At 42.5% G+C, this 1,153,433-nt stretch overlaps 2 protein-coding genes across 3 annotated transcripts; one reads left to right on the top strand and one right to left on the bottom strand.

Annotated features, from left to right (window-relative positions):
- The first annotated feature begins 312,849 nt into the window (after window positions 1–312,849).
- LOC140719729 (ephrin type-A receptor 7-like) lies at window positions 312,850–983,849 on the top strand. Of its 2 annotated transcripts, none has more exons than XM_073034552.1 (17): window positions 312,850–312,962; window positions 414,732–414,796; window positions 429,410–430,079; window positions 654,090–654,245; window positions 666,083–666,418; window positions 823,153–823,277; window positions 842,911–843,073; window positions 877,556–877,664; window positions 886,743–886,798; window positions 919,804–919,929; window positions 928,424–928,609; window positions 933,117–933,178; window positions 954,152–954,355; window positions 963,559–963,708; window positions 964,079–964,272; window positions 972,079–972,243; window positions 982,283–983,849. In XM_073034552.1, the coding sequence occupies exons 1-17, from the start codon at window positions 312,872–312,874 to the stop codon at window positions 982,395–982,397; spliced, it is 2,973 nt and encodes a 990-aa protein (XP_072890653.1). In that variant the 5' UTR covers window positions 312,850–312,871; the 3' UTR covers window positions 982,398–983,849. The 2 variants fall into 2 exon arrangements, with proteins under 2 accessions (XP_072890653.1, XP_072890652.1); XM_073034551.1 differs by having other exon boundaries at window positions 954,152–954,379; window positions 972,076–972,243.
- Window positions 983,850–1,010,525: 26,676 nt separating this feature from the next.
- Window positions 1,010,526–1,011,551, bottom strand: LOC140719755 (zona pellucida-binding protein 1-like). The gene has a single exon (XM_073034601.1). It carries the CDS (start codon window positions 1,011,549–1,011,551, stop codon window positions 1,010,526–1,010,528), a length of 1,026 nt encoding a protein of 341 aa, XP_072890702.1.
- Window positions 1,011,552–1,153,433: the final 141,882 nt, after the last annotated feature.

Here is a 1,153,433-nt window from a genome sequence, read left to right as displayed (position 1 = left end):
CAACGGGAGATGGAGCGTTCATAGACTGCAGGACTGAGCGGATGTGAAATGGGGTCAGGAGTTCACTACACCCGGGGGAAATCGATGGAAAATGAACGGACTGGAAAGTCGTGAACCCCAATGTGTGTATTAGACTGTTTCATTAATATGGGCCCTTTTCTTTTTGTTTTCTTTACTAACCCTCTAGTCAAATTAAGAATTATAAAGCTAAGTGTACTGTTTGTTATTTGGTGGTACTGATTTGTAACAGGAGAACACATCGCACAGCATCCACACAAAAGAGATTTCACAAGTCTGGCAGGCCGGAGAGTGTCCTTCCCTAGACTAACACAGCCCACTAAACCTGAGAGTTACAGGTGAATGAGGAAGTGGGCGAGGGAGAGGCATTACTAGAAGTTTGAGAAATCGATGTCCATACCATCAGGTTGGAGACTACCCGAACGGAATATAAGTTGTTGTTCCTCCAACTTAAATGCTGCCTCATTTCAACAGTGGAGGAGGTCATGGATGGACATATCAAAATGGATATGGGAAGTGGAATTAAAATAGGTGGCCACTGGGAGATCCCAATTGTTCTGGTGGACAGAGCGTAGATGCTCAGCAAAGCAGTCTCCCAACCTATGCTGGGTCTCACCAATATACAGGAGGCCACACCTGGAGTACCAAACAAGTATATGACCCTAACAGACTCACAGGTGAAGTGTCGCCTCACCTGGAATGACTGTTTGAGGCTCTGAATGGTAGTGAGGGAGGAGGTGTAGGGGCAGGTGAAGCACTTGTTCCACTAGCAAGGGTAAGTGCCAGGAGGGAGATTAGTGTGAAGGAACGAATGGACAAGGGAGTCATGTAGGGAGCAATCCCTGCAGAAAGCAGAAAGTGGGGGGGGGGGGGGGGGGGTAATGATCCAGTTGGAGGTGGTGGAAGTTATGGAGAATTATGTGCCAGACACAGAGATGGGTGGGGTGGTAGGTGAGGACAAGAGGGACCCTATGCCTGATTGGGTGGCAAGAGGATGGGGTAAGAACAGACATGTGTGAAATAGAAGAGATGTAGTCGAGGGCAGGGTTGATTGTCGAGGAAGGGAAGCCCCTCTCTTTGAAAAAGGGGGACATCTCCTTTGTTCTAGAATGAAAAGCCTCATCCTGAGAGCAGATGTGGTAGAGACGGAGGAATTGAGAGGAGGGGATGGCACTTTTACAATTAGCAGGGTGGGATGAGATGCAGTGCAGGTAGCTCTGTAGAGTCCTTTGGCTTATAATAGACATCGGTGGATAAGTTGCCTCCGGAGATAGAGACAGTGAGATCGAGAAAGGGAAGGGAAGTGTCGGAAATGGACCAGGTGAACTTGAGTGCAGGGTGGAAGCTGGAGGCAAAGTGGACAAAACCAATGGGGTCAGCATTACACGTTACAGGATCCTGTAGCAGTTTAACACTTACACAGGCACAATCAAGTGGCAAAAATCCTTCATCAAAACGTTGCTTTAAAATATAAACTCATAAAAGAAATCATACCTTACCATTAAATACAAGCCTGATCCAGTTTGACAGTCAGAATACCACATATTATATTATGACTGATTTAATATTACAGATAGGACAATCAAAAATAACAGTCCAGATATAATAACACAGGATAAACTAACAAGAACAACTTAATAGATACAGCCATTTCAAACACACATAACTTAGAGAAATCAGTAAGTGAAAGACACTGGAAATTAAAAGAGGAAATTGAAAGACTTTGGAACATGAATAGGGTATGCATTGCCCTGATGGCAAGAGCTACAGCTTGTGTCATCCAAAAGGCACAACACAGTAGCATAAAATAATTAGGACTACCCAGCAATACCTGTGTAAATCTTCAGAAAGCCACAGTACTAAACTCCTCTAGAACAGTCTGAAAGTTCCAGGCAACTGACAAATGAGCATGCTCAGCTATGATCGCACCTCAGAATTTACAAGCCTGTGCTGAGAAAAAAATTTAAAAATTTAAAGTTAAAAGGAAACTTTAAAAGGAAAGCTGGGAAAAGTTAAATCACTTAATCGCATATTGTGTACTGTTTGAGATTTTGTGGTGTGGATTTGTAACCGGACAACAGATCACACAGCATCCACACAAACGAGATTTCTCAGTTTGGCAGGGCCAGAAGTTGTTTTCCCCTAGACGAACGTGTGCTGGCCAAACCTGAGGGTTACACAGCCATTTCATATACTCTGCACTCCAGATCTATAGAAGTCTCGTAAAGTTTTAGATGACATGTCAAATCTTCGCAAACTTCTAAGAAAGTAGGGATGCTGCTGTGCCTTCTTCGTAAAAGCACTTTCATTGCTTCAATTTCATGCTTATACTTCAGATTCTTATTCATATTCCTCTTCTTGCCATTCTACATTGGCTTCCTGTATCTTTTCGAATTGATTTTAAAGTTCTCTTTCTTGTTTTAAAAGCTCTCAATGGCCTGGGACTGGAATACATCACAGAATCTCTTTTGTTTTATATTCCTGCTCCAGCTTTCAGATCTTCTCCCACCAGTCTCTTAAATTTAAACAATCTCCCTCAAAAGATAATTGGCAGGTCAGCTTTTTTGAACTATGCTCTGAAAGTGCGGAATTCAATACCTAAAACTATAAGGGATGCAGCCTCAGTTGACACTTTTAAACAACAGCTCAAAACCTATTTATATAACCTTGCTTTTAACTGACATGTTCTTGTCTTTTATTTTCCTGTTTATTTATATTTTTTATTTTATTTTCATGTTTGCTCTTTATCACAAAGCACTTTCAACTATATTATCTGTAAATAAGTTTTTGTTATTATTATACAGAATTTATGTAATTGAAAACACTGATTGTCAAAGGCATAATATAAACAGTTTTAAAGCTATTGTACATTCCTTAAAAATGTAACCAATTAGTTTCAAGAAAAGGATGTGGATTGAAAGACATATAGTTAAATTACAGCTGAAAGCACAACATATCAATTGCTCCTCACTTGCTGTTTTCACGTTTTAACTTTCTTTAACTTTAAACTTTCTTTTAACTTTCAGAGCAATAGCTAGCAATAGTGAGCACTCTTGGTGAGCCCCTGCAGAGAAAAGCTGATTCAAAGCATTATTAAGCACCAGGCTCCATGTCTCCAGAGTTATATCCACTTCTGTTGCTGATATGAAATAAAACTACAAAGGAAAGTAACTAAAACAGTGAAATTGCTTGAGACTTTTTTCGCCAAGAAGAGGGCGGTGACCTGCCTCAAAGCCTATCACCCAATTGCACTTACACCCACAGCGATGAAGTGTTTTGAGAGGCTGGTGAAGAAACATATCAACTCCTGCCTGAGAAGCGATTTATCTTCGCTCCAATTTCTCTACTGGAGCAATAGGTCCGCAGCAGATGCCTCCTCTTTGGCTCTTCACTCAACTCCGGAATATCTGGACAACAAAGATGCATACATCAGGATGTTCTTTATCAACTACAGCTCAGCATTCAATACCATCATCCCCTCAAAACTAATCAATAAGCTCCAAGACCTTGGCCTCAATACCTCCTTGTGCAGTTGGATCCTGGATCTTGCAGACCCCAACATAGGATTGACAGCAACATATCCTCCATGATCTCCATCAGCATAGGTGCACCCCTAATCTATTCGCTTTACTCTTGTGACTGTATGGCTAGGTACAGCTCCAATGCCTCGTTCAAGCATGTTAAAGACACCACTGCTGTGGATAGAGTCAAAGGTGGTGATGGATCAGCATATAGGAGGAAATTGAAAATCTGGATGAGTGGTGCCATAGCAACAACTTCTCTCTCAATATCAGCAAGACAAAGCAGCTGATTTTTGACTTCAGGAGAAGGAAACCTAAGATATATGAGCCAGAGGTTCAGAGGTGAAGAGGCTTAGCAGCTTTAAATTCCAAGGTATTATTATTTCTAGGACCTGTCCTGGGCCCAGCACATAACTGCAATTATAAAGAAAGTGCAGCAGCACCTCTGCTTCCTTAGAAGATTCCAGAGATTTGGCATGACGGCTAAAACCTTGACAAATTTTGAGAGCATGTTGACTGGCTGCATCACAGCCTGGTATGGAAATACCAATGCCTTTGAATGGAAAATCCTACAAAAAGTAGTGATTACAACCCAGTCCACCACAGGTAAAGCCCTCCCAACCATTGAGCACATCTACATGAAACGCCGTCACAGGGAAGCAGTGTCCAAGTGACCCCCACCACCCAGAACATGCACTCTTCTTCTTGCTGCTGCCATCTGACAGAAGGTACAAGAGCCTCAGGGTTTGCACCACCAAGTTCAGCAACATTTATTAGCCCTCACCCATCAGGCTCTTGAATAAAAGGGGATAACTTCACTCATCTTCACTTGCCTCAACATTGAAATGTTCTAAGAACTAATTAACTAACTTTCAAGAACACTAGGATTCTTCGTCTCATGTTCTCAATATTTATTGCTTATCTATTTATTATTATTGTTTTTTTCTTTTTGGATTTGCACAGTTTATTGTCTCCTGCACTCTGGTTGAATGCACTAGTTAAGAGGTCTTTTACTGATTCTGCTATGGTGGTTATTTTATAGATTTTTTGAGTATGTCCACAAGAGAAGGTATCTCTGGGTTGTATATGGTTGATAATAAATTTACTTTGAACTTTGACTTTAGTATTATTTTGTGACTTGTTTTGCAAGTAAAATGCTCAAAAGTTGATACGTCAGTAGGTAAACTGATGATGGCGAGTACCTTTTATGGAGATATGTTGCCTTCTTCCTCTAACCCATAGAACACTGTTTACATCCCTGTCAAATGAACCAATGCTTAAAATTCAAAGTACATTTATTAACAAAGTATGTACTGTATACATCTGTGAGATTTGTCTTCCTGCAGGCAGCCACAAAACAAAGAAACACAATAGAACCTATTAAATAAACCGACACAACAAAGACCATTAAACACCCAATGTGTGAAGAAAAGAACAGATCATACAAACAACAAAAAAGTAAACAAATAATACACAGAATATTAACCACAGAGTCCCTGAAAGTGAGTCCACAGCAACAGAGTCAGTTCAGTGCTGAGGGGAGTGAGGTCAGTTCAGGAGCCTGGTGTTTGCAGGCCGGAGCCATGGAACCAGTTCAATGCTGAGGGGAGTGAGGCCAGTTCAGGAGCCTGGTGTTTGCAGGCCGGAGCCATGGAGTCAGTTCAATGCTGAGGGGAGTGAGGCCAGTTCAGGAGCCTGGTGTTTGTAGGCCGGAGCCATGGAGTCAGTTCAGTGCTGAGGGGAGTGAGGTCAGTTCAGGAGCCTGGTGTTTTCAGGCCGGAGCCATGGAGTCAGTTCAGTGCTGAGGGGAGTGAGGTCAGTTCAGGTGCCTGGTGTTTGCAGGCCGGAGCCATGGAGTCAGTTCAATGCTGAGGGGAGTGAGGCCAGTTCAAGAGCCTGGTGTTTGCAGGCCGGAGCCATGGAACCAGTTCAGTGCTGAGGGGAGTGAGGCCAGTTCAGGAGCCCGGTGTTTGCAGGTCGGAGCCATGGAGTCAGTTCAGTGCTGAGGGGAGTGAGGCCAGTTCAGGAGCCCGGTGTTTGCAGGTCGGAGCCATGGAGTCAGTTCAGTGCTGAGGGGAGTGAGGCCAGTTCAGGAGCCTGGTGTTTGCAGGCTGATGCACCATCAATAACTCACGCCGAGACTTAGGAAGTGAGATATCGGCTTTTATTGACTGAAGAACAACACTACATCCTGGGGAAAATGAGGGAGAGCAGCAGGCCACAGTCGCCTTTATACAGGGGTCTGTGGGAGGAGCCACAGGGGTAGTCAGCAGGGTCTTGGGAGGAGCCACAGGAGCAGTCAGACAGGTATATCTAGTTCACCACATTCACCCCCCCTTTGTTTAAAAAAAAATTCCCAAGCATATTTACAGGTTAAGTCGATCAGGTGGTCGAATTGTTCGCTGCGATCTACGTAGCTCCGGCTGCAATTGCACAGGAGCCGGAGGTGATGACAGCACAGGTGCCGGAGGTGGTGTGTGCTCCGAAGGCGGAGAGTGGGTTAATTCTGTCCCAACAGGAGGTGTCAGGGACCCCTCGCGTGTGAGCGAGGGCCCTGGAACAGACGCATACGGAGTCTGTGTGGGGCACGGTGCGTGCGGAGCCACCTCGGGTACAGGGTGCATAGTTACCGGGGACTGCTCGGGGTAGTGGTCTGCTGCCCCGGCGGGCGCCAGGTCGCGGACAGAGACCGTGTCCTCCCGCCCATCAGGCAAGACCACGTAGGCATACTGGGGATTAGCATGCAGGAGGTGAACCTTCTCGACCAGTGGTGAGTACTTATTACTCCTCGCATGTTTACGCAGCAGCACTGGCCCTGGGGACGTCAGCCAAACCGGCAGGGTGGTCCCAGTGACAGACTTCCTGGGAAAAGAGAATAAGCGTTCGTGAGGGGTGGCATTAGTGGACGTACACAACAGGGAGCGGATAGAGTGGAGTGCCTCAGGGAGGACCTCCTGCCATCGGGAGACCGGCAACCCTTGTGACTTAAGGGCTAAAAGTATGGCCTTCCACACTGTGGCATTCTCCCTCTCCACCTGGCCATTCCCCCGGGGATTATAACTCGTGGTGCGACTAGTAGCTATGCCCCTAGCAAGCAGGAACCGGCGCAACTCGTCACTCATAAAGGAGGACCCTCTATCACTGTGGACATAGCAGGGATATCCGAACAGTGTGAAGAGCTGGCGCAGGACTTTGATGACCGACGTGGTAGTAGTGTCGGGGCAGGGAACGGCAAAGGGGAATCGCGAGTACTCGTCAATAATACTGAGAAAGTAGACATTGCGGTCGGTGGAGGGAAGGGGGCCCTTAAAGTCAATACTCAGTCGCTCAAAAGGGCGGGTGGCCTTGACAAGCTGCGCAGTGTCAGGACGGTAGAAGTGCGGTTTGCACTCAGCGCAGATCTGGCAGTCCCTGGTCATCGTCCTGATGTCCTCCAGGGAGTACGGCAGGTTCCGGGCTTTAATGAAGTGATAAAACCGGATGACCCCCGGGTGGCAAAGTTGGGCATGAAGGGCATACAGCTGGTCGAGCTGGGCACTAGCACACGGTTCCCGGGATAGGGCATCAGACGGTTCATTGAGCCTGCCAGGCCGGTACAGGATATCGTAAGTATAGGTGGAGAGTTCTATTCTCCATCGCAAAATTTTATCATTTTTGATTTTGCCCCGCTGTTGGCTGCTGAACATGAACGCAACCGAGCGCTGGTCGGTCAGCAAGGTGAACCGTCTGCTGGCGAGATAGTGCCTCCAGTGCCGAATAGCTTCCACTATGGCTTGGGCTTCTTTCTCCACCGTGGAGTGCCGAAGTTCAGAGCCTTGAAGGGTACGAGAAAAAAACGCCACTGGCCTGCCTTCCTGATTGAGGGTAGCAGCCAGCGCGACATCAGAGGCGTCACTCTCTACTTGGAAGGGAATGGTCTCGTCTACCGCATGCATCGTTGCTTTGGCAATGTCCCCTTTAATGCAGCTGAAGGCCGCGCGGGCCTCGGCAGAGAGGGGAAAGGTGGTAGACTTGACCAGGGGGCGGGCCTTGTCTGCGTAATGGGGAACCCATTGGGCGTAATAGGAAAAAAAACCCAGGCACCGCCGGAGGGCCTTGAGAGTAGTGGGAAGAGGGAGTTCTAACAGGGGGCGCATACGGTCGGGGTCGGGGCCAATGACCCCGTTCTCCACGACATACCCAAGGATAGCGAGTCGCGTGGTTCTGAACACACACTTGTCCTTGTTATAAGTGAGGTTCAAAGCATCGGCCACCTGGAAAAAACGTTGGAGGTTGGCGTCATGGTCCGACCAGTTGCGACCACAGATGGTGATGTTATCTAGATAGGGAAATGTGGCCGTCAGTTTGTACTGGTCCACCATCCGGTCCATCTCCCTCTGGAAGACTGAGACCCCATTTGTGACACCAAATGGGACGCGCAGAAAGTGATAGAGCCTGCCACCCGCCTCGAAGGCGGTGTAGGGGCGGTCCTCTGGGCGGATGGGGAGCTGGTGATAAGCGGATTTCAGATCAATTGTCGAGTACACCTTGTACTGAGCTATCTGGCTGACCATATCCGCGATGCGGGGTAGGGGGTACGCGTCAAGCTGCGTGAATCTATTGATGGTCTGGCTGTAGTCCACAACCATCCTATTTTTCTGCCCAGTCCGAACAACGACCACCTGGGACCGCCATGGGCTTGTGCTTGGCTCAATGATCCCCTCCCTGAGCAGCCGCTGCACCTCTGAATGAATAAAGGCCCTGTCCCCCGCACTGTACCTCCTACTTTTAGTTGCCACAGGTTTACAGTCGGGGGTCAGGTTGGTGAACAGCGATGGGGGAGGGATCTTGAGGGTGGAGAGGTTGCAAATAGTGTCAGCAGCACAGCTATCGGCATGGTGCTGGGCGGGATGCGGGGTTCGGGGTGTATGTGCGTGTGGTAACGGAGTATATGGCGAAGTCCCACCAAACTGAGGATTCCTGACAGTGAGTGGTGGGAGGGGCCCGTCATATGCCATAGTCACACTTTCGAGATGGCTCTGGAAGTCCAGCCCCAATAGCACAGGTGCGCACAGCCGAGGCATGACCAGGAACGCAAAGTTCCGATATTCTGTGCCCTGCACCACCAATGTCGCTACACAACCCACCCGGATGTCTGTGGAATGCGACCCTGAAGCCAAGGTGATCTTCTGACGGACCGGCCGTGTCACGAGTCCGCAGCGTTTCACTGTGGCCGGGTCAATAAAACTCTCAGTGCTGCCCGTGTCAAACAGGCAGCTAGTCCTGTGCCCCTCCACCAGGATGTCCATCATCGACCTTGCGAGCTGGTGCGGGGCGCTTTGATCGAGGGTCACGGAAGCCAGCGTTGAACGGGGCGTGTCGAGGGCGGGGCCAGGTGACGCCGGCAAAGATGGCCGCTCACATCCGGGCATGCAAGATGGCGAGGCGGGGGCGGGGCCTGGTGACGCCGGCAAAGATGGCCGCTCACATCCGGGCATGCAAGAGGGCGGCTCCCAGGTCGCACACGGGTAGGTAGGGGCGGGGCCAGGTGGCGCCGGCAAAGATGGTTGTCCACATCCGGTCATGCAAAATGGCGGCCCCCAGGTCTCAGACGCGGCGCTGCTCGACCCCGGGCGCGGTTTAGATTTACAGACCTTGGCGAAATGGCCCTTCTTCCCGCAGCTGGAACAAGTCGCTTCGCGCGCCGGACAGAGTTCCCGGGCATGTTTCCGAAGCCCACAAAAGTAACAGAGTTTCATACCTTGCGAATTCGTGGGGTTTGAGATACCGCGACTGGCTGCGGCGTTGGCGAATTCGCTCGGAACCAGGGAATGGCTCGGTTGGACTTCTTCAGCGTACAGTTGCGCAGCCTCTATCGAATCGGCCGACTCTATCGCGGAGCGTAAGGTAAGATCAGCTTTTTCCAGCAGCCGCTGGCGGATACACACTGACCGAACCCCAGTCACAAAAGCGTCTTGGACCAAGAGTTCCTTATGCTGTTCCGCGGTGAGCGCTTTGCAGTCACAGTCCCGCGCGAGTATCAGTAACTCGCGAAGAAATTCAGCAGTCGACTCCGTAGGCCGCTGTTTTCGCGTGGCCAAGCGGTGCCGTGCATAAACTGGATTTACTGGCCGCAGGTACTGTCTTCGGAGGGCGGCAAGCGCCTCCTCGTAGGTGGATATGTCCCTGATGAACGAATAAACTTTTGGGGCGACCCTCGAGAAGAGAAGTTTGAGCCGAACAGCCGAGTCGGTGGCACGAACCTCCTCTAAGTACGATTGGAAGCACACCAGCCAGTGGTCAAAGGCAAGAGCTGCTCCAGGGTCTCGGGGGTCCAAGTCTAGGCGTTCTGGGCGTAAAGCGGTTTCCATGTTGTAACTTTCAGTCAATAAAATTGATGCACCATCAATAACTCACGCCGAGACTTAGGAAGTGAGATATCGGCTTTTATTGACTGAAGAACAACACTACATCCTGGGGAAAATGAGGGAGAGCAGCAGGCCACAGTCGCCTTTATACAGGGATCTGTGGGAGGAGCCACAGGGGTAGTCAGCAGGGTCTTGGGAGGAGCCACAGGAGCAGTCAGACAGGTATATCTAGTTCACCACACAGGCCGGAGCCATGGAGTCAGTTCAGTGCTGAGGGGAGTGAGGCCAGTTCAGGAGCCTGGTGTTTGCAGGCCGGAGCCATGGAGTCAGTTCAGTGCTGAGGGGAGTGAGGCCAGTTCAGGAGCCTGGTGTTTGCAGGCCGGAGCCATGGAGTCAGTTCAGTGCTGAGGGGAGTGAGGCCAGTTCAGGAGCCTGGTGTTTGCAGGCCGGAGCCATGGAGTCAGTTCAGTGCTGAGGGGAGTGAGGCCAGTTCAGGAGCCTGGTGTTTGCAGGCCGGAGCCATGGAGTCAGTTCAGTGCTGAGGGGAGTGAGGCCAGTTCAGGAGCCTGGTGTTTGCAGGCCGGAGCCATGGAGTCAGTTCAATGCTGAGGAGAGTGCCGATGGTTGCGGGCCACAGCTGCAGAGTCAGTTCAGGGCTGAAGCAAGCAAACAGCATGGACTTGTGAGCTGAAAACCAGCTCATCCTTTCACCCTTGGCCTTGACACTTTCATCTAATCATGCAAATAGCAAAAAGTAAACAAAAACACCTGAAACATGAACTGGGGAGTCCCCGAAAGTGGGTCCACAGCTGTGGTGCCCGTCCAGTGCTGAGGCGAATGAAGCTGGCCTAGGAGTCCTATGGCTGCAGGACATCAACTGCTCTTGAACCTGGTGATGTGGGACCCAAGACCTCCTGCCCATCAGCAGTAGCGAGAGAGGAGGAGAGCAGTCGAATGCAGGCAGGCAGCGTTCGTTTTCTGCTCTCATTCCTGACAATTATAATTTTGCTCGATGCTGTAACCGCTGTGGAGTAATGGACCTACCCGGAATCAGAATCAGGTTTATTATCACCGGCATGTGACGTGAAATTTGTTAACTTAGTAGCAATTATAATTTTGCAATACATAATATGGAAGAAGAAGAAAAATTAATAAATAAATCTTATTCAGTATACTATATACAGTATACACATATTGAATAGATTAAAAATTGTGCAAAAAACAGAAATGCTATATATAAAAGAAAGCGAGGCAGTCTCCAAGGGTGCAATGCCCATTTAGCAATTGGATGGCAGAGGGGAAGAAGCTGTTCCTGAATTGCTATGTGCCTTCAGGCTCCTGTACCTCCTACCTGATGGTAACAGTGAGGAAAGGGCATGCCCTGGGTGCTGGAGGTCCTTAATAAGGGACGCTGCCTTTCTGAGACACTGCTCCCTGAAGATGTCCTGGGTACTTTGTAGGCTAGTGCCCAAGATGGAGCTGACTAGATTTACAACCCTCTGCAGCTTCTTTCAGTCCTGTGCAGTAGCTCCTCCATACCAGACAATGATACAGACTGTCAGAATGCTCTCCATGGTACATCTATATAAGTTTTTGAGTGTATATGTTGACATACCAAATCTCTTTAAACTCCTAATAAAGAATAGCCGCTGTCTTGCCTTCTTTATAACTGCATCAATGTGTTGGGATCAGGTTAGATCCTTAGAAACCTTGACACCCAGGAACTTGAAACTGCTCACTCTCTCCACTTCTGATCCCTCTATGAGGATTGGTATGTGTTCCTTTGTCTTACCCTTCCTGAAGTCCACAATCAGCTCTTTCGTCTTACTGACGTTGAGTGTCAGCTTGTTGCCACGGCAGCACTCCACTAGTTGGCATATCTCACTCCTGTACGCCCTCTTGTCACCACCTGAGATTCTACCAACAATGGTTGCATCATCAGCAAATTTATAGATTTGTTCTAATAACCGGCTCAACTTCCACCAACAGGCATCGTCACAGTGTACACCCCCAGTGCTGGTCATCAGGGTTGTGCCTGCGGTCTTGAGAGTCAAGTTCGCCAAATCCCTCAGGAGATCGTACAAGTGCAGGAGATCATTTAGTCAGCTCAAACGGACACCCTTAAAAAGGAAATTCCAGGCTGCAGTCAATCGCAGTTCAGAAGAAGCAGGACTAGAAGAAGATGAGTATCTAGTAGTTTTGTGAGCTGCCTGCTGCACATCATCGTTGGTCACTGCTGCCACCCTGCACAGTGAGGGCTCTGGCTTGAAAATGTTCCCTTTTCCAGAAATTTTCTCTCTTGAATGTAATGCTGTGCAAAGGAATTTTATTGCATTGTCTGAATGAATTCCGTTAATGAGAGGTTAAAGCTGTGAACCTACAGTTGTTCAAATCCCTCACTGCTGTGTTGAACATGGCCATGCTTGGCACAGTCATTAGTGTTGAATGAGCACATCTAATGGTGTTAGCCTCTCCCCCAGGGATCCCTGTTGAGTTCCGAGAAACATTTTTCTGATGTTAAGAAAGCGAAACTTTTTGATCTTGGTCTGGAGTGTGTTGTAATTGTATCATTGACTTTTATCAGTCTTAACATTCAGAGTACCATGAGTGTTCTGTCAGTGTTGAATGAGCAGGTCACTAACTCAGAGCATTAACTCCTTTTGTCAGTCTAAGAATGACCAGATGAGATTTAAATCTCTCTGCTGCATCTTCTCAACTGTATAGACCAAAGGTTCTGAACCTGGAGGGGGGGGGGGGGGGGGGGTCACAGACACCTTGCTTAACGAAAAGTTTGAGAACCCCTGGTCTAGACATTGTTAGACGGTCTACTGAACCAAGCCTCCTGCAAGTCACTAAATTTTGTGAACAATCTTCAGTCTATTGACTTGCTGTGTTGTACCTAACTGGCTCGACAAATGGCACGGAAACAGGAATGCAAATTAATTTGACTACAGCAGTTCCCTTGTTGTACCTGAAGATATGTGGCTGCTCTTCCATGTCATAAACTGAGGTAAGATTTATCAGTAGGAGCCAATGATTAGGTGTATCCCCTAGACAAGAAAACAAGCCTGACTATGTGGATGTTTGCGATATTATGTCTGTTTATTATTGTGGGGAGATTACTGAAGGGACCACAATGGTACAGCCAGTCGCGTCGCTGCCTTGCAGTGCCTTTGATCAAAGGTTCAATCCTGCCCTCTGAGGTGTGTTCTCTATGATTGTGTCGGTTTCTTCTGGATGTTAAAAATCCTTCCCAAGTCCCAAAGATGTACGTTGGTGCACTAATTTGACAATTTTCTGTAGCTTATGGTAGGTTCTGAGGGGAGTTAATACTGGGAGATTAAAATGGTCTAAATGGAGTCTCATTACAAACACTATTGGATAAAGGGGCTGTTTTCATGTTGTCATGGATCTGTGATCTGGGTGAGTTATTCTCAGCATGGGTGGATATACCTCCCTCTTTTAGACTGACACATATTCTTGTTACTGAACTTCAAGGCCATCTCCTTTCTGCAATGATTCTTCCTTCCACAACTCTCCTGCTTTTGCTGGTTATACTCTTAATCCTCGTTTTCCACTGTGGCTCCTTTTTTGGCTTCACCCAGAGGCTCTGTTCTGTATTAAATATTTCATTAATATTTGAGTAATAATGTACATAATTAATTATGCATTCATTATGGGCCATACGTAAAAGTACGTGAATAACATACGTCATTACGCTGCCTCATCATAAGTGTGCACGTCATTAAAAGTGAAATGACGAAGACGTGCTTTGCCTTTCTCCCGTGTTTTTCTTCTGATTTGTTTCTAGTGTTAAAAAACATAACGTAAGCATTCCTGTTGTTGAGACTGTGGAGCATACAGGAACCAACTGCAGTGCCCTCACATCTCCTTGGAGTGCACTACAGAGCGCTGGTGGAGATACAGGGCTTCATCTCAAGACCAATGGCAATTTTTCCTACTTTCCATTGTTAATCATTAACAAATCCGTCGCAGCGTTGAGTAATCCTTTCCTCCCGAGATTCATCTTGCAAGACAGGCTGTCTGCAGATTTCCAATGAATGAGTCATGTGAGCTTCCTGGAGCAATGCAATGAGCATGTGAAAATTTAACTGATCGCACAGGAATTGTTAGCAAAAAAGCTTGCCTGCTGAAGCAAAATCTGGAGGAAGTTACAGTAGTATAAATGCTGTTATTGTTGGTCTAGTCATTTGGGAAGTTGGTGATCCTTGGTAAATTCTCATGCATGAAATGGACCTCTATCTCACTGAAACCAAACCAAACCTTTCTTGTCCTTGAGCTTGGTATATCAGTGACCTTTCTTACGTATGTCAGAGAGAGTTGCAAATTGTGGCACAGATTAACAGTGATTGTGGAACGGTCCAGAGTGTAGCAAATCATGACTATGACCTTGATGCCTAAGGTGAAATGGATCAAATGATTATTCTACAGGGCATCACATTGTTCATTAATAACATTGCCAGAGCCTGTGGAGGTATTTTTCGATTGAAAGGTTGAACTAGAATCTGTGTCTCTGAAAACCCCTTCTGAGTAGGGCTTTTGTACACGTGCCTCTGTGCTTCTGTCGCTGGTGACCCCCACCTTGTCTCACTTACCCAGAACAACTAGCCTGTAAGAAACTAGTATGACATCAAAACTCACATTAAATATGCCAAAGCAGGTGCTCCATTTGAAAAAAAACTACAGAGCCCATTATTTAACACCAGCACTTTACAAATTGTGTTTATGTCATCTAGGAAGGTTTGATGGTGTCTTCTGAAGTCGGCTGATTAGCTGGGTGGTTCTTTCAATGTTGTCTGAAAGGGAATACAGTGGGTTGCAGACAATTGATCTTAAGAAACAACAATTATTTAACATACATGGGAGAAGATGTCAAAGACTGATACATTATCATAGCTGTGTTCCATTAGGAGTATCCATCAAGAACCCATCAATACTGATTCCATTTACCAGCACACTGTTTGCAACCCTCTGTGCCTTAGTGATTCAAGTGCTGGTGTAAGTGTTGTGAGGGTCTCTGTCTCCAACAGCTTTTCAATCATTGCTTTCTACTTTCCAACCCCATGTTGGTGAAATAAATCCTCCTGACATCCCTTCTAAACCTCTGCCTGCTTAAACTAAATGTCTGACCCTGAGTTTTAAATATAGTGAAACATTTTATCACTGCATACTGTATCTGTGCCTCATAATCCTGTGCACTACTGTCGAGATCCCCTACCAAATTGGGCCACTTCCAAGCAGAAGAATCCAGCACACCAATGGTCCTTGACCGTTCTGGGCAACACCCCAGAAAGTCACCTCTTTACCCTCGCTAGTGCAATCACATCCTGCTTGTAGTGACCAGCATAATCCTTCTGAGTCTAAATCAATGTATTGTAAAGTTGAAGCATAGCTTCATACTTCAGAGTCAGAATCAAGTTTATTATCACCGGCATGTGAGGTAAACAGTTCAATGCAATACATAATCTAGCAGAGAGAAAAAAAATAATAAATAAAATAAAACATAATAATAAATAAATGAGTAAATCAATTATGTATATTGAATAGATTATTAAAAAATGTGCAAAAACAGAAATACTGTATATTAAAAAAGTGAGGTAGTGTCCAAAGCTTCAAAGTCCATTCAGGAATCGGATGGCAGGGGGGAAGAAGCCGTTGCTGAATCACTGATTGTGTGCCTTCAGGCTTCTGTACCTCCTACCTGATGGTAACAGTGAGAAAAGGGCATGCCCTGGGGGCTGGAGGTCCTTAATAATGGATGCTGCCTTTCTGAGACACCACTCCCTGAAGATGTCCTGGGTACTTTGTAGGCTAGTACCCAAGATGGAGCTGACTAGATTTACAACCTCTGCAGCTTCTCTTGGTCCTGTGCAGTAGCCCCCCCCCCCCCCCCCCCAGACCAGACAGTGATGTAGCCTGTCAGAATGCTCTCCACGGTACATCTATAGAAGTTTTTGAGTGTATTTGTTGACATGCCAAATAACTTCAAACTCCTAATAAAGTATAGCTGCTGTCTTGCCTTCTTTATGACTGCATCAATGTGTTGGGACCAGGTTAGATCCTCAGAGATCTTGACACCCAGGAACTTGAAACTGCTCACTCTCTCCACTTCTGATCCCTCTATGAGGATTGGTATGTGATCCTTTGTCTTACCCTTGCTAAACTCCACAATCAGCTCTTTCGTCTTACTGACATTGAGTGCCAGGTTGTTGCTGTGGCACCACTCCACTAGTTGGCATATCTCACTCATGTACGCCCTCTCGTCACCACCTGAGATTCTACCAACAATGCTTGTATCATCAGCAAATTTGTAGATGGTATTTGAGCTATGCCTAGTGTTACGTACCCATGGGTATCTTGTGCCTGTCACATGACCATGATGTAATTGAGGCTCTGCTGGGCATGATGAAATGGTCTTGTGATGTTGGAGTGACGTAATTTTCCCGCCAGTGAGAGGTCAGGTGATAGCTTTTTCAACAGGGTATAAAAGGAGAACCCCTCCCTGTGACGCAGGTCAGTTCGTGGTTGAATTCATCAGTGACTCCGTTCTGCTGTGCATTTAATGTTATGACGCAGTTTCATTTTAAAATTGGAGTTTTAATTTCTACTGTGAGAATCGTTGTGCCGGCAGTTCTGAAAATCACTGCCAGTTAAAGTCCGGTTTGGAGAATGAAGAATTTATTGAAGTATGGAAATCCCGAAGGAGTGGAAAAAGTTAGTATTGACGGCGATAAATAGGTTTGACCTTAATTAATCTTCATTTGGAAGGAATTAGTAACCTGTGGTCCAAGATAACCCCTGCAAAAGAGCAGAAAGGGCTGGAGCAAAGTTTCTCCAAGGCAAGGTCGATGCCTTTAAGCCGTTTTATTTCCTTCGCAGTGAATCCTTTGGGCAAGGCATATTTCGACTGGAATCAGCAGTAATGTTGTGACGTCAGTGAGGAATTTGTTACTTCTGGGAAAATCTCTCCTAAGTGACCGTGTAAATCATTTGGACTTTTGCATTACTACTTCTAAGAACTGTTTCTGCATTATCGCTTTAAGAACTGTTTGAGCTGCCGTATAGCAGCTGACTTCCAGTTAAGTTAGTCCTTGGTTTACTTTTGGGTTTTTTTTTGAGCAGTGTTTAATAAATGTTTTATTTGTTATAAAAAAACCTGTCTCAATTCTATATTCCTTGTTGCTGTGCCATAACACTAGCCACACAGTCATGCGTGTACAGAGAGTCGAACAGTGGGCTAAGCACACACCCCTTGTATTATATGTTGCAGCTAATGAGGGCAAATCTCTTGTATGCCTCCTTTGTTCCTTATCTATCTACCAAATTCTGACCAAGGTTCTGTAGTTTCTCAGTCCTCCCTAGGACCCTTTCATTCATTGTGGCTGTCTGACCCTAATCAGTCCTTCCAAAGCTCTCAGTTAACCAGGATTAAATTCCCTCTGCCATTACTTTTCCAATCTTACCAATGGATCAATATCATTCTGTAAACTGTCACTTTCTTCCTCATTGGGTTGTCTTAGGCTACAGGTCTGGTGAACAATGACCATTTTGAATTCTTCTGTAACCTTATGAATCATACCAACTATACTTCTATCAATTGCTTTGGTGTATATAAAACAGCACTGATTACTCTGATACATCACCAGTCACAGGTTTTCAATCACAAAAATGTCTTTCCATTACCCTTTGCCTACTACGCCAAACCAACTTTGGATCCAATTTGCCAAATAGCCTTGCATCCAATGAGTTCTAAGCATCCAATTTAAGTTTTGTGAAGGACAAGAATGAAATGGTTGAAAACACATAGACCTCAGGTGAAGATCAAATTCCAATTACATCCAGTAAGCTGGTAGCGTTCTCGGTCACAGTGGCTTCTCTGGATCCAAACAAAGGTGTAATTGTTCATCCTTTACATTTGTTTATACAATTACAAGACATTGCTGGATATTAAGACCATCAGGTAGGTCGATCGCACTGGTGATTTGCTCGATAGCAGGGGAGCTGGGCTTTCTCCTTACTGTGTTGCTGCTTGCTATAGCTACCCAAGTAATAAAGTGTCAGAAGTGGTATTTGGTCCAATGAACAGTGCAAATGATTAAATGATCGTCTTGGACATTTATCTTTTCACAAGACCCTGTTGGATACTGGCAAAGAAGAATGTTGCAAATCCAATTCATTGGTTCATTGGCGAGGCCAACAGCCAGGGAGCTGCATGGCCTCAGCTGTTGTGCAGACCAGGCCCTGAAGCCGTGGGGGCGCCTGTTGCAGCCGCCCAGAGGAGGAGACCCTGGAGGCGGTGTGGGAAAGAGTTCGAGTCCGTGCTGGGTTGGGGACCTGTCCCTCCCGTCAGTGCTGCCCTCCAGTGTTTGCTCGGTGGAAGACAGGCCGGATTGCGTCCATCTGTGGCTGCACTAGTGAGTGATGAGGACTGCTGCAAGCTTGTTTTGTAGAAACATGGCTCCAGGACAACATCCCATGCACCATCAATTTACAGGCCACGTCACTCAGGGACTTGTGCTGTATCATTATTTTTTTGGGGACTTTTGTGTTTTTCTGCTTTAGTAACTAGATGAGTTATATGTGCTATGTGCTTTGTGTGACTGTTGGCACTGTGTTTTGCACCTTGGCCCCAGGAAAATGCTGTTTCATTTGGCTGTATTCATGTGTATGGTTGAATGATAATTAAACTTGAACTTAACACAAAGACAGACAATGCTAGACAATTTAATTTCAAGACAAACATCTGGTCAACTCTGGGAGCTTGCTGTTGATAGACACTAACATGTTTTTACATTATGCTCCAAAATGTTTAATCTACTGTCTCGTGTGGCTGTTTTATGAAAGTCAACACTTTTGGAATCCTATAAAATGGGTGCAATAATCTGGTGATTTTTGTATCCCCAATATGAAGTTCAAGAACACTTTGGCTTAAAGTGGAAATAGTGGCTATTACTAACTATCTAGAAAAAAAATAACAGATTAATTATAGAATTGTCATAAAATAAGTAGTTTCACTCATATTTCAAGGTAATAAATATATATTTACTTGGGACTTGGGCAGCAGTGTCAAGTCTACCATTTATTGCCATTCTGAATAGCAGTTCAGGAGGAGTGCAGGGCTGCCTCCTTGAACTGTCAGGGTCCTTTTGGTGAAAGTTCTCCCACATTGCTGATGGGGAAAGAGTTCAGGATCTAGACCCATTGATGATAAGGCTTTGGCAATACATTTCCAACTCGGGATGGTGTGCAGCTTGGAGGGGGTCTTGTAAATGGTGGTGTCCTCATGCACCTGTTACCTCTATCCTTGTTGGTGGAAGCTACAGATCTGAGAAGTGCTTTTTGAGCGTGCTACACAATTAACAGCAACATAGCTGGTAAAAGGTACTCCTTGTAGCTGCTGTGTGTTGGTGGTGAAGGGTATGAAGGTTTAGGGTAGTGAATGGGATGCCAATGTAGTGGGCTACTTTGTTCTTTCTTTTATGCTTCCTGAGATTGTTACGACTGTATTCAGTCTTGCAAGTGGAGTTTTTTTCATCTTGTTACTGTAAGGTGGTGGAAATGCATTGAGGTGCCAGAGGAACGTATCACTTCAAAGGTTTCAAAGGTACGTTTAATGTCAGAGAAATGTATACAATATACATCCTAAAATGCTGTTTCTTCGCAACCATCCACGGAAACAGAGGAGTGCCCCCAAAGAATGAATGAATGACGGTTAAATGTTAGAATCCCAAAGTCCCCCTCCCAGCTCCCCCCCCCCTTGCTCGTAAGTGGCAGCAAAGCAAAGATCCCCCCTAGCCCTACCGGCAAAAAGAAAAGCATCGGCACCCACCATTGAGCACTCAAGCGTGTACCAGACTCTGGGTCTTTGACTTGCTCTGGTAGCCATGGTATCTATATGTCTGGCCCCGTCACGTTTATGGTCAATGGTGACCTACAGGATGTTGACAGCTGGTAACTGTGTTGGAAAGGCATTGAATATCAAGAACATACAACATACTGCAGGGTATAGACTCTTCAACCTATGACGTGTGCTGACCTTATGACCTATTCTAAGATCTATCTATCCTTTCAATCCTATCCTATATAGTCGTCCATTTTTCTATCATTCACATGCCTATCTCAGAGTTTCTTAAATGCCTCCACCACCACCCCGGCAGGGTGTTCCACACACCCATCCCTCTCTGTGCAAAAAACTAACCTCTGACACCCCTCCCCCTGTACTTTCCTCCAGTCACCATAAAGATATCTCCTTCATATTAGCCACTTCCAATCTGGGAATGAAGTATGTAGCTATCTGCTCAATCCATGCCTCTCGCTACCTTGTTCCTCTCTATCAAGCCTCTTCTCCATCTCCTTTGCTCCAAAGAGTAAAGCCCTGGATCACTCAACCTACCCTAAGGTAAGCGTTGAAACGGTTCTCATTTTGGTGATGGTTATTGCCAGGTGTTTCGGTGATGTGAATGTTACTTTCTACCTACCAGCCCATCCCTGGATATTGCCTAGGTCTTTCTGAAGGCAGACGTTTGCTGAGGAGTTGTGAATAGAATTCAGTGTTGTGAAACCGTCTGAAATTCTGCTGGAAGGAAAGTCATTGATGAAGCATTTGAAGTCTGTGGGTCTCGGGATCTGCCCTAAGGCGCTTCTGCAAAGATATCCTGGGGCTGGAAGAAAAATGACCTTCGACAGCCACTCAATTTTTTATGACTTCACCCACTGGAGTATTATCCCATTAACTTCAGGGTTTGTAGGGCTCTCTGAGACCACACTCAATCAAAAGCTGCTTTATTGTTGGAGGCAGTGCACCTCACATCTGAATTCACCCCTTCAAAGTTGTAGCGAAGTCTCACTTCAATTTCACACTATGTACTCAATTCTTAACCTCCTCAGGCAGCTAGGAATAAGCACTAAGTGCATGTCTGCTGTGAGTTGCCTGCACTTCATGGGAAAATGGGATAAAAATTAAATCATATTTTATCTCAAGGACAATTTTTCATGTGCTTTTAAATTGTGGTTGAAATGTAAATATATAGCTGGACGCTGGAAGAATTGTGACCTCCTATGAATTTGCCTCATTAGAGGAGGAAGGAAGATAGAAATTTAGGTACAAAAGAAAAAGGGTGGCAACAATTTTAAATGTTTTCAATAATATGGAAGATAAAAGAAAAGTTCACAGAGACACACTTAAACAGTCAAATCATGCAGTGCAATTGGCCTCAAAGGAGAGACTGAACTGACAGTGATGTTCGCAGGCACACATCCCCATCCCAGTTGGGGTGTTTAACACTTGGCAAAGAGGAGAAAATTGAGTAAGGCAGCCAGCAGTGAGGCTGAACTCAAATGAATCACACCATGGCGGAGGGGAATGCACTTGGAAAGCAAAGACTCACATTTCTTTAGCCCAGGATGCTCCAAAGTAGTTGAAGATATACTTTAGATTTCATTCTAATTGACCTTCAGATTGAGTATTTAGAGATTCCAGCTATCCAGGATAGTTCCTCCTGTCATCTGTACTCACTCATATTTACAATATAACATACAGCTGACCTCATAATGCTGATGTTTTGAGATCAGCCATATGTTATACTGGCAAAATCAGGGTAAACGTGCACTGTAACATCAAGGGGCGTGTTCGTTCCTTATGAAATTGAGTTCAGTTCTGGTCGCTTCATTACAGGAAGATGTGGAAGCTTTGGAGAAGGTGCAGGAGGGGTTTACCAAGAAACCGGCTGGATTGGAGGATATGAATTATAAGGAGAGTTTGGACAAACTTAGTATATTTTCTCTGTAGCACTGGGGGTTGAGAGGAGACCTAATGGAAATTTATAAGATTATGAGAGGCGTAATTAGGGTAGACAATTTTTTCCCAAGGTAGAGATATTAAACTAAGGACATGACTTTAAAATGCGTGGAAAGGCGAGTGGCAATTGTCTGAAGTGGCCTATCAGAGGTAACATAGAAACATAGAAAATCTACATCACATGCCCTTCAGCCCCACAAAGCTGTATCAAACGTGTTCTTACCTTAGAACTACCCAGGCTTACCCATAGCCCTCTATTTTTCTAAGCTCCATGTATCCATCCAAGAGTCTCTTAAAAGACCCTATGGTTTCTGCCCCCACAGGCACTGGTAGCCCATTCCACGGTCTCACCATTCTCTGCGTAAAAAACTTACCCCTGACATCTCTGCTGTACCTACTTCCAAGCACCTTAAAACTGTGTCCTCTTGAACTAGCCATTTCAGCCCTGGGAAATGCCTCTGACTATCCACAAGATCAATGTCTCTCATTACCTTGTACACCTCTATCAGGTTGCCTCTCATCCTCCGTCGCTCCAATGAGAAAAGGCCGAGTTCACTCAACCTATTCTCATAAGGCATGCTCCCCAATCCAAGCAATATCCTTGTAAATCTCCTCTGCACCCTTTCAATGGTTTCAACGTCCTTCCTGTAGTGAGTTGACCAGAACTAAGCATAGTACTCCAAGTGGGGTCTGACCATTACCTCTCGGCTTTTAAACTAAATCCCACGATTGATGAAGGCCAATGCGCCATATGCCTTCTTAACCACAGAGTCAACCTATGTGGTAGCTTTCAGTGTCCTATGGACTCGGACCCCAAGATCCCTCTGATCCTTCACACTACCAAGAGTCTTGCCATAAATACTATATTCTGCCTTCATATTTGACCTACCAAAATGAACCACCTCACACTTATTTGGGTTGAACTCCATCTACCACTTCTCAGACCAGTTTTGCATCCTATCAATGTCCTCTGTAACCTCTGACAGCCCTCCACACTATCCACAACACCCACAATCTTTGTGTCATCAGCAAATTTACTAACCCATCCCTCCACTTCCTCATCCAGGTCATTTATAAAAATCACAAAGAGTAGGGGTCCCAGAACAGATCCCTGAGGCACCCCACTGGTCACCGGCCTTCCTACAGAATATGACCCGTCTCCAACCACTCTTTGCCTTCTGTGGGCAACCCAGTTCTGGATCCACAAAGCAATGTCCCCTTGGATCCCATGCCTCCTTATTTTCTTAGTAAGCCTTGCATGGGGTACCTTGTCAAATGCCTTGCTGAAATCCATATACACTACATCTACGGCTCTAACTGCATCAACGTTTAGTCGCATCCTCAAAAAGTGGTGGAAACAGAGATGATAGTGGCAATTAAGAGGCTATTAAATAGATGCATGAATAGATAGATAAGGATCATGTGCAGGGAGAAGAGATTTAGTTTAATTAAGACCATAAGACCATAAGATATAGGAACAGAAGTAGGCCATTCAGCCCATCGAGTCTGCTCTGCCATACAATCATGGGCTGATCCAATTCTTCCATTCATCTCCACTCCCCTGCCTTCACCACATACCCTTTGATGCCCTGGCTAATCAAGAACCACTCTATCTCTACCTTAAATACACCCAATGACTTGGCCTCCATAGCCGCTCGTGGCAACAAATTCTACAGATTTACCACCCTTTGACTAAAGTAATTGCTCTGCATTTCTGTTCTAAATGAACAGCCTTCAATCCTGAAGTCGTGCCCTCTTGTCCTAGAATCCCCTATCATGGGAAATAACTTTGCCATATCTAATCTGTTCAGGCCTTTTAACATTCGGAATGTTTCTCTGAGATCCCCCCTCATTCTCCTGACCTCCAGGGAATACAGCCCAAGAGGTGCCAGATGTTCCTCATACAGTAACCCTTTCTTTCCTGGAATCATTCTTGTGAATCTTCTCTGAACCCTCTCCGATGTCAGTATATCCTTCCTAAAATAAGGAGCCAAAAACTGCACACAATACTCCAAGTGTTGTCTCACGTGTGGCTTATAGAGCCTCAACATCACATCCCTGCTCTGATATTCTATACCTCTAGAAATGAATGCCAACATTGCATTCACCTTCTTCACAACCAACTCAACCTGGAGGTTAACCTTTAGGGTATCTTGCACAAGGACTCCTAAGTCCCTTTGCATCTCTGCATTTTGAATTCTCTCCCCATCTAAATAATAGTCTGCCTGTTTATTTCTTCCACCAAAGTGCATGACCATACACTTTTCAAAATTGTATTCAATTTGCCATTTCTTTGCCCATTGCCCTAAACTATCTAAGTCACTCTTCAGGCTCTCTGTTTCCTCAACACTACCTGCTCCTCCACTTATCTTTGTATCATCGGCAAAGTTAGACACAAATCCATTATTACTCTAGCCCAAATCATTGACATACATCGTAAAAAGCAGCAGTCCCAACACTGACCCCTGTGGAACTCCACTGGTAACTGGCAGCCAGGAAGAATAGGATCCTTTTATCCCCATTCTCTGTTTTCTGCCGATCAGCCAGTGCTCCACCCATGCTAGTAAATTCCCTGTAATTCCATGGGCTCTTATCTTGCTAAACAGCCTCATGTGTGGCACTTCGTCAAAAGCCTTCTGAAAATCCAAGTACACCACGTCTACTACATCTCCTTTGTCTACACTGCTTGTAATTTCCTCAAAGAATTGCAGTAGGCTTGTCAGGCAGGATTTCCCTTTCAGGAAACCTTGCTGGCTTTGACCTATCTTGTCATGTGCCTCCAGGTACTCCTTAATCTTATCCCTAACAATTGATTCCAACAACTTCCCTACCACTGATGTCAGGCTAACAGGTCTTAAACACAAAGTGCACTGCAGATGCTGTGGTCAAAGTAACACATACAACACACTGGAGGAGCTCAGCAGGTCAGACAGCATCCGTGGAAATGAACAGTCAACGTTTCGGGCCAAGACCCTTCGTCAGGACTGAAGAGGGAGGGGGCAGGGGCCCTATAAAGAAGGTGGGGGGAGGGTGGGAAGGAGAAGGCTGGTAGGTGCCAGGTGAAAAACCAATCAGAGGAAAGATCAAGGGATGGGGGAGGGGATAGGCAGTAAGGGTGAGGAAACTGGGATGAGGGAAGAGAGAGGGAGGGAATTACCGGAAGTTGGAGAATTCAATGTTCATGCCAAGGGGCTGGAGACTACCCAGATGGTATATGAGGTGTTGCTCCTCCAACCTGAGTTTGGCCTCATCATGGCAGTAGAGGAGGCCATGTATGGACATATCCGAATGGGAATGTGAAGCAGAGTTGAAGTGGGTGGCAACCCAGAGATCCTGTCTGTTGTGGTGGACGGAGCAGAGGTGCTTGACGATTCGGTCCCCCAATCTACGTCGGGTCTCACCGATGTAGAGGAGGCCACACCGGGAGCACCTGATGCAATAGATGACCCCAACAGACTCATAAGTGAAGTGTTGCCTCACCTGGAAGGACTGTTTGGGGCCCTGAATGGTGGTAAGAGAGGAGGTGTAGGGACAGGTGTAGCACTTATGCTTACAGGGATAAGTACCAGGTGGGAGATCTGTGGGGAGGGACGTGTGGACCAGGTAGTTACAGAGGGAACGATCCCTGTGAAAAGCGGAGAGGGGCAGAGAGGGAAAGTTGTGCTTAGTGGTGGGGTCCTGTTGAAGGTGGCTGAAGTTGCGGAGGATAATATGCTGGATCCGGAGACTGGTAGGGTGGTAGACTAACAGGTCTATTGTTTCCTTTCTGCTGCATCCCACCCTTCTTAAATCGTGGAGTAACATTTGCAATTTTTCAGTCATCCGGTACAATGCCAGAATCTATCGATTCTTGAAAGATCATTAATGCCTCTGCAATTTCTCCAGCTACTTCCTTCAGAACCCGAGGGTGCATTCCATCAGGTCCAGGAGATTTATCCACCCTCAGACCATTAAGCTTCCTGAGCACCTTCTCTGTCGTAATTTTCACTGCACAAACTTCCTTCCCTGACACTCTTGAATGTCCGGTATACTGCAGACATCTTCCATTGCGAAGACTGATGCAAAATACACCTTCAGTTCCTCTGCCATCTGTGCATCTCTCATTACAATATCTCCAGCATCATTTTGTATTGGTCCTATATCTACCCTTGACTCTCTTTTACACTTTATATACTTAAAAAACTTTTAGTATCTTCTTTGATATTAGTCACCAGCTTCCTTTCATAATTCATCTTTTCCTTCCTAACAACCTTCTCAGTTTCCTTCTGCAAGATTTTTAAAGCTTTCCAATCCACTATTTTCCCATCAGCTCTGGCTTCCTTGTATGCCCTCTCTTTTGCTTTTACTTTGGCTCTGATTTCACTTGTCAGCCACGGTAGTGTCCTTCTTCCATTTGAAAATTTCTTCTTACTTGGAACATATCTGTCTTGCACTTCCCTCATTTTTCGCAGAAACTCCAGCCATTGCTGCTCTGCTGTCCTTCCTGCAAACATCCCTTTCCAGTCAACTTTGGCCAGTTCCCCTCTCATCCCATTGTAATTTCCTTTATTCCACTGGAATATCGACACATTGGATTTTATTTTTCCCTCTCAAATTCCAATGTGAACTCGAGCATGTTGTGATCATTGATCACTAAAGGTGCCTTAACCTTAAGCTCTCTTAACACCTCCGGATCATTGCACAACACCCAATCCAGCACAGCTGATCCCCTAGTGGGCTCAATGACAAGCTGCTCTAAAAAGCCATCCCTTAGACATTCTACAAATTCTCTGTCTTGAGGTCCAGTACTGACCTGGTTTTCCCAATGTTAAAATCCCTAATGATTATCATGATATTGCCCTTCTGATATGCCTTTTCTATCTCCTGCTGTAATTTGTAATCCACATCCCGGCTGCTCTTTGGAGGTCTGTATTCAACTGCCATTAGGGTCCTTTTACCCTTGCCATTTCTTAACTCAATCCATAGAGACTCTGCACCTTCCAATCCTATGCCATCCCTTTCTAATGATTCAATACTATTTTTTATACACAGAACCCCTCTGCCTACTAACCCATCTTTCGGATACATTGCATATCCTTGGAAGTTCAGCTCCCAATGGCAGCTATCCTTTAGCCAAGTTTCAGAGATGGCCACAACGTCATATTCGCCAATCTGCAGATGAATTTCAAGATCGTCCATGTTTTTCCTTATGCTGCGTGCATCAGGTTTGATATTGTGGTCCAAAGAACATGTTCCTGTGCTGAACTGATTTATATACGGTATGTTCTATGGCATTAACTTTCCCTTTCTAAAGCACTTCATCTTTAAGAGGCAAATGGAGAGGTTGTGGGTCTAAACAGTGTTGTTCTTATAAGTATTAATAATCTCCACCAGCAAGAAGGCAGAATGAAAGACGGACAGTGAAATTCGGCAGATACAAATGCCATAAACACAATTTTGTTTGCAGGTGGAAGTGTGCGTTATAAGTTGGACTGTTCATGGTGCTTTAGTACAGTCCTCCTGTGCTGTCAACATTCACTAAATCATTAGCCCTGAAGCAAAACTTGGACTGCTCTCAAGTGATTTAAACTGCAGTACAGGGTTCAGTGGACTGACAGGGAATCTTGCTCTGAGCATCACCTCGTCTGCTTTGCCCCATTATCTCCGCAGGCGATCTCCTGAATCAGCCACTACTGGTTTAAGGTGTAATACAGTCAAACACTTGTGTCAAAGCTGTGAGGTGGCCCATAGAACATCAGGGGCAGAACACGTCCGTGCACAGAGAAGGGGAATCTGGTCATGGAGACGGTGAGAACTAGAGACTGCGCGTGCTAGAATCAGGAGCAAAGCACAATTTGCAGGAGAAACTCAGCAGCATTTGAAGAAGGAAATGGTCAGAGGATATTTCTGGTCAAGACTGAAGATAAAAGAGAGATAGCCAGTAGAAAGAGGTGAAGTGAAGAGGTGGAGCAAGAGCTAGCAGGCAATAGGTGGATCCAAGTGAGGAAGGAAGACAGGAAGATGGATGAGAGAAGAGTAGAACAGAAGAAGAGTGGTAAGTGGCAGAGGCTTTGAAGTGTGGAGGCAACGGAAAGGGTAACTTCAACCACTTCAAGGTTTGACATGTTGCACATCCAGAGATGCTCTTCAGCACACTATTATGGTGGCACAAGAATTACTGTTGCCTTTCTGTCAGCTTGACCTAGTCTGGCCATTCTCCTCTGACCCCTCTCATCAACACAGTGATTTTGCCCATAGACAGGCCGCTCACTGGATGGCTTTTTCTCACACCAGTCTCTGTAAATTCTAAAGACTGTCGTGTGTAAAAATCCCAGGAGATCAGCGGTTTCTGAGATACTCAAACCACCCCATCCGGCTGCAACATTCATCCCATGGTCAAGGTCACATAGATCACATTTCTTCCCTCTTCTGGTGTTTGGTCTGAACAACAACTGGACCTTTTGACCATGTCTGCATACTTTTATGCATCGAGTGGCTGCCACATGATTGGCTGATTAGATATTTGCATTAACGAGCAGGTGTACAGGTAAGCCTAATGAGATGATTAATGAGTGTATATCAGCCTAGATCCTATTCCAAGAGTAATCCTTAAAAATAATTCAGTCTTTGATCACCATCCCTTAAATGATCATGTCATAATTTCAGCTAAGATACTTCTGTCCTTCTCTGGTTAAAGAGTATGTTATTCATTATATTGTATAGTTGCAGATTTATTTAATAATTTTATTACTGTTTATAATTACAATTGTTATTGGCCTCCCTTTCCCAACTTAATATTAATGAAGTTCAATAGAGTGAGTGAGAATACTCCCTCAATTTGATATAACTCCATTTTAGCAGCATTTGATAAATTATCATTTACAAGAATTTCTCTGTGCTGAGTTGACAAAAGTAAGCGATGTGAATTAGTACCTAGTCTTACAAAAGAGTATTTCGTTAGAAAACAATCATGCTTTGAACAATAAATTGTGTTTCTTCTCATCGTGCCTCCTGCTCTAAATAATTGCAAACTATGGTCCAAGTTTGAATGTGGAGCCAAAGAGACAGGAATGCCTAGCTTTGGTGGGCTAGAAGAAGGAACACAAAGCTCAAAGTTCAAAGTAAATTTATTTTCAAAGTACATATATGTCACCATATGCAACCCTGAGATTCATTTTCTTATGCAAATACTGTATAAACCCATAATAGAATCAACAAAAGGCCACACCAACTTGGGCAAAAGACAAACTGTGAAAATACAGGATGAGAGAAATAATAATAATAAATAAATAAGCAATAAATATCGAGAACATGAGATGAAGAATCCTTGAAAGTATGTCCACAGGTTGTAGAAACATTTCATTGATGAGGCCAGTGAAGTTGTGATGTGGGTAAGGATAGGTTATAAAGGTTTCAAGTTGGAGCTTCTGGTCAAATGTAGGAAGGCCAAAGATGACAGGTGGACGTAACATTCGAAAAGAGAAGCAGACAGCTTGAATGAGCTGGAAGTTTCTGGTATTGAGGGGTGGGAGATCTGCCCGTAGGAGTTCAGATTAGTTGAGACAAGAATAGAGACTATAGCTATTGGATCCAGATATCTTTGTGATCCAAAGTTTCTTCGGAAGTCAAGAAAAAGGTGTAAAACTTGTTGCTTTTATTAAATGCTACAAGAACAAAAAGGAAACAAATGAGGGGAGCCAAGAGAAGAAAGGAAAGAAAGGGAAAAACATTCACAGTTGTCTCATAATTAGACAAGAGATAACAACAAAATTCACTGATAGCAATTAACCTGTACAATAGCCAGATTCAAGTGGCGTGAAACCTGCTACTGAAAACTACAGAAGCAACTGTACCATAATAACTGGAAAATTGACTGAACAATTACATGTATATAGTTGATTATATAAACATACAAGCACGCATACAAAAGTTAAAGTTCAAGAAAAGTAATAATTCTATACCCCAATAAACCATAGATGTCTAAGCAGATTTTAAATAAAGACAGATTAAGTTAACTATTGGTCACATTGGAACATCGAAGCATACAGTGGAATGTTTAGTTTGTGTTAGATCAAATCAATGTGGATTGTGCCCAGCCTGAAAGTGTCACCACACTTTTGGTGCCAACATAGCATGCCCACAACTCACTAACCCTAATTGTACATCGTTGGAATGTGGGAGGAAGCTGGAGCACCTGGAGGAAACCTACACAGTCACTGTGAGAAGGTACAAACTTCTTGCAGGTGTCACAACCACAATTTGGCATTGCAGTATATATGGCAATTGTGCTTGCGAATATGCATGTGTTAGCTGATTTTTATTTCATTGTGATAGTATTTAACTCCATACTTGTCATTGTAGTGCTGGCCCAGACTTGGACACTGACACAGCAACGCTTCGCTGCCTGTTTGCATTCCGCCCTTCCTGAGAAATTGGACTGTCGAGTCAAATGACTCTGAAGACTAGCGGGATTCATTTAATTCTTAGTTGTTCTTTTCAGCCGCAGTGTAGGTTTCCTTTTCCATTTGAAGGTTTTAGTTAATGGTTCTGTTTGGCCTAGCGTGTATTTTCTTTTTTTTTTAAACACTGTTCGTATTAAAGTCTGTGAATTTTTGACCTGTTTCGGTGTCTCTCACTGTGCACTTGGGCCACGTCCGCACCCGGTAATCTCCACCCCATGATAACAAATGAAAGATTTTTTTTTAAAGCTCAGACCAAACCTTCATCACTTTGTCATATATCTTCACTCTGACCGCTGTGAAAGACAAGATCACCTGTTGACTGCCCATTTCAATTTGACTTCTTATCCCATTCTGTCCATGGCCCTCTCTGTGCCATGATGGAGTCAACTCAAGCTGGAGAAGGAACACTTCATATTCCGCCTGTATAGCCTCCAATCTGATTGTACGACCATCAATTTCTCCAACATCCATTATCATTCCTTCTCCCCTGCTCTCTCTAATTCTGGTATTCTGGTATTCCGGTATTCTGGTTCTAATCTCTCACCTTCTCTTCTCCATGAACTCCCTCTTCCATGCTTCATTCACCTCTCCTATCAGATTCCTTCTTTTTCAGCCTTTTATCTCTTCTGCCTATCACCTCGCAGCTTTTTATTGCTTTCCTCTGCTCCACCCACCCACCTGCTGTCAACTATAACCTGCCAGTTTGTACTCTGCCCTCTCTCTCCAGCTTCTTTTTCTGACTTCTTCCCCCTTTCCTTCCACTTCTGACGAAGAAGCTTGGCCCAAAACATCAACTGTTTATTCCCCTCCATAGACGGTCCCTGAACTTCTGAGTTCCTCCAGTATTTTCCGTGTATTGCCTTGGAAAACCAGATTATTCAAGGGAGGAAAGGACAACTTTGAATAAAAAAAAATCCAATACATGCACTGCTCATAGCTGAGGACAATAGTTTGTGTAATAGGAAAGAATTTTGGTTTAGCTATAGATTTTACCAAGCTTTCTGCAATTTCAGTAACAAATGTGTTACTTGTTTTCAGTCTAGGTTGGCTGTCATATTATCTTTGAGGAAGGAGCTGAAGATGCCTGGGCTTGAAGGTGAAAAAGTTTAGTGAAGGGATTCTGGATCTGCAATTGAAGGTTTACTTGCCAGTGTTGGGCTGATATAGACTTGGGAGAGATCAAAAATGCTTCATCCGGCCCAGGAATCTTCCCAGAATTGTACACTCCCTCAGATTTGCTTCTCTAAGTTTCAGTGTCGCATTTACTGTGCTTCTTGGATCAGCTGCCTCAGTCTAATGTGAGAATCTATTGGCTTAGGAAGATTTTATTTTGGCCCTGACTCTTTACTGCTCCCACTGTGAAAACGTCTGCTGCACTGTGCACCGATAGTCACAGCTGTCTGTTCATTGTAAACAGTTCCTCTTGATTCCAGAGAGGAGCTTCCTTTGTCAAGAACAGTTTCATTTGCCATCCTTAGTTCTGTCATGTATTCTACGTTTCTGTAAAGGTTTATCATATGATACACTGTAAGGAAAGAGCCAATTCAATTATTAAAACTCTTGCAGAAATGATATTCTTTTAAAGCTAAGTACATTTCTATTTTGCTCTTGGGCTCCCTCACCTTTTTCTCTTTTTAAAAGTGCCTCAGTTATTGATGTAGCTTGTATTGAACACATAGCCTAGAATCACTGTTCATGTTGGTTTGAACAGTGAATTGAGCAAACATCTTTCTATTTTGCCTTATATTCTTGTTTTGCTTCTCAGATCCAAAAGAGTGATTGAGGTGACAATAGTCAGTAGAATTTCAGGATGGTACAGTGAAACTCTCTCATTCCGACAGCCAATCGCAAATGCTTTATATTTAACCTGTAAAGCACATGCATTCAGATTATTACAAAATTAGGGATTAGCTTTATTTGTCACAAGTACATTGAAACATCAAAACATAACAGTGAAATGCTTCATTTTGTACCAATTTCCAACACAGTCTCAGGATTGTTCCAGGGAGAAGCCCTCAAGTGTTCTGGCACAAACATAGCAAGCCCACAACTTACTAATCATAACCCGCACGTCTCTGGAATGTGTGAGGAAACTAGAGCGCTTGGAGGCAACTATATAGTCATGAAGAGAACATGAGGAGATCTGATTCTAATAAACCTGATTCTGAACATTAACTCCACAAAATCATTCAGCGTCTTCCCCAATTAGAAGCTGTGGATGAATCACAAAATCTGAAATTTGCCAAGAGCCAGATTGGATGCATTCCAGTCTGGAGACCAAGAATGTGACAAGAAGTGCAGATCTATCCTCTGGAAAGTCACCTCGCAGGTGAGTTGGAGATTCTGGACCATAATGAGGAATGCTAGACAACTGTGGCAGGGTTTGAATGCTATAACCTCCAACAAAATTAAATCACGCATCATGTGGGACAGCAGGGATGAGCTCACTGCCTTCTATGCTCACTTTGATAGTCAGAACAAGGAGGAAGCATCTTGAACCCTCATGTTTCCAGTCACTTAACAGAAGGGTGGTACACTAGCATACCTAGTGGAGTTCTTCTATAATTGGTATAATTATTGCCTTTTTGAAGCAGGTGGAGTTGTGCCACAGTGACCAGAGTTCCGTCTCCATCTCCACCAGAATAGAGACTCGGCCTTGTAGAACCTGAGGTGCTGAGGGAGTTGGGGTTGAGATTGTTGACTGGGGGAAAATCAATACAAAAAGATGTGTGAGGTGGTCTCAGGGGCTGAAATACAGAAAGTAAGTGACATTACCTCTTCAAATGGACTTCTCTTCCTCCCAGGATGAGACCTATTCTGGGAGAAGCCCTATCAAAACAAATTCACTCTGGAAGTACCAAGTGCTAGGCTCACCTCTGAAAGCCATGACATACTGTAATTGCCCAGACAGTCCTGTCAAGAAACAGTGCTGAGAGAAAGACATCATTCCACGCGTGTATGGCTGAAAGAACCAAAAAGAATCTCTGGTCTGGCATAATTCCATTAGGTAATTACAGCAGTTTTGTTCTATTGTAGAAGGGTCATAAGCACTGAAGGAAACTACTCTACATATACACTTACAAATATCTTGGCCATTGAAAGGTAGCACCTATTGAGAGTTTATGGGGAGAGAAGAAGAGTTGAAAATGAAATTAGACCATAACAGCCTAAGACATAGGGGCAGAATTGGGCCACTTTGCCCATCAAGTCTGCTCTGCCATTCCATCATCTCTATATCTCCTATCCCTCTCAAGCCCCATTCTCCTGTCTTCTTCATCACCTTTGATGCCCAGACTATTGAAGAACCTATCAACCTCTGCTTTTAATGTATTAAATGAAGTATACCTGTTTGGCAGAATGCTTCTGAAGTGTGTACGGGATAACTGATTCACTGAGCATAAATACCAATCAAACTATAATCATATTTCAGTAGAACATGCGAAAGGGGGAAGTGCAGAATAGTAAGTTAAGCTTTGGACAAGCCTGGCTTCAATGTGATCAGAAGTAATCCACAGTAAACTGGACAGATCTCTTTAAAGGTAAAATACAGAAGATACCCAAAAAATAAGAAGAAAATGAGAAGCTGTCCACTTCAGCGGGCAAAATAGAGAAATAGTGAGAGGTCAGATATTATTCATGTTCAACGAAGTCCAGTTTTCTAATGGGTGTCATTGTACATCACTCACTGAAGGTCAATACTGTATGCCAGTGCAGCAAGAATTTAGGAAAGCAAATAATATTTTATAAGACCATGAGACCATAAGACATAGGAGCAGAATTAGGCCATCTGGCCCATCGAGTCTACTCCACCATTCAATCATGGCTGATCCTTTTTTTTTATCTCCTCCTCAACCTGAGTTCCCGGCCTTCTCCCCGTAACCTTTGATACCGTGTCCAATCAAGCACCTGTCAATCTCTACCTTAAATACACCCAATGACCTGGCCCCCACAGCTGCATGTGGCAACAAATTTCATAAATTCACCACCCCTTTGGCTAAAGAAATTTCTCTGAATCTCTGTTTAGAGAGGGAGTCCCTCTATCCTGAGGCTGTGCCCTCTTGTAGACTCTCCCACCACGGGAAACATCCTTTCCACATCTACTCTGTCTAGGCCTTTCAACATTCAAAAGGTTTCAGTGAGATCCCCTATATTATAATAGGATTTGACACAGGAGTCAAATCCTATTTTTGGAGGTTAGCATAATTTGTCAAGTGTACAGTGAAACATGCAGTAAAATACATTATTTGCGACAAATCAAGCCAGCAAAGACTGTGCTGGGCCATGTTTCCAGTGTCAACATAGCATGCCCACAAGTAACTGCACGCCATTGGAATGTGGGAGAAAGGTGAAGCACCTGGAGGTAGCCCGTGGAGAGAACATACCAACTGCTCACAGATAGTGGCAGGAATTGAACCTCGATCTTAAAGCTGGTGCTGTAAAGCTTTGAACTAACCTCTACACTACCACGCCGCCTCAGTAACGTTGCACCAGAAGTAATGAATGCATTTTTGGTCTTGCTTAAAATTGGATATGAAACCCCTTTTTACTGGGCATCTCTATACACACAGCTCATTGGCCCCTCACTAACAGCCGCCGGTGAGAAAACTTTCTTTTCACATCTAGGGTCGATATGACTTGGGGCCCACCAGACCTAGGAGTTTGGGATGTCTCGCTCACCCAAACTCCAATTTGTGTGAATACTGTGTAGCTTACAGCTCCCATGCAATCTCCCGGTGGCTAGAAATAACAGACTGTACACTGCATACAATTATAAAGAAAATATATTTATGAATGGTAACCAGTTATTGAAGAAAAGAGAGAAAAAAAACCCCAAAAAAGGCCCATCATAATTAAGCAGTCAAATACGCAAATAGGTTGGAGCTCATCTTGAAGTTGTCGTTAACTCATGAGCTAGACCCACGGTCTGCATGAAAGCACACACCACCTTGCTCGGTCGAAATCCCTCTCAAACAAATGGGCTCTGTCGCAGGGGTATCGGTCCTCCCTCCTTGAAGCCTGCCCAAAGCACTTTGTGCAACGGGAATGGCATCCTCCTGCCTTCTCCCAGTTCCCGCCAAAATCTCCTCAACCCACACCAGTGTCCATCACTGAAACCTTTCCGCCCTAGAAACTTCTCCCAGTACCACCACCCTGATTGGCTGACGCAACATTCCCAAGTTGAACAACAAAGCCCCTTATCTTTAGGTCAAACCCAAACATGTTAAAACATACTCCTACAGAACCGTTAAAATGAAATGCCAACAACATTGCAGTAAAGATCTCAACCAGTGCATTACACTCTTCCCCCACCAAATATAGTCATGTCCTCATGACTTTGAAATGTATCAACCCATCATTAATAGCAGTTTTCAAAGGAATTTTGTGATGCCAGGACCTACAATCCATTTGTAAATGGCAGTGACATATCTCACTAGGGTGATAGATGCAACATGCTGTTCCCCTGGTGCGTCATAGGCCAATCTAACATCTTCAGCTCCTCCAGCTTCAACCACCCCTTGTGACCCTTCCTGACTACGAGAGGGTGCCTCTCCCTGTCTATCACTGAAGATTTCCAGCAGCTCTGGTCTCCCTGCTCCATGACTGAATTTAACTTCCGTCAGTTTAAGCAGGTACCGCCAAACATCTTCAACCTCTGCTGGTGCTAACCAGCGAGACCTCTCTCGGAAAGGGATGTCCAATAGTTTGGCAAGTACTCCTGGAGTAACCAACATCAGACTTCTCAGTGGAAAATGCATCTTCTCAGTTAATCTCCCTTTCCACTCCTTAGACTTTCTGGCAAGTTGGGGTTTCCTGTCTCCCCAGCTGCTCCTCCAGAGCGTAACATGACAGGTTTAGACCGGGTATACCACACAGATCTTCGTTTCTGCTCATCATCCAGCTTAGGAGGAACTTGCACCTTCTCAAAAGCAGCTCTGAACACAGGGTGAATGGACAAGGTGTCCTCAAAGTTCTCTCCATCTCTCTCCTTGCATGCTCTCATGAGCCTTCTCACAATGGCAGCATTTGTTCCCACAAGAACAGAAACTCCACCCTTTCAAACCAGATCCAGACAGACCATCACTGATGTGTTAATAGTCTCAGTTGCTCCAACATCTGCTTCTGAAAACTCCAGCTTCAATGACAAGTGACCATCATTCGGGTACTCATCAGTACTAAGCCCTCAAATCTCAAGGGCCCTGAGTGGCATCAGTGGTAAATTACCAAAGATAGTTTGCTATGAAGAGGCACCAGATTGGTTCCTGGGGTAACAGAAGAAGATGAGAGGACATTGGGTAGACCAAGTTGATATTCTCTACAATCTAGAACATCCTTTCTCACCTATTTGCCCTGGAGGGACCCCTAGAAATTGTTTACAAGTCTCAGGGAATCCCTGTGTAAAAATTACTATATTTACAGATCATGGTACATTAGTGTGATCAGAAAGTTGCAGATATAATAATCCAAAAATAATTGTCAATACTCTTTTGGGTAGAGAACATCTGAATTGAGTAGAGAACTTAGCCAACATCTCTTGAAAAAAAATAGGTAGTTGATCTTAGCTTAGCTTTCTTGTAATTAATATCTTTCTTTCCCTTTCTTAAATTTTAAAAATCATAAAACAAACATAATAAATTTTATATTTTCAATAGGACTAGAGACTTTCCGATATCCTTCCTCACTCTCAAATCCAAGCAGCAGTGAAAACATTTCAAACTTTCCTTTTGCGATATGATATTTCCAAGGATTTATTTTCCTTTTAAATCCAAGAATCTTGTCACCTAAAGTCAAAACATTTTCTCCAGGACCTTGCAGAGATTTGTTCAATTGGTTTATGATGAAAAATGCTTGTTAAATAGGCTAGTTTCTGCAACTATCCTTCATCTTCAAAGCACTCAGCAAAATCTGGCTTCCTATTTTTTTTGAAAGTACTCCTGTTCAAACATCCTGTTGAGAACTCGTCCTCTGCTAAGCCACCCCAGCAGGAGATTTGTGTGCCTTTATCAAGTTTTTCACACAAATTTTTGAACATTTCAAGTGATCTGGTCTTTGTTCAATAAAGTTAACCATTTTTGTAGCAACAGCCAGAACTTTTTTCATTTTCTCTCCGAGAGTTTTTGACATCAGCACCTCTGTGAAGAAAGCAGCGTGTTGTGACTTCGGCATTTTTTACAAGAGAAGCAAAACTTCTCATGAAGCCAATCATTAATGGGAGACCATCAGTACAGATGCCAGCAGTTCCTCCAAGACAGACTTTTTGTTTCCAGATATAAAGACAAAGCATTAAATATATCTTGGCCTTTGATTGTTTTGGGCAGTTCTTTGCAACAGAAGTTTTCTTGAATTTCGCTGTCATTTGCAAATCTTACAAATGCTACAACATAACATTTATTGGAGAAATCTGTCGACTCAACAACCTGAATAGAGAAGCTGTTGTTTTTCAGTTTATCACACAAAAACGCTTCAGCGTCATGTGACATGTCATCAATACGTTGACTTGTCATACTGTTTGAGAGTGAAACGTATTCAATTTCTCATACTGAATTTTGTCCTAACAGGGATTGATAAAATATAAAAAAAGAACAGCAGAACGAAGAGCTAAATGAGAAAACTGCAAAAAAATACAGCAGCTACACAATACAATTCACTTCTAACCTACACAATTCACCTTTTGCAAAGTCTGTGCCAACAGCAAAGCGGCAGGCCAGCAGCTGTGTCGCGGTGCGTAAAAATTCCTTTTTTGGAATGAAAATTTCCCTCGAATTTTCTACGACACTGGTAGTTTCTTTGCTCCCTTAAGGTGGTGCATAAAGGGAAGTTGGGGGAGGTAATTCGTGAGGGAGCAGCTGATGTTAAAGCCTAAGTTGGGCAAGTCCATTCAATGCTCAGAAAATGTACTTCATGCTCCTCATCAGACTACTGTCCTCCCCTCCGTGCAGTACACTGCTCGCCAATAATCAATGGCCTCCCTTATCTCACATCAAAAACTGAGAATGGACTGAACCAAATAAACACAGTCCTGCACACTGCCATACTGGGCTGAGAGACCTCTAAAGATATTGCTAACGGGACTGCTCCCTGACTACCACTATGAACGCAAGTATTGCACAAAATTCAAAAAGGATGTTTTTTTTTATTTTAATCTCGATTTCTCACGAAACCTCTGGCGACCTCTCGAGGAACCCCAGTTCAGAAACCTTCGTTTAGAAGATTAACCTTGATCTCTTTGAAACTCGCAAACTTCTGATAGGATGGTTTGAGGGAGGATATTTCCCTCAGCTGAGGAGTCTAGAACCTGGGTTCACAGTCTCAGGATATGAAATAGACCACAAGGAGAAATGCCTTCCCTCAGATGGTGTAGTTCTCTATCCCGTGGGATAGTGTAGGCTCAGCAACTGAGTTCATTCAAAATGGTGATCTATTCATTTCTCGATATTAAGAAAACAAAGACAATGGCACAGAGGTACCAGAGCAGTCACGATTTTCTCTAGAGCTGAATAATTTACTGCTACTCCTAATTTTTATGATAGAGCAATTAGGCAACAACTCTGTTTCATGTCATAAGTAGCTATCAGGTAAAAGCTAACACAACAGAAAGAAACCAAAGTCTAACATTGGTTCAAAAGGCTGGGAGAGATACAAGCAGCAACATCTGACAGTGCAGAGAGTAAATGTAATAAAGCTAAAGATTTTTGTAAGGGTTCTAAAAATCAACAAATTCCTTTGAACAATAAAACAGGAATATAAGGGAGTAATGAATGATGCAAGTCCCTTGAAGGAAATTGTTGAGGAAACTCGCCTGGACCAGATGCTTTTCTTCCAAAAGTTTTAAATAAACTAGGTGAGAACACTGTAAGTTTATAGTTGCAAACTTATCTTGGTTTGTGAATAGTTTCTATAGAAGAAAAGTTATCCATGTCACTCTTCAATTTAATAAAAATGAGTTAGGGAATTTCAATGGATTGGAATAATAGATGCAGTATATTTCTTGAAGCTGTATATTCTGCAGGTAGTGCTTCCAGCTGACAGGCGTTTACCAGGGAGAAATCAGATCCCTGGGACCAAAACAGTCTAGAACACTGTGTTTGTTGGGACAGTACTGCATTTGAGTATGGGAAGGGGGACTGGCTGTTGCCTTGGTGTGCAATTAAGCACTACTGCTTTCTTGAATAAGACCTAGCACAGCAATGGAGCCAATATTGTTACAGATGCAGATATGTGGCTGAAAGAACAATATTGTTATAACCTACCATGTGGAATGCTCACAAGTTCCTGATTCAATAATTTCACTCCAAGCCAGCACAAACAAGTACAATTATGAGCAGCATTTGTTACCTTTGGTAATTTCAGATACTTTGCTGCAATAAATAAACATATTATTAAAGAAATTGGCAGTTTAATATGTAGCTGGAACTAGTGAAAGAATTTAGTTGCTCATCTGTGGCCACAAATGACTTTTTGACTAATAACCCCAGCATACAATTAAAGCAGGAGTCTTTCTGCAAATGAGACCTGTTGCTGCATCACTGATAGATGACAGAGATTTCTTTAATCAATGAGGGATGCATTATGGAAGCATGAAAAATTGTATTATGACACCAGCTCTGTCACCAACAGACAAAAAAAACTTACCACTCTCCCTCTCTCTTTTTGCTTTCTGCTCAAGCTCTCTACTGTACCTTTTCTCTCTCTCCTGATTGCTTCCTCTTGCTCTTCCTGCTGCCAATTGCCCACTTCTTCCACTCATTTACACTTTGTTCTTGTTATTTTCTTAAGCCTTCTCTCTCTCTCATTAGCCCTCCCTATCTGTCCTACTTACTCTCTGCCATCTCATTGCACTCGATTCTACCACTAACCACGTCTTTCCCTCAAACCCAACACCCACACTCCACTTTCCAAAGTGATTGCTCTCACTGTGACTCCCTTGTCTACTCGTCCCTCCCCACTGGTCTCCCTCCTGACACTCCTGCAAGCACGATACCTGCTCCTACACCTCCTCCCTCATGACAATTCAGGGCCCTGAACAATCTGTAAGTTTGTAGGGTCACCTAATGCATCTGATGCTCTGGATGAGGCCTCCGCTACACTGGTGAGAGTGAAATTAGTTTGGGGGACGGTCTTGTTGCGCACTTTCGTTCTGTCTACCACACAAGGCAGAAGGCAAGACCACCCGATGGCCATCCATTTCAATTTGACTTCCCATTCTCATACCAATCTATCTGCCTATCCACTTCTCAACTGTCACAATGAGTCCAAACATAAGGTGAAGGAGAAACACTTTGTATTCTGTTTGGGTAGCCTCCAACCTGATGGTATGAACATTGATTTCTTGAACTTCCCGCAATTTCTCCCCCTCCCCTTTCTCTCATTTTACACTCCCCATTCTGGCTATTCTCTTACCACTTCTCTTCTCATCAATGCATCAACTCGCTCAGACTCTCCTCCTCTTTCCCTTTCTTCCAAGGTCTACCATCATCTCCTATTGGATTCCCTTTGCTTCAGCGCTTTAGCTTTTACACCTATCACCTTCTAGTTTATTATTTAATTGCTCCTCCCCCTCCTACCCCCGGCCCCCCCGCTCATCTGGTCTCACCTATCGCCTGCCTCACCTTCTTATTCTGGTTTCAGCTCTCTTCCTTTGCAGAACTGTTGAAGGGTCTTGGCCCAAAATGTCAGCTGTTTATTCCTCTTCATAGACGCTGCCTGACTTGCTGTATCAGTCTTCACCATGGAAGACACTAAAAGAATACAAGAGTATCAGGGGCAGAAGGAGGTGTCATTGCTAATACTAGGGAGAAGGTGCTTGGGAAGCTGAAAAGTCTGAAGGTTGAAGATAAGTCATCTGGACCAGATGGACTACAGCTCAGGGTTTTGAAAGAGACAGCTGAAGCTATTGTGGAGGCAATAGTAATGATCTTTCAAAACTCACTAGACTCTGGAATGGTTCTGGAGGACTGGAAAATTGTATCTGTCACTTCAAGGCATCAGGATGACACTGAACATCCTTCCGGCAGCTCTTGCAGCCAAGCTGGTGCCAGACGTACGCCTTGCTTTCCTTTAGACTACGCTGATGAGGCTGAGGGGGGGATCTTGACCCAGAGAGTGGTGGAAATGTGGAATGCTCTGCCCCAGAAGGCATCTCTCTGGATGCATTCAAGAGAGAGTTAGATAGAGCTCTTATAGATAGCGGGGTCAAGGGATATGGGGAGAGGGCAGGAACGGGGTACTGATTGTGTATGATCAGCCATGATCACAGTGAATGGCGGTGCTGGCTAGAAGGGCCGAATGGCTTACTCCTGCACCTACTGTCTATTGTCTTTTGTCTATTGACGACTGGGCATCCCAAGATCTCCATACCTTCCAACCAGGCTTGTGCCCTGGAGAAGTCACTTCAGTGCTACTTCCATTGTCCTTCGAGACAGGCGGATACCATCATCATTATGGTGGTGCTGGAGGTGTGATGCCACTTGCAGGCTGCTCAGCACGGCCCTTGCTGATTTGATCTGACACAAATGATGCCTTTTGCCGTATGTTTCGATGTGCATATGTGACAAAGAAAGCTGATCTAGTTTTGGATGACTTTAGATATGGGGAGAGATTGGATAATCTTGGTTTGTTTCCTCTACTGCAAAGCTGGCTCACAGCCAACATGACAGAAATATTTCAGAATATAAGAGGCTTTGATAGGAAGGTAGTCAGTATCGTTTTTTGGTATCAAAAACAAGGTCATAAAGGTTGAAGTGGAGAGGACGGGGTTTTAGAGGGGATTTGAGCAGAGGGTTTATACAGAGAGTGGCTGATACCTGGAACTTGCTGCAGATACTGGAAATCCAAAGCAACGTACACAAAATGCAGGAGGAATTTGTCAGGTCAAGGAGTATCCATGAAAATAAACAGCAATGAGATCAGATACAATCACTACGCAAACACGAGGAAATCTGCAGATGCTGGAAATTCAAGCAACACACACAAAATGCTGGCGAAACGCATTACTACATTATTTATTCATTTATTTTTATTGACATACAGCACGGAATAGGCCCCTCTGTCCCTTCGAGTCTGGTCGCCCAGCAACAACCCCTAATTTAGCCCTAGCCATACCACAGGTCAATTTACAGTGGCCAATTAACCTACCAATTGGTACGTCTTTGCAATGTGGGAGGAAACCGGAACGCATGGAGAAACCCCACACCGTCACAGGGAGAAAGTACAAACACCTTTCAAACAGTGGCAGGAATTGTTTGGATCTGTGGGGTCCTGGACTTTAAAGACTCTTTTCCTTAATCTTGCATAGGCTTTCCTGGCACTACTCAGGCAGTGTCTCATCTCTGAGTTGATGTCTGTTTCTGAGGAGAGAATGCTGCCAAAATAGGAAAAATGGTCCAAGAGTGATTATCATCAACTTTTATGGAGAACTGGATAAATGGCTGGTTGGATAGTGGCTGATAGAGGACCTGTGTCTTTTTATGCTCAAGAAAAGACCCAGGGCCTAGTTGCCTTGACAAAGGCAATCAGGATACATCAGGAATTTTCAGAGTGCGCTTTGATGGCATTGACGTCAAAGCTATACTACGTACTGCATTCCGCGTACTGATGCTTTGTGACGGTGGTTGAACCTGTTGAGGTTGAAAAGCCTGTTGTCCATTCTATACACTGCTGGGTTTCCCTGTGGCAAGTCTTGGCCATGAGGTGAAGTTGAGGTCAGATGCAATAAAGATGGATTCGAGGGTGGGCACAAAGATGCAGACCTGTTTGACTCCTGTCAAACAGTAAATGGTTCTGAATTAATGCTGCTATTGTTGAATATTGCACTGACATGTCTTCATGTAGCAGCTTCAATACTCATAAGTACTTGTCAGAGCAACCAAGTCTCGATAGTATATGTCAGAGAGCTTGGCAGTCTCCTGTATCAAAAGCCTTTGTCAAATCTATGAAAGCCAAGTACAAAGGTTGCCTTTGTTAACAGCATTTTTCCTGTAATTGGTGTGCTGTGAAGATCATGTCTGTGGTACCTCTAGATGGACAAAAACCACACTGTGATTCAATGAGCACTTCTTCAGATAGCGCATGGAGTCAGTTGACAAGGATATGTGCAAGCACTTTGCCTGTTGTTGACAGGAGGGTGATGCCTCTGTAAATACCACAATCTGCCGTGTCTCCCTTCTTGAATATGGTCACCATTAGAGCATCCCTGAGCTCTGAGGGCAGTTGTTCCTTTTCTCAGACCTTCAGGGGCAGATCATGTGGTGCAATAGTGCAGGTCCACCTTCCTTGAGGAGCTCAGCCCAGACCCCATCAGGACCAGAGGCTTTTCAAGCTCCCGATGGCATCATGACCTCTTTCAAACCGGGGAGTGGGTCTTCACTCACAGGTCTCTGGAAGATTTAGTTAGTAGCCTCTGGTTCAGCAGGGGTGTCACAGGTAAACAGTTCTTGAAAGTGCTTTCTCCATCAATTGTTGACAACTTTCTGATCCTTCAGCGAGTTCTTCCCATCCTTTCAGTCTAAGGGTTTTAATTCACAGTAACTTGGTCTGTAGACTGCTCTGGTGTCGCTGAAGGATACAAGAAAAGGAAAGCCTTTTGTGCCTGGCAAAATGACATCATCAGTAAGGCCAAAAGGGGAGCTTACTCTGGGGCCAAGACACAAAGTAGTTAGTTCTGGTTACAGTATTACAGGAGAGAATTTACTATACTGGAGAAACTGCAGGGTGGACTTGCAAGCAGATGGCACAGGTTGGAACTAGATAGCTCTTGGAAGAAATTGGACACTCTCGGATTATTTTCATTAGACAATGCAGCAGGTCAAGCAGCAGCCATGGAGTGGAATAAGCAGTCGAAGTTTCAGACTGTGAACCTTCATCAGGACCCTTCTTAAGTCCTGATGAAGGGTCTGAGCCTGAAAAGTCAACTGTTTATTCATCTATATAGATGCTGCCTGACCAGCAGAGATCCTCCAGCATTTTGTACATGTTGCTCTGGATTTCCAGCATTTACAGAATATCTTGTGCTTATTACCTTCATTAGGTCTGAGGATGCTGAGAGGGAGACTTAACTGAGGTGTATAAAGTGGCTGTTGTTGAGTAAATAGGGAACTTACTTCCCTGGGACTGGATCCAAAACCCAAGAGCATAGGTTAAAAATAATGAAGAGTCATTTCACCTCGAGTATGGTGGGACTCTAGAACTGACTATTTGAAAGACTGTTGCTGTAGATACTGTTACGCCTGTGCCCCCGCTCCTTTTTGAGAATTGCAAGATCACTATTAAGTCAGGTCAGGAGACCCAGGAAATGAGAGAGAGACTTTTGGAATGTCCTGGCCCTCAGCGATACAAAGCCACGGAACAGATCATTGTCTCTTGGAGACGGAATTGTGTATTGAGTACTGTACTTCGTGGAAGCCCTCAGGCAACGTGGGCTGATTGGGGGATGGCATCATTCCACCCTGATTGACATCTGAGACCCTGTGAGTCAGGATAAAAGAGGGTCTGGGGAACAGCCCTTCAGACACACCAGAAGAAACGCTAGAAATCCTGTAACAGCGAAATAGCAAAAGCCGGTGGAAGGTCCACGTGCGTCCTTTTCCATTTGCCTCGGAATTGGTGGGCCTTGCCACGGAAGAACGGCTTTAGCTAACACAAAGGAGAAATCAGCCCCCACCGACTCTCGAAGGATTGACATCATAAAAGGAATGGGCAAGTTTAAACTCTCTCTCTTGACTCCAACCAAAGGCTGCAGCCTGCAGCTTGAATGAACTTGAGTGACTTTTATACTTCCATCGGACAATACATTATCCCCTAGACGACGATAGAGCTATTTCTTATTGATTATTATTATACCCGCGCTTTTAGATTTAGTATTGATGACGTATATTATCTGTATGTTTGCATTGATATTATTTTTGTGTATTTTTACGAATAAATACTGTTAAAAATAGTACCATCAGACTTCAACGGAACTCTCTATCTTTGCTGGTAAGTGACCCAGTTACGGGGTACGTAACAATTGGGGTTCTCGTCTCGGGATTTGACACCAAATTGGGAGGCCAGTGAATCGGGCTTGTAAGTCCAAACTTGGATCTGGTTACGCGGGTAGCCAGACGGGAAACCAGCAAAGATGGACGTGGATAAATTTATAGAAAACCTGACTCTAGAGGCGCTAGAGGCGGCCACTAAATCAGACTTGATAAATATGGTGAAGGGGCTAAACCTTGCAGAGGTGAGGTTGTCAATGAAAAAGCGGGAGGTGCGAAGGGCCATAACTCAGTATTATATTGAGAAGAATGTGTTTGCAGCTGAGGTATTGGAAAATATCCCTGAAAAGGTACCAGCTAGTGGGACGGCTCATTTAGAGTTGGAGAAATTAAGGTTGGAACATGCAATTAAGTTAAAGCAGCTGGAAGCAGCTGAGAAGAAGAAAGAAAGAGCCGAGAAAGGGAAAGAAAGGGCCGAGAGACAAAGGGAGCATGAGCTCCAGCTAAAGGAGTTGGAGGTGAAAAGGGAGCATGAAATTCAGTTAAAACAGCTGGAAGCAGCTGAAAAAGAGAGGGAGAGATCTGAGAAAGAAAAGGAAAGAGCCGAGAAGGAGAGAGAGTATGAGGAGGCAGAGAAACAGAGGAAACATGACTTGGAGATGGAGAAGTTAAGGCAAGAGCGAAGAGATCAAGGGTCAGACCGAGAGGAGTGGTTTAATGTTAGTCGGGAGTTGAGGTTAGTACCTCCCTTCGAGGAGATGGATGTTGATAGTTATTTCTTGCTTTTTGAGAAGGTGGCAGTGAATCAGAAGTGACCCAGAGATCAGTGGGTGGCACTGTTACAAAGCGTGTTAAAAGGGAAGGCACAACAAGTATATATGGCGTTGTCCATGGAGGAAGAAGAGGCGGAGAGTTATGACAAAGTAAAAGCGGCCATTCTCCGGACTTATGAATTGGTACCTGAAGCGTATAGACAAAAGTTCAGAAATTTAAAGAAAGGGTGGAATCAGACGTATACCGAGTTTGTCTATGAGAAGGGTGTGCTCTTGGACCGTTGGTGTACAGCAGAAATAGTGGAAGAGGATTTTTGGCGTCTCAGGGAGTTAATTCTGATTGAGGAATTTAAAAGTGGTGTTTCAGAGGATATCCGGATGTATTTGAATGAGAAGCCGAATAAGTCCATCTCCGGATTTGCTAGGTTCACAGATGAATATGCCCTAACCCACAAGACAACGTTTTCCTCGAATAGAAGTTCCCAGAGAGACTGTGGGAACAATAGAGAAAGCCCGCCGGCTGAGGCAGAGGTCCCGCCGGGAGCTAGTGGTAAGGTTGGGGAGGAGAGGCAAGACGGCCAGAAATTTCCGGGCTTGACCTGTTTTAATTGTAGAAAGGGGGGACATATTGCATCTAGGTACTTTGAAGGAGACAGGAAAAGGGAAAGCAGCGGTCCCTATCAGATGTGCCATGGTAATCAGTAAATCGACAAGAGATCCCAGGATAGACAGAGTATGAGAAGGGTCTGAGACTTGTATGTCAAATGGAACCGTGTCTGTGAGAGAGGGAGATCCATCGGTTCCCGTGCGGATCTGGAGAGACACGGGCGCTGAACTGTCATTGATTAGCAGTAAGGTACTAGATTTTGGTCGCAAGACGGGAATGGTAGCTGTGAAAGGAATAGGAAAAGGGATGGAAATGGTGCCCTTGCATAGGATCATTATGAATTGTGAGCTAGTCTCTGGACCAGTTGAAATGGGGGTGCAATCAGAATTCCCGAGAACAGACGTGGACGTCCTTCTGGGTAATGATTTAGCCGGTGGTAAGGTTTGGTCAGCAATGACGCTGACGCGACTGCCTGTGAGTGTTGAGGCCCCGCCCCTAGATTCAAAGATCTATCCCACATGCGCGATCACTCGCAGCATGTCGAGAAAGGCAGCCGAGACAGAGAGCAGTTTAAATCGGGCCAGTCTCGATTTGGCCGAGACGTTTTTACCGACCCTGTACCACGAGGGTTTAGAGGGTGGTAAAACTAAGAGTAGTAAAGTGAAAGAGAGTAAGGGAGAGGAGGTAGACCTGCCTATAGTGAGGAGAAAAGTTCTAGAGCCATTAAGCTTTACAATTCTACCGCCAGGACTTAAGAACTTTTTAAAAGCTATTATTAATGCTTTTTGAGATAGTGATTTAGATGCATATCATATTTTTTTACTGAGTTAAGTATTGTATGTAATTAGTTTTGCTACAACAAGTGTATGGGACATTGGAAAAAAAAAGTTGAATTTCCCCATGGGGATGAATAAAGTATCTATCTATCTATCTATCTATCTATCTATCTATCTAGAGGCACGAAATAAAGATGAGAAACAGATAAAGCTGTTAAAAGGTCCAGGGTTGGACATGGATGATCTGTCTGGTTTGGCAGAATTGTTTGAAGAAGTGGAAAATTTTAAAGGTGTCCCCAATGATGAAATGAGGGCAGTCCTAGAGGAAAAGGGTGCCCTTACCTTGAAGAAGTCTGCTGGGTTGGCAGATGAGGTTGTTTCAGCCCGCGGGGGTGAGTTTACTCCGGAAGGGAATTGCCCAGAGAGTAGCTGGGAGAATCAGGGGAATTTAGAATTTGGACCGGGTACGGGTATTGAAAGCCTGAAAGAGGCAAATGTCCCGTTTGAGTGTGTTCAAGATGTGGATACACGTGGTACTGAACCTAGTAATGGAGCTCAGAAAAAGTCTGAGGTATTTGATTCAGTTGAAAAGGAACGCCGTCCTTGTGGGTCAGATGGACTTGGTTCAGTGAAGAAAGGGTTAGCCTTGGTAATAGTGGGAAGTGAGAGTTCCCAGGTGTTTGTGCTCGAAGGTGTGTTAAAAGTTAGTGAGGAGATCAAAGGTGGTGAGGTGAATATTATTATTGAAGGAAAAGGGAAATATGTAGTTCCCAAATTGAATGAAGCAAATTTAAAAGCTGGACTGATATCAGAAGCAACAACCAGGCTACAGAGACAATGGCTTGGTACCACACAGCCTGTGAATCAATTACAAGTTGAGTTGGAAGGTAAAGGGCCCCACACGCTATTGTTATTCCAGAGTGTGGTGTAAAAAGGCAGAATTTGAAATGCTGTTTGAACAAAGAGTTTAAACTGAAAACTAATAGCCTGAAGGGTCCTGAAGAGAAAACTAGCAACTTGCGTAAAATTAAAGAATTGGGTGGAAATTCAGAAGATGGTCTAAGTTTGGAACACATTGTTGATAAAATAACTCCTATGGAAGGAGCGGATGAAAGCCTATTTCGCCAGGGTGCACAAGCTCCCCATGTGGGAATTAACCGGAAAAGAGGCGAGGGTTAATGGGGACGCCTTTTTTTAAATAGCAGAAGCCGGTTTTAAGGGATTTTGACAAAGCATGTGAATAATAAAAGACAACCCCCATGGAAGCCTGCCTGTTAAGTTTGAAAGCAACATAAAGATTAGTATTTGCATGAACTTTTGTAGTATACCCGTAAGCTAAGATCACAACTCTTTAGTTTTTGTTGGCTAAAGAAAAATAAGACCTAAAAATACGTGGTTATTAAATTGGAGTCTGATGCTACAAGACTTTAGTAAGGTACAAGATGTTAAGATATTAAAGGAAGTGCCAATGTAATCGGTAACCATCTAGGTACTGAATTGAATGTATAACTGTATTACTCTGTAGAAAAAAAACTTTTGTATTGTGTTAGATTCTAAAATCCTGTAAGACTCTGTATTACTTCGTTTTTTTCCGATGGTAAAAAACGCGTTGAAGAAAGGGGGTGTTACGCCTGTGCCCCCCTCCTTTTTGAGAATCGCAAGATCACTATTAAGTCAGGCCAGGAGACCCAGGAAATGAGAGAGAGACTTTTGGAATGTCCTGGCCCTCAGCGATACAAAGCCACGGAACAGGTCATTGTCTCTTGGAGACGGAATTGTGTATTGAGTACTGTACTTTGTGGAAGCCCTCAGGCAATGTGGGCTGGTTGGGGGATGGCATCATTCCACCCTGATTGACATCTGAGACCCTGTGAGTCATGATAAAAGAGGGCCTGGGGAACAGCCCTTCAGACGCACCAGAAGAAACGCTAGAAATCCTGTAACAGCGAAATAGCGAAAGCCGGTGGAAGGTCCACGTGCATCCTTTTCCATTTGCCTCGGAATTGGTGGGCCTTGCCACGGAAGAACGGCTTTAGCTAACACAAAGGAGAAATCAGCCCCCAACGACTCTCGAAGGATTGACATCATAAAAGGAATGGGCAAGTTTAAACTCTCTCTCTTGACTCCAACCAAAGGCTGCAGCCTGCAGCTTGAATGAACTTGAGTGACTTTTATATTTCCATCGGACAATACATTATCCCCTAGACGACGATAGAGCTATTTCTTATTGATTATTATTATACCCGCGCTTTTAGATTTAGTATTGACGACATATATTATCTGTATGTTTGCATTGATATTATTTTTGTGTATTTCATCAATAAATACTGTTAAAAATAGTACCATCAGACTTCAACGGACCTCTCTATCTTTGCTGGTAAGTGACCCAGTTACGGGGTACGTAACAATACCATGTCACATTTAGAGTTACGACCGGCAGGACTGTGGACTTACTGTGGAGGGTAGGAGCAGGCAGTGGAGCCCTTTTTCTTTAACTGGCATGGGCACAATGATTAGAATGGTCTCCTCTGCATCCTATACTTTCTAAAGGTGTCTATGATTCAATAATTTCCATCTTCAAATCTTCCTCCCATTCTCTTTCTTTGAAGTCCATGACAAGAAAGAGTGAACATTATATTTTGCCCAATATTACCTACGTTGCAGCATCAAGTTCGATATCTTAATGGCTTCAGACTGATATCCAACAATAATAAGGGCGTCAATGTATTGGTAACCCAGTTCTATAAGATATTCTGTTAAAGTGCCAGCATCAAGGCTTTGTACGATCTACCATCGAGGTCAATGTGATCATCTCCTCTCGACTTTACATTATCTAATGGGATGGCTTTCTTGCCAGATTCAGAAAAAACTTCTTCCACCCCCCCACCACGAAATAGATTTCTGAACAGTCCATGAACCTATGAATCTTAAGTAACCTTACTTTGCAATATTCATTTATTTTGTAATTTAAAGTAACTTTACGTCTTTACACTGTACTGCTGCTAAAAACAACAAATTTCATGTTATATATGACAGTGGTTATAAATCTGATTCTGATTTCCAGATGACTTTGTCAGTGCTGAGCTAGCAGATGAGGCTTGATTGGTGTGCTATAGGGAATCAATACTGGTACCCCTGTTATTTGTCATATATATTTACGATCAGTAATTTTGGAGATGATGCCAAAACTGGTGGTGTGGTAGAGAGTGAAGAAGATTGTCTAGGTTGCAATAGGATCTATATCAACTAAGAAAATGGACAAAGGGTTAGGAGATGGATTTTAACTCAGACAATTGCAAAGTGATGCATCTTGGCAAGTTAAACCAGGACAATACTTAGGTATTCAATGACAGGGTCCTTGTGAGTGTTGTAGAACACAGAGTCCCTCGGGGTACAAGCACATACTCACTGAAAATGGTGACACAATTGGACAAGGTGGTGAAGAAGGGTTTGGCGTCCTAGCCTTCATTGGACATGCCGCTGAGTAGATAGGATGAAATGTCATGTCACAGATTTATAAGACATCACCTAGAATATTGTATACTGTCCTGACCACCCTACCTTTGGAAAGATGTGATTAAGGGAGAAAGCATCCAGAAAAATCTTGCAAGGATGTTGTTGGGACTGGAGGGCTTGAGTTATTAGACGAGATTGGATAGTCTGGGATTCTTTACCCGGGAGCAAAGGAGGCTGGAGGTTGACCTTATAGAGGGGCACAGATAAAGTGGAAGGTCATAGCTGTTCTCTCAGGGTAGGTGAATCTAAAACTGGTGGGATTGATGTAAAGTGAGAGAGGCAAGATTTATAGCTGACTCAGAGGCAAGCTTTTTCACACAGAGAGTGGTGCATACATGGAAATTGTGGATATGGGTACATTTGCAATGTTTAACAGACATTCGGACAGGTATATGGATTGAAAATGCAGGCAAATGGAATTAGCTCAGGAAGGTGATCGGGTTTTCATGAATGAGTTGGGCTGAAGGGCCTGTTTTTGTGCTTGATAACTTCGTAGTCAAGCACTTCCTTTATTTTTTTTAAAGTTATACATTTATTGCCCAGCTGAAATTATCCTTGAACAGAATAGCTTGCAGAGCATTTCAGAGTTCAGGCTGGTTAAGGATTGCTGCTTTTCTTCCCCTGCAGTGCATTCATAAACCAGATTTTTTTTATGGCAATCCAGTAGAATTATAGTCACATTCCTATGACCGGCTGTTGTTTTCCAAATCCCAGAACATGAATTGCATTTAGATTCACAGCTGCTATGGTGGGATTTCGATTCTGATCCCTGAACCTTTCCTATCCATGTACCTATCCAAATACCTTTTAAATGTCATTATTGTATTGGCTTCAACTATTTTCTCTGGCAACTTGCTGACCGAAGGATGAATTGCAATCTGGATATCTTGCTCATGTCTGTCCACTGAGTGGGGCAGCTTGTTCAACATCTCATCTGGAGGCATTAGCTCTGGCAAAATAGAAATCCCTGACCACTGTAAAGAAGCATCAGTCTAGACTTCTGGGCTCTGCTATCTGGAGTGAGCCTTGAATCCATAACCGTGAGATTCTGAGGAGAAAATATTAATGCTGAACAAAGATTGGCATATTGGTACACCAAGACTTCGCAACCTTGGAGTGCAATCTGTATAAAAGCAGTTCATATATGCAAAATACAGTAGGAGGCCACATTATTAGGAATGCCTGTACATCTGCATATTAATGCAAATAGCTACTCAGCCAATTATGTGGCAGCAACTCAAAAGACCATAAGACCATAAGATATAGGAGCAGAATTAGGCCATTTGGACCACTGAGCTTACTCTGCCATTTCATCATGGCCGACACATTTCCTTCTGTTACGAATGCAGCAGCAATGAATATGAAACTGAGACAGGGTTTAAAACAAATCCCGAGATTTATTAACCTCTGCTCAAACTTAGAAAAGTAAACAAGCTACTAACTTAACCGGAAGTTAACAGTTAGGCGACATAAACATTCAAACTTAGAAACTGTTCTTAACACGTTCTCATCCAAGCACAGACTTAAAGTGATAAATTCAAAAGTTCTTGTGATTTATGCAGTCAGTAAGGAGAGACTTCCCCAAAACAAACGATTCCTTTGAAGTATCGTTGATCTGCTGATTCCACAGCCGGGAGATGCCTTGTTTGCAGAAATCACGAGGAAATAAAAGGAACTGAGCTTTTGACTGAAGGGTGGTCACTGCACAAACCTTCCTGACCTCGCAGGGGTTTAACTCAAATGTGCATGCCACAATTCCTGAACAAAGTCACAAAGGTCTATCATTCCCTAAGACACTGAACAACATTAACTATATCCAATCCTTTGAACTCGGATAACTCCGGTAATGCCTTCACTCTCTGATACTGGACCGTAAGGGAAAAATAAAAGTGCAACAAACAAAACTGGTGGAGCCTCCACACCTCTGACCGGAAACAACAACGTTGCACAAAAATAAAAATGAGAACTGCATCACAGACTGCGGGCTTGGTTTAAATATCATTTGGAACATGCCATCACGTGACATAAGATCAGCCCGCGGTCATGAGAGAATTACATCATCCACAAGACCATTGCGTCATCCCACTGTCCCAGGATCAAACTGTGGGTACGTAACACCTCTCAGTCTCAATCCCTTCCCAATGCATAAAAACAGGCAGGCATGGTCAAAAGGTTCAGTTGTTGTTTAGACCAAACATCACAGAGGAGAAGATCTGTGATCTAGGTGACTATGACAGTGGAATAATTGTTGATGCCAGACAGAGTGCTTTGAGTATCCCAGAACTACCTGGGGATCACTTGGGGTTTTCATGCATAACAGTCTCTAGAATTTACAAAGAATGTTGTGACAAACAAGACATACCATTTGGTGAGCAGCAGTACTGAGGCTGAAAAAGTGGTCACTGAGTGTAATTTTGGTTCCATTCACAAATACATGACAACTAAGTAAAACTTGTTCCTCACTGTCTTGGTTCACACCGGACTGTAGAAAGGATGGTGCTTTATAGTCTACTTAGTAACCCAGCTGTCAAGCTTGATTATCAGGTGTTGATTAGAGTCAGCGATAATGACACTTTGATGGGACAAGTTGGTAGGTGAAGTGCTGGTTACTGCTGTGAGCTCCAGTGAATAAGATTTGGAGATAATATTCCACTTTCACTCCAGAAAAATACCAACCAGCCAATCCACACCTTACAGAAACTTATGCTTCCCTACTTACCCACCAACTACTCTACATAATCAGTTTCCTGATCAGTCAGGGCATCAAAGGATATGGTGAGAAGGCACGTGTATGGGGTTGAATGGGATCTGGGATCAGCCATGATGGAATGGTGGAGTTGGCTCGATGGGCTGAATGGCCTAATTCTGCTCATATGTCTTATGATCTTTTAATACAACATATGGAGATTGTTCAAGAGAAGGCTAGAGAAAATCTGGGTCAGACTTCCTCTGAAAAACATGAATGCTGGGGGTCAACTGAAATGCTGGCAGGGACAATTTCATTGATTTCTAATATTTTTATGATATACAATGAGAGCATTTGACCTATGTGTTCCATACCAGATTTTGGAGTGAATCCATTTGTCACGTTTCCCTTCTAACTATTCTTTCTCACATGCTCCTTAAGTTTTCCTACCATCTAACTATACTTGGCTTCATTTACCAAAACCAATTAACCTACCAACAAACGTGACTTTGGGATGTGGGAGAAGAATGGAGGAAGCCCATGCAGTCTTGGTGAGCAATGTGATCAAAGCTGTGTGACATTTTTATCAGTCATCACTTAATTTAAAGTGATGTAGAAGAGAAGGATCTCCTCCTTCTCCTGGGTTCCTTTGATTGGATTTGTTTTTTCTGGTGTCCGTCATCCTGGCCACCTTTACTTCCAAAAGTCCTGGGGGTCTCCCTCCATGGACTATTCATACTTCAAGACCCCTGAGCACCTGCAAGCTCACTAAATGACCACTGTCACCTGCGTAGTTTCCTCCACAGATTTAACACTTTCTCTGCTAGGAGAGCACAGGCAAGGAGATATAGCTATGCAAAAAGGGACTGGTCATTTAAAACTGTGGTTGCAGAGCATAGCGGTTAGCATAACATTCGGATTCAATTCCACTGCTGTCTGTATTGTGTCCCTGTGACCATGTGGGTTTCCTCTGGGTGCTCCAGTTTCCTCCCACATTCCAAAGACACATCACTCAGCAGATTAATTGGTCGCATGGGCATAAATGGGCGGCATAGGCTTTTTGTTACTATGCTGTGTCTCTAAATAAAATGTAAATAAATACAACTTTCTCCTCTTGAAGGGCAGTGGATGTACGGAACACTCTGCCCTCGAGGATGGTACAGGACAGGTCATTAGATTGATTTAAGGTGGAGACATATGGAATTGGGGATGAAGAATCAGAACAGAAGAGGCTAACATAAACCATGCAAAATGCTGGGGCAGGCTTAAGGAGTTTGACGGCCTACTCCAGCTCCTCTTTTCTTTCATTTGTCAGGATTCCCTTCATCGACTTGGGACACTATCCCATCTAATTGGGACAGGAAACTGTTGTCGAACATTTTCATTCACTGCAGTTTCAAGCATTTAATCTTGGAGAGGCCAGAATGAAAATGAAACAACTTCACTATTTCAACAAGCTAGAACTTCAAAGAATCTGAAGGTATTGACAATCATCTTGAACGTTACAATGAAAATGAAGATTTGAGGAAACAGTCATCGAAAGCATTGTCTGATGGTAGTCCATAATCCACCCTAGGTATCTACACTGGTTTTATTCATCTACAGTCAATCAAAAGTACATGGCAGCATTCACTGGATGAATTCCTAATTCCTCCATTAATAACTATTAGGAACAATAGTTCTGTGTTTGTTACTCGGTTAAATGGTAATTTGACTTTTTCATAAATTTCTAACTATAGCCGTGAAACTTCAGCTAATTGGGGCAGTCTCTTCTTTGACACAAATACAAGTACGTTATACAGTATGTATGTATGTATATATATATATAGATATATTTATAATATTCACATGCTGGTTGGTATTTAAATATACAATAAAATATTACACACACACACACACACACACACACACACACACACACACACACACACACACACACACACACACACGCAAAAATTGTGACCTAGTACTCATGAGTTCATTGACCATTCAGAAATCCACTGGTGGAGGGATGAAGCTGTTCCTGAAATGATAAGTGTGTGTTTTTGGGCCCCGTACCTCCTTCCTGATGGTAGCAATGAGAAGAGAGCATCTCCTAGGTGGTAGGGGTCCTTAATGATGAATGTCATCTTTCTGAGGCATCACTTTTTGATGATATGCTTGATTGTGGATAGGCTGATGTTCACGATGTGATGCAGCTGGCTGGGTTTACAACCCTCCGCAGATTTTTCCGATCGTGTATGGTGGCCCTTCCATACCAGATGGTGAAGCATCCAGTTGAAATGTTCTCCATAGTTCAAAGCAGACCTGTAAGTGCTCCTTCACCTCCCTTGCCCCATGGCGTCTTTATGACTCTGGATCAATTCATTTAAAAATAACCCATTGTGGACCAGCCTTTCTCGTGGTGTTGCCCTTTAAAGGAGGAGGTGTCTGTTCAGTCTGGCTCCTGGCTTATTTAACACGGTACCCCTGCTGCAAATGACTGTCAGCATGGATAGAGGATGTCAGTAGCATCATGCTCACTGCTTGAATAGGCTTACTCGGAAAACTTGGCCACGTGCCCAGAGTGGCAGGGGGCTCCTGGCATCAGTGCAACAGTGCTCCAAAGACCTTTATTCTGCAAAGACTCTTCCCTTCATTGATAATAAAAATATGCCAAAACAGTTCTGCTGAACCATCCACAGAAGGTCCTGCTGGTGGAAGCAATTGATACTGCAACTCTGCTATTCCCTATCAGTATAATAGTCCATTTAAAGCCCATTAGCATTTGCTGGAGGTGAGGAATATTAAATATGCTTAGCTCAGAGAAAGAACACTGGAGGTTCAATTTAATGTTTTTTTTTGCTGGATAATCATTAGCCGGGGTGAAAATTGGACCGGAATCTGATTAGAAAGGTTTCCTCGCCATTATCCCGCCTCTCCAGTTTGAAGTCCGTTCATGGATGGGTGGAATGTAAATGAGGGGTGACATTTGAGAGCTGCGTGCGGTTTCTTGGCGTTCAGAGCTGCCAGCGACATCATTGTCGTTGGTGACAGCAGAAATGGAACCAGCCTGTCTGAAAGCGCACTGCAGTTACGGGGCTAGCCATTGGCAACGACTATCCCACCCAACTGAAGAATTTAGGGTAAGGTGAACAGAAATTTGGCCTCCGGATTATTTTTGTTCTGGAGGCACGTATGGTGAACCAGCCTAGTCTTTTTATAATTATTCTAAGGCTCTGCTTCAATGCTTCATGCTGTCTTTACAAATGTAATCAAAGCAGATGATCACAATAACGATGTTCATGGCTGTGTACCATCTGTTCGATAGACTTGGGGAAATTTCCACTTGCTGGACTGACTTTGGGAACCGGCTATTCGAAATGTCCTCTTGATGCATGCTATTTAAGGACGAACTGTGTTGACTTTTGAATTCATTTTTGACACTGGGCATTCCCAGATCAATAGACTATTGCTGCCTTGGGCTGTGCTATACTGACTGAACATGTTTGCTCTTTTTTTGTCCTTTGTGATCAGATTCCTCTGAAGGAGGCTCAGTCCCCAGCCAGTAGTGCTTTTATTTGGGATGAGACTTTAATCTGCCAAATGTTCCTTGCTGCCTCAGAGAACACACACTCAGCATTGTCTAAGATTCATATGGTCATGGAATCGAACAGAATGAAAACAGGCCACTTGGCTCAACTGGCCCACACATTATTATAGGCAGCCTGCTATATAGTCCAACCCCCCAGTACTTGATCCATAGCCTTCTATTCCAGGTGATTCGTGTTCATCTGAACATGTCTTAAATGCTGTCAGATCTCTGCTTCTACCACTTTCTCAAGCAGTCCATTCTCTGGGTGAAGTAAGTCCCACTCAGATCTCCTCTAAATCTCTTCTTCCTTATCCTGAGGGTCTTATCTAACTCTGATATAGGAAAATGTTTCTTGCAGTCCATCCTATCTATACGCCCCCCCCCCCCCCCCATAACTTTATGTACTGCATCTCATCATGTGCCATCTTAACCTACTCTGCTCTAGAGAGAACAGGTCCACCTTCTCTAGTCCCTCCTCTTAACTGAAATGCTCCATCCCAAAATACAAGATGTTGAATCTCCTCTGCATCCTGTCCAGCTCCATCGTGTCCCTGCTATAGTGTGAAGCAGTAGCCCAGACAAGGTTTTATAAAGCTGGAGCCTAACCTCTCTGACCCTGCATTTAATCCCCACAACTATTGAAATCAAGTATCCCATGTGGCTTTATAACTCATGCCGACTATAATCGAACAGATGAGATGCTGTATGATACCGTCTCCAAACAAGAAACAGTCTATCCTGACATCTTTCAAATCATAGTCATTATTTGAAGAAAACTTTGCCCAATTACCAACAGCACATAACCAGTAGCACTAGAGGCCGCAACAAACTAGAGTGCTGTTATACTAAGATAAGAAATGCCTACCGTTCCAAGCCCAGACCACATTTCGGTAAATTGGATCACTTGGCTGCCCTTCTGCTACTTCCATGGAGGCAGAAGCTAAAGAGCAAATCTTCAGAGGTCAGGACAACAAAGAAGTGATCATGGGAGGCAGAAGAGTGGCTACAGAATTGCTTCGAGTCAATGGACTAGGTTGTGTTCAAGGACTCGTCTGTGGATCTGAATGAATATAACTTGGTTGTCATGGACTTCATTAAAAGAGATGTAGATGGATGCGTACTCACAAAATCATTTGGAATCTACCCTAGTGACAAGCACTGGATGAACCATGAGATCTGCAATCTGCTGATGTCCAGCTAAGAGGTATTCATGTCCGGTGACCAAGAAACTTACAAGAGTTCCAGATACGATCTCACGGGTGGAGTGGTAATTCCAGATGAAACTTGAACCAATGAAAGATATTCAACAGTTGTCACAGAGCTTAACACACTGGATAGACAAAGGAGAACAAGTCGATGTTGTGTACTTGGATTTTCAGAAGGCCTTTGACAAAGTGCCTCGCATGAGGCTGCTCGGAGCCCATGGTATTACAGGAAAGATTCCAGTATGGATAAAGCATTGGCTGACTGGCAGGAGGCAAAGTGTGGGAATAAAAGGAGCCTTTTCTGGTTGGCTGACAGTGACTAATAGTGTTCCACAGGGTCTGGTGTTGGGACCGATTTGTTTTATATTATATATCAATGATTGGGATGATGGAATTGATGGCTTTGTTGCAAAGTTTACAGGTGATACCAAGATAGGTGGTAGGGCAGGTAGTTTTGAGGAAATAGCGGGGCTACAAAAGGACTTAGACAAATTAGGAGAATGAGCAAAGAAATGGCATATGGAATACAGTGTCAGATAGAGTATGATCATGTACTTTGGTAAAATAAATGAAAGGGTTGTCTGTTTTCTAAATTGAGAGAAAATACAAAAATCTGGGATGCAAGGGGATTTGGGAGTCCTTTGCAGGATTCCGTAAAGGTTAATTTGCAGGTTAAATCGTGAGGAACGCAGATGTGATTTTGCATTTATTTCAAGAGGGCTAGAATATAAAAGCAAGGATGTAATGTTGAGACTTTATAAAGCACTGGTGAGGCCTCACTTGGAGTACTGTGAGCAGTTTTGGGTCCCTTCTCTTAGAAAGGATGTGCAGAAACTGGAGAGGGTTTAAAGGAGATTCACAAAAATGATTTCAAGATTAAACAACCTGCCGTATGAAGAGCGTTTGATGGCTCTGTGCCTGTATTCACTGGAATTTAGAAGAATGAGGGATGACCTAATTGAAATTTATCAAATACTGAAAGGCCTTGATAGAGTGGTTGTGAAGAGGATATTACTTGTGGTGGGAGAGTCTAAGACCAGAGGATGCAACTTCAAAATAGAGGGGTGTCCTTGTAGAATGGAGATGAGGAGGAATTTCTTCTGCCAGAGAGTGGTAAATCTGTGGAATTATTTGCCACAGGCAGCTGTGTGAGCCAAGTCTTTATGTATATCTAAGGCAGAGGTTGATAGGTTCTTTATGGGTCAGGGCAGGAAGGGATACGGGGGAAGGTAGGGGATTGGGACTGAGAGGAAAAATGGATCAGCCATGAAGAAATAGCAGAGCAGATTTGATAGGCCAAATTCTTCTCCAATATCTTATGTCTTATGGTCTTACGGGTTGAATACCATCACCTCTTATAAAGTTAAATCAAGTGATATACACAGCAGCAGGGCTTGCTTGCAAATGAACTCAGTGCCTTCTACATCCGCTTTGACTATAAAAACATAGAGGAAACAACATGGACTCTCACAGTCGCCAATGATCATGTGATTTCAGTCTCCGAGGCTGAATTGCAAGCAGCCTTCAGGGGGGTGCACACATCAAGAGCATCTGGTCTCGATGGGGTACCTGGCAGAGTGCTTGGGACCTGTGCTGATCCTCTGGCTGGAGTGTTTACTGAGATCTTTGACCTCTTGCTTCGGCTGTCTGAGGTATCCATCTGCTTCAAGCAGGCTTCAATTATACCGGTGCCTGAGAAGAACATAGTAACCTGCCTCAATGACTATTGGCTAGTAGCACTTACATCCAAGGTGATGAAGTATTCGCGGAGGTAGGTGATGAAACATTTCAACTCATCCGTGAGACATGACTTGGATCCGCTCCAATTTGCCTCCCGGAAAACCGGTCCACAGCAGATGCCATCTCATTGGCTCTTCACTCAACCCTGGAACATCTGGAAAGCAAAGGTGCATACATCAGGATGCTCTTTATCGACTACAGCTCAGCATTCAATACCATCATCCAGTCAAAACTAATCAATAAGCTCCAAGCCCCTGATGATCATGTGATTTCAGCCTCTGAGGCTGAAGTGCTGAAAACTTCTATAGATGTCCTATGGAGAGCATTCTGACAGGCTGCGTTACTGTCTGGTAAGGGCGGGGGGGGTGGGGGCTGCTACTGCACAGGACCAAAAGAAGCTGTAGAAAGTTGTAAAATTAGTCAGCTCCATCTTGGGTACTGGCCTCCGTAGTATCCAAGTCATCTTCAAGGAGCGGTGCCTCAGAAAAGTGGTGTCCATCATTAAGGACCCCCATCACTCAGGACATGCCCTCTTCTCATTGTTGCCATCAGGAAGAGGTACGGAAGTCTGAAGGTACACACTCAGTGATTCAGGAACAGCTTCTTCCCCTTTGCCATCTGATTACTAAATGGATATTGAACCCATGAACACTACCTCACTTAAATTATTTCTGTTTTGGCACTATTTTTAATTTAACTATTTGATACTGTTGGGCTTGAAATTCTGCCCTGTATTCTTTTAGGAAGAGAGACAACCAACACCGGAATGTAGCAACACGTGGCTTTATTGGCTGGAATCGTAACTGGCACAGCGAGTCGACGGAATCGCTGGAGAAGGCGCGCTTTCTGGCCTCTCCTTACAATCTGCTCTTATTTATATCCCTCTTTCCCCCCACCACAATACCCCGTTACATATTAGGTAATATCAGGTACTCGTGTCCATCTATTGGCCCATAGCCAGATGCTCACGAGTTTCTTTTGTTTACTGTATCGCGTGACAAATAGTATCGGTGTAGCGGGGTCCCCAGTTTCGCTCCCCCTCCCTCGCATTCCAGCTAACATGATGTGCGTTACGTGAGCCACTCCTGACCTGTAATGGTGGTCCCGAATTAACCCCGACACAAATTAACCCCACTACTAATTAAACACCCAAATACTAATTAAACACCCAAATACTAATTAAACCCAACACTCCCTCCCTTGGCCTCCCAAAGGCCACATCCCCACATCCCTTACAATCTTTTCCGCGGCTGCCGGGATCAGGCAGGGAGGTAAGTGTCCCCCAGCACTCTTTGGCGTGTCCTCCCTATTTGCACATCCTGATTTGTCCGACCTAGGGTCACAAAATATGGGTAGGGGTTCCCTAAACATTCGCAATTTTTACACGTAGCATGCAACATTTCAGAAAACTTATTCAAAAACAACTCTCAATTTCCTCCTTGGTATGGCCCATTCCAGTCCGTGTTCTCCCATAGTGCGTCCGCTTTCGGGAGGGCCTCGGTCGCCCCTTCCACCGGGAACAAGGGTGCCTGGTACGCCGGTGGAGGTCCATCCTTTCCAGTCAAGGCTCGATCTATAGTTCGGACCACTAGGGTCCTGATGCAGGGTATGCAACAACAACCACACGTGATAAAGATAGCAATTGAAATAGACAGTCCCAGTGCCAACTGTCCAAGTAGGACCCCCCATTCCCCAAACGTACGTTTCAACCAATTCAGCACTGGGTTATTGACTCCTGATTGTTGCTTTAGCTCATTAGCCAGGGATCGCAATTTAGACAAGCCCTTGGTTAGTGATCCGTCCGGGCCTGTATTGTTTGCTATGGTCATACAGCACATGTCACCAAACAGGGCGCACACTCCGCCCTTCTCTGCTAAGATCATATCTATGGCAATTCTGTTCTGCAGGGTCATTAGGGACGTCTGTGATAGCTGCTCATGGACAGCTTCCGCGATGTCCCTGGTTAGATTAGCCAGCCTCTGTACGTTATAGTGGATCAGGTTGATCCGGTTAACATTTTTATTGGTGGCGATTGGGAATATGGCTGAAAAAAGTGGAAAGCTCTCAAAACCTGCAGCTACCTCGTCTGCCAGTTTATATTCGTCCGGGATGTTTCTAGCCTGGCCGATAGCATCGATCCATATCCCATCGGGGTTCCTTTCCCCCCTTTCAGTGAGCGCTCTCTTGTTCCTATACCACCTCCCAATTTCATCAGGGATTGGGTTGAGGGTGTAGTCCCCTCCCAGTTTACAGGTAGCCAATTATATAGGACCCGTTTCCCACAGTACCACCAGAGGTCCGCTCTGCTGACAGTCAGCCTGGTGGCGTTTTCGGTGCCAGTAAGACTGATCCGGGTAGAGCAGGCACTGTCAGGTAAGTTTCCCACTCTGTAAGGCTGATCCGACGGGGACAGATTAGTAACGCAAGTGATGTTCCTGATCGGGTCCACCCTGAAGGCTGGTGGGGTCACATTGGCCGGGGCCATGGGGAAATAGGTTTCCCAGGACTTGCACCCGGCGGAGGGGTTGGCTAGTGACATGAGTTCGAGGGCGCAACGGAAAGTGTCATTCTTTTCCTCAAAGGGGCTAGGACTCATGAGGAGTGTGGGTTTCCCCGTAGCACATACCCAGCAGTCCCCTATCGCTGCCTGGGTGGTGTATTGGACCACTCGGTCAACCCAGGCGTTCGCTTCCAAGTACCCCGTCTCAATTGCAATATACTCCTGGGGAGTGATCTTATTCGAGTCCGAACTCTTTACCAGAACAGGGCTGGCTGTGGGTCCCAATCCTGGGTCTGTGTAAGTTCCCAGATTAATCCGGATAATTCCCCATGGGTCTCGGCCTGTCACGTCCGCCCTTATGATCAGATAGAGCACGCCCCCCGCCCCATGCTCCCTGACCTCTGACCCACGACGAGTGGAGCAGGTCTGTGACGACCATCCCTTCATACTAAAAGGGTTGTGTATTTCTTCCTTGAGTGTCAGGATTAACGGGTTCACTCCCTGCTTTCTTCCCCAAACAGAGCCCCTGTAAAGGCTCACCTTCCTCTTAAACTCATAGTAGGGTTTGGAGGACCCTCGATTGTTTGGCCTATTATCCAGCCAGGACTGGTCTGGGCCTGTCCACCACCATACATTTATCCATGCGCTACACTCCTTTACCCATGGGTTCGGGTATCCCAAGGTAAATGGACACATGTAGACATTATACCCAGTCCAGGCTTTCTTGTCGCCCCAACAGTTGATCACATCGCACAGGTCGAACTGGAATGTCCTACCTGTATGAGGGTCCGCATTAAGGATGATATTTGCTCCGCACGCATCTCCTCCCCTTCCCGCTTCGGCCATCGGCGCCTTACCTAGGAGCATTACTCCTACCCATATCAGGGTTTTCCATGGCGTCATCTTCCTCGACTTCCTCCTCCTCTATGTCGGAATCGGGATCAATCGGTCTTCCTTTCTTTGTCCTAGAGCAGTGCGAGAAATGGTGCCAGTTATTGTCCCCCTCCCTTCCTACCTTGAGTGTATTGTTTGAAATTTCTGTAACAGGGTACGGGCCATGCCATCGCTGCTCGCTCCAGGAGGAGCGCCCTGGCTGCCGCAGGTAGACCTCATCTCCTATCCTTAGCGGCAGCTCGGGGGGTGCGTCCTCAGGGTGGGCATTCCTGACTTGCTTAGCTATGAGCCTCACCATCTGGCCCAGGACTCTCATGTATTGGGTCATGTCCTGATTCATTGTCTCCCAGTTTTCCTCCCACCGTGGTGATGTGCGCGGTCCGGGCATGGAGCGCCCTGTCAGTATCTCGTGTGGTGTTAGAAAGGTTTCCCCATTCTTTTCTTGCCGCATGGACATCAGAGCCAGGGGGAGAGACTCCACCCAAGTGAGCTGGGTGCCTGCCATTACTTTTGCAATTTTGTCTTTTATGGTTCGATTTGCTCTTTCCACTAGGCCCTGGCTTTCTGGGTGGTAGACACTGCCGAACCGATGGGTTATCCCTAGAACACCCTCTACTCTGGCCAAGTGTTCGTTTTTAAAGTGGGTGCCATTGTCTGTACAGACTTTAGTGGGGACACCGTATCGGGGAATCAGTTCCTGGGTAAGGATGTTGACCACCGTCTCACCATCCTCCGCCCTCGTGGGGAAAGCTTCTACCCATCTCGAGAATCGGTCCACTATAACTAACAGGTATCGGTGGTTCTTGGGGGTCCTTAATCTTGCTCCCATGTCCGTGAAATCCATACAAATTTCCTGCCATGGTCCCGTGGGGTTGGGGAATTTGAGCATCGGATGGGGCAGTGGTTTCCGGGCATTGTGTTCATTACAGATTTTACATTCAGCTCTCAAATTTTCCATGTGCTCCTTCAATTTTGGAGCCCACCAGTGATTCTTTATAAGTTTTATTACCTTGGCTATCCCTATGTGGGTGGGCCCATGGATCTCCTTAAATAGTGACGGTAGTAATGCCCTGGGTGCTACTATCTCCCCTCCCTCGGACCGCCATATATGGTGGTCCGTATCTCCCACAGTGAAGTGTTGTCGAGCAGCTCCCTTGTTAACCCACCCCTGACGCTCTGCTGCCGATGCTGCCCCCTGTAACTCAGCAAGGTGGAGCAGAGCATCCGCTTGGAGCAACGGAGCGACCTGTAAACCTCGGGATTCCGGCTGGACCGGCTCCGGGCGGGGCGAGCCAGGAGGCTCACAGTCTGAGGTGTCCCTCCCTGACCTCAGGGTGGGCATTTGAATTGCGGCTTTCGCCGCCCTGTCAGCTGCATCATTACCTCTAGCCTCGGGGGTGTTGGAGGAGCTGTGGCCTGCCACCTTTATCACTGCGACCTGAGTCGGTAGGCGGACTGCCCTTAGTAACCTGCGGAGAGGTCCTTCATGCTTCACCGGGGTACCAGCCGCAGTCCTGAAACCCCGCCGGATCCAAGCTGCTCCCTCTATATGCACAGCCCCCCACGCGTAGTTAGAGTCGGTGTAAATATTGACTCGCAAACCCTCACTAAGCTCTAAGGCGCGCAGGAGGCCGTAGACCTCGGCCAGCTGGGCTGAGGCTGGTTGTGGGATCTCGGTCACCAAATGCTAGTGGCGGCAGCTTTTTTATTAACGTGTCCAGATCAGTACGGGCCCAGGGGACATACTTTACTCCTCCCCCATGTGTGGCCAGTAAGGGGCCCTGTAGACCCGGCCAGGAGACACCATCCCCCTGCGTGCTAACCGCGTCCATGCTATCCCTATCCTCCGAGGGGTCGGGTTCGGTGGTCTGATTTACGGATGGGCTGCCTTTTACCAGTGTGGCTCGCAGTCCAGTCCCTGTGACTACTACTGAGTCCTCCTCAGGAGGCTCGATCTGTCGCCTCAGCTCAGGGTCTCTCTTGCCACCTAGAATCGTGAGGGCGGCATGTCGGCCAGCCTGGGCGACGTGCTGGAATGACTCTGAGTGGGGAGGTTCGGAGGGCAGGCACCAGTCCGGCCCGTCCTCCCCTACCTTCGGGAGGGCGGCATGGGCTTTGTGTGCCCTCGCCTCCTCCCCTGTCAGGGCAGTGAGTTCGTTTAGTTGCTGGCTGTGCTGCGTCAGCAGGGTGAGCATATGTTCTCGGATGGGGTCCTCTACGTCAATAATACCACCTTTTATTTCCATCATAGGAGCTTGGACATTCTCCTGGGGGGCTGACGGGACTGATGGTGCTAGATCTGCTTTGGGTGGCTGGGGGGGCTCTGCATATGGTGGAGGGGCCGTTACTGGGATATTGTGATGCGGGGCATGAGCGGCGTTAGACCATCCGGAGGGAAATGGTGGGTAAAGAGGCTGGTGGTCTATGATCCACTCTGGGTCTGCGGGGTCAGTCTCGGGGTCTGGACACGTGGCTGACTCCCTTGGTGTGGGGCGCGGGAGCACGGAGTTCCCTGGCGGTTTGTCCGCATGCGCCTGGAACCGGGACAGGAATTCCTTGAGATACACATCCTCATCCTCTAATTTGGCTACGGACTTGGATTTCCCAAAAAACTTCCGTTTTGCCTCCCCCCGTCTGTTTTCCATATCATTGAGGACACGAAGTTGAAACTCAGCCAGCAGGGAGAGGATCAGAAAGGGTTGGTCATCGGCTGGGAACCATCCTTTGTCTCTCCACGCCTGAAGGCTTTTTTCTAACATGTGTAATTTCTTTTCACCTTCCTTTACTGTATTGTTATGGGAGATCGAGTGCCTGACGCTCTGGAGCACCTCTCCAGTGCGTGGTCTATTTGCAGCGACAGTGGCGGGGGCCACAGTCGCGGACTCCTTTTGGGTGAAGTCTGAATCAGGGGGATACGTGAGATGGACTGCCACAAACCCCAGTTCCGCGGTTGTACTCGCCGGATGGGCGGTGCCCGATAGGGGCACGGTTGTTAAAGGTCCAATGCCACGCGGAAAGTTTGATTGCATTGATCCCTTCTCAGGCCAATCCCGTGACTCCCACTGTGGAGTCAGACTCATTGTGAGCTCCGTCTTCCATTTGTGTGGCGGGGCCTGCTTTATTCCTTCCCAGTCAGGGGGCGGATTACCTAATTTTATCACTGTTCTGGCAAATGCTCGGGGATTCGCTGCCAGGTTATCCAAAATTTTAGCCATGTGAACGGGGTCTACAAGGGTGCGTCGAACCTCAGTTAGGAGGTGGTCTTTCTGATGGGGTGCCTGGTCTAGTACCTGAAGTACATTGTTGGGGTCCATAATGGCATTATCTAACAATAGCTGCGATGTAAGATTAGTGCCGCGGTCTAGGCTCAGTCGCCACCACGGGACACCAGGATGTTCAACACGCAGGTGTCTGAGTTTTGGTAACTTAAAGTTGAAGTGTTCCATGGCTCCCCAGTGCACAGAGAGGATCAAAATGTGGGACAGTCGCCTTTCAAAACCTGACCTTCGCGTGGGAGATTTCTCCTCTTAACAACCGGTCTAAGGTAGGCGCAGTCAAAATCCCCGTGCACTAAGGTGTACCACGGAACACTTTCTCCTCCTCACTTCTGAGACTTTTATGCCCTATTGGGCGGCGGGGTTCTCAACTCCCCTCACTCAGAAGACTTTTCCACGGGCGGAGGATCCTGCTAAAACGGATAAGAAAAATAAGTACTTACCAGTCACGATTCCGCACCTGGAATGAACTTCCTCGAGGTAATTTGGGGTTGGTGAGGTTCCGTCAGCAGACAAGATCTAACTCAGTAATTCAACTATCTAGTGGAAGTCTTAGATATAACAGGCACTTCCTTACCTTATTCGAGGTTGCGGCCGCAAGTTGTCTGCTGTCGGACCCGCCAGCCTGTGTTGTCTCTCCCTCCCCACGTCGGGGTCACCAAATGTTGGGCTTGAAATTCTGCCCTGTATTCTTTTAGGAAGAGAGACAACCAACACCGGAATGTAGCAACACGTGGCTTTATTGGCTGGAATCGTAACTGGCACAGCGAGTCGACGGAATCGCTGGAGAAGGCGCGCTTTCTGGCCTCTCCTTACAATCTGCTCTTATTTATATCCCTCTTTCCCCCCACCACAATACCCCGTTACATATTAGGTAATATCAGGTACTCGTGTCCATCTATTGGCCCATAGCCAGATGCTCACGAGTTTCTTTTGTTTACTGTATCGCGTGACAAATAGTATCGGTGTAGCGGGGTCCCCAGTTTCGCTCCCCCTCCCTCGCATTCCAGCTAACATGATGTGCGTTACGTGAGCCACTCCTGACCTGTAATGGTGGTCCCGAATTAACCCCGACACAAATTAACCCCACTACTAATTAAACACCCAAATACTAATTAAACACCCAAATACTAATTAAACCCAACACTAATTAAACCCAACAATACACATATACTTACTGTAATTAATTCACTTATTTATTTGTTGTTTCCTATATTTTCATATATTGCATTGTACTGCTACCATTAAGTTAACAAATTTCATGACATATTCTGATGATATTAAACCTGATTCTTGTTCTGATTCTGATTGAGAGTCAAAATATCCTAATTTTGTTATTTGCAGGCTTGGATAACTTCCTTTCTGCCTCTTCATCCAGATTGTTAATATAAATAAGTGGTGGGAAACAACAGAACCCCACTCACTTTGCCAGTTATAAAGGACCCAGTTATTTCAACTTTGTTTTCTATATGACAACATTTTTAAATCAATTTCTCTTTCCTTCTTGTAAAGTAGCGTTTCCTAGCAATATAGATTCTGAAGCCTTGTGTCTGATAATGATGCATTCCATTATCATAAATGTTGCGTATTTAATCTAAGGTCACTGACAGGTAGCAGCTCAACTTAAACAATTCTTATGGAATTTTCTTATAAATCTTACAAAATTGACAAATAAGGGCTGTTTGATCGCTCAATTGTTAAGTAAGCTCTGTGGCTACAAAATGAGAAGTGTTCAAGGTGAGTGAAATTTCAAACACATTTGACAGTTATGTGGATAGGAATGGTTTTGAGGAAAATGGGCCATAGAAAATGATAAAGGTTATTTTCCCTGATCCTGAAGAAAGGTCTCGCCCTGAAATGTTGACTTTTTATTTACCTCCATAGATGCTGACTGAACTTCTGAGCATTTTGTGAGTGTTGCTTTGGATTTCCAGCATCTGTGGAATTTCTCCTGTTTATGATATGCGTCTCAATGTCACCAAGACCAAGGAGATGGTGGTGGACTTTAGGAGATCTAGGCCTCATATGGAGCCAGTGATCATTAATGGAGAATGTGTGGAGCAGGTTAAGACCTACAAGTATCTGGGAGTACAGTTGGACGAGAAGCTAGACTGGACTGCCAACACAGATGCCTTGTGCAGGAAGGCACAGAGTCGACTGTACTTCCTTAGAAGGTTGGCGTCATTCAATGTCTGCAGTGAGATGCTGAAGATGTTCTATAGGTCAGTTGTTGAGAGCGCCCTCTTCTTTGTGGTGGCGTGTTGGGGAGGAAGCATTAAGAAGAAGGACGCCTCACGTCTTAATAAGCTGATAAGGAAGGCGGGCTCTGTCGTGGGCAAAGTACTGGAGAGTTTAACATCGGTAGCTGAGCGAAGGGCGCTGAGTAGGCTACGGTCAATTATGGAAAACCCTGAACATCCTCTACATAGCACCATCCAGAGACAGAGAAGCAGTTTCAGCGACAGGTTACTGTCGATGCAATGCTCCTCAGACAGGATGAAGAGGTCAATACTCCCCAATGCCATTAGGCTTTACAATTCAACTGCCAGGACTTAAGAACTTTTTTTAAAGCTATTATTAATGCTTTTTGAGTTAGTGATTTAGATGCATATCATATTATTACTGAGTTAAGTATTGTATGTAATGAGTTTTTGCTACAACAAGTGTATGGGACATTGGAAAAAATGTTGAATTTCCCCATGGGGATGAATAAAGTATCTATCTATCTATCTATCTATCTATGATCAAGATTAGTTTTTGGTGGATGAAGCGGAGCTGCTCAACAGAGCGGACCCCCAACTTACGATAGGTCTCACCAATGTAGAGGGAGCTGTATTGGGAGCACCCAACTCAATAAGTGACCCCAGTAGATTCACAGGTGAATTGTTGCCTCGCCTGGAAGAACTGTTGGGATCCTGAATGGAGGTGAGGGAGGAGGTGAATGGGCAGGTGTAGCACTTTGGCCACACGTAGGTATAAGTACTGGGAGGGACGCAAAGACACAAACCAACCTAATGCTCCCCGAAGATGTTGTTGGAATGACTATACTTTGTGATCATTTCATTGGTCATGAAGCAATTTGAAATGTCTTGAATTCAGGCAAAGCACTATCACATGTATTTCTTTTATACCACCATTTACATTGTTCTGGATCTATTGAATGCAGCTTTGCTAAATAACACAAGAGCTTGGACACACACCGAGCTTCAGGGTAGCCTATGTGTCATTAGCATGTCAGAGTCCCATTCACTCAGTTCGTCTGCTACGTTCTGAGGAAAGGAACTGGGAGGAAAGTAATCACAATTGGATTTAATGGTTAATATTTTAGATTTGTAAATGAGTGTATATGTCATAAAAGTTAGTGTCACAGATTTAAAATTGATAACGCAAATTTTCTTCTTTGAAAGAGACATAAATCTTTACAACACTTCCTTAAGAACAGAGGGATTGGACTTAATTTTTTTAAAAAACAAATTTAGATTTAAATAGGCGCTTGATAAAGAAGGGGGATAAAATATTACTGGGATTGGTGGGAATCCAGATCCAAAGTTACTTGGAGCAGTTATGCTCTTATTCAAAAGTAGAACGAGCTTAATGGGCCAGGATGGAGTCTGCCTGCTCCTAATTCAAAGGTTCAAAGGTTAATTTAATATCAGAGAATGTATACAGTATACATACTGAAATTCTTACTCTTCTCAAACATCCACAAAACAAGAAACCCCATAAAATGAATGGTAGAAACATCAAAGCCCCAAAGCCTTCCTCCCCTCACCTTCCACACAAGCAGCAGCAAAGCATCAACGCCCCCCTCACTCACACCAGCAGAGGCACCTACCCCCCCCATACCCGCACACCATGCAAGCACAGCAATGGCCCCCCACAAAGAAACCTTTATCTAGAATCCATCAAACAACAGTCCATAACCCAGCACTTCGGTATCTCAGACAGGCTCTCTCTCTCCAGTGAGGGAGAGAGAGGTCATTCCTGCGACATCGAGTGTGGAGAGAGCAGCAACTCACTGTTCCAATGTACAATTGTAATGCCCTGGCTAAGATTTCTACTGCAAATGCTGTGGGGTATTTCACTTAGTAGCTTTCTGCAAAAGCAACGAGTCCTGCTGGTTTTGACTAAAGTTAAGAGACTATGATGTTCAACTTGGGAATGTTGTGCCAGCCAATCAGGATGGTGGAACTGGGAGAAATCAGGGCAGAGAGGGATTTGTGACAGACACCGGTGAGGTTTGTGGTCTTTTTTGGTGGACATGCAGAGAAGAGGAGATCAGGAGAGACAGCCATAGGATTCAATCCATCTGGGAGATGTGATTGCAGGGATCGCTTCGCGAGATGAAGGAATCCAAGATGGGAAGCTCTACTGGTGATTGGTGATGAGAATTCGGTGCTGTGAGTAATGGTCTTACCCAACTTTTGAACTCCAATGCCATGTGCACATTTAGACTGGTTTAGCTGTATGAGTCCTTTTGTTTTTTTTTTCTTGTCTTTCTTTTCTTTCTTTTGTTAACTGATTGATAAAGCTAAAATTATTGTTTGTAATTATATGCAGCATATGATCTGTTATTGCTTGCCAACTGAGAATTGTGTACGTGGCGGTTTCCAACAAGAAGGCTTGGCGTGCAGGACTCCATGAGGTCGTGAAGAGTTGGACTCGACTTAATGACTGAACAACAAAGTATTTACACAGTATTCACTCAAATCGGGGTTTCATTAATCAGAACCTCCCAAGTTTCCTGTTTGGTTGAACTTCAAAGCATACTGAGCCTAGGCAAATATTGCTTATGAAGGTGTCCTTCTCACCACTGAATTCACAGCTGACTCTGTTAGCAGAGCTGGCTAATGAGCGAAGTTTGCATACGAGCCTGGTGAGGGGGCTACATTTGTGGCGGGCTCATATGGGATTCACTGAATACTGTGTAATTGCTGTTAAGAATTGGGTTAAGCAGTTTTTGTGTTTAAGCCTGTGTTTAAACTAGTGCTGGGGAAGTGATTAAGGTACTTTATTATGGACACCACAGGGATTAAAGTTTGCTGCGATTCAAAGGAGATTATTCACAAATAATGCTTGTGTTCTGAGCGGGGTGGATATCCGAAGCCCTGCTGAATTGCTAATTAGAGTGTTGAGTTCTGTGAAAGTATTAGGGAAAGTTACACTAGTTGAACAGTGGTTTCATCAATCAGTTGGTAAGGATGTTGTGTTAGTCCAAACTAGCAGTGACATAACTGAAGCTGCATTGTCTGATAGGGTAGGAATACCTGGAGAGGCGGAGCCATGGGCAGTCCATATTTTTAGAGAAGGGGGCACGTAACTGAAGGTGAAGATGTTGAAGATGAATTATATGCAGCTGAGGTTGAAGAGTTTAGAGGCAAGTTCTTGTTTCTGCAAAGTGAGGACAAGCAGTTGTGTGATGTGAAAGGCCTAATGTGTCCTTCGTCAAATGCGGAAATTCTGAGCTGCTTTCTGCAATTACATCACTGGTAGATAAATGGCAAAGTGTTCTGGCAGAGAGCCAACGTTATCGTAGGCTGAGAATAATTCTCTGGGGTTAAGCCCACTCCCACTGGGGAGGAGGAATATGAGACTAGGGCAGAGCAGACATCTCAGTTACTGAATAAGTGGCAGTGCTCAGATAATGTGAAGAGACAGAAACCGGTAGAGAGTTTAAAAGGTCCAACTGCTGAGGTGGTGAGGTCCTTAAAGGTAGGGAACCCATTGGTCATATCTGTGGGCTACATGCAAGCGGTAAAAACATTTTTGGCACGATGGACAGTTCAGCCACACATTCCAGGAGAAAGGGGAGAAACTTTCTGCTTACATTTTCAGGCTAGGGAGGCCTGCATTGCTTGTGCTGTAAAGAATCATTCAACTGGCTGAGATAAATTGTTTAAGGATGGAGCAAGTTGTAAAGGGCGTGCTGGCATATGACGTGATTGCCTTCAGCATTCAAATGTCTCATAAGACATGTCTCCCCCCCGCCTCACTTGTTGAGCTGATCAGAGAAGTAAGAGAGGAGGAAAACACGATAGAGGAGCGGGAGGCTTACATCTGCAGGGCCGAGTCCTCAGTCATAGTCTCTGTGGCTGAAGCAACCCCAGATGCGGGAGTTTTGCAGGATGTATGCAGTGAAAAACATGCAAGCTGAGGGATCGTGGTTGATGTCGGCTCGTGCTGCCACCAAGCGTGACAAGTCCGATTGGAAACCATACCCACGGTAGGACATACAAAACAGAGGGCTGCTACTGACAGGGGTCTCTTGACAAGGGAGGCGACCGGCATTACAGCTGTGGTGAGGATGGACGTTTCAAGCAGGAGTGCGAACGACAGGAAAACCTTTGGAAAGTAACCCAATGGTTGTTTAAACAGAAAAGGAAGTCAGGAAACTTTGGAGATACCCAGTAAGAGGATGGCCTGGCATCTTGGAGAGAACACGTTCCAATAAATGCATCGAAGGAAACACTAAAGTGCAATAGCTTATTTTTGAAGGCTTAGTGGGGCCAAACTCAGGTGTATCCATACAGATTGAGGCTATTTATGCCTGAGCCATACTTGACACAGGTTCTCAGGTTACTCTAAGTCCTTTTACAACTGGCATTTGACAAATTTACCAGTGGTGCCTCTCAATGCCCTAGAAATTTGGAGCCTTAGTACTGATGATTACACGTATGATGGTTACTTGCCATTGAGCTGTTTTAGAGAAGGTGCCCGTTCCTCCCAAGCGGGATGATGAACATAAGCGAGGAACTGTGTGGTACAGCCTGCCCAAATCGTCACCTTATGTCCTGAGGAAGTAGCTAGAGTGATGGGAAACCCCAAATTCCCTGGAATGTCTGATGCCGAGGCCCTCCTGGTGGGTGCTCCAGAGGATCATACATGCTGTACATGTAAACAGGATGACAATGATAGTCAGGAACACCTTGGAGAGAGAGGTCACCCTCAGATATGCTATGCTGATGGCACATCTTTTCCTGGTGACCACAATGTCTAGTTTCCGACTGAGAAAACTGGGAGGGAGAGAATCTCCTGGATCAAAAAAGTTAACAACAAAATCATTCAATTTGGTACCCGGGGGTTGGAAAAGGAGACCGACGGAGAAGCTGTTGAAGTTTGAAGACGTCTTTTCTACTCATGAGCTTGATGTGGGTTGCACCAAGAATGCTCATCACTCTATGCAGGAGACAGATGACAGACCCTTTCAGAGACAGGTCTCTATAGTTAGCACCAGCGGAGGAGGAGGATTCTTGGAAGCATCTGCTAAAACTGAAGGAGACTGGAATTATCCCTGAATCAAGGAGTCCGTATGCGTCACGCATTGTGGTGGTGAGGAAGAAGAATGAGAAGATTCGAATTTGTTTTGACTATCAGCCACTGAAGCAACATACAGTCCCAGGCCAATATACTGTTCCTCGGATCAAGGATGCTCTGTCCTGCCTCAGTGGAGCAAAATGGTTCAGTGTGCTGGTCCTAATGAGTGGGTATTATCAGATACCCATGAGTGAAGCTGACAAAGAAAATACAGCATTCATATATCCACTTGAAATTTTTTCTGTCTGAAAGAATGCCCCAGGCATATCAGGGGAACGGCTACTTTCCAACATGTCATGGAGAAGACTGTTGGGGCCATGAACTTGCTTGAGGACGTGGCTGATCTCACAATGTTTAGGTTCACACTGGAGGAGCATGAGGTGAGGCTACTGAAGGTACTAGGCCGCTTGAAAGCTTATGGGTTAAAACCATCACTGGACAAATGCCAATTCTGTAAGACATCAGTCAGCCACTTTGGGCACATAGTCTCACAAAATAGAGTAGCTATGGATCCATCCAAGCTAGAGGTGGTGACTACATGGCCAAGGCCCAAGAATGTGAGTGCCCTACGCTCATTCCTTGGATTCAGTGGGTAATACTGAAAATTTTTGAAGGACTACTGCCAAGTAAACCACCCCTCGAATCAGCTTCTGTGTGGTTACCTCCACCCCCCTCCCCTCAGGGAAGAAAGAGAGGAGAACGCAAAGAGAAGGCAAAGTTTATCTTAGCCCTTTGGAGCCTTTTGGGCAATGATGAGATGCAAAGTGTGAAGAGGCCTTTCAGCCGCTGAAAGAGTTGCTGACTAATGCACCTGTGTTGGCCTTTGCAAAACCCTTGTTGCCGTATGTATTTTAGGAGATGTTCTGTATCAGGACCAGAGCAATGGGTTGAGACCTGTTACTTTTGTCAGCCAGAGTCTGTCACCCTCTGAACGAAACTACCCTACAGACAAATTGCAGTTGCTGACATTGAAATAGGTCATGGTGCGTAAGTTAAGTGTCTATCTATATGGTGCCAAGTTCAAAGTGAAGACTGAAAACAATCCACTACCTTATTCTGAGGTCAGCGGAGTTGGATGTGTCATCATTGGTTGGCAGTGTTGTCTGCTTATGATTTCAGCTTGAAGTATCGGCGTGGGAGCTGGAACATCGATGCAGATGCATTAACTGAATGTTCGCATGAGGTGCTGGAAATGGACAGAGAGTGGGATGGTGTTCTTGCCTCTGGTGATAATGCAATGTGCCAGTTTTCCACAGCGGGGACATCAGAGTCAAGGCTGTGGCATGACAGAGCTGTGGGAGCTTTTGGTTGTGTCGTTCCACCAGTTTATTGCATCTTGACTGCTCTGGTAATGAAGCAGTTGTCAGTCTTGAGTCCCGCAGAATTGGCAACAGCCCAGGGAGACAACTCTTGTATAGGTGACATTTAGTCATCTGTTGCGGAAGGGGACATGGCCCAACTTGAAAAGATGAAACATCCTACCATACCCCTACTAATGAGAGAATGGAATAAACTGGAGGTGAGGAACAAATTTTTATACAGGGTCACAGGACTCCAGACAGGACTCGGCATTCCCAGTTGGTTTTGCCTGAGAAGCATCGGAGGATTGTGTTTGAAGTTACTTCATGATGATTCAGGTCATTTGGCATCTGACAGGATCTATGGATTGGTCCAGGATTGGTTCTATTGGCCCCAAATGAAGCCTGAGGAGGAAGACTACTGTAAGTCATGCATCCGATGTATTCGCAGGAAGACGCTGCCTATGAGAATTGTTCCATTATTCCATTCCATTTACAGAGTGCAGGGCCACTTGATTTAGTGTGCATGGATTTGCTTTACATAGACCCTGATTCCAGCAACATTGTGAATGTTTCGGGCATCACTGATTACTACACCAGTTATGCTCAAGTCTTCCCCACAAACGATCAGAGGGCATCCACAGTTGCCAAAGTATTATGGGAGAAGTATTTTGTTCATTCTGGCCTCCACGAAGAATACACAATGATCAAGGGAACGGATTTTAAGAGTCGGCTCATACATAAGTTACTGAGCATGTTTGGAGTTGAGAAGTCGAGGACCATGCCCTATCACCCTTAGGGTGATCCCCAGCCTGAAACGTTCGACCGGACATTGTTAGACATGCTTGGATCCCTGGATATCAGCAAAAAGAACAAATGGAGTCATCATATTAGGCATTTGGTACAACGCTGCAACTGCACACAGAGTGAAGCTACCAGATACTCGTCATACTATTTGATGTTCGAGCATATATAAACATATATAACATATAACAATCACAGCACGGAAACAGGCCATCTCGGCCCTCCTAGTCCGTGCTGAACTTTTAATCTCACCTAGTCCCGCCTACCCGCACTCAGCCCATAACCCTCCACTCCTTTCCTGTCCATATACCTATCCAATTTTACCTTAAATGACACAACTGAACTGGCCTCTACTACTTCTACAGGAAGCTCATTCCACACAGCTATCACTCTCTGAGTAAAGAAATACCCCCTCATGTTTCCCTTAAACTTTTGCCCCCTAACTCTCAAATCATGTCCTCTCGTTTGAATCTCCCCTACTCTCAATGGAAACAGCCTATTCACGTCAACTCTATCTATCCCTCTCAAAATTTTAAATACCTCGATCAAATCCCCCCTCAACCTTCTACGCTCCAATGAATAGAGACCTAACTTGTTCAACCTTTCTCTGTAACTTAAGTGCTGAAACCCAGGTAACATCCTAGTAAATCGTCTCTGCACTCTCTCTAATTTATTGATATCTTTCCTATAATTCGGTGACCAGAACTGTACACAATATTCCAAATTTGGCCTTACCAATGCCTTGTACAATTTTAACATTACATCCCAACTTCTGTACTCAATGCTCTGATTTATAAAGGCCAGCGTTCCAAAAGCCTTCTTCACCACCCTATCTACATGAGACTCCACCTTCAGGGAACTATGCACTGTTATTCCTAGATCTCTCTGTTCCACTGCATTCCTCAATGCCCTAACATTTACCCTGTATGTTCTATTTGGATTATTCCTGCCAAAATGTAGAACCTCACACTTCTCAGCATTAAACTCCATTTGCCAACGTTCAGCCCATTCTTCTAACCGGCATAAATCTCCCTGCAAGCTTTGAAAACCCACCTCATTATCCACAACACCTCCTACCTTAGTATCATCGGCATACTTACTAATCCAATTTACCACCCCATCATCCAGATCATTTATGTATATTACAAACAACATTGGGCCCAAAACAGATCCCTGAGGCACCCCGCTAGTCACCGGCCTCCATCCTGATAAACAATTATCCACCACTACTCTTTGGCATCTCCCATCTAGCCACTGTTGAATCCATTTTATTACTCCAGCATTAATACCTAACGACTGAACCTTCTTAACTAACCTTCCATGTGGAACTTTGTCAAAGGCCTTGCTGAAGTCCATATAGACTACATCCACTGCCTTACCCTCATCAACATTCCTCGTAACTTCTTCAAAAAATTCAATAAGGTTTGTCAAACATGACCTTCCACGCACAAATCCATGCTGGCTACTCCTAATCAGATCCTGTCTATCCAGATAATTATAAATACTATCTCTAAGAATACTTTCCATTAATTTACCCACCACTGATGTCAAACTGACAGGTCTATAATTGCTAGGCTTACTTCTAGAACCCTTTTTAAACATGGAACCACATGAGCAATACGCCAATCCTCCGGCACAATCCCCGTTTCTAATGACATCTGAAAGATCTCTGTCAGAGCTCCTGCTATCTCTACACAAACTTCCCTCAAGGTCCTGGGGAATACCTGTCAGGACCTGGAGATTTATCCACTTTTAAATTTCTTAAAAGCGCCAGTACTTCCACCTCTTTAATTGTCATAGGTTCCATAACTTCCTTACTTGTTTCCCACACCTTACACAATTCAATATCCTTCTCCTTAGTGAATACCGAAGAGAAGAAATCGTTCAAAATCTCTCCCATCTCCCTCGGCTCCACACATAGCTGACCACCCTGATTCTCTAAGGGACCAATTTTATCCCTCACTATCCTCTTGCTTTTAACATAACTGTAGAAACCTTTCGGATTTACTTCCACCTTATTTGCCAAACCAAACCAAAATGGGGGTGTAGCACCACGAGAGATTTCCTGTAGATCTGTGTTTTGGAGCCAGCAGTGAAGTATGTTAATCAAAATGGCTTCTTTGATTGTTACAAGTAAAAATGCTTCTTTGTTATGCTAACTGGTGAGAGAGTGCTTCTTCTTGCAGAGCACTCTCGAAGCTTGTTTGTATTCATTTGTTAACCAATTGGGATTGAAGTCATTCATTCTTGTGGATCTGTGAGCTGTTGTTGTGCCGGTTTTTGGGGAGTCGGGAAGGAGATTGCGAGGAAGGCGGACGGGTGCTGGAGGCGCTGCTGGTCAATCACCGAGGATGGTCCCAGGTGTGCAGGTTATGGAGGTCGGAGAAGATCAAAGAGTGGACCGAAGACTCGATGGTTGAGCTTCAACTATGGGCACTAATTGATTGAACCCTGATAAGTTCTGGCACCTTTTCTTTACTTTCTTTTCTTTCATATATATTGTATCATTGTTAATCACTTAGTTCTAGTAAGATTTATAAAGTGCATTCTGTAAATGTACATGGTGTGTGCTTGATGTGTGTGTGAGTTTGTATTAGTGTGCATTTCACAGCATCCACGTATACGGGAGGCACGGTTTGGCGGGTGGACGAATCTTCCCCTAGACATTCACCAGCTGATCGCGTAAGTGTAAACACTTACCACACAAGATGTATCGCAAGAATGTGTCTGACATGAGGAAGGAACTGCAAAAGGCTTATGAGCTAGAAGTGGTCTCTGCTACTGAACAAAATCAAGGAAACAAGAGGAGGTATGGTCAAAAGATTAAGTTCTCTCAACTGATGTCTGGAGACAGAGTTTTAATAAGGAATTTGGGACTCCAGGGAAGCAAAAGTTGGCTGACTGCTGGGTGGCTATGCTTTATGTAGTGGAGAGCCAGATGCTTAATGTGCTGGTTTTCTGGGTGAAACCAGAAGATGGGAGTAGCACTGTCAACATTCTCCATTGGAATCACATTTTAACTCTAGGGCAGAAGGTATATGTTGACCTAGAGCTTGACATGGAACCGACACCCAGCAGGAGAACTTTGTGCAGAAGGAAGAGAACAGAGAACAGTGGAATGACCCAACCACTGAATGCTGTACAGACTCAGAGGATGAGGAAATGGGGGTGTAGTATACAGTACCTTAAGCAAACTCCACAAGAATAGAGGAAGAAATTCATGAATCTCCCAACCCTGACTCAGATGTAGTGGGGAGGACTGGCAGTGCACAGGCAGACGCGATGCTAAACAGTGAGGATGAGTAATAGACAGAAGGATGCATTCCCAAGTAGATAGGAAAGGTCACAATTATAGACCAAGGCTGAAGAGGCTGAAGATGGAATAAGAAGGTCTCAGAGAGTCAGGAAACCCCCAGATAGGTTGGCATATGACATATTGTAGAACTGTAGTTCTTGGAGCGGTGTGTCTATCCCCATATTGAGATATGTTACTGCAAAGGGGTTGGGGGTCTTGAAATCACAAAATTTATTTGAATACTGTGTTATTAATAATAGTTTGCTAAGTTTCAAAGTCATGAGGCCATGACTACTTTTGGTGGGGGCAGAATGTAATGTCCTGGTTAAGCTATTTACTGCAAATGCTGTGGAGTATTTAATTGAATAGCTTTCTGTAAAAGCAGTGTGTCCTGCTGGTTTCGGCTAAAGATAAGGGACTATGATGTTCAACTTAGGAATGTTGTGTCAACCAATCAGGGTGGTGGAATTGGGAGAAGGTTCTAGAGAGAGCTGGGCAGAGAGAGATTTGTGACAGACTTTGGTGGGAGTCATGGTCTTTTTTGGTGGGATATGCAGAGAAGAGACAATTGAGAAAGACGGACTTAGGATTTGATCCAACAGGAAAACGCGATTGCAAGGAGTGCTTTGCGAGTCAAAGGAGTCCATGATGGGAGGCACCACTGGAATTCTCCATGTGAGTAATGGTCATATCCAACATTTAGACAACATGAGCTCCCACACCATGTACACACTTTGAATGGTTTAATTGTAATGGGTCCTTTAATTTTTTTTCTTGTCTTTTTTTTCTTTCTTTTAATAAATGTTTGAGAAATTAGTAAATATACTTTATTTATAATTGTATGTTCTGGTCTTTCTTGCCGACTGATAATTGTATATGGGCCGTATTTACACAGCATTCACTCAAATCAGGGTTCTGTTAGTCAGAACATCCCGACTTTCCTGTTAGGTTGAATGTCAAATGAAACTGACCCTAGATCTATACTATTTATGGAAGGTGGTCTTCTCACCACTGAGTCACATGGCTGTTAGCAGACCTGGCTGACAAACCAAGTTTGCATACAAGCCCAGTGAGGGGGGGCTACACAATCTTCTGCATCATTTCTCCAAGCCCACCGCCCCCCAAGCTTTGAAGAAATCGTGCATCATCTGAGAAAGAAATCTGAGTATTGAAGAAGGCCTGAAAACCTGAGATAGATAAGCCTTGTCTGTTCACAACACAGTCAATGATTTCAGAAGAAGAATCCACTTACTCTTCTCTCACTGGAAATCTCATGTATAACATACATAATTCGTGACTGCAGTAAAATATAATGCACCAAATTGAATAGCTAGGGATTATTATCTGTATTTTAGGTTTGGGAAGAGGTTAAAGACTTCTGGCACAAATGAAAACTTGATAGCTTATACGATGCTTAGATAGACAGAGACAGATGTAGATATATAGACAGATTTTATACCTTACCCTGTGCATTGATGCCAAAGGATAATAGGTCCAGTGCTCCATAACCTGCTGATTGATGGATCTTTCATATATGAAGAAAACAATAATTCAGATGAATCAATTTCATCAGAACAAAACACATTCCAATCTGCCAGGAGATGGAATAAATAAGAGTGTGCAATGCAGAAGTAGGCCTTTCGGCCCATCAAGTCCATACTGATAATCAATTCCCATTTACACTAATCCCATAATGTTCTTTCCACATTCCCATTAATTCCTTCCATATTCTACCACTCACCTCGTGGCAATGTATAGGAGCCAATTACCTACTTGCATGTCTTTGGAAAATGGGAGGAAAGAGGAACATCCAGGAGAGTCCATGGACAACATGCAAATTCCACATGGGTAACATTAGAAGTCAGGATTAAACCTGGGGTGCTGGAGCTCTGCCACAGCAGGTTTACCAGCTGCACCATGGTGCCACCCTAAATGATGGCATGTGTAACTTACTGTAAGTCTCAGAGTTTGGAGAGTATTTAGCTACAGTAACTTTCCCCAAAAGTGTAGAAAAGTGGTAGAATATAGGGGAATTGACAGAAATGTGGGGAGAATAAATTGAGATGAATGTAAATTAGTGCATGGACTCTGGGCTCTGTACTGTATAACTCTATGACTCTGTGACCAGTCACTAAAACATCAATGAATTAAGTAACAAGCTACGAGGGGTGATTGATAAGCTTGTGGCCTAAGGTAGAAGGAGTCAATTTTAGAAAACCTAGTACATTTATTTTTCACCCTCTCCTAGTGTTGCCACTGTTACATACCCTGCGGGTATCTTGTGACTGTCTTGTGACCATGATGTAATTGAGTGTCTGGTGAGCATGATGTAATGACCTTGTGATGGTGGGGTGATGTATTTTCCCCGCCGGTGTGAGGTCATGTTCCAACAGGTATAAAACGGGGAAAGCCTATTGTGACGTAAGAGTTTTTGTTGGGATGTCTTTTAAGTCGCCTGTTACTTCGTTATGCTGTGTATTTGGTTACATGATGCAGTTTTGTTTTAAAGTGCAGTTTTGTCGTGGTGCCGGCAGTTTTGAAAATCACTGCCAGTTATGTTTGATGTATCTTCGATTTAATTTTAAAGTCTAAATATTGAAGAGTGAAGATTTACCGAAGTACGGAAACTCGAAGGATCGAGTAAAGTTGGTATCGTTAGCGGTTTACTACAGGATTCTCCTTATTGGATCTTAGTTCAAGGAAATATAACCTGCATCCGAGATAATCCCTGCTGTAAAAGCAGAAAGAGTTGGGTGCAATGTTATTCGCCAAGGAAAAGGTCAGTTCCTTCAAGCCGTTTTTATTTCCTTCATCGTGAATCCTTCAGGCAAGGCATATTTCAGCTGGGATCAGCAGTACCATCACGTCGTCGAGGAATTTGTTACTTCAGGAAAGTCTCTCCTAATTGACTGCATACATCATTTGGACTTTTGCATTTATCACTTTAAGAACTGTGTTCGCATTTATCGCTTTAAGAACTGTTCGAGTTACTGTATAGCAGTTAACTTCTGGTTAAGTTAGTCGTTCGTTTACTTTTCATTTTTGTTGAGCAGAGTTTGAATAAATGTTTATTTGTTTGTAAAAAACCTGTCTGTATTCTATATTCATTGTTGCCGTATCATAACACCACCATGTGCTTGTGGACTTCCTTAGGCGATAAGCCCTTGAGACCGAGGTAGCGGATGACTGCACGAAGGCCGATGTTGTCCGTTTTCTCAGACAGTGCTTACTTCAAATTTTCAATTATCTGAAACAGAAATACCACAAAAGTTATTAATTTCAAACTTTCTGCATAATCACTCATAGAGTTGAACTGCATGTGTATGCAACGAGAGCTGTATAACTCATATCCTTCTACCTTAGGCCATGAACTTATCAATCACCCCTGCTGTGGACCACTTTCTGGAGGTCCAAGACGCCAACTTCTACAAAGAAGGGATCCGTATGCTCCATGATCACTGGACTAAATGTGTAAATGTAGGAAAAATAAATGTGCTACGTTTTCTAAAATTGACTCCTTCTATCTTAGGCCACAAACTTATCAATCACCCTTGTAAGTGGACCCTCATGAGAATGAAGGAAACTGAAATGATAATGGAACTAGAATTCAATTGGATTGATTAGCAGTTGTCCAATTCCCTACAAGGTGTTTTTTTGACATCAATGAATAAAATTCCCATTTGAAACACACATAACTGTTGTATTTCTAAAAGTGGTTGTGTTTCCAACTACAAGTAAATGATCCCCATGAGCTCAAAAACAGCTGAGGAAATCTATTGACATCAGCAAGAGGTGGAGTGGATCTTCTGACTATGGTAGCAAGTGCTGTTATGTGGAAGAATCAGAAAGAAAGAGATAGTATTTCACTATTCTGAAAAATGTATGGAGCAGCTTTGTTGTGCTGTTAGACTGAAGAAGCCCCTTTTCCCATTGGTTTGGTTGCTTTTTCTTTGAACCAAATGCTTCATTCAGTCATAAATGCTGATGCTTCACTCTTCCCAAGGAATCATGGGTTTAAATGTTCAAGTCTTGAACTTTACCCAAGAACTGTGCTTGAGAACATATATCAACAAAGTCAAGGAGAGCTTACATCCCACCCTTGAACTGCCTATTGTGTGATAAAGATGAACCCTTGAATCCTCCAGTCTACCCTATCTGTCTATGTGCACTTTCTCTTTAACTGTAACATTATCGCAAGACCTTACAGCGGGCAGTGAGGTCAGCTGAAAAGATCATTGGGGTCTCTCTTCCCGCCATTACAGACTTCTACACTACACGCTGCATCCGCAAAGCAAACAGCATTATGAAGGACCCCACGCACCCCTCATACAAACTCTTCTCCCTCCTGCCATCTGGGAAAAGGCACCAAAGCATTTGGGCTCTCACGACCAGACTGTGCAACAGTTTCTTCCCCCAAGTTATCAGACTCCTCAATATCCAGAGCCTGGACTGACACCAACTTACTGCCCTCTACTGTGCCTATTGTTTATTATTTATTGTAATGCCTGCACTGTTTTGTGCACTTTATGCAGTCCTGGGTAGGTCTGTAGTCCAGTGTAGTTTTTTGTGTGTTGTTTTTACATATTCAGTGTAGTCTTTGTATTGTTTCATGTAGCACCATGGTCCTGAAGAACGTTGTCTTGTTTTTACAGTGTACTGTACCAGCAGTTATGGTCAAAATAACAATAAGAAGTGACTTGACTTGACTATGTTCTTCCCGTTGTACCACCTGGATGTACTTACGTTTATAATAATCTGTCTGGATGGTATGCAAAACAAAGTCTTTTCCACCATATCTCAGTATATATGACAATAACAAATGAAATACCTATTACCAAACCTCGTGCAATCTCTAGTAAGAGGTTTATGGAAATTAACTTTCCATTAAGTCAATCATGCTATAAAGGTTTAGTTTCAATTCATTCTGGGAATAAAAGAAAATAAAATCTGAGTCCGGAAATGGTTGATGGAATTGGAAAACAATCTCGCATCTGTCTTGGGGCAGAATAACTCTGCGGACTTCAGGGACGGAGACACAAAAACTGCAGGCGCTGGATTCTGGAGGAACATGCAATTTGCTTGAGGAACTCAGTGGGTCAAGTGGCGCCTGTGGGGGAGGATAAGGGGGAAGGAAATGTCAATATTTCAGGTTCAGGCCCAGCATCCGTATCCTGAGAGGTCAACTGTTCTTTTCCCCATCACAGATGCTGTTCGACGAGGGATGGGATGTGTACTGAGACAGCCTCAGTGGTGATGTAAGGAGGGCTGATGGTCGGGATTGCCCAAGGACCTTTCCCAGTGCTCTTGGATAATCATTACAGAGACAGCATGGTAGCACAGCAGTCAGTGGTGTTGCTTCACAGTTCATACACCCAAGTGAGATCCTGATCTCAGGCGTTAACTGTGTAAAATTTGCACATATTCTCCATGACAGCAAGGGCTTCCTCCTGCTCCTCCAGTGTCTTCCCACATCCCTGTAACATGCTGGCAGGTTAATTGGTCACGGCAAGTCATCACTCAGTAGCAAAGAGAATAAAAAGGCAGTTGATAGGCATGTGTGGGAGAGAATAAATTACACACTACAAGGAAAGGAGAACTGGAACTGATAGGATTTATCAGCTGAGAACTAAGTGGAAAGGAACCTAATGATCAATTGGCCTCCTGTGCTATTCCAGGATAAAACACCTCTTCATAATCCTGAGATTGCCCAGGACTGTCCAGATATCAAAGATCATGTCATGGACACAATTGTGTGAAGGCTCTGAAGAAATATTAAATTAAACTTTTTTCATTCCTTTTCATTTTATTAGTTATTGTTAATAAAAGTACAGGAAAGATAGGACGTATCTGCTTGACCATACCAGTGGGGAAGTAGGGAAGGGCGATTGGAGTATGAGTTGAGACAGAGTGAATCCTCCAGAAATGCATCCAATCTGAATTGACAACTTTGAACTTTGGTTCTCAAAGGATCATTTGAAAAGAGATGACTTATCCTGGCCTTCTCTACTCTCCTATCATATCAGATTTGTTTCATTCAAGGTGACACTAGCTTTAAAGATGCTGCAGATGGAGCATAATATAAGAGGGGTGAGACTGAAGCAAGTTTGAAGTGGTAATTAGACAGTGCTGATTTTAATCCTTCTTGAGCTCTGCTCCCTGTACGGTGGGCTATGCATCAGGGTCCAGCAGTGGTGACTGGTATGTTGACCTGGCCTTGATACCTGCTCCATCATTCCTTTGCTTCAGCACTGCTTTCCTATATTCCCCAAGTGCCTTGCTATCTGAAAATCTACTGATCTGTGTCATGACTATACCCAGCAGTCAAGCCTATGCAACCCCATTAAGCAGCAGTTCACCAACTCTAGGATGATGACGTTATTCTGGGTTCTGAAAGGCTGACACCTTACATTGAGGCCGCAGACTCCGGTGTTAGATGCATCAGCCAAAGATGACACCTTCCCCGCTCCCACCCTGAGAGATTATTTCATGTTTAAATAAGATAATCATGCTTCTTCATTCAAGAGAGTATCGGCCTATTCTGCTTAATCTTTCTCATACGACAAATCTGCCAGCCCTGCCAGATTATTTTGATGACCTGAACAATCTGGCCAAGTTTGTGAAGGGAATATTACTCAAAGTACAGTGACAGGTGATGATTAGTGTCACTGGCTGCTTTTAAGGTGGCTGCAAGTTACCTCTGCCCCTCGATTGAAACTTGGAATCTTAACTTTCACTCAGGGCCAAGAGTCCTAACACAAAACCATGGAGTTGATACATTTTGAAGCACAGTTAATCAGTGACCTCAGAACATTTTTTTAGACTGGGATCATTTAAGCCACTTTTCCATTGACAGAAGAGATCTTAATTTCCTGCAACCCATAGAAGCTTGTTCATAGAATTCAGGGAATATGGGAGGGACTGATATTCATTGCAAATGCCAAACTAAAAGCTATTGTTAAACAAAAAATAAAGCCTGTAGAAGCAGTGACACTGCAGGGAATTGATGAAATTAGAGTCAGGGAAACTGTGCAGAAAAATTAACTGGGGAAGACAGTCTCCTCCTACTCCAGATCCTGAAGCAGGACCACTGCTGTGCAAGCTGTTCAGAGCAATCTGTAGACCCAGGTGTCCGTTTTGTAACTTCTCATGACGCATGGGGTAAAGGAAGAGCTCTTTGCAATTTCAGCTCTTGTATTGGATGGCGGCCCAGGCAGGGAAGTAATCGAGGTGTGAATTTCTCCGTTTGGCATGAATCATAAAATATTAAACCCGATCGTTATACATGGGGTTGTTGCTTCCTTAAAAGCTCTGCAAAGAGCAAATCTTCCTCCTCTTCCAATCTGCTGCTAAAGGCTCTCATCCAGTTCTTTATCACCACACTGAGGCCCTCAGAGATCTTGACAGGGAGGATGCTTGCTCTACCTGGGCGAATTTAGGAATAGCGGTCACTGTTTAAAAATAAAGGGTTGCACATTTAGTGAGAGACAAAGCAATATTACCTCTCTCAAAGGATCATCAGCCTTTGTAGCTGCCTTTCTTAAGGGGCAGTGAAACTAATCTTGGAATGTTATTAAAGTTGAGCTAGATGGATTCTTGAGAAGTAAAGAGTAAAATGTTATTGGGATTTGAGTTGGAGTCAGAATCAGATGGGTCATAATCATAATGAACGGTAGAACGATTGCAAATATGTGTAGCCTTCTCCAATTCCTAGAGGCATAAGGGTATACAGCACAAAAACATGACCAACTGGACCATGTTGACCAAGCTGTTTATTTGAGCCAGTCCCATTTCCCTGCATTTGGCTGTATCACTCTAAACATGCTGATTTATGTACCTGTCCAAATGTCTGTTAAACATTATAACTGTACCTGCCTCTATCACTTTCTCTGACAGTTTATCCCATATATTCACCACTCACTGTGCGAAAAAATCCTGAATTCAGTCTTGATGCAGGATCTCAGCCCGAAACATCAACACTTTACTCCCCCTCCATACATTAGCCCATATATGTCAAACTCAAGGCCCGCGGGCCGGATTTGGCCCGCGGTGGAATTATCTTTGGCCCGCGAGATAATATCTAATTACTATTAAAGCTGGCCCCAGTAATCGAAGTGCCTATGGCGTATGATATGGCTAATGCTGAGTTTATTCAGGTACCAGGTTTTCAGGGTTTTTAGTGTTTATTCGGCAATCTTGCTCGGCAGTCTTCTTCATAAGAAACGGAATTTGTAAAGTGAAACACTTTGTAGTTATAGCAGAGACTGAGACACATGCGAGCAGGCTGAAAAAACGGAGGCAACGAAAGCTGCGTTCGCACGCGTCCGACTGATCCGGCCCGCATGAAGCTGCATTTTGCTCAATCCGGCCCGTGACCTAAAATGAGTTTGACACCCCTGAGTCTGGCGCTTTGCTCGAGCTCTCCAACCGTCACATTCTGGCGGCCCAAGCGAATCGTTATTAGTGGAGGTGAAGGAGGAAAATGCAATGTTAGCTTTCATTTTGAGAGGAATAGAACGTAAAAGCAATGCTGGGGCTTTGTCAGGCACTGGGGGGGGGGGGGCTCACTTGCAGTGTTGTGAGCAGTTTGAGGCACCTAAGAATGGACGTGCCGATATTGGATAGGATTTAGAGCCGGTTCATGAGAATGATTCTGGGAATGTAAGTGTTCAGTAGTTCTACTTAATTTCAGAGAATGCATGCAACATACAACCTGATTTTCTTGGTCTTCGCAGACATCCACAGAAACAGAAAAGTACCCCAAAGAATGAGTGACAGTAAAAACGTTAGAACCCCAAAGCTCCCTTCACCCCTCCTCCCATGCACAATCAGCAGCAAAGTATCAACTCTCCCCTTCATAGAATAGTACAGCACAGTACAGGCCCTTCGGCCCACAGTGCTGTGCCGGTCCTTTAACTCTGCCTCCCATATAACTCCCCCCCCCACCTTAAATTCCTCCATATACCTGTCTAGTAGTCTCTTAAATTTCAATAGTGTATCTGCCTCCACCACTGACTCAGGCAGTGCATTCCACGCACCAACCATTCTCTGAGTAAAAAACCTTCCTCTAATATCCCCCTTGAACTTTCCACCCTTTACCTTAAAGCCATGTCCTCTTGTATTGAGCAGTGGTGCTGGCTGTCCACTCTGTCTATTCCTCGTAATATCTTGTACACCTCTATCATGTCTCCTCTCATCCACCTTCTCTCCAAAGAGTAAAGACCTAGCTTCCTTAATCGCTGATCATAATGCACACTCTCTAAACCAGGCAGCATCCTGGTAAATCTCATCTGTACCCTTTCCAATGCTTCCACATCCTTCCTATAGTGAGGCAACCAGAACTGGAACCAAAACTTCCCTCCACTTATTTCAGCAAAAAAGCATCAGCACCCACCACCCACCAGGCAAGCAATAGCAAAGCCCCCAAGAGAGACCATGATCTATAGAACATCAAAAACCAATCATTCATTTGACAATACAACATACCTCTCTCTCTCTCTCCCCCCTCTCTCTCTCCCCCCCCCTCCCTCTCTCCCCCTCCCCATAAAGGGACAGAACGGAGTCACAGAATGAGAGGGGAGACCAACAAGAACAAACAACTTGCTGATTTATGGTGTTAAAGTCTGCCGTATCACTTTTTCTGAGTTCCCTGATTGAGAATTGGCAGTAAACTCTCCTCCACCAATATGAGAGAGAGAGAGAGAGATTCACCGAGTACAGGTCTCCAACAGCTGATCCGCTGTTCCCGATATTCCATTTTCTCCTGTGATGCTTCGGTCGGTGACACCGGTATAGAATTGCCTTGTTCACAGGGTCGCAAAGCCTTGGAACCTCGGAGGCACGCTCATCTTCTAGGCTGTGCCCTTGGGACGTCGATAAACAGCCAGTGACTGAGCCCCAAGAGTGCGTCCCTTCTCTGCAAAGAACTGCGGTTTGAATGAAGCTGCAAGTCAAGGGCACTGATAGAAATCATCCCACTTGAAAAGGAAAACAAAAAGAGCATTCAAGATAGAAATTAATCAGTTTCCACAGATGAGTTCAAAGAAGCTGCTCTCTAGCGCCATCATAGCTAGGTGAGTTATCATATGAGGAGGCTTTGAAGGCTCTGGGCCTGTTCTCGCTGAATGAGGGGTGATCACATTCAAATCTATCGAATGTTAGTAGTTCTAGATACAGTGGATGTGAAGACAATGTTTCCTGTGGTGAGAGAATCTAGGGCCAGAGGGCACAGACTCAGGATAGAGGGATGTCCATTTAAAACAGAGATGAGGAGGAATATATTTAGCCAGACAGTGGTGAATGTGTGGAATTCATTGCCACATGCAATTGTGGAGGCCGTCATTGGGTAACTTAAGGCCAGAATTTGAGAGTTTTGTGAATAGTCATGCATGAAAGGTTGCAAGGAGAAGGTATGAGTGATGCACCATCAATAACTCTCAGAGTGATGCACCATCAATAACTCTCGAGATAGGCTTTCATTAGCTGGAAGAAAGCACCGTCAGCAGCAAGAGCCCACCACACAACATCCTGGAGACTGAGGGAGGAGCAGTGCCTCCAATCGCCTTAATACAGGGGTCTGTGGGAGGAGCCACAGGAGCTGTCAGCGGGGGGGGCGTGTCCAGACAGGTATATGTAGTTCACCACAATGAGAAAGTTGTTGAAATAAAGGAGCGACTCAATGGGCTAATTGCCTAATGCTGTTCCGAAGTCTTATGGTCTTATAGTCCAGCATTTATAGAATTTCTTGTATTCCAAATTCATACAGTTTGAATTCTATGTCAATATCATCATATCAAAATATTTTACTGCTCTCCTGGCTGATGTTTTATTTTCAGTCACGGGTAAATTGCAGTTCACCTCTCAGCCTCTGCTACCCATTTTAAATATGACCTGCAGGGGAAGTTTAGTAAAAAACTGATGGACAAGCAATTCAGCAGCAGCATCGCAGTTCTGCTCTATTCCCATCCTGTTGGCATCTTGGTATCCAGAGACAACACCTGTGGCCCACCAAAACTGACCATCTTAAAATCTACTCCCTACTCCCCTGCAGAGGCAACCTCTCTGAAATGGATTTCTGATCACTGCATGTTTCCTGTATGAGGTCTGTGAGGGAGGTCAGAGTCAGGTTTATTATGACGGATGATGTGAAATTTGTTGTTTTTTGCAGCAGCAGTTTTAGTGAAGGCATCAACCTTGGTGGCATGGTAGCAAAGCAGTTAGTGTAATTGCTTTACACTGTCAACTGTACAATTCCCGCTGCTGTCTGTAAGGAGACTGCACATTTTCCCCGAAACCGTGAGGATTTCCTCTAGATGCTCCAGTTTCCTCCCACATTCCAAAAACCTATGGTTATGGCTATTAAGTTGTGGGCATACTATGTTGGTGCTGGACGCCGGGCACAACTTGCACAGACGCAGACCTCGCTGTAGGCTTCGATGCACATGTGACAAATAAAGCTGATGAATCAATCAGTCAATCAAATTACTGCAAAAAATAAGTAGCAAAGAAAGATATCTGAATCATTCCAAAATCTGCTGGCAGAAAGAGTGAGCTGTTCTTGGATCGTTGAGTTATCTTTAATGAACAACCGATCTTATATCCTTCATTCTCTTCATGATGTTAAGAGATGCACTGCAGTTTATAGACACAAGCTTATTCCTAAAGCATTACCAGTGTTTACAGGTTAGTGTATGAACCATTCTTTGACAGGAAGGTCGCACAGATATCAGAGTGAACAGCCTGGTTTTGGAGAGAGAGGGAGGAAGGACAACTGGCATGACATAGATTCTTTTATAACTACATGACAATGTTAGTGCAGTTGGTTTAACCTCATCCAAGTGATGGCATCTCTGCTACTGAAACTTTCCCACAGTGACACACTGAAGTGTCAGCTTAGAATATATTCTTACACCTAAAGTGAGACGTGACTCCATGACCTGGTGTCTCCAAAAGTGAAAGAGCAGCCAACACAGCTACTCAGTGCTGGTTTAAAGCTTAGAAGTTCCAAGTAAATTTTATTATCAAAGTGCTTATCTATGTCATCATATAGAGACCTAAGATTCATTTTCTTGTGGGCATACTTAGCAAATGTACAGAATAGCAAATATAACAGGATCACCAAAAGATCAGTCAGAGTGTAGAAGACAACAAACTGTGCAAATGCAAATATGAATAAGTAGTAATAAATAATGAGAACATGAGATAATGAGACAAAGAGTCCTTAAAGTGAGATCATTGGTTGTGGGAACATTTCAATGATGGGGCAAGTGAGTGAAGTCACCCCCTTCGATTCAGGTGCCTGATGGTTGATGAATAAGCTCTTGTACCTCCGCTGGGATGGAGACACCAATGCCCAAAAATGGAGATGTCTACAAAAAGTGGGGGACATAGCAGTCCATCACAGGCAAAGCCCTCCCCACCAGCGAGTACATTTACAAGGAATGCTACCATAAGAAATTAGCACCCATCATCAAGGACCCTCATCATCTAGGCCATGCTTCCTCCTCGGTACTACCATTGGCAGGAGGTAGAAGATCTTTCAACCCCACATCATCAGGAGCAGTTATTACCCTACAACCATCAGACTGCTGAACCAGCGTGGATAACTTAGAAACATACAAACATAGAAAATAGGTGGAGTAGGCCATTCAGCCCTTCGAGCCTGCACCGCCATTTAGTATGATCATGGCTGATCATCCAACTCAGAACCCTGTACCTGCTTTCTCTCCATACCCCCTGATCCCTTTAGCCACAAGGGCCATATCTAACTTCCTCTTAAATATAGCCAATGAACCGGCCTCAACTGTTCCTGTGGCAGAGAATTCCACAGATTCACCACTCTCTGTGTGAAGAAGTTTTTCCTCATCTCGGTCCTAAAAGGCTTCCCCTTTATCCTTAAACTGTGACCCCTCGTTCTGGACTTCCCCAACATCGGAAACAATCTTCCTGCATCTAGCCTGTCCAATCCCTTTATAATTTTATACGTTTCAGTAAGATCCCCCCTCAATCTTCTAAATTCCAGTGAGTATACGCCTAGTCGATCCAGTCTTTCTTCATATGAAAGTCCTGCCATCCCAGGAATCAATCTGGTGAACTTTCTTTGTACTCCCTCTATGGCAAGAATGTCTTTCCTCAGATTAGGGGACCAAAACTGCACACAATACTCTAGGTGCGGTCTCACCAAGGCCTTGTACAACTGCAGTAGAACCTCCCTGCTCCTGTACTCAAATCCTTTTGCTATGAATGCCAACATACCATTTGTCTTTTTCACCGCCTGCTGTACCTGCATGCCCACCTTCAATGACTGGTGTTCAAAGACACCCAGGTCTTGTTGCACCTCCCCTTTTCCTAATCGGCCACCATTCAGATAATAATCTGTTTTCCTGTTCTTGCAACCAAAGTGGATAACCTCACATTTATCCACATTAAATTGCATCTGTCATGAATTTGCCCATTCACCTAACCTATCCAAGTCACCCTGCATCCTCTTAGCATCCTCCTCACAGCTAACACCGCCGCCCAGCTTTATGTCATCCGCAAACTTGGAGATGCTGCATTTAATTCCCTCATCTAAATCATTAATATATATTGTAAACAACTGGGGTCCCAGCACTGAGCCTTGCGGTACCCCACTAGTCACTGCCTGCCATTCTGAAATGGTCCCATTTGTCCCACTCTTTGCTTCCTGTCTGCCAACCAATTCTCTGTCCACATCAATACCATACCCCCAATACCGTGTGCTTTAAGTTTGCACACTAATCTCCTGTGTGGGACCTTGGTCAAAAGCCTTTTGAAAATCTAAATATACTACATCCACTGGCTCTCCCCTATCCACTCTACTAGTTACATCTTCAAAAAATTCTACAAGGTTCATTAGACATGATTTTCCTTTCACAAATCCATGCTGACTTTGTCCGATGATTTCACCTCTTTCCAAATGTGCTGTTATCACATCTTTGATAACCGACTCTAGCATTTTCCCCACCACCGATGTCAGACTAACCAATCTATAATTCCCCGGTTTCCCTCTCCCTCCTTTTTTAAAAAGTGGGGTTACATTAGCCACCCTCCAATCCTCAGGAACTAATCCAGAATCTAAGGAGTTTTGAAAAGTTATTACTAATGCATCCACTATTTCTTGGGCTACTTCCTTAAGCACTCTGGGATGCAGACCATCTGGCCCTGGGGATTTATCTGCCTTTAATCCCTTCAATTTACCTAACACCACTTCCCTACTAACATGTATTTCCCTCAGTTCCTCCATCTCACTAGACCCTCGGTCCCTTACTATTTCTGGAAGATTATTTATGTCCTCCTTAGTGAAGACAGAACCAAAGTAGTTATTCAATTGGTCTGCCATGTCTTTGTTCCCTATGATCAATTCACCTGTTTCTGACTGTAAAGGACCTACATTTGTCTTGACCAATCTTTTTCTTTTCACGTATCTATAAAAGCTTTTACAGTCAGTTTTGATGTTCCCTGCCAGCTTTCTCTCATAATCTTTTTTCCCTTTCCTAATTAAGCCCTTTGTCCTCCTCTGCTGGTCTCTGAATTTCTCCCAGTCCTCAGGTATGCCGCTTTTTTTTGCTAATTTATATGATTCTTCTTTGGACTTGATACTATTCCTAATTTCCCTTGTCAGCCACGGGTGCACTACCTTCCCTGGTTTATTCTTTTGCCAAACTGGGATGAACAATTGTTGTAGTTCATCCATGCGATCTTTAAATGCTTGCCATTGCATATCCACCGTCAACCCTTTAAGTATCATTTGCCAGTCTATCTTAGCTAATTCACGTCTCATACCTTCAAATTTACCCTTCTTTAAGTTCAGAACCTTTGTTTCTGAATTAACTATGTCACTCTCCATCTTAATGAAGGATTCCACCATATTATGGTCACTCTTACCCAAGGGGCCTCACACGACAAGATTGCTAACTAACCCTTCCTCATTGCTCAATACCCAATCTAGAATGGCCTGCTCTCTAGTTGGTTCCTCGACATGTTGGTTCAGAAAACCATCCCGCATACATTCCAAGAAATCCTCTTCCTCAGCACCCTTACCAATTTGGTTCACCCAATCTATATATAGATTGAAGTCACCCATTATAACTACTGTTCTTTTATTGCACGCATTTCTAATTTCCTGTTTAATGCCATCCCCAACCTCACTACTACTGTTAGGTGGCCTGTACACAACTCCCACCAGCGTTTTCTGCCCCTTAGTGTTATGCAGCTCTACCCATATCGATTCCACATCCTCCAGGCTAATGTCCTTCCTTTCTATTGCGTTAATCTCCTCTCTAGCCAGCAATGCTACCCCACCTCCTTTTCTTTCCTGTCTATCCCTCCTGAATATTGAATATCCCTGAACGTTGAGCTCCCATCCTTGGTCACCCTGGAGCCATGTCTCTGTGATCCCAACTATATCATATTCATTAATAACTATCTGCACATTCAATTCATCCACCTTGTTACGAATGTTCCTCGCATTGACACACAAAGCCTTCAGGCTTGTTTTTACAACACTCTTAGCCCTTATACAATTATGTTGAAAAGTGGCCCTTTTTGCTTCTTGCCCTGGATTTGCCTGCCTGCCACTTTTACTTTTCACCTTACTACTTTTTGCTTCTGCCCTCATTTTACACCCCTCTGTCTCTCTGCACTTGTTCCCATCCCCCTGCCACATTAGTTTAAAGCCTTCTGAACAGCAGTAGCAAACGCTCCCCCCAGGACATTGGTTCCAGTCCAGCTCGGGTACAGACCGTCCTGTTTATACCGGTCCCACCTCCCCCAGAACTGGTTTCAATGCCCCAGAAATTTGAATCCCTCCCCCTGCACCATTTTTCAAGCCACATATTCATCTGAAATATCCTCCTATTTCTACTCTGACTAGCACATGGCACTGGTAGTAATCCAGAGATTATTACCTTTGTGGTCCTACTTTTTAGTTTATCTCCTAACTCCCTAAATTCACCTTGTAGGACCTCATCCCATTTTTTACCTATATTGTTGGTACCTATGTGCACCACAACCACTGGCCGTTCACCCTCCCATTCTAGAATGTCCTGCAGCTGCTCAGAGACATCCTTGACCCTTGCACCAGGGAGGCAACATACCATCCTGGAGTCTCATTTGCGGCCACAGAAACTCCTATCTATTCCCCTTACAATTGAATCCCCTATCACTATAGCTCTCCCACTCCTTTTCCTTCCCTCCTGTGCTGCAGAGCCACCCATGGTGCCATGAACTCGGCTGCTGCTGCCTTCCCCTGATGAGGCATCTCCCCCAACAGTATCCAAAACAGTATATCTGTTTAGGAGGGAGATGACCTCAGGGGACTCCTGCACTACCTGCCTACTGCTACGCTGTCTAGTGGCCACCCCTTCCCTTTCTGCCTGTGTAGCCTTTACCTGCAGTGTGGCCAACTCACTGAACGTGCTACTCACGACTTTCTCAGCATCGCGGATGCTCCAGTATGAATCCAATCGCAGCTCCAGACGCTCAATGCGGTCTGCCAGAAGCTGCAGCTGGACACACTTCCTGCACACATAGTCGTCAGGGACACTGGAAGCATCCCTGATTTCCCACATGCTGCAGGATGAACAAACCACGGGGCCGATCTCAGCTGCCATGACCTACCCAATACTTGCCTCAACTTTTGAAACTTTCTCCTTTGAAAGGAACTTACCCGGCCTTACCTCACTTGGAGTGAAGCTTGTCCTCAGCCTCTTCTCGTCGAAGCATCTCGAGTCAAACCCTCAAATCTCCACTCCTTCACTGGCCCACTCACTCACTGGCCGCTCTGCTTGAGGTAACCCTCTATTTGTTTGAGCTTTTCAAACTGCTTGGTCACCTGACCTCGATTGCCCAATCAGCTGCTTTCTGCTGAGTCTGAGCTATTCAAATCTTGATTGTCTAATCAACGGCTTTCTGCTGAGCTATTCAAATCTTGATTGACTTGATTACACAGTCCAACTGCCAAAACTGCCAGAATCTCTCGAATCAAAGCCTCAAATCTCCACTCCTTCACTGGCTCATTCACTCACTGGCCGCTTTCCACAGTGAGTGAACTTCACTCACCTCAATACTGAACTGACGTCATAACCTTTAGATTCACTTTCAAAGACTTGTCAACTCAGCTTTATTTATTTACTTTTTAAAAATATTTGCACGATTTCTTTTACACACTGGTAGTATGTCAGTCTTTGTGTATAGTTTTTCTTGGATTCTGCTACATTTCTTTATTTTCCCATAAATGCCTGCAAAAAAATGAATCCCAGAGTAGTAGATAGTGAGATATATTGTATGTATTTGATAATGAATTTACTTTGACCTCTAAAGGGAAAAACTGAACCATGATGTTGACAGGCAGAAAAATTGCCAGTTCTGATACAGATTCAACATTATCTAAAGCTAGTGAAGCCATGTTTGTTTTTTCATACCCAAATAGAAGATGAAGTGTTGCCCCACAGGCCTACTTTAAGTCTCATTGTGAGAGTGCAGGGGCCACAGATAGAAAGGTCAGAGTGGGACTGGGCTGGGGAATGAAAGTGCTCCTGTAGTGTCCTGGAACTTGAGACCTGTTCTGATCTCAGGTTTATTTAATTACCTGGTTAAATTGCTTGGCTGTTACAACAGGATTCGAAATCTTCTTTGCTTTTAACACCTGGCTGTTCGTGCTGTCCGCCAAGAGGACCACAACCTGGTTTCGAGGCTTGCACGCCTCAAGACCCGAAGAGCTGTGTTACCTGAAGTGAGAGCCCTGCACGTTGAGGGCGCAAGGCTCTGGAGGGTCACCCGTGCCAAGCAAGTCAAAGGGCAGAGGTCGGATTAAGAGTGGTCCGCTGGTCCTCTTAGTTGCGGGGTTCAGCTCAGGACTAACAACCCTGACTGGTAAAACAAAACTGTTATGGAAACAGCAATGAAGAACCCTTCTGCATCGGAGTGTGACGGTATTCCTGAGTCTCCACCCGGGACTTGCACGACCGACAGTAGTGAGAACCGAGCGGAAGCTACTGGCATGATGAAGGAAGCCCTGAACATCGCCAAAAACCAAAACCAGAATTGGTTTTGATGGTCGAGGATGTCCAGAGATGGAGGACCTTCATTGCTGTCCTGAACACCTGCAACATAACAGGCACTAAGGGTCGGTGCTGTAACTTAACCCCTACACCACCACGTCTCATAGGATTAGTCTCATTGGTGGAAGCTAAACCTTTGGAATAAAAATTTTAGCTAAATGTTCATATGGAGTCCAATAGAGGAAAACCTATTTCAAGGATTCCTTTATATCAACCACAGAGCTTAGAAAAGCAGTATAGTTGCTCTAAGGGATAAGAATGGCACGTGTAAAGGTCAGAATATTACTGTTTCAATCACTTTAATACAACTGTGATTGTCCAAGCAGGGAAAGATTACAGTTAATAAGTATAATGATAATGTTAAGAACACCATGGTGGGTTGCTTGTATCTCGACCCTGGTAATGTCAAGTTCTTAAGTAGCATATTGAAAATGCCACTGGCACCCCTGGGCAACAGTAACATCACATGACTGCACAGATCTGATGTGGGGGGAAAAAAACACTCAGCACACAATTTGGAAAAGGTCAACTTCAACAAAATGAGAGAAGAGTTTCAACAAACTGACTGAGGAGTATTTACCATGAAAATTCTGCTGGAAGACAAATGGAATAGCCAAAGGACATTCTACTTAATACAGTAGATAAGTATAACAGTATCACAGAATGTACAGCACAGAGCAACAGCAGACCCTATCAACCCTGAGTTGCTTAGTTAATGGTTAGTTAGCAAGGTAAGTGTACATTACAAATGCCATACGGTACATTCTCCCTGTGACCGCTTGGGTTTCCTCTGAGTGCTTCAGTTTCCTCCCAGACTCCAAAGACAATCCAGGTGAATAAATGTCTGTAATGGGACAGCACGGGCTGGAAGGGCCTGTCACCGTGCCCTATCTCTGAAAATCAAAACGTAAATTTTGAGGAAACTTTGGAGGAACAACACCTCATATACCATCTGGGTAGTTTCCAGCCCTTTGGTATGAATATCGAATTCTCCAACTTCCGGTAATTCCCTCCCTCTCCCTTCCCCCATCCCACTTTCACTCTTGTCTCCTCTTCTAGCTGCCTATGACCTCTCTCATGATTCTACCTTCTTCTACTACCCATAGTGCTTTCCCCTTACATTCCTTCTTCACCTCTCCTGCCTATCCTCTCCCTGCTTCCCCTCCCCCACCCCTTGATCTTTCCTCTGATTGTTTTTTCACTCTCCCCCCACCTTCTTTATGGGGCTCCTGCCCCCTCCTGCTTTAGTCCTGACGAAGGGTCTCGGCCCGAAACGTTGACTGCTCCTTTCAATGGATGCTGCCCGACCTGCTGAGTTCATCCAGCTTGTTTGTATGTGTTGATTTGACCACAGCATCTGCAGCGTACAAAATGTAAATTTTGCTTTTGGGCCCAATTTTGTTTTAGTCGGGCATCTAGCAAATTCTTTTTAAATGTTATCTTTGAATATCGAATCTGTCTCCATCAGCCTTTTTAGGTGGTGCATTCAAGATTGCACTCTCCTGATGCATAAAGGAAAACATCTCCTTTTATTGGATCTGGTTCATCTTCCTATCACTTGTACTCCCTGGATACTGACACACCTGTCACTGGAAACAGTTTATCTTTATTTATTTTATCAGAGCCATTCATGACTGAATGCCTCCATTAAATCTCCTCTTAATCTTGTCTGCTCTAATGAGAAAATATGAAAGCATTAAGATACGCAATGCAAGTCATAACACTGAATTAAGGAACAAATTAAGAACTCAAGTAATTGATGTGCAAACTGGTAAAAGAAAGTCTCTCAGAAGGAAAGGGAAGAACGCAACAAAAAACTCGCAGAGTAGGTTGTCAGAAGTCTTGTAGTAATCCTAGCAGGAAGGGTAGTTAAGTATACTTACATTAAAGGGGCCAGGGGTTATACAGTAGAGCAAGTATGTAGTTCACAAACCCAGAAGCTGATCAAAAGTTATTATCCTTGCATGCCCCGGGGAGCCATGAGCTCTACAAATGTACAGGCTGTGAGTGAAGAGTAAAAAGGAACTAGAGGGAGATATTTATCTGATTCCTGCAGTTTTTGACTATTGACAGGGTTATAACGTTCACACTAGATGAATGAAATAAAATCCACAGTCGGGAGTTATTGGGTTGTAAGCCATCATAACAGTACTGCCTCTACGTGACTGAAGTATACACATGTCAATATGTTGCTTGGAGGTTCTAACAACAGAGGGAAATATTGAAGTCTGTATTTCCCACACAATGTGTAGTCCTGTTGTAACCATTTAAAATGTATCTGATCACCAGCAATGTAATTCAGACCTGACATTGCAACAAGTTTTATCAAACAGCCGAGGAATGCATTAAGTGCCGTTTATTCTTGCCACAGAGAGAGGGATTAGTGTAAAACTCAGGAGAAGCTGCAAATGTGACCATTCGTGGATAGCAGGGTTTTACCTGAAGGTCAAACTTCTCAGCCACAAGAGTGCTGTAGCGAGGGAAACATAACCCAGTCAATGATCAGACATTGTGTCTCATCAGGTTGTCAGTGGATGGAACTCTGAGACAGACGTGAGCATTGTGGGAGTTGACTGCCAGGCACTAAACATCTACAGCAGGGTTTCCCAACCTGGGCTCCACCGACCCTTCGGTTAATGTTAAGGCTCCATGGCATAAAAGCAGTTTGAACCCCTGATTTACAACAAGACAGACTCCAGCTATCAAGTATTGAAATCTGACTGCATTAACATCACAAATTGCAATATCTTGGCAATGTCACTGCTCGAGAACTCAACTGGGCCAGCCACATAAATGGAATGGTAACAAGAGAAAGTCTGAAGCCAAGTATCCTATGCAAGTGACTCAACTTCTGATGCCCCAAAATCTTTCCACCATCTACCAGGCACAATTTAGAAGCATGATGGAATGCTCCATACAAGTCTGGATGAGTGCAGTGCCAAGAAGCTTGAGCAAAATCCAGGATAACGAAGCCCTCAAGATTAACACTTCAGCACCCATCCCAAGTATTTATCCTCTACACCACTAGTGCCCCATGGCTGCAGTATGATCTATAAAACGCTCACACTGTATAAAATTACTCACACAGTAACCACAAATGCACCTTCCAAACCTCTATCCTCTACCTTCAGGAAGGACAAGAGAAACAAGTGGATTGGGATCTCATTACCTCCAAGTCATGTACCATCCTGACTTGGAAGTTTGCTTCAAGTCCTTCAGTGACACTGGATCAATATTCTGGAGCTCCTTTCCCAACACCAGTAGTTCAAGAAGACGGCTCAACTCTACCTTCTTAAAGAGAACAAGGAACGTGGAATAAATAATAGTTTTGCCTATGGTATCCGCATCTAAAAAAACAAGATTTAAAAACTATAGGCTTCAGCTCATAGCATAGAGGGGTTGAAAGAAAGGACCATAAAGCCATGAGGCATATGAGCAGACATTGAGTCTGTTCCACTATTTAATCATACCTGATTCCCTCTCAACTCCATTCTCCTGCCTTCTCCCTGTAACTTTACTAATCAAGAACCTATCAACCTCAGTATTAAATATACCAAATGACTTGGCCTCCACAGCCATCTGTGGCAATAAATTCCATAGATTCCCCATCCTTTGGCTAAAGAAATTCCCCATCATCTCTGTTCCAAAGGGACATCCTTCTATTCTGAGACTGTGCCCTCAGGTCTGAGATTCTCCCATTATTGGAAACATCCACTCCACATTTACTCTCTCCAGTCTTTTTCAGAGGTGTGGAGAGTGTATCAAGGTGTCAGTTGGCACATCCACATACCATCTCATAGCATTCATGGAGTTTATTCAGCCCATCAAAACTATGCTAGCTCTAAGGAAATCCCATGAGTCCCAATTTCCCAATGATTGTGCTGCATGGTTCTCTTTTGCACCAATTCCACCCCCCCCCCATTGTCTTATTACCCACCTGATTTAATTGAAACCCCTCTTTACCGGGCCCCTCTATAGACATGGCTCGTTAGCCTCTCGCTAACAGCCACTGGACTCAGCAGTGACAAAAGCACATTTCGCAGACTCCGTACGTCTAGGGTTGGTATGACTTGGGTCCCACCAAAACTGGGAAGCTGGGATGTCTCAACCACTTCAACCCAATCTGTGCGAATACTGTGTAAATACTGCCCCTATGCAATTAGCAGTTAGCAAGAAATAACAGATTGTACACTGCAGACAATTATAAAGAAAGTATATTTACAAATCTGAGCTCTATCGAACAGTAAGTCAGAAAAAGAAAAATTAAATAAAAAGGGCCCATTAGAGTTAAGCTAGTCCAAATGTGCACATACAGTAAGCTTGAGCTCATCTTGAAGTTGTCTAACTCACTTGCTGGACCCTCGATCTGCATGAAAGCACACATCACCTTCTGAATATCACTTGAAATCCATCTCGCACAAACAGGCTTCCCCACGGGAGTATTGTTCCTTCCTCCTTGAAGCCATTCATCTGCAAAAAGCAGCTTGTGCAACAGGGGAGGCATCCTCGGTCATTTTCCCTCTTGTCTTCTCCCAGCCCACAACAGTGACCGTCTCTGCCCAGCATTCTCTGGAACCTTCTCCCAACTCCACCATCCTGATTGGCTGACACAACATTTCTAACTGGAACAACAGAGCCCCTTAACTCTTGCTCAAACCCAAACATGCTGAAGGCAGAACTGACTGCTCTTACAGAACTGCTAAACTGAAACATAGCAGCAAAAATCTTAACTGGGGTGTTACATGCAATAGCCAATTAACCTGCCTACAAGCATGTCTTGAGAGGAATCGAGAATACCCAGGAGATATCGAAGCCATCACAAGGAGAATGTCAAACTCTACACAGTCAGTGCCCTGTGTCATTTTGGATCAAGGATCAGGATGAAACTCACTGAAAACCAACTGTGTGGCTACAGTGCCATCCGTTAAATGTAATTGAAATCACTCAACACCAATGAAAGGCAGTTCACCGCAGACAAAGAAATTTAAATCTTCTGTTATTTACTAAAACCCCTCATTCAAGCAGCTTTTGACATCTCCAAAGCTGCTGTAAACACAGATAGGTATGGGGCGAGACCAGCACAGAGTGGAGACCGTAGGTGGGTACTTATTTATTTAGAGATATCGAGTGGTAACAGGCCCTCCTGGCCCAACGAGCCCATGCAGCCAAATTATATCCATGTGACTAATTAACCTACTAACCTGTACATCATTGGGGTATGAGGGGAAACTGGAGCACTCGGAGGAAAACCATGTGGCCTCGAGGAGAATATACTTAATCTTTACAAACTGTGGCAGAGTTGAACCAGGGTTGCTGACACCACTACATTAATCATTATATTACCATGCCACCCACTTGTATCAAAACTAAAATCCACTTTTGGTAATTGCTTCTGTATTCCAATAACAAGAAAGATATCAGAAAAGACTAAAGATTCACGACTAAGATACAAATAGAATTGAAATTATGGAAGAACTAAAAATAGTTAACATACCAAAAACAACCTTGAAATATTCACCACAAAGTGCACTAAGATCTTGACATCCATCAAAGGGGGTTAATTACTCAACTTAACGGCTTTGATAGCACTTGCGCGGGTGTCAAAGGAAGGCTTCAAAAGCTCATAAAGGCCCCCAGGAGTGTTAATGAATCCAGAGATAATATATATAAAATGCTGACAATTGTGATAAGAGAAATAAGAGAAGAAAGGGGAGGTCCTGCTGATTTACAAACAACTCCCTGCAGCTTTCTTTTGAGAATGATGAGGAAGCATAGGAGGAGTAAGAGTATTGATTGACTATATAACGGGAGGAATACTTCTTCAGCCAATGTGGGTGCCCCATTGGAGCAAATGGCAGAGCTGCTGCCCCACTGCACAGTGATCCAGGTTCAATCCCGACTTCCCTGCTGTCTGTGTAAATTTGCCCATTTTCCCTTTGACCTTGGGTGTCTCACACCCCCTCCCCCCCCACCCACCATGGTCTGGTTCCTTTCCACAACCAAAAGATACGAACATTGGTAGGTTAATGAAAATGGTCCCTGGTGTGAGTGAGTGGTCGAATCAGTCTGACAGGAATGAAAGGAGGATAAATTACAGGGGAAATTAGTGAGTGAATGGGATCATTCTGTGAAATAGCATATCCATGATGGGCAGAGTGGCCTCCTTCCCTGTCACGTTGGAAATACCTCCAGTAGCTTCTCCTGTATAAGCCATATCACCAAAGAGAGACTGGATAATATGGAGCAATGCTTCCCATTCCTTGGTGTAAAAAAACTAATAATCTTCTGCAGCAATTCATGAAGTAATTGAAACTAAATTTATACTGAAAAATAACCCAAGGTGGCAATTTTTTTAAATATTGCTAGAGCAGAAGCCATGGTGTGATTGACAGTGGATTTCAGGCCTCATTTAACCTTGGTGCCTGGTGCATATGTAAGCAGTGCAGTACAGAGTACAGTGGATGGTGCTGGGGACTAGATGTGGATGTGAGTGTGATAAAGAATGCTGTGGAATTGGGGAATACTCCTCTTTCTTTTCGCACCCCTGATATATAAGATGAATGTAACCCAGGGTCTACTAAAGAAGGAGCTTTCGAGTGCATCCCAGGGGATCGGAAGTGTGGCAGCAACAGTTCAGAGTAAGCAGCAGTGCCTGGGTTCTGGATATCTGACCATTGATTTGGACCAGACGCAAACCATTTTTCCGAGCTCCTGTACTCCATCTGCCATCGGCTTCCGGAGCTTTTAGTTAGCGTTCATTTTAATTCTCCTGCACGTTTGCCCTTGACCTCCTCTGCTGCCAGGATGAAGTTAAACATCAAATAGAACACCAGTACCCCATATTCTGCCTGAGTAGTCTACAACCCTCTTGTTCTGTCCCTTTTCTCTCTCCTCCTGATCTGCCTGGTTCCTCCTACACTCCTCACAGCCACCATCACCCTGTTTCTTTGCCCTCCTCCGTTGAATCCGTCTGTCCACCATCTTCACTCTGCTCCCGCTGGGTCCCTCTGTAAGGGTCACCAGAGAACTCAAGTACAGGGACCACAGAGATTTTGGCAACTCAAACAAAGCTGAAGGTGTATGACATAAATGAACTAGAAAAAGCTGACAAGGGCTCAGGCAAACTGTGCAGAACCCTGATGAACAGAAATCACAGAAGAACTCTTCCTGCGCTTCACCACAAATACCCCACAAAGAGGGGTCGGCATGCCCCCCTGAAGTACACTCTGGAGCAATCAGGTAACACAGGTGACCAGATGCAGCAGTAATCCCCAACGCCATTAACTACAATACAAGACATTGAAAATACCTGGCTAATTCAATGACCCCAAACTGAATAAAAGTGGGAAATACAAGGAGAGTTTAACAATCCCCATGATCCCAAATGAGACACCTGCAAAACAGAGTGAAAAGCCAGAGATAGCCCAAAAATAAACAATTCAACATACAAGATAAACAATCCATGGACAATGCATACCAATGAAATGACACTGAAAATAATATAGTCCACATACTGACTTAAAAAATCACCTCTTTGTTTTAAATCAGCCCCTGGTTGTGACACCCTTCCCTACTATCGTCATCTGACTCCCCACCTGATTCCTTGTATGTCTTGCTCCATCTTCCTCTTTCATCAGATACTATCATCTTCAGTCCTTTCTTGCCTCTACCCTTTCACCTTTCATCTTCGAGATTCAGATGCATTTATTTATCACACACACATCAAAACATGCAGTGAAATATGTTGCTCGCATTAACGACCATCACAGCCTAGGGATGCGCCAGAGGCAGCCCGCAATTGACACCACACATTGACAGCATCGCATCCCCACACTGTTCAGCAGAACAACACAAGCAACACCAACGGTAAGCAAAACAACAGTAACGCAAACCCCGTTCTCACACTTCTACCCACTCTCTCTCTCTCGCGCACACACACACACACACACACTTCTTCTTCGGTTGTCCATAGGAATCCGATGACGACGTCCACTCCTTTAACGGTGAGATCTCTGATGACTATACAGCCCTATCCTGGACCCACAAGTTCTATTGCAGGTGGGACATGTATATGTGGTAGTGGTGGTAGTGATGGCAACCATGTCTGTATTTCTCCTGGCTCTCTTCTGCTGTCTTCTGGTTGTTCTTTCCACCCCCAGAATGCGAACCCCGTCCCTACACAGCTGTCGCCAAGTGTTACGATCAGCAGCAACATCCTCCAGGTCCTCAGGTCTGATCTTGCATTTCCTTAAAGCATTCTTCATCTGATCCTTATAGCGCTTCTTCGGCCCTCCAGCTGAGCGTCGACCATGATGTAGCTGGCTGTATAACACTCTGCGGGGTAGCCGACATGGGGGCATCCTTATCACGTGCCCCGGCCACTGCAGCTGAACGCTGGGTGATCCATTATTGAGGCCATGAAATCTCTCTCTCTCTCTCTCTCTCTCTCTCTCTCTCTCTCTCTCTCTCTCTCTCTCTCTCTCTCTCTCTCTCTCTCTCTCTCTCTCTCCCCACCCCCCCCAACCCCAGGACAGGCATCCCACTTTCCCCTCCTCCATCCGCCCATCACCTGAATCCACGTGATGCTTGCCAGCTCTTAGTTCCTCTCTTCCCTTCAGCTTTATATAGTGGCTTTCTCTCATCTATCTTTCAGTGTTGACCCAAAAAGTCGACTGACCATTTTCCTCCATTGGTGCTGCTTGACCCACTGCATTCCTCCAGCATTGTGTTTTTTGACTACTACACTGGTCCCCTCCCTGCCAATTTTAAACTGGCTGTGTACCTAAACAGCAGCTCAATAATTAGATGTGGATGTCTATAATTCACGGCCTCGCAGCCCATTGGAAGGATTGTGGGAGCACACCTGTCCTGTACTCATTTGCACATTTAAAGTATTTCCCTTATGCCAACACTGAAGGTGCTCACTGCTGTTCTAAATAAGATAGCGGCAAAAAAAACTACAACCCCTTTCCCTTCTGCACAAGATTTATTTGTTTGAGACATGATTGTGGAACAGAAAGCAGAAGAGCATCTGCTCTGTGGTACAAACATTGACAAGCATCGCACTTTGGTCACGGTTTAGACCACGTCAGTCAAAGGCTGCTACACTTTCAGAAACTCATTAGTATTTTATAAGAGGTTTATGACATTGCTCATACCTGAACATTTGTTTAAGATTAATACAGGCTTAGCTGACTGAGTATGTGCTATATAAAATCCTATTAAAGCAGCAATAAGGGAAGCTTTAATGATTTTCACTGAATGAAATGAGGGTAAGAGCATTAAGGCATAACAGTGCACAGGAACTGGCTAGAAGTTGCAGGGTGTCAACTTGTAATGGAGATTTTCACAATCGTATAGTGAAAACGATGCGGACTGAATCTGATTCACATTTTCTTTAATTCCAACATGTTTACATTTCAGTCAGGCGGGCTGCACGTTTGCAAAGTCTAGAATACAGATTCCTTACTGGAATTTACAGCAGGATTGACCAGTAGTCTGGGAATTGGAATTTGCAATTTGACTGGCAGGTAGCCAATTCACATTTGATTGACAGGTAACCCAGGAACTAGAATTAACCGTTTGATTGGCAGGAAATCCAGGAACTGGAATTCTCAACCAAGTGACAGGAAAGCAGAGGAATGAAATGTTCACGCTTCTGCAACTATTCCATCTGCAAAGGGAAATTACAACCAAGAAGCTTGCAATCTGTAGTGTGGATAATAATATTGAACAGTGATTTAAATATGGAGAAAAGGAAGGATGGTGACCTTTAATCTGATGATGTGTCTAGAGATTTAACTGTATAATACTGCTTTTAGAATATTACAGCATAAGACAGGCCATTTGGCCCACAATGTTGTTGCCAACCTTTTAACCTACACTAGGATCAATCTAACCATTCTGTCACACATAGCCCACTTTCCTTTTATCATCCATGTGTCTATCTAAAAGCTTCATAAATGTCCCTAATGTATCTGCCTGCACCACTACCCCTGGCAGCACGTTGCAGCCACCATTCTCTGTGTTAAAAAAGAACTATTTCTGACATCCCCTCTACCCTTTCCTCCATTTACCTTAAAATTACGCCCTTGGCATTAGCTAATTTCTGCCCTGGGAAAATGCCTCTGGCTGTCCACTTGATCAATGCCTCTTGTCATGTTATATATCTCTATCAAGTCACCTGTGATCCTCTGTTGCTCCAAAATAAAAGCCCAAGTTTGTTCAACCTGTCCTCTTAAGACACGCTCTCTATCCATGCTCTTTATCCTGGTAAATCTCCTCCGTATGTTCTCCAAAGCTTCCACATGCTTCCTAGAATGAGGTGATCAAAATGAGTGCAATATTCCAAGTGTGCTCTAACCAGAGTTTTATGGAGTTGCAATATTACCTCATGGCTTTTAAACTCAATCCACCAACCACTGAAGGCTAACTTAATGCATGTATTCTTCTCAATCCTCTCAACTTGTTTCCCTCAGTATGATGCAACTGAAGGTCTAACCTATCTCTCCAAATGAAGATGTCTAGGTACTTTAGGTGCAACATTTGTAGCAGGGAATGCAGTGTGGCTCTGACACCCTCTACATAGCTTCCAAAGGAAAACCGCTCTGAGCCCCGGATCGTCTCGGCGATTTTCCTACTGCAGTATTTGATCATTGTTTACTGTGCACTGACAAAGTTTTACCAACCTCATCACTATCCCCCGATCCTCTGCCTTCCCAGCCCTGGTCCTTCAGTCTGTCATCTGCCTGATTCTTTTGTGTAAGGCTCCACTCCACTCTTTACCCTCACCTACACCTCAACACCATCAAACCTCTGCCTTTATTTATGTTCCCAGCACACTCCACTGAACCCTGGCTGCTCATAGACATCAGGGGTTTGGGAAGTGGTGTAAGAATAACTTCATCAAGTAGATGAAGCTTTGGTTCACAAGTGGAAGAGTAGGATACAGTAGCAGCAGTAGGAAATAGGAGGAGAATGCTTAGAACTGCTCACTAATCTATACGGAGGATCTAATTGGGTTGGAAAGAGTGCACAGGATGTTCTTGTCCTCCTCCCCTTCTTATTCACACTGCAAAGTAAATTTATTATCAAAGTACACTGTATGTTACCATATACAACCCGAGATTCACCTTCTTGTGAGTAGATTCACAGTAGGCACAAATAAACACACTAAAATCAATGGAAGACTACACACAATAAGATGGAAAAGCAACCAATGTGTAAAAGACAACAACCTGTACAAATACAAAAATAATAATTAAAAAATACAAAATAATAATAAATAAATAAGCAGAAAGTATCAAGAACGTAGATGAGTAGTTCTTTAAAGTGAGTCCATAGGTTATAGGAACAGTTCAGCTTCGGGGTGAGTAAAGTTGAGAGAAGTGATCCTCTCTGGTTCAAGAGCCTGGTGGCTGAGGGGTAATAATCGTTCCTAAACTTGGTGGTGTGCGTTCTGAGGCTCATGTGCCTTCTTCCTGGTGGCAGCAGTGAGAGGACAGCATGGCCTTGGTGGTGGAAATCCTTGATGATGGATGCTGCTTTCCTGCAACAATGTTCCGTGTAGATGTGGTCAATGGTGGAGAAGGTGATGGACTGAGCTGTATCCATTCCCTTTTACAGGATTTTACATTCAAGATCATTGATGTTTCCATCCCTGGCCATAAAGCAACTAGTCAATATACTCTCCTCTACGTATCTATAGAAGTTTGTCAAAGTTTAGATGACATGCCGAATTTTCACAAACTTTTACGGAAGTAGGGACTGGCTCATACACATCTGGTTTCCTCCTTCTGAAGTCACTAACCAGCTCGATTTGCTGACAGTGAGTGAGCGGTTGTTGTTGTGACACCGCTCAGCTGAATTTTAAATTTCCCTCCTATATTCTGATTTGTCACCACCTTTGATTTGGCCAATGACAGTGGCATAATCAGCAAACTTAAATATGATATTGGAGCTGTGCTTAACCTCACAGTCATAAGTATAAAACATGTAGAGCAGGGGGCTAAGCACACAGTCTTGTGGTGCACCTTGTGCTGATGGTATCGGAACATTCAGATAATGACCCAAGTGTGGAGAGAGAGAGAGACAATGAAGCCTGTTGATGATTCACTGATTTTAATGAGAACTGTTGCAGAGTTAGAAGGAAGAGAAAAACAATAGGCCAATGGGGCCAATAACTAAAGCCCTCAAACTGAAAGTTAAATGCCAACACCACAGCTGGAAGCAATAACTAAAGGCAAAATGGATACCGCGTCTCAAAATGGTAGTCCTCTTTCCTGGACAAGGACGAGGGTAAGCAGGGAACATAAAAGTTGCTGCGCTTTTGGTCAAATCTCAACAAGACTAGAATGAAAAGAAGGGAGTAAAATACCACCATAATGAATCAGTAATTAACTGGAACATACATATTCTGGAACGAACTTGCCAAACCCATCCCGCAGCAGAGTCTGTGCTAGTGACAGGACCACCCTTCCCTAGGCATAGCTCCTAACGTGCCTAGACCTGTACCTGCTGGAAGTCTCTGATTGTGAAAATTGTGGAGGAAATGCTATTGTCATTCCAAACAGACTGGGATCTGCAAGTGAGGAAATCAAGTACTCAGCTCGAGGTATTGAAGGCTGGGACTTGGAGCTTCTACCTTCCTCCTTTCTTGATCTGATGAAGACTCTCAGCCTGGAAAGTCAGTTGTCTATTTCCTCCCACTGTTTTATCTGGTGAAGTGTCCAAAAATTCAGATTTTCAATACTGTTTTTCTCAATATGATGTAACTGAAATTCTCCCTCCATAGATGCTGCCTGACCTGCTAAGTTCCTCCAGCATTTTGTGTATGTTGCTCACCAGGATGTTGCCTGGATTGAATCATTTCAATTACAGGGAGAGAGGGGATAGTCTGGGTTTGTTCCCTGAGGGACAGAAGAAGCTAGGAGGTGACCTGATAGACCTACATAAAATTTTAAGTGAGATTGATAGGATATATGGTAAGAATCTTTTTCCCTTGTTGGGAATGCACTTGCTGAAAGGCATCAGTCAATCAGAAGGAAGTTTAGAGGCTGTAAGAAACTGTGGTTGGAATCGAGAACACACTGCCAGAATGAGTAGTGAAGACAGGTACTTTCACAGCATTCACAAAGCATTTAATGAAGCATTAGAATTACCCAGGCACGGAAGGAGATGGACCTAATGGAGGTAAATAGGATTAGTATACACTCAGTGGCCACTTTATTAGCAGGCACCTAATAAGTTGGCCACTGAGTGTATGTTCATGGCCTTTTGCTGCAGTCGCTCATCCACTTCAACGTTTGACCTGTTGTGCATTCAGAGATTCTCTTCTGCACAATACTGTGTAATGTGTGGTTGAGCTACTGTTGCCTCCTGTCAGTTTGAACCAGTCTGGCCATTTTCCTCTGACCCCTCTCATTAACGAGGCACTTTCACCCACAGAACTGGATGTTTTCTGTTTTTTTGTACCATTCTCCGCAAACTCTAGAGACTGTAGAGAGTGTGAAGGCACACACTCAGCGATTCAGGAACAGCTTCCTCCCCACTGCCATCCGATTCCTAAATGGACATTGAAGCTTTGGACATTACCTCGCTTTTTTAATATACAGTATCTCTGTTTTTGCACATTTAAAAAAATCTATTCAACAAGTAATTGATTTACTTGTTTATTTATTAGTATGATTTATTCTATTTATTATTTTTTCTCTCTCTGCTAGATTATGTATTGCATTGAACTGCTGCTGCTGCTAACTTAACAAATTTCACATCACATGCTGATGATAATAAATCTGATTCTGTTGTGTGTGAAAATCCTAGCCTGATCAGCAGTTTCTGAGAGACTCAAACCGCCCTGTCTGGGGAGCCAACAATAATTCCACAGTCAAGGTCACTTAAAGCACATTTCTTCGCCAATCTGATGTTTCGTCTGCTCAACAACTAAAACTCCTGACCATACTTGTGTGCTTTTATGCTTGAGTTGGTATCACATGATTATCTGATTAGTATCTGCATTAATGAGCAGGTGTACTGATGGAGCAGACTTGATGGGCCAAATGGCCTACTTCTGCTCCTTTGTCTTGTGACCCTAATAAGGTGGCCACACAGTGTAGTTGTGGGCAGTGGTTACTGTGGATGAAGATGAGATTGGCTTCTGGGTCGGTCATTGCTCTGCATGGCTCCACGATTCAATAATAATGTGGAAGGCTGCTATGTCCTGGATGGCGAAGATCAACTTGAGATGCTGGAAATCTGAAATAAAATAAAATTACTGGGGATATTCAGCAGATCGGCAATGAGGAACAGTCAACGTTTGAGATGTCAGAGATGAAATGAGATGCTACTTGAGCCACCGAGCTTTCTGACATTTTCTGTTCCTGTTTGTCCTGAATGGCGTTGAACTTTTTGAGTGTTGCTGAGCTTTTCCTCATCTGAACAAGTGGAGGCTAAACCATCACTCACTCCACTGTATCGCTGCAATAGGTGCAGTAACAGTGTGAAGGACATTGTTGGGGACAAGGGCTTGGAGTCAAGTACAGCCCCAGTGAAAATCATGCTGTAAAAATATAAAACATATTTCTGTTGGCAGAAACTCAAAGCAAAAATACCTTCTGTTGATTCTGTTTAATAATTATTGGAGATTTATTTAAATAAAGCAGCCTTAATTCTTCCCATTATTTGCTGTGCGAGGAAAGCAGTGGTACCTCTTATTAAAAGTATCCATGGAACAAAGAGCAAACTGCTGGAGGAACTCAGTGTATCAGGGTGAATCTGCAGAGGGAAATGGACAGTTGAAGTGTGGTGACCACTTACGTTGACTGTCCATTAATCCAGACGGAAATCCTTGACCTGAAGTGTTAACTGCCCACTTTCCTTCACATGAGCTGCCTACTTTCTCCAGCAGTTTCTTTTTTTTGTTTCAACTTCTGACATTACCATTAAAATATCCATGGCCTGGAAAATAAGCCACATGTCACTATTTGGACATGGGGTCGGAATGGATGTTTTCTGAGTGAAACTTCATATTGATCATTCCTGGGTTAGATTACCTCCTCAGGAAATTCAGCAAGGTACTTCTTAGTATTAGACATGCAAAATCAGAATCAGGTTTATTATCACCGACATATGACGTGAAATTTGTTTTGTGGCAACAGTGCAGTGCTAAGACAAAACAAGTCTATAAATTACAAAAATAAATAGAGTGGAAAAAAAGAAAATTGTGGTATAGGGTTCGTAGGTTCATGAACCATTCAGTAATCTGATGGCAGAGGGGAAGAAGCTGGTCTGCATTTGCTGAGTGAAGATCTTTAGACTTCTATACATCTTCACTCACTTTAGTGAGAAGAAGAAACATGTCCCATATGGTGCGGATCCTCAGTGATTGATGCCAACTTATGAGGCACAATCTCTTGAAGAGGTCCTCAATGATGAGGAGTGTGCCAATGATGGAGATGGCAGAGTCTACAAATCTCTGCAGACTTTTGTGATCCTGTTCGTTTGAAACCCTGATGTAACCAGTCAGAAGGCTATCCATGGTATCTCTGTAAATTTATGAGTCTTTGGTGGAGTACCAAATCTCCTCAAGCTCCTAATAAAGTAGAACTTCTGTGGTGTCTTCAATGTGTTGGGTCAAGGGTAGATCATCTGAGATGTTGACAGGCAAGAATTTGCAGCTGCTCAGGTCTTTCCCAAAGGAATTAGGTTTTGAATTTCTGTCTTTTAGACTCTCACCACTGGCTCCCCCTCCTGATCTCATCAATCCTCACCTCCACCCTCTCAGAATTTGATTGCACTCACTCTCCAGATAACATGATTCCTCCTGAGTCTAAACTTTCAGTATCCCACAAAAGTAAGAAATCCTCCAGGTCAATTAAATCTTTAAGTCTAAATGGGACAATATTTTAAAATTACTATGCTGTGGATGTCTGTATATAGTAGTTGAGTTACATAGTGTATTGTTTTTGTTGTTGAGATGCATTCCATATTGAGTAAGAGTTTATAGCTAAGCAGGGAGGAGTGTTGTGTGTTAATATTTCAATAATATTTGAGTAATCATGTATATATAGAGAGGCTGAATAAGCACTCTTGTTTATTAAATAACTAATTATGGGTTATATGCAAAAATATGCTTATTGTTTACATCATCGCACTACCATGCAACGCATGCACAAAGACACACCAAGCCCGCATTCCCTGACTCCCATGTTTTCTTTGAACTAATTTAATGTTTTGAAGCTACAAAACATTCCAGAGGCATAACAGAGTGAGGTGTATCTGCAGCAAATCGTGTGGTATAAATTGTAGCATACAAGTAAGTGGTAGAATCTAGGAGGAACTGATGGGAATGAGGAGATTAGTGTATGATTAGAGGGTGCTGGATAGTGAGTACAGATTTGGTGGGCTGAAGACCTTGTTTAGACCACAAGACCATTAGACAGAAGAGCAGAATTAGACCATTTGGCCCATCGAGTCTGCTCTATCATTTAATCATAGCTAATCCATTTCCCTCTCACTCCCATTCTCCCTTATTCTGCCCATAACCTTTCATGCCCTGATTTATCAAGAATCATCAACCTCAGCCTTAAATACACTTAATGACCTGGCCTTCACCATTTCCATCTGGCTAAATTCATCATCTCCATCTGGCATGATTCATCACCATCTGGCTAAAGAAATTCTTCCTCATCTCCTTTTTAAATGGATATCTCTCTATTCTGAGGATGTACCCTCTGATTCTCCATTCTCCCTTTATAAAGACATCCTCTTCACAACCACTCTATCTGGGCCTTTCATCATCTGATAGGTTTCAATGAAATTCCGCCTCATTTTTCTAAATTGAAACATGTACAAGCCCAGAGCCATCAAATGTTCCTCAGATGATAAGCCTTTCATTCTTGGAATCATTTTTGTGAACTTCCTTTGATCCTTCTCTAACATCCACACATCCTTTCTTGGATAAGGGGCCCCAAACTGCTCACAATACACCGTGATGCCCCACCGGTGCCTTATAAAGCCTTAACATTACATTCCTGCTGTTATATTCTAGTTCTCTCGAAGTGAATGCTAACATTGTATTTTTCTTCATTACATCTCCTGTCTGCCATAAAATTTCTGCTTGGGAGAGACCTTGCTGATGCAGGATGACTCCCTCTTGCCATGGTGTAAGAATTGATGATTTGTAAGTTGAGCTGTCACGTCTGTGACACCCTCACTTTTTAGTTTGGCTGTTCTTTGCCCAGTTTGACCCCTTCTATGCCGGTTTCTGTTTCAGTTAATCAGTTTCATTCGTTCATCTCATTATGTCATTGATCATTGGCATCTGTTTGTTATCTTTGTTTAATCACGCACTGGGCTATATACCATTTTATTTGAAAAGTGGTTGATTACTTAATATGTTACTTTCTTTAACAAAATAAAAAAATCTCCATAACATTTAATTTTTTTGTAAAATTAATGTTTGGAAATATAAAAATTACTCTTTTCTACAGGCAGAAAATAAACACCAAAAACCCAATTTCTCGATCAAAAAGAAACTTTTAGCATGTACTGTATATCTGAAAAAGCTTTTGGTATCGTTTTTGATATTATTGGCTAGTTTACCTTCATATTTCACCTTTCCCCCTATGGCTTTCTTAGTTGCCTTCAGTTGGAACTTTGAAGCTTCCTTGTCCTCTAACTTCCTACTAATTTTTGTTGTATCATATGCCTTTTCTTTTGCTCTTATGTTGGCTTTGACTTCCCTTGTCAGCCATGGTTATGTCACCCTACCTTTAGAATACTTCTCCATCTTTGGGATGTATCTATTCTGCCCCTACCGTATTGCTCCCAGAAACTCCAGCCATTTCTGCTCTGCCATCATCTCTGCTAGTGCCCCCATCCAATCAAATTTGGTCAGCTTCTCTCTCATGTCTCTGTAATCCCTTTTATTTCACTGCAATATTGAGAAGTTTGGCTTTTGCTTCACCCTCTCAAATTGCAGGGTGAATTTTATCATATTATGATCACTCTCTCCTCTGGGTTCCTCTACCTTAAGCTCCCTGATCAAATCTGGTTCATTCCACGACACACAATCTAGAATGCTCTAAAAAAAAACCTCCTTATAGACATTCTACAATGACTCTGTCTTGGGATCCAAAATCAGCACCAACCAATCTACCTGCTTTCTATCTCCCATCGGAATTTATAGCCCACATCCAGGCTACTGTTCAGAGTTCTGTAACTCCCGTTTTAACCCTTGCAGTTCCTGAACTCTGCCCACAGTGATTCTACACCGGCCAATCACTTCTAAGGATTTGATTTCATTTTTTACCAACAGGCACACCAGTCCCTCTACCTATCTGCCTGTTCTTTCAATACAATGTGGATGTTAAGCTTCCAACTATAATTTCCTTTCAGCCACCAGGTACACAGCCACGACGACTCAGTGATGCCCACATGTCACACCTGTGACTCTAACTGTGCTACAAGATCATCTACTTCATCTGGCTGGCAGCAATTTTGCTGATCATCTGCCTGTTCTTCCGGACAGTCTCATTACACTCTGCTCTGGCTCTGCTTGTATATCAACTGCCCCATCCTCAGCTCGATCACTCTGTTGACCATCCCCCTGCCAAAGTAGTTTAAACCTGCCCCAACAGTTCTAGCAAACCTCCCTGCGTGGATATTGGTCCCCCTCAGGTTTAGATGTAACCTATCCCTTTTGTACAGCTTTTATCTTCTGCAGAGGAGATCTCAAAGGTCCAGAAATCTGCCCCCTCCCTCAGCCACACATTCATCTGCCAAATCATCAAATTCTTACCCTCACTGGCATGTTGCGCAGGCAACAATTTGGAGATTACTATCCTGGAAGTACTGCTTTTCAGCTTTCTACATAGCTGCCTGAATTCTCTCCTCAGGACCTCCTCCCTTTTCCTACCTATGTCATTGGTGCAATTATGTACCAAGACTTCCAGCTGCTCACCCTCCCCCCTGTATAATGCCACGGACCGGTTCTGAGATGTCCCTGACCCTAGCACCTGGGAGGCAACATACCATCTCGGTATCTTCACTATTCATTGTCACTCCTTGTTAGTTGCTGTTTTGGGGGATTTCCGAATTCTAACTAACCCCTGGTTCCTAGGCACTGATTGTGGTTTCTGGCCCTCAGTTGAAGTCTGACAAAACCAGAAGAGGTAGCCCAATAAATATGAGTTTCACAAGTGCAGAGAGACCCAGAAGCTGACAAACTCTTTGTTCTTTTGTCTCAACACAGCCTGTCCTTTCTCAAACACACCTTATGTCCCTTAACACGGTTCTTATAAATCGTCTAGACACTGTAATGGTCATAGCACACAACATTTCTTTGGACTTACAAAAGGACATTAATATTACATAGAAAGCACTAAGCCCAAATCCAAAACAGAATCCATCAAGCCAACTTGACAGGAATTCACATTTTAATGATGTCAGAGAATCCGGATACAAACAAACATTCTACAGACCTACTGTCTTTATCTTGTGCAGACACTCTGCATGCTGTGAGCGGAGAAAGAGTTAAATTGTTATTTTACCCTCCAGACCTTCATCCAATGTTTTACACATTTTAATATAGCACAGCAACCTAATGCATTGGTAGCTTTCTGTTGTGCATTGACAGATATGTTCTACTGGGCACAGTTAAGGACATTGCCTTACTGGCCGAAGAAGAACATCTGGTTTGAAATGATGTGATATGATGTTTCCGCTGCACAAATTTCCTCCAGGGGCTCAGGTATCTCCCATCTCCCAAAAAGATGAAATTCAGTTGGCTCATGATCTCTGTAATTTGCTTCTATTGTACAGATGAGTGGCAGAATCTGGAGGAAGTTAAGAACAGAGCAGTATGGCACAGTAAGGAGGAAACCCATGTGGTCTCAGGGTGATCTTCCAATATGATAACACACAGAACAACACAACACAGTACAGGCTCTTTGTCCCATAATGTCTAACTCTTCCCTCCTATACAACCCTTAACCCTTCACTTTTCTTACATTCACCTGCTTATCGAAAAGCCTTTTCAATGTCTCTATTGTATTAGTTCTGTCACCACCTCTTTCACATTTTTTTCTGCCAGAATTACAAGAGAACAACAGAACTCTTTGTCTCAAAAGACACTTAATGCTCATGTTGAATGCAAACAAGTTAATCAGAAATGACAGCGTGAAATGATCATTAAAATAGGAGCTCCTATTTGAAATTTTTCCTCGCTACTAATAATTTTCAAAAATTATCTTGCATTTAAAGTGTGCGCACGACAGACAAACTTACAGATTACCCACTGAGCAATTGTTGAGGGATGGGGGAGTTAACAACTCTTCCAGCTATCCTTCCAAAATCTGACTGAAATGAGGGAATCTGCTACACCCAGGCGTATCCTAACGTATGACGTCTTTTAGGCAAGAGATGGTAGTGGTGCCTATTTCAAAGAGACCTCGAGAAAAGAGAAGGGATTCAGTCAACCACTAGTTTTCTCAGCTCTGAGGCAAAGCAGCATGCTGAGTGAGGGGAGATGAAAGTCCCTCTCTGGAGGATGCTTGTATACATCCCATGCTTCACCGGAAACCTTGACATGTCTTTCAGATCCAACCTCTGACTATTTAACCCTTTGTTCTCAAAGCCACCTTTCCTTTGGTGAGTAGTAGTGGTTTAATGTTCAACAGGTTTTTAAAAATATTGAGCACAGCTCAATGATTACGATTAAATATTCCCATTTCAGCCTGATACAGCGGAGAATCATAACTGCTTCCAAGGTCTGCATGGTTAATAAAGGTATCTTAATGCCATTGAACAACCTATCACTGCCTAAAACTCACAGAAACAATGCTGATTATGGCTGCACTTCTTGCCGGATTCCTCGTTGGAAACGTGGCTGCTGGTCAGGGATACCAGTGCATTTAAGAAAACAGGGTTTTCGACTCTCAATACTGACTATCTGGCTGGCAAACGTAGAGTCTCTAGTAAATAAAATTCAAACATCTTAGAATTAGGCTGCTGTATCAGAGAGACATTAGGACCACTTGCATTTTTCATTTCACAGAATCCTGGTTAACCCAGACAGACAGACAGACATACTTTATTGATCCCAAGGGAAATTGGGGAAAACCCCTTCCGTACCGGATGCAGCAATTCAGATTGACGGGTTCACTACACCGTCAGGATAGAACTGTGGAGTCTCCCAAAAGCAGAGGTGGAGGTGTATGCCTCATGATCAACTCCTCGGTGCACAAATGTATCAATATTGTACTAATTCTTCTCACTAGACCTGGAATATCTTGCAATTAAGTGCCGTCCATTTTACCTACCACGGGAGATTGCTCTGATCAGTTTGTTAGTGGTGCACATTCCACCTCAGGCCAAACTCAAACAGGCTCTAGATGATCTGAGCAATGGGATTAACATGCACGAAAATGTACACCCTGACTCCTTCACCATCACTTTGGGTGATTTTAACCAGGCCAGCCTGAACAAATCACTAAATAATTACCATCAACAAATGACTTGTAGTACCAGAGGACCATGCTTACAGCACCGTCAGTAATCCTACTGTGCTATTCCACACCCTCACTTCGGGAAGTCTGATCACCTGGCTGTATTTCTACTCCCTGAGTGTAGGCAGAGACTGAAGACTGCAGCAACAGTAGTGAGGACCAAGAAGTTATGGACAAGGGAAGCACAGGAGCGCCTACAGGACTGCTTTGAATCAGTGGACTGGACTGTATTCAGGGATTCATCTTCGAATCTAGATGTATGACGCATTTGTTCCCAACTTCATTAAAACCCGTGTGGATGAGTGTGTGCCTAGGAAAGCTCGCTGTACATTCCCAAACCAAAAACTATAGATGAACCAGGAGGTACATCATCTGCTAAGAGCTAGATTTATGGCATTTAAGTTTCGTAATAAAGGTCTGTACAAAAAGTAACAGATATGACCTGCAGAGGGCTATTTCAAGAATGAAGAAACAAATCCGAGCGAAGTTGGAGGCAACGTCGAATGCACATCAATTCTGGCAAGGTTTGCAGGACAAAGCAAAACCCAATGGCATGAATGGCAACGATGCTTCACGACCAGATGAACTCAAGGCCTTCTATGCCTGCTTTGAAAGGGAGAACGCAACTACAGCTGTGGAGATCCCTGCTGCACCCGGTGACCCTGTGATCTTTGTCCCAGAGGCCAATGTTCAAGACAAGTCAAGTCATTTTTTTATTGTCATTTTGACCATAACTGCTGGTACAGTACACAGTAAAAATGAGACAACATTTTTCAGGACCATGGTGCTACAATAAACAGTACAAAAACTACACTGAACTACGTAAAAACAACATAGAAAAAGAAACTACACTAGACTACAGACCTACCCAGGACTGCATAAAGTGCACAAAACAGTGCGGGCATTACAATAAATGATAAACAGGACAATAGGCACAGTAGAGGGCAGTAAGTTGGTGTCAGTCCAGACTCTGAGTATTGAGGAGTCTGATGGCTTGGGGGAAGAAACTGTTACATAGTCTGGTTGTGAGACCCCGAATGCTTCGGTGTCTTTTCCCAGATGGCAGGAGGGAGAAGAGTTTTTATGAGGGGTGCGTGGGGTCCTTCATAATGCTGTTTGCTTTTCAGATGCAGTGTGTAGTGCAAATGTCCATAATGGCGGGAAGAGAGACCCCGATGATCTTCTCAGCTGACCTCACTATCCACTGCAGGGTCTTGCGATCCAAGATGGAGCAATTTCCAAACCAGGCAGTGATGTAGCTGCTCAGGACGCTCTCAATACAACCCGTGTAGAATGTGATGAGGATGGGGGGTGGGAGATGGACTTTCCAGAGCCTTCGCAGAAAGTAGAGACACTGCTGGGCTTTCTTTGATATGGAGCTGGTGTTTGAGGGACCAGGTGAGATTTTCCGCCAGGTGAACACCAAGAAATTTAGTGTTTTTAATTATCCCTACCGAGGAGCTGTCGATGTTCAGTGGGGAGTGGTCGCTCCGTGCCCTCCTGAAGTCAACAACCATCTCTTTTGTTTTGTTCACATTAAGAGACAGGTTGTTGGCCCTGCACCAGTCCATTAGCCGCTGCACCTCCTCTCTGTAAGCTGACTTGTCGTTTTTGCTGATGAGACCCACCACGGTTGTGTCATCGGCGAACTTGATGATATGGTTCGAGCTGTGTGTTGCAACACAGTCGTGGGTCAGCAGAGTGAACAGCAGTGGACTGAGCACACAACCCTGGGGAGCCCCCGTGCTCAGTGTGATGGTGTTGGAGATGCTGCTCCCGATCCAGACTGACTGAGGTCTCCCAGTCAGGAAATGTAGGATCCGGTTGCAGAGGGAGGTGTTCAGGCCCAGTAGGCTCAGCTTTCCAATCAGTTTCTGAGGGATGATTGTGTTGAATGTTGAACTGAAGTCTATGAACAGCATTCAAACTTACGTGTCTTTTTTGTCCAGGTGGGCTAGGGCCAGGTGGAAGGTGATGGCAATGGCGTTGTCTGTTGAACGGTTGGGACGGTATGCGAACTGCAGGGAATCCAGTGAGGAGGGCAGCAGGGTCTTGATGTGCCTCATGATGAGCCTCTCCAAACACCTCATGATAATGGATGAGAGTGCAACGGGATGGCAGTCATTGAGGCAGGACACTGAAGACTTCTTTGGCACGGGGACGATGGTGGTGGCCTTGAAGCACGTTGGAACGAAGGCGCTGCTCAGGGAGATGTTGCAGATGTCAGTGAGAACATCTGCTAGCAGGTCTGCACATCCTCTAAGCACTCTACCAGGAATATTGTCTGTCTTTAAGGAGGGTGAACTCTTGCAAGGCAGAAGGCCCTGATGGAGTACTTGGTAAGGCTCAGAAAACTTGTGCCAACCAACTGGCAGGAGTTTTTGGGACATTTTCAACCTCTCATTGCTATGGTCAGAAGTTCCCACCTGCTTCAAAAAGGCAACAATTATAACAGTGCTTAAGAAGAGTAGTGTGAGCTGCCTTAATGACTATCGCCTGGTAGCATTCACATCTACAATGATGAAATGCTTTGAGAGGGTGGTCATGACTAGACTGAACTCCTGCCTCAGCAAGGATCTGGACCCATTGCAATTTGCCTATCGCCACAATAGGTCTACTGTAGACTCAATCTCAATGGCTCTTCACATGGCCTTATATCATGTATCTGGTCAATACAAACACCTATAGCAGGATGCTGTTCGTAGTCTATAGGTCAGTGCTTAACAATATCATTTCCACAGTCTTGATCAATAAGCTACAGAGCCTAGACCTCTGTACCTGACTCTGCAATTGGATCCTCGACTTTCTAACCAGAAGACCACAATCTGTGTGGATTGGTGATAATATCTCCTCCTGATGATCAATACCAGCACGTCTCAGGGGAGTGTGGTTAGCCCACTGCTCTACTCTCTCTGTACCCATCACTGTGTGGCTAGGCATAGCTCAAATACCATCTATAAATTTGCTGATGATACAACCATTGTTGGTAGAATCTCAGATGGAAATGATATGGCGTACAAGAGTGAGATATACCAGCTAGTGGAGTGGTGTCACAGCAACAACTTTGCTCTCAATGTCAGTAAGACGAAAGAGCTGATTCAGCACTTCAGGAAGCGTAAGATGAGGGAACGTCAACCAATCCTCATAGAGAGATCAGAAGTGGAGAGAGTGAGCAATTTCCAGTTCCTCGGTGTCAAGATCTCTGATAAGTTTGTGGCCTAAGGTAGAAGGAGATGAGCTATTAACTTCAGACTTTCTGCATAATCACTCAAAGAGCATGTAACGAGAGCTGTATAACTCATCTTCTTCTACATTAGGCCACAAACTTATCAATCACCCCATGCTGTGGACAACTTCTGGAGGTCCATGACACCAACTTCTACAAAGAAGGGATCCGTATGCTCCACGACCGCTGGACTAAGTGTGTAAATGTAGGATGGGACTATGTTGAAAAATAAATGTGCTAGGTTTTCTAAAATTGACTCCTTCTACCTTAGGCCACGAACTTCAATCACCCCTCGTAAATGCCAACATTGTATTTGACTTCTTTACCAGAGACTCAATCTGTGAATTAACCTTCTGGGAGTCTTATACATGGACTCCTAAGTCCTGTTGCACCTCTGATGTTTGAGTTTTCTCCCCATTTAGATAATAATCTACACTACTGTTCCTTTTTACCAAAATGAATTATCATGCATTTCCCAACACTGTATTCCATCGACCACTTTTTTGCTCAGTCTTCCAATTTGTCTAAGTTCTGTGCAATTGCATTGTTTCTTCGGCACTACCTACCCCTCCGCCTGTCTTCGTATCATCCGCAAACTTAGCCACAAAGCCACCAATTCCATGATCCAAATCACTGACAGACAATGTGAAAAGTTGCAGTTCCAATACTGTCCCCTGAGGGACACCACTCATCACCAGCACACAACCAGAAAAGGCCTAATTTATTCCCACTCACTGCCTCCTGCCTGTCAGCCTCTATCCATGCCTTCACAAATGTTTTCTGAAATCTAAGTAAATGACATCCACTACCTCTCCTTTGTCTACCCTACTTGTTACTCCCTTGTAGAATTCTAACAGATTTGTCAGGCAAGATTTCCCTTTAAAGAAACCATGCTGATATTGACTTATTTTATCATTGGACTCCAAGTAACCTGAAACTTCGTCCTTAATAATGGCCCCCAACACTTTCCCAACCACTGAGGTTAGGCTAACTGGCCTATAATTTCCTCTCTTTTGCCTTCCTCCCTTCTTAAAGCGTGGAGTGACATTTGCAATTTTCCAGTCCTCCGGGACCATGCCAGAATCGAGTGATTCTTGAAAGATCATGACCAATGCATCCGTTATCTCTTCAGCACCTCCCTCAAGACTCTGGGATGTAGTCCATCTGGTCCAGGTGACTTATCCACTTTAAGACTTTTGGATTGGCCTAGCACTTTTTCTTTTGTAATAGTAATGGCACTCACTCCTGCTTCCTGCCACTCACGGACCTCTGGCATGCAGCTAGTGTCTTCCACAGTAAAGACTGAAGCAAAGTACTTATTAAGTTCATCTGCCATTTCTTTGTCCCCCATTACTACCTCACCTGCATCATTTTCCGGTGGTCCAATATCAACTCTCATCTCCTTTTTATTTTTTAATAGAGCTGAAAAAAATTTTAGTATCCTGTTTTACATTATTGGCTAGTTTGCCCTTATAGTTCATCGTTTCCCTTCTTATAGCTTTTTCAGTTGCCTTTTGATGATCTTAAAAGCTTCCTAATGATTCAACTTCCCACTAACTTTTGCACCTGCTTTATTTCAAGGTAAAAACAATGAGAGAATGCAGAATAAAGTGTTGCCATTACAGAGAAAGTGCAGTGCAAGGTGCAGGACCATAACAAGGTAGATTGTGAAGTTAAGAGACCACTTTATTGTAGTAGGGCTCCTTTCAATAATTTTATAATAGTGGAATGGTGATCCTGTGCTTGGAGGTGTATTTGTTCTGGTTTTTGAATCATCCGCCCAATTGGAAGAGAGAGAAGAGAGAATGTTCCTGGTGGTTGGGATCTTTGATCATGTTGGCAGCTTTACCGCGGCAGTGAGAAGAGTAAGCAGAACCTATGAAGAGGAGGCTAGTTTCTGTGATTGCTGGGCTGTGTCCACAAACCTTCTGTTTCTTGTGGTCACGGGCAAAGCAGTTGCTATACTATGCCTGCCGTGAGACCCCAAGAGCGTGTCCTATTCCCGCAAAGAACCAAAGTCAGGGTGTAACTCCGGGTCAGCATCTTCAAAAGGACCCTGAAAGGGAAAAATAAAGATATTAAAGATAGAGATAGAGCTGTTTCCGAAGATGCAAGCAAAGGAGTCGCTAGTAGGTGCCATCGTCTCCTAAACTCCATTTTATGATGGCTTTAACTTCTCTTGTGTCATTTTGCCCGTAGAATACTTCCTCTTTGGTATACCTTCCGAATTGCTCCCAGAAATTCCAGGCATTGCTGCTCTGCCATCATCCCTGCCAGAGATCCTTTCCAATCAATTTGGGCCAGCTCTTCTCTCAAGCCTCTGTAATTCCTTTTAATCCACTATAATACTGATACTTCTGACTTTAGCTTCTCCTTCTCAAATTGCATAGTTTCTTTACCTTAAGCTCTCTAATTAATCCCGGTAAATTACACAACAGCCAATCCAGAATAGCTGATCCCCTAGTCTGCTCAACCACAAGCTGCTCTGAAAAGCCATCTTGTAGGCTTTCTAGAAATTCCCGCTCTTGGGATCCAGCACCAACCTGATTTTCCCAGTCTACCTGCAGACTGAAAAGCCCCATGACTATTGCAACATTGCCCTTTTGGCATGCATGTTCTACCTCCCATTGTAACTTGTAGATCACATCCTTACTACTGTTTTGGGGTCTGTATATAACTTACATCAGGATCTTTTTACCCTTAGCTCTACTCACAATGATTCAACACCTTCTGACTAGAGTCACTTAGAATCACATAGATGTCACTTCCACTCTTTTTAATGATGTGATTTCATTTTTTTTTTGTCATCAGAGCCATGCCACCTCTTCTGACTATCTGTCTGTCCTTTTAATACAAGGTGTAGCCTTGGACATTAAGTTCCCAGCTATAATATTCTTTCAGCCATGATTCAGTGATGAACACATCATACACGCCAATCTGCAATTGTGCAACAAGTTAATCTACTTTATTCTGTATTCTGCACACAGTCAGATATAGCACTTCCATCAACAACACACACAAAATGCTGGTGGAACACAGCAGGCCAGGCAGCATCTATAGGGAGAAGCACTGTCGACGTTTTGGGCCGAGACCCTTCGTCAGGACAGCGCTTCTCCCTATAGATGCTGTCTGGCCTGCTGTGTTCCACCAGCATTTTGTGTGTGTTGTTGTTTGAATTTCCATCCTCATGTTTGCTCTATAACACTTCCATTCCTGTATTCACTCTTTTCAATTTTGTCTACCTTTTACATTGCAACTCATCCAGTTGACTGCAATTTTGCCTTATCATCAGCCTCACCTTGCCAGCAGTCTCACTACATACTGCCTCTGTTTGTAAACCAATTACCTCATCCTCAGGACTAGCGCTCCAGTACTCATCCCCCTGCCAAATTAGTTTAATCCATCCCAAACAGCTCTAGCAAACCTGCCTATAAAGATAGTTACCAGAAACATTGATGTTGACAGGGCAGTGGATGTTGGCTACATGGACTTCAGCAAGGTATTTTGCAAGGCATTTCCCTGCATGGGAAGTTGGTCAAGAAGTTTCAGTCGCTTGGCACTCAAGATGAGGTAATATATTGGATTTGGCATTGGCTTTGAGGATGAAGCCAGAGAGTGGTTGTAGATGGTTGCCCCTCTAATTGGAGGGCTGTGACTAGTGGAGTGCTACAGTAGTTGCTACTGCGCCTGTTGTTGTTTGCCATCTACAGTATGTCAGTGATCTGGATGATAATGTGGTAAACTGGATCAGCAAATTTGTGGATGAGACCAAGATATTGGTGAGTCCTAATTTGGAGTATTGTGTGCAGTTTTGGTCACCTACCTAGAGGAAAGCTGTAAATAAGGTTAAAAGAGTACAGAGAAAACTTAGAATGACATGGCTGGGTCTAGAGGGCCTAAGTTATAAGGAAAGATTGAATAAATTTGTTTTTATTCCTTGGAACTAGAAGATTGGGAGATTTGATAGAGGGATACAAAATTACCAAGGGTAGAGACAGGGTAAATGCAAGCTGACTTTTTCCACTGAGGTTGGGTGGGACTACAACCTGAGGTAATGGGTTAATGGTAAAAGGGAAAAATTTTAGGCGGCATAATCACTGTACAACACCAACTTCCTTCTTCTTCCATTCCCCATTCTCCCCACTCTCCCCACTTCTCTGCTCCTCACCTGCCCATCACCTCCCTCTGATTTCCCTCCTCCTTCCTTGATCCACCCTCCTCTACTTTCAGATTCCTCCTTCCTCTGCCCCTTACCTTTTCCACCTGTCACCTCCCTGCTCACCCAGCCTGGAGCGGAGGGATGACTGCACAGGATCAGAACGAGCAGCAGAGAGTTGCAAACTCAGTCAGCTCCACCATGGGCGCTGGCCTCCCCAGCATCAAGGACACCTTCAAAAGGCAATGCCTCAGAAAGGTAGCATCCATCGTTCAAGGCCCCCATCACCCAGGACATGTCCTCTTCTCATTGCTAATCAAGGAGTTGGTACAGGAGCTGGAAAACATACACTCAACATTTCAGGAACTGCTTCTTTCCCTCTGCCATCAGATTACTGAATGGATATTAGACCTACCAAGACTACTTCACTACATTTTTACACTACTTATTTAGTTTAACTATATATATATATATATATATATATATATATATATATATATATATATATATATATATATACGTGTGTGTGTGTGTGTGTGTGTGTGTGTGTGTGTGTGTGTGTGTGTGTGTGTGTGACACACGTGCATACTTCCTGTATTTCAGTTTTTCTTCATCGTGTATTTCTTTTTTTTGTAATTTTTTTAATTGAAGTTCATCATCAAACAAACATTTCCGTAAGATGTATTTCAGACATTGTACACATATATCATATAATCATATATATCACAAATCTCCACAAAGTATTTATCTGAGGTATACACATAGAAAAGAGTGGAAAGAAAAAACAAGCAAAAGAAAGAACTATGTACAAGTAGGGAGTGATTTTTTTTTACAACAGATTCATTGATTTGTGAGAATAAAATCAGGCCTGTGAGGCATTATGTAGTTAAACTATTTTTCCCAGTATGAATCAAATTGTTCCAGCTTATGGTTAACAGATGCTGTTATCGTCTCCATTTTGTAAATGTCCATTGTAATTTCCATCCATGTATTTAAAGTTGGGCTCTCCTGTGATAACCATTTCCTAGTAAGAGTCTTTTTACCAGCCACCAACAGTATATTCATTAAATATTTATCTCTTTTCAACCATTCTTGAGGTATATACCCAAAATATATGGTCTTACTCTCTAAGGGTATTTCACATTTAAAGATGTCTTGTAGGGCATTGTGTATCCCTCTCCAATAGTTTTTGATAACAGGGCAGTCCCAAAAAATATGATAATGATTTGCATTTTGATTTCCACAATTTCTCCAGCAAACAGGGAGGTTACTATCATAATGGGATTTCTGAGAGGGTGTAATAAAATATCTTATCAAGTTTTTCCATCCGAGCTCCCTCCATTTCTGTGAACTGGTACACTTCCATTGATATCTCCATATTGTTGTCCATTCTTCCTCAGATATAATTATCCCTCCTTCCTTCTCCCATTTTGTTTTAATGTATGAAGTTGAATGTGTTTTAAGATTTGACAACCCCTTATACATGCTTGAAATGATTCTACTACCATTATCTGAATTATATGCTTTTCTAAAGAGCTCTATCAAGCATGTATTTGCCTTGGTTACATTTTAAAGCGTCTTATTAACATATTATCACATGTAAATACCGATAAAAATCTTGTTTTTCTATTAAGTGTTTCTCTTTAAGCATTTCAAAACTGAACAGTGTTCCTTCTTTCATTATGTTGCGAAGAACAGTTATTCCTTAGCTGTCCAGTCTTAAATCGAGCATCCTATTTGGTGTAAAATCCGAGTCATATGCAAACCATTTAAGAATTGCAATATCTCCCTCTAGATTATATTCTTTTATAGTAGTTTTCCATATTTTAAGAGTCAATTTCACCCATGGGTTATCAATAGTATTTATGTACCTTTGCAGGTTGTTATCAGCCAAAATTGCTTGTATGGGGATGGGAAGTACCAGCTCCTCAATGTTTTTCCATTGAGCGTCATATGATGGGTTGCACCAACATATCACAGCTCTCAACTGTGCTGCAAAATAATAATCTCTAAGAGAAGGCAAGCCCCATCCCCCCTTTTCCTTTGCTAATTGCAAAGTTTTGAGATGAATTCTAGGCCTTTTACCCTGCCAAATATACCTTGATAGCATCTTGTTCCATTCATTGAATTGATTTTGATTAATCTCTATTGGTAAGGTCTGAAAGAGATATAACACTCTGGGCAGTATATTCATTTTAATAGACTGAATCCTTGAACTGAGACTGAAAAAAGGAATCAGGTTCCATCTTGCCACATCTTCCTTAATTTTTTTATATAAACGCTGATAATTACATTCTGATAATTTTGCCAAATCTTTTGGCATAATGATGCCCAAATATTTGAAAGACTCTGTTTGCCATGCCCAGGGGTATAGACTTTCAATTCCTCTTGGTGGGCTATAGTAATATGAAAGTAATTGGGTTTTATCTGTGTTGATCTTGTATCCTGATAATTGACCATATTGTTCAAAGGATTGCATCAATTTAGGTAAAGAGTATGTTGGTTGCCCTAGATAGATCAAAATGTCATCTGCATAACAAGCCAATTTATGCTTTGTCTCTTTAATAGTAATTCCCCTGATATCTTCATTTTGTCTGATGTATTGAACTAATGGTTCCAGATATAATGCGAAGAGTAGCGGTGACCATGCACAACCCTGTCTTGTGCCCCTTTCTAGGGTAAGACTATTTGATAAATATCCATTGATTTTAATCCTAGCAGTAGGATTGTCATATAGCGTCTGTATAGTTTTAATAATTGTGTCTTGGAAACCAAATCTATGTAAAACTTTGTAAAGAAAATTCCAATTAACCGAATCAAATGCTTTTTCTGTGTCCACGCTTATCACTATTGCTTCGATTTTATTTTTTTGTATATGATCCATAATGTGAAGTGTTGTTTGTATATTGTCTTGTGTCCGGCATTGTCGTATAAAACCTGTCTGATCGTTATGTATCAGTATGGGTAGAAACTCCTCTAATCGTTTGGCCACGATGGAGGTAAATAACCCATAATCTACATTAAGAACGGATATTGGTCTAAATGACATGTATTCCATTTTATCCTTGCCTTCTTTCGGTATAGCTGAGATTATCGCTTCCTTCCAACTGGGTGGCATTTGTGCCTTTTTAAGAGCCCAGTTCAGTGTGGGGAGTAAAACAGGAAATAACTCATTTTTAAATTCTTTGTACCACTCTGCCATATACCCATCTGATCCTGGTGACTTGCTTAATTTAAGCCTGCTAATTGCAGCTTTTAATTCAACTTCTGTTATGTCAGTAGTCATCGTTCTATTTTGTTCTTCACAAAGTGGGTAACTCTAGGCAGGGGTGTCAAACTCATTTTAGGTCACGGGCCGGATTGAGCAAAATGCAGTTTCATGTGGGCCGGATCAGTCGGACGCGTGCAAACGTAGCTTTCATTGCCTCCGTTTTTTCAGCCTGCTCTCACGTGTCTCAGTCTCTGCTATAACTACAAAGTGTTTCACTTTACAAATTCCGTTTCTTATGAAGAAGACTGCCGAGCAAGACTGCCGAATAAACACTAAAAACCCTGAAAACCTGGTACCTGAATAAACTCAGCATTAGCCATATCATACGCCATAGGCGCTTCGATTACTGGGGCCCAGCTTTAATAGTAATTAGATATTATCTCGTGGGCCAAAGATAATTCCACCACGGGCCAGATTTAGCCCGCGGGCCTTGAGTTTGACATATATGCTCTAGAGAATTCAAGAAGGTGTCAATTTGGGTTATGCTTCCCCCTGGAACTTTGGAATATAGAGTTTTGTAAAACACTTCAAAAGCTTCTTGAATTTCACTTTGCTTATTTTTTATTATTTTCGTTCTTGGGTCCCTAATTCTATGAATTGTATTTTCTGCTATCTTTTTTTTCAGTTTCCACGCCAGTTTTTTCATAGATTTCGATCCACTTTCATAGTGTCTCTGTTCCAGAAACATTAAGTTTTTCCTGATTTCTTGCGTAGCCAAATTATTTATTTCATTCCTAAACTGATACAGGACTTTGTGATATGGTGCAATTCAAACTACCTGCGTCTCAATATCACCAAGACCAAGGAGATGGTGGTGGACTTTAGGAGATCTAGGCCTCATATGGAGCCAGTGATCATTAATGGAGAATGTGTGGAGCAGGTTAAGACCTACAAGTATCTGGGAGTACAGTTAGACGAGAAGCTAGACTGGACTGCCAACACAGATGCCTTGTGCAGGAAGGCACAGAGTCGAATGTACTTCCTAAGAAGGTTGGCGTCATTCAATGTCTGTAGTGAGATGCTGAAGATGTTCTATAGGTCAGTTGTGGAGAGCGCCCTCTTCTTTGTGGTGGCGTGTTGGGGAGGAAGCATTAAGAAGAGGGACGCCTCACGTCTTAATAAGCTGGTAAGGAAGGCGGGCTCTGTCGTGGGCAAAGTACTGGAGAGTTTAACATCGGTAGCTGAGCGAAGGGCGCTGAGTAGGCTACGGTCAATTATGGATAACTCTGAACATCCTCTACATAGCACCATCCAGAGACAGAGAAGCAGTTTCAGCGACAGGTTACTATCGATGCAATGCTCCTCAGACAGGATGAAGAGGTCAATACTCCCCAATGCCATTAGGCTTTACAATTCTACCGCCAGGACTTAAGAACTTTTTAAAGCTATTATTAATGCTTTTTGAGATGGTGATTTAGATGCATATCATATTTTTTTTTACTGAGTTAAGTATTGTATGTAATTAGTTTTGCTACAACAAGTGTATGGGACATTGGAAAAAAAGTTGAATTTCCCCATGGGGATGAATAAAGTATCTATCTATCTATCTATCTATCTATCTATCTATCTATCTATCTATCTATCTAATTCTTTTAATTTCCCCTAATGTATCCTGTGCCAAATTCAATTTGTGTTTTTTCTCTAGTTCCTTCAGCCTATTTTATAATTCCTCTAATGTTTTATTCCTTATTTTTTTCTTATATGAAGATATCGCTATAATTTTCCCTCTTAAGACCGCCTTCAGAGTATCCAATAAAATGGGAGGTGAAACCTCTCCATTATCATTAAATTCTAAGTAGAGACCAATTTCTTTTTTAATTTGTTCCTTAAAGTACGGATCATTGAGTAGACTTGAATTTAGTTTCCAAATAGTATTCTTTGATTGTAGGTCAAAATCAACAGGTAAATATATAGGTGTATGGTCACTTACATCTATTGTCCCAATTCCACAGGCGTTTATTTTGTCTTTGTCTTTTCCAAATGTTATGAAATAGTCTATTCTTGTATATACAGAATGGGGAGCAGAATAATGAGTGTAATCCCTTCTGTCAGGGAAAATGTCCCTCCGTATATCAATTAAACCAATATCCTCAAAAAGTGTATTGACCTTCTTATGTAAAGATTTTGTTTCATAGGTTTTTCTATTGGAAGATTCTAAGTTTGGTTGTAATTGTAAATTTAAGTCTCTCCCACATATCAGGAGACCTTCTGTTTCCATTACCATAATATCAATAATTTTCTGAAAGAAACCAATATCACTTCCTGGGGGTGCATATATATTCAATAGAGTAACTGAATTGCCATCTATATTCCCCCTTATCAGAATATATCTGCCCTCTTTATCTCCCATTTTGAATACTTTTTCAAAATTTAACCTACTTGAGATAAGAATAGCAACTTCTCTCCTATGTCCTGATTTATATGAGGAGAAAAACAGATTAGTGAAGCCCATTCTCTTTAGTTTTTTATGCTCATTATCACTTAAATGAGTTTCCTGTAAATAAACTACATGGGCTTGTTCTTTTTTCATTTTGGATAAAATTCTCTTACGTTTGATTGGATTTAGTAGCCCATTTACATTAAAAGAAATGAATTTTACCTTGTCCTTAGCAATCTGTATTCATCTGTCAATGTATCATTGAAATTAGAATAAAACTTAATTGATCTACTCCCTGAACAAATAAGAACCAAGAAACACAAATAATAACAAAAATGGCAACAAACGTGTGTTTCTAAGGCTGAGGTCTCTAGTAGATGACCCTGCGTTGATCTAGAGGAAATGTCTAGCTGTGGGGGATAACCCCTCCTACTTGTGAGTTGAGGGCCCCCATTGCAGTATTCATAAAAGTCAGTGAACAAATCCATTACACAGAAAAGATTTCCCTGTGTACATCTCCTATATATACATATACATATATATATATATATATATATATATATATATATATATATACACACACATGCATACATATATACACACATACACATATATGCACACATATCTATATTCTCATTTTGGTGGGGGAAAAGGAGTAAGTGAGTGAATAAAGAATAACAACTAAATAATATAAAATCCACATTATAATAAGTATTTCTCGAGATAGGTATATCACCATATACTTTTGCTTCCCTTTAGCTTCTCAACATTTTTAAAGTTAGCCAAACCTTATGGCTCTTCTGAAGGGGGTGAGGACTGTCTTCAGGAAACTCCCGGTCTCTTCCTGATATATTTCTCTCAGCCTCCTCCTGTCTCCTGCCTTCTCAATTTTTGCATTATTTCCCAAGTGGAGCGGGATAATTCCTCAGTCAGGCTTTCACTCATTTTGGTCATGCTGACAGGCAACCCTCTGGCCTTCATGTCTGTAGTCGCCTCTTCCACTGTCTGGTACAACCACGTCCCGTTGTCATAAAACACTCGAAGTTTAGTAGGGTACGGAGTTTGAAATCTAATCTTATTTTGCTTTAGTACTCGCTTTACTTCAGAGTATTCTTTACGTTTCTGGAGGACCGCGGGGTGGGGGGTAATCTTGGTTGAAATATATTAATTTATCCTCTAAAAACACTCTCTTCTTACCCCAGGCCCTTCGTAGAATCTCCGCCTTGGTGCTGTACCGAAGGAATTTAATTATTATTGAGCGTGGCTTTCTATCCTGGGTAGGTTTTGGGACTAATGCACGGTGGGCTCTTTCGTCTTCCAGCTTCATAGCCGGGGGAAGATCCAGTGCATCCCGCAGTAACTTACCGACAAACTCCGTCATGGACGAGCCCTCCGCTCCTTCGGGAACATTGTAGATTCTGATATTTTTCCTCCATGATCTTCCCTCCAGGTCAAGCAGTTTACCTTCTTGGTGATGTATTATTTTTATTGTCTTGCTCAGTATCCGTTCCACGTTTTGAATACGATCTTCCACCTTCTCAATGCGAGTCTCTGCCACCGCTATTTTTTGATTAACGCTGGCGAGCCCTGCCTTAATATCACTGAGCTGCTGCTTTATATCTTTCTGGACCTCCATTATTTCTTTCAGGATTTCAAAGACATTCGCTGCTTCGACTGAACGAGGCCCGGCGGCTGCCTCGCTAGCACGCGGTCGGGTCGGACAGCTGCTCGCTGCACTCCTCTCAGACGCAGGCTCCACAATGTCACTTTTTTTATTTCCATTTCTTCTCCCCATTCTTGCCCCTCTTTTCAGTTCAAATATTTTTCAAAAAATATTATATTTGATGGGTTAACGGGGCTTAATACGTGTTTTTCCGGAGGAGCTAGTGACTTAAACTACCATTCTCGACGATGACGTCACCGGAAACCCTTCATCGTGTATTTCATTGAACTGCTGCTGCAAAGCTAACAAATTTCACGACATGTGCCGGTGATATTAAACCTGATTCTGATTCTGATTTTGATGCTCGTTCTCATTCTGATCGATATCTGAGAAAACGAACACAGCAGCAATAAATCTAAATCCAAAATTCAAACAACGTGCATCATTCCACAAGAAATCCACACTAAAATTGACACAATCTTTGTCAGAGTGGAATGCATGCTGAGATATTCTAACAGGAGAGTATCATTTCAAGATGCAAGATATTTTAATCTCATTTCCAGCACACGGTGAACAAGGTAATTGTTACTCTGGATCTGATGCAACACAAACACCACAATAAGATAAAGAATGTAATAATAAATAAAACACATTAATATAAATGCATGAATTGAATGTGTGTCCACAAAGTGATGCTGGACTCAGCACACAGCCCTGACAGGCATCTGTGTTGAGGCTGATGGAAGGGAAGGAGAAGCTGAGCAAGTATCCATTTACAATTGGAGAATACAATTTAATTGTCATGTGCTAATTGCAATGTAAAGTTTAAAGTCTATAGTCCAATCACAATCAAGAGGAAGTCCTGTAGAATTAAAACAATACACACACAAAATGCTGGGGGATCTCAGCAGGTCAGGCAGAACCTATGGAAAAGAATTCAGTCAATGTTTTGGGCTGAGACCCTTCATCAGGACCGGTGAGATCCTCCAGCATTTTGTGTGGATGTTGTTTAAGATCTACAGGATGTTCAATTCTACCTGCTCTACCTGATCTTTAAAAAGCAGTAAGTTTTTCAGTGGGAGTTGTTGTTTGGAGAGCTGCACTGACACAACAGAAGAGTTTCGGTGCAGGTCCATCGAAGAGCTTTAGAACCCAGTCTATGAAAGAGGGGTGCTGCCCAGCGGGGCAGCGGCTGTCATTGGAGTAGCCTGAGGCAGAGTACTAAGGGTTTGGCTCAACAGGGCTTCAGTGAGAACAGGTGGAGGCATGTTTAATTCCACATCCCATTCCCATTCCGATATGTCTATTCATGGCCTCCTCTACTGTCGAGATGAAGCCGCACTGAGGTTGGAGGAACAACACCTTATATACCGTCTGGGTAGCCTCCAACCTGATGGCATGAACATTAATTTCTCTAACTTCTGTTAATGCCCCTCCTCCCCTTCTTAACCCATCCCTATTTTTTTTTTTCTCTCTTTCCCTCTCACAATAATTCCTTGCCTGTTCTCCATCTTCCTCTGGTGCTCCCCTCCCCCTTTCTTTCTTCCAAAGCCTTCTGTCCTATGATATTCCTCCTTCTCCAAACTTGTATCCCCTTTGCCAATCAACTTCCCAGCTCTTATCTTCATCCCTCCCCCTCCTGGCTTCTCCTATCATTCTGGGTCTCCCCCTCCCCCTCCCACTTTTAAATCTCTTACTATCTCTTTTTTCCGTTAGTCCTGATGAAGGGTCTTGACCCAAAACGTTGACTGTGTTTCTCCCTATAGATGCTGCCTGGCCTGCTGCGTTCCATCAGCATTTTGTGAGTGTTGTTTCATTCCTTATTTCTTGTCTAAATCCTGAGAGAATAGCGTGCATTTCTACAGAGCCAGTGTTCTGTTCTGGGTGTCGGATGTGGGGTTTCCAGGAGAGTTCCAGCCGTCCCGATGGCCACATCTGCCCCAGGTGCATCCAGATGCAGTTCCTTAGAGTCCATGTTAGTGAACTGGAGCTGCAGCTCGATGGCCTTCAGCTTGTTAGGGAAAGTGCACAGAGTCTTGCCATCTTCAGAAGTTTTCTGATGACTCTGCCATAGTTGGATGCATCAGCAGGGGAGATGAGGCTGAGTACAGGGCTACGGTGGGAAACTTTGTCACATGGTGTGAGCAGAATCATCTGCAGCTTAATGTGAAAAACACTAAGGAGCTGGTGGTGGACTTGAGGAGGGCTAAGGCACCGATGACCCCTGTTTCCATCCAAGGAGTCAGTGTGGACATAGTGGAGGATTACATATACCTGGGGATATGATTGGACAATAAACTGGACTGGTCAAAGAACACTGAGGCTGTTTACAAGAAGGGTCAGAGCCGTCTCTATTTCCTGAGGAGACTGAGGTCCTTTAACATCTGCCGGAAGATGCTGAGGATTTTCAACGAGTCTGTGGTGGCCAGTGCTATCATGTTTGCTGTTGTGTGCTGGGGCAGCAGGTTGAGGGTAGCAGACACCAACAGAATCAACAAACTCATTCGTAAGGCCAGTGATGTTGTGGGGGTGGAACTGGACTCTCTGACGGTGGTGTCTGAAAAAAGGATGCTGTCCAAGTTGTATGCCATCTAGGATAATGTCCCCCATCCACTCCATAATGTACTGGCTGGGCACAGGAGTACATTCAGCCAGAGACTCATTCCACCGAGATGTAACACTGAGCGTCATAGGAAGTCATTCCTACCTGTGGCCATCAAACTTTACAACTCCTCCCTCGGAGTGTCAGACACCCTGAGCCAATAGGCTGGTCCTGGACTTATTTCCACTTGGAATAATTTACTTATTACTATTTAATTATTTATGGTTTTATATTGCTATATTTCTGCACTATTCTTGGTTGGTGCGACTGTAACGAAACCCAATTTCCCTCGGGATCAATAAAGCAAGTCTGTCTGTCTGTCTGTGAATCAGTGATAGACAGGAGCTGCAGGGAGGTAGTCATCCCAAGGCAACAGGAGGCTGATAAATGGGTGACTGTCAGGAGAGGGAAGGGAGAGTGTCAGATGGCGGAGATCAATCCTGTGGCTATCGCCCTCAACAATAAGTACTCCATTTTGAGTACTGTTGAGGGTTTGACCTACCTGGGGGGAAGCAACAGTGGCTGCACCTCTGGCACTGAGTCTGGCCCTGTGGCTCAGAAGGGTAGGGAACTGAAGAGGAGGGAACAGTAATAGGGGACTCTATAGTCAAGGGGACACATGGGTAATTCTGTGAAGATGAAAAGGAAACATGGTTGGTAGTTTGCCTCCCAGGTGTCAGGGTCCGCGATGCTTCTGGAAACATCCACAATATCCTGAAAAGGGAGGGTGAGCAGTCAGAAGTCATGGTGCATATTGGTACCAATGACACAGATAAAGAAAGGGAGGAGATCCCGAAAACAGAATGCAGGGAGTGCTGAGAAGCAGGACCTCAAAGGTAGTAATCTCAGGATTGCTGCCTGTGCCGTGCGACAGTGAGAATGAGATGCAACTCTCAGTGGCTGAAGAGTTGGAGCAGGGGGCAGAGATACAGATTTCTGGATATTGGGACCCATTCTGGGGCGGGCGGGACCTGTACAAAAGGGACGGGACCAAAATTCTTGAGGGCAGGTTTTCTAGAGCTGTTGGGAGTGGTTTAAACAAATATGGCAGGGGGATGGGAACCAGGATGATGGAGCTGAGGATGAGCCAGTAGGTTTACAAGTAGATGATGGATATAACATGAATGCAGGGAGTGACAAGCCAATGATTAGTTACAAATGCAGACAGAGCAAAGAGTTGGAGACAGGCCCTTCAGCCCATCTAGTCTATGACAAAACATTTAAACTGCGTACTCCCTTCACCCTGCACTGGGCCCACAGCCTTCCATACCTCTACCATCCATGTATCTATCCAAATTTCTCTTCAACGTTAAAATAAGCTCACATGCATTAGTTGCACTGGCAGCTTGTTTCACACTCACACAAACCTCTGAATGATGCAGTTTCCCCTTAAATTTTTCACCTTTCACCCTTAATCCATCAATTCTAGTTGCCATCCCACCCAATTTCAGTGGAGAAAGCCTGCTTTCATTTGCCCGATCTGTACGGGGAGGGTAACGGCGCTAAGATGGCGCTCGAAGTGACTCCTTCAATAACATCTGCGCAAACCATGTAATTTCTACCTTTAATGTCTCTCTTTTCCCTTTACAATGTGGATGCCGTACTGCTGGAGACCCTGACCTAGAGTCACACTCACTTCAGTTCTTTGCGGCTGTGGGACCTGCTTCTGAGGCTCATCGACTGGCTGTTTTGTGAAATTCCAAGAAGATGGCCTAGAAGATGAGCGCATGTTCGGGGTTGAGGCCTCACAGCCCTGGGGACAATTTGATTCTAGGCTGGTGCCACTGACTGAAGCATCGCGTGAGAAAACAGAACTTCGGGAACAGCGGATTAGCTGTCGGACGCTCTGTATTAGACAAATCACACGCTCTCTTTAACTCTCATTGGTGGGAGAAAGCTTGTTGTTGATTCTTGAGTCAGAGAACTTGGAAAAAAATTGCAACACAGCAGACTTTATCATTCTAAATCAGCGAGTTGTTTTGTTTGTTTCCCCTCTTGCTGTGAAAGGGTGACACCTTTATTAAGGAGAGAGAGAGCCTGTGGTATGTTGAATTGTCAGGGGAATGATTAGTTTTCGTTGTACTGCAGATCATGGTCTTTCCTGGGGACTTTGCTATTGTAGGGGGGTGCGATGATTCCTCCCCTTTCTGGTGGTCAAAGCGAGCATAGAAGACATTGAGATCAGCGCTTCCAGATTACTGTGTCCCACGTCACTTGATTTAACTTTGTGGGAGGTTGTGGCATTCAAGCCTTGCCACAACTGTCTATTTGTGGAATCTCCGCTTGGCCCGTGCAATGGCTTTCCAGAGGTCATACCTGCACCTCTTGAAGCTTTCTCCATCTCCAGACCTGAATGCCTCTAATCTGGCTCTTAGCAAATTCTGGATTTCATGGTTCACCCAGGGCTTCTGATTCGGGTAAACTCTGAACGATTTCATGGGGCCACACTCATCCACTCATGGTTTAGTGAAGTCTGTTACAATCCTGGTGTAGTTATTCAGATCCACAAAAAAGTGCTTGAATACTGACTCAAAGCAATCCTGTAACGGCCCTCTGCCTTCCGTGACCAGTTCTTAGTTGCCTTAATCTCTGAAGTCTTGCTCGTTAGACTCTGTCTGGATTCAGGTAGTAGGAGTGCAGCGAAATGATCCTACTTGCACAATAGTTGTCTTGGGAAGAACGATAGGGATTCCTTATCATAGTGTAGCAATGGTCTAGTCTGTTGGGACCTCTGATGCAACAGCTTACATGTGGATGATAATCGGGCAGGGTAGTTTTCAAACAGGCCTGGTTGAAGTCACTGACTATAGTTTGAAATGCATTTGAATGGGTTGTTTCTTGTTGGCCACTGGTAGTATATAAAGAGCGGTCAGGATCCTGGATGAGAGCTCCTCAGGCAAGTGGAATGGTCTACATTTGATCGTTAGGTGTTCTAAGTCACCTAAAAGAGGTCGACATAACCCCCACGTTGATACACCAAAGAGAACTGACCAAAAAAGAACATGCTGCCACATTTTTTCCTTACCAGAGTTCATGGTTCAATCCATTCTGAATATTGTAAGACCTTCCTGTCCACTGACAGGAAACAACTGAGATCTGCCTCATCTGCCTCTGATACAGCAGCCTTGCCCTGAGATTGGCAACCTTATTTTCCACCGACCACACATTTGCCAACAAGATGCTGGGTGGAACAGGCCCCATTCCTCTGCGTTTCGGTTGGCTTGGAACCCACCTCCTCTGTTGTGTTTCTGGCCATTATGATGAGCCTTAAAGGCTCATTTGACATAATTTCAAAGTCCATTGTTAAGAAGAAATTTACACACTGCAGACTGCAGTGAAAATAGCTCAAAAGAAACATATTTAAGAGAAAAACTGGAACAATATTCTGCAGCCTGCAGAAGGTCGCTGACACCACTGAAGGTCTGTGATCAAAACTACACATGATACTCCAAATTAGGCCTCACCAACATCTTATACAATTTCAACATAACGTTCAATCTCCTGCACTCAATACTTTGATTTATGAAGGCCAATGTACCAAAAGCTTCCTTTATAACACTATCTACCTGTGACACCATTCACAGTGAATTATGGACCTGTATTCCCAGATCCCTTGGTTCTACAGCATTCCTCAATGCCCCACTATTCATTGTGTAAGACCTGCCCTGGTTGGTCTTACCTCAAAGTGCAACACATCACACTTGCTTGTATTAAATTCCAACTGCCATTTTTCAGCCCATTTTTCCAGCTGGTCCAGATCCCACTGTAAGCCATGATAGCCTTTCTCGCTGTCCACTACACCTCCAGTCTTGTTGTCGTCTGCAAATATGCTGATCCATTTAACCACATTATCATCCAAATCATTGATATAAATGATAAACAGCAATGGACCCAGCACTGATCCCTGCAACACTCCACTAGTCACAGGCCTCCAGTTAGAGAGGCAACTATCTACAACCATTCTCTGGCTTCTCCCAGAAAGCTAATGTCTATTCTAATTTACTACCTTATACTGAATGCCGAGTGATTGAACCTGCTTGACCAACCTCCCATGTGGGACTTTTTCAAATGTCTTATGAAAGGCTATGTAAACCACATCCACTGCCTTGTCTTCGTCAACTATATCCTGGTAACTTCTTTTAAAAATTCTGTAAGGTTCATTGGATATGACCCACTACACAAAAAGCTGACTGCCCTTAATTGGTCCACATCTAACCAAATACTTATATATCTGGTCCCTTAGAATACGTCCAATAACTTTCCTACTACTAATGTCAGGCTCACTGGCCTATAATTTCCTGGTTTGTGTTTAGTGCCTTTCTTAAACAGTGGAACAACACTGGCTATCCTCCAATCCTCTGGTACATCACCTGTCACTAAGGATGATTTAAATATCTTTGTTAGGATCTCTATAATTTTGGCACTTGCCTCCCGTAGGGTCTGAGGGAACACCTTGTCAGGCCCTGCAGATTTATCTACCCTAATCTGCCTCAAGACAGCAAACACCTCTTCCTCTGTAATCTGTAAAGGGTCCATGAAGTTGTTGGCATTTTGCCTCACCTCAATAGACTGTGTCTGTCTGCTGAGTATATACAGATGCAAAAAATTAATTTACTATCTCCCTATGTCTTTTGGCTCCATGCATGGATTACCATTCTGATCTTCCAGAAGAACAATTTTGTCCCTTGCAATCCTTTCGCTCTTAGCATATCTATAGAGTCCCCAGGATTCTCCTTCACCTTGTCTGCTAAGGCAACCTTGTGCCTTCTTTTTACCCTCCTGATTACTTCTTTAAGTATTCTCTTACGTTTCTGATACACCATAAGCACCTCATTTGTTCCTACCTGCCTATACAGTACCTGCTATGCACCTCTGTTCTTTTTTCTTAACCTCAATATTTCTTGAAAACCAATTTTCCCTGCATCTATCTTTACCTTTCATTCTGACAGGCACATAAAAGCTTTGTACTCTCAAAAGTTCACTTTTGAAGGCCTCCCACTTACTAAGTACATTATTATAAACATAGGCTCTTTCTCCTCACATTCTGCTTGTCTTTCATTACCATACTCAAAATTATTACAGTCATTATCATCATTTTCACCTTCTCCCTCTCTTCATACATAACACATACCTGACAATTTGGGCTTCTTGAGAGGACACACAGAGGACATACAATGGTAGCAAATAAAAGTTTTAGAATAAAGCTACCAAAGGGTTTTTTTTTTGCCCTCTTTTCTCCCTCCCCTCAATTCTGCAGAGTTGCCCTGTGAGTCATTTGGAGGGTTGGAGTTTCTGTTGCTTTGGAATTATGTCCATGACGCTGCCCCCTTGTGAGCATTGAGGTACTGCAGGGCAAGTCAGTCCGCAGTGAGTCCGTCCTCTGGCTCGTGCCCTCAGACCCTGGAGGAGAAACCTGCAGCAGTTACCCCAGAATAACGGCCTCACCAATCTCCTTGATGGACTTCCGCTCTGATCAGTAGAGACACCTCAGAATGGTTATGTTTCTAAGCGGTTGGTAGAGTACTGGAACAGGACGTGTTGACGATAAGCTTCTGTGGAGATGTCAAATTCAGTCAGCAGTGCCTCCTTCAGGCCTGAATAGTTGTTGCACCTCTCTTCATCCATTGCAGTGTAGGCTTCGAGAGCGTTAACCTGTGATTAGTTGCACTAGCTGGCAGGCCAACTCCTCCTCTGGCCATTGCCATGTTCATACCATCCTTTCAAACCTGAGCAGGTAGTTCTCAGTATCACCACCTTGTCGATATGAAGGCAACTTGTGACCCTTCCATGGCCAAGCAAGAGGGCTGATGGGCTGGACGGATGGGGTCACCGGTGACTCAGGCTGGGTGCTGGCCTCAGCAGAGGCTTTGGAGTTCCTTTTTAAAAGCAACATCTCACCTCTGCTGGGCAGACAAAATGTCTCTGAACTGATCTAGCAGGGAGGGTTCAAAAGTGGGGCCACTTGAAGGTCTTTCTGCTTCTGGCCTGAGTTTGACCTTGGGTTGAATGTCTTCCTCCTTTGAGGTCCCCAGGCATCGACTTCATTTTCAGCCTCAGGAAGTTTCCTGAATTGGGACTGCAATCCCACTCTTCCCCAGGTTTAGTGCACCCTTTTGTGACTGGCCATATTTTTAATATGCAGGTTATGTCCATTGATTTTGCCAAAGAAAAAAATAGCTGGAGTCACCTAGCCCTTTGGTGCAAGAATGTTTATTAGGTGTTTCAAAAATCAAACTTACAAAAATAAGTGAAAATTAGTGTAAATAGTGAAAAAGTAGTGAGAGGAATTCAGAAGTATATTTAGAAATTTTGCAAGTGGCCCGCAAAGCATTGCTATTTTCACCAGCTCCATTTTGCTTTTTCCATTTGCTGTTCTGACTCTCCTTTTCTTCTCCTCACCTACCTGTCATCTCCCTCTGAAATCCCACCCCTTTCCCTTTCCCTTGTAGTTCACTGGCCTCACCTATCAGAGTCCTTCTTCTTCAGCCTTTGACCTCTTCCACTTATCAGCCCCCAGCTTCTCACTTCAATGCCCCTCTCCCACCCACCCACCTTTGCACTCACCTGGTTTTATCTATCCTCCCCAAGATGGATGCTTCCCCCCTTCCTTTCTGGTCCTGATGAAGGGTCTTGGGCCAAAACATTGACTGTTTATTCTTCTCCATAGATGCTCCCTGACCTTTGAATTCACGAAGCATATTGGATTTTGGTTGCTCTGCAGGATCTCTTGTAAATATGTATCAGAACTGGTTTTTTTTTCTTCTGAAGTGTAGGACAAACAATCCTATTCAAATCAGTGCAGTGGAGGGTGGTGCAAGGGGTTAAGAGAGGAATTGCAGGGCAGGGGTGATGGTCATGTGTGGTGTCACCTCTCCCTCACATGGTCTGACTGACATGGGATTGAAGACACAGCTCCACAAGGACACTCAAAGGCTGTATTCTTTGGACTATCGAAGATTCAAGGGTGATGTTAAGTACTTCTAATGATTCAGTCTCTACAATTATCTAGAGCAGAGATCTGTAGGGATTCACTACCCACTGTGAGATGAAATTTCTTTGTAACTTGGATTTAAATGACTGGCCTCATATCTTCAAACTTTGTCCCCTTTGGGTAATGTTAATAAAAGATTAAAGATCACAAGGGAGATGACAGGGTAGATGCTGAGATGTTTTTGTTAGTGGGAAAAGCTCCAACAAAGAAGACAAGTTTGCAGATAAAAAGCCTTTCATTTAAATTCAAACAAAGGAATTTCTTCTCACAGAGGGTAGTGAATCTTTAGAGTTCCCTGCTCTTGGTAATTGTGGAGGCTGAATCATTAGAAGAACTTAAAGAAGAAGTAGATGCACTTCTTTAAGACTGGAGGACTAAGGGCTTTGTGGAACTGGTACAGAAGAGATGAGGCCTCGAGCTGATCAGCCATGAATGGTAAGGTAGGTCTGGGGGGCCAGGTGGCCTATTCTTGCTCCCATTTCCATTTGTTCATCTGCCTTTAGGCTGCCACACCTGATTTCATGTTGCGTCCCATGGTAGAGAAAGGTTACCTAGACAGAAGGTTGCCAGCAGGTCAAAGTTCAAAGGTCAAAGTAAAATTTATTATTATGGTACATACATGTCACCACAGACAACACTGAAATTCTTTTTCTGCAAGCGTACTTTGCAGATCTATAGCACAGTAACTTGAAACAGGATCAATGGATGACAAACTGTGCAAATGCTGTAATAATTAAACGGAAATAAATAATGGACAGGAAATAACAAGATAAAGAGTCCTTAAAGTGAGACAACCAGAAGTAGAATGAGTGTAGTTAGCCCCTTTTGTTCAGGAGCCTAATGGCTGAGGGGGTGTTAACTCTTCTTGAACCTGGTGGTGCAAATCCTGAGGCACTTGTACCTTCTACATGATGGCAGCAGCGAGAAAAGAGCATGGCCTGGGTGGTGAGGATCTTTGATGATGGATGCTGCTGTTCTACGGCAATGTTTCATATAGATGTGCTCAATGGTTGGCAGGGCTTTACCCATGATGTGCAGAGCTACATCCACTACCTTTCATACAATTTTACACTCAGAGGGATTGGTGTCCCCATACCGGGCCAGAATGAAGCCAGGCAGCACGCTTTCCACCACAAATCCATAAATGTTTGCCGAGGCTTTTGATGACATGCTGAACCTCTACAGACTCCTGAGGTGGTCGAGGCACTGTCGTGCTTTCTTTGCTATTATGGGCTGTCTCTAGCTTGCAGGTAACATTGTGTAGTTTTGCAAGTGTTTGCATAAAATCGGATGCTGGCGGTATGTAAACTGCAGTCAGGATCGTGTGTGAGCACACCCGAGGCAAATAGAAGGGTCCGCATTTAACTATTGGCTGTTCTAAGTCAAAGGAACAAGAAGTCATCATAACCCGAATGTCCATGCACCAACAAGGTCTGCAGAGGTATTTGATTCCTTCCCTGGGAATGGCCACTGACATGGGTCAATTAGTCTGATCTGACTGCCATTTTCAGAATTAAATATCATCAGAAAAAACTGAAAAGGAACTGAGTTAATGTCTTCATTGCAAAATTGTAAAAGGGGAATTTGAAGCCTGTGGTGAACTACATATACCAGTCTGGACTGCTCCTGTGGCTCCTCCCACAGACCCCTGCTGACTGCTCCTGTGGCTCCTTCCACAGACCCCTGCTGACAGCTCCTGTGGCTCCTCCCACAGACCCCTGCTGACTGCTCCTGTGGCTCCTCCCACAGACCCCCGCTGACAGCTCCTGTGGCTCCTTCCACAGACCCCCGCTGACTGCTCCTGTGGCTCCTCCCACAGACCCCCGCTGACAGCTCCTGTGGCTCCTCCCACAGACCCCTGCTGACAGCTCCTGTGGCTCCTCCCACAGACCCCCGCTGACAGCTCCTGTGGCTCCTCCCACAGACCCCTGCTGACAGCTCCTGTGGCTCCTCCCACAGACCCCTGTATAAAGGCGATTGAGGTCTGAGCCCGGCCTCATTCTCCAGGATGTAGTGTTGTTCATTCTTCCAGTCAATAAAAGCCGATACCTCGTTTCTTACATCTCAGAGTGAGTTATTGATGGTGTATCAAAGCCCAAAAATGGAATAATTTTTTTTAACTAATGCATTAATAATAATGCAGCTCACAGCATTTAAAGAAGACTGCACCAACTATACAATTGATTACATTAGTTCCAGACTTATTAGAGTGACTAATAAAAAAGGACTGAACTCAGCATTGAAGATTGACAAAATGTCAGCAAGGTTCATGTAGATTAAGCTCTGTGTACAGGTGACAACACAAGAAAAAGTCTATCAGACATATTAAGGCTTACTTGAAGAACAAACCTGAATTCATAGTGTCTTTCATGACTTTAAACTGACTCAAAATGTTGAACAGCTAATGAAATGCTTTTTATAGTTTTTGTGGTTGATAAATGCACAGGTTTTGATTTTGATTTAACCATATAACCATATGACAAATACAGCACGGAAACAGGCCATCTCGGCCCTTCTAGTCTGTGCCGAACACTTACTCTCACCTAGTCCCACCAACCTGCACTCAGCCCATAACCCTCCATTCCTTTCCTGTCCATATACCTATCCAATTTTTTTTTTTAAATGACAATATCGAACCTGCCTCTACCACTTCTACTGGAAGCTCGTTCCACACAGCTACCACTCTCTGAGTAAAGAAGTTCCCCCTTGTTTTACCCCTAAACTTTTGCCCCTTAACTCTCAACTCATGTCCTTTGTTTGAATCTCCTCTACTCTGAATGGAAAAAGCCTATCCACGTCAACTCTATCTATCCCCCTCATAATTTTAAATACCTCCATCAAGTCCCCCCTCAACTTTCTACGCTCCAAAGAATAAAGACCTAACTTGTTCAACCTTTCTCTGTAACTTAGGTACTGAAACCCAGGTAACATTCTAGTAAATCTCCTCTGCACTCTCTCTATTTTGTTGACATCTTTCCTATAATTCGGTGACCAGAACTGTACACAATATTCCAAATTTGGCCTCACCAATGCCTTGTACAATTTTAACATTACATCCCAACTCCTATACTCAATACTCTGATTTATAAAAGCCAGCATACCAAAAGCTTTCTTCACCATCCTATCCACATGAGATTCCATCTTTAGGGAACTATGCACCATTATTCCTAGATAACTCTGTTCTACTGCATTCCTCAATGCCCTACCATTTACCATGTATGTCCTATTTTGATTAGTCCTACCAAAATATAAAATAGGAAATTTCAGAAATTTGTATAATCTTGCCTCTCAAATGTCGAGGATTAGGACTGGCTTCCATGATGCTTGTGTTTCATTCTGAAAAATCTATTAAGTGGGTCACACAACACACACAAAATTCTGGAGGACCTCGGCAGACCAGGTAGCATCTGTGGAAAAGAGTGAACAGTTGATGTTTCATGCCAAGACCCTTCAAATATGATCAAGTCCTGATGAAGGGTCTCAGCCCAAAACTTCGACTGTTTGCTCTTTTCCACAAACACCTCCTGGCCTGTTGAGTTCCTCCAGCATTTTGTGTGTGTTTTTGGATTTCCAGCATCTGCTGATATTCGTTTGTTTGTGATTAAGTGGGTCACAATGTTTCACTGTCATTTTTCTTTCTTCTTCTGGTGTTCATCTTAGGGCAAAATAGATTTTGCATCGTTCGCTTAAACTTTAAATTTTAGATTCAAATAGTATTGGTGTTGGTTTATTATTGTCACATCTATCAAAGGAACGGTGACAAGCTTGTCTTGCCTGCTGTTCATAAAGTTACTGAGCTGGTAAAGTGCAGGTAAACAATAAGTGCAAGATCACAGCAAGGTAGATTGTGATGTCAGGGGTCCATTCAACGGTCTGATAACAGTGGAGTAAAAGTTGTTTTTGAGCTTGGAGTTATGTACATTCAAGCTTTTGTATCTTCTACTGGACAGGAGAGGAACAAAGGGAGAATGTCGAGGTTCTTTCATTACTGAGACAGTGAGAAGCGTAGGCAGTATCCATTGAAGAGAGACTTGCTTCCATCACGTGCTGAGCTGTGTCCACAACTCTGTAGTTTCTTGTGGTCACATGCAGGATAAACTGCTTTGCCAAGCTGTTATAGATCCAGATGGAATGTTTCCTATGGTACGTTGATAAAAATTGATAAGGGTCAGCGGACACATGCAAAATTTCCTTAGCCTCCTGGGGAAGTAGAGGTACTGGTGAGCTTTCTTGACCACGACATCAACGTGGCTGGATCAGGACAGGTGATGTTCATACCTAGGAACTCAAAGCTGTCAACTCTCTCAACCTCAATAACTATTTGCTTCGGTATTTTCTTTAAAGTCTTTCTGTAGTCCGCAAGAATGGCCCACCAAGAATGGTCCATTTGTCAGAGAGCTCACCTTCCGATCTCTCGCTCTCTCCCTCTCCCTCACCCTCTCATTCTCTCTCTCTCTCCCTCTCCCCCTCTCTCTCCATCCCTCTCCCTCCCTCTCCCCCTCTCTCTCCGTCCCTCTCTCTCTCCCTCCCTCTCCCCCTCCCTCCCTCTCCCTTTCCCTCCTTCTCCCCCTCTCTCCCTCTCCCTCACCCTCTCATTCTCTCTCTCCCTCCCTCTCTCTACCTCCCTTCCTCTCCCCCTCTCTCTCCGTCCCTCTCTCTCTTCCCGTCTCCCTCTCCCTTTCCCTCCCTCTGCCTCCCCCTCTCTCCCTCCCTCTCTCTACACTTCTCTCTCCCTCCCTCTTCCTTCTCTCTCTCCCTCTCCGTCTCCCGCACTCTCCTGCTCTCCCTGACTCCCTCTCTCACTCTTTCTCTCTCAATCTCTCTCTTACCTTTGTAGTTAATGAAACTGATAAGAACAGGTGGATAAATGATGGTTAGAATCCAAAACCGAATCGGCAATGCCGACTCGGTATTTCTGAGATGAGCTGCCTTGGTAATGGCATTGGTGAATGCTGCTATTTTCAGCCAGAAGACCATAACGCTGACAATTATACAATGCTGGTTTCGTCACTTGGAGCTTCAAACTCCAGCTGATGCATGCTTAATCTTGCATTGGTAAAACGTGGAACAGGATGAACAGGGTGCTTTGTGCTGCAGAGTTTGCAGAGAATGATGCACAACAAGCTTCTCTGAAACCCAGTCACTCTCACACATAACCCCTGCAGTTCTTCCTCTTGGAGATGGACACACTGCTGAGGAGGCGAGGCAAGAGGGAAGGGGACAGAGATGAAGAGCTCCTGAAAGAAGGCTACAATATCCCAGAATCCTGCTGTTCTGCAGAAACCTCATGGCCAATGTTGGGGATGTTTTACTTCAACAAGTCATGGAAACCTGAACTCTGGTCACAGCACTATCCATGGACTGGGAAAGGACCACGTTGTCAGAGGCTGTGAACGTGACCATGACACCGATCATTGTTTCCTCTTGCTCTGGGACATATTAGAAAAATCTTGACAAAAGTGAGACTGCAGATGCTGGGAATCTGGAGCAACAGAGGCAAAATGCTGGAGGACCTCAACAGGTCAGGTAGCAGCTACTGAGGTAAATGGACAATTGACATCTCGGCCGAGACTTTCCTCTGGACTTTTGCATATTGTTGTTCACAGCTCTATAAGGATGGTCATCAGTTCTCTATATTCAAGGTGAGCTAATTTAGTTTTGGAACTTTTTCCCAAAGAGAATCAGGTTTGAAGCTCTGCTGGGTTAGCAGGTTTTCCCTTTGAACGAGCTTCCAGTGATTGAATGTAGTTCACTCTGTGGGGGGCAGATATGAAGACTGCCTTTACCAGAACTCCATCAATATCCAGGTGATGTAAAAACACAGCCAGTGCTTCAACATATCCATAGATGACTTCCCAGCAATCTTTAATGCTTTGATTTTTTTCCCAGTACTTTAATCTTCATGGCAAACAAATGTGTGGCATTGGATTAAAGAATATGAGCCACACAGTGAATTTACATGGTGCCTTGCCCTCTTGTGTGTTGTTTTATCCTAAATCTCTGCCCTTTCTACAAGCCCAGTGTGTCACCATATGTGGGTCACACCTCTCACAGACTCCTGGAGTCTTACAGTACAAAATCCGACCCTTTGCTTTCCACGTTTATGCTGATCGCATGCTGACACATCTATATTAATCTCATCTATAAACACCTGGTGGTCCATACCCTTCTGGGTTTGGGCAACTCAATTCAATTACCTGTCAATATTTTATATACTTGTCCTGTTGATTATGAGCTTCAGCTGCAGAATTTCCAGAGAATGGTGCACCAGATACTGACAGGAGACTGTGAGACTCTGGTTGGTAAACATAATGATAGTTTAGGCTTCCATCACCCATTCAGACATTGTCTTCCAGACTCTAAACACACTCTATGGGAAAAGTTCTTCCTCTCAACCCTCTGTCCATGGAGTCTTTTGACATTCAAATTAACTTGCATCCATTAATTTACTGTTTTAATTCAGAGATTGGATCTTAAAATTAAAAGTAGCTGATGTGGATAAAATAGAAATACTTATTGAGAAGAAGAACAGAGGAGGAAAGGAATCAGAATCAGGTTTATTATCACCAGCATATGACGTGAAATTCATTAACTTAGCAGCAGCAGTTCAATGCCATACATAATCTAGCAGAGAGAGAAAAAATAATAATAATAAATAAAATAAAATATAATAAATAAACAAGTAAATCAATTACGTATATTGAACACATTTTTTTAAAAATGTGCAAAAACAGAAATACCGTATATTAAAAAAAGTGAGTTAGTGTCCAAAGCTTCAATGTCCATTTAGGGATCGGACCCCAAGGGCGACTCGAGTAGCAGCAGAACTCTCAATGGAATAGGAGGTAATGAGGATAAATTGAGCTTAGGATGTAGAAACATAGAAACATAGAAACCTTACAAAACAATACAGGCTCTTTGGCCCACAAAGTTATGCCGAACGTGTCCCGAAACATGTGCTGAAATTACTAGGGTTACCCATAGCCCTCTATTTTTCTAAGCTCCATGTACCTGTCCAGAAGTCTCTTAAAAGACCCTATCATATCTGCCTCCACCACCGTTGCCGGCAGCCTATTCCACGCACTCACCACTCTCTGAGTAAAAAACTTACCCCTGACATCTCCTCTGTACCTACTTCCAAGCACCTTAAATCTGTGTCCTCTTGTGGCAACCATTTCAGCCCTGGGAAAAACTCTCTGACTGTCCACACGATCGATGCCTCTCATGTGTATGGAGGATAAATACTGACACAGACTGTTTATGCTAAATGGCTTTCAAATGCTATATGCATTGATACTCAGGGTATCCAAACTTACAAGAGACCCTGGCATAGAAATTCATCGTTATGCTACATAACTCCACCATGGATGGTCCCAAGCCTGTCTGTGAAAGGAGATGGGTTGGACATGGGCCTAGGAACCACATTCTGTAAAAGCTCAGAGCTATAGAAATGGCAACAGAAGCTCCAAAATCATCATCCCTGGAACAGGAAGGATCTTCGCTTAGATGTATGAAGTAGTTTGATGGAAGCAGAAGGCATAGGACCGATCAACATTTGGCCTTGCAAATGCAAAGCTGCAATTATTTGGCCTATGTCCCATTGGGGTGTTGCCTGCTATTGAAATTAATGGAGCACAGTTTTGGAAATTGGGTATAATAATCAAACTCAAGTTCAAGTTTAGTTTTCATTCATCCATACATGAATACAGCCAAACAAAAGAGCATACCTCTGGGGCTAAGGTGCAAAACACATTGCCAACAGCACACAGCACATAACACGTATGGTTGTGATAGCAGAAAAAAAACATACAGTCCAGCAAAAGATATAACCCAATTTCCTGACTGGCCTGGCCTGTAGAAGGATGTTGTATGGAATATTGTCATGGTCCAGCTTGTGCTTCCACCAGGTGACCACCAGAGGGCAGCACTGACAGGACTCAACAGCCCCCACCCCAGCACAGACTCCAGTTTGCCCACAGAGGCCTCTACTCTCTCATACTACCCTGATGCCTCCTGTCCTGAGCAGCTGAGGGCTTAGTTCTCGCTACAACTTGGGCAATGTAGCTCACCCACCGCCGGTCTCATCAGTGAACCCACAAACCGGACTTGCAGTACTCTACATCACCACTCTCCAACAGGGTCCTGCTATCACAAGAGAAACATCCAAGACAATCACTCATGCCATTTTTTTGAACACACACACACACACACACTACCTCAGCGCAACAGAATGCAACAAATCTAGATGGCGTGTAATAAGTGCCATTATTATGTACCTTAGAACTCGATGTTCTTGATAGCCAGCAGTGTCTTGCAATTGTAAGAAAGACACAAATGACAAATGATTACACCTTTGGTTTGAACTGGAGTGGCCCCTGCGTTCAAGCATGCAGCCATCTTACCGGTTAGGTCATGCGAGCTACATCAATGCAATGAAGGATAATTTGAACTCTAATTATTTTCAGTTTCTTTGCATCTCTGTGAGAGAGATAAATGCTGAAGAATGAGATCCACTCCTGGTTAGGCACCTTACGGTAGATCGTGCTTTGGTTTAACCTAGTAACTGGATTCTGCTGAGTGAACAGATTGAGTTTCATTTCTTTTGACTGCATTCCAGCCTCAGAAGAGTATTCCATGTTGGTGGAGGCTGTTCACCTCTGAATCATGGGTTATAAAGTCAGACAAAACAATAAGTTAAACATTTAATTTTGCGCCTGGCTCTAATATTCCATGTTAAGACTAGGAGAACTCAGCCAATGTTAGTAGACTCAACTCTGTCAAATAAATCATTTATGACTTAATATAAATTGACTCTGGATTAACAATGGTACTGCAAGGGCTGTATAAAAGGTTGGTATGGGTTATGACCGTGTGATTCCAGTGCATGAGAAAATTGTGGATGAATTTGTTGAAGAAAAAGCATTTCAGGATGTATATTGGATACATTTCTCTGGCATTAAATGTACCTTTAAACTTTATCTCCCACACTGTGTTGGGATGATGGCTTTGTCAGCATTGTCTGTAGGTGATCACTTTTGCAGGCGATGCTTTAATTCAGCTACAGCGACAGGTGGCACAGTAGTGCTGTGGTTAGCATAATGCTATTACCTCACCAACGATGTGAGTTCAAATCCCACTGCTGCCTGTAAGCAGTTTGTATATTTTCCCCGTGACCGCATGGGTTTCCTCTAGGTGCTCCAGTTTCCTCCCACAGTCCAAAACATATTTGTCGGTAGGTTAATTGGTCAAAAGGGTGTAATTGGGTAGCGCAAACTCATCGGGCCTGTTACTGTACTGTATCTCTAAATTTTAAAAAAATATAAAATCAATGTCTTCTTCAAACCTGCAATAGAATTAAACATGCTGGCTCAAAGTTCCAGCAATCCAAGTTCATTTCTGGCTTCATAGTAGAAGTGGTAGAGGCAGGTTCGGTATTGTCATTTAAAGGAAAATTGGATAGGTATATGGACAGGAAAGGAACGGAGGGTTATGGGCTGAGTGTGGGCCAGTGGGACTAGGTGAGAGTAAGCGTCGGCACGGACTAGAAGGGCCGAGATGGCCTGTTTCCGTGCTGTAATTGTTATATGGTTTTATGGTTTTCAGATAGCACTTGAATGGAATCTGCATGTTCTCCCTGCAACGGGCATGTGTTTCATCCAGGTGGCTTGGTACGTTGATTAGCCACTGTTACATAGTCTCTGAGGTAGGTGGTTGGTGGAACCGCGGTGGGTGGAAGTTGTGGTGGCGGGTGAGAGAAATGTTGTTAGAATGTACCGGGATTAGTGTAGGATTAGCGGGTGCTTTACTGTCGATGCACTTCAGTGGGCAGGAGGGCCTGTTTCTGCACTGGATAACTATCACTACATGACAGCACCCATGGACCATATCAAACCAGCTGATGTCAGTTGCCCAGTAGTTCTGCTATTCTGGATTTCAACATCTGAAAGGACATTGTATGCGACATTGAAACAGGGCACGATTTCTAAATAAAACCAACAGAGGCAGTGAGGTTGGGCATTGGACACTTGAGTAGCTACAAGTCCTTATGAAGAGCCATGGACAACATTACCAGACAGCACAAACATGGAGGCCGTGGCTGAAGAATTAAAGTAAGGATTTGACTCCCCGCTCCCCTCCAGTGCCCAGATGCCAAGCCACATCGCACAAGATGACAGGCCTGTGTGTTACATGGTCAAGGCCAGGATCCCCGCGATGTTGGATCTGAGAACCAGGGACCATCCAGATCCTAGGCATCCGGGCAGATTTCTCAGCTCTCACCAGAGACCAGAAGGGCTTGGAGTTATCTCTTGCTAATATCAACCACAACTGCAAAGCTGCAATTGCTATCACTGAAGAATGCCGTACAGTAGTGTATAGGTTCAGTAGAATACATGCTTCATACAGTAATGTAGTATACAGCAGTGTGCAAGTTCAGTCATATCGTTGTACATGTTTCATACTGACTGTGGAACCCTGGCCTAACTAGTAATACGTTCAGTCAAGCACCAATGAGGATGAGGATTTCATAATATTTTTAATCGACAAAATGATTTCAATTAGGGAGAGAACAGCTGCAGATAGTGGTAACCTCTACAGACAATCTCTTAAAAAGACGGTAACTATGTCAAAATTGACAAGTACTTCTGATTTGGAATTCTCTAAGATTGTAACAAACAGTAAACCGCCTATTTGCTGCTTCGACCCTGCCTCTACTACTCTCAAAGCCACCTCAAAACCTATTTATTTAACACTGCTTTCAACTAAAGTGCCTTTGTCTTTTATTTTCATGCTTATTTTTATTATTATTTTAACATTTGTACTTTTATCCCATTGTAAAGCACTTTGTGTAGTAAATTTTGATTGGTGAATTGGCCACTGTAAATTTTCTCTAGTATATAGATGAGTGGTGGAATCTAGGGAGGAGGTAATGGGAATATGAGGAAGATAAAATGGATACAATAAAGGATTAGTGTAAGATGGGTTAGTATAAAGTCAATGGGATGAATGGCCTTTTGGGTTATGTGATTCACTGATGACAAGTTATCATTCTGTTTTGACTTGGATCATATCACAGGCATTAAAACACATAGAACATATAGAATAGTACAGCACAGTACAGGCCCTTCGGCCCGCAATGTTGTGCCAACCCTTAAACCCTGCCTCCCATATAACCCCCACCTTAAATTCCTCCATATACCTGTCTAGTAGTCTCTTAAGTTTCACTAGTGTATCTGCCTCCAACACTGACTCAGGCAGTGCATTCCACGCACCAACCACTGAGTGAAAAACCTTCCTCTAATAACCCTCCTTGAACTTTCCACCCCTTACCTTAAAGCCATATCCTCTTGTATTGAGCAGTGGTGCCCTGGGGAAGAGGCGCTGGTTGTCCACTCTATCTATTCTTCTTAATATCTTGTATACCTCTATCATGTCTCCTCTCATCCTCCTTCTCTCCAGAGAGTAAAGCTCCCTTAATCTCTGATCATAATGCACACTCTCTAAACCAGGCAGCATCCTGGTAAATCTCCTCTGTACCCTTTCCAATGCTTCCACATCCTTCCTATAGTGAGGCAACCAGAACTGGACACAATACTCCAAGTGTGGCTTAACCAGAGTTTTATAGAGCTACATCATTACTTTGCGACTCTTCAACTCTATCCCTCGACTTATGAAAGCTAACACGCTGTAAGATTTCTTAACTACCCTATCTACCTGTGAGGCAACTTTCAGGGATCCGTGGACATTTACCCCCAGATCCCATTGCTCCTCCACATTACCAAGTATCCTGCCACTTACTTTGTACTCTGCCTTGGAGTTTGTCGTTCCCAAGTGTACCACCTCACACTTCTCCAGGTTGAACTCCATCTGCCACTTCTCAGCCCACTTCTGCATCCTATCAATGTCTCACTGCAATCTTTGACAATCCTCTACACTATCCACAATACCACCAAACTTTGTGTCTTCTGCAAACTTGCCAATCCACCCTTCTATCCCCACATCCAGGTCGTTAATAAAAATCATGAAAAGTAGAGGCCTCAGAACAGATCCTTGCGGGGCACCACTAGTCACAACCCTCCAATCTGAAGGTACTCCCTCCACCACGACCCTCTGCCTTCTGCAGGCAAGCCAATTCTGAATCCACCTGGCCAAACTTCCCTAGATCCCATGCCTTCTGAATTTCTGAATAAGCCTACCGTGTGGAACCTTGTCAAATGCCTTACTAAAATCCATGTAGATCACATCCACTACACTACCCTCATCTATATGCCTGGCCATCTCCTCGAAGAACTCTATCAGGCTTGTTAGACACGATCTGCCCTTCACAAAGCCATGCTGACTGTCCCTGATCAGACCATGATCTCTAAATGCCCATAGATCCTATCTCTAAGAATATTTTCCAACAACTTTCCCACCACAGATGTAAGGCTCACTGGTCTATAATTACCCAGACTATCCCTACTGCCTTTTTTGAACAAGGGGACAACATTTGCCTCCCTCCAATCCTCCAGTACCATTCCCATGGACAACGAGGACATAAAGATCCTAGCCAGAGGCTCAGCAATCTCTTCCCTCACCTCATGGAGCAGCCTGGGGAATATTCCATCAGGCCCCGGGGAGTTATCCGTCCTAGTGTATTTTAACAACTCCAACACCCCTTTTCCCTTAATATCAACATGCTCCAGAATATCAACCTCACTCATATTGTCCTCACCGTCATCAAGTTCCCTCTCATTGGTGAATACCGAAGAGAAGTATTCATTGAGGACCTCGCTCACTTCCACAGCCTCCAGCACATCTTCCCTGGGGCTGATGTCAAATCGGCCTTTATCTCAAATTGGTCCTACCTTCACTCCCGTTATCCTTTTGTTCTTCACATAATTGAAGAATGCCTTGGGGTTTTCCTTTATCCTACTCACCAAGGCCTTCTCATGCCCCCTTCTTGCTCTTCTCAGCCCCTTCTTAAGTTCCTTTCTTGCTTCCCTATATTCCTCAATAGACCCATCTGATCCTTGCTTGTATGCTGCCTTCTTCCACCTGACAAGATTTTCCACCTCACTTGTCACCCATGGTTCCTTCACCGTATCATTCTTTATCTTCCTCACCGGGACAAACTTATCCCTGACATCCTGCAAGAGATCCCTAAACATCGACCACATGTCCATAGTACATTTCCCTGCAAAAACTCCATTCCAATTCACACCCGCAAGTTCTAGCCTTATAGCCTCATAATTTGCCCTTCCCAATTAAAAATTTTCCTGTCCTCTCTGATTCTATCCTTTTCCATGATAATGCTAAAGGCCAGGGAGTGGTGGTCACTGTCCCCCAGATGCTCACCCACTAAGAGATCTGTGACCTGATCTGGTTCGTTACCTAATACTAGATCTAGTATGGCATTCCCCCTAGTCGGCCTGTCAACATACTGTGACAGGAATCTGTCCTGGACACACTTAAACTCTGCCCCGTCTGAACCATTGGAACTAATCAGATGCCAATCAATATTAGGGAAGTTAAAGTCACCTATGATAACAACCCTGTTATTTTTGCCCCTTTCCAAAATCTGCCTCCAAATCTGCTCCGAGGTATCTCTGCTGCTACCAGGTGGCCTATAGAATATTCCCTGTAGAGTAACTGCTCCCTTCCTGTTCCTGACTTCCATCCATACTGACTCAAAAGGGGATCCTGCTACATTACCCACCCTTTCTGTAGCTGTAATAGTATCCCTGACCAGTAATGCCAACCCTCCTCCCCTTTTCCCCCTCTCTATCCCTTTTAAAGCACTGAAATCCAGGAATATTGAGAATCCATTCCTGCCCTGGTGCCAGCCAAGTCTCAAAACCCTAGTCTTGTGTCAAAGCTGACCAATAAAGCAGTTTGCAGATCCAATAAATCACGTCCAATAAAGCAGTTTGTTCCCTGTTGTCCTGGGGTCAACTGGCTGTTCACGCAGAACAGCAATCTGCTCCTGGTAGCGAGCAATCTGTCTCTGGGTGGCATCTCTCCGCTCTAGGAGCAGAGCTCCCAGCACACAGCACACAGCACACTGCCCCAGGGGAGAACACCGACTGGGTTGTGCTGAGTCTCCTCGGGGGCACAGAGCCGCCTGTAGCTCCATGGACACAGGGACCTGTTGTGTAAGCAGGAGCAAGCCACTGAAGATGCTGGAAGTCATGAATGCTAACAGTAAAACACTGGAAATAATCAGCTGGTCAGGCAGCCTCTGTGCAGACAGAATCAGAGTGAACACTTCCAGCAATTTTTTATTTTCACTTCAGTCATGCATGGTGTGATATCTTGTTGACCATAGAACATTGAACATTATAACACAACACAGGCACTTTTGGCCCACAATATTGTGCTGACCTTTTAAGTTACTTTACGATCAATTTAACTCTTCCCTACTACATAGCACTCCATTTTTCTATCATCCATGTGCCTATCTAGTTCCTCAGGGTTGTCATAGCTGGGGAAGCTGGTGGGGATAAGCTCCCACTACCTATTAAATGCTCCCAATGGCGTTCATCACAAATAGCCTCTGACAACCAAGTCCAGCTTCTGGCTTTCATGTGTGGCTTTGCTACTAAGCCCGGTGGAACCATTTCTACTGACAGGAGAAGGGGCAAAGGCAGGTTATTGCTGCGTTAAAACCAGTCGATTCAGGCAGATGGGGCTCATCAGCTCTGGAGTTCCTAAGCCAGACTTCTACTGAGTTCAACACTGACCGGCAAATTCTACGATGCCATTGTGCCAAACTAAATCAGTCTCTGCCGTTCTTTTGGATTCATCAGCTGCGTGGAGAGTGGGAGCCTGCCGCATGGGCAACAGTTTGCTCTCCATATCGTTCTTCCTCTCCCAGGGATAATGTCTTTGGAGCTACTGTTGGTGTTTCTGTGACTCTGGGTTTTTATGGGATGGTGATGCTAGACCATGACCAAACCTCCTCCTTTCGTAACCAGGCTTGGCAGAGTTGATAACTAATTGGACATATTTAATTAGGAAGTGGGTACATTTTTGGCACATCAGGGGGTTGAGCACAATGTGAAACTGGCATAGAGGTGGAGATCTGTGTCCAGACAGAGTGGCTTGATCCAAAACATTGACAGCCCATTTAGATGCTGTCTTGACCAGCTAAGTTTCTTCAAGCACTTTGTATATTGCTCCAGATTAGAGCCTCGACAGACCACACTCTGCTGTTGAACATGGGATTTGGATATCCGTGTACATGACACACAGAAAGTTATAACTACTTGCTGTGTCAGCGTGCTAAGTTAAAGATTAGCTTTATTTATCACATGTACATTGAAACATGCAGTGAAATATGTCATATGCATTGCATCAGACCAATGAAGTTTATGCTGGTCAGCTTGCAAGTTTCGTCACAATTCTGGTGCCAACATGGCATGGCCATAGCTCACTAACCCTAACCTGTATGTCTTTGAAATGTGAGAGAAAAGCGAAGCGCCCAGAGGAAACCCATGCGGTCATGGGAAAATGGACAAACTCCTTACAGACGAGCAAGCCCTGATCTTACAGCTGACATACTCGAAAGGTTTTGCGCTACCGACTACACCACCATGCCACTGCAGTCTCTTGTGCCTCCAGAGGAGGAGATGATGCCTGGGCTAGATGAGGCTTTGATTATCTTAAATGGTGGAGTAAGTGAGGTGCCAAGTAACCTACTCTTGCTCCTATTTTCTTGTGTGTTACTCCGGTGTTACTGCTAAATCACTCAATTTGTTCTTTTAATTCTCTCTCAGCCCACTGTTATTTCAGATACACCCCACTATTCTATGACCATTGCCATTTCTAAGGTCCATTATGATTCTCCTGCCTACCCTTTCTTCTTGAGGGACACCCTGATGATACAACTGCAAAACTGCTCCTTAGCAGCCAAAGTGGACAGATCCATTCTTCTGAGAGAGGGCCTTTCACATAGCTATTCAGCAATATATCAGGGATTATAGAACAGCTTATCAAAGTTTTCAAAGCTCCATGGAAAGCTATGGGATCTCACGGACAGTGTTCTTTTCTAAACTGCTCTTGGGTCAGTGTGGCTTTCTCCCGGGTATTACTTTCTCCCTAAGTCGTTCCATTTCAGAAACGGACCATTTCCATATCTTTGCTCAAGAACTTACTTTGCTTCAAAGGACATCACTCTTGGCTTATGCCTTACAGTTTCTCCCATGCTAACTCTGGCCATACTAACTCTCAGCCACTAGACTGCAAGGTTTAGCTGTCTTTGCCACCTTTGCTATCAGCCCACAGAGACTCAACTATGGCAGGAAAGATGGGGGGGGGGGAATAAAGCCCCACCCACAGATTCTCTTGATGGCTTTCTGACAGGTCAGAATCCTGGCTGGACTTGTCATGATCTACATGCATATCAGTTGTTCTGAGACATTTAGAAAGGTTGAAAATATAAATAAATAAATAGATAGATAGATAGATAAATAAAATAAACTTAAATACACCAGATTATGGTTAGTTAGATCATTAAAAACAGGAATATACATTGAAATTTTAAAAATTGCTTCTAGTAATATAATTTGTTACAATATATCTATATTCTGTCAGCATCCCTACCAAGCTCACCCATAGATGTTATTGCTCTGATAAATTCAGGTCCTTTGTTGGAATAGGGAATAGAAATTGGTGTTTTTTTGGAATGGGGAATAGAAATTGGTCTTTGTTGGAATGGGGAATAGAAATTAGTCTATGTTGGAACGGGGAATAGAAATTGGTCTATGTTGGAACGGGGAATAGAAATTGGTCTTTGTTGGAATGGGGAATAGAAATTAGTCTATGTTGGAATGGGTAATAGAAATTGGTCTATGTTGGAACGGGGAATAGAAATTGGTCTTTGATGGAATGGGGAATAGAAATTAGTCTATGTTGGAATGGGGAATAGAAATTGGTCTTTGTTGGAATGGGGAATAGAAATTAGTCTATGTTGGAATGGGGAATAGAAATTGGTTTTTGTTGGGATGGGGACTAGAAATAGGTATTTTGTTGTAATGGGGAATAGAAAATGGTCTATGTTGGAATGGGGAATAGAAATTGATCTGTGTTGGAATGGGGAATAAAAATTGTTACTTGTTTAAACCTTGATCATAGTGCATGCTTCTTACCTTTTCCTGGCAACTAAGTGAAAAACAAAACAAGCTTTTCTCCAAAAAAAAAGACCAAAGGTGGCTTGTTAATTAGAAGTGTCAATTTCCCAATGAACTTTTTCATTGAAGTGGTATCTCTGTTGGTGCCTGGTAACATCCCCATGCAGGAGCTTGTCCTGTTTCACAAGGCTTGTAAAATCCCTGTTTTAATATTGCAAAAACCTGTAAATGGAATACAAGGCCCATCTGTTTCTTTCAATATCTCCAGTCTCCATGGATCATCTTATCTATCATTTTCCTTCTTCTGTTTGTGTTGAGAGCACTTTCTCTGCCTGTAGAGCCCAAAGGCAAAAATTGCCACCTCTATTCAGTCCAGCATACCAAAATCCTGAACTACCGTAAGTCTAATCCTAGCCAGAGAAAAAATATTTAATCAAATTTATAGGTTCTTTGTCAGAATGCAATTTTAAAAGGATTCTCATTTTTTCAAACAGAATAAATCAAATGACAAGAGTTAGTATTTTTGTGTGTAAGCAGTTATTAGTTTTAATTGACTTGCATCTGAATAATTCCATTGTGTTTTTTGTCCAGCAGCATCTTTTTGCCTAAGACGTAAGGAATGAAACATAAAAACCATTTAATAATTCAATGTATTGTCTGTGATTTTCCTTATCTTCAATGTAGTCACTACTCACCCATGCATTGCTCTGCCCTGATGAAAGAGACTATGGAATAAAATGAATAAAGCTAATTTATACATATACTATCTTTTATATATAATTACATTTAACTATAATATAATTATATAAAGTATATGTATTTGAAATGATGAGAGTACAGTTTAGTGGAGATGATAATATCAATTCATTCACTATTTTTTTTGTGAATGATACAGTCAAGTCCAAGCTGGCTTAACCCAGCAGAGAACTGTAGCTGTGAAGGTAGGCTTTAGCTAATAGCAATATGTCTGTTGGAGACCCCGGACTACTGCTTGGTTCTCAACTAAATAAAGCTGCTTCTGTAAATGGAAACTGAGATTTCATTTAAAAATATACAAAGTGAAACTTACATTGTTACCCTCTGACCAATCAAAATACAGCTTTGTCTCCTTTTGACAATGATCTAATTTCCACACACTCGGCAGGGATTCGGCCCCTAAAGCTCATCTGGTGTGGATAACAGGCATCTGCATCAACAACACCTTGTATATGGACCTTGGGTAGCCTCCCAATGAATGTATGGGCTTTGGTGTTGGGGAACAGATGGGATTAGGGACTTGAAGGATAGAAGTGAAGTGTGGGATTTCCGTAACTATGGTTCCAATATAAAACCATTGTTGCTTTCCGAGGAAAACAAGGGCTAATTTTCCTTGGATTTCCCTAAAGGGAGCATTGTATGGAAATTATGTCACTTGATGTGCTATTTTAATTTGGTTACACTAATATGTGCTTTGTGAGAGATTATCTGGAGCATTATGTCCTCGGCAGCTACCTTCTGAGGACGTAGCCGTATCCTTTACTTGCTAGGCATCATTTGTTGTGTTCATTATCTACATTCCCATTATCAGATGATTCTGTGTTCTTGCTAAACTTGCACTTTCTCAGCCTTTTCCCTGACATGCCACTTCGCTGTCTGCACGTTATGACTACAAGGCTTTGTTCTGGAGAGTTAGGGGATGTAATATTACACAGCCATAAGCTTGTAATATTACACATTGCATCCCCTCACTCTGGTGAACAAGTGAAGTTGGGTTGCAAAAGGATGGCCTTCTGTCTGAGAAACTTTGGAGATAAAATATTCTCTTCATGAAAACTACCTTTGCCATAAGGATGTGTCAGAATGCTGGGTTGGGTCAGTAGCATTAAAGCTGTGGTGTTCAATCAGAAAAATATTGCTGATTTATTCTGCACCCTTCTATCTTCTGGAAACCCTAACCCTAACCATATCCATTTTCTCATTTGTCTAACCATTCCCGTCCATCGCTCCATCTTCATCCCCACAATTAACAAATCACATTCACTGTTACCTTGCTGTGCATTGTAACTGCTGAGCTCATGATACAGGTACTAAATTCTTGCCATTGCTTTCAAGGCTTCAATGTGCTCATTCCCCCGTTACCTCGTCCAACCCTAGAGCCTCTGTTTTACACTGATATATTTTATTTAAGTCTGTTGAATCTGTCAATGACAGGGAACATGTCCAGGAGAGACTTTGAAGCGGTTCAGGTCCGGAGGTGCTAGTAGTCATCACAATTGGGGTCCTCCTTGGTTGCAGTGCATAGCCATGACATCTTCTGTGGTTTATCATCTACTTCGCTCTCCGTGAAGTATTGCAGAACTGCCTTCCTGGCTGCTAGATATCACTGTGGATCTCATCTACCCAGTCCGCCAGGTCTGATGCCGCATGCCAGGGCAGGCAAGTCCTTATCTCACCGGGGTAGGAGGCCTGCCATCTACCCTCAGTCCGCCTGTCAGAGTGGTGCTGCATGCAAAGTGGTGAGCCGCAGGTGAGAAATGAGTGCCCAAACGTGAGCGAGCTGCCTCAAAATGGTGCTGCCCCTCCATGGACACCCCATAAATACGTAAATAAAAAGAATATCACACACAAAATGCTGGAGGAACTCAGCGGGCCAGGCAGCATCTACGGAAAAAAGTACAGTCGACGATTTCAGGCCAAGCCCTTCGGCAGGACTGGAGAAGAAAAGCTGAGGAGTCGATTTGAAAGGAGGGGGGAGAGTGGAGAGAGAAGCACCAGGCAGTAGGTGAAACTTGGAGGGGGAGAGATGAAGCAAAATTCCACTTCCCATTCCTATATGTCCATCAATGTCCTCCTCCACTGTCAGGATAAGGCCATACCTAGGTTGGAGGAACAATACCTTATATTCAACTTGGGTAGCCTCCAAACTCATGGCGTGAACATCGATTTCTCAAACTTCCAGTAAAGCCCCCCCCCCCCCCTTCACCATTTCCCATCCCCTTGTCTCTCTCTCATGTTATCTCCTTGCCTGCCCATTGCCTCCCTCTGGTGCTCATCCCACCTCCCCCCCCCAACTTTTTTATTTCTTCCATGACCTTCTGTTTCTTTCGCCAATCGACTTCCCAGCTCTTTGCTTCATTCCTCCCCCTCCGAGCTTCATCTATCGCTTGGTGTTTCTCTCTCCCCTCCTCCACCTTTCAAATCTACTCCTCAGTTCCCTTTTCTCCAGTCCTGCTGAAGGGTTTTCATCCAAACCGTCGACTGTACTTTCCTCCATAGATGCTGCCTGGCCTGCTGAGTTCCTCCAGCATTTTGTGTGTGTTGCTCGGATTTCCAGCATCTGCAGATCTTCTCTTGTTAATAAAAACAGTATGCACCTTTTCTTCTTTGTAGGTTTAATACATTCTCTTGCAGTGCTTCATAGATTAGATTCATAGAGTTATCCAGCACAGATAACTCTATGAAAAGGTCTTTGGGCTCAACTGATTTTTGCTGACCATGATGCTTTTCTAAGCAAATCCAATTTGCTTGAGTTTGTCCCACATTACTGTAAAACTTCTTATATATGTATCCGTCCAAATGTTTTTAATATTGTATTTGTACCTTCCTCTCACAGCTCAAACACCCTGCACCGACGAGTGAAATAGTCACTTCTCAGATCACCTTTAAATCTTTCTCCTCACCTTAAATCATTACCGTCTTGTTTTAATCTTGTCTATATCTCTCATAATTCAAAAAAAAAACCTCTGTAAAGTTCAGGCTCTTTTGCAGCAGGAAAAACAATCCCAGTCTATCCAACCCCTCATATAACTCAAGCTCTCTGGCTCCAATCAATGTCCTTTTGAAATTTCTCTGCACCGGCAGCAACTTAATCACACCTTTCCTGTAGTGTGGCAACCAGAAAAGCATCCACCAGTCGAAGTGTAGTTTAAGTGATGTTTTGTACAGCTGTAGCATGACGTTCTAACATTTCTACTCAGTGCCATGGCTGATGAAGGCAAACAGGCCACTTTCTTCAACAACCTGTCTAGTTGTGTTGCTAAGATCAGGGAATTATACATAGTGCATGAATGCCCAAGTTTTTCTGTTCAACAGCACTCCTCAGAGCTCTGAAATTCACTGTGTATATCCTGGCCTGGTACAAATCTAATGCATCACTTCACGTTTATTGAAATTGATTTCATCTTCCCTCCCTTTGACACTTTCCCCATGATCTAGATCATAAAACCATAAGACATAGGAGCAGGATTGGGTGATTCATCAAATCGAGTCTGCTCCACCGCTTGATCATGGCTGATCCACTTCCCTCTCAACCCCAAACTCCTGCTGCTTTCATGCTCTGACTTACCAAGAATCTATCAACCTTCACCTTAAATACACCCAATGACCTGGTCTCCACAGCCACTGTGGCTACAAATCCCGCAGATTCACCACCCTCTGGCTAAAAATAATTCTCCTCATCTCCATTCTAAATAGATGTCCCTCCATTCTGAGCTTGTGCCCTCTGGTCCCAGACTCCCCCATTATAGAAAACGTCCTGTCCACATCCACTCTACTTAGCCTTTTTCAACATTCGATGGGTTTCAATAAGATCCCCCCTCATTCTTCGGAATTCCAGTCAGTGCAGACCCCGAGGCTTCAAACCCTCATACGATAACTTTTTCAATCCCAGAATCATTCTCGTGAACCTCCTCTGAACCCCCTACAATGCCAGCACACCCTTTCTTCGATGAGGAGTCCAAAACTGCTCACAATGCTCAAAGTGAGGCCTCACCAGTGCCTTATAAAGCCACAACGTTACATCCTTGTCTTTATAGTCCAGTCCTTTTGAAATGAATTACATTTGTCTTCCTCACCACCTGCTCACCCCGCAAGTTAACCTTTACGGAATCCTGCAGAAGGACTTCCAAATCTCTTTGCGCTTCAGATTTTTTGAATTTTCTCCTCATTTAGAAAATAGTCTACACTTTTTTTTCCTTCTACCAAAGTACACTTTCCGACACTGTATTCCATCTGCCACTTCTATGCACATTTTCTTAGTCTGTCTATGTCCTTCTGCAGCCTCTCTGCTTCCTCAACACTACCTGCTCCTCAACTTGCATTTGTACCGTCTGTAAACTTTGCAACAAAGGCATCAATGCAATCATCCAAATCACTGACATACAACATAAAGATGAGTGGTCCCAACACTGACCCATATGGAACACTACTAGTCTCTGATAGCCAATCAGGAAAAGCTGTCTTTACTCCCACTCTTTGTCCCCTGCCAGTCAGCGAATGCTCTATCCGTGCTACTATCTTTCCTATAATGCCATGGGTTCTTAACTTGCTAAGCAACCTCATAATCAGCACTTTGCCAGAGGCCTTCTGTAAATCCACGTACACAACATCCACTGATTCTCCTTCAGGTATCCTGCTTGTTATTTCTTCAAAGAATTCCAAAAGATTGGTCAAGCAAGATTTTCCCTTGAGGAAACCATTCTGACTCTGGCTTAGTTTATCTTGTGCCTCCAAGTGCCCTGAGACCTCATTCTTAATAATCGACTCCATCATCTTCCCAACCACTGAAGTCAGACTAATTGGCCTATAGTTTCCTTTCCTTTGCCTCCCTCCCTTCTTGAAGAGTGGAGTGATATTTGTAATTTTCCAGTCTTCCAGGACCATTGCAGAATCTAGTAATTCTTGAAAGATCATTACTAACGCCTCACCAATCTCTTCAGCTGCATCTTTCAGGATACTGGGGTGTAGTCCATCTGGTCCAGGTGACTTATCTACCTTCAGACCTTTCAGATTCCCAAGTAACTTGTTTCTAGTAATGGCAACTGCATTCACTTCATGACCCCCAGAGACCTGGAACTTGCACCACACTGCTAGTGTCTTCGGCAGTGAAGACTGATGCAAAATATTTATTCATTCATCGGCCATTTTCTTATCCCCCCATTATTACCTCTCCAACGTGATTTTGCAGTGATCTGATATTTACCCTTGCTTCTTTTTTACTCTTTATATATCTGAAAAAAAGTTATCTTCTTTGATATAATTGGCTACCTTTCCTTCATGTTTCATCTTTTTTGTCCTTCTGGTTTTTTTTTAAGTTGCCTTCTGTTGGTTTTTAAGACCATAGAACCATAGAACACTACAGGACAGAAAGCAGGTCATTCAGCTCTTCTAGTCTGTGCCGAAACTTTATTCTGCTAGTCCCATTGACTTGCACCCAGTCCATAATCCTCCAGACCTCCCCTATCCATGTATCTATCCAATTTATTCTTAAAACTTAAGAGTGAGCCCGCATTTCCCACGTCAGATGGCAGCTCGTTCCACACTCCCACCACTCTGAGTGAAGAACTTCCCCCAATGTTCCATCTAAACCTTTCCCCTTTCACCCTAAATCCATGTCCTCTCGTATTTATCTCTCCTAATCTAAGTGGAAAGAGCCTACTCGCATTTACTCTGTCTATACCCCTCATAATTTTGTAAACCTCTATCTTCCCAATCTTCCAACTTCCCACTAAGTTTTGCTCAATTATATGCCCGCTCTTGCTTTTATGCTGACTTTGGCTTCCCATGTCAGCCACGGTTGTGTCATCCTGCCTTTCCAATACTTCTTTTTTGATATGTATCTGTCCTGCGCCTTCCCAATTGATCCCAGAAACTCCAGCCATTGCTGCTCTACCGTCATCCCTGTTAGGTTTCCCTTCCACTCAACTTTGGCCAGTTCCTCTGTCACGCCTCTGTAATGCTGATACATCTGACTTTAGCTTCTCAAAATGCAGTGTGAATTCTTTCATACCATGAACACTGCCCGCTAAGGGTTCCTTACTCTTAGCTCCCTAATAAAAATGTGGTTCAATACACAACACACAATCCAGAATAGCTATAATCCCCTATTGGGCTCAACCATGTGTTGCTCTAAAAAGCTATCTTGTAGGCATTCAGCAAATTCTCTCTCTTGGGATCTAAAATCAGCGCCGATCTTATTTTCTCTATTTACTTTCATCTTGAATTCTCCATGACCATTGTATAATTGCAGTTTTGACATACCTTTTCTATCTCCTGCAGTAATTTGTAGCCTACATCCTGGCTGCTGTTCAGAGGCCTGTTTCTTAATTTTACCCACAGGTTTCTACACATTCTGATCCTATTTCACCTCTTTCTAAGGATTTCATTTTTTACCAACAGAGCCATGCCAAACCCTTTGCCTACCTGCCTGTCCTTTTGATACAATGTGTATTCTTGGATGTTAAGCTCCCAACTACAATCTTCTTTCAGCTACAACTCAGCGACACTCACAGCGTCATACCTGCCAACCTCTAACTGTGCTACAAGATCATCTACCTTATTCCGTATAGTGCGTGCATTCAAATATAACGCTTTCTGTCCTGTGCTCATCACCCTTTTTGATTTTGTCCCACTCCACTGACTGCAATTCTGCCCCATCGCCTGCCCTTCCTTTCTGACAGTCTCACTACGTACTGCCTCTGCTTGAATACCAAACGCCCCATCCTCAGCCCTATCACTCAGTTTCCCATTCCTGTGCCAAATTAGCTTAAAATAAAATTAGATACTGTAGAATCATCGACAATCTTCTTCACTATCCACTATACCACTCGTTTGGTATCACCTGCTTCATTGCTAATCACAAGCAATGGACCAGTGAAGCATTAGGCGCCACTCTCAGTGTCCATTAGCCCATAAAACCATATGATATGGGAACAGAATTAATAAACTCCACCAACTGAGTATGCTCTGTCATGGTTGATTTATCATCCATCTCGACCACAATCTCCTGCCTTCTTCCCTTATCCTTTGATGTCCTTACTAATCAGAAGAAAACAGCGCCAGTGAACAATGCAACCTTCAGGTATTCATGGAACAACTTCTTTTTTACTTCTTTAGCTTCTTCATCTGTTTCAAATATGATTCAGCTACTATTGGACCTGTGATTTACATTTTGCTTTCGGGCTGATTGAGCAATCTAGCACTTTGCTGCCTCTGAGGGAGTTCAGTGAGATTTTGAGCAGAGTACGCGGCCAGGAGGCCAGGATGTATGGAGACAGGGAGCGAGTCCACAGCGAACTCCATTGCTCACCGGTCTCACCAGTTAAAGCAGAGAGCAAGGTTTAAATCAACGTGGACGAGAGCAGAAGGTGAACGGGTGCTCAGCACCATCTGATGGAGGGAAGTGCCTGTGTCTGACTGGTCTCTCTTGCTCGCTGCTCCCAGAGGAAGGTACCAGAGTCTTGGTTTAACAACGTGGTTTGTGGTTTGGACTTTGTAGTTCAAATTATTATGTGATACTGGCTTTTTGTTGCTCCTTTATTATTCCTATTTTGGGCGATTCTAATTGGGTGGACTGGTTCTGAGGCCTGAAGTCTAGGAACAACTTAGTGCTAAATTGAACTAAATTTTATGAACGTTCCTAGACTGTTTCAATGGCCTGACGTTTTATATTCTGTGTTATTTTTGCCTGTTGTTTGCCATTTGCGGGATTTGTTCTCTTTTTTTGGCATGTTGGGCATTTGATCTTTTCTTTGAAAGGGTTCCATTGCATTTCTTAGTTTCCTAGCTGTCTGCAGGAAGATGAATCTCAGGGCTGCATATTGCCTACATACTTTGATCATAAATGTACTTTGAATCTTTGAATTTTTGAATCTTTAATCAAGAACCTGTCAACCTTCGCTTTAAATATACCCAATGACTTGGCCTCTGTAGCTGTCTGTGGCAATGAACTCCACAGATTCACCAGCCTCTGGCTAAAGGAATTCCTCTCCATCTCTATTCTAAAGGGACGTCCTTGTAGTTCGGGTCTGAGCCCTTTGGTTCTAGGTCCCTCCACTATAGGGAAGATCCTCTCTACCTGCACTCAATCTTGACCTTTCAATATTCAATAGGATTCAATGAGATCCTCCCTCAAACTTCTAACCTTCAGAGAGTACAGGCCCTGAACCATCAAACGCTCTCATACAGTAAACCTTTTATTCCCATGCTTAATCTCATGAACTTCCCCTCGGACTCTGGGAATATAGTCCTTCCCCATGCAGTCTTTGCAATGGTTGCAACAAGCTTCAGAGCATTAGAGCTTCCCTCAGCATGTACACCCGCAGCTTGGACTGTGCAGACTGGCAACGCTGACTTCCATTGGAAAGCCAAAAGGTTTTGGGCAAAGTATGCCATTAATCAAGCTGACGATCCGCCAGCAGCCTTTGATATCCGTCTCAGTGTGCGTCACTTGGAACAACCCACAGAGCAGAGAATCATTTGATTAAGCATCTGCTTTGGGTGAACTTCAACAAGGACCATTGGATCCCTTTCCAGCCTTTCTTGGCAAGCATGCAGTCTGTAAGGATATGGAGAAGCTAGAGGGCTCCCACTAACTCTTTCACTTTACGTCAAGAACATGTTTCATCAATAATAAATACAGTAAATATAGTCACTACTCATCTTTCTCTACATTCTTTGTACTATCTATCAGTACGTTATTTTGGTGTCATTCATTGACACCACTCTAATTTCCTCCTTGAACCATACATCCTTGAAAAATATGAGAAGCTGATAAACAGAGTGAGGTCTCCCAGTGTCCAAAAAAATTCAGGAACCTTTCACATCCATGCCCCACTCTCACTTTCTGAATTCCCCTTCCTTAATAACTCTCCCTCCACTAACCCCTCCACTCTTTCAAGGCACTTTGTGATTATACACTGCTCCTAAATAACGTACTCATGGCTTAGTGTCTCTGTGGTTGTTCATTCCTCAATAAAGTGCTTGAGCGGTTAACCTACGTACATTAGAGGTGCTATAATGCAAGCTGCTGTCTCACTGGTATTTTGGGGAATGAGTAAAGATTGCGTTATCCATTCACTCCAGTCGGTGAAGCATGCTTTTAATTAAATTTAGCTTCCAGGCAGGGAGAGTATGAAATGCTAAATTCTGGGATTTGCTTCGACGCACTTAACGTTTAACATCAGATGTGAATATCAAATAGTATGGCCCCAAGAACTAAAAATTTAGCACTAATAGTTGGATCTGCGTATGTCGTCATGTAACATCCATTGTCATTTGAAGAACCACTCTGAGGCTCGCATAATGGTCAAATAAAATTTTACATTTACAGTGGGAGGACACCTTCAGTGACAAGCCCAACTAGCACCATTGTTGAGATAAGATTCTGAGGACAAATACAGACACCCAAACATCCTTGTTTCATCTCACTATCATGAAGAGTGGTTCTTGCGATTCATAAACAACCCCAGTATTAATTGAACAAGCAGGTGCACTTAGTGGCCACTTTATGGAGTACCTCCCATGCCCAATAAAATGGCCACCGAGTGTTTTCATGGTCTTCTGCTGCTGCAACCCATCCACTTCAAGGTTCTATATGTCGTGTCTACAGAGATGTTCTTTTGCACATCACAGTTATAATGCATGGTTCTGTGAGTTACTATTGTCTTCCTGTCAGCTTGAACTACTCTGACCTCACACAATATCAAGGCATTTTTATCCATACAGCTGCAACTCACTGGATGCTTTTTTGTTCTCACACTATTCTCCATAAGATCTAGGGACTGGTGTGTGTGAAAATCCCAGGAGATCAGTAGTTTCTGAGATACTCAATCCACCCCATCTGGCACCAACAATCATTCCATGGTCAAAGTCATTTAGATCACATTTCTTCCCATTTCTGATACTTTGTCTGAACAACAACTGAATCTCGTGGCCACGTCTGCATGATTTTATGCATTGAGTTGATGTCACACAATTGGCCAGTTAGATAGTTGAATTAACAAGCATTTGTACAGGTGTACCTAATATGTCTCCTGATGATTGTGCCAGTGAACACCATATAGCTAAGAATTGAAAAGCTCCTTGGAATGCATCCCAGAAGAAATTAAGCTCTGGGGACCCCACATGCTTCCCAGCAACATCACTAAAAGATGAGTCTGTCTCCTGAGCAAATTGCATGGGTCTAGAGAGTGAGTGGAGGGAAGTTTAGAGGAGATGGGAGAGGTAGGTTTTCTTACACAGATTCCTGGAGCACACTGCTGTGAGTGGTACTTGAGGCTGATACAATATGGACTCTTAGATAGGCACATGGATGGATAAAAAATGCAGGGTTTTGGTCTGTGTAGGTAGAAAGAGTTAGTTTGGTCATGGTTTATATAGTTTGCTGCAATATCGTGGCCATACTGTGCAGAACTGTTCCCTGTTCTCATTTCCATATTCTATATGACACACCAGTACGTCAACAGGGTGATCCACATGAGTTCTAGCTTAAAACAGCACACACGTTACTGTGTCATTCACCTGCCAGGCTGCTTATAGCTTGAAAAGCTGAACAGGGTCTGCTGCTAGCCTAAATTCCTGCAGGAGTCATCACTGACATCCGCAACAATTAGGTGGCTTTGTTAGATTCCTAAGGTCATCCAACAGCAGGTTTCTATCAACTGCTTGGCAGAAGGGCATGGTTAGTCCCTGAAATCTGGCCACTCCTGCCGCTATTTTGCCTAGAAGCTGCAGACACAGCAGTCGCCATATCCCAGAAGCTATTTGGAAGTTTCAGCTTTCTGGAACTACCAGCATTATAATTGGAGCCAAGTGATTCCAGTATGAGGTCAGAAAGTGTTTTCTCAGAATGAGGAACTTGGAAATCTGGAACTCTCTCACCCGTTGCCCTTCACCCATGCCCTCGATAAAAATTAGATACTAGATCAACGGATTATTTCGAAGCTGGAGTTGAGACTGTAGACAAGGATATTTAAGCAAGGCGGGTAAGTGGGGTTAAGGTTTTGATCAATCCCAATGCAAATGTTTGACAGCAGAGTCTGGAGAAACTGAATGCCCTGCACATCTTCATTGATGCCTTAGCTGTAATGGTGATGTGAAATGGGAGATATGCCATGGATGAAAGAGAAATGGATCTACATTAAAAGTAAGGCAAAGAAGGGAAAACAGACTAGAGGGAACAAGAGTCACTTGGTGAGGAGTTTCAGTAAAAGGGGGAAATGAAGTGGGTGATACAGAGATGACAGATGAAAATATATCACTCCAGTAATGGAACAAAGCCCCTGATTGTTTGATACTGAAAGACTAAGTTTGCAGAGAAAGAAGATCCCATGGCTCACAACATGCTTCAGATTTTAGCAGGTGATAGCTGTTGTATTTGTGTGAAGTTGTAATTGTTTGAAGACCAGCAATGTGGACATGGGGCACCCATGGTCAGATGTTGGACCTGCAGAAAGTGGAAGAGAAGCCCAGGTCAGATAGGTGTGGTGGGTTCTGAGGCTGTAGTTCCATGTGGCCAGGAGGAACAAATTCCAATGATCACCCGAGTTTGTGAATTGGTGAGATAATAGACAATAGACAATAGGTGCAGAAGTAGACCATTCAGCCCTTCGAGCCTGCACCGTCATTCTGAGATCATGGCTGATCAACTACTATCAATACCCGGTCCCTGCCTTGTCCCCATATCCCTTGATTCCCCTATCCATAAGATACCTATCTAGCTCCTTCTTGAAAGCATCCAGAGCATTGGCCTCCACTGCTTTCCGAGGCAGTGCATTCCAGACCCCCACAACTCTCTGGGAAAAGTAGTTTTTCCTTAACTCTGTCCTAAATGACCTACCCCTTATTCTCAAACCATGCCCTCTGGTACTGGACTCTCTCAGCATCTGGAACATATTTCCTGCCTCTATCTTGTCCAATCCCTTAATAATCTTATATGTTGCAATCAGATCCCCTCTCAATCTCCTTAATTCCAGCGTGTACAAGCCCAGTCCCTCTGAGTTCAAGGCCTAGCATTCAGGGTCCCATCATCACGAAGTCTGGAATTTGAGGCCCTTGGGCCAGAGCTGAGTCTGTGAATCTCTGCAAGTCTGCTGGGGAGGTTGAAGCCTGGTGTCTGCAGACTTGTCCACTGGAGCTCTGTCCTAGGGTTACAAGACTGTGTACGTGTGTGGGTGGAGGAAGGATCGGGTCTTGCTTTTGCTGTTCTGCTGAGCGTTGGTGTCATGCTATGTTGGAACCAGAATCTGTGAGGGCCTTGTGGGCTGCCCCCAGCACACCCTCAGGTGTGCTGTTGTTAATACAGGGAATTCATTTCACTGCATGTTTTGATGTACATGTGACAAATAAACTTGAATCTTGAAGGAGATACAGTAAATCTTAACTATATGTATTAAAAGTGAAAAAGGCAGCCAAATGTAAACCTATCCTTTCAGTTGTCCTTTAGCAGGTAATATGAAATGAAATGACAGCTGACTAGCTTAGGCATTGCACATTTGGGTCTACTTAGTGAGTAGCTATATGGCTTCTGGTGAATTATAACAAACTACAGCAGCCTCACCCTGCTTGCTATTGTTGGCTTTGCTTCATGAATAACGTGTTGAAGTTCATCAATGCCATTTACCTGCATCAATTTTCTATGTAGATTCTCAATCACAAATAATTCAGTTGGGTCCAGTGTTGACGTGTTCACTGCCGTCAATCAAAGATCCAAATTGTAATAATTGTATACATTGATAAGCCAGGGATCTTATTGATTTCTTCAGGCACTGTTATGACCAACCTATTGACTTGCAATTAGACATATAGGAATATTTGGTATAAATGTTTACATGTCTGTTTATGAACAAATGAAACTATTGCCCAATCTGCAATGTTGTCACATTTTGGTCCATGAATATGCCTTAAAACTTTCAATCTCAGCTCCGCTTGTTGGATGAGTGAACTTTGATTCTGCAGGCAGCCTGACTTGGAGACAACTGCCAAGGCTCACAGCTCCTGGGCTAATGTAGACTTCAACAATAAAGCCTCTCACTGCCAAAGCAATTGTGTGGACTCATTGGTATAGCAATCACTTTAGCTAGTGAAGAAGCTGACTGTGTTTGAGGAAGATCAAGGCAAAAGGCTCACTGATTAAGGCGGCCCACATGGGTCTGGAGAAACACTTCTACATCAGCAAAGGAAACTTTCTAAGAGTCTTCACTGTTTTTTAGCCAGGTATTAGTCAGTTGGGTGCAACGGAACGGATTCATTGAGGAAGCGGTTAAAATGCTATTAGGTCCAAATGATATTGGGAAGCTCTGAGACTGCCGCCTCTGACCAAAAATTATTTCATGTCTAGCCAAGAATATTGAATAAGCAAGTATCACCAGGTTTCCAGCATCAACATAGCACACCCACAGCTTAGTAAACCAAACATCTTAGGAATTTGGGAGGAAACAGGCACAGTTTCTGGTGCTGTAAAAGCATTACATCTGCTACCGTGACAACCCAAGTGGGGAATATGGCAGCCCTATGAAGACAAAACAAACATTGCTGGTGAAAACTCCTGTGTGTGTGTGTGTCTGTTGCATGAAGAGAGCTCTCGATGTAGTGTGATATGACTCCACCATGATTATTTACTTAACTTGACATAGTTACAAGCGCTCTGTTTTATGTAATTGTTCAGTTCCATAATGAGAAAAGCAGTAGGAAAAGACAAGTAGGAAGACTGGAATACACAAAATGCTGGAGGAACTCTGAAAGTCAACAGCTTCTAAGGAGAGGAAAAAGCAGTCAAAGTTTTTTGGCTGAGTCCCTTCATCAGGACTGGAAAGGAAGGGGGCAGAAGCCAATAAGTAGGTGGGGAAGGGAAGAAGTACAAACTAGGCTAGTGATAGGGGAAACCAGGTGAGGGGAAAGGTGGGTAGGTGGTGGGGAGGGGGAGGAGTAAGAAGTTGGAAAGTGACAGGTGGACGAGGTAAGAGGCTGAAGAAGAAAGGATCAGTAGAAGGAGGCGGTGGATCAAGGAAGAAAGAGAAGGAGGAGGGGATGCATAGCTAAATGATGGCCAAGTGAAGAGAAGAGCAGGAGTGGGTGGGTAACCAGAATGGGGAACGAAGAAGAGAGAAGGAGGAAGAGATGGATAAATGACCAGAATTTAGAGAAATTGATGTTCATGCCATTGGTTGGAGGAATGTGAGGTGTTACTTTTCCAATCCGGCCTGAAGACTAGAGCACAGTCCATAATGAGTGCTTCACACCAGCAATGAAGAATTTGAATTTTACTCATGGGTAACAGCTTTTGGGTGGGTTCTCCTGTGATACCCATTCTTTGGTGCCTGACAGGAAGGGGTAATCACATTGTTGCAGGTTATTGGTCGCAGGCAGCTTCCAATGGGTCAGCAAGCGACAACACCAAGTCCACATGCTGGCCGACACAGCTTGATGCTAGAGAGACTGAGGGAGATGTGTAGGATGACCTGCTGTAACAACCTGCTGTAGACTGAAATCAAGTTGAACAAAATGAAATACTGGGTTAAGAATAAAGGTCATTCTCAAACACACCAGAATAATATGGTGGCAGCAGCATCGAAGGCTAACATTAGGAATTCAGGACATCATCATTCACAGCAAAAAAAATGAGCTCATGGAAATGCTTTTCCAAGTAAATCATATTGCTGTCACAACTGTGGACACTACCACCGAGTCTGGATGCTCTCGCAGGCGTGAGAACATGAGAATGCATACATTCCAGCCAACTAAGGTTCCTTTATAATTGTATTTATCTTTTTTTTTTGTTTCAGTCTTGTCAAGTCTTGATCGAAGCACAGTGCTTACTTTAGTCCACGTTCCTAGAAAGAAGATTACTGATTTAGATAGACGCTGTTAAAGGAGCAGTATTAATTTTGTTCTAGGATATTGCTTTTGAGTTGGTGTGACAGCATAAAGTTTTAGTTATTGAGAGATTTTAAATCAGCAGCCCTGTTGACCTAGTGTTTATTATTTATCTTTGCATTGTACAGTTCTTATTAAACTTAGTGAACACTTCATTCTGTGTAGTACGTTTCTCCCTCTGCATTTGGGCATCTCTTGTCAATTTGCAGCAGTTGGAGAAAGAACAGATGGCGTTCAGGCATTACAACATATGGTCCAGGAAATAAGGAAACTATCCTGCTCACTGAGACTGGCCCAAAGTATTGAGCCATAGAGTCGTCAAGCAGGATATCAAAGCCGTTGGCCATTCAAATCCATGCTGAACATCAAGCATGCATGAATACTAATTCCACGTTATATTCGTCTGTTGCCCCATCAACAACCCCCAGATCCTAGACTCATGTACACATTAAGAGCTCAAGATCTCCTTCCCATGTCCGTCGATGTTTCTTCTTGCTGAAGTAACTCAGAAGTCAGGTGAGTATTCAATCCAACCTTATGAAACTTTAGAAGTTATGAATTCGGTACAGGAAAATTAAAGTTGGTGAAATTGTCCATGACTGTACAACCGTAGTTCCAGAGTTATTGAAGCACGGTAATCTGAATGAATTTTTGGTTAAGCTATGTTAATATTTGGGCTGCACGATGACAAGATTCAATCAAAATTATTGTGTGCGCTGGGCCCCATGTTTGGCTTGGCTGTTAAAAGATTTGTTACAATAAACGCAGCTGAAATAAAGAAAAGAGAATTTAATCCAGCCCAGCCCTAGATGCAGTTGGGCTGCATTGTCAAAGGTTTTAATTTCAGAACAGGGTCGAGACTGTACGAGTCCTGATGGTGCACACTTCTGACATCACCAAATGCTAATCACCCGCTAGGTACGCCTAGGCTTGCTGCCATGCGAGCAGACATAGTTTTGCAGAGTGTGGATGCAGAAACAAGTGACATGTCAAAGCAGTAACACTGTTCCCAAAGGCACGAAGATTTACAGCTCAAGATCAGGGAAACTGCATGTAGCATGAAGCGGTTGGAACAGTTTGAATTACTTAGCAGTGAAATTGAAGATGGAGATCACCGCCGGAATAACGGTCAAAGAGAAAAATGAAACTGGGGATGGCAAGAGGTGTCTGAATCACTTACCTGCTGCAAAACAGGCATTCACAGGTTCAAAGTTCAAAGTAAATTTATTATCAGAGTACATGTACTATATGTCACAAATGCTATCCTAGGCTTTGTTTTCTTTCAGGCCTTCATAGTAGAACAAAGAAATATAACGGAATCAATGAAAAACTACACAAAGACAAAGACTGACAAACTTACAACCAGGATCGGATCAGCAGTGGATATCCTGCTCTAGGTAAAGTTCATTAGATAGATAGATAGATAGATAGATACTTTATTCATCCCCATGGGGAAATTCAACTTTTTTCCAATGTCCCATACACTTGTTGTAGCAAAACTAATTACATACAATACTTAACTCAGTAAAAAATATGATATGCATCTAAATCACTATCTCAAAAAGCATTAATAATAGCTTTTAAAAAGTTCTTAAGTCCTGGCGGTAGAATTGTAAAGCCTAATGGCATTGGGGAGTATTGACCTCTTCATCCTGTCTGAGGAGCATTGCATCGATAGTAACCTGTCGCTGAAACTGCTTCTCTGTCTCTGGATGGTGCTATGTAGAGGATGTTCAGAGTTATCCATAATTGACCGTAGCCTACTCAGCGCCCTTCGCTCAGCTACCGATGTTAAACTCTCCAGTACTTTGCCCACGACAGAGCCCGCCTTCCTTACCACCTTATTAAGACGTGAGGCATCCCTCTTCTTAATGCTTCCTCCCCAACACGCCACCACAAAGAAGAGGGCGCTCTCCACAACTGACCTATAGAACATCTTCAGCATCTCACTACAGACATTGAATGACGCCAACCTTCTTAGGAAGTACAGTCGACTCTGTGCCTTCCTGCACAAGGCATCTGTGTTGGCAGTCCAGTCTAGCTTCTCGTCTAACTGTACTCCCAGATACTTGTAGGTCTTAACCTATGTTATGTTTTAACGGGATAATAGGTTGGGATGTCCTTTGTCCTAGTGAATTGCACAGGATGTAAACCTCTAACAGGAAGGATAGACTAAGGGCATTGAAAATCCAGAAAGTAGGAGCCCACGAGAACACGCTCCAGGATCACAGTTAGAAGTGACATTAACCGAGCATGATACTTCAAAGGGCAAAGCGACAAACGTGGTGATGGCAAAGGCAGGGCAACAGGGAAAAGATTGATGATTCGTTTCATTTGTCACACGTACATTGAAACAGTGACATGCTTCGTTTGTGTCAACTACCAGCACAGTCTGAGGATGTGCTGAAGGCAACCCACAAGCCTCACCATGCTTCTGGCACCAAATTATCATGGCCGCAGCTTACGAGCCCTTACTGACCCATACGTCTTTCAAATGTGAGGAGAAGCCAGAGCAGCTGGAGGAATCCTACACAGTCACAGGGAGAACGTGCAAAATCCTTGCACGCAGTGGCAGGAATCAGACCCTTATCGCTAGTGCTGTGAAGTATTACTCTCGTTGCTATGCTACTGTACTGCCCTGCATGGCTTAAAAGATGCATCATCCATAGCAGCAGCAGACAGGTATCTGTGCTTTTTGTTCACTATTTGTTGCAAATTTAATTGTTAGAAAAATTACAGATGCTATAGTAAAAGGGAACTTCAGCTGAGACAGAATTAATAGGGAATTTGGCTGGGTTGAATTTGGAACTGTAGAGCAACTGGAAACAGGATTTCGAGTCATGCAGCCAAACTTCAGAATACTCCCAGCAGGGTCAGTAACTCTGCCAACTAAGCAAGCAGGATGTCTGAACGTTGTTGTTCAGGGATCTGCCGTTCAAGATCACCCGGGGTGATATGGCATATATTGTTGAAGAGGTTAGTGAGGTTAGAATTCCTGCCCCAAAGATGGACAAATTGCACAGTGTGATTCTGAAAGGAAAGAGACTACAGAAACAGCACTGAAACGGAGGCAGGGCATTAAAGTCGAAGGTGGAATCATCATCGTTTCTTTTGCCAGCAGGGGGAATCTATACCAAGTACAGCGAGGACCAAAATAACTGACAACACATTAGATGTCTACACCTGTGGACTTTGTAAGTTTGCCTCACTTACAGAGCGAATTGCTCAAGGAAAGTCATGTTGAAGTTTTGAACTTGGCAGACAGCTATACCCCCAAGCTACTTACAGAACGTGACCAGCCACAAACAAGTGTACATCTACCCTGAAAATCAAAAGGAAGACTGCAGATGCTGGAAATCCAAATGCAAGTCAGAAAATGCCGATCAGTCAGCATCTATCAGAAGAGAATCAGTTACGTTTAAATTCTGAGACGCTTTGTCAGAACTCCTCAAAAGGAGAAGTAACAGTGAATTCATAATAAATGAAAATATAAAAAGAAATTTAAGATGCTGTAAATCCAAAACAAAAGCATAATATGTTTGAAACATAACAGGTCAGGCAGCATATGTGGAAAATGAAACACTTAAAGTTTCAGGTCTGCGACCCAGTCCTTCCACAGCTGACCCACTGGGACGATAGCACTGGCTTCGATATGAAAAGGTGAGATCGGGAACACTCCACTTTTGAATAAGGCAAACCAAGCTGAACGTTGGAGCTTTTGTGTCGGTGGTGTAGTTGAGAAAGCAGGAAAATTATTTGAGTGGGAGAGGCATATTGCTGCCTGCTCCTGTCACTCCACAACACAGGCCATGTTGGGGAGGGCGAGTCAGATGGTAGAGTGGTCAGACTAAGACAGTGCTGAAGATAAGTTTGAATTGAGAAGCAAGCAATGTTATGTGTTACTCAAGCCCAGCCAGGAGCTGTAGTGGAGGAAGGGGAAAGAAGGACAACTTAATGTCAATGGTACAGTGCCAGACAACATACAAAGGCTGGGCTGTAAAGAGAGTGACATGACTCTCAAGATCTGTACAGTCCAGTTCCAATGCAGGTCCGTGGATGGTAGACGTAGGTCACATGACAGCTATATCTGGTCAACTCAATCAGAAGAAAATGATGTCATATCTAACAATGGTATTATGCCTACCTATGGACCAGAAACAAATGTTACATAGCCAGACCAGAGGCTTCCACTGTCTGAGGGTCAGGGGGTATGAAAGTTCCACCAGGTCAGGAGTCTCCTTGGAGGTTACAACACATACTTAGGCAAGTAGAGAGAATGAATCTATGATAGAGAACACCTTGGACAGGAAAGGAATAGAAGCGGATTTACTGTTCAAAAATGTTCTGTATGTGTCTACAGCGTTACTTAAGGACATAAGAAATAGAGAAGGAGTCGGCCATCTGGCCCATCAAGCTTGTTCTGCCATTCAATAAGATTATGGCTGATCCAACCATGGAGTCAACTCCACCTACCTGACTTTTTCCATAACCTTAATTCACCTGCTATGCAATCTATGTATCTAACTATGTCATAAATATCTTTAAAGAAGAGGCCTCTTCTACTTTCATGGGCAGACAGTTTCATAGATTCACTATTCTCTGGGAAAAGCAGTTCCTCCCATTACCATCCTAAACCTATTCCTCGAATCTTGAGTCCATGTCCCCTAGTCTAATCTCACTTACCAGTAGAAATGACTTTCCTGCCTCTATCTTATCTACCCCTTTCATAATCTTATATCTTTCTATAAGGTCCCCTCTCATTCTTCTGAATTCCAGCAATTATAGTCCAAAGTGAATCAGTCTCTCCTCATAGGCAAACCCTCTCATCTCCAAAGTCAAGCTGCTGAACTTTCTCTGCACTACTTCCAAAGCTAGTACGACCTTACACAAGGAAGGAGACCTGTATTGCATGCAGTCCTCCAGGAGTGGCCTCACCAACACTTTGTACAGTTGCAGCATAACCTGCCTGCTGTTAAATTCAATCCAACTAGTAATAAAGGCCAACATTCTGTTTGCCTTTTTGATAACTTATTGCACCTGCAACCCAGCCTTTTGCAATTCATGCACAAGCACTCCCAACTCCCTGTGCAACAATTATTTTCTTGTCCTTTACCCTTGTGTACTGGAGATGACATTAAATGATCTTGAATCTTAAACACCATTCTGTAGTCTTACACCATTTAAATAATATACTGATTTTCTATTTTCCCTTCCAACATGGATAACCTCACATTTACCAGCATCATACTCCAACTGCCAGATCCTTGCCCACTCACTTAATCTATTTATATCCCCCTGGAGACTCTGCTTCTTATGCACAACTTGATTTTTTACTCATGTTCATGTCATCAACAAACATAGATAGCTACACTTGATCACCTCTTCCAAATCATTAAAATATATTGTGAACCATTGAGGGCCCATCACCAACCCCTGCAGGACTTCACTCACCACTGATTGCCATCCAGAGAAACACCCATTTATCTCAACTCTCTGCCTTCTATTGGTTAATCCATCCTCTATCCATGCTAATATATTACCCCCAACACCATGCATCCTTATCTTATGGGTGTCTTTTAGATGGCACCTTACCAAGCCCCTTCTGGAAATCCAAGTGTACAATATCCACCTGTCCCCTTCTACTGAACTCATTATCCAGTAAGAAGCCCAGTAGGTTTGTCAAACAGAACCTGCCCTGATGGAAACACACCTATCCTAGATGCTCAGGATGTCATGGGGGTGGGGGGGCATTGAGTCTGGACCCAAGTGCAGGACACAGACACTGAAGTACTAGGAACAGGGCAGGACAAAGCTAAAGGACAGGACAGGTCACAGTTTGTGGCATTTGTGAGGATCCTGGAGAGCCTTGGCTAGAGGCTGGGGGGTCTAGAGGCTCAGCTACAGGCTGGGGGTTCTTGGAGCTAGCCTCCTGAGCAGGACACTGGACACCTGGGCAGGGGCAAGGGACCACAAGGGACAGAACCAACCACAGGGCAACAGCAACCTGCCTGGCTTGCCCAACAGAGGCAAGGGACAGAAAGGGAGATCAGTCTGTGCTGGCTTCAAGACTCAAGGCAGCCAGTAACCCTGGCTACAGAACAACCAAGTCCAATAACTCACCTTCCACCAGTGGATTGCTCCCAGCAGAACAACCCCCCCTCAACTACACTCAATCCCCGAGCCACTTATATTCCCAGCCAACCAGATGAGCATCAGGTGCAAATGCTTGAGTCCAAGCCGAAACAAGGGATGGTTGGAGGACCCGGAGTCCGGAGCCGCGGACCGGACCGTGAACCGGAATGGGAAAGGCTACAGAAGTGGTGGTTGCATCTCAGTCCATCGCAGGCAAAACCCTCCCCACCATTGAGTACGTTTACATGGAGCACTGCCACAAGAAAGTAACAACCTTCATTTAAGACCCCACCAGCAGGCCATGCTCTTTTCACTCCTGCCATCCGGCAGGAGGTACAGGGAGCCTTAAGTCCCACTCCACCAGGTTCAGGAATAGTCATCATCCTACAACCAACATCCTGGCTCCTGAACCAGCATGGATAACTTCACTGACCACGACTCCAAATGGATTTAGCAACATACAGTTTCATTATCAAGGACTCTTCTACAACTCTTGTTTCAGTATTTTTTATTTGCACAATTTATCTTCCTTTGCATATTGATTGTTTGTCAGTCTGTTTATGTTTTTATTGTAAATTATTTAATTTCTTTATTCTTCCGATAAATGCTTACAAGAAATTAATTTCAAGGTATTATATGGTAACATATACATATTTGATAATACATTTACTTTGAACTTTGAGATGCTTGCTACATAATTCCTGACTGATAACTTTAATCATTTATCTGACTACAGATATTAACCTAACTGGCCTATAGTTACCCACTTTACCTACATCCAGTGACTTGACATTTGCTATCTTCTAATTTGCTGGTACATGCCCAGAGTCCAGAGAAATTTGGTAAATTATCACAAACACATACACTATAACTTCCATCATTTCTTTCAGTACTCTGGGAACTTGCCTAACTTAATGCCCGCTAGTTTGCTCATCACTACCTCGTAAATGACAGCATTTGCATGGAGGCCCTCACTTTCCATTGCATACATAACCATTCTCTTTGGATGTGTCCTCCACCATGAAGAATGGCACAAAATAGTCTTTCAGGGTCTCAGGCATTTCCATGTTCATCATCATCATCATCAGGTGCCGTGCCCAGTTTGAGCTTTGACTGCCATGGCCCACACACTCCTGTTTCGGGCCGTGGATCAATTCATTGGTATTCATTTCCATGTTACCAAACATTAACTCCCACTTCTCATTTTCCAAGGGACCTATGTTCACTTGAGCTAGCCTTTTCTGCTTTATATAAATCTAAAATACACTTTATATCAGGTTTTATATCTTGTGATAGTTTCATAATCTATCTTCCCTTTCCTTATTGCCTGCTTAGTGATTTTAAAGTTTTCCCGATTGATGTGTTCACTCGCCTAAAAACTACTGATAAGACCCTGAGCCAGGAGACAGAACAAAACAGGAGCACAAAATAAACATTTATTCAGTACAAGCACACAGCCAATAAACTCAACAGAGCATCCAGAGCACGACTATTTAACAGGTTTACAATGAACATTCGAGGCATTGTTAGGGACAACACCAATCAGTGAAAGTCAGCCTGGGATTGGTTGTCAGCCAACCAACAGGCTTTAGCTGTTTTGGCTCACTGTAACACCAATCTTCCATTTTCCCACTACTCTTGGTAACATTGTATGCATGTAATTTTAGTTTGATGCTTTCTTTTATTTCATCCTCCCGCTCTTATTGTCCTCGCTTTTAACTGGAATGTGCTTCTGGTGAGCTCTGTGGAAAGTATCTTTGTAAGTCTTCCACCATACCTCAACTGTCCCACCATAAAGCCTGCGGCCCAGTCTACACTAGCCAGCTGTTCCCTCATCCCAAATCTAGTCTCCTTTATTTAGGCATAATACACTGATTTTGGATCATTCTATGCACCCTCCATTTGCATATTGTGATCATCCTTTCCTATATCCACCATACTCAGCACTCCTGGACAAGACTCCATCAGGAGAACATGCGTGACTGTTTAAGGAGCTTGTTCTATGTATTATTTTGCAGAATAATCTATGTTATCAAGACACGGGACAGGATTATAACACACACTATGATATATACCACATACACACAAGGGTGGTTCCCACCACTTGTAACTACTATGGGTCAATCTTGCTGTGTAACTGGTGAAAGCTTTCAGATTGCGCAGGCTGGAGACTCTCCCTGAACAATAAGCATTGGGTATTTTGACTCATTTTGAAGATGATTATCTGTAGAATTTGAGCTGCATATTGGTTAGATTAGAATGCGCGGATTGCTTTGCTAATTACTCCTTCATGGTTGTAAGCCATCACGTCTTTGCACCCGAACATCTGCTGTCATAGCAGTTGGATGCTGTGACAGCGTTATCCAACACTGTGCTCAGTTTCCTTCCATAAAGCACTTCAGCTGGTCACATCCTCTCGAGGCCAGAATGCGGTGTACTTCAACATGTCAGTGGAAATATGTTGAGATGCTTCTTTCCTCCTTAATTTCAGGGGTGACCGTTTGAAGGTAGCCACACAGCTCTCTGCTTGGCTGATGGAGTGTGGGTCATACAGGAGTGAGCAGATGTGGATAATTTTCGCTGTTCCTGCAGAATACTGCAAACTGCTGTGCGCTGTATTGGGTGCCATTGTCAGGAAAAAAATTACATCTGGCAATCCGAAGCGGCTGAAGATCTGCTGCCCCCGATGAATGGTAGCCTCTGTCATTGTTGACTTCACAGAAAATACCTCTGGCCATTTGGAAGAGGAATCAACCAGTTCAAGGAAGGTACATCCGTTGATTGGGCCAGCAAAGTCCATATATATTCAATTACAAGGCTTTTTCGCCTGAGGCCATGGCTGTAGACCAGCTCTGATTAGGTTTTAGCTGCAAAAGGGCACTGCTTGCATACAGACGTGATATTTTTGTCTGTGCCCGGCCAGTAAACAAAGCTTCTTGCCAGGGTTTCATTTGATTGATGCCCAGATGACCATGTGGAATCGTTTCAGTATTTTTCATCAAAGTGCATGTGGAATCACTATTCTGTCTCCAAATAGCAGGAAGGAATACACAGTTGAGAATGATATATGACGTCTGGAGAAGGATATGCCATCTTCCTAAACTTTGACTGGCCCATCCATCAACAAGATATCTGGAGAAACGTTGAAGAAGAGGACCTGCTGCCATTTCTCCCTTCTCCATGTTGACTGTGACTGGTAGACCTTCAGCAGCATCTAATACAACCCAGTGGACCTCATAATCAAACTGAAATTGCAGCCACAACTGTGTCTTCTTTTTTAGAACCCTGCTGATTCATAAGTCTGGAGAAGACATCTGCCTGACCAACTTCCTGTGTAGTTGAGTACTCAATTTCAAAATTATAGGCTCATAATTTTGTTGCCTACCTTTGTTCATGGTTAGCAATATATATCAGAATGCCTTTCTTGGATCTGAAGAAACAGCGCTTTGCAATCAATATGGAGAGTGGAGTGTCTGCCCTAAACATCTTGTGGAATTTCTTCACAGCAAAGCTGATTCTCAAGACTTCCTTCTTAACTTGCACAGAGTTACTTTCTGCTGCAGTCAGCATTCTGTCTGCGTGCACGACAGCTTTATTGGGGAAGAAATGGGATATGACAGCACCCACCCTGTGGTTGGATGGATCCATCGTGAAGATAATTGGCAGCTCTGGGTTGAAATGCATCAAGGGAAGGTCAGACAACACGTGATCAAAAAGCATTGTTTGGGCCATTGTCACTTGGCACCCATTGTTGAGCAGGGCATTGAGTGCCTGATTTAGCTGATGCATTGTCGGGAGGAATGCCAAATAATGATTGATCATGCACAAAAATGATCGTAAGGTGCTGAAGGCATCTTTAACATAGCAGTGATGTCTTCTGGATCTAGGGAGTGGCCGTGCTCATCTATAATGAACCCCACACACATTAGGAGGCTTCCTTTTTTGTCTGAAGGGTTTTCCACATAATACCATGCACTACACTTCCAACCACCTGTGGTTGAATGCTTGGAGACTTGCTGACTGATGGTATATGAGCCACTGGGAAACACATTGGCAAGGTTTTGTTCAAACGGGCTGGAATTGTGTTTCAGGTTGTTAAAGAAGCCACAACTGACTCGTATGAGTTCTGTTCAGTGTTCACAGCAATGTATGTTGGATTCACCGATAGCCTGCTGGTCAAGGTTTCGACTGACTTCAGTTGGGCCACCTCAAATTGAGCTTGCCGTACTTGTAGGATGCATGTAATTACCATGTCGACATAATAAAGCACATCGTCACCCACTTGTCGAGTTTGCTTTAATGAGAGCTGGAACCAGGAAACAGATCAAAAGTGGAACACAAAATAAACTTTTATTCAGTAAAACCATGTAGCTACTGAACTCAACAGTTCACTCAGAGCACAACTATTTAAATGGTTTACAAGTGTAAGACCTGTTTCATATCTTTACTGTTATGTTGTCTGTATTTCATTTTGGCAGTTCTGTGAGAGCAGCTTGTTTGGGTTCCTGTTGAAGATGAGGGATGATGTGGAATGTGTGGCATATACATAGCGAGAGGCTTTCTTGGTGAGGGACAATAAGGTTGGTCTGGGGCCTTTGTTCAGTGGGAGTATGAAGAGAAAAGATGCTGGGGAGAGCCGGTTGCAGCTCACGATCCAGTGGGAGACCTGTCTGATCGAGATGGATTGTGAGCAACATTTGGAAAGTGGTGTGGGTGTTCACACTGATGAGGGCCCAGCACGTGGGTGACGGAGAAGTTCAAGACGAGCTCCGACTTGTGCACATTTAACTGTTTAATTAGAATGGGCTTTTTTCTTTCTGCTATTCTTTACTAACCCTTTAGTTAAGTAAAGATTCATAAATATAATTCCTTTAATCGTATGCAGTGTCTTATTTCATGGCACCAATTTATAACAGGGTAGTGAATTACACAGCATCCATACAAACAAGGGGTTTGGGGTGGGAGCGCACCTCAATCTCACAAGTTTGGCGGGGCCAGAGGTTGTCTTCCCCAGACTTACACAGCCGAGGAAACCAGGGTGTTTCACGAAGAATATTTGAGGCGTTGCTAGGAGCAATGGCCAATTGGAGGAAGTCAGCCTGGAATTAATTGTCAGCCGACCAATAGGCTTTATCTGTTTCGGCTCGCCGTAACACCGATCTTCCAGTTTCTCGCTGCTCTTGGGAACCTTGTACGCATTAGATTTTAGTTAGCACCTTCTTTTATTTCCTTAGTTATCCAAAGCTGGCTTCCCCCACCCTTACTGCTCTTGCTTTTAACTGGAATGTACTTCTGGCGAGCACTGAGAAAAATATCTTTGAAAGTCTTCCACTGTTCCTCAACTGTCCCACCCTAAAGCCCGTCTTACCATTCTATGCTAGCCAGCTGCTCCTACATCTTGTTGTAGTCTCTTTTAATTCAGCATAACACACTGATTTTAGATCAAATTATGCATCCTCCATTTGTATAAAAAAATTGTGATCACTCTTTCCCAAAGTATTACCGTGTCTACCATACCCAGAGCTCCTTGACTAGGCTCAGTTAGGAGAACATGTGTGGCTGTTTAAGAAGCTTGTTCTACGCATCATTTTGTTATCAAGACAGATGGTGGGACTGTGAAACGTACCTCATACACACAAGGGTTGTTGCCACCACTTGTAACTACTCAGGATCAATCTTGCTGTGAAAGCTCAGGCTGGAAGCTCACCCTGAAAGTTAGGAGTCCAAAGCTAGAGCAAGTCGTAAGCTTCAGGGTCAGGGATATGCTCAAGATAGTCTACTTCTTTCTGGGGTGGGTCAGGCCTCAGTTCTTATCTGTGTTTGTAAAAGCACAGATTTTATTTACATCAAACAGCAGGTATGAGGTGAAAATGGAAGGGAGTGCTCTGTTTATTCCTTCCCAGATCCTGATCTGAAGAGTTTGCTTTGCTCTTTGTTTTCTAAGTGGATCTGAAATGCTCCTGCTTCAGTACCACGCAGCGAGGAAGCATCGTTGCATCTTCTCCTTTTCTAATTTATTCACTCCGAGCTCCAAACTGGAATAGGATTGCCATCTGTTCTGCAACGGAGTGGCAGATGACTAACGTTCACGCCCATAATTTGCCATGGTCGTTCTCTGAGCTCAGTAAGGCAATGTGCACTCAGTGAGTTCAGTCTGATTCTCCCCCCACCCCCCCGGTAAAGATCACAAAGCTAAATCTGCATGGCCTTACCTCCGTTCTTGGTGAAGTAGCTTCTGCAAGTTGGAGACTTGAACAAGGATAATGAAAGCAAATTGAAGTTTTGCTGCTAAAGAATCCAAGGCCAAATATCAGTGTGACCTGTGGATCACAGGATTCAGGATGGTAGGAGCTCAAATCCCACTCTAGAAATTTGAGTATAAGATCCAGGCTGACATTTAGCTCAGTGCTGAGGGAGTGCTGTGTTATCCTTTCAGAACAGGTATTAAAAGAAAGCCCCGTCTTGTTCTCTGAGGTCAACTTAAAAGCTCCTGTGATCCCATGGCACCATTCAAAGAGTATTGGATATTTCCCTCATGTCCTCTGCCAGCCCCACTGAAAAATAAACAGTTAGTCGTTAGCAAATTGCCATTTGCAAAACCTTGCTGTGCATAAATTGCTGCAATTGTGTTTACAGTACTATCATGACTTCACTTTAAACATCCCTGCAATAGCTGTAAGTGCTTTGGAACACCCTAAGGTTGTGGAAGATGCTATAACGATACAAGACTTTCTTCTGTCATACTCACTACTTCGTTTGTAAGCTGAGGTAAGTGATAATGAACATTTCTTGGTACAAATTACAATTGATGCGTAAGAATAGATCTTTAAGTGATTGTTCCCCTTAGGACAGAATAACACACTGCTAAGGAATGAACTACCTGTGGTTACGAATGCTGCGAAAAAAATATGGTGATGGCATCTTCTACAGTAAAGGCACCAATTAAAAGAAATTGCTTTGTCGTCTCACACTGCAGTCAATCTTCTGAGCACTGATGAACGGGGAAAAGAGCGGCAGCTGGATTCACTTAAACAACAACTCAATTCAGGCATTTATACTTAAACTGAAAATATTTCTTCATGATCTACCTCTGCAACTCGTCGCTCACAAAACTCAAATGGATTGGATAGGCGTGCTGCTGTACCCAGTTCCTAGAAATTAATTTATTAAAGGCGAGGACTTAATGCCCAAGTTTGACATTATGGAGTCAGTCAGGCTAAACAGCATTTTTCCACACTGCTGTTTTTGTAAGTTTTCATTGAAGGAAGAATAAATGACGGTTTATGGTGTTTTAATGGCCATTATAACAATGTATAGAGCTTTATCTGAATAAAATTTGGAAATTGACCTATCTTTTGGGTGAAGTTGAGCAGATGAGCTGAGCCATTTGGTGATTACACAGGGAGTCAATCAGCATTTGCCTGGAACAATAAACGATTCATTAATCAGCACTAAAAATAATTCACAGAGAACGTTTTTTTTTACCATTTCCATGTAGACTTTTAATATCGGTGGTGCTCTCTTATCTCCAGATTTTAGGTTTGACTGATGTGGCAGCTCTGTAAGCCGTAACACTATTCTTATCTACTGTACAGATTATAGGGGCCAAATAGAGTTAGGGTTTATCAGAGAAATCTTTTATTTATTAGTTATAGGAGATCAGGATTTCTGATTCAAGCCTCATCCAAGCCCAGTGCATTGAAATGTTTTTTTTTACAGTATGTGGCTCCTTGTCAATTCAACACAAGCAGTGACTTGAGCCAGGAGAAGACTGGCTGGGTAATTGTGCTTTTTTTTCCTGCCAGTCCCCTTCCCACTGCTTCACCTACTGTCTGCCCTCACTATATGTTGCCTGATTCAAACGCTTCCATCATTCATGGTTGCATAGACTCAGTGCATTCCGGAGATCATGAAAGAATCATCCAAATACAAATGTTCCTTTCTTTCTTTCCTCCGTGATGTTACTGTGTGGATCATCTCTAGTCTACAAACAAAGCTCAAGAGGACAGAATCTTCCTAACCTATTTATTTTATTTAGAGATACAGCGTGGAATAGGTCCCTGTGGCGCTTCGAGCTGCGCGGCCAGCAACACCAATTTATCCTTAGCTGAATCACAGCACTACTTACAATAACTAATTAACCTACTAACCAGTACGTCTTCGGACTGCGAGTGCGAACCACAGCATCCGGATGAAACCCACACATTCCACAGGGAGGACGTACAAACTCCTTCCAGGGGATGCAGGGATTGAATTCCAAACTCTGGCGCTCCAACTAGCATTTGTGTCGCGCTAACTGCTACACTACAGTGCATTCTAATCTATTCCCAAAACGCAAGGGTTTTTTTTGCCATTATCATTTTACTTCCATCATTCCATTATACCGTAGTTATTGTTCACAGTGGAATGCTTGCTAAAATGTTTTAGTAACTCATGGCATGGCAATTGGTAGATTGATTAGTAGGGAAACAAGTTTGCTATCGTCACATGTACCAAGATACAGTGAGGAACTTTGTTATGTATGCCATCCGTTCTGATCATTTCATTAACGGAATGTACAAACAAGATGCAGAATAAAGTGCTTCAATTAGAGAAGAAGTCCAGTGCAGGCTGACAATAAGAAACAAGGCCGTATTGAGGTAGATTGTGAGGTCAATATTCTGTTTTATTGTACTAGAAGACCGTTCCATAGTCTTTTAACAGTGGAGTAGGAGCTGTTCTTGAGCCTGGTGGTACAAGCTTTCAGGTTTTTGTATCTTCTGCCTGATGGGAGAGGAGAGAAGAGAGAATATCTGGTGAGGGTGGGGTCTTTGATGATGTTGGCTGCCTTACCAAAGCAATAAGAAATATATATTGAGTACATGGGGAGGAGACTGGTTTCCATTGACGTGTTCAGCTATGTCCACAAGTCTGCTGATCCTTGAGTCACAAGCAGAGTAGTTGCCATACCAAGAAGTGTTTTTTTTTTAATTACCAAAATAAACTTTATTCACAAAAGCATTATTCACAAGAATAAACCATGAAATGCCTTTCCATTCTTATATTCATAGTCAATGCTTTGAACCCAGTTTTATTTAATTCATTAAAACCAATAGGACTGTTGCCACTCATATCACCCCTCAGGTGGTACACCACTACAAAATTAAGGGGCTTCCTCCCCCAACCTGGCCCCTCCTTCTCCAGTAGGAGAAGAACTCTATACTGTGGTCCTTCCCCACCGAGCCCTTGCGGTGGCTGCACCAAACTGCAGTGCGTCCCTCAGCGTGTACTCCTGCAGCCTGGGACATGCCACTTGATAGCATGCCTTTACAGCAGGGGTTCCCAACCTGGTCTCCACAGACCCCTTACTTAATGACATTGGTCCATGGCATAAAAAAAGTTGGGAACCCCTGCTCTACAGACATCTCAAATGTGCTGGCAGACCAACAAGTTCCAGGCAGTCCAAAGGACATCCAAGTTGCTGATCTGGCAACAGCACTTGGTGTCCATCTCCGTGTGTGTTCCTGAGAACAGCCTGCATTCAACTATGGTACATTGATAAAAACTGCTGAGGGTCCAAAGGGACGTGTCAAATTCCTTTAGCCTCCTGAGGAAGTTGAGGCACAGGTGCACTCTTGTAGCTGCGGCTTCCAAGTGGTTCTTGATGAGTTAGAGCCATCGCTGCTTGCCAACTTACTGTTCATTACACCGCTGCTGTTTAGGGCTGCAATGAACGCTCTCCATCCATGGCAGTGCTCAGGACTTCCTTCATCGTGCCAGTAGCTCTCTCTCAGTTTCCACTTCTATCAGCCATGCAAGTAGACTCAGGAATACCGACACATACAGATGTAGAAGGATTCTTTATCGCTGTTCCTGCAAAAATTTTGTTAGACCAGTCAGTGCAGTTAGCCCTGTGCTGAACCCTGAACCCGGAGGACCATTGGGCCACTCTTAGTTTGGTCTTTACCCCTTGACCTATTTGGCACGGGTGACCCTACCGAGAGCCGAAGCATAAAAGCCTGACTCCAGCCAGCATAGCTCTCTGGGTCATTGTGGTACGTATCCTGCAGCGAGGTCGCAGTCCCCTTGGAGGTGTTTGCAGAGACTGAGGGCATAACACACTCATTTGGACCAGGTGCAGACCGATTAAAAACGATATTCCCGGATTTCTGTTTTGATGTAGGAAAATGAGGCAGGCTGAAGACTCCAAGAAAAGGAACTCAATTAACTTCCTAATCATTATTTCATTTAAAAGATCCACCATATTACTTACGAATTTAAGCAAACTGAGCCTTCCTGCCAGGATCCTCAAACCAAATAAAATCACGTGAGTCTTTAAGAGCTTTAAAATAAAGCAAGCTATAAAATAAACATGAGTGACTGTGGGCATCAATTATAATAACCTTGTTCTTTAATCTTTACTAAGTATACCTCTTTTGTTTTGATGATAGGATATTAAGAGAATTCTCTTGCAGCTGAATGGATAACAATCTGATGCCCTATGCTTTCTGTAGTTGTTGCAAATGGTTCCTGTCACAAGCACTAATCAGGTATAATGATTTGATTAGTTACCTTCTATTCTCCTTTCATCCTGTGTTGATCTTGTAAGCTATATTCCTTTTGAGAGTTTAGCTGAGAACCTGTAACGCTGCACACTGCATGGATATGCTGTCTATCTCTTGCTGAGTCTGTTCTGATGCAAAGGAGTTCATTCTCAGAGTGTTTTTACAATAACCCTTTGAATTGATCTGTTCCAGTATGTGCCTTATAAATATCTCTCACTGAACTCACAATCGTAAAATCCATTGAATAAATATTAAATGCCATCCTGCTGTTGTACCCCCTCAGGGTTTGCTAAGTGAGATCCCATATATTACAGTCTGTGAGCTGTGTCATATTAGAGCGCTACAATTTTAAAGGTCATCTTTCAGGCACAAAGTAGCTTTTCCTACACTTGATTGATTGCACAAATAACTCTGATTAAAGGTCAAGTGACAAGGTTTTCTATTTTCCTCTTCAAATTTATGTGAGGACCTTAATGCGGAGTGCCACCAGGTTGAAATCTTAATTATTTTCATCTGTGAGGTAGTCAGCTCTTAGCTATGGGCAGCAACGGGTTAATAATAATTCATTATCTGGTTAAGCCTCACTAATATTCACATGGTCCAATCCACACCATTGGAGGATGTAATTACTAAATAATCTAACACAAGCCTTGATATGGAAGCCAGATCAGGAGACTACTGAGGAAAAAAAGCAAAAAAAAAATTAACAAAAAGACCATACTTATCTTTTACCACATTTCATGACCTCAGGATGTGTCAAGGTTTTTTTTTAAACACCGTGACGCATTTTTGAAGTATATTCGCTGTTATAACATCAGAAGCCAATTTTCAAATTAACTCCTTCCAGAACTGGCAAAGACAAATAATTGGTTACAGAGTCCCAAACAGACAGTGCATGGAAACCTTTTGCCCTTTGGATTACGCACTGGGTAGGGGCTGGTCCCCCAACCCCAGTGGTGCTACTCTCCAGGGTTCTCTCAGTGGAAAACTAGCTGGATTGCATTTGTCTGTGGCTGCACTTGTGCGAGATGAGAACTGCTCCGGGCTTGTCTTGCAGAAACATGGCTCCGGGATAGCATTCCATGCACCATCTATGACACTCAGGAACTTGGGATACATTATTATTTTTTAATTTTTTTGTAACTATATGTTTGTCTGCTATAATAATGACATGTGCTCCATGAGCTGTGTGCTGTGCGTGACTGTTGGAATTGTGTTTTACACCTTGACCTTAGAGGAAAACTGTTTTGTTGGACTGTACTCATGTGTACAATTAAACTTGAACTCGAGTTCTTACTGCCCATCAATCACCCATTAGCACTTTTATTCTTCCCACATTTCCATCAACTTTCCCTCAGATCCCACCACTTAGAGCACAAGAGGGGAAATTTGCAGCGGCCAATCCACCTTCCAGACTGCATGTCTCAAGGGTGTTGGAGGAAGCCATAATACTTGAAGGCAACGCACACAGATGTAGAGAGGCTACACAGCGCCCAAGGTGGGCATTGAACCCAGGCTGCTCGAGCTGTGAGGTAGCAACTCTGCCAGCTCCATCTCTTTGTTGCCTTTTTGTCCTGAAGTGAGCTAGATGAGTGTTAGGAACACTCAACTAGGAGGCAGCCCTCCCACCCCCTTCTTATTCTGGCTTCTTCCCTCTTCCATTCCAGTCCTGATGAAGGGTCTCGGTCCAAAACATTCACTTTATTTATTTCCATAGATGCTGCCTGACCTGCTGAGTTCCTCCCGCATTTTTGTGTGTGTTGTTAGGAGCAGTTCTCTACTCATCTTTAAGATAGTGCTATGAGTCCTTTTATGTCAACTTCTCAGAGATCAGGCTCCAACTTAAGTTACATCCAAAGGAAAGAAATTGCATTATTTGGAATAATTACCAACAAACAGTGGTACCATTGGGTAATGATGGATTGTCACATCAGATTGAGACATTTTGGATGGAGACGTTGAGAAATTCTCCACATAATCAAATGTAGAAATCTCAGACTTGTTGTGCATCATGACTCTGAAGAAGAATCCTTACATTCTTAAAAATATTGATGTTGTCCTCTTTCTAAACATTAGTCATTAGCAATTGCCAGGTACGTCAAAGAAGGGCCCCAGCCATATCCTGAGACTTTACTGTTCATGTGATCCAATTCATTCAAGCTTGCTGCCAGTACTTCTGGGTTCTCTTCCACTTACTTCAGTCCACCTTACGGAGACATTTTAGATTGCACTTCTGATAGCTAAGTCTGCTTTTGCTATTCCAGGATTCAATGATGCAGAACCTCTCCTGCACCATACATAAACCTGAGCCCTAAAACTCTCTTGCACTACCATAACCTTGTATGTCCAACACCAATGTACACCAAATCATCAGCAGCTCAATGTTAAAATTCCCATCCTTGCATAGGAGCACTAACCTTGCCATTGTCTATTTTTAACCTTTAAACCATTCAACATTCCTCAAATTTTGGTCTTGTGTATCCCTCATTTTCCTTATTTCAACATTGCTTTCAACCATTGGATCAAAACTTTAGGGTTCTCCCTTTCATGCCTCTCTCACATTCCAAATGAGTTACAGTAAATAGCAAAAGATTGAAAGGGCAGGTTATTTTGATGACCATGCAATGAAAATGGTAAATGGTGCAGGAGAATCTACCCAACTGCTTCCTATGTCAGTTAGTTAGTCTGTTCCAAAAGTCCTTAACAAACAGCGCTAAATGTCAGAGTGACATGGGAAGGGGAACGATCTCAAACATCTACCAGCATTCCTTCTGGTGCGTAAATTGTACCAAACCTTGTGCACGGTTCCAAATTGATAGAAGAGCATGTGTCTCTACAAATACTGCTACCTCACTGTCTGGTAATGAGGGAGGATGGAGGGAAGAGATTAAGTGTTCTCAGTGTTCTAAGACCTCAGTTTAGTTCTTGCGAGACATATAAGGTTGTTATAGTTGGTGATTTTAACTTTCCACATATTGATTGGGAATCCCATACTTTAAAAGGACTGGATAGGATACTGTTTGCCAAATGTGTTCAGGAAAGCTTCCTTCATTAGTACGTAGAAGTCCCAATGAGAGAATGTGTGATACTGGATCAGCTCTCTGGGAATGAGACGGGGCAGGTGACAAAAGTTTGTGTAGGGGAACACATTGCATCCAGTGACCACAATGACATTAGTTTTAAAGTAAATATGCAAAAAGATAGGTCTGGTCCATAGGATGAGATTCTAAATTGAAGAAAGACCAAAGCTGATGGCATTAGAAATGGCAAGTGTGGATTGGGACAAGCTGCTTTCTGGCAAAGGTGTACTTGGAAAGTGGGAGGCCTTCAAAAAATGACATTTTGGGAGTACAAAGCTTGTATGTGCCTGCCAGAATAAAAGGTAAAGATAACAAGTATAGGGAATAAACATGAGGAAATCTGCAGATGCTGGAAATTCAAACAACGCACACAAAATGCTGGTGGAACACAGCAGGCCAAGCAGCACCTATAAGGAGAAGCACTGTCGACGTTTCGGGCCGAGATCCTTCGTCAGAACGTCCTGACCAAGGGTCTCGGCCCGAAACGTCAACAGTGCTTCTCCTTATAGATGCTACCTGGCCTGCTGTGTTCCACCAGCATTTGGAAGTGTAGGGAACCTTGGTTTTCAGGAAATATTGAGGCCCTGTTTAAGAGAGGAACAAATGAGGTGCTTATGAAAGACAACAAGTACAAAAGAACATATGAAAGATATCAGGATGGCTAAAAGATGGCAAGAATTTACTCTAGCAGACAAGGTGAAGGAGAATCTTAAAGGATTCTATAGATGTGTTAATAGCAAAAGAATTGCAAGGGACAAAATTGATCCTCTGGAAGACCAAATGGGTCACACCAATATACAGTGGCCACACTGGGAGCACCGGCAATAATATATGACCCCAACAGACTCACAGGTGAAGTGTCACCTCACCTGGAAGGAATGTTTGGGGCCCTGAATGGTACTGAGGGAGGAGGTGCAGGGGCAGATGTAGCACTTGTTCTGCTTGCAAGGATAAGTGCCAGGAGGGAGATCAGGAGGGAGTTATGAATGGACAAGGGAGTCACGTAGGGAGACATTCCTACAGAAAGTGGGGTGGGGGGAGGGAATGATGTGCTTGGTGGGACTCCCTGTGTAGCATCACGTATGTTGGCGAGACCTGACGTAGATTGGAGATAGCTGCACTCTGTCCACCAGAAGGTGGAATATCCCAGTGGCCACCCATTTGAATTCCATGTCCCATTCCCATTCTGATATGTCAATCCATGGCTTCCTCTACTGTTGTGATGACTTGGAGGACAACTCATTATATTCTGTCTGGGTAGCCTCCAACTTAATGGCATGAACATCGATTTCTCAAACTTCTGCTAATGCCCCCCCTTCGTCATTCCCCATACCCTTTTCCCTCTTTCACCTTATCTCCTTGCCTGTCCACCACCTCCATCTGGTGCTCCTCTCCCATTTTCTTTCTTCCATGGTCTTCTGTCCTCTCCTATCAGATTCCCCCTTCTCCAGGCCTGTATCTCTTTCACCAATCAGCTTCCCAGCTCTTTACTTCACCCCTCCCTCTCCCAGTTTCACCTATCACCTTGTGTTTCTACATCCCCTCCCCACACCTTTTAAATCTACTCCTCATCTCTTTTTTCTCCAGTCCTGCTGAAGGGTCTTGGCCTGAAACGTCAACTGTACTCTTCTCCATAGATGCTGCCTGGCCTGCTAAATGCCTCCAGCATTTTTTGGGTGTTGCTTGGCTTTCCAGCATCTGCAGATTTTCTCTTGTTTGACACAGAAGAAGAGGTGTTTGTACCCCGAGGCAAGTCAGGGTGGATAAATCCCCTGAGCCTGACAAGCTGTTCCCTGGGATCCTATGGGAGACAAGTCTGGAATTTGTCATGGCTCTAAATAAGATGGTTAAAACACCCTGAGTGACAGGAGCGGTACCAGAGGATTGGAGGATACCCAATGTTGTTCCACTGTTTAAAAAAGGTTCTAAACATAAACTAGGAAATTATAGGCCAATTCATCCTCACTTACTGGCAGCCCATCAATATGATCGGTGTAGCTGAGACTGGTTATGATCAGTCCTCCGATGCTGACTATGCTCTTCCAGAGCATCTGTCATTATTTGCTCCAGGAAAACATTGAACGCGTGGTGAAAGGATCCAGCCTTGTCGGACTCCAGCTGATGTGTGGAAGCACTCTCCAACTGTGCGTTGAACAAGTAGCACACTGCTAGCTTTGGTGTAGAGCTGCGTGATGGTTTGGATCAGCTTCTGGTCCGTGTTGTATCACTTCAATGTGGCCCAGAATGCATCATGCCACACCCTATTGAATGCCTTCTTGAAGACTATGAACACGTGGAAGATGTTGGTTGTATTTCTCGCACAGTTCTCAGAGTTGAATATCTGTTCTGTTCTACTTCTGAGTCCAGCCTGCTCTTCAGTGCTTATTTCTTCTGTTCAGCTGATGAGAAACAGTAAGGAGGCAATCACAACTAAAATCACAGTCTGTGGACAAGTACTAGAGACTGTCAAACAGTTCAAGTATCTTGGTGCCTTGCAAGGACAGCCCAAACAGCAACACTGGCTAAACTAAAACCAATCTAGAGAGACAATAACATCGCTCTCAGATCCAATTTGAAACGCCTGCATGCACTTGTGCTCGCCATCTTCTTGTATGAATCCGAGTCATGGTCTTTGACAGCAGAACTGCAAAAGAAGATCCAGGCAGTAGAAAAGAGATGCTTCAGAAGGTTCCTCGGCATCTCATCTCCAGACCACGTTTTAAACAACAAAGTATGAAGAACCATTACCCAACACATTTGACACTACGAAGATCCACTGTCCACTGTAAGGAAGAGGAAACTGAGATGGTGTGGTCACATAACAATATCAAATGGATTCTCAAAGACCATTCTTCAGGGAACGGTGCAGGGGAAAAGAAAAAGTTGCAGACAGAGGAAGAGATGGGCAGACAACATTGCAGAGTAGACCCAAGACAGCTTTGCCACAACCCAGGGACTCGTTAAGAGATGGAGGCAACTGGTACAATGCTCATCTGTACAGCACTCCTACAATGCAGATGGATTGCAGGATCCATAACAGTAACTGTAAGGACCAACCAGGGTAGGTCTTACACAGTGAACAGTAGGGCACTGAGGAGTACGGGAGAACAAAGAGATCTGGGAATACAGGTCCAGAATACTTTGAAAGTGGCTTCACAGATAGATAGGGTCATAAAGAAAGATTTTGGCACATTGTCCTTCATAAATCAATGTATTGAGTACAGGAGGTGGAATGGTTTGTTGAAGTTGTATAAGATATTGCTCAGGCCTTATTTAAAGCATTGTGTGCAGTTTGGTCATCAGGAAACATGTAAATACGGTTGAAAAAATACAGAGAAAATTTACAAGGATGTTGCCAGGTCTGGAGGACCTGAATTATAAGGAAAGATTCAATAGGTTCAGACTTTATTCCTTGGATGGTAGAAGATTGAGAGGAGACTTGATAGAGGGATACAAAATTATGAGGGGTTATAGATAGGGTAAATGCAAGCAGGCTTTTTCCACTGAGGTTGGGTGGGACTACAACCAGAGGTCACAAATTAAGGGTGAAAGGTGAGAAGTTTAAGGGGAACATGAGGGGCAACTTCTTCACTCAGAGGGTTGTGAGAGTGTAGAATGAGCAGCTAGCACAAGTGGTGCAAGCAAGCTTGGTTTCAACATTTAAGAGCAGTTTGGATAGATACGTGAATAGTAGGGATATGGAGGGCTATGGCCCCGGAGCAGGTCGATGGTAGTAGGAAGTTTAAATGGTTTTGGCATGGGCTAAATGGGCCAAAGGGCCTGTTTCAGTGTTGTACTCTACATTTCAACTGCATAGTTACTTAAAACTTTCTTCCACTGCATGGTTTTGTTTCTAATCTTCTGACTCTATGGTGCTTTCAGATGCTTTCTCCTAGAAACTCAAACAATCAGATAAAGATAAGTAAGATACCTTATTCCCCTCTATTAACATTGTGGTGGTATATCTGGTGGAGGTGTTGCCTCACGTCTCCAGAGGAGATGGACAAAAGGCATCCCTGCCTTGCTCAAAGCAGTTAGTCAAGAAGGCAGGTAGCAACTGTATAAAAGGTTGGTTGGTTCAGATTTAGAGCACTGTGTTGTGATCTGCTCAGCCTATTACAGGACATAGAGGCTTTGGACAAGATGCTGGTAAAGTTAATCAGGATGTTGCCTGGATTAGGAGCGAAACCATGCACTGGGAGATAGTAACTCAGCAGTTGAAATGGAGTGGGTTCAATATAGATATTAACTTCACTCTCTATTTGAAAATCGTATATATTCCATCAGGGAAAAGGACAAAATAAATCCTTCACCCCACCCGGCCTTGTTCAGAGATGCTGCCTGGCCTAATGAGTTCCTCCAGTATTTTGTGCATGTTGCTTAGAGGAGATCTTTAAAGCTCTCTGCATCTTTCTCAGTAGAAGACCCCACCATTTCCCCTCCATCATCACCATCCTCCATCTAGCAGAACTGGTCACTACCCTGGCCATTTCTCCTTTAGCTCCCCCCATTTTCTCCAGACTCAAAAGAGTAGTCATAGGCACCCGCATGGGCACCAGTTATGCCTGTCATTTTGTTGGCCACATGGAACAGTCCATGTTCCAGCCCTCCCTCATCCCTCTTTTTCTATTCTCCACTCAGGCCTCTTACCTACTCTCATCACCCGCCTATCACCATCCCCTGTTGTTCTTCCTTCTTCCCTTCCTCCCATGGTCCACTCTCCTCTTCTATCAGACTCTTCCTTCTCCAACTCCTCAGCTTTCCCACACACCTGGCTTCTAGCTTATCTTCTTCCCTTCCCCTCATCTTCTTATTCCAGTGTCTGCCCCCTTCCATTCCAGTCCTGATGAAGGGTCTTGGCCTGAAACGTCGACTGTACTCTTTCCCATAGATGCTGCCTGGCCTGCTGAGTTCCTTCAGCATTTTGTGTGTGTTGCTTGGATTTCCAGCATCTGGAGATTTTCGCCTGTCTGCCTTGTTCCTGTAGGGAAACATTAATTATCCCTTTAGTGATTAGCTCATACACACAGCACGTGCAGTTATTATAATTTAACATTTTATGTAATTCCATAAAAAAGCTGCTACTATGTGTGAGCTGCTGTCTGCATAAAGTATTTTCTTTGCTTTATAATCATCAGGCTCATTACCAGCCACAGTAACTGTACTATTTCATTCAAGTTTAACGGAGGTGCTTATTTGCCCGAGGAAACAAAATAAAATAGGAGATACTGCAGCTTCTGCAGGATGAACGGAGAGAACAAGGACGGTTTGGACAAATGGTCTCCCCCTAACCTTTCAGTCTAGGTACATTTAAAGCAAGTGTCCTGGCTTCCCGACGGGTCCATCCTGAGTCAGCTGATCTCAGTCCAATTGGAAAGCAGCCTGCAGCTCGTCATCATCTCCGGATTGCTGCCCAAAGTGGAAGTGGATTTGGGATAGGTTTATTATCACCACCTATACTAAGATACAGTGAAAAGTTTTTCTTGTTTACCCTTCATACAGTTCATTGAGGGAGAACAAGGTAAAATAATAACCATCAGCATAAAGTGTAACAGCGAGAGTGCAATACAGGAACATAGAAACATAGAAAATAGGTGCAGGAGTAGGGCATTCGGCCCTTCGAACCTGCACCGCCATTCAGTATGATCATCCAACTCAGAACCCTGTACCTGCTTTCTCTCCATACCCCCGATCCCTTTAGCCACAAGGGCCATATCTAACTTCCTCTTAAATATAGCCAATGAACCGGCCTCAACTGTTTCCTGTGGCAGAGAATTCCACAGATTCAGCACTCTCTGTGGTGCAAGATGCAAGATCTTGACAAGAGAGATTGTGAGGTCAAGAGTCCAATTTATTCTACTAGGGAACTGACACATTGGATTGTACACTTTATTATAGTAATGTATAGAACTGATACAGAACAATATATAGAATTGAATGGAATTGCATGTTCTTCTCTAAGCCAACAGAGTCATGGGGCTTTTTTGAAAGTTTATCACATGTGACTATTTAGTCCTTGGCATCTTGGTGGATCCTGAGAAGGACCCTGTTCACTGTTTACTCAGCAAGACTGAAGGAAATAAGTCAACTTCCTAAAGAACGGAATTCAGCCCTCATCTTTATGTATGTTCGCATCTTAATGACGAGGAAAATGTTTCTCTCAGTCGGAAGAGAAGCATTTTCAAAGACAGATGGAAAGTCTGACAACAACCTGCTCTTAAAAATAAAGTAAGAAAGGAAAATGGTCACAGCTATGGTAAAACCAATGACTGCTGCCATGACAACAAATGACAGAGACATAATATTGGCATCACTAATACACGGGGTCCAACACCACACGGATGAACCAGGCCTGGTATGGAATCAGCTAGTCATAAAACACTGCAGCTGATCTTAAAACGTTTACATTGGAGCAGCTAATGTCACAGTGAAATAGTGAATAGTGAAGACCACCCAAGATTGTTGCATGTTCAAGAGCTCCTGGCTGAAGGAATAAAAAGGTGAATTAGTGGAACATTTATTATAACATTGATAAGCTGGATCATTAAAAGAAGTTCATTAAAAGATGAAGAAATTTCCAAAGCTGAGCTGGCCACATTGGTGGGCAACTAGCATAAATCCATTTGAATGGTGACACTTTACCATGCTTCACCAAGCCAAGGATATTAGCTCATGCAATGAAACGAAAACCAAAAATGCATAAATTGATAGCCTTCTTAGAGGTAAGTAATTAAACCTCTGAGTACTCTGAATGGGAAGTGCTCAGGGTTAAAGCATAATGGGCCCTTCAGGATTTGTGGAAATTACAAACTGTCTGTAAATTGAATATTGTTTCCTGGAATAGAAAACTATTCCCAGAACAGAAGACTTCCATGCAGTTTTGTCAGGACAGTTGTTCACTACATTAGGTATGAGTCATGATAGCAACGGCACTTGTAAAGAAGATTTTGATGGCCAACAACACATGGGCATAATTACATCAAAGTCAGCTTCTTACATTCCTGCACATTTCAATTCCCTTACCAGACTGTGAAGCGACCAGTGTAAGTACTTTTAATGGTACAGCTGTAGAAGTTTATTGGATCATTGGGTAACAAAACAAACCTCCTTAACCTGCTAAGAAAGTAAACACCTACTGTGCCTTCCCTGTGATTGCAGCTATGTTCTGGACCCAGATCATTTGATGTGTTAATTCCCAAGAACTTGAAGCTGCTGACCCTTTTAACAGCTGATTCGCAAATGTAAATTGTTGCACTCTCATCCTCCTTCCCCTCCCTAAAGTCAATGATCAGCTCTTTAGTTTCCCACACAAAATGCTGGAGGAACTCACCAAGTCAGGCACCATCTCCGGAAATGAATAAAAAGTCGACACATTGGGCTGAAACCATTCTTCAGCTCTTTTGCTTTACTGGTGTGTATAACATATTACCTGTCGGAGTTTCATCTGCATTTGCTATCATTCGAAGGACCACAGAGCGTCTACGGCAGAACCTTTCTGGGATCACTGTACACTTGGCTGATAGTCCAATTACAAGATCCTTATGAGGTGAACACCAGTAGAATCTGGGAAAATGCTCTCAGCAGACAGGAAATAGAAGGCTGGCACTTACAGAGAAGTGAGGATATTTCCTCGGTGAATGAAGGCCAATGTTTTGGATGCAAAAGAACTATCAAGATCAAGAGAAGTAAATAGACACGTCGCTTAACGAAGCCTGCCAAATAATCACGGCCACGCTGCGCCCCACACCCCTAACATCATTTACAGAATTGCCAGCATTGCTCCCCCAGAGATCCAAAACACACTACAACAAAAATTGAAAAAGGTAAATAGAACTCGGATCCACGGCACCCGCTACCTCATCATGTGCCAGTTTCCAACCGCCTAAAATCAAGGAAAAATTTTGCTACAAGTGGAGGAATGTCCCCCCCAAACATACAAAATTGACCTCTGGGAACAAACAAAAGCCAGAGCCCCACCAAACAATACAGTGCTAAACCCCACAGAAATGTTGCCGGATGGGGCACTGCTTGACGACGGAGGTGGTGCACTCTCAACACAGAGAGAGCGGGAGTCTGTAGGATGGGAGACAATATGGTGAACTGGTGTTTATAGACCAGCGAATCCTGTGAGTGTGGCGAAAGGGCGCAGAACATTGAACGCGTTCTGCGCAACTGCCCACTCTCACATGATTTAGCAGACACTGACCTGCTCAACGTCAACCAAACAACACTGGCGTGGCTGGCTGTCTGGTGTGACAAGCTATGGTGATGAAGAGAAGTAAATGCCATTACCAGCGCTCCTGCTCAAAATAAAGACAAACCTGATATTGACAAATTATAATAATTAATTCTCGCTAATTCCGAGAACACCCTTGGCCCTGTTGCTGCAAAAGGATGTGAGGCTCACGCAGAGCGAAGCCCAAGGTATGTTTTTTTTTTGTGCATTTGAACAAATTGTTACAGTTTGCTTATGATCTGGTCCACTTTGTCTAAGGTAGAGAGTTAATCTTATCAAGCAGTGCTGAGCTGTGCCGTCACATTGGACTCACGATGGTTCCGGAAAGCCAACAGAGTTTGTGTCCCAACGTTTTGTCAGCTTCTCATGGAAGTTGATTAACCTCTGGAATTCTCAGCTCTGAGGGCAGTGGAGGTGATGCAACTATAGAAGTTTGGGGGGGGGGGGGAACAAGATACTTTTTTTGAGGGATTAGACACTCAGGATCATGCTGAGTTGATACAGAGCAACACACACAAAATTTTGCAGGGACTCAGCAGGTCTGGAAAACCTACTGAAGGGAATAAGCAGTCAATGTTCTGGCCAAGACCCTTATTCCTTTCAGGACTGGAAAGGAAGGGGGAAGAAGCCAGAGTAAGAAGGTAGGTGGAGGGGTGGGATAATAAAATGCAGATGGCTGGGATCCTTGCTGGTCCCATAATAAGGGAGGCCTGGAAACAGAGCTGGAAGTCATGAGGAGCAAGATAGCTGCAGAGACAAGTTCCCAGTAACTACTCATGTTTGCAGTAGCGAGTCTGGGTGAACACATGGTCAAAGAGTAGGAAAAAAACAGAAATTACAGAGGAGGAACAGTAAGTGAGATTCTCACTGAACTTCCTTCAGAGAAGAGATTTAAACTTCTTCAGGGCAGCCATAACTCTAAGAGACCTCCCAATGGAGCAGCAAATCATGAGCACAGAAGATTCTGCTAAAACTGGAAATCCAGAGCAACACATAAATTGCTGCAGGAGCTCAGCAGGTCAGGCAGCATCTATGGAAGAGAATAAACTGTCAACATTTCAGGTCGACTTCATCAGGACTTTAAAGGCAGGAGGATGTCTGAGGCAGACCAGCTATGATCATATTGAATGGTGAGGTAAAGCTGAAGGGCTGAGGTGTCTACTGTGGCTCCTATTTTCTTGTGTCCCTTCCTGCAACACAATTTTCTTGTGATCTTAAGGAAGCTTCAAGTAGTTTCCTGACAAGCTCAAAGGTGGCCTTTCATCCTGAGATGGAACGAAGACGCTATTGCTTTCAAAGCTGGGCAACACAGCCAGGTTCTACAGCGAATGACCATCTCCAATGAAGAAACATCAGGCCAGGTGTGGACGATGGACTGTCTGAACACTGTTATGACTACTGTTGTAGTGAGTTCTTCAGGCTTGTGTGGGATGCCAGACAGTGTTGGGCTCCAAGGTTCATAGAGAGCCTGACTTGGTTAATTTTTGTTTAAAGACAGTCCTGTAAAGTTCCTTGTGTTTCTCTCACGTGATTTGCTCTTTGTAATGCGGACTCCTGGTGCCTTCTGTTTAAGCTCGTTCAGTTTATTTTGATGGGCTCATGGATTCCGGGTTACTTGTATTATTTAAGCGGATGCCGGATTAGCGCTAATCGCAGGGTCCTAGTTTTGAGAATATACCTTCCTGTCGTGTTGCTTGGCTGAGCCAGTGATATTCTTTTGTAATTATAATGAAGAAACTCTCATTGTCATCCCTACATCAGAGTCTGTCGTTCTCCTGCACTTGGGTTCCAATTTTGCCAGCGCACATCGTGACAACTGTGCAAGCCAAGGGACAATTAAAGATCGTGTGCTGTCTCAGGTTCGTGAGATGGTATATGATGGGTTCCATTTTGTTGTGCTGTGTGTTGCTCTGCCAAGCCTGTGTGGCCATGCTCAGTCACCGCCAGAATGTGTGGCGATTCTTGCGGGCTGCCCCCAGCTCATCCTTGGGTTGTGTTGGTTTGTTTTCACTGTAAGTTTCAATGTACGTGTGGTAAATAGATCTAAATCTGAATTAGCAAACCGTGAAAGGGTGGCCGAAAGGGAAAGAACCACAGTTTAAATGTACCATTCCTGGAACTCAGGGGTGAGTGTTAGGGATGAATGAATCATATGGGGTAATAGTTGTCATCCCTAATAAAGTTGGGCATTGATCCTGAAACAATAACAGACAGGCCCAGGCTTTATTGGCATGAAAGGGTTAGCCACCTCATACACAAGGTGGCATAAAATGGATACTGGACAAGAAGTGCAGCTTTGCAGGAAAGGTCAGGAAAACCAATGGCTGCTGTGGCACCCTTGGGAATAGTCCAGGCAATCAGGGAGCAGAATTGCATCGAATATGTTGGATCTTTATAGGGTGACTTCCTGCCGATGGCTGAAGCTCATTTGAAGTGGATAAACATGTCTATAATGGACACTTTGCAGTTAAGTCCCACAATAGGAAAGCTTGGACAAAGTCTCTGTGTCCGTGGATAATCTCATAGGTTAATATCAACCCTGGAAGGTGCCTCACAGTTGGGTAATCTAAAGATTTCATGAAACAAAATGGTATAAATCTTGAAACCGAATTGCATTGGTCACGCAACATCTTCATCCTTCCTGCGGCAGATTAGAGAAGACAGTTGTTCAGACTTTCAAGGAAGGAATCGATGAATTACAAGGAGGCAGTGTTCTTCTGTCTGCGTATTACAATCTACATGGTCCTACCTGGCTTTTTAGGCCAAGGTCACTGAGGTCAGCTTTAGGATCCAGCATCCCTACCTGAAAACCAAAATACAGGACAACAATTAATAATTAAATAATACCAGGACTGAAGTACTGAGAAACTAGTACTAAACGAACTAGTGAGCTTTATAACTAGCTTTATAACAAACTAGTGAGCTTTATAGTGAGCGATATGTGTTATATGATCGTAACTGTAGATTTGGATAAAAATGTTTTCCTGTTGTGTACCAGGTCCTTCTCATGTCTGACCACTCTGGGAAATGGACATTATCTGATGATATGCAGACCATCCATGAGCAAGGTTTAGTGGATGATCACTGGCTCAAAGCATGACCAGTTCTTAAAGTACCTTGGAGAATTGGACACCCTCTGTAAGCTGTTCAGAGGAAGCGCTGGGGACATCTGAGATGAGCAGGCCAGAGGAGGTTCCCACTGCAAGGAAGGAAACTGTGAAGCAACTTGTTCTAATGAAGATTGGTCTACCAGGGCGATGAGATCCCCAGTGTACTGGAAAAAATGTGGTTAAATGTTTTGGAATTTGATGGTAAAGGATGAGAATGCAGTAACATAGTTAAGTATAGAATATATAAAGATCAGAGCTATTGCCTCCAAGCCAGCAAAGGTATGTCTGTTGAATGCTCTATACTTGTGTCAGTGTTTTGATCTTCAGCAGGCATCATTCTGGTTGACCCTGAAGGCAGTCTTCTGGCAAATGTGCAAATTGCAACCTTAAAGACGATATATAAACCTCCAAGAGGAAAAACTCAGTCCACGATTTATTTGTATGTAACAATATAAATAGGTGGTGGCAAATTTAAGGCTGAGTGAGAGCTCCTCTAATCAAAAATTCCAACTCAACTTGAATAAAGAATATAAACTCAGGCAAGTTGGCAAAGAGAAAGCAATAGTCATTGAGTTTTTCTTCAGCTAGACTTTAATGTCTTCAGAAAAAGAAAGTGAGGTAAGTTGCTTGAATGAGGAAAAAGCACTTTAACTTAGCACACACATTACCAAGAAGTCTAGAAATACAATCACTTACCATTGTATTTTATTTCCATTTGTGCTTAATTTCAATGACTTCGCTAGTTTCCACATTATGGTGTACTTCACGTTATGCAGGGTTTTGTGGGCATCATTCACAAATCTGAAATGTGGAGAGTAAATGGATCTGTGGCTGTTGAGATTATACATCCAACTCTGCTTCTCTCAGTTAATAGAGTTAGATCTTGGTAAGTTCTTTTCTTTAAACACAGCCATCTTGTTGTCCACTTACATTTTGTGTTCAATATTTTTCCAGGACCTCCAACACTACTGCAGCATTAGTAGGGATCTTAAAGAAGAAAAACATAAATCAGAATCAGAATCAGAATCAGACTTTAATCACCAAGTACCTATGCACATACAAGGAATTTACTTCCGGCAGATGTTGTCTCTTTGCTCATAACAATAATAATGATAAATAAAAATGAAAATATAGATTATACATACAGGTAGTGCAATCCAAGTAATAGTTAGCCGACAGTTAACCGGCAGTTAACTGTTCAGCAAAGTGACCGCAGTAGGGAAAAAACTTCTCCAGTGCCTATTAGTCTTAGTCTGGAGGGATCTGAAGCGCCTACCAGACGGAAGCAGATCAAACAGTCCATGCGCAGGATGGGAGGAGTCCTTTATGATGTTCCCCGCCCTCTTCTTCAACCTGGAAGAGTACAGGTCCACAATAGAGGGCAGGGAGGCTCCAATGATGCGCTCGGCAGTCCTCACTGTGCGCTGTAGTCTGGTTCTATCCTGCTTGGTGGCGGCTCCAAACCACACAATGATGGAGGTGCACAGGGCAGACTCAATGACTGCAGTGTAGAACTGCAGCAGCAATTCCTGAGGCAGACCGTATTTCCTCAAGAGCCGCAGGAAATACATCCGCTGCTGGGCCTTCTTCAGGATGGAGCTGATGTTCTGCTCCCACTTCAGATCCTGAGAGATGGTGGTTCCCAGAAACCTGAAGTTCTCCACGGTGGACACAGGGCTGCTGAGGACTGTGAGGGGAGACATAGCGGGGGGATGTCTCCTGAAATCCACTATCATCTCCTTTGTCTTGAGCGTGTTCAGCTCCAGATTGTTCCGACTGCACCAGAGCGCCAGTTGGTCCACCTGCTGTCGATATGCAGACTCATCACTATTCTGGACACATTTAGTCTTTGACGCTTGCCTTTCTTGCCTCTGTCTTCACAAGATTTCCTTTCTTTCACCCAAATAGTCACACCCCTTCTTTGATTAACTTTGTAGTATTTGTAACTAAAACAAATGTATTCCCTTTTAAGATAGCTACTGATCTATCTTCCTGCTTAACTTTGTGACTTTCTTATGGATTTTGTTTGAAGTTTTATACTAAGCCAAATTCTCAACAATATTATAAATGTTGTCTTCTTTATCTGTTCTATTTTAACAAGTCTGATTCTCTACAATGTTAAACCATAAGTTTTGTCAATATTTTTGTTCTATTTTAACCTTTTTAACTTTGGTCTTTCAAAGAGCCATATCCGTGGTTTCCATTCTTGTCTCATCCTTTAGAATGATACTGGTTTGTACCTGAACCATCTCTGTGATGCTTTATATTATCCATTTCCCGCCTTTCATTATTCCAAGCTTTGATTCCAATCCATCTGGGCTAAGTCTTTCTTCAACCAGCTGAGTTACTTCACACATTTATCTACTTTCACACTTGAGTGTACATTTTTATTTAACATAACCATTCTAAGCCTTTTGCAATAAACACCATAGCTAAAACTCTCTACTATTACTTGCCAGCTTGTACTTCTTCCCCTACCCCAACTTTTTTATTCTGGCTTCTTCCTCCTTTCTTTCTAGTCCTGATGAAGGGTCTCAGCTCAAAGCATCTTAGTCCACCCCATAGAAGCTGAGTTCCTTTGGCATTTAGTGTGTGTTGTTCTGTATTTCCAGCATCTTCAGAATCTCTTCGAGTTCAGGTTCAAACTTAATTGTCATTGAACCATACATGAAGCGCCTGCCTAGTCCTCGCTACAACTGATGCCACACAGCTCCCCCGCCGCCTGCCAGTAGATCAGTGAATCAGGCTTGCAGCATTCCACATTAACAACGTCCAGCAGGATCTTGTGATAAGACACAAGTGACCAAGATGATCACTTGCTGTTGGACTTGCCTTTGTGCACCAACCCGTCTGATGGCCCTCTGACGCAGGAGCAGCATGTCTGGCGCCAAGTCCAGCTCCTTCAGACTCTCTGCTAACAAGCAGCTTGCTGGCGGGGTAGATCTGCAATACTCTAAGTTCTTGACACCCAGCAGGATCTTACAATTGTAAAAAAAATACATTTAAAAGAGACAACAGCACCTTTGCCTGTCCCTGTAGAAGCTGTGGCAACTGAGTGTGCTGCCATTTTACCAGAACTCTTGTCCTTATGAACTCTCAAACATTCAGGATCCTTCCTCTGGTTTCTGACCCTCTTGAGATCTACTCATTGCCTCTTAACAGGGTAATTTGGACATGGCAAACTTTCTACCATCTCATTCATTCCAATTCATGCTGCTTAGACTTTGAGTATTCCATTCACTACGATCCTACCCTATCACTGTTGAGACAAACACTAACAAATGTTACTTTGCTTGGCAAACAAATCTTTATCTTACAGAGTCTGTATGCCAACTTTCGGATATTTCTTGTAACTCCCTTTGTTATATGACCCGTCACCAAACATCAAACAATTTCTCTCCAGGTTATAACTGACCTCACTTCCCCGGAGATCCTTGCTCAAATCACATCTGCCTCCTGTCATGCACAACCTGATTCGATCTCTTCCTACAACCCATTGTCCCGATTGAAATAACTTCTTCCAAATATGCTGTTATTCTATTTTCCTTTGTCCAGTCTTCTCCCATTTTTATTTTGTGGCATTACTGTATCCCTCTCCACTATATCAGGGTTCTAGTACTAAAATGTTAACTTTCACAAAAATGTCCATATCTCCATCCCTCATCTGGAGGCTTCTGAAAACAAAGGCCAGAATTAGAAATAAATGTTCTGAGAGAAAACTGTATCGTGTTTTCTTTTTCTCTCCACTGTCAGCAACTCCAGATGCTTTCATATTCCACTAATGGATACCATAAGACCATAAGATATAGGAGTAGAATTAGACCATTCAGCCCATTGATTCTGTTCCAAAATTTCATCATGGCTGATCCAATGTTCCTCTCAGCCCCAGTGTTCTGCCTTCTTCCCTTCACATCCTGACCAATCAAGAATCGATCAACCTCTGCCTTAGATATACATAAAGACTTGGCCTCCACAGATTCACCACTCTCTGGCTGAAGGAATTCCTCTTCATCTCCACTCTAAAAGGGTGCCCCTCTATTCTGAGGCTGTGTCCGCGAGTCTTAGATATTCCCACCATAGGAAACAACCCCTCCACGTCTACTCTGTCAATTCAATGGGTTACAATGAATTCACCCCTCATTTTTCTGAATTCTAGTGAATACAGGTCCAGAGCCATCAAATGCTCTTTAACCCTTTCCAGTTTCAGCACATCCTTTCTGAGATAAGGGGCTCAAAACCGTTCATATTACTCTAAGTGAAACCTCACCAGCGTTTATAAAATATCAACATTATATCCTTGCTTATATATTCTCATCCTCTTGAAGTCAATACTGATGTTGCTCACCACAGACTTAACCCACAAATTAACCTTCAGGGAATCATGCACAAGGACACCCAAGGCCCTTTGCATCTCAGTTTTTTTCTCTCCATTTAGAAAATAATCAACCCTTTAATTTCTTCTACCAAAATGCATGACCATAATCTTCCCAACACCATATTCCATCTGCCAAATTTTTTGACCATTCCCCTAATCCGTCGAACTCTTTCTGCAGCCTCTCCACTTCCACAAAATTACCTGCCCCTTCACCTATCTTCATATCATCTGCAAACTTTGCAACAAAGCCATCAATTCCATAATCCAAATCATTTAATGTAAAAAGCATCAGACCCAACACCGACCCCCGTGGAACAGCACTAGTCACCAGCAGCCAGCCAGTAAAGTTCTGCCTTTATTCCTACTCTTCGCCTCCTGCTAATCAGCCACTGCTGTATCCATGCTTTGTCCAAACTACCACTGAAGCTGGAGTTTTCCCTTACAAGATCCATTCTCATCTTTCATTCTGCAGAGATAACCAAGTGCTTTCCAAAAGTTCAGCGTGACTTCCCTGTTTTTGTAATCTCTTCCCCTACCAATAAAGAACATGGATCCAGTAAGGTTCATTTTAACCAAAGTTCTCAACTTGTCTGTCTGCAGAATAAACTACATTAATTATATCATCCAATTATTCCCCACATGTTCCATCTGCTCTCTCTTTAAATTTACTGGGGCCCCATTTCCCATTTCTCCCTGAAAACTGTATCCCACTTTTGGTGCTCCTTTTAAACACATTGGACCCCAGCTCCTGCACTCCTTTCAAACTCAAAAAGAACTTATTTGAACTCACCCGTTCACTTTAAGCTCTTCAGGCTCAATGCAAAGTTTGTTGTGCTAGTGCTTACAATCCATAAAAAACTGCAATTAAAGTGTTAAAGTGTGTTTGGATTTTGATGCAAATAAGAGACTGCACTTTCTCCGTAACTTGAGCACTTTATTCTGCATTCTGTGACTGCTTTCTCTTGAACTATTCCAGTGCACTGTTCCATTACTATTCCAGTGCACTGTTCCATTACTATTCCAGTGCACTGTTCCATTACTATTCCAGTGCACTGTTCCATTACTATTCCAGTGCACTGTTCCATTACTATTCCAGTGCACTGTTCCATTACTATTCCAGTGCACTGTTCCATTACTATTCCAGTGCACCATTCCATTACTATTTCAGTGCACTGTTCCATTACTATTTCAGTGCACCATTCCATTACTATTTCAGTGCACCATTCCATTACTATTTCAGTGCACTGTTCCATTACTATTTCAGTGCACCATTCCATTACTATTTCAGTGCACCATTCCATTACTATTTCAGTGCACCATTCCATTACTATTTCAGTGCACTGTTCCATTACTATTCCAGTGCACCATTCCATTACTATTTCAGTGCACTGTTCCATTACTATTTCAGTGCACCATTCCATTACTATTTCAGTGCACCATTCCATTACTATTTCAGTGCACTGTTCCATTACTATTTCAGTGCACCATTCCATTACTATTTCAGTGCACCATTCCATTACTATTTCAGTGCACCATTCCATTACTATTTCAGTGCACCATTCCATTACTATTTCAGTGCACTGTTCCATTACTATTCCAGTGCACTGTTCCATTACTATTCCAGTGCACCATTCCATTACTATTTCAGTGCACTGTTCCATTACTATTTCAGTGCACCATTCCATTACTATTTCAGTGCACCATTCCATTACTATTTCAGTGCACTGTTCCATTACTATTCCAGTGCACCATTCCATTACTATTTCAGTGCACTGTTCCATTACTATTTCAGTGCACCATTCCATTACTATTTCAGTGCACCATTCCATTACTATTTCAGTGCACTGTTCCATTACTATTTCAGTGCACCATTCCATTACTATTTCAGTGCACTGTTCCATTACTATTTCAGTGCACCATTCCATTACTATTTCAGTGCACTGTTCCATTACTATTCCAGTGCACTGTTCCATTACTATTCCAGTGCACCATTCCATTACTATTTCAGTGCACTGTTCCATTACTATTTCAGTGCACCATTCCATTACTATTTCAGTGCACCATTCCATTACTATTTCAGTGCACTGTTCCATTACTATTTCAGTGCACCATTCCATTACTATTCCAGTGCACTGTTCCATTACTATTTCAGTGCACTGTTTCATTACATCTACAAAGGGCACTGCCACAAGAAAGAACCATCCATCATCAAGGACACATGCCAGCCAGGCCATGCTCTACTCTCAATGCTGCCACCAGGAAGGAGGTACAGGAGACTTAGGTCCCACACCATCAGGTTCAGGAACAGTTATACCCTTCAATGATCAGGCTCCTGAATCAGTGTGGATAACTTCACTCACCTCAACACTGAACTGATTCCAGAACCTATGGACTCACTTTCAAGGAGTCTAAACTCACATTCTCACTATTATTGATGTACATATTTATTATTATTGTTGTTATTATTTGTAATTTTTGTATTTACACATTTTGTCTTCTTTTGCATTTTGGTTGTTCATCAGACTTTTTGTGTAGTGGGGCTCTTGCCCCACTGAACTTAGCTCCTCATACCTTGATTCTATCCTCCCTCTACTTGTTTAGTCACTTCCCATCAACATCCAAGAAACCTCGCACACCCTCCACCATTTTGACAGCTTCTGATTCCCTGCACCCTACTATCTCGTATTCAGCCAGCCTATCCTTTGTCTGTGAATCTACCACCAAAGTTCCGAGCTTGCTTCATCAGTATTACTTTGCTATATGTTGGAAGGTTTATGTAAATATTATCACCCCACCCCAGATCTTTAGCTAATGTGCCCTGTATTGGATCACTTAATTGCTCTCAGCTCTTCCTATGTATCATTTCGTGTTTTCCTGTGTTAAATTTTGCCTGCTGTGTGTCTGACCATTTCGTCTCTATGTCTTGCTGATGTCCATTTCTTTTCTAGGAACACACACACAAAATGCTGGAGGAACTCGGCAGACTAGGCAGCATCCATGGAAAAGAGTAAGCAGTTGACGTTTCGTGCCGAGACCCTTCTTCAGGACTGGAAATAAAAGATGAGAAGTCACAGTAAGAAGTTTGGGGGAGGGTAGGAATAAGTGCAAAGTGAGAGGTGATAAGTGGAACTGGGATGGGGGAGGGTTGAAGTAAACATCTGGGGAGTTAATAGGTGAAAGAGATAAAGGGTTAGAGAAGGGGAAATCTGATTTGAGAGGACAGAAGGCCATGAAAACGAGGAAAGTGGAGGAGCACCAAAGGGAGGTGATGGGCAGGTAAGGAGATAAGGTGGGAGAGGGAAATGGGAATAAGGACTGGTGAAGGGGGGGGCATTATTGAAAGTTCAAGAAATTGATGTTTATGCCATCATTTTGGAGGCTAGCCAGACAGAATATAAGGTGTCGCTCCTCCAACCTGAGTGTGGCCTCAGTGGGGCAATAGAGGAAGCCATGGACTGAGTTATTGCAGTGGGTATGGGAAGTAGAATTGAAATAGGTGGCTACTGGGGGATCCCGCTCTTTCTGGCGGATGGAGTAAAGGTGCTTGTCAAAGTGCTCTCCCAAATGATTTTCAGCATCTGTAGATTACTCATGTTTTGACTCAAGGTGGCCTGTTCTTTTTGCCATCACATTAGCTAATTACTGACAAGTAGTTCCCAATGTTCAAGAGTCTTTGATGGCACAGGTATCCAGAGAGGTAGGGTAATGCACAAATAGACCTCAGGAATTATGCGTGGTTGGTCATGTTTAACCAATCTGTTAGAGTTTTTCGAGGAGGTTACCAGGAAAGTAGATGAAGGGAAGGCAATGGATGTTATCTACATGTACTTCAGCAAGGCCTTTGACAAGGTCCCGCATGGGAGGTTAGATAGGAAGATTCAGTCGCTGGGTATACATGGTGAGGTAGTAAATTGGGTTAGACATTGACTCAATGGCAGAAGCCAGAGAGTGGTAGTGGAGGATTGCTTCTCAGAGTGGAGGCCTGTGACTAGTGGTGTGCCACAGGGATCAGTGCTGGGTCCATTGTTATTTGTCATCTATATCAATGATCTGGATGATAATGTGGTAAATTGGATCAGCAAATTTGCTGATGATACAAAGACTGAAGGTGTAGTGAACAGTGAGGAAGGTTTTTCAAAGCTTGCAGAGGGATTTGGACCAGCTGGAAAAATGGGCTGAAAAATGGCAGATGGAGTTTAATACCGACAAGTGTGAGGTTTTGCACTTTGGAAGGACAAACCAAGGTAGAACATACAAGGCAAATGGTAGGACACTGAGGAGTGCAGTAGAACAGAGGGATCTGGGAATACAGATACAAAATTCCCTAAAAGTGGCATCACAGGTAGATAGGGTTGTAAAGAGAGCTTTTGGTACATTGGCCTTTATAAATCAAAGTATTGAATATAAGAGTTGCAATGTTATGGTGAGGTTGTATAAGACATTGGTGAGGCCGAATTTGGAGTATTGTGTGCAGTTTTGGTCACCTAATTACAGGAAGGATATTAGTAAGGTTGAAAGAGTGCAGAGAAGGTTTACAAGGATGTTGCCGGGACTTGAGAAACTGAATTACAGAGAAAGCTCTCTTTACTACCCTATCTACCTGTGATGCCACTTTTAGGGAATTTTGTATCTGTATTCCCAGATCCCTCTGTTCTACTGCACTCCTCAGTGTCCTACCATTTGCCTTGTATGTACTACCTTGGTTTGTCCTTCCAAAGTGCAAAACCTCACACTTGTCTGTATTAAACTCCATCTGCCATTTTTCAGGTTAAATGAAACCCTTAAATAAATGAAAAGAACAAACTTGTGAGCCTTTATAAAGAAGGCCGGGTACCACATAGGCTAGACACTAGGTTGCAGACAACACAGGGTAGGTGTTAATAACAAAAGAAAATGATGGACATAGATTTCAGTTGACGTGATGAAGAGTAATTTAAGCTCAGTTTTTCTCTCCCGATGCTGCCCAACCTGCCGTGTATTTTCAACATTTTCTGTGTTTTATCAGACTTACTGTTTTTGATTCAGCTCCTGTGTGGCTAAGCTCAGCTTGAATGCTATATTTAAATTTGCTAATGACAATATTATTGTGGGCTGAATCAAAGATGGAGATGAATCAGCATATAGGAGGGAGGTTGAAAATCTAGCTGAGCGGTGCCATGACAACAACCTTTAACTCAAAGTCAACAAAACAAAGGTGCTGATTGTTGACTTCAGGAGGAGGAAACCAGTCCTCATCAGGTGATCAAGAGGTGGAGAGGGTCAGTAACCTTAAATTCCTTAGTGTTGCCATCTTCAGAAGTTTTCTGATGATTCTGCCATAGTTGGTTGCATCAGCAAGGGAGATGAGGCTGAGTACAGGGCTACGGTAGGAAACTTTGTCACATGGTGTGAGCAGAATCATCTGCAGCTTAATGTGAAAAAGACTAAGGAGCTGGTGGTGGACTTGAGGAGGGCTAAGGCACTGGTGACCCCTGTTTCCATCCAAGGGGTCAGTGTGGACATGGTGGAGGATTACAAATACCTGGGGATACGAATTGACAATAAACTGGACTGGTCAAAGAATACTGAGGCTGTCTACAAGAAGGGTCTGAGCTATCTCTACTTTCTGAGGAGACTGAGGTCTTTTAACATCTGCCGGACGATGCTGAGGATGTTCTATGAGTCTGTGGTGGCCAGTGCTATCATGTTTGCTGTTGTGTGCTGGGGTAGCAGGCTGAGGGTAGCAGACACTGACAGAATCAATAAACTCATTCATAAGGCCGGTGATGTGGTCGGGGTGGAACTGGACTCTCTGACGGTGGTGTCTGAAAAGAGGATGCTGTCCAAGTTGCATGCCATCTTGGACAATGTCTCCCATCCACTCCATAATGTACTGGTTAGGCACAGGAGTACATTCAACCAGAGACTCATTCCACCGAGATGCAACACTGAGCGTCATAGGAAGTCATTCCTGCCTGTGGCTATCAAACTTTACAACTCCTCCCTCGGAGTGTCAGACACCCTGAGCCAATAGGCTGGTCCTGGACTTATTTCCACTTGGCATGATTAACTTATTATTATTTATGGTTTTATATTGCTATAGTTCTACACTATTCTTGGTTGGTGCGACTGTAGCGAAACCCAATTTCCCTCGGGATCAATAAAGTATGTCTGTATGTCTGTCTGTCTGTTATCATTTCAGAGGACCTGTCCTGGGCTCCACACGTAACTGCAATTATAAAGGACGCACAGCAGCGTCTCTACATTGTTAGAAGTTTGTGAAGATTCAGCATGACATCTAAAACTTTGATAAGCATCTGTAGTTCTTTGGCAGAGAGTATATTGACTGGTTGTATTACAGCCTGTTATGAAAACACCTATGTACTTAAATGGTTAATACTACAAAAAGTAGTGGATACGGCCGAGTCCATCATGGATAAAGTCATCCTCACCACTGAGCACATCTATATGGACCACTATCACAGGAAAATAGCAACCGTCATCGGGCACCCCCACCAGCCAGGCCATGCCCTCTTCTCACTGCTGCCATCAGTAAGAAGGTACAAGAGCCTCACTAGGTTCAGGAACAGTTATCACCCCTCAAACATCGGGTTCTTGAACCAGTGGGGATAACTTCATTCAGCTTTACTTGCCACATCACTGAGCTGTCCCATAGGCTGTGGACTTACTTCATCTCATGTTCTCAATGTTTATTGCTTATTTATTTATTATTGTTACATACCCCGTGGGTATCTTGTGACTGTCTTATGACCATGATGTAATTGAGTATCTGGTGAGCATGATGTAATGGTCTTGTGATGCAATGGTCTTGTGATGTAATTTTCCTGCCAGTGTGAGGTCACGTGATGACATGTTCTCAACAGGTATATAATGGGAAACCCCTGTTGTTACGCAGTTGAGTCGTCATTTAATTCGTCAGTTACTCCGTTATGCTGCGTATTTGTCTCATGACGCAGTTTTGTTTTTTAAGTGGAGTTTTATTTTCTATTGTAAGGTACAGAATCATTGTGCCATCAGTTTCGCCAGTCGCTGCCAGTTTTGTTTGATGTGTCTTTGATTTAGACAATAGACAATAGGTGCAGAAGTAGACCATTCGGCCCTTCGAGCCTGCACCGCCATTTTGAGATCATGGCTGATCATCTACTATCAATACCTGGTTCCTGCCTTGTCCCCATATCCCTTGATTCCCCTATCCATAAGATACCTATCTAGCTCCTTCTTGAAAGCATCCAGAGAATTGACCTCCACTGCCTTACGAGGCAGTGCATTCCAGACCCCCACAACTCTCTGGGAGAAGAAGTTTTTCCTTAACTCTGTCCTAAATGACCTACCCCTTATTCTCAAACCATGCCCTCTGGTACTGGACTCTCCCAGCATCTGGAACATATTTCCTGCCTCTATCTTGTCCAATCCCTTAATAATCTTATATGTTGCAATCAGATCCCCTCTCAATCTCCTTAATTCCAGCGTGTACAAGCCCAGTCTCTCTAACCTCTCTGCGTAAGACAGTCCTGACGTCCCAGGAATTAACCTTGTGAATCTACGCTGCACTTCCTCTACAGCCAGGATGTCCTTCCTTAACCCTGGAGACCAAAACTGTACACAATACTCCAGGTGTGGTCTCATCAGGGCCCTGTACAAAAGCAAGAGGATTTCCTTGCTCTTGTACTCAACTCCCTTTGTAATAAAGGCCAACATTTCATTAGCCTTCTTCACTGCCTGCTGCACTTGCTCATTCACCTTCAGTGACTGATGAACAAGGACTCCTAGATCTCTTTGTATTTCTCCCTTACTTAACTTTACACCGTTCAGATAATTTAAAAATCTAACTATGGGAGAGTGAAGACCTTACCGAAGTATGGGAACCCGAAGGATCGAGTAAAGTTGGTGTTGTTTGGCGGTTTAATACAGGATCGCCCTTATTGAATCTTTGTTCAAGAATAGTGACCTGCATCTGAGATAACCCCTCCCTGTAAGAGCAGAAAGGGTTGTGCAGTGTCTATACTCCAAGAAAAAGGTCAGTTCCTTTAGACCATTTTATTTTCTTCGTCATGAATCCTTCAGACAAGGCATATTTTGGCTAGGATCAGTTGTAACGTTACATCGTCCAGGAATTCATTACTTCAGGAAAGTCTCTCCTAATTGACTGTATGAACCACTTTTAAGACTGTTCGCATTTCCCACTTTAAGAACTGTTCTAGTGTTGCAGTATTGCAGTTAACTTCCAGTTAAGTTAGTTGTTTGTTTACTTTTCATTTTTGTTGAGCAGAGTTTAACAAGTGTTTATTTGTTTATAAAAAACCCGTCTCAATTGTATATTCAGTGTTGCCGGACACATAACATTATTATTATTATTTATTTTTTCTTTTGTATTTGCACTTTGTTGTCTTTTGCACATTGGTTGTTTGTCCACCCTGTCTGGGTGCAGTCTTTCATAGATTCTATCATGGTTCCCGGATTTACTGAGTATGCCCGCAAGAAAACAAACCTCTGAGTTTATATGGTGACACATATGTACTTCGAAAATAAATTTACTTTGGACTTTGAGAAGGTGGAGCTTATTCACAGACAACACCTGAGGTAAGGATTAACGGACATCAGGAGCAGTCCTGAGGAAGGATCCTGCCCAAAACTTTGACTTTTTATTCCCCTCCGCAGATGCTGCCTGACCTGCTATTTTTCTCCAGCATTTTCTGTGTACGCTGTCCTGGATTTCTAGCATCTGCAGAATCTCTTGCGTCAGGAACGTGTGTGGGTCTGGATCAGAAATTCAAAGTTCCCAATAGTTTTTTGGCCACATGGGAGTCAGTCTAGAGAAACTAGTGAGGTAAGTTTCATTTTAAAAATCTTTTTTATTAATTATTATTGAAGATCAACCAAAAAAAAATTAAGGAAATCAAGTCAATATGTCATTATGTACAATGAAGAATTAAGTTAGCAAATAACTGATTAACAAAGCTAAGCAATATATCAATAATAAGAAGAAAAAATGAAGTATTAAGAATATTTTTGAAAGAAAGAAAAAAAAGAACCCTACTAACTAAGAGGAAAAAAACCCTACTAACTTAAAAAAAACAACAATAAAAACCCCATTGGGAGCACAAACCCAGAGCTATATATCATACAAGCTTCCATAGAAGAAAATCATCAATCCGCCAACTCAAATCCATTTAAACAAAAATCGGAAGGAAACCATATTAATTAACTCAAATCAGATGATAGTAGCGGGCAAATGAACCCCACCTTTTCTCAAAATCAAATCGAGGATCAAAAGTTTGACTTCTGATTTTCTCCAAACTAAGACAGAGCATCACCTGAGAGAACCATTGTATCAAAGTAGGAGCAGAAGCATCTTTCCATTTCAACAAAATCGCCCTTCTGGCCAGTAATGTAACAAATGCAATTACATGTTGGTTTGATAGAGAAATACCATGAATATATTGAGGGATTATTACAAACAGAACTGCCAATTTATTAGGTTGTAAATTAATTTTTAAAACTTTAGAAATTGTAGAGAAAATAGAGGTAAGTTTAATGAACTAGTGGCTGCAGTGACTAAATGAAACTGGTGATAAACTGAAAAATTTAGTGTATTCAGATATTATGTCCTCAGGATAGGAATAGCATCAGAAGTAAATAAAGTGACTACTTAGCTCAAGTCATATTGGAAGCTTTGGCACACACACTGGGATTCCTGTACCGATAACACACAAAATTGCTTCTCAGAGCAACCAACTACGTAGAAATGGTATTGACGAGAATGAAAGGTTATTATACTGACGAGCAAGAAAAGCAATCTTCTATCGAGAATGAGCTCAGAACATTCATATCACTGCCAAACATTTCATTGCTGCAAAAAGCAAAGGATATTCCATTCAATGAACTAATGCAAAAGTTTCAATTTTTTTTTCCCCATCCTAAAAAGTCAGATGTTTTGTGGAGAGATTAGAATTTCAACCTAGGAAGTACATCATCTATTTTCAAAGTTCAAAGTATATTTATTATCAAAGTACGTATTTATTATGCAACCTTGAGTTTCGTCTCCTAATAGCGAGCCACAAAATAAAGAAACCCCAAACACCCATTGAAATAAAAAGATGACTCTCAAACACCCAATGTGCAGAGAAAAAAAACGAAACAAATCATGCAACCAATAAACGCAAGCAAAGACCATTCCGAACTGAAGTCCACGAACAGAGTCTGTCCACATGCTCCCAGCTCAGTGCAGAGAGGAGCAGCGAGCTGAACCGGCTCATTCCTCACCTCGGGCCCTGCCACCCTAACCTCTTCAATCTGGCCTGTGGTCTAAATTGTCATCCAAACACTGGGTTCAGTTGCTTCAGCACACTCTGGGCATGGACCCCGCCACCTCGATTCGGTCTTTTCCCGGATGTTCTGATTCAGCCCAGAGCTTAAATCAATTGAACGTTGGGTCTTCCTTGCTCTTGGCAATGGGCATGCTGCCACGTCTTGCCTCAATTCTGCACGTGAGTTGCCTCCACGCCCAAAGGGAAGTTACAGGCTGTTGTTTGCGATGATCGTTTTGCAGGATGAGAGTGATTAACTAAACACTTAATTGCTTTCTTTGTTCGATTGACCACCAGCCAGAAGTCACTGAGATTCACCATCTTAAATGAGAAGCCAGGAATATGAACAACAGGGAATGGAGGAATAAAGACCAAATTCAAATAGATTGGATAAGTTCCTTTGCTGTTCTGTTCAATGTTCTCTATGTTCTGTTTTCAATCGCCCGAAAGACCCGTCTCAGCATGGCCTCCTTTTGCCGAGTGGTAAGTATGCTTCTGGTTTAATTAATGGGCACATTCAGCTGAAGTCATTAAATGCAAAGAATCTTGTTTTTAATGCACAATTTTGACATCAGCGGATAAATGCTACAGGAATTTGTCTAATGCAAAGTATGAACTTGATTGTAAGTAAATTTCCATAACCTGCAGTTGCATCATCTATTTTCAAAGTTCAAAGTATATTTATTATCAAAGTACGTATTCATTATGCAACCTTGAGTTTCATCTCCTAATAGCGAGCCACAAAATCTGAAAAGAGAACAGAAAATGTTGGAACCACCAGCAGGCCAGACAATATCCGTGGACAGAGAAAGTTAACATTTCAGATTGAACTGACAGAAGACCTTTAATCTGAAATATTAACCAAATGAAAAATATTTACTCTTCAAAATGTTCAGAAGTAAAATTATTCTCAAAGTACATATATATCACCATATACAACCCTGAGATTTATTTTCTTGCAGGCATACTAAATCCATAATAGAATAATAACCATCAGAGAATCGATGTATGATCACATCAGCTTGGGTGTTCAGCCTTGGGAAAGGAAAGATCTTCGAATTTGGGCTACAGCTGGGGACAGTTTGAAGGACTGGCCCAGGACAGAGGACTCTGTTGAGCTGATGTCAGCAGCCTGTGCCCCAGTGCAATAGAAGCAGAAATATTCAGGTAGATCACAGAAAGTGGATTATGCAGAGAATGGGATGTGTCTGGAATGGAAGAGAGAGGTGGAAAGAGGTATGCATAGTGGGTTTGAGAGGCTGCTATAACATAGACACATATTTATGCAGGGAATAGAAAGGTATGAATCATGTACAGGCAAAAATAATTAGTTTAATTCAGCATTTTGTTTGGTACATACATTATGTATCGAAGGCCTGTTCCTATGCTGTACTGTTCTGTGTTCTATACGATAACACATTAAAAGCATTTACACAGAAAGAAGTCTTTTATTTTGTGGTAAAAGAGGATACAAAGATGAATTATAACAATAAGAAGAAAAGATAGATATAAACCCGGAAACTGTGCCAGACTTAACTCATTCCCAGGCGTGGTACAATGCGATGTTACCAGGGAAAAATGAGAAATGGAATTGCGACAAGAAAAGGGATACAGCCTATAATGTAGGTAAGAAGTGAATCATTGTTAGTTCACTATGAGATGACAAGTAGTTGAACCTTAAACTTTGAGTAAGGGCATCAATTATTTGTGAGACAAATAGGCGACAGTCAAGGGAAATCTGTCACATTCATGCATATTGAGCATTTGAGAGAAGCTCTGTATAAATTGTGAAAGAGGCATTAGAAGTTATACTTGGATTCAAAAGTTTTATCAATTCCAATTGTCCAGATCTCTCAATTTGGCCGCAGACTACCAACCTTTATCAGCACCTCTCTGTCCTGAGTTGGCAGTGCTGACAATTGACTCCATCCAGAAAGTAACATTGATCCCAATGTGGTTACATGATCAAATATAGAAGCTCAAAAGAAAATCCGTTGTCAAGGTTACCACAGAGAAATCCTGATCTTCTATTGAAAATAACAGAAAAGATTTTGTGGTTACAACAATAGTGATAACTGAGGGGAACAAAAAGATACTGTTCTAAAATAAGTCTATGAAATGAAGTTGAAAGGATGGACCAAAAAAGACAATTATCTTGATAATATTATAGCTGACAACGGAAGCTGTCGGTGAAACTAGGTTGTTTTAAATCTGGAAATAAAGCTGTAATATCAAGTTATTTCAAAGAGATTGACATGGAATATTCTAATATTCTGATATGATACATGTGGTGTTAATAGGCAGACTCTGTGTCTGGTGCTCAGAGTAAAATAAAAACCTTCAAAAAAAATCAGGTAAGTGTATTTTCCACCCAGGAGAGCAGAGAAATATGTACTGTGTTGGACATGATCAATGAGACTAGTACAAAGAGTGAACATTGATTATTGCAAGGTGGGCATTGATAATGTCTGATTACTCAGAGAGTATAGAAAGTACAGAACAGAAACAGAACCTTCGGCCCATCTAGTCCATGCCAAAATATTTAAGAATATTTAAACTGCCTATTCCCATTGACCGGCACCCAGGACCATAGCCCTCCCTACCCCTACAAACCATGTACCTCTCTTGAACATTGAAACCGAGCTTGCATGCACCATCTCATTCCACACTCTCATGACCCTCTGAATGAAGAAGATTCCCTTCATGTTCCCCTTAAACATTTTAACATTCATCCTTTTCCCATGAACTTTGGTTGTAGTCCCAGTTAACCTCAGTGGAAAAAACCTGCTTGCATTTCCCCTATCTATATCCTTCATAACTGTGTACACCTCTATCAAGTCTCCTCTCAGTCTTCTACATTCCAAAGAATAAAGTCCTAACCTATTCAGAATTTCCTTATAACTCAGGTCTTCTAGACCCAGCAAAATCCTTGTAAATTTTCTCTGTATTCTTTAAACTTGTATCTTTCCTATAGGTAGTGACTAACACTGCACACAATACTCTAACTTAGGCTTCACCAATATCTTACACAACTTGAACATAACATCCCATCTCCTGTACTCAATACTTTGATTTATGAAGGCCAATGTGCCAAAAGCTTTTTTTTACTGATCTTATCTAGCTCTGACACCACATTCAACAAATTATGGACCTGTATTTCCAGATCCCTTTGTTCTACCACACCCTTTGGTGTCCTAGCAATCACTGTGTAAGACTTACCCTGGCTGGTCCTACCAAAGTGGAGCACCTTGCACTTGTCTCATCGATAATCATTTGGAACGTATATCTGCCCTACACTACAATATTGCAATCAAAGAATTTTTTTTACATTGTGAGTTAACAGAAAAGTGAATCTGTGGTAAAAATGCTTGGTTTCATTTGATTCAAATTGAGCAGTGTTTCCAAACCATTTTTAGCCCAATGCTCCCCTCTAAAGCACTTTCATATTTACCAATGCCCCCGCAAAGCACCTTCACACTTGCTAACACCCTTCTTAGGCGCAATATGCTTTCCAGCACCCCCATAATGTAAAAGCATGTCTATCATATGCTAAGATGAGAAGACTGTCTTTAAACCTAGCTTACACAGTACCTGTACACTGTGCAGCAGCTTTGATATAAATGTGATCCTTGGGCGTGATGGTTTTTAGCAAGAGTTGAAATACTTGGTTCAAGTTGGGACAGCAAAGGTCTTATGCCCCCACGTGTAACAATGTCCAAGCAGTTTCTATTTTTTGTGTGCATGTAGTTCACTGCTCTGAAGCCTCTTTCAACAAGTTAGGAGGATGGAAATGCAATGAAGAGCAGTTGGCTCTTCTCCAAAGACCAGGCAACTTCATATGACAGTGTAGCTACATAGCACAAAAGCTGGAATTTTTGAAAAACATGCTGCTTCTTCATCATTCTGAATTTTGATCATTTCTTCTTGCAAGCTCTCTTTCACCTTGCACAGAAATGGGTTAATTACCCAGTTCGGAATTTCCAGATCATTCACATCCTTGAATCGATTCTGAAAATTCTTCTTCAGTGACTGCAGGTATAAGCAGTACTCCTGTAAATCACCATCTGTGAAAGAGATGTTATACATTCCAAGCAGGGAAACTGTAAGAACATTGTTCTCCCAATATTTTGTTTATATATTTCTAATTTTTCAATAAAAGTGGACTCTGCTCATTTTGCCGGGAATAAATTGAAATTTTTACCTTTCAGTTTCATAGTTAGAATGTTCATTAAGTCATACAGATCAGCTAGGTATACCACATATAACCATATACGAATTACATCTCGGCCCTTCTAGTCCGGGCTGAACGCTTACTCTCACCTAGTCCCACCGACCTGCACTCAGCCCATAACCCTCCATTCCTTTCCTGTCCATATACATCTCCACTTAAAAGTTCAATCTTGTTTTCCAAGTTCTTGTTGACTTTGAGCGAAAATTCAACCAGTGTCAAAAAGATGAAAGAAACATTTTCAAACTCTTTATCGTTATCTTGGCACAACTGGACAAACTTTTTGTTATTTACTGGATGATCTTTAATTTTGTTGATAGTAAATACTACTAGAGTCATGCTTGAAAAAGGTCGCTGACTGAGGTTTTTGGCTGCAAGATGGTGATGATGAATTACAACGTGGATTGCAAACAGACTTGAAATTTCTTTTTTCATAAATGCCACTAAACCAGCATGGTGACCTGTCATATACGGTATTCCATCTGTTGCACAAGAAATCATGTTCCTAATCAGAATACCTTTATTCTCAATATACATTTGGAAGTCGTCATAGACTCAATCTCTGTTGATATTTGTTTTTAACTTTTTACAAAGGAGAATCTCTTCATAAACTCTTCCATTTTTGATAAACAATACATATGCCATCAGTTATGCCTCATTGTCTTACAGAGTTGACTCATCCAGTTCTATCCCAAAAATCTGTCTCTTGTAGCCCTGTGAATAGTTGATACTCAATTTCTTCACTCATTTTATCAATACAATGAGCTACAGAGTTCTTCCTCAGAGGAATTGATTTTAAAATCTGGTATCCATTTTGAGAACAGTGGTGAGCACTTCTGATATAGCAGGCATTATTAATCTTTCACCAATTATGTGAGATTTCCCACACTTTGCTATCATTATGGAAATGTCATAAGAAACACTATCAATGTCATTTTTAGCCTTCTTGGCAAATGACTCGAGTGTGCAATGCATTTCAAATGCTTCTTTCATCTTCTGGAACTGAGTAATACCATAAGTAGCCTTTTCAGGGTGTCTTTTACGGAAGTGTTCCTGCAATCTTGATGGTTTCATGGCTTCATTAGACACTACAGTATTACAAATAAGGCACATGGTGTGTCGCTGATCTGATGGCAATAGAATAAAACCATACTCCAGGTATGTAATACTGTGTTGACGCACTTTCTGTAGTTTCTGTTTCTTAGCAGGATTAGAATTCAAGGCCTCACCACCTTCAAACTCAATGAGGTTGTGCCGTATGTATTTATCCATCATTAATGGGGCTGAATTAAAATAAAAAGTTAACACAAAACGGGAATGCTTATCGGATGTTGACGATGGCAGCGAATTGACATGGATGGAACGATGACTCACTTTCACTGCTCGGTTCCAGCCAGAGCTGTATCTTTGTGGAATCTGTTTTCTGTAAGTAGAAACATAGAAAACCTACAGCACTATACAGGCCCTTTGGTCCACAAAGCTGTGCCAAACAGGTCCCTTCCTTAGAAATCACCTAGGGTTACCCACAGCCCTCTATTTTTCTAAGCTCCATGTACCTTTCTGGGAGTCTCTTAAAAGACCCTATTGTTTCCACCTTCACCACCGTCGCTGGCAGCCCATTCCACGCACTCATCACTCTCTGTATAATAAACTTACCCCTGACATCTCCTCTGTACTACTTCCAAGCACCTTAAAACTGTGCTCTCTCATCCTAGCCATTTCAACCCTGGGAAAAAGCCTCTGACTATCCACACAATCAATGCCTCTCATCATCTTGTACACCTCTATCAGGTCACCTCTCATCCTCCATCACTCCAAGGAGAAAAGGCTGAGTCAACCTATTCTCATAAGGCATGCTCCTCAATCTAGGCAACATCCTTGTAAATCTCCTCTGCACACTTTCCGTGGTTTCCACATCCTTCCCGTAGTGAGGCAACCAGAACTGAGCACAGTACTCCAAGTGGGGTCTGACCAGCATCCTATATAGCTGCAACATTACCCCTTGGCTCTTAAACTCAATCTTAGACTCAATTGATGAAGGCCAATGCACCGTATGCTTTCTTAACCACAGAGTTAACTTGCGTAGCAGCTTTCAGCGTCCTATGGACTCGGACCCCAAGATCCTTCTGATCCTCCACACTTCCAAGAGTCTTACCATTAATGTTATATTCTGCTATCATATTTGACCTACCAAAATGAACCACCTCACACTTATCTGGGTTTAACTCCATCTTCCACTTCTCAGCCCAGTTTTGCATCCTATCAATGTCTCGCTGTAACCTCTGACAGCCCTCCATACTATCCACAGCACCTCCAACCTTTGTGTCATTAGCAAATTTACTAACACATCCCTCCACTTCCTCATCCAGGTAATTTATAAAAATCACGAAGAGTAGGCGTCCCAGAACAGATCTCTGAGGCACTCCACTGGTGACTAAGCTCCATGCAGAATATGACCTGTCTACAACCACTCTTTGCCTTCTGTGGGCAAGCCAGTTCTGGATCCACAAAGCAATGTCCCCTTGGATCCCACGCCTCCTTACTTTCTCAATAAGCCTTGCATGGGTTTGTAGAGATCTGTAGAGAAAGTTGAGAGGGTGTACTTGATTTACCAACTGTTAAATTGTATGAACTCATTTCATGCCGAGAGTCATGGAGAACTGTTTGGCACCCTGGTTATTAGTTTATTCATCCCCGATAATATCTGTTTGGTTGGTAATGCTGGATGAGCTCTCTGCCTGCAGAGCTATGGTCCCTCCTGAGTTCCAGTGCCTCATTGTTTTTTTTGGAAGTGCCTGGTCGAACAACAGTCGGTCAGGTTTCATGCTTCATTGTAGGGTACCGCTCATTGCACCCTCCCCCACCCAGAATCTTGAATGCCCCTGATGACTTCTATTTCCTCTAATGCCCCCTTAGGACACATAACCATCCTCATTGGGAATCATTATTTGAGTGTTTATAGAACAGCACAACATAGTACAGGCTCCTCGGCTTATGATGTCAAGCCAACCTTTTAACCTACTCCAATATCAATCTTGCCCCTTCCTTCCTACATTGCCATTGTTTTTTCTATCATCCATGTCTCTAAAAGTCTGTTAAATTTCTAAATGTATCTGCCTCTATATAATCCCTGGCAGCATATTCCATTCCCCTCCACCATCTGAGTAAAAATACTCACTTTGGAACTCCCCCTTCATAATTTTCTCCAAACACCTTATGGTTATGCCTACTTGAATTAGCCATTTCCACCCTGTGAATAATTCCCTGGCTGTTCACTTTATCTGTGCTACTTATCACCATGTACACCTCTATCACCTCTCATTCCTCCTTCTTTCCAAATGGAAAATCCCCAGCTCGTCTAACCTTTTCTCATAACCCATGTTCTCTAATCTAGACGGCATCCTGGTAAATCTGCTCTGCACTCTCTCTAAAGCTTCCACATCCTTCCCATTGAACCTCCTTTCTTCTAAGGCATCTTAGCCAAACAGTTTGTTGGCCCTCGCCAGTAGTTACCCAACTGAGTGCCGAAAGACCCGCTGTTCTCTGGCCATGTACACACTCCAGTCCCACCAAATCCGTGAGATTGGGATGCCTCTCCTAACCAAGCTCCGGTTTGTGTGAATGCTGTGGACTTACTGTCCTGATACTACTTGTTGCCAGGGAATAACAGTCTGCATACTGCATAAAATTAAAGGAAGTATATATATCAATATTAACTTAACTAAAGGGCTAATAAAGAAAAGTACAAAAAAAAACAAGTAGGGTCCATTATAATTTAACAGTCAAATGTGCACAGGTTGGAGATCAACTCTTCCAAAAGTCACTTTCATCAATCCTCCACCTTTCTCCGTCAAATCACAGTCCCCACTGGATCGAATCCTATGACCGGATTTCCTCAGTGTCTTCTCTCTTCATCTCCTGCCAAACAAAGACAAAGGCTCACACCAGCGTCAGGCACAAAAAAGAAACCCCACTCCCCCAGCCTTCTCGGCTGATTGATGTCTCACATTCCTCATCGCCCACTATCTCTAATAACCCAAACACTGCTTCTACCGAAAGAGCATTCCATGAACCACCCTGTAACGCTAGCAGTGAAGCCTTTACCAGGGTGGTACACTATGATGGGTCAATTGGAACTGAATACAATACACCAGGTGTGGTCTAACCAGAATTTCATAGAGCTGCAATAACTCTTCACGCCTCTTGAATATAATTCTCTGACTATTGAAGGGAGACACAGCATACTGTATGCCTCCTTAATGTCCCTGTTAATTTGTGCTCAGATTAAAACCTCATGGAATCCTAAAATCCCTCAGTTCCTCCACACTGCTAAGAATCCTAACATTAACCCTTCAAGTTCGATCTTCCAAGGTGAATCACGTCGCGTTTCGCTCAGTTGCACTCAATCTGACACTTCTCAGACCAGCTCTGCATCCTATCAATGTCCCATTGTAACCTATGACAACCTTCTACACTATCCACCAACGTTCATCTGAAAACTTACTAACTTGCCCTTCCAATTCCTCCTCCAAGTCATTTAGAAAAACCACAAAGAGCAGGGAGTGCCAGAACAGATCCCTAAGGAATGCCAATGGTCACCAACCTCCAGGTAGAATACACTCCATCCTCAGCCTACTATATACAAGCCAATTCTGAATCCATTCAGAGAATTTTTCCTGGATTCCAGCCTCTCGAATTTCTGAATGAGCCTATCATTGGGGAAGCATGTCAAATGCCTTACTGAAAATCTAAACACACCACATCAAATGCTCTGCCATCATCAATATGTTTTGTCAGTTCCTCAAATAATTTATCAGGATTGTAAGGTGTATTTCATGAAGCAAAATGCTTCTTTCACCAGTGTCATTTTGTACAATGAACATATCAATGAGAATCCCTGTGAAGAGCTCCAGTGCAACAAAGAGACATTGATGAACAAAGCTATTGTTAAACCACCAAATGTCACAATACAAACACCTGCTGAGTTACTCAATTATTAATACCTAAAAGAATTAGAACATGATTATGTCAAACAAATTTTGAAGCGAGAGTGGAAGAAAGGCTATTAAAACAAAAGCAAAATAATGACTCAAGTTGAGGAGAGAAATAATTAAACCACACAATAGAGTTTGCGTGTTGATGCCATTAATAGATTTGAGATGGCAATGGGATTTTGATGAATGTGATCCACGGGATACCTGATTGGCTTTTTTGTTAGTTGTGAGTTGTATTGTATGACATGGGCGATCATGGTCTCTCCATGACCGTGATTGTTTTTTGGCAAATTATTCCACAGAAGAGTTTTGTCATTGCCTTCTTCTGGGCAGCATGTTTACAATTCAGGTGACCCCAGCCATTATCAATACACTTCAGAGATTGTCTGCCTGGCATCAGCAGTTGCACAACCAGGAACTGTGATACACACCAGCAGCTCATATGACCATCCACCACCTACTACCATGTCTTCACGTGACCCTGATCCAAGTGGGTGCAGTATCTTGCTCAAGGTTAGACCTGCAGGCTAGCGGAGGGAAGGAGCACTTTACATGCCCTTTGTATCTCCACTCCATTAACCAACCTGTCTGGATAAGGGATAAAAAAGAGAAGTCACTCAACTCCAACTAAGTACATGCAAGAGAATATTGAAAGATTATTCTAAAAATGGAATCTAGTGGAGTCTGGAAGAAGTGACACAAGGTTCTACTGAATTGAGTCAAAGGAATTGAGTTGGATACATCAGTGCAAGCATAAAGGCTCAGACACTTCAAGCATTTTAAATCTATAAATATTGTTAATATCTGAATTGATTTTTCTTTTAAGAAGAGGGCTGAAGTAACAAGACACGTCAGTGAATGACGTATGTATGGGTCCATAGTGCAGAAGGGAAAAGAATAAACACAAGACATGTGCTTCAGAAGGCATGTGGTTCTGTGCCATTGTGTATGACTCTGGAGTTGTGGCAACCACTCATCATCTTGTTGGCACATCTCTACCCACAATCAATGTTGCATTAACATCTCTTACAGGATAATTTCCCTTTTGCCACTGGCAATGAAAAGGTTTTCTTTCTGGACACTCTTCCAGAGATCCCTAAGATGGATTTTGGACTTCCTGCTGGTCCTGTGACTCGAGTCAGCTACTTGGGTATATCTTTGGGATTGAAAACTTTTATTGTTTGCATGTGCCTAAGCCAGCACTATCTTCCTTACAATGAATGGAGATAGCACAATGTACATGGACCACTACAGCACAGAAACAGGCCTATCTAGTCCATGCTGAACTATTATTCTGCCTGGTCCCATTAATCTGCACCTGGACCATAGCCCTCTATACCCCTCCCATTCATGTACATATCCAAATTTCTCTTAAATATTGAGATCAAACTTGTTGAAGTTGAACATTGAATATCAAAATCAGGCTTCCCCAAATGAAGACCTTAAATTCGGGACCAAACACCCATTTCTGTAAAACCTTTGAAATAAGTATTCCTCTCCTTAAGTATCTACAACAGCTTTATTGGAAGTATCCTGACTGGTTGCATGATGTCCCAGTTGGTAATTCCAACCAACAGGAATTCAAGGACTACATATTGGAAAAGACATCACAAACTTTGTCTGATTGACAAAATAAGGGGCAATGAGGTAAAAGGTGCTTCCAACCAACAGGAATTCAAGGACTACATATTGGAAAAGACATCACAAACTTTGTCTGATTGACAAAATAAGGGGCAATGAGGTAAAAGGTGCTGATCAATAAGGTTTGTGTTCATATCCTATTGCTGTATGACAGTGAAATGTAACTACATACAGGTGTCATTCTATCATTTATCAATCCTCAATCCTTGCTGAATGTAGTAAGCCCAAACTCTTGAACTTGACTAATGCATTGCTTATATCTGTGGTGCATTATGAAACGAGCTTGGTAAATCTAGATCCAATATTTCTTCTAAACTATGCCAATGGTTATATCCACAAACCATTCTTTTTTATTAAACACAATATCGGTAGGTCAAATATGATGGCAGAATATAGCATTAATGGTAAGACTTTTGGCAGTGTGGAGGATCAGAGGGATCTTGGGGTCTGAGTCCATAGGACATTCAAAGCTGCTACACAGGTTGACGCTGTGGTTAAGAAGGCATACGGTGCATTGGCCTTCATCAATCATGGGATTGAGTTTAAGAGCCGAGAGGTAATGTTGCAGCTACGTAGGACCCTGGTCAGACCCCACTTGGAGTACTGTGCCCAATTCTGATCGCATCACTACAGGAAGGATGTGGAAACCATAAAAAGAGTGCAGAGGAGATTTACAAGGATGTTGCCTGGATTGGGGAGCATGCCTTATGAGAGTAGGTTGAGTGAACTCAGCCTTTTCTCCTTGAAGTGACAGAGGATGAGAGGTGACCTGATAGAGGTGTACAAGATAATGAGAGGCATTGATCGTGTGGATAGGCAGAGGCTTTTCCCCAGGGCTGAAATGGCTAGCATGAGAGGGCACAGTTTTAAGGGGCTTGGAAGTAGGTATAGAGGAGATGTCAGGATAAGTTTTTTTACGCAGAGAGTGGTGAGTGCGTGGGATGGGCTGCCAGCGATGATGGTGGAGGCAGATATGATAGGGTCTTTTAAGAGACTCCTGGACAGGTACATGGAGCTCAGAAAAATAGAGGGCTATGGGTAAAACCTAGGTAGCTCTGGGGTAGGGACGTGTTCGGCACAGTTTTGTGGGCCGAAGAGCCTGTATTGTGCTGTAGGTTTTCTATGTTCTATGTTTCTAATATACCTTTTATGAATAGGTATTGACTTTCTAATCAACACTGTAATTTTCCAAATGATCTGTTTTCAAGTTCTAATACTTGCATGGGTTTTAAACAATGGTTGGAAGGAAAGGATATGGAGGTGAGGAATTCTCTGATTAAACATAGACACATAGAAAATAGGAGTAGAGCACTCGGCAGTCTAGGCTGCTCCAATCTTCAATATGATCATGGCTGCCCATATACTTCAATATCCATATCCCTGGATCATTAGGAGAAAGGTCTACCTACTTCTTGAATCTGTATGATGACTTGGCCTCCACTGCCTCCTGTTCTGGAGAATTCCATGGACTGACCTGCTTGTGCATGAAGAAATGTCTCCTAACCTTGATTCCAGATGGTATACCTTATATCCTAAATCTGTGATTGCTGGTTCTGAACTCTCAAGCTATGGGGATGTGGTGAACTAGATATACCTGTCTGACTGCTCCTGTGGCTCCTCCCACAGACCCTTGTATAAAGGCGACTGTGGTCTGCTGCTCTCCCTCATTTTCCCAGGATGTAGTGTTGTTCTTCAGTCAATAAAAGCCGATATCTCACTTCCTAAGTCTCAGCGTGAGTTATTGATGGTGCATCAGGGGAGAATTATTCCTTCATCTTGTCCATTGAGGTTTGTGGGAATTTTATAAGTTTCAATGAAATCCCCTCATACTTTTAATCTCCACTGAATATAGGTCTAATTGACCCAATCTCTTCTTATACTTCAGCCCTGTTATCTGGAGAATGCTAACCTCTGCAACAGGAAGCTGTAAATGTGAGTTTTGAGTTACTAATTGTTACTCTTAATACTTAATATTTGAAATCCACTACAATGCAAACAATACTTCATTTATTGTAAACTTGCTGCTCTAATATGTTTACATCATACCAGCAGCAATGGATGTTGTAAAGTCAAAAGAGTAAAACAGCCAAAGGAAACAAGCCCTTGACTCAACTGGCCTGTCTGGTCCAAGATGCCTGGCCAAGCAACACTCACAACTCAACAGCATCGGCAAATTTTCTCTTGCTTGTGATGAGATATCCATCCAAGCTAGTGCCATGTGCCTGTATTTGGGCCACACCCCACAAAAACATTCCTATCCACATACCTCTCCGAGTCTCTTTTAAATTGTGTCAACCTACCTGCATCACTCCGTACATGCATGACGCTCTGAGTGAAGGAGTTGCCCTAAAGTCCCTTGTAAATCTCTGCCCTTTCACTTTTCCCTGTGAGAAAGATTACATTCACCCTGTCAGTGCTCCACATGATGTTCATAAGGTCTCCTGTTCTCCAACGAATGAAGGCCTAGCCTGCCCAATCTCTCTGTGTACTCAGGCCCTCAAGTCCTGGCATTTTCCAATACATCATCTTTGCATTATCAGCAGAACAGACGATTTTTCAATACAGGTTAAACGGGTAAATCGGAACCACAACATTTACAGTATTTATAAAACTGAGACAAGTGAAGTAAACTTAAACCTGTTCAAGAGAGACTATTTGCTCAGATAGAAAAGATCCGTTAAAAACCTCTGGCAGAAATTCATGCAACACCATTCTGAGAAACCTTAGTGATCATGGACTGCAGCCGTTGCAGGAATTATGTGGATGTACCCAGAGGGTTAGGTCCCAGTACATTGGTCTGCAGTGCGATAACTCCTAACTGAGAAAAAGCTGTGAATTATCTCATACTGGGATCCAGTGTGATGTGAAGATTCCTGCAGCTAATAGCGAAAGTGGTGATTTTGCCTGAGTGTCTATTGAACTGAGAGTTAAGTATGGCAAAAAGGAGTGAAGATAGCACAGTGAAGGTCTGTCTCATTTGTGTAGTCTTATTAACCTAATTGCTCAACTGTGTGATTTCAGCTAACATTACAGAATCCCATCACTTAACCCAGTGAAAACCGAAATGCTAAGAAAATCTACTTATCAATTACCAAAAAGTTTTCAAGTGGCCTTCTGATTTCACTAAGGTAAATTTACAACTGCAAAATCATCACCAGGTCACTAGATAATTCAACTCACAGTACTTCAGTGGATAATTTTCTGATATCAAATATAAGATAAAGCAACAGTGGCATACATAAATCGATAACATTTTGGTAATTGCGATATAGTTATACACAGAACTTTTACGGTCTGTGTTAATGTTCTCATTAATAGATTTCCAATTCATGGCCTTATGCTGCCTCATTGCTAATCAGTAAAATGAAATGCAATTAACCATATTTGATTGGCATAAATTGATAATTTCACTGTTCACTGGGTAATACTTTACTTCCAATAATCAACATGTGGATTTGCTGTACAGAGAGGAGATGATCACAGTCGATCCTCATATCCTCACTGTCATTCCTGATGACTGTGGCTGTCCATGTCAGTTTCCCCTCATGCTGCAGTTCTCCCCACCCACCCCAATACCCCAAAGAAACATAGAAAATAGGTGCAAGAGTAGGCCATTCCGCCCTTCGAGCCTGCACCGCCATTCAGTATGGTCATGGCTGATCATCCAACTCAGAACCCTGTACCTGCTTTCTCTCCATACCCCCTGATCCCTTTAGCCACAAGGGCCCCTGATCCCCTTAGCCAAAGACATGCAGATAGATTGGCTGGTTGGCCACTGTAAATTACCCCTAGAGGATAGCAGAACCTTGAAGAAGTTAGTAGGAAAATAAGAAGAATGAAATGGGTTAGGATAGGAAGTACAAAATGAGGTGGTTGATGGCAGCACAAACTGGGTGGGATGAATGGCCTGTTTCTATAAATTCTGTGAGCACTATTTGGCCACCAATAATTCTGTCCAATGGAACAAGAAAATAACCACAAACAAGAGAAAATCTGCAGATGTTGGAAATCCAAGCAACACACCCAAAGTGCTGGAGGAACTCAGTAGGCCAGGCAGCATCTATGGAAAAGAGTACAGTTGATGTATCAGACTGAGACCCTTCAACAGGACTGTAGAAAAAAAGATGAGGAGTAGAGTTAAAAGGTGGGGGGGGGGGAGGGAAGAGAGAAACACAAGGTGAGAGGTGAAACTGGGAGGGGGAGGGGTAAAGTAAAGAGCTGGGAAGTTAATTGGTGAAAGAGAAGGGGAAGAAGGGGGAAGGGCTGGAGAAGGGGGAGTCTGATAGGAGAGGACAGAAGGCCATGGAAGAAAGAAAATCGGGGAGGAGCACCAGAGGGAGGTGATGGGCAGGCAAAGAGATAAGGTGAGAGAGGGAAAAGGGGATGGGGAATGGTGAAAGGCGGGGAGGGCATTACCGGCAGTTCGAGAAATTGATGTTCATGCCATCAGGTTGGAGGCTACCCAGACAGAATATAAGGTATTGTTCCTCCGAGTGTGGCCTCTGCGTGGCAGTGGAGGAGGCCATGGACAGACATATCAGAAATGGAATGGGAAGTGGAATTAAAATGGGTGGCCACTGGGGCATCCCATTTTTTTCTAGCAGACAGAGCGTAGGTGCTGTGTGAAGTGGCCTTCCAATCTATGTTGGGTCTCACTGATATACAGGAGGCCACACCAAGAGCACCGGACACAGCATATAACCCCAACAACCTCACATGTGAACTGTCACCTCACCGTGATGAGACCACCCCCTTTTAACTCTACTCCTCATCTTTTACTCTCCAGTCCTGCCGAAGGGTCTCAGCACGAAATGTCGACTGTACTCTTTTCCACAGATGCTGCTGTGCTGCTGAACTCCTCCAGCATTTTGTGTGTGTTGCTCGGAAAATGAAGAACATAACACCAAGTGATGAAAGGAAGGAAAACATACTGTGCTCAGTGGAAAGATCTGATTGAAAATCTGGGTTTTGCACAAAGATTCCCTCATTTCCTTTGCAGAGCACCGTGACCTGCTGGGTATGTCTTTCTGATCTACATTTTATTGCCCAAAATATCGGTGCAGTTGCAAAGAAGGCACGACAGCAGCTATATTTCATTAGGAGTTTGAGGAGATTTGGTGTGTCACCAAAGACATTTGCAAATTTCTGCAGACTTACCACAGAGAGCATTCTAACTGGCTGTTGGGTATGGGGGGAGGGGGCGGTGGTGGCTGCACAGAATCAAAATAGGCTGCAGAAAGTTGTCAACTCAGTCAGCTCCATCAAGAGCACTAGCCTCCATGGTATCCAGGATGGCTTCAAGGAGCAATGCCTCAAAAAGGTGGACTCCATCATTAGATCCCAGGTTATGCACTCTTCTCATTGCTACCATCAGGGAAGAAGTACAGGAGCCTGAAGGCACACACTCAATGATTCAGGAACAGCTTCTTCCCCTCTGCCATCACATTATTGAACAGACATTGAACCCAAGAGCACTAGCTCACTTTTCTCTATTTGCACTACTTATTTAATTTAGCACACACACACACATATATAGGTGTTTGTGTTAAAATATATATATATTTATATATACCTCTTACTGTAATTTACATTTATTATTATGTATTGCATTGTACTGCTGCTGCATAACAACAATTTTCACGACATATGCCAGTGATATTAAACCTGATACTGATTCTGATTCTCAGCTTCTACATTCTTTTGGAGACGCAAGAGACTGCAGATGTGGGAATCTGGAGCAACACGCATGTGTTGGAGCAACTTAGAATGTCAGGCAGCGTCAATGGAGGGAAATGGAAAGACAATGCCTGGCGCCAAGACCCTTTATCTGGATTGAAAATTCAAGGGGTCAACAGTATTAAAAGGTCCAAATCGAAGCACAAAGATCAATCTGAATTCCATATTGAAGCTCAAACTTCAATTTGAATTTGCAAAGTTGAGGCCCAATGTCTAGGGCCTCAAGTCTATGATTCTCTGCAGGTTTGCTAGGGAAGCTGAAGGCCCAGTGTTTGTGGATCTGCAGTTCTGCTGGAGGCTGAAGGAGGCAGCCTGTCCTGTGGCTAGAGGACTGAGTCTGCGTGTGGGTGGGGGGGATGGAGGCTTGTTTTGCTGTTGTTGCTTTGTTGATCGGTATGCTCTGTGTCTGTGTTGTTCTGCCAGGCATGGTGGGCATGCTGTGCCAGAACATATGCTGACACTTGCAGGCTGCCCCCAGCACTTTCTTGGGTGTGTTTGTCATTAATGCAAATGACGCATGTCACTGTATGTGTTGATGTCCATGTGATAAATAAAACTGGATTTGAATCGCAATGGAAAGGTGAAGCATGCTGGCTCTCCCTAATTAGGCCAAATGCTCATATATCCCATCTCTAAGAATTTTGTCCAGCAATTTCCCTACAATGGGCATGAGACTCACCAGTATGTAGTTCCCAGGATTTTCCCTGAAGTTCTGGCACTCGTCTAATAAAATAGGTTGGCACAGCGCTTTTAGGGAATTCTTCAGTGTATTTCCAGAATGCATGTGAGAGTAAAGGTGAATTCAAGATAATGCCTCAAAAATTCTCTTTACTGTATCCCTTCCTGTATCCCTTTTGTAAAATTATGTTTTAAGATCAAGACTAGCCGTATTTGCCACGCGTACATTGAAACATGGTGTTAAAAGCATCGTTTATGTCAAATCAAGTCAGCATGGGTCCATACTTCTGACACCAACATAGACTACCCACAAGTTACTAACCCAAACTATGCCTTTTGCGAATGTGGGAGGAGATCAGAGTGCCCTTGCTCTGAAACCCATGTGTTCCCAGGATGAATGTGTGGTGAACTACATATACCGGTCTGGACATGCCCCCCACCCCCACCGCTGACAGCTCCTGTGGCTCCTCCCACAGACCCCTGCTGACTGCTCCTGTGGCTCCTCCCACAGACCCCTGCTGACAGCTCCTGTGGCTCCTCCCACAGACCCCTGCTGACTGCTCCTGTGGCTCCTCCCACAGACCCCCTGCTGACTGCTCCTGTGGCTCCTCCCACAGACCCCCGCTGACTGCTCCTGTGGCTCCTCCCACAGACCCCCGCTGACTGCTCCTGTGGCTCCTCCCACAGACCCCCGCTGACAGCTCCTGTGGCTCCTCCCACAGACCCCTGCTGACAGCTCCTGTGGCTCCTCCCACAGACCCCCTGCTGACAGCTCCTGTGGCTCCTCCCACAGACCCCCGCTGACAGCTCCTGTGGCTCCTCCCACAGACCCCCGCTGACAGCTCCTGTGGCTCCTCCCACAGACCCCTGCTGACTGCTCCTGTGGCTCCTCCCACTGACCCCTGCTGACAGCTCCTGTGGCTCCTCCCACAGACCCCGGTGTAAAGGCGATTGGAGACACTGCTCCTTCCTCAGTCTCCAGGATGTTGTGTGGTGGTCGCTTGCTGCTTGTGCTTTCTTCCAGCCAATAAAAGCCTACCTTAACTCACGTCTCCGGGAGTTATTGATGGTGCATCAGAATGCATGGCAATAATTGAGACAACTAACAATCTTTTGGAAGAACCCAGGAACCCCCAGTGAGGGGAAAGGAATTTGCCACTATTTTGGGTCAAAACCCTGCATTAATCCCTATCCACCCACAGATGCTGTTTGACCCACTAAGTTCCTCCAGCAGATTGTTTGCTGCTCCAAATTCCACCATCTACAGTCTGCTTTTCCTTTATATCTGAGGCAACAGGCAACTCTACAAGTGAGCTACCAACCCCTGCTGTAACCAAAGATATTTAATCCTTGAAAAACAGCAAATTGCATTCCACGTAATATTTTTATTGCAAACTTGTTATTGAATCACATTACTAAACAGATGATACCAGTCCTTTTGCAGAACTTAAATGGTAAATTGCTTCAATTCTAAGATACTTATAGAAACTAGTGTTAAACAGACAAAGTCAGCTTACAAGAGGGCATCTATTCAGACTTCTGCAAGAAAATATGAAGACTTTCTTTGTCAAATCGAACTCAATAGTCAAACAGCACAGCCTTTCCAATAATTTTGCAGGTCCCGATGTTTTACTCTCAGTGATAGGAATCCCAACTGAGTAAAAGTTTGTCATTTTATAACCCTGGCATCTTGCAGCCTGATGGAAAGTTTCTCAAAGCCGGTGAAAGATACAGAGATCCAACCTTGATTAAACTTTCAGCCGATCTGAGTGTTGTACAGCGATGAGAGAGTGACAGAAGTTGATTTGAAAGGCTCCCTAAAGCACTAATTCTGAATTGTCCAGAGTCCTAGAGATAAAAATGACTGAAACCCTGCACAAGAAGAAAAGGCTACCTTTTACCGTAATACTTATTCTGTCAAAGAACAATTCAGTAAAGAGAGTCAGAAAGCCTTTGTGATACCTTACTTCAGATACAAGCATTAGTATCATTAATGTAGTTAGTTCTGTCTGGATTACTTACAATATTAGTTTCCTAACTTCAGAGTTATAATAAAAACAGTGGTGGGTAATAAATCAATAATGTTTTTTTAATTGTAATGCAAATGTGTGTGGAATTCTTACTGCGACTGTTAGCATGTGACTCATTACAGACTTCCATTTCATTACTTCAGGCACTCTCATTGCTAATCCTTGAAGTGCAATGTAATTACTATTAGCTGATTGGCATTAGTTGATAACTTCACTAATCACAAGTTCCTCCAGAGCTTTAATAAATTAAGCAGACTTTTCAATATAAATATCTGGATTCCTAATGTCTCTCAACCCCACCCCCACCCCACCCCACCCATTTCTGCTTCACAGTTCACCTCAATGCAGGTGCCTTGGTCAGATTCTGAATGATCAGTTCTTTGTTTTAAGGCTTACCTTGCAGCGTTATTACATAACTGCCAGATTTTTTAAAAAATGAACAAAACAGATCAGCCACATCGACCCCCAAATCCCCCTCCCTGTACAAAAAAAATGCAAAGCTCGGGTGAAAAAGCATAGAATATAAAAAGAATAGGAATAAGAAAAGTTTATAGTCCAATGTCTACATCCAAATCACAGAAAAGCCCTGGGCAGTACTCTCCACCTGCAGTGGCAGGCTCTCCCCTTTCCGGTACAGAGCAACCAATCAAAAGGCAAAAAACGGGCGCAAACTCCTCTGCACTTGCTTCAATGCTGCTATCTGCCTCATTGCTTTAATTAGTGAACAATGGGAACTTTAATCGGTGATATGGAGCCAAACACCATTGTATGCGAGGAGGTTCGCACGCTCTGGTTCCGCCTCTTAGAATGCTCTTGGAGTCTGCAGAGCGCTGGAACACCCAAACGATCTCCACTTTGATGTTTCACTCTCCCTCGTTGCTATAATTGACGAACAATGAAGTCCGTGAAATGGGGTCAAACATCAGCTCGTGGGCCTTCTCGACACGAGGTGTGCGCACGTTACTTCTGCTTCCTAGAACTCTTTCAGAGCATGCAGAGTGCTGAAGCACCCAAACGATTCTCAAACAGCAAAACACAGACTCCAACAGTTCCAGACGCATGTTCAAGATGAGAAACAAACATAAAAGACATAAAAGAAGCGAAAAAGATGATTTCATGATCTATCCAGAAGATGTTGACCCAAGGAGAGTTGTACGCAGGCGCCATCTTGACTGGAAGACTTTGAGCATATGTGAAGCTACAGTCTGAGATTCTGTTTTTATAACAGGAAGAGTTGGCAGTCCACTTTGGTCCATGGTGATGTGCTGGGTACAATTATCAGTGATCAGTGGATAACTTATTTCCCAACAATTCGGTGTGAACTGAACAGGGCGTGAATGTATGGGGTCAAAACCACAGAGGGCAAGAGTAGAGGTGTCAGAAGGAAAGGTGACTTCACACTAACAGGTAGCAGTTACGTTGTACCCTATATGCACAATTTGGAAAGGATTGAATTGAAAGCTCTGGCGGCGAAGGAGACCAGCTTGCCTATGCCAGTGCTGGGATAGATTTGATGAACTCACATGTCTGGCTAAGTTAAGGGTGACAGCCACAACACCCACAGCTACACCTACAAACTAATCACAGCAATCCAGTCTCTCTCTTTCACACACACACACACACACACACACACACACACACACACACACACACACACACACACACACACACACACACACACACACACACACACACACACACACACACACACACACACACCCCAGAATCCAACAATGAAGGTACCAGCAGTGGAAGTCTGTGTTACCTTCCACCAAAGCAGAACAATTACTGTACCGGTTTTCCCAGAAAAGGAATCACTAGTTTGTTTGATGTGATGACATGTAACACAAGATGTAACATAACATATTGATTTTTAAAAGACGTTTGTGTAGGTCGATGGATAGGAAGTGTATGGGCTAAATGTGGGCAAATGGGATCAGTTTCAAGGGGCATCTTGGTCATCAAGGACCCGTTGGTCTGAAGCATTGAATTCCACACTGTATGACTCTATGACTCTGCAACTATAAGATAAATAGTAAAGAAAAGAAGAGGTTAGGGGGGTGTTTAGAATTTGACGTGTGATTCAATGACCTGTGATCACAGATGTAAAATGCAAATGAAACTCTGTTCCAACAATGAGTGAATAAAATTCAAAACATGACGATATAAAGGTAAACAGAGGACAGTATATTTATAATAACTCTTAAAAGCAATGTCAGGAGAGCAAAGATTTTCAAAAAGCTCAGTGGTGCAACTAGCAAAGCTGCTGCCTCACAGCTGAGTGCCGCTAGTTCAGTCCTGACCTCTGAGGCTGGCGTTACGGAGCTTTGCATGTTTTCACTGTGACTGCATGGGTTTCAGAATCAGGTTTAATATCGCCAGCATATGTAACGAAATCTGTTGTTATGTGACAGTAGTACATTGGAATACATAATAATAACAACTGTGAATTACAATAAATATATATGTATGCAATAAATTATTAAATTAAATAAGTAGTACAAAAGTAGTGAGGTGTGTTCTTGGGTTCAATTTCCATTCAGAAATCTGATAGCAGAGGGAAAGAAGCTGTTCCCGAGTCATTCAGTGTTTGCCTTTAGGCTCTTGTACCTCTTTCCTGATGGTAGCAATGAGAAGAGGGCATGCCTTGGGTGATGAGGGTTCTTAATGATAGATGCCAACTTTTTGAGGGATTGCTCCTTGAAATTGTTCTGCAAGCTATGGAGGCCAGTGCCCACAATGGAGCTGATTGAGCTCACAAATGTCTGCAACTTTTTTTGATCCAGTGCAATAGCCACACCACCCCCCCATACTAGAGTCTTCTGACAAACCAACAACATGCCCGTTGTCAGGTTACTTGGCTACTGTAAATTGCTCGCAGCACATAGCTGGTGGTGAAATCTTGGTGGATGCCAATGTGAACGTAGTATTCCATTGCTGGGGAAGGATTGGGATGTGCAGGTCAGTTCAACAATCTGACATTTGTGGAAGGTAGCTGGAAAAGTGCTATTCCTGAACCTATTGGTGTTGAACTTCCTGCTTCTTTAACTCCTAGCTGACTTGTGGGTTAATGCTGCATGAATATCAAGGTTCTAGAAATCTAAGATAAAAGTTAGGTTGTTTTATTGATGGGAGACAAAAATAGATAGGTTCAATTTTCATTTTGAAGTTCTATCCAGAAAACACCTCTGTCCTTCCGTTCCAAATGCTGACTGACTTCTATAGATGTGTAGTGAAGAGTATATTGACTGGTTACATCAGAACCTGTTATGGAAACACCATTGCCCTTGAATGGAAAATCCAACAAAAAGTATTGGAGATGGCTCAGTCCATCATGGGTAAAGCCCTCCCCTCCATTGAGCATATCTACATGAAGCATCGTCAAGGGAAGCAACATCACTGCCGCCACCAGGATAAAGGAACAGGAGCCTCAGGACCCACACCACAAGGTTCAGAAACAGTTATTACCCCCTACCCATCAGGACAAGTGGGGATAACTACACTCAGCTTCACTTGCCCCATCTCTAAAATGTTCCCACAAGCTATCGACCCACTTCATCTCAAGTTCTTGATATTTATTGCCTATTTATTTGACAATTATAATTTTTTTTCTCATTTGCATTTGTACAGTTTGTTGTCTTTTGCACATTGGTTGTTTGTGTGCCCTGCTGGGTGTAGTCTTTCATTGATTCCATTATGGTTCTTGAATTTACGGAACATTACTTTGAATAATTTACCTATTATTATTTAATTATTTATAGTTTTATATTGCTATATTTCTACACTATTCTTGGTCGGTGCGACTGTAACAAAACCCAATCTCCCTCAGGATCAATAAAGAATGTCTGTCTGTCATTCCTGCAGGAGAGTGAATCTCAGGGTTGTAAATGGTGACATACAGTATACGTGCTGTGATAACAAATTTACTTTGAACTTTGTACTTGGAACCTACAATATGTTTCTTGAACATTTTGTATGTATTGCTTGATGCCATGGTTATATTTATCCATCTTGTCCTTGATAGTTTTTCTAAGCTTTGTACAAGGATTTTGACATTTTAGTTATTACAAAGTCCAAGTTACTCTTTGACCTGCTTTGAGAATGCAGTCATTGCAAACACAATCTTTCTTTGCCTTCATTCAGAGACAGAAAGACTGAATTTCTCTGTGGCTTTACTTGGAGTATTTTCTCTTGACCTCTTGTGTATAGTGGCTTACCGCTCAGAGCTAGTGGTTTACTGTCCTGTAGGTCAGAGGCTATAGAGTCATACAGCACAGACCCTTTGGCATGCCACATACACACCCTTCTCTTTGCCCATTTATGAAAATCCCATTTGGCACCATTAGGTCCCTGCCTTGTTTGTTGTGCCAGTTTGTGTCTGCCTAAATGTCTCTTAAAAGCAGCAATTGTACTTGTTTCTGCCATCTCCTCCACCAATCTCTATGTAAAAAATCTCCTCTTTTCCCCTTTAAAACACCTTCCTCTCACCTTAAGCCAAAGTTCTCTTGCTCTTTATACCCTCAACATGAGAAAAGGATTCTGAATATTTACCCTATCTATATCTCTTAGAAACATAGAAATCTACAGCACAGTACAGGCCCTTCGGCCCACAATGCTGTGCTGACCATGTAACCTACTCTAGAAACTGCCTAGAATTTCCTTACTGCATAGCCCTCTATTTTTCTAAGCTCCATGTAAGTCTCTTAAAAGACCCTATTGTATCCGCTAACACCACTGCTGCCAGCAGTGCTTTCAACACACCCACCACTCTTTGTATGAAAAACTTACCCCTGACATCCCTTTAGTACCTATTTCCAAGCACCTTAAAACTATGATCCCTTGTGTTAACCATTTCAGCCCTGTGAAAAGCATCTGGCATTCCACATTATCAATGCCTCTTATTATCTTATACACCTCTATCAGGTCATCTGTCATCATCCATCACTCCATGGAGAAAAGGTCAAGTTCACTCAACCTACTATCAAAGGCATGCTCTCCAATCCAGACAACGTCCTTATAAATCTCCTCTGTACTCTCTCTATAGTATCCCCATCCTTCCTGTAGTGAGCTGACCAGAACTGAATATAGTACACTGTGGGGTCTAACGAAGGTCTTATATAGCTGTAACACTACCTCACAGCTCTTGAATTCAACCTCTTATAATTTACATACATCAACAGGTCACTCCTCAGCGTCCTTCCCATCAGGAAAAACAAGCATAGTCTGCTCTATCGCTCTTTACAATTAACATTCTCTATTCCAGTCAACACCGCTAGTGAATCTTATCCACACTTCCTCCAGCACAAGGAGCTGTTCTCCAAGGCCATACTAAGGGCATGCACAATGGTCTATGATATCCTTACTTCCTTTCCAAATCACTTTTTGTTGAGGTTGGTGACTCCGGATTTACACCATAATTAAAATCTTCAGATACATTGGCAAATGATAAGAACAGGAATTAAAATGCTGGGAACATTCAGCAGATCAGGTGCTCTCTGTGGAAAGAGAAACAGAATGAATTTCTCCGGTCGAAGACTCTTCATCAGATCAGATGCAAGTGGCAATCTCACTCTCAAACTCTCGAATTCTGGTGCAATGGAACAGAAGCAGCAGATGCGGTAACCAGAGGGCTTATAATTTTCACAATAGAACATGGTAAAGATTGAGTACCAGAGGTAAACAGATATAGAGGGATTTGTCTCTGGAAATGTCAGTTTCTTTTTAGAATAGAAATTGCTCTTAAGCTTCTTGTTCCCATATCCAAACCAAATCTACTTGTCTTCTTTCATCTCATTTGCTGTCTTTATATTCAAACCATGAACAAACTGGTTTTGTACAGCTTGGTTTAAGTTTATATCCATCACAGGTTGGAATAGCTCTATTTGTCCGTGTTAACTCTCCAGAAAGGAAAGGAACAAATGTGCACTTGCAAAGCGAAAATTAAAATACGTTTGCAGCACAGTGACTTCTTAAAGTAAGGCACATAGAAGTGACTTTGACAAACCAATCTAGGTTCCATGTAATAAAGATGGGATCATTCCTTTTAGTGATTCTGACTGATAAGCATCAGGTGTGGTTATCTGGTTTTTCATGAAATAGTGGATTGGGATTATTCATAATGGTTCCACACAATGGTGAAGTTCTCCATCACTGTGGTGTTGTATCAGCCTAGAAGCCACTTACAAATCCCTAGAGTGTGACTTAATACCTAACCTGTGACTCATGGGCAAGCATGCTATCACTTGACCTCAGATGTATCTATCCACATTTCAATTAACACGTGCACTTTTAAATCTGACCCTTTACATTCTCAACCAATCATGAAAGCAACGGCAAAAGTGTTTTATCTTAATACGAAGGTAATCCATTTTCCTTCCTTAAGGCACTTCAGACAACTTTCGTGATTCAAATTAAAATAATCGTCAAACCTTTAAATACAATGTACCAGAGGTCGTGGTACAATGGTACCACGTGGTACAATGTACCAGAGGTCATGTACCAGAGGTCGTGGTACATGTAGGTACCAATGACATAGGTAGGAAAGGGGAAGAGGTCCTGAAACGAGAGTATAGGGAGTTAGGAAGGCAGTTAAGAAGAAGGACCGCAAAGGTAGTAATCTCGGGATTACTGCCTGTACCACGCGACAGTGAGAGTAGGAATGGAATTAGGTGGAGGATGAATGCGTGGTTGAGGGATTGGAGCAGGGGGCAGGGATTCAAGTTTCTGGATCATTGGGACCTCTTCTGGGGCAGGCGTGACCTGTTCAAGAAGGACGGGTTACACTTGAATCCTGGGGGGACCAATATCCTAGCGGGGAGGTTTGCTAGGGCTACGGGGCAGACTTTAAACTAGTAAGATGGGGGGGCGGAAATCAATTTGAGGAAACTATGGGAGAGGAGGTTAGTTCACCAGTAGAGCAAGTAAGTAGACCGTGTGTGAGGGAGGACAGGCAGGTGATGGAGGAGGGATGCGCTCAGCCCGAAGTTGTAGGGGAGAAGAAAGAAAAGGATAATAGATTTGAATGCATTGCTAGGGATGAAAAGAGAGGAGGAGGTGGAGAGTATCTTAAATGTATCTATTTTAATGCTAGGAGCATTGTAAGAAAGGTGGATGAGCTTAAAGTGTGGATTGATACCTGGAATTATGATGTTGTAGCTATTAGTGAAACATGGTTGCAGGAAGGGTGTGATTGGCAACTAAATATTCCTGGATTTAGTTGCTTCAGGTGTGATAGAGTAGGAGGGGCCAGAGGAGGAGGTGTTGCATTGCTTGTCCGAGAAAATCTTATGGCGGTGCTTTGGAAGGATAGATTACAGAGCTCCTCTAGGGAGGCTATTTGGGTGGAATTGAGGAATGGGAAAGGTGTAGTAACACTGATAGGAGTGTATTATAGGCCACCTAATGGGGAGCGTGAGTTGGAAGAGCAAATGTGTAAGGAGATAGCAGATATTTGTAGTAAACACAAGGTGGTGATTGTGGGAGATTTTAATTTTCCACACATAGATTGGGAAGCTCATTCTGTAAAAGGGCTGGATGGTTTAGAGTTTGTGAAATGTGTGCAGGATAGCTTTTTGCAACAATACATAGAAGTACCGACTAGAGATGGGGCAGTGTTGGATCTCCTGTTAGGGAATGCGATAGGTCAGCTGACAGATGTATGTGTTGGGGAGCACTTCGGGTCCAGTGATCACAATAGCATTAGCTTCAATATAATTATGGAGAAGGACAGGACTGGACCTAGAGTTGAGATTTTTGATTGGAGAAAGGCTAACTTTGAGGAGATGCGCAGGGATTTAGAGAGAGTGGAATGGGTCAAGTTGTTTTATGGGAAGGATGTAATAGAGAAATGGAGGTCATTTAAGGGTGAAATTATGAGGGTACAGAATCTTTATGTTCCTGTTCGGTTGAAAGGAAAGGTTAAAGGTTTGAAAGCGCCATGGTTTTCAAGGGATATTAGAAACTTGGTTCGAAAAAAGAGGGATGTCTACAATAGATATAGGCAGCATGGAGTAAAGGAATTGCTCGAGGAATATAAAGAATGTAAAAGGAAACTTAAGAAAGAGATTAGAAAAGCTAAAAGAAGTTACGAGTTTGGTTTGGCAAATAAGGTGGAAGTAAATCCGAAAGGCTTCTACAGTTATATTAAAAGCAAGAGGATAGTGAGGGATAAAATTGGTCCCTTAGAGAATCAGGGTGGTCAGCTATGTGTGGAGCCGAGGGAGATGGGAGGGATTTTGAACGATTTCTTCTCTTCGGTATTCACTAAGGAGAAGGATATCGAATGGTGTAAGGTGTGGGAAACAAGTAAGGAAGTTATGGAACCTATGACAATTAAAGAGGTGGAAGTACTGGCGCTTTTAAGAAATTTAAAAGTGGATAAATCTCCGGGTCCTGACCGGATATTCCCCAGGACCTTGAGGGAAGTTTGTGTAGAGATAGTAGGAGCTCTGACGGAGATCTTTCAGATGTCATTAGAAACAGGGATTGTGCCGGAGGATTGGCGTATTGCTCATGTGGTTCCATTGTTTAAAAAGGGTTCTAGAAGTAAGCCTGGCAATTATAGACCTGTCAGTTTGACATCAGTGGTGGGTAAATTAATGGAAAGTATTCTTAGAGATAGTATTTATAATTATCTGGATAGACAGGATCTGATTAGGAGTAGCCAGCATGGATTTGTGCGTGGAAGGTCATGTTTGACAAACCTTATTGAATTTTTTGAAGTAGTTACGAGGAATGTTGACGAGGGTAAGGCAGTGGATGTAGTCTATATGGACTTCAGCAAGGCCTTTGACAAAGTTCCACATGGAAGGTTAGTTAAGAAGGTTCAGTCGTTAGGTATTAATGCTGGAGTAATAAAATGGATTCAACAGTGGCTAGATGGGAGATGCCAGAGAGTAGTGGTGGATAATTGTTTATCGGGATGGAGGCCGGTGACTAGCGGGGTGCCTCAGGGATCTGTTTTGGGCCCAATGTTGTTTGTAATATACATAAATGATCTGGATGATGGGGTGGTAAATTGGATTAGTAAGTATGCTGATGATACTAAGGTAGGAGGTGTTGTGGATAATGAGGTGGGTTTTCAAAGCTTGCAGGGAGATTTATGCCGGTTAGAAGAATGGGCTGAACGTTGGCAGATGGAGTTTAATGCTGAGAAGTGTGAGGTTCTACATTTTGGCAGGAATAATCCAAATAGAACATACAGGGTAAATGGTAGGGCATTGAGGAATGCAGTGGAACAGAGAGATCTAGGAATAACAGTGCATAGTTCCCTGAAGGTGGAGTCTCATGTAGATAGGGTGGTGAAGAAGGCTTTTGGAACGCTGGCCTTTATAAATCAGAGCATTGAGTACAGAAGTTGGGATGTAATGTTAAAATTGTACAAGGCATTGGTAAGGCCAAATTTGGAATATTGTGTACAGTTCTGGTCACCGAATTATAGGAAAGATATCAATAAATTAGAGAGAGTGCAGAGACGATTTACTAGGATGTTACCAGGGTTTCAGCACTTAAGTTACAGAGAAAGGTTGAACAAGTTAGGTCTCTATTCATTGGAGCGTAGAAGGTTGAGGGGGGATTTGATCGAGGTATTTAAAATGTTGAGAGGGATAGATAGAGTTGACGTGAATAGGCTGTTTCCATTGAGAGTAGGGGAGATTCAAACGAGAGGACATGATTTGAGAGTTAGGGGGCAAAAGTTTAAGGGAAACACGAGGGGGTATTTCTTTACTCAGAGAGTGATAGCTGTGTGGAATGAGCTTCCTGTAGAAGTAGTAGAGGCCAGATCAGTTGTGTCATTTAAGGTAAAATTGGATAGGTATATGGATAGGAAAGGAGTGGAGGGTTATGGGCTGAGTGCGGGTAGGTGGGACTAGGTGAGATTAAGAGTTTGGCACGGACTAGGAGGGCCGGAATGGCCTGTTTCCGTGCTGTGATTGTTATATGTTATATATGGTTAATGCCATTAGTCAGATAATCAAAGTTTATTTAAAATGCCGCCTACCTTGGAAAAATGACAACATCTGACTGTCAGTGCATTTCTCTGTCACCTCCAATACAGATTTTGCACTATATCTGAGAATTATAGGGAATTTCCGAGATGGGCTTGTAGAGAGATGTTATGAGGTAATAAAAGGGTATAATTGAGACACATAAATGGAGATACTGTTAAAACTCCCAATGAGTCTATTGTCAACATCTGCTGGTTAAGGAAATTGGAGCAGTAGTCACTGTCAAAAGTGATTGAACTCAGAACTGAGCTCAGTACTGGAAGGTTGTCAAGTGCCTAATGGCTGTTCCTGTGAGTGAAGTTATCTGTTGCTTCTCTTTTAGGATTTAATAGCTGTTTGTGTTGGAAATGTGAAGTAAAATGCATCCAGCTACTGAAGCCAAGGCAGGCTGATACAGATGGTTTGATTTTTTTTGTGCTATCTGTGTCATTCTCTGTCAGCTGCTGACTTCCCTTTTGCAAAACCATATTTATTGTTGGATGAATGCATTGGGATAAGTCTCTCATTCCCAACTGACTGTCAACGGGGACTTTGAACAATTAAGGTGAGCAGAACTTTATAATGAATAAATTCTACAGATAACACAAACAAAGCACAACTCTCAGCAACTTCTTGCTTTTAAAATTCTCATTCCTGTTTATAATCCCATTCATGTCCCTGCCTCCTGTCTAATGCTTTCATTTCCTCTCACTGTACAATCATCTCTTCCAGCTCTCTACGATAACCACCCTACCACTGTTAGGTAGTTAATCTCAGGAATTCCCATTGCTATGAGCTTTCAAGCTCCCTTTTTAAAATTAATTTTTATTCTCCCTCTCAGCTTTATGATTCCCCTTAACGCTTCCACAATGTGTTTGGAAGCTTCCAATAGGTTCTTCTTAATTGGCTCAGTTTAGAATTAAGTTTGATAAAGGACCCTGTAAAGTGCCTTGGAACATCAACAAAAGGTTGAAACATTGACGTACCTTCATTATGATATAAGCTAATATTAATTAGAACTTCCGTTCATTGTTAGATTCCAACCATAACAAAGATATTGATTTTTCAAACCAATTAGATACCAAATACATTACCTGGCTCCTGTGCCTTTGAGTTAAGGAGGTACTGTTATTAGATAAGATGGGGCTGAAAAGGCCAAGGTTAGCAATCTGGGATTGCAATGAGGGAGGTGAAATTGGGTTTGGTCTGCTAGTGATGGTCTCAAAGTCAGTGAGCACTGATTAGTTTTGCATGGGACATCTTTGAGCTACTAAAAGGTAGCCTTGTCCGACAGAATTGCCCGCCCTCAGCAAAGGAGTTAAGCCATTCAAGCTATTTTTGTGAGGAGTGTAGATGGTGCTGCAGTCGAGTAGGAAAGGTGGGGTTTAGGGTGGACAAGATGGAAAGCTAACAGGTGAAAGAATGAAGGAAAACTATCTCCCACATTAAAACTGACTGTGGAAGAATCTATGTTCAAACATCATCCGAAAACTGATTGTTTACAGAGGTCTTAGCCAAGCTGATGACAATAACAAGCAGCTGCTTTAAACCATCAGTGGTGACCCATTCCAGTACTGGGCACTGTTGCAAACTTGATTCACTCAAGATTATGTGAAACACCTTTGAATGTCTTGTGACCTTAAATCAAGCTCTTGCTTTAGTATGTAAAGATTAGAGAATTATTGGTAGGCATGTGGGAGGAGTGGTTGAAGGTGACTGGGAATGGTCAGATGGCAACACTATAAGAAAGAATGGCTTTCTTGTTGGTTCATGCTTGCCATCATTCTTTTGCAACAGAAAGTATATCAATAGATAAAGGAGGGTCTTGATTTCGTTGAGACTCACATACAAAGCCGAATGCCCAAGTATTAACAGAACTGTATACTTAGACCATGCAAAGGAGAACGGAGTTCCAAACTGGGAACAGGGATATATATTTTGATACTGCCTTTATAATTTTCTTGCAGTCTGTAAGTGTTCCTCAACAATTCCATCCGTTGGCATCCAGTTTGACAGAATGGCTTTCTCCAAGAAAGGAAGTCCTTTGAACGGAACATGTCAGGAGGTGGAGGCTTGGGGCTGGAAGTAGTTGGGGTAGTGACAGGATATGTAATGAGTGTGGAGAAGTCACAGGCTGCTCAGAATAGTCAGATTGTGTTCTGAGCATCAGATGGAGGGAATAGATACAGTAGATCATGGGGTGCTTTGCTGTGTAGCTTGCTGGCTGTTTCTGGCTCACAACCATTCCTATAAGCCTCACTCCAGGCTTTCCTATTGCTAACTATTACGTCCTGGTGTGGGGAGTTGCTTTAATGTCTTTAGTTTTGAAGACTAATGCAAAGTTTTAGTTTCATGTGATTGTCATTAATATATTCTCCCTTAGAAGTCCTCTCTCTGATTTTGTGGAGATTAGCATTTACTCTCACAGATCTTTCCCTTTTCACACTTTTGATGCTGTTCAAATGATTCACTAATTTCATATTTTATTTTGTCCACCTTTGTCAATTTTAATCACTTCTTGCTGGTTTATACTATTCTCTCAATTCTCAGGTCAGCTGCTATTCTACTAACTTTAAAAATGTTCCCTTTCATTCTTAACTTCTTGATTCAGGATTGGAAGAATAATTCCTGTGGAATTTTTATTTCTCAGTAGATTGTGATTTAGTTGAGAGTTGCTGTAATACTTTTGAAGTGTTTTCCACTACTTACCTACATTTGAATACCTTTTAATATAAATCCCCATCTACATTCGCACAATTAGCCCTCATATGCATGCCATTTCCTTGAAAAGTCATCTTAAAACTAATTTCAGACATCAATTTATGACATTTAAACTACCGGTAAATGTAAAATACTATCATATTATGATTACTCTTCTCCAGTAGATACATTAAGAAATTTAAAAAAACTTAAAATCAATCCAGTTCTGTTCATCTGAAACATAAAAACTAATTGAAAGGAGATCACAGAGCCGGGAATACATATCTACTCTTTTTCCTTACTTTTAGTGAGGCATGCACTTATGACATAGTGACCAAGAACAGCACAGTTGTTGAGTTGTTGGTGTGGAGCGTGTTGCATGGGGATATGCAAGGAGAAAGTTGGCAAACTTCTGATTCAGTGTTAGTGTGGTGTGTTTTGCTGATAATGCTCACGGTGCCTTCTTTAGACTCTGGATAAACTTTTTCTGCTAAGCCATTTGTAGCTGAGTGGTACCGTGCGGATGTAATATATCTAAATCCATTCATTTTCAGGAATGACTGAAACTTTTCCACGACGAACTGTGGTCCAATGCCACTGACTAAGTGTTCTGGAACACCAGTCCTTGAGAAGAGGCTTTCTAGCTCATCAACCACGTACAAGCCTGTAGTGGAGGCTATTGGTAACGCCTTTGGCTACATTGCAGCTGAATCCACTACTACCAAGAAACTTGTGCCAATGAATAGTCTGGCAAAATATACGTGAACCCTCTGCCAGGGGAATGCAGGCTATTTTCAAGGATGGAGAGGCGCTGCTCTTGGCATCATCTGGACCTGCTGGCATCCCGAGCAGTGCATGGCAACCTGCTCAATCTATTGATCTATCCCAGGCCACCAGATAAATCTTTGAGCTATCGCTTTCATTTTGACCACGTCTAGATGACCAGCACGTAGCTCACTTCAGCTCTCGGCTTGGATGGTACAACTATTCGCAATCCCCATATAAAGCAATCGCTGTCAACAGCAACTTTATCCTGGTCCTGGTAAATTGGGGGAACTGGAATTTCTGCTGCACATTCCATATTAGGTTACCATGTAGACCTGAGACTGTGTGGAGCCTTTTCTGTTTCGCCTTTGAGTCATCTCTGCCATAATAAGATGTTCAGTTTGCATTAGGGAAAAAACGTTAGGAGGAGTATCCTCTTCTATAAATTTTCATGTATTTCCTTTTCCAAGAGTAAGCAGGAGAATCTATAAGCATTTCCATCATTAGTCATCCTCTGGAATTCGATCTTGTAATTGTGTACTTCAAGAAATAGAGCCCCTCTGCATTTGTGCAGCCTCTATTGGTGGACCACCCTTCACTGGATTGAAAATGAACACTAGTGGTTGATGATCAGTAATGGGGGTAAATCCCCTCCCAAACAAGTACTGGTTGAAACGTTTTGCACTCCAAACCAGACTCAAGCCCTCTCTGCCAATCTGTGCGTAATTTTTCTCTGCAGCAGTAACAGAACGTTGCTCAAAGACTATGAGACGTTCACTTCCATCGCTCACAACATGTGACATGACTGCACCTAAAGGGAGGCATCACAGGCAAGCTTCACTGGACAAAGTCAAACATAATGTGCGAGTACCGTGTCTGACATCATCATTTCCTTTGTCCTTTGGAAAACCACCTCACATTGCTTTGTCCATTGCCATTTCTTCCTGATCTGTAGCAATGAGTTCAAGGGGTGGTCAGATTTGGCAGAAACCTGTTACAGCAATTCACAAATCCTAAAAAGGACCTCAACTGTGACACGTCCTTTAGCCTCGGGGCAAGCACCACTGCTTGAAATTTCTCAGCACACCTGTATAATCCTTGTGTGTCAACAGAGTGCCCACAGTAAGTGATGCTTGATTTAAAGAATTCACACTTGTTGCGTTGTGCTCTGAGCCCGTAATCTACTAATCTTTTTAACACTGGCTGAAGTTTTGGAGATGTTCCTTGTCATCCCTACCAGTAACACTAAGTGCCCGGGTAGTCCTTTAGCACCTGGTTCATACTTTCTGCCAAAATGCAGGTGCAGCAGTGACTCCAAAAGTAAGTCTATTACGGTGAAAAAGCCCTCTGTGAGCGTTTATGCTGAGAAACACTTTGGACTCTTTTTCCATTTCCATCTTTAGATAAGCCTTAGCTAAATCTACTTTGCTGATGTGTTTTCACTTAAGAAAGTTTTGCAAAAATATCCCCTACCATGGGCAGAGGGTATTGAGCTACTTTCAGTATCAGGTTTATGGTGACCTTAAAGCCACCATAGATCCTGATAGACCATTCCTCCTTGGCTGTTGGGACCACTGGCATTGCCCATGTGTTCACCCATTCTTTGAAAGAATTCCTCCAGCCTCCATGTGGTCTTGCTCACTGGCTACTTTATCGTGGATGGTGTAAGGAATTGGACAGATTTCATAAATTCATTTAACAGTATTTTACCCTTGATATGTTTGAGTTTTCAAATGCCATCCTTGAACACTGATACGCCATCATCCAGTACCTCTCATAATTTGCTTTCAGTTGACTCAGTTGCAGGGGATGTGGCATGTAAATGGAGGATAAATCTCCAATCAAGTTGTAGTTGTCTTAGGCAATCAAAACCCCACAATGTTTGCCCTTCTGTTTTTACCACATACTAGCCCAATGTGGCTTGTTGGTTATTGTATATCACTGTTATGAATGTCATTCCCATAGAAGTTATCTTTTCACCAGTATAACTCCTTAGTTGGATATCTGCAGGTTTCAGTTTAGTATATTTGAAATGTCATTCACACTCATTTTGTGGAATGACTGAAACATCCAAGCCAGTGATAGAATCCATTTAAATTAATTTGCTGTACACTTCTGGTGTAAGCCACAGTGTTTGTCTCATGTTATTTTTCCCATTGTAAATCACAAGATTATGCAGTCCTGTTTCACTCTTATTATCAGATTTTTCCTCAGCAGTACACAGATTTGTGCTCTTTTTGAAACTGCATCTTGACTTTTTATCTTTTTCTCTTTCCTGTGCAGTCCATTTATATTTGTGTGGCAATCATGCTCTTTGTATGTGTCCTGCTTGGTTACATTTTCTGCAAGATCCACCCTGAAATGGGCATTGGTCTGGTGTATGAGAGCCCCTGCCACAATGGTAACACAATTTGTTTGCCCAGGCAGTTTTCTGTTTGGACAGTGTGATTTTGTTCTGTTACGAACCCCTTAACTGGGTCACTTACCAGCAAAGATAGAGAGGTCCATTGAAGTCTGATGGTACTGTTTTTAACAGTATTTATTAGTAAAAATACACAAAAATAATATCAATGCAAACATACAGATAATATACGTCATCAATACTAAATCTAAAAGTGTGGGTATAATAATAATCAATAAGAAATAGCTCTAACGTTGTCCAGGGGATAATGTATTGTCTGATGGAAATATAAAAGTCACTCAGTTCATTCAGGCTGCAGCCTTTGGTTGGAGTCAAGAGAGAGATTTTTAGAAACTTGTCAGCTTTTCCTTTTATGATTTTGATCCTTCGAGAGTTCCGTTGGTGTGGCCTGTCACTTGTGGCCTCTCCTTTAGCTAAAGCCGTTCTTCCGTGGCGAGCCCGCCAATTCCCAGGCAAGGGAAAAGGACGCACGCGAGCCCCCCACCGGCTGTCGCTATTAAACGCTGTCACGGGATTTCTAGCGTTTCTCCTGGTGCGTCTAAAGGGGTTGTTCCCCAGACCCTCTTTTATCCTCACTCACGGGGTCTCAGATGTCAATCAGGTTGGGATGATGCAATCCCTCAACCAGCCCACTCTGGTCATCCCAAGGGCGTCAATGAATAGTACAGTACTCAATACACAATTCCATCTCCAAGAGACAATGGCCGTTATCCGTGGCTTTGTCTTGCTGAGGCCAGGACACATTCCAAACCTTGAGGATTCTCTCTCATTCCCTGGGTCCCAGACTTGAATTAACAGCGATCTTGCGATTCTCAACAAGGAGGGGGGCAACTTTGTACCCTTCGGCCCCTCAGAGTTGTGGCACATTCGTAACACCCCCTTCCTTCAAAGCATTTTTACCATCGGTAAAAATGAATTAATACAGAGTCTTATAGGAGGTTAGAATCTAACACAATACAAAAGAGTTTTTTTTTCACTACAGAGTAATACAGTTATACATTCCATTCAGCATCTAAACAGTTAACGATTACATTGTCACTTCCTTTAATATCTTAACATCTTGTACCTTAATAAAGTCTTGTAGCATCAGACTCCAATTTAATAACCACCTATTTTTTTTATTCCTTTTCTTCAGCAAACAAAAACTAAAGAGTTGTGATCTTAGATTACATGTATACTACAAAAGTTCATGCAAATACTAATCTTTATGTTACTTTCAAACTTAACAGTCAATCTTCCATGGGGTTGTCTTTATTATTCACATGCTTTGTCGAAATTCCTTAAAACCGGATCCTGTTAGTTAAAATGGCATCCCGTCAACCCTCGCCCCATTTCCAGTTAAGCTTGTGCACCAGTGTGGAATAGGCTTTCGCATGCTCCTTTCATATGAGTTATTTTATCAACAATGTGTTCCAAACTTAGACCATTTTCCGAATTTCCACACAATTCTTTAATTTTAAGCAAGTTGCTAGTTTTCTCTTCAGGACCCTTCAGGCTATTAGTTTTCAGTTTAAACTCTTGGTCCAAACAGCATTTCAAATTCTGCCTTTTCACAGCACACTCTTGAATAACAATAGCGTGTGGGGCCCTTTACCTTCCAACTCAACCTGTAATTGATTTGCAGGCACCGCGTTACCAAGCCATTGTCTTTGTAGCCTGGTGGCTGCTTCTGACATCAATCCAGTCTTTAAATTTTCTTCATTCAATCTAGGAACTACACTTTTCCCTTTTCCTTCAATAATAATATTCACCTCACCACCTTTTATCTCCTCACTAACTTTTAACACACCTTCGAGCACAAACAACTGGGAATTCTCACTTCCCACTATTACCAAGGTTAATCCTTTCTTCATTGAACCAAGTTCATCTGACCCACAAGGACTGCATTCCTTTTCGACTGAATCAAATACCTCAGACTTTTTCTGAGCTCCATTACTAGGTTCAGTACCACGTGCATCCACATCTTGAACACACTCAAATGGGACATCTGCCTCTTCCAGGCTTTCAATACCCATACCCTTTTCAAATTCTAAATTCCCCTGATCCTCCCAGTTACTCTCTGGGCAACTCCCTTCCTGAGTAAACTCAACCCCACGGGCTGAAACAACCTCATCTGCCAACCCAGCAGACTTCTTCAAGGTAATGGCATCCTTTTCATCTAGGACTGCCCTCATTTCATTATCGGGAACACCTTTAGAATTTTCAACTTCTTCAAACAGTTCTGCCAAACCAGACAGATCATCCATGTCCAACCCTGGACTTTTTAATAGCCTTATCTGTTTTTCATCTTTACTTCGTGCCTCTATAAATTTCCTCCTGGCTAAGGGCAGGACTACCTTCTCTCCCTTACTCTCTTTCCCTTTCCTATTCTCCGTTTTACCACCCTCTAAACCCTCTTGGTACAGGGTCAGGAAAAACGTCTCGGCCAAATTGATACTGGCCGGATTTAAACTGGTCTCTTTCTCAGCTGCCTTTCTCGACATGCTGCGAGTGGTCGCGCATGTGGGATAGATCTTGGAACCTAGGGGCGGGACCTCAACACTTACAGGCGGGCTCGGCAGCTTCATTGCTGACCAAACCTTACCACCGGCTAAATCGTTACCAAGAAGGACGTCCATGTCAGTTCTCGGGAATTCTGATCGCACCCCTATTTTAACTGGTCCAGATACCAGCTCACAATTTATAATGATCCTGTGCAAGGGCACCACTTCTGTCCCTTTTCCTATGCCTCTCAAAGCTACCTCTGCAGTCTTGCGACCAAAATCCAGTACCTTACTGCTAATCAATGACAGCTCAGCTCCCGTGCCTCTCCAGATCCGCACTGGAACTGGTGGGTCTCCCTCTCTCACAGACATGGTTCCTGCTGAAATACATTTCTCAGACCCTTCTCGTACTCTCTCTACCTGGGGCTCTCTCGTCGACTTACTGATCACCACAGCACATCCTATAGGGACTGTTGCTCTCCATTTTCCTGTCTCCTTCCTTGGAGCAAGGCACTTAGATGCAATATAACCCACCTTTCCACAATTAAAACAGGTCAAGCCAGGACCTCTCCTGCCGTCTTGCCTCTCCTCCTCAATTTTACCACTAGCTCCCGGCGGGATATCTGCCTCAGCCGGCGGGCTTTCTCTACCATTCCCACGGTCTTTCTGGGAACTCTTATTCGAGGAAAACTTTGTCTTGTGGGTTAGGGCATATTCATCTGCGAACCTAGCAAATTCGGAGATGGACTTATTTGGCTTCTCATTCAAATACATCCGGATATCATCTGAAACACAACCTTTAAATTCCTCAATCAGAATTAACTCCCTGAGATGCCAAAAATCTTCTCCCACTATTTCTGCTGCACACCAACGATCCAAGAGCACACCCTTCTCATAGGCAAACTCGGTATACATCTGATTCCACCCTTTCTTCAAATTTCTGAACTTTTGTCTATAGGCTTCAGGTACCAATTCATAGGTCCGAAGAATGGCCTCCTTTACTTTCTCATAATTCTCCGACTCCTCCTCCATGGACAACGCCGCATATGCCCGTTGTGCATTCCCTTTTAACACACTTTGTAACAACGCCACCCACTGCTCTTTGGGCCACTTCTGACTCACTGCCACCTTTTCAAAATGCAAGAAATAACTATCAGCATCCGTCTCCTTGAACGGAGGTACTAACCTAAACTCCCGACTAACATTAAACCGCTCCTCTCGGTCTGACCCTTGAACTCTTCGCTCTTGCCTTAACTTCTCCAGGTCCAAGTCATGTTGCTTCTGTTTCTCCACCTCCCTTTGGTTCTCAGTTCTTTCCCTCTCTTTCTCGGCCCTCTCCTTCTTCTTTTTGGCCCTTTCTTTCTCTTTTTCAGCTGCTTCCAGCTGTTTTAACTGAATTTCATGCTCCCTTTGTTTCTCAGCTCTTTCCTGCTCTTTTTCAGCTGCTTCCAGCTGTTTTAACTTAATTTCATGTTCCAACCTTAATTTCTCCAACTCTAACTGAGCCGTCCCACTAGCTGGTGCCTTTTCAGGGATATTTTCCAATACCTCAGCAGAAAACACATTCTTCACAATATAATACTGAGTTATGGCCCTCTGCACCTCCCGCTTTTTCATCGACAACCTCACCTCTGCGAGGTTTAGTCCTTTCGCAATATTTATCAATTCTGACTTTGTGGCCGCCTCTAGTGCCTCCAGAATCGGGTTTTCTTTAAATTCATCCACGTCCATCTTTGCTGGTTTCCCATCTGGCTACCCGCACAAGCAGATCCAAGTTGGACTTACAAGCCCGATTCACTGGCCCTCCAATTTTGTATCAAATCCCGGATGAGCCCCCACTTTGTTACGAACCCCATAACTGGGTCACTTACCAGCAAAGATAGAGAGGTCCGTTGAAGTCCGATGGTACTATTTTTAACAGTATTTATTGATAAAAATACACAAAAATAATATCAATGCAACCATACAGATAAGATACGTCGTCAATACTAAATCTAAAAGCGTGGGTATAATAATAATCAATAAGAAATAGCTCTATTGATGTCTAGGGGATAATGTATTGTCCGATGGAAATATAAAAGTCACTCAGTTCATTCAGGCTGCAGCCTTTGGTTGGAGTCAAGAGAGAGATTTTTAGAAACTTGCCAGCTTTTCCTTTTATGATTTTGATCCTTCGAGAGTTCCGTTGGTGTGGCCTGTCACTTGTGGCCTCTCCTTTAGCTAAAGCCATTCTTCTGTGGTGAGCCCGCCAATTCCCAGGCAAGGGAAAAGGACGCATGCGATCCCCCCACTGGCTGTTGCTATTAAACGCTGTCATGGGATTTCTAGCATTTCTCCTGGTGCGTCTAAAGGGGTTGTTCCCCAGACCCTCTTTTATCCTTACTCACGGGGTCTCAGTTGTCAACCAGGTTGGGATGATGCAATCCCTCAACCAGCCCACTCTGGTCATCCCCTGAGGGGTTTCAATGAATAGTACAGTATTCAATACACAATTCCGTCTCCAAGAGACAATGGCCATTATCCATGGCTTTGTCTTGCTGAGGCCAGGACACATTCCAAACCTTGAGGATTCTCTCTCATTTCCTGGGTCCCAGACCCGAATTAACAGCGATCTTGCGATTCTCAACAAGGAGGGGGCGACTTTGTACCCTTTGGCCCCTCAGAGTTGTGGCACATTCGTAACAGTTCACACTCACATTTACTCCTGACTACAATTCGATTCAGTCTCTGCCTGCAGTTTCCATTGATATAGTGATTTCAACTACTCTTTTAAATCTGAGTTGAGCTTCAGTTAAGAACCATTTGTGAATGCTTTCTCGTAAGATTCTACAAATTAAATGAACCCTCAGTGCGTCATTAAACCCATCACTGAATTGACAATGTTCAGCAATCTCTTCAATTCTGCCACATAAACTGAAATGGACATCCCTTCCTTTTGATTCTGCAAATGAACCTAAAGCATCTACAATCAACTATGGTTTTGATTCTAAATGCTTCTGCATTACTTTCATGATATCAGCAAAGCTCATTTTGGCTGGTTTGGTTGGAGCAATTAAACTTCTAAGCAAACTGTATGCTCTTCTACCAATTACACTCAGTAACACTGTTACTCATTTTGTATTGGCTATTTTGGTTGCTTCAAAATACTGTTCAATTCATTCAATATATATATTCAAATTGAGTGTTGTGCAGTTGAAATGCATTGATCTTTCTGATGTAGCTAGCCATTTCTGCTTTTTTTCAAATTTTAAATTCATTATTATTATCATTCAGTTTATGAACCTGTGAATTTCATCTGCTTTCTTTTTCATTAACTTGATTGTCTCCCTCTTTTGCCGAAGAAACCGCATGCTGTGCTTTTTTTTTAAGATGGAAATTCTCACCGTAGTTCATCAGGTAGGTTGTTGTCTTAGGTTTGTTTTAAATCTTACTCATCACCACCGTAATGTCTTGTCACTCCAAAACATAAATCTAATCGAAAGAAAAACTCAAAGCCAGAAATATGTGTCTACTCTTCATTCTAACTTTTAGTGAGGTGCATATTTATGATGTAGTGGTGTAATGACAAATGCCATTCACGTACCTCTTAAGAATAACCCATAATGAATCATGTAAACAAACAGCGAATGCTTAATCAAACAATATATTTGCAATATTACTCCAGTATTACTTAGAAGTTAAATACACAACAAGCTGCGCTTGACCAGATCCTATATTATATGTTTGTATGGTGACAAAACATTTGTTGTGATGCATCTAGTGTGGTAGTGTAGAGGGTGGTGTATGTCACTCTCACAGGCTGGCAGTCTTGTGAAAAGTAGAGCTGAATGTATAAGTCTCTCCCTGCAAGACTCTGCAATGGCAAGCCTCATGTTGTGCCTCCTCACTGGCAACACACGGAAACTGAACTCCTTTTGGACTCAGGCTGAACTAAAGAGGATGGGAGGGAGGTCTGGCCCCTCCATACGTAGCACGCAGGCCCACCAGTGTGTGGACATGTCCAGGTGCTCATGAACCAGATCCCCAGCCATGGGTAGATAGTCCCACTGCCTTGTGGCAACCTCGGGAGAAGCGAAGGCTACGGGAGTAAACCCAGACAGCAAATCCAGAGTAGAGACCCTGAGGCAGCTGGATGTCATTTAACATCCTTCCAGCAGCTCCTGCAGCCAAGCTGGTGCTTCATAAGCTTTCCTTTGGACTATACTGGTGAGGCCGAGCGGGGGATCTTGACAACTGGGCATCTCATACCTTCTGCCCAGGCTGTGTCCTTCGAGACAGATGGATGCCAACCAGTTGTAAAAAAAGGCATTGCCTCTTAAAAAACTATTTCAACAGATTGCTGGCTGAAGAATGGGTTGATTATCATGCCTTTGTCATAAGATGAGCATTGAGAGCAGAGCCAAATGCAAGACACAGACACTGAAGTGGTATCTGGTGTGTCAGAAAGCAAGCGAAGTTGGGGAGAAACAACGCTGGACAAGACTAGGATACAGGGCCTGGACAAGACTAGACTAGGACAGTGGGACTTGTATGAGGAACTAGGAACCTGGACAAGGACTCCAAGTCAGAGGCTGGACAGGGACCCAGAACCTGGGTCTTGACTCCGGACCCAGGCGAGGACTAGCGTGGGGGGTAGGATGCGGGACTACAGGGCTGGATGAGGACATGGAGCTCAGACTTGGTCTTGGTCGAGGGAGAGCAGGAACGCAAAGCCTAGGTCAAGGATGAGCAAAGCAGGAACACGGACACTGGTCCTGGACAAGACTAGGACTCAGGGCCTGGGCTACAACTTGGACTTGAACCTCCTCAGAGCCTTGGACACGGACTGGAACCTCCTCGGAGCCTTGGACATGAGGGCGGGAACAACAGAACACAGAGCCGGGACCCCTCCTTGGGAACAGGATGTAGGGCCAGGACTCATACACGGACACCAAACACAGGGACACAAAGAGACAGTTCCAAGCTCAACGATAGATAGTTCCTTCTGTAGGCGTGGCAAGGCTCTGGTCTCACTCTGACAGCTGAACTTGACAGCAATACAGGCAAGGTTGCGGGCAAGGCTTCAGGCGTGGGTTGCAGAAAGAAGGGGAAGGGAAGGGAAGGGAATAGTCCAGCTCAGGGTAATGGCAAATATGGCCTGGCTTACCCAACAGAGGCAAGGACAGGGAGGGACAGATCCAACCGCAGGGTAACAGCAAAGCCAGCCTGACTTACCCCACAGAGGCAAGGATTGGACAATGACAAGACAAACCAGCACCTACAATCAAACCCAGGGCCACTTATATTTCCAGCCCCAGAAGACGAGAATCAGGTGCCTATGATCAAGCTCAACTGAAATAAGGGACAGCCGGAAGACCCGGAGTCTGGAGTCCACGGACCAGACCGTGAACCGGAATGCAGACTTTACGGACCGGACCATGACAGCCTTAAATAAACAGAAAATGCTGGAAAAACTCAGTAGGACAAGTCAGAGGTCATTTTATGGAGAAAGAAAAACAGATAACATCTCAGATATTTGACCATTATTTATGCTACCTCCTAACTCATTACAAATAGTAAAGGACCTTTTTGTGGTTTGTTGACTTTGGTTTTTAAAAAATTTTTAACCACTGAAGTTATAAAGCTACTTGTTTTAGATAATAAATTATCTTCAAGAAATCATTTAAAGAAAATCAGTTTATACAGGAGCAGCAGAACTAAAGATCACACTCGGAGGTACCTGTAAGACTTCCATCCAGTGCGGCCTTCCATTTTGTTCCACAATTACTTTGTGTGGTCAAAGGTAGCAGCTAATCTTTACAGACTGACATCAGACCAGCCCCTAAGGAGGAAAAGTTATCAGCAAATCTGATGAGACTGAGCATAGGATAAATCTGTCAGTGTACTGAAAAATCTCTCTTGCTCTTGAACTTGTAATGGTAGACCAATATTTACACTTACTGTACCTGAGCAGGCACCTGAACTGGCTTAATGCCTCAGTATCAACACAGTACACATCCTGGCCCCAAAGACATCACGGAGCAAGCTCTCAACGAATATTTTCCATCAGGTCACGATGTTCCTAAAGAAGAATTTAATTTGTTCGCTGTTGAAGTGTTTGGAAGTGAGGCCATATAGAGAGCGTGCCCGACACTTCAGCACGCGTGAAGTGAAATAGGCGTGCTGCTCACTCCTGGGATGCTGGATTCCAGCGCAGAGTTGGGTCTGGTGGGAAATGACTGCGGAGATCACAACTAATCTGGGAAGAGCAGAGAAAGTACACGCTGTGACTCGATATGATATGTCGTTCACAACAAAGGATCTAGTGCAGTGGTTCCCAACGTGGGGCGTACGCCCCACAGGGGGGTAATTTGATTTTTAAGAGGGGCAATTCGAGAATGAGTTATCAACAGTGATTTTTTTCTAGTAAGTCTGTGTGAGTATGAGTGTGTGTGCGAGTTAATTTGTGTATATACAGTATGCATACATAAAAATACTTGTGTGTATGTGCATGTGTAATTGCGTATGTACTGTATATATAGTGTATCACCATCATTACAACCATCAAATGGCTTTCATAATTAAATTAATGAATTGACTGATGTAGGAAGGAACGAATGAACAAGTCCAAACGCGTAAGAAACTCGTACGAGTTCGCGCCAATGCTGCTTTTTGCAGTAGCTTTTGGTTCTTGGTGGTGTGAAGGTGTGTACATTGCGTCATCTCTTTTAAACGGTGTATCTGTCTTTGTATGCTGTAGAAACGAATCGGCATTGTTTTATTTATTTATTATTATTATTATTTTAATATCACTAAATGTTCTTTTTTTTTTACAATTTCTTAGTAATTTCTTCCTCAGAACTTTAACAGTCCTTTGGTTCTTTTATTTTTCTCTTTCATGAATGCCATGTTCTTTGGAAGCTTGTTTAAACCAAGTTAATGGTCTTTTAGGCTTCCTCCAGGTGAATAGGAGTTCACTTTTTGAATAATAAGAATTATATATCACCACAGGGGGCATCAGGATCTTAGAGGTGATTAGGTGGGGCATGGCCAAAAAAAGGTTGGGAACCACTGATCTAGTGCTTTCCTGACATACATGACGAATAAACTCTTTTCGGGCTTCCAGCTGGGAACCGGTGTCAACTTTAACCGATGTTCCCGTCACAAACTCCGCCACGTTCATATGGGATGATGCCTAGGCACGTCTAGTCCGGTGGTATATATACTTAACTCCCGTCGTCCGTCCCTTCTTATTGGTTAGTCCTCAACCAATCAGGTTTCCACTGTCCCTTATTTTTAAAGTCAGATTCCAGTTCTTACTTAGAGCGAGACCTTCGCCTTTGTTAAAAATTCTCAGTCGCTCGTCTTATTTCAATGGCTTCCTTCACCAGGAGGTCCCAAAAGCCAGTTTTGTGCCGTCGAAGTCAATTCTGTGCTCATTGTGTACGCAATGTTCAGCTACCACCGTTGTCTCCGGGTAACCCGAACGGGTTCACCTCCTCATGCTCCTTGATGTGGGGTCCCGGTGTACAAAATTGGCTGCTCCGCGTTCACAGGGCTCAAATCCCAGGTTACGTGGGTCAAAGATGACCCGGGGCTCGGGGCGGCTGGCGTTTACAGGTGTCGCTGTGAATGCGGAGCAGCGTGTATTGTCACGGAAACGTCATTTTGAAATCGAGACCTGTACCCGGCTGGAAGCCCGAGAAGCGTTCATGCGTCATGGATAACCACCCGGTTCAGAACTGTACTTCTCATATGCAGCCACAAAACAGGCACGCCAGCGCCACTCACACCCTCAGAAACCTCGCCACACGTGAATGCACACGCTCACACATGAACACACTTACACATACACACAGAAATGCAAATACACGCACAGGCACAGAGACGCACGGACAAGCACTAGAAACGCGCGCACACACACACACATGCCTGCGCTCAGGCACATACCCTGCTGCTACTATTTGCCCAGCTGCCCTTTAACACCCCTCACCACCCTGGTTCTTCGGGGACGGTGCCACGTGACTGGAACAACGACAACTCTGCTACTGAACCATTAAAATCAACTTACAAGAACAAGGCTACAACATCCCAAAAGACTCGCCAAGCTAAAGTGGGGTCTTCGGTTACCAGGACCATTCCGCACCTCCAGCTAAGCATGTAAAAGTTGGAATGCGAGTATCCTGAACACACTTTAATTGATTATAGCAATGGAAGTTACATACTGTACATTATAAAACACAGTAGATTCTGGTTAATTGGGACACATAGAAACTAGTACATTTTGGCCCAAATAAGCAGCTGTCCCAATTGGCCAAAGTTTCATGGAAATAGTGAAAAAGGGTATAAGATAACTCAGTAACGCATTATGTATTTAAATGAAATAAAACACTCAGTAAACCACCTGAATGTTTTGCAATAGGCAGAACTCAATGGACAAGAAGCACTTTTGGAAAAACAGGTTTACTCCTGACTTTTGCTAGATGAAGTCTGCATGCTCTCCCCATGACTGCGTGCATTTCATCGGTCGTTCCTGTTCCCTTCCACATCCCACAGACGTGCAGGTTGGCAGGTTAGTTGGCTTCTGAAAATTACATTAATGAGTTAGTGAAAGGTAGAGTCGGTGGGTGGGGGGGGGGAATTGATGAGAGCATGGGGAAAATAAAATAATATAGGATTAATGTAAATGAAAACTTGATGGTCAGCACAACCATTACATTGAGGGTTATATTTCTGTGCTAGATATCTCTGTGAGATTGAATGGAATATTTGAAAACAGACTGTCAAGCTGACTAATTTTCTTCCCGATATGCCACCTGTTGATCCTTCACTTGCTAGCTGCCCTCCGTAAAGATTTTGCCAACTGTGCTCGAGTGTTAGACTCCTCAGGAGTTCTTGAATCAAAGAATAAGCTTGCAGTGGTTACCCAGCTCTTACACGGAACGGGCAAAAAGCACAAATAATAAACAGGTTTAATTTAATTAAATAAACTCAGTTGAATGTTTATAATTGTTTATGTGTTAGAGTTTAATATTCAAAAACTGAAAATGTTAAATTGTTTCAAAAATGTTAGCATTATTTGAATGTGAAGGTACTTCTGGTTCAACGTTTGTTGAGCCTTGGGCATGGCTTACTTGGCTGTCCTTACAAGATGGAATAGTGTAACACAGTACAGTCCCTTTGGCCCACGATATTGTGCCAACCCTTTAATCTACTCTAAAATCAAACTAACTCTTCCTTCCCACATAGCCCTCCATTTTTCTACTATCCATGTACCTATTGTGGTGAACTACATATACCTGTCTGGACTGCTCCTGTGGCTCCTCCCACAGACCCCTGTATAAAGGCGATTGAGGCCTGAGCCTGGCCTCATTCTCCAGGATGTAGTGTTGTTCATTCTTCCAGTCAATAAAAGCCGATATCTCGCTTCTTACGTCTCAGAGTGAGTTATTGATGGTGCATCGCTGAGTAGGCTACGGTCAATTATGGATAACTCTGAACATCCTCTACATAGCACTATCCAGAGACAGAGAAGCAGTTTCAGTGACAGGTTACTATCGATGCAATGCTCCTCAGACAGGATGAAGAGGTCAATACTCCCCAATGCCATTAGGCTTTACAATTCTACCTCCAGGACTTAAGAACTTTTTAAAAGCTATTAATGCTTTTTGAGACGGTGATTTAGATGCATATCATATTTTTTTTTACTGGGTTAAGTATTGTATGTAATTAGTTTTGCTACAGCAAGTGTATGGGACATTGGAAAAAAAAGTTGAATTTCCCCATGGGGATGAATAAAGTATCTATCTATCTATCTATCTATCTATCTAATGCCCCTAGCGGTTCTGCCTTTATCACTGTGTTCCTCATAGCTAGCACTCTCTATGTGAAAAAAAAACTAATATGTCAGCAGCTTCGTGGCAGGGCTTCTTCTAGTCCACCAACTCTTCTCTACATTTAGACTGGTGTGACACCAAGTGGTACGGTGACACCAGCAAATTGGAAACTGTTCAGTGTATGGCTACAACATGGTTCAGTGTAGAGCTTGGAAAACTCACTACTGGAAGCAAGTTGTCCCCTTGACTTCTCAATTATTTTTCTAAAGCAGAAAACCTTTTGCTGTCAATGTAAACTAGCATTGAATGATAAATGACAATACCTAGCAAGACCTACAAGCAAATACACTCAATGACTACGTTATTATGCACCTCTGGTACATAATGTGGCCATTGAGTGTATGTTTAAGGTCTTCTGCTGCTGTAGCCCATCCACGTCAAGGTTCAACGTGTTGCGCATTCAGAGATGCCCTTCTGCACACCACTGTTACAAAGCATGTTTATTTGAGTTACAGTCATTTTCCTGTCAGCTTTGAACCAGTCTGTCCATTCTCCTCTGACGTCTCTCATTAACAAGACACGTTTGCCTACAGAACTGCCACCCGCTGGATGTTTTGCACACCATTCTCTGTAAACTCTGTTGTCCATGAAAATCCCAAGAGATCAGCAGTTCCTGAAATAATTCAACCACCCCGTCTGGCACCAACAATCACTTCATGGTCAAAGTCACTTAAATCACATCTCTTCTCCATTCTGGTGCTTCATCTGAAAAACAACGGAACCTTTTGACCATGTCCGCGTGCTTTTATACATTGAGTTGCTGCCACGCAACTGGCTGAGTAGACGTTTGCATTAATGAGCAGGTGTACAGGTGTACCTAATGAGGTGGTCACTGAGTGTAGCTTAACAGTCGTAGAATTCTCCAAAGTGTGCAACTCCCACCAAATAGCCCTGTTTTTAGTGATTTCATCTCAAGATCATTCCAAGTTCAATTGCTTTAAGACAAGGGTGATTAAACTTGTCGGCAAGCACCGATAATCACGCATAACATTCTCAGTGCTACATTGAAATAGCAGCCAAGATTATGCCTGTAATGGGGATTGAATTGATTCAGATATGAGAGTATTACCACTGAGCTAAACCATCACTTATTACTTCTCAGTATGTCTGTATGATGCTGGTGGGTTGTGGTAGCAGATGGATTTCATGCTTCACAGTCATTCTCTTCGATTTTAGGTGGAATAATCTCACTGTTAATTTAATTACTGCAAAATAATTCTATTCGATATTTCACAGGAGGATGTAATGAGGATAGTGCTATGAAGTGTTAAAGTAAAATTGAGCATGATTTAAGAGGCTTTTTATATGTTTTACATTTAATAAACAAGAGAATGGAAGCAGCAGGTCTCTTCTCCCTCCAGCCAAAAACCCATTGCTGCTCGCCCACACCAACTGAGCTCCTGAATCATATGTCTTTTATTACTTGTGAAGAAAACCACAGTGAGTCACTGTCATAGGTGATACAGCCTCTATTTTTTTCCAGCAGAGCGATTGATATGTTCATTGTGTGGGAAGGTGGGAAGGTGATTGGGTGAAAAGTACAAAAGCAGAAGCAACAAACGGAATGAAATAAAAATTATGAAAGCAGGAGATCGTAACTAAATGCATACTCTGTGTCAGCAGGATCTCATCTTCTCCCCAATGCTTTGTTCCATCTCCCCAACATTATTTAGTTCTGCCCATCTCCCTCTGAAGCGCTAATCAGCTTTTTAATCATCATCACCCTTAGCCACTCAGTACTCTTCTGGCATTTCACACCAGGGACCTTAGCGTGTAAAGCCAGCCATTCCTGATGGACTACAGCACTCTCAGAAGTGCCTTCTTCTGGGTTCTGTTCATCTCCATGTGGATGTAAAACTTTCCTTGTAGTGTTTTATAGAATAATGTGAGATTTGTCCTTAATCTTGGTTAACATGCATCATACAATTGCTATCACAAGAAACCAATTATCTGTTTTTCAGAGTTTGTTACGCACTAACTACATCTGACTGTTACTTGACAGTTGACACTGTGTGCCTCAGGGATGTGTGCTTAGCTCGCTGCTCTACTCTCTCTATACTCATGACTGTGTGGCTAGGCATAGCTCAAATACCATCTATAAATAAACAACCATTGTTGGCAGAATTCCAGATGGTGATGAGTGGGCATATGGGAGTGAGCTATACCAGCTAGTTGAGCGGTGTCACAGAAACAACATTGCACTCAACGTCAGTAAGATCAAAGAACTGATTGTGGACTTCAGAAAGGGTAACATGAGGGAACACACACCAATCCTCATAGAGGGATCAGTAATGGAGAGAGAGAGCAATTTCAAGTTCCTGGGTGACAAGATCTCTGAGGACATAATCTAGACCCAACATATCCATGCAGTCATAAAGAAGACAAGACAGCGACTATACCTTATTTGGAGTTTGAGGAGATTTGATATGTCACCAAAAACACTTGCAAATTTCATATGGATATACCATGGAGGGCATTCTAACTGGCTGGATCATGTCTGGTATGTGGGGGCTACCGCACAAGATCAAATAAAACTGCAGAGAGTTGTAAAACTAGTCAGCTGCATCATAGGCATTAGCCTCCATTGTATCCTGGTCATCTTCCAGGATCAGTGCCTCAAAAAGATGGCATCCATCACCCAGAGCATGTCCTTATCTCATTCCTACCATCAGGAAAGAGGTCTAGAAGCCTGAAGGGACACACTCAGCAATCAGGAACAGCTTCTTCCTCTCTGCTATCTGGTTTCTGAATGGACATTGAACCCAGCAACACTACCTCACTGCTTTATTTATTTACATTTTTTGCACTACTTACTTAATTTAATTATTTAATATGCATACATACATATATATACTACTATATTCAAAATTTTCTTTTTCTCGCTATTAGGTGTTGCATTGTACTGTTGTCGCAAAGTTATCAAATTTCACGACATATGCTGGTGATATTAAACCTGATTCTGATTCTACAATGCATTTGCTCAATCTCTCATCCCCCCCCCCACTTTTCAATGCAGTAGTATCTAGTGGAACCCCTTCTCTTGCCTTGCTTGCAACCCTTGCCGTTTCTCCGTGTTCATTTCTGTTTGACCATTTTCAAGGGGATGCTTTATGACATTAAAAACAGTCTATATAAATACAAGCTGTCATTACGCAGAAGGTAGCTAAAGTTTAATCTGAAAGTTCAGGTAAAAATGTCTTTGTACACTCAAGGTATATTTAATAAATTGCTCCGTGTTTCCATCATTACGTGAGTAGTCGTAGTGGTGGTCCTTCAGACTCGAAGAAGACACGCTATTGTGCTGTTCATCTGTGGACACGGAGGTGGCTCTGCAGTCCCAGTCTGGAAGCACAGAGTCTAGCACAATGGGGGCACTGGAAGTCTGTTGTAATAATTGTGGCTGCTGTTCTGTGACGCCGCTCACAGTTTTCCATCAGTTTTTGGCAGCGCCCGTCTTCAAAACCGGTGTAGGCTTCATAGCACAGGGCTCGCCAGCGGGTTCTGTCAGCAGCCGCAGTTTCTAGTTCCTTTGGCTGGATGTCACCGTAGTGTAGGGTTTCCTTCACAGAGTCTTTGTAGCACTTGCGTGGACGACCTTGAGGTCTCTTCGGTCTCCAGTTCACCGTAGAGCACCTAGCGAGGCATACAGTGGTCGTCCATTCTGATGACGTGTCCCACCCACCACATCTGGGCTCTGATGATCAGGGACTCAATGCTGGTGGACTCCGCATGATCCAAGGCCCCCAGGCTGGAGATATGTTCTTGCCAACGAATGCCGAGGATGGAGTGGAGGGCGCGCATGTGAAATTTCTCCAGTTGTCTGATGTGTCGTCGGTACAGAGTCCAGGTCTCAGATCAGTACAGGAGAGAAGGGATGACCACAGCTCTGTAGATGTTCATTTGCGGACATTGTGTTGATTGAGCACTCTGGTACGCAGCCTCCCCAGAGCCTGGCTGGCCTTGCTGATCCTGGAGTCGATTCTTTGTCCAAAGACCCGTCACTCCAGATGATGCTTTCCAAGTATTTGACGCTGTTTACGTTTGTCACCTGGGTGCCATCAACAGTGATTTTTGGTTCTATGGGGGTAGTGTTTGGCATGGCCTGGTGAAGTACTTCAGTCTTGTTCAGGCTGGTAGACCAAAGGGCGTAGCAGCGTCTGAGAATTTGTTCAGCATCAACACGGTCATCAGCAAAGAGGGTTTCTTGAGTGACTGTATGGAGGCACTTTGTCCATGTGTTCAAGTGGCAAAGGTCAAAGAGGGAGCCGTCCAATCGGTACCTGATGTACACTCCCTCCTTCAGACCTGGGACAGCATGTGACAACATGCAAGTGAGGAACAGATTGAACAGGACTGGGGCAAGTACACAGCCCTGCTTCACCCCACTGGAAATGGCAAATGCAGCTGACATATCACCACTGCAAAGGACCCGTCCTGTCATTCCATCGTGGAGCAGCTGAATCATCTTTATGAATTTCCTCTAGCATCTGTAATGTCTCTGGATGATCCAGAGAGCCTCCCTGTTTACAGTGTCATACACCTTTGTCAGGTCAATGAAGACAGAGTAAAGAGGCTTGTTCTGCTCGATGAACATCTCCTGGACTTGCCTCTCGGCAAATATCATGTCTACTCTACTCCGTTCTGGCCAAAAGCCACACTGTGCCTCCGGGAGGTTCCTTTCCGAGACAGCGACAAGTCTGTTCAGGAGAATGCAGGCAAAAATCTTGCCTGTGATGGACAGCAGTGAGATACCCCTTTAGTTTCCGCAGTCTGATTTACTTCCCTTGTTTTTGAAGAGAGCAACAATGAGCGCATCGCGGAAGTCGTCAGGCATCTCCTCTGTGATCCAGATATCTTCCAGGATGTCTTGGAATGCCTGTAAGGCGTTCGGACCTAATGCTTTGTAGATATCAGCAGGAATGCCATCTTGCCCTGTTGCTTTATTTGAGGTCATCTGCAAGATCGCTCTCTTGATCTCATCAGTAGAGGGCGGCAGGACTAGGTCGTCCGGGACTGGCTGCTGAGGGAACTGCTGTAAAACATCAGGATCAATGGTGGACGGCCTAGTGAGTAGGTTGGAAAAGTGTTCAGCCCAGCAGTTTCTCAGTCCTTCCTGGTCTTTGAACCGGCTCGCCCCGTCAGATGACAGCAAGGGGGAGCAGCCTGACTTAGAAGGACCATAAATTGACTTCATGGCACTGAAGAACTCTCTGGTGGCATGCATGTCCACGTAGCATTCCACCTGCTCAGCCTTTCTCTGCCACCACTCGTCCTGCATTTCTCGCAGTTCCGCCTGTACTTTGGACTGCAGGTGTTTAAACTTGTCGTTCTTTGAGACAGATGACGGGTCATTCTGCCAGTCTGCATAGGCCTTGTTCCTGGCCTGAAGGACTGCTGAAATGGTCCCGTGGTTTTCATCAAACCAGTCTTGATGCACTCGGGTTTTCAGTCCGAGCAGAGTTGTTGCAGTCTGCGTGAAGACATCTTTGAAATGTGTCCACTTTTCAGAACAGGTTCCTTCAAGCGGTGAATTGCCAGAGAGTTTTTCATTAAGCACATCTTGAAAATGTTGGACTTGACCTGGGCTTTGCAGACGTTGAATGACACTCTGACAGTCTTTGGTTGCTTACGATGCAGAGGGGCTATGTGCAGGCTGAGGACTGACCGAACCAGCCTGTGATCTGTCCAACACTCAGCACCTCGCATGGCCCGGGTGATAGTGACGTCTTGAAGGACACGCTGGCGTACTATGACATAGTCGAGTAGGTGCCAATGTTTGGATCTAGGATGCATCCAGGTTGTTTTGTACTAGTTTGCAAGTCTGAACGTCGTGTTAGTGATGCACAGGTTGTGTTCGGCACACTTGCTCAAAAGCAGCAGGCCACTACTGTTTAGTTTTCCCACCCCACGTCTCCCAAGGACTCCGTCCCAGGTGCCGCTGTCTGTCCCCACTCTAGCATTGAAGTCGCCTAAGATGACGTGTTTGTCATAGGTATTTGTCCAAATAGTCTGGTCCAGGTCCTTGTAGAAACTTTCCTTATCTTCATCTGGACTCACGAGAGTTGGTGCATAGACACTGACAATGGTGATATACCGCTTGCTGAGAGGTAAGCGGAACTTCACGATACGTTCATTTATTCCAGTGGGTAGAGTAGGGATGTTCTTCAGCAGAGCAGTTTTGACTGCAAAACCTACTCCGTGGATCCTGTCGTCAGTCTGCGGTTTCCCGTTCCAAAAGAACGTCTATCCACTCACTGCTTCCTGTAATGAACCCTCGTCTGCAAGCCTGGTCTCACTGAGTGCAGCGATGTCAATGCGATAACGGAGAAATTCGGCCGCTAGGAGTGCTGTTCGTCTTTCAGGCCTTGCCACCTCGTCTCTATCCAGCAAAGTGAAGACATTCCGGCTCCAAAGATGAGTTTTCTTTGATACCTTTTTCTTGATTCCTGTCGACCGCTAAAGAGATGATCCGCCAGCCACGGTTTGCTAGCCAGATGTTGTGGGGCAGGCAATGTTTAGGGTACCTTTGCTAACCCCCTCCCTCATGTGAGGGTGGGCAGTGCCGTCCTGAAAAGGGCTGCCCAGTCACCCTGGATGCTGCTGGACGTCTCTGCTGCCCCGAGGTACAGAGACGAACGGCCACTGGTCCAGAGGCCGCCTACGTGGGGGGTTTGTGACTACAACTGCCAGTGGTCATCTCCAGCTGTTGCCTCACCACTCCCCCATCGCCACAGGGCTTGACGAGTTGGACCACGCAACAGAAGCCTGTGCGTGATGGAGTTTTCAGTGGAACAGCCGTTGCACAGGGCAATCCCACTCTCTCGGCAGAAGAGACCTTGATCCAGTGGCATGGACAACCGTTACGGCTGGAGACCTCTCCGGCTGCAGCAGATGACCAGGACATCTACCTGTCTTGTGCTCTCAGCGCTCCACAACGCCTGCTGGCCGGCCTTCTTGACCGTTGGACCATTAATCGGTCTCCTCCTCTCAATCTGCCAGGGCCAGACTCCACACGCTGGGACAGGCAGATCCCCTACCTCACCGAGGGTCGAAGACCCGTCGGATACCCTCACCTGGTTGGGCCCGTCTGACGAGACAGTTAGCGGGGTGTGGCTGCTGTGCGTGTTACAGCTACTTGGAGCCAGAGGTGAGAGCTGAGCGCCAGGCGGGGACCAAAGGTGGACGAGCTGTCCTGAAAAAGGACATGACAGGCTACCCCTCCCTAGACACCCCATACAACCCACCACATGAGTAGCTACACCTTAACACTCTTTTAGCTTGTGGCAGGTGGTGAAGGACTTGCTTTACAGGAGCAACTCAAACCTTTTGTTAAAAGAATTAATAGCAAAACAAATTTGAATTTCCACCTCAGAATTATACAGGGACTGCTTCTGCAGACCAATCTCTTCTTTGGGATTCATTGGTTACTTTCACACTGTTCGAGCTTCATTTTAACCTGAATCCCTGTTGAGATAATTGTTTAATTATCGATAAATGTTACTAATTTGTTTAGTAACCTCAATTAATGAGCAATCAATTGACAGTCTCACTGCGTGGATTAGTGGGAATGGGTAAAAGGGAAGTCAATGGTGTGTGCTGTTGTTCTTCTAGGGTGCAGCTGAAGAACTTCATCTTGAATCTAATTAAACAAGACCCATAGTTAAACATGTTTGACAGTGATAGTGGGACCGTATGTGGTCCAATCACCAGCAACTGCCTCTCTTGTTTCCCTTCCATTATCATTTCTTCCAGCTCTTGCAGCCATGTTGCCCTCCTTCAGGAGACGAGGTGAACATTCAGAGTATGATCCCAGCAAAGGTAAACAGTTAATAAAAGAGAAATCTTGTCAGATACATTTCAAAGAGAGGCAGCTTCAATAGAATGGCATTAAAGCACAATAGATATATTTTCAAACGTGAATGTCAGCATCCCGTTCTCCCTCTCTGCAGCTCCCCGAGGTGAAGATGTATTGTAACAAAGATTAATGGCCATCTGGATGTACCTACAGTACATCTGTGCAATCTCTCATCCCCATTTTTCAATGCAGTGGTACCCAGTGGAACCTTTTCTATTGCCTTGCTTGCAATCCTCCCCTTATCCCCTTGTGCTCTCCATTTTGTTTGATCGTGTTTAGTAAAGTTTTATGGTGTTTAAGGCTATATACCTCTAAGTACAAGCTGACTTCATCGGAAGACAGCTGAAGTTTAATCTGAAGGTTCATACAATCTGTCTCTGCACTCTCAGTAAGTCATATATGTCAACTCAAGGCCCGCGGGCCAAATCTGGCCCGCAGTGGAATTATCTTTGGCCCGTGAGATAATATCTAATTACTATTAAAGCTGGCCCCAGTAATCGAAGCGCCTATGGCGTATGATATGGCTAATGCTGAGTTTATTCAGGTACCAGGTTTTCAGGGTTTTTAGTGTTTATTCGGCAGTCTTGTTCGGCAGTCTTCTTCATAAGAAATGGAATTTGTAAAGTGAAACACTTTGTAGTTATAGCAGAGACTGAGACACATGAGAGCAGGCTGAAAAAACGGAGGCAACGAAAGCTGCGTTCGCACGCGTCCGACTGATCCGGCCCGCATGAAGCTGCATTTTGCTCAATCCGGCCCGTGACCTAAAATGAGTTTGACACCCCTGCAGGTTGTCCATCTTTCCTGATCAAATAGCAGGAGATCATTTGGCCTATCAAGTCTATACGTTAATTATTTCTGTCCTATATCGAGTGGCATGTTCGCAGTTAGCGATCATAGGGTCATGGTATGCTGCCAGAGTTCTTGACCCAAGGGCAGAGGGATGGCAGGCTTTCTCTGTCACGGGGGTCACTGGCACTGGCTGCATGCAGGAGGAGTGGGCAGCAGGTTCACAACTCAACCCAAGAGCAGGGGAATGACAGAATACCCATGTAGAAATGGAAACAACACATTATAGGGACAGCAATACCAAAAGAGCCTTGGAGGAGCGACCGAGCGACACTACGCAACGATCCATTCTCTCCAACACAATGAACCAAACAGGGTCCTTTGTAATTAATCATAGAATGCAGGAAACACATGCCAGTCACAGTTAACTTGACAAGATTAAAGTGAAAGGACAAGGGCTTAACCACTCCAGTTACGGTCATGATTAGCAAATTCAGGCGCTCAAGAACGGTAGAAGCTCAGGGCTCTACAGGAAGCCACAGGGGTCGCAGGGCTCGTGACATTGGGATTTAATTTCTGCCACTATCTATAAGGAGTTTGTACATTCCGACCATGGGTTTTCTCTGGACGCTGTACTTTCCTTCCATGTTCTAAAGACGTATGGGTTACGGTTACCAAGCTGGCACTGGAAGCATGGCGACACAAGCGACTGCCTCCTGCGCAGCCTCGGACTGTGTTGGTCATTGACGCAAATGATGCATTTCACTGTGTGTTTCAATGCTAATTTCTATATTTATCTTTATAAAGCTGCCTTTGCACTCTCAAGGTTTATTAGATGAGTTGTTCCATCTTTTTGGTTCACATGGAAGGAGGCCATTTGGCCTATACTGGCTTACAGAGCAATATTATCCCTCATAATTATCTCTTTCCTGTAACATATTCTCCCTTTTTCCCATCAATTAACCCCACCTACACACTTTGGGAAATTTACAGGAGGAAATAACCAATCAATTCACAGCTTTTTGGGAGGTGAGAAGAAGCCACAACACCTGGAGACAACTCATGCAGCTAAAGAGAGAATATGGAAATTGTGATCTGACAGAACTTGAAGTCAGGATTGAACCGGGCTGACTGGAGCTGGGAGATATCACTCTAACTGTAAACAAATCAAAGCTCTCAGCTGAATTGCATGCTCGTAGTTCGATGCCAGGTAATGTGTCCAACTCACTTTTGCATATTTAGGTACAAGGAGCTTTATCTAGTATTTATAAATTGTCAAATTAAACAATGGTATTCAATTTGACATTGAGCCACACTGGGGATATTTGGGTAGATAAACACTAAAATAGATTTATCTGTCATATGTACTTTGAAGCATACAGTGAAATGTGCCATTTGTATTAAATCAAATCAGCAGGAATCGTGCTGGGCAGCCGGCAAGTGTTGCCACCCTTCTGCATGCACTCAACTCACTAACCGTAACCTTACACCCTTGGAATGTGGGAGGAAACCTGAGCACACGGGAGGAAATCCACTTGCTAACAGGAGGGACCTGCAAACTCCTTCCAGACAGCGGCCAGCAGGGAACCCAGATCAGGGAAAACTGACATTGTAAAGGGATGTGCGGGTAGAGTTCAAGGGATGTTTTAAAAAAAGATGTGGCGTGGTGTCAACATTATCAGAGGTCGAGACAGGAGCAGCTGAAAGCACAGCTACCCTTGTGGGATTGCAGAATGCTGCTCCTGCTTTTCAGTTCGGCATTCGACACTATCGTCCCACAGACCCTGGTCGACTCCTACTCCTCAGTCCAAATGCTCTACTGTGCAACTAGCTGTTGGACTTCCTAACCAACAGACCTCAAATAAGTCAGGATGCACAACCACTCCTCTCATCATCCTCAACACAGGTGCCCAGTGCTGTACACTCTGCTCACACGCAACTACACGGCCAAACACCCGAGTAATCACATTGACAAGTTTGCCAATGACACAACAGTGTCATGGTCCGGTCCGTGAAGTCTGCATTCCGGTTCACAGTCCGGTCCGTGGATTCCAGACTCCGGGTCTTCCGACTGTCCCTTGTTTCAGTTGGGCTTAATCACAGGCACCTGATTCTCATATTGAGACTGAGAATATAAGTGGCCCTGGGTTCGCATGTAGGGGCTGGTTTGTCTTGTCAGTATCCCGTCCTCACCTCCATGGGGTAAGTCAGGTCATCTTTGCTGTTACCCTGCAGTTGGATCTGTCCCTTCCTGTCCTTGCCTTTGTTGGGTAAGCTAGGCCATCTTTGCCGTTACCCTGAAGCTGGACTGTTCCCGTCCCTTCTCTTTCTTTCTGTAGCCCTTGGCTGGATTCCCGCCTGCTACCTTTTGCCTGCAGCCTCGCTGTGGCAGACAGGAAGGCGCTAAAACGAGTAGGCAAAACTGCCCAGTGCATCACAGGCACCAGCCTACCTGCCATTAAGGACATATACAGTATACAGAAGGGTGCCAGTAATATCATAAAGGATACCACCCACACTGCCCATGGACTGCTTGCCCCACTCCCATCAGGGAGGAGGCTATGTAACATCCACGCCAGGCTTTGTGAGATGTGCTGATTTAATTAATCCGTTAGTGACTTGAGTCTCTGTACAAGAAGATGTGTCAAAATGGCAGCAGGAGAAGGGAGTGGGGTGGGGAGAGAGTGGGACCGGAATAAACCTGATTTGTAACCGTGTTGGCAACTGAAACAGAAAACTCCACTGGCAGTGAGCCCCCAAATAAGCAGAGTAATTAAGTGTTCATTCTGGTGAAACATCTAACTAACTCGTTAAATGAAGCCTATACTCACCGCAGAGTATTTCCAGAGGATATTATGGCTTAATTCCCAGAGAATTTGGTGGCAAGTTTTGCAATTGATTGCCAGTTGCTGAAACTGCTCCAGCAACAGCCTGAATTCCCATCTTTGCACCGCACATCAATAAGCGTGCACACAATGTTAACCTGCTTGTCTTTAGGCGTACACCACTAATCATGCTCACACCACTAAACAAACATCACTAAATATACTGACATCACTGCACATAGTCGCACCACTAAACTTACATCATTAAACTTCTCACACCACCAGATATGCTCATACCGCCAAACATACATCACTAAAGATACCCCATTGCGGAACATACATCAGTGGCCACTTTATTAGGTACCTCCTATGCTGTATGTTTATATATTCTGCTGCTTGAGACCAGCTGCTTCAAGATTCAGCGATGCTCCACTTCATGTCACTGTTGCAACACATGGTTATTTGAGTTACTGTCACCTTCCAGCCTGGCTATTCTCCTCCTCTGACCTCTCTCATTAACAAGGCCTTTTTGCCCACGGAACTGACACTTGCTGGACGAGTTTTCGTTTCTGGCACCATTCTCTTGAGAGACTGCTTTGCGTGAAAATCCCAGGGGATCTGCAGTTTGTGTGACACTCAAACCACCCCATCTGGCACCAACAATCTTTCCACAGCCAAAGTCACTCAGATCACATTTCCTTCCCCGTTCTGATGTTTGGTCTGAATCTCTTGACCATGTCTGCATGCTTTTGTGCTGCTGTATGATTGGCTGATTAGGTATTTGCATTAACGAGTAGGTGTACAGGTCTATCTAATGAAGTGGCCACTGAGCACAGATTCAGGTCTCACAAAGAACACTTACAGATCTTGAACAGCATCTTTCACTAAATACACATGCAAAATAAACATGCTGAAATGAACATATTCAAGAAATACTGAACGTTTACAAATCACTGAACATGTGCACATGCATCAATTTCATTTCACACAACACTGCCGGACGTGCTCATTTACCACAAATACTCACAAGTAACTGAACAAAAATGCACATCTCTAGTTGTAGACTATTGCAACTAAGCACTCACTCAGCACTAAATATACCGACACATCATAAAGCATGCACGACAAAATATAATAACAATAAAACTCAAGTTTACATTTCCAACAAATACTAAAAGCAAATCATTACAGGCACAGAGCTGAGCACATTCAGATTAAACGCAGCCATCCATGTTCAAACTGACCATATTCACCGTACTCCAGCACAAGTAAGATGGCGCTGGAGCGTGGTAACTCATTGGAAGCTGGTTTCTGCAGATCTACTCATATTCACACACTACAAGGTCATTCAAATTTCACCCACTATCTCTCACCAAGCACCCTCACTCAATACGATACACACTCAAATTCATTAAATGTACTGACACAACCAATAACCTTACACACGCATTGGAAAGTATACTCGCATGTCACAAAACATACAAAGAAATAAGACTGCATATTCACCAATATATCTGCTGACTGAGTAAGAGAGACCTCGCCTTAATGCAGTTCACAAATCTGGCACATTGTAGGAAAACTGCTCCTGTATAGAGACACGAGAAACTACAGATGCTGGGACCTAGAACAATGTGAAAGAGGCACTGCAGGAACCCAACAGGTCAGGCGGCATCTATAGGGGGAAGTGGACAGTCAATGTTTCAGGTGGAGTTTAGATGAAGTTCTCAACATTGATGGCCCATTTCCCCGCATAGATGCGACCTGACTTGTTCCATTCCTCCAGCATCTCTTTTAAGATCTTAATGCCATAAGACAGGGGTGTCAAACTCATTTTAGGTCACGGGCTGGATTGAGCAAAATGCAGCTTCATGCGGGCCGGATCAGTCGGACGCGTGCGAACGCAGCTTTCGTTGCCTCCGTTTTTTCAGCCTGCTCTCATGTGTCTCAGTCTCTGCTATAACTACAAAGTGTTTCACTTTGCAAATTCCGTTTCTTATGAAGAAGACTGCCGAATAAACACTAAAAACCCTGAAAACCTGGTACCTGAATAAACTCAGCATTAGCCATATCATACACCATAGGCGCTTCGATTACTGGGGCCAGCTTTAATAGTAATTAGATATTATCTCGCGGGCCAAAGATAATTCCACTGCGGGCCGGATTTGGCCCGCGGGCCTTGAGTTTGACATATATACCATAAGACATAGGAGCAGAATTAGACCATTTGCCAAATTATTCTGGCCCAACGTTTATCGTCAATTTATTTTCCCTCTCACTCAATTCTCCTGCCTTTCGTATTACTACTGCTGTTCATCCCAGTCTCACTGATTTTCATTACATTCCCAGTTTTAACCTGAGTGTGCATATTCCTTGAGCAGTAAATGCTTTGTCTATTATCAAATGTTGAATACCTATTGGTGAATTAACACTGTACGTGCATGAATCCTGTTATATCTCAGCAGGATCTGTTATATTTTTAATTATGCTTGATGTTTATTGCTATTTATTTACATCTGCATTTGCACGGTTTGTTTACAGTTTGTAGTTTCTGACGTTTACAGCTTACAGTCACTGCTCTGTAGATTTGCTAAATATGCCCACAAAAAAAGAAAGAATCACAGGGTTGTATGTGGTGACATGTATGTACTCTGAAAATAAATTTTACTACGTACTTTGTGCTAATTGACTCTGTAGTGTTACTAATGAAGGGAAGAGTCAGCATACCCTTTACTGAAGGCAGTATATCTATTTTAATGGCAGTGCCTGGTACGATAATTTATCAAAGATCACATCTTAGTTTAGTCAGGTCTTAAAGAACCACTTAAAGGTTGTCCCAGGTTTGTGACCATATTCCATTTTAACAGATATCCAAATCGACTTTGTCCGTAAATGAGAGAATGCACAAATATTACAGTGATAAAGTTTTGATAAAGAATGGTGTTGATGACAGTCAACTAACATGAATATTTCTTTATTGTCCTGTTCTGCCTTGTTACAGTTGTACGGAATCAGGATGTTCCATGCTCACAGGATGGGCTTCAAATATCAGAGCATGTTAGAAACATAGAAACATAGAAAACCTACAGCACAATACAGGCTCTTCAGTCCACAATGCTGTGCCGAGCATGTCCTTACCTGAGAAATTACCTAGGGTTACCCATAGCCCTCTATTTTTCTAAGCTCCATATACTTGTCCAGGAGTCTCTTAAAAGACCCTATCATATCTGCCTCCACCACCATTGCCAGCAACCCATTCCATGCACTCACCACTCTCTGCATAAAAAACTTACCCCTGACATCACCCCTGTACCAGCTTCCAAGCACCTTAAAATTTGTGCCCTCTCATGCTAGCCATTTCAACCCTGGGAAAAAGGCTCTGACTGTCCACACAATCAATGCCTCTCATCATCTTATACACCTCTATCAAGTCACCTCTCATCCTGTGTCTCTTGAAGGAGAAAAGGCCAAGTTCACTCAACCTATTCTCATAAGGCATGCTCCACAATCCAAGAAACATTCTTGTAAATCTCCTCTGCACCCTCTCTATAGTTTCCACATCCTTCCTGTAGTGAGGCGACCAGAATTGAGCACAGTACTCCAAGTGGGGTCTGAACAGAGCCCTATATAGCTGCAACATTACCTCTTGGCTCCTAAATTCAATTCCACAATTGATGAAACAATGTTACATTGTTCAATAGAGTATTTGTTGCACAAGCAGCAATAGCAGCAATGGCTTGTTAATTTCTAAAGCAGCTCTCTTAACTGGCCCCTGTGGTGAAAGTGGCTGCCTGTGTTCTTAAGAGATAATGGTGTCTGATTACTGCAGGCAGGTTACACGTAAAAGTTTTTGTTCCAAGCTGGCTCTTGTTTAAATCTAATAATAGTTACAGGACCTCATTCTTAATTTAGCTATTTGTAACTAAGGAAGGGCATGTATATAGCTTTCCCTTCAAAACAAAAACTTACACAAATTAACTACCTACCATTTGAACTTAGGCAGTCAACTGTTCACGTTAGAACTTCAATAATCATGGACACTTGAGACTCTGGTGCTAGGATGAACAAATTTTCCGGATTGTTGAGTACCTCAACACATTTGTGATTTACTCTTCCTTGGGTGTTGCTCGGCATTGTAGTAAGTTTCCAAGCAAGCGACCCGAGATAAAAGGGAGCACAGGAAACAGCATGCTGGTCCTTTGAACTGAAAGCCCAGTGACCTGGAAGTGAAGGTGGGACCCAGGGCCGGAGTGTTGGAAAGGAGTACAGGAATTAGAGCCCTAGAAAGTTGGAAGTGAAAGAAAGATCCAGGTCCTTGGTGAGTGGAAAGGAACACAAATATTATTATCTGGTGACAGAGATGCCAAAGCACCAGGACTTCTCAATGGCCAGGTAGTAGAAGAGTTTTACTGTCTGAGCCTCTATTGGTCAGGGTTGACTATGGACGTTGTGTCCTAGCTGTCTAGGTCCACAAGCCTGGCTAGCACAATACAGAAAGCAAGCTGTTGCCCATGAAGCAAGCTCCCCCTCTCTACACTTTCGAGAAACCCGAAGGACCAGCAGAGACCAATACAGTCTGGCACCAGCAGCATCGCAGGAGTTGCCAATCTGCATTGAACTCAACGTAGGACTGCCTCAAGGACTCCAGCTCTGGATTTTTCCCCCAGGGTTTACTCCCAAAGCCTTCCCCATGAGTGCATATAGGCGCAAGGCAGCAGAGATTTGAGATCAGAGTTTTCCTTCTCCTAGATGAGCTTTCTACATAGCTGGAAGCCCTATCTACCTGAAGCGACTGGTTTTAAGGCACCAGTAACCCGCCTTTGCCCCTTCTTCTCTCAGTAGAAATGGTTCTGCCAGGCTTAGTAGCTAAGCCACACATGAAGGCCAGGAGCTGGATGTGGTTTTTAGAGGCTATTTGAGGCACACACCGTTGGGAGCATTTGATAGGTAGTGGGAGCTTACCCCATTACCACCCCAGCTATAACAACCATAGAAACTACTTCTACTGTACACTTTGTAATAATTATAAACTCAATTAATTCAATTACTTGATTTCTTTGCCCATTTAATTCTTCAAAGGAAACTAAAAAGTCAAAAGTCAAGTTTATTGATATTATTGGGGTTTGTACAAAAACCTTACGCTGTGGTTAAAAATATTTAATTTCTGACATCTAGTTAACGTAAAGTGTTGAGTATTATGTTGTGTGATGTTAATAAGGTACAGATAACACAGTTATAACACAGGTCTAACAGTCATGGGTGCTTCTCAAAGAAACAAGATCAAACTTACAAAAGATATCCTGAATATCAAATTTTCTCTTAGTCAGGCAAAGTTAACACAAATAATGACTCACATCTCAGTTAGGGATTCAAGCTATGGCTAAGACTGTAGAAATCAAGGGTGAAAGTGCAATGTTTTGCGAATGGAATGTTGTAAAGAAGGTCCATCTGGAAAGATGAAGTGAGAGAGAAATTTACTGCCGTATACACAAGTACATGTCTGCACAGGTGCAATGGAAAAACTTACTTGCAGCAGCATCACAGGCAAACGCATCATATAAGTTGCATTCACAACAAAGGTTTCAAAGGTGCGTTTAATGTCAGAGAAATATATACATCCTGAAATGTTTGTTCTTCTCAACTGTCCACGAAAACATAGGGGTGCCCGCCAAAGAATAACAGTTAAATGTTAGAACCTCAAAGTCACCCCCTGCTCCGCTCCCTCCCGCGCGCAAGCATCAGCAAGCAACGATCCCCCTCCCCCCACCGGCAAAAAAAAAAGCATCGGCACCCACCACTGAGCACCCAAGTGTGAGCAAAGCAACAGCAACGACACAGACTTGCTGTTACCCCAAAGACTACTCATTCAGACATACCACAGGCTCTCTCTCTCTCTCTCTCCCTAATAAGGGAGAAGGAGATGTCTCCGTTTCACAGCGAGAAGGGAGACGTAACAAACGTCTTGTTGGCTTACAATGTTAAAACTCCGTTCCGTCACTTTTTTCTGAGCTCTGTGCCCAAAGATCTCAGGTCTCTGGGCACACAGCCGTAGATCTTCTGACTCCCATGACACACTGATCTCCCGCTGGGACACTGACCTTCGATCCACCTGTCTCCAGAAAGAACCCTGAAAGGGAAAAATAGAGATATTGAAGGTGGAAATAGAACTGTTTCCAAAGATGCAAGCAAAGGAGTCGCCATTTTTAGCCTTCGTGACTAAGCTCTAAATTCACAATTATACACATTTTTATGTAGCCCCCTGGTAAGCCGCAGGCTCGCTCAGCTCGCTCCCGTCTAGGGGGAGCAGCCTTCGGCCCCACCAAACTGGGTAATCAGCTGGTGTAGATGCTGTGTGATGTCCCCACCGCGCCAAATAACAGACAGTACACCATATGTGAGGTAGATGATTACACTTTATAGATCTTACTGGAACTATGTACTTAATAGAGATACAATATAACAGGAAAAGCAAAAGGTGCCAAACTTATCGATGTCCAACCACTTCATGCACAACCCGTTGGAGCTCAGTTAACAAAGTCTTCTTGCCACCATTCGATCCCCTCAGACCTCCTCGACCCGTCACCTGTGACCAACAACGGTGGTCGACCAGACTCTCCACACGAATCTGTCCTCGTCTCCTCTCCTAACCGAAAACCCTGGGCCTTGGACCCCCCCCCCCCACTCGGGGCAGTTCCGTTGCCCACCTTACAGCATCGCGTCTTCTCCCTCTAACCACCTCGCGCCGTCTCCCCAAAAGTCCGCGAAGCCACAGCTCACAGACCCACAAGAAAGAATATCATCCATCCCAATTGGTTAACAAAGAAATACAATTCCCATTATCAGCAATCAGAACCCAAACAAGCTTCGAGAGAAAGCAGTGTCTCACCAGTTAGCATAACAAAGAAGCATTTTTACTTTTAACAAACAAAGAAGCAGTAACATATAAAAAAGAAACCCCCTTACACAAAGAAGAAACCCCCTTACACTCTCTCCCCACCAAATTTATTCATGTCCTCATGACTGCTAAATAACTCGCCAACCCTCCCTGCAAACACAAAACCTAATCCAGGCACAAACAGTGACATTGCTCCCCAAACAGTAGACCTCATGCCCTGTTCCTCAGGTACTACATAGGTCAACCTGTCTGGGAGTTCCCTATCCCTCCGACACCTCCGTACCCCTTCACCTAAACCCTCCAGGCTCAGACACAACTAGGGATACTGCGGGTCCGCTTGTCAACTTCTCTCTCAATCTCTCACTCATGCCCCCACTACAACTCAGAGCCCCCGTCCTTGTGTCCCGGGCCCCACTGTAACCCAGGCTGCCCACAGCTAGCCCTCCCCACTACACCTGACTCGGTGGGAGAAGGACCAAAGGTCTCTTCCTCAGTTAAGGGGAAGTTAACAAAAGGTAGCATGTACCTCACATCCAGCACATCATCCTTCATCCTCATTTCCTCGATCGGTAGCTGCTGTTTGATTTCCTCCAAACGGAAACACTTGACCTGGACTGCTCCTGCAGCCTCTTCAGCCTCCTGCAATGGAGGCATCAGCTTCTTCTCTGGCCCCTCCAACTCTCGCCACAGTCTCAGCAGGTCTGACTCACACTTCCTGGCCATCTCACTCTGGGACGCAGCTACTCCACCAGCTTCTTCCACCCCAACCTGAAAAGCAGCAGTTAAAGATGGGTCACCCTCCAGTTCAGTATTCTCTGCACTTATCTCCAGCTTTTCTTTCCTAATGACTTCTTCCAGGCCAACTTTCAGGTTTTCCGCTTCATGTAGACTGCCGATGATCATCTTCAGGTTCCCTTCAAGCTTCCGCTTCCCTCTTCCGAGATCTGTCCGCAATTGTTTCACCTCCTCAAACTCCCCTCTCCAGGCTCTCGGTTTTCTGTTGCCCTTAGTCAGACATCTTTCTTTGTCTTCCCCAACTTGCAAGTCTTCCAACTGGTTCTGGATCACTTTCTCCAGTCTCTGCTGAGAATTCGGTCTCTCCGTCTTCACTTCGAACTTGATCCCGTAGAGACAGTCACTCACAAGCAGCAACCTTTGCCAGACCTAGCACGTGTCCAGAGAAAGCTTTAACTCTTTAGTCCTCAGCCGCTCCTGCAACAGTCTCACTTCATATTCTTTCGAGGCAGATCCAAATACCAGGAGATCATCCACATACGCCAAAACCCCAAACACCTCCACATCCCCCAAGGTCTTCCCCATGCCCTGCGGGAAGGTTGCAAGGGCTCCGGATATGCGCTGTGGCATCTTTTTGGACCAGAAGAATCCTAGGGGACCTATAACGGCTGCCTTCTCCGTGTCGGCCTCACTTATCGGGATCTGGCAACATCCACTCCTCAGATCCAGCACCTTAAACCACTTCGCACCACTCAGACAGGCCATATTCTGGTCACTGACAGTGCGCCTCTTCAGAGTACTATAATCCACACACACGCTGCCTACGTCTTCCACGGCTGCAGGGGCCAGTCACCACGACCTCTCTCTCACTGAGGTGTCTTCAGCAGTCAACACCCCTCCCTCGTGGTATTTCGGAGCATCCACTAAGAGGGTCTCACCCTCAGATACTTCCCCCAGGCCGTACCACCACCGGCTCTCGTTTGAATTCGGTACCGGCCCAATGCTGCTACACACATCCGCACAAGCAGCTCGAAACACTGGGTGCATCGACAATGCCTCCAAACAGCTCTCACTCGCCTCCTCCGGGCAAGCCCCCAGGCGCCTCCTCACCAACAGGGTGTTGGTCCCCTCCAGAATTGAAACGCTGCCCGTCTCAACAACGTCCAGACACATCAGCATTAATGATTCACGAACCTCAGTCACCCCCACGTTGGCCTTTAAGAACTACATCTTCGCTGACCAATAACCGTCGTTTAGATAATCACCAGCACTGGTACCCCAAATCTCCAGTGTCCTTAATGTCGTCAAGGGTAAATACTTCAAATACCGGTTATAAAACGAACTGTACAGCAACTTAACTGGCGCCCTGGTGTCGAGGATGGCTTTAGCGTGGCTTCCATCCATCTGTAACGACACCCGTGTACGTGGTCCCTCTAAGCCTTCAGGAATAGGGTCTGTTCCTTTCGGGAGTTCCTTGGTACATTGCTGGGAACGTGTCCCCCCAGAGACCCCAAGCCATTCCCCCACTGGGCCTCCTCTAAGTTTCCCGACACCTCTCTGGCCAGCTGAACAACTGAGGGAGGGGCTGATCCCCTGGCACTGCAAACAATTTATCTGCCCCCCCAACCAAAGAAGATACCCTGAAAACTTTCCACCAATCTCCTGCCACAGATATGGAAAGAACACCATCAGAATGAAAATCAAACAAAGCCCATTTCAGTGCAAAGTAACCTACATGGTCAAGGTGTTGCTAAACTGTAGTGATTAGTGATGTCACCAACAATTATCATCTCCAAAGTATCCACCCCTTTGATAATTCCTGTGGTTCACTTTTTCAAATAGACACCACACATGCCTGTTCTGCAATTCTAATTCAATGTTTAATGTCTTCATGGCTATGTAAAAATATGATCTGCATTGCGTTACATATTCATACAGCTCTGGACATCTTAAATGCAGACATAATGTTCCCATTGGAGGGGGAGGTCTCAAACCAGAAGGAGCCAGCCATTTAAGAAAGAAATGAGGAGAAATTTTCAACCAGGGAAAGCAGAATGTAAGTTCAAAAATTCATAGATTAAAGTACACATAAGCCACCACATACAGTCCTAAATTCATTTTATTGTGGGCATTCACAGTAAATACAAAGAAACACAATAGAGTCAGTGAAAGACTACACCCAACAAGACAGACAAATACCAATACACAAAAGACAAAAAAACTGTGCTAATACAGAAAGATAAAATAATAATAATGATAATAATAATAATAATAATAATAATAATAATAATAATAATAATAATAATAATAATAATAATAATAATAATAATAATAATAATAATAATAATAATAATAATAATAATAAATAAATAAATAAATAATAAAAATAAAACAAATAAGCAATAAATATTCCTTCAACAAATTTGGGGTACTTAGAGGCAAATGATAAAGCAGGCCGTAGTCAGCATGGTTTCATCAAGGGAAAATCCTGCCTGACAAATCTGTTGGAATTCTTTGGAGAAATAACGAGTAGGATAGACAAAGGAAAATCGACGGTTGTGGATTTTCAGAGGACCTTTGACAAGATGCAACACACGAGGCTGCTTAACAAGCTAGGAGCCCGTGGTATTACAGGAAAGATTCTGGCATGGATAGAGCAGTGGCAGATTGGCAGGAAGCAAAGAGTGGGAATAAAGGAAGACTTCTTGTTAGCTGCCAGTGAATAGCGGTGTTCCACAGAGTTCTGGGTTGGAATTGATACTTTTTAGGTTATATGTCAATGATTGGATGATGGAATTAATGGCTTTGTTGCAAAGTTTACAAATGATATGAAGGTAGGTGGAGGGGCAGGTAGTTTTGGGGAAGTGGAGAGGCTACAGAAAGAATAGGAGAATAGGCAACAAAGTGGCAGATGGAATATAGTGCCGGGAAGTGTACGGGCATGCCCTTTGGCAGTAAAAATGAAAGGGCTGACTATTTTTCTAAATTAAGTGAAAATACAAAAAAACTGAGGAACATAGGGATTTGAGTGTCCATGTGCAGGATTCCATTTGCAGTTTGAGTCTGTGGTGAGGAAGGCAAACACAATTTCAGCATTCATTTCAAGAGGACTAAAATATGATGACAAGGATGTAATGTTGAAACTTTATAAGCCACTGGTAAGGTATCACTTGGAGTATTGACAGCAGCTTTGAGCCCCTTATCTTTAAAAAAGGATGTGCTGAAACAGGAGAGGGTTCAAAGGAGGTTTATGAAAATGATTTCAGGATTAAAGGGCTTGTCTTTTGAAGGACATTTGATGACTCTGAGCCTGTGTTCACTAGAATTCAGAAGAATGAGGGGTGACATCATTGAAACCTATCGACCAGTGAAAGGCCTGGATAGAGTGGATGTGGAGGGGTTGTTTCGTCTGATGGGAGGGGCATCCTTTTAGAATAGAGATGAGGAGAAATTTTTTTAGCCAAAGAATAGTGAATCTGTGGGATTCTTTGCCACAGGCAGCTGTGGAGCCCAAGTCCTTATGTATATTTAAGGCAGAGGTTGATAGATTCTTGATTGGTCAGGGCATGAAGGGATGTGGGGGGAAGGCAAGAGATTGGGGCTGAGAGGAAAAATGGATCAGCCATGATGAAATGGTGGAGCAGACTCGATGGGCCAAATGGCCTAATTCTGCTCCGATACCTTATGGTCTTATTGTCTAAATATCAAGAACATGTGTTGAAGAGTCCTTGAAAGTGAGTCCATAGGTTGAGGGAACAATTCAGGTTGGGGTGAGTGAATTTGAACATCTGGTTCAAGAACCTAATGGCTGAGGAGTTATAACTCTTCCTGAACCTGGTGGTGTGGGTCTTGTGGCTCCTGTACTTTCTTCCTGATGGCAACAGCACAGAGAGAGCATCATGCCCTGTACAGTTGGGGTCCTTGATGATGGAAGCTGCATTCTGGCAACAGCACTCCATATGAGTGGTGGAGAGGGCTTCACCTGTGATGGACTGGGCTGTATCCTCTACCTTTTGCAGGCTTTTCTCTTCAAGGGTATTAGTGTACCTATTCCTATTGAATTCCCTACCACAGAAAGCCGTTTAAAAAAATGTGGTTAAACATCTCGACGAAAAACCAATAAACCAATAGTCAGAAGGTGATGAATCTGTGGAATTCATTGCCTCAGATGACAGTGAAGGCTAAATCATTTGGTATACTTAAAGCGGAAGTTGATAGGTTCTTGATTGGTAAGGGCATCAAAGGTTATGAGGAGAAGGCAGGAGAAAGACTTTGAGAAAGAAAGTTAATCAGCCATGAGTTAATGGCAGTGTAGGTTCAATGGGCTGAGTAGCCTAAATTCTGCTCTTATATCTTATAGTCTTATTGTCTTATTATCACCATAAGACATTGGAACAGAATCAAGCCATTTGGCCCATCAAGTCTGCTCCTCCATTTGCTTATAGCTGATCTATTTTCCTCAATAAGATCATAAGACATAACGGTCTTTGACTCAACTCATCCTTACCAACCAAGGTGTCTACCTAAGCTAGACCTGTATGCCTGCTGACATTCCCATAGCTATCCCTATTCATTTATCTGTCAAAATGCCTTTTAAATGTTGTAATTGTCCCTGCCTCTGCCTCTGGCAGCTCATTCCATCACCCACAATCCTGCCCCTCAGATTCTTCTTAAATCCCCTTTCTATCATTCTTTTCTCAACTTACATCTATGCCTTCTAATTTTAGACTTCCCTAACCAGGGAAAAAAGACTGTGTCCATTCACCTTATCTGCGTCCCACTTGATTTTAGAACTCCCTCTCAGGTCACCACTCAGCCTCTATCTATCTATCTATCTATCTATCTATCTATCTATCTATCTTCACTCCCAGCCTATCCAGTCTTTATAACTCCAGACCTCCAGTCCATTCAATATCTTTAGGAATCATTACTGCACATTCTCCAGTGTAATCACATCCTTCCTCCTGAAGTTCATGTCTTTCCCTTAGATCATCTTGTAAGTTTTGGGACGGCAGAAGTGTGTGTCTCTTTCACCCAGTTGATGATTTTCCAGCAGCACGATATTTGTCTCAAGATATGTCCTTGGGAACAGCTGATAGATTATGGATCTCTTCATAGTCCTCAGCACCCTTTTCTGCAACTTCTTGGCAAACACAGTCCACAAAGAGATGGATGGTTGTATCATTACCATCTTGAGGACAGTGCTTGTGGGAGTAAGAATCCAAATATACAGGAAGGATCTGACGGGGAGTGCAACTCTCACTGCCAGCCAAAAGACGTCTTGGTACTCATCCATAAATTCTGGCAATGGCACTTTATTATTTAAAAAATAGATTTTATTCATAGTAAAAAAAAACTTTATACTAAAGAAGAAAAGTGCAAAAAGGAAACTTATACATTCGTGGTTGATACATTCAGGATGGATTCAAGTGGGTGGGAGGGGGGTAGGGTCTTGTTTTGTTCTGTTTTCTTGACGAACACTGTGTGTTTGCTATGTTGGTGCTGGAATGTGTGCCAACACTCGTGAGGTTCCTCCAGCGCATTCCCCAGGTACATTGGCTGTTGAAACAAATGACACATTTCACCGTATGCTTCCATTTTCATGTGGCAAATAAATACGAATCTGAATATGAATTGGTAGTGCAACTTATTTTTTCAAAGGGAAAGATCAAGTAAACAGAGCGTCATGCCACTCGTGAGACCCCAGGGAGTGATACGCCCTTTGCAGTGTTCAAGGTCTCTTGAGTCATCGCTGCTCCTCCTTGTCTGGTGGTGGTAGTTTTTCCCCACGGAGAGTTTCCATTGGCTACACAAAGCTTTAGTGCTCCCCTCAGCAAGTGCTCCTGCAGCCTGGATTGGGCCAGTCGGCAGCATTCCCTTATGGACATCTTGTTATGGTGGAAGAACAGTAAGTTTTGGGTAGACCAAAGGGCTTCTATCACCATGTTGATGACCTTCCAGCAGCACATGAAGTCTGTCCTTGTGTGTTTCTCTGGGAACAGCTCTTGAAATAGTGTGGCTGCTGGTGTGAACTGGGACATAGACTCTTGCATCCTTCTCCACAGCTTCTAGGCAAACCCACAATCTGCAAGGAGGTGAGTGACTATCCCTTCCCACCCCAACCATCCTGAGGACAATGAACAATGAGGTGATATGTCTCCTGAAGAGAAAGGCTCTGACTGGAAGGTCACCGCTCAGTGCCAGTCAAGTGCTTGTTGGTCAGATCTGTCGATGAGACATTCTTCCAGATGGTTTGGACCGTTTTCTCAATGAACAAACACACAGAATCAATAGCGTCCCTGCCACACAATACATGCAATAGGTTTCACACTGACCACTGCCTGATGTGTTTGTGGTCAAAAGTGTTTTCTCTTTCAAGTCCCATTTTTTTCCTATTTTTTTAAACCTTCTTTGACCGATCCAGTTTTTAACGAATGGGATAGTTTGGATATTAAATGCTTCCAGGATCTGTTTGTTGGAGGAAGTCTCTTATCGTTTGAGCAATTGTCAGCTTACCAAAAACTCACTTTTTTCAATAACTGCAAATTAGAGACTTTCTGTGATCGCAATTATATATATTTCCTAAAAATCCCGATTAGAACTTATTAGATGTATTTTCTAATTTGAAATCTTTTCATAATGGTTCAATATCTAATATTTATGGCATGTTACTGGGAATGAGAAATATGCCTTTAGTCAAAATTAAAAATCTTTGGGAACAAGATTTACAGATTTCAATTTCTGAGGAATCTTGGAATGGATTTTTTAAATTGATTAACACTTCATCATTATGTGTCTGTCACTCCCTCCTACAATTCAAAGTGGTTCATAGGGCTCACATGACCAAGGATAAGCTATCTCGTTTTTAATCGGATATGTCTCCCTATTGTGATAGATGTAATGATGGAGAAGCTTCATTGATTCATATGTTTTGGACATGTCCAAGTCTTGAAAAATACTGGAAGGAAGTATTCCAAACTTTCTCTGTACTTTTCAAAGTAAATTTTAAGCCTAACCCTTTGACTGCCTTGTTCAGTATTGTTGGAGGAAAAGATATTATTTTGGAGACATCTTATTTGCACATTTTGGCTTTTATTTCTCTTATAGCTAGGAGGGCGCGCTTGCTTAAATGGAAGGATGTTGTTCCACCTACTCACACTCAATGGTTACGTGATGTTATGTAATGCTTAAATTTAGAAAATTTCTGAATCTAGTCAAGCCTTTCAAACATTATGGGACCATTTTTGAACCATTTTCAAAACCTTTGATTTGCTCTTAAAGTACAGATGTTAGCTAATAATATATTTCACTAAAGGATAAGGATTTTTTTCCTTTTTTCTTTCTTTACCAAACAGCTTCGGTCTTGGTAGTGGGACTAGATTCTTTTTTTGTATAATAAAATTATCACATTTCAATATTACGATTTAATTTAATTTACATGAATATAGGGTAATGAGATTCCAAGTGTGATTCAAATATAATGTATTTGATAATATTTAATCTTTTTTTGACTTATATATCTTACTGTACTCTGTATTATTCCATGTAGAAATTAATAAAAATATTGAAAGAAAAGTGTTTAATGGAGAACTCTTCCACAGAGGATAGATACTGAGGCAACGCCAGATGATAGGGGCATTGCATGGCAGAGAGGCAAGGCCTATCTTCCACAACACCAGGGACAGGTAGAAACTCAGTATGCAGTGACACCTTTTGCTCATGTACTTTACTTTTAGTCCATACATTGTCTGATATATCCACACACAAAGATGATCATCAGGATGAGGGCAGTGTTGGGTATGGTTTAACCCCTCATTCTCTGGGGACGTACAATATAACCCGATGGACTCCCTCTATCTGGGACCCCTAGATAAACTGGAAGACATATTACCAGGCCAGGGGAACAGGCCACACCTGCGCCAAGTACAACATCCACAAGAACACATTGCACCTGATGACCCAGTTCTTCCAGTTTACGCCAGAAATCAACATTTCCACAGACACAGGTTCTGTTTCACCTTCCCAATCTGCTCTGGCTGAATCTTTTACACACCTCGGCCCTCAGAACTAGGTCCCCAGCACCTGCTTATAGCAAAACATGATAGTAAAGGAGACATTGGATCAGTTCCGTCAGCTACCAAAGAGCACACTCCTCACGCTCCTTGCAGTTGACTCTGGTTTCCATTCCCAAATCAAATTGGTTATAGATGCTGATCACTCTGTGAACTGACCATGGATCCAGGCAGAAGACAGTGACATTGTCCATGTCGAACAGGGGTTCCCAACCTGGGTTCCCCAGACCCCTCGGTTAATGGTAGGGGTCCATGGGACATAAAGAGTGCAGAGGAAGATTTTGACTTGGGTGCTTCCACCACTTGATATCATCACCCTTCTTATGTCTTATCCTTCCTGATGAAGTATTTACTGCAACACATAAACAAGGCAGGGGAGAGTAGATAACCCTATCTGACACTAGACTTGATGGGGAACCTATCTGTTCTCCACCCATTGATTTGGACTGCACTATCAATATCAGTGTAGAGCAGCTTAATCCAATGCCTGATTCCCTCCCCAAAACCCTTTTTGGAGACCGTGTCTGTCATATATATGTGCAATGTCCTGTCAAAGGGCTTCTTCTGGTCCAAGCTAACCAGGCAGACATCCACTTCTCTGAACATAGAGGAATGGTATCCCAGAGCTTGGCACAGCACAGGTTTGATCTACATAGATCACTGATCCCAGAGGGGACTAGACCCAGATGGTAGTGGCCTTAGCCATTCAACATTGAAGTTGGTCTTCAATTCCTGAAGTCCTCTCTCCGCCCTGAATTCCCGCTTGTTGGTGAGGATGATTATGCCCTTCCTCATGGAGTTGACATACTGCCTACCAGAAGCAGAGCATTGGACACTCACCAGCAGGACCATGCCCATCCAATCCCACAGATGTGAGTTGAACTCTGCCGGTAAGCAGTTGCTCCTAGGAGTTTTATTTGTGCAAAGAGAGTGGATGGAGCCTCCTGGGTCAGCACTAGATCCAGGTTATCTTGCTGCTGTTGGCTAGCACCTCTGTGACAGGGGATAGGAAATCCTCAGGGGCTGTTCTGGTTATGGACTTCCTGTCATTATTTTTTAACAGTCCATGTGGAGTACGACTTTCCGGCCCTTTGTGCCACACTGCCTCAGCAACCCCAAAACCCTAATTAAATCACAGGACAATTTCCAGTGACCAGCTAACCTATGCAGTAGGTCTTTGGACTGTGGGAGGAAACTGGAGGACCCAGACAGAACCTACACGTTCCAACAGGAGGGCAGATGGGGACTCCTTACAGGACAGTGCCGGAATTGAACTCAGAACACCGGAGAGGCCCTGAGCTGCAATAGCACTGCTCTAACTGCTACGCTACTGTGGGGCCCCCGTATAGATGGGCACAGAAGGATCTGCAGGTCCTCAGCACTTCTGTCTGTGAGGATGTTACTGAGATATCCTCGTCCCTTGGACTGTGGAACACAGGGCTCCCCATGTGAACCCAACAACATACCTTACAGCATTTGTGCGGGTCACGCTGGGCTAAATCGCATAGCAGTCCCCATTGAAGAAACCGAGAGACATCAGCTCTGCTGAAATTGGTGAGTAGTTATACAATGATTCAATGATTAAATGAACTCAAGTGTTTGGATGTGCTTTTTAACATATCAAATGTACAAAACTGCTTTAATGATATTTAGATACTATATCTCTTGAATGTTAACAAGTGGGAATAGCAAAGCTTCACAAACTCTCTTTGGCAGCAACTACTCAGGCTCCTTTGAAGCACAGGATGGAGCCTCAATGGTTATTGATGCAGCTGCTTGTCCTCTGACCTGAGCGTACCAGCACTGGAGCAAACACACAGGAGCAATATTTCATGTGGGATTCAGGCAGCATCTTTCAGACAATGGGAGGGTTCACATAACTTTTTGTATAACTAGGTATCATGAGCTCAGTCACAGCAACTTCTACCTTAAATTCTTCTTCTGCCTCTCCATCTTTGTGCCTCTGCTTCCAGCCTATCTTGACTCTCGACGCCTACCCTGCACATTTCTTCCTTCCTGCTGCCTCTTCTGAAGTCACCAAGTCATCGTGCCTGTCTTTCCCTTTTACATTATCTCTGAAGTTTAATTCTGCCATGGCTACTTCTGATCTTCCAATACTCTGTAAATTCACACCTCCTCTGCAATTCCCGAGATCTTCAGAGCTTTGACCTGCCTCCACGTTTCAACACAGTCCTTACTTAATGCATTCAAATCAATATGGGTTCAGTCAGTATTTCTTTTAAACAGCTGAAGGGTCTGAGCTCCACCCCAACACATTCTCAACTTCTCCATCAGTGTTGTCTGTGCCAACTTCAACTGATATTACTACATTGCAACTAGACTTTTTGTTTCTTGACCAGCTTGCTGTATGGCCATTGTCTTGAAACTATTGTGCACTGGCTGTCACATAACATTCATCCTCACTGAGGATTGTCGTCTGGTCATAGTGGAGAGACTTGTGAGTTCCTGAAATCCCAGGAGTGGTGATGTCCAGAGTTTAGCTATCTGGTGCTTAGTTCCTTTTAGGGTCATCCATGTCAAGGGAGAGCTTCCAGACAAAGAGAGGTCCAACTAAGAACTCAACGGTGAAGCTGGTGGATGATGGTGACACATCACAATGGCAGTGAAAGCGGAAGAAGGCTATAGCAGAGAAAGGTCGCCAGTCGTCTTGCACTGGATCCTGACCCTGATATCAAGGCCTGTGTATCAGGCTGCCCACATTAAACAAAGTCACGTACCAGCGTTGTCCTTTGATGGAATCCACCCTAACACCCTAGATTAACTCCCGTGGTGATCAGCAAGTGGGGGACCAAGCAGGACTGTGAGGTCTGGAAAACTCTTTCCCACACTGCTTCAGAATATGTGGATCCTAGATTGGCTTCTACAACCAGCTGAGGTCTCACCGATAGACAACCGTACTCGACTCGAGTGATTGCACTACGACTACTACACTGCTCAAACCGATTAAGGACTCTTTCTCTAAGTTGCTTGTCATCAATATTAATGAATAGTCCCACTCTTCTGAAAGTGCTGTCAACTGTATAGGTGATGCTCTCAACAGACTGAACCTCAGTCAAGGGGTCTTACTCGAGTCTAATTCTGCGACCAGCTTTGTGGGTCTGTTTCTCAGCCTTGATGTTTGAGGTTTTGTAATTGACCCTTTCAGCTCTGTATGCCTCAGCATTGTGATGCAATAACTGCTTTGCTCCCTAACCTGTTGTGAAATAGGCAAGTGTCTAGTCCTTACTACCACGTGCCAAGTGATCAGCATTGTGAGCCCATCACTCTTAGATAGATAGATAGATAGATACTTTATTCATCCCCATGGGGAAATTCAACTTTTTTTCCAATGTCCCATACACTTGTTGTAGCAAAACTAATTACATACAATACTTAACTCAGTAAAAAAATATGATATGCATCTAAATCACTATCTCAAAAAGCATTAATAATAGCTTTTAAAAAGTTCTTAAGTCCTGGCGGTAGAATTGTAAAGCCTAATGGCATTGGGGAGTATTGACCTCTTCATCCTGTCTGAGGAGCATTGCATCGATAGTAACCTGTCGCTGAAACATTCTTAGAGAATGTTCCTCATATTCTCACTGTTTCCTTACGAAATAGAAGGAAGATATTCAGCCCATCAAGTAAATATGGGCTCACAGAGCAACCCCCATAACCCCATTATTTTTCTTTGTAACCTTGCATTCCCATCAATCCAATCACTCACCTACAGTACTGTGCAAAAGTCTTAGGCGCCTGTAAGAAGTCTGTAAGCCAAAGATGCTTTCAAAAATAATGAAATGAAAAGTTTCAAAATATCAAACAATTACTACAAAAGCAATAAACAGTAAATCGCATCAATATTTGGTGCGACCACCCGTTGCCCTTAAGACTCCATCAATTCTCTTAGTACACCGTTGTGCAGTTTTATAAGAAGATCAGCTGGTAGGCTTTTCCAAGCATCTTGAAGAACTTGCCACAGTTCTTCTGCAGAATTTGGCTGTTTTAGTTGCTTCTGTCTCTCCAGCAATTCCCAGATGGGTTTGATGATGTCGAGATCAGGGCTCTGCGGAGGGCATACCATTTGAAACTATACATAAAGTCCAGGGTGCCTAAGACTTTTGCACAGTACGGTATACCTCGGGCAATTTATATTGGCTAATTAATTGAACAACTAAAATATACACATATTTTAGAAAATGAAGCACCAGGAGGAGAATGACATGGTCAAAAGAATAACATACAAACAATGTACAGACACCGTCTGAGATCAGGATTGATTGAAGCAGTGGCTTTACCAGTGATACCTCTTTGCATCTGTAATGCCCCGGTTAAGATTTTTACTGTTATGCTGCAGGTATTTCATTTTAGCAGTTCTGTAAGAGCAGTCTGTTCTGCTTTCAGCATGTTTGGGTTTGAGCTAATATAAGAGGCTTGCTATTTGATTTAGGAATGTGCTGTTAGCCAATCAGTACAGTGGAATTGGGAGAAGGTCCTGCAGAAGGTCTTTGTTGGTGGGAGCTGGAAGAAGACAAGGGGAAAAGATGGCTGATTACGCCACGCCTGTTCCATAAGGTACTTTGTGCAGATAAATGGCTTCAAGAAGGAAGAACTAATGCTCTCGTTCGAGATGGATGTCGAGCGACGCTCGGAAGCTGGTGTGTGCTTTCATGCAGACCGAGGGTCCACTGTGTGAGTGACAGACAAGTTCAAGATGAGCTCCAATTTAAGAGCACATTTGATTGTGAAAACCCAGCTTCCTTGGGCTGCGTACGTCTAGGGAATACACATTCCGGTCCTCCTAATCAGCAAGATTGTGACGACTCTCCCCGCCCCAAACACTGGTTTGTGTGAATGCTGTGTAATTTGCTAGAGTTTTACAACTTGGTGCCAAGAAATGACAGACAGCACACTGCATGTGATTAAAGGAATTATATTTATAAGCATTAACTAAAGGGTTAGTAAAGAAAAGAAAGGGGGAGGGGAAAGCAGAAAAGGGCCCATTATAATTAAACAGTCAAAAATGTGCACAAGTTGCAGCTCAACTCTTCCAAAAGTTATCTTCTCTGATGCTCGGTAGATCTCTGCTTGCTCCATTGAACGTGGTCCCCCATCGGGTTGAATCCTACAATCAGTTTTCTCCAGAGTCTTCTCTCTTCATCTTCCGCCAAACAAAGACCCCAGCTTACACCGGTGTCAGGCACACAAAAAACCTGCACCTGATTGGATGGTTCACATTCTAAAGCACCCCGTTATCTCTAACCGTAACCCAAACGCTGCTTCCTCAGAAAGACCATTACATAAGCAGTGAAACCTTTACCAGGGCGTTACAACTGTTTAAGAGTAATTGGCCCTTTTTGTTTTTTCTTTCATTTACTAACTGTTTGCTTAAATTAATTTTCTTAAATATACTTTTTAATTGTATGCAGTGAACGATCTGTTAATTCGTGCTGGGGCCAGTAAATCATACAGCATTCACACAAACCGAGGTTTGTGTGGGCGAGATATCCCAACGTCACAGATTTGGCAAGACCAGAGTTGCATACACCCTGGATGTATGAAGCCAGAGGAAGGTGGGTTTTTCACTGCTATTAGTGAAAGGGTTTCCAGAGACGACCTGGGTGAGGGGGTTTTACATTTTATCTATATCACAGAAATATTTTTTTTGTGTGCATGTTGCTCATTCTCCACATTTCAGGGAATGCCTTCTTTCTCGTTCACCACCATTTACCTTTACCAGTGGCCTTTGTTCTCAGCTTTCTTCGGAAAAATCGTCATTACAACCCGAAAAAAGAATCCTCCTTTGCATTCTTTGGTATCCTGGGATAGATCCCATTCAGTCCTAGGGATTATCCAGCTTGATCTGCTCCAAAATTCCCAGCACTTCCTCTGTCCTGATACAGACATACTCCAGAATATAGAATACCTTTTCCTGAACTCCCCAGTCTCCACACCTTTCTCCCTGGTGAACACAGATGAGAAGTATTGGATGAAAGAAAAATGAAGGGCTAGATGGGAGAGAAGGGTTAGATTAAGCTTAAAGTAGGTTAAAGAGTTGACTATTTCGTTATCTGTCATCTGGTGCCCATTATTTATGAGCTAAAGACACGTGGTCTCTCATGTTTGTCCAACGGCATGTTTGGGTGCTGCTGGAAGTTTTTCATAGAACATAGATTAGTACAGTACAGGCTTTTCAGCCCATAATGTTGTGCAGACCATTTAACCTACTTTAAGATTAATGTAACTAACCCTTCGTTCCTATATAACCAACCATTTTTTTTTATCATCTGTGTGCCTATGACTTTCTGAAATGCCTCTAATGTATCTGCCTCTACCACTATCCCTGGCAGGGTGTACCATGCACTCACCACTCTGTGTACAACGAAACAGACCTCTCACATCCCCCTTGTACTTTCTTCCAGCCACCTTCGTAATAGCAATTTCAGCCGTGGGGAAATGTCTCATTGCGCCCGTGCAGACATGTACTTGGTGCATATGACAATAAACTTGACTTTGACATTGCAATATTCTTCATGCTGGAACTTCCTCTGATCTACTGGTTAATGCAGAGACCTCCAGCACTTCAAAAACCCTACAATTAGCGCAGGTGCAGAAGAACTCCATAAGGACTCCACCAGTCCAGTGCTGTGACTTTTTCCAGTTTCTCAGTCCAGTGACTCAGTCTCTTAACTAATTATTGTACCTGGATAACAATGGAAAGCGGTAACACGCAGTACTTATAGTTCTTAAAGATACACTTACATCTGGGGACACCACATTTCTTGTGTAAATCAGATCTTCTGCTCCTGCCTCAAGTTGTTCTGGCCTGTAATGTTGTAATACCCACGAGAAAATTTCAGTTCGGCAAATATCGGACCCTCCCCCCCACCCCCAATATGTGGGCTGCATAAAAGATCATAGTTTTACTGTGTTTATGCAGTTTACTCACAGAAATATTAAAATCCTCACATCACATAAATGGACTTTTAGCCCAATGTGTCTCCAGTGGGCTAAAAATAATTGGTTCTCAGAAGACATAAATTTATGGTAATTAGAGAAAAAAACCTGAGGTGACAGGAGGAAAGAAAAATTATAGGGCGAGTTATTTTGAACAGGAAGGGCTGGCTGGAAGAACAACGGATATTTCAATAACATTTTTCAAACAGTAATTTAAACATTTGGAAAGGGGATGTTTGCTTGTTTCTCTCTGTTTAAAGATTTGGAGAGAGCTGGTAACATGATGGTGCATTAACAAACTAACCCCTGGTGCATGGGCTCTCTCTATGCCATATCAGAACAATATCACAAACAAAATCACAAGCATAGAGGCACAGGCAATCCATTATTTTCACACACCACTGAACTCCCTCTTACACAGGTTTAATATATTCACATACTGATAAACACGCAAGTTATTTATTATACTCCATTAAACATACACAGATAATTTATTGACACAGATTTTTGGAAGGAAACATCAGTAATTCCTGGAGGAACTGCCAATATTTTCTCCTGAACAATGTGCAATTTTAGGATTTCCACTCAAGCACAAAGGTTCCAGAGTAAACACAAAGTACACTGCAGATGCTACAGTCAAATCAACAGGTACAAACAAGCTGGAGGAACTCAGCAGGTCGGGCAGCATCCGTGCAAACGAGCAGTCAACATTTTGGGCCGAGACCCTTGGTCAGGATTGAAGAGGGAGGGGGCAGGGGCCCTATAAAGAAGGTGGGGGGAAGGTGGAAGGTGCCAGGTGAAAAACCAATCAGAGGAAAGATCAAGGGGTGGGGGAGGGGAAGCAGGGAAGGGATAGGCAGGCAAGGTGAAGAAGGAATGTAAGGGGAAAGCACTAAGGGTAGTAGAAGAAGACAGAATCATGAGAGAGGTGATAGGCAGCTGGAAGAGGAGGCAGAGTGAAAGTGGGATGGGGGAAGGGAGGAGGAGGGAATTACCATAAGTTGGAGCATTCAATGTTCATACCAAGGGGCTGGAGACTTCCCAGACGGTTCCAGAGTTGTAGTTAATAGTTCGCCCGTGTTTCATTTATAACTTACTTGTTTGTGTGGGAGCAACAAGGTGATCACTTCACTTAGCCCCTGAGTTCCCCTCAAAACACTTGTGACAGGATGAATTTTACTCCAGGAGGTACTTGTGTGAGGATGGATTTTACACCCTGAGATGATACTTGCAATTTTACACTGGGAGACACTCACGTTTGCATGTGAACTTCACACTGGGAGAGATTGGCATGAGGATGAGATTTGCACTGGCTGCTGGGTTTTTAACCCCAGTGATGGGCAAAGGTTAAAACACCAACGTGATTTGTGACTGTTGAATTTCTTTAAAGTTCCTAGAATGTATTTGAAAATTTGAACTGAGAAAAGGGCAATGACCCAGGTGCATAGAAATCACCATGACTTTCTCTTCCCCTGCACTCCCACAACCATTCCCTCTAAGCTGTGTGTGTACGCGGCCGCGCTGTAACGGAAATGCTCCACGCACACACACAGCCTTTGTTGCTTCGCAGCTGGAATTTTCTTAAAATTGAAACATTTAAAGTGCTGCACTGTTTTCAGGCCACGAGAGGGAACGTTGGCTCCCAGCTCTGCCGTTTCGTCGTTATATACTGTAGCATGGTTTTCAGTCCTTGCTATAGCCATGAGAAGTTTGGGGATGTTTGTGGATGTTGGGGACATTGAGCATGGTCTCAGTGTTGTCCCTGGCCATCGGTCTGCCGGAGGTGTGGTGGATATTTTGTGGCACTCCTCATATTCTCATGGCGAGGAGGAAAGACAAGGTCCCACCACAGTGCATAAGTCGAGCCACCTCTCCCCGTGTTCTTTTGAGAGAACCACTTGAGGCAATTTTGAACCTATTTTGGAGACCAGCAAACGTGACGGATCTTGTCTTCGAACTCCACGAAACGCACACACAGGCTATTACATGCATATTTCATAACATACAGGCTGCTGTGTTGAAGCTTTTCAGTGGAAGACTGTGCAAGGATCCTAGAACCTAGTTGCCCACCATTTTCCGCATCCTGCACTAATCATAGAGTCTCTGAAGTGCGGGTGATGGTATTGGAGGTATCTGCATTAACTAGTTTTGCAGTGTGAAAATGAGAGAAGATTCTGGGATGACAGACACTTCAATATTGAAGTCAAATTTATTGTCATATACACAAGTACATGTCTACACAGGTGCAATGGAAAATTTACCTGCAACAACATTTCGGGCACATAGCATTAGGGACACACTATTCACCAGAAAAACATAAATTAAACATAAACTGCACAAGATTATAAAGGGAGAAACATATTAAGATGGAAAGAGTGCAAAGGAGATCCAGGAGCATGTTGCAAGAACTCAGTGCTCAAAGTAATAGACAGAAGTGCAGAAGCAGGGACTTTATTCTTTGGACCATAGGAAACTGAGGGAGTGTATAAAATCATAAAGAGCAAAGGTAGGTGGAATGCACATAGTCTTTTACAAAGGGAAAGGGAGTCAAAAATTAGAGGGCATAGGTTAAGGTAAAAAAATCTGAAGTGCAACTTCTTCACACGGAGGGTGGTCATCAGAAGGAGCTGTTGGATGAGGTGGTTGAGGAAGGTACAATAACAATGTTTAAAAGACAGTTGGACAGGGGCATGATAGGAAAGATTTAGAGGGATACAGATCAAACGTGGACAAATGGGACTAGCTTCGATGGGCATCTTGGTCAGGAAGGATGAGATGGGCCAAAGGGCCTGTTTCCAAGCTGTAATACTCAATGGCTATATGCCTCAGACTTTGACAGCTCTTTCAATAATAGTTAGCATGTTACACTACAGAGAGTGAAGCCATGCCTCCACACACCAGAGTAGAGCTGTCGGCAATGAAAATATTCTAGCATTTTCCTTAAGAACGACGTAAAATGTGTTGCAATGCACTGGGGAGAAGTAACTTGTACAGTTAAATAGGTGACTATGTTTGAAAGCAGTGAGATGTATTTGGAGTTATGCCGAGTGAAGTCCTGATGAGGCATACACATGCTTGGTTAATATGTGGATTGACAAAGCTTCTTGGCTCAAGAGCTTAGTAGATGTATGAAGTGAACATTGAGTGAATTTGTTGTTGAGAGGTGTTATCTAATGGATTGTCAATGATTTTGAAAGGCTGAGATCAATGCTTTTATCATGGCACATGATTCATGTCCATGGGCTTCATTCCCATTCACCACTTTTATTACCTCTTATCATGCCCCCTTGAATTTCTGCCTGGAGCATAGGATCCCTTACTCCCTGTGGAAGGAGGACCATTCCCCTCCTTCCCGACCTGTTTAATGAAGCCTCTAAAGTGATGCCTGATCTTCCCCTTGATCACTCAGGTCTTTGTACAAACTTGAGTCAGGGGCTTTACTTGCACAAGTAAGTTCAGCCACAGCACCTCTTCTTTACGAGTCACCAGCTTGGCTCGAGTCAGTGCTCACTGGTGCGAACTGCTCACAAAAATGGGCCGTGTAGATATAGGCTACCTGTTTGCTGAACAAACCCAGATGAAGTCTCAACATGAATTTTGTCTTACCTGCCCCAAATAAAGTGTGAAGAGCTTATTCTCAACAGAATGTAATGGCTCACACTTTACAGCATGATCCCATTTAACCCCTCAGGAATGCCATAAATATAAAACGCACATGAAACCAGAGTCATAGAGCACTACAGCAGAGAAACAGGCCCTTTGGCCCATCTAGTCCATACTAAACCATTGACCTACACCCGGAACACAACCCTCCATACTCCTTCCATCCATGTACTTACCTAAACTTCTCTCAAATATTGAAAGTGAACCCGCATTCACCACATCTGCCAGTGGCTCATTCCACACTCACACCACCCTCTAAGTAAAGAATTCATGATATTAACAGCAAATTAGTACATTCACGCAATTCGAAACACATACTTTCACAATGTATTAAATTCAGAACACTAAAATTGATTATAATCATGTGCTAAATATACACTCAGTGACCACTTTACTAAGTACATCTGTACACCTGATCGTTAATGTGAATATCTAATCAGCCAATCATGTGGCAGCAGCTCAATACATAAAAGTATGCAGACATGGTCAAGAGGTTCAGTTGTTTAGGCCAAACATCAGAATGGGGAAGAAATGGGATCTAAGTGACTTTGATTGTGGAATGATTGTTGGTGCCAGATGGGGTGGTTTGAGTATCTCAAAAACTGCTGATCTCCTGGGATTTTCACGCACAATAGTCTCTAGAGTTTACAGGGAATGGTGTGAATAATAAAAAGAACATCCAGTGAACAGGAATTCTGAGAGGTCAGGAGGGAATGGCCAGGCTGGTTAAAGCTGACATCGAATAAGCATGCATTACAACAGTGGTGTGCAGAAGAGCATCTCTGAATGCATGACATGTTGAACCTTGAAGTGGATGGGCTATAGCAGCAGAAACCACAAACATGCACTCAGTGCAACTTTATTAGGTACATGAGGTACCGATTAAATTAGCCACTGACTGTATGAGGTCACACAGCACTATGGTTCTGTTGCAACCAAAGCAATCATGTGTTGACTTCATGATCAGAGTTAAACATATATCACTAAGTAAAGAGTATGCTTAAATATCACAAAAATGTATTCTGTGCTTAACAGTTTCATACACTAATACTTCACACATAATTAAAACAAAATCACCTTTATCTATATCGATCCTTGGACAAGATAACAAATTAAGATGAATGCTTAGATGTGCTTAAATATAAACACACACTTGTTTAAATGTGTGCACACACTATCAGAACTAGTGGAGTTTATTCCACTGCAAATATGTGGCATAGCAAAGCAAACGGAGCCACTTTTGAAAGATGTTAGCCTAACGTTAATCAGACAGAAGCTTTCAGGACATTTTACCTCTTTCTTAAGCTAAATGACTAGCTCAAAGCCATATGAGTATTTCATTTATGCTCTGTATTTAGAAAGCTGTCACATAGCTGTTAAAAAGGAACAGTGAATAGAATACACAGCTTGAGAGCGCTGGAGCCATTTTTGTAGTAGGGGTTCTGAATGTCATTTATCACAATGCCAATTTCATGTGACAGCATCAGCAATCGTTCTGTGCCTGGGGGGTACGGCCACACCTGCGTCACCCCTAATTCCTGCACCTATGACACAGCTTGCCACAATTTAGCAAGTGATACATCAAGCTATCAGTGAGGAGCCGACAGAGTGAAAATCTGATAAAACAGCTCTTTATGGGCTGTGTTAATTAACCATTACCCCAAGCAGTGAACGCCTTTACTCTGGCCCCGTTCCTTCAGTGATTCCAAATCTATTTACATTGGCCTTTAGCCTTTTGATCTTCTGCTGCTTGGAATATTTTATTTAGAAGATTAATGTCTATAAAGGTAAATAGAAGAGATTCTGCCGATGCTGGAGATCCAGAGCAACACACATGAAATGCCGGAGGAACTCGTAGTAACTCATCCGATGCTATGACAGCTGAGGGTGCTGGAGTTCGGAGTTCAGTTCTGACACCATCTGTAAGGAGTTTGCATGTCCTCCCCATGCAATGCATGGGCTTTCATCTGAATGCTCCAGCTTCCTCCCACAGTCCACAGACATACCGGTTAGTAGGTTAATTGGTCATTGTAAATTGCCCCGTGATTAGGCTAACGTTAAATCGGGGGGTGCTGGGCAGCACGACTCAATGGGCCAGAAGGGCCTGTTCAGCACTCTATCTCAATAACATACAGTAAACAAATAAGCTTAGCTGCCCAAACATATTGTTGACATTCTGCGCCAAGGCCCTTCAACAGGAGTGGAAAGCAACGGGGAAGAAGCCAGAGTAAGGAAGTGGGGGGAGGGGAAGAAGTACAAGCTACAATGTGATGGGTGGAAAAGGTAAAGGGCTGGAGAAGACGGAATCTGAGAGGAGAAGAGGGCGGATCAAGGGAGAAAGGGAAGGAAGGACAGCGCCAGGAGGAGGTGATTGGCAGATGAGGAGAAGAGAAGAGGTGAGAGGGAGACCAGGGTGGAGAATTGAAGAGGAGGGAATGGGGAAGCGGAAATATCACCAGTAGTTAGAGAAATCAGCGTTCAGGTTGGAGGCTACCCAGCCGGAATATGAGGCATTGCTCCTCCAATCGGAGAGTGGCTTCATCGTGGCAGTACAGGAAGCTGTGGACCAGCATGTCGGAATGGCAGTAAAGGTTGGAACTGAAATTGTTGGTCACTAGGAAATCCTGTTTTATGGAAGGTGCTCCATAAAGTGGCTCCCCAATCTGTGTCGAGACTCACCAATGTAGAAGAGGCCGCACTGTGAGCACCAGAAACAGTGGACGACCTCAACGGATTCGCAGATTGCTTTACCCACCAGCTTCTATCTTATACTATTTCCCCTCCTCCCCCACCTTCTTATTCTGGCTTCTTCCCACTTCCTTTTCAAATCTGATGAAGGGTCTCGGCCTGAAATGTCAACTGTTTATTCAATTCCATAGATGCTGCCTGACCTGCTGAGTTCCTCCAGCATTTTGTATCTAGAAAGGTCATCTTGGTGTTTGGAGCTCCCTATGCTTTAGATTGGCTTTTACATTTTCTACCCATTATCTGAAACTTAGCTCCATCAACCATTGTAACCAAATTTTGGAAGAAGAGAACAATTCATGGTTTATCACTACTGGGTGGCCACAAAATTATTGACAATATTCTTTCCCTAGTCATTCCCTAAAATAGTTACTTCTAGTTATGATATTAAAAACTTCTGTGAATTGTTGCATTCACATCACAACTATGTCTCAACTTCCAAAACAAATAACTAATACAAATTAAGTCTTTATAATATTACATCAATGGTATAATTCTGCATACTGTCAAATATGTAAAGTCACACACGCATCACTATAGCAATATAAGATGTCCCTAACTGCAACTAATGAAGAACCAATGTTGGAAACAAAAAAACATTCGCAGCAAATTTCCAAACAAGGCTATGTGATAATGAGTGATTTTGTTTATGAGGCTGTCAGAGAAATAATTCGGAACATTCAAAATAACTCTTGATTTTATTTCAATTGAAATTCAGTGACGATTCAGCACTTTCTAATTTGCGGACTTTAGGTGTCAGCTAATGTTGTGTTTTGAAAGTGCATTTGAAGCCAGAAACTTCCAGCTTAGAGGTGAGAACTGGTCCAGTGCTAAGGCAGAAACTTTTAAGGTCCAGTCATTGCCTCTGTGGTTTTGACTCCACTTTAAAAAACTGAAGAATCAGAATTGGAATCAGGTTTAATATGTCATGAAATACATGATAACAGAGAGAAAAAGAAAACATTGAATTACAGTAAATATATATATATATATTTAAATTAAATAAGTCGTGCAAAAGCAAAGGAAATTTAAAAAAAGTAGTGAGGTAGTGTTCATGGGTTCAACGTCCATTCAGAAATCAGATGGTAGAGGGGACGAAGCCGTTCCTGAATTGTTGAGTGTGCCTTCAGGCTTGCGTATTGCCTTCCTAATGGTAGCAACGAGAAGAGCGTGGTGGGGTTCCTCAATGATGGATGCCGCCTTCCTGAAGCACCGCTCCTTGAAGATTACCTGGATACTACGCAGGCTAGTGCCCATGATGGAGCTGGCTAAGTTTACAACTCTCTTAAGCACCTAATCTGGGTTATACTGACATCAGTGTTATAATTCTGCATTCTGTCAAAAGAGTTAAGACAAAGGTACATCAATATAGCATTATTCATAATCTAAGATTGTCACTAACTGCTTTGCAGCTAACGAAAAATCAATGTTAATATGTAGGAAAGAAAACTAATATTCACAGTGAACTTACATCAGTGGCATAATGGAAGCAGAGCTTTGCTAGTCATACCTTTTTTAAGATAGGATGAAAAGCTATGGCTTAATCACTTCCTTAAAGTGGACACAAAATACCCCAGGCTAACAGTTTAAGGAGCCAAGGCATCACCAAATTTCAGTCTCTCAATCATTGTTACAGGGCCATTGTCATATGGTACTTGTGTGAATTTATTACGTACAAATTGCTTGCTATGTTGCTAACATTTCAGCAGTAGGAATTTAATTCACCTTCAAGCATTTGTGAAAGATATATAAAAGTACAAGCGTTTTTTTTTCCCTATTTTAAGTCACTTTTCTAAAACCTATTTGCCAAGCGTTTAGTCATCCTCGCTTTGCTTACTGTCAGTTACTTTTCTGCATCCATCCATGACATTTCACTCAGCTAAAACACAATATAAGCTCGCTGTTAATCAGCTCCCTTCAATGTCTTTTCATGTATCCCTTCTCCTAAATCACAGCTGCCAGCAAAATGTTGGTTGTTTTCCGATTGCATTTTATTGCCACCTCTTTATCAAATGCCGATTTCACCCACTGCAAACGCTAAACACCGATTCACCAAAGTCGAAAACACCTCACACTTGACCAGTTTTTCGCCATATCCCATTTACCACAACTTCCCAAGCCGTCAGTTAAATTTCCATTCACTCTGCCCCATTTTTCTAATGCGTTCTGGCCTTTTCAAGCAATCCTGTTGTGACACACTTTATGGAACCGTTTCGAGAATGTATTTATTCTAGATCTACTGGATTCTCTTTATATATTCGATTGAAAAACCTCAATTAGGCAAAACCTAGTTGCTTTTAAGAGGTGGGAACCCTTGAAATATCTTTAAATATTTACAGTTCATGCACCGAGAATCTTCAACATGAGTGTGACATAATTTTACTCTTTTTGCAACCGTGATCTTCATTTAACTGAGTCCGACCCATATATTTTCCATTTAATCCGCGTGAAGTGTTGCAGTTTTCTAATGTTTGTATTAAACTGTGAAATGACAGTTTTCCCAACTCATTTTTTTTGTTATTTGAAGATTGCATGGTGTAAATTAGCTGGATGGAATTAAATTCAACAGCTTGAATGCAAAGCGGTTAACAGCAATCATAATAATAATTATTATCAATTTGTGCTCCTGGGGTGGCTAAAATCACTACGAAAGGGGCGAGCCCGGCTGTCAAACATCCCACACCCCCCTGTGAATTATTGGCCGGGTAAGCTAGAGGCCCCGCCTTAATTAACACAGAGGGCTGTATCATTGGAGAATATGGTGTCAATCAAAGTTTCAATGGCCTCGGCGACCGCCTTCTTTAGGTTACAATTGGCCAAAAGAGCTGCCAATCAGGTCCCGACGCCCTTTCTCCGGGGCGCCAGGCATCCACCTGGTTTGATGATATGGGAGCAGAAGCCGGAATATAATAAAAGATAGGATCGAGGAAGGAGAGAGGGGTAACTGTGGCGATCCCGAGTTACCAGCATCAAGTGCAGCAAGTCGTTAGACTGGCGGGAGCTGGCGAAGGAGACAAGAGTCCGGGCAGGAATTTAGAATGACTTTTGTGTGGAGCGCTCGCCTGCGCTTCAGCCGGCTGGTCCTGCTCAACTTTCTCCTGCACAGTGGCCGCAGCGCCGCGAACGAAGGTGAGCGACCGGCCGGGAGTGTGAACAGAGGGGAGGGGAAGACGAGGAAAGAGCGGGCGGAGGTGGCAGGGCTGGAAAAGCGGCGGAACCTGTTCCCTCTCCAGGTCGCCCAGGTTAGACACTCACTTACCTGTCCAGGATGGGCTGGCAGAGTGTGAGAGGGTGCGAGTTCGCGGGGCTCCGCGGCAGAGAGGGTCTGAATGTTCAGTGTCAAGTCAAGTCTGTGCGGTCCAAGATTCGACAGAGAGAGGGAGAGGGAGAGAGTGAGTGAGAGAGAGAGATGGAGAGAGTGAGTGAGTGAGAGAGGGAGAGAGAGAGATGTATATTGTGGTATGCGTGTGAGTGTCAATTTTGTCTGAGAGGACGAGAGAGAATAATTCGTTTATAGGTTTGTGAGTGAATGGTGTGTGCGAGCGTGCAATTTTGATTTTGTGCGAGAGAATAAGAGAGGACGAATCTTGTGAATTTGTGTATGTTTGTGTGTGAGAATGATGTTTCTCTGTTAGAGAGTGAATGGTATGTTTGTGTGTGAGAGCGAATGGAGTGGGATGCGCGCGTGTGGGAGACAGGGAGTTGATGGTGTATACTGTGAGAAGACAGTGTGTATAATATGTGCGTGAGAGAGGATGAATGGTCTGTGCAGCCTGTGTGAGAGAGGGAGTGTGGGGATGGCATTGTGTTTGAGATGGGGAATGAAAGGTGTGTGTGAGAGAGAGAGAGAATGAATGGCGTGTATAGTCTGTGCCAGACAGGAGAATGCACGGTGCAAACAGTGTAGTGTGTAAGAGAGAGTGAATGAATGGGGTGTGCTGTGCGTATGGAAGCAAGGAGAATGCATAGCGTGTGCAGTGTGCGTGGAATTAGAGTCAATTACAAGGTTTATTTTTCTCAATCTTTAGAAAAATAAATGCCGGACAGATGGGGACCAGAGTTGCTTAGAAGACATTCTCTTAGCATATATAGAGTGAAACTTTTTGGATTTCTGAATACTCCAATTAACTGCTGGTCAGAATCCAGCCCGGACAGAAGCGCACCTGACAATGCTTCTTGGCTTGCTCTCTGCCAACATGCTCATTTCCACAGATTGCTTTATATCGTAGGCAAGAGTCTTTTTTTTATACACACACACACACACACTGTCCAAGAATTGTATCGCTATCTGTGTTGGCTTGCTGGAATATTTTCAGTTTGTAAAATAAAACTGAGAAAGAGATGGACAGAGGTGCGATGGTCGGATAGGTGGTAATGAGAAGGATTATATCGGAAACTTCACCTGTCTCTTTCCGGTCAGAGGTTACCTTGTATCCTGTCAAAAGCAACGTGATGTAAATAAGTTGTCCTTTGTCTCTGAACACCCATTATAATTGAGTCATGACAGATGAACAGGTGAGAAGGGTAACGTTAGTCGTTTTTTCCCTTCTCTGCAGCTTACGTAGTTTTTTTTTAATCAATATAACGGTTTCTTTAACAATTCTCATTACTCTGCAATGCGAGCGAGTCCTCCCTCACAAAGGCAGATGCCCTGTCGATTCGGTACTTTATTAAGACGTCATATTCTGAATATAGTTGCTGATTTTGCCCGACATCTCTGTGATGTTCGGGCTAAGTCTTTCGTCCCATGGCGATTAGAAGCTGTCATTTAAAATAGCGGCGATCAATCCAGACAAGGCGCGGAAAGAGGAACGGCCCCGAAGATTGCTGCCGGGGACGCTCCAGGAACAGTCGGCGAAAGAGGTTCGAGAGCGGTCCAGACGCCGCTTTTCCCAACGAAACCAGAAAATGCTGGAAATGCTCAGCGGGTCAGGCAGCATCCGTGGGTCATCAACCTGAAATGTTAACCGTGTTTTATTTTTCTCTACCGCTGCTGCCTATCCTGCTAAGTATTTCCAACGTATCCTGTTTCTTTCAGGTTTCCAGTATCAGCAGTTTTGTTCTAAATGTCCCTCACTGTCTTTCAAAGATGATTTTCTATTCATTATTATTATTATTGAAATGCAGGATAAGCTGCTGAGGTTACCTGCCAGGAAATAACGACTTGAGAAAGAGGGAGGAAAGTGAGTTACCTTCAGATCTTGGTTGTTGCTGTAAACAACCTGTAAGCCTCATTTTCTTGTCTGGATCTTACAGTTGGAAGAATACCCTGTGAAACACAACATAAACTCATTCCAGTTTAGCCTCACATTGCGCGGTTCACATTTGATGCTACTGGCTGTGTTTCTGACCTGCACCTTCCGAAAATTTGAAGAACCTTATTCCAGGCTACATTTCTGCACAGATGCCACCAGAAGGTTATGCTTCTAACTTGTAAGAAGACCCCAACCTTGTTGTGGGGTTTGGAGTCTTGCATGCCCCAATGATCCAGAGGTCTGTTTTGGCTGGAGTCGGGACCTTGTGCTCTTGGTGTGGTCACCCATGCCAAACAGGTCAAAGTGTAGAGGCCAGACTGAGAGTGGTTCACTGGTCCATCAGGTTCAGGAGCTCAGTTCGGGGCTAATGACACTGACTGGTCAAAAAAGCAATTGTTACAGAAACAGCAATGAAAATTTTTTCTATCCAGAAAGAGATGAGGACCTTCATTGCTGACCTAAGCACCAGCAGTGAAATGAGCAGTAAGGACAAAGTGTTAGATATGCTGGTCAAGATATAGATGCTTTATCATAAAAAAGGTGAGCCCTAACATCTCTTCAGGTGTCACAGATAATCATCACCTAGTAGATGTGACCATCACACATTTCCATAGCTTCAGCTATACACTACAGACAACGTGTTGAGTTGTATCTGTGCGAGGAAAGGAACTGTCAGTGTTTTGGGTCAAAACCCTGCATTACAACTGCAACAGTATGTCTTGTTGCAGAGTTTTGAAGCAAAGCATCAAAAATTCCTTTCCTGCCACAGACGCTGCCTGACACAATGAATTCCTCCAACATCTTGTTGCTCAATATTTCCAGCATCTGCAGTCTCTGGTGTCTTCTGCAGCTCTATAGTTTGACTGTAGTAGAACAGGAATGTTTTGAAGGTAGTGTAAGCTGGTGGCATGGAGATACCCAGACTGCATTTTAAGGTACACAGGAATCTTGCACTAGAATACCCACTGCCCCAGCCATATCTGTGAGTTTGCACTCACAGCCATGTGCAGAAGCTTTGAAACTCTAATGCTACCTGCTTAACTTAGTTACCAGTCTCCAACTGTGGGTTATGTTCTTTCCATTAGGAATCGGTTGATTTTCCCATCAGCTCCTAACAATCTTTAACTATGAAACAAAGAGAAAATACTCTTCCATATTTAGTTTCATGTTCACTTTCAACGATCTGCCAAAATATAAATACAGTTATGAAATGTTTCATCACAATGGTATTAACGTTAGATTAATATTGGCCAGACTTTACCCACTATTATTGCACCTTGAATTGTAGGCAGGGTGTTTGTTCTTTACTGCACAAGAATCTCTTCCATCTTGCTTTGTTGGTTCACCTTCATGGCAAATCCACCTACCTCTTCAACATATCTTTATTTGGATGAGTAAAGTAACAGTGTGCATGTGGTGACCACTGTCTGGGTTTATGAGTTTTCTTCTGAATACTTTATCACATTTATTAGTGATCATCTGTTTTTATGTTCTCCCCACCATGAGCAACATCACTACTGGATTTACCTTATCCAACACATTATTATCTTGTAGACATTTATTAGAAGTAAATGACCAAGCATGAAAGTTATAACCTCTCTGACTTTATGTTACTGGAGAGCAAACACAGATAGATCACATTACTCCTTGCTTCTGTGGATGTTATTACTCTATAATAATCTCTTTACTTTCGACCAGATGGTCTTAATAGACCTTAAATCTCCACTGATTCATATTCACATTATTCGGTTCCTGATGGGTTGACGCTGGCTGATCCTTACAACCCAATGGCTGCCTTGCCTTGCTTGCAGCTTCCTTCTAAATATACACAACACTTACTCTGAATCATTATCCTGAGCTTTGCATCTGTGATATTTACTCATTGTTCCAATAATGTGTTCCTTTCTCCCATCAGGCAGTGTTTATACAAATTGTCAGCTCTGCTTGCATAGTTTATTTTCATATGAAATTTATATCTTCCTTCAATCTTGTATTTTAAGCTGTTTGCTCTTTGCAAGTAATTACAGTGAATAAATGATACATAACCCGCTGGACTATTGTCATTGTGTCACCACTAGTAATGCTTCTGAGCTAGGCATTTTTCTATACCCAATTTTTCTGCCATTTCCACATCCATAAACAAATCAACAGAGAGAGAGAGAGACAGAGAGATTACTCTGAATTCTCATTCAGTGTTGGAGATCGCTGGACAGGTACCATTCCTGTTACTGAATCAAAAGATCAGGCGTTCATGTTCCATGCCAGGAATGTGAATATTAAATCTCATGAATTCATATGTACTGTCACTTATTGGACAAATATTAAACCTGGTATTTGAGTGAATGTAAATTTTCCCAATGCAATACTCAAAGAAGAGCAGCAACCTGAAATCCTTTATTTTCTTAATGAATGTGTTTATTGTCTCTTTATAGGTCACTGATCAGTGAGCATGCTGAGATTCCCACTTAGTCACTATGCTTAAAGTACCTCATTAGCTATTAGATCCATTGGAAGGTCCTGAAGTTTCTCAATAGTTGCTTTGGACATAATCAAAATCCAATATTCAGTTAAATGTTATTATTCAAGGCAGAAATGAAATAAATAATTGGATTATGACCTACGTCATGTCTCTGGTGACCCAGGTTTGATCCTGACCTTTAGTGCTGTCTGTGCAGGGTTGTACCTTCTCCCTGTGATGTGTGAGCTTCCCCTGGGTGTTACTCCCACATCCCAAAGACGGACAGTTTAATGGAGCACCTCTATTCTGGGTAGAGTTAAGTGAATCAGAGTGAAGTTGCGAAACGCAAGAGGGAATGGGTTGCGGGGAATAGATTAGATTAGATTAGATTCAACTTTATTGTCATTGTGCCGAGTACAGATACAAAGCCAATGAAATGCAGTTAGCATCTAACCAGAAATGCAAAGAATAGTGTTATTTACAAAATAACTGTGAATAAAAAGTAAGTGCTACAGCACACAATATAAAAGTACTAAGACAGTACAATACGGGTGCAATACTGCTTAGTGCTGTGATGTGAGGTTCAGCAGGGTCACTGCCTCAGGGAAGAAGCTCTTCCTGTGCCTGCTGGTGCGGGAGCGGAGGCTCTTGTGCTGCCTACTGGATGGGAAGAGAGTAAAAAGTCCATGGTTAGGGTGAGATGCATCCTTGATAATGCTTTTCGCCCTGCCCAGGCAGCATTTATGGTAGAAGTTCTCAATGGTGGGCAATTGGGTGCCGATAATCCGCTGGGCAGTTTTCACCACATGCTGAAGTGCTTTGTGGTCCGATACAGGACAATTGCCATACCACACTGAGATGCAGTTTGTGAGTATGCTCTCAATGGTACAGCGGTAAAAGTCCATCAGTATCCTGGGACAGAGGCGAGCTTTCTTGTTGCTCTACAGGAAATAAAAGCGCTGTTGCACCTTTTTGATCAGGATGGAGGAGTTCAGGGACCAGGTGAGATCCTTGGAAATGTGGACACCAAGGAATCTGAAGCTTGATACACGCTCCACTACAGCTCCGTTGATGTAGGTGGGGACGTAAGTGTGGCTCCTAGCATGCCTGAAGTCCACAATGATCTCCTTGTACTGATACTAATACTGATGGGCATGCTGTAAGAGCCAGTGCTGAGTTGATGGGCAGAATAGCCTCCTTCTATGTTTGAATGAGATTTCATAGCAATCCCTGTGACAGGTGAAAGAGGTACTTAAAACGCAGGAAGAGGACATTCAGCCTATCTGGCCCATGCCTTCTCTCAGCAGAAAATCCCATCAATCCCTTTCACCCAATCAATTTCCCTGTAGTTTGTGAATTTATTTTCTCTTCCATGTGTGTAAACTCCTCTTGGCTTCCCAATCGTATTTCTCGGAGTTTGGGTTCCTGTGTGTGGAGTGTGTTTTGATGGACATCAGTACAAGAGGGCAAGAGTATAACTACATTATAAATCCCGCTGACATATTCAGCCGTTGCCCTGATGAGTGCGGGCTCTTTCAGTGTAAATTATGGCAGTGTTATCCGATTCCTAGTAACTGTGGTTCACGCTGATCTGTGCCAGAGTACCAGTTATGCTGCTGTATATCTCTGGTGGAATGTTTTTGGCCTTGATCTTTACCAAGCAACTGTGGGTTACTTGGGAAACTAACTCGCTGAGGGCAAGAAAGGTCACACTTGGCTTAACACCTTCAACTGAGTATTCTGTCAGAAGTGACAGGCAAGCTTGCATAATGGTCAAGGGATGATAAACTGTAATTAGGCTTCTTCCAATGGAAGAGTGGTTTCAGCCGTGGTCTGCAGGATGAAAATACGAATTGCGTAATTCTTAAATTGCTCTGTAACATAGGGATATTTAATGAATGTGCGTAATCCAGTTTGTAACATAACGCACATGAAATTGCTGCAGATGTTGCAAATCTGAATTTCAAACAGACGGTTGAAAGCATGCAGCAAGTCAGTAAGCATTAGGGGGAGGAAAGATTCATGGCCAATGGTGAACAAATACTGCTCACTCTTCACTGCTTTTGCCCACAAACTCTCCGTGGAACTTCCATCCACATTTCACCAAAGCATCTGTCCTCTTCTACAGGGGAAAAGAAACACAGTGACTGCGTCCCTCTTGACCGACAAATCCTTTTAGATAATGTAGTGTGCAGAAAGTATTAGTTAGAATATTTAACTCTGATGTTAAATTGGTGATCAAAAACGTGAGAGGAAAAGATGTGATTGAAGTAGAGAAGAGGCAGACAGATGGTTAAATCTTCAACAGAAATTTGTCTGAAGGTACAATATTCTTATAAAGTTAATTTTCCTGTGCAGGGGAAGTGGGCCATCATTTTCAGCATGCGGCTATAAATTTTTTCCAGAATAAATGGACAAGCACCAAGATTTTCTGCTGGTTAACTATTCCAGTTTCATGCCCTTCCTATATTTGAATGTTGAATCTGTGTATGCGAGCTCATGGAAGAGTTTAGCAAACTGAGTATCAAACCTCCCAATTTCCTTGCTTAGCTGTTCAATTTCAGTCATCAGAAGGTGCTGCACGATTAATTCTTCGGTGACAGTAAGGGCTGATTGTCTTGTGGTTGTTGCAACTGCAGAATCCAGTCTGGCATTCTCGCAGGATGACCTTTTTTATCAGAACCATCAGGCAGACACTGTGCCATGGTGCTAGCGGGCGTATAATTGCCCTCCTACCCTCTGTCAGTGCCAGTTTGCTGTCAGATGCTCCGTGAGGTGCGAGAGTGAATTGGCAGCTGGCTGTCTTTCAACCAAAGATTGAGCAAAGTGACAGTGTGAGGAGATTTCTGTCTCAACTGACGCTGCAGAACGCCATGTCATTACACTGCCCTCGGGAGACATTTAAATGCACATTAAAGTCACAAGTTCTAGCATTTTATTTTGCCACATGGTGGTGGACAGCAGCTTTAACTTTATCGTGTCTTTCAATTGAATACTTAAAGATTAATTCTGTGAATTTGACTAACAGAATTTTTAGGAAACCTCTCATAATCCTAAAAGGTACATAGCGTAAGTTTTAAGATTCTAAATTATGTTCATTTTACTACAGATTAGTTTGCACCATTGAGAGCATCCTGACAAGCTGCATCACCATCTGGTATGGGAGCAGCTGAGCATCAAACTGGAGGTCCCTGCAAAGGGGTGTGAGAATGGCTGGGAGGATCATAGGGGCTCTCTACCACCCATTGGAGACATTTATCAGAAGCGTTGCATACACAAGGCCATTAGTATTATCAAGAATGCTATACATCCATTCATCATCCTCTTTGACTGTCTACCATCAGGCAGGAGATGCTGATGGTAAGAGTCAAGTTGGGAAACAGTTTCCTCCCTCAGGCCATAAGGCTTCTGAACTCCCTGCCACATCGTATTCAAAATGTCACCGGTTAATCTGTTATGTACTTTACAATATTTAATTTATGCTCTTTACTTTGTTTATTTATGTGTAATTCATCTGTAGGTTTTATCCTTACTTTCCTAAATTATTGTGTGTTATGTGTACTACTGTGCTTTACACCCTGGTTCGGAGAAACAATGTCTCATTTAACAGTATACATGTAAGTAGTTAAATACGGTGAACTTGACAAAAGAAAAATATATGCTTCAAGCACTGTGTTGAAGAGTTCATGATCAAGTCTATCTTAAAAAAAAATTAAAATACTACTTTAGATTGTTAACTAAATGCACTGACTTAAATTGTAAAATAAAAACATGAGCTGAGTGTGATTCTGTCTCACAGAACCCCAAGTAACCTATCAACGCAATCAGCTTGCATCGTGGTTTGTCAGACATCAATCTATCACCTCAGACTTCAGTATTCAATTTAAAATGTAGATTGAAAATAAATGCTCATTCAGACAGCATGTTATAAAACGAAGGCATTGCCACGTTTCACTAGTTTGTATTGATAGTGGACCCTTGAATGAGGTTGCTTTGTGGATTTATTAAGATGTAATTTCTGCCATCCTTGCACTGCAGTAATCCTGCCAGGAACGTTAGCATAAAATTAACTCAAGTGCGATGCGGTCCCCTTCTTTGTTTGGAAAGGTACGATGATCAGGTAGAATCCACTTGAACCACGTGGCCTGAATTACTTCTGAGGGTCGTCACCACATCCTGAGCTGTTGTCATCTATGAGGTCACAGTTTGGAACTCTATATTATTTTACCGTGGATTCTGTGTGCTCGCGTGTAGTTGACTATTTAATCACCGGCTGCTTCAAATGTATTTCCTTGGTAAGAGTTCCCATTCTTCACTACACCGTTCAAGAGGAAAAAGGGCAGCGAGACAATAAAATCTATCTGGTTTTTTTTAATTCTTCGCCAGCACAGCACGCGTCCCTCATTTGGATTTGAAAACAAAATCTGGTTTGACTGTGGCTGCAGATGGAGTAAAGCTGAGGATTACTCAAAGCCTTGGGTTAGACACTGGTGACCCGACCTTTATTGCTTGTTATTGAGCAGTGAGATAGGCTCAAGGGCCTGAACTGCCTGTCACTGTTCAGATGTTGAATTGCAAGAGAGATTGTTAAAATTTATTTTATATTAGAGATCCAGTGCAGAACAGTCTCACCTATTTAAACCTAGCCTAGTTGAAGGACAATTTATAATGACCAATTAACCTACTAAATGGTACGTCTTTGGACTGTGGGAAAAATCCCACCAGTTCACAGGGAGGACGTACAAAGTCCTTACAGAGGATGCCAGAACTGAACTCTGAACTCTGACGCCCCTGAGCTGTAAACACGCCCTCTGACTGCTATTCTACTGTGGCGCCCCATGATGCCACATTCCCCGTGCTCCTTAGGAAATGTGCTTATTCCATATGGCTACCACTGCCTGGAGTGCAATTCCACACGCTTGCTTTATAGTCGTCTGTTTGTTGTTACTGATGGCCTGTGCACGTGTGTTTGTTTTTGGGCCTGATTTCGGCTGAATGCAGAATGCAGGAACAGGACTCGGAGTGCTTGTGTAACCAACCAACTGTTCTTTAATAAATCAAGGAATTAATTACTTAATTCAGAATTAATCTGTGCAATATCTTTCCATAAGTGCTGCTTGAAAGAACCTGATCTTCCAATTGAGAATTGTGATCCGTTCTGGGTTGAGAGACATATTAAATGATACAGCAGTAAGCAAGAGGCTGTAGGGAGTTGCTGACTCCTGTTAAGGAAGTCTAGCTCCAAGGTGGGACCACTCAGTGCAATAGGTGTTGTTACGTTACATTGCAGAGCCCTAGGGTGATTCAGATAACTGCCATGAGGCATTTCCACTGGGGGTCATGCCATTGTGAGAAAGTTTTCATTCCCTATGCAGAGAAGGAAGGTCAGGAAGAGGAAAGCTGCCTGTTGCATCATGAACTGCAGGGCATTACTGTGATAATTCAAGATTCTACTCATCTTGTACCTTCCTGGACAAACTCTGCAGAAGTTATAGTCACTTTGTGGTTTTGGTTCTGCCATTCACGTCTCTCCTGTTACTCAGCCGAGGCTGCAGGTGACCTCTTCCCAGGTCACGGGCCTTCTCTCAGCTCCTTTTCATCACACTCTCTTCAACTCCCTTCTCAGATCCACTACAACCCAGAGATCCTTCTGTCTGAGAACTCTGTTCTGATGTCCTACCCCACCACGCTCCATGGGTATCCAGTGTTTTTTACGCTGAATGCCCACCCATTCTATCATTTCCTGCCAGTCTGTACAACAGAATCAAAGCCAATTATCACTGCTTTTCCATTTCCTTTGTCTTCCATGAGAGGCATTGTTAACTTTTGAAGTTCAATGTGTTTCACAAATATGAAGAAAAGAAAAGCTTCTCCGAGCTTTCTCCAACTCCTTCCCTTCATTTTGCACACTGATCCCTGTCTGACTGGTTGCATCCATCACCCCTCTCTTTCTTTATTGGCTGACTTACGTCATCATCAGCCGGTCAGCTGTGCCAATTTCCAGCCCATACCCTGTAAGAGCCAAGCCTCTTTACAAAACAGAGCTGCTTCTTGTATTCTCCATCACGGATCAGACCTCTGACCTCTGCATATAAGCTTACCTAGCAGCTTCAACTTTTCGGTCTCTATCTCCACACTTGTTGACTTCAGTCTTCAACCTTCTGGCTTTTACCTCCAGACTCGCTGACCTCTGGATGACAACCTTTGACCTCCTTTCTGGTCCTCACTGACCTCTGGGTATCAAATCCAGGGCTCACTGATCAAGGAACTTTGAACTTCGGGCCTTGATCCCAGGACTCACCAATCATGGTTTTGAGATTCAACTTCCAAGCCCACACAGACTGGCAAACCTGATGACTCCTGCCCCACTTATTGACCTTTCTCCCAGGACTCTACAGCCTGGAGATCACTTGCCTCCTCAGCTCCTGCCTACTCCGTATTTGGGATCACTGACCTTTGACCACAGAGGACTGCAACCTGGACTCCAAACACAAACTCTTGACCCTGACTCTTCATACCTCTCACTCTCCTCATCCCTGTCCCAAAAGTCTAACCTGACCCCTAACTCCCTGCGCTCCAAAATCATCCCTACGAACCTAAATATCAACTGTCTGAGTCACAACCTCAGCGGGCATCACAGCTCGGTGCCATCTTGTCCTCTGGGATTTTAACACAATCCCATTTCATATTCATCATGAACAGCCAATGTTTCTGCATCTCAGTTCCCCACCAGGACAGCACAAGCCTTTATTTCTTCCTTGACTTGGGTCTGAACCTGTCCAGTTCTCTTCCCCCACCCTCCTCTGCCACCATCCCTTCTCTTCATCACTGCTTCTTGTCATCGCTACCCCTGCTCTCCAGAACCCTTCTTCACCCTCTCTTCCTCCTCCAAGCATGTCCTCACATTGATCTGCTTCTCCTTTCACTGATTTTTATTACATTGCCTTCTCATCCTTTAATTTTGCCCGCCTTCCACCCAATCCCAGCTTCCTTTTACTTCCTCCGTTCCCTCCTTTCTCTGATCTTTAAACACATTTGTTATCTCCAGTTTTCCCAGTTCAGGCATCAGATCAGAGAGTTGAATGATAATTTCCTCTCTGCCTAACATGAGTATTCCCAGTGTATTTTTTGTATTTCTCTGGGTTACTAGTAACGAAGGTATTTTCAATATGTACACTCCATAAAGAGCACTGAGAGAAGTTAAATTTGAGTACTCGGGCCACTTGAGCACTTTCACCTGCTTTTAAAGTCATCAAGATAATCTTGGTAGGGCTTTTGAAATATGGTCCTTTTGGTTTTTTTTTTGAAAGACAGTTGTAGAGCAGAAGTTTTCTGGCGTGGATTGTAGCTTCTGGAAATTAGGGAAACTGAACCTATCAGATCTGCGTAATCTAAAATTCAGCTTAAGGGCTATCTAACCCCATGGCTGGTGGGGTTTGAAAGGGCAATGATGGGGCCATCCTCTTGAAACCTGGAGGCATAAACTGTCAAATATAATAGCACTTGTCCCAAAAAGGCTGCTGAGTCTGGATCAATTAAACCTTTCACCACAGAACTCTTAAATGGCAAGGAGAAGAAGAGATATGGAGCAAGCGAAGATGGTCCAGATGAAGTGTGAAAGGAAAAATGGCATTAACAGTTTACATAAACAAATTTTAGAACGTTTGTAAAAATACATTCTAGTTAGGATCCCCTGACCATTTTTGTAGCAAATTGAAGCATTTTCAGAACGTGTTTTTAACAGAGGTCAACTAGCATAATCTGATATGCTCTAGTTATAAAAGAAACATGTGTGGCACTTTTATAATGAAATTATCTATTGTGGCACCACCTAAAGGAGAAATAAGTATTGCAGGCATAGTTGCTAAATGTATTTTAAATATCCTAAGTGTTAAACTGGAAGCTGCTCTCTGTGAAATGAAAGCAGGGTAAGAATGTAATGGATGTCATTATGCAGAACTACAATAAATTCAGTTGATGCAGTGGCTTAATTGAAATGTTAGTATTTGCGAGTTGGCAGATTAACTTGAGCTACCCTATTCCTTTGAAACATTAAACAAGAAATGTCTTCAATGGTATCTCCATTGTGCCAAGGGAGGGTTTTTTTCCAATAGTACCAGTTAGCAGAAGATGCAAGAAATCTTGCAAGATGCAAGAAATGCCAGACTGTTTGTCACTTAACAGTAACGTCCAGCACATGACATGCCGGTCAAGCTGTTGAAGTACAGTATTGCGTGGGTAAATTGGGGTATGGAATTCAGGAACCAAACCTCTGATTACTCAGCTCGGGATCAGAATCAAGTTTATTAACACTGAGCTGTGTCGTGAAATGTGTTGTTTGTTGAAAGCGGTACAGTGCAAGACATGAAATGTGGTATAAATTTGCAACACGTATACGGTATGTATGGTGCAAAAAGGAGGAAAAATAGTGAGATTGTGTTCAATATCTGTTCAGAGATCTGATGGTGTGTGTATTCAGGATCGTGTACTTCCTCTCTGGTAGCAATCGGAGAAGTAATCATCTGAAGGGTAGTAATCAGATGGTAGTAATGTAATGGATTATCCATTGTTAATTACTTGCTTATAATAACTGCCCCCTCACAAAGCAAACATTAATTCCTCGTACATGGATATTCTTAAATGTGTGTAGTTGGGTTATCTTGCCTTTAAGGTGCAGATAAAGATTTTTAAATATGTTCTCCCTCTCTGTTGTTGCTGTGGGTCATTTTCTGCTTTCCCACAAATGATGGGCTGAATGGGTCAAAAGGATTTTCAAGGACTGGAATCAAATAGAAAGTCACAGATGTTGGAAATCTAAAGGTGGGGGAACTCCAGAATGTGAAGTCGATGAATTAGCATGCAGAAGAGTTAACACGATGGAACAGATTCATGACTGATTCCCATGTGATCGCTGTTTCTCCTTTTAGGTTTTAACTGCTTTTGCACCTTTCTCCTGTCTCCTCCCTCACTCTGTCGTAAGTCTGTGCTGATTTAATATCTGCTTCATTTTAAGCTGAATCTGGCAGAAATGGAAATTCTGGTTCCGTCCAACATTCTGCTGGGAACAAGCTGGTGGTGGGTATCTAGTTCCACAGCTGACATAAGAAGGAGAGGATGTGTTTCTGAAGCCAATCTGTTTTGTGCAAAAGTAGGAGATTTTTGGTGGGACATTATGACAATGAGCTTCAAAAGGCTTTTCAGTGTAGAGGAAGCAAGCTTACCTAGTATTTACTTAGCAGACACGAGGAAATCTGCAGATGCTGGAAATTCAAACAACACGCACAAAATGCTGGTGGAACACAGCAGGCCAGGCAGCATCTATAAGGAGAAGCACTGTCGACGTTTCGGGCCGAGACCCTTCGTCAGGACGTCCTTATAGATGCTGCCTGGCCTGCTGTGTTCCACCAGCATTTTGTGTGTGTTGCTAGTATTTACTTAACTGGCCTTATCAAGGGAGCAACTTTCAGTACATGAAATAAGTGAAGGAAGAGTGAGACATTTTAGGTCTGATATCAAAATACCACAGATGCTGTAAATCTGAAATAAAAATGCTCCAGATAACCAGAGCGTCAAGCTGCATCAATTGAAGGACGAAGATGGTTGGCCTCTCTACCTGAAACATTAACTGTTCCACCGCAGATTGAGCCTTACCTGCTGAGACATTTTGAGTAGCTATTTCTAATTGATCTCATCAGTTTATGCTTCAGAGATTTCTGTGGTACCGTTGAAAGACAAACCCTTTTAAAGGTCCCACTGGCCTTGTTGATTGAGACCATGTGTGCCTACTCCAGGTGGGGAATCATATGCCTTTAACAAGCAACTAATTTCTTATTCCTACAACTCCTCCTTCCTACCACCACATACCAAAGAAACTGTGCAATCTATAGCTTAATCATCTCCCATTCTTGGTTTTATTTGGGGAAGAAAATTTAGCAGCTCCCTATTCCTGTATCTGGATCATTTCCTAGAAATCCCCAGGAAACGTACTGTGCAGACATTGAACCAGAACCAGATGGTTGTAATGTAATCTTTCATGGTCTTGTAGCCTATTGACATTTTCCTTTGGGGATTCAAGGTGATTAATGGTTTCGAATAAGAAGCGGACAATAATTCTGCAAGGGTAAGAGGCAAAAACAATATTGGCTAACCTGAGTACCTTTTCTCATTTTAAATTAGAAATGCCAAATACAAATATAATTGCCTGACCTGCTGCGTTCCTCCAGCATTTTGTGTGTGTTGCTTTGGATTTCCAGCATCTGCAGGACATTGGTGTTTCGGGGGAATGAAGTTTAAGGAGAGGTTGGACAACGTTCGGGTTGTTTTCTCTGGTGCGTTAGAACCTGAGGGGGAAACTTGATAGAAGTTTATAAAATCGAGGGAGGCATAGATAGGGTTGTCATTCAAAGTCTTCTTCCCGGAGAGGAAGGACAAACGCTGAAGTACATTTAAGATAATAGAAGGTTTAAACGCAATGTGTGGGACAAGTTTTTAAACACCTGCTGGCTGGTGTCTGGAACATGCTGCCAGAATCATAGACTAATAGAGCTTTGAAAAAGGCTCTTCGGCTAGTCCTATTTGCCTTTATTTGGCCCATATCCCTCTAAATCTTTCCTATGCATTCACTAAGCCAAATGTCCTTTGAAGGTGGTAGATGCAGATAGGAAGATGGTGTTCAAGAAAAAGGCTCATTTATTATCAAAGAATGTATGCAGTAAACAGCTCTGAGATTCTTCTTCTCTAGATAGCCATGAAGCATAGAAAATCATGGAGGTCGTTCAAAGAGAAATAATAAACCCCCACCCCCTCCCAGTCTGCCCAAAAAGAATGGCAACACAATCATCAAACCCCTCTTCCTGCATGAAATGTAACAAGAACCCCCCCCCCCCCAAATCTCCCTCTCCCTGTACAAAAAAAAGTAACACAAAATACAACAGGAGCATCAACCCAGGACCCCCCCCCCACAATCCCTGAAGAAAATGCCACAAGAACAGTGATCCCTAAATCCCCCTCCCCTGCACAAAAAATGAGAAAGTATGGCTGAAAACACAAAATATAACAACTTTAAGTCTGAAAGAAAAAGTTCTTTTCAAGAATCTTTCAGAAAGACATGAATAGGCAGGGAATGGAGGGATCTGAGCATGTGCAGGCTAGGTGATTTAGTTTGACTGAACATTCTGTTTGGCACAAACTTCGTGGACCAGGCGCCTGTCCTGTTCTGTACTATGCACTATGTTCTTTCCTGGTCAAGTATTGCTCTGAGAACTTTTAAGAGTTTATTAATTAATCATTTTTTGTGAACAGTAGTTGAATGTTAATATTTGGGGAAGATACTGAACATATTGGAAGGGAGACAGAATAACAGGGCGTTTAATATAGAAGAGATAATCATTGAAATTTAACGCCTCCCCTCTGCCACGCTCGAGTTAATAACCAAGTACATTAAGCAAGTGCACAATCAGTTTCTCTGAAACTGTCATCCACTAACATTTAACAATGTTCTCATCGTATGTATTATTAATTGTACACCTGTTGAGACCTGAGTGTTGTCCTGAAGCTTTGGAAATTAAAATGCAGCTCAGAAGTGACAGAACTTGCTTCAGAATTCCCCACCTTTGGTTGGGATTGCCAGTCCTCAGACATTCCCGATGGGAGGCCGTGCCAGGTACACAGATTTCTCTCTGGGATAGCTTGCTATTTCTGATAGTGGCAAGCGAGAGACTATTTATAAAGAGGACATCAGTTCTGTTCTCTCATACATTTTCAGGATCTGTTTCTGCCTGCATAGAGGTTAATTTACTGGACTGATATACAAACTATTGATCTGAAAATGGATTTAAATCCACAATGGCAACAAGGGAATTCAAATACAAGTGGCTAAATAAAACTAGAATGAAAAGTTAGTCTGTGTGATGATGATCGTGGAATGACTGGAGTGTTGTAAAAGATAATTTAGTTCAAATAACGTCGGAGGAAGAGTTGTTGCCCCTACCCAGTAGGGGCAGTTTGTATTCATTCCCTTATTTGATGTTACTTGATGAGATGGGCCCGCTTATGATGACCATATCTTATGAATAAGGAATATTATCATTTACTAACATGACTTTCCGGCAGGATTTTCTGGCAAATTATTGTAAAAGCATGCTGATATTTCTTTTCTTTACCCTACCAACAAGGTACTGAGACCAATTAGCGAGGAGGAGGGTAAACACAGGTAACTTGAGAGAGGTCAATGCTAGAAATCATCGAATTCCTGGTTGCTGATGCCAGGCACCAGATGTGGGATGTGCTTACCCGCTGAGCCACTAGAGGGCCCTAGTGGTTGTTTCTTTGCTGGCTTGTGTTAATCTTCACAGTACATCAGGCAGAGTGGGTGTGCTCTTTGTGGATTTAAGTCAGGGTGTTATGTAAAGAACTGACATACCTTTCAGTCTGAAATGCTTTTTGCAAACACTCCATTTATTGAAGGTCAATTGCTTCCAAGCGGTTTAACATACCCCGGGGCACAGGTAGACAATGATATGCCTCTCCCATCTCTCCTACTGGGAAAGTGCTTAGATTCTGCTCCCCATGACTGACAAACATGCTGTTTGCACTCAGTGCTACTGCAGATCCCATGTGTTGTAAGAACATAAGAAATAGGAGCAGAGGTAAACTATCTGGCCCATTGAACCTGCTCCACCATCCAATAAGGTCACGATTCACTTCCTACCTGTCTTTTTCCCCATAACCTTTATATTTCCTACTGTATAAAAAATCTATCTTAAATATATTTAATGAGGTAGCTGTCACTGTTTGCTTGGACAGAAAATTCCCTAGTGTCATCATTCCCTGGGAGAAGCCATTTCTTCTCATCTTCATCCTAAACAGAGTGCGTGGAATGGGCTGCCGGCAATGGTGGTGGAGGCGGATACGATAGGGTCTTTTAAGAGGCTTTAAGATAGGTACATGGAGCTTAGTAAAATAGAGGGCTATAGGTAAGCCTAGTAATTTCTAAGGTAGGGATATGTTCACCACAATTTTGTGGGCCAAAGGGCCTGTATTGTGCTGTAGGTTTTCTATGTTTCTATGTCTCTATGTAAATGTCCTCCCCAAAACGTGAGACTATATTCCCTAGTTCCCTTACATATTAGTGGAAATAACTTTTCTGCCTCTATCTTATCTATCTCTTTCTAAAAGATCCCCTCTCATTCTTCTGAATTCCAGCGAGTATACAGTAGTACAAGGCGCTTCAATCTCTCCTCATAAGCTAACACTCTCATCGCCAGAATCAAACTAGTAAACCTTCTCTGAACCGTGTCCAAGTCCAGTATATCTTTCCTCAAGTAAGGAAACCAGAACAGCAAGCAGTATTCCCAGTGCAGCCACACTAGTACTTTTCAGCACCTGGCTATAAGGTTCTTCTGAAAACCTACCACTATTTTTTTCAAAAATATACTCTTTTGTTTCCGAATTATGAAAAATATCAGAGGTTGGGGACGGGGGAGAGAGATATATTTCCTTCAAACCATATTATGTTTGTGCTCAAGCAACAGACAAGAAGCTGGAGGAAAATAGATAGTTGATGTTTTGAGTTAAGACACTTCATCTGGACCGAAAATGTCAACTGTTCATTTATCCCCACAGATGCTGGCTGGCCTTTTGAATTTCTACGGCATATTGTTTTATTCCTCCAAACTACAATATCAGCATTCTCTTGTTCTTGTTTATGTTTGTACTTGAAAAATCTTCCTTGTTACAGCCTGAGTAGTGTTAAATACAACTTCCAGTAAAGGACAGCAATGTTCATCATCTTCTTGTTCATATTGTTACAAATGCAGCAGCAATCAATATGAAACTGAGTCAGGGTTTATAAACAAATCCGGAGATTTATTAACCTCTGCTCAAAACTTAGAAAAGTAAACAAACGACTAACTTAACCGGAAGTTAACAGTTAGGCGGCAATATCTAACAGTCAAGTGTAGAAACTGTTCTTAACGAGTTCTCATCCAAGCACAGACTTAAAGTGATGAATTCAAAAAGTCCATTTGATTTATATAATATTAAGGAGAGATTTCCCCAAAACAACGATTCCTCCAAAGTAATGACGAATCTTCCAATCCCACAGCTGGGAGATGCCTTGTTCGCAGAAATCATGAGGAAATAAAAGGAACTGACCTTTTGACTGGAGAGTGGTCACTGCACAAACCTTCCCCACTTTGCAGGGGTTTAACTCAAATGTGCATGCCACAATTCCTGAAAGAAGTCACAAAGGTCTATCATTCCCCAAAACGCTGAACGACATTAACTTTATCCAATCCTTTGAACTCGGATAACTCCAGTAATGCCTTCACTCTCCAATACTGGACTGTAAGGGAAAAATAAACATGCAACAAACAAAACCGGTGGAGCCTCCACACCTCCGACCGGCAACAACAACGTTGCACAAAAATAAAAGTGAGAACTGCGTCACAGACCGCGGGCTTGGTTTAAGTACCGATTGGAACATGCCATCACGTGACATAACATCACCCCATGGTCATGAGACAATCACATCATCCCACTCACAAGACTGTTACATCATCCCACTTCCTGTGTCCAAACGTGACTATGTAACAATACGCAATGAACTGGAATTGTGCAATGAACCAGAATTGATTAGAGAGCTTAAGGTAAAAGAACCCTAAAAGGGGACAAGTGATCATAATATGATCAAATTCACCCTGAAATTTGAGAAAGAGAAGCTAAAGTCAGATGTATCAGTGGGGTAAAGGAAATTACAGGGGCATGAGAGATGAGTTGGCCAGAATTGATTGGAAAAGAACACTAGCAGAGTGTCAATGGCTGGAATTTCTGGAAGCAATTTGGAAGGCACAGGATATATACATCCCAAAGAGGAAGAAGTATTCTAAAGGGAAGATGACATAACTGTGGCTAACAAGAGAAGTCAAAGCTGACATAAAAGCCAAAGAGAGGGCATATAACAGCACAAAAATTAGTGGGAAGTTAGAGGATTAGGAAGCTTTTAAATACCAACAGAAAGCAACTAAACACATCACTAAGAAGGTAAAGATGGAATATGAAAGTAAGCTAGTAATAATATTAAAGAGGATACATTCTTCAGATACATAAAGTGTACAAGAGAGGTGAGAGTGGATATCAGACCACTGGAAAACTATGCTGGAGAGGTAGACAAGGAAATGGCAGTTGAACTGAATAAGTGTATTGCATCAGTCTTCACTGTGGAAGACACTAGCAGTATGGTGGAAATTCTGGGTCTCGGGGGTTATGAAGTGTGGGAAGTTACCATTACTAGGGAGAAGGTTCTTGGGAAACTGAAAAGTCTGAAGGTAGATAGCACACCTGGACCAGATGGTGTACACCCAAGGGTTCAGAAACAGGTGACTGAAGAGATTGTGGAAGCATTAGTAATGATCTTCCAAAAATCGTTTCATTCTGGAATGGTTCCAGAAAACAGGAAAAGTGCAAATTTCACTCCAAGAAGGGAGAGAAACAGAAGAAAGGAAATTCCAGGCCAGTTAGTCTGACCTCAGTGGTTGGGAAGATGTTGGAGTTGATCCTTAAGGATGTGGTTTCAAGTAACTTGGAGGCATGTGTAGGACAAAAGGGAAATCTTGCCTGATATGTATGTTGGAATTCTTTGAAGCTATAACAAGCAGGATGGACAAACAAGATTCGGTTGAGTACTTGGATTTTCAGAAGGTCTTTGACAAGGTGCCACACATGAGGCTGTTTAACAAGCTACAAGTCCATGGTATAACAGGGAAGATTCTTGTATGGATAAAGCAGTGGTTGATTTGCAGGAGGCAAAGTGTGGGAATAAAGGGAACCTTTTCTGATTTGCTGCCAGTGTTCCACAGGGTTCTGTGTTGGGACCGCTTCTTTTTGCGTTATAGGTCAATACTTTGAATGATGGAATTGATGGCTTTGTTGCAAAGTTTGCAGATGATACAAAGATAAGTGGAGGGGCAGGTAGTTTTGAGGAAGAAGAGAGGCTACTGAAGGACTTAAACAGATTAGGAGAATGGGCAGATGGAATACAGTGTCAGGAAGTATACGGTCATGAACTTTGGTAGAAGAAATGAAAGGGTTGACTATTTTCTAAATGGAGAGAAAGTACAAAAACGTGAGACACTAAGGGATTTGGTATTTTTTGTGCAGGATTCCCTAAAGGTTAATTTGCAGGTTGAGTCTGTGGTGAGGAAGACAAATGCAACATTAGCATTCATTTCAAGGGGACTAGAATATAAAAGCAAGGATGTTATGTTGAGACTTTATAAAGCACTGGTAAGGTCCCACTTGGAGATCTGAGGGCAGTTTTGTGACCCTAATCTTAGAAAGAATGTGCTGAAACTGGAGAGAGTCAAAGAAAGATCACGAAAATAATTCAAGGGTTGAATGGGTTGTCATATGAAGAGCATTTAATGATTCTGTGACTTTATTCACTGGAATTCAAAAGAATGCGGGGTGACCTCATTGAAACCTATCAAATGGTGTAAGGACTTGATAGAGTGGATGTGGAGGAGATGTTTTCTATGGTGGGAGAGTCTAAGACCAGAGGACACAGCCTCAGAATAGAGGAGTGTACTTTTAGAATGGAGATGAGGAGGAATTTCTTTAGCCAGAGAGTGGTGAATCTGTGGAATTCTTTTCCACAGGCAGCTGTGGAGGCCAAGTCTTTATGCCTATTTAAGGCAGAGGTTGATAGATTATTGATTGGTCAGGGCATGAATGGATACAGGGAGAAGGCAGGCAATTGGGACTGAGAGGGAAATGGATCAGCCATGATGAAATTTTGGCCTAAATCTGCTCCTATATCTTATGGTCTTATGGTCTTATCTTTTTCCTCTTCCATGTCCCAAAATTTAGCTCAAGCCTGGCTCCAAGGACAAAGTTTAAAAATGAGCCAACAAAATAACTTGCAAACCACAAAGCTTCCAGTTTCCTGTTACCTTTCACCTTAAGTTTCTGCTCCACTCCCAGTTTCAGATCGGGCTCGGGCTTGCTACTTTATGCAAGATGTCTCTAGCAGAAGCCAACAATTTGTTGGAGGGATTCACCAGGCCACTGAGCATCTATGGAGAGAAATGGACATTCTCGATGCAGGGTCTTGATCCAAAATGTTGACTGTCCAAATTTCCACTATGGAAGCTGCCTGACCCGTAGAATTCCTCTAGCACTTCGAGTGTTGCTAAGGGTTCTATTATCCGCAGTCTCTTGTGCCTGCAGCAGAAGCTCCATGTCTTCTGGTTGGGCACTTAAAACCTTTGTGTTTAGCAGTGACAGGTAAATGTGTCACCTGGTTCGGACATGGCCCAAGTGCGGAGTGAGAGACACTGAAGCAGGTCGATAGTTCACAGACTTCAATGCAAACGGTGTTAAAGGGAAAACAAAACAGGGCCGTTAACTAAAACACTCAAATGGAAAATGAAGCCTACACTGCAGCTGAAAAGAACAACTAACAATAAAACAAATATTGTTAGTCTTCACAGTCAATTGACTTGACAGTCCAATTTCTCAGGCAAGACGGAATGCAAGCAGGCAGCGAGATGCTGCTGTGTCCAAGTCTTGACAAATACTACGACGGAATGAATGGAGTTAAATACTATCACAATGCAATAATAATTAGCTGACAGGTGCATATTCACGAGTGCAATTGCCGAATCTGATGCGCTGCTGAATCTGTGGTTGTGACAAAATGTCTCTTAAATTTACTTCCTGTTCCAATTTTTTAAAAAGCTAATCATAACTATCCATCGACACCAATCCTACATAGATCCAGATATTTATTCTTTCCCCCAGTCTCGTCAACTACATGAATCAACCACTCGCCAATACACTATGGGAAATGTATAGAAGTTGATTAGTCTATCAACCCACACATTTCTGGGATGTGGAAGTAAAACTGGTGCACTGGTGGGAATCCCACCCAGTCACAGGGAGAACTTTAAACTCTGGACAGACCGTATCAGAGCCGAAGGTTGAACCCAGGTCTCTGGTGCAGTGAGGCAGCAACTCTATTAGTTGTGCCACTATGCAGCTAAAGTTTTTTAGGTATATAGAAGTTCTGCGTCATTTTGTTCCAACTATTGGCCATTTAAAGTAAATTTTGCCTTGACTACTTTGGTTTGCAACTACCCTGCGTTCTCTCCACCTCCTCCGCTCTGCATCTTCGGTAATCCTTGTCTTCTCACTTCCCCAGTTGTGATGAAAGGTCATTGATGTGAAATGGTGACTTCTTCCCATGGACGCTGCCTGACCTGCTGTGCATTTCCATCATTCCTTGATTTTTGTTTCAGGGAGCAACTTACCTGCTTGCGCCTGGACTCCTTTATCACTGACCTGATGCTTTAACCTTTCAAAAACCATGTACAAGTATTCCTGCATGCAGCATCAGTTTTAAAAAATATATATAGTTCAGTCCTTCATGAGGTTATCGAGATTTTAGTGCAACCCTTAAGAATGCAACCATCTGTACTGTTACTCATGGATTTTGAAAGAGTGAGTTCCCTACAGTTACTGATTTATTAGGCAAATTTGAACACCTTCCACTATTTACTTGCCCAGTTTCAGTTGTGTGAATAAGGTTAAAATTTCCTGCTAACTTCAATGTAAGTTGTAGACCCTCCAGAAAACCAGAAGGATCTAGACTGTTGCTCACAATTGCTGCTGTAGTTACTAATGAATACTTAGGGGGACTACAAGTCCTGCAGGTTTAAACATCTTTTCAAAGTTGGGCACAATGTAAGTGCTGATGTGTTGTCTCGTACTGTTGGTAATGTTTGAGTGTGGACTGATCTAAATCGAGCTGTGCAAATGTAATGGAAAAAAAAGTCTTTGTATAGAGTATCTCAGGCAAGGGGAACTGCTGCGGGGTGAAGAACTCGTTACTGTTTACGCAGTCAGTGCTGGTGTCAGCAACTCCTGACCAGTTGCAACATAAGTAAATTGAAGGTGAACTTTGAGTGTCTACCTCAACCACAACCTCAGGGCCAGGAGCACCATTATGAGGTTTATCTTTCACACACAGGTAAATCAGATTGTTTTATTTTTCAATGTGGTTTGATAATTTATTTGATACCAGTTCCGATGGAGTCTAAACCAACGTTGATGAGCCAGTTTCTTGGTGGTCTGCGCCAGAGGCAGAAGGGTGGGTTTCAAGTCCAACTCTAGTGACTTGCACACAGAATCTGGGCAGTGTGGGAGGAGGTGACTGATCTGTGGATCCAGGTGTCATAGAGTCATAGAGTTATAGAACAGAAATAGGCTATCTAGTCCATGCTGAACCATTTAAATAGCCTAGTCCCATTGACCTTTCAATGAAATTTCTTCACTCAGAGGGTAGTGGGGCTGTGGAATTTACTGCCCCAGAGAGCTGTGGAAGCTACTACACTCAGTAAATTCAAAACGGAGATAGACATTTTCCTGGATAAAAATGGCATTTGGGGATACGGTGAGCGAGCAGGTAAGTGGACATGAGGCTAGGTTTAGATCAGCCATGTGATCTCCTGGACCAGTTTTCGATAGCCTGGATGGGTCGGAGAGGAATTTTCCAGATTTTTTCTCCTCAATTGGCAACTCGGTTTTTTATCCCCCCGGGTGATCACATGGGTTTGGGCAGGATGAATAATAAAATAAAATGGGCGGCATGGTGCCCTGTTGGTTGGCACTGTTGCCTTGTGGGATTCGGTGAAAACTAGAGTTAAGATTGGATCAGCCATGATCTTGTTGAATGGCGGAGCAGGCTTGAGGGGCCGATTGGCCTACTCCTGCTCCTATCTCTTATGTTCTTATGACCTGCAATCAAACTATAACCTTCCATACCCAGGACATCCATGCAACTATCCCATGTACCATGTCCTCACAGATGGTACAAAAATCCTGTAATATAATTTCAAACCAATGTAGAAACCTGACCAAATTCTTAAGAGCGTTTTTTTGCCTCCTAAATAATTTGATATCTATAGAAACCAGTTATGAGCACATTAGTGCCATACTTAAATCGTTGATCACACTCCCAAAACAATTAGTTGTCTCTGGAGTGATCTGGGATATCATGAAAGGCATTATATAGAATACTATTGTTTATTTACCAGGCTGTAACTGGTGTCTCACCGCACAACAACTTGTAGAACTAGCGTTCTCATTCGGTTAAGCTGGCTGATTTGAAGAGGAGAGGGTGTGGGAACCAGTCTGACACAAAGTTGATACTGGGGTGTGCACTCCTCCCCTTGAGAAGCAGATTTCAACTGCATATTACCAAACAGTGTATTCTTGATGTTCCCTGGAGCAGTGCCTAGTAGCTGAGGCTTTTCAGGATTGGCTACTTTCTGCATATCCTTGGCCTTGGGAGTTGTCCAGGCTGACAAACAGAAGCAGCAGGAAGCCGATATGTCCTCAGTCTGTTCCGTTAAGTAGAATAGGAACCATATTTTCCAATAGAGTTTTAAATTGTACTTCCTCCACCACTTTGTAGGAGTGTGGTGTAGTCTGAACCATTCAGAAGGTAAGCCTTTCCAGGAGTTCCATGTTGTAGCTAAAGTATCTAAATGTTAAAGTTGTTGCTCCTTGCTTTGCAAAACTTATGTATCTTGTGATGAATTCTGGACCAATTCCACTCACCATAAAGGCTGCTGACTCTCTTCTCCCCTCCCTTACCTAAACTTCCCTGCTTCTGAAACCCACATCCAACATTTCTCTGCTCATTTCTGGCCTTCCTCGGGTTCTCATTACCTCAGTCTATCCCACTCACACATCATAAACTTGTAAAACTCATACCCTATTTAAATCCCTCCACTGCCCAACTTTCAGTATCTCTGTAACCTCCCCTGATCTTGCTGCTCTCCAAGATATCTGCACTCCTCTAATCCAGCCTTTTCTACACCCTGGCTTCAAATTTCAGTTCCATCTCCAGCATTGAATTTCCCTCTTCAAACATTCAATGTCTCTAAATTCCTCTAAAATGCTCATTAAAGCCTTAATGCTCTACCACAGTTTAGGAAATCTTCAGATTCAGGTTTATTTTTCACATGTACATGGTCCATTCTCTGGCTTCATCTAGTCTCCAGTCTTTCACTTCACGACTTCCAATTAGACCCGATTGCTTTTTTAGTACTCATTTTAAAGTCTGGCCCGTGCCAGCATTGTCTAATTTCCCTCGAGAGGATTGTGATGGGAAGCCTTATTGAGTTCCTGCAGTCCTTCTGGTGAATGTTCTCTTCAGAATATTGGTGGGGAGGGTGTTCTGGCTGAGAGCCAGTAATGACGGAGAACTAGCAATATATTTCCAAGACAGGATGGTGTGTGATTTGGTGTCGGGGAAGGTGGAGAAAGATCCAGACACCCATTGCTTCTGTCCTTACTGTTAGAGGTGTTGGGATAGGCAGGTGACTTTGGAGTAGCCTGGGCAAGTAAGGACAATACATTTTGTAGCAAATGCATACTGCAGTCCGTGTGTTGGTGGTGAAAGGAATAAATGTTTTAGGATAGCTTTCCTTATGTGACTCTGTCCAACTTTGCTTAACACCACCCCTGTGATTCAACTTAGAAAGTCTTACTATACTGAAAATGCTGAATGAATACCAATCATCACTCTCACTCCTGCCTCATTTTCCATTTCTGACGGGTGTCAGGTCTCCCTTTATAAATATGTGGTTGACTGCCTGAGGATATGATCAGGTTTGATAGTGCAGCCCTCCTTCATTTAGTAACTTGCTGGGCTTGAATATCAAGGGACAAACCTAGATCCCAGGAGGATCTGAGAGCTGTTGTTTTTGCTCATGCAGTGATAGCAGAGTGACCTGAGCTACCATGCATGAGGAGAGATTATTGTGGTGTACAGCTTCCTCCCAATAGTGGGGTGTGTCAGGAATGGACAGGAGGAGGAGTATAGGAAACTGATACAGGACTTTGTGATATGGTGCAACTCAAACTACCTGCGTCTCAATATCACCAAGACCAAGGAGATGGTGGTGGACTTTAGGAGATCTAGGCCTCATATGGAGCCAGTGATCATTAATGGAGAATGTGTGGAGCAGGTTAAGACCTACAAGTATCTGGGAGTACAGTTAGACGAGAAGCTAGACTGGACTGCCAACACAGATGCCTTGTGCAGGAAGGCACAGAGTCGACTGTACTTCCTAAGAAGGTTGGCGTCATTCAATGTCTGTAGTGAGATGCTGAAGATGTTCTATAGGTCAGTTGTGGAGAGCGCCCTCTTCTTTGTGGTGGCGTGTTGGGGAGGAAGCATTAAGAAGAGGGACGCCTCACGTCTTAATAAGCTGGTAAGGAAGGCGGGCTCTGTCGTGGGCAAAGTACTGGAGAGTTTAACATCGGTAGCTGAGCGAAGGGCGCTGAGTAGGCTACGGTCAATTATGGATAACTCTGAACATCCTCTACATAGCACCATCCAGAGACAGAGAAGCAGTTTCAGCGACAGGTTACTATCGATGCAATGCTCCTCAGACAGGATGAAGAGGTCAATACTCCCCAATGCCATTAGGCTTTACAATTCTACCGCCAGGACTTAAGAACTTTTTAAAAGCTATTATTAATGCTTTTTGAGATAGTGATTTAGATGCATATCATATTTTTTACTGAGTTAAGTATTGTATGTAATTAGTTTTGCTACAACAAGTGTATGGGACATTGGAAAAAAAAAGTTGAATTTCCCCATGGGGATGAATAAAGTATCTATCTATCTATCTATCTATCTATCTATCTATCTATCTATCTATCTATCTATCTATCTATCTATCTATCTATCTATCTATCTATCTATCTATCTATCTATCTATCTATTCCAATTAGATTTCTATTTAGAATTAAAAGTCTTGCATCTAATATCATTGTATAAACTTTTGGAAATGCGATCTTGGGTACACCAAATGGTGAAATGGAATAGCCCTGGATGTAAATATGCACCATCAGAATCAGAATCAGAATCAGACTTTAACCGCCAAGTACCTATGCACATACAAGGAATTTACTTCCGGCAGATGTTGTCTCTCTGCTCATAACAATAATAATGATAAATATAAATGAAAATATAGATTATACATGCAGGTAGTGCAATCCAAGTAATAGTTAGCCAACAGTTAACCGGCAGTTAACTGTTCAGCAAAGTGACCGCAGTAGGGAAAAAACTTCTCCAGTGCCTATTAGTCTTAGTCTGGAGGGATCTGAAGCGCCTACCATATTAGGAGTTACTCAATTTGTGGACGTTTGGTTTACAAATGTTTGATATAATACCAAAGAGTCTTTGGTAAATGTTCCCTCAAAAGTGGCACAGCCTCAGTCAATGCCAGTGCCTCACTGCTCCAATGACCTGGGTTTGACTCTGACTTCTGTGTTAAGTCTGCGTTCTCACCCTGTAACTATGTGGGTGCCCTTTAGGTGCTGTGGTTTCCTCCACGTTCCTAAGACATGATGATCGGTGGGTTAATGCTGAAAGGGACACTGCAAGTTATCGCTGATGTAGCTGGAGAGAAGTTGATGGGCACAGGACAGAGAGTGCATTGCAGGGAAATGGGTGGGGAGCAATATTACTTTGAAAGCTGGCATGGTCATAATGGATGGAATAACTTGTTATGTCATCAGGAAATCTTAAAATTTGCACTTTTTTGCAATAAGTAGCAAGCCATTTCTGCCTTTAGTCCATCCTTTTCCACCTCTCCCAGTTTCAGCTATCATATACTACCTTGAACTTCTTCCTCTTCTCTCCCACCTTCTCACTCTGAGCTCTCATCTCTCCTTTCCAGTCCTGCCAAAGGGTCTTGGCCCGAAATATTGACTGCTTATGATTTTCCATAGACGCTACCTTACCTGTTTAGTTCCTTCACCCTTTTGTGTGTACAATTAAGGCCTTCACACTTCATGGAATGTGAATGAAATTCTTAAAATACTTTGTCCCCACTGTACAGCACTTCTAGACCTAAATATTAAACTAGCATGGTCACAGAAAATTCCTGAACATGTCAGGCCAAATCTGGAGCTGGAGTTATTACAAGGAGTTGCCATGCATTTGACTTAATGCAGAGGAGTAGAAGATCTCTCAGGTCATGCCCTCTTCTCGCTTAGATTACAAGAATCTAAGGACTCGTACCACCAGGTTCAAGTACAGTTACTACCCCTCAGCCATCAGGCTCGTGAATGAAAGGGGATTACTACATTCATTTGCCTCATTATTGAAATGTTCCCACAACCAATTTCCTCACTTTAAGTACTCTTTATCTCATTATCTCATGTCCTCATTATTTATTGCTATTTCTTTATATTAACATTTGTGCAGTTTGCTGTCATCTGCACTCTTGTTGATCTCTCATTGATTCTGTTATAATTACTATTCTATAGATTTGCTGAACATGTCCACAGGAAAATAAATCTCAGGGTTGTATATGGTGACATATATGTACTCTGATAATAAATATACATTGAACTTTGAATTTTGAACTTTAGAAAAGATCAAAAAAGCTCAGATGTAGGGCAATGTGTTTGACATACTTGGGCCAGATGTACTTAAGTCCTTTAGTGTCTGGGTGCAGGACGTTTCTGCTCCTTCAAGCTCAGTTTGCACAAGTGACAAAAGTAATGAAGCTATAAGACCATAAGATATCAGAGTAGAATTAGGCCATTTGGCCCGTCGAGTCTGCTCTGCCATTTCATCATGGCTGACCCAATTTTCCTCTCAGCCCCAATCTCCTGCCTTCTCTCCACATCTCTTCATGCCCTGACCAATCAAGAATCTATCAATCTCTGCCTTAAATATACATAAAGACTTGGACACCACAGCTGCCTGTGGCAACACATTCCGCAGATTCACCACTCTCTGCCTAAAGAAATTCCTCCTTAACTCCATTCTAAAAGGATACTGCTCTATTCTGAGGCTGTGTCCTCTGGTCACAGACTCTCCCACTATAGGAAACATCCTCTCCACATCCACTCTATCTAGGTCTTTCACCATTCGATAGGTTTCAACGAGGTCAGCGCTCATTCTTCTGAATTCCAGTGAATACAGGCCCAGAGTCATCAAACACTCTTCATATGACAAGCTATTCAAACCTGGAATCATTTTCACAAACCTCCTTTGAACCCTCTCCAGTTTCAGCACACCCTTCCTAAAGTAAGGGGCTCAAAACTGCTCACAGTACTCCAAGTGAGGCCTCATGGGTGTTTTATAAAGTCTCAACATTACATCCTTGGTTTTCTATTCTAGTTCTCTTGAAATGAATGCTAACATCACATTTGCCTTCTTCACCACAGATTCAACCTACAAATTAACCTTTAGGGAATTCTGCACAAGGACTTCCAAGTCCCATTGCACCTCCTTTCTTCATATTTTCTCTCCATTTAGAAAATGATCAATCCTTCCATTTCTTTTATCGAAGTGCATGACCATACACTTCCCAACATTATACTCCATCTGCCACTTCATTGCCCAATCTCCTAATCTAAGTCCTTCTTTAGCCTCTCTACTTCCTCAAAACTATTGCCCCTCCACCTATCATCTGCAAACTTTGCACCAAAGTCACCAATGACTATAAAGCGATTCCTTATAATGTAATAGAACATAGAATAGTACAGCACATTACAGGCCCTTCGGCCCACAATGTTGTGCCGACCCTCAAACCCTGCCTCCCATATAATCCCCCACCTTAAATTCCTCTATATACCTGTCTAGTAGTCTCTTAAACTTCACTAGTGTATCTGCCTCCACCACTGACTCAGGCAGTGCATTCCACGCACCAACCACTCTCTGAGTGAAAAACCTTCCTCTAATATCCCCCTTGAACTTCCCACCCCTTACCTTAAAGCCATGTCCTCTTGTACTGAGCAGTGGTGCCCTGGGGAAGAGGCGCTGGCTGTCCACTCTGTCTATTCCTCTCAATATCTTATACACCTCTATCATGTCTCCTCTCATCCTCCTTCTCTCCAAAGAGCAAAGCCCTAGCTCTCTTAATCTCTGATCATGATCCATACTCTCTAAACCAGGCAGCATCCTGATAAATCTCCTCTGTACCCTTTCCAATGCTTCCACATCCTTCCTATACTGAGGTGACCAGAACTGGACACAGTACTCCAAGTGTGGCCTAATTAGAGTTTATAATGATTATAAAGAGGATAGCATAGTTTAACCATCTAAAGTTTGGCTTGAAGGGCTTTTGTGCACAGCGACTAAGGTTGGAATGTTGTGTGAAAGGTTAACATTGGATGGCAGGTCAGCAGCTGAGGCATTTGAAGCCTGGCGTCTTCTGGCTTTGATGAGAAAATGGAGCATTGTGTGTTCCTGAATGGCCCCAGAATGGACTTGTAAGATTCTGAGCTGCTCTAGGAAGTTCCTGGCACCTATAGTCTGCTGGCTATCAGTCCGGGTAACTGGATGCAGAACCAGCGAAGGATATCCGACTTGAAAGATGAAAGGGAATCTGTTTTGTGGTGTTGGTGGAGGATCTAATCCATGGGTGTAGGACAAATTGGATCTTTTGATTGTTTAGAGTGACACATACAAAAAGCTGGAGAAACTCAGCAGGTCCGGCAGTATCTATAGAAATGTATAAACGGTTGGTTTTATCGGGCCGAGACCCTTCATCAGGATTTGCAAGTCTTGATGAAGGGTCCCAGCCCAAAACGTTAACATTTATTCCCCTCGATAGATGCCTACTGTCCTGCGGAATTCATCCAGCATTTTGTGTGTGTTGCTCTGGATTTCCAGTATCTGCAGAAACTTGTTTGTGTAGACTTGGCTTGGGGTGGCTGTGCCTTTAAATCTTTAAATACACTCTACACCCATAAATAATTTAAAACCTGTTATGACTTATTTTGAAAAAGAAATCAAACCTGCTACCCTACTTGATTCTATCCTTATGTGTGCCCTGAATGCAGTTTAATCTCTGTTTTTGAACCAAGAACTGAAGGAGTAGAATCGAAGCTCTTTGCAACAGATAGAGCCAGTACGATTTGTTCAGTTAAATGTACCGAAGGGAGAAAGGAAGTAGAAAAGTAAGAATGTATTTCAGAATCTCCTAATGTCAGAAAGGATTCCACAACCAATTTATAATTTTTTGAAATTATGATGTTGTAAAGTACGCCAGCCAATTTGCACATAAATTAAAATGGGATAAATGATTAGTTATAATATCATAGAGACACTGGATAAGGGATATATTGTGGAAGGATACCAGAAGAAAGCCTTGGCCCGTTGAAGTGATGTTGTGTGGGTATTTACACTACACCCCACCCGAGAAGGCAGAAGGGCTTTGAATCTTCATTTCATCCAAGGGAAGGCATCTCCAGCTTGATAGCTCAGGGCTGGCAAAGACACAAAAGCATCTACCGGACATGTCGGAGCTATCGTGAACCGGGCAGTACACGCTGGCTGATGTTTCGGCTCCTTTTTGTTTTGCAATCGAGTGTCAGGAGTGGATCCACTCAGTGCTACGCCCTGGGTATGTCTGGGTTTATTACAATCACTTCTTTCTTGACAGTTATGTTAAATACAAGTACCACTTCTGGTGAAAATGATTTCTGTATTTGATTGAAAATAAAATGAAATAGAGATTGAAAAACATCTGGGTGCCTATTTGGAGAGCCAACTAATGTCTTCTATTAGAACCCACTGTGGCAAAATGGAGTAGGAGCCAGGGTTCAAGAGTCATGATAAGCTTGAACATCTGAAAGGGCTCAATCAAAGAGGGAGAGAGTCTGAGCATAACAGTAGAAGCTGATTGCTGCCATTTCCAGTAATTTTATTGGACAATGATTAGAAAGAAGCAATTTCTTTTCTCTCGGTCTCTCTTACACTACGGAATCAAGGGCAATTGTACTGACTGAATATCGAATTTCCCTTGTGTGTATTTCAGGGATTTTTTTTTTTGCATTGATACAGTAAGATAGCCCTCACGCGTATAGGAATTGAAGCAAAACAATTTACCTGGTTTAACTTGTTGGGACAAAATCAGAATTCCAGGGTTGACAAGCAATTCAGATCAGTAAGTGGATCGGGCATCGATAGGTACAGCATGGAAATGGTCCTTTAGTTCACCAGCTCCATGCTGAGCATCCAGAATCAGAATCAGAATCAGGTTTATTATCAGTGGCATGTGTCATGAAACTTGTTAACTTAGTAGCAGCAGTTCAATGAAATACATGATAACACAGAAGGGAAAAAATAAATAAGTAACTCAATTACAGTAGGTATATATATGTATTTTAAATAGTTAGATTAAAAATAGTGTAACACAGAAATTATATAGATTCTGTACCTCCTTCCTGATGGTAACAATGAGAAGAGGGCATGGCCTGGGTGATGGGGGGTTCTTAATGATGGATGCCACCTTTCTGAGGCACTGGGCCTTGAAGATGTATTGGATTCTACGGAGGCTCGTACCCAAGATGGAGCTGACTAATTTGACAACTTTCTGTAGCTTCTTTTGGTCCTGTGCAGTAGCACCCCCCCCCCCCCCCCCATACCAGACAGTGATGCAGCCTGTCAGAATATCTCTGTGGTACATCTATAGAAGTTTTCGAGTGTTTCAGGTAAGAAACCAAAACTCTTCAAACACTTCATGAAATATAGCCGCTGCCTTGCCTTCTTTATAGCTGCTTCGATATGGTGGGACCAGACCAGATTCTCAGAGACCTTGACACCCAGGAACATGAAACTGATCCCTCTGTGAGGATTAGTTCATGTTCCCTCATCTTACCCTTTCCTGAAGTCCACTATCAGCTCTTTCTCTTACTGATGCTGAGTGCAAGGTTGTTGCTGCAACACCACTTAAGTAGCTGGTCTATCTTGCTCCTGTACGCCCTTTCATCTCCATCTGAGATACTACCAATAATGGTTTTATCATCAGTAAAACTTATAGATGATGTTTGAGCTATACCTAGCCACACGGTCATGGATTTAGAGAGAATAGAGCAGTGGGCTAAGCACACACCCCTGAGGTACGCCGCTGATCATCAGTGAGAAGGGGATATTGTTACCAATCTGCACAGATTGCGGTCTTCCAGTTAGGAAGTTGAGGATCCAATTGCAAAGGGAGGTACAGAGGCCCAGATTGTGTAGCTTATTGATCAGGACTGAAGGAATGATGGTGTTAAACACTGAGCTATAGTCAATGTACAGTATGCTGACGTAGTTGTTTGTGCCTTCTTCATCATTGTATCAATATGTTCAGCCATGAATAGGTCTTCGGAGATGTTGACACTCAGGAACTTGAAGCTGCTCACTCCTTCCACTGCTGATCCCTCAATGAGGACATTTGCGTGTTCCCTCAACTTCCCCTTTCTAAAGACCAAAATGGGTTGGTCTTCTGTTTGTTGCTATTGTGACTCCACTCAACCAGCCAATCTATCTCACTCCTGTACGTATCCTCGTACAGGATGCTGAGGATGCTGTGGTGGCCAGTGCTATCATGTTTGCTGTTGTGTGCTGGGGCAGCAGGCTGAGGGCAGCAGACACCAATAGAATCAATAAACTCATTTGTAAGGCCAGTGATGTTGTGGGTGTGGAACTGGACTCTCTGACGGTGGTGTCTGAAAAGAGGATGCTGTCCAAGTTGGATGCCATCTTGGACAATGACTCCCATCCACTCCATAATGTACTGATTAGGCACAGGAGTACATTCAGCCAGAGACTCATTCCACCGATTGTAACACTGAGCGTCATAGGAAGTCATTCCTACCTGTGGCCATCAAACCTTACAACTCCTCCCTCGGAGTGTCAGACACCCTGAGCCAATAGGCTGGTCCTGGACTTATTTCCACTTGGCATAATTTACTTATTATTATTTAATTATTTATGGTTTTTATATTGCTATATTTCTTCACTATTCTTGGTTGGTGCGGCTGTAACGAAGCCCAGTTTCCCTCGGGATCAATAAAGTATGTCTGTCTGTCTGTGTGTTTGTCTGTCTGTCGTCACCATCTGAAATTCTGCCGACAGACGTTGTGTCACCAGAGAATTTATATGTGCCTTTTGTGCCACAGTCATGAGTGCAGCAGTGGACTGAGCACACATCCCAAGTCCTTGAGGTGCACCTGTGTTGATTGTCAGCGAGGAGGAGAGATATTATTTACAATTTGTAATGACTGTGATCTCCCAATGAGGAAGTCAAGGATTCAGTTGCAGAAGGGGGTACAGAGGCCCAGGTTTTGAAGCTTACTGATAAGTACTGAGAGGATGGTGGTGTAGGATGTTGAGCTACGATCAATAAGTAGCAGCCTGATGTAGGTATTGCTGTTTTCCAGATGGTTCAAGGATGAGTGGAGAGCCAATGAAATTGCATCCACTGTAGATCCGTTGTGGCAGGAGGCAAACTGCAGTGGATCCAGGCCCTTGCTCAGTCAGGAGCTAATTCTAGCCATGACCAACCCCTCAAACCACTTAATCACAATAGCTGTAAACATTACCTGGTGATAGTCATGCAGACAGCTCACCTTGTTCATCTGGGCTCAGATATAGTTGATGTCCTTTCGAAGCAGGTGGGAACCTTTGACTGAACCAGTGAGAGATTAAAGCTGTCATCAAACACTTCAGCCATTTGGTTGGCACAGGTTTTCGGTGCCCTACAGTATCCTTGCAAAGATTTTGGAATGGTTCCTAAGAACTGGAGAATTCCAAATGTCATTCCACTCTTTAAGGAAAGATGGAGGCAGAAGAAAGGAAAGTATAGGCCAGCTAGCCTGACTTCAGTGGTTGGAAAGATGTAGTTGGAAGGATGAGGTTTAGTGTACTTGCAGGCAGATGATAAAGTAGGCCAAAGTCAGCATGGTTTTCTAAAGGGGAAATCTTGCCTGACAAACCTGTTGAATTCTTTGAGGAAATAACAGGCAGGAGTCAGTGATATAATTCACTTTGATTTTCAGAAATCCTTTGACAAGGTGCCATACAGGAGCTGCTTAATAGGGTAAGAGCCGATTGTATTGTAGGAAAGGTATCAGCATAGACAGAAGATTGGCTGACTGACAGGAGGCAAATTGGGGGAATAAATAAGGTCTTTTTGGTTGTCTGCCAATGACTAGTGGTGTGCTGCAAGGGTCTGTGTTGGGTCCATTTCTTTTCATGTAATATGTTAATGCTTGGAATGATGAAGTTGATGGCTTTGTGGCCAAGTTTGCAGATGATACAAAGATAGTCAGAGGGACAAGTTGTGATGAGGAAGCACGGTTTTTGCAGAAGGATTTAGACAGATTAGGGGAATGGGCAAAGAAGTGGCAGATGGAATACAGTGTGGTGAAGTGCATGCTCATTCACTTTGGCAGAAAGAATAAAGTCATGTAATAAAGTCAGAAAGAATAAACGTAGAGATTTCAAAACTCAGAAGAGTAAAAGGACTTGTGAGTCTTCATGCAGGATTCTCTAAAGGTTAACTTGCATGTTGAGTTGGAGTTAAGGAAGGCAAAAGCAATGTTAGCATTCATTTTGAGAGAATACTAGAATACAAAAGCAAAGGTGTAATGCTGAGGATTTATAAGGAATTGGTCAGAGTGTTGTGAATAGTTTTCAGCCCCTATATAAGAACAGATAGAGAGGGTCCACAAAAGTGGCTTGCATAGCCACCAATGACAACGCAGGCCAGTTCACTGGCCTGTGGAGATTGATGGGTTCTTGATTAATAAAGGTTTGAAAGGTTATGGGGAGAAGGCAGGAGAATGGGGTTGTGCAAATGAATCGGCCATGATGGAATGGTGGAGCAGACTCAGTGGGCCAATTGGCCTAAATCTGCTCCTATGTCTCATGGTCTTCTGATTCACCCTCTTGAAAGAAGTTCTGATGTCATCCTCCTAGACAGACATAATAGGGTCACAGGATACCGCAGGGATTTTTACAAGTATTATTCTCCCTTTCAATACATTCATGAAAGGCATCGAGCTCATCTGGGAATGAAGTATCAAAGCCAGTATTGCTGTTCGGTTTTTCCCTGTAGAATAAAATGGCCTGAAAACCTAGCCAGAGTTGACATCCAAATCCTTCTCCAATTTCCCTCTGATCTGCATTATTGTTCAGAGTGCTTACCATAGGTCATACCTAGACTTCTTGTAGAGTTCTGGGTATCAGTCTTAAATACCACAGATTTATCCCATAGTAGACTGTGAATATCCTGATTCACACATGGCTTTGCTTTGGGTATATCTGGTATGTTCTGGAAGGCACGTATTCATCCCCATAAGCTCCGGCAGTGTGTGGTACCCACCTGCTTTAAGCAGGCTTCAATCATACTGGTGCCCAAGAGGAGTGTGGTAACCTGCCTCAATAACTGTTGTCCAGTGGCACTTACATCCACAGTGGTGAGGTGTTTTGAGAGGCTGGTGTTGAAGCATGTCAGCTCCTGTCTGAGTGGCGATTTAGGATCCTCTCCAATTTGCCTACCGAAGCAATAGGGCTGCAGCAAATGCCATCTCATTGGCTCTTCACACAACCCTAGAACATCTGGACAGCAAAGATGCACACATCAGGGTGCTCTTTATCAATTACTACTCAACATTTCATACCATAATCCCCTCAAAACTAATCAGTAAACTCCAAGACCTGGGCCTTGGACCCAATTTTCCTCAGGATCAATAAAGTATGTCTGTCTGTCTCAATATCCCCTTGTACAATTAGATCTTGGATGTTCCAGTTACAGACACCAGTCAGTTCGTATTGGCAAAAACATCTCCTCCATAGCCTTTATCAGCACAGGAACAGCACAGGGATGTGTGCTTAGCCTGCTACTCTACTCGTTCTACACCTATGACTGTGTGGCTAAGTACAGCTCTAACACCATAGACCAGTTTATGGTGACACCAGTGATGTCACCAGTGCTGTGGGCTGTATCAAAATTAGAGAGAGACTGAAAACCTGGCTGAGTGGTGTAAGAACAATAACCTCTCACTCAATTTCAATAAGGAACTGCTTGTAGACTTCCAGAGATTCATGAGCCAGTAATCATCAGAGAATCAGAGGTGAAGAGGGTCAGTAACGTTAAATTCCGGGGTGTCACTATTTCAGAGGATCTGTCCTGGACCTATCGTATAAATAAAATTGCAAAGAAAGCACAACAGCACCTCTACTTTGACAGAAGTCCGTAGAGATTCAGCATGTCATCAAGAACCTTGGCAAACTTCTTTTAGATGTGTGGTGGAAAGTGTGCTGACTGGCTGCATTGTATCCTGGTGTGGGAACACCAATGTCTTTGAGCGGAAATCCTACAAAAGGTGGTGGATTTGGCCCAGTACATCATGGGTAAACCCTCCCAACTATTGAGCACATCTACGTGAGACGTTGCCATTGAAAAGCAGTATCCACCATCAAAGATCCTCACCACCCAGACCATGCTCTTTTCTCACTACTGCATCAGATAGAAGGTCCAGGAATCTCAGGACTTGCACCACCATGTTCAAGAACAGTTACTACCCCTCAGCCATCAGGCTCTTGAACAAAAGGGGATAACTACATTCATTTTATTTTTGGTGTTCCCACAACTGATGGTCTCACTTTAAAGACTCCTTATCTTGTTATTTCATGCTCTTGTTATTTATTGTTATTTACTTATATTTGCATTTGCATAGTTCTTCATTGATCCTGTTTACAGTTACTGTTCCATAGATTTGCTAAGTATGCCCCCAGAGGAAGAAGAATCTCAGGGTTGTGCATAGTGGACTGTATGTACTCTGATAAATTTTACTTTGAACTTTGATGAAGTCGGTGCCATCCACGGTGTATTCATCCAGATCTGAAGATGAATCATTGAATATGATCCGGTCCACCATTTCAAAGCATTCCTGTAAGGCTCCTCCACCTCGCTAGAACACAGCTTTTGGTCCTCACCACTTTTGCTGTAGCATTCAGTTTCTGCCTGTACGCTGGAAGTAGAAGAGCAGCCGGCTGATTGGACTTGCCAATGTGCAGTCGTGGGATGGCATGGAAAGCGTTCTAGATGGTGGTGTAAGAGTGTGTTGGTTCCTCGGGTTCCACTGGTATCATGTTGGTGGTAGCTAGTCATAGAATTTTTCCAAGATGTGCTCTTCAGTGATCAAGAAGGCATCGGGACGTGACAGCTGATGATGGCGTTTAGCTCCTCTAGTGTCAGTATGACATTATCCCGGGACTGAATGTACACTCATAACCAGGATGATGGCAGAAAACTCCCTCAGAAGGTAGAATGTGTGACATTTGATCACCAGATGTTCCTGCTTGGGGGATCTGGAAGACCTGAGACAGACCCAGCATATCTTGAGTTAATCATGACACCACTGCCCATTCCATCTGGTGTAAGGTGAGGTTCTCAGGCTGAAGCACTGAGTCCGAAGTGCAGGGGATGAACCATGTCTCCGTGAAGCAAAGCACACAGCCATTCCTGATGTCCTTCTGATACTCCAATCTTGTTCTAACTTCTGCAATTTTAATTTCCAAAGATTTTCCAAAGGCATAGATTGAAATTCAAGGTACTGTTGAATATTTAGGAATTTGAAGGTGACATGGTGCTGCCAAATGAATTGGTATGCTACAAATTTAACAATAAAATATATTTTTTAATAGTCTGAGAAGTATTTTCCATATTCAGTATTTTTTTAAGAATTGGGCAGAATGTGAAAGAAGGCTTTCAGAATGAATATATTATGCCAGGTTTCCGTAAAATTTTAAACATATTAGTAATCTTCTGTGGTGAAAATAAACATGGATTTTTATTTCCTACTCTTGAATGTCAATAACAAACAAATCACACTTCAAACATTAATGTTGCTTTTGTTATCCTTTTCATTTATCGCTCTTCATGTATCAGGTACGCCGGTACAATTGCTCATTAAGGCAAGTATCTAATCAGCCAATCGCATGGCAGCAGCTCGGTGCATAAAGGTCAAGAGGTTTAGTTGTTACTCAGATCAAACATCAGAATGGGGAAGAACTGTGATCCAAGCGACTTTGACTGTTGGTGCCAGATGGGGTAGTTTGAGTATCTTAGGAACTCTTAATCTCCTGAGGTTTTCACGCACAACTTTCTCCAGAGTTTACAGAGGATAGTGTGAAAGACAAGAATCATCCAGCAAGCAGCATTTCTGTGCAAATTGTTCAATGAATGAGGTCAGAGGAGAATTGCCAGAGTGGTTCAAGCTGACGTGAGGGTGCCAGTGACTCAAATAACCACGTGTTACAACGGTGGTGTGCAGAAGAGCATCTCTGAATGCACAACGTGTTGAATCTTGAGGTGGATGGGGTACAGCTGCAGCAGATCAGTGGCCTCTTTCTTAGGTACATGAGGTACGTAACGAAGTGGCCTCGGAGTGCCTGCTTCAAAACAAGGATTTGATCACTTACCCTTTGGTATTTTTCTCACTCCGCAAGGTCCAGGACAACTTTGGTTCTCCCCTTTTTTAAAGATAAAAACCGGACAAATCATCATGCTAATATATGGGCAGATTTCACTGACCTCCCATCATCATATCTGCAGAGATTGATTTAACATTGTGCAAATAAATTTCTGCTGTTATTTTGGTGCATTCCAAAAAATTGTGGTCGTAATTTAGAGACTAAGGATGAGAACAGGGGAGGGGAAATGAAGTTGAATGAGGGCTCTGGCATAAAGCAGTTGGAGTGACTTTTACCAGCTGTTATCCAACAAGCTTGCTTTTCATTTCAATGGAGCTAAATATTTGGCAGATATGTGAGTGTGAGTCATGTAACATATAACAGTGACTTGGGCATCACTGCCTGTTGCTGCTGTTTGGTTTCATTCCTGGCATCTTGCATTTCTCCCCCGCAAGTGCAGCTCTGCTTTGAGCTGTCAAATCGCAGTGTCTCCAGCCTTCAGAAAATGTTGCTTTCCAATTGTCCTGGGAGATTTGCAGAGTATTCTGCCAGAGCAAAACAAAACACAATTCAAAATTCACTCAATTATACGCCGGCTGCTCTACCTTCCAGGAACTCCTTTTCACTCTCCATACCTTTTGGTTCCCTGCATTAATCAGCTCCGTTTTTGTCAGTGCCTCATCACAATCATTTTTTGTTTTGCAGCCTTTATATCTCTGAAAGAGCTGTTGTTTATCAATGTTTGAACTGCTTCAACAATTTTTCTATTGCACTACTGTAATCTCTGAGTTGAATCAAACAAATAGTTTTTATGTCCTCTGTGCTAATTATAGCCCCTATTAAATCTGATGTCTCCTCTTCACTCTGATTCTCTTGGCTGTCAATTAGTAGCTTTAAGGATGAGGATTTAATGTTCTTTCTTAATTCTTGAAGGCCAAACTTGTTTGGAACCAGAATTAAATGCAAGACTGAGCTACGAGGTGGAATACAAAGTAAATTGAGATGCAAGTGATCCCAAAGTACACTTTGGAAAGTCAGGAGTATGTGGGATTCTCTCCACTTGCTAGTTGGGCACAGCATTTAGGAAGATCAATACCATTCACCAGACTAAATATTCATCCTACCCACCCTCAGTGATTGTGAACTACCTGTTATACATTGTACTGAAATTATTCAGCTCCGTTTCTCTGATGGCTGCACCCAAATCGATGATCTCTAACACAAGGGAAGCCAGTATTTGGAAATAGCACTATCTGCCATTTCCCCTCCAAGTCACCAACCAACCTATCTTGGACAAGTATCACCAGTCCTTCATTTCAAATCCTTAAAATCTCTCACTGGCAGCTTTGTAGAAGCACTTCACCTGAGGAACTACAATGGTTCAAGCCGGTGACTCATCTTTGACTTCTCAGCAATACTTACGGATAAGCATAATTGCTGTGTAAGGAGTTTGTACGTTCTCCCCTTGACTGCATAGGTTTCCTCCAGGTGCTCCGGTTTCCTCCCACATTCCAAAGATGTAGGTTAGCAGAATAATTGGTCACATAGGTGTAACTGGGTGGTGCAGACTCGTTGGCTCAGAACAGCCTGTGACTGAGCTGTATCTCTACAGATACAGGTAGAGAAGTTAGCACAGGAACAGACCCTTCAGCCCATCTAAGTCCATGCCAAAACCATTTAAACTGCCTACTCCCATCAATCTGCTCCAGGACCATAACCCTCCATATCTCTACTATCTATGTACTTATCCAAACTTCTCTTACACCTTGGAGAGTGAATATTCACTCATGGAGAGTGGAAAAGTGCTAATATTTCAGCTCAATGGCTTTTCATCTGTATGACTTTTCCACTGACCTGACATAGGATTGAAACATTAACTCTCTCTTCAGATGCTGCCTGACCTGCTGTGAATCATATCCATTGCCTGTTTTTGTTTCAGATATTCAGCATCTGCAGTATTTGTTGTCCTACATTTACTACTTGAAGACAATTTGGCTCTTCGAAACACTAATGCAAATATCTGGTTATTCTGAAAATCGGAAATAAAATGGGAAATTGCAATTATTTGGCAAGCCGTGCAGCTTCTGCTGGAGAGGGAAACAGAGTTAATGTTTGAGGTTATTATCCATTCATCAGAACATTTTAGATTGGTTCTACAAATTACTGCAACTAATTGAAATGCTGGTTTATCCTACCTATTCTGCTAGACAGCAGAGACCATTGAGGCATGTTACAATGCCCGCTGGAGCAGAAAGGATCTCTACAGCACCGGGATACTGGTGTGCACCTGTTGCTCTCAATGTGTGCTTAGAAGATGTGTAATTTTCTGAGGGTGATTCAACATAAATTAACCTGTTCAGATCAGGAATCTTTCTTTCTTTTCTTTTTCAATCTTTTTATTAGTATTAATAATATTATGAACAAAATACACTTAATATATTAATAAAGGGATTACAAACATACAAATTCCCATTACACATGAAAGAATACATAAGCAATGAATACAGTATAAATAAGTTTTCCCGAAACATGAACCATATAGTATATATATGAACAAGGTAAATCTAGATATTTCATAATATATAATATTAAAAAAAAGAAAAAAATATATATATGCAAAGTTGACTAACCTAGGAATCTAACCTCAGTCCCACACAAACTGTATTAGGAAGCTCCCCAGAAAAGACTCAAGAGATGCATTGTCCTTTTCACTCCTGGTACAGAACTCAAGTTGGGTAAGCACTTTTTCTGCTGTCATTTAGAATTACTGGTTGGCTACTTTATGTACTGATTACGAGACCTAAGACCTCAAATCACATTTTCTTCTAAATTGCCCCTGTTCTTGGCAATATAGCAGTTTGGCAATCACTGGTACATTTTAGACATTTTAAACATTTGACCTGTCTGTGCAGAACCTAATTTCATTTGTGTTTCACCTGCCTTACATCACGATTACAGTGGGATGTTAAAAGCCTAAATGCTATTAATAATAATGGCGTGAATCTCACATCTGCTCAAATTTCTTTGTTGCCAGCACTGGTGAATAGTTCATATTTGTTTGCCTTGATACTGAATCTTGCACTTTGGCAGAAATTCCACAACATCATGTGGAGAGAATACTAATGAGATGCTCTGTATATCCACATATCATTATCAACTGGTTCAGTATTGTGTAATTCTTCACTGTCCTCTGCATCTGATTTTTATTAAAGCAGATTTCTTGGTAGCATTTTTCAAAGCAGTGCTTATGAACTGCTTTTAAAACTCTATCAGGAAATGACCTTAACTGAATTTTGTTCCCATAAAGCTGGTAATTTTTCATGTGATGTTTGATTTTCTTCGTATGGATACTATAGGTAGAATAACTATAATGAAAGTAAGAACAAGAAAAGAATCAGGATCAGAATCAGAATCAGAATCAGACTTTAATCGCCAAGTACCTATGCACATACAAGGAATTTACTTCCGGCAGATGTTGTCTCTCTGCTCATAACAATAATAATGATAAATATAAATGAAAATATAGATTATACATACAGGTAGTGCAATCCAAGTAATAGTTAGCCGACAGTTAACCGGCAGTTAACTGTTCAGCAAAGTGACCGCAGTAGGGAAAAAGCTTCTCCAGTGCCTATTAGTCTTAGTCTGGAGGGATCTGAAGCGCCTACCAGACGGAAGCAGATCAAACAGTCCGTGTGCAGGATGGGAGGAGTCCTTTATGATGTTCCCCGCCCTCTTCTTCAACCTGGAAGAGTACAGGTCCACAATAGAGGGCAGGGAGGCTCCAATGATGCGCTCGGCAGTCCTCACTGTGCGCTGTAGTCTGGTTCTATCCTGCTTGGTGGCGGCTCCAAACCACACAATGATGGAGGTGCACAGGACAGACTCAATGACTGCAGTGTAGAACTGCAGCAGCAATTCCTGAGGCAGACCGTATTTCCTCAAGAGCCGCAGGAAATACATCCGCTGCTGGGCTTTCTTCAGGATGGAGCCCAGACTTTTATATGGGTTTTATTGCAGAATGGCCTAGAAAGGACAGGGAACCATAAACCCCTCCAAGTCACTCACCATCCTGGATTCTCTTCATAAGACCCATAAGATATAGCAGCAGAACTAAGCCACTTGGCCCCTCAAGTCTGTTCCTCCATTTCATTGTGGCTGGTCCAGTTTTCCTCTCAGCCCAATCTCCTGCCTTCTCCCCATTGCTGAAATGTGTGGATGAAAGACGAAGCTATGGCTGTAGTTCAGTCACCCAGTAGCCCATGTGGTGCAAGATGCGAGGAGTCATCTTATACCCTTGTAATTATTGTTCAGCAACAGTTGGCACATTCAAGAGAGAAAGATAGGGGATCTATTTTAAAAACATTGTTGGTTATCAGATGTTGGGTAACGGATGGGAAAATGATTTTGGCTCAGACATCCAGAGAAGAATGAGTCAGTTATTCATTCTCTTTCTCTTTTTCAGCGACACTCATAATTTACAAAACTTTTCCAGTGGATTATGTTTGTTGTTTCATTATTTGCTCACCCATATATTATATTGAGGTGTGTGTGTGTGTGTGTGTGTGTGTGTGTGTGTGTGTGTGTGTGTGTGTGTGTGTGTGTGTGTGTGTGTGTGTGTGTGTGTGTGTGTGTGTGTGTGTGTGTGTGTGTGTGTGTGTGTGTGTGTGTGTGTGCTTTGATTATTAGATTGTTAACTTTTTAAAATATATAGCATATGGCTAGGGTGCCCAAGACTTTTGTACAGTCAGAAATATTGTTTTTTATGTGTACTGTTGCCACATAAAAAACAAAATATCTGACTTGTGTGAGTGATGATTCTGATATTAGTCTCTATTGTGAAAATAGACTAGGAAGAGGGCAGGGAGAGGGGAATCATGGTTGGGAAAAGGGAAAGTGAGAGGAGACGGAGCAGGAAGCACCAGAGATGCAGTCTGCGATCATCAATAAACAAATTGTTTGGAATCAAGTGACCTTGCTTGGTGTCTCAGGGTGGGTGTGTCTACACCCGTGCCAACCCCTGCCCCGGTACTCCTACTCTGCCACCTGTCCGACACCCCGTACCCCCCTCCAGCACTCCACTCACGCCATTCCCAACATCCGTTGCTCCCACCAGCTTTACAAACTTGCTCTCCATTCCACAAGTACAGTACTGTGCAAAGGTCTTAAGCACCCTAGTTATATATATATATATGAGCCTAGGACTTTTGCACAGTATTGTATGCGTCTTCATATTCAAAACCTGAGTTATAAGCAATGAAAAAATATTGTTACTTGGACGACTGGAGATACTCTGTCCCTCCTCCTGTTGTTATGGTGATTCAGATTTGAAGAACTGTAAGAGTGAGAAAGTACATCACAATCTCAGCTTGCACCAGGTGAAAGGATCTGGTTGACAAGGGAATGAGATGAACAAGGTCTGGTATGAAGACATGATTTGCTTATGCTCACTGGTTAAGCTGGCATGACTTCTTTTTTCAAAAGTTTTGAGATGTGGTTTTACATAAAATTATAATTGAATCATAAGGAAGTGGCTTGATGCGAACACTGGGCCGCTTCAGAAGTCAAGTAAGAACCAGCTCAGTGGTGAATGAAGCAGTTTGTATTTTATATGCATCAAGACTGGCCTTGGGCTGAGAAACAGCCAGTGATATTTGTATAATGCAATTCTCAGACACTAAACTTCTCCAGATAATAGAAGTGCTTTAGAACCAGGGACACAGGAGAGGGAGAGTGGAATAAAAATCTCCATTAACAAAGCAGCTTGCTAGGTTGAGTGTCCTGCAAAGTAATTAACAGAGAAATATTGAATTATAGAAACGGTATGGTTGAGGTACAGAATAATAACTTGCAGACAGGGCCGGGAAAATACAAAGGAGAGGTGAAGACTGCATTTGCTGAACTTAAAGGACTTTCTCTTTTGGGAAGTTTGTGGGGGAATGGTGGGAACGTAATCGTGTTGGAAATGCAAAGCAGCTGACTAAAGAGAAGACCTGGTGGACTTGGCGTTCGTGCCAGAACCTCAGTGAGATTACACACAAATGCCCAACTGTCATTTCTTCAAGAGCCACGCCCCAGCATTGTAAGCACTCCCTACATCTTTGTGTAACCACTTCACAGTGTTGAAATGTAGGTATAAAACATTCCACATTCCACATGCCCTATTGCAGAGCCCGAAAGGAACAATAATCCTGTTAAACTTTAGTTTGTAAGAGCTTCAGATCAAAACATTTACATTGATCACTAACAAGTAAGTACAACATGTTCGGTCATAGTTTTTTCTTAAATGGAAGCAAATAAACGTAAAAGCTCTTAAAGCTTGTTGGTTTGAGAGGCATGCTGGCTTTGCACTTTCCATTCCCTCCAATCAGGGGTCATTGTTTTCCTATCAACATGCTGGAGGATGGCTGGTGAGGGGGAGGAGACGTGGAAGATGGTAGCTCCATTAACACACATTTTATAGTGTGTCTTTCTTGTGTTGCCTCTGCTTTTAGAATAGTGTATTTTAAAACCTGGCTGCAATTCTACTCTGGAGAAATTCCCCCTGGAAACACAACTAAATCCTTTGGGAAGGGGTTGACGGCTCAGTCAGACAACCTGTGATTGTGCGTGCTTCAGAAATAACTGCGGACAAAATAACGTAGATTTTGGACATCTGAAATAAAATGGAAAATGTTGGATATGATCAGTTCAGACAGCATCTGTGGAGAGAGAAAAAATGTTAATATATGATTACTTTGAAATTTTAACTCTTTCTCTTCCTCCAGAGATTTGGTTTGACTTGCTCTTTCATTGAAATACAGAAACATGGCTGGATAGACCACTCAGCCCCTCAGCCCCGTGCCATCAAGCAAGACAACCATAGGGTACCTTCATTCAAACTACTGCATTCCTGTTTCTTCCCCATACTCTTTAATACTACTTTGTGTCAGTAGATTTACTTCATTCCTTCTTAAATACATTGAGTGCCTTGGCCTCAAATTTTAAAGATTAAAGAGTCAGAATCAGGTTTATATCACTGCCAGGTGTCGTGAAATTTGTTAACTTTGAGGCAGCAGTACAATGCAATATATAATGATAGAAAAGAAGAAAAAATCTGTGAAATATATTAATTAAATAGTTAAATAAATAGCACAAAAATAGAAATTTTAAAAAAAGTAGTGAGGTAGTGTTCATGGGTTCAATGTCCATTCAGAAATCAGATGGCAGAGGGGAAGAAGCTGTTCCTGAATTGTTGAGTATGTCCCTTCACACTTCTATACCTCCTTCCTGATGGTAGCAATGAGAAGAAGGCATGTCCTGGGTGATGTGCGTCCTTAATGATGCGTCACTCCCTGAAGATGTCCTAGATACTATTGAGCCTAGTTCCCATGATGGTGCTGACTGAGTTTCCAACTCTCTGCAGCTTACTTTGATCCTGTGCATTAACACCTCCCCCCTTCCCATACCGGATGGTGATGCAGCCAGTTAGAATGCTCTTCACGGTACATCTATAGAAATTTGCGAGTGTTATAGCTGGCATACCAAAACTTCTCGAACTTTATTCATTACATATACATCAAAGCATCAAAACATACAGTGTACGCATCATTTGCATCACTGACTGGCACATTCTGAGGATGTGCTACGGACAGCCTGCAAATGCCGCCCTGCTTCCAGTGCCAACCTAACATGCCCCTCGCCCCATTGACTAACTGCTTGGCACTGCCTCAAGCACAAGGGTTGCTTGCTGGCTGCAGGAGTTTTTGTCTGTCAGTCAATATTTACAACATTTGTTCACCTGACTCAAAGTAGTAGCAAGTTTTCCTGTGGCAATGTGCCAGTGGTCTCCCATGTGTGAGATTTTGCTGAAAACTAGATCCCCTTCCATTGTTAATGAGTGCAACTACATTTGACTGGAGTTCACGTTATCTGAGTTTAATCATCTCGAATTGTTTTCATAAATTGCACTGATTGACTAAATTGTTGAGGTAGAGTTGTATCAAATGCCTGTTTGGTTTGTAGCGTATCGGGACTCCTGTCCTCTCCTGGATCATTATTGGAGCTAATTGGTGTCATTGGGGTCAACCAGAAGGAAGCTGTCATATCTGCATGGCTGTTAATCACTTTATCTGTAATATGTAATGAAAGCACTTAATCTACAGGCAGAATGAGCTTATTTAGCAGTTGGGTGGTGAAATTCATGTTGCAGCGTAATAAGAGGATAGCCAATTAAATCAGAAATAATCTTTTTTTTCCTGATTGCCTTTATGTTCTTGCAGCTTTGGTTCAGATGACAAGTGTTCAGTGGGCTCTCCACGTTTACATTGTTTAAACTCAGTCGTTCAGCGGACAGCAGAAGTAGCGTAGCAGCTAGTGTAACGCTTTACAGTGCCAGGTATCAGGGTTAAGGGGTTAAGTTCTGCCATTAAGTGTAAGGAGTTTGTATGTTCTCCCTGTGGACCACGTGGATGCTTTGGTTTCCTCCCACATTCCAATGGCGTAAATATGGGGAAGATGTGGCCATGCTACGTTGCCACCGGATTGCATTGGTTGTTGGCACAAAACAATGCATCTCTCTGTACTTCACCATCATGATTCAGATTTAATATCACCAGCATATGTCATCAAATCTGTTAACTTTACAGCAGCAGTAAAATGCAATACATGATAACATAGAAAAAAATGTGAATTACACTAAAGAATATATTAGTTAAATTAAATAAGTAGTGCAAAAACTTGAAATTTAAAAAATAGTGAGCTTGTATTCATGGGTTCAATGTCCATTCAGAAATTGGTTAGCAGGGTGGGGGTTGGGAGAAGCAGTTCCTGTATCATTGAGAGTGTGTCTTCAGACTTCTGTACCTCCTTCCTGATGGTAACAATGAGATGAGGACATGTCCTCGGTGGAGGGGTTCCTTAACCGCCTTTTTGAGGCACATGTACGTGTTACAATGTGCATGTGACAAATCAAGATAATAAAGTGAATTTTGTGGGATCAGTCACTTCACTCCATCCTCGTAAATCTCTTGGTTGTGAGTCAGGCAGAGTGTGAACTGCCCCTTTTGAAAATGAGGTGTGTTTCAACTACAAAGGAGATGAACTAATGGTTATCGAAATTAAATGGGATTGAGGTCATCTATTTTATTTTGAAATGTACCCATTGAGTGGTTATAAAATTACCTTTTCTCTTCTCCCATTTTACATGCAAATATAGACCAAGTTGCATGCAGTTCCAAAATACAGTGCTGCATATCACCAACAATTCCTGGTTGTTGGGTCGAAATCTCGAAACAACCTCACCAACAACAGTAACCTCACCAGAAGGTCTGCAGAGGTTTGAAAAGGCAGTGTACCCCCATTTCTCAAGGCCAGTTAAAAAATGAGAAATAACCACCAGTTTCAACAGTTTCAGAATGTGTCAACCACATTCTGAAAAATGAATAAATGAGCAGAATCCTCCATACTCTCTCTTAATTCCAGCCTCCCATGTATTGCTCCACCATCAGCAAACTTGCTTTGACAGGATGGACCTTTGGGACTGCAGTTTCATCTTAAATCCCACTTACCTTTCTCTTCCATGAGATGTACCTTAAAACCTACCATGTCAGCAACTGAAATATTAATTCAACACACACACAATGCTGGGGAACTCATGCAACATCTACGGAGAAAACTGAACTGTGGACATTTCAGGCTGAGGCCTTTCACCATTCTTGAACTGACGAAGGGTGTTCAGGATATTCAGTGATGAGAGGTCTCAACTCGAACCATTGACTTTTCATTTTGGGTGTGTTTATTTAGAGATTCAGCGTGCAACAAGCCCTTCTGGCCCAAAATTAAAAATAACCAAGTAACTCACTAATTAGTACGTGTTTGGAATGCGGGAGGAAACCAGGGCACCTGGAGAAAAACCCACGTGGTCACAGGGAGAATGGACAAACTCCTTATAGATCCCGTTGGATTTTAATTCTGAGCTCGGACTCCCTGGGCTATATTAACATCACACTGAACACTATGCTACCGAGGTGCCCAGATCTGATGTTAATCCAGATTTCCAGCAACTATAGAATCTCTAGTGCCAACTGCTTCTGATTGGTGCTTCGGTGAAGCACCTTGCGATATGTGGTGCGTTAAAGGGACAAGTTGTTGTAGTGCCTGTCTGTTTATTACTCTTCTTTCACAGTTTCACAGTAGATGTTCCAGAGTCTACATTTCATGCTGCGGTTTTGTTACAGCCACCTCCTGCAAGGATTATTGCTCATGTAGATGTTTTTACAGGGTATGTCAGTGCACTGTTCAATTACTGAAACAGTGAGATCCAATTACTATCTTATAGAGAAATTAATTGTGATAGAATTAATTACATGACAGAACACTATTCTGCAAGCAGTGTGTATGTTAACGTACAAATAAATTTAGAGATTAAGGGACTTGAGGAATGTGTCAAATTTTCTTGGTCTACTCTGACACTTCTCTTCCCTTTCTCAATTTCTTCATATCTGGGGAAAGACTATTTGACAGCATGGTGGCTTAGTGGTTAGCGCAGTCACTTTATAACACCAGCAATCATCGAAACGGCATTTGATTCTTGCCGCTGTCTGTAATGAGTTTGTCCACTCTGCCCATGATCACGCGGGTTTGTTCTTGGTGCTCCAGGTTGCTCCCATATCCCAGAGGCATATGGTTTGGGTGGGTTTAGTAAGTGGGCATGTTATGTTAGGGCTGAAAAAATGCTGACACTTGTGGGGTGTAAAATCCTCACTGATGTGATGCAAGCAAAGCTTTTCACAGCATGTTTCAATGCTTTGATGTACATGTTGCAAACAGAGCCGTTCTTTCCCTTATCTTTGACAACTTTTACAAGCCTTCTGGCTCTCATAACTATCTTAACTATTCATCTTTCTGCCCTGTCATTTGTAAAACTGCTATTCCTTCTCTCAGTTCACCTGTCCCTGTCGCATCAGTTCTCAGAACGAGGCATCTGAGAAGTTACCTTTTCTCGAAGTATGGGGTTTCTCTTCCACTACCATTGATGCTGCCCTCACCTGTATCTCCTTCATTTCCTGCACATCCTCCGTCATAGCGGGGATTGTGTTCACCTTGTCCTTACCTACCACCATACAAGCCTTTATATCCAGCACATCATTCTTCATCTTTCTGCCATCTCCAATGGGATTCCAGCACTAACATACCTTTCTCCCACCTCCACCCTCTCTGTCTGTAAGTGACCCGCTTGCCCACTTGCCCTTCCCGCTGATCCCCTTGCCAGTAATTACCCCTGTATAGCAGGACAAGTGCTACACCTGCTCTGACACAGCCCCCTTTACCCCCGGTAAGGGCTCCAAACAGGCTTTCCCAGTGAGATGGCACCTCACTTGCAAGTTTCTCAGTGTCATCTATGTACCTGGTGTCCCTAGTGAGACCAGATGCAGACTGGGGGACCACTTCATTGACCACTTTTGCTTCATCTGCCACAAAAGACAAGACCTCCCAGTAATGACCCATTCCAATTCAATTTCTCATTCCTGTTCTTTGGCCTCTTCTATTGCCACGATCAGGGCAAATTCAAATTGGAGGATCAACACCTCATTCTTTCTGGGTCCTTGCAACATGATGATATAAACACTTATTTCTCTAACTTAGGGTAATTACTCCCTCTCCACTTCCTCGCTTTTTCCATTCCCCATTCTAAATTGCCTCTCATCCCTTCTCTTTTTCTCGCCCATACATCATGTCCCTCTGGTTCCCTTCCTCCCACCATTTCTTCTCTGGTCCACTGTGCACTCCTCTCAGATTCCTTCATCTTCAACCCCTTACCTCCTCCACCTATCACCCCCCCCGGCTTTTTACCTCATCCTCCCTTTCCCCACCCACCCACCTTCCCACTCACCTGGTCATATCTATCAGCTGCCAGCACGTACTCCTTCCTCTCCAGCCGGCTTCTATTTTGGCTTCTGCCCACTTCCTTTCCAGTCCTGATGAATGGTCCAGCCTGAAACGTTGGAGGTTTATCCCCGTCCATAGATGCTGCCTGACTTACCGAGTTCCTCCAGCACGTCAAGGAATACGTGGCCAGGAAAGGAAGCGACAGCAAGATAAAAGATCAGCCGTGTTCTTAATAAATGGCACAGCAGCCAGGAACGTATTCTGGCTTCTATTTCTAGTTCTTTAATAAATCTGTAGTAAAACTAAAAAGCTGGCTGTTAACTTCAGAAAAGGGGTAGAAGGGTGAGCATGGACAGTCTACATTGGTAATGGAGTGAATAAACACCGTAAATTCCTGTATCCGACAACCTGTCCTGGAGCCAGCATATAGATGCAATCGCAAAGAAGGCATGACAATACCCTTACTTTCTTCAGAGGTTGAGGGGGTTCAACTTTTCACTAAGCTCTCTAACAAACTTCTTCAGGTAATCTATTCAAAGTATTGTGACTGGTTGCATAACAGTTTTTCTGGTATGGCAATTTAAATGAGCAGACTCAACCCATTACACAGTAGTGGACACAGCCCAATACGTCAGGCCCTCATCTTTCTCCATGATTTAAAATACCTAACTCATGACAGGAACATCCATCCTCAAAGTTCCCCACAAACCAGGCCATACCATCTTCTCAAAGCTACATCAGGAAGGAAGTACAGAAGCCTGAAGTCCCCACAACCAGGTACTTCCCTTCAATTATTTGGTTCTTGAACCAATCTTCATAAATCTATTCATTGCCTCAGTTACAGCAAGGCTATGACCACTTTGAATACTTCGCACTTCAAATGAACTTTTATTTTATTCTGATTGTGTTCTTTCTTGTAAAAATTGTGTACAAGTTATGTTTCATTTATGCTTTTTCTTTTTAATGCGGCTTATCTGATGCCGTGACCCAATTAAGTTTTTAAGTTGCAATTAAGCTTTCCATTACATCTGTGCAGGCATGCACTTGTGCATATCACCATGAACTTGATTAGACAATGTCTCTAACCTACAGTTTTACATCCGATTTTTGTTCTTTTATCCTATAAGGCTATGCTGATTTGTTTATTTATTCTTTATTTGGAGATACAGTGCAGGGCAGGCACTTCCGGCTCGGTGAGCTGCATCACACAGCAACCCATCTATTTAACCCTAGTCTAATCACAGGGCAATATACAATGACCAATTAACCTGCTAACTGGTTTGTCTTTGGCATGTGGGGGGAAACTGGAGCATCTGGAGGAAACCTACATGTTCACTGGAAGGACAAACAAACTTCCTACAGACGGTGCCAGAATTGAGCTCCGAGCTGTAAAAGCATCGAGCTAACCTCTACGCTATCATGGTGCTCTTGTTTGCTGTCCATGGTACCCAATGTACATCTTGTCCTATGTTGAGTGAAGTCCTCCCATTGACCCTCAAAATGTGCCTTTTGGCCTGAGCTGTCAAATCATGGGGAAAGCAATCGGGAGCTTGTAAAGAAGGTTCCTTGTTGCAGACTGGAGTTAATGGTACTGTAAAGACCTGCTCCCAACACGTAGCATGAACAGGTGGTTTCATATGTTTGAGACTACCGTCCAAGTATATGATCGTGTAAAACTTCATGGCATGTTGTCAGTAAAAACTGTGAATATATACAGATGATCTATTCAGCAACGGTTTAGCGGTTTCCCCAGTCCTGCCGAAGGGTTTCAGCTCGTACGCTTCTCTTTCCCCTCCTTTTAAAGCCATTCCTCACCTTTTTTTCTCCAGTCCTGCCGAGACGTCGACTGTACTTTATTCCATAGATGCTGCCTGGCCTGCTGAGAGCCCTCCAGCACTTTGTGTGTGTTGCTCAGATTTCCAGCCTCTGCAGTTTTTCCCTTGCTTGTTACAGTTTAACCGAGACTTCTTTTGAATGAAAAATGATAAAGCAAATAAGCATTCAAGTAATCTGTCGCATTAAGCCTTTGAAAATAATACCTGCTGATGGAGGAGCAGGGTAACCAAGCATAGGGATGTGGTGAGGGCAGAGTTTAACTCTATTTGCTGATTGCTGAACATTTGCTATTTTTGTAGCTGTTCCGTTGCTCACCCTAAGGTGATAGTCACTATTGCTTAGGAGAAGTTGCCTCAGAAGCTGGAAAGTAGAATTCACCTGGACCAGATGGCCTACACCCCAGGGTTCTGAAAGAGGTAGCTGACAAGATTGTGGAGGCTTTAGCAGTGATCTTTCAAGAATCACTAGATTCTGGAATGGTTCCAGAGGACTGAAAAATTATAAATGTATCTCTCCACACTTTAAGGAGTGAGGGAGGCAAAAGACAGGAAATTATGGGCCAGTTAACCTGACCAGTGGTTGGCAAGATACTAGAGTCCGTTATTAAGAATGTTTTTTTGTGTGCCTGAAGACACACAATAAAGCAGGGCGAAGCCAGCATGGTTTATTTAAGGGGAAATCTTGCCCGACAAATCTGTTGAAGTTCTCTGAGGAAGAAATAGGCAGGATAGGCAGAGAAGAGTCTGTGGCTGTTGTTTACTGGGATTTCCAGAAGGCCTTTGACAATGTGCCCCACATAAAGCTACTAAAGCAGATATGAGCCACTAGCATTACACAAATATACTAGCGTGGCAGACGTTTGGCTGACCAGCAGGAGGCAGACTGGGAATAAAGGGGTCTCTTTCTGGTTGGCTGCCAGTGACCAGTGGTGCCCTGCTGAGGTTGGTGTTGGTTCTGCTACCTATCATGTTATATGTTAATAAGCCGGATGATGGAATTAATGGCTCTGTGACCAAGCTTGAAGATGATACAAAGGTAGGCGGAAGAGCAGTAGTGTTGAGGAGATAGGGAGAATTCAGAAGGACAGATTAGAGCAATGGACAAAGGAGTGGCTGACGGATTACAGTGTTGGGAAGTGAAAATCTAATGCCTTCACAGTGCATTGTGCGCAAAGCTAGTCAGGGAGTTAAACAGCTTCTTAAAAGTCACACGAGCTGGAAGCTTTCTTCAGCATTTTTAATGAGAAAACTTTGTGAAACTGTGGAAAGTAAGTATCGGGTTCGATGCTGAATCATTGCGTGCCTGAATATACTAATATTATCGATTATTCTCATGATAAGTGTAAACAAGGTAGACACACATGCAACATTTTATAGCTTCACTATCCAGGACATGTCCTCATTTCTACCAAAAGGGAGGAGGTGCAGAAGCTTGAAGACCTACACCCAACACTTCAGGAACAACCTCTTCCCCTCCACCATCTAGTTTCTGAATGGACAATGAACACTTCTTGGCTTTTTTTTTGCTCTCTTTTTACAATACTTTTAAAAATATTTCTTCTTGTAACTCATAGTATTTATGTGTTGCATTGCATTCCTGCTGCAAAACAAATCTCATGACGAGTCAGTGATAATAAACCTAACTGACTCTGACTTTGCTTCACCAAACACTCCTTTTTGGATCTGAACTGGCAATATCTTCTTTGTTGGTGCAGCACTAGAAACAGCTGAACTTGTACACTTTTGTATAGCAAAGGAAATCTGACACCCTTTCCCAGTATAGATTTTATGTGTCCTCAGCCCCACACCGGTGATGCCTCCAAAGTATCCTTGGAGAAGCAAGGACAGGTGAAACATCCCATGTTTCCAGTGATACCAAACCCCAGGGAATTACTTTGGCCTTGGCCGACAACTGTGCAAATTTGACTCAAGCTTACGCTCAGAGAACACCACAATGGAAGGCAAGGACAAGGTTGCTGGTGTGTCTGCAGAAACTGCAGATTGTTGTTGACAGGTCACTTCATCAACCAGGTATAAATTAATATTTAATCTACATCCTTGCCATATTAAATAATTGAAGCTGGAGCTCCAAGCATTTCAATGAACCTCATTTCCTGCACCCAGTTTTGCATTTGAATCTGCAACAAAGCTATTACTAATCTTCGTCATTACAAAATGCGCACAGTTGTTGAAGAAATTGTAATATAAAAGATTTTTTACTCAATTTTGAAAGGCTCTGTCTCTATGCAGATAAACAATTAGCATTTGGACCTCTAACAAAGTAATAAAATAAATGACTCGTGGTGTCTGACAGTGAGGATTCATTATGTTGGATACAATGATGACATAATACAAATAGGTCGTCAAATATCTTGCAAATATTGTTCTCTACTTCTCCTTCTATACAAGACCATGCTATCTTTCTTACTGTGTCAGGAAGTGACGACTGACTGTCAGGAGCTCTAGTTCTCATTCAGAATGTCTTAGCTTTCCAAAAGCCTGCTGAAGGACCCGTCTGATAGTCCAACAGTTACAGTAGTGCTCAAACAAAGAATTCATTGTCAGTTCTAGTCCAACCAAGACTGTTTGTGGAACTAGTCTGGAATAAACACATGCTGTGTTTAAAAATAAAACCCACCAAATCTGTCGGGAACCCTGTCTTATGAAAACTTAACAGGTCCACTCATTACTGATTATGCCTCCTACATCCTCATCCAAAACATTCACCATTTACAGTGAAGGTTCCCAGCTACAGTTCCAGAGGAACAGCACTAGACACAGGAATCCAACCCTCTATCATCATCTTATGTCTTCTCTTATCAAATCAGTGTTTGGATCCAGTTTGGATCCTATAGGTGCTAACCTTTATGATCAGTGTCCCATATAGGACCTTGTCAAAGACCTTATTAAGTTCATGTAAACCGCATTCATTGCATTACCCTCATTAATACACTTCCCCACTTCATTGTATATCAATTGGATGTCTGTCTTTGCTTTTTGACAGAGCTTACTTGCTCACTTTTAATATTAAGCTGATCTTTGTCAGGTGACTTAAGGGAACTCTGTGTTATTTCTCTATGCCTTTAGAACAGGCCTAAATATTATCACACGTTAAACACTGCAACCAAAACAGCAATAAGATGTGTCAGTTTTTTTAGCTCTAATATATGTTTATTTTATGTTTTTCTTTATGTGATCTGATGCTATATGCATGTGCTTCTGCATTTGACAATAAATTCATCTTTAATCTTAACTTGACACTTAAAACACTTGAAACTAGATTATATTTAACTTCTGAACCTTCAAGAATAAATTAGTCTGAAAACTGTCCAGGAAAAAGATCTTAACTACAAATAAAAGCAGAGTGTACAAGGTAATGTTCAATCAGACACTACATCTAGCCAAGTCCAGCTGTTCTCAATCCATCACAGTTATTTATGCAAGATCTTGCTTGGCATTAAGTGAGCTTCTGAATATACGGATCCCTCTAACTGCACCAGAGGGATTAAGGTGACAACAAGGGAACACCAGGCTTTCCTGGACTAGGCTACAGATCTTGGTTGCGCTGAAATAATCAGAGTACTGTAAATGCTAAAGACATAAAGATTAGCTTAATTTGTCATATGTGCATCAAAACATACAGTGAAATGCATTGTTTATGTCAAATCAGCATGGACTGTGGGGGCAACCTGCAAGGGTTGCCTCACTTCTGGTGCCAATGTAGCATGCCCACTACTTAATAACCCTAACCTCTATGCATTTAGAAGCTGAAGCATTCAGAGTAAACCCGTGCAGTTTAGATTGAATGTACAAACTTCCTTACAGACAGCAGAAGGAGTTGAATTCTGATCAGTGATCACAGGCATTGTGAAGTGATTGTGTTAATCTCTATGCCAGCATGCCACCCCAAAATATCAAGAACTCCCCATCGGGGCATTGAACTCTGCTCTCCTGTATGACAGGTGGGAATTCTAACCACTACACCAACGAGGAAGAATAGGATATAAATGGAAGCTATGCAGAGCAAGTTAGGGAGGTGCATGAAGGAAAAGAAGATTAAATGCAATCTTCCCATCCGCAAGAAGACTGGGATATTATTTAGCTGTCTCATGAATAAGTCACTGTAACTTCTGAAATCAGTCCTGACGAAGGGTCTCAGCCTGAAACATTGACTGCTCATTTCCACGGATGCTGCCCGACCTGCTGAGTTCCTCCAGTGTGTTTGTACGTGTTGATAGTGTACAGAAAAGTCTCTGACCAACCTTGTAAATCCACTAACAACTCTGTTAGTGCAATGTTTAAAAGGGAAAGTGAGTGTATTTACTCATACTGATCAGTAGTTAGGAATCAAGTATTCATGATGTTTGCAATGTAGTTTTGCCAAAATACCAATGGTCACTGTATATAAAATAGGCTGGCCTGGGAAGTTGATTGAGTGACATTCTTTTTCAGTGTTCTACACTTGAACTTCTGGTGTGGGATGTGATTAAAACCATGTCCAAGTTGAATTAACGATGTGCTGGAAGACTGCCATGATGAATTATACGTCTATGGAGGTCCTGTCATCTACTTCAATTGATGGCAGGGTCTTCTCCTAGTTGGCCCACATGGTTGTGATGCACACCTTTGTCAACACTTCCGGTTGTGGAGATGCAGCCATTTCCATTTCTTAGATCTACTCTCTGCACCATTCCAGAGCAGGACCTACCCAGTCACCAGGAGCCTCAATTAATTTGCCCACTTTCTGACGTTGAGGCTTCCCATCTGCAGCTCTCAACCCTGGCTATCAAACCCCAGCTCAGTGACTAGGTCCCAAACCCGAGCCCAACTCACAACCCAGGACCTCTCAGTTTTTGTGCCAGTGATCTCCTTCTTCCCCCTGCCCCAGACTCCGTGCACTCTTTCAGCCCCAACCAGCAATCTCCTGCTGGTTTCCAGCAGCCAGCTGTTTTCCCCTTTGACCCACAGCACCTCCCTGGATCGTCCCCACTCCTAGCCCATCTGAAATCTCTTTCCCTCAAAAATAAAAGGGACAGAGTATGAATGGAAACATCTTCCCCCACTGAAGTCACGGTCCTTGGACACACTGAACTTTTAAGTGGCATCTCCGTTAGATGAATGAGTCTCTTTTACCGATCCTGGCAGATGATAGATTTCCGGGTATTAAGGGATATAGATTTAGTGCAGGAAACTGGCTTCAATGTGTAACATCAGCCATGACCTTATTGAATGATTGAACAGAGATGAAGGATCAAATATCTGACAAGTATTTTTCAACTTACCACAGTTCCATTTATAACTCTTTGCTGTGACTCAGTTGACCGTTTAAGGTGTATATCTTTGACTTATAAATCTATTTTTCACTAAAATGAATAGCATCCTAACCTTTATCCATGCGGAATTGACATATTTTTGCAATGTTTATTCTCAGTAAGTTTCCATTCCTAGAAAACCTGAGATGTTGGAGTCTCTATCCAGTTTCTCTTGAACAATATTGTAGTCTGTTAAAGAGCTCTATCTGGATGTAGGCACGCACTGATTATGACCGAAGGGAAAAGATGGCTGGAGTCACTTAGCATTTGTTTGTAAGACTGCTTATTAGGTGTGTGAAACGTCAAACCTTCAAAAGTTGGTGACAATAGTGAAAAGAAAACTGCCAATATTTACAAAACGTTATCTAGCAGAAAGCACAAAAATAGCTTTATACTTTGTCTAGTTAACTTAAAATTACACATGAATTAGAATACTATGGACCCCACAGTGTAGTTACAATCATATTACAAAATAAACAGAAGTATCTACCTTAAATCCAGTATCCAAACAACATTTATGTATTTATATATCCTCATTACTAAAGAAATGGAATATTCTGCCGGGTATGACAAGAAAGGCACCATAGATCCAATCTGAGCACATCAGCTCGGTTTAGAGCCCTTTATCAGAATATACTGGGGAAGATATTGAAGTGTGTACACTCACTGCAACGGCAGCAGGATGATAAGATAATGTTTGTGTGTGTGTGTGTGTGTGTGTGTGTAAATGTCTGTGTGTAAGGAGTGTGTTTACCGAGTGCTCTACGTTACACGTTGAATTCCGAATACCCACGTGTGTGAACTGTCTGTGAACCCGTTGAATGTTATGTGGCTGCTCTGTAATACTGACTGGAATACCTGATCTGTAGCAGGAGCTAAAAAACTGGGGAAAAAAAAAGAAATATAAGATATATCTTATATAGTCTGCCTAATTTCCTGCCTCAGTGCATTTGCCAAGGACTTAGACCCAGTAACAATGAAGGAAAGTTAAGCGTGGTCTCAGTCTGTACTTTTTCCTGTGAACAGAAAGGAACATGGTGGATGAGCTACTCTCTCAATGAGTTGCTTAATTTTATTATTAGGCAGCCAGGATTACTTTGCTTTTGGAGGAGAAATGGATAAGGAATAGGAACAAGTAAGAAATTCCTATCCAGGAAACAGAATAATTTGAAGACTCCACCTCACATATTCACTTCCCCAGTGGGGTGTCACTATATTTATCTGGAGCCAAATTCTTCATATTTTCTTATGCCATAGAAAGATGCCATTAGGTCTATAAACACAAAATGCTGGAGGGACTCTGCAGGTCAGGACTGATCCCTTTCCTGCATAGATGCTGCCTAAATCTCCTGAGTTCCTCCAGCGTCTTGTGTGTTGATCCAGCTTTCCAGCATCTCTCAGTAGTCTCCCTTATGTCTTGGCCATTAGACTAGGCCTATTCCAGCTCACTAAGCGTTCTGATGACAATTCTCCCACTTATTTCCTCATGAGCTATTCTCCCTCACATGCTCACTCAGAAGGCATCATTAACTCTCTAACCTGCCCGTCTTTGATGTGGGAGGGAACCAGAGCACCGAAAGGAAATTCATGCAGTCGAAGGGAGAACGTACAAATTCTAAGCAGCTGGAACCCATGGTCAGGATTGAGGAAACTGCCAGTGACAATGGTAGAGGCAGATACAATAGTGTCTTTTAAGAGACTCTTAAATAGATACATGGAACTTGGAAAAATAGAGGGCCCTGTAGTAGGGTAACTCTAGAGTAGGTTACATGGTTGGCACAATATTGTCGATTTTTATGTTTCTATGTAACTGCATTATCGGCTGTGTTGCTTCTAAGTGAACTCCCTGTCACAATCAGCAGGTTGTAGTCAGCCCTGGGTATTCCTATATCAACTTCAAATCCCAGAACAATAGTCTTCTCTGCATAATCTTACAGCATGTTGTTATGACTATATCAAAGCAGTAAGCTGCGCTACCTCCAGTCTAGCTTAATTTTATTGCAAAATATTTCCTAGAGAATACCTTTGCTCCTAGTTGTGACTTGGATTCGGCACTTCAGATTACAAAGCACATTCTCTCATGTCCAGTGTTTAAAGAAAGTGATTTCTGAGGCGTTAATTTATGCAAAGAGAGATTCAGTTGTCAATCCTGATGAGAGAAAGTTAACTCACTCATTAAGAGAGAACTTCTTGAGGTTTGTGTAAGAACCAGGAGAAGGTTCATCTTTGGGGATACGTTTAGTTAGAGTGAGATAAGAAGAAAAATAAATAATGATCTAGAGCAATACACACAAAATGCTGGAGGAACTCAGCAGGTCAGGAGGCATCCATGGAGATGAATAAATAATCAATTTTTCAGGCTGAGACCCTTCATCAGGACTGGAAAGGAAGAGGGAAGATGCCAGAATAAAAAGTTGTAGGGAGGGGAAGGAGGATAATGGGCAAAGTACTGGAGAGTTTAACATCGGTAGCTGAGCGAAGGGCGCTGAGTAGGCTACGGTCAATTATGGAAAACCCTGAACATCCTCTACATAGCACCATCCAGAGACAGAGAAGCAGTTTCAGTGACAGGTTACTGTCGATGCAATGCTCCTCAGACAGGATGAAGAGGTCAATACTCCCCAATGCCATTAGGCTTTACAATTCAACTGCCAGGACTTAAGAACTTTTTTTAAAGCTATTATTAATGCTTTTTTTGAGTTAGTGATTTAGATGCATATCATATTATTACTGAGTTAAGTATTGTATGTAATGAGTTTTTGCTACAACAAGTGTATGGGACATTGGAAAAAAAGTTGAATTTCCCCATGGGGATGAATAAAGTATCTATCTATCTATCTATCTATCTATCTATCTATCTATCTATCTATCTATCTATCTATCTATCTATCTATCTATCTATCTAATCTAGAAGGTGATAGGTGAAGCCAGGAGGGGCAGGGGTGGTAGGAGACATGAAGTAAGAAACTGGGAGATGATAATTGGAAAAGTCATGTGGAGAAGAGAAAAATCTGACTGGAGAGGAGAGTGGACCATGGGAAAAAGGGAAGGAGGAGAGGCACCAGGGGGAGGTGATAGGCACGTGCAGGGAAAAGGTGAGATGCCTGAGTGCAGAGAGAAGAAGAGGGTGTTACGTTCCCAGTAACCGGGTGACTTACCAGCAAAGATAGAGAGGTCCGCTGAAGTCTGATGGTACTATTTTCAAACGTTTTTATTTATAAAGGGGCACAAACGTATGGTTAATACAAAACATTCAGATCATATACATCGTCAAAACTCAATCTAAAGCACAGGTGTAGTAATAATCAATCAGAAATAAGCTCTATCGTTGTCTAGGGGAATACTGAGTCCAATGGAATATAAAAGTCACTCATAAATTTTCAGGCTTTTCCGTTTGGGAACCGCTGGCATTTCACGTGTTGGAGAGAGAGAGTGGTGAGAAAGAAGGAACACTTGCCCATCATCTTTACGAAGAAAATCCCGGTTGTTAGTTAAAACGGTTTTCCTTTTGGTTTCAGCCACAGACTCCCGATCCGGAATCTAACGCACGTGGCTTCCTTCAAAATGGCTTCCCGCTCCGACGGGAAGTGCTATCGTGTCTTCTTCGTGTGTCTCCTTGGTGCGTCTGAGGCCCTGCCTCGGCAGCCCACCTTTTATCTGGACTGGCAGGGTTGTAGATGTCAATCAGGGTGGGGGTGAGGCAATCTTTTCCCCATCACCCAGCCCACGTTGCCCTGAGGGTTTGCACATAGTCCAGTCCCTTATTCCACAAAGGTGTCTCCCAAGACAATGGCTATGTCCATGGCTTTTGTCTGGCTGAGAGGCCAGCCCACATTCCAAACTGTAAGGCTGCTCTCTCTCTCTCTCTCGCGATTCTCACAAAGGAGGGGGCTGGGGTCATAACAAGGGAAAGGGGATGGGGAAAATTACTGGAAGGAGAAATCAATCTTCATGCCATCATGTTGGAGGCTACTTAGACAGAATATGAGGTGTTGCTCCTCCACCCTGTGAGTGGCTTCATCACAGCAGAAGAGGAGGTCATGGACTGACTTGTCAGAATGGGAATGGGGATAGGAATTAAAACAGTTGGCCTTTGGGAAATTCCACCTTTTGCAGATTGACAAAGAATGATCTAGTAAGGTTATGGCCAATTTAATTTCAATTTAATGGCTCATCTGTTATTCCAGTTTACAGAAAACTACTGTTCATTTGACTGTTTGATACTATAGTGCTGAGGGGGTTATCCGATACAGTTTTGTGTTTAGTAAATATTTATTAAGTAGTTAAGTATATATTTAGTAGTTAATATTTATTAACTACAAACCCCATTTCCAGAAAATTTGGGATATTTTCCAAAATGCAATAAAAACAAAAATCTGTGATATGTTAATTCACGTGAACCTTTATTTAACTGACAAAAGTACAAAGAAAAGATTTTCAATAGGTTTACTGACCAACTTAATTGTATTTTGTAAATATACACAAATTTAGAATTTGATGGCTGCAACACACTCAACAAAAGTTGGGACAGAGTTAAAATAAGATTGAAAAGTGCACAGAATATTCAAGTAACACTGGTTTGGAAGACTCCACATTAAGCAGGCTAATTGGCAGCAGGTGAGGTATCATGACTGGGTATAAAAGTAGCTCAGTCTTTGCAAGCAAGGATGGGTCGTGGCTCACCCCTTTGTGCCAAAATTCGTGAGAGAATTGTTAGTCAGTTCAAAAGGAACATTTCCCAACGCAAGATTGCAGAGAATTTAGGTCTTTCAACATCTACAGTACATAATATTGTGAAAAGATTCAGAGAATTTAGAGACATCTCAGTGCATAAAGGGCAAGGTCAGAAACCACTGTTGAATGTGCGTGATCTTCGAGCCCTCATGCGGCACTGCCTAAGAAACCGTCATGCTACTGTGACAATTATAGCCACCTGGGCTCGGGAGTACTTCAGAAAACCATTGTCACTTAACACAGTCCGTCGCTGCATCCAGAAATGCAACTTGAAACTGTATTACGCAAGGAGGAAGCCATACATCAACTCTATGCAGAAACGCCAGCGAGTTTTCTGGGCCCGAGCTCATCTCAGATGGACCGAAAGACTGTGGAACTGTGTGCTGTGGTTAGATGAGTCCACATTTCAGCTAGTTTTTGGAAAAAACAGGCGTCGACTTCTCCGTGCCAAAGATGAAAACGACCATCCTGATTGTTATCAGCGAAAGGTGCAAAAGCCAGCATCTGTGATGGTATGGGGGTGCATCAGTGCCCACGGCATGGGTGAGTTGCATGTATGTGAAGGTACCATTGACTCTGAGGCATATATTAGGATTTTAGAGAGACATATGTTGCCATCAAGGCAACGTCTCTTCCCGGGACGTCCATGCTTATTTCAGCAGGACAATGCCAGACCACATTCTGCACGGGCTACAACAGCGTGGCTTTGTAGACACAGAGTGCGTGTGCTTGACTGGCCTGCTGCCAGTCCAGATCTATCTCCTATTGGAAATGTATGGCGCATCATGAAGAGGAGAATCAGACAACGGAGACCACGGACTGTTGAACAGCTGAACTCTTATATCAAGCAAGAAAGGACAAAATTTCCAATTGCAAATCTACTACAATTAGTATCCTCAGTTCCAAAATGATTAAAAAGTGTTATTAAAAGGAAAGGTGATGTAACACAATGGTAAACATGCCTCTGTCCCAACTTTTGTTGAGTGTGTTGCAGCCATCAAATTCTAAATTTGTGTATATTTACAAAATACAATTAAGTTGGTCAGTAAGACTATTGAAAATCTTTTCTTTGTACTTTTGTCAGTTAAATAAAGGTTCATGTGAATTAAGATATCACAGATTTTTGTTTTTATTGCATTTTGGAAAATATCCCAACTTTTCTGGAAATGGGGTTTGTACATTGTACTTTCCCAGGCAATCTGATTTCCAATAGTGATTTGCATACATGATAATGAGACATATTGGTCACTTGGTAATGTTGATGTCCCAGAAGATGGTGAGCAGATTTCTCAGCTTGAATTTGCTGCTTTTGAGAGAAAAAAAAACAATTTCCTTTTCTGCAACAGTAGTACCAGGTGATTGGAGGATGGCAAAAGTTATTTCTTCATTCAAGAAAGGGAGATAGGATAACCCTGGGAATTAAAGACTAGTGATTTTTATTTCAGCGGTGGGAAAATTATTAGAGAAGATCCTTAGAAAGAGAATGCATGAGCATTTGGAGAAGCATAGTCTGATTAGGAATAGTTATGGCTTTGAGAGAGGCAGATCATGCTTCATAAGCCTGATCGAATTAAAGATGTGACAAGGCACGTTGATGAAGGTAGAGCAGTGGATGTGGTGTATATGGGTTTTAGTAAGCCATTTGATAAAGTTTCCCTTGGCATGCTCATTCAGAAAGTCAGGAGTCATGGGATCTAGGGAAACCTGGCTTTGTGGATTCAGAATTATCTTGCCCTTAGAGGGCATTTGGGGAATATTCTGCCCAGAGATCGGTGACCGGTGGTATTTTGTAGGAGCCTATTCTGAGTCCCCTGCTCTTGGTGATTTTTTATAAATGACTCAAACTAAGAAATGTAAGGGCGGGCTAGTAACATTGTAGATGACATGGAGGTTGGTGGAGTTGTAGATAGTGTAGAGGATGTTGTATGAAACAATGGGCTATTGGCAGAATCCAGAGCTGTGCTGAGAGGTGCCAGATGGAGCTCAATTTGGACAAGTTTGAAGTAATTTTCTTAGGTAGATTGAATTTGAAGGCAAAATACAGGGTTAATGGCAGGATTCCTGGCAGAGTAACCTGCTTGAATCCACATGCACAGATCCCTCAAAGTTGTGCGCAAATTGATCGGGTGGTTCAGAAAGTGTATGGTGTGCTGTCCTTCATTTGGGGATTGAGTTCAAAAGCCACAAGGTAAAGTTGCAACGCTCTCAAACCCAGGGTAGACCACGCATACAATATTGTTCCTGGTCACCTCATCATAGGAAGGATGTAGAAGTTTTAGAGAGGGTGCAGAGGAGATTTACCAGGATGCTGCCTGGATTAGAGAGAGTGTCTTATAAGGATAGGTTGAGACAGCTGGGGCTTTTCTCTTTGGAGTGAAGAAGGATGAGAGGTGAGAGGGGACTTGATAGAGGTGTACAAAATGGGAAGAAGTGTAGATTGAGTGGATAGCCAGAGACTTTTTCCCAGGGCGGAAATGGGTGATACCAGGGGCCATAATTTTATGGTGACTGGAGGAACGTATAGAGGTTAAGTTTTTTTCCACACAGAGGGATGAGTATATGCAACGCACTGTCAAGAGATTATTCGGGCAGTGGACGAATCAGCCCTCTTGAGCTTCTTGATCTCGTCACTTCAGATTCAGTGATCCCTGCCATTTTGATCTGGCACACGTCTTCATTAACCAGGTCCAACACTTGCCTTTATTGGATCTTCCCCTCCTTACGCAAGTCATTGGGTTTGTGGGGGTGTGGCCAAGGTTAATCAGGTGTGCCTAGGGTTAGTGGGGGTGTGTGCCCCCTTGGACTTTAGGATTAGGTTTGAGGGTAGGATGTGTATGTGGGGCTGGGAGAGGTGAGGTTGTGGAGTTTTGTGTGGTGAAGTATGAGGTGCTATGGCAGATAGGGTTGTGTAGTGGAGCCAGTTTGATTTGACCCATGACACCACTTGGTTTAACGAACCAGGTGTGCACTGGGACTCATCATCAGTAACGCACCCTCTGATCATTGGGTGTTTCAGGTCGTTAATCATCAGACATCTTCTCCGAGGTGACCCAGCCAGGGTTGATCAGGACCAGCTTGTGTTTATCCCATGGACCAAGATAATGAGAGGCATGTAATTCTGAGGGTAATTATATTTTGAAGCATCATTACCTGGCATCTGTATGCCTGGGATTGCATGGGAAAATTGACAGTGTTTATTGGGCATTCAGTGTCACTCCACCCTGTCACTGAGTTTAGTAGTGACTTGTTTTCTGTGGACGCAGCTTGGGTTTAACTTACTGGTTCTCTCTCACCTTTTGGGTATCTCGGCCTTTTTATTGGCATTTCATGGACTGGGGGAATGAGGAGCGTGTCACTTTGAGGTTAGGTTGAGATTATTTGGGCAGTGGGCAAGTCAGCCCTCTTGTGCTTCTTTATCTCATCACGAGATTCAGTGTCACATAGATTCAGATTCAGATAGATTAGGCCTATTTAAGAAACTCTTTAATAGGTGCATGAATGATAAAAAAAAATGGAGGCCTTTGCAGAAGGGAAGGGTTAGGTGAATCTGAGAGTAGGTTGAAAGTCAGCACAATGCTTTGGGACACAGGGCTTGTACTATGCTGTAGTGTTCTATGTTCTACATGGAGAAAACTCTCAAGCCTCTTCTGAGTTTGTAGAGTGAGATTATGTTCTTGATTGGCTTCCCAGTCCTGCAGATGTTGGCATCCTCATTTGGGTTGTTCCATCTGCTATAGTGGGGTCCAGCTGTGTAATGAAGAAAATGTAGTCTGATGTTACTCCTGGCATCTTGGAGGAAAGTGGCCCGTTGGTTAATAACAGGGACGTGACTGGATTCAGCTCAGACATGAAGTGATTGTATTGTAGCCCTGAGCTACATTTCAACACTTGAGTTAGTCTTCAGACTGGCAACAAACGGGCAGCATTTTCTCCCAGGATTATTTATGGTCTGAGCAAACCATAAAGGAGGAGGAAGCCAGGAGAATGTCCCCACCCGTGATGATATTAGGGCCTAGCCCGTAAGTACTGAAGTCAAGGATGAAGTACTGACAGTCGTGTTTTCCTTGAAGTGCAGAAGCAAAGCAAAGACTATTTCAGCTTCCTTCTGAGGTCCTACCATCACAGAAGCTGGTCTGCAACAAATTTGATTTATATCACATAGAGTACCTTCAAAGCAAGGGCTGAGAGCAGTGGACTTGCATTTCATACTAGTTATTCCCCTAACCTGTCCCTAGCATTTACCCAGCTAAGTGGAACATTGCCCAGGAGTGCCATGTCCACATAAAGCAGGGGAAATCCAATCTAGCTAATCATCTGCAAATTTGTCTAACCTCAAATATTAGCAAAGTGATGGAAGTGTTGTTACTGGAGCAATCATATGGAATGTACTCACTCTTGTGAAGTGACAAGAACAACATGGACTGGGTTTAGTAATTTGTCTCATCAGACAGCCGAGACAGTAACCCAGCTGTCATCATCAGCGCACTCTTTCTGAAATGAAATTGCAAAGAACGTCTTTTGAACTTTAAAAAAAAGTTCAATTACTTGCAAAAGAGTTGATATCAAATGTCTAAATTGGTCACAATTAGAGGTGAGACAGAATTGGATGCTCCATTTTGCTGAGAAAGGCAGTATCCATGTACAAATGCCCAGATCCTGTAAATGAATATTTTTAAGTAACACACACACAAAATTCTTCGGCAGGGCCTCAGCCCGAAATGTCGACTGTACTTTTTTCCATAGATGCTGCCTGGCCTATTGAGTTCCTCCAGCATTTTGTGTGTGTTGCCTGGATTTCCAGCATCTGCGGATTCTCCCTTGTTTGTGATTTTTAAGTAGGTAATTGAATACGAGCCAGACATTTTTTGACCTGTGTGTTTTTTTCCCTGCTATATATTTTCAATGTATACAGATTGTGACATTAATTTTTTTTATCCTCCTAACATCGACTGTTCATTCCCCTGCATGACTTGCTGAGTTTCTCCATCATTTTGTGTATGCTGCTCTGGATTTCCAGCATCTGAAGAATCTCTTGTGCTTATTTAGCCAGTATTTTTATAAATGCACCTTACTTAAAAAAATCCTTCACAAATGCTTGTCTACGTTGGAGCGAGCACAGAAATCAAACACTGAGCTACGCTGAGATTAACTGTGAGTGATGAGAGGTACTGGTCTGTGTGTGGATGCTTGTTTTCTCAAAATTGTAACATCTAATTTTTTCTCATCTCTAACTGTGACTGTTAGACATTCCATTTCTGCCAATAACTCTTTTGCAAGTAATTAGACATTTTTAAAAGTTCAGAAGATTTTTGTGTGCAATATGTGTTTGTAGAAAACTTGCACTGTTTGATGCCAGTGGGGTGTATGGCCCCTGCGTTACTGTCTCTGCTGTTTGATGAGTCTGGTTGCTATTTGCCAATCCATGTCGCTCTCTACTTTTACTTCACTAAAGCTCAGGCTACTGGAAACCGTGACTCCTTCAAGCAGCTTTCTCTGATATTGCTGTGAATGTTTACAGGAATACACAGAGATGCAGCCCTTGTGTCATGTTATTTTTAGATTTAAAATGACCATTGGGTTAGCAGTACAGACTCCTGATCAAAAGTAATCCCATTTATCAGACATCACCAAAGCTTTAGAAAAAGCACCGTCAGCCACTAGCAAAAAGAAATGTCCCAGAGCCTGTTCTCAGATAAAAGTCAGGCCAGATTAAGGCAGATGATCATGAGTTTGATCAAAGAGGTAAGCTGGGAGGCATATTTTAATGGTAGAAAGAGAGGTTCAGTGTCTTGGAGAGGGGAATTAGAGAAATTGGGGTCTTGGCATGAGAACCTGTGCAGAAATAATACCTTTGGGGATTTTTAAGCTTAAGTATTGCAGATATTTCAGAGAGTAGTGGTGCTGAATTAGATCTCGGAGGGGAAACTGTGGTGAGTTTGAGAGTTGTGAAGTTCAAGGCTGTGCTTAACATCGGACTCAATATCACTTTAGAGAGTACAGGAGTGACATGGGAATTGTTCTCAGAGAATCTCTAACGTTCTATCACAAAATGGGCTATGGTTAAACAACAAATCCGTTGAATGACTGACTGAGCGGAGTTTTCCAGGTAGTTAGCCTTTCCCTCTTGTGTGGATATAGATAACCCCAAATTAAAAGTTGTGAAAAACGCAAGTTTTCCTTAGACCATCTGCTGCTTATGCCTCCACTAAAGGCTGATTATCTACTCATTATCTTACTGTTGCTCCAACCTCATGCGGCGTGTAATTGGGCTGCTCTCTTTTTCTTTATTGTAACAATGACTTCAGATGTCATTAGTTGTGATGCACTCGGAGTGTCTGGTGACTGTGCAGGGGTTGTTGTGTAAGGTCAGGTCTTCACCTACTTACGAATACAAGATGGGACCATAAAGGGATGCCAAACACAAAGAAGTGTTGATTCCTTTGACGAACATTTGCAGACGAAGACTACCCATTCTGATTTCATTCTTTAATACAAGCATCTATTCTTTTTCTTCACTGGATTGTTTGCTTCTCCGTCACAAACAGATGGTGTTGTGCCATGTAGCATGGTGAAAACTGTGACATGTAACCCCAGCACATATACACAAATCTACAATGTAGTGCACACCAGCTACTCTGTCATTAGCTCCAACCCAGATTTAGTGTCCCAGTTGGCAGCAAGCTTGGATGTTGCTTTCAACCATCTGGAACAGCGTGTGAGAAAAATGGTACCATTAGCATGTGAACAAGTGTTGCTCAAAATGCTTGGTTTCTGCGTCTGTCTCCCCTTACTCTACATTGCCTTCAACACAAGAAAATCTGCAGGTGTTGTATACCCAAAGCAACACACTCAAAATGCTGGCAGAACTCAGCAGGTCAGGCAGCATCTGTGGGAAAAGAAGTGAACTGTCCAAGTTTCAGGTCAAGACCCTTCTGCAGGGATGAGAAGGAACGGAGGAGATGCCAGAATAAAAAAGTGGGGGGAGGGGAAGGAGGCTAGCTGGAAGGTGATAGGTGAAGCCAGGCAGGTGGGCAAGGTCAAGGGCTGGAGAAGAAAGAATCTGATAGGACAGGAGAGTGGACCATAGGATAAGCAGAAACAGAGGGAGGAGAGGACATGGAGGAAGTAATAGAGAAGTGAGCAGAAGTGAAAGGGCAGAGTGGAGAATAGAGGAAGGGGTGGAGAAATTTGTTCACCAGAAGTAAAACTCGATATTCATACCATCCTGTTTGATTTCCCATCGTTCACCTTCAAGTCACCATTGCTCTGTGGCAGTTTGAATGATTAAAGGTTCTACAAAAACACAAGTTGTTTCTACCGGTGCGGGCACTTCAGATTAATATGTATCCATGTGTGCCCATCTCATTGCCATGCACACAGCTAGCAATTCATTCAATTAGTGGAGAACCCAACTCCTTTTATTTGTAACATATCACAGTTGTCGTCTTCCCGACTCAACAAGCAAAGTCATATTTCAAGGGGCAATGCTCAGTAGTTGTTTGTGGACTTATTCTGATTTTACAGATCTGCTCCACAGTTCCAGTGATACCATGTGTAAGTATTCTCGATGAATCTCAGTATGGTAGTATGCAGGATAAAAACTCAATTTTATTGCCTTCTTAACTTGATTATCCCTTACTGTGTTCGATTCAGGCATTAGGTACTGCCCTGAAATATCCACCCAAGTTATTATTTTATAATTGTCCAAGAGTTTGAATTATCTGTAAAAAAAAGTTCCTGTATATTATCTACTGTACATATAAAATATGCTGAGAAAACACAAAACTGAATTTGCCCTGATGAAGCTTCTCGGCCTGAAATGTCAGCTGTTTGCTCCTCTCTATAAATGCTACATGGCCTGCTGAATTCCTCCAACATCTTGTGTGTGTTGCAACTGATTTTGGAAATTTCTTCCATTGTTTATGAAGATTCAATGAATATTCTTCATTTTATAACTTTCCAAGCGGGAGTTTCCAAGTGAAGAAATTACTTTCTGGATACTCTGCATGTGGATGATGAAAGCCAGATTGATTCACCCTTGTTATTAATGGTGTCATTTATAAACTCCCCTTTATTAATGGCTCTATTAATCAGTTTCATTAGCTGGATGCTTAACAGCAGGAGTTGTCACTGATTACATTGTGGAATCTACAAGAGGGAACAAGTACAGAGTTCTTGGAGTGTGAAAGGACCAGATGAGATTAGACAAGGAAGGGTAAGATGGCTTTGAAAAGACAGATGGGAATTTCAAAACTGAGGTGTTGCTTAACTGGAAACGAATGTATACACAGTGGCCACTTTATTAGATGCATCTATACACCTGCTAATTAATGCATATATGTATCAGCCAGTCATGTGTTGGGTCAAGAGTTTCAGTTGTTGTTCAGACCAAACGTCAGAATGGGGAAGAAATGTGATCTAAGTGACTTTGACCTTGGAATGATTGCTGCTGCCAGATAGGGTGGTTTGAGTATCTCCAGAAACTCCTGGGATCTCCTGGGATTTTCACGCACAACAGGCTCTAGAGATTACAGAGAGTGGTGCACAAGGTGAAAAAAACATCCAGTGGGCAGCAGTTCTGTGGGTGCAAATGCCTTGTTAACGAGAGAGGTCAGAAGCAAATAGCCAGACTGGTTCAAGCTGACAGGAAGGTGACAGTAACTCAAGTAACCATGCATTACAACAGAATACACAACACTTTGAACCTCGAAGCAGATGAACTACAGTAGCAGAAGACCACAAACATAGATCCAGTTGCCACTTCATTAGGTACCTAATAAAATAGCCACTGTGTGCATATTCACAATTACATAGGAGGTGAGTAAGCAGACTTATGCAGTGGGCAGCAGAGATTTTGATGAGCTAAAGTTTACAGTGTGAAACACTTTGAGGCTAGTGATGTATGCTTTGAAATATGCAAAACTGTAGGAAACTGATTTGCAGGTAACTTTCAGGTTGGCTGGAACTAGTCCATGTCTTTGGGGGTGATGTGGACTGTGGTTCATCATGGTGTCTAATATGACTCAGTTGTTGCAAACAGTTCGTTTCAGACGGTTGCCAGAAATAGAAATGAATCAGCAGAAAGAAAGGCAAAGTGGGTGACGAGGGAACGGAATTCGTGACTGGATCTGAAGGTGGTGGCTTTTATCTTCTCATCATTGAATTTTCTGCTCCACTTCAACCAAATAATGACTAGTTAGAGATGGAAGAGTCAAGAGAAGTGATTGTGAGATTAAGCAGGGGGTTCCTCAGTGCTCAAATAGGAATTAACTTTATGTTCATGGTTGATGTTTGTAACGTAGCTACATTGTAAGAAGGAGTGGATAAAGATAGTAGTGACAGTGGGCACTCAAAGGGGTAATCTCGGAATGGGGTGGGAAGCTGGGGATGTGTCTTATGTAAATGTATGGACTCTTGGAAATGCTTGGACAAACTTAAACAAATTTGCTCTGACCGGCATGCTTACCAATGGAATGTGAAGGAAATGCCAAAACTATCTAAATATTGCAAATTGGAGCTCAATACGGTGTTCTGAATTTGGGGAACAAACCATTTCACTGTATATTTTGACATACATCTGATAAATAACATGAATCTTTAAACATGAAGAGCCAACATGTGTTAGCATTTGTGAGGGGAGGAATGAGAGTGAAAGGGATGGGATGTTAGAGAGAGGAAATTAGGCTATTCTGGGGATAATTTGAGAGAATGGGGAAGTATTCAGATCGTGACCAAGGGTCCAGAACAGTAGATGAGGCATTGAATGTAGCATACGAGAGGTTGGGATAGGGTTGAGTTAGTAGGGAACTTGGGAATGAGTGCCATTTGATGAAGCAGAGGGAGAAGATAGAGCAAGATGAATCTGATAATAATGGCCGAAGTAACTAGGGGTGAAATCAGGCTGCTCTTCACAATATTTTATGAAAAATACAAAGCAATATTATAGGACTAGTCATTCATAGTTACTTACCGGTAAAACATATACAGTGGATTCAGGTTATTTGGGTAATCAGTTAATCAGAACAGCCACTTATTAGGGATCATCCTTAAAGAACAAAAACAAAATTGTTAAGATATCTGGGAGATGCTTCATTTATTTGGGGCACTATGCCCCTTAATTGGGGCAGGACACTGTTTCCGAATAGATTCTAACTCGCGTCAGTTGCGTGTGCTTGCGTGCCTATTAGATCCTACAGATTTTCTCGTGTTTGCACTTCACTGTGCTTAGTGTGAATAATTTTTAAATGACATCAATTGTGTGTGTTTGTGTTCAAAGACAGTGATTTTTCTCACTGATGGTTGGCAAGAAATAAACAGTAAGACAATTCGGAACTGTTTTGCTCACTGTGGATTCGAGCATTCAGGCTTGGAGTTGCCAGAAATCACCAGGAATGAAAATTAAACTATTTCACTACTTCAGAAAGTTCAGAACCACACAGAATTTGAAGGTATCAACAATCATCTCAGATGTTACCACGAAAATGAAGATTTGGAGGATGCAATTGCCTAAAGCATTCTATGAAGGCGGTTCATTATCAGCACTGATTTTGTTCATTACAGTCAAGGAACACAACACAGCAAGTGAATTCCTCTATTGATAACTATTTGGAACCAATGCACAGTTTTAAAGTTATGTGAAGTTATTGCAAGTGGTCTAATTTGTTCTGTGTTTAAGTACATAATTCTCAGTTAAAGTTTGTCTTTTTTACGCCTTTTAACTACTTCCATGAAATTTCAGCCAGTTGGAGCAGCCGCTTAATTGGGCCAAAGTGTACTTGCCTTGGAGTGTATATATATATATATATATCACCATATACAATCCCGGGATTCTTTTTTATTTGTGGGCATACTCAGTAAATCTAACAATCTTAATAGAATCAATGAAAGACCACATCCAACAGGGCAGACAAAAAAAAAACCAATGTGCAAAAGACAACAAACCATGTAAATAGAAAACAGAAAAAAAGACATAAATAAATAAGTAATAACAATGAGCTGAAAAACCCTTGAAAGTGAGTCCATAGGTTGTGGAAACAGTGCAGTGATGGGGCAAGTGAATTTGAGTGAAGAGCCTGATGGTTGAGGGGTAATAACTGTTCCTGAACTTGGTAGTGCAAACCATGAGGCTCTCTTACCTCCTTCCTGATGGCAGCAGCAAGAAGAGAGCGTAACCTGGATGGTGAAGGTCCCTGATGATGGATGTTGTTTTCCTGCAATCTCGATCTATTCACTCAATGGAGGGGAGGGCTTTACCAGTGATAGAGTGGGCCGCATCCATTACTTTATGCAAAATATTCCTTTCTAGGGGATTGGTGTTCCCTATACTAGGCTGTGATGTAACCTCTCCTCCACATGTCTACTGAAGTTTGCCATTGTCACTAGATTAGTGAACCATTATTCCATGCTGTTAAAATGTATTTAACTAATTTAATGGGAGCTAACAACTTCCATATTCTTGTGACTGAACAAATTGGTCCCCAGAACACCAAATTTCAGTTCCATATCATTTTATGATGTGTGTATCTTACCATGTGAAATTGGCTTTTATGAACTTAAAGACTATTTAATTCAGCATGATGCGTATCAGACGATTTATGTGCAGTGTAATTATTGAGGCTGTCTCTGTAATTGGCTTTGAAACCCAGCTCTGTGTCGTCCATTTCTCATTAAAGTCTCCTTAAATTTATAAGGCACTTGCAAATTAGTGAAAGAAATAATGGTATTAGAGACTGATGACTTGCTAACCGTTCAGAGATTTACCTAGTTCCAAATGTTGGTTTATACATCAGTGTATTTAAATTTGGGTTATTTCTTCTGTTTACTGTTTGCTTCTGTCTCACTGTCACTGCAATACTTTGAGCAGAAATATTAGTTTCCTAGATTATTATTTTGGTACTTCACTGGTGTTCCTGGAATCACATTCCACAATAGTATATGTCATATTGATTATATATCTGCTTCTGTCCTGTATGAAGTGCCATGTGCTAGTGAGGCCAGAAATAGGAAGACTATAAAGTTTAGCACATGGCTAAGGAGTTGGTGTAGGAGGGAGAGCATTAGATTTTTAGATCATTGGGCTCTGTTCCAGGGAAGGTGGGACCTGTATAGAAGAGATGGTTTGCTCCCGAACTGGAAAGGGACTAATATCCTAGCGGGACGGTCTGCTGGTGCTGCACGTTGGGGTTCGAACTAGAGTTGCAGGGGGATGGGAACCAAAGTGCCAGAACAGATAGTGGAGGGGCTGTGGACACAGATGTTGTCACAGATGTTGAGCGTGGTGCGACTAACGTCCTGAGCTGTGTATATTTCAATGCAAGAAGTAACGGAGATGAGCTCAGGGCATGGATCAACACCTGGAGTTATGATATTGTAGCCATCAGTGAGACTGTTGCAAGAGTGGCAGGGCTAGCAGCTCAATATTCTGGGCTTCCGATGTTTTAAACATTACAGAGATTAAAGGAGGAGGGGTGGTGTTACTAGTCAGGGAAAATGTTACAGCAGTACTCAGTCAGGACAGACTGGTGAACTCATCTAGTGAGGCATTATAGGTTGGACTGAATAATAAGAAAGTTATGACCACATTAACAGCGCTATATAACAGACCCTCCAACAGTCCCAGGGATTTAGATGAACAAATTTATAGAGAGATTGCAGACTGTTACAAGAAATGTAAGGTTATTATAGTAGCTGATTTTAACTTTCCATATTGATTGGGAATCCCATACTGTAAAAGAACTAGATGGGATGGAGTTTGTCAAATGTGTGCAGGGAAGTGTCCTTGATCAGTACGTAGATGTCCCCATGAGAAGCTGTGTGATACTTGATCTGCTATTAGGGAATGAGACAGGGAAGGTGACAGAAGTTTGTGTGGGGAAACACTTTGTATCTAGTTATCATAATGCCATTAGTTTCAAAGTAAGTATGGAAAAAGATTAAGTCTGGTCTGCAGATTCAGATTCTAAATTGGAGAAAGGACAAGTTTGATGGTATCAGAAAGGTTCTGGCAAGTGTGGATTGGGACAGGATGTTTTCTGGCAAATGAGAGGCCTTCAGAAGTGAAGTTTTGAAAGTATAAAGCTTGTCAGAATAAAAGGTAACGATAGCAAGTGTAGGGAACCTTGGTTTTCAAGAGATATTGAGGCCCTGGTTAAGGAAAAAAACGTGATATAGGCAGGCGGGAACAAATGGGTTGCTTACAGAGTATAAGAAATGCAAGAGAACACTTGAGAAAGATATCAGGAGAGCTAAAAGAAGACATGAGGTTGCCTTAGCAGACAAAGTGAAGGAGAATCATAAGGGATTCGACCAATATGTAAAGAGCAAAGGACAAAACTGGCCCCCAAGAAAATCATTATGGGAATCCATGTGTGGAATAAAAAGAGATAGAGGAGAGCTAAAATGCTTTCTGTTTGCATAAGTCTTTACTCAAGAGGTGGATACAGAGTCTATAGAAGTGAAGCAAAATGGCATCAACTTCATAGATCCTACACAGATTACAGAGAAGGAGTTATTTGCTATTTTGAGGCAAATTATGGTGGATAAGTCAAGTCAATTCAAGTCAAGTCACTTTTAATGTCATTTCAACCATAATCCCTGGTACAGTAAATAGTAAAAATGAGATGTTTTTTCAAGACCATGGTGTTACATGACATAGTACAAAAACTAGACTGAACTATGTAAAAAACAACACAGAGAGAAAAAAAACCAACTACACTAGACTACAGACCTACCCAGGACTGCATAAAGTGCACAAAACAGTGCAGGCATTACAATAAGTAATAAACAGGACAATAGGGCAGTAAGGTGTCAGTCCAGGCTTCGGGTATTGAGGAGTCTGATAGCCTGGGGGAAGAAACTGTTACATAGTCTGGTCGTGAGAGCCTGAATGCTTCGGAGCCTTTTCCCAGACGGTAGGAGGAAGAAGAGATTGTATGAGGGGTGCATGGCGTCCTTCATAATGCTGTTTGCTTTGCGGATGTAGCGCATAGTGTAAGTGTCAGTGATGGCGAGCAGAGAGACCCTGATGATCTTCTCAGCTGACCTCACTATCTGCTGCAGGGTCTTGCGATCCGAGATGGTGCAATTTCCGAACCAGGCAGTGATGCAGCTGCTCAGGATGCTCTCAGTACAACCCCTGTAGAATGTGATGAGGATGGGGGGTGAGAGATGGACTTTTCTCAGCCTTCGCAGAAAGTAGAGACGCTGCTGGGCTTTCTTTGCTATGGAGCTGGTGTTGAGGGACCAGTTTCCCTTGAACCCTGTGGGAGGCAAATATAGAGATTGCCGGTGCACAAGCAGAGATATTTAAATCATCCTTTGAAACAGATGAGGCACCAAAGGTTGTTTCGCTGTTTAAGAAATGTTCTAAAAATAAACCAGGAAAATGTAGGTCGGTGAGCTTAACATCAGCAGTGGGAAAGTTATTGGAATATATTCTAACAGACTGGATATGTGAGATTTTGGATAGACTGGATTGATTAAAGATAGTTAGCATGGCTTTGTGCATGGTAGGTCATGTCTAACCAATTTTATCGAGTTTTTGAGGAAGTTACCAGGATAGTTGAAGAAGGCAAGGCAGTGGGTGTTGTCTGTATGGACTTTAGCAAGGCATTTGACAAGGTCCAGCATGGGAGATTGGTCAGCAAGGTTCAGTCACTCAGCATTCAAGATGAGGTAGTAAATTAGATCAGACATTGGCTTTGTGGGAGAAGTCAGAGAGCGTGGTAGATATTTGTCTCTCTGACTGGAGACCTGGGCTAGTGGCGTGCCACAAGGATTTGTGCTGAGCCCATTGTTGTTTGTCATTTATATCGACGATCTGGATGACAATGTGCTCAGCAAGTTTGCGGATGACACCAAGATTGGGGGTGCGATGGAGAGCGAAGAAGGCTGTCACAGCTTGCAGCAGGATCTGGGCCAGCTGGAAAAATGGCAGATGGAATTTAATTCAGACAAGTGTGAGGTCTTGCACTTCAGTAGAACCAACCAAGGTCAGTCTCACACAGTGAACAGTAGGGCACTGAGGAATGTGGTAGAACAGACGGACCTGGGAATACAGGTCCATAATTCATTGAAATTACAGATTGATAGGGTGGTAAAGAAAGCTTGAATTGAATTTAATTGACTTTATTTCTTACATCCTTCACATACATGAGGAGTAAAAATCTTTATGTTACGTCTCTGTCTAAATGTACAATGTGCAATCTTAGTAATTTATAATAATTTATAGTAAACAGAGCGGTCAATGTAACATAGAAATACACTCAAATCAGTATGAGTTAATCAGTCTGATGGCCTGGTGGAAGAAGCTGTCCCTGAGCCTGTTGGTCCTGGCTTTTATGCTGCAGTACTACTTCCCAGATGGTAGCCGCTGGAACAGTTTGTGGTTGGGGTGACTCGGATCCCCAATGGTCCTTCGGGCCCTTTTTACACACCTGTCTTTGTAAATGTCCTGAATCATGGGAAGTTCATGACTGCATGTGCACTGGGTTGTCCGCACCAGTCTCTGCAGAGTCCTGCGATTAAGGAGATATAGTTCCCATACCAGGCAATGAAGCAACCAGTAAGGATGCTCTCAATTATGCCCCTGTAGGATCTGGGGGGCCCATACCAAACTTACTCAATCGTCTGAGGTGAAAGAGGCGCTGTTGTGTCTTTTTCACCTCACAGCTGGTGTGTACAACCACGTGAGTTCATCAGTGATGTGAATGTCGAGGAACATAAAACTGTATACTCTCTCAACCCCAGATCCATTGATGTCAATAGGGGTTATCCCATCTCCGTTCCTCCTGTAGTCCACAACCAGCTCCTTTGTTTTTGCAACATTGAAGGAGAGCTTGTTTTCTTGACACTGCTGTGTCAGAGAGATGAATTCTTCCCTGTAGGCTACCTCGTTATTGTTTGCGATTAGGCCAATCAATATAGTGTCATCGGCAAATTTAATTAGCAGATTAGAGCTGTGGGTGGCGACGCAGTCATGGGTATACAGGGAGTAAAGGAGGGGACTTAGTACACAGCCCTGAGGGGCTCCTGTGTTGAGAGTCAGAGGGGTGGAGGTGAGGGAGCCCACTCTTACCACCTGCCAGAGATCTGACAGGAAGTCCAGGATCCAGCTGCACAAGGCAGGGACAAGGCTGAGGTCTCTGAGCTTCCTGTCAAGCCTGGATGGAATTATGGGGTTGAATGCTGAACTGTAGAACAAGAATAGCATTCTCACATAAGCATCCTTCTCCAGATGTGTAAGGATGGTGTGTAGAGCTGTGGCTGTTGCATCGTCTGTCAGTTGGTTGTGTCAGTGGGTGAATTGTAGGGGGTCCAGTTTAGGTGATAGCAAACTACAGATGTTTTCCTTGACCAGTCTCTGAAAACTCTTGCTTACTATTGAGGTGAATGCGACGGGACTCCAGACGTTCAGGCATGTTACCTTGAGTTTTATTTGGTACAGGGACAATGGTGGATAATTTGAAGCAGGAGGGCACCCTACACTGGGAGAGGGAAGGATTAAAAATGCCTTCAAACACACCTGCCGGTTATGCTGTGCACATCCTAAGTACTCGCCCTGGGATACCATCCAGTCCCGCAGGCTTGCGACTGTCCACTCATTGGAAACATCTGTGTACCTCAGCCTCATAGGGGACCAGGTTGCAGGTTGTAGTGGTGGCTTTCCTCAGAGGCTCAGAGTTAGCGACATTGAACCGAGCGTAAAAGCGGTTAAGCTCATTTAGAAGAGAGGCCGCGATGTTGGCGGCACCACGTTTGGCTTTGAAGTCTGTGATGGTATGCAGCCCTCGCCACATTGGCATTCATAAATCTATGTATTAATTACAGGAGATGGGATGCTATGTTGAAGTTGTGTAAGACATTGTTGAATTCTAATTTGGAGTATTGTGTGCAGTAGGGTTAGTAAAAGTGTAAATGATGTTGAAAGAGTACAAAGAAAATTTACAAGTTTGTTGCCTGGTCTGGAGGACCTGAATCATAAGGGAAGTCTGAATAGGTTAGGACCTTAATCCTTGGAACATGGAGAGGAGATTTGATAGAGGTGCAGGGTATCGATAGGCTAAATAACAAGCAGGCTTTTCCACCAAGGTTGGATGGGAATACAGCTAGAGGTCGTGTCTTAGGGACGAAAGGTGAAATGCTTGAGGGAACATGAGGGGAAACTTCTTTACTCAGAGGTCGTGGGAGGGTGGAATGAGCTGCCAGCATAAATAGTGCATGGGAGCTCAATTTCAAAGTTTAAGAGCGGTTTGGATAGGGGCATGAATGGTAGGGGATATGGAGGGTGATGGTCCCAGTACAGGTCGATGGCAGTAGGCAGTTTAAACGGTTTGGCTAGATGGGCTAAGGGCCTGTTTCTCTAAGTGAGTCTGTAGGTTGTAGTTCAGAGTTGAGGTGAGTGAAGTTATCCATGTTGCTTCAGGAGCCTGGTTGTTGTAGGATAAAAACCTGGTGATGTGGGACCTAAGACTCCGGAACCTCCCTGGTACTGATGAGAAGAGAGCATGCCCTGGATGGTGGGGGCCGTCATGATATATGCTGCTTTCCTGTGACAATGCTCTGTGTAGATGTGCTCAATGCATTTAAGTTTTGAAACTTGTGCCAATAAATTTTACTCCCTTGGATATAAGGTCAATCCTTTAAATAATAGTGATTATGAAATGGAATTGGAGAGTTGAACATAGCGTAGATTTTAAAGTTTGCATTGCAATTAGCACGTGGCTATAAACGGTGCTCTCCCATTGTAAATGGGTACTGCACAACTTTCTTCCCAGCATCCTAAACACAGATGCCCCCAGGGCTGTCAGCTGAGTCTAGCATCACTTTATGGAGCTACAGTCAATCTGAGTGTATAAGCTGCCTTATGTATATCTATTGATGTGTTTATACTTGTGTCTTATTGTGGTTTTTTGTGCTGTGTCAATTCCAAAGTAACAATTATTTCATTCTCCTTTACACTCGTGTACTGAAAATTACATTAAACCACCTTGAATTTTGAATCTCGAAATGGTACTCCCCTGCTAGAATAAGTCAGCATGCATTCCACTCTAACAAAGGTTGTGTCAATTTTAGTGTGGATTTCTTGTGGAATGAAGCACACTGTTTGAATTTTGGATTTAGATTTATCGCTGCTGTGATGGTTTTCTCATATATCAATCAGAATGAGAACGAGAATCAAAGTCAGAATCAGGTTTAATATCACCGGCACATGTCATGAAATTTGTTAACTTTGCAGCAGCAGTACAATGAAATACACGATGAAGAAAAGCTGTGAAATACAGGAAGTATGTACGTGTGTATATACCCTCCTTATCCGCGGGTTCCGCATGCGCGGATTCAACCAACTGCGGATCAGGAAAACCTGGAAGTTCTCTCTCCAGCGCTCATTATTTGAGCATGTACAGACTATTTTTTCTTGTCATTATTCCCTAAGCAATACAGTATAATGACTATTTACATAGCATTTACATTGTATTAGGAATTATAAGTAATCTAGAGATGAATTAAAAGTACAGGCAGTCCCCGGGTTATGATTTATGCCGGTTAGAAGAATGGGCTGAACGTTGGAAGATGGAGTTTAATGCTGAGAAGTGTGAGGTTCTACATTTTGGCAGGAATAATCCAAATAGGATATACATGGTAAATGGTAGGGCATTGAGGAATGCAGTGGAACAGAGAGATCTAGGAATAACAGTGCATAGTTCCCTGAAGGTGGAGTCTCATGTAGATAGGGTGGTGAAGAAGGCTTTTGGAACGCTGGCCTTTATAAATCAGAGCATTGAGTACAGAAGTTGGGATGTAATGTTAAAATTGTACAAGGCATTGGTAAGGCCAAATTTGGAATATTGTGTACAGTTCTGGTCACCGAATTATAGGAAAGATATCAATAAATTAGAGAGAGTGCAGAGATGATTTACTAGGATGTTACCTGGGTTTCAGCACTTAAGTTACAGAGAAAGGTTGAACAAGTTAGGTCTCTATTCATTGGAGCGTAGAAGGTTGAGGGGGGATTTGATCGAGGTATTTAAAATTTTGAGAGGGATAGATAGAGTTGACATGAATAGGCTGTTTCCATTGAGAGTAGGGGAGATTCAAACGAGAGGACATGATTTGAGAGTTAGGGGGCAAAAGTTTAAGGGAAACATGAGGGGGTATTTCTTTACTCAGAGAGTGATAGCTGTGTGGAATGAGCTTCCTGTAGAAGTAGTAGAGGCCAGTTCAGTTGTGTCATTTAAGGTAAAATTGGATAGGTATATGGACAGGAAAGGAGTGGAGGGTTATGGGCTGAGTGCAGATAGGTAGGACTAGGTGAGATTAAGAGTTCGGCACGGACTAGGAGGGCCGGAATGGCCTGTTTCCGTGCTGTGATTGTTATATGGTTATATGTTATATATGACCGAGTTCCGATCCTGAGTCCGTCTTTAAGTCGGATTTGAAGTCGGAACAGGTACGTCCTGTATTATTTAGTGTCAGTTAGTCAAATGTTTGTCTTAGTATATAGTATATATTTTACCATTCAATGCATATAAAACACTTAAGAAACATATGTATTTCAATAATTAAACCACTGTGTTGCTTAGCCATAATTGTAGCTTTCATCGGGATAGGGCCTTTTTCACTTCATCCTTTAAAATTATTCCGATCGTTGACCGACTGTAACCGAACGCTTTTCCAATAACCGATGGCATTTCACCTCTTTCCAATTGCTTTATTACTTCCACTTTATTTAATTGTGATTGCTTTCATGAACAGAAATACTGCGGATTCAGAGCTGCGCCGGGTCCTAAAGTCCACCACACTGAGACAGTTTAAATAAGGGACTTGAGCATCTGTGCTTTCTGGTATCCACGGGGGGTCCCGGAACCAATCCCCCGCGGATAAGGAGGGCTGGCTGTATGCACACACACATACACACACATATATAAAGGTAGTTAAACTAAATAAGTAGTGCAAAAATGTAGTGATGTAGTGTTGGTGGGTTAATATCCATTCAGTAATCTGATGGCAGAGGGGAAGAAGCAGTTCCTGAAATGTTGAGTGTATGTCTTCTAGCTCCTGTACCTCCTCCTTGATTAGCAATGAGAAGAGGGCATGTCCTGGGTGATGGGGGCCTTGAACGATGGATGCTACCTTTCTGAGGCATTGCCTTTTGAAGGTGCCCTTGATGCTGGGGAGGCCAGCGCCCATGGTGGAGCTGACTGAGTTTGCAACTCTCTGCAGCTCGTTCTGATCCTGTGCAGTCATCCCTCCACTCCAGGCTGGGCGAGCAGGGAGGTGACAGGTGGAAAAGGTAAGGGGCAGAAGGAGGAGGAATCTGAAAGTAGAGGAGGGTGGATCAAGGAAGGGAGAAAAGGAAGGAGGAGGGGAACTGGAGGGAAGTGATGGGCAGGTGAGGAGAAGAGAAGCGAGGAGAGGGGATCCAGAATGGGGAATGGAAGAAGAGGGAAGGGAGATGGTGTTGTACTCCTAACTCCTAACTCCTCTACTACCGTACTGCCCCACCAGAATGTGCCTCAGTGTCAGAAAACTAGCTGAGCCCAGTGACAGGCAGCAGCCTGCTGATCTCCTATCTCCCTCTGCACAAATCAGGAAATGCTACAGAGATGGTCAATACCACTTCATGCACAACAATGTCTTTCAGACTCGATAACGGTGCTGATTCAAAACATGAGGGAAGAAAACTTGAAAGAGTGGGAATTGTCAGTAAGTGTGAAGCATTAATCATACTGTGAAAGTCACTTGGCAAACAGTAAGAGTTGTGATGTACTTAATGGAACAATTATGAAACTTAAAGCAGTTTTGCACATTTAAGACCTATACATAAGATGGGTAAGAATAAATTTTGATACCTTTAGGGAGTAGGAATACCAAAAAGAACCGTGGGCTCCGTGTAGCCAGCCTGATCTTGCATTGTTAAGAAATGCATCCTGATCTACGTTTGAAGTCTTAATGGGTGATGCAGAAATCAAATTTCATCAAGATTGAAGAGTTTGCTGAATACTTCTGAAATCCATTAAAAATTTGATCAGTGTTTTGAAAGTGCAGTGTTCTGTTCGGCTGCTCATCGTACTTTTCAAGTTTGATTAGGAAGAACCTATCATGATTTGAGCAGACTGAACAAGAAGCTGATTGTGAATCGTTAGCCAAAGAAATGTGGAAACATACGATCTGTGTGGATTGTTTAAAAGGGCAAATTAAGACTGATTTTGAAGGATCCTTTCCAAGTGAACACAGGAAAATAGGAGGAGAAATAGACTACCCTCAAGCCTGTCCCACCATTCAAAATAATCATGATTGATTTGCCCCAGGCCTTTATTTTTCTACTCTGCAAGTTTCACAGAGTTATCAGTTCAGTTTTTTTAATAATTTACTTCAAACCTATGCAATGATATCACTTCCATAATCTTCTGAGTACATCATTCCAGAGTTTCATCATGGGACCTCTTTTCCACATTATTGAGGACATCTTGAAAAGGTGATGCCTGGACTTCCGGTAAGATGGCGATTGCTTAGTCGCTCCGAACTTTTGCTCCGTTATTCTTCTTACCTTTGCACTATGTGTCTCCCTTCTTAAACCTTAGTTAGGTATTTTATTAGTTCTCTTCTACCTGCCTGCGAACACATCTATCTTATAATGGCTACCAAAAGTACTAAAACCGGGAAAAAGAAAACTTCTCCGGCTTTGTCGGCTGACATTCTTGCTGTTCTGGAACAACATCGACAAGATACTTTAATGGATTTTAGAACTGAATTTAGAACTTCTTTCAACCAGCTGAATGCCAAACTGGATCAGATTAATGCTAGAGTGGATGATCATGATGAACATTTATCTCGCATTGACGTAACTTCTGAAGATTTAAAATACCGTGTTCAATATCTTGAAACTCTCTGCTCCAACCTAGAGGAGAAGAATAGTAAACTTTTTTCCAAAATGGTGGATCTTGAAAATCGGAGCAGGCGTTGCAATCTACGAATTCTTGGTTTGCCAGAGGCCACCGAAAAGGGCTCTCCCGTTGAATTTTTTTCCAAGTTTCTCTGTGAGATTTTCGGGAAAGAATTTTTTCCGACTCCACCTGAGCTTGAAAGGGCACACAGGATCTATGTTTCTCGAGCAAGTCTGGGTCCCCGCCCACGGCCGATTATTTTATGCTTTCATCAATACCAGGTGAAAAACCGTTTGATGATGGAGGCACGCCGCAGAGGTACTTTTGCCTTTCAAAATACGGTCATTCGTTTTGTGGAGGATTTTGCCCCCCAGGTTCTGAAGATGCGTGCTGAGTTTAAAGGTGTAATGAAAGTGCTTTATGATCGCGGATTCAGACCCTTTCTTCGAAACCCAGCCGATCTTCGAATTACGCTTACTACTGGAGATTATAAGTGGTTTAAATCAGTGAAGGAGGCTGAGGCGTTTGTTGGAAGTCTCCCAGCCACCTTGTCTTCTTCGGAACCGGCCTGACCTTCTAAAATGGTTGATAAGTACTTCTCGAAGTAAAACTATCTTTTCCGAACTCAGACCTTACTTGAATAATTCAGTCATTATCTATTGAAACTCTAAGGGCTGTAGTCAATCTCTCCCTGGACTTGGTGCGTTTTTTCTAAATAGATAATTTAAGTTTAATGTTTCCCTGCGAACTTTTAGATTTTACCTGTGTAATCTATTTTATTTTTGTATAACCTTATCTATAGAGAACTACAATTGTCTTTAACTTGTTTTGGAGGTTTGGAGTTTTTATTGAAGGCCTCCCTGTTGGTTGATTCATAGTTTAAGTTTTGCTTTTTTTTTCTGTAAATGGTTGATAAGGACTCTCTTTGAATTTTATAATTTCCCCCTTTTCTCCCTCCCTTTTTTTTTCTTTTAATCTTTTATAATTTTTCATGGGTAGGTTAGTTTTAGTTTTCTGATTTTCTTTGTATTAAGTTTTATACTTCTGTTGAAGTTGTTCCTATTTATAATTCTGTCTTCTAGTGCATAAATTAGTTATTATTTGCTATATCATTTATACGGAACTTTTGTTAACGACACAGAACTGGAAGTCATACTTGGGTTAATTTTTTTGGTAGAGCTAGCTGCTTTTTTAGGTAGCCATCTAATTTTGGGTTGCGGGGAGGGGTGAGTTCTCCAGTTCCAACACTACTCACTGTTTCTTTTGTTTTCCTTTGTTATTCAGGACATGTCTCTGTTTTGATTCTACGGATCTATATTTAAATTTTTGCTCCCAGACTGTTATTGTACTGCTTGATTTTTTTATATGCCTGCTACCTTCTATGCACTAACAATTGATAATGGTTAATTCACTTAAATTTGTGAGCTGGAATGTAAAGGGACTGAATCATCCTGTTAAAAGAAGGAAGGTCTTCTCCCATATTAAACAACTCAAAGCTGACATTGCTTTCCTTCAAGAAACTCATATTCGTAGTTTTGATAATTCTCGGCTTCTGTCAAAGTGGGCGGGTCAGCATTTTCATTCATCCTTTCCTGCCAAAGCTAGGGGGGTCTCCATCCTTATTAACTCAAATATTCCTTTTGAACTCCATAATAAGATATCTGATATTTTATTATTGTTTCTGGTAAATTATACAATACTAAAGTTGTATTAGCAAACCTGTATGCTCCCAATTTTGATGATGTTAATTTTTTTGAACATTTTTTCTCCTCGCTACCAGATTTAAACTCATACTCTCTTATACTGGGTGGCGATTTCAATTGCTGGTTAGATCCTAATTTGGATCGATCGTCCTCTGTTACTAGACTACTTACTAAATCTGCCTTAGCTATTCACTCTTTTCTCTCTAATTGTGGTATCTCTGATATATGGCGTTTCCTTCATCCCACTGAGAGAGACTACTCTTTTTTTTCACATGTTCACCATACCTTTACTAGAATTGACTACTTTTTACTCGATAATCAACTTATTCCATCTGTCTATTCTTGTGACTATCAGAGTATACTGATTTCTGACCATGCCTCAATTACTTTGTCCTTAAATTTTCCTGGTCTCCCTCAGAGGAATAAACCTGGCGTTTTGACTCGACTTTATTATCGGATGATGATTTTCTAAAATTTATTAAGGATCAGATAACCTTTTATTTTAACACCAATACATCATCTGAAATGTCATCCCAGATTGTCTGGGATGCTATGAAAGCATATTTGAGGGGTCAAATAATCTCCTATACAGCAAATCTTAATAGAAAGTCCTGTGCAGATCGATTAGACCTCATTAATCAGATTAAAGAATTGGATCAACTGTATGCTCAAGCTAAAAATCCTGAATTATACAAGAAGCGTGTAGAACTTCAAACTAAATTTAATCTTCTGTCTACTCAACCTGTCGAACGCCAACTTCCTGAAAGTAAGAGTCGCTTCTATATTCATGGTGACAAATCTGGTAAATTTCTAGCCTATCAGCTGAGACATTCCAAAGCCAAACAACATATTACAAAGATCCGGAAGGAGAATGGAGACTTTACATCGGATCACTTAGAAATCAATAACGCATTTAAAAATTTCTATTCTCGACTTTATTCCTCTGAATCTTTGAATGACAATATCTCTGTTGATCACTTTTTAAATAATCTGAATATTCCTTCGCCTTCATCTGATCTTAAAGCCAAACTTAATGCGCCTATTTCATCAGAAGAAATATCTTTTGCAATTTCTGCATTGTCTTCAGGGAAATCTCCTGGACCTGATGGGTTCCCCGTAGAATTTTATAAATCATTCTCTTCACTTCTTTCCCCTCAGTTATTCTCAGTATTATCTGACTCATTTAATTATGGTAAATTGCCACCCTCTTTTAATGAGGCATCTATTATTCTTTTATTAAAAAAGGGTAAAGACCCAACAGAGTGTTCCTCGTATAGGCCGATTTCTTTGCTCAATGTTGATGTTAAAATCTTGGCCAAAGTTTTGGCTTATAGATTAGAAACTGTTATCCCCTCTATTATTTCTGATGATCAAACTGGTTTTATTAAAAATCGTCTTCCTTTTTTTAACATTCGGCGTTTATTTAACATTTTATATTCACCTTCAACTGGGATTCCTGAATGTGTTATTTCCCTCGATATGGAGAAAGCATTTGATCGTATAGAGTGGAACTACCTTTTTGCAGTTTTAGAAAAATTTGACTTCGGTCAAAGTTTTATCTCTTGGATCAAATTGCTGTATTTGTGTCCTACTGCCTCTGTTTTGACTAATTTTCAGAAATCCCAGTTATTTAACTTCAAATGTGGCACCCGCCAGGGATGCCCTTTAAGTCCCTTTCTCTTTGATTTGGCTATAGAACCTTTGGCGATAGCATTTCGAAATTGTCCTGAATTGACCGGGATTTGGAGAGGGGGTGTTGAGCATAGAGTTTCTCTTTATGCTGATGACTTATTACTTTTTCTTTCAAATCCGTCTACATCCTTACCTCCAATGTTTTCGCTTCTTGATCAGTTTAGCCAGTTCTCTGGCTATAAACTTAATTTACATAAGAGCGAACATTTCCCAATTAATAAAGAAGCACAAGAATTAACATTTCGTGATCTCCCTTTTAAAGTAGTTCATAATCAATTTACTTATCTTGGGATTACAGTCACAAGGAAGTTTAAAGATCTCTTTCGTGAAAATTTTGCCAATCTTTCATATACTATAAAACAGAGTCTGTTACAATGGTCACCTCTATCTATGTCTTTGGTAGGTCGTATTAATGTTGTTAAAATGTATGTTCTCCCTAAGCTTTTATATTTATTTCAATCAATCCCAATTTTTATTCCTAAATCTTTTTATGATTCCTTAGACTATTATTTTGTCATATCTGTGGAAGAGTAAGCGTTCTAAAATTAATAAAGTTTATCTGCAAAAATCTAAAAAAGAGGGTGCCATGGCTTTACCTAACTTTCATTTATATTATTGGGCAGCCAATATACGTTGTGCTATACGTCTTTTTTCCATGGCCAACCCGAGTGCCCTAATTGGGTGGCAATGGAGTTGAGTTCCACTAAAGATTTATCTTTCTCTGCGCTTCTTGGCTCTGTACTCCCTAGTAGTTTGTCCAGATTAATTGTTAATCCTCTTGTTAGACACACTTTGCGTATATGGGCTCAGTTTAGGGAGTTTTATGGTTTCCATGGTTTTTCCTTTTCTAGCCCTATCTTACATAATCACCTTTTTTTACCTACTACGTATGATTCAGCATTCCATGATTGGTATAGGAAGGGCATTAGACATTTTGAAGATCTTTTTATTGATAATCGCTTCGCATCTTTTCAACAGCTCTCTGCTAAGTTCAATCTGCCCAATGCTCATTTTTTCAGGTATATCACCAAATTAGACACTTTATTAATCCTTTAATTCCTAACTTCCCTGAAATGCCTGAGAAAAAATGTTATGGATTTCTTTCTTTCTATTAATCCACTAGGTAAAGGTTTAATATCATTTATTCGTGATAAATTTGCATCCTTACGGCGTGCCCCTGTGGATAAAATTAGAATGGCTTGGGAGCATGATTTAAATATCTCCTTATCTGATGAGACTTGGGATTCGATTCTCAAATCGGTTAATTCAACCTTTCTTTGCGCTCGCCATTGCCTTTTACACTTTAAGATTGTTCATAGAGCCCATATGTCTAAATCTAAACTATCCCGATTTTACCCTAACATTAGTCCTCTCTGTGATAAATGCAAAAGGGGCGAGGCCTCTCTCATTCATATGTACTGGTTTTGTTCTAGCTTGGAGAAATTTTGGAAAGACGTCTTCATAACGTTATCTTGTATTTTGAATCACCACCTAGAACCTAACCCTTTAATTGCTTTGTTCGGTTTTTTGGGTGAGACAGATTTACGTCTGAGTTCGACTAAGTGTCGAATATTATCTTTTGCTTCTCTCCTGGCTAGACGTTCAATCCTCCTTAGATGGAGGGATGTTGCCCCGCCCACACATGCTCAATGGCTTAATGATATTATGTCCTGCTCAGACCTTGAAAAAATTCATTATTCAGTTCTTAATTCGGATACAAAGTGCCATAAGGTCTGGGGACCTTTTATTGAGTATTTTCATAACCTTCCTCTTAACTAAGGTTTTTTTTTCGGTCCTTTGCTTTCAGCTCCTTTTTTGTTGGTAGTAGGCATTAATATCTTCTGTTGCTAAGTGTATTTACAGTTTTGGGGGTTTGAATGTCCTGATGTATACTCTCTAGATTGTGTTGTGGTTGGTCTGGAGTTCTTTTTTGTTGCGGGGTTTGGGGAGGATACTAATTTTACATATCTTCAATTTGGGTGCTTTCTCAATTATCTTGTATTATATCATTATTGTATGTTTATTTTTGCACTGTATTAATGTTCTTCATTTCGATCTGGGTTTTTTTTATCTGTAGCGATGTAGAAAATGTATAAAAAAACTAATAAAAAAATAAGAAAAGGTGATGCCTCAAGAACACAACATCCATCATTAAGGACCCTGCCCATCCAAGATTTGCCCTCTTCTCATTACTACCACCAGTGAGGAAGTAGTGGAGCTTGAAGACACACACTCAACATTTTACAAACAGCTTCTTCCCCTCTGTCATCAGATTTCTGAACGGACCATGATTCTGAACATTACTTTTCTATTTTGCTCTTCTTGCACTATATTTTTTATATTCCTTATTGTAACATAGATTTATTTTATGTATTGTACTGTATTGCTGATGTAAAACAGTTTTCATGATATATCAGTGATAATTAGCCTGACTCTTTTCTGAGATTCATAGCCCTCTGTATGAAGTATTTCCACAACTCAGGCTTTACATTGTTGTGCTTATCTTAGAATTACATCCTGTCATACCCGTTTCTTCCAATGGAGGAAACAAATGGAAGAAATCAAGAAAAATGCACATTTTGCTCAAGCAAAGGCCACAAATGTGGACTGGGGCAACACTACATCACAAATGGAAATTGTAATTAAATCCCAGTTTGGGATTTGTAGTATACAGTTGGATTAGGAACACTGAGTGCAGAGAATTACACATCCAGGCGTTACCCAGGCAAAATGACCTGGAATGTTACGGTTCCACTGATGGCAAAACGGCTAGCAATTGTTAACATTACTGAACAAAACCAGCAGTTAAGTACAATAACACCTTTTAATCACAGTTGGATATACACGGATTAGTTTGATATAGAAGTTGTGAAGCTGCTGCCGGTGGCTGTGCTGTTCAAAACCTTCTGCACCCGTCTGTGAAAATCCTGTTCTTCCTCGCTTGATGTCTCTGTGAGGTTTTTAATGTTCCTCTAAATGCAGTTTAACAAAGATCTCAATCATAAAACAAAACTAATTCCACTCATGTATGTAACGCTCAGGTTCAGCCAGCACATGTTAGTCTAGGGAAAGACAGCCTCTGGCCTAACCAGACTGAGAAATCTCATTCGTGTGGATGCTGCCTGATGTGTTGCCCAGTTACAAATCTGAACTGCAAAATATCAGACAGTACACCATATGCAATTAATCGATTGAACTTTATAAACCTTAATTTGACTATAGGGTTAGTAAAGAAAAAAAAAGAGAAAAAAAGGCCCATTTTAATGAAACATGTTGGAGCTCGTCCATTCATTCCCTATCAACCTCTTCCGAGCATCAACGACCTTCAGACCCTTGCTCCCAGTCCACTCCGTCCAGCGGTCTACCAACTCTCTCCACTCGCATCTCTCGCCGATAAAAGACTGCGAAATCCCTGCTCCCAGACCCACCAGAAAGAACAACCTGCCTCTCATTGGAATTCTCACATTCCAAAGCCCCCGTTATCTCTAGTCATAACCCAAACATTGCTGCTACAGAGAAACTATTACTTTAGCAGTGAAACATTACAGAGAGGCCATTACATTAGCAGTGAAACCTTACAGCGTGTTACATGTATATTATAGTTGACTTAAACTAGTATTTTGATATGAGCAAGTTTTAAATATAACAATCCATCTCAACTTTTGCCTTCTTCATCTCTTTTTATGATTTTTAAAGTTAAATAAAAATTGATTTTTTTTGCTTCCTGGTTTGCTGTTTGCAGGAGCTCTTGAGTATTGTTGCTAAACATCTTGGAGGAGTCAAAGTTCAAAGTAAATCTTATTATCAGAGTACATCTATGTCATCATATACAACTCTGAGGCTTATTTGAGGTCATCAGTTGCTTACTGAAAGAAAGAGAACAAGTATATGTGAAGGCTTAGGAATTTGATCGTCACTGGATTTGTTGCTAAGGGAAGCAGTGATTTGCATTGATTTCACTGTTTGATTTACCAGTGTCAGTGGATAAAAAAGCTCAAGTTCTGTGCATTGTAGCCAAGCAAAGCAGATAATACAGATTCAAAATACAGGATCGCTATCACAGAAATGCTAAATTAATTATATTTCAGGCAAACATATGGATATTTTCTAGTAAATGTATGCAGGGAAATGAATCTCAGTGTAATATATGGTGACATATATGTGCTTTCACTTTGACCTTCTTATTGGAATCTGATGCACTTCTGTATAAGTTAATATATTTAATTAGACTAGAATAAATAATTCTGTTTGCAGTTTTATGTAATTTACCCCTGTTGAAAAAGAACTTTTCTTAAATGAACAAAAATAGGTTAAGAATGAATCGGAATCTTATAAGGGTTAACGTCATCTGTGGGATGGAATTGATAAGCTTTGAACTATTGCCTATATTTGCCTTTTGCTTGTATGTTGCCTGTCGTTTCCCCTGATTTAGGGAATCAAAATCCCGAGGGCATAGGTTTAAAATGAGTGAGGAGAGATTTAAAAGGAACTTGAGAGGCAACTATTTTATACATTGATTGGTGTGGGTGTAGAATGAGCTGCCAGAGGAATTGGTTGTGGCAGGTACAAAAACAACTTTTAAAGGCAGTTGGATATACATTGATTAGAAAGATTTAGAAGGTTATAGACCAAACTTTGGCTTGGATGGGGCATCTTAGTTAAAATTGACCAATAACGCCAAAAGGCCTGATTCTGTTCTGTGTAACTCTATGGCTCTCTATGTATTTGGCAACAAATTCAGGGAAAATGTTGTTACTTTATATTTCTAAAGGAGAAAAACAGTGCTATAAATATTGAAATTAATTGATTATTTGTCCCATTTTGCTGGAGAGATCGTAAACCAGAGCTCCTCAGTTTTCTTATGTGTACACAAAATATCACAATAAATTTTAAAGAAAGCAAGGGTGTTTTCTCTGGTTACATAGCCAGAATTCACTTTTCAGCTAAAACAGTGTTGTGGAACAGTTTCCTCAACAGTGGAATCTTTCCCACATTCCAGTAATGACCATAATTCAAAAATACCCGTTCTAAACGCTCGTTGCCTCCCAAGGTCATAGAATTCATTGTACTAATATAAATTTGAACATCAAAATTTATAATGAAGATATCAAAGTAGGATTTTTTTGAACTTAAATTTGAGCCTGAATTGCATTTGCTCTACACTGTTAATATATTATCTACAGTATGCTCAGTGTAACCACACTTTATCTTCACTGTAGACAGCACCTTAGCATGTACAGTATATCTGATGCACCTTCCACAATTGGAAGACAGTTTAATCATCAACAGAGATTTAGATCTCCTTCTCGACACTGGGAGGCTCTAGCAGTTTTTTAAAAAATATTTTGGCCGGATGTTTACCAGAAAGGCGTCAGGAGATCCACCAATGGATTAGAGCAGTTCCTTGCCTAACTTGCCTTGGATCACTCTACACTGTGCATTCTTCACTGTACATATTGCCAATGACTCAAGGAGATACAGTAGGCTTATATGAGCCATCGGGTGTTAAGAGGGGATCTGAGAGAACTTTTTTACCTAGAGGGTGGTTGAAATCTGGAATGTGTCACATGAGGTGTTGGAGGAGGCAGGAGTTGTCATAACGTGTTAAAGCATTCAAATACCACTTGAATCACCACAGTATTGCAGGCTAGGGATGAAGTACTGTTGAATAGAATTGGTAGAACTACATTTTTGATTGCTGCTAGACACAATGGGCTGAGAGCCCTGCTTTAGTAATGCATGGCATCTATGACTCCATGACTTTATTTTCAAATATGTTTTCCCCAAGTGCAAAGTCCTGCTATTACTGAGCTCAGTCTAGTTGCTCCAGACTGACTGTTGAATGGGGTTGTCTTGATTATGAGTGACAATGATTAAGTATATCTTTCCTGTGTAAAATGCAGGTTAGAACACATTTTAACATTGAGGTGTACCTTAAATTGGTTGCTGAATTGCTCATCTCAAATGATTATGCTTTCCATTGGAGTGAATTTAGAGGCAAACTGGCTGAGAGATATCAAACATATCTGCACAGTATAATAGCAGTTAGCACAAGATTTTACAGAAACTCCACTGTCTATAAAGTGATTGTACTTTCTCCCTTTCTCAACATGGATTTCCTCCGGGTGCTCCGGTTTCCTCACACATTCCAAAGCCACACGGTTAGGGTTTGTGCATCGTTGGCATGCTATGTCAGTGTCAGTATCATAGCAATACTTGCGGATTGCCTCACGCGGTCCTTACTGATTTGATTGGATGCAAATGATGCATTTCATTGTATGCTTCAATGTTCGTTCGTTATGTGCCATGTCGTATGATGTGGGTGATCATGGTCTTTCCACGGCCATGACTGCTCTTGGCAAATTTTTCTACAGAAGTGCAATTGCCTTCTTCTGGGCAGTGTCTTCACAAGATGGTGACCGCAGCCATTATCATTACTCTTCAGAAGCTGTCTGCTTGGTGTCGGTGGTCACATAACCAGGACTTGTGATGCGCACCAGCTGCTCGTACGACCATCCACCACCTGCTCTCATGGCTTCGTGTGACCTTGGTTTGGGGTGGAGGGCTAAGCGGGTGGGACACCTTATCTTACCTGAAGGCTAGCGGAGGAAAGGAGATTTCCCTACACCCCCCTGCTCAGGTAGAGATATTTGCTTACCCTGCCATCCAGATGTTTCAACGTACATAAAACTAATCTAATCTGAGAGTTCAACACCAACCATCTTGGTCATTACATGATGGTTAGTCATGTGTTTACGATTCTGTGATGAAAATGCGCTATCTGGTGTTCGCAATGCAAATGCAAGATGTCCGTGCTCTATATCAGCCTCTCTAGCCGGGGTGCAGCTCTATGTCCAACAGCATAGGCATGGAGCTCATGTCTTATGCAAAAGGCTTATAAGGCTGCTTTGTGATGGTGGATCCTTGAGCATGTTCCAAGGTGCTGGGAGTAGTATGAATGTAAAATCAGTAGTGAGGAGCAACATCTGACCCATTACCAGGAAATTCATTTCTCTCTTCTCCACCAATCCTCCTCCTCATCCCTAGTCATCAAGCCCATCCAAATCCCAGTTCCGAAAAGCAGAAGGATTCTCCTTTACAGAGAGATTCACCCTTCCCCATAATTGCCAGCCGCACTGATCGGTGTGTCCTCACCTGGAGGTTGTACTGAGATATGGTTTACACTGTGACAGCCGATGGTCTTGCTCCATCAGCACGTTTTTGTGTATGCATCTCTGCAGAATGACCTACCTGACCAGATACAGGAATGTTACAGTCTTTCACAATGCAAGTGTCAGACCTGACCAACTCTAGTGCGCTAATCTCTTGGTCAGAAGCTCCTGGCTTCATTCCATTCAAGAGACATAGAAACATGTGAACTATGAGCTGGAGTAGTCAGTCACTCCCTCCAGCTCTGCTCTGACAATCAATTACAACCCTGGCTGTTTCTCAGTCCCAATACTAGATCCTTACACTCTCTCCATACCACAGGATGTCTTTTGAATCTAGAGACCTACTGCTTTCTCGTTAACATATTCAGTGACTTGGTTACTATAGCCTTCTGGGAGTATGTTCAGGGGTTCACCCCCTTCTCAATTAGCACTAGTGAATAAATATCTTCTCCTGAATGTCTCAGGGGTACCCAACCTTTATTATGCCATGGACCAATACCGTTAAGCAAGGGATCTGTGGACCTCAGGTTGGGGATCCCTGCCCCTGTATCATGAAACTAAGGCCCCTCCTTCAAGACATGCCAGCCGGGAAAAAGATCCTCTCCAAATCCAGTGCCTCATTCTCTCAGAATTACGTAAGTTTCATTTGGATTCCATCAGGTTCTCACATCTGATGAGAAGCAGTGCAATTATGGACACCTTTTTTTCAGATGAGGCATTAACTCAAAGTCCTGTCTGCCCTTTGCTTTAGGCAACAGGTCACACGACATGTTGGAAGAGCAGCAGGGAGGCTTGGCGTCGTATCCTGGCCAAGTTTTATCTTGTAATCAGCACTTAGGCAGACCATCTGCTCGTTATCTCATTGTCGATTGTGGAGTTTGCTCTGCGCAAGTTGGCAAGTTCACTTTATTACAACCACAATTACACCTCCAAAGTATTTAATTGACTTTGGGAAATCCCGGGATATTGAAAGGTAATTTATAAATATAAAGCAGTACAGTGCAGGAACAGGCCCTCAAGCCCATGATGGCTGGCCTGACAAGCTTTGCCAAGTCAAACTAATTCCATCTGCCTGCACATGATCCATATCCTTCATAGTCATGCTTCTGCCTGCCCAAGTTCCTTTTAAATACCACGGTCATTTCCATTTTCAGCACCACCCCAGGAACCCACCAGTCGCAGGGTTAAAAAAAAAACTTGCCCCACACATCTCCCTTAGCAAACCCCTTTCACCTTAAACCACCTCACCACATGTTTCCTGGTATTTGACATATTACTTTCAGAAGGAGACACTGACTGTCTGCCCTATGTGTGTCTCTCATAATTTTCTAATCTTTTAAACTCCAGCAGTCCAGGGGAAACAATTCAAGCCTGTCCAAACTCTCCTTATAACTCACATAAGCTCTTCTCGGGCTTCCAGCCAGGACCAGGTGTCAATTTTAACCAATGTTTCAATGACAAACTCCACCATCTTCATCATTAGCTGTGTCTAGTCCAATGGCATACATACTCACCTCCTGTCGTCCGTCCCTCCTGATTGTCAAGTCCTCAACCAATCAGGTTTCCATTGTCCCACTTTGTTTAAAATCATATTTTAGTCTTACTTAGAGTGAAACATTCATCCTTGTTGAAATCCTTATTCTCTAATCTTACTTCAATGGCTTCCTTCACCAGGCGGTCCCAAAAGTCAGTGTCAGCACAGCAGTTTTGTGTTGTCGAAGTCAATCCTGTGGTCATTGCGTATGCAAAGTTCTGCTACTGCTGGTTTCTCTGGGTAACGCAAACAGATACCCTTCTTGCGCTCCTTGATGCGGGTTTCCACTTTGTGCTGCTCCTCATTCACAGGGAGTCCTGTAAACGCCAGCTGCCCTGATTAAAAAGTCATCTTTCACCTGCATAAACTGGGATTTGAGCTTCCTTATGTGCTAGTGGATGGTATTTATCCACTATTTCTTCAGGATTCTGGTGATTCTTGCAGAAACTGTGGAAATTTAAGGAAGCCAGGCGATGGCTACAGGTTCCTCCTCATTGTTAGAAAACCATTGTTGGTTTTCCCATTGGCCATTTTAAGGGCCCGATTGATTTCCTTAACCTTATAACCATTCTGTACGATCGTCATGCATAATCTTCTTATTTCCTCATGGAGACTGTCTGGATGCAAAATAGTTTTTGCACGGTTAATCAAAGTAGGCGTAATGGTGGTCGTTATTGAGGCATAAATCCATGGTGAGTGGGCTTCTGATAGACGTCTGAGGCTACTGTTCGGTTTCTGTCGTATTAGAATGTCCAGGAATGGGAGACAACCACTCTTCTCCCTCTCCATCGTCAGTTGAATATTTGGGTGTGTGCTGTTTGTGAAGCTGTAGATGGTTGTGAAACTGTTGGGGTGCCTGGACTCCATGTGGCCACATTACGAAGGTGTCATTGACGTATCTGAAGAAGCATCTGGGACAGAAGAGCGATGAGCTCAACATCATCTCCTCAAAATCCTCCATGTAGATCCTTCTCCTCTTAGCTAATAATTCTGATCCAGGCAGCATCCTGGTAAACCACCTCTGCACTCTCTCCAGAGCCTCCACATCCCTACTGTAACTGGGTGAGCAGAATAGCACTCAGCACTCTAAATGTGATTAACCAAAGTTTTATACAGCTGCAACGTTATTTCCTGGCTCTTATTCTCAATGCCCTGACTGATGAAGGCTAGCTGCCACTTGCCTTCTTTACCACCTTTAGATCCTTCAGGAGGCAATGGACAGAGATCCAAAGATAGCTCTGGATATAAATACTTTTAAGGATTCTCTGATTTACTATATATTTTCCCTTACACTTAACCTCCTAAAATAGAACACTTCACGCTTATCTGGATTAAACTGCACTTGCCATTTCTGTGCCCATGCTTACAACTGATCAATACTCTGCTGTATACTTCTTCAATACACACACCCTACAATTTTTGTATCATCCGCAATCTTATTATTCAGCCTATGTACATTTTGTTATCTACAGTCAGTGGCCACCTTGTTAGGTACAGGGTTGGGTGCAGTGTAGTCTTCTGCTGCTGTAGCCCATCCACCTCAAGGTTCGACATGTAGTGGATTGAGAGAAGCTCTTCTGCACACTACTGTTGTAAAGTGTGGTTATTTGAGCCACCAACACTTTCCTGTCAGCTTGAATCAGTCTGGACATTCTCCTCTGACCCCTCTCTGACAAGGCATCTTCGCTCACAGAACTGCTGCTGAATGGATTTTTTTTTTGTTATCTGCAGCTTTTTCTGAAAATTCTAGGATATGAAAATCCACAGAGATCAGCAGTTTCTGAGATACTCTGGTATCAGCAATCATTCCACGGTCAAAGTCACTTTGATCATATTGCTACCCTATTCTGATGTTTAGTATGAATAACTAAAGTTCTTGATCTTCTTCTCCTTCTTCTGACTTCCAATGGTGATTGGCAGTCCAACTTAAAGGTGCATTACTGCCACCAACTGGACTGGAGTGTAGTGTGGAGATTTGGGAAATAAAACTCTTAGTAGAACTTAATCAAATGAGAACTAAGTTACCCCAAAAAAAGCCCTATAGATTGTAAATAATGAAAGACAATATTGTGAATTAAAGTCATTCCATAAATTAGTAAAGTTTTTAAATGAAAACTATTAAGGGCCAAAGAGATGTGTGGCCTGAATTTGCTTTCTTTCAACCTTACATGCTTTGTATTGTGAAAGGATGTGTTTAACTGCTTCATAATGATGACACCTACACACCCTAGAGTGATGTTTTCCAACAAGATGTAAGGAATAATTAATCATAATATGCCCAGTTCTAAGCTGAGTCAATATAATTCCTTCCCTTCTTGTTTTACCCCCTTCAATGCAACAGTTTTATGTATTCTGTAAAGGTGTCTCTCTTTTTGCAATTCTTGACCTTGTCTGCATGCTTTTATGCATTGTGTTGCTGCCACATGATCGGCTGATTAGATATTTAAATTAATGAGCAGATGTACCTAATAAAGTAGCCACATAGATACATACATCACAGACATGCATGGCTTCTCTGATTTTGCCTTTCCTGCCTTCACTCCTTGTTTAATCTCTTGCCCTTTACCTTTGTCACACTTTACCTTCCATCCCCTCGCACTCGCTCACCAGCGAAGAGGGGGGGCTTCTCTATACAGAATGTCATCAGCTCACATTTTAAGAACGTCTATAACTTAATTCCGTGTCAGTTGGGCCAACTTAAACTGCTGTTTTATTTTGCTGGCATTCAGATCTCAGTCCTGGAAGGTGCGTTAGTGCAGCCGTAACTTCCCAGCCATGCCTCTCATATCAGCGACCGAGAAGCTACTTCGATTTCTTTTGCCCTGCTCAAAGTCCATCTGCACCTGCTGCTAAAGGCTGTTTTTCAAACGGTTTTTAAATTTGAGAGGTAGTGGAGAGAAATCACTCACCTCTCCGCATGTTGGGTTTGAGCACACGTTTACTACCCCATTGGCCACTGGTGCTCGATTCTTTCTGAAGCTGAAACACAGTGTGGTATCTCAGCAGTAGTTTGACCCTACTAGAATGAATGGCTGCTGTTACAAAATCCTTTTTCAGAAATTATTCCAAACCATCTCCTTGCATATCATTTTGCCATGAAGTGCTTACACTTACAGATCTGTGGACAATATTCGATAGGCCCTTGTCACAATAATATCACTCCACGTACTCATTCATATATCACACAGTTAAGGCAAAGTGCCTACTCCATTTGGATAGCAATATAATTCCTGAAATACATTCCCAGTGTTCTTATAAAAGTAAAGCAAGCCATACACAGAACAAAGCTGCGGAGTTTGTATTGCCAGGAATTATTTCTCAAGCCTAAGCCAGTAGAATGATTTGCACAAGGGAATTACATTGGAATTGATCAGAGTAATTTTGGGCAGGCAAATAGTCACCAGATGCAGTACTGTGAAAATGATTTCGGCTCATACAATCTGTGTAGCTAGTGTGCCTAATACTTTTGCATGGTACTGTAGTAATTTTACGTATTGCCGTGTACTGCTGCTGCAAAATATAACAAATTTCGTGACACGTGAATGATGGTAGACCTGATTATATTGTGAGTCTCTGTTGTGGACTGAGAGTGAGAAAGGGGCAGGGAGAGGGGAAACATGGTGGAAAAAAAGGGAAGTGAACGGGAAGCACCAGAGATACATTGTGTAATGATCAATAAAACAATTGTTTGGAATGAAGTGACCTTGCCAGGTGTCTCAAAGCTGGATGTGCCTATCCTGAGACACCAGCCCCTGGCACTCCTTCCCTCCCACCTGTCCCACAACTCTCCTGCGGTGCTCCATTCCTAACGTCCTTTCTTCCCACCTGATTTACAAACACTTTCTGTGCTCCATGTTGACAAATACAGTACTGTGTACTATATATATGCACCTAAGGCTTTTGCACAGTACTCTATATACCCCACTGTTCTGATATTTCTGTGTGTTGAACTACAGTTTAGAAACTGGAGCATTGTTAAGGAAAATAAAAACACTCAAATTACTGTCTCTCCTACCCACTCTTTTCCCCTTTGCCTTATTCCTATTCTCAAACTGTGAAGTTCTCCATGATGTGATTAAGTTTTGAAAGGCCATTTCAATAAAAAACACTCAATCGACTTTTGTGGTTTTACTAATTTTTCTTCTTTTTTCTATGTTTAAACTTTAGTTGTTTTGTTGGATTCTAAGGAGTCACAAGCTGAACTGGGATGGACTGCTCACCCATCTGATGGCGTAAGTAATGAACTATTTCCTTCGTGTTTCCTGGTTTGATGACCTTGCACTTTGGTAACTCCTGAAAGACAAAATCTTGCAAGCTGCTATCATCACCACCAACTCTGGAAAAGTAAACAGAGTTATTTAATTACAGACTGAAGCCAGAGGCACCCCTTGCCCTTCTGATAGGATAGCAAATCCTATATGGCCGATGTAACACATATGTAATGCTGGGGAAACTCAACAAGTCAGGCCTCATCTTGGAAAGGAATAACCATTTGACGTTTTGGAGCGAGACTCTTCATCAGGATTGGAGAGGAAGGGGGAAGAAACCAAAATAAAAAAGTGGGGGTAGGGAAAAGAGTTTAAGCTAGAAGGTGATAGCTGAAGCCAAATGGTTGGGGGTTGTGGGGGGGAATGAAGTTAAAAGGTAAAGGGCTGAAGAAGAAGGAATCTGATAGGACAAGAGAGTGAACCATGGAAGAAAGGGAAGAATGAGGGGCACCAGTATGAGGTGATAGGCAGGCGAGGAGAAGAGGTAAGAGGGGAGCCAGAGTGGGGAATTAAAGAAGAGGGAAGGAGAAGGGACAAAAATTACCAGAAGTTAGAGAAATCTATGTTTTTGCCAGGAGGAAGGAGAACAGCCAGATGGAATATGAGATGTTCCCCCTCCAACCTGAGAGTGGCGTCATCATGGCAGTAGAGGAGGGTATTGACTGACATGTCAGAATGGGAATGGGGTTTGGAATAAAAATGGTGGGCCACCAGAAGATCCTGCTTGTTTTGGATGGAGGGAAGGTGCTCGACAAAGTTGTCTCCCAATCTTCATTGGGTCTCTCCAATGTTGGGGAGGCGCCATTGGGAACACTGGATACACCTGATGACCCTAACAGATTTGCAGTTGAACTGTCACCTGTTTGGGGCCCTCAGTGGAGGTGAGGCAAGAGGTGAATGGGCAGGTGTAGCACTTCCTCTGCTTGCAAGGATAAGTTCCAGGAGGGAGATTAGTGAGGAGGGATGAATGGACAAGGGATTATGGAGACACCAATCCTTTCAGAAGGCAGAGAGTGGGAAGGGGAGGTAAAGATGTTTTTGGTGGTATGATCCTATTAAAGATGGTGGAAGATGTAGAGAAACTATATGGCCAATGATATTTGTCAATTTTTGCATTCTTGTCATTTTAAATCAAGTTTCTTAGCATGCAAAATAAAGTTTACTAAGTTAATGTTGTCATGCTGTGATTTATTGTGACAAGTTATGAATACTTGAGGCCATATGTGTTGCAAACCAATAGTCAAATTAGTAAGTTTAAAATGAAACCAAAACTGCCAAAAACAGAGTCAATGTTTTGGCTTAATGACCTTTTATCCAAAATAGGAACAAAATAGGAGATAAAATGTTTAAGATGTAGAGAAAGTTAGAGTAGGGGAGTTTTTGATGAAAGGAATCTACCTGAGATGTTATCTTAACTCTGTAACTCTCTTCACAGATGCTACCCAATCTGATGACTATTTCTAAGACTTAATATTTTATTTTAGAATTCCAGCATCCATATCATTTTCCTTTTAGAAATAGGAAATATTCAATGCTAGGAATATTATCTGAATACCAGGATTCAGATTCTGAGAATTCACACTTACAGTACATTGTCCTTGACAAATGTTTATATTCAGTTTAGAAATTCTTGCCACTCTTGGGATCCATGGACTGGAATGATGCAAGTACTCTTATAACAATATAGTTTAATGGTATACTTTAACAGCTTTTCACAGGAATATAATTGAGCCGCACACACAAAATGCTGGAGGAACTCAGGAGGCCAGGCAGCATCTATGAAAAAGAGTTAACAGTCAATGTTTTGGGCTGAGACACTTCAACAGACCTGATGATAATAATGAATCACAGTACTATAGGGTTGCAGGTGTAGGTACCCATATTAATATGAGATATTTCCTCCTTGCAGAACATAATTAAACCAGGTGGGATTTTATTATTTTGGTAGATTAGTGGTCATAGAATCATTGAGGTCTACAGCACAGATTCAGAACATTCAGCCCAACTCTTCATGCCAACCAAAATCTCTATTTGAGCATTTGCCATTTGCCTGAAATTGGTATATGTCCCTTTAATCCTTCTATCCATGTGCTTGCCTAAATATCCTATAAACTGTGTAATTGTACCCACCTCTACAGTTTTGACCGTACGTTCATTCCATATACCCATCATCCTCTATGTGGAAAAATTTTGCCTGAGATCCCTTTTGAGTATCTCTTCTTACCTTGAGCATTCATTGGCCATTCTATTGTCCTCATGATATTATATACCCCTATAATGTCTCCCAAGTTATAAATCGTTACCCCAAAATCCAAGACAGGGAATAAAATTTGCTCTTGTGGAATTTAGATGGGGAAAATGAAACAATTAACCACAAAATATCAAAGAAACAATAAACTTTATGTGTGTGTATATATATATATATATTATAATATATATATTAATTTACATTTCTTGATGCATGCTCAGATAAGGTGGTGTTACTCAGCTTGATCAGCTAATTTTGCTCTCCAGCAGTTTTTAAGGGTTTTCCCTATCATTTATCCTCAAGATATCTGAAATAAGCCCCAGCAAGTTTGTGCACATTGAAAACCTAAACAACCACCGTTATTTGTTGTGATTATTATGTCATTAAACTAACCTACCTACATTCGGTTTGCAATTAAAAGTGTACATCACCATTTAAGATGCGGGCTGGAAGACAATAAGCTTCCACTGTACTCTGTGCCTCCAACCTCTGCTACTGGCCTCTGAAAGGATTTGCATTGGAAACTGACAAGGCAATCTCTAATGTAGCCCATGCCATGACCAGTCATCATTACTGTTGAGAGGACCATAGGAACAATTCTCTCCTTGTATTACTGTGATGTCATGGTGATACTTGAATTGTTTCTGTGTTATTGTGCAAGTTTCCGATTCACTCATCATATAAAATAATCATCCACTACTTTACCACACGAATATATCTCATTCACAATCCATTTTTCCATTTGTCACTTAGAAAACTTGAATCCTCTCTCACATATGAGGGGTTTCTATATTGTGGCTCCATTTCTGTTATCATTTGGTTAACCTATTGCAAAGGAAAGCTTTCTCACTGCAAACAAATCTCTGTCTGTTGTTCATGCAATAAATCACACAGAGGCCTTTCAATAGTACCATAATCACATTTTTTTTAAAGAACCTCCTTGAATTTTCTGAGAAATCTTTACCACAATAATTACTTATCACCTTTATACATTTACTTTTAGGAATTACATTTTTATTGATTTTCACATCACTAAATAAATGCTGTTGTTTACTTAGGTATTCTGTTTGATTAAATAGTTTTTAATCCTGGGCACTAACGGCAAGAATAATGTTTTGGTTGAGCTGTGTTTGACAAACCCATTTAAGCTGCATATAGAAGCTGCAAGCCATTGTCCTCAAGCCTATTTTGCTAGCAGTGTAAAACAGATGAACCAAATCCATTTTTTATTTCTCACTCGATTTAATAGCAAATTTACAAACACACCATTAGTGAAGCACCCCTGCTGATCGGTGGGATTTCTAAGGCAGGAGGTAGAGCAGAGTGCTGCAACAGTTGGATTTGCTAATTGGGAGATCCAACCGAGCTGTTGGATCCGGATACTCCCGTGATCCAGAAGTTCCGCGGAAGTCAAGAGTGTGGCATAAGACTCAAAGCTTGCGGTTATTTTGTTAAGTGTTACAAGAATGAAGAATGAAAAAAGGAAGAGCTGAGAGAACAAAGAACATGAAAGGAAAAATCAATCATGATCATCTCATGCTCAGACTAGAGATAAAAGAAAATCCATTGATAACAATGAACCTACTGTATAAAATGGCCTGATTCAAGTAGCAGGACATTTAGAAGGGGATAAGAATCTAACTTCTGGCGGGATGCAGATGACTTTAAGGAGGGAGGCAATGGAACTATTGACTCATTGTGCATTTCAATATGTGCAGTACAAGGTAAATTATCTAACAGGTTAGATTGAAATTGGTGGGTATGATTTTGTGGGCATTACAGATGCACGGCTGCAAGATGATCAGAGCTGGGATCTAAACAGCCAAGGATAAGACAGGCAGGTGGGCAGAGGAGGAGTGGTAGTCTTGCCGGTAAAACATGAAAGTAAATCGATAGCAAGAAGTGATTTGCAATCAGAGGTTGTTGAATCTTTGGGGGTGGTCTTGAGGAACTGCAAAAGTAAAGACTATTTTGGGAGTTCTGGACAGACATCTGAATGGTACTCAGGGTAGGGAGAACAAAATACACCAGGAGGTAGAGAAGGCTTTTGAGAAAGGAAATGTTTCATCGATTATGGTGGAACTTCCGACTACAGTGGGCTCTAGTTTTCAGCAGACTCCTTTGCAATTCCCTGCATCCCCCCCTCCCCACCCTGCTACTCTCAATCCCTGGGAAACCTAGACTCTCTACTGCTCCAATAGTGACTTTATACACTGAGACCCTACTTGTGGTGTTCCACGGATAAATCCCAGCCAGACTATACATATTTTGTTTGAAGGAGTCAGTGAGGCAGGGTTGTACAGGTGGCAGAACTACTGCATCACTAAGTTCAGCCCTCATCTTGGATGCTGCCAGAGAGGAGGCTGCACGTTCATACGAGTTTTCCTTTGGCTGATCCAGTTTCCTCCCACTTTCCCACAGACATTATTGGTGGGTTAAATCAACACGTACAAACAAGCTGGATGAACTCAGCAGATCGGGCAGCATCCGTTGAAAGAAGCAGTCAACGTTTCGGGCTGAGACCCTTCGTCAGGACTGAAGAAGGAGGGGGCAGGGGCCCTATAAAGAAGGTGGGGGGGGAGGGTGGAAGGTGTCAGGTGAAAAACCAATCAGAGGAAAGATGAAGGGGTGGGGGAGGGGAAGCAGGGAGGGGATAGGCTGAAGAGGTGAAGAAGGAATGTAAGGGGAAAGCACTAAGGGTAGTAGAAGAAGGCAGAATCATGAGAGAGGTGATAGGCAGCTAGAAGAGGAGGCAGAGTGAAAGTGGGATGGTGGAAGGGAGAGGGAGGGAATTAACAGAAGTTGGAGAATTCGATGTTCATGCCAAGGGGCTGGAGACTACCCAGACGGTATATGAGGTGTTGCTCCTCCAACCTGAGTTTGGCCTCATTATGGCAGTAGAAGAGGCCATGTATGGACATATCCGAATGGGAATGTGAAGCAGAGTTGAAGTAGGTGGCAACCGGGAGATCCTGTCTGTTGTGACGGATGGAGCGGAGGTGCTCAACAAAGCGGTCCCCCAATCTGCATCGGGTCTCGCCGATGTAGAGGAGGCCGCACCGGGAGCACCGGATGCAATAGATTACCCCAACAGACTCACAAGTGAAGTGTTGCCTCACCTGGAAGGACTGTTTGGGGCCCTGAATGGTGGTAAGAGAGGAGGTGTAGGGACAGGTGTAGCATTATGCTTGCAGGGATAAGTACCAGGTGGGAGATCCATGGAGAGGGACGTGAGGACCAGGCAGTCACGGAGGGAATGATCCCTGTGAAAAGCAGAGAGGGGTAAAGAGGGGAAGATGTGCTTGGTGGTGGGGTCCTGTTGAAGGTGGCGGAAGTTGCGGAGGATAATGTGCTGGATCCGGAGGCTGGTGGGGTGGTAGATGAGGACAAGGGGAACTCGGTCCCTGTTGTGGTGACGGGAGGATGGGGTGAGGGCTGAAGTGCCGGAAATGGAGGAGATGCGGGTGAGGGCATCATTGATGACGGCAGAAGGGAAACCACGATTCTTAAAGAAAAAGGACTTTTGAGATGTCCTGGAATGGAAAGCCTCATCCTGACACCTTCCACCCTCCCCGCACCTTATTTATAGGGCCCCTGCCCCCTCCTTCTTCAGTCCTAACGAAGGGTCTCGGCCCGAAACGTTGATTGCTCATTTCAACGGATGCTGCGCGCCCTGCTGAGTTCATCCAGCTTTTGTACGTGTTGATTTGACCACAGCATCTGCAGTGTACTTGGTGTTTATTATTGGTGGGTTAATTGGCTGCTGTAAATTAACTCTGAGTGTGCCGGGGAGTGATTGAATCTGACGGGGTGGGAGGGGTGTGGTTGGGGAAGTGGGGTTTGATAGGAATATGTGGAGAATAGGTTCCATTGAGAATCACTGGAGTAAAGCACTGCTTTGAGCTGGCAGAAACTCCACAGGCTGAAGTAGCATTTTTCCTATATTTTCAGGTAATTGAAAAACTGGAGCTCCAGTGGTGCTTTTGCAAATGCAGAGTAGTCTGGTGTTGTGCAGACTCCAAGTCTGCATCCCAAAGCTTACAACATTAATGTGTTTACACTCCCTAAATGGACAAGAATTAACAGATAGACTATTCATACTGCCCTTAGCTTAGATGCTTTCTATTTCACCAAATTTAGTGACCAAAGAACAGTTAAAATTTGATGAAATCAGAGCCTAATTTCACCAGCAGTTCGACTTTCTTAACTGATGGCAATATAGTTGGATCATAGTTGAATAACATAGTCCATTATAGCGCATCGAATAATTTATTTCTATTTCAGTGTATCATCTGACTTAATCTTGAAAAGTGAATACAATGTAAGAAAGTTCATTGAATACATTATTGTCATAGTTAAAGCCACTTTGAAGTTGTAAATTTGCAATGGAAGAAAAAGCTAATTTCACGGAGGGAGAGTAGAAGGGCTTCAGTGGAGCAAAATACCACAAAACTTTTGCAACTATCATTATATTGCAATGTTCTGTTTTTGTGATTTACTTCTCAAGCAACTTGGTGAAAGAAATTGCCACTAAATAAGTAGTGAAATAATGGGTGAGGAATTAACAAAGGGGACTTATGGAAGTGAGCCGTTAACAGAAGAGAATTTTAGAGTTCATGGTCATGATAGTAGTTGATGATTTTGATTTTGCTGTGATTGAGGTTTCACAGACTAACTATAGGGAAAAGCATCTACAGCCAGTAAAACTTTATTTCATTTGATTGTAATCACACTTTTTCCATACCGAAGCACAAAATGTGTAGGTGCAATGTCATGCTCCCTCCACTCAATCCTAATAATGCTTCTTATGGGATTCAGACTCTAATGCAATACTCTGCCCAAATTACGATATGTAAAAATTGCATAGTTTATCTATTTGAGTACCAAATAAGAAAATTTTGCCTGGAAAAAAATGAAAACAAAAAAATTAACTAACATTCTAGAAACTGTGGAAAAAGGAATTTGAGTACAGTGCACTCTATCTCGTGGAATGTTTATTGAAGGAATTCTGTAGTACTGTATATACAGAGATGAGATTAGACACATGATTTTGGGGGGAGAGGGGAGGTGTATGGTTCTTGACCCCAATTTATCCCTTTCAGTTAAATTATGCCCATTCTACTGTATAAATGTAGCTTCATCAATTTTCCCCATTCCATAACTCTAATTGACCTTGCAAAACAACACTGTCAATTGTGTTTGAGCTTATCAATTGGTTTATGCTCTGAGTGAAATCCTTTCCCACGTCGTCTCTTTAATTCTTTACCTCCCTCCTCTACTTACAGCAGGAATTGCTCCCCATGTGATTCTGTCATCCATTCATCCCTGCCCACTAACCTCCCCTCCAGCGCTTAATCCCTGCAATTGGCCAAAGTGCTACACCTGCCCACACACCTCCTCCCTCACCACCATTCAGACCCCAAACAATCTTTCCAGGTGAGGCGACACTTCACCTGCGAACTTGCTGGGGCTGTCTATTGTGTTTGGTTTTCCAGGTGCGATCTCCTCCATGCTGGGGTGACCCGTTGTAAATCAGGAGGCAACTTCGTAGAGCAAGTCCGCACCGTACCCCACAAGCGAAACTTCCTGGTGGCCAGAAATTTAATTCTGATTCCCGTTCCCGTTCCGACATATCTGTCTGTGGCCACCTAATGTGCCATGGTGGGTGAGCAACAACCTTATACTGTATTCCATCTGGGTACCCTCTAACCTGATGGCATGAATATCAAACTTTTCTTCTGGTAAACAAGTTCTACCTCTCCCCCACTTCCTCTATTCCCCACACTGACTTCTTACTTCTTCTCACCTGCCTATTACTTGCTCCAGATCCCCTCCTCTTCCCCTTCCTCCTATGATCCACTCTCCTCTTCTCCAGCCCTTGACCTTTCCCACCCACCCGAGTTCACCTACCACCTTACAGCTAGCCTCCTTCCCCTCTCCCACACCTTTTTATTTTGGAATCTTCCCCCTTCCTTCTCACTCCTGAAGATGGGTCTTGGCCCATTCACGTTGCCCGACCTGCTGAGTTCCTCCAGTGTATTGTGTGTGTGTCACCTCTTCAGAGGCTGGCTGTAATTTTAACAATTTGTCTAATTGTTTTACCCTCCCTGGTCAAAGTAAAACATACCCCACAATACTAACAAATCTTTTCATCGAAAATGTTTTCATTGGATCCTTCCTTAAATCCTGGATATGTGTCTCAATGTGGACACAAGAATATGACAGCAATATCTACGGCTTGAATCTTTCAGTTCTTATTATTGAATTACATTTTATTGTTTTATATTAGTGTTCACAAATTTAGATATTTTTGGTTACTTAAACCAAAACAGATGCATTAACTTTTGGTCTCTATAAAGCACTATTACATTGAATTTCAAGTTAAAATGAATTTGGGCTTTATATTTATTATTATTTTGATAAAACTTTCATTTTTGTTCATGTGGTCATGTACTCTTTTGCCTTGCGTCTTAATGGCAACCATACCTTCTCTCCTTGATTTGATTTTACTTCTGTTAAACAGCAGAGCGGTTCATCTGACAAAACAGTGAGGTCAGTCATCGGTCTAAAGAAACATTTTGAACGCCATATGCTGCATTAATAAAAGAAAATCAATGGGACTGAAGGCCTAAAAATAAGAACCGGAGATGCAGGAGATCTGAAATAAAAATAGAAAATGCAGGAAACATGCAGCCAGCCAGACAACATCTATGGAGAGAGAAACAGAGTTAACATTTTAGGTTAATTCTGTTTTTTTCATCATGCCTTTGACCTGAAAATTACATTTCCTTCCTGCAGATGCTGACTGACTTGCTGTGTTTTTCAGACATCTTCTGTTTCTGTGCAAAGTTCCGCACAGCTTTATCATTAAACATGATGATTTTACAGATATTTATTTACGGGTTGTTTTGTTAGCTAAAACACAAATACTTGACTATGATGTTCTATTAAAAGCTTTAAGTGTGACAAAAGAGGCAGGGGAATTGCAGATGATTAGGTGACCACTTGCTGGGCACATGCAATCTGTCTGCAATGACCATCTGCATCTTCAGCTTGCTAATCAATGTAATTTCCCTTCCCATTCCTACACTTACCTGCCTGTCTTTGGCATCCTCTACTTCCAGTGTGAGGCCAAGTGCAAGCTAGAAGAACAATGCCTCTGTACTGCCTGTGTTGTCTATAACCTAATTAACCTGCTCTGCCTCCATCCCTCTTTCCTTCCTTCTGATTTGCCCAGGCCCTCTCATACACGCCCTTCCTCCTGACACCACCCCCTCCCCTCTAAGTTTCCCAGTTTCTTAGTTTCTTTTTTCTGCAAATATCTGCTCCATCTACCCATCACCCACACAATCCTCTGACTGAGCCTCCCCACCGTTCGCAGATGCCCACTGTACCTTCATCATTTGGTTCCAATTGTCAACTATCTTTCTCAGCAGACTGCATCATCTGCAACTCTTTACCACCCACACCTATCATCTTCAAGCCTCTGTCACTGTCTTCACTTGTTTGCTCCCACTTGACGTCATCCTCACCTGAATCCATTATCACTTGTTAGCTCTTAGACCTTAAGACATACGAGCAGAAACAAGCCATTCAGCCCATCAAGTATGTTCTACCATTTGCTGACTTATTATTCCCTCTCAACTCCATTCTGCTGCCTACTCCCCATAACCTATAATTTCTTGCTAATCAAGAAGTTATCGACCTCTGCTTTCAGTATATCCAGTGACGGCCTCCGTAACATCTGTGGCGATGAGCTCCACAGATTTAGCTAAAGCAATTCCTCCTCAGCTCTGCTCTAAAGAGATGTCCCCATGTTCTCTGGTCCTAGACTCCTCCAATGTAGGAAGCATCTGTTCCATGCCCACTCTATCTCAGTTGTTTCAATATTTGGTAAGTTTCAATGAGATACCCTCTCATTTTCTAAACTCCAGTGAATATTGGCCTAAAGCCATCAAATGCTCCTCATACATTAACAATTTCATTCCCAGGAACATTCTCCTTAGCCCTGACTGGATCCTCTACAATGCCAGCACATCCTTTCTTAGATAAGGAGCCCAAAACTGCTCACATTACTCCATATGTTGTCTGACCAATGCCTTATAAATCCTCAGCATTACAGAATTGCTTTTATACTCTAGTCCCCTCAAAATGGAGGCCGATATTGTATTTGCCTTCCTTGCTATCAACTCAGCCTGCAAGCTAACCTATAGAGAATCCTGCACTGGGACTCCTAAGTCTCCTTGCACTCCAACTTCTGAATTTGCTCCCCGTTTAGAAAATAGCTCACATCTTTATTCCTTCTGTTGAAGTTCATCATATATTTCCCTAAGATGCATTCCATCAGCCATTTCTTTGCCCACTCTCCCAGCTTGTCGAAATCCTCCTGCAGACTCCCTGCTTCCTCAACACTACCCGCCCCTCCCTCTATTTTTGTATCTACTGTAAATTTGACCAAAAATCATTAATTCTGTCATCTAGATTGCTAACATATCCCTTTGGTTTGCACCTGAGCTGGAGGAGGACTTATATCCTGGCAGAAAGGTTTGCTGGTGCGGCACAGGAGTGTTTAAACTAGAGTTGCAGGAAGATGAGAACCACAGCATCAGACAGATTGTGGAGAAAGATGTTGTTAAGGCTACATACAAAGTCAGGAATCAAAAGGTTAAGCGTGGTAGGACTAATGTTCAAAGATACATATCTTTCAATGCAAGGAGGATTGTAGGAAAATCAGATGAGCTTAGGGCATCGATCAGCACATGGAATTATGACATTGTGCGCATTCGTGAGACCTGGTTTCAGGAGGGGCAGGACAGGCAGCTCAATGTTCCAAGGTTCCATTGTTTTAGATGTGATCGAATGGCAGGGATTAAAAGGGGAGGGGTGGCATTGCTAGCCAGGGAAAATTTCACGCCAGTAGTCAGACAGGACAGACAGGAGAGCCCATTTAATGAGGCTCTATGGGTAGAACTGAGAAATAAGAAAATTGTTAATGGGATTATATTATAGATGTTATAATATAGATTATATTTTATATATAATGGGATTATAATCCCATGTTAATGGGATTATATTATAGATCACCCAACAGTCTGTGGGATTTAAAGCAGAAAATTTCTAGAGATCATAGACTGTAGTAAGAAACATAAGGTTGTGATAGTAGATGATTTTAACATTCCACATATTGACTGGGACTCCCATATCGTAAAAAGGCTGACTGACTTGTCAAATGTGCCCATGGGAGTTTCCTTAATCAGTACTTAGAAGTTGTAATGAGAGAGAATGTGATACTGGATCTCTTATTAGGAAATGAGACTGGGACAGAAGCTTGTGTAGGACAACACTTTACATCTAGTGATCATAATGCCAGTAGTTGCAAAGTAATTATGGAAAAGGAGAGGTCTAGTCTTTGGTTTGAGATTCTCGATTGGAGGAAGGCCAGTTTTGATGGTGTTAGCAATGATCTGGCATGTGAGAATTGGGAGAAGTTGCTTTCTGGCAAAGGTGTGAGGCCTTTAAAAGTGAATTTTGAGGGTATGGAGTTTATATGTTTCTATTAGAATAAAAGGCAAAAATGACAGGTTTGGGGAACATTGGTTTTTGAGAGATACGAAGCCCTGGTTAAGAAAAAGAAGGAGATGCATGGCAGGTGGGAACAAATGAGGCACTTGATGAGTATAAGAAATGCAAGAAAACATAGAAGGAAATCAGGAGGGATAAAACAAGGCATCCGGTTGCTCTAGCAGACAAGGTGAAAGAGAATCCTTAAGAGCTTTTACAGGTACATTAACATAAAATGGATACCAGAGGACAAAATTGGTCTTCTGGAAGTTCAAAATGGTAAATTATGTGTTGAGCCAAAAGAGATGGGGGCAATCTTAAATGTATTTTTGCATCTATATTTACTCGGGAGATGGACATTGTGGTAACTTCTACTTTACAATAAGACCACTCGACAACTTGATGGCCAAAAGAGCATCTTTATCTGGGACGGCAAATGATATTTACAATACAGCGGTTTCCAGGTACCTCGTGTGGCATGGGTGGAGGAACTACATACAATGCATACTGGGAGTAAAAAGAGCGGAAGTAAAGACCCCGCCAACCCCGGATCCCACCTCTTGCTACCAACAGCTCCCCAACTGGTATTAACTTACTTTTAATAATATTCACATTACAACAGACATAGAGTCTATAAAAGTGAGGCAAAGCAGCAGGGGGGTCATGGACACGATACAGATTCAGAGAAGGAGGTGTTTGCAGTTCTGAGGCAAATTAGGGTGGATAAATCACCAGAGTCTCACAAGATGTTCTCTTGGACCCTGTGTGAGACTAGTGCAGAAATAACAAGGACCCAAGCAAAGATATTCAAATCAACCTTCACTACGACTGAGATGCTGGAGGATTAGAGGATAGATAATGTTGTTCCATTGTTTAAGAAAGACTCTAAGAATAAATCAGCAAATTATAGGCTGATAAGACTGACATCAGTAGTGGGAAAATTATTAGAAGGTATTCTAAGGGACAGGATATATGTTATTGGAGAGACAGAGTCTGATTAAGGATAGTCGATGTGGCTTTGTGCATGGGTAGGCTGTACCTAACCAATCTTAAAGAGTTTTTGAGAAAGTTACCAGGAAAGTTGATGAAGGTAAGGCAGTGGATGTGGCCTACATGGACTTTAACAAGGCCTTTTATAAGGTCTCACATGGTAGGTTGCTTGAGAAGTTTCAACTGCTTGGCATTCAAGATGAGGTAGTAAATTGGATTAGACTTTGGCTGTGCAGGAGAAGCCAGAGATTGGTAGTAGATGTTTGTCTCTCTGGCTCGACACCTGTGACTAGCGTTGTGTCGCAGGGATCGGTGCAGGGCCATTGTTGTTTGTCATCTATATCAACAATCTGGATTATAATGTGGAAAACGACTAGTAAATTTGTAGATAAGACTAAGAATGGGATTTGTACAAGAAAGATGATCAAAGCTTGCTGTGGGATTTGGACCAGCTGGGAAATGACAGATTGAATTGAAGGCAGACAATTGTGAGATGTTGCACTTTGGAAGGACCGGCTAGAGTAGGGCTTACATGGTGAATGATAGGACACTAAGGAGCGCAGTAGAGCAGAGGGATCTAGGAATACAGATCCATAATTCCTTGAAAGTGGTGTCACAGTAAGATAGGGGTGTAAAGAAATCCTTTGGCACATTGGCCTTCATAAATCAAGGTAATAAATACAGGATTTGGGACGTATTGTTGAAATCATATGAGATGTTGGTGAGTCCTAATTTGGAGTATTGTGTACTGTTTTGGTGACTTACCTACATGAAAGATGTAAATAAAATTGAACAATTTTAGATGAAATTTACAAGGATGTGGCAGGACTTGAGAACCTGAGTTATAAGGAAAGATTGAACAGGTAAGGGCTTTATTCCCTCAAACGTAGAAGGTTGAGGGGAAATTTGATGGAGGTTTACAAAATTATTAGTGGTATGGATAGGATAAGTGCAAGCAGGCCTTTTCCACTGAGGTCGAGTGAGACTACAAGTAGAGGTCATGGTTTAAAGGTGAAAGGCACAATGTATAAGAGGAACATGAGAGGGAACTTCTTCACTCAGAGGGTGGTGAGAGTGTGTAATGTGGTAGATGAGGGTTCAATTTCAAGAGAAATTTGAATGGTACATGGATGGGAGGGATATGGAGGGCTATGGTCAGGGTGCAGGTTGATGGCACTAGGCAAATTAATGGTTTAGCACAGACTAGATGGGCCAACAGGCTTGATTCTGTGCTGCAGTTTTCTAAAACTCTATGACTCCATATAACGTGAAAAGTAGTGGACCCAACACTGATCCTTCTGGAACACCATTAGTCACCAGCAGTCAACCAGACAAGGCCTCTTTTATTCCCATCTTTACCTTCTGCCAATCATCTATCTATTTGCTCCACCCCTTCCCCCTTACCTCTTTGTACTGGCCATCTCCACCCCCCCCCCCCCCCGCCCCACCTCTTCCATCCGGACGAAGGATGCTGATTGGTAGTGTCAACTGTCCATATCTTTCCATACCTGCTCCTCAACCAGCTGAGTTCCTTCAGCAGCTCGGTTCCTGCTGCAGATTCCAGCATCCGGTTGTTTGTCAGCCTTTCTTTGTGTATAGTTTTTTATTGATTCTATTGTATTTATTTCCTAATGAATCTCAAGTAGTATATGGTGAGATAAGCGCACTGTGATAATAAATTGACTTTGAACTTTAAACTTTCATCCGCAGCCTCTTGTGTCTGCAAACTGCTGATTGTCTTGTTTTATGAGAATTTGTTGTTTGTCTTCTCTCTTCAGTGGGAAGAGATCAGTGGCGTAGATGAAAACTATAAACCAATTCGCACTTATCAAGTCTGTAACGTCATGTCTTCCAATCAAAACAACTGGCTTCAGACGGGATGGATTACACGGCGGAATGGACAGAGAATCTTCATTGAACTGAAGTTCACTTTGAGAGACTGCAACAGCATCCCAGGCGTGGTTGGGACATGCAAAGAGACCTTCAACCTCTACTATATTGAGTCAGACAAGGACATTGGCAGAAACATTATGGAGACCAAGTACGTGAAAATTGACACCATAGCCGCAGATGAGAGCTTCACACAAGGAGACCTCGGTGAACGCAAAATGAAACTTAATACCGAGGTGCGAGAGATTGAGCACCTTGTTAGGAAAGGATTCCATCTCGGGTTCCAGGACGTGGGAGCTTGTGTGGCCCTTGTTTCAGTGAGAGTCTATTACAAAACCTGTCTCTCCACAGTGCAAAGTTTGGCCGTCTTCCCAGACACCGTGGCAGAAGCTGCCTTTTCGACCCTGGTTGAAGTGCGAGGATCATGTATCAATGACTCTGAAGCGGAAATGGATAACCCTCCGAGGATGCACTGCAGTGCAGAAGGCGACTGGCTGGTACCGATTGGGAAATGTACTTGCAGTGCTGGGTATCAGGAGAAAGCTGGCAGGTGTGAAGGTAAGATCAGCTAGTGTCTGTCAAGGTGACCATCCCAGAGCATGCAAGCTTCGAATTAATAAAGTAGAAATTCAGCAATTAAACCTGTCCAACAAGGATTTGTGGTAATGCTGCTAGATCTGTTTTAATGCTGGATTCAATTACAGGTAAAGCTGCGTTTATTGTGCATTTCCAACTGACTAAGTCTTCTCTTGTGGGACATTGTCTTATGGACACACAATCCTGCTTGAGTGGTGAGGAACACAGAAGAGATGCTGATGTAGCAATGGTGATTTTGTTGTCCTTGACAGCAGAAATGTAACAAATTTGGAACATAAAACCTGCTGGTCATCACCTTGTACACAACTCATACTGCAGCTAGAGTGGCCAATGTATTTGAGACCAGCATAGCGTCATTCTGTTGGCCACTTAGATTCAAAACATCAAAGTATGCTGGCTTTAGAGGTTACGCGATAAGTTAGCCAAGACTGACAGAATTGTACTGTGGCTTGTAATATAGTTCGGAATCCTGCTTTCTAGTCCACAGGTGCACGTGAGATGAGAGAAGGTTTAACTTTCCACTGGTTGAGAAAGTGGCATTTGCTTCTGTGGGATTCAGCACGTGTTGCCATTTTCACTGTGTAGTGTGGGTCGGAAATTGGAAATAGTTTTGTGGGAAGTTGTGAGCTTCTTCTTTGGGTCATTCCAAGTATTCCTGTTGGATCACTATGGAATACTGGAGGATATGCACCATCAACTCAATCCCTGTATGGATTCTCATTTACATCAAAGCTGCAGAGGCCTATTGATAGATAATGTTGTGAATGTGGAGGGCCAGATTCTCTCATGAATTTCATTTTTCTGTCTCTGTGGGTCTCTGCAGACCTGTTAAAGTACAATATATTGCAGGCTGGTCGCTACTCAGTGAGGTCAGTTTCAGTATTCTCCCATAGAAGAAAAACAAAAAATCCGCAGATGCCTGAAATGCGAGATAAAAGCAGAGAATGCTGTGAACGTAGAGCAGGTCTGAAAACATCTGTGGAAAGGTAAGCAGTTAATGAATTGGTTCCCGATCCTTTGTCAGAAACTGTTTCCTGTTGCTATTTGCCCAAGGATTAGGGAATGGATAAGGCACCTCACTAATTGTACAAACAGTAAGGTAGGCAAATTAATGTGTTCTTTTTTCCCTCAGTTGTCGGATATGGCCTTCAGTGAGTGAGGTATCATTATACCTCCCCACTCCGTATGGGAGATGGATTTGTCTTTGTCTGCTTCTCTAGCAGTAAACAGCATATCGAAAAAAGATGTTACAGCTAACTTGTCCCAATTTCATCATTAATTACACACTGGGGATTGTTGGAGAAAACAGCATTGTCGTAATTTTTTCTTTCTTTTGTTGCTCCAGAGTGCTTCCAGGTGAATTCAAAGAATACAAACTATGATATTTATATCCCCAGTCTATTGAATCAATGGAAATACATAAACATATATTCATTATTCACCACTAGGAACCAATACGCACAAAATCAAATTCTGGAAAAAAAAGTAGAAACTGTAAATTAATGAACAGTAAACGCTTTTTGATGTTACCTCTGTGGAAAATGCTGAAAAAGAATCTCTCAACATCTTATTTAGCTATCTTAAGGAGAGACTGGATAGGCTGGGATTCCCTGAAGCAAAGGAAGCTGATGGGGTGAACTTATATAGAAAATTACAAGGGGCAAAGATAATATGGATGGTCGCAGTCTTTTCTCCGAGGAAGGGGAGGCTAAACCTGGAGGGCATAGATTTATGCTTCGAGGTGGATGATGTAAAGGAACTCGAAAGTCCGTTTTATTTCCCAGGAGGTAGTGGGGATACGGAGAACATGTGTTAATAGAGGTGAGTGCAATTACAACATTTAAAAGACGTTTGGACAGGCGCGTGGATGGGAAAGCTTTAGAGGGATATTGACCAAGTGCGGGCAAACCAGACCAGCTCAAGAAAGCACCTTCGTGGCATGGATGAGCTGGGCCAAAGGACCCGTTTCTGGGTTTATGTCCCTGTGACTCTATTAACCAAGCACTTTTATTGGCAAATGCTTGAACAAAGTGGTCAAAAGCAGTTTGGCTAGGAATCATGGAATAGACACTGGGAAATTCATCAGATTAATGCACTGCAGGCCACTTTGGTGTCATAACCTCTGGGCTCATCGCATGTTCTTTGAAGATGTGATGGATATGTAGAAAATGGTTTGTATCTTGTTCTCACCAGTTTCGTTCTTGTGTTCCAAGCCAGAATTTATGTGCACAGCCTTTGTTCGCTCAGAGATGATATGTTTTGTAACTCCAGAAACAAGTTGAAAGAAAGACACAGGAGGAGGGTGATACTCGTGTACATAATTCATTTTACTTCAGTGAGGTGTGCGTATATGATGTGGAGGCATAATGACACCTGCTACTTACATACTTACTACATATGACCATAATGAATTATGTAAGCAACTGAGGAATGCCATTCAAACAATATGTTTACAAGATTACTCAAATATTATTGTAAAATTAAATACACAACATCCCTCCCTTCTTAGCTATAAATTCCAACTCAATATAGAATGTATCTCAACTCAAATATGTAACGAATTGCTCATACACACACACACATATGTGTATTTGTGTATATATATGTGTGTGGGTGTGAGTGTAATATTATATATAATTATATATTATATAGTAATACCTTTGCTGGCAAGGAGGGGGATGGAGTAACTCTGCTTGGCAGGTGAGACGTGACTGAACGCAGTCTTAGGTTCTGGAGCCTCCTCCATGCTAGTTGTAGGAGTTGACTGTCAGACTGCAGGAGGTTGGTTCTGACACCTCTGGATATCTTTCTTCTCTAACAATTGACACTACTCCCCTCATCTGATCCCTCTGTCATCTCCATATGACCCCAAACGCAATCTCCACTGTGTGGCAGAGTGGTTCAGTTCTGACTTTAATCTTTCTAGTACCCAATTTTGATCATCTCTTAGTCCCTCGCAAGGACTGTCAGGAGTGAAACAGAGAAACTCGAGGAGCCCTCAATTTCACTCAGCTGTTTGTCTGGAAGACTCCTTCTGAGATTGGGTCTGAGCAGATCCACTTGCCTGCTAGGGGCAACACAGGAGCAGCATAGCTGGTGAGCTGTTGGTTATGGAGGGTGCCGCATTACAATATGCAAGGAAGAAGTTGGCGAGATTCTGACTCAGTGTTGGTGTCGTGTGTTCCGCTGGCGTGGCTCGCAGTTGTTGTTTGGATTCTGGACAAACATTTCCAACAAGCCATTTGTAGCTGGATGGTACAGTGCTGATATAACTTCCATGCATTTTCAGGAATGACGGAAACTGTTCTGCAACAAACTGTGGTTCATTGTCACTAACTAATCGTTCTGGAAAACTACTTCTTAAAGAGAGTTTTCTCAACACCTCAACAGTGTGCAAGGCTGTAGTGGAGGCTATTGGGAACACTTCTGGCCACTTTAGCTGCATCCACCACTACCAAGAAATTTGTGCCCATGAATGGTCCAGCAAAATCTCCGTGAGTCCTCTGCCAGGGCATTGAAGGCCATTCCTGGGGTTGGAGAGGCACTGCGCTTGGCATCTCCTGGACTTGCTGGTGTCTCATACAGAGCATGGCAAGCTGCTCGAGCTGCAGATCTATCCCAATCAGTCAGACAAATTTCAAGCCAATGTTTTCATTCAGACCACTCCTAGATGACCAGCATGTAGCTCCTCCAACACTTTAGCTCTCAGTTTCGATGGCACAACAGCTCTCAGTCCCCACATAAGGCAACCCCTGTCAAAGGCAAGTTCATCCGAGTGCTGCGAGAAATGGGGGGAGCTGGAGTTTCTGTTGCACATTCCAGCTATTTTGGGTGGTCGTGTAGACCTGAGACAGTATGAGATCTTTTCTGGTTTCCCTTTGGGTCATCTCTGCTGTAAGAGGGAGACTTTTGATTTGTTTTAGGGAGAATACATCAAGAGAAGGGTCTTTTTTTTGTAACTTTCTCCAGTACATCCCTTTCCAAAGGTAAACGGGACAATGCATCAGTATTTTCATGATTAGTTGTCCTCTTGAATTTAATCTGGTAATTGTGTCCTCCAAGAAACAGAGCTCATCTCTGCGTCATACTAATGCTTTTAATGGAACACGCTTCTGTCGATAGCATAATAACACATACCTTCATGTACCATACATATAACTGTAATGAATTATGTAAACGCAGAAAGCTTAATCAAACAATACATTTACAATATTACTCAAATATTACAGAAATATTAAATACACAACAAGATTCTCTATACAGCATTGAGAAAGAGTCAGAGCTTTTCTGGGTGTTCTAGGTATCATTCTTTTTTTTCACCCAGGATACCAAACCCAGACAGACAGCACATTCATCTCGTTTGCTCTGAGTAAGGCTGCCTTCGCAACTCAGTTTCCTTCCCTAATTTATAAGTGAGGAACTTGGGTATCCTAATCCTGTGAAAAGGCACTGCGTGATGCAAATTTTACAACTGAATATCGGTGAGAATTTATCACTTTAATTAACTGGCACCCCACTTCTCTACCGTAGTAGCTTGTCTAGTCTGTACAATCTTTGGGATGGATAAATGCTGCAGACTGGCGTTTGATACTCAGTGGGTACACCTCCACTTCTCAAGGTCACAGACATTCAGGTTAAAAATCCTACTGTGCATGATCCTGGTGAATTCAAGGAAAGCAAATTAAAAATCCAAACTCCCAGCCTACTATTCTGTACCCTTGGGAATATATACATTTGCAGTTTTCACAAACTGTAATATCGAACTCTTTATGAATTGGATGTCATTCTGCTTTGATGCTATTTTTGGCCATGCAGAACACTTAATCTCCATCTTGTGTGTATTCATGATAATGTGTAATTCTTTTGTATGATGATTTGGTGCTTCCAGGGCAGACTATTGTAACTGCAGAGATGAAAGAACAAACTAGAATTAATACTGTGTCTCTTGCAGTCATGGGTATCTCAATGCTTTCAGATCAATTACGCAGCTTTGACTTCAAGTACCGTAAGTGTAAAGCAGGATGCAATCGAAATAAACAAAAGGCCACTATAGGTTTTGGCCAATGTTGTTCTTTCCTTCTCCAGTCCTGCTGAAGGGTCTCGGCCCAAAACGTCGACTGTGCTCTTCTCTATAGATGCTGCCTGGCCTGTTAAGTTACTCCAGCATGTTGTGTGTGTTGCTTGGGTTTCCAGTGTCTGCAGATTTTCTCTTGTAAACGTTGAGCACGACACTGGTCACAACTTTCCTGTCCTTGGAAATAAAGTCAGGGGATTTTTGCATCCTCCAATTAATAGAAGTTGGTTCCTCCAATTAAGAGGTTGGTTCCTCAGACAGTGCATTTTCTGCACGATACTGAACTTTCGGTCTGGAGTACCAATTCACCTGCATAATAATGATTGAACCCATGATCTTCAGACCCTAGGAAGAATATTACTCTGATGACTGTATCCTAATATTTAAATGTTAACTCTAGTCAGCACATTCCAAGGTGCTGTGGGTGCCTATCTTTATGAAAGCCCCTTGAGGAGCTGAGTATTCCATAATTCCATACACTACTCAGTTTTCCCATTGGTTCACTGGAGGCGGACTTCTTCGGTATTCACTCTAAGGGGACTTATTTCTCTTGCAGTACTGTGGACTCCAAGGTGAGTGACAAGGCAAATTTTGGCACCACTAATGCTTCTATAGAGGAAGGATGAGGTTGATTCAGATTCAGACTAGTTTATCATATGAGGGGTGATTGATACTTTCATGGCCCGAGGTAGAAGGAGTCAATTTTAGAAAACCTAGCACATTTATTTTTCAACATAGTCCCCTCCTACATTTACTTACTTACTTTAACCATTGTATTTTATTTTTGGTCATTATTATTAATCCTTTGAAGGTAATTTTTTTTAATGTTTTGATATATATCTCTCATTTTTTGTGTAACTAAGATGGCAGTTTCTTTTCTAAAATATTTCTTGCATTTTTTTTAATTTCGCCATTTTTTTGGTCGTCTTCTTCCTATAATGCCTTTCTTATCACATCCTAACTTTTATTTGTTCGGGTTTTAACCCGATTTATAAGTTACCAGTGTTTATATTCTTTTTGGGTTTTTTTTACTAGCAATTATATTAAGAAGTCTGTTTTAGTATAGTGTTAATTACTTTTTAGGATTTTGGGTGGATCTTTTTTTTTCTCCTTTATATATCTGGAGTTGCCTTCTGGAGACATGGGGGTAGATTTAGTCTCACACTTTTTTTTTCCTGGCCTCCTCAGGAGGGTCTCTTTTCCATGGGTGGTGGGCGGGGGGTTCCTTTCTAATTCTATTGCTCTTTTTATTAGTTTTTCTAGTTTTTTCATTTGGGCTGATTTCAAACTACTAAAATGTCCGCCGTGTCATCATTTCTGGGTCCTCCCCTTATTTTTGTCCCTCTTCTGGGTGCATGAGTTCATACTTTGGTTAACTCTTTATATAACAAAGGGTTGATTTTAGAAATATGGCTCAGACCATTAATTTTGTCTCTTGGAATACTAATGGCTTAAACCATCCGATTAAACGGAAACAGATTTTTAAAGTATTCCAAAGACTGAATGCGCATATTATTTTTGTACAAGAAACTCATGTGAGGAAAGAGGACAATCAACATTTTTTTGAACTTGGAGTATTGTGTCCGGTTCTGGTCGCTTCACTATAGGAAAAATGTGGAAGCACTGGAAAGGGTACAGAGGAGATTTACCAGAATGCTGCCTGGTTTAGAGAGTATGCAATATGATCAGAGATTAAGGAAGCTCGGGCTTTACTCTTTGGAGAGAAGGAGGATGAGAGGAGACATGTTAGAGGTGTCCCAGATATTAAGAGGAATAGACAGAGTGGATAGCCAGCACCTCTTCCCCAGGGTACCACTGCTCAATACAAGAGGACATGGCTTTAAGGTAAGGGGTGGGAAGTTCAAGGGGGATATTAGGAGAAGGTTTTTCACTCAGAGAGTGGTTGGTGCGTGGAATACACTGCCTGAGACAGTGGTGGAGGCAGATACACTAGTGAAGTTTAAGAGACTACTAGACAGGTATATGGAGGAATTGAAGGTGGGGGGGAGTTATATGGGAGGCAGGGTTTGAGGGTCAGCACAACATTGTGGGTCAAAGGGCCTGTAATGTGTTGTACTATTTTATGTTCTAACATTTATCATCCTAGAACCATCAGGCTCCTAAACCAGCAGGGATAACTTCACTCACCACAACTCCAAACTGATGCCACAACCTATAGTCTCACTTTCAAGGACTCTATAAATCATGTTCTCAGTACTTGATGCACCATCAATAACTCACTCTGAGACGTAAGAAGCGAGGTATCGGCTTTTATTGACTGGAAGAATGAACAACACTACATCCTGGAGAATGAGGCCGGGCATCAGGCCTCAATCACCTTTATACAGGGGTCTGTGGGAGGAGCCACAGGAGCTGTCAGCAGGGGTCTGTGGGAGGAGCCACAGGAGCTGTCAGCAGGGGTCTGTGGGAGGAGCCACAGGAGCTGTCAGCAGGGGTCTGTGGGAGGAGCCACAGGAGCAGTCAGCAGGGGTCTGTGGGAGGAGCCACAGGAGCTGTCAGCAGGGGTCTGTGGGAGGAGCCACAGGAGCTGTCAGCAGGGGTCTGTGGGAGGAGCCACAGGAGCTGTCAGCAGGGGTCTGTGGGAGGAGCCACAGGAGCTGTCAGCAGGGGTCTGTGGGAGGAGCCACAGGAGCAGTCAGCAGGGGTCTGTGGGAGGAGCCACAGGAGGAGTCAGCAGGGGTCTGTGGGAGGAGCCACAGGAGCTGTCAGCAGGGGTCTGTGGGAGGAGCCACAGGAGCTGTCAGCAGGGGTCTGTGGGAGGAGCCACAGGAGCTGTCAGCAGGGGTCTGTGGGAGGAGCCACAGGAGCTGTCAGCAGGGGTCTGTGGGAGGAGCCACAGGAGCTGTCAGCAGGGGTCTGTGGGAGGAGCCACAGGAGCTGTCAGCAGGGGTCTGTGGGAGGAGCCACAGGAGCTGTCAGCAGGGGTCTGTGGGAGGAGCCACAGGAGCTGTCAGCAGGGGTCTGTGGGAGGAGCCACAGGAGCTGTCAGCAGGGGTCTGTGGGAGGAGCCACAGGAGCTGTCAGCAGGGGTCTGTGGGAGGAGCCACAGGAGCAGTCAGCAGGGGTCTGTGGGAGGAGCCACAGGAGCTGTCAGCAGGGGTCTGTGGGAGGAGCCACAGGAGCTGTCAGCAGGGGTCTGTGGGAGGAGCCACAGGAGCAGTCAGTAGGGGTCTGTGGGAGGAGCCACAGGAGCAGTCAGCAGGGGTCTGTGGGAGGAGCCACAGGAGCTGTCAGCAGGGGTCAGTGGGAGGAGCCACAGGAGCTGTCAGCAGGGGTCTGTGGGAGGAGCCACAGGAGCAGTCCAGACAGGTATATGTAGTTCACCACAGTACTATTATTTAATTTGTAAATTTTTTCTTCGTCTGCATGTTGTTTTTTATCAGTCTTTAGTTATACATAGATCTCATTATATTCTATTGTATTATCTATTTTCCTGTAAAAGCCTGCAAGAAAATGAATCTCAAGGTAATATTTGGTGACATATAGGTCCTTTGGTAATAAATTTACTTTGACTTGACTTTGATTAAAACACATTGTATCTTAAACTATGATATGGGCACAGAGTGTCCATTCATCCCCATAAGATTGCTATAGTTTCTGAGGATAATAAGCCTTGACTCTTTCAATTTCAATCAAGGGAATCTCCTTATCTTCATTTAGTTCATTCCCCACACCCACTCCCAGAGTGAGAAATGGGGAGGGTTGGAAAGATTTTACTGCTGCTGAAGGCTCAGATATTTGGAACCATTCCCCCATCCATTTTGTCAGCATTTGTCTGTATTTTTGTTAGTCATTGAAATTGAAAAGACATTCACAAGCATTAGGAGCTCTCAGCTAGGCCTCTGTTCCTCGGCTGAAAGCACAATATGTACAAACCATTTGCAATACATTGTCAGTCTTTGCGAGATGGCATTAAGGAAATTGTGAAGCCTTTCTTCCTCATGTCAAGTGGTTCAGGCAGATTGTGCATTTTGCAGTGTGCTAAATTGCTGGAGCCTTTGTTGCAATTATCCAGTTTTGATAATACAAAGCAAAAAGTACCACATACGAAAGATGCCGAAATCAATGATTGCATTCATTGAAACCTGCTCAGTTCCTCAAAGTTGTACTGTCAATCTGAACTACACAGTCAATTGCAGTCACAATGGGAGAGTCTGATTACCTCTCCCTGACAGCCTCTGAGTCCTTGTCGTCACCATCTCCGAGCAAACACTCACATAGACCAACCACACAAATACTGTGACTGCAAAAGCAGTTCAGGGGCTGGATATCCTGCTAAAAAGTGAAACAACTCTAACCCTGGGGTCCTTTCCTATCCGTAAGACATGGGTCAGGAGTACGATAGAATACTTTCAACTTGCCTTCATGAGTTCAATTCCAGGAACACTTATGAAGCCTTGGCATCATTCAGGTCAAAGCGATCCCTTTGATGTGCACTCAGCCACCCTATCCTTTCCCTCCTCCGCTGAAGCACCGTGGCTGGTTACAGAATGCAGTGTAGTTACTCTGGTAAGCTACCCCCCAAAATACCTCCCAAACCCCTGAACTCTACCTCAAAGACGATCTTGGACAGTGAACACGTTGCGAGCATCACCATATACAGAATCTCACCCTAAGCTACTTACTATCCTGACTTATAATATATTGTCAGCCATTGACTGTTGCTGAATCCCAACCCTGGAGCTCCCTCCCCGGCAGGTATGTTGGAATATCTTCACTGGAAGGACTGCGCTGTTCAAGAAGGCAGCTCCCTGTCAACTTCTAAAAGGACAACTAGGAATGGACAAAAAATATTAACGATGCCCAAAACCTAAAGAATGAAAGGGATAGCCTAGCCTGTTCTTTACTCACATTTCCTAAATAGAGTTCTTGACAAAATAAATGTCCCTTATTACGATCCTGAGGTCCAAAAACCAGCAGTTTTGACAACAGTGACTTCCCTTCAATGATTCAACTCTCAAACTAATCTGCAAAACCCTAATCGCTACCTCAGTACAGCAAAACTATGACCACTTTGTGCTTCAATGTACTTTGGCGTCATTGGTTCTAATTGTGCTCTGTTTTGCATAATTTTGTGTAATCGCTGTCTAATTTATATTTCTCTTGTGAATGTTGTGTCTGTAATGCCAAGTGCCAGTGTTGCAACTGCAGGTGACCTTTTAACTCTATATATTAAACTCGACTTTGACTCCACTAAAAATAAAGCCAGATCTATTTTTTAAGAAAATGTCATTCAAACAACCATGAATTCACAATTGAGGAAAAAATGCATTACTTGGCGTTTTCTGTTGTTTTAAAAATATAAATCCCCCAAGCAGTTCTGTAAGGGTGCTTTACAATGTGTAGATATCCATTGTGTTTCACTTTGTTCGAGGAATCTGGAGTTACAAGGGCATTGTCTCTCAAGAAAACTGCTTGGTTATTTAGGACTGAGGTGAGAAGGAGCTCCTTCATGCAGAGGTTTATAAATTATTGTAATCCTCTCACTCAGAGGGTTGTGAATGCTCCAGCTTGGACACAAAGCCAATCAGGGGTATGGAGGTCAGGCAGGAAAGTGCACTTGAGATGTAGGGTCAGCTAGGATTCTATTGAGTCATCTGAGGGGTCTCCTCCTTGTATTTCATACGTTCTGGTGTCTTTTACACATATATGTTGACTTGTACTCAGATTGTTTCACTTAGCTTGTAAATTCCCTGCATGATCACATGATAGTATTTTACCCCCAGCCTCTTTACCAGTTACTGTACCTACTGCCCTTCATAGGCCATCCGCTGCTCTGTTCTGTGCTTTAAACTCTCAGTCTGGTGTACTAGTTTAAACTGATTAATGAATAAGAGATTTTGAATAACTTTGAGCAATTAATGAGCTCATTCTTTATGGTACTTTTGGATTTTGTTTCTAAATTCTGAACGATTATAAATCACTTAAGTAGAAACCTGGTCAGTGATATTAAATTGTAAGTGTTTTGAAATAATGAAGGAACACGGCACGGACTAGGAGGGCCGAGATGGCCTGTTTCCGTGCTGTGATTGTTATATGTTATATGGAACACTCCAATCCATTCATTTGGAGCGGGGTACATTTAATTGGCTGGCATTCTTGTTATACCCTCTAACTTTTCACAGCATTCTTCAAAATGAACGTTGCTACCAGATATTGGAAAACCATACTATTATCTAAACTACCTTTGCAGACACCCACGGATCTGAAGCCAACAGTAATACAATTTATAGTCCGATAATACACAGACTGTCTTGTTTAGGTCTTGTGCAATTTGAAAGAACAAGCCAGAGCGGCTGTTTGCTGACATAATTTGCTCACAAATAATGAAGGACACAAAGAGACCTCCATATCGGGGGACGTTGAGAGGCAATCAATCATAAAGATAGATTTACATTTATAGTGCCTTTCTCGACCTCAGGGGTCACCTGAAACACTTCAGTCAATGAAATAATTTCAATTCATTGACTGTATTACAACAGTGACAATTTGTACATGGCAAACACCTACAAATACATTGCAATAATGGCCAGATTATCTGTTTTTGTGATGCTCTTCATGAGGTAATTATTTGCCTGGACACCAGAAAGCACTTCTCTGTACTTGTTCAAAATAACGCTGTTCAATTTTTATTTGTCCAGTCAAGGTGGCATAAAGAGCCTTGATAAATTTTTGACTACACTGCAATACTTTCTTCATCCTCCAGTGTAACATCAGTCTGTGTTTTTGCCCTTGGGTCTCAAACAGGATTTTAATCAAAAGTTTCTAAATTGAAATTGGGTGTTTGTTGTCTGAGCACAAGAAATCCTCAAAGTCTCTTGCTTTGTCCAAAAAGGTTGTTTTGTATGATGTGAGGTGTTGCATTCTGCTTCTTGGCAAAAAAAAAATGCTTCCAGTGTCCACATTTTTTCACAATTTCTTTTGAATGAAGAACCCTACGGGTTCAGTGTTGAAGACTTTACCTGATGTGATCTGCTTTCCCAATACCGTCAAACCTTCCTGCTGCTCTGCCGTTTCTTCAATACCCACTATCACTCCATTCACAGCTGATGGCCTAGTTGTATAATTTGTCAATACATGAACATGTTAATCCCAGGAAACATTTTATAACTGTTTCTGGAACTCTCATCAGTGTAAACCAAAGCACTTTATACATTTTCCTGACTTGCCTCGTCGGGCTGCATCAGAAAAAACAGGAAGTTTATCTCCCAGTTCCTTAAGTTTCCCATAAAAGCCTTATTGATTTTTAATATGAATCGCCAAGTCTAATCAATACAGAATCAACAGAATTTCAAGGGAATGCAGATGCTGGAATCTGGAAGAACACACAAAATGCTGGAGGAGCACAGCGGGTCAGGAGGGAAATAGACATTCAGCATTTTGGCTGGGGACTCCTCATCCGAACTGATAGATAGAGGGGAGATAGTGGTATTAAAGAGGTGAGGGTAAGGGATAGAACAAGAGCTGACAGATGATGTAGAGGACAGTACATGGAGGACAGAAGAGTAGAATGAGCTACAGTGGCTAGGAGCTGATAGGTAAACGCAACAAAGAGCTGCAGGAGATGGGATCTGATGGGAAAGAAAGGTGGAGCATGGAACCAAATTTGGGAGGTGCAGAAGGCAGATGGGAACAGCAGGGAAAGAGTCTGTGGGTGAAAGGCAGTTGGAGTGGATAGAGATGTGGATAAAACAGATAATGGTGGCCAACAGACCCCAATCTGTTAAGTTAGACAATCTCTCCTCCTCCACTCTCACCCTGAGCACCGGTGTGCCTCAAGGCTGTGTGCTGAGCCCTCTTCTGTACTCCCTTTTCACCTATGTCTGCGTTCCTGTACATGGTTCTAATTCCATAATCAAGTTCGCAGATGACACCATGGTGGTTGGCCTGATCAGAGGGGATGACGAGACGGCCTACAGGGTCGAGGTCCAGCACCTGGCCGCGTGGTGTGCCAACAACAACCTGGCCCTTAACACCCAGAAGACCAAGGAGATCATTGTGGACTTCAGGCATGCTAGGAGCCACACTCATGTCCCCATCTACATCGACGGAGCTGTAGTGGAGTGTGTATCAAGCTTCAAATTCCTTGGTGTCCACATTTCCGATGATCTCACCTGGTCCCTGAAATCCTCCATCCTGATCAAAAAGGTGCAACAGCGTCTTTATTTCCTGTGGAGCAACAAGAAAGCTCGCCTCTGTCCCAGGATACTGACGGACCTTTACCACTATACCACTGAGAGCATACTCACCAACTGCATCTCAGTGTGGTATGGCAATTGTCCCATATCGGACTGCAGAGCACTCCAGCATGTGGTGAAAATTGCCCAGTAGATTATTGGCACCCAATTGCCCACCATTGAGAACATCTACCATAAACGCTGCCTGGGCAGGGTGAAATGCATTATCAAGGATGCATCTCACCCTAACCATGGACTTTTTACTCTCCTCCTATCCGGTAGGCACTACAGGAGCCTCTGCTCCTGCACCAGCAGACACAGGAAGAGCTTCTTCCCTGAGGCTGTGACCCTGCTAAATCTCACATCACAGCGCTAAGCAGTATTGCACCCATATTGTACTGTCTCAGTACTTTTATATTTGTGTGCTGTAGCACTTACTTTTTATTCACAGTTGTTTTGTAAATAACACTATTCTTTGCATTTCTGGTTAGATGCTAACTGCATTTCATTGGCTTTGTATCTGTACTTGGCACAATGACAATAAAGTTCAATCTAATCTAATCTAAGAGGAACAGGATATCTCAGGAGGAGAGAGAAAAAGGGCAGTTTCTCTGAAATTGGAGAATTCTAACATCGTTAATAACCTCCTGGTGAGGTTGCAAGGAGACTGCAGAAGCTGAAAAGTGGAGCAACTAGTGAGATCAGGAAACTGACCCCCCCCCCCCCCCCGCCACTCACTTCACTCAGCCTTTAACGGAAGGTCAAAACTCAGCCGATATCTCAGAGTTAAGGCACACATGGTACCACTCCACTTTAGGTTCATAACATTTTTTAATCAAATTTTATACTAACCCATAATAGGACATGTTTCTAATAAAAAGAAATGTTAGATAGCAGGGAAGGATTATATTGATCTTAGAATAGGTTAAATGGTCAGTACAACATCGTGGGCCGAAGGACCTGTTCTGTGCTGTAATGTTCTATGTTCGTCGTTCCTGATTAGTGTGCCAGTTCTTTGGATAACATGGAATACTTTTGACAGCACATTCCCTAAACTTGACTGATGTAGTAAGAGATTATAGATTTATACATGTGGTGGCTTAATGAGTTTACAAGAAGCTAAGTATGGGTTCATAGGGACTTGTAGCACAGAAACAGTCCTTTCAGTCCACTATGTCAATGAAACATCAAGTATCAATATCTTTGGCAGCCTTGGACCAAGGCAAGGCATGTACATTCCTTCTTTCTCTAACCATTCCATTGGAAAGAAGATGATGATGTCAGTTGTAATGTCTCTTCCATCTACTGCACTGCGTCAGTATGATATAGGCCTTGAGCATTCCTCCTGCCTGGCTTGGTATTTCACAAACCTATGCAGCTATCCACCCAGTAACTCAACTAGACCTCATGTTGCATCTCATTGTACCTTGCAAACTGAGAATCCCAAAAAATCTCTGAGATTCCTGATTTAATTTGTCTGTTTATGTTATTGCATGTGTTACCTTATTGAACCCTCTTGTGCACAATGCACCGTAATAGCATTTATTTAATAAATAAAAACAGCTTTCTATCTTGTTATCATTTTCAACAGCCAACGCTCACTTGGCAGACAGCCTTCAGCAGCCATCTGTTTCAGAAGGATTTATGTGGTGTCCCTTGAGACCTTCTGTAATGCTTCCACAGCTCTTTGTATTGGATGTAAATAATCATATTCTCCAGAGGAAAATATTAGCAATAATTTATTTGCTATAATTAACTTTTCTGCTTTAAAGGAGCTACGTTTACCTATGGGGACTAAAATTCAGAAGCAATCAGGTTAGAGATGTCTTGCCAAAATGTTTGCCACATCTTTTGAAGCGAACAATTCGGGATGGGATCTTTTCTTTAAAATTATTTCATGTACTTAAATCATGGTTGAAATTCATCCCAAATTGAAGTAAAAAGGTTCTTGTTTTCATTGGATTCCAAATCAGCATTCACTTGGGTACTGGCAGAATATTTGCCCATGTGTATGTGTCAGCAGCACTGAGTATACCCACCATTTGTTACGAATTTGGCAGAAAATAGCATGCCAGTCTGCCAGTGAGAATTATTGGAGTTTTACACAATTGTGGCTTAGAAAGAGCTTCCAGACCAAAAGCTTGATTGTAGACGTGCTGTATCTTCTTTTTGTATGTTAGGAAAACAGATTTTGTATTTGCATTTCTTTTTGTTTTCACCCTACGCGAAGTATCTCTGTGTGAAAATGTTGACTCCTGGCACTGGATGGTACCTCAGGCTGGTGCCTTGCCTGATGGCAGTTGTTTATGTGTGAACAATGACACTGACTGTCAACAGTGTTTTTGATCAGTGTTGTTGCCAAGTCCTCTCAGTCGCCATCTTCTGTCTGTGTGTGCATGCTTTCAAAATGACAGTGGCTACCGGTCAAGGTGGAACTCTAGGAGCACTGAGGTCTGCAATGGTTCTCCAGCACTGTCCTGGCAGAGAGCAACTAACTCGGAGCAGATGGGGAACTTTACCTGGTGCCATACTACATTGTCTGCTTCACTGGATAAACCCGCTGAGCCTTTGGGAGAGGTTTGCATTTCCTAATTGTTCTCTGTTTGTTTTGTCTGATCGCTAATCTTCCTCCATTTGGAGAAAAAAAACTGATGGGGCCTAAGCCTATGCAGTGGAGTTGTTTGGCTAACACCCTTTCTAAGGTCTATATATAGACCTTGTAACAGTGAGGAGGGAGCTGCATTTATGGATAAAAGCCTTGAGATTTGATCATTTCTGCCCACTACTTCAAAGTTAAACTGGCAAAATCTATTTTACCTGTAGAAATTGCTGATCATTTAAAGGGGAAATCATGCCAAACTTGATAGCGAACTGTTCTCAGTGTGCCTGACATCAGGCACAATACTGACTGACATCAATATTCATACAGCACTCATTTTTGCCCAAAATGTCGTCAGCTGGAGTGAGCAGTGTGGCACTGAAAATTCTCATCTGAACTAGGAGCACATTGTTGCTTTTCCAATGGATTAAAGTGGGTGCCATGGTGACCAGGTGGTCAGCCTGATGCAATTACAGGTCAGGCCTTCGGAGTTGAGAGTTCAATCCTGGTGTCCTCTGTAAGGAGTCTGTACGTCCTCCCCACGAAATGTGTGGGTTTTCTCCAGGTGTTCCAGTTTCCGCTTGTATTGGTTAGTAGGTTAATTGGCCATTGCTAATTGTCCTGCGACTAGGCATTAACTGAGGTCTGGGGGGTTGCTAGGCAGCGCAGCTCGGAAGGCCGGAAGGGGCCTATTCTATGCAGTGTCTCCAAATAAATAAATAAAGGGAAACTCAGCTGATTGCAGAAAATTCCTGATTGGTCAGCTTCAGAACTCAGAGCCTGCCTGATCAGCTACCTCAGCGATTACTAAAGCTAAGCTAACAGGGGACTGCTTCTCCTGGTTTAGCTGTGGACATAACCATCTCATAGGCTGCTCACTGGAGGAATATATTGCACTGGAGTTGCCAGCTGCAGCCTTATGACAGGAACCGGTTCTCTAACTGGTTCAGTGTAAGACCACGTAGAAAGAGCAAGACTCGGGGTGACCTTCATCGGAAGAACAGTCACCTGCAGCAGTGGATTCAGTGTGCTCATTGCCAAAGTGCTTGCAAAGAAATGTGCATCAGTTCCAGACTGGAGGTCAATGTCTCCTGGCTCCACACAACATCCTGTGAGAGCTTGGGGATAGACTCCTCCTTCCTCTCCTCCTCTGGGGTTCTCAAGAGGCAGAAGAACTTTTAGCCCTGTGCCAGCTCTCAGATTAATCCCATCAATCCCATCCTACTCCCTCTCCCAATCATTTCCCTATAATCTATTTCTCCAAGCACTTTACCCACCTCCATAGAAACATAGAAACATAGAAAATAGGTGCAGGAGTAGGCCATTCGGCCCTTCGAGCCTGCACTGCCATTCAGTATGATCATGGCTGATCATCCAACTCAGAACCCTGTACCTGCTTTCTCTCCATACCCCCTGATCCCTTTAGCCACAAGGGCCATATCTAACTTCCTCTTAATATAGCCAATGAACCACTAAGGGTAACTTAATGTAACCAATTACCCAACCAGCCAGAGCATTGAAACCCTGTGCAGTCACAGCTCAACTTGTAATGAAGTCACAGTGCATTAAAAACAGGTGAAATCCAGGATTTTTAAAAAATATTTTGAGATATATCAATTGATGCCAATTGATGGGACCAACTTTGTCTTGCTGGATCAAGGCAAAAGGCAGTGAATTTCTGCAGGCTGTTTGTCACAGAATACCATAGTCAATGGTCTGAGTCCAAAATATCAACTCTTTATTCCTCTCCATAGATGCTGCCTAGCCTGCTGAGTTCCTCCAGTACTTTGTGTATGTTCCATTACACTTAGCTGTGTGGCCATGAAGAGGGAGACAAGGGAGATTGATTCTATTCAAACGATTTAATCAATTTAGTAGCTGACACTGACAAAGATCAATGAATTTTAATGTAGCTATGTGTTAAATTTTTTGCACAGTATTTTAATCTGTGAGGGACGGGGATAGAAATAAAATGTTTTCAATGACTGAGCCTCCTCAGCCCTCCAGAAAAATCCAATGATTCATCACCTTCCGATTAAAGAAATTTCTTCTCACACTAGTCCTGAAAATCCTACTTTTTATTCTAAGACCATTATCTTTGGTTCTAGACTCTTAAAAAGGGAAGCATCATTCCTGTATCCACAATGTTGAGCCCTGTAGGATTTTTTTAATGTTTCATTGAGATTATGTTTCATTCTTATAAAGTCTGGGCAATTCAGCCCCATTCTTCTTAATCTGTCTTCATTAGGCTTGCCATCTGTGCTCAGAACCAGTCTGGCAAAACATTGCCGTACTCTCTCTGTGGCAAATTCATCCTTTCTAGTGAAACAATTACTTCAAAGCTGATCTCGTCAGCAGCATTATTGAGTGAACTTCATCCATGGGCACCAGCCTCCCCACCATCGAGGACATCTGCAAAAGGTGATGCTTCGAAAAGGTGACATCCATCATTAAGGACCCCCGCCACCCAAGACATGCCCGATTCTCCTTACTGCCATCAGAGAGGACGTATAGGAGCCTAAAGGCACACAGGTAATGTTTTAGGAACAACTTCTTTCCATCCACCATCAGATTCCTGAAGGACAATGAACCAATGGGCACTACCTCACTATTTTTGTTCTCTTTTTATTCACTATTTATTTATCTTCTTTAATATAATTATTACTATAATTTATAGCATATCCTAGGCATTGCATTGTACCGCTGCCGTAAGACAACAAATTTCATGACATACTGCATGTTAATGATAATAAACCTGAATCTGATATTTATAACGTAGCTGAATGGTTGCAGAGGTTATTGGTAATTGAAGTAAGGGTGCATTGCTGCTGTATTCAGGAGTTGTGCTTGCCAATTCCTTTATGGCACTACCTAACTGCAATCCAATATTGGGGTCTGGGCCCACCAGTGGAGCAGAGTGCAGCACCTTCATCTGCACTTAATGCTGGACCATCTGCTGACTGCTCCTGTGCCAGGTTAGATCTGCTGCAGGAGCAATTCAAACAAAGAGACATAGGGTAATGTAAGAGCGTGGTATGAAGTATTTTACATCACCAATTTTGGTTCATTTTTGAATTTCTTAAAAGTGCTTTGAGTTTTAGGCTTTAATCATTTTAACATTTTAATTTATGTATGTTTATGAGACAGAAAGAGGACATTCAGCCCATAGTCTTTGCTGTTCACTAAAAGCACTAGCAGATTGATCCCACCGACCAATGTCCCCGATTAGTGGACGTTGCCTCAAGATTCAGGGCAGAAGATTTAGGATGGAGATGAGGGGAAACTGTTTTTCCCAGAGAGTGGTGAATCTGTGGAATTCTCTGCCCAGGGAAGCAGTTGAGGCTTCTTCACTAAATATAATTAAGATACATTTAGATAGGTTTTTACATAGTAGGGAAATTTAGGGTTATGGGGAAAAGGCAGGTGGATGGAACTGAGTTTATGGACAGATCAGCCATGATCTTATTGAATGGCGGGGCAGGCTCGATGGGCCGGATGGCCTCCTCCTGCTCCTGTTTCTTATGTTCTGATGTCCTTATGACCAACAATATGACCTTAACCCTGCAGGTCACTGTTCGCCAAGTCTACATCCAGGTACTGTTTAAATACGATGAGGGTTTGAGGCTATCTTTTCAGAGAATGAGTTCTATTTCCCACCACTCTCTGGGTGAAAAAGTTTTCCTTCACTTCTCCAGTAATCTTTCTTCCGTCAATCTGTCCTTCCACCTCCTACCCCCCCCCCCCCCCCCCACCCCCCCGGCTTTTTGAACCCTCTGTTAAGGGAAATACTCAAACTGCATTTGGAGTATTGTGAGCAGTTTTGGACCCCATATCTAAGGAAGGTTTCAGAAGAGGTTTAAGAGAATGATTGCAGGAACAGAAAGATAACGTATGAGGAGAACTTGATGGCTCTGGGTTGGTATTCACTGGAGTTTAGAGGAATGAGGACGGATCTCATTGAAACCTATCAAATATTGAAAGACCTACACAGAGTGGATGTAGAGAGGGTGTTTCCAACAGTGGGGAGCTTCGGCCCAGAGGGAACAGCCTCAGAACAGAAGGATATCTGGCATTGAGAAGGAAAATAAATCAGCCATGATTAAATGAGAGTAAACTTAATGGCCAAATGCCCTAATTCTGCTCCTATGTCATATGATATTATGATCTTCTTTACTGTGTTGAGGCTTTGTAATTTTATGCATCTCATTTAAGGCTCCCTGATGCCTCCATTGAAGAGAAACTCAGAATATTAAATCCTTGCTCATGAGCTATAATTTTCCATATAGTGTGACAAAGTCACTGCGAGATACAGCGGCAAGACTATACTCAATGGCTCATTGAACCTGTGCTGGCCATCAAGCACTAATCGTACTTTAACCTATTTTAATATCCTCATATTCCAGGCCTGAGGTACAAAGAGAAGTCGGCTAGGATGAGATGTTCCTCCTGGAGTTTAGTAACCTGAGGGGTGACCTCAGAGGTGTATATATAATCATGAGGGCCAAAGATAAGGTGGATGGTCACCTTATATTTTTTCCAGGGTAGAGGCATCTAAAACTAGACAGTATGGGCCTAATCTGAGGGAGGAGAGATCTGAGTCGCATCCTTTTCACACAGATGGCAGTGAGTATGTAAAACAAGCTACCGGACGCAGTGATAGAGGCAGGTACAGTTACTCACTTTACAAGACATTCATGCTGGTTTGTGTAGGAAAGGTACAGAGCAACTTCATGACTAAACATGGGGAAAGAAAATAGGCAACTTCAGCAGAGTGGGGTGGAGGACTGAGCTTTGCAACCCTTAACCCATGAACTCCTCTGCTGCCCACCGTTGGCCTCCCCCTACCACTCATCTGCACACCTGGAGGAAATTTATCTTGGGCAACTAGTCGACCACTTTGGGATGAGGGAGAAAATCAGAGCAGTTGGGGCAGACCTACACAGTCACAAGGGGATCGTGATTAGACAGCGACCAAGGACAGGATTGAACATGGGTCTCTGGAATTGCATGGGAGCCATTCGACTAACTCTGCCACACCTGGTAACCTGCCTTTGCACCCTCTCCTGTCCATCACACCACTCCTGTATTAAGAAAGTTCCTTACTGAGCCAGAATGGGCAAACTATTTTTGATGGCTGTTGAACATTCTACATACTTGGAACATAGAACAGTACAACACAGTACAAGCCCTTTGACCCATGATGTGCTGACATTTCAATCTAACGCTTTCCTCCCACATAGCCCTCTAGCTTTCTTACATCCATGTGCCTATCTAAAGTTTCTTAAATGTCCCTAGTGTATCTGCCTCTACCATCACCCTAGCAACACATTCCATGCACCACTACTCTCCCTGTTTAAAAAAAAAACCTTGAACATCTCCCTTCTACTTCCCTCCAGTGACCCTACAATGATGCTCTCTCATAATAGCCATTTGCTCTCTGGGATATGGCTAAGTATTTAGGGATGCTTTACGTTATTGTGAGGACAACTACCTGGATAGTTTTAACAATAATATTAAATATCTGGAAGGGGGATGATCAGAGAGTTGTGCTGAGGAAATGCAGAGTAGCTCTGACTAAATGAATAGTTTTATTAAATGGGATGCATGGCCTCCTTGGTGATCATTCTCTAACACGACACAGTGAAGGAAGCTGGAGTCTAATAAAGCTTTCATTTTAGTTGCATTTATGCAAAGCAAAACACAGATTCCTACACAGAGAATTCTTCAGGATAACACTGCGTGAAAAGTGCAAATGCCGATAATTCCTTTTCCATTTCACCACAGATCAGTAGAGTAACATTTACCATAATGTTAAGAGGATTAAGGCATGGTTTCTTAAATCCTGGAATAAGAGAGAGAAAGCTCTTTAAATGCTGCTATTATCCTTCTTTGACAAAAAAAAGGAAATATTCCGCAGAAGCATAGGAAGGAGTTTAGGGTGCTCTATCATTTTCTATCTTCATTGGCTTGTAGCCTGTGTCACCCTGTGAGTGTGAGGAGTTGCCAAATGTGCTATAGGTCAGGCTATGCTATGCTCTGTTTAATTTGCAAGGATTAAGGACACAGTGCAGCTGGTGTGACGCTGATCTGTGGGATAGATTTCTCGGATATGCTGTCCCAGCAATTATCTAACTACCTTCTTTAGCATAATGTGAAATCCATTTTATATTTGCATAGCTGTAACTTAACAATATGAGTGCAGTTTAGACCAGCGGATGGCTGGAAGTGTGCAGCTCGTGAAGAGTTTCAGATGATTAATTCATGGTCACAATTATGAATGTCTCCAGGTGCAGGTTTGAATGAGTTCCCAGAGTAAGCCAGTGGTGGAGAGAAAGCTGAATGTAACTGAGCTCGAACGGGGAGTGGTGCCAGTGAAGTAGAACAAATTGCAAAGCCTTGGAGAGGAGGGAAAGAAAAGCTCAAAAGGTGTCACAGTCCATTAAAATCCTTCGCCAGAGCCAAAAATGCAGAGAGTTGGAAAGTGATCGAAAAGAGATGAAGCCTCTGCCCTTGCAAGCAGGCCATGAAACTGCCAGAATTGCTCAAAACCTGTTAGAGTGGAGATTCAGGAGGAAAGGCTGCTGTATGAGAAAGGTCACACGCTCGGCTACTCTTTGCCAGTTACCATTGGGACTGCAGTGACCTTTCAGACTACAGCTGACCATTGCAGTTCATTGACATACCAGCCCTGTGCCTCGACAGAATTTCAGATGTCCTTGCCGTGATAGCAACTAATTGGCACTTCGCTGATAGTTTGGACACTGATTGAAAGCTCCATACAATCATTGCTAACTGAGCTTCCAAAATCCTGCACTTCCAGAGTTAGACCTGTCAGTCTCTGCTTTTATTAATCCCTCTGAGAGCCTTGCTTCACACAATGGCTGTCCATTGACTTCCTGATTCTTGCATTTATATTTTAATATATAAGAGGGAGACTCCTGACACTTAATAATTTGTGCACAGAAACAGAGTAAGTTGATATATTATGATATTACAGAGCTTCCGCCACTGACTTTGGAACAGTTATGTAGAGATGAACAGTTTGAGGGTGATGTTGAAATAGCCAGAAATTTATAGCATTTACCAATTGTGGGAAAACTGATTTGCTTAATTTAGACACTTTGAATAAAATGCCCTCCTTGTTGCTGTCAATAAAACTGCAATGATATTGGGGTCACTGTTCGCAAAAACCCTAAACTCTAAAGGAGATTGTAAATTCAAGTCTGTTTGTTATTCAACCATACACATGAATACAGTGAAATGAAACAGCATTTTTACGGGGCCAAGGTACAAAAACACAGTCCCAACGGTCACACACAACACAAGCAATATAGTACGTTTATATTAGGAGAGCAGTAAAACATGCTCTCACAAGAAAGAAATAATATAGCCCAGGTCCCGGAGTGTCATGGCCTATAGATTGATGATGCATGGCATATTGTCCGAGAGTTATGTTTCTGCAAGAACAAGCACGCAGCAGTTCTTCATCGCGTGCCAGTGCAGTCGCAGATGAGTATGATCCAGCTTGTCTTCTACCAAGTGAGCATTGGAGGGTAGCAATGAAGGGGGGAGCAAAACCCTAACCTACCCATGCCACACCACCTCCGCCAGGTGCAACAAGCGAATCTCCTCCCACCCCCGGCAAGGAGACCTGTTCCGCGCAGTAACCGATGCCGTGCAGCCCCCTCGCGGTCGGCCTCACTAATGAACTGGTGAACCAGGCTTGCAGTATTCCACATGACCAATGTCTAACAGGGTCTTGGGGTCACAAGAAAAACACACCAGAGAATCATTCACCCCATTCGTTGGACTGCACACCACCTCTGATGCCTTCCTCCTTGGGGGGCTGTAGCAGGCAACACGGTAGAGAACAAGTCCAAATCCGCTGCTATCAAGCTGCAGGCTGATGGTGTAGACCGGCACTGCCTGGTGTTCTTAATATCCAGCAGTACCTTGTGATCATTTAAAAGACATAAAGGATGAAAAATTGCCCTTTGTTTTGCATCCGAGAAGCCACTGCAATTAAGTGTGCCACTGTAACCAATATAGCCCTATTCGAAATAGATATCTAAAGATACCCTCACGATAGAGAGGTGATCCTGTATCCATGTACACTTCAAGGACAAGTATACTTGTCTGTCTGGTTTCTGCTATGGGGTCTAGCTGCCCAGACCTTCTGCTTGAGTGGTGGGTCCCCTCTACATTTCTAAGGAGAACATACTTCCAGTTAACAAAGTAGTTTAAATGCAGTTTATTTTATTTTTAATGATACACATTTAAATGTTATCACACATTTATAACTCACAGAGGATTTCTGATTTATAAAAGATTTTCGAGTTTCAAAAGGTTTATAAACTGCAAAGGATTTCCAGTCTCAAGCACAATTCTTACAAACTAAAATTTACTAGTGAGTTGCAGATGAACGAGTCATCCATTGTAGAAAATGAATGTTGAGGAATGAATTCCAGTTCTTCTTTCTGTCATCCCATCTTTTTGTCATTCTCCTTGTCATCCCTAACAATCCCCAATGCATCTAACATTTGCACAGTTTTGCTACGTGTTGAGATTATCTGCAAGTGATGGCTTTCAGATACCTTTGCTGTGACAAAGTAATTCTCAGTGATGGTCTAAAAGCTTCTGGGGATAGAGATCCCAAACACCCAAAGTTAATTCTGTGAGAGCTAACACTCCGAGTAAACAAATATCCGAACCATTGTTTAATCTTAGCTATGACCCAGTCTGATGTGCTAAATAATGTGTATCTCATGTTCTCGATATATATTGCTTATTTATTTATTATTGTTATTATTATTTCTTTTTTTCTCTCTTTCTTTCTGTCTTTGCACAGTGCATTACTTTTGCACATTGGTTGTTTGTCCTGTTGGGGCGTGGTCTTTCATTGATTCTATTGTGTTTCTCGTGCTTACTGTGATTGCTGGCAAAAAAAAAAGAATCTCAGGGTTGTATATGGTGACATATATATGCTTTGATAATAAACTTATTTTGAACTTTGATCTTTGACACAACCCAGTTGCCTTGATTTGGATAATGTACACAAGAAGCCTGATGCTCACATCACTTTGCAAACCACGTCCCTTAGCAGCCACCCCCCACTGTTGGCCAGCATCCTGTGCACTGAAACACGAGTTGTGCTTTTACCATCGAACTGGCTGACAGTAAGAACTGAAGACTGCTTCTTGGTTACAACAAAAAGCTGATCAAGGATTATTTGTTAAAAGTTTTACTCTGTCACAATCAACTTTGATCCTTTAGAAGGGTCATGGTGCTCTCCTAGAAAGCTTGGCTAGCAGTAAGCCTCTCGGCTCTGTAAAGTGAATATCAGTCACAAAGCTTGCATTCCAAATATTTGTTGCATCAATATTCAAAATATAAGCAACGTAAAAAGATATGACAATGATGTAGTTATTGTTTAATTGTTGAATTTGCTCCCATAAACCATGAATGTATGTTGGTAAAAGTACAGTGAAATAGAATTAACAAGCTATTTCTGGATTCTTAAGGGTTAACTTTAAGAATATGTTGAAACCTGTGTCACTGAGTCTGAAGGAAAGAGTGCCAGCCAACTGCATTTGATTCATACTAACTCATCAGAAATTACGATCTGGGCTGTTAACATTGCAACTAGAATCATAGACAATTACGTCAAGAAATAGGTCTTTCAGGCCATTTTGCATCTGCGTGCTGTCTGCAATCTCCTCTTCAATGACAAGTTGATTTCATTTTGAAAATGAAGATTAATTTGGGTGTATCAGTTCAACAAGTTTCCTACATCATTGCGTAAATTCCTTCAACACTTTTATACAAATTGGGAATCGAAATCTTGTTAACAGCCTCCTTATTTAGATTCCCTCCATGGCCAGCATATTGAATGCTATTTCACCCGATAGGCATGAGTTAACGAGAAATTAGCTCACTAATTCACATGTGCCTGCTGTGTTTCCCAAGTCATCAGAAAGCACGCTTCGAGATGGTGCAACTCAAAAGCATAAAGTGTGAAATTCTCACTTGGTTTCAGAAATTCTTGAGATTCTCAGGTCGCTCCTATCAAAACAGAGCGTGGGCTGTTTGCTGCCATGCAGTTTATCTGAGTCTCCGCTTCATGCACTTGAAAGAAATGAGGATCTGGGAGCACACAGCTTTGCACTGACCCCTCTAACCTTTCACATAATCACAAGATGTTGAACAAAATATCAAATAGATGGCTTCCTAAACTCCACCCAGAACTCATTTGCATGAAAGACCAGGCTTTTTCACCTTCAATTGATTGATTTCAGAATAAAGTAGGAAGTCAGAGTTAAGTGGTTTCTACTTGATTTACAATCAAAGGATAATTGCATATGAATTATACTTTGTCTCTTGAGTGAATACGGAAGCCCATTTATTGAGACAGTGATTTCTATCTGTTGTTGAAGAGACAGTTCCATATTAGACAGCAATGTCTATCTACTCTGACATAAACAAATCACTTGAAAGAAAGAGATGTACAGGTTGCTAAGTATTCTCCGGTGACACTAATCACATTTAAAAGTGATTAGACAAATTTGATAAATAAATTCAAAAATCATAAAGATCTTATAAAAATCCAAAATGTGAGTGAGCTCTCTATTTATCACTGTTTGTTTGTGGTTAAAGAATAAACAAGGACAATAATCTTTCTTGTTAACCTTGTTGTTTGATGAATACTGATTGAAATGCAGAGAAGTACAGCACAGAAACAGCCCTTTCGGCCCGTCTAGTCTAGTCAATGCCAAAAACCTTTTAAACCGCCTTCACCTGACATTAGAATGTTCATCAGCGTCTAAAATTCTCTGCTGTGTTGGCTGTAATTTCTGTTCTCCATGCTTCCTATCACTGATACAATGTGCTAAGCTGCTACCGTGAAAAGCATTGGAGTATAAAAGTACCATTGAATGCCAATCTTGATGCAAACTTATCGAAAGGATTCCAACTTATCTTCTTCGACGTGGATGGGTAAGTATTAAAGGATGTTTTTTTTAAAAAATGCAATTGATCATGATAGCCAGAAGGTTTTGTTCTTTGATTTAAGAGGCTTTGATATTGATGTGTGTGGAATTCATTGTACTCAGAATCTCCACATCAAGATACAAAGAAATTAACACCCACTTTTGGTTTTCTGTATATTGGGAAATCCTTGCAGAAGCTTAAAGCTTTCAGTGGGAAGAAATTTACCAAACAAACTAATACTGTATTTTCTACTGACCTCAAATGAACTGAGATAATTCCTCTGTTTATCTCTGGAAATGCCTCTGGACTGTATATATGGGTATTGTTTGTATTGATTCAGTAAAATCCCTTTGGATATAAGTTGGGTGAGTCTTACTTCACAACTCCACTAACACAGGTTCAATCTCGACTTTGGATGCTTTATGAATGGAGTTTACATGTTCTCCCTGTGACCATTTTGGTTTCCCCAAGTTCTCCAGTTTCTTCCCACATCCCAACCGTGTAGGTTGGTTAGTTAGTTGATCGCTGTAAACTGCCATTATCACGTAAGTGAATGGTAGAAACTGGGTGGAGTCGATGGAAACATATAGAGAGCTAGATAGGATTAATATCATTGTAAGATTAGTGTAAATGGATTCTTGGAGTGGGACACGTATGTAATTGTTGAGTTACAGCATGGAGTAGGCCCGTCTGGCTCTAGGAGCCATGCCGCTCAGCAATCTCCCGATTTTTAATCTTAGCCTAATCACAAGACAATTTACAATGACCAATTATCCTACCATCGGGAATGCCTTTGGACTGTGGGAGGAAACCAGAGCACCCGGACGGAACCGACATGGTCACAGGAAGAATGTCCAATCTTCTTATAAACAGTGGTGGAAACTGAACCTGGGTTGCTGGTACTGTAAAGCGTTGTGCTAACCACTACACCATAGTGCTGCCCATGGTTTCCCTGCTCTATGAGTTGTAGCTCTCTTCAGGGGATGGGTTAAGCCCCTGGTTCAATGCAATGTCTTCAGTGCAGCATTGAGGGAGTACTGCATTTCTGACCGTTCCATCTTTAAGATGTGACATTGATACATCATGGTATTTATGTACTTATGCACTTTTTATTTCATATCCATGTTTTAACCTCTAACTTCTTTAATATAATTCATTATTCCTATACTTGTTGAGCGCTGTTGTTTTTAGTTGCACATCGCACCAACATAAGGCAGAAAATTCCTAACACATTTAACTGTATATCATAAACACATAAGATTCTGCAGACGCTGGAAATCCAAAGCAACACACGCAAAACGCTGAGGGAGGACTTCTTCCCCTTCCTTTCCAGTCCTGAAGAAGGGTCTCGGCCCGAAACATGGACTGCTTGTTCATTTCCACAGATGCCACCCGACCTGCTGAGTTCCTCCAGCGTTTTGCAGTGCATTGCTTTAAATGTATATGGTCAAAAGAGTTGATTCTTGAAACTGTGAGCTCACATGTAGCACCATTTTCTACGACACTTATTAAACCTCTGTTTCATCCTCTAACCACCTTTGATCTAATTACTATTACTTTTGGAAATGTACAGAAGCAAGAGCAAATCTGTTTTTCGTTTTTTCCTTCCTCTGTCATATTATTTTTGGACATCCTCAGTTTTTTTTCCCTTGAAAACCCTCCCAATGATTATGCTTTCTTCTCTCTTTTTTTGGCAACATTGTAAGACTTTCCCCTCCACTGTTTGTTTTTTTAACTCCATTAGCGAGTGATTGCTTTTCTCTTGCTTTTATTTCTCAGAAGATTGCATATTCTTGGTGGATTTGTCAATCAAGTGATTTACCTTTTAATCTGCAGGAAGTGCTGGGAAGACTCAGCAGGCCAGGCAGCAAACTGTGAAATGAGAAACGGAGTTAATATTTCAGGTCAGTGACCCTTCAGATCTGGAGAAGTGAGAATAGAAGTGTAAATTCTCATGCAGAGAGGTGGGGGAATAAGGCAAGGAAAGAAAATGTCTTCCTAGAACAGAACCCATCACTATAAGGGTTAAGGGACGGAGTGGTAGTGTAGTGGTTAGCACAGTGTTTTGCAGTACCAGTGACCCAGGTTCAATTCCCACCGCTGTCTATGAGAAGTTTGTACGTTCTCCCCGTGACTGCATGGCTTTCCTCCGGGTGCTCCGGTTTCCCCCCACAGCCCAAAGATGTTCCAGTTGGTAGCTTACTTAGTCATTGTAAATTGTCATGTGATTAGGCAGGTTTAAATCATGGGGATTGCTGGACAGAGTGGCTCAAAGGACCGGAAGGTCCTTATCTCAACATATCTCAACAGAAAGCAAAATATTCAGCAAACGCAAGAGGTTCTGCAGATGCTGGAAATCTTGAGCAACACACACAAAATGCTGAAAGAGCTCGGCAAGTTAAACAACACCTTTGGACTGAACTAATGAAGGGCCTCAGCCTGAAATATTGACTGTTCCCTCCATAGATGCTGCCTAATCTGCTGAGTTCTTCCAGAATTTTGTGTATGTTATCCACTATGCTGAATATACAATCTAATGGATGACATCAGCAGGCCCAGCAGCATCTATGGAGAAAAGGTATTCTTGATACTTATCACAAACAGGAGAAAATCTGCAGATGCTGGAGATCCAAGCAACATTCACAAAATGTTGGATGAACTCAGCAGGCCAGGCAGCATCTATGGAAAAGAGGACAGTCACCGTTTCAGGCCGAGATCTTTTGGCAGGACTGGAGAAAAAAAAGCTGAGGGATAGATTTAAAAGGAGAGGGAAGGGGAGAGAGAAAAACACAAGGTGATAGGTGAAACCTGAAGGGGGAAGGATGAATTAAAGAAGTTGATTGGTGAAAGAGATACAGGGCTGGAGAAAGGGGGAGTCTGATAAAAGAGTTCAGAAGGTCATAGAAAAAAAAGAAAGGGAGTAGCATCAGAGGGAGGCAGGGGTGGGCAGGAAGATAGGGTGACAGAGGGAAAAGGATTGGGGAATGGTGAAAGAGGAGGAGGGGGGCATTACAGAAGTTTGAAAAATCGATGGTCATGCCATCAGGTTGGAGGCTACCCAGACAGAGCATAAGGTCTTGTCCCCCCAACTTGAGTGTGGCCTCATCATGACTGTGGAGGAGGCCATGTACAGACATATTGGAATAGGAATGGGAATTAAAATGGGTGGCCACTGGGAGATCCCGCTTTTTCTGGGGGAACGAGCGTAAGTTCTCACCGAAGCGGTCTCCCAGTCTACATTGGGTCTATACATCCTTTCCTTCCATAAGTATTGTTTGACTCATTGAGTTCTTCCAGAAGATTGTTTGTTGCTCCTGGTTTTCAATGTCAGCTGTCTCTTGTGTGCCAACTATACACACTTACCTGGCTGAACTCTTCTTTGCATTAAATACCTTCTTCAGTTTCTCCAAATCAGTAAGTGTAGTTACAGGAACTTGCATCGCCTGAATTATACCTGTCTCCTTGTGGGGTATGTGAAGCAGTTCTTGCTTTATTCACACTCAGAGCCCCTTCCCCAATTGGTTTTCCTGGTAGATTGATTTCTGAATTAGAGAGTTGTGTCATCACTTTTACTTTCAGTTTCCACCCTGCTCTTACTGAGATCTTCTAGATGTTACATTGGAAAGTGCCATGAAAGAGGCGATAAACACAGAGTACACTGCAGATGCTGTGGTCAAATCAACACGTACAACAAGCTGGAGGAACTCAGCAGGTCAGGCAGCATCCGTGGAAACGAGCAGACAACGTTTTAGGCCGACCTGCTGAGTTCCTCCAGCTTGTTGTACGTGTTGATGAAGGAGGAGATGGTTGTTGCTGAGTTCCTCCAGCATTTTGTGTGTGTTGCTCTGGAGTTCCAGCATTCGCAGAATCCCTTGTGTTTGAGACTCTTCCTTCTTTGTCTTCCATCTTCATTGTTGGGCATAGCCTTGAGGCTATCCATTATGAACACTCCAATATCCATGGCTAGGACAACTTCTACCACCCTGCATGCTCTAAGGACCCAATTCTTTTCCACTAGATCTTCTGCCTCTGTCCTATCTCTGTGACTTTCTACACCTGTTCATTTAAGATGTGTATATTCTTCCTTAATCAGGCCATCCCCTCTGCCATAGTTGATTGGGTTTTCTTGTTTTTCTTGCACTTTTGATCTCCTCCACTCAGAGTAAGGATAGGATTCCCCCTGTCCTCTCCTTAAAAGTCATGAGAGATACAATATGGGAGCAGGAATTAGCTTACCAAGTCTGTATTGATCTCCAATTTACACTAATCTTATACCAATCCCATTTCTTATCCTTCCCACATTCTCCACCTCTGCCCCCACCCCCCAAATTCCATCGCTCACCTACACGCTAGGAGCAATCTGTAGTGGCCAGTCAACCTACCAACCTGCACATTTTTAGGATGTGAGAGGAAGTAGATCATCTGGAGGAAGCCCACGAGATCACAGGGAGTAAGTCTAAGCTCAATACAGACCGCACTGAAGGACGGGATATAACCCGGGATTCAATAAATCTGGCCAGCACAAATATACAGTTATCTTTAATTTTCATCTCCTTCAACAGATTGCACCAGAGAGATCTTCTCCTTCTGTTCCCCTCAATGATCCCCTGTATCACTCTTCCATCTCCATTAACTACTCCCTTTCATGACATGTTCCGCTGCAACTTTGTCCTTTTGCCTCTTCTTTTCCCATCAAGCAGGGATCCAAACAGCCCTTCCAGGTGAAGGCAGCAAGTCATTCTCATTACTTGTAATCCAGTGTGATGCAGTTAGTACTCAGTATGTGGTCCCCTTGACTCTCGTACTTCACGTTATTGTGTACCTTCTTGTGACATAGAAGGAAGCCATTTGGCCCATTGTCCATGCTGGTTCTCAGATCCTCAATCCCATTACCCACCCCAACCTATTTCTCTACAGTTTCACCTCTGCTGCTCACCACTAGAGTAATGCGCGGTAGGCAAGCAACTCACCAGCGTGTCTCTGAGGCATGGAAGAAAACCAAAGTGTCCATTGGAGGCCCACACAGTCACAGGGAGTACAATGGTCAAGATGTAACCAAGTTAGTAGAGTTGGGAGGTATATTGAAGAAATTAAATATAATCTGGGTGACTATTTCACCTTGTTCAGTATGCAAGAGTGACCCAGAGCTTCCAGTTACTTTAATTCTCTATCTCATTCACACTCTGATGTTCTGTCTTTGTCCTCCTACACTGTTCCAGTGAAGTCCAATGTAAGCTTGAGGGACACTTCCACTCACCCACAGTCTTAAATTTATATGCAAATAACAGCAATTTCAAGCCACTAGCTTTTCCCGTGTATGTCTGAATTGGCCATTAACGTATTCTCTCTTCACAGATGCTGATTGACATGGTTTCTTCCCCCAAGCTATCAGACTCCTCAATACCCAGAGCCTGGACTGACACCTTGCCCTACTGTCCTGTTTATTATTTATTGTAATGCCTGCACTGTTTTTGTGCACTTTATGCAGTCCAGTGTAGTTCTGTAGTCTAGTGTAGCTTTCTCTGTGTTGTTTATTTTATTATTACGTAGTTCAGTCTAGTTTTTGTACTGTGTCATGTAACACCATGGTCCTGAAAAACATTGTCTCATTTTTACTATTCACTGTACCAGCAGTTATGGTCGAAATGACAATAAAAGTTGACTTGACTTGACTTGACTTGACTTGACTTGAATTTTTCCAGCATTCCCTTTTATTTTATATTTCCTGTGGCTCACAGCTCTAGCAGGTTCTCTTATCTTCTCATCTCTCACTAATTGCCCCATTTATCTATTGACTAGACAGCTTGTATACCCTATATGTCCTTGGTCTCCAGCCCCTGGTTCTCTCCACTTCTCCCCAGCTCTGCAATTTAAAAATTTTCCCGCTCCTCAGTTCTATCTTTGACCTCTGTGTCTCCCTCCAGTGATGCTGCCTGAACTGTTGAGTCTTCCTAGAATCTCTGCAGTCTTTGCTATATTTTCAAGTACCTTTTACTCCACTTTCTCAAACTAAGCAATTTGCAACTTGTACATATGCAATTGTCTTTATTTAATATCTAATTTCAAATACTGTCAAGTTCAAGGTAAAATTCTGCCCTACCTCGATCAAAGGTTCCTCATAATGAGCTCACTTATTAATCCGGTACATCACACACCAGAAGATCTGGATTCCTGATCAGCTTTCTCCTATATTGTAGTGCAGCAACATTTCAACCATATTTTATAATTTTTTTCTCCAAGCTATGTTGCCAACATGTTGTCTCTCTACTTTTCCCCATTTCTTTCTTGGTTGAAGTGTCTCATGTGGAGCATTTGTCATTCAAAAGCTGTGTCCACAATTATTTTGATCTCTTGTCTATTATCTCCATCTATTTTGAACAGAGAGCCATAGAGCACTGCTACACACATGCAGCTCATTTGACGCAACTAGTCAGTGCCAAATTGTCATTCAGCCTATTCCCCATCCACTCATACCTTTACCATACCCTCCTCCCCTTTCATCCATATACGTGTGTACTGCTCCTCCATCCTTAACTTCTGAGCCTGCATTACAGCCTCTATATTATCCAGTATGACGAGGGAACTTACTGTGTTTTTTTCCTTCATTTTTCGTCCTTCAAAATTTCCAAGTATTCTGGACGAGTCAGCTTACAGAGAGGAGGTGCAGCGGCTAACGGACTGGTGCAGTCTGAATGTGAACAAAACAAAAGAGATGGCACGGAGCGACCACTCCCTGCTGAACATCAACGGCTCCTCGGTAGAGATCATTAAGAGCACCAAATTTCTTGGTGTTCACCTGGCGGAGAATCTCACCTGGTCCCTCAACACCAGCTCCATAGCAAAGAAAGCCCAGCAGCGTCTCTACTTTCTGCGAAGGCTGAGGAAAGTCCATCTCCCACCCCCCATCTTCATCACATTCTACAGGGGTTGTATTGAGAGTATCCTGAGCAGCTGCATCACTGCCTGGTTCGGGGATTGCACCATCTCAGATTGCAAGACCCTGCAGCGGATAGTGAGGTCAGCTGAGAAGATCATCGGGGTCGCTCTTCCCACCATTACAGACATTTACACTACACGCTGCATCCACAAAGCAAACAGCATCATGAAGGACCCCACGCACCCCTCATACAAACTCTTGTCCCTCCTGCCATCTGGGAAAAGGCACCGAAGCATTTAAGCTCTCACGACCAGACTATGTAACAGTTTCTTCTCCCAAGCTATCAGACTCCTCAATACCCAGAGCCTGGACTGACACCTTATTGCCCTATTGTCTTGTTTATTATTTATTGTAATGCCTGCACTGTTTTGTGCACTTTATGCAGTCCTGGGTAGGTCTGTAGTCTAGTGTAGTTTTTTTCTGTGCTGTTTTTTACGTAGATCAGTCTAATTTTTGTACTGTGTCATGTAACACCATAGTCCTGAAAAAACATTGTCTCATTTTTACTATGTACTGTACAAGCAGTTATGGTTGAATTGACAATAAAAGTGACTTGACTTGGCTTATAACGCGCAGTCGGTGTGAGTCAATTATCTGTCTTGCAATGAATGTTTCGTGAAGTACCTTTAACCTCAGCCTTTTGACATTTTGACTTGGTTTTATGTTTTTCTCTGATGCACTGTTGTCATAATCCTGCTTCATTCTCTTGTTTGGACTCCACTTTCAATAATGCGAATTCCTGAAGGTGGTGGTCTTGCTGGGCATCTGGTGGCTTGGGAGTACCCTAGATGAGTAACTGCAGTGTTTGTTGTACACTGCAGCCATAGTTGTGTGCTGACGGTGGAGAGGCCAGTCTTTCTGGTGGCAGTGGAGCGAGTTGCTTTGACATGGTTGGAGTTGAGCTCCTTGAGAGCGGTGAAGCTGCATTCATTCGGCAGAAGGAAACAAGTGGTGCAAACTGAACTGATTATTAATGAGTACTGGGTAGAGTACAGCTCCAACAGTAGGTCTTACAGACTATTAGATCCATTCAATTTCTTTTATGTTTAGCCTGGGGGAAAAACACACGCAGGACAACAAGTACAGTTTTGGGTCTTAAATTCCTTTATCTGTTTTAGATGTTTTGTTTCAGATAGAGGGTATCAAAATAAAATCGACAAAATAAATTTTAAGAAGTTTCCGCTATTGCAATCTCAGCTTAACTTCAGACCACACTCTTGTTACATATGCAGTATGAAAATAACTAAATCCAAATATACAAAACCAATACGGTAGTGGCAATTCTAAAAAAGATACAAACAATATTAGAATCCCACCAACCCTGTACCTTATACACAACATCGAAAATATGAAAAAACACATCTTAACTAAGAAATATACTCATATTTGGCACACATGTGCTTAACTTCCAAACCCATATAGGCTCGACCTTGAAATGAGATCGACCATAAGACAAGACAAAGGAGCAGAAGTTGGCCATTCGGCCCATTGAGTCTTCTCCACCATTTTATCATGAGCTGATCGATTCTCCCATTTAGACCCACTCCCCCGCCTTCTCACCATAACCTTTGATGCCCTGGCTACTCAGATACCTATCAACCTCTGCCTTAAATACACCCAATGACTTGGCCTCCACTACCACCCGTGGCAACAAATTCCACAGATTCACCACACTCTGGCTAAAAAAAAAGTTCTCCTCACTCACACTAGTAGGCTGATTAAGGAACTTCGCAATCACGCTATTCCAGCGTCGATCAATTTTACTCACAAAAATCTTTCTTCAGGAAACCTGAGAAAAGCATTGGAATGTTGTCCTTTCTGGAACATGGCAACTTCACCCATGGGTGGTGTTCTACTCCACCCATGCAAAATGACATCACCATTTTCTCTTAAAGGCACAAGCAGCTATTCTAGCATTACCAAGGCAAATATATAAGTGCACTCTAACAATAAGAAAATGATATTCAACAGTTACCTGGTTACATAGATAATGAAATTTCCGATGAATTAGTTAAGTTTAAATAGAGTCCAGGAACTGGAGCCCTAGTGACTTTAAAGAGAGCCAGTAACTGAGGCTCCTGTGTTTAGAGGAATGCAGGAACCAGGGCCTGCTAAACTGGAAAGGCTTGTGGTAACCAAAGACCTGGTGAATGAGAAGGGAGAGCGACAAGATTCATTTGGTCAGCCAGATGCTAAACCAACAGGATTTATCGGATGGCAGAATATTGGAGTTTTACTGTATTCTGTAAACTTGATATGCACCAAAGACCAGCTAATGCCCTGTTTTACTTGTCTCTGAAAGCAAGTAATAAACTGTGAGGTAGGGCTGAACTAGCTGGCTCCGCACCTTCATCTGTTGCATCCTAATCTTTACAACTGGAATTTAGCAGCTTGTTTTTATGAACCCATTCATTTAGTTGAGTGAAATCAAAATTTGCCACAAATCAATAAAACGTCTTCCTTAAAATATGTCAGCATTTCCATCGCTGCAATGAAAAATACTTTCTTTTAAAACTGTCAATTCACGAAGAATTGTTTTGCTGAAAAATTTTTTTTGTTAAGTGGAGATGTTTGATAGGGTGACCTTCACAGAGCTAAATGCTCTATCCATTTGTACAAACTAGCTAACATGATCAATACCAACTAAGTTATAAACAACTAATTTACACTCGTAGCTACTATCTAATTAACTCTTGCTCTGACATATACTTGACCCAGCCCCAACTGACACCAAACTTCGGGGCCTGGAACAGAAGAATTTATAAGGTGATAAAGATACCTGTGATAATCAAAATATTACCATTTTTAAGAGTCCCGATTGATTAATTTTATGAAATGAATGGGAAAAATCACAGATAAGATTCCAACCTATTCCTTCATTTAACACGCACAAAATGTTGACTGTACTTCTTCCTGTAGATGCTGCCTGGCCTTCTGAATTCCACCAGCATTTTGTGTGTGTTGCTTGAATTTCCAGCATCTGCAGATTTCCTTGTGTTTGTGTATTCCTTCATTTGTATGGCCCTCATTGGTGCCAACTGGGCTTCAATCAGAATAAAGTTACTGATTATTCTTGTAGAGTGGAGTGAGACAAGAGGGAGTAGGTCACATTGCCGCGGATGTTATTGGTGTCATGGTTCACCATACTACCCATTTTTATTCAAACCCTTAAAACTGAAATTATTCCACTTAAACGGGCAGTCGCATTCATAAAAGCCACATCATAACAGGCGATGCTAATAATGCACCTTTTATGGGGCCATCGGGTTATTCAGTAAAAAGACAGGTCCTTCGGCTCAACTCATCCATGCTGACCAAGATGGCTTCCTGGACTGGTCACACTTGCCTAAATTTGGCCCACATCCCTCTAGACCAGGCGTTCCTAACCTTCTTTATGCCATGGACCAATACCATTAAGCAAGGGGTCTGTGGACCCCAGGATGGAACCTCCTGAAAAGCCTTTCCTATCCATGAACCCAGCTTTTAAATGTTGCAGTTGTGCCCGCCACAGCTGTTCCCTCCAGCACCTGGGGAACATAGTCTGTTTAATCCAGTGATGTTGACTGCAGCTGATTTCCTGTGGGGTGTCCTGTGATTAGGAATTCAGCTAGAATTATAGCCCACTTTACCAATGTCATCAGAAATTATGTCACTTTAACCAAGCTACAGTCTAGGCCATACACCCTTTGACCCATCATGTTCATGTCAACCATCAAGCATCCATCTGCACCAACCCCATTTACTTGGCCCATAGTTTCCTACTCCTTGGTGGTTCAAGCGTTCATTAAGAAACTTCCTAAATGCTGTGAGAATCTCTGCCTCCAACACTCTATCAGGCAGTGCTGTCCAGACTGCAACCACCCTTGGAATATAAAATGTCTGTCCTTGTACCCCTCAAAACATCTGATTCCTTAGTAGTAGTGCGATCACTCAAATCGAGCACGATGGGGGTTGTCTTTCGGTAGGTCGTCTGTCGAGGCCAATCCACGATCGACATACTCTGGTGCGGTGTGGGCAAGAGTAAGCGGTGGATGGCTCGCGGTCGGGTCTTTTGGTGGTTCAGCCTCTCCTTTCACAGCTGCCGCTTGCTCTCCGCGGCACAGCGGAGGTGGCTGTCCTGTGGCGCAGTTCCTTCTCGAACAGATTTTCTCCAGGTGCATCTATTAAGCACAGTTTTTAGATGTAATGTTGAACTTATTCAGTCAGATTCTGATGTTATCTTTGGAGTGTTTTCTGCCCACCAAGGGCTTGCAGACCTTCCCTTAACTGGGAGTAAAGGATCTGCTTAGCAGTTACCCTTACCCTTACCCTTACCCTCATCTTATACCCAAAAGCTGCCTGGCCTACTGATTTCCTCCAGCGTTTTGTGTGTGTCACATGCTGTTAGTCTTCTTCGGAATTAAGATCTCAAATGTGATGTAGCAGGTTTACCATTCAGTCCCAAATTAACACTTCTTGCTTTACACCTACATTGTCAACTGCTTAGATGCTGCACTAAAATGTCTGCAGACTGTGTTACCTGTCACTGTGATCTTGTTGCTACAATTCCTGGCATATATTTACATAATGCCTTGCATTATCTCACAGTGCCAAATGTCTAAGGATGTGCTTTCTAGGCAATGAACTGTAATCAATATAATTTGAAAGAGATTGAAAACAGAATGTGTATTCACCTGCCTTTCACTGGCATAATGTCATAATGTCAACCCCACTTGTGTTGACTAAAGGTCACGAGGTGTTTCTGTAATAATATCATTGATTTCAGTTTCTCTCCTCGAATCTTTTGCATGCTCGTTCAAAAGCATTTGCCATTAATTTGGAGTAGGGGCACCAGTGTCTCCCCCTGGTGGTCAGTATTCATAGATAAGTCTGAACCAGTCAGTTGCCAACAACCTACGCTCTTTTGATGGATGGTGAGAAGAAATAACATTGTGCCAGAGTAACCACAAGATGACCACCTTCAAGAAAGGAGACATATGTTATAGGGCCAACTACAGAGGGGTCTCCCCTGCTGTCATTGCCAGTGTCCTCCTCAATTACATGCTCCCAGTATTGTGTGGAATCTGTCCATTCCTGGGTACAGTGCCCGCAGAGTTCACCACATAACAATGCCAATGAAAAACTGTGAACAACACCAATCATTATCCATGGCAATTTTTCAAGCTCACTAAAATCTTTTAATTCTATCAGCCATGGATTTATGGTACGCCAACTTCAAGTTTGATTAGTCTCTTCATAGTGGTTACTTCATGAACTATGACCCTAATCAGTGGTTAATAATAGAGCTAATCTCAGTGGCAACCTGAGTCAATCGTCGTTCTGACACTTCAAGTCTTTCGCTGTGCAACGTTCAGCCTCAAACTTTCAACAAGGTTTTTGCTGGAGTTAAGCGAATCTATAGAACTAACAGAAAATTTTTCAGAATGTATCATCTCCGATTCAAGATCGAGGTCAGAATCGAGGTTCACTGAGAAAATGAAAGTTGTGCTTAACATGATCAAAATAAAGATCCTCTTTCATCCTGGCTACATGGTCCAACAATAAGATACAGGAACCTAATGCGTCTACATTTGGCCCATATCTCTCTAAACCCATTTCCTCTACCTATCTGTCCAAATATCTTCTAAATGTTGCTATTGTGGCTGCTTCCTCTGTCAGCTCATTCCATATATAGACACCCTCCGTGTGAAGAAGTTGCCTTTTAAGTCTTTCTCCTCTCATCTCAAACCTGTGAACTCTAGTTTTTGGTTTCCGTTCCCTGGGATGAAGTGTGTGCATTCACCCTATGATGACTTTATACACCTCAATAAGTTCACCCCTCAGTTTCTTTTGTTCCAAGGAATAAGCCCTAGCCTGCCCAATCTCTCCCTATAATTCAGGCTCTCAAGTCCAGACAACCAGAGCTGTATAGAGTGGGTGTTGCTCATCATCCTGCTTTCATTTTGCTGTTGATAATTGCCGGGATGGGGCAGTAGCGTAGCGGTTAGCATGATGATATTACAGCTCAGGGCATCAGAGTTTGGAGTTCAATCCTGGTGTCCTCCATAAGGAGTTCGTACATCCTCCCCATAGAACGTGTGGGCGCTCCAATTCCTCCCACAGCCCAAAGACATACAGATTAGTAGGTTAATCGGACCTCGTAAATTGTCCTGTGATTAGGCTAGGGTTAAATCGTGGCTTGCTGGCAGTGTGGCTTGGCAGGCCTATTCCACTGTTATATCTCTCAATAAATATATGCATAATAAAATAATTTCAGTTGGTTGGTGGTTAAGTGAGGGGGGTGGGGGATTCCTGGATACTGATGAGTATTGGTGACCCAGCTAACTTTTTACCTCTTCATCACCTAAACCCTGGGCTAATTTTAAGCATCTCCCTTTGGGTTTCAACATCAAGTTTATTTTCTTGGGCATACATGATGGCTGTCCATTGTGTCCGATGATGATGGTCGTTTCTGTGCAGCTCAGCTATATGGACCTGAAGGTGGCCGTGGGGTCCAGATCTTGAGCGCAAACTCGGTTGCATTGAGGACAGGGGAACTATCTTGAGTCGGCTGGAGGAATTGCTGCTGCAGCTATATATACTCAGGGTATAATGCAATAAAAATTAGTTCTTTATAGCAGCCGCACAGTGTGTAATTGCCCATCCTCAGTAAGGTCAGTGGGCATAGCCCAGACATCCAAATTAATGAGTTTCCTGTTTTGCATGACTCATTAACATTGGCCCAATCTTAAGTGGTGCCTCTCTGATTTCCAATATGATACTGATTGATCTCCTGGTCTTAAATTGCTTATTAACAGATAGAAACAAAGACGGAAAGGGTTGAGGGTGCTGGAAAGAATAGTCTTCCTGTTCATTCAACATTTTCTTGTAGTGGTAGCTTGTGAATTTTGAAAACTACCTGTTTTGCCAGTCTCCTGTTTTCAAGAGCATTGCGTTCATTTTCTCCACCTCTACACCCATTCTTAAATGGGGTCCTTAATTGAACTTCATTAGAGTAATCCAGAGGTCAGTACATTCGGTGAACTGTGAGCAAATATGAATATGGGATCTTGGCTGTATCTGTAAAATTATGCAGTTTCGAAAGCAGCTCCATTTTAACAGCTACTTAGTGAGACAAGTTGGTTTGGGCTATTGAAGGATGGTAACAATAGACAATAGACAATAGGTGCAGGAGTAGACCATTCAGCCCTTCTAGCCTTCTAGGATGGCTGATCATACACAATCAGTACCCTGTTCCTGCCCTCTCCCCATATCCCTTGACCCCGCTATCTATAAGAGCTCCATCTAACTCTCTCTTGAATGCATCCAGAGACTTGGCCTCCACTGCCTTCTGGGGCAGAGCATTCCACATATCCACCATTCTCTGGGTGAAAACGTTTTTCCGCATCTCAGTTCTAAATGGCCTACCCCTTATTCTTAAACTGTGGCCTCCAGTTCTGGAAAAACTGTGGCCTCTAGTTCTGGATAAACTGTGGCCTTTAGTTCTGGACTGCAAGAAAAGTTTTTGTACTTGTTCATTTCATAAACAGCAATTACAGCATCAGAGTAATGGGGAGACTAGTTAATATGGAGGTAAAGAGCAAGTTCCCCACACAGAGGGCAGTGGATTCAGCTGACTCCATCAGGTGATTAAGTTGTTCAGATGTCCATTATCAGCCTGTCTTCTGAGCTTTAGCAGGAACACTGAGGAAAGGATTCAGGAATGTTCTCAAAGGCTCTTTTTGATTTCTTGACTTGCAGAACTCTGGTGTCAAAATGGAGGTCATCAGATTTTTGGATATTAAGGAAATCGATGAATAAGTGAATTACGCCGAGAAATGGTAGAAGATCAGCAATGATCTAGATGAATGGTGGGATTTTAGACTTGTAGTGTTATTCTAGAGTCTCCTTAAATTAATGATTTAATTTAATTGCTGACAGGAACTTGAGATGGATGAAATACAGGAACACATAAAACAAAAGACATTGTAAAAATGTGTCAGCAATCCTGGATTCATCATCATCATCATCATCATTATGTGCAATATCGTGTGACATAGGTGATCATGGTCTATCTATGACCATGATTGTTCTTGGTAAATTTTTCTCCAGAAGTGGTTTGCCATTACCTTCTTCTGAGTGTTGCCCTTACAGGATGAGAGACCCCAGCAGTTATCAACACTCTCCAAAGATTATCTGCCTGGCGTCAGTGGTCATATACCCAGCTGCCCATGCAACCATTTGTCACCTACTCCCATGGCTTCACATGACCCTGATCGGGGATGGGGGCTAAGCAGGCGCTCCACCTTGTATGCCCTGCAGGCTAGTGGAGGGTAGAGATGTATCTCTACCCCACAACCCAATTGTACCATGTGTTAGAGGGTGAAGTAACCAAGGCACCTGGCCATCTAAAACAGACTGGCTCATTACACCTGGTTTGTTCCAACAGTGCACTGACACTTTTATCACCTGTTTCAGCAACAGTTTGAGATCAACTCCTCCCTGATTCTCAGCAGTGTGCCTCCTGCTTAGGAGTGCTCCTAGACTACAGTTGATAGGTTTACAATCATGAGTGGGTTGGTAGCCAATATACTTCCATATAATGCAGCTGTCGCACGGCTCCAACAACCGGGGTTCGATTCTGACCTTAGGTGCTGACCGTGGGAGGTTGATGTATTGCCCCTGTGACCACGTGGGTTTCCTCCAAGAGGTCTCTCAAAGACGTTCTGCTTAGTGGATTAATTGGCCGCTGTAAATTGTTCTTAATGAAGGTGCTGAGACAGGATCAGGGCTGTGTTAAGGGACATGCATGGAGAAATAGAAGGCCAGGAAAGGGATTGTAAGGACAGTTGGCATTGCCTCAAGAGGCATTGTCGTAAGAAAATGGGAGACAAAACAGCCACTAAAAAATTACAATAGATTTACATAGTTGGATTCAATACCATATGGTTCATCCTTTCTGCCTTTTTAATCAATATATCTGCAAACTGAGTCACTAAGGTTGATTAGTTGTTGTGTGAGACCTGCACTAGAGCCTAGTGTTTAGCCAAGACCTTTCTGTCATCCGTTGAGAAGCGCCTCTCTCTCACCAGTGTGAAGATTTCATTCTCCAGACAAGCCATGTTTTATCAGTTTCTTTGTTTGCCTCAGTTGGGGACCACTTTGTGCTCTGCGTCGACTCAGTAAGAAGAGAAATAATCTAACGCTATCAGGCCCAGCTACATTCTACAACAAGGGGAGGTCGTAGATCAAAGGCAACCTATGGTTTGAGTCGATAGAGAGGAAGTTGGTAATCTTGGCTCTGGCAGTGGTGCAACGGGCATGTAAGTCTATTCTTTCAGAGTCATAGCAAACCTAATGCAAAAATTAGAATATGCGAAAAGAAAACTTACTAGGCAGAAATTTTCAAGTATTGGAGTATCGTGTTCCGTTCTGGTCCCCTCATTATAGGAAGGATATGGAAGCTTTAGAGAGGGTGCAGAGGAGATTGAGCAGTATGATGCCTGGATTAGAAAGCATGTTTTATGAGGATTGGGTGAATAAGGTAGGGCTTTTGTCTTTGGAGAGAAGGAGGATGAGAGATGACTTTGATGAAGATGCATAAGATGATAAGAGGCACAGATCGAGTGGACAGTCAGAGACCTTTTTCCCTGTGGTAATGAGGAGGCATAATCTTAATGTGTTGGAAGGAATGTACAGGAATGTCAGGGATAAAAACCTACACAGAAAGTGTTTTTTTATATAGGCGTCCATTAGTCTCGAAAGACCATGGATTTGCGCCTTGGAAGGTTTTTCCTGGGCTCAGGCCTGGGCAGGGTTTTTATGGGAGACTGGCAGTTGCCCATGCTGCAAGTCCCCCCTCTCCAAGCCATCAATGTTGTCCAAGGGAAGGGCACTAGGACCCACACAGCTTGGCACCGGTGTCGTCGCAGAGCAATGCGTGGTTAAGTGCCTTGCTCAAGGACACAACGCGCTGCCTCAGCTGAGGCTTGAACCAGTGACCTTCAGATCACTAGACCGATGCCTTATCCACTAGGCCACGCGCCAACACAGAAAGTGTTAGGTGCATAGAATGTGCTGCTAGGGGTGATGGGGGCGGATACATGAGGGACAATTAAGAGACTCTTAGATGGGCACATAGGTGATAGAGAAAAGGAGGGCTATGTGATTGGGATGGTTTGGATTGATCTTGGAGTAGGTTAGAGCGTCACTGTGGGCCGTAAGGCCTGTACTGTTCAATGGTCCATGTTCTACTTGCAGCTGTGAACTCACCCTCTTGCTTGAATGGACTGGTGTCAGCCATTTGACTGTATTTGTACATCCTAACTCTACAGCAGTGTCTCAGAGTCTTTAGGAAATCTCCTGGACCTACTGCAAGCTGCAGGGAGAAAAATCAAAAATGAGAGCAAAAATATTAATTTTATTATGACGTTGAACAGATGAATTGGTTATGAAAATATTAGGTGAGAGTAAAATCATCTTCTGATATGTATTACTTCATGAACATGGAACCATTCATCTCATGAACAGACCACTCTGCCCACCATTTCAGTCTAAACTAATCCTACCTGTCTGGGTATGGTTCAATCCCCTCTGATTGTCCTTGAGTTTGTTTAAATGTTTCTAAAGCAATGCTTTTGTACCTGTTTCCATCTCCTCTCCTGACGGTGCATTCCAGGCACAGGTCATGTTAAAAATAACACATCCTTCCAAATATTCCAGATCAAACAATTCAAGATTGGGCAACCTCTACTTATAGTTAATACTTTCTAATCCAGGTGATGTCCTGGTGAACCGGTTTTGAGCCCTCTCCAAAGCCTCCACTTCCTTCCCATGGTGTGGCAATCAGAACTGAATGTGCTCTAAATCAGAGTTGTATGCAGCTGCAGCATGGCATCCCACTTTACATTCAATGCCCTGCCTTGCTTTTTGACAAAAATGAATTGCAGATGTCAAATTCTAGAAAGCTGCTGACGTTATGTGCTGCATGCATTCTTTAAGCACTTTGATATAGGTATACAAAGCCCGAACCTTCCAAAGCTTTTGACCTTTCAGTGGGGCGACGCAGGATTGGAAACAGGTCTGGTGATCTCCTCCTGTGCCAAAGAGACTGACCTATTGGCCAGTGTTATCCTTATTGCAAGCGTTTTAATCTTCAATACTATATCACATTTTGCAATATGTGGTGACCTCAGCCCCGGCAGTTCATATGGCATTGTGTGATATTTATAAGCCTGGTTCTTTATCGGTTGTCAACTTGCCTTCGTTTATTCACATTGTAGATTCACTCCTGTCCTTAACCTTGTGCAGTTCCAATCCAATCACCTCCATGACCAGGCTAACCGGTTTCAGGTGATGATAGGATTGCCATGAAATGGTCATCTCAACCACAGCCTAATCACTCACCCGTGAGACTGAATGGCATTGCCATCACTTAGTTCATCACCACCCACATCCTGAGGGGCAGGAATTACTGTTGACCAGAAAATCAGCTGGACCAGCCACATATGCACTGCAGCCACAAGAACAGGTCAATGTCTGGATCTGGTGACTTACCTCCTGCCAAAATCATCAAGACATGTTAAGAGCATGCTGGAGTCATCTCTGTTTGCTGACAACTCTCGGGAATCTCAGCACCGTCAAGGACAATATAGTCCACTTGATTAGGTCCCTATCAACACCTCATTGAGCTACTTAAGCAGGCTCTTTACTGACGGTGTACAGTAGCTACAATGTTTAGCATCCACAGATTAACTGCTGTTTCTCACCCAGGCTTTTCCAAAAGCATCTCCCAAAACCACAGCCTGTACCACCAAGGACAAGAGCAGTGGCTTCACAGAAACACCACCACTTGTAGATGGTGTTTCCTTCTGTCTGATTAACCTGACTTGGAAACACCGTATATCATCAGTTCCTTGTCATTGCGAGATCAAAATTCTGGAACACACTGCCCAGCAGTTCCGTCAGAGAGGCTTCACTAGAAGGAATGCGGCAGTTCAACATGGAAGTTCTCCAACACATTCTCAAGGGCAATTGGAAACAGTCAAAAGATGCTGGCATCGCAGTACTGACCAGATTCTGAAGAAAGTATGGTCAAGGATGCATGATGTAACCTGCCATCAAGGACCTGATTGATGGTTGTCACCTCTGAATACTCAGATCTAATAAAGAGTTCATTTGCATTAATACGGCGCCTTTCGTAACTTCAGCATTTTCATCCAATGACGTCCTTGGAAAAGCAGTCCTTCTCGTCAAAGAGGAGACACAGCAGACAATTTGCATTCAGCAAGTGCCCCTAGACAGTGAGAAGATGTGTTTTAGGAGTCATCTGGGGGGAAATAATTGGCCAATATAGGAGCTCTGGGGAAAACTCATCTCTAAATCAAGGATAATAAAAGGATAACTTGCAAGGAAGTCAGAATGATTTCAACAATACACTTCTAAGTCCTGCAGTTCATAAATTTTGCTTGGCTTAAGGTATAACATGTTAGTGACTCTAGATTCGGGTGTTTTTGTTTTCTTACTCTTTTTGCTGCCTGGGCTGCTGGAACACACAAAGCACCATTTATTCTCTGAGCTGCCGCCATTCATTCAAACTGCCTTGACCGGATTTCTTACTGATCTACAAACTGAGTGCGAATTGTGGCAGCTTTATTCAGTGGGAAACGAATTTGAAGATTCTTTTCTAATTCCTGTCTCCAGATACGACACTCAACGGCCACCTTATTAGATACCAACGGCCACTGAGTGCATGTTTGTGGTCTTCTGCTGCTAGGGACCATCCACTTCTCGTTTCGACATGTCGTGCACTCAGAGTTGCTCTTCTGTACAGCGCCTTTGGAACACATGGTTATTTCAGTTACTGCCGCCTTCGTGTCAGCTTGTCACTCGGGTCATGCTCTCTTCTTGCTGCTGCCATCAGGAAGGTGGTACAGGAGCCTGAGGACTCACACTACCAAGTTCAGGAACACTTAATACCCCTCAACTATCAGGCTCCTGAACCAGTGGAGATAACGTAACACAAATACACTTGCCTCCTGCCGGATCACTAAACTGGTCACACTTTTAAAGATTCTTCACCTCATGTTGATATTTATTATTATTATTATTATTATTATTATTATTATTATTATTATTATTATTATTATTATTATTATTATTATTATTATTATTATTATTATTATTATTATTTTTGTATTTAAACAGCTTGTTCCCTTTTGCACACTTGTCAGTCCTGTTGGTGCCGTCTTTCATTGATTCTATTATGGTTATTGGATTTATTGAGTATGCCCACAAGAAAGTGAATCTCAGGGTTCTTTGTATATAGAGACATAGTACAGTAGATTCCGTACTACAGAGCGCACCTGATTAAAAGCCGCAGGCTCTAATTTTAGAAAGAAAATCAATTTTGTACTTGTACAAGCCGCACAATCCTCACGTTGTAATATGAGATATTTACACAGAAAGATATTACACGTGAGGATTTTTTAACTTTTAATTAAATCCGTATGGTAACATAAACAAATACATATTGCAAATGCTTTTTTTCGAACCGTGCCTGTAACACGGCTACTTTTAAATATACATACGTATCGGTAACACACAAATTACGTTGCGTATACTTTTTTACTGAACAGTGCACGAACAACATTCCAATATCTCCTAATGACTGGTAAAAAAATATATACTGCAGCCTACCAGGAAAAGTTATTGATCGCCTTTAACTTAAAAGCTGCATCATCGCGCGGGATCGCAAACCGGTATTTCCCCACAAGACGCGGCGAAACCGGATGTGACGTCATAGCATCCCGGGATGTAGTACAGAAAACAAATATACTTAAAACACTTCTAACTTTAACTAGAAAATACTAACAAATGAATTACTAAGCGAAAATATTATAAACTAAATAACTGCCATAAAGGCAGCACAATGCTTTTCTTCGAGTGTTTTCCATGTTGATGAGGGTGAGTACAAATGACTGATTTACAATAATTTAATTGTGAAAGTGTGCTTGATTTATCGTACAATTTCATTGGACCTCTGTGAGCTACTCATCAATTTTATTGGTCTACTGTTACGAGGCAAAATGTTTTTGGCGGCATGAAAAAAAACCATGCATTAGCCGCACCGTAGTGAAGGCCGCAGTGTTCAAAGCTGTTCAAAGCGTGGGAAAAAAGTAGCGGCTTATAATCCGGTATCTACGGTATTTACTTTGATAATAAATTGACTCTCAACTTAGAACCAGTCTTCTCAGGTAAGGACATGTTCGGCACAGTTTTGTGTATTGCACTGTAGGTTTTCCACGTTCTATGTTCTATGTTCTATGGCCATTTTCTTCTGACCTCTCTCATTAGTAAGGCATTTTTACTCACAGAACAGCTGCTCATTGTATATTTTTTTTTAAAATTTTCACACCATTCTCTGTAAACTCTAGAGACTGTTGTGTATGAAAATCCCAGGAGATCAGCAGTTTCTGAGATACTCAAACCACCCTGTCTGGCACCGACAATCATTCCACAGTTAAAGTCACTTGAATCACATTTCTTACCGATTCTAATGTTCGGTCTGAACAACAACTGAACCTCTTGACCAAGTCTGCGTTTATGTATTAAGTTGCTGCCACATGATTGGCTGATTAGATATTTGCATTAATAAGCAAGTGTAATACAGTTGTAGCTAAAAAGTGACCACTGAGCGTATATTGCTACACAGGCTGCTATTGCCCACATGCCTGGAGAGTTTTGCTCTAGACAGCAGGGAGATTCTCCTCCATGGTGACTAACAGACTCTTATAATGGCTACTACCCTTTCTTTCCAAGATTCATTTTAAAATCTGACTATCACCAATAATTGTCCTTGGGCAGAGATGAAGAGCTTCCAATGAAAGTATCTCCCTACAGTAAATGCTTTTAGTTCAGGAGTTCCAGGTCTTAACCCTAATAACAATGAAGGATCAGTGAGTGATACACTTCTGAGTCAGGGTGGTGTGTGACTTGGAGGGGAACGTGATTGAGCCAATATTCCTGTTGACCTTGGTCTATCCAGGTGATCGAGGTTGTAGGTATAGAAGGTGCTGTTACAGTATATGCAGTGTATTTCGTAGATGGTACAGACTGTGGCCTTTGTGCACTACTGGTGGAAGGACGAATTTTAGGGTTATGTGTGTGAGTGGGGGGGGGGGGGGCAGTCAAATGAATTATGTTGTCCTGGAAGGTGTAAAGTTTCTCCAGAGTTATTGGAGCTGGATTCATCTAGATAAGTAGAGAATATTCCTGCACATTACTGACTTGTCCCTTGTAGATTTTAGAAAGGATTCAAGGTGTCATGTTTCTATAGGTACAGGGTTTTGAGTTGGATGATCAGCCATGATCATACTGAATGGCGGTGCAGGCTCGAAGGGCCAAATGACCTACTCCTGCACCTATTTTCTATGTTTCTATGTGTCAGCATATAGATTTCTGTTGCAGGATACCCAGTGTCTTGTAGCATTGTGTTAATGCAGTTCATGCAATTGGGGTTCTAGTTACTGGGATCCCCATGGTGTTGTTGGTGAAAAACTTGATGCTAACAATGCCACTGCATGTCAAGTGTAGCTATTTGGACTCTTTCTTGTTGGAAATCACCATTGCCTGGCATGAAACTTACTTGCCACTTGTCCATACATGTCCAGGATTTGCTGGGTACAGTTGTCATTTCTTCATTTGCTGAGGAGCTGAGAGTAGAACTGAACATTGTGTTATAATCAGTGAGCATTATTACTTTGAAACTTTCTGATGGAAGGACGTTCACTGGCCTAGGACACTGCTCTAAGCTACCTCTACATTGATGCCTGAGTGTTGGGATGATGAGCTCCAATAACTACCTCTATATTTTGCTGTGTGAGTTTTGACTCCAACAATCGGATGTTTTCCCTGGGTATGGTAGAACTTTGATCTGATATATTGATGGTGGATGAGTGTGCTCCCACATAATCATTTGGAGTCTCCCCCAATAACATCTCCATTTTGTTGACAATCAACACTGGCACACCTCAAGGATGCGTGCTTAGCCCACTGCTCTACTCTCTTTACACCCATGATTGTGTAGCTTGGCACAGCTTAAACATCATCTATAAATTTGCTGATGACACAGCTATTGGCAGATGGTGACGAGGAGGTATACAGCAGCAAAACAAATCAGCTGGTTGAGTGGTGTCACATCAGCAATCTTGCACTTTACATCAGTAAGACCAAGCAACTGATGGTAGACTTCAGGAAAAGGAAGTCAAGGGAAGTTGACCATTCCTCGTCGAGTGATCAGCAGTGGAAAGGGTGAGCAGTTTCTAGTTCCTCAGTGTCAACATCTCTGAAGGTCTATCCTGAGCTAAACATATTGATGCAATTACGAAGAAGGCACAACAGCAGCTATATTTCATTAGAAGTTTGAGGAGATTTGGTATTGTATGTCACCAAAGAATCTCTTAAATTTCTACAGATGTACTGTGGAGAACAGTCTTAATGATTGCATCACCATCTCATATGGAGAGGCCACCGCACAGCATGGACAAAGCTGTAGAAATTTATAAACTCAACCAGTTCCATCATGGGCACTAGCCTCTCCAGCATCAAGGCAATGCCTCAAGAAGGCAGGATCCATAATTAAGGGTCCCTATCACCCAGGACATGCCCTCTTCTCATTGCCACCGCTGAGGAAGAGGTACAGGAGCCTGAGGACACACACTCAATGTTTCAGAAACAGTTTCTTCCCACCCTCCTTCAGATTCGTGAATGGACAATGAACATCTTTTCACTACTTTTTCTCTCATTTTGCACTATTTATTTATATATATTTCTTATTTTATTTTCTTATCAAGTATGGCAATGTACTGCTGCTGCAAAACAAGTTTCATGACATAGGCCAACGATATTAATCCTCATTCTGATTGTGGACCAGAAGTCCTACTGTATATGAACCAAAAGAACTGCAGTCTGCTGTGGACTAGATCAGCGGCATTCAGGATTTGGTGACTCAGTGAAGTACAGTAGGTGCAGGTATGGCCTCCACAAAGCCACCTCACATGTGAAGTGGCAGTTCCAGACCAAACTTGAATCACAGAAGGATGCTCGACAGCTGTGGCAGGGCTTGAAAGCTACCAACCCCTATAAAGCAACAATAAGCAACTTCATGAACTCCTACAGCCCCTGATGACCCAGTGATTCTGTCTCTGAGGCTGATTGAGAGCATCTTTCACAAGTGTAACCCATAGAAACCATCTGGCCCAGACTGTGGGCCTGGCCAAGGACTGAAGACTTGTGCTAATCAACTGGCTGCAGTGTTTGCTGAAATCTTTAACCTCTCTTTTTCTGACAGGCTTCAGTCATACCATTGTCCAAGAAGAACATGGCAACCTGCCTCATCACACATCCACTGTGATGAAGTGCTTTGAGAGGTTAGTCATGAATATATCAACTCCTGCATGAGGAGTGACTTGGATCCACTCCAGTTCAACTATCATCACCACAAGGAAGAAAGCAGGTTCCATCAAGGACCCCCACTATCCAGGCCATGCTCTCCTCTCACTGCTGCCATTGGGAAAGAGGTCCAGAAGCCCCAGGTCCCACACCACCTGGTTCAGAAAAAGTTATTACCCTTCAAACATCAGACTTCTGAACCAGTGTGGATAACTTCACTCACCTCAACTCTAAACCGACTCTACAACCTATGGGCTCACTTTCAAGGACTCTCTAGCTCATGTTCTCAGTATTATCTATCTGTCTGCTTATCTGTCTATGTATGTACCAACACAGTTTGTCTTCTTTTGCACATTGATTGTTAGCCAGTCATTGTGTATAGTTTTTCATTAATTCCATTGCATCTCTGTTCTACGGTGAATGCTTGCAAGAAATTAATCTCAGGCAGTATATAGTAACATATATGTATTTTGATAATAAATTTATTTCAAACTTTGAACTTTGTAAGATCACAGATAAGTTTATTGCATACTATGTTTGCTGTTTCATATCAATATAATCCTATATTCAGCATTAATTGGCTAGTATCTCATTCTTTTTTAGATATTCTAGGTGCTGCTTTCAGCATGCTAATCAAAACAATCAATGAATTAAGGTTGCTCCCCTGGTTTAGTATTAATAGTGGAGAGAGAAATATCCTGGCACGTGAGATTGTGGTGGTGGACACTGTGGGCCATCCGCAGCACCTGACAGGTGATGATGAGTTCAAATAGATTATCTCTTGCATTGGTTCACTCTCTGCCTGCCACAGATCTATCCTGGAAGCTGTGTTCTTCAGGAATTAGCTAGCTTGGTTTGAGCTGCTGCTACCAAGTCTCTCCTGGTAAATGACACTGAAGCCTGCTCACAGTATATTCTCTGCTGTTTATACTTCTGTTGCTCCTTCTGGACAGTTTTCAGTATTATGGAGTGTTGATTCATCAGTTGAAGAATAATCAGGAGAATTCTTTGCCCATTTTTGACTTGATGCCATGGAAGTTCTGGATTTGCAGACACCATTGAGCAGCCAATCTCCAAGTTCCTCTACATTTCTGTTTTTCACTCTTCTTCGAATATCAACTTGAACACCCACCAGTCTGACCAAGCTTTTAGCTCCCTATCACATATTTCCTTCTGCCAGAAATTGCTTTTTAAATTTTGAAACTTTGAGAAGTACAAACTTTGTTGCCAATATCTGTGGGCCCACACTGCAGAGCCAGCTGTGGGATGTTGTTAATAATTTGAAATTTAAAAAAATATTGTTTACATTTCTGTACTCTTTCCAGCTTAATGATGCCATTAAGCTGTAAAGAGTACAGAATCTTATCGTGTGAACAAAGTCACCAGAGAGATGTAGGTGGTAGATATGAAGTAGTCTCTTTACTTGACAAAGTGAGACACAGAAGGCATTATATTGAGACCCTTTCAGAGCAAGAGGCCTGCTTGACCCAATATTACATGACATGTTATGTGCTAGAGATCAGAGGACAATTCCATATTTACAATGCATCTACATTGTTTCCCTTGAAATACGTGTAACTTTCACACCTCCTTTGCACTTGTACTACAGACACCCAAACATACAGCATTGTCTGGTCTTCCAGTTAACTGTGGTTCACAGCTCTTAGGAACCTACCGTCCAGAGCTGCATTTTCAATTTAATCCACAGTACATATTCAGACCTGAAGATTGGTGGCTGAAGTTATTTACTGAAGTTAAGTGTTTTCCTATACACCCTAAATCCAAAATATGTTCTGACACATAGGGAATTTAAGAGGGTGTTTCTGGGTCTCCAGGGATTGAATGATGGAGAGAGGTTGATCGGGTTGGGCTGTTATCCATTGGAGCATAGGAGAAAGAGGGGTGATATTATCGAGGTGTACACAATCATGGAGGGCAACGTGCACAGTGTGGTAGTCAGCCTGGTGAGATTTGAAATCATTCTTTTAAGGCAGCATTGGATCAAAAAATGCAATTGGTACACATGCATAGGAAGTGGCTGCTATGAGAAGAGGGATGGGTTAATGTCATTGCTTCTGTCCTTGGGTTTCTCTTCTTACTGCAGACAGTGCTACATTGAAGGTGGTCCAATCCAAGTTAACATCAGCATTAAGCACAGACAGTGTACCATTTGTCAACACACTGAAGCTATCTTTGTTGCATTTTTTATTTGTTTTAATGAATGTTAACGCTGAACCATGGTTGAAATGTCAAGGTCTAGGTACAATGTCATCTCAATTTGGTTGTGTCTTTGTTGTAAAACAAAATTTGACATTTGGGCATCAAACTTCCCATGAAGCCAAATTGTGCAGCCATTGTACAGTGTTTAGCAGCCACCATTGAAACAAGATGCAGTTATCACTGAGCATCTATCCAGCTTTGAGTCTGATGCCTTGCATTTCACATTGCTTCAGAATTTCTTGTTAATGGGATCACTGACAAAATTGCCGTTAAAATCTATCCCTTAATTGTCTTTAAGTAGTGGTGAGCCACCTTCCTTGACATTTGCTGTTGGGATGATCAAGGTCTTGATGTTTGAGCCCAAAAGAATGACCTGATAAGCTATCTTAATGGGCCATTAGAAACAAACTATTGTGGATCTGGAATCACATATCGCCCCAATATAGTGAAGATAGATACTTTTCCCCATCAGGGGCAATAGTGAACTGGATGGGTTTCTATGGCAATTCTATCCATTCATTAACAGTGATATTGATCTACATAAGAAATAGGAGCAGGAGTAGACCATCTGGCCCATCGAGCCTGCTCCACCATTCAATAAGATCATGGCTGATCTGTCCTAAACTCAGTTCCATCCACCTGCCTTTTCCCAATAACCCTTAATTCCCTTACTATGTAAAAACCTATCTACCTGTATCTTAAATATACTTAGTGAGGAAGCCTCAACTGCTTCCCTGGGCAGAGAATTCCACAGATTCACCACTCTCTGGGAAAAACAGTTTCTCCTCATCTCCGTCCTAAATCTTCTCCCCTGAATCTTGAGGCAATGTCCCCTAGATTTAGTCTCACCTACCACTGGAAACACCTTTCCTACTTCTATCTTATCTATCCCTTTCAAAATGTTGCATCTTTCTGACCTTCTGGTGGCAGATTAGTTAACCTACTGAATTTAAGTTCCTTAAGTGCTGATATGGGACTTGAACTTGCATCTCCAGATCCTTAATCCAGCAGCAATATTCTTATTCAATTTACTTCACTGTTGGAGGAGCTCAGCAATATCGGTGGAGGTGGGGAGGAAGGAATTGCCGACAATTCAGGTTGAACCCCGTCCCGATGCATTCATTTGACCCAAAACATCAATAATTCCATTTCCCCCCACCGCACATCCCACACAACACCTCCCCCACATAACCTTCTCCACCCCACAGTCGTTGTCCAACCCACTTGTGTCCCTTCAACAGAATGTTTTAAATACTGGGAGTATTTCTCTAAGTAAAGTCCTAACATCATTCTGATGCCTACTGTGATCCAGATGTTCTTCTTCATTGTGGTGCATGTGCATTTGTTTTTGCAGGGGTGAAGGTTTATCACGGGACAGCTGCTGCTGTAAACTCTCCGTAATTCTGTGCACATTTTGACCTTGGCGATTGTGTTGAGTCAGCAGACCCTCAATTTGCATATTTAATTTTGGTGCCGCGTTTACACCAATTAAATGACAAAACAGCTGTTTTATTGTTGCACAGTGATGTCTGGAGACATTCAATGAGTTTGGCAGATATCACATCTCTATTTACAGCACTGCAATCCTTATATTCATGAATAGAACAATGTAATCAGGCACAATAAATAACTATAATTCTAATATTTCACCCCAAAGTGACTAACATTTGTAAGGAGCATCAGTTTATCTGTTCTGGTGACTTGACTGCACATAACTGTCGTACAAATAAATAGAGATGAAATGACTGTACTCGTCAGAGTAAATGCTCAGGATGTTTCCATCTTGTTCCCCCTGGCTCCTCTCCTCATTGACACCATTTGTATTGTTGTGAAATATGAGTCCTTTTTTTTTCATTTGCAAGGAGAATTTCAATGAGGCACAAGGTTAATATTTGCAGACCTGCCATTTTGTAGATGAGAGGACTGGAAGCAGACCTTGAATTAATGTGATGGAAGCTTTATTGGTTTCTGACAACTGTACTTTTGACAGCAACATATGGATTTCTTTTAACATCTGCCTTCACAATTCTAAAGCATAATCTTATCTTTCTCTTTTATAGTATTGAAGCAAGCCAAGTACTTTCCAAGTGGCATGTATTATTTAGTGGTTGAATAAACAATTGTTCTTCTGTTATTCATGATGATTTTTCCTGCAACCTGGCAAAACGCTGTCCTTATTAAGCCTTATCCAGAAATCACTTTCCCTTGTGCTTTTTTAAAAATTTGTGAGCATTAAAGGAATTCAATGCATTTGTCAGGCAAAATGCCAGATATTCTCCAAAGGTCAGGCGGCATCTGTGAAGAAAGCGACTGAATGTTTTTGGTCAAGGACCTTTTATAGGAACGGGGTAACTTCAGAGAGATACTGGTTTTAAAGGGGAAAAAGTGAGGTGGAAGGGAGGAGAGAACGGTGGGGAAGGTATGACTCAATTAGGATCAGGAGAGGTTAATAAGCAGGGAATGACTGCAGAAGGTGAATAAAGGTGCACAGCAACGCAGTCACAGGAAAGGTTAATGGAGAGTAATTATCTGCAGTTTCCAGAGTAACGTTGAAAATCTGAAATTAAAATAACACAGCTGTTGAATATCTATAATTTGTGAATCTCGTATTGCATCTGGTAGATTACAATGTGCCCATCTGCAATGTATGGTTCTCTTTACAGAGCTAAAATTAAAATTCACTGAGATATCAGGAGAAGCAGAGGGTGAAGAGGCTGTATTGAGACTGAGGATTATAGTAACGGACAAATGGAAACTTGGGGTAAAATTTGCACCTGAATCGATGGAGGGTGGAGTCTGCTCAGTCTGAAAATGTGAACAAACAAATAAAAACCAAAAAAAAAGTTGGTAATACTCAGCAGATCTGTGGGAAGAGAAACAGTCAATATTTCAGGTTGATGACACATGTAGTCATCAATGCAAAGTGTATTAATCTGCAGGGAAAAACTGAGCTATAAACAAGGTTATCCAGTCAGTGAGTGAATGGGAATGGTTAGGGAGTGAGAATGTGGACAGAAGAATGAGGGGGTTGTGAAACGCAGAGCAGGAAGACACACCCACAAGATTGGATTTGGCATGACCTCCTTTCCCAGAGAGAAAAATAGGCAATGGGGAGAACATACAAACTCCTTTCGGACTACAGCAGTAATTGAATCCTGATCAGTAATCACTGGCACTTCAATAGTGTTAGCTAACTGCTATGCTACTGTGTTGTCCTGTGAAGTGTGGAGAGAAAGAAGATACACAGAGCTAGAGCCAGAAGTCTCCAAAGAGAAGACAACTTTGCCGCTCCACAATCCTTTAAGTTAACAATTACTTTTTATATTCAGCTTGTTTTTTTTTTATCTGGACATTTATTAGCCATCTCATATTGCTTAGAACCTGTTTCTCTACTTGTCCCTGAGAACCTATTGGTGGTTGTTATCTGGTGAAGGTACTTGCACAGTGCTGTTAGGGAGGGAGTTCCAAGATTTACATCCAGCCAGAATGAAGGAACTTGACGCATTTGCTGGAGGAGAAAACAAAATACAGGTAATCCTTTCTGCTGGCTAACTGTATTCTTGCTGTAGTCAGAACATTAGCATAAGTTTCAAAAGCAGTAAAGCTGGAAGAACTCAGGTAATCAGGCAGCATGTATAGAAAGAGAAACCAATCAATGTTTACTTCTTTCGGTGTTCATAATGTAGCCTCCTCTACATTGGAGAAAGGAAATGCAGCTTGGCTGATCTCTTTGTGGAGCACTTGCACCCAATCCACTTTCTGTTGCGTGCCACTTTAATTCTAGGTCACACTCCCGACCACTATGTCTACAGCCTCTGTCACTGCCATAGTGAAGGACAACATCGGTGAGACAAACAATATCTTAACTTCCATTTAGCACTCTAACCCTCTGAAATGAACATTGAATTTTCCAACTTCCAACAGAAAGCCTCTGGCTCAGATGCCATACCTGGCCAAGTAGTGAAGACCTGGGCTAATCAAGTGGCTGGAGTGTTTATAGATATCTTCAAACTCTCAATTTGTCAGTGTGAGGTACTTGCCTGCTTCAAGCAGGCTTCAGTCATTCTGGTGTCCAGAAGAACATGGTAACCTTTCTCAATGACTATCTACCAGTATCACTTACATCTACTGTGATGAAATACTTGGAAAGGTTGTTCATGAAGCAGATCATCTCCTGCCCGAGTAGTGACCTGGATCCACTCCAATCTGCCTACCATCACAACAGGTCAACAGTAGACACCATTTCATTGGCCCTTCACTCCGCTCTGGACAATGAAGATACATACATCAGGATGCTCTTCACTGACTGCAGCTTAGTATTCAACATGATTATCCGCTCGAAACTAATCACTAAGCTCCAAGAACTGAGCCTCAGTATGTCCCTGTGCAGCTGGATCCTCGATATCCTCACATGAAGACCTCAGTCAGTTCAGATTGGCATCCACATCTCCTCCACAATCTCTATCAGCATGGGTGTATCACAAGGCTGTGTGCTTAGCCCCCTGCTCTACTCTCTTTATACTTGTATTTGTGAGGCTAAGCACAGCTCCAATGCTATATTTAACTTTTCAATGACAACATAGAGGTGGTGACAAATCAGCATACAGGAAGGAGATTGAAAATCTGGTTGAATGGTGCCACAACAACATCATCTGCAAAACCAAAGAGCTGATTATTGGCTGCGGGAGAGGAAACCAGAGATCTCTGAGCCAGCCCTCATTGGGGGAATCAAAGGTGGAGAAGGTCAGAAACTTTAAATTCCTTTTTGTTATCATATCAGAGTATCTGTCCTAGAACCAGTGAATAAATGCCATCACAAAGAAGGCATGGCAGCACCTCTACATCCTGGAAGATTGCTTAGTTCTGACATGTTATCTAAAACATTGAGGAACTTCTATAGATGCAGAGTGAAGAGTACATTAACTGGTAGCATCAAGGCTGGTATGGAAACACCAATGCCCAGAAAGGCTACAGAAAGTGGTAAATTTAGCCCAGTCCATCACAAGCAAATCCTTCTGCACCATTGAATACAATTACATTGAGTGTTGCTACAAGAAAGCAGCATTCCCCATCAAAGACCTTCATTATCCAAGTCATGTTTCTTCTCACTATTAACATTGGGCTAGAATTACAGAAGGCTTAGGTCCCACACCAGCAGGGTCAGAAACAGACTTTACCTGTCAGCCATCAAGCTCCTGAACCATTAAGGATAAGTTCACTCACCTCAACTCAGAGCAACCAATGAACTCTTTCAAGGACTCTTGGCATCATTATTTTTATGTCCACAATTTGTCCTCTTTGTCAGGTTGTTTTAAAAATTGACTGTTTGTCAGCTTTTATTTGTGTATAGGTTTTCTTAAATGATATTCTATTTCTTTATATTCCTGAAAATGTCTGCTAGAAAATGAATCTCAAGGTATTTTGTAGCAAAATATACAAACTTTGATAATAAATTTACTTTGACTGTAAATATTCTCTCACCAATTACCAATCATACTTGTTTCTTTCTCATTGTTTCTTTAAAATACCTCACTAACAGACAGTCACCCTGCTCCATATCATGTGATATATCTTTGCCTATCACCATATAGATTTTTGTCTTCTACCACGCTTCCCCGCTTCCCCGTTTCCCCTCTCCCTAGTTCTGAGGAAGGGTAGCTGACCAGAAACATTAATTGGTTTCTCTTTCTACAGAGGCTGCTGACTGGCTGAGTTCCTCCTGCATTTTTGTTTTGACTTCAGATTCCTGTATCTGCACTTTTATTTGTTTTACGCTAACTTAAGTTTGTTCTCTTCATCCTTCCCCATCTTCTGTTAAATGGTGGGGCGGGAGGTGGAATTGGTTTATGTATCCAGATAATCGACAGCATAAGCTTCACAATGAAATAATGAGCCAATGGACCTTGCAAATGCTTCTTTCCCTATTAGCCACAGGTCCGGTGCAGAAAGTGGCTTGTGCAAGAGCCTCTTATTTTCTTCTTACTCAAAATTATGTGTTATTATGGATTATTATCTTGGAAAGCATGCATGAAATTGAGAGTGTCTGTAATATAGCCAGCATGTAGAGAGTAGCAATATTTCAGAAGGAAATCCATCCAACTAAATGTCCTTACAGGGTTTTGGATGTGGGAGTCATGGACAGAACTCCACCAGAGGGAGTTTTAAAATAATGTCTCAGCCCTACAAAGCATTTTATATCCCTGTTTTATTTAGTGTCGGAAAAGGAAAGTTTAAGAATTTTAGTGGTCAATTTTTTAGGGACAATATGGGGTTTCCATCCGAAACTTTAACAATTCTTTTCCTCCCACCGATGCTGCTTGACCCGTTGAGTCCTTCCAATAGGTTTTCCATTGCTACGAAAGATTAGTCGCAGATTTCCTTTCTTCAACTCACTCGGATCAACTATATTCTTCAAAAATGTGATCTTCTGCTTGCTAATGACGTACTTATCTACCAGAAGATTATTTTAGGTTAGGTGTGCTGTTTAGGTACGCTTTTGGTTGCTGTTGATGAAAAAATATGCAAGCAGTTCAGACAGCTCCATCCAGCCTATCCCACCAAACTGGAGTCCGAGCATTGGCAGGCTGGAACAATATGAACATCAAAGCTGAAAGGAATTTCTTTATTCAGCCCCGCAGGGATAAATACCTGAGTGGGCAGGCTAATTCATTGCTCTAAATTATTTATTGTAAATTACAGGTTAATGATAGTGTGGTTACCACTCCACACTTTTCACTCAGCTTCCTGCAGTGGAACTCAGCATGGCCGTATTTCTTTGTTGCTCTGATTGCTATTGTTTCCCGGTTCACAAGTTCACCAGTCAAATGTCCCTGCTTTGTCGAGGGACATGTCTGCAAGTGGCAATATCGTGACTGTCAATAAAAATCGAATTAGGCTGAGCCCCTTCGTGGTGCATATTACAGTTCTGGGGATTTAATGTGATCTTGATAGCGCTGAAGAGTTTTGGATTCCAATTACAGGGTAACAAGGAATTGTAAAGGTGAAAGGGGCAAATGTAGATTATAGGCTGTGATTATTTTTATTAATCTTCATCTTGAAAATGGAACATTCGCATGGTTATTCATAAGTTTCAGCAGCTGTCTCATTATCCTGGGAATTGCTACATCTGTAGCTGTGCAAGCACTTGAGCTGATTTGCAAAGATTTTGGTTGTTTTTGCTGTTTGAAATATTCAGTGGCACATGACTACTATTAGTTCCAGAAAACAAAGAAATTTGATGTGGAATTGTTGCTTTAAGCAAAAGATCTCTGAGACATATCATTCCATTTACTTATAAGACAAGCAATATCTAAGGATGCAGTTGATCTAGTTAACAATAACGACGTATAGAATCCACAGATGGAAGGATGTACACTGGACATGAAGAAGATGGTCGGACTTACTATTTTGTGCCTTGGGTCGTTTTTGCATCTTTTTCTTGGTTTGGAGAAGGGGGATCTGTATCGGTTTCTACAGCAGTTATTGTTTCATGGCAAGCCAGTAAGATATCTGTGAACATTTGAGCTAGACCATCCTTTCAGTTTTCCAGTTTGAAGAGCTAAAATATGCTCTGCCCCAGAATGTAAAGCTCTTTCAATTGTGAAGCAGCAGGAGAGAAAAAAAATGAAGCATGAGGTAATCTTCGATATTATTTCCTTTCGAAATGAAGTGCCAGTTTCAAAGTCTGTGCTCTGAATGTAATTGGAAATGAATTTAGAAATGAATAGTAGATTGTTTAAGTACTAGCCACCTACAGCCATCGAGCCCCTGAACCACATGAATAACTTCACTCACCTCAAATTTGAACTGATTCCACAACTGATGGACTCACTTTCAAGGATTCTGCAACTCATTTTCTCATTATCGTTTATTTACTTATTTTTATTCCACAATTTGTCTTCTTTTGCACATTGATTTTTTCAGTCTTTGTTTATGTACAGTTTTTCACAAGTTCTATTGTATTTCTTTATTTTCCTGTGAGTGCCTGCAACATAATAAATCTCCAGGTAGCATATTTATTTATTTATTGAGATACGGTGGAAAATAAGTCCTTCCGGCCCTTCGAGCCACGCTGCCCAGCAACCTCCTGATTTAAGCAGAGCCTAATCATGGGACAATTGACAAGGACCAACTAACCTGCCAACCCATATGTCTTTGGACCGTTTGAGGAAGCTAGAGCACCTAGAGAAAAGCCATGTGGCCACAGGGAGAACGTGCAAGCTCCTTACAGGCGGCAGTGAATAGTGACGTATAGTTATTTTGATAATTAATTTACTTTGACTTTGACCTAAGCTTGTGGAATGGCAAACATCCTGTACTGTGGGAAACAGTGGAGCAAGGAAGTATGATCCTGTTATCACTGTGCGCTAATAACTTTTAAGGGTTGAAGTAGGAATAACATCTCTTGTGGGAGGCTGTTGTGGACGAATAAGGAGACAATAATATTACAATTCTTTCCTGGGAGTTTTGACAAAGCCTCTAATTGGAAAACCTCAACTACACCACCTACAATGTTGTATTCACGATTGTCAAAAATGTTAATGTGTTTTTGTTTTCGTCTTTCTTACTACCCATAATCATCCACATTATGTACTGTTGCTCCATTACAATTTGTTAAAAATTATACGCACAGCTGGTTTCTATTGCATGGATAATGTGTTTAAGCATGTCAATTTAAGAATGTAAATTTACAATAAAGACCCATTTATTGCAAATTTGTTTTGAGATCATAAGACATAGGAGCAGAGTTAGGCCATTCAGCCCATCGATTCTGCTCTGCTATTTCACCATGGCTGATCCCGGATCCTATTCAATCCCAAACACCTGCCCCCTCACCATATACCCCGACCAATCAGGAATCTATCAACTTCTGCTTTGAATCTGTCCACAGACTTGGCCTCCACTGCAGTCTGTGGCAGAGCATTCCACAGATTCACCACTCTTTGGCTAAACAAAATTCCTCCTTACTTCTGTTCTAAAAGGTCACCGCTCAATTTTGAGGCAGTGCCCTCTAGTTCTGAATACCCCCTCCAGAGGAAACATCCTCTCCACATCCACCCTATCTAGCCCTTTAAACATTCAGTAGGTTTCAATGTGAATACCCTGTATTCTTCTAAATTCTAGTGAGTATAAGCCCAAAGCTGCTAAACGCCTCTCATATGCTAACCACTACATTCCTTGAATCATCCTCGTGAACCTTCTCTGGACTCTCTCCAATGACAATACATCCTTTCTGAGACAAGGGACTTAAAACTGGTCCTAGTGCAGCCTCACCAGTGTCTTTTAAAGCTTCAGCATTATCTCTTGGTTTTTATATTCCATTCCCCTTGAAATAAATGCCAACATTGCACTTGCCTTCTTTACCACAGACTCAGTCTGAGAATTAACCTTCTGGGAGTCTTGCACGAGGGCTCCAAAATCCCTTTGCACCTCTGATGCTTGAATTTTCTCCCCAATTAGGAAATAATCTGCACGAATGTTCCTTTTACCAAAATGCATTATCATACATTTCCCAACACTGTATCCCATCTGCCACTTTTTTGCCCAGTCTTCAAATTTGTCTAAGTCCTGCTACAATCAGATTGCTTCCTCAGCACTACTACCCTTCCATTGATCTTTGTATCATCCACAAGCTTTGCCACAAAGCCGTCAATTCCACTATCTAAATCGTTGATAAACAACGTGAAAAACAGCGGTCCCAATACTGACCCCTGAGGAACACCACCAGTCTCTGGTTTTCTTCTAGTTGTGTGCATGACTATTTACACAAAAAGTTGTTGTTCCTGTCTGCGCCTTGTGGCACGTCGGGAGGCAACCTTACAACTTCTTTAGCATTTGTCTGGTTTTATTACTAACTCAATGCTCAACCCTGCACTGATGGAAAGCGTGCAAGGAGGGGGCTAGATTCGGACCCAGGGTCACTTGCCTCGAAGTCCAGTGCCACTACACCACCGGCTAGCAACTGCACTAAAAGCACAAGCATAAATCCTGGTTTTGGCAAGAAACAGACATGGGATTCACCATCAAATATACAAACCGCTATTTCATCTGCTGTTTACTCAGTGTGGGCTAATATTAGTTTTGAGAGGGTGCCGAGGATTTTTACCAAGATGTTGCCTGCGATGTTGTGTCTCACTTACAACAAGAGTCTGAATTGTCTGGGTTTGGTTCCGTTCAGGCAGAAGAGGCTCAGGGGTAGACCCGATGGAGCTATGCAAAATTATGAGAAGCTTATGTAAGGTAGACTATGATAACATCTCTCCATAGCAGCGGTCCCAAAAGTAGAAGGCATTGGTTTAAGAAGTAAGGGATTGAGAGAGGATACAAGAAAGAATTATTTCACCCAGAGGCTGTTTGGAGTTTGAAGTTTGGAATGCACTGCCTGAGCGGATGGTGGAGACGGACACTTTCACAACATTTAAGAAATTTCTGAATGAACACTTGAATCATTCAGGTATAAAGGCTGCTAAATGGGATTAACATGGTTGGTACTTGATGGTCTGTGTGGGCTCAAGGGCTGATTTCTATGCTGTATGACACTGGGCTTTGTAGTCAAATTGGAAGAGCTGATCCTAATTGTGGCCTACACAATAAACATCTGAACAAACAACTTATCAAGTGAGGTTTCATAGAATATTTGAATATTTAAAATGTAACTCAGTCACATAACCAAATTGAGAGAATGATGTGGTAGAGAAATAACAGAAACTAAGTTTCCAGGTTAACATTTTTGGCCAATGAACCTTTGTCAGAACTGAAGAAGTGAGAAAGTAATCGCATTGTACTTTATGTTGTGAGAGAGGAGGGAGTGGAGAGAACCACAGGAATGTTTGTGATAGGATGGAGATCAAGGGTCTCCAACAATCACAAATTATTGACTGTCTTTCAATCGTCATTTGGGAGAGGGAGATAAACACTTGAACATCATAGTAGATTAGTCTGGAGTAGAGAAAAAGTAAGATGATGGTCATTAGAGAGAGAGAAAATAATGTTCTGGCAATGTGAGGTGTAGGACATAGCAGTTGCTGTAAATATGGAATAAAAGAAATGCATATGATCTACAGGACGAACTCAGCATCTCAAGCAACATCTGTGGGGGAGAAGGAATTGCTGGCATTTGGGTCAAAACCCTGCATCGTCTGCTGGAAATACCCAGAAGACTGAGCAGCATCTGTGGAGAGAGAAGAACAAAGTGATTGTTAAAGTTGATGACTTTGTATCATTACTCTCCTCCAGACACATCGGGTCCTACAATGTATAACCATTCATTTTCCTCTCCGAGACAGCGATCTAACATTAGCGCGTTACCTCAGCAATCTTGATCACCCCTTTTCCTCTCTGCACCTTAAAACATATTTGTATACTCATTTCACCTCTTCTCTTTCACTGAGTATCTCCAGCGTGTTCTGCTTTTATTCTCAGCAAATAATATTGACTTTATAAGTTTGTTCACAAGGTTAGCTTATAGCTGCAATAGTTAATACTCTGATTTTTTTTACTCTAGTTTCCTTTTGTTATATCGACATTTCTCAAGGGTTAAATGGCACCAAAAGATACCTTGAGCAGAAAATGCGAACTTTCTGACATCTGCTGTTGGTGACGCACGAAAAGCCCAGATGCTTGAGACAAGCCAAAGATCCACTGTGAGTTGTGAATCAGCACACTGCTGGATGCATTGCACCACTCCAGTGTTAGTCCTGTAAAAACAGCAGCTAAATGCCAGTCCCCCCTTGAGCTTCAAGAAATCTCTAGATTTGCTTTGTAATTTCAACTGAATCCCACAGCAGATATTTATTGCTGCTTCTCCATGTTGTAAGAAGTCTATTAATGACCTGATTTATGGTCTTGACATGAAACACAACCTCCCTGACCCAGGAAAGTAATAGTTCTGACTGCGGAATGTCAGTCCTGCGGGCAGTAATTTTTCTTCCTGGAGGTTTTAAAAGATGTTATTTGTTTTCTCTCTTTCGGTCTCTTTTGCTTTCTATTTACATTTGATCTGAACCGATTTGCCTAATTTCTTCCTCACTCCCTTTTCTGTCCGGAGTGTCCGTTCCTTTATCATTGGAATGTTATTTGCAAAGGAAACTGGTTATACGTCCTCATTGTGGCATTTACTAATTCACAATAAATTTATGACATGAAAGTAATAGTGCCTGCGGGCAAAGTGAAAGATGAAACTCATTGTGTTTTTGTACTATCGTATTGGATGTTCTATAATGCAAGTACTAACATTGTGAATATGTACAAAGAGATACAGCTTTAATGTTCTTCCCCGCTTTAATTGCAAACATGGCTTTGTGTTCATCATGCAATTACTCTTCGTTTGCCCCACACACATTTACTGCTATGACATATTAGGTATCGCACTCTTGTATTAACAGGTTGCATGTAGCTTGGCAATTTGCAGTTTGGCAGGTTTTTATTGTTAAGTTACAGCAGGATATTAAATTTTATTGCCATCCTCTTGGAAAATTATAGCAGGTCCTGAGACCCCAGCAGAAAATAATACTTCAAGTTCAAGTTCAAGCTTAACGTATGTGGTGTGCAGCATAGATAAACAGTAAACCATAAAACAGTACAGGAAACAGCCCGTTGTCCTAGTGATGAGATTTCAGTGTATTCATTAGTCACACACCTTGAGGAAAGAAGCTGATTCTCAGTCTGGCAGTTCAAATCCTGATGCTCCTGTACCTCCTTCCACATGGTAGTGAGGCAATGAGATTTTGGGATGGGTGGTAGGGAGCCTCAACAATGCTTTGGGCTCTTCGTCTACAACAGTAAATGTCACAAATAGGAGGGGAGGGAGACCGCATTGATTGGTTGTTACTTATTAGTATTGAAAGTTGATGATTGATCAGTACATAGAAGAGTGCAGCATAGGAACAGGCCATTCAGTCCATCGTACCTGTGCCGAACATGACGCCAGTCTAACTATCCCATCTCCATTCTTTCTCTGCCTGTTCATGTGTCTGATGATATGCCTCTTACTATTGTAGCTGCCTCTACACCTACCCTGGCAGTGCATTTCAGGTAGCTAATGCATTCAATGTAAAACATAACAAAACATTTCCTTTAATTTCCCCCCCCCCCCCCACCATTTCACCATGAGAGAAAAAAAACACTATTGGCCCTATATCTCTCTCTCATGATTTAATATTCTTCTGTAAGTTAACCACTCAGCCTCTGATAGATTCATGGAGTCACAGACCACTGCATCTCAGAGACAGACCCTCAGGTCCATCTAGTTCATGTCGAACCATTAATCTGTCTAGTTCCATCAACCTACAACTGGACTATAATACTCAATACCCCTCCCATTCATGTACCTATCCAAATTTCTTGAAATCAACCCCACATCCGCCACTTACAGTGGCAGCTTGTTCCACACTCTCACCACCCTCTGAGTGAAGAAGTTCCCCCTCATGTTCCCGTTAAATGTTTCACCTTTCACCTTTAACCCATGACCTCTACTTGTAGTCTTACCCAACCTCAGTGCAAAACGCCTGCTTACATTTCCTCTATCCATACCCCTCATAATCTCATATACTTCTATCAGATCTCCACTCAGTCTTCTACATTCTAGAGACTTGAGTCCTAACGTATTCAACCTATCCCTATAACTCAGGTCATCAAGTCTTGGCCACATCCTTGTAAATTTTCCCTGCACTCTTTCAATATCATTGACATATTTCCTGTAGGTAGGTGACCAAAACTGCACACAATACTCCAAATTAGGCCTTGCTAATGTCTTATACAGCTTCAACATAACATCCCAACCCCTGTACACAGTATATTGATTTATGAAGGCCAATGTGCCAAAAGCTTTCTTTATGACCCTATCTACCTGTGACACCACTTTAAAGGAATTATGGATCTATATTGCCTGATTCCTCTGTTCTACCACACTCCTCAGTATCCTAAGTACCACACCTCACAGTTGTCTGTATGAAGTTCCATCTGCCATTTTTTTCAGCTGGTCCAGATAACCCTGCAAGGTTTGATAGTCTTCCTTGCTGTCCACTACATCGGTAATCTTAGTGTCACTTGGAAATTTGCTGATCCAGTTTATCACATTATCATCCAGATCATTGATATAGATAACACACAACAATGGATCAAACACCAATCCCTGTGGCACACCACTAATCACAGGCCTCCAGTCAGAGAGGCAACCACCTACTTACACTCTCTGGCTTCACCCATGAAGCCAATGTCTAATCCAATTCACTACCTCATCCTGAATGTCAAGTGACTGAACCTTCTTGACCAACCTCCTATGAGGGACCTTGTCAAAGGCATTGCTAAGGTCCATGCAGACAACATCCACTGCCTTGCCTTCATCAACTTTCCTGATTACTTCCTAGAAAAAATCTCTACAAGTGTGGTTGGACGTGACTTACCATACACAAAGTCACGTTGACTATCCCTAATCAGTCCGTGTCTATGCGAGTACTTAGATATATTACTTAGAACACCTTCCAATAACTTTACCACTAGAGATGTCTGGTTCACAAGCCTATAATTTCCTCGCTTATTCTGAGAACCTTTCTTAAACAATGGAACAACACAAGCTATCTTCCAATCCTCCTGTCCCTCTCCTGTGGCTAAGGATTTTTAAAATATCTCAGCTAGGTCCCCTGCAATTTCTGCACCAGTCTCTCACAGCTCCTGAGGGAACATCTTGTCCGGCCCAAGGGATTTATCCATCCTAATTTGCCTTAAGCAAAAGCCTCCTCCTCTGCAATCTGTATAGGGTCCATGACCTCACTGCTGTTTTGCCTGGTATCTATAGAGTCTGTGTCTTCCGAGTAAGCACAGATACAAACATCCATTTAAGATCTCCCCCATCTCTTTCAGCTCCACTCTCATCTCCCAGAAAACCAGTTTTGTCCCTTGCTATCCTTTCGCTCTTAACATTTCTGTGAAAGCTCTTAGGTTCTCCTTCACCTCGTCCGATAGATCAACTTCACATCTTCTTATAGCCCTCCTGATTTCCTTCTTAAGTGTTCTCTTGTATTTCTTAAACTCCTCCATTCCTACCTACCCATATCAGTTGTGCACCTCCTTCATTTTCCTAACTAGGGCCTTAATATCTCTCAAAAACCAATGTTCCCTAAAACTATTATCTTTGCCTTTTATTCTGATAGGAACATACAAACACAGTATTCTCAAAATTTCAATTCTGAAGGCCTCCCACTTACCTAGGACATCATGGCCAGAAAACAAATGGCCCCAATCCACACTTGCTGGATCCTTTCTGATACCATCAAAATAGGCCTTTCTCCGATTTAGAATTTTAACCCAAGGACTAGTCTTATCCTTCTCCATAATTACTTTGAAACTAATGGCATTGTGATCACTCGATGCAAAGTGCTCCCCTACACAAACTTCTGTCACCTGCCCTGTCTCATTCCCTAACAGGTGGTCTGGTATTGCACTCTCTCTAGTTGGAATGTCTATGTACTGATTAAGGAAACTTTCCTGAACACATTTGACAAATTCTTTCCCATCCAGCCCTTTTACAGTATGGGAGTCCCAGTCAGTGTGTAGAAAGGTAAATCACCTACAATTACAATATTATGCTTCTTGCAACAGTCTGCATTATCTCTACAATTTTGCTCCTCTAAATTCCCGCAGTCTGTTGGGTGGTCTATGATATAATCCATTAATATGACCATACCATTCTTATTTCTCAGTTCTATCCATAAAGCCTCATTTCACAAGCTCTCCAGTCTGTTCTGACTGAACACTGCTATGACCTGACTAGTAATGCTATTCCTCCCCTTTATTCCCTTCCGCTCTATCACATCTAATACAACGGGATCATTGAGCTGCCAGTCCTGTCCCTCCTGCAACCAGGTCTCACTCATGGCTACGATGTCATGATTCCACATGCTGGTCCATGCTCCAAGCTCATCCGTCTTTCCTATAATACCGTCTGCATTGCAATATACACAGCTCAGAGCGTTAGTCCCACTTTGCTCAGCCTTTTGATTCCTGACTTTGTACGTAGGCTTAACAAGATCTTTCTCCGCAACCACTCCACAATCTCTTCTGGCAGCTTGTTTCCCATCCCCCTGAAACTCACCATTCAGATATTTCAGAGAAAACAACGCAAGTTTGTCCAGCCTCTCTTTGTAGCTAGTACTCTCTAGTCCAGTCAGCATCCTGGCGAACCTCCACCTTCTCATAGGTGGAAATGACTTTGGTCTGTAGTTTCAATGTGTTCTGTGTGCTCAATAGCAGAGTATATATTTCATTGTAGGCTCCCAATGAAAATACTTCAATATTTATTAATGACTAACGGGGAATTTGAAACTTGTATCTTCTGCTTTCATGTTTTTATGATTGTTTATAAAATTACCTGGAGCTGTCAAACCATGATGTAGGAATAACTACACACTGGGCAATGGGAAGAAAACTCAATTTTACTGCTGCCTGCTTCAAACACTGAGAAACCAGTTTTTAGAATTCTAAAATTTTGGTCATCTTCCCTTTAACAAATGATTGTTATGCTTATTCTCTTAAAGAATTATTAAAATCCAACAGCTGAGTTCCAGCGGGTTGCTGTTTCAGAGCTCATCCACACACTAACTGTGAGGAAGCAGGCTGGCTCTGTTAAAGGGAACTCTTTGCGGCAATCATGCCGTGGAGACGAGAAGAAGTGGGTCAGGGAGATAGTGACGGTGCAGGAAGGCAGGAGAAGGGAAATCAGTGTAGGGAGGGGTTTAATGCCTTGACGATGGTGGCCCCACCCTTTAACTGGAGCATTCAATGCTGTGACCTGGCACCACTGCAGTATCAGAGACATCAGAGGATCTGCATACGCTAGAAATCTTGGGCAATGCACGTAACAACAACTTGCTGGAGGAACTCAGCAGGTCAGCCAGCATCTATGGAGGGGAATGGTCGACATTCCTGGATGAAACCCTTCATCCAGTCCTGATGAAGATGAAGGCCCTCGTCCCAAAACATTTCTGTCCATAGATGCTGCCTGACCTGCTGATTTCCTCCAACATTTTGTGTGTTTTATCACTGTAGTGTCATCCTGTCACACTACTGCACAGATGCCTTGTGCAGGAAGGCACAGAGTCGACTGTACTTCCTTAGAAGGTTGGCGTCATTCAATGTCTGTAGTGAGATGCTGAAGATGTTCTATAGGTCAGTTGTGGAGAGCGCCCTCTTCTTTGTGGTGGCGTGTTGGGGAGGAAGCATTAAGAAGAGGGACGCCTCACGTCTTAATAAGCTGGTAAGGAAGGCGGGCTCTGTCGTGGGCAAAGTACTGGAGAGTTTAACATCGGTAGCTGAGCGAAGGGCGCTGAGTAGGCTACGGTCAATTATGGATAACTCTGAACATCCTCTACATAGCACCATCCAGAGACAGAGAAGCAGTTTCAGCAACAGGCTGCTATTGATGCAATGCTCCTCAGACAGGATGAAGAGGTCAATACTCCCCAATGCCATTAGGCTTTACAATTCTACCGCCAGGACTTAAGAACTTTTTAAAGGCTATTATTAATGCTTTTTGAGATAGTGATTTAGATGCATATCATATTTTTTACTGAGTTAAGTATTGTATGTAATTAGTTTTGCTACAACAAGTGTATGGGACATTGGAAAAAAGTTGAATTTCCCCATGGGGATGAATAAAGTATCTATCTATCTATCTATCTATCTATCTATCTATCACTGGTGCTACACATCTGGCTGTCTATGGACAAGGTAAAATAGTGAGCTCAAACCACCCCGGCCAGCGACTTTTGCACATTTGTTGCTTGTCAGACTTTATTTGTGTGCAGCTTTCATTGATATTAATTCATTCAATGATTTTCATTCATTCTTTGCAGTTCTTTGTTCTATTGTGAGTGTCGGCAGGAAAATTAATCTCAGGGTGACAAATACATACATCGATAATTAACTTACATTTGAACTTTAAACAAAATCAGAGCTGAGGCAACAGTGAGTTGAAGATATCAGTGGCATTCCAATGCCTGTAGTGAAGTTTAATGTGTTTCAAAGTCAAAGTAAAAACTATTATCAAAATATGTGGATGTTAACACTGACCACCTAGAGATTTGTTTTCTTGCAGCCATTTACAGGGAAATAAAGAAATACAACAGAATTTACATAAATGATGTACATAAACAAAGACTGACAGATAACCAATGTGCAAAAGAAGAACAATTTTGCAAATACAGTATCTGGAAAACAATTGTCAGAACATGAGTTGTAAAAAGTCCTTGAAAGTGAGTCAGTTGGCTGTAGAATCAGTTCAGGGTGGTGGCGAGTGTAGTAATCCACTCCGGTTCAAGGGCCTGATGGTGGTAGGTTAATAACTTTTCCTGATCCTGGTGATGTGGGATCTAAGACTCCTGTACATCCTGACCACTGGAAGTTGTGAAATGACCTGGGTTATGGCGTTGGTGAGGAAGGATTTATAAACTGTTAAATGATGTCTCACAAAGAACGGTGTAAATCAAGTGAGATTCATTATATTCAGCTTGACAAGTTCCTAGGTTCATGAAAGTTAAAAATCACGGTCTGGTTATCCTCTCCTGTTGTTAACTATTTCATGAACTCATTGGAGATGTCATCGTCCTCAGGAAATGCAGTGGAGAACAGATACCCGTGCTGCCTGCCCAAACTAATAACAGGTAACACCAACAGAAATGAGTGCAACTAGATCAAATACATGATGTTTCCGAAGCACAGTTTGTGCATTTAAAAACAGTGACAATGTGCTCTATTGCAGATAATGATTTGGATGCCATAAATTTCAATATGCAAGGAAATTTCATCTAATTATCATTAATAAAATGGACCCTTGGCCTCACAACCAGCTGTATGTCCTTGAAATTTAATATTTTCCTGCACTGCACTTTTTCAGTAGCTTTTACACTTTATTCTGCACTGGGACACATACCAATCCTCACAGAGGGTTCAGAAGTAGAGAGAGTGAGCAGTTTCAAGTTCCTGGGTGTCAAGATCTCTGAGGATCTAACCTGGTCCCAACATATCGATGTAATCATAAAGAAGGCAAGACAGCGGCTATACTTTATTAGGAGATTGAAGAGATTTGGCATGTCAACAAAAACTTACACTCAAAAACTCATATAGTTGTCCCTTGTAGAGCATTCTGACAGTCTGTATCACTGTCTGGTATGGAGGGGCTACTGCACAGGACTGAAAGAAGCTGCAGAGGGTTGTAACTCTAGTCAGCTTCATCTTGGGTACTAGCCTACAAAGTACCCAGGACATCTTTAGGAAGCGGTATCTCAGAAAGGCAGTGTCCATTATTAAGGACCTCCAGCACCCAGGGCATGCCCTTTTCTCACTGTTGCCATCAGGTTGGAAATACAGAAGCCTGAAGGCACACACTCAGTGATTCAGGAACAGCTTCTTCCCCTCTGCCATCTGATTCCTCAAAGGACATTGACGCTTTGGACACTACCTCACTTTTTTTTAATATACAATATTTCTGTTTTTACATTTTTTAAAAATCTATTCAATATATGTAATTGATTTACTTGTTTATTTATTATTTTTTCTCTCTCTCTGCTAGATTATGTATTGCATTGAACTGCTGCTGCTAAGTTAACAAATTTCATGTCACATGCTGGTAATAATAAACCCAATTCTAATTCTGATTTTTATGTTACCTTAATCTAGCTCTGTGATCTAGAGAGATAGAAATCTCTTGCAAGGACCAAAAGGTTGGTATAGTAGGTGATTTTTAAATCTCCAAATATTGTCTGGGACACCCATACTGTAAAAGGGCTGGATGGGGTAGAGTTTTTCAGATGTGTTCAGGCAAGTTTCCTTAATCAGTACATAGACATTCCAACTAGAGAGAGTGCAATAGTAGATCTTCTATTAAGGAGTGAGACAAGGCAGGTGACAGAAGTTTAAGTAGGAGCACACTTTGCAACTATGATCATGATGCCATAGTTTCAAGATAATTATGGAGAGCGATAGGTCTGGTCCTTGGGTTGGAGAAAGGCCAATTTTTATCATGTGAGAAAAGCTGTGGCAAATGCGGATTGGGGTGTTTTCTGGAAAAGGCCTTCAAAATTGAAATTTTGATGGTACAGTACAGAGCTTGTATACTGCTGTCAGAATAAAAGACAAGGATAACAAGTCTAGGGAACTTTGGTTTCTGAGAGATTTTGACACCCTGGATAAGAAAAAGGAGGTGCACAACAGATGTAGGCAGGAAAGAGCAAATGAGGTACTTGAAGAATATAAGTATTGCAAAAGAACACTTAAGAAGGAAGTCAAAGGAGCTAAAAGAAGGTCAGTTTAGCATACAAGATGAAGGAGAATACCAAGGACTTCTACAGATGTATTAAGAGCAAAAAGAGAGCAAGGGAAAAAGTTGGTCGTCAGGAAGATCAGAGTGGTCATCCATGCATGGAGTTGAAAGAGATGAGGGGCGATTTTAAATGATTTTTTTTTGCATCTAGATTTACTCAGGACATGGACACAGAAGTGAGGCAAAATGGCATCAACTTTACGGGCCCTATACAGATTACAGAGCAGGTGGTATTTGCTTCTTGAGGAAAACCAGGGTAGATAAATCCCCAGGGGCTGATGTGGTGTTCCCTCAGACCCTGCAGAAGTCTATCACAAAAACTGCCGGTACCCTAGCAGAGGTGTTTATGACATTCTTTGTCATGGGTGAGGTGCTGGAGGATTGGAGGATAGCTAATGATATTCCATTAGCTAAGAATAAATCAGGAGATTATAGGCCAGTGAGCCTGAGATCGGTAGTGGGTAAGTTACTGGAAGGTGTTTTAAGGGACTAGGTATGTAAGTATATAAATAAACATAGAATGATTAGGGATAGACAACATGCCTTTGTGCATGGTTGGTCATGTCTAACCAAACTTTCAGAATTTTTCCAAGGGAGTTACTAGGAAATTTGATGAAGGCAAGGCAGTGGGAGGTTGTCTACATGAATTTTAGCAAGGCCTTTGACAAGGTCCCGCATGGGAGGCTGGTTAAGAAAGTTCAGTTGCTTGTCATTCAAACGAGGTAATAAATTCAATCAGACATTGGCTTTGCAAGAGAGGCTAGAGAGTGAGAGTAGATGGTTGTCTCTCTGACTGGAGGCCTGTGACTAGTGGTGTGCTGCAAGGATTGGTGCCGGGTTCATTGTTGCTTGTCATCTATATCAATGATCTGGACGGTAATGGAATAAACTGGGTCAGCAAATTTGCGGATGGCATTTCGACTGGTGGGTAGTGGACAGCAAAGCTCGCAGGGGGATCTGGACCAAATGGAAGTATAGGCTGAAAAATGGGAGGTGGAATTTGGTGCAAACAAGTGTGGAGTGTTGCACCTTGGAAAGACAAACAGGAGTAGGACTTCCACTGTTAACAGTAGGGCACCTCTAATGTGGTACAACAGAGGGATCTGGGAATACAGAGCCGTAATTCCTTGAAAGTGGCATCACTGGTAGATAGGATCATAAAGAGAACTTTACAAAGGTTCATTTAATTGTCAAAGTACGCATGTACAATACAACTCTGATATTTGTCTTCTCCAAATAGCCATACATTAAATCGCCTCACACAAAAAAGAAAAATAAACAGAACTCCCAGACCCCAAAATCCCCCACCCCTCCACCACTGAAAAAACAGCAACAATAGTAATAAACCTCCGTCCCCTCCCCTGCAGAAAAAGAACAGCGGCAATAACAAACTCCGACCCGCTCACCTGCAGAGAAAAAATCAGCGACAGTACAATCCCCGACCACGTCAATCGCAGAAAAAAAGACAGTGACAATAGCAACACATCCCAAACTCCTCCCCCTCAGAAAAAAGCAGCAACAATAACAGTAACCCCGACCCTCAGCCCACCATTCACACACAAAGAACAGATTGCCGACCCACCAGTCGGCCTCAAGAAAAGAAAATCTTAAGGAAAATAATATAAAATACTGTCTAATCACATAAATCTCAGAACACCAAACAGTCCTTCTGTGACTCAGAACTCCTGGCTAGTCCAAATGCCCCAGTGGCCTCCATTGTGAGCAATCACTGACTGGGTCCGAATGCCACCAACCCAGTGGCCTCCATCAGGAGCAATCACTGATCCCCCTCTCCATTCACCTCGATAATTCAATCTTCCTCACAGCTTCAAGATGGAGTTATTCATACCCCTTATCCCATTTTTTCCCCAAGTCAGCTCATGTTCTCGGTCCTTTTGGGGTTCTCATCTCTGATCTCCAAGAGGCAGAGAGCGCTAGATCATTTGATCAAGTTCATAACAAAAACAAGACCAAAAGAACAAGCAGAAGGTGTAGAACAAGTGAAATAATTTAAGAGATTTGCTGCCTGGAGGAATCGTTGTTCATTGGCGCCATTTTGACCGGAAGTTCTTTTGGCACATTGGCTTTCATAAATCAGAGTATTGAGTCCAGGAGTGGAGATGTTTAATTTGTGTAAGATGCTGCTGAGGCCTAATTTGAGTATTACGTGCAGTTTTGTTCATCTACCTACAGGAAAGATGTCAAAAAGATTGATAAGAGTGCAGAAAAAATTTACAAGACTGTTGACAGGGAAAGGCAAAATAGAGCAGGACTTTATTCTCTAGAGTGTACATGAATGAGGGGTGATTTATAACCATATAACCATATAACAATCACAGCACGGAAACAGGCCATTCCGGCCCTCCTAGTCCGTGCCGAACTCTTAATCTCACCTAGTCCCACCTACCCGCACTCAGCCCATAACCCTCCACTCCTTTCCTGTCCATATACCTATCCAGCATTTTGTGTGTGTTGCTTGAATTTCTGGCATCTTCAGATTTTCTCTTGAACAGATTGCTTGAGCTACTGTCGCCTTTCTGTCAGCTTGATCTAGCCTGGCCATTCTCTCACTAACAAGGTATTTTTGCCTACATACTGTAACTCCTGCTCACTGGATGTATTTTTGTTTTTTGCACCACCCACTGTAGACTGTTGTATATGAAAATCCCAGGAAATCAGCAGTTTCTAAACATACTCAAACCACACTATCTGGCACCAACAATCATCCCATAGGCAATTAGATCATATTTCTTCCCCATTTTGATGCTTGGTCTGAACACTGTCTGAACCTCTTTACCATGTATGGACACTGAGTTGCTGCATGATTGGCTGATTAGAAATTTGCATTAACAGGCAGGTGTGCAGATGGCCTAATATAGTGGCCACTGCATGCAACATGGCAGTTCGAAACAAAGAATGCTGGAAGCACTCAACTGGTCAGTCAGGAGAGAAATAGAGTTGTCATTTGGGTCACAGGTCTTCAGTTCTTTGGCCCGACATTCGTAAGTAATGAACAGACTTTCTTCCCATCTTTAAGGGGCAGAATTCTCAGCATCCGTCAAATGAAATGCACGCTGTAAATGGTCCAGATGATAGATGACATTATTGCAAACCAGACTTACGTGCATTAACGCAAACCAAGACCAGAAGTACCCTGACAAATGCTGCAAGTTCTGTTACTATTTACACATAAAACATTGAAGTTTAACAGCAAGGCACAATAAAACACAATCATGCAGTATGTAATTTGAAAGTAATAATGGAAGCGGTTTATGCAGAAATCTAAGTACGCCTTATATAAAATCAATTTTTACTTTTGCCTTGTCTGTGCAAAGTCAACGAAGGGCTACAATGGGAGATGGGGTTGCTCCATTGCCATATGAAGCAGGCTTCTACACAATACCCTCATTTATTTTCCTATGTAGTAATTATCACTTGGTTTTTGGAAAACAACGAATTAATGGATTTTCACTCAGGTGGGCAGCTATTAATCTGCTTTTCCAAATCTAACAAGTGGCAAAGGGTACTAATTCATTACTCATTCCAATAAGAGGATAGAAAAATGGGCCAACAGCCAGGAAAGTGTTGGATGTAGATGGTGGGAAGTGGGGGGGTGGGGGGAGGTCAGTTTTTATACTGATGTGGGGTCATTAGCCCATCTTGTGGCAGCAAACGTTTATCTCCCACTGAATCAGGGTGCAAACGGTGTGATCTTTCCAGGCACAGATGGTATTTGAACTTTCGTAGATCAGGTCATTAGTTAATTAAGCGCTGGGCAACGTAGCACTGCCGTCTGTCCATCTCACCTGTTCCAACACGGATGTTTTATGAGCAAAGCTGGAAGCTGAAGCTGAGACAGATTAGACAGATGCAGTTCAGTGAGCATGGAGACACAGGAGGTTGCAGATGCTGGATTATGAAAAACAAACTGCTGGTGGAACTCAGTGGACTGTTGGGAGGGGGTGGGAAGAATTGTCGATGTTTCAGCTGGAAAATCTGATTGAGGGTCAATGAATACAGGCCATGAGGCATACTGAATATGTTTTGAAAATATGAACACTGATAGCCCTTGTTCAAAGGATATGGATGTCACTGGCATTTGCTTCCCATCCCTTACACCCTGGCACTTGCAAGCAGAAGTGAAAGTGATTAGGCCACACTGCCAGGCTGTAATATGGGTTGGCATGGTACCATAGCTGGTGGGACTGAGGATTCTGTGTTCAGTTCTGAACTCAGGTGAAGTCTGTGAGAAGTTTACACTTTTTCCCTGGGATTGACTAGGACTAAAGGTTCAAAGGTGGTGTAGTGGCATCAGCATTGGACTTCAAGGCAGATGGTCCTGAGTTCAAACCCAGGTGGGTCCCAACCTGCGCAGAAGAAAGGCCTAGCAATCTGCTTCCGTACCTTGCCATGTGGACCCTATGGTCCATGAGGTCACGAAGAGTCGGACTCGACTTAACGACTGAACAACAACAAAGGTTCAAAATTCAAAGTAAATTTATTATCAAAGTCCATATATATTACCATATACATCCCGAGATTCATTACCTTGTGGGTATACTCAATAAATCCAATAACCATAATAGAATCAATGAAAGACGGCACCAACAGGGTGGACAACCAGTGTACAAAAAATAATAAACTGTGCAAGTGCAAAAAGAAAAGAAAATAATAAATAAGAAAGTAATAAACTTCGGGAACATAAGATAAAGAGTCCTTAAAGTGAGTCCACAGGTTGTGGGAACAGTTCAGTGATGGGGCAAGTGAAGTTATCCCCTGTGGTTCAAGAGCTTGGTAATTGAGGGGTAATAACTGTTCCTGAACCTGGTGGGTCTTGAGGCTCCTGTACTTTCTTCCCAATGACAGCAGTGAGAACAGAGCATGATCTGGCTGGTGGAGGTCACTGATGATGGATGCTGCTTTCCTAAGACACGCTCCATGTAGATGTGCTCAATAACGGGGAGGGCTTTACCCGCGATGAGTACCATCTACTACTTCTATAGGATTTTATGTTCACAGGCATTGGTGCTTCCTTATCAGGCTGTGATGCAGCCAGTCAATACACTCTCCACCAAACATCTATAGAGGTTTTCAAAGTTTCAGAAGTTACGCCAGATCTTTGCAAACTTCTAAGGAAGTAGACGTGCTGCTGTGCTTTCTGTGTAATTGCACATGTGATGGGCTCAGGCCAGGTCTTCTGAAATGATAACACTGAGGAATTTAAAGTTGCAGACTCTCCCCACCTCAGATTCCCCTGAGAAGGACAGGATGATAGATCTCTGGTTTGCTCATCCTGAAGACAATAATCATCTCCTTGGTGTTGCTGACATTGAGTAAGGGGTTGCTGTTGTGGAACCATGCAACCAGATTTTCTATCTCCCTCCTACATGTTGATTCATCACCACTTTGATTCAGCCTATAACAGTGGTTTCGTCAACAAACTTAGGTATAGTATTGAAGCTGTGCTTAGCCATACAGTCGTAAGTGTAAAGTGAGTAGAGCAGGGCATTAAGCACAGAGCATTGTGGTGTACTGGTGCTGATGGAGATTGTGGAGGAGATGGTGTTGCCAATCCGAAATGACTGGGGTCCGCAAGTGAGGAAACTGAGGCGCCAATTACACAAGGAGGTTTTGAGGTCAAGGTCTTGAAGCTTATTGATTAGTTTTGAGGGGGTGATCATATTTAATGCCAAGCTGCAGTTGATACAGCATCCTGATGCATGAATTTTTGCTGTCCAGATGTTCCAGGGTTGAATGAAGAGCAAATGAAGTGCATCTGCTGTGGACCTGTTGTGCCAGTAGGCAAAATGAAGGTAATCCAAGTCACTGCTGAAGCAGGAGCTGGTGTGTTCCATCATCAAAACTCCTTATCCCTTTGGGTGTAAGTGCTACTGAACGATAGTCATTGAGCTAGGTTGGCACATTCTTCTTCGGCACAGATATAACTGAAGTCTGCTTGAAGCAGATAGGTACCTCATCTTCTTGCAGGCAACCAAAAGACAAAAAAGCACAATAGAATTCACAAGAAAACTCACTCTCCTGAATTCTACAATCAGTTCCTTGCTCTTATTGACATTGAGTGAGAGGTTGCTGTAATTACAGAACTCAGCTGGATTTCTCATCTCTCTCCTGTATGCTGATTCATCACCAGTTTTGATACAACCCACAACAGTGGTGTCATCGGCAGATCTGAGTACGGCACTGGAGCTTCACTTAGCCACACAGCCATAGGTGTGAAGCCAGCAGCCCTGTGGTGCTCCTGTGCTGACGGAGATTGTGGAGGAGATGTCAACTTTATTCAAAACCACACGATAACTTGTAGTCCCTTGCCACCCTAATACTTGCAGCGAAGCATCTGCCAACATCTTGCCACACTGTGAACTGCCCGTTAGTTGGCTTTGTGGTTGTAGCACCCCTGAACAGGGGAGACAAATGTAACCTAAACACTGTAATATTCATGCATCAGTAACTTTTGTATACTGAAATAAATTACAGCATATCCAGTTAACTGTATAACAATAGGCAATGCAATGTGCATTAAATCAAGTTCAGTCCCTTTCCTGTTTATACTGTTACTTATTTAACATTCAGTCCTTTTTTTGATTTAACTATCATTTCTCTTATTCCAGGAGAACATATCACTTTAATTCTAAATCATCAAAAATATAACAGAAAATAGAAAAATACTCCAATAAGCTATCATCTTCTCAGAATCAGAATCAGGTTTATTATCACCAGCATGTGTCGTGAAATTTGTTAACTTAGCAGCAGCAGTTCAATCCAATACATAATATAGAAGAAGAAAAAAATAAATAAGTAAATCAATTACAGTATACGTGTATTGAATAGCTTAAAAGTCGTGCAAAAAGCAGAAATAATATATATTAAAAAAGTGAGATAGTGTTCACGGGTTCAATGTTCATTCAGGAATTGGATGGCAGAGGGGAAGAAGCTGTTCCTGAATTGCTGAGTGTGTTCCTTCAGGCTTCTGTACCTCCTACCTGATCGTAACAGTGAGAAAAGGGCATGCCCAGGGTGCTGGAGGTCCTCAATAATAGACGCTGCCTTTCTGAGACACCGCTCCTTGAAGATGTCCTGGGTTCTTTGTAGGCTAGTACCCAAGATGGAGCTGACTAGATTTATAACTCTCTGCAGCTTCTTTTGGTTCTGTGCAGTAGCAACCCCCCTCCATACCAGACAGTGTTGCAGCCTCCACAGTACATCTATAGAAGTTTTTGAGTGTATTTGTTGTCATACCAAATCTCTTCAAACTCCTAATGAAGCTGTCTTGCCTTCTTTATAACTGCATCGATCTGTTGGAACCAGGTTAGGTTCTCAGAGATCTTGACACCCAGGAACTTGAAACTGCTCGCTCTCTCCCCTTCTAATCCCTCTATGAGGATTGGTGTGTTTTCCTTTGTCTAACCCCTCCTGAAGTCCACAATCAGCTCGTTTGCCTTACTGACATTGAGTGCAAGGTTGTTGCTGTGACACCATTCCACTAGTTGGCCTATCTTGCTCCTGTACGCCTTCTCGTCACCACCTGAGATAGCTGTACATTCAGCAAATTCATAGATGGTATTTGAGCTATGCCTAGCTGCACAGTCATGGGTATAGAGAGAGTAGAGCAGTGGGCTAAGCACCCACAGCAATACTATGCATCCAAATAGTTACACGGCGTGCTTATGGCACTATCTCCATCCAAATTAAACACTTCACTCATACAAGCCACCTGGGTGAAAACAGTTGTTTTTCCCCATGGTTTCAAACAAACATATAACTCAAAGAATTATACAATTGGAGAAAAAAGTAATTAAAATACTTAACAATGTCCCAATTTGTTTAAAATTCTGGTTATTTTCTGTATTTCTTTCCCGACTTGAAAAGGGGAGACAAAGAAACAGAAACACTGTCACGTTCAAGCATCAGTCACTTTCTGGTGAATGAGTACCACGTGTACTGAACCCCCGCAAACAGGCATTCTGGCAGGCATGAGCAATCAATCACATGCTGAAGATTGAATTCGAGCCTTTACAAGTCAATTGTAGACACAAGGAAATCTGCAGTTGCTGGAAATTCAAGCAACACACACAAAATGCTGGTGGAACGCAGCAGGCCAGGCAGCATCTATAGGGAGAAGCACTGTCGACGTTTCGGGCCAAGACACTTCATCAGGACTAACTGAAAGAAGAGATAGTAATAGAGATTTTGAAAGTAGCAGGGGAAGGGGGAAATCCAAAATGATAGGAGAAGACAGGAGGGAGTGGGGTGAAGCTAAGAGCTGGAAATTTGATTGATAAAAGGGATACAGAGCTGGAGAAGGGAAAGGATCATGGGACAGGAGGCCTGCGGAGAAAGAAAGTGGGAGGGGAGCACCAGAGGGAGATGGAGAACAGGCAAGGAGTTATTGTGAGAGGAAAAGAGAGAGAAAAAAAAATAAAAATTAGGGATGGGGTAAGAAGTGGAGGAGGGGCATTAACAGAAGTTAGAGAAATCAATGTTCGTGCCATCAGGTTGGAGGCTACCCAGACGGAATATAAGGTGTTGTTCCTCCAACCTGAGTGTGGCTTCATCTTGACAGTAGAGGAGGCCATGGATAGACATATCAGAATGGGAATGGGACGTGGAATTAAAATGTGTGGCCACTGGGAGATCCTGCTTCCTCTGGCGGACAGAGCGTAGGTGTTCAGCGAAATGGTCTCCCAGTCTGCGTCGGGTCTCACTATTATATAGAAGGCCACACTGGGAGCACCAGACACAGTATATCACACCAGCCAACTCACAGGTGAAGTGTTGCCTACCTGGAAGGACTGTCTGGGGCCCTGAATGGTGATGAGGGAGGAAGTGTAAGGGCAGGTGTAGCACTTGTTTTGCTTACAAGGATGAGTGCCAGGAGGGAGATCGGTGGGAAGGGATGGGGGGGATGAATGGACACGGGAGTCGCGTAGGGAATGATCCCTGTGGAAAGCAGAAAGTTGGGGGTAGGGAAAGATGCGTTTGGTGGTGAGATCCCATTGGAGTCAATTGCAGAGTCAGCGCTCAATACTATAAGGGAATACCTTGCACACAGATCCTCAGAATTCTCAACCGAACACTTCTGTATGTCTTTAATATCCAATTTTTCCTCAACATGAAATGATATTCACATTAAATGAATTATTTTAATTCTTTTTTAAAAATTACTTGAACAACTATGTACAACTCAATTGAACAGATTTCAGCCTTGCTGCATAAGTTTCCAGCAGTTTGGACATTTGAGGTTTGAGGAACGTACACTCTCTGCTGCTTACAGATTCACTGCACTGCATCAGACTTGAGGGACCCTGCACTGCCGATTCCAGCACGTGAACTGTGCAGACAAACCCCCGACAAAGCCTGGCTCTGCTTCCATTTGTTTGTTTTAACCAGCTTATTAATCCATCCTGTCGTGGAAGAAGAAGGTGCTCAGTGCCATATCATTCCTGTCCCCCACAGCCCCCACCCCTCATTCCTCCTCACTGCCATTGGATTGACCATCCAACGTCAAGGGGCTGGAGGCGAACATGTTACCCACTGCACCAGAGGTGAAGAGCCTCAAACATCTCACCTCTTGTGCCTCATTCTAATTTCAGCAGCAAGAAAAACAGAGGAACAATGTCTATTGTTATTTTGAAGGAACTGGGATCTGTAGTTTTGACATGTGGTACAAAATTAGGCTTTTACTTCAAATGCAAAATATTGTGGATAGAACATAGAACATAGAGCAGCACAATACAGGCTCTTTGGCTCATGGCTCTGTGCCAATCTTCAACCTACTCTAGGATCAAACTAACCTTCCCTTCTATGTGGAACTTCATTTTACTTTCATCTATGTGCCCATATAAGACTGACTTAAATGCCCATAATGTATCTGCCTCTACCAGCACTCCAGACAGCAAGTTCCATTCACTTACCCCTCTCTGTGTAAAAAAAACCTTCCTCTGATGTCCCTGCTATACTTTCCTCCAATCATCTGAAAATTATGCTTTCATTTTAGCCATTTCTGCCCTGGGAACAAAAGTCTCTGGCTGTCCACACTATCCTTGCCTCTTACAATCTTCTACACCTCCATCACGTTACCTCTCATCCTCCTCCACTCATAGACAAGAGCCCTAGTTCATAGAACAATACAGCACAGTACAGGTCATTCAGCTCACAATATCGTGCCAACCCTTAAACCCCGCCTCCCATATAACCCTCTCCACCTTAAGTTCCTCCATATACCTGTCTAGTAGTCTCTTAAATTTCACTAGTGTATCCTCCTCCACCACTGACTCAAGCAGTGCATTCCACGCACCAACCACTCTCTGAGTGAAAAACCTTCCTCTAATATCCCCCTTGAACTTCTCTCCCCTTACCTTAAAGCCATGTCCTCTTGTACTGAGCAGTGGTGCCCTGGGGAAGAGGCACTGGCTGTCCACTCTATCTATTCCTCTTAATATCTTGTAAATCTCTATCATGTCTCCTCTCATCCTCCTTCTCTCCAGAGAGTAAAGTGCTAGCTCCCTTAATCTCTGATCATAATACACACTCTCTAAACCAGGCAGCATCCTGGTAAATCTCCTCTGTACCCTTTCCAATGCTTCCACATCCTTTCTTTAGTGAGGTGACCAGAAATGGACACAGTACTCCAAGTGTGGCCTAACCAGAGTTTTATAGAGCTGCATCATCACCCCGCGACTCTTAAACTCTATCCCTCAACTTATGAAAGCTAACACTGCATAAGCTTTCTTAACTACCCTATCTACCTGTGAGGCAACTTTGAGGGATCTGTGGACATGTACCCTCAGATCCCTCTGCTCCTCCACACTTCCAAGAATCCTGCCATTTACTTTGTGAATGATATTTGCTCAACCTATCCTCATAAGACAGGCTCTCTAATCCAGGCAGCATCCTGGTGAATCTCTTCTGCAACTTCTTTAAAGGTCATGTTAAGAGGGAACCAGGAGTGAACACAATATTGCAAAGTATGGTTTAACCAGAATTTTATAGAGCCATAAGATTACCTCGCAGCTCTTGAACTCAATCCACTGACTAATGCATATGCCGTCTTAAACACCCTAACAACTTGTGTGGCAACTTCGAGTGGTCTATGGACTTGGTCCCCAATGTACCTCTACTCCTCACACTGCCAAGCATCCTATCATAAACTTGTACCCTGCCTTCAAGCTCGATCTTCCAACTTGCATCGCTACTCCTTTACAGAAATATAATGTTCTAAAAATGCTCAATGCTATCTCCTAAATGCCAAATACTGGAGGACATAATCTAAAGGTGAGAGGGGAAAAGCTTAAGGCATATTTTTATTCAGGCACATTTAAAGCCTAGGCCATATATTTTTTTTAAGTATTAGGTACCAGGAACTCAGTGTCGGGGTGGGGGCGGAGCAGATAGTGGCATTTGAGATGCATGTCGAGATGAAGGGAGTTGGTGATGTGACGATGTACAGACAGATGGAATTAGTTTCAGTTGACATTGTGGTCAACACAGCCTCTGTGGGCCAAAGGCTGTTACTGTTCTGTACAGTTCTATTTTTCCAAGTTCAGCTACAATAGCTTCTATGAAAAGAGAGAGGGGGATCTTTTAACAGAAGTAGTACCATCATATTCTGATATATACCCAAATTGAACTCTCCTGTGACTGGATTGAATTTGGGGCTGCATTCTCTCCTGATAAGTGTGTTACTGCATTCCTCTAAAACATGTTTAGCAGTATTGATTCTGCTTATAGTCTAAAGCTGTGAAGTATTAGTTGTGAAAGTTATTGTGCACATAGTGAGGAGACCAATCTTCTATAGCTCCAGGCTACAAGCTAGAATAAAGAGGCATAGCGCCTGGAAATAAAACTATTATTTACTTGGCACTGCGTGTGTGATCAGAGAAAGTTATTTGTAAAAGGCTCCACGAAATTCAGCCGGCTATAACTGTTCAATTAGTGACATTAAATCTGTGAAATAACTTCTTTTCTTTTCAAAACTTCGTGAAATTGCTTTGGTGCTCAGTGGGTTGCTAAAGAGAAATTGCCTTTTAAAGGGAGCTAGGCATCCCAGCAAGTGGCAGGGAATAGATTGAGGATTAGGTGGGATTACTAGGACTGACATTTCCAATCAGGCCTGGCCTGCTATTTGCTTATTTATAGTTTAGAACTTTTGATGCCAACATAGTCTACTGTTGTTCAGGGAGTCAGCGCGACAGATACTCAGTATCATGATGAATATCATTAACCCTCTAATTACTGATACAAGTCCACTGGCTGCATCACAGATAATAGGTTAATCTGCCTGATGCTGGAGTTTCCAACTTTATACAAAAAACATCATTATCTTAACAGCCTGGAGGTAGCTCTACACTGGCTAAATTCAGATATCTGTCCTATACTTACCTGAAACCAATTTTAATTCCACCTTTTTAATATGTTACATGCTTTTTTTTTTAACATGTTAGGAGGGCAGTGATTTTAATTCTTCAAGTGGGTTTAAAGGAGATGTGGGAAATGGGACCCAAGTGGATTCAAAGGGAGGATAGGAAACATCATGCCAAGTCATTCGGACTTCATAATTATTGGACAGTAAAATGTCAAATACTTGATTCACTCAGGAGAAGGGACTTCTTTCTGTCAGAAAAATGCCTGAGGAGGTGAAGGGGGTTTACAGAGTTGTTCAAAGAAAATCTAGTTTGGTTATTATATCCTTCCCTTTCTCTTATGGTTGACTCTTCTCTCCTATCCTATCAAATTCCTTCTTCTCCAGCCCTTGATCTTTCCAACGCATCTGGCTTCACATATCACCTTTTACCTTCCAGCTAGCCTCTTTCCTCTTCCCAAACTTCGTCATTCAGGCGTCTTCCCTTTTCCTTCTCAGTCCTGAAGAAGGGTCTCTGTCTGAAATGTCGACTATCTATTCATTTCCATAGTTGCTGCCTGAACTGCGGAGTTCCTCCAGCACTTTGTCTGTATTAAGTGTTTGCTTTCTGATTGGTTAGGAGGATGATGCATCATGATGACTGAAATCTCAAATGACCAATGATGAGGGGGGAGGGGTGATTTTTTTTTCACTTCCAGGAAGTGGTGATCACTGGGTGAGTTGCTAGATCACTTCAGGGAATAGTTTTACTCCTGTGGGTCAGGGGGTATGTGAAGGCAAGGCCACCAGAGACTTCATCTTGAAGGATTTGGGCGTTATTTATAGCAACCCAATGGATCGATATTTGCCAGTTCAGCCTGTAAAAGCTAGTTCAATAACATAACCACTGTGCTGCTGTTATCCCCTCAGATTAGTAGCCTAAAAGTATACCTCCAGGTATAGGTCTAGCCGTGGCAATGTTCCATCAGAAACCCAATGCATCTGTCTAACCTTCAATCTGTTAGAACGTCACTGAATATCCTTAAAACCACCAGAGCTTACTAAAATAATGTTTTCATTTAACACTGTGAGCCTATAATTTATTGCCAGGGCCCCTGTGGAGTTTTCTTCCTGGTGGTAGCAAGTTGATTTTACTTTTGATTAGACGAGAATCAGTCCGTGTTTCTTTATTAGCGGAGTTACAGGCAAAACAGTAATGAAAGATGACCCGAAGTATTTCCAGCCTAATTCCCCACTGAAATAATGTTAAACATTTAACTAGTAATAAAATGGGAGATTTCTGGAGTCTTAAATGGCAGAATGAGGTGTTTAAGCATTTGTATAATGTTTGATGAAGTCATTACAAGATTAAAAGTATTATTTAAACCTGTAATGGGCATCTTTAAAAGGAAATAAAGACTTCTTAATTGAGCTGTAGTTTCAAAGTACTGCCAATGAGTCATAAAGTACTTGAACCTAGCAGGTAAATAAAATCCAGGAACAGGTTATCTTCATCCTTGATGATCATACGTATACATTTTATTTCTTCAGCGATCACTCAGTGGGATTGTCTGCAAGTAGATTCCAGAGATTTTGTTTGCAGTGGAGTGTTTTGCTTGGCATTTGCTCCCTGCCAGTGCCTCTTTATGGAGATAGTGTTGTGTCCATTAGATAACTTGTTTCTGCCAAGCACTTGCTGAGTCTGTTTGAATGATTTTGTGTGCTTAGGCTGCACACAGTGTCAGAGGATGCTGGGGATCAGCGGGGTGAATACACTTGAAGATATCAGGGCTTGCCAAAAGGAAAGGATGTGCTGTTGGGGTGAAGTGAACATGGGGGTGACGCGGGCCATAGAACATAGAGCAGGGACGAGCCCTTTAGGCCCAAAATGTTGTGCCAAACCAGCTAAAAATTAAATCAAAAACACCCAAAAACTAATATCTATATCTGTTCACCTTCCTCATGTTCATGTCCCTACTAAGCATCTCTTACAAGCCTCTAACGTATTTGCCTCCACCATCATACCTAGGAGTGCAATCCAGGCCTCCACCACTCGCTGAGTGAAAAAAAACTCCATTGACCAGTTGGACCGATCTCTGAGTTACAGACTCTGTAATTCTGTATAAAAATTAGATGGCGTTTTCTAGACCTGAGGATGCCAGTGACATGCTGCAAGTAGGTTTTTCACTGCACCTGTGCATACATAGGCTTGTGCACGTGGCAATAAATTTGATATTGCCATTGACTTTTCTTTGCCACTTCCAGGGTCATTAGTCACTCTCTTAAATGCTGCTGGGGCCTGCCCAGACCTACCTATTTCTGCAGCAAACAGGCAATGGGCATAGCAGCTGGTACGGCGGGCGTAGCTCCATTTACCCAGCTTCAGTCTTGACCTCGGGTGGGGTCTCTGTGAAGTTTACGTGTTAGCTCTTTGATAGAGTGATCTTTCTCCGCATCCCACCCAAGTGCTCCTGCTCCCTTCCATAACCCAAAAACATCTGCATCGGGTCATTCATTAGCCTCTGTAAGTATAGGCAATTGGTAGGATTGGACTTGGGTAGTTGACAGGAATGCTGAGGGCATAAAGTGAAGATGGCATAGGATTGCTGTAAATGGGTTGTGACTGTTGGCATGATCATGAGGGGCCAAAGGGACTGTACCACTGTGATTTAGATGAACGTCAGCATCAAAAAAACTATCCAGATTGTACTCATGAGCCACAATTCATTTTGGGATCTGCAGTGGAAAAGTAACAGCGTTATTCATGAAACAGATGAAAAATTGCACATCAGTAGTTATTGCACAGGGAGTTGTCTTATAACTTTCAAGTGCATTAACTCAGCTCATAATCACGTTTATGAGCTTTGAAAGTCACAACGCCAGCAGTAAGATCAAAGCTAACAGTATCTACATCGAATGGTCTTTGTCCAGTGACTTCAACATCCCCTGTGGTACTGAGGCTCACACACTCACCACCCAAAGGTAAGTACGTTTCTCAATTGCCTAAATGGTATCTCAGTGACTTAGCCTTGTAATTTTAGCCAATACTTTTTCCTCTTTACGAAAATGGGAACATGTTCCATTTGTTTGCAAAATGTGCAGCTTTCTCTGTTATGTCATTCCTTGCAGAATTGTGGGAATATGGGGCGTAAGGATAATCAATCTGCCTATCTTTCTTGTGCCTTTTCATGAAAAATATCAGCTATGAATGCTGTTTGGACAGAAATCAAGACCTAATATGATTATTATACCTGGTTAGTATGCAGATCTGTATTCTCAGTCACCAGCTCATGGAGTGCATTTTTTTTTTGTGTAGGAGAGCTAATTTGAATGCATTTCTTGAGTGGTGTGTCTTTTGACAAAAGTTTGAGGTGTGCACCAGTACTATGGGAACAGGAAGGTTCACTTGATGGAGGAGGCTTGGCTCCGATCAGCCAAATTTGAGAGCTTCAAAAGCTGCTCAGTTTGCTGATTCTGCAGTATGAGGCTTTTACCCAATGGGCTGTGCTGTCCAGCCTCTCTCTCCCATTCCCAGTCACCATTCTCCCTTGCAACAGTTTCCAGGCTCTTTGCCCTCCTCTGAGCATTTCTCAGAGTTTTAGCCTTTCTTCTCCTCAGTTCTAAAGGCTTGCTGTTTACCTATCCAATCGTGTTTTATAATGAACTCCATCAGCCAAACCAATCTCATCCCTCAATAGGAGGAATGAACTACAGTCAATCAAGTTCTGTGCATTGAAATATAATTAGCTGCAGAAATAGAGTGTTATTGTTTGATGGCATAGGTTAAAGGTTTTAAAGATGAAGCTTTTTATATATATAATTTAACGTTTTCTCCTCCCCCAGAAATGAATATGCTTAATAACTTCTGAAAATTACCGTATTTCATAATATGACTATTATCTGTAACGTTGCTTGTCTTGTTCACAATCCCGCCATGATAGTTTGAAGTTTATCTCACTGTTTAGGTATTTCCTTAGCCATCTTGAAATGTGAGGCCATGAATGAGGGAAGCGGAGGTGATGATGTAAAAAAGATTATTAGTAACTACCATCTCTTCCTGAACTCAAATGCTGGATTGATAATTCATAATAGAAGTTATGTAGTCAAATTCACATCCACAGTAATGACACAGAAATTTGGATGGAAAGTCAACACGTTGTTAAACTCTTATATGGGCTGCAGTTTGGGATTGGTTCACTAAAACCTCAGCTGTTTGGACCAAGGTAGGACAAGTTTCAGCTAGATGAATGGATACCAAGGGCAGTCTTGCACTCACTCTCTTGTAACCATGACAACTGTTATAGATCCAGATACATTGAAATATTGCAGATAAGTATATAATCCAAAACTTTAGAAATAGAATCAACTAGTCTATTTAAAGGATTTAAGACTAAGATAGATATATAGATACTTTATAAATCACAAAGGAAATTAGTGTCACAGTAGCATTACAAGTACACAGATATATGAATATTAGAAGAGAAGCAAAAAGAGTAAAAAATAAGTTACCTTGAGCAGTCTAACAGGAGGGGTCATCACTTCCCCAGCTATAAGTTGACTCATTATAGAACCTAATGGCTGAAGGAAAGAATGACCTCATACAGCACTCTTTGGAGCAAAAGTGGTACTGAGGACAATGCAGACTTCCCAGCTCTGATTGTTCCTCTTTCCTGAAGGGCTGCTACGGTGTCAATTCTGCGGTTTATGGCCAATGTCCCCACTGTCATTGCATGGAGCCCGAGTTGAGATAGAGCACATTCCAAAAATCGGCAAGTCGGATTTCCACCGACTGGCAGATTCCATCAGCACCTATCTCAGAGACTGCATTTTCTTGGAGTGAGTGCTCAGGTGCTTTCATCTGGGTGGCTGCTCCTCAGCTATTCAAGAAAAAACAGTTGATGGACACGGGGGGGGGGCACATTTTGGAAAAATTGGATTCATGTAGACAGATTTGTACAGTATAGAAACAGGCCTTTTGGCCCATCGTATCCATGGTGATCTTTTATTCCCATCTACACTCATCCCATTTGCTCATATTAGGCCTAAATACCTAAATGTTTGTACAAATGACTTTAAAACATAATTCACCACCTCTTCTGAAATATTCTTCATTTAGAACACCTTTAAAACTCTTTCCTCTCGCCTTGAACCTATGCCCTCTTGATTTTGATGCTCCTACTATGGGAAAAATGTTTGACTACAACTTGAACAGTGCCTCACTATCTTTCAGGTTGCCTTTTGGCTCCTTTGCTCTGTGCAAACACGCCTCACCTATCCGATCTCTCTCTATAAAGTTGAATTTCCCCATGGGGATGAATAAAGTATCTATCTATCTATAACCCCTGCAATGCAGGCAACATCCTGGTAAATGTCCAGTGTCCTTTATAGTGTAATAACATCCTGCCTAGAGTGTGGCACTAACAACTGCAGACAATACTCTAAATGTTTTGTAAAGTTACAAGGTACTGTTGATTGCTTATATTTTAAGTTCTGACCTAAGAAGCTAAGCATGTTGCATTAGGCCAAGCTGAGTACAATCACTCACGTAAACTACAATGTTCTCCTAAGGGATTGTCTATTAGTGAGTCTTCAGGTGACTTTGAAGCCTGATCTGGGCAAGTTGTTGGGTCTTTTGGTTGTTCAGTTCCTCTTTTGCATCTGCTGCTTGTTCCCTGTGGTGTAGCAGAGGTCATTGTCATTGTAGCACAGTTTGCTCTTGAACAGCTTTCTTCCAGGTGTACTTATTGAGTGCAACCAATCTATAGACCGGTGTTGTCACTTTCACCATTGGTTGGACCTCTAGGTCACTCATAAGATGATGACAGTAGCCAGCAAAGAACAATCATCCCAGCCTTTGGATATCATTGCAGGAGTTCCTCGCGGCCATTTCTTTGGCCCAACTTTCTTGAACCCTATCAGTAATTACTTTTCTCAAGAGCAGATTTTGGAATGTTCATTGACTGCACAATGTTCAACTCGATTTCTAACTCCTCAGCAAATAAAATAACCAGCTGAACTCAACCTTTCAGACGTGGGCTGATGAGGTGGGCTAATATTTGTGCTATACAGTAAGTTGCCAGGCAATGACCATCTCCAGCAAATGAGAGTCTAACCATCTACTCTGGACATGGAATGGAATCAATATTGCTGAGTCCTTGACCGTTGACCAGAAACTCATTTGAACTAGACACATAAAGACCATGGCCACGTGAGCATCTCGATAGCTTGGTATCCTGTGATAAATGACTCCTCTGCTGGCACCAGGCGTTTTCACCATCTGCCAGGCACAAACCAGGAGCACGATGGCACAGTCTTCACACGTGTGGATGAATGCAGCGTCAGCATCTTTCGAAAAGCTGGACACCATCTGGGTCAAAGCAGCAGGTTTTATTGGTGTCCCATTGAAGTCCCTAAACATTCATTCTCTTCATCTCAGCACACAGTGATTGCAATGTATATCAGTAAAAGCACTAGATCCTTTTTTAAAAAAAAACTCTGTAGTTACTCAGTGATGCTCCACCAAAAGCACCTCCGCTACTCGTAACCTCCACCATCAAAAAGGACAAAGGCATATGCGCAGACCGTCACTTGGAGATTCCCTTCCACGTCACACACCACCTTGACTTGGAAATATGTCTTTAGGTCTCCAGTTCTGTCTAAATCCTGGAGCCTGTGACCTAACAGTAATGTGGGAGAATCTTCACCAGATGACTGTAGTAGTTCAGGAAGATGCTAGTCTCACCAGTGATATGCAGATCCTGAAACTGAATTCCTTTTAAGAAAAAACAAAAATCCTTTGTAAAACAGGGTACCATTAAACATAAGTGAGAGGCTCTGACCACCCATTCCATACCTTGGGATTGGCTGGATGACTGCCAAGACTCATCCAGATGCCAGAGATGTCATTGTGCTTGTCTGTCACATTAGCTAACTTTCCATAGCTCTCAAAAGATTAGAGAAATTCAACATCACTCTTATTAATTAAACATTCAAATGTGCGATTCAAAAACATAATAAAAGCAATTATTACGCACTCTAAATCAACTTTAAAACTCAGAAGGAAATCACCTTGTACCTGCCTTTCTTCCCCCGTAACCCTGTCGATCAATAGGCCCTCTGGATATGAGCCAACTGAATCTAAAGCAAGATCAGAAGTTTATTTCCCAGGTTCAATTGTGGTATTCTGAGGAATTTGTCTTGTTGTGTTCAGCTGTGCAGCACACATGCCCTGGGATCATCAAACAGCTGAGTAAAATGTAGAATTTAATCCTTGGTCTTGGAATACTAAATGTGCACTTAATTAAGAAGTGGAAAAAAAACATCGGATCAGTTTGTGGAGTAAAATGCAAATTCTAATCATCACTCTTTTACAAACAAGGAGTAGGAAGACGCATAGAGCTGAAAATGAAGAGAGCTGTTGTGATTTTGGATGTAACTTGAAGGCATGAGCAGCTTCGGAGAACAGTTAATAGCATATTAACCATCAACAAAGCTGTCATTTTCAGCTGCCCTGCTCCAGACATATCCATTAACACATTTCAACACTGGTCGTTGGAGTGTTTTGTTTTTCTCTTTCTGCAGTCAGGTTTGGACTCAGGAACAAAATAAAAAGCAAAAATTTCAGATTGATTTATTTATTTGGGGTAGTAAATTTAAAAAAAATCCAGCTTATTGCTTTATGTTTTAATGTTGGCACGGATCGAGCTATTAGATTTAATTCAAGATTCTTAAAAAAAACAAAATAAACTTGCAGTCTGAAATGAAATGGATGCTAGAAATCCGTGGGTTGTACATCAGGATAAAATTGATGTGTTTCATCAGAACTGGTCAAAGCTTGGAGATAACCCAGGAATTAAGATGCTGTGAAAGGGTGGCATGTGGAGAGGGGGGGGGGGGGGAAGCATCTTGGAGGGTGGAAGCCAGAAAAGATTAAATTGGAAAGGGCTAAGATTGTACAAGCCAAAGACTTTGTAATGGGATGAGAATCAAAGTAGCTTGGTGTAGAGGAGATGTAAATGGGGAAAGCAACATCATTAACCAGAATGTTTGAATTTAGAAAACTGCAATAATTTGATTCTTGTTCTTGAACTTGCATTGGAACAGGGTACATAGGAACATAAGAAAATATGTGCTGTGGCAGCACAGTAGCTCAGCAGTTAGTGTTAACACTATTACACTGCCAGCGACACAGATTCAATTCCACGGCTGTCTGTGAGAAGTTTGTACATAAGAAAGTACAAACATGAGTAGGCAACTTGGCCCCCCCAATCCCACCCTGCCACTCAATACGATCTGCCACAAGCCTTAGCTTCCCCTCTGTGCCTGTTTTCCAGTGCCCTCAATCCTTGATCTTTCAGAAATATATTCCCCTGTTCAAATACTCCGAGAGCCTGGCACCATCTGGGATAGAGGATTCCAAATGTTGTTCCCTTCTGTGCGTAGAGCGTAAGAGGCTGAAGTTAGGGTGGCACAAAGAAGATAACAATGTGGCTGGAAGCTTGGTGAGAAAAGAAGCATTATAAGAGCACATTTTTTCAAGAGTTGGTTCTTCAGCCTCCTCAATATCCTCTGCAGTAGAATTGCCAATGGATTGTAAGGAGCAATTTATGTTTTAATGGGGAAGCAGCTGAACTACATGAGAGTGGAAAGGAAAAGTCCTGGCTCATAATTTTCCTGACCCATTGCACCAACTATAAAGGTGGAATCCCAAGCCCAGAGAGGAACAGTAAGCTGTATTTGCAGTTGGTTGAGAGAACAGAGATCCTTGAGAGTGAGAGATAATGGAAATGGGGTGGGCAGTGATGCTCCCACCAGTGAGTCTGAAATCAGCTCATTGAGGCACAAACCATACTCTCGGCTATAATTTCCTGGCAATAGCATAGTGATTGACTGGGTTCTGGATGTGATCTAACACAACAAACACTGGCATTTAATGCTGAGCAGAGAACTATAGCAGTAGAAAGAAGAGTTCAAAATACATTTATTATCAAAGTATGCATACATTTTACAACCTTGAGATTCATCTCCTAACAGGCAGCCACAAAAGCACCCATTAAAAAAGGCCATCAAACTCCCAATGTAGGGAGGGGGAGAGGAAGGGGAGAGGGGAAGGCGGAGGGGGAGAGGAAGAGGGAGAGAGAGAAATCACGCAAGCAAATAGCACTTTGAACTGAAGTCCACAAAGACACCCTGACCTTTTCATTCTGGCCCAGCGCCTGAACCATCCAAACATCGGCTTCAGTTGCTTCAATACTCTCTGGGATCAGGACCCCACCACCTTAATTTGGCCTGCACCCACACTTTCCGATCTGGCCCAGTGCTTAAATCAATCAAACCTCAGGTCTTCCTTGCCCTCGGCGATGGGTCCCCAGCCTTGGTTCTCCCTCGTCGAATTGCCTCCAAGTCCAAAGGGAAGTTGTAGACTTTTATTTGCGATGACTGTTTGCCGGGAAAAAAAAAGATAAATTAACTAAGTATTTAATTGATTTCCTTGCTTCATCAGCCAAAAGCTGCTGAGATTCACCAGTGCCATCTTAAACAGGAAGGAGGGAGGGAAAGGTGAGAAAAAGGATCTTTGGAAGGCTGGTGCAGTATAAACGTGAGGAAGTCTGGCTCAATGTTACTGATATCTTGCCTGGGGCACTTAGTACAGTTTTAGGCTCCTTACTTAAAAAAGTATATGCCTGCAGTGATAACAGTACAAAGAAGATTAATTTGGTTGATTCCTGGAATAAAGGGACTAAAGGGAAGATTGAAGTGGCTGGGCATTTACTCATCGGAGTTCAGCTGATCCCGTCTTACGATCCTGATCCTGTCCTATCATCTTTTCAAGTTCTCCATGATCCTGAATTTCATTGAAACTCTCAGGGGGAATGAACAGAGACGATGCTCTGAACATGTTTCCCTTCCTTGTGGGGGAAGGGGTAGAATCTAGAACAAGGTCATTCACTCAGTGGCCACTTTATTAAATGCACCTGTATACCCACTCGTTAATCAAATATCCAATCAGCCAAACATGTGGCAGTAACCCAATGCATTAAAAGCATACAGACATTGTCAGAAGGTTCAGTAATTGTTCGGACTGGGGGAAGAAATGTGATCTAAGTGGTTTTGACTGTGGAATGATTGTTGGTGCCAGAAGGGGTGGTTTGAGTATCTCAGAAACTGCTGATCTCCTGCGATTTCCCACATAACAGTGTCTAGAGTTTACAGAAATGGTACAAAAAAACAAACAAAAAAATCCAATGAATAGCAGTTCAGTGGGCAAGAACAGCTTGTTACTGAGAGAGGTCAGAGGAGAATGGCCGGTCTGGTTCAAGTTGACGGGCAAGTGACAGTAACTCAAGTAACCAAGCAGAAGAGCATCTCTGAATGCACGTCATGTGGAAAGTTGAAGTGGATGAGCTACAGCAGCAGACCACATTGGGGTCCACTCCTTTCAGCTAAGAGCAGGAAACTGAGGCTACAGTGGGCACAGACTCATCAAAACTGAAGATCGGGGTCCGGTGTGACATGTCTTGACTTCTGCTGCGATACGCAAATGGTAGAGTTGGAATCTGGTATAAACAGCATGGATCCATGGATCCATCCTACCTTGCGTCAACGGTTCGGGCTACTGCTGCTGGTGTAATGATGCAGGGAATGTTTCCTTGGAACACATTAGTCCCCTTAATACCAATTGAACATTGTTTATACGCCACAAAAAATTCAGGTTGTTCTGGTGGCTAAAGGGGTGGGGTCCTACCCAATACTAGAACGGTGTTCCTAATAAATTGTTCTCCGAGTGTATATTCTGATTGAGGGGGTCACTCATGAGGGATGGTCGTGAAGACGAACTTCCTTTCTGAGGGTCTCACATCTTTGGAGTCATTGAGTTGTGGAGACTGAACCATCAAACGGGGTCAATGCTTGGACAGAGATGCGGATTGCAGGGGAGGGCACGTAATAGAGAGCAGGGAGGAGAGCAGACCTTGGTCACAATTTGATTAAGTGGCAGAGCAGGCTTGAATGTTTGTGTTTTGTACTCTTATGGGGGAGAAGAGGAAACAAAGAATGTGGGATTGAAAAGATAAGATGGGCAAGAGTTGCACGATTGACATATTTGGGGTTCCCTGTTCAAGGCCAAATGGCTGCTGTGCACAATTACAATAAATGTGTTTAGCTACACATAAACAACATGTATAAAATGAATATTATAAAGGAAATGTTTTAAAACTGGGAACTTAATGTACAAGAATCACGTTCCCAGATGATTCTGAGCAGAAGTTTTGTGGGATGCGACCAATAGCAGCAGAGCGGTTACAATCAGCAGCAAGCCCCACTGGTTAACTGCTGAGTTTGAGTTAATTAAAACTTAGCTGGGAGCGTGCCTGCCAGCGGGTTGCAGGACCTGCTACAATCCTTCCTCGGTGAGGCAGAAGAACACCTGTCCATGGCAGCAGACCCCACCCGCATCCTACCCCTGATGTATTACACACACCGTAGGCAGCCTCAGGCTTGCTTTCTTTCCCACTGATTGATGGTTTCTCAAAGTTCTCCATGAGCTGCTCACATGATCATCCTGTCACTCCAGAGACTAGTAGCCAATTCAGTAAGGTATTAAGGTCCCCAGGAGTTAACGTGAATGTTTTATACAGCTTGTAGGTGTAAGGCAAATTATGATGATGGATCTCTAGATTACAGAAGTATTTGAGAAATTATAATTTTGGTTCATGTAGTTTACTTTTCATTTGTTCCTCTTTATCCGATAAATTCTAAAGATTTAGGAATGTGTGCAGTTTTCTTTTTGAACGATTGAACTCATTCATTTAATGCATTAGAATATTCCTATATTAACTTTTACAAACTTTTGTTTTAGTTGTAGTATTGATTTATAATCCAAGGTAATGCATAATGCATGATATTATTAACTTTGTGTCCAATTTTAATAGAAATTGATAGCATATGTTACTCTCTAATAGCTTTTTTTTCAAATGAGTCTGCTTTATCTTTATTTCAAGCTCAGTTTTTGGGCCTTAAGCTGTGTCATTCTACTTTCCTTTGAGTCATTTATACAACCTCCTGAACTCACCCTGTGTATTTACCTTAATTTTCTTTTGGAAAAGATATGCTGTTAATTGTAGAATAGCTGTAAAAAAATGTTTAAAGACATAGAAAGAAAACAAATTTAGTGGAAAAGGAATCACAGGATCTTGTGGCACTGAGAGTCAACCAGCCCTTTGTATCTACCGTAGATGTCAGATTATAAGCCGCTACTTTTTTCCCACATTTTGAACAGCTTTGAACACTGCGGCCTTTAATACGGAGCGGCTAATACATGATTTTTTTCATGCCGCCAAAAACATTTTGCCTCGTAACAGTAGACCAATAAAATTGATGAGTAGTTCACAGAGGTCCAATGAAATTGTACGATAAATCAAGCGCACTTTCACAATTAAATTATTGTAAATCAGTCATTTGTACTCACCCTCATCAACATGGAAAACACTCGAAGAAAAGCATTGTGCTGCCTTTATGGCAGTTATTTAGTTTATAATATTTTCGCTTAGTAATTCATTTTCTAGTTAAAGTTAGAAGTGTTTTAACTATATTTGTTTTCTGTACTACATCGCGGGATGCTATGACGTCACACCCGGTTTCGCCGCGTCTTGTGGGAAAAATACCGGTTTACGATAAACGGGAAGGAGGGGGGCGAGCGCATTACGCGAGCGGCATTGGATCTGAGCGAACGCTGCTTTTAAGTTAAAGGCGATCAATAACTTTTCCTGGTAGGCTGCAGTATATATATTTTTTACCAGTCGTTAGGAGATATTGGAATGTTGTTCAGTAAAAAAGTATACGCAACGTATATTTAAAAGTAGCCGCGTTACAGGCACGGTTCGAAAAAAAGCATTTGCAATATGTATTTGTTTATGTTACCATATGGATTTAATTAAAAGTTAAAAAATCCTCACGTGTAATATCTTTCTGTGTAAATATCTCATATTACAACGTGGGACACCTGCGGCCGAAAATCCGGTGCGGCCGAAAATCCGGTGCGGCCTAAAATCCGGTGCGGCCTGTACAAGTAAAAAATTGATTTTCTTTCTAAAATTAGAGCCAGCGGCTTTTAATCAGGTGCGCTCTGTAGTCCGGAATCTACGGTACTCTTGATACCATTACGTAAAACCACTTGACAATGTTTAACTTGCAAGTTAAATAAGCTTTGGATTTACATTAGCAAAAAATAAATGTAAGATTGAGAACAATAAGTGATTCTTCACTTTGGAGTGAATATGAAGATAAGTATGGATTAAAATCATGGAAAAATGACTAGATGCCACGCTGGGGGAAATCGGTGTATTTGTGAATGAGCTCAAGTGTATTAAATAGGGCATTGATGGTGAAATCATTAACAAAAATGTATAGTTATGAATGTTGAACTATGGGTTAAGCTGCCTAGAAGATTAACAATGCTCATTGTCCCAATGATCTGCTGTGATGTTTGAGCAGGAAGCTATATAAAAAAAAGTTAGAACAGGAATTGTCACTCCCAAGAGACCAGTGTCTTAAGGGAGATTACAATTAATATTTATTCATAGCATCCATAAATTCATCTAGTATGACTGCTCAAGCTCTGATTACATTTTATGTGAGCTAATGTACTTCAAGATAATATTTATTTAGTGTGTTCAAACTTACAGAATGTTGTCCTAGTCACATTGAATTTAATGGGACTCCATTTTCAGAGTGTTGATTGAAGGACTTGTGTGAAATCAATGTCAGGATGACTTATCGTTTAATAAATATTTTCCTTTGTATTCTAACAAGTAAGATTCTGGTTTTCCTAGCAAAACATTCATCACATCTATGGTTCATTTCCCTTCCATAAATTGTTTTAACGGTATGGAACCCGGGTGTCAGCGGCAAGTCTAGTGCTTAATGTGCATCTCTAATGGTCCTTAAGAAGGTGACTCACCTCTTTGAATATACTTTTCAAATAAATTACATTATTCATAAAAACTGTGATTTTAAAACAGCACCTATATTGTCACTCTCACTATAAACCATTTCATTCTTTGATATTACATCAGCATGACATCAGTTTTCATTTACATAAACAGTCCAAGGTAAATTATATTGGGTTCCACCACCTCAATTTCCTTTGGTGGGAGGGCTTTCCAGTGGAGCTTTAGTAATAACTGCACCAAGCTCCAGTGTGTCCCTCCACCTTATTGAGTGTGCTCACCTGTAATTCTTCCAATATGGTTGGCTCACTGAGTGAAAAACCGGTGCATTTTGGCAGCTGTCAGGGTATTTTTTTTACTGAGTTGATGATCCACCGGCTGCTGATGGGGCCCCTCTTGCTGAGGGTCTGTAGAGCAGAGTCCTGATTACACAACCATTCAGGGTGAACCTCGACCAAGACCTCCGCTTCCCTCCTCAGCTCATATTGAACACACATTCCGGAAGAACTCGGCTAACCAGCACAGCAGTTACCATAATAGTAAGCTGACCAACAACATTACAGCGCCAGTAACCTGAAATCAATTCAATGGGTTTCCTCCATTATTCCAAAGAAATACAGGTTCGTAGGTTAATTAGTCATATGGGTGTAATTGGGTGGTGTGGACTTGCTGGGTCAGAAGGGCTTGGTACCCTGCTGTATGTCTAAATAAATATAATTTTACCCATACCACAGCTGGATTGGAGGTAGAATGTGATAACACTGTGTCTGGCTGTATATGAACGGAGGTCCCTGCCTACCTGATGTCAGGGCTTGGTGCTTTTTTGAAAGCACTGGTTATAGGGCGTTCTGTGTAACGTTTTACAATCTGCTCGGAGAACCATCTGACAGGACACATTGTCTGCTTTCCTCTCCGGTTGGTGGCTTGGCTAGGCAGTAGACAACAGAGGGTATTGGTAGACGGTTGTGATGTGACTGGATGTCTCTGACTAGTGGTGTCCCTCAGCGGTCGGTGCTCATACTCTTGCTGTTTGATGTGGATTTGGGACGCAACATCAGTAACTCTGCAAATGGTATAAACATTGGCAGAGCTCTTGATGGTGTCAAGGTTGTTCGGGGAGATTTCAATGTTTTGATGAAATGAGCTTAAATTGGATAATGGAGTTTGATCCATGAAAATGTGGAATGATGCAGTTTGGGAGTACGAAAGGGGCTAGGACATACACCATCAATTTTAGGGTCTTGGGGAGTATTGAGGAACAGAGGCACCTTGGAGTGGAGTACATTGATCCTTGAAAAGGGAATGCAGGTAACTACATGGTTATGGCGAAGACATTTGAGTTACTGGACTTCAGGAGTCAGTGCATTAAATACAGAAGTAGGGAAATCATGCTCCAGCTTTATAAAACCCTGGTCAGGCTTCAGCCAGAATATTGCTTACGGTTCTGGTCACCATGGTACGGGAAGCATGTGATAGTTCTGGAGAGAGTGAGAGGTGATTCACCGGGATATTGGCTGGGGAAGCAGTTCAGTAATGAGAGACTGGACAAGTTGGGTCTGTTCCCCTAAGCTTAAGGGATGGACATGGTTGAGCTATATAAAATTATGAGGGCTTAGATAGGGAAAACTATTCTTCTTATACAAGGTAGCTAAAACCAGAGGACATTGTTTTAAAGGAACAGATTAAGAGAGAATGTGAGGGGGTCATCTTCACCTAGAACATGCCTGAGAAGAGTTGTTCAAGCAGGACAACACTTAAGAAACTAGATCAGGGGTTGCCAACCTTTTTTATGCCTTGACCAATCCCGTTAAGAAAAGGGTCTGTGGACCCCAGGTTTAGATGAGCACATGAATCACTTAGGTCTAGAACATTATTGACCAAGTGCTGTGTGATGGTGTTATTAGGATAAGGTGCCCACTCATTAGTGTGAATGAATGGGACAAAGTAGGTCAAGGGCTGTACGTGATGTTACTGTGGTTAACATACGCGACTAATGCACATAATGTCTGGTACATTATGGTATGCTATTTTCATGCTGTACAATTCTACAATCTAGAACATTCTGTTCAGACCACTGCCTGGTTGACATGGCCAAAGGTGTTTCTCTGCACGAGTTTTCCTGAGGGATGAGGTGAACAGTATGCCACAGTGCAACTGAAGGGAAGTTCCACCAAATCTTGTCTTTGAAAAGATGGAGGTATATAGAACCTCAACAGGCTGTGGCACATGGTGTTTCTGTACCCATGGTCCTGCACAGTTTGGTGCAGTCACACTTAATAACAGGATGAGGTCAAGTTGGCTTCACTTACTCCTCTTTTAGATAGCAGAAGATTTCTACACTGTGTATCTGCAGGCATGTTTCATTATTGATCTTCAGACAATGGAGTTTGGTTCTGGTGGCCAGCAGTTCAGGTGGGCCACACCAGTTGTAAATCCATGAGCCCCTCAAGCCGAACGACCAGGTCTTTCCTGCAAACTGGAGAGGTTTTGCATCTGCATTCCTGGTTTCTGCCTCATCTGGGCACCATTCTCCATTTTGACTTCTCTAAAATAACTTCACAACTGCTTCGCAAGGTTGGATCTGGCACTAAAGGAATTAAAGGACCGGTCTGCTCAGTGGCAAATGAGCATGATCTCGCTTTTGGAGTGAGACCCCAGCTCCATGGTAACAAAGTGCAAATAGTAGATATAGTGCAGAGTGAGTTACTCAATTATGCTGCATTTTTAGACATAACTTTCCCAAAATTGTCTACATAATGGATCAGCAGGTGGTATCTATTCTGCAAGAAGCTGCCTTCCTCTGTACATGCTTCTGACTTTTTATTTTACTTAAGGCTCCTTTGTGCCCTAGTGGAATTGTGGTAGTAGTTTGTGTCCTTTCATATAGTGACTATAACTTAATATTTTGCATTTACCCTATCTATGTCCCTCAAAGAAAAAAAAAATAAAAGCAAGTAGGTTTCCTCCCCCACTGAGGTTGGGTGAGAATAGAGCTAAATGTCATAGGTGGTGGATGAAGGCTGAATGACTTAAGGGGAACTTGAGAGCGATCTTCACTCAGATGGTGGTGGGAATGTGGGTTCGGTTTCAACACTTAAGAGAAGTTTGGATAACTACATGGATGGGAGGGGTATGGAGGGCTACGGTGCAGGTGCAGGTCTGGATAACAATGTGGATGAGAGGGGAATGGGAGGGGGTGGGCTACGGTGCAGGTGCAGGTCTGGATAACAATGTGGATGAGAGGGGAATGGGAAGGGGTGGGCTACGGTGCAGGTGCAGGTCTGGATAACAATGTGGATGAGAGGGGAATGGGAGGGGGTGGGCGATGGTGAAGATTCAGGTCTGGATAACAATGTGGATGAGAGGGGAATGGGAGGGGGTGGGCTATGGTGAAGGTGCAGGTCTGGATAACAATGTGGATGAGAGGGGAATGGGAGGGGGTGGGCGATGGTGAAGATTCAGGTCTGGATAACAATGTGGATGAGAGGGGAATGGGAGGGGGTGGGCTATGGTGAAGGTGCAGGTCTGGATAACAATGTGGATGAGAGGGGAATGGGAGGGGGTGGGATATGGTGAAGATTCAGGTCTGGATAACAATATGGATGAGAGGGGAATGGGAGGGGGTGGGCTACGGTGCAGGTGCAGGTCTGGATAACAATGTGGATGAGAGGGGAATGGGAGGGGGTGGGCTACGGTGCAGGTGCAGGTCTGGATAACAATGTGGATGAGAGGGGAATGGGAGGGGGTGGGCTATGGTGAAGGTGCAGGTCTGGATAACAATGTGGATGAGAGAGGAATGGGAGGGGTGGGCTACGGTGCAGGTGCAGGTCTGGATAACAATGTGGATGAGAGGGGAATGGGAGGGGTTGGGCTATGGTGAAGGTCTGGATAACAATGTGGATCAGAGGGGAATGGGAGGGGGTGGGCTATGGTGAAGGTCTGGATAACAATGTGGATGAGAGGGGAATGGGAGGGGGTGGGCTATGGTGCAGGTGCAGGTCTGGATAACAATGTGGATGAGAGGGGAATGGGAGGGGGTGGGCTATGGTGAAGATTCAGGTCTGGATAACAATGTGGATGAGAGGGGAATGGGAGGGGGTGGGCTATGGTGAAGGTCTGGATAACAATGTGGATCAGAGGGGAATGGGAGGGGGTGGGCTATGGTGAAGGTCTGGATAACAATGTGGATGAGAGGGGAATGGGAGGGGGTGGGCTATGGTGAAGGTGCAGGTCTGGATAACAATGTGGATGAGAGGGGAATGGGAGGGGGTGGGCGATGGTGCAGGTGCAGGTCTGGATAACAATGTGGATGAGAGGGGAATGGGAGGGGGTGGGCTATGGTGCAGGTACACGTCTGGATAACAATGTGGATGAGAGGGGAATGGGAGGGGGTGGGCGATGGTGCAGGTGCAGGTCTGGATAACAATATGGATGAGAGGGGAATGGGAGGGGGTGGGCTACGGTGCAGGTGCAGGTCTGGATAACAATGTGGATGAGAGGGGAATGGGAAGGGGTGGGCGATGGTGAAGGTGCAGGTCTGGATAACAATGTGGATGAGAGGGGAATGGGAGGGGGTGGGCGATGGTGAAGATTCAGGTCTGGATAACAATGTGGATGAGAGGGGAATGGGAGGGGGTGGGCTACGGTGCAGGTGCAGGTCTGGATAACAATGTGGATGAGAGGGGAATGGGAGGGGGTGGGCTATGGTGAAGATTCAGGTCTGGATAACAATGTGGATGAGAGGGGAATGGGAGGGGGTGGGCTACGGTGCAGGTCTGGATAACAATGTGGATGAGAGGGGAATGGGAGGGGGTGGGCTATGGTGAAGATTCAGGTCTGGATAACAATGTGGATGAGAGGGGAATGGGAGGGGGTGGGCTACGGTGCAGGTCTGGATAACAATGTGGATGAGAGGGGAATGGGAGGGGGTGGGCTATGGTGAAGGTCTGGATAACAATGTGGATGAGAGGGGAATGCGAGGGGGTGGGCTATGGTGAAGGTGCAGGTCTGGATAACAATGTGGATGAGAGGGGAATGGGAGGGGGTGGGCTACGGTGCAGGTGCAGGTCTGGATAACAATGTGGATGAGAGGGGAATGGGAGGGGGTGGGCTATGGTGAAGATTCAGGTCTGGATAACAATGTGGATGAGAGGGGAATGGGAGGGGGTGGGCTATGGTGATGATTCAGGTCTGGATAACAATGTGGATGAGAGGGGAATGGGAGGGGGTGGGCTATGGTGATGATTCAGGTCTGGATAACAATGTGGATGAGAGGGGAATGGGAAGGGGTGGGCGATGGTGAAGATTCAGGTCTGGATAACAATGTGGATGAGAGGGGAATGGGAGGGGGTGGGCTATGGTGAAGATTCAGGTCTGGATAACAATGTGGATGAGAGGGGAATGGGAGGGGGTGGGCTATGGTGAAGGTGCATGTCTGGATAACAATGTGGATGAGAGGGGCATGGGGAGGGGGTCTACCGTCCAGGTGCAGATTAATGGGATGAGGGAGAATTATAGTTTGCACAGGCTAGATGGGCAGGCGGGCCTATTTCTGTGCTCTATGACTCTAATAAGGAATGCTCCATGTTAGCATTCACTAAATCATATCCGTTGTGTTTAAAAATGTTATTAATTAGTAAGCTCTGTCTAGGTGCTTTTTTTATTTTCTGCAATATCAACTCAGCATTTACTTTTTAATCAAACTTTTTTGTTCATCGTTGAGAATATATCAGTTGTGAAGAATACCATCAATATTAAAATAGAAACCTGTTTTGCAAGAGTTTTTGCTGCTGTTCTTTCAATCAAAGTGAAGATGCTTCTCTCTCTTGTGCTCTCTCTCGAAGTATAATAGCAATTGGCTTCCTGCTGACCAGTCCATTAACTACAGCAACCTGAATCGAACACATTTCAGCTTCTATTTACTAGAGTTTGCTTTTTCTCTTGCTGACCTTATCTCCTTTTATAAAGCTGTTGATTCCTTTCAGACGTCCATGGCACTGTGAACAATATGGCACCTTATGCAGCCGGTATATTATTAATGTGTATGTGTTAATGACAAAAGTTAGGAAACAAACTTTTATCAGCCGGTCAGTCTCCTGTAGGCTTTAATGTTTGCCAACCAAAAGCGAACCTTTTTATCAATGTTTCCTCAGAGCCTTGTGAGACCCCAAACTGTATCCTGCAACATCTAAATCGGGCCAGAACTGTGATCAAATTGGTTCTAACCTGGTCAGTTGGTTAAGCAAATTTTCAGGGAGATTTAACGGAAGGGAGCTGTATCCTTTCAAATGAATGGAGACACAGTACCATTGTAGGTGCCAGGGTTGATCTGTCATGTTGGGTATAGTTCCCACAGAAGGACCCGTGTCCAGTATGACAGATCGATTGGATAGGATGCGATATGACTCTAATGAATGCTTCAATTTAGTATTCACATCATGGTACCTGTTGTGTTTAATAATTTTATTAGTTATTCCAATGGTTTTTGTTATTTTCTATACTGTCAGTTAAGCATTTGTTAAGATGGGTATTTGCTTTCTACAAAAGCAAAAGCAAAGGGACAAAATGAAAAGCTGTGGTGAACTACATATACTGTCTAGACACGCCCCCCCCCCCCCCCCCGCTGACAGCTCCTGTGGCTCCTCCCACAGACCCACTGCTCCTGTGGCTCCTCCCACAGACCCCTGCTGACAGCTCCTGTGGCTCCTCCCACAGACCCCTGCTGACAGCTCCTGTGGCTCCTCCCACAGACCCCTGCTGACAGCTCCTGTGGCTCCTCCCACAGACCCCTGCTGACAGCTCCTGTGGCTCCTCCCACAGACCCCTGCTGACTGCTCCTGTGGCTCCTCCCACAGACCCCTGCTGACAGCTCCTGTGGCTCCTCCCACAGACCCCTGCTGACAGCTCCTGTGGCTCCTCCCACAGACCCCTGCTGACAGCTCCTGTGGCTCCTCCCACGGACCCCGGTATAAAGGCGATTGGAGACACAGCCCTGGCCTCAGTCTCCAGGATGTAGTGTGGTGGTCATTTGCTGCTTGTTCTTTCTTCCAGCCAATAAAAGCCTATATCTCGCCTCACGTCTCCGAGAGTTATTGATGGTGCATCAAAAGCAAAGGGCTGAAGCATGATTACATATTTAAATAGAAAATAAGTTACCTTTATTTGTCATACTATACGTACGTTGAATCATACAGTGAAGTGTGTTGTTGGGCTTTAATGGACAACACAGTCTAAAGACTGTGCTGGTTGTCTTCACGTTTTTGTGCCTTTTCTGAATAAACAAATAAGAAGCACTGGGTTATCTTAATGCCATTAAACAAAAAGCCATAAAACTGGTGCCTGTTTTTAAGAGCAGCACACGATTACAAGAACAAAAGCATTTTTTAAAGAAAGAAAGATACTAAAATGAATAAAAGTTGTTGGTGTTCCATGTGCTCTCTTGTACTCCTCTGTTCACTGGTCTCACAAGAATTCAGGCATATTCCTGGACACACTGTGCTCCTTCAGGCCTACCTGTCTGGAGAAGGGGCAGCCAAGTGTGCAACTCTATGGCTGCATTTGACCCATGGTGAGTTCTTCAACGTGCCCTGCAGCTATTTAACATGGAATGGTAAGTGTTACTCCTCCAACCTGAGTGTGGTGTCATTGCGGCAATAGAAGAAGCCACGGACCGACACGTCGGAATGGGAATGGGAAGTCGAATTGGCATGAGTGGCCAAAAGGAAAAATTCCCTCCTTTTCTAGCAGGCAGAGTGAATTTACTAAATGAAGCAGTCCCCCAATCTATGTCGCTGTATCTATCACCGATGTAGAGGAGACTGCAATGGGAACTCTGGATACAGTAGCTGACCTCGACATTCCCTTGAAGGTCAAGATCCTTCATCTACAGCAAATGATGAAAGGTCCGATGTTCGGGCACAGAATATTTAAATTTGCTTAACTTCCGAATCTGACTGATCATCGATTTACAAGCTTGGCTTTGAAAGAATTAGGTTTCCGCTGGGCAGGCAGATGTAGGTTTTATGCAGGACAGTCCTAAACTGCTAATGACTTGAAGAATTTCAATTATTCAGAAATTTGATAAAAGTTATTGATTCATTATATCTGTTCTTTTTGCCACTTCCCTTTCCAACACTCGGGGACCCAAACAGTCTTTCCAGGTGAAGCAGCGACTCACTTCCAATCGAGTGTGCTGTATTCAGTGTTGGTAACGTGATCCCCTCTGCCATAGTGAAATGGATCACTGTGGCTTTGCAAAATGTTCAATCCACAGGGTTGACCTTGGCCTTCAGTTGACTTTCAGTTGTGCTACACCATCGCACTTCAACTCTCACCTGCTCCTCTGCTGTTGAAAGGCTCAATGTTAGCTTGAGAAACAATAACTCATCTTCCGTCTGCGCGCATCACAGCCTTTCCGATTCTATATTCAATTCAACTTCTGCAGGTAATGCAATTCTTTTTTTATAATAGCAGTACAGAAGATGAACTATGTATAAAACTGGCTCAGCTCAACTTTGCTTTTGCTCCCCATTAACACAACATGATATGCTGGGCACGTCATAATTTGTGTGTGTGTGTGTGTGTGTGTGTGTGTGTGTGTGTGTGTGTGTGTGTGTGTGTGTGTGTGTGTGTGTGTGTGTGTGTGTGTGTGTGTGTGTGTGTGTGTGTGTGTGTGTGTGTGTGTGTGTGTGCAGCTTTTCACCTCTCTACCTCTCTCGTACTTTCCTTTGTTTGTGTGTTCCCCCATAGCTTCATCAAAACTTATGCCAATAGTAACTCTGCCTTCTTCACTCATTCAGAGACAAGCCCTTGTCCTGTCCTCCTCTCCCATGCCCTCTTAAAACTAACTTATTGTCTTGCTTCCCCCAATTCTGCAAAGGGTTTTTATTTTACGTGGAATGTTGTCACTGTTTCTCTTTCTGCAGATGTTGCCTGACCTGAAAGTTACCGGCACTTGTTTTTATTTCAGATTTCCAGCATCTGTAGGTTTTCGTTTTTCATTCTTGGCTTTCAGCCTTCCCGAACTGTGCTGTGGAACTACGTTAATGTGCAGGGGGGACGTCCAGCTTCTAATTTTTATTATTTATTATAAAATGTTCAGGAACTGGTGATAGAGTTGTTGATCAATGTAACTGTGATCCTGGAAAGGATGTGTCCTCTCATCTTAAGCTAGTCAAGATGGCCTGAGCTGAAGTCTCGTTCCTGTTGTGACTCAGATTTAATTGTTTTCTAGGTTTGCAGGAAAGCTGTTGGGGACAGGCGGTGATTTTGGGGTCAGGGCAGGGTTTAGGGACAGTGATGTAGAGGAGTTTGAATTCAGGCTGGAGTCTAGGCCTCTGATCTGTGTTCGAAGGCTAGTGATGGTGATATGTAACAAAGGCCATCTGTTGGGTCAGCAGACCATTGAAGACAAGGGCTGGAAGCCCTCAGGTCAGTGAGTCACTGGCAGGTTCCGGGATTGGAGTTCCTTCTGGGAAGAAAGCATGAGAGATGGTGTTCCTCTACGCGAATCGGTAGAGATTGCTGTTTGTGCCCTAGTGTTTGGAGACCCAGTCATTGAAAAGCCTGGTGTTTGAGGCCTGGACTTCAGGATGCTAATCCAGGGTTCTGATTTGACATCATCAGTGTATCCTGGATTGACACCAAAGATCAATCTGGAATCCTGGAACTGCAAAGTCCTCCGGAAAAGCCAAAGGCCAAATGTCTATGAATCTGAGTCTACTGGAGCCCCAAAGAGGCCTGTACTGGGGTTGGAGGACTGTCGATGTGTGTGAGTGGATGGGAGGGAGGAACGGGGCTTGTTTTGCTGCCATTTGTTGTTCTGGTGAATGTGGTGGGCATGCTACGTTGGCACTGGAATCTGTACAACACTTGTGTACATCATAGGTTTTGTTGGTTATTATCTCAAGTGCACTTTCCCTGGGTGAGTGAGACGATAGGCCCAGACCTGATCCGCCCCGATACAGGATGTTATGGTACACATTCAACAGTGAAATGGGTCTCCAATTCCTGATGTCATCCATCGCTCCTTCCGCTTGTTGAGAAGATGCGAGAAGATGCCCTTCAGCATGGAGTCTGAGAAACGGCCAGCCAGAAGCATAATGTTGTGCAGTTCCAGCAGGTCTCAGCCCATCCAATCCCACAGAACTGAGTACAACGCTGTTGGTATGCTGCTGCTGCTGGGAGTTTCATTCATGCCCAGGGAAAGGGTACATGCAGCTTCCTCTTCCAGGGTCTTTGGCTGATCTAGACATACCCGCTTACTGTCATTTAACAACTTTGTGATGGAAGATAGGAAGGTCTGGGAGGCTGTGTTTATCTGTAGGCTTTTTTTCAAACAGTCCTGCATGGAAGGACCTGCAGAGCCTCAGTATATCTATCTCTGAGAATGTTATGGAGCCAGTCTGTTCCTTGAGACTGGATCACAAAGCTCTGTAAACCCTTTGGAAGAAAAAGCATGAACCCACCTTGATCTGCTCCACAAAGCAAACTCTGGATTTGAACAAAGACAAGAAATCTTCAGATGCTGGAAATCCAAGCAACACACACACACACACACACACACACACACACACACACACACACACACACACACACACACACACACACACACACACACACACACACACACACACACACACACACACACACACACACACACACACACACACACACACACACACACACACACAAACTCAGCAGGCCAGGCAGCATCCATGGAAAAGAGCAAACAATTGGTATTTCAGGCTGCTAGATTTGAAGACGATTTTGGATCTTCTCCACTTGATGGTCCTCTCTCACATCCACCCCTTCTAAATGCAGAAACAGAAGTTTCTGCAAGTCTGTCTGGAATTCACACAATTCTCCTCAATACTTTCTGAATATCTTTGAGGATGAAGTCCTCTTGATGTTCTCCTTGTTGCTTTCCATCAGTGAATTGGAGTGTCAAAGAGTGGCTTCTGTTCTTGGGCAGGCTTCCCAAACGTTTCAAATCAATCTGGAAATGAACACAGAGCTGACCCAGTGAGTGCTGAACATTCTTGTCCATGTCATGCACGAGATTCCAATCTGCAGCCCAGCCACAACTACTTTTATCCAGCCCCACATCATGAGCTTTTTGTTTGCAATAACCTCCAACACAGCAGATTACTGGATGATTCAATGAAAAATATATACTTGCTTGCATAATAACAGAAAACAGCATTATGCAATTGAATTTCTAAGCGTATATCACACCCTCAGTGGAGGAGGAAAGCAATGCTTGCAGTTCATCCCATGGAAGATTGGTAACATCGAAATCAGATATGGTACTGTGCAAAAGTCTTATCTGGGGTACCCAAGACTTTTGTATAGTACTCTGCAGTAATTTTATATATTGCACTGTACTGCTGCCACAAAAAAAAACAAATTTCATGACATATGTGAGTGAAGATAAACCGGGTTCTGATATGAGCCTCTATTGTGGGAAGGGGAGCAGGGAGAGGGGAGCATGGTTGGGAAAAGGGGAAGGGACAAGCAAAAGAGTGCCAAGAGAACAATGAAAAGAAGAAGGCAGTCATGGCCGTTTCACACTCAGACTACGGATAAACAAAAATTCCACTGGTAACAATTAACCTAAAAAATAGGTAGGTTATAGTGGTATAACGCCTGCTATATAAAATTAAGGAACTTTGAGAAAAATACAGAAGCATCTCTACCATAATTGCTGGAAAATTCACTGAGCATTTACACGTATGTGGGTAATTATGTAAAACTACAAGTAAGCAAAGGAAAGTTAAACTTTATGGGAAATAAAAGACAAATAACAATTCCACTCCCTCATCCAGGGAGATGATTACCAAGTTTGTTAATGTGGTGGTATGTGTAATCAGGATAGGGTGTGGTGCAGCGTCCATGTAACAGAGGCCCTGATCTAATGATCCAGGGATTAGAAATCAAATCCTCCATTGCAGCCATGAAAAATGAAATAGTCTCAGCGATTGTTGGAGTGATCCATGTGGCTCACTCACCTTCAGCGAAGGAAATCCATTACCGAGCCTGGCCTATAACTCTAGCCTCCTGATGTAGTGGGCCACGCAGTTCAAGGGCAATCAGCAGAGTGTGATAAGTGAATGCTAGAGGGAATAAGCAGCTTTTGTTTTCTTGGCGGGATACCTCCAGCTCACGTTGATGTTAATTAAACCCTGCTGGGACAGCAGTAGTGTTCTTTATATCTCAGAGCCACTCTCTCCCACCAGTGAGAAAGGTAATGGGGAGTTCTGGTTCAACTTCCCTCCCCAGCGTGGTTCACTCTTTGTGCTGCACTATTCTGTCAATCGGGGCTGGGCGCACATACATTCTACTGGGCCTTGACCCTATTTCTATCTGACTGAGATGAAGAAATGCTACTGTTTGAGCCTGGCATGAGCCCAAATACAAAGGCAGCATATTCCTTTCCTCCTGATATCATTGTTGCCTCACTATCATCAACACTATTAAAGAAGTTAGTAAGGGCATTTGTTCAGGGAATGCTGGCTGAAAAATATGGGTTTCACTCCCCTATTCACCATAATTCATCATAAACTAAAGGATACTTCTGTAATTCTCAGAAGTTATATAAAGTGGCAGGGAATAAAAGTATGTGTTCTAAATAATCCAGCCAGAGCTAACATGGTAGTGGCCAGTTTAAATTATATACTTTGATTTCTTTTTACAGTCATTTGGAGAGTATTGCACAAATTAAACTCAAAGAGGTTCTCTTCTCCTCTTTGTCTTCTCACCAAGCTCCATTTTGAAACAACGTGAGACCGTTTGCCAAAGGATTTTTCTTTGACCTCATGGCATTTGAATTATTCCTAATGTAAATCTTGCTGTCAGTGCAAAACAGCACAACGTATGGGAACTTGGTTCATTTTTAAGCAAACCTTTATCAAGTCATGTGTAATTTAACAAGTATTGGCTTCAGAAGGTAAGTATATACAGTCTGCTGTATATCTTAACAATATACGTAGTATTAACAATATTCTAAGTTTAGAATTATGCTTTACTGATGTTGCTCACTGAAATTTAATCCCATATTTTCCACCAGTATTTAATTCATATTTATTTTGTGGATGAGCAGTATGGATTGTGATCTATCTCAGTCAGGAGGAAACCACACTTGACTTTCTTGGCATGGTATCAGGTGCGGACATCAAGAATGGGTAATCAGATTGACTCTCATTTTGGTTGAATGCTAACTTAATCAAGATTTCAAAAGTTATAAAGATTTTTGATGGTGTGAATACAGAGAGCTTGTTTCCATTTGTTGGGGTGGGGTGGGGACATAGTGGACAGAGAGAGAGAGAGAGAGAGAGAGAGAGAGAGAGAGAGAGAGAGAGAGAGAGAGGGGGGGAACAGCAGGAAGTGTAGCAGACTTATACCTCCAATATTGAAGGTTCAATCCTGACCTCAGGTGCTTCCTCGGGGAAGTTTGCACATATGTCCTATGACTGAATCAAAATTAGATTTATTTCATGACATACATCATGCAATTGGTTGTTCTGAGGCAGCATAAATCGACATTAAGTTTATGTACCATATATATTATTTTTTGAATAAGTAATGCAAAACGAGAGCTAAAATAGTGAGGTAATGTTCATGTCCACTTAGAAATCTGATGGCAGAGGAGAAGAAGCTGTTTTTAAAACATTCAGTGTGTGTCTTCAGGCTTCTGTACCTCCCCCCTGATGGTAGTAATAACAAGAGAGGACATCCTGGCTGATAGGACTCCTTAATGATGTGTGGGTTTCCTTCAGGTTCTTTGATTTCATGCTTCATCCTAAAGACGTTGATTTCTGACAAGAAAAAGTCTGCAGATGCTGGCAGTCCTAGGCAACACACACAAAATGCTGGAGGAACTCAGCAGGCCAGGCAGCAGCTATGGAAAAGAGTACAGTCGACATTTTGGGCCGAGACTCTGCAGCAGGATATTGAAAGGTCCTGCTGAAGGGTCTCGGCCGGAAACGTCAACTGCACTCTTTTCCACAGGTGTACAAGGGGAGGCATGATATGATCCCTTCTCCCTCAAGATATACTCATGGGGGAGAAGGGATCATCAGGTCGCATTGATTGAAATCTGTAAGGATCGGAGGAGGCTCATTATGCTGGTATAAACCCGGTTGGCCGAATGATCCCTCTTTTACTGTATATCCAATGCTGAGAAGTACTTACTGACATGCAAAACAAGTATCACAAAACTGATATACATGCTTTTGCCAAGGTGGCTGCTTCCAGGTATGCCTATTACACCTTACCATGTGGATAGCTGGTTTCTTCTCTCCTCTTGCCCTAGCTGCCCCAACTCTAGCCTTGCCTCCTCCTCTGACACTCACCTACCACCTTTGGTCCTGCCCCCTGCTGCCCTCTCCTCCCTCTTGATTCATGTTTCTCTGATGCTCACTCCCCATTCAGGGTACCGCTGACAAAATAATGTTGGAACACCTTTGGCAGATTATTACAATTTAATAATCCCTTCCAGAAGCTTTAAAACATTATTCCAACATCTTGCCATTATTTTTAATTTGCATTTCTTGCAATGTTTTTCCTTTTCACTAAATTACAGGCACAATCAAGCAAGGACCTTGTGCTGAACATGGTCAACTCTGAACGTCTCCCCCTCCATAGATGCTGCCTCACCTCTTGAGTATATCCATCTTTCTCTCATTTTATTTCAGATTTGCAGCATCTGCAGTATTTTATATCCTGAAGATACCTTTCTCCATAAAACACCCACTGATCTTTACCATGGCTGACAAGTACTTCTGGAAAAACAGCTGCGGGACATGAACACCTGACTATCAATGCAAGTCCGATATTCCTGTATATCTGTAGACTAAAGGGCCTTCCACAGAAAGAAATGGCACATCATAGAACATAGAAATCTACATTACATTACATTATATGGATAGGCTTTTCCATTGAGGATTCAAACAAGAGGACATGAGTTAAGAGTTAAGGGGCAAAAGTTTAGGGGTAACACGAGGGGGAACTTCTTTACTCAGAGAGTGGTAGCTGTATGGAACGAGCTTCCAGTAGAAGTGGTAGAGGCAGGTTCGATATTGTCATTTGAAGTAAAATTGGATAGGTATATGGACAGGAAAGGAATGGAGGGTTACGGGCTGAGTGCAGATCGGTGGGACTAGGTGAGAGTAAGCGTTCGGCACGGACTAGAAGGGCCAACATGGCCTGTTTCCTTACTGTAATTGTTATATGATTGTATGGTTATTACAGGCCCTTCAGCCCACAATGTTGTTCTGACCATGTAACCCACTCTAGAGACGGCCTAGGAATAGGAGTTCGAGTAAAAAGTCTTCTCTAGGTTAAGAATCACTTGACTTATGGAAATCTGACTTTACATAGATTCTCCCAGAAATTTTAAAAGTATTTTTTGGGTTAGTAATAATGAGAGGTTTTGTGTTATAGATTAACGACTAGATCCAATATATATTCCATTATGGACAGCAGATTATTCAATAAAATTAATGAATTAGACTGATATGATATGGGTTACTATGGAAAATAGAGTTCAGATTTGCAGAGAAAGCATCCTTAAGACACTTCTCGGGAATGGAGGGAGCCCCTACACAGTCAAGCTCCTTATCTTAACTTCTTTGCTACAAATGAATGAGATGAAAGGACGTTACAGTCTGTGATTTCTGCAGGACTGACATGTATTTCACAGTTCTGAACTTCAAATTAATCATTTCCAAAGTCGCTGATGTTATTGCTGTGAAGTTCTGCTGTTGATTCAGTGACTCACTTTGTACAGTGTTCTGAACAAAAGCCTGTTTAAGTGAGCAGAATTATTCTTTACCTGGGATGGCAATGGTAGATGCTAAGCCGTACACAAGCCCAGTGCCCGTTTGAGGCTTTGAGTGTCCACAGAGTTCCATGGGCTGAGTATGCCGGTACACATCAGAAATCCCCAGCTGAAATTGTCCAATCCTATTCAATATCACCCATCGAGCCAGACCTGCTATATTTTTCTTACTCGCAATAGGACATAGAACATTGCAGCACAGTGCAGGACTTCCTAATCACAATGTTGTGATGATCTTTTAATCTACTCTTGGGATCAATGTAAACCTTCCTTTTGCATAGCCCTCCATTTTTTTTTTATCATTCTTGTGCCGATCAAAGAGTTTTTTAATTGCCCCTAATGTAGCTGCTCTACTGACAACCCTGGCAGGGCATCCCGTATACCCACCACTCTCTGCATATCTTATCTCTGATATCCTCCCTATGCTTTCGCCAATCACCCAGAAAATTATGCCATCTTGTATTAGCTATTTCCACTTAGGGAAAAAAGCCTCTAGCTTATCCACTTGATCTATGTCTCTTATCATCTTGTACACCTCCACCAAGTCACCTTTCATTCTCCTTGGCTCCAGAGACTAGAGCCCTAACTCACTCAGTCTATCTTCATTAGACATGTCCCCTAGTAAATCCTCTTTGAGTATTCTCTAAAGTTTCCAGTATTGGGTAGGATTGTTATATTGGACAATTTTGTCTTGTAATATGCGGCGTTCTCTGCACTCTGCATGCCAACAGCACGTGTTTTGTAGCAGTTCAAGTAAATGAAGGCTGCAAATGTAAAAGGGGAACACTGTTACTTGAGCAGCAACAACTATTATCCGTGTGAGCTGACAGAGAAATCAGGTAGGGATGAATCGGTGGTTTAGTCGGATTATGGACATGCTACAGTTGGTCAAATGGGTTCTGGTAGACAATGGCAGCACAGTGGCACAGCCATTGAAGCTCCTACCTCACAACTCGAGAGATCTGGGTTCAGTCCTGATCCTGGGCACGGTCTGCACAGAATTTGTGACCGAGTGGATTTCCTCCAGGTACTCCAGTTCCCTCCTAAGTCCTAAAGACTCGTGGTTTGGTGGATTAATTGTCACCGTAAAATTTCCCCAACGTGTACCAAGGGAGTGGTAGAATCAGGGAGTAGTTGAAGAGAATGTGGGGAGAATAAAGTTTGTGGGGTTGGTGTCACCAGGATCAATGACAGCTTATATCCCACTGTTATCAGACTCTTCAACAGACTTCTTGTTGATAAGTTGACTTCAAAACCTACCTTATCAAGATCCTGTATTTTAGCTTCATTATTATTATTTCATCTTAGTCTATCTGAATGCACTGTGTAATGATTTGATCTCGATGAACAGCATACAAGTCAAGCTTTTCACTGTATCTTGGTATATGTGATAGTATTAAATCAAAAGAGTAAAAGAGCATAACAACAGAGAAATAGGCCCTTCAGCCCATTCAATCCATGCTGACCTTATTCTCTGGCTTATCATAGAGTCAGACCAACACCTTTGGTATGAAACGGGTGGTTGGAAGATAATCCATACTACATGGTCAAAGAGCATGTTTCCAAGCTGTATCTCTCTCTAACCCTATGACAAACACAAGTTGGATTTGGAGAGGGCTTAAATTTATTACTTATTTTTAAATTAGAGCTAAAGCTCGGAATAAGCCCTTCCAGCCATTCGAGCCACACCGCTAGCCTAGTCATGGGACAATTAACATACAGGGTTTCCTGGAGGAAACCCACACATTCCGCAGGGAGGATATGAAAACTCCTTACAAGGGACATCAGGATTGAACTCCAAGCTTTAATAGCGTTGCGCTCACTGCTATGCGACCGTGGCTCAGTGGTTATGGAAGGGAAGTGAGAAAAATGCTGGCGAAAATGGTGAGGCTGTAGAAGGGAGATAAGTTTTAGTCTGTCTCCATCCTGATAACACACCAGCAGCTCCAACCTTGGGTGGGCGAAGGTAGGGAGATGGATTCAGTTTTGAAAGTTTAGACTTTTGATTTAATGATACCTCTGAATCTCCATGTTTCTAGGGTTGAGTTTATGTTGGAAGCCGGCCTTCAGGGCAAAGGGTAATTGTTGAATGAGGTACATGACAATGGATTGTGACCCTTTGTTCTGTGAATCCTAAAGGTCTAATGATCTGCTTAATCAGCTTTATTTATGTTCTAGTAACATTCTTAGTCATTGCTGGATGAAGATTGTACTCCTCTGAGGATTGAATAAGAAAGTAATTGATGTTCAGTAAATAATTTAGATGCAAATTAATTGATGACTAGTATGTATGTTTTAAGTACTGGGAGATACTCTTGATGACTCTTTCTTAATGTAATCATTCAAAGAAGCATTAATTAACGGAGGGCAATTGCTAATAGACCAAAACATTCACCTAATCCATTAGCACTGGCTTGTTATTGCTTCTGTTTAACAAGACGGCTGTTAGAAACTCATGGTGAAGTGTGTCTGTTTGTTCTATAGCTGAGTCTCAGTAGTTACAATTAGTCTAGGCTCATATATTCAGTATTGCCTTTATACAATGAGTGCAGGTTAGAGCACTTTGCATTCATTTGCAGGGGCTGCACATAATCATATTGTCAGCTCCTCCTCACCATTTCACTCTACATAGATTTAGAAACTTGCTTGGGTTCCTACCTCCCATTGGAACATAAGCCATCAGTGACCTCCCATCTCCATCATCCTCTAAGGTCGATGGTATGGTTGGAGTTCATTCATGCTTTTGCAATCCATTGTATATACAGTACAGCTTCACCAGAGCCCTGTTGACCGGCCTTACCCATTTCCACCTCTTATGAGGTTAGAGGCTGAAGACTTTGAAAGCACTGATGTTTTCCCAGGCACCCAAACTCCCTATGATTTGTTGATAGATGTCCAAAAGTTCAACAATTGTCCATCTTTTCTCTGATAAGTTCATGAATGTTTGGGACTTCGCAAGAGTCCTCCCAGAATCCTGCTGTATCATAGATCTACTAAGCAACTTGAAATTTAATTTTCTGTGTCGTGAGTCTTCATAAAGACAAAAATGGTAGGAATATTCCTCACTCCAAAGCAAAATTAATTGAACACCATGCCTAAACCCTTTTAAAGTAAGAGCAGGGCCTCAGGCCCACCCGGTGAAGACATATTGATGGCTGCATGATCTTAGTTAAGTTTGATGTCAGACTTAGGCTAATGGCCAGTGTTACAAGGATTGAAAACCAAGTTTACGTCTGAATATTGGTTGATAAGGATGGGGGAAACAGAAACAGGAATGGGTTATTTAACTGTTTCTGGTATCTTCCTCCTTCCATTTCAGTCTTGAAGAAGGATCTCGGACCGAAACGTTGACTAATTATTCATTTCCATAGATGCTGCCTGACCTGCTGAGTTCCTGTAGCATTTGTGCCTGTTGCTTTAGATTTCCTAGATCTGCAGACTTCCTTGTGTTTATATTTAATCACTAACTCCTGCTTCATAATTCAGCCAAATGATGGCTGATATTTTATCTCAATGCCACTTTCCTTCTCTACAATATATCTATTGATTCTCTGAATATCTAATATCATCACCTCTGACAGCTCTGAAGACTAAATGTGGACCACATTTTACAGTAATAAAAACTTCAGTTCAAAAATTCAATTAAGCACAATTACCATTTCATGCTTACGTCTTTTATTCAACAACACAGTGAATCATCTTTGATAGGCCACCACAGGGATCAATTGTACTGCAAAGCTCCAAGCAATTGTTGTGAAAAGCAGCAGTCACAGAAACATTTTCATGTTTCCAACCTTAGGATAACTGTCCAATTCACACCAAATTGTGCAACGTCTTGTATGATTGACTTATTTCTGTTGGGATCTAAACCAAAGTTTTTTTCCAAGACCTGTTTAGTTTATTGCTTACAGTGGCCTTTGGTGGGAGATGTCTCTTATTCTGTCCAAAATGTCTAGATTCAATCATTAGAGATTTAGCTCATTCAGTTCCTATATTCCATCTTGTTCAATTAAATTACCTGTTGGCCTGGTTGAAATATGCACTGGTTGGCAAAAATTGGGCTTGAAGGTTTGCACCTTTGAAACTTCTGACACAGCTGTGGAGATTCATTTATTTATTTCCATAGATGCTGCATGAGCTCCTGAGCTCCTCCAGCATTTTGGGTTTAGTCTTGGATTTCCATCATCTGCAGTATTTCTGGTGCTTGTGGGGATTCATAATAATTGGCACTTGTTATCATTGATCCTATTCTAAATCACAAATCGCCTCCAAAGAATGTGCAGTTTGTTTACAGTTTGTTTCCCCAGAAATATTGATTTTAAAGCAGTTTAATTGAAATTCACAAATTCTTCTTTTGTATTGTAGCAAGCTGATTTTCATTAGCAAAGCATCAACATTCAAACTTCTTAACAAAATTTACTGCATGCAACTAGCTCCTTAATTATTAACTGCAAACTATTTAGGAAACAGCTACTCCAGCTATTTTAAACTGAAAGGCAGGAACTCGACCGGATTGTTGTATTCAACATTTTAATGATATTTGAATAATCTTGCAAACATATTGATTAAGTGTTCTTTTTTGTTTAAATAATTAATTACAAGTAATATGTAAAAATGTTTTAAATTTTATGCGCCATTGCGCTACCACATGTCACGTGTATGCCTAGTTAAACCTCCATCATCACAGCAGCTGTTGTCTAAACAGATCAAATCAGAGTGCTGATCTTGAGGTTTTAGCTCTTCAAGGTTTCAATGAAGAAAGGCTTCAGTCAGAGAAATCAAAGAAAAGCCAGAATTCATGGTCCATGTAGGTACCAATGACATAGATAGGATGAGTGACAAGGTTCTGCATAGAAAGTTCAGGGAGTTAGGTTCTCTGTTAAAGGGCAGGACCTCTGGGGTTGTGATCCCAGGATTGCTACCCATGCTGCATGTTAGTGAGGTCAGAACACATGGCTAAGGAGTGGTATAGGGAGGAGGGCATAAGATTTTTGGATCATTGAGCTCTCTTCCAGGGAAAGTGGGACCTGTACCGAAGGGATGGTTTGTACCTGAACTGGCGGAGGACTAATATCCTAGTGGGAAGGTTTATAAATGCTGCACGGTGGGGTTTAAACTATACTTTCAGGGTGATGGGGACCAGAGTGCCAAAACAGTTAGTGGAGGCAGATGATGGTAAGATGTCAGACGAAATGAGAAATCAAACAGTTAAGCATGGTGTGACTGGTGTCCTGAGTTGCGTATATTTCAAGGCAAGAAGTATCGTAGGAAAGGCAGATGAGCTCAGGGCATGGATCAACAACTGGAATTATGACGTTGTAGCCATTAGTGACACATGGTTGCAGGAGGTGCAGGACTGGGAGCTCAATATTGCAGGGTTCTATTGCTTTAGTTGTGACAAAGTGGGAGGGATTAAAGGAAGAAGGGTGACATTACTAGACAGGGAAAACGTCACAGCAGTGCTCCATCAGGATATACTGGAGAACTCAACTAGTGAGGTGCTATGGATGGAAGTGAGAAATAAGAAAGGTATGATCATGATAACGGGGCTATATTATAGACCACCCAACAGTCCTAGGGATATAGAGGAACACATTTGTAAAAAGATCGCAGGCTGTTGCAGGAAACAGGTTGTTATAGTAGCTGATCTTAGATTTCCACATATTGACTAGGAATCCCATTTTGTAAAAGGACAAGATGGGAAAGAGTTTTTCAAACGTGTTCAGGAAAGTTTCCTTAATCGGAACGTAAAAGCCCCAATGACGAAGTGTGCGATACTGGATCTGTCATTAGGGAAGGAGACAGGGCAGGTGACAGAAGTTTGTTCAGGGGAAAACTTCGCATCCAGTGACTACAATGCCATTAGTCTCAAAGTAAGTCTGAAGATAGGTCTGGCCTGTGAGTTGAGATTCTAAATTGGAGAAAGACCAATGTTGATGGTATCAGAAACGGCAAATGTGGATTGGGACAGGCTGCTTTCTGGCAAAGGTGTACTTAGAGAGTGGGAGGCCTTCAAAATGAAATTTTGAGCGTACAGAGCTTGTATGTGCCTGTCAGAATAAAAGGTAAAGATAACAGGTTAGGAAAGACCAGTTTTCAAGAGATATTGAGGACCTGGGTAAGAGAGAAAAGGAGGTACGTAGCAGGTGCAAGTAGGAACAAATGAAGTGCTTATGGTGTACAAGAAATGCAAGAGACCAGTTAAGAAAGAAATCCTGAAGGCTAAAAGAAGGCATGAAGCTGTCTTAGCAGACAACAGAAAGGAGAATCCAAAGGGATCCCACAGATATGTTAAGAGCAAAAGGATTGCTAGGGACAAAATTGGTTCTCTGGAAGACCAGAATGGTAGTCCATGTGTGGAGCTAAAAAAGATGTGGAAGATCTTAAATACATTCTTTGCATCTGTATTTACTTAGGAGATGGATACTGAGTATATAGAAGTGAGGCAAAATGGCATCAACAGCATGGACCTTGTACAGAGGAGGAGGTGTTTGCTACCCTGAGGCAAATCAGGGTGGATAAATCCCCAGGGCCTTACAAAGTGTTCCCTTGGACCCTACAGGAAGCAAGTGAATAAATTGTTGCGTTTCTAGCAGAGATATTTAAAACATACTTAACGACAGGAAAGGTACCAGAGGATTGAAGGATAGCTAATATTGTTCTGCTGTTTAAAAAAGGCTCTAAACATAAACCAGTAAATTATAGGCCATTGAGTCTGACATCAGTTGTGAGAAAGTTATTAGAAGGTATTCTAAGGGACTGTGTATATAAGTATTAGGATAGATTGTGTTGGTGTGTGGCCTAGTGGATAAGGCATCAGACTAGTAATCTGAAGGTCACTGGTTCGAGCCTCAGCTGAGGCAGCGCGTTGTGTCCTTGAGCAAGGCACTTAACAACATATTGCTCTGCAACGACATCAGTGCCAAGCTGCTTGGGTCCTAGTGCCCAACATCGGTGGAATGGAGAGGGAAAGGCTTGCAGCCTGGGCAACTGCCGGTCTCCCATACAACCCTGCCCAGGCCTGCGCCCTGGAAACCTTCCAAGGTGCGAATCCATGGTCTCACGAGACTAACGGATGCCTATTGATTGAAGGATAGACATGGACTGATTAAGGATAGTTAGCATGGTTTTGTTCATGGTAGGTCATGTCTAACCAATCTTATAGAGTTTTTTCAGGAAGTTACCAAGAACGTTGATGAAGGCAAGACAGTGGATGCTGCGTACATGGACTTCAGCAAGGCGTTTGACAAGGACCCGTGTGGGAGGCTGATCAGAAAGTTTCAGTTGCTCAGCAATCAAGATGAGGTAGTAAACTGGACTAGACATTGGCTTTGTATGAGAAGCCAAAGAGTGGTAGTAGAGGGTTGTATCTCTCACTGGAGGCCTGTGACTAGTGGTGTGCTTCAGGAATCGGTGGTCAGTTCTTTTTTTTTTGTCATCTATATCAATGATCTGGATGATAATGTGGTCAACTGGATCTGCAAATTTGCAGATGACACCAAGAGTAGGGGCGTAGTGGACAGTGAGGAAGGCTATCATGGCTTGCAGAGCAATCTGCATCAGCTGAAAAAATTACCTAAAAAATGGCAGATGAAATTTAATCCAGACAAGTGCGAGGTTTTGCACTTCGGAAGGACTAACATGGGTAGGTCTTACACAGTGAACAGTAGGGCACAGGGGAGCATGGTTGAACAAAGGGATCTGGGAATACAGGTACATAATTCATCGAAATTAGTGTCACAGGTAGATAAGCTCATAAAGAAATCTTTTGGCACATTGGCCTTCATAAATCAATGTATTGAGTACAGGAGATGAGATGTTACGCTGAAGTTGTATAAGACGGTGAGGCCTAATTGGGAGTATTGTGTGCAGTTTTGGTCACCTACCTACAGGAAAGTTGTAAACAAGATTGGAAAATTTACAAGGATGCTCCCAGCTCGAGGACATGAGTTATAAGGAAAGATTGAATAGGTTAGGACTGTATTCATTAGAATGTAGAAGATTGGGAGGAGATTTGGTAGAAGTATACAAAACTACGAGGGGTATAGCAGGTATTTTCCACTAATATTGGGTGGAACTACAACCAGAGGCCATGGGTTACGGGTGAAAGTTGAGAAATTTAAGGTGAGAACATGGGAACCTTCTTTACTCAGAGGGTCATGAGTGTGTGGAATAAGCAGCCAGCATAACTTCTATTTTAAGGTTTAAGAGTAGTTGGATGAGTACGTGGATGTTAGGGGCATGGAGGCTATGGTTCTAGTGTAGGCCAGTGGGAGTAGGCAGTTTAAATAGCATGTACTAAGTGGGCCGAAGGTTCCCGAGATCTGTAACTTCATGGGCCATGTGCCATTCAATTCTGCAAACCTTCCCTTTGCTCTCTTCACTCTTCTGCTGTAAAACAAACTTGTTTTCCATTTCTCCCCCTTGTTCTGATTGTGAGCGCTTTATATGAAATGTTCCCTCTGTTTCTTTGCAAATATACTGTCTGATCTGATTAGTATTTCTAGCACTCTCCATTTTTAACTCAAGCAAGAGAAGTAGCTGTTCAAGAACAGTTCCTTCCCTTCAACTATTGTTTCTTGAAAGAACTGGCACAACCTTAATCGCTAGAAAATTGGTGGCTTGTCCCGATGAAGGCTCTCAGCCTGAAACATTGTCTATTTATTCATTTTCTTTGATGCTGCCTGACCTGCTGAGTTCCTCCAGCATTTTGTGTGTGTTGCTTAATCACTAGAGTTTTACAGTCACTTTGGACTTTGTTTTTCTTTCTTGGTTAAAGATTTTTAATATATGCTGAACTTGTTATTCTTCTTAATGCGGTGTGCCTGTGCCAATACAGCAAGTGCATACACATACTTCTGCAGATGACAGTAAACTCTACTTTGTTTCTTTCTGTTTAAAGTCCAAACCACAAGACACTAGCCGTAGTTGATGCATACTTAGCTAGAGTTTATATGTTTAAACAAGATGAGAGTTATATTTTGTGTTAATTTTGCCTCACTAATTGAAAATTCCATATTCAGGGGGCCCCCATGGGCGTTTGTTCCTAATTCTTTAAGAGGTACTCATGACAGTAAGTCCTGCGTTATTCAGGCTGTCTCAGTTTGAACCTTATTAACATTGCACAACATGAGGCTCAACTCTTCATGTTAACTGGATGTCAGAAATTAAATCCTTTTAACTACAGCACAAAGTTCTAGTGAAATCTTCAATAATTATCAACATTAATTATGTTCCTGCACTGTGGGCCATCAGAAGAAATACAATAATAGTGAGTGCTGAAGTCACATGCCTTCAGTTGCCCAGGGGGCCTGTTAGAAGACCTTTTGGCTTTATCCTATATTAGTAGAATTGTTTCAATTATACTGACAATAATAGCTGTACAGTGCTTTGCACCAGAAGCACTTTACAACCAATGTATTGGTTCATTTTTGTCTTGTCACATAAAGGTAAAGTGACTCTTATTGATGATAACTAATTTAAACTTGTCAAAAGTGAAGCCTGAGAAATATCTGGAATGGAGCGATCAGACTTTCCGGAGAATTCTAGCTTCCTTTTCTTTCCAATTTGTCTGTGAGTCATCCATGCAGAAAGCACAAGACAGCTTGCTTTTGTTTCCGCCGAGTGAAATTGCTTTAATGTGCAGAATGGGAGAAATGTTTCTCCACAGCAAGGTCCTTGGCACCTTCTAAGGACATTCCGTCGTACAGCACAGAGGTTTGTGATCTTGGTTTTATAACTCAATGCTACGTGCCTGTCAATGATGGTTATATAACACTCTTCAGCTAAGTTACATTTGAACTGGAGTGCAAGGAGATCTTGGACTGAAAAACAATTATGCTTCAAGGGCTGGAAACAAACAGATTTACAGATATATGAATAGCAATAAAGACCAGAGTAGGCAATCGCTCATAAGGGTAGTGAAAGGAAGAGGATGGCATCAGTGACAGGGGACTCTATAGTTAAGGGGACAGACAGGCGATTCTGTGGATGCAAGAAAGAAGCAAAGATGGTAGTTTGCCTCCCAGGTTCCAGGGTCTGGGATGTTTCTGATCACGTCACGATATCCTGAAGTGGGAAGGAGAACAGCCAGAGGTCATCTTACATGTTGATACCAATGACGTAGGCAAGAAGAGGGAGGAGGCCCTGAAAACAGAGTACAGGGAGTTAGGAAGGAAGTTTTGAAGCAGGACCACAAAGGTAGTTATCTCGGGATTATTCCCTGTGCCACGTGACAGTGAATATAGGAATAGAGTGAGGTGGAGGATAAATGCATGGCTGAGGATTGGAGCAGGGGGCAGAATTTCTGGTTCATTGGGACCTCTTTTGGGGCAGGCATGACCTGTAGAAAAAGGACGGGTTGCACTTGAATCCCAGGGGGATCAATATCCTGGCGGGGAGGTTTGCTAAGACTATTGGGGAGAGTTTACACCAGGATTGCTGGGGGTTGGGAACCAAACTGAAGAGAGGGAGGAAGAGGCAGTTAGCTCACAAATAGAGAAAGCTTGGAGACAGTGTGAGAGGGAGGATAGGCAGGTGATACAGAAGGGATGTGCTCAGACTGATAGTTTGAGATGCGTCTATTTTAATGCAAGGAGTATTATGAATAAAGCGGATGAGCTTGGAGTGTGGATCAGAACTTGGAGCTATGATGTTGTGGCCATTACAGAGACTTGGATGGTTCAGGGGCAGGAATGGTTACTTTGAGTGCCAGGCTTTAGATGTTTCAGAAAGGACAGGGAGGGAAGCAAAAAAGGTGGGGGCGTGGCACTGTCGATCAGAGATCGTGTCATGGCTGCAGAAAAGGAGGAAGACATGGAAGGATTTTCTATGGAGTCTCTGTGTGTAGAAGTTAGAAACAGGAAGGGGTCAATAACACTACTGGGTGTTTTTTATAGACCACCCAATAGTAACAGGGACATCAAGGAACAGATAGGGAGACAGATTTTAGAAAGGGGTAATAATGACAGGGTTGGTGTGGTGGGAGCTTTTAATTTCCCAAATATCGATCGGCATCTCCCTAGAGCAAGGGGTTTAGATGGGGTGGAATTTGTTACGTGTGTTCAAGAAGGTTTCTTGACACAATATGTAGTAAGCCTGCAAGAGGAAAGGCTGTATTTGATCTGATATTGGTAAACAAACCTGGTTAGATGTCAGATCTCTCAGTGGGAGAGCATTTTGAGATAGTGATCACAATTCTATCTACTTTACCATAGCATTAGAGAGGGATAGGAACAGACAAATTGGGAAAGTGTTTAGTTGGAGTAAGGGATGATGTGAAGCTATCAGGCAGAAACTTGGAAGCATAAATTGGAAACAGATGTTCTCAGGGAAATATACAGAAGAAATGCGGCAAATGTTCAGGGGATATTTGCGTGGAGTTCTGCAAAGGTACATTCCAATGAGACAGGGGAAGAATGGTAGGGTACAGGAACTGTGGTGTACAAAGGCTGTTGTAAATCTAGTCAAGAAGAAAAGAAGAGCTTACAAAAGGTTCAAAAAACTAGTTCATGATAGAGATCTAGAACATTATAAGGCTAGCAGGAGGGAATTTAAAAAAGAAATTAGGAGAGCCAGAAGGGGCCATGAGAAGGCCTTGGTGGACAGGATTAAGGAAAACCCCAAGGCATTCTACAGGTATGTGAAGAGCAAGAGGATAAGACATGAGTGAATAGGACTAGTCAACAGTGACAGTGGAAAAGTGTGTATGGAACCAGAGGAGATAGCAGAAGTACTTAATGAGTACTTTGCCTCAGTATTCACTATGGAAAAGGATCTTGGCGATTGTAGAGATGACTTACAGTGGACTTAAAAAATTGAGTATGCAGATAGTAAGAAAGAGGATGTGATGGAGCTTTGGGAAAGCATAAAGTTGGATAAGTCACCGGGACCCAACGAGATGTACCCCAGGCTACTGTGGGAGGCAAGGGAGGAGATTGCTGAGCCTCTGGTGATGATCTTTGCATCATCAATGAGGATGAGAGAGGTTCTGGAGGATTGGAGGGTTGCGAATGTCATTCCCTTATTCAAGAAAGGGAGTAGAGATAACCCAGGAAATTATAGACCAGTGAGTCTTACTTCAGTGGTTGGTAAGTTGATGGAGAAGATCCTGAGAAGCAGGATTTATGAACATTTGGAGAGACATAATATGATTAGGAATAGTCAGCATGGCTTTGTGAAAGGCAGGTCGTGTCTTATGAACCTGATCAAATTTTTTGAGGATGTGACACATTGATGAAGGTAGAGCAGTAGATGTAGTGTATATGGATTTCAGCAAGGCATTTGACAAGGTATCCCATGCAAGGGTTATTGAGAAAGTAAGGAGGCATGGGATCCAAGGGGACATTGCTTTGTGGTTCCCGAACTGGCTTGCCCACAGAAGGCAAAGAGTAGTTGTAGATGGGTCATATTCCGCATGGAGGTCGGTCACCAACAGTGTGCCTCAGGGATCTGTTCTGGGATCCCTACTGTTAGTGATTTTTATAAATGACCTTGATGATGAAGTGGTAGGATGGGTTAGTCAATTTGCTGATGACACAAAGGTTGGAGGTGTTGTGGATAGTATGGAGGGCTGTCAGAGGTTACAGCAGGACATTGATAGGATGCAAAACTGGGTTGAGAAGTGGCAGATGGAGTTCAACCCAGAGAAGTGTGAAGTGGGTCATTTTGGTAGGTCAAATATGATGGCAGAATATAGTATTAATGGTAAGACTCTTGGCAGTGTGGAGGATCAGAGGGATCTTGGTGTCTGAGTCCATAGGACACACAAAGCTGCTATGCAGGTTAACTCTGTGGTTGAGAAAGCATACAGTGCATTGGCATTCATCAAACGTAGGATTGCGTTTAGGAGCCGAGAGTTAATATTGCAGCTATATAGGACCATGGTCAGACTCCACTTGGAGTACTGTGCTCAGTTCTGGTCGCCTCACTACAGGAAGGATGTGGAAACCATAGAAAGGGTGCAGAGGAGATTTACAAGGATGTTGTCTGGATTGGGGAGCATTTCTTATGAGGATAGGTTGAGTGAACTCAGTCTTTTCTCCTTGGAGCAACGGAGGATGAGAGGTGACCTGATAGAGGTGTATAAGATGATGAGGGGCATTGATCGTGTGGATAGTCAGAGTCTTTTTCCCAGGGCTGAAATGGCTAGCATGCGAGGGCATAGTTTTAAGGTGCTTGGAAGTAGGTAGAGAGGAAATATCAGCGGTAAGTTTTTTTACGCAGAGAGTGGTGAGTGCGTGGGATGGATTGCCGGTGGTGGCAGTGGAGGCAGATGCCAAAGGATCTTTTTAGAGACACCAGGACAGGTACCATGGAGCTCAGAAAAATAGAGGGCTATGGGCTAGGTTCCCTCTCAGCTGTGCACGTGTGCGTGCGCGAACGCGTTTTTCAACCAGCGCACAAAGGAAATTAATGTACGCACAAAGGGTTAGTTACCTAAAATAATGTAGTAATTAATAATTACACTTATTGAAAATATAACCATATAACAATTACAGCACGGAAACAGGCCATCTTGGCCCTTCTAGTCCGTGCCGAGCGCTTACTCTCACCTAGTCCCACTGACCCGCACTCAGCCCATAACCCTCCATTCCTTTCCTGTCCATATACCTATCCAATTTTACTTTAAATGACAATACCGAACCTGCCTCTACCACTTCAGCTGGAATCTTGTTCCACACAGCTACAACTCTCTGAGTAAAGAAATTCCCCCTCATGTTCCCCTTAAACTTTTGCCCCCTAACTCTCAACTCATATCCTCTTGTTTGAATCTCCCTTATTCTCAATGGAAAAAGCCTATCCACATCAACTCTATCTATCCCCATAATTTTAACTACCTCTATCAAATCCCCCCTCAACCTTCTATGCTCCAAAAAATAAAGACCTAACTTGTTCAATCTTTCCCTGTAACTTAGGTGCTGAAACCCAGGTAGCATTCTAGTAAATCTTCTCTGTACTCTCTAAAATAATCTTTTAGCTAAATGTTTCTGTTAACTAGTTAGTCGGTTTTTCAAATACCACAATACACGTCACTAATTTACGTCACCTCACATTTCCTGTTCCGGTTTGTACAGCTGCATCACGGCGGCAGCCATCTTTGGCCGACAGTGTTCATATCGTAAAGTTTACAAAGATCTGTTTCAAATCCTGTTGATAGCTTACTAAGTTTTTATTGAAAAGAATATTGATTCACTATGTCGAATTCAAAAGAAATGAAGGGTGTGAAGCACAAAAAAACTGCAAATTTGTTTAAAGTTGAATGGCTTAACAAAATAGTAGAAAACACTACACCGAAAGCTCATGAGGTCATGAACGTTCAGCGATGAGAAATATTTATGTATGATTCGGAAACTGGAGTTATCTGTTTGTATTGTCCCGATGCGAAAGTTGCTAGAGAATTTGCTAGTGGAAAGAAATGGGATGATATTTGGAAACTTGACTTTTTGAAGCGTCATTTGGCAAGTACATCGCATTTGGATGGTGTACAAAAACTCAAGCAACAGAACCCATCGTTACCCGTTACATGAGTGCTACGCATGTTAAAGTTGAGTGCAGGTGAGCAAGAGTGAAAACGATCAAACCTAGAGGAGATCAAAGTCTAAAATGTCTAAAATATCATGATTTTCTAGCTGAAAATACTGTAATAGTTAGACAGTTTATTGTTTTCAAATTTTCTGTGCAAGAAAAAACTAAATCCAAACTGATTTCAAATTTTGCTCAAATGGTGGCATTTGTACTTCGAAATGAACAGTTCTGTGACCTTGCACAGTTGATGGACATTGGGGGAACCTTTCTTGCATCTAGTGCGGACTGTGAGCAAGGTTTTAGCCTAATGAATCAACTCAAAAACAAGCTGAGAAACTGTTTAGGTGAACATCATTTGAATATGTTAATGAGAATCAAAAGCTATCAATTGGATGGAAGTTCTATTAGTCTAGATAGAGTTTACAAAGAATGGGTAAATGCCAAAGACAGGAGAGAAAAAATAACTGAGTGACTTAAATATGTATGTTATTTTGTTGCTATTCTGTGCAGTTTTACATCAAATATATGTAAATCTACATAAACTGTGTCATGTGTGCTTTCAGTGCACACATACTTTTGTCACAGGAAAAAAAACTGCACAACGTAAGATTTTTGCGCACACTGACTACTAAAAATTAGAGGGAACATTGGCTATGGGTAACCCTAGGTAATTTCTAAGGCGAGGACATGTTTGGCACAGCTTAGTGGGCCGAAGGGCTTGTATTGTGCTCTAGGTTTCCTGTGTTTCTGTGTTTCTATTCAACAACTCACCAGTGATCATGACAACCACCTGAACCATCAAAACAATCTAGGTCCTGAATGACTCATGTTCCTCTTCTGTTATTAGGCAAGAATTGGAGGACAGCTTAACAAGGACAGAGATACAGTCAATGGCTTCCTTAATTGAGCAATTTGTGTGAGTGTCCTTGATTCTATCTCAACACATTCCGTTCACCTTCAGTCAGCAGGCAGTTGTAAAAGCTGAGATTTCCGTGAAAAAGTAAGGCCACTGGACCAGGGAAAATTCTAGCTGAGTTAATACAATGTGGCAGAAATATGCATATGCATGACCATTGTTCAACTTCTGTCAAGGAAAAGTTATACCTCACCCTTGTTAGGCCACATCTGGAATATGCTGTTGCTGCATGGGATCCATATACAAACAGAAACGCTACTTTCATCAAGCAAGTCCCAGGACAGGCAGCCCGATTTGTCACAAATCCCTATGAGAGAGAAGCGAGTGTTACCCAGCTTTTGAATTCATTGAAGTGGAACTCTTCAAGATGGACATGAAGCACACCGTCTGACCTGCTTTTACAAAATGTTAAATGGTCAACTTGACATAGACTACCGATCCCAAACCTATTGGGAGCAGACGAGGGCACTCATTTCAATTTGAAATACCAACTACCAAGTCAGATGTGTACAGCAATTCATTCTTCCCACGCACAATTAAAGCATGGAATAACCTTCATCCTACCATAGTCACACAATCAAATCCAATTAAATTTAAGACATCTCTTCTTCAAAAATCTCCTTCTTAAGTCCACACTCTGCCACCTCCAGTTTAAATTCCATGCGGAATATTTTGGAGGACCAAGAACCAAGAAGCTGCTTCTTTCATTTTGGAAGAAAGTGCTCAGGGAAAGTGTCATGTTGACCATCTTCAAGGATCCTTCCTGCACCTTTCAGGACTGTCATCCCACTGATCCTCACTGCAAGGTGAATTCAACCGCTCCAAGCTCAGAATGAACCTGGCAACTCGAGGCAAAAGGTATGGCGTACCACATGCTGCAGTGGTCCTCGTCATCCTCACACAAGTTTACGACTCCATCAACAGGAAGGTGCTATGGAGAATTCCTTTTTTTGCAAATTTATATTTCCCTGGCCCTCATTATCATTCTCCGTTTGTTACTCCGTGACCTGAAATAATTGCAGGACAAATTGGGAAGTTGTGGTGCTTTCGGCACAGAACCAAGACTGAGCCAACTTCAGTCACTTAATTATATGTGCGCACACAGAAATAGCTTCAAATTGCCAATGACTCCCTCACTGAATCCAAAGCTTTGGTGAACATGTTGCTGCCTGATGTTTTGAGAATCTCCAGATCTGCAGCGGAAGATCTGGGGAAATTGTGAACGCCTTTTCTTATCTCAGGAGCCAACTTTCGGCCAATGGAGCATCAGTAAAATACTCACCACCACCAGTGTGTGAAGATCAAAATGTGCAACACTCAGGATCGTCAAGTCAGTATTGATCCTCAACATGCTAGGCAGTTTGGAGTCATAGACTCTTTCGTAGGCAGTTCCTTGGGATTTAGTGATTCTGGTTCTGTGATGTCTGAGGTGATTGAGGTCTCTGCGAGAACCTTGGTGGTCTCAGAGGTGGAGAGAGGAAGTGCCAGACAGGGTTCAGTGTGTTGTGTAGTTATGACATGGTGTGCTTCTTCTGCTGGTCTCGCAAGGCATCCCACCTTCACTTTGAGTGGCCGACAGTCTCAAGGTTGTTGCATTTTCTCAGTAAAGCATCTGAAGGTATCAACATGACAATCGTGCCAAGGCAGTTAAACTTTTGCTCCCAGGATGCTGTTTTCCTTTCCAGGACATCAGATATGTCCTCCTCCTTCAAAGATTTGAGTTACCCTTCCTCCACCCTTGATCCTACCCTCACCTGCAACTCCGCCATTTACTGAATATCCATGCTCACCCTATCTCCCCACCACCTTAACAGGGATCGAGTTCCTCTTGTCCTTACCTACCACCTCATGAGTCTCAGCACCCGACACATCAGTCTCCACAACCTCTGCCATCTCCAAAGTGATCCTGCCACCAATCATAACCGTACCGCCCGCCAACCTTTTTCCCTTTGTGATTCCTTTGTCTATTCATCCCTCCCCACTAACCTCCCTCCAGGAACCTATCCCTGCAAGTGGCCAAAGTGCTACATCTGCCCATTCACCTCCTCCCTCATTACCATTTGGAGCTCATGAGCAGTCCTTCCAGGCGAGGCAACATTTCACCTGTGAATATGCTGGGGTAATTTATTGTTTCCAGTTCTCCCAATGCAGCCTCCTCCACATTGGTGAGAACAGTCAGAAATTGGGGGGACTGCTTCGTCGAGTGCCTCCTCTCCTTCCACTAAAAGCGGAAATTCCCAGTGGCCAACCATTTTGATTCCAATTCCCATTGCTGTTCTGACATTTTGGTCCAAGGCCTCCTTTTATGCTTCAATGAAGCCACCCTCAGTAGAGGAGCAACACCTTGTATTCAATCTGGGTGGCCTCCAATCTGATGGCATGAATATTGATTTCTCCTTCCAGTAAAAATTTTCCCTCCACCTCCGTTCATCTTCTATTCCCCCCTCTGGCCGCTTAACTCTTCTGACCAACATATCACCTCCCCCAAGGTCCTCTTTTCCTTCCCATTCTCCTATGGTCCACCTTGCTCTCCTAGCAGATTCCTTCCTCTCCAGTTCTTTACCTTTCCTACCGTCTTGGCTTCACCTATCACCTTCCAGCTAGCCTCCTTCCGCTTACCCCACCTTTTTTATTCTGGCATCTTCCCCCTTCCTTTTCAGTCCTGAAAAGTCTTGTCCCGAAATATTGACTGTTATTAATTTCCAGAGATGCTGCCTGACCTGTTGAGTTCCTCCAGCATTTTGTGTGTGAAATTTCTTCTGGTAATCTGCTCTGATGAAGAGCCTGCAGTAACATGACGATCTGGGACTCTGACATTGAACATACGGCAAGGCACTGAACTCCTTGAGTTCTCCACAGTGGACACTTAGCAGAAACAATAGGAGGCAGTGCACAGTCGCCCACCTGCCTAACCGATCAGACATCTGCCCTACAAGTGGCAGAAACTGCGACTCTTACACTTTTTTTCCAGCCATTTTTGGAACCCCAGAATTAGAGTTGAAGCAAGCCACCCTCTATCCCTAAGGACTGCCTAAGAATTTGATGAAACCTGAGCGTAAAGCAGTTCACATCTGGCAGGCATAGTTGGTGAAAATTAAACTTCAACCTTCCTTCCAGAGCTGGAGATGTTATTAACTTACTGTCTGTTTGTCAGGCTTGCAATGTAGTTCACTGTTGCTGCAAAAAAGATAATTTTTTTGGTACTTACAGTACTGTACAAAAGTCTTAGGTATCCTAGCTATACATATGTGCCTAAGATTTTTGCACAATGCTGTAAATGCCATAAAAATTAACTTTTTGCAGCATCCTTGCAAAAGCCTTGGGCAGATATACATAGCTAGAATGCACAGTACTGCATTTGTCAACGTGGAGCACAGAGTGGGTTTGTAAGTCTGGTGGGAGCATAGGTTATTGGGAGTGCAAGATGGATCGCCATGTGAGGAGTGTGGAACAGGTGGCAGGGAAAGTGTGCCAGGGGTTGAGTACAGACGCACCCTGCCTTGAGACAGCAGGCAAGGTCATTTGATTCCAAACAATTGGTTTATTGATTATTACAGAATGTCTCTCTGGTGATTCCCACTCCGCCTCTTTCCCTTCTCCATTTCCCAACCATAATTCCACTCTCCCTGTCCCCTTTCCACTCTCAGCCCACAATAGAGGCCCTATCAGAATTAGGTTTATCATCACTCACATAGGTCATGAAATTTGTTATTTTTGGTCACAACAATACAGTGTAATACATAAAATTACTACAGTACTGAGCGAAAGTCTTGAGGCACCCGAACAGTATATATTTGCCTAAGATTTTTGCACATATACATATACACTGTGTATGTTTGCATGTAACAATAAACTTTAACCTTGGATTGAAATTTAGGATTGGATCTAGGTGTTTCATGAGATGTTTAGACCATTGTTTTCAATTGGTATTTAAAGCTCTGCTTCTGGACAAAGCATTTTTGGATTTGTACTCATACAAACTATGGAGCAAGAATTTTCCTGATCCAATTCACACCATAAGATACAGCTGCTGAATCAGGCCATTCAGCCCATTGAGTCTGCTCAATCACTCTATTGTTGCTGATTTATTATCCCCCTCAACCCCTTCTCCTGCCTTCTCCCTCTAATCTTTGACGTCCTTACTAATCAAGAACCTATCAACTTCCGCATTAAATATACCCAATGACTTGACCTCCACATTCATTCGTTGCAATGTCTTCCACAGAATCACTACCCTCTGGCCAAAGAAATTCACTCTTATCTCGGTTCCAAAGTGACGACCTTGTAGTCTGAGGCTGTGCTGTCTGGTCGTAGACTCCTGCTTAATAACATAATAACGCCTGCGTCCACTCCACATCCACTCTATCAAGGCCTTTCACCATCTGACAGGTTTCAATGAGGTCACCCCTCATTTTTCTAAATTCCAGTGAGCCCAGGCTTACAGACAGCAAATGCTCCTCATATGTTAACCCTTTCATTCCTGGGATAATTCTTGTGAACCTTCTCCGGAGCCTCTCCACTGGCAGCACGTCCTTTCTTAAGTAAGGGGCCAAAACTACTTTACGCTGCAAAGTGTAAGAGTGATACATCTAACAGGGCCTCTGGGTTACTAAATTCCTTGGTATTACAATATCCGAGGATCTGACCATATCACTCACCGTATCTCTGAACTCATTCCACAACTACAGATGCACTTTCAAGTGTAATGCCCTGGTTAGAACATGTTTAATTGTATTCCTACTGTTAAGCTGTTTGGTTTTTACTTCTGCAGCTTTTCTGCAAAACACAGTGTGTTCATAGTCTAGTATTTAGGTTTCTGCTAAAACAAGGAGTCCTTTGGAAAGAGATGACAGAGGATTGGAAGATGCAGAGTCTCTATGGGTTGAGTTAAGAAATGGCAAGTGTAAAAGGACCCTAATGGTAGTTGTATACAGGCCTCCAAACAGCAGCCGGGATGTGGATTACAAATTACAGCAGGAGATGGAAAAGGCTTGTCAGAAAGGCAATGTCATGATAATCGTTGGGGATTTTAACATGAAAGTGGATTGGGAAAACTAGGTCAGTACTGGACCTCAAGAGAGAATTTGTAGAATGTCAAAGGGAAGGCTTTTTAGAACAGCTTGTTGTTGAGCCCACTGGCTGTGCTGGATTGGGTGTTGTGCAATGATCCAGAGGTGATAGAGAGCTTGAAGTTAAGGAACCCTCAGGGAACAGTGATCACATTGAAATCTGAGAGGGAAAAACTAAGTTCCAATGTGTCGGTATTTCAGTGGAATAAAGGAAATTACAATGGGATGAGAGGGGAAGTGGCCAAAGTTGACTGGAAAAGGACATTTGCAGGAGGGACAGCAGAGCAGCAATGGCTGGAGTTTCTGTGAAAAATGAGGGAAGTGCAAGACAGCTATATTCCAAATAAGAAGAAATTTTTGAATTGATGAAGGACACTACCGTGGCTGACAAGTGAAGTCAGGGCCAAAGTAAGAGCAAAAGAGAGGGCAAACAAGGAAGCCAGCGCTAGTGGGGAAGATAGAGGATTGGGGAGCTTGTAAAAACTTGCAGAAGGAAACTAAGAAGGTCGTTCAGAAGGAAAAGTTGAATTATGAGAGGAAGCTGGTGACTAATATCAAAGAAGATACTCAAAGCTTTTTTAAGTATATAAAGGGTAAAAGAGAGTCGAGGATACATATAGGACCAACACAAAATGACGCTGGAGATATTGTAATGAGAGATGCAGAGATGGCAGAGGATCTGAATATGTATTTTTCATCAGTCTTCACAGTGGAAGACCTCTGCAGTATACTGGAAATTCAAGAGTGGCAGGGAGGTGAAGTTTGTGCAATGAAAATGGAATCGATTGTTAGGGACGAGATTAGAGAATACCTGGAGGCACATGACAAGATAGGTCAAAGCCAGCATGGTTGCCTGAAAAACTTACTGCAATTCTTTGAGGAAATTACAAGCAGGGTAGACAAAGGAGATGCAGTAGACGTGGTGTACTTGGATTTTCAGAAGACCTTTGACAAGGTGCCGCACATGAGGCTGCTTAGCAAGATAAAAGCCCATGGAATTACAGGGAATTTACTAGCATGGGTGGAGCACTGGCTGATCATCAGAAAACAGAGAATGGGGATAAAGGGATCCTGCTCTGGCTGGATGTCGGTTACCAGTGCAGTTCCACAGGGGTCGGTGTTTGGACCATTGCTTTTTACAATGTACGTCAATGATTTGGACTACGGTATTAATGGATTTGTGGCTAAATTTGCCGGTGTTACAAAGATAGGTGGAGGAGCGGGTAGTGTTGAGGAAACAGAGAGCCTGCAGAGAGACTTAGATAGTTTAGGGGAATAGGCAAAGAAGTGACAAATTAAATGCAATGTTGGAAAGTGTATGGTCATGCACTTTGGTGGAAGAAGTAAACAGGCAGACTATTATTTAGATGGGGAGAGAATTCAAAATGCAGAGATACAAAGAGGCTTGGGAGTCCTTGTGCAAGATACACTAAAGGTTAACCTCCAAGTTGAGTTGGTTGTGAAGAAGGCAAATGCAATGTTGGCATTCATTTCTAGAGGTATAGAATATAAGAGCAGGGATGTGATGTTGAGGCTCTATAAGACACTCGTGAGACCACACTTGGAGAATTGTGTGCAGTTTTGGGCTCCTTATTTTAGAAAGAATATTCTGACATTAGAGAGGTTTCAGGGAAGATTCACGAGAATGATTCCAGGAATGAAAGGGTTACCATATGAGGAACGTCTGGCAGCTCCTGGACTGTATTCCCTGAAGTTCAGGAGAATGAGGTGGAATCTCATTGAAACGTTCCGAATGTTAAAAGGCCTGAACAGATTAGATATGGCAAAGTTATTTCCCATGGTAGGGGATTCTAGGACAAGAGGGCATGACTTCAGGATTGAAGGACGTCCATTTAGAACTGAGATGCGGTGAAATTACTTTAGTCAGAGGGTGGTAAATCTGTGGAATTTGTTGCCACGAGCAGCTGTGGAGGCCAAGTCATTGAGTGTATTTAAGGCAGAGATAGATAGGTTCTTGATTAGCCATGGCATCAAAGAGTATGGGGTGAAAGCAGGGGAGTGGGGATGACTGGAAAAATTGGATCGGCCCATGATTGATTGGCGGAGCAGACTCGATGGGCCAAATGGCCTACTTCTGCTCCTATATCTTATGGTCTTATGGTCTTTGCTGAGCTTAGGAATGTTGTGTCAACCAGTCAGGCTAGTCTTGGTAACATTCTGACCAGTCGGATGCCATGGAACATCCGGGAGAGACTGGCAGGATCGGGATTCTAAGGGACAGTGGGTTGGTATTGGGTCTTTGGTTCCCAGGTGTTGGACGAAGGAGGGGGTGCAGAGAAGAGCGTGGGGGAAGATGCTCGCCGTCTCCCACTCGAAGGAGAGACCCCGTTGTAAGAAGTGTTTCGTGCAGATGAATGGTTCCAAGGAGGAAGTGCCAGTATTCCTGAGTTAGCCAGTTTGTTGATGACAGTCTTTGAGGAAAGTTCAGACTGTGGCTGGAGACATGGGTTCAGAACAATCAGTAATTAAAGCATAGCACCTGATTATTCAGAAATGAGCTCCAAAGTTTATGTACACATTTAGACCGGTTTCACTGTAACAGGGCCTTTTTTCTTTTTCTATTATCTGTTTGTTAAAATTGAAATATCTGTAAATATATTTCCTCTTAAAGTTTCTGCCGATGTAAGTTCAGTTATTTCCTGGTGTATGATAATTTCAGATGGGGCGGTATTTATACACCATTTACTATAGCGTTCATTCTCTCAACGGAACATTCCAACTTTCCTGTTTGGTTGAACCCGAATCATACCGACCCTAGACGTGCGTTGCTTATTGAAGGTGGCGTTCTCACTGTTGCCCATGCAACACTGAGTCACATGGCTGTTAACCAGAGTTAGCAAGTGAGCCTAGTTTATTACGAGCCACAGTGAGAGGGTTACACAAGGACCCTACGACTCAATTAATTATTTACTTATTTATTTTATTTGCACAGTTTGTCTTCTTCTGCACACTGGTTGATTGTCAGTCTTTGTTTATGTTTTGTCGATGAATTCAATTATATTTCTTTTTTCTTCTAAATGCCTGCAAGGAAATGAATCTCAAGGTTGTACACGGCAGCATGTATGATCTTTGATAATAAATTTACTTTGGCTTTTCTCGTTCCAGTAATAAGCAAATTGCAGGGGGAGCTCAAGAGATCAGGTAGCATCTGTGGGGAAATGGCATGTAAGTGTTTTGGGTTTAAGCTAGTCCAGATGTGAAGTCCCAGTCCAAGATGCCAACTACCCATTTCTTTCTAATGATTCGGCCTAATCCGCTGAGCTCCTCCAGCAATTTGTTATTTTATATATATCGTCTGACATCTACAGCCTCTTATGACTCCATAATAGTCCCAGCAGCCTGTCTTTAATCCTAGTCCAACATACAAAATGCTGGAGGAACTCAGCATGTCAGGCAGCATCTATGGAAATGAAAAAAATAGTCAACATTTCGGGCTGAGACCCTTCATCAAGACTGCAAAGGAAGGGGGAAGGAGCCAGAATAAGAAGGCTGGAGAAGGAAAGGAGTACAAACCGAAGGGCAAAAGGAGAAATCAGGTGGGTGGGGGAAGAAGTAAGAAGCAGGGAGGATATAGGGTGAAATATAAAGGATTGGAGAAGATGGAATCTGATAGGAGAAGAATGGATCAGAAGACCATTAGATATAGGAGCAGAATTAGGCCATTCAGCCCATTGTGTCTGCTCCACCATTCCATCATGGCTGATCCTGATCCCACTCAGCCCCATACACCTGCCTTCTTGCCATGTCCTTTGATGCCCTGACCAATCAGGAAACTATCAACTTCGTTTAAATATACCCACGGACTTTGCCTCCACCCCAATCCGTGGCAGGGCATAACTTTGCATTAGCGACGGACCAATCGATTCGAAGAGAGTGAGAGCTTTGCACACGACTGGGAGAAGAGTTTAAAAAAGGAGTTTTTGGTGGGGATCGGCCCATTAGCGGCAGACCAATCCATTTGCGACTCCTTAACCGGAGTAAATAAAAGTAAAGCAGGGTCAAAGCAGAGCAGCCATTGTGTGAGGGGATCAGTGTAGGAGTGGCAACTTGAGGCTTTGGCGAGGAGGCATAGGTAAGTAACAGGTAAGGCTTTTGTGGTGCTTGAATAAAAAGTCACTAAGTTACAGCAAAATGCCAACTTTCTCATGCTATGAAATATGGTTTAAAACCATCTTTTAGTCACTTGATTAATTGTGTGTCTACTAAAAAAATAAACATTATGGAAGATTATCTCCTTACAAGGATGTAAATAAGCTGCTAAATACAACAGAAGTCTTTGCAAACGTGTTTTTAAAAATCACTCTACATCACCAGCAATAGTGACCTCAAATCCTGCTGAGCCTGAAACATTAGGAGTAAACTTGCACCTGTTCAGATCTGGTGTTAGCGGAGTTGGCTGGGCTGTGATATTGAGGCCAGTAGGATTATGACGTATATTAACGTAAGTTTTTCATGCATTACTTTCCTCCAGGACACGGGGGGGAGGGGGTGTGCAGTGGGGGTGCTGGTGAGGCTAGGCGGAGGAAGAAACTCTCTTTTTTAATTGGATCAGTTCTAAAACACCCTCGGAAGCTGCAGTCATGAACGCCCTGTAAAGGATCAATGGCTTTATTTCGATGTAGCTTTCAGTTAGTTGCAGACTGTGCGCAGTGAGACTTTTCCTGTATGTCAGTCTGTCAGCCACAGCTCTGATGTCTTCACTTGAGGACTCGTGCACAAGTGATTATTGTCCTCTTATGCCAGCCCCTCAGATCTTAGAGGATCATTTCCTTTTTCTGCCTGAAGTTGCGGTTTGCTGGCGTCCCAGCACTTAGAGAAACTAAACTGATGACTTGGAAATCTACTTTCCCATCTGGTCGCCTGAGTTCCTGGGGTTGCATGGAATTGCACCAGCTGTCAAGCAGGTCTGAATTTACAACTATTGGGCTTCTCTGCAACGCTTGGGAGCAGTCACATAGTGGCCAAGGGTGGAAGAAGACTTGACCCCTGAGACACCACAAATAAGTGTATTCAGGATCGTCGTCCCTCCCACCCCTAATATCCGGCCACCTTAACAGACTCATTAGGAAGTGGACAAATTTTGAGGCTTTATGTTGATGTGCCATTACACTGAAAGCTTTTGCAGTAGCACAGGAATGGAGGGATACGGATCATCTGCAGGCCAAAGAGATTCAGTTTAATTTGGTACTGTGTTTGGCCCAGACATTGTGTGCTAAAGGTTTGTTCCTGTGCTGTACTGTTCTACATAAATGATTTCTTCCCATGACAGTGAAAGTATTTGTGTTCTACCACTTTTAATACTTGGGTTTCCATAATTATTTAATACTTGGGTTTTCATGATTATAAAGTTACTCTTGAAAAGATATTAGACTATAGCGCCCTTGTCTTACTGAAATATAAATTATTGCCATAATTAATCCAATAATGGTAAGCGAGACAAGGTGACCTTCATACAAGTAACTATTGATTTCATCTGCTTTATTTTGTGTCTGTACCCATGCTGTAATGCTCTATGACTCTATCACTGTTGACTTCAGCCTGGATAAAGTCTGCCTGCAGTTTCATTCTGAACATTTACATTTCCCATCCACCTTGCACCCTGTTTTCGGTCAGAGGCTTCACTGCAGCAAAGCTTCACAGATCCAAGTTCAATTTTGCCATCTGTCTGTGTGGAGACTGCACCTTCTCTTACGTCTGTGTGGGTTTCCTCCAGGTGCTCTGATTTCCCACCACTTCACAAAGGTGGAAGATGGCGCTGAGCAACTGTCTCTACTGGGATCATTGCTCAGAGCAAGTTGATTTTTAGGTATGTAGGAATAGTTTTGGGCACAGGAGGGTTAGTTAGATGTGGAGGAGTTAGAGATCCAGCCTTTGCTTTGCACTCCACGTTCAAAGTCCAGTGATGTGGATGAGTTCACGATAGGCACCTGTGTTGTTGGGATGTCCCAGGTTAGTGGGTTCTGAAAATCTTGAGGGTCGGTGAGTTGGCGGGCCCAGAGTTCGAGCCTGGAGATCGGGGTCCTGTCGTTGGCTAGTGTGAGGATCAATACCAAAGATCGAAGCTTGAAAATCCATAAGACATAGAAGCAGAATCAGGCCATTCAGCCCATCTAGTCTGTTCCACAATTCCATCATGGCTGATCCATTGGAAGTCGAAGCTCGGTCGCTGAAGCAGGGAGACTGGAGGATGGACACCTATCCTGGAGGTGGAGGACGGTCCGTGTGGGCGGGAGGGAGGGAGGGAGAGGGGTTTATTTTGCTGCTGGTTTGTTGCTTGTTGTGTTCTGTGCCGTCCGGCCGAGGATTGTGGGCGTGCTCCGTTGGCACCGGAATGTGAGGCAGCACTTGCGGCTGTCCCCCAGCATGCCCTTAAGCGTGCTGGCTGTTAACACAAATGATGCACTTCACCGCACGTTCAACGCACACGTGGTAAATAAGTGTGAATATCAGTCCGAAGGTGTGGGTCTGCAGATTAGAGTGCCCCACGGTAAGTAGATGAGTGATTAAAATACGGGGGGAGTAACAGGAATGTCGGCACATTAAGTTACAGGGTAAAGTAGGAACACGATTGTTCTGTGAGCTGGCACAGTCTCAGTTGGCCAGGATGGCTTTCTCCTCCACAGAGAGCAACTCTCTGTACTGGTCGACAGCGGAGTACATCATGTTGGAACGCAGAATGACCACAAGACCTTGATATTTTCTTCTCCCTAAATTTGCAAGTTTTGAGGATGGCAAAGCGGGCAAGCAACAATGAAAATAGGAACTACTCTGGGAATTTACTACTCCTGGTAATCGTATATGTTTTGGGGAGAGCTGGGGGTATGGATCACTGTGTTGGTAGCTCTTCCCAATATCTGTTATGTGTTCAGTCTGAAATCCACCTTGGTGGGGTAAAGTTTATCTAGACACTGAGCAGCACAGTTCAGAACTCTTTTTCAAACTTAGTGACATTGTACTAATATAATAATATATACTACAAATATAGCATCGATATATTAGGTTTGTAAAAGGAAATGAGAAGCAATCCAATGTAAAGAAAAGAATTAAAGGAACTTCAGTCTCAATGGAGTGGGAGTGAATCTAGAGTAACACACACAAGATGCTGGAGGAAATCAGCAGGTCAGGCAGCATCTATGGAGAAGAATGAGCAATTGATATTTTGGGCTGAGACCAAATCATCCAGATCTCAACTATTATGTCAACTGTTGAATTGTGCGACACCTGCCCATTCACCTCCTCCTCACCTCCACTCAAGGCCCTAAACAGTCCTTCCAGGTGAGGCAACACATCACCTTTGAATCTGCTGGAGTTACCTATTGTGTCCGGTGCTCCCGAGATGGCCTCTTCTACATTGGTGAGACCCATCATAAATTCATCGAGCATTTCTACTCCAACCGCCAAAAGCAGAACTTCACAGTGGATATTTTAATTCCCATTCCCATTCCTGTTCCAATATGTTGGTCCACGGTCTCCTCTTATGATACAATGAAACCATGGAACCAACATGTTGGAATATTCTATCTGGGTAACCTCCAACCTGATGGTATGAATATCGATTTCTTCTTCTGGTAAAAAAATGTTTCCCTCCCCATCCCCTCTTCTTTTGTTCCCCACTCTTACCTCTTCTCACCTCTCCTAGGTGCCTTCCTTCTCTTTCTCCTATGGTCCTCTCTCCTCTCTTATCAGATTCTTTCCTCTCCAGGCCTTGACCTTTCCCACCCACTTGGCTTCACCTATCTTCTTCTGGCTTGGCATCTTCCCCCTTCCTTTCCAGTCCTGCAGAAGGTTCTTTGCCCGAAACATCAACTGTTCATTCATTTCCACAGATGCTGCCTGACCGGTTGAGTTCCATCAACACTTTAAGTGTCAATCTGCAGAATCATTTGTGTTCATGGGAGTGAATCTAGCCAGGATTGGAACTGGAACTGAAAGCCGACAGGCAAAGCTGAAGCGGATCAATGGGCTGCCTTTAAGAAGCAGCTGATTTAGATATAGTTTGCACTTCCGTGTGGGGCAAAGGAAGAACAAGCAATGATTTTTCTTGTAGTTTCTTCAAATTACAACCTACTTCTTTTTATACCACTTCACTTAGAACTTCTATAAATTTCTGTCCAGCGGAATATATTTCTTCCTCAAGGTGTTGCCTACTCATGTTTTAACAAGGAGGAATGTGAGAGAAAAATTCTGGGGAACAGCAGTTGTTTAGAAGCTGTTGCTGCTGCAGCAAGAACTCGCTGATCATATTCAACCCAATGATTCTCTTTGTTCCAAGTGCCTCTAGTAATGAACTGTTTGCTAACTTCAGATCACACAGCAAGAATCCTGCAGACTTTGTACTGTTCAGCAGGTATTGAACCTCCCACTAGCTATTTATTGACCGCTTTGTGTACGTGGTGTTATGAATGTGCCACAACTCTGAGGGGCCGAAGAGTACAAAGTAGCCCCCTCCTTTTCGAGAATCGCAAGATCGCTATTAATTCGGGTCTGGGACCCAGGAAATGAGAGAGAATCCTAAAGGTTTTTGGAATGTGTCCTGGCCCCTCAGCAAGACAAAGCCACGGATACCGGCCATTGTCTCTTGGAGACGGAATTGTGTATTGAGTACTGTACTATTCATTGAAGCCCTCAGGGAATGACCAGAGTGGGCTGGTTGAGGGATTGCATCATCCCAACCTGATTGACATCTGAGACCCCGTGAGTAAGGATAAAAGAGGGTCTGGGGAACAACCTCTTTAGACGCACCAGGAGAGACGCTAGAAATCCCGTGACAGCATTTAATAGCGACAGCCGGTGGGGGGCTCACGTGCGTCCTTTCCCTTTGCCGGGATTGAGGCCTTACCACGGAAGAATGGCTTTAGCTAAAGGAGAAACCAACACCAACGGAACTCTGGAAGGATCGAAATCATAAAAGGAAAAGCTGGCAAGTTCTAAAAATCTCTCTCCAACCAAAAAGCTGCAGCCTGAATGAACTGAGTGACTTTTATATTTCCATCGGACAATACATTATCCCCTAGATAACGATAGAGCTATTTCTTATTGATTACTATTATACCCGCACTTTTAGATTTAGTATTGACAACGTATATTATCTGTATGTTTGCATTGATATTAATTTTGTGTATTTTTACCAATAAATACTGTTAAAAATAGTACCATCGGTCTTCAACGGACCTCTCTATCTTTGCTGGTAAGTGACCCAGTTACGGGGTTCGTAACAGTGGTAGTAGGAAGCAAGATGTAAAATCTCTTCCGAGTTCTCCCCAGGCTGGTGCAGTTGCATTTGTTCCTGGTTGTAATTCCTACATTTTACGAATGTAAGGATAGGGCCCCCCAGAATCATTACATCAAGTCTTCATTGACTTCAAGAGAACTGAATATCCAAAGTGGATTACCAAACCCACCAATTCACGCAAGAGGCTGAGATGTTCTTTTACTCTATGGTAATGCTGTAAACTTTCCGAATCAGAGGCTGGGTGAAGATCAGTAACTTTTGCAGGGGGAGTGAAATCGTCATTTCACCTGCTTGCTCCAGACAAACTTCCTAGTGTTGGAACTTTGGTGGGGTCCTGCTCATAGGGTATAAATAATAATAGAAAATGCTGGAGAGACTCAGCATACGAGGCAGCAAACATGAGGAAATCTGCAGATGCTGGAAATTCAAGCAACACACAGAAAATGCTGGTGGAACGCAGCAGGCCAGGCAGCATCTATAGGGAGAGGTACAGTCGACGCTTCAGGCTGAGTCCTGACGAAGGGTCTGGCCTGCTGAGTTCCACCAGCATGTTATATGAGGCAGCATCTGTGGAGAGACAGAAAAAAAGAAATGATGATCTTCCTTTGAAACTGGGAAAAGTCAGAAAGACAGCATATTTCTGGTTGTTGGAAAGGGTGGTGGAGGGGACGGGAATCTCTCCGACGGGGTACAAGAGATTAAAAGAGATAAGCAATGGTGTGGTCTGTAGTGACTAGGTGGGAAAGACGTTCAGTGTATTCTGCTGTTAAAATCCTATCTGGATCAGTATGGCAACTGCTTGGCCAGAGACTACAAAAAATTACAGAAAGTAATGGTCACATCTGAGCATATCACCGAAATAAGCCTCCCCTCCATGAACTCTGTCTGCACTTCTCACTGCCTTGGTAAAACAGCCAACATAGTGAAAGGGCTCACCCAGCCTGGGCTTTCCCCTTCTCCCAACAGGCAGAAGATGTGAAAGCATCTACACACGAGATTCTGCACATGCTGTGATTCCAGTGTAACGCACACAAAACGCTGGAGGAACTCAGCAGGTCAGGCTGCATCAATGGAAAAGAATAAACAGTTGACATGTTGGGCTGAGACCCTTCTTCAGGACTGGAAAGGAAGGGGAAAGAGACCAGAATAGAAAGATGGAGGGGGAGAAGGAGGGCTAGCTAGAAAGTGATAGGTGAAGCCAGGGGGATGGGAAAGATTAAGGGTATCCAATGGGGGACAGAGTGCGCCATGGGAGAAAGGGAAGAAGGAGGGGCACCAGGAGGAGGAGATGGACAGCTGAGGAGAAGAGCTAAGAGGCGAGAGTGGGGAGTAGAAAAATAGAGACTTGGAAGAAAAAATAGTGGAAGGAGAAATCGATGTTCATGCCAATAGGTTGCAGGCTAACCAGGCGGAATATGAGGTGCTGGCGCTCCATCCGAGAATGGCTTCATCATGGCAAAAGAGGAGGCCATGTCAGAATGGGAGTGGGTATAGGAATTAAAATGGTTGATCACCAGGAAATTCCGCTTTGGGCAGATGGAGCGGAGGTTCTCGACGAAGCGGTCCCCCAACTTATGCCGGGTCTCCCCAATATAGATGAATCCACATCAGGAGCACCAAATACAATAGACAACTCCAACAGATATGCAAGTGAAATGTTGCCTTACCTAGAAGAGCTGTTTGAGACCCCGAGCAGAGGTAAAGGGGGAGGTGAGTGGGCAGGTTTAGTATTTGTGTCACGCAGTGATGTGTGCCAGGAAGGAGATTAATGGGGAGGGACAAACTGACAAAGGAATCATGGAAGAAGTGAACAGAGTTGTATTCCATGCCAAGATTATATGATGTGAAGCAAAAGTTTAAAGAAATAAATCTTACTATTTTGTTGCTTTTATGACTTTAAAGTGGTTTTTTATTGCATTTGATATTTTGGAAATGTTTAGTGTTTCTCATTAAACGAATGGGAGCTGACTGTGAAGATCAAGGTCAACAAGATCCGGCTTCTTTCACATCATAATAATCTGAGCAGGAGGAACAGCTGTTAGTTGTCCTTGATTTTTCGTGTGACTGCTTGAGCAATCTTCTTCCGTGACTCAGACTGAATAAAAATTCAGGATCACTCAAACGAAACAAATTCCTGGTGGGTGTGAGGGAGTGTGAAACTATTACAAGTTTGATGCTCTTTAAGAAAAGTTAATCTGGCTTCATGCAGCAAGATGATTTCTCTCGCTTTTAACCAAATTGATTAATACCTTTGCTTTATGTTTTTAAGAAGTACATTCCAAAAAAAATCCAGATCATTCTCAAGTTTATTGATATAACATTTTATTCATTGATACACATTTCTTTGAGCTTTACACATCACTTTATTTATATTGCTTATTTCAAAACGTGAGATGATTGATGATGATTTGGAGATAATTGATGGTGAGGATGGGAGAGAACCTTCTCAACTGTTACCTGTTGATAGTTATCACAGCAAATCTTGACTTTGCAACACGGCGCTGGTGAATCATGGTAATGTTCTGAAGGCTACATATAATACTTCTCAGTATTCCTCTTTTGAATTGCTCTTACTGCAATCTACAGCGTGTAATTTATCTTTAAGCAATGTACTTTTAACTGTTGTTTTTGTTTAACTATTTATTTTTGTTGTTGTTTGAATTTCCAGCATCTGCAGATTTCCTTGTGTTTACTTTTAACTATACTTATTTTACTTGCTTTACACTTATGAATGATTATGTGGACTTGCCTTACACAAACAAGTGTAGTTTAGCACAGCTCCAATGCCGAACTTAAGTTTGCTGACAACACCGCTGTCGTAGGCTGAATCAAAGGTAGTGATAAATCAGCACCTTGGAGGGAGGTCGAAAATACGACTCTGTAGAGTCACAATAAGAACCTGTCACTCAATGTTAGCAAGACCCAGAAGCTGACTATTGACCTCAGGAGGCGGAAATCAGTGGTCCATGAGCCAGTCCCCATTGAGGGATCAGGTGGAGAGGCTTAGTAACTTTAAATTCCTCGTTGATAAAATTTCAAGGGACCTGTCCTGATCCCAGCACATAAGTGCAATTGCGAAGAAAGGAACATAGTGAGTCTATATCATTAGGAATTTGCAAAGGTTTGGCATGACATCTAAAACTTTGAAAGACTTTTATAGATGTGTAGTGGAGAGCAAATTAACTGGCTGAATCACAACCTAGTATGGAAACACTAATGTCCTTGAATGGAGAATCTTACAGAGAGTCATGGTTATGGACCAGAACATCACGGGTAAACTCCCCCCCCACCATTGAACAGATCTATTTGGAGCATTGTCGCAGGAAAGCAGCATCCATCATCAGGGAGCCCCGCCATCCAGGTCATGCTCTCATCTTGCTGCTGCCATCAGGCGGAAGGTACAGCAGCCTCAGGACTCTCACCACCCGGTCCAGGAACAGTTATTACCCCTCAACCATTATGCTCCTTAACCAGAGGCGTGACTTTGCTCAGCTTCATTTGCCCCTCAACTGAACTGTTCCGACGCTTATGGACCACTTTCAAGGACACGTCATCTCTTTGTTATCAATATTTATTGCTTATTGATTTATTAATTATTATTTTTTCCTTTTCCTTTCTTTCTGTTTGTATTTGCACGGTTTGTTGGTTTTTGCACACTGGTCGTCTGCACGGTTGGTGTGGTCTTTCACTGATCCTTTCTTGGTTATTGGATTTATTAAGTCTGCCCTTGCTAACAGTTACGCTACCATTTGCCACAGTAGCGCAACACTATTACAGCTGGGGGCATTCTGGAGCTCGGAGCTCAAGGAGTTTGTACGTTCTCCCATGAGTGTGTGGATTTCCTCCAGTTGCTCCGGTTTCCTCCCACAGTCCAAAGACGTACCGGTTAGTAGGTTAATTGGTCATTGTAAATAGGCTGCTGTTCAATGCACGGGTTGCTGGGTGCTGTGGTTTATTGGGCTGGAAGCATCTGTTCTACACTGAATCTCGAACTAAGATAAAACTGAATCTCAGGGCTGCATAAGGTGACATATATGTCCTTTGATAATAAACTTACTTTGAACTTTGAACTCAGCTTTGGCTGCTGTGGGTTTACTCTTTACCTTTTGAGATCTCCCATCAGGTTTCATTTGATTTCTTTCACATTTTAACCCTCTGCTTTTGCTCGACTGGCTTGATTTATTGGGTTCTGTTGAGAGAGTCCCACTGACTTGTTCCAAGGCTGGAGCTGAACTGAACGTAGGACATTGAACATTACAGCACAGTGCAGTCCCTTTGGCCCAGGATGCTGCCCTGACCTTTTCACCTCCTCTGAGATAACGTAAACATTTCCTCACACACAGCCCTGCATTTTTACATCAATCATGTGCCTATCTAATAGTCTCTTAAATGTATATGCTCCTTCCACCACTCCTGGCTGTGTGCTCCACACACCTATTACTTTCTATATAAAAACAGTGCCTAGAATTATTTCTGCAGCTGGACTACGTTAAATTGATTTGTGCTGACATTGGAGTATCTATACTCCAGATGAATGGCTGATTCAAGGCAGCTTTACTGAATGTTTTACTTTGATTTCTGTATTAGGTCTGACCTACAATCCTATCATCACTGGTGGTCACTTCTCTGCTTCTAAAGAGGCATTAATACTGAGTTCAATTTTGAGTGCAAAATCAGGCTAGTATTTGCATACTGCGTTTGCTCGCAGTGTTAACCCTTTCCACAGCTACTGTCCAATCTGCTGAGTGTTTCCGGCATGAAGTATTTTTGCTTCAGATTTCCATCTTCTGCCGTGGTTTAAATAATGTTCCTGTGGGGAACCCATTTTATGACAACAGCTGATGGCTACACGGGGATACATACCCATCTCTAATATCCACAGTAACTCCACTCACCCCAGGTGGTAAATACGCCAGTTCTCCATATGTGAATCACAACAAGAAATGCTAAACACACTTACTAATTAAGTATGTGGGAACTATACCACATATTTATAGAAACACACAGAAAATACCAAACGTAACTCAGCAGACCAGGCAGCATTTAAGGAAAAGAGTACAGTCGATGTCTTGGGCTGAGACTTGCTGAAGGGTAAACTGTACTTTTTCCAGTAACTCTTGTCAAATGTCCCCAATGGAGGGTAGAGAGACCCCTACGATCCTCTCAGCTGTTCACACAGCCCTTTGTGAGGACTTCCAGTCTGATGCTTGTCAGCTCCCATACCAGATGGAAATGCAACTTGTCAGGACTTCCTCAATGGTGCCCCTGTAGAATACAGTTAAGATGGGGGTATGAGGGAGCCTTGCTTCCCTCATTCTCCTTAGGAAGTGGAGGTGCTGCTATGCCTTCTTATTTAGGGAGATGATATTAAGGGACTTACACGCACAACTATTGTGATTATGATTAAGCATATCAAAGTGCAGCAATAAAACTCTTGCAAGTCTCGGAGGGATCCAATAAAAACAGAAAATGCAAAAGCACTCATCAGGTCAGACAGCATCTGTGGAAAGCGAAACAGAGTTATCGTATCAGTTCATAAAGAATCTCTCATTTGTTATAGTTAACTCCGCTTTTCTTTCTACAGATGCTGCCTGATCCAGGAAGTGCTTCCAGCAATTTAGTTTTATTTCTGATTTCTAATCTCAGCAGTATTTTGAATTTTTTTGCTCAATGGACTGCAAGTTAGCTTCATGAATCGTAGTCACATTTGTACATGAATGGCAATGTTTCTGTTTTCCTTTGTTTGCAATTTGCTGCAACCATTGCCAGGAATACTGCATGCTTCGGACTCAAGAACATTAATCGTAACTGTTAGATTGTGAAAGAATCTACTGAGTGGGTATGAGCAATATCATTAATTTTATAAATGCCACAATGACTAATGTTTATATAAATTCATACAAAATTTTGTTTTGTGAACACTGTGACATATCAAGTAATGTTTGACAACTGAAATGTTTTTGCTGCAGGAAACGATTTGATTTTTATTGTGGCTGAACACCTGAAATCACTATTTCAATCGTAAACGTTTTAGCAGAACTCATTATGTAATAATCTATCATGCTGTTGCTTGGCAACAAGAATTTTCTATTGGAAGGGGTGGAGGGGGTAGGGCATTGGGCAGCTGTTGCTTCCTTCTAATTGAGTGAAATAATTCTGCTATCAGATTGAAGCCTTTGGATGTTTGCAATGTACTGAATGTAATACGCAGTAACTTAAGCTTGGTTATCCTTACCTCTGAGGGACAAATTTGTGGAATCAAATCCCATTCTAAAGCTAAGAATGCCAAATCTCGGCTGACATGTCTGTGCCATTAAAAGAGAGGACAGCATTGTCAGTGAGGTGCTCTTATGTGAATGAGTTGTTAAAATGAGTCTTTCAATTTGTCCTGTCGAGTGAATGGAAAAGTATCCATGGGACGAAATGAATTATAACAGGGGAGCTCTTCTCATTACCTGAGCCGATATATATCTCACGAGCACCCTCTTTAAAGTACGTGTTACCTGCAATATGCAATTCCTTTCCCATATCCAATAAAGGAAGGGATTCTGTTCAAAGTTCAAAGTACATTTTATCATCAGAGTACATATACGTCACCACATACAACCCTGAGATTCTTTCTCCTGTGGGCACACTCAGCATGCCTTAGAATAGAAACTATAACAAGACTTAATGAAAGATCAAGTGGAGTGCAGATGGAAACGTAAATCAACAGCAATAAATAATGAGTACGTGAAATAATAAGATAAATAGTCCTTAAAGTGAGATCATTTGTTATGGGAACATCTCAAAAGATGAGCTGGTGAGTGTAGATAACCCCTTTGGTTCAAGAGTTTGATGGTTGAGGGTGTAGTAGCTGTTCTTGAACCTGGTGGTGGGAGTCCTGAGGCTCTTGTACCTTCCACCTGATGACAGCAGTGAGAAAAGAGCATTGCCTGGGTGGTGAGGATCTTTGTTGATGGATGTTGCTTTCCCATGGCAGCATTTCATGTAGATGTCTGAAGCCTTTCATTGACTTTGAAGTGCCTCGGGACAACCAGAGAGTGGGCTTTATTTATTGATTATAGTTATTGAAGTTTCACTGACTAAAGAAGCAAATTTGCAGGTCCCGGTAGAGACCAGGTAGCTTATCAGATTTGTACTCATGGTGGCTCCGTGGATTCACAGCCATGTTAACCTGGCATGCTGCTTTATTAACTGATCTCAAGGTTTATATGTGGAATATAACACCGGGGAGGGAGGGTGGGGAGGTTGGGATCTCCACTCAGTTTGTTAGCACGTAGTCTCTTTGTCTTGTGTAGGGGAGGCTGTGCCACCGAGGTCTTTTGTTATCCTATAGGTGGTACAGATTTTGAACATGAAACAATCAAACCCAATTCCAACAGCAGAGAAGCCGCCAAGAGGGCTGAACCGATCAATGCTGATGAAGGGTCATATCCTGAAACGTCATCTGGTTATTCCCTTCCATAGATGCTGCCTGGCCTGCTGAGTTCCTCCAGCATCTGCAGAATCTCTTCTGTTTATGAACCCATTGGGTATGTTATTCAAATACTTCAGGAATGTTCGCAAGAGTACAATAATGCTAGCCTCCTATATAGTCCCAGCTGATTTTGTATATCTGTTAAATAGGGAATGGTCTGCAAAATCCACACTGTTCCCTGTGCATGCCAAATCCCACCACCCCGGTCTGCTCTGGCCCTCCACACATTTGCAGTACAGTGGGACGGGAATGTATGAGTTGGCTGTAAATCTAACAAGTTCACATGTTGGGGACTGGGCGATTTTAAATTCTGGATCTTAATGAAATATCCAGGGTCAAAATGAACTCAACGTAAACTGCAGATTGATGGGACATGAACTAGCTTCAGGGACATGGAGCTGGAGCAAGGATCTGAGACCCTCTTGCCCACCTCTGAAATTACACCTTGGCTTCTGAAGTTCAAGTTTAATAGTCATTCAACCATATGCATGTATGCAGCTAAAAGAAACAGAGTTCTTCCAGGGCCAATGTGCAAAACACAAAGTTAAAAGGACATTTATTATCAAAGTATGTGTATCTTATACAACTTTGAGATTCATATCCTCACAGGAAACCATGGTAAAGATACACCCAGTAGAACCTATTGAAAACAAAAGGCAAATACCCATTGTGCAGAAAGAGAAAGGAAACAATAAAAGTAAGCAAACAGCATTTATAAACAAAGTCAGGCATCACTGCAATCACACACAAACAGACAAGATACATACAATCACACAAAACATAGCACATGTACTTACGACAGCATATACAGTCACAAAAAGCATTAGCCTAAGTCATGGCCTATAGATTGATGGTGCACGGGATATTGTCCTGTAGCCATGTTTCTGCAAGAACAAGCACGCAGCAGTTCCTCATCATGCACTAGTGCAGCTGCAGACGAACACTATCCAGCTTGTTCTTCTTCTGAGTGAACACTAGAGAGCAGCGCTGACAGGAGAGGCCCACCCTCAACCCAGCAAGGACTCTAGCGTGCCCACCGTGCCTCTGTGCTTCCCTGCATTACCTCTAGCGCCTCTTCCCTTGGATGACTGCAACAGGTGACGAAACGTCATGAAGGCTTGGTCTGTGTAACAACTGAGGCCATGCTGTTCCTGGGCCTTTGGGTTTGCCAATGAATCTCTGAACTGGACTTACAGTATTCTACACTACCAATGTCCAACAGCGTCAGGCAATCAGAAGGAAAATGTCCAAGTCTTTCTATGCACTGTTGTAGGCTCCTTGATCAGCTTCAGGCAGAGATTTCCTTTTGGTTCTCTTCATGGGCCTCATATTGACACAGGACACGTTGCCCAATGATGTAATAATCTTCCTTTTAGAGAAAATTGTCCTATTAACATCTTACAAAGTGAACTTGATACCCTTAAACTAAAGATCTCTGATGTCAAGTCAGCATCATACAGGAATGCTTCATCTCATCGGTACCAATGCCTCCAGCCTGGCTTTGGCCAAGTGAAAGGAACTAGAAATTGAATATCTGAAAACTATAGATGGTGCAAATCTAAAATAAAAGTAGGTAGTACTGGAAATATTCAACCAGTCAGACATTAGCCCTCTCTTTACATCAGAACTGGAGAAAGGGAAGCAGTACCTCATAAACTGAGCGGGAAGCTGTAAGTTGTGCTCAGTGTGAAGATGGTCACACCAATGAGCTTTTTGAGTTATACTGACGGACATTGAGTGAGGTGCCACTCCTTGTTCAAGACACTTGCTAAAGTCTTGCTTTATTCCGTTTGTGATTTTTTTTTTAATCATGGAAGGATCTGGAGTTGTATTCCTGCAGCTCTGTGAATTCCTCCTCTTCCATGCTTTGCAGAATTAAAAGCTGACTGATTGCTGGCTAGCTTGCTCTCTTCCTCTTCTTGAATTGTACAGGAGCCAATTATTATGGAGAAAAAAAACAAGAGAATGGAGTTTAGAGGGATAATAAATCAGCCATGATAAAAAGGTAGAGCAGATTTGATGGGCCAAGTGGCCTGATTCTACACCTATGTCTTGTGGTCTTAAATTCCAATTCCCCAGGAGCTCACTCCAGTTTGCCTTTATTTTTTACCATTTCTCCACCTACATTGTAATGAAAGACATTAGCATCAACCCTGCAAAAGAAGGAGCAACACCTTGTACTCTGTCTGGGTAACCTCAAAACTGATGGCATGAACATCGATTTCTCTTTCCAGTAAGAATAATTCCTTTCCCTTCTCCTTTTCTTCTGTTCCCCACTCTGGCTTTTTAACTCTTCTCACCTGCCTATCACCTCCCCCAGCCATCACTCTTTTCCTTTCTCCTATGATCCACTCTCCGGAAGGATTCGTTCGTCTCCAGCTGTTCACCTTTCCCACCCACCTGTCTTCACCTATCACCTTCGAGCTATCCTCCTTCCCCTTCCCCCAACTTTTTGTTCTGGCGTCTTCCCCCTTCCTTTCCAGCCTTGAAGAAGGGTCTCAGCCTGAAAGATCTACTGTTCATTTCCATGGATGGTGCCTGATCTGCTGAGTTCCTCCAGCATTTTCTGTGTGTTGCTTTGGACTTCAACCATCTGCAGAATTTGTGTTTATTTTTTATTATTTTTATTTTGTCCTAAAACAAAATTTTGGATATAAAATTATGGAAAAAGGTTAGTGACTGAAGTGATTGGGTACTGGAGTACTGGAAGAGGAAGCAAAAAGTACAATTGCTGGCTGATTGGATTGAATTATGTGACTTTGACAGGGGAGTATGCCTGAGAGTTTATGCTGGCCACAGTCCAGGTAACTGGGAACCATCCTCTGCTGAGTTTCAGACACAATATGTAGTAAATAGGTGCATCAAATAACCTTTTTACTGCCATATCTCAATATAGACCATCTCAAAATCAAATCCATTAAAATCGCACTGAGTACTATTCATAATCACAACCATTTTTTGGTAATTATTTTGTCTGTTAACATATAGTAACTTGTTATTTGAGATTATTAATTACCTGACCAATTTAGATGAATATTTCAAATGAATAATTCATCTGCTTATAACTCAACACAATTATAAGATACTTTGGGGCGGATATTCACCGTTGATTACATGTGGAATGTACACTTTTACAAGAGAGGTGTGAACTTCAAGCTAATTTTAAAATCCTGTTCCTTTGAATTCTTTGGAAATGAAATTTGCAACCAGTGTATGACACACAGATGCTTGTTCTCAAACTCTTAACAGTTGCTGCAGCTGCACTTGTCCTGGCAAGTGAAGAGTATTCCGTTACCCTCCGAACTTCCGTCTTGTAGATTCTACAAAGGCTTTTAGCATGTTGAGGGGTGAAACACTTGCCCCTGCCTTGCATTTGTAGCTGGTTCACTTGAGCCCTGGTCAAAAACGAGTCCCAATCAAAAAGGATGGTGGCCAATTGAGTGAATGTGGGTGGTTAGACCTTCTCTTGGTCAGTGTTTGGCTCATTTTTGGCATGAATTTCAATTGCCCCTTATCAGCCCATGCCAGAATGTAATTTAGGTCCTGCTACATGCAGGCATCAGCTGACAGACCCTTACCTTTATACAGGTGATAATTCAGGTGAACATTACACTGATCTGCTGGGAACCTTTTATCTAAGTTCTCAGGCTGTTTATCCAGCATCAAATCTTGGATAAGCAATGGGCTCATTGAACCCATTGTCTTTGATTCCTTGATTTTATTCCATCCCACTTCATTGTCTCGGATGGATCACTTCCCATTGACCCAGATCTGTGAGGATCAGTACAATGTTGTGGGCCGAAGGTCACTGTGCTATACTGTTCTATCGTATCCTGGGGGTTCATTATTGACCCAAATCCCAACAGACCAGTTAAAAAGCAAGTCAGAGAGAAGATACTGGGGCAAGGCTCAAGCTTCTGACATACCAGAACCTCTCTATGAAATGTAGGCACAAGTCAGGAAGATGATGGAATACTTCCCACTTCCCCAGATGAGTCTTCCAAGAGGACCTTGTTGTGGTTGGGTGGCTTGCATACCTCTAAGATCTGGATAGCAATGTTGGCTGGAGTCAGGGTTTTATGCACCTTGGTAGGGTCACCCATGTCAAACAGGTCAAAGGGTGGAGGCTAGTGTAAGTGTGGTCCACTGGTCCTCGAGGTTCGGGGGCTCAGGGCTAACAACCCTGACTGGTAAAACAAAATTGTTACAGAAACAGCAATGAAGAATCCTTCTACATCTGAGTGAGTCTCCACCCAGGACCTGCATGACTGACAGTAGTGAAAACCAAGAGGAAGCTACTGACATGATGAAAGAAGCCCTGAACACCACCAGGGATGGAGGACCTTCATTGCCATGCTAAACGCAAGCAGCACGCTATTCACCTTGATGAATGCAGCTACAACAACTTACAAGAAGTTTTGTACCATCAGCACAAATCAATTTGTTTGATTAACACTCCATCAACCTTTCTAAACATTCATTCTCTTCACCATTAGAAAACAATAGCTTCACTGTGTATAGTTTATAAAGTGCACTGTAGTTACTTAGAACATAGAATATAGAATAGTACAGCACATTACAGGCCCTTTAGCCCACAATGTTGTTCAGTTTGTTCTAACAGCACCTCCTAAACCTGCAATTTATGCTGCCAACTAGGATGAGTTGCGGGTGTATGGGAACACTATGTCTAGAGATTCCCCTGACTTTTAAAAAATACATAGCTGGACTTTCATTGTGGCAGGTTTCAAATCCTGGAATTTTGCACCCCTCCCCCACCATCCCAAAGGAACTGTGGGAGTGCCTTCACCACAGGGAATGCAGAAAGCATATCACTGCCTGTGGAAGGTAATTAGAGATAGGCAAAAATAACAGTTTGTAATTGGCTTATTATTGTCACATGTTCTAGGAAACAGTGGTGACATTCAGATCCTGCAGGTTAATTTAATAACCTTTTCAAGGATCTTAGATGTGCTGTATGGGATGGATTAATATCTGTGACAGAAGTTGAAGATTCTTCAGCAGGGTTTGGCTTCAGCAACCCAAAGGAAGGTTTTGGGTCTATTTAGCAATTCCCATCCTTTCCTGGGAGGGTTGATATCAACGTGCTTAATATTTCAGAATCAGAATCGAACTCAAGTTTATTTTCACAGATACACGTTGTGAAATTTGTTGTACATTGCAATACATGAAAAATATAAATTACAATCAGAATAAATAAAATAAATCAAATGCTACAAAATGACGATTAAATCTGTGGCACAATGTTTATTTTAAATGGTTGCAAGACCACGCACGATGTGATGAACAGAATAAAATGGAGGGGCAAACGGCTGAGATGATGAGCCGTGCAAAGATGGTCACTCAAGGAAAAAGTGTCAATTGAAACAGAGAAACCTGGGAAATGTACACTAGCTCTGTCCTTGAAAAGAGTAAAGGAACTGTGGTTAAGGTTGGGATGACTCTAGGTTCCGATCCAAAGATCCGCACTAAGTTCTTGACGTGGAATCCTTTCCTATACCCTGATCAATCTACCCAACAACTAGAGAAGTCAGAAGAAAATCAGAAGTTATTAAGGTTACATTTACGAGCAGCTCGGGGGTATCAAGGCATAAGATTAACTATTACCCCACTAGTAGGAAAATAAGAATGTATGGGTCCATTTGCAGGTCTAATAGGAATGTGTAGTAGAAAAGTTCTACTGAACTTCTAAATATGAATCCTGAAAAAAGTTCTCTGGATGGTCTGGTTTGTAGCTGAGTGGTTGTAATATACAGAAATTAGAGGCAGAAGGGATATAGCTTAACGTAAGAGGGGTCAATGTGACATTGGGAAAACATAGAAGAGTGGAGCACAGAAACAGACCCCATGTCTCTGCCAACCATGATGTCAATATAAACTCCACTCAAAGCTTTTAAATGGTGCATTCACAATTTGTAATGGTACACCATGAAGATCATGTGTCTTCCCGATCTGTATCCCTCTAGCTGCAAAGACTTTTTCTTTGTTGCTGGGATTCCTGACGTCTGCATTACGATTCATCGTAACAGATGGTCGGAGCTTGTTATTGTTCCAACTTGGCCTCGCACTTCCTAAAGCATCAGTGTAACGGTAAATACAACACAACTTCCTTAGAAGAAGATTAGAGAAAACTGAATTATAAATCATTGAGAAACAAGCAGTGCCCTTGAGTGCAATAGGTTGTTATGTATTTTTGGAAGTCCCGTGACGGTACGTCACTTACACTTTTCATTCTTGTGGTCTTTGATGATATTTGAATCCCTGGAGTCCATTGTTCCCTTGTAATCACTTCCAGCTGCTATGCATTTTCTACAATGGTCATAGGATTTCCGAGTAATTGATTGGAAATTACTTCTGAGAATAATGAGAAGTGATATCACAATAGCCGCCCCTTGCATTAACCCTGCACGTCAGTGACAGAAACATTGACAGCTCTTGTCTTTACAGTATGGCCATTGATCCAAACAAGCCACATGCTTTTAGCAACCAGTTTGATTTTTCCTTTCAGAAAAGTAAATGCGAGGGAGCCATTTAATCTTGGGGCTCGAGCACAAAAAGAGAATGTGCCGCGATAATTATGCAGGTTTGCTAGATGTATCGGGAGACCATTTCTCACTTACCATTGTTTGTATAAGTTGATAGAACAGTACAGCAGGCAAGATTCAGATTCTGTCTGAATGGAGTGTTTGGTTTGTTAGTCGTTCAGTGTGCTCTGAGATCCAATTTTCACTTGTTGTACTCTATTATTAGAAAGGGTATACGACTTACATTCCCAGCAGTAGAATTCTAAATGGTGTCTTCTGAGTTTGGTCGCAGGAAGAAATTAACAGATAGACAGCTGAAGGTTCAAGATCATGCTCAGAAGCTCTGTGAAAATATGTAACGGCCTCACAGATTTCTGGGAATCCCTGTCCCATGACGCTCAGGAAGAGATTGAAAAGGGGGAGAAGACTGATTCTTCCAAAAGCCCTTCTATGCTTAACAACTTATGCTGCTTGTTCTTCACAAACAGCCTGACCTAGAGGAAAGCGAGTTTCTTATTAGACATCCAGTCTCCCTGTTGAGAGCATGTTCTTTTTCAACACCCTGTGCTGTAAACATCCATTCAAGGGGACTCCTATCACTCAGCCAATCGGGTGTGATGAAGATGACTGAGCAGCCAATCACATCAAAGAATTCTGTTGCATGGGAAGCAATTTTTTAATTTTTTTAGTCCACTAGATTTTCAAGAAGCGTTCTTGATTTAAGTGGAAGTAGTAATATCATGAAAATCTTTGGCTTAACCAAAGTCTTTGGAACAACCAATTTTTAATCAACCCATGAGGAAATAAGACGATTACACACGATGTTCCTACGGAATGGCTACATGACAAAGGAAATCAATTGGGCCCTTAAAAAGACTGACAGAAAAACCAGGAAACTTAACAGCGAGGAGGAATCCATCACGACTGCATGCCTTCCCTACATTTCCACAGTTTCTGGAAGGATTGCCAGGATCATGAAGAAATACAGGATATATACAATCCATAATCATGTAAGGATGCTCAAATCCCAGCTCTTGCGGGTCAAAGATGACCTGAGACTCAGGACAACTGACATTTGCAGGATTCCCTGTGAATGTGGAGCAGCACATCTTGGCCAGATGGGGCGCTTAATAGAAACCCACAGCAAGGAGCACAGGAGGAGTTTGGAAGTTTATAAATCATATATAATTTGGGAATCTTTTATAAATCAGAACTCTTCTGTGAGTTTTAAGTGTGTATTAGGAACTATTTGTACTTGAGTTTTAAAAAATAACGTTAACTTTGTTTAATCTACTTTGTTAGCTGGAAGACTGCTGCCTGGTTGGGTGGGGGAAACCACCACTCGAATAGTTGATATTGGCTGCTAGACCTTGCCAGAGAGACTAGACAAGAAAGTAAGTTACTCTTTGAAGAGTAGGTTGATACAGTATAACCTCTGTACAGTGAAGGTACCCATAAATACCTATGTCAGATAGGGCTTAAAATCTTTTTTGGAGTTAGGCTTCGCAGACAGGAAAATCACACTATCATCACTCTGTATCCCAGATGTAGGTAGGTTAATTGACCACAGTAAGTTGTCCCTAAAATGTAGGCGAATGCTGGGATCTGCAGGTGTGGGGAGGGAGTTCTTGGAAATTTAGGGAGAAGAAATTCTGTTCAGCATAATTAGGCACTTTAAATGATAGTGGAAGGGCTCCATTTTATGTGCTGTATTGGTTATTAATCACTCCTGATGAAGGGTTTCGGCCTGAAACGTCGTCACTATCTCCTCCCATGTTTTTATTTATTTCCAGTATCTGCAGATTCACTTGTGGTTATTAATCTGTTGGTTATATTATATTTTCCAAGTATCATTCACCATGATAAATGTTAAGTCTGTAGATGTTTAATTTGATCTATTAGTTATGGGATTGGTGTGCTTTTCTCGCATGTTGCTTAGCAAATATCTAATCCAGCATTGGAGTGCCATCAGGTTGCCACCCCAATTGGAGCGTTGTCACCGGCGGCTCTTAGCTTGGACTTTCACACTCCTCAGTAAACCAGCGATTGTCCCTTAGCTTGATTGCTTTGGGAAAGTGAGGGATTCACTGGTCAATAGCTGTACGTCTTGCTGCATCTTGCGGGCGCTCAGCTTCCACCTGTCACATCTGGCCTGCTGCAACACTGCCTTTTCCCTGCAAATGCTGTGCAGCCATCACGTTTACTTGCCACGTGCAGCAGTTTGAACAGGCGAGAACCACCTTGAGTAGCTTTATCCCTTCAAATGTTTAGTTTAAACAAAAATGTCCAAGCCATTAACGTAACTTGAACTGTACAGACTTGGATTTGGACCATGTTGCTGGTTTACAGACAATTGAGCGCGGAAAGAGGACAGCCCTCTTACGATAACCCGCAATCAATCCTGACCTCAGACCCACACTGTGTGAAGCTGGCACCTTCTGCCTATGACCAGATGCATTTCATCCTCTTTGGTGCTCGTTTTCATTCCCCCACGTTCCAAAGACAAACGCGCTGGTAGGTTAGCTGCCCTTTGCAAATGGTTGCAACATGCAGATAGGATTGGAATCTGAAGGGAGTTGATGCAAGTGTTGGGAGAAAGGATAACAGCGAAAATGAATTGGGGTGGGGGGGAGGGACGGTGATGGTGGTGGTATGCGACCATACTGAAAGCTGCCACAGATTTGATGAGCAGAAGCAGTCTTTATGTTGTAAAAAACTATGAACAAAAAAATAGTGGGTACAGGTATAACCAATGATGCATAACAGGCTAACATAAATTCCATCATTTAAGCTCAATGATTCTTTAAAAGCATTCAACTGAATAATTAAATGGGAAATATTCCTTGAATATCTGCACTCTGTCAGCTGCCTTCCTATTGCTTTCGTGCACTTTTTCACTTTGTCGCATCCTTTTCTCCCTTCTGGGATAATAGGTAATGGAACTTCTTGTGAGAAATTCTAGCAAAGTCTCTTTTTGATAGGGTGATATTGTATACAATGAGATTGCCAATGAAAATGACAAAAAAAGTATAGTGATACGTATTAATACAGAAAACTGCAAGTTCTGCTAACGGCAGAAAGGATTTCCTGCACTGAAATTGTTGAGGCAGGCAATTAGACGTGGCTGTGTGCCTACAGTTAGTAACACTCTCTCCTACCTTTGAGATGTCTGACATTCAGTTAAAAAGGTATTTGGTAAAGTATTAGAGAAAATAATTTGGCTTCTTGTTTAATGCAATGTCTAATATAATCAGGGACCCCAGCAGCTTTTTCCATGCTGAGATTTATTAAATTTAAAGCATCTGCTCCATAGTCTCTGCCTCTGCTGTTGAGAATAAATTGATGTTAATGGCTTAATAATATTTACTGACTGAGAGGTGGAAATTGGGATTAGTTTGATTAATCCTAGAGGTGATCTCATTGAAATATTTTGTACCTGGAGACTTTATAGGTAAGTGCTGACAGATGTCCTCCTTCTGGGGATATCTACACCTCAGGGTCAGAGCATGAGGTTAAAAGATTTCCCTTTTATAATTGAGATGATTCAAAATTTCTTTTCATTTTATGGTTTCAAATCTTTTGAGTTTTCCATTTCTGAGAACTGTGGATGCAAAGTTGTCAAATATTTACAAGACTGAGGTGAAGAGACGTTTAGGGTACAAGGGTTCGGGGAACAGTGAGAAAGTTGCACTCAGACCCAGGTCTGCTTATCTTCCGAAATCCAGCATCTGCAAGTTTATTTTGTTTTCCGAATTCCATGCTTCCTTCTCTCTTCTTGCCACTACCATAGGCAGCAGGTACAGGAGCATTAGGTGCTTCACCAGCAGGTTCAGGAACAGTTATTACCCCACAACCATCAGCTTCCTGAACCAGTGTGGATAACTTCATTCACCTCAACTTGGTATTAATTTCACTACCTATAGACCCACTTTTGAGGACTCTACAACTCAAATTTTCAGTGTTATTAATTTACTAAAATTTGCACAATTTGTCTTCTTTTATACATTGTTTATTAGTCTTTATTTATGTGCAGTTTTCATAATTCTATTGTATTTTCCTGTAAAAGCCTGTAAGAAAATGAATCTCAAGGTAGTAAATGGTGACGTACGTGGTACTTTACTAATGAATTTAATTTGACCTTGAAGATGAGTAAGTCTGGAATTTTATTTTCAAGAAAGGTAGTCCCGGCAAGCTATGATGTTAGCACACTGTAGTAAAAAGCCCATTGGGCCCCTCGTGCTGTTTGGTGAAGATAACCTGCCATTTTGCCTGGTCTGACCTATACTCAGTGTACGTTTGTGGGCTTCTGTTGTTGTAACCCGTCCACTTCAATGTTCGATGTGTTATATGCTCAGAGATGCTCTGCATACCGCTATTATAATGCATGGTTATTTGAGTTACTGTTGCCTTCCTGTCATCTTGAACCATTCTGGCCATTCTCCTCTGACCTCTCTCAACAACAAGGTGCTTTTATCCACAGAACTACCACTCACTGGATTTTTTTGTTTTGTTTATCCTATCATTCTCTATAAATTCTAGAGATTGTCGTGTTTGAAAATTCCGGGAGATCAGTTTATGAGATACGCAAACTACCCTGTCTGTCACCAGCAAGCATTGCATGATCAAAGTCACTTAGATCACATTTCTTCTCCATCCTGATGTTTGGTCGGAACAACTGAACCACTTGACCATGTCTGCATGCGTTTATACATTGAGTTGCCACCACATGATTAGCTGATTAGATATTTGCATTAACGAGCAAGTGTGCAGGTGTAGCTAATAAAGTTGCCATTGAGTGCCCAAGTGACTTGCAGCCCGTCAATATGTTTGAGTCCTAACCACCTTCTGAGTTCACAGAGAATTAGGATTGGCCGATAAGAGCCAGCAGTGTTACTGGTGTCCACGTCCTCTGAATAAATTGATAAAAGAGGATGTGATTATCTCAGATGGTTGTAGAGATAGTGAGGGTGAAGTTAATGGAGGTTATTGAAAACAAGTGAGAACTTCTGAATTTTTGAAAGCAAGGCTTTGACCATCTGTTTGGAGTTTGGGTCAGTATGGAAGAGAAACTTGGTGACAATGCACGTTTCTACAATAGCAGCTGAAATTCAGATGTGCAAATTTTGCTAGGAGAGTGCTGGATCAGGCAGATTTAGAGGTTGCATGTTAATCCTGTTTGGAAGTACATTCAGAATTGTGCCAGTTGACTGCAATTGCAATACATTTTGTAATAATATTTTGTGTAAAATTATACAGAAACTGTTTAACTTCTGTAGAGAAGCTGACTGCCTTCAGGCACACAGTAGAATAACTGTGCCCATCTCTCTAAACATTGTTTAAATAACTGGTCATTTCCTGTATCTGACGATTTAGAGCATTGTGATAGAAAAGGTTTAGGTGAGGGCTTTAGCAAACAATAAACAAAGTGATGGTCTATGTTTTGAAAGTGAGAAGAGGCCATTTCTATGCTGTCTAAATCTCCATTTAGTAAATTAAGATGTCCCAGTTGCAAACAATCTAGTTTTAGTTTTGAACAGTGCGTTGTTCTTATAGTAATGATGTTTCAGGAAATAAAAGGCTAACTTCTTAAATATACACCTAAATAGTCTGACAGAGAATCTTTATAGAACATAGAACACTAAGTACAGGCCCTTTGGCCCACAATGTTGTGCTGACCATATACAACGTCTATAAAAAGCATTCACCTACCACCCCCCTCCCCACCCCCGGATGTTTTCATGTTTTATTTCATGCATTATTGTTCTACAATATTGACTCATATGGATTTAATTTGGCTTTTTTGACAATGCTCAATAGAAAAAGATAATTTCATGTCAAAGTGAAAACAGATGTCTACTAAGTGTTCTAAATTAATTACAAATATAAAACACAAAATAATTGATTGCATAAGTATTCATCCCCATCACGTTAGTGTTTAGTAGATGCACCTTTGGCAGCAGTTACAGCCTTGAGTCTGTGTGGATAGGTCTCCATCAGCTTTGCAGATCCAGACACTGCAATTTTTCCCAGTTCTTCTTTACAAAACTGCTCAAGCTCTGTCAGATTACATGGGGATCATAAGTGAAAAGCCCTTTTCATGTTCAGCCACAAATTCTCAATTGGATTGAGGTTTAGATAGATAGATAGATAGATAGATACTTTATTCATCCCCATGGGGAAATTCAACTTTTTTTCCAATGTCCCATACACTTGTTGTAGCAAAACTAATTACTTACAATACTTAACTCAGTAAAAAAAAATATGATATGCATCTAAATCACTATCTCAAAAAGCATTAATAATAGCTTTTAAAAAGTTCTTAAGTCCTGGCGGTTGAATTGTAAAGCCTAATGGCATTGGGGAGTATTGACCTCTTCATCCTGTCTGAGGAGCATTGCATCGATAGTAACCTGTCACTGAAACTGCTTCTCTGTCTCTGGATGGTGCTATGTAGAGGATGTTCAGAGTTTTCCATAATTGACCGTAGCCTACTCAGTGCCCTTCGCTCAGCTACCGATGTTAAACTCTCCAGTACTTTGCCCACGACAGAGCCCGCCTTCTTTACCAGCTTATTAAGACGTGAGGCATCCCTCTTCTTAATGCTTCCTCCCCAACACGCCACCACAAAGAAGAGGGCGCTCTCCACAACTGACCTATAGAACATCTTCAGCATCTCACTACAGACATTGAATGACGCCAACCTTCTAAGGAAGTACAGTCGACTCTGTGCCTTCCTGCACAAGGCATCTGTGTTGGCAGTCCAGTCTAGCTTCTCGTCTAACTGTACTCCCAGATACTTGTAGGTCTTAACCTGCTCCACACATTCTCCATTAATGATCACTGGCTCCATATGAGGCCTAGATCTCCTAAAGTCCACCACCATCTCCTTGGTCTTGGTGATATTGAGACGCAGGTAGTTTGAGTTGCACCATATCACAAAGTCCTGTATCAGTTTCCTATACTCCTCCTCCTGTCCATTCCTGACACACCCCACTATGGCCGTGTCATCAGCGAACTTCTGCACATGGCAGGACTCCGAGTTATATTGGAAGTCTGATGTGTACAGGGTGAACAGGACCGGAGAGAGTACGGTTCCCTGCGGCGCTCTGACTTAGCTTCTCCAGGACATTAACTGTTGTTTTTAAGCCATTCCTGTGTAGCTTTGGCTTTATGCTTGGGGTCATTGTCTTGCTGGAAAAGAAAACTTCTCCCAAGAAATCGCAGTTCTCTTGCAGACTGCATTAGGTTTTCCTCCAGGATTTCCCTGTATTTTGCTGCATTCATTTTGCCCTCTACCTTCACAAGCCTTCCAGGGCCTGCTGCAGTGAAGCACCCTCACAGCATGATGCAGCCACCACCTTGCTTCACGATAGGGATGATGTGTTTTTGGTGATGTGCGGTGTTTGGCTTACGCCAAATATAAGATTTGTCCATCGTCATCGATGAAGACCTCGACAACAGTAGTACTTTTTACGAGGTCGAGTTGCTAGCTCAACGCAGGCATGGATGGAGAGTGTGTAAGGGAGCCAGCCAGATTCGAACTCGGGACCCCTCGCCCCGAAGTCCAGCGCTGATGCCACTACTCCACCAGCCGTCTTTATGATGGTGTCGGGACTAGCGCTTGATTTGGATTTAAGTGAGGGCGAGTTGAGCAGTGTCAGCCTCATTCTCTCTTCCCAATTCCCATCTGGATCCAGTGGCAAGACAAGAGTCAAGACGTCTGGAGATGGGACTAGGCGCAGTGGATGACCAGGACATCCTCTGTGGCTTGTCGTGCTCTCCGTGTTCCATTATGCTTGCAGAGACCGCCTTCTTGATTGTTGGACCTTCCATTGGTCTCATCCGCTCAATCCGCCGGAGTCTGTCTTCACATGCTGGGATAGACAACTCCCTATCTTACCAAGGGTTTCAGACCCATCGGCTACCCTCACCTGGTTTAGCCGGCCTGTCGAAGCCGTTGCCCCGGGGTGTGCCCGCTGTCGCATGCAAACAGGTACAGGGAGCCACGGGTGAGAGCTGAGTGCCAGGTGGGGACCAAAGGTGGACAAACCGCCTGAAAAGGATGCGACATGTCCCCCCGCCAGAGGTGCTGCCCCTCCCTGACACCCCCTGCACCCCATGCCAAATATAATGTTTAGTCCGGTGGCTAAAAAGCTCAATTTTGGTTTCATCAGACCATAGAACCTCCTTCCAGTTGACTTCAGAGTCTCCCACATGCCTTCTGGCAAACTCTAGCTGAGATTTCATGTGAGTTTTTTTCAACAGTGGTTCCCTCTTTGCCACTCTCCAATAAAGCTGCAACTGGTGAAGCGCCTGGGAAACAGTTGTTGCATGCACAGTCTCTCCCATCTCAGCCACTGAAGCTTTAACTCCAGTGTTGTCATAGGTCTCTTGCTGGCCTCCCTCACTAATCCCCTGCTTGCACGGTCACTCAGTTTTTAAGGATGGCCAGCTATAGGCAGATTTACAGCTGTGTCATAATCTTTCCATTTCTTGATAATTGACTTAACTGTACTCCAAAGGATATTCAGGGACTTGAAAATTTTCTTGTACCCATCGCCTGACTTGTACTTTTCAATAACTTTTTTTAATGGAGCTGCTTGGAGTGTTCTTTTGTCTTCGTGGTGCAGTTTTTGCAGGATACTGACTCACCGGCAGTTGACCCTTCCAGATGCAGGTGAATTTTGACTACAATCAGTTGAAACACCTTGACTGCACACAGGTCTCCAAAAACAGATCTCCATTTAACAGATTACGTGACTTCTGAAACTAATTGGCTGCACCGGTGATGATTTGGTGTGTCATTTTAAAGGGGATGAATACTCATGCAATCAATTATTTTGTAGTTTATATCTGGAATTAATTCAGATCACTTTGTGGAGATCTGTTTTCACTTTGACACAAAAAATTCCTTTTCTGTGGATCAGTGTCAGAAAAGCCGAAATAAATCCACTGTGGTTCAATGTTATAAAACACTAAATATGAAAACTTCCGGGGGCGGGGGGGTGAATACTTTTTATAGGCACTGTAACATACTCTAAGATTAATCCAACCCTTCCTTCTACATAGTCTTCCATTTTTCTTTCATCCTAGTGCCTTTCTAAGTGTTTCTTAAGTGCTCCTGATGTATCTGCCTCTACCATCATTCCGAGCAGATTCTTCCACCATTGTGTGTAAAAAAAAACCTCTGACATCCTTCTTATACTTCCCTTCAAATACCTTAAAATTTTGGCCCCTCACATTAGCCATTTCTGCCCTGGGAAAAAGGTCTCTGGCTATCTGCACAATCTATGCTTCTTATCAAGAATGCCTCAATGAAGTTACTTTAACCTGAAATATTTCCATCTCTGGCGATGCTCCCTGATCTGCTGAGTCTTTGCAGGATCTTATGTTTAGATTAAATATTCCAGCATCTACTATTTTTCAACCAAATGTTTTAAAGTACAAGGTATGTCAGCTCAGCAAATTGCTTATGAGAGCTTGCTGCACCCAAACCGCAGTTATTTCTTTTAATATAGCAATAACTATTTCAAATACAATACAGTGAATCTGATATATTGATAAATCCTGAGATTGTTCAAAGTACAACTTCATTTATAACATTAGATCTTCACTTTGCTAAACTATTTTCCCAATACTGAAAGTGTTCTGCACAACTTTCATACACAAGTCAGCTATTACTATCCACAGAAAACAATAGCTTTGTGTCCATTATTGGGGTGTGAAATCAACACACTGAACAAATATTCTCATGTCATTGAACATGAATTTATGCTGCTCCTGGACTGGGAGGAAGAATAAGTAATGGATAGAAAGAACAGGGAAAGTCACAATAAAAAAAACATTCTCTTTCATTTTCCTGTGCATTGAACATTGAAGTGAGAACCAAGACTGTATTCTGAGCCTTGAACCTGTTATTCATTATTTCACATCAATGTTCCTGAAGGCAAGGTCATATTGAATTTCAGTTTGTTCAGGTGCTTGTTATATTAAAAAAGTTTCCTGAAGCATATTCATTGATAACCCTATACCAGGCTGAAACACACCTGAATGACGAATTCCATCTAAAAACCATGCCTACCCAGGTATGTGGAAGTCATGGAAGTGACATTTATTTGTGCTTTGGATATCACCATCCATGCTGAAATGCCTGAAGATTGTGTCAATGAAACATCGTGTTGTGTTTTCTGGATAGTATAATTCCAATTGCTTTGTGCCTTCAGGAGACAGACTGAGAAACACTTACAAAAATGTTTGTTGTGCTTTGGAATGCTTCTGCATAATTAGGTTCAGTTTAAATTATTTACTGGCAGCATGTCTAATCTTGAACTTGAAATGACTGTTCCAGTTACCAGAAATGAGGAAATGTACACGAAACGTGAATTCAAGATTCAAGATGTTTGCAAGTGGATAGGATGAAATGTTGGGCTGAGGGTCGGCCTCTGTTTCAGCTAGGTTGAACTGTCATGGCAGGGCGTCCACCTTAGTGTTCTTGGAAACGGGTCAGTTGTGTTCTGGCCGGTAACCTGAGGGTTCATTCCACGAGACACATCAGTTTGGAGGGCTCAGAGTGCTGAGGCTTTCGAGGTCGGTGGGCATCTTTCAGGTAGGCAGCTCATCTCTCAAGCACTCTGAGAGATGGTGAAGGTGATGGGCCAGCAGCGCTTCTGCATTTCAACCACACTCTATTGCAAAGGTCCTGAATTCTATGGTGTAATCCAAAACCGAGACCCACCACCCCCCATCCATTTCCCAGATGGTTAATAACCCAACACAGCTCAGTTGTGAATTCTTTATATTTTTTGCCAATGGTGGTGTTATTGTCCCACTTAGCAGTGACCCAAGTCAGTGCTCCACTAGTCAGGAGAGAGATGCCTCAGTCCACAAAATACAGAAATGGCTGGAGTTCAGAGTGTAAGACTTACGAGAGCAGGAAGTTGTGGTATTACACTGAGGATCTGTTGAAGTGTCCTGGCACTAGAATCTGGGAATCTGAGTGGTGAGGTTGACCAGTGCAGGGTTGGTGTATCAAGATGGAGAGTTAGTTAAGAGTGGTGAGCAGATGGTCAGTGGTTTCCTGCTCCTGTCGATGGACAACTTCCTCTAGACGAGCACAGTCTGCTGGGTCAATCTTTGGTTCATCCATCCTGTCAGGACCTGTAGAGGAGGCTTGACCCAAAAGCAGGGCAATGGAGTTGACTTAGCAGTAAAAGATATTTTACTAATGAACTGCAAGGTAACAAGCCACAGGGTCCGCAAAACTAACGAGGTAATTGAACGAGGAGCAACTGGCTGGTTCGATGAGTAACAAAGAACTGTGGATGAGAGCTGGGTTTAAATAGGCTGCCGGTGATGAATTGGAAATGAGTGGCAGGTGACTCCTATTAACCGTATGGAGACTGGGAAGTAACTGTCAGTGCAGGCCTGACACAAGATTCAAGATTGTTTAATATCATTTCCTGTACACGGGCATAAATGAGAACAAAATAATTGTTACTCTGGATCTGATACAGCACAAAAAAGACAAATTTATTTACAGAGTAATATTAATAAAACACAATGCACATAAATGCATACAGTAAGAGATTATATACATTGATTGTACAGTATGTGCAGAAAATGATGCTAGGCTCTGCTGACAGGAGATAATAAAGTGGTGGTTGAGTTAGTGGGTGGAGGTGTTAATCAGCCTTACTGCTTGGGGCAAGTAACTGTTTTTGAGTCCAGTGGCCCTGGTGTGTATGCCTCACCCTCATGGGAGTGGCACAAACAGTCTATGAGCAGGGTCAGTTGAATCCTTCGTGAAGTTACTGTCCCTTTTCGGGCACTTTACTGTATGTATATATATATATACACCCTTGATGGAAGGTAGGTTGGTGCTGGCAATGCATTGGGCAGTTTTGATTACCCATTGTAGAGCTTTCCTGCCTGCTGTTTTCATACCTGGCAGTGATACAGCTTGTCAGGATGCTCTCTACTGCATATCTGTAGAATGACATGTGTATAGACATGCAAAATCCAGCTCTCTTCCACCTCCTCAGAAAGTATTTAAGAGCTTTAATGACTCTGGAGTATATATTGTGGGACCATGTCAGGCTGTGCGTGTCATGCATTCCCAGAAGTTCGACACTGCTTGCAGTTTCCACTGCTGTGCTGCTAACGGAAAGGCTGGGGGCGTGTGTGTAGAGTGTGAGTGGTGTGAGTTCTCCTGAAATCAATAACCATTTATTTTGTCTTGTTCACATCGAAGAAGTCATTTGCCTGGCAACAGGTCTTGAGCTCTTCCACCCCCCTCTCTGTAGGCCGCCTCTTCTTCGTTGGTGATAAGCACCACCACTGTTGTGTCATTGGCAAACCGGGCGATGTGATTGCTCGGGTGGCTGGCCGTGCAGTCATGTGTGAACAGAGTGTACAGCAATTGGCGCAGCTTGCAGCGCTGGCAACAGATTTACACCGTGTTCCTTTGGTTTATCCAGCACAGTGAGCAACAACTTTACCTTAAATCTGCAGATATTGAGATCCAGAAGATGAATATTTGCAGCAATGACTTACTGCCTCATTGGGTAGATCCTTGGCAGCCGATATTTCACAGTAATTATTTGTAACTAAAACTTGCAATGAAACCACTGTATGGAAACTTTTAAGGAATATGTTGTATAACAGCTGAGTAGTATATGCTTCTGTTGTTTATCTGAAGTGTTGACTTTGTGCTATGGAGCCTCAAGTATCCACTCTATAGTAACTGGACATCACTGATCTCTTCAGACCTTTGTGTTTAGTCTTGATATCTGTAAACAAAAAAAACACACTGAAATCTATTAGATGAATCATCAGTTGAGATCATGTGGTACTTGTCACAGGTCCAGAGTTTGGCGACGGAGTCTAAATTCTTGGTTAAGCAGGCCGGTCACTACTGGAAGATACTCTTCTCGGTCAGTTGGGCTTTGTTTTGTAAATTGATTTTTCATGTGGCAGTTTTCTCTTTTATACTCCAACTTTATTGGCAATCTCAGCTCTGAGTGGAAGGGGCAGAAGAAGAACATTCATCTGCCATTTTATTGCAATCTTACTTAATAATTTCCTCATGTACTTTGTTCCTTCTTCCATTTCACTGATCCTCCGACCCTTCAGTTGCTACAAACTTCTCACCAGCACAACACCAGAGCTAAACTCAGAAGACGTTCACTTCTTGCTAACTTGGTAAAGCCGCCAGAATAATCAAAGACCCCAGCCACCCTGTACATGCTGTCTTTTAACCACTTCCATCCAGCAGAAAATACAAATGGCTGAAGGCACGTAACATCAAGCTCAACGACAGCTTCTGCTTCATTGTTATAAGACTATTGATTTGTTCCCTAGTGCGATAAATTGGATTCTGACTTCAAAATCTATCTCTTAATGAGGTTGTACCTTATTGTTTACCTGCACTGTATTTTCTCTGTCGCAGTTACATGTTATTTTGCATTGTTATTGTTTACCTTGTTCTACCCCAATGCACTCGATCAGTTTCAATGCATCTTGGTACATGTGACTATAATAAGCAAATAAGCAACTTCAGTTCTCATTGATTGGTTGATTCTCCCCCTTCAAATCAGAGGGGTTTGAGCAAATCTCAAAGAGCACAACCTGAGTTTGATAAAGTAGAGCATGTACAGCTATGTAGCCATGACTCTTCAGAGAAAAATGGCTTATTTGCCAATGCATTGGGGGTTTGTTGCATTCCATTTTTCATCCATGTTCCACCTGCCAATAAAGGCAGAGAGGGTATGCTGCCAATGGTTGGGGTACTGGTGAGGCCTCACCTAGAGCTCTGTGTGCATTTCTGGTCTCCTTACTTGAGGATTAATGTACTGGTTTTGGAGTTGATGCAGAGTAAGTTCATGAGGTTGATTCTGGAGATGAGTTGAGGCTAACCTATGTGGAGAGACTGAGTCCCCTGAGAATTTACTCACTGGAATTCAGAAGATCGAGGGCATCTTAAAGAAACACATAAAATTGTGAAAAGGTAGAAGCTGGAAAGCTGCTTCAACTAATAAAGCAAGACTAGAATAGAGGACATAGCCTCAAGTTTCATGGGAATAGATTTAAGATGGAGATGGGGAGAAACTGCTTTTCCCAGAGAGGAATGAATCTATGGAGTTCTCTGCCCAGGGAAGGTGTAGAAGTTGCTTCATTAAACATATTTAAGGTAGTTAGATGTATTTTTGCATAGCAGGGAATTAAGGGTTATGGGGAAAGGGTAGGGAGGTAGAGCTGATTCAATGGACAGATTGGCCATGATCATGTTGAATGGTGGAGCATGCTCAACAGGGCAGATGGTCTGTTCCTTCTTCTATTTCCTGTGTAACATTCTCACTAGTTTCTCATTGTTTTCCCAAAAGGTTCTCATTCAGATTACTCATGATTAATTTCATTTCATATCCATCCTCTGTAATTCTCACATGGATATTTGTAATCTTTCAATATCACTCAATGTTTCCACCTTCTTCACAAAATGTGTCCTTGAAACCCATCTCTCATGCTCGACTTTATCTCCACCTTTGACTCCAGACACATTTTCCCCCTTCATCTCCATGAAAACGAAGAATGCTTTCTTTTTGGCAAACATTGCCTGTAAATATGTTGCTGCTGTCTTTGATCACCAACAGTTTGGTGGCAAAGCGCCACAAGAAGCAAACAGCACCAATTCAGAAACAATCTTTATCAGTTGGATTCTAGTTGGATTCTTTATGACTAATTTCTCTTCCTTTCTTGCTGCTGCCAACAGCCGAACGGTAATTTGTTCAAAATTAAAGGTGCTACTTATAATTTGTGTCAAGTGCAAAGAATGTTACTATGTCTAGTGTGTTTCCCTATCAGTGCAGGGAACATTTCCCTCCATGAAGTTAAATGCAAAATGTGTTAATATCGAAAGTGCCAATTGTTGGGTGTTGTTATGCATTCGGTTAACTGTAGATCATCAATCTTTATAATACCATGAGAAAGAGTGTAACCCTTTGAAGAATATTGCTGTCAATAAGGTTCTGTCCAGTGACTGTAACTTTGGATCCAGTAATGATCTGGAGATGCTTCTTGCCAACAATGCTATCCCAAATTGAGAAGCTCCCTCAGTTTGACCAAATATGAGCAAATTAATATGGGAATCCGGGTCAGTGCAGTTGTGAAGCTTGTAGAGTTGCTGTCTTACCACTCCAGAAGCTTGGTGTCATTCCTGACCTTTGCTATCTGTGTGCAGTTTTCACATTCTCCCTGCGTTCATGTGGGTTTCCTCTGAAAGCTCTGGCTTTCCTCCCGCGTACTATAGGCTGTACAAGTTGGTAGGTTAATTGCCCACTGTAAATTGCCCTGAGTATATAGATGAATGACAGAACTTCATCGGGACTTGTTGAGAAGGTCAGGAGAAAACAGGTGGATAGAAAGGATTAGTATAATAAAGCATAATGGCTGGTATGTGTTTGGTTGTCTTGAAGGAGCTATATCCATGCTTTACCTCACTATATTAACAAATGTCCATTCCATCAGTCTGGGGGGTCAGTTTCATCATGGTCTTCAGTGATAAGGCTGATGGCCCTCATTTGTCATTGATTTACAAAGACCATGAGCAGAATTTAAATACAAGAGATTCTTCAGATGCTGAAAATCCAGTACAACACACACAAAATGAGAGAGTCTAGGACCAGAGGACATAGCCTCATAATTGAAGGGTGATCTGTTAGAATGGAGATGATTTCTTTAGACAGAGTGTGTGTGTGTGTGTGTGTGTGTGTGTGTGTGTGTGTGTGTGTGTGTGTGTGTGTGTGTGTGTGTGTGTGTGTGTGTGTGTGTGTGTGTGTGTGTGTGTGTGTGTGTGTGTGTGTGTGTGTGTGTGTGTGGAATTCATTGTTGAAGGCTGCTGTGGAAGCTATATATATTTAAGGCAGAGTTTGATAGATTCTTGATGGCTGAGGGCATGAAGAGGTAAGAGGAGAAGGCAGGAGACTGGGGCTGAGAGGAAAATTTGATCAGCTATGATGAAATGGCAGAGGAGATTCAATGGGCCAAATGGTCTAATTCTGCTCTTATTTTTTGTGCTCTTGTGGTCTAAAATGCTGGAGCAGGTCAGGCAGTGCCCATGAAGAGGAGTAAACAGCCAATGTGATGGGTTGAGTACAAATGAAGAGCCTGACCTGCTGAGTTCCTCCAGCATATCGCACGAGCAGAAGCGGCAAGATTGAAAAGAGCAAAACTTTAGGATCACTCCTCTTGTCCTCTCCCAAAGTGTTGAGGACATCTGTTTGGTCCCTTTATCAATCTGACTGACTTCGCTGGCCAGGCACGAGAAACAGAATCACAACAGCTCTGCCAGCTTAGCTGTTTAGCTACCTTCACATTGCAGTTGTGTTCCAAAAGCTCGAGGCTGGTGCAGCAAGCAGTTAAGAGGAAAGTGACATATTGACCTTCGTTAGTGATTAGAAACAGGGGCATTTTGTTACAGTTACTGCATACGGAATGTTGTTAGGTCATACCTGGAGCACTATAGTGTTTTGAATGGATATAAACACGTGAGATTCTGCAGATGTTTCAGATCGAGAGCAACACACACAATGGATACAACAGTGTTGGAGACAGTCCAGTGGAAATTCATCTGACAAATTTCTAAGATGAGAAAGTTGTTTTGTCGAGGAACGTTAGTCAGGCTGTGTCTGTTTTCTTTGGAGTTTAGTAAATTGAGGGGTGATCTTACAGAAACTTATAAGGTCCAAAAAGGGTGTAACAGAAAATATTAAGATGTTTTCAGTAGTGGGGGAGACTCGAATGAGGACATAGTTTTAAGATATGGAAGTAGTCATTTAAAAGGGATTATATAGAAATTGCATCTTGTGACTGTCTGGAATTCTCTACCCCATAGAACTGTGGAGGTTGGATCATTAGTTGTATTCACAGTGGGGGTAGATTAAATTTTTGAAAGATTGGGGAATTGGAGACTATAGGGAGCTGGCACCAGAGGAGAACGAAGGCCTCGGCCAGATCAGTCATGATTATCGTGAATGGGAGGACAGACCTGAGGTGCTGAGTGGCCTACTCGTGCTCCTATTTTGTCATGTTCTTGTACCAAATTCATATTTGTTTAACACATCAGAGAAGTAATCAGTAGCTTTTTCAGTAGCATAGCTAAAATTTCCAGATAGCCCAAAATTGGATTGCTTCAGAATAGCGGTCCATAAGCACAGCAGCCGCTGTAATTTCCAACCAACAACACAAGAAAATTGACCACATCTCAGATTACTCGACTTCCGGGTGAACCTCACTGCTCCTCTATACAGGTTAGTATTGAGCCTCCAGTATCTTCTTGACAAGCTGGCCAGGGCTCTGTTTTGATATCTTTGTAACAACATTCCCATGTCCATTTTATCAAGACCCAATCACAGTAACACTGGAATACTCAGTGTCATGTCAATTAACAAGCTCCTGGAGGAATTTAGTGAGTTAAGCAGTGGGAAAGGAATCATTGATTTTTTTTTTGGGGGGGGGGGTTGAAAACCTGCATCAGGACTGAAACTTATTGAAAACTGACAATTGCTTTCATCCCATAGATGCTGCTCGACCCATAGAGTACCTCCAACAGATTGTTCACAGCTCCAAATTCCAGCATCTATCCTCATGTTTGTGAGACTGCTCTTACTAGAGGGAATGTGCATGTGTGTGCGTGTGTGTGTGCATGCGTGCACACTTACATGCACACGCACGGTTGTGAGGGATTAACTCCGACTTCAGATTTTCTTTTGTCGGGATAAGAACAGAATTTATCTTTTTTTTTCTAGTTAATTTTGCACTAATTTTTTATCATGTTCATCTCCTGAGGGGATAGGCATCAGCTGCCACACTCACGACGGAGCAGGCGATTGTGGGATATAATTAGAAAAAAACTGATGTTTTCCTCGCAACTTTATGTCACAATGATCGTTATTCAAAACTTGCCCTGTCAGTTGTTAAATCTGTTGTTCGAAATGTGATGACAGAATTTGGAACTGTATGTACTACACTTGGGTTATGCTGGAGCAGATGGATAATCAAGATCTCAGCCAAACATAGAAAGGAAAATTAGCTCCTTGAAAGCACCCTGCCATTTAGTCCTCTCCAAGCTGCATTTTAGACAGATCATTGTGATTCCTGACTGGAAGGATACATTGTGGGTACATTTACCTGCAACAGAGGTGAGGGAATTGTAAGGCGAGAAGTCGAGGTGTGCTATGTGGGTAAAAATGACTGATGAATCAATTTCACAAAACTGAGTTTGTATATAACAGAGCCACGGAGAATAAAAAATAAGGACTGAAATAAATAGAAATCTTGTGAGGAGGAATGAAATTGCAGGTAGAAGTTTAATGAGATTGAGTTTTCCTGTGACTGCTTGCTCTGTGTAGTGATTGGCCTTCACAGTAGGTTGTTTCGGAGGAAAGCAGGGCTGTTTCTACTTGCTCACTTCACAAAAGACTCCCTGAGATGAAGGTGTGATTGCCATTTAAGACTTGCTGTGTCTTCCATTCTGGACAGCGATTGGAATTTTGTCTTTCTTGCGGGTCATCATTTGATTATACTTCCAGAACAGCCTTAATACATGCACTATAAGGAATTATTGTAAGCTCTTGTCATGCCAAGAATTTTTTTATGATGAGTTTCTTGCAGGTTTTATTGAGCACAGATGTTTGAATTTTAAAGGATGATTGGAACTACTGTAGTTTCTTAACTGAGAATGTTCATTTTTCATATACATACACAGTGGCCACTTTATTAGGTACACCTGCTCGTTAATGTAACTATCTTAGCAGCCAATCATATGGCAGCAATTCAGTGCATAAAAGCATGCAGACGTGGTCAAGAGGTCCAGTTGTTGCTCTGATCAAACATCAGGATGGGGAAGAAATGTGATCTAAGTGATTTTCAAATTTCAAAGTAAGTTTATTATCAAAGTACATATGTGTCACCATATACAACCCTGAGATTTATTTTCCTATGGGCATACACAGTAAGTCTTAAGAAACACAATAGAATCAAAGAAAGACCATATCCAACTGGATGGACAAACAACCAATCTGCAGAAGACAACAAATTGTGAAAATACAAAAGAAAAAACAATGGTAATAAGTAAATATTCCTCGAAAGTGAGTCCATGGGCTATGGGAACAGTTCAGTATCTGTAGAATTACTATGGAATGATGGTGGCAGATGGGGTGGTTTGAGTATCTCAGAAACTGCTGATCTCCTGGGATTTTCATGCACAACAGTCTCTAGAGTTCACAGAGAATGGTGTGAAAAACAATAAATATCTTCCAGTGAGTAGCAGTTCAATGGGTGAAAACACCTTATTAACGAGAAAGGTCCAAGGTGAATGGACAGACTGGTTCAAGCTGACAGGAAGGTGACAGTAACTCAAGTAACCGCGAATTACACCACTGAGTGCCAGTTGTCACAAGAATGATTAAATGTTAATGAGCTTGATGATTGCATTGTTGACAGCTGAATCTTTCTTCTCTCATTTGGCTAATAAGGTGACCTGATGATCTGGTATTTCACAGGAATAGTGCTAATATTATCCGCAAACTACTTGCAATGTAATAAAGACAGTAATGCTGGACAATCTCGGCAGGTCAGATAGCATTGGTGGAAAGCGAAGCAGAGTGAATGGTTTGGAGGGAAGACCCTTTGTCAAATCTTCAAAAGTCATTAAAAAAACATACATTAGTTTTAAGTTACAGGAGAGTCGAGGATAAAAGGACACACCGACAAGTGGCAGATCTCTGATAGGATGTGTCAGGGTTGTCATGAGAATAAACTGGTTGATTGAGTGAGAATGGAAGTTAGAGATAAAATAAGCTAATAAGCCATGACAGCAGATAGAAAAAGAAGAGAAGCAAAGAAATGTAAAGTCTGTGAAATACCGTTTTGTAGGAACATAAGTAGGTGAGGCCATGATGCCGAAGAACAAAGATGGAAGAGCCATGCCATAACTGGTCAGGTCTGATGCACACAACACATTACCTGAAGCTATTGAAGACAATAGTAAATCTAGGGCGTTGAAATACGCCCAGACAAAATAAGGAGGGGCTGTTCATCAAGTTTCTTACTTGAGTATAAGAAATGAAAAGAAAACACTGAAGAAGGAAATCAGGAGGGCTAAAAGAAGGCGTGAGGTTGCTCTGGCAGACAAGGTGAAAAAGAATCCCAAAGGCTTATACAGATATATTAAGACCAAAAGGATAACAAGAGACAAAATTGGTCTCCTTCAAGATCAGGATGATCATCTATGCATGGAGCCTAAAGAGATGGCGAGGTCTTAAATAGATTATTCCCATCTGCATTTACTCAGGAAAAGTCTATAGAAATGATGAAAAACAGAAGTGAAATCGTGGACTGTATACAGATTACAGAGGAGGTCTGTTTGGTATCTTGAGGCAAGTAAGGGAGAATAAATTCACAGTGTCTGACAAAATGTTCCTTCAGACCTCTGCAGAAATTGCAGAGACCCTAGCAGGGATATTTGAAATGTCCTTAGCAGTGGGTGAGGTGCTGGAGGATTGGAGAATAGCTGATGTTGTTCTGTCTAAAAATAAGCCAGGAAATTATAGTCTGGTCAGCCTGACATCAGTAGTGGATAAGTTATTGGAAGATATTCTAAGGGACTGGATAAATAAGTACTTGGATAGACAGGAACTGATTAGGGAAGTCAACATAGCTTTGTGTAGGGTAGTTCGTGTCTAACTGATCTTATAGACATTTCAAGGAAGTTACCAGGAAAGCTGATGAAGGCAAGGACATGGATGTTGTCTACATGAACTTTAGCAAGGCCTTTGACAAGGTCCCATGTGGGAGGTTAGTCAACAAGTTACGTTGTCTGGCATTCATGATGAGGTAGGAAATTTGATTAGATATTGGCCTCATGGAAGAAGCCAGAGAGAGGTAGTAGATGATTTCTTCTTTGACAGGAGGTCTGTGACTAGTGGAGTGCTGCATAGACTGGTGCTGGATCTGTTGTTTTTTGTCATATATATCAATGCTAATGTAATAAAATGGATCAGCAAATCTGTAGGTGACACCAAGATTGGGTGTGTAGTGGACAGTGAAGAAGACTATCAAAGCTTGCAGTGGGATCTGGACCAGATGGAAAACTGGGCTGAGAAATGGCAGATGGAGCGTTACGTAGTGAATTGTGAGGTGTTACACTTTGGCAGGACTTACACGGTGAGTGGTAGGGCACTGAGGATTTTGGTAAAACAGAGGGATCTGGGAAGATAAATGCATAATTTCTTGAAAGCGTCATCACAGGTAGATGGAGTCATAAAGAAAGCTTTTATTGCATTGGCCTTTATAAATGAAAGTATTGAGTACTGGATTTGGGATGTTATGTTGCAGTTGTATAAAATGCTGGTGAGGCATAATTTTGAGTATTGTGTGCCATTTTGGTCACCTACCTATAGAAAACATATCTAAATGTTTGAAAGCGTGTAGAGAAAATTTACAAGGATGTTGCCAGGATTTGAGAACCTGAGTTACAGAATTGAGGACTTTATTCCCTGGAGTGTAGGAGAGTGAGGGAAGATTTGATAGAGTTATTCAAAATTATGAGGGGCATAGCTAGGGTAAATGCAAGCATGTTTTTATCACCTGAGATTGGATGAGACTAGAAATACAGGTCATGGGTTAAGGGTAAAAGGTGAACTGATTAAGGGGAACATGAATGTGTAATTCTGGAATAAGGTGCCAGTGGAAGTGGTCGATTCGGGGTTGATATAAACAATTAAGAGAAATTTGGATAAGTACATCGGTGGGAGGGGTATGGAGGGTACGTTCTGGGGCAACATCAATGGGACTAGGCAGGTCAATAGTCCAACACAGACTAGATGGGCCAAAAGGCCTGTTTCTGACCTATAGTGTTCTGTGACTCAATGATTCTTCTATGAGTGTAAGCTTGGATTGGGCCAACAGAACAGTGTTTTCACTGTCCATTATATTAAAAATTAGAATTAGAGTTGATTTAAATCTTTGAGTTATGACTTTGCTGTAATGTACAGATATGTGAATTTGAAAGTGTAATAGTTTGTAGAAAGAAGCTCTCCTGTAGCCTGTTGGTCCTGTCCTTAATGCTGCGATAGCATTTGCCAGACGGAAGCAGTGGAAACAGTTTATGATCATCAACATACCATGATCCTGTTATACGAATGCAGCCAGGTGTATTTTATATGCACCTTGGTAATAACTTTCTCTCATTATTAGACACCTCTACAAAATCATAAATTATCTGATTTGACAGAATTGGAGATGATTGCACTTGCTAGAAACAAGGGAAAATGAAATAGTCATTAAAAATCCAATGAAGTGTGTGGGTGGAATGTAGGTGAACAGCATGTTTCCACTTAAAAGGAGCCAGAGGAAGATGACTAGAAAGGTAAAGAAAGATGTAGTTGACAGTTGATATGAATTTAAGTTTTAGCCAGTCGGTGGTGTAGTGGCAGCTGCACCAAACCTCAAGGTGAGTGGTCCCATGTTCGAATTTGGCCGCCTCCTTGCACAGTTTCGCTCCATGCTGGGTTGAGCATCAAGCTCATAAAAACAGACATAAATGCTAAGGAAACAGCAAGGTTGCCACAGCGCGCAGACAGAAACAACTACAATGAATTAAGCTAAGAGTAAGTTTGTGTGGAGCATAAAGATTGGCACTGACACATTGGTTTGAACAAGCTATTTCTGTGCTGTAATAAATCTGTGAGATTCCCTAACAACATTCTTACCTCTTGTTTTATCCAATGATTGCTTTCATTGTTGCTAAAACCTTGTCCTAATTGTGTATGCGACACCAAGTGATGCTGGCTATCTCTCTTGCTGATTAGTGAATGTGAGAGCTCGTCTTGGAGATATGAGGTTGCTTTGCTCTGCCTCCGGTCAGGTTCAGAACGTAGATGCCACGATTGTTGTTTTATTTAACACTTAAAGGGTTAAAGAGTTTGTGTATGAGGAGTGTTTGATGGCACTGGGCCTGTACTTGATGGAGTTTAGAAAAATGAGAGGGGGCCTTATTGAAGACTCGCTCATTGAAAGGCCAAGATAAAGAGGACGTGGAGAGGTTATTTTCAATAGTGGGAGTGACTAGGACAAGAGGTCACTTCCTTGGAGTAGAAGGGTGTCCCTTTGCAACAGAGATGAGGAAGAATTTTTTTAGCCAGAGGGTGCTGAATCTGTGGAATTCATTGCCACAGATGACTGCAGAGGCCAATTCACTGGGTATATTTAAAGCGGAGGTTGATGGGGTCTTGATTAGTCAGGTTGTCAAAGGTTATGGGGAGAAGGCAGGAGAATGGGACTGAGAAGGAAAGTAAATCAGCCACGGTGTGTTCACAATTGTCGACTACAGGAAAATGCAAGTTAATGTGACAGAAAGCAGATCTGACATCAGAGTACTAATGTTGCTGCTGCCTTACATCACGTTTACTTGGTTTTCAGTAAGTGACTCCAAGCTTATCTGCTGCCTTTCTTTATTGTCATGCCAGAAACAATCAGCTGACTCTGATCAATTAGAGCTGCAGAAATATTTGACTTGTCTTCAATCTATGACGGATGAAATATATATATTCACTTTGTCTTTTGCAGGTGCACTGAAAAGTGAATCAATTATTCACTATGTCTTTGTAGAAAGCACCACTTGTTATTGTTGTAAGAAGAGCATCCTTTAAACTCCACACCAAATGTGTCTTAGATTAGTGAGATCCAAAGCGCATTGATTCAGTTTCTAATAGAATGTCTAATGATAAACACGAGATTTTGCCGATGTTTGAAATCTTGATCAAAACGCACACATCTCCAGACCTCAGTGGCTCTAATGATCCTGAGCAGATTCAAAACCCGGACTCCGGGTTCCAATGACTTGAGACACCTACAAGGTGCCAATTGCGCAACCTTCAACTCTGACTCCAGCCTTGACCGACTCGACTTCTCCACTCGTTTCTCCAATTCCAACCTCACTCTTTCCGAGTTCTCTGCTCTCCACTTCCTCTGCATTAATCCTAACCTCACCATAAAACCCGCAGATAGGGGGGGGGGGGGCGCGGTTGCTGTAGTAGGTAGTAGTCTGGCAGACTGACCTCTACCTTGCTGAGGCCCAGTGACAACTGTCAGACTTCCCCTTTTACCTACCCCTCAAACAATATTCCACTAAGGAACACCAGGCCATTGTCTCCCAAGCTATCACCGACCTTATTAGCTCTGGGGGCTCCCTTACTCTGCTACCAACCTCATAGTCCCAGCTTCCTGCACCTCCCATTTCTACCTCCTTCCCAAAATTCACAAACTTGCCTGTCCAGGTAGACCCTTTGTTTCAGCTTATTCCTGCTCCATTGAACTTATATCTGCATACCTCGACTCAGCTTATCCCCACGGTCCAGTCCCTGCCGACCTACATCTGTGACACTTCACACACACCAGAATTTTTCAATGATTTCAAGTTCCCTGGCTACGTTGAACAGTCCATGTTACAAGTCTACACTGGAATCACTCCACCACTTTTCCTACGTGACATCAACGACTGCATTGGTGCTGCATCCTGCATCAATACAGAGCTCATTGATTTCATCAACTTTGCCTCAAATTCCACCCTTCCCTCAAAGTTACCTGGTCCACTTCTTGCACCTCCTTCCCCTTTCTCGACCTCTCTGTTACTATTTCTAAAGATAGCTTATCTACTGATGTCTATTATAAACCCACTGACTCTCACAGCTACCTGAACTACACCTCTTCCCACCCTACCATTCCCTTCTTTTAATTCCAACGTCTCTGCTGCATCTGCTCTCAGAATGAGGCATTTCATTGCAGAACAAAGGAGATGTCCTCCTTCTTCAAAGAAGGAGGCTTCTCTTCCTCCAATATCAATGCTGCCCTCAACTGCATCTCTTCCATTTTATGCACGTCTGTCCTCACCCTATCTTCCCATTACCCCACTAGTGATAGATTTCCTCTTGTTCTTACCTAACACCCCCACCAGCCTCTGCGTCCTGTACATAATTCTCTGTAACATCCGCCGTCTCCAATGGGATCCCACCACAAAGCACATCTTTTCCTCCAACTCACCTTCTGCTTTCCGGAGGGATCACTCCCTACATAACTCCCTTGTCCATTTGTCCCTCCCCAATGATCTCACTCCTGCCACTTAACCTTGCAAGCGGAACAAGTGCTACACCTGCCCCTACACCTCCTCCCTCACTACCATTCAGGGTCCAAAATAGTCCTTCCTGGTGAGACAGCACCTCACCTGTGTATCTGTTGGGGTCATCTACTGTATTTGTTGCTCTGGGGCTGGCCTTCTGTGTATTGATGATACCTGACTTAGACTGGGAGACTGCTTTGCCGAGTACCTATGCTGAGAAAGAGTGATATCCCCTAGAGGCCACCCATTTTAATTCCACCTCTCATTCCCATTCCAATATGTCAATCCATGGCCTCCTCTAATGTCGCGATGAGGCCACACTCAGGTTGGAGGAGCAACACCTTATATTCCATTTGGGTAGCCTCCAACCTGATGGCATGAATGTCGATTTCTCAAACTTCTGGCAATGCACACCCCCCTTCTCTATTCCCCATCCCCTTTTCCCTCTCTCACCTTATCTCTTTGCCTGCCCATCGCCTCCCTCTGGTGCTCCTCCCCTTTTTTCTTTCTTCCATGCGCTTCTCTCCTTTCCTATTAGATTCCCCCTTCTCCAGCCCTGAATCTCTTTACCAATCAACTTCCCAGCTCTTTACTTCACCCCTTCCCCCCCCCACTTGCACTTGCCACTTTGTGTCTCTTTCTCCCCTCCTCCCATCTTCTAACTCTGACTGCTCACCTGTTTTTCTCCAGTCCTGAGGAAGAATCTCGTCCTGAAATGTCGACTGGACTCCTCCATAGATGCTGCCTGGCCTGCTGAGTTTCTCCAGCATTCTGTGTGCGAAACAGAGCTGGAGGTACTCTGCAGGGCAGGCAGCATCTATGGAGGGGAATTTACAGGCAATGTTCTGATCTGAAATCCTTCATCGGGACTGACAGGAAGCAGGCAGAAGCTGGAACAAGAAGGACGGGAGAGGGGAAGGAATACAAGCTGATAGGTGATAGGTGAACGTAAGTGAGGAGAAAGGTAGGTGATTGGGTGACAAGGGATTAAGTAGAAAGCAGGGAAGTGATAGGTGGAAGAGGTTTGAGTCTGAAAAAGAAGGCATATGCTAGGAGAGGACAATGGACCATGGAATAAATGGAAAGCCATGGGAGACCAGAGGGAAGCTGAGGAGAAGCAAAGGGGCGAGAGGGAAACCAGAACAGGGACTGGAAAAAAGGAAAAGTGAGAGGGGGGTATAAAATACCAGAAGTCAGCATATACGGAGGGGATTTAACAGTTAAAGTTTTAAGCTGTGATCTTTCGTCAGGACTGAAGTTCATTAATGTTCATACCCATAAGGAATATGATGTGTTGTTCTTCCAGTCTGTGTGTTGCCTCATTGTGCAGCAGGAGAGGCCATGGAATGAAAGGTCAGAATGGGAATGAGTGGCCACCAGTAAAACCCGGCCTTTGTGGCAGACAGAGCAAAGGATTTTGCCAAGTGGTCCCCAGTCTACTTTCAGTCTCACTGATGTAGAAGAAGCCACACCAGAAACATTGTATGACCCCTAAAAACTTGCAATTGAAGCGTCACTTCACCTGGAAGGACTACTTGTGTCCCAGAATGGCAGCGAGGGAGGTGGTGGAGGGGTGGGTGCAGCACTTGTCCCACTTTCAGGGATGAGAGCCAGGAGGGAGATCAGTGGAGAGGGACAAGTGGACAAGGGGGTCATGTAGAGAACATTCCCTCTACAAAACAAACACGAGGAAATCTGCAGATGTTGGAAATTCAAGCAACACACACAAAATGCTGGTGGAACACAGCAGGCCAGGCAGCATCTATAGGAAGAAGCACTGTCGACATTTTGGGCCGAGACCCTTCGTCAGGACTAACTGAAAGGAAAGATATTAAGAGATTTGAAAGTAGGAGGGGGAGCGGAAAATGTGAGATGATAGGAGAAGACCAGAGGGGGTGGGGTGAAGCTGCGAGCTGGAAAGGTGATTGGCAAAAGGGATACAGAGCTGGAGAAGGGAAAGGATCATGGGTCGGGAGGCCTAGGGAGAAAGAAAGGGGGAAGGGAGCACCAGAGGGAGATGGAGAACAGGCAGAGTGCTGGGCAGAGAGAGAGAAAAAAAGAAGAGGGGGGGAGAAAAACTAAATATATCAGGGATGGGGTAAGAAGGGGAGGAGGGGCATTAACGGAAGTATTGGGGCAGGGGAGTAAAGATATGCTAAGTGGTAGGATCCCATTGTAAACAGCAGAAGATACACAGACTGATGTGATAGACATGGAAGTTCATGGAAAGCTATGTAAGGAGAAAGAGAACCTCCTCCCCTTAATGCAACAGAAAAATGGGATGAGGGTGATGTGCGGGAATTGATGCTGGTGGGGGTAACTTTGAGTTTGTTTGAAGGGGAGCCCCATTCTTTGAAAAAGGAGAACATTTATTTATTTATTTTGGCAATACAGCATGGAGGAGGCCTTTCCAGTCATTCGAGCCACGGCTCCCCATCAACGCCACAGCCCCAATTAACCCAAACCTCCTCACTGGGCATTTTACAGCGACCAATTAACCTATCTAGTGTTTGGACCGTGGGAGAAAACCAGAGCACCGGGGTAAACCCACGCTTTCCAAGGGGAGAATGTATGGAGACTCATTACAGAACGGCACTGGAATCAAACTCTAAATGCTGGAGTCTCCAAGCTGTAATAGCGTTGCACTAACTGCTATGCTGCGGTGGGGCCTCATAACCATATAACAATTACAGCACGGAAACAGGCCATCTCAGCCCTTCTAGTTCATGCCGAACGCTCACTTTCACCTAATCCCACTGACCCGCACTCAGACCATAACCCTCCATTCCTTTCCTGTCTATATACCTATCCAATTTTGCTTTAAATGACAATACCGAACCTGCCTCTACCACTTCTACTGAAAGCTCGCTCCACACAGCTATCACTCCCTGAGTAAAGAAATTCCCCCTCATGTTACCCCTAAACTTTTGCCCCCTAAGTCTCAACTCATGTCCTCTTGTTTGAATCTCCCCTACTCTCAATGGAAAAAGCCTATCCACGTCAATTCTATCTATCCCCCTCATAATTTTAAATACCTCGATCAAGTCCCCCCTCAACCTTCTATGCTCCAAAGAATAAAGGCCTAACTTATTCAACCATTCCCTGTAACTTAGGTGCTGAAACCCAGGTAACATTCTAGTAAATCTTCTCTGTACTCTCTCTATTTTGTTGACATCTTTCCTATAATTTGGTGACCAGAACTGTACACAATACTCCAAATTCGGCATTACCAATGCCTTGTAGAATTTTAACATTACATCCCAACTCCTATACTCAATGCTCTGATTTATAAAGGCCAACATACGAAAAGCTTTCTTCACCACCCTATCTACATGAGATTCCACCTTCGGGGAACTATGCACCATTTTTCCTAGATCACTCTGTTCTACTACATTCTTCAATGCCCTACCATTTACCATGTATGTCCTATTTGGATTATTCCTACCAAAATGTAGCACCTCACACTTATCAGCATCTCAGATATTCCAGATTGTAAAGTCCCATCCTGTGAACAGTTGCAGCAGGGACGGTGGAACTGAGAAAAGGAATAGTGTTTTCACAAATAACAGAGTAGGAAGATAAGTCAAGATAGTCAAGATAGCTGTGAGATTCAGTAGTTTTATAAAAAAAAATATCAATAGACAGTGTTTCTCCAGAGACAGAGATAGGGGTCTGAAATGGACCAAGTAAATTTGAGGGTAGCGTGGCAGCTGGAGACAAAAATTGATGAGCTCAGCATGGATGCAGGAAACAGCATCAATGTAGCAAAGAAAAACTTGAGAAGCATTACCAGTGTAGTTCGGAACGTGGACTGTTTTGTGATGGTGACAAAAAAGCAGGCACAGCAGGAGCCCATGTAGGTACCCATGATATTTTCCTTCTAATTGAACCGATGTTTCTGTGAAATCGATATTGAAGACCAACATGGAGAACAAAACAGTCTTGCACAATACAAGATTTAAGCAAATTAAAAGGCAGGTTATTGCTACCAAAATGTAATTCAACTGTTCAATTAACCTTTGAGGACTTTATATTGAAGATTCTAGAGGCTCTCATCTTTGGTGATTGAGACCACAGTTTCGCCTAGCCTTCCTACAAGCTGTCCAGGCGTATTGAGACTGGTACTGGTTTTTATCATTGCTTCTTTAAAGATGTGTCCACTATGTGAGAGCCCCCAGTAGTTATCCATACTAAACAAAATGCCCTTTTGAATGCTGTTGGTTCATATCACTCTAAAACTTTCCTATGCATAAACCTATCCAAATGTCCTTTAAGCATACTAATTATACCCACGGCTATCATTTCCTCTAGCAGCTCATTCCATACACCCACCATGCTCTCTGTAAAAAGTATTGCCCCTCAAGCCCCATTTACATCTTTCCTCTTTCACCTTAAACCCATGCCCTCTAGATTTAGACTTCCCTACCATGAGAAAACACCATGACCATCTACTTTTGTAATATATCGAAATTACCTCAAGACAAATGTAAACCAGACAAGATACCAGATAAACAATGATGCAACAGCTCCGGCTGAATTCAGTGCACCAAAGGACAATAGAAAGATGGGTCAAAAATAGGTCATTTCCCTGCAATACCCTCATATTCCATTATCCCCTTAAAATCTAGAGATCTTTCCTGTTCTGAATGAACTTAATGACTGAACTTCCAATTGCTTATTGAGCACATCCACATGAAACGCAGTCAAGGAAGGCAGCATCTATCATTAGGGACCCCCACCACCCAGGACATGCTCTCTTCTTGCTGCTGCCATCAGGAAGGAGGTACAGGAGCCTCAGGATTCACACCACCAGGTTCAGGAACAGTTATTACCCCTCAACCATCAGGCTCTTGAACCAAAGGAGATAACTTCACTCAACCTCATTTGTTCTATCATTGAAATATTCCCACAACCAATGGACTTGCTTTCAAGGACTCGTCATCTCATGTTCTTGATATTTATTGCTTATGTGTTTATTTATTTTGTGTATTTGTTGTCTTCTGAACTCCGAATGAACATCCAAGTTGGGTAGTTTTTCATTGATTCGCTTGTGGTTATTATTCTATATATTTATTATGTATGCCTGCAAGAAAATGAATCTTGGATTTGTATATGATGACATAGGTGTACTTTGATAATAAGTTTACTTTGAACATAGCCCTGAGGGGTAGAGGTTTCCAAATTTCACCATTGCTACATGATGCGTTTATCTTATCTCAGTCCTAAATGGCTTAGTCTATTTCTGAGACCAGGGTCCATGGTCCTAGGCTTCGTAGCCAGTGGACACAACATCCCTACATCTGCACTGTAAAGTCAAGCATTTTCAAGTTGCAATAAGATTTGCTCTCTTTTTTTAAAAATTCTAGGGAATAAAGACCTAAATCTACTCGATCTTTCTCCATATAGCTAAACTACCTCCCCTAAACCAGCCTAGTGAATCTTCGCTGCATTCCCTGCACTATGGTAGATAAATTTTCTCCCATATTGTATTGTATTTGCCATTTTTTACCGCTCACTTGGATGAAGAATGTCCCCTCGAAGCCTCACTAAGCAAAATACCCTTGAGTTCTGCACCATCAGCATATGTGAAAATAAAACATCAAGCCTCTTTGGACAAGTCATTGACAGGGACGCCACCCAAGTAAGTATTGTTCCCACTAGACAGGGGCATCCAATCTGAGGTACATTTGTATATTCATGTCCTTTGCTTTTATCCGATAACAAATTCTCGGTCTCTGTTGGTATTTTACCGCCAACTCCATGTGCTTAACATTATTGGCCAACTTCCTTTAAGGGAACTTATTAAAAGCTTCCAGAAATCTAAATCTAATGGTTTCCCTTTAATAATTTTAAGAGTTACATCATCAAGGGATTCATGCAGCAAATGAGACCAGTAATTTTCCTTTCAGAAATCCAATCTGACCCTTTTCGGTCCTGTTATTGTTTCAAGGGATTCTGTGATTGCATTCCTCAGTTCAGCCTCCTGGACTTCCCTACTAATGATGTTAAACTAACAAGTTAGCAATTCGATGATTTCCCTCTACCTTCCCTAAATAGTAGGGTCAGGTTTAATTATCTCAAATGCACAGGGTTAATTCTAGAATCAATAGAAATATCTATTTTGATAACCAGAGCACTCACTACCTTCTGAACTCTGGGATGTTGATCATTACATCCTAGGGATTAATCGACATTTAGTCTCACCAGCTTTTCCAGTACTTTTTTTTTAACTAATACTTAATTCCTTCAGTTGATTATTCTTCCAAGATTCCACATTCTCTGGTATTTCTGCCACTTTCTGAATTGTCTGTGAAGAGCAGGCATAAAGTAGGCATTTAATTCCTTTGTGAATTCTTTATTCCTCATTATAAATTTCCCTTCTCCGACTAAAAAGAACTTGCATTTGCATTCAATATTTTCTTTTATATTTCTTTAACAGTTAATACAGTCATTTTCTGGCCAAATTACACTTATTATTTTAACTTCCTTTATTTAGTCTTCCCTTTACAGAGTTAAAAACGCTCCCTATCCTCTAGTATATTGCTAATTCTATCAACTTTAAAAGCCTCTTCCTTGTATTTTCAATATAATTGCTCCAGTCACCCAATGGATAAACCACTTTTCCTGGTGCAAGTGTAAAGGTCTTTGGTGAGACCACAGTGTGCACTTCTGGTCACTCAGCTATAGGAAGTATATCATTAAATTCAAATGGTGCTAAATATATTTTTTTAGAGATTCAGTACAGTAACAAGGTCTTTGGGCTTAACGAGCCACTGCCTCCCAGTTACACCCATGTGACCAATTAACCTACTAACCGGGACGAGGGAATGAAAGGTTTCACTTTAAGGAGAATCCAGATAGGCTAGGATTTCATTCCCTGGAGTGAGGGGTGATCGTTTTGAGATATATGAGGTCATGAGGAGCATGGGTAAGGTGAATGGTCCCAGGGCAGGTGAAACTAAAACTGAAAGACATAGGTTTAATGTGTGGGGGGGGGTGTAGATTTAAAAGGGAGCTGATGGATAAAGACTTATGCACAGATGATGGTAGGCTTATGGAATCTTTTGCCAGGGGAAGTGGTAGAAGCAGGTACAATTGCAACATTTGGATAGCTTTATCGATAGGAAAAGTTTCGAGGGACATGGGCCGAGTGCAGAGAACTGGGACTAACTCAGAAAGGCATCTTGGGCTGGCATGGCTGAGTTGGGCTGATGTGCTGATCCCATGACGGGCGGATCCATGATTCTATCACCCTCACTGCGAATCTATAATTGAGTCGCGTTTCATCTGGAAAGATACATCAGGTGATTGTAATGTCTGTCCACAATTGATTTTGCTTCTTCTCTTCCTCTGATTTAACCAACTCCATTCTGTTAGCTGTAATAAAAGCAGAGTTATGACGGGGATTGCTTTGGGTTCAAGTTCTCTACAAGCTGATTCAACGGGGTCCGGCCGGGCTCCTTTCTCCTCGCATCATCATGCCCTATTGGCACTGCTTTCCATCCCTTCATCCCAGAATGCAGTTAGCATCAGCTTAAGTCCACCAGTGTTCTTCACCTCAATGATTCCTCTATGCTTTTGCTTTCAAATTCTTCCTTACTTGGTTGTGAGGGCAACACGATAGCGTAACTGTCGGTGGATGGCTTTACAGTGCCAGCGATCACTGATCAGGGTTCAGTACCGGCCACTGCTAGTAAGGAGTTTGCACAGTCTCCCTGTCGCCGTGTGGGTTTCCTCTGGGTGCTCCAGTCTCCTTTCACATTCCAAAGCCGTATCATTACGGTTAGCGAGTTGTGGGCATGCTACATTGGCACCAGAAGCGTGGTGACTCTTGTGGGCTGCCTCAGTGATTTGAATTGACGTAAGCACCACATTTCACTGTGGTTCAATGTTTCGATGTATTTGTGACAAATAGAGCTAATTTTGTCTTCATGATATTTATCCTGAGTTCCTAATTGGACTTATTAGTCCTCAGCTTCTACCTATAGCTCTCTTTAGCAAGATTTTTGCATGTGATGTATGGGAAAACAAATGGATCACGTATTGCAAATTGTTGGAAGATTAACCTACCTCCCATTTCACTCTGCTAATTTGGGTTACACTGTTATCTGTGAAACAAAAGAGATTTCTTGTTCTCCAATTGTACGAATAACACTTTTTTAAAAGTTTTGAACTTGCTGTGTTTTAAGTTGATACTAGCAAATTGTAACAACATTGCTGATTGGGAGGGTTGATGAGAGAAGCATTATTTAGACGGTCCAATCACAACCAAGAGAAATCCTGCAGATGCTGGAAATCCAAGCAACGCACAGAAAATGCTGAAGGAACGGCAGCTTGCCTGGCCTGCCGAGTTCCTCCAGCATTTTGTGTGTGTTGCTTAGATAGCATCAGTTTTGGATTTTACCACAGTATTATGCAAGGATTGAAGAGGTTTAAACAAGGACTTGTGCTCTTTACATAGTGGGTTTTGGTGCTGTTGTAAGGGTTTTTAGTTTGCAGTGCAATGGAATGCAATGTTTAAGCTAAAAATTGTGATGTTGAGCTGAGAATTCAGCTTGCTGCATAATCTCCATTTGTCCTCTAACCCAAAATAGAATTGCACAGTAAATCTGCTGAAGTTAGTTGGCTTCTTTTCAGAAGTATATTTTGCTGAAACTTGCCAGAAGAGAGTGTTATTTGTTCATTGGTCTGAGATACAACTGTCTACTAAAGGGAGAGGACACTCTCCGGGAAAGGCAAGAGTCGTTAATAAATGTTGCCCACTCACTTTTGGGATGTGGGTTTGAACCCAGCCTAGTTTGCCTTCATCAGTCATGTAAGCACTGGAAATAAAATTAACCAAACATGATGCAGGTATCTAACAGGCCAGACAGTATCTGTGAAGAGGAAAACAGTCAACATTTCTGCTCATATCCTGAAATGTTGATTCTTTTTCTTTCCAATGATGTTGCCTGATCTGCTGAATCCCCAATACTTTTATCTTGATTACTAGTACCTGTGGAATGTTGTATTTGTATCCGTTGTTTTCCAATATCTCAGACCCCTTTAAGCTGAAGCTATTTTGAAGTAGATTGTACATTAATTGTTCCTCAAAGCCTGGACCGAGAAATATCAGATGGCAATATACGTTTTCTCTCTGTAACACCCCAGAAATAATGAACTTGTTAGCTGACATGATGCTTTTGGTTTGGCAGTGATTTTTATGGAGAACCTGTTGTTCCTAAATCTCCTTCCTTTTTCCTTCAATGTATAGCATGAATTCTGAAGATAAGTGTTATTTCCCAAAACCTAGCTTAATACCAGATCCAAACAGAAGAAAGCTTGTTGTGAAAGTTTCTAACTTCCTGCCTGGTCCCTCAAGCATTTGACCTGTCACTTGATCTGATGCAGGAAACTCAGTAGTTGATTAGCACACCACACAGTAAATCCACTGATATTTCCTGCTTGCTTTAATATGCTGAAATATATAATGTTTCCTAATGTTGGCTGAGGGATAATTACAGACCAGGGCACTTCAGAGAATTTCCCCAGACCTCGGAAAAGTGTCTTGGTATCTTCTCAAGTACTGAGAATATGCAACATCCTCACTAGCTCTTGGCTGTTCCTGTCCTATGGCTGCTCAAAGTGGAGAAGGAATATTCATGATGGTAGAGAACCTGGGGTCCATGTGTTGCGATCAAATGGGAGTCCAGCTTAGATGGCAACAATACTGCATCTCATAAGCTAATCACCAACCCATCAGACATCTCATGCCGTAACTGTGGAAGAGTCTATGGTTGCCACAGTGACCTGATCAGAATATAAGCAATTCATGCTTGATCCTGAGAGACTACCAACAAAGAGAAAATACAAAAGGAGAAGAAGATGTCTTCCAAAATCTAGCCAGTAGTGAAAATTTTACACCAGAGTTGATGTCCTATACTGGAGAAGGTCCTGAACCTTTATTGTCCTAGAACAGATGTAAGCATGCTTCTATTTAAGCCTTATTGGATGCATGCAGTTTTATTACACTGCTGAGGTACATTGTTTGGTTGGATAAGGAAACATTACTCGGATCTTAAGTCTTAAGTTTATTATCTGGAATTTGAATTCAATGGGAGTAGTGTGTCGTGGCTCTCTATTAATCCAGCAAAAGGAGATTTTGGAGCCTTGCTTTGAGCTGTTCCCATCCCCAGAGGGACCCTTGGAACAGAACTGAAGATTATTATAGGCTTTCGTGGTAGCAGGAAGTCTTGCAAAATGGGACATTTATCTGGGATATGAGTGATGATGAAGAACATTATCCTCCTTTATCTTTTCTCTTCCTTATGGGAGCAAAGGACCAAGCTCTTAAGGTTCCTCTGAAGGGCGCTTTGTTTAATGATTTGCGAGGAAGTCAATATCTGATAACACACACAAATAGTAGAGGAGCTCAGCAGGTTAGGCACCATCTAGAAAGAGGAATAAGCAGTCAATGTTTTGGGTCAACAGGTGAAGATGAAAGTGTTTCAGCCTGAAATGTCGACTGTCTATTCCTCTCTCCATGGATGCAGACTAATCGGCTGAGTTTCTTCCAGCATTTTGTGTGTGTTGTTCTGGATTTTCAGCATCTGCACAATCTCTTGTGTTTAAGTCAATACTTGATTTTAATTGCTTCAGTTCCTTTGGGCCTAACTGGGTGAAATGAGTGGAATTCGTAAAGAAGCTTCAGAACATATGTACACAGTTTCCAGAGAAACACTTAACCTGAACCCAAACAAAGCTTAACTGTTACTGTGGAGGAAGCTTGCACATCTGAGTTCCTACCCTGAACTAAAGACTTTCCTCTGATGGAATTGTGCCCATTTCTTCTTTCTCTCCTCAAAACATAGATTGTTTATTGGTTTATTTTAAACCAGATGCAACCAACTTTTACTTAAATACCCAAATAGAACCAAATTATAAGGCAGTGTGGCAGAGGAAATGGATTTAAAAGGATTGCTGTTTCAAACAACGATCACAGGTATGATGGGCCAAATAACTTGCTGTGCAATATAATGTTATATCGGTGATACTCTGTCTGTAGAAGTAAAGTGCTTGATGTAGTGTGGAAAGTGCTCTAGAACCTGAAATAGATGAAGAAAGAATATCTGAATCTTGGTAATTATGACATGGTAAAAATATTCAGCAGCTTTGCTTCAGGAATTTCGTTAGGATAACCTTCTGCTTGTCCTCTGATAGAATGATCATTAATTATTCTGCAATACAATACATTAAGCAAATGCAGAATGGAATAATTGTTATTGCAGAACAAATTACACGGAGGTGAATATGGAAGGAAATGAATGTTAGTGTTGTAAATGGTGACATATGTACTTTGATAATATATTTGCTTTGAACTTTAATTTATCAATACCTGCTCTATTGACTGCTTGCAGTCACCTGCCTTATTCACTGTTTAAAGGAACAAAAATCATAGAGTAATATCAGGAATATTTCAAATGGTTCAATATAATATTACAGGATGTATACAATATACAGCCTGAAATTCTTACTCTTCACGGAGACATCCATGAAACAAGAAACCCCAAAGAATGAACAGTAGGAAAGGAATTTTGCATAGGATGGGATTTTAGAATGTTGAAGCTTAGTTGCTATCAGCTCAATGTGCTTTTGTCGAATGTTTACCATTTTATTTACAACTTGGGACAGGTTATGTTTGACGTGTTATAACACACAGTCAGTTGTTTTCATTGGTACACCATTCACTCTATTGCTTGTTGGCTTCAGGAATTTCCAATCTCATTATCTCCAGCATGATCTGGGAAAGTGTGAAGCTCAGGGAAAGCTGTATGTAAAAGTATTAGGAAAATGGAAAGGCTCGATTTGCGGAAGGTCCTTTGTGATGTGTTACACAAGTGCACTATTTCAATGACTCTAAGTGACTTAGAATGCTGAGCATGATCAGCATGTTTGGCTGCTTCTGTGGAGAGAGGAAAAGGAATTAACATTTTAGGTTACTGATCTTTTACCAGAGGAATAATCATTACTCCCTAATTGCTTTCTTGCAATATTCAGCACTTCTATTTTTATTTATTGTTACTAAGATCAGGTGCAGAATAGGCTCTTCCTGCCCTTCAAGCTGTGCCACCCAACAATCCCCCAATTTAATCCTAGCCCAATCATGGAACAATTTACAATGAGCAATTAGCCTACCAGCCGATATGACTTTGGACTGTGGGAGGAAGCCAGAGCACCCAGAGGAAACCCACGCGGGGAGAAAGTACAAACTCCTCACAGGCAGTGACAGGAATTGAACTCGGGTTGCTGGCACAGTAAAGCATTGTGTTAACCCCTACGCTACCATGCTGCCCTTTCTGTCAGTAGCTGTCACCCTGGAATAGAAAAGCAATCATTTTTTTCAATGTTTCCAGCATTTGCAGTTTCTTTTTCTCTGAGTGATTGAACATTTTTTGACGTAATACTGTATAGCTAAAGCACTTGAATCCAGTTTTGCATTCTTTGCTTTATTAGGCCATTATTTCCTCATTGCTGTGACTTTGAACCTGTGGAAATTTCAGACTCAAGCATGATGTAACGTGTGACCACCAGGTCGGGCAGTATATTGGCAAATTAATGCATTCTATCATAATGAGGGTCGATGCAATTCCTGCCTCTTTTTCACCGAGCAATTCCACAGTGACCTCCAAACTACTGACATTTTGAAATAAAATAAATTATTAGCATTGACTGCTGCTTATTATAGAAAATGGAAAGCCAACAAAAAAGGTGATGTTAGAATCTGAAATAAAAACCAAGAATGCTGGAAATGCTTATCAAGTTGGGCAGTATTTGTGGAGGAAATAGGGTAAATATTTCAGATTTGGATGGTAAGTCTGTTCTCCTCTCCACAGAAGCTGCCTGACCTGCTGAGTTGCAGAACCTAAGGAAATATTAAACAAAAGAGAATGCAGCCTCTCTGGCAGAGGTAGAAGGTAAAATGGAGACATGGCAATTCTGGTGGCTATGGAAATGGAGAAAGAAAATCGGAGTTCATTTCATGCCTTTTGTTAGGACACAGAAATGAAAGATGGGTAAAGGGAATTAGGCACATCTGATTCCTCAAAAGATCAAATACAGATTACTTGCTAAGCTGTCTCAGAAATCGATAAATATCTCACATCTGATATGTGAGGAAATCCCTTGTCCTGCACATTCCATTAAAGGCTGTTTCCTATTGTGAACAGCAAGAGGTAAAAGGGAGACGGAGAAACACACTAACTTTTCATGCATCCTTGCACTCAGACTCTCCATGCTGAGTTGAATATTTAGAAAATAACCTTCTTCATAACCCAAGCTGCACCACATTTCAGATGGAGGAAGGGGTCAATTTACAGTGGATACATTATTTTTGTACTATTACAAACAGTCCAACTCAAAACTGGAAATATTCTTTTTGGAAGAATGAAGGGGATCAGTGGAGGGAAGTGGTTCTTGGGAAGTAGCACATCATGTTTGATTGGAACTGCTATTTTACACCACGCCTGATTTTTATTTTATAGAGATGTAGAAATCCTATAGCACAATACAAACCCTTTGACCCACAAAGCTGTGCTGAAAATGTCCTTACCTTAGAAATTGCCTCAGATTACCCATAGCCCTCTATTTTTCTAAGCTCCATGTACCTATCCAGGAGTCTCTTAAAAGACCCTATCGTATCCACCTCCACCACCACCACCGCCGCTGGCAGCCCATTCCACACACTCACCACTCTCTGTGTAAAAAACTTACCCTGACATCTCTACTTCCAAGCACCTTAAAACTGTGCCCTCTCATACTAGCCATTTCAGCCCCAGGAAAAAGCCTCTGACCATCTGCCCGATCAATGCCTCTCATCATCTTATACACCTCTGTCAGGTCACCTTTCATCCTCCGTCGCTCCAAGGAGAAGAGGCCGAGTTCCCTCAACCTATTCTCGTAAGGTACTCTCCCCAAACCAGGCAACATCCTTGTAAATTTCCTCTGCCCCCTTTCTATGGTTTCCACATCCTTCCCTGAATTTACACGGAAATCACCCACCAAAGTTTAAAACCATTTATTAATTTAGTACTGTCCATTTTATGTCAACAGCCCTTGTTTCATCTGGCTTGCTTAAGTATTTATTAAGCATCCCAATTGAAGATTTGGGTAAGTATGCCTAAGAATCTGTTGCAGAATGCTTTATCTGCGTGTCAAAGAAGTTGTGTGAGATGATGCCAGTCCTGGGAATTTAGTCAATCATTTCTTATTCTGGTTTTGGATTTTTAGCATCTGCAACATTTGGCACACCCCATGAAGAATATTCAAGGGTGGTTCTATATTAAAGGTAACTTGGAATCTACTTTTTACATTTCAAATTCAAATTTCAAAGTAAATTTATGATCAAAGTACATATATGTTCAAATATACATCAGAGTGAAAATTCAAATAAAATCTTCATAGTTTGGAAGTCTGAAATTAAAATAAAACCACACAAACACTGGAAACTCTCAGCAGGTCAGGCAGCATCTTTGGAGGGAGAAACAGAGTTAAAGTTCCAGGTATGGTAGCCTTCATCCGTGCAGTGGAAAAGTGAGGAATGGTTAAGCCATTGAATGAGAAGCTAGTTACAGTGTATCCAGACTTGTAGAAGATGTTTGACAACATTAGGGTACCAATGGGTCAAGGAGAATGGAAAAAAGATTGCACATTTAACTTTCTGCCTGTAAACTACAAGGAAAGATTTTGTTCAGTGACAAAGAAGAGATGAAAGTTTCTTCGTTTTTCTTCATGGAAGCAGCACATCCAAAATAGTTCAATGACTGTGCTGCCCCATGGTTATGGAAGTGGAAGTTTGTACATATGTTTTTATTTTTGCCTCATGTATTTAGAGAGGACGACTCATTACACACTAATCGCTTCTGTACAATATCCAGCACTTCTGGCAGCCGCTCTCACCTGGAATAGGAAAAATAAACTGGACCACCTCTAGAGTGTCTACAATTGCCATTTACAGTTCAATTTTCTTTTGAATTGCACAGTGTGCGTCTGCGTTGCAGGAAACTACAGAGCAACAGAGGTCGATAGCTCACAATTCCCCCCAGGTGGACAGGGCACAACATGAAATGAAGGCAAAAGCATCAAATTCTGAGGAGATCATCTCTACGCTGTTTGGTTCACCCTTGATAAGGTGGGGCTAAAGAGCAGATCAGCTACAGGATGGATTTAAAGTTTTCCCACCGCAAGTGGTAACTCACATCCATTCCGGGAGCCAATTAGTGGTTTCAAAGGATTAACAGGATTACTAGTCTCGTAACCCGGGCACATCACTGCCTGATTTGTCCTTTTGTTGTTTCAATGAGAACCAGTCAAAAAGTGATGAATTTAATGAAGTTTCCTGCTCCGTAGAGGCCCTGTGCGTATGATGCACACACTGGTGCTGCACTAAGCAACCTTTAACATGGGATAATTATCGTGAGGTCTTGAACTTCTGCCTTGAGAGTAGTGTAATCCTTTTTCTTTGCTTTAATGGTGAGTGTATGGTGACTATTTGAACTGTGCAAACATTGTTCTGTGCCTTAATGGTGAGTGTGTGGTGACTGTTTGAAACTTGGTCTTGAGAGCAATGTAATCCTTGTTCTTTGCTTTAATGGTGAGTGTGTGAAGGCTATTTGAACTTCTGCCTTGACAGCTGTGCAAACGTTGTTCTGCACTGTAATGGTGAGTGTGTGGTAACTATATGAACCTTTGTCTTGAGAGCAGTGTCATCCTTGTTTTTTGCTTTAAAGGTGTGTGGCGGCTAGCTGCTCTTGTCTCTCTGAATCCTGGACTCAAATCATTCTCAGTTAGTTTTATCTCTATAAGTCAGTATTTCTTTAAAGCTTCCATGCTGCATATTGTAGCCCCCGAAAATTACCTTGGAAAAATAAAGTGGTGTGCAGATGAAAATTCAGCTAAACTGAGCAGACTATTGCTGAATCCATTTCTCGACATCTTGTTTCCCTTCAGGAAATTCGACTTCTGCCTTCTTGACAGGATTATCAAGGATCAAGAAACAACTCGATTTGCTATATACATACATTAGGAATTTGCTCTAGTGTGTTGGTATGACATACAACAAAAAAGAGTATCCAACAATTATATAAAAATAAACTTAGAGGTTAAAGAACAGATATGGAATAAAATGTGCATAAATACATAAATACCAGTAGTATTTACAATGTAGACAGCTTTATAAAACATTTAAATGTATTTACAGTGCAGTGACTGAGGTAGTAGATGGTGGTAGAGGTTTAATAGCCCTCATAACTTTTCTCTGAAGTAAAACTCCTCCAAACAAGGTACATCTTAGTGCAAAAAGCAAAATTCATCTCCACTGTGACTATTGACCTCTCTGAGCCAGCAGCTTTTAATGACCCTGAAACCAAGCTGTTTAAATGAGGAACCCTCAATATGCATTCCTTGGCCTCATTCAGATCTGTGATATGCTTTGATCTCAGATGTGCCTGGTCTGCTTTGCCCAAGGAGGACAGAGTTACCGGCGATTTCCTAAACTCTGCATTGTTAAAGGCATGTGTGCTATGCCTCACTATTTGCTGCTTTCCCCAAATTCCATATTCAAAGAGGGAAAAACAGATGGTCTTTTGTCGTACCTCAAGAGGGCATAGGTGTCTACTTGGATTGCATAGATAGTATTCATGTATAACTAGCCCTTAAAGACATCTCTCTAATTGAACTCCTGCCTGAAGCAACTCACTGTAGCCCAGTAGTCTCTGTAGCCCCATTACTTAATGAAACCATCTCCTTAATTTTGCTCTTTGCTAAATTTGCCCAGATCCCTCTAAGCAACAATCATTCCCCTTATCAGCTCAATGCTCTCTCCTACCTCCTCCCATCTTTGCAGTATCAATTTATTAAGCAACATTACTTGTCTTTAGGTTGAAGTTGGTTGCTTGCATTGTGATTTCTCTTTCTACAGTCTGAATGGAAAGTTTTTTTGCCTGCAAGGCCAAACGCTAACAGCTTTGAATGCTTGCAACAAATCAAGAGGACAAGCTGTTGATAAAGCAGACACATGTGTTATGCTAGAACATCATTGTGAGTTATGTTAGAACATTGTTCTGTGAATCTTATTGATGGAGATTTCTATCTTTATGGGGCATAAACACCATTAACATTACCTGTATTGTTGCTTTAATACCTGAAATTTTGTAGTGACTAGAAAAGGAGTTGATGTTAACTATCACCTCCCAGGTGGCTGGAAATGTGCTCTTGAATCAAACTGACTGTTCTGCCCATCAAAAGGACCAATGAATATGATATTCAGGGCTTGATATCTCCAAGAGAAAGCAGCACCAGCCACTATACTTGACTACCACTACCAACCTATCTTCAACAGTCAACAACAATACAAACATACAAGAATAGAAATCAGTAGTTATAATCATGACAGTGTGGCTGAGCTCAGCTCAAAAGCCATCTATAAATTTGCTGATGACACCACCGTAGGTAGAATCTCAGATGGTGACGAGGGGGTGTACAGGATTTAAGATTCAAATTTATTAATCATATGTATATCAAAACGTAGAGTGAAATAGGTGTGCCAGGAGCAGCTCAGAAGTGTCACCACACATTCCAGTGCCAATGTAACATACCCAGAGTGCTCGGCAGGGGTGAAGTAAATTGGATGGTTGAAAGCTGTCACAACAACATCCTTGCACTCAACTTCAGCATGACCGAGGAGTTGATTGTGAGCTTCAGGAAGGAGAAGTCAGGAGAAAAGAACACAGCAATGCCCTTTCAGGAGTCAGTGGTGAAAAGAGTGAACAGTTTCAAATTTCTGGGCATCAACATTTTAGAAGATCTATCCGAGGCCCAACATATTGATGCCATGAAGGAAAAAGCACACCAGCAGCTATATTTCATTAGGACTTGAGGAAATTTGGTATGTCACCAAAGATTCTAGAAAACCTCGACAGATGTATGGTGAAGCTCATTCCGACTAGTTGCTTCACCACCTGGTATGGATGCTCCAATGCACCGGATCAATAGAGACTGGAGAATTTTGTAGACTCTTCCTGCTCCTTTATGGGCACCATCCTCCTCACCATCGAAGTATTCTTCAAAGGGTGGTACCACAAGAAGAAGTTAGATATCATTAAGGACCCTCACTGTACACAACGTGCCCTCATCTCTTTACTACCATCAAGGAGAAGGTACAGGAGCCCGAAGATGCACCCTCAACATTTTAGAAACAGTTTCTCGCCTTCTACCAGCAGATTTCTGAACAGTCCATGAACAACACTTCACAATTCCTCTTTTGCACTATTTATTTATATTATAATTTATAGTAATTTTCTTTTATCTTGCACTGTACTACTGCCACAAAATAACTTTCCTGACATATATCAGTGATAACAAGCTTGTTTCTGCTCCTGATTCTGAACAGCCATGTAGTCCTTTAACCTTTCTACACCATTTATGGCTGATGTGATTGCTACCTCAACTCCACATTCCTACCTTCCTACAGTAACCGTTCTCCTCCTTACTTGTCAGTAATCAAATGTTGCCCAAAAAATACTCAAAGATTTTGTCTTCACTGCCCTTCTCGAGGCAGGGAGTTCCAAATGCTCGTGGCAGGCAAACTAAAATTTTGTGGCTTCATCTCTCTTTTATGTGATTGATTTAATATTTTTAAACAATGACCATTGGTTCTAGATTCTTCCACAAGATGAAGCATCCTCTCGACATCCAACCTAACGAGATTCTTCAGGGTTTTATATGTTTTGATTCAAGTTTCCTGTTGTTCTTCTAAACTACAGCTGCCAAACTTTCCTCATGAGGCAACTGATCCATTTGAGATGAAAATCTAATGAACCTTCCCTGAACTGTGTCCAGTGCATTAACATTCTCACTTTAAATAAGCTGCAATACAGTTCACCGTTCCAATATTTAGTTATCGCATAATCTTCCTACTTTTTAATTTGATTCCCTAAAACATTCATTTACTTTTCCTGATTAATTGCAGTGTCTGCTTGCTGGTCTTTTGGGAATCATGTGCTAGGTTATCCAGATGTGTCTGCATTCTAGAGCTTTGAAATCTTTCACCATTTAGAGAATATGCATTTTTTTAAAAATATTCATCCTGCCAAAATGTATAATTTAACATTTTTTCTTCATCATGCACCATCTGGCAAATCTTTGCCCACTCAACCAATGTAGATCTTTTGAAAGAAACAAATCCAATGCAGGTACAAATTCAGACTCAGAGGTATTTTTCACACGTCTATCAAAGCATACAGTGAGATGGATGGATTGTGTTAACAACCAGCACAACCAAAGCCCGGGGGCAGCTCACAAGTATCGTCACACACTCTGGCGCCAACATAGCATGCCCTCAATGTAGCAAAGTAACTGTGAAGAGTAGAGCAAAAATTGACCGTTCCTTCAATGCTTTCATCCAACTGATCTAAAAAAAATTGGAAGAACTTAAGGCCTCACTACTAATCTGTAGAGCTGAAAGAAAAGTAGATTATAAAGAAAAGAATAACAAAATAACCCCCTACTAATGTTGTGAATAAAAAAAAACACAACATTACCCCCCTCCGTTGTACAGGTCATGGCAATCGCCATGATTACACACGTGAATCCCGTAGCAATCGATCCGAAGTTCCCCCAGCTCCCCGTAACATAAAAAAGTATATATAAGAGAAGAAAAAAATAATATCACTACTCTCGATTAATATTTCTCAATTTTTAACCTTTCTCCCCCTGTATCATATAATTAAGAATATATTTAAATATTCTTCTGTCCTTAAACGTCCATCAGTTCCATTCACTGTCCCTATCTTCATCTTTAATCCGTTTCACTTTTAAATCTTTGACTGTAATTAGCGAATATTTGGGAGTTCTTGTGAGAATTCTTCCGCATCCCGATAATCAGTAAAAAATCTTCTTTTTCCGTCATCCAAAAAAATTATCAGGATTGCCGGGTGGCGCAATATAAATTTATAGCCCTTTTCCCATAAAAGTTTTTTCACTGGGTTAAATTCCTTCTTTCTCTTCAAAAGGTCATAACTTATATCAGGATAAAAAAGAACCGTTTTCCCTTCTATCATCAATGGCCTGTTTCTCTTTCTGGCACGTTGGGCAGCCGCCTTCAGGATCTTTCCTTTATCTTGATATCTTAAGCATTTATCAAGATTGATCGTGGGTTTTGATCAACTTGAGGTCTTGGTCTAAAGGCTCTATGAGCCCTTTCAATTTCAATTAACTGGGTTCCTTCTTCCATTTCCAAAATTTCCGGGATCCATTTGTGAAAAAAATTTATTGGATCCTCTCCCTCTATACATTCTTTAAGTGCAGCAATCTTAATATTGTTTCGTCTGCTAAAATTTTCAAGCACATCCACTTTTTCCAACAATTGTTTTCTTTCTGATGTCCAGGCAGAAATATTATCTTCCATTTTATTCACTCTATCAATGGTGTCTCCCATTGTTTCTTCTAAGTTTTTAATTTTCTTGTCCATTTTGTCCTGTCTTTTCATCATTTTATCAAACATAATCTTCATATTTTTAATATCTTTTTTTATTACTTTTAATGCTTTTAATTCATGCATTATTTGCACCAAAGTTTTTCTTATGTCTCCATCACCTCCAACCTTCTTCCTGTTGCTCTTCTTTGTTTGTCTCTTCATCTTCGTCTGATTTATCCAGAGAATCTGATTCCACCTCATCTTCACTTTCACTTTCAGTTCCGATTGTAGCTGGGATTTGTAGTTTGGATTGCTCGTGTTTGCGCATGCCCCTTCCTTCACGCAGATGCAATTCCTGTTGCTCTTTTTTTTTGGAAACGGTTGATATTGCCGCAGTTTCCTGTTCTGTTTCGCCAGAAGTAAAATGCACTTGAGCCCGAGGCTCTTTCATGGCAACCGACCTTGATTCTTTTCCAACTTGTGTTGTCTTCAAAGTAGTAGTTTTCTTCTGCTTCTGTTTAGAAGGCATATCTTAAGACAATCCTGAATAGTTTATAAGTAGTTTTTAAAAAGTATTTACTAACTTTTCTTCACTTAAACGTTATTTTACTGTTTTTTTACGGGAGGGCTGGATTTCCACATCTCGATCCTACGTCATCACGTGACGTATTTTTCTTTTATCTTTCTTTCTTTGCCTGGACAATCGGGGGGGGAGACACATAGCAACATGGAGAATTTAAAAGATTCCCCAAGGTACTATGAAAGTTGAAAGATTAGGTATTATTATAGATTGGAGTAACCCAGTTAAAAATAATGACTAATTTATTGAATTTTTAAAGTTTTAATGTTAATGGGCTTAATGGACCGGTGAAAAGAAAAAGAATTTTAACATATATTAAGAAAATGAAAATAGATATAGCTTTTTTACAAGAAACATACTTAACAGAGATAGAACATCAGAAATTAAAGAGAGATTGGGTCGGAAATGTTACCGCAGATTCATTTAACTCAAAGGTGAAGGGAGTTGCAATTTTGGTCAATAAAACTTTACCAATTAAAATACAAAATGTATTAATTGATTCTGTGGGGAGATATGTAATTATACATTGTCAAATGTTTTCAGAACTATGGACTCTTATGAATATTTATGCACCAAATGAAAATGATGTAAAATTTATACAAGAGGCCTTTTTGAATTTGGCTGACACATCTGACAAAATATTAATAGGTGGAGATTTAAATTTTTGTTTAGACCCAGTTTTAGATAGATCAACAAAGGTTGTTACAAAATCAAAAGTAGCAAAATTAACTTTATCATTGATGAAAGATTGAAATTTGATTGATATATGGAGAAGAATTAATCCAAAAGAAAGAGATTATTCATTTTATTCAAATAGACATAAAACTTATTCAAGGATAGATTTTTTCTATTATCAATGAATATTCAAGACAGAGTGAAAAATATGGAATATAAAGCAAGAATATTGTCAGATTATTCCCCTTTGATAATGACAATGATAATGATGGATAAAGAGGAATCGATTTACAGATGGGGATTTAATTCAATATTATTAAAATGTCAAGATTTTTGTGATTTTATGAAAAAGCAGATTCAGTTTTTTTTTAGATACAAATTTACATTCAGTTGATGATAAATGTATAGTATGGGAAGCAATGAAGGCATATTTGAGAGGTCAGATAATAAGGTATACTTCTAAAATTAAGAAGGAATATATGGTAGAAACAGATCAATTGGAGAAAGAGATTACAAAATTAGAAAAAGAATCTCAAAGATATATGACAGAAGAAAAACGAAGACAACTTGTTAACAAGAAGTTACAATATAATACACTTCAGACATACCAAACAGAAAAAGCAATTATGAGAACTAAACAGAGATATTGTGAACTAGGTGAAAGATCACACAAGATTCTTGCTTGGCAGTTAAAAATAGACCAGACTTCCAAAACGATAAATACAATTAGAACAAGTGTAAATAAAATTACTTATAAACCTTTAGAAATTAATGAAACTTTTAAGAATTTTTATTCTGAACTGTATCATCCAGAATCACAAAATGATAATGTTGAGATAAAAAGGTTTTTATCACAAATAACTCTTCCAAAATTGAATTCAGAAGAACAGAAGGGATTAGATCTGCCTTTTACATTAAAAGAGGTCGAAGAAGCTCTAGGATCACTTCGGAGTAATAAATCCCCAGGAGAAGATGGTTTTCCGCCCAAATTTTACAAAAAGTTTAAAGATTTACTAATTCCTCCTTTTATGGAGTTAATACACCAAGCGGAAAGAACGTATAAACTTCCAGAATCTTTTTCGACAGCTATTTTAATAGTATTGCCAAAAAAAGATAGAGATCTTTTAAAGTCAACACCATATAGACCTATTTCTTTGTTGAACACTGACTATAAAATAATAGCAAAAATTTTATCTAATATCTAAATACTTACCAAAATTAATACATATAGATCAAACAGGATTTATCAAAAATAGACATTCGGCAGATAATGTAACTCGGTTACTTGGCATAATTCATCTGGCACAAAAGAGGGAGGAAATGAGTGTGGCAGTTGCTTTAGATGCAGAAAAAGCGTTTGATAGATTGGAATGGGATTTTTTATTTAAGATATTGGAAAAGTATGGGTTAGGAGTATCTTTTATAAAATGGATTAAAACCTTAAATACTAATCCCAAAGCTAAAGTAGTGACAAATGGTCAAATTTCAACATCATTTCAGTTAACAAGGTCAACTAGACAAGGTTGTCCATTATCACCTGCTTTATTTGTGTTGGCGATAGAACCATTAGCTGAATTAATTAGAACAGACCCAGATATTATGGGTTTCAGAGTTAACCAGGAGGAATATAAGATTAATTTATTTGCTGATGATGTTTCGCTTTATTTAACAAACCCATTGTATTTGTTGCGTAAATTATCTTCTAGACTGGAAGAATATGGGAAAATATCAGGCTACAAAATAAATTGGGATAAAAGTGAAATTCTACCCCTTACTAAAGGAGATTATAGTCAATGTCAATTAATAACTCAATTTAGATGGCTGATAAATGGTATAAAATAATTAAGTATAAGAGTTGATAATGATATAAAGAATTTATATAAATTAAATTATTTACCATTATTGAAAAAAATTCAAGAAGATCTTGATAAATGGATGATGTTACCAATAACATTAGTAGGCAGAGTAAATGCTGTAAAAATGAATGTATTCCCTAGATTACAATATTTATTCCAAACACTACCAATACAATTACAGCAGAAGTTTTTTCAAGAGTTAAATAAATGTGTGAGGAAGTTCCTTTGGAAAGGTAAGATGTCAAGAATATCGTTGGAAAAATTGACATGGAAATTTGACCTAGGAGGGTTACAACTTCCAAACTTTAAAAATTATTATAAAGCAAATCAACTTAGATTTATTGCATCTTTTTTTTGATGAAGATAAACCGGCATGGATTAGAATAGAACAAGATAAAATAGGAGAAAATATACCAGAAGATTTTATATATAAGTGGGAATCTAAAGGGATATGGGAGAAGAAAGAATCTCCTATATTAAAACATTTGATTGATTTATGGAATAAGATAAATGTTGATGATGAGATAAAGAAATCTTTATTAGCAAAGAGACCTTTAATTCAAAATAAACTTATTCCTTTTACAATGGATAACCAACTTTTATACAATTGGTTTCAAAAAGGGATTAGATATATAGGAGATTGTTTTGAAGGAGGTATATTAATGTCATTTGATCAATTAAAGAATAAATATAAAATATCAAACAACACTCTTTTTTGTTATTTCCAATTAAGGGCTTATTTAAGAGATAAACTGGGTCAAACAATGTTATTGCCGAAACCTAATGAAATAGAAATTTTAATTCAAAAAGGAAAAATTAAAAAATTTATTTCTTGTATGTATAGTTTGATTCAAAAACAGGCAATTAAACAAAGAATTCATAAGTCAAGACAAAAATGGGAAACTGATATGAATATTAAAATTGAAGAAACAAGTTGGTCAACACTATGTTTTTACGGTATGACAAATACAACAAATGTCCGGCTAAGACTAGAGCAATACAGTTTTTTACATCAATTATATATTACATCACAAAAAATTAATAAATTAAACCCAAATTTATCTGATCAATGTTTTCAATGTAATCAAGAAATTGGTACTTTCTTACACTCTACTTGGTCTTGTTTTAAAATTCAACCTTTTTGGACAAATTTAAGAGTTTTACTGAAACAAATTATTGGAATACAACTTCCACATAATCCAACATTATTTTTACTAGGCGATATTGAAGGGATAAAATCGAAATCCAAATTGAATAAATATCAGAAAGAATTCATAAAAATTGCATTGGCTGTAGCCAAAAAGGCTATTGCAGTTACTTGGAAATCAGATTCATTCTTAAGTATAGATCATTGGAAGAATGAAATTTTTAGCTGCATTCCACTTGAAGAAATTACTTATAATTTAAGAGATAAATATGAAATATTTCTGAAAATTTGGCAACCTTATTTACAAAAGGTAGGATTAAATATATAGGTGCTCCAAAGATAAAATTATTGGTTATCTGGGGAAATAAATAAATATACATATTAAAGCTATTATGAACTCCATGGAGCATGTGGGGATCTTCCGATATCCAGGCATTCTTTCTTACTTTCTTTTGTCTTTCTTTCATTTTTCTTCTTTTTTTTCTTTATAGGGATATGTTAGGCGGGAGGGGTTAAGGGGAGGGGGGAAGGGTTGATAATTTTTTTCTTTCTGTAACCTATTTGAAAATTCAATTAAAAAAAATTTTTAAAAACTAATCTGTAGAGCTTACCACTTGTACCTATTGCCCTGACCAACTTATGCACCTTCTGCTTCTTTATGCCAGCAAGTCTTTTATCCTTGCCAATATGTAATCTCCTACATCATAAGCTTTCATATTTTGGCACAACCTTCAAGTTTCAGAAGGTATTTGATGTGGTCCCATTTCAAAGTAAATTTGAAGACCCTGACCTGGAGTTACACGCTCACTTCATTTCTTAACGGAAATGGGACCTGCTTTCGAGGTCTCATGACTGGCCACTTTCTGATTATGGCAAGGACGCGGCCTGGAAGACTGGCGTGCCTTCAGGGTGCCGGATTTTGTGGCTCTGGGGGTCGGTGGATTCAAGGCTGGTGCTGCTACCTGATGCGGCATTGGAGATGAAAGATGCTGGCTGTGTGTCCAGAGATTCAAGTTCTTTGGGCACAGGGCTCGGAAAAAGCAACACAGCAGACGTTTAACACCATAAATCAGCGAGTTGCTTTGTTATGTTTCCCCTCTCGCTGTGAAACGGGGACACCTCTTTTTCCCTTATTTGGAAGAGAAAGAGCTGTGGCATGTTGAATTACCAGGCGAACGAGTAGTCTTTGGGCTACTGCAAGTCTGTGTCTTTATTGATACTTTGCTGCACGCTTGAGTGCTCGGTGGGGGGGGGGTGCCATTGCTTTTTTCTGGTGGGGGGTGTCATTGCTTTGCTGCTGCTGTGTGTGGAAGTGAGGAGCGGGGGGGGCTTTGGGGTTCTAACATTTAACTGTCATTCATTCTTTGGGGCACTCCTCTGTTTTTGTGGATGCTTGTGAAGAAAAAGAATGTCAGGATGTATATTGTATACATTTCTCTGACATTAAATGTACCTTTGAAAGTATAGTGAATCCACTGGGGGCTTGGGAGGGCTCCCTCTTTATCCACAGTAGGTTACTTCAAAGAACCTGCAATATATTGGTCAAACATATTTTCAAGTCATGTGGTCTTTCTATTTACGTTGGGCGTTCCTAAATACCTAGCTGTAATGTCTTTGATTATAACATCTAACACGTTCTTGTTAAACCAACTGGTCTCTGATTTCCTCCTATTTCCCTGCCATTTATGGAGCTTTCCCCAAATCCAGGGAAAAGAAGAATATAGAAAATCTCAGGACTGTAAAACATCCTTGTCAACTTTTGCGTTTGTCAGAATAGGGATCTGACCATTTCACATCTGCTACATGATAACATGCAAGCCATGATCTAGGTCAAAGTTCAAAGTAAAGTTTATTATCAGGGTACATATATGTCACCACAGACAACCCTGAGATTCTTTGTTTCCTGCGAGCATACTCAGCAAATCTATAGAATAGTAACGACAAATAGGATCAATGAAAGATCAAGTAGAGCATAAAAGACAACACACAATGCAAATGCAAATATAAATAAACAGCAATCCATAAAGAGAGCATGAAATAATAAGGTAAAGAATTCGTAAAGTGAGATCATTGGTTGTGGGAACATCTTAATAGATGAGTATAATTATTGTCATTTGTTCAAGAGCCTGATTGTTGAAGGGTAGTGACTGTTCTTGAACTTGGTGGTGTAAATCCTGAGTCTCTTATACCTTCTACTAATGGCAGCAGTGAGAAAAGAGCATGGTTTGATTGGTGAGAGTTTTTGCTGATTGATGCTGCTTTCCTATGGCAGCTTTTCATTTAGGTGGGCTCAATATCTGGGAGGGCTTTACCAGTGAGGTACTGGGCAGAATCCACTGCCTTTTGTAGGATCTTCTGGTCAAAGGCTTTGGTGTTCTCATACCAGGCCATAATGCAGCCAGCCAATATGTTTTCCACTTCACATCTTTGACAAGGTTTTTGATGACATGCTGAATCTCCACAGACTCCTAAGGAGGTAAAGCTACTGTTGTGCTTTCTTTGCAATTACATTTATATGATGGGTCCAGGACAGGTCCTCTGAGATAGCAACACCCTAGAATCTAAATTTACTGACCCTCCCCACCTCTGATGAGGACTTCCTCATGGACCTCTGGTTTCCCTCTCCTGAAGTCTATGATCAATTCCTTGGTCTTGCTGACATTGAGTGAGAGGTTGTTGGAACTGTGAAGTAGCAGTTCAACCAGTTTGCATCACATTTGCAGCTTGTTAGACCATTATTTGACTTCTCTTTACTGTGCTTCAATTTGCATATCTTTCAGAATGATTATCATTTAGGATTGAGCTACTTGTGGCTTTCAAAGAACACCTACAGCCTTAAAAAAAAGGTCCATGTAATTTGGTAAAAATAATTTCCCTACAACAAATTCATGATCGTTTTCCTTGATTAATCTGACATTTCTAAGTGCTTATTCATTTTACTTATAGAATTAAATAGCAGTGGGTGCAGACATAAAAGACTGCAGTTCTGAATAGAATATGCTATCTGATTAACTTAATTGGATCTTTTGAGGAGACAGCTAATGAAATTTAGAACTTTAGCTACACAGAACAGAAATTGGCCCTTTGACCTACTATATCCATACTGACCATTTTTTTGTCCATTGGCATTAAGCATATTTGCCCACGTTATGTCTGCATCTTTCCATGCTCAGCCTATTTAAAGTGCCTGTCTAAATGTTTTTTTAAAATGTAGTAATTATACCTAATTCCACTTCATCCTCTGGCAGTGAGTTGCGGATATCTGCTACTTTCTATTTGAAAAAGCCTTCCTCTCAAATCCGCTTTGAAACTCCTTCCTCTTGCCTTAAACATATATGCTCTTATTTTTAATACACTGAACATGGAGAAAATCTGATATATACCCCATCTATTCCTGTTATAAATGTTATGTACTTCCATTATCTCCAAGGATCAGGACATAAAAGATAGCGAGATGGATTCACAAGAAGCTGCAGATTGAAATCTGGATCAAAAAGCACACTGTTGGAAGAACTCAGCAGGTCTTTGCTCCAGGGTAAATAAACCCAGTCTATTCAATCTCTCCTCATAACAAAATTCCTCCAATTCAAGCGATATCCTGGTAAACGTTTTCTGCATTCTCTCCAGCGCAACTACATCTCACATCTTTGCTTTAGTATGGTGACCACAACTGCACACAACACTCCAAGTGTGGTCTCGCCAGTATTTTGTGAAGCTGCAACATAATGTCCTAATTTTTATACTTTCCACATTGGCATAAAAGCAAGCACGTTGTAAGCCTTCACTGTCCTATCTTGTGTTGCCACCTCGGGAAGCCTAGACTTGCTGAAGGTCCCTGAGTTTATCAACATTCCTTAGTGTCCCATCATTTACTTTGTATCTCCCAAGGACTGATTCAGGTAATCAGGCTGAAATTATAACTATTTCCTCCCTTCCACAGATACTGCCTGATCTGCTGAGTTCTTCCAGCAGTGTGTTTTTTGCTTCGGATTCCAGTATCTACAGCTTCTTGTGTCTCCATCTCACTATCTGTCATGTCTTGATCCTTAGTGAAATACTGTTAGGTATTTGGGTATTTGATGAACTCTTCATACGTTTTAGCAAAGCGTTCATCTAAGAGCTGTATAGAGGGCTGATCAGCAAAATGAATCAGTAACAGCATTGCTATCGCTGACTGCATGATGGGAAATGTATTGTTGTGCAAAACTGTAAAATTCGTATAAATTGTGAAAGTAAATAAACAGTGCAAAAAAAGAATAACAAAGTAGCATTCATTAGTTCAGGGACTGTTCAGAGATCTCTGGTAGGAGAGGAAGAAGCTGTTCCTGAAGTGTTCTTGCTACTAAGATGGACATCCTCCTCAACGGTAGTAATGAGAAGAGGGCATGTTGCAGATGGTAAAGGTCCTTAGTGATCAAGCTGCCTCCTGGTGGGGCCTTTTCTCCTCGATAGCGGGGATTGACTTCTTGATAATGCAGCGCCAACTTCTTCTGTTCAAAGCATCTTTCTCCCAGGTGTTGACATTCATGTCAGTGTTCTTCATATGGAGCTTGAGCTCATCTTTGTAGCGCTATGATGAGCTACATGAAGAGGAAGATGTGTCCCCTCAAAACTAATCAATAAGCTTCAAGCCTCAGTGCTTCCTTGTGCAACCAGATCCTCAATTCCCTCACTTACAGACCTCAGTTCAGATTAGCAACGACATCTCCCTTCAGCACAGCTGCATCATAAGGCTCTGCTCTTGTCGCTTTATACTTATGACTGTAAGACTAACACAGCTCAAGGGTGGTGACAAATCAGCACATAGCAGGATAATTGAAAATCTGGCTGAGAGGTGCCACAATGACAACCCCTCAGTTAATGTTAGCAAGATCAAGGAGATGATTATTGACTTCAAGAGGAGGACACTGAAGATCCAGGAGCCTCCACTGGGGATCAGAGGTGGAGATGGTCAGCAAATTTAAATTTCCCGGAGTTACCATTTGAGGATCTGTCCTGAGCCCAGCACACAAGTGCCACTATGAAGAAACCACGGCAGCTCTTCTATTTTCTTAGAATTTTGTGAAGGTTCAGCATGTCATCTAAAACTTTGACAAACTTCTGTAGATGAGCGGTGGAGAATATACTGACTGGTTGCATCACAGCCTGGAATGGACACATCCAATGCCCTTAAATGAAAAGCCTACAAAGAGTATTAGATATAGTCCCTTTCATCTTGGGTGAAGCCCTTCATTTATAGAACATAGAACATAGAATATTACAGCACATTACAGGCCCTTCGGCCCACAATGTTGTGCTGACCCTCAAACCCTGCCTCCCATATATACCCCCACCTTAAATTCCTCCATATATCTGTCTAGTAGTCTCTTGAACTTCACTAGTGTATCTGCCTCCACCACTGACTCAGGCAGTGCATTCCACACACCAACCACTCTTTGAGTGAAAAACCTTCCTCTAATATCGCCCTTGAACTTCCCTCCCCTTACCTTAAAGCCATGTCCTCTTGTATTGAGCAGTGGTGCCCTGGGGAAGAGGTGCTGGTTGTCCACTCTATCTATTCCTCTTAATATCTTAATATTCCATTGAACCCATCCACATGGAGCACCGCTGCATGAAAGCAGCACCCATCATCAGGGACCCCTACCACCCAGGCCATGCTCTATTCTCATTGCTGTAACTAGGAAGAAGGAATAGGACTCACACCACCAGTTCAGAAACAGTTATTACCCCACAGCCACCAGGCTCTTGATCAGAGTGGAGAACTTCACAAAACCTCACCGAACTGTTTCCCCAACTTAGGAACTCACTTTCTCGATATTTATTGCTTATATATTAACTATTATTCTTTTCTTGTTTTGTATTTGCAGAGTTAGTTGTCTTTTGCACATTGGTTGTTGCCCGGCCTATTGGGGGCGTTCTTTTATTGATTCCAATGTGTTTACTTGTATTTACTGTGAATGCCCGCAAGAAAATAAATCTCAGGGTTGTATAAAGCGACATATGCGTACTTTGACAATAAATTTGCTTTGAACTTTAAAGTGTAAGGTTATTATTAAAAGTCTTTTGTCAGATTTGAGCAAGCTGGGCTGAATAGTCTCCCGTTGTTTTCTAAACTTCAGTGGCCATATTTTCTATATTGTAGTAATGTGAGGCATAAGTGCAAGGTGTATTGTTATATCACTCATCACTATTGTATCACGTAGCTGCTCTAATTAGCTTTAAAATACTATCACCTTATAAAATATATATAGCACTTCTTAAAAGGATATACAATTGGAGCCGCCTGGATTTTCAAGGGAGCAGAACTTAATGCACAGATTGAAATTCTAGTTTTGACAAGCTGACATACAGTCTAACACTTCATTGTCACTTTGTTGTAGAGAACTGCTCATTCCCATGTCCCAGAAGGTTTACTTTATTTTTTTGTGTTTCATTATATAAATGAGAATTATGTAAATGTGACAAGAATAACATTTATTCAACATATTAACATTCTTCCCTTTATCAGTCAAGGTAAGTATTTTGAAAATCCTTTCATGCTTTAAGCATTAACCAAACTAAATGGCAGTCAATGTGGTTTTTCTGAGAAAAAGTCAGGGAAAAGCCAACATTTTAATACAGAATTATTGAAGGCAACTTTGGTAGATTGCTATGTAAAACATATTTACTGCTTGTAAATGTACATTTCAAAGCATCAAGAATCTACAAGTCATCACCAAATGTCCCCTTTACTTCAAATCTGGTTTTAGATGATTTTGAAAACTAAGATAAATAGAATATCATCTGAAAACTTCCAGAAAAGATGAGCTGGACTTATTACAAAACAATTTCAGCACTGAAGCTGGCCTTTCGTTCCAAAGAACAATACTTTGTGTTTTCATATGAACAACCTCTACTCTTCATCAAGCCTTATGTCCTGGCTCTCCCTCAACTACATTCAAGCACATCATCCAACTACAGATTGTTTTACAGAATTTCATAGAGAAACACTTGAGTTATATAAAAAAAATTACCCTTATTTTTCTTGTCGTATTTATTCGTGACCTTTTTAAAATGTATTTGCACCTGTCCTCATTTTGCTTGCAGTGGAATCTCTAGAATGGGGAAAAGCTGGAAAAGAGATGAAGCCCGATAAAATGAGTTTAGGAAACTGGAATCAGAACCACAAAGGTGTACATGAAATGTAGACCTTGAAAACACATTACAGGCCTTACTGCCCATGACTTTTAACTTACTAACCCTTCAATCTGACCCTTCCCTCCAACATAGCCCTTTATTTTTCTATCATCCCTCTGCCTATCTGAGAGTTTTTTAAATGACCCGTATGTATCTGCCTCTATCACTACCCCTGCAGTGTATTCCACCCACCCACCACTCTCTGTGTGAAGAACTTGTCTACGACACCCTACCTCATAATTCCCTCCAGTCACCTTAAAATTATGAGCAACACCCACAAAATGCTGGAGGAACTGACCAGGTCAGGCAGCATCTATGGAAAAGAATAAGTAGTTGATGTCTCAGGCTGAGACCCTTCTTCAGGACTGGAATGAAGGGGGAAGAAGTCAGAATAAAAAGCTGGTGGGAGGATAGCAAGAAGGTGATAGTTAAAGCCAGGCGGGTTGTAAAGATAAAGGGCTGGAGAAGAAGGAATCTGATAGGAGAGGAGAGGGGACCATAGGAGAAAGGGAACAAGCAGGGGACCCAGGGAGAGGTATTAGCCAGGTGAGATAAGGTAAGAGTCCACAGTGGGGAAGAGGAGGAGGGATAATTTTTTTTTATATATCGGAAGGAGAAATCTATATTCATGCTTGGAGGTTACCCAAATGGAATATAAGGTGTTGCTCCTTATGCTCCAGGGTGGAGGAGCAACACCTTATATTAACCTCCAAGCTGATGGCATGAATATAGATTTCTCCTTCTGATATAAAAAAAAATTATCCCTCCTCCTCTTCCCTACTGTGGTCTCTTACCTTATCTCACCTGGCTAATACCTCTCCCTGGGTCCCCTGCTTGTGGACTCATCCTGGGATAAGAGAAAACCTTGGAGCATCATGTGGGAACGGGAGTGGGAATCAGAATTAAAATGTTTCACTTCTGGCAGATGGAGTGGAGATGCCCGGCGATGTGGTACCCCAATTTTCAATGGGTCTCGCCAATGTATGGGAGGCTGCATTGAGAGATAATACGCAACCCCAGCAGGTTCACAGGTGAAGTGTTGCCTCACCTGGAGGGACTGTTTGGGGCCTGAATGAAGATGGGGGCGGGGAGGTGCTGCACTTGAACTGTTTGCGGGGATGAGTGCTGGATGGGAGATTAGTTTGGGGGGGACAAATACACAAGGGAGTCATAAAGAGAGAGATCCCTGCAGAAAGCTGAGGGGAGGGGGCGGAGGTATAGATATGTTTAGTTGTAAGATCCTATTGGAGATGGCAGAAGTTGTTGGTTACAAAGGCTCATCGGCTGGTAGGTAAGGCCAAGAGGAACTGTCTGATTTTTAAGATGACGGGAAGATGGAGTGAGTGAAGATGTACAGGAAATGGAGGAGATACTGGTGCGGGCAGTATTAATAGTGAAACCTAGTTGTTTGAAGGAGAATATCTCTGAAGTTCTGAAAAGGAAAGACGCCTCCTGAGGACAGATGTAACAGAAGGGAAGGAACTGAATAAAGGAAATAGGATTTTTACAGGAGATAGGCTGGGAAGAGATATAGTCAATATAACCATGGGAAATGGTAGTTTTACAGTGCCTATAAAAGTATTCAGCACCCCCCTTGGAAGTTTTCATGTTTTATTGTTTTACAACATTGAATCACAGTCAATTTAATTTGTGTTTTTACACTGATCAACAGGAAAAGACTCTTTTTTGTCAAAGTGAAAACAGATCTCTACTCTAAATTAATTACAAATATAAAACACAAAGTAATTGATTGCATAAGTATTCACCCCCTTTAATTTGACACACCAAATCATCACTGGTGCAGCCAATTGGTTTTAGAAATCGTATAATTAGCTAAGGTGTCCCAGCTATATACGAACCTGTGTGTAGTCAAGGTGTTTCAATTCATTGCAGTAAAAGTACAGCTGTATCTGGAAGGTCCAACTGCTGATGAGTCAGTATCCTGGCAAAAACCACACCATGAAGACAAAAGAACACTCCCAGCAAGGTTATTGAAAAGCACAAGTCAGGAGATGGATGCAAGAGAATTTCCAAATCACTGAATATCCCTTGGAGTACAGTTCAGTCAGTCATCAAGAAATGGAAAGAATATGGCACAACTGTAAATCATCCTCAAAAACTGAGTGACCATGCAAGAGGGGACTAGTGAGGGAGGCCACCAAGAGACCCATAACAATGCTGGAGGAGTTATATCCTTCAGTGACTGAGATGGGAGTGACTGCACACACAACTGTTACCCTTCTCTTCTCACCTGCCTATCACTGACCTCTGGTGTCTCTCCTCCATCCCTTTCTCCCATGGTGACCTCTCCTCTCCTATCAGGTTGCTTCTTATTTAGCCCTTTACCTCTTCTACTTATTACCACCCAGCTTCACCATCACCCTCCCCCTTGCCCACCTACCTTCCATTGCCCTCACCTGTCATGTGCTACCTTGTATTCCTTCCTCCTCCCCCCCCCCCCCCCGCACCACCTTTATCAGGCTCCTTCCCCCTTCCCTTCCAGTCTTGATGAAGGCCCTTGGCCTGAAATAATGCCAACTGTTTATTCTGCTCTAAAGATGCTGCCTGACCTGCTGAGTTCCTCTAGCGTGCTGTGTTTGTTGCTCTGGATTTCCAGCATCTGTAGTATCTTTTGTATTTCTGTTAAATCTGATTCAACAATTCACAACACCGTAAGACTTTTTTCAGCAACAGCAATAGTTTTAAGATGCATAATCACATCAGGAAGCATTGCAGCCTGCAGAAGAACAGGGAGCTGTTGACAGCAGCCACTAACTACTCATCGGAATTTCTCCAACGTAATGATGAATGTCGATGTTCTTCTGCTCATGAAGAACATTTCACATTCCGGACAGTCACTTTTTATTTACATTTTCAGTGATGCTCTGGGCTGTTTGTCAGCCTGTCAGCAGCAAATGGCCCTGGGTTTGATCTGGGTGCTGACTAGAAGGAGTTTGCATATTCTGCCTGTGGCCATCTGGGTTTTCCCCCCCGTGCTCCCAATTCTTCAATGAGCTCAACAAAGACCTGTTGGTCTTTGCTTCTGAATTCGCTAATTCGCTTCTGAAATTTGTTCCTCATATGGATGGGTGGCAAAAGAATCAGCAGAGCATTGATAGGAAGTTTAATGGGACTAGTTGCAGGAGAATAAGAAGGGCAGTGGGATTGTGAGGAATGCTCTGAGAACAGGTGTGGATCGATGGGTCGAATGGCCTCCGCCAATGTTGTAAGACAAGACGAAAAGAATGACTGAAGTGTTTTCACTGATATAGTTCTCGGAACTGTCCATCAGCATGCTCCGCCTCCATCCAGGCCATGCTCTCTTCTTGCAGCTGTCATCGGGAAGAAGGTACAGAAGCTTTAGATCCCACACCACCAGGTTCAGGAACAGTTATTCCACTTCAACCATCAAGCTCCTGAACCAGTGTGGATAATTTTACTCATCTCAACTCAGAACTGATTCCACAAACTATGGACTCTACAACTCATGATCTCAGTATTACTCATTTACAGATTCATTGCTATTACCTTTTTGTATTTGCACAGGTTGTCTGTCTCTGCACACTGGCTGTTTGCCAGTCTTTGTGCATATTTTTTCTTTGATTCTATTGGATCCCTTTGTTCTACTGTAAATGCCTGCAAGAAAAATGAATATCAGGGTAGTGTATGGTGATGTAGACATACAGGTACTTTAATAATAACTTACTTTGAACTTTCAACTTCTTAATAACAGAATTTAAAAGGATCTCTCTCAGAGACGTAAAGCACAAATTTTCCTTTAAGGGAGGGAAAATCCGAAACTGCGGCGTGTAAAAGTGAACCAACTTTTCCACTTTAAATAAGATAGTTCTTAGTGTCAGTAAGAGGCACCATAAAACTATTGTAAAAGTACAGTTGGCTCATAAAAGTCCATTAGGGAAGGAAACATGTCATCTATACCTTATTGTGGCTCTCATACATTTGGCTCTTGCCTCACTGAAATGAGGAGCTGATGGTTGTACTCTGACAATGAAGATCTCAGCAAGTTGCTCGGTCATTACACAGCATAGAAACAAAGGCTGTTCAGCCCAATTCATCCATGCCAACAAGATGCCTATCTAAGCTAGTCCTGCTACAATATGACAGCCTCCCTTGGTCTATATCGGGAGCAAGTTTGCTTCTGGTGGTTAAGATTGTTTTTGCATATTAATACAATGTCTGTCCAATGTACAGGTGAATTTCTATTAGAGGTATTGTCAATGGTTGATACCAATACAGTGGCTGAATTGGGACATGGACTGACATGTTTTAATTTTCTGATTGAATCCAAAACTACTACTCCCTTTCCCTCCACCTCTACTTCCCCCTTCTCTCTTCCTCCATCACAACTCTCTATTCTTCACTTCTTCCCCTCCTTCCTCACCATCCCCCACCACCTCACCCAACTCACCTCCTCTCTACCCTCCGTCTCTCCTCTCCTTTCCTGCCATACTGCACTTCATCTCTCATCTTTCTTCATCTGTCTCCTTCAAAATCCTCTCCCTTCCTCTCTCCCCATCTCTCATGCCACCCCTCTTCCCATCCTTAATTCCACCTTCTGTCCTCACCATCTCTCTATCCTTCACCCACTCCTTCAGCTCATCCCATGGACTGGTACAGGATTTTGTGCCTGGTAATATCTGGAAGAAGCACGTTCTGGGGAATGTATTCAAGGAAGGCTGGTCCGGAAAATTTAAAAAAAATCCTTTCTTTCAGCTTTATCTTCATCCAGCTGTCAGCAAGCATAATCTGGTAGAAACACAAAGGAAGTGGAGAGGCTAATGGAGGGAATTTCGGAGCTTGAGGCTGTGGCAGTTGAGAGCATATTGTCTAGTGTTACATTAAAGGAAGGCATTAGGAAAATGGGCTAGACTGGGGGGTAGAGCAACAAGGAATATTCTGAGATAATACATAATAATTGTCTGTGTATTTCAGTGGGTGTTCATTCCTTTTGTTGGGCCAAAAATGCTCCTTCGTCTTTTGGTCTTTTGAAGAGCATACCTTATATTTTTATAACCTAGTATTGCTTTTTGGTTCTGAAAGCAAATTTAGGGTTGTGGAAGTTGACAGGAAACTGGAAAGATTGTAGACGCATTGGTACAATACAGGTCACACGCCGTATTTTGCAAAAACGGCAATGTAGTTCTTCCCATTGGAGCTGGGGTTTCAACCGGGAGTCCCAGTTGCTTAATGGTATTGGTCCATGGCATAAAGAAGGTTGCATTAGAGGTTGCTGGTCACTCTGAGTCTTTGAAGTTTGTGTATTGTGTGCTTTGAAAGTTATCTAATATTTGATAACACCATGTTCACCCATTCTGCCCCACCGTCAGTGTACAACCACATCTTATGCACAACTCCTCAACTGCTGTGATGAGTGGAGTCCACAAAATAACCCTGGTGTGCTCCTCTATGTTCCGGTCACTGGATATAATTTGAGATTGACAACTGTTGCGTAACCAAAAAAGAAGCTTGTAAGATCTGCTATGAACCTTTGCTGGGCTTTCAAGAAATAATTGGTGCACAGCTAGATTTAAGCCGAACCCTCTGTAGACATCATTATATGCTCTTGGTCACACTAATCACCATGCTGTATCCCATTTACTGAGTGAACTGTTTTAACCCAGTCTTTAATAAAGAACAACGCACTTGCTCAGGTTTCTAAGAAAACTTCACACACAGCCCTGACTTGCTGCATTCTGTTGGCTTCAGGACTGTCATAAGCTGCGAATGAATTGCCGTCCACCCGTGCTCTTGTCATTTTCAACAAGCTAATTTCCCCAGATATTCATCAGTAAATACAGACCATGTTTCTTTGAAGATAGACATGCTGGGAGCTGTCTGCCTAAGGGTCCAGGCACAGTTACAACTGAATAGGTCGTTACCCACTAAATGATACTTTTTTTAGTTCGGATCGATTTCAGGGAGACAATATACTTCCAGCTCATCTTGAATTATCAGAGTGGAGCTTCAGCAGTTCTTGTGACCTTTTCAGTCAATAAAAGGCAAGGGTCTAATTGTTGGTGAGGGGAGAAAAGGGGACCAGTAGTCAAGGAATTATTACAGTCGAGTCAGACATTATTTTTTTCTTTGAGAGTACGTTCCAAAGTGTTTGATCTTGCTCTGACATTTTTCTTTATTGTTTAATTTACAGAGCCTGTGTTGTAATACTGTTAAGATTTTCTTTATGAATCTTTCTTATTTTAGTTGTATTCTTCTCATCGTTCCCTTGACCTTAGTTTATTTCCAGTTCTTCTTTATTGCATGGGGATTTGGTTCTGCAAGCACAAAAGATTTGCCAGCTCTTTGCTTTACTCCATGCTGTGAGGAAGCAGTGTTGAAACAGCGTTTGTTTATTAAAATGGGAGTCGACCATTTGTATTTTTGGACATTACAGGAAGGGCTGCTTGAGATCCACTGGCATCTGGTGCCGAGGCAACAAACCTTGGCATCGATGGGCCAAAATGAACACGGTCCTTTCGTAAAGACAGCATGATATTCAGCATCAGTGATTTCGACAAAGCATTAAACTAATGAGCCAATACCTGTTCTGCAGTAGTGTCCATTGTGATTTTTTTTCCCCCTCCTCACGTTTGATATTAGTTCTCCCAGTCAAGTCATTGTGTACTCCTAGATCCTTGAGATTCCTCAATGTTGGAAGGAATGAAAATCACTTTTATTATCTGTACCTAAAAGCACAGAGGCTATTCAGCCCAACAAGCCAATGCTAGCTCCCAGCAGAACAATCTTTTCAGTTCCTTTTCCCCCCTTGTTTCCTTGCGACTCTCTTGCTCTCACTCTCATATTCTGACCAACTCCCCTTTGACACTCTTGTCATGTACCGACAAGAAGGGATTATTTCCCAGTAGACAGTTAACTGACCCACACTTCTGTGGGGTGTGGGAGGAAACAAGAGCACCCAGAGGAAACACGAGTAGTCATGGAGTGAATGTAAAAAAAAACTCTATATGATCAGCATTGGTAGAGCTTGCAGTCAGCAGTTCGAACTGGTATGACACGGTGCCTCTCCTAGCTGCTTGAGATTTCTCAGTGGTTTGAAGGATTTAAGATTCCTTTTGTCACATACCTGAGATGGGGATGTCATGGAGGGTTTGGGGGCTTAGCATATGGGTAAGTGGAGTTAAAAAATATGCAGTTGCTTTAAACCCTGAGGTATCTGAACAGGCCACCTTCAACGTGTCAACTTTGTTTTCAGCATGCCCACCAGGGTCCTATAAGTCGTCCGTTCAAGAAACTGAATGCTCCTGGTGTCCTGAGCATAGCTACACTGAAGAAGCAGGATCAGTCCAGTGTTACTGTAAGGCAGACTACTACAAGCTGACCTCGGACCCTGCAGCGGCTCCTTGCACGAGTAAGTCTGCCTGCAATTATTATCTCCTGCATGTATTGACGTATTGAGAAACAATCCTTAAGCACAAGAGATTCTGCAGATGCTGGAAGTCTTTGGCAGCATGCACAAAACGGCGGAAGAGCTCAGCAATTCAGGCAGCAGCTCTGGAAAGGAATAAAGAGTCGATGTTTTGGGCTGAGACCCTTCATCTGGACTCACTATTCATGATGAAGTTCCCAGTCCAAAGAAATAACTGTTTATACCCATCCATCGATGCTGCCTGGCCTGCTGAGCCCTCCGGCACTTTGTGCAGGTTGCTATAGAAACAGATCCAATTACTTTTCCAGTTATGATGATTAAAGTCAGAGTCAAGGGGCCTGGATACAGCAGCGTCTGCACACCGAGTTGGTTCTGAGCATCAAGCACTGAGTTGCACTCATCGAGCTTTAATCCTGTTTCATTTTCCTCACGTTCACAACATCTCCCATCAGATTTTATCATTCATCTGCACATTAGGCACAATTTACATTGGTCAGTTAACCTACCGACCTGCGCAAGTTTGGTTTGGCGGAGTGGGGGGCGCTGGAACAACTGCAGTCAAAACAAGAACTTGCAAGCTCCACACGGATGGTGACAGAGATCAGGTTAGAGCCAGTGTCGCTGGATCTGTGAGACAGCAGCTCTACAAATTACCGCTCCATGTTCTTGGCTATCCTCCCACCCTGTGTCCTCTAACAATGCTATTTTCTTTCCTCATTTCCTTCGATTGTGCCGGCATCAGCTCCCAGGATGAGGTTTTCCTTGTCGGGATGTCAGAGATGTTCTTCTTCTTCAAAGAATGGGGTTTCCTTTCCTGCTCCATTGATGCGGCCCTCACCCGTATCTCTTCTACTTCTTTGACACCCACGCTCTCCCCATTTCCCCACCACCTTAGCAGGGTTAGAATCCCTCTTGTTGTCACCTACCACCTCATGAACGTCTCCATCCAACACATCATTCTCCACAAGTTCCACTGTCTTCATCGGGATTCTACCACCAAGCATGTTTTTTACCTCCTCCCCACACTTTCTGCTTTCTGCAGGGATCACTTCCTCTGTGATTCCCTTGTCCATTCATCCCTCCCCACTTATCTCCCTCCTGGCACATATCCCTGCAGGTGACAAAAATGCTACACCTGCCTATTCATCGCCTCCTTTACCTCCAATCAGGACCCCAAACTGCCCTTCCAGGTTAGGCAACACTTCACCTATGAATCTGCTGGGGTCGTCTATTGTATCCCCTGCTCCTGATGAGGCCTCCCCTACATTGGTGAGACCCAGTGTAAATTGGATGACTATTTAGTTGAGCAACCCTGCTCCGTCCAGCAAAAGCAGAATTTCTCAGTGGCTAACCATGTTAATTCTTATCCCCATTCCTGTTTGACATGTCAGCCCATGACCTTCTCTTTTGCCACAATGAGGCCACTCTCAGGGTGGAGGAGCAACACCTCATATTCCATCTAGGTAGCCTCCAACCTGATTGCATGAACATCAATTTCTCCTTCCAATAATTATTTCCCTTCCTCTTCCCTCTTCTTCTATTCCCCTCTCTGACCTTTTACCTCTTCACCTCACCTTCCAATCAGATTTCCCAATATGTCCTCCTTTCTTCCCTGTCTCCCATGGTCCACTCTGCTCTCCTATTGGATCCCTTAGGATTCTCCAACCCTTGACCTTTCCCACCCACCTGGCTTCACCTATCATCTTCCAGCTAGTTCTCCTTCCCCTACCCCCACCTTTTTACTTTGGTGTCTTCCCCCTTCCTATCCAGTCCTGAAGAACGCTCTCAGCCCGAAGTATCAACTGTTTATTCATCTCCATAGATGCTGCCTGACCTGTTGAATTCTGCCAGCACTTCGTGCGTGTGTTAATCAAAATCTATTAGTATTTCTGTCAGGGTATAAATGTTCGGGCTGTGCTTAGTTGGTTGTCAGGTGGAGTCTGTGCTTTCCCCTTCTTCTGCTGTGTGCTTTGTGCTGACTCTAAAAAGAATATCTTGTGTATCATTTAATATAAGGCCAATACGATTGTCTTCTTGAGAAAACTGCTATAGCAAAGCACAAAAGTAAAAGTTAAAAACACCAGAAAGAAGGAGGGAGGACAGAGAAATGAATAAAATTCTTTGCAATTTTTATTACAAACATAAATCTTCTGTTGCTGAGATGAATTGGCCTGTTTTGCAAAACTTTCCTTATAGTTCATTGAAATTACAGACATTCAGAACCAGCGTGGATAACTTCACTCACCTCAACTCTGAACTGATTCCGTAACCTACCAACTCAACTTTCAAAGACTCCACAATTCAAGTTCTCAGAACTACCTATTTATTTTTATTCTCAGATTTTAACCATTGCACATTTATATTAGTTGTCAAAAATCAGCTCAAGATAAAGCAAAGCGATAGAGACAAATAGGGGAAGTTGGTCATATTTGTCTTCTTTTGCACACTGGTTGTCAGTCTTTATTAATAAATTCTATTGTATTTATATTTGTGTAAATGCCTATAAAAATTAATCTTAAGGTAGCATACGGTGACATGCATACTCTGATAATAAACTCTGAACTTCATTCAAGTTTGTGTTACGTGCCTACCCTCCTTTTGCTTAATGCTGACAGCCCAGGGCGTTAAGGCCAAACCTGCTCTGTTTGCCTTTCCCCAATAACACAACCTTCTGCATCAAAATGGCCCAGGTCCAAATTCTTTGGTGCTTTCTCACTCACCATTCTATTAGCTTTATGTTAATAGGGAGCAAGAGTTGTCCACAGCTGACACCTTGAAGGTTTCCCGAGCCAACTGCAAACTGGAAGAGGATACATACACTGCAGGAGATGTATGAAAATGGTTGGTAAAGGTCCTTTAACAATTCAGGTGCCTCAATGTCCACTGCACCTCCTTGCCAATGCAGAAAGGCTGAGACTGATAATGAGACTCCACCTCCTCCGCTCCATTTCTTAGTCTCTGTCCACCCTTACCAAAACCTTTCCATGGTCCAAGATGTCTTTTAGGCTATTCCAGATGTATGAGAACTTCTCTTCACCAGCTTTCCTATTTAATTGTCTCTATCACTTCACCTTATTTTGAGCTGCTTTTTGACAACAAATGCAAATGTGCAATTGTGAAAATCTGAGAATGGTTACACAGGAAAATTCTTCAATATTAGCATTTTGGTGTGTTTTTGTATCAGGAGTTGCCTTGAAAACAAAAACTGGTGTACATTTTGGCAATTACAGTATTTAGGTTACAATAATTACTGCAGACAAAGATAAACCGATAATTATCTTATTGAGTTTTCCATCTCTCGGACTTCTGGCTCCGATCATTGGGAATTTGAAAAGGAGATCATTGGGAATTTGAAAAGGAGCTGCTTGTCAGTGCCTTTTGTTTTACTAAACCTGAGTCTGTGGAACCATATTCACTTCAGCATTCGATCTTTCTACCATTCAATAGCTTGAATAATTACTTGCATGAATTATTCAAGTCCTCTCAGTCACCTAGAAAGAACCCTTCTAGTAATGACAATCACAACACGCTTCACAGAAATCAAACTGCAAAAACTATTACAAGCCAAGTCAACCTGTTAATTGCTTCACTTCATCCTCAAAGTGCTCTTTTGAAAATAGTTGGTAATGCCCCTTTAATGCCCCTTCACCTCCTTACCAATGTAAGAAGACCGAGACCTGACTACTTAGATGAAGAAGGTTGTGTCATTGGAGAGGAGCAAAGAAAACCTTCTTTACCTCAATGGATGTGTATAACTGTAGGTTGTATACAGCAACAGAGCCAGATTAGTTTTATTTATTCACTTGTCATGTGTCCATGAAAACATACAGCGAAATGTGACGTTTGCATCAAATCAAACCAGCGAGGATTGTGCTGGGAATAGCATGCCCAAAGCTCACTAACCCTAACTGTGTGTTTTTGGAAAGGAAGTTGGAGCACCTAGAAGAAAGACACGCAGTCAGGAAGAGAAGGTGCAAACTCCTTACAGACAGCAGAGCAAATCGAATCCCGATCTTACAGCTAACACTGTAAAGTAATATGCTAACCATTATGTTACTGTGCCCACACTGGGCTGGCATTGTACAAATGTACTCTTCAGCTGTTTGAGAGATATGTATATTGACAGTCCATGCTACACTTGACCTTGAATATTCTGCCCGACATAGCTCAATGGGATATACTGATGGAACTTCTACAGAAATCATTTGACCTCTACAATATTGATTTAAGATTAAATGACAAAATTGCTGAGAAGAATTAAATATTTATTGCATGCATAAATATTTCACTTCCTTACACTTTATGACCAAGAGCAAATATTAATCTCTTTATACTACAGCTGATTTGATTTAATTTTATCAGCTGGATGTTAAATAAAATATTAACGAACGTGGCTGCCACAAACCCATCATCTGTAGTGTCTACAAACCTTAGCAATAGAGCAATAAGATTATTCTAACTGCTCAAACCCTCCAACCTCTCTCCAACGTAATATAAGTGTGGAAATACATAATCTGATATATGTTGAATCCAGTGAGTCTTTAGGACTGGATATTCTGCACTGACCTGGGGTGACAGGTTGTACAAAGAATTGATATGTTTGACTGGAGAGTGTGAATATTGAGTTAAACTGTGAGAGAGGTAATGTACAATATGAATGGAAATAAGACACTGGTGTGTGTGCACACGAACCCAAGTGCACACCGGTGCTTGAGTGAGAGCAGACAATGTGCACACTAAATCTAAGTGTGAAGAAAGTGAGTGTGAACCCATGGGGGAATCTCTTCTGCCCATTACACCATTGCCATCTGGAGCAGCAATGATGCTCCTCCATCACTGGCAGTGTCCAGGGCTTCCTTCATTGTGTCAGTTACTCGGTTTTCACTAACTGTCAGTCCTACAAGTCCTGGGTGGAGACTCGGAAATACCGTTGCACTCACATCTGGAAGGATTCTTCATTGCTGTTTCCATAACAGGTTTTGTTTTACCAGTCAGAGTAGTTAGCCCAGAGCTGAACCCCCAAACCTGGAGGTCCTGTGGACTACTCTTAGTCTGACCTGTACCCTTTGACCTGTTTGGCGTGGGTGAATCTACCAAGAGACAAAAGCACAAAGCCCTGCTTCCAGACAACATAACTCTCGGAGTCGTTGAGACACGTAAGCTTCCAAGCCCAACGGCAAGGTTGTGCCCCTCTTGGAGGACTTGTGGGATTGGAGAGAGCATAATGGAGAGTGGACGTACTGAATCAGTGAGCAAGACTGGTGTGGGAAATGTACATGAGAGAATGTAGAGTCTGTATGCTGAAACAATACATGATGGGGGAGATTACAGTACCGTGCAAAAGTCTTAACACACATATATAGCGAAGGTGTCTAAAACTTTTTCATAGTACTGTATGCACTCTGAATCTATGTGTGTGTCTAGAGGGTCTGCACAATGAATATGCATAGCAATGAAGCTTCACTCCCAGATGAGTTCAACCCCTTCTGTGCTCACTTTGAAAGGGGGAACAAAAAATACACCTGTGCGAATCCCTGCAGCATCTGGTGACCCTGTAATCTCTGTCTCGAGGGCCCACATCAGCATACTTTTCAAGAAGGTGAACTCTCGCAAGGCATCAGGCCCTGATGCGGGCACTGAAAACCTGTGCCTACCAACTGGCACGAGTGTTCAAGGATACCTTCAATCTCTCACCACTGCAGTTGGAGATTCAGCTTCAGCTTCAAAAGGGACAGACATACCACTGCCCAGGAAAAGCAGGGTGAGCTGTATAAATGACTGCTGCCCGATTGCACTCACACCTACTCTGATGAAGTGCTTTCAGAGGCTGGTCCTGGCCAGAATCAACTCTTGACTAAGCAAAGACTTGGACCTGCTGCACTTTGCCTGTCACCACAATGGGTCTACCGCAGATGCAACCCACTCGGCCTTTGATCACCTGCACAATAGCAGCTGCTGTTTATTGATTACAGCTCTGCGGTCAATGCAATCGTACCCACAGTTCTAATCAACGAGCTCCAAAACCTGGGCCTCTGTACCTCCCTCCGCAACAGGGTCCTTGACTTTCTCACTGTGAGACCACAGTCTATGTTTCAGGAACAACTTCTTCCCCTCTGCCAGTTTCTGAATGGACAATGAATACATGAACACTACCTCACTTTTTTTTTGTTCTCTACTCACACTACTTAATTTAATGTTTACGTTTATTTCTTATTGTAAGTTATATATATTTTTGTTATATTGTATTGCAATGTACTGCTGCCACAAAGCAACAAATTTCATGACGTGCCAATGATATTGAACCTGATTCTGATTCTGAGTGTGAAATTCAGAGTGTTCACGCACTGAATGAGTGAGTGTGTAGACTGAATGGATGCTCTAAGGCTTAGAGTACATGCTGAATATTGTGAGACTGGGGAATTTGCACAGTAATGGGGGAGGAGATGTGGTGGTGGTGGTGGTGGTGGTGGTGGTGGTGGTGGTGGTGGTGGTGGTGGTGGTGGTGGTGGTGGTGTGTGTGTGTGTGTGTGTGTGTGTGTGTGTGTGTGTGTGTGTGTGTGTGTGTGTGTGTGTGTGTGTGTGTGTGTGTGTGTGTGTGTGTGTGTGTGTGTGTGTGTGTGTGTGTGTGTACTAAATCTAGCGTGCAACTGCAGAGTGAGTGCACTGCATTAGGGTTTGAGCGTGGAAATTCGCACGCTGAGTCGAGCATCATGAGTGTGTAAGACAATGGAATCGTCTGATTGGATGCATGAGTGCTGAGGGTGTGCACACTGAATCCATGTGTAGAACCGGAGGAATTGGTGTGCGACATCAGTGTGTCCGCTGAATGGACTGTGAGCCACTGAATCCATTGGTGAGACTGACAGGTGTGAGCACAGAATCCCTATGTGAGGATGGAAAAATGTGTACATATCTTACAGCCTCTTTAGAAATGAGTGATCAGACTTCTGGAGTGACTAGACCTTCAATGGCAGCTGATTAGGTCTGCAGTGAACACCGTCATGTCACCCAGTAAAAGTGGCCCCCACAAAGTTATTCGAATGGAATTGTAAGGTGTCTGCCAGAGACACCACAACTGAGCAGTGTCATACGCTTTCAGAGATTACTTCCAGTTTAATGAAAGCTGCGTTTGTTCTGAAAGAAGGACTGTTATCTAAATATTAAAAGACAATAGGTAAGATGTTGACCCCAGACATTTGTGGCTACTGCCTTACTGGCGAGATCATGTCTGTGTTTGTGTATTTGCAGATATGCATGTGTAGGTGTCGCCAACATCCAGCTGTATATCTTCACTTTGCCTACCTAGTACTTCCAGAAAATTGTTGTCCAATATGCCCTCGGTATTCTCTGCGTCCACAGTATCTCCAAGACCCAAAGAACTCCACACTTCAATCCCTCATGTAAGTGGCAATCCATACATCTGCTCTCCTGAAACAGATGGTGTGATGAAGCCCAGATGCATCCTTCTGTAAGAGACAGTTTACCAACATCCTCTATGTCTAGTTCCTTCCCCTCCTTAGGATCAGGGGTGAGTACTGGGCAAAGTCTTTATTGGCTGACATTTGTGTAAGTGGAAAAAATTCTATTCTGTAATCAATATAGGATCATAACAAACATTGATCAAACTTTTTCTTCCAATGAGTGAATTCAGTTATAAAGCAGTACTGGAGTAAACAGGATTAAATTGTGATTAAACAAAGGAGCTCAAAACTATAGAAGGTTTTGCATATAAAAGGTAAGACAAAACTTTTTCCCTTGGGGAAAGGCTGAGTAACCAGACGATATGTGATAGGAACTGGAGAGGTGATGTGGTAGATACTTTTCACCCAGAAATGCGTAACAGTCTGGAATGCACGGAGTGAGATTCAAGGAACTTGTAGAGGTGCTGAGGAAGTTTTTTTTTATTTGTGTGGTGACAGAATACAACTGTACAATTAATTGCCTGCCTAATGTTTCCAACATTATATTTCATTTGCTACTTTCTTGCTCATTCACCTAATCTGTCTAAGTCCTTCTGCAATCTACTTGTTTCCTCAGCATTACCTGCCCCTCCACCAATCTTTGTATCATCTCCAAACTTGGCAACTTTCATCATCTAAGTCATTTACATAGAGCATAAAAAGAAGTGGTCCCAACACCGACCCTTGCGGAAAAACGCTGGCAGCCAACCAGACAAGAATCCTTTTATTTCTACTCGCTGGCTTCTTCCAATCAGCCAAAGCTCTCGCCACCATAGTAACTTTGCTGTAATATCACGAGCTCTTAACTTGGTAAGCGGCCTCATGTACATGGCCTATCAGCGGCATCAACAGAGCTCTACGAACTAAATAAAGGTACAAAAGGGGTTAGCGGGGCAGCCATTGGTGAGAGTAGGCCAGTGGCGAGAGTAGAAGTGACAGACTTTGGCTCAAAGGAGGTTTCAGCCTGTGTAAAGTGTCTGTTAAGGTTTCCTTTTTGTTTTGTTTTCCTCTCTTACTGTGCCATTTAAATGGCTGTGGTGTGTTCTTCGTGCTGGATGTTGGTGAACTGAGAGAACCAGAGTCTCCTGGGGAACTACATCTGCGTGAATTGCATCCAGCTGCAGCTCCTTGAAGACCGTGTTGGGGATCTGGAGCAGCAACGGGATGACCTTTGGTTTGTATGGGAGAGAGAGGATATAATTGCTTGAAGTTACAGAGACGTAGTCACCCTGAAGTTGCAGGAGGCGAGTAGCTGTGTGACTGTCGGGAGAAATGAAAATAGGCAGTTAGAGCAGAGCACACACGTGGCCATTCCCCTCAAAAACAAGTATACCGCTTTGTATACTTTTGTGAGGGATGACCTCCCTGGAGAATGCCATGGCAACCAGGTTACAGGCATTAAGCGTAGGTCTGTGGTGCAGAAGAGTAAGAGAGAGAAGAAGGGAGTGGTAGTGATAGAGGACTCGATAGTGAGAAGAACAGACAGGAGATTTTGTGAACGTGAATGGGACATCCAGATGGTACATTGCCTCCCGGGTGCCAGCGTCAGGGATGTCTCAGATCTCTAAAACGTCCACAACATTTTAGAGTGGGAGGGGGAGCAGCCAGATATCTTGGTACATATTGGTACTAATGGCATAGGAAGGGAAAGCAATGAGGTCCTGAAAAGAGAATTTAGAGAACTAGGTAGATTGCCGAGAAGCAGGACCTTCCAGGTAGTAATTTCTGGATGGCTGCCTGTGCTACGCGCTAGTGAGGGTAGAAACTTTATGTTAGTAACTTTCCTGTAATACCATGGACTCCTAACTTGGTAAGCAGCCTCATGTGTGACACCTTATCAAAGACCTTCTGAAAGTCCAAATGTACAACATCCACTGCATCCCCTTTATCTATCCTACTTGTAATCTCCTCAAAGGTTTCCAATAGGTTTCTCAGGCAGGATTTTCCCTTAAGGAAACCATGCTGACTTTGTCCTATCTTGCCCTGTGTCACCAAGCACTCATCATCTCATCCTTAACAATTGACTCTAACATCTTCCCAACCACTTGAGGTCAGGCTAACTGGTCTATAATTTCCTTTCTGCTGCCTTCCTCCTTTCTTAAAGAGTGGAGTGACATTTGCAATTTTCCATGGCTGAGTCCAATGATTTATGAAAGATCATTTCTAAGGCCGCCACAATCTCTAATATGACCTCTTTCAGAACCCTAGGGTGCAGTTCATCTGGTCCGGGTGACTTATGTACTTTTCAGTCTTTCAGCTGTTTGAGCACCTTCTCCCTTGTAATAGTAACTGCACCCACTTCTCTTCCTTCACAGACTGTAACATCAGGCATACTGCTAGCGTCTTCCACAGTGAAGACTGATGCAAAATACTCATTTAGTTCTTCAGCTACCTTCTTGTCCCCCACTATTATTCCTCCTGCCTCATTTTCTACTGGTCCTATATCCACTCTCATCTCTCTTTTATTTTTTACATACTTGAACATTTTTCACATGGCATCTGGACATATTCACTTATTACCAAATAAGTATAAACATTTAACATGATTTTGAGCCAAATTTTCTTATTTTCTTTTCATTTTCCTAGCTAGTCCAGTATCTCGGTCACAGCCCTCCCCCACAGGTCCCTTTCTGCAGGTTAGACAACTGAGTCAGGGGTTCGTGCCATAGTTGTTACTGCTTGAGCTGCGATGAGGATTGGGAGAGTAGAATCATCAGTTCTGGTTCAACAATTTCTTGAAAGTCTCAGACCTGACCTATGCCTTCGTTTGCTCCACCTCACGCCTCAAACTTTGCTCTTTTGAAATGCCCCTCTTGGAAATGCATGCTCCTCCCCCCCCCCTAAACACACCACCGTGCAAAGACTTTGCATTATTCTTTGCACAAGCCAATACACAGGCAGATGCTGATTTTCAATTTTAATACTGGAAACTAAATTCACATTAATTCAATTCTAAAAGGCTTTCATGTAACTATATGGACAATTACAGAGGCTTTCATGTAACTAATTGGACAGAAGCATTCGAAGATTATTTTTAAGAAATGAAGTGTTTACCATCCCCATGGATGTGTTGGTGTTTGAGAGATCCCCTACTTTCTAGGGCCTCAAGGGCTACCCCTGGAGGTTACTCATTGAGAGGTCTCAATTTGGAGGACTCACCCTGAATTTAAAATTGCTAATCACTCCAAACTGCACCCCCACTCCATTTCTCCTGAGCCTCACTTTGGGCATATGGATTTTTCTCTTTCCCAAATCCGGGAATCCAGCATAACCCATGATTATGTTTCTCTTCCAGTCCAAAAAATTGCAAATAGGAGAGCCGTTTACCTGAACTGACCTAAACTGGAAGACACATTCTTCCTTCTTCACATTACCACATCACATCAAGTCACAAAGGACCATTCTGGAGGATCTCAAAAGGTCAGACAGCATTTATGGAGAGGAATAAACAGTCGGTGTTTTGGGCCTAGATCCTTCTTCAGGACCTCAGCCTGAAAATTCAACTGTTTATTCCTCTCCATACATAGTGCCTGACCTGTAGAGTTCCTTCGGCAATTTGTGTGTGTTTCAGAATTTCCAACTTCTGCAGAATCTCCTGTGTAGAGAACTATGTTTGTTTGAGCTGACAGCTGTTTTCTGCATTGAGTGTGCAAGCCGTTTCATGGGTTATGTGAACGATTTCCTTCCAATGGAAACAGTAGGATCAGCAGCAAAGTCTCACCACCTTGACCTTTCACCTTGTACTTCAACTTACTGTGTAAAAACCTATCCAACTGTTTCATAAGTATATTTAGTGAGGAAGCCTCAACTGCTTCCCTGGGCAGAGAATTCCACAGACTCACCACTCTCTGGGAAAAACAGTTTCTCCTCATCTCCGTCCTAAATCTTCTCCCCTGAATCTTGAGGCAATGTCCCCTAGTTCTAGTCTCACCTACCAATGGAAACAACTTTCCTACTTCTATCTTATCTATCCCTTTCAAAATTTTGTATGTTTCTATAAGATCCCCTCTCATTTTTCTGAATTCCAGAGAGTACAGTCCCAGGTGACTCAATCGCTCCTCACAGGTTAACCCCTTCATCCCTGGAATCAACCTGGTGAACTGCCTTTGCCATGCCTCCAAAGCCAGTATATCCTTCCTCAAGTATGGAGACCAGAACTGCACACAGTACTCCAGGTGCAGCCTCACCAGTATCCTGTATAGTTGCAGCATGACCTCCCCTACAATACAAGTTCATACAAGTGAAGTGGGTCATGTATCAAGCTGGTACTTTGCAAAGGCTGCCATGGAGATTTTGAAAGGAAAGAAAGAAGACCAGTCTGTGTACTAACACAGTTGCTCTGTCTCATTTCTCCCACAGAGCCTCCTTCCGCTCCCCGAGCCCTGGGTTACAGCACGAGGCAGTCAGCAGTGCGCCTGGACTGGAACCCCCCTGAGGACAGTGGGGGTCGGACGGACATCACCTACAACGTTCTGTGCAGTGTGTGTGCAATGACACCACAGTCTTGTGAGCCGTGTGACGGCCGAGTTGGGTATGTACCCCAGCAGCTGGGGTTGTCTGACACTACCGTCACCGTGGTTAACCTGATGCCCTACGTCAACTACACCTTCAGAATAGAAGCTGTGAATGGAGTGTCCAGCCTGAGCCTGTCTCCACGGCGATACGTGGAGATGACTCTCATCCTCAGCCAAGGAGGTAAGTGCTGGCATTTTCTCCTGAGCGTACACCATATGGTATTCTTTAAATGTACAAGTGTAATGGTCCTTAAAGGACAGTTGTTTCCAGACAACATTAAATCCAGGGTTCCAATCAGCTTACTGATTGTACTATGTATCTTTTGTACCAGTTACACATCTAGAATTTATCATATTCTTCACAGAAATGCTGTGAATGAACATCTGAAGGATTTCTTGAGGTTAGGAATTATGTATGCTTAATCATGACAAGTAGTTCCTTGAAGTTAACTATAAGCTGTTACTCTGAGGTATTTAGATAAGACGTGCGATGACGTGAAGACCGGATTCTTCTGGTTAAGACATTGTGCTTCAGATATGTTATGTGTGGCCAGTAATTGACAACAACATGCTCTTCAATCTTTTGTGGAATTGCAGTGATTCTGGGAGACTTTGTACTGAATGGCCTTGGGCCGGGCAGGTGAAAGTATGTCAGCATCAAATGATGAGACACGTCATTGATTCTCACCTTATGTTCTGGGAAACCACCATTCAGCTCTTTCTGTCCACTGCTGGTAGGCTGTTGCTGTCTCAGTTTTCCTCCATTCTACAGATGGACCCTGTATCCAGTTTAGGGTTTTCTTCAGGAGGGCTGTGGAGGCATAGAATGCTTGCAAGAGGAGAGCAGTTAAAACACCAGTGGTATGTGGCTCCTATGAATGGACCTCTGTTATCCTCTGTCAGAGTTAGAAATCCTAGTCTTGCTCCATTCCCTGACCTGAGACTCTTCTTTGATGGGGGCAATTGCCTAGTTTATAAGCTTCAGTGTTAAAAAGCACGTATTCTTCAGGATTATCTTTCCTCTTTAATTGTGGTTCCTGTTTCGTCAGCAATGCAGTTCAATGGATCAATGATTCAATGTGATATTGGAGAATATGCACAATATACAACCTGAATTTCTGACTCTTCACAGACATCTATGAAGCAGAGAAAATACCCCAAAGAATGAATGACAGAAGCGTTAGAAACCCAAACACCCCTCTTCCCTCCCACTCACAAACAGCAGCAAAAGCATCAACCCTCCCCCCACCATTTGCTTCAGCAAAAGCACAGACCTGCACCAGCCACCCCACCATGCACCATGCAAGCAATAGCCAAGCCCCCAAAGAGACCATGATCTAGAATGCATGAAAAAACTATTGTCTATCGCAATACTTCGACATATCATACAGGCTCTCTCACACTTGCAAAGGAGAGAGATGTCACTCCAGCGACAAACAAGAGCGGGAAACCAGCAGCTCATTATTTCGATGTCCACCACGTCGCTTGTCCGAGTCCCGACAGTCTCTCACTCACCAGCTAAAGAGAGAGAGAGAATGAGGGAGGGATTGCTTGAGCGCAGGTGTCTTCTTCTAGCAGCAAGCGCACACCCCTTGCCGTCTCAACGTATCTTTCAGTCTCCTGTGATGCTTCAGTTGGTGACATTGGCAAGGGACTGGGTTGTCCCCGGGATTGCACCCCAAAGGCGCACGTTTTCCAGGCTGCACTTGGAGATATTGAAACGCCAGGCCGCACGGCGAGTCTGAAAAAGAACTCACTGTCTGTGGAGGACCATAGATTGAGCTGCGGTGGTAGATCACGGACTCCGAAAGGACCCCAGCCACCTTGAAATGGAAAGAGAGACCTGAGAAAATCTGAAGGTGCTGGAAATCTGAGCAACGCACCCAAAATGCTGGAGGGACTCACCAGGCCAGGCAACATTGAGAAAAGGGTCCAGTCAACGTTTTGGGTCCTGTCACTTGGCCCGAAATGTCAATTATACTCTTTTCCTAGGTGCTGCCCGGCCAGAAAAGAAGAAGAAGCTGTTTCATGGACAAACTGGAAGAAGTCCCCTGGGTTTGCCTTCTGGGAATCCAGATTCTGCAGGGATGGATTCTCTCTTAGTGACTGTATACAGACCAGCCCCTGACCCAGATAAACAAAACCTGACTTAGAAAGCCCACTCTAAGCCACTTTGCCAATTCTAAGCAAGCATTCAAAATCAATGCAGCCTTTATAACAGTAATAAAGTTCTTATCTGTGAAAACACTTCGAATGAACTAGTGAATTTTTATATTTAATTTACTCCAAATATATTACTCTTATTGTAAAAGTATGTTGAAAAGGAGTACGGGAAATTATAATTAATTGGAGAATGAAGACCTCAGAGAGATTGGTACCATGAAGAAAGTATGTCAAATGTAATGCCCAAAAAATGTGACAGGAAATTTAAAAATGAGTGAGGTTAGTTGAAACATTGATGCACTTCATCATAAGAATGATAGGAAATATTGATAGATGTGTTAAATAATAAGGCATGCAAGTTCCTAGTTTCTGTTCCTGAGATAGTTGAGGACAAAATGTATGCTGATAGAGGGAGAAGAGACCTGATGATATACAGTATAAATGCTGACATGGGCTAGTAGAGTCAAATGCCCTGTTTTGGTGTTGTAAGAACATTGTATAAAGGTAATGCTAAGCCAGCTTGACGATTGTGTTCCGTCTATGTTGGTATTCTTCAGAAAGAGCATGGAGCCATGAAGTGTGTACAGAGGTGGTACGAGGGACTCAGTAGAATGGCTCTTCCAGCACAGTTGCAGCTTATCTCTTAGAAATTGGCATATCCATAACTATCAACGGATGGGTGGAGACTAATCGGCACCAACAAGTGGATTGAAGTGGACACAGGTCGCTGCACTAGAGTTTAGTTGGCAGCTGTTCAGTTCACCACTTTGCGAATGAAACTGAAGAGTGAACTTGCTACTGACATGTTTATTCTAAGTTTTCCAAATGTTGTGGAATTTCAGATTCAGTTCCAAGGGGAGATGAAATGAAGTAATGAAATATAGAAGATAGCACACTGCTATAAAGATATTCTTACAGTACAGACAGAAGGAAATCCGAGGAAGAATTTAAGATCATTGAGCATTTGGCTATGACTGAATTGAAAGTTTGAGTTCAAGCTTAATTGTCATTTAACCAGACATGAATACAGCAGTACTCCGGGGCAAAGGTGCAAGATACAGTATCAACGGTCACACACAGCACAAGGCACATATCGTACATACAAGATATCAGTAAAATTCAGTCACACAAATAAAAGTATAGTCCAAGAGCCTGAGTCCTAGATCCTTTTTCAATGTTGCAGGAGTCTGCATTTGAACACAATATAGCTTGACTTCTGCTGATCTAACACTTGGGGGCAGCACTGACTCCAGTTCAGATGCCACACCACATTTCCTCTGATGGCGTGCCCTGGCTCTGCTGCCTCTCTCCAGGCAGCTGGAAGCAGGTGACACCACGGCTTCAGGCCTAGTCCTCGCTACAGCCAAGGCTACGCAGCTCCCCTGCTGGCCGATCCTGCCACCCACCAATAAATCAGCGAATCGGACTTGCAGCATTCCACATTAACAAGTCATTGCGATCGCAAGAAAAGCTAAGACGGTCACTCATTGTTAGACTGCACTCCGCCTTCGTGAACCAACTCCTCCGATGCCTCTCTCACGCATCCAGTCCAATTCCTTCACTTACGCCGCCAACAAGCATCTCGCTGACGGAAGACCTGTCAAAACTCGCTTTTCAGTGGAAGACTTCTGGTAAGATGTTGGCGTGTTCAGCCACAGCAGTTACCGCGGGGTCAGCCAAAAGTGTTATTGTCCTTTTTGTGAATGTGAACTTCCCACTATTCAGGACATTTACAGTGACAGGTGCATAGAAAGGGCCTGAAGAATCATTGGGGACCCAAGTCACCCCAACCATAGACTGTTCCAGCTGCTACCATCCGGGAAATGGTACCACAGCATTAAAGCCAGGAACAACAGGCTCTGGGACAGCTTCTTCCACCATGCTATCAGACTGAGTAATTCACACTGACTCAATTGTACTTCTAAGCTATAATGGCTGTTCTGTTGTATATTTTACTGTATCTACTATTTATTAGTGTTGGCACGTGGCCTAGTGGGCAAGGCATCAGACTAGTAACCTGAAGGTCACTGGTTCGAGCCTCAGCTGAGGCAGCGTGTTTGTGTCCTTGAGCAAGGCAGTTAACAACACATTGCTCTGCGATGTCACCGGTGCCAAGCTGCTTGGGTCCTAGTGCCCTTCCCTTGGACAACATCGGTGGCGTGGAGAGGGGAAGGCCTGCAGCTTGGGCAACTGCCGGTCTCCCATAAAACCCTGCCCAGGCCTGCGCCCTGGAAACTCCAGGCGCAGATCCATGGTCTCTCAAGACCGATGGATGCCACCAAGACCATTTATTAGAAATTACTATAATTTACACATTGCATTTTCAGACGGAGACATAACAAAAATTCTGACTCCTCATGTATGTGTAGGATGTAACAAATAAAGTCAATTCAATTCATTTCTAAAAGTTTTGTTTTAATCTCTAGACCCTACTGTACATTAAAAAATAAGTCTGTTTACTGACACAGAAATCATGCTGGCTAGAACACTGAAGTAATCTTTCGAAAGCAGCATCCCACAGAATCTTATATAGTGGGATAATTGAAAAAATCATTGGTTAAATTCAAAAGAACAGAGAGCTTTTAACCAGTGATTGAGAAGTGAATTGCTTATATATTAAAAAATCAACAATGTGTTAAGGGTTAAAAGAAGCAATATATTAACAGAAAGAATAGACTGAGAGTTCCTGTGGATCAATGTCAGCTGGGTGCCAGAAATGTCTCTCAATTCAGATATGTCGTTACTTCTCAGACCCAATCTAAGTGAACTGGTTTCGATATTCTCCTTCAGTAAGAGTAGAGCAACTGGAGGGAAAAACCAAAGCATCCACAACTTTGTCAACATCCCCTCAGCATGGAATTACAGACGCCAATCTATTATCATCTCACCCGTCGGAAGGAGACTTCACCTGCGATTTTCTTTGTGGACTCTACTTGGAAATTGGACCTAAAAATACATCCGATGGCAATTTCTACCCAAGTATCCTGTCAAACCCAACAGAATGCTACTTGAATGGAAAATGAGCCTCGGCTGGTAGAACCAGTCAGGTCCAAGTGGGGTGTCGAACTGACATCGTATGTTTTCTTTGCGGTATACAAAGCAAAGTTTGCGCTTAATTTGCCACAATTTTTGGAACATCAGTCAACAATCAGGGATGGTTTAGAATATTTAGCATGTATTAGACTCAACCGAGAAAATTGCTAGATAAAGCAAAATTTTGTGCTGACATAAATAAAAGTTGCAGGAGATGCTCAAATGGCTCTTGTGCCTGTTCCCCCACTCAATAAGATCATGGCTGATTCTTTATCTGGCCACCACTTTCTTGATCTATTTACCCTTTATTTCTCTTAATACTTAAAAAAAAAAAGCTGAAAAAAGCCTCCAGTTAAACGACTGAAATTCTAGCTTTAATTTGAATTGAAGTGTGATTGTAGCAAGCTCTGATACAGAGTGTTTAGTACAGGGGTGGGCCAATTCCAAAGTAATATTACATTCACGTCTTTATTAAGCCTCACGTATTAATAAGCTGGTAAAGAAGGCGGGCTCTGTCGTGGGCAAAGTACTGGAGAGTTTAACATCAGTAGCTGAGCGAAGGGCGCTGAGTAGGCTACGGTCAATTATGGAAAACTCTGAACATCCTCTACATAGCACCATCCAGAGACAGAGAAGCAGTTTCAGCGACAGGTTACTATCGATGCAATGCTCCTCAGACAGGATGAAGAGGTCAATACTCCCCAATGCCATTAGGCTTTACAATTCTACCGCCAGGACTTAAGAACTTTTTAAAAGCTATTATTAATGCTTTTTGAGATAGTGATTTAGATGCATATCATATTTTTTTTACTGAGTTAAGTATTGTATGTAATTAGTTTTGCTACAACAAGTGTATGGGACTTTGGAAAAAAGTTGAATTTCCCCATGGGGATGAATAAAGTATCTATCTATCTATTCAGAGAGGCGGCGAGCTTACTTGCTGTTGTATTGTGGTGAGGTAGGCACATTTAATTTGCATCTGACCAAAACTCACTGTTAGCTGGATTGGATTGAACTGAACTGAATGTGCCTGGTGTGGCGACCCACTTTCTGCGCAGGCGAACCGGCTCACAAATAGCCAGCGTGCGGGGGGGGGGGGGGGGGGGGGGAACTTTGGTGATGCACCTCTAACGTCATTTTCACCCGGAGAGGGCGGGCGCTAGGGATTAAATGCCAGCACCGCAAAGTTTGAATAAACTAGTCTCGAAATGACTTACCGACTGTTTGTCGTCTCTAGCTCTGTATTTAGTACATCGCTACATTGGTGACCCCAACGGTCCAAACGGGATTTGGACCAAAGATGATCGACTCTTCATCTGTTCACGCAGTTTCGCTAAAATTGCCGACTTTCTGGACGCTGCGACCACGCGTGTGGTTTAGCCAAGCAGAAGCCCAGTTCCAGATTCGGCAGATATCTTCTGATTCCACGCGTTACTACCACGTGGTGAGCGACCTTGACCAGGAGACGGCCGCCCAGGTTGCGGATTTCATACAGTCGCCCCCGGAAGAAGGCAAATATGAAGCATTCAAAGCGCTGCTCATTGGGACCTTTGGCCTCTTCACCTGGACGGTTTGGGAGACAGACTGCCGTCAGCATTGATGAACGAGATGCTGGCCCTGGCTGACGGACACAAGCCCTGCCTCATGTTCGAGCAAGCGTTCCTAGAGCAACTGCCTGAGGACATACATCTGCTGTTGGCCGACGCAGATTTCAGCGACCCCCGGAAGGTGGCAGCCCGGGCAGACGTGCTGTGGAAAGCCAAGAGGGAGAGTGTGGCATCCGTCAGTCAGATTTCCAGGCCACGCGCCCAACAGCAGACCAGACCAGGCCCGGCAGGGGGGCGCACACAACACAGAGGCAGGAGTCAGGAGGCCAGTGAACAGTGGTATTTCTACCACCAACGGTGGGGCACAAAAGCCCGTCGTTGTCACCCGCCCTGCAAGGGCCAGGGCCAGGGCCAGCTGCCGCTAATGACTATGGCAGCTGTTCACCAGGACAGCCTGTTGTACGTCTGGGACAAACAGTCGGGACGCCGCTTCTTGGTCGACACTGGAGCAGAAACCAGCATCTTGCCCCCAACGGGGTACGACACCCGCAACAGGAAGCCAGGACCCACCCTGAGGGCCGCAAACGGCAGCACGATACGGACCTATGGCACCCGCACAGTGCAGCTGCAGTTCAGCGCCAGCCGGTTCACTTGGGACTTCACACTGGCCATGGTGGCCCAACCACTCCTGGGGGCGGACTTCTTGCGAACTCACAGCCTGCTGGTCGACTTGCAAGGGAAAAGACTGGTACATGCTGAGACTTTCCAGACGTTCTCCCTGGGTGAAGCCAAGTTGCCGGCCCCACACCTGGACTCCATCATGCTGTCGGACAACGAATTCACCAGAATCCTGACAGACTTTTCATCGATTCTGGCACCGCAGTTCACGGCAGCCATGCCCAGACACGAGGTTCAGCACCACATCCCGACCAAGGGACCACCCCTCCATGCCCGCGCACGAAGGCTCCCTCCGGAAAAGCTCCGCCTGGTGAAGGAGGAGTTCAAGAGGATGGAGGAATTGGGGATTGTACAGAGATCCGACGGCCCATGGGCCTCCCCCCTGCACATGGTGCCCAAAGCAGCCAGGGGTTGGAGACCATGCGGCGACTACCGCAGACTGAATGAGGCTACAACTCCAGACCGCTACCCCGTGCCGCACATACAGGACTTTGCAGCAAACCTGCACGGGGCAAGAATCTTTTCCAAAGTAGACCTTGTCCGGGGATACCATCAAATCCCGGTGCACCCTGAAGACATCCCCAAAACAGCACTTATCACCCCGTTCGGCCTGTTCGAGTTCCTCCGAATGCCGTTCGGCCTGAAGAATGCCGCACAGACGTTCCAGCGGCTAATGGATGCGGTGGGACACGACCTGGATTTTGCGTTCATCTATTTGGACGACATCCTTATAGCCAGCAGTAGTCGCCAGGAGTATCTGTCCCACCTCCACCAGCTCTACTCCCGCCTGAGTGATCGGCCTCACGATCAACCCTGCCAAATGCCAGTTCGGTCTCGATACCATCGACTTCCTGGGCCACAGGATTACCAAAGATGGGGCAACACCTCTGCCCGCCAAGGTAGACGCGATCCGCCACTTTGCCCGGCCCAACACGGTCAAAGGCCTACAGGAATTCGTTAGTATGGTGAACTTCTACCACCGTTTTCTCTCCTCAGCAGCCCGTATCATGCGCCCTTTATACACCCTGATGTTGGGTAAAGGCAAGGACATTACCTGGGATGAGGAGGCCGCGGCCGCTTTCGTTAAAGCCAAGGAAGCCTTGGCAGATGCCGCGATGCTGGTGCACCCCAGAACGGATGTTCCGACTGCACTCATGGTGGACGCATCCAACACAGCAGTCGGTGGCGTGCTGGAGCAGCTCATCGAGGGGCGCTGGCAACCCCTGGCGTTCTTCAGCAAGCACCTACGACCACCCGAACTCAAGTACAGTGCTTTCTACTGGGAGCTGTCGGCACTGTATCTGGCAATCCGGCATTTCAGGTACTTCTTAGAAGGCGTTCACCGCGTTCACGGACCACAAACCATTGACCTTCACGTTCACGAAGGTGTCCGATCCCTGGTCGGCTCACCAGCAGCGACATCTGTCCTACATCTCCGAGTACACAACGGACATCCAGCATGTCTCGGGAAAGGACAACGTCATGGCGGACGCACTCTCCAGACCAGCTGTCCAGGCCCTGTCCCTGGGGGTGGACTATGCAGCACTGGCGGAGGCGCAGCAGGCAGACGACGAGATGCCCAGCTACAGGACCGCAGTCTTGGGTTTGCAGCTGTAGGACTTTCTCGTAGGCCCAGGTGAGAGGACCCTCCTGTGTGACGTGGCTACCGGCCAACCTCGCCCCATCGTCCCGGCAGCCTGGAGGCGGTGAGTTTTCAACTCCATACACAGTTTGGCGCACCCATCTATCAGGACAACCATCCAGCTGGTCTCCAGCAAGTTCGCGTAGCATGGACTTCGCAAGCAGGTCAGTGAATGGGCCAGAACATGCGCACAGTGCCAAACAGCCAAGGTGCAGCGGCACACTAAAGACCCACCGCAGCAGTTCGAACCCACCCACCGGAGGTTCGACCACATTCATGTGGATATAGTGGGCCCCCTACCAGTGTCCCGAGGAGCGCGGTACCTCCTAACTATGGTAGACCGGTTCACGAGGTGGCCAGAGACTGTCCCGCTCACCGACACATCTGCCAATTCCTGCGCCTGAGCACTGATTGCAACCTGGGTAGCACGCTTCGGGGTACCGGCCCACATTACCTCCGACAGAGGCGCCCAGTTCACCTCCAGCCTGTGGTCGGCTGTGGCCAGCCTGTTGGGAACACAGCTACACCACACTACTGCCTACCACCCACAGTCGAATGGACTAGTGGAACGCTTCCACTGTCACTTGAAGTCGGCTCTCATGGCCCGCCTGAGAGGACCTAACTGGGTGGACGAGCTTCCCTGGGTCCTGCTTGGAATTCGCACAGCGCCCAAAGAGGATCTGCACACCTCGTTGGCCGAGTTGGTGTACGACGCACCCCTGGTCGTCCTGGGAGAGTTCATACCAGCCCCAAGGGGGCAAGAGGAAGAACCCGCAGCAGTCCTGGACAGACTACGCGAAAGGCTTGGCAACCTGGCCCCCGTACCAACTTCACAGCACGGACCGACCCCGACCCATGTACCCAAAGACCTGCAGAACTGTAAGTTTGTGTTTGTACGAAGGGGCGGACACCGGGCGCCACTACAGCGGCCGTATGAGGGGCTGTTCAAGGTGATCAACAACAACGGGTCCACATACGTTCTGGACATTGGGGGGAAAGAGGAGGTTTTCACGGTGGACCGATTCAAATCAGCCCATGTGGACTTGGCGCAGCCGGTCGAGGTTCAGGCACCGCGGCACAGAGGCAGACCTCCCAAACAGAGGCTGATCCAGACTGTGGACATTGGGGGGTGGATCGCCGGTTCTGGGGGGGAGGGGGTTATGTGGCGACCCACTTTCTGCGCAGGCGAACTGGCTCACAAATAGCCAGCGCGCGGGGGGAGACTTTGGTAATGTACCTCTGATGTCATTTCCGCCCGGAGAGGGCGGGCGCTAGGGATTAAATGGCAGCGCTGCGAAGTTTGAATAAACTAGTCTCGAAACGACTTACCGACTGCGTGTTGTCTCTAGCTCTGTATGTAGTACATCGCTACACTGGACTCTTTCATATATTGTGTTTTATATTCTGTGTCTTTCGCTCATTTTTTTGGCCGTTTGTATGATCTTTTTTGCACCGGGGGTGGGAGTTGATGTTCCATGAATATGTTCCATGTTTTTCTTTGTTTTGTAACTGTCTGCGGGAAGACAAATCTCAGGGCTGTATAATACATACATACTTTGATGATAAATGTACTTTGTATCTTTGAATGTAGTTTTTGCCTCATCACCATTTGCTTGCCAGTAGGTATTGTCTAAGCAGAAATGCAGGTGACTTTCAAAAAGTAGTTCTCTGCTGTCTTAGTCAGAGAGTGGAGTTAAAATGACATTGGATAATTGGAAAAGGTGACTTGGATTACTAATCTATTTAAATAGGTTTAGCTATGTTTGTTTTTAAGATCTGATGTGTAGTGAGTCATTGCTACTTTCTGTGATACATTGTCATTTGCAGGTCCTAAATTACTTTAGAGTGGTTGTTAAAGCATAGATGGTCTAATGTCTCTTGACAGGGGCTAAGTCTGGTGTAATGTCAGGAGATATACAATAATATTCCAGACTGAAACTTTAGGGTGTGCAGCACTGTACTAATGACTTATTTTGGATGAAGGGTTAATGAATGGAGACTCAGTGGAATCTTTCGAGAGTTGAAATGGGAGTTAGAGAGTCACAGGAAAGTACAGCACAGAAATAGGCCCTTCAGCCCATCTAGTCCATGGCAAGCCAGTTAACATGCCTACTCCCATCGAACTGCACTGGGAACAAAGTCCTCCATTTCCCTTCCATCATGAGCTCGCATGCAGCACTTACGCTGGCAGCTCATTCCACACTCTCAGGATCCTCTGAATGAAGACGTTTCACTTCATGTTCCCCTTAAACTTTTCACTTTTCACCCTTAACCAGTGACCTTTAATTGTAATCCCACCCAACCACAGTGGAAAAAGCCTGCTTGCATTTACCCTATCTATACCCCTCAGAATTTTGTATACCTCTATCAAATCTCCTCTCAATCTCCTACGTTCTAAGGACTGAAGTCCTAACCTATTCAATGTTTCCCTCCAGACTCAGCAATAACTTTGTTCTTCTCTCGTGACCTATCAGTTGACATGACTAAAATGGATTTAGAGGAAACTTGGTCGTAGTATGTCATAGTGAATGGAAACCAGGCCTGATAGCCCACATCAGCCATCAAGAACCCATTTACACTAATCCTACATTAATCCCAATTTATCCTCATTAACTCCCCCCGATTTTATCTCCTACACACGAGGAGTTACTTACAGCGGGCAATTAATCTACCCTGCTGCGTGCCTTTGGTTTCTCTAGTTAAAGCTTTGCACTCGGATTGCTGATTGTTCAGCAGGATATGGGTAGAGAAATGGCTTCATCCATGGAAGTGTGAGGTGTTGCACTTTGGGAGATCAAATGCAAGGGAAAATATCCAGTTCATGGAAGGAACTTTAAGAGCACTGATGTGCAGAGGGATCTTGGGGCCCAAGTCTATAGCTTCCAGAAGGTGGCTATACAAGTAGATAAAGTAATTAAGAAGATGCATGATGTGCTGGCTTCCTCAGGTTGGGGTGCTGACTATAAGAGGCAGGAAGTCATGTTGCAGCTACTGTATAGCATGTAAAACTTTGTTTAGGCCACACAGAATGTTGTGTCTAATATTGTTGCCCCATTTCCGGAAGAATGTGAAGGCTCTGGAAATGCTGCAGAACAGGTCTACCAGGATTAGAGGGTATGAGCTAAAAGTACTTGGAGAAGTCTGGGTTAATTCCATCAGAGTGTCAGAAGCTGAGGGGAGACATGGTAGAGTTTATAAAATTAAGGAAGGCACAGACAGGGTAATAAGAATCTTTTTTCTACAGTCATCACCACCGTCATCATCTTATGCCATGCCGAATGACATGGGCGATCATGGTCTATAACCACGATTGTTCTTGGCTAACCTTTGTACAGAAGTGGTTTGCCATTGCCTTGTTCTGGAAAGTGTCTTCACAAGATGGGTGACCCCAACCATTGTCAATACTCTTCAGAGATTGTCTGCCTGGCACCAATCGTCACATAACCAAGACTTGAGATACTCACACGACCATCCACCACCTGCTCCCATGGCTTCACGTGACAGGGGCGGGCGAGGCTAAGTAGGTGCTATACCTTGCCCAAGGGCGGCCCACAGGCTAGCAGAGGGAAGGACTGCCTTACACCTCCTTTGGTAGAAACTTACCTCCACCCTGCCACCCATTTCCTAGAGTAGAAATTTCAAATGCAAGGCGACACACATTAAGGAGATAAGGGAAAGTTTTGAAGAGATATATGGACAAGTTATTTTACACGGGGAGTGGACTGCCCGAGGTAATGGTGGAAATGGGTATGATTGTGGTGAGATGATAGGCTTTCCATAGACACACATATATGCAGGAAATGGACGAATATGGATCATGCACAGGCAGAAGAGAGTTAGTTTAATTTGGCATTGTGTCTGTTGCAGATATTATGGGCTGAAGGGCCTGTTCCTATGCTGTACTGTTCTATGTTCTGTTTCACCCTGGGTAAAACACTTTTACTATCTATCCTACCTCTGCCTCTCATAAATTTAAATCTTTCTATTAAGTTTTCTATTGATGTCCGGGTTCTGTAAGAAGCCAGTTTTCAGACCTGCTTACAGTAGTTCATCCAATAAAAGAGGACTTTAGAACCTCAGGAACTTCCGATGAAACCTGTTCCCTCAATCGAAATGGTTAAAAATGTTTGGTTTTGACTTTTTGCTAAACGAGTTCAGACCCACACGCTTCCAATGCAGGCTGCAAAAGGCAAGGAGCCTCTGTGAATTGCTCAGGCCATCCATATATCTTGGTTCGAAAGTGGGTTATTGATCCGAGCCGGAGTGATTACATAAATTGCTGCTGAAAATAATTAAAGAAGAGGTTTTGTGCTGCCAGGTGGTTAATGGTCTATTAAAGGTGAGTGGACTAGTTTCTATCCCGTGGGCATTATAATCAGGAGAGCAAACAGCGCCCTGTCTTGTATTACCGTTGAAACAAAATTAGAAAGCATTTACTCAAGCTGAAAACAGGCATTCGTGATTTTGCACAATCTTTTTCTTCAATAGATGCTTTTGCTGAACTTCAAGCTAAAAAGCATTTGGTCTACTCCCAGTGTCTGCCCGAATTGGGCTCGTCAAAGCTGTGACCTTTTAAGCTTCAGGCGCAACAACACCGATCATCTTCTCCCAAGCCTTTGTTTGTTCTATATATTGAAATAAGTATTATCCTTATCAGACGTAGATATGCCGTGATGCTAATGAAGCCGAAATAGTCTTTCCCAACAGTGAATAGCTAAAACCATTCGTCTCTTGAGACCAGTAAACACTAGTTACATTGAATAGGAAACCAGTTCCTTTCCCCGTTACAGAATGCAATCATTGGTAACTAATTCAGAAGCAAATTAGGCTATGAATTCTTCTGTTCACTTACTTTTCTGGACAATAATGACCCTTTGTCATTTCTGGATTTTCCGATGCAAATCTAGCAGTTAGATAATTCTTTCCACACGTGCACAAGACCAATATTTAAGTAATTCCTTTTAAGCAGGCAGTCAGATAAATGACCAGGCAACTGAGTGCCTGAAGATTCAATATGTCATTAAAATGTTCATCTCCACGTTTCTTAAAGCCAGAGTTTGCGCACAATTGCATTGTCTTAATCAGTAGGTCCAAAATCAATCTGATTGCAAGAGACTGAAGGTTCACTGGAAATAAGAATCAAAAAGCACATGTCAAATTTCTTGCATCTTTCAGTAGAGATTGGTGCTGTCTGTAGATCCTGCACTTGCTGCCAATTGTACCCCAACATACAAACATACATTACATTGTTCTGTTGTCTTAAGGTTCATGTCAGTTATTTTAAATTGAGTAACTCATAGATGCTGCACCAGATATTTTGCTAAGATAATAACATTTTCAGCCATATTTCCAGCAAGTTATCATGTTTAAGTATACTAAGAAGTTCTTTTAAAGAAAAATATATTTTTAACTGGTGTCTGTTGGTGTCTTATGTTTTGTGGGAACCAAATGAATTTGAAAAGTAAACTTGGGAAAGACTCTAGACTTCAGGAAGAGTAAGTCAAGGGAACACACACCAGTCCTCATAGAGGGATCAGACGTGGAAAAGAGTGAACAATTTCAAGCTCCTGGGTGTCAACATCTCTGACAATCTACCTTGGGCCCGACATGTTGATGCAGTTACAAAGAAAGCACAAGAGCAGCTAAATTTCATTAGGAGTCTGAGGAGAGTCGTTATGTCACCAAAGACACTTGCAAATTTCTGCAGATATACCATGGAGAGCATTCTAACCGGCTGTATCGCTGTATTGCCACCCAATACACAAAGAAATACACAAAGTCCCCCCGGGGGGGGGGGGGGGGGGGGGGGGGAGGACGACCGGGAGGAGTGAAATGCACAGGATCAAAGTAAGCTGCAGAGAACTGTAAACTCAGTCAGCTCCAACATGGGCACTAGCATCCACGGCATCGAGGACATATTCAAGGAGCGATCCCGTAAAAAGGTGGCACCCGTTATTAAGGACCCCCATCATCTAGGACATGCCCTCTTCTCATTGCTACCATCAGGAAGAAGTTAGAGAAACCTGAAGGCACACACTCAGTGATTCAGGAACAGCTTGATCCCTCTGCCATCCGATTTCTGAATGAACATTGAACCCATGAACACTACCTCACTGCTTTTGTTTTGCAATAGTTACTTAATTTAACTATATATATAGTTTTTATTATTTAGTATTTCATGTACTGCCCCCGCAAAAACAACACATTTCATGGCATATGTTGGTAATACTAAAGCTGATTCTGATTCTGAAAGAAAAACAACACAGATCACAGTAGCCTTAACTTTATGGCAAAATTGTCAAATATATCCCCCCCCCCAAAAAGAAATGAAATTATACACGTGATGCTCTCTTTTAATCTTCAGATGATCGTTCAGAGTGAAGCACTTCAAAATGTTAAGCAGATACATCAGAAACAGAGGATTGAAAGAATGCGGGGTGGGGGGGGGGGAGTGATTGGCTTGGTGCCGTACAACCTTTCTTTGTGTGATGCACTCTGTGTGTTCCAGTCAGCACACGTTTGCACCCCACGTGAAAAGACACCCAGCAAAAAGTTGTGGTGCAGTCCACATAAGAGGTGGAAGAATATGGCCAGGTATACCAAATTGGGAAGATGGAGGAGGCAGGACAGAGAAGGATCAGTTGGATAGAAGGGTCTGTTCCTGGTTTGTTCATTTAGTGTGTTGTTTCCAGGAAGTGAAGAGAATCTTGCCTCTTCCTTGGTAAAGTGCAACCCTACAGATAAACTTGCCTTAACTTTGGCCAGATGCTGTAAAACGTTTAAAGCATGGATGAAAGATAATTAGAGTGGGATTTGAGAGGAAATGGTTAGATTGATCTTGGAGGAGGTTAAAGGGTCAGCACCTCATTGTGGGCTGAATGGCCTGTACTGTGCTGTACTATTCTACATAGCAGACTATGCCCTTAGAGTCTGTTGCATTATGTCAATGGAACTGTACCGTACAGACAGAAATAATCATTGCTTCTTCTCCATGCTTCAGCTCTCCAGGAAAATGTTCTCTGATCTTAACGCCTGCTACGAGGGGCAGTACACTACATTTTGTTGTCATCCATTATATTCTGTTGTTTGCCATTTGAGACTGTTAATTCAGCAATATTTATGTGAGGCTGGGCTCAGGACATTGATTAAGCCACATTTATTACCTGTCCCAGCTGCCTAGAGAATAGATGATTACTGTGAAATATGTTGCAGGAGCATATGTTGTGGTTCACAATTTCACTTATTCTCTGCTACAAAGCCCACATTTCATTGCACTTGTTCACTTAGTCACTTTCTCTAGAGACAGTACAGCGCTGGATGGGCGACTTGAACCATGATGTTCTGCTGATCTTGATACCAATTTATACTAAACGTTCTCCTCCTGTTTATCATCCATATCTCACCGTTCACTTCAGCTGTGTGGAGAAAAAGGCACAACGGTGCCTCTTTCACCTCAGACGGTTGAGGAAGTTTGGTATGGGCCCCCAAATCCTAAGAACTTTCTACAGCAGCATAACTGAGAGCATCCTGACTGGCTGCATTACTGCCTGGTATGGGAATTGTACTTCCCTCAATCACGGGACCCTGCGGAGAGTGGTGCGGACAGCCCAGCGCCTCTATAGTTGTGAACTTCCCGTGATTCAGGACATTCACAAGGACAGGTGTGTAAAAAGGGCCCAAAAAATCATTGCGGACCCAATTCACCCCGACCTAGCTGATACCATCCGGTAAATGATATCGCAGCATAAAAGCCAAGACCGACAGACTCCGGGACAGCTTCTTCCACCGGGCCATCAGACTGTGTAACGCATGCTGACACAACTGTGTACTTTTATGTTATATTGACTATCCTGTTGAACATACAACTTATTATAAATGACTATAAATTGCACATTGTGCATTTAGACAGGGAGGTAACGTAAAGATTTTTACTCCTCTTGTATTTGAAAGATGTAAGTGATAAAGTCAATTCAAGAACGTACAACCTCCTTGTAGACAGCCGCGGGAATTGAACCTGGGTCACTGCTGCTGTAAAGTGATATGCTAACCGTTACGCCACCGTGTTTAACTGTTCCTGCGAACAGCAGTATGATAATGACTGGATCATCTGGGCTAACGCATACATATTAATCAGCACAGCTCTTGAGTGTTAGTCTGAATTTTTAAACTGGAGTGGACCTGAAGTCATAACCTAAGAAGCCAAGCATACTAGCAATGAATCTCAATGTGATCGCGGGTAACCCAGATTTGTATTTATAGCACACTAGTTGGTTCCTTATATCAGATAATAAAGCAGCATATTTATGGAAGTCACTTTCATAACTTCTATTTCTCAGCAGGTTAGCTGAGGAGACCATCTGCCTGGCAGATCCATAACTTCTAAAACCTCAATTATGTGACATGCTTTTGACAAGAAGACATATTCCGCTTCCGTACTGCCTGCCAGCATTGTCTAATATTTTTATATCCAATTGTTTAATATTCATTGAACTTGAGCGGCAGACATTGACTGCAGATAGTAATGAAATATCTATACGTGGAACCAGAGATGAAAAAGCATGCAATGCTGCTTTGACCATCACCGGCTCATTGTGAATTTAAGCCTTAATTTGACTTGCTGCCTATCCACCCTGCGACCCCTTGTATTCTCCTTGCAGATGAATTTGGCAGAGCTGCGTCAGGAGACGTGGCACAGCCTGGCCAATGGAAGCATTTGTTAAATCGAGGCCCTAGGGATAATTTTGCAAATTACTTGGACTGACCTCTCTGTGGGGAACGTGTGCTCAGAGCTGGGCCTCTTGTCAGCTACTCATCAATATTTATTTATCGGCATACAGCTCAGAACAAACCCTTAAAGCACTTCAAGCCACGCCACCCAGCAACCCCCCCAAACTAATCCTAGCCTAATCACGGGACAATTTACAATGACCAATTAACCTACCAACCGGTGAGTCTTTGCACCGTGGGAGGAAGCTGGAGCACCCAGAGGAAAGCCATGCGTTTATGGGGGAGGACATGCAAACTTCTTACAGGCAGAGGTGGGAATTGAACCCGTATCACCTGTACTGTAAAGCGTGTTGCTAACCACTACACTAGCCCTGCCTCACAATGCATTGTAAGTACCAGATATGAAAAATTCTGCAGTAATTACTGAACGTACTCTGATTTCTGTAGTAATCTCAAGGAGACCAAAATCAAATCAGAGGCATGAGTTTGCATTATCTGTGCATTAAACAGAGTAAGGACCAGAAAGAGGCATTAAGCTTGTATGTACGTGCTAAAGAATCCTCATTGGCCAGTTCACTCTTTCCTTCCCAAAGGGGTAACAGCTGTTTCTGGTGTAAAACCTGTCACTTGCGCTGTGATGCTTCATTATTCTGTAAGATTAGGCAGGAGTGGGGATAGAACTGGGACTGTAAGGGACTATACCAGAGACAACTGTGTTCGCATTCCAGTCTCCAGTTTGGAAAATCGTGGTTTTCCGGCAATTTGAGGGAATACCCTTGAACAATGCAGTACTGAGGTATACCTGTTGGAGACAATGTCTTTTGAACAAAGTGTCATGCCTAGCTTCCTCACTCATTTGGATGCCGAAGATCACTTGGCATTGTATTGAAGAGCAGGAGAAATCTCCCCAATGCCCCTCAGCTCAATATCAGGCTTGTTATCACTGACAAATGGTATGTTGTTAAATCTGATGCTTTGTGGCAGCAGTAAAGTGCAAATACATAAAATATAAATTACAATAAGAAATGAATATTAAAATATAGCGCAATAATAGAGTATAAAATAGTGAGTTGAAACTTACCGAAAAGCCTGTGACTGTGACTCAGGATTTCAGCTGTATTCCCTAAATGGGAATATCTGATCATTCCCGTCGGAGCTGCACGCAGTTGCCACTTTTCAGCGCCATCTTGTTAGGACCCAGTTCCAAGTGAACGGCTTGCTTCCAAGCCACTTAATTGGTTGTCAGACATCGTGGGTCAATCAGAACTGTTCAATGGATTGTAAAATTGGGAACTTATTGTTCTCCTTAATTCTAAGTGTCTGTCACAGTCTCCCGGTATTTTATTTATTTTTAAAAACATACAGAGCTCTTCTACATTGCAAGTGATGGCGAACCATGGCAATAAAAGTTATGCTACTAGTTTCTTCATGGAGAGGTCAAGAGTAAATTGAGCTGTAAAAATTTTGTGGGAATATAAAGACAAGAGATTCTGCAGATGCTGGAAATGTAGAGAAACACACAAAAAACTCTAGAGGAACTCTTCAGGTCAGGCAACATCTATGGAGAGGAGTAAATGGTAGACTTTTCGGGCTGAGATCCTGATGAAGGGGCTTTGCCTAAGAGTTGACTGTTTATTCCCCTCCGTAGATGCTGCCTAAACCGCTGAGATCCCGCAGCATTTTGTGTGCGTTACATCAGGTGTCGGTAAAAGTGACTGTCAAGCTGCTGAGATGCAGGAAAAGGAACAGCTAATTCACTAATTAGCATAAACTGGAATAAAAGAAATTGGAGCAGAGTTAGGCCCATGTGCTGAGGCCTCCAGCATTCCGGAAAGGCAACTCGTCTTTTCACAAAGGTTTGGACAAGCTCGGCTCATTTCCACTGGGGATAAGGAAAATGAAAGAAGATTGAAATGTTTAAGGTCCTGAGGGATCTTGATATTGTGGATATGGAGAGGATGTTTTCTTTCACAGGAGAATCTAATACAAATGGTAAATGTTTAAAACATAAAGAGTTCTCCATTTTATAGCAGAGATTACCTGACCTTTTCTCCTCAGAGGATCATAAGACTTTGGAGCTCTCATCCTCAATGGAAGCATGTCTTTTATATATACAAGCACAGGTGGAAGGGTGGTGGTCAAAAGTTACCATGAGTAAGCAGGATTGTGCAATTGCGATTACAAACAGATCAGGCATAATCTTACTGAATGGCAGAGTGAGAGGGAGAAAGTGTGGAATCTACTCCATGTTAATATCATGGTTGCTGCCCTCAACTCCACCTTTTCTTCCTAATTTTCAGAACCCTGTACGTTGAAAAATCTATCCATATCGACTCAGAATTACAGCTCTCAGGCATTATCGGGAGTATGGTGGTATTTTGCTTGAGTTATGTAAAAACAATCTGAAAAAGAACATCGGCCAAAAGTGGAACTTGGTGGAGAGATATTGAAAAGGGCTTGGTGTCTGTGTTAATGGCAGCAGGGAAGTTTGGGAGGTGAGGGGCGGTAGCTGTCGGGTGTTGGTCATGCAGTAATCGAGAAGCACAGTTCTGCACATGCACAATTTGTGCATGGAGCTCGATGGTGTCAGTTCTTTAAGTAGCTGAAGAGAATAGACCAGTCTGAATGAAAATACCACTTGTAAATGTTCTGTGACTGTCCAAACATGACGATTCAGCATTTTTGAATCCTTTCATACAAGCAGTCATTGAGGGATACATGAGGAACTAGGGCTACACCAATCTTTCCCTCATCTTTGTGATTTAGCAGGAAATTATGAGCTTTAGTAAAGAGGTTATTGAGGTGGTGTGCTACATCTTACTGCGTGCTGCTTTTTCACTATGGCAAATCAATTACGCTACTTCTAAATCACTATCAAATCAAAGATCCATAACTTAGCTGATAGTTACTGCTTATGAGCCTCCCTCCTGGAGTCTGTGGGCTGTCGGGGTTGACTCCTTTTCTGACTACAGCCCTTGTTGTCCAATCCTTCCGTTTCTCATCCTCATGTGCAGTGTTGTAGATCCATCAGCAGCTTCCTGATGGGATGGCTATCAAGATCCTGACCTGTTTGATTACAAGACCATAATTAATTCATGCCTTTACTGTTATCTTGTCCTGTAAGCATTTACTTCCAACAGTAATGGATTAAATGGTGCTCCAGATTTTACCCTTGATTATGCAGATTATAGGATCTAGACTGACTTTATCAAATAACTTTTTATTTCATCTGCCTTAAAAGTGAAAGTGATATTCATATTTATATATATTATAGTACTTTATAGGTCCTTTATTAGTTGTTTTTTTATAGCAATGATTCAGGAAGCTGTTCCTGAATCATTGAGTGTGTGCCTTCAGGCTTCTGTACCTCTCTCCTGATGGAAGCAATGAGAACAAGGCGTGACCTGGGCGACGGGGATCCTTAATGATGGATGCCACCCTTTTGAGGTATTGTTCTTTGAAGATCTCCTGGATACCACGGACGCTAGTGCCCATGACAGAGCTAACTGAGTTTACATCTCTCTGCAGCTTACTCCGATCCTGTGCAGTAGCACTCCCCACCCCATACCAGACAGTGATGCAGCCAGTTAGAGTGCCCTCCATAGCACATTGGTAGAAACTTGCAAGTGTCTTTGGTGATATACCAAATCTCCTCAAACTCCAAATGAAGTACAGCTGCTGTCACTTCATTGATCTGTCAGTGAATCTGATTCCGATCCTACTTCAGTTTATTCTCTTGCCCCTTCTCACCACTCCCAAACAGCAAAATGTGAATTGTTTGTGTATTATTTTGTATGTCAATGATTAGGAGTTTACAAAATGGCACGGAGATGTTAGCGTGGAAGGCAAAAGTTCTTAGAACGTTACATTTCTTTAATTTATTTCCTAACGATCCACTAAATACTCAACTAATTACCAAATGTTGAATGATAAAAACCCTAATTTAATAAGGAACGTTTGAATCTGCAATGAGATCTAGTACATTAACCTTGTTTAGACATCTGAAGTCAAGTCTTTTTTTTAGTTTAACAGAGTAAGTGATTGAGTGGGCAATTTATCATTTTCCATAATATTGTGTTTAATGTACCATCTGAGGAAGAAACAGGTTTGAATCCCTATCTTTATTCTCAATTACTGCATTATTTCTATTCATCAAGATAAGGGATGTTAGTGCTGTAGAACACAGTTCTTCTATTTAAGCCTTCTCCTAGCCATATTGAGATTGTAGCCAACTTCTAACGACTTGGAGTAATTTTTTTCCATTAAAATATATTTGAGAGACTCACATGTTTGAACTAAGCAACATAAAGCATGTAAAATGGAACCTGCACCGCATAAAATAAAAATTTATCAGATAATATAAACTGTGATTTTTGAATTAAGGGTAGATTGTAGCATAAATTAAACATAAAAGCATTGCAAACTAGCTGCAAATTGCCTGCTATAATCGTTAGCACAGATGTTAAAGTAGAGTCATAATACATAGTGCCACATTATGGGTGTTCTTTATCAAAATCAGAAGATAATCAAGGATTAATGGTTATGGTATAGGAACTGGTCATTTGGTCCAAATGGTGCATGCTAGTATCATACTCTTCATCAGAGTCATCTCACCCCAGTTCAACCAACTCCGCCCGCATTGCTGTTCTCCTGCCTGCTTGCTTTTCACAGTCTGTGCATCTTGTTTGAGCAAGTTACATAGATTATTCACTCCCCCGAGGAAGAAGGTTCCCAACTCCTGATCTTGGACTTAGTGCTATCCCATAAGCCAAAATAATTTCTGCGCATCTACCCAAATGAACCCAGTAAAACCTTCAGTTGAGCAAACTTAATTTTTGAATGATGTTCTGTAGCGTGTGCAGCCTTTAGTCTTTAATCACAAAGTATTATTTTATTTGTAAATATTGCAAATAAATAATAAAGACTATTTATACGTTTCCAGTGCATATCATTTTATTTATAGTACATTAACGGGAGATCAGTTTTATTTCATGAACATTCCTTGAGCAAAATTTACAGGGTTCCAGCCTTTGGGGTACAATGGTGGGAGGGTGCCAACAGAACCAAGCTTCAGCATAGCCTCAGCATGTATTCCTGCATCTTGGAACTACCATGTGTCTACTGTCAGGCAAAAGGCAGCTCTTTACACGGAAGATCTGCAAGTTTTCGGCCAATCGGGGAGCATATCAGGTGTCTGTGTCCCTTGGAAAAGGCCATGGAGAAAAGAGTGCCACAAGGTGCACGTTTGGAATGAGCCTCACCAAAAAACACTGCATCTCCTTTCCAGACCGAATGGCAAAACAGAAGAAGAAGCAGGACGATCACCTCATCTCCAGCAGAGCCATCCCAAGAGCAGCGTGTGGTGGGGTTTAACGAGATCTGACAGTGAGGGCCCCTCATGCTGCCAGCCAAACAAGATCTACATGTGTTTAAGTGTTCTGCTGATGAGGCATTTTGCCAAAGCTTTGCAAAGTCTGCTCAGGGAAACCAATCTGCAGGATTCTCTTTCTGCAGGGCGCCTAGGACATGCCAGTAGGGCCACCTCCTGACCGAGAAACAGGATTAATATGTCAGGTTTCAGAACTTTTGTCAGAATTGAGCAAAAATAACAAAGATAATTTCAATTTACTGAGAAAATGTGGTGAGGTGGCTATGCAGAACATAGGACAGTATACCATAATACAGATCCTTTGGCCTGTGATGTTGTGCTGACCTTTAACCTCCTCCAAGATAAATCTAACCCTCCTTATAGCCATCCCACCTTCTTCAACACAAAGCTCAGCCCTAAACCCCCAACCCAACTCCCCAGTACAACCCTAGACTCTCAATCCCAATCCCAATCCCAATCCCAATCCCAGCTACTCAGAGCTTTAACAGCTAAACAGCCTCCTCTAACTGCTCCAACAGCACTGGCTCCCAGACCACTGCCTCCTCTGCCATAGCTAGACAGAGAACCAACCTGGCTCACCCTTCCATTATGAGAAGAGTAGTATTTAAGGTGAGACTAATTGTCAAATGAGTTAATGAGGCAGATAGGAGGGGACGATGCCTTTTAGTCTGTGTTCTGCGTTGCTTATAGCACGACCATGAGACCTACTCAGTGATGGCTAAGATTCAAGATTAAAGATAGTATAACGTTATTTCCCATATGCAAGCATAAAGGAAAACAAAATAATTATCACCTCAGATCCGATGCAGCACAGAAAAAAACACAAAAGATGAAGAACACAATAATAATAAAAAACACAAAAAAGAACATAAGATAATTTAAATAGTTAGATTGTATGTCTATAAAGTGATGCTAGGCACAGGAGTGTCTGTACATATGGTGACTGACAGGAAATATTAGAGTAGTGGCGGTTGGAGACATGGAGAGGTGGGTGGTGGTGTTGAGCACCCTTACTGCTTGGGGAAAGTAATTGCTTTTGGTCTGGTGGCCCTGGTGTGGAATCTACTGTATGTGGCTTCCTTCCTGATAGGAGTCCATGAGCAGGAAGGGTGGGGTCCTTCATGACATACTGACCCTTTTCCAGCAGATTTCTGCATGTATGTCCTTGATGGTGGGTAGGCTAGTGCTGGTGATGCACTGGCCAATTTTGTGGGGTCTTCCTGACAGCCGCAGTGTAGTTTCCAGACAAAGCAAAGATGCAGTTTGTTGTGATGCTCTCTGCTGGGCATCTATAGAATGACTCGAGTATGGATGTGCATCGTCCAGCCCTCTTCATCCTTCTCAGAAAGCAGAGGTGTTGGTGAGCTTTCCAGATTGTGTAGGATGCGTTCCGGGACCATAAGAGATTGTGTGAGATGTGCACTTTTAGGAGTTTGAAACTGCACGCAATTTCCGCTGCTGGGCTGTCGATGAAAAGAGGGTGTGAGTGGTATGAGGTGTCCTGAAGCTGATATCCATCTCCTTTGTCTTGTTGACATTAAGGAAGAAGTTGTTAGAGGCCTGACAGTAGGCCTCTAGCTCGGGTGTAGGAAAAATTGAGCCAAATTCATAGATAGATGGCTTACAACAGAAATGGCCAGTTCTGCAACTAATGGCTAATTCTGATACAGAGATTTAAAAAAAGTGAGTTACTTAGGGCTGGAGAGTTTAATGTTGAGTCAGGAAGGCTGCAATTTGTCCAGACAGAAGATGAGCTTCATGAAAACGATGCAGGGGGTCACAGACAGGTAGGTCAGAGTGGGATGGAGAAATAAAGAACGGAAATCTTAAGGACTCCTATTGAAGGGTCTCAGCCCACATCGGCTGTTCATTCCCCTCCACTGGTTTCTGCCTGACTTGCTAAATTGCTCCAGCATTTTGTATGTGTTGCTGAAGCCTATAAGTTTTCCTTTCTCTTATGGCATGTCACTCAGCCTTGCAATTAGCAACATGCAGCACAGACAAGAAAGAACATAATCACCCGCTAACTGCCCCGTTTCACTTGATCCCACCCAATCATGGACGTTCCACTTGCCCGTCCATTCCTCCCACCATCTTCTCTGCAATTTAATATTGCCTGTTCTTTCTTTCCTGATTTGATAAAAGATCTCTGTTTCTATTTCCCTTTTCACAAGTGCCACGTGACACACAGGCTGTCCAAGATTTACTGTTTTTGCTTCAGCTAATCAGACCTGACAATGAAGAAGAGAGAGAATTAGTTGAAATAGTTGCCAAGGAACAAGGCCTTGATGTTGCTGCAATTAACCCTGCCCCGAGACACCAGTATGAACTGATTGCCGACACTCATCAATCTGCAGTGGTCCAGGAATAACATTGTTCAATCTTTCCTGGTGGATATATCAGAAAGAAGATATAGCTGTGGGTTTAGCATTGGCCTGGCCACTTAATGAGATTTGATCCTCTTTGTGATAGTCGTTATGGCATGGATTGTGCTGAATTTAACATCTAATGGCATTGTCTGATGTGTTTTAATTTTTATTATATTCATTTAAGGAGAATATCCTTGCCTCTTTCAAAGGAAAGTAGCCTGTTTCAAAACTGCGTCCATTTAGTCCTTTGTGAGCTAGAATCCTTGGCATAAAACTACTACTGTTTTGGTTCAAGTTGCCAACAGCAACATTATTTGGAGACTCCAAGTCTGTTAGCAGGAAAATAAGAGTCCAGTGCAGGAGGCAGACACCTCTGCACCATCCACCACAAGCGGGATTCCCGGTCGCCATTCCAGCGTGTTGATCTATTGCCTCCTCTTATTCCAAGATGAGGCCACCTTCAGAATGTGGCAGCAGCACCATATATTCCGCATGGGAACCCTCCGACCTGATGGCATGAATAGTGATTTCTCTCTCTGGTGATCAGTTCTGCCCACCCCGTCTCTATTCCCCACTATGACCCTTTTATTTCTTCTCACCTGCCGAAGGGTTTCAACCTGAAACATCGACTGTACTTTTTTCCATAGATGCAGCCTGGCCTGCTGAGTTTCTCCAGCATCTTGTGTGTGTGTGTGTGTGTGTTGCTCGGATTTCCATCATCTGCAGATTTTACTTTGTTTGCCTATTACTTCCCCCGGGTCCTCTTTTCCTTCCATTTCACCTATGATCCACTCCCCTGTCCTACCAGATTTCTTCTTCTCCAGCTCTTGACCTTACCCACCCACCTTTTTATTCCGGCATCTTCCCCCTTCTATCTCAGTCCTGAAGAAGGGTCTTGACCTGAAATGGTGACTCTTTACTCTTTTCCATAGACACTGCTTGAGCGGTTGAGTTCCTGCGGCATTTTGTGTATGTGTTGCTCGGTAACGTTTCCTTTGCACCTTGCCTACAACAGCTTAATTTTGTTGAATTACTGAGGCACAATCAATGCAGTTCCATAAACAACTGCACTCATTTAAATCCCATCAGTGGCTTAAATTGGCAAAGCACAGTTAACATTTTGTGTTTCGTGCTTGACATAACATTAGCATTAATAATATAAAAGTGTAGTCACGAGGAAGCAATGTACCTGTAGACTGAGCTATAGTTCTTATCCTGATTAGTGTAAAGGTACAAAGATTAATGCAAAGGCTCGAAGCGAAAGATCCCACTGTTTTGTACATCATTGCTCATGACAATACACTGCCTCAAATGTGCCCAGTGTTGACAGGTAATCTCACTTCATCTGTGATTGGAAGCTGAGGATACTTAAAATGGTTTAGTGGCACTGAGCAGTGGACCCAGCTAGCCCTTACCTACTCAATTTATTTTGAAGAATGAAAATTCTTGAAGTTTGTGTTATAAATGTTATTGGCTTCCTTTTCGTACAATCAAAATAATCTGTTTTCCCACTGAATTATGATGTTGATTGGAAAGAGTAAGTTAGATATTATAACCATTGCGTCTGTACTTTGGATAGCATTTATAGAGTTACACAGCATAGAAAAAGGTTCTTCAAGCCAGCTTACCCATTCCCACTAACATGCCTACCTGATTTAGACCCATTTTACTGCACTTGGTTCTTTGACTCTTTCCTATTCATTAACCCATCATTTCAAAGTGATTTTGATGGTGTTGCAATTAGGTTTCTCTGGTCTCATCTTTTGTTTACTTTCATCCAAATACAACCATTCACTGCCTTGCAATGTAACCCCGTCTTTTCTTGCCTTCCACCCCACCGCAGACCTTTCATTTTATTCCTCCTACTCCTATCAACTTGTTCCCTGCGCTCTTTGAAACCTGGAGCATCTTTCGATATCTCTATCTCTGGTAAAAAAAAAGTAACTGATTGAAACATTAATTCTGCCTCACTCTTCATAAAAACTGCCTTATCAACGTCAACCATCACGACAATCCCAAAGAAGTCAGAGGCAACATGCCTCAGTGGCTACAGACTAATTGAACTCATTCCCCCATAGCCGCCAGATGCCTGGCGAGACTAGTTATGTCCCACATTAAGGACACCAGCCCTGCTACTCTGGACCAGCACCACTTTGCCTAGAAGGCAAACAGATCAGCCGAGGACATCACCTCCATCGCTCTCCACATCATACTGGAACACCTGGAGCGTAAGGATACCGACATCAGAATGCTTTTTATCAACCACAGCTCTGCATTCAACACAGTATTCACCAGCAAGAAGACGATTGATCTACGCAATCTGGGACTCAATACATCAATTTGAATTGAATTGAATTGACTTTATTTCTTACATCCTTCACATAGTGAGGAGTAAAAATCTTTATGTTGCGTCACCATTTGAATGTGCAATGAGCAATTTATAGTAATTTGTAATAAATAATATGTACAACAGGACAGTCAATATAGCATAGAAATACAATTGCATCTGCATGAATTAATCATGCCTGGTGGAAGAAGCTGTCCTGGCTTTTATGCAGTGGTACCATTGCCCTGATGGTAGTAGCTGGAATAGTTTGTGGTTGGGATGACTCGGGTCCCCAATGATTCTTTGGGCCCTTTTTACACACCTGTCTCTATAAATGTCCTGAATAGCGGGATGTTCACATCTACAGATGCGCTGGGCTGTCCGTACCGCTCGCTTCAGAATCCTGTGATTGAGGGAAATACAGTTCCTATTCCAGGCAGTGATACAGCAGGTCAGGGTGCTCTCAATTGTGCCCCTGTGGAAAGTCCTTAGGATTTGGGGACTCATGCCAAACTTCTTCAACCATCTGGGGTGAAAGAGATGCTGTTGTGCTTTTTTCACCACATAGCCGGTATGTACAGACCACGTGAGATCGTCGGTGATGTGTGCACCATGAACTTGAAGCTGTTCACCCTCTCAACCCCACATCCATTGATCTCAATAGGGGTGAACCTATCTCCATTCCTCCTGTAGTCCACAACCAGCTCCTTTGCTTTTGCGACATTGAGGAAGAGGTCGTTTTCTTGACACCGCTGTGTCAGGGTGGTGACTTCTTCTCTGTAGGCTGCCTTACTTGAGGTAAGGCCAATCAATGGAGCATCATCTGCAAATTTAATCAGCAGATCAGCGACACAGTCAGTAAAGGAGGGGGCTTAGAACACAACCCTGGAGGTCTCTGTATCGAGGGTCAGAAGGGCAGGGGTGAGGCAGCCCACTCTTATAACCTGCCAGCAGTCTGATAGCAGGTCCAGGAACCAGCTGCACAAGGCAGGGTGAAGGCAACTTGCAACTAGATTCTGGGCTTTCTTAACAATCGCATCCACACAGTCAGACCAGTCAAGCACACTTCAATCTCCCTGATCCTGAACACTGGTGCCCCACAGCGATGTGGACTGAGCCCACTCCTTTACAATCTGTTCACCCATGACTGTAACCCTGCCTGAGCCGCCAGCTCCGTCATCGAATTTGCAGATGCAGTGACTGGATTAATTATAAATAACAACAGTACAGCAACACAGAGAGGAGGTGCAGAAACAATCTGAATGATGTAATAACCATAACACTTCACTCAACATCAAACAAAACAAAGAAGTGGTTATTGATTTTGGGAAATCACAAACGTATGAACAAGCTCCACTACTCATAAATTGTGAGGCAGTGCAAACCATCCCCAGCTCTAATTTATTGGGAGTGCCGCATACAGATCTGGTCTCTTTACTTGAGCAGGATATACTGGCTTTGGAGGTGGTGCAGGGGAGCTTCACCAGGTTGAGTGCAGAGATGAATGAGTTAGACTATGAGGAAAGATTGAGTCCCCTGGGACTGTACTCACTGGAATTCAGAAGAATGAAAGGAGATCTGATAGAGACATATAAAATTATGAAAGGGATAGAAAAGATAGAGACAGGAAAGTTGCTTCCACTGGTAGGTGAGATTAGAATTAGGGAACATAGCCTCAAGGTTCGAGGGAGCAAATTTGGGATACAGATGAGGACGAACTGCTTTTCCCAAAGAGTTATGAATCTGTGAAATTCTTTGCCCAATGAAGCAGTGGAGACTAACTCAGTAAATATATTTAAGACAAGGTTGGATAGCTTTTTGCCTAGTAGGGGAATTAAGGGTTAAGGGCAAAAGGTAGGTAGGTGGAGATGAGTCCATGGTCAGATCAGCTGTGATCTTATCGAATGGCGGTGCAGGCTCAATGACACAAATGGCCTACTCCTGCTCCTATTGCATATATTCTTATGTTCTTAAATCACAGAAGAACTCTCTTGGACCACCAACACCTGCTTTATAGTAGGGAAGGCTTGGCATAGCTCATACTATCTTAGGAGCTAAAGAGAGCAAAACTGCCCCAAGAACTGCTGGTAAACCTTTATTGGTGTGTCATTGAGAATACACACAATCACCAGATATGGAAACCATTTACACCTCGCAATATCTATGGCTGAATCCTCCCTCCCCAGTAATCACCTGTTCAATCTCCTACCATCCAGCAGGAGATACAGAGACATCTCTGCACAGACGTCCAGACTGAAAAGTAGCTTTTCCCCAGGGCTATTGTGCAACTGAACAATGCCCCAATTTAGAGTTGTTTGCTTTTAATTCAGTTGTAACTTAGATGTCATTCTAAATAACTCAGACATTCTTTTAAATTTAGTCTTTGTATTTTGAGTAATTGAATTGCCAGTGTCCTGCTTTGCACCAAGTGGAGAAGCACTTCAATCTCGTTATCCTCAGCAATGGTAATAAAATTAACTCTTGTTTCCCTCACAGAAGCATAAGCAAAAGCATCAGCTGCCCCTTTCCCCCCACCTGCTTCAGCAAAATGCATCAGCTGCCCCCCACACGCCATGCAAGCAAAGACCCCCTAAGAGACTATGATCTAGAGTCCATCAAATAAAACACAGTCCATCTCAACACTTCAGCATTCTGTGGGTTCTCTCTCTCACTACGACGGAGAGAGAGATAGCACTCATGCCACGGTGAGAGGGGAGGCCAACAGCTCGCTGCTTCAGTGTTATAGTCCGCAGTGTTGCTTATTTCGACAGCAGTGTGCGCTGCTGATTTAATGTTCTGATCTCCTGTGATGCTTCAGTCAGCATCACTGGTGAGGAATCGGGTCGCACGCAGGTCTGCAGGGCTGTACCCTGAAGGTGCACGTTTTCCAGGCCACTCCTGGAGATATCAAAAATACTAGACAGACAGACAGACAGACATACTTTATTGATCCCAAGGGAAACTGGGTTTCGTTACGGCCGTACCAACCAAGAATAGTGAAGAAATATAGGAATATAAAACCATAAATAATTCAATAATAATAAGTTAATTATGCCAAGTGGAATTAAGTCCAGGGCCAGCCTATTGGCTCAGGGTGTCTGACACTCTGAGGGAGGAGTTGTAAAGTTTGATGGCCACAGGCAGGAATGACTTCCTATGATGCTCAGTGTTATATCTCGGTGGAATGAGTCTCTGGCTGAATGTACTCCTGTGCCTAACCAGTACATTATGGAGTGGATGGGAGTCACTGTCCAAGATGGCATGCAACTTGGACAGCATCCTCTTTTCAGACACCACCGTCAGAGAGTCCAGTTCCACCCCCACAACATCACTGGCCTTACCAATGAGTTTGTTGATTCTGTTGGTGTCTGCTACCCTCAGCCTGCTGCCCCAGCACACAACAGCAAACATGATAGCACTGGCCACCACAGCCTCGTAGAACATCCTCAGCATCGTCCGGCAGATGTTAAAGGACCTCAGTCTCCTCAGGAAATAGAGATGGCTCTGACCCTTCTTGTAGATGGGCTCAGTACTCACTAGGCCGCTCAGCAAGCTCTGAGAGCAGAAACCCACCGTCATAAAGAACTGCAGCTTGCGTGCAGCTGTAGATCATGGATCCCAACAAGACCCCAGCCACCTTGAACGGAAGGAAGTAATATTAAAGAAGATAAATTAGTTCGCGGATGAGCTGGAAGAAGTTGCCTCTGGTGCCATCTTTAGCTCCACTTCTTTAAAAGTACGGGTATGTGAGTTGGTCAATCTCATCAAGCCTGCTCTGCTGTTCAAGTTAGATCATATCTGATCCAATCTTGGCCTCAACAGAACTTTATTAGATTTCCTTACTGTGGTGAACTACATATACCTGTCTGGACATGCCCCTCTGCTGACTGCTCCTGTGGCTCCTCCCACAGACCCCTGTATAAAGGCGGTTGGAGGCACTGCTCCCCCCTCAGTCTCCAGGATGTTGTGTGGTGGTCTCTTGCTGCTAATCGTGGTCTCTTGCAGCTAATAAAAGCCTTTCGTTCGCCTCCCGTCTCCGAGAGTTATTGATGGTGCATCACTTACCTTGTGTTTTAAATATCTTTTCATCTTCAATAGGTATTCATTGACTCTACCAGCACAAACTCTTGAGGTAAAGAATTCCAAGAATTCATAATCCTCTGTAATAAGAACTTTCTCCTCATCCCTTAAAGGGCACTGACTTTGGGCCATCCAATATGAGCAGAGCAAGTAGAACCACATTACAGAGAAAAATGTCCTGTGCTGATAATTAATGGCAAACTCATTTGATACTTATGGATACTTCAGTCAGTACAGCAGATTTTAACAGCATTTAACCTGTAATTTCATTTAGACAGTAAAATGGGAAATAATGCAACAAATCATAGAATAATATTCCATATCTGGCACAGATATTGTGAGGTTCGGCATTTGGTCCAACCAGTCCAAGCCAACCTCCCTTCATTCCTCATCTGAATCTAAGCAAGGCTTTCATTTGTTCACACCTCCTAATAACACAGAACAACTGGGTGTTGTGAGGTTTGACGTTAAGTTGTGGCCAGTAAGTAAACCAGACGTAGATGTGGTTAAGTATATTTAGTTTTATATTGCTGTGCAATTTAAATGTAGACTGGTGTTAAGACAAAAATTATCATCTTCAAACCAAGCGTATGGATATATGACCCAGTTTCAGTGGTGTCTGGGGAATATGAACACACAGAGTTGAGTTACATCGATGCATTCAGGCAAAGCCCAAATGACCTCCTCCTAGGATTGAAATAAGCTGCAGCAAGTTATAAACTCAGTCAGCTCCATCATGGGCACTAGCCTCCCCAGCATCCAGGACATCGGCAAGGAGCTATGTCCTAAAATAATGATGCATCCATCATTAAGGACCCCCATCACCCAGGACATGCTCTCTTCTCATTGTTACCATTGGGGAGGAGGTACAGGAGGCTGTAGGCACACACTCAACTACCCTTGCCCTCCGCTATCAGATTTATGGATGGGCATTGAACCCATGAACACTACCTCACTACTTTTTTTTCCTCTTTTTGCACTACGTATTTAATTTAATCTTTATAAAATATATACATACACTTACTGTGGAATGTCACCTTGTCGTGGTGAGGCTTGTGTGGTACTGAGATCCCAAGAGTGATGGCATTTGGAGCTATGCTCCTGGTAGGGTCACCCATGGCGATAAGGTCGAGGGTGAGGTCCCTGACAAACAACAATCCAACCAAGACCTCAATGGTGGAACAGGCGGACTAAGTTACTTTGAACTCAATGGCTGTGAAGGCAGATGAAGTCTGTAACAAATCCATCAGCTCGAGTCATCATGGTTTCCATGCCATTGGAATCAGTTGGTTGGTTTGTGAAGTATTGTGCGCTTCTTGGAGTGCAACATCGAGAACACATTAAACAAATACGCGCACAGGCGTCTTTGCTCTGTGATAGATCAACGGAACGAAGACCATCATCCTCGACCTCAAGGGATAGCCATGACGATGACGATATATACTTACTGTAGTTCTTTTTTTAAAATTATTACATATTGTAATGTACTGCTGCCACACAACAACAAACCTCACAACATTTGCCAGTGATATTAAACCTGATTCTGATTTCTCTGTGAGATTAGGCTCCCTCTCGAGGTGTCAGACAGTTGTCTGGGTCTCAGTCAGATTGTCAGTCAAAATCATGTAAAAGGTTTATGGGTGAATTTGGGTAAATTAGATTTCTATATGTTGGGTCTTTCTAACTTGGAGAGACCTATAATGTGTTTGAAGGTGAACAGACAGACAGACAGACAGACAGACATACTTTATTGATCCCGAGGGAAATTGGGTTTCAATGCAGCCGCACCAACCAAGAATAGTGAAGAAATATAGCAATATAAAACCATAAATAATCAAATAATAATAAGTTAATCATGCCCAGTGGAAATAAATCCAGGACCAGCCTATTGGCTCAGGGTGTCTGACACTCCGAGGGAGGAGTTGTAAAGTTTGATGGCCACAGGTAGGAATGACTTCCTATGACGCTCAGTGTTGCATCTCGGTGGAATGAGTCTCTGGCTGAATGTACTCCTGTGCCTAACCAGTACATTATGGAGTGGATGGGAGTCATTGTCCAAAATGGCATGCAACTTAGACAGCACCCTCTTTTCAGACACCACCGTCAGAGAGTCCAGTTCCACCCCCACAACACCACTGGCCTTACCAATGAAGGGCAAAAAAACCCAGCAGGAGTTAATTACATCGACAATGAAAGGGAATATTCTGGCTGGCCGCTTGACAGCAGGGACAGCAGTTTAGCAGCTGTGGGCCCCTCTTTGGCAGATAAGACCAATCAGAGGCAGAGTGAGCCACTTTTGGTCAGAATCTCACCAATCAGTTGAGGTCTGGTCTCTCTTTTGGAAGCTTTGCAAGCTGGAAGGAACAGACTGCCCCCTGTGAATTACCAGTAATCAAGCAATCCAGTGTGTTAATGGTATTTTAATCACAAGAGACAGGAAGTGCATTCGCTTATAATGTTTCCTTGTGTTACCAATGGATAGCAATTATAACTGTCTAAGTAAAAGAAAACTGGAACCATGGAGCAATTCAGCACAGCTGCAGGCCCTTCGGACTAACCAGTTTGACCCAACCGCGTTGTCTATCTGGCTGGTTTCCATTTCCTGCTTATGGCCCCTCTTCCTCCGGGCCTGCCCTCTCCATGCACCTCTCCAAGTGCTTCTGAAATGATACCCCTCTCAGCCGACTCCTGTGGCAGCTCACGGTGGCAAGAACTCTGGAGTGAAAACAGGAAATGCTTAAAATACTCAGCAGGTCACACAGAATCTGGGGAAAGTGAAGGGTTAATGTTTCAGGTCAAAGACCCTTTATCAGAATATCGTCCTGGATTCTGATTCCCCGGCTCAAAACGTTGTTTCTGTTTCCACAGCTGCTGCCTGACCTGCTGAGCATTTTTAGTATTTTCTACTTCCATGAGAGTCATAAGTGACTTAGTAACCCAGTAGGTTTTAAACTAGTAGGGTAATATAGATCTATTTACTGACTTCTGCAAGCCTGTGATCTGGATTTACCTAAAATACCTGCATAATTTACACATTCCTAGATTTATACCGCTGCTCTGATGTGACTTGACATGGTTTTCCCATTGCATTCAGCATTACCAAAGGATGATGCCACAGTAAATCTAGCAATCTATCTTTGATAAACAGAGCAATGAACTTTCAGGACAGTGTGCACTCTACTAAGAGTTACAGGTAAGTTTGATACTCACACAACATGGAAAACACCCTTCGGCTCAACCTCTATGTACCAATTATCAAGTGTCCAGAGGATTAAGAATTGGCTGCATACCACACAGAGTGCTGGAAGGACTCAGCAGGTTAGGTAGTATCTGTGGAGAGGAATAAACAGCTGATGTTTCGGGCTGAGACTCTACATCAGGATCTTCAAGATCCTCCAGCAATTTGTGCATGCGTTTTTTCCAGCATCGACAGAATCTCATGTATTTAAGAATTGGCTTCTCCCTTTGCTCACTGCTGGGGAATGAAGGTTAAGTCAGAATGTCCAAAAGAGGGGAAAAAAAGGCAAAAAGAAACTAAAAGCTTTGACTTTTTGTAAACAATTTTAATCTTTAATAGCAAAGCAAGCATACCCAGATCATTTTATTTGACTGATTAAGCGTGAGTTTTTCCCACTCTTCCAGCAAGCTCCAGATAAGTGTTATCTGATGCCCCTTGGTGCATTTCGCAACTATTGTTACAGGCGTCTGGAAAATGTCTCCTCATTGCACTAACTGAACAGCTCTAGTGTCTTGAGGGATCATTGTGAAGTTCACTGTTCCATTTCTCATTGTCATATTCCCCTATTAAAGTTATGAATCAAATTACGCACGCTGCTACCAGTTATGTGAACAATTACTGACCATAATTATTAGCTAACCCTGTTACCAGAACAGACATGGAGAACTGTGGAAGCCGGATTTAACTTGCATGGCTAAGGGAGCATCATTCAATGATGTATAGAGCATACTGAAGGGCAAACTGCAGAATGTAATTTATAACACCTAAATGTGCTATGTAGGCTTTCTGTGCTGATGTTTTACATCAGTACCTTTAGTGTTTTATTGACATTAAGAAAACGTTAGAAGTCATTTTGTTTAATGCCACAACATGTGTAAGTCTGCCAACAGTTAGTTCATTGAGTCAAAAGTAATAATGGCATATGCCCGTTTTGATGTTGTCCCATTTCCCCTGGAGAACCCTATAAATTCTGGATTTTAAGCACCAAAAATTTAAGGTATAAACACGCAATGTGGAAGCACTCAGCAGGCAATCCTGCATCTGTGGAGAGGGAGAATGAGTTAACAACCTTTTTTTTGATGCACGCCGTTTCTTTATAAGGACAGAGACAGGGAGAAGAGGAGAAAGCCTTATAAAGGTGTTGAGTAGAAGAATCATTATAAATAATGACATCAATGTGATAGAAGCAGAACTGCTGGAAAGTCTCAGCAGGTCAAGCAGCATCTATGGGGAGAAAAACTGAGTTAAGTTACAGATAAATGACCCACCGCTCCTGGTGAGAGGTCTGGACCCAGAACATTGACTGATGATTCCTCTCCACAGATGCTGCAAGGCTTGCCGAGTTCCTTGAACATTTTGTGTTTGTTGCTCTGGACTTGTGCTTAAAATGAGAGGTAAATGTTGTTTAAAAAGCAGAAGGGTGGAAAGGAGGTACAAACAAGATGAACGACTGTGATTTCTTTGCAGGCAAAGATTGTCCATCTAACGTGCGATTTGGGTGCTCTCGAAGAGAAGGAACTGAGTGCACTTAAGTTTTTGCTGATCCATCAAAGAATTAAAAGTTGAAGATGAAAGTTGATTGTAGATGTGGGGAGGAGGTGTGGAGAACAGTGACAGGAGAGTATAGCATTTGAGAGAAGTAATAAAGAACATGGGAAACATTCAGCAGATGTACCTGTGGGAAAGTAAACTGAGTGGATAGCTTTAAATTAGGATATTAGAATTGGCTGGTTCAACCACAAACAAAAAATAGCTGTATTTAATATTGAATCCTGAGAGCTACAACAAAACAGTGATGGACACTCTGTGTAAAACCTTAGACTCCAGATGAGGTGCTGTTTCCCTGGGCAAAAATAAACGAGGCACCATTTCATTCAGGTTCTGACGGGCATGTGTGGAACTAAAAGTTAGGTCTTAAGAGGACATGAATATTTTCCGAAGGAAACCAGAGAGAAAGGGAAAATTTGAGAAGCGGAGCAAAATGCAGAGAGTCTGCCCTGAAGTGAGGTGGGAGCAAGGCAGGGAAATCCTAAGTGTGCACACAACCCTGTCGGTGCTGGTCTGCTGAGATATCCCCACCATAAACAGCCCCGGATATTCTGAAGTGTCGAAAGTTGCCTGTCACCTTCTCTGGCGGATGCAGCTTGTGAGAATACTCAGGAGCCTGTGGGTCGACAATGTAACTCCAGAAGATCCAACCCATTACATTTATGAAAGTTTGGTTGATTGTTATATTTGTCACATAAAGGAAGTAAATAACAAATACCCATTTCAGAGCATTTTTGACAATCTTAGGGCATCCTAAGGTACATATTAAATACCCTCATTGCTTAAATGCAGGGAACTTCATCAGCCAATTTACTGTTAGCAAGATCCCAAAGCTGGAATGAAAGCACGGGCAAATTATCTGCTTTAATCTTGTTGCATGACACACAACTTCAGATGACAATGTGCAGGACCAGGAGATCTAATACAGCATGTGCTTCTTAAAAATAGTGGTGTTAAGATCAAAATAGGATCACCTAAGCATGAATGGAAGAAACAAAGCAAAGAATTTGCCAATTGGTCCTTAAGTATAATGTTTGATTCAGGTGGATCACGGCTAATCCACTCAACTCCACTTTCTTGCTCTCTTTCCATACTTTTCACCTCTCAGTAGTACAAATATCTGCCAGCGCATGTCTTGAATATAATCAATAACTCCACCTTCGCAACTTTTTAGGGGAAAATATCCAAAAATTGAATGGGAAAAAGAAATCCCTCCTTAACCCCATCTTAAATAGTGGAGTGGTTAGCACAATGCTTTACCGTACCTGTGACCTGGATTTAATTCAGGTTGCTTGCCTGTCAGGTGTTTTGTATGTTCTTCCCTTGATGATATGGGTTTCCTCCAGGTGCTCTGGTTTCCTCCCACAGTCCAAAGATGTACTGGTTGGTAGGTTAATTGGTCATTGTAAATTGTTCAGTGATCAGGCTAGGATTAAATGGGGTGTTGCAGAGCAGTGCAACTCAAAGGAGGCGAGGGCCAATTCCATACTGTACCTCAATAAATAAATATATTAAATGGGTAACTTTTCATTTTGAAACTCTCTAAACTTTCCTTTCTAGGGGAAACATCCTCTCATCATCCCCCCTGTAAATACCCTGCAGAATCTATATAATTTCATGAGATTGCCTCTCATTCTACTGAGTTCCAGTAAGCATAGAGCTAATATACTTAGTGTCTTCGTATATGTCATATTTATTATCCTGGAATTGATTATATCTTTTGACTACTGCAGGCATAGACTCGCCAACATTCTGAAAGTTGCATCAGAGGTTCTCTAGGTTTACGCTCCATATTCCTTGCAATAATGTCCAATAATCCATTACCTTTATTAATCACTTCATGCTAAAGATTTGTGTTTTCATGCACCACAACCTTTTTAAATTCTCGCTCTTTCTTTTAAATTGATAACTTCACGTATTTCCTACATAAAGCTAAAAAAAGTATCTACATGAGGTAGTGGATTCAGCCCAGTACATCACAAGTAATCATCGAGCACATCTACATGAAACGCTCTTGTAGGAAAGCAACATCCATCATCAGAGATCCCCACCATCCAGGCCATGCCCTTCCTCGCTGCCACAATTGGGTAGAAGGTGCATGAGCTTCAGGGCTTGCACTGCCAGGTTCAAGAACAGTTATTGCCCCTCTACCATCAGGATCTTGAACAAGGGGATAATTACACTCACTTACCCATTCCGGGAGATGATCCCACAACCAATTATCTCATTTTAAGGACTCTTTATCTGATTATTTATTGATATTTATTTATATTTGCAATTCCACAGTTCATTGTCATCTGCACTCTGGTTGATCTTTCATGGATCCTGTTACAGTTAATATTCCATAGGTTTGGTGAGTATGCCCTCAGAAAAATAAATCTCAGGATTGTATGCGGTGACATATAGATACTTTGATAATAAAATTTACTTTGAACTTCGAAAACTCCATCTGTCAACTTCTGGTCCACTCACTCTATCTATATCCCTCTCTGTATCCCTCTCACAGTTTGCTATTTATCACCAGAATCCAATTTAGTTACAAAACACTTAGATACCTTATCATTAGTATCCCCTTAGTCATTAATATATGTTGTAATTAATTGAGGCCTCAGCACTAATCACTGTGGCAACTTTGATATTGATTGCCAGTAGTCCAGTTATTCCACCTCTTTGTTGTCTGTTAGTTATAAGCATCCGATCTCTATGCCAGTATATTACTCCCAATCTCATGCTCTGTATTCTGTGACATGACATATTATGTAGCATCATATTATCATCTGGAAATACAAACACATTTCATCTACTGGGTCCCCTGTTTATTACATTCTCAATGAACTTCAAGCAAATTTGTCAAGCACCATTTTCCTTTCAAAAAACCATTTTAGGTCAGTATGATTCTCTTAGGATTTTCTAAACACTCCTCAACTACCCATTTATTGATGGATTCCAACATTTTTCCGAAGAAAGATATTAGAATAACTGGTAAATATTTTGCTGCTTTCTGTCCTGTTTTTAATGATAGAATTACATTCACATTTTTCCAATCTTCTGGACCCTCTTCAGAGTCCAAGAGATTTTAATAGGTAACAAACAATACCTGCTATTTCTGCAAAAACCTGCTTTAAGTCCCTGGGATTCAGGTTGTTGGCCCCAGGGAATATTTCAGTCTTTCGTCTGACTTGTGTCTATTTCTCTTGTTGATGGATATTTTAGGCGCTTTGTAAAGCCCCTTGATTATATGCTATTACTAGAATGAAAAACAGTGAAAAACAAACTAATATGGATTTAGAACCTGTTATGTTTCCATTTCCAAATGTCACTATTCCATCCAAGTGCAGGTGGAGTGAATTAATGCCTTATCGAAAAGTTACATCTCTGACAGTGGTGCAATCCTCCAGTGTCAATTTAAATGTCAGTGTCATTTTATTTTAAGTCTCTGGAGTGTTTGGCAGAAGGCTATTCATTGACTCAGGGGTGTGCAGATCTAAAGGATGAATTGGAACGGCAATCTCTTGTTGTTCTCGGGCATCAAAACTTCACCTGCATATTTTATCCAGTTTTTTATTCCATATTAGCATCAGGAAAGAGTTGCCAGAGGGAAAAACAATAGCAGTTTTCAAGAAGCTGTTGAATGAGTAAGGCATGGAAGCATATAGAGGTAACATAAACCAGTGGGATTAGTAAAGATAGACCATAGGTCATGTGATGGTTTGAAAGGCCTTTTTCTATGTTGTACAAACCTATGACTCTCCTTTGCTTTAACAGTCTGTGCCCACATTAATAAAAGCAGAAATTGCAATGCTTTATAAAACCCTTCAGCTTATTTTACCACCTCCAGTAAGTCCAGGTTTACATTGTGATTCTTCTTCAATCAAAATAAGTGGTAAATCGGTGGTAAATCTGTGGAATTTGTTGCCACGAGCGGCTATGGAGGCCAAGACATTGGGTGCATTTAAGGCAGAGATAGATAGGTTCTTGATTAGCCAGGGCGACAAATGGCATGGGGAGAAAGCAGGGGAGTGGGGATGACTGGAAAAACTAGATCAGCCTGTGGTTGAATGGCAGAACAGACTCGATGGGCCAAATTACCTATTCCTGCTCCTATATCTTATGGTCTTATGGTCTAAAAATGCATCAACAACCTTATGTGTGAAGACTATCTGCAAGTTACCTCATTAGTTCTTCAGTTTCCTGTCACTTGATGTTTACAGTTATCATCATCTTCTTCATTTACTGCTTTAAGTTTTGTCATCTCCAAACATTGAAACTTTGTGCTGCACATGCACCTCCAGATCCTTATACGGTCAGTGGCCACCTGGTTGTTAATGCAAATGTCTAATCACCCTATCACGTGAGAGAAACTCAGTGCATAAAAGCATGCAGACACGGTCAAGAGGTTCAGTTGCTGTTCAAACCAAACATCACAATGGGGAAGAAATGTGATCTAGGTGGCTTTGACTGTGGAATGATTGTTGGTGCCTAAAGGGGTGGTTTGAGTATCTTGAAAACTGCTGATCGCCTGTCATATTCAAACCCAACAATCTTTGGAGTTTAGTAAGAATGGTGCGAAAAACAAAAAAACAAATCCAGTGAGCAGCAATTCTGTGGGTGTAAAAAGCCTTGTTAATGAGAGAGCTCAGAGGAGAATGGCCAGACTGGTTCAAGCTGACAGGACAGGCAACAGTAACTCAAATAACCACTTGTTACATCAGTTATGTGCAGAAGAACATTTCTAAACACACAACGTACCGAACCTTGAAGTGGATGGCTTACAGCACAGAAGACCACAAACATACACTCAATAGCCACTTTATTAGGTACCTCCTATGCCTAATAAAGTGGCCAGTGAGTTTATTTTTCAAACAGAAAATATAGCTATTGTGGCATTGGCACCTGGAGAATCCCGGTCAGTTTGCTCTCCCAGTCTGTGAAACAAGCAGTACTACCAGCATTCTCACGTTTCTTTAATCTATAGTTCCCCTTTTATCAATTTAGTGATCTTTTGTGAACATGATAACCTGTCTCAGTGACTATAGTCTAGAAGCACTTACATCCATGCATTTTGTCCATATGGTCATGAACCTTATCAACTTCTACCTGAGGATTGATTTGGATCCACTCAAATTGGCCCATCATCACAACAAATCAACAACAGGTCCCTTTTCATCGGTTCCTCACTCAGCCTTGAAGCATCTAAACATCAGGATGCTCTTCATTGACCACAGCTATCACCCCCTCGAAACTAACCAAGAAACTCTAAAACCTCAATGCCGCCTTGTGCAACTGGATCCTCTATTTCCACACTTGCAGAACCCAGTCGGTTCGGATTGGCAACAACATCTGTTCCACAATCACCAGCTGTACAGATGTGTATTTAGCCCCCTGCTCTACTCACTTTATACTTATGACTGTGAGGCTAAGCACAGCTCCAATGCCATATTTAAGTTTGCTGATGACACCACTGTTGTAGGCCAGATCAATGGCGGTGACAAAGGGAGATTGAAAACCTGGTTGAATGGTGCCACAATGACTTCTCGCTTAATGTCGGCAAGACCAAAGAGCTGACAATAGGAGGAAGCGACCATTGTCCATGAGCCAGTCCTCATGAGGGGATTGGAGGTGGAAGGGGTCAGTAATTTTAAATTCCTCGGCATTATCATTTCAGAGGATCTGTCCTGGGATCAGCACAAAAGTGCCATTACAAAGAAGCTATGACAGTACCTCTGCTTTTGTAGATGTTTTCACAGATAAACTTCCAAAAGTGCACAGTTGCAATTATCCGGACTGCTGGCATCATGGACTGTTATGAAAACGCCAATGCCCAAAATGGAAAAAAGCTACAAGAAGTATAGGATACAGCTTATTCTATCACATGAAAAGCCAACAAGGAGCACCTGCTACGGGAAAGCAGCAATCATTGTCAAGGATCCACCCACCCAGGCCAGGTTCTCTTCTCACTGCTGCCTTTGCGAAGAGTCTTGGTCCCACAACACCAGGTTTAGGAGCTGTCATTACCCTTCAACCATCAGGCTCCTGAACCAGAGTGGATACACTTACTCAACACTAAAATGATTCCACAGCCTATGGACTCCCTTTCAAGTACCCTACAACTCATGTTTTCAGACTTATTTATTTGCCTATTTGTTTATTATTATTGTACAATTTGTCTTCCTTTGCACATTGATTGTCAGTCTTTGTGTGTAGATTTTCATTGATTCCATTGTATTTATTTGTTCTACTGTGAATGCCTGCAAGAAAATGAATCTCAGGGTAGTATATAGTGACGTATACAGTACTGTGCAAAAGTCTTAGGCACATATTTATACCTGGGGTGACTAAGACTTTTGCACAGTCCTGTACTTAATCATTGTGGAGTGGAGAATGAATTTGTAAATCTGCAGAAAGGTGTTGGGAATGACAAGGATGGAGCACCACAGGAGATGTGGGACAGGTGGCAAGAGAAGAGAGCCAGGGGCAAATACACCCAACCCTGAGACACCAGTCAAGGTCTGTTGAGTCCAAGCAATTGGTTTATTGATCTTTACAGGATATCTCTCTGGTGCTTCCCACACTTCAACTCTCCCTTCCCCTTTGCTCAAGCATCATTCCCTTCTCCCTGCCCCCTTCCCACTCTCAGTCTATGGTAGTGACCCATATCAGAATCAAGTTTACCATCACTCACATATGTCATGAAATTTGTTTCTTTGTGGCTGCAGTACAGTGCAATACATAAAATTACTACAGTACTATGCAAAAGTCTTGGGCACCCGAACAGTATATATGTGCCTAAGACTTTGGCTCAGTACTATACATATTTTGATAATAAATTTGCTGTGAACTTTGAACTTTGAAGGTTTCAGAAAAGTCAATGCAATGCTCCCCAACAATCTCTCTTTTAAACCTGGTTGGAAGGTTCACAAGTCTCCAGTGCTCTGACACTGCCCTTAGCTAAAGAGGTTTGGAAACGCATAACCTGGGCATCAGCAATTTCTAGCATGAGTTATCTCAGTTGTCTAGAATGCTTCTCAGCTGGACTATTGCTGGCTGCCAGACTCTGGAGTGAACTCATCTATTTTTATCCAGTTCCGTATGGAGATTACCTTCGTATTTACTACTGCATCAGCAGTATTCTCTTCTCCAGTTAAGCCAATTGTCAACTACTTACCTCTTCAGGCACACAGTCTAGGAATAGGAATAGGCCACTTGACCTCTTCAACCTGCATTTAATAAAATTGTGCATTCTCCTGCTATAACTTCCAAACCACCCACCTGTTTGGAACCTGTTATTGTGCCCCTATACCTATATGATTTTGAAAAATGCGAACAATGAGCTTGCTTAGCAGAATAAAATGTGCAGGTGCTGTTTCCCTTCATGGGACAGTCAGGGCTGGAGACATGGTTTCAGAATAAAGGTTTACCACACAATGAGGTAGAATTTCTGAACCACTATATATATTCAAGCCTGACACAAACTGTTGATTTGCAGGGGAGTTGGTGGTTAAAGTTAATGTACAGAGAAGGAGAAATCAGATCAACTGCGGTCTCATTGACAGGGGGGCAACAAAGATGAGGAGAATGCAGATTTCAGGGCCAGAATCAGATCTGAATGGCAAGTGCAAGTTGAAATGCAAGTTCGAGGATCCAATGCTTTCTCCGATTTCTTATGTTCTTACATTCTGTAGTTCCACATGATAATTATAGTCTCTGTCTCAAATCACTCCACTGTTTGCTTTGATAAAAGACTGATGGGTTCACATTCAAGTCAACTCCTATTATATTCTTATATTCCATCTTTCTTTGTTTTCCCTTTATCTAACTACCCTTTATTTAAGCTGTTTCTTGTATTATAAACTGTAACAAAAGCCTTTCATTTAACTCCTTCTATATTTTATCAACAAAAAGCCTCACAGAATCAAATAGGATGCAACATAGAAACAGACTATATCAGTAATCAAACAACCATTTATGCTAATCTTGTGTCAAAATAATTTTATTCTCATAAATCCTTCCGGATTCTGTCACTCACCCACATGTCATGGACAATTTACCGCATAATCTACCACACAGACATCTTTGGAATGTGGGAGGAAACCAGAGCACTGGAGGGAAACCCGCACGGTCACACGGAAACGTGCACATCCTGCACAGACCGAGGTTAGGACTGAACCTGGATTGCTGGCGCTGTGAAGCACAGGCCTGCACTCATCGCCCACAGAGTTTCCTCATTAGAGTTGCAAATACAGTTACCGCAGAACTTCGGTAAGTAGGCTGCACCTACCTTCCTGTGAGAGGCAAACATTTTTGTAAAGGAGCCACTTGTACTGATGCTGTCTCCCTCTACTGCTGCCACTGGGTTTTTCCTCTGTCTCACCATTTATTTTTCCCCCACTGCTCAAAAATACTTCTTTTTTCTAAGCTAACCAAAAATTTTTTTTTTACAGCTTTTCCGACCTACTTAACTCCCTTACTCCCTTCTTAAATTGGCCATCCTCCAGTTACAAGTTGAGAGTCACTGAAGGATAAAAATCTGGCCTGGAAGTACGGACTTCAATCATTAGAATAGTTTCAGAGCTTGTTTTGAACATGTGGATGTCCTGGGACAGCTGTGGTGCTTTGTAAATGGACTTTCCTGCTGAGATGCAATTATAAACCTGACATCAGTGGTCTGCAAAGTAGTCCGTGCATTAGGCTAATATGGAATGCGGTCCATGCGCCTTTGAGCTGACATTGATTCAGCACTTTAGCCACTCACTAAGGTTTAGAACACTTAAAGCATTGCACAGGCTGCGTTATAAATGCTAGCAATTACCACACAATAATCCATGTACTTTAAAACAGTACTCAGTAGCTTATCTTCCATGGACTTTGTCTACATTTCTCACTGTCTCGGGGAAAGCAGCCGACTTAATCAAAGACCCCTCCCGCCCCAGACGTTCCCTCTTTTCCCCACTTCCCATCGGGCAGAGGATACAGAAGGTTGAAAACATGCTTTGCCAGGCTCAAGGACAGCTCCATTCCACTGTCGTAAAACAAGAACGGACCTCTTGTACCGTATGATAAAAGTGATCTCTTGACCTTGCCATCTACTTCTTCATCAACCTTGTACAATATTGTATGTCTGCACTTTAACACTATGCTGCATTCAGTTATTGCTTTTGCCTCTGTGCTTCCTCTACAATTCATATACACGGTAAGCAAAACCAACATTATCAGAATCAGGTTCAATATCACCCGCTAAGTTGCAAATCAGAATCAGAATCAGATTTATTATCACCGGCATGTGACGTGAAATTTGTTAACTTAGCAGCAGCAGTTCAATGTAATACATGATAATATAGAAAAATAAATAAATGAATTACAGTAAGTATACATGTGCGTGTATTAAGTAGTTAATTATAGTGCAAAACAGAAATAATAAAGTGAGGTAGTGTTCACAGGTTTAATGTCCATTTAGGAATTGGATGGCAGAGGGGAAGAAGCTGTTCTCGAATCGTTGGGTGTGTGCCTTCAGGCTTCTGTACCTCCTACCTGATGGTAACAATGAGAAGAGGGCTTGTCCTGGGTGGTGGGGGTTTCACTGTCTATTGGTACAAGTCCACAATCCCTTATCCGAAATCCTTGGGGCCAGTTGCATTTCAGAATTCAGAATTTTTCGGATTTCAGAAAATTGATAATTATATTGATAATTAACATGTATCAGTGCGGGTGGACTTTAGGACCTGGGGGAGCTCCGGGCCTACACGCATCCTCCTGTATACTTTAAATCATCTCTAGATTACTTATAATACCTAATACAATGTAAATGCTATGTAAGCAGTTGTTACACTGTATTGTTTAGGGAATAATGTCAAGAAAAAAAGTCTGTACATGCTCAAACAACGAGTGCTGGAGAGAGAACTTCCGGGTTTTCCCGATTCGCGCTCTTTTACAAATACTATTACAGTTTATTTATAGAGTAATATACTGATAAATGAAATAGTGGAATAACTATAGACCATAAATACACTAGTACATTTTATTTCCAACAAAAACATTCAATAAAATATAAAAGTATACAGCTTCAAACGAACCAAATCAAACACATGATAAATGACTTATTGAAATAAATGTAGAACATAAATACTCTAGGACATGTACAGGTTCAAACTAAGCTAAAAACATACAGGTACCTTTAGTTAAGTTGCATTACATCTGGCAAATAAAGCTAAATACTCTACAGGTACCTGATGGGCCAGGAACAGGATTCTCAAGTTATGAAGCTGCACTACGACAGACGGCGTTTTTAAAGACTTCTTCAAGTGTCATCTGTCTCATTAACATAGTTACATGTCTAAGCAATCTCTCTTTAACTTCAGTAACTTGTCCTTCTGTTTCTTTAAATCATATACAGTGGTAGTTCCGACACCATATTCTTCAGTAAGACACCGCACAGACACACCACGATCAAGCTTCTGCAATAACTCCACTTTCTGCGTTATTGATAATGATAGATGCTTCCTTCTCTTTTTCTCATTGTTACCCATAGGGGTATCTGCAGCTCTTTTTGACATTTTCACAGTGAAATTAAACACAAAGTCAACAGTGAACACAAAATACCAGCGAACAGCAAATGCACGTGTAACCAGTACGAGCGCTGAGCCACAACTGACGTCTGGCGGCCTCTGCTAGAGCTGCCACGTCACATCTGAGTGACGTCAGCTGTTGGCGAAAAAAAACAAGCCTTGTTGCGCCCCACTCCACACTCCACGGGAAAAACTGCGGTTTTCAGAGCTTTTCGGATTTCAGAATTTCGGATAAGGGATTGTGGACCCGCACATGTGATCCTCCCCACTGCTTTCCCTCCTGACACTTACCCTTCCAAATAGAACAAGTACTTCACCTCCCTCACTACCATTCAGGGCCCCAAACAGTCCTTCCAGGTGAGGCGACACTTCACCTGTGTGTCTGATGCACCTGTGTATCATTCAGACCTGACATAGATTGGGAGTCTGCTTCGCCGAGCACCTATGCTGCATTTACCAGAAAAAATGGGATCTTCTAGTGGCCACCCACTTTAATTTTTCCATTCTCAATTTAACTTTCCATTCTCAATCCGATTTGACTATCCATGGCCTCCTCCACTGTTGTGATGAGACCTCACTCAGGTTGGAGGAACAACACCTTATATTCTGTTTGTGTAGCCTTCAACCTGATGGCATGAACATCGATTTCTCAAACTTATGGTCATGACCCCTCTTTCACCATTCCCCATCCCCTTTTTCTGTCTTTCACCTTAACTCCTTGCCTGCCCATCGCCTCCCTCTGGTGCTCCTCCCCACTTTTCTTTCTTCCGTGGCCTTTGGTCCTCTCCTATCATACTCCCCCTTCTCCAGTCCTGTATCTCTTTCACCAATTAATTTCCCAGCTCTTTACTTCACCTATCAACTTGTGTTTCTCCCTCCTCACTTTTTAACTCTACTCCTCATCTTTTTTCTCCTCCAGTGCTGCCAGAGGGTTTCGGCCTGAAATGTCGACAGTACTCTTTTCCATAGGTGCTGCCTGGCCTGCTGAGTTCCTCCAGCATTTTGTGTGTGTTGCTTGGATTTCCAGCATTTGCAGATTTTCGCTTGTTTTGTGGTAGAATTGCAGAGCATTGAAACAGGCGTTTCCACCCTTTGCATCTAAGCTGGCCATTCTGGCCATCTATACAAAGCCACTCTACTGAATTAATTCCATATCCCTGCATGCCTTGCTCATGCAGCGCCTTCTTAAATGTTATTGCTATTTCTCCACACCTCTTTTGGCAGGTCATTCCGGATGCCAACTCCTCAAAGTGTGAAAGATTTACCCATTAGATTTGTTTTATACCTCCTCTATCTTACCTTAAACCTATGCCTGCTAGTTTTAGGCAATGCTACCATGGGAAAGTGACTCTAGCTATTTATTCTTACTGTGCCTTTTATAATTTTCTGCCTGTATATGTCACCTCTGAACCTTCTACAGGGAAAACAGACCCAGTCTATCTGATCTCACTTTACTTAAGCCCTCCAATCCAGTCAACGTCCTGCGAATCTATTTGGCACTCTCTCTAGCTTGATCATATCTTTCCTGTTGTCTAGCAACAAGCACAACACACAATACTTCAGTGATTTGTACAATTGTAACATGACGTCTAAACTCATTGCTTTGGCCAATAAAGCCAAATATGCCATGCGTTTTAATGATCACACTTTTTGCCGCTTTCAGGGAACTATGTACTTGTTCTGAGGTAAATTCTGTTTAATTGTCACTGCAAGCTGTGAAGGGGTGAGCAATGACAAGGTGAGTTTGGGGGGGGAGGCGGGGGGGTAGCCAAAATGGCAGACATTCCACCTCTCCTGGAAGTTCCAGGAGTCTCCCACAATATCCCGGAAATGGATTTTTTGAGAGCGAGAGAGAGAGAGAAAACGAGCGAGAGAGAGTGAGAGAGAGAGTGAGAGAGAGTGAGAGAGAGAGAGAGTGAGAGAGAGAGAGAGAGTGAGAGAGAGCGAGAGAGAGAGAGAGAGAATGAGCAAAAGAGAGAGAGAAAACGAGCGAGAGTGAGAGAGAGCGAGAGAGAGAGAGAGAGAGAGAGAGAGAGCAAATGAGAGATAGAGAGACAGTGCACCATGTCAGAGTGTTATAAAAAAAGAAAATATAGAACGTACTTCACTCCAGACTACACTAAAGTGTACCCATGCCTAATAGGGGTAAAAAATAACGACCGTGTTGCTCGCTGCACTGTTTGCAACAGTGACTTTCCTATTGCCCATGATGGGTTAAATCACTGTTGAGGTGAGTTTAACAGGTGTCATACATTCATTAGCATAGTTAACGTTATTTAAACTAGCAGGCTAGCTGCTAAGGAGCAACTCTATTGCAGACATCCCACCTCTCCCGGGAGTCTTCTGCAAATTGATGGTGCTACCTCCCTGATATGAGTTTTTGCAGGGTGGGATGTCTGAGATGATGTGCTACAGATGGAATTCCAATGCCTGTACAACTGGCCTGGGTGTGAGGTTGGATCGATCGCTCTGGGCACTGAGCTGACTTAAAGAGTTTGAGAGCGGCTTTGGGCGAGTGGTGAAATCTGGGCCTGGAGCAAGTCGCTGGGTGCCGTGGTCTAGGCCCTAAGCCCTTCGCAGCAGCCAAATCCCAGAGCGAAGTACAATCTGTTGTTTAGACAATTTAAATGCCGGCTTAGATCAGAGGTGAGAGGCGATTTCACTCGCTCGCCGTAATGTTCACTCCTCGCTGCAGGGCACCAGGGCCTTTCGCTGTTCTGTTGTTTGATCAATTTAAATACCAGCCCAAGCAGACTGAAAAGACAGGGTGTCAGAATCTGAGGCGAGAGCCGATTTTGTTCGTTCTCCGTGATGATCATTCCTCTCTCCATGGCGCTGAGGCTATGAAGGATGCCTTGGCTGCTAGCTTCATGCCTGCTAATATGATGAACTGATAAGCTAGGCTTTGGGCCTAGCTATTCCCGGCTGCCTCGTGGTTCATCTGAGGACTCAATTTAGTTTGCGATGTTGTTGCTCACTTTGATTGTTTGCATGATTTGTGTTAATTTTCCTTCTCTTGTGCATTGGGTGTTGGTCTTTTAATTTTTTCTTTAACTCGGGTTTCTTGCTTTGTGGCTAGCTGTGAGCAAACAAATCTCGAGGTTGTATAATTGATATATTGTTTTATAATAAACGTGCTTTGAATCTTTGAACACTATGGAAGAAGAATTCAGCTCCTACGATCTTCCAGCTTATATGTACATCAGAAGTATTTGTAGATTGCCCTGTTATCTTTAGAAAACCTATTTTAAGAGAATCAGTCATAAAAGGGAAAAGATATATGCTCAGAATACAAATCAGACAGCATCCGTGGAAGAAGAAACAGTTACTGTTTCAGAATGTTGACCTTTCAACAGAAACAGTTAAGTGTTAAAGCTGGCAATCTGTTCAATAGATAAAGACGAGCTTTACTTGTTACATGGACATCGAAGCATACTGTGAAATGTGTCATTTGCATCAGTGACCAAGAAAGTCTGAAGATATGCTGGGGGCACCTGGCAAGTGTCTGGTGCCAATGTAGCATGCCCACAACTTGCTGGTCATAACCCATATGTTTTTGAAATGTGGGAGGGAACTGGAGGAACGGTGGGGGGGGGGGGAATGACATGTTCGTAGGGAGAACGCACAAACGTCTTACAGTCAGCAGAGGGATTCGAACCCGAATTGCTGGCGCTGTGAAGCGTTGTGCTAACTGCTATGCTGCCATGCCATCTGAAGCTGCAACACTGCAACGGCGCTAGGAAGATTCTTTCCTTGCCGCAGGACCTGCATTAAGGCTATGTAATCAAGGCCCATTAGAGACTTGTTGAAATTAACTGAGATTGCTGACTACAGGCACAACCTTCTACAAGTGTGGGTGGAGAATAATGCTAATGAATTGACAAAAGGAGCTAGATTAATTATAGGGGACTGCTGAACAGACATGAAGAAGGAATTCACCGAGATAGAACTCGGTTTCTGTATCAGTTATGAAAAGAACAAACAGTAATGCTGAAAATTACAATTAAGCATTAAACCCACAAATCAGCTCAATGGCTATAAACTGGAACCTGTCCAGACCTTGCGAAACACTTTTTAATACCATGGGTTTCGGACAAGCTAAGGTTCATGATCTAAAGTTCACCTAGCTTAGCTTTAGATCTACTTTCAAGAGATCAGACACAAGAAATTCTGCAGATGCTGGAAATCTTGAGCAACACACATACAAAATGCTGGAGGAGCTCAGTGGGTCAGGCAGTGGGGGGAGGGGAGGAAATTAACAGAAATAGAATCAGGTTTAATATCTTTGGCATATGTCATGAAATTTGTAGTTTTTGCAGCAGCAGAGATATTGAGAGCCAGGAACTTGAAATAGTTCATACTCTGCACTTCTGATCCCTCTATGAGGACTAGTGTGTGTTCCCTTGTCTTACCCTTCCTGAAGTCCACAATCAGTTCTTCGGTCTTACCAACATTGAATACAAGGTTGTTGCTGTGACACCACGCAACAAGCTGATATATATTGCTCCTCTACGCCCTCTCATTACCATATGGAATTCTACCAACAGTAGTCGTATCATCAGCATTTGAGCTGTGCCTAGCCGCAAAGTCATGGGTGAGGAGAGAATAGAGAGTACTCTGGGGACAATTTCCCTCCCGAGATGCTGTCTGACTTATTGGGTTCCTCCAGCTTGGGTTGCTTTCCTAGAGATCAACAAGCTTGTTTTAAAAATGCTTATTTTAATTTTTGATGATTCAGTCAAAATTAAAATATTTCCAATACCGAATATTTGGAGAGATGTATACCATTTGCAATAAAGCATCTTGTGCATATGTATGTACCATTTGCAGTATGTATATGCAATATACAGATTGCAGATACGTATATACTGCATGTACATAGCATTTGAGATAAGGCTTTGCGTTTAATGCAACTTCAGTGGTGTCCACTTCCATTCTTTTTCTGTTATATTTCTAATATGGAAATATCACGTAGGAAATAACTTTATTGAACTAAATCTGCAATACAGAAAATTTTCTCTTCCTCTTTGATATATACATTAAACTTTTATAGCACATGTTGTATTCCATTTGTTATATTGCAGCTATTCAGCATCATATTGACTTTGGTGGCAGTTGTAATGGCCCAATTCTTTCATTTGCGAGAAAAATCTCACTAACTACGCTATGCACAGAAATGGTTCCAAGCTTATAAGTTAAACTAGGCTTAATGTGCTGGTTTATTGCTCAATCTTAGCTCCTCAGTGATTAGCCGGCTTTCAACAGCTCGTAAATATTTAAAGTTCTTGATGTCTCAGTGTGCTGTTGGTGCAATTGTATAGTTCTTTCGGAAATATCTCTTAAAATGTTCTCACTCAATCCAATCCAACGTCTGTTTATTAGTTCATTATTTACATTGGAGCCTTGGATTAATTCAGTACTTGCTACAGGATCCTCGAACTTGCTCTGAATCTACGTAAATCATCAGCCCGTCTGGTTCCAACACCGATGGAACATGAACCACTGAGAGAGGACAATGTTGAGCCATGTCCCATATGCCCTGGCCATTTTCATTGTTAGTATGCAGCAGAAGACTAAACTAAAATATGTGGCATCTTGAGTTTGGTTACTTTTCAGATCCATCGCTTTCCACCATTCTAGTTCCCTTTTTGTGTGTCACTGATAGCATTGCGTGTTGATTGTTACCTGTCACGGTCAGAAGTAATTAAGAGAACTTTGAGTCACAGAGCATAGAAGCAGTCCATTCAGCCCAACTTGCTGTCCTGGTTGATCCAGATGTTCTAGTGAGCCAGCCCATTCTGCTGAATTTGGTTCACGTACATCTCAGTCTTGCTTATCCATATACCTGTCTAAATGTCTCCTAAACATTGTAATTGTACCTGCCTTTACCGTTTTCTCTAGCACCTTACTCCATGTACCACCACCCTCTTGTTCCTGTTAAATCTTCCCCCTCTCACTTTTTTTTAATGTGTTAAGGAAGTGGAGCTACAGCTCGATGACATTTGGCTGAAGAAATAATGGACAGGAGCTAAGGGAGATAGTCACCTCTAAGTTGCAGGAGGCAAGTAACTGGGTGACTGTTAGGGGAATGGGAAGCCAGTATAGAGGTACCCCTGTGGCATTTCCCTCTAAGTATACCATTTTGGATACTGTTGAGGGGGATGACCTACCTGGGGGTAGCTGCATCAATCAGGTCTCTGGCGCTAAGTCTGGTGCTGCATAGCAAGAGGAGGGATTTGTAGAATGCTTATAAAATGGCTTTATAGAGCAGCTTGAGATTGAGCCCACTAGGGGATCAGATATTCTGGCCTGGGTGTTGTGCAATGGACCAGAATTGATTAGCGAGCTGAAGGTAAAGGAACCCTTAGGGGCCTGTGATCATAATATGATAGAATTCACCCTGCAACTTGAGAGGGAAAAGCTAAGGGTCAGGTTCATCAGTGTTACAATGGAGTAAAGTGAATTACAGAGGCATGAGAGAGAAGCTAGCCAAAGTTGATTGGAAGGAGATGCTAGAAAATATGATTGCAAAGCAGCAATGGCTTGAGTTTCTGGGAGCAATTCAGAAGGTGCAGGATAGATAAACCCCAAAGAAGAAGAATTCTAAAGGTAGCATGACGTAAGCATGGCTGACAGAGCAGTCAAAGTTGAAGTCAACATAAAAATCAGAGGGCATATAACAAAGCAAAAATTAGTGGGAAATTGGAGGATTAGGAAGCTTTAAGTACACAACAGAAGGCAACTAAAAAGTCATAAAGAGAGAAAAGATGGAATGCAAAGGTAAGCTAGTCAGTTGTATTGAAGAGGATACCAGGTATATAAAATGTAAAAAAATTACGAGAGTAGATATCAGACTGCTGAAAAATTATGCTGGAAAGGTAGTAATAGGGGTCGAGAAAATCATGTGGCATCAACTCAATACATAGAAGTATAAATTACAATAAGATGAACAGTCAGTTCAGATCGGCAATAATGTTTCCTCCATGATCTCTATCAGCACAGATGCATGACAAGTTGTGTGCTTAGCTCCCTGCTCTACTCGCTTTCCACTTATGAATGTGGTTAAGTTCAGTTCCAGTACACTATTCAGCTTTGCAGGTGACACCACTGCCGTTAGCCAAATCAAAGGTGGTGATGAATAGGCATATGGGTGTGAGAGTGAAAATCTGGCTGAGTGATGCTATTACAACAACCTCTTACTCAATGTCAACAAGACTAAGAAGCTGATTATTGACTTCAGGAGAAGGAAACCAGTGGTCCATGACCCAGGCCTCATTGGAGGATCAGAGGTGGACTGGGTTAGCTACATTAAATTCCTTCTGTTAACATTTCCGAGGATCTGTGCTGGGCTCAGCACGTAAGTGCAATTATGAAAAAAGCACAGCAGTGCCTCTACAACCTTAGGAGTTTGCAAAGGTTCAGCATGACATGTAAAACTTTGATAAACTTCTGCAGATGTGTGGTGGACAATATATTGATAGGCTACATCACAGCCTGGTTTGGAAACTCCAATGCTTTTGAACAGAGAATCCTACAGAAAGTAGTGGATATGGCCCAGTCCATCACCATTGAGCGCATCTACATGTAGTGTTGTTGCAGAAAAGCAGTGTCTGTCATCAAGGACCCCTACCATCCAGGTCATGCTCTCCTCTCGCTGCTGCCATTTATAGGAGCCTCCAGACTCACCACCACTAGGGTCAGGAACAGTTATTACACCTCAACAATCAAGGCTCTTGAACCAAAAGGGATAACTTCACTCAACTTCATTTGCACCACCACTCAAATATTCCCGCAATCTATGGAATCACTTTTAAGGACTCTTCGTCAAATGTTCTCAATATTTATTGCTTAGTTATTTAGTATTATTATTTATTTTGTTTTGTATTTGCATAGTTTGTTGTGTTTTGCATACTGGTTGAATGCTCACGTTGGTGCAGTTTTTCAATGATTCCGTTACGGTTATTATTCTATGATGGATTTATCGAGTATGCCTGCAAGAAAATCAGTCTCAGGGTAGTATATGGTGACATATATGTGCTTTGATATTAAATTTACTTTGAACTTTGAAAAGCATGGAGACATGGTCAAGAGGCTCTATTGTTGTTCAGACCAAATAACATAATGGAGAAGAAATGCGATCAAAGTGACTTTGACCATGCAATGTTTGTTGGTGCCAGACAGGGTAGATTGAGTATCTCAGAAACTGCTGATCTCTTGGGATTTTCATGCACAACAGTCTCCAGAGTTTACAGAGAATGTTGTGAAAGCCAACAAAACATCCAGTGAGGAGCAGTTCTGTGGGTAAGAAATGCTTTGTTAATGAGAGAGGAGAATAGCCAGACTGGTGCAAGCTGACGGCAAGGCAGCAGTGATTCAATTAAGCACACATAACAGCTGATTGCAGAAGAGCATCTCTGAATGAACAGCACTCAACACTCAACCCAGGCCGAACATGTCAAAAGGTAGTGGACAGACTAAGAGTGGTCCACTAATCTCCCAGGTTCGGGGGAGAGGGGGTTCACCTCAGGGTTAACAACCCTGATTCGTATAACACAATTGTCTCAAAAACAGCAATGAAGGTTCCTTTCACATCTGAGTTCGACAATATTCCTGAGTCTCCACCAGGCCTTGCATGACTGACAGTAGTGAAAACCGAAAGGAAGCTACTGACATGATGAAAGAAGCTCTGAACATCGCCAGAGATAGAGAGAGAACTTACATTGTTGCCCTGAACGCCAGTGGCATAAAGGGTAATAAAAAAGGGCAGTCCTGATGAAGGGCCTTGGCCCGAAATGTCAACTGTGGGCTTTTCCATAGATGCTGCCTGGCTGGCTGAGTTCCTTCAGCTTTTCGTGTGTGTTGCTCGGATTTCCAAGATGTGAAGATTTTCTTTTGTTAGTGAAAAAGCAGATGTCATGCACAACAGAACTAGAAAAATAATTGTGATATTTTTTATCATACCATTCTTTGTGTTTATTTATAATTCACTGAATAACAAAAAAGGCACATTTAGAAGTTCGACACCTCTCCAAATTTTGGTGCCACTGTCAGTTGGATGGTCTAATTATCAACTCTGTAGAGTTACTCCTACTGAATAAGTGATATGTGTAATTTAATGAAATGTATCAAGCCGCCGCTTTTGTGAAATCTGATAAAGCTGATGGGAATTACTCCACGGACCCCATCTATTCTTCACTGGACGAGTGTGGTATATTTATTATTAAAATTTCACTCTGTGAAAGTAACTCCTGTCTGTCAGCTTCACAATCAGGAATCTCATCTGTGAAATTTTAAATCCCTGTGCAATTTGAGAGTTGTGTTGCGATTTTTCTATTCCATTTACAATAGGATATGAAATGTTGATATTGCTTTGCCTCTGCCTTCCATTCAAATGCGTTTAAAATGAAAAGTTAATATATTATCGAAGTTGTGATGAGAGAAGAATATGCTCGTTCTCCTACAATATCTTGAGCGAGGATAAAGGTGCCTTTTGCAGTAAATTGCTTTGTGGCTGGAGGGGACTGTGTGACTGGGAGCTCGCTGCTCCCTGCATTGTTACTCTCACTCACTGCTCCCTATTCCAAGAGTCTTTTGTATACCAGTGTCTGTTGTTATATGTGCTCATCCTCCTGGTATCCAGGCTTAGGTTGACAATCACAGAATCATTGAGAAAAAGATGGGGTGAGACAATCTGAGCTTGTTTTGATCGCTTCAGATAGTGATCCAATGAATTTCGCTTCCCCTTCTTTCCCTGCGGCTCCATGAATGTTCCCTTTAAAAGTCAAGTTTATTGTCATTTAACTATATCATCATGTATACCGTTAAATGAGACATTTCTTCGAACCAGGGTGTAAAGCACGGTAGTGCACATAGCACACATAACTTCAGAAAATATGGATAAGCCCTACAGTTGAATTACGCATAAATAAACAAAGTAAGTAAATTAAATTTATAGTGTACATATTAACCAGTGACACTTCAAATACTCTGCAGCAAGGAATTCAGAAGCCTAATGGCCTGAGGGAAGAATCTGTTTCCCATCCTGCCCATCTTTGCTTTTATGCATTGGAGGCTCCTGCCTGATGGTAGAAAGACAAATAGGATGCTGGATGGATGGGAGGGATCCTTGTTACTACCAAGGCCTCCTGATAGATGGTAGGGAGGCCCCTGTGATCCTCTCAGCCACTCTCACAGTGATTTACCCCGCCCAATGCTCAGCTGCTCGCATGCCAGGAGATGCAACTTGTCAGGATGCTCTCTTTTTTACTAAATTTCCTTTCAAGAATTATAAACAAATGTGTTTCTAGCTTCCAGACAGTGCATTCCCGAACCTTATTGATTTGCTGTGTGTGAAAGAAATTCTGATCTTAAAATCTGTGGCCATTCGGTAGTATTGATTCCTAGCAGATTGCGAATACTTCCTCAGAAGAAATGTAAAACATATTTTAAAAATTAATGTCTGTAAGAGATTCTGCAGATGCTGGAAACGGAGAGTTACACACACAAAATGCTGGAGGAACTCAGCAGGTCAGGTATCATTTATGGGAGGAGTAAAGTGGAAATTAACTTAACAAATTAACCTCCGTCACATTCAGCCTCTCACATCAGCTCCACTGTTTACAACCATCACCAAGATGGAGTAATTACAGCACAGAGAGTGGCATTTCAGCCAAACAAATAGATATTGATCTTCATCCCATTGGGATTAATCCCATTTTACTTTCACCATCTTCCTCAGCTCCATCTACAGAGTGAGGCCACTCTCAGGTTGGAGTGGCAATACTTAGAAGGAGAATCAACATTGATTTCTCCAATATCTAGCCCTTTGTCTTTTCCACTTACCACCTCTCAGCTTCTTACCTCATCTTGCCCCCCCCCCCCCACCTAGCTGCCTTCACCTATCATTGTCCAGCTTGTCCTCCACCACTACCACCACTGTCTTATTCTGGCCTCATCCCCCCTTACATTCCAGTCTTGATGAAGGGTTTGGTTCAACTTTTTATTCTTCTCCATTGATATTGCCTGGCTTGCTGAGTTCCTGCAATACTTTGTGTGTGTTGCTACAGATAAATGGACCAAGAGGGCTCTACTTTTCTGATCAAATCCTCTTGCTATAAAGGCCAATGTACTACTTACCTTCCCTGTTGTATCTGCACATTAATTTTGAGCACATTTTACGCATCATTTAAAAATTACTCCAACTTTGTTTTTGCCTTTTTTAAAAAATTTTCTTTTCACTTGTTCTATCAAATGCCCTCAGATTTGAACCCCGAATGATTCTCCCATAACCTTCTCTGCTCCAAGAATGGTCCTGATTCTTTCCATTGGAAGCAACGAGACGAGAGCTTTCCAACCCTGTTGTTGTGAGGCCCTCTGTCAGTTGGGGTCAGCCATGGATATTTCATCCTAGCTGTCTGTGCGATACGCAAGTCGGGACAATGCGGTAGAGCCTGAACGAGCTCAGGCACGGGCTCCCCATCTCCACAAAGCTGATGAATCCAAAGGAACAACAGAGACAACACGAGGAAATCTGCAGATGCTGGAAATTCAAACAACAACACACACAAAATGCTGGTGGAACACAGCAGGCCAGGCAGCATCTATAGGGAGAAGCGCTGTTGACGTTTCGGGCCGAGACCCTTCGAGACCTCACAAAGGGTCTCGGCCCGAAACGTCAACAGCACTTCTCCCTATAGATGCTGCCTAGCCTGCTGTGTTCCACCAGCATTTTGTGTGTGTTGTTACAAGGATGATGCCTGGATTGGGAGCATGCCTTATGAGAATAGGTTGAGTGAACTCGGCCTTTTCTCCTTGGAACGATGGAGGATGAGAGGAGACCTGATAGAGGTGTATAAGATGATGAGAGGCATTGATAGTCAGAGGCTTTTTCCCAGGGCTAGCATGAGAGGACACAGTTTTAAGGTGCTTGGAAGTAGGTACAGAGGAGATGTCAGGGCTAAGTTTTTTACTCAGAAAGTGGTGAGTGCGTGGAATAGGCTGCCGACAGCGGTGGTGGAGATGGATACGATAGGGTCTTTTAAGAGACTCCTGGACAGGTACATGGAACTCAGAACAGTAGAGGACTATGGGTAACCCTAGGTAATTTCTATGGTCAGGACATGTTCAGCACAGTTTTGTGGGCTGAAGGGCCTGTATTGTGCTGTAGGTTTTCTATGTTTCTATGTTCTATGTTTCTAACCTTCTCATTCCCAGAATCATCCTTGTGAAACCCCTCTGAACCCTCTCCTATGCCAGCATATCTTATTTTTTGTAATATAAGGAGCCTTAAACTTAAAAAGCCTCAGGGTCATATCCCTGCTCTTATGTTCTAGTCCTCTTGAAATGAATGCCTTCCTCACAACTGACTCAACCTGCAAGTTAATCTTCTGGGTGTTCTGCACAAGGACACCCAAGTGCCTCTGCAACTCGGATTTTTGGGTTTTCTTCCTGTTTAGGAAATAGTCTGCACATTTATTTCATCTGCTGAAGTGCATTACCATGCATTTTCCAGCATTGTATTTCATTTGCCACTTCCTTAGCCATCCTCCTAACCTGTCTAAGTCCTTCTGCAGCCTTTCTGTTTCCTCAACACTACCTGCCTCTCCACCTATCTCCGTATCAACCTGTAAACTTGTCAACAAAGCCATCTGTTCCATCATCTAAATCATTGATATACAGCATAAAAAGAAGCAGTCCCAGCACCAACCCATGCGAAATACCACTAGTCACTGGGAGCCAACCAGAAAAGGATCCTATCATTCCTACTTGCTACCTCCTACCAATCAGCCAATGCTCTAACCATGTTAGTAACCCTCCTGTAATGCCATGAGCTCTTAACTTGGTAAGCAGCTTCATGTATAGCACCTTGTCAAAGGCCTTCTGAAAATCCAAATATACAATGTCCACTGTATCCCCTTTATCCATCCTACTTGGAATCTCCTCAAAGAATTCCAACAGGTTCATCAGGCAGGAATTTTCCTGAAGGAAACCATGCTGACTTTGTCCTATCTTGTCCTGTGCCACTAAGTACTCTATAACCTCATCCTTAACAATTGACTCTAACATCTTCCCAACCACTGAGGTCCATAACTGGTTAATAATTTCCTTTCTACTACCTCCCTGCTTTCTTAATGAGTGGAGTGACTTTTGCAATTTTCCAGTCTTCCGGAACCATGGCAGAGTCCAATGATTCTAGAAAGGTCATTACTAATGCCTCTACGATCTGTACTGCTACCTTTCAGAACCCTAGGGTGCAGTTCATCTGATCTGGGTGACCTATGCACCTTTAGGTCTTTCAGCTTTGTGAGCACCTTCTCCTGTGTAATAGTAACTGCACTCACTTCTTTTCCCTCACACCCTTCGACACTTGGCATTAGTCTTTTCCACAGTGAAGACTGATGCAAAATATTCATTTAGTACATCTGCCATCTCCATGTCCCCCATTATTATTTCTCCAGTTCATTTTCAAGCAGTCCTATATCCACTCCCATCTCTTGTTTTATTTTCTTATATACTTGAAAAAGCTTTTTGTATCCACCTTGATATTGTTTGGTAGCTTTCTTTAATATTTCATTTTTTTCCTTCCTTATGATTCTTATAGTTGCTTTCTAGAGGCTTTTAAAAGCTTCCAAATTCTCTCTCTTCACTCTATATTTTGCTTTGTTGTATGCCTTCTCTTTTGCTTTTACATTAGCTTTGACTTCCCTTGTCATCCACGGTTATACTATTTTGCCAGTTGAGTATTTCTTCATTTTTGAAATGCATTTATCCTGCACCTTCCCCGTCTTTCCCAGAAACTCATGCCATTGCTGCTTTTTTATTTTTCCTGCCAGCATCTCCTTCCAATTTACTTTGACCAACTCCTCTCCTTACCACTGTAATTTCCTTTACTCCACTGAAATACTGCCATGTCAGACTTTACTTTCTCCCTATCAGATTTCAAGTTGAACCCAATGATGTTTTGATCACTGCCTCCTAAGGGTTCTTTTACCTTAAGCTCTCTCATCACCTTGGGTTCAGCACATAACACCCAATCCAGTATAGCTGATCGCCTGGTAGGTTCAATGACGTCGTCGTGGCTATCCCTCGAGGTCGAGGATGGTGGTTTTCATTCCGTTCATCTACTTACAGGCTCTCAAGTGGCTTATGAGTCCAATCTTGTATGGCCCACAGAGCAAAGATGCCTGTGCGTGTATTTGTTTAACATGTATTCAATGTTGGACTCCAAGAAGCACACAATACTTCACAAACCAACCAACTGATTCCAATGCCATGGAAACCACGATGATTGGAACTGATGGATTTGTCGCAGCCTTCATCCACCTTCACAGCCGTTGAGTTCGAAGCAACTTTGTCCGCCTGTTCCACCGTTGAGGTCTTGGTTGGATTGTTCTTTGTCAGGGACCTCACCCTCGACCTTACCACCCCAGGCGACCCTACCAGGAGCATAGCTCCAGGCGGCATCGCTCTCGGAATCTCAGGACCACACAAGCTTCTCCACCACGACAAGGTGACAATCCAGGAAAAGTCTCAATGACAAACTGCTCTGAAAAGCCATCTTTTAGGCATTCAACAAATATTCTTGAGATGCATTGTCAACCTGATTTTCCCAATCTACCTGATAATACCTCCCATTGCCCTTTTGACGCTCCTTTTTTATTTCCCATTGCAATCTGTGGCCCACATCCCAGTTACTGTTGGGAGGCCTGTATATAACTACCATCAGGGTCCGATCACCCTTGCATTTTCTTATCTCAACCCACAAGGATTCAACATCTTCCAATCCTATGTCACACCTTTCTAATGATTTGATGTCATTCTTTACCAGTGGAGCCATGCCACCCGCTCTGCCTACCTTCTTTTCCCTCCAATACAGTGTGTAACCTTGCACATTCAGCTTCTAACTACAACCATCTTTCAGCCACGATTTAGTCATGGACACTTCATCATACTGACAATCTGTAAAAGTGCAACAAGATCATCCACCTTACTGCTTCTACTCCATGCATTGAGATATAACACCTTGAGTACCATATTTGCTACCTTTTTGATTCTGTATCCTTAATGCTCACCCTGCTGGCTGCAATTGTTGTCCTATCATCTGCCTGCCCTTCCTGACAGCCTGACTGCATGCTATCTTTGCCTTTTTACCATCCTGAGTCACTTCACTCCAATTCCCACCCCCCCCCCACCAAATTAGTTTAAACCCTCCCCAAGAGCGCTAGCCCGTGAGAATATTGGTCCCCAGCTTTCTGTTTGTGTATGCTACTGAGGGAACAGTGCTCTATCACCACTCTGTCCAAGGCATTTTAAGTAAGATAGCCTACCTTTAAGTACCAGACAGAATTATGATCCCCGAAATGCTATGACATTCTGATTCAAAGTGGAATTAAAGTAGGATTAGATTAAATTTGGTATCTATCCTGCCATCTATAAACTCCAATTATAGGCATTCCTTCTGGAGAAATTCTTCGGTCATTTATACCTGTGAGTTGGAGCAGATCAGTGGAACAGCAATCATAAAGCATGCAAACATGCCCTTCGTCCCACTGAGTCTACACTGATCATCAGGCACCCATTTTATTAATCCTACTTTAATCCCACTTTGAATCGGAATGTCATAACATTTCAGAGATCATAATTCTGTTCTGAAAGGTAGGCTATCTTACTTAAAAATGCATTGGACACAGCGGTGAAAAAGCACTGTTCTTTCAGTCATGTACAGAGTCAGAAATTTTATGCAGTAGTACATGATACACAGTACTACAGACTGTGTATAGTCTGTGTATAGTACTGTGTACATGATACAAAGTACTAACAGATACTTTTCTGTTACTTATGTCATGTACTTTATGACTCAAAAAATCTACATGATGCCTTGGTTGAATTGTGTTCAGTACATGAACGTGGCATTAGCATGCTTCTAATAAGTCAGCCCCAGATATGTGGACTTACTGTGAGAAGGGACGTGCTTTATGGTGAATCTGTTCCCTAGCTCTTGTTGCTGGACTAGAGGTAGATCCAATCTTGGCCCTTGCCTTGCTGCGACCTGCCTCTCCAGTCTTGCACCAGTTGGATCTGACTCTCAGTCAGGGCCCACGTCCATCTGAATGGAGAAAGCTGACAATTAGCATGATATAGATGTTATTTTTAACATAGCTTTTATTATTTCATAATGACTTAATGCAATAATTTTTGAAAATAATATTAATTTAATTTAAAATTATCTTGCAGCCTTTTATGAACATCAGACATGGTTAAAAATGTTACAATAGCATGACAACACAATGCTCCATGCTAAGACTGGCTAGATATGACCTCAATGTTGGTGGCCCTCTGTCTTCTGAATGGGGGCTTCCTGGGTCCCCTGCAGCTGGACTTGGTCTGAGTGGGCAGCATATACTACAGGTGAGGAGATCCACCACAGCCCAATCAGAAACAGGACCAAGACTAACCGAATAGCAAGTGCCAATTATTCTCAGTAGATCTTTCTGTGTTAGAAGAAATGGTTTTGAGCAGTTTCCATGAAATTTACCAAACTGGTGTTGAGACTTACCTTTTACAACACAGAAGGGAACCATATGGCCCATCAGATTCATGGCGCCTCCTAGCGTGGCATTCCCATAGTGATTATTCTTTTGAAAGCAAAGTCTAGGAAAACGGTCCAATGGGTTATTGAGCCAGTTCCACATTGGCAAAATGCGAACCATTCGAATGAAGCACCTGCCCCCATCTGCTGTATAAGGTGTTAAGGAAGATAGAGAAAGCTTTCCCCGTCATCCTGGGGAATATTTATTCTTCAGCTAACAATGCATAAAGAATCCAACCATCAGTTCAGTATCGCATTGGCATGTAGTAGCTGCTGTGTTTCCTGCAACATCATGTGTCCTCTTCACTGGTGGCAAAAAGCCATAGGAGCCTTGAAGTTGTAAAGGTTCCAAAAACTAATTTATTTTTTCCATTTTTTGATGTTTCCTTTTTGAGGAAACACTTGTTGTTACAGAAATGACCAAGTTTTTATAGTTCAATGTGAAAATTAGCGTATATTGCCAACAACAATTTTAAGCGTATTGGCCAGCTGATAATCTAAAAATTCTTGAACCTTATAATAAACTACCTTCTGGAGTAACTGTGAGACTCCATTTGGATAAATGTGAGTCCTGATTAAGAATCTGTCAGGTGGAAGGGATTGTCAAATTTTCAAGCTGAAGCGCTGCATGTGACATGCCAACTGATATGCCCTAATACAAGGTTTCTCACGGAAACCTTGACAGTCTTTGGCCTTTTACAGATGCTGCTAAATCCACTGAATTCCTCGAGACGACAACCTGGTGTCCATGGATCCCTTGCTGATTGGTATTGTTCCATAGCTTTAAAAGTGTAGGGAAACCCCATCCTGGTAGATTGTTGCTCTTGAGCTTTACTCTGTAGTTCAGATCTCAATGTTAGCTCCTAGACTGATAAATAGTGCTGATACTGATTGCTGCTGATATGTAGTGTAATTGTGCCGTAAAGTTAAAATGGGAGCATGTGGCAAATGCAACGTATCTTTTCATCAGCAGATGTTGGAAATCCGAAATAAAAGCTGAGAATGTTGGAAAAAGTCAACAGAGCAGGCAGCTTCTGTGGAAGGGAGAGAAAGTTAAAGTTTCAAATCAAAGACTTTCCATCAGAGCCTCTTGCTGTATTCTGATCTGCTGAGTGTTTCCAGCCCTTCCTGTCTTTAGGTCTGGTTGTAAATCAACACTTTGAGTTTTTATTTAACTTTTGTTGTCGTCCATAAATTTGCCAATGACATACCTGCCATTGGCAGAATCTCAGATGGTGGTGAGACGCAAACAGGAGTGAGATAGGTCGGCTGGTTGACTGGTATCCCAACAATAACCTTGCCCTCAACATCAGTGAGACCAACTAATTGAGTATGGACTTGGGAAAGTGGAAATCAGGAGGACACACCAATCCCAACCGAGGGGCCAACAATGGAAAGAGTGAGCTGTTTCAAGTTCCCGGCTGTCAACAGATCTGACAATCTACTCTGTGTCTAACATATTGATGCAATTATGAAGAAGGGTTGCCAACAGCTATATTTCATTAAGAGTTTGAGGAGATTTGGTATGTCACCGAAGATGCTAGCAAATTTCTACAAATGTACTGTAGAGAGCATTCTAACTGGTATGGAGGGGCCACTGCCTAGATCAGAAAAAGCTGCAGATGGTTGTAAACTCAGTCAGCTCCATCGTGGGCACTAGCCTCCCCACCATCGAGGACACCTTCAACAGGCAATGCAGCAAATGTTACAACATATGTCAGTGATAATAAACCTGATTCTGATTCTGCAAATTAACAGGTTATTGGGAAACAAAAACAGCCCCCTGTTTAATAGGTCTGCTGGGTGAGGAGAACTAAACTTTAACATGGTGCAAAGCTTTAGAGTCTGATTTAGGAAGGTGAGTGAGCAAATAACTGCTGGAAGGGTTAGTGGCTTCTGTTTTAATAGATTCAATGTTTACTTGCATATGAAATGGTGTGCTGGATGGAAATCTTCAAATTAAGTCTTTATAGGTTATAGAAGGTGTTGAAATTCTGAATTCCTTATTAATATGGCTCAGAGTGATTGTGATCTTGTTGTAATGGAACAGCAGGAAACCTCGAGGCAAAGTTAATGATTATTAGCTCATAAATTATACAGTTCATGAATAGTTGATTACAGCTAATATTCAGTGCGTCCCTGTTGGAAACTGTGCGCTCCTGTGAGTTGGGGGGGTGGGGGGCGGCGGCGGTGGTGGGGTGGGGGATGGTGCTGACTGGAGCACGGTCCCGGGGAGGATGGGAAGCTGCTCCAACAGGGGAGGGCAAGGATGATGAATGAGATTGAAGCGAGGCGTTGTGAAGACAGAGTGAGAACAAAAGGCAAACAGGGAAATGTGAGCGCTCATCTGATGCGTTAGGGCTGGTGATGGATGTTGAGGCAGGCAGCCTTAGCAGCGAGCTTGTGGCTGTGTCAGGGATCTGGAGAACGGTAACTTATAATCAATTAAATGGGACATAACGTGTTTCAACTCTCTGGTCACCTCTTATCCCTCGGTATTTATCTCTTTGTCTTGTAATGTATCGCACATCGGCACGCAAGCACATTACTCTGCTCAAGCTTTGAAGCGCTTAATTCTCAAGAAGATCCACATCTGGGACACACCGTGACCTGAACTTGTTCAGCACTGCAGTGGCTGCATCCGGAGGTCACAATAACACAAAGCCCCAATTAGTGATGTAATTATAAAGCCGCACTTCTCTGGTTGAATAGTGCTCACTTGAATTAGGTCCATTCCTTCCCTCCCAACTGTTCTGTCTGGGAAAGAAAAAGAATAAAATGAGTGTTCTGCATTGTTGTTTTGCCCTTGGTCCTTAGAGTGATACAGGAAAACTGGCCCTTCATCCTAACTCATCCATATTGACCAGTGGCCTAACTGAGCTAACCCCATTTGCCTGTTTTTGGCCCATATCCCTCTGAACGTCCCCTATCCATGCAAACACCTGGACAGGCATTGCTGGCTGTTAGACATTATTATCAAAGTGCATATATATCACCATATACAGCCTTGAGATTCAAATCAATCAAATCAAGTTTAATTGTCATTCAAACCATACATGGATACAGCTGAATGAGACAGCGTTTCTCTGGGGCCAAGGTGCAAAAACATACACATGCATTCAAAATAACGGGAATGTAACAAAAAAGAACATAGTCACATAAGGAAGCACATTTTCAGTCGAAGACCCTGAGCGACGTTCAGCAAATTGATCGTTCCTGACCTGTAATTCCACTGATCTGGCACTGGAGGGCAGCACCAAACGGGGAGGCCACCCCCTCCCCTGCAACCCCCAACCGAGCACAGACACCGCACTACAATGAGGATTGAGGACGAGGCCTCGCTACAACTAAGGTGTCACAGCTACCTTGCTGCCTGTCTCAGCACCAAACAAGAGAAGCAGGCCTGCAGCAATCAATGTCCAACAGAGCCTTGAGATCACAAAAGAAACATCCAAGACAGTCTCTCACAGTTTCACTTCATGCCAACTTGAAGGCACCATCTCCAGTCCAGCAGTATAATCTGCTCCCAGGTCAGCTCTTCCAAACCTAATCTGGCTTTTCCTATGGCCTGACGGTCCAACTCAAATCCTCAGGCCTGGCGGCCCCACTCAAATCTTCTGGCCCGATGACCCAACTCGAATCTCCAGCCCGATGGCCCAACTCAGATTTCCTGGCCCAACAGCCTGGTTCAAATCCCTCGGCCTGACAGTCCATCTCGACCTGCCTGGCCTGCCATAACTGTCTCAGCCCAATGAGCTGGCCTGCCCGCTCTGAACTGCCGGCCAACTCTTATGACACCCTAGCCAGCCACTCCAAACGATAAGCAGTTCACTGATCCCGTGGACCTGCTGTAGAGACAGTTACTGGAGTGAAGAACAGTCTTACTATGTATAAAAACATATTTAACAAAGAAAAAGCACTTTTGGTTGGCCCTCGAGAGGCTACTGTGTGTAATCACGCCACTGTCTTACCAGAAGTATTTTCTTCTGGGCATACTAAATCAATCCATTAACCATTATAGAATCAATGAAAGATGGCATCAAAAGGCCAGACAACCAATGTGCAAAAGATAACAGAATGAGCAAACACAAAAAGAAAGGAAAAAGAGAAATAATTATAATAAATTAAAAAAAACAATAAATATCAAGAACATGAGATGAAGCGTCCTCGAAAGTGAGCCCATAGATTGTGGGAAAAGTTCAGTGGTAGGGCAAGTGAAGTTGAGTGATGTTATCCCTTCTGTTTCAAGAGCCTGATGTTCGAAGGGTAATAATTTTTTATGAATGTGGTATTGTGAGTCCAGGGGCTCCTGCACCTTCTTCTTGATGGCAGCAGTGAGAAGAGAACACAATTTGAATGGTTGGGGTCCCTGAGGATAATTGCTACTTTCCTGCAACAATGCTCCATGTAGTTGTGCTCAATAACGGGGAGGGCTTTAGTTGTGTTGGACTGGGTGGTATCCACTACTTTTCATAAGATTTTCTTTTCAAGGGCAATGGTGTTTCCATACCAGGTGGTGATGCAATCAGTCAATATATTCTCCACTAAACAACTATAGAAGTTTGTCAAAGTTTTAGATGCCGTGCCAAATCTTCACAAACTCCTAAGGAAGTAGAGGTGTTGTTGTGCTTTCTTTGCAATTGCATCTACAGTGCTGGGCCAGGACAGGTGCTTTAAAATTATATTTAAAGTCGCTGATCCTTTCCACCTCTGATCCTTTGACTCAGGGACCTTCTGTTTCCTCCTACTGAAGTCAATAATCAGCTCCTTGGTCTTGCTGACATTGAGTGAGAGATTGTTGTGGCATCACTCAGCCAGATTTTCAATCTCTCTCCTTTATGCTGACTCAATACCACCTTTGATTCGGCCTTCAACTGTGGTGTTTTCAGCTAAATTAAATATGGCATTGGAGCAGTGCTCAGCTACGCAGTCATAAGTGTAAAATGAGTAGAGTGGGAGCTAAGCACACAGTCTTGTGGTGCATCTGTGCTGATAGAGATTGCGGAGGATGTTGTTACCAATCTGAACTGACTGGAGTCTGCAAGTGAGGAAATCAAGGATCTAGTTGCACGAGGATGTCATTGAGGCCAAGGTCTTGGAGTTTTTTTGAGGGGATGATTATATTGAATGCCAAGCTATAGTTGATAAAGAAGATCCTGGTGTTTGCTTCTTTGCTTCCAGGGTTGAATGAAGAGCCAATGAAGTGGCATCTGCTATAGACCTGTTGTGCTGATAGGCAAACTGGAGTGGATCCAAGTTGTTTCTCAGGCAGGAGTTAATATGTTTATTTCCAGCCTCTCAAAGCACTTCATCACCGTGGATGTAAGTGCTACTGGGTGATAGTCATTGAGGCAGGTTATCGCATTCTTCTTGGGCACTGGTATATTTGAAACCTGCTTGAAGCAGCTGGTTACTTCAGACGGCCAAAGTGAGGGTTTAAAGATCTCAGTGAACACTCCAGCCAGTTGATTTGAACAGATCCTTAGTATTTGGCCAGGTACCCCATCCGGGCTGGATGCTTTCCATGGGTTCACCCACCTGAGGGGTGCTCTCACATCACCCCCAGTGACCAAAAATCACAGGATCACAGGGGCCTGTGGGAGATCATGATGGTTCCTCCATGTTTTGATGGTCAAAACAAGACAAAAAGACAACGTGCCCCTCTGGAAGCAAAGCCCTGTTGTCACCTATGTCACTGGATTTTTCTTTGTAGGAGGTGATAGCACTCAAGCCCTGAATGCTATTAGTCACAAGAGTTCACGTGGTGGGGAGGGCAGCAGTTGGAGGAGGGAGAGGCCTGTGAAGAAAATAGTAAATATCCTCAAGGTAGTAAATGTTAAAACTCTCTAGTCCAACATTCAGTGGTCTGTTGACTCCCATGGTCCTGATTGTTTTCAATCTATATTACAGAACTATACTATAATGAGCTTCAAAATGCTATAAAATAAAGTTGGGCAGTATTGCCGAATATACACACACATCTCTAATGACTTACTGCATTCTGTGCACGTTTCAAACATAAAGAGGATTTGAATGTTTCCACCCACCCCAGTAGTCTCCAATACGCCTGTACCCACAATCTCTATTACAGATGTCATATCAATCTTCCAGAGCATAAATCTGAGAAAAGCATTGAAATGAATTGATTTAAATTGACTTTATTTCTTACATCCTTCCCAAACATGAGGAGTAAAACTCTTTACATTACGTCTCCATCTGAATGTGCGATGTGCAATTTGTAATGAATAGTATGTAGAACAGGACAGTCAATATAGCATAGAAATACAATTGAATCAGAATGAACTAATCAGTCTGATGGCCTGGTGGAAGAAGCTATCCCGGAGCCTGTTGGTCCTGACTTATATGCTGCGGTTCTGTTTCCCGGATGGTAACAGCTGGAACAGTTTGTGGTTGGGGGTGACTCGGGCCCCCAGTGATAATTTGGGCCCTTTTTACACACCTGTCTCTGTAAATGTCTTGAATAGTGGGAAGTTCATATCTACAGATGAGCTGGGCTGTCTGCACCACTCTCTGCAGAATCCTGCGATTGAGGGAGGTGCAGTTCCAATACCAGGCAGTGATGCAGCCAGTTAGGATGCTCCCTGTGAAAAGTCCTTAGGATTTGGGAACTCATACCAAACTTCTTCAACCGTCCGAGGTGAAAGAAGCGCTGTTGTGCTTTTTTCACCACACTGCCGGTACGTACTGACCATACAGACCACGTGAGATCCTCGGTGATGTGGATGCTGAGGAACTTAAAGCTGTTCACCCTCTCAACCCCAGATCCATTGATGTCAATAGGGGCTATCCCATCACCATTCCTCCCGTAGTCCACAACCAGCTCCTTTGTTTTTGTGACATTGAGGGAGAGGCTGTTTTCTAGACAGCACTGTGTCTGGGTAATGAATTCTCTGAAGGAAACCTCGTTATAATTTGAAATAAGGCCAATCAATGTAGTATCATCAGCAAATTCAATTAGCATATTGGAGCTGTTGTATGGTGTCCCTGGGTGCATCCTTAAATCCTGCACAGATCACCTGGCCGAGTTATTCTTGCACATGTGTCTAATGACTCCTTACATCAGTCTGAGATTTCCACCAGCTTTCGGAAGATCACTATTATCTCAGGCTACATCCACACTAGACCGGATAATTTTGAAAATGCCGATTTCACATAAAAACGATAGGTGTCCACACTATCCATTTTTGAAAATATCTCTATCCACATTGAAACGGAGATTTCAGCGAATCTCCTCCTACTGGGCATGTGCAGGACACATCTACCGACAACAAGCTACATGTTTGGTGTCAAATCTCGCCGTAAAAGTGCATGTTTGTGTAGTTACAGACTAGAAAAACTTAAACAACGGGCAGCTGTTGGGTCTCATGCAGGAGAACTTAAAAGTAAAAAAAAACAAATACTGGAGCGTACGGAGGCAACCGACAGGGAGTTCACGGACAGATTGACCCGGCTGATGACGAACATTGAAAAACTGATTTACTCTGTTGCGTTAATAAAGCACCTTGTTAAATGTGTAAAACATGTCTGCATCAGTGTTATCTTGTATTTCCATACAATGTTACATTAGGCTGTTACACATCTATTGTCAGAGAAGTACTTGCATAAGTAGGTAAACCACCTTCATACGAGCAAGGACAGAAAACAGGGCAAAGTGAGTATACTTATTTATTCAGTAAGTTATGGGTCAAACTATTTGGTGAGTATATTTCTAACTCTAATAGCTTCTGTCTCGTTGCCATCTGTTCTGAAATTGTTAGGTTGCATTCAAGAAAACAATGAAATAGCACGCTTCTGATAGTGTTTTCAGAAGTCTCCGGTTACCCCCTCCACACTGATCTGCCCGAGCAGCGGTTTCAAAAATACCCACCCTGGAAAGCGTTTCTGAAAAGGTCCGGTTTCAGGGGAAGAAAACGTCATTTTAGTGCGGACGCAGGGTGAAAACGAAGAGAAAAAGCTTCAGTTATGGATTTATCCGGTGTAATGTGGATGTAGCCACAGTAAAAAAGAAAATTAAGGTCTTGCACCTAAATGACTACTGCCCAGTTGCTCTGATATCCACCATCGTGCATCACAAAGCACTTAGAGAGGCTGTTCATGGCTCACATTAACTCCAGGCTCCCAGACAACCTCATCCCACTGCTATTTGCAGACCACCAAATCAAGTCCACAGCAGAAACAATCTCCCTACTGGACAGTAAATACACCTACATTGGACTATTGTTTATTAGCTATTAGTTCATTCAATACTAATTCCAATCAAACTCATATTGAAACTTCAAGACCTAGGACTCTACACCTTTCTGTGCGACTGGATGCTCAATTTCCTGACCGACAGACTGCAATCAGTAAGGATTGGCGGCAACACTTTCAACACGTTTCTCCTCAAAATGGTACTCCTCAAGGCTGCATCATTACTCCCTACTGTGTGACCAGATTCTACTCCGACTTTATCTACATGACTCCAGATGATACCACTATGCTGAGTGAGATACAAATAGCATCAAGCCTAGTACAGGAAGGAGATGGAGAGCCTAGTGATATAGAAACAACCTTTCCCTCAATGTCAACAAACAAAAGAACAAACAGCACCAGTAGCCTGCTTTGTTTCAACTACGTACACACTATGGCCAAGAAATTGCTCCTTTATTGCACCAAAGGCTGAAAACATTCTGCATGTCCCCATTGACCATGACCAATTTTTATAGATGCGTCGTGGAAAGCATCTGCCTGGATGCATCACAGCTTTCTCTGACAATTACTCCACAGGAGCTGCAGAGAGGTATGGACACAGCTCAGCACATCACGCAGACCAGTCTCCCCTCTGTGAACACTGCCGCACTTCTCCCTGCCTCATTAAATCAGGCAGCATTATCAAAAGCTCCAACAACCTCAGCCATTCTGCCTTCTCCATCCACTCCTTCCTCTTCACCATTGGGCAGAAAGTACAAAAGTCTGAAGTTACCTATCACCAGCTTTAAGGACAGCTGCTATGTCACTGTTAAGACTAAATGGATCTCTTATCTAGTTAGGTGGACTCCTAATCTCAAACTGTAGCATGTTGTGGCCCTCACACCTCACTGCCTGTGTGCGGGGCACTCTCCCTGTAACTGTAACAGTATATTCTGCGTTCTGTTACTGTTTTTCCTTTGTCTACCCCAGTTACTGTGGTGATGAAAGGATCTATAGGGATGGCACACAAAATAAACTTCTTCACTGTGCTTTGTAACAATAATAAACCACCTTACTGATTCCATGATCTCAGATGACACTTGCTGACTTAGAGAAACTTTGGATATTTGAAACCCTTCCATCATCTTCCCACTTAAGATGGCGCTGGTGAATCTCAGTGGCTTCTGGCTAGTGGCCAATGAAACAAGGAAAGCAACTCAATGCTTTGCTAATCAATCTTCTTCTGGTAAATGATCATCACAAGCATCCTGCTTTGGACTTGGAGGCAATTCAAAGTGGCAGACCAAGGAAGAGGGCCCACTGCCAAGAGCGGGGAAGGCCCGAGGTACAATTGACTCAAGTGCTGGGCTGAATTGGAGATGCCAAGAACAAGCCAAACTGAGGCGGCGGGATCCAGGCCCCAGAGAGAAGAGAAGCAACTGAACCCGATGTTCAGATGATGATTTAGCCACCAGACCAGATTGAAGAGGTCAGGGTGTCAGGGCCTGAGGCAAGAGCCGGGCCGGTTTGGCTCTCTGCTCCACTCTGCGCTGAACTTAGGGTCTGTAGACGGACTCGCTTTGTGGACTTCCGTTCAGATCGCTCCTTGCTTGCGTTTATTGATCGCATGATTTGTGTTCTTTCTCTGCTCATCAGGTGTTTCTCAGTCATCTTTTTTTTAATGGGCTCTTCTGGGTTTCTTTATTTCGCGGCTGCCTGTTAGGAGATGAATCTCAAGGTTGTTTAATGTATACATACTTTGATAATAAATGCACTTTGAACTTTGACCTAGAAGTATCTGTACTTAAAAAGAACAGACCTCCTGATGCTGTGAAGATGAGGAGGCACAGTACTGCCGAACTATAGAGTTTCAATCCCCGGTAGCAATAGCAAGAGAAGCAATCAGTTGAGTTAAATCCCACTGTTTTGGTTTGTGTGTTAACAGTAATGGTGAGACATTCATCCACCGACAAGTTGGATCACACACAGGAATATTTTGTCAAGCTTATCATTAATCTTGTTATGATTACTGTTTCAGATTATTGCTCAAGCTTTGCATAGACATGAAATGTTCCCTGGGTTGACTTAATTTGTTGGTGCTCTCTTGTATTCCGTTCCCATGCACGACCTGCACGAGCAGTGCCCTTTCTCTCTTCCCCAGCTCTGACAAAGGGCCAATGACCCAAACTTTTATCAATCTACCTGAATTAATTAATTAATTTACTGAGATACAGTGTGGAATAGGCCCTTTCAGACCTTCGAGCCGTACCGCTCTGCAATCCCTTGATTTAATCCAAGCCCAATCACAGGACAAATTACAATGACCAATCAACCTACCAACCGGTATGTCTTTGGACTGTGGGAGGAAACCAGAGCACCCGGAAGAAACCTATGCAGTCACGTGGAGAACGTACAAACTCCTTACAGGCAGCAGTGGGAATTGAACCTGGGTCTCTGTGACTATAGACTAGTGGTCGTCTACCCATCGATCACGATTGACTGGTCGATCTTTGAGACTTTGCCAGTAGATCCCGAAAAAAAATGAAAAATATATACACAAATACTGTTGAGAGATTGTTTCCGGGTTGCGGGGTTTTTGTTCCGTTCTTTCTGCCCAGTGCGCATGCGCATAGCTCCCCCGCACTACACAGTGTACTTCAGTGGTCGCCAAGCACCGGGCCGCGAGGAAACAATATGAGTCAGTTGCACCTTTCCTCATTCCCTGTCACAGCCACTGTTGAACTTGAACCCATGTGAGGTCATCAGTCACCTAAATGCAGTGACACCCTCGCGCGGCTGGCGAGAACCGCTGATGCTACTGGCCCGGAGCGCGGCCGGCAGGAAGTGCCATCGCTACTGGCCCGGAGCGCTGCCTCTAAACCTGTTTACCACACCGAATGTTCGTGGGGAACCCGGTGCTAAAATATTTGCAGACGACCTAATTCGGGCTCAAGGTTTCGTAAGTAGCAGAGCAGCTACCACGCTGCGATCTGTTGTAACAAACTTTTGTCGGCCGATAGATCCTACAAGGGGGGGCGGGCGCGGGCCTGTCGCTCTCCTCGCTCGGTCGGCTGCTCGCTGCAGACCGCGACCACCACGGCCCCGGTACGGGGACCTCCGGTCTTGACCTTGTCCTCTCACCCCACCCACGACCAGCTGCTCCCGGCCAAAGCGTCTGGCGGCGGGCAGGTGGGAGGCTGGAATTCGGGCCAGGAGGCTGTCCAATGAGGCAATGAAGCCCTCAAAACTGCTTCGGTACCCTGAGGCCAAGCACCCTGCACTGAAAGACAAACGAGGTGAGTTTTTTCAGTGGAGAAAACGTGAGCAGCGCGGGACAGCAGCTAAGTGGTGAGAGCCGCGAAAACTAAATTGCGGAATAGACTGGACATAAGGAACCTGCTTTGAGTATCGCTGTATTCCTGTCATGTTTAAACCCCCCCCTCCCCGGTCGGCAAGAATATTGTCAATATTAAACCGGTCCACGGTGCAAAAAAGGGTGGGTACCCCTGGTGCTTATGCATTATTTCTACTTCCGGGTTGCGGGGTTTTACTTCCGGTCTTTTCTGCCCTGGTGCGCATGCGTGTAACTAATCAATTTGGAGTCGATCTCGCCTTTCACTAAGGCCGAGGTAGGGGATCTTGGGCTTCAAAAGATTGGTGATCACTACTGTAGATGATTGTGCTAACCACTACTATGCCACCCCTATTTCACTTTCCACAAATCTAACCTGAACTGCTGAGTTCCCTTGCTATTTCCTGTTTCAGCTGCTCACAGTCCACAGTTCCATTTTACTTCTGTTACCCTCTCACCAGTGAGAACCAGCCTCCTCACTACTTAGTTCTAAGCTGAAACTATAGCCCCATTTATTTGATTTGCCATGGCATTAATTCCATTTGGAATCATAGAAAAAATAGAAACATAGAAATAGGTGCAGGAGTAGGCCATTCGGCCCTTCGAGCCTGCAGCACCATTCAGTATGATCATGGCTGATCATCCAACTCAGAACCCTGTACCTGCTTTCTCTCCATACCCCCTGATCCCTTTAACCACAAGGGCCATATCTAACTCCCTCTTAAATATAGCCAATGAACTGGCCTCAACTGTTTGCTGTGGCAGAGAATTCCACAGATTCACCACTCTCTGTGTGAAGTTTTTCCTCATTTCGGTCCTAAAAGGCTTCCCCTTTCTCCTTAAACTGTGACGCCTTGTTCTGGACTTCCCCAACATTGGAAACAATCTTCCTGCATCTAGCCTGTCCAATCCCTTTAGAATTTTATACATTTCAATAAGATCCCCCCTCAATCTTCTAAATTCCAGCGAGTATAAGCCTAGTCAATCCAGTCTTTCTTCATATGAAAGTCCTGCCATCCCAGGAATCAATCTGGTGAACCTTCTTTGTACTCCCTCTATGGCAAGAACGTCTTTCCTCAGATTAGGGGACCAAAACTGCATACAATACTCCAGCTGTGGTCTCACCAAGGCCTTGTACAACTGCAGTAGAACCTCCCTGCTCCTGTACTTGAATCCTCTTGCTATGAATGCCAACATACCATTTGCCTTTTTCACCGCCTGCTGTACCTGCATGCCCACTTTCAATGAATGGTGTACAATGACACCCAGGTCTCGTTGCCCCTCCCCTTTTCCTCATCGGCCAGCATTCAGATAATAATCTGTTTTCCTGTTCTTGCAACCAAAGTGGATAACCTCACATTTATCCACATTAAATTGCACCTGCCATGAATTTGCCCACTCACCTAACCTATCCAAGTCACCCTGCATCCTCTTAGCATCCTCCTCACAGCTAACACCTCTGCCCACCATCGTGTCATCCGCAAACTTGGAGATGCTGCATTTAATTCCCTCGTCTAAATCATTAATATATATCGTAAACAACTGGGGTCCCAGCAGTGAGCCTTGCGGTACCCCACTAGTCACTGCCTGCCATTTTGAAAAGGTCCCATTTATTCCCATTAATCATTAAAACAATTTTTATTGTTCTACATGGGTTAAAAATTATTCACGTTGTCTTCAATATCCCTGATGTCAAAGTGGATTCATTAATTCTGAAGCTGACCCTCTGAAATTTCATAAATGCTGTAAACAGAAAATAATGGGCACTCTTTGTTGATTGCTGCTCATGTCTAGTTTGCCCTCCTTCAGTTTGTGTCTATATGTCAGCGCTGTGTGAATACATCAGCTTCCTAATATCACACACTGACACTGACAGATGGACCATACATATTCAATCATCATACAAATATTGTAGCGAATGGATCATTAGATGTTATAGCCTAACGTGTGATGGGCCTAGCTGCAATTTTAATCCAAGGAACATATGTCACAATTACTGGCTTGAGTCTGGTTTTTTTTCAGATAGATGCTTTGTGCAGGAGTTAAGCAGAGATGATGGAAAAAGTGTGGCACTGCTTATAAATCGGCAGGAAGCTGAAAATATGGTCCGAAGGTCATTGTTGCCATTTAGAATTACATAGCTTGCAGATAATGATATTTCACAATTCTTTCTATTAGCTTGCAACTTGTTGACTATTTAATAGACTCTTTCCATGTCAATGTGACAAGATTACACCCTGAAATCTTAATAGAAGTTCCTTCCACCCCAAAAAAAAATCAAGCTATTGCTTTTCTGCAGATATTAGCTTAATTATTTTTTGTTTTAGAATGATTTTTTTTTCCAATTCATTTTGATTCATTTTGACCTCTCAGTGGTCACATGAGATGCCAAGTTATTTTCTATGCGGTTAACGACTATAATTGAGTATCAGGTGTCTGCTGAGAGTGAACGCTGTGGCCACTTTAATCTGATTGTTTTAAATGGTTTTGATTTATATGCCAATCAATCCTTCTAATATTAATTATTTTCCTGCATTACGAGCTTTAATTACTTTGCCATTTAATGTACATTGTTACCACCTTTCTGGGTAGTTAATTCCAAGCATTATATCACTGACTCTTCTCTTTGACGGTCAGCAACATTTCCAGGAAAAAAATTGTGGATGCTGACGGAGCCACTGGTACGATGTTAATGTTAAATTTATAAAATACATGTATATTTTTCTGTAGTATGTTTACATTTGTTGGTCTAAGTAATCAATGTGAATCAAAGTACAGTAGGAATGCACCACTCTACATAAAACATCTGGAATCTGCACATTACATTCTTACCTCAACCCTCTACAACTTATTTTATTAATTTGCATAGCAATCTATTTTCTATCCAAGGTTAATAGAAATGAACGATTTTTGAAAGGAATTTAAAACACCATTTAATTATAACAAGCAAGGCCTTCCTATTGGTGTTTCAAATGAAAATGGGCTTCCCGCAATTTTCTTAATCACTTCCCCCTTGGCCTAGCCTACTCTGGCTTTAATGTTTCCGCAGCAGCTAAAAGCCCAATCACAGCAATCACCTCTTTTTCTGATGACATAGGATATGGAGATTCCAGAGTGTGTTGGGAGGGGGGGCTGGGAGTTACTGGAATTGTGCCATGCATAAGGGACTTCATTATAGCTTGAACAGCTGGAATTGCTCTCTTTTGAGCAGAGATTTAATAAATGTGTTGAAAACCATGGTAAGATTTACATTGTAAACGGGGAGAAATTGCTTCTTTTCATGGGTGAATCAATAAGTGGCGAATGCTGAATTAAGGTGGTTGGGCAAAGGACTGCTGAGTGGGAAGAGCAAGATAGAATTCTTTTACATGATGTGTTCTCTGGAATGCTCTAGCTGAAAGCGCAAAGGCAGAAGATTCAATTGCAACCTCAAAAGAACTTGATATATACATTGAAAAAGCTTTGAAAGAGCAATGTTAGTTGTTTCAATGAGCCGGCACCAAAGTCCAAATCCTCTTATCCGTGCAAAATCAAAATTGAATGACAAATGCTGGAAATACTCAGCAGGCCCAGCAGCATCTGCGCAGAGAGAAACAGGGCCAATGTTTCTTTGTTCTGACAGAGTGTCTCAAACAGGAGATGTTAACTCTGTTTCTCTTTCTAATGTTGTTGCCTGACCTGCTGAATATTTCCAGCATTTTCTTGATTTTGGTATTTCTCCTTTTCCTGTTCTGGAATATTTTATGATTTTGTATTTTGTTTGCAATCGGCAATAGAAACAGTCCGATCATCTGGCACAGTTGAGACTTTAGTAGTTCTGTGCTGGCTGAGTTTCTATACTATCAAATGTTATTCCTTCAAATTCACTTTTTCAAGATGTTACACAGTGACATCATAAATTTCCCAGTGGACTGTTTAAGTTCAAAGGAAGCACAGGAACTGGGACCTCAGTACGTTGATAGGGAGAGCAGCAAACAGCATGTGGTGAACCAGATCGGGAAGAAATGGAATTTCCAAATAGTCAGGTAGCAGATTATCAGTGTGCAACTAAAGTTGCTAGCCTCTGAACTAACAAGTTTCAGATCCATTTGCAAACTAGCGTTGGATAACCTGGCAAGAATCAGTTAATTGTTCAAGAACTCCAGGACATGCCTGCATGGGTAAACAGTCGAGATCTCAGGCACTGAGAGACTGTTTAGTCTTTTAATACCTTCATTGGCTCTTGAAAGTCCTACCCTAACCAGTTAAAAATCAGGCAATGCATCAATACTAATTTAAAAAATCTGCATAGAAATGAATTCCCCTCCAATAGTGTAATGTACAGGAATCTGCTTGAAATACTAATATTGCCAACAGCAGAAATTCTATTGCCTTCAAGCTTTCATGGTGCATCCTGGTAGTAAAATGCTTTGACAATTCAAATGTTGTGCGAGCAATGAATACATAGATCGAGTGCTTTCATTTCAAAATAATATTTTCCCAGAGTGATCCGCAATAACAATCACTTCCTCGTTATATCCTCTCACGGTAGGAATGCACAGTTTGATTGGTGTTCTCCAGGCAACCGTCTGTTTAGAGCACTGGACGAGAGGGGGATGGAGTGAAAGAGAGATGGTAGGGAAGAATTGCTGAGGGAAGAGATGGGGAGAAAGAACAGAATGAAGGAGTGATGAGGTAGCAGCCAAAAACTAGCAAGATCCTTGCATGAGGGAGATGGAGTTACAGCACAATGCCTGCTATACAAATTGTATTTTTGTAATGCCACTTTTGTTAAATTTTACACATCACAGAAGAATCATTAATGGAACTTTTGGGGGTTTAAATTATTACTCCTCATTTAATATTTAGGATATCTTTGTAGATTTTGTGTGTAAATCGAGAAGCTATTTATTGCCCTGATTTCAGGTTATTTATTTTTTTAATAAACAATCTGTAATCAGGGTGCTTCCTTGTTATAGAGATGTGAACTATACTTAATGGAGCTTCTTAAAAGAGAGTCTCCTGCATTTAAATATTTGTTTTTGCATTAACCTGCTTCTGTGTATATGATGTGAGATAAGTTTCTTTTACACACAAGGGTAGTAGCGGAATCAGGTAGCTTCATGGAATTTAAGATGCTTTTAGATAGATGTATGAATATGAAGGGAAATTGAGGCATATGGATTATCCTCTGGAAAGGACATTTGGTATAAATTTGCATCAAGATGGGCACAATGTTTTGGGCTGAATAAACTGTGCATTTATATACTGTTTTATGTATATTGGTGAGAAAATTCTAACATTATTGTTGATGAAGGTGTTTGTATATCACTTCAAAATGAGCAGTAGAGTAAATAATAATTAAATTACCATTTTACATTCACTTTACTCCTGGTCGCAAAGAATGTCTGAATTATAAAGGCTCCAACTGGGAATCCCAGGTAACTTTCAGATTCGTCAACAAACACCAATGAAGGGTCTTGACCCAAAATATCAACAACCCATTTCCCTCTAGAGATGCTGCCAGACTCACTGAGTTCCCCCAGCAGATTGCATTTTGCTTCAGATTCCAGCCTCTGCAGTCTGTTCTGCCTCCGCTGAAACAGATTACCGGTAGTTGGTCATTATCACTTTGTTGTGCGCAAGTTGGCTCCCTTGTTTCCTTCCAAATTTATGCCCTATGAGAAATGATTAAATGGGCTAGGCTTGTATCTGTTAGATAAGGAAGGACTAACAAACCTTTTTGAGAACACATCCCCAAATTGGTGATAATCTATATAATTCTCTCGTGTGCTATGGTAATTTTGACCAGAGATTATCATTGATTAATGAATTAGTAACAATCATTATGGACCTTTTGTAAGGAATAATGATGAGCCCTATTGCTTATTACTGTGTATTTATTGTTTTACTATTAATAAAAGTGTACAGAGACAGATTAAAATAAATGAAACATTTTAGAAAACCAATTCATATATACTATTACATTTAATCTTTTTAAAAAGGCAATTGAAAAATATCATAATTTCTAAACAATATTGTTATTGTGACTGTTGACTGTCCAACTACTGATGTGTACACCACGGCTGCGAGGATATCTAAACGTATGAGGACACAATGTCACGTGTTCTCAAAGCAGTCTAGCTGGCACCAAACTGGCGTAAGACATTTCCTGTTTAAACATCCCCCTGCTTTCTGGTTGTGGTAGATCAATCACAGCTTCATTTGCCAGTAAGGATAATCATTATGTGTCTTTCTGTTATGAATGGAGTTGAAAGAATCAAGGGGCAGCACTGCATGCCACATGCCGACAAAATTTTTGCGCGTGCCGCCTTGGGCATGTGTGCCATTGGTTCACCCACCCCTTCCTTAGTGCTGGATTTCAGATGACTGAGAGGGGCTTTGATTGGGATGTATAAAAGGGTCTCAATAAGTTGGTTATGGAGAGGGTGCTTCCATTTATGGGAGAGTCTCGAACCAAAGATCACTGGAAGTAACTCGGAAAATGTGTAGCTCAGGTGGTTGAATGGTGGGCTAAGTTGTGCTCCGATCTTGGCAATTCATCTGCAAGTTTTTCATCAGTTTGAGGGGAGATGTCATCAGTGCACTGCCATAAATTAACAGCGCACTGATGATGTCCCCTCACACGGTGACAAAGTGTTGGCAAATCAGAGAAGAGATTAGCACAACCAAGAATCACCATTTTAAAATGAGGGCTGATCCACTTAAGGCAAATATCTTCTCTCAGAAAATCATGAGTCTTTGGAACTCACTGCATGAAAGGTGATGGAAGGACTGAATATTTTTTAAGGCAGAGCTGGACAGATAGGTGAAAGCTGATCGTGTGGTGGCAGGAATATGGTTACTCTTAGATCAGCTATGAGTTTATTAAATGGTGGAATGGGTTTAATTAAACAAATGGCTCTGAGAGGCTGTTGCTATGTTCATACCAAAGTCAGAAAGCTACTTGGGAGGCATTGAAGTTGTGACAGATGCTCAATAAATTCATGTCTTTCTTCTTTCACTCCCCTGAAGGTATCTATTCTCACTGACATTCTTTTCCGGCAGCCCTTCATGGGGTGTCATGTGAATAAGCCTTTTATTTCCACACAAATTAAATGTTATATTTAAAACCACCCATTCATCACTTGAATTAGATTAAGTAAAAACTGCTACAGAAGGAAAAGATTATTTATCATATTCCAGACTGACAATAATCTAAAGTTCAAGGCTAATCGGGTAGATCATTAACAGGCATGAAAAAAGAAAGCAGCCTGCCTCCAAAATGCATTCTCCCGTTTGAGAAGAATGCCAATATTTTGTTAATTTAAAGGAAGTTGTATATCTATGTAGAACTTAAGGTTGTTCTAGCCGGGGGTGATAAAGCAGAAAAGATCCCACTACATACTAAATGCTCACCCTGGCGTTAACCTCAAATGCCCTCCGACAATCAAGTCCACCTCCTGGCCTTCATGTGTGGCTTAACTACGAAGCCCTGTAGAACTGTTTTTACTAACAGAAGAAGTGGCAAAGGGGGTTACTGGCCCTTTTAAACCAATTGCTTTGGGCAAATGGGGCTTGTCAGCCATGGTTGAGAAGGAAAGCTCTGATCTCAAACCGCTGTCTTGTGGTTATACCCGCTCATGGGGAAGGCTTCGGGAGTAAACCCCAAGGGAAAAATCTAGAGCAGCAGTCCGTAAGGCAGTCCTACATTAACTTCAATGGTGGCTGGCAACTTCAATGCTGCTGGCACCAAACTGTATCAGTCTCTGCCGTTCCTTTGGCTTCATCCGTTGCATGGAGAGGTGGAGCTTGCTACATGGGCAACAGCCTGCTCTCCAAATCGTAGTGCCCAGCTTGCATATCAAGATGGCAAGGACACAATATCCATGGTCAACTCTGACCGACAGAGGTCCTCACTCACTCATATCTATTTTGGCTCCTACGCTTTGTAAGGTCTTATGAGTGTGTTTTTAGGAAGATGTGGAAAACCGTGACTGCCCAATAAATGTGGGAGATAACCATATAACCATATGGAGATGGAAACCGAGAATCTATAGACCGCTTAATATAATTTCAGCGGTTAGAAATATGCTGGAGTCTATAATCAATGAGGAGATAGCTTGATATCTAAAAGAGCTTATTGCAATCAAACTAAGTCAATGAAGACAGAAAGGAATTTGCTGTGACATGCAATCTGTTGATGGAGCTTGGAGGATTGAGTGGAATTTGTGGGAGGAAACAAAATGTTCGATTTTTCAGGTCAAAAACTTGCAACACGACTGAGAGTGAAGAGGCAAGGTGCCAGTTCCTCTCCTCCCACTGACGCTGTTTTGCCCGTCGAATGCCTCCAGCAGATTGTCTGTCAAGCAAGTCAATTTGCCTTATGAAATGGAAAAAAATATGTCAAATGAGCTTGAGTTCTTCAAGAATTTATCAAGTCAAATCAAAAGAAGGAAATATGTTGATATAGTATATTTGGATTTCCAGAAGGTATTCAAGAATGTGTATCATTAAAAAGTTAGTGAACTAAAGAGTACTCACAGTATTGGGGAAAGTGTGTGAATATGAAGGCTGTTGACTATGGGTTGTAGGACCTGTTCCTCTGCGGCACTGTTCTAATGGGGGATGGGGAACTGGAATAAGTGGCTCTCTTTTACCGGTGGAGTGCCCTGAGGATTAGTACTGGACTCTATTTGCCACCTACATAAATGACCTGGATGATGGCAAAGGTTCAAAGTATCTGAGTTCTCTGATGATAAGGAAACAGCTCAATAGTTCCATTTAATGTCAGAGAGATGTATACAATGTACAACCTGAAGTTCTTGTTCTTCGCAGACATCCATGAAAACAGAAGAGTGCTCCCGAGAATGAGTGACAATAAAAATGTTAGAACGCCCAACCTCCCCCACTCCCCCCATGCACAAGCAGCAGCAAAACAACTGCCCTCCCCCTCTCCCACTTACTACAGCAATAAAAGCACCAGCACCCCCCACTCACCAAGCAAGCAATAGCAAAACCCCCAAGAAAGACTATGATCTGCAGTACAATTAAAACTAATCATTCACCCAACAAATTGATGTAGCACAGGCTCTCTATCTCTCCCTAATAAAGGGACAGAGAGGTGTTCCCTTTCACAGCAAAAGGGGAGACATAACAAAACAACTAACTTGATTTGCGATGATAAAGCCTGACATGTCGTTTTGTTCCACCCCGATTTCTCCAACTCAAGAATCGGCAACAAACTCTCCCCTACCAATAAGAAAGAGAGAGAGAGAGTGATTCACCGAGCCCCCGACAGCTGATCCACTGTACCCGATGTCCTGTTTTCCCCCTGATGCTTCAGGTGCCTGCACCAGCTTAGAACCAGCCTGTCGAGAAGACCACAGAGCTTCAGAACCCCAAAGGCATGCTCATCTTCTAGGCTGCATCCTTGGGATACTGAAAAGCCGTTGGATATGAACCCCTGAAGCAGGTCCCACCACGGAGAAGAACGAAGTCTGACTGTAACTGTTGGGAGGGTCTCTGACGGAACGCCATCCTCCTTGAAAAGGTAGGATGAGTGAGTGGGCAAAAACTAGGCAAATGGAGTTTATTCTGGGAAAGTGTAAGATCACACACTTTATTAAGAGGAATGAAGAAGTAAGCTGATATCTAAATGGAGATAAATTATAGATGAGAAAAGCAAAGAGTGATCTGAGTATTCTTGAGGATGAAATACAAAAGATTAGCTTGAAAGTGAAAGAAGTCATTAAGAAGACAAGTGGCATGTTGCTAGGGAGTTGGAGTCTGAAAATAAAGAAGTTTTGTTACAGCTCTATAGGATGTTAGTAAGGCTGCAATGGGAATACAATATGCAGTATATTATTTAAGAAATGACATACCAGCATGGGAGGGAAAACGGAAAAGGTTCAGTCAGCAAAATTCTGGGATGAAACAGTTGTTCTATCACTAACAGTTTAGAAGATTGGAGGTTGATTTTATTGAAACATACACAACCCAAAGAAGCTTTATAGGTTAGATATTGAGATGTTTCTACTTGATGGGAAGGCTGGTGAAGGGATATAGTTACAAGGTAATGGGGCCCTCAATAAAGGTGGGGTGCATAATAATTTCTCACTCGAGTTAGCTAAATTATTGGCATTTTCTACACTGGCGAATTGTGGAGTCTAAACCACTGGGTATTAAAGAGAAAGTAGTTAGGCTTGAGACTGCTCGGCAATGAAGGGGATATGGGTGTGGCACAGAAGAGGAGTTGAAGCCTGGGGCAGTTTAAAGATGATAATATTGAATTGAGGAGAAGCTTTGAAAGGTCATCTCACTTAATCCTGATCTGGAGTGTATTCCTGTACAAAATGCCTACATTCACATCTTCATTTTTATTTAACAGGCCTCTTGGTTGTGGCTGTAGTTCTGTGTGGTTGCTTGTCAATGCCAGCTTCAAATGTTTGGAGAGATTAAAATCATTCTCTTTGGACACAATATAAGTTCCAGTCCCTGGCCACCCACTGCCTTCTCTGGCTACTAGCCACAAACCCTTCTTTTCCTGGCCTCGATTTTTTTCCAGCCATCTCCCTCAGTATTGCCAGCATGGGCTGAAGATTGAAACTTGGGTGTTACATTCTTACATTTAACCCTGAAGTGAATTTGAAGCCATGTATACACCACACCAAAGCAAATACCTCCTCTGCCCCCCTCCCCAGTGACATTGTCTAACGCAACCCTGCCTCTGCTGAAACCTTCATACCTACCTCTGGGTCTGACACTTGTCACTGATTCCTGGTGGTTTTCCAGCTCTTATCCTCCGCCAACACAAATTCAACCAGAAATTGCGACTTGCTTTGATGCCTCGCCTGACAACACTGTGATTGCTGACTTTCACTAGTGCATTAAACAATGATCTAATTTTAATGTTTTCATTGTGGTGACTGTGATCAAAGTCACTGAGGTTGGTGATACAGAAGTCTTTATTTGTCACAACAAACAGGCATTCTCATGGAGGCCCACAAACTCAGAGGGGAGAGCACAGTTATATACCCTTAAGATCAAAAGTAACAGTAGCTGATACAATAAAATTTCAGTAGTTACAATGACATTGTTTCCTTCAATGTTCTGGTTTACAATGCTTCCTTTGAATTAGATATCTACAGTGACAGATGCTTCAATGTTCAAACACCTTTGTCACAAGCTCATTCATACAAGTAGTCTAAAAGCTTCTGGGGTCAGAAATCCCACACACCCAAAATTAAAGTTGTCAGTGCTGTCCCTGAGTATGTGAATATCATATGTAATCAAAAACTATTGATTGACTATAGTTGTGATCATGTTTGTTTGCTAAGTGGCAACATCCATCTGGTCTGTTAGCTTGAACTTAATCTCAATGGTGCAAATAATTTCGCCCATGTTGCCTGGTTTGATGTAGGACTATTAATACAACCCCATTGTCTTAATGCTTAGCTGATGCATATGCAGTCCCTTAGTCTGTGGAGCAGCCTGTGCTTTTAACTTCAATTTATTCTTGCAATTTACTGAAGGCTAATTGGAATCTTCCTGAACTTATTTACATTTGCAATAAGGACTGAAGCTTGGCTTTTGTTTGAATTTACATCTGCTATATTCACATAACTCCAGAATACTCCCTAACACTTGTGTTTAACTCCCTCCTTGTCCTCACCTTTTTACCCCTAACGTCTTGCTAATGTCATATGTCTGTACACCTCCAAATCTGACCACCTGCCATGTTTTACTTTCATAATTCCCTCTCAAATCCCTTCACGTCCTTTGCTCCTTCAAGATGTTACCTAAAAATTGACCTTGTTCCAAGTTCATGATCATCATCTCCAATATCTCCAGCTTATTTGTTAATGCTTCTGTGAAGCACCTTGGCAAGTGTTATTAGTGTCAACATATTGTTGGATCTTTAAATCGATTGATTGGCAATCAGCTATGCCAGTTTCCAAATTGATCTATCTTTCTTTTGTTTTTACCATGCTATGTGAATTAATTAATTTTTGTCCACTACGTAACTAATTTCATACCACTCAAAGTCTCCTTTAGTTTATTCCTATAATCATCTGTTGTTAAAAGCTGGGTCCAATATCCACAGTAAACTAAATGTTGTATGTAAAAGTACATTTTCTAGCAAGCATTCTGTGACATTGAGTGAATTAGCCTGTTCTCTAGGAACACCAACGTCATTTCTTTTATAATTTTACTGCTTACTGAGGAATGCAACTTAACAGAGAATATAAATCAATTCTGATATCTTTCTGGTCTACCTGACTACTACACCTTGTAATTCATTACTTATCATGCTTTTGTGTAGGTAACAATATTCTGTAACATGATTTGCTAATGTAATAGGGCTATGTGTTTTCTAATTGTGTTAGTGTCATCTTGATTCATAATGCCTTCAATGCTTTGATGAACCATCTAATTTGCACTCCTTTCATATTGTCACTGATGTCTAATTAGTAAGTAAGTTGTCCACTGATCTTCGGGAGCTGGGCCTTTCTCTGACACAGGCTGTGGTGACACTGATCTTCAGGAGCCCAGCCTCTTTCTGACACAGGCTGTGGTGCCAATGCCTTTCTTTTTCATTTCAGAATTTTATCACAGGCAATGACTCAATAAAACACAAATAAAAAGTGTTGTAAAAGCTTTGTCTTGAATGATTGAAACAAGAAAAAGGGAGGACATTTGAAGGACAGTTCAATAACACAAGCTGAAGTTATTTCTTTGGCTTCATAACTTCCACAGGTTCCACATCTTGACTCGTTTGAAATCACAAAATCTCATTCCCTTAGACAAGTTCCTACCTTTCTTTTTTTTTGTTTTTTTTTCTCCAATGTAGGTATTTTTTTTTTTGGAATTCAAGAGAATCAGGAGTAATCTTGTAAAAATATTCAAAATCATGAGAGACAAAGGTGAATAGAAACAGTCTTTTCCCCAGGGTAGGGGGAGTCCAAAACTTAGTGGGTATAGAATTAGTGTGAGGGAGAAAATTTTAAAAGGGATTGAAAGACAAGTTTTTCATGCAGAGGGTGATGAGCGTATGGACAAATTAGCAAAGGAAGTAGTTAAAGGCAAGTACGTTAGTGTCATTTAAGAAATCCTTGGATAGGTACATGGAGGAGCAGGGCTTGTAGCCAATCCGGGAAATTGGGATTAGCTGGTTGGGTACCATAGTTAGCATGAATTTCTTCAGCAGGAGGGCCTATTTCTGTGCTGTATTGCTCTATGATTCTATAATTAAAACATTTAGGATGATATGACCATAGAAATTTAGTTTTATTGCTAGCTACACAGAGATTGTACTGATATTAATATACTATATTTCTGTAAATATGTAAAAGCAGTGTAATGCCCTGGTTATGAATTTTTCTGCTATGCTGTGAGGTAGTTTATATTAGCAATTTTCTCTAATAGCACTGTGCCATGCTAGAAAGTGTGCTTTGGTTTTGTCTAAGGTAAGGACACATATTGCCCAACTTAAGAATGTGAGTCAGCCAATCAGGATTTTGGAGAAGAGTTTTCTGAAGGACTGTAGTCTGGTTTGGGGGCTTTTGGCAGAAGCTGCGGAGCAGGACGGAAAGGAAGCTGCCATTGGAAGGAGAGCCCCTGTTGCACAAAGTGCTTTGTGCAGGTGAACGGCTCCGAGGGGAAAGGGTTAATACTCTTGAGAGGGAGCCAGTTTGTTCGAGTTGGACTTTGTGGGCAGTTCGGTATGTGGTGTGTGCTTTCACACAGACCACGGGCCCAGCGCTCGAGTGAAAGACAACTCCAGTATGAGCTCCAACGATCTTGTGCACATTGGACCGGTTTAACTGTAATGAGCCCTTTTATTTTCTTTTTCTCATTAACTGTTTGCTAAAGCTGAAATTTGTAAATATACTTCCTTTATAATCTTATGCGGCGTACGATCAGTTATTTCTGACTGCCCGACAATTCTATATGGCCCGCATTTACACAGCTTTCACTCAGATTGTTGTTTCTTTAACCAAAACATCACAATGTTCCTGTCTGGTTGAACCTCAAATCATACAGACCCTAGACAAATATTGTTTTCAAAGGTGGCCTTCTCATCACTGAGTCCTGTGGCTGCTGGTGGAGCTAGCTGGCAAGCCAGGTTTGTATACGAGCCTGGTGACAGGCTCACAGGTGCATTAACAAATTTTCCAGGTTATTGAAATCCTGATTTATGGAAATCTGATTTTATGCAAATTCTCCCATAATCTTTTAAAGAAATTTTCACAATAGGAATGTTAGTTACAGAGGTGCAAATATTTTCAAGAGTTATGGAATAAGAGTGGGAGCTAGTTAATCCAACGAAATTCGAAGTACATTTATTATCACTGTATACTATGTACAACCCTGAGAATCGTCTCCTTATAGGAAGCCTCAAAATAAAGAAACCCAACAGAACCCATTAAATAAAGAAGTCTATCAAACACTCAATATTCAAGGGAAAAAAGACAAATCATGCAAATAACATTCAAACCATGCAAGTAAGCAATCAACATTCAGAACTGAAGTTCACAAAACTTAGTTCACAGCCATGAAACCAATCATCACTGCAGCTGATTCAGGAGCCCATTAGTTGCAGGCCACAGCCTCATTTCAGTGTAGAGACAAGTAAACCTCACAGAGCAGCAAGCTGAAACCGGTCCAGCCCTCTGGTGCTGACATCTTAACCAGTTCAATCTGAGCTGGCACTTAAATCAGCCAAACCTTGGAGCGTTCCTTGCTCTCTAATCCGGGCCTTGCCACTTCCATATGCCTTCAGACCTGGGCCCCACCACCTTGATTTGGCCTATAGCCAGCCTTTCCAATTCGGCCCGGTGCTTATAACGGTCAAACCTTCAGCCTCTGCTCACTCTCAGGCCTGGAATCAGGCTCCATTTGCCTTGACTCGTTTCTGCCAGATCGAATCACCTCCAAGTCTGCTCCAGCAATGGCCAACTTTGGTTCGCTCCCCACTCTCGGGTCTGGGATCCACTACCTCAATTCAGCCTCTACACGCTGCACCAGAATCGTCCTGCACCTTTGAGACTCCTGTTCACACAGCAAGAAAGCCAGGTTGTACCGGTGGTTCAAAAGCTCATCTCCAAAAGGAAAGTTACAGGGTACTGACTGCAGTGATCGTATCTGAGAAAAAGTGTGATTAATACAGTAATTTATAGTTTTATCTGTTTTGTTTGCTACCAGCAAATCATCACTGTGCAACCAGTCTTCAACAAAAACTGTTTAATCTCCCCACAGTAATTAAAAATACCAGTGTGTTAAGAATAGAGGTGCTGATTCACAGTGGGAGACCACTTGAGATACTTGTTTTGGAAATTACCGGGGAAAATCTGTTAAATTAACATTTATAAAATACTCCATCAAACAATGTAACATCCATTGATACTCTGCGCCGTTGAAACTAATCACTGGATCTGATTCTGTCCTATTGTGACTACACAGAGGAAGTCAAATTACTGTTCATGTTAATCAACTGTAACTTAAATTGTTCATTTCTGACTAATGGAAAAAATGGATTGCCAAGAGTTCTCAGGAATGGAACCCTTATGTAAACCGGGAACTGCCTGTACAAATTACATTTCAAAAAGAACTGTCGGTTTGATCAGTTCAGTGGAGAAATACACTTAGTGGCTACTTTATGAGGTACACCTGTTTACTTGCTCATCAATGTAAATATCTAGTCAGTCAGTCATGTGGCAGCAAGCCAATGCATAAAAGCATGCAGACTTGGTTGAGAGCTTTAGTTGTTGTTCAGACCAAACATCAGAATGCGGAAGAAATGTGATCTAAGGGGCTTTGACCGTGGAATAATTGTAGGTGCCAGATGGGGTGGTCTGAGTATCTTGGAAACTGTGGATCCGCTGGGATTTTGATGCACAACAGCCTCCAGAATTCACAGGGAGACAAAAGAGTGAGAAAAAACCATCCAAGGTGCAGCAGTTCTGTGGGCAAAAGCACCTTGTTCATGAGAGAGGTAAGAGGAGATGTTCAAGCTGATAGGAAGGTGACGGTAACTGAAATAACCACACATTGCAACACTGGTGTGCAGAAGAGCATCTCTGAACACGCCACTTCGAACCGTGAAGTGAATGGCAGGTGAAGAACATACACTCAGTGGACACTTTGTTTGGTACAGGAAGTATCGAACAACGTGGCCATTGAGTGTATAGTAGGTAGTATTGAAAATGAAACTGGGTAAACTCCATTCAACAAATTGTTTAAATCTTGGTGTTCCTCTGATGAATCTACAGGAAGTATGCTAATTTTAAGAATTTATTATCCTCTCTTTTTAAGCAATGATTGGTCCGAGAGTTTTATGGCTTGTAATTTATTACTGATACAGAGATTTGGAAGTGTTATTCGTTAATTGCACATTAATATACTTAAAATGTTGCCCTGCTTGATTTTTATATGTTTTATACTGTTGAAATTATCCACTCAGCTAGTTTTAAGCTGTTACGGATTGGACAGCAGCAATTTACAATTCAGAAAGTACAGTTTTAGCAAATGACCCAAACTGGAGTGCTCTACTGTCAATAGGAGAAGAGTAACAGTGCAGGAAAGTGGAGATATTTCACTTCCAATACGTTCCTCAAATTCTTGCTGGGTACATGTAGAGACATCATGGAAGCTTACAAAATGAAAGGCCACTTATCCCTTGTCAGGAAAGGCAGAGGAGGCTTGACCCAAACACGGGGCAGCAGGGACGATTTACTATGAGTTATAACTTTAATAATAAACTATAAAATAATAAGAAACAAGGGGCCACAAAACAAGAGAGAACAGATTCTAAGTTCACAGGTAACAAAGTAATTGGAGCAACGGGTTGGGGCCTTCAATGAGTGAAGGAGGATTGTGGATTGGAGCTGGGTTTAAATAGGCTGCGGGTGGTGAGATGGAAATGAGTGGCAGGAGACTTCTGTTAGTTGCTCAGAGACTGGATAGTGCCTGCCTGTGCACCCCTGTCAGGACCACCGCCTTTCTACTTCCAGCACCCGATTGCCTAGGATGATGTGGATTGAGTCGGTGGAACTCCTCCATACTGTATCCTGGATCCAAGATGAAACTGGACAGCACCCAAGACCTCTCTTCCAGGCCATACCCCTCCAGTCAATGAGGAACCTGCACACCCTGTGCTATTTCCATCAGTTCATTTTTGTTTCCCATCACCTAACGTCTCCATTGCTCCAAGGTCCATTTGATGGCAAGCAGCTACCGATCTTCTACTCCAGAATGACGCTGAGTAGAGTTCAACTTGAACAAGAAGAAGGCATTTCCATCTGGTCCTCACTGGGAGAGGATGGCCCCGGTGCACACGTTCAGATGTGTCCACTTCTACCAGGAAAGATCCAGCGTTGTTTGGATGGCAGAGAATAGGAGTGGTAGTGAAACTCCTCAAAAACATGGTCGTGCGTTGTAGTCAGATAGATGTTAAAAGAAAAATTAAATGTTATCTGTATTTGTTACATGCATATTGAAACCTTCAGTGAAATGTGTTGTTTGCACCAACAAACCGCATCGTCCGGGGATGTGCTGGGGTCACCCTGCAAATGTCTCCGTGCTTCTGGCACCAACGTAGCATGCCCACAACTTACTAACTCTAGCCTCTACGTCTTTGGAATGTGGGAGGAAACCGGAGCAAATGGAGGAAATCCACTCAGTCATAGGCAGAACACGTACACTTCTTACAGACAGCAGCAGGGGCTGAAACTGATTGCCGATAAATGGTTCCGTAAAGCACTGCATCAGCCGCTACATGCCTGTGCCACGCACAGTAGTGTTTCGGTTAGATAAAGTGGTGTTGTGTTGGATTTTGATGTGAATAATATGGCAGAGAGCAGGCTGGAACTCACGGTCATAGAGATGGGAAGGAACGGATGGAAACAAAGACAAAAAGTGAACCTGCTCTTGGACTACATTTGGAGAATGCGTCTTGATTACAACATGAGGCTCGGTTCAGCGGAGGGGCGGAGTCGTCTGCCTGCTGGCACGGTGTTGATCCGGAGACAGTCCCGAGTCCTGAGGGTGAACCAAAACATCAGCTTCAGATGTATTTATTTATTTATTTATTTATCATGTGTACATTGAAATAAACAGTGATATGTGTCATTTGCATTAACGGCCAACAGGGCCTCAGGATGTGCTGACGATAGCACACAAGTGTCATCAGGTATTCTGGCACTACTACAGCAGCAAAAACAAGCCCTTTCCCTCCATCCCACCGACTCACACAGTGTAGACAGACCTCCAATCCCAGCACAGGCTGCCTTCTGACCTCCTGCCTCCATCGGACTCGCTGTCTCACGGACATCGGGGCTCTGACTTCTCCAGTGAACTGACAGGCTCACAGTTCCCAGGACTTCGACCATCGAGACTCGACTTCCATCATCATTTCTTTACTCCTCCCCTGCAATTGAGCTCCCCAGAATTGAGAGAGCTGAAATACTGCCACCCATTTTGTGACTCTGATTCAAACATTCATTGAATGTGATATAAACTCCGCTGAACCTCGTTGAGCTTGCTATTTGTCTTGTGACCTGCATTTTGAAGGTTGAGATTGAGCCCGGAACACGGAGGAGCCCATGTATAAATTAGGACCGTCATTTAATTGCTGATAACATGCATGATTAACCTGATTGAGATTTAAAATGGCACTCCAGTTCCTCAACATTAATCAAACATCCCACTTCAGTGGGACCCCCCATTAATTCCATGGCCAACTCTGTCCTATCTTTCTTGAGTTCTCGTAAAAATGCCCTTCCTAGTGATGAACCTTTTTATCCATCGAAAGTTAATGTTAGGTTTCTGTTATGCTTTATTCACTCATGTTAACACAGCTATTTACATTGAAAGATAATTATAATGACATCAGCAGGGCACTTTTGACCCAGTTACTGCCACGAAGGTCAGAGTTCCTGCCAGGTTGTTGGGCGTGGCTCCGTCACTCTTCACCTTCCAGTCCCGTGAAAGCTCAGCTCAACCTGGCAGGACTTGCTGACAGTCCAGGATATCAGGTAGCGATCCTTGTCCTGACTCCTTCCTCATGCTCTTCTGGGCAGTAGGAGCACTGGAAAGACAGAAGGAAGAGAGAGAGAGAGAAGGAGAATAGAATGGACATGGGAGAAAGTTTGAATGATTATTTGAATTTGAGTTTGAATGATCTTTATTGTCATTATGCATAGATACGATGAAACTCTTGTTTGGCTTCCTCTCAGGTAATTAAATAAAACGGTAGATGAAAACAAGACAGTAATAGAAAAACAGTATTAAATAGATAAGTAGCAGAAAATAAGTTGGAGCAGCACCAGAATATCACAGTAATGCACAAAGTACCGTTAGTGCAAGTATTTGAGTCTTTGTGTGTGCATGTGTGTGCTCACAGTTTCAGTCATTGTTCTGTGGGAGTGGTGTGATGGAGGCCACAGCTCTGGGGTAGAAGCTGTTCCGCAGTCTATTTGTTCTGGCTTTTAGTGTCCTGAACCTTTTACTGGATGGCAGCGGGTCAAACAGTGAGTGGCCGGGGTGTGTGGTGTCTCTGGTTATGCTGATTGCTTTCCTCCTGGGTCTGCTGGAATAGATGGTGTCCAGTCCTGGGAGATCCATCCTGACAATTCGCTGGGCCGCCTTCACCATGCAATGCAGGTCTTGTCGCTCAGCAGCTGTGCAGCTGGCATACCACACTGTGGCCCTGTTGGTCAGGATGGGTTCAGTTGTGCGTCTGTAGAAGTTAAGCAACAGCTTTTGTGGGAGTTTGGCCTGTTTCAGCTGTTTCAAGAGGGTTGAGGAGGAAGAGAGACTATAGAACTGATGACAATTCTCCTTTCTCTCCTTTCCCCACTCTCTCCCTCCACATTTTCCTTCCTTTCCCCTTCTTTCTTTGCACTTCTCCTTTCCTGACCTCTCTCATGCTTCTGTAATTCCCTTTACTCCACTGTAATACTGATACAGTGTGGCGCGTGGCCAAGTGGTTAAGGCGTTGGTCTAGTGATCTGAAGGACACTAGTTCGAGCCTTAGCTGAGGCAGCGCGTTGTGTCCTTGAGCAAGGCACTTAACCACGCCTTGCTCTGCGATGACACCGGTGCCAAGCTGTATGGGTCCTAGTGCCCTTCCCTTGGACAACATCGGTGGCGTGGACAGGAGACTTGCAGCATGGGCAACTGCCGGTCTTCCATACAACCTTGCCCAGGACTCAGTCATCATCGAAAATCGATGGACAGCCGAAGAAGACGGGAATACTGATACATTTGAATTTAGCCTAAGGGTTCTTCTACCTTAAGGTCTGTTTCAGTACACAACACCCAGTCCAGAACAACAGATCTTCCAGCAGGCTCAACCTCTAAAAAGCCATCTCATAGCCACTAGAAATTTCCCCCTCCTCTAATCCAGCACCCCATGATTTTCTCAGTCTACCTGTATATTGAAATCCCCCTGACTATTGTAACATTGCCCTTTTGGCATGCATTTGCTATCAATCGTAATTTATATACCACATCCTGACTACTTTTTTGGGGCTCTTTATACAACTCCCAAAAGGGTGTTTTTACTCTTGTCCTATCCACAAAGATTCAGCACTTTCTGACCCTACGTCATCCCATTCTAATAATTTGATGTCATTTTTTACCAACAGAACAATGCCGCCCCCTCTGCCTTCCTGCCTGCCCTTTTGATACAATGTGTATCCTTGGACTTTAAGCTCCCCATTATAATCTTCTTTCAGCCATGATTCAGAGACGCCTACAACATCATAAGTGCCGATCTGCCACTGTGCTACGAGTTTGAATAGCTTATTCAGTATACTGCGCACATTCAAATACAGCATAACGCCTTCAGTCCTGTATTCACTCTTTTCAATTTTGACTGCCTTTTACGTTGCAACTCAACTTGTTGACTGCAATTTTGCCCCGTCAGCACCCTCTCCTCACTACGTATTGCCTCTGTAAATCAGCTACCTCATCTTCAGCACTGTCATCTGCCTTTGCTCTGATACCTCTTGCATTGAAATATTTGCAGCTCAGGACACAGGTCACACCGTGCTCAACCTGTTAATTTCTAACTTCATCTGAGGTCTTACCAACATCTGCCTTCACAACTTCTGCACTAACTGTTCTGGAACTCTGGTTCCCATCCCCCTGCAGCTCTAGTTTAAACCCCACCATGCAGCATTAACAAACCTTCCCACTAGGATATTAGCCCCCCCCCCCCTCCAGTTCAGGTGAAAACCGCCCCCTTCCATACAGGTCCCACCTTTCCCGGAAGAGAGCCTATTGATTTAAAATTCTTATGCCCTCCCTCCTACACTAACACCTTAACCACATAGTAAACTGTCTAATTTTCCTAGTTCTGGCCTCACAAGCACGAGCCATGGGTGGCAATCCTGAGTTCACAACCCTGGAAGTCCTGCCATTTAACTTAGCACCTAACTCCCTGAACTCTCTGTGCAGAACCTTGTTGCTCTTCCTACCCATGTCAGTGACACCTGCATGGACCATGACTTCTGGCTGTTCACCTTCCTTCGTCAGAATGCTGAGGTCTCAGTCGGAGATATCCCAGACCCTGGCACCTGGGAGGCAACATACCAACCGGGAATCTCACCCTTGTCTGCAGGACCTTCTGTCCTTTCCCCTAACTAACAAATCCCCTATCACCACAGTGTGCCACTTATCCCCCTTTCCCTTCTGAATCACAAAGCCAGATTCAGTGCCAAAGACCTGACCACTGTGACTTCCCTCTGTTAGGTCAACTCCAAAGGTATCCAAAAAATGATATACCTGTTGTTGAGGGGGATGGCCATGGGGCTACTCTGCACTGGCTCCTTAATCCCTATCCTCCTTCCTGACAATCACCCAGCTTCCTGTGTACTGCACCTTGGGTGTAACTAACTCTCTAAATGTCTTATCTATTACCCCTTCACCCTCCCAAATGATCTGGAGTTCATCCATTTCTAGCTCCAACTCCTTAATGAGGTTTGTTAGAAGCTGCAGCGGGATGTACTTCCTGCCGTTGTAGTTGTCAGGGACACTGGAAGTCTCCCGGCCTTCCCTCATCCTGCAAGAGGAACATTCCACTATCCTGCCAGACATCTCTACTGTCCCAGATGAGCAGACATAAAGAAGGGAAAGAAAAACTTTATCGAGATCTTTTCTTTTGTTTCTCTAACTGAAGCCTCGAGGAGCTGAAGCCTCAAGGTGACCACGTTGACTCTGTCCGCTCGGATGACGGCCACTACTTGTGACTGTCTTCCTTTAATTTGTTCTTGATAATCAATCCCAAATGCCAATTGCTCACTCTTTTTTGTAAATTGCCGTGAAACTCTGTCTTTAAAATCTTGATTGCCGTCCTGATTAAAAGGTAGCTCTCTAATGCACTCCCTGCCAACTTAGAGAGAACTAGCGTGAAGCAATGCTGTTAAATCTTGAATGCGGACCTGACTGAAAGGTAGCTCACCCCGGTGTATTTCACATCCAATGGTCATTTGTGCTGTTGGATTTTGTTAATTTCTAGTGTAGTCCTTCAATGGCCCATTATGTTCTCGGTGAAGGTCCTTAGTGCTTTGTACAGAGACAGGCGTTCCAGGATCGATGCATGGGGCATTGAGTCATATACTTTCTGGTGGTCAATCTAGGCTGTATTTAGGTTGGTTTGCCTGGTCTTGGAGTCTCGCATGACTTCTTTGTCTACCAGTAGATGGTGCTTGGAGCCTCTAGTTCCATTACCAATCTCCCTCTGAGCAGGGCTCAGGAATTTACACACGTGCTCCTTCAGCCTGATAGGAGTTTCCGTGTCGTTGACAGGCAGGTTATAGGCCGGTAGTTTGATGTTGTTGCTCCTTTGTGAGGATCCTTCATTATGAGTACTGTCCTTCCTCGAGTTAGCCAGTCAGGGTGGGAGCCTGCTTCAAGCAGCTGGTTCATTTGAGCAGCCAGCTGTGTATGTAATGCTGTTAGTTTCTTCAGCCAATAGGAGTGGATCATGTCAGGCCCTGGTGATGTCCATTTCTTCATACTTGCTTCCAGCTGCTGGACATTACTGCTGTGATGGTGATTGGTTCTTCCTCGGGAAGATTGCAGAGGCCTCCTTGTAGGTCTTTCAGCTATTGGGAACTGCTGTTAAGTGATGCTTCTTTCTCCCATATACTCTTCCAGTACCTCTCAGTTGCTGTTTAGGTCGGCTCAGGTTCTAGCATGTTGTTGCTTTGGAACAGTGCAAATATTTTTCCTGGTTCTTTGGAGAAGAGTGCATTTATTCGCTTGGACTCTGCATCCTTGGTGAACCTCTGTCGTCTGGTACCCAGAGCTGTTAACTGTTGCTTGTCAGTTTCCAGGGCTTTAGCTATGGACATACTGTACCTCTGAACTTCCTTAGTAGCCAAAATGAGTCTTTGGTCTTCCCACCTTTCAGTTAGTCTGCTGACTGCCACCCTTGTCGTTTTCACTTTGGCTTCCATCGTCATCTCCAGAGGGTGATAACAGTGCTCACCACTGTATTTCATTTTGTAGCCCAGCATTTCTAGGACAGCTGCTGCTGATGCATGTATCAGGTTCCAATTACATTACTCCTCAGCAACATCACTGCAGAACACAGCTGATCGGGAAATGAGAGTTCAAACCCCACCTCCCCCGCTCACTGATGGTGCAAAAGTGATAGCATCCCCTCATACATGGGACAGGCAAGTTCAAACCTCACCTCAGGGCATATCCATGCCGTCTGCTGCAATCAGAGAGAAGATCATAGCTAAACTGGCAACTGTCCATCAGCAGACTAGGCTCCCCAGACTTAGTGAAAACATTCCATCAGGCAGCATGCTAGAAGCAGCCAATAAAGTACTCCTCACAATTGCACCCTCCAACATAACTGAAGTAAGTAATGCAAAGAGAAAGCAAAAAAATTAGTGAGGTATTCTACGTGGGTTCATTCTGAAACCTGATGGCAGTGAGGAAGAAGCTGAAGAAGGTGTTCCTAAAGCACTTGAGTGTGTGCATTCAGGCCCCTCTTCTCCCTCCTTGATGGTAGCAATACGAAGAGGGCACATCCTGGGTGACGGGGGTCCTTAATGACTGATCTCACCTTTTTCAGTCATCACTTTTTGAAGGTGTCCCAAGGCTTTTTGAAGGCTGGTGCCCAAGATGGAGCTGGCGGAGTTTGCAACTTTCTGCAGCTTTTTATCACCCTGTGCAGTGACCCCTCCATACCAGATACTGCAACCAGTTAGAAGGAACTCTAGGTACATCTGTAGAAATTTGTGATTGTCTTTGGTGATATACCAAATCTCCTCAAGCTCCTAAAGAAATATAGCCACAGGTGTACTTTGTAATTGCATCAATATGTTGGGCCCAGGGTATGTCTTTAGAGATGTTGACAGCCAGCAACTTTAAACTGCTTACCCTTTCTACTGCTGATTCCTCGATGAGAACTGGTGTGTGTCCCTCGACTTCCCCTCCCTGAAGTTCACAATTAATTCCCTGTTCTTACTGATGTTGCGTGAAAAGATGTTATTTAGACATCACTCAACCAGCCGATCTATCCTATGCACCTTCTCATCAACATTTGAAATTCTGCAAATTTATAGATGACATTTGAGCTATGGGCACACAGTCATGGGCATAGAGAGAGTAGAGCAGTGGGCTAAGCAGACATCCCTGAGGTGAACCAGTGTTGGTTGGCAGCGAGGAGATGTAATTTCCAATTCAGACTGACTGTCATCTCCTAATGAGCAAGACAAGGACTCACCTGCAGATGGAAGTACAGAGACCCAAGATTTGGAGCTTGTTGATTAGTACTGATGTTGCAATGGTGTTGAACCCTGAACTGTAATCAATAAACAGTGGCCTGACGTAGGTATTGTTATTGTCAAGGGAATCCAAGGTCAAGTGGAGAGCCGGTGAGTTCGCATCTGTGGTAGACCTATTGTAGCAGGTCCAGCTCCTTGCTTAGGCAGGAGTTGGTTCTGGCCATGACCAACTTCTCAAAGCATTTCATCACAGTAGACTTGAGTGCAACTGGGCAACAGACATTGAGGCAGCTCACCCTGGTCATCTTGGCCGCTGGTAAGAATGCTGCCCTTTTGAAACAGGTGGTAACCTCTGACTGCAGCAGTGAAAGATTGAAGATGTCCTTGAACACTCCTGCCAGTTGGTTGTTACATGTCTACAATGCCCTACTAGGTACAGCATCAGGGCCTGACACCTTGCAAGAGTTCACTCTCATGAAGGACGTTCTGACATCAGCCTCTGAGATGGAGATTAGAAGGTCACCAGATGCTGCAGGGATTCATATAAGTGTTATTTTATTTTCCCTTTCAATGTGCTTTAAAAGGCATTTGGCTCATCTGGGAGTAAAGCTTCATAGCCATTCATGAAGTTAAGTTTTGCCTTGTAAGAAGTAATGGCCTTTAAACCCTGCCAGAGCTGATGTGCATCTGATTCTATCTCTACCTTCAATTCAAATTGTTTTGTTGCTCTTAAAATAGCCTTCCCTAGGTCATAGCCAGACTTCTTGTGTAGTTCAAGATCACCAGTCTTGAATGCCACAGATCTAGCCCTCTGTTGACTATGAATCTCCTGGTTTATCCACAGCTTTTGTTTTGGGTATGTGTAACATGTTCTCAAAGGCACACACTCATCCACACAGGTCTTGATGAAGTTGGTGACAACTGTGGCATATTTAGTCAGATCCAAAGATGGATCCCTGGATATCATCCATTCCACCAATGCAAAGCAGTCCTGTTAGCACTCCTCTGCCTCTCTTGACCGTAGTCTCTTAGCTCTTGTCACTGGTGTTGCAGACTTTATGCCTGGAGCAGAAGTACAACCAGAGATTGGACTTTCCGAAGTGCAGGCATAGGAAGGCGTTATATGTGCTCTTGATGGCAATATAACAGTGGCCAAGTGTGTTAGCACCTCCGGTTCCTCAAGAGATATGTTGGTCATAGTTGTTCAGAGGCTTCTTCTAGCTGTCCTGGTTGTAATCTAGTTGGAGTCAGGGTGTACTGATTCATGACTGCTGTTCACAGTGCTCAGCTCCTCCAGAGACTGTCTGATGTTGGCTTGAGGTGGAATGTACACCCACTACCTAGACAATGGCAGGAAACCCCCTGGGCAAATAAAATGGCTGACACTTGTATCAGTCGTTATTTGTATTCACGTTAAATGACCAAAGTTAGGCTACGTCCACACTAGACCGGATAAATTTGAAAACGCTGGTTTTGCGTAAAAATGATAGGCATCCACACCAAGTGTTTTTGAAAATACCTCTGTCCACATTAAAATGGGTATTTGCGTGAATCGTCTCCTACTGGGCATGCGCAGGACACATCCACAGAAAACAAGCGACGTGTTTGGTGTCGAATCTCACTGAAAAAAGTGCGCGTTTGTGCAGTTATGGACTAGAAAAACTTAAAGGAAATTGCCACACTTCCTCACTCACTCACACTTCCACTTCAGCTGTCACTGGGAGCTTTGCCTTGTTTACTCATCATCCATTTCCAGAAGGATGAGAATGGCTTAAGCATGGCCCGTTCTCCTTCAGTGACAGAATATATACAAGAAGCAACTGTTGCCATGGAGATTGTGTGTGCAGTGAAAATCATAGAGCGGGAACAATAACTCAAGTGGCAGAATCCCAATGTGTGAAGCAACCCACTTTATTAAACTGTAATCTTACCTGATAGGACATTGTCTCTCAAGTTATTAAAAATAATTTGAGAGGCAGCAATGTGTTGTAATTTAAAATAAATTCCAATGCTCTTTCTCTTGAGTGGATAACTTCATTTAGATAATTAGAGACAAACAAGAGGAATATTTAATAACTTAGCCAATGTGTTCCAAGTTGCATTTACTCAGTTTCAGTAGATATACTTGAACAATTACACCTCAGTTGTGCAGAGAGTAAAGCGACTACCAGATGTGCCAGAGAGATGGGTTCTATCCTGACTTTGGGTGCGGCCTCTGTGGACTTTCCTTGTTCCCCCGAGACTACATGGCTTTCCTCTGGGTGTTGGAGTTTCCTCTCACACGCTTCAAAGGTATTCAGATGGGTAGGTTAATTGGCCACTGGAAACTGCTTGCCGTGTAGCTGAATAGGAATAAAAAGATGGGATTAATGTATGATTGGCGTAAATGGGCGGATGATGGCTGGCTTTGATTCAGTGCATCTCAGGATCCATTTCCTTGCTGTATCCTTTCTATTGCTCAGCATTTTGGTCAAAACAGACTTTACACAACTGGTCCTTTATTGTGAGACAAAGGATATGACACTACAATTGGTTTTGAAGTCAAATCAAGTCAACTTTATTGCTATTTAACTATACAGTACTGTATACATGTATACTATCAAACAAAACAATGTTTCTCTGAACCAGGGTGTAAAGCATTGTAGTGCACATAACACACAATAACTTAGGGAAGTAAGGATAAAATCTACAGATATGAATTATGCATAAATAAAAAAAGTTAAATAAACAGCCACAGCTCTACACACCGTACTTTCACATCTGGAAAAGAAGGATGCTTATGTGAGAATGCTGTTCTTGGACTACAGTTCAGCATTCAACACCATAATTCCCTCCAGGCTTGACAAGAAGCTCAAAGACCTCAGCCTTTAAAATGCCTTGTGCAGGTGGATCCTGGACTTCCTGTCAGATCGCCAGCAGATGGTAAGAGTGGGCTCCCTCACCTCTGCCCCTCTGACCCTCAACACAGGAGCCCCTCAGCTCTGTGTCCTAAGCCCCCTCTTTTACTCTCTGTATACCCATGACTGTGTCACCATCCACAGCTCCAATCTGCTGATTAAATTTGCTGATGATACTACATTGATTGGCCTTTTCTCAAATAATAATGAGGCAGCCTACAGAGAAGAAGTCATCACCCTGACACAGTGGAGTCCAGAAAACAACCTCTCCCTCAATGTCACAAAAAAAAGGAGTTGATGTGGACTACAGAAGGAATGGAGCAAGGCTAACCCCTATTGACGTCAATGGATCCAGGGTTGAGAGGGTGAACAGCTTTAAGTTCCTCGGCATACACATCATCGAGGATCTCATGTGGTCTATACATAATGGCTGTGTGGTGAAAAAGGCACAACAGCGCCTCTTTCACCTCAGATGGTTGAAAAAGTTTGGCATGAGTCCCCAAATCCTAAGGACTTTCTACAGGGACACAATTGAGAGCATCCTGACTGGCTGTATCACTGCCTGGTATGGGAACTGTACATCCCTTAATGGCAGGACTCTGCAGAGAGTGGTGCGGACAGCCCAGTGCTTCTATAGTTGTGAACTTCCCATGATTCAGGACATTTACAGAGACAGGTGTGTAAAAAGGGCCCAAGGAATCATTGGGGACCCAAATCACCCCAAACACAAATTGTTCCAGCTGCTACCATCCGGAAAATGGTACCACAGCATAAAAGCCAGGACCAGCAGACTCTGGGACAACTTCTTCCACCAGGCCATCAGACTGATTAATTCACGCTGACACAATTGTATTTCTAAGCTATATTGACTGTCCTGTTGTACATACTATTTATTACAAATTACTATAAATTGCACATTGTACATTTAGATGGAGATGTAACGTAAAAGATTTTTACTCCTCGTGTATGTGAAGGATGTAAGAAATAAAGTCAATTCATAAATTAAATATTGTCAAGTCCAGAGCAGATTAACAGTGTCACTTTGAAAGTGATGTGGCAAGATGTTCAGACACTAAATTGCCCGAGTGAAGAATTTGTTTCCCATCCTGACCGTTCTTGTCTTTATGCATCAGAGTCTCCTGCCTGATGGTAGAAAGTCAAGGAGGATGCTTGAAAGCATATTGGTGCAAGGGAAGCATTCGGATATAGTGGCAGAATAATCACTGCTCAGTTTATCTAATAAGTTTACTACAGTGCAAGTTTACTCAGATATTTTAAACAAAAGCATTCCTGCTAACAAATGAGTCATTTAAGGCTGAAGACATCACATCTTTGGTCCAGGTGTATACGGCACAAGTAGCAAGTTTGCTGATTAAGTGCACAGTTCACTGAAAGTGTGATGGTATTAGGTTTGCTGTCTGTGAAGTCCTGAATTTAAACAAAGATCATAAGCCCTATCCGATATAGATAGAGACAGGTATCCTCACTAAAGGGAGATTATACTGTAGCCGCCTAATTGTCAAAGACTAGATCACCTTCTTGTTTATCCTCCACGGTGAGTTTAGCTGCCAATACCCACTATTTGAGAGGTGGTTCTCCCCTCCCCGCTAAGGAAGCAGTACTTTCAGCTAGTAAAGTCACTTAACCACTCTTCATATATTTTTAGTGATGCATGTTTAAACTTAGATAAAATTATTAAAGCATGTTTAAAACCCACAGAAGATTTCTATCAAAAACAATATTTCCAAATTACAAATGATTTCTAAATCACAAAAGATTTCTGAAACACAGAAACAATTACAATAAACTAAAGAGACATACCAATGAGCTGCAACTTAACAAGTCATCTGTTGCAGAAATCGAAGGCAGAGGAATGGATTCTAGTCACCGCAACTTTCTGTCATTTTTCTCATCATTCATTGACCATTCCTGACAGGTCTGACTGCTCTCTTATATTTATACCTTTTTTATTTACACTACTTGGTGACTTCACACAGGTGTGATATTCTTTCAGATATCTTTCTCTTTGGGAAATTCACATGTGGTCAAATGGCTTCTGAGGATAGAGATCCCAGAAACCCCAAATATATGCTGCGAGGGCTGTAAGTACACAAATCTCCCAATTATTGGTATCAGCTATTTGATACGCTGAGTGAGAGTATCAGTCCGGTATGCAAACTTCTTAAAGCTAAATAACTTACTTTGATGCAGGCCCAATTGATATAATCCCATTGTTGTACACTACATCTCTTGAACAGCCAGCCATGTGCTATAGGTCAGCAGTCTATGCTCTAGACAGTGCTGTTCATTTGAAAAGCTGTCCTTTTAACTTCAGACCGATTCTTGGTTTCAATTTACTTTAAGAACTGTTTATGACAAGAAGCTGAGCAAGGTACATTGGCTGGGAATTTAACTTACTCAAAAACAACTCTTTGATTCCTGTGAGTGTCAGCTGCTGAGCTTGGCCAAAAAGGACCCCTGGCCCTAGACAGTAAAGGCTGATTTATACTTGTGTGTTGCATCTACGCCACAGGTATCGCGTACCCTACGCCGTACCTACGCTGCACCCTACACTGTAGGGTGACGTGCACCTCTCCAGAAAAGTTACCCACATGTCGCGGCAACGCAGACTACAACAACTGTGATTGGGCCGCCTGGTAGCATCACATTTCCTCCTACGCATTTCCGGTTGCTTCTTCTCTGTTGTGTCTGTGGGATGTGTGTACACCGATGTGAAATAGATGAACCAAATTGTCAAATCTACCTGCCAACATGCAAAAATGTTTGAAATGCATTTCTTCATCCATGTTTCTCACAAAGAAACTCAACACAGTGGCATAGAAACCTCACCGCCAACTAGCGCTTTGGCGCACACCAACGCATGCTCACTACTGCGTAGAGCGACGCAGAAGTGAAAATCAGGGTTACGGCGCAGGCTGTGGCATAGCCCATATGTATAAGTATAAATCGACTTTAAATATCCATTACAAAAGCAGCCACGCAAGTGACAGGGTGTTGAAGAAGATGTTTAGCATGCTGGTTTTATCCAGTCAGGGTACTGAGTGTAGGATTAAGAATATTATGTTTCAGATATGTATACAAGATATTGATAAGGCTGCAATTGGAATCTTGTGTACAGATTTGGTCATCCTAATATAGAAAATACATAGTTAAACTGGAGAGATTTATATAATCCTGCCTAGAGGGAGAGGATGGCCACATTAGATCTTTGTCCCTTTGAAGGGGGGGGGGGAGGAGGGAGAGAGAGAGAGGGGGGGGAGAGAGAGAGAGAGGGAGGGAGAGGGAGGGAGGGAGGGAGAGGGAGAGAGAGAGAGAGAGAGAGAGAAAAAACCTTATAAATGCTTATAAAATTGTGAGAGAGTTATGGATAAATGGACAGTCATTGTCATTTTCCAGAGTGTGGGGAGTCAAGACAATAGGGTACAATGCAAGATAAGCGTGGGGAGATGTTAAAAAAGACCTGAGAGGTGTCATCTTTACACAGGGGATGGGGAGTCCCTGAAGGAGCTGGCAGAAAAAGTGGTCGAGGTGGAACAATTTCAATATTTGGATTAGTACGGGGGGGGGGGGTGTATCAGATTGGAGACTTATAGGCTGAATGTAAACAGGGAGGGTGCTGTGGTTGGATGGGCTACTTCAGCCAAAGGGCTGGTTTCCGTGATGACTTTATAACTCAGATGCACTTTGCGACGGCTCTTTGATGGCAGACTGGGATGCGCTGGCTTTCTGTTGTGTTCTATGTGGTGCAAAGGTAGGTTTGGAAGGAAGGGTGGAAGCAGTGAATGTTGTTACTGCAACTGCACAAGTTCCAAGTGTACCACAGTGGCAAGGCAGTGTACTCCTGAACCTTTGTCTGGTTACGCAGTGTTTCCCTTGACAACCTTAAGTTTTCAGAGTGAAGAATCTTCCCCATTATATTGGCTTGCTATTCCCATTAAAAAGAAATTCTTTCCCATCCACTCCACCTACTTGCAAAGCATCCATTAATCTTTTTATGTCAGATGTGTTCTTAACACTTGTGAAGCATAGAAGCATTCTCTTCTTCATTTGAATTGCTCATTCATAAATCATTCTTAAATCAAATATTTTGTTCTGCGTTGCATTTCTGACTCTAAAACAGAGCTCGTTCTTGCAGAATTTCCAATCCACCTTCTTTCATTCTTTCTGTGAATTTCAGCTGTAAATTTACCAAATACCCTCCCAATCTCTTCTGATCGTGCCTTGAATTTGTTTACTCTTATAGGTATTAGCTCCCAGTTTCAGCATCTGTTCCTTGCCCGCATTTCTCTTTGTATGTCAACCCATGTGCTCCAGTACTTGTTAATATCAGTGGTTCCATATGGTTCATTTAACCATCTTTGATAATTTTGTTCTTATTTTATTTTGCCCTTGTACTTAATTATATTCTCCCAGAGACCTATAAAAATGGCTTAAAATATGTCTTTATATGAAGAAATTCTTGAATAACTTTTCCTTTCTCAAAGGTTTCAAAGGTACATTTAATGACAGAGAACTGTATACAATATACATCCTGAAATGCTTTTTCTTCACAACCATCCACAAAAACAGAGGCGTGCCCCAAAAGAGTCAATGACAGTTAAATGTTAGAACCCCAAAGTCCCACCCCCCCAGCTCCCCTCCCTCCCACGCATAAGCGGCAGCAAGCAACAATCCCCCTTCCCCCACCAGCAAATAAAAGCATCGTCACCCGCCACCGAGCACTCAAGCGTGAGCAAAGCAACAGCGAAGGCACAGACTTGCAGTTACCCCAAAGACTACGTGTTCACCCGGCATTCGACATACCACAGGCTCTCTCTCTCTCTCTCCCTAATAAGGGAGAAAGAGATGTCTCCATTTCACGAGAGGGGAGACATAACAAACAACTCACTGGTTTACGATGTTAAAAGTCCACTGCATCGCTTTTCCCGAGCTCTGTGCCCAAAGATTTGAGGTCTCGGGGCACACGGCATTAGATCTTCCATCTCCCACGACACACCAGTCTTCTGCTCGGACACCGACCTCCAAACCCCCCATCTCCAGAGCCACAGAAACTCAGTCCTCCAAAGGCGTGCTGAGCTCTTAGGCCAAGGCCTTGGCGTGCCAAACAACGGCCAGTTACGAAACCCCAAGAGCGGGCCCCATTCCCACAAAGAGCTGTAGTCACCATGAAACTCCAGGTCAGGGTCTTCAAAAGAACCCTGAAAGGGAAAAATAGAGACATTAAAGATGGAAATTGAGTGGTTTCCAAAGATGCAAGCAAAGGAGTCGCCATTAGGAGCCATTAACCCTCCTAAGCTCCGCCTTCGTTAATTGTAATTTCACCTTTACATGCTTATCTTGTATTTCATTGCAGCACAAAATGATGTTCTTCTGTCACTGTTTGCCATTTCCTGGATGTTTGTTAATAAATATTTCATTTTTTGAGAAAATATATATTTGCAATCTGTAGCACATTGCATATAGTTTTTGAGTTGTGAAGTTTATGCATTCATGAATTTTAGTTCATGCTTCATATTATCGAACTGCATTCTAATTATTGAATTGCACATTGGAATCCGAGTGCGATTTTTAAAAAAAGACTTAAATTTACGTGTGGCTGCACAGCAAGATAATTCTGGGAGAAAACTATTATTTGTTGATTTTGGTCTTGAGTTTAGTTTTTATTTAAGTGCTATGAAGACACTGAATATCAATACAACGTACATATTCAAATGTAGTGCAGACTACCACCAGGGAACGCTCCTTTTTTACCCTGGCTCTGCCCAGCTCACAAGGCATCCCTGTATTGTCATTTCCGACTCCCACACTAACATTGATTGTGAACTGGCTGAATGAATGATCATTGTTCCTTTAGCCTGCATCCAGACTGAGCAGACAGACGTCCCGTAGTGAGATAGAAATCTGTCATGCAGGTGTAACACTCCGGTTCGGTCGGCTGTGTGAGTCCAGGAAAGATCATCTCCGGTCTGCCAAACGTGGGAGACTGAAGTGCAAGCCCCCTGTTGGTGTGGATGCTGCACGATTTGGAACCCTGTTACAAATAAGTACTACAAAAGAACAGACAGCACATCGCATGCAATTAGAAGATATAGCTTTATAATTCTTAACTTGACTAGAGGATTAGTAATGGAAAAGCAAAAAAAAAGAAAAGGGCCCATTTTAATGGAACAGTCTAATGTGCACAAGTTGGAGCTCACGGCTTCCCCTTCACTGATCTTCCTTCGATTGTCGTGGTTTTTCGTGCCTTACAAATGACCAGGAGACGCAGAAGATTCTTCAAGAAGGGTTAAACTTTAATTTGCAAATCAAAGCTGAGACAGTCATTGAGCTAGTCGCTGATTGCCCACCGATCCTCGGGCACAGCAGCTTTTATAGCAATCTCTAGTTGCATTTTACACGTGCTGCACGTACAATGTGCATAGCAAATAATAAACTCAGAACTGAGCAATGTTCTAATCTACATTTCTTTAGTTCTTTAGCTACCTCTCATTAACACACCATTGTCTTCTACATTCCTAAGATTTCGGTCTCCTACCAAATTGACTACATGCATAGAAAATAATAAACTCAGAACTGAGCAATGTTCTAATCTACATCTCTTAGCTACCTTTCTTTAACACACCATTGTCATCTTAAGACTGCAGTCTCCTACCAAATTGGGTACCTGCATAGCAAATAGGAAACTCAGAACTGAGCAATGTTCTAATCTACATTTCTTTAACTCTTTAGTTACCTCTACATTCCTAAGATTTCATTCTACTAAATTGAGCACATGCATAGCAAATAACTGACTTCATAGTTTTGGTAAATTTATATTTTTATACTCCAATACGATCTCCCGGCCTTCATCGAATCACGGCCCCACTCTGGGTCGACATCTATGACTTCTTCTCTCCGGCATTTTCTTTATTCTCCCCCAACAAGGCCCCAAGCCCAACCTTGGTGTCCCTCACCAGAGAATCCTTCCCTAAATCTGGCCATCCTAATTGGATGGGCTACAACTCTCCTATCTCATATCTTCAACAGCAACCCAAACAGGCAGCATACACAGAACAGAACAGCAGACCAGAGAAATGCATTTGAACCATCTGAACCAAACCAGGGCACTACACAGGGGAGTCTGCCTGCTCATTGGCTGGGAAACCCATGGGGCAAAGAGCAATAATAAAGACAAGAGATCCTGCAGATGCTGGAAATCCAGAGTAACACACACAGAATGCAGAGGTCCTGATAAAGGTGTTGACTCTTTACTTCTTTCTATTGATGCTGCTGGGCCTGCTGAGTTCCTCCAGCATTTTGTGTGTGTTAGTAAAGACAATAATGCCACTCACCTCAACATCCATAAGTTCCCATTTTCTTTTCCAAAGGTTTGCTATTTTAAATCAGCAACAATATAACCTACACTTAAGTACAAGTATTGTAGGATACCGGTATAATGAAAAATCTACAGCAGCACCACAGGCAAAGAGGCACAGAGAGCACACTGCCTTGTATAATTTATATATAATTTACATTCTGTGTGTTGTCTGTACCCAAGTGAAGGCGGGGGGGTGGAATAACACTATGCAACGACAAGATCTCAGTTAAATTATTTGGTGATATATTCAAATCTCCTTAATGTAAGGGAGGTACATCTAATTGCTGGTCTCAGGATATGACAATGCAGAAGTTAACACACAGGAGTTTGAAGCTGTTTTCTTCCCCCACCTCTGACCTATCAGTGAAGACTGGTTTATAACCTTCCACCTTCCTAAAAGTACTGAGGAAATGACTCGGCCCAAAATGTTGACTGTTCGCTCCTTTCCATAGATGCTGCCTGAACTGCTGAGTTCCTCCAGCATTTTGTGTGTGTTGCTTTGGATTTCCAGCACCTGCAGATTTTCTCCCCTTTCACCAAAATCCAGCAGATTTTTTTTTTGCTGCAAGTTTAAACAACTTAAACAACTTCGGGTTGACCACTGCAATTTTCTTTCTGGAAGAGGAGAAAAATGTGCCAGTTGTTTAAGTGTTCTCAGTTGTAAAGTTGTGGTGATTGATAGCCAATGTCAAAAAAAGAAATAGAATTATGCATCTCAATTAGAAATAATTTTAGCAGCTCTGGGACTGCAAGGCGATTCAATACATGATAATTTATTCTTCAAGGCTTTGAACTGAGAGGCTCATTGTACCGTTGATGCATAAATGCAAAGTGAAAATCAGTTCTCCCTCTGAAATCAATAGTTTCAGTGCAATTGGCTAAACATTAGCAACATATCGGTTAATAATGATCCAGCATGAAGATACAATGCTGGATTAACCATGCCACATTTAACCCTATTAATGATTCATGGTGTAATTAAGATTGTTAAATATTTGTTGCAATAATTCTGTTGTTACTTCTGGTAAGTCTGGCTTTTATCGCCCAGTCACCTCGTTGAATGGCAGTCTGTTACAGTTCTGATTGCTGGTGCTTTCTTTCTTTTTAAATCTTTTTATTATTATCCAAAATACAAGAGTACATCAAAGTAAGTAACACTTACAATGTCTTAAAAGAGAAAAAAAATATTAAGGATTGAAAAATATGGTGACACAAAAAAAAGAGAAGCAAAAAAAACCCTACTAAAGCAAGAAAAAGGTGAGAAAAAGAAAGAACCCATTGGGTGTTCAACCCCGGAGCCATGCGTCATACAAACAGCTTCTAAAGATAAACTTTAAACCACCAGCAAAAAAAAATTATACCAAAATTTACAATTAGATTGTGGAGAAAATCTATCAATTAACTCAAATGGTAGTAACGAGCAAATGAACCCCATCTTTTCTCAAAATTAAACATAGATTCGAAGGTTCGACTTCTAATTTTCTCCAAACTAAGACATAACATCACTTGACATTGTGACTGAGTGGGAGCCAATGTATCCTTCCACTTCAACAAAATGGCCCTCCGAGCTATCAATGTAACAAACGCAATAACATGTTGGTCAGATAAAGAAATACCACAAATATTTTGAGGTATTATTCCAAAGAGCACAGTTAATTTGTTAGGTTGTAAATTAACTTTAAGTGCTTTAGAAATTGTAGAAGAAACTGACTTCCAAAACTGTTCCAGTATAGAATAAGACCAAAACATGTGTGTCAGTGTAGCTGTCTCAGTTCTACATCTATCACAATAACTATCAACATTAGGAAAGATTTTAGACAATTTCTCCTTTGTCAAATAGTAACAATGTACAATTTTAAATTGAATCAGTGAATGGCTAGCACAAATCGAGGAAGAGTTAACCAACTTCAAGATCTGCATCCAGTCCTCCGTTATAAAAGTCAAATTAAGTTCCTTTTCCCAATCTTGTTTAATCTTAAAGAAAAATTAAAGATTAAAGAAAGCTAGTGCTTTCATCCAGTGTCGGAGAATAAACAGACACTGGGGCTGGTAGAGCTTAGGCATCTTGATGTACTGTACCTGCCCATTTGCTCTGTAGTTCCAGGTGGTGAAGGTTTAGGAAGTGTTGTTGAAATAGATAATGGTGAATATCACAGTAGGTCTTTCTTCTGCCTCATGGCTCCAGTGACCTAAGTTTGATTCTGAGCTCTGTTTCTATCTGTGAGTTTCCTGAGGATTCCTGCCCTTCCAAGAAATGTGCTGCTCGGTAAATTAATTGAATATTGCAAATTACCCTTGGTATACAGAAAGGGAGTAAAGATGGATTTGATGGAGAGGTAAAAGATATAAATTAAGATATAAAGGAGTGGGACTAATGGGATTGCTCTGAGGGCAAGCATAAACTTTCAAGTTAGGAAAAGGGGAAGTACAACAAAATCTAGGTGTCCTTGTTCATCAGTCACTGAAAGTAAGCATACAGGTACAGCAGGCAGTGAAGAAAGCTAATGGCATGTTGGCCTTCATAACAAGGGGAGTTGAGTATAGGAGCCAAGAGGTCCTTCTGCAGTTATACAGGGCCCTGGGTGAGACCACACCTGGAGTATTGTGTTCAGTTTTGGTCTCCAAATTTGAGGAAGGACATTCTTGCTATTTTGGGAGTGTAGCGTAAGTTCATGAGGTTGATTCCTGGGATGGTGGGACTGTCATATGTTGAAAGGTTGAAGCGACTGGGCTTGTATACACTGGAATTTAGAAGGTTAAGAGGGGATCAGATTGAAACATATAAGATTATTAAGGGATTGGACACGTTAGAGGCAGGAAGCATGTTTCCGATGTTGGGGGAGTCCAGAACCAGAGGCCCAGCTTAAGAATAAGGGGTAGGATATTTAGAACGGAGTTCAGGAAAAACTTTTTCACCTGGAGAGTTGTGGATCTATGGAATGCTCTGCCTCAGAAGGCAGTGGAGGCCAGTTCTCTGGATGCTTTCAAGATAGAGTTAGATAGAGCTCTTAAAGATAGCGGAGTCAAGGGATATGGGGAGAAGGCAGGAACAGGGTACTAATTGTGGATGATCAGCCATGATCACATTGAATGGCAGTGCTGGCTTGAAGGGCCGAGTGGCCTACTCCTGCACCTATCATCTATTGAGTGCCGAATGGCCTTTATTGTGTAAAGTAGTTTGAAAAATATGTGAAACATGGCCTGGGATTCTAAGTTACAGAATGAATGAGTGTCTGTTTATTTAGAGAATTATCTCATGTTGTACGCTTGTCCAAATCACACACTTTGAATTACAAACCAGAAAGAAATTGGTATCCTCCTTGGGGATTGCAAAACAAGCAGTTTACATTGTAGGGAGCTCATAATGGATATTTCAAGGTGCACGAATACATCAGCTTCAAGCAGTTGTAACTGTTGTAATTTGTTAATATGTCAAAAGAGTTGTTGTTTTATGAAGTTTAGTGGCGAGTCGGAATTGCATACAAGAAATATATCAGAAATAATTGCTGAACTGTCACGAGAGCTCGGTTGTGATCTTTTAAGCTGAGCAGGATATCACCACTGGACCTCGGGGTTCTGAGAACGTTACCACTCTCAGTGCTGAGGGATATCGTTTGATTTCATTCCCACTGTGCTGGGGCTGATGTATGGTTTGAAACCCTTTGATACACTTGCACATACTGGGTGAGAGCCATGATGTGGTGTCAACTTATAAAAGACTACTTAAACCCAAGATGCTTCTTTCCTTTTGATATTTATTTCTAGTGCAACACAAAATGATACAATGGCAGTCTTAGATACATCAAGTGTGGAACAATGTTTCTCATTAGATGATATCAGTCAGCGCATCTGACTCTTAGCTGTACTTCCTGGGAGTTGAAAGCGTGATGCCTATGATTTTTCATCCATGAGTTCTAATCTCTCCGCCTGGCAGCTGGGAATCACATAATATCATGGGTAGCACTTTTCAATTACAGAGCAAATAACTATAAGTAATATGGAGCCTTCCTGGCTGGGCAGGTGATAGAAACCTTAATACCTTGCACCAGCATTTAATAAATGAAGACATTTCTTTCTTGAAGCTGAAAGCAGCTTTGTCTGTAAGTCAGGCATATGCCACAGGCAGCAAATGCAAACATGTTAAATTATAATTTTGATAAATAAATTCAGATTAATATTAGATATAGGTTTTGGGCTTCAGACTATAATATTGACAATTACGTACTGTGTGCATGTAAATGTCAAATGCATAAAGAGGAATGTGTAAAAGTGTGTTATGATCATTGTGACTGCATTACTTCTGCATTTACAGAACAAAAATAAAATCCTTCAGCAAATCAGGGATATGGAGTGGCCCTCACAGTTGCTCTGGCTAGCTCCATTCCTTAATTTGATTCTCATTGATCCTTTACTTCATTTTTTCAGCTGATCCACAAATTCATTAATTTCCTTAATGTCCACAAATCTATCAAAACCTTTCAAACACACTCAAGGATTGATCGTCCATAAACAAGAGAGAATTTGCAGGTGCTGGAAATCAGAGCAACACACACAAAGTGCTGGAGGAACTCAGCAGGCCAGGCAGCACCTACGGAAAGAAGTACAGTTGACGCTTCGGGCCTTCAGTCCTGCCGAAGGGTTTCAACTTTAAATGTCGACTGTACTTTTTTCCATAGATTCTGCCTGGCCTGCTGAGTTCCTCCAGCATTTTGTATGTCTTGATCATCTAAAGATCTCTAAGCTAGAGAATTCCAAAGACTTGCACTCCTACTTCTGTCACCGTATTGTGCCCACTAATTCTGGATTCTCCAGCTAGAGGAAGATGTCTCTCCCATACAGTGCCAATCCCTCTCAGAAGCTCATCTTTCAATTTTCTAGGTTCTGCTCCTTCCCACTCCATCCATTCTCCCAGGATAGCCCTTCATCCCAGCAATCAATCTGAAGAATTTCTTCTGCATAGCCTCGAAGAAAGTAATTGGATAAATGTTATCTTTCAATTGTGCAAGGATTTACAAGTTAATTTTCTACTGAAGCAATCATCCAATCTAATAGTTGTTCTTAAGTCATTGACTGAGTGGGTGAGTGATTAATTGAGATACCATGCTGAATAGGCCCTTCTGGCTCTTTAAACCATGCCACCCCACAATCCCTTAGTTTAACCCTAGCCTAATCACAAGGCAACTTCCAATGACAAATTAACCTACCAGTACATGTTTGGACTGTGGGAGGAAACCGGAGCACCCGGAGGAAACCCTGCGTGGTCACATGGAGAACATACAACCTCCTTACAAGCAGTGGTGGGAATTGAACCCAGGTTGACTGTACTGTAAAGCATTGTGCTAACCACTATTTTTTTGTGGCAGGCATTTGTTCCAGTCAGTCATGTTCTCACACATTGGGCAAGCTGCTGAGGTTTGTTATTTGTTAATGGAACATTGCAGCTTTGCAATTGATGAGAAAAAGCCTATTAATCCTATCATTCACACGGGGAGTTTTCACACAGCCTCTCTCTTTCTCTCCAGCTCTCTACATCTCCCACATTGCCTCCTTTTCCCTCTTGGCATCCTGCTCTACCTCCCTCTGTTCCCTATATCTCTCTCACTTTCTTCACACATCTCCATATTTGTTTCTCCATTTCTACTTTATTTCTGTTTGTATATTTCTATATTGCCTGATTGACTCATCAGCAACTTCTATTGTGCAGCATTAGAAACATAGAAAACCTACAGCACAATACAGACCCTTTGGCCCACAAAGCTGTGCCGAACATGTCTTTACCTTAGAATTACCTAGGCTTACCCAGAGCCCTCTATTTTCCTAACCTCCATGTATCCTTCCAGGAGTCTCTTAAAAGACCCTATTGTTTTGGCCTCCATCACTGCCGCCGGCAACCCATTCCATGCACTCATGACTCTCCGCAAAAAACTTACCCCTGGCATCTCCTCTGTACCTACTTTCAAGCACCTTAAAACTATGCCCTCTTGTGCTAGCCATTTCAGCCCTGGGAAAAAGCCACTGACTATCCACACGATCAATGCCTCTCAATGTCTTGTACACTTCTATCAGGTCACCTCTCATCCTCCGTCAATCCAAGGAGAAAAGGCGGAGTTCATTCAACCTATTCTCATAAGGTATGCTCCCCAATCCAGGCAACATCCTTGTAAATCTCATTTGCACCCTTTCTACGGTTTCCACGTCCCCCCCGTAGTGAAGGGACCAGAAATGAGCACAGTACTCCAAGTGGGGTCTGACCAGAGTCCTATATAGCTGCAAGATTACCTCTCAGATCTTAAACTCAATCCCACAACTGATGAAGGCCAATACACCATACGCCTTCTTAACCACAGAGTCAACCTGCGTAGCAGCTTTGAGTGTCCTATGGACTCGGACCCCAAGATCCCACTGATCCTCCACACTGCCAAGAGTCTTGCCATTAATGCTATATTCTGCCATCACATTTGACCTACCAAAATGAGCTATCAAACTTATCTGTGTTGAACTCCACCTGCCATATATAAAGTAAAGGCTAGACACAAGAGGTACTGAAGATACCGTAAACCTAGAGCAATACACACAATGTGCTGAGGAGCTCAGGCTGGTCACGCAGCATCTATGGATGTGAATAAACAGCAGCCCTTTTGGGCCAAAACCTTTCATCAGAACCAGCTATTTCAGTTTACAACTTAGTGGAGTATTCTGGTCCATATTAGCAGAGTTAATCTCACAGGGATAGGTTTGAATATTACTCTGACGTGTTAAAATTATCAGGGATATTATATTAAGTAATAGGGTTTTGCTTGACATAAAACTTACAGCTATGAATTCTGTCTGGTGAAAAATTTTGATTGGCACAATTAGAAAGCAGAAAACTTCTCAGCATAACATGGAAGGAAGGGGATGGGCTCCACTTGATGTTACCATTACAGTTTTGAAAATCGCTGTTCGTTCTCCTCACACGTGATTGCATGGCCAAACATCCGAGCTATCGCATCGTCAAGCTCACGGATGACACGCTAGTGGACGGTGATGACACAACAACGATGAGACAGCCTGTGGAGAGCAGGTGGAAGAGCTCGAGGCCTGGTGCCAGGCAAATAACCTCTTGTTAATGTCACCACTGACTTTGGGAGAACTCGAACCACTGACAACCCCCTTTACATTGACAGTACCGCAGTGGAAGCTGCAAGCAGTTTCAGTCTCCCGGGAGTGCACATCCCACACAACCTCTCATGGTCCCAGAACACATCCTACACTGTCAAGAAAGCTCACCAATGCTTTTACTTTCTGAGGAGGGTGAGGACAGCCAGACGTTGCATGTCCATACTCGTATATAGAGAAGGGTGCCGGAAAAGGGCCAGAACCATCATGATTGATTCCACACACCCTGCTCTTGGACTGTTTGTCCCACTCCCATCAGGAAGGAGGCTGTATAGCATCTACTCCAGGACCATTAGACTCAAAAACAATTACAATCCTGAAGCAATCAGACTATTCAGCACCTCTACACACTAACTCCACCACTACTTTATCATTGCTTGCCAGTCACCTTATGTACAGCCTAGATCACTTTATGGACATACAATAAGCTGTCTGATGTATTTATATTTATTGTGTTTTTTAAATTATTATTATTTTTGTATTCTTTATTCTCTATCTTTCGTGGTTTTTTGTGCTGCATTAGATCCAGAGTAACAATTATTTCATCCTCCTTACACTTCTGTACAGGAAATGGCATTAAACAATCTTGAATCTCGAAAATCAAAACTGATTCTCATCTACCCGAGGCAAATGGAAAACTGAAAAGGAAAATAAGATTTGGCCCTGAATTGGAACTGGGACATTGTAATCTTGATAAATCCAGGCAGGTGCAGTCAAGGATTGCTCAATGTGCTATGGTTCCAATTAGTATCAATTTAAGTCGTCAGTGACACTAGATGTTGAGAATGCAGAGGCAAAATAATGTCAGTAAGGAAGGCCAATATAGCAAGCATCTTTCTGTCCTATGTGTAGACTCTTGGTAGAGAATTTCATTAGAAAATACTGAACAGCTCTGGGTACCAACAGGAATTAAATGCAGCACATTAATATTACTTTTATTGATCACAATTAATAAAACAATTTAAAAGTTTTATTATAAATATGAAAAATTCTGTAGATGCTGGAAATCCAAAGCAACAAAACGCTAAAGGAACTCAGCTGGTTAGGCAGCATATGTGGAAATGAAGACACAGTCAACGTTTTGAGCTGAGACCCTTCTTCAGGACCGAAAAGGAAGGGGGACAATACCAGAATAAGAAGGTGGTGGGAGGGGAAGAAGGATAGCTGTAAGGTGATAGGTAAAACCAGTAGGAAAGGTAAAGGGCTGGGGAGGAAGGAATCTGGTAGGAGAGGAGAGTGGACCATGAGAGAAAGGGAAGAAGAAGGGACGCAGGGAAAGGTGATAGGTAGGTGAGAAGAGGTAAGTGTCAGAGTGGGGAATAGAAGAAGAGGGGAGGGGGAAGGATTTTTTTTACCAGAAGGAGAATTCAATATTCATTCTATCAGGTTGGAAGCTACCCAAACAGCAAATAAGGTGTTGCTTCTCCACCCTGAGGTGACTCATCTTGGCATAAGAGGAGTCCATGGACAGGCGAGTTGGAACAGGAATGGGAATCAGAATTAAAATCCACCAGGAAGTTCCGCTTTTGGCTGATGGAGCGGAGGTGCTCAGTGAAGTGGCCCCCCAATTTACGACGGGTCTCACCAGTGTAGAGAATCGGGAGCACCGGGCACAATACATAACCCCTGCAGATATGCAAGTAAAGAGCTTTCTCACCTGGAAGGGGCCCTGAATGGAGGTGAGCGAGGAGGTGAGTGAGCAAGTGAAGCACTTTGGGCACTTGCAGGGTTAAGTGCCAGGAGGGAATCACGAAGGGAGTGATCCCAGAAGGAAGTGGAGAGAGGAGGAGAGGGAAAGATGTTTAGTGGTAGGATCCCTTTGGAAATAGTGTAAGCTGCAGAGAATGATGTGTTGAATTCAAAGTCTGGTAGGGTGGTAGGTAAGGACAAGAGGAACCCTATCAACAGGCGACAGGAAGATGGGATGAGTGTGGATGTTTGTGAAATGGAGGAAACGTGTGTGAAGGAAGTATCAATGATAGAGGAAGGGAAACCCCAGTTTTTGAAGAAGGAGGACATCTCCAATGTCCTGGAAATGGAATCAGTATCCTGGGAACAGATGAAGGAACTGAGAAAAGGAAATAGCATTTTGACAAAGATTTATTCTGTACATTGAAATGGGATTTATTACTTTTTAGTTTCAAACTATTTTAATTACACACCTCTTTAGTTTATTTTCACATTCCCAATCTGCTTATTTTCAAATACTACCCCTCTTGATGAACCTGGTCAGAGTTTGACCTTGGTAAGTTTTTCCTGCGTCCGTGACTTAGGGTTTTTTTAAATTTGGTGTTAGGTCTCTGGAGCTGCTGTTTCTTGTCATCTTATAAGACACCTTTTTTTTCACTTCTTTGCATGTCTTCCAAACCTGGCTTTGTTCTTCATTGCCATTTGCAAAGCTATAGTTCCAGTCACTTTGGAAACAGGTATAAGTTTCTGCAGGTGTCATCCCACAATTACTTAATCATTTTTTCTTGCACTCTTTTGAAATTGGTCAAACTGTCCTTTCCCCAAGATGTCAAATGCTTCCATTTCCTGGATAACTTTGAGTGGGATCATAATCACAAGAGATTCTACAGATGCTGGAAATCTAGAGCAACACACATAAAATACCAGAGGAACTCAGCAGGTCAGGCAGTACCTATGGAAGAGAATAAAAAGACAACTTTTGGGCTGAGACCTATCATTAGGACTGGAAAGGAAGAGGGAAGAAGCTATAATATGTAGTTGGAGGAGGAGAAGATGTACGAGCTGGCATGTGGCAAGTGAAATCAGGTAAGGATGAAGGTGGGTGGGTGGGGAGGGGAGTCATAAGTAAGAAGCTGGGAAATGATAGGTGGTAGAGGTAAAGGGCTGAAGAAGAAGGAATCTGGTCGGACAGAAGAGTGGATCATGGGTTAGAGAGAAGGAGGTGGAACACCAGATGGAGGTGATGGGCAGATGAGGATAAGAGATGGTGTAAGAGATTATCCAGAATGGGGAATGGAAAAAGAGAGAAGGGGAAGGGGACTGAAATTACCTGAAATTAGAGAAACCAATTTTCACGGTTTTTCCCAGAGAGTGGTGAATTTAGAGAATTCTCTGCACAATGAAGCAGTGGAGGCTACCTCAGAAAACATATTTAAGACAAGGTTGGATAGATGTTTGCATAGTAGGGGAATTAATGGTTATGGGGAAAAGGCAGGTAGGTGGAGATGAGTCCGTGGCCAAATCAGCCATGATCTTATTGAATGGCGGAGCAGACTCGCTGGCCCAGATGGTCTACTCCTGTTCCAATTTCTTATGCTCTATGGTGCCATGTTGGAGGCTGCCTAGCTGGAATGTTGACAGTGTATTAGTCCATAGGACTGTAAAGTCGACTCTACCTTGTTCTCAGAGAATACTGACCGGCTGTCGATCGGATGACATTCCATCATTGTACTGCTTTGTTCTGGGATTCCCAGCATCTAGTCCCTTCCATCCTCTCCTCCCGGACACTGATGGGATACTTAACATCTCTCTGGCTGTTACAATTTCTGTGTTGTCAAAGAATAGATTACACCTGGTCCCTCCACAAAGACAACGATCAGCTAGCAAAGGACATTCAGACAGTGATACGTGTTAACTGTAACTTGTCCCATCTCTAGTACATGCCACAGTGAATTACAGCTCGCCCTGCAGCACTTAGCCCTGAATGTTTCCAGCAAGTCGTTCAGTTTCAATCTAAAGTAAGTGCAGAATTGCTTCTGCAGGCTGACTTTGGAAACCAGTACGCCATTTGATCCCTGCACTTTGAACAACAGAGTATTTTTATCTGCCACACGTACTTTAAAACTTAGAGCGTCATTTGCGTTGAATCGGATCAGCGAGGATTGTGCTGGGCAAGTTTCGCCATCGTAACGTGCCTGCAACTCACCAGCCCTAACTTAAACATGTTTTATAATGTGGGAGGAAACCAGAGCATCTGGAGGAAACCCACACAGTCACAGGGAGAACTTTTAAACTCCTTACAGATACTGGCAGCAATTGGACCCATTGTGCTAACTGCTATGCTATTGTGTCACCTTCAGTAGAGAAGCCACTCTACTGTATGAATATAAACACAATGATCAGAACTTAAGTCTAAATGGACTGATAAATCATTCTCAGTTAGGGGGAGGGTTAGGGTGCATGCTGCAATTTCGTTTTGCATGCTGCCTATACTGGTCATTTCATTACATTTGCATTGAGATAATACAAAGGAAAATAATGATAGAATGCAGAACAGTGTAAAAAGGATATAGTGCTTTCCCAGGCGAATATGATGCATAAACTCTTCGCGGGCTTCCGGCTGAGTCCAGGTGTCGAATTTAACCAGAAGGAAAGCCAAGGAACAAAGAAACCTCACCTTGTCTTTATGCAGTGATTCGAAGCGATGAATGTTGTGGAGAACACCTGGACCCGGCTGGAAGCCCGAGAAGAGTTTATGAATCACATACGCCAGGAAAGCACCAGATCCTTTGTAGGCTCACTGTGATATTCATCACTCTGAATCATTGCGTAAAGAGAAGGTGAGGCTTCCTTGTTCTTTGGCTTCCCTTCTGGCTAAAGTCAACACCTGGACCCAGCTGGAAGCCCGAGCAGAGTTTATGTGCAGAGTTACAGAGAAAGTACAGTGCAGTTTTATAGTGTGGTGCAAGGCTATAGCAAGGTAGATTGTGAGGTCTAGGGTCATCTTATTGTACTAGGGGACCGATCAATGGTCTTATAACACCAGGAGAGAAGCTGTCTTTGAGCCTGATGGTATGTGCCTTCTGGCTATTGTATCATCTACTCGAGGGAAGGGAGGATGGAAGAGAGAATCGGAGGTTTTGGTTGCTTTAAGTGGATAGAGTCCATAGAGGAGAGGCTGGTTTCTGTTGTGGACTGAGCTACATCTACAATTCTCTGCAGTTTCTTGCAGTCTTGGGCAGAACAGTTGCCACATAAAGACATAATGTGTCTATGGTGCATTGATAAAAATTGGTGAGGGTCAAAGGGGTCGTGCTAAAGTTCTTTCAGCCTCCTGAGGAAGTCTGGAGAATTTTCTTGGCTGTGGCATTTTCATGGTTAGACCAGGATGGGCTATTGGTGATGTTTACTCCTCAGAACTTGAAGCTTGCAACCCTCTCTACCATGATAGGAGCACGCGTGCTGCCCCAACCCTTCCTGAAGTCAGTGACCGGTTCTTTTATTTTATTACCCCAGTCTACCTTCCAGCATTGAGTCTATAGGCCTGGAGACCAGAGCTTTTCAGAAACACATCTACATTCTGTATAAATACAATGAAGTTTTCCACCTTCCTCACTTTTTCATGCTGTGTGGTCCAGATCCCAAACACCCTCAGGGTTGGGGGTTCCAACCTGGGGTCCACGAATCCCTTGCTTAATGTTATTGGCCTATGGCATAAAATAAATAGGAAACCCCTGCTGTGGATGAAAGGTTCCAGTCTATCCTTCATTCTGTGCTCAGAAAATGCAGCCTGAGGTGCTGTGATTAATATACATAAATACGAGTAGCTTTCATCTTTCTGATGAGGTGTGGCTAACAAGCTCTCAATGAACTCTCCCTCGCTGCTGTAGGTGAGCAGGTTTTGTCCACGCAGTTACTCACTATCAGCAACATGCTTCTCTCAGAGGAATCTCAGTGATGGCCACCACTTTGTGCTGTTGTCTCCTCCTTTCCTATCGCTCAGATTATAATTACTTGCTTGAATGTATGAGCAATATAAGCAGAAGAGAAATACAATCCAAAGTCTTTTAAACAACACCAAAAATTCTGCCTTTTGGAGTAAGTATGCTTTCTGGCATTCGTTTCCATTTTGCAACCAGGCCCCATATATATCAAATCTATTTTATCACATTTTATTGATCGGTTAGCAGATTGAACAGGTTAAGATGGCAATCCAATTGCAGAACATCAATTTATAACATCGTTATCACTAGAGATAAGTTGTTATATTTCAGTTTTTATTACTTTATTTACCACACCATGCATTCCCTTTCTTGCCACTCTGTTCGCTGTTCAGTTGTAGGATGATCTGTTCTTAATGGTTTTTGCTCTAAACCAAATAGTAAGACTTCCAAAGGATTATGTAAGACAATGATGGGTTTTCAATAACCAGGCTCTTGACCAAGATCACCCGCCCTCACTGCTGGGGTGTTGTTTCCAAATCATCTCCTCCTCTGTAAGTCTTGAGGCTGCCCGTTGGTCGGGGTCGACCATGGATGCTGTATCCCAACTGCCTGCCTGACGTGCAAGTCAGGGCAGTATGAATTGGAGAGCAAGTTGTTGCACATGAAGCAAGCTCCCCCTCCCCACACAGCAGATAAATTCAAAGGAATGGCAGAGACTGAAACAGATTGGCGCCAGCGGCGTCGCAGGAGTTGTCAGTCAGCGTTGAACTTAGTATAGGTCTGCCTTAGAGTCTACAGCTCTGGATTTTGTCTTGGGGTTAACACTCAAAACCTCCCCGTGAGCCACATGGCAGTAGAGGTTTGAGATCAGAGTTTTCCTTCCCCTAGATGGGCTGCCAGCCGTGGCTGATGGGCCCCATTGCCCAAAGTGACTGGTTTTAAGGTACCAGTAACCTGCCCTTGCCCCTTCTCTTGTCAGGAGAAATGGCTCCACCATGCTTAGTAGTGGCTAAGCCTCACGTGAAGGGCAGGAGCTGAACTTGGTTGTCAGAGGCTATTTGAGATGCATGCTATTGGGAGCATTTAAAAGATAGTGGGAGCTTATCCCACAACCACATCCGGGCTATATCAACTTTAAGAACAGTCAAATCTTAGGTAATCTTAGGTCATTCATTGAGAGATTTTATATTTGGAAACAAAAATAGTTTCTTTCCATTTAATCATCTTGTTGCCACCTTCTTTTGAGGAAGAGCAGATTAGCATGAAATATGGATCTTCAATATTTTGATGTTCTCTTCCTAAAACCTACCAGTATCTGCTTATGTTTGTCAGGTACACTGAGTAGAAAATGATTATGCTCATTTTAAATCTATCTGTTTCACTTATCTTTTTTTACTTGAGGAGATGACACTGATAATTAGCCCTGGTGTTTATACACTGGTGCTGATTGGTATTTTCTGCATGAAGCACTCCTCTGCTTGGAGACTCTTAACTCCAGAGCCTACACGTTCAAACTCAACAACCGGCTCTGGCCTATCACCTTGGAAATGCATTTGGAAAGAACATGATTCTGCATTGGCTGCACTCACAAAGTTCTACAGCTATACCCTGGAAAGCATTCTAACCAATACGTTGGGGCCGGGGGCTACGGCATAGGATCAAAGTAAGCTGCAGAAGGTTGTAAAATTAGTCAGCTCCATCATGGGCACTAGCCTTTGTAGTATCCAAGGCATCTTCAAGGTGTGGTGCCTCAAAAAGGCACTGTCCATTGTTAAGCATCCCCACCACCCAGGACATGCCTTGTTCTCATTGTTACCATCAGGAAGGATATGAAGCATATGCTGGAGATGTTAAACCTGATTCTGATTCTAACATAATTCTCAGAAATATATGTTTTTTTTTTACCATTGGCTTTAACAGCTTACTGATTAATGTAATATTTTCTTTTTTCTTATCCAGCCAAAAAAACATAGTTTGTTTCTCAGATGCTGCAGTTCCAGTAGTAGTTTAATTTATTGCAGTGGTTTTTAATGTGGTGTCCCGCTATTGATTGGCTACTAACAACATCGGTTCACCACAAACCTCATTCCTCTCCTAAGACTGAACTGTATAATCTTCAGCAAAGACAAGTTTATGGATCCAAACTGTATTGAAAGCTAAGACATCAATGGTGAAAGTTCAGTGTATTGGTGCTCTAACTTAGCAACTATTTCAAAACTATAGTAGCAAAATATAATAATCCAGCCACTTTATCCTGCACAGACACTTAATTTCTAGACAGTAACCAAGAAATCCATAAGCTTTGTTTTAATTGACATAATTTAATTTAGAGTGATTTTTCCTCTCTAAGTTAAGCTTGTTCTTAGAACATGAACTGATTAAATTGGAGGATTTCTTCCCAGTCACTATTTGTATAATAAAACAAGGTTCATTTAAAATTTGTGATGTTTTGTAATTACTTGGTTTCAATGAATTATTTGTTATTTGATCAATGCATATTATAGGCAGTCAAATTGTAGTATTACTTACTAGAAATTGATTCTAATCATCTAGCACTCTTTTGGTGAAACGTGACTAAATTCGGAGTTTATCACACGTCCAGCAGTTTCCAGTTACGGTGAAGTATGAAAGGCACATCCAGTCGGAACCTACCCTTGTACGGCTGCACATTCCTCCATTTCCAGGGATCCTCAAATGGAGCAAGTTTGTGCTGATGGGTCTGCAAAAAGGTCTTTGTCTGTCTGTTGCTAAAGAGGCTTGTTGCAGCTCTTTGCCTTGTTCAGGTTGGCATTGGAAAGTCGTTTCAAATTTCACTGTGCTCACATCTTCCAAACTGTTCAGAGTCATCTAAAGCTTCTGTCCAGTGTTTTTGTTCTGCTGAATGTAATGAATTATGGAGATAACAGTTTATTGAATGGGAACCTCAGCTAGATGCTCCGGGTTGATCCTTAAGGAGAGGGGTGCATAGATACACACAGGAGGAGGTTCTACCTATGGAGAAATTTCAGATCATATCATATTTCCAGAAAGCTGGTCTACAGAGCCAGTTGTCACTGCCATCCTGTGGAATAATGTCCAAATATGTTCTATGCTCCGTTAGGAGGAATACATTTTTGGATTTTCTTATTTACCTTTTAGCTGGTTCAGCACACCATTGTGGGCCGAAGGGCCTGTTCCTGTGTTGTATTGTTCTATGCTTAACAAAGATGTTCCTGGATCGCCCTTACCTGGAGGACAGCTGGGTTTACCAGTAACCGCCCCAAGGGCAGGCTACAATCACCACATCGCAGATTCCTTTGAAGAGCCCTATTCAGCTTGTATACCAGAGGGGCTTATCCCTTCCCAAATCTATGTAGCCAGACATCATAACAAAAAAATTATACCATTGTAAGTTCAATGTTCTGTGGAAACTCTTACATTCTTATGAAGCCAGCACTGCTCAACACCCGCAGTGTCTTTCGTCCTTTGGTGTTTTGGATGATGGATCTTAGGAGATGTAAGTCACTTGTGCCTGCTTGGCCATTCAATAAGTTACTTCTTTACCTCAGCACCACTTTCAAGCATCAACTATATACCCTTTGGATTACTTTACGATCTGACGCAGGTTGCTGGGTGGAGATGCGTCTCCATCACAGGAGGTGTAAAGCGCTCCTTCCCTCCACTAGCCTGCAAGTCACTCTTGGGCAAGGCGTAGCACCCGCTTCGTCGCCGATCGGGGTCACGTGAAGCATGGGAGCAGGTGGTGGGCGGTCATATGAGCAGCTAGTGCACATCACAAGTCCTGGTTCTGTGACTACTGCCTGGTCTGACACCAGGCAGACAACATCTGAAGTGTATTAATAATGGCTAGGAGCAACAGTCTTGTAAAGACATTGCCCAGAACAAAACACTTCTGTAGAAAAATTTGCCAAGAACAATCACGATCATGGAAAAACCATGATTGCTTACGTCATATGGCACGGCACAAAATGAACGAACAGACTATAGTATCTGACTAGCTATTGACCTCTGCCTTGACTAAACTGAGTAACTGAGTTTCCATTGCTCTTGGGTTGAGAATTCCTGAAATTCAGCATGCTCTGGATGAAAGTTTCTCTTTGTGTCTCTCCACAGCAGCTGAAGGTATGTGAGGCAGAGAACCGATGGAGGATGCAAATGAGGGAGAGGCACTGTAACGTCCCACTGGGATATAAGTTGGCACATCTTGTGATGCTGTGCAGCATGCAGGTTGCATGTGGGGCTGTCGCAATGTGCTGCAGACTCCTCATCTCCTAACTTGCCCTTCTCCACACCCATACAATGAGCCAATCCAGCACACAACACCTGGAAATTGCCACACATTGACACAACTTAATTACAAAATAGAAACTCTCCCAGATCCATCGCCTCACTTTATTGTTACCTGTGGACCACTCACTCATCAAAGGGGTGCATCCTTGTCAGTCTGTCTTGAGAATCCTCACAGCTAAGTTGCTCTGCAATTGAATCCAGTGGTCGAACGCCTTTTGTTATTTGTCAAACATCATTCTATAGCTTTGAAGCTCACCCACTGGGTGACAGCAGCTGGAAGCAATGAAAGGAATTTATAATATTCATTATGCTATCTCTAATAGATAACGTTATTGAGTCAAAGAGGATCACAGCATAGAAACAGGTCTATACTAATCAGCACCCATCCAATTGCACTCAACCTACACTAGAACTATTTTATTCCCACAGATTCTACCCATCACCTACACACTTGGGGGAACTTACAGTTAACAATTAACGTACCAACCTGCACATCTTTGTGATGTGAGATGAAGTTTGAGGACATGAGGGGAAGCCTGTGCAGTCACCGGGAGAACGTGCAAACTCCACACAGAGAGCGTGCGAGGTCAGGACGGGACCTGGGCTGCATCCGCTGTGCCACTGTGTCATCAGTCACCACTGATCAAGGCTTGGTATGGCAACCGTTCTGCATGTGACTGAAAGAAGCCACAGAGGGCTGCAGACACAGCTCAGCGCATCACGAAAACCAACCTCCCCACTACGGACTCTTCTCGTTGCCTCAGTAAAGCAGCCAGCATGATCCAAGACTTCACCCACACAGGACGTTTTTGTCTCCTCCCCTCTTCCATCGGGCAGTAGATACAGAGGCCTGAAAGTAAGTACCACCAGGCTCAAAGACAGTTTCTACCCCTCTGCTGTAGACTATTAAATAATTCCCTCATACAATAGGTTAGACTCTTGCCCTCACAATCTACCCAAAATGCTGGAGGAACTTAGCAGGTCAGGCAGCATCTACAGAAAAGAGTAAAACAGGTATTCCCATTCTGACATGTCAGTCTATGGTTTCCTCTACTGCTGCAATGAGGTCACACTCAGGTTGGAGAGCAGTGCATTATGTTCCATCTGGGTAGCCTCCAATTTGGTGGCATGAATATTGACTTCTCGAACCTCCAGCACTTGCCCCCCCCCCTTCACCATTCACCATTCCCATTTCCCTCGCTCACCTTATCTCCTTATCTGCCTGTCACCTCCCTCCGATGCCCCACCCCCTTTCCTTTCTTCTGTGGCCTCTCATCTTTCCTGTCAGATTCCTCCTTTTCCAGCCCTTTATCTGCTTCACCAATGAACTTCCCAGCTCTTTACTTCACCTCCTCCCCCTGTCCTGGTTTCACCCATCACCTACTACCCTATCTCTTCTTCCTCTCCTTCACCTCTTACTCTGACTTCTCATTTTTTTTCTCCAGTCCTGACGAAGGGTCTTGGCCCAAAACTTTGTTGTGATTTTGTACTTTATTGTTTACCTGCAATACGCTTCCTCCTTACCTGCTCTGCATATTATTGTTTTGCCTTGCTCTACTTCAATGCACTTTATAATGGACAAATCTGTATGAAGAGTTTCAAGCTTTTCACTGTATGTTGGTACATGTGACAATAATAAATAATTTCCAAGTTTCAATTCCAATTCCATTCCAAATTAAATTTCTGCTCAAGTATCAAAGTGAGAGTCCTTCAAGTCAGTGGGATGAAGTTAATGTCATCAGTCTAACTGAATCCCCCAAAAATGATGGTCGGGGAATGCTACAGAGAAACATATCAATTTCCATTATTCTGTTATTAATGAGATATTATTACTCACTCAGCAAGAAATCCTTGCGGTACATGTTCACTTTTCGCTCTCTCGGGCAGAATTCCTCACTCTACAATGAAAGTCATGGGGAGATACGACTTTCCCTCACGATGCAGGAGGAAGGAGTTGCAACGCCTCGTGCCGAAGCCTCACCCACAGCACAGAGCCTTTCCCTGGAAGTGTTTTGTTCAGACAACCTTGTGTCGAGGCTTTGCAGACCCCAGCCTGCAGAGAGCCAATAGGGGCATGGTAGCGGAGCAGTTAACGTGCCAGTGATCACCGGTGGAGGTTCAACTCCTGCTGCTGTCTATAAGGAGTCTATATGTGCTCCCCGTGACCCTGTGTGGTTGTTTCCTCCCCCATTCCATGAGAATGTAAGGGTTAGGGTTAGTAAGTTGTGAGCATTCCATAATGGCGCTGGAAGTGTTGCTGCACTTGAAGGCTAATCCCCAGTATAAACTTCGGACTACGTTGGTTGTTGGTACAAAGGACGTATTTCACTGTATCTTTTGATATTTCAATGTACATGGACAAATAAAGCTGATCTTACTGGCCAGGTTTGGAAACTATTTAAAGCTGAGGACCTGACATTTTGCAGCATTATTGGAGCCTCAGTGAAGTTCATTGTCATGCACATTTAAGGTCATGGTTCCGATAGACAAACCCAGTTGGGTTTAATTTGATGTGAATCTTGAGCATAATTCTATCAACCTGGGCTTCTGTAGCCCTCTGTCTTGGTCTCCTGGCTTGTGAGATGCAGAGCAACAGAGTGAGCTTCCCACCCCATCCCAACACCCCACACTCCCCTTGAGTGCAGAGGGGGAACGTGATGATATCCTGAACTTTAGTGGTTAAATAACGTGTGTATGTGTGTGCGTGGAAATGCATGCGAGAGAGAGGGTGATGAAGGAGGGGTTTGTACAGGGCAGCACGATAGCACAGCAGTTAGCACCACTCTTCACAGCGCTAGTGATCGCAAATTGACGGTCAATTCCCTCTGCTGTCTGCCATGAGTTTACACATTCTCCCTGTGACCCTGTGGGTTTCCTCCAGGATGTCTCCCACATTCCAAAGTTCAGTGTTAGTGAGCTGGGGGAAAGCGATACCGACACTGGAACCGTGGTGGCACTTGCGGGCTGCCCGACGCAATTTCCGCTTATTTGAACCGACACAAATGACAGATTTCACTGCACGTTTTGATGTATGTGGGGCAAATGAAGCTAACGTTTAAAAAGAAACATGCTTAATTTAGTGCCAGTGTAAATGGGTTGTCTTCAACAGATATTTTTCCAACATTGCTGCACGTCGCAGGCTACATCACTCCACAAGTGTGTGTGAGCCTTTTAACTTTGAAGGTGAATTAGCTAAGATAGACTGGCAAATGATACTTAAAGGGTTGACGGGGGATATGCAATGGCAAGCATTTAAAGATCGCATGGATGAACTACAACAATTGTTCATCCCAGTTTGGCAAAAGAATAAACCAGGGAAGGTAGTGCATCTGTGGCTGACAAGGGAAATCAGGGATAGTATCAAGTCCAAAGAAGAAACATATAAATTAGCAAAAAAAAAGCGGCACACCTGAGGACTGGGAGAAATTCAGAGACCAGCAGAGGAGGACAAAGGGCTTAATTAGGAAAGGGAAAAAAGATTATGAGAGAAAGCTGGCAGGGAACATAAAAACTGACTGTAAAAGCTTTTATAGATATGTGAAAAGAAAAAGATTGGTCAAGACAAATGTAGGTCCTTTACAGTCAGAAACAAGTGAATTGATCATAGGGAACAAAGACATGGCTGACCAATTGAATAACTACTTTGGTTCTGTCTTCACTAAGGAGGACATAAATAATCTTACGGAAATAGTAAGGGACCAAGGGTCTAGTGAGATGGAGGAACTGAGGGAAATACATGTTAGTAGGGAAGTGGCGTTAGGTAAATTGAAGGGATTAAAGGCAGATAAATCCTCAGGGCCAGATGGTCTGCATCCCAGAGTGCTTAAGGAAGTAGCCCAAGAAATAGTGGATGCATTAGTGATAATTTTTCAAAACTCCTTAGATTCTGGATTAGTTCCTGAGGATTGGAGGGTGGCTAATGTAACCCCACTTTTTAAAAAAGGAGGGAGAGAGAAACCTGGGAAATATAGACTGGTTAGTCTGACATCGGTGGTGGGGAAAATGCTAGACTCGGTTATCAAAGATGTGATAACAGCACATTTGGAAAGAGGTGAAATCATCGGACAAAGTCAGCATGGATTTGTGAAAGGAAAATCATGTCTGATGAATCTTATAGAATTTTTTGAAGATGTAACTAGTAGAGTGGAAAGGGGAGAGCCAGTGGATGTAGTATATTTAGATTTTCAAAAGGCTTTTGACAAGGTCCCACACAGGAGATTAGTGTGCAAACTTAAAGCACACGGTATTGGGGGTATGGTATTGATGTGGATAGAGAATTGGTTGGCAGACAGGAAGCAAAGAGTGGGAGTAAACGGGACCTTTTTAGAATGGCAGGCAGTGATTAGTGGGGTACCGCAAGGCTCAGTGCTGGGACCCCAGTTGTTTACAATATATATTGATGATTTAGATGAAGGAATTAAATGCAGCATCTCCAAGTTTGCGGATGACAGGAAGCTGGGCGGCAGTGTTAGCGGTGAGGAGGATGCTTAGAGGATGCAGGGTGACTTGGATAGGTTAGGTGAGTGGGCAAATTCATGGCAGATGCAATTTAATGTGGATAAATGTGAGGTTATCCACTTTGGTTGCAAGAACAGGGAAACAGATTATTATCTGAATGGTGGCCGATTAGGAAAAGGGGAGGTGCAACAAGACTTGGGTGTCATTGTACACCAGTCATTGAAGGTGGGCATGCAGGTACAGCAGGCGGTGAAAAAGGCAAATGGTATGTTGGCATTCATAGCAAAAGGATTTGACTACAGGAGCAGGGAGATTCTACTACAGTTGTACAAGGCCTTGGTGAGACCGCTCCTAGAATATTGTATGCAGTTTTGGTCCCCTAATCTGAGGAAAGGCATTCTTGCCATAGAGGGAGTACAGAGAAGGTTCACCAGATTGATTCCTGGGATGGCAGGACTTTCATATGAAGAAAGACTGGATCGACTAGGCTTATACTCACTGGAATTTAGAAGATTGAGGGGGGATCTTATTGAAACGTATAAAATTCTAAAGGGATTGGACAGGCTAGATGCAGGAAGATTGTTTCCGATGTTGGGGAAGTCCAGAATGAGGGGTCACAGTTTAAGGATAAAGGGGAAGTCTTTTAGGACCGAGATGAGGAAAGACTTCTTCACACAGAGAGTGGTGAATCTGTGGAATTCTCTGCCACAGGAAACAGTTGAGGCCGGTTCATTGGCTATATTTAAGAGGGAGTTAGATATGGCCCTTGTGGCTAAAGGGATCAGGGGGTATGGAGAGAAAGCAGGTACAGGGTTCTGAGTTGGATGATCAGCCATGATCATACTGAATGGCGGTGGAGGATCAAATGGCCGAATGGCCTACTCCTGCACCTATTTTCTATGTTTCTATGTTTCCTGCCAATAGTCACAGTGGTTGGCCAGCAGGTTTTCCTGCCCTCCTGCCACAGAGATCATCCCTCTGAGTAAAGGTTTTATCCATCAAGATGTTTAGGAATCTAGATATTCTCCCTTTTGCACACCATGCTCCCAGCTCTCAAGTATAACACCTCTAATGTTGTCCAGCTGTCATGGTGAGTTTGTCTTTAAGGCTGAAGCCCCTCTTCGTGCTGACACTGTAGTCACCAGTCACTGTGTAAGGATACTTACATTTTTTTTTGTAATTTATTTTTTATTGAAGTTTATCATCAAACAAACATTTCCATAAGATGCATTTCAGATACTGTACCTATATATCATATAATCATATTTGTCACAAATCTCCACATAATAATTATCTGAGGTATACACTCATAGAAAGGAGAGGAGAGAGAGAACAATTGAATTAAGAAAACTATGTACAAAGTAGGGAGTGATTTTTTTTACAACATGTTCATCGACTTGTGAGAATAAAATCAGGCCCATGAGGTGTTATTTAGTTAAACCATTTTTCCCAGTATGAATCCAATTGTTCCAAATTATGATTAACAGATGCTGTTAGCTTCTCCATTTTGTAAATGTCCGTTGTAATTTCCATCCATGCATTTAAAGTTGGACTGTCCTGTGATAACCTTTTCCTGGTAAGGGCCTTTTTACCAGCCACCAGCAGTATATTCATTAAATATTTATCTCTTTTCAACCATTCTTGAGGTATATACCCAAAATATATGGTCTTACTCTCTAAGGGTATTTCACATTTAAAGATGTCTTGTAGGGCATTCTGTATCCCACTCCAATAGCCTTTGATAACGGGGCATTCCCAGAAAATATGATAATAGTTTGCATTTTGATTTCCACAACTTCTCCAGCAAACAGAGATGTTACTATCATAATGGAATTTCTGAGAGGGTGTAATAAAATATCTTATCAAGTTTTTCGACCCGAACTCCCTCCATTTCTGTGAGTTGGTACCAGTACACATTGACTGGGAACCAATACTAATTGCACAGGGTGATTTTGGTGCCCTCTGAACAGAACAATATTGTAAGTTTCACAAACATGAGAAGATCTGCAGATGCTGGAAATCCAAAGCAACAAACACACACACAGAATGCTGAAGGAACTTAGCAGACCAGGCAGCATCTATGGAAAAGAGTAAACAGTCGACATTTCAGGCCAAGACCCTTAATCAGGGCTGTAAAAGGAAGGCAGAAGGAGTCAGACTAAGGAAGGCAAGAAGAAGTACAAGGTGGTAGGTGAAACCAGGAGAGGGGAGGAGTGAAGAATAGAGCTGGAAAGTAGATTGGTGAAAGAAAGAAAGGACTGGAGAAGGAGGAATCTGATAGGAGAGGACATAAGACCGTGGAAGAAAGGGAAGGGGGAGGACTACCAGAGGGAGGTAAGGAGATAAAGTGAGAGAAAGAGACAGGAATGGGGAATAGTGAAGCGGGGCAATTACCAGAGGTTTGAGAAATTGATGTTAATGCCATCAGGTTGGAGGCTACCCACACAGAATATAGGTTGTTGTTCCTCCAACCTGACTGTGGCCTCATTGCTACATTCTAAGTTTTTGTTTAACATTTGGGCTCTGCAAATAAAATAACATTAAACTCGCTCCATTGAACCATGGTAAAACTAATTGAAACATAATAACCACAGGACTGCCAGCTTCAGAGAAATGTTTGAACTGATTTATTTCGCCAAACTAAATAATACACATTTCTTTTCTGGAGTGTGAGCAGCGATGCTATTTATATATCTTGCATTGATGCTGAATCCAGCAAATCTCAAACTCTTTAATGAGTTACTTTGAGTTGAATATAATGGTTCTCTGTATGTATTATTGGATGGTAATCCGGGGAGATTGACTAAATCATTAATGAGCAAAGTGTTTTGGAGTTTAATTTTGAGCTGGGGGGGGTGCATCATTTGCTTGTTCCATCTTGGTCCCTCGCTGGTTGAGTGTGCTGAAAAATACATTCTTCTCAGGAAAGAACCTTTGGGATTTTGCAAATTGATGCTATATGAAACATGTTTAGTGCAATATTGATTGCACGATGCAATCACTTTTTATTGGGGAAATGCCAACTGCTGTGTGCTAATTGATTTGTAATACAAGACTCTTTGTTGTCAGATTACATCGTCCTTTGTATTTATGTCCTTCACCTTATCGACACAACCACAAATTAATGCCCATATGGTGTAAATGCTTACGGGGGGGTCAATCACGACAAGGTTAAACCACTTTTGTTAAAGTTCTCAACCCTTTGCAGGTTTCAAAGATGGCTACTTTTTGCCAATTGGAACTTGGTGTGCGACCAAATGTTTCTTGTTTCTACTCATACCTAGAGAAAGTGTTCATTTTGAATGTGGGAATATTGCTGTTCTGGACAGTAAAGCCATTGTTACCCTTGAGTGTTGTTGAGTTGACATGAAGATAATGCCACTCCTGCACCTCTTCATTAGATTGCTTTGTCACCTTTCATGTCCTGAGACCATTTCCTCTGAATATGCAAAGTGCTGATGGTGATACTGGTGAATTTGGACCCAGCCTACCGGTTATTGAGTGACTGCAACCCGTCTTGTAATCAGACAGCAGGTATGTCCACATCAGTGCCAATGACTTAGATTAAAATGGCTGAAGCCTGGAGACTGGACACCTTTCATGCAGTTGGAGGACTGCCCACAAGTTTTGCTGTTGTTTTGTTGCTTGTTGTGTTTCGTGTTGTTCTGCTGACCGTTGTGGACATGTTACGTTGCTGTTGGAATGTGTGGAGACCCTCGTGGGCCACCCCCCTCCCAGCTCATCCTTAGCTGTGCTGTCAACGCAAACATCACATTTTACTGTATGTTTCGATGCACATGGTACTAATATAAACTTAAAACTTGACAGCTGTTCTCTGGTGATAAAGAGATCTGAATCTGAAAAAAAGGATGACATCCTGCAGGTAGTTTTAAGCAGCTAGGAGAAGAGCTGAAGAAGCCAAATCTCAAGGACAGTAATCTCTGGGTACTCCTGGTGCAGTGTAAACAGACATTCAGTGCCAGTCAGTCTGTGGCTGATAGATGATACAGGAGCGAGAGCTTTAGATTTCTGGGGAAGGTGATAGACAGTGGAAAGAACCTGGATGTGCTTAATTACATATCACTAAATACTCAGTTTCATGAACAAAGCAAACAAAATGAGATCACAGAAATATATTGCAAGCATTGTATAAGTATGGCTTAAAGATGCAGATGATTGAAAGATGAACTGCTTATAGGATTTCCAGACATAGTAGAGAGGAGATTAATCCAGGGTAGAAGGTGGCAATATCGGTTAAAGAAACAATCAAAGCTTCCAGAAGTGACAATATCAAATGAAGCTCCATCGGTTGAACTATAGTTTAAAAAAACGAGGTAATCTCCACACTGAGAGTCTACCATCGATCTGTAAACAGTTCAAGGAACACAGATGAGCTGATTGGTAAGCACATTTCTCATAAGTGCAACAGCATTACTGGAAAAGCAATTGGGAGAATTCAATTATGGGCAGACATATAGTCAGAATAAAAGGTATGGATGACCTACTATTCAAAAACTGCATTCAAGTGAACTTTTGTTTGATATACCATGTCCCACAAGCTGAGAGTGGTTGCAATTCAGATTAGAGGTTTAGATGATTAAATTGGACAGGTGGAAGTAGTGTTAATTGGTATTTTTGAGTCCATGATCATAATTTGAATATATTTAGCATAATTTGAGGAAAAGGATAAAACAATTATGTAAATTCTATCTTTTGTTAAGTCCAATGTTGTGAAGTGAGAATGGTGTGGAAATGGCCGCTTGAAGGAACATTAGTCTCCGATCAACAGGAGGCAAAGAAAGAGATTTGACAGGCTAAGCGTGATTCCACAGGGCAAAGTAATGAGCTGTGACATTTCGAGCCCCAGGATTGCAAACGGGCAGGATAAGGCCAACAAGGCAAGTTTAGGCAAGATGGTAAGAGCTTAGAATCTAGTAAAAAAAAGAGGAAGTGTATATGTGAAATTACAGGGGGAGTTGCAAAAAAATGCCAGATGTTATGGAAAATATAGTAACAAGTAAAATTAAATAAGATTTAAATATGGTTTATAAGCACATAATGAGCAAGGGTCACTAGAATGACTGAGAGTGTATCCTGTGTATGGAGGCAGAGGGTGAGGGTAGGGATGAGTCATAAACGAGAGCGCAGAATACTTTGTGGAGACGGATGATGCTGTAATTGTAGTGGGGTGAATGAGTGTGAATTCAATATTGTGAAGTGAAGGGTAATGCATTTAGGAAGCAACAACTAGGCAAGAGAATATTCATAGTAAATGGGAGGAAATCATGCGAACAAACAAGGGTTTCTGGAACCTACGTCTTACTTACTGCCCGATATGCTGTTGATGTTTAGGGCAACAATGGCTATTTGTGAGCCGGTTCGAGTGCGCTAGGAAGTGGGTCGCCACAGTACTACATCTCTGGTGGTGTTCAGGGTTTCCTTCATTATGTCAATAGCTTCCTCTCGGTTTTCACTACTTTAAATCATACAAGTCGGGAATACCGTCGCACTCTGATGTAGAAGGATTCCTTCATTGCTGTTTCAGTAAACGATTTTTTTAACCATTCAGGGTTGTTAGCCCTGAGCTGCACCCGAACCTGGAGGGACCGATGGACCACCCTTAGTCTGGCTTCCAGCCTTTGACCTGTTTGGCGTGGTTGACCCTGTCAAGAGCTAAAGCACAAGGGCCTGACTCCAGACAAAATAGCTATCTGTGTCATTGAGGCACGCTAGCCTCCAAACCCAACATGGTCCTCTTGGAGGGGAATCCATCAGTCCATAAGATAGGTCAAATGAGGTTAAAAAGGCATAATCGGTTTTTCTTTATTAGCTAGGCATTAAGTAAGGTACAGCTTACTGTGATTGTTTCTGGCCATCACACCACAGGAAGGAAGTGATTGTACATGAGTAAGTGTTGCCAAGACTGTAAAATGGTCGCTGTTGCTATTGTGCCTGGGGCTGGGATTGTTTTCCTCAGGACACAGGAGGCTGAGAGGAGTCTTAATGTAGATGTTTAATATTATGAGGGGACTTATGAGGGTCTCATTCCCTCAGTGGAGGGGTCAAAACCAAGATGGGTAGACTTAGAGTATTTGGTAGAAGACATTGAAGGTAGATGAGGAAACATTGGTTGTTTGTCAGTGGCTGCTGAGGATCTGGAAATCACTGCTTGAGAAGATGGTAGGTGCCAAAACTCTCATCACACTTAAACAGCATGGAGTGTACTTGGGGAGCCCTGGTCTACTGTGAGGTCAGAACAGGCGCTTCTATTTAGACCAGCAAATGCACAGTGGGCCGAATGGCCTCAGTTTGTGTTGTTACCATTTTGCTGATGTAATGATTCTCTGAGAGAAGGGGTTGTGCCTGTATCTGTGGTACCACTGACGCCTCCACCAGTAATTCTACCCTCCTCTCTGCAGTCCCAGAACCCCCAAGCTATCTGAAGTAAACCTACCATTACACACGCTCTTTTCTGCATGGCTCGGCGCCATTGAAAAAGCCATAGATCCATCACTAACCAGTTAGACGAACCCCAGCCGTTTTCGTCTGTGGAAGGGCCCAGCAGGAGAGCACTGAGATTCACAGAGCAAGAAGAAACATGAATAATTCATTTAGCTGCCTCCGAACAGTGATGTATAGACAGCAGAAAAAATAAATGGGAAATTAGCCGTTCATATGGTTCCTCAGCGGTTTTCCCACTTTCCCTAAGGAATCAGAGTGGCATTTGCAGAACATCAGGACTTTAACTGCATGGTATGACTGGAACTCCTCTGTCTTTCCTGCCTATTACAATGTTTGTACAAAAAATAATATAGTTTGCACTATTATAAAGCACCTATCATAGCCCTGGCATGGCCAAAGTTTAGATTCAAAGACATCTATATGATGTGATGTAGTCTGTACTGCACTCATAGTCCACCTGCAGATAGCAGTAAAAGTAGCTAATTAAAGGTTAAAGATTAGCTTTATTTGTCACATGCGCATCAAAACCTACAATGAAATGCATTTAGCGATTAATGACCAACACAATCCGAGGATTGTTCTGAACGTAGCCCACAAATGTCGGCACACTTCCAGCACCAAAATAGTATGCCCAGAGCTCACCCAAATATCTTCAGAACATGGGAGGAAACCGGAGAACCTAGAGGAAGCCCCATGGTCAAGAGGAGAACGTAAAATTTCCTTACAGATTGATGTATTTTTCCCTTTATTCTGTTCTTCAAGTAATGCCATGGAAGACATGGTCTTAGCTTAATGCTGCCCTTGCCGGTAAGTGACCAGGGAGATGATGCATTTGAAGCATCAGCCTGGAGTCTGCAATGGTCCTCAGGTCAGGCAAGATGAGTTAACATTTCAGATGAGTGATCTTTCATCAGAGGTAAGTTTTTCACACAGAGGCTGGTGGGTGCATGGAACACCCTGCCTGCAGTGGTGGGAGAGGCAGATACTTCAGGGGCATTTAAGAAAGTCTTCGAATGGCACATGGATTATAGAAAACTGAGGGCTACTTTATGTAGGAGGGAAAGATTAGATTGATCTTAGAGTAGGTCAAAAAGTCTAGCAGAACATCATGGGCCATAGGACCTGTACTGTGCTGTGTCGTGCTATGTTGTAGAGTTATTGGAATGGAATTTTCACGTATTCTGAGGTAAAAACAAAAAAAAATGCTGGAAACAGTCAGCAGATCAATTTTTTTCAGGTCCAGAACCTTCTTCTATCAGCTCCAGCAGTTTGTACGTTCTCCCTGTGACTATCTGTCCTTTCCTCTGCATGTTCTGGTTTCATGCCACGTTCCAAAGACATATGGGTTGGTAGATTAATTGGCCGCATGAGTGTAATTCCTGCCACTGCCCATAAAGAGTTTGTCCATTGTCCCTGTGGGTTTTCTCCATGTGCTCTGGTTTCTGATGGTTAGATTAATTGGTTATTGTAAATTAGCCCATGATTAGATCAGGATTAAATTAGCGGATTTCTGGGTAGCGTGGCTCGATGGACCAGAAGGGCCAGTTCCACAGTATATATAAGTTTAAAAATAAATAATTATTGGGTGATATGAGCTCTTCGCGGCAGGAGGGCCTATTAACGTTCCTTATCTCTAAATAAAAAAGCTAAAAATAAAAACGGAAGCTCATGGTGTGGGATGTAAATTATTACTGTTGTTGATAATTGGCTGACTATCAGGAAATGTGGATAAGTCGTCTTCTGGTTGGCAAGCATACAAGTCATGTCACAGGGTGTGAATTTGGGGTTTCATATAAATAACTTGGATGAAGGCACCAGTGGTATGTCTGCTAAATTTGAGGATGCTACCAGATAGGTAGGGAAGTAAGTTGTGAGCAGGATGTAAGGTGGTTTCAAGTTGATCTGGAATTTAGTGGTTAAAAGGGAAAACGTGAAATTAGCAGGAAAGTTTTCAAAAATCTAAATGGTGCAAGGTTACAGAGCTCCAAGATGTAAAGGGATCCCAGTGACCTGTTACAAATAATTGGAGAAGCTAAAATAAGATTCCTGTTCATTGCAAAGATGTTGAATATAAAAATTAGGAGGATTATATTCAGTTATTTATAGTGTTGTTGAGATCACTGCTTGATGTGCTGTTCACAGAATGGGTCCCCTTAGTGGAGGAAGGAGGGAAGATAAGCTGTTTAGAGAAGGTTTCTAAGTATAATCAGAGTAAACATCAGGTTTAATATCACTGTCAAACAGTATATCATGAAATTTGTTGTTTTACAGCAGTACTGAAAAAAATCCATAAATTACAATAAGAAATACAAATATAAAAATTAAATTACATAAGTGGTGCAAAAGAAAGCAATGATAGTGTCCTTTCAGAAAATTGATGGTAGAGGGGAAGACACTGTTCCTGAAACAATGAGTCTTCAGGCTCCTGTACCTCTGCTCTGATGGTAATGATAAGAACAGAGCCCATCCTAGGTGATGGGAGTCCTTAATGATAAATGCAACCGTTCTGAGGCATTGCCTTTTGAAGATGTCCTCAATGCTGGGGCCCCTGAAGGAGCTGACTGAGTCTGCAAATCTGCAACTTTTTTTGATCCTGTTCAATGGCTTTCTGTTCCAGACTGTGATGCAACCAGTCAGAATTCTCTCCACGGTACGTCTGTAGAAACTTGCTGGGTGTGTTAATAACTGGAATGGATGGTTTGCTTATAAGGGATGTTTGGACAGGCTAACCTTGTTGGTTCTCACAAGAGCTTGAAGTGGCTTGTTTGAAATGTATAGCATCTTGATAGGCTGGTTGTGGAAAGGATGTTTTTACCATGAGGGAATTAGAATACAAATTCATTATTTAACATGAGGGATACCTATTTATGAATGAGTCATAGAGTCATAGACTAATATGGCACAGAAACTGGCCCTTTGGCCCATTTAGGCCATGCCAAATTGTTATTCTGCATAGTTTTATCAATCCACGCCTGGACCAAGGTTTTCCACACGCCTCCTGTCCCTGTCCTTGAACCCAACCCACAAACCCACATCCTCCTCTTCACCTGGTAATTTGTTACACACACACACACACACACACACACACACACACACACACACACACACACACACACACACACACACACACACACACACACACACACACACACACACACACACACACACACACACACACACACACACGATTCCCTTTCAGGTTCGCCTTAAATATTTAACGTTTCACCCTTAACCAATGGCCTCTAGTTCAAGTTTTACTAAACTCAGTAGAAAAAGCCCGCTTGCATTAATCCTCATAATTTTGGGAGCCGTCATGTTTTCTCTCAGGGAGATGTCTTTCGATCTCATTTCCTCAAAGGACAGTGGTAACTGAGTTGTTGAATATTTTCAATAGAGAAGTCCACAGATATTTGATGAGGATGAAGCATGTTTGTGAGTAGACAGCAATGTGAGAGTTAAGGTTACAGGCGAATCTGCCATGACATTGTTAAATGGTGGGGCTCTTGGCTTGGAATTGAGTGGCTGATGCACCATCAATAACTCTCTGAGACGTGAGGCAAGATATAGGCTTTTATTGACTGGAAGAAAGAACAAGCAGCAATTGACCACCATGCTACATCCTGGAGACTGAGGGGTGGGCTCAGGCCTCAATCGCCTTTATACCGGGGTCTGTGGGAGGAGCCACGGTCAGTGGGAAGAGCCACAGGAGCAGTCAGCGGGGGGGGGGGGGGGGGGCGTGTCTAGACAGGTATATGTAGTTCACCACAGTGGCTGATTCAGACTCCGGCTCCTAATTTGTAGGCTTGTGTAAGTAACATCATTAAGGCAAGTAGAATGTGTCTTTCTTTTGATTTTTTATGGAATGCATTTTATTAGCTATAAATTATTGTGAAGTAAGGCTATTGACTATGAATCAACCAACTGGAAAATGAGCATGCAATTGGCTATTGGAAGGTGGTGTAAGTGGACTTAACAGGAGAGAGGGGTTTGAGCAGTTTGGTTAGTGAATGAAACCTCCAGAAATAACTGGCAACCCTGAGTGATACTATGAGACTAGGGGGATCTTTTACAAAAACTTGCTCTGTGAATTTGGTGATTATCTATGTTCTAGGTAACTCTTGTACTGAAATCTCAGACAAGTAACGAAAATCCAATAACATGGAAACAGACAACAGTAAAAGCAAATGATGAATCCCAGCCAGAGATCCAGCTTCGGCAGCTGGAGAATCTTGTGAATCTGAGCCGCAGTTGGTCATGTTCTTCTTCTAACTGAACTATTTCACTTATTTTCATTTTTAACAAGAAGAGAAAATGGCTAATTAGATAATGATCCGGTTGATTTCCTGCTTAATGATAACTTGAAAGGACGTTCATAAAAAGGCTTAACATGTTGCATCTCCACACAGAATGTAATTAAATTCTTTATTAATTGGTGTAAGGTGGTTTGTTGAATTAACCGAATACTGTAATGACCGCACGGATGATATCAAAGAGAAGCATCATTGTGCAAATGGTTTAACTGCTCTTCTGTCTTTGCAGCTGCATTTTTCAGATCATTTGCTGACAATTGGCTGTGTCTCAAGGGTTGGCTGGACAAAAGCTTTCCTCCGGATATAACCTTGTGCGCAGTCAGCGCACAAATACCATCAGCACCTTAGTGCCACTTTTAACCGCTTTCTAGCGCATTGTGAAGGGCACAGCTGATGCAGCTGTGCAACATCCACATGGTGTAGGGGGCCTTGTGGGCCCTCATTTGTGTCCTATGGAGCAAAGTCTGAGGAGGAAGAAGGAAGCAGCCTTGGGTATACTAAGCAACAAATTGCTCTCAAAATTAATATATGAATTATCAAACTAATTCCACTGTTGCATGAGGGAATTTTTTTTAATCTAAGGCATCTGCACAGACATCAACACAACATCATATGCCTATCTCCAACTAGATAAATTTTTGGCTCTTTTCAGTAAAGTGAATCATCTCAGCTTACTTGAGGAAGGACAACAGCAGCTGATGTCTCAGTGATATTAATGGCGATATCAATGTTAAGACTCTTGGCAGTGTGGAAGATCAGCAAGATCTTGGGGTCCATGTCCATAGATGCTGCGCAGGTTGACAGTGTTGTTAAGAAGGCGTATGGTGCGTTGGCCTTCATCAGCTGTGAGATTGAGTTCAAGAGTCGTGAGGTAATGTTACAGCTATGCAAGACCTTAGTTAGACCCCACTTGAAGTACTGTGTTCAGTTCCGGTCACCTCACTACAGGAAGGATGTGGATACTATAGAGAAAATCTAGAGGAGATTTACAAGGCTGTTGCCTGGATTGGAGAGCATGCCTTATGAGAATAAGTTGAGTGAACTTCACCTTTTCTCCCTGAAGGAGAATGAGAGGTGACCTGATAGAGGCGTATAAGATGGTGAGAGGCATTGATCGTGTGGATAGTCAGAGGCTTTTTCCCAGGGCTGAAGTGGCTAACACGAAGGGGCATAGTTTTAAGGTGCTTGGAAATAGGTACCGAGGGGATGTCAGAGTTTTTCACACAGAGAGTGGTGGGTGTGAGAAATGCACTGCCAGCAAAGATGGTAAAGGTCGATATAATGGGGTCTTTTAAGAGACTCCTAGATAGATAGATGGAGCTTAGAAAAATAGAGGGATATACAGTAGGGAAATTCTAGGTAGCTTCTCGAGTAGGCAGTACATTGTGGGCCAAAGGGCCTGTAATGCGCTGCAGATTTACTGTTTTTATGTGTCTATGACAATACCAATTCACCTGAACTGACACTGAACTCCTCAAACCGACGGTCAAGCCTCCTCCCACATCACAAAGGTATTCCAAGCACCTACTGCTCTTCCTCTTAAAAAACACACTTGCTCCATAAAGTCCCTTTAAACTTCCCCCCTCTCAATTTCAACCTATGCTCTCTCATATCTGATGCATTTCTGTGAAGAAGTCTCTGTCTGCCCAATCTATGCCTCTCATATCTGATGCATTTCTGTGAAGAAGTCTCTGTCTGCCCAATCTATGCCTCTCATAATTTTAGAGAATCACATACAAAATGCTGGAGGAACTCAGCAGGTCAGGCGGCATCTACGGAAATGAATAAACAGCCGACATTTTGGGCCGAGACCCTTGATCAAAAGAAGAGGGAAAGATGCCAGAATGATTTTATGTAATTCTATGTCTCATAATTCTATGTAATTCTATAAGATTCCCTCATGTACTCCTATGAACAACGCAAGTTTTTCCAAATTCCTTTAATCCAGGCAACATTCTGGTGAAACTCTTCTGCACCCTCTCCAACCTCTGCACATCCTTCCCATAGGGGAATGTCAGAATTGCATGCAATTCTCTGAATGTAGTACAACAAAAGTTTTATGAAACTACAACTTGAGTTACCAACATTTCTATTTAAACTACTCTGAGATTGCTTTGGGTTCTTTATTACACTAGATGGGCCTGTTGGCTTCCTTCTATACCATAATATAACGTGGCTTGAACATTATCATTTTCAGTTGTCTTTAGTGGTGGTTGTGTAGTGGTGGTTGTGTAGTGGTGTCATTATCATCATTATCATTTTATGCTGTGTCGTATGACATGGGTGATCATGGTCTTTGACCATGATTGTTCTTGCCAAATTGTGCTACAGAAGTGGTTTGCCATTGCCGTCTTCTGGGTCTTTACAAGACGGGTGACCCCAGCCGTAATCAACACTCTTCAGAGATTGACTGGCGTCAGTGGTCACATAACCAGGACTTGTGGTATGCACCAGATGCTCAAACAACCAGGTCAGGACATAATGGTTAGATTACCAGACGTGTAATCAGAATCTGGGAACAAACATATGATTTGAAATTCCACCATGGAATTCAAATTTAGAGCAGCGCGGTTGCCCAGCATTATTGCAGTGACAGCGATTTGGGTACAGTCCTGTCGCTATTTGTAAAAGGCTTGCGCATTCTCCCTGTAATCACGTGTGTTTCATCTGGCTGCTCTAGTTTTCTACCATATTTCAAAGACGTACAGGTTAGTAAGATAACAAAGATGGGAAAATCTGCAGATGCTGAAAATCCAAAGCAACACATACAAGATGCTGGAGGAACTCAGCAGGCCAGGCAGTATCCATGGAAAAGAGTAAACAGTTGATGTTTTGGGCCGAGACTTTCTTCGGGACAATCGGTCAGGGAGTGTCTGTGGAAATAAAGAATCTCGGCCTGAAATGTCTACTGTTTACTCTTTTCCATAGATGCTGCCTGGCCTGCTGAGTTCCTCCAGCATTTTGTGTCCGTTGCCCAGGTTAGTAAGATAATTGGATACATGGGTGTAATTGGGTATTGTGGGCTCATTAGGGTGGAAGAACCTGTTGTAATGCTGTATCTCTGATAAATAATAAATAACATCCACGTCCATGGTCACACCTTCCTGTCTGTTCTCTTTTAAGCAAGAACATTACCTACCCTAAATTATGAAGGATGAATTTGAGGCATATATTGCAGTATTGTAACAACAGGGTCCATTTAGTTATATATATCAAGACTGGTGAATGGGTACTTGCGAATTATTCTCTTAACATCATGTAGACTAGTTTGCCAGAACCTTTTCTTCTAAGCCATATTGGCTTTTATTTATGAGGTCATTTTAATATAGATCTTTTTGATAATCAGTTCCATTAGATTTTCTGTTACTGATGTTAGATCAATGTATTTTTGGTTGCTGGGATTTTTTTTATTGACTGATTTGATAATTATTACAATGCTGGCTCATTTTCAAGGCAGTGAGATGTATCCTGTGTTCATTAACACCATCCTGCTGACAACAGGCCCACGCCGTTTGTTCTGGAAACTTTGTAGAGTAGTCATTTGATAACATCATTCACTTAGAGTCATGTCCGGGACTTCAAAATGAAGCGAGTTGAACAGATGCTGGTGTTCAAAGAGTTCTGGATGTCATTGTACATACAGTACAACTCAAAAGGGTAACATGCAAGTAGAGCAAGTAATTAGGAAGGCAAATGGAATGTTTGTCTTTATTGCGAGTGGGTGGAAGGAAGGCTTGTTATAGCTGCATGATCAGCTTTGATAAGACTGGCTGTGATAAGACTAAGACTGACTGATAGTTTTTAATTCCATTTTTATGGAAGGGAATTGATTCCTTGAAAGTTGTGCAGAGAAGGTGCACTAGATGGATTGATGGGATGGAAGGCATTTTTCATTGTGGAAAGATTGTGCATATGAGGCCCTTTCTTCCTGCAGTCTGTATGAATGAGAGGTGATCTTTCTGAAGCATTTATGGTTGTGAGGGAGCTCGAAAAGGTGGATGCTGTTATCTTCCTTGCTGCAGGGATCTAGAAAAGGAGGTTTCCCTCAGGATAAAGATCCTAATTTTAAATGAGATGAGGAATTTCGTCTCTCAGGACGTGTGGATTTTTGGAACTTTTTATCTCAGAGTGTAATGAATGTTGATGCTGAGATATATCCCGGGATGCATTGCGACACATCATCAGTAATGCATCCTAGGGTCATCGGGCATTTCGGGACTTTCAACATGAGACAGCCTTGTCCGGGCGACCCAGCCAGGGTTGATCAGGCCCTGGGTTGTATCCCAGCGGCATTGGTCCGTGGGTCACAACTCTTGATCCATAACTATCTGGAGGCGTGCTAGCTGCCTCTGTGATGGTGCTGATGGCCCTTTTTTGGCAAACCCTGTAATGCTAAGGAGGGAGGAGGTTCTGCACAGTGAGCAGCCGACAAATCCTCTGCATCATTAAGGGTAAATGACTGAGAAATAGGCAGATTTTTAAACTGTAGGAGCAGTAAAAGTGCAATATTTGCTCAGTTTCAGTCTTCAATGTAACATTTAATTTTACAATTAAATCCTTTTAGAAACATATACATTTTAATTTTCTTACATATGAAGAAACACAGATTATAGCATTAGCTCCTCCTCCTCAAATGAATACAGTCTACTTGCGTGATATAGCTACTAGGGCTGCTGTCTCAAAGCTTTCGATCCCTAAGACCATAAGACATAGGAGCAGAATTAGATAGATAGATAGATAGATAGATAGATAGATAGATAGATAGATAGATAGATAGATAAATAGATACTTTATTCATCCCCATGGGGAAATTCAACTTTTTTTCCAATGTCCCATACACTTGTTGTAGCAAAACTAATTACATACAATACTTAACTCAGTAAAAAAATATGATATGCATCTAAATCACCATCTCAAAAAGCATTAATAATAGCTTTTAAAAAGTTCTTAAGTCCTGGCGGTAGAATTGTAAAGCCTAATGGCATTGGGGAGTATTGACCTCTTCATCCTGTCTGAGGAGCATTGCATCGATAGTAACCTGTCGCTGAAACTGCTTCTCTGTCTCTGGATGGTGCTGTGTAGAGGATGTTCAGAGTTTTCCATAATTGACCGTAGCCTACTCAGCGCCCTTCGCTCAGCTACCGATGTTAAACTCTCCAGTACTTTGCCCACGACAGAGCCCGCCTTCCTTACCAGCTTATTAAGACGTGAGGCGTCCCTCTTCTTAATGCTTCCTCCCCAACACGCCACCACAAAGAAGAGGGCGCTCTCCACAACTGACCTATAGAACATCTTCAGCATCTCACTACAGACATTGAATGACGCCAACCTTCTTAGGAAGTACATTCGACTCTGTGCCTTCCTGCACAAGGCATCTGTGTTGGCAGTCCAGTCTAGCTTCTCGTCTAACTGTACTCCCAGATACTTGTAGGAGTATTAGGCCATTTAGCCCATCAAATCTCCTCTGCTATTCCATCATGGCTGATTCTGGTCCTGGGGATTCAGCAGAGAAATTGTCAATGATTAGATTAGCCATGATCTTGCCTGTGAGCCTGAATGGCTGACTGCTTCTCCTATTTCTACGTTCTTGTGTTCCATCCCTGTGGAGCTCAGTATACTGATGGTCTAAAGCTTCTTTGGATTTTATTTCCTTAAAGTTATGGAAGAATATAATAGGTTAAAATAAAGGTTTGCATTTTTCAGAGTGATCTAAAATAATGCAGAAAGGAGCTCATTCTCAATAATTCTGATAAGGAATTAGGATAAATTCCACCATTCAGAGTGTGTGAAGATTGAGGAAATTGTTGCCACAAAACATAGCTGAGACAGATTAAGCCTTAGAGATATACAGCACAGAAATGTGCTATTCAGCCCACTGGCCAACAAGTGCCCTTTTACACTACTCTAAGCTATTTCATTCTCCTCATATTCCCACCAACTCGCCCAAGATTCTAATACTGATCTGTACACCGGGCACAAATTCCTTAGGTCATTATGTGCTGTGTCATATGACATGGGCGATCATGGGCTTTCTATGACCGTGATCGCTCTTGGCAAATCTTTCTACAGAAGTGGTTTGCCATCGCCTTCCCCTGGGCAGAGTCCTTACAAAACAGCTGACCACAGCCGTTATCAATACTCTTCGGAGATGGTCCGCTCTGCATCAGTGGTCGCATAACCAAGACTTGTGACATGCACCAGCTGCCCATATGACCATCCACCACCTGCTCCCAAGGCTTCACGTGGCCCTGATTGGCAGCTAAGGAGGTACTACACCTTGTCCAGGTTAGCAGAGGGAAAGAACACCTTACACCTCCTTTGGTAAAGATATATCTCTACCCCGCCACAGAAGGAATAAGTTACAGTGCCCAATTAACCCACAACTCAGACATTTTTTGGTATGTGGGAGGAAAATGGAGCAGCCAGAGGAAATCCATGCAGTCATAGGAGTAAAGTGCAAATTCCACATGGATAAAGCTAGAGATCAGGATTGAACCTTGGTCATTGAAGCCATGAGGCTGCAGCCAGCAATTCCACTGTCACTCAGGTAGACTGGATACATTTAAGTGGGTGGAGTGGGGAAGCTTTCAATGAACTTACCATTTTGCAAAGTGTAATTCATTGTGTTTGTTCAAATTTTCAAAAATGAGGTGTTTACGAAGGGCTTAATTACATAATCTAATGTTATTTTGTGCTGGAATTGCTCAAATATTGTACAGTTCATTATCCGCATCAGAGTATCAATCAATTCTAAAATTGTAAATCAATTTACTTTTACAAAAGGTTTAGCAGATGTTTTTGACAATGATTTAATGGGGTAGAAGTAGAGAATAGCGATTCAAGAGACTGCAAATGCTGTTATTTAGAACAAAACACAAAGTACTGGTGGACCTCAAAGCATCAGGCTGGGTATATACAAAGCATCAGTATTTGCTTTGAGACCCTTCATCTGGACTGAAAGAGGGGAGATAGCCAATATAAAGAGGTGGAGAGGAAGAGGTAGATCAAGAAATGACAGGTGGATCCAAGTTGGGAGGGTGGCTGATAGACAGATCAGTGGTGTAGAGAGTGGGAAGGATGTCAGAAACCAGGAGGTGAAAGGTGGAAGTGACAAAGGGCCAAATAAGTTGGAATCTAACAGTTAGGTGGAGCATGGAATAAAGTGAAAGAAGTTAGGAGGGGGAACAAATGGGAGGAGTGGGTGGGTGACGGGCAGATGAGGAGGGTTGGGGAAGGGTTAGAGAGATACAGTGATGGGTTTCTCTGGAATCAGGAGCGAGAGAGGGGGAGTGATTACAGGAAGTCTGAAAATTCAATGTTGACGTTGGAGACAGAAGCAGTGAATGGTAGCTTTGCATTTTATGGGAAGCAAAGATGTTAAAAAATATATACATAAACTTTACCCTCCTTAAAGCAAAGGTTTTTTTTAACGAAGTAGATTCAGGGAGTAAATCTTCTCAGGTGGAAGATCGGTCGTGACCATTTCAAAGGAGCAAACTGATTCCATTTTATCAAAGTTTCCATTTTCAAGTTATATTAACTAGATGTCTTAGGCTGCTCAATAAACCCATCAGGTGAAAGGAAAAGTGTGTATGCCTTTACAGTTCAGGAGGACTGGGGGAAGAATATTTCCTCCTGCTTCAACAAGCCAAGCATTTAAGCCCTCTGAGAACATGGGCTCATTCGCTCTCCCCTCCCAATTTATTTGATACCATCCACTCCTGATGTCTCCATTATGATCACAATCCCCTACTAAATGACAGTCAAACCTTCACTAAGCAGCCCTCCCTCAACTATCATTCCACCAACAACTCTGATCTTACTTCTAGGGTGTTAAACTTTGTTAACGGTCGTGCTTAGTGCACTTTCTCGTCGGGCCTGATATGCATAAATTGCCACTAGCTCTGCATTTTGGAGAGAGTTTGCTAATGTATGTCATTGACTGAGGATTTCCTTTAGTTTTGGCAATTAACATTCAATAGAACAATATGAGGTGCTTCATATAGACCTGGAGCTGTGTGTGATTTGTGTTTTATAAATTGTAGAAAAATATAACTGTGCGTGTAACCAAAGGATCTATTGATGTGCATAATTCACCCTGTGAGAGCTTGTTGAGTTGGTGCTTCTCTGTGTCACAGTGGAAAGCTGTAAATAAATCAGTTGATGAATATTTACGAAAAAAACATACTCCAGTGAAAGAATGGTAAACAAGTGGAGCAGGCTCTCGATGGAAATGGTGGAGACGGATTCATTCAAATGCAAATTTCATTCATAAAATGATACTTTGTATTACATGGTGTGGGTAATTGGTGACACGAGATGTTGCAGATGTATGGGGAAAATAAGTGACTTTGGACCTATGCTGCCCAAAGCCGTTAGCCCACTGGGACTTTCCTTGGATTTTGCCTCGACTAATTGATAGAGATTGATTGTTGTGCTTAGTCAACAGCTTCATTAGATGGACTTTGGTCTTCAATCACCGAGCAATTCTGCGTTCTAAAAACCAACTGGCAATTATAGCATTAAAAAAGCTATAAATTCTACCAGTCAGCCACATTAAGTCGTGCATTTACAGAATAGGTTTATGTATTTTAAGCACCATTGATACTTTTAAGTTTCCATTAAGCCGAAGTGTAGGTTATTTTGTCTTTTCCCTGTGTAGTGGTATTTTTTTATTAACTGAAACAGCTTTTCATTCAGGACGACATTTAGTTCAATGCTCTTTCAATAAAATGTTAAACTTAGAACTTTACTTCCCTCTGAGGTAAATATAAAATATCCATGTAGCATTACTTGGCAGTTCCGCCTAACGACCAGCAATTGATTTGTCTTTCAACTGAAATTAATAAAAGATTAGCTTATCGAGTTATGAGCCAAATCTTGAGTTTGCCTCAGATTTACAACATTTCGGCAGGTACTATAAATCAGAAGTATTTCATTTGGTGCTTTATAAATCGTGATGGTGTAAGATTGTGGAAGTTTTCCAATTTTAGTCGTCGTTCCTGCTGTTCTGGAGCATTAGCCTTGTTTATACTCAAGTGCAGCATTAACCATTCACTTCTAACTGAAGCAAGAGTGTTTGCAACTGCATGAAACAGGAATCTATCCACTCCAAGCATTGCCGTGTTATTGTGGATACAACGTCAGTGTGGGAATCCATAATTGCATACCCCAGGTCTGAACAAAACTCATCATTACTTATTTTAAACAATTTAATAACCTTTTTATTTCCACCTAAGGACTAGTAGACTTATAAAGTTTTTAATGTTCCAGCGAAGATTTTGATCCACATTGAAATCAGAAACGTTGATGAAGTGAGACATGTCCTCTTCTCATTATTACCATCAGAGAGGAGGTAGAAGAGCCTGAAAGCAGACAGACAGACAGACACACACACACACACCATTTTAGCAACGGCTTCTTCATCAGATTTCTGAACGGTGAATGAACCCATTAACACTATCTCACTATTTTGATCACTTTTTCCACTACTTATATATATATTTCTTATCAGAAGTTATGGTATATTCGATGTATTGCATTGTCCTGCTATTGTAAAACAACTAATTTCATGACATACATCAGTGATAATAAATTTGATTCTGATTCTGATAGCTCTGTTGCAGTAGAACGGCTTCTAGATCTATACCAGAAGATTTGAAAGAAGTTGTTTTTTTATTTCTTTTCTCACACTGGCCTTCAATTTACAACCATTTGTTGGAAATTATGTGAGAGTATACAATATATGTGTAATTTTTTGGTTGTTTCAGAAAATAAGTTGTATTTGCAGTTTACAAACAAGAGAAAATTGCTGAGGCTGGAAATCTGAGTAACACACACAAAATGCTGGAAGAACTCAGCAGGCCAGGCTGCATCTATGGAAACAGAGTTCAGTTGGCGTTTCTCCCCACCTTCTAATTCTGACTCTGTCTTTTCTTTCCTGCAGTCCTGATGAAGGGTCTGGGCCCAAAACGTTGACTGTACTTTTTTAAAAAACTTTTTTCTATAGATGCGGCCTGGTCTGCTGAGTTCCTCCAGCATTTTGTGTATGCATTTGCAGTTTATAGGGAATGGGGGAATGGTGTGAAAAGCAAAAAATAATCAATGAGTGACAGTTCTGTGGGAGGAATCATCTTGTTAAGGTGAGAGGTCAGAGGAGAATGGCCTGATTGGTACAAGCTGACAGCAAGTAACTCAAATGGCCACACGTTACAACGGTGGTTTGCAGAAGAACATCTTTGATTGCACAATACATCAAAACTTTAAGTGGACGGGCAACGGCAGCAGAAGACCGCCAACATACACTCAGTGGCCACTTAACTAGGTGCAGCAAGTGCCTAATAATGTGACCACTGTTATTACATGCACACTTGCAATGAAAGGCTTACTGGCAACAGCGTCGTAGGCACGTGGCATCATATAAGCAGAAATCACAATAAAAACATAAATTAATTTACAAAAAAGAATATAATTACAAGATCACAAATATAACAAAAAATAGTCCGCTTCTGCGCAAGTGATCAAGGTACCCATAGCGTTGCTATACTGAAGTCTTGATTTGGGCCACACCAGTTGGTTCCAGAACAGATTGGTCGATGGGAAGTAGTTGTTCTTGAGCCTGGTGTTGGGGGACTTAAGGCTCCTGTACCTACTGCTCAATGGTAGCTGCAAGAAGATAACATGCCGTAGATGATGGTGATGGAAGCTGCCTTCTTGAGGCAACACCTCCTGTAGATAAAACTAATGTTGGGAGGGCATGTGTAGGAGATGCATCGGGTTACTAGGATAGACCAGCTAAAAGAGTAGTAAAAGACAAGGAAAGCTTATTAGCTGTGTCTTGCTTGGCTTTACTGATATCTCTGAGTCTGGAAATTGTAGGTTTAAGGACCCCTTCAGCTATTCTTGTCCTGTACTGGTTTCTACAGCATAATTGATGCTGACCTGCTGATGGAATATTAAAATGAGAACCTATTTATCACCTCAGATGGATACAAAAACATAGGGATCTCTTTGCCAAATTATTTGCTGCATTTTGTATATTTTGACATGACAGCAGTTCAGAAATATTTCATTAGTTTTAATATGTTCATTGGTATCTTGAAAAGGTCATTAAACTGCCATATTTGTGGAAGCCATTTTCAAAAGTTCTTCCAAATAAATCCATTTTAATTTACTATAATTGTAACAGTGCCAGATAGGATAAATCAAATCAAATAGTTTAATGATTCATGTAAATCTTGAGATATTTGTTTTATTATGATTTTATTGCTTTTTTGAAAAGAATTAGCATTAATTTATGTAATTTTGATGGCAACCAGCTCCCCTGAATAGCACTTTGGTGCCCAGGTTCTATGTTTCTACTTATAAAATCATTTATTTGATTACAACAGCTTTTAAAAGGTTATTCCTCTATTTAGTAAAGGATGCATTTCTGGAAAATGTATTTGGAGGACTAGGTAATATACATCTTAGGCATTTGATACAGTATATTCTCATAGGTAGAGACTGGTGTGTTATCTGTTATAGCTAAAAGTAGATTTGTAAACTCAGGACACATGCCCCATAGTGTCAATTCGATTGCAGCAAAAAATGCATGAAGATAATGTTTATGATTCTGGATTTCCCATCTTTATTTCTCTCTTAAGTGTTATTAAGTAATTTCTGTGATTGGAGCAGAAATTAACCAGCTGTGAGTCACCCTGAACAGCCAGCATAATTGCCTTCATAAAATGCAATACAAGATCATTCTAGATCATTGACCTGCCTCCCAATGGACCCTTGACCCTACCAACCTTCAAGAGTCAACGGGCAAATCCATCATTGTTTCGTTCTGAGTCACAGAAATCAAGAAGGTTAGTGGGCTAAATAGACTCCCGTTTATAACACAGTGATCACATCCTTGAGTTATCTGAGGTGATTAATTATTTGTTTAAATCCGGTCAGAATCAGAATCAGTTCTAATATCACTGACATATGCCATGAAATTTGTTGTTTTGCAGCAGCAATGTGTAACATAAAAATACTATGAAATACATTAAGGTACATGTATAAAATTTTTTACTTAAATACATAGTGCAGAAAGAGAACAGAAGAGCGAGGTAACACAGACAAAATGCTGGAGGAACTCAGCAGGTCAGGCAGCACCTATGACAATTAATAGATAGTTAACGCTTTGGGCCGAGGCAATCAATTATCTATTCATTTCCATAGATGCTGCCTGACCTACTGAGCACTTCCGACATTTTCTGTGTGTTGCTCTGGATTTCCAGCATCTGCAGGCTTTCTCATGTTTAAAATGGTTGGGTAATGATTTTGGGTTGGTTAATTTACCGTTCAAAAGCCTGATGGCGGAGGTCACCGTTCTCCAGTCGTCACTCACAACCATTTGCAAGCAACATGTTTACGTAAGAGGTGCTGATCAGCTTTCTGTAAGTATGGTGCGGTTGACTAAGTTACTAATATTTGCCACAGAGCTCGCAGGAAGAACCGGTGATATAGCTGGCGAGTTCAACCTTGACTTCCGAGGCTGTGTGGCGTATGCACACAGTGATTGTGATTTTAATGAGTGTTTTCGTTACAAGTCACATGGGTGTAAGATTGTGAGAGGCATAGAGAGAGTGGACACCTAGCACCTTTTTTTATCCCCCCAGGGTGGCAATAGCCAAAACCAGAAGACACCCACTTAAGGTGAATGGAGGGAAGTTTAGGGGGATGTCGGAGGTAGGTTTTATTTTAACACAAGGGAGTGGTGGGTGCTTCAAATGCACTGGAGATGGTGGTGGTAGAGGCTGATACAATAGGGACTTTTAAAAGATTCTTAGATTGGCACGTTGATATAAGAAAAAAATGGAATGTTATGGGCTGTGTAGAAGGGAAGGGTTAGATTGACAGTGAAGTAGATTGATATAGGTTGGCACAACATTGTGTTCTGAAGGATCGGAAATGTGCTGTATGGTTCTATATTTCCTGTTGCTAGTTTAATAGGCCATTGTAAATTGCCCTGAGTGTGCGAGTGTGCAATCTGAGGGGAGTTGATGGAAATGTGGGATTTTTTAAAAATAGAGATTTTTATGTTATTAACGTGTTTGCTTGTCACTATGGGCTTGTTGGGGGTGGACAGAGTCTCAAAAGGCCTGTATCTGCACTGTGCGACATTACGCCACTATAAACACACAAGATTCTTGGTCCTAATTATCGTCTGTTGACCTTTTCAGGAATTAATGTCAAGAGAAGGTCACTAATGGTCAGACAGTGTGCTGATGGCTGTTGTCTGGGCCACTTGTGGTGCAGAGAGAGCTTCACGGTTTGTGTGGGGTATCTCGCAGTGAAAGGAACCAATACACAGATGCACAAACTACTCCTGAGATCTATTATTTCCAACTTGCCTTTCTTCTAATAGGTCAAAGATTATGGAGTTGCAGAGGCCACAAATGTAACAGCAATGAGCAACAGGTTATTGGAAATTTTATATGATACATATTCTGTCCTTTTGCATGATGTATTTACAGTAAGTGGGTAGGTTTAAAGCATAAATATTAATAGTTCACCAGTCTGTGAATCTCCTCCAGAGATAATTGTGTATCCCAGCAACATGCAAAGTAGACAGAGAAAAGTGTTTTCTATCTGTTAATTATTTGATCACAAAAGAATCTTGCTTTACGTTTAGTGTTGGAGAGTACTGCAGCTTGGATTTATTTATCAAAGTATTAGATTTCATCCTCTTCAAGTATCTGGAAATGCAACTAAAGCAAATTTTGTTATAGATAATTATTAACATCTTTAATTTAATATCAGAGAATGTATACAATATACAATCTGACTCTTCTCAGACTTCCACAAAACAGAAGAAAAGCCCCAAAAAATGAAAGACAGGAAAATGTTAAAACCCCAAAACGCCCCCCCTTTGCACAAGCCGCTCCTCCCCCCACCACTCAGCATGCAAGCAATAGCAAAACCCCCAAAGACCATGATCTAGAGTCTGTCAAAAACCACTGCTCACCCAACAAGTCACAGGCTCTGTCTCTCACTAACAAGGGAGACAGAGGAATCAATCCTGTCACAGCGAGAGGGGAGACCAACAGCTCGCTGTCTTAAAGGCTTTCTAATCTCTATATTTTTATGCCTCAGGTTGCTAATTTTTTTTTATTTGTCTCCTCCTATTCCCAGGGAACTTACACGTGGCTGATATCAGGGCAGAGCACATCGAGCAGAAGAGTATCACCCTGGCGTGGCAGGAATCAGACTACCCCAGCAGCAATGGCACGGAGTACGAGATCAAGTTTTACGAAAAGGTGCTCTATGATGAACTGGGTAGAATGACACATGTCTGAAAGTAGGACTTTTTAAAAAATAAGTTATGAAGCCAGTTTACTTTGGGCAAGAGAGGAAAGAAGTCAATTACTTTGCCATCAAAAAAATTCTGCCCCATCAAAGGATTTCTTTGAATCTTAAAAAAATAATTCATTAAACGGAATGTGGTCACTGACAAGTTCAGCATTGGCATTGAGGGACTGAATGACAGTGATATATAAGGGATTGCTTGCTTGTTATAAGCCCCGATGAAATCTCAGTCCATCATATAAAAGTCGAAGTGGCTCTTTCATAAATAATTTCATAATTTTGCCACACAGCAACAAGGAAAGGTTGAACAATGTTTTCCGTTCATATCCAAAATATGAATGGAAAAATGTCCTTCACCCACCCATCCATCACATCTCATTCTGTAGAATGCGTACCCACTGTCAGAAGAAGAGATGGGCACTGTAACACCCTGACATATTAACTGTTGCAATATAATCTACAGTTAAACCTCAAAATGGGTAATTTGACATGGAACATTTGGAGTTGTTGAGCTACAAGAAAAATACTAAAAAAAAATAATAATTCTATACCCTAATCCAGCTTTCTCCCTCAGATTCCTGGCTTTGTTTAACTGGAAGGAGTTAATAAGTGTTGACAATACTTTGAACCGCAGCTTGAGAAATTGGGTCACTCACAACAGAAGCCATCACAGGTTGATCCATGACAGTGAAATCGAGGAAGAGGTTGATAGCAAATAATGAATTCAGCGATGTGTGGTAAATCATGTGTAAGCCACCACCTTGTATTGAAAAATCCCAGCATCTAGTTTCTGTTCCGGGGTGATATCAGATTAAAGCTTCTTTCCTCGTCTATTTAAACTAATGTATATAATCCAAGAAAGAAATTGCAAATTATCTCTTTGTGTGAAGGGTTTAACATGTAATTATTTTACTCATGGCTGCCTTTGAAAACCTATTCTAAAGATAACCATTTTGACCAATTCAAATGAACTGACGGTGTCTGCATTGTAACAAGGAACAGACTGCAACTTAATACTAGGTGCAAACATCAATTCCTATGAATAGGATTACTGGGTACCAGGTTTATGCACGCTAAATGATGCATTTTCTCTGAAAAGCGAACTGTTATTGTAATTCAAAGGGCTTACCGCGTGATTCTTAAAGTTTGCAGTTTACATTGTAGCTCCTTCATGCAGTAACAAATGGAGAACTCTGGAAATACGTAGTGTGGTCCAGTGATATCAAAAGAGTATCTAGACACGACTATCATAATTTTCAGATGCTCCGGGCAGTTTGTAGGCAAATCGTGCGAGGCAGGTTTTCAAAACATCTGTGAACCCATTTCTGCTTGGCTTAATCAGACATGCATGTTGACAGCACTGTTACTACCAAATACAAAGTGGTGACAAATTGTCATGTAGGAGGGACAGTGAAAATCTGATTGAATGGTGCCACAATAACTACAGCTCAGCGTCAGTAGCACCAAAATGCTGATTATTCAGGAAGAAGCTGGAGGCCCATGAGCCAGTACTAGATAGGGGATCGAACCAAGGTGGAGAGGGTCAGTAACTTTACATTCCTTAGTGTTATCATATCAGAAGATCTATCCTGGGACCATCACACAAGTGCCATCACAAAGAAGACGTGACAGTGCATCTACTTTCTTAAAAGTTTGTGCAGAATCGACATGTCGTCTAAAACTTTGACAAACTTCTATAGATGTGCAGTGGAGACAATCCTGACTGGCTGCATCACAGCCTGGTATGGAAGCACCAATGGCCAAGAATGGAAAAGTCTCCAGAAAGTGGTGGATACAGCCCAGTCCATCACAGGCAAAGCCCTCCCCACCATTGAGCACATCTACAGAGAGCACTGCCACAGGAAAGCAGCCTTCATAAACAAGAACCACTGCCATTCAAGTCATGCTCTCTTCTTACTGCTGCCATCGGGAAGAAGGTACAGGAGCCTTAGGTCCCGCACCAACAGATTTAGGAACAGGCCCTTCTACTTTCCGGCTCCTGAACCAGTCTGGATAACTTCAATCATCTCAGCACTGCAGAATTCCACATCCCATGGACTCACTTTCAAGGACTCTACACCTCATGCTGTCAGTATTTTATATCTATTTATTTATGTATTTAAGCAGTTTGTCTTCCGTCATGAATTGGTTGCTTGTCATTCTTTGTGAGCAGCTTTTCATCGATTCTGTTGTGTCTTATTGTGAATGCCTGCAAGAAAATGAATCCATGATTGCATATAGTGACATATATGAGGGGTGATTGATAAGTTCATTGCCTAAGGTAGAAGGAAGTCGATTTAAAAAAACCTAGCACATTCATTTTTTAACATTGTCTGCTCCTACATTTACACACTTAGTCCAGCGGTCGTGGAGCATATGGATCTTGGACCTTCAGAAAGTGTCCACAGCGGGCTGATTGATAAGTTTGTGGCCTAAGGTAGAAGGAGATGAGTTATACAGCTCTTGTTACATGCACATACAGGTCAACTCTTTGAGTGATTATGCAGAACGTTTGAAGTTAATAACTCATCAGTTAATAATGCATCGGAGTGATTGATAAGTTTGTGGCTTAAGGTAGAAGGAGATGAGTTATTAACTTCAAACTTTCTGCAGAATCACTCAGAGTTGGCCTGCATGTGCATGTAACAAGAGCTGTATAACTCATCTCCTTCTACATTAGGCCACAAACTTATCAATCACCCCTCGTAAAGACTTTGATAATAAGATGTGTGTCATTTTGAATGTTAAAGTTATTGTTTATCTTGCCTCCTCTGCCATTTTATCCTCTCATAGCCATTTCGTCTAATAATTCCCCACTCCTGATTTCCATCTTCCAGTGCCCTTGTTCACTCTGTGACTACTGAGCCTCAGAAAATTGACAGAAAATTTCCACCTGTGACGGCACGACCCTGACATATCCAAGCAACCACACTCTTACATCTGTCTTCAGTGTTTGGGTTGAAGTTGTCTTGCTGTGGTAACTCTAGTCAAGTGCCACAGAGCAGGACAGCTTTCCTTTTAAAAACATATTTGTTTTAAAAAACTGAGCAAGTGCTGCAATAAAATATCAAAGTAAACACAGTAAATGATGTGATATAAAATGTTATCTAAAATTACCAAGGTTTGAGATAAGGCCCAGCAAACAATTGGTAGTAGTGTGATTGGTGGATTCATTGTCTAAACTCGTAATTGTAACACATGGCATATATTTTAATAAATCTCACCCTGACTCTGCAGAGATGATTAACTTTACTGACTACTCTCCTGCAAGCTTTTCTTTAATTTTAAATATCCATCACTGTTTTATATGAGATTATTTTGGACAGGACTCACACTGCAATCAGATGTCATACATTTTAGCCTATAGCTTCAGATAATTTGCCCAAGTGTATTCTTTACTTTAAAATCCACGATCGCACCCATGTCATTTCGATTGACTTGAGTTTTGAATGTAGAATTTTCATCCCGTTTCCCAACTATCTGAAAATGACTGTCCAGTCTAAAAATGTTTGATATCTTGTTATTAGCACAACAAAGGTGCTTTTGATTGAAGAATGATTTGATATTACCAGCATTAATAAGGTTAACAGTGAGACCGAATTTGGAGTATTGTGTGCAGTTTTGGTCACCTAATTACAGGAAGGATATTAATAAGGTTGAAAGAGTGCAGAGAAGGTTTACAAGGATGTTGCCGGGACTTGAGAAACTGAGTTACAGAGAAAGGTTGAATAGGTTAGGACTTTATTCCCTGGAGCGTAGGAGAATGAGGGGTGATTTGATAAAGGTGTATAAAATTATGATGGGTATAGATACAGTGAATGCAAGCAGACTTTTTCCACTGAGTCTAGGGGAGAAAAAAAACCAGAGGACATGGGTTAAGAATGAAGGGGGAAAAGTTTAAAGGGAACATTGGGGGGGGGGGGCTTCTTCACACAGAGAGTGGTGGGAGTGTGGAATGAGCTGCCAGATGAAATGGTGAATGCGGGCTCACTTTTGACATTTAAGAAAAACTTGGACAGGTACATGGATGAGAGGTGTATGGAGGGATATGGTCCAGATGCAGGTCAGTGGGACTAGGCAGAAAAATGGTTTGGCACAGCCAAGAAGGGCCAAAAGGCCTGTTTCTGTGCTGTAATGTTCTATGGTTCTATGGTTGCTTATGAGTCTTACTCAAATGACATCAACAGAATCAGACTCACTGGGTCCATATTGTTATTTAAGCATGGCTTGGAACCTTTGGTGACATTACCACACTAGGAGCCCAGACGATAAATATGTGTTTGTACTGACAGATTCCCCAGGATTTCCTTTCTGCTTACAGTCAGTTTGAAAAAGTAAACAGAGTTGACACTGGCCTCCCCACAGCATAGGATAGGGATTTCAGTCAATTTTGGTTCACCCATGAGGTGTGCATTCTTGCTGTAAGCATGTAACTACACCGTTAACCTCCGCTCCGTCCTCTGATCCCTGGCAGCCAACACTCACCCTGACCCCTCTTCATCAGCCTGATCTCTGATACAGCAGCACAGAGCAACCTGGACTTCATGCCCTCCAGGATCTTCGAAGTAGCGAGCCAAGGACAAAAGATACTCATGGTCCAATTAAAGTGCATTCTAGGTGTCCAGGCTGGAATACTTGGCAGGTGCTGTTCAGTTCACCTAAACAAAGTTAGTATAACTTGACTTCATTAAAAGCATAAATGTTGCTACTAAAACCATAAATAAATCCCACAAAAAATTTGTCTGGTCTTTGTTTCATAACGAAGTAACAGAATTACAAATAGCAGACGGACAATATTGTGAATGTCAGTGAGATTCTTAGCTTATTGTGTTGTCTGAGGCTCAGTGCCAGGTTTCTGTCCTGAATCTAGTGATCATGCACCTCTCCCGACATATAGCACAAAATCGAAAGTAATTCCCATTGCTGTATGTCAGGAGGGGTTGCTTTCCTGCCCCTTCAGGGAAACATTAAGAATGGAGCCACGCCATTTTAAAGAAGAGAAGTGGAATTTTTCTCCTTCATCCTGAACCTCTGAGCAAGCATCAAAAGATAAAGAGAGTTTACGTATTTGTCAGATTTACATCAAAACCAACACAGTCAGATGATGTGTTGGAGAAAGCCTACAAATGTTGTCATACTTCCAATAACAACATATAATGCTTATGACTTACTAACCCTCCCCTTTAAAATGCGGGAGGAAACCAGAGAACCCAGAAGAAACCCACACGGACACAGGGGTGAGCATACAAAATCCTTACACAGAGTGCAGGGAATTGAACCCCAAATGAAATTACTGGTGCTGTTACATGTTACATTAACTTCTACGCACACCATACCATGCGAACAATTCACTTCCTACTATACTTCTTCATGCTGAATCTTGCCGTGCAAATATTGCCTGCCATGTTGCATACCTTACAAATGTAATCACATTTGAAAAGTGGTAAGAGTCTCATTTTGTCTGCCAGCCTGTGTCGGATGGGGCTGCTGACTTCTGCTTCCTGTTGAGTCCATTGACCTGAAATCTTAACTCTCGCTTCGCAGATGCTGCCTGACTTACTGAGCAGCTCCAGACTTCTCTGTTTTCAATTCAGGTTTTGATCACCTTTTGAATTTTATTTATCTGTGTTATGACATTATACACATATTTTTAAAATTTATTACAGAAGTATGTATATATTACTATATACTACCTCGAGATTAATTTTCTTGCAAGTATTTACAGGAGAAAAAACTAAATACATTAGAATTCATGAAAAACTGTGCTTAAAAGCTGGGTGGTGATAAAGGCACAACAGCGCCTCTTTCACCACAGATGGTTGAAGAAGTTTGGTATGGGCCCCCAAATCCTGAGCACTTTCTACAGGGGCACAGTTGAGAGCATCCTGACTGGCTGCATCACTGCCTGGTATGGGAACTGTACCTCCCTTAATCGCAGGACTCTGCAGAGAGTGGTGCGGACAGCCCAGCACATCTGTAGTTGTGAACTTCCCATGATTCAGGACGTTCACAAGGACAGGTGTGTGAAAAGGATCTTTGGGGACCCAGGCCATCCCAACCACAATCTATTCCAGCTGCTACCATCCAGGAAGTGGTACTGCAGCATAAAAGCCAGGACCAACAGGCTCCGGGAGAGCTTCTTTCACTGGGCCATCAGACTGATGAATTCACGCTGACTTGAATATACTCTATATTACATTGACTGTTCTATTTATTATAAGTTATTAGAAATTACTATGTTTGCACATTGCACATTTAAATGGAAACATAACGTAATGAGTTTTACTCCTCATGTATGTGAAGGATGTAAGAAATAGTCAATTCAATTCAAAATTCAATGAACAAAGATGGACAAACAACCAATGTGCAGAAGAAAACAAACTGTACAAATTAATAATAGATAGTACTGAGAGCAGAGTGTAGTGCTGCAGGTGATGGGCTGGTGGTTGTTGGGCGGGGATTTCTTCAAGCTATCCTGATTGGTCAGGATAAGGATGTAGAAGGCATCGGGGTAAGCACTTTCTTGTTTGTTAATCACAGCATTCAATATATCGAGTGCTTGCTTGACATGTGCCTTTGGCAGTTTGTAAACTGCAGTCAGGATAACAGTGGAGAAGTAGAACGGTCAGCACTTAATCACTAGGTCAGGAGAACAACAGTGAGTCAAGACCATTATGTCCACACACCATGATGAGTAAATCTTAAAGCAGAATGCAGAACCTCTGCCCTTTCCTGAGGCTGCTGGGTTGAGAACCCTTTGGGCTGGAGCTTGGGTTCCGAGTCTGGGGGTTGAGACATGTCTCAGTGAAACAGAGAACATATCACTCCCTCATTTCCCTCCAATACAGTGACCTTGCCCTTAGGTCCTCTATCTGGCTTTCCATTGACCACGGGGATGCGAGGGAGCAGTGGTTGTGATCCCTGTCGTTCCAGTCTGTTGTGAAGGACCCACAGGACCTGATTTTCAAGGAGTGGTGGTGGACATCTGGTGCCATACCTGTATTCCTGAGTCAAATTTGTTGAGTCCTTCATACTAGTCGGGGACTGTAAGATTGTGAGTGCGTTTAAAATATACAAAAGTTTTTAAAGGGAATTTGCAGGTTGCAAATTGCAACGATAATAGTTCAGAAGATGCCACGTGCTGCTGATTTTGCTTTTGCATCACTTGGTTTACCTTTCTCGACTTTATTATATAAGTTTTCCATGTTGGATACCTTCCTCTCGTGGCTTTCTCATCGACTTCTTAGCCATTGATTCTTAAATCTGTTGTCAACCTTAAAGGACTCTTAAACTTCAAACCACTTTCAAACAAAAGATTGTAAAGGCTTCTCTTGATTTTAAGTACCTTAATACAGCATAAGAAATTCGGACTTTAAGGGTCAAACCATTCTGAAGCAATTCAGATTACATTGATCTTTCCCTAAGCAGGTGTCACCAACTTGCTTTATGAAAATATACGAGTGGAAGCTCTAGCCAGGATATGTGAAACTGATCAAAACCAAGGAAGTGCAGGAGTGTAGAATGCTCTTGGTTGCTCGTTCTTGATTATAACCCGGAGCCCAAGCCTACTTCAGCAATTGAGGAAAATGACGTCGTTTGATGTATGCTACTCTGTGTGTGAGAAGAACATTCACTTTTATTTGATGAATCAATTACATAGGGAGAAGGAAGCAACATATTAAGCATCTCTGAACTGACTTCATTTTCCAGGCTTTCAAACGGTGCAATGGTAATTGAATGTACCTATCTCACAAGAAACGCACAGGGGAGCACCTCCCATCTTTGTGTAAAGGAGACATTAAGCAGCATCCTCTGGGGTTAAGGTGTGAGCATTTTCCTTCTATGAGTTACTGTGCAAGCAGCGTGCATATTTTTTAATCGAAGCCTTCTGAGGTATTAGCGAGCCCAAATTAAATCGCTGTCTGCACTGAGAGTTAGAGGGGTACAGTTAATGTGGAAAAATGCACGTGAATTCTTTGATACTTCTCATTTTCAGTGCCAAATGCACATCTATTGTTCCACCTGCCACGTGCCTCTCTTTTCAGAGGATACATGAGAGCTAAACAAGATGTGACTGCTTGTCCTTCAATTCCCACAGCAACTGTCTGTTGCAGAAACAGCTGAACTGAGGATCTGTCTGATAAGTTCTCTCAGAAGCCACAAACCTGGGAAAACAAATACCCTCATCTGGCACACACAGCTGGAGCCCTTTAACAGGATACAGTTGTCCAAATGCATGAGGTCAGTGCCTCTGATAAAGTATATAGCAGGATGTGTTGAGAAGATATAATTATTTCTGACGATCTACCAATATCCCAGGGAATATGCTTAGATGTCCCCAAGTAGATGGTGATTAATAACTTGAGTAAACCAAGGAAGAAGCAAATCAAACTGTTGTGCTGTTTTGGATTTTAGCTTCATGACACACAGTCAAAAAAAAGAGTTGTAATGAATATTTCTGTTCATTCTCCCTTATTCAGTAGTGTTAAAAGGACTAACAAAGTACAGTACCTCCTTGGTTGGCTTAAATCTGACCAGCCTACTACACCTGTTGTTGGAATCCCCTTCCACTTTTGATCTACCCACAGACTGACAATTCAAAGCTCCCTCGTTGGTCACCAGATGAGTAAGTTGTGATTGGCATTGGATTCCAGTCAAGTGATGCCTTGATTTTCGTACTCCCATCCTTGTTTACAGGCCTGTACATGGCGTCAGCCTTCTAATCTCTTCTAGTACCAGTTTTCAGCCCAATAATCCTTGCTCATCTGATTCTGGGCATGTTTCATTGTCCCGCTACTATGGATTGTGCGATTTTGGATTTTCTTCCCTTTGTACATTGGGATAAACCTTTGGTTATTAGGCCTTATATTTCCTTAAGTGGAGAATCTCAGGAGTTATTCACCACATAATAGTGTTCTATCAATCTAATGACTCGTGTGATTATACTGTATGTAATTGACTACCATCAAATTACTTCATACATGTGTATGTCCTTAATGCATTCAGTGATTACTGAGTCTATGTGTCCTGGCTGGCCACCTCCCTCACCCATGGGTGCCCCCATGTGAATGAAAGCAGCTGTTGTGCACCATTTTGTAACAGGTAACTTCTGAGTATTTAGCTGATTGCTTCCACAGTCAGTGGAAGATAGGCAATTTTAGAAGTTGTCTTTTTTTTAAATAAAAATGGTTAGGTTGGCCCAGTTAGGTCAGCCAGGTCCTGGGAGAGCAAGAACGCTGCTGTAAAATCTGGCTGTGATTTTTCCTTAGCTTACCCCGATGGGTGTTCAGTGGTGCCAGAAAGCTGCTGACACACATGTTACACAAATTGCCCCTCAAAGGGACAATAAGAAGTTCCCAGTCTGATATTGAACTCAATGGCTGTCTACTTTCTAAATGGAGAGAAAATTGAGGTGGAAAGGGACTTGGGAATTGTCGTGCAGGATTCCCGGAAGGTTAATTTGCAGGTTGAGTCGGTGGTGAGGAAGGCAGACGCAATGTTAGCATTCATTTTGACAGGACTGGAATATAAAAGCAAAAATGTGATGTTAAGGCTTTATTGAGGCATTGGTGAGGCCTCACGTGAGGTATTGCGAGCAGTTTTGGGCCCCTTATCTTAGAAAGTATGTGCTGACATTGGAAAGGGTTCAAAGGAGGTTCACTAAAATGATTCCAGGATTGAAAAGCTTGTCATATGAGGAGCGTTTGATGGCTCTGAGCCTGCATTCACTGGAATTCGGGAGAATGGCGGGCAGGGGCGGTATCTCATTGAAACTGCTCAAATTTTGAAATGCCCCTCTAGAGTGGACATGCAGAGGATGTTTCTTATGGTGGAAGAGTCTAAGACCAGAGGACACAGCCTCAGTATAGAGGAACGTCCATTTTGAACAGAGATGAGGAGGAATTTCTTTGGTCAGAGAGTAGTGAATCTGTGGAATTCATTGTCACAGGCAGCTGTGGAGGTCATCTTTATGTATTTTTAGGCAGAAGTTGATAGCTTCTTGATTAGTCACGACATGAAGGTATACGGGGAAAATGCAAGAGGTTCGGGTGAGAGGGAAATGGATCAGCTATGATGAAATGGCAGAGCAGACAAGATAGGCCAAGTAGCCCAGTTTTGCTCGTATATCTAATGATCTTATAACTCTGAAAAGATATTTCAGTATTCCTGTTTCAAATTCCATGTTCTAAAGCTTCTAGTCGATATCCTGGTCCCTTATCATAATTCCTGTGGGAGACGATTAGCAGCTTCCCTTACACACAGAAACGACATCTCCTGTCTTCCTCAGTCTTGTACCAAAGGCAGCTATTAGGACTAGTGAGAGACTTTCAAAGCCTCGTAGAAATTTACCTCTGGGGATCTTAGACTGTTTAGAAAAAAATCAGAGCAAAGCACTGCTCTGACATTAGGTTTGTACAAACTGATGGTGTAAATCCTGGTGTTGTACAGCGTTTTACCGTTCACAATGGAGACCGAGTTTACTTGCATCTGCTGCTGAACCTGATATTAAATTCACTGTGCATGGTGATCTCTGTGGCCAAAGTCAAAATTGACTTTATTACTATATGTACAAATACATGTATGCATGGTGTAATGCAAAAGAATGCTTACAGCAGCATCACAGGCACATAAGCATCAAATATGCAATGTTCACAATAAAAACATAAACTAAACATAAAATATACACAATTTTTACAAATAAACAATTAGAACAGAAAGTCCAACGTGAACTAAGTGGCCGTAGTGTTGCCGTATTGAAGTAGTGGCTTGGGTTACTGCTGCCAGAAAACCACAAATTTCACGCCATATAAGAGAGTAATGATCAACCTAATTCTGATTCAGGCTCGTCATGAGGCATATCAAGACCCTGCTGCCCCCCTCACTGCCCCCTTGCAGTTTGTGTACCCTCCCTACCGCTCAACAGATGACGCCATTGCCATCACCCTCTGCCTGGCCCTAACCCACCTGAACAAAAAAGACATGTACGTTCGGATGCTGTTCATAGACTTCAGTTCAGCATTCAACACAATCATCCCTCAGAAACTGATTGGAAAGCTGAGCCCACTGGGCCTGAACACCTCCCTCTGCAACTGGATCCTAGACTTCCTGACTGGGAGACCTCAGTCAGTCCGGATCGGGAGCAGCATCTCCAACACCATCACACTGAGCACGGGGGCCCCCCAGGGCTGTGTGTTCAGTCCACTGCTGTTCACTCTACTGACTGACGACTGTACTGCAACACACAGTCAGCTTTCAGAGAGGAGGTGCGACAGCTAACGGACTGGTGCAGAGCCAACAACCTGTCTCTGAATGTGAACAAAACAAAAGAGATGGTTGTTGACTTCAGGAGGGCATAGAGTGACCACTCCCTGCTGAATATCGATGGCTCATCGGTAGAGATCGTTAAGAGCACCAAATTTCTTGCTGTTCACCTGGCAGAGAATCTCACCTGGTCCCTCAACACCAGCTCCATAGCAAAGAAAGCCCAGCAGTGTCTTTACTTTCTGCAAAGGCTGGGGAAAGTTCATCTCCCACCCCCCATCCTCATCACATTCTACAGGGGTTGTATTGAGAGCATCCTGAGCAGCTGCATCACTGCCTGGTTCGGAAATTGCACCATCTCGGATCGCAAGACCCTGCAGCGGATAGTGAGGTCAGCTGAGAAAATCATCAGGGTCTCTCTTCTCACCATTACAGACATTTACACTACGCGCTGCATCCACAAAGAAAACAGCATTATGAAGGACCCCACGCACCCCTCATACAATCTCTTCTCCCTCCTGCTGTCTGGGAAAAGGCACCGAAGCATTCGGGCTCTCACAACCAGACTATGTAACAGTTTCTTCCCCCAAGCTATCAGACTCCTCAATACCCAGAGCCTGAACTGACACATTACTGCCTTATTATCTTGTTTATTATTTATTGTAATGCCTGCACTGTTTTGTGCACTTTATGCAGTCCTGGGTAGGTCTGTGGTCTAGTGTAGTTTTTTTTTCTGTGCTTTTTTTTTACGTAGTTCAGTCTAGTTTTTGTACTGTGTCATGTAACACCATGGTCCTGAAAAAACATTGTCTCATTTTTACTATGCACTGTACCAGCAGTTATGGCCGAAATGACAATAAAAAGTGACTTGACTTGACTTGAGGTTGCGCCAACTGGTTCAAGATCTCAAGGGTTGAAGGCAAATAACTATTCTTGAACGTGATGGTGTGTACCTCCTGAGAAGAAGACACAGCCCAGATTATGGAGATCTTTGATGATTGATACTGCCCTCGAGGCAACACTTTCTGTAGATATTACCAATGTGAGGGTACTAACTTCTACTTGCTAGAATTCGCACCATTGTCATCTTAACACAATGACCTTGGAAGGACAAAACACGTGCCAAAATTCCATTCTTGCTTCCCATTTGTGAACAAGATGAACCTAGTCTGAACCACAATCTTTACTACTACAACTGTGCTGTTGTCTGAAACTAATAGATTAATGGATGAACAGGCAATATAGACTCATTTTCATATACCAGACAATAGGACAATAGGCTAATGCCTGGTCCTTAGAGGCCATTGCATGGTCCCCTAGTACGATAAGATGGACTCTTACATTCGCAATCTACCTAGTTATGACCTTTCCTTTCCACTACTTTCTATTCACATTCTGACATGCCAGTCCATGGCCTCCTCTACTGTCAGGATGAGGCCACACTCAGGTTGGAGGAGCAACACCTTATATACCGGCTGGGTAGCCTCCAACCTGATGGCATGAACATCGATTTCTCAAACTTCTGGTAATTGCGCCCTGCCTTCACCATTCCCCATTCCCATTTCTCTCTCTCACCTTATCTCCTTACCTGCCCATCACCTCCCTCTGGTGCTCCTCCCCCTTCCCTTTCCTCCATGGTTTTTGGTCCTCTCCTATCTGATTCCCCCTTCTCCAGCCCTTTATCTCTTCCACCAATCAACTTCCCAGCTCTTTACTTCACACCCTCCCCCCTCCTGATTTCACCTACCACCTTGTGCTTCTTCTTGTCATCGCCCCATCTGCTTATTCTGACTTCCTCCCTTTCTTTCTAGTCCCGGTGAAGGGTCCCAGCCCGAAACATCGACCGTTTACTCTTTTGCATAGATGCTGCCTGGCCTGCTGAGTTCCTCCAGCATTTTGTGTGTGGCATTATGATCTCCCCACTTATTGTTTACCTACACTTTCTCTGTAGCTGTTATACTTCATTATACATTGTTATTGTTTATTTCTGTTGTACTTCAATGTACTGCGTAATGATCTGATCTGTGTGATCAGCATGCAACATTTCTCAGTATCTCAGAACATGTGAAATGATAAACCAGTTCTAATTACAATATTAGCCATATTGATACCGAATGCAGAAGCCAAGTGGCCTAGTCCTTCTGCTATTTTACTATTTTCTTGTGAATGAGGTGTAAGGACCTACTTCCATGGACTGTGCTGTAGAACCCAATGATTGTAACTAGGCCAGCCATTCACAAACTGGCCATCTGTTCTGCAGTAACTACTTTTGCTGGGACTCTGTAAAAGGAGATTACTTGTTCAGAATCCAGCTGCAATTAAAATAGAAGCTCCTACCCCTAGAGGGCTCATTAGTTAATAAGCCAAAAACAGTTGAACTCAATAGACCGAAGAGGCCTGTAGATTAATCTCAACCTTGAAGGAGCATACTCAAAGCTCCATTTCCTGAATTCCCCACACATTGATCACTGAGCTCAGTGCTTGACTAAATTAACAATTGTGGAGCACCAACAAGACAGAATCTGCAGGAAATCCTAGCAACAGACACAAAATGCTGGAGGAACTCAGCAGGCCAGGCAGCATCAATGGAAAAGTGTACAGTCAACAGTTTGGGATCAGACCCTTCATCAGGACTCATGAAGGGTCTCGACCCAAACCACCAACTGTTCTCTTTAACATAGATGATTTCCTCCAGCATTTTGTGTTAATTGTGGAGCATCTATCCTTTGTCCACTATGGCCAGCTTGAGCTTCCAGTTGCATGTCATTTTAACTTTCCTTCTCATTACTGCAATGACATGACTGCACTCAGTCTTCTCCAATGCCATGGTGAGGCCAAATACAAACTAGAACAGCATCTCATATCCTCTGTGGTAGCATACAGCACAGTGGTGTGAACAGTGAATTTTCCCTATTCAGGAAGGCTGATATTCAAAGTAGTCATCCAATCTTCTTTTGGATTCACTGTAACAAATGCACTCCAATAAATGTGTAGAGCACAAGTAGTTCGCTACCTCAACTGAAAAGGATGTTTGAACTGACAACAGAGGAGATAAGCAGGATAGCGTACCAACTGTTGTGGGTGCACCAGAAAATAACCATACCATCAACACATAAATTCACGTCAAGGATGTGGGAAAAAGGTTGAAAATACTGTGCGGAGAGGAAGGATCAGCTATGATCATATTACATGATGGTACAGACTTGGGAGGACCACAGATGATCTAGCCCTGCTCCAATTTCTCCACATTTTCACATTCTTATGATCCTTTCCCTTGTAGCTGAAGGTGGCATTGCTTATGATATTTGCATAATGAACACCAGTCCTTGGATCTTGAGGAATGGATTCAAGAGCGTTAAGCTGAGATGATTGGAAGTGTTCACAGAAGGGAAAGTGGGATGACAGACTACGTAGGATGAAGCTACTAGACCAATGAGCATGAACAAGGAAGGAATAGCAATTGTAATCTTGCATTAGAGATTCACTTGGGACTGGCAGCAGGATGGGGAGGGATGGGTGAAGAGGAACGAAGAACTACTAGAAGAGTTACTCAGTGGGTCAGGCAGCACCTGAAGAGGGAAATGGGCAGCTGATGTTTCAGGTCACGAGCCTCCATCTGAACATCTTGACCCAAAACTTTGATTGTCCATTTTCCCTCTACAGATGCTGCCTGACACATCAAATTCCTTTAGCAGCTTGTGTTCATTTTCCCTCTCAATTCCATCACCTGTAGCCTTTTGTTTCTCTTCCAGAAGAGTCGCTCTGGGTTATTATGGGACGGAATCACAGGAAAAAGTTAATGGATGATATAGCAAGAAGTAACTTCTTGTCTTCTCTTTAGTATCTGATGTTGCTTCCTGAAACAGCTAGCTACTTTTTAAATATTTAATTTGTGGAATGAGGCAGGTGCTGGTTAGTGCATCACTTATTGCTCACTCTTAATTATCCTTTATCTGATTGACTTGCCAATTAAGGAAAACGTTAGAACCATATTGGCTACCATCTGGGTTCACAGGCAGGGCATGGATGGCAGATTTTCTTTCCAGAAAGGTGATAGTGAACCAAATGGGTTTTAAACAACATCCCAATAGCTTTACTACTTCACAATTAAGATTACTGCCTTTTTATATGAGATATTTACTTGTATTGCTAGAATGTGAATTCCCCTGCACCATAGTGGAACTTAAACTCCATCCTCAGATTCATATCTAGGATCTGATACAAAAGGAAATTAATTAGATTAGTGCTTTCACAATCTCAGCACATTCCAATTTGCATCATAGTGAAAGAAACAGTTCAGGGAAGTGGTCAATTGCCTGACAAGGGAAATACAAACTTTCACAGTCAAAGTAGCAGAGTTTTAGTAATCAGGTGATCTGTTTTAGTGACATTGGATGAGGGATAAATTTTGGTCACTGCCGAAAATTTCCTGTGCTGTTTTTAAATTATGCCACAGGCTGAGAGACCAACTGTTCAACGTGTTGTCCAAGCGATGGCATATCCATCAATGCACATCCACAGAGATGAAAGGATAGTTTAACAGATACCATGCCTAATTCCAGCCCCTAATTCTTATTGTTGATCAATTAACTAAATTCAAATTCCCTATCTATCGAGAAAGAGCATGAACTTATTTCTTCAAGCTTCTGTTTGTAACTTTGGTTTAAGAGGAAAAACCTGGAGGCGTTTGGGTCTTGTAACTTTGAATGCAAACCATTATTCACAGTATGCAAAGATAATCCGAGACCATCCTTTAATTGAAATTGTGAGCATGGATAAGTGAAATTTAGAGTAGGTATCAACAGCTATTGTTCACCGAATGTGTGACCAATGATTGGAATGATTTTCTCAAGGATTAGTGATGAAATCTTTGGAATTGTACCAGAACAATATGAATGCTGCAGTGAAGGATTTAAAAGTTATTTTAGTCAGATGAGTCAAAAGGCACCTTGAAGGATAGTGAATATATAATTGTCTGAATGGAGGAATTGTCATTGTTGCTTCAAAGACTTTAATTGGAAATCTTTAGCTTGTTAACTAATATGGGGAGTGTGTGTGTGTGCGTGTGCGTGTGTGTATGTGTGTGTGTGTGCGTGTGAGAGAGAGAGATATGGAGTTGTCGGGGTGCCATCACGACAAGCTTTCCGCACCAATCTTTTTTGGTGATTGCTCATCGTACGCCGTGTCTTGGACATCGGAAACCTGGTGGAGCCCATCCCTCTCCAGGTTTTTTTTTAACGAGGTTGAGTTGCTAGCTCGACACTCAACCCAGGCACAGATGGAGAGCGTGTAAGGGAGCCGGCCGGATTCGAACTCGGGACCTCTCGCCCTGCAGTCCAGCTGGCATATGGAGATTATATCAATCTAAATAAGAAGTAAGTTGCAGAAAGTTGTAAACTTAGCTCTATTGTGGGTGCTAGCCTCCGTAGTATCCGACACATCTTCACGGAGTGGTGCCTCACGAAGGTGGCATCCGTCATTAAGGATCCCCACCACCCAGGACATGCCCTCTTCTCACTGTTACCATCAGGGAAGAGGTATAGAAGCCTGAAAGCACACACTCAGCGATTCAGGAACAGCTTCTCCCCCTCTGCCATCCGATTTCTGAATGGACAGTGAACCCATGAACACTACCTCACCACTTTTTGATTTTTTCTGTTTCTGCACTATGTATTTTAGCTTACTATTTAATATACACATTTGGCTGTTATTCATTCTTTTCTATATTCATCATGTATTGCTTTGTACTGCTGCTGCAAAGTTAACAAATTTCACAACATATGCCGGTGATATTAAACCTGATTCTGATTCTGATAAGTCAAACTCAAAATGGGTGACTAAGTGACATTTTTCATTGATGTATGGGCCCAGTTAAAAAATTCTAGATAAATACTCAAATGATTAAAAACTGTTTTCTTCGATTAATCTTTTGATGAAGAATAGTCAGCATTCAAATCCACTGTACAATGTAGGAGCAATTGACTTTGCAAGTCATGGCAGATAATTTTTGCTAAAGTGACCTGAAGTTAAGCTATCTGAATAATTGATTACCTTCCCCACCTCCAGCTTCATAATTCAAATGTTCCTTTATAGAGTCTCCATCTCTTAAAACAATTAATTTTCAGTTCCTGGTGTGTAACAGTAACATCAGTTTGGGTCATTCTTAAAAATTTCATTCTCTTTCAAAGAACAAATGTTAATGAAATGAGCACTGATGTTGTTATGGTACTGATCTCAATGCTTCAATTTTCAATTGGTGTCATAGAGCTAAAATGTGCTTGACCACTGAACCACTGTTGATTGAATTTACAACACTGTCCAGGGTACGAATTGCTGTAAAATCTACATGCTGCATACATTTAGTACCCCTAATGTAGGAAAATATCTCCAAACACTCCACAGAAATGAAATCAGGAACAATATTTTGTCATGAGCCAATAAAAACAGACTTTCAAGAAGGGTAATTAAAATTTTGGTTGCAGCATTAGCCCCGCAGTCATGTGTGGAGGAGACAGATGGAAAGCTGCATGCCTTTAAAAGAAAGCAAGCAAAGATAAAGGGAGGAATCTGCAATAGGCTGGGCTTTGAAGAATATTAATTGGGGCTAATATATTTTATCTTGTCCTCCCCTGTCCAATGTTGTGACAAGATCTGAATCCTGTTAATTTAATTGAAATATAATCCAATCTTCATTAGAATGGAAGCATACTTACCAAATGCATCTTTAGGAATCAATTGCATAAGTGCATTCAATGGCCACTTTATTGAGCACCTCCACTACATAATAAAGTGGCCATTGAGTATGTTCATGGTCAACGGCTGCTGTGGCAAATCCACTTCAGTGTTAAACATGTTGTATGTTCAGAGATGCCCTTCTGCACACTTCTGTTGTAATGCATGATGATTTGAGTTATTATTGCATTCCTGTCAGCTCGAGCGAGTCTGGCCATTCTCCTCTGACGTTCCATATTAACAAGTCATTTTCACCCACAGAACAGCTGCTCACCAGACATTGCTTCCCCCCCCCTCCCAACAATTTTCTGTAAACTCTAGAAACTGTTTTGTGTGAAAATCCTAGGAAATTAGCAATTCCTGAGATACTCAAACTACCCCATCTGGCACCAACAATCATTTCACAATCAAAGTCACTTAGCTCACACTTCTTCCCCATTATTAATACTGGTCTGAACAATAACTGAACTTCTTGATTATGCATGCTTTTATGCATTGAGTTGCTACCACATAATTGGCTGATTAGATTTTTGCTTTAACGGGCAGGTGTACAGGTGTACCTAATAAGGTGGCCACTCTGTATACATTGGCAGTTATTAAAACCGATGCAATAGATAAGTAGGGCTTTGTTAAACTATAGCGAGTCCTGCCCTTACGGCGGAGAAGTTCTGTCAGTTTTGATGCTTACGTGCTCCATGTGAATCTCTTCCTACTAACTGCTTAATTGTGCCAAGGTTTCTTTCCTTTATCTTTCATATGCTTCTCATTGTAGTTTAGATTCATCCATTCATGACTGTGGGATTGTCTTACTGGTTTCTACTTTTACCATTTTGCAATTGCATCCAGCGCAAAATAATTCTGTTTATTAGGAAGGTCACCAAAATAGACGTCACTGATCATTTCTAACCTTCTGTAAGTTAACTATTTTATAATGTTGATGAACTAGGAAAACCTATTTAACCATTACAATCTATTTTTAATCACTTAGCCTCTGTTATAGTGTCTTTCTGCCCCATATCAGTCTGCCACACCACAAACTGAACCAACTAAATTTTAAGTCCTTCTTCTGAATGTGTGATATTCTCCCAACTACAAAAAAACGTTCCATCACTGAATATTTTAAATATTCTTCTTGCCTTAGGTGTCTTTTGAACCTGTCAATGCACCATCAGCTTCTGCGCCTAGATAATCCATTTGCTTAAGTGCTGTCATGACCTACATCCTCAGACTATTGTTTTTTAATCCAGTTAACATCTGTGTATCTCCCTTCCCATTCCATCATGGGATCTCTCCAACCTTCAATGGCACACTTGGGAGATCCCTTGTTTTTCAAAAGCTTTAAGGTTACGAGGGAGGGTGCAGGCAAGTTTTTGCAAGTGATGATTTCAGAGTTCTATTCGCCTCGGTGCTTTCTGACATCATACCTGTATGGTTTAAGCATGCTCACACATATACGTATGCATGGATGTTCTCATATGTGCCTTGACGAGTACCCAGAAGCCTGATTATAAATATGTAATTGTTTATTATTATTGCCTTTGATATTTAATGTGGAAAACCTGTCATTGAAACTGTGTGTTTTCCCTGCAGGAGCAAAGTGATCAGAGCTACTCAACGGTGAAAACTTCCTCAACAACCGTGACCATTAACAACCTGAAGCCTGGAACTCTCTACGTATTCCAAGTCCGAGCTTCCTCAACCACGAACTACGGGAACTACAGCCCCAGTATTGAGGTGCAGACATTAGGGGAGCGTAAGTAGTATTGAAAGGAAAAAAAAAAGTGTTTCTCGAGTAGTATGTTTCTTTTTCCTTTATCCGTTTTTGTTACAATAAAGCTGCCTTAGCTATGAATCTTGTTGCTTTAAATTCTGCCTTGTCCACCCATCCTTGCCACTGTGATTTTTCACCAGCCCAATTAAATTCTCTTCCAATTCAGACTTTTTGATCATCCCTAATGTATGTCACTCCCAATTATCAACAGGTACCAAGATATATTTTTCTAAAATGTTCTCCTTAAATCTCGCCACCTCCCTCTCCTCTTTGAAGACCTGCCTTAAAATATATGCATGCACAAGCTTTCGGTCATTTACCTAATTTATTCCTTATGTGGCTTAATGCAATTTTGACTGATAACATTACTGTGAAGTACTTTTGCTGTACAAGTGAGTAATATCTGTCTAACTTCCCTTGGCTTCTGGTCTCTAGTCAGATCAGTATTACATCATGTGTCATATCTAGTGGATAATTGTCCTTATTAAACTCAAGAGAAAAACATAATTTTATATAAAATGCTAATTTTATAAAAACAAAATAATAAGGCTCTGCCACATTTTTTGTGCTCTAGATCTGCATTATAATTAGTTCCTATTGTAATTCTAATGAGGACTTCAAAGGGGGCACATCTTCATTATATCGACTTCTGCAAATAAAATGCTTTAGCCTTTTCAAAATCAGTAATTTCAGATCTGCGGTCTAGCTGTGCTCAGAAGAGATGCTTCTGGCTGTCGCACTTTAAACAGTAAATGAAGTCACCTCATACACTCAACTAATTAGTTCAGTGAAACCGTCTGCACTCACGCCTGATGAGACATGCATAGACGCAGTATACATCCCGATTTTCATTCTGTGCGTGCTTAAATTCTGAGTACGCAAACATTATTATTCCCTATTTGTTTGGCTGATTGCATGTTGCAAAGTCTATAATGCTAAATTTTATTCTAAACGCAGGTACCCCTTGAGAAAGAAATCTGTATCCTGTTGATAAAACCTTTTCCTTCCCAGGAAGAGCTGTTCATAATGTGCGAGATTTTAAATATGAAGTTGCCTGGTTCTGTAATTTGCAAAGGCATGGTTAGGCAAACTGTATGATTGTATTTTTGTTTTATTCATCTTCATGCCTTGCAGAAGGCTGTTACTATAAATTCACATGTAATGGCCTTCTGGGTGCTTATAGTTTTCAGGACTCTGGGGAAACTCAGGGTTTTTTTTTCACAAGCAAAGCAATGGCTAAGGGGTGACCTTATAGAGAGCAATACAATCATGAAGAGATGATTGTTGCACTCATAGAATAATCCATTACCGAGGGCCAGATCATGCCATGATTGCATAAATCAGACACAATGGAATGGCGAAGCAGACTCAATGGGTCAAATGGAATAGTTCTGTCCCTACGTCTTATGGTCAGACGTATAATATATTTTGTATATGTGTCAGAGAATGTTTAAAATAAAGCTTGATACCAGGCTTCAAGTGGCGAACCATTTACTTTAGCATGATATCATGGCCATTTCACAGCCATGTGTGGAGCTCTGAGTTGCAAGGAAATCAGTAGCAGACAAGTGTGCGTGACCTTAGCAGAACAAAGGTGTTAGTTCAGAATGTCCTTTCTTGTGAATCGTGGCTCGTGCATCTACACTTATCTTATTTGTGCAGTGAGATTATCGCTCTAAGGAGAGCCTGTGGTCAACACAGTTATCTTAGTTATGCAAACTTGTGGCTTAATTGGAAAAACACAGGATTTGGACAAGGTCACAAAGCTTTAGCAACAAGCAGCACTTTTAACCCCATATTGGAAATTTTCTTCCACAATTTGATAGCTTGAATACCTGTTCAAACTACTACATGCTAAATGTCGTATGTGGGTTTGAACACTACCCTGTAGAAGAGGAGTAGTGACGGTGAATTTTGGAATCTAGGTAAGGACAGGGAGCGAACTGGTATGCCAATAGATGGCAAGGAGGCATTTGCGAAACAATCAATTGGACAGTATTCCCTTTATTGATGCTCTAGAGTCAACTTAATGTAATCACATCAATGTACAACCCGTTAGGTCAATTGAAGTCCACGGCCTTTTGAAGGTGGAACTGTTACTCACCACATAAAAGGATACTTTGTATTAATTACACTATTCTGCTTTCAGAGACCAAAGTAAATTCCAAATATAGCAGTAACAATTAGAGAAGTATCTCCAAGTACAAAATAATTGCAATTAGGTTGACAGTACATCTTCTAGGAGTGTTTATATTACACTGAGTGCCTTTTCCATTTACTCAGAGCTGGGGTACTGTTTTTAACCAGATATTCAGAAGGTTTGCATATATTGTTGGGAACACAAGCTGAGGCATGGGATCTCAGGATTTTTCAGAGAGCTTTGAATTATCTGTGTATCAAAGCCTTCATATTAGGGATGGGCTGGAGCATCAGTTAGCGTGGGGCAAGTATGCAGATGACTTGGAGAGATTCTTTCAAACAAGTCTGGTATAGGAAGGGAAAGGGAAGGTATGGAGTGAGGGGGCTAGAGGGACATTCTGGAACCTCGTGAACTACTCTACCTCCTGACAATCCTAGTAATCGCCATAGAAACTAAAGGTCCTTTCCATCTCAACCTCTCTTCTGCACCCCTCTAGGTTTAGCAGGCAGTTTTTTTGTCATGTAGGAGAGGTTGGTTAAATTGCACTGTGGCCTCAACGATGGTGTCGTGACTTTTGATCACTGGGCTCTCTTCCATCTGAATTGACCGATGGTTTTGCTCAGGAGATGAAGTGACATTAGAAAGAAGTGTACAAAATTATAAAGGGTATAGATGGTGTAAATGCAAGCAAGCTTGTTCCATAGAGCTTGGGTGGGACTACAACTAGAGGTCATGGTTTAAGGGTGAAAGGTGAAAAGTTTAAGGGCATTATGAGGGTAAATTTACTTCAGTCAGAGCTTTGTGAGAGTGTGGAATGAGCTGCCAGTGCAAGTGGTGCATGCGAGCTCGGTTTCAATGTTTAAGAGAAGTTTGGATAGGTACATAGGTGGCAGGGCTACAGTCCTTGTGCAGGTCGATGGGAGCAGGCAGTTTAAGTGGTTCGGCATGGACTAGATGGGCTGAAGGGCCTTTTTCTGTGTTTGTACTCCTCTATGACTATAAGTATGAAGGGAAACATTCTCATAAGACCACCCATCCTCGCCCCATGCCAACCAATAGTGCTGCTAGCAGAAAGAGTACCGCACAGTCGCAGTGACAAGGTTGTGTAGAGTTTGCACCTTCTCTCTCAAAACTGCGTGCATTTGCTTCGGGTGTTCAGGTATCTCCCAGCACCACAAAGGCAGGCAGGCAGGTTGGGAGGTAATGGGTCATATCAAATTTCCTCTAGTGTGTAGGTGAGTGTTAGAATTTGGGAGGATTGCAGGAGAACAATAGTGAGGAGAACAGGCCACAGGGAGAATGCAATTGTGCCACGTTAGATGTGGTACCTGAAGAAGGAGGCAAACAGCATAAGGACCCCAACCTTCCAGGGTATTTATTAATTTATTAATTTATTGAGATACAGCACAGTACTGGCCCTTCGAGTCACGCCACCCAGCAAACCCTGTTAACCCTATCCTAATCACGGGGCAATTTACAGTGGCCAATTAAATGACCAACCAGTATGACTTTGGGCTGTGGTAGGAAACCTGCACCGTCACGGGGAGAATGTGCAAACTCTTTACAGACATTGATGGGAATTGAATCCGAAGAGAAAGAATTTCAGGATGTATACTGTATACATTTCTCTGACATTAAATGTACCTATTGAAGCCTACCTGTTGGGTCACATTGGTTCAGTAAACCGTAGTGTTAACGACTACACTACTGTGCCGCCTTCTTTTTTGCACTATTTGGCCCATCAAATCCAGAGCAACCTTTTGGATTCAAGTGATCGTCTTTTACATCCTCATGAAAAATGGGGAAAAGTGTGTAATATGAAGTATTCCCTCAGCTTGTTAGTACTTTCTGTGTCGACGAGTGAAGTCTCAGATTGGTTAGAGAGAACTTCCTTTACTTTATTTCAAGAGTCTATTCATGTACGTGCAGATACGCATTCAGAAAGATTTTCTTCGTCCTCAGTGCGCATTGAAATCAATTCACTTTTACCATGCACCACATGCCGCTCATGATTCCCTTTTTAGCAATACATCCGTTGAGATGGTCACCTCTCATGTGTAGTGGCCAAGGACCCTAGGTTATTGTCCTTCCCTGCATCTTTCACCGAGTTGATTGTCTTCCAGTATCACTGGATGTACTCCTGGGCATCTGTGGTTATAAAAGGATAGGGAATGATGCTCTCCTGTGTGACGGAAACTATTCTGACAGTGACATCTTAATCTAATGCTGACTGGATATGCTGTGAGCTGTCTTCCCTGAAAGCCTTCGTCTACATTGTGCAAATATTTTGCAATTCAAATTCGAACATGTATTATATGTATTTTGGAAATCAGGGGTAAATGCAGTTTATTCTCTTGGCGATTAAAGATTATGCCCTAATGGAATTGGTTAATTATGAAGATAATGAAGCTGAGCAAAGTAAGTCGAAATACATATATGTTTTCACATTCACATCATTCTTGTAAGCATCATGACAGGGAAATAACTGTGTACTAGGTGCTGATGCATTCCGATAACATTGTCCAACAGTGCCACTGGGGAGAGGATGCTGATAGGAGGTAGGGTGCAGGAATTATGCAAAGATTATCAGAGTACAAATGTCAGCATGAGGTAGAAATTCATTCAATTACAGTTCCTTTTTTTAAACATTTCAATCAGTCTTCAGCAGAAGATATTTAACTCTAAAGGTACCTGGTTCTGTTGTGTATTGGCCTTTTACTGATACCATCAGTGTTAAAATGCCAGTTGTGTTAAAGCAATATGCGTTCAGGTCACGGCAGCATTAAAATCTTCATTGCATTAAAATCTGCTGCTTTGTGCGGTATAGAGACTTTAACTATTTCTTGGCAATTTAGGTGGAGATAAGTTTTTGTTCTTTGCAATTTAGTGAGCTTTGGGGACAGGTGCATGTTCAGGCAGTTTAGACAAAGTATTTCATCTTTTGATGGAGGGCTAGAAAGATAATCAAATGGCTATAACTTAAGCTTTATTAAAATAAAAGCAATATATTTCAGCATATGTATAAGGAATTATAAGAAATAAAGGTACCATGCTAAAAGTAGAAATAAGAGTAAATAGTAGAGAAAAAGAGGAATTTGACACAAGGGCAACAAAGATATTTCACATAATTTATATTTTCGACTTGATTTTCTTAGTAGAAGAGACTTTGACAACCTTATGGTTATAATTGATGGGTTATTAAAGTGTATTAGGCACAGATTTGAAACATGGCTCCTCCACTTTGCTGGTGCCTATGGAAATTAGCAGCCAATCACACTTTGAGCAATACGAATTTGATAGAGTGGATTTGGAGAGGGTGTTTCCTATAGTGGGGGAGTCTAGGACCAGAGGACACAACCTCAGAATAGAGGGGGTTCCTTTTAGGATGGAGATGAGGGGGAATTTCTTTAGCCAGAGAGTGGTGAATCTATGGAGGTGATTGTGAAGGCCAAGTCAATGGGTATATTTAAGGCAGAGGTTGATAGATTCTTGATTGGTCAGGGCATGAAGGGATAGCGGGAGAAAGCAGGAGATTGGGGCTGAGAGGGAACATGGATAAGCCAGGATGAAATGGCGGAGCAGACTCGATAGGCCAAATGGCCTCGTCCTACTCCTATATGTTATGGTCTATAAGGTCTCCAGAGCAGAGACATTGGAAGTCGTAGTATTGCGATCACTCGAGTCAAGTATGATGTTCTCCTCAGGGGGTTGTCTATTGCTGTGTCCTCAGGTGGCTATAAAGGCTTTTCCAGGATCCTCGTACTCTGGTGCACTGTGGACACGGGTACGAGCTGGCTGCAGTTAGAGATTGGGTCATATGGTTGGGGCATTCTCTCCTTTCACAGCTGCTGCTTGTTCTCTGTGGCCTGGTGGAGGCTGCTGTCGTGTACTGCAGCTCCCCCTTGAACAGATTTCCTCCAGGTGCATCTATTGAGAAAGATATCATCCCAGTTCTTAGATGTAATGTTGAATGTCTTCAGGCAGATTTTGATGTTATCTTTGAAATGTTTCCTTTGACCACCAGAGGCTCACTGACCTTCCTTCAACTAGGAGTAAAGGATGTGTTTGGGGAGACATGAGTTAAGCATCCAAATGACATGACCTGTACATCAGAGTTGGTATTGCTTTACCGTTGTAGAAATGCTGTACATGTCCTCAAAATTTTTCGTGAGCTTCTTCAGCGGCATTATTCCAGGGCTTTCAGTCGTCTACTGTGGGTAATTCAACTCCATATGGTAACATTGGAAGGATGAGTGCTTTGTAGATCAAAAGTTTTGTTTGGATCTGCAACGTTGCAGTCTTTGGATTTTTTTTTCTACCTTGGCAACAAGGTAGGGACAGTGGTCTGTTTTTTCAAGGGTTATGTTGTCAACTTTTACGGAGGGCTGGGTAAGTGGCTGGTTAGGCGGTGGCTTATGTAGGACCTGTATCATTTTTACATTCAAAGCAAGACCCAGGGCTCTATATGCCTTGGCAAAGGTATTCAGAACACACTGGAGGACTTATTCAGAGTGTGCTGCAATAGTGTTATGAGACATAAGACCATAAGGCCATAAGACATAGGAGCATTAGGCTATTCAAGACTGCTCCATCACTCCATCATGGCCAATTTAATATGGGGCCCTCTCAACTCCATTCTCCTGCTTTCTGTCCATAACCCTTCATGCCCTAACTAATCAAGAACCAATCAACATCCACTTTAAATATACCCAGTGAACTTTTGGTTTAAGAGTGTGCAACCAAAGTCGTGGGACAGCTTATTTGTAGTTCAAAAGCAAAGGAATTTGATTTAAAACATTATTAATAACACTTTTTCTTGAAGTAAATTGTGGTAAACTGTCACCGCAAAGAGGCAAGTGAGGGTAAAGTGACGTCGAGAGATGTGCCCTGCTGGTGTATGCAATATCAATGCACTTGGAACTAGAGCCACACTGGTTGGCATAGATGATTCAGAGGGGAGAAGACGGGACGGAGGAGTTCCAATGCCTGTCCATCTTAACCCTGGTGCAAGATTGGTTTGCTCTAAGCACTGAGCTGATTTGATGAGATTGAGAATGGCTTCTATGGCAGTGAAATCCAGGTCTGAAGCAAGTCACTAGGTGGCATGTTCTAGACCTGGAGCAATTCACCACATCAGGTCCCGGGTCATAATGCAAGGTACATTATGCTCTTTAGACAATCTAAATGACGGCCCAGATAGATTGGAAAGGCAAGGTGTTGAGAGTCGGACGAGGTTGGATTGCTCTAAATCTTGTTCCAATTTGAAGAGGTTGAGAGCGCCTTCTCCGGCAGTGAAATATAGGGCTAGAGTGATTTGCTGTGGTGGGGCCTAGTTCCTAGAGTGAGGTTTGGACTATTTAAATGCTGGCCCAGGTAGTCTGAGAGCTCCTCTCTCCATGACGCTAAGGCTGTGAGATTAGTACTGGCTGCTGTGCTTCGTGTCTGCAAACTTTGTGGTGACTTGGCCCGCTAATATGATGAATTGAAAACCGAGGCTTTGGGCCTACTGTTTTGGCTGCTTTGGCCAGCTGTTCTGGGGACTTGGATCTAAGGACTCAAGTTGGTTCAGACTGTTGTTGTTGTTGCTCACTTCTATTGTTTGCATGATTTGCTTTGTTTTTGTTTCTCTTTCTCTGTGGGCACTGAGGGCTGGTCTATTTTTCTTTTATTGGGTACTTTCAAGTTCCTTGCTTTGCAACTGCCTGTCAGCAAACAAATCTCAAGGTTTTATAATTTAAACATAAGTTGATAATAGATGCACTTTAAATGTTTGAATCTTTGACTTTGTCTCCACAGCCTTTTGTGGCAATGAATTCCACAGATTTACTACCCTCTGGCGAAAGGTATTCCTCTTCATCTCTGTGATAAATTGACATATTTCTATTCTGAGGCTCTTCCCTCTGGTCCTAGACTCAGCCACTTTAGGAAGCATCCTCTCCATATCCACTTTATCTAGGACTTCCAATATCCGATAGGTTCCAATGAACTCTTCCCTCATTCTTCTAAATTCCAATGAGTACAGGACCAGAACCATCAAACGCTCCTCATTTGTTAAACCTTTAATTCCTGAGATAATTTTCATGAACCTCCTCTGCTCAAACATCTTTTCTTAGGTAAGAGGCCCAAAACTGTTCACAATACTCCACGCGCAGTTTGGCCATTGCCTTATAAAGCCTCAGCATTAAATCCTTGCTTTTGTATTCTAGTCCTCTCAAAACGAATGCCAACATTGCGTTAGCCATCCTCACCACCTCACCACAGACTGAACCTGCAAGTTAAACTTTAGGGAAAACTGTGTAAGGTCTCCCAAATTCATGTGTATCTGCAATTTTTAAATTTTCTCACCATTTATGAAGTAGTCCATGCCTCTATTCCTTATACCAAAGTGCATGACCATGCACTTCACTACACTTCACTGCCACTTATTTATCCATTCTCCCAATCTGTCCAAGTCCTTCTGCAGCCTCCCTGCTTTATCAAGACTGTCTGCCCATCCACTTATCTTTATATCATCCACAAACTTGGCCAAAAAGCCACCAATTCCTTCAACCAAACAAGAGAAAATCTGCAGCTGCTGGAAATCCAAGCAACACACACAAAACACTGGAGGAACTCAGCAGGCCAGGCAGCGTCTATGGAAAAGAGTAAAGTTAGTGTTTTGGGCCGAGATCCTTCATCAGGACTTATCCAAGTCATTGACATACAGCGTAAAAAGAAGCAACACTGACCTCAGTGGCAGAACAGTAGTCACTGGCAGCCAACCAGAAAAGTCCCCTTTATTCCGACTCTTGATCATCTACATCTTCAGTATGCAGAATTATGGCGGTGCTGCCCTTGTGCTTGGGCTTGAACTGGTTGAGGGTGAAAAGCCTGTTGTCTATTCTATGCACGATTTGGGTTCCTTGTGGCAGGTCTTGGCCAATAAGGTGAAGAATGGCAGCAATAAAAATGAGAAATAGTTTGTGTGCAATGATACAGCTCTGTTTGACTCCTGTCTTTACAGTAATGAGTTGTGATTCAGCCCCACTATTGATAGGTACTGTGGCAGACATGATATCATGCTGTATCCTCAGTATTTCTAAGTACTTGTCAGAACTGTATTGTCTTAATAGTATACACTAGAGTGCTTAGAGGTCTACTGTATCAAATCCCTTTTTCTAATCAATGAAAGCCAAGTACAAGGGTTGGCTTTGTTCATAGCATTTTCCTGCAATTGATGAGCTATAAAGATCATGTCTGTGCTATCTCTAGATGGATGGAAACCACACAGTGATTCAGGGAATACTTCTTCAGATAGCAGAAGGAGTTGGTTGACAAGTATACATGAATGCACTTTGCCTGTTGTTGACAGGAGGGAGATGCTTTTGCAATTGGTGTAATCTGCCATGTCTCCCTTCTTTAATACAGTCACTATCAGATTATCCCTGAGCTCTGAGGGCAGTTGTTCCTTTTCTCAGACTCTCAAGAGCAAGGCTTCTATGTAGTGCAGGAGTGCTGGTCCACCTTCCTTGAGGATCTGTACTGGGATCCTTTCAGGCCCCGTGGCTCCTGATGGCATCATGGACCTCCTTCATACCAGGAAGTTCCCCCTCATCTCCTCTGACAGGTCTCTGGAGGATTTGGCTAGTGTCCTCTGGTTCAGCAGTGCTGTCGTGTTTAAGAGGTTCTTGAAACTGCTCTCTCCATTGATCATTGATATCTTTCCAATCCTTTAGCAAGTCTTCCAATCCTTTGAGTGCAGGGTGTTTACTCTGAAGTAACTTGGACCATAGACTGTTTTGGTAACACTGAAGAAGCCTCTCCTGTCACCAGAGTCTGCAGTCTTTGGATTTCCAGGGCTTTCTCAGTCTACCAAGAGTTCTTTAGCTTCATCATCCTGCACTGGATAATTGCCTAGGCTTTGAAGTAAGCTTTTCTTTTGGCCTTTGCTGCTTATGTCATTCAGCCAAGCACAAAATGTCACATGGCACAGAAACAACACTTCCACACATCGTGCTCCACATCCAACACCCACCTACACTAATGTGTTCTTGCACTGTTTGTGTGCGCCATGTTTGCAGATGCAATAATCACATTTAAAGGACATTTGGATAAGAACGTGGGCAGGAAAGGTTTAGAAGAATCAATTTTATTTTTCCATATACATTCACATGGATTAAGAATTTGTTGTGGTATGTTGGCACAACATGCAACAAAAAACAATTAAAATGAATTATACAAAATAAAGTTAGGAATAAAACATAAATAAATACAGAAATATCAGATATATTTACAATGTAAGCAACATTGTAAACAGTGGGGTTAAATGTTTACAGTGCAGTGCAGTGTCTAATGTAACAGATAGATACATACATACTTTATTGATCCCAAAAGAAATTACAGTGCCACAGTAGTATTACATGTGCACAGATATACAAAAACACAAATATTAGAAGAGAAGTAAGAAAGAATAAAAAATAAGTTACCTCAAACAGGTTAACAGGAAGGGGTCATCACTTCCTTGGCTATAGGTTGACTCATAGAGCCAAATGGCCAAGGGTAGGAATGACACAATATAGTGCTCTTTGGAGCAGCACAGTTGTGTTAGTCTATTACCAAAAATGCTCCTCTGTTCAGCTAAGTTGGCATGCAGAGGGTGAGAAACATTGTCCAGAATTTTCAGGGTTTTCTGAAGGGTCCTTTGTTCTACCATAGCCTCCAGTGTGTTCAGTTTGACCCCTATAACAGTGCCAGCATTTCTAATCAGCTTATTGAGCCCATTGGCATCACCCGTGCCGATGCCATTGCCCCATTACAGCACTGCATAGAAGATTGTGCTGGTGACAACAGACTGGGTAGAAGGTGGTGTTGGGGGCCAGCTAGAAAGGTTAATCAGATTAACTGCCTGGGGGAGGAAAGTTTTAAGATGCCCTGAAGTTATTTGTTTTAATAGCTCTGTAGTAATTCCCAGAAGAGAGTCTTTGGAAAAGGCAGCTTGCAGGGTAGTTAGTCTGCACAATGATTTTACCGTTGTCTTGGACACATACAAGTCCTGTAGTGATGGTAGAAGAACATCACTGAGCCTGAGTATAATGGAAGAAATATATCATGACCGCATCGTACTGATGCAGTTACTAAGAAAGTGTGGCCAGTGGCCAGATTTCATTAGAAATCTGAGGATATTTGATACCTCACCAAAGACTCTAGTAATTTTCTACAGGTGCATGTTGGAGAGCACTCTAACTGGTTGCATCATTGACTGGTATGGAGGGGCCACTGCACAGGATTGGAAAAAGCTGCAGACAGTTGTAAGGTTATACAACTTCATCATGGGCACCACCTTCCCTACCATTGAGGACTTCTTCAAAATGTGATGCGTCAAAAAGGCAGCAACCATCATTATGGACCTCCTCCACCCAGGGGCATGCCCTTTCTCATTATTACCATCAGGTGTATGAGCCTGAAGACACACATTCACCACTTTAAGAACAGCTTCTTCCCCTCCACCATCAGATTTCTGAATGGACGATGAATCCCTGAACACTACCTCACTATCTCTGTTCTCTTTTTGCCCCACTTCTTTAGTGATCCACACTCAGAAACCACTGAGTGTATGTTTGTGGTTCTCTGTTGTTGCCCATCCATTTGAAGGTTCATTGTCTGTTCAGAGATGCTCTTCTGCACACCACTATTGTAGCACATATTTATTTGAGTTACTGTTGCCTTCCTGTCAGCTTGAACCAGTCTGCCCATTCTCCTCTGACCTCTTCCATTAACAAGGCTTTTTTGCCTGTAGAGCTGCCACTCACAAGATATTCTTCATACCACTTTCTGTAAACCCTAGAGACTGTTATGCATTAAATCCAACGAGATCGGCAGTTTTCTACTGGTTAATCCTGACCTGCCCAGTTCCTCCAGTATTTTGGACGAGTTGCTGAAATTCCATGCAAGAGACAAAGCAAGAAAGACGGTAGTAGGTCAAATAGATGTGTACATTGTGCTATTTGTAAAGAAAACATATTCAACAAAACACCTCCATGAGGTTCAGAGTGTTGGTTTGGATGTGCTACAGTGGTCAGAAATAATTCTAATGTAATTATCTGCTGTACGTGTTTTGACGTATTACTGTGTGTTCAAGTATAAAGATTAGCTTTCACCTGCCATAACACAGCATCTAAAATATGCTTGTGCTCACCACTTGTTCTCTTCTTTGATGAAGAAAAAAAAACAAATGGCAACTCTTAATGTCACCATTCCTCATGTGAATCACATCCAAACCCAGATATACTGCCTGTGGCAGATGGAGAGGGCTCAGTGAAGTGAATAAGGCAGCTGATATCACCGGGCTGTGCTCACGAGTAAGCCACTTTGTATGACATAGAGGCTCACCCTCCTGAGCTGCACAAGAGCCCTCTTTCACCCCGGAGAGCAGACATCCACCATCCCCGGACACTGGAAGCCTGGACTGACACTTTGCCCTACTCTCCTGTTTATTATTTATTGTAATGCCTGCACTGTTTTTGTGCACTTTATGCAGCCAGTGTAGGTCTGTAGTCTAGTGTAGCTTTCTCTGTGTTTTTTTTTTATTACGTAGTTCAGTCCAGTTTTTTGTACTGTGTCATGTAACACCATGATCCTGAAAAACGTTGTTTCATTTTTACTATGCACTGTACCAGCAGTTATGGTCGAAATGACAATAAAAGTTGACTTGACCTGACTTGGAAAGCGGCACTGCTGGCTGAACAGGCTGCTGGATGTGCATTAAACATCAGTTACTCTGCTCTGTAGCCTGTGTTCTGCAGATCGCAGCTTCCACGGCGGCTGCTCCCGTGGATGCCCACATTGCCACAACATGCCGTTGCAGCCCAAGTTTCCAAGAGCAGTTATGATCTGCTGCAGCAGGCATGTGGCCAACTGTGAGGAGAGATTTCTGGAACCTCTCTGATTTCCGTTTAATTGGACCTGGACGGCCGGTGAACCACAAGGGTAAGGGGCTGGGGTGGAGTGCAATGAATCATGTTGTGAAGTAACAGTCAATGGGCAATGCCAGGGTGGGTCTTACTGACAAGGCTGGTATTCATTGCCCATCCTTTAACAGTCAATGGGCAATGCCAGGGTGGGTCTTACTGACAAGGCTGGTATTCATTGCCCATCCTTTAACAGTCAATGGGCAATGCCAGGGTGGGTCTTACTGACAAGGCTGGTAGTCATTGCCCATCCCTTTTGGAAGTGGTGGTTATCCACTGTCTTGAATCATTGGGCTCAGTCCTCTGAGGTATTCCTGTGATTTTGCTGTGTTTAGAGATGCAAGATTTACGTCCATTGAAGGTGAAGGTCGGTAACATGAAGATGTTAACATCACCAGCAGCCTGTCCTGCTCCAACCACTTTGGTGTCACCGATAAGAAACCTGCTTACAGGAGGATGAAGAAATTCAACACGTCCCCTGTGAATCTTACCAATTTTTATTGATCCACCACAGAAAACTTTCTCTCGAAATGCACAATGGCTTGGGTATGGCAACTGCTCTGCCTTGTCCACAAGAAACTGCAGAGAGTTGTGGACACACTTCAGCACCTCACAGGAGCCAGCCTCCCATCTATGGACACTGTCTATCAGCAGCCGGCATCATCACCCACCTAGAACATTCTCTCTTCCCCCCCCCCCCCCCCATCTTGCTGAAGATTCAGAAGTCTGGATGTATATACCACCAAGCTCAAGGACAGCTTCTATCAGACTCAGGAATGAACCACTTGTACAATAAGATGGACTCATGGCCTCACAATCTAACTCGTTGTGATCCTGCACTTTATCGTTTACCTGCATAGAATTTTTTGATAGCTTTTTCATTTTATTCTGCATTGTTATTGTTTTTACTTATTCCGTTCGATGTAGTGTGTAATGGTTTGATCTGTATAAGCAGTTGTACCTTGGCACATGTGACAATAACAAATCGCTACTAATATATTTCCATGTCAGGATGGTGCGGAACGTGAAGTCGGTGGTGTTCCAAGTACCTGCCATTTTTGTTTGTTTTGGCATTTGAGGTCACTGTATTAGGAGATGCAGTAGGAGTAGTCTAGTCAATTAAGTGCTGTGCCTTTTGTACAAGGCACACATCACACTCTGCAGCCGTGGTGTTCTGGTTATGGACGGGGTCAAAGTGTGTAGGTTGGTGAGTGGGCTGTTTGACCTGAACGTTGTTCAGCTCTGTGAGCGCTAGTAGAACTGCCCTGATTCAACTAAAAGGGGAAAATGCCCTTCATTCAGCTGATGTGGAGTCAAAGAGTCCAGGAGCACAGAAACCTGCCTTTTGATCAATTAGCAGGCCAGGAGTATCTCTGCAGTGCAGTGCATGACACATCACAGGCTTCCAACTGCACCACCCTCTCTCTCCTGTCACCATGATGGTAACTGTCACACTGCCAGCCTGCAGTTCTCAAACTCTGCTCATATTCTCCATCTCCATGACGCTGACAATATAACCCATTTCATTTTAGAGCACTGGTTCCCAGCCTTTTATAAACCATGGACCAACACCATTAAGCAAGTGGTCTGTGGGTTCCAGTTTAGGAACCCCTGTTGTAGATGGACAAAACAGATCACCATTGCACTCTGGGTGTTATATTTTGTAACTCCAAAACATTAATCTAATTAAAAAGCAAAAACACGCTGCCGGGAATGCGCGCCTCACTTTTGTTTTTACTTTACGTGGGATGCATACTTCTGACATAGCCGGCCGTTGCTGTTGTGCCATCTGCACTGGACTTCAAGGTGAGTGGTCCCGGGTTCGAATCCGGCCAGTTCTTTGCACGCTTTCCATCCGTGCTGGGTTGAGCGTCGAGCTAGCAACTCAGCCTCGTTAAAAAAAAAGAATGCTGAGGAAGTAGGTTGTTGACAAGATGCAGAAAGGATCATCTACTACTATACTTCTGACGTGGTAGGGTAATGATGTATGTGATTCACATACTTTTATATATGATCAGTAATGAATTATATAAGCAATAAAGAAAGCTTAATCAAACAATATACTTACAATATTAATTAAATATTATTGAAATATTAACTACACAACACAGGGCACATAAGAACTTTTTACCAATGACATCCCACTTATTATTCTTCCCTTGCCTTCTCTTCAGATTTATGAACAATAAAAGTGCAAGGTCTTTGGTAAATCATTTCAGAGCCTTGGTGTTGGAACTTCTCATGTTAAAATTGTGAAAAAGGAGAGACACTCAATAGATCTGCAGTGTCTCCTCCAGTGTAATACTGTCTTTGTGATGCAGTAATTAAATTGGACATTCTACTTAATATTTAAGATCAGATCAATCTGGCAACATGTTAACTTGGACAGCCTTGGACATGTTAACTCCCTAGTCTTATTTATATTAACTCCACATGATAACAATATCTGGGAATTCAGTGACTGGAATCAGATAGGAGTGACTTTATCTACAGCCAGCCTCTAGAGTCCATTGCTTGCAAGGCAATGTTGCAACCAGTCAATCAAGAATGGCGCCAATGTAAACCAAGACATATCCTTGTAGGATTGGCCTAAATTTTCAAAATGGACAGAATATGTAGATAATGCAATCTTCCTTGTCAGTACGGGTGGAGGAAGGGGAAGGATAAAATCCAGGTTTTCTAAAGTATGGTTTTGTTTCTCATTTTAATAAATATTGACAGTGTTGTGAAGAGGCTTTTTATCAATTTTCATTATATTGCACAGGCCGTCATGCGTATCTCCCCAGAGCAGACAATTTGCTGCCTCAGATATCCCCGAAACAAGGATTAGATAGTAAATTGACATGGTTTTCAGAGCTCCATTAGAAGGAAATGGAGAAACAAAACTGTGCAGAGTCTGAACACAGATGCAGCATATTCAGATTAACGTATCTAACTTGTATGACAGGAGAAATCTGGCAGCTCTTCTCAATTCAACGTTTAAGTAAGACAGATTTGTAAGGCTGTGAAAACATCAGAAATTGCACATCTGGTTGAGCTGCTAAGAACCTGGTAAAATGCTTGTGTTGTTCAAACCCCAATCAAATTTGTCAACTTAATTAATGGAGGAGCAGAGGGACTTGGATTAAGATGAGGGGTTACATTAATTAGGCATGTTATCACTGAGACACAAAAAAAAACATGTTAAAGATTGATATGATTGCAGTTTTGTGGATTCCAAAGGGATCTGGTGAGCTGTCGAATCTTGTCTGGAGAATTAGAGGAAATAACCTGCAGTTTTCCATCCCTGATCAGGGTCATGTGAAGCCATGGGAGCAGCTGGTGCATATCACAAGTCTTGGTTACACTTCCACTGATGCCAGGCAGCCAATCTCTGAAGATTATTGATGATGGCTGGGGTCACCTGTCTTGTAAAGGCTCTGCCCAGAAGAATCCAGTGCTCTTCGGTAGAAAATTTTGCCAAGAACAATCATGGTCGTGGAGATCATGATTGCTTATGTCATACGACACAACACATAATGATAATGATGATGATGATGATGAATCTGCAGTTGAAGCGATAGTTCGAGGACCCAATAATAAATCAGAACAAGATTTATGGGTGGGACCATGAAAGCCAGTTGTATTGGTTCCTTGGAATTCAAATTTCATTCCAAAGATAACAATTTGAGGTACAGTTTATGACTAATTTAAGAACATTACCAAGACCAGGTTGCTTTGGATCTTGATCACAAACCTAAGAAAATCTGCCGATGCTGGAAATCCAAGCAACACTCATAAAGTGCTGAAGGAACTCAGCAGGTCTTGGCCTGAAACATCGATTGTACTCTTTTCCATAGATGCCGCCTGGCCTGCTGAGCTCCTCCAGCATGTTGTATGTTTTGCTTTGAATCTTAATTTCACTCTCTATGGAATTTGTGCATTGATGGCAAGACCTCATTAACTTCCCACTCTAAGTGGCAGTTAGCCATTTTCTTGATCCACTTCTTGTATCTTTGTGATGGTGCTCCCACTGTGTTGTTGAGGAGTGAATTCCAGGATCTTGACCAATGAAGGAATAGCGACATAGTTCCTGGTCAGAACCTGCTGGTGGTGGTGTTCCCATGTGCTTACTGCCCTTCCCCTCCTTGATGGTATAAACTGTAGGGTTGGAAATTGCTGTTGGAGAAGCTGGGTTAGCATTTGCAGGGCATTTTGTAGATGCTGCATCTGTGGTGTGGGTAATGGGTGAATTGGGTAGTGGATTGGCTAGTAGTCAAGCAGACTGGATGGTGTTGAGTTATTAAGTGTTAGTAATGCCATATGCATCCAGACAAGCAGAGACTATGCCATTGCATTCTTGACTTGTATTGTGTAGATGGTGGGAAGTGTCTCCTCACAGATATCCATATACTGTGGCTGTAGTCTTTATGTGATGGGTCCTATTGAACTTCTCTTCATTAGGTGTCCTCATTATGTGAAGGCAGAGAATTCGGTGATGGTAAGTGCCACTGAACATCAAGAGTCAGTGGTTAAACTCTCCTTAGCTTGAGATAATAATTGCTTGATACTTATCAACCCATACGTGAATTTTGTTCAAGTCTTGACAGATGCAGGAATGGACAACTTTACCTTCTGAGGAAACACAAATGGATTTTAACTTTACGTGCTAATCAGCAATTGTCCCCACTTCTGACCTTGAGATTGAAGGAAGGTTGTTGGTGAAACAGCAGAAGTTGATTGGTACTCTGAACACCAGAAGCAAACTTGCCATTACTAAGATAGTTGTTTCTAAGTGGCAGATGATGGCAGCCACAAGTTCATTACTCACAGTCCCAAATTAAGATAGACTTCCTCGTGGCAGAGAAAATGTCAAGAGTCCTCTTTCATTCCTCAATTCTTGAAATCCTCTAAAAGGGTCCACTCTGCAAATTGCAGAGACTTATATGTTGTTTGGTAACTCTCATGTACCTTGAAAATTTCCACTTCTTTTTGAGTCAGAAAACCTGCCTTGTCCTATTCAATATAATACTTTCTGATCCATCCATGTCACCAGGACCTGACCATATGAATGTTCATATCCAGAATTGTTTTGATAATGTTCCTGGGTGCAGTGCATGTAAAGGCACTATAAGTTGACTTATGATTCAATGTAATGATTGCATTTGAGTGTTATTAAAAGTTTCCCTAAATGGTATCCACAGTGTTGTCTCATTACCTCTATAATGTAAAGGTTAGCTGAGTGCCTTTATACTTGGAGTATGTAGGGTGAAGGGTTTGATGACTGAGTAGATCAGGACATTTACGACAAGGGCTGTTGTTACTTTATCGGAAGAAAGATGAATTACACAGCTCAACCTGTAGCCCTTCATCGCCCCCAGCTTTGCTCACCTGTTCCTCATCAGAGCACGAGTCTTAAGGTGTTTCTCATTAAGCTCCAGACCTACTGAGTGTAGTGTAGGCTGCAACTGGCTGCTAATATTCAGGACACTGTGTTGAGAGTGCAGTACATAACACAAGGCACCTCCCCTGACACAGCAAGGCACATGGAGAATTGATTGCAGAGCTTCAAGATCAATGATTATATTCCTTGAGGCACCAATGCTATTATAGCTACTGAGGGCATGGTGAAGTTATAAAGCATGACCCATTGTTATGATTAAAGTGGTCGGAGGATTCTTTCCTTCTCATTATTTGCTCAAAATTTCTTCTTCTGGAAGAGGAACAGAATGACAGTGGCCTGAGGGGTCAGCGGAGACTTGCACAATGGATTGGTCGAGAAGAGGAATCTTGATGGAGTAAAACCTTTTGAGGCCCATGACTTTCTGCAGAGTTGTCCTTATCATTCCCTGAAGTTCAGTTAATGACACTTGCTGCATATGCGCAGAACAAGAACTGCAATGGAGTGAAATGGATAAACACTTTTCAAAGCAGCAAACTTAGGGCAATTTACAACGTGGCAGCGACAAAGCAAGCTCACCAACTTGAAAAACCAGTGCATTTGAAACTCCGCTCCAAAAGGAGAGTGCCTCCAACGTCTAGGAGGCCCAATCTATTCACCATGCAATTCACACTCGCCTTGATCGCGCTATCAATCTGATATGAAGCATCCCTCACTCCTATAGTTGGGAACCACAGAAGAAGGGAATAAGTGAGGTTAACTGAGAAAAATGATGAAATATTTACCCCACTTGGTACCGGTCAAGTGGCTGGTACACCTTCATGGACCATGGCAGGGGGGCAGCTTCTCTCTCAGTACCTTCCTGGTGAGCTGATGTCAAGTTCAGTGGGCTGTGAATCTTCTCTTCTCTTCATGAAACGTCCATTGGTTCATCTGCTGGGTTGCTGGCTTCATCAGCAGAGGATGCTTCCATAATTTCCCTGGGTTCCTCTTAAGTTCAGTGGTGTATTTGATCCAAATGCCACCTCGCGGTTCATCCTTCTGTCAGCTCCAGTTCTGGGACTTGTCTGTGACAATGCAGTATGACAGTATGCAGCTGATTGCCAGTTTTCTTCCTGAGAGATGCATATGCAGACTTTGTCTCTGACACCGAGTATGTGGTCTGGTGTACGTACCATATTTTTTTTGTTTCATGGCCTCCCCTTTCTGTAAATCTGATCTAAGGCTGTAGGAGATGCAATCTGGTGCATAATGTGCATTTAAACATTAATTCAGCAGGTGATGCACTTGTAAGTACATTTGGGGTTACCCTATGTTTGCTTGGAAAGGCCTTGTTTCATTGTTTGCACAGCTCGCTCCGATCGGCCATTTGATGTTGCGTGATATGAAGCCATTTTCAGGTGTCTAATGCCATTCTTCTTGATAACCTTCTTAAGTTCTGCCCTTGTGAAGACCGGGCCATTGTCAGATGCAATCATTTCCAGAATACCAAATGTGGTGAAGCCCAGCTGTAGCTTGGTGATGATAGTTGTGGAGGAACGTGATGAATTAGTGGGTAACTTCTCTATACGCTTCCAATGGTCATCCATAGTAACTAGAAACATATGCCCCAAGTATGGTCAAAGTAATCAAATGGAGGTTTCCATAGGGAATGAAGGCAGGCCTATGTTTTGAGGGGATCTTTGGCAATGCTTATTGTGTCTGCTAACAAGTCGGGCTGATGTACACCATGCGTTTTCTGATGGTCCATTTTAGACCAGCACACATAGCTTCTTGCGAGTGCTTTTATTTTCAGTACTCCTGGCTGGAGATATTGCAGAGCACTGAGTACACACTCGTGGTCTTGTGAAGGAATCTCACACAACGGCCCCGTAAATATGCAGCCATCTTGAAGGCTCAGTTCACGGTTGGAGAGCTGGTGGACCAGTCGACCTGTGACAGCCGGCCTATTTTCACCTGTGGTGGGACTTTTCTCTAGCCTTTGCAACAACTTCAAATGGTGGAATGATGGATGCAGTGTCTTTGTAATCTGTGTAAGGTGTCTGCAACTCTGATTTATTTCCTGGGGGTACACCACACTGTGTAAGTGTAGGGGATGAGGTCAATGCCCATTGTTGCATTCTGGGTGTTGACATCTGTTGGATACCTCGTGTCTCCCCCATTAATCCTAGCAGAGGCTTATGATCTATATAGATTTTGAACGGATGCCCAAATAAGACAAATGCAAGCCAGACATAAGGGCTTCTCATTCAAGCTGTAATAATAATTTGTCTTTGCCTGAGACATTGTCTTTGAAGCAAAAGCAACAGGCATTTCTGTTCCACAGGGTATTCAATGTTGGATGGCAGCCCACCTCCAAATGAAGAGCCATCATATTTCATCACTATATTTTTGCTTGGATCATAATGTATCAACACAGATGAAGAACTGAGTTCCGTTTTTATCTGTTTGAATGTCTTCTGCTCATTTCCTGACCATACCCAGCATTGGTCCTTCTGGAGTAATCACTTTAAGGATTAAACAGGGTAGGTGATTGACTCAGGAACCAATAAATGACTAGTCCTAAGAATGAGCATAACTGTGCCACATTTTGGGGACATGGGGCTTCTTTTAAGGCTTTGATCTTGTGCTCCTGTGGATAAAGAACCACTTTGTCGATTAAGCCCAGGTAATCTACTGAATTAGCCGAAAATTTACATTTCTCCTTCTTTAGAATAAAACTGTCCTTCTCTAACTGGAAAATACTTTGTACAGTGCTGAGAACTGATGGGCCACTGATGTCCTAGTTATTAAAGTATCTTCAGGATAAGTGCAGAAGTGGGGGATATCTTTAACCAAGTTATCAATGAGGCATTGGAATATACCCGGGGCCGAACTTGCCCTGAATGGTAACTGCTTGTATTGAAACAGTCCTCTGAGTATATTTGTTGTTGTAACCTCCTTAGAGTCATTGTCCCGAGTGATCTGATTGCAGGCATGTTTCAAGTCTAGTGTTGAGAACTGTTGACCTTCCAACAGCATTGCACAGATCCATGATCCGTGCTGAAGGATATGCACATTCAGTTTTGTAATGGGGTCTGCAATCAATCAGCAGATACGAACTGAGCTGTTGTACTTGAGGACAGGTACATTCGGAGCTGCCGCTCCAGGTGCTGCACTGGCTCCACCACGTCAGCTTTCTGTAGTCGAACAAGTTCCCCTTCGACCTTGGGGCCCACCACACCCGCACTGGGCAGGCCTAGTAAAACTTCGGCTGGCAGATCTTCTTAAACTTGAACTTAGCTGCTGGACCACTTATTGGCCTGAAGCGTCAGCTTGGAAAATCAATCGGAGGATGCTTTTATACTAGAGGATTCAATGTGGAGTTCACACCAATAAAGGACAGCACTGACGGCATCTTCTTAATTCATTTTCTGCTCTGCAAATTAGGTTGTAAGCCTCCCCTGACCCCATGCGCAGGTAAGTGAAACAAGCCCCATGGGTGAACCACTTCTACGCACTCCCACGTCTTCACTAAGCTGCAGAACACCAAGTTCAGCAGTTGAAATTTTGGAATCTGGCATAAGGATAATTCACTTTGCAAGGTGACAACTGACCCCGTATCCAGCTCAGATTTCATGGGCTGATAATCTACTGCGAGTGCAATCAAGGAAGGAGACGGGTTTCAGTTGCCCGTGTCATGTGTATGGAAAATAGTGGCCACTTCTTCACTCCGGCTGTCCCCTTGCGTGGTATTGATAGCTGAATTCTGCCATTTTCTCATGGTGCATTGCGTAGCGAAGCACATCTTTTCGAGGTACCCTACCTTCCAATGGAGCAGACAAACTGTCTTTTGATGCTTGCAGCCAGATCATTGAGCAAGGCGTTCCCCACCGCAGTGACATCTCTGTGGCTGCTTACGTGATGTTGGCTGTGGGCTATATATTGGTATCTGCTGGCAAATATTGATGTTTTATGGAGGGGGATGAATCTGCGTAAGGCCACTCTTGACAGTGAGCTATGGAGCATGCTTTGTCCTAGGACAAATCATGCACTTCAGACAGGAGACTCTCCAGTGATCTCCCATCTTGTACCTCAACAGTCAACATTTGGACAAAACATTGCTTCATCAAGCTTGCTCGGGGGAATATCTTTGTACTTGCATTCCTGTGCTACTGGGGTCAGTCTTGTGATGAAATCATTAACATTCTCATCAGGAGTCTGCCACAGCTGTGAGAACCTGAAATGTGCCATTAAGGCATTGTCCTGCATTCTCCAAACATTGTCCAAAGCCTCAAGTGCACCTGTTAGATCAGATTCTTTCTGTAGTCGCAGAGCATTGAAGTATTTCTGCCTGAGTTCTCCATGTGGAGCAGCTTGAGTTTCATTGTTTCCTTCAGCTTTGCTGCTAGTGTTTAAATTGGGAGGAGTTTGATGTAGTCTAGGATGGTTGTCTTCCATTGCAACCAGCTTCCAGCAGTCGGTTTTGCCATTGCTGCTGCACTAAATGGATAGGGTGCTTGGAGTAGAGAGGCCATTTTTGTTTTGATCAAGAATAGAATAGCAGGAGCTATGAAACAATCCTGCCAAGATGAAAAATACGTGCATTTGAAAGCTCTCACCCCAAAGAGAATGCCTTCCACATGTAGGAGGCCCTATCCATTCACTGTGTGAGTGATCGGCTGTATGCTTACTCGCCACACTCTCACAATCGATCTGATACAGTATAACTCCTGGCACACCCATTTATCAGAGTTTTGTTATTCACCAGAAAGTTGACGAAATAGCAGAACTCCTAGAAATATTATGTGGTAGGATATCATACTCCATGGAGATGTGGAAGCCAAATGTGAAGTCTTTGAAACATTCTGGTTGTGCCTTGGAAGGATTCTGAGGTAATTAATGGTGGGGTAGCCATTGCACTCAAACAGTCTCCAGGTAGGTGCCAAAAGCTTCTAAGTGGATGGACCATCTGATTCTGACATCAGAGGCTTTCTGCTTCCAGAGTACTACAGCTCCTGAACCCCTCACTACCCATTCCCACCAATCCTGCCTGCTCCAACTCTTGAGGTCATCTTGGAGTAGTCGGCACAGTGGTGCAGCAGGTAGTGCCATTGCTGCGCTGTGCCAGAGACCCATGTTCAGTCCTGATCTCGGGTGCTGTCTGTGTGGAGTTTGCTCAGCCTCCCCATGGTCACATTGATGTCCTCTGAATGCTTCTTTTGCACCAACACCTCCCAAAGATGTGGGAGTTGGTAGATTAGTTGCCCACTACCATTTGCCCCTAGATTGTTGCTGAGTGGTAGAATGTGAGAGGAGGTGATGAGACTACAGGGAATGTAAAAAATGCGATGGATACAAGATTAATGTGTATGAGTGGAGCTAAGAGCCAGTTTTGAGTCGGAGTGACTAATCATAAACGCAAGAAGGTCTGCAAATGCTTGAAACCCAAAGCAGCATATCCAAAATGCTGAAGGAACTCAGCAGGTCAGACAGCATCTATGTGGAAATCAATAAGCAGTGGAATGCAGCATCTATGGAAATAAGTAATGCCCATTCCCATTTCAACATATCGGTCCATGGCCTCCTCTTGTGCCAAGATGAGGCCACTCTCAAGGTGGAGGTGCAACACCTTCTTTTCTGTTTAGATAGCCTTCAACCTGAAGACTTGAATAATGATTTCTCAATCCCCCTCCCCTCTTCTTCTATTCCCCACTCTGACCCCTACCTGCCTATCACCTCCCCTTGGGTCCCCTCCTCCTTCCCTTTCTCCTATGGTCCACTCTCCTCCCCTATCAGATTCCTTCCTTGCCAGGCCTTTATCTTTCCCATCCACCTAGCTTCACCTGTCACCTTCTAGGTATCCTCCTTCCCCTCCACCCACCTTTTTATTCGGGCATCTTCCCAGCCCTGAGGAATAGTTTTGGCCTGAAATGTCGACTGTTTACACCTTTCCATAGATGCTTGCCTGGACTGCAGAGTTCCTCCATCATTTTGTGTGTGTTGATGAAACACATAAGAGTCTTTGCAAGTGAGTCCATAGGTTGTGGACTCATTTAGTGTTGAGGCGAGTGATATTATCCACACAAGTTCAGGAGCCTGATGGTTGAAGGGAAAAAAACTGTTCCTAAAGTAACTGTGCATCAGTGGGTCAGAGCTAGAGCGAGAAAGCAACTTTAAATTCCTGGGCAACAACATCTCAGATGACCTGTCCTGGGGACAGCACCTAGATGCAGTCGAGGTGATGACACTCCAGTGCTTTCACTTTCTTAGAAGCTTAATGAAATCTGGCATGTTAGCAAATAAGATTTGAAGGTTTCTTGATGGTCTGTTACTGCAGTTCCAATGCACAGGAATGCAAGAGGCTGAAGAGAGTAGTGGACACTGCTCAGTCCACCACTGACAGCATCTACACCAGGTGCTGCCTGATCCAGGAACTTGGCCATCCATATCATCGCCTCTTTTTTGGTGCTATCATTGGGCAAGAAATATAGAAGCCCAACCAGTCTCAGATCTTTTCCTGTACCCAGCCTGCAAACCATAATCCTACCCCAGCAGAGGAACGCCACAGGCCACCTCTTGCACCACCATGCACTCATCTCTGGCGGTGGACTGTCTTTCTGAAAATTTTAAAGATTAGCTTTATTCGTCGCATGTACACTGAGATATCGAAACATACAGTGAACAGCATCAATTGCATCAAATCGAATCAGCAAGGATTGTGCTGGAGGCTGCCCACAAGTGTTGCCTTGATTCCAACGCTAACCTTGTTTGTCCACTAACCATAACCATACGTCTTTGGAATGTGGAAATGTGGGAGAAACCTGAAGCACCCAGATGAAACCCACGTTGTCGTGGGGAGAATGAACAAACTCTTTAAAGACAGCAGGGGGCTGGGGGGATCGAACAGAGCTACCCCCCCCCAAACTTTTGTTTCTTCACCTGTCTTGCATAATTTATGGACCATTTCCGTCCTGTGTGTTTGAACCCACATCTGATGCTGGAAGCAAATTTTCAATGTACTTGTACCTCACCATCAGTGTGCACAGGACAGTGGCGTGATCATACACAGGCATCTTCGACTCCTCACAACAGTGGAGTGGAGCAGACACCTGTAATGGAGAGGATCCACTGCCGAAGGAGGAGACCCACTTGATAACAGCTAAAAGTTATCAGGCAATTCAGTCAGATTCTACCTTTAATGTGATGTCATAGCAAATTGTACTTAACAAATTATAGTCCATGCCATCTCTAAGTTTTGGTCACAACAAGCTGAACAGAAATGAGTTTAAAAATTAAAATAGATTTTTTTTTACTCCATTGCCTGCATGATTATTAGAAACTATAATAAGCATCAAATTGAATCATTAGTGATGTGTTATTTTACAGATGCCTATTAAAATCAAAACAATATATCAGCTTGCATTTTAATAATTTTTTCTTTCAATCAGGTCAGCTAGCAATTCAATGTTATAAAGCAAATCAAGTCAATTTGAAGGCTTATTAGCGTCCATCTCCAAATGGCAGATCAGAAATTGTGCTGTGTGTTTTTCAGGAAGATGAAATTTAGTTTAATGTATTTATTGAGATACAGCATGGAACAGGCCATTCTGGCCCTTCAAGCCATACTGGCCCATAACCCCCAATATAATCTTAGGGACAATTTACAATGATCAATTAAGCTATTGACCGTATATCTATGGACTCTGGGAGGAAACCAGTGGTCCAGAGTATAAAAAGAGCAGATTCGGGTAAAGCCGGTCTCCGGGGCGAGGAGTGTGTATTCAGTCAGAGCCCTACGGAAGTCAGGAGAAAAGATAAAAGGAGCAGATTTGGGCCAGGCCAGTCTTTTTGGACTGCACAGGCATAGGAAGCATCAGTATCAGAGGCCTAACCTCAGATGCAAATAAAAGAAGAGGTAGGCTCATGTGGAGTGGCCGTTGTTGGAGTGTGCCAGTGATAGAGTGTGAAGGCTTCGGCTCGACAGGCTTCGGCATGAAGGCGCAGTTAAGAAGAGGCAAGTCTTTTTTGGTATAGAGTAGTCAGGATGGAATGCTCGTCCTGTCAGTTGTGAGAGTTTGGGATATCTATAAGTTTACCTGATGACCGCATCTGTGGGAAGTGCACCCAACTTGAGCATCTGACTGACCGGGTCAAGGAGTTGGAGCTGGAGTTGGATATACACAGGATAATTCAGGAGGCTGAAGGTATTATAGACGAGACTTTTGAAAAGGAGGTCACACCTGGAGTACAGGCTTCAGACAGTAGATGGGTGACTATCAGGAGAAGTAAGGGGATTAAAAAGACAGTGCAGGGTTCCCTTACGGTGATTCCCCTCGGCAACAAGTATACTTTGGATACTGCTGGAGGGATGTCCTATCAGATGACAGCAGCAGCTGCCAGGCTGGTGGCACTGGGGCCGGTTCGATAGGGAAGGATAAAGTCAGCAGTGTGGTAGTTATAGGGGATTTGATAAGGGGACAGAAAGGAGATTCTGTGGTCACAAAAGAGACACCAGAATGGTGTATTACCTCCTCAGTTCTAGAATGCATGATGTATCAGAGTGGCTGCAGGATATTCTCAAGAGGGAGTGGGAACAACCAGGGGTCTTGGTGTATATTGGCACCAATGACATAGGCAGAAAAGGGGAGGAGGTCCTACGTGAGTATATAGAGTTAGGAAAGAGGCTGAAGAAAAGGACCTCCAAGGTTGTAATCTCCAGATTACCCCCTGTACCATGAGCTAGTGCAGGTCGGAATGGAGAGATAGCACAGATGAATGAGTGGCTGCGGAGATAGTGCAGGGGCACGGTTACAAGTTCTTGGATAATTGGAACCTTTCATCGGGAAGCCTGAACAAAAGGGACAGGTGCACCTGAACTAGAGGGAAGCCAATGTCCTGGCTGGGAGGTTTGCTGATGCTGCTCAGGAGAGTTTAAACTAGTTTTGCAGGGGATTGGGAACCAGAGCCCCTGGTCAGTAAAGGAAATATTGGACCTGAAGGTAAATGTCAGGAAAATTATTAAAAGGCCAAATCGAAATGACAGGTATTACGGATTCAAAGTGTTTTGATGCTAGGCGTATTATGGGTAAGGGTGAAGAACTTAGAGCCTAGATCGGTACATGAAACTATGATGTTGTAGCCGTTAGTGAAACTTGATTGAGAGAGGGGCAGGAATGGGTGATTAATTTACCAGGTTTTCAAAGTTTTAGAAAAAATAGAGGAGGAGGTGAAAGAGGGGCCAGAGTTGCAGTACTAATCAGGGACAATATCACAGCTGTACTCAGAGGGGATATAATGGAGGAGTCGGACACTGAGTCCATTAGTGTGGAAGTCAGGAATAGGAGGGGTGCAATCATGCTGATGGAATTGTACTACTGACCCCCTGATAACCACTGGGCTATTGAGGAACATATATGTAATTAGATTAAGAAAATGTGTAAAAAAATATAGGGTTGTTGTCACGGGCAATTTCAACTTCCCTAATATAAACTGTGACCTTCTTAGTGTAAGGGGTTTAGATGGGGCAGAATTTGTGAAGTGTATCCAGGAAGGTTTGTTGAATCAGTATGTGGGTGATTCAATGAGAGAAGAAGCCATACTGGACCTGGTGTTGAGTAATGACCCTCGCCAGGTAACTTCCCTTTCAGTGGATGAACAGTTAGGGAAAAGTGACCACAACACCTTATCTTTCAGTATAGCTATAGATAAGGGTAGGTATGGTCCTTGTGGGAGAGTTTTAAACTGGAGTAGGGCAAATTCCAAGGGCATTAGGCAGGAACTAAGAAACGGTAACTGGGAACAGCTTTTCTCCGGCAAGTCCACATCAGCCAAATGCCCTGTTCCTGTGCTGTACTCTTCAATGTTCACCCGGAAGAAACCCTCACGGTCATTGCGAACACATACAAACTCCTTACAGGCAGCAGCGGGAAATGAACCTGGGTCGCCTTTTCTGCAGAGCATTGTACTAACCACTGCCATGCGCCAATGGAAGTTGGATGCAGTATTTTATTGAGCTTGTGCGATAAATGAAGACGTATTTGGAAAGTAGATTTTTTTTTGACTGTTTGTTCAGTCTTTTGCAGAAGCCTCTTGAACTAGTGGACACAGAGCAGCTGGCCTAGGATGCTAATAGATTTGTGCACAGCATGATCTCAGCATAATGTTCTCTTTAACTGTAATACTTTATTCTGAATTTTGTTATTGTTTTCCCTTGTACTATACCAATGTGCTGTTGTAATGGATGCCAAGCATAGCAAAGTTGTTCTCTGTATCTTGGTCCATGTGACAATAATAAACCAATGTATCTTACACCGTATTTGAAGTGGGGCTCATGAGTCTTTAATGTTTACACACAATTCGCCAGATGGCTTGGCAACATACATATTGACAAGATATTCTGTGTGAGTAGAAGGGGATTTGACAGTGGCTAGTCTTGATGGGTCTGTAACTAGTTCCTGTACCTTATGAGGTGAGTGATCAAGAAGTTGATGGAAAGGACTGAGGTCTTGTTTTTTTTTTGAAGAGATAATTGCCAGGATTCAGGTTAACACTTTACTTATACAAGTATAATAGGGTGCTTGATAACCGTTGTCACCACAGAATGCCTAGATGCCAGTTAGTGTGACATGGTGGCACAGCAGTTAATGCCGCTGACTCACAGCTCCAGCTACCCAGGCTTAATCCTGACCTCAGCTGCTGACTGTGTGGAGTCTGTACGTTCTCCTGGGTTTCCTCTAGTTTCTCCATTTTCCTCCCATCTCCCAAAGATGTGTTGGTCGGTTCATTGATCTTGTAAGTTAACCCTAGAGCAGCTCAAAAAGGATGAGGGTAAGTGTGAGAGAAAATTAATTGCAGGGGTACAGAGAAATGGGGGAAGGAAGGATGGGATTAACATGGCACAGTTAGCAAACCTGCAACCTCACTCTTACGCTGACCTCCACGGCTGTCGATGTATACTTTGCACATTCTTCAAATGACCGTCTGTGTTTCCCCTGGGAGTTCCAGTTTCCTCCTGCATCCTGACAATGCACAGTTGGTCACCGTGAATTGTTCCTAGTGCCTAGGTGAGTGGTGGAATTTGTGTGGGGAGATTGAAATGAAATTAATGTAAATGGGTACTTGATGGTTGGTGCAGTGCACCTGGTTCCTGCTTCTAGATGTTATGGCTCAATACGGTTGCTCCTCTTTGAAACTGCTATGAAACTGATGGACTGAATTTCCTCTTTTAATTCATTACAAGAAGATACAGTGAACTTACTGTCCACATTATTAGTTACACCTGTACGCCTCATTAATGGAAATATCTACTCTGCTAATTACTTGGCGGCAACTCAGTGCATAAAAACATGCAGACATGGTGAAGAGGTTCAGTTGTTGTTCAGACCAAACATCAGAACGGGGAAGAAATGTGATCTGAGTGGCTTTGACCGTGGAATGATTGCTGGAGCCAGACGGCATGGGTTGAGTATCTCCGAAACTGTTGATTTCCTGGATTTTCACACACAACGGTCCCAGGAGTTCTCAAGGAAACTGAAAAACAAAACATCCAGTGAGTGGGAGTTCTGAGTGCAAAAATGCCACGTTAATGAGAGAGGTCAGAGGAGAATGGCCAGACTGGTTCAAGCTGACAGGAAGGAAACAGTAACTCCAATAATCACACATTACAATGGTGGTGTGCAGAAGAGCCTGTCTGAACGCACAACATATCGAATCTTGGATGGAGTACTGCAGCAAAAGGCAACAAACATACACTTAGTAGCCACTTTATTAGGTATGGGAGGTATCTAATAAAGTGGCCGCTGAGTATAAATGGTTCTGCCCAAGCGACTTTTGCAATACCACCATACCAAAGAAAATGTCTCTTTATTTTGCCTGCAGCAAATGGGAGATTATCAAGAATAAGAATAAGTATTCCTGATTTATGTAAGGAAGAGACATTTACTTTTTGTCAGGAGTGCAAAAAAATATAAGTTCTATCTTGCGCTACCTTGACTGAAACCACCTCAAGAAGGAATATTTTTATAGGTGGAGGAATCATTGGAGAAGATGGAGTCACAGATGAGGCTCACAGTAATTCCCACATCTGGAAAAGAAGAAGGAATTGCATTAACCAGAGGATGGTGAATCTGTGGAATTCATTGCCACTGATGTCTTTGGAGGCCAGGTTAATGGGTATATTTAAAGTGGAAGTTGATAGTTTCTTGATTAGTCAGGTTGTTAAAGGTTATGGAGAGAAGGCAAGAGAATGGAGATGAAAGGGATGATAAATCACTCAGATGGAATGGCCGAGCTGAAAGTTTAATTCTGCTCCTTTGTCTTATATTCTTCCCATTTATTGGCAGCTCCGGTCCTCAGCATCATTACATACTCTTCCCATCCTCCTTCAACTGAGCACATCAAGGGGCTTCAATTCCTTGTCTACTTCCTACTCATCAGCTGTATCCTTAGCTTCAACTACCCTCTTTCCTTCTTTCCCCAGCTGATCTTCAAGATATAAACACAGGCCTAATGGGGCTGTTATTTACCACTCTTCTGACCATCATATCTCTATTGCCTTCCCTTCCTACCGCTCTCTAAACCAGTGCCAGCTCTAACTGATATGTAGGACATTTTTCAAGTTGAAGTTCAAGTTCAAATTTATTGTCATTCAATCATATATCCATGTATAACGCCAAAAGAAACAATTTTCCTCCAGACAAAAATACACAACACAGTACATATAACTCACATATGACATATAAGGTAATATTACAAAAAAGTATCAACAAATAATATACTTTAGAAGATTGACATTTAGAATAAAGTGCTAAGTTAAAAAGTAATCTGTAAAGTGCTACTGGTGGTTCATATGTAATGAAACCTGGGTGTTGACATGGATTTCTGTAGTTTCCCATCCTCACAGTCCTTGTCCTAATGATATGGGATCTACTGCCTGATGGCAAGGGCCAAAGAGATGGAGGGATCATTGACATTGCTAAGGGCCCTGTGTACACTGTGCTGCTGAAAAATATTTTGGATGGATGGAACAGTGACCCTGATGATTATCTCAGCAGTCCTGGTGATTATTTGTAGGATCTTGTGGCCACATGCCTTGCAGTTCCCATACCAGACCTGATGCAGATGCTCAGGATACTCTTAATGGTGCTCCTGTAAAAATGAATTAAAATGGGGGGAGAGGGGAGATGGAACTTTGCTCACCTCAATCCCCTCAGGAATTGGAGACGCTGCTGTGTTTTCTTGACTAAAGAGTTGGTGTTGAAGGACCAGGTGATTAAGTGCCTCTTATGTTGCTCTATAAGGCCCAGCTTTTAGTGGGGGAAAGGTGATGATGACTGTTGCATTTGCCACCTAATGGATCCTTCTGGGTGCACCAGGTTTCTGGGTGGTAGCCAGGAAACAGAAGGCTAGCAGCAAAGAACAATAACCAAACTGTAAGGAATATTGAAAACTTTTTCACCAAGTAGTACTGGATATCAAGCATATGACTAAGATTGTGAAATCAGCTTCTGTCCAGTTGGACATACATATGTTAATAGAAAAGGAATTTGTACTTATTTCAGCAATATAGTGTGGTGTGTGGCCAAGTGGACTATCGATCTGAAGGTCGTGAGCTCGAGCCCCAGCCGTGGCAAGGCACTTAACCACACATTGCTCCAGCCCACCCAGCTGAAAATGGGTACTGGCAAATGCTGGGGGTTAACCTCACAATAGACTGGAGTCCTATCCAGGGTTGGGGGGGGGGGAGGAGGAAGTCTCGTACTCTCAGTCACTTCACACCACGGAAACCAGCATAAGCACTGGCCTGATGAGCCTATCAGGCTCGGGAAATACTTTCACTTTTTTTCAGCAATATAGTGAAAAATTTTCTAGCCAACTTAACACTAAATTCTCGTCCCTTTTATGAAGGTGTGCTTCATAGAACAGAGAAGATAGAATATAGAACATTAGAGCACAGTACATGCACTTCTGCCCATGTTGTTCCTGGGAGACCCCTTACTAACTCACTCAGTTACTAATTCGAGCCAATAATGCAAAGAGTACCAGACTGGATCTATGATGTGTGCTGAATGATCTGCTATCAGGCAGTGAGAGGTTCTTGGTCTTAGCCACAGTGCGCTCAGGAGGAGCAAATCACCCAGGGTTCTATCACCATTAAACATTAGACACAATAGCACAGACCGTGACTGAAAGTGTGGTGTTCTATTTTATAATTATTTTAATTTCACCAAGAAAATAGAGTAAAATGTTTACTTGGTTTCATCAGATTTGGAATGTATTATGCTGGGAAAATGTAGTCTGTGTCATCTAATCTCTAATTTTAAAAAAGTCCATTGGACCCTTCATCCCGTTATGTAACAAACCACTACTTAGTGTACCACAAGCATGAGAAATTCTGCAGATGCTGGAAATCCAAAGCAACACCCACAAAATGCTGGAGGAACTCAGCAGGTCAGGCAGCATCTATGGAGAAGAGTAAACAAACAGTTTCAGGCTGAGACCCTTCAACAAGACTGAAAAGGAAGGGGGGAGATGACTGGATAAAAAGGTACGGGAAGGGAAAAGGGCTAGCTGGAAGGTGATAGGTGAAGTCAGGTGGGTGGGAAAGGTCAACAGCAGGAGAAGAAAGAATCTGATTGGAGAGGAGAGTAGACAATTGGAGAAATGGAAGGAAGAGGGGACCCAAGGAGAAGTAATAGGCAGATGAGAAGAAATGAAAGGTCAGAGAGGAGAACAGAGGAGGGAGGGGGGTGGATTTGTTCACCTTAAGGAGAAATCGATATTCATGCCATCAGGTTGTAGGGTATCCAGATAGAACATAAGGTGTTGTTTCTCCATCCTGAGGGTGGCCTCATCTTGACACAAGAGGAGGCTACTATTTAGTATACAGCTTAGCTTGGGTCCTGATTGGGTCCATGATTCTAAAATGGCAGCATTGTAGAGTGAGGAGATGGATGAATTTATATTCGAAGGAAACATATAATTAAAGATTAGGGTCCTTAATGGTTGAGGACATTCATTAGTCAATATTTAAACAGTTTTAACTTTAGCAACAGTGGGATAATTCTAAGGCCTTGCAACCCCAGTGGAGATACTGAATTTGATGAAGTGTGACAAGGTAAGGTAATTTCACAGAATGAATAATGTAAAGTGTTCTTTCTAGGAAGGTGAAGTTGTGACATAAAATCTGCAACTATGACATGTGGAATTAAACAATAAATTGTCAAAAATGAAGGAGAAACGTCTGATGAACATTTCTGCTGAATTCAAATCTGACAAAGCCACTCCCAGGAAGTTGCTTTGGACAATGAGGTGGAGGAAGCCACCCTCCCATTGGTTGGAAGCAGAGTAGCATTAGCAACAATAGTTAAATCGTTATTTTAGCATTATAGCTAATTGACAAAACTCAGCTGGCATTGCTATACTTTTAGTTTTTATTTTAATCTGATGTGAAAGGTGTTAGGTAGCATAATGGTGGTAGTGCTGGGACTGGGAAATGAGTTCAAATCCCTTTATGACAGCACTAGAATTTGAGTTTCAGGATGGCACAGCAGTGCAGTTCCAATGACCTGGATTCAGTCCTGATCTCCTGTGCTGTCTGTGTGGAGTTTTCACGTTCTTCTTGTGACTGCATGGGTTTTCTCCAAGTGAGCTGGTTTTCTTTCACATTCCAAAGATGTGTGAGGTAGGCAGTTAATTTTCCACTATGAATTGCCCCTGGTAGTGAGCGGTAGAATCTCTAAAGTTGAGGTGGAGTGGTGTGAGTGAGCTAATTGATGGGAATGAGGGAGAATAAAATGGGATTAATACAGTAATCCCATGTTTATGTAAAATGAGGGCTTGATGAGTGGCAGGAATGCACTAGGCTGAAGAACATTCATCCATGCTGAACGAATCACTGATTTCATGTTTTGCAATGAACTGTACTTCTCGAGCTGCTCCACCATTTTGTTACTCAAGTTAATGCCTGTGCATGTTGAATACTGTATATCATTCTGCTTTCATTTTTTTTCCCATAGTTGCCATGGTATCCAGTGAGCAAAATCCAGTGATTGTCATTGCTGTGGTTTCGGTAGCAGGCCTGATCGTTCTCTTCTCAATGGTCTTTGGATTCATCATTTGGAGAAGGTAAATACAGACAGGTATGAAAAGGTTGCTGAGTGGGCAGACTAATGCACAAGGTACTGCAGAAACCCCCATCAGAATTTTACCCCCTCTCATTAACTAGATGCCCCCTATGAAGAGAAAAGCTATTTTGACCTTCTGCCAACCAGCCCTCTTATTTTCATGGGGAATATGCTAAACCTGATAGTGCGGATGTTGAAACTGTTAGATTCCAAGTATAAGACTCATGGGTGGGGGAGTGGAAGAATCAGTCCCATCACCCCAGTTTGATAAACTACATGCTTGCTTGACTAATGAAATCTCTAGGATCTGGGAGTGCAATATCTGAGGAATTTAATAGCATTGCTTTCAGTGTGTTCTTATCGAATTCTTTGCTTTTCCTCTCCCTGTTAGAAAGTATGAAGATTGACACTGCATGTTTTTGTTAATTTACTTGGCCCTGTAATGTCATGAATTGTAATGCTGGCTCATTCTGAATCTAACAGAGCTATTACAAGCAAGCAATTTAAGGTGACATGGCTCCCCGTTGACTTGTGAAAACTGATCAGGCCTTTCTGTCTGCAAAACTTAGTTAACAATCGAAGAGCACTTGAAGAAAGAGCTAGCACAGGCTACATGGACCGAACAGCCTCCTGCTGTGCCACGCCATTATGCAGCCCCAGAGTCCCATCCTATCAAAGAGTAAAAGTTATCCTATAGGACATTTAGGGAAAATGGGGTGGGTTCCTTTCTCTGCTACTGGTGGTGTGTCTACTAAGTCCTGGCTAGGAACAGCAGAAGATTTAAGGGAGGAAGATTATGGTTGAACCTTCATACAAGAAGAGAAATGTCATCACAAGTTTGAAGTCCAACCTTGTTCTCTCCTACTGTCTTCTCTTGCTCAATGCTAGGTGGGAGCATTTCCAGCAAATGACATCTTCTACACTGCCATAAAGATCTCTGCTCAGACAATGGCCAGCACTGCTGTGTTGGCAGAACTTAGCTTGGCTATAAGACAGAGCTGCGTAATCAAGGTTAGGCGTTGGGGAGAGAAGAAGTGGTTCACGATCCTGGCCTTGATTCCTATCCTGTTGAAAGGTGTAGAATTTTCAAAAGCACATTATTTCCTGAAAAGTGCAGATTCTGTAGATGGTTGAAAACTTCAGTAACACACACAAATTGCTGGAGGAACTCAGCAGGTCAGGTAACATCTATGGAGAGGAATAAACAGTCAATGTTTTAAGATGCGACCCGTTATCAGGACTTGAGAGCTGTTATTGAACCCCAGGCAGCTGAAGGGATCAGCTGGATCAAGTAAAAGACAGCCACCATATTGTTAAACAAAAACAGCAATATAAAGGCAATTGAGAAATCTATAGTTAATTATTGAACTTGTAAACAGCATCGAATTAGCAGGTAGCGAATCATCTGGGTGACTATATCATTATATCATAAAGTAACAGTAATCAGTGATGATGACCTCCAAGAGGACCACAACCTCATTGTAGGATTTGGAGGCTTGCACACCTCAAGAGGACCACAACCTCATTGTAGGATTTAGAGGCTTGCGTGCCTTAGTGATCTGGAGAGCTATGCTGGCTAGTCAGGTCCTTATGCTTTGGCTCTTGATAAGGTCACCCATGCCAAACAGGTCAAAGGGTAGAGGAAAGACTAAGAGTGGTCTCTGGCCCTCCACGTTTTTGGGATTCAACTCAGGACTAACAGCCTTGACTGGTTGAAAAACGATTGTTACAGAAACAACAATGAAAAATCCTTTTATACAGACAGAGATGGAGGATGTGCATTAATGCCCTGAAAGTCAGCGGGGTAACGGACATTAAGTAAGAAGTAGTGATAAACTTAATTGGCAATATATTGAAAGGAGATGTTCAAATTTGGAAAGAAGTAAGAAAAGGATATAACTGTAGTAGAGGAGCTAGGGAATCCAAGTGCAGATAAGAATACAATCAAAATAATAATTCCAGTTAGGTCTTTGAAAAAAGCTCCAGGACTCTTGAAAGGAATAAAACTAAAATACAGAGAATTTATACTAAACTTGTTACTAGCCCAAACTTAGAGCATTGTTTCCATGTATTGAAATCAATTGGATGCACTGGAACTATTGCAGAAGCAAGTATGATAACAGAGCTGCCAGCTTTCAGAAAAGCTTGAGTGGATAGGCAAGAGAAAACTGAGAGGTGACCTGATTGTGATTAAGATTATGAGAGACTTTGATGGAATGGGTATGGAGATGTGGATCTAGAAATTCTATCACATGGTGTAATTTTTGTGTGTACTGCATGACAGAACTTAATTGGAAAATCAATTGCTGAAAAGTGATCAGCAACTTCTTGAATGTTTCTCAAAGGAAGTCAATTTGCTTATGGATCCGCATGTGTGACTTTCTTATACACCAAGTTGTATTAACATTGAATGGGAAGCAGTCACATTTGCCTACCATCTCAACTGAGCTCGAGTCACAAAGAAAGCGAATCACACATTCAGAAACAAACTTGACAGTGAATGTGAGGCTTCTGTTAATGAGGCAGAGGGTACTGTAGGTGTCTTATCAGGTGTGTGGGATCCAGTATCTGCTACCATTTACGAGTTACAGATGCAATACTTGCCCTTCTATTTCTTCCCACCTCTCCATCCAGGGACCCAAACATGCCTCCTATATTAAACAGTGCATCTCTTGAACTTCCCTCCAATATATTGTATTGCATTCGATGCTCTCTGGATGATTGTGTTTACATTGGAGAAAGCAAATGCAAATGATGTGAACTGAACTGAAAACAGAAAATGTTGGATGCCCTGACAAATGGTCATTGACCTGAGATGTTCGTTCCATTTCTCTCCCCGCACAGACTGCCTGGCCTGCTGAGTATTTCCTGTGTACACAGTTCCGATTTTTAATTTCCAGCCGCAGACTGGGTGAACTGTTTTGCAGAATGCAAGGGCAGCTGCAAGGTCAATCCAATCTCGTCACTTTAATTCTGCTTTCCAGTCCCACTCCAATCTTTCTGCATGAAGCCTCTGTTCTAATGAAGCCCGACATAAGTTTGAAGAATGTCCATTCATCTTGCCACATTAAAAATCTTTCTGACTCATTATTCAATTCAACACTTCCACACGTCATATTTACCAAGTTTCCTTTCAATTTCTGGAGGACACTTTGACCCATCAAGCAAATGCTGGTTCATAAAACAATCCCATTCTCCTACTAATTTTGCCTGTGTCTTGTTCTTGCCTCATTCTCGTCAATTCCTTAGATACTACCAGTTGCCTAAACAATCAGGTCAATTTGCCGTGGTAAATAAGCTAACCAGTTCCCAAATTTTAGGGAGGAAACCAGAGTACCAGGAGGAAACCCTTGTGTTCACAGTGATACCGTGTAGACAGCAGCACAGATCCAGCACTTGGATCGCTGGAGTGTGAGCTAGAAGCATTGCAGTGCCTGCAAATGATTGAAAACTGAAATACATTAACAAGAAGCAGAAAATGCTGGAGATACTTAGTCAGTCAGGCAGCATCTGGAGAGGGGAACACAGTTAGTGCTTCAAGTTGAAGACGATTCACCAGAACTAAAATAAGTTAGAAACTGAACATGTTTTAATTGGAGTATAGAAATAATATCTATGATTAGGTGGGACCAAGAGACACTAAATGACAAGATGAAGATGACACTGGTTTATAGAGTTTGGTGAAGGCTGGTTATAGAGACATAGAGCATGGAAACAAGCCCTTTAACCCAAATGCTCCATGCCAGCCAAGATTCCCATCTAAGCAGGTCCCATTTGCCTATGTTGGCTTGTTTCCTCAGTCTACAAGGGTGAAGAGAGAAGAGAAGAAGGGGAAGGGAAACTATGCACAATTTTGCAGTGAGAGCTTTTACAAGAAACTTGAATTAACCTGACAGATATCAGCAGCTTGAGCATCTTTCTTGTCTTAGAGGAGATCCTACATTAGTGTTTCAATGGTTTCAGGAAACCAGAGTAAGACCATATGACATGGGAGCAGAATTAGGCCATTTGGCCCATCGAGTCTGCTCTGCCATTTAATCATGGCTGATCCTTTATTTCTCCTCCTCAACCCCATTTTCCAGCTTTCTCCCCATAACCTTCAATGCCATGTCCAGTCAAGAACCTATCAACCTAACTGCACCCAATCACCTGGCCTCCACAGCTGCACATGGCAACAGATTCCACAAATTCACCACCCTCAGGCTAAAGAAATTTCTCCGCATCTCCATTTTGAATGGGCGCTACTCTATCCTGACGCTGTGCCCTCTTGTCCTAGACTGTCCCACCATGGGAAATATCCTTTCCACACCTACTCTGTCTAGGCCTTTCAGCATTCAAAAGGTTTCAATGAGATCCTCCCAGCATCCTTCTAAATTCCAGCAAGTACAGACCCAGAGCTATCAAACATTCATCGGATAATAACCCTTTTATTCCTGGTACCTCCGCTGGACCCTCTCCAATGTCAGCACATTTCTTCTAAGGTGAGGAGCCCAAAACTACAAAATTCTCAAGGTGAGGCCTCACCAGTGCCTTATAAAGCCTCAGCATCGCATCCCTGCACTTGTATTCTAGACTTCTTGAAATGAATGCTAACATTCTTTCCTCACCACTGACTCAACCTGCAAGTTAAAGAAGTATAAAATGTAAATAAAGATTTCAATAAATTTAATAAGAATAATTATTGTTAAACATTAAATAATAAATTCAATATTAATGAAATGACTCTTCATTACCGTGAGTGTGAGAGAATCTTAACCAGTTTCCCAGTTTGTGATTTCTAGACATAATATTCATGTACCGAGGGGATCACAGATAAACAAATGAGCTTGAAAGGCATTGGAGATGAAACTAAAGTAGTAACTCAGAGAGGAACGGAGGAGGCCTTTGTGAGCTATAAGCAGCATGATTGATGGGCCAGCTCAGTGGATCACCTGTATGTTTAATTTATCTAATTAGAGTCCTGCTTTGACTGTATCTGTATTCCTGAACCAAGGTCTAAGCTCTGCACCCAAGGAAGGATGCATTAGGCTTATAGTCAGTAGACTGCAAACATAACCAAATGTGGCACAGTGTACAGAGCTGCTGCACCCTGGGTTTGAGCCTGTCTCCAAGAAGCTTGTGTGCTTTCTCAGTGACCATGTCAGCTTCCTCCAAGGGCGCTGTGTTACCTCCCAATCCCAAAGACGTGTTGTTTGACGGGTTAATTCAGAGCTGCAGTAAATTGATTCAAGTGTTCAGGTGAGAAGTAGATTTAGGGAGGGAGTAGACAGGATCATGGGGACAATGAAATGGCATTAATGTAGGATTAATATAAATCCTTGTTCGATGATTAGCATGGGGATGATAGGCTGAAGGTCTTGTTTCTGTGCTGTAGAGTCAGATTCGATAACTCTACTGGTACAAAGCCAAAATTATTGAAAGCCAGTTACACGAGGTGGCCTAGAAGACTAGCGTGCCTTCAGGGTTCCTGGACTTAGTGGCTCTGGAGGCAGGCAAACTTGAGGTTGGTGCCACAGCAGGAAATTGGTGCGTCATGGAAGACAGAAGATCGAAAGTAGCAAAATGGCTGCTGGCTGTGTGCCCGGAGACTCGAGTTCTTTGGGCACAGAGCTCGGAAGAAGCGAAGCAACAGACTTCTAACATCATAAATCAGCCAGTTGTTTGTTATGTTTCCCCTCTCGCTGTGAAATGGGGACACCTCTTTTTCTCTTATTAGCGAGCGAGAGAGAGAGAGAGAGAGAGAGAGAGCCTGTAGTATGTTGAATTACCAGGTGAACGAGAAGTCTTTGGGGTACTGCAAGTCTGTGTCGCTATCGATGCTTTGCTGCAGGCTTGAGAGCTCGGTGGGGGGGGGAGGGATGCCAATGCTTTTTTGCCGGTGGAGGCGGGGGGTTGTTGCTCTGCTGCTGATTGTGCGTGGGAGGGGGGAGCTGGGGGGCTTTGGGGTTCTAACGTTTAACTGTCATTCATTCTGTGGGGCCCTTATCTGTTTTTGTGGATATTTATGAAGAAAAAGAATTTCAGGATGTATATTGTATACATTTCCTTGACATTAAATGTACCTTTGAAACCTTTCAAAGATAACTTGGTCTTGGATGCATCCATTTAAGGAAGATTAGAGGTTAGGTTAGTGCTAGTGCTGTTCCACAGGGGTCTATGTTGTGACCAATTCTTTTTATGTTATATGCCAATGACTTGGATGAAGGAATTGATGGCTTTGTTGCAACATTTGCAGACAATATGTAGATAGGTGGAAGGGCATGTAGTTTTGAGGAAGTAGAGAGGCTACCAAAGGACTTAGACGGATTAAGAGAATGGACAAAGAAGAAGCAGATGGAATTAGTTTGTTAGGTTAGTTTGAGAGACATTAAGTCTCCTGGTCATAAAATACACAAAAAGGAGGCATAACCTTCTCATTAGGCTCAGCCTATCATGAACCGAAGGTTATGCTTTCTCATTTAATCATGCTGGGGTTTTCAACTCTCTCCCTAAAACATGTAAGGCTGTACTGAATCAAAACTTGGATTGATTAATTTTTGTTCAGTGAAACAGTAAAGGTTATGGAACCAAGGTGGGCAAATGGATCTGCCACCATTTAATGAAATGGCAGAACTGTTTTGAGGAACTGGCAGGCTCATTCCTGTTCCCATGCAATTAAATTTCAATATGCAGTTAGATTGGGAAAATCAGGTTGGTGTTGGATTCCAGAAGAGGGAATTTCTAGAGTGCATACAAGATGGTTTTTTAGAGCAGCTCATGGTTGAGCCCACTAGAGGATCAGCTATTCTGGACTGGGTGTTGTGCAAAGAACCAGAATTGAATAGAAAGCTTATGGTAAGAGAACTCTTAGGGAACAAGTGATCATTATATGATTGAATTCATCCTGAAATTTGAGAAGGAGAAGCTAAAGGCAGATGTATCAGTATTACAGTGGAGTAAAGGGAATTACAGAGGCATGAGAGAGGAGTCGGCCAGAATTGATTAGAAAAGAACACTGGCAGGGATGATGGCAGAGCAGCTGGAATTTCTGGAAGCAATTGAAAAGGCACAGGATATATACATCCCAAAGATGAAAAGTATCCTAAAGGAAAGATGACAAAACAGTGGCTAAGAAGAGAAGTCAAAGCTAACATGAAAGCCAAAAATTAGTGGGAAGTTAGATGATTGGAAACTTTTTAAAACCAACAAAAGGCAACTAAAATATCATTAAGGATGTAAAGATGGAATATAAAAGTAAGCTAGCCAGTAATATTAAAGAGGATACCAAAAGATTCCTCATAAATATAAGGTGTAAAAGCGAGGCAAAAGTGAATATTAGACCACTGAAAAACGATGCTGGAGAGCTAGTAATGGGGACAAGAAAATAGCAGACAGACTGAATAAGTATTTTGCATCAGTCTTCATTGTGGAAGACACTAGCAGTAGAGATAAGTTCCATGCATCAAGGGTCATGAAATGTGTGAAGTTACCATTACTAGAGAGAAGGTTCTTGGGAACCTGAAAGGTCTGAAGATAGATAATTCACCTGGACCAGATGGTGTACACCCAAGGGTTCTGGAAGAGGTGGCTAAAGAGGTAGTGGAGCATTAGTGGTGATCTTTGAAGAATCTCTAGATTCTGGAATGCAAATGTCACTCCACTCTTCAAGAAGGGATAGAGGCAGAAGAAAGGAAACTATAGGCCAGTTAGTCTGACCTCAGTGTTTGGGAGGATGTTGGAGTCAATTATTAAGGTTGAGGTCACAGGGTACTTGGAGGCACATGATAAAATAAGCTGTAGTCACCCTAACCCTAAACCTCAAGGGTTGACAAATCTGTTGGAATTTTTTGAAGAAATAACAAGCAGAATAAAGAAAGAAGAATAGGTTGATGGTGCTACTTGGATTTTCAGAAAGCCTTTGACAAGGTTCCACACATGAGGCTGTTTAACAAGCTACAAGTCTGTGGTATTACAGGAAAGATTCTAGCATGAATAATGCAACAGCAGACTGGTAGGCGGCAAAGTGTGGAAATAAAAGGAGCCTTTTCTGGTTGGCTGCCTGTGATTAGTGCTGTTCCACAGGGGGTCTGTGTTGGGACCAATTCTTTTTACGTTATATGTCAATAATTTTGGTGATGGAACTGATGGCTTTGTAGTAAAGTTTGCAGACGATATGAAGATAGGTGGAGGGGCAGGTAGTTTTGAGGAAGTAGAGAGGCTACCAAAGGACTTAGACAGATTAAGAGAATGGGCAAAGAAGTGGCAGATGGAAAACAGTGTTGGGAAGTGCATGGTCATGCTCTTTGGTACAAGAAATGAAAGGGTTGACTATTTTCTAAACGCAAGGAGAAAATACAAAAAACTGAGGTGCAAAAGGACTTGAAAGTCCTCGTGCAGGATTCCCTGAAGGTTAATTTGCAGGTTGAGTCAGTGGTGAGGAAGGCAAATGTGATGTGATTCATTTCAAGAGGACTAGAATACAAAAGCAAGGATGTAATGTTGAATATTTATAAAGTTCAGGTGAGGCCTCAGTTGGAGTATTCTGAGCACTTTCGGGCCCTTTATCTTAGAAAGGATGTGCTGAAACAGGAGCGGGTTCAAAGCAGGTTCATGAGAACGATTCCATGATTGAATGGCTTGTCATATGAAGAGCATTTGATGGCTCTGAACCTGTATTCACTGGAATTCAGAAAAATGAGGGGTGACCTCATTGCAACCTATTGAATGGTGAAATGCCTTTACAGAGTGGACGTGGAGAGGATGTTTCCTGTGGTGGGAGACCATCCTTTTGGAATGGAGATGAAGAGCAAATTCTTTAGCCAGAGAGTGGTGAATCTGTAGAATTCTTTGGAGCAGGTTGATAGATTCTTGATTGGTCAGGACATGAAGGGATACAGGGAGAAGGCAGGAGATTGGGGCTGAGAGGAAAATTGGATCAGCCATGATGAAATCGTGGAGCATATTCGATGGTCCAAGTGTCCTATTTCTGGTCCTATATCTTGTGGTTTCATTGTCTAAAAATAAATTGTCTGAAAACTCGTCCATAATCAGTAACATGAACTGTGAACTTAACATGAACTGTGAAATTCATCTCTTTCAGGCATTGTGGGTACAGCAAGGCCAGTCAAGATGGAGATGAAGAGCTTTATTTCCACTGTAAGTAACATTATGTAAACATTCAGAGACATACAAACTGTGTTTTACCATCTTAATATTGTTTTGATAATGTGTTTCCCAGAATAGAAGTTTCTGTGTGCTTTGGACACTGTTGCTTCCCCTGAAGTGTGTTATCTGGGTGGGCCTGTAATAAAGAACTCCAGACTGCATTGCATTAACAACTTCATAGCTCCAGGTGCCATAGTCTCTGTACATTGACAACAGGGAGGGTATTCATACAACTAAATGCAATAGATGTTGGAGATTATCTGAGCCAGTGGTAGACCTGTTCACGTGCTCAGTCTTCATGTTCTTCAAACATTTGGGAGTTTTTATCTGCTTTCTTTTACAATCTGCAACTTCCTATTCTTAATTCTTGATAATTGTGAAACAATTCTTGGGAATATGTTTTCACTGGATGTTGCTGTATTACAGATATTTAACTGTAATTATGGGGAATGGATGCTTGTTAAAATGGAGTCTGTCCCCAATTCCTTCTCTCTCTGTTTCATGCATGCAACCTTTGCACAGGGCCAGATATCAAACACATCGATCTTGAAATTACATGAATGTTGCAGCATATATTGACATGAATAGTTTGTGGTGTTCTTCACCTGTCAGAAGTGCCTTTAATGTCTAACTCGTCAGCTTATTCTTTCATTCCTTCTTGGATTATTTTCTTCTGGGTTCACTTTGGAGGATCTGGATACTTGTTTTGTAAACCCTTTGGTTATGGGTTTTCACATTCTTAACAACTTGTGTGCAGCTTTCTCCTGCAGTCTCTTTTTGGAATTATAATTACTAATTTTAAAATTATGTCCCTTTGTTTCGGATAATCTGAAAAAAGTAAGAAACTCCCTCTTCGTAATCAATAAAGATCTGATCATCCATTAAACTTTTATATTATAGATAAAAAGACCCCAACTCTTCAATCTTACTTAATAAATATAAAATTATAAAATTGAAGTTGCTCTTCCATTCATCTCTGCTCCTTCCCCACTCTTCACCACTGAGTCCTGGAACCAAGAATAAAGGGTGTCAATCATAAGGGAGTAAAGCTGAGTCAGAAATGTATTCCAGTGGTGGATAGAGAGACGGTCATCATTCTAGCCTATCCTGAAGCTAAGCACAAAGAAGAAAGAAATAAGAACTATTTTAACCCTACTCTGAGCACAAGAAGGTACATGAGGTGATCTAATTTTGCTCACCATTAAGGACCCCCACCACCCAGGACATGCCTTCTTCTCAGTGTTACCATCAAAAGCCTGAAGGCGCTCACAATGATCCAAGAACAGCTTTTTCCCCACTGCCTTCAGATTGAATCAGTGAACACTACCTCACTACCTCTTTAAAATTTCTCTTTTTGCGCTACTTATTTATATAAACAATTTAATATTCATATCTATATACTTAATCTAATTCACAGTTTTTCCCCCCTATATTTCTCATGTATTGCCCGTTGCTGCAAAGTTAACACATTTCACAGTATATGCTGGTGACATTAAATCTGATTCTGATTAGTCTGAAGTTGAAGTATTGGAGAGCTTCCGATGGTCATTGACTCCTGCCTTGCATGCATCTCACAGGATCAAGTCAAGTCACTTTTTATTGTCATTTCGACCATAACTGCTGGGGTACAGTACATAGTAAAAATGAGACATTTTTCAGGACCATGGTGTTACATGATACAGTACTAAAACTAGACTGAACTATGTAAAAAGCAACACAGAAAAAAACTACACTGGACTACAGACCTATACAGGACTGCATAAAGTGCACAAAACAGTGCAGGTATTACAATAAATAATAAACAAGACAATAGGGCAGTAAGGTGTCAGTCCAGGCTCTGGGTATTGAGGAGTCTGATAGCCTGGGGGAAGAAACTGTTACGTAGTCTGGTTGTGAGAGCCCGAATGCTTCAGTGCCTTTTCCCAGATGGCAGGAGGGAGAAGAGTTTATATGAGGGGTGCGTGGGGTCCTTCATAACGCTGTTTGCTTTGCGGATGCAGCGTGTAGTGTAAATGTCTGTAATGGCGGGAAGAGAGACCCCGATGATCTCCCCGAGATGCAGTCAGGCCTCAGGATCAAGATCTCAAATGTCTAAACTAAAACCAACCATAGCAAAAATGAGTCTGGCACCAGAGAGATTCAGAGATATATTTCATCTTTTGTAAGTTCATTCAGAGTCATGTAAAATCCCACACCTCGGCACATTCTGTTCCACCTACTTTAGCACACTGTAATGCAAGGGATCAAATAAGCAACTGATCAGCTCATACGCAGTTCATACTAGTAATCAAAGATAAAGTTTGATCAATATTTCCTTTGGCTGCATATTCAGTAATCAAAGGTCAACGATTTAAGATATTCACAGATTATCCAAAACAGAACTACAGATAGTTGTTTTTTTTTAATCTATGATTAGATATTGTATTCTGGAATGTGCTTTATAAAACGTCAGTGAAAGAAGATTCAGAAAAAAACAAATTTCCAAAAGGGTATGTTTGTGTATTTGTAGAGGAGATATTTTCAGTGCAATAGGACTAATTGGATAACTCTTCCAAAGAGTTGAAACTGAAATGATCTGGGTACCTTCCTCCTCTGCTGAAACATTCTTTGGTTCTGTTGCAAAACGCTGAATAAAACTATTCAAAAGGACACATCATTCAGTAGTTGGTATTTGAAGAAATACTATTTCTGTTAGGACTGATGGGAAGTGGAATTTAAATGACCTGCCAGTTGTAAGTGGCATAACCAGTAGGAACATAATGCTTAGAATGACAGAGGTCAGGAATATAATTGGTGGTATTAAGAGTGAAAGAAATGCAAGACGAGATGGTACTTCCAATTTGATTTTGTTTTAAAGAATAGCTTTATTTGTCATCAACACGTAAAGTGACATGCGCTTTTTTTGCATCAAATCAAATTAGCAAGGGTTTTTGCTCAGCAGCCTGTAAGTGTCACCACACGTCCGTCACGAACACAGCATATCCACAACTCACTAAGCCTAACCCGTCTGTCTTTGGAATGTGCAAGAAAACCGGAACATTTCAGAGGAAGCCCGTGTGGCAAAAGGGAAAACGTACAAGTTCCTTACAGATAATGGCAGGAATCGACCCTGTTCTTATGGCTGCCTGCTATAAAGAATTACTCTAACCGCTATGCTACTGTGCCGCCCCTTAACCTGATGGGGAGTGATGTGTTTAGATTGTATTTTCTTTGCTGACAGCGGTATCGGCCTCTAGCTGTATTAAAAGTGTAAAATATGTCAAGTCATGACAAGTTTTCAACTGCCTTATCCCATTATACTAATTGATATTTTCCCCAATTGCTTGTCCAAAGAATGTCTACAATCAGAATATTTTCTGGCATTTTGATCAAGCTGAGAAGATAATTTCATATTATCCTTGTGTGGATGGAAATTTTTTTACTGAGATGGATCACCTCACTTAGATCTCCAGCTGCCATTTTAGTTTCAAGTGGCAACTCATGTTGAGGTCTAAAATGCAGGAACTTGAACTGTGAACATTATATCTTAACAAGGTCTGAAGTACTGAATGCATTGTCAGCTCCAATTTCTGAAAAAAATAAGATATTGGGAAGATGTAATATAGAAACAGAGAAGCTGTCTGATAGGGGAAGAGACTGGGGGGGGGGAGAGAGACTTTTTGTTTGATCTGTGAAGATTAAGAGGATATATGGATGTATTAATAATGATCCAGGAAGCCGAGATCATTATAGATGAGACTTTTAATGAGGTGGTCGCACCCAAGGTACGGGCTTCAGACAGGAAAAATAAGGGGATGAGGTAGTTAGTTCAAGGTTCCCATGTGGCCATTCCCCAAACTAATAACTATATTCCTTGAGGGTTATGATCTTTCAGGGGCTAACAGCAGTTGTCAGGTCTTTGGCACTGTAACCATCTCTGAGGCTCAGGGGGAAAGACAACAGTCAGAAGTAGTGATACTGATAGAGGATTCGACAGTCAGGGGGGCAAGCATGAGATTCTGTGGCCAGGTGCATTGCCTGCTGGATGCCAGGGTCAGGAATATCCAGTCAAGTCAAGTCATGCTTATGGTCATTTAACTATATAGATGAATATAACATATATAATCATATAATGTATAGAGAAACAAGACTATGTTTCTCCGAACCAGGGTGCAATGCACAGTAACACTCTATAACTTCTGAAAGTAAGGATAAAATCTACAGATGAATCACACATAAATAACAAACTAAAGTGCATTAATATTAAATATTTTAAGGCACGGAACAAATTAACCAGTGACACCAAATGTGATGCAGCAGGGTTCAGAAGCCTAATGGCCTGGGGAATAAAACTGTTTCCCATCCTGTCAGTGTTTGTTTTCGTGCATCATTGTCTCCTGCCTGATGGTAGAAAGTCAATGAGGATGCTAGCTGGATGGGTGGAATCATTAATAACACTAAGAGCTTTGTGTACCTTTGATCCTGATAAATACCTCCATTGGAGAGTAAGGAGACCCCTATGGTACTCTCATCTGTTCTCACAGTCCTTTGTAGGGACTTCCAGTCTGATACTTGGCTGCTTCCATACAAGATGGAGATGCAACTGCTTCAGTCTTCTGTGGAGTGGAGGCTCCTTTCCTGATCAAGGAGCTGATATTAAGGAACCAGGTGAGGGCATCTGTGATGTGACCTCCCAGGAACTTGGTGCACTCACTATGAAGGAGCCATGTATATGCAGAGGGGAATGGTTCATCTGCACCTTCCTGAAGTTTACAATGATTTTCTTGGTCTTCTTCACATCCGGGCAAAGATTATTCTTCTCTCACCGATCCACCAGCCGCTTCACTTCCTCTCTGTACTCCGTCTCCTCGTTGTTGTTGCTGAGGCCAGCCACAGTTGTGTGGTTTTGTCGTCCATAATCTTGACAACACAGTTTGAGCTGAATCCTGCAGCACAGTCAGGGATCAGCAGTGTGAGCAGCTGAAGAAAATTTTCAGGGAGAAGGTGACCAGGGTGGTCATTCTGCATTTAGGTCTAAATGGTATAGTAGATAGAACAAGGGATGAGATCCTGCAGAATGAGTATAGAGAGTTAGGTAAGTAGTTGTGAAGTAGGACCTTGAGGTTCATTAGCTCCAGATTTCTCCTAGTGCTGTATGCTAGCAAGGATAGGATGGATGACGGAGAAGCTGGTGCAGGGAACAGTGGTTTAGGTTTTGGGACAAACGGGATTTTCTTTGGGTCAGAGGTGAGGGCTGCAAAGGGATGGGTTGCTCTTGAACCATCCTTGCAGGGAAATATGCTGTTTGTGGCATCTATAAAATGAATAAACAGTTGCCCCTTCATCAGGAAAGGAAGGGGCAGAAAATGCCAGAATTAGAATGTGGAGGAAAAGCTAAAAGGTTACAGGTGAAGTCAGATGGATGGGGGGAAGTGGGGTGAAGTAAAACGTTGGGAAGAGATAGGTGGAAAAGCAGAAGGCTGAAGAAGAAGGAATCTGGAAGGAGAGCAGAGTCAACCACGGGTCAGAGGGAAGAAGGTGAAGCACCAGGGGAGGTGATTGAGAGGTGAAGAGAAGAGGTAGGAGTTCAGTGTGGGGAATAGAAGAAGAAGGAAGGGGAAGGGAGAAAAATACTGAAAGGAGAAATCAATGTTCATGCCATCGCATTGGAGGCTACCTAAACAGTTTATGAGAGGTTGCTCATCTAACCTCAGAGTGGCCTCATCGTGACAGAAGAGGAAGCTATGGACCGACATATCAGAATGGGAATGGGGATAGGAAATAAAATGGTTGATCCACTTTTTGCAATGGAGTGGCGATGCTTGACCCCAATTTACATGGGGTTTCAGCAATCTAGAGGATGTCCCATCAGGACCATCAGATACAGAGGACAACCCCTACAGATTTGAAGGTGGAGTGTTGCCTCACCTGGAGGGAGTGTATGGGGCCCTGAATGGAGTTGAGAGAGGAGATGAATAGGCAGGTGTTGCATTTCTGTCACTTGCAAGGATATGTGCCGGGGGGAGATTACTGGGGCGGGATGAATGGACAAGGGAATCATGGAGGGATCGATCCCTGCTGAAAGCAAAGAGTGGGTGGAGTGGGAGGTAAAGGTGTGTTTGGTGGAAGGATCCCTTTGAAATGGGGGGAGTTGAAGAGAATGATGCACTGCATGCAGAGGGTCATAGGGTGGTAGGTGAGGAGAAGAGAAACTCTTCCTGTTAAGGCAGCAGGAAGATAGAAAGACCGTAGATATCTAGGATATGGAGGAGATGCAGGTGAAGGCAGAATCAATGATGGAGGAAGGGAAACTCTATTCTTTGAAGAAGGAAGACATCTCTGATGAGCTAGGGAACAAAAGGCCAGCCAGCCTAGCATCAGTGGTGGAGAAGATACTGAAGGGAATTCTGAGGGACTGGATCTACCAGCACATGGAGAGATAGTCTGATTCCCGTTTAGGCGGAGTCAGCACGATATGGTGCATTTAAAGACATATTGGGCAAACCCTGTTGTGTTTTTTGAAGAGTTAACCAGAAAGATGGATATTATCTATTTTGATGTTAGCAAGCTTTTGACAAGGTCTCACATACTAGTCTTGTCTGGTAAGTTAGGTCACAAGAAATACGGGGAGAACTAGTTGGATGGATCCAAATTAATTTAGAGGTCCAAAACTGCAGATGGTGGTTCAATGTTGTTTCTCAGAATGGAGGCCGGTGACCAGTGGTGCGCCTCAGTGGTCAGTGTTAGGGTCCTTGTATTTCATTATTTATATAAATAATATGGATATGAATACACACAATCTAATAGGTAAATTTGCAGAATCACAAATGGATGTAAAATCACAGAAGGATGTAACTGGCATCAAAATGTTTTGTGTAGTTAAATGATAGTGAATACAGAATTAATGTTAGAAATTTCAGGCTAAGAGCAACAGAAAACATGCACCGAGAATTGTAGAGCTCTTCACTTAGTTGGTTTTAATGTTGAGGGAGATACAGTTAATATTCCAGATTAGATTGGATGGAAGAGATAAGGATGATGGAGTGGATTTATAATTGAGACTATTTATTCATGTCACATACTAACTGGGAAAAGTGGTGTGCCTTTTCAAATCCAGGTCTTCCGCGCTGCTGGATTATCGTTTGTGTGCTGATTCCAGTAAAAATGAAGCCATGACCAACAATGAAAATTTAAACAAAATACATACCGTAACTGTTATAAATTGTAAACTCCCCAACTGGAATGTCAGGGAAAGTGTTGTATTGCAATGTCTAATGGCAACGTCATTGTGTCTGGTAGAAGATTTCAGAGTATTGATCACCATCTCGGCAATATTGATTTGGCTTTGTAGACCTTGCAAGAAGGTATTAAGAGAGCATTTGCAGGTGAATAGTCTGGGTAATCCTAAAGTACATACTTAGAGACAAGCAAGAGATCTTACACACTTGATCTGAAATAAATAGTTAAATCCAGGCTTAGCATTGATCATAGCTGCAATTTATTCTTCTCTCTGACGTTCATCCATGCATTCCACTTTTGCTTCATTACATCACTTTGGTGCTATTGTTTCTGCCTACACATTGTGCCGGCACCTTTTTTAATCTGTTTGTCTATCTTTGTCTCTTTATTTAATTTGTGTTTTTCTCCCTATCACTCTGCCTCTCTCTTGTTAACACCTTCTGAGTTCCAAATTAATGTAAACACCTGCAAAACTATTTATTCTTTCTACGCAGTTTTTAAAAAGGAGCCAGAGCAGTTTGTGCATTGTCTTGTTGAGAAAGTGAAAGTTATTAACCTTAAATGCTACCAGTCTCTTAAGAGCATCGACATGACTTGTCAATCTGTAGTATTGAATGGTGAAGATGGAGCACTGTTTAATCTGCAATGTTACATTAAATGTCTCACAATTAATTAGTGACCAGTTGTTGAGAGATGTTTCTGTAAATAGCAGGACAGCTATGTGATGATTTTTATAGTAGAAATGTTGGAACTCAGCCGGTCAGGCAGTATCGATGGAGGAGAATAAACAATCAACATTTCAGTCCAAGATCCTTCATTCGGATTGGAAAGGAAGGGTGCAGAAGCCAGAATAATAAGGTGGTGGGAGAGAGGGAGGGCAAGCTGGCAGCTGGTAGGTGAGTCCAAGTGAGGGGGAAGGTGGGCAGGTAGGGGATGATGTAAAATGCTGGGAGATGATAGATGGGACAGGTAAAGAGCTGAAGAAGATGAAAAGAACAGGGAACCAGGGGAAAGAGGGAAAGATATGGGAACCAGAGCGAGGTGATGGGCAGTAGGCCAGTTTACCTCATGTCATTTGTGGGGACAATGACGGAATCTATCATTAAGTGCATGGTAACAAGACATGAGGTTTTTTTTTGTGAGAGGATGCATGCCGTGCTGTGGAGACCCAATGAAAATGCTGGAATCTAGAGCAACACAATGGGGTTCTGGAGGAATTCAGCAGATCAGGTGGCACCGATGGAAGGAAATGGACAGTTGACATTTTGGGGTCAAGACCCTTCACCTGGACATGTAATCCTAAGGACCATATACAGTTTTGGTTACAGTTAAGGAGGAATATACCTGCATTAGATGCAAATCAGAGACTCTGGGAAGAAGAACTTGCAAGGAAAAGTTCTGCAGCTTACATCTGTGCTCATTGCGATTTAGAACAATGAGAGATTCATATGAAATCATATGTATCTTATGAAAACATAAATTCTGGCAAAACTTGTCATGACAGTTGCTGGAAGGATGCTTCCTCTTTTATGGGAATTAAGAATCAGGACCCGTAATGAGGGATCACCCATTTAAAGCGAAACGATGATAGTTTAGTGCATGTCCAGTGAGTTGTGGAGATTGAACCACTGGATGGATTCAAGCCTAAAGTGGATCAGTTAGAGGTTATGTGGAATAGTAAGATAACAGAGCTGAGACCAAGACCAGCTCAGATGTCATCTTATTGAACATTGGAACAGGATAGGATGGCTAGATGGTCTCCAACTGCTTCTGTTTATTGTATATTCTTAGGTTCCCATGGAAAATCATTGCCTAGGTATTCTGATACAAAATCCTGGTTTTGCTTTTATTACTTTGTAATTGGATGCTTTTTCTCTCAAGTGAAATAAGTAAGATAACAATTATTACTAGAAGCTTTAGTAGCTCAACCAGGCGGATTGTGGTGTGCACCCAGCTTACTTTCCTGATGAAACTTGCATGCCAATCACACACAGGACTCTGTAACTCCCCATGTAATTCACCTTCTCCGATAATGTTCCCCAAACTAGTACATGAATCAGTTACTAACAATTCCACCCACTCTCCCTCCTTCCCTCCTACTTATGTACAACTCTCAAGCTCAGCTCGTGGTACTTAGAGTCAGGTATCAACATGCATTAAACATTGAACGTGTAGGGATAAATAATCCTTGTTAGAATGGAGAACTGCAATTAGTGGATTGCTGCTGGAGTAAGTGCCTGCTTCTGAACTGTTTGCGATTCATATCAATACTTGGATTAGGAGCCAGAGTAAGTTTGCTAACAATGCAGAACTTGGGAGGGGAAATAAACAGTGAGATGCTCAGCAAGGGTGTGTGTCTTCAGGCTCCTGTTCCTCCTCCCTGATGACAGCACTGAAAAGAGGGTAAGTCCTGGTGTATAGTATAATTAGGAAGCTGTTGCTGTGCTTGTAATATTCTGCAGAGTTTTGGTTGTCCTACCAGGTAATATGTGCTGCCTTCAAAAAGGATTGCAACAGATTGATTTCTGGAAAGGAAGAGCCTTACAAAGGATGAAAATAAATAGAATGGCCTTCTATTGTCTGGAAATAGAAGGATGATGGATGAACTGTTTGTAAGGTGTAAACTTTCCAGAGACTGTGATGGGAAGGGGAATTGTAATCTTCTCTCTCTGAAAAACTATGCATTAATTCAAGATAATGGGTTATCCTGTTCGGATTAAAGCAAGGAGAAATGTCTTCATTGTTGAGGACTGTTGATCCTATTCCAGTATGCGGTGCAAGGTTGGCAACATTGCATTTTAAAGGATATGAAGGTAAGGGGGAGAAAGACAATATAAAGTTAAATATCATCCATCATTTTCTTAACCGGTATAGGAAATTCCAAAGTTTTTTTTATGTTCTGCTTCTGCTGCAATGTCTTGCATTTTGGGTGATATTGTAGTGCAGCTAGTAGAATTGCTACCTCATGGCTCCAGGGATTGGGTTAAATCCTCACCTCTTTGCTGTGGAGTTAGCTTGTCTCTCCTTGTGACCACATGGGTTTCCCCAGAGTGCTCCAGTTTCTTCCCACATCCTGAAGACTGTGTGGGTTGCTAGGTAATTACCACTGTAAATTGCCCTACTGTGTAGGTGAGCAGCAGATCTTGGAAGGGGGGGGGGGAACTTAATGGTAATATGAGGAAAATAAAAACTGAGTTCATGTAAGACTAGTGTGTTGTAATTTGAGCAAAGTCATTAGAGCGTTACTGAAGCTAGTGAATACAGAAGTGTTTTATTCAACAAAGTGAGACACCTCCAGGGGAAGAGGCTCGTTTGACCCAATATTACATGCTAAAGATCAGAGGTAGCAGCAGGACAATTCTACTGTTACACTGTACCTACAAAGCTTCCTTTGAATTACATGTAATCCTCACACCTCCTCCTTCGCACCTATACTCCAGACACCCAAACTGAATGTTAATCAGCATTGTCTGCTTTTCAATTATTGGATGTCCCCAGCTCCAGGGCTGCATTTTACATTTAACTTGCAATCCACATGTGGGTCTAAAGATAGGTAATTGAAGTTAATATTTTGCTATATAACCTAACTTCACAACATGTCTTAACATGCAAGGAACGTTTGATGGCTCTAGGTCCGTACTCAATAGACAATAGACAATAGGTGCAGAAGTAGACCATTTGGCCCTTCGAGCCTGCACTGCCATTCTGAGATCATGGCTGATCATCTACTATCAATACCCGGTTCCTGCCTTGTCCCCATATCCCTTGATTCTCCTATCCATAACATACCTATCTAGCTCCTTCTTGAAAGCATCCAGAGAATTGGCCTCCACTGCCTTCTGAGGCAGTGCATTCCAGACCCCCACAACTCTCTGGGAGAAGAAGTTTTTCCTTAACTCTGTCCTAAATGACCTACCCCTTATTCTCAAACCATGCTCTCAGGTACTGGACTCTCCCAGCATCTGGAACATATTTCCTGCCTCTATCTTGTCCAATCCCTTAATAATCTTAAATGTTGCAATCAGATCCTCTCTCAATCTCCTTAATTCCAGCGTGTACAAGCCCAGTCTCTCTAACCTCTCTGCGTAAGACAGTCCGGACATCCCGGGAATTAACCTCGTGAATTAACGCTACACTTCCTCTATAGCCAGGATGTCCTTCCTTAACCCTGGAGACCAAAACTGTACACAATACTCCAGGTGTGGTCTCACCAGGGCCCTGTACAAATGCAAAAGAATTTCCTTGCTCTTGTACTCAATTCCCTTTGTAATAAAGGCCAACATTCCATTAGCCTTCTTCGCTGCCTGCTGCACTTGCTCATTCACCTTCAGTGACTGATGAACAAGTACTCCTAGATCGCTTTGTATTTCTCCCTTACCTAACTCTACACCGTTCAGATAATAATCTGCCTTCCTGTTCTTACTACCAAAGTGGATAACCTCATACTTATTCACATTAAACGTCATCTGCCAAGTATCTGCCCACTCACTCAGCCTATCCAAGTCACCCTGCATTCTCCTAACATCCTCATCACATGTCACACTGCCACCCAGCTTAGTATCATCAGCAAATTTGCTGATGTTATTCTCAATGCCTTCATCTAAATCGTTTATGTAAATCGTAAACAGCTGTGGTCCCAATACTGAGCCCTGTGGCACCCCACTAGTCACCACCTGCCATTCCGAGAAACACCCATTCACCGTTACCCTTTGCTTTCTATCTGCCAACCAGTTTTCTATCCATGTCAATATCTTCCCCCCAATGCCATGAGCTCTGATTTTACCCACCAATCTCCTATGTGGGACCTTATCAAATGCCTTCTGAAAATCGAGGTACACTACATCCACTGGATCTCCCTTGTCTAACTTCCTGGTTACATCCTCGAAAAACTCCAACAGATTAGTCAAGCATGATCTGCCCTTGGTAAATCCATGCTGGCTCGGCCTAATCCTATCACTGCTATCTAGATATGCCACTATTTCATCTTTAATAATGGACTCCAGCATCTTCCCTACTACTGATGTTAGGCTGACAGGATGATAGTTCTCTGTTTTCTCCCTCCCTCCTTTCTTAAAAAGTGGGATAACATTAGCCATTCTCCAATCCTCAGGAACTGATCCTGAATCTAAGGAACATTGCAAAATGATTACCAATGCATCCGCAATTTCCAGGGCCACCTCCTCTAGTACCCTAGGATGCAGACCATCTGGACCTGGGGATTTCTCAGCCTTCAGTCCCATCAGTCTACTCAACACCGTTTCCTTCCTAATGTCAATCTGTTTCATTTCCTCTGTTACCCTATGTCCTTGGCCCATCCATAAAAGTACTTATTAAATTCTTCTGCCATTTCTCTGTTTCCCATAACAATTTCACCCAATTCATTCTTCAAGGGCCCAACATTGTTCTTAACTATCTTCTTTCTCTTCACATACCTAAAAAAGCTTTTGCTATCCTCCTTTATATTCCTGGCTAGCTTGCGTTCGTACCTCATTTTTTCTCCCTATTTTGCCTTTTTAGTGAAGTTCTGTTGTTCCTTAAAAATTTCCCAATCATCTGTTCTCCCACTCACCTTAGCTCTGTCATACTTCCTTTTTTTTTAATGCTATGCAATCTCTGACTTCCTTTGTCAACCACTGTGGCCCCTTTCCCCCCTTTGAATCCTTCCTTCTCTGGGGGATGAACTGATTTTGCACCTTGTGCATTATTCCCAAGAATACCTGCCATTGCTGTTCCACTGTCTTTTCTGCTAGGATATCCGTCCAGTTAACTTTGGCCAGCTCCTCCCTCATGGCTCCATCGTCTCCCCTGTTCAACTGCAACACTGACACCTCCGAGCTGCCCTTATCCTTCTCAAATTATTGGATAAAAACTTATCATATTATGGTCACTACCTCCTAATGGCTCCTTTACTTCAAGATCGCTTATCAAATCCTGTTCATTACACAAGACTAAATCCAGAATAGCCTTGTCCCTGGTCAGCTCTCGTACAAGCTGTTCCAGGAATGCATCCCGCAGGCACTCTACAAACTCCCTATCCTGGGGTCCAGCACCAACCTGATTCTCCCAATTCACCTGCATGTTGAAATCCCCCATAACTACTGCGACATTACCTTTGCTGCATGCTAATGTTAACTCCCTATTCAACTTGCATCCAATATCCATGCTACTGTTTGGTGGCCTGTAGACAACACCCATTAGGGTCTTTTTGCCCTTACTGTTCCTCAGTTCTATCCACACAGACTCTACTTCTCCTGATCCTATGTCCCCCCTTGCAAAGGACTGAATCTCATTCCTCACCAACAGGGCCACCCCACCCCCTCTGCCCACATTTCTGTCCCTACGATAGCATGTATACCCTTGTACATTCATTTCCCAGGTCTGATCCCCCTGCAGCCATGTCTCCGTTATCCCAACAACATCATAGTTATCCATTCGCACCTGGGCTTCAAGCTCATCTGCCTTATTTCTGACACTTTGTGCATTCAGATACAGAATTTTTAGCCCATTTCTCCTCTCTCTGTTTAAATCGTTGCCTATTGTGCTTAACCCAGCTCCCCAAACTCCCATTGGGCTATACGCCCCTTGAATTTTGTTGTCCTTCCTAAATTTACTTATTCTTTCTGCACATTTAACTCCATGTTCTGTCAGACCATCCCTCTGTACATGTGTCCTCCTTATCACTTGTTCCGCCTCACCTTTCTCTACTACACACTTAATATTCCAGAACTGTGTAGTCCCCACCTGTCCTTTATTCTTCATTTCACTATCCTCTCTCGCATTCTGGATCCCTGCCCCCTGCAAATTTAGTTTAAACCCCCCCCCAAGAAGCACTAGCGAACTTTCCTGCAAGAATGTTAGTACCGCTCCAGTTCAGGTGTAAACTGTCCCTTTGGAACAGATGCCACCTTCCCTGGAACAAAGCCCAATTATCTAAAAACCTGAAGCCCTCCCTCCTGCACCATCCTCTCAGCCATGTATTAATCTGTATAATCCTTCTGTTCCTTGCCTCACTCGCACGTGGCACAGGTAGCAATCCTGTGATTGTTACCCTGGTGGTCCTGCCCTTCAGCTTCGCACCTAACTCCCTGAACTCACTACGCAGGACCCTGTCACTCATCCTACCCACGTCGTTGGTCCCTACATGGACCACAACATCTGGGTTCTTGCCCTCCCTCTCGAGAATAACCTGCACCCGATCTGAGATGTCCCAGACCCCGGCACCAGGGAGGCAACATACCATCCGAGACTCCCGATCTTCCCCACAAAATCTCCTATCCGCCCCCCTGACTATAGAATCCCCTATCACTACCGCTCTCTTCTCTTCCCTCCTCCCCTTCCTAGTCAAGGATCCAACCTCAGTGCCAGAGACAGGACCACTGCAACTTGTTCTTGGTAGGTCATTCCTACCAACAGTATCCAAAACGGTATACTTATTGTTGATGGGAACGGCCACAGGGGTGCTCTTCTCTCTCTGTCTGCTCCCCCTGCCTCTCTTGACTGTCACCCATTTGTCTACCTCCTGTCTTTTCGGTGTGACTGCCTCCTGATAACTCTTATCTATCTCTGCCTCCCGAATGATCCGTAGTTCATCCAGCTCCTGCTCCAATTCCCTAACTCGGTCTGATAGGAGCTGCAGCTGGATGCACCTTTTGCAGGTGTGGTCATCAGGGACAACTGTGTTGACCCTGACCTCCCACATACTGCATACGGAGCACACCACTGCTCTAACTGTCTCCCCCATTACCTGATCCCAGATTAGTCAGAATAAATGAAAAAAGTACCTACTGACACCTTTTTTTACCTCAGCAAGCACGTACTCAGGCTCACTGATTTCCTCTCACCGAAGTCCCCTTGCGCCAAAGCCCGCTGAGCCAAAGCCCAGCACTCTGCTCCCACGCACTCCGCTGCCCGCACTGACACTGCCCGCTCCTGAAAGTGGGCCTCTTTTTAAACCCAGCGCTCGCCACTGATGTCACCCGCGCTTGCGCAGTTTTACCTTCCTCCTCAGGTACTTTCCAGGTAGGCCCGACGGTCTCGGCCTACCTACAACGGCTGATCCTCCGATCCTCCGATCTCCAGTCATCTGTCGACCTCGAGTACTCCTTACTCCCGCTCCACTGCCCGCTCTGACACTGGAAGTCAGAAGGGTAAGGGGGGATCTCATTGAAACCTTTTGAATGTTGAAAGGCCTAGGTAGAGTAGATGTGGAAAGGATGTTTCTCATGCTGGGAGAGTCTATGACAAGAGGGCATAGCCTCAGGATACAGGGGTGCCATTTCAAAACAGATGCGGAGAAATTTCTGTAGACAAAGGGTGGTGAATTTATAGAATCTGTTGCTACATGCAGCTGTGGAGGCCAGGTTGTTGGGTGTATTTAAGGCAGAGATTGATAGGTGCTTGATTGGACATGGCATCAAAGGTTACGGGGAGAAGGCTGGGAACTGGGTTTGAGGAGGAGATAGGAAAACAGGATCAGCCAGGATTGAATGGCAGAACAGATGCCGTGGGCCAGATGGCCTAATTCTGCTCCTATGTCTTATGGTCTAACATTTAACATAGAACGTAGAATTTACAGAAAACACCTCTCAATGTCGCTTTAATGAACAAGAAAAACATTTTCCAAAATTCACTTAAGAAGCATTTTACTCTCTTTAAAAATCTTCCTGAATCATTTATTTACTGAAGAATGACAGTCTAAAAATACTTTATATGACCTACCACAACCTTACGAGTCCACTAAATTGAGTAGCAGAACAACACCTGGGTTAAGCTGCCTCTTGTGACATTTACACAGCTTCATTGGCCATTTCCTTGTCCATCCTCTTTTCATCAGAAGTGAGATTATAAACCCATCCAATGGAGACTTCTAGGAATGGTTATTGTATCAATCCTTTATATCGCGAGGCAACATTGTAGTCTGTTACTTTGTACTCAATTCAATCCTATTGTGCAACCAATTCTAGTGTAAAAGCTAATTGAACAAATGTGTGGGGGAGATCTGGTTGCCTGAAACTTGCTTTGATGAGCAAAGGGTGCTGAATCAGCACTTTGGTTTGTTTTAAATAGTTTTAGCTCCACAAGGGATTTTTACTGTCAGGTTAATCCCTTCAATTTTAAATACTGTCTCAAACTTTTCAGTACTTTCCTGTATTGTGCAAACCACAGATAAGAAATAATTGTCAAGGCTCAGCAGTTTTAGAAGCCACTCAACATATGTGGTCCTTTAGAAAGAGGTTTTATTAAAAAAATCAATAACCAATGCAAAGCATCTTGATGGAGGAGTATTCTTCTGCAATGCCATTTTGCATATGAAAAGAAGACAGAAAAGACTGCAGCTGCTGGAATCTGGAGCAAGAAGTAAAGATTGTTGGAAGATCTCGGCAGATCAAGCAGAATCCGTGGAATGAAGGATCAAGACCCTGCATCGGACTGAGACTGTATGTGAAAATTACTACCTTTGGGGAAAAGGTACGGGAGCCCAAAGACACATGTACAGCATTTTATGAACAGCTTCTTCCCCTCCACCATCAGATTTCCTACCTCGCCACTTGTGCTATTTTAAAAATGTTAATTTATGTTTCATATTGTACTTTATGAGGTGTGATTGATAAGTTCTTGGCCTAAGGTAGGAGTCAATTTTCAAAAACCTAGCGCATTTATTTTTCAGCATGGGAGATGAGTTATTAACTTCAAACTTCCTGCATAATCACTCAAAGAGTCGACCTGCATGTGCATGTAACGGGAGCTGTATAACTCATCTCCTTCTACCTCAGGCCACAAACTTATCAATCACCCCTGCTGTGGATACTTTCTGGAGCTCCAAGATCCATATGCTCCACGACCGCTGGACTAAGTGTGTAAATGTAGGAGGGGATTATGTTGAAAAATAGATGTGCTGGGTTCTCTAAAAATTGACACCTTCAACCTTAGGCCACAAGCTTATCAATCACCCCTCGTCTACCATTTCAATGTCCCACTTTTAAAGTCTCTCCATACAAAATAAAATAACATGCCGTGCTAAGGAAGGACATATGAAAAATGAACACTTTAATTTAGTAGGTTTATGTGAGAACCTAAAATGGAGAGGAGGAGACAGAAGAGGCCGAGGGCGATAAATCCAACCCTTAGCTTCTAGGAGGCTGACATCACAAGTGCCAATGGTAGGGTGTAGGAAAGATGTGGAATGTGCAGGGAGCAGGACTGGAGAATTTGGATGTTGCAGCAGCTTTAAACGCGAGTGCTCTGAAAAATGTTGATGGCCATTCAGAAAAAGAAAGACAAATGCAGTAAATGACTGCAATTAGAGTATGGAAATGCTGTCACATTTGCTGCAATTTAATTTTAAAATGTTTACCCATTTGGAGCTAGGCAGGACTTGATATACAATTCTCCAGATGTGATGTTCATGAGTTTGTATCACTCTGATGTATAGTACCTAATAACGAAAATCAACATTTGCAATCTTGCATTATTTTCATTTCACCAATTTAGAGCTGAGGGAACAGGAGAATGTTGTGGATAGGCAGTTTCATGTCTAAACCCAATACAAGATTTCAAATCTTATTTTGACTACATCAAAGCTGTCTTTCATTTTTGTACATCCTACGGAATTGTTGTGTACAATTCAGCTAGGTCTTCTAATACACAGTAACAAACTACAAGTAATTCATAGTGGATCAAATTATAAGTATGTTTATCACTTGCAAGGGAAAGTCTCCCTCCATATGTTAAGTAGTTGGTAGGTAGCTTCGATCTTACAACAGAAAACAAACCATTTTTATATGTTTACAATGTCCAATAGTTCATGAACTTCATGTATTTGAAGTCATTCCATCCCATAATTGGGTTCCTTCTTTATCTGCATCTGTGCATTTGTCTTTAATCAGTTCACTTATCTTTTGAAGCTTCTTCCCCTCAAGCCAGCTGTATTCTTTTCTTCTTTTTTGCTGCTCCCTACCATAAACACACCCCCTGCTATATAACACTAACACACTTCTTGTAAGCCTCCATCCAAACCAGCAAAGCACTCTGGGATCACAGAGATTCCATTTTGTCACATTACATTTTACAAAAGTTATAAATTCATTAAGACTTCAGGGTTACAGATATATTTGCACAGAATAGTCCAAAGGCCATCAAATTATAGCTTGTCTGACAGGAAGTTATGTAAAGGAATAAGATTTTTACAAGAGAAAATCTGCTGCTGCAGGAAATCCAAGCAACACGTACAAAATGCTGGAGGAACTCCGCAGGCCAGACAGCATCCATAGAAAAGAGAACAGTTGACGTTTTGGGCTAAAAAACGTTATCTTTGGAAAAAATAAGATGAGAAGTCAGAGTAAGAAAGTGGGGTGAGGGGAGGAAGAAAAACAAGGTGATAGGTGAAACTGGGAAGGGGAGGGGTGAAGTAAAGAACTGTGAAGTTGATTAGTGAAAGAGATATAAGGCTGGGGAAGGGGTATCTGATAGGAGAGACAGAAGGCCATAGAAAAATGAAAAGAGAGAGGAACACCAGAAGGAGGTGATAGGCAGATAAGGTGAGAGAGGGAAAAGGGAATGGGGTATGGTGAAGTGGGGGGGGAGGAACATTATCAGAAGTTCGAGAAATCGATGTTCATGCCATCAGGTTGGAGGCTACCCAGACGGAATATAAGTGGTTGCTCCTCCAACCTTTTGTGGCCTCATTGCGACAGTAGTAATTTAAACCTTCATTCTCTGACTCTTCCACTCATTGCCATGATCCAATAAGGTGAATTACAACTATCTGCAGAAAAGAGGAACATATCTTTAGGAAAGCCTCAATGGAGAATGTTGGAGCAGTTTTCCTGAGTATGGTATGCACAGCAACATTCTTTACTAATGATCCCATCTCTAATAACAAGTGGTAATGATAGATAGATAGATAGATACTTTATTCATCCCCATGGGGAAATTCAACTTTTTTCCAATGTCCCATACACTTGTTGTAGCAAAACTAATTACATACAATACTTAACTCAGTAAAAAATATGATATGCATCTAAATCACTATCTCAAAAAGCATTAATAATAGCTTTTAAAAAGTTCTTAAGTCCTGGCGGTAGAATTGTAAAGCCTAATGGCATTGGGGAGTATTGACCTCTTCATCCTGTCTGAGGAGCATTGCATCGATAGTAACCTGTCGCTGAAACTGCTTCTCTGTCTCTGGATGGTGCTATGTAGAGGATGTTCAGAGTTATCCATAATTGACCGTTGCCTACTTACCAATCTTTACCAATGATCCCATCTCTAATAACAAGTGGTAATGTGATTACTGACACCTTCTTTCAAGTTTATATCTTGGTGCTGCAGCCTAGTTGTAAGATTTAGTGGTAGAGGACAAGGTGGAGTACATGGGAAGGAGTGTTGTACATGAATCCTAGAAAGAACAACACCACGAATTGTGAGAAGAGATTGAGTAGGCTGGGCGGAGCAGTGGAAGCTGGCCAAAGTCCCAATAGCTGTGTACCAAATTATGAAACATAGATAATGTGTCACAACCACGGATTCAGCAGCGCAATAGATATGGCAATTGTGCTTGTGAATATGCATTCATCAGCTAATTATCATTTAATCGTAATGGTATTTAACTCCATACTTGTCCTCGTAGTGCTTGTTGAGACTTGGACAGAGCACAGCAATGCTTTGCTGCCTGCTTGCATTCGGTCTTGCCTGAGAAATTGGACTGTCAAGTCAACTGACTCTGACGACTAGTGGTATTTGTTTAATGTTTAGATTTTCTTTTCAGCCGTAGTGTAGGCTTCATTTTCCATTTGAGAGTTTTAGTTAATGGCCCTATTTGACCTGGCATTTACGTTTTTATTTTTCCTTTAACACTGTTTGCATTGAAGCTTGTGAACTATCAACCTGCTTCAGTGTTTCTCACTCTGCACTTGGGCCATATCCAAACCTGGTAACATAATGTACGTGTAAGAAGCCACTCCCCATGGTGGAGGGGTCTAAAACTAAAGGCTTTCAGTTTAAAGCAAAAAGAAGGGATCTGTTTAGAGGGGATCTGAGGAAGAATTTCTTTCACCTAGTGGACAGTTGCTGGAAGGTGGCAGAGGCAGATACTCTGAAACATTTAGGAAGTATCTGGATAATCATAGAACATAGAAATCTACAGTGCATCACAGGCACTTTGGCCCACAATGTTGTGCCGACCATGAAATCTACTCCAGAAATGGCCGAGGATTTCCTTACTGCATAGCCCTCTATTTTTCTAAGCTTGATGTACCTATCCAAGAGTCTCTTGAAAGACCCTATCATATTCACCTCCACCACCGTCACTGGCAGTGCATTCCATGTACCCACAACTCTCTGTGTGAAAAACCTTTCCCTGGCATCCCCTCTGTACCTACTCCCTTGCAAATTAAAACTACTTTCATTATAATACCTTGACTATAGCTCTTCCCACCCTGCCAAATGCAAAAATTCTATTCCCTATTCCCAGTTCCTCCGTCTCCGCCGCATCTGCTCCAAGGATGAGGCTTTCCGTTCCAGGACATCCCAAATGTCCTCTTTCTTTAAGAATCGTGGTTTCCCTTCTGCCGTCATCAATGATGCCCTCACCCGCATCTCCTCCATTTCCCGCATTTCAGCCCTCACCCCATCCTTCCATCACCACAACAGGGACCGTGTCCCCCTTGTCCTCACCTACCACCCCACCAGCCTCCGGATCCAGCATATTATCCTCCGCAACTTCCACCACCTTCAACAGGACCCCACCACTAAGGACATCTTCCCCTCTCTACCCCTCTCTGCTTTTTACAGGGATTGTTCCCTCTGTAACTACCTGGTCCACACGTCCCTCTCCACAGATCTCCCACCTGGCACTTATCCATGCAAGCATAAGTGCTACACTTGTCCCTACACCTCATCTCTTACCACCATTCAGGGCCCCAAACAGTCCTTCCAGGTGAGGCAACACTTCACTTGTGAGTCTGTCGGGGTCATCTATTGCATCCGGTGATCCGGGTGCGGCCTCCTCTACATCAGCGGGACTCGACACAGATTGGGGGACCGCTTCGTCGAGCACCTATGCTTCGTCCGCCACAACAGACAGGATCTCCCAGTTGCCACCCACTTCAACTCTGCCTTTCATTCCCATCTAGATATGTCCATACATGGCCTCCTCTACTGCCATGATGAGGCCAAAGTTCGGTTGGAGGAACAACATCTCATATACCATCTGGGTAGACTCCAGCCCCTTGGTATGAACATCGAATTCTCCAACTTCCGGTAATTCCCTCCCTCTCCCTTCCCCATCCCACCTGTACTCTGTCTCCTCTTCTAGCTGCCTATCACCTCTCATGACTCAGCCTTCTTCTACTACCCATAGTGCTTTCCCCTTAGATTCCTTCTTCACCTCTGCTGCCTATCCCCTCCCTGCTTCCCCTCCCCCACCCCTTGATCTTTCCTGATTGGTTTTCCACCCTCTCCCCACCTTCTTTATAGGGCCCCTGCCCCCTCCTTCTTTAATCCTGATGAAGGGTTTCATTGACTGCTTCTTTCAGTGGATGCTGCCCGACCTGCTGAGTTCATCCAGCTTTTTTGTACGTTTTGAAATTAAAACTACGCCTCCTCTTGTTAGTCATTTCAGCCCCGGGAAAAGGTCTCTGGCTAGCCACACAATCAATGCCTTTCATCATCTTATACACCTCTATCAGGTCACCTCACATCCTCCGTCGCTCCAAGGAGAAAAGGTTAAGTTCACTCAACTTATTCTCGTAAGGTACACCCTCCAATCTAGGCAGCATCCTTGTAAATGTCCTCTGCACTCTCTCAATAGCATCCTTATCCTTCCTGTAGTGTAGTGACCACAGCACTGAATTGTAATGGCATAGTCGGCTAAGGACCAAGTGCTTATTGATAGGATTAGTACAGATAGGCTCTGAACAGTTAGTATGAAGACAATGAGCTGACATGTCTATATCTATGAGACTTGAACACGATCCCTTTGTTGCTTTTGTGCTGATCGTTTAGTTCAGCATTGACACAATAAATTCTGCTGTAGTAGCTGCTGTCCAGGAGTGACCTGGCTTGTTGCTCTGATTCTTCCCACACCTTAACAGGAATGTGTAGCTTCAATTGTGCATTTAACTATGATGGTGTAGAGGCTGGAAGCTGAAGACAGCCCTGCCCTGGGGTTGGAGGTCTGTGTACGTGTATGGGCGGGCCAATGTTAGAGAGCAATGAGGCCTACTTTGTCGTTGTTGTGTTGTTCTGTTTTATTATGTTCTGGGTTCTGCCAAGCATGGAGGACATCCTATGTTGGTTATGGAGTGGGTGGCAACACTCTCGCAGGCTGCCACCAGCGCATCCTCGGGTGTTAGTGCTAACAGTGTGTTGTCAACGTGTGTCGAAATCTGAATCGAAATCCAGAGAAAGGCATTTATGTCTTATTCCTCTGGGGCAACACATTTACTATAATACATTGAGCCACTGTCCTGTCACGGCAATTTGATGGCTAATTAATGAGATGTAATTATAAATAGCTAAAAATTTGCATCAATAACAAAGCAGCTCTATACTTAATCACTTTTTCAAACTAGTGTGACATTTAATACATTCATCCTGGTCTTTCAAACGAGTTTATTTAGTCTTTTGTAATTGGTGGTATTCTTGTACACAGCTCCAAGGGATAGGAGTTCTATTTGCTAAATGAAAGATCCACAGTAAATAAAGGAGGTGAGCTGTACATTAAAATTAAAGAAGAAAACATTGTAAGTATGCAGAGAGCAGCATAATTCAGAGAGGTATAGTGAATATAAAAATGATAGTACAAACTACAAATGTAAATACAAATGGTGTAAGGGATATCAAGGTTTACAGAAAATTTATAAAATTATATTTAAAAAAAAAGAAAGGTTCTAAAAGAAATCATCCCTGAAGGACCCGATTGGTAAATTTTTAATAAATAAAAATGAAGAGATCAGGAATGGTTTATGCATAAAAATTTCTTGTTTTCAGAATTACCCCTTTAGACTGGAACACTGTAAATACAATTAGTTAATTAAAGAAGTATGAACTAAAGACTAATTAGCTGAATATCAACTGAAGACTGTAATTAAAGGCAAACTAATTCAGCACTTAGAGCATGTTACAGTACTCAGAAAAGGCCAGTGTGAAATTGTAAAGGGTGGGTCATGTGCTCCAAATCTAATTGAAATTTTGAAGAAGTAAAAGTAATAAACAGGGGAATATCTATGGATCTAATTTATATGGTCTGTCAAAATGCATTCGATATGGTCCCTCAGAAGAGACTATGAGCTATAATTGAAGTTCATGGAATTGAACGAAAATTATTGACCTGGTTATAAGATTGGCTGGGATAATGGAAGGGGGGAGTAGGGAAAATGAATATGAACATGAATTGAAAGACAATGTCTCGGAGTGATCCACATGGATATGTGCTGAAACTTCAATTATTCATTATTTTTATTAATAACTTAGAGAGTACAATCAAAGTTTGTCAATGATGTAAAGATTGGAGTCATGACATGAAAGTCAGAAATAATCTAGTTATGAATTGAGCAGGGCGATGCAGTGTTTTAATGGAAATTGTGCATTTAGATTAAAATTAGATAGATTAGAGTTTTTTTTAATTGATGCAAATTTAGAACAAATACAAAAAAAAAAGAGATTTCCAAGTTGTCGAGTCAACCAGAACGTCTTCTGAACGTTCAGAAGACATTTTAGACCTGACATATTTCTAACCAGGCAGCTCGATCATAAAGAGGTGGACAGATCTATCAGAATGTTACCAAGAGTTGCTCTAACAGGAGAGATTATGTAAATTGACCTTATACAGAATGCAGAAATTTAAAGGGTGATTTAATTGCATTTTAAGAATACTTAAATATGGTGTAGTTAGAGGAAAAAAATAGGACATCCCCTGAAAGTCAGTGCTTAAGCATTCAAGGAAGGGAACTATTCCTAGAACACTGAATGATATGGCAATCTCTCTCATATAAGTTTGGCTGATAAATAATTCTAAATCTAATGAATAATAATGATAACTTTCAGTGAGTGGTGGGTTTTTGCTAGGCAATGTTTTTAGAGTGGACATAGGGTTAAGTGGATGAAGTTTGGTTATAGATCAGTCATAGAATGGCAAATCAGATTCAAGAGATTAAATGCAGAGTAATACACACAAAATGCTGGAGGAACTCAGCAGGTCAGGCAGCAACTATAGAAATGAATAAACAGTCAACATCTTGGACCAAAACCGTTCATCAGGACTGGAAAGGAAGGGGGGAGAAGTCAGAATACGAAGTTGGCGGGAGTACAAGCTAGAAGTTGACAGGTGAAGCAGATGGGTGGGGAGGTAAGATGAAATAGGAAGCTGGGAGGTGATAGGTGGAAAAGGGGTAGAGACAAAGGAATCTGATAGGAGAGGAGATTGGACCGTGGAACAAAAGGAAGGAGGAGGTGCATCAATCGGAAGTGATAGTCAGGAGGAGAAAAAGTAAGTGCGGGGCCAGAGTGGGAAATTGAAGAAGTGGGAAAGGAGACAAAAAAAAATTATCGAAAGTTAGAGAGTCTACGTCAATGCCATCGGGTTGGAAGCATCAGATGGCATATGAGGTGTTGTTCCTCCAAACCAAGAGTGGCCTCATTGTGGTAGAAAAGGAGACCATGGTCTGACATGTTGGAAAGGGAATGGTAGTTTTAATTAAAATGGTTGGCCAGCAGGAAATTCTGCTATTTGCAGATATAGTGATGGTGCTTGTCAAAGTGATCCAACAATCTAAATTAGACCATATCAAGAACACAGAATGAAGTAGACGACCACAGAAGTTTCGCAGGTGAAATGTCGCATCACCTGGAAGGAGCTGTTTGGGCCCTGAATGGAAGTGAGGGAGGAGGTGAATGGACAAGAGTAGCAGCTGGAGACAATATCTTGATAGTCCTGAGAGGGGTCTTATCAAGGGGCAAGTAAGAGGAGTTATCTGAGAGTTGCTCTCTGGTCTTAGCCCTCTGTCAGAGTGCAAGTCTTCAACAGCACCCCCTTCGTCTGCAGGTTTAATGGTGAGGCTTGGATTAGTGCTGAGAGAGTGGCCAAAAGTACATTCTGAGGGGTTAAGGTTTGAAGAGGAGAGAGGAGTGCTGAAGTTAAGCTGGTTGGTGTCATATCAGCAATTAGAGACGAAAGGTACAAGCAAACAGAAAACTGGAGTGGGTTCTCCAAGAAGAGGAGGGTTGGAGACGGGAGAAGGAGGGTCACCAGTTTGGGATGGGGAATACTCATCAAAGAAGTGGGCTTGGAGATGGAGGCATCAGAAGAAGAACTCGACTTTGTGATTGGTGCGGAACTCACTGAGGTGCAGGGGAAGGGGGCAGAAGTAAAGCCACTGCTGAGGACAGAACGTTCTGCCACAGAGAGGAAAAGGCCAAAGGGAATGATGAAGACACAACAAGGATTAGAGAGAAGGGGGAATACAGTTGGTATCAGAGGAGGGGAGGCTTAGGGTGTTCAAAGAAGGTAGGGAGGGAGGAAGATGGAAGGCTCTGAAGACCCAAGGAATGGCAGGGGTGCCTGAAAGACCTGGGATTGGGGAGCAGATGTATGGGAAATGGAGCCCAGGAGCCTAGCAGCAGTGAGAAAGATCTCAGTCTGGAGGTGGAGGTGCCAAGGTCACGGCTGGAGCTGGAGGCTGTGTAATTTGTGATCTGAAGGCTTCTGGGGTTGTTGGGACCAAAGTTGGCAACAGCAGTATCTGTGGTCTGGAGCCTTTGGGGCCATTGGATTGTTTTTCTTGGAAGAGAAGAGTTGGGAGGTACTTAAGTTCTTGAAAGGGTTTACCTAAAATGAAGTACCGATGTGGTGAAGCCATTCTAGTTACTGGTTTCTTCTCCCTTCCTTTCCACTTACTGGAGGGTGTTGGCCTGAAATGTCGGCTGTCTATTCATTTCCAGAGAGAAGTTTCTCCAGCATTTTGTGTATCTGTCTCTTGATCTCCAGCATTTTCAGACACCCTTGTGCTTATAACAGCCATTTGTTTTTTCTACTGATTGAATGGAACCTGCATTTTAAAATATCAGAAAGTGGATGGTATTTCAAAACTAGAACTTTGAGCATTCCTTTCTTTCATTCTCAGCACAGACCCACTCCAATAATCTTGCTTGGGACAACAAAGATTCACACATGAAGCGAGTTAGGAAAGATAAAATCCCAAGTAACTTATGCATTATATTGACACGCTGAAAGACTGGGATTTTTATGAGGCACCTCTGAATCTCTTTAGTTGAAACCAGTTGAATTTGGCTCTCTGGACATTAGTTTTGCCTCCTTTCTCAGAAAGAAGGTCAATTATTGGAATCAAAAGGAATGTATCTGAAATTTCTTTACACTGCTACAAATCTAACTGTCCACTATTAATCACCTTGATTTAATTAAAATTTGGGAAGAGTGCATGGCAGTTTTTTCATCCAGTCATTTTGAAATAATATGGATTAATATGAACACACAGTACTTCAGGAAAATCTCTGAACTTAATGCTTTCAGCTTCAGGATAAACTAAGGAGTAACCCAGTTAATATTCAGACTATTTTTAAATAAAACTGATATGCAAATAACTTATTTTGAGCAGCATGTTACTCTGAATGAGAACTTTTGCTTCATATAAGAAGCTTGAGTAGCTTATTTAGTGAAAATAAAAAAAAGCTCAGTAACGTGGTGCAGTGAAGCTAATGAAATTATGAGGTATCATTTCATTGCAAGTTCAATCATTGGCGCTGCAGTTCTGGTCTTAATTGAGTTTATTATCACAGGCTGCTGGGAAAGAGTTTTGAGATCATACGATGAATCAGACAAAATTTAAAAAAACATTTCAAATAGGCACTGTAAAGTGTTGTTATAATAACAACAGAGAGTTGACAAAGAAAGGGCATTTGTTTTGGTGCACATGAAATCATTATGATTTAATTTCATTTCAAATGAAACACTTTCCATTCACTGGTGCCCTTTGGTGAGCTCAACATTGATTGCGCTGTTATCTAAAGATTGATTGGATGAGACGTGGATGATATAAATGGAGCATTGATCTAATCAGCACAATTAAAGTAAGATGGCATTGCACTGGTTCACCAGCATTAATACAGACATGCTTTTGAAAGATTAGGGAGCTTTATACCGGACATTACACCATAATATTTTGATATAACTCAGCAAGCTTTATCATGGATCATGCAGAAAAGTGGGGAGATGCTGTCAGTCTGTAAACTAATGGCAGACTTCCAATTGGCATGTATGTCAACTCTAAAGTTTAAACTCTATTTGAACCACATTTCAACATTCCTTCCTTCTTCTTTATTGATTATACTGTATGCAGCTGGGATCTTATAGTATTTTTCATTGTACTTTGTGCATGGCTATAATCTTAATTACATAGGAAACAGAACTGGTAGAACATTCAACCTCTTTTGCATAGGACATAATTTGATAAGGCAATGCCCAATCTTTTACCTCAATGCCATTTAACTGCACTAAATCTATTATTGCTGACTTTCTAAATAAATTTAAAAAAATGATTGCTCAGTTTCCTGAATGTCTTTCTCAGTGACTGAGCCCCGAATGTCCATTTGGGTAAGGAATTCCAAACATTCACTACCTGTGGGTGAAGAAGTTACTTCCCTTCATGGTCCTGAATGGCTGACCCATTCTTTTGCGACTGTGAACCCTAGTTCTGGACATTACAACCATGGGAAACATTATCCCTGCATCAACACTCACAAGTACTGTAAAAGAACTTTGTATATAAAAATCATCTTTCAGCTTTCAAAATTCAATAGAGTTAGATCCAGTCTTCTTAATCCCTTCAAGTATGAAAGACAGCATCCTCAGAATCATTCTGGTGAGGCTTTGCCTCATGTAGCTGATAAAATACAGATACTTTTGCCAAAATTGAACATGGGTTGGATACAAGAAAGAACTCTATTGGCCACTTTCTATAGAATACACTCTGAATGCAATTTTATTGAAGGCAAAGGAGCTAAGTATCAAGTGTCATGTCACATCTGTATATTTACAAGATGATATCATTAATTTACTTCTTAACTATGTCTGGTTTTCATTTTGAATTTGCCATATTAGAATGCTTTTCAAAAAATCATCAATTAGTACAAAAGAGTAATAATTGGTGGCATTTTTTATGAGCAGTGGCTATTTATAAATCCCTACTCCGCCATATAGTAATTATTCCATCTATTTCTAAATAAATCAGCTGGAATCATATTCAATGGTGGTGTAACCTACACCTACTTTGATTTCTTGCCCTTATCATGAGGGATGTGAGCTTGAAAGTACAATATGCTGGTCAAAAGACACATGCACACCCGTTTCCCTCAGTTTTACTCATGTAGAATGAAGGAAATGTACACTAGTAGGCACATTGCCTAATATGTAGGGACTCCATCTGTATGGAATAGCATGATGGGGGGAGGGAGGGGTTGCTACGGAAGGTTTGTTGGAGCGCTTTCTGTTTCTCCTTTTTCCAAGACAGATGCTTTTGTCAGTGTATATTAACGTGTTATTTATTTATTTATTTAGACTTCTTTAATATGTACAGTATATATTGTGACGCTCTGGGGTGAGGTTGGAGGAGGAGTGGTCGACAGCCCACCCCTGTATTTCGAATGACCAACACTGTTTATTGTTCTTGAATTAAAATCATTTCATGGAATTATGCTGGGAGGTTCCAGATCATTTATTGATACGTTTTAGCTTGGGTTATACAGTCATTCACTTGTGTGTTTGTGGGTCACCCTAACTGTAGCTGGGGTGTGTGATGGTCACTTTCCTGGTCTGTGTGAAACTGAACTGTTCTCTCTCTCTTGGCCATGATGCCCGGTCTCTTATCACAGTAAAATGGTTGTTGACTTAACAAGCTTCCTGGTCTATCATTATGGATCAAACGCTTGCCACAATATATTCTCTTTTTAAGACTTGGATGTATCAGCTGCTCACCATCCTCCCAAATTTGTCAAGCTCTTGCTGCTGTGCCTTTTTTTCTGCACTTACTCCTCCAATATCATCCACACCACTCCAGCCGCTTCTGTGGTATGGCTCTCCGTGAACCCCGGAAACCTTTGATAAAGGACAGAACCCTTCCTGCCCTCAGGTCCATTCAATGGCTTTGGTGCCAATGTACTACATTTTAACATGTAATGACTGTTTAATGTAGAGGTTGCAAGTGGGAAATTTTGCAGGTGACATTGAAGCAAAGACCAGATAGTTATTCTAGGTTTAATTTGTAACTTCGCCTTGGAGATAAATATTGAACAAGCACAATGATTTAAGATTCAAAATTCTTTAGTCTTTCTCATACCTTGGTGATGCAGCATAGGACAATTAGGGGTAGAAGGGACACTTTGATATTTATTTGCTGATCCCTACAAAGATTCAAAGATTCAAAGTCCATTTCTTATCAAAGAATGTATCAATTATACAGCCTTGAGATTTGTTTGCTCACAGCCAGCCACAAAGCAAGAAACCTGAAAAAAAAACAATTAAAGGGGAAAAAAAGAATAAATAATAAAAATAAAAGACCAACAGCCAATGTGCAGGAGAAAGAAGAAACAACACAAATCATGCAAACAATTGAAGTGAGCAACAACAATCTGAACCAAAACTGAGCCCTCAGATCCAAACCCTGGAGCAGCCCAGAGCAGCCAAAAGCCTCACTTATTAGTTAATCATATTAGCAGGCACAGAGCACTGCAGCTGGGCAGTCTCCATAGCCTCAGCACCAAGGAGAGAGGAGTGACCAACGTGAAAAATGAGCCAAATTGGCTTTCTCCCCAGATCTAAATACCCTGTCTTTTCAGTCTGTCTAGGCCGATCAAAGAACAAAACAGCAAAATCCCCCAGCGCCCTTGGAGAGTGGAGCGCATTTTCGTCTCCGATCTGGACCAGTGTTTCATTTCGTCCATGGAAGGGGTTTCATTTTGCAGGGATTATGGTGAAGAAAAATCAGTTATGTTCCTGTGGACAATGATGAAATTGACCTATCAAATTAGCTCAATGCCTAAAGACATCTCCTTTCAGTTTTCTTGTTAACCAATATAGTTTTCTTAAAAACAACATGACACTGGAAAGTAAATCTCACGGAATCCATTGGCAATAAGTGTTCTTTATTCTTCCAATTTTCTCTGCTAATTTTCTCCCTTTCCTCCTGGCATCTAATGAAGTTCAGATACATGACTGTAAATTGATCCAGTCTTAGCTTAGTGGCTAGTTGTCCAAGTGTAATATAGGCTATTTCCAATCTGTGATTGCTTGTGAATTACGTCTAGGTGAGAAATCTGTTCATTTACAATTTGATGTAAGTAAAGACTCACTGCCATAGTTAAGATTTTAGGTGGACCTTATTGGCTTCAGGTCATGCATAGAGGTAAATTTATTAGACTTGAATTTGTTATGATGACTCCATTTATCATAATTTTTCAGTTCCTGTGCAAACTCTGGTCATTGATCTTATTCAGTGATTTGGAAAATAGTCTAAAGGTTATCCAAATATAAGATTAACTACATGTACATGACATGGTTATTTGTTTGTTTTTCAAATAATAAGTAAAATTGGTTTATATATGTCTGTCAATTTGAAGGTGAATCTACGGAATTTGTTGCCATGTGTGACCGTAGAGGCTAAGTCTTTACGTATATTTAAGTCAGAGGTAGATAGATTCTTGATTGGTCGGGGCATGAAGGGATACTGAGAGAAGGCAGGAGGTTGGGGCTGAGAGGGAAAATGGATCAGCCATGATGAAATGGTGGAGCAGACTTAATGGGCCCATGGCCTAATTCTTCTCCTATGTCTTGTGGTCATATTGACAGACTACAAACAAAAAGATACTTAATTTATTTCTGCATTATATGGGATGTTGAGTAGGAAACCGAGGAATATCCATTTTTTAAAAAATCACCTTTTGTTCTGAGTAAAAAATTCTGCCTGTTGCAATTATTTTTGGCACTTGTAAATATTGACTCCATTTCTAATGAAATCCCTACCTTTTGAATAACGTCTTTACAGGGAACATAATAAATACTTGTTATTTGAACCTGAACCTGCCATCAAGCTGATCACTGTCCTTGCCACTGTCATCTCTAATGACATGATCAGGTTTGGCAGGCAGGCATGATTGGAAGATTCGCAGGAAATAACCTCGGGTGTTGAGAATGCTAAAACCCATTTAGGTGGCAACAGTGAGGAGGCAAAATAAAGAATCACAAATTACTTACCAATGTCCATTCTACTTCAAGCAACAATCCCAAAACAACCAAATGAAAGATGAGTTGGATGTCATAGAGAAGTGAGAATCGGCTACAATTGTCCCTCACCTGAAGGGACCTGCATAGCAGTTACTTCTCTCTCATTAGAAACAATATGAAGCTCAATCACTCACTAAGGAATGTAGGATTATGATGTTTTTAGTGCAAGGTTATTTTGGAAGTCAAGAAAGAGGCATAAAAGTTTTTGCTCCATATTCATTTTATTAAGCACTAATAGAACAAAGCGAATTAGAAATGCTGGATTGCAAAAGTCTAGTATCTGCGAACAAAGAAAAAGAATAAAGACTAAAGACAGTGGGACAACATGTTCAGTCATTCTTATACCCTGTAGATCCAATCATTCTACTCAATTTTGTAGATAAGAATTAACCAATCTGGTAGCACTTATTCAAATAATGCAATACCTAAGAAGCTTCCAGAATCATACAAAGAATTAAGGGACACGCAGAACAATTGCATATACATTCTGTGACCACTAGGAAACATACTGAGCAGTTACATGTATATAAATGATTACATAAAATATAAGAAGGCATAAATAATCAATTAAGCCCTTCATTGATCAAGGTCAACCACGGATGTTGTATCCTAGCGATCTATGTAAGCCAGGGGAGTACGATATGGAGAGCAAGCTGTTCCCCATGCAGCCGGCTCACCCTGATGAATCCAAAGGAAGAGAAGAAACCGATACAGTTTGGCACTAGTGGCATCACAGGAGTTGCCAATCAGTGTTGAACTCAACACAGGACCGCCTTAGGGACCCCAGCTCCAGATGTTTCCTCAGGGTTTACTCCCAAAGCCTTCCCCTTGAGTTTGTATAGCCACCAGACTGCAGAGGTTTGAAACTGGAGTTTTCGTTCTACTAGATGAGCTGCCAACCATAGCTGATGAGCCCCACTTGCCCAAAGCGACTTGTTTTATGGCACCAGGAACCCTCTTTTGTCCCTTCTCCTGTCAGTAGAAACCATTTTGCCAGGCTTAGTAACTAAGCCACACGTGAAGGCCAGGAGTTCGACTTGATTGTCGGAGGCTCTTTGAGATGCATGTTTTTGGAAGCACTGAATAGATAGTGGGAGCTTATCCCCAGCTATGACAACACTAAGTAACCATAACTGCTATTATACAGTCTAATCCAACAGGAGGGATGCGAGGTGAGGACTGAATAGAAGGCAGTATGTAAACAACGATGTTCACTGAATGAAAAAAGTCTGCAGTTTTAACAAAAGGTCATTTGCTTGGGCACCTCTGGTCTTTTACAGCCAATTTATTAATTTATTCAGTTCCAGTGCATGGGTGGCAACAAAGCACGAGTATCAGTGGCAATTTATTCTAGGTAGGTGACAACCGAGGGATGTTCATTGTCCAGGATGCTTCAAGATCCCTTTGGGAGCCAGTTACAGTACTTTGATGATGTTGGAAACTTGTGTTTACAGCTCTGTGAACATGGATTATCTTTCTATTACAGTTAAGATCCCAAGTCGAAGAACCTACATTGATCCAGACACCTACGAAGACCCTGTCCAAGCAGTGCATCTTTTTGCCAAAGAACTGGACCTTTCCTGTATCAAAATTGAGAGAGTTATTGGAGGAGGTATTGAACATTTTCTTATATCCAGCACACAGAGAAAGGGAGCAATGGGCATATTGTATCTTTCAAATTGTGTTTGGAGTACAGCCATGACAAACAAACATTGGCATTGAGTAAAGTACATCACGCAGTAAGGTAACGAGTTACCTGAACATTCTTATACTCCCTGACACTTGGCACTCACAAGACAATGACAGCACCCCAAACCACCTGCCCATCAACAGCCCAGAATTTAAGAGCACAGAAATTTAGAAAAGCTTCAATAAATACAGAACAATCTGAGGACTAATTACAAAATAAGGCCATGTGAATCAGATGAAAACAGAGTTGTAGGGAAACCAGCCATTGAGCCCACACCAAACATCATCCATCATCCATCATCCATCATCCATCATCCATCAATTTACACTAAACATTAATCCTATTGCTATCAAACCCCCCCCCCACCCAGTTTCTACCCATTTAGCTACACAATGGGGGTGATTTAAAGTGGCCAATAACCCTACCAAACTGCATGTCCTTGGGTTGTGGGGAGAACCCACAGCAAGGTACAGTTGTGGCATGGAAAAGGTATCCAAAATAGATGGAAAATAGGTGCTTGAAACAAAAGTGCTGAAGAAGCTAAGCAGACCAGACAACATCTGTGGAAAGAGAATGCAATGAGTTGCTAATGTTAAGGTTTTGACTCCTTAACTGTCAAAAGTTTTGGGCCTCTTACCTCAGAAACGATGCATTGTCATTGAAGAGAGTACAGAGGAGGATGATTCTGGGAATGAAGTGTATAAGGAGTGTTTGGCAACTTTGGGCCTGTACTCACTGGAATTTAGAAGAATGTGTGGGAGATCTCATTGAAACCTACTGAATGTTGAAAGGACCACATAGGATGGATGTGGAGAGGAAGTTTCCCCTGATGGGGGTATCCAGAAATAGAGGGCACAGCCTCAAAGTTGAGGGGCAAGCATTTAGAACAAAAGTAAGAGGGATTTTTTTAGCCAAAGAGTGGTGAATCTGTGGAATGCCCTGCCACAGACTGTGGTGGAGGCCAAGTCCGTGGGTATATTTAAAGCAGAATTTGATAGATTCCTGATTGGTCAGAGCATCAGGGGATATAGTGAGAGAGCAGGTGGATGGGGTTGAACGGGATCCGGGATCAGCCATGATGAAATGGCGGAGTGGACTTGATGGGCCAAATGGCCTAATTCTGCTCGTATGTCTTATGGTCTTTTGGACACTGCTGAACGTGCCAGGCTAAATGATTAGGATAAGAAGAACTGCAATAATATTAGTAAAAAGAAACACAAAGTGGAACATGTTAGAGAAAGCTAAGCAGGTCAAGCATCACTTATGAAAAGAGGGACCCTTCATGAGTGAAGTTTTTGCCTTGTTTGATTAATAGGAAATGAATGAGAATGAGAAATGGTGCACCCTGGACATGTGTCCTCCCAATTTCCCCTCAGTGAGATCTTTCAAGCCTGCCAACTTATTGCAGGACATCATTGACTATGGTCTGAATACTTGTGTGCTGAGAGGAAAGGCAGTAACCCTGCAGATTTTTCTCACACATATTTGTGGTGGCTCATACCAGATTGACAGATCTCTAATGTAAGGTTGCTTGTTTAGGTTTTGGCTGGGGAAGAAATTTATCATCAGAAAAAGAATCTCCTGACTCAATAACTGGTTAATTTTTGCATAATTTGTAACCTTACCTATAAACAAGGGGTTTCCAACCTAGGGTCCACAGACTCCTCAGTTAAAGGTAGGGTTCTACAGCATAAAAGAGTTGGGGAACCCTTGCTTTATATTAATGGTTGCTGCTTTTATGTTACTAGTCTAAGACACTCAGCTTGCAATGGGCTGTGCAGCTAAAAGTGGTGTTAGAACAACTCCAAACTGCCTGTCACCAGGAAATGGCAGGCTGTCTCACTAGAATATCGCTAGTTTTGATGCACCCGCTGTTCTACCTCAAATTCTCATTGTCCAAACATTTACCACCCAGCACTCCTCCTTCCTTGCTCTTTCCATAGTTGTCTTTTACCTGTACATTAGGCAACCCCTATGAATATTTAGGGCATGTAGCGGTGTGCTACACGCAGCGCTAAAATAATGACACGGAGTCGGTAAACTGCAATTAAAGAAGAAGATTTTATTCGAACTTCACAGCCTTGCTTTAAAGCCTCCCTCATCCCGCCCTCCCCGGGCGCAGATGCTGTAAGGGGCACGTACCTCACAAACCCCCGCAGGCTTTTCCCTTTGTTGGTGAAGCAGACCTGGCCTTTGTGCCGGTGTGCTGGCTATTTGTGAGCCGGTTTGAGTGCGCTAGAAAGTGGGTCGCCACATAACCCCCCCCCCCCACCCCAGAACCGGCAATACACCCCCCAATGTCCACAGTCTGGGTCGGACCCTATTTGGGACGTTGGCCTCTGCGCCGCGGTGCCGGAAACTCGACCGGTTGCGCCAAGTCCACATGGGCCAGTTTGAGTCGGTCCACCGTGAAAACCTCCTCTCTCCCCCCAACGTCCAGCACGAACGTGGACCCGTTGTTCCTAAGTACCGTAAACGGCCCCTCGTAGGGGCGTTGCAGCGGTGGCCGATGCCCGCCCCTTCGTACAAACACAAACTTACAGTTCTGCAGGTCTTTGGGTACGCAGGTCGGGTTCTGCCCATGCTGCGAAGTGGGTATGGGGGCCAGGTTGCCGAGCCTCTCGCGTAGTCTGCCCAGGACTGCTGCGGGTTCTTCCGCTTGCCTCCTTGGGGCTGGGATGAACTCCCCGGGGATGACCAGGGGTGCGCTGTACACCAACTCGGCCGACGAGGCATGCAGATCGTCTTTGGGCGCCGTGCGGATGCCGAGTAGGACCCAGGGAAGCTCGTTCACCCAGTTAGCTCCGCGCAGGCGGGCCATGAGAGCCGACTTCAGGTGACGGTGGAAACGCTCCACCAGGCCGTTCGACTGTGGGTGGTAGGCAGTGGTGTGATGCAGCTGTGTCCCCAAAAGGCTGGCCATAGCTGACCACAGGTTGGAGGTGAACTGGGCACCTCTGTCGGAGGTAATGTGGGCCAGTACACCAAAGCGGGACACCCAGGTGGTGATCAGTGCCCGGGTGCAGGATTCAGAGGTGGTGTCGGTGAACGGGATCGGCTCTGGCCATCTTGTGAACCGGTCCACGATAGTCAGGAGGTGCCGCGCTCTGCGCGACACTGACAGGGGGCCCACGATATCCACATGAATGTGGTCAAAACGCCGGTGGGTGGGGTGGAACTGCTGCGGCAGGGCCTTGGTGTGCCGCTGCACCTTGGCCGTCTGGCAGTGCATGCACGTTCTGGCCCATTCACTGACCTGCTTGCGGAGTCCGTGCCAAACGAACCTGCTGGAGACCATCCGGACGGTAGTGTGGATGGAGGGGTGCGCCAAGCTATGAATGGAGTCGAAAACGCGTCGTCGCCAAGGTGCCGGGACGACGGGACGGGGCTGGCCGGTGGCGACGTCACAGAATAGGGTCCTCTCACCTGGGCCTACGGGGAGGTCCTGGAGCTGCAAACTGGAGACTGCGGTTCTGTAACTTGGGATCTCCTCATCTACCTGCTGCGCCTCTGCCAATGCCTCAAAGTCTACCCCTTGGGAAAGGGCATGAATGTTAGGGCGAGAGAGCGCGTCCGCCACGACATTGTCCTTTCCCGAGACGTGCCGGACATCCGTCGTGTATTCGGAGATGTAGGACAGATGGCGCTGCTGGCAGGACGACCAGGGATCGGACACCTTCGTGAACGTAAAGGTAAGCGGCTTGTGGTCCGTGAACGCGGTGAAGGGCCTACCTTCTAAGAAGTACCTGAAATGCCGGATTGCCAGGTATAGCGCCAACAGTTCCCGGTCGAAAGCACTGTATTTGAGCTCGAGTGGCCGCAGGTGTTTGCTGAAAAATGCCAGGGGTTGCCAGCGACCCGCGATGAGTTGCTCCAGTACCCCACCGACTTCCATGTTAGATGCGTCCACTGTGAGGGCGGTAGGGACGTCCATTCTGGGGTGCACTAGCATCGCAGCATTTGCCAAGGCTTTCTCCGTTTGAATGAAAGTGGCGGCGGACTCCTCGTCCCAGGTAATGTCCTTGCCCGGACCCGACAGCAGGGCGAACAGGGGGCGCATGATTCGGGCAGCTGAAGGGAGGAAGCGGTGGTAGAAATTGACCATACCTACGAATTCCTGAAGGCCTTTGATCGTGGTGGGTCGGGGGAAATAGCGGACCGCGTCTACCTTAGCAGGCAGAGGGGTTGCCCCGTCTTTAGTAATCCTGTGGCCCAGGAAGTCAACGGTGTCGAGCCCGAACTGGCATTTGGCTGGGTTGATTGTTAGACTGTATTCACTCAGTCGGGCATAGAGTTGACAGAGGTGGGACAGATGCTTCTGATGACTGCTGCTGGCTATGAGGATGTCGTCCAAATAGATGAATGCGAAGTCCAGGTCGCGTCCCACCACATCCATTAACCGCTGGAACGCCTGTGCGGCATTCTTCAGGCCGAACGGCATGCTGAGGAACTCGAAAAGGCCAAACGGGGTGATGAGAGCCGTTTTGGGGATGTCGTCCGGATGCATCGGGATTTGATGGTATCCTCGGACGAGGTCTACCTTGGAGAAGATCCATGCGCCATGCAGGTTTGCTGCAAAGTCCTGAATGTAAGGCACAGGGTAGCGGTCCGGTGTGGTAGCCTCGTTCAGCCTGCGGTAGTCGCCGCACGGTCTCCAGCCCCCTGTCGCTTTGGGCACCATGTGCAGGGGGGAGGCCCATGGGCTGTCGGACCGCCGGATGATCCCCAATTCCTCCATCCTCTTGAACTCCTCCTTCGCCAGTCGGAGCTTGTCCGGGGAAAGCCGCCAAGCACGGGCGTGGAGGGGTGGTCCCTGGGTTGGGATGTGGTGTTGTACGCCATGTCGGGGCATGGCTGCCGTGAACTGCGGTGCCAGAACCAATGGGAAATCTGCCAGGACTCTGGTGAAGTCATTGTCAGACAGCATGATGGAGTCGAGGTGTGGGGCTGGCAACTGGGCTTCTCCCAGGGAGAACGTCTGAAAGGTCTCGGCATGGACCAGTCTCTGCCTCAGCAGGTTGACAAGCAGGCTGTGAGCCCGCAAAAAATCCGCGCCCAGAAGCGGTTGGGCTACGGCGGCCAGTGTGAAGTCCCATGTGAACCGGCTGGAGCTGAACTGTAGCTGCACCGTACGGGTGCCGTAGGTCCTTACCATGCTGCCTTTCATGGCCCTCAGGGGGGGACCCGGTGCCCTGTTGCGGGTGTCGTAACTCGTCGGAGGTAAGACGCTGATCTCGGCAGCGGTGTCGACCAAAGAAACGGCGTCCCAACCTCCTCCCACACATACAGGAGGCTATCCCGATGGCCAGCTGCCGTAGCCATCAGCGGCGGCTGGCCCTGGCGTTTCCCAGGAACTGGCAGGGCAGGCGACAACGGCAGGCTTCTGCGCCCCACCACTGGTGGTAGAAACACCATTGTTCGTTGGGCTTCCCACCCCTGCCTCTGGGGTTAGCGGGCTCTGTGGCCGGGCCTGGTCTGGTTTGCTGCTGGGAGCGTGGCCTGGTGATCTGTGCGATGGACGCCCCATTCACCTTCTTGGCGTTCCACAGCAACTCCACCCGGGCTGCCACCTTCCGGGGGTCGCTGAAATCTGCGTCGGACAGCAGCAGGCGTATGTCCTTGGGCAGCTGCTCCAGGAATGCCTGCTCAAACATGAGGCAGGGTTTGGGTCCGCCAGCCAGAGACAACATCTCATTCATTAAAGCCAATGGAGGTCTGTCTCCCAAGCCATCCAGGTGCAGTAAATGGGCAGCCCGCTCACGCCGTGAGAGTCTGAAAGTCCTTAGGAGCAGGGCTTTGAATTCCATGTACTTGCCGTCCGCTGGGGGAGACTGCACGAACTCCGCAACCTGGGCCGCTGTGTCCTGGTCGAGGGAGCTCACCACGTAGTAGTAACGTGTGTCCTCCGAGGTTATCTGTCGAACGTGGAATTGGGCTTCTCCTTGCTGGAACCAGAGGTGAGGTCGCAGCGTCCAGGAGCTTGGCAGTTCCAACGAAACCGCATGAACAGATGCGGCGTCGGTCATCTCCGGTCCAAATATCGTTTGGACCGTCGGGGTCACCAATTGTAGCGGTGTGCTACACACAGTGCTGAAATAACGACACAGAGTCGGTAAACTGCAATTAAAGAAGAAGATTTTATTCGAACTTCACAGCCTTGCTTTAAAGCCTCCCTCATCCCGCCCTCCCCGGGCGCGGATGCTGTAAGGGGCACGTACTCACAAACTCCCGCAGGCTTTTCCCTTTGTTGGTGAAGCAGACCTGGCCTTTGTGCCGGCACGCTGGCTATTTGTGAGCCGGTTCGAGTGCGCTAGGAAGTGGGTCGCCACAGGCACTTGATTTTGTTTAGAAAGCTACTTAGCTTTTAGAGTTTAGAACTGCATACCCTATATTGCCTTTGAAGCTCAATTTGTCACTGAATTCAGAAGTTTGCAATGATTATTCTGTAAATTGCAAGGTTCTAAGCAGACGAAATAATGGGCAAGTAGATAGCTACTGTGATAATGGGGCAGGGATTATTGCTATTTGCTTTCATTGATAAACTCTCTTGAATTATACCCATTATCATTATCAATGGACCAGTGGTGCCGCAGTAGGAGAGAAACCCACTTAGACTATTTTCTCCACTGAAATTCAGGCAAAATACCACTACTCTCCTTGTGAAAATTGCTATAAATAGGTGTAGTTCATTTGTAGTTCTAATACATTTTAAAATTAGCCTTAACTTATTTTTCTAAATGTTTCTTAATTTTCTAAATTTTTAAAAAAAATCAGAATTCTAGATGAGCAATTAGAAAATGCCAATTTACATCAATGTGATTTCAGAATGAGATGGGAAAGGACACATGATTGTGTGTTCTCTACATAATTAAATCCAAATCACATCCTTGTTGCATTTTATTTTTGTGCTTTGAGCATGAGGGGACATTCCCTTGTTCCCTTGTCATTGAAGCATTCTGTCCTCCAAGAACATCACAAAATGATGTGCTAAGTAATCGTCCTCATCCTCTATTAAAAGTCATTAACAATAGCAACCTGCTAATCCAAATCAATTCATAGAAATGTGTCCCTGCATCCAAGCAACCAAAAAATTGACATTCCCTGTTCTCCAAAATTGTGGGGCTAAACCCAGCTTCAGAAATGTATAATAATGCCCATTAAATTTCTTCCCCACTTCTGCAAATAAGGATGAAATCCTTCGGCATTTTTTATTTATAATCTCAGAAAATGCACTTTGCTGGGCAAAGTCTGCATTTATTAGCCGGTCTCCATGCCCCAGAGTATGTGGAGGGGAAATTCCATCTTGAATCACCTTTGCCGACCTGGTGAAGGCTCTTCCATGGTGGTGTTGGGTTGAGAGTTCTGGGATTTAAATTCAGAATAATGAGGGAATAACAAAAGACTTTCAAGTTAGGATGGTGTGTGACTTGGAGGAGAAGTCGCTGTGTTTTCATTCATATTGGGTAGTTGCAAGTTTGCAAGGTGCTGTTGGATTAGCTTAGATAACCAACTGCAGTTTTTGCCGTATACATTGTAGACACACTGAGCTGGTAACGGAGGGAAAGAATGTAGAACAATGAGGGGCTCCAAGCCAAGAGGCCACTTTGTCCCATATGGTGCCTGGCTTCTCACGTGTTACATAGAAGAGAGAAAGCCTAGAGCACAGTACAGGCCCTTCGACCCACAAGGCTGTGCTGAACAAGTCCTTACTTTAGAAATTTCAGCCACACTCGTTTAAGCAAGATGAGATTCTTCAAAGGTTGAAGATTAGCTTTATTTGTCATATGCTGAAAATATAGTGGAACGTGTCATTTGCATGAATGACCAACACAGTCCGAGGATTGTGCTGGATGCCCCCCCCCCCCAAGTTTTGCCATACTTACGGTGCCGACATAACATGCCCACAACTTACTCACTCTTACCGTATGCCTTTGAAATCTTGAGAAAACTGCACCAACTGGAGGAAACCCACATGGCCCCAGGGAGCATGTACAAACTCCTTACGGACAGTGGAGGGAATCAAACCCTGATATCTGTAATTGGTGGTGTTGTATCACGTTATGCTATCATGCCGCCCTACAATCCATCGTGTCCTGACCTTTCCATTTTTGGGTGGTGGATCTGCTTGTGAAGTCAGGAAGTCAATGCAAATGATAGGTTTTACCCTAACATGTAGAATAAAGAAGTAGTAACACTCATACAGGGTGATTCTTGATACCTTAACCAGCACTGCATTTTGATCTCTGTCTGTCTTTCTGTCTCTCTTCTTTCTCTCTCTCAAACACACAGAGAAAAACTCAGTCATAATTATGCTAACTTCTCCTCTTTGCCTCCCAAAACCATACTGAGACCCAGCTTCTACAGAAAGAAGTGAGACCAGTGTTCAGATGCTAACAGTGTTTCTTGTCTTCTGTAGGGGAATTTGGGGAAGTTTGCAAAGGGTGTCTTAAACTCCCCAGTAAAAGGGAGCTCCCAGTGGCCATCAAGACACTGAAAGTTGGGTGCTCCGAAAAGCAAAAGCGTACCTTCCTGACAGAAGCAAGTATAATGGGACAATTTGACCATTCAAACGTTATCCGTCTCGAAGGAGTCATTACAAGAGGTAGGCATGTCAGCATGAGTGAATATGTGACAACTCTCAGCCACTGGGTACTAAGTTTTACTTTTCCAAAACCAAATTTTAAAAACATTTAAAGAAAATATTTCAAAAAACCTTTTAGCGGGATTAAATTTATTCCAGTTTTATTACATTATCTATATTTAACTTTAGAAGTGTGAAATTATTTGAATTGAACTAGTTGAATAATTAATCAACTGCTAGTTATTCTGTGTATTATTTTCCTGATGGATCCAGGAACAAATCCTGTGAAGCTAAGCACAGCTCCAATGCTGTGTCCAACTGTGCCGACGACAGCACTGTCGTTGGCTGAATCAAAGGTGGTGATGAACCAGCATGTAGAATGAAAATCTGATTGAGTGGTGTCATAACAACAATCTCTCACTCAATGTCAACAAGATCAAGAAAATGATTATTGACTTCAAGAGGAGGAAACCGGAAGTCTATGAGTCAGTCCTCAATGGGGCATCAGAGGTGTGGAGAGTCAGCAACTTTAAATTCCTTGGTGTACCCATTTCAGTGTTTCTGTCCTGGGTCCAGCACTTAAGTACTCTTATGAATAAAGCACGGCAGCACCTTGACTTTCTTAGAAATTTGTGAAGATTTGGCATGACATCTAAAACTATGAAAAACTTCTATAGATGTAAGGAGGGGAATATATTGACTGGTTGCATCACAGCTTGATGTGGAAACCCCATTGCCCTTGTATAGAAAAGCCTACAAAAAGTAATGGATAAGGCCCAGTTCATCACAGGTAAAGCTCTTCCCACTATTGAGCACATCTACACGGAGTGCTGTCACAGGAAAGCAGCATCCATCATCAAGGACCTCCAGCATTTAGGCCATGCCGTCTTTGTGCTGCTGCCATCAGGGAGAAAGTACAGGAGCCTCATGAATCACACTACCAGAAATAGGAACAGTTATTACTCCACAACCATCAGGCTTTTGAACCAGAGGGGATAACTTCACTCATTCCATCACTGAACTGTTCCAACATCCCATGGACACAATTTAAAGGACTCTTCATCTCATGTTCTCGATATTTATTGTTTTTTATTTATTATTATTGTCAGTTTTTTCCCCCTTTCTTTTTGTATTTGCACAGTCTGTTATGTTTATTTTTGCACATTGTTTGTTGCCGCCCTGTTGGGAATGATCTTTCATTGTGTTTCTCTCTGATTACCTGCAAGAAAATGAATTTCAGGTTTGTATATAATGATATATATGTATTTTGATAATAAATTTTCTTTGAACTTTGAACCTTGGAGCTGGGCAAATTAGATATCTAGATATACTTTGTGGCTACTTCACTGGAATTTCTGCAGTTGAACAAGTTGCATTCGTGTATGTTGCTATAGCAATGTTGCAGTTCAGTCCACACCTCTTGGTTGCACCTTCATGAACACTTGTCAATTTTAGTACCACTTCATCTTTATACACTACAAGCCTTACACGTCCAGCATCCCCCCCACCCCCCACCCCACCGAATGGTTTTACTTCCCACCACTTATTTCCTGGTCACTCCTGCTGAGTTTTAAACAATGTGGTATTACCTAACTTAAAGTGGTGATCATTATGTAGTCTTGAGGAAATTTATTGAAGAAGCTAAAGGAATGCTTCTAACAGAATAACCCTTGGGAAAACTTGTGTATTACCAAAGATCCAACTCTTCTGTAACAATGCAAAGCATCCAATTGGGAACAAAGAAGGTATTTAAAGTGAAAGGTCCTGAAAATGTGGCCAATATGCAATGTTTTGGAACAGTTCAAAACTCTCCTTGTCTCTGTTTCCATTATTATCAGTGGAACATTTTGAATGCAAATTTGTAGATGCATTTCCGATTATATCGGTAATTGCTTCTTTGAAATCCTCCATTGGTTGTAAAGTACTTACGAACAGCCTACATAATTGTGTTTTTTTTATTTTCTCCCCAACGTGGGCCACACCTTCTAACATGAAATGCCAAGTATTGAATTCCCAGGGTGCTCTGTTCTTGGCTGTTGAGACGTGAGGTCTTTAATGTCAGCAGACACAACCTTTTATCTGAGATTGCAATGGGTGAAACAACAAATTGGAGATCTGCATCTCCATGGAGAAATACATTTCAATTTAGGAGGGGAATTATAAATGTTCAATTATGGAGCAAAACATAGAACTACAATATAACACACTCAAAATTCCAGAGGAACTCAGTGGTCAGACAGCATTAAAGGAGAGAATAAAGTGCTGACATTTCATCAGGACATAAGGAGGAAGATTCAACACTTCATTCCTTTCCATAGATGCTGCCCGACCTACTGAGTTCCTCCAGCATTCTGTATGTGTTACTCTGGATTTTCAGCATCCACAGAATCTCTTGTCTTTATGAGGAACTACCTTATATAGTGCAATTAGTATGGCATCAAGAAATGCTACTATGAGTACAGGAGGGCAAAGAAACACAGCAAACTGGATTTAATTTGAGTAGATAAATATCATTCAACAATCACCATATTAAATATGTTGCCTCAACTCAAAACTTCCCTCAGCAAGTGAACAAGAGAAAAGGAATGACAAATGAGAATACTACTGTGAATCCCCTACCTCCTCTACAGCAAGAGAGAGGTGGGAATATATACTTTTATATTGTTCTCTTTATTGCAGTAGTCTACAAAATGCATTCATGGAAAATATCTGGTCTGGATGCATAATGGCTTGGTATGGCTAGTGCTCTGCATGTAACACGAAACTTCAGAGAGTTGTGGACACAGCTCAGCCATCACAGTAATCAACCTTCCCCTTATGGGGAAGTCTGCACCTCTCATTACTTCAGTAAAGCAGCCAGCATAATCAAAGTCCCCACTCACCGCAGACGTTCTCTTCTCCCCTCTCCCATCAGGCAGAAGATGCAAAAGCCTGAAAGCTTGTACCACCAGGCTCAAAGACAGTTTCTATCCACTGTAATCAGACCCAAAATAGATGCTTGGCCTCATAATCTACCGAGTTATGATCTTACACTTTATCATTTCCCTGCGCTGGACTTTATTCTTTAGTGTTATTGTTTTAATATTCTTGCTCAATACACTGTGTCATGATTTGATTTCTATATACAATATGCAAATTTTCACTCTATGTGACAATAGTAAACCAAAACCAATACCAGTACTTAACATCTGATTTTAGTTTCATCTGATGGCTTCCCTGTTCTGCTTGAAATCACTGCATGAGCAGTAAGCAGTTGTTCTTTTTTAAAGACTAAAAAATGTCTCCAGTGATCTGGTAATGTTTGCAGTATTAAAGTATACAGATTTCATGTTAGTCTTTTCCAAAAAGAAATGATTGTTCTGCGTCAGCATTGTTCAAGATTGAAAGCAAGGATGGATCTTAGAGGGACAAAAGATAGTGATACAAATGTTTATTCAGGAAAGAAAGAACTTTGATTTATATGGAGCCTTTCATTGTTTCGGTTCATTCCAAATTGATTCTCAGTCAATTCAATACATTTTATGTGTAAATCACAAAGGAGAGAAAGTCTGCAGATGTTGGAAATCCAAAGGAACACACACAGAATGCTGGAACTCAGCAGGTCAGGCAGCAACTGTGGAACAGAATAAAAGGATACTGTTTTTATATGTAAACACACTAGAAAGCATGACAGACAGTTTGCAAAAACCCTACATAAGGTGGGTTAACTGCTGGCTCGATCAGTTGAGTGATCCACACTGCATCAAAGCTGTTCCTCAGCTAAGAGAGGTGCTGGTGCACTGTAAAGTTTCTTTGGAAATAGTGAAACGTTGCCTCAGTATGACACTGAAGTCTAACCTTGGATTATAGAGTCATAGAGTTGTACAGCTCAGAAGCAGGCCCTGCAGGCCATCAGTCTCATGCTGACCTTCCACACTTGCCCTCATTTGCACTGTATCCTACGGGCAGTATTGCCTGGTTAATTAGCTATTTTAAGTTGCCCTTATATAGAGTAATTGTGTCTGATTTCACCACGTCCTCCTACAGTGCAATCCAGATATCAACCACTCTATGTGCAACAAAGAAGTTACCCAAAGATACCCTTAAAACTCCTTCAGCCACCTTAAAGCCATGCCTTTTTGTTTTTTGGTATACAGACTGTGACCACCTATCCAATCTACTGTACTCTGACCTCTGGAGTGGGTTTTGGCCCATCCACGCTGCTGTTGATGGGTTGGATTATTCATTACCGAAAACCGTCAACAAATACACCAAACATTATTAAAATCCAAACCCAGACTTTACTGTCGTGACACTTAGCTTTGGGTATTGTTGCAAGCCCCAGTGTAATGAGTGAAAGTGAATCATTTGTATTATTATGCTGTCCAGGGCTCGATGCACAAGACATTGGAATTTACCTAGTTTGCATTTATTTACTGTATCTTTGTGTCTCTGAAACAAGTGCCGCAATACAGTTGATTGACAGCTGAACTCCGCAATTTGCAGTTTCCACACCTCCGTTGTTAACACTCTGATTTCCTGTTTGCAGGTAAACCCATGATGATTGTAATTGAATACATGGGAAACGCAGTGTTGGATTCCTTCCTGAGGGTAAACCATTGGTTTTATTTAACTTGTCTGTAAAATAGCTTATTCATGGTTGGCATCTCCATCCAAGCTGTCATCTGCAGTACTTTGTGTTTGTGAAACACATGCAAAATATTGGAAGATCTCTGCAGGGCAGGCAGCATCCACGGAGGAGAGTGAATAGTTGATGTTTCAAGCTGAGACCCTTCATCGGGATCTCCTGTTAATGAGATATCTTACACACTTGGATATCCTGAGAAAAGAACATGTAGATAAAGAAAAAATCACACTGACGTGGGTGGAGGGACAAGGGACATTCATGAGAAGTTGTAATTTTGGGAACCAATCTCCATGGTTAAATCTTGTGAGAGAGCACTGGGCTAGCTATCTCATCAAGACAGAACCATGGTTGGTCTAAATGCGTCTAACCTCCATACCTCAGCATTCTTTCACAGTACAAACGCCAAACAGATTCAACATAATAGATGTGTGGAAGCTCTTCTTTTATGGCATAGTGTTCACCCAGTGAGCAGCTGGCCTGTTAGTTCTAGGAATGCCATAGAAGAGTCATAGAAAACTACAGCACAGAAATAGACCCTTTAGCCCATCTCGTCTAGCCCCATCGACCTGAACCTGGATCATAGCCCTCATACCTGTCCCATCCATGTACCCATCCAAATTTCTCATAAATGCTGGAATTGAACCCGAATTCACCACCTCCGTTGATAGCTTGTTCCACGTTCTCTCCAAGCCTCAAGTCTTGATCTCAAATTAGATCATATGTGCAGATGTTGTGGGCCAAACTGTGCAGTATTGTTCAAGTTCATGATTTTTGTCATTCAGACGTACATATGCATACCGCCAAATAGAGCAACATTCCTCTGGACCAGGGTGCACAACAGAGTCAATATAACTCAACACACAAGACATAAAGTAATATTGCCACAAATAAGTTAACAAATAATAAAATATATTCCAGAAGATTGATACTTAGCAGAAGGTACATTTATGACACAAGTTAGAAACTAAACAGAATATCACTACTGGCACTTCATAATACGCGAGTCCTGGGTGATGGCAGGCAATTCCATAGTCTCATAAACTGGGGGAAGAAGCTGTTACCTGTCCTAACAATTATAATGCTACGGTTCCTCTTGCTTGATAGTTTGAGAGTCAAAGAGACTGTGTGACGGATGGGAGGATCCTTGACAATGCTAAGGTCTTTGTATATAAGACTATAAGACCACAAGATCTAGAAGCAGAACTAGACCATTTGGCCCATTGAGTCTGCTCCACCGTTTCATCAGTGCTGATCCAATTTTCCTCTCAGCCTGAATCTCCTGCCTTTTCCCCATATCTCTTCATGCCCTGACTAATCAAGATTCTATCAACCTCTGCCTTAAATATACATAAAGACCTGGCCTCCGTACCTGTACCTGTACCTGTAGCAATGAATTCCATAGATTCACTACTCTCTGCTAAACAAAATTCCTCCTCATCTCTGTTCTAAAAGGATTCTCCGCTGTTCTCAGACTGTGACCTCTGGTCTTAGACTCTCCCACCATAGGAAGCATCCTCTCCACATCCACTCTATCCAGACCTTTCACCGTTCAATAGGTTTCAATGAAATCACCCCTCATTCTTCTGAATTTTAGTGAATACAGGCCCAGACACATCAAATGGTCTTCATGTGACAAGCCTTTCAATCATGGAATCATTTTTGGGAGCACCCTTTGACCCCTTTCTAGTTTCAGCACATGCTTTCTTAGATAAGGGGCCCAAAACTGCTCACAATGCTCCGAGTGAGACCTCATCAGTGTTTTATAATGTCACAGCTTTACGTCCTTGCTTTCATATTCTAGTTCTCATGAAATGAATGCTAACATTGCATTTGCCTTCCTCACCACAGACTCAACCTGCAAATTAACCTTTTTGGGAATCCTGCTCAAGGACTCCCAAGTTCCATTCAGCCTCAGTTATTTGTATTTTTTCTCCATTTTGAAAATAGTCAAAGATGTCATTTTTTCTACCAAAGTGCATGAACATATATTTCCCAACACTGCATTCCATCTGCCATTTCTTTGCCCATTCTCCTAATCTGTCTAAGTCCTTCTGTAGCCTCTCTACTTTCTCAGAACTACCTGCCCCTCCACCTATCTTCATATAGTCTGCAAACTTTGCAACAAAGCTATCAATTCCATCATCTAAATCATATAATGTAAAAAGAATTGGTGCCAACATAGATCCATGTGGAACACCACTAGTCACCGGCAGCCAACCAGAAAAGGTTCCCTTTATTTCCATTCTTTGCCTCCTGCCAATCAGCCACTGCTTTATCCATGCTAGAATCTTTCCTGTAAAAACAATGGGCCTGTAGCGTGTTAAGCATCCTCATGTGTGGAACCTTGTCAAAGGACTTCTGAAAATCCAAGTACACAACATCAACTGATTCTCCTTTGTCTATCCTGCTTGTTGTTTCTCCAAAGAATTCCAACATATTTGTCAGGCAAGATTTTCCCTTGAGGAAACCATGCTGACTACGGCCTATTTTATCATGTGCCTCCAAATACCCTGAGACTTCAGCTTTAACAATCAACTCCATCAATTCCATCATCCAAATCATTGACATATAATGTAAAAAGAATTGGCACCAACACAGATCCATCCTTTTCTGGTTGGCTGCTGGTGACTTGTGAGTGGAGTGACATTATTATTCCAGAATCTACTAATTCCTGAAAGATCATTAATAATGCCAACAAAGTTCATTCAGCCTCCTCTTTCAGAACCCTGGGGTGTACATCATCTGGTCTAGATGATTTATCTAACTTCAGACCTTTCAGTTTTCCAAGAACCTTCTCCCTAGTAATGGTAACTTCACATACTTCATAACCCTGACACATGAAACTTCCATCATTCTGCTGGTGTCTTCCACAGTGAAGAATGACACAAAATACTTATTCAGTTCATCCACCATTTCCTTGTTCCCCATTACTGCCTCTCCAGCATCATTCTCAGCAGTCCAATATCCACTCTTGCCTCTCTTATGTATCTGAAGAAACGTTTGGTATTCCCTTCAATATTATTGGCTAACTTACTCTTGTTTTTCATCTCTACCTACTTAATGACTTTTTTAGTTGTCTTCTGTTGATTTTAAAAGTTTCCCAATCATCTCACTTCCCACTAATGTTTGCACTATTAAATGCCCTCTCTTTGGCCTTTATGTTGGCTTTGACTTCTCGTTAGCCATGGTTGTGTCATCTTTCCTTTAGGATATTTCTTCCTCTTTCTGATGTATATATCCTGTGCCTTTGGAATTGCTTCCAGAATTTCCAGACATTGCTGCACTGCCATCATCCCTGCCCGTGACCTTTTCCGATCAATTCTGGCCGACTCCTCTCTCATGCCTCTGTAATTCCCTTTACTCCACTGTAATACTGATACATCTGCCTTCTGCTTCTCCTTCTCAAATTTCAGAATGAATTCAATTATATTATGATCACTTGACCCTTAAGGATTCTTTTACCTTAAGCTTGCTAATCATTTCTTGTTCTTTGCACAACACCCAATCCAGAATTGCTGATCTTCTGGTGGGCTCAACCACAAGCTGCTCTAAAAATCCACCTTGTAGGCACTCTAGAAACTCCCCTTCTGAAATCCAGCACCAACCTTATTTTCCAGATCTACCTGTGTATTGATGCCCCCCATGACTATTGTAACATGCATTTTCTATCTCATGTTGTAATCTTTAGGCCACATCTTACTACAGTTTTGGGCTCTATATACAACTCCCATTAGGGTCTTTTTACCCTTGCAGTTCCTTAGCTCTATCCATAATGATTCAACACCTTCCGACCCTACGTCACCTGTTTCTAATAATTTGATTTAATTTTTTTTACCAACAGAGCAATGCTGCCCCTTCTGCCTTTCTTCCTGTCCTTTCGATAAAATGTGTATACTTGGACGTTAAGCTCCGAGCTAAAACCTTCTTTCAGCCATGGTTCAGTGATGCACCGTACCTGCCAAATTGCAACTCTGCTGCAATTTCATCCATCTTATTCCATATACTGCGCGCATTCAAATATAAAACCTTCAGTCTTGCATTCAACTTTTTCAGTTTTGACCGCCTTTATGTTGCAATTCACCCTGCTTACTGCAACTTTTCCCTAGCAACAGCCTCTCCTCGCTACACATTACCTCTGTTTGTAAACCAGCTACCTCACCTTCAGCACTACTATCTGACTTCCTTAATATACTCCTTGCATTGAGGTATGGGCAGCTCAGGATACTAGTTGCAGTGTGAACAAACTTTTGATTCCTAACTTTGTCTGAGGTCTTGCCAACATCTCCCTCCGCAACCTCTCCACAAACTGTTCTGACCCTCTGCTTCCCATCCCTCTGCAACCTCTCCACAAACTGTTCTGACCCTCTGGTTCCCATCCTTCTGCAACCTCTCCACAAACTGTTCTGACACTCTGGTTCCCATCCCTCCACAACCTCTCCACAAACTGTTCTGACCCTCTGGTTCCCATCCCTCTGCAACCTCTCCACAAACTGTCCTGGTACTCTGCTTCCCATCGTCCTGCAACCTCTCCACTAACTGTCCTGGTACTCTGCTTCCCATCCCTCCGCAACCTCTCCACAAACTGTTCTGACACTCTGCTTCCCATCCCTCCGCAACCTCTCCACAAACTGTTCTGACCCTCTGGTTCCCATCCCTCCACAACCTCTCCACAAACTGTTCTGACCCTCTGGTTCCCATCCCTCTGCAACCTCTCCACAAACTGTTCTGACCCTCTGGTTCCCATCCCTCCGCAACCTTTCCACAAACTGTTCTGACACTCTGGTTCCCATCCCCTTTAATTCTAGTTTTAACTCCACTGTGCAACATTATCAAACCCTCCTGCTAGAGTATTAGTTCCCCTCTTGTTCAGGTGCAAACCTTCCCTTCTGAACAGGCCTCTCCTTCCCTGGAAGAGAGCCCAATGATTCATGTGCAGTGTCCCTGATAAATACCTGAGATGGGTGGAAGGGAGACCCCAATGATCCTCTCAACAGTCTTCACAATCCTTGGTAGTGCCTTGGAGTCAGATGCCTTGTGATTCCCATACCAGACGGTGTTCATATTTAGGTTCTTATCTTCTTACATTACAGAAACTGACCATTGCAAATGACCGAGGTCTCAGAGCATTCTTATCAGTCCTATTCCCTTCTTCTTGTAGTCTGTATCCTCTTGCATGTCAACCAGGATAAGGAGTAAGAGATTCAGAGGGAATTTGAGAAAGAGTTTCAAACAAGAGAAAATCTGCAGATGCAGGAAATCAGATGCTGGAGGAACTTAGCAGGCCAGGCAGCATCTACGGAAAAGAGCAAACTGGAGACATTTCAGGCCAAGCTCCCTCATCAGGTCTGGAAAAAAGAGATGAGGAGTAAGAAATTGGGGGGAAGGGAGGAAGAAGTACTAGGTAGTAGGTGATAGGTGAAACCGGAAGAGGGAGAGTGATGAAGTAGGGAGCTGGGATGTCAATTAGTGGAGGACATAAAGGGCTGGAGAAGGCCATGGGAGAAAGGACGGGGCAGGAGCGCCAGAGGGAAGTGATGGGCAGGTCAGGAGAGAAGTTGAGAGAGGGAAATGGGAATCAGGAATGATGAAGGAGGGTTGGGGGAATCACTGCAAGTTCAAGAAATCAATATCCATGCCATTGGGTTGGAGGTTGCCCAGATGGAATATAAGGTGTTGCTCCTCCAACCTGAGTATAGCCTCAGGGCGGTAGAATTGGAGGCCACGGACTGACATGTCGGAATTGAAATGGGAAGCAGAATTGAAATAGGTGGCCACCAGAAGATACTGCTTTTTTTGGCGGATGGAGCGCGGCTGCTTGGTGAAGCTGCCTCCCAATCAACTTTGGATCTTATCGATATGCAGGAGACAACACCAGGAGCACCGGATGTGTTTAAAAAGAAAGTTTATTCATCTAGCTGGTAGTTGGATCTGGAATGCAACTACCTGAGGGGTAGATAAAGAAAGCTACTCTCATAATACTTAAGGACCTGGACAGGCATTTAAATCACCAAGACACAAGATACATATAAATCAAGTTTTTCTGCAATGGAGGATGAAGATAGTCAGCAACATGAAGCACGCCCTCAGTTCTATTCCTCCCTGATGCATGGATGTTCTTCTAGAAGATTATTGACTCAGTCAAAGACACTCTGAACTGCCCAAAACACGTTGACCTGTCAGCATATTCGGATGTCTGTAAGGAAATGCTGCTGACTGGCACAATCCCGGCTGAGGGAGTACGTGCTGAGGGACCCACTGAAGCTTGGTGCAGAAGACACTGCAAGGTCTAGGTGGAGAAGGACCACAGTATAGGGTTGTTCTGCTACTGGACAGAGAGGGCAGGTTGAGTGTTAAAGTCCCTCAATTATTGTGTTGGTGTACTACCCCAGAGAGTCACATGTGCAGCAACATTGGTTTTAAGCAATGTAATAAAACACTACACAATACATTATCTGTCAACGTACCACTGAGAAGGCATTGCACATTTTATTCTTGTATTATGAACAAAGGAAATTTTGATTAAGAAGTAAGTGACTGCGGAAAGCTAAATCGGTGAATAGGGATGAAACAGCTCCAGCAAACTCCAATCCCCACTGCTGTCTGTGCGGTGTTTACAAGTTCTTCCTGTTACCCAGTGGGATTCCCCCTGAGGCTCCAGTTTCCCCTTAAATCACAACAATGTTGTTGATAGATTAATTGGCCACTATGAATTACCAATTAGTGTAGGTGGAAGGTAGGAGAATCAGGGAGAAGTTAGAATCATGCAACACAGAAATCAAGAATTAATCTGTAATAATCGCATTGCCAGGACTTCAATATTCAAAGCAAATTTATTATCAAAGTACATGCAGTATATGACACCATTTTCAACCCTGAGAGTCATTTCCTTGTGAGCAATCACAGTAAGTACAAAAATCCACAATAGGATCAATGAAAGACCGCAGCCAACAGGATAGACAATAACCGATCTGCAAAAGAAAAGCAGCAAAGAGTGAAACTGCAAATAGACAGATAAGAGAGACTGCTGCATGTGTTTCCCAGGGGAGCAGTCCACTTACAACTGACACCACTCATCAGTTAAGAGAAGAACGACATGCACGAAATTAGAAGTAAACACATTCATAATGTTTGTATACTACCAGGCAATGGAGCCTGAGACTGATGTGACAGGATGCAGAGACAAACTTCATCAACAGTTTATAACACAATATCCTTCCGAACAGTGGAGAAGATGAACGAAGAGTGATAGTAAAAAATAACTTAATCCCTATAGGCATATTAAACTGAATAAAACATGAAGTTGCACAAGAGCTAGAAAGAAACCAACCTAAAGACCATGACAACACTATGCAAGAAAATAATGAAGATGCAACACCCCCCCCCCCCCCACAAGCACTGATGAAAATACAATTATTTCAACTGCTTCACAATCAGATGTTAACAGCAATAACACAGATCCAGGGCCTCTGCAGAATACTGATGATAAAACTGAGTTTACAGACAAAATATCCCAATATTTAACAGAATATACGAGGGGTGATTGATAAGTTTGTGGCCTGAGGTAGAAGGAGATGAGTTATTAACTTCAAACTTTCTGCATAATCGCTCAAGGAGTTGAACTGCATGTGCATGTAACGAGAGCTGGATAACTCATCCACTTCTACCTTGGGACATGAACTTATCAATCACCCCTGCTGCAAACTACTTCTGGAGGTCCAAGACGCCAGCTTCTACAAAGAAGGGATCCGTATGCTCCACGACCGTTGGACTAAGTGTGTAAATGTAGGAGAGGACTATGTTGAAAAATAAATGTGCTAGGCTTTCTAAAATTGACTCCTTCTACCTTAGGCCACAAACGTATCAATCACCCCTCGTATGGGCATTGACCCAACAAAAAGACCCTACTTACCAACACAAAACACGTAATCAAAATTTGCAAAGTAAGTTAATACTCTCAACAATATTATATTACCACAATATTTAGGAAAACTTGAAACATTTGAAGAACCACACACAACGACACACTAAAGGCAGTTCAGTGCAATGGCTCCAAAATAGAGGCACTCATTAAAAGAAACTCAAAACTGAGTAATGAAGTGAAAACACTGAAATGGAAGAAAAGTTTAAAAAACAAAATTGAAACATTTAGATCAGAAACAGCCTGCCTAATGGAGTTTAAAACGGAGAACCCAAGCAAGAAATTTAAGTGAAAAACTAAGGAGATTCTGAGGAAATATAAGGCCTGTACAAGATATGATCAACCGAACAAAAGCACTATAGTGTTTATAGATTCATTAAAATAAAAGCTCAGTGCATCAAAATGTCAAATTATGAACAAACACAGAGATAATTAACTTTTAGCCTAATATCTGGTCAAACAGGGTGATGCACAATCAAGAAGCATACTGGATTAGGGATAAAAAGAGTGCACACAAATAATTGACAAAATACAAATACCTGAAGTTAGAATGGATATGCTAAAAGAGGTTATAAAAAATACCCACAACTGGAAAGGTACCAGCAGTGATAATATTTACAATTATTGGTATAAAAATTTACTGCGTTCATCCATACCTATTAATGCATATCAACAAATTCTTAAAAATCCTGAAAAGTTGCCCGAACTTTTGACAGAAGGCAAAACATACCTTTTACCCGAAGGAAAAATCACAAAAGATCCATCAAAATATCATCCTATTACTTGTTTACCAACTATATATAAAATTGTAACATCATGTATCTCGAAACTAATCACCACTCATTTAGATGACCACAATATACTTACAGAAGAGCAGAAAAGGTGCCATTAAGGTACAAAAGGAAGTAAAGAGCAACTGATAATAAACTCTGGAATTCTAAATCAAGCCCAGTGGAAAGGCAGACATCTTTCATGTTGCTATATTGACTACCAAAAGGCATGTAACTCTGTCCCACACTCATGGTGAACAGAAGTTCTTAATATGTACAAACTACACCCAATACTTGTGAAATTCTTTCAACATCTGATGAAACATTGGTGTACTATGATCACCTAATCTATCAACAACCTAAAAAGATCAGCCACCATTATCAAAATAAACCAAGGCATTTTCCAAGGCAACTCTCTAAGCCCACTATGGATCTGTCCAGCTTTAAACCTGTTCTCTAATTTATTGAATCCGATAAAAATTGGGCATCAAATCAGAAACAATGAAATGAGTTATATGCTCCTTCATCAGCTAAGCTAAAGCAATTAATTTAAATAGTTGAACTATTTTTGAAAGATATAAACATAAACTTTGAACTGAATAAATGCAGAACATTAAACATAAAGAAAGGTGCAATAGAGCTAATAGAATACAAACAGAGCGGCAGGATACAATACAGTGGATGGATGAATATGAAAGTTTTATGTATCTGTGATATCAACAAGGACAGAAATTAATCATAGTGTGATAAATGAAAAACTTTGGACAGAGTTTACTTCCAGGTTTAAGAAAATCTGCCAAACAGAGCTCAACTGTAAAAATATAACAAAGGCAATGAACACTTTTGCTATACCTATATTAAAGTATTCTTTTGGTATAATATCTTGATTCAAAACCAATCTGGAAAATTTACAAAGAAAGCTAAGAACTAAAATGACACATTTCAGAAAACATTATACATACGTTCGAATGCCCTTAGATTAACACTACCTTGGACAAAAGGGGGAAGAAGAGTAAGACATTCAGCATCTACACAACAGTCAGATAAAACTTCTAAGGATATACATTCATTGATAAAAACAGAAAAACAGGAATCAACACTCCATACAAGCATATATAATTCTGATAAGAAGAATACACCACTAAATTTAACCGAGAGCACAACCCAGAAAAATGAAGCCTTTATCACTATTGAAGAAGTTAACCGATGGAAGAACATGACCCTCATGGAAGACATTCCCACAAACTGAGCAGTGTATTTGTCAACAAGGAAGCATCAAACACCTAGCCCAAAGTTGAAGACCTCTTCCCAGAAACAGAAGGGTTCCTTGTGGCAATACAGGAAGAGGTGGTTAACATAAAGAGTGATCGAAAGTACATAATAAAGACCAACAAATTCAAGATGATGAATGTAAATAATGCCAAATAAGATTTGTCCATTGCCAAATATAGATAAGAAAACCCAGAAAAAATCCAACACATTATTGCATCCTGTAGCAGTTTAACACAATCTAATTACTTACATACAAAATCAAGTGGCAAATATTATTCAGCAAAATCTTGCTTTAAAATATAAAATCATAAAAGTAATCCCACCTTACTATAAATACAAGCCTGATCCAGTTTTAAAGTCAGAATACCACACATTATATTATCACCAATCCGTTATTATAGATAGGTCAATCCATAATAACTGTCTGGATTTAATAGTACAGGATAAACAAGCAAGAACAACTTATTTAATAGATATAGCCACTCCAAACACACATAACTTATGGAAATCAATAAGTGAAACCCACCAGAAATGTGCTGAATTAAAAGAGGAAATTGAAGGACCTTGGAACATGAACAAGGCATACCTTGTCCTGATATAATATCTACAATTGGTATCATCCCAAAGGCACTACACAATAGCATTAAACAATTAGGGCTACACAGCGAATTCTAAGTAAATCTTCAGAAATCACAATAGTTAACACCATTAGAACACTAACAATTGAGAAATGAGTGTGCTTGGCTATGCCTGTACCTTAGGCTTTACCAGCTTGAGCTGAGAAGAAAAAATAAATCAAAATAATAACAATCAATAAATAAGCAATAAATATAGAGAACAGAGAGATGAAGAGTCTTCGTAGGTTATGAGAACAGTTCAGTGATGGGGTGAGTGAAGTTGAGTGGTTATCCCCACTGGTTCAAGAGTCTGATAGTTGAGGAATAATAACCGTTCCTGAAACTGGTGATGTGGGTCTTGATGCTCCTGTACCTTCTTCTTAATGGCAGCAGCAAGAAGAGACCATGGCCCGGATGATAGGGGCCCTTGATGATGAATGCTGCTTTTCTGCAACAGCACTCTGTGAAAATGCACTCAGTGGTGCAGAGAGCTTTACCCATGATGGACTGGGCCGTATGGACTACTTTACATCGCCTTTTCAGTACAGGGGCATTGGTGTTTCCATACCAGTCTGTGATGCAACCAGTCGACAGCTCTCCACCACACATCTATGCACGTTTGCCAAAGTTTTAGATGACATGCCAAATCATCGCAAACTTCTAAGAAAGTAAAGGCACTGTTGTGCTTCCTTTATAATGGCTCTGACGTATTGGACCCAGGACAGATTCTCTGGAATGATAACACTGAGGAATTTTAATTTGCTGATCCTCTCCAACTCTGATCTCCTGATAAGAACTGGCTCATCGACCTCTATTTTTCTCCTCCTGAAATCAATGATCATCTCCCTGGTCTTGCAGACGTTGAATGAGAGGTTGTTGAATAAACACTGCTTGGGCTTCCAGACTGTATCAGGTATCGATTATAACTAACATTTCGACGACAAACTCTATCATATTCGTCAAGGATCATGCCTAGGCATGCCTAATCTGGTGGCATATATACCACAGTGGTCTGTCCCTCCTGATTGGTTAATCCTTTTCCAATCAGGTTTTCACTCTCCCACCTTGTTTACAATCGAAGCACTAGTTCCTTTTTGAGGGGTTGTTGTTGTGGCACCACTCAGCCAGGTTTTCAGTCTTCATTCTGTACACTGATTCATCACCATCTTTGACTTAGCCAACAACAGTGATGTCATCAGCAAACTTGAATATGGCATTGGTATTGTCCTTAGCCTCACCGTCATAAGTACAGAGTGAATAAAGCTGGGTGCTAAGCACAAAGCCCTGTGGTGCATCTGTGCTGACAGAGATTTTGGAGGAGATGTTGTTGCCAAACCGAACTGACTGGGAAATCGAGGATCTAATTGTGCAAGAGGTTATTGAGGCCCAGGTTATGAAGCTTATCAATTAGTCTTGAGGAATGACGTTATTGATGGCTAAGCTGTAGTCAATGAAGAACATCCTGATGTATGCATCTTCACTGTCCAGCTGCTCCAGGGTTGAGTGAACAGCCAATGAAATGGCACCTGCTGTTGAGATGTTGCGATGGTAGCGAAATTGGAGTGGAATAAGTTCCTTGTTTCATAACTTTCTGTACCTTGGCAATTCAAGTACTCACCCAGATACTTCTTAAACATTGTGAGAGTGTCTGCAATCTATTGTCAAGCAATGGGTTCCAGATTCCAACCACCCTCTAGGTGAAAAAGCTATTCTTCGGTTCCCCTCTAAACCTTTTACTGATTTGCATGGAAGAAAAATATTATGTTACTGAAAAATAAGTCAGAGAGTAAGTCTGATGGGATTGTTCTGAGAGCTAGTATAGACTGAGTGGGCTCAATTGCTGCCTCCTGTGTCTTAAGAATATAGAAATATATAATTCAAACTATAAGATTTCCTTGAAGTCTACAGCTGAGCTGATCATTAGATAAACACTTTGCCACAAAAGCAGCCACTGTTTTTAAACTCTGTCATGTTTGTATTGTGCAGGAATACTGATACTTCCAAGTATTATCATGTCTGCTGTGTGGGATAGCAGATTAATGGTAGACAATGCCAAGTATTCATAATTGAACATGATACTAGAATATAGCGAGACACACTAATGAAAGAACAGACTTCCTTCTTTTCACTAGTTTTAGCTTTGCCAATTAAATGAGTGGAACGGAAGCAAGAGTCTTTAAAAGGATGTTAAATATCATTAAAATATAAAGGAAAGCAAGTGAAATGCTTGCTTTTGTACGGCAGCTGTAGAGTCCCAGAAATCCAACGTGCTTTGCAATCAATGGTTAACTCTTGAACAAAGTGTGCTCAGCAAGATGTCTCAAACAACATTCGAGCAAATGACTGGGTAATCTGTTTCCCTTGGAATGCAGGGAGTGATGTTGTCTGCCCTTCTGGGAGTACTCATTACTTCTCAATAATACCACCTGTGCAGGCAGGCCGGGCTCGGTTTAACATCTACTTGTTTGCAGAAGAGCCTCATCCTCTTTTGCACTCTCTAATGGAGATTGCTTCCCCTCATTAGGCTGAAAGATAATTTTGACAAAGAAACTTAGATCAAGTGTTGACACCAGTTGGCAACTTCATTCTTTCTCACTGATGTTCAGCTCCATGTTTCGCTCAGGCCCAAATATTTTAGGCAGGATTCAGTTAGCTTGAAGCATGCCAGCAGACTGTTAATACATGAAAGATGAGGTTTTCCTTCTAATTCATTAATTACTTCAATTTGATTCGCATTTTTTTCTTCAGTCTGCCTTTGTACACCTTCAATTCTTTTCTGTGCTGAATGGACACAAGGTTTTCTGTCACCTATCCATCAAGGCTAATGGAATGTCTCAATAAGAATGCTGGATGGTGGCTGGGAAGCAGAGTTAACATGGTGCATCAGCTGTGTGAAACCTTGGTATGATCCCATCTGTAGTAATGCATGAGGGGCATCGCATTCAGGGAGGAAGTACTGGCCTTGGAAGAGGTGTATTCCTGCACCACAGATTAACCAGAATAATACCAGGGCTTTACAAAATAAATTATGATTACAGGTAATATAAAGTTAGCTTGTATTCCTTGATGGGCAGACTGGGGGAAGGTAGAAAGTCTGAGATAAGGGAGCTACAGAGAAACTATTTCCTCTGGTGAGTGGGTGGTGTGTTCCGAAGTTTGAAGTGGGTCACAATCAACAAAATGGAAATCATCGAATGGCCAGAGGCACCTCAGGTGGAGTTCAGTGTGGAGAAGGCTGAGGTGTGGTGGGATTACCACAGAACATCAGTCATAGAAACTCAAGAGATAGGAGCAAGGGTAAACCATTTTACTTGCTGACCCTGCTCCTCCATTCAATAAGATCATGGCTGATATGGCTCTGGACTTAAGTTCCATTTATATCCTTCCCACCCCCCCCCCCTCCAAACCCTTAATTCCCCTGCTTTGCAAATATCTATTTAATTGTGTCTTGAGTATCTTTAATGTAGGAGCAACTACTGCTTCCATGGACAGAGAATTCTAGATTCTCTCCTCTCAGGGAAAAGCACTTTCTCTTCATTTCCATCCTAAATGAATTCCACCAAATCTTAAGGCAACACACTTTAGTTCTAGTCTCACCCACAGAGAAACCACTTTCCTGCCGCTATCTTATCTATCCCTTTAATCAGGTTATATGTTTCAATACATATACTAATGTTCCATTCTTCTGAATTCCAGCAAGTGTAATCCCAGGCAACCCAGTCTCTGTGGAATAATGTGGTGAGCCTCCTCTGTATCACCTCCAAAGCCAGTATATCTTTCCTCAAGTAAGGAAACAAATGTGCCTGCAGCCCTCCAGTTACAGCCTCAGTCGTACCCCGTACAGTTGCAGGATACCCTCCCTGCTCTTAAACTCAATCGCTCTCATGAGGACCAACGTTCCATTTGCCTTTTTCATAACCTGTTGCACCTGCCAACCAACTTTTTGTGATTCATTAATGAGCACTCCCAAGTCCCTCTGCACAGCAGATTTTGGTATCTAAATGATAATCTGATCTACTTTTCCCTCCAGTGTGGATTACCAACTTTGTACTCCATCTGCCAGACCTTTCTACTCACTTAACCTATCTATAACTCTCTGCAGGCTCTCCGCATCCTCTGCACAATTTGCTTTTCCATTCAATTTAGTGTTATTCTTATGCAGGTATGCCACATTAATTTCCCTCTTCCAAATCTTTAATATATATCATCAACAATTGTACATCCAGCATTGACCCCGCGAGACTCCATTCTCCACTGATTGACAATCAGAGAAACACCCATGTATCCTAACTCTTTGCCTTCCATTAGTTAATCAATCGTCCATCCATGCTAATATAGTGCCCTCAAGTCCATGCGCAGTATCCTTATCTTATGGATAAGCCATTTATGCTGCACACTTTTTGACACCTTTTGGAAATTTAAGTGTACTTAAATTTTCCCATTATCGATTGTGCTCTTTACATTCTCAAAGAACTCCTATAAGTTTGTCACACAGGACCCTCCCTTTGTGCATCCATGCTAACTCTATTATTTCTTCCTTAAAGATAACTTCAAGCTTTTTCCTGACTACAGAGTTGTGAAAAAGGAGGATAAAGTGTTGTAACACATTATGCTCCACAACTTCTGCCATTTTAAAAGAGATCCATATCTTTACCTTCCTCCCCCCCCCCCACCCCCCAGCTTTCTTCAGGGACCATCCCCTCCGCATTTCCCTTGTCTATTCATCCTTCCCCACTAATCTGCCTCCAGGCACTTACCCCTGCAAGTGGCCCACGTACTACACCTGCCCATACATCTCCTCTCACACCTTCATTCAGAGCCCCAAACAGTGAGGTAACACTCCACCTGTGAATCTGCTGGGGTCATCTATTGTGTCCAGTGCTCCCGATATGGCCCCTTCTACATCGGTGAGACCTGTTATAAATTGGGAGAATACTTCGATGAGCACCTCTGCTTCATCTGCCTCAAGCAGAACTTCCCAGAGGTCAACCTTTTTAATTCCAATTCCCATTCCCATTCCGACATGTCAGTCCATGACCTTCTCTTGTGCCAAGATGAAGATATCCACAGGGTGGAGGAGCAACACCTTATATTCCTTTTGGGTAGCCTCCAACCTGACAGCATGAATATTGATTTCTCCTTCCAGTTGGCAAATATGGTCCACTCTCCTCTCCTATAAGATTCTTCCTTCTCCAGCCCTCAACTTTTCCCACCCACCTGCCTTCACCTACTAGCCAGCCTCCTTCCCCAGACCCCACCTTTTCATTCCAGCATCTTCCCCCTTCCTTCACAGACCTGAAGAAAGGTCTCAGCCAAAATCATCGACTGCTTATTACTTTCTGTAGATGCTGCCTGCCCTGCTATATTCCTCCAGCATTTCTGATGTTACTTTGAATTTCCACCATCTACAGACTTACTCATGTTTAATCAGACATTAAGCTAAATGGCTGTAGTTGCCCACCTTTTGCTCGCATCCTGTTTTAAACAGTACCATAATAATCACTGTTTTCCTATCAATGGGGACTGTAATCCAGAGAATTTTGTTAAATTATTACAGGGGCATCTGTTATAACTTCTGCCATTTCTTTCAGTACCTTGGGATACAACCCATCAGGACTAAAGGGCTTGCCTACATTTAGGTCTACTAGTTTGATCATCACTACCACTTTAGAGACAATGCTTGTATTGAGGTTGTCATCTCCAGCTGCATTCATAACCTCTCTCTTTGTCATGTCAGACTTGTCCTCCAACGTGAGGGCTGACACAAAATGGTCATTCAAGTCTTCAGCATTTCTACAGTGCCCAATATTTCCACATTCCCCTCTTTTCACCTTCCAAGGGACATTCTCTTTGGCTGCCCTCTTCTGCTTTATATAATTATAAAGATGTTTACTACCTGCTTTTATATCTTGTGCTAGTTTACTCCCATAACCTACCTTCCCTTTCCCTATTACTTATATATAGTTGACTTTATAGAAGTGGCACAATTTTGAAAATTGAACAGGTCCATATACTCAAGTTCGTAAAGGTGCCCCAAAAAGTTGATAAGGTGATCAAATAAGCATATGAGTTACTTACACTTTAAAGCAGTGAAATAGAATATAAGGCAACTGAGACTATATGATTAGATAAGCTTTATTTGTCAAACGTACATCAAAGCATACAACGTGCGAACAGCTGCGAGAGTGACCACGCTTCCAGCACCAGCATTGCCTGCCCATAACTTACTCATCCATATATTTTTTTGGAATTTGGGAGGAAACTGGAACACTCAGAGGTAACCCAGTCAGTAATGGAGAGAACGTAATTACCACTTACAGACAGCGTTAGGAATTGAACCCTGATCACTGGTGCTGTAAAGCTTCATGTGACTTTATGAATCAACATCGTGGCCTCAGTTGGAGTATTGTGGGCAATTGTTGGCATCACCTTTCAGCTTCTGGAAAGGTGCAGAGGCAAATGAGTAATTGGCAAGAGTGAAAATCTTCAGTTATAATGAAAGACTGAAAAAGTTAGGACTGAAACAGAAAGAACGAAGGCATGACTAATAAATGTTTTCAATGTGTTGAGTGAACTATAGACAGCTGGCCTTTTAAAACTCACAATGAGATGCATGAACTGCATTCTATATTCAACACCGGGGTGTTTGTTCAGATTGCCTTTTTCTATTGAAACATTTTGGAACGTTCTCATTGCTATGGTCAGGAATTAGTGCATGATTTAATTGCAGATCGTGGACTTTTTTTTACTAACAATCCATAAGACCACAAAGCCATAAGATACAGAAGCAGAATTAGGCCATTTGGCCTTTCAAGTCTGTTCTGCCATTTCATAATGGCTGACGCATTTTCCCTCTCATATCCAATCTTCTGCTTTCTTCTTGTATCCTTTCATGCCCTGATAATCAAGAAACTAACAACTTCTTCCTTAAGTATTCCACAGATTCTCCACTCTCTGGCTAAGGAAATTCCTTCTCATCTCCATTCTAAAAGGACGCCCCTCTATTCTGAGTCTGTGTCCTCTGGTCTGACTCCCCCACCATAGGAAACATCCTCTCTATCGAGACCTTTCTATATTCAATAGGTTTCAATTAGATCACCCCTCACTCTTCTGAATTCCAATGAGTAGAGGCCCAGAGCCATCAAATGCTCCTCATATGACAATCCTTTCAATCCCAGAATCAATTTCATGAACCTCCTTTGAACCCTTTTGAATGTCAGTACACCCTTTCTTAGATAAGGGGTCCAAAGCTGCTCGCAGTACTCCAGTTGAGGCCTCACCAGTACTTTAGAAAGCCTCAACATTACATCTTTGCTTTTACATCCTCTCAAAATGAATGTTAACATCACATTTGTCTTCCTCATCACTGACTCAACCAGCAAATTAACCTTTCAGGAATCCTACATGATGACTCCTAAGTCCCTTTATAACTCAGATTTTTGAATTTTATGTCCATTTCAAAAATAGTCTACCCCTGTATTTCGTCTACCAAAGTGCATGACCATACACTTCTTGACACTGTATTCCATCTGCCACTTCTTTACCCATTCTTCTAGTCTGTCTCAGTCCCTCTGTAACATCTCTACTTCCTTAAAAAATACCTGCCCCTCCACCTATCTTCACATCACCTGCAAAGCCATCGATTCCGTCATCCAAGTCATTGAAATATAACATAAAAGGAAGTTGTTCTAACACAGACCCCTGTGGAATGCTGTTAGTTTCTGGCAGCCCACCCTTTATTCACACCCTTTTCTGCCTGCCCAGCAGCCCCTGCTTTATCTTTGCTAGTATCTTTCCTGTAATACCATGGGCTCCTAGCTTGTTAAGCAACTTCATGTGAGGCACCTTGTGAAAGGCCTTCTGAAAATCCAAGTACACAATACAGTGAAGGCTGATCGAAAATTCTTATTCAGTTCATCCGCCATTTCCTTGTCCCCCAGTACTACCTCTCCAGCATCATTTTCCAGTGGTTCTATATCTACCATCACCTCTCTTTTACACTTTAAGTATCTGAAGAAACATTTGGCATCTTCTTTATGTGCTTCATATTCCAACGTTTCTTTCTTTATGACTTTTTGGTTTCTGTTGGTTTCTAACAGCTTCCCAGTAATTTTTGCCTTCTCTTTGGCTTTTAGGTGGGTTTTGACTTCTCTTGTTAGCCATGGTTGTGCCATCCTGCCTTTAGAATACTTCTTCCTGTCTGGGATGTATATATTCTGCACCTTCCGAATTGCTTCCAGAAATTCCAGCCATTGCATCATCCCTGCTGGTGTTCTTTGTCAACCAATTTTGGACAGCTCCTCTCTCATGCCTCTGTAATCCCTTTTACTCCATTGTAATACTGATACATCTGACTTTATCTTCTCCTTCTCAAATTGCGGAGTAAATTCTATCATATTATGATCACCTGTCTCTCAGGGTTCATTGGCCTTAAGCTCTCTACTCAATTCCGGTTCATTGCACAACACCCATTCCACAAAAGCTGATCCCCTAATGGGCTCAATCATGAGCTGCTCTAAAAAAGCCATCTCATAGGCATTCTAAAAATTCCTCTTCTAGTAATCCAGCACCAAACTGATTTTTCTAGTCTACCTGCGAATTGAAATCTTTCATGCCGACCATAACGTTGCCCTTTTGGCAAGCATTTTGTATCTCCCATTGCAATTTGTAGACCAGATCTTTACTACTGTTTGGGGGTCTGTATGTATCTCCCATTAGGGTCTTTTATCCTTGCAGTTGCTTAGCTCTGTCTACGAGTCAACACCTTCTGACCTTGTGGCATCTCTTTTCAATGATCTGATTTCATTTTTCTTACCAACAAAGTCATGCCACCCCCTCTGCCTACCTGCCTGCCCTTTTGATACAATGTGTGTCCTTGGATGTTAAGCTCCCAGCCATAATCTTCTTTCAGCCGCAAATTCAGTGATGCCTACAACATGCCAATCTGTGCTACAAGTTAATTTGTCTTATTCCCTATACAGCGATCATTTGAATATAAAACATTCAGTCCTGTATTCACCCTTTCTGATTTTGTCCTCCTTTTACTCTGCAACTCATCCTGTTGGCTGCATTTTTGTCCTATCAGCATTCTCTGCTTGCCAGCAGTCCTACTGGGCACTGCTTGTTTGAAACCTCATCCTCAGTCCTATCACTCTGGTTTACAGAATCCTACAGAGTCTCAGTCTATTTGCTCTGGTGTTTAAATGGTTATTAAGGGGACCCATGGCATTATTTTAGAAAAAAATGAGAGAACCCTCAGCTGCCCTCACCCACACTTGCCTTTTAGTCAACACCTCTAACATTAGATTGACCGTGCATTCAACGCATTGATTTCCTTCCACATTTAGATTGCAGATATTGATGATGAGATTGTATTACTGGCTGTTGCAGGAAGGGGTGGGCTTCTTCCGGAACCACAGGGGCGTGCAGTGCACTCACTTTCTGCTGTCTGTGTGTGGGGGGCATCTAGCAATTTAATCCAGTGACAATGAAGGAAATATTTTAAATAAGTGTAGTGCCTGTGTTGAAGGTCAGCCTCTTGGGAAACTTTGCTCTGTTTAAAGACAATGTAGCAGTTACATATGGAAACAGTTCATGGGAAATACTTCGAAGTGTTGTAAAAGATTTGAAATATATTTTATTCTCCACTTTCTATAAATATGGCTATCCGCATTTTAGAAGGTAGTATTATCCTGGAATGCGCACACCTGCAGCTTTACAAAGTATTCCTCTATTTGGTTCAAAACATTGCCAAAGCTTCCCTCTCCATGGTCAAAAGGTAGAGATAGCCGACGAGATCTGCAATTATTCCCTTCCAGATGTACGCGATCCTTAGGCAAGACAATGACAATGTGGTGCACATGACCATCTCCTGAATAAGGTAGAATTCATAGACCTGAGGATCCGTCTTGCTTAAATCTGTACCAGTATATTTACAATCAAGATCTCTACTTCAGCCTGTGAAGGTTAACATTTGGAAGTGCTTTTGATGTTCCAAACTTAATGTGACACAGGGACGAAAGATTCTGCTTCGTATGTCCCATCTAATCTGTTGAGTGCATCCCACCTGAATTTCTGAGGCAGCTGCTCCTTAAATTTTTGGTTGTTGCTCAAGAAGTTTTGCTGCTTGTTTTATTCCGAAATTAGTTGTGAAAAAGTAATGTCAAACTACATTTGTTATTTTCCACCACATGTTCCACCACAACAACAACTCAATCCTTAGGTACTATTTCTGGCCAATTAGAAGACATGTAGAATATAATAGCTGAAAGAAAGCTGTGTCTACCATGTTCTGTCTACTCTAACTGATGTTCTTGTATAATGTTTGTGATATTGAGAAATGATGGATTATTCCCTCAGAAACACGAAGGCCAGTTCACAGTTATTCAGCTGATCGGGATGCTGTGTGGAATAGCTTCTGGCATGAAGTACCTCTCCGAGATGGGCTACATTCACAAAATGTTGGCAGCGCACAAAATCCTGGTCAACAGCAACCTGGTGTGTAAAGTGTCCGGCTTCAGACCAGCACACGAAGAGAAAGTGGACTCTGTGTTCACCACCATGGTGAGTGGAACCATAAACCAAGCGGTAGGCTTGCACATTTAGTAGTGCAGTGGGCACATTCTAACAAGTACTTTAATTGGTTGGCATTGAAATACAATCAGGATTAACTTCATAAGTGTATGAATATTCCATGGTATTTATTTAAAAGTAGGAAGTTCATGTCTGTTATCTTGTTGACAGTTCCTATTCCATATTCACACATTCTGCCTCTATAAATGTTGCTATTAAGCAAAGTATATCAAAGTTAGGCAGTCATCTACCACCAGCACATTTTGTGGTCCCTCATCTCACTATCCCTCATCTTGCCTTCCATGTATCTGCTTCCTAGAGCCTATACCTCTTCATTTTTCCTTCTTCATCTCTTTCCTCTCTGTCGCTTTATCTCTTTCTTCCTCAACACACTATCTCCTCCAATCTAGCTCACTCTTTACTTATTTTCTCCTCTCTTCCACGTTCCTTATTCTTCCCATTCCTAGTGAGTAATGTGCCGTATTCAAGGAAATTCTGTTTCTTTTCACTTAATAAATAAATGGCATTGGCTTGTAAAAATAATGACATCTACTTTATGAGAATAAATGGAACAAGTTGAAACATCAGTATTTATGAATGCTTGTTACATGTACTTCTGATCTGTTGCTTCAGTCAATGACTCTGAATTCACTATAATAGTCAGTTCATATTAACTATATTGACTAGAAAATAATATATACCGTATGGTGCTGATTTATTCAACACTAGGTCATTGGAAAGCATTAATTTTCAGAATGGAAAGCTATTACATCCATTATAAGCCTGAACTGGCCGTTCTAGAAATTCAACCAAGCACTTGTGCTTTCAGAGAACTTTTACAGCATCCTTTTTGTATCAGCAAAGCATGGGATGATAACAGTGGATTTCATTGACTTTATTATCCTCTTCCTAAGCAATGCTGTCAGGAAAAACATGTCTTGTTGCTTCAAGAATAAACCATTGTTTTTCATTCTGAAACCAACCATGTTTAAAGCCGGGGCTTTGAGGACTAGGTTGCAAAGTGTCCCAAGGAGATCCCTATCAACATATATAACTTAACTGCTCTTCCTGGAATTTGTCCTCACCCCTCCTCACGTGCTGACCACCACCATTATCTTCACCACTATATCCTGGCCTCTGTTCACTACCAAACCCAACAGGCCACCCTCCCAGCTACTCTGGGTAATCTCTACCGCACACCCTATCTCCTCACACACTTCAGTCAGACATTTGACAGATAAGTGAGGGCCTGAGTTATATGGAGAGATTTGGCAGACTAGCATTTTCTTCCTTAGAAGTGGGTAACTAAGGAATACCATGCATAAAATCATGAAGGCATAAATAGGGTGAAGGAATTGCCCCTCAGGACCATTATAAATGTTTCCCCAAATGTTCCCCCCCCCCAGGGAAAGAGAATAAAAAATAGAGTGCATAAGTTAATGGTGAGAGGGGAGGCATTTAAAAAAGACCTGAGGTGCAACTTCTTCACACAGAAGGAGGTATACATATGGAACAAGCTGCTAGATGATGTGGTGGAGGCAGATATAATAACAACATTTAAAAGATGTTTGTATAAGTATATGGATAGAGAGCAACAGGGATATGAGCCAAACATGAGCAAGTGGGACTACCTTAGAAAGGGCTTCTGGGTCAGCATTGATGAGTTGGGCCGAAGAGCCTGTATCCATGCAGTATTTTCTCCAGCTCAGTGACTCCCCACATTTCAGCCCAAGCCCTGGACTTGAATTTTGCTCCAGCTGCTTTGCAGGCTGGACAAAAAGTGAACATTGCCTTTTCATTGGGCATCCTGAGACTAATAGTGTCCTGTGTTTTGCAGCAGCAAGCTCACAAGTGAAGCAGTCTTAACTGGACCACACAAACACCCTCTAACTGCACCAAAGAGGTTGTACAACATTGTTGAAATTTAATCTCTATTCCAACCGAAGTGGTAGAAAGTAGAAGGTGTATATGAGAACAATTTTTTTGACTATTTTCTAATTTTTAGTAATTTTATATCTGTGCACCGTACTGATGCACCAAAACAACAAGTTTCACATCATCTACAACAGTGAAAATAAACGAGCTTCTGACATGGGAAACAGATTCAGGATTTGCGTCACACATCTCGAAGCAGTGCTGATGTTATTTTGCTGTTTGTAAATCCCACGGTTCCTTAAAGATTGAAAACATTTGCAAGTTTGGCCTTGAATATAATCAAAGAGATGGAGCATCTACGATCATCTGAGGCAGAACATATCAAAGATTTACATGCCTTTGAGTAAAGAAATGTCTCCAACATGAATCCAAAATGAGTCAAATTTTTCACTTAAACCAGTGTCTCCTTGTTCTTATCTCCAGCAACAGGCAACGGATGCTCGATATCTCTTTGGTTAGTCCCTGTCAAAATCTTGCATATCTTAATGTCATGTAACTCAACCGAGCAGAGGCTAATCTTCCTCGACCTCTCCTCGCAGAACAAATCACTCATCCCAGGACACAATCCAATGAATGGACAGGGCAATGACTCCAAGGCTGCTCTATCCTTTTATGGGTGTGGAGATCCAAACCTCACACAGACGTGATCTCAGAAAAGTCACATACAATTATTACAGGACATTTGTTTTTGCTTCAACACGTTTGCAATGGATACCAGTGTATGACTAGCCTATCTACTTTGTATACCTGCAGGTTTAGTTTCTAACTGTAACTCAGCACACCAAGATCTCTCTTACATTAAATTCATTTGGTTCACCGCATTTAAATAGTCCTTGCATCTTGTTTTTCACTCCATCTCGCTTTGTTCTATTCATAGACGTTAAATGTTTTGGCTGAAGTTAGCATGATGCTTTGGACTTCAGTTTAGAAACATAGAAAACCTACAGCACAATACAGGCCCTTTGGCCCACAAAGTTGTGCCCAACATGTCCCTACCTTAGAAATTACTAGACTTCCCCATAGCCCTCTATTTCACTAAGCTCCATGTACCTATCCAAAAGTCTCTTAAAAGACCCTATCGTATCCACCTCCACCACTGTTGCCGGCAGCTCATCCCACACACTCACCACTCTCTGAGTAAAAAACTTAACCCTGACATCACCTCTGTACCTACTCCCAAGCACATTAAAACTGTGTCCTCTTGTGGCAACCATTTCAGCCCTGGGAAAAAGCCTCTGACTATCCACACGATCAATGCCTGTCATCATCTTATACACCTCTATCAGGTCACCTCTCATCCTCCGTTGCTCCAAGGAGAAAAGGACGAGTTCACTCAACCTAGTTTCATAAGGCATGCTCCCCACTCCAGGCAACATCCTTGTAAATCTCCTCTGCACTCTTTCTATGGCTTCTACTTCCTTCCTGTAGTGAGGCGACCAGAGACTGAGCACAGTACTCCAAGTGGGGTCTGACAAGGGGTCCTATATAGCTGCAACATTACCTCTCGGCTCCTAAATTTAATTCCACAATTAATGAAGGCCAATACACCATATGTCTTCTTAACCACAGAGTCAACCTGCACAGCTGCTTTGAGTGTCCTATGGACTCGAACCCCAAGATCCCTCTGATCCTCCACACTGCCAAGAGTCTTACCACTAATATGATATTCTGCCATCATATTTGAATCAGTTTGGTTGTTGCTATTTGCAATATACTAGTGGAAAAAGAAAAGGTCACTTGAAGACACTATAAACACAAGAAATTCTGCAGATTCTGGAAATTCAAAGTAACATGCACAAAATGCTGGAGGAACTCAGCAGGTCAGTCAGGCAGCATCTATGGAAATTAATAAACAGATGACCCTTCTTCAGGACTGAGGAGGAAGGGGGAAGACACCAGAATAAAAAGTTGGGCAAAGAGGAATGAGGAGAGTTAGAAGGTGATAGGCGAAGCCAGACGTGTGGGAAAAGTCAATGGCTGGAGAAAAAGGTATGTTACAGGAGAGAAGAGTGGACCATAGGAGAAAGGGAAGGGGGAGAGGACCCAGGGGGAAGTGATAGGCAGGTGAGAAGAGGTGAAAGGTCAGAGTGGGGTAATGGGGAATAGGGGAAAGCTAGAGGGTCATATTTTCAGAGTGGAGGCTAAACAAGTACAGAAGAACTTAGAGAGCTCTAGTGTAGAAGGTGCCTCAACCCAAAAACAAATTATGATGTCAACATATTGTCATTTAGTCCTGATAAAGAGTGCCAACCCAAAACTAATACTGTTTAATCATTTCCATAGACGCTGCCTGACCTGCTGAGTTCCTCCAGCATTTTGCCTGCATTGTACTGGTTTTCTAACATCTGCAGAATTTCTTACGTTAATGATGACATTAAGACAGGATCACCCCAAAGGCAGTGTTAGCCAAATCCTGTTATCCTCTCTTTGAAGAATTTGCGTTAAACCTCTGATAGCAGCATTGCACTTTAGCAGCCAGGAGATAGGAGGAACATGGATCGTATGACAAAGAGAAAAGTCATACTAAATCCTAGTCTAGCTCCTCGTGATGGATCGTGTATAAAATTGATAGGAAGCAGCAAGGATATCTGACTTAGGAAAGATGTGCAGGGGTATGATCTGTAGCTGGAAGAGCTAGTCACCCCTTATTTTATTTTACCCAGTTTAGTTATATCTTGCCCGAATCATATTACTGTATCATTATTCTATGCTCCTTCAAGTGGATACCTAATCCAAGCTGTTAATCATAGCTTTGAATGTTTCAGTTAATTATTTCAGCCCTTTGAGAAAGAAGTTTGAAACTTCCATTACCCTCTTTATGCTTTCAATTTAACATTGTGCTCCCAGATTTTAGTTAACCTTAATTCTATTTTTGTATAGTGTTATTTACTGGTGTCAGAAACAGAGTCTCAGTTAGTTAGGTGGTCAGAGAGAACTGGTTACTTGGTAATTACTGACAGCTGAGACATGAACTGTGAAACTTGACCATAATGTGTGCAATATTTTATGAGTGGAACTGCAAGCATCTGAAAGATTAGGCAAGCGAGGGTACTGGAAAGATGGGCAACTTGGGTGAAGGGGATAAAGAAGTCTGTTTCAGTATAATAAAAAGTCTAAATAAATTTGAATTGTCATTGTCCAGTAAACTACAGCCAAAGTGCGAGTAAATGAAATTAGTGCAGGTGGGTGCTTCTTGGGCAGTATAGATATGGAGAGCCAAAGGGCCAGTTTCCATCTTTGTGAGCCTGTATAACTCCAGTTGCTAAGAGTTACTCACAGTTCAGATTTCTAACTGGGTATAAATATGAACAGTGTGGTCAGAATAGGAAGGTGTTGCTGCTTTCTAATTAGCCTTTGGAAAGACAAGCACGTGAAGTGGTAGGAGAGATAATTAATAGGGTGAAAATTGCTAAGGAAAATTGCTGGCTCTGCTTGAAGTAAACAGGTTGTAAGGTCTGGATGAGATGCTTCCAAAATTCCTGAGGGAGAGAGTGAGTGGCTGTCGCACAAGAGGTTGTCATAACTTTTTAACCTTCTCTAGACACCAGACATGTGTAGAAAATGACAGAAGTAACACTTCGTTCAAAACGACAGAGTTAAGGACATGGCAGACAAACCGTAGGCCAAGATCTGAGGAAGCTTTTAGAAATAATAATCGGGAAAGATAATAGTGGCCGTTTTGAAACGTTTCGGTTGATAAAGGAATTTCGGAATGATTTGTTGATGGTAAATGGACTTTAAGAAACTTGGTTGAATGTTTTTGATGAGGTAAGAAGGATGGTTGATGAAGACGGTGCAGCAGGTCTTGCCTGCATGCATTTGTAGAGGCTGTTTGATAAATCCCAATGCTCAAGGCTTTTTAGCAAAATTGCAGCCAAAGTAATCAAAAAAAGAGTTGAAGCATAACAAGTGGTAGATGATATTTAACGTAGAGGTCAGTGATATAACGTTCTTTGGAAAAAAAAAGAATAAGGGGAGGGAATATAGATTGTATGGCCTAGTTCTGAAGGGCGTGCATGAATAGTGGGATCTGGATACATATGCGCTTAAGATGGCAGAGCACATTGTTAGATTGGTCACAAGGTACATGGGATGCTGGAATGAGGAAAAAGTGGAAGTTATGTTTAACCGGTACAAAACATAGCTTAGGGAACATCAATAGTTTTGCTTCCTGGTCTCGTTACCATCTCTTAGGAAAAATGTATAGGTCCCATCGAGAGAACAGAAAAGATTTATCAGATTGATTCCAGGAATAAGGGGATTCATCAACAATGTTAGACTGGAGATGCTAAGCAAAGAGGTTGTTCCTCTATTCCTGAATTTTCTCCACTTTTTTCAATCTTTTTGGAATGATTTTCTTCCTGCTAAGCTTCTTAAATAGTTACCTACCTCATCAAATTCCTAACTTTAAACAGCTCATTTAAGTCAAATTTCAGCTTTCTAAACTTAAGGAAATATGAACATCATTCAAATAAAGGAGAATTCAATTAAAATTGCTTTTTCAATTATGGCTTTTAGAGAGTTATGCCAACTATTGCTTGTTCTGTGGCTGAATTTGCAGATTTCATGGCTAATTACTTAATCCAGAAATGTTAATGGATCATTTGGTTAATGATTGACCACAAACTTTAATTGATGCCAACAAATTACATATCATTTGGTTTAAGGGCACTTGGTGATTGCACACTGTTAATTGAGCAGCGTTTCTCCTTGATCTCTCATAAAGCCGAACGTTAAACCCAAAGCAGATTACCCAGAGGAGACATGCTTTGAGACTGTAGGTTATTCCTGTAAGGAGAGACATTTGTTGCTGGAAAATGTTCCTGTTCAAATTATATTCTAAAAGCAAGCAGTTCTGTCAAAGGACATAATCAGAGCAACAGGAAATAAAGACTCAACATTATGCCAAGAATGTATAAGCTAGAAAGAGACTGCTCCATTTTTAAAAATATTGGTTCCTGCAACCAAATAACAACTGTTTCCATAACTTGTGAATTGTTGACCAACTCCTCTGAAGTATCTCCTATTGTTCGTTCGTTATGTGCCATTTCATATGACATGGGTAATCATGGTCTTTCCTTGACCATGGTTGTTCCTAGCAAATTTTTCTACAGAAGTGGTTTGCCATTGCCTTCTAGGGAATGGCTTTACAAGACCGATGACTCCAGCCATTATCGATACTCTTCAGAGTTTGGTCTGCATGATGTCAATGGTCACATAACATGGATTTGTAATATGCACCTGCATATGCACATATGACTATCCACCACCTGCTCTCATGGCTTCACATGACCCTGATTGGGGGTGGGGGGGGGGGGGGAGGCAGATACTAAACCTTGGCCAAGGGTAACCTGCAGGCTAGCAGAGGGAAGAAGCACTTTACACCTCCTCTGGTAAAGGCATATCTCCACCCTTCAAACAAGCAATGTTGATATCCTTTTCAAATTCAACTTTGTTGTGCTTGTGAAAATTTTGGTTCCAGCTTTTAAAGAATATTGCTTTGAAAACAGACTAATCATGGAACGTTGCTCAAGATGTAGGTAGCCATAAATAAAACACAAGCATTGGCATTTATTTTCAAAGCAAAAAAATAGCAAAATAGGTTAGTTATGCTAAATCTGCATTGATTCTTGGTTAGAATACATAGAGTATTGCAAGCAGTTTTGCTCACCCTAACATAAAACATAGAGGCAAAGGAAAACTAACAATGAACAACACCAGGATTGGGAGGGCATTCCAATTAGGAAAGAATGAATAGATGTAGAATAAAAAGTTTAAGGGACGAGTGAACAGAGGGCTTTTAAACTATGGAATCTGTTGACAGTGAATACAAAGTGAGTGATTCTATTTGTGGAGGAGAAGGCATCAAGATAAAACAGCCACCCAGAACTCGAACAGGGAATTGAAAGGAGACTTTCTTACCCAAAAAAAGTGGAACTTGTGACTTTAAGGGGAGGATGGACAAGTATATGAGGGAGAAAGAGGGTTGTGTTGATAGATTTAGATGAGAAAAAATGGGAAGAGGCTTGAGTAGGACATTAACATATTTTCTGTGCCATACATACTACACAGTGAGAAAAGTATCTTGTGAAGTAGAACTTCTTTTGTCTTCGTAACAATACAAAAATATATTTACCTTGAAGGCTCCCTGGCACTACATTGATGGAAATGTCTGGTGAGGAAAGTATGAAGAAAATTAGCTATATCCTTTAGAGTCTGAAGATTAAGAGGAGATCTATTGCAATGTTTAAACATTCTCAAGGATTTGACAGGATAGCAGATGCTTCCCCTACTAGCAGGGTCTAGAACAAGGAATATAATCCAAGATTTGGTCGATCACTAAGGATTTGGCAGGAAAGTGGAGCTCTTGCCCTTTTTAAGATGTAAAGTGGCACTGAGGCAAACCTGCTGCCTCCTGAACCTCCTGTTCCTCTTGTGCCCTTGTTGCATTGTTTTTCATCTGTTTTTTCATCAGTTCCATGAAGAGACAAGCATTGGTACATGTTTCCTCAGAACAATTTATAAAGTATATAAAAGTAAAGGAGTAAACAAACTATTTCTTCTCCTGAAGGTAGTTCTTCCTGACTAATTCCCACTACTCACATTCTCATCGTTTTTTTTTGTAAAACACCTACAGGGGTTGCTTTGAATCTCAGGTACAGAAGGAAGCTGAGGAGTCCTCTCAAAGCCACTTTGAGTTTCTGTTAGATCTTGGCCATTGTAAATTTTAACTCCAACACCCTTTCTTTATCTCTCATCCCTGAATGCTCTTCATTTAACAAACTCAGTTTTGGTTTCAGAGTGTTCAATTAACTCTAGGATGTATTCCATATCTTTAGCATACCATGTGATCAATCACTTCCTGACATCATTCAAAAACCTTAAGCCCCAATCTTTAGGTAAACCCGCTTGTTGTATTAACTCCTTTAACGATCCAAACCCTTCAGTGAGATCATCGTTTGATCTTCTATTTCTGGAGAATGCAAGCCTAGTCTTTACAATCTTTTTAGTCACGGTGTTGTTCTGTTGAATTTCTATCACTCCCAGATCAATATATGCGTTCAAGAGAGTGGTGCTCGGAACTGACTGCAATACTCATCCTCCCCAGGTAAAATAAGTTAAGAACCTCTTTCAGTGAGCTCGAGCACTTTCAAGTTTCCTCTGCATCCAAATTAGGAGACGTTTGAGTGCAGGATCTGCTATTCACCAGATGTTGGAGATTTCAATGGCTTAGAATCTGGCAACTCTTTCTGAAACAGGGTGGGAAGACGTTAGTCCTATGGGGAGCTCCAGAAGCTATCCAATACCACAGATACAGCCCAGCAAGCGACGTGTGGAGCTTTGGGATTGTTATGTGGGAGGTGATGTCCTATGGAGAACGACCTTACTGGGACATGTCCAATCAAGACGTGAGTTTGATGTTTTAATTGTAAATATTCAATTCAGGCATGTATCCAACAAAAAGTGTGATGAGAATTTTTTAAACTCAATGACAAAACATAATATTTCAACATTCATGGATCTGCTGGCTATCTTTAAATATTTCTTGCATAATCTAATTTTCCATTGCCATCTTCCAAAATATTTATGATCCATAATTGACTATTAACATTACTAAATATACAAGTGTATGATATTTTGGTCTGGAGTCTTGTAACATTACAGCAGCATCAAAATTGTGGAATTATTGTAGATTTGACACAGGTTAAACTTGTTAAATGACAGCTTGGAAATTTTCACAGCTCTTGGGTGCTCACTCTTGCCGTTTTGCCTTTGTAGGTGATCAAAGCAGTGGAGGAAGGGTTCCGCCTCTCTGCGCCGATGAACTGCCCATCTCGGCTGCACCAGCTCATGCTGGAGTGTTGGCAGAAGGATCGCAATGACAGGCCCAAATTTGCACAGATCGTCAGCATTCTAAACAAGATGGGGCGCAATCCTGACACCCTGAAAAACATCCCAAATGGCTGCGTCAGGTAAATGCTAACTAGAGCCTTGGGATTTTCCACTGAGTTTCTAGTCTACCACTCAATCAAACCAAGGATAGTTTTCCTGTTGATTCACTGTGTTTTGCCTTGGGCTGGAGACTGTAGAACTCCATGTGGAAATTGTTGAACTACATTCAGAGATTGCCATTAAAGTCCTATTGTGAATCCCTAATCAGGGTGGCACGGTGGCACAGTGGTTAGCACAACCCTTTACATTTCAGGTAACCAGAGTTCAATTCCCGCCACTGACTGTAAGGAGTTTGTACTTTCTCGCTGTCTCTGCATGGGTTTATTCTGGGTCCACCCACAGGGTCAGTTGATGGGTTAATTGGTCACTGTAAATTCTCCCATGATTAGGCTAGGGTTAAATGAAGGGCTGCTGGGCAGTGTAACTCAAAGGGCTGGAATGGTCTCCTCCATGCTGTATCTCAATAAATAAATTTACCATTACCTTCAGTTTAACAGCATCTAACTTGGCACTTGCAAGTGTGCAAATGAGAAAATCTGCTGGTGCTGGAAGTCTAAAGCAATACAAGCAAATGCTGGAGCAACTCCTTGGGCCAGGCAGCACCAATGAAGGGTCTCGGCCCAAAATGTCGACTGTTTACTCTTTTCCACAGGTACTGCCTGGCCTGCTGAGTTCCTCCACAATTTTGCGTGTGTTGACTTGCAAGTGTAAAGTCTGCCTCAGAAGTGACAAAATGCCCATGGTGCCAATTGAAACTAATTTGGAAACATCATACTACCTCTTATTCAAAGTCATTTGTAGAAATATAAATCAGTCAACATGAAGGATATTGCTTTGAGTTTCTTAATCACTTGAGATCCTTCAATTGGCCCTGGATTTCAGGCAGTTTTAATTTAGCCTTGAATAACTGATCTGAGTGATGATTGTTTGTGAAGCAAAGGGTTCTGCTCTGGAGCTAAATTGGACAGTGTTCCCATTAGCTCATCATTAATGCAATTAAAAATGCAGTAATGACCATATCTTAGCAACTACAGAAGACATTCATTCAGCAGCACAATGAGTCAGTATTACTCCAATTTTGGGTGTGAGAAAGGCCATGTATTTTGCTTATCCGCAGTGTAGTTCTGTGGATTTCTACCTTGGACTGCAACTAAGCGCTACCTGATCTTGGGGTGACTGATGGATTAATTCACCCACAATCCACACTGAAACTTTGACAGAACATCAAACTGCCAAAGAGGAATATAAGTAGAGAGAATAGTCCCTCTATCTAGCAATGTTATCTCACATCTTGGACACCAGCTTTTTCAAGAGGATTAAATATGACCTAAGATCAGTCTGAAAAACACGTTGGGTCAGAAGTGCATTGTGTCAGCCCAATGTTTTTACGGAGTTCAGTTGCAAGTTGATTGTTAACCATGGGTACTTGATGTTCACATGGTCTCTTGTCAGATATGTATTGGTGGTCCTCAATGCTTAATCAATGCTCATTCACAAAGGTTGTTAGATGATGTCAGTCAACATGCACCAAATCAACAGTGTCATCCAGATGGTGAAGTCTTGCTGTGCTCTTGGTCAAATGTCTAGTGAGAAGGGCTACAAGGATGAGTCTTGGAGAGATGCAGCATGTAAACTGGCCATTCAGCCCTTCAAGCCCACACTAGCCATCAATCATCTATTTTATATTAACCCTACATAAACCCATTCTACATTAACTCTACATTAAGCCATTTTACATAAATGTTATGATATTCCAATATTGGTTCAACCCCACTCAGATTTTATCACTCACCTACTGTCACAAGGTGGCGTTGGTAGCGGACTCAAATGCAAGACATAGACACCGAAGTGCTAGGAATTGGACTATGTTTATTAAGAATGCTAGGGAAGCCAAGGAGCGAGGACAGAAGGACAACATGAATGTAGACATAGAGTGTCAAACCAGAAAACCTGGACGTGGACTTGGGACTTGAACTTGACAGGGAATTCAGGTCATGACTCGGAACTTGGGTCTAGACTTGGCTCTTGACTAGGACTCTGGCTTGGCTTGGACTTGACTCGGGCTCAGAGCCGGGACTCTTCTTGAACACAGGACACAGGGTCGGGACCCTTCTTGGATACAAAACACAGAGCCAAGCTTCTGGGTGTGGGTTCTGACGGAGACTCTGACGAGGATGGTCCAGCAAGGAAACACTGGACCCCAGAGCTATTAATGAGAATCAGGTGCCTCAATTAAGGCATCCAACGGAACAACGGAAACAAGGAATAGCTGGAATATGGAATCCACAGACCGGATTGTGTACCGGAATGCAGACTTCACTGACTGAACCGTGACACCTACACACTAGGAGCAATTTACAGTGGCCAATTTACATGCTAAAATGAATATCTATGGATTGTGGGAGGAAACCAGAGCACTCATCAGAAATCCACATAGCCAAGGAGAGAATATGCAAACTCTACACAGATGGTATTCGAAATTAGGGTTGAACATGGGTTTCTGAACTGCAAAGCAATACTTTAACTAGCTACACCTTATACCTATCGAATGGTGAAAGGCCTTGATAGAGAGGATGTGGAGAGGATGTTTCCCCTGATGGGAGAGTCTAAGACCAGAGGACACAGCCTCAGAATTAAGGGGCATCCTTTTAGAATGGAGATGAGGAGGAATTTCTTCAGCCAGAGAGTGGTGAATCTGTGGAATTATTTGCCACAGGCAGCGGTGGAAGCCATGTCTTTATATATATTTAAGGCAGAGATTGATAGATTCTTGATTGGTCAGGGCATGAGTTGATATGAGTTTCAGGCTGAGAGGAAAATTGGATCAGTCATCATGAAATGGCAGAACAGACACGATGGGCCAAATGGCCTAATTCTGCTCCTATATCTTATGGTCTTATAGTCTTATACTGCTGTATGTTATTACAACAAAGTCATTATTCCTGGTGGTCAATTCAAGGTGTCCATTTTCTCCCTTGGCAATTTCTGCCCCAGGTGCTCACGTCCAATAATAAATATTCGAGCCATATTGTGTTCTATCCCTCTCCCATGCCAATTAAAAACATTGCGGCCCTGAAAATGCTGCAACTCAAACAGAAATTGCCAGCGGGGGCACCCAGAGATGGCCACTTGCAGCACTCTCTGTGCTTTCTTGGTGCTGGTGTCAGCAGAGGGTTAATATGTGATGTTCAGTAGAATGCTGGACTAGAAGTCTAGTACTGTATTGATTGCAAAGTAACAAGCGATGTGCTTGTTCATGAATTTTTTTTAGTGTAATACCTGAGATTTTCTTAATTTACCCTTTGTAGGAAGTCTTAGTATCTCTTGCAGTTTTTAAGCCTTTCAGATTGTTGACTAACTCCGGAGGTACACTGATCAAATTGAGTCTACAGTGGAGAAATGTCCTGGAAGTCCTAATGTATATGGTGATGTTTATGTGCCCCTCAAGCCTTCTCCAGTGCTTCACCATCCAGATATATAAGTGTAATCCTTTCTTTCTTTTGTAAGTGACCTAGCTTCCTTTGAATTCTTCTGTCTAAACCCTGACAAAAACTGCTCTGTTGAACAACGAATTAAGTAATTCAGCTGCTTGTGGGATTTAACAGTGTTCTATTTATTATGGTTCCAAACATCCGATCTCCAAATTGAAACACAAAAAAATTTTATTGAGTTAATATCTCTCTGATATCTGCAAGCTTGATTCTAAATCTCTGCATTTAGGTTTCTGGCAAGCTGAGGCACTCTCCTTTGAAAGGTTTTTGTACAATTTTGCTTGCTGGTGTTTCTCATTATCCTGAGTACTCTTCATTGCCACAATGATCTGCAGGACTGTTCAAAGCCTTAAGACAGAGTAGCAGAATTAGACCACTCTTCCCATTTATTCTGCTCTGCCATTCCATCATGGCTGATTTATTACCCCTCTCAACTCCATTGTCCTGTCTTCTCCACAGAATCTTTAACACCATTACTAATCAAGAACCTATCAACCTCCGCTTTAAATATACCCAATGGCTTGGCCGCCACAGCCGTTTGTGGTAATGAATTTCACAGATTCAGAATCCTCTGGCTAAAGATATTCATCCTCACTGTTCCCTCTGGTCCTAGACTCCTCTATTGTAGGAAACATCCTCTCTACATCCACCTCCATATCTAGGCCATTCTATATATGATTGATTTCAGAGATCCCCCCCTCATTCTTCTAAATTCCAGTGAGTACAGACCCAGGGCCATTAAGTTTCCCTCATATGTTAACTCTTTCATTCCTGAGATCATTCTCATGAACTTCCTCGAGATTCTCTCCAACGCTAGCACATCTTTTCTTAGATAAAGGGCCCAAAACTGCTTCCCATATTCCAACAGCAGCTGAAACCCTTCTGCTGTCAAAGATACTTTGGATAACTGAGCCCAACTTACTCAATATTATTTAATTGCAAATGCGGAAGGGAATAATGGTCAACGTTATCACATTTACTATCTGTGTCATGTTATTCTAAAGCAGAGCATTAATCCTCATGCCCATTTGTCAAGGTGATCAACTTACTCCTGCCTTCAACAGTGTCCTCGTCTTCCTCCTCGTCTTCCCCTCATCCTCAAGGATGTGTGACTGTAATGGGCTGGATTAATTAGACCCAACACGTTGAGTGACCAGGTGTTGTGGTAATAAGGCAACAAGCATAGAAATGTAGCTTAAGCCCAATTTATTATCGTAGAAACAGAAAGCACTAAATACCACATAGCAATTCAGAAAGATTTTAGGGCTCTCGATTTTTAGTCACCACTTGATTGTGGCTGCTGTTGAGGGACTCCAAATTCCTACTCACTCGTGATACCACCCTTGAGTCTTTGGCACCAATCATGATTTCCGGTCTGGGCAACATCCAATAAAACCAACAAGGTACTCCAATAGATACAAGTTTCACAAAGATAAATCAAACATGGGATAGTCAAACTCTTCGATGTTTTGACTCAACACAGCCTGTCTTTATTCAATTATTACCCACTCCAAGTTCCATTGGGAAGATGTAATGCAGCAGGTGTTTAAGTGTCAATCGCAAAGATGCGACTGGAGGTCTACATAGGCCAGTCCTCAGGAGATTGGCTATTAGTGAACCAGTTGAGTGTTTGCGGCATTCAAGTCGAAGGAGCTGCAGGAAGAGCAACTAGCTCACGCCTCTAGCAAACAGGTTATCTTCTGGCCTTGTCTGTGTGAAGTTTGCGCCATCGCCCTATGATTGCGTGGGTTTCTCCCGTTCTCCGTTTTCCACCCACGTTCCAAATAGTGTGGATTGCCTCTAGTGTGCATGCTTTTGGCAGGAGAGTCAATGTAAAGTTCAGAAGCATGTTTGACAAAATTGCTGGGAATGGATTGATGGAATTACATTAAAAGTAAGCTTTGACTCAATCGGCTGAATGTCCTGTGTCCTTAGGAAATATTTGAAATAGTTGCTGACATTTTGACAAAACCTGATTAGGGAGTTTCCATTTGATTGTGGCGATTTTTCTTTTGTGCGATTCCCCTGATATCAGCATAAGCAACTCAAAAGCTCATCAAATGGTAGGTGCTTATTGCTCTTAACAAAGCTTGATCTTTCAGGGTCTTTGCGATAACTTTTGGGCTACATCAGAAGCTAGCTTGTTCGTGGCATTATCTAAACACCTCAGAATGAATTATTCTCTTTTGGCATCTGCAGTTTGCACTCATTAAATTGAGGAGGCATTAAAGAAAAGGGAGTTTTTCGGTAAAGTCATTTAATTATTTTTTAAAATTGAACATTTTGTCTTGCAGTTGCTTAGAGCAGATGACTGCACCACATTCTAACCCAAAAATAAGTCCATTTTATTTGAATATATATTAAAATAGGATTTCTCACAGATGGTGGATTCCTGCTCTGGTATAAAATGCTTATCATTTTGCAATAATCCCATCTTGAACTGTGTTAATCAAATGTTAGCAAGCCATCACTTTTAATATATCATGAAATATTTCTTCTGAAGCAAATTTCTTCCAAATTACATTTTAGGATATTTCCCAATTGAGTGGATCAGTGCAGATTTTCTGTGTGACCGATGTACAAATGCAGAACACTTTTCAAAATGGGACTAATTTTCAGCTGGAATCATCAAATCTATCCAAAGCAAAGACTCTATGTGTATATTTTTTAAATTTCCAGACTTTTGTAAGTTTAAAATTTAGGTATCATTTGAGGGATCTCTTTTTCTCTTTCTGGCTTATTAAGAGAGATAATTACCAGCCCAGCAACATAATCACATAAAGCAAACACGGGTCTCAGCCCTTATTTAGGCCAGTCCTGGGGTGGTAGATTCCCTCCAGAAGGTCGTTAGTGAACCAGTTGCGAGTTTGTGCCTTTCAAATTGAAGGTCCTATAGATAGAGCAACTGTCTCACATCCCCAGCAAATAAGTTCCCTTCTGACCTTGTCTGGGTGAAGTTTGCCCGTTTCTCCTGGTCCTCTGTTTTCCTGCCATGCTCTAACTAGTGTGGACTGTTTATTCCTCTCCATGGATTCTACCTGACCTGCTGAGTTCCTCCAGCATTTTGTGTGTTGCTCTGAATTTCTAGCATCTGCAGAATCTCTTTGTTTAACATAACCACATTGTTGACTTAAAGTAGCAAACAGAATAGACAATAGACAATAGACAATAGGTGCAGGAGTAGGCCATTCAGCCCTTCTAGCCAGCACCACCATTCACTGTGATCATGGATGATCATACACAATCAGTACCCTGTTCCTGCCCTCTCCCCATATCCCTTGACCCCGCTATCTATAAGAGCTCTATCTAACTCTCTCTTGAATGCATCCAGAGACTTGGCCTCCATTGCCTTCTGGGGCAGAGCATTCCACATATTCACCACTCTCTGGGTGAAAATTTTTTTCCGCATCTCTGTTCTAAATGGCCTACGCCTTATTCTTAAACTGTGGCCTCTAGTTTTGGACTCACCCATCAGTGGGAACATGCTTCCTACCTCCAGTGTGTCCAATCCCTTAATAATCTTATATGTTTCAATCAGATCCCCTCTCATCCTTCTAAATTCCAGTGTATACAAGCCCAGTTACTCTAATCTTTCAACATATGACAGTCCCGCCATTCCGAGAATTAATCTTGTGAACCTACGCTGCACTCCCTCAATAGCAAGAATGTCCTTCCTTAAATTTGGAGACCAAAACTGCACACAATACTCCAGGTGTGGTCTCACCAGGGCCCTGTACAGCTGCAGAAGGACCTCTTTACTCCTATACTCAAATCCTTTTGTTATAAAGGTCAGCATGCCATTAGCTTTCTTCACTGCCTGCTGTACCTGCATGCTTGCTTTCATTACTGGAAGATCTCAGCAAATCAGCCAGTATCTGTGGAGGGAATGGACAGCCAATGGTTCAGGTTGACACTCTGCATCAGACCAGGGGTTGTCAACCTTTTCTGTGCCGCAGAACCTGACCATTGACAAAGGGGTCAGTGGACCCCAGGTTGGGGACCTTTGATCTAGACCTACATTCTGAGGGAAGGTAGTCAGGTGTGGTGCAAGGGCTGGCAAGTGGTAAGTTGAATCCAGGTGAGGAGGCAGATGGAAGAGGTAAGAGTGAAAATAGCCTCAGAGGCCAGGGGATTGTAAGTGGAGGCAAAATAGGGCAGTAGATGATGGAATGTGACAAACCAGAGCCGACAAGCAACACTGCTGGGAATGGATGGCTTACAAATGGCAGAACATATTGCACTATCCTCTTTGCGATGTACAGGGACCGCTGAAAAACTCTCCTCTCTATTACAGGGGTTTGTTGTTGATCTCACCTCTTTTATTTTGACCAGCAGACCTCAAAACCTGCATATTCCTCTCATGGACCAGAACTTTGCAGCATTCCCGTGCTTTGACTCGGTGGGAGAGTGGCTGGAAGCCATTGAGATGAGCAGGTATAAAGACAACTTCACCGCTGCAGGATACTGTTACCTGGAGTCCGTCGCAAGAATGACAGTGCAGTAAGTAACTCTGCCATCCGCCTGTCTATTTCCTCATTGGTGTGAGTGTGGAAGTGTATAGTGTGACTCAACCTGTGCAACACATCCCTTGTATTTGAAGCTTATTTGTTAATTTATATGCCCTGAATACTTTTCAATCTATATTGGAGCTTGTGCGGACTTCATTCTTCTAATCAAATCTGACTTCTCCACTCCGTGGTTTGAAGCTGTAAGCATAAAACTTAACACACTACAGCACTGCACAGGCTCTTCAGTCCATGGCGTTATGCTGACCTTTTTATCGACTCTCAGGTCAATCTAACCTTCCATATTTCTACCATCCTTGGGCCTATTTAAAAGTTTGGGAGTTTGCCTGTTAGCTGAACACTTTCAGGAACATCTTCAGTGATTGTAGAGTCATTAAGAAATTCAAAATACACTTGCTATCAAAGCATGTATACTATGTACAACCTTACAGGCAGCCACAAAGCAAAAGTTCAAAGGTTCATTTGTTATTAAAGTATAGAACTCTGGAATTGTTCTTTTAGTCACAAAACCCAAGAAGGAAAGGAACGGCAGCACAATTATCAATCCCCAAATCCCTCCTCCCCACACAAAGAAAACAAACAAAATGGAACATCCCACAAATACTCTCCCCCGCACATAAAAATCAGAAAAATCAAACGAAAAGCAGAGAATATAAAAAGACAATGTCTGAAAAAAATGTCAATAGTCCAAGTCCATATCCAAAATGCAGAAATACTGAATAGCATTGTCCAGGCACAGCAGCAGGCCTTTCCCTCTCCGTAGCAGAGTGATCTCACCAGCAATCAAAAGGCATTCTCCCCTCTTCGTAGCAGAGCGATCCCATCAGCAATCAAAAGGCAGTCTCCCCTCTCCGTAGCAGAGCGATCCCACCAGCAATCAAAAGACAGTTTCCCTTCTCCATAGCAGAGCGATCCCACCAGCAATCAAAAGGCAGTCTCCCCTCTCCGTAGCAGAGCGATCCCACCAGCAATCAAAAGGCATTCTTCCCTCTCTGTAGCAGAGTGATCCCACCAGCGATCAAAAGACAATCTCCCCTCTCCGTAGCAGAGCGATCCCACCAGTGATCAAAAGGCAATCTCCCCTCTCCGATAGTAGAGCGATCCCACCAGCGATCAATAAGCAGGCAGCTGGCGCTTACCTTCCACATTCACCTTGAGGTCTCTATCTCCCTCAACGGTTTAATCGATGAACAGTTTAATCAGTGAAATAGGGTTGAACATAGGCTTGCAGCCTTCCCTTCACGAGGTTAGCACACACTGCCTGTCTCCTGAAATCCTCACGAAGACCGCAGAATGCTGGAAACAATCTCCAAACTGCAAAATCACAGGCTTCAACAGTTCCAGAGTCACATTCAAGTTGAAAAACAAACGTAAAAGACATAAAAGAAGCAAAATATATGTTCTATCCAGAAGATGTCAATCGAAGGAGCATTGGACTCAGGTGCCATCTTGACCAGAAGTCCTTGACTAAAGAAACCCAATAGAACACATTACAGAAAGACCGTCAAACACCCAGTGTGCAGAGAAAAAAAAAACAAATAGTGTAAACAATAAAAGTAAGCAAATATCATTCAGAACTGAAGTTCACAGAAGTGAGTTTACAGCCACAAAAACCCAGTCACAGCCAATCCAAGAGCCTTTTAGTTGCAGGCCGCAGCCTCAGTTCAGGGCATAGATGAGTAATCCTCATGATCAGCAAGCTGCCCGTCTCTCTCCTGAGAGCTCTAAGTGAAGACATTATTTAGAAATGTCGGTCTTGCCAACCCAATCAGCCTGCACACCCAATTTCACCCACGTGATCAATTAACCTACTTTCCTGTACATCTTTGGAATGTGAGAGCAAACCAGAGGTCATGCAGTCACGGGGAGAATGTACAAACTCTTTACAGACAGCAGCAGAATGTACCTGGTTACTGGTGCTGTAATAGAGTTACACTAACTCATATGATACCAAGACAACCCCTGGTGATTGTCACCCGATACACTGTCTGTACATCTACCTGCTCTCCAATTTGAGAATGGCATAATACAAGCACTACATACTTGCAGGCCAGCATAGCACAGAGAGACTGCAGGTTCACCAGATCTGTTGAGTAGTTCGTCCTAACCCCACCTCGGCTAAATGCCCACTTCTACATACAGTGACGAAGGGTCTCGGCCTGAAACGTCGACAGTGCTTCTCCCTATAGATGCTGCCTGGCCTGCTGCATTCCACCAGCATTTTGTGTGTGTTGCTTGAATTTCCAGCATCTGCAGATCTCCTCGTGTGAGATCTTAATTTGTGTTACCAGTCTCTTATTCAGTTAGCTTTTCTGACCTACAGTATGTACGCTACCTGGTGTGTGACTCTGAAGGCTTTGACTGCTCTTCACATCACCATACTATGACATTTTTATTCAGATTTTTGAGGACAGCACATCTGTCAGTTCATTGTACTATAAAACCACTGTAAGATATAGGAGCAGAATTAGGCCATGTGATCCATTGGGACTGATCCACCATTTCATCATGGTTGATCCAATTTTCCTCTCAGCCTCAATCACCTGCCCCCTCCCCATATCCCTTCATGCCCTGACCAATCAAGAACCTATCAACCTCTGCCTTAAATATACACAAAGACTTGGCCTCCACCGCTGCCTGGGGCAAATACTTCCACAGATTCACCACCCTCTGGCTGAAGAAATTCCTCATCTCTGTTCTAAAAGGAAATCCCTGAGCTCTGAGGCTGTGTTGTCTGGTGTTAGAACCTCGCACCATAGGAAACATCCTTTCAACATCCGCTCTGCCAAGGCCTTTTACCATTCAATAGGTTTCAAATAGGTCACCTCTCATTCTTCCGAATTCCAGTGAATACAGGTCCAGAGCCGTTAAACGTGTTTCATATGACAAGCCATTCAATCCTGGAATCATTTGTGTGAAACTCCTTTGAACCCACTCCAGTTTCAGCACATCCTTTCCAGGACAAGGGGCCCAAAACTGCTTAAAATACTCCAAGTGAAGCCTCACCAGTGCTTTATAAAGTCTCAATATTACGTCCTGCTTTTATATTCTAGTCCTCTTGAAATGAATGCTAATGTCGCACTTGTGTTCCTCACCACGGACTCCACCTGCAAATTAACCTTTGGGGAATCCTGCACAAGGGCTTCGAAATCCCTTTGTGCCTCAGTTTTTTTTGTATTTCCTCTCCATTTAGAAAATAGTCAACCCTTTCCTTTCTTCTACCTAAGTGCATGTCCATACACTTCCGTACACTCTATAGCATCTGGCACTTCCCTTAACTTGTTTAAGTCCTTTTGTAATCTCTCTACTTCCTCAAAACTACTTACCCCTCTGCCTATCTTCATACCACCTGTAAACTTTGCAACAATGCCAACAATTCCATCATCCAAATAATTGACATATATCGTAAAAAGAATCGGTCCCAACACAGACACCTGTGGAACAACACGAGTCACTGGCAGCCAAACAGAAAAGGCTCCATTTATTCCCGCCCTTTTCTTCCTGCCAATCAGCCACAGCTTTATCAGCCCTAGAATCTTTCCTGTAACGCCATGGGCTTGCAGCTTGTTAAGCAGCCTCATATGTGGCACCTTTTCAAGGGCTTTCAAGAACACAACATCAATCGACTCTCCTTTGTCTATCCTGCTTGTTATTTCTTCAAAGAATTATAACAGCTTTGTCAGGCAAGATTTTCCCTTGAGGAAACCATGTTGACTACAGACTATTTTATTAAATCCATCCAAGCAACCTGAGACCTCATGCTTAATAATCTTCCCATCCACTGAGGTCAGACTAACAGGACTATAGTTTCCTTTCTTCTGCCTCTCGCTCCTCTTGAAGAGTGAACTGACATTTGTAAATTTCCTGTGTTCCAGAACCATTCCAGAATTTAGTGATTCTTTGAAAGTTCATTACTAATGCTGCCACAATCTCTTTAGCCACCTCTTTCAGGACCCTAGGACCTTGCAGTTTCCCAAGAATATTCTCTCTAGAAATGTTAACTTCTCACACTTCATGACCCCTGACACTTTGAACCTCCACCTGGTGTCTTCCTCAATGAAGCTAGATGCAAAATATTCATTCAGTGCATTCACCATTTCCTTGTTTCCCATTACTACCTCTCCAGTATTGTTTTCCAGTGGTCCGATATCCACTCTTGCCTCTCTTTTACGCTTTAGGTGTCTGAAGAAACTTTTGGTGTCCTCTTTAATGTTATTTGCTACTTTACTTTCATATTTCATCTTCACCACTTAATGACATTTTTAGTTGCCTTCTGTAGGTTTTTAGAAGCTTTCCAATCCTCTAAATTCCCACTAATATTTGATTTATAATATGCTCTCTCTTTAGCATTTATGTAGGCTTTGACTTCCCTTGTTAGCCACAGTTGTGTCATTTTTTCCTTTAGATTACGTCTTCCTCTTTGGTATGTATATATTCTGCAGCTTTTGAATTGTTTCCAAAATTTCCAGCCATTACTGTTCTACCATCATCTCTGCCAGTGTTCTTTTGCAATCTATTCCAGCCATCTCCTCTCCCATGCCACTGTAATTTCCTTTACTCCACTTAATACTGATACACCTGACATTAACTTCTCCTTCTCATATTTCAGGGAGAATTCAAGCACGTTACTTTCCCCTTAGGGTTCTTTTACCTTAAACTCTCTAATTAATTCAAATTCCTTACACAACATCTGATCCAGAAAAGTTGATCCCCTAGTGGGTTCAACCATGAGCTGCTCTAAAAAGCCATCTTGTAGTTATTTTAAAAATTTTCCTCAATATTCAGCACTAATCTGATTTTCCCAATCTACCAGCAAATTGAAAACCCCCATAACTACTGTAACATTGCCCTTTTGGTATGCATTTTCTATCTCCCATTGTAATTTGTAGATCTCATCCTTACTACTGTTTCAACTCCCATCAGGGTCCTTATGATCTTACAGTTACTTAGCCCTATCCACAATGATTCAGCACCTTCTAACCCCTTGCCACCTCTTTCTAATGATTTAATTTCATTTTTTACCAACAGAGCAAAGCCCACCAGCCCTTTGGCTTCCTGTCCTTTTGATACAATCTGTATCATTGGACTTCAAGCTCCCAGCTTAAATCTTCTTTCAGTCACGATTCAGTGAGGCCTGCAACTTTATACAAGCCTTTCTATAACTGTGCTAGAAGTTCATCTACTTTATTCTGTACACTGTGCGCATTTGGATATGACACCTTCAGTCCTATCAGTATTTGCCTTTTTTGGTTTTGTCTGCCTTTTACATTGCAATTTATCCTGTCAACTGCAATTCTGCCCTGTCAACAGCCTCTACTCACTACATGTTGCTTCTGTTTGTAAACCAGCTCCCTCATCTTCAGCATTATCGTGGCAGTTCCCACTCCCCTGCCAAATTAGTTTAAATACTATACTCCCGAACAGCTCTAGCCAACCCGAGGAGAGGCAAGGATATTGGTTGCTGCTTACTTATAGGAAATCAGGTTAAAAAATAGTCTAGTATTTTCTCTGCATAAAGTCAAACTGGAAAATCTTAACATATTACTCCAGTGTTATCAACAAAACAACCATAATATCACATTCAAAATATAATCTTAGCTCAAGCTAGTTTCATAATTTTATTTATAGCTAGTGATACCTTGGTGGTACAGTGCTATTTCAAGCTATAATTTGAACAGGCGTTATTTTGTAGTGTTCTAGCACACAATTTGGATATTTTTACTGCTAAATAGCATGCAAATATTCTTTGATTATTGAAACCTCATTGTAATATGAATCACCACTGAGAGGTGTGAATGTTCTGTGTGTGAAGTATGCAAATTTTTAGTTGTAATGCACATGAACCTTGCCTCACTAGACTCTAGATCTCCTACGTTTAGTGATGTTCTGAAAACTTACTAAGATTTATTAACTCATAGTTATGAAGAATTCATATAAAAAGCTGAGATTTGAAAGCGGGTAAAAGGTAATTGTTCATTGTTAGATAGATAGATAGATAGATAGATAGATACTTTATTCATCCCCATGGGGAAATTCAACTTTTTTTCCAATGTCCCATACACTTGTTGTAGCAAAACTAATTACATACAATACTTAACTCAGTAAAAAAATATGATATGCATCTAAATCACTATCTCAAAAAGCATTAATAATAGCTTTTAAAAAGTTCTTAAGTCCTGGCGGTAGAATTGTAAAGCCTAATGGCATTGGGGAGTATTGACCTCTTCATCCTGTCTGAGGAGCATTGTATCGATAGTAACCTGTCGCTGAAACTGCTTCTCTGTCTCTGGATGGTGCTATGTAGAGGATGTTCAGAGTTATCCATAATTGACCGTAGCCTACTCAGCGCCCTTCGCTCAGCTACCAATGTTAAACTCTCCAGTACTTTGCCCACGACAGAGCCCGCCTTCCTTACCAGCTTATTAAGACGTGAGGCGTCCCTCTTCTTAATGCTTCCTCCCCAACACGCCACCACAAAGAAGAGGGCGCTCTCCACAACTGACCTATAGAACATCTTCAGCATCTCACTACAGACATTGAATGACACCAACCTTCTTAGGAAGTACAGTCGACTCTGTGCCTTCCTGCACAAGGCATCTGTGTTGGCAGTCCAGTCTAGCTTCTCGTCTAACTGTACTCCCAGATACTTGTAGGTCTTAACCTGCTCCACACATTCTCCATTAATGATCACTGGCTCCATATGAGGCCTAGATCTCCTAAAGTCCACCACCATCTCCTTGGTCTTGGTGATATTGAGACGCAGGTAGTTTGAGTTGTTAACATAAATTCTATGGTTTAGCAAATTGTTACTTAGAAAATAAGACACTTATTTTATTAAGAGTCTCATTCGTAACATTATTAGAAAAGTCGAAGCACCCTCTGTGGTGTACAGTATCTTATAGCCAAAGAATGCCTTCCCTGACCAACTGAATTAGGATATAGTGCTTGTGGAAAAACCTATCTAACTGTTGCAGAAAAGGGCCTTGCCGAACTGAGCTGCTTGAGGTGGTACTAGCCCGACCTGTAACCCCTGAGATGGAATGCAAGGAAGCAGTAAAGCCAAAGGAGGACGTGACCTTGATTGCCACCAACAATAAGGCTGGCTGCCCCAGCCAGGCATCTAACAGATGGCACAGGTCTGTGCTTGGCTTCCTGAAGCCCACAGGGGCCAGGTCTCAACAGTCATAGGAGGACTGATGCCAAAACCCGCAGGCATGGCTGCTGGCTTTAATGGCAGTTTGGCCTTGGCGTCTGTTGACAAACCATGACATCCTCCATTAAGGCAGTTTCCCAACCAGCCTCTGAGTGTTTTAAAACCACTTCTGTACTTCCAGTAGTTTAGCACATTAATAGAATGAAAGGATACTTGCAAACCAAAGTCAAATCATCCAGACATTACCCATTAATTGACCATTTAAGTCAATAAATGTTGAATAATAATTGTGAAGCCAGGATAGCAAGGGGAGTCAATTAAAATAAAACTTTATGAAGAATGAAGAAATTACATTGTGCCGCAGCGCAGTAACTGGTCATTTGTCTCATCAAGCCTGTGTTCCACCCGAGGCTGCTCTTCACTGCCGATCTTCTCCCATCAGCATTGATTCCTTCCTCCCTTTTGCATCTGGTTTAAGATGGCACTACTGAAGGTGGGCAACAGCTTAGTGATGGCTTTCAAAGCATGAAATTTGAGTAAATACTCTATTAATAACACGTTTTACATAGAAGATTGTGGCAAACGATCATCGCAAACAGTGAAGAGCCGAGCGAAGCAGATCTGAGGATCGAGGTATGCAGGAGTTGGAGCAAGGTCGAATCATGTTCCAGGAGAAGATGGAGAGAAGTGGAGGAGTTGAAATTTCAGAAACAAAGTTAGAGCAAGTGAAGCAGAGTTGTTTCAGAATGCGCCTACCTACACCTGGAGCAAGGTTTGATCCATCTAGGCGCTGCGCCATTTTGGAAAGGTCGAGTACAGGCAGGAAGGCAGTGTTGCTCTGTTGGTAAAATATAAAGCTGGGACACTTTAAGTGCCGGGCTGATGGACTGAAATGGCAGGTTATCGAGCCGGTTCCGCTCCACGACGTTTTACTCCACTCTCCGTGGCGCTGAGGCTGTGAGACTGCTCCAGCTGCTACGTGCTTCGTGTTCGTGAGCTTCGCAGCGTTTGCCCCTCTAGATGATGAACTGAGATCGAGGCTATGGGCCTACTCCAGCCGCTTTGTGATTTGGATCCATGGACTCAGTTTGGTTCGGAATGCTGTTGCTTGCTTTTACTGCTTGCATGATTTGTGTTTTCTCCCCCTCTTCCTCTGTGCATTGGGTGTTGGTCTTTTTTTTATTTGGGTTCTTTCGAGTTTCTTACTTTGTGGCTGCCTGTAAGCAGATGAATCTGAAGGTTGTATAATTGAAACGTACTTTAATAAATGGACTTTGAACTCTTTGAATCCTTTGAATCTATCCAGCATCTCCTGTGCTGTTCCTCTCCAATTTGTTGTGATTCCTTCCACACACTGTAGCTAGGCAATATACATAGATATATGTAAGTGTATGGTGCAAAAGGAATTAACTGGACCCAATAAGTATTCTTACTTTATTTGGAGAGATAGAGCATGGAGCAGGCTCGTCCGCCCCTTCCAGCAACCCACTGATTTAATCCCTGCCTAATCATGGGACAATTTACAATGGCCAATTAATCTACTAACTGTCTGTGAACTGTGGGAGGAAACCAGAGCACCCAGAGGAATCGTACGCGCACATGGGAAGCATCGTACAAACCTGTTTACGGAGAGGGCCGGAATTGAACTCTGAACTCTAATGCCCCGAGCTGTCAGCTTTGACCTGTTGGCTTTCTCGAGCACTTTGCGTTTGCTGCTCAAGTTTTCCAGCATGTCTTGTGTTTCTTCTTAAAGACTTGTAATTTATCAAAGAGTGTCATGATGTTTAAAAACATTTACAGATTTATAAATTAATGTCTGGTTGCCCTAGTGCCTTGATTCTTCCACTGTTAGTAACTACTTATCTGTATAGATCACCCTGCATGAAGCTAAAAGCCAGTTGGTTATCAGATCACCAAGCTTTTCAAAGATGATTGATTACACTGTGGCACAACTAGCAGAGTCACTGCCTCACCACACTAGTGGCCTGAGTTTGATACTGACCTCATGTGCTGTCTTTGTGGAGTTTAAACATTCTTCCTGTGATCACATCCACATCTGGGTGCTCTGTAGGGTGGAAAAATCCGGGAAGAGTTTACGAGAATCTTGGATTAGTACAAATGACCAATGATTGGCATGGAGGCAGTCAGGTGAAGAGACCAAATCTGGAATGTGTCACTCTCTCTGACTATATGCAGAGATGAATTTAAAATTATCTCCATATTCACACTGCTGATTGTTACCGTTGTGTCCCAGTGGCAGGTAAAATCAGGATGTACTCTTTCTAACATTATTGTGAATGTCTACCAGAATTGGAACTTCAGTGGAGGATGATAAGTTAGAGAGAATGGAACATTTGGAAGAACAAATTTCATGAAGGAATACTAAGGGTTTGGAGTACAGTGTTTGAAAAACAGATGGAAAGAATTACGTGATCACTCGCAATAAATCTCATTCAAATCAGACTGACCTTGATGGAACATATCAGACCACACTCCCCCCCCTCCACCCCCCCACCACCACCTCACTCAAATGCCTGGGTTGCCTCATCTATCTCAATTGAAGCCATCAACCAACGCACAGCCTTTAAGGGTTAGTCTTTTCGGATGAGATGCGAGTCTATTCTGATTTTTCAGCTTTGGTCATTTGTGAGAGATTTCAATAAGAGAGTCGTGGCAGGTAATTTAATGGATGAAATCCCACCAGAAGTGGGAACAAGTACAGACTGATTATGTTGGTATGATTATTATACTTAGGTGGTCCTTTCATTCAATCACCTGTAAGGTCCTCTTTCCTAGCAACTGTAATAGGCACGAGCACATGGGCCGCCAGCACTAAATTCTGTTTGATTTTCTTCCGCAGGGATGTAATGAGCCTGGGGATTACATGCGTTGAACATCAGAAACAAATCCTGAGCAGCATTCAGACTCTACGAGCACAGGTTATACAAATGCACGGCCGGGGTGTTCAGGTTTGACAAAGGCATTCAGCTGGATCTTCCCTGCGAGTTATGTTCGTGACGAGATGTCGACAAAAACTGCTTGGTTGAAAGCAGTGTGTTTGCAAGATGAGGCCTGTGTGTGGGATGGCCGGTGAAGAGGACCAGAGGGCCAGTCTTTATTATAACATTTTTTTAAAAAAGGTGATTTCAGCAAGGGGCTTTTCCGAATGGGTTGTTAGTACAACTGGATACATGGCATTCCTATAACTCGGATAAAATAGGAAAAGTACAGGAGGCAGGCAAGAGTGCTGGGTTACCTTTCTTTTGTATTGGCTCGGTTTTTGTTTGGTCATTTTGTGGTTCAGTAAACATTGCTCGCTATGATAGGCGGGAGACTCTGTGTCAACAGACTGTGAACTAGAGACATAAGCTTGGACTTGAGATTTTGTTTGAGCCTTTTGTTTGGCATTCTTTGAATGTCCAGGATTATGTTACATAATCACCTATGGAAATATCTTCAGTCATATATCTCTCAAGTGCCCGACCATCCTTAATCCCAACAAGCTGCATTGTGGGATTTAACTTCTGGTCAAGTCTTTACACCTTGTCACAACAGGAGTTTGGAGAACCACTGGCAACCTAAAGGTTTAACTGGGTCATTTGTGCATGTTCCTGAATTGCACCATTTTCATTGGATTGGATAATTTAACATTGTTGTCACAGCCTATAGGTCATTAAGCAATAAACCTTATGACCTTCAATGCAGAAAAATCCGAATGTTATACAGCATTCAGAATGTGGAAATATACCTCATATCTCCTGTTTCTAAAACAATGACTCAAGGTAAAAATTAAATAGAAAATCCAATACTTTTAGAAAGATGAAGAGGAAGTATTTCATCTTTCCCTTTTTTTTTTGCCCACACTCCTCTGACACAAAACCTGGGCCTATCCTAAGAGTTTAGCGTATATTACATGAACTAGCCGAGCCTGCATTAGGAGTACTGAACATTAATGTCATTCAGGCTCTGTTCAGTGGCAATTTTTGAGCCCCTTCACATTAAGCTTCATGATACACTGTCGATAAACAGCAACACCACTCCAAAGGTGACTGGGATGGGCAGAGCCAATAATCATATTTGCATAAAGGAATAAAAAAGTGTTATTAAACATAGAAGCATTGCTCCATATATTTAATGGAAACAGAAAGCATTTGCCCCAAGGAGGAAGAATTAATAAATTATTTTAATTACATTTTAGATTTATGCTAATTGCATACTTAAACAATCCATGGTTTTGCTTTACCTCTGGTATCACACTTTACTAGTGGAAACATATTTGCCAGCTCTCCATTACAATGCTCGGATATTCTGGCAATTAAGATCTGCTTTCATTTTCACCACAACCATCTTCTCTGCTTCCTAATGATTTGCTCCTTTGCGTCGCACAAGACCAACTGAAGACACCAATGTGAAACAGAGTTGACAGGAAGTTATTCCCGTTGATACTGAATCTGAATCAGAATTTTCTTTTAGTTGGTCTTTTGCCAAAAAGTTTTAAAGTGTCTGATTGGTCTGACTTGCTGAATTCCACCAGCACTTTGTGTGCGTGCTGGTTTGAGATACCAGTTTCATTTCCACTCTTGATCCTATTGTTGCCCTGGCCTGAACCTCACTACTTGTAGCTGGTTCAGTTTAACATGTGAGGGTACCTCATGCAGGAAAAACACCAATTAAAAATGCTTAATATTATTAGTTGTTCCTGAGAGACTTGATCATTCACTGGGCGAATACAAATTCACTAAAATGATTAATCGGTAAGAAGTGCAACCATTGATAAGATTTACTGACCAGCTGATGTGTATTAGAAAGCTTTGCACATTAGTTCTGTTCCTAATGTTTCCAGAATAGTTTATTTTATTTGTATAATAATATAAATCATATTCTATGGCTGTATAACATGAATCACAAGGCCAGTGTAGTAACTTGATCTAAGTTCTCAATTGGTTTAAGAAGGATAGTATTTTACATGTTCTAGAAAGCTGGTCAATCTAGGCAAAGCAAGTCATATGGAAGTTATGTTTCACAGTGAATCGCTCCAGCAGGGATGAAAAGATCTGATCATTACTAAGTGAGAGTATGGACTCTTATTGCATTGATTTAATTTAAAAAAAGATTGGAATTGGAGTGATCTCCAGTATTATGGTAACAGTCTGTATCTTGACGGAGAGTAGCAACAAGTTTCATCTTCCTTTGTTTAATTGTCTGAGAGTTGGAGATTCTATTCCAATTAGGCTCAAAGTGAAAATCTATTATATGGTGCACACTACTGCCTATTATCTATTGATCATCAAATTATACCAATATTATATGCATTTATATTGCAGATTTTCTGAATATCAAATGTTAATATAGCACAATGATCCTCTTCCTAACCTGTTCCCTTTTCTGTTGTGAATGTACATTACTAAGAAAATGTTTAGAGGAGTTCTCAGTATAAGTAGCAGTTGTGGGCAGTGTTACACTAATCCCATTTTATAGTGATTAGAACAAGGATAACTAATAGCTTTCTTTCCATGTGAAAGCGGTGATTTATCAAAACTAAAGAGCTCTGCGGGTGGAGAGTAGCACTTTTTAATTATTGATGGTGCTTGCTTTGGATTATTATATCTCGATGTATGCTGTTGGTGGACATTAAGTGACTTGAAAGCTTCTGATTCTCTACCCACTCTTTCCCAATACACCTCCACCCAGCAACATCTGCAATTTTCACCAGATTTGTCTTCGTGCCTTCTCAGCCTTTTTATCAATTCAAGAGAAATACGTTTTCCTCAGCTGCCCAAGTACCCAATCAGATACGGTGAAAATTCCTGCTCCTTCTTGCTGTTAATTGGTCCTATGATTCGTTTTGTCCCTCCCTGTCACATTACGCCGGATTTCCATGTGGGTCTGGATGGCAATGGGGTGCCTACAAGATGGTGGAAAGTAAAGGCTCCTGTAACCCTTTCTCTCACCGATTATCGTTTCGGATTGTTGCACGCAACAAGACCAGTAGTCTCTGTGAAACTTGACCAGAATTTAGCGGGTGCTGTTGGTTCTAGCAAGGAGTTAGCTGACTTGGCACACTCCAGCTCAGCTCCTATTATGGTTGCTAAGCACACAGGGTATATGACTGAAAGAAAAAAGTATGTTTTCTAAGGGGAGTTTTCTAAAAGAATTGTGATGCCTTGGAATACAACACCATTCAACTTTTGTTTAAAAGCTGAACCAAATTGATTGCCACAGCATCTGCATATTAACCCTTTGCTTCCTGAGCTGTCATTAAAACTGCATGAACAATTGGTTTGTTAACCTCTTCTCAGGTTAAACAGGTCTGGGCCCCTATATCCAGTGTCAAAGAGGTAATGATTAGGCAATAGTGATTAGATGTCACCGTGGTTACTTTACATATGCCTGTGAGCGCAGTCTTTATATTGTCATAAATGGGATATAATGTTTTATTTCATATCTCAGCAGTGTACAGCAGTCCACTTCAAAGCTAACCAATTAAATATATTTACACTTGCAGCCAACTTGAGCAACAAAGTCCCACAAATGTAATGACTGACCAGTTGAAGGATAACTGGTCAGACATTGACCTTTACATTCACTGCTGATATTCCAGGTCTGTCCAAATGGGTAGTAGTAAAGATACTCTGTTAATGTCCCCAGAAGATGATATCTCTATGTGGTGTATCTTTCTCTCGTTCGGCAAATGAAATGGAAAGACTAGATTAAGTACCCAATGCTACACCTCCTCCTTTATCTCCATTCAGTGGCCCAAGCAGTCCTTCCAGGTAAGGTGAATCTTTTGGGGTTGTCTATAGTATCTGGTATTCCCAATGTGACCTGACAGAGGTTGTGGGACTGCTTTGTCGAGCACCTCCGCTCCATCCACCAAAAGCGGGAATTTCCCAGTGGCCAACCATTTTAACTCCCATCCCCCATTCCCATTCCGACACGTCAGTCCCTGGCCTCCTCTTTTGCTGTGATGAGGCCACACTCAGGGTGTTGGAGCAACACTTCATATTCCATCTAGGCAACCTCCAACCAAGTGAAATGCGTTTTCCTCTCTCCTTTTCTTTTAGCATTTCATCAGAACCATACCTTCTGTAAATCCCTGGTCCTCTCGTCCATTCCCATCACCCATCTCCTTTCTTATGTCACTTCCCTTGCGACCTCTCACTGCTTGTCTTTTCACCCCTTTTCTCCCACCAGACAGGTGCCCAGACTGTCTTTCCAGGTGAAGCAGAGATCCACTTACACTCCATCCAGACTGGAGCAATCCCAACTCATTCCTCACAATGCCGTCTGCTCTGCATTGGAGAAACCAAATCCAGATGGGGGAGACTTGCACTCACCTCACAGGAATGACCCTGAGCTCCCCACGTCACTAATTCCCCCGTCCACTCCCACCCTGACTTATTCGTCTGTGGCCTCCAACATTGTTATGGTGAGGAGTGGACCTTAGCTTCTGCCTGGGCACATTACATTCCCCTGGACTTAACATTCAATTCTAACTTGTTTTTTTTTCTATTTGTAACAATCATCCATCAGTGGTACTACTTCAGCTTGATTGCTTTGTTTTCCCTTGGGATTGGACACGATGCCCAGCCTGACCTGACCAGCATGTCTTCCTTGTTCTAGCTTTGTTCAGGTTCTTCTGTCCATCTTCTTGCTTTCCTTTTGCTCCCATTTGCTCACTGACCAAATAATCTTGTTTACAGCTTATCCCCATGGCTACCTTGATTCTACCCTGTCAGAGGCATGCCCAAACCCCACCTGAGGCTTAAAAATATTCTTCCCGGTCCCAGTGAAAGGTCTTCATCTGGAAATGTAAACCTTTATTCTCACCAATGCAGAAACCTGCTGAGTGCTTTCAGCATCAGTTTTTATCATTACTGATATTCCTCTTATCCACACTTGGCAACTTCCAGCTAAGGTTCTGTCAACATTGAGGGTGAAGGGAAGTATACTGAGGATCAGAGTGAAAGCACTGAGGGAAGTTCTGGAGGAACTCAGCAGATCAGGCAGTATCTATGGAGGAAGATTAACAGTTGATGTTTCAGGTCGAGATATTGGTGAAAAGATTTGTGGCCAAGCATTGTACATCCAAACTCATACCTTGCATTCCCAATCTATCTAAATTAACCAACCAGAGAATAATTTAAATGTAGGTTAAAAATTCTGCTTGCAGATGAGATCCAGGTGTTCAGTCTTTCTTTACAACACTTCCTTTCCTTCTCAGGATATTCCTTTAGAAAAGAGATGAGGAGGTATTTCCTCAGCCAGAGGGTGGTGAATTATGGAAATCATTGCCAAAGACAGTTATGGAAGTCCAGTCCTTCATTATACTTAAAGCAGAGGTCGATAGTTTCTTAATTAGTAAGGTTGTCAAAGGTTACACAGAGATGGCAGGAGAATGAGGCTGAGAAGGAAAATACATCGGCTGTGATCAAATAGCAGACAGAACCGATGGGCTGAATGGCCTCATTCTGCTCCTATGTTTTATGGTCTGAAACAGCATCTTCACTGTTTGACTTGGAAAGACTAGTTATTTTCTAGGCACTGATATTTTGTTTTCTAAACACAAATCTGAGTTACATTGTCAAACACAAGCAGAGCACTGGCATCTGCTTAAATTGTCCAGATGACTACACAGGACTACCGTGAGTTGGTCCAGTGCAGTCGCGGGAAGTGATTGATGACACATGGGCACCCCAGGCCATGGTTTCATCAAAGCAAATTTCCAACTTTACAGCCAAGTGTTGTTTAGTTTGAGCAGTTCATTCGTCTTTATTAATGGGACCTCACTTCTGGGGGCAGTTGCGTTTCCGATGGCAGTGGGTTTCCCCCTGTGGCGACTCAGAAGCTTATACACAGCACAAAGATCTCCAAGGTTATCACTGGAAATAATTAGCGCTCTGCATATGGGATCAGTGACCCGTGTGACATTTGCTACGTCCCACACTGAGATTAAACTTTATTTCAGCAGAGAAATAACATGCTGATGCTGCAAATCAGATTGGTTCAGATTCCCTTGTTTTTTTTAAAATATTCATTGCCTTTATCTGAAACAATGTAATATATATTTAAAAATGCAATATATTTTTCTAATTTGATGATGGATTAAAACAAATAAATTGTGGTGGAGTCAGTGGTAAAAATAATATCTAGGTGGAGCTTGAGTAATGACCTTGGGAAAAATATGAAGTGTGAGATGCGTTAGTCTGAAAATGTGCCAAGAGTTTGGAACAGTGAGGAGTGAGGGAGGCAGAGCTGGTAATAAAAATCAGACATGATATTAGAGCAGTGATTGCAGCTGAAATGATGCAGGTCCAATATACAATAAAAACAGTGCACGATGTGTGGATTTTAAGTCTGTGTGAGTGCGTATGTGGAAGTTCATTGTTAATTGTGTTTGTTTTGTAGCTAGAATTGTTTTAACTCTGCAGTGATCTCCTACCTGTGTAGGACATGAGGAATGATTTCTTCTGTCCGCCCTCTACAACATTTTTCACATTCACTGCAGACGTGCCTCAATCAAACCTTCTGCTCTGTATTTACTAAACATATTATCAAGGGACATATTAACAATAGGATGAAATTATGTTATTACACATCTTTGTTCATTCCTTCTCTAAGTTTTCATTTTATGCTAATAAACATGAGAGATTCAAAGATTGAGAAACAAACATGTTCTTTTTCGAGGATCCATCACCAGAACCCCCGGGTCATGAAATGTGCACTCCATGGTATCCCAGTGAAGTGCCAAGCTGCATCCAGTGAAACCCTCCCTCAACTGAATCGCAATAAATCTTATGGAAACATTAGGAAGAAATATGATCTCACGAGTAGTCTAAAAACAGAATCCTGTCAAAGCTTCTGTTCTCTGAAAGACAAAGGAACAGAGTACAGGGTTTAAAAAGGTTTGACGATTCATAGTACTGAGATTAAGTTTTACTCTTCTTGGGCAGAAGTTTACAGAAAAGGCCCCAGCTGAGCTCCCCACAGCCTTTAGGAGAATGACAAGGGACATTTTGCATTCATTGATAGTAACTTGGATGTTGTAACGTTATGTACAATAACAGGTAGAACAAGGAATAAGTTACGACTGACAGTGAGATCTCACATTTTTCATGGCTGCGTTAGAACAGTTTCCAAAGGCAGAATTTGGTGACATTTCCAGTTTCCCATCTTGTCTTCTAATCAATGAAAAACCTGTGAACTGTGTACGAAAATGTCATTTTTAATTATTCAAGTCAATTAATTGTGAAAAACTGGGTTCAGAAATACCATCGAACTGTGATGTTAAAGTTGTAACATCATCAGAGTAATAAACTAGAATTAATATCCCATCAATGAGGTTTGGAACTTTGAGATCGGTCGTTACTGTGTCTGCTCTCTATGTGACTCCAGTCCCATGTCAATGTGGTTTCCTTCTAACCGTATTCAGAGGCGACCTAACCAGCTGCTCAGGTATGTATGAAGATGATAGAAGAATGCGAACATAATCTCCTCCAGAAATGTAGGAATGGCCAATGCGTAAGTGAGTGATGCAAGTGAATGACACAGAGCTGATCTCTTTCCACAATGTTCTTTTTCACTGCCATTAAGTGGACTCATCACTGAAAATGCCATTTTTCATTTCTCTTTGTAAGTCTTAATACGGTGATATAATAATATGGTGTCAAAGCAACCTACGTAATTCAATTCCATTGAAGAAAACAATTGGTTTAAAAAGAATACAAATGAATCAGAGTTTACTCTTCTCCCATAGTCTTTATCTGATCATGATTTCCCCTCATTCCCAGCTGCTGATTTGCACATCTTCCTGACCCTACCTTGCTCACGAGGTCCTAATCTCCCCAGTTAACCAACTGTAAGGCCGCCCCACCCTACCCCCTCTACGACCTTCGAGCCAGAATTATGACTTATTTGCTCCACCTGCACAGTCTAGCGGGAATTGACAATGTATGCAACGTCACTCTATATCGAAAATGCATTACGGGGCAGTAAACTCTCAGAGTCTGAGATAGAATTATGCATTGTGAGAGTAGGACTATGTCAACATTAGTGCTTGTGTAAAAAAACAAATACAGCACCCTTGATACCTGGTGTAATTGTAGACCGAGTTGAACTATTTCCTTTCTTCTGTTCCTGACATCTCTGGGTTGATCTGCTGCCAAGACTAATTCACACAAATCATTCTCCCTGATTGTTCATGAGTTGAACAATGCCTGCTGCATTTAGCAGATGGTAGATGCAGTTGTTTTTAATCTTCAGGAGGCTGGAAAAGAGTGCAGAGGGACAAGGGAATTACCTAATTACAATGATGGAAGTCTATGCAGTTTGACAACAGGTGAATTCAGAAACTTTATGTCTGTTTCTGATGTGGCCCTGCTGTGATTATTAGACAATTAAAGAGATCGCCATGGAACCACCTAAGTATGACATGCCTGATTCCTGAGACGATGAGAGTAAGGTAGACTCTACCTCTCTAGTTTGATGAAGAAGCTAGTGATCTCATTGGAACATTTTAAATTCTCCCCAAAAAAAGATACGGTGAAAATGTTTGTCATTGACAAGGTGACTAGAACCATAAATCACTGCCTTAAAATAAGGGAAAGAGCATTTAGGACAAGGATGCAAAGACAGTGTTTGGTGAATCTTTGGATTTTCAATCCAAAAATTGTGAAGGCTCAGTTGTGGAGTACATTAAAATTTGAGATATTAGTCTTGATATGAAGGGAGTTCAGGGATATGGAAATAATATAGGAAAACAGAGTGTGGTCAACAGTTTTATGTGTCATGCATGCATCAAGGCACAAAGGATCAAAGGGCTCCTGTCTTTTGCCCTTACGATGATGATATTGGTATTTCCACTCAATCAACAGAAAGACAATCTGGATTGGAGTTGCAGAGCTAACTGCTGGAAGGCAAGAGGAAGTAGTATTGGTCCATCCAGAGAAAGCTGAGTTCTGTTGATTGCTTGAAGTATTTGTTAGAGGTTCATAGATTGTTGCAGTGCAGAAGCAGGCCCGTTGACCCATCTAGTCCATGCTGAACTGTTATTCTGCCTAGTCCCATCTACCCACAGCTGGATTACGGCCCTCCATAGTGGTGACTATACTGGCAACAATCAAGAGTTAGGAAAGAGAAAACGGTCACGATTTGGGCCAATCGAAGGAAGTTAGGAAAATGCAGGCAGAAAGAAATTTCTGTGGAGTTGGCTAAAAGAAAGACTCAAGGTGAGGTGGAAGGGATAGTTGGAAAAAAGATGGAGCCAAGAACTGAAACTGTAAGTCTGCTTCCATGAGACAAGGAAGTGAACAGATGAGGTGAGATTTTAATTGTGCTTAATCTCCTTATCTTTCCGATTCATTTCCAAATAAATTAGTGGAAATAAAATGTCAAAACCCTCTTTGGCAATAAAATGATCAAATTGATGGACAGATCATTGTACATTGAAAGAAAGGTAAATGCAGCAACTGAAGACCTTTCAGCTGAATGTTAGTACAGGGTGAGATACCTAGGAAATAATGTGCAGCACAACTTGGAAAAGTATGGGTGAGCAAATGCACAGGAATATTAAAGGCAAATAATGTTTTATTAACTTTATGGAGTTACAGAGCATTGAAGATGATACCAGTGTTAATGGGTATAAGGTGCCACATAATAACATCTGTAACATTGAGTTCCATGACTTTAAATGAAAATGGATTTGAAATGATTCATGTTACTAGAAAACAATGAAAGGTAATATCGACTCATTTGTGAAATTTTTAAATTGGTGCAGAAATATTACCGATGGAGTTGTGTCCAACTATCTTTGATGACTGTTTAAAAAAAAATGGTAGCATAGTGGTTAGCACAATGCTTTACAGCACGAGCGACCCGAGTTCAATTCCCACCTCTGTCTGTAAGAAGTTTGTACGTTTTCCCCGCAACTACACAGGTTTTCTCCAGATGCTCTGGTTTCCTCCCACTGTCAAAGATGAGCTGGTTCATAGGTTAATTGGTCATTGTAAATTGCCCCGTGATTAGGCTAGGGTTAAATCAGGGGTCCCTGGGTGGTGCAGGCCTATCCCACACAGTATCTCAATTAATTAATTGATTAAATTAATTAAGGTAAATATAAAATAATACATGGATAACACATTATGGAGAACATAGGATTTTTGGCCTTTCTCTATAAAGGTTCATAAAGCACAATGCAAGAAAGTTATGCTAAACATTCATAAAATACTGGTTAAAATCAAGTCAGATTATCATCTTAAATTCTGAGCTCTGTCCTTTAGAAGGGTTAGCATGGTCTTGGGAAGGATATACCGCAGGTCACCCTGAATGGTAGGAGGGATGAGGAGTTTCAGTTCTCCAGTGAGACTTATGAAATTGTCATTGATATCCTTAGAGATTTAAGGGAATATTTTGTGAATAATTTTGAGAACAGAGCTATTTCCAGTGATGGATAGGCTAATAACTGAAAGACACGGATTAATGATAATTGACAAAACCACGGATTCTGTGAAGAGACATTTTTTATCCAATAACTGTCATAATTTCTGATGCACTGATTGAAAGGGTTTGAAAACTAATTCAAAGGCAGCACTCTAAAATTCCACAATTCTGGAGAAAGGGAATTCCACAAATGTTTCACTTGAAAATACTTAGAGTTATGAGAAAGCCAGAGATGTAGGATAAATTAACTAGCTTAATCAGGTAGTCAGGAGTGTGATAGTCCAAGTCATTATCTTCCTGCTATATTATCCCATGGTTCTCAGTCCTTTTTATCTTCTATTCAAGGTCAACCCATTGATCTCCAAGAATTCTTCGCTATCACTTTATCTGCATTTCGTAGATTTCATCAGATATTGTCCCTATTTGTGCATCGCTAAGAGTTAAGGAGAATTCAACTTCCATCAAAATTCACTCTCTTAAGCCACTTAGCACTTGCAAACCTCTTGACAGGGTGTTATTTGGTGCATTACTAAATGAATTAGCATTTTATGGTCTCCCATCAAAGCCATGTTCATGACTATCCATTTTGTTCTCGATTTACTTTGTATTATAGTCAATGACTCATCCCTGACTCATATTCCATTAGCTTAGAGGTTCCCCTGAGACTTGCCTTCTCGTTTATTCTTACTCCAAATCACTGACCTCTTCAATTCATCATCCAACCCTGGCTGCAATTATTCCAATAACTCCACTTTGCATGCATTATCTTCCTTCCCGTTGTCAGCGTTCACTTTGATCAGCAGCCTTTGATAGCTATAAGATTTGACCTTCATCTACCAGGACACTTGGTCTGCATTTCTTCTCTAATGTGCTGTAGAGCTCCTAAATCATCCATGCCCTCACAAATGTTTTAACCTAACAGCAACATAAAACAGAAGACATAGTTCTGACTAATCTCGCCTTAAGATAGTTTGTTTATCCCACAATACTGCTCTTTCCCATAGTTCTGTAATTATTTTCCTGTGAAGCTCTCTGCCCAATTCCCTTTTGAACCCTATCATTCAAAGTGTTTCCAAACCCTATCAAACTGAAGCCAAGAGCTCTTAACTGGCAAATTGTACCAAGATTAACAACTGATCCAATGATCAAAATGATTCCTTACTCTCTCTGATGTTTTTGTTTTGTAATTTATTTTTTTATTGCAGTTCATCATCAAACAAACATTTCCATAAGATGTATTTCAGACATTGTACGTATATATCATATAATCATATATATCACAAATCTCCACAAAGTATTTATCTGAGGTATACACTTATAGAAAAGAGCGGAAAGAAAAAACAAGCAAAAGGAAAAAAACTATGTACAAGTAGGAAACCTCCCTGTTTGCTGGAGAAATTGTGGAAATCAAAATGCAAATCATTATCATATTTTTTGGGACTGCCCTGTTATCAAAAACTATTGGAGGGGGATACACAATGCCCTACAAGACATCTTTAAATGTGAAATACCCTTAGAGAGTAAGACCATTTATTTTGGATATATACCTCAAGAATGGTTGAAAAGAGATAAATATTTAATGAATATACTGTTGGTGGCTGGTAAAAAGACTGTCTGATGTTTTTAAACAAGATACAGTTAAAATCTGCTCAGAGGGCTTTATCTAGCCCTGTCCTAGAGTCCTAGAACCGTACAGCATGAAAACAGGCCCGTCAGACCACTGGGTCTGGCCTGACCACCTGACACCCTTTTATGTTAATCCTGCGTTAATTCTGCCCTCATTCACCACAGTTTTGCCACTCACCCACACACTTGAGGCAAAGTACAGTGACCAACTAATCTACCGACCCACATGTCTGTAGGAGGCAACTGGAGCACCCAGAGAAACCCAGATGGTCACGTGGGAGATAGTTCATAAACTCCACGCAGATAGCCCTGTAGGTCAGGGTTGAACCCTGGTCATTGGATGCTTGTAGTAGAGTACCAAATACACCACCGCACTGTTCGCTATTTCACGATAGCCAGATTTTATCTCAATGCCCAGTCTTTTACCACTAAAGCTCCAAGAGCTCTAACTGAGTTGAATGATGAATTACGCTAACTACCAGGGATTCCTTTACTCTCCTCTGCCTTTGTCTCTTCTACAGTCTGAAGACTTTTGCAACATGAGCTTGACATCACCAAATGAAAATTGCCTCCCGTCAGAGAACAAAGAACATTCCAGCACAATACAAATCATTTAGTCCAGAATGGTGTGTCGACCTTTTAATTTACTCTGAAGATCGATATCACCCTTTCCTCCTACATTGCCCTCTATTGTTCTATCATCCATGTGCCTGCCTAAGCATTTTCTTGAATGACCTTAATGTATCTGCCTCTACCACTGCCCCCGGCAGGTATGCATCCTTCACACTCTTGTAAAAAAAAACTTATTTCTGACACTCCCCCCCCCCCCCAATACTTTCCTCCAATTATCTTAAAATTATCCACCCTGTATTAACCATTTCCACCCTGGGAAAAAGTCTCTGACTATCCATTAGATCAGTACCTTATATTATCCTGTACATCTCTGTAAGGTTCTCCCTGATCCTCAATCGTTCCAAAGAGAAAAGCCCTCGCTTGCTCAGCCCATCCTCATTAGACATGCTTTCTAGTGTAGTGGTGTCCTTTGCTGCTGCCTCTAACTCCTGAGCTTGTTGAACTGTATTGGTTCCCCATCCATCCATGCTGGCTGACTGGCTTCCTCAAGCATTTTGCATATGCTGGTAAGTTAATTCCTCTATATTCTCTCTGTAATGAATGACTGGGCAAGGTTTTGCTGTGAATATCCAGCTAGAAAGACATTCTCAATTTTAGAAGAGAGAAAAATCAGGCAGAATATGAGGAAGTCTTAACATAGAATCCTAAATAGGAACTAGGGCCTTTTGCACTGTTTTTAACCTCTCAATTATACTTGACCCTTACAGAACTGACCAACTCTGGCTGCTGCTTATCTGCATTAATTTAACGAGTACCTGAGGTGGGTGTTGTCAGATGACTCTTTGCGCCCTGAACATTATATTATTTTCTTCTCCTTCTGAAACTTTAATGACTTGCGATAATAAAAATAAATGGAATATTGAATACAACATAAGCTATTGAAACTTCATGGTTGACTTGACATATCGAAGCCATTTTCCCTCTCCAGCAGCTGTTTTTCTGTCAGTTTGAATCTAATATTATGATGTGGTCCTGTGAAATAATGCAACGGCTTGAAAATTACTTAAAATTGCTTGCCTTCAGTGGGTTGTAGCCTGTGTCAAGGCGTATTTTCCCTTGTCCCAGGTACGAAAATGTGATGCTTAACACAAACTGATGGACGGCTGGTTCAACATTTTGTGATGTATATGAGATGCCCACATGGTGGAGTATTTTTTTATGAAGGACAGGAACGCATCCTTTCTTAACTATTATGAAGGACCAAAGGCAGCAATGAGTATATTTTAGATAATAGTTGTCTGTAATTTGCATTTATTTAAGTTGCAGTTTTATTATGTGAAATATCATAAGAGGAGAGTTTATCAGTTTAATCTATTTTCATACTGTGTTGAGAATGATCCATTGTAACTCAACCTACCTTTCTGCTTCCTGCTCACCCTGACACTTATTGGATACAATAGGGCATTTTAAGAGACACTTAGGTTGGTACATACATGGAGCTTAGAAAAATAGAGGGCTCAGCAGTAGGGTAATTCTAGGCAGTTTCTAGAGTAGGTTACATGGTCAGCACAGCATTGTGCGCTGAAGGGCCAGTAATGTGCTGTAGATTTCCATGTTCTGTGTTCTAACCACAACAAGTCTACATCTATAACATTCAGCAGCCAGGAATTTATATGATGCTATATGTGTAATTTCCCAATGCATGCATCAAGGTAGAAAAATTGACTATGGATTGTATATCATTTTATTTTATTTTAGTTTGCCAGCAGGATGTTGGCATCATTGTCTAGACCATCAGTTCAGGCCTATTGATGATTGCCCTTAAACTGCGTGCTTTGCTAAGAGAAGGACTGGAGTCACATAGAACCAGTTTCGTCTATGTATGCACGTCTGGCTTTTCCCCTAAAGGATATTAGTGAACTAAGATACAGGGTTTGTGCAATAAACCTGTATTTTGTTAAGGTCTTTTTTCTTCTACATTTCAGAATTCAGAACTGAGCTTAAATTTTCGAGCTGCACTGGTGGGCTTTGAATTTATATTTCTGACTCTGAACAGCTTAACCATTGTATTTCCATTTTCTATATTTATTGTGTAAGAATTGAGAAAGAGTTGATGGAACTTGTTCTAGAAAAGCAAGTCCCTCTGAGGGAGTCTCCTATTAAATCTGACAAGCTGACAAGGATTCTCTTGTAAGTACCCGAATTGGAAAAATGAGCAATTCCATAGCTTGTTAATCAAAGCCATTATTTACCTGGGCAAGAAAAACCACAAATTTAAATGAAATTTTAGTTGATAGCTTTCAGTATTTTTAACTTTGAAATCCAATGTAGTGGTTACTCTGAAGTGCAGAGACAGAAAATAAACTTCTTCATTGACCTTCATGCAAATATAATCATTTAAAACATGCAGGAACAAGTCAATTAGTTTAGCTGAAATTTCTCTTTATGTTTTCCCACTGGGTATAGGTGATGTATCCGCTGATATTTTTGTTACCATGACAGTGATATCATGGTAATAAGAATATCAGAATATGCAGGATACCAAAACAAGAACAAAACTGAAAGCTGATTAAATATTTTTCACCTGCTGATAATTTTAAATCAGAGGATTTCTTTTTTTTGAGCAGAAGTGGAACACAGTTCAGTATGAGTGAAAAGAGAGAAAGAGTTTCAGATCTTTGTTTTTGAATGCTTAGGTTTCCAAATACAGACAGGCATAAATATATATTATTTGCAAGTCTATGCCTTCTTAAAAAGATAAGGTGAGCAAATTTGGAATGTTCAACAAGGAGTGGCACAACATGTTTTGTAGTTTTCTTGTCGGTCAGTGTACATGGGATAACAGCTGTTTTCAGATGAAATGCCTGTATTCTGTTACCCAAAATATTGCCTAACTAATACTGGTGAGAGTACGCTGCTACTCTGAGGCACAGTGGACACCTGCATCAGCACAAAAGAATTTTGCCCCACTGAAGTAATCTGGTCGAGGGACCTCTTGGTAGGGTGGAAATTGGTTAGCTGAGGGATCCCCAAATAAATTGGCACTGGTAGTACTCTCCAGGCAGGAAAATGAATGATATAATGAAGGTAAAGTGTGGATTGCTGAACTTTTAGTTCTACAGCTATCAGTTAATCAAAGGCAGCAGTTCAAGTAGGAAGCATTGCCTTCAGGAGGACAGTACATATAAATCCGGAGGTACAACACGCCAAGATCACATTCTGTGCATTATTACTGAGGGCCATTGTTACTTCAACTCTACTTGGAATTATTTTTTCTAATTTACTTTCAATAAGTGTACAAATGTGTTAATGACTACTATGTAAGTTTTTTTTTTGCTATCACATTTAGCTCTGGTGATAGTTACAACTGGATCAACTGTGTTTCCAAATAATAAAATGGGAACTTATTTTGACATTTATTTCATATTTATTAACTGTGTGTCAAAGCTAGATATTGCTTTGAATGTTAATAAAGAAAATTAGTCAAACAAACGAAATCTTTTAATTGCTCGGTGTATTCTTTCTTTTTTTAGTGTGCAGAGGGAGAGAGAGAGAGAGAGAGAGAGAGAGAGAGTGACAGGCAGAGTCAGAGAGAGAAAGAAAGAGAAACAGAGAGAGAGAGAGCGTGTGTGTGTGAGAGAGAGAGAGAGAGAAAGCATGTTGAGTAAAGGAAGGTCTCAGACTTAATATTAACCATTGGTTTCTGGTTAAAGATACAGAATTTAAGGTGTTCTGTTGCTTAGCGCATCGGGCTATTGCACAGGTGCAAGCAACACCATGCATTATGCTGGTGCAGGGAAACTATAAAACAGCAAAACTGAAATAAAATCCAAATTCACAGGTAAATACACAGGATAAAACCAAAACACCTTTCAAATACCTGGCAGGGTATTTTATTGACTACCATTTAAATGCCTGATCTGATTACAATGCCAATTCTACTTCCCTGTCTGCCCTTGGTAACCTTTTACTCCATTGCTTGTCAAGAGTCCTTTGCCTTAAAGCACTTTCCTGTGACCACCCTTTGAGAAAGTGCGTTCAGTATCAGAATCAGGTTTAACATCATCGATAGATATCGTGAAATTTGTTGACATTGTGGCAGCAGTACAATGCAATTCCTGATAATAGAAGAAGCCTGTGAATTACAGGAAGTATATATACTTCCTGTAATTCACTTTTTTATTATATGTATAGAATAAAATAATTAAATTAAATAAATAGTGCAAAAATATAAATAAAAAAAGTAGTGAAGTAGAGTTAATGGGTTCAATGGCCATTCAGGAATCAGATGGCAGAGGGGAAGAAACTGTTCCTGAATCATTGAGTGTGTGTCTTGACGCTTCTGTACCTCCTTCCTGATGGTAGCAAAGAGGCACGACCTGGGTGATGGGGGTCCTTAATGATGGACACCGCCTTTTGAGGCACCACTCCTTGAAGAAGTCCTGGATGCTGTGGAGGCGTAGTGCTCATGATGGAGCTGACTAGGTTTACAACTCTCGGAGAAAATTCTATCCCATAGCTGTTTTAAATGGATGACCACTTAGGTTTTCCACTAGCTCTAGTTTCCTATAGGAGAATACATCCACCTGGTCAACACACATTAAAGTGTTCAGAGGTATGCCATTAATTCCTTATAACATAATAGCCCCTGAATCCATCCCATTGCCTCTTCGGTCTTCCCTATGACCTACTCTGCCCACATTCCCATCAATTCGCCAACATAATCTGCCACCAACCTATACACTAGAGGAAATTTACAGTGGCAAGTTAACGTACCGACCTGCAGAGACAAGAGATTTGGGACAAGTCCACACAATGACATGGGGAACAGGCAAACTCCATACAGAGGGCACTAAAGGTCAGCATTGACCCCATAGGGCAGCAACTCCATTAGCTACAACACTTGGCTGGATTGGGTCCTGGACTGTGAGGCCCTTCTGTGTGGACTGCTAGGAAACGAAAGACTGGCAACTTGGCTTGGACACGGACACATTCAGGTGTACATGTAGCATAAGTCACCTGGTTCAAAGCTGCGGATATTCAGGTGCATTGATGGGAGTGGGAGGGAGAAAGATTGAGAGGAAGGCTGGGTGGGGCAGAGAGAAAAAGAGATAGAAAGAGAAAGAACCAATATTTTCGTGAAGTCATTAAGAGAATATTGAAGAGAAATTGCAAGAGACAATACAAGAGATAAATCCTGTTTCAATAAGTTCACTGAGGCAGATAGAGAGGGGTGGACTTGGATCTATTAAGTTAACAAGAGATTTCCAGGCAGAGTGTATTCAATTTAAAGCCCAGTGCTGCAGAAGCACCAACAGAAGTTCAAAAGACCTCATTCCTGGGAGAGGAAGGATCTTCGCTGTACGAAGTCGTGTGGTGAAAGCAGAAGCCCCATGTGGTGAACTACATATACCTGTCTGGACACCCCCCCCCCCCCCCCGCTGACTGCCCCTGTGGCTCCTCCCACAGACCCCAGTATAAAGGCGATTGGAGCCACAGACCCTTCCTCAGTCTCCAGGATGTTGTGTGGTGGTCGCTTGCTGCTTGTGCTTTCTTCCAGCCAATAAAAGCCTTCCTTAACTCACGTCTCCAAGAGTTATTGATGGTGCATCACCCCAGGGTCAATAAACCTTCGGCCTAGGCCTGAGGACTCTGGCAAGCTGATGCCAGCAGCCTGTTTCCAGTAGAGTTGATGGGCTAAAGAAGAAGAAGATGTGGGATGGAATGGTAGATTGATTGTTGAGTAAGCTTTAAGGTCAGCACAATATTGTGGGCTGAAGGGCCTGTAATGTGCTGTAAACTTTTTTCTATGTTCTTCTGAAGTCAATCAACAGGAGTAACAAATGTGCAAACGCACACTGGCAATAATTTAGTTCTATTGAAATAAATGAGAAACAGTGTCAAGATCAATGCTATTGAAGTTATTGAGTATGGAAATACAAGTTATAAGAGGACATTCGGCCCTCTACCCATACTGGTTCCTTGAGTATCTACAACAATATCTTAGATTCATTTTGCTTGTAATATCCAAGAGTACCATAAAATGCCTCTCAAGTGTTGTTCACAGACATCAGGACAAATGATCAAAATTGTCAAGAAAGTAGGTTTTGAAGAAGGAATATAGAAGGAAATTCAAGGGAAGAATTCTAGATCGTAGGGCAACAACAACTGATGGTGCAAACAACAATTGGGAAGGGATTTAAGTTCAGAAGTGATCCAGAGGTAAGAATGTGAGGAATTTAAAATATTGAAGGTCGATATGACTGGATCGCTTTACAAAGGAAGGTCATGGGTAGATTTTAAGACAAGGTAAAGAATTTGAAAATTAGTTTCCACTTGACAAAGCACTATGATTAAGTGTAAGGTTAAAGGTTGTTTGCAATGAAAATGGGAAGCCAAAGCCCATTATTGACGATGGAGTAATAATAGATTTCAAGAAGGGAAGGTTGTCCCTGAGGAGACAAAACCATTACCTGGGATGGAATGCTGAGTTGTCACTAGTCCACTTTGAATAAACTGAGATGGGAGAGAGAGGACAAAGGGAAACGGGGGAAAAAAACTCTTAAACTGCACATATTTAAGAGCAGGTCAGATGCCAATAGACTAAGGAAAAGAAGGAACTTCTGAGCCAATGTCTCAGTCTTAGGGACACAAGAAGTTTCAATATTTCTTGGAAATGAGGCTGGAGGAAACAGAGGAAGGGGCTTAAGGGGGTAAGTTCAGCTTTATTTGACATATTGTACATCAAAACATATTGTGTTGCATCAAATCAAATCAGCGAGGATCATGCTGGGTAGCCCACAAGAGTCGCCACACTGCCAGTGCTAATATGGCATGCTGACAATTCACTAATTAGTACGTGTTTTGAAATGGGGGGGAACCGGAGCACCCAGCGGAAGCCCACACAGTTACAGGGAGAATGTCCAAACTCCTTGCAGGCAGCAACAGGAATCGAACTCCGATCTTACACTGGCTCACAGTCGAGAGGGTGGTGATTGGGTATATCAGTTCTTCACCATGCTCTCTTACCTAACTTCCATGCGCTGAGGAGAGCATAGATGATATCCATGCAAGGGGAAGCAGTTGTAAGGCCGAGAACGAGTGATGGCTTTAAACGTAACCAGAGTACCAAAGGTCAACAGGCTGGTGAACGACGCAGTGTTCCAATTCCATCCAGTGTTCCAGAGCTTTTTCCATGATGCCGTAATGAAGTCATCTTCAGATACAGCTCAGCTGCAGAAATACACTCACTGGCCACTTTATTAGGTACACCTGTACATATGCTCATCAATGCAAATATCTAATCATGTAACAGCAACTCAACGCATAAAAAAATGCAGATGTGGTCAAGAGGTTCTGTTGTTGTTCAAAACAAACATCAGAATTGGAAAGAAGTGTGATCTGAGTGACTTTGACTGTGTAGTGGAATGATTGTTGGTGCTGGTTGGGGTTACTTGAGTACCTCAGAGATTGCCGATGTCTTGGGATTTTCATGCACATTAGTCTCTGAAATTCACAAAGCAAAAAAAAAAATCCAGTGAGCAGCTGTTCTGTTGGTGAACATGCCTTCTCAATGAGAGAGATCAGAAGAGAATGGCCAGTGTGTTGCAAGCTGACAATAACTCAAATCACCATGTGTTACAACAGTGGTGTGCAGAACAGCATCGCTGACTGCATGACATGTCGCACTTTGAAGTGGATGGAAGCACAGCAGCAGAAGACCACACACACAAACTCAGTAGCCACTCTATTAGGTACAGGGGGTACATAATAAAGCGCCCACTGAGTGTAGATGACAACATAGATATAACTCAGAACTCACCAGTTCACAAACTGACATCCTCTAAAGACTTCTGGTAAACAACTGCTGTTCCTGTATTAATATTCTCACAAGTATATTGTTGGTGAGGTTCCTCCCACAGAAGTGCAGACCCTCCTGCAGCTGCCATTTTGAAGTTCTATAGATAACTCCAGTACCCACAAAAATAGCTAACACCAAGCCAAGCGTTGCTTTAGGTTCTGCTTGGAATAGGGGTTAGAACCATAAAATCAGAGGAAGGCTGTTTTGAGGAAAAGTTAAAATCAGCTCCCAGTTGTCTATCACTTCAATTCTCCATCTCGATCCTGTACTGACCTTTCCTTTGACCTGAAATGTTAACAGTTCCTTTCCCATCATAGATGCCATTTGGCCCCTTGTTTGTTGCTCTATATTCCAGCACCTACAGACTCTCGAGGCTCACGTTTTGGTCTCTTACACTTCCCCCAACAAAGCACATTGTAAATATAATGGGCAGCATCTTATCTTCCAGTAAGTCATGTTTTGGCTTCCAGAACTCAATGTAGAATTTAACTATTTAATATAACCAGCCCTTCCAGTCTGTATGCAAGATCACCAAGTGTAATGTTAACAGAGGGTTTTCCTTTTACAAATGTTGTCTAACTGGCTGTTTTCTTCAATCATTTATTTCAGATTTCCAGCCACAGCAGGTTTTTCTTCTATAATGTCATATGCCTTACATTTTTTTAAATCTTTCTCTCTCTTCTGTTCTTAGTAAAAGCAAAGATGTAATGTTGAGGCTTTATAAAGCACTAGTGAGGACTCACTTGTAGCATTGTGAGTAGCGTTGGGTTCCCTTATCTAAGAAAGCATGTGCTGACATTGGAGAAGTTTCATAGGAGGTTTGCACAAATAATTCTGGCATTGAAAGGGTTGTTGTATGAGGGGTGTTTGATGGCTCTAGGCCTGTACTCACTGGAATTTAGAAGAATGAGGGGTGACCTCATTGAAACTTAGCAAATGTTGAAAGACCTTGGCAGAGTGGGTGTGGAGAGGATGTTTCCTTTGGTGGGGAAGTCGAAGACCAGATGACACAGCCTCAGAATAGAGAGATGTCTTTTAGAATGGAGATGAGGAGGAATTTCTTTAGCCAGAGTGTGGCGAATCTGTGGAATTCATTCAAGCTGTGGAGGCCCAGCCATTGGGTATATTTAAGGCAGAGGTTGATCGATTCTTGATTAGTCAGTGCATGAAGGGATATGAGGAGAAGTGAGTAGATTGGGACTAAGAGGGAAAAGGGATTAGTTATGATGGAGTGGAATTGTTTGGCCAGATAGCCTAATTCTGTTCCTATATCTCATGGTCTTATGGTCTTATCTTCCTCTGCTTACACTTTCCCTCAGTCAGATATTCTGCAAATGTAAGTCTTCACCACCCGCTCTCACCAGACTGGTCATCTTTTCTCTTTTGGTCTGCATCCTATCAGAGACAGGCAGAGTCCTCAAGAGGGGTCTCAGCATGAAACACTGTTTATTCCTCTCCATGGATGCTGCCTGAACTGCTGAGTTCCTCCAGCATTTATTGTCTGTTGCTCTAGATTTCCAGCATCTGAAGGATTTCTCATATTTATCATTATGACCTTACAGAGTCCTAATCGAAGATATTGATCTGAAGTATTAACTCTGCTTCTTTCTCAACATACGTTGCTGGACTTTCTGAGTAATTCCAGTATTTTCTGTTTTACTTTTTTTATACAAAGTGCATTATGAGAATGCAGTTCCTGAATTAAACAAAAGGGGTTAGATCAATTAATCACTTAAAATCCAACATTAATGTATTTTTACCAGACAATGTGGAGGCAGATACTCTTACAATCACTGATAAGCATCTGCACAAATACTTAATTTACCAAGAGATAGAAACCACTGACCAAGTGCTGATAGATGGGGTTAGTTAAGATGGGTGCTTGAAGTCTGCTATGGACATAATGGGCCAAAGAACCTATTTCTCTGTTGTATGACTCCATAACTCCAAGGATATCAAAGAAAAATCAAAATACAGTTGCTGAAAATATAAAGAAAAAAAGAGGAAAAAATAGCTCAACAGATCAGGCAGCTTCTGTGGAGAGAGAATACTTCAGGTTAAAGATACCACATTAGAAGAACATAAAAGGATCTGGAGCCAAACAAGGCAGATAGAATTAAGAAACTGATCATCCACTGTCACACTGAACAGCAGAACAGATTTAAAGGGCTTTTTTCCATTTCGAATGTGCCTCTAGTTCTCACTGTTTTCCATTGAAAATCAAATACTTACACACAAGCAGTGTCTTTCTTATTTCTTAATATTAATCAAATTGGATGTCTTTGAAGATCATTCCATAGTCCATCATCTCATTGTAGAAGATGTAATGGGGCTGGCTCTTTGTTGACAACAAAATGGTGCTTCACCATCTTCAGCCGGTGTCTTCAAGTGCCCCATGGCCAACTTCCAGATGACCAGCTTGGTGGGAGTATGGTCACCAGCGCTTCTAAGAATAAATTTGCTAGCCAGGAAGTCCCCACCAATCACCCTATCTCTAGCTCACCAGCTGTGGGAGTGGTTAATGAAAGCAAATACACAGAGTCACAGCAGCAATAAAATAGGTGAAAATGAAAATTACTGGAATATATTTTTAAAAAGTGAAATATTTTAAAAATGTTGAAAGCTTTAAAAAGGTTCACTAACTTAATCCAAATCAAAGAGTCCACCCACTGCTCAATGGGCCACCATTTCTTCCCAATGGTTTCAATGGGACTAGTGTACTTGTATATCTGAGTGCAGTCACAACGTCACACTTCCCAGCCAGTGCTCTGAAGCAGTCTGTTCTGCTCCATTGCATTCCAGTTGGAACCCGCAGGACAGCACAATGTCCAGGAACAAGGGCTTCAATGTGATAGATTGATTTTGGGGCGTCATGATAGTATAGCAGTTAGCGTGATGCTATTACAACTTGGGGGGGGGGGGATTGGAGTCCACAGTTCAATTCTGATACCATCTGTAAGGAGTTTGTACATTCTCCCCATGAATGCATGGGTTTCCCATCACATTACAAAGATGTACTGGTTAGTAGGTTAATTTGTCATTCTTAACTGAACTGTGATAGGGCTGGGCTTGGGTTCATATACTGTGTCCGGTGCCCCTGGTGTGTCCTTCTGTATATTGGTGAGACCCTATGTAGATTAGGAGACAGCTTCACTGAGCACCTATGCTCTAGCCACCAGAAGAAGTGGGATCTCCCAGTGGCCATCCATTTTAATTCCACTTCCCATTCACATTCCAACATGTCCATCCATGGCCTCCTCTACTGTTGTGATGAGGCCATACTCAGGTTCGTGGAAAAACACCTTATATTCCATCTGGGTAGTCTCAAACCTGATGGCAAGAAAATCGATTTCTCGAACTTCCAATAATGCCCCCCTCCTTCAATATTCCCCATCCCCTTTTTCCTCTCTCACCTTATCTCTTTGCATGCCCATTGCTTCCATTTGATGTTCCTCCCCCCTTTTCTGTCTTCCATGGCCTTCTGACTTCTTTTATATTCCCACTTCTCCAGCTCTGTAACTCTTTTCACTAATCAACTTCCCTAGCTCTTTACTTCGTCTATTCCTTTGTTTTTCTCTCTCCTCCCTCTCAACCTTTTAAATCTACTCCTCATCTTTATCTCTCCAGTCCTGCTGAAGGGTTTCGGCCCAAAACGTCATTTGTACTTTTTTCCATAGATGCTGCTTGGCCTGCAGAATTCCTGTAGCCTTTAGTGTGTGCTCTCTTGTTTGTGATTAGGCTGGGTTTTAAAAGGTGGGTTGTTGGGAGTTGAGGCTCGTTGGGCTGGAAGGGCTGTATCACTAAATAAATATATAGAGATTTTGCTTTAGCCCATACTCAGGAATATTCTGTTCAATCACACTAATCACATATTGCTTTCCTTTAATAATGTCTAGTCAACATTACTTTTTAGTATATACACCTATAGTGCCTTTTGACTGACATTGGTATCCAACATCTTTTCCTCACTCACTGCAATCCTGGCTATATACTGCCTAACTACATCCATTTATATCTTACTTATATCAGCATGTAAAATTTGCAACCATCCATACCTTCAGTGGCATCTGATTGTAGTCATAGTTCTTGTTATCTCTTCCGGCTTGCTCATTGACCTAGAATGCAACTTCTCTGGTCAGAGTGTCTTGCTAACATTGTGTAATACCAGATTTATTTGTCAATCTCTTTCTGCTTGTTTTGATCCAAGCCAATACCTCTACTCAATGATTTTTTTTTTACAGTGTTATTATGTTAGTCCTCTCATGGGTCAAGGATTAAGCTTCCTTGAAGTCATTGGGAGAAAGCGATCTTCAGAAAAATGAACATCTCAACTGGAATTGTAAACTGAATATTATGACGGTGAGCTGTTTTCCTTGTTCTGGTGAAATGCCCTCACAGTGCTGTGAGAGAGAGATTTATCAGTTTTCGAATGAGCAATGATAATCGCTGTCAATCGATTACCAATCCTAGCCACTTTAACGGCATTATGGGTTTACCAACACCTCAAAGGATGCTATGCCTCAAGAAGGCAATTCAAGAGCAATTATGAGCATCAATTCTAGTTCTGGTCACCTATTAGAGTAGGGAAGAGACTGCTTTGACCAGTGGAGGTTGGAGAGTGAGCAGGGGAATCATCTAATGCAATATAGAACATAGAACATTACAGCACAGCACGGGACCTTCATCCCAACGTTTTGCTGACCTTTTCACCAGTCTAATCTAACCATTCCCTCCTACATAGCCCTCCATTTTTCTATCATCCATATGTCCATCTAACAGTTCCTTTAGTGTCCTTAATGTATCTTGGAAACACTTCTCATTTGGCAACTGGTGAGAGCAGAAATGATCTCTGCTCTCACAAGATCACAACTGATGAACGTCTGTGCTCTAACAAATCAATGAAAATGAAGTAGATAGTTCAGACTGATGGAATGGCTTGAAAAGGATCATTCACCTTCTTCTAGATTTAGAGTTATACAGCAGAGAAGCGGACACTTTGGCACAACTTTCTTGGATATACGCCCGGTGCCCACTTTATTAGATTCACCTGCTTGTTAGTGCGGATTTCTCATCAGCCAATCACGTGGCAGCAACTCAATCCATAAAAGCATGCAGGCATGATCAGAGATTCAGTCATTTTTCAGACCAAACATCAGAAAGGGGATGAAATCTGATCTAAGTCACTTCGGCTGTGGAGTGGAATGAGTTTTGGTGCCAGACGGGTAGTTTGACTACTTCAGAAACAGCTGATCTCCTGGGATGTTCCTGCACAACAGTCTCTATTTTACTGAGAATGGTGAAAAGAAAACAAAATAAAATCCAGTGAGCAGCAGTTCTGTGGGCAAAACCACTTTGTTAATGAGAGAGGCAGGGAACTTCTACAGATATGCGGTGACATTTATATTGATTGGCATTTATGTTCACAGCCTTGTATGGAACCACTAATAACATTGAATGAAAAAAGCCCTACAAAAAGTGCTGGATACAGCCCAGTCCATCACAGGTAAAACTCTTCCCATCGCTGAGTACATTTACACAGAGCATTGTCACAGGAAACATAGAAAATAGGTGCAGGAGTAGGCCATTCGGCCCTTCGAGCCTGCACCGCCATTCAGTATGATCATGGCTGATCATCCAACTCAGAACCCTGTACCTGCTTTCTCTCCGTACCCCCTGATCCCTTTAGCCACAAGGGCCATATCTAACTTCCTCTTAAATATAGCCAGTGAACTGGCCTCAACTGTTTCCTGTGGCAGAGAATTCCACAGAGTCACCACTCTCTGTGTGAAGAAGTTTTTCCTCATCTCGGTCCTAAAAGGCTTCCCCTTTATCCTTAAACTGTGACCCCTTGTTCTGGACTTCCCCAACATCAGAAACAATCTTCTTGCATCTAGCCTGTCCAATCCCTTTAGAATTTTATACGTTTCAATAAGACCCCCCCTCAATCTTCTAAATTCCAGTGAGTATAAGCCTAGTCGATCCAGTCTTTCTTCATATGAAAGTCCTGCCATCCCAGGAATCAATCTAGTGAACCTTCTCTGTACTCCCTCTATGGCAAGAATGTCTTTCCTCAGATTAGGGGACCAAAACTGCACACAATATTCTAGGTGCGGTCTCACCAAGGCCTGGTACAACTACAGTAGAACCTCCCTGCTCCTGTACTCAAATCCTTTTGCTATGAATGCCAACATACCATTTGCCTTTTTCACCGCCTGCTGTACCTGCATGCTCACCTTCAATGACTGGTGTACAATGACACCCAGGTCTCGTTGCATCTCCCCTTTTCCTAATCGGCCACCGTTCAGATAATAATCTGTTTTCCTGTTCTTGCAACCAAAGTGGATAACCTCACATTTATCCGTATTAAATTGCATCTGCCATGAATTTGCCCACTCACCTAACCTATCCAAGTCACCCTGCATCCTCTTAGCATCCTCCTCACAGCTAACACCGCCGCCCAGCTTCGTGTTATCTGCAAACTTGGAGATGCTGCATTTAATTCCCTTGTCTAAATCATTAATATATATTGTAAACAACTGGGAACCCAGCACTGAGCCTTGCGGTACCCCACTAGTCACTGCATCGGTCATAAGAGACGCCCACCACTCAAGCTATGCTTTCTATTCACTGTTGCCATCCGGAAAAAGACACAGGGGCCTCAGGACTCACACCACCCGGTCAGGAACAGTCATTATCCCTCAGTTATCAGGCTGTTGAACCAGAGGGAATAACTTCACTCAACTTCACTTGCCCCATCACTAAACAGTTCCCACAGCATATTGGCTCACTTCAATGACTCTTCATCTCATGATCTCGATATTTATTCTTGTTATTATTTATTTTTTCTTTCTCTTTCTTTTTGTATTTGCCCTTTTTTATGATTTTTGCACGTTGGCTGTTTGTTCATCTTGTTGGGTTCAATCTTTCATTGATTCTATTATGCTTTTTGCATTCACTGTGAATTCCCACAAGAAAATTAATCTTAGGGTTGTATATAGTGACATATATGTACTTTGATAATGAAGTTACTTTGAACTTTTAACTTTGAACCTTAAGGAGATTGGACAAACTGGTTCAGGCTGACATGGAGTCAACAGTAACTCCCATAACCACAAGCTACAATAGTGGTGTGCAGACGAGCATCTCTGAACACACATGTAAAACTTTGAAGTGGATGGGCTACATCAGCAGGAGACCATGAACATACAGTCATACCTCCTGTGCCAACTTGAGACTTTGTGAACTATGCAAAAAACTCCATCCAACTAACATTATATTCCGAAGTTTTATTAACAAAACATTATTGTTTCTTCAGGAATAAGAGACAGATTGAATAATTTCAGCAATAAACATAAATTCATATCAATTTCTCTTTAAAATAAATTCGCTCCCCTCTTCCGCCCCAGTATGGAATCCTACAACAGACCTTATGGAAGCAAGCAACTTGCACATGTTACTTTTATTGAAAATACAGCATGCCACCTTTCCGTACTCATGGCCCGGGTCTTTTTTTCCTGATCCTTGCTTGTCCAAAGTTTTTTTTAAGTAGTCATCTCTAATGACTGGGCAAGTTTTTAATGATACCCAAAGTGCATTGGAAAATCACTCAATCCATGTCACAGTCAGACTCTCCGTAATGAATGGCTTCACTGCATGGCAGGCAGCTCACGTGATAGCCAGTACCATAGGTGCCCGGGCTGCAGACCACGCAGCACTCTGGGCACATTGGGTGCTTCTTGTGGTCCTTGCCAAAGCCAGGCTTGCAGCGGTCGACACGGATCACCTGCAGTGTCCCGTCAATGTAGTAGACGAAAGGCAGCAGGCCGAAGATCTCGCGGTACGTTTCTGCTTGCTTGGTGAAGAAGGTCTCCACCCTGTGCCGCGCTTTCTCCAGCCGGAAGTTGTGATCACACTCCCTCAAGCTCTTTTCGCAGATGCTGGCTAACTTCCCCATGTCAAGATGCAGCTTGAGGGTGAGAAACAGCTCGTATTGTATGCCAGCCAAAGGCACTTTGAGTGTGTGGCACCTTGACTTATGAATGCTAATTGTATAGGCCAAGTCTGTGGTCAGCTGGTTCAGAGCGGTAATCAACCTCTTTAAGAAAAGGCTATTGTATGTATTGTGACAGTCTGCTGCGTGATACTGAGCCTGAAATTCATAGGTATAGTCAGGGTCCACGTAAGCGTACAAGACATATTTAAGATCCAAGGACTGCAATGACTTAGTACCGGTACTGTAGAAATATATAGTGCATTCATATACTCCTGATAATTCCTTATGGAAGTTTTCAATGATCAGTGTCCCTGTGAGTGATATTTTCACATCTGCTCTGTTGGAAAGTCGCATCCCCCTTGGTCCTTGCCAGCTGAAGTTGGGGTCCATCAGTTCCATGCTCCGGAGCTGTGGTGTTGCGCAAAGAATTGGTGGGCTACTGTTGTGTACCTTGATGTAGACTTTCACGGGACTGTCCTCAGAGCCAATCACTTCTTGTTCCAAGGAGTGGTCATCCAGCAGTGGGCTTCTTGTGAAGTGATTTGCTCGCTGCCGTACTTCACTGGTGTGGACAGTCATTCTCAGCAAGACTCCTAAAATTACCCCATACGCAAAGAGGTATTTGAGGGTGGGAGTCATTTCCTCCTTTCACCATCCTGCCTTCCCTTTGCCGCCACCGTCCCTGCAGGTGATTCATGAACCGATTTTCTGATTTCAACGTCTTCCCTTTGTCACAATTACCACAACTGTGAAGTCATCATCTGAGCTTCAATCACCTTGTGACATCAAATGACTGTCATAGTCATGGCTGAATTCTGAAGCTATTGAGGATTAGAATTGTCCCACTTTTGCCAAGTTTTCAGGTCACTGCTGTAAAATGAAGAACAAAACTTACATACCAAGATAAACTTAGCTATATCAAAAGCTTAGCACACTGGCATAACTGAAACTGGTTTATATGGATAAGGAAGAAGACCTGCTTTCCCATGGGGTGGATCAGTAGCCTTGGTCCAAAGAAAAGAAAGAATCAAATTATTTTCTTCTCCTCCTGGGAGGTATGGGCATGGGGGTGTGGGTGAGTTTGGCAGGGGAAATGATTCCTGGTTTTGACCCATGGAGATAGCAAATCTGAAGCAGAAATAAGGAATGATTGGCAGTGGGGCCAAGTTGACATATTCTCCTACTACTGGGGTTGTGGAGCACATTCCACGAGTGCTTGAAGATGGCTTGATTTTTTTTGACTATTTTTAGCTAATTATTAAGGCCAATGGTTGATTTTGTGATTAGTTATCGAGGTCTTTATCACAGCCTAAAATCTTCTGTGATTTATCCCGTGACTTTGTCTTTTTGAATATTTCTTGCTACCTCGGCTGTCTTCTTTCTGCACTTGTCTATTCCGTTCCCATTTACACTCGAAACACCTCTCTCCCAGTCTGACAGCGTTTAGCTTGCTGGCCCAATTGGCTCATTTTCATGGCTGGCCAGTCCCTTTGCACCTCCATCGCCACACCAGGATGACTTGTAAGCTCTTCAAGGCTTCCTTTAACAGAGTCCCAGTCATTCCCGCTTCTCCCACCATCTTCCTTTGCCTGGTAGAATTCCTGCTAAACAATTTCTTCTTTGGCTCCACTCGTAACTCCAAATCAAATGTGTAGCCATGGGAGTGTGCATCAGCTCAAGCTGTGCAAATCAAAGAAAGATCAACAAATTCTGGGATTTGAAATAACAAGAGAAAATAACAATGAGTTCTTAGTCACCACTAATGATTCCAGCATTTTGTTCCAGATTCCTGTAATTAATTGAATGGAAATTCTACAAAATTATTAGAAAATCATTAACTGAGATCATATTATCCTATTATCTGTTAATATTGTTTAGTTGTCAACAGTGAATGGCTGTACAAAACTATGCATTGTTAAATGAAGTGTAAAATTGTTGACAGTAATATTTGGTGTATAGCTCACTGTGGCCTAACTTGTCTGTCTGTATCTGACATGTTTTTTTAATAATTTGCACTCCATTGAGCAGAGTCCTCTGATTGTAGTTTGTATGCTTATTCTTTGAGCTCATTAATTGGAAATGATACATGAAACTTCTCTTTGTTACCACAAACTACGTTTGTACATGAATCCACTTTTTTTTTAAATTTGCAAAACTTTTCCATGTTCCAAAGCCTTCCAACTTTTTGGAACTGATGATGCCATCCCATGGTGTAAGTGGCATCATGGATTGGAACACGAATTAGTATTGATTGAAGCATGAGAAATTCAAAGTTCTAAGTACATTTAATATCAAAGTATCTATACATTATACAACCTTCAGATTTGTCTCCTAACAGGCAGCCATAAAACAAAGACACTCATGAAGTAACCCATATACATACATACATACATACATACATACATACATACATAAATACATACATATATATGTACAATAAAAAAACATGCAAACAGTAACTGCAAGCAAGTAGTGTTTCTGAAATGAGGTCTGCAAGAGAGACCCATAGTTCAGTGCAGAGCTGAGTGAACGCCATGGAGCAGCAAACTGAACCGGCCCCCACCTTGCCTCGGGCCCCTACGCCATGATGTTTTCAACCTGGCCCAGCACTTAACTCTCCGTCCAAACATTGGGTTCTGCTGCTTTGAGCTGCGACCTGAACCAGCCGATTGTCACCTCAGGCCTCGATACCCTGACTCTTTCAATCTGGCAATCACTCAAATCTGTCTGAGTAATAGGTTCTGGAACCTGGAAAATCTTGACCTTAACGCTTTGATTCGGCATGTAAATCTCCGTCCGAACAATGGATTCTGCTGCCTGGATACGCTGGATTTCACCACCTCAATTCAGCCTGTAAATATCCAACCAGTAGCATCGACACACTCTGGGGTCTGTCTGGACCCCCTGGCTTCAATTCGGCATATACCCGACCTTTCATGCTCTTCTACGCTCTTGGCGATGGGCCCATCACCTCGCCTTGCCTGGTTCTGCCACATTGAATTGCCTCCAAGTCGAAAGGGAAGTTACAGAATTGAAGGTACTGTCTATGAAATGAATTCACCAATGTCCATCAGCAAAAGGCAACCATAAAATTCTAAAGGGATTGGACAGGCTAGATGCAGGAAGATTGTTTCCGATGTTGGGGAAGTCCAGAATGAGGGGTCACAGTTTAAGGATAAAGGGGAAGCCTTTTAGGACCGAGATGAGGAAAAACTTCTTCACACAGAGAGTGGTAAATCTGTGGAATTCTCTGCCACAGGAAACAGTTGAGGCCGGTTCATTGTCTACATTTAAGAGGAAGTTAGATATGGCCCTTGTGGCTAAAGGGATCAGGGGGTACGGAGAGAAAGCAGGTACAGGGTTCTGAGTTGGATGATCAGCTATGATCATACTGAATGGCGGTGCAGGCTCGAAGGGCCAAATGGCCTATTTTCTATGTTTCATATACATAGTTCCTGAGGACTTCAACCATCTGTGAAATTCAAAGTCTCAAAGCACATTTATTATGAAAGTAGGTATCCTATATACACGCAGAGATTTGCCCCACAGACAAGCATGAAACAAAGAAAACCATGGAACCTGCTCAAAGGAAAAGCATCAAACACACCCCCCCCACACACACACAAAATAATCGTGCAAACGGCAACCCAAAAAAACTAACAAAAAACTCAGAATATGAAACACAGCACACACAAAATGCTGGAGGAACTCAGCAGGCCAGGCAGCAACTACGGAAAAGAGTACAGTCGACGTTTCAGGCCGAAACAAAGGTTTCGGTTGAAACGTCAACTGTACCTTCTTTTTTCCATAGATGCCTGGCCTGCTGAGTGCCTCCAGTATTTTGCCTGCGTTGCTTGGTTTTCCAGCATCTGCAGATTTTGTCTTGTTTGTGATATGAATCACAAAATTGAAAGAGTTCAGGCATATTCAGTTTAGCTCAGTGTTCTTTATCTTGCAAGCCACCCTGATTCAAAATCGTCCAAAATAAGAACTAAATAAAGGAAGTAAAAACATATCACAATGTGAACCACAGAATCCAATTCACAAACCACAGAACTGCTAAAATTTCACCTTAGAATTTCTAGCTTTAGTACTACGTTCCCATTTCTGTAGTAAACTTCCTTGCTTCAATGGAGATTTGGACAGGTACATGGATAGGAAGTACTTAGACTGATATTGGCCAAACAGAGACAAATGAGACCAGCTTGGACAGGCTGACAGAGAAATGGGTCAAAGTGCCTGTTCCCCATACCGTATGACTCTGTGAAAATGTGGAAGTTAGAATGCATCATTGCATTTCAATTGGAGATTGTGCTTTCAGAATAGCCTTGAATGTTGATATTATGTTAAAGGCTCTAATAGATTTTGAGCAAAGTAATGTTGTAAATTTTAATGGCATCAGAATTTGTTTAAGAACATAAGACAAGACAAAGGAGCAGAATTGGGCTGTTTGGCTCATTGAGTCTGCCTCACCGTTCCATCATAGCTGATTTATTATTTTTCTCAATCCCATTCTCTTGCTTTCTCCCAGTAACTTTTGCTGCCCTGACTAATCCTGACCCTATCAATTTCTGCTATAAGTATACCCAATGAACTGGCCTCCACAGAAATCCATGGCAAAAAAATTCTACAGATTCACCACCCTCTGGATAAAGAAACTCCCCCTCATCTCATTTCTAAATGGAGATCCTTCTATTCTGAGGCTGTGCCCTCTGGTCCTAGACTCAGCCACTATAGAAAACATACTTTCCACTTCCATTCTATCTAGGCCTAGTCCTTTGATAGGTTACAATGAGATTTCCACACTCCATTCTTCTAAATTCTTGGGAGTCTAGGCCCAGATCCATTTAACCCTTTCATTCCTGGAATCTTTCTGAGCACCCTTTGAACCCTCTCCAATGCCAGCATATACTCTCTTAGATAAGAGGCCCAAAACTGCTCACAATACTTCACACAGTCTGATCAATGCCTTGTAAAGCTTCAGCATTACATTTTGTCACTTATCTTCTCACTCTCTTGAAATGAATCATTCTCTCGAATTCAGAAGAATGAGAGGTGACCACATTGAAAGCTATCGAATGTTGAAAGGCCTCAACAGAGTGTATGTGTAGAGGATGTTTCCTGTGATGGATGAGTCTAAGACAAGCGGACACTACCTCAGAATAGAGGAGCAGCCTTTTCATGGAGTTGAGGAGGAATTTCTTTAGCCAGAGTAGTGAATCTGTGGAATCCGCTGCCACATGTAGCTGTGGAGCCCAAGTCATTGGCTATACTTAAGGTAGAGGTTGATAATTCTTGATGGTTCAGGACATGAAGGAATATGGGGAGAAGGCAGGAGATTGGGGTTGAAAGGGAAAATAGATCAGCCATGATGAAATGGTGGAGTAGTCTCAATGGGCCATTGACCTCATCCTGTGATGAATTACAACATGTGATAGAAAACTCATACAATAAGATCAATTTTAGTCAAAGGCCACCTCATGGGCATTCTACAAATTCCTCCCTTAGGATCCAGCACCTACCTTATTCACCCAATCTTCAAGCACATTGAAGCTCCCCATGACTAAAATTGATCTTATTGTATGAGTTTTCTATCACATGTTGTAATTTACCATTTATCCCACATCCTGGCTACTGTTCCAAGGCCAGTATTTAACTTCCATCAGGGTCTTTTTTTTTTAGCCACACAATTTTTTAACTCTACCCGCAATGATTCTACATTTTCCAATGCTATGCCCCTTCTTTCTGAGGATTTGGGTGTTTTTTTTTTTACAAACAGAGCCATCCCCCTACTTCTGCCTACCTGCTATCCATTTTGATACAATGTATATCCTTGGATGTTCAGCTCCCAACTGTGACCATCTTTCAGCCTTGACTCAGTGATGCCCACAACATCATACTTGCCAATTTCTAACTGTCCTACAAGGTCTGGTCATTTGTAAGCCGCAGCTGCAGGATAGTAATGTCTGGTTTTAAATAATTTTTGAAGAATTTTGTTTCATTTGGAAAAGAGTTAACAATGGCTGTTAATGTAAGAAGAGTATGGTGTCTTCAATAATTCTGAATTTTAACTGAAATTTTGCATTTAAAGATACTGCATGTTAACAGGCCCTTCCAGCTCAACAAGACCACACCGTCCAATTGCATCCATGTGACCAATTAACTTACCAACCTATACATCTTTGCAGTGTGGGAGGAAGCCCATGTAGTCATAGGGAGAACGTACATACTCCTTACACAAGGCAGCTGAATTGAACCCGCATTATGCTAACCGCTACGCTACTGAGTCACCCAAAAACTGGATGAGCCCATGCGGTCAATGTACAAATGGTGTGAATGTCCCCAATCCCACATGTTTTATTATCACATGTCAGAATTGTCTGCTTTGTACTTCTAACAGGTTTTCTGGATGACATTGAAATTTCAAAAAAAAAATTGAGATTATTCAGTTTGTTTAAACATCATAACTGTTTGAAAGTCCTGGGGTTAGAAATGGCTTTATATTATCAAATGTTTAAAAAACATTAGCCTGACTGGTTGACAAGAGGAGCTAAGGACTGCATAAAAGCCAAGGAAAGGGCATATAAGGTAACAAAAGTGAGTGGGAAGTTGGATGATTGAGAAGCTTTAAAAATCCTACAAAAGGCAACTGAAAAAGCTGCAAGAAGGAAAAAGATGAATTATGAGGCCAAACTAGCCAAGAGTGCAGGACAATACAAGTTTTTTTTTCAGTTATATAGAGTAAATGGGAGGTGAGAGTTGATACTGGACCATTGGAAAATGATGTTGGTGAGGAAGTAATGGGGGACAAAGAAATGGCAGATGAGCTTAATGAGTACTTTGCATCAGTCTTCACTGTGGAAGACACTAGCAATGTGTCAGAGGTCTGTGAGTGTCAGGGAGCAGGAGTGAGTGCTATTGCTATTTCAAAGGAAAAGTGACTAGACAAACTGACAGGTCTTAAGGTGAATAGGTTACCTAGACCAGATGGACTACATCCCAGAGTCCTGAGAGAATTTGCTGAAGAGATAACGGATGCATTGGTCACGATCTTTCAAGGATCACTTGATTCTGACGAGGTCCTGGAGGATTGGAAAACTGCAAATGCCATTCTACTCTTTAAGAAGGGAGGAAAGTAAAACAAAGGAAATTATAGGCCAGTTAGCCTAACCTCAGTGGTTGGGAAAGTGCTGGAGTCTATTATTAAGGCTAAGGTTTCAGGGAACTTGGGGACTAATAATAAAATATGTCAAAGTCAGCATGGTTTCTGTGAAGGGTTCTTCAAGGAAGTAACAAGCAGGGTGGACAAAGAACAGGCAGTGGATGCCATTTATTTGAATTTACAAAAGGCATTTTATAAGGTGGCACACATGAGGCTGCTTAACAAGATAAAATCTTATGGCGTTACAGAAAAGATACTGGCATGAATAGAGAAATGCTGACAGGGGGGAGGCAGTGAGTGGGAATAAAGGGGTCCTTTTCTGGTTGGCTGCCAGTGACTAGTGGTGTTCCTCAGGGGTCAGTATTGGGATCGCTACTTTTCACGTTGTTTGTCAGTGATTTGGATAACGGAATTGGTGGCTTTGTGGCAAAGTTTGCGGATGATACAAAGACAGGTGGAGAGGTAGGTAGTGCTGAGGAAGCAATGCGATTACAATAGGACTCAGACAAATTGGAAGAATAGGTAAAAAAGTGTCAGATGGAATACAGTGTTAGGAAATGTATGATAATGCATTTTGGTAAAAGGAACAATAGTGCATACTATTCTCTAAATGGGGAGAAGATTCAAACATAAGAGGAGCAGAGGGAGTTAGTAGTCCTCATGCAAGACTCCCAGAAGGTTAAATTACAGGTTGAGTCTGTGGTAAAGAAGGCAAATACAATGTTGGCATTTATTTCAAGGGGAATAGAATATTTACGCAAGGAGATAATACTGAGGCTTTATAAGACATTTGTCAGGCCACACTTGGAGTTTTGGGCCCCACTTCTCAGAAAGGATGTGCTGTCATTGCAGAGAGTCCAGAAGAGGTTAACAAGGGTGATTTTGGGAATGAAGGGGGTTAACATATGAGGAGCATTCGGAAGTTTTGGGTCTGTACTTACTGGACTTTAGAAGAATGTGGCGGGGGCAGATCTCATTGAAAGGAGTAAGTAAGGTGGCTGTGGAGAGGATGTTTCCTATGGTGAGTGTATCCAGAACCAGAGGACACAGACTCAAAACTGAGGGGGGACAGAGGTAAGGCAGAATTTTTTTTTAGCCAGAGATTAGTGAATCTGTGGAATGCTCTGTCACAAAGACCGTGGTGGAGGCCAACTCTCTGGGTATATTTAAAGTGGAAGTTGATCATTTCCTGATTGGTCAGTACATCAAAGGATATGACGAGAAGGCAGGTGTACGAGGTTGAGTGGGATCTGGGATCTACCATGACGGAAGGGCACAGCAAACTCGATGGGCTGAATGGCTTAATTCTGCTCCTATGTCTTATAGTCTTATGTCTTATGAAGTTTTAAGCTTCTTAATTTCAATGGCTTATTTCTCCAAAGTGAGGATAGAATAGTTTGACTTGGCCAATTACTTCCTTGCATGCTTGAAATGACTCACAATTGATTTCTCTTGAGCTAAGCAATTGATTAATATCAAAGGGAATTTTCTTTTAAAATTGTTTTCTTAGATGAATTATATATTAACTTGCAGTAATGCAGCAGAAGATAACAGCTTGGTATTAATGTGTGTGCCACTGAAATTCAGAGAAGTGTAAATGACCATCATTAATTGATAGTTTTATTTGGAGATACTATTTCTTTGCCTAATCCAATAGAATTAATTTTATAGCCTGTGACATTTAGGGGAAGGGAGCTGTAGCGAAAGACCATCATATACAGCATACCCATACCACGTTGAAAAATAGTCATAAAAGAAACAGAAGTATTCCATCATCCAGAGCTAATCTGATCTGATCCTCAGCTCTGCTTTCTTCCCTCCTTTTCTACATTGATTCTACTATAGTCCAAAATTCTACCTCTCTGAACGCAGAGTGTAAAACACTACAATGCCATAGAGGCCCTTCAGCCTGTGATGTTTTCCTGACCTTATGAACTACTCTAAGCTCAATCTAAACCTTCACTCCTTCACTGCCCTCCATTTTAAAATCATTTATGTGCCTAAGAGTCTCTTAAATGCCCTTTAATGTGTCCACCTCCATCACCACCACTGGCAGGGCATTCGATGCACCCACAACTCTCAGTGTGAAAAAACTAACACCCTCCCTATACTTTCCTCCTATCACCTTAAAATTATGTCCCCTGGTATTAGCCCTTACTGCCCTAGAAAAATGTCCTGGCCTATCCATATATCTGAGCTGGGAATATATTCAGTGGTTCAATCAATTCCGTAGAATAAGAAATTCCAAGTCCTCCAGGAAAAGAATTTGTTTACATGGTGGACTGTTACTCTTTGAATAAGATCACCTGAAGCCCAAGAAAGGGGCACATCAGAGAACAGGTGCAGAATGATATTAGGAAACCGGTAGGAGAGGAGCATAACCAGCATATGAAAACGCAGGGCGAATTCACATTAAAGACAGAGTTCTGGGTATGCTCAGGTATTTGGAAGCAGCATACTATGTAATGGTCAACGTGGTTCAAGAGGATTCACAGCTTTTAAAATCATAGCAATGGCACATCGCCCATTGAGAAACTATCCAATTAACAGATGCATCATGGAAGAGTTGAACACATTCACACTTTACCAAAGAAATGAAATTGAAATTAGATTGGAAAGAGATGTTGAATTCTGATTAAGTCAGTTGAGAATGTTATGGTGCTCTTGCTTAAGGGGGGGGGGGGGGTCACAAGTTTCTTTTCAACTGATTATAAAACTACGAGGGTGCAGATTCAGTTGACACTTTGAAACACCAGCACAAAACCTCTTTGTTTAACTTTGCTTTTAACTGACATCATTTGTATTTTATTTTCACATCTATTTTTGCTTTCATTTTTTATTTTATTTGCATGTTTGCACCTTATCCCAATGTAAAGCAGTTTGGACTACATCATTTGGACGAAAAGTGCTCTGTAAATAAGTTATTATTATTTCTAGGTCATTATCAGGTCGCTGTTTATTGAAGCTTTCTATGTATTATTTAGCTGCAATTTCTCTACATTATATTGGCTGTTCAGACTGTTAACTTCCCTGCAGACTGAAGAGAGAGAGGACTACAAAACTGTCAACTTTCAATGCTAATTTTAAGAAGTACCTAATACGGCTGACAACCACCACTCACTTCCACTCTGAGTCAACCTTTGAAATATGCATTTAGGTTATTCAAACCTTTTTGATAATGATCTAATTACACTCAGTGGCCATTTTATCAGGTACACCTGTACACCTATTGGTTAATGCAAATATCTAATCAGCCAATCACGTGGTACCAACTTAAAGCATAAAGGTGTGCAGACATGGTCAAGAGGTTCAGTTGTTGTTCAAACCAAACATCAGAATGGGGAAGAAACGTGATCTCAGTGACTTTTACCATGGAATGATTATTGGTGTCAGACAGGGTGGTTTTAGTATCTCAGAAACTGCTGGCCACAAAGTATGAACTTCTTCATTAGCCACCTCAGCCATAATAAACATGATATATTCAGGACCCTCAAGAAGGGTTCATTAACCTTGGAACCTACAGCATGATCAGCTCACAACATAAACTGTGTCAAATGCCATAATCTCTCTTTCTAAAACTTATGGATAGTTAATTTGGAAACAGTAGACAGGAAATTAACATTACTCTGTGCTGTTGATAAACTTACCAAAAGTAAGTTAAGCAATTTCTTCAAGCTGTGGAAAAGAACATTCTCAGTTATGACCTATTAAATTTAAGCATCATGTGAAATGCATGAAAAACTACGTCCGCATAAAATTTATGTCTTGCAGTAATATAGTTCACAGTATACAGTTTTTAAGTTTAATTTTATTGTCATAGGCACCAACAGGATATAAACGCTGTGAAAATATATGTTTTTCAGCAGCAACAGCAGCAGGAGTACATTATAACAAGACAAACATAAGTTAACATGAATTTACGTATACTACAGAAAGACTATACACTTGGTAGCCACTTCATTAAGTTCAGCTATACACATGCTTGTTGGTGCAAATATCTGATCAGTCAATCATGTGGCAGTATCTCAATGCATAAAAGCATGCAGACATGGTCAAGAGGTTCAGTTGTTGTTCAGACCAGACATCAGAATGGGAAGAAATGTGACCTAAGTGACTTTGGCCATGAAATGATTGCTAGTGCTAGATGGAGTGGTACAACAAGTTCAGGAACTACTGACCTCCTGAGATTTTCACACAGAACAGTCTCTAGAGTTCACAGAGAATGGTGCAAAAAATATTGAAAAAGCTAATTAGTGGCAGTCCTGTGGGCAAAAACATCTTGATAATGAGAGAGGAAAATGGCCAGACTGGTTCAAGCTGACAGGAAGGCAACAGTAACTCACATAACTATGCACTTCAACAGTAGTGTGCAGAAGAGATCATAAGACATAGGAGCAGATTCAGGCCATTTGGCCCATTGAGTTTGCTCTCCATTCAATCATGGCTGATCCTATTTTCCCTTCCTCAGCCCCACTCCCCGGCCTTCTCCCCATAAGCTTTGATGCCATGTCCAATCAATATACCTTAAATACTCACAACGACCAGGCTACTACAGCTGCCTGTGGTAACAAATTCCACAAATTAACCAAAATCTGATTAAAGAAATTTCTGCACATCTCTCTTTTAAATGGACATCCCTCTACCCTGAGGCTGTGTCATCTTGCCCTAGTCTCCCCCACCATGGGAAACATCCTTTGCACATCTACTCTGTCTAGACCGTTCAACATTTGAAAGGTTTCAATGAGATCCCCCCCGCCCCATCCTTCTAAATTCCAGCAAATACAGACCCAGAGCTGACAAATGTTCCTCATTTGATAACCCTTTCATTGCTGGAATCATCCTTGTGAACCTCCTCTGGACCCTCTCCAATGCACACATCTTTTTTTAGATGAGGAGCCCAAGACTGTACACAATACTCAAGGTGAGGCCTCACCAGTCCCTTATAAAGCCTTGGCATCACATCCCTGCTAAGCATTTCTGGATGCACAAGACATTGAACTTTGAGGTGGATGGGCTGCAGCAGCAGAAGTCCATGAATGTAGTCTGTGTGGCCACTTTATTGAGTAAACAAGTACCTCATAAAGTAGACATTGAGTATATTACCCCATTTGTTGCATCAATTGCTATTAAATCAGAAGCACCCTTAAACCAAATTGTAAAACATGAACAAGTCAAAGTACAGTATGGTGCAAAAGTCTTAGGCACATATATATAGCTAGGATGTCTAAGGCTTTTGCATACTATTGTAGTAATTTTATATATTGCACTATACTGTTACCACCAAAAAAACAAATCTCATTTCTGGGTTGAAGGTGGGAAGGGAGCAGGGAGAGGGGAATCATAGTTGGGGAAAGGGGAAGGGAGAGGATAGGGAGCAGGAGGCAGACAGAGATACATTCTGTAATGTTCAATAAACCATTTTGTGGAATCAAATGACCTTGCCTGGTGTCTTAGTGTTGGTGTATATGCACCCTCACCACCCTCCGCCCCTATTATTCCTTCTCTGCCACCTGTCCCACATCTCCCATAGCACTCCTTTCTCACCATCTCTGTCTAAAAAAAACTTGATCTCTGAACTTTACCCCTCTGACCCGAAATGCATGCCCTCCAGTATTAGGCATTTCTATCCAGCAGAAAAGATGCTGGCTGTCTACTCTGACTTTGCTTCTCATGAACTTCGACCCATTCTCCCATCCAACCCTGCCACTCCAGAGAAAATAGCCCTTTGTAAGGCAGGACTAACAGCACACATTTATCTCACTTTTACCTACATTAGCCATGTCATGATAGCAACCCATTCGTGGTTGTCACCTGAAACCTGTGGACCCCACCTCCAGCATGCCCCTGCACCAAATTTCCTTTTCCGGCCTTCAGCCTGTGGATGCTCGTTACTTTTACCAATGGCACACATCCCTCTGACCAATCGCACTCGTCTCTCGTGCTACTCGTCTCTGTATGTTTAGCAATGATATAGTGGGGATATTGTGCTGTCCCTGCACTCTTCAGGGAAGAAGAAAGAGGGGGCCAGTCCTCATATCTGCACAGGATAGTATAAACTGTAGCAATTACATTGTCATGCTGAGGATATACCGATAGAAATTTCTGGAAGCACTCAGCAGCAACTGTAAATAAAGAAATGGAGTTTTTATTTCAGCTCAGTCAAGACATCCTTCCTACGTTAGGACTTTGTAGCTCCACACATTGATTTTTAGGAATTCTATGCTTTGCTTTCCCCCGTCATCTCTCTCCTCCCTGACAGCCAGCGTGTGCTGTTTGGCTGTGCGTCTTTAAGGGGTGAGTGTGGGCATCTGTGTTGGATTGAGTGTTATCCCATCAATGATAGCACATTCCATTTCCACTGCCTTCTTCTGGGCGTGAAAACTATCTTAACATCCTCTTGAACACCCTTCTGGACACTTACATCATTTTTTTGCAGGGGGCTCAGTTGCACTGCAGCAAGTAAAGGCAAAGTCCAATTTACAGATATATAAATCCTCACACATTAACAGATGCAACCTCCTCTCACCTTAGTGCCAACTTCCTCAGGTTGTAGCTCTCTGCAGGAGGAGGAAACTCAGGGTTGTACACTATGCATACTTTGAATCATTGTGGAGTCTCTTTGCTGACAGAATTCATGCGTCCGTATTTAGCGCATGGGAACCTTCTGTTGTTTTGTGAGACTCGGCATCAATCGATGAGTAGGAAAGGGGAATTGGATTTGATCATTCTACCATTTTCCTTAACATCACTAATATAAAGTTCTGTTACTCTGCTATCACTAAAGGATTACTCCACCTTGTCATGTTTGTACGTTATTCAATCCTATCTCTGAGTTACTTTACCACATAAGCAATTGACTTTAGTCGGTGGATTGTGACAGCTTTTCCAATAGGAATACGTACTAGCAACAGGATTCGAGCTCTTCTCTCTTCCATCAACCAGTCACTTGTAAGCTTCGCTGTGGTATTCATAGGGACCAATGAATTATCCCTCACCAGCCTTAAAATGTTATTGCTATAACTGCACAATCCTTCAGATTTTATTTGTTTATTAGAAAATGTCCAGTCCTCTGCTCAACGTGATGAACACGAGCTCTTATATCTATTTGTCCCAATATTCTCGTGCCAAGGTGGCTTTCTAAACCCTGAGAATAATTCATCTTCTGCTAGCCTTGTTATATTAACATATAAAGAGCTTCAGGCATGGCTGCACGTGAGCCAAAGAAAAATGGTGCACTTTGCTGTAGAATCTGTTTCATGTTCTATTGGTATGAATAGCATTTTCATTGCCCAGTGGAGTGGCAAACACAAACAGAGCAAAGCCTCCCCAGGAAGCATCATTTCATATTTAAAAATAATGTGTATGATCTCTTTTTATCTTGCCTTGCATTAAACAAATTCATAGTTGAGGAGGCAGAGCATTGACTCTTATTCCTGCCACTAGAAGCAATCTGTTTCGTATCAGTGGTTGCTTCTCTTGGATACTTTCTGATTCTGTGCAAATGTGATTGGATCCTTCTTAGCTGAAGATATATTAGGACGCGTGTCACAATCTGACCTTCTACGCTGCATTCTCGCTACCACTCACAGATATTGTTAGCAAGGTTAACAATTTAATGGACATCTCTGTCTTTAAGAAGGCGGTGGAGAGCAAGTTTCTTGATCGGCTGCTGAAGTGTGGGCAATTCTGAGGTATAGACCTAGTGGTAATGGAAAACCTGTATCGTTTCCAAGTCAGTGTAGGAACCTGCCAGTGTTGTTCACGGGGATGGTGTTTATGGTGTAGTGTAGTGCATCACAGCATCGGCTGCAAGATCAGCGTTTGATTCCTGCTGTTGTCTGTAAAGAGTTGGTACATTGTCCCCATGGGTTTCCTCTGTGAGCTCTGCCTTCCTCCCATGCTCCAAAGGTGTAGCTGAATCCTCACTTGGTGTGTTTTAATGCAAAATGACGTATTTCATTGTTCCAATGTATACAGGACAAACAAAGGTATTATCTTTAAGTACCCTATGGGTAGTAAAGGCTGCATGTTTGGGGAAAGAAAAGCTGGAGAAGACGTGGTATTTTGACAATGGCTCACAACGCTATCACACTGTGCCAAAAGCAATTGAGTTAAATACTTAGGTTTGTGGATAAGCTGCCAATCCAGTGGGTTCTTTTGCCCAGTGGGAACTTCTTGAATGCAGTTGAAAATCACTCTGTTAGGAAAGTGAAAATAACTTAGTCGTATTCTCACTATGAGTTGTGGGGATTGTGGGGAAAGATTCTGGGGGAGCTGATGCACCATCAATAACTCACGCTGAGACTTAGGAAGTGAGATATCGGCTTTTATTGACTGGAAGAATAAACAGCACTACATCCTGGGGAAAATGAGGGAGAGCAGCAGCCCACAGTCGCCTTTATACAGGGGTCTGTGGGAGGAGCCACAGGAGCTGTCAGTAGGGGTCTGTGGGAGGAGCCACAGGAGCTGTCAGCAGGGGTCTGTGGGAGGAGCCACAGGAGCTGTCAGCAGGGGGTCTGTGGGAGGAGCCACAGGAGCTGTCAGCGGGGGTCTGTGGGAGGAGCCACAGGAGCTGTCAGCAGGGGTCTGTGGGAGGAGCCACAGGAGCTGTCAGCAGGGGGTCTGTGGGAGGAGCCACAGGAGCTGTCAGCGGGGGTCTGTGGGAGGAGCCACAGGAGCTGTCAGCAGGGGGTCTGTGGGAGGAGCCACAGGAGCTGTCAGCGGGGGTCTGTGGGAGGAGCCACAGGAGCAGTCAGCAGGGGTCTGTGGGAGGAGCCACAGGAGCAGTCAGCGGGGGTCTGTGGGAGGAGCCACAGGAGCAGTCAGCAGGGGTCTGTGGGAGGAGCCACAGGAGCTGTCAGCAGGGGTCTGTGGGAGGAGCCACAGGAGCAGTCAGCAGGGGTCTGTGGGAGGAGTCACAGGAGCAGTCAGCAGGGGTCTGTGGGAGGTGCCACAGGAGCAGTCAGCAGGGGTCTGTGGGAGGAGTCACAGGAGCAGTCAGCAGGGGTCTGTGGGAGGGGCCACAGGAGCTGTCAGCAGGGGTCTGTGGGAGGAGCCACAGGAGCTGTCAGCAGGGGTCTGTGGGAGGAGCCACAGGAGCAGTCAGCAGGGGTCAGTGGGAGGAGCCACAGGAGCAGTCAGCAGGGGTCTGTGGGAGGAGCCACAGGAGCAGTCAGCGGGGGGTCTGTGGGAGGAGCCACAGGAGCTGTCAGCAGGGGTCTGTGGGAGGAGCCACAGGAGCAGTCAGCAGGGGTCTGTGGGAGGTGCCACAGGAGCAGTCAGCAGGGGTCTGTGGGAGGAGTCACAGGAGCAGTCAGCAGGGGTCTGTGGGAGGGGCCACAGGAGCTGTCAGCAGGGGTCTGTGGGAGGAGCCACAGGAGCTGTCAGCAGGGGTCTGTGGGAGGAGCCACAGGAGCAGTCAGCAGGGGTCAGTGGGAGGAGCCACAGGAGCAGTCAGCAGGGGTCTGTGGGAGGAGCCACAGGAGCTGTCAGCAGGGGTCTGTGGGAGGAGCCACAGGAGCTGTCAGCAGGGGTCTGTGGGAGGAGCCACAGGAGCTGTCAGCAGGGGTCTGTGGGAGGAGCCATAGGAGCTGTCAGTGGGGGTCTGTGGGAGGAGCCACAGGAGCAGTCAGCAGGGGGTCTGTGGGAGGAGCCACAGGAGCTGTCAGCAGGGGTCTGTGGGTGGAGCCACAGGAGCAGTCAGACAGGTATATCTAGTTCACCACAGGAGCTCAGAAGGTGAGTCACATGACAAATAATATGCGACCTTGGACCTGCTCATGAAGTCACTAAGGAGAGACAAGAGACTGCAGATGCTGGAGTCAGGGGCAATAAACATTCTTTTAGAGACTGTTTTTGCCTATAGTTTGCGTGTGATGTGAATAGTGAGTGCACCCTTTACTTGCCCATGGAGATGAAAAGGCAGGCGCTGAGATCTGGAGCAACAAATTGCTGGGGGAGCTCAGGAAATCAAGCAGTTTCTGTGGAGGCAAAAGGACAGCTGACACTTCAGATCGAGATCCTGCATCAGAAGTGGAAGTCATGCAAGCTGTCCCAGATGTAGGAGGGAAAGGGCTGGACAAGGACAGACATGATAGAGTTGAGATATGAGGATAAAGTTCACTGAAACGTTGACCATCCCTCTGCCTTCCCAACTGCTGCTTGATCCCCTGAGTTTCTCTAGAAGGTTTTCCTTTACTAGCCCCTGCCTAACGGTGATCCAAACCTTTCTGCATGTCACATAGACAGCTTAATTATTTTTGAATCTGAATATTAAACTAACCATCTTCAAACCTCATCTTAGTGGGAGGGAAAGAATTTAACATGATTGTCTCTAGAACACTACATTGTGGGTTGGAGGTCCAGGCCCAAAATATCGACTGTTTGTTAATTTCCATAGATGTTGCCTGACCTGCTGAGTTCCTCCAGCATTTCATGTGTGTTGCTTTGGATTTCCAGCATCTGCAGTATTTCTTGTGCTGCTTTCACTTACTGTAGCAGGTTCCGGAGCCTAGCCTTCTGAAAATATGAACAATCTTTTTAGACATAAGTGTGATCCCATTTCCCACAATTCCCATAGATAGACTACAATTTTACTTAGCTACCTTGATAGCAAGAATCATCACAGAAGCCTAATTAGTTTAGGAGCTCCCACTGAAAATAGTCATTGCATAATCATCATCAAACATTTCTCTATCCCACCTTAAGCCATGAGAAAGGTCACTGACTCGGTTGCTTAAAATGATGGTGTCATAAGCCACTGGGGGCCTTTGAGGCATGCTATAGATCATTGGGTTTCTATGTTTCTTGAGCACCTGAATTTACAAATTGTTATCAAAACTAGAGTCATTAAGCTCTTGTGTTTTCTGTTTAATTTTGTCAAGGTAATTGTTACTGGCACAGGGTTTCTACATTCTGTGGTGATTTAAAGCGGACACCCGATTAGAACTCATCGTGGGGTCCCTGTGTAGAGAATAATTTGTCTTGCGGTGAAACTCAGTCATTCCACTGAAGTTCTGTTGGAATTCCTATGTATAACCTCTTGTTTCCTTCTCTATATGGGAGTCTGCTGTTCCTTTACTACTGGATTCAGCCATTGCCAATGCTCTCCATACAGGTTGAGTCTAGGGCACTGTCCTGCAAATTCCAATAGCATTATGACTCTGGAATTTAATTTTTTAATCCACATTGGAACCAAAGCTATTGTGTGGCTAAAATTAGAAACTGCTGGATACAGCCAAGGATCAGAAAGGATCTGTAAAATGAGAAACTGGAGCCCTACGGTTGTGGTGAAACCCAAAGTAAAGAGCAGTGAACAAGTTACCAGCCAACAAGGACTACAAGTGCAAACTTACAAAGATGCAAATCTCTAACATTATACAATTAACATTAACATTATGCAGCCTCTCCCCTCAAAGTCCAAAAATACAAAAGAACTGATTGTGAATTACAAGAGGAACTGAGACAAGTTCGGCCTGATCAACATCAATCGGTCTGCTGTTGAGAGGGTGAGTAGTTTCAAGTTCCTCAGTATACACATCACCGATTATCTCACCTGGACCGTACACACCGGCTTTGTGGCAATAAAAGCACAACAGCATCTCTTCCACCTCAGGCAACTGAAGAAGTTTGGCATTGGCCCCCAAATCCTCAAGACCTTCTATGGGAGCACCATTGAGAGCATCCTGACTGGCTGTATCACTGCCTGATATGGGAACTGCACCAACCTTGATTGCTGGGCTCTTCAGAGAGTGGTGCGGACAGTCCAGTGCATCTGTGGATGTGTACTTCCCTCCACTGAGGACATTTATAGCAGCAGGTGCAGAAAGAAGCTCTGGAAGATCATTGGGGACACCAGTCACCCCAACCATAAATTGTTCCAGCTGCTTCCATCTGGCAAATGCTACCGCAGCATTAATGCCAGGACCAACAGGCTATGGGCCGCTTTCTACAAGCCATTAGACTTTTAAATTCACAAGTCTGTACATTGCAATGGAGTCTTAACACAAAGATATTTACTCCCTCGCATTGTGGGATAGATGCAAGATTTTAAATAAATTCTAAATTCTAAATTGTCCTCTGATTTTGCATGGACTTCAGCTGGAACACACTTCTGGTAAAGCAGAGTGAGTAATGGTATTTAAGAGGTATCTTGATGGGCACTTGAATTGTTTAGACATAGCGGGCTATGAGCCAAGTGCTGGAAGATGGGATTAATATAGATGGGCGCCCACTGCTTGACATGGGCATGGCGTACTGCATGGATTATTTCTATGCCATATTAACATAGCAAATAATAGTAAGGGAAGTAACAGATTGGGTAAATGACATCATATAAATATCAGTGGTCGGTTGGTCGGCATCCATCTGTCTCAAAGAACAGGGGATGATGATGATCATCATCATCACAAGCCTGGGTGGAAGGTATGGAGATCCTGAGATGCCCAGTCATCAAGATCCCCCTCTCGGCCTCACCAGAGTAGTCCAGTGGAAAACTTATGAAGCAATACGTTCGGCACCAGCTCAGCTGCAGGAGTTGCTGGAAGGATGTTCAATGACATCCAAATGCCTTCGGGGCTCTGCTTCAGATTTTCTGTCTGGGTTCACTCCCGTAGCCTTTGTCTCTCCCAAGGCTGCCCACAAGGCAGTGGGGCTATTTACCCGTAGCTGGGGATCTGGTTCACGAGCACCAGGGCGTGTCCACACACCGGTGAGCCTGCATGCTACATGTGCAGGGGCAAACCACCTCCCCATCCTCTGTAGTTCAGCCTGACCATATCATTATGACATGCTTAATCCTATACACATTTGCAATTATTCCATTAATCATAATGCAGGGAGTAAAGAAAGAGAATAACAAGCAGCTCTTCAAAAGGAGTAATTTCTGAATTACTTACGTTGCTGTTTACAAACGAATGTGGAAATAAGATATTGAACGTCTGGAGGGAATGGTGGGGCAACTTTAAACTCAGAGTGTTAGCACAATACTGAAGAACATGGGATCTAAAGAAGGCAACTAGAAAAACCATAAGTAGAGAAAATATGAAATATGAAAGTAAGGTAACCAATAATATCAAAGAGGATACCAAAAGGTTTTCTTTTCCAGATATATAAAGAATAAAAGAGAGACGAGAGTGGTTATTGGTCTGCTGGAAAATTATGCTGGAGAGGTAGTAATGGGAGACAAAGAAATAACAGACAAATTTAATAAGTATTCTGTGACATTCTTCATTGTGGAAGACACTAGCAGAATACCAGAAATCTGAGAATATTAGGGTGCAGAAATGAGTGTAATTACTGTTATTAAAGAGATGATGGCTTGGAAGCTGAAAGGGCTAAAAGTAAATAAGTCACATGGACCAGATGGACTATACCCCAGGGTTTTGAAAGAGGTAGCTGAAGAGATTCTATAGGCATCAGTAATGATCTTTCAAGAATCACTAGACTCTGGAATGATTCCAGAGGACTGGAAGATTGCAAATGTCATTCCACTCTTTAAGACAGGAGGGAGTCAGAAGACTAGAAATTATAGGCCAGTTAGGCTGAATTCAGTGGTTGAAAAGATGTTGGGGTCTACTATTGAGGATGATGTTTTGGGGTACTTGGAGGCACATGATAAAATCGGCCAAAATTAGCATTGTTTCCTTAAGGGGAAATACTGCCTGGCATAACTGTTGGAATTCTTTGAGGAAATAACAGGCAGGATAGACAAAGGAGAGTCAGTGATTATAGTTTACTTTTATCTTCAGAAGGTCTTTGACAAGGTGCTGCACACGAGGCTGCTTAACAAGATAAGAGCTCATGGTATTACATGAAAGGAATTGTAATAGATAGAAGATTAGCTTATTAGCAGGAGGCAGAGTCAGAGTAAAGTGATCTATTCTGGTTGGCTACTGGTTACATGTGGTGTTCCACCGGGTCGGTATTGGGACTGTTACATTTAATGTTATATGTTAATGATTTGGATGATGAATAGATGAATTTGTAGCTTCCTTTGCAGAGAATACAAAGAAAGGTGGAGGGGCAGGTAGTGAGATAGTTTTAAGGAAGCAGGGAGTCTGCAGAAAGACAGACAGATTAGGAGAATGGAAAAAGAAGCGGCTGATGAAATATAGCATAGGGAAGTGTATGATCATGCACTTTGTCAGAGGGAATAAAGGTGTAGACTATTTTCTAAATGGGGAGAAAATTCAAAGGTTCAAAGGTTCAAAAGTTCATTTATTATAGAATCATACAACTTTGAAATGATTCTTCTCCAGATAGCCACGAAACAAGAAAGAAAACAGCAGTACGATCATTAACCCCCAAATCCATCCTCCCTGCACAAAAAATTAACAGAAATGGAACAGGCTCATGGACCTTCATATTCCCCTCCCCCACACAAAAGAAAACGAGAAAGATCAGGTGAAAACCACAGATTACAAAAAAAACAGAAAGACTGAAAAAAATCCAAGGTCCCAGTCCACCTCCAAAACACAGAAAACTTGGATAACATTCTCTCATTCCATAGCAGAGCAATTTCATCAGTGATAAAAAAAAGGCAGCCACCCATCTCCGAGCAAAGTTATCCACCAGCGATAAAAAAGGAGATAGCCAGCGTTTCAATCTCCCTTGTTGATTTAATTGGCAAAAAATGGAAACTTTAATCAGTGAAATGGAGTAGAACTTTGGCACACAGCCTTCTCACCATAAGGGTCCTGCATATTGCCTGTGCTTCCTGGAATTTCCTTGGAGACTGCAGAGCATTGAAACAACCAAGCAACCTTTAAGCTGCAGATCACAGATTCCAACAGTTTCAGACTCACGTTCAAGACAAAAAAACTAATGTAAAAGACATAAAAAAAAGTGAAATAAATGGTTTAATGACCTGACCGAAAGATGTTGACAGAAGGAGTGTTGTACGCAGACCAGAAAATTGTTCAAAAATCAGAGGTACAAAGAGATTTAGGAGACCTTGTTCAAGATTCCCTGAAGGTTAACTTGCAGGTTTAGTTAGTGGTAAGGAAGGCAAACACAATGTTAGCATTCATTTCGAGAGGACTAGAATAAAAGACTAAGGATGTAATGCTGAGGTTTTATAAGTCAATGGTCAGACTTCACTTGGAGAATTGTAAGCAAAAGATGTGTTGGCATTGGAGAAGGTCCAGAGGAGATTCACGAGAATGATGGGTTAATATATGAGGGGCATTTAATAGTCTGAGCCTGTACGTGCTGGTGTTTATAAGAAGGAGAGAGGATCTCATTGAAACCTATTGTATATTGAAAGGCCTAGATATGTGGAGAGGATGTTTCTGATAGTGGGGGGAGTCTAGGACCAGAGGGCACAGCCTTAGAATTGAGAGATTTCTTTTTAGAACAGAGATGAGGAGGAATTTCTTTAGCCAGAGGGTGGTGAATCTGTGGAATTCATTGTTGTGCATGCTGTGGAGGCCAAGTCAATAAATATATTTAAAGCAGATGTTGATAGGTTCTTGGTTAGTCAGAGTGTCAAGAGAAATGGGAGACGGCAGGAAAATGAGGTTAAGAGGGATAATAAATCAGCCATGATAGAATGGTGGAGCACTCTCAAAGGGTCAAGTGGCTAATTCTGGTCCTATATCTTATGGTCTTATGGATCCATATGGGCAGAGAAGTTTCAGGCCAGATGACACAATCCTTGCAGGCTGATTTGAGAGTGCAAAAGGAAAGGGTTTAAACTGACTCGGCAAAAGTATGGGGAAATGAGCAAAGGTACGAGCTATTCTTAAAAATGGATTTTTTTTTAAAAAAACAGATGGCATTAATGAGAAGAATTGTAACACACAACAAACTTAATTTAGAGAACAGGCAGGAAGAAGTAAATCTGCATGAAATGGGTATAAAGCACGTTAGATGAAGGCACTGAAAGAGACATGCCAGAATGGCATTGTAGCTTGTATTGAAATTTGGCTTAAAGAGGTGCAAATTAGAAACTGAATGTCATGACCTCCCCTGATGCAGGGTTTCATCTCAAAATGTTGACAATTCTTTTCCTCCCGTGGATGCTGCTCGACAAGCTGAGTTTCTCCAGCAACTTGTTCATTGCACCTGATTCTAGCATCTGCTGTCTCTTATGTCCCAGAAGCTGAATGTCACTCATTAGAGGATTTTGAGACGTGCTGTTTCTTGGTTCAAGAAGCAATGTGAGAAGACATGATGTGTTAAGATCATTAAGAAAATATAATAAGTGTGGAACCAAAAAGCACAAATAAATGGTGGAAGTAGACAATAGATCTCCAAACACCAAAGGAAATGCTAAAGTGAAGCTGCAGGCAAATCTACAATAAGTACAAGAATACTAGGGTGGTAATTGTGATTGGATTTAATTTATTTAATTCACTGTACATTCAGTGAAAGTATACAAGACACAGAATTGTGACTTCTGGTTATCATTAGTTTCTGAGATCCAGGAAGAACCTTCAGCTCACCTTGGATTTAAATTGTACGTCATATGATAAGCTATTAATTTGTAGTTATTTGATTCCTTGCTAGAACCTTCGCACAATCTTTATAATGAGATTAAGAAAGCATTTTTTTGCTACATGAATAGTTTAAATAAAGCATGAGTGGAAGTGAGGGAACAGTGGGAAACCCATATAATCGAATAAGCACTTTTCTCTCCTCGCTGCAACAAGACTATGATGAGACAAGTGTATGAAATCCTGATAGTGACTACAATTACAGAGACAGTGAGACTGTTACTGGCCACAATTCAGATAAATGAATCTGATGCAGGAGTAGGTTGCAGCCTTTTGTCCTTGCTCAGCCATTCAATAATATCACGGCTAGTGTAATTGTAGTCCCTAATCTGCATTGCCATCTACTGCAAGTGAATATTCCCCTACTTCCTTATTAAGAACCTATCCACCACTGCCTTAAAGGTATTCATTGAATCTGCTTTTATGTCATCCTTTGAGGATGTGTTCCAAAAGCCCTTATCCTGAGAGACTGAATCTGCACAGGTATCAATTACCTACTTACATTAATCCAACATAAATCCTATTTTCTTTCTCTCCACGTTACTCTCAACTCCTACCAGATTCTACCTCTCATGTGCAGCACCAGTGGAAATTTGCAGTGGCCAATTAGCCTACCGACTCGCACATCTTTTAGGGCATGGAAGGAAACTGGAGCGTCCCGAGAAACCACACATGGTCACAGGGAGAATGTTGAGTCTCCGCACGGCACTAGAGGTCAAAATTGAGCCCGTATCAAAGGAAATGTAAAGGAACAGCTGTACCACGCATGAACACTATCTTTGTTAATTTTTTTCCGGATATCTCTGTGAGTTTAAAGAAACATACTCGTCAATTCTAATAATGAGTGTAATAGTTTTCCAACTCTTCTCAGGTTCAGCAGAGGCTAGATGCTGAAGAAAGTATATTTTGAAGTGGTTATATTATTTGAGTCACTGCGTATTTGGATCTGGGTTGCAGGTAGGTAGAGCCAGCCTTGAAAATGTCTGCAGTTGGCAGATGTCCTTTAAATGTTTTCCCATGTTTTGCTTTGGTGGTCAGGTTGGAAGACTGAAGATCCCAGCAGAGCAACAGGTGAGGTTATATCTGGTGGATAGTGGGAGAGGATCCATAGAGGCCAGGCGGTGGTGTAGTGAGAAATTATTGTTGGTGACTGGATATAATATTGGGTGAAAGGTCAGTGCAGAGATCCCAGCTGTAGCTTGAGTTGGGTAGGACAGATTTCTGGTAGAATTACAAAGTGCTTTGAAAGGTAGGGCACAGCCCTGACTTGGCAGATCCTCAGCTAGACTAGTTGTAGCCACGGCCCTTTCTTCTGCGAGATTCCTGAAAAATTGTAAACGTATTGTAAAAATGCACACAAGTTTGGTGAAAGGCTCGCTAACTGGCCATCTCCTGTGAGAAGATTGGTTATCCAATCTCCACTCCAATTCCCTTCTCAAGTAGCAAACACACCTCTGCTAAAACCATCCCTGCTTTAAATTTTAGCTTTCTACTTAACCTAAATGGAATTGTGTTGAGAATTGTGATGAATCTGAACTATCTTGAGAACATCATCCAGCAGCATGTAGATGACTCCTGCTCACCCTCTGCCGCTCCCAGTCTCCTCATCTGTCACATGTGAATCTCCTCGGTGAAGGAGAGATCATTCTGGTGTAGTTAATCAGATCTGAGGCAGAGTGATGAATGCCCTTCTGAACCACAGGAATCTGTCAACAGCACAATCTTGTACATTTTGTACGATGAAAAAAACATTTTAAGCTGTAAAGCACTCAGGTGGGTCACTGAGTAAGTGAAGATGGAGCTATTTGAGTTGATGAATGTACATCAGTGGAAGTGCATTATACATCATTAAGCCACATCATTGTGGAATTTTCCAGCTGTGGTGCTGCTACATGTCTCCTTTACCTGATGGCACACAGGGAAATCCATTCCCAATGCTGGTCCTTGCCTGCAGCAAAACCTTCGTTTCAAACTGAACTTTCTGTTGGCTGCCATCCACAAAGGCAACTAATTACAGACTGAGCAAACTGAAGGAGGATTTGTGTTTGCGTAGCACCTTTCACAATCTCTTGATGCTCCTAAGTGCTTTTTCAGCCAGTTAAGTTCCCTTGAAGTGTTATTGCAGTTGTAGTGATGGAGATGTAGCAGCTAATCTGAGCACATTGAGGTCCCACTAACAACTATCTGATGGCAGTCATTGCCGATTGTTAATGCAATAATATATTGATAGGACACCGGGAACAACTTCCTGTCTCTACTTCCAATAATGCCACCGTACCTTCAACATTGCCTGAGAAGACAGCCATGCTCTTGGTTTAACAAATTAAAGTGGAACTTTCTACAGTGTAGCACCCTCCAAATCACACACTGGACTGCCAGCCAGGAGCTTGTACTCCCGACATCGTAGTTGCTTCCAAACTAAAATACATTTTTTTGGTGAAAATCAAAGCAACTTCAGGTGCCGGAAACACGAAATAAGTATAGGAAATGCTAGTCAGGTAGCATGTTTGAAATAATAACTGTTTCTCCTTCCTTAGATACTGTCTGTCCTGCTGCAGGCATGTGCCATTTATTCTCATAGTTAAAACATTTTGCCATTTTCAATTTACATTCATGGCGTCTGTTGTATCTTTGACAGTAACTCAGGTGCTTGTGGTTCTGCCTTGGAATTCTTTCTATGGGCATTAACCATCATATTTGTATCTTACATTGGACAAAGGTGTTTTCCACAGATATTTTAATCTACTACCTATTACACCGCTGATGTTTAGGGCAGCAAAAAGGTTCTCCATCTCTGGCAGTGGTTCAGGCTTCCTTCATCATGTCAGTAGCCTGGTTTTCACTGCTGTCAGTCATGCAAGTTCTAGGTTGAGACTCAAATGTAGAAGGATTCTGAAACAGTTTTGTTTTCACCAGTCAAGGTTGTTAGTCCTGAGCTGAAACCCCAGAACTGGTGACAGGTGGACCACTCTTAGTCTGGCCTTTACCCTTTGACCTGTTTGGCATGGGTGACCCTACCAACAGCCAAAGCACAAAGCCCTGACTCCAGCCAGCAGAGCTCTCCAGATCATTGAAGCATTCAGGCCTCCAAACCCTACGACAAGATTGTGGTCTTCTTGGAGGAGACATTTCAATATTGCATAATAAACAACCATCAGGCAGCAAATGATATTAAACAGATGCCTGATTAGCAATAATCGGGAGTTGTAGTATTGAGAACATCTTGTGGTGTTGCGTGAATTAGCTACAGATGTTCTGTCAGAAATCTTCTGGATAAATGCTGGTTTCTGTCTCTACATTGGAGTCTGTCTTTCCTCCACACTGGGTGTTAAGATTGCCAGCACATACCGTGACATTATGTGTTATTCTTCTTCCCAAGGCTTCATCCACTCATCTCCTAAATCTTGTGAAGGATTAGAATGGGTAGTACATGGTCAGTACAGACTTATTGCATCAAAGGGTTTGTTTTTATATTGTACCCCTTAGTAGTCCATCATTCCAATTGCTCTTAGAGGAACCATGTTTCAGTTTATTTCATTCCCATATACAACAGAGTGTAATGGAGGTTGGGTTGAGCTGTTCTCTGATCTTGGCAATTTACTTGTAAACGTTTGTCACCGTGCAAGGAGACATTGTCAGTGTGATTGATTGTGGTCTGTTCTCCGAATGCTTGGCCTTTATATACTTTTCAATCAGCCGACTGGAAGGCATTTTGGAAATACATTTGTGATATGACGAGAAAGCTTTGTTGCTGATTGGCTGTGTGGTGGACTTTGTGCGTGGAGGCTCGGAATTTTGCCTGCATAGGCTCATAAGTAGGATTGAGGTCCACGTGTTTGTTTGCAGAATTCTTTGCAGGAAATCATGCTTCTAGGGATTCTCTTGCATGTCACATGTTCGCCTACGCCATGACTTTCACGAATTTGTGCCCGTCTCAATCTTCGAAATTCCAGAACACAGCGGAAGAAGTTCACCACACAGCCAATCAGTGACAAGATTTCCTCCACACATCACAACTGAGCTTCTGAAATGACGTCCAATCAGCAGATTGAAACGTATATAAAGGCCAAGCATTCAGAGGATGCACCACAATCAACTGCACACTGACAATGCCTGCTCACATGATGACAAAATGTTTGCAAGTCAATTGGCACGATCGGAGAACAACTGAACCCAACCATCAACCACCCAAGCAATATGCCTTCCAAATTATTTCCAAGGTACAATGGAGTTCATTGTTTGTATGAAACTCGTATCATTGCTTCCAAGTATCTCCTCCAAGTTATGCACCATTCCAAAATGCAAATATACTTCTGATCCTTTAGTTTCATAGGATTACTTTTTGTTGTTATTCCCCCATGTAGCTTAATTTGGTATCCTTTAGCCGTCCACTAGCACCCCAGAAACAACTAGAGATGGGCAATAAATAGTGGTCTTACTGGTGATATCACACTTTGAACATGAATTCATAAGACGGTCATTAGTTCATTTCCGTTAAGCGGAAATACATGGAGAGAGGAATTTAATGCAATTCATTGATAGCATCACTAACAGTAGTTTCATCTACAGGGCACGCCTTTACTGTGTCGCTGAATTTAACCAAGCATTTTATTTCTCTGTTGATCTCAGGGATGAAATGTTAAAATCAGGATGGGGTGAAAGTTGGACTAAACTTGCCTACTTACCATTTGTGTTTGTGGCCAACAAACAGCCATACCAGGAGTGCACAGAATAACCACTTCTGTTCTCTCAGTGGGATATCACCTGTTTTCATAAATAGATTCTTCACCTGCTTTCATAAAGCTCCAAGACAAAGATAACTCATTGTTTGAAGTATCTGGAATCATTCATGACAGAAGGGACAAGGTACTAAATAAATAGAAGATTTTATCCTCATAGAAGAATTAAAACATCTTTCATTTTGTATTTCTTTTAAGACTTTACTTCTATGAACTTTTCACCTCATCATTTCATACAATGATTGACATATTTTCCTCTACTTTCTTAAAGAGTTGCCTAATTATGAAACCTATCAAAATACTCATCTCATAGAACAAACATAGAACAATACAACACAGTACAGGCGCTTCAGCCCACAATGTTGTGCCGGCCCTTAAACCCTGCCTCCCATATAACCCTCCACCTTAAATTCCTCCATATACATGTCCAGTGGTCTTTTAAATTTCACTAGCGTATCTGCCTCCACCACTGACTCAGGCAGTGCATTCCACGCACCAACCACTCTCTGAGTAAAAAACCTTCCTCTAATATCCCCCTTGAACTTCCCTCCCCGTACCTTAAAGCCATGTCCTCTTGTATTGAACAGTGGTGCCCTGGGGAAGAGGCACTGGCTGTCCACTCTAACTATTCCTCTTAATATCTTGTACACCTCTATCATGTCTCCTCTCATCTTCTCTCCAGAGAGTAAAGCCCTAGCTCCCTTAATCTCTGATCATAACGCATCTCATTAGGATTCTGAGTAACTGCACCCTGACTGATGAAGGCAGATTCTGTGTAGATCTCTCTTCCTGGCTTTAAACTGATCCCAATCCAGTTTACAGAACCTCCTTGAAAGGGATGATTGGACTCAGCCAAAACTCCTCCTATAGCTGATTACCTTTTAGAGTCGTTTAAGTCATAGACCACTACTGCACAGGAAGAGGCCCTTCAGCCCATCTAGTCCATGCCTAGTGTCATCAACCTTTGTATCCTTGCCATCCATGTACCTATTCAAATTCCTCCTAAATGCTGAAATTGAACCAATATCCAACTTTTCCATTTATTAATAGTTAAATTTCCAGTGAAAAATAGGTTGTCTTTTTTCGCTGTATTTTCCTTGTATTGCTGGAAATGACAAATTGTGGTATGAATGTTCACCTTCCTTAAAGGTATTTCATGCTCATGAGTACGAAGTATTTCATTTCATTTTGTCAGTCTATCCCATTGACTGCAGATGTTATGGAAATCAATGCAGTGCCCAGTCGGTTTCACTGATAAGATATCTAGTGCCTGCGTAGCAGAGGCAAGATTGACAGAGAGAGATACTGAGCTCCTTAAGAAGTCGCAGCCTGTGATGTGCTAGTTTTGCTCCTTTTGATTGAGGTCTGTACAATAGCAGACTCAGCTGCATCCTTGAATAAAATTGTACTGCAAACAATTCCTCTGCCACGTTGACAATTATTTAGGGAGTAAAGAGCGAATGAATGCTATTATCCTCTCCCTTCCTGACAGCGAAGAATGAAATGCTGTTTCTGCTCTCAAATCTCCCCATTGTGTAGCTTTCAGGTTTATGGAGGAAAATACCAAATTGAAATGTCGCTAATTTACATTGCAAGAAGGAGAAGACTCATTGCAGGTTTTATTGACAAAATGAGATTAAAATGGATTTGATAATAACACGGGCACCTGAGATTTTATCATACTTCAAGATAAGCACAGAGAAAATGTGTAAACTTCTAGGCTCAACTAAAACTGGAGGTTAGGGAAAGATATATTATCACTAATAAGTCCAGCTGGAAATTCAAATTAACACACACAAAATGCTGGAGGAACTCAGTAGGTCAGGCAGCATCTATGAAAGGAGTAAAGAGTCAAGGCCTGTCATCAGAAATTCAAATGTTGTTTCTTTACCTGTGGAAGAGATGGGAATGCAAGACTTGTTAGCACACAGAACATTTGAAGTGAGTGGCTTAGATACATTTAAATGGAGATAAATTATCTGTGTGGATGAAGGAGAAAGATCTGCTGATAAGAGGAGGTAGATAGGAGTGAACTGATTTTGGAGCACATTGACCAGCATGTGTTGAACTTTAAACTCTAAATTAATACAGTTTTTTGTCTCACACAGGACAGGCCAGGTTTCACATTATGGAAGCACTCAGCTCACTACGCAGGAGCCTCAGGCAGATGAAGCCTTGGGTAGATCAGCCACGATCATACTGCATGCCAGGCAGAAGGGGTGGAGTGGCCTACACCTGCTCCAATTTTCTCTGGTCCTTACTTTGTAATGGTGTCAATGTTTCACCAGCCATGGCCCAGCTGGTCATTCAGATTCATTTATCTCGGAGAGTTCATCTGCTCTTATTCAAAAACCACAGCGTGAGGTTTGTGCCTGAAAGGGATGCAGCAGGGAAAGATCCAATGGCAAGATCACTAAAGCCCATATCTTCAACATTAGCACAAATATGGCTTCTGTGAAAGAAGTGAGCTAAGGAAATGTAGTGTACTTAACGTTATGCTTTGTAACATCAAACTAATTCAAATGAAGACGGGTGTCCGAAAATACGGGTCTAACTTCAAGCTTATTTTAAGTGAGACACTCAAGTATCATGTGGAGGCGTCATGATGTAGGCAATTCACATATTTTTACATATAACCTGTAATGAATCATTTAAACAAACAAGAATGCTTAATCAAACAATATATATGCAAGCTTACTCAAATATTACTGTAATATTAACTACACAACACTCAAGAGTCAGCATCTGGGTACAACTCAATCCTATATCATTTTTAAAGTATTTTCTCCATCTCTTGTCCCTAGAAGACCATTACTGACTCCAGTCCTGCAGTGCCAGGGTACTTGTAAAATGCCATTCCTCGTTTATAGAAATGGATGAGTTTCATTGGGCTATTTATCGACTGGAAGTGTTTAAAAAACACTGTCTTGATGGCTGTTCCTTTGAGCCAGAGTCAATGAATAGCTGAGGTTACAATTTCACATCGACCAAAATTCAAACTTGCACAGGTCCGGGTTATTGTTTCCCTTTGAACAAAAACTTTAAAAATGAGTGAGGATTGGCTCCAAATTTATGGCCCAAGATCTCCAGAGTACACCTCCAAAATACACCATAGAAGCAATTGCTTTACTCAGGCTTGGAATTCGTAACCACAGGAAGTAGTTCAGGTGAACATTACAGATATATTTAATTGAAGACTGGATAATTATGTAAGGGAGAGATTAGGAGCTAGAAGGAGGCAAGGAATGAGGAAAGATAGGAGGCTTGAATGGAGCATGGCCACTAGAATGAACTCTCCTCGATACAAGAGCACCTACACCTCCACTTATTGATCAAGAACCTATCAATTTCAGCCTTAAATACACCCACGGGTCTCTGTGGCAATGAATTCCACAGATTCACCACCCTCTAGCTTATGATGTTGCTAACCATATCCTGATTTCTACAATCCATTCCTTCACTGTATGAACTCGAACGGTGGTAAGTATTTTATGTACTTCTTTTCTTCAATGACTTCTTGATTCATTAATCTGTTACTGGGCCTAGTCACCTTAATAGAATTTTTAACATAATCCATTCTCTATTAATCAAACATCAATGACTCTCAGTGTTAATGCATTGCAGAGATGACAGTGCCTGTGCCCAAAGTTTTTCTTTGAATACAATTTTTGAATATGAGTGAGGACTGGCTCCAAGTTTATGGCCCAATTTTCATTCTCTGCTTTTTCATTGGATTTGTTGCTTGGTTGGTACTTCAGACGTATGAGATGACAAAAGTGCAAAGAGCTACATAATGGGAATAAGTGCCAAGAGGGAAAAGATACAGTACTCAAGGTCTAAGCATTTGGACGTACATTGATTCTATTGTGTATGAGAGTCATGTAACGTGTTTGCTTTGTAACAATGAAACTGACTAGAACATGGTGAAGCTTGAAGCTTCAACAGATACAGTACACTAAGTATCTACCACAGAAAATAAAACACCACCACCTTTTTTGATGTGTGTATACTTAAACACTTTTGAGTTCAGACACTTCCAAGATGAGAATCAATTTGTTATAAAGATTAGAAATGAAATTGAATGGGATACCAAGTTCCAAGTATTTGGTTGGGTAATTGATAATACCGTTGATAATATTCTCGCCGCTTTACCAAGGCAGCAAGGTGTGTAGAGTTCAAGGAAGGGAGGATGGTCTCTGACAGGTACTAACCCATGTGCTCAGCACTCTGCAGTTTCATGTAGTCACAAGCAGAGTGGTTGTCATACCAAGCAATGATGCATCTGGATAAAATGCTTTCTATGGTGCATCGATCGTTGATGGTCAAATGGACGTCAAATTTCTTGAGGAAGTAGAGGTGCTGGGAAGCTTTCTAGGCAGTGATATGAACAGGAATAGGCTAATGACAATGTTCTCTCCTAGTAACTTGAAAATCTCAACCCTCTCAACATCAGCACCATTGATGTAAATAGGAGCATGTGCACCACTCCCTCTTCCTGAAGTTATAGACCAGCTCTCTTGATTTGCTGACATTGAGGAGAAAGTTTGTCGTCATGACACCATGTCATTCGGGTCTGGACAAAGGTTCAAAGGTCAAGGTCAGAGAAATGTATACAATATGCAACCTGAAATGAATTTTTTTTGGCAAAGCATCCACGAAAACAGGGAAGTGCCCCAAAGAATGAACGACAGTTAAACGTGAGAACCCCAAAGTCCCTCCAGCACCCCTCTCATGTGTGTAGGCGGCAGCGAACAACCGTCACCCCTCCCCCACCAGCAAAAATAAGCGCGCATTGGTACAATCAGTAAGCCAAAGTGTGTGCTAAGTGATAGCAAAGATATAGACCTTACAGTTATCCCAAAAGCTTCGCATTTCATCTGAATTCGACAAACCACAGGTTATCTCTCTCCCTGGCAAGGGAGAGGGAGGTGTCCCCCATTTTCACAGCGAACAGGAGACATACCAACAACCTGATGGTTTACGATTTTAAGAGCCCATTTCGTCACTTTTTTTGAGCTCTGTGTCCGAATATCACAAAGACCTTGGGTCTTTTGGCCCACAGCAAAAGATTTACCAGCCTCCTCGATGACACGCGAGTCTCCTGCCGTGACACCAACCCTCGATCTGCCCGTTTTCAGAGCTCCGAGATCTTAGGCTTCCGAACGTGATTGAGATTCTCAGACCAAACCCTTGGCACGTTGAATAGCGGCCAGTCATGGAACCCCGAGAACGGGTCCCATTTCTGCAAAGAACCAAAGTCTGCATGTAACTCCAAGTCAGGGTCTTCAAAAGAACTTGAAAGGAAAACACTAAAGATAGTAAAGGTGGAAGTAGAGCTGTTTCTGAAGATGCAAGCAAAGGAGTTGCCATTAGGCACCATCTTTACTCTTAAGCTGCACCTCCAGATGCAATTCTCACATTTTACATTTATTTGTGAACCCTCCAACATTATGGAGCATTTTCTCAGCCTCATAGGTGTTTCATGAAGTTAGTTCACAGATTTTATCTTTTCTGGGGACATTTGAGAATTTATGGAGATGGAGTACGTTGTGATGTTGAATTGCAACAACTGTAGATCATATTGTAATGAAAACGTATGAAGTGAACACCTTCAAAATGTCTAATTCCAAATAAATATGTAAATATTTATCAAGTAGCTATTATTAATAGAGATGCTCTGTCTCCTGCCATATGTGGCAATTTTTAATCTCTTGGCAGCAAGTGAATTCACACAATTTTCAGAGTGAGAAAGCACACAGGGCCATCTGTGCCTTTGTTAGCTCTTTGAAAGAATTGTCCAATTACTAGCGCTCCTCATAGCTGTATGAGATTATTTTCCGGATATCCTGCCCTTAGCGTTTTATCATTGACACAGACTCCCTCTTAGATGCACTTCATGGCGAGTAAAGGATTTTGGAACTAATTGTCTCGTAAATGGCTGAACTTGAAGTCAGCACTGAAGATACACAGAGGCAGAAAATGTTATTACAAATACTGATTTTGATTAACTTTATTGACCTGAAACATTAACATTTTCTTTCCACAAAATTTTGCATGATGTGTAGAGCATTGTTTTACTGTTGCTACTTTGCTGCTTGGTATGTTCTGTATTTCTGAGCTCACGTTGTTCTGCCGAGCGTTGTGGGCATATTATATTGGAGCCAGAATGTGTAGTGACCCTTGCGGGCTGCCCCCAGCATATTCTTAGATGTGTTGGTTGCTCTGCAATCAACAATATTTTTCAGTTCTAAATGTTCCTGTGTTACTTTCACAATATCAGCAGAGTTAATTTTGGCTGACTTGGTTAGAGCAATCAAACTTCTATGAAAACTGTATTCCTTTAAATTCAATGCACTCAGCAAAACTGGCACTCGCTTTTCATGTGGCAATTTCATTTGCTTCAAATCCTACTCAATCCATTCAGTATATAAAATCCAGTTACCTCTTGTGCAATTAAACACGTCTGTCTTTCAGATGTAGCCAGCCATTTCTGCTCTTTCTTTTAAATTTATGATTAGTCTTATCTAGTACTCACTGTTAATGAACCTGTGAATTTCTCCATTCCCTGCCTTTTTTTAAGCTCAGCTGACTTTTACCCTCGGAAAGAAAAAAGTGCTGCACTGCTTTTTTTTTAACTGAACCGTTTCTCGCTGTGGGGGGGGGGGGGGGGGGCTTTTTTTACCGGACTATTTATTGCTGTGTTTCAACAGGTAGGTAGTCCACTCGAGTTCATTTAAAATTTCCTTGTTACCACCATTTTGTTTTGTAACTCCAAAACATTAAATTGATTGGAAGGAAAACAGGGGGTGTCCAGAATGTGAGTTGAACTTCATTTTTACCTTTCAACGTGGTGGCGTGATGACGTATGCCTACTTCATACATATTAAGAAAAGGGACGCCTCACGTCTTAATAAGCTGGTAAGGAAGGCGGGCTCTGTCGTGGGCAAAGTACTGGAGAGTATAACATCGGTAGCTGAGCGAAGGGCGCTGAGTAGGCTACGGTCAATTATGGAAAACCCTGAACATCCTCTACATAGCACCATCCAGAGACAGAGAAGCAGTTTCAGCGACAGGTTACTATCGATGCAATGCTCCTCAGACAGGATGAAGAGGTCAATACTCCCCAATGCCATTAGGCTTTACAATTCTACCGCCAGGACTTAAGAACTTTTTTAAAAGCTATTATTAATGCTTTTTGAGATAGTGATTTAGATGCATATCATATTTTTTTACTGAGTTAAGTATTGTATGTAATTAGTTTTGCTACAACAAGTGTATGGGACATTGGAAAAAAGTTGAATTTCCCCATGGGGATGAATAAAGTATCTATCTATCTATCTATCTATCTATAATCATTATGATTAGTTAAACAAAAAAGAATGCTTAATCAAACAAGATATTTGCAATATTACTCAAATATTACTGATATATTAAATACACAACAGTTTTGGTTGTCATAAAGTCAAAACTCCTGGACCTATGGAATGTAGTGTCATGAGCTAGATTACCATGCTGTTGGATAAGGCCATGATATCAATAATTCATTTTCAAAATATTCACTATCTTTTCACATCCCTCTAGCCCCTTTCAATCTCGGTAAGCCCCAACCGGCATTCTTTTTGTCAGCTTTTATGCACTATATTTTCATTGCCCCAGCTGTGGTGCATAGTCATTTAGTTGCCCCAACTCTACCACAGGAATTATCTTCCTGACCTTTCAGACTCCCAACTTTCTCTTTCCTCATTTATGACTCTCCTCACATCAATCTAGTGATGGTCTATCCTGTTACCTTCTTATGTGAATGGTGTCAAAATTGCTTGATGGCAGCCTTGTAAAATACCTTGAGGAAGTTCACTTTGGTAAAGGTGTACTTCGTTTTCTCCCCCCTCCCATCGGGCAGAAGAAGTAAAATCCTGAAAGGTTGTACCACCAGACTCGAGGACAGCTGTTTAAAGCCTTGAGTACCTCGTTAGTATAAGATGGACTCCTGACTGCACAATCTACCTTGCTATGATCTTTCACCCTACAGTTCACTGCACTGCACTTTCTTTGTTGCGGTTACTATTTATTTTTCACTCTGTTATTGCTTTCCTTCATACTATCACATGCACTAGGTAATGAATTGATATGTATATAGTTTGACAAGTTTTTCACTGTGCTTCAGTATGTGACTATAATAAACTAATTAATTATTGCAGTCTCCGAGCTGAAAGCTGAGTTAGGTAACTTTTCATCAGTGCTGTTATGGCTAGCAATTCACATGAAGTCTTTCATGGTTCAGTGAGTTTGCATTAAATATGTGTTCTGCTTGCCTTGTTCTTGGAGAAACAAAGGATCAACAAAAGGTTTTACAATAACTTGACCGTGATCCATGGTTCAATTTGATTATAACTGACCTGTAGTTCAACTTCAAATACCAATCTGCATTAAACAGAACACGACAATGAAACTCGGAATGTCATGCAGCATCTGGATGAAGAGAAACAGAATCAGTATTGCAGCAAGTCCATTCAATGGAACTATTTTTTTATCCCTAAAATTGTAACAGTTACTTTCTTTTCACTTGTTGTATGGCCTGAAGTATGCTTTTAGCATTTTCTGCTTCCTTGTTTCAGATTTCCAGCACTAGTTAATAAAGTTTCCTTAATTAACTAGTTTGTTGAAAGGCTCATGTTACGTTCCTGTTTCTGAGGGAAGGGTTTTGAACAAGTACCACTATTAGTTGCTCAAATGTTTCATAATATCATTTCACAGCCTATTTTTTTCTCTCCTTGATTTCACTTGGAATTTCTTTTTTTTTAAACTATGATAGCAAATATGTGTTGAAGTAACGCTGGATCATGTTGTGATTTATTTGTTTAAAAAAACTGTGTTAAATGAGATTTTACTCATCTATTTAGGGCAACATGTTTGTTGCACCATGGTTTATGTCCAGTGTCCAGAGATTTCCCCCCCCCCCCCCTCCTTTTTAAAGAGTTCTCCTCATATTTGCTTTGGTTCTTTGAGATCTTTGGGAATAAGGAACTGTTTGAAAACAAGGACTATAGTTATGTAAACTTCAACATAGTAATGGAAAAAGATAAAGTTGGTGCTCGAGTTAGGTCCTAAACTGTGAGAATACAGATTTTGATAGTGTCAGGCAGAAGCTAGGAGAGGTAGACTGGGAGTATCTTCCAGGTGGGAAAAGAACATCTGATAAATGGGGAGCATATAAAAATGAGTTAGTAAGAATCAACATGTCCCTGTAAGACTAAGAGGCAAATATACACAAAATGCTGGAGGAACTCTGCAGGCCAGGGAAGTATCCATGGAAACGAGCACAGTTGACGTTTCGGGCCGAGAGCCTTCAGTAGCTGAAGGGTCTTGGCCCAAAACATCGACTGTACTCTTTTCCATATATGTTGCCCTGACCTGCTGAGTTCCTCCAGCATTTTGTGTGTGTCACTTGGAATTCCAGCATCAGCAGACTTCCTCTTGTTTGTAAGAGGCAAATATAGTAAGTTCAGAGAACGTTGGTTCATGAAGGATATTGGCTGTTTGATCAGCAAAAAGGAGGAGCCAGGTGGCCTCCTGCTGCTTCTATTCTCCTGCGTAGACTGATCATCCCAGTAGCTCTACCCAGCCTTGGCCCAGAGAGCAATGAAATTGACGGTATCCTCTCATCTGATTCTATTCTTCTCTACCTATCCTATCCTATACCAAGAAGCAAAGGGGCATCATGGAAAACTGGGATGGCATTTTGTGTGGAGTTTGGAACCCATAATTAAAATGGTGGCCAGCTCTATGCCAGTTCCAGGTGAACTTGCCTGCATACACATTTTATTGGACAATGTCTCAGCTGGTTTTGCAGGACAATGAAACATCACTCAACATCTGAGTGTGGCAGTAGGAGGTTGTTGTTCTCATGGGTATCCTCGGAGGGACTTCAAAAAATTCTAAAGGAATGTTCAAAGTGGTTTTAGTCTCATGGCACACCAGGACTCTGCACCTAAGTGTCACTAATACTCGAGTTTTCCGGTCTGTTGTGGACCCTCAATATGGTAATGCACAAGGATGAATGGTAGAGTATATTGTCATGCCAATTAACCAGCTTTCCTCCATATTCTGGGTCTTTTGGGCATTTTCTACAGCTCCGATCTTTATTTCATAGCACTTGTATGACCACTTGTCTTCTCTGCCATAACTTCTACCTGTCTACCCTTCTACCCCACTGGCCTTCCTCTCTCGCCCTCTTTTTCCCCTCCCCCCCTCTAATTTTCTCCCATTCCCCCCCCCCCTTCCCCTCTCTCCCTCTCTCCTTCACACTCTACATTAATCTATCAGCCAGATGGATTCTTCATCTCTTAACACCATGGCTCTATCAAGGACGTTCCCTCTCTCCTAACCGTCCATCGTCCCCCAAAGCCATTTCCAGTTCCGACAAGGGGTACTCGACCTGAAATATTATTCTCTGCTTTTCTTTCCTCAGATGCTACCTGATGTGCTTAGATTTCCCAGTGTTTTCTAAATTTATGTTTCTCTCTTCCTACTGGTAAGTTATGAGGGGCCTTGTGCATTTTCCACAGATTCAATAAATCTCAAATATTCCTTCCTAGCTTGTAATTTCCTGTTTCACTTTGTTCAAGTGTGGAAGAACTGCTTTGAAATGAAATCTACACACCTGCAAACTCTGAGAAGGCTTGCTCAGTCTTCATTTTGTACGAAGTGAAACCGTTGGATGTCAAGACTCGGAAACAGGATTTAAGGCTCTGGCCCCAACTCTCATTTTCAAATCCCGATTTGATTTGCGTGTTGTAAATCCTGTTCCGCTCAACTTTAAAGTGCAGATAAATTCGTCTTGCTAGTGGAAAAAAAATCAAAATTATGAAGTAAAATTGGACTTTGATGTTTCCCTTTTTTTAAAAAAAAGGACAAATAAGAACATTCAAATCATTCAGCCACCTTTCCTTCAGTAAGCTTTACCTGGCTTGCTGACTATTTCTGGAAACTTACTTCATTTTGATGTTCGTAAAATTACCTTCATGCCAGTAAAATTGTGAAATTTCACTTTTACAAGTTTTTGTGGAATGGCGCATTGAAGCGAAATCCATACACCTTCAAACTTTTGTTAAAATGAAGGCACCACTCTTTGTTGGGCTGAGAAGCTATCTATCCCTAGAAATTAATTCTATTAAAAGACACAAAGTATTTTGATGACATATCTAAACAGTGATAATTAGCAGCAAGACACAAACCAATCTGCCTTTTCAGTATACAGTTCAGGCAGGAATAATGCAGAGTTTCTTTTATTGAACCATTGACACATGGATTTTATCTCATGAATGCATTTGTAAGAAATATGCTTGATCACATCCTCATTCCGTAATCTCTATATCTTTGCAATTGACAATAATAATCTGCCTAGGGTGTCTACTGGAGGGAGACCACTAGTACATTTCATCAGTGCCTTGGCATGGAAGCAGAAAGTAGGGAATACAAATGCTAAGTCTGCCTGTTATTTGAACTTATTTGGCATGGTTGGGTGAGTTTCCATCAACTCCCGACCATGTCATCACATGCTGTGTCATGCCAGAAGCAAGTTTCCGATCTGGGGAAGGGACGTCTAGTATGCTTTGGTTCAATCATCTGTCTGCTGACAGCTTGGAGATTACTGTTAATATCCTCTCAGAAGTGCCCTGGGTGAAAATCGAAAAAAAAAAATATGTTTGTCTAAAATTGCCTTCTGCTGCAGAGCATTAAAAAGGCCATGTAGCTGGTACTACCCCCAAGCATGGCGATGTAAAGGAATTTCTTCTCTCAAGGCTTATGAATTTTTGGAATTCTTGAAGTTGGAGAGAAGAGGAGACTGAGTCCTTGGGCTGTGGTTTGCTGGTGATTTCATGGAGAATATAGTGAGCTGCGTTGTGAGTTCAATGCATTCTTGTCTTCTTGGATCAATGGAGTCTGCTATGGCAGATATGTCCCCTTGCCCTGCTCCTGTTTTCACCATTAAAACCAAAGGACCCTATAGCTTACTGTGCTGAAGTATTTTATACCCTCTATTTATGGTACATTTAGCACAACCCTAATCATTTTATTCACATGTGGATCACATGGGTGAAACAAGAATCCCCAGGCAGCTGCTCGACGGTGAGCTTGAGCGTGGCAGTCGCAATCAGGGCCGCCCCAAAAAAAGATTCAAAGACAATTTGAAATCGTACATCAAATGGGCAGACCCCCAGCCTCGACAACTTGAGGAGTCCGCAGCCGACAGGGCTGTGTGGCGTGCCCCGACCAGAAAAGCTGCAACTGACTTTGAGAATTACCGAAATCAGTGCCTTGCAGCAGCAGGAGACCGACGCCACAAAGCTGTGTGTGCACCTGTTCCAACAACCGCCATTCCATGTCCAGCCTTTGGCCTCTGAAGCCACGTGCGTATCCACAGATGACTGCACGGTGTTTAGTCTTCCTCGGACCCCGAGAGACAACCCCCAATCATTTTATTATGAAGGCACGTCTGACTGTGCTTCTTGTTTGCTTTTTCCTTTATTAGAATCAGAATCAGGCTTAATATCATCAGCATAGGTGATAAAATTTGTTGTCTTTGCAGCAGCAGAATAAATTCATAATAATAGAGAAAAAAGAGAATTACAGTTAGTATACAGTATATATTAAATAGTGAAACTATTTTGTTCTTTTGGTTATTAATTATTTATTAGTAGTTTTAATTTAATTTAAATTCAGTTCTTTCAACATTTGTAGTCATCTTTAAGGTTATTCCAATCAGTATTATCTCCTGTTATCTCTGATTGTGAGAGAAGGGTTAAAGCACTGAAGCAGGTTTTTGGCAGCACAGATTCTGAGAGGTTTCAGGATGAGGACTCTGGATGGGTTGTCTTCTGACCAGACAGTGAACAGTTTTGGACAAGGATGGGGTCTTCAGCTCACAGTGCCTGTACCAACATGATGCCAAGTTCAACTGCGCTGTTTGCCACTTGGGGGGCCAATTCACCTGCCAGACAGACATGCTGTCTGTGGCAGCAGGATCACAACAAAATGTGAATGTGGCCCAGGCCTGTCTCAGCTTTTTCAGACCTGAAATAGAAAGCAATCTTGGATAACACAAACAAAGTGCTGGAGGAACTCAGCAGGTCAGGCAGCATCTATTATTGTTGTTCCCCTCTGCGCCTTGTGTCACATCGGGCAGCAACCTCGCTGTTTCCTTAGCGTTTGTCTGATTTTTAGAAGGCTGAGTTGCTAGCTCGATGCTCGGCTCAGCATGGTTGGAAAGGTGCAAGGAGCCAGCTAGAGTCAAACCTAGGACCACTTGCCTCAAAGTCCGGTGAGGGTTCCACCACACCACCGACCTAGGCTGCATCTATGGAGAAGAATAAACCGTTGACATCCTTGGGTGGGATCATTCAACAGGACTGGAAAGGGAAGGGATAGAAGCCAGAATAAGAAGATGGGGGCATGGAGAGGAGTACAAGCTGGCAGGTGATAGATGAGAACAGGTGAAGGGGAAGGTGGATGAGGGGGAATGAAATAAGAAGCTGGAGGTGATAGGTGGAAGAGATAAAGGGATGATGAAGAAGGAGTCTGATAGGAGAGAGGAGTGGACCAGGGAAGAAAGGGAAGGGGAAGGGTCACCACAGAGAGGTGGTGGGTAAGTGAGGAGAAGAGAAGATGGGAGAGAGGGACCAGCGATATAGAAGGAGAAGGGGGAGAATTTACTTAAAGTTAGAGAAATCAATGTTCATGCAATCAGGTTGGAGGCTACCCTGATGGAATATGTTGTGCAGTTCTCCAAGCCCGTGGGGTCTTGTCATGCCAGTAGGGTTGGTCATGGACCAGCATGTCACAATGGGAATGGGAAGTTGAATTGAAATGGAATGCCACCAGGAAATCCTGCCTTTTGAGATAGACAGAACAAAGACAGAGCTGGATTTCTGCAGCAACAAACAATCTACTGGGGGAACTCAACAGGTGGAGCAGCATATGTGGATGAAAGGCATTGTCAATACTTCAGATCAAAACCTTGCAATTTTTGAGTAATATTGTAAATACATGGTTTAACTAAGCATTCTCTGTTTGTTTACATAATTTATCATGGGTTATAAGTAAGAAGTAAGTGACTGGTATACATCATTACACCACTGTGCCATATGTCACTGTCTCACTAAAAAAAAGGAAAATAAACTAAGTAGACATTTATCCCGACTCTTGTGTTTTTCTTTCTGAAGTTACAAAACATAATGCTCCCACCTTCCAAAGATGTATGGGCTAGGGTTAACAAGTTGTGGGCATACTATATTGTCACCAGAAGTATGGCAAGACCAATGGGCTGTCCCCAGCTCAATCCTCAGACTGTGTTGGTTGTTGACATAGACATTGCATTTCGCTATGTGTCGATGTACATGTGACCAATAAAGCTAATCATTATAGTGTAACAGATGAGTGTACTGATAACCATCAGTATGTGTACGTGTGCGTGCACACTGACACAAACGCATACAGATTTCTTACTCAATTTTTGGCATTACCTTTTGCTCGTCGTCTTTCAATCTTCTGCACCGAATTTCCTCTCCTTCAGTGTCCACCTGCTCTCTAACCGCATCCCCATCCTCCCTCAGTCAGCTGTCCTGTCCCTCCACCCTGCCATGACCTCCTCTTTCCTTCCAGATACCCTTTCATTCCTTTCCTGAGTTATTTTACTCTTCCTCTTCTGCACCTTCTCCCCTCACTATTGCCACTCCTGCCACATATAATACCTTCTCAGTAAACTCATTAAAACTCCCACCCAGCTCTTGTGGTTCAGGGTATATGTAGATATGTGGATCTCTAAAAGGACCTACACTCTCCCTGGCTACCAGATTAATATAGCCTTAGAATCTCTAACCCAACATACCCAATTCATCTCATACCCCCTCACTGCCCTCCTGATTTCCCACTTATGAATATTCTTAACCTTTTCATGGTCATCATAAAAATACAATGTATTCTACTTTCTTTTTCTTGACCAGAGCCTTAATATTTCTCATCAGCCAAGATTCCCAAAATTTGCTAGGTTTACCCCTCACTCTAAAAGGACCATGCTATTCCAGAACACTTGCTGTCACACTCATATTGCTATTGGTTCATTTCTCTTCCAACAGGCTTACACAATCTCCTGTCCAATTCCCCCAAAATTAGCCCTGCTCTAGTTTAGGTCCTTAATCCGTGGACCTGTCCTATCCTTTTCCATCGTTGTGTTTAAACTAATTGAATTCTGGTCGCCAGAGTTGAAGTGCACCCTGACAGCCTCTTCAGTTACTTACGCTGCCTTGTTCCCTCAGCATTGGCAGCAATGAGAAGAGGGCATGGCCTGGTTGATGGGGTCCTTGATGATGAAAGTCACTTATCTATGGTATCATCTCTGGTAGTGTAGATGCTCTCGATGGGGGTAGGAGGGAAGGTTGTACCCCTAATGGAAATGGCTGAGTCCATCACCCTTCGTATTCCTGTGCATTTGAGTTTCCATGGCAGCTGTGATGTAACCAGTCACAATAGTTCCAGATGCAAAACATGGTTTAATATCACTGGTATATCTCATGAAATTTATTACCTTAGTGGCAGCAGTACAATCCAATTACATGGTAATATAGGGAAAAAAGTAAACTATTACAGTAAGTATATGCATATTAAATAGTTAAATTAAAAATAGTGCAGAAACAGGAATAATAAAAGTGAGGTAGTACGGTATTCATACAGTGTCCATTTAAGAATTGGATGGCAGAGAGGATGAAGCTATTCCTGAATCACTGAGTGTGTACCTTTAGCTTTTTGTACCTCCTTCTTGATGTTAACAATGAGAAGAGGGTGTGTCCTAAGTGATGGGGTCCTCAGTAATGGATATCACCTTTCTGAGGCAAGGCTCCTTGTCTTGGATACTAATTGAGGCTAGCAGCCAAGATGGAGCTGACTAATTTTACAACTTTCTGTAACTTCTTTTAATCCTGTGCAGTAGCAACCCCACACCCCTCCATACCAGACAGTGATGCGGCCTGTCAGAATGCTTTCCATGGCATGTCTGTAGAAGTTTTTGAGTGTTTCAGGTGACAAACTATATCTCCTCAAACTCTGTCTTGCCTTCTTTATACCTGCATTGAAATGTTGGGACCAGGTTAGGTCCTCAGAGATCTTGACACACAAGAGCTTGAAATTGAGGACTGGTCCATGATCCCTTGTCCTACCCTTTCCGAAGTCCAAAATCTGCTCTTCAATCTTACCGACACTGAGAGCAAGGTTGTTGCTGCAACACCATTCAACTAATTGGTATATCTCACTCCTGTATGACCTCTCATCTCCATCTGAGATTCTACCAACAATGGCTATATCATCAGCAACTATATAGTTGGTGTTTGAGCTATACCTTGCCACACAATCATGGGTATAGAGAGAGTAGAGCAGTGGGTTAAGCACGTATCCCTGAGGTGTATAAGTGTTGATCGTCAGTGAGGAGGAGTTATTAATACTAATCTGCACTCTGTGGTGGCTCGCCCACGCGGCGAGCGAACCGGCTCCAGCAGTCGCGGGTGAGTCCGCAGCCAGCGGCAACCAAGAGGGCTCTGAGTGCAGGGTAGTCCTCGGCCCGGGAGCATGACGCAAAGAGCGGGGGAGGCTGGCAGCGGGCACTTAAGCGTGCGCGGATTGAAACAGTAAACAGTTCAACCAGACCCTGCTCGACTCAGTGTGCTGCTTTCACTTGTTACGTATCAGCGTGACGACATTGGTGACCCCGACGGTCCAACGGCATTCGGACCCCGCATGAACGACTCGGCTCTGCAGAATGCAGTTTGCCTTAAACTGCCAACCTTCTGGACCACTCAACCCCTGGTCTGGTTCGAGCAAGCAGAGGCCCAGTTCCAAGTCAGGCAAATTGTCTCAGATGCCACCAGGTATTACTACGTGGTGGGTGCCCTCGACCAGGAGACAGCGGGCTGTGTTATTGACTTTCTGCATCAGCCCTTGGCAACAGACAGGTACGAGGCATTCAAGGCCCTGTTAATCTGCACATTTGGCCTCTCCCGCCGCGAATGGGCCACGCGGTTACTGCATATAGACGGCCTGGGCAACCGCACGCCTTCAGCCCTGATGAGCAGCATGCTAGCACTGGCAGATGGCTGTAAGCCTTGCCTCCTTTGTGAACAAATCTTCTTGGAGCAAATGCCTGAAGACATCTGCATCCTGCTAGCAGATGAAGACTTCAGAGACCCGCGCAGGGTGGCTGCCCGCGCGGACGTGCTTTGGCACACCAAACAAAATGGCGGAATCACCATCGAAATTAGTGCTGCAGCATGGCCGAAAGCCCAGCCCTCTCACACCCCAGCAGCGGAGCACATAACACCCACACCAAGGGACAGCACCACTTCTGAGTCTTGGTGCTTTTATCATCAAAGGTGGGGTTCCGAGGCCCGCCACTGCCGACCGCCATGCTCATTCCAGGGAAACGCCAGGACCAGCCGTCACTGATGCCTACGGTGGCTGGTCACCGCAATAGCCTCCTCTACATTTGGGACAAGCACTCCAGGCATAGATTCCTGGTGGACACGGGGTTGAAATCAGTATCCTACCCCCCTCGAGCCACGATACCCGAACTAAAAGAACAGGACCGGAACTTACAGCAGCACCATCCGCACCTACAGCACAAGAACCATCCCCTTGCAGTTCGGTTCCAGCCGCTTTACATGGACATTTACGCTGGTCGCAGTATCACAGCCATTGATGGGTGCGGACTTCCTCCGCATGCACTGCCTGCTTGTGGATTTGAAGGGACGACTATTGGTCGATGCGAAGAAGTTCCAGACTTTCTCCCTCAGTGAGGCCAGGTTACCGGCCCTGCACCTGGACTCTGTCACGTATTCCGACAACAACTTCGCCAGATTGTTATCAGAGTTCCCATCTATCATCACTCTGCAGTTTTCCTCAACTGACCCCAAGCACGGCGTGATGCACCACATCCCCACACAGCGACCTCCCCTTCATGCCCGGGCCCGCAGGCTAACACCCGACAAGCTCCGCCTCACGAAAGCGTAATTCAAGAAGATGGAGGAGATGGGGATTGTGCCGCGTTCTCACAGCCCGTAGGTCTCCCCACTCCATATGGTGTCCAAGTCCATGGGAGGGTGGAGACCGGGTGGCGACTATAGGAGGCAAAATGACGCCACCACATCCGATCGCTATCTGGTACCATACATCCAGGACCTTACGGCCAACCTACACAAGGCGCGCATCTTTTCGAAGATTGACTTGGTCCAAGGGTATCATCACATCCCAGAGCACTCGGATGATGTACCTAAGATGGCCCTCATTACCCCCTTTGGCCTGTTCGAGTTCCTCAGGATGCCGTTCGGGCTCCAAAACGTGGTGCAGACGTTCCAGCGCCTGTTGGACCCAGTAGGGCGAGATCTGGACTTTCTGTTCATCTACCTGGATGATGTACTTATTGCCAGCTGCTCCCGCCAGGAACATCCAGCCCATTTACGCCTGCTCTGCTGCCGCCTAAGCGACTACGGCCTGGCTATCAACCCTGCCAAGTGCCAGTTCGGCCTACCCAACATCGACTTCTTGGGACATCGGATCGACCGCCATGGAGCTGTGACCCTGCCAGCAAAAGTTGAAGCCATCCTCCAATTCGCCAGACCCAGCACTGTTAAAGGCCTGCAGGAATTAGTTGGGATGGTTATCTCTTACCACCATTTCCAGCCCTCAGTGGCCCGGATCATGCAGCCCCTTTTCGGCTTGATGGCCGGCAAGGTCAAAGAAGTCACCTGGACAGAGTCAGCGATGGCAGCTTTCGAACAAGCCAAGAACATACTAGCAAACGTCACGCTCCTGGTCCACCCCCCAGGTCTACGTCCCCACTGCCCTCACTGTGGATGCCTCCGACGTGGCAGTTGGCGGCGTGCTCGAGCAGCTCATCGAAGGCCAGTGGAAGCCGCTCGCTTTTTTCAGCCGGCACCTATGACCCCCAGAACGCTTTCGACAGGGAGCTGCTGGCCCTGTACCTTGCCATCTGGCACTTCAGGTATTTCCTGGAAGGGAGGGAGTTCACGGTCTTCACAGACCACAAGCTCCTCACCTTCGCATTTGCCTAAGTGTCGGACCAGTGGTCGGGCCGCCGGCAACGCCACCTGTCATACATCTCGGAGTTTATCACCACGATCAAGCACATCTCCGGGAAGAACAACATGGTAGCCGACGTGCTGTCATGCACCTCCGTCCAATCAGGGCACTCTCTGTCTCCAGGGGTGGATTATGCGGCGTTAGCTAAGGCATAAGACTGGACAGCGAGATGCTGGCGTACCGAATCGCAATCTCAGGACTCTGCCTCGAAGACATACCCATTGGGCCCAAAGGTAATGAGCTCCTTTGCGGTGTCCAACCTCGGCCCATTGTCCCGACCGCTTGGAGGCACCGTGTTTTTGACGCCTTGCACGGTTTAGCCCACCCTTCCATCCGGGCAACCATCCGGCTGATCGCAGACAGGTTTGCGTGGCATGGCCTACGCAAGCAGGTCGGCCACTGGGCCAGGACATGCACGCACTGTCAAACCTCCAAAATCCAGAGGCACGTGAGGGCCTCACTGCAACCATTCCAGCCGACACATAGGAGGTTTGAACATGTCCACGTGAACATCGTCGGCCCACTGCCGGTTTTGAGAGGAGCGAGATACCTGTTCACCATGGTGGACAGGTTCACGAGGTGGCCGGAAGCTATCCCACTCGCTGACACGGCCATGGAGACATGCGCCAAAGCCCTGATTACCACCTGGGTGGCACGGTTCGGACTCCCAGCCCACGTCACTTCAGACAGGGGTGTGCAGTTCACATCGGCTTTGTGGTCTGCACTGGCACATCTCCTCGGAACCCAGCTCCACCGACCGACTGCTTACCATCCGCAGTCCAACGACCTGGTGGAACGTTTCCACAGGCACTTGAAGTCAGCCCTGATGGCACGCCTCCGAGGGCCAGACTGGGTTGACTAACTCCCTTGGGTGCTGCTCAGCATCCGCACGGCACCCAAGGAGGACCTGGCTGCATCATCGGCCAAACTTGTTTACGGTGTTCCACTCACAGTTCCCAGTGAGTTTGTGCCAGCACCCTGTGACCAGGAGGACACACCTACGGTGGTCCTAACTAAACTCTGGGAGCGGCTTGGAACACTTGCCCCAGTCCCATCACGGAACAACACCCTCTTTTGTGCCCAAGGACATACAACAGAGCAAGTGTGTTTTCGTTCGCCAAGGCGCGCACAGACCACCCCTGCAGCGACCATACGAAGGACCCTACAAGGTGGTGCGCCATAATGGGACGACCTGCATTCTCGACATCGGCGGTCGTGAAGAGACTTTTACCATTGACCATCTCAAACCGGCGCATCTAGACCTTGAACGCCCGGTTGCAGTGCCACCCCCACGACGACGAGGCTGGCCACCTAAAAGAACTGACAGTGTGCAGGCTGTGGACTCTGCACCTCCTAGCGCCGGTTCGGGGGGGGGGGGGGGGGGTCATGTGGCTGCTCAACCATGTGGCAAGCGAACCGGCTCCAACAGTCGTGGGCGAGTCCGCAGCCAACGGCAACCGAGAGGGCTCTGAGTGCATCGCAGGCCTCGGCCCGGAAGCTGACATCACTTCCGCCCCGCAAAGAGTAGGGGAGGCTGGAAGCGGGCACTTAAGCGCGTGCGGATTGAAACGGTAAAGAGTTCAACCAGACCCTGCTCGACTCAGTGTGTTGCTTTCACACGTTCCGTATCAGCATGACGACAACAGATTGTGGTCTTCTGGTTAGGAAATCAATTGCAGGGGGTGTACAGAGACCCAGGTTCAGTAGCTTTTCGATCAGTACTGTAGGAATGATGGTGTTAAACGCTGAGCTACAGTTAATGAACAATATGCTGACATAGCTGTTTGTATTGTCCAGGTGATCTAAGACCATGTGAAGAGCCATTGGGATTGCATCGACTGAGACCTATTGTGACAATAGGCAAATAGTTGTGGGTCCAGGTCCTTGCTGACGCTGGAGTTAATTCTGGCCATGACTAATAGAAACATAGAAACATAGAAAACCTACAGCAAAATATAGGCCCTTCGGCCCACAAATTATGCCTAACACATCCCTACCTTAGAAATTATTAGGCCTACCTATAGCCCTCTATTTTACTAAGCTTCATGTACCTATCTAAAAGTCTCTTAAAAGACCCTATCGTATCTGCCTCCACCACCGTTGCTGGCAGCCCATTCCACACACTCACCACCCTCTGAGTAAAAAACTTACCCCTGAGATCTCCTCTGTACCTACACCCCAGCACCTTAAACCTGTGTCCTCTTGTGCCAACCATTTCAGCCCTGGGAAAAAGCCTCTGACTATCCACACGATCAATACCTCTCATCATCTTATACACCTCTATCAGGTCACCTCTCATCCTCCTTTGCTCCAAGGAGAAAAGGCCAAGTTCACTCAACCTATTCTCATAAGGGATGCTCCCCAATCCAGGCAACATCCTTGTAAATCTCCTCTGCACCCTTTCTATGGCTTTCATATCCTTCCCGTAGTGAGGCAACCATAACTGAGCACAGTACTCCAAGTGGGGTCTGACCAGGGTCCTACGTAGCTGCAACATTACCTCTCGGCTCCTAAACTCAATCCCATGATTGATGAAGGCCAATACACCATATGCCTTCTTAACCACAGAGTCAACCTGTGCAGCTGCTTTGAGCATCCTATGGACTCAGACCCCAAGATCCCTCTGATCCTCCACATTGCCAACAGTCGTACCATTAATACTATATTCTGCCATCATATTTGACCTACCGAAATGAACCACCTCACACTTATCTGGGTTGAATTCCATCTGCCACTTCTCAGCCCAGTTTTGCATCCTATCAATGTCCCCCAGTAACCTCTGACAGCCCTCCACACTATCCACAACACTTCCAACCTTTGTGTCATCAGCAAACTTACTAACCCATCCCTCCACTTCCTCATCCAGGTCATTTATAAAAATCACGAAGAGTAAGCCTGTGGAAATCTTTCAAAGCATTTCATCACCAGAGATGTGAGCGCTGGACAATAGTCATTAAGACAGCTCACACTACTCTTCTTGCATACTGGTATAATTGTTACCCTTTTGAAGCAAGAGAGGCTGAAGATATCCTTGATCATTTCCGCCAGTTGGTTGACACAAGTTTTCGAGCCTGACTAGGTACTTCATCGGAGCCTTCCACCTTACGAGGGTTCACCCTCCTGAAAGACAGCCTGACATCAGCCTCCATGACAGAGATATAGGGTCTGGGCAGAGGAGAACAAGAGGTTACCTGATAGAGGTAAATGGGACCATACGATGCATAGACAATGTGAAAGCTCCCAAAAGCAAGAGGTGTAAGATCAAAAGCCAGAGATTTAAAAGGGACATCAGGCAACTTCTTTTCATAAAGGGTGTGGAGTTATTGGAGTGAGTTGTCAAAAATAGTGTTTGAGAAATGCCATTAGCAACATTTAAAAGCCAGGGATAAGAAAGGTTTGGAGGGATATAGGCAGGTGAAACTAGCTCTTTCGGTTACACAGTTAGTTTAGGTAAGTTTGGCAATGGGCCTGTTTCCATGCTGCCAAACTCTTATACTCTGGAACGATAAACCTTAGATTTGTCCTCCCAAATGCAACACCTCATTGTCCAGATTAACTTCCGTATGCCAATTCCCCGGAAAATTTACAACTGATCTATACACTGGTCCATATTTTGACAAACTTCTGCACTATCCACACCTCCACCATTATTCATGTTGGCTGCAAACTTACCAATCAGCCCACCACATACACAGAGGTCCAAAGTTAATCCTATCTTAATCAACCCACCTGTTAAAAGCTGTACTAAAGTCCATGCATACAATATCTTCTTCTCTACACTCATCAGTCAGCTGTTAAATTCTCAAAAAACTCAATTATGTTTGTAAGACCTGTACTGCACTATACAGAGGCATGCTGACCATTCCTAAGAATCAAGTCTTTACAAATACAAGCAAATCTAATTGCTAACAACTTGTCTATTAATTTTCCTAATACCAATGTAAGGTTTTCCAGGTTACAATTTTCCGGATTATCCCTATCACCATACTTCAATGTAGGAACAAAACGGGATTTTCTCGAGTACTCTGGGAAATGGCCTTTGATAAAGAGGACATGAAGATCTCAGCCAAAGCCCCAGAAATCTTCCCTCTTACATTACTCGATGACATGGCAAAGATTTCATTATGCTTTGTGGAACAGGCACCAGTTTTCATTGAAGGGTCTGTGCTGGAAAGTGGAGCAGCTTCAAGTGCAACAAACACAAAAAGCTGGAGCAACTACAGAGATGAAAAAAACAATCAATGTCTCAGGCCAAGACCTCTTATCAAGACTGGAAAGTAAGGGGGAAGATGTTAGGTGGTGGGAGGGAAAGGAAGACAAAAGGCGATGTGAAGCCAGGTGGAGGGGAAGGTGGAAATGGCAAAAGGGCTGGAGAAGAAAGAATCTGACAAGAGAAGAGAGTGGACCATAGGAGAAAGGGAAAGAGGAGGGTCACCAGGAGGAGGTGAGGAGAAGAGGTAAGAGGCCAGAGTGGGGAAAAGAAGAAGAGAGAAGAGGGAAATTACTGGAAGGAGAAATTGATGTTCATGCTATCAGATTGGAGGCTACCTAGATGGACAATGAGGTGTTGCTTCTCTGCCCTGAGTGGTTTCATCGTGGGAGAAGAGGAAGCCATGGACCGACATTTTGGAACAGGAATGGGGATAGGAATTAAAATGGCTGGCCACTGGGAAATTCTGCTTTTTCAGATGGAGCGGAGGTGCTTGACAAAGAGGTTGCCCAGTTTACATCGGGGCTCATCAATGTAGAAGAGGCCATATCGGGAGCACAGGATACAGTAGATAACCTCAACGAATGTACAGGTGAAGTACTGATTCATCTAAAAGGACTGTTTGCAGCCCTGAATGAAAGTGAGGGAGGAGAGGAAGGGGCAGGTTCAGCATTTCTATCACTCACAGGGATACATAGTAGGAGGGAGATTAGTGGGGAAGGACAAATGGACACAGGGAATCACAGAGGGAGCAATCCCTGTGGAAAGCAGAGATTAGAGGGGAGGTAAATATGCATTTGGTGATAAGCTCCCATTGAAGATGGCAGAAGTTGTGAAGAATGTGTTGGATTGTGTGGCTCATGAAGTGGAATGTGAGGACAAGAGGAACTCCATCGCTATTAAGGAGGCGGGAAGATGGGGTGAGTGAGAATGTCTGGGAACTGGAGAAGAGGCAGCATCAATGGAGGAGGAAATGAAACCCTGTACTTTAAATCAGGAGGACATCTCTGATGTCCATCCTGGGAACAGATGCAGTGGAGAGGAAGGAACTGAGAAAAGGGAATAGCAGTTTTACAGAAGTCAGAGTGAGAAGAGGTACAGCCAAGGCACTGTAGGGATTAGTAGGTTTATAAAAGATAACTGTAGGCAATTGGTCTCTATAGATGGAGCCAGAGAGAACAAGAAAGGGAAAAGTGGTGTCAGAAATGGTCCAAGTGAATTTAAGGACATGATGGAAGTTGGAGGCAAAGTTGATGAAATTGACGAACTCCACATGGGTGCCTGAAGCAGCACCAATGCAATTGTCAATATAGCACAGAAGCAGCTGGGGATCATTAACAGGGAAGGCTTGGAACGTGGACTGTTCCACATAAACAACAAGCAGGCAGGGAATAGCTGAGGAACATATGGGTGCCATGGCTTGGAGAGAGTGGGAGGAGCTGAAGGAAAAATTGTTCAGTCTTCTGTTGAGAAAGAAGCAAAGACCTTTAAGGATTTCTTTGGTTGAGCAAGAAGCAGGGATTTTTGGGTTTAAGGATTTCTTGATGAAGAAATGGAAGTGTATAAGGACTGGACATCCATGGTGAAACTGAGGCAGTCAGGGCCAGGGAATTGAAAGTTACTGAGGAGATCAAAAGCATGCAAAGTGACATGGATGTAAATGGGAAGGAACCGAACCAAAGAGGATGGAATGGAGTTGAGGTATGTAGACATGAGTTCAGTGGGACAGGAGCAGGCCAAGACGATGGGCCTACCTGAACAGTCATGTTTGTGGATCCTGGGTGGGAGAGAGAAGGGAGCAGGGAACTAAGAGGTTGGTGTCAGTGGATGGGAGATCTCCAGAGTTGATGAGGTTAGTAATGGTGCAGATAGTGCAGAGTGGGGTCCTTTTCAAGAGTGAATTTAAAGATCAAGATCAAGCCCTTTGATCAAAGACTTTGGCATACTTCTGTACATGTATAGTGTGCGTAGTGCTGTCGATATTATCTCCCATGGAGATTTCAGTGATCTTTTTGGTAGCAGTGTACATTCCACCTCAGGCCAATGTCAAACAGGATCTAGATGATCTGAACAATCTGAATGAAACAGCACACCCTGATGCCTTCCCCATCATTGTGCCATGACAGGGGAGGTCACTCTGTGTGGCAGGTGAGACTTGTAGCTGTGAAGACCATCTCAGTTTCTGGGACATCCTCCACGGTGGATGTCGGCGTTGACTCTGAGACTGGAATAAGTGGTTATGACAGCAGTAGCCAGGTTTCTTCTTCTGGTTTGTGCATCTTGATCTTAGGAAGGTCCATTTAGTTCACTGGAGTATTCTGTTATTAATCCTTCTATTGCTCCCTTTACGATCCGATCTCTCCTCTTGGTTTTCTCTTCCACAACATCATCTGGTAAGTCCGCTGTTTTCATATCTCCTTTCTTTCTGGCCTTCCATTCAGCTGGGCTTTCGTCTTTGCATCTACTTTTACTAGCAGCTTTTTGTCTCCCACTTGAAGTTCATGCAATAACCTTAATGCACTCAGAGTAGCACTGTACTCACAAAAGCCGAACGCTTGCAACTTTTCTGAAGCACCTTGAATTCTCTTCCAGCTTAAAGCCAAGCCACATTTTGCAGAAGAGTGACTTGTTAGCATAGAAGAAGCTTTCTCAGATACATTGCCCTCAAAAACTGTTTCTAGTCGTCCACTGATTTTGTCACTACCACACCTCCTCTGAGCAGCAGGGTCCTTCCTTGGTCCAAAATGCTTTCCAACCAGAGGCACAGAGGTTGGCACTAATACATGTTTGTCCTCTGTTGGGCAACAGTTCATGGTGTTTGACATGGAGGCAGTTGTGGCATCATTCAGTAGTATCTTTCTCAATTCACTTCCAGATGGCTTCATTGCAGGGGATGTTGCTGCATATAGCAGATAGATCTCCTGTCAAGTTGTGCACGTTTCAGCCAATGTTGGTCTCCTTTTTTTTTTAACCTCACTCAAGCTTAATTTGGCTTGTTGGTTGTTGTATTTCTCCGCTATGAATGTCATTCCCACAAGAGTTATATTCTCTCCAGTGTATGTTTTCAGTTGAATATCTGCAGGCTACAGTTTAGTATCTTTGAAATGCCATTCAAACTCATTTTGTGGAATGACTGAACCAGATGAACCGGTGTCCAATTCCATTTTAATTAATTTGCTATTCACTACTAGTACAAGCCATATTGCTTGTCTACTGTTAGTTTCCAGATTGTAAATCTCAAGTCCAGCCAGTACTGTGTCACTTTGATCATTATTAGATTTCTCATCAACAGCATGCAGATTAGTGCTCTTTTTTGAAGCTACAACTTAACCTTTTAGCTTTTAGTCCATCTATCTTTTGTCTGCATGTCTGCCTGACACACTGTTTGCATTCATCCTACTTTGTTGCATTTTCTACAAGTTTCATCTTTAAATCTGCATTTGTTTGGTGTATGTGAGCTCCTGCCTCAATGGTAACGCAATATGTTTGGCCAGGCTAACTTCTGTTTAGACACTGCAATTTTATTGATGTTCACTTTCGTTCCTGACTACAACTCGATTGTGCTCCTGTCTGTGGTTTCCATTGAAATAGTGATTTCCATGGCTCCTTTGAATGTAAGCTGTGCTTCAGTTAGGAGCCTTTTTTGAATGCTTTATTTTAAAGTTCCACAAACTAAATGATCTCTAAGCATATCATTAAGCCCATTATGGAACTGACAATGCTCAGATAATCTCTACAATTCAGCTATGTATGCTGAAATGGATTCCTCTTCCTTTTGATTTCACTTATGAAACCTAAAGCATTCCGCACTCAACAATGGCTTTGGTTCCAAGTGTTTCTGCATCATTTTCACAATAGCAGAAAGCTCATTTCTGATAGTTTGGTTGGAGCGGTTAAACTTTGAAGAAAACTGTATGCCTTTAAATCCAATATACTTCACAAAATTGGTACTCACTTCTCATTGGCTATTTCATTTGCTTCCAATAGCTCAGTATATGTGAGCCAATTACCTACTGTGCAAACAAACTCGTCAATCTTTCTGATGTAGCCAGCCACTTCTGATTTTTACCAATGATTATTATCATCTGGTACTCTCTCTTTATGAACCCTGAATTCTTCCGTTTCTGGCCTTTTATTAAACTTGATCGTGTCTTCCCTTTCAAAGAACATATTTGACGTTGCTCTCACTGCATTTTATTTTATTTTGAACGTCTTGCTGCACTTGGACAGGTTGGTAGCCGTTTCAGGTTCATTAAAAAAAAATACCTCATCGCCATTGTTATGTTTTGCTATGTCAAAGCATTAAATTATTCCAAAGGAAGACACAGGTGTCAGGGAATGCGAGTCTGGCTTTGTCATTACTTAAAGCAAGACGCCCACGTATCACATGATAGTGTGATGATGTATGCAACTCACGTACTTTTACATACAACCCATAATTAATTATTTAAATGAACAATAATGGTTAATCAAACATTATATATATTTTCAAGATTACTCAAATATGATTGAAATATGAAATACACAACACATGGATCCACCTGCCATCTTTTGCTGTCCTCTTCCTTTCAACTCTTTTCACTGGTTCTCTCCCTTCTATCAATGAAGGTGAACGGTCCCAACCCGGAATGTTCAGTGTCCATTTCCTTCCCGATACTGCCTGACCCATTATGTCCCTCTAGAGGTCTGCTTTATTGCTCGCTATTTTTTTTGTTGCTTATGCTTTTAAAAATAATCATAAATTCATAATATGTTTTTAATTTGAATGTTTAAGATTAAATTACTATGAATGGATTTAAACGCACGCCTTTGGATCAATGTGTTTCATAAATGTTGATATTGTATTTAAAATTTAATAACAGAGGAAAAAGCTGTGCTCGGAGCAGATTCAGATTTGGATTCATTCACTTATCATACGTACATTGAAACATAGTATGAAGTGTCAATGCTACCTCATACTGTGATGGGGAAGCCCAAAAGTATCGTCAGACATTTTGGCGTTAACATATGTAATATGTCCACAGTGCTCAGTAGAACAACACAGAACCCAACAAAACACAGCACATAACAAAACAAACACGAGGAAATTGACAGATGCTGGAAATTCAAACAATACACACAAAATGCTGGTGGAACGCAGCAGGCCTGGCAGCATCTATAAGAAGAAGCACCGTCGACGTTTCTGGCCGAGACCCTTCGTCAGGACTAACTGAAAGGAAAGGTACTAAGAGATTTGAAAGTAGTGGGGGGAGGGGGAAATGCGAAATGATAGGAGAAGACCGGAGGGGGTGGGATGAAGCTAAGAGCTGGAAAGGTGATTGGTGAAAGTGATACAGAGCTGGAAAAGGGAAAGGATCATGGGACGGGAGGCCTCAGGAGAAAGAAAGGGGGAGGGGGGAGCACCAGAGGAAGATGGAGAGCAGGCAGAGTGATGGACAGAGAGAGAGAAAAAGAAACAAACAACTAAATGTTGTCAGGGATGGGGTAAGAAGGGGAGGAGGGGCATTAACAGAAGTTAGAGAAGTCAATGTTCATGCCATCAGGTTGGAGGCTACCCAGTCCGTATATAACGTGTTGTTCCTCCAACCTAAGTGTGGCTTCATCTTGACAGTAGAGGAGGCCATGGTTAGACATATCAGAATGGGAATGGGATGTGGAATTAAAATGTGTAGCCACTGGGAGATCCTGCTTTCTCTGGCAGACCGAGCATAGGTGTTCAGCTAAACGGTCTCCCAGTCTGCGTCGGGTCTCACCAATATATAAAAGGCCACACCGGGAGCACCGGACGCAGTATACCACACCAGCTGACTCACAGGTGAGGTGTCGCCTCACCTGGAAGGACTGTCTGGGGTCCTGAATGGTGGCAAGGGAGGAAGTGTAAGGGCAGGTGTAGCACTTGTTCTGCTTACAAGGATAAGTGCCAGGAGGGAGATCGGTGGGAAGGGATGGGGGGCACGAGTGGACAAGGGAGTCGTGTAAGGAGCGATCCCTGCAGAAAGCAGAAAGAGGGGGGGAGGGAAAGATGTGCTTGGTAGTGGGATCCCGTTGGAGGTGGTGGAAGTTGTGGAGAATTATACTTTGGACCTGGAGGCTGGTGAGGTGGTATGTGAGGACAAGGGGAACCCTATCCTGAGTGGGGTGGTGGGTGGATGGGGTGAGGGCAGATGTGCGGGAAATGGGAGAGATGCGTTTGAGAGCAGAGTTGATGGTGGAAGAAGGGAAGGCTCTTTGTTTAAAAAAGGAAGACATCTCCTTTGTCCTGGAATGAAAAGCCTCATCCTGAGAGCAGATGCAGCAGAGACGGAGGAATTGTGAGAAGGGGGTAGAATTTTCGCAAGAGACAGGGTGGGAAGAGGAATAGTTCAGGTAGCTGTGAGAGTCTGTAGGCTTATAGTAGATATCAGTAGATAAGCCGTCTCCAGAGATGGAGACAGAAAGATCAAGAAAGGGGAGGGAGGTGTCGGAAATGGACCAGGTAAATTTGAAGGCAGGGTGAAAGTTGGAGGCAAAGTTAATGAAGTCAACGAGCTCAGCATGCGTGCAGGAGGCAGCGCCAATGCAGTCGTCGATGTAGCAAAGGAAAAGAGGGGGACGGATACCCGTATAGATTTGGAACATGGACTGTTCCACAAAGCCAACAAAAAGGCAGGCATAACTGGGACCCATGCAGGTGCCCATGGCTGCACCCTTGGTTTGGAGGAAGTGGGAGGAGCCAAAGGAGAAATTATTGAGAGTAAGAACTAATTCCGCTTGACGGAGGAGAGTAGTAGTAGAGGGGAATTGGTTAGGTCTGAAATCCAAAAAGAAGCAGAGAGCTTTGAGACCTTCCTGGTGGGGGATGGAGGTATATAGGGACTGGACGTCCATGGTGAAAATAAGATGGAGGGGGCCAGGGAACTTAAAATCATTGAAAAAATTCAAAGCATGAGAAGTGTCACGAACATAGGTGGGAAGAGTGTCCTCTTCTACTGTCAAGATGAAGGCACACTCAGGTTAGAGGAACAACACATTATATACCAGCTGGGTAGCCTCCAACCTGATGGCATGAACATTGACTTCTCTAATTTCTGTTAATGCCCCTCCTCCTCTTCTTACCCCATCCCTGACATACTTAGTTTTTTTTTCTCTCTCTCTGCCCATCACTCTGCCTGTTCTCCATCTCCCTCTGTTGCTCCCCCTCCCCCTTTCTTTCTCCCGAGACCTCCCGTCCCATGATCCTTTCTCTTCTCCAGCCCTGTATCACTTTTGCCAATCACCTTTCCAGCTCTTAGCTTCATCCCACCCCCTCCGGTCTTCTCCTATCATTTCACATTTCCCCCTCCCCCCACTACTTTCAAATCTCTTAGTATCTTTCCTTTCAGTTAGTCCTGACGAAGGGTCTCGGCCCAAAACGTCGACAGTGCTTCTCCTTATAGATGCTGCCAGGCCTGCTGTGTTCCACCAGCATTTTGTGTGCGTTGACATAACAAAACAAGCCCCATTCCTCCCTTCCGCCCATTTACCCATGAACATACACAGACCCTCAACACCATGCCAAGCCATCTCTTGTCTCCATTGGAATCATGGATTTGCAGACATTAAACTTCCCCTGTTGTCTCACTGAAATTTGCAGATACAGACTTCCACAGACTTACAGATTTCCAATCGGCATTTGGGTGTTGATGTTTGGTAACAACTCCAGGATTCTCCAGTTTACTGAGGATCCTGGATGAAAATCCTGAACACTAGTCTTCAATCTCTGGACTTGCTAATGACGGGACCTAAACACTAGGCCTCGAACTATAGTCTCGCCAATTCAAATACCTAGGGGGTTGCCAGCCTTCATTCCTCCTGCCCACACGAAACTCTGATCCTGGAAACCTGCCGCAACAAACACAATTATATTAGAAAAGATGGTCTGTAAATTTATTACTTTACTTTTTAAAATTTAAATATTAGTACTAAACAAGATGGTGGATGTCGATGGTGTGACAGCTCAAGGACTACAAGACCAAGTCTGCATGGGGTAGAGTGGAGGTTTATCCATGTTTTTCAATCCAATCTAAATGAGAATGTATTCTCCCAAAATTTACTATGTCTTCTTATTGGTAAATCCATAAATGGAAATGAATGTGGCCTTGTTTGTATAAAAATCTTTGCCTCAATCCACAAGAGTTGGCACTAATACCTTCTTCATATGTCGTTCTTTAATGCCTATGACTGTGCATTGCCACACTGGAGTAATGATTGCAATAGAGGGCAGATGTTAGCAGATCTGTACAAGAGGCAAATTATAAAATCATAAGACATAGGAGCAGAATTAGGCCATTCACTCCATCTAGTCTGTTCTGCTGTTCCATCAGGTCTGATTTATTATTTACTATCTTTCTTAACTCCATTTTCTTGCCAAAGGCTCTCCTCGTAACGTTGGATTTCCTTGCTCATCAAGAACATATCCACTCTGATATCCTTCTGCTCTGCACCAGAATTAACATCTGGCCCTTTAGGTTTGCACCAACCATTGATGGCATATCTAGAGTGGTCTTCATTGAAAGATAAATGAATATCAGTTTCCCAGCTCTTCATTTCACCCCTCCCCCTCCCGGTTTTACTCATCACCTTGTGTTCCTCCCTTCCCTCCCTCCAACTTTTAAATCTACTCCTCATCTTTTTTTTTTCTCCAGTCCTGATGAAGGGTCTCGGTCTGAAACGTCGACTGTTTACTCTTTTCCATAGATGCTGCCTGGCCTGCTGAGATCCTCCAACATTTTGTGTGCTTTGTTTAGCATTCCTATAACCTACCTTTCACCCTTGACCTGTCCAATTTTTCCTAGCAGACCATGAACAACGACTAGTGTTTGAAGTGGCAGGAATTCTTGCAGTAGCACATAATGATCATGTAGTTGCCTATAATAGTGGAATACATGGTCATTATGTGGTAATGGTATTGATTTTGGTTTACTATTGTCACATGCATGAGATAAAGTGAGAAGATTGTCTTGCATATTGTTCATACAGATCAATCATTACCTAATGCGTTGAGCTAGAATAAGGTAAAACAACATTGCAGAATAAAGTGTAAAATCTGCTAAAAAAGTGCAAACCATAAAGTGTTAAATTGCAGTAATAATATATGATGCTATCTAATATTATATTTGATATATATTATAACATAATAATAGTTACATAGTTTTATGAGCACACCACAACTCAAGGCCTGAATGTGACTTTAGAAGTGCCTTTATGTGTACAATGGATCAGATCAGTTGGCATTTCAGGTTGACCTTTACTAATCGCACGGTGCAACCATTTTTCATGGAATTAGTGGTTAGATCTAATTGTTTTGATGCACTGTCAATAATAAACTCAGACGCACACAGCGATGACCTTAGGTGATACAACATCTCCCCGAGTAATAAGGGAACAAACTGACCGAGGACAGAAAAGCTCCGCTCTCTTCCAAGGAGTAAATGGACTGCTCAAAGTGACCCACACTAAAGTGAACACGCTATAATCAGTTCCAGACTTCAGTAAATTGGATTCAATTGGTCATAGAGTCGTAGAGTCATAGAGAAGTGCAGCACAGAAGTAGAATCTTTGACTCATCTAGTCCATGCCGAACTATTTAAACTGTCTGCTCCCGCAGGACAGTAGCCCTCCATACCTCTGCCATCCTTGTACCTATCCAAACTTCTCCTAAACGTTGAAATTGATCTTGCTTGCACAATTTGCGCTGGACATGAGGGGAAACTTCTCCACTCAGAAGGTCGTGAGAGATCCACACTCTCACGACCTTCTGAGTGAAGAAGTTTCCCCTCATGTTCCCTTTAAACATTTCACCTTTTACCCTTAACCCATAACCTCTAGGTCCAGTCTCACCCAACCTCAGTGGAAAAAGCCTGCTTGCATTTCCTCAATTTATACCCCCTCAGGGTGGCATAAACCAATAATTCTTTAAGAAGTAACATTTCCTAACTGCAGCAGTTTTTGTCAGAGAACCTTAACAGGGTGCTAACCTACCCAAACACCAAAAAAGAGTGAGTTATTTCTAAGCACTCTGGCCTTGTAAGATGACAACTTAACACTTACCCACAATAGTTCTATCTGAAGGATTAATTTTCAATCTCTTAAGCTGCACAAACTTCTCAGCAGTATTTTTGTTTGTTCTTCAGAGCTTATATTAGTCATAGAACACTACAGTACAGACATGCTTCCTTTAGCCTACCTATTCCATGTCGAATTATTAATCTGCCTCATCCCATCGACGTGCAACCAGACGATGGCCCTCCACATCCTTCCCCTTCACGCACCTATCCAAATTTCTCCTAAACGTTGAAATCGAACGTCCATGCACCATTTGCACAGGCAGCTTGCTACACATTCTCACTAGAATGAAGAAGTTTCCCCTTAAATATTTAACCTTTCACACTTAACCCATAACCTCTAGTTCCAGTCTCACCCAACCTCAGTGGAAAAAAAACATGCTTGCATTTCCCCTTATAATTTTGTATACCTTTATCAAATCTCCCCTCAATCTTCTATGTTTCAAGGAATGAAGTCCTAACCTATTCAATGTTTCCTTATAATTCAGGTCCTCCAATTTTGGCAAAATTCTTGTAAATTTTCTCTGTACTCTTTCTAATGTATTTACATCTTTCCTGTAGGTAGTTACCAAAACTGTGCACAGTACTCCAAATTGGGCCTCATCAATGTCTTATACAACTTCAACATAGCATCCTCTCTCCTGTACATAATACATTGATTTGTGAAAGCCAATGTGCTGACAGCTTTCTTTATGTTGCTATCTACCCGTGCCGCCACTTTCAAAGAATTATGGACCTGCATTCCCAGATCCCTTTGTCCTACAACACTCCTCAGTGCCCTACTGTTCACTCCAAAAGTCCTACCTTGTTGGTCCTAGCAAAGTGCAACACTTTGGACTTGTCTGCGTTAAATTCCATCTGCGATTTTTCAGCCCGTTTTTTCCCATCTGTTCCAGATCCCGCTGCAAACCGTCACAGTCTTCCTCGCTAGCCACTGCACCTGCAGTGCTGGTGTCACCTGCAAAGTTGCTGATCCAGTTAGCCACATTATCATCCAGGTCGTTGATATAGATGATAACCAACAAAGGCCCAGCACCACTGCGGCCCTCTACTGACCAACCTTCCAGGCTGGACTTTGTCAAATGCCTTGCTAAAGTCCAAGTAGACAACATCAACTTACTTGCCTTCATCAACTTTCCTGGGTAACTTCCTCAAAATCTACCACAATCTACCACACACAAAGCCATGCTGACTAACCCTAATCGGACGCCAGCTATCCAAATGCTCATATATCTGGTTCCTTAGAACACCTTCCAATAACTTGCCCACTGCTAATGTTAGGCTTTCTGTCCTATAATTTCCTGGTTTATTTTTAAAGTCTTTCTTAAACAGTATTATAACATTGGCTACCCTCCAATCCTCCAGTACCTCACCTGTCGCTAATATCTCTGCTCGGGCCCCTGCAATTTCTGCACTTGCATCCCACAGGGTCCATAGGAGAACTTTCACAGGCCCTAGGGATTTATCCACCTGAGTTTGCCTCAAGATAGTGAACACCTCCTCCTCTGGAATCTGTACTGATTCCATGACCTTGCTACTGCGTTGCCTCCCTTCTATAGACTCCCCAAAGTAAAGAGAGATGCAAAAATCCGTTTAAGATCTCTCACATCTTGTTTGTCTCCTTCAGTTTGTTCCAGTAATTTGCTGCACCCAATATGTCACAGCAATGGTGTGCATCCATCCTTTAGTAATATTCTCCAACATGTACAGAATCTTTAGCTGGCTTTTCATCAGTGTTAGAACTCACTGGAGAGAAGGCTCGGGAGTTGTGTCCTTTATAATTACAATTAGGAAGGAGGACCCTGCTGTGGTCTTAGTGTTACCCAAGAACCACAGAGATCTTGCATTCACATAGCAAATTCAACAAATGTATTCATTTCTGACCAAGTTTGTTGAATCATTATAATACCTCAAGTTGTCCTTTATGTAAAAGAACTTAGTTCTTGAATTCCTCCTATTGCCTCATTGTTGGCTGTGTACCCTTAGTTCTGGACTTTGTGATCAACTTGTTTTGCCTCAGGAGCTAATCCCACAAGACAGCCAGCTACTAAAATGATGAGAAAATGGTGTATAGTGAGGTTTTATCAATATTATCCTCATTCTGAGATGATATTAATAAAGTGAATGAGTGTGAAAATCATAAATGCCACAGTGATGCATTGTGGGCACTCGTTCCTCTCCCAGCCTAGTGTGCGGCACTGAAGTTCTACTGAAGGGTTCATTACCAACACCAGATGCCTGAAATAGAAGACTGTCCTGTCCCTGGAAATGACTAGGTAAAATGCACATTGTAGACAAAATAGATTTTCAGGGCACAGACATTGAAAGCTGCAGATCGTGAGCGGAGACCTATTTATCCTGCCTACAATTATTTTCTGAATGTGTCATTATCATGCAAAGTAGTTTTCTTTCCAGCTTGGAGTTTCTCTGCACTAAATCACTGCCCATTCATTCCTGACACCATCTGAGAGACTGATTGAATTTATTTTATGAAATGGGAAACCTGAGTTCCAATTCTAGTCGCCATTATCTCTGGCTGCCTGGTTTTATTTATCTAGGATATGTGATTGCCACTCTGACAGAATTTTCACCTGTAATGAGGTCTCTCCTTTAATGATCCGTATTGGTTTGACCAATGTGATTGACACCATGCAGATAGCAAATGTTGGGATGAATGCATGGGGCAAAGCCAAGGATGGGAAAGAGAAGAGGTTTACTGAGTGAGACTTCCAGTAAATTAATAATCTGATTTGAATGGGAACCAAGATGGTAACAATAGAGTATTTTATTTAGTCTTGCAAATTTAAATCAACATGTTTTAGCCAACTGCTCCCTCCTTGCAAACTATGCTCTCCCAAATATTCTGCAACCCACATCCAGACAAGTCCCATACAAATGATACCTTTATACTCATTTCCTTGTTTTGGTATCCTGTCCATTTACCTTATTCCTCCTGTGGAAGGCTTTATAGACACCCTTTGGGTCTGCATTGTCAGTCATTGGCCCTGAGTTCTAGAAATTCCTCCATAAACAAGTCTGCCTATTCGTACCTTTGAGAAGCCTCTAACACCCGGTCCTTTGTCCAATATGCTTTAGCATTTGCTGATATGTTTGGAAACAAATGTACAGTTTACAACCACTGTGTCCACTCCATATATGCTGATGAGTATTTGGCGGACTGACGGGATGTATTTGCTAGCTGTTCAGGGCTTGCAGGCATCTTCTGCAATGGGTTAGTAGCAATATATGAATGGTTGGGTTAAACACCCCGGATTTAACCCCAGGATCTATTTGCTAGCTGTTGAGGGTTTGCAGTTATCTTCTGCTTGGTTAGTAGCAATACATGTATGGTTAGGTTAAACACCCCAGGTTTAACTACACATTGTCTTTTCGGGGGCAATTTATGTTTTTATTTAAGTATATCACTGAAACGTTTAGGGAGTATTCTAAGACTTTGCCACAGCAATGGTGAAAGACCAGCCATATATTCTGATTTGAGGATAATTTGTGAACTGGAGGGGAACCTGCTGGGATGGCACACCTGAAGCTCACCTTGCTGATATAAATGACAGATTAGGGATTTGTTCTAGGATTAGACCAGAGGACTAATTCAAATGCATTTTGTAGATGTACTGTAAGCATTCTAAATTAGAGGTGCGGTGAATAAGTTTAGTGCGCCGGATGTGTTGCATTGTACGGGATGTTGTCTAGATTCTCGAGAGTTGCTAGATCTGCTCTCATCCAGACAAGTGAATAGTACTGAGGATAACAGAAAGGGTGCCAAGATGTGAGTTGTTACCAGGGGGTATTTATCTCTACAAGACACGGGAGCAGAATTAAGCCATTTAGTCAATTGAGTTTGGCATACTGTTCCAACATGGCTGATTTACTATTCTACTATCCCTCTCAAACCCATTCTTCTGTCTTCTCCCTGTAACCTTTGAGGCCTTCACTAATCAAGAACTTATCAACCTCTGCTTTAAATATACCATTGACTTGTCCTCCACATCCATCTGTGGCAATGAATTCCACAGATTCACTACCCTCTAGCTAAAGAATTCCTCCTCATCTGTGTTCTTTCATTACTCTATTCAAAGGCTGTGTCCTCCGGTCCTAGACTCTGCCGGTGTAGGAAACAGGCTCTTCACAACCACTCTTTCTAGCCTATCAACATTCAATACATTGCATTGAGATTCACCATTACTCTTCTAAACTTCAGTGAGTACAGACCTAGAGCCATTAAATAGTACACACACATTAACTCTTTCATCCCCAGAATCGTTCTCGTCAACCTCCATACACTTTCCTGCATTATATTCCATCTGCTACTTCAGCGCCCATTCTCCCAATCTGTCTTGCTTGTTATTTCCACAAAGAATTTCAACAGATGAGTCATGTAAGATTTCCTCTTAGGAAACCATGCTGGCTTTGGCTTATTTTATCATGTGCCTCCAAGGACCACAAAAACTCTTCCTTAATAATGGACTCCAACATCCTCCTAAACACTGAAGTCAGACTAAGTGGCTTATAATTTCCTTTTTCTCCTGTCCTCTCTTCTCAAAGAGTGGAGTGACATTTGCAATTTTCCAGTCCTTTGCAACCATTCCAGAATCTAGTGATTCTTGAAAGATCATTACTAATGTCTCCACAATCTCTTCAGCTATTTCAGAACCCTGGGGTGCAGTCCATCTGGGCCAGGTGATTTACTTAACTTTAGACCTTTCAGCTTTCCAGCAGCTTTAGACCTTTCAACACGTTCTCCTTAGTAATACTAGCTACATGCATTTTTTACATGCTTGAATTTCTGACATACTGCTAGTATCTTCCACAGTGAAAATTGACACAAACTACAAATTCCTTGTCTGCCATTTCTTAGTCCCCAGCTATTACCTCTGCAATGTCATTTTCCAGTAGTCTTGATATCCACTCTCACCTCTGTTTTACTCACTATATATCAGAAAAGACTTTTGGTATCCTCTTTTATATTATTGGATAGCTTACATTCATATTTATTCTTTTCTCTCCTTATTGCTTTTTTTAAGGTGTTTTCTGTTGTTTTTTAAAAGCTTCACAATCCTCTAACTTCCCACTAATTTTCTGTTCTACTATATGCCCTGTCTTTTGCTTTTAATGTCCAGTTCTGAGATTGTTCAATGTTGATTTTAGGATACTGAGGATGCAAGACAGTTGGGTGGATAATTGCGGACTCTCATAGGAATTGGTTTATTATTATTACCACATGTACCGAGTTACAGTGAAAAGCTAATCGCGTATACCCTTCTTAGAAATTAAATAATTACACGATGCACTGAGGTAGAACAAGGTGAAACAATAACAATGCAGAATAAAGTGCAACAGCTATACTTCTCTGGCATGAATGTTACTTTCCATTTATCAGCTCGTGTCTGACGTTGCCTCAGCCCTTCTACATGCATGCATGAGCTTATTCGATTGCTCAGGACCTGCAAATTAAAGAGAACATTGTGCATTTATCATGGATGTAGGTAAAGAGACCGATGACCAAATTGTGGAAGGTTAAACACAAGATCATAAGAAATAGGAGCAGGAGTCGGCCATCTGGCCCATCGAGCCTGCTCTGCCATTCAATAAGATCATGGCTGATCTGGCCATGGACTCATCTCCACCCACCTGCCTTTTCCCCATAACCCTTAATTTGCCTACTATGCAATAATCTATCCAATCTTGTCTTAAGTATACTTTTTGAGGAAGAATTCCACAGATTCACCACTCTCTGGGAAAAACAGTTCCTCCTCATCTCCATCTTAAATCTACTCCCCCGAACCTTGAGGCTATATCCTCTAGCTCTAGTCTCACCCACCAATGAAAACAAGTACCTCACCAGTACCCTATGCATTTGCAGTATGACCTCCCTGTTCGTAAATTCAATCCCTCTAGCAATGAAGGCCAACATTCCATGATCCTTCTTGATAACATGCTGCACTTATAAACCAACTTTTTCTGATTCATGCACAGGCACTCCCAAATCCCTCTGCACAGCAGCATGCTGCAATCTTTTTACCATTCAAATAATAATTTTCTCTTCTATTTTTCCTTCCAAAGTGGATGACCTTGCATTTACCAACATTGTACTCCATCTGCCAGAGCCTTGTCTACTTCTTTAACCTATCTACTGTATACCTCTCTGCAGATTCTCCATATCTGCACAATTTGCTTTTCCATTCAATTCAGTATCATCAGCAAACTTAGATACACTACACTTGTCCCCTCTTCCAGATTGTTAATGTATATCATGAACAGTTGCAGACCCAGCATCAACCCCTGCGGCAAACTGCTCACCACTGATTGCCAACCAGAGTAACACATATGTATCCCAACTTTCTATTAGTTAACCAATCCTCTATTCATGCTAATACATCACCCCCAACTCAATGCATCCTTATCTTACAGATAAGTCTTTTATGCGGCACTTTATCGAACGCCTTCTGGAAACCCAAGTAAATAATATCCATCTGTTCCCCTTTATCCTCATTATATCATCAAAAAGCTCCAATATGTTTATCAAACAGGACCTGCCTTTGTTTGATGGATCCATTTCTTTCCAGATGCCTCACTATTTCTTCTTTAATGATAGCTTCAATCATTTTCCGAACTACAGATGTTAAACTAACTGGCCGATAGTTACCTGCCTTTTGCTTATATCCTTTTTTTGAACAGTGGCATGACATTCACTGTCTTCCAATCTGCCGGGACCTGCCCAGAGTCTAGATAAATTTGGTAAATTATCACCAAAGCCACTACTATAACTTTTACCATTTCTTTCAGTACCCTGGGATGCATTCCATCAGGACCAGGGGACTTTGAAAGTCTTCCACTGTTCCTCAACCATCCCACCAAAGAACCTGTGTTCCCAGTTTACAGTAGCCAAATCCTCCTTCATCCCATTGTAGCCTCCATTGTTTAGGTATAATACACTGATTTTAGATTGAACTATTGCACTCTCCATTTATATGAGAAACTTATACTGTGATCACTCTTTCCAAGAGGACCCCTAACTGCAAGATCACTCATTTTACCTGTCTCACTGCACAGGACCAGATCTAAGATAACTCGTTCCCTTGTAGGTTCGGTAAAATGGTGTTCAAGAAAGCCATCATGGACGCATTCTATGAAATCCTCCTCAAGGTTGCGCCGACCAACTTGATTCGCCCAATCTATGTACAAGTTAAGCCCCCTGTGATAACTGCTGTTCCATTCTTACATGCTTCAGATATTTCTCTGTTTATTGCCTGTGTCACTGTCATGTCATTATTCAGTGGCCAATAGTCAACACCTACCAGTGATTTTTTTCCCCTTACTATTCCTAATCTCTACCCAGATGGATTCAACATTCTGCTCCTAGGATCTTATATTGTCTCTCACTATCGCCCTGATCCCACCTTTAATTAAGAACACTACCCCACCTCCTTTACCTTCCTGCTTATCGTTCCGTATTACCTGCTTTCCTTTGATATTAATTCCCAATCTTCCCACCCTGCAACCACATCTCTGTAATGGCCACTAAATCATACCTCTTTGTACAGATTTGTGCCACAAGTTCACTGACCTTGTTTCGAATACTATATGCATTCAAATAAAGTACCCTTACACTCGTTGTGCTTTTAAAATCTTGTAATCTTTTACTCTTTTGCACTTGACTTTTCCTTACTCCACTCTTATTTTTCTCTTTTTTATCTTTTTCTTTTACTTTATCCACACTTTACTTTTTTACTTTATCCATACTTCTCCAATCTGTTGAACCCACCCCCCCCCCCCCAACTATTTAGTTTAAAGCCCTATCCACAGCCCTAGTAATGCAATTTGTTATGACCCATTGGTATGTCTCCCTCCTTACCCAATTCTGCTGCCAATTTCCTATGAATTCAAACTCACATCTCCCATACTAATCCTTGAGCCAAGCATTTAACTCTCTAATCTTCTTGACCCTAGGCCATTTTGCACGTGGATCGGGTAGTAATCCAGAGATTACTAACTTTTTGGTTCTGCTTTTTAAGTTAGTCCTTAGCTGCTCAAGTTCCCTCAGCAGAACCTCCTTCTTCATTCTACCTTTGTTGTTGGTACCCACATGTTCCATGACAACTGGATCTTGCCCCTCCCACTGCAAATTCCTCTGCAGGTCAGTTAAGATGTCCCAAACCCAGGCACCAGGCAGGCAACACAGCCTTTGGGATGGTCTATCCTTGTGACAGAGAACTCTGTCTATTCCCCTGACTATACTATCTCAAATTATCTCTACATTTCTCTTCTCTCCCCCATCTTGAATGGCTCTCTGAACTGTGGTGCCACAGTTTGGTTCCCCATCCTTCTTGCAGCCCCCACTCTCATCCACACAGGGAGCAAGGATCTGTTGGACAAGCTCAAGGGCTGAGACTCCTCCTGCTCTGTCTTGGATCCCACTAACTGTCTCACTCACAGTCACACCCTCTTGTCCCTGACCAGACTGAATTTGAGGCAGCTAACCTAACGGGTGTGACTACCTCCTGAAACAGAGAATCCAGGTAACTCTCCCCTTCCCTGATGTGCCGCAGTGTTTGAAGCTCAGATTCCAAGTCATCAACTTTGAGCCTGAGCTCTTCGAGTAGCCAAAACTTGGTGCAGATGTGGTCACATTGGGATCCACTAGCTCAAACATCATGCAGCTACAGCACATCACCTGATCCTGCTGCAGCCCTACTTTATTTAATTAGCTGCAATTCGGTGACGTTTTATTCAACTACTACAACAGCCTTACCTGCTACTTGCCTGTGCCTCCTCTTTCGGGCCCAGGGCTTTGGAGTAATGAGCTTCAACAATCTTATCTTGAGGCTTTGATATTCGATCCCCAAATGAATCCCAAAATCTTAATGGAAGTTAACATCCCCAGCTGTCACATAGAGGTTTTAACTGTGTCCTGAATATCAGCCCTGATCTTACCCTACTGCCATGCCAGCACCAAACCAATCATGTCTGCCCTGTCTGGAAATAACTTCTTTCTGAGGCGGGTGACTCAGTTGCAGCTTACTGCCAGCTGTTTGAAAATCTCCCACCAAGCTACCACACTTTCATGTAGAGCTGCTCTGCAAATCCAAGCCTTGCCAATAATGGTTTTATCCTTATAGGGAGCAGATAAAAATCAATCAAGGTTTCTTCTCCTGATCTTTGTAGAAGTTCAAATGGTGAAATATACTTTAGAGAAGACAAACACTTGTCTTTTGCTTGTTAGAACTATTGTTAATATTTAGATTATGTTTGTCCATTAATATTCTTGTTTAGTTAACTTTCAGAGTCTGTGACTTGGCCCATTATCAGCTGACAGGGCAAGGAGATCTTCTCCTTACTGAAAGCAACACAATAGGGGAGTGTCTGACTATTTCATCTTTTCTGGCTTTAGACTATAGCACTGATGTCTTACCCTGTTATCAGTAACTTTTACAACTGGCACTAGTACACCCTTCTGTTTCTCTCTATCTTTCCACCCTATGAATTGTGCACTCATAACTGTTCTAGGGATCAATCTATTGACTGTCCAGCGAGGCATGACTTCTGGTGACTGATCAGATATTCCCTGACCTGTACCATCTTTACGGCTGAGGGATTTACCTTAAAAGTTTAAGGTAAAACTCCACATGCCATAAACAGCTATAATTGCTGGATCTCCTTTGTTTTAACAGTAAACTCTATACTCTCCCTCTTCTATTCCATCTCCCCTCATGGCTTCTGCAAAGGAGGTTTCAGTTATTTTCTTCTATCATGCCCGCTATTTATGTTAGCCATTTGACAATGACAATATCGGAATTCTGAATCGCAGTCCACATGGTCAAACACAACTTTCATAGCTATAGCAAGGATGCATTTTCCACTGCAAAAGTTTTCAGGTGGAAAAATAGTTTCACCAGATTTACACATTTACAATAAAATAACATGCCTGGTTGGGGGAAAATAAAACTTTAGAAGTTTTTTCAGCACCTGTTCTTGGTTCAAACAAAACTCATCACATATTCATATGAAATGCCCTGTGTAACCAAACACTCCCATTGACATCTTTTTCCAGAGGATTTAAATTTACTCAATAATATTTGTCTATTAACTTTTGTAAAAGTTCTAGGACAGAACCCCAGCAATGGATCTGTGATGTTACAGTGTATTGTGAATATTACAGCCTTCATCAATAGCTACTCTCTAATCCTGTTCTCACAGTTCCTGTTCACAGAGCCTTAGTTCTCTCAAAGCACGCTGGAGAATCAGATCTTTGGTCAGTTACTGAGTGTGTGGGCCACGGTCATTTATCAGCATGCAGCTGTCCAGCCCCATTAATAGAGGCATGATTAGACTTCCTACAGGTTTTACTACAAATCCCTTACACTTATCCACTAGCTCTCTATTATAGTTCCCTTTTTAAGTTATGATAAACTTCCATTTAGGATGTTAAATCTTTGTCAAAGACTGCTTAAGATTTGGGTGACATTTCTGAAATGTTTCCTAGTTATAGAGAAGTGCATTTGAGCATTCAATCATGAACTCTTCGGTCATTCCTAGATTTCATTTTCCATTGATGGTCAGTGGACACTTTAAGTGCAGTTTAAGATTTCTGAACAGTTGACCCAGTGGAGTAGATTATAGTCTTTCACCACCGACTCCAAAAATATCAAATTAGAATGCACAGATTGACATTTTGTTATCTGGTCAAGATGGTACCAAGCTGTGGGATTTGTGGAGGTTTTGGCTCAGATTTATAACATATAACCATATAAAAATTACAGCACAGAAACAGGCCATCTCAGCCCTTCTAGTCCATGCTGAACACTTACTCTCACCTAGTCCCACTGACCTGCATTCAGCCCATAACCCTCCATTCCTTTCCTGTCCATATACCTACCCAATTTTTAAAAAAATAACAAAACTGAACCTGCCTCTACCACTTCTACTGGAAGCTCGTTCCACACAGCTACCACTCTCTGAGTAAAGAAGTTCCCCCTCATGTTACCCCTAAACTTTTGCCCCTTAACTCTCAACTCATGTACTCTTGTTTGAATCTCCCCTACTCTGAATGGAAAAAGCCTATCCATGTCAACGTTATCTATCCCCCTCATAATTTTAAATACGTCTATCAACTCCCCCATCAACCTTCTACACTCCAAAAACCTAACTTGTTCAACCTTTCTCTGTAACTTAGGTGCTGAAACCCAGGTAACATTCTAGTAAATCTCCTCTGTACTCTCTCTATTTTGTTGTTTTTTAGGTTCATAGGGATGGTTTTGGTGACAGAGAGAGGAGTTGGGGGTTAGATTAGGGTTCAGGGGCAAGCCAGAGTCCAAGCTTCCACTCTGCACTTCACGTTCTGTGTTCAAAGGCCAGTGATGTAGACATGGGGCAAAGGATATTCATGGTTGGACGTCAGACCAGCAGATCAGCAAGAACAGGGCTCCCTTCTAGTCAAGGCCCAATGGCCAGAGCCTGCATCAGTGAATTCGCAGTGGAAGTTGAAGGCTCAATGTCTGCTCGTCTGCAACTCCGTTGAAGGCTGGAGGCTGGAGGCCGTAGAATGCCTCTACTGGGGTTGATGAATTGTCTGTGTGTGAGTGGCAGGGAGGAACAGGGCTTGTTTGACTGTTGTTATTTTGTTGCTGTTGTTCTGTTGTTATTGCTTGCATTGTTCTGTCAACATCGTGGGCGTGCTATGTTGGCACTGGAATATGTGGCAAAGCTTGCGGGCTGCCCTCAGCTTGTTCTTGGGTTCTGATGGGTGCTAATGTAAACGTCACATCTCACTGTATGTTTTGATGCACATGTGCTAAATACTGTAAATCCAAATCTGTATCTGAATTTGACATTTTAAGCCAAGACTCTTCACCTGAGGTCATGAGGAAGTCTTGATTCAAAATATTGACTGTTCATTCCCACCATAGATGCTGCTCGACTTGCTGGGCTCTCCCAGCATTTTCTGTGCGTTGCTCAAGATTTCCCGCAACTATGGAATCTCTTGTGTTTACCAAAATGGAAGGAGTGCTTTCTATTTGTTAGATTATTAGTCAGATTGACATTATGTTGAGATTAGTAGAAGTGAAATTCAGCTAGTTTCTATTACAAGCAGCAGATCCTCATTGCCTGTTTTACACTGGAGCATTATGTTGCAAATCCATTAAACAGCAAGATATTTAAGGAGAGATTCACATCAGTTTTGTAATTGCTATTTAATTCTGGTCACGAAGTGAATTAACATAGTCTGGCTCTTCATTCTATTAATGAAGTTATCAGTTTTGCCGTCCTTAACACAAGCTGTCTTGTAGAACAACAGATTAAGATAGCCTGAGAGAAATAATTTCTGCTAATTTTTCAGCTATCTGTTCTATTAGGCGCATTAACATACATTTGGCTAACAGGGTGGGAATGTCATCCAAGCCCTTGTTGAAAATTCATACTGACTAAATCAATGAATAAATTCATTTATGTGCAGAGGATTCTGTTCACTGCTTTGCAGCTCAATCAAAGATTAAATCTGTAATGCTCTTTTCAATGCACCACCGTGATTAACGGACAAAGCCAAAGGTCAGGACGATCTGTTCTTCAACACATCACCTCTGCAAGCCCGAAATAAAGACTTTTTCCACAGTTTACTTGAAATCTTAGTCAATTTTTATGCTGTAATTTTAGTCTCATTGCTTGAAAACCTTTTTCTTCACAACATTTTTAAAATATAATCTTTTTTTATGTCAAGGGTGATTCAAATTTGTAACTTATAGGGAGCAGTTGATCATTCAGCTCCTGAGGCCTGCTTCACAATGTATTAAGATCACAGTTAATCTAATTGTAACCTTAACTGTACATTCTTCTCTCCCGTGGCAACATTTCACACCCTTTGCTCATTGCATTTCCATCTACCATGGCCTTAAAGATACTTAACGTAACCTTTGAGGAAGAGAACTGCAAAGCCCTATGACATTGCGAGAATAAGTATTTATTTCAAATGTGTAAAATGGGTGACGCCCCCCCCCCCCCTCATTTTTATATTTCCTCTGCAGTACTGAGTTACAACACCTTTACATCCCAGGAATGGCAAAATGTGATGGCACGTCAGGAGAAATAAGTTAAAATCTGACAGTGCTCTAACTCTGAAATAAAAAAAGTGGTAAATTATGAAAATAAGGAAAAAATGAGAAAAGAAACAAAGAGATAGCCAAAAAATAATGCTAAATAAAACACACAAGAAGATGCGGGAAGCTCAAGCAGCACACACAAAATGCTGGAGGAACTCAGCAGATCAGGCAACATCTTTTGAAATGAACAAGCAGTCGATGTTTCGGGCTGAGTCCTTCTTCAGGACTGGAAAGGAAGGGGTAAGTCGCCAGAATAAAAAAGAGGGGGTGTGGGAAGAAGGATAGCTGGAAGGTGATAGGTGAAACCAAGTGGGTGGCAAAGATAAAGGATTGGAGATCAGGGAATCTGATAGGAGAGCAGAGTGGACCATAGGGTAAAGCGGAGGAGGAGGCACACCAGGAGGAGGAGATAGGCAGGTAGAGAAGAGGTGAGAGACCAGAATGAAAATAGAATAAGGAAGTTGGGGAAGGGAAGGACCTGAGGGTGGCCTCATTGTGGCATAAGATGATGCTATGAACCAGCATGTCAGAACTGGAATAGGAATTGAAATTAAAATGTTGGGCTACCGGGAAGTTCCACTTCTGGCAGATGGAGTGGAGGTGCTCGATGAAGCGGTCCCCCAATTTACAAGGGGTCTCACCAATGTGGAGGAGACTGCACTGGAAGCACCAGATACGATAGACAACTCCAGTTAATTTGCAGGTGAAGTGTTGCCTCAGCATTTTGTGTACGCTATTCGAAACGAATTCTGCCCATGTTGCAAATCTGAAAAATGGGAAAAGATTGGAAATTCTCAACAGGTCAGGAACATCCGTGGATAGAGAAAAGGAGTTAACATTTTAGTTAGGTGGCCGTCAGTATTCTCTGTGTTTATGTAAGGAAATAATATCTAATTTATAACACTTCCCTTGGAAAAGAAGAGTGGAGCTTTTAGAAACCTTTATTTACAACCCGCTGAACAAAAAGGGCAAAGACAATTCAGGCTGGTGCTTGAGTATTGACGTAGTACATTTACCAATTGACTGCCATCAATGGATGCGCTATGTGGCTGAAATAAAGGGAGAGGAAGATCGTACAAGAGCATCTTCACCCTCAAGTTGTAGCAAGTGGTGCCTTTGAGGCCACCTGCTATAAAACAGAAGCTATACTCCCCATGGAAAGTCTGAAGGAGGTGGGTGTTGCTAGAGAGCCAGCAGAATGTAGGTAATGAGTAGGCAGTAGGCAGTTTGGTGACAACATCAAGCCTTCTGAGAAGAAACTTGTGAATATTGGAAATTTCATTTAGGCCAATAAAGTCAAGAGGCCTATCTGCTGAATCCTTTATAGATTCCTGCCCACTATTGAAAAGCTATGCTTCATTTAGTGTCTCAAATTTGAATTTATTTCAATCAATGTTAATTGCAATTCATTGTTATAAAATGAAGTTCCTAACTTCCACAGACGTTGTACACCCATGGGCCTGTGAATATCAGCCAGCACATATTGAGGTTGGTGCCAAATGACAGCCTTGCCAGCGAGAAGGGATGATTGTGCCTGTATCTGATAGAGATTTAAATTAAATGACTCAGATTAATGGAAATTTCAAATGCTGGATCACTTTTAATCAACCACTTTTGCGGGCTATCAGTCCAGCTTTCTCAATTTTGTTTCATTATCTTTTCATTTGTTTCAACTCATGTCAGGATATAGTCACCTGTGGGTCCAATGAATTCCGAATAGCTTCTTTGAGCAGGCTTTCAGTGCACAGAAGACTAGTAAGACTTTCAGACTCTGACATGTCTCATTAAAAAACTGTCAAAATGCAGCTCATTCACACACCCTTTGAGTGAAGAAGTTTCCCCTCAGATTCCCCTTAAGTATTTCACCTCTCACCCTTAACCTATGATCTCTAGTTCTGGTCTCCCCTAACTTCAGTGGAAGTGTGCATTGTGTGCAGTTTTGGTCGCTGATTTACAGGAAGGATATTAATAAGGTCGAAAGAGTGCAGAGAAGGTTTACAAGGATGTTGCCGGGACTTGAGAAACTGAGTTACAGAGAAAGGTTGAATAGGTTAGGACTTTATTCCCTGGAGCGTAGAAGAATGAGGGGAGATTTGATAGAGGTATATAAAATTATGATAGGTATAGATAGAATGAATGCAAGCAGGTTTTTTCCACTGAGGCTTGGGGAGAAAAAAACCAGAGGACATGGGTTAAGGGTGAAGGGGGAAAAGTTTAAAGGGAACATCGGGGGGGGGCTTCTTCACGCAGAGAGTGGTGGGAGTGTGGAATGAGCTGGCAGATGAAGTGGTAAATGCAGGCTCACTTTTAACATTTAAGAAAAACTTGGACAGGTGCATGGATAAGAGGGGTATGGATGGACATGGTCCAGGTGCAGGTCAGTGGGACTAGGCAGAAAAATGGTTCGGCACAGCCAAGAAGGGCCAAAAGGCCTGTTTCTGTGCTGTAATGTTCTATGGAAAAGCCATTTGCATTTACCCCATCTATACCCTCATAAGTGACAAGTTGGTCATTTCCAGCACCTTTGTTGGTGCTGATTAATCTATTAAACACTGGAGATGAATTATGATAGAGCCCTAGGGAATGTGTATTGAGGAATGGAGGGACCTTGGTGTAGAAATCCAATGATCTCTGAGGATATCAACACACTAGACAAGGTGGTGAAAAGGAGAGATGGGAGATCTGCCTCATTTAGTAGGGCATAGAATATGAGAGTAGGGAAGTAATGGTAGTTAGGCCACGACTGCAGTAATGTGTGCTTTTCTTGTCATTGTGATATAGGAAAGATGTGATTGCACTGGAGAAGGGATTCACCCCAATGTTGCCTGGGGTGGAATGTTTCACCTACAGGGAGAGACTGGATAGGCTGTGTTTGCTTTCCTTAGAGTCGTAGAGCTCTACAGCACAGGAATTTGGCCTTTCTGATCTGTGCCGAGCTGTTATCCTGTCTAGTCCCATCAACCTCTCCAGGCCCGTCCCATGCATGTAATTATCCAATTTTCTCTTAAATATTGAAATTAACCCCACATCCACCACTTACACCGGCAGCTCGCTCCACACTCACACTGCCCTCAAAATGAAAAAGATTCTCCGTCATGGTCCCCTTCAATGATTCACCTTTCACCCTTAACCTGTGACTTCTAATTTAAGTCTCACCCAAATTCAATGGAAGAAGCCTACTTGCATTTACCCTATCTATACCCCTCATAAATTGTACACCTCAATCAAATCTCCCCTGTTTCTCCTGTGTTCCAGGGAGTAAAGACCCTGGACTGGAAAAGGCTGACTAATGTAGACACAATTCTTGGGGACAATTGATAGGGTTGATAGTTGTAAACTTGTCCATATAACAAGAGGACAAAAGCTTAGAATAAAGGGAAAAAAAAGTTCCAGAGGTACTCTGAAGGAGTTATTTCTGTTCACTCAGAGAGTGCTTACACTGTCTGAGTGGGTGGATAAGATAGCTCAACTCACACTATTTAGGAATACTGTGGGTCTAGAATCACTCCTGAATCATAGGACGGTAAAGACCAAATGTTGGTAAATGGGATTAGTGTGGATGTGCATTTAATGGTTGGTATAGACAAGGTTATTCTTTGAGATTGACCATTGGTCATTTCTGGTCTGTATGCTCTGCTTTGGTCAGATACTAGCTGATCCAATGCGGGACAACTTTACTGATGGGTTCCTATTCTCGAACAGGTAGCTAGAACTGGCCGCAGTCCCAAGAATGTAGCGGTAGATTTGATCCAAAACTAAAACAACACAATTGCCGCCAGCCAGCAATTACAACACGGAGTTGTTACGCTTGTGTGACATACCCACGGCTCTAGTGATTGCTCCAAAGAGTCAAATTCCCTATTCCTTGATTAGAAATTAACAAACATACAGCTAAGTGTTATTGAGCATTATCTCAGCAGTCAAAAAAGATATGACTTCCACGCTACAAACTGTCACGGAAATAGATATGAACACGTAACTTAATCCCTCCACTTTTACCATGCACCCACTAATGTGACTAGTTATTGTAATACACACAGCAAATGTACAGCACAGAGTACATGACTGCAACAAAGAGTAGCCAGACAAAGTGTCAAATTCATCGGAATTGGTCATAGCTTCATGGAGAGAGATACAGCATGGACACAGATCTTTCAACCCACTGAGTCCATTGCTGGCTACCAACCATCCATTTACATTGATCCTATATTAGTCCCATTTTGAACCCCCCCCCCCACATTCTCAGCAGCTCTCCCTCGACTCTACCGTCACCTGCATGACAGCAGCCGTTAACCTGCCAGGTGGAATGGTAGCACTGTGGTCAACACAATCGCTTTTCAGCGCCAGCAGTTGGAAGACAGGGGTTCCATTCCCATCGTTGTCTGTAAGCAGGTTTTATGTTCTCTCAGTGGCCGTGTGGGTTTCCTCCAAGTGCTCCAGTTTTCTCCCACATTCCAAAAAAACTGACAGGAGCACCAAGGGAAAACCCACGTGGTCACAGAACTTTGCACAGACAACACCCGAGCTCAGGATTGAACCTGGATCAGCAGTTGTGTGAGGCAGCACCTAAACAGGCTACACCACTGTGTTTGGTCCTTGGAGGCATTTTCCCTTTAAGAATATATCGGGATATTAATTATTTAATCATTCCCACAATGAGTACACAATTAATGGTTAGTGCTTACACTGAAATGGCAAACCTGCCAGGGAGCAGGCAGGATTCAACAATGGCACATGCTCCTTCAGAAACATCCTAGCACCAGGCATGATCTCCTCGCCAACTTCCTAAAACAAAGTGTCTGATCTGCCAACGCAAAGTTTTAAAGAGGATTAACATTGTTGGAGTTTACAGTTTACTTTGTTAGTCAAGCTCTGCCACTAGTGTGACATTATTCACTCTTGTAGAAAGAAGCTGATACGTTTTGCCTGCTGAAGACCTCATCTCAATCTTCTGAGAAACATTCTCCCAATCTTCTTATCTACCTGTAGCATTCATTTGATCAGAGGATGGGAGGAAGGAAGGAGCAGACACAAAGAAACCAGGAAGCTCATATGAGCAGTAATTCTGTCTGCACTGTACCTTGGAATAATTTTATCAATTGCGTGGCAGTGTCACAATGGGAAAATCTTAAACAGATTGGATGGTGCCATTCCTATCCTTCAAAGCTACTCAGTTAAGAAGTCCCAAATTTACAAGTGTGTGTGTGTGTGTGTGTGTGTGTGTGTGTGTGTGTGTGTGTGTGTGTGTGTGTGTGTGTGTGTGTGTGTGTGTGTGTGTGTGTGTGTGTGTGTGTGTGTACATCCAATGAGGACCACTGACATCCTTGGGTGGGTGTGTTTGTTATTTCTGCGTCCGGAGGTGACTGAGATGTTGTGACTTGTGCATAAGTTTGATTAAAGTAAGGGAGAGTTACGCAGGTCATCAACCTTACTCTCTCGTCCTGGTCTATCTGGATCCAGTGGCAAGACAAGAGTCAAGGTGACTGGAGATAGGTCAGGATGACCAGAGCAATCTATGTGCCATGCCATGTTCTTCATGCTTCACAACATGTACTGGGAAATGCCTTCCTGCCCTTGAACCAGCTGGTGGTTTCCTCCATGCAGTTCACTAAATCCCGTCTTCACATGCTTTGGGTAGACAAGCCTAGAGTCACCAAGGGTTCTAAAAACACCCCGATGGCTACTCTGACCTGGTTTGGCCATCTTGTCAAAGCCGTTACTTCGGGTGTGGCCACAGTTGCATGCAAATTACTTATTTAGCCACAGGTGAGAGGTAGGTACCAGGTGAAGACTAAAGGTGGAAGACCTACCTTGGAAGGTAAGACAGATCTTCACACCAGAGATGCTACGACACCCCAGACACCCCATACATCATAGGTTCACAATAGGTGCTATGTAAATGCAAAATTTTTCTTCCTTTCTCTTCCAAAGAAAGAATGATGCAGAAGCTCATTTGGCTCCATCTCAGTGACATGCCACAGCAGCACACAGAATATAGGAACAGCACTTTTATTTCCTGTACTAGCCTCCCCTAGGCTGTCCAAGTGAGACCTCTGCTTCATTGACTAATTGTAGCCAAGAAGGAAATATATACGTATCTTTTAAAAACTGCCATTGCCAAAAATTGATAGAAAATTTTAGAAACATTCAGCAAGACAGATAGTTTCTTTGGAAAGAGAAGCAATCAATACCTCAAGTCAAAGTTTTAATGGAGGGTCTCCAACTAAAAGTTTAACTGTTCCACTCTTTCTGACTAATCTGCTGAGTGTTTTTAATATTTGCTATTTGTATTTAATAAAGTGGCTGTGGATAGCAGTAGAGTGTGATAATGTCAAGGGGCACATGTTTTCAAATAGAATATTTTCAATGGGACTGATGTGAAAACTGCTGATAAATGTATGTGTCCATTGTTGTCTGACACTATGGTTTGAGGGAATATTCCTTTAATTATAAACTAGATCTTTGGTTGTACAAATCACAACCAGCTTTATTGATTTAGTACGTATTCGGTCAAAACATTAAGAACATGAAATGACAAAGTAAATAACCATGCAGCAGAAATTGTTCCTTCATTGAGTGTCATAATATTGGTGGTGGCATCCGTCGGTCTCGAGAGACCATGGATCTGCGCCTGGAGTTTCCAGGGCGCAGGTCTGGGCAGGGTTATATGGGAGACCGGCAATTGCCCAAGCTGCAGGCCTTCCCCTCTCCACGCCACCGATGCTGTCCAAGGGAAGGGCACTAGGACCCATGCAGCTTGGTACCGGTGACGTCGCAGAGCAATGTGTTGTTAAGTGCCTTGTTCAAGGACACCAACATGCTGCCTCAGCTGAGGCTCGAACCAGTGACCTTCGGGTTACTAGTCTGATGCCTTGCCCGCTAGGCCACGCGCCAACACATAGCATAATATAACATCACTCTTATTACAGCAAGCAGTTGTGACCATAAGCCTGGTTCAAACCTGATCTTTGATGCTGCTTGTGTGGAGATTGGATGTTCATCATGTAACAGCATAGGTTTTTTCCTGATGCTTCGGTTTCCTCCCATAGTCCAATGATATAGGACCGTGGAGCTATAGGGTCTTCTGGCCCAGAAATAGGCTCTTAAGCCTACCAAGTCCAAGCTGATGATGAAGACCCATTTACAGTTATCCTACATTAATCTCATTCTATTCTTCCCACATCATCGACTACCCACTAATTCTACCATTTGTCTGAACTTGCACCAGCCTCCTGACCTACCAACCCACACGTCTTTAGGATAGGTGAGGAAACTGGAGCATCCAGTGCGAGGAGTAGGCCTCAAACCACAGTGTCACCTAGTTACCGCTGCCGGGAGAGAGGCGTTGGAACCGGTGCGCTCCACTTGAGACAGTGTGGCGTGGCGTTCAGGCTGGAGTTGGTGCTCGGCGGAAGACAAGCTCTGTGGTGGTCGTCTGCAGATTTTGGTGGGATAGGATGGCTTGAGCTTTGACATTTTTATTGAGTGGCTTTATCTTTCTATCTTATGTGTGCTACGTGTGCTTTGTGCCGTGTGTGACTGTTGGTACTGCGTTTTGCACCTTGACCCTGGAGTCACACTGGCTGTATTCATGGGCATTCAGTCTGACTGAATGACAATTAAACTTGAATTGAATTGAAATCCACGTGGTCAGAGGGAGAATGTACAGACAGCACTAGAGAGTTGGATCGAGCCCATCTCATTGCAGCAGCTTGAGAAGTTGTCCCTCTGCTGCCTAGATGGACAGGATAATTGGTCCTGGTATGTAGGTGAATGATAGAATAGTAATAGGATTGTGAGGAAGATACAGTAGGAATAATGTAGGATTAATTTCAAGTGGTGCTTGATGGTCGGTGAGGATTCAGTGGTCTGAAGTTTCTGATTCCTTGCTGTTCGACTCAATGACTCTATAAACAAGTCAACTTTGGTGTGTCAAGAGACAATGCATATTTAAGCGCAAGTTAGGTAATAACCTGGGGAGGTTGTTCACTCCTTATTGATTGGTTGAAATGAATTCATCTACACATCAGGAATGGATGCCTCGAAGACTGCTTCCCTTGCAAGAGCAATTTAATTTCATAATTAGAAAGCCAGTTCAGCTTTAATCTCACTTACGTTGGCAGATGCCTTGGACATCAGACAAAGCACTGCCTTATCACTTCCAAACACAGCTTCAATTTACCAACCATTTAACTGATCCAAATATATCCCTGATGGAAACAAAACAAAAAGAAGTTAAAGAAATTGAAGCTCTTTTGTATTCACAGGACATGGACAATGGCTTTAAAAAAAACAAATCAAGTAGATTGAAAAGTAAGCAAAGAAATAAAACTCCTTATGAATTATGAGCTAAATTTTGGCATTTAACAGATGTTGATTCTCTTGTTCCACCTGAATTATAAGGCAATAAGAAGAATAAGGAGAGGATTATAGGCTGATGAAAAGAAATGTATTGCACACATAAGGTATTATGAGATTTAGTCTGCATTTTTATGACCATGGAGCTACTTTTGTGTAACGGTACAAAAATATTTTCTTGAAGGGTATAAAAAATAAAAATCTATTCTGTTGATTTGTGTTGTTTAAAGGTTAACACTCTTGAATTTACTTTGGCTTACTTTGAGAGGACATAGCTACATCACAACTGAGACACCATGCTGAGCCCTAAATATTTTTTTTGTGTCTCACGATCGCATAATGTACGAAAGCTCTTCATGGCTTTTAGTCTGAATGGAGAATGTGCCAAGGTCATTTTATGCACAGCAAGATCACGCAAGCAGCCACGTGAAAAAAAAGCCAAATCATCCATTTTTGCAGAAGACTTATATTCCTCTTCCTTTAAGTTTGAAAATGACAATGGCATCAACAGTTGGCTTGCTTTTTCTGAGCACCCATTTCGCTGATTGGAATAATTTGAACTTCCAATTACGTTTAATAAATTGTATACACCAATGCATCTCTGCAGATATACTCTGTTGTGAGGTTTGACCAGCTCCTCCTCCTGTTCTAACCTTTGATTATAGACCACAGCTCCTGCGTAAATTAAATTTTGCCAGATAAATGAGATGATCCTAAAAATCAACACTAATGTCAAAAACATTTAAGTTTGCCTTGAAGGAGACATTTTAAACATGAGTCCTTTGCAGATCAAGAAGTAAGTATATAATTTATAATGTTCCTTGTCAGTCCATTTTGAATATCCTCCTCTCTGAATCTGAGGAGTGCAATTTTAACACAGTGGATATCTGGAATACAGTGCCAGAGGAATTGGTGGAAACAGATACAATGAAATGGAGGTGTCCAAATTTTTTCTTAGAGTCTGCTACGTTTTAAGGAAGTGTGAGAAATGGGGTGCCAGTAAATTTAAAGGGAGTGTGGAAAACAAGGCTCTGGTGATTTCAAACAGAGAGGGAAATAAGGAAGTTTAAGTGGAACATAGAAAAGGGCCCTGCTGATATGCACAGTGAGTGTGGGAAAATGAGTCACTACAGAGTTCAAAAGAGTATTGGAAGTGGGACCAAAGTGATTATATAGAGAAATGGGTCCTTGGTGTGCTTAAGGAGAGCAAGGAAAATAGAACCTATTTTTGTGAGATGAGCCAGATACAAACCATGGGGATTGCCGAACAATCAGAAGGTAGATTATAAGAACATAAGAACATAAAAAATAGGAGCAGGAGTGGGCCATGCGGTCCACTGAACCTGCCCCACCATCTACCTGCTTTTTCCCCATAACCCTTAATTCCCCTACTATGTAAAACTCTATCTAACTGTATCTTAAACATATTTTGTGAAGAAGCCTCAACTGCTTCCCTGGGCAGAGAATTCCACAGATTCACCACTCTCTGGGAAAAACAGTTTCTCCTCTTCTCTGTCCTAAATCTTCTCCCTTGAATCTTGAGGCAATGTCCTCTAGTTCTCGTCTCACCTACCAATGGAAACAACTTTCCTACTTCTATCTTATCTATCCATTTCAAAATTCTATATGTTTCTCTAAGGATCCCCTCTCATTCTTCTGAATTCCAGAGAGTATAATCCCAGGCGACTCAATCTCTCCTCATAGGTTAACCCCTTCATCCCTGGAATCAACCTGGTGAACCTCCTCTGCACTGCCTCCAAAGCCAGTATATCCTTCCTCAAGTATGGAGACCAGAACTGCACACAGTACTCCAGGTGCGGCCTCACCAGTACCCTGTATAGTTGCAGCATGATCTCCCTGCTCTTGAATTCAATCCCTCTAACAATGAAGGCCAACATTCCATTTGCCTTCTTAATAACCTGTTGTTCCTGCAAGCCAACTTTTTGCAATTCATGAACAAGCACTCCCAAGTCCCACTGCACAACAGCATGCTGCAATCTTTCACCATCTAAATAATAATCTGCTCTTCTATTATTCCTTCCAAAGTGGATGATCTCACATTGACCAACTTTGTATTCCATCCGCCAGACCTTGGCCCACTCACTTAACCTATCTATATCCCTCTGCAGACTCTTCACATCCTCTGTACAATTTGCTTTTCCACTCAGTTTAGTGTCATCAGCAAGTTTTGCTACACTACACTCAGTCCCCTCTTCCAAATCATCAATGTAAATGGTAAACATCTGCGGGCACAGCACCGTCCCCTGCGGCACCCCACTCACCACTGACTGCCAACCGGAGAAACACCCATTTATACCAACTCTCTGCCTTCTATTGGTTAACCAATCCACTATCCATGCCAATACACTTCCTCCGACTCCATGCATCCGTATCTTATTTATAAGTCTCTTGTGAGGCACCTTATCGAACGCCTTCTGGAAATCCAAGTATATGACATCCACCTGTTCCCGTCTATCCACTGCACTCATTATGTCCTCAAAGAACTCCAGTAAGTTCGTCAAACAGGACCTGCCCTTTCTGAATCCATGCTGTGTCTGTCTAATGGATACACTCCTTTCTAAATGTTTCGCCATTTCTTCCTTAATGACAACTTTAAGCATTTTCCTGACTATAGATGTTAAGCTAACTGGCCTATAGTTGCCCATCTTTTGCCTATATCTTTTTAAAAAAGTGGCGTGACATTTGCTGTATTCCAATCCGCCAGGACCTGCCCAGAGTCCAGAGAATTTTGGTAAATGATTACCAACGCGTCTACTATAACCTCTGCCAATTCCCTCAGCACCCTGGGATGTATCCTATCAGGACCAGGGGACTTAACTTCCTGCAGGCCCTCTAGTTTTTTCATCACTATCTCTTTAGTGACAGTGATTTTATCAAGGTCCTCACCTCCCATTTCATCCATAACATCATTCTGTGGCATATTAGACGTGTCCTCCACTGTGAAGACCAACACAAAATAGTCGTTCAATGCCTCAGCCATTTCCTTATCACCCAACATCAATCTCCCCTTCTCACCTTCCAAGGAACCTCCGTCAACTTTAGCCACACTCTTCCGCTTTATATATTTTTTTAAAAACTTCTGCTATCTGTTTTCATATTTTGTGCTAATTTGCTTTCATACTCTATCTTCTCTTTCCTTATTTCAAGTTTAGTTGTTCTTCGTTGCTTTTTAAAGTTTTCCCAATCCTCCAGTCTCCCACTAATCTTTGCGACTTTGTACACATGAGCTTTTAATTTGATACCATCTTTTATTTCCTTAGTTATCCAAGGCTGGTTCTGCCACACTTACTGTCCTTACTTTTGACTGGAATATACTTTTGTTGAGCTCTGTAAAAAATCTCTGGAAGTATTCCACTGTTTCTCAACTGTCCTACCAAATAGCCCGTGCTCCCAATCCACATTAGCCACATACCACTTTATCAGTGTGACAAGAATCAGGGGATGAAAACAGAGCTGGCTATAGAACACTTGCAAATTGGATTAAGGAATCAGACAGGTGAAATGACCTGTCTGATTCTGTAACCTGATTTAGGGCAGACATTTGAGGGAATATTTCAAAATATCCAGGATAGATAGATTGCAGCAAGAAAGAAAAAAAGATGATAAATGAGAAAATATGAACAGAGAAATGTTGGAAGCTATTATTAGAAATATTATTTCAGGGCATTCAAAGTAAACAGGTAAAATCAATGTGAATTTTGTGAAAGAGAAATCATGTCTGCTCTATCTTTTGGAGTTCTCTCAAGAAGTAACACGTACTGTGGATAAAGGGGAGCAGGTGGGTGGAGTATACTTGGAAGTCTAAAAGTCTTTTGATAAGGCACCATATCAAAAGATAATGAAAAATAAAAAAAAAACTAATAGTCTAGGAGGATAAGCGATTAGCTAGCTAACAGGAAAACAGAGACTACAGATTAATGGGTCACTTTTCTGGTTTCAAGATGCAATATGTGGCACAACACAATGATTAATACTTTTTTAGCTTTTTACATTGTATGTAAGGTACCAAAAGTGTGATTGCCTAATTTAGTGTTGGCACAAAGATCAGTAGGAGTATTGAATTGAATTGACTTTAGTACTTATATGCTTCAAATACATGGGGAGTAAAAATCTTTATGTTACATCTCTGTTCAAATGTGCAATTACAGTAACATAAGAACATAAGAAAGGTACGAAGTGATACAGATAAGATTAAATGAATGGCAAAAGGAGAAAATGTAAAATGGTCCAGTTTGGCAAGAAATATTATTTTAAATTATGAAAGAGTATAGATTTCTGAGATACAGAGAAATCTGTGTGTCCTAGAGCATTATTCACAAAGGCAAAGATGTGCGGGCTTTGTTATGAAAAACACCTGGCAAAGCTAGGCTTATTAGAACTTGAATTTAGAGGTGTGAGGGAGAGCTTGATTAAAACATATAAGATTCACAGAGTGAACATTGAGAATATGCTCTGCAGCAGTTGTAGACACAGCCAGTTCCATCATGGGCACAGCACTCCCCAGTATCGAGAACATTTTCAAAAGGCAGTGCCTCAAGGAGGCAGCATTCATTACTGACTGCCCACACCATCTGGGCTGCTGCTCGTTACTACCTTCAGGGGAGAGGTATTGGAGCCCAGAGACCCACAGTCAATGATTCAGAGACATGTTCTACCCCTCCACCATGAGATTTCTGAATGGTCCAATAACCCAGAAACGCAACCTTATTACTCATTTTTATGGCAGAGGCTTCTCCCTATAGATGCTGCCTGGCCTGCTGTGTTCCACCAGCATTTTGTGTGTGTTGTTGTTACTCATTTTTATACTACTTATTTATTTTGTAATATCTTATCCATTTGCTTAAAAGCCATAAGATGGCTTCTTACACTCCTTTGTCAGAGAATTACTGTAGGCTATTTTCATCTCATTCTATCTGATGTTTGTTTACCACCATTTTGAGAAGAAGGTAATGGAGAGTCTGTCGATGCTCCTGATGTTAGCGCTTGCAGAAGCTGTGGGAGAAGATCCAGGCATTGTGGGACCAACTGTCACTGGTCATGTTGGAATGCAAATCTAGTTAATAGTCAAACTATAGGAAACTGATGCATTGGAGAACGTGATCTACATCAGCTCAGCATTCAATACCATCATCCCCTCAAAACTAATCAATAAGCGCCAAGCTCTTGGCTTCAATTCTTCTTTGTGCAATTGCATCCTGGATTTCCTTACTTGTAGACCCCAGTCAGTTCCGACTGGCAACAAAATCTCCACCATGATCTCTTTCAACACAGGTACGACACAGGACTGTGTGCATAGGCTCCTGCTCTACTTGATTTCCACCTGTGATTGTGTGGCTAAGCACAGCTCCGCACAATATTTCAGTTTGATGATGTCAGCACTGTTGTGGGCTGGATCAAAGGTTGTGATAAATCAGCATACAGGAAGGAGACTAAAAATCTGGCTCTGTGGTGCCACTCAGCATCAGCAAGAACATTGTACTGATAATAGACTTCAGGAGAGGGAAACCAGAGTCCATGAGCCAGTACTCATCGGGGAATCAGAGGTGGAGAGCTTTAAATTTCAGGGTGTTACTATTTCAGAGCACCTCTCCTAGACCCAGGACATAAGTGCAATTATGAAGAAAGCACAGATGTACCTCTACTTTATTCTGCAGAGATCTGACATGACATCTAAAACTTTGACAATCTTCTATAGATGTGTGGTGGAGAGTATATTAATTGGCTGCATCACAGCCTGGAATGGAAATACCAATGCTCTTGACTGGAAAATACTACAAAAGGTAGTGGTTTCAGCCTAGTACATCACAGGCAAAGCCCTCCCAACCAATGAGCACATTTACACAAAACAGCATTGTAGGAAAGCAACATTCACCATCAGAGATCCCCACCATCCAGGTTATGCTCTCATCTCACTGCTGCCATCACATGGAAGGTACAGGAGCCTCAGGATTTGCATCACCATGTTCAAGAATAGTTACTACACCTCAACCATCAGGCTCTTGAATAGAAGGGAATAACTACACTCACTTGTCCGATCATTGAAATGTTCCTACAACCAAAGATCTCACTTTGAGGACTCTTTATCTCATTATCTCGTGTTCTCACCACTTATTGCTATTTATTTATATTTGCATTTGCACAGTTTGTTGTGTTCTGCACTCTGGTTGATCTTTTATCAATCCTGTTATAATTACTATTCTATAGATTTCCTGAGTATGCCCACAGGAAAATGAAGTTCAGGGTTGAATATGGTGACACATATGTACTTTGATAATAAAATTAACTTCAAACTTTGAACATCATCATATGACCAATTACATTAGCACTGTTTTGTTATTATTTTAAGATAATTTCATCATCTCTCTCTATAACAATTACACCTCCCACATTCCTGTCATCTCTCAGCATGTATTAATAATTAATTTAGAAGCCCCTTTATTTCCTCATAACAAGTAGAGATTTGAAGCTCAATCTCGACACCTTTGAGTTAAACACTTCCTTACTGCCGATGCGGCTAGAGCATTGAACATTGAAAACTGAAGTTGGGAGGTGCTTTGTGCACAATTGTGGTGCCAGAGAGCCAGAACTTTCATTGCCAGCTTATTCCTGATCCCTGTGTGATGTAGTCCTGGTTTTTCTGTCAGTGAGCAAATGACAGCTTTGCCCCAAAGAGGCTTTGGTTTATGCCAAATTCATGAAAGCATGTGTGCTGCTACTCTGATATCATAAGACAAATCAGTTTATATACAATTTATAACAAATAAACTTGCACAAATATATCAATGTCTAGGTTTAGATCTGGAAATGCTAAGACCACAGTTTTAAGTTAATCAAAGAATGTCCAGCTGCATGGAACTATTCTTGTTGCAATGGTGACATAGATAGCAGTCTCTGGGAGATGAAGTATTCTCTTGGTTTATACCGAATCTAAATGTGGAAAACAAAAGTAGATACCCAACGGCAAAACAGCAGAAACTAATGGATTTGAATTTTGTAGGAGTAATACAATGTTTAAGCGCCAATCAGTTGTTGGAATTTGAATCTATAGTCAGTGTTCTGAATTGTTTATTTCCAAGCTGTGAAGCTAATTCAGTGTCAGGCATACAATGATCGGATATACTTTTATTACGTGAGCTCCTTAGTGGATGTAATTTTTTTTCAGCCTGAAGGAAATTTTTAAATTGGAGTAAAAGATAGTGGCTTGTAATTGCTGCTAACATGTAATTGACCAGCACTCATTTAATATTCCTTGGAGAAAATTCTAACATATACACAGGTTTCCATCACTGCAGTAGGTTTCAAATGAAGGGTTGAGGCTTTTTTTAGTTTTAAAAAAAAATTATTTATTTATGGGACATGGGCATTGCCAGCTAAGCCAGCATTTATTGCCCATTCCTATTTGCCCTTGAGAAGGTGGTGATGAGCTGCCTTTCTGAACCACTGCAGTCCCTTATTTTTTAGTTGGTTGTAAGTCCACACTTTCCTCCAAGAGGACCACAAACTTGTAGGGTTTGGAGGCTTGTATGCTCTTATGACCTGTAGAGCTATGTTGGCTGGAGTCAGGGCCTTGTGCTTTGGCTCTTGGTAGGGTCACTCATGCCAAACAATTCAAAGGGTAGAGGCCAGATTAAGAGTGGTCCACCAGTCCTCCAGGTTCGGGGGTTCAGCTCAGGGCTAATAACCCTGACTGGTAAAACAAAATTGTTATGGAAATAGCAAAATAGAAGAATCCTTCTACATCTGAGTGTGATGATATTCCTGTGTCTCCAGCTGGGACTTGCATGACTGACAGTAGTGGAAACTGCGAGAAAGCTTCTGACATGATGAAGGAAGCCCTGAACACCATCAGAGATGGAGGACCTTCATTGTTACCCTAAATGCTAGCAGCATAATGGGCAATAAGTAAGGCTTGTTATGATACGGCAACAATGAATATAGAATTGAGACAGGTTTTTATAAACAAAGAAACATTTATTTAAACTCAGCTCAACAACAAATGAAAAGTAAACAAACAACTAACTTAACCGGAAGTTAACTGCTATACAGCAACTCGAACAGTTCTTAAAGTGATAAATGTGAACACAGTTCTTAAAAGTGGTAAATGCAAAAGTCCAAATGATTTACACAGTCAATTAGGAGAGACTTTCCTGAAGTAACGAATACCTCGACGATGTGACGTTACTGCTGATCCCAGCCGAAGTATGCCTTGCCCGAAGGATTTATGACAAAGGAAATTAAAACGGCTTAAAAGAGCTGACCTTCTCCATGATGAATAATGCTGTGCCCAGCCTTTTCTGCTTTCACAATGCTGGGGCTATCTTGGATGCTGGTTACTACCTTCTGAATGAGGATTCAATAAGGTCGATCCTGTATTACCGCTGACGACACCAACTTTACTCGATCCTTCGGGTCTCCATACTTCGGTAAATTCTTCACTCTCAGACTGGACTGCAAAGGTAGGAACCAAAGCTGGCAGCATTGTGGCGAAACTACCGGCAATAACTTTTGAGACTTAAGATAGAAAGTAAAACTCCACTTTAAAACAAAACTGAGTCTTGAGACGAATACATGGCATAACGGAATAACTGACGAATTAAACAATGAACTGACCTGTGTCACAGCAAGGCTTTCCCATTTTATACCTGTTGAAACAGGCCACCACATGACTCTCACTGGTGGGAAAATTACATCATGTGACCTCACACTGGCAGGAAATTATATCACCCCACCATCACAAGACCATTACATCATGCACACTAGATACTCAATTACATCATGGACATGAGACAGTCACAAGATGCCCACGGGGTATATAACAGGCTACACTTTGCCCTGGCTGCTGCCAGAGATTCTGAGGAGTTCATCTTCCTCCAGGTGGAAGCCACCTTTACTTCTTCATCATTTCCAGTCATCCATCTCTCCAATCTTCAGCCAACAGCACACCACTATCATCAGTCTGGCCACCACCACCAACCCTATGATCTGCTTTCTATCCTCCTTCAACAGCCCAGAGCAAACTATACACACCTTCACCACACTTTGTTCCACCTATCAGCTCCCATCTCATTCCGCTTTAGCAACCCCACTTCATCCAGTTCCACCTATCATCCTCCCTAGCTGCTGCTGTTTTTCATTTACCCACCATTCCCCTACCGCCCATCACCTAGCAGACCCTGCCTCTCCCTCCTTAAGACAGGTTGTCTTTCCTCTACGCTCTCTAATGGAGATTTAGGCTCAAATCCTCTACTAGGCCTTTGCTTCCACAAATGTTGCCTGCCCTATTGATTTCCTCCAATCGTTTGCTTCAACCAACACTATGATTCACCATCATCTGTCTGAGACCAACACCAGAATCTGCTTGTTCCTCTATCTGACATCACTATCTTCTGTCCAACCAAATCATCCCTCAGCCTCGTGGACCACAAGTGTCCAAGTGCCATTATGCCCACCCTCTGTACTGACACCATGCTGTGCCTTCCCTTCAGCTCTCCATCCACAAATAATCCCTCAGCAATGCTGAAATTTCTCCTCAGTGTTAACGCTGAACATTATCTCTTGCCTCTTCCGGAGCTAATTAATGCAAGGTAGGATACAATGGGGGTATTTACAATGTACCTGCAAAAAATGGTAAACTTTAAATTAAAGATTAAAGATTAGCTGTATTTGTTACATGTACGTCAAAGCATTCAGTGAGACGCAGATAAAGGGAAATAATCCTGTAACTACCCAATCTTCAAAGACTAGTTTACTTCTGTGTATTCTCCACGGTGAGTTCAGCTGCCGATACCTTCTCTCCCTGCCAAGGAGAAGATACTTCCAGCTAACAAAGTAGCTTAAAACTCTGTTCATGTGTTTTCACTGTTACATGCTTAAATCCAAGCAACATTCTTAAAACACATTAAAAACTCACAGGCGATTTCTAAGTTAAATAATTTCAAATTGAAAACCATTTCCTAAACACAAAGGATTTCCAAAATACGGGAACAATTCCTATAAACTAAAAAAGCACACCAATGATGCAAATGAACGAATCAACCATCGCAGAAATCAAAGCTGGGGAATAGATTCGAATTCACCCTGTGTTTCTCTTATGTTGTTGATGATCCTTGCCCCATTCCTGAACTGATTTGTACATTTATACGGTTCCTTTGCCACTTGAACAATTTCACACGCACATAGAGTATGATATTTCCTTGCAATGTTACATCCTCAGAGAGCCGATTTACACAAATGGTCTAAAAGCTTTTTATAGTTCTCAGCTCATGCTGTAAAGCTAACTTGTTTGAGTACATAAAACTCCCAAGAATAAACACATCAGTTATTGATATACTAAATGTCACAATCTAGCAGACCTGCAAGCTTCCTTGAACTAAAGCAACTTAATCAACTTGTCTATTTTGAAACAAGCCAAATTATAGTCTTATATTGTATACTTGAACAGCATTAAATTAAGTGCAGTCAGCTAACATTTTTCCTTCCGCAGACAGGGCATCTGCTATATACAGAGCTTGTTTGTAAAGCTGTGTTTTTAATCTTCAAGCTGATTATTACTTACCATTTGCATATTAAGAACTGAAGACAGACTCCCATTTACAAAGAGAAACTAAACTAAACTGTGTTAGGTGATGGCCCAAGTGCAGAGAGAGACACAGAAGCGGAATGAACATTTCACTGAGTTTTAATATGAACCGTACAGGATAAAAGCAAAATAAGAAACACTAGGCCAAACAACAGTGCTGCTTACTAAAATTCTCAAACTAAAATCTAATGCTACCACTACGGGTTGGAAGCAGTAACTTAATATTAAATAAATACTGCTCTTTCACAACGTCAATACAAACTATAATTTTTTTTTATTGAGATACAGTGCAGAAAAGGCCCTTCTGCCCTTCAAGCCGTGCCGCCCAGCAATCCGCCAATTTGAATCCTAGCCTAACCATGGGACAATTTATAATCACCAATTAACCTACCAACTGGTATACTGTGGGAGGAAACCCACACGGTTACGAGGAGAACATACAAACTCCTTAAAATGCAGCAGCAGGAAATGAACCTGCATTGCCTGTAATGTAAACCATTGTGCTAACCACTAAGCTACCATCTGACCCCTCTTCTTTCCCGGAATGCGGACTAAGGTAAGCTGGGAGCATTGCCATTGCTGTGCATTGGTCGAGGCTCAACAAGACTGAAATGAGCTAAATACAACTACCAAGAAACCCTAATTGGTGGGAATATGCTGTTATGAATGTACCACAGCTCTGAGGGGCCGAAGGGTGCAGGGGTAGCCCCCTCCTTTGTGAGAATCGCAAGATCACTATTGAGTCAATTCAGGAGACACAGGAAATGAGAGAAAGACATGCAGAATCCACAAAAGGGTTAGAATGTGGCCTGGCCTCTGAAAGGTGGACCCATTGATACCGGCTATTGTCTCTTGGAGACGGACTTGTGTATTACATCCTGGACGATGCAATCAAAGCCCCAGGCAATGAACCAAGGAGGAGGTTGGTGGAAGGATTGCATCATCCCCAAACTGATTGACACCTGAGACCCTGTGAGTCAGGATAAAAAGAGGGTCTGTGGGAACAGCCCCTCAGACGCACCAGAAGAAACGCTAGCGATCCCGTAATAGCGAAAGCCGGTGGAAGGCCACGTGCGTCCGCTTCCATTTGCCCGGAATCGGTGACCTTTGCCACGGAAAACGGTTTTTAGCTAACAACGGGGAACTCAACTCTCAACGACTCTCGAAGGATTGACATCATAAACAGAATGGGCAAGTTTTAACCTGTCTCTCTCTCTCTCTCTCCAACAATTGCCACACAGGGTCCCCAACGGCTGCAGCCTGTATGAACTGAACGAACTATATATTTCCATCGGACAATTCATTATCCCCTAGACAACGATACAGCTTATTTCCTATTGATTATTATTATACCCGCACTTTTAGATTTAGTATTGACGACGTATATTATCTGTGTGTTTGCATTGATATTATGTTTGTGTATTTCTATCAATAAATACTGTTAAAAATAGTACCATCAGACTTCAACGGACTTCTCTATCTTTGCTGGTAAGTGACCCAGTTACGGGGTACGTAACAATGCATTCTTACGAGCCTGATTGCTGAGCACTTTCAGCAGCCTGCCTGCAAAGGCGCCCAGACTGCACAGCAGAATCTGTGGTTGTGACAGGGACTTCTCCTTAGGAGTAGCTCCTATGGTGGCCGAGATCTGTGCCCACTAGAAGTCCCAGATGAGAGACTCATCCAGGATGTCATTACCTGGAACCCAAGAGAGTTTCTCTGGGCCATGCCTTTCCTGATCCATGAGGTACTGGACTCTGCCTGCACCCGGAAAGATGCCAGGATGCACCACATGGAATTGAACAGGTGAGGAGAAAGGTTTGGGGGGTTCTGCTGGACCAAGAGAGGAGGATATCACTGGCTTGAGCAGGGAAACATAGATCATTGAGTGAATCTTCATTGATGATGGTAAGCACAGTTATAGGAGGTTCTGTTGATACCCTTCTCCATTACAGATGGTCCCATGTAGCATCTGTAACTTGTGGCTCTCTACTCTCCAAGGAAGGTTTCTAGACACCAACCATATCTTTTCCTCTGGCTGGAGAGGATTCACCTGTCAGCAGAGCTAATCAGCCTGCTGGGATATCATTTCTGAGTGTCCAGCAGAAAAGCCCTGGCCCTTCTCCATGTGCACTTGTAGCACTGGACCAGCAGCAGGAACTCCAATGTCAAGCTCTTCATCAGGGAAGAGCAGTGGCTGGAATCTCTTCTGGCATTTAAAGGGGGACATGCTAGTGGGGGAATGACTGGAGATTATTGTGAGGAACCTTTGCCTAAACAGTTGGGAATTCCAGATCGTGGAGTTGGAAGAGACAAGGCAGTGTAGAGTTACCTCCAGCTCCTCATCCCACTCTCTCAGGTAGGCCATTAGATTGGGGTTGGAAACCTGTGGTTGTGGCTCCCAAAGGGAACAGAAAGCCTTCCACAAATGAGACGTGAACTGTGGTCTTCAATCACGCACAATGTCCTGAGGGAAGCCATGAAGCCTGAACACATGCTGATCCATGAGGGTGGCAGCTTCCTGAGCTGATAGGAGGTTGGGGAGAACAATGGTGAACCAGTGCGCAACTACCACAATGCTAATGTTCCCACCTGACGGAGTTAGACCTGTGATGAAATCCACCAAGAGGAGGGACCAGAGGTGGTGAGGCACAAGAACCAGGCAGTGCAGACAAGCAGGGTGCTGGTCACAAGTGAGACAAGCACCTTGGGACATAGATGGCCACCAACATCATCTCTTTATTATTTCCAGAGTCTGTTGAATCCCCGGATAGCCAACCAGATGGGAAGAGTGACCTCGTTCAATACTCTGGCTTGCACAGAGGCAGACGCAGAAGCAAGCAGCCAGTTGGGAGATTCCCCCACCAGGGCCTACAACCAACTGTTCTACAGCCCTCACCTCTGCTTCTATTCCTCAAATCACCAGAGCAGCCATGCACAAGTGAGGAAGGATATTTTTGGATTGGTGTTCTTCTCAGAGAAGTCAAACTGCTGGGAGAGAGCATTGGGCGTTGGTGTTCTTTCTGCCAGGATGGTAGGTGAGGGTGAAGAAGAGAGCCCGACAGGCCAGACGGGAGTTGAGTCCTTGGCGTCATGAATGTAGGAGAGGTTGTTGTGATCTGTCCGTACTAGACAGGAGTGTTCTGACCTTCCAGCTAGAGTCACCATGCCTCCAGGGCCTCCTTGGCAACCAGAAGTTCTCAGCTCCCTGCATCATAGTTACACTCTGCAGGATTCGAGCACCTGGAAAGAAAAGTACATAGGTGTAGCCCATTATCTACAGAAGAGAGCACAGCTCCAATAACATCTGATGCAACAAGCTTGACAATGAATGGGCAGAATGGGCCAGGGTGTTGCAGCAGTGCGGCGGTGGTGAAGCATCACCTAAACTCTGAGAATGCTTGGTCTGCTTCGCTTATCCTGCTGAGGTCTTCCTGATGAGGGTACTTACGGGAGCTGTGATGGAGCAGACGGAGAAGTTTTCAACCCCACGAAGTGTCTCACCTGTTTGACCGTAGATGGTTTGAACTACTCTGTGACTGCCTGAACTTTACGTGGATCCATTTGAACAATGCAAGGGATGAGGATGTAGCCAATGAATAGCACCTGCTCTTTGTGGAACTCACACTCCGGTCATGCTGGACTTGTTCCTGGCAAAAGTGGGAATAGATAAATATATCTTCCAAGTACACAAAAACAAATTGATTCAACATGTCCCGGAGCACATGGTTGGCCAGTGCCAGAGAAACAGCAGGGGTGTTGGCCAGACCAAGGGCATCACGAGGCATTCCTAGTGGTCCGTGGAGGTGCGTTAAATGTGCTCTTCCGTTCGGTCCCTTCTCAGATGAAAGCCAAGTAGTAAGCAATGTGTAAATCTATCTTAGAGCTCATGGTTGCTTTCGCACAAGTTGGAGGGGTGCTGTGGAAAGGTGGATACTATCAGTGCTATCAGACCTTTCAGGGTCTTGACATCAATATCCTCTCCTAATTGTTGTGTGAGAACTCCCCATCTTTGAGCCAGAGAGACATTCCTGTGGTTTCTGGCAGCCCTGGGGTCAATAAGTGCCTGAGGCTCATGGGTCTGGGACAAGGAAGTTTGAAGCATTATTCATTTGGGGGAAGATACTTGCAGAGAGAATCGACCCATCAGAATTCCCCTTCTTGCTGACAGGAATCCTCTTTTCCTGGGTGCTTGGGACGTGATGCCTGGAAGTGTCCTGGGGAGCTACAGTAGAGGCAGCAACCTTTCTCCTGTGCCGATCTTGTTCCTCCTGAATGAGCTGCAGGTCCCCGACCTGCATGAGTTCCACTGTGGACTGTTACTGGGTAACAAGGGAAAGGGTGTAGACAGACGGTGATCTAAAGAGTAGGAGGCATTCTCTCTCTGCGCCACTCAGTTGACCAATTGTCTATTCGAATGGCCTGACTTACCAGCTCATCCAGGCAGTCCTATTTATCATGCACTATCTCAAGCTGGATCCCTGCACTTGGCCCACACTGGAAATCAGTGGTAAGAGATCTCTTGTTTCACCCCATCTCAACTACAAGTGTACGGAGTTTTACTGGATATACCCTCGCTGTCTCTTTCTCTTGGTGCAGGCCCAGTTTTCGGTGAGCAGCTTCTTGGCCCTGCACTGGAAGATCAAGCATTCTCTTGTTTTTGATCGCAAATTGCTTGAAGACTGGACTGCAGGGCAAATCATGTTCTTGTAGTGAGTGAGCAGGCTAAGTGGGGTTCCAGCTAAGAGTTTTACCATGTAAGTCAGTTTATGTGCATCATCACTGAACCAACCGGACTGAGGTTGGAAAGTCAGCTCACACTGGGTAATTAAGTTCCTGGAGAATCCTGTGTGGTGGAGGAATGCTCGGTTCAGGTCCCATAGCTGCCAAGGGAATTGGGGCATTAGAAGCTGCCATAGAGGAGGACATGGGAGGTGCTGATGTTGGGGCTGGAACTGCCCTTGCAGAAGGTTGTTGTATAGCAGCAGCAGAACAATAAAGGCTGTGACCTGACTCTGGCTGTCTGATATGAGCTGCTGAACCATCGATGTGAGTGCTGACACCTATTCTTCCCACTTGGTCTGGGCTTGCCACTCTGAAAGTAGTCACACTGCACAAGCCATTTCTACCAACTGAGACTCAACTGACTTTATGTCCTCCTCCATCTAACCATCAAACATTGGTTTGGGCTGGACTTGCCACCTGATCGTAGGTGTCAGACTGTGTAGGGCACCTCTGCCAACCCTATCTGATCAATGTAATTCTGGACCGAGGACAGCCGTTCTCCTTCCACTGGGTCTAATTTGATGTTCAAGTCTTGCTGACATAGTGTGCAGAGAAAGGAAGGGAGTTAAATACAACCACCAATTGGCTAGAATGTGCATTCTCATGGGTATGACGACCAACACCATTCAGTGGCCCATCTGCGAGGGTGCCTAGACTCCATGGCAGAGTCTATGTTTGTGACAAATATATATAGTTGAAAATTGACAGTCAGCAGTTTTGATCTTACAATGCGAGCTTGCCAAAACATGAGCAAGAGGCCCAGGAAGCAAATATCCATCACAATCCAAAATAAGCCCATTTGGTCACGGGGAGAACATTCAAACTCCTTACAGACAGGACTCATATCTGGACTTTTATGTTAGTTTGATATCATTAGGGAACATGCCAGAGGTCCTAGTAGCACCATACCAGTTGGAAAGAGACCAGTGTGAATGGAAAGAAGGATGAAATGAGTTAGAATGACTTTTATAATCTTTATATATGGAAGTGTGCACTCAATGTGAGGCTTAAAGTCAACATACCACTCAGAAATTTCTGTAGCCAGCTGAGCTCTGTGCTTGCTTCGATCACCAAAACATTGAGGAACCTGAATGAGGACCCTGTAATTTCAGTTTCCGAGGCCAGCATGACAACATCCTTCACGAGGGGGAGTTCCTAGAAAGCATTTGGTCCAGATAGGGTACCTGACTGAGTACTAAAGATCTGTGCTGATCTACTGGCTGGAGTGTTCACCAATGTCTTTCACCTCTTGTTGAGGTACCCGCTTGCTTCAGGTAGCCTTCAATTTTATCAGTCCCAAAGAAGAATGTGGTAATGTGCCTCGATGGCATTCATCCAGTAGGTGAAGTTCTTGAGAGGAAGGTGATGAAACCTATCAACTCCTGCCTGAGAAGAGACTTGGATCCACTCCAGTTTGCCTACTGGAACAACAGGTCCACTGCAGATAGAGTTTCTTCCAGGTGGTTCCACTCATCTCTGGAACATCTGGACAGCAAATATGCATCTATCAGGAAGCTTGGCATTCAGTACCATCATCCCCTCAAAACTAATCAATAGGTTTCAAGACATTGGCCTCAAAACCTCCTAGTGCAATCGGATCCTCAATTTCCTCCCTTGCAGACCCCAGTCAGTTCAGATAGGCAACAAAATTTCCTCCACAATCCCATCAGCATAGGTGTATGCGTAGGCCTCCTGCTCTACTTTCATTATACTTATGACTTTCAGGCTAAGCACAGCTCTAATGCCATATTTATGTTTGCTGACAACACATTGTTGATGGACAAATCAAAGTTGGTGACAAATCATCATGAGGAGGGAGACTGAATGTTGTCAACAACCTTTTACTCAAGCACCATTACAAAGAAAACACAGCAGTGCCTCTACTTCCACAGAAGTTTGTGAAGATTCGACATGGCATCTAAAAGTTTGATAAACTTCAATAGATGTGTGGTGGAGAGTATTGGTTGTATCTACCCTGATATGGAAACACCAGTGCCTTGAATGGAAAAGCCTACAAAAATCAGTGGATACTGCTCAGTCCATCACTGGTAAAGCCTTCCCCACCATTGAGCACATCTACACAGAGTGCTGTCACAGGAAAGCAACATTCATAATCAAGAACCCCCATCACCCAGGCCATGCTCTCTTCTCATTGCTGCCATCAGGAAGAAGGTACAGGAGCCTCGGGACCCACACCACCAGGTTCAGGAACAGTTATTACCCCTCAACCATTAGACTTTTGAAACACAGTGTATAACCTCACACAACTTCACTTGCCTCATCACTGAACTGTTCCCACATCCTATGGACCCACTTTTGAGGACTCTTCATCTAATGTTCTCAATATTTATTGCTTATTTATTTATCTATCTATCTATTTATTTATTTTTGTATGTCTAATGCTCTGTAAGGTTTCCCTGCTAATGTAATGGTTTCTCTGTAGCAGCAATGTTTGGGTTGTGACTAGAGATAACGGGGGCTTTGGAAAGTGCACCATCCAATGAGAGACGTGTTGTTTCGTTCTTGTGTGTCTGAGTGAAGATATTCGCGGGGTTTTGTTCACTGGTAGATGGACAGAGTAGATGCCAAATGGAGAGGTCGTAGACTGCAGGACTGAGTGGACGTGAAGCGGGGTCGGGAGTCAACTATGCCCGGGTGAAATCAATGGAGAGTGAACGGACAGGAAAGTCGTGAGCTCCAACACGTGCAATAGACTGTTTCAATGGGCTGTTTTCTTTTTGTTTTCTTTACTAACCCTCTAGTCAAATTAAGAATTATAAAGCTAAATTGTTCAATTGCATGTGGTGTACTGTTTGCTATTTCGTGTTACTGATTTGTAACAGGGGAAAACATCATGCAGCATCCTCATCGGAGAGGGCCGGAGAGGGTCTTTCCCTAGACTAATGCAGCCTACCAATCCTGGGTGTTACTTATGTATTTGCACAGTGTTTTGTCTTTTGCACATTAGTATGTCCTGTTGGGTGTGATCTATTGTGTTTCTTGGATCTACTGTGTATGCCCACTAGAAAATTAATCTCAGGGTTGTATATGGTGACATATATGTAATTTGATAATTAATTTACTTTGAATATTGAATTTTTAATTTTGGACATAGGCAGACTATTTAAAATAAAGATGGAAAGTGCTGTGAGGTCTGTATTCGAGCAGATGAAGGACAGAATCAGAGCGGTTGTTTCAGGTTGAAGGTGTTGAGAATTTTCAGCAATTTCTGTTTTTATTTTAGGTTTACATCATCTGCATGATATCTTAGATTTTCACTGAGATTGACTATTGCCCAGGTGCTGAGTATTTGTATCATTGGATTGGTCCCTGACAACATCAGGAGCACCAATTAAATTGATGAAGACATCTTTGGGTCTTTTATTTGGAGGCTGAAGATATGGACTTCCTGCCCTTGCCTTCCACTTGCATATCCTTCCTGCGGGCCACTGGAACTCTCCGAATTCCAATTTGCAGCATTCCCAAAGGACATTTGTAACTGCAAACAAGACAGCTAACATTAGTTGTACAGCCCAAGGATTAAGTTTGTTTGCCATATATATTTACATTTATTAGGAATTTGCTGTGGTGCATTGGTGGGACATGCACCAAGAAAACAACATTCAACGTTTTTAAAGAACAAAGAATTACAGAAAAATAATGTTAACAGTATGAATATGGAATAAAATGTGCACAAATACATAAATAATAGCATGTACTTACAATGTAAACAACATCATAAAAAGTGGTTTAAAGTGTTTACGGTGCACAGCCATGACCAAGATAATAGATGGGGGATGTCGGGGTGTCTAATTAGAATGATTGTTCAGGTTAACTGCTGGGAGAAGAAACTTATAAAATGGTGTGAAGTTCTTGTTTTAATTCTCCAATAGCACTTTCCAGGTGGGAGCTTTTGGAAAAGGTAGTTTGCTGGGTGCATAGAGTCCACAATGTTTTTCTTTCTTTTCCCCTTCTTTGCAGTGATGGTAAACTGCAAGCAATGACCTTTTCTGCTGTCCTGACAGTTCACTTTAATTTTTGTATATTCTGTTATGAAGGATGAACAACTCTAATGGGCAGAAGGGTACAGAGTTGCCCATATCCCCCCCCCCCCCCGGGAGAATCACAAACTGTTACTGTTACGATGCTGTTAATGAGAGAGAAAGAGAGACAATGGGAAAACATACTGGGACTGGAACATCTGCTTCAGATAAGGGAGAGATAACACTGGGAGAGAGAGACTTGTTGACCCACTATATTATGACTCCTGAAAGACTTATGGCTCCAGAGAGGGCTGTTTCCTTGGTACAATTCTGTTCATTAAAATTCCTCAGTGGACAGCCGGAGTGGGCTGGTTTAATGGTCTAAGCCATTCAAAATTGATTGACACCTGAGACCCCATTTGTGGGGATAAAAGTGAGGTCTGGGGAGACACCCCTCAGACACACCAGGAGACACACTAGTGAGCACTGCTTGAGTGTTGGAACCCACGTGAAGGTGTGGGGCATCGGGGACCGAACAAAGGATCGGTCAGTTTAACTCACAGTGTTATAGCAGGGCCGGTGGGGGCTTGTGTGTGTGCCCGCCCTTGTCTGGGTGACGAGTCCACCACAGAAGAGCGGTCTAGCTGAAGGACAGAGGGGTCATACCTGAATGGCCACAACACATCGACGGATCAAGAACGTAAAGGAAGGTTTGCCTGTCTGTCGCCGTTACTGTTTGCTTGCTCTCTTCCTCTCTCTCCAACAATTGCAACACAATGACCAACAACTACCTCAGCACGTATGAACTGAACTGAACTTTATATTCACATATGACAATTCATTATCCCCCTAGACATCGATAGAGCTTGTTTATTATTGATTATTATTATACCCACACTTTTAGGTTTAGTATTGCTAACGTGTATTATCTATATATTTGCATTGTTGATATTGATTTGTATATTTTACTAATAAACTGTTTGAAAATTGTACCACCAGACTCCAACGGATTCTTCTATCTTTGCTGGTCAGACACCCAGTTACGGGGTACGTAACAATTGTGAGAGAATGCTGCACCAAACCAGATAGAAATGGCTGACGTGAGGGTGCTGTCTATGTAGAATTACACCAGTACGTTCTGGGGAAACTAGAATGTTACCGACTGCTGCGAGAAGTTCATCCTCTTCCAAGCCTTTAAGTTAACGAAGAAGATATGATTCTCCCACATAAGTCCCTGCAAAATAACGACACCCAGGAACCTGAATGTTGAAACAGTGCGAACTGTGAAGTCGCTGATGATGAGTGGTTGGAGAGGTGACAGGTTTCTCCTGATGTTGATATGCATCTCTGCAGTTTTGAGGGCACTCAGCTCCAAGCGGTTGTGATTGCACCAGGGTATTAGCTTGTCTACTTCCTAGCAGCACTTGGATTTGTTGCCTTGGGTGATCAGTCCAAAGACAGCAATATCGTCCGCAATCTTTATCAATTTAACTGCTGGATCACTAGAGACACAGCCATTAGCATATAGAGAAAATAGGAGAGGGGAAAGAACACACTCCAGTGGGCACACTAGCACTGACTGGGCGGGAGGTGGAGATGTGCTTGCCTAGTCTCACATACTACCCCCAGTTAGAGAGGAAATTTGCAATTTGCCTGCCGATGGGACCTGGTACAAAGAGTTTCCATTGCAGAAGCTCATGGATGATGGGTTTTGAAGACTAAACTGAAAGTGACAAAGAGAATTTCGATCTATTTACCAGGGTATGAAGTCCAGATCAATGTTAACAGTATCATTCACGGATCTGTTGGCTCTGTAGGTGAACTGTAGCAGATCTGAAAAATCAAAACATACCAGCCAATGAATGGAGTTTGTGCTTTCTTTTCCTATTTATATGGTGACCTGGGCAGGTGGACCAACAAATGCAACTCGAAAGAGGTAAAGTAAGTTTTCTGATCAACTCCTGCGCTTTCTGGCTGGTTGGAACGCTATGCTTTTATGGCACAGTGTCCTCATCACTTTGACTCCAACTCTCACACCGCTCCCACCCCCTCCCCCCCAGGATTTTAAGTAGTATCTCATCATCAGGTAAAATCCATTAATATTAGAAACTTGTGAATAAAGCACTGCAATCATAATGAGTAATCTATAAAAGTCTGCTGGCTTTGTTAAAGTAATTTATGATAGAAATCAGCAATAACTTACTGAATGAAAGGGGGCACCTTCAGAGAAAATTAAATTATGTTGCAAAGCTTTGCAGTACAGAATTAGACAGAATGCTCTTGTCACTCTTACATTGTTCATTGATCCCTCATGCTCATTTTATTCTAACTATGCTCAAAAATCATAGAGAATAAAATTATTCAAAAGGTGGAAGTCCATTCAGTCCATTGTGTACGTACTTGTGGTAATCTTGCCTTCCTGTACTAATTATGCAGCCCAATACAAGTAGACATCCATGGAATGATTCGTATGCAGGAACACAAGCCACTGCAGAGCAGCAGACTCATTCCAATGTATCACTGGCACATTCCTCCCCACCATCATAAGTATCTAAAGGAAATGCTCCCTCAAGAAGGCAACATCCCTCATCAAAGATCTCCACCATCCTGAATATGCTATCTTCTCATAGCTACCATCAGGTAGGAGGCTTAAAAACCTGAAGTCCTACAGCCCCATATTCAACTATTTCTTCTCTTCGAACATTTGGTTCTTGAACAAACTTGCACAACTCTAATTGCTGCCTCAATACAGGAGCACTATGACCATTTTGAGAACTTTGCACTAAAATAGGCTCTTTAATGTCCTCGTGTTTGCTCTTTAATGTTCTAATTGTGTTTTTTTCTTGTATGATTTATGTTTAATTCATGTTTTTCTTCTAAATGTTCTGACTTTAATGCTATGTGCCTGTGATTCTACTACAAGTAAGTTCTTTATTGTACCAGTACACACTGTACTAGTGCATATAAAGTCCACGTCTAAAGTTCAGTTAGAATTTGAAATTAAAGTTAAATGTGATAAACATTCCTCTCAGACAGTGAATTCCAGACCCCAACACCCACCATGTGAAAATGTTTCTTTCATTATCTTCTATCTAATCTTTCTCCAAATTACTTTAAATCTTTGCTCATTGGTTTTTTGGCTCCTCTGCTAATGGAAATAACTCCTTCCAATTCAATCTAACTCAGCCTTTCATAATTTCATAACCTCAATTAAATCTCTCGTCACCCTCCTTTGATCCAAACAAAACAACTTGCCCAGTCAAACTTATCTCGTCTAAAAGTTTTCCAGTCCTAGTGAAATTTTTCAGAAATCTCTGAACTCCAAACAAGCAGCAGTCACTTCTATGTACTAAATGGTCCTTGCAGATCTTTCTTACATATTTTCTGCCTTAAATATACTCTACTATGTTTTAAATATACTCTGATGCTATTATGTCATATGTCATACAGCACAGAAACAGGCTTTACAGCCCACCGAGCCCCTTCCAACCACCAGGAACATTTGCACTCAAATGACAGCATCCCATTTTTATTCTCCCCACATTCTAATCAACTCCCTTCAGATTCTACCACTCACCTACACCCAAGTTGCAAGGTATGGTAGTGTCCAATTAAGTCTACCAATCCTGCCCATGTCTTACTTTTCAACCTTCGCTGACTTTTACACTCAGTGGCCACTTTATTAGGTACCTCCTACACCCAATAAAGAGGCTACTGACTGTATTCTCATGGTCTTCTGCTGCCATAGCCCATCACTTCAAGGTTTGATGGGCTGTGCATTCAGAGATGATCTCCTGTACACCATTTGAGTTAGACTTAAATCGAAGCAAGAGGCGGAGAGGGAAGAGGTAAAAGAAGCTCGGAGAGAAGCTATTTTTTTAACTGATCGGGGCAAAGAGGCTAGACTGTGCAGGCGTGTGACGTAGTGCGCCAAAGGTTTAAAAGAAAGACCGCCATATACAGCGGCCATTGGCGTAGCGGCCATTGTCGGAGTGGATTGAGGCAGAGTGGGACGGCTTTGGCTCGATCAGGCTTCGGTGAGAACAGGCAGAGGCAAGGTTTGAACGGGGCACGACTGCACAAGTGCGTGAAAGTCGGCCTCTGAGATCAGCGGGGGAGGTTAAAAAGCGAGCAGAGGCTGAGTACGAGCTTCACTCCAGGTGAGGTAAGGCCGGGTAAGCTCCTTTAATTAATCTAATTAGTTTAGGAGTAGGTAATGGAGGCAGCAGTTAGGGCAGTTGAGTGCTCTGTTTGCAGAATGTGGGAAGGCAGGGCGAGTACAGCTGTCCCTGATGACTACACCTGCAAAAGGTGCAGCTCCTGTCAAACCGTGTTAGGGAACTGGAGCTGGAACTGGATGAACTTCGGATCATTCGGGAGGCAGAGGCAGAAATAGACAGGAGTTTCAGGGAGATAGTCACCCCTAGGAGTCAGGAGACAGGTAGTTGGGTGACTGTCAGAAGAGGGAAAGGGAATAGACAGGAAGAGCAGAGCACCCCTGTGGCTGTTCCCATCAATAATAAGTATACCGTTTTGGATACTGTTGGTGGGGACGACCTACCAGGGACAAGTTGCAGTGGTTGCGTCACTGGCACAGAGACTGGACCCTCAGCTCAGAAGGGAAGGAGGGAAAAGAGGAGAGCAGTAGTGATAGGGGATTCGATAGTTAGGGGGACAGTTAGGAGGTTTTGTGGAAGAGATCGAGAATCCCGAATGGTCTGCTGCCTCCCTGGTGCCAGGTTCCACGATATCTCGGATCGAGTTCTCAGTATTCTCAAGAGGGAGGGTGAGCAGCCAGATGTCGTGGTCCATGTAGGGACCAGTGATGTGGGTAGGAAGAGTGAGGAGGTCCTGAAAGACGAGTTTAGGGAGCTAGGTGCCAAGTTAAAGGATAGGACCTCCAGGATAGCAATCTCAGGATTGCTACCAGTGCCACGTGCAGGTGGGTTGAGAAATAGTAAGATAGTGCAGATCATCACGTGGCTGAAGACATGGTGCAGGAGGGAGGGCTTCAGATTTATAGATAATTGGGACAGTTTTCCAGGGAAGGTGGGACTAGGGAAGGCGGGACGGTTTACTTCTGAACTGGAGGGGGACAAATATTCTTGCAGGTAGGTTTGCTAGAAAGGCTCCAGTGGATTTAAACTAGATACGAGGGGGGAGGGGAACCAGAGTGTAGGAACAGATGTATGGGAGAAGGAAGAAAAAGAAGACAGTAAAGTTCTTTGTACTGTTAAAGATAAACAGAGAGGAAGAGGTGGAGAATTTCTTAAATGCATTTATTATAATGCTAGGAGCATTGTAAGAAAGGTGGATGAGCTTAGAGCATGGATTGATACCTGGAAATACGATGTTGTAGCTGTTAGTGAAACATGGTTGCAGGAGGGGTGTGATTGGCAACTAAATATTCCTGGATTTCATTGTTTCAGGTTTGATAGAATTGGAGGGACAAGAGGGGGAGGTGTTGCGTTGCTTGTCAGAGAAAATATTACAGTGGTGCTCTGGCAGGATAGATTAGAGGGCTTGTCTAGGTGGAATTGGAGGCTATTTGGAGGCTGGAGGCTATTTGGGTGGAATTGAGGAATGGGAAAGGTGTAGTAACACTTATAGGGGTGTATTATAGACCACCTAATGGGGAATGAGAATTGGAGGAGCAAATTTGCAAGGAGATAGCAGATATTTCTAGTTGTGATTGTGATTGTGGGAGATTTTAATTTTCCACACATCGACTGGGAAGCCCATACTGTAAAAGGGATGGATGGTTTGGAGATTGTAAAATGTGTGCAGGCTAGTTTTTTGCAGAAATACATAGAGGTAACCAACTAGAGAAAGGGCAGTGTTGGATCTTCTGTTAGAGAATGAAGTAGGTCAGGTGGCGGAGGTATGTGTTGGGGAGCACTTCGGGTCCAGTGATCACAATGTCATTAGTGTCAATATAATTTTGGAGAAAGATAGGACTGGACACAGGGTTGAGATTTTTGATTGGAGAAAAGCTAACTTTGAGGAGATGCAAAAGGATTTAGAAGGAGTGGATTGGGAGAATTTGTTTTATGGAAAGGATGTAATAGAGAAATGGAGGTCATTTAAAGGTGAAATTTTGAGGGTACGGAATCTTTATGTTCCTGTTAGGTTGAAAGGAAAGGTTAAAAGTTTGAGAGAGCCATGGTTTTCAAGGGATATTGGAAACTTGGTTAGGAAAAGAGAGATATCTACAATAAATATAGGCAGCATGGAGTAAATGAGGTGCTCAAGGAATATAAAGAATGTAAGAAGAATCTTAAGAAAGAAATTAGAAAAGCTAAAAGAAGATACGAGTTTGCTTTGGCAAGTAAGGTGAAAATAAATCCAAAGGGTTTCTACAGTTATATTAAGAGCAAAAGGATAGTGAGGGATAAAATTGGTCCCTTAGAGAATCAGAGTGGACAGCTATGTGTGGAGCTGAAAGAGACGGGGGAGATTTTGAACAATTTCTTTTCTTCGGTGTTCACTAAGGAGAAGGATATTGAATTGTGTAAGGTAAGGGAAACATGTAGGGAAGTTATGGAAACTATGACGATTAAAGAGGAGGAAGTATTGGCGCTTTTAAGGAATATAAAAGTGGATAAATCTCAGGGGCCTGACAGGATATTCCCTAGGACCTTGAGGGAGGTTAGTGTAGAAATAGCAGGGGCTCTGACAGAAATACTTCTAATGTCATTAGAAAAGGGGATGGTGCCGGAGGTTTGGCGTATTACTCATGTGGTTCCATTGTTTAAAAAGGGCTCTAAGAGTAAACCTAGCAATTATAGACCTGTCAGTTTGACGTCAGTGGTGGGTAAATTAATGGAAAGTATTCTTAGAGATGGTATATATAATTATCTGGATAGACAGGGTCTGATTAGGAACAGCCAACATGGATTTGTGCGTGGAAGGTCATGTTTGACAAATCTTATTGAAGTTTTTGAAGAGGTTATGAGGAAAGTTAATGAGGGTAAAGCAGTGGATGTTGTCTATATGAACTTCAGTAAGGCCTTTGACAAGGTTCCACATGGAAACTTAGTTAGGAAGGTTCAATCATTAGGTATTAATATTGAAGTAGTAAAATGGATTCAACAGTGGCTGGATGAGAGATGCCAGAGAGTAGTGGTGGATTACTGTTTGTCAGGTTGGAGGCCGGTGACTAGTGGTGTGCCTCCAGGATCTGTACTGGGTCCAATGATGTTTGTCATATACATTAATGATCTGGATGATGGGGTGAGAAATTGGATTAGTAAGTATGCAGATGATACTAAGGTAGGTGGCATTGTGGATAATGAAATAGGTTTTCAAAGCTTGCAGAGAGATTTAGGCCAGTTAGAAGAGTGGGCTGAACGATGGCAGATGGAGTTTAATGCTGATAAGTGTGAGGTGCTACATTTTGGTAGGAATAATCCAAATAGGACATACATGGTAAATGGTAGGGCATTGAGGAATGCAGTTGAACAGAGTGATCTAGGAATAATGGTGCATGGTTCCCTGAAGGTGGAATCTCATGTGGATAGGGTGGTGAAGAAAGCTTTTGGTATGCTGGCCTTTATAAATCAGAGCATTGAGTATAGGAGTTGGGATGTAATTTTAAAATTGTACAAGGCATTGGTAAACCCGAATTTGGAGTATTGTGTACAGTTCTGGTCACCGAATTATAGGAAAGATGTCAACAAAATAGAGAGAGTACAAAGGAGATTTACTAGAATGTTACCTGGGTTTCAGCACCTAAGTTACAGGGAATGGTTGAACAAGTTAGGTCTTTATTCTTTGGAGCATAGAAGGTTGAGGGGGTAGTTGATAGAGGTATTTAAAATTATGAGGGGGATAGATAGAGTTGATGTGGATAGGCTTTTTCCATTGAGAGTAGGGGAGATTCAAACAAGAGGACATGAGTTGAGAGTTAGGGGGCAAAAGTTTAAGGGTAACAGGAGGGGGAATTTCTTTACTCAGAGAGTGGTAGCTGTGTGGAACGAGCTTCCAGTAGAACTGGTAGAGGCAGGTTTGGTATTGTCATTTAAAGTAAAATTGGGTAGGTATATGGACAGGAAAGGAACGGAGGGTTATGGGCTGAGTGCGTGTCAGTGGGACTAGGTGAGAGTAAGTGTTCGGCACGGACTAGAAGGGCCGAGATGGCCTGTTTCCGTGCTGTAATTGGTATATGGTTATCTGGTTATATGGTTCCTGTCACCTTCCTGTCAGTTTGAACCGGTCTGGCCATTCTCCTCTGATCTTTCTCATTAACAAGTCGTTTTCACCATCAGAACTGCCACTCTCCGGATTTTTTTTTTCATTCCACCATTCTTTGTAAACTCTAGAGCATATATGTCAAACTCAAGGCCCGCGGGCCAAATCCGGCCCGCGGTGGAATTATCTTTGGCCCACAAGATAATATCTAATTACTATTAAAGCTGGCCCCAGTAATCGAAGCACCTATGGCGAATGATATGGCTAATGCTGAGTTTATTCAGGTACCAGGTTTTCAGGGTTTTTAGTGTTTATTCGGCAGTCTTACTCAGCAGTCTTCTTCATAAGAAACGGAATTTGTAAAGTGAAACACTTTGTGGTTATAGCAGAGACTGAGACACATGAGAGCAGGCTGAAAAAATGGAGGCAACGAAAGCTGAGTTCGCACGCATCCGACTGATCCGGCCCGCATGAAGCTGCATTTTCCTCAATCCGGCCCGTGACCTAAAATGAGTTTGACACCCCTGCTTTAGAGTCTGCTGTCCAGGAAAGTCCTAGGGTATCAGCAGTTTCTGAGATACCTAAACCACAATCACTCCATGGTCAAAATCACTTAGATCACATTTTTTTCCTCATTCTGATGTTTGTTCTGAGCAACAACTGTACCTCTTGACCATGTTTGAATGCTTTTATGCACTGAGTTGCAGTAACATGATTAGGTATTTGCATTAACGAAGCGGTCTACCCAATAAAGTGGCCACTGAGTGTATAACTTGTGAGTAATTTAAGTGTAAATTTTATTCCACATATTGATTGAATCTATGTGCTTGTTATGCTGCTGCTAGTGGGTTTTTCATTGTGGCTCAGAGTACCTGTAGACATGACAATAAACTTGATTTGACTTGATTTCACATGGTAAGAAACTGGAGCATCCAAAATAACTCTACATGGTCAGATGGAGAATGTGTAAACTCCACACAGACAGAATTGAACCTGGGCCACTGGAGCTGTAAATTACCAGTCCTATTAGCAGTGTCTGTCATTAAAAATTAGTGCATGTCCCTACCTTCAGGAGGACCACTATCTTGCTGTGGTTTGGAGGCTCAATAATCTGGAGGGATACGCTGGCTGGTGTCAGGACTTTATGCTTTGGCTCTTGCTGGGGCCTCCCAAGCCAAACAGGTCAAAGTGTGGAGGCTGGGTGAAGAGTTGTCCACTGGTCCTCCAGGTTCAGGGGTTCACCCAGAGCTAACAACCCTGTCTGGTCAAACAAAGCTGTTATGGAAACAGCAACGAAGAACCCTTCTACATCTCTGTGCAACAATATTCCTGAGGCTCCACACGGAACTTGCACGACTGACAGTAAGCCGAGAGGAAGCTACTGACACGATGAAGGAAGACGTGAACCCTGCCACAGATGAAGGATCTTCCATCGCTGCCCTAAGTGCCAACGGCGTAATGGGCAAAATAAGAAGAAAAACATGTTCCTAATTGTAGGTGAGTTTACAGGACTGGCTCCATTACAAAACTTTCCAGCCAGATGGGGAGACAGAGGAAGTGAAGGGCGGGTTCACTGGGAAATAGAATGGGATGAGATGGAAGCAGTTAGACTTCTGTTGTTGGTGAATTTTTAGAATGGAACATAGGCTACTTTTTAGAAGGGCAATAGTGAGAGAATTTTGAGATGTCTTTTGATAGACCAGATCTGACCCATGGAAAGGTAACAGCATAGAAGTAGAACAAAGTAGAAACTCTCCCAGCAGCTCAGAACTTGAGAACCTTTCTCTTTTCTCCAGTGCTCTACTGGGTTTAAAATAAAAACAACTGAACAATGCATTGGTTAACTGCTACACCTTGATATATCCCACATGTGGTGAACAAGGGGTCTGAACACAGCTTAAATGTAATGTTGAAAAATAACTCATCAATGCAATCAATACTAACTGGCTGGTATGATCATGCACTGTTCTTCGGTTATTTAAGTCGTGCTGGAGTCTGATGAAAAATGTGGAGTGGATCAGTACTCTGGAATAAAATCAATGTAGGTGAAAATTGAAAACATTTTAGAGATATTAAGGAAGTGTGAAATTCTGCAACGTTCAGTGATAGAACAGAACTACATCTATAGAAGTGTTCTGTTATCACAGGAAATATTTTCTCTTTATTTTACTAAAACCTTTCAATTATTTCTCCTCCTTTATGACCTTGGGGAAGTGTACCCAATATTCAATTAAAGCTGCAGCATCCACAATTCCATTTTGTAGCCTTTATGTTATTTGGAAATTAAATTCACAAACTGTTTAATTCTGGCAGTCTGAGCTTCAGTATGACAAACGTGAGAAAATCTGCAGTTGCTGGAAATCCAAAGCAACATACACAAAATGCTGGAGGAACCCAACAGGCCAGGCAGCATCTATACCCTGTCCTGATGAAGGGTCTTGGCCTGAAACGTTGACCGTTCACTGCCTTCCATAGATGCTGGCTGGCTTGCTGAGTTCCTCCAGCTTTTTGTGTGCATTGCCTTGAGCTTTAGTATGGTGTTCCTCTGCATAGTGCAGGTTGAACCTCTAGGGCTGCGACTTCCAAAGTCCTTTTCTCTAAACATAAATAGGAATTATTTACTGGAGCTGCCAACACTTCTGTTACAGATCCTTTTACCTGAAGCCTCCAGCTTGTCCCTTACAGGGGCAAGATGGATTAATGTACAAGATTTAAATATCAATTTAAATACTGTATAGAAAACAGATAAGACTGTTAATTGATCCTTGTAGGAATACCTAGATGGACTCACAAAAGCACAACATGTGCTATTGGTACTTTCATCTGGAATGGCTTTATCCAGTTGCAAAGTCAGTCATAATTCATATTAGAATTTAGGCGCATGTTCCCTAAAAATGGCATCCGGTAACAATTTTTAAATCAATATAACTCAAATAGATTCAAAGTTCAAAAAGTTCAATGTTCAAAGTCAGATTTATTACCAGAGTACATATGTCACCATATACGACCCTGAGATTCTTTTTCTGTGGGCATACTTAGCAAATCTATAGAGCAGTAACTGTAAACATCAGGAGCTGTAAACTATAAACAAATTGTGCAAATACAGATATAAATAATTTGCAATAAATAATGAGCATGAAGTAACAATATAATTAAAGGAATGTAGCAATCCCCTTTTGTTCAGGAGCCTGATGGTTGAGGGGTAGTGACTGTTCTTGAACCTGGCGGTGTGAGTCCTGAGGCACTTGTACCTTCTACCCGATGGCAGCATTGAGAGATCTCCTGGGTGGTGAGGATCTCTGATGACAAATGCAGCTTTTCTATGGCAACATTTCGTGTAGATATGCTTCATGGATGTACTGGGCTAAATCCACTACCTTTTGTAGGATTTTCCGCTCTTAGATATTGGTGTTCCCATACCAGGCCGTATACAGCCAGCACACATCTATAGAAGTTTGCCAGGGTTTTTGATGACATGCCGAACCTCTGCAGACTCCAGAAGTAGGGGTGCTGTTGTGCTTTCTTCACAATAATATTTATATGATGGGTCCAGGACATGTCCTCTGAGATGGTGACCTGCAGGAATTTAAAGTTACTGGCCCTCTTCACCTCTGATGATTACTCTCTCATGGACCTCTAGTTTCCCTCTTCTGAAATCTACTATCAGTGCCTTGGTCTTATTGACATGGAGTGAGAGGTTCTTGTTATGACACCACTCAGCCAAGTTTTCAACCTCCCTCCTGTCCACTGATTCATCACCCCCTTTGATATAGCCCAGAACAGTGGTACTTGTATATGTAAACTTGTATATGGGGACGATTTAAAGAGGCAATGCACACAGTGCAGGAAATGTTCATACCCAAGCCTGGGAAAAACAATAAAAACAATAGATCATGTACATGGATGAATAAAGATATACATAAAATTATTGAAGAAACAGTAGCTATATAAAGAATACAGAATATGGTAATGACATTTACCATAGGACATATCAACATATGAAAGCTATAGTCAACAGGGAAATTCAGATTGTCAAAAGGCAGGTAGAGAAGAATATTGCTAATAATGCTAGGACTGACCTCAAGAGAAATTTTCAATAGTTCAATAGTAAACGAAAAGTCAAAGAGGAAGTTAAATGTATTAGGAATAACGGTGGGGTGAAAAATTGTGCAGAGAAGGACACAGTGAATATTCTTAACTTGTATTTTGCTAAAATATTCACCTGTGAAGATGTTAGCAATATGCCAGTAATTGTTTTTTTAAGTGACTTAGAGATCTTAGAAAGTGAGGTCCTGCTACAACTGAAAAGACTGAAAGTTAATAAATCTCCAGAGCCAGACAACATATATCCAAGGATACTTAAAGAGGTCTGTTATTATATATACTAACCTTTAACATGAATTTTTCAAAAGTTAGTGAAGACTGCTGAAATCCCTAAGGACTGGAAATGGGCTAACTTTGTCCAGATATATAAGAAGGATGACATCACTAACCCTGGTAACTGTAGACCAATAAGCTTAATGTGTATTGGAGGTAAAATAATGGAAACGTTAATAAAGTATGAGATGGAAAAGCAGCTGATAAGAACAGGCATGTTAGGAGAAAGCCAGCATGGGTTCAGAAAAGAGAAATCATGTTTTACTAATATGCTGGAATTTTATGCAGAGGCAACTAAAATTTATGATGACAATAGAGCAATAGAGCAATAGAGCAATTGATTTCACCTTCAGAAAGCTTTTGACAAGGTACTCCAGATGGGGTTAATAACCAAATTACAGGAGATATGTGTGCAAATGAGTGTAGAATTTGCTCAAAAATTGAAAACAATGAGTTATGGAGGGAGGATCATTTTTCACATAGAAGATGTTAAAAGTGGGGTTCCGCAGGGATCATTTTTGGGACAACTGCTGTTTTTAATTTACATTAATGATTTGGATAAGACCATAACAAATAAACTAGTAAAGTTTGCAGATGACACAAAATTAGGGGGATCTAAACAAAATCCAGATGTGGACAGCTAAATGGCAGGAGAAATTTAATGTAAATAAATGTAAAATATTACATTGGATATATTTATATCTTTTTATAACTATCTATTATATATATTCATACCTATTTTTATGAATGTGGGGTCTTAAGTTAGAATGTGTACTGTCTGAGAAGGTTTTGCATTCCCTGGTAGACTCATTACTGTCAACATCTAGACCAGACACAGAAGCAATTAGGAAGGCTAATAGTATGTGCTCAGTGGAGTTCAAGTCTAGAGAGGTTCTTCTTAAGCTGCATTTTGCACTTTTGAGGGCACACCTTGAGTACTGTGTACCATTTTGGTCTCCATATTTTGTGAGGGATGTGAAGGTACTGGAAAGAGTTCAGAGCAGGGTGATGAGACTCATTCCAGGTCTGCAGAGTATGAGCAATGAAGGAAGATTGAAAGTTTTTTAACCTAAGTAGACACAGAGTGAGAGGAGACATGATAGAAATGTTGAAAATCCTTAAGGGTATGTATAAGTAAGGTGGATGCCAGCTGCTACTTCAAAATTAGTCCATCAACAAGGACATGGGGCCATAGGAGGAGACTGGTTAAAGGGAAATTTCAGACAGACATCAGAAAGCATTTCTTTACATAGTGAGTTGTGGACACATAGAACAAGCTACCTAGTTGTGTAGTTGAGAGCAGTACCTGAGATGTTTACAGATCTAAACTCAATAATTATTTCAACACACTATAGGGATAGGAATTTGGCAAGTTTTGTTGGGCAGAATGGCCTGTTCTTGTCAAAAACTTTCTAGTCTTCTAATGATAACTGTTCCTGAATGTGGGTCCTAAGGCTCCTGCACCTCCTTCCCAATGGCAGCAGCAAGAAGAGAGAATGGTCTGGATGGTTGCCGTCCTCGATATCGGATGTTCCTTTTTATAGCAGCACTCCTAACTATATTTAGGAAAATTATTAACATATCACTTGAAACTGGGGTTTCTTCTAGATGCCTTCAAAATTGTGGCTTTCAAACCCCTACTTAAAAAAGTCAATTCTTGGTAATGAGGTACCAGCTACCTATGATTAGAAAGGCTGGCTCTGTTATAGGAGTCACACTGGACATACTGGAGGCTGTGGTAGAGCAAAGGAGAATACAGAAAATCCTGGTAATTCTGGACAACGTTTCGCAACCTCTCCATGCCATCTTGGCTGAAAAGAGGAGCCCTTTTACTATTAGTCTGCACTGCTCTAGACGGCACTTCATGAGGCCATTAGGCTCTATATTGAGTCAACGAGTAGCTGGGGAAATGATGATCTTCTCCTATTAGATTGTTTGAGGTAACTTATTTTTTATTCTTTCTTACTCCTCTTCTTGACTTGACTTGAGGGCCTCCGTTGGTCAGAGTTGACCATGGATATTGAATCCCAGCTGTCTAGATACGCAAGCCTGGGCAGTACGATGCAGAGAGCAAGCTGTTTCCCTTGTAGAAAGCTTCCTCTCTCCATGTATCTGATGAACCCAGAGGAACGGCAAAGACTGATACAGTTTGGTAACAGCAGCATCTCAGGAGTTGCCAATCAGCATTGGACTTAATGTAGGACTTCCTTTGGGACTCCAGCTCCAGATTTTTCCCTCAGGGTGTACTCTCGACGCCTTCACCATGAGTGGGTATAGCCACAAGGCAGTGGATGTTTGAGCTTTCCTTCACTTAGATGATCTGTCAACCATGGCTGGTAAGTCCCATCTGCCTGAAGCAACTGGTTTTAAGGTGCCAGTAACCCATCTTTTCCCCTTCTCTTTCTGCTTCTAATATTTGTATATATGTGCACTTGTAATGCTACTGTGACACTGTAATTTCCCTTAGGATCAATAAAGTATCTATCTATCACATCTTACCTTTGTGATGAAATCTTAAGGTTTATTCAATATGGACTGTTCCTTTAAAAAGAGAGAGTGTGTGTGTGTACTGATTCAGCGACAGAGAGCACCGAACAGTCCATTGGTTGCCATGGTTACGGAAGGGCGGAGCTATATGATGGACAGCTGGCACTCAGCACGTTTGGGATGTACACAAGGTCAGCTGGCTTTTCAGACAGACAAGGCACACAGGAGACATGGAAGAAATACACGCTGGATGAGCTTTGTGTGACCACGAAAGGGTGGGTTTTGCTCATAGTGTGGAAAATGGGTGACTGGTGGAAGGCTATTGGTGTGTTTAACCCTTGCCTGCGTTGATAGCTTGACCGCATGAAGATGGTACCTGTTGTGTGGTCATAGTCGGTGATGTTAACAGGTCTTCGAGGACAACATGGAAGAATCGACGGCATCAGCTTACTTGACAAGCAAATCACCTCTCTCTCTCTCCTCAATCTACTTAACTCAATATCACGAACTGAACTGACTTCATTTCCTATACCATCGTAAGACTGTATCATTTACCACCTAAGCTGGAAGAAGTTTGGGGTTTTATATTTCCATGCATAAACTCTGCTAACCTGTTTGCTTTATCTTGTTTTATACTACTTCATTATGTAGATAATAATAAAATAGTATTTGTTAACAGAAGATTCAGACTCCAGGTGTGTTCCATTTCTGCTGGTCCTTTTTTACGGTTATGGGGTACGTAACATCTTTATGGGCAAGGTTCTTGAGAACATCATCTTCAACCAACTCAACTACTTTCTGAATGAGAACAATATTCTATAAAAGTTTCAGTCAGGTTTTAGAGCAATCCCTAGCACTGAGATGTACCTTACCAAAATTGTCAGTACTGATGCCAACAGAGTTCTAATTTTTCTATATCTAAGAGCTGCCTTCAATACAATTGACCACAACAGTCTCCCCGATTGCCTTGATACTGGACTGGCCTCTCTGGAAGTGCCTTTAATTGGTTTCACTCATAGCTTAGAGAAACTTTTCTCTTGTGTCATGGAAACCAATTTTCTTAGAGGAACGATGCATCTATTGGTGTTGCTCAGGGAAGCTGTCTTTGTCTCCTACCCTTCTCTTTATACTTACTTTGCTGAGAACACATCATTAGAGAACATTATGTTGATTTCCACAGTTATGTAGATGACAAAGAATTGTACATCTCAATTGAACCTGATGTTAATAACACCGTATCTTCTCTGACTTCTGGTATGACTGGAATAAACAAATAGATGATGAATAATTTCCTAAAACTAAATGAAGATAAAACTGAAACACTTTTGGTTAGTCCCAAAGCCAAAAGAGATAAATTTCTTGATAAACTTGTGAACTTGGTTCCCCTTGCATAATCAGAAATAACAAGCCTGGATGTTATCCTTGATTCTGATTTGAATTTTAAATCCCACAGAAAGACTATGACCAGAGTAGCATTTCTACACTTAAAAAATATTGCACAGTACATCTATTTTTGTCATGTAAGCATTCTGAAAAACTATTTCATGCCTTTATATCGAATAGACTAGAGAACGACAGTGTACTCCTAACAGGCCTTCCAAAGCAATCCATTGACAAGCTCCATCTCATTCAGAATGCCACTGCTGGACTTTTATCTGAAACCAGGATAAAGAAACTTATCACTCCTGTCCTAGCTACTCTGTATTGCCATCCTTGGCATCCTGTATCTTTTGCTTGGTTTTAAAGCTCTTAGCGGTCTGCAACCGGAGTACAACACAGAATCGCTTTTGTTTTATAATCCTTCTCGTGCTTTCAGGTCTTCTTATGTTCATCTCTTAAATTTAAACAATTTCCCTCAAAAGATAATTAGCAGATCAGCTTTTTTTGAACTATGCTCCCAAATTGTGGAATGTCAATACCTAAAACTATAAGGGACGCAGGCTCAGTTGACATTTTTAAACACGTGCACAAAACCTCTTTGTTTAACTTTGCTTTTAACTAATGTCTTTTTGTCTTTTATTTTCACATTTATTTTTGTCTTTTATTTATTATTTTATTTTCATGTTTGTTCTTCATTCCATTGTAAAGCTCTTTGAACCACAATGATGTTATGAAATGTGTTCTATAAATGAGTAATTATTATTGTTGACATCATCTTGTCCCTCTAGCAGTAAGACAAGCTATTTAGAATATTACTAAATCCAAGCTTTAAGTTGAAAAGCTTGAAGGTAATAGCTCTCTAAGAGCTCATCGTATTATACTGGGGACTTTTGCTCCCATCTTTTTCAGGCAATAAGTGCATAATACATTGACTGGAGGAGCTGTCCTTCAGATAGTCCAACCCATCTCATTACCTTTTAGAAGTGAGTAATTAAAACAGTTCTGATGAAATGTTTTCAGCACAAAATAAGATTGAGTTTTCCAACAGCACCATCTTTTGCCTGCCCCATTCCTTTATTTAATCTTTCAATATTTCGATGACACATACTGAAACAGGGGAATGAGTTGTTTTACCTATTAGTTAAACACACATCATATCAAAAAGGTGTTGCTCCAGATATCCCCATGCTTTGGAAGAAACTATATACGCAGAGCCTGAGTGAACACAGCAATATGTATACGATTTCTCCAACACGTGATGCTTGTTGAACAAGTGATGAACATTTAGGCAATAAATACAGGAAGGACTGAAAAAGAGAATGAATTCGATATCAAATCAAGCACCGAAAGAGAAATAAAGAACAGGAAAAAGACTAGCTAAAGGAGAAAAGAAAATCTTTTAAATGATATTTTTAATCATCTCCCTGGAAAACGTAAAATGATAAACCATAATGCTTAATATTCGGCACCACACAAATTAACTAGTTGCCATTAATACATTTTATTAAAATGATATTTAGCTCATAATGACATGACTATGATGAGATTTATGAATTATCATTGATTAGAAAATGTACATTTTTAACATAGTAGCTAAGAATGAGGTGCAAATTTTGAAAAGATTACTGCAGAATGGTACAAAATTTGAGTGTTGACACCCTTGCCTCAGTCATTGCACAATGATGTTGGGTCATTTACCCATCCTAATGTGGAGCTCCAATAATCTCACTCTTATTTTGACATCAACAATGTCTGCTCTTTATCCATTATTTCCCAACTCTGGAATTCAAGTTTTGGAGAGTTTTTTCCCTCAGGAAAATTGGGCAAAAGCGCGAACTAAAACCTTCAGTTGTTCAATATTCACTTGTAGTTGTGATTGCTAATACAAGAATTAAATACTCAGAAAAAAAATAAACAAACAAATGAAGTTCAAATCACTCTTAAGGTGGAGTTCAAAATTGCCCATAAGACTATAAGAGATAGGAGCAAGATTAGACCATTTGGCCCATTGAGTCTGCTCTGCCATTTCATCACGGCTGATCTGATTTTCCTTTCAGCTTCAATCTCCTGCCTTCTTCCCATACTCCTTCATGGCCTGACCAATCAAGAATCTATCAACCTCTACCTTAAACATACATAAAGACATGGCCTTCACAGCTGTCTGTGGCAAAGAATTCCACAAGTTCACCACTTCCTGGCTAAAGAAAATCCTCCACATCTCCGTTCTGAAAGGACACCCCTCTATTCTGAGGCTGTATCCTCTGGTCTTAGATTCACCAATGCTTTATAAAGATTCAATACTACATCCTTGCTTTTATATTCTAGTCCTCTTGAAATGAATGCAAACATTGCATTTGCTTTCCTCACCACCGACTCAATCAGTAGGTTCTTTGGGGAATCTGCACAAGGATTCCCAAGCCCCTTTGTGCCTCAGTTTTTTACATTTTCTCTCCATTTAAAAAATAGTCAACCCATTCACTTCTTCTATGAAAGTGCATCACCAAACACTTTGCAACACTATATTCCATCTGCCACTTCCCAACACTAGATTCCATCTGCCACTTCTTTGCCCGTTCTCCTTATCTGTCTAAGTCCTTCTGCAGCCTTTCTACTTCCTGCCCCTCCACTTACCTTCACATTGTCTGCAAACTGAACAACAAAGTCATCAATTCCATCATCCAAATCATTGATATATAACTATAAAAGAATCGGGCCTAACACAGACCTCGATTGGAACACCATAAATCAGCAGCAGCCAACCAGAAAAGGCTCCTTTTTTTCCTTCTCTTTGCCTCCTGCCAATCATGTATATATAGCATCCGTTAGTCTCGTGAGACTATAGATCTGCATCTGGAAAGTCCTCTCCAGGGCGCAGGCCTGGGCAAGGTTGTATGAAAGACCGGCTGTTGCCCGTGCAGCAAGTCTCCCCTCTCCACGCCACCGATGTTGTCCAAGGGAAGGGCAAGGGCCAATATGGCTTGGCACCAGTGACATCGCAGGCATGGCCAGAGCGAGGTTGAAGGCAACTTTGGACTGCCTTAGGGACTCCAGCTCTGGATTTATCCTCAGGGTTTACTCCCGAAGCCTTTTCCATGAGTGGGTATGACCGCAAGGCAGCGGAGGTTTGAAATCAGAGTTTTCCCTCTCTTAGATGGACTTCCTTCCCTGGATGACAAGCTCCATCGGCCAATCAGCCACTGCTTTATCCATGCTAGAATCTTTCCTGTAATACCATGGGCTCACAGCTTGTTAAGCAGCCTCACGTGTGGCACCTTGTCAAAGACCTTCTGAAAGTCCAAGTACATAACATCAACTGGTTCTCCTTTGTCCATCCTGCTTGTTATTTCTTCAAAGAATTGCAACTTTGTACCCAGCGCTGCCTTAATTAAATGGCTGTTGTAATCTTTGATTAAAGTAATGTCAGATATAAGGTTTGAAATGGACCAGTGCACTGCTTCAAGCCTGAAACAACTCTATTGACTCTTGGTCACCGAATGCACTATGACTCTGTCAGCTCTCGATGCTATTTCTTCACTTATCTAGTGTGCATTAATGCATTGCTGTTCCTGAAAGCACTGAGCATATCCATTGATGTGACTTGCTAAATATGCAAAATCTCCAAACTGTGTAAATGCTGTAATAGTGATGCAGGTTACCAGGCAGACAATGGGAACATTTATGTTCAAAGTCCTGAAGAAATATAACGTCCCCTTTATATACTGGGAATCATGGCTCAGGACTGCTGAAAGTGGGTAATATATTTCAGACTATATTGAGAACCTTAGATCTGTGTTTTAGGAATGTACAGAAAGACTGGATTACGTCAAAGTTATCATATACTACCTTGAGATTTACTTTCTTGCAGGCATTTATAGCAATTGAATTCAATTCAAATTTAATTTCTTTCAACCATACACGAATACTCATGAACACAGCCGAATGAGACAGTTACCATGGGGTCAAGGCACCAAAATACAGTTCCAATAGTAACCTAAGAACACATTCACGGAATAAGAGTCTTGATCTCCCCCCGCCCCCACCCCACGACACTGGCTTCTTGCCCCGTCCTCTCACGTACACATCAATAAACCCATATAGAAAATAAAGGAATGCAATAGAATTTATGAAAAGCTATTCATAAGCAAAGACTGACAAGCAACCAATGTACAAAGGAAGAAAATTGTGCAAATAAAAAAATAATAATACTCAGAGCATGAGTTGTAAAGAGTCATTGACCGAGGAAATTGAGGATCCAATTGTGCAGCAAGGTACTGAGGTCCAGGTCTTGGAGCTTAGTGAAGAATTTTGAGGGGATAATAATGTTGAATGCGGAGCTATAGTCAATGAAGTGCATCCTGATGAGTGCATCTTCGGTGTCCAGATGTTCCAGAACTGAGTGAATGACATCTGCTGTTGACCTGTTGTGATGGTCAACACCTCAGCATCTACCCACTCACCCACCCTACCTACAGGGAGAAAACCAATCAGCTGAAGGACTCTTGCCTCCACTCTGAGTTTGTGGTTTCGGAATTTACTGAGAAAATCAATGTCAAGTGTCCTTTCCGTCTCTGGGAACCAATCTCAGAGATTGGGTTTCTCAGAGATATGTCATTCTGTACAAATTTTTGTTTCATCTTAAATTCAATCATTGGTTATTATTGGATTAACAATGAAGTTTGAAAACAAGAAGGCACACTGTTGTTAACATCAGGAGATCCTGGATACTGGTGAGGAGCATCAAGATGTGGCTTCCACAACTTGTTACCGTAGTAACAGGATGATTTGGGAAACTACAGGAGGGGTGGGGGCAGAGAAGGATAGTAAAGGTGATTGCATGTCGGTACAAAATGGTAGATTTCACATCAGCTGCCATCTTAGACATTTCTCTCAATTTTCATTTCATTTTCATCTCCTGTGCCTATTCAGCTGGGAATTAACAATCAATAAAATATATTTTGTTAGTAGGCATCAGAAATTAAATCAAGCAAGAAGAATTCATCTGTGTAATTGGTGTATTACTTTTATTAAGGTCCAGATATTTCATAATCCCCAGTACCTAATATGTCATAGATTTTAAATGACTATATGTAGTGACAGACATATTTTATTAAATGTTGAAGGGTGTCTTACATAATGAATATTACATACCAAGCTTTTCGTAGATCAGCCAGAGTACTACAAAAAGTGATGTCTTGGAATAAATCATAAATTCTGCAGAAAATATCTTTTTGTGGCACTGTGTCTTTCCAAGTAAAATTCTGTCCAACTTATTGTTTATTCTATCATTTTAGTGTCTCAGTTATTAGCCCAACATTTAATTATGTAACTAATCTCTCTCATCTTTCCTTTTGGAGTACTTATTTTTGCCCCCTGTTATTGCAGAGAATGGATTTTTTTAAATAAATAACTAGCCACAGGTTTAGAATTATTCTCAGGAATTTATGCCAATGTGATGGACCCTGTTTGAAAGTAGCAGCGGATCTACTTTTTTGAAACCCAAACACTGATAAGCTGATTGTGTCATTTAACTTTCATTGATTTTTTTACATCTGATTTTTTTCTTTGCTTGTTCTGAAATGATTGACAGACCAAGATCTTTCAAAAGTGAGGAATTATCATGAATAGAAAATTAAAACTTCTTTATCTAGTGTCAGTTAGGACAATCTCAGTTCAGCCTCAGCCTGGGATAAATATAAAGCATTGACCTTCCTTCTACTCTTTGGTCAAATTCCGCCTTTCCACTGGATTTATTATAGACAATAGCCAATAGACAATAGGTGCAGAAGTAGACCATTCGGCCCTTCGAGCCTGCACCACCATTTTGAGATCATGGCTGATCAATTACTATCAATACCCGGTTCCTGCCTTGTCCCCATATCCCTTGATTCCCCTATCCATAAGATACCTATCTAGCTCCTTCTTGAAAGCATCCAGAGAATTGGCCTCCACTACCTTCTGAGGCAGTGCATTCCAGACCCCCACAACTCTCTAGGAGAAGAAGTTTTCCTTAACTCTGTTCTAAATGACCTACCTCTTATTCTCAAACCATGCCCTCTGGTACTGGACTCTCCCAGCATCTGGAACATATTTCCTGCCTCTATCTTGTCCAATCCTTTAATAATCTTATATGTTTCAATCAGATCCCCTCTCAATCTCCTTAATTCCAGCGTGTACAAGCCCAGTCTCTCTAACCTCTCTGCGTAAGACAGTCCAGACATCCCAGGAATTAACCTCGTGAATCTACGCTGCACTTCCTCTACAGCCAGGATGTCCTTCCTTAACCCTGGAGACCAAAACTGTACACAATACTCCAGGTGTGGTTTCACCAGGGCTCTGTACAAATGCAAGAGGATTTCCTTGCTCTTGTACTCAATTCCCTTTGTAATAAAGGCCAACATTCCATTAGCCTTCTTCACTGCCTGCTGCACTTGCTCATTCACCTTCAGTGACTGATGAACAAGGACTCCGAGATCTCTTTGTATTTCTCCCTTACCCAACTCTACACCGTTCAGATAATAATCTGCCTTCCTGTTCTTACTCCCAAAGTGGATAACCTCACACTTATTCACATTAAACGCCATCTGCCAAGTATCTGCCCACTCACCCAGCCTATCCAAGTCACCCTGAATTCTCCTAACATCCTCATCACATGTCACACTGCCACCCAGCTTAGTATCATCAGCAAATTTGCTGATGTTATTTTCTATGCTTTCATCCAAATCGTTAATGTTAATGGTAAACAGCTGTGGTCCCAATACCGAGCCCTGTGGCACCCCACTAGTCCACCTGCCATTCCGAGAAACACCCATTCACCGCTACCCTTTGCTTTCTATCTGCCAACCAGTTTTCTATCCATGTCAATGCTATGGTATGTCATGTAATGATAGAGGTAAGATAACCAAGTGGTTACCTCTTCAAACACATCTACAGAAATAGCTTAAATTCCTTTCCTTAAAGTCTGTTTTGACCTTTTCAAGTTGGCTGGGGTGCTATTGAGGTCCCTGCTCTACAACAGCATTCAAAGCTGTGTTTTTCACGGCGGATGAGTTCCCATTCCTGCAGCTCCTCAGCTAACCATTTTCGGACATTCTCCAGGCAGGGCATGGTAGATGGTACCTCCAGAGTGCTGCCCTGTGGTCAAACGATTCCATGCCAGTGTAGTGGACTGAGGCATCACAGGAGAAGGAACAAAAGGATTTTGCTGTGGCGAATGTATGGACGGTGTTCTCAGTAGTTGTGCAGTTGCACTCTCTCTCTCTCCTTCTCTCAGTGGTGGTGACAGCTTCCTGCTGATTCTCCAATTGGAGAATCTCGGAATAAAAAATGACGTGGCAGACTGTAATACCGTAATAACGACTGTCAGTCTCCACTTTCACTGTGAAATGGGTGACATCTCTCTGTCCCTTTTTAATGAGGGACCCTGTGACATGTTGAACGGTCGGGTGAACAACAGTCTTTTGCTGACTGCAGATCATCGCCTCTTTTTGGGTTCTTTGCTATTGCTTGGTGGGCGGTGGGCACTGACTCCTTTTTGCTGAGGTGGGTGGGGGGGGGATGTGGATGTGCAGATGTTTGGTTACTGCTTGTGTAGGAGAGGGGTGGAGAGGGAGCTTTGGGGATCCTAATGTTTTTCTGTCATTCATTCTTTTGAGGTTCTTTTTTTTTTGCGGATGGTTGCAAAGACCAAGATTTCAGGTTGTATAATAAACGGAACTATCTGAACCACTTTTATTTTTGAATCTTTGCACGTGGACTGTTCTTTTTCCCGGATCGCTCCTGCCACTTGCTTTCTGCAACCCTTCTTCCTTCCGCAGTGGCATACTTCACCGCTCTAGGCTGCCTCTGATTGGTTTGTGCTACTCTTGATGTTCTTCAGATGCTGGTCTCATACAAATAAATTATACCTGTTTTCTCCTAATTCTCATAAATCCTGCTACTCCTTTTTTTTCGCACTGAAATTTCTCCGTTCCCTTAGTGAGTGACCAGCCAGTGTTGCTGCTATTCCCAGTCTCCATTCCCTCTGTTCTGCACAGCACCCTTCTCATCTGTGTAGATCCTAGAGCTACTTCTCAATGTCCACAGCTTACTGCTTTTCAATACTTTAGGTTCTTTGGCTTTGTATCTAATTCCACTCTGCTAGTCTGTTGTATCCACATGAATTCCTTAACCACAGTGTCAATGTTTGATAGCTCGTTGTTGACATCTTGCAAATCTAATCATTGAGCAGGATGTCACCCACCATCCTCTGAAAGGTCTGTGAGTCCATTTCCTTTCCACAGTTGATTCTGCATTTTGACATTAGTTCGTGGCTGCTCCATTAATCCATGGTACCTTCTATCCGCAACCACAACAGTAGCCAAGGGTGCCTACACCCAGGTCGAGGAGAGAGCTTTAAAAATTAGCGCAGTGTAGCTGTTTATTCGGAGCATGAAGAGCAGCCAATCAGAGTTCAGGATTCATTGGCAAGTTAAAATGAAAACAAGGCAGGGCCAGGCAGAGTGGCCGTTGTTGGAATAGGGCAGTGGTAGAGTGGAGAGACTTTTGGCTTTGGCTCAGCAGGTTTGGGCAATAACAGGTGTGTTTCATGAGCTTTTTCTTGCTGATACTTCATCTGTAAGTTTACAGTTAGGGCAGTAAAAATGGCTCCAGGAGCTGTGCTTTATTCTTTGTGTGAGATGTGGGAATTCTGGGAAACTTCCAGCCTCCCGGACAACCACATCTACACAAAGCGCACCGAGTTGCATCTCCTCAGAGAACGTGTTAAAGAACTGGAGCTGCAACTCAACGACCTTTGGCTCACAAGGCTCTTCAGCTCTGAGGAGATGATAGATAGGAGCTACAGGGAGATAGTCACACCTCGGTTGAAGGAGGCAGGTGACTGGGGGACTATCAAGAGAGGGAAGGGAAATGGGCAGTTGGGACAGTGTACTCCTGTGGCCGTTCCCCTCAATAACAAGTATACTGTTGAGGTAATGACCTACCCAGGGGAGATACAGTGACAAGGTCACCGGTACTAAGTCTAGCACTGCAGCTTCAAAGGGAAGGGGCCAGAGGCGATTCTATAGTTAGAGGAGCAAATAGGAGAATCCATGGATGCAATAGAGACACCCAGATGGGACGCTGCTTCACCGGTGCCAGAATCAGAGACGTCTCGGATTGTTTCCATGAGATTCTGAAGGAGATGGTAAACAGCCAGATGTCTTGGTACATATTGGTACCAATGACATAGGAATGAAAAGAGAGGAAATGCTAAAGAACATAGAACATAGAAAATAGGTGCAGGAGTAGGCCATTCGGCCCTTCGGCCCTGCACCGCCATTCAACATGATCATGGCTGATCATCCAACTCAGAACCCTGTACCTGCTTTCTCTCCATACCCCCGATCCCTTTAGCCACAAGGGCCATATCTAACTTCCTCTTAAATATAGCCAATGAACTAGCCTCAACTGTTTCCTGTGGCAGAGAATTCCACAGCTTCACCACTCTCTGCGTGAAGAAGTTTTTCCTCATCTCAGTCCTAAAAGGCTTCCCCTTTATCCTTAATCTGTGACCCCTCGTTCTGCACTCGAATTTTATACGTTTCAATAAAATCCCCCCTCAATCTTCTAAATTCCAGCGAGTATAAGCCTAGTCGATCCAGTCTTTCTTCATATGAAGGTCCTGTCATCCCAGGAATCAATATGGTGAACCTTCTTTGTACTCCCTCTATGGCAAGAATGTCTTTCCTCAGATTAGGGGACCAAAACTGCACACAATACTCCAGCTGTGGTCTCACCAAGGCCTTGTATAACTGAAGTAGAACCTCCCTGCTCCTGTACGCAAATCCTCTTGCTATGAATGCCAACATACCATTTGCCTTTTTTCACCGCCTGCTGTACCTGCATGCCCACTTTCAATGACTGGTGTACAATGACACCCAGGTCTTGTTGCACCTCCCATTTTCCTAATCGGCCACCATTCAGATAATAATCTGTTTTCCTGTTCTTGCAACCACAGTGGATAACCTCACATTTATCCACATTAAATTGCATGTGCCATGAATTTGCCCACTCACCTAACCTATCCAAGTCACCCTGCATCCTCATAGCATCCTCCTCACAGCTAACACTGCCACCCAGCTTCATGTCATCCGCAAACTTGGAGATGCTGCATTTAATTCCCTCGTCTAAATCATTATATATATTGTAAACAACTGGGGTCCCAGCACTGAGCCTTGTGGTACCCCACTAGTCACTGCCTGCCAATCTGAAAAGGTCCCATTTATTCTCTCTCTTTGCTTCCTGTTTGCCAACCAATTCTCTATCCACATCAATACCATACCCCCAATACCATGTGCTTTAAGTTTGCACACTAATCTCCTGTGTGGGACCTTGTCAAAAGCTTTTTGAAAATCTAAATATACCACATCAACTGGCTCTCCCCTATCCACTCTACTAGTTACATCCTCAAAAAATTCTATAAGATTCATCAGATATGATTTTCCTTTCACAAATCCATGCTGACTTTGTCCGATGATTTCACCTCTTTCCAAATGTGCTGTTATCTCATCTTTGATAACCGACTCTAGCATTTTCCCCACCATCGATGTCAGACTAACCGGTCTATAATTTCCCGCTTTCTCTCTCTCTCCTTTTTTAAAAAGTGGGGTTACATTAGCCACCCTCCAATCCTCAGGAACTAATCCAGAATCTTAGGAGTTTTGAAAAAGAGAGAATTAAAGAGAGAATTTAAAGCTAGGTAGAAAGCTGGAAAGCAGGCCCTCTAGGGTAGCAAACACCGGATTGCTGTCTGTACATGTACCAAGGAGAGCAAGAATGGGATGGTTTGGCAAATGAATGCATGACTGAGGAGGGTGCAGGGAGCAGTGTTTCAAATTTCTGGATCATTGGGATCGCTTCTGGAGAATGTATGACCCATCTGCACTTGAACCCAAGAGGGAGCAAATATCCTCACGGGCAGGTTTGCTGAAGCTGTTGGGGATGGTTGAAACTAATTTGGATGAGAGGATGGGAGCTGGACTGATAGGGATGTTGTTTTACAAGCAGAAGTAGTGTATATTGAGATGGTCAGGAAGGACAGGCAGATAATGGGGCTAAATTTCAGTCAGTGGGATGGGCTGCAGTGTAAGAGGGGGCAAAAATTGAAAAGGAAGACAGATACACAACTGAAGGTGTTATATTTTAATGCACTCATTATACAAAGTAAGGTAGATGATCGCGTGACACAGTCAGTGATTTGGCAGACATGATGTTTTGGGTAGCAGAGAGACATGGCTGAAAGACGATTGCACTTGGGAGCTTAATAGCTGAGGATATAAATCTATCAAAAGGACCAACAAGAAGGCAGAGGAGGAGAAGTGCCTCTGCTGGTAAAAAAAATATATAAAATAAAAGCTTTAGAAAAAGTTGTCATGGGTCGGAAAATGTAGAATCCTTTTGGGTAGGGTTAAGAAACTGCAAGGGTAAGAAGAACCTGATGAGAGCTATTTATAGGCCTCCAAATAGTAGCCAGGATGGGTTCTGCGAATTACAGCAGGAGAGAGAAAAAGCATATTAAAAAGGCAATGTTACATTAGTCATGGGGGATTTCAACATGCAGATAGATTGGGAAAATCAATTTCATGCTAGATCCCAAGAGAGATTTTGTGGAATGCCTCTGAGATGGCTTTTTGGAACAGCTTGTGGCTGAGTCCACTGGGGAATCAGCAATTTTGGATTGGGTGTTGTGCAATGAACCAGATATGATTAAGGCATTTAACATAAAAGAATCCTGAGGAAGCAGTGATCATATAGGATAGAATTCACCCTGCAATTTGAGAGGGAGAAAATAAAGTCAGATGCATCAGTATTACAGTGGAGTAAAGGGAATTACAGAAGCGTGAGAGAGGAGCTGGCCAGAGTTGATTGGAAGGGGACACTAGCAGGGGTTATGGCAGAGCAGCAATGCCTGGAGTTTCTGGAGGCAATTTGGAAGCTGCAGGATAGATACATCCCAAAGAAGAGGAAGTATTCTCAAGGCAGGATGATGCAACTGTGGCTGACAAGAGAAGTCAAATCCAACAAAAAAGCCAAAGCGAGGACATATAATAGAGCAAAAACTGATGGGAAGTTAAAGGATTGGGAAATTTTTAAGAACCAACAGAAGGCAACTAAAAACCATAAGTGGGAAAAGATGAAATATGAAGATACGCTAGCCAATAATATTAAAAATGATACCAAATATTTTTCAGATATATAAAAAGTAAAAAAGAGTAGACTACTGGAAAATGATGCTGGAGGGATTGTAACAGTAGACAAGGAAATGGTGGAGGAACTGAATAAGTGGCTTGCAACAGTCCTTACTGTGGAAGACACCAGTGGTATCCTAGAAGTACCAAAGTGTCAAGGGGCAGAGGTGGGTGCAGTTGCAATTACTAGAGAGGTGGGACCTGGGAAACTGAAAGCTCTGAAGGTAGCTAAGAGACCTGGAGCTGATGGACAACACCCCAGGGTTCTAACAGAAGTTGCTTGTAGAGACCAAAGAGGTATATTTCAAGATTCGATAGATCCTGGCATGGTTCTGGAGGTCTGCAAAATTGCAAATGTCACTCCACTCTTCAAAAAGTAAGTAGGTAGAAGAAAGGAAATTATAGGCCTGTTAACCTAGCCTCAGTGGTTGAGGAGATGATGGACTCCATTATTAAGGATGAGGTCTCAGGGTATTTGGAGGCACATGGCAATATAGGCCAAAGATAGCATGGTTTCCTTAAGGGAATATCTTGCCTGATAAATCTGCTGGAATTGTTTGAAGAAATAACAAGCAGGATAGACAAAGGAGAATGGATGGATGTTGTGTATTTGAATTTTCAGAATGCCTTTGACAAGGTGCTGCGCATGAGGCTGCTGAACAAGATAAAAGCCCAGGGTATGACAGGAAAGACACTATCATGGATAGAGCAGTTGCTGATTGGCAGGAGGCAGAGAAAAGGAATAAAGGGATCCTTTGTGCAAGTGACCAGTGGTGTTCTACAACTGGTCTGTGTTGAGGCCACTTCTTTATGCTGTATGTCTATAATTTGGTTGATGATATTGATAGCTTTGTGGCCAAGTTTGTGGATGATACAAAGATAGGTGGAGGGGCAGGTAGTGTTGAGGAAGTAGAGAGGCTGTTGAGGATTTAAACAGATTATGAGAATGGGCAAAGAGGTGAAGATGGAATACAGTGTTGGGAAGTATATAGTCATGCACTGTGGTAGAAGGAATAAAGGCATAGACAATTTTCTAAATGGGGAGAAGATTTAAAAATCCGAGGTGCAAAAGGATTTGGGAGTCCTCGTGCGGGATTCTCTAAAGGTTAATTTGCAGGTTGAATCAGTGGTGAGGAAGGTGAATGGAATGCTAGTATTCATTTCAAGAGGACTAGAATATAAGAGCAACAATGTAATGCTGAGACTGTATAAGGCACTGGTGAGGCCTCACTTGGAGTATTGTGAGCAGTTTTGTGCCCCTTATTTGTGAGAGGATGTACTGAAATTGGAGAGGAGGCTCACATGATTGACTCTGGGAATGAAAGCGTTATCATATGAGCAGCAATTGAAGGCTCTGGGCTTGTACTCGCTGAAATTTAGAAGAAAGAGGGGTGTGAATCTCATAGAAACCTGCTGAATGTTGTAGAGTGGATGTGAAGAGGATGTTTCCTTTGGTCGGGCAGTCTATGACAAGAGGGCACAGCCTCAAATAGAAGGATATCCAGTTAGAACAGCGATGAGGAATTTCTTCAGCCAGAGCATGGTGAATCTGTGTAATTTGTTGCCATGGGCAGCTGTGGAGGCCAGCATTTAAGGCGAAGGTTGGTAGTTTCTTGATTAGTCAGGGCATGAATGGTTATGGGGAGAATGGGGTTAAAAGGGAAATGGATCAGCCAGGATGAAATGGTGGAGTAGATTCGACAGGCTGAATGGACTAATTCTTCTCCTATGTCTTATGGTCACAAGGTCTATAATTTTAAACCAAAACATAGAACTGTTGAAGTAACTCCGCAGATTAACATAAAAGATCAAACATGGAACTATACAGTACAGGAACAGGCCGTCTGGCCCACAATGTCATGCCAAATCAATTAAATTAGTAATCAAATGGCCAACTAAATGAATCCGCTCTGTCCACTTAATGTTCATATCATTTTACTTTCCTCACAATCATGTGGCTTTCTAAACTTCCCTTAAAATTCTCTGATGTATCTGTCTTTACCACCACCCCAGGCAGCCCATTCCAGGCACCCACCATTCTCTGTGTAAAAAAAAACGTACCCCAAATATCTCTGAAATTTCCCCCCTCACTTTAAATACATGCCTTCTGGGATGAGACATTCCAATCCTGGGAAGAAGATTACTGTCTGTCTACTCTATCTATGCCTCTCATAATCTGATAACCCTCTATCAGATCTCCCCTCAGCTTCTGCCGCTCCAGAGATAAAGTTTGTCCAAGTTAGTGGACAACTTTCCAAATGCTCCAAGTTTGTCCAAGGTTAGTGAATACACCTTTGGTTTAAAAAAAAAACCAGATCAAAGTGGCTTGAAAAAAAGCACAGGAATGGTGGGAGGGGATGTTTCTGGAAGGGTGAGACCAGGGTGACCATGGGGATAAACTGTAAACACAGCTTTCTGGTCACTGAGTAAAGGGGAACAGTTAGAGAGTGAGGACACAGACAAAAGACTTGATCCAAAGAATGTGGAAGTTGTGAATTACAGCGCAGGAGGAAAAGCCCAGCATGTCCTTCCCTTCCAGAAAGAAAACTATAGTTGTGCCAGTACCACAGGTGGGTGGCTGATACAGACCAGGAGTTCTGTAGAATTCAGTACTGAGTCCAGAAGACTGTAATGTTCCCAGGTGGAAGATGAGGTGCTGTTCCTCAAGCTTGCATTGGACCTCACTGTGACTGCATGGGGGAGCGCAGACTGACAGGTCAGAGTGGGAGGGGGGATGAGGAATGACAGTGGCAGGGAACAGGACGATCAAGCGCATCCCTGCAGACTGAATGCGGGTGCTCAGCAAAGCCACCACCCAATCTGTTATGGTTTCTCCGATGTAAGGAAGACCACAGGATGCAGTACACCAGACTGGAGGAAGTGCAGTGAAATCTGGAATGACTGTTTGCATCTGTGGGTGGTGAGAAAGGAAGGGGGGAAAGGACGAGTGTGCCATTGTCAGTGATTGTAAGGGAAAGTGCTTAGGAAGGCAGGTGTTTGGTGGGAATAAAACAGCAGACCAGGGAGACATAAGGCTAATATATTTAACCTTTCTGTCCAGTTTCTTTTATCTTTTGTCTTATCTGCATTTTCCAGTCACTGCTGTCCGGACAGAGTTTCATTTCCTCATTTAGGTTCCGTGTGGCTCAGCACTCAGCCCTCGTCTCCCTTTAAGGAAGACAGTTCCAATCTCAAACTGAAAATGTGCACCAGGCTAAGAAAGTCTAAACCAAGAAGCCTCTAGAAACTCATGGACAGCTGGCACTGAGGTCTACACTCCACAGCACTCATCAAACCATGCATTTTGTATTAAACCGACAGAATTGCACTCCATACTCGTATAGTTTCTGCCAAGTAGGAACGTTAGCATTAAGAGGTCCTTGGAAGGTTTGTTCTTTTCCGCGCCCACATTTTCTACGAGGATCTCAAGGGCAGCATTGGAGAAATATTTTACAGAAATGCATGAAACATTATTGCAAATCAATGTTTCATGCATTCCTATAAATCACCACTGAATTTGATTTGAATTGTTAATTACTACTTCAGGACGGAATGTCACAAATTAATATGTATCATGAGTAATATAAAGTCAACTCTTGAGTTTCAAATATTATATTCTGGTTACACTTGGTAGTCTGGCATTCAATGGAAATCCAGCATTTTATATCGGCAATTCAATGGTTCATGTTAAAACTCTATTCCTACAAGCAGCATAGTTTATTTTCCATATATATTTTAATAATCCTTCTGGAAATCAATACTACTCTTTGTTATTTTATGCAGGGATCATTCTCAGTTACTCACTTAATTGCTGTTTGAATCAAGGGCACCTTCTTTCGCTCCATCATTTTCTCCAAAGTCGGCTGGGCTGCTTTGTGACTGTAGTCATCTTTGTAAAGAGGTCAGGTAGGTTCCAGTACTGGTACTGCAGTGTAGTTTTAAGTCTGATAACGTAGGGAGAGAAAGACAAAACTGAATTACATTAAGAATATATATATATTAAATAGTTAGATTAAATAACTTGTGCATAAAACAGAAATTAAAAAGTAGTGAGGTAGTGTTCATGGGTTCCAATGCACATTCAGAAATTGGATGGCAGAGGGGAAGAAGTTCCTGAATTTCTGAGTGTGTGCTTTCTAGCTTCTGTACCCCTTTCCCAATGGTAACAGTGAGAAGAGGACATGCCACACACAGAACACAACAAACATGACAACAGCAATGAAACCAGCAAAACAAGTCCAGGTCCTCCAGAGCACACACCCACACACAGTCCTGCAACTCCCTCAGACTCGAACACGTTGGGCCTTCAATTTCCCCGCAGACTTTCAGAGGTTCACAGATGTGGGGCTCCGGCCAACAGGCCTTGACCCTCAGGCCTCGATCCTTGGCATTGACCCCAGGACTCACTGAACACTAGGCCTCAAATTCCAGACTTGCCAATGGCAGGACCCCGAACCTTAGATTTCAAACTCTGGACTCAACAATTTGCATACCCAGGGAGCCATCAGGCCTCGCTCCTCCTAACTGTACAGAACTCCAATGCTGGAACCTGTCAACATCTTGCTGACACTGTGGGGGGAAGTGGGGTGTGGCACCAGATTGAGAAAACTTTCTAGCTCCTGAAATTACTCAGTGCTCACCATTCTCAGAGCATCTACAATGATACCTTTTGGACAAATGACAGCCACTTACGTGATTGATTTGGAAATCCTTAACTTTAATAGCCAAGTGAAGCTCCAAAAATCTCTCTACTTGTCAGAGAGAAAATACCATTAATGTGTGGAGAAAGTTATCATTCTGTCAAGTTATAGGAAAGCATTTCAGCTTCCTAAGACTTTGATAAGCATTTGAGATATTCCTTAGCTCAAAGGAGTTTGTATTGAAGTAACTAAGCCTTGCCTGGGGATTATAGCAAGTATTGACTGGATTTACTAAGTTTCCAGAAGAACTATGAAGGAGAAGATAACATTTAAAAATACCTAGGATTTTCTCCAAACTCAGTACAAGATAAAGGAATTGACCATTATAAGTGCAGTTGAATTGAACCTCATGGCCAATGTGACTTAACAAGCAAGACATTTGGAAGCCTCCATAAATATCTTTTACTGACATCTTTAAGACTGTGTCCATACTGATTGCTGTCTTCAAAATCGGAAATTCAGTTGAGGTAATTTTTTTTTGATTGGTATAGTGAATATCAAAATGCATTAATCAAATCCTGAGATGTTGGATGAAATTGGATTCTCCTTCTTAATTATTGTAACTTTCAGTATTTGTAATTTTCAAGCTCTATAAATTATTAGAGGAAGTTCCAAAGGGAACCATGAGAACAGAATTCTATCTGTCCTCATGGAAGGTCTAAACTAGAAACTATTCATAAAAAAAAATAAAATCTGCAGGTGCTGGAAGTCCATGCAACACAGGCAAAATGCTCGAGGAACTCAGCAGGCCAGGCAGCATCTATGAAATATCGTCTCGGTCCGAAACGGCGACTGTACTATTTCCGTATATGCTGCCTGGCCTGCTGAGTTCCTCCTGCATTTTTTTTTGTGTTGACTAGAATCTATTTCCTGTTTTCCAATGTACTTGAGCTTTGTCGTTTTACGAAGTACTTGGGATCTGATTGTTAAAAATAATCATCCTTTGTAATCAAATCCTACCCTTCTGGACCTGTGCGGTTGTGATGACAGTATGGGACACAAATCTTGACGTAAATTAAACAGAAAATGTTGTAAATGCTCACCAGGTCAGGCAACATCTGTGAGGAGAGAAACTGAGTTAATGTTTCTGGCCAAAGACTCTTTATCAGTGTTAGAGGGATTTTGTATGCTTACCTACATTGAAGATCTGTCTTTGGCGTAGGGCCCACCTTTCTAAATACAGTTCAGAGCAAGACAGCACAGTGAAGGAACTCACACAGCTGTGGTGAGGTTCTTGAGTGAGTCAGTTTACTCTGGCCCTGCTACTGTGAACACTGGGAAGCACTTTGGGTGAAAGCTCAAAATTACTCCACCAACACTCTAAAACACTTACAGTAATTTAGAGCATTTCCATTAGTACAGTTACATGCAGATTTTATAGTTGCTCCATAAATCATCAAGATCTTGTTTTCCTTGTAGATTGTGATAATTAATTATTGATTTATATGGGACTGCCTGACAGCAGGTCCAACATCCTTCTTGTAGATAACAACTCCTGTATGTACAGAAGGATTTGTGGACCTCTTTTTCTGCCTTAATCACATCTGTGCTTATCGTGTGATGTTTCTTTTCTGTGAATAGTGCTATATTCTAACTCCTATCATGACTCTAACCAACCTTGCCTTGCTGTCTAAGCACTTCTCTCATCTCCATACAACAGTACCTCCTCTGACATGGCTGGCAAACTACCCACACTATTGTAATTTCCCATGTTCCTTTTCCAATATGTAAGGTGCATAGGTTGAGCGTATTACAACTGTTCTTGAATTTTTTTATGATCCCTGGAGCCTCCTTTCTCAATTTGAATTGGTAGAATGAAAAAAAAAACAAGTGTTTTTAATTTACATCAACAAGGAAAGGTGACGTGGACAAAGTAAACAGTTAAATTGTGCTTGAGATATGTATGAAGTGTACATGTATGGAAAAAAACTTTGTTTTGCAGTCCAATGTTTCATCACATTGTACATTGAGGTAATTTGAGGGGAAAGCAATAACAGAATAAAGAATAAAGTGTTAAACAGAGAGTGCAGTGCAGACAAACAGTATGGTACAAGGCTATAGTGAGGTAGATTGTGTGTTCAAGGGTCCACCTTTTCGTACAAGGGGACCATTTGAGAGTCGTGTAAGATTGGGTTAGAAGCTGTCCTTGAATCCGGGAGCAGCTGCAAGCGGGAGGAGTTCAAGGCTGAACAGGTAACACGGTCATATTGCAGGGCGGCACGGTAGCATAGTGGTTAACTTTACAATACCAGTGACCAGGGTTCAATTCCCATTGTTGCCTGTAAGCAGTCTGTATGTTCTCCATGTGAGCGCGTGGTTTTTCCGCCGGCTGCTCCGGTTTCCTCCCACAGTCCAAAGACTGAAGGGCTGGAGGGGTCTAATCCATGCTGTATCTCAATAAATAATAAAGCACTGATGCTGTCTGATTAATGGTTGAGTGAGGATCATGAGGGACAAAAATAAAACAAAATGTGACTGACTTTAGAACACAGCAGTGACAGAAATCAAAGCAAATGAGAATGCTGAAAATACCCAGCAGATCAAACAGCACCTGTGAAGGGAAAACAGAGTTATTGCTGGAGGTGGATGCATAGGGCAGGTTTATGCATATTGGGCTGGGTGAATTGGCAGGAAGTGGTCTCAGGTGAAAATGATACATGGGACAAGAATTATCCACTGTCAGACTCCCTACAGTGGTCCAGGGAGTGATGTTTCCTTTAAATGGTACAGGAATAAGCCTCCACTATTCAGTTTTCCTTCCATGGTCAAAGACTGTCCTGTTTATTAATTGCATGTCTCAAAACATTGCATTGGTAATTGCAACAACTCAGCATGTGCTCAGAAGTTACAGATGTGCAAAATGCACACACAGGTTAACTGTTGATATTGTACTAGGCCGTGGAATTTCATTTTAAGCCACGTATGGCTGTTTATCTCAAAATAAGCATGAAGGTCTTAATGTGTTACTTATCAATCTGGACACAACAGCACTGGGATGCAGCAATAGCTCTGAAAGGGGCAGACAGGGTCAAAGGTGTGAAGCAGTTTGAACCCTCCCAGGTACAGCTATAGTGTTTTCCTTCCATTATAGCTAAAAACAGGATTATGCCATTAACTCACAGATCTTTCTCCTGATTACCAACCCATTTTCAACCAAAGCCCTTAAAGGTGAGCTAATCTGTAACAGCAATTCCCTGAATTATTTTGCGACTAAGGGAACAAGCATACTGAATCAAAATCTTTTTATTAACTCTGCCACTTTTAATTCCTTCTGTGTAGTTATAAAACCATCTTTGCTCACAGTGACCTGTCGTGCTGTCTTCTAAACCAGGTTCCCAATAGCCTCTTCATCGGCATTTAGGACTAGGAACACCCTGTATGTGCAATTTTGATGTGAATATAACAGCTTAATTAATGAAAGCAAATTGTGTTGTGCCGTAATTTTACTTTCTCTCACCCTTCTTCTTCCTGATACACAAATGGAAATTGACAAACGTGAAAGCTATTAGATACAGTTATTCTGATTCTGCATTTCAGCTGTGTCAGTCTATTGTAGTGAGATGACTATATAACTGTTGAAGCTAATTGGTGTAATAAGGCAAACTTGCTTCCTTAATGATTCCCAGTGATACTTCTTAATTTAGTAGGATGCATCTCATAACAAAGCAAGTTATTGACATCATGCTCAGTAAGTAACATAATAGGCTAAAAGTTGCAAACATTAGAGCCTGTTTTTGTGTGCATAAAATTGTGCACAAAATAATTGAATGTGGTTTAGATTATACAATCATCTCTGGATGAAATTGCATCCATTGGGAAATCGGTCCAGACACATTGGCGTAAGATTTACCTTGATGAAACTGGCATATTCCTAGTTTTTATTTATACCTGGAAATGTCAGTAGCTCTGTGCTACACTATCCTCCACTATCAGCAGAAACTGCAGCTTTCGGGTGTGACCTAAAGCCTTTATTGAGCACTTACAAAAGCATATGGCACTGGCACTAAGATTAGTGCTAAAACCTCAAATAAGAAAGGTCTCCGTTCCAACATAGTTGTCTTGCATCAGTTTTCAACGCTCAAGATAATGAAAGCACCATCACTAATTACCAGCTCTGTGTTCACGGGCCTTCTACACAAGTCAGGACAAAAATGTGTGTTGCAATCTCCTCTCCTTAGTGATGGGTTTATGTAGCACAGAAGCAGGCCCCTCATCTCACTTAGTCTTTATGGTTTGATGATTCAGAGGTTCCATTTAATATCAGAGAATGTATATAGTATGCAACCTGAAATTCTTTCTCTTTGCAGACATCCACAAAACTGAAGAAAATCCTAAAGAATGAATGACAGGAAAGCATTAGAAAGCCTCCCCCACCTGCCTCCCATGCACAAGCAGCGGCAAAGCATCAACCCCCCCCTCCCCAATTTGTTCCAGCAGGAAGCATCAGCACCCACCAAGCAAGCAAAAGCAAAGCCTCCAAAGAACCCATGATCAGCAATTCAATAAAAACTACAGTCCATAACCTGGTACTTTGACATGCTCTCTCAAAGGCCAGGGAGGGGTCACCCTTCCAAAGCGAGAGGGAGACCAACAGATCAGTGTTTTGATGTTACAATCTAAAGCAACGCCTATTCGAGAACCAGCAGACTCTCCCTTCCCCCAACGAGAGGGAGAGTGAATGCGACCCTGCAAGTGTGGAGGCCGCACCGCCAGTCTCAATGTTCCATTCGACGCGACGTTCCAGTTGGCGACACTGGCGAGGAATCAAGTCGGCTGCCCGAGGCGCACATCTTCTATGCTGTTTCCGGAGATATCGAAAGCACTAAGCTGTTCAGTGTGCTCTGGAAGCAGGAACTCACCGCCCTATAGAACCGCAGTTTGAGTGGAGTTGTGGATCACGGACTCTGACAGGACCCCAGCCATCATAAAAAGAATAAAAGAGACATTAAGGAGAAGATTTTAAGCTGTTTCACAGATAAGTTCAAAGAAGTCTGGCACCAACTTAACTCCTCTACCATTATCGACCATCCAGTATTCATGTACACTAATCATACATTAATCTCACTTAATCTCCTGAACTCCATATTCTCATGAACCCATCCACCCAGATTCCTCTTCTCTTGTACACACAAGCAGCAATCTAGCCTGGTCAATTAACCTACCAACATCCACGTCTTTGGAGGAATCCCTCACAGTCACAAGCAGACTATACTCAGATAACTCAGTTGTTCCAAAGTCAAAGTCAAATAAATTTATTATCAAAGTATGTGCATGTCACCATATGCTACCATGAAATTCACTTTCTTGCAGGCATTTACAGGAAAATATACAACAGAATTTATGAAAAATGATACATTAATAAAGACTGATAAACAGCAAATATGCAAAAGAAGACAAATGTGCAAATTAAAAAACTAAAATGTACTGAAAGCATGAGTTGTAGAGTCCTTGGAAGTGCATAATCAGAGAGGTGGAGATTGAATTATCCAGTCTGGTTCAGGAACCTGATGGTGGCAGGATGTTGGGAGATCCTTGATGATAGATGCTGTTTCTTGCGACAGCACTCCCTGTAAATCTGCTCACTGATGAGGTGGACTTTGCCTGTGGTGGACTGAGCTATATCCACCAGTCCCTGTCGATGTTTCCCGTCCTGGACATTGGTGTATCCATACCAGACCGGTTAGAATATCTCCAGGGTACATCTGTAGTCGGTTGTCAAACTTTTAGGTGATATGCTGAATCTACACAAGCCGTTAAGAAGGTAAAGGAGCTGTCTTGCCTTCTTTTTCTGATGGACAACATTTTAGAGCCACGTGCCGCCCAATCACGGGGCCACTCACTCAGGTTGGGTCTTTGTGTCGAGGAAGCCTAAACACATCGGCATTCACCATGTCCACCTGCCCTGTGTGTTCCATCATTTCTATTGCAATCTTGATGCAACAGGACACTACTTGCCCTGTGAATGGTCCCTTTAAGGTCAGGTGACCAACACCGTGATCAATGTGGCAAAGACACCAGTTGGGAGCAGTTCAGGCAACCTCTGATGGTAACTGCACTGGCATATGATTCTGTGAGTAAACTGCTGCTCTTATGCATTTTAACCAAGTCTACAAACTACTGGAGTATCATGTAAAGCACTAATTTAGGCACTAAAATATGATACTATATTACTTCTAAGCAAATATCTTGTCATGAAATCAATGCTAAGACATTCAGCTATTTGTGATATTATGAAACACTAACTCACTATTAAATTCAATTCTATAGTTGTAACTATAATGGACTTGGAACAAGTGGAACACTTTTTGATAATTTATTGAAGAATTCCTTGGTGTGTTTATCCCGAATTCCAGCTGTCAATCTGCAATGTTTATGAGAATTTCACCAGATGGTTTAAGTTTGATTCACGGGGATGAAGAGTAAGCAAAGTATCCCTGGCTTTCCCTCACCTTTTCCTCACTGATTATTCTCATTGAAAGTATAAAGACAG

Source organism: Hemitrygon akajei, chromosome 32 (genome assembly GCF_048418815.1).
Source record: "Hemitrygon akajei chromosome 32, sHemAka1.3, whole genome shotgun sequence".
NCBI lineage: Eukaryota > Metazoa > Chordata > Chondrichthyes > Myliobatiformes > Dasyatidae > Hemitrygon > Hemitrygon akajei.
Note: the sequence above shows the minus strand (reverse complement) of the source record. Positions and strands in the feature narration are given on the sequence as shown.

Coding starts and splice junctions, on each gene's coding strand:
- LOC140719729 (XM_073034551.1), top strand. CDS start 312,872: ATGACTTTTGTGTGGAGCGCTCGCCTGCGCTTCAGCCGGCTGGTCCTG. Junction 312,963..414,731: donor CCGCAGCGCCGCGAACGAAG/GTGAGCGACCGG, acceptor TTTAAACTTTAG/TTGTTTTGTTGGATTCTAAG. Junction 666,419..823,152: donor TCTCATCCTCAGCCAAGGAG/GTAAGTGCTGGC, acceptor TCCTATTCCCAG/GGAACTTACACGTGGCTGAT.
- LOC140719755 (XM_073034601.1), bottom strand. CDS start 1,011,551: ATGACTCCCACCCTCAAATACCTCTTTGCGTATGGGGTAATTTTAGGA.